This window comes from Triturus cristatus, chromosome 3_2 (assembly GCF_964204655.1).
Source record: "Triturus cristatus chromosome 3_2, aTriCri1.1, whole genome shotgun sequence".
Classification (NCBI taxonomy): Eukaryota; Metazoa; Chordata; class Amphibia; order Caudata; family Salamandridae; genus Triturus; species Triturus cristatus.
Genome location: NC_140584.1, coordinates 1,004,975,818 through 1,005,979,107, shown reverse-complemented (window position 1 = coordinate 1,005,979,107; position 1,003,290 = coordinate 1,004,975,818). Strand labels below are relative to the sequence as shown.

The window sequence follows — 1,003,290 nt, the reverse complement described above, 5'->3', positions numbered from 1 at the left end:
GAGGAACGGGCTCTACATGTCTGGCTGAATCGCACTTTCCCTACATGTGAGTGCTGTCGCTTTAATTCTGGACTTGTTTTGAATGTGTGAAGTCCGAATGCGAGGCATTCATTTGAACGAGGCATTCATTTGAACGTGAAAGCAACGTACAAGTTGACATTTACAGCAACACTGGCCAACGCTGTATTTGGAGGTGTTTTCACATTACGGATTGGCTCTGCGCACAAATTGTTTTGATGCGGTTCAAACTTTAAAAGCTTACCGCACTCTCTCGTGCGCTAAGGGGAGTTCTGGCACCCGACTTCTCACACGCATTGCTCACAGTGCCTGCATAACTCGTGGAGCGAACGTGTTACATCATCACGCGCACGTCACGTCGACGTGCGGCCATCTTTGTTATTCGGTCACCTTGGAGACAGATGCACACGGAGAATCAACACATCGCGACACATTTGAAAGGTTGCTTGTAAAAAGAGTCACTTTGTTTCTCTTTTCCTCAAAAGTTGTTATTACAGTATTCAAAACATATAAGTGCTGAGTCAAGTATACAGTGGCTTATTAATTTAAAAAAAAAAAATGTCATCCACTTCTATGAGCCAGCCTCCTGCATTTTTATGCGAAAAAGGTGAGCCATTACTTCCATGGAAGCGTTGGAAGAACTTGTTCGACTCCTACCTGGGAGCAATAGGTGGAGAAAGATTTTCAGCGGTAAGAAAGCAAGCAATACTGTTACACAATTTGGGTGTTGAGGGTCGCAATATTTATGACAGCATTGATGAATTACCAATTGGTGATGGATCTGGCGAACCTTCTGACGTTTATGAAATGTCAATGAAAATGCTGAAGAATTACTTTTATTCACAAGAATGTGGTTACAATGCATAATGGTTGCAAGTGGAATATGTCTAGACTTGTAAAGTTTCTTGGGCCTAAACCGGTTTCTCCTTCTAGTCCTGATAACACTCTACTTGTTCCTGGCTTGGAGGATTCAGGTCATGTTCCTTCTTGTAGGTTCCCACAGAGATCGCATCGTGTTCCTGCAAGATTCCATGATTTTTATTTGAACAAATTTTAAATGGATTCATGTTTAATTCTTTTCATTTTTGTAATTTATTATGTATAGGGGATGTGTTATGATTGTAATGTATTGCTTTTGTGGAATCTGTTGTGATGCAGCTTCTGCTCGCTCTAGCATTCTGATCTCCATGGTGATGGCGAGTTGAACTCGGCAGTTGGAGACAGGAGTCTGACGAGCAGCATCTTTCCTGTTGGTGGTGCGTGTACTATTAAACGTATACTTCTATCTTTCAAGTGTGTTGCTAATTTAACAATCTGCAAGGAGCTAGGGTTGTGGAAGTATCATCCTCTTTCGTGGCTGGGCAAGATTGCGGTGGTCAAGATGACCATATTGCCACAGATCCTATATCTATTCCGCACCATTCCCCTACAGCCGCCTACCGGGTGGCTACAGCAGACACAATCAGAACTGGCCCAGTTTATTTGGAACGGGCAGAAGCCGTGAATGAAGAGGTCTCTCACCTGACAACGGGGGGCTCGGGATTCCTGACCTTCAGTACTACTTCCAGGCCACTCAGCTGCGTCACCTGGTGGGGTGGAGCCGCTGGGAGTCGGAGAAACATTGGCTGTTTCAGGATCAAGCGGTAGCAGCCCGACCTCTGCAGGCAATCCCCTTTCTGCGTAAACAGCATAGACCTCCTAATCTCTATGCCTCCTATATCACCCGTGTCCCTCTGGAGATATGGGACCGCACCAACGTCTCTCATGACTTCACTACCTTTCCCTCCCCGCTTACTCCCCTTTTCGACAATCCGGAGTTCGCCCCCGGGATGGATTCGGTAGCCTTTAGTGGGTGGAAGCCGGCTGGATGCCGTTTTCTCTTTCACATGTATGATGCCGATGGTGTACGCCCGTTTCCGCAATTCAGGCAGGAATACGGGCTGCCGGAAGTGGAACGGCTCCGGTATCTCCAGGTTCGGCACTGGGCGCTCGACGGGAGGGTTCGCCCATTTGCAGATCGAATGCTTTCCCAGTATGAGCGATGGCTAGTAACGCGTACATCGGACAAACAGTTAATCTCCGATCTGTATAGAATGCTGCAAGTTCGATTCGTACACACTTACAACCCGTGTAAGACGCGATGGGAGAGGGAGTTGGGCAGAACTCTTACGCACAAGGAGTGGGAGGGAATTTATTATAGGGCCCGACATTCAGCGTACCACATGGGACTCATCATCATCAATGTTTCTTTATTTCGATTGAATTTACAATCATAAAAAGTACATTTAAAACAGTACAACATTATAAAAATCGGTTTGCTCATTGACTGCTATGAAAGGCAGGCATTTTATATATAAGCACTAACACTCTAAGTACAAAGATAATAACACAGTAGTCAGTAAAAATGTAGAAATTCGGTTTGCTCAGTGGCTGTTAAGGAAAGCAGGCATTTAGAAGTAAACGCTAACACTCTATATACAAGAATAATAACAGAATAGTCAATAAAATCTTAGGGAACAGTTGCCAATAGTAGGGAATGAATTTTCAAGCAGGCTTTGAGAAAGCAGGCTACGGTTTTGGCAACGTACGGGGTATCTAGATACTGAAGTGCCAAAAGAGCCGGTCTGCATCTTCTCAGTCCTAAGTGTCGCAGCAATGGAACCAGCCATCGTTTCCGCGGGGACTTATAGAAACCGCAGAAAAAGGTTACATGCAGAGTTGACTGGCGAGTAAGACCGTCACAGGGACAGTTTGTTGGTTCCCGTGACCAGTCTAAGGGTACAGGCAATAAGACAAGGCGATAAAACACATCAAACCGAAATCTAGTTAAAACATACCTCTCATAGTTTGACAGAAAAAATGACAAATAAAGTTGAATGCCATGCGGAAATTGGACCATCGTTAAATGAGCATTTGACTTTTTGACGAGTTCAGAACACAAACGAAGATTGCTTAAGTGGTCAGCACATAGCTTTTTCAAGGATTTTCTAGATATATCCGATAAGGATTCAGGGTCAGTAAAATAAGCAGGGTGATTCAAATCTGTCAAAAATCTTGAAACATATAGCAGCCAAGGAATCTTTTTCCAATGGGACAAAGTGAGACAGTCAGATATTAATGACCTAGTTAGATGACATTGCTCCTGAGTCCATATACGGTGCCATAGTAGAATCGGCTGGTAGCTAATGATATCAGTCAGATACTCCCGACCGAGTTCCACATGTGTGCCGAATGTAGGAGCACTACGGGGGAGGGCTAATATGTATTTCAGAAATTAGTTTTCTATAATTTGTAACTCATCTGTAGACACATAGCCCCAGACTCCGGCACCATATGTAGCCACACTCATGCATTTAGCTTGGTAGATCTGCAAAAGCACAGTAGGAGCGGGCTTACCCAGTTTCCTAGAGAACGAAGTCAGTGCAGAAGTGGTGCGTTGAAACTGCAGTTTTTTGCTGGATATAGCAGATTTCCAGGACAGATGGTTATCAATAAGAATACCTAGATAGGGGTAGGTAGTGGCAGTTTCTAGTCTGGTCTTCTCAATAAAGAGTGATTTACATTTTTGGGCTCTCTTCCCGATATTCATTACAAAAGTCTTAGATTTATTGACTTTGAGACCAAGAGAAGACATAAATTCGCAATATTTTTCTAGTTGGATCTGAAGTTGATTGGGTGTCCTTGCTAGGATAACTGAATCGTCTGCATACAATAATGCAGGGATAGGGCGGGAGCTTATGCAGGGTAGATCTTTACTATCAACCAACATCGCTTGCTCCAGTCCGTTAGTATAGATGTTGAATAGGAATGGAGCAAGGACGCATCCCTGCCTTACGCCTTTTTCGATATTAAAGGGTTCGGTAAGCTCCCCTTTGGTGCCGTATCTCACACAAGCTTTTGCATCCGAGTATAGCTCTCGGAGAAAATTCAGAAGTGCGAGATCTATGCCCAGATTTTTCAAAATCGCCCATAGCTTGGAATGGATTACACAATCGAATGCGGAACTCAAATCCACATAGACTAGATGAAGTTTACCGCCTTTGGCCCCAACGTATTTGCCTATGAGTAAAGTCAGGTTTAAGGCCTGTTCCACAGTGCCCAGGCCCTCCTGAAACCCAAACTGTAAGTCAGTTAAGATCTTATTCTCTGTAGCCCAGTCCCTTAATCGCTCCAGAATTAGTCTGCCAGCTACCTTGCCTAGGGAATCCAAAAGGGAGATGGGCCTGTAACAGGCTGGATTGTCCCGATCTCCCTTTTTGAAAATGGGCAGGAGCACAGAGGTAGACCAAGAATCAATAAGGCCGATCTGGGTAACTGCAGACATAACCTGTGTGACAATTGGAGACCAAAGATCTATATTGCTCACAAATATGTCTAAAGGGACCCCGTCTGGACCGGGCGCCTTACCGGTCTTTGAAGCAGTCAGTGCTGCGATTATCTCCTCTAGATCGAAGTGGAGATCAATGGGGAAGATGTTATTACTAGTAGGAGCTTCCACATCTGGTCTGGGAACCTCCGTTGTCAAAGAGTTATCCGCAAAGATCTGCGAGTAGTGTGCTACCCATTTATCAGCAGGTACTGCCACATCTAGATGCTGTATCGCAGTTTCATCAGCTAGAAAAGGGGCCTTAACTGTTCTCCAGAACATAGTGGAGTCCTTGGTTAGAGTACCCTGGTGTAGTTGGGCCCAGAGATTCTTTTTTATTTCCCGTTTACGGGATTGCTGTGCCATCTTATAGTGTTTCCTCAGGGAGGCAATTTGGGGCTGGTCCCTAGTCTGTTTGCGTAGAGCATTTTTCAATGCACGCTGCGCTTTACGGCAGCGGAAATCAAACCACCCTCTTGAATCCTTATCATTGTCACGGGTCCTGTGGGGACGGGTGAGCTCTTGTCTGATAACTTCTAATATCTTAATGAAGCTGGAGAGGATCAGTTTGGGGGAAGATGACGTCTCCAAACAATGGTGGATAAAAGGAAGAGTTTTTTGGATGATCTTACTAGTGATCTCTGTGGGATTGGTCATCGTCCACTTGACAGTATAACCGTTGATTTTATTCATCTCCAGAGAGTGCTGCGCTAAGAGGCTTGTTTTTGGGCAGGCTGAGGATGGAGTATTTAATACTATTGTTATGCTATTTGAGTAGTGGTCGCTTGAGGGGTCGGTGCCAGTTATAAATTGCTTCAATCGGTTTTTTAAGGGTTGAGAGCATAAGATAAAATCGATGGTTGTAGTAGCACCTCTACCATGAAAAGTCGTCTTGAACTCTACAGCAGGACATACTAAAATGTTCGCAAATTCAAGTTCTAGTGCGAAGATACAGGTGTTTAGTGCATGACCCACTGCACTGTGGGTGAAGTGGGCCAGGGGGACATCATGCTCGTCTAAAAGCCCACAAATACCTTTGCCATGATTGTTACACAGATACACATTGAAATCCCCACCCCATACAATATGACTCACGGACACATTCACAAAGGTTGCGACATATTGGTACTACACCCCGGAACGTTTACACGCTATGGACCGGACGAGGGACGCAAAATGTTGGAGGGGTTGTGGGCAGATAGGCACCCTGACCCAACATACTTATTCATTGGCGCACTCCCAACACTCCAACTTTCACGGGATGACTATACCGGTTGTGGCATGTCCTAGGCATGGAAAAGCTAACGCTGGCGGGGGTTGGCTCCAAATACGGGGAGCTGTGGAAACCCTTTTTGACGCTGTTGTCCTCCGAATTTCGAGAGGTTACTTGTCCCCGCTATCTGCGCTTGCTGCGATTATCCGAGGAGCAGAAGGGAGAGTAGGGATCACGACCTGCAGAGGCAGTGGGGGGAGGGGCTGATGGTCGTGGAACGTGGGGAGGGGGTGGGTAGGGCGAAGGGGGGGGGGGTAGAATTTTTTGTTTGACGGCACCTTGCCGGTACTCCTTATGGCATCTCTGGGGTGGGCAAAGTCCGGCTTGAATCTCCAGCATAGGGGTAAGGGGCCCGCCCACTCCCTTTGGATCCACAGGGTGTTGATCATTTCCTTTGTTGGTGCTTCTCTGTGTGTTTTGAAATGTCAATAAAAGATTTAAACCATAAAGTAGCATTGAGGGTTAATGTGTTGCCTGCACAGCACATCATATAACGTGCAGATGACAGATTATTTTGTTATGTAGATAGGTAAATGGGTCACTGCCTTTGACACAAAGATCCTTTTATTACTTGCAGTTCATAAATTGTAGAAGTGACGGGTGGTGAAGTTTAAAATTGATGGGGCTTAAAGTGGAAGCATGACTTTGCCTGAGCGAGCACAACTGCCCTGAGGGATGTTTAGGGTGGTTTCAAGGAAGGCTGCTAACTGAGGCAAACAAAACGGCTCCCCACTGGATGAATAGTAAAATGCACAGATAACAGTATTCAGTGTGTCTCTGGGCCCCATTGCCACTACACTATTGTATCTACGCTTCTACTACTGCAGGATTAGGAGAGCATACTCAACACAGTCTATGCATGGATGATATATGTGCTTGAAGAGGGTGCTGAAAGAAGAATCTGGTGGGACACTGAATTGAGAGCTTGAAGGAAATCTGTTCTGCATTATCGGAAGTACTGCAGGAGCAAGTGGGTAGAGAAACATTGCAGGAACCTGAAGAGATGGAAGCGTTGTTGAAACTTAGAGAGAATGGACGCTTTAGCAGGCTGGATGTAGTAGCACCTTGCACAAACCTGGAGCAAAAGGAAGTACCATAGGAGCCTAGAAGGAATGAATAGATGAAGAAACCTAGAACTAGAGGACTAAAGCAGAGAGAGCAGCACCACAGGAGATTGAAAGAAGGGCAGGGTTGCAATAACCAGTGAGAGGCAAGTGCTGCAGGAACCTGAAGGAGCGAAGTGCTGCAGGAAGTTTGTTAGAGAGCAGGGCTGGAGGATGCAGGCAAGAAGGAAGCAGCTACAGAAGCCAAATGTGAGAATAGTGCAGCATAAGTCTTTAGGATGGGAAGAGTTACAGGAGTCCGAGGAGAGGGAAGAGGTGCAGTACCTTGGAGCAGAGGTGCTGCAGCAACCTGGAAGTATGGAGTGCTAGAGAAAGGCAAGTGGTTCTGAAGCCTGGAAGGCATGTGCTGCAAGATACTTGAAGAAAGAAAGGACTGTTTGAACTCAGAGACAGAAAAGTGAAAAGGGAGCCTGATGGTGAGACAACTGCATGGAACTGGAAGGATTGAAGCAACGCAGGAGCATAGAGTACCAAAATGCATCAGAAGCCTGGAACGACAGAGGCACTACAAAACATTACATACTGAACAAAGTCCTGCAAATACCAGGTGCAATGAGTGCAACATCACCCATGATGGAGGGGTGAAGAAGTCTGAATGTTAGGAAGGGTGTGCTGCAGAGCGAAGTGATGAGAGGGTGTGTCCAGAGCTGGCAAAAATGGAACAAGTCGTGCAGGAACCTAGAGGTTAAAAGGAGGGAATGCTTCAGGCGTTTTTTGGGATTGAGCTCTGTTGGTAAACAAGCATGTGCTTACAGTGCTGCTAAGAATGATGAAGCAAGTTTTGGCACAGCCTGCTCGAACCATTTCAAATGGGGGCACGTCTACTGCCGCGGATATTCCTGCTGTCACTGGGGACGTTCCTCTTCATTGCATTATACTGCCGGCTACTGGGCCTGCAATTGTTAGGGATTTCCTCTTTGGTGTGGCAGTGATTACCTTTGGGATAAAGTGGCAAAGAAGGTGTAACACATGAAACATTAAATATGGAAATGTAGCATATGAGGAGACAGAAAACTTGACAGTGCTGCTGTTAATTTGATGATTCACCCACCTCAAGCAGACGGCAATTCAGAGTCACGAAAGAGTATGAAAGCTAAACTGCCTTCTTAAGCTCTGCAGCGCGAACTCTCTTGCAGAGTCTAACCAGCCGGATTCCTTCCTCAGCAGAACACTTTGAACAGCAGATGGAAGGCTATGAACTGGATTCTGTGCAGTGGGTCTTCAAAATTCAAGCTGATACCTTGTGCATTTCCCATTGCTCAGCGTCCGTCCTGCATCCTCTAACCCCACCCTTACCCGATTCGTCACAGAGTAGGGTTGGTCTGTGAGGCTCACTGAACCCACACCCCCCTGTGAGTTAGGGAAAGGTGGAGTTTGGTGGTTCCAAACCTTGACTGACATGAAGCCCCAGGCGCTGCTGGCCTTTAGCCTGCAGCGCCCAGAGCTAACTTTAATAAAACCCAGGAGGCTATTGCTATGCCGGCCTGATGATCTCACAGACCTCAGGCCTGTGAGATTGTCAGCCCAGCAGTTTGTTGATGGCAGCCTGAGAAGAAAGGCTGTGCAAAGTGCCCATGCATGCCATTCACCAGAGTTAGTGACTGTAACAGATGGTGAGTGCTGCATTGTGTGTAAGAAGTTAGTTAAGTTGTGTGTGTGTGTATATATGTGTTAAGAGTGACTGTGGCTACAAGTGCTAATGTAAGTGTGTGTGTCTCTTATTGGCAGTATGTTTTCCAATATTTAATTTAAGGCAGAAAAGGACAGCAAAATAAAGACGGCGTTTGTGCCCTTAAAACAACAACATGGCACCTTCTTAAGCATAAAAGTAGTGAAATGAACATTAGGTAATTTTACTTTTCTCAGCAAAACTAATAACCATTCTCAACAATGAATAACACCTCTTTGAGGAGCCCAAGGAAGCCTGGGACTGGGCAGAGGTCTGAGGAGGAGAGTCAGCTATTTCCCTTGAACTGAGTGGCAATGATCCAAAAGAAAAAGGCAAAGGAATCCAAGACCCCAATGTAAGGATTCGGGGCCCGAAGCGCCTACCCAGCGCTTAGAACTACAGTTCCCAGCAGCCGTGGAACCAGGAAGTAGGCGTCTACTTAACGACGCCGCGCACGGCAGGAGGCGTGCGTTATTCCTTTCATTGGAAGGGAGGTGGAAGATCGGAGTGTCCAGGCACCTTGAAGGGCGGTTTGCAGTATTGAACGGCAACTCGGAGAGAGCGCACCGGACGAAGAAGGTGAGGATTCCCTTCCGTGCTCGGCGGAGCATGAAACCACGCACCGCTCTGAGGAGCGGTGACCCGAACCCGGCACACTCAAAGGTGCCTCATTTTGACCCCGTGCTCAGCGGAGGACGAAACACCACTGCTCGGAGGAGCGGTGACCCGAACCCGGCACGAACAAAGGTGCCTATTTCGATCCCGTGCTAGGTGAAGCACGAAATACGCACTGCTCGGAGGAGCGGTGGCCCGAACCCGGCACACCCAACAATGCCTCTTTGGAGCCCATGCTCGGCGGAGCACGAAACAAGCACTGCTCGGAGGAGCGGTGACCCGAACCCGGCACGAACAAAGTTGCCTATTTTGAACCCGTGCTAGGTGAAGCACGCAATACGCACTGCTCGGAGGAGCGGAGACATTAAGCACTCTAGGAGGGGTATGGGCTCGGATGAGCATCAGGCCTGAGCTTACAGAGAAGCACAAGCTCCTGGGAATTGTGCTGGAAAAGACATAGACAGACTGCCTAAAGTGGAGTACTCTTTCCAGTACCTTAGCGTGTTGATACTCACAGGAGTGAAGGAGCGCTACGCCGTTTTAGGTCTTAGGCGGCGGTGTACTCACCGTGGAAGCCACCCTTTGTTATCTTGGTTACGTTTGAGGCTGTTTAATCACGGAGTGGAGTTACCATCTGAGGGAAGACTGTCGCTCCTCCAATATTTGTTTCTTACTAAACATCAAGGGGATAGTTCTTCTTGGCAACACAGGGAGTGCCTGTTTACGTTGGTCTTCATTTATTTCAACAGGGAGAAGAATCTATGGGACTAGTGGAATGGATGAATAACTCAGGAGCAAATGGTAAATCTATTTTCTAGTGAGACCTACATGAGTGTAGACCTTACGATAAGAAGTGTGGTTGAATGATTCTTATTTTGTCTTTCAGATCCTTGTCCCAGCTGTCCCTTCCCTTTTCTCCCTTCTTTCCCTCGCCTGATCACCTTTGGGCTCCGTAACCTGTGGTTGGAGTCCGGGGATATCAGGAGGTGGACCTGTATTGCATCGCCCGGATCCTGAGGAGTACTGTAAACCCTAACACCCAACACATAAAAACCCCACTGTTGAGGAAACCAGTACAGAAAGGTGGCAGGTTATCAATTTCCAACACAATGTAAACCTGCAGAGCGTGGGGGCATAGGAACAACATCTCCCCAGGCAAGCAACTCAGCAGCTACACAGAACTCCTCCAAAATACTACTCAATCAATATATGTATATAATGTTGAAGTAACAAAGATGTCGCTTCGCCTATCACAAGCTGTTCCAGATGGGTGAGGTACACACACCTTATCATAGTAGAACTCACGTTTTCCTCATTTAAATAGCTAGTATGAATATTGGTTGGTGGGAGGCCTCAGCAGCAAATAGTGGGCTGCTACCCCAGCATGACATCAGATTTTGTTTCACAGCAAATTAACACTTAAGTACTAATGTTTATATTCTTGTTTTGTACGAGAGACTAATGTCTTTGGCAGAATTATTATCAGGTTGTATAATGTATTTTGGCTGTCTGAATGATCAGTGCTACTTACCATACACTTCTAGAGAAGAATCCCAGGCAAAGCAGTGCACTGGGCCCTGCCTACACAAACACTCACCTGACTAAAAAAAAAAACGGAAAATTAGTGTTAAATTCTGGTCTGCATGGGGCCCCTACATTCGTGGGGCCCCACGGGCAACTGCCATGCGTGCCCATGCGTTAAGATGGCACTGCTCACTGGCGCTATGAACATGCTGTTACACATCAAGCTAATAACTGGCATGCCTGCCTGCTATCCGAGCCGTCTACATCGTGGGCGTAGTGCGCAGAGAATAAGGCTTTCAAATTCGGGCAGGAAGGTGCTTGTCATTCTATTTGTTACGGGTAGCAGCTTCTTGCTAGGTTGCAGCGTTTTGCCGTGGTGTCATTTACCTTCACTTTCGGTCTTCCCTTATGGATTGCGGCGTCCTATGGCTTCTCCCATCGGGCTGAAAAAAAATGTTCAGTTCTATTAAGGACACGGAGGCGAAGATTGTGCTTTCTCTTTCTTTACTGCAAATTAACAGCAGCCAATAAGAACATTTTTAACATATTGAAAAAGTACATTCCCAGAATGCTTAGCGTAACCACATCAACAACCATAGAGACTAGCCCTATAAATGACTCTCCACACAGGAACACTTCCTCTTTCTTTGCCCAACGAGCAGAGTCCAACTTGAACAGTTGATAGTCCAAATAACATCAAGAAAACTTATCCAAATCACAGCAGACCGTTGAAAAAATAGGAAGTGTAGATCTTGAACATGAAGGCCGTAGACAACACCTTCCTAGGGGACCACCACAATGGCTTATTCGCCTTTCTGGTCTGCGCCTGGAACAAAAAATTGTACTCGTAATAACTGACATAGATCTGTTATCCAGGGTTGGTAAACATGACAATTATGAATCATAATATGCACATTGGATAATCTTAACCTCCGTGTCCTTAATAGAATTGAAAATTCTTGGCGCGAATGCTAGCAAATTGTTTATTCTATTACAGTACCTAAGGTTTCAGATTATGCTGGTTTAACGCTTATCCAAAACAACAGAAGCAACATCGCCCACAGGTTTATAGTAAAACTGCTTGAAAGCAGAACTGGAAGACCAATCAGTAGCTTTCATGATATCATGGACTTTGGAACAAGCTGCCTCTTCCACTTAGGCAAGTCACTAACCTGCTCGCGTTCAGGAAACAATTGAAAACCTGGCTGTTCCAATAAACAATATAACTGCTTCTCCTTTTTGGGTTCTCTCTTTCTCTCCCTGCATCTGTTTTTTCTGTCTTAGCGCCGGGATACTCTATTGAGTAGCTGTGCGCTCTATAAATCTATTTTAACATAACATAACATGTATACTGGTACCCAACATAAATGATTTTGAGGCCATAGCACCTCTGACACCGACTGAGTGCGCTCCAAATAACTCAGTGTCAATACCCGCCTCTAACATTACATATCTAAGCCACCTGGCAATCGTAGCAGAGGTAACAGGTCTGAAAGGTTTCTGCAAAGCAATTAGTAACCTTGAGCAACCCGCCGGCCTAAGAGGCCATGTACAATCCTCATACACCTTAAGACATTTCACCACACAAAGTTTATCATTCAATGGAAAAGCATTGTAATCAATAGATTTAGAAAAGGTTTTAATCCGAGCTGTAATCACAAACGACACACCCTCAGGGAAAATTATTCTACCCTCCAAATCTAACACTCTAACATCAGAAACCCTGCGGCATGCAGAAAAACACAGCAACATGGCCAACTTAGCCGACAATTGTTTTCTGGATAATAAGTCATTATTAGGCCAGTTCTCAAACAAGTTCAGCACTTTAGAAACATCCCATAAAGAAGAATACTTAGCATTAGGTGGGTTTGCTATACGTATCCATTTTTAGAAGTTTACAGACTACCCGATGCATACCAACCGGTCTTCCCTCCATGTGTGCATGACCCGCGGAGATGGCTGATCGGAAATTGTTGACTGATCTATATGATAAACCATCTGCGGCTTTCTGGAAGAGAAAATTCACAATTTGGGAGATATCTGCTTCCACAGGATCCAGGTGTTTCTCCAAGCACCAACCCAACCAAGCCTTCCATGTGGAGCCATATCACTTCCTGGTAGAGGGGGCCCAGGCTTGTTGGATAAAACTGGAAGCCTGCTCCGAAATTCCTGGCAACGACCATTGTTGCCGGAAAGCCTCCAGGCCATCAGGGATAGCTGCCCCGCGAGGACCAGCGGCTGCAACTCTCCCTGAGGGCCCTGGAGCATCAAAGGAAAACACGGGAGACAAATTGTAAAGTCGCACGTCATCTCCAGCAGAACTGGAAACCATGGTTGAGACTTCCAAATTTGGGTGACTAACACAATCTCCCCTTCCTGCCGAGCCACTTGATTCGCCACCCTGGGTATCAAAACAAACGGAGGAAATGCATAATGGAGGTTCTGTGACCAGTCCTGTGTGAAGGCGTCTGTCGCGCTCGCCAGGGGATCTGGTCTCCAGCTGAAGAACGACTCCAGCTGATGATTCAACCTGGAGGCAAAGAGGTCTATGTGCAGCGGACCCCACAGAGACTGAATCTGCTGAAGCAGGGACGGATGGAGTTTCCAGTCGCTGTAGTCCCTCAGATGGCATGACTGCCAGACCACTACCGCATTGTCTCGACCGGAAGGTATTCTGCAATCACTGTGATTTGATGTGCTAGGCAGCAATGCCAGAAGTCCATGGCGAACTCTGCCAACATCGGGGATCTGGTGCCCCCCAACTTGTTTATATACCTCACAGCGGAAATATTGTCCATCCTTAAAAGAATACAACACAATACCTTCCTGGAAGAGAGTGTGCGAATCGCAAATGACCCCGCTAGGAGTTTGAGACAATTGATATGCAATTCCAACTCCTGAAGAGACCATCTGCCCCCCTTGGTAACCTCCCCGCAGCGGGCTCCCCAACCCGACCTGCTGGCATCGGACTCTATGATCAACTCTGGGCGAGATCCGAAGATTGCTCGACCATTCCAGGCATCGACGTGGGTTAACCACCATTGAATCTCCGCCCAGACTTTGTCTGTAAGGGGAACCTGATCCGAATACGAGAGGCCCTGGCCCTTCTGGAGATGTTTGATCTTGAGCCGCTGAAGGGCTCGGTAATGCAACGGCCCCAGAAATATCGACTGTATGGAAGAGGCTAAAAGGCCCACCAAACGCGCGATCGCCCTAAGGACTTCAAGTGCGTGTCCAAAGTCTTCCTCAATTCTCTCTTCAAATCCCTCAGCTTCTGTTTGAGCAACTGGAGCTGGGCTGTCTGGGAGTCGATCACAAACCCCAAGAACACCAACGATTGCGTTGGGACCAACACCAACTTCGTTTTGTTTATGACAAAATCCAAACTCTCTAACAATGTCATCGTTATCTGTAGATGAAGAGCTGCTAGGTGAGTAGAAGGAGCCATGATCAGGATGTCGTCGAGGTAAACTATTAAGCGGATACCCTGCTCTCTGAGGTATGCGATCACCTGCTTCAATAACTTGGTGAAACACCAAGGAGCCGAGGAAAGACCGAAAGGCAGGACCAAATATTCCATGCGCCTGCCTCGCCATTGGAACTGCAGGAACCTGCGATGAGGAGGGAAAATGGGAACCGCCAGGTAGGTGTCTTTGAGGTCGAGACGGACCAACCAGTCCGCTTGTCTCAGGAAACGGCTAAAAGATGACTCCCCTCCATCTTGAAATGAGGGTAGAGTACAAAATAGTTGAAGTCTTTCAGGTTCAGCACTAGCCTGTAACTGCCGCCCCTCTTTTGGACCAGAAAGACGTTGCTGCAGAAACCCACAGACCCTTCGTTGCAAAAGGAAACCGCGTGCTTCTCCAGCAAGCCTTCTATTTCGTGATTTATAAAAAGCTCGTCTTGGGAAAAATATAGAGGAGGCGGGGGGACCTGCTGCCAGTGAGTTTGAAAGCAATCGATTTGAAAATCCTGTACTGTTTGCAGGACCCAGGCATCCTGAGTAATGGCTCGCCAGTTGTGAAGGAAATGGCAAATGCGACCCCCCCAGAGGACAAAGAGACAGAGACAGTGGGCTTACCTGCTGTAATAGGAGGCCGGTCGTTCCCCCTCTGACCTCCTCGGTGGTAGCGGCGACTGCTATAGCGTCTTGTGGGGTAGAATGTACCTCCTCTGGTGGGGTCCTTGAAGTCTCCTCGACCTCGGCCGTAACCCCTCTGGGAGGGCCCTGTTGATATTGGTGGCCTGGCAAGCAGCCCCTGCCTCGCCCGGCCCGACCAAAAAGGCCCGCATGGAACACACGCTTGATGTTTGACTGGGCCTTATCTAGAGAGGTGAAAGTTCCCACATATTTGGAGATGTCCTCGACAAATCTCTCTCCGAACAATAAACCGTCTGCCAAGGGACCCGGTTCCGCTGACGCCAGTTCGGTCAAGTTAGTATCCATTCGCATCAGGAGGGATTTCCTGCACTCGGATGAAATGGCGCAGTCCGCGTTACCCAAAAAGCAGATGGCACTCTGCGTCCACCCAGCGAGGATATCAGGATCAATTGAATCGCCAATCTACTTGGCTACTAGGGCCAATTCGAGGATCTGTGACAAGGGGCCGACGGTATCCAATAATTTATCTTGGCACCCGCGCCAGGCCAGATCGATGCCTTTTTTTGGGGTCCTTCTGAAATGTTTTAAAAAACGCCAACATATTAGGGTCTAAGTCGGGCGTCTCCGTCACCTTATCAAGCACGTCTGGGTGAGGGCACTCTGACCGCAGCCGGTTCCTGACTTCCCTGTCAAAACTGCGCCTCAAATTCTGGTGGATATAGTCTGCAACCTCCGGAGGAGGGGCCCAATCAGATGACCTCGGGTGCACTATGTCTTGTGGGTTAAAGTCGAACGGCGTTGTGGGTTGATGAACGGGAGAAGATTGGGAACGGGTTGAAGCCTTTTAGCCTTCTTTTTCTTGGGAGAAAAAATGTGCCCAGTGGAATCAGTGTCCCTGCCAGTATCGGTGTCAGTAACCACTTTGGATGACAAGGGAAATGGAGTTGAAAACTCTGAGTATCGATGATCACGGGCAGAAGGGGGCAGCAATTTATTAAGAGCCTGAGCATGCGGCCAGTTGGACTCCTTTGTGGGAGCAGCATCCTTCCCCCCTGCAGAGGACGTGGAAGATTTAGAAGCGTCCTGTTGTAGCATTCCATGGCGTTTTGCGAAGGTTTCAAGCTGCGCCGTAATGGGTTTGAAGGCGGCCTCTAGCGCCTTCTTAACAGTTTGAGGAACTGCTATCTCCACCGCCTTGCTGACGGAGAGTAGCACCAATGCTTCAAGGGCATCCACGAGGTTGTCTTCCAGGAGGGGCCCATGCTCCTCCTCATAGTACCCATATTCATCCTCCTCGAAGTAAGCGCAGCCTTCCATTGCTAGACGTACTGCAAAAGACACTTGCAATAATAAAATACTCAAGATCCCAAAGGAATCGGTCAAGGGGGAGCAGCCCCGGTGCAAAAATCACTGGCAGTTAATAGTAATGCTCCTCAGCAAAGCTGTAGTCAAATTATAGCAGTCCAGAGGGCGTCAAGAGCCAATCACGCAATCCACAAAGCCTGCACACAGCTTGGGGCCTGCCTTATTATCCAGCCCAGGAAAGGCGTCAAAAAGGGGCACTGAAGACAAACCTCCGCTCCGAATCGCATTTTGAAAATACACACGGAGCGAGGAGGAATCAAATTGTGCGTCGCGTAGCTCAAAACGAGCCCAATTGGGCTACACAATGAGAGGCTCACCAGAACGTGGACCCATATATGGGAAGGTCCTGCAGACCGCACGGAGGTATGCGGTAAAGCTTGACAGGGCAGAGGCAGTGGGATGGCGGGGGACACGTCAGAGAAGCACCCGACGCCTTCCGAACACCCGGTAGGAGCAGCCACGCGGCGCGCTGCAAATATGCAAAGATCACAGAAGCCCCGCAACAAATATCATAATAACCGCATTTCAATACAATTAGAACTTGAGCAATGACACACTAAACAAAAAAAGCGTGAGTTATGACAAGAAAATATTTCGAGCACTTAACTCTATGCGAGCAGCAAAGAAAGAGGAAGTGTTCCTGTGTGGAGAGACATTTATAGGGCTAATCTCTATGGTTGTTGATGTGGTTACCTTAATACACACACACTGCCATTGCAGGCTGTGTGTTTTGGTGCAGAGAAAAGTGAAGAGTCGACATGGCACACATCCCTGTGTGCCATACCTACAACCCACTGCCTATGGCATAGGTCAGCTACCCCTCTAGCTGGGTGCACTATGCCACTGGTGAGGGTACAGGCGCATGAGCCATGTACCCCTACAGTGTATAAGTCTATTCTAAGACATTGTAAGTGCAGTAAAGCCATAAAGAGTATATGGTCTGGGATTTTGTCATTATGAACTCCACAGAACCATAATGGCTTTACTGGATTCTAGGAAGTTTGGTATCAAACTTCTCAGCATAATAAACCCACACTGATGCAATGTGGGATTTATTATACAAAGCACTCAGAGGGTACCCCCTGAAAAACGACCAGCCTATGGTGGGTTCCCTGACTGGTAAACACCAGCCTGCCACCACGAGACATGTTTCTGGACCCCTGAGGTGGGAGTCTTTGCTCCCTGAGCCCAGAAACAAAGCCTTTCCAGGGCGGAGGTGTTCACACCTCACCCAGGTCAGTCATAAGATTTTTAAGGGCACATTTCACCCAAGGGTCTCAAAGCGCTAGAGAAAAACCGGTGAAGGGGAAGAAGGATAATTAACAGGTGGACTAGAGCGGTCAAAAGAGCCAGGTTTTTAACCTCCTCCAAAATTGCTTATGATCAGTGACCGTATGAAGATGCAATGGAAGTTCGTTCCAAAAGGCAGGAGCTAGATGAGAAAAGGATCTCCTGCTGTTCCTTCTGGTACGAATCCTGAGTGGAGTGAGAAGATGTTTGGTTCCTGACCTGAGAGTCCTGCTGAGTACGTACCATTTCAGTTTTTTGGCTAGGTAACTCGGCCTGTTTCCATACATGGTCTTATGTACCATACAGATGATCTTGCAATGGATTCGTTTTCTGATGGGAAGCCAGTGAAGAGCTTTCAGACTGGGTGCCGACGGGGAGCGTGAAGCAAGATTTAGCACCAGTCTAGCGGCAGTGTTCTGCATTACTTGAAGTCTAGTAAGAGGTTTTTCATTGATGGAGGCCAACAGGGCGTTTCCGTAGTCGAGCCGACTTATGATTAGACCCTGGACAAGGGTTTTCCTTGATTCAACTGGGATCCACTGAAAGATCTTACGTAGGCTTTGCATTAGTCCATAAAAGATGCCCGTTATATGGTTTACGTGATCTTTCATGGACAGCCTTCACTCCAAGGTTACGTACCATGGGTTTGGGAGATGGACAGGGGCCAAGGCTCTGAGGCCACCAGTCATTAGACCAGCGTTCATGAGCTTTCCCGAAAAGGATGACTTTTGTCTTATTGGCATGAAGGTGAAGGTGGTTGGTATGCCTCCAGGTGTTAATGCCGGTCATGCAATTTTTAAATCTGAATCTGGTATCAGTTGGACTGGGACCAAGAGTGAGCAATAGTTGTGTGTCATCAGTGTATGATACTATATCGAACCCGTAGGATCTGATCACCTTGGCCAGGGGTGCCACATTGTGGAAATGTGGATTTTCCTGGTCAGTTATGTCCCCTATCTTGGACCCCAACGGTTCTATGTGCATGTCACAAGTACATGTGTGTTCCCTCCAGTTCCAGTTATAAAGACGCAAACACATGTGCGTCCTCCGTCAACATGTCCTCTGTCAGATCCGCCATGAATAGGCCGGATATTCCATTCCTAAGTATGAAAAGCCATCGGCTTTATATGGTTCACTTATGCCATTTTTCAGTCCAGGCAAGTAGGCCCTGATTCTGTCATCAAAACTCCTCTTGCCTTCTGCCTCTGAAAGCTCCAGCCCGAGCCTGCATCTGTGACCATGAACTTTGTCTCATTCTCTGCGCGGCTCACGAAGCCTGACATCAGCCTACTCTCTGCCAAGAACTGTATTTCACCTTCGAATTATCTGCTTCCCCCTCAGCCGATGCATTCCTGCCTAGTAGTTTAAGTAAACATTCTTCCAGTTACCAAGCAAAAAGGCCCAACTTCTCTGTCCTCATGCAAGTAATTCATAGCCCTGTTACCATGGAATATTCCTACCCCCTCGCATTCAGTGTAGACACTTAGACGCTTGTACACGCACGCACAGTCAGTATAGAATAGATTCTGTCCGAGAGTCCTTCTTTTATGGATAACATAGTTCTTTAAACATAGGATGTTAGATATGATTTGGGATTAGGTTGACTTGACCCCCCAGACTTCTTGTCTCCACATGTAGAGCTAAATGTCAAGTCCCCGTCACCCCCTAGTTACACGTCAATTACACGTCATGCTGCTGCGCGCGCATCAATGCCAAGTATTATCTTATAGATCCACCTATGTATTACGTCATAACCAATCATGTTCCTTTCTACTCATTATTACACCCATTTTTCGGTTACGCAAACCAAACGTCAATGTCCTTATCAATTGTTACGCCTACTGTATTCACTTCATTATAATGTATGTACTATAAAAGTTACTTCTTGTCAATAAAGTATGTACTTCACTTCCTGAACCCCCGTGGTGATGGAACTTGAGGCATCCGATTATAATCGCTTATTGGAATAAAGCCCATTCCGAAACTCTAATACCACGGATTCTGCCTCTCATTTTACTGAGCTATTTTATAATGTTTCTGTATCAAATTCAGTCCCGGTAAAGGAATTTTTATTTACCACATGATGGCGCCCGAACAGGGACACTTTCTCATCTCACGCGCCGGCGGTGCGTTGCAGGCCCGGTCTCCTGCCACAGCTGGACGGACAATAACGCGTACCAGCAGGATTTCCTGTATCTCCCTCCGGTCAAGCGGGGGCGACTGAGACTGCGATCAACACCCAGACGAGGCGGTGAGAAGTGCGAAGTATCCCGACCAGAGCCTAGCTGAGAGAGCAAGATCCGAGGTATACAGAGACCCACCAGTCCGAAGTCAAGCCCAGTGTCCGACGAGTCGAGTCGAGTCGAGTCCGGTCCGGTTCAAGTTCAAGTTACTGAGGCCTTCCGTTTCCGAAGCTACCCGGTGAGTACCATTGCTGGGGAGGCATTTCTGACGTGCACATAGGTTGTGCCGGTCAAGACGGGTTTGGGTACACAAATCCGGTCTGCACTGTTTTAGCAGTGTATCTGTACTGTTTAGCAGTATATCAAGTATTCCGAAGTATTCCGAAGTGTCTAGTTATTGTCTAGTTATTGTCGAGAATTAAGCTTGGTGATTAGTTATGCAGACGATCATCATTGTTGTTTCAGTTAATGGTTTAATGTTAAATGTTTAAAGTGTTTAAGTATGTTCTGAATATCGTGGTATGAATGACTGTTCATTATCGTGTTTATTGTATTAAGTCTGTTCAAATTCAAGTATCAGGTCAAAATCAAGTATAAGGTCAGTTCTCAATATGCCGCTCTTTTCGAAATTAAGACAGATCACTACCAGAAAAGGGGTTCTCGAAGAAGCCGTCCCTATTCCTCCTAGGGACACTCCAGGGCACTTTATGTATCACAAACATGGCTTAGACGCTATATTATTTCTTGATTTATGGGTAGACTATACCAAGGGATTACCAGAAAGTCAGAGGTGGCCCACAGCGGGGACCTGGGATGCAGAGTGCATCATGAAAGTCGAGGAAGAGTTATGGAAAAGGAAAGTCAGACAGTCACAGAAAGACGCCGTTGAATTATGGCGTAAAGAATCACATAGACGAACAGAAAAAGCACGTAGACAGGAAGAGAAGAGTAAAGAGAATTCCAATAAAGTTCGAGAGAATCTATTAATTGAGGAAGGTATCCGAGTGAAATCAGAACAAGTAGACAGACAAAGAAATGCCCTTATGAATGGTATGTATCCCCTTCTGGCCGAAGGATTACCTAAGGCTACTCCAGAAACACCAAAAGACTTGCCAACCCCATTGTTCCCAATAAAGGTACATCCTAAGGGGCATCCTAGAACCGCAGAAGATGTTTTTCTTTCTTCATATTTAGATGACGCAGTTCCCGAGTATGCTAATTCCGCCCCACGTAGACCGCATACCAGGGAGGTTCAACGCCAAGATCCAGTGCCCGTATCCCTACAGCAACAAATCGAGTCACAAGTTCCGGCAAGCACATCTGTTTCTGTATCCGTTCCTACAGCTACTTCTATGGCTGTGTCCACACCTATAGTTGCTGTGTCACGTTCGACGAATCCTTTTACACCCGACGCCCCAGATGGGGCCGCGGGAGGAGCTACCAATATCTTTTCTACGCCACCCAGAATAAATAAACTTACTTTTCAAGAGTCAGCGCATTCACGTACACCCAAACTCCTTAGTGCCCGTGCGCTTAAGGAACTTCTTATAGATTGTAGATATGACCCGGTGCCTGGAAAAGAGGACGAAATGACCCTAGCATCATTGCGTATCAGACGAGCCGCAGTGTATTTAGCGAAGTTACCAGGAATGACTGCGCATCTAGATAATATATATCATTTTGTCCAAACGGGGCGAGATCCAGAATGTATTTACAGAGCTATGGAATACCAGAAAGTAGAGATACAGGGGGAACTGTTACGTTTCCTCATAAACTGTGTGATCAGAAATCAAGACCGACCAGGGGTAGACCCGGAAGCAATGAAAATTCTTACAAGATGGAGCCAGAATATATCGGAAGGGAGACATGATAAACAAAACTGTATAATAGCCATGTGCCGAAAGATCCGTAAAGAAATAGAACGCCTACACGAAGAGCGATTAGAGGTAGACGAGTTCGAACAAAACGAGGAAGAAGGGTCAGGACTGCCCACAGGACAGTCGGACACCATAGCCTATGTAGGTAAAGGAAGATCTTGTAATAAGAATCAGACTAGATATCATACTGACTCAATACATCCGATATGTCCAGATAATAACAGGAATTTTCAAATACCTATAATTAATATAAGGTCTAACGAGCATTCGTTCCAAACCGCCGACAAACTACTCCGAGAACGAAGGGGTTATCATTTCCTCGATTCTATGGATGAACAAGATTTAGCCAGGGCAGCTGTCCATTGGGTGGACAGTCCCGGAAAATATAGTGATGATACAGTAGTACGCACATTTTTGAATCTTACCCCAGATGAACAAAGGTTAGCTGGGATTTATATGATTCAACAACTCATTATACTATATCGGAGTCAGCATTCGGACCCTGGTCCCTTGCCTGACATACTGACTGAATTACTTATGAATAAATGGAGAGGTCCAGGTACTGAATTAATTAAAGAAATTCTAGAATCAAGAAAGCAGTATATTCTTTTTGTATGTTCAGAACATGTTCCATTGTCCGTCAAGGAAAGAACTACGTATCACATAGATAGACAGAATCCCTTACGAGAAGTGCACCCAATAAAGGGTGAGGACAATCAGTTTAAACGCGTATTTGTATATACGCCCATATCGAAAATAGAATTGTTAGAAATGAAGAAAGTGGTACCCAGTCATGACAAAGACCCAGCGGGTTTTCACCGAGAAATTAAAGACATGTTACTCATGGGAGAGTATACCTACCCCGACATTATGACAATATTAAAGGTGTTGATGCCTGCTGGCATTTATGAGAAACTCAAGGAAAAAGAGTGGGAGGTAGGTGATCAAAAGATAGAATGGTCAGCATTAGAAGCAGAAGAAAGGGCCCGAGGTCCAGGTTCGGGGCTTGGGGACAAAACTAAAGCACTACCAGGTCTACTAGTACAGGTACTGCCACGTTTATTAACTACGAAAAAGGAAGATTGGGGTACAATTTCAGCCTGTAAGCAGAAGCAAGATGAAGACACTAGTGATTACTATGCCCGATTTGAAAAATGTTTTGGTATAAATAGTGGCATAAAAGCAAGTAGCGAATCATACCCACATCTGTTTGTAACAAAATTAGTAGAAAATGCTCTGCCCCCAGTAAAGAATAGAGTATTAAAATTCGAGAGTACCTGGCAAGGTAACACTCCAACACAAATGTTACAAATGTTACAGTACCACCACAATAGAATTAAAGAGGAACAAGAACATGAACACAGACGCATGAAAGACACGAAAATGAAAATGGTAGTTTCCCAGACAGTTCCAGCTGAAGGACATAAAAAGGGTATGACACATTCCGATTCAGCAGGACCTGTAAAAGGGACATGCAATTATTGTAAAAAGCCAGGCCATTACGTACACGATTGTCCAGTTTTAAAACATAATATCGCCATAGGTAAAACACAAGAAAGATCACGGCCACTTAGACAAGATCAGAATGAACAAGGAGCTACGCAGCATGCCCAGGCCATGCCAGCCGCACAACAGCCAATACAGTTTGTGCCAGCTGCACCACCGTTGCCTGCTGCTGCCACACAGACAACAACACGACAAATGTATCAGACCGCACAGTATGAATATCCCGAGTATCAGCGTTACGCATGAACAAGCCTAGAGAGGGAAGTTGACTTACCCCTTATTGAAATCCCAGTAGACCAAGAAGGACCTTATGTACATAGTGAATTATTAGGCCAAGATAGAAAATTTCTACTCGATACAGGGGCAAGTCGAACGACCATAAAACGTAGTGAAGTTCCAGGGGCACCCCTCTCAGGCTCACAGAATATTTCCCTTGGTTTTTCAGGAAAACCTATTGTTAATGAAGTGTCACAACCTCTGCCACTTACGATAGGACCTTTGACCCGAACTACAGATTTATTGCTTACTAAATCATGTCCAGAAAACTTGTTAGGAATAAAAACGTTGAAAGCCCTAGGAGCCATAATATGTTGTTCTCCGGAAGGAGTAAGGTTGTTTTTAAGTGATTTTAAAGGTCACTATGTATCTAGAGACATGGATCCCCGACTGCAGACTTTACCTACACATCTATGGGCACAAGGCCCTACTGATGTTGGTTGCATGAATATTACACCATATCGAGTCACACTAAAGGCAGGAGTGGTGCTACCACGAATGCGACAATACAAGTTACCACCAGATGCTGTAACGGCTTTACTACAAATCGTTGACGAGCTTATTGCCCAAGGAGTAGTTGTAGAAACAGACTCCAATGTATGTAATTCACCGATAATTCCGATTCTTAAACGAACAGATCCTACAGCTCCGCCAGTATATCGATTGGTTATTGATCTGCGCGAGTTAAACAAATGCATTGTGCCACAATTCCCTGTGGTCCCAGATATCTCGTCATTACTGACAGCTATTGATTCCGAAGCGACATTCTTCACTGTAATCGATCTCAAGAATGCCTTTTTCAGCGTCCCAATAGATCCGGAAAGTCAATATTTGTTCGGATTTAGTTTAAATGGGCGTAGCTTTAAATTCTCCCGCGCACCTCAAGGATTTACAGAAAGTCCCAGCATCTATAGCCAAGCACTGAAACGAGAACTTGACAGTATCCACATGCCAGTCAACACTGCCTTGCTTCAATATGTCGATGATCTGCTGATCACCGCCCGAAGCGAACCTGAATGTGAGAAAGCATCACTGACAGTTTTACAATTTCTAGCCGAAAAAGGGCACAAGGTGTCCCCTTCTAAGCTGCAATTCTGTGTCCAGCGAGTTATTTATCTTGGACACTCGCTGTCCAAGGAGGGAAGGCAGCTTACACCAGACCGCATTCAGTTGATAGCTAACATGCCAATACCCAAGACACAAAAGGAGGTGCGGGCTTTCATAGGCCTCACTTCATACTGTAGACAGTGGATCCCGCAATATGCATTTCTAGCAAAACCACTCATTCAGTTGACAACCCAGGAGGCAGCCACATCGACTGTTCTCCCTTGGACTCAAGAACATACACAAGCTTTTGAAAGCCTAAAGAAAACTTTATGTCAAGCACCTGTTTTAGCAACACCATGTTACAGAAAACAGTTTACACTCTTTGTTACAGAACGCGAAGGTACTGCCTTGTCAGTACTCACACAGGAACAAGCAGGAGCACACAAACCATGTGCTTATTTTTCTAGTACATTAGATCCCGTAGCTCAGGCTTTGCCTGCATGTCTGAAATCAGTGGCAGCGACAGCTTTAGCAATCAGACAAAGCGATGCCATAGTGTTAGGACATCCATTGACAGTTCAAGTACCACACGCAGTAGAGGTTCTTGTAAATAGAACACAAACACAACACTTGACCATAGCACGACTTACAGGGTATGAACTTACATTGTTTCAGCCACATATAGAAATCAGACGCTGTAACACATTGAATCCTGCCACACTTTTACCAGTAGTCGGAACAGACCCACTAGCCCATGACTGTATTGAAGTTATTACAATAACAACAAAACCCAGACAAGACTTAACCGATGTCCCATTGTCAGATCCAGACCTGACCTTGTATGTAGATGGTTCATGCATGAGAACAAGTACAGGAGAGTTAGTAGCCGCCTACGCTGTCACAACAGATACTGAAGTCATTGAAACTAATCGTATAAATACTTTGTCAGCTCAAGCCGCAGAACTTATCGCTCTGACACAAGCCTGTATTCAAGCCATAAATAAAAAAGTCAACATATACACTGACTCGCGTTATGCATTCGGAGTTGTACATGACTTCGGCGTGCTGTGGCGAGAGAGAGGTTATTTAACTTCCCACGGTGCCCACATTCAGCACGGACCCCTCATTCATGCATTATTAGATGCAATACATCTACCCACTAAAATATCAATTATGAAATGTAAGGCCCATACAAAGGTTACTGATATCATTTCCCAAGGCAATGATCTAGCCGACAGAACAGCTAAACTGACTGCTCAAACTCAAACCCCCGATATGACAAAGACGATAGTCCCGACACCGACACATTGTATGACAGTTAAAGATCCTACTCTTGACGTAATTGACATACAGACACATGCTACACCAGACGAAATAAAGAAATGGACTGAATTAGGAGGGATCCAAACGGACCAAGGATGGATGATGAAGGAAAGGTCTGTATGGTTCCTTCCTGATTCAATGGTCCAAGTCATAATTAACACTATACATAGTCCAGCACATTTAGGAGAAAAAGCTATGCTAGACAGCATTCAACACATTTGGTTCAATAAACATTTACGAGCAGCAGCAAAACAAAAGGTCCGTACCTGTATGATCTGTTGTCAGTTCAACCCAGGAAAAAGCGTTCCCGTAGAACAGGGTGGATTTCATACCCCTAATCATCCTTTTGAAGTACTCCAGATGGATTATATCCAGATGGAACGATGCAGAGGATTCAAATATGTTCTCGTAGTTGTCTGCGCTCTGTCCCGTTGGACGGAGGCATACCCGGTTTCAGATTACACTGCCCCGACTACTGCCAAACAGTTGGTTCGAGAATTCTTCCCACGATACGGTTTACCACGGGCTGTTTACTCAGATAACGGCCAGCCGTTCTCATCCGAATTAATGAAACACGTTTCACTTCTGTTAGGTTATCAGTGGAAATTCCACTGTGTCCGACACCCCGAGGCAGCAGGTCTCGTAGAAAGACATAACCAGATACTGAAAATTAGGATGTCCAAAATATGCAGAGAGAAAGGTGTCGACTGGGTAGTAGCGTTACCAGTTGCACTCTTTTACATGAGAATGGTAGCACATTCACGAACAGGGCTATCCCCGTATGAGGTGATCTTCGGTAGACCACCGAATATGTGGGGGACGCCTATACCACGCAAAATAACTGATATTGACTGTAATATGCTGACAGATTACTTGGCTTCCTTGATGTCTGCACTACAATCTTCTCGTTCACAGGTAGCTGCAGCCTTTCCCGACAACACTGAGGTGAAACCCCATGACGTTGTTCCGGGTAATCTTGTCTTTGTGAGGAATTTCGACCGAAAGACTCAGCTGGAGCCCAGGTGGAAAGCACCCAAGTTGGTCCTGTTGACCACAAGAACAGCCGTGAAGATCGAGGGCCGCAAGGGCTGGATTCATTCAAGCCACATCAAGAAATTTCATGGACTACCCTCGGATATAGACATTGTGCCCTGCACTCCCTCACAGACTGATACAAAACTCCCTTTTGTTGAACCTAACAAATCTGAAAATTACAAACTAAAGCTTAGGCCCAACCAGTCGAGCAATTTGATTGTTTAAGTCCTCTCCAAGGTGAAGCGGTTGAATTGTCTCTGACATGTATCCCTTGGACCTGAGTAGAGAAAATACCCGAAAGATGTTGAAACGACAGGCGTATTGCAAATCACTGCGTAGCCACTGCATAGTGACATTATTAATTTTGTTTTTATTGAGTCTCTTAATAATTATTACAAGTATGTTGTTGCACATATATTACCCTATTTCTAGACATGTTTATAATGTTGCTGCTGAACATTCTTTTAGTGACTTACCTCCGCATGAATTGTCTTATAGACTTGCGCTGCGCAATAACACTTTCATTAGTATGTTACATCATTCCCATCAGACTAGTAATGCTACTAATTGTTGGGTGTGTGGCCGACTCCCTCCCTATCAGAATTATGAAGGAGTCCTGCCTTTCTTTCCACATCCATTCACACATAATGGCTCCTGTGGAGCATGGTTCAGTTTAATCAATTCCATAGACTCCGACACAGCAGTTTACCAAGATCATTGGATATGGGGAAACCTGAACCTAGTTTTACTCAAAGTCTGCTACCCTGACAAGGAGGGTCGCCCCAAAAGAACAGGAACTGATCTAGAAAATGAAGTATATGGATTAGGTAATTTTACACCTAATCTCATGATTCTAAATGTCGTATCCGAAGTTGAGCTAGTCTTACCCACCATGTCAGTATTCCCAGCAAAAGGTGAATTGTGTGTAAGAAAGGTTGGTTCCATACATATGGGCCATAGTAAATGCACTACTATAGTAGAATTCAGTGATCAAGGAAAATCTTCATTTAGAGCTTCTCGCCACTCCTACTTTATATGTGGTCAGACTGCATATATGCGTCTACCTCTAGATTGGGATGGTACCTGCTACATTGCATTCCTTTTGCCACCTGTTTTCCTAGCTCCTCCTGATTATTACAGAAATATTCATTTAGTACACAACAGAGAACGGAGAGATCTCCCCATTGTCGATTACACTGAGACGGCATGGGACAAGTATGTAGATTTTAATAAAGGCATCTTTCCCTATATAGGTACTGTTACTAATAGTAAGCTGATACGTAGATTAACTAGAACCCTTGAAGCAGTAGTGAATGAGACTATTTCCGCCTTAGGCAATTTAACGGAAGAGCAGTCTGCTATGCGGATTGTTGTGCTTCAAAATCGTCTTGTCCTTGACGTCATCCTGGCTGATAGGGGCGGAGCTTGTAGGGTCATCGGATCAAGTTGCTGCGTATTCATACCAGAAAATTCGCCATCTGTATATAAAGCCATCACTCGCCTTCATAAGATTGTAAGCCAGATACACCAGAACCCAGGCACTTGGACTTGGTCCAGTTGGTTTTGGAATGCGGTATCAGCCTGGGGATGGAGAGTTTTATCCTTCCTAGGTATTGGCCTTCTCATACTATTCAGTTGCTGTCTATGTCTACAATGTGGACCAGCGATTTGTGGTCTGTGTGCCACATCGTGCATTCCACATCAAGATTTTCATTCAAGATCCCGGAAGAAGAAAGAAGAACAAATGATGCTATATGAACAGATCGATGGATTGATGAAGATCGATATCTCTTGAAGGGCAAGTAGGGGGACAAGGAGGGAATGTGGAAATGTGGATTTTCCTGGTCAGTTATGTCCCCTATCTTGGACCCCAACGGTTCTATGTGCATGTCACAAGTACATGTGTGTTCCCTCCAGTTCCAGTTATAAAGACGCAAACACATGTGCGTCCTCCGTCAACATGTCCTCTGTCAGATCCGCCATGAATAGGCCGGATATTCCATTCCTAAGTATGAAAAGCCATCGGCTTTATATGGTTCACTTATGCCATTTTTCAGTCCAGGCAAGTAGGCCCTGATTCTGTCATCAAAACTCCTCTTGCCTTCTGCCTCTGAAAGCTCCAGCCCGAGCCTGCATCTGTGACCATGAACTTTGTCTCATTCTCTGCGCGGCTCACGAAGCCTGACATCAGCCTACTCTCTGCCAAGAACTGTATTTCACCTTCGAATTATCTGCTTCCCCCTCAGCCGATGCATTCCTGCCTAGTAGTTTAAGTAAACATTCTTCCAGTTACCAAGCAAAAAGGCCCAACTTCTCTGTCCTCATGCAAGTAATTCATAGCCCTGTTACCATGGAATATTCCTACCCCCTCGCATTCAGTGTAGACACTTAGACGCTTGTACACGCACGCACAGTCAGTATAGAATAGATTCTGTCCGAGAGTCCTTCTTTTATGGATAACATAGTTCTTTAAACATAGGATGTTAGATATGATTTGGGATTAGGTTGACTTGACCCCCCAGACTTCTTGTCTCCACATGTAGAGCTAAATGTCAAGTCCCCGTCACCCCCTAGTTACACGTCAATTACACGTCATGCTGCTGCGCGCGCATCAATGCCAAGTATTATCTTATAGATCCACCTATGTATTACGTCATAACCAATCATGTTCCTTTCTACTCATTATTACACCCATTTTTCGGTTACGCAAACCAAACGTCAATGTCCTTATCAATTGTTACGCCTACTGTATTCACTTCATTATAATGTATGTACTATAAAAGTTACTTCTTGTCAATAAAGTATGTACTTCACTTCCTGAACCCCCGTGGTGATGGAACTTGAGGCATCCGATTATAATCGCTTATTGGAATAAAGCCCATTCCGAAACTCTAATACCACGGATTCTGCCTCTCATTTTACTGAGCTATTTTATAATGTTTCTGTATCAAATTCAGTCCCGGTAAAGGAATTTTTATTTACCACAACATAGAGGTTGAAAAGCATGGGACTCAGAATGGATCCCTGGGTGACGTTCTTATCTACCAACCGACTACAGAGACCAGGGTGCCTAACTGTACTGTACTGTCAAGAATCTATCAATTATGTAGTTCCTAGGCCAGGCTAGGTCCGTTCCCCTGACTCCCATCTTCCACAGTCGATGTTCTAAAATACTGTGGAGATGGTGGCAGCCGACAGGTCTAGTAGGACTAGAATGGCTGACTACCTGCTGTCCTGGGCAAGCCTTATATTGTCGACTACCTCAACCAGCGATGTTTCGGTGCTGTGGGCAGCCGTGAACCCTGATTGGGAGGGGTCTAACTAATTGTGGCCTTCTAGATAGGTTGTGAGTTGTTGGTTGACTAGAGACTCAAGTACATTTCCAAAGTAAGGAAGAAAGGAAGTGGGGCGATAGTTGTTGGGCTCCTTGGGGTCTGCAGAAGGATTTTTCAAGATTGGTTTGACCCTTGCTGCTTTCCACTTTATATGAACTTTTGCTTGATTTAGAGACATATTAAAAGGATCAGTGAGACTCATGAGGAACACTGGGGCAATAGTAGAAAGAATATGAAGTGAAACTAGGTCGACCGTAGCCAGGAAGAGCCATCTGTGGCAGGGGAGCTTCAAAGGACTTGCCCCCTTTGTAATGAAACCCCCAGCCTCTCCTTCTATCAGGAGCAGGCCCCCTTCCTTTCTCCCCTCTTTTACGGCAGGAGGACAGGTGGGAAAAATTAGAACAGCCCAGAAGTTGTGCCCACTTCTGCCAACCCCACCCCTCAGATGGGGGATGCGAGGTGAAGCCCACTCTTCAGTGCCCACCATCTTACAGATGGCAGGCACTCTCCAATCAGGATTAGGGATTATGCCCACTCCCCCACGTGGGGTGAGCACACCAAGGGTGTAGTCATCCTAAGGTCAGTAGCCCATTGGCTACTGACCTCGAGACCTCTAAAACACCCCTAAATACAGTATTTAGGGGGCAGCCCTGAACCAAGTAGGCAGATTTCCGCCACCTATGAAGACAAGCATTGGCATAGCCAATAGGTCTCGCTTTCGGGACCTTATAAGTATTTAGTTATGCAGCACAATATCCTTGGTGCAACAACATCAACTGTTGCATGGCTAAACACTTATAAGGTCCAAAAGGCGAGACCTATTGGCTTTGGCAATGCTTGTTTCTTCTTCTATTCCCCAGGGGTTTTGCTTGAGGCTCAGGACACGTGGCTGATGCTGGCATTTCTTAGTTATTTAAAAAGCCTGTATGTAAAACTGCATGATCCAATTTAAACCCCTTCTCAGTTAGGCAACTGGAATTCGAAACTCAATATCTTGCTACTTGTGAATGTTCTCTGGACAGATATGCAAGTTTAACGTCTTCAGCAATACTTTTTCAACACATTATTAGATAGGCAATATGCGATTAGGTTTGACACTCCTAAAAAAAAAATGAGCACTCCACCAGATCCTCTAGTTTGGTGAAGTGCAGTGACGCTTACTGATGGTTGGATGAGGCGCATCGCTTTGCTGACCGGAAACATTAGCAGTCTTTTACAGGAACACAAATGTTAGACTAAACCCTTGTGAATCTGTGCTGCAATTTTAGCTGGGATCACTGTACATAATACACCCCACACTCTCCCTTCGTTATTGTTGTAAATGCCCGCTCGAGCCCAAGGGGAAAAAAAATGAGCACTCCACCGAGTCTTCCTCTGGTTTGGTGAAGTGCAGTGACGCTTACTGATGGTTGGATGAGGAGCATCGCTTTACTGACCGGAAACATGTAGCCTCGGATTTTTCCCCACCCAGCTTTAATGTTCTTGTGTGCTGTCTGACTCACAAATGTGTGTGTCCAAGTCAAAAACAAAATTGAAGTTCTGTTAGCCCAATTTTTTAAAGAGCGCCTGTATGTCGCTTATGGTGTGGTAGGCTCACACAGAAACTGAAACCACTTGCACACTTCTGCAATTGGAGTGAGTTAGAGGGTGATTCGAGTGCTTCTTTGTGTAAATCCTTAAGCCATCGTTGGTTTCGGCACAATTAATTCAAACACAGATGTGAATCGTCGAGCCGCCTGTCTTCGGAAGTGGCCATACCATAGGAAGGCTGACCAGTGAGCACAAGTGCCAAGCTCACCCGCCCTGCAACAATAGCTACCAGGCACGCGCATAACATCTCGTCATTCATTTGAACCATCACCCACGTGGGTGAAGGGGTTGCATTCGTTAACTGTAGCAGTCCCCTCCAGTAAAAGTGGTGATGTGAGCGCAGGGAAGACGAAGGGCGCTAAAGTGCGCATCTCAAGCAGAGTATTTAATCCATACAAGTATTGGCCAAAAGCGAGACCTATTGGCTATGCCAAGCGGCCGTGCGGCCGCAAAAGTGAAAGTAATCGCGGTAAAGCGCGGCGCGTGCGCCCGCGCACATGCACTGTAGCTCTAGGCTGGCCTGGTAGCACTTTTTGGAGCCCTCTCAATAAGTCTCGCCAGACCAGCGCTTGCGCTGGGTCAGGCGAGACCTAAAAAGGCTTTGTAGAATAAAATATTTGCCTAGGATCACACAATTTGGTCAAGATGACAATCCAGGACTGGTCCCAGGTTGTATGGTTTCATATTATACAATTCACCTATTTCTCTTCTTTTTAAAACCAAAGGTTTATGCTTGGTTTTTTAATCATGGCTCATGATTGTAGAGTGTGGGCGGCAGACAGAAGCCCCATTAAAGCTTGGCTCGTTTTGGGCTGAAGTGTCCAACAGGACCTTGAGCTGATCCAAAGCCATGCCTCTGGCTCGAGCCATAAGCGACTCACCAACTTATAGCTGTTGCTGTACAGCATTGCCAAAAGGCTGGTTCCAAAGGCGAGACCTATAGGCTTTGCCATTGCTTTTTTGCCTTCCAGTTTAGGGTTTCTTAATAACGTAAACTTTAACATCTGGCAACCCCGAAGTGCTAACGATACCTGGGCAATAGCTCAAATCCAAAGGATGACAGATCTTGGCACTGGACAGTGTCAGACAGCATTCTCTCTCTGAGGGGAGAATTGGAGTTGCAAGAAATGCCTCTTCCCTCTCAAGGCAAAGGATGCACACATGAACCACGCACCTGTGAGTGGTCACGGCACTGTATGACAGGCGGTACCAAGAAAGCTCAAGATGGACAAGTCCTAGGAAGGTGAAACAAGCTAACAAACATAGACCCTGGGAAAGTGAGTGCATGTAAAGCCGATTCTCTCCTCCGCTCAACTGCATTGCAAAATCAACTTAGGCAACCCTCCTCTGGTCTTTGCTATGGATTTTGTGCTTGCACAAAGGTGAAAAGGTACATTTCCCAGAGGGTTGCTGTCGTGGAAATCATTGTGTGTCCCTCTCCAGGTGAAGGGTGGGGTCACAGAAGCAAGATTGAACAAGAAGTGGCGGGTGACTTGTGTTTCTCCGATGGCAGTAACCATCCTCCAGTCTTTTGTTACAGGTGCTGTGCGTGGACAACATTTTGTGGTAATACGGCAACTTCTAAATTCAGTACTGTTGTTATTGCATGCAAATATTACTCTACATGATTGACGCTTTATATTAAATATGCAAAACAAGTAGCTGGGAGTTCTGGGAGACTCGGAAAACTTCCCAGGTGAAATACAGCGACTCACCAGTGGCACTTTCATTTGACCACTCGAATGCCTGTTTTCTGTCAACGTTCTAAAGCCTTTCGTTTGGAAAGTGCCATCCAGCACGAGTTGCCAACATGTTAGGCTCGCAGTGAAGTGGGTGGTGTTAGAATGTGCCCCAGTGGCAGCCGGTTAGATGAACGCATCTCATGTCTGCATAACTGAATTATCTCACAGGATGACGGGGACTCACAGCTGACCCTGGACATGACCTCTGCCCTGGGACACTGCCAGCACAGACAGGCCCAGCTGCTGCTGGCTCAAAGGTTGACATTAATTGTGACAGTTCACAGCTATTTCGCCACCCTGCTCTTTTCCCAGAAGGCAGGCCCTGCCAGGTAGCGCCCAAGGCTGGCAGAACACAAGGATGGAGAAGGCGTCCTTAGACTCCACTTCATATGTGAAGATACTCGCCGCAGGGCAGAAAAGACCACCTCAGGTCTAGTGGTCAGTCAACTATAACGTTTTCAAATCTGATGTCAAATAAATGCGTTAACGGCAGTCACTTGACAAACTAGATGACAGCGCGGCTGCCGTCTTACACTGGTCATCCGTAGGCGGGAGCTACACGCCATATTGTAAACTCGGGTGGTGACATTCAGTGCCTCACCACAGCAGCAGGCCTCGACTTCGAGTTGACTGACAGGTGACGTGATTTGACCCCGCCACATTTGTATGCTTAGTGGGATCGACAGCCTGACAGTCTCGCACGGAATGTGTTTGGCCCTGACCTCCATGGCTGGCGTGAATATACTGCATTTGTGAAATCTTTCCACTGTTCAGGGATTGGGACCCTGCAGACACAATGTGTAAAAAGCCAGGTTACAGCAGAAGATAGGTGGACTAGTTGTGACCCAGGTGACTATACGCAGTACGAGAGCCCTGGGATGCGCACAGCTAAAATACAATTCCATTTCTAGGCTCAGAAAACCGCAGGAAAGTAAATCGTGGAGCCCTTGCTGGGACTGGACAGCAGTGCCAAAATGCGAAGTCAAAACAATAGTATCAAGGTCAGATTGAAATTTAATTAAAAGTTCAAAAACACTCTCTACAAGTGCACACATCTCACATTTTAGTGTTCACTTTTCAGTTATCTGTGTATAGTGCACCCCGAGCTTCTGGGACTGATCGCGATCAAACTTCAAAGCGGCCGTGTGGCAGCGAAAGTGAAAGTAATCACTGTAAAGCGCGACGCGCGCGCCCGCGCACATGCACTGTGGCTCTAGGCTGGCCTGGTAGCACTTTTTGGAGCCCTCTCAATAAGTCTTGCCAGACCAGCGCATGCGCTGGGTCAGGCGAGACCTAAAAAAGGACGAAAGAAGATGCCCAGCAGAGAAGACTACAGAGAAGAACTGACTTGGCCCCAGCCCTACCTCCCGTCTGCAGTTTCCAGAGATCCTGCTCCAAAAGTCGCCTTGTCCTGCAGCCAGCCACCTCCAGAACCCCTGGAAGGACTGACTGCCTTCCACAAAGACCGGCTCTCCTGGGAACAGCAGCTCTGTTCAAAATAAACTCCCAAGACAGACTCTGAGCCTGCTGAGGACAAAGAAAACCGATGCCTGGAACCACCATTGCACCCGACGCCTACAGCCCGAGTCTGAGTGGACCACCGGTCCCAGCGAGGTCCCCCAGTGCTCCAAAGTCCGAGTCCACCATGGGTTGACCTCTCCAGGACTCCCCGACGTCGCCTGCAGCCGCTGCACAGAGACCCTACCAACTGCGAGTGGCCCGGTAAGGTGAAATCCAACCTCAAAAGGCACCCCTGCATCCAGCTGCCCTGCTCCCTGGAGATGAGAGCCCAAGGTGCAGCTACGTTCCAGAGCCCTCCAACTTACCTGCCCAGCTGTTGGTTCATTCCGGAACACTTCTTGGACCCAGCCTGCAGTCAAAATCCAAAACCAGCAACTCCCATTGAAAACAACAGGGCACACAACACCAAAACAGCAACCTGCACCAGGCTGCCCCAGTGCTGCTGTGGGTGCACTTTGTGTGCTAATTCGGATCCCCCTTTGCCCTGAGCCTAAGTCCAGAAGCTTTGCTCCCACAACCTTGTGGCCTGCTCGTGAGCAGCCACCTACCAGAGACCCCCACTCCCTCATTGGATAACATTGGGCCTCAGCACTCTGCACCCAGCTGTCCTAGTGACGCCGAGGGTGCTTTCAGAGTGCATCCTTGACCTTGGAGGAACCCTGCTTCTAACCCAAGGAAACCAACTCCCAAGACCGAATACTTACCCGTAAACCGATATCACTGTTTTCTCCAATAGGACTGCATTGACTGCTTTCTTGTGAAAAATCTTTTAAGTGTGGAGTTGGTTTCTGTGAAACTCTAAGAAACTGCAAATATACCAAAAACGGACTTACTTACCTTTTCTCTAGGAAATGTCTCAGTGTGATATCTAGGCATATTACACTGAGCAGAAAAAGTAACGTAAAAAGTAATCTACAAAGTAATCGAAATCCAACAGTAATTTCACCTGTATTCAAAGTATTTACAAACCGGTAACAGTCATTTTCATTTAGCTTTCTTGTATTGTTCAACCTGCCTTGAAAAGTACCATTTACACTTACCTGTGCAAGACTCCCTTGGTTCTAGGACCTAAATCTAATTAAATATTATTTGTATACAAAACAGTTGGTCCGAGTGTGTACAATAAATGCTTAACACTACCCTCTGATAAAGCCTTACTGCTCGCCCACACTACCACAAATAGAGACTAAGGTATTATCTACTTTTACCTCTATCTACCTTTGGGGTTCCACTGGACTCTGTGCACACTATACCTTACTTTGGTATTGTACAAACAGAGCCAGCTTCCTAAAAAGTAATCAGTGGACGCTCTCTTGTTTTTCTTCCCCTTTCTTCCTTCCCAATCAGTCGGGATTGAATTTGACTTTATTGGGTCATCTCGACGGATTGGGAGGTCGGGACCTTTGCATCGTGATCTCCTCTCGCTCTCACGGAAAATCCAGGTGAGATTCTGACAATAACATGTAATGATATGATATAATCATACCAACTATACAATATAGAAACAGATATATTTGAAAAGACATAACAGTGCAAATTGCTTTATTGCAAGAGGCACACCTTGCCATAGGGATAGATATTAAATTACAGATAAAATTGAGAGGGTAGGTATTTGAGACTACGGGCCATATGTAGGTAAATAACATTTACCGATTCTTAAATACCGAATTTTACCGATTCGGTATTTATGAATCGGTAAATGTAATGTAGGTAAATAATTACCGATTCGGTATATGTCGGTATTTTAGAATCGGTATTTACCGATTCGGTAATGGCAACTGGCTTCCCATTCATTCCTATGGGCCTGGAGGCCCATAGGAATGAATGGGAAGCCAGTTGCCATTACCGATTCGGTAAATACCGAATCGGTAATGGGGGAGGCATCATCATGGGTGGCAGGGTGTCACATTGACACCCTGTTGCACCCCTGATTCGTCCATGTGTGCACATGTGGCGCACATACATGCCCTAAGGGCATGTATGTCTGCCACATTGCACACTTCAAATTGCAAAAAAATGCTTTTTTACAGGTATTCGTCATTTACCATCAACTTTTAGTTGGTGGTAAATAACGAATCCCCACACCAACGACACACTCCCCCTACATATCATTTCAGGATTCGGTATTTACCGAATCGGTAAAATTATCGATTCGGTAATTTTACCGATTCGGTAAATTACCGAATCCTGAAATATGCCCCCTACATACCAAAAGCCTAAATACCGGTCGGTAACGGGATATTTACCGAAAATCGGCCGTTACCGACCGGTATTTGGCTTCCTACATATGGCCCTACATGTTCTGCATACGGTACGGGTGCGTTAATTTGAGTAAGGTCCAGGTATCCTATTTACAGTCAGTGAGAAATTCATTGACATGGAAGGGTGATATGTTATTGTCCTTGACAAATTTGATGGGCTTGAGGTCCTGATACCAAGTACTTATGCACCAAGCACAGAACAGACTCAATTGTACACAGTGCTCTAACAAATACTATCCCATAATCAACAGGTGGCACAACTAATGGGGAGAGACTGCAGTAGTGAGTGTGTGCAGTGTCAATATGGATAAACCAGATAAACCCTTCCCAAATTCAGTGATAATATGAACATAACAGGCACTGAATAACTGGACACCCTCATGGGAGATGGTGGAATCCAACATCCTGCCAGAAGAGGATACTTGTGTTATGCCTGTAACCTGCGTGTGAGATTAGATATATAATGCTGCTCACCACACATACATAAAGAGATAACACAAACAGAATATCTTTGTGGAATAGCCTCCCATGATCATAACTCGCTATTATTAGTCCCATAGGTACCATCCCCACCTGAAACTCAAAACCACTACACTAGAAGACCCCACATTTAAAGAGACAATCAGGAAAGAAATTCAACAGTATTTCAGGGACAATAAAGCCACAGCCTTGAATTCCTTGGCAGTATGGAAAGCGTTCAGAGTTGTTATATGAATAAAATATATCAAGACCTCCTATGGAGTCAAAAAGTAACCCTTATGTGACCACAGCTACCCAAAATATAGCTTTTGAAACATAGATGTGCTATGGTTAATGACCTAGCACGTAAAGAAGTTCTTATAGACACAAAGAAACACTATGCAGTCTTGCTAGAAAAATTAAGATGCGTAAACTATATAACACACAATACAAGGAGACACATAGAAGAAGGTAAGCTTGGGAAAATGCTAGACTGGTCGGTAAGAATTGATGCAGCTACACAGTTAATTATGAGTATTCAAGACAAAAATGAGATAGCTTATAGACCAGCTGGAATTTACCGGGCATTTCCAATACACTATAACAAGTTATTCAAGAAAAGAAAGGACCCCTCTGATCCAAAGGCGTCCACCTACATTGCAGAAGCAGAATTACCCATACTGACACCTGATCAAATAAAAAGACTGGAAGTCCCCTGGACTGTGACAGAAATTTAAAGAATAACAAACGAGCTATTCAAAGGAAAGACTCCCAGAGCAGACAAACTACTGGTTGAGTTTTATTTAACCTATGTATATATAGTGCACCCCGACTCTTGGAAATGTATACAAAAGAATTTGAGACAGGCATATTACCAGCATCTACCAAGGAAGTTTAGTAGTATCTGTTCTTAAACCAGGTAAAGATCCCCACATTGCATCTTACTGCCCTTTAGCAATGCTGCACTACGATTACAAAATAATTAGTAAGGTGATGGCTAATAGGTACTGGAAGTATTACTTGCACTTGTTACTCAGAACAAAATTGATTCGCAGCATGTCCCCAGCAATTTGGCAATTGTTCCTTGTAGCAGAAATAGCCCCCATGACATACCTGAAATCAGTGGTGGTATCAATCAATTTAGAAAAAACTTTTGACGGTTGTTGGACTTGGCCCTTTTTGGCAGGTTCACCCCTGAACTTTTTGCCTTAAGCTCTGACATGGTGGTAGTGGTTTTAGGCCTCTGGGCACTTTAGCACTGTGGCCCAGTGTAAAGTGCATGCACACTCTGAGTGCGTGTGGTGAGATTGGCCTGCCCTCCAATAGGAATGCATGGTGGATATGTGTGTCCATGGTAATTCCTGGTATGAGAGGAGTGCAGGGGCGAGTTTAGTATGTATGAACTCGTGAGAATAAATGTTGCCAATGGTGTGCGCAGAATTATGGTAACTGGTGGAGAAATGCTACTTTTAGAAGTTGGCATTTCTGTGTGCTATGTGTCTGCCTGCCTGATGTGAATTGCATGTCTGGCTTGTGAGTGACATGAGGTGAGAGGTGTGGGTGGCTCCAGGGGACAGGGTGAGTCAGCCCAGTGGTGAATAGAGAGATCTGCATCTAGATGGGAGGGAGGAGTTGCACCTGGGACCTGAATAGGGCAGTGCCTTCCCTCCACAATGCTGGCTCCGCCCCCTGTGGTGTGTCTGATCACTGAGCCCCCACCTGATAAAGGGGAAGAGGAGCTGGGCAAAACAAAGTGCTCCAAATCCCCTCTAAACCAGTTCTGACTGGTATCCCCCAAGCCCTGTGCTGTGACACAAAGGGGTTGTCTAGTATAAATATAGGGGCTGTGTCCCCATGAAGATGTTCAGTCTTGGTGTGCTGTTCCTGCTGGGGCGTGCTGCTGCTGGGGCCCAGGGGGGCTGCCATGAGGGCTTGCCTCCCTGGGCCCTGCATTGCCCCTTGATGCCTAAAGGACTTTTGGGACCTGTTACTTTATTTTCTTTAAGGACTTTGTATTTTACCCCTAGTGCTGGGTGAGTACTTTGTTTCTTTTCCTACCGAGCGCTTTGTTTTTCCCTTACAGCGCTGATCCTTGTCGAGGGAATTCTGACGTAGGGATTCCCACGCTCTGTCCAGTGTATTGCGGGTGCCCACCCCACTTATACGTTTGGTTTTTATGGCGGGTGCCCACCCTGCATTTGGCCTGCTTCGTGGGTGCCCACCCCCCTTATACTTCATTTCCATGGCGGGAGCCCACCCTGCACTTTGCTGCAAGAAATTATCACCGCCGCCGGCCCGTTCGCAAACAGAAGTCAGATGCATCCGCCTGACTCTGGGCGGGACCTCGCCGACGCTATTTCTGCCTTCCCCCGGCCGGGAATGGCGGTTACTAATAAAATGGCGCCATGAATGCTAACTTAACACAGAATAAATGATGAGCAAGAGGACAGTAACATTTTCAATTCTAACAGACCATCCTTTTAGCATTCATGCTAAAGTTTATTATTGCTACCAGGTAAGGGTCTTTACAATGCTAAAGAGGAAAAAGACATTCAATCAGAGGCAATTGTCGTTACTTCAGAGACTATTAATCAAGACTAAATACTCTGCAAGGCTAGACAACATTCATTTTCAATTTTCAAAAATGCCCTTATCAATATTCATTCAAATCTTGGATACCCTGCATCATCATAGCTTTGTTCTGAGAGTCAGGTTCTGGAGGCTTTGGGCGAGGAGTCAACAATGATACACAGCAAGCACAACAGGCAGGGAGGCAGTGTATGCACAGACAACAGGCTAAAATGGTACCAGCTATGGCAACCACGCAAAAAATGTATCTTCCAACCCCAAGTGGCCCCAGAACAACCCCGTGAGAGACCACGTGCCATTTTCCTGGTGCATGTCAGAGGCAAGCCTATGAAGCTTCTGTATAGCAGCATACACAGTAGGAGCTTGGTCCGGTATGTATACACAGCAGCTTCTACCAATGACACAGCAGGCCCCACCACGGTCAGCAAGGATGGCATCTAACACAATCCTGTTCTGAAGGGCAACAAGTCTTGTAGCCTGTACCTCCACTGAGATATCAGCCAAAATCCCTGCAGTGGTGTTAACGACTCCTTCCACAACCCTGGTGAGCCGTCAAATGTTAAGGCTATTGGCCATTGGACCCCAGAAAGGTATGATACACTTAATAGCATCTGTGAACTGCTGCAAAGTGGTGTCCGTCTGATCTATGTCTGTGCTAATCATTCTCCAAAACCGGAGCGCATGTGCATTTCTATGCTGTAAGCGATGGTCTGTATGGTAATTGGGCGGGGATATCTATATACTTTGGGTAAGGGGTAAGAAAGAGAACACCTCCCCGACCACCCCTCAGGAAGCCAGACATAACCGTGAGAGCCACAAACGAAGTAGCCAGTAGGTGGCGGTATCAGGGGCGGACTATCTGTTGCTCTCAAATTATAAGTGGTGTTGCATATGCTCTCCACCACCTCTATTTTCCCAGCCCCCTGGACACAGAAGGCAGCTGTAACATTAACCACTGACAGGGGCTTCGGCTTATCTTTAGTAACTTTACGTGCCTGGAAGGACTGGTAGTATTCTGATGTGTTGAACTGTAGGAAATTATCCATTTCCGCCTGGGACAAATTTCCCTTTATCACTCCCTTGTATGCATGTATACAAGAGCTCAGGAACAATCTGCCAAACGGCTCTCGGCCTGTGGGAGCACCAGGGGGTGCTCTATGCTGGATGCGAGAATTGGTACTCTTTCGTTCTAACGTATCAGCCCGGGAAAATGAACGTACCATACTAAGCAATGCAAACCACCCCTCACAGCTATTTACATATGACAATGGCATGGACAGCAGGTTCTCACTTCTATGAGTCACTGAGGGTAACAACCCACATATCCAACATCACATCATGTTATAGACAGTGTGTGTATGGTGCAGGGTCTGAATAAACACATTATCTTTATAGGCCTTTCAGTGCTCCTTTTTATGAGGGGCCAAAGTAACAAAGATATGTTCAGGGAGGACAGGCATAGTACCAATCAAAGTATGCACAGGATATTTCTCTTCAAGAAAATATGCTTTCCCAAGAACTATTATTAGGGAGATCAGAATAATAGTCACAAAAACTATTTTACTTTTAACAGACCAGGAGGACCAAACAGGCCCATTCCGTTCAGAACTCTGAGCCGCGAAGGACTGTTCTTCCTCCTGAACGGGGTGACAAAAGGGGTACATTTTCTTAAACCAGAGGAAATAACTTACACTTGGATCCAAATGGGACTAAAGCAAGAAAATGGGATAATGTTCCCAGCATCCATCGGGGTCCTGCTGGTGGACCCCTATTGTTCATCAGGCATGGGCGCTGTTGAGCACCAGCCGCGGAACTGTTCATCTAGCTCAGATCCAGATCCCACGTTACAGGGCAAGGTATTTCCTTCTTTAGAAGCACAGTCCATTTGCCCCGATCATTCACTGTCAGTACAACGCACCAATCTCCCTTTCCCTAAGCTATTGTTGGTACCACAGGCAGGGTACACTCACCCTAGTCTTCAGCAATGCAGTCCATCCCTACTAAGCTGACTTTTCCTTTGGTGCACTGTTCCTCCGGCAGGGGCGCAAATTGTACCTTGGCACTCCAGGCACGGAGAAGTCAGGGAAAAGGGGGTCAGGCTCAAGGAGACCAAGGGGCAAAGGCTCAAACACAGATGAGCCAGCAGATTGGGGCTCAATGTGTTGGGACTCAATCACAGGTGAGCCAACAGGCTGGGGCTCCTGGATGGCCTTAATCTCAGGTGGCACCACCTCATTCAGCCCCGCATGGCTCTCTTCCTCAGTTGGAGCCCACATCAGGTGGGTGTCCGAAAAGGGAATGAAACGCAGCACCTGCTCCATCTCACAGTCGTCAATCCCATCCAGGATCCACTGGTCGTAAGGCAACAGCAGGGGTACTGTGAAACCAATTCCTCCGGCTATCGACCTTCACCGCTGTTCTGGTGGTGAGGAGGACCTGGAGGAGTCCCCTCCAGCGTGGCTTCAAGCTGCTCTTCCTCTGGAAGCTGCGCACCAAAACCCAATCTCCGGGTCGTATCTCGTGGCCGGGCCCCTCTGGAGTTTGCGGCAGGGTCTCAGAAATCTGTTGGTGAATAGAACGCACATTTTTTGTCAATTCATCGAGATAGTCCACAAGCAAGGGGTATTCTATGTCTGAAAACGGACGAGGGCGCGGGACGCCCCAAACATTTGCCGGGCACCCAAACACGACCTCGTACTGTGACAGTCCTGTTCTAGAGTGGGCTGTGGTTCTTGTGGCCAACAGTGCTAGGGGTAAAGCATTTGGCCACTGCAATCCTGTGCTCTCTTTGATCTTTGCCATTTTTAGTTTGAGAGTACCATTGTACTTCTCAACCAAGCCTGCCGATTCGGGATGGTTTGCTGCATGAAACTTTTGCTTGATGTACAAACCGTCGCACACCAGCTGGATAACCTTCGAGGTAATGTGGCTTCCATTGTCACTCCAAACCAAACGGGGCAAACCGAAGCGCAGGAAAAATCCTTTTAAGAGTGCTTTCGTCGTTGCCATGTCTGTATTCTCTTTAGTGGGGTAAGCTTCAATCAATTTACTAAATGCACAAACAATCACTAACACATATTTCAGATTGTTTACTCGTTCCATTTCGATGAAATCCATCAGGAGAACCTCGAAAGGGAAGGAAGGCGGTGTAAAACTGCCAGAAGGTGTAGGGGTACCTTTTCCAGGGTAGTGCATCATGCATACCATACAGTACTTCACCAATTGGGCAGCAACTTTGGGGATGTTGTTGTTCTGCCACACAGGGTCTAACAATTTACATATCCCTTTCGCACTAATGTGGGCTGGCCCGTGCGCCATAGTAACCACAGTAAGGACATATGCATCTGGTAGCATCCATCTCTGCTTGCCTGACTTGTCAGTCCAGCACCCATCCTCGTCCAAACAGGCCTTACTTTCCTGCCATACTGCTAACTTCTCAATTGTTGCCTCACTCTGTATTTCCTCAACATTGTCCAAAGTGTCCTCAAATATAGTAACTTCAGGTACCCATCTAGCAGGACCTGCCACAAACATTCTTTTCATCTGTGTTTGGGCCGTTTCCGTAGCTAGCAGATCTGCAAATGCATTTCCCCTTCCCACATCCTTCGTAACTGCCGTGTGGGCACTGCACTTAACTATTGCTAATTTCATGGGAAGTGTCAGGGCTGACAAAAGCCTGTGTATTAGTGGGCCATTCTGTATTTTTAACCCATTTGAAGTCAGGAATCCTCTCCTTGCCCAGAGCCACCCAAAGTTATGAGCGACTCTAAATGCGTACTGGCTGTCTGTATAAATATTGACAGTCAATCCCTCACTCAACTCACAAGCTCGAAGAAGGGCAACTAACTCTGCAGCTTGGGCCGAGTGATAGGGAACTCGTGATGTCTTGACTACTGTGTGTAAGGTAGTGATGGCATACGCCGCAGTTGTTGTGCCATCTGGTAATTTAAAACAAGAGTCATTCATATATAGTTCCCCTTGGGGCTCGGACAGGGGAACATCAGTCAAGTCCACCAGTCCCTTTGTCTCCTCTTCAGCATGGAAAATGCAATCGTGCACGCCCGTTGCCTCACTCCAAGAAGGGAGTAGTAGTAAAGTGGGTTCAGAGTGGCACATCTTTTGATGGTGCCGTATGGTGCGAACAGGGTCAGCTCGTAGCCAGTCAGACGTGCAATGGTAAGGTGCTGCGTCTTTGTTCTGTTGAAAAGTGTGTCAACAGCAAGCGGGACCATGACTGTGAGATCAGTATCAAGAACGAGCCCTGCCGATTGCCGGATAGAGACGGCCGCGACCGGGCTTAGACAGCTCGGGATGGCTCTGGCGACTTTGTTAAGAAGTGCAGAGAAATAAGCACATGGCCTTTGCTTACCTCCAAAGGCTTGTGTTAAAACAGAGAGTGCACAGTCAGCCGTATCGTGTACGTACAACACGAACAGCTTCTGATAGTCTGGAGTGCCAAGCACAGGTGCAGAGTCAAGCGTGATTTTTAGTTGCTCAAAAGCTTGTTGGCATTCATGCGTCCAAGGCAAGGGTTCATGCACATCTTTAGCAGTTAGTTACAATAGAGGTTTCGGTAGTAGGGAACAGTTAGGGATCCAGTGATGACAGTACGAAGTAATACCTATAAAAGCTTGCATATCCCGTTGCGTCTTAGGGATGGGCATTTTAACAATAGCACTAATGCGTTCAGGTGTTAGTCTCCTTCCCTTCTTCGACAGAAGGTGGCCTAGGTAGGTGACCTCCTGTCGACAATTTCGAAATTCTGAAAGGGACATCTTATGTCCGCGATGGGCCAAAAATAACAACAAATTAACCGCCGCATCTTTGCAACCGTTTTCAGTGTCTGAAGCGATCAAAAGATCGTCCACATACTGCAACAATACATTACCTATGGGAAGGACGAGTGAATCCAGTTGACTTTTTAGAGCTTTACTATAGATGCTGGGGCTTTCAGTAGAGCCCTTAGGAGCCCGAAAGAATCTAAACGTCTGCCGGTGAGGGCGAATCCAAACAGATACCTACCATATGGATAGATTGAGATGCTAAAGAATGCGTTTTTTAGCTCAATGACAGAAACATATTTGGCAGAGGAAGGAATCATGATCTGAGGAACTCGACGGTGCCCTCTTAAGAATGGGAAGAATAGGGCAATTACACACATTCGCAGGCATCTGCTCAAAAACCCCAGACTCAATCAGATCCTGTATAATCTGCAATAGAGCCCGCTCCCCTGTTTGTGGTATTTTGCAATGAGGGATAAGAGGTAGAGCAGCGTTGTCCTTAACTCTAATGGAGACCGGGGGTATCAGCAATAGCCCCCGGTCCTGTAGCTCATAATAACCTGTAGCCCATAAAGTCATTGGCACATCCTTGAACTCAGCGGGAAGGGGCTCATCGTTTGACAAACATTGCTTGGAACTCACTACATTGGGTCCTAATGCCATATAGACACCGTCCGGGGAGCACAAAATAGTTGCTTGCAACTTCTTCAACAAGTCCAAACTGTTAGACCTGGCACCTTGGCGTGAGTCTCCCTTCCACTTTTTGTCGCTGTGCCTCATGTGTTTTGCTGGTATAAGCTGCTCAGAGCACTGTGCCACTGCCAACCAGTGCCACAGTGCAAGTGCTCGCTATTTAAAATGTATATGTTGGTTGGATTCCATGATTGGCTTATTTGGTTTACTGTCAGACCCCAGTAAAGTGCACCAGGAGTGCCCAGGACGTGTAAATACAAATGCTGCTGGTGGGCTTGCAGCACTGGTTGTGCCACCCACAGAAGCGGCCTAGTAAAATGTGTCTAAGGTCTGCCATTGCAGAACCTGCATGCAGTCTGGTACTGTCATGCTGACTGGGCAAGTGCACCCACTTGCCTGTCCCAAAACCTTACCTTAACTTCATATTAGTCACCCCTATGGTAGGCCCAAGGGCAGGGTGCATTGTAAGCATAAGGTAGGACAAGCCCTGATGTGTATGGCCTGTCCTAATAGTGAATTACAGCCATTTTCGTTTTTCACTATTGCAAGGCTACCTGTCCCCATAGGCCAGAATGGGCTGTCTGAATAGTTACATTCTATGATCCTAACAGACCCAGGGAACATGGTAGAAATTCGAGTTTAGTATGCCTGAACTCAGAATAATAAAATACATCTTTTAGTAAAGTTTATTTTAATATTCTGTGTTTGCAAATGCCACTTTAAGAAAGTTGGTATTTGCTTGCCTAACCATTTCAGCCCGCCTCTGCTATGATGTGTATCTGCCTGTCTGGTTTGTGTGAGTGACAGGTCTGGGGAAACCCAGAGGAGCAGGGCTAGGTAGCCTGGTGGTGAAAAGAGAGATTGACATCCAGATGGGTGGGAGGAGTGCACCTGGACTCTGACTAGGGCTCGGACAGGGGAACATCAGTCAAGTCCACCAGTCCCTTTGTCTCCTCTTCGGTATGGAAAATGCAATCGTGCACGTCCGTTGCCTCACTCCAAAAGAGAGGAGTAGTAACGTGGCTGGGTTTAGAGTGGCACATCTTTTGATGGTGCCGTATGGTGCGAACAGGGTCAGCTCGTAGCCAGTCAGACGTGCAATGGTAAGGTGCTGTGTCTTTCTTCTGTTCAAAAGTGTGTCCACAGCAAGCGGGACCATGACTGTGAGATCAGTATCAAGGACGAGCCCTGCCGATTGCCGGATAGAGACAGCCACGGCCGCGACCGGGCTTAGACAGCTCCAGATGGCTCTGGCGACTTTGTTAAGAAGTGCAGAGAAATAAGCACATGGCCTTTGCTTACATCCAAAGGCTTATGTTAAAACAGAGAGTGCACAGCCAGCCGTTTCGTGTACGTACAACACGAACAGCTTCTGATAGTCTGGAGTGCCAAGCACAGGTGCAGAGTCAAGCGTGATTTTTAGTTGCTCAAAAGCTTGTTGGCTTCATGCGTCCAAGGCAAGGGTTCATGCACATCTTTAGCAGTTAGTTACAATAGAGGTTTCGGTAGTAGGGAACAGTTAGGGATCCAGTGATGACAGTACGAAGTAATACCTATAAAAGCTTGCATATCCCGTTGCGTCTTAGGGATGGGCATTTTAACAATAGCACTAATGCGTTCAGGTGTTAGTCTCCTTCCCTTCTTCGACAGAAGGTGGCCTAGGTAGGTGACCTCCTGTCGACAATTTCGAAATTCTGAAAGGGACATCTTATGTCCGTGATGGGCCAAAAATACCAACAATTTAACCGTCACATCTTTGCAACCGTTATCATTGTCTGAAGCGATCAAAAGATTGTCCACATACTGCAACAATACATTACCTATGGGAAGGACGAGTGAATCCAGTTGACTTTTTAGAGCTTTACTATAGATGCTGGGGCTTTAAGTAAAGCCCTTAGGAGCCCCGAAAGAATCTAAAACGTCTGCCGGTGAGGGCGAATCCAAACAGATACCTACCATCTGGGTAGATTGAGATGCTAAAGAATGCGTTTTTTAGCTCAATGACAGAAACATATTTGGCAGAGGAAGGAATCATGATCTGAGGAACTCGATGGTGCCCTCTTAAGAATGGGAAGAATAGGGCAATTACACACATTCGCAGGCATCTGCTCAACAACCCCAGACTCAATCAGATCCTGTAAAATCTGCAATAGAGCCCGCTCCCCTGCTTGTGGTATTTTGCAATGAGGGATAAGAGGTAGAGCTGCGTTGTCCTTAACTCTAATGGAGACCGGGGATATCTGCAATAGCCCCCGGTCCTGTAGCTCATAATAACCTGTAGCCCATAAAGTCATTGGCACATCCTTGAACTCAGCGGGAAGGGGCTCATCTTTTGACAAACATTGCTTGGAACTCACTACATTGGGTCCTAATGTCATATAGACACTGTCCAGGGAGCACAAAATAGTTGCTTGCAACTTCTTCAACAAATCCAAACTGTTAGACCTGGCACCTTGGCGTGAGTCTCCCTTCCACTATTTGTCGCTGTGCCTCATGTGTTTTGCTGGTGTAAGCTGCTCAGAGCACTGTGCCACTGCCAACCAGTGCCACAGTGCAAGTGCTCCCTATTTAAAATGTATATGTTGGTTGGATTCCATGATTGGCTTATTTTGTCTACTGTCAGACCCCAGTAAAGTGCACCAGGAGTGCCCAGGGCGTGTAAATACAAATGCTGCTGGTGGGCTTGCAGCACTGGTTGTGCCACCCACAGAAGCGGCCTAGTAAAATGTGTCTATGGTCTGCCATTGCAGAACCTGCATGCAGTCTGGTACTGTCATGCTGACTGGGCAAGTGCACCCACTTGCCTGTCCCAAAACCTTACCTTAACTTCGTATTAGTCACCCCTATGGTAGGCCCAAGGGCAGGGTGCATTGTAAGCATAAGGTAGGACAAGCCCTGATGTGTGTGGCCTGTCCTAATAGTGAATTACAGCCATTTTCGTTTTTCACTATTGCAAGGCTACCTGTCCCCATAGGCCAGAATGGGCTGTCTGAATAGTTACATTCTATGATCCTAACAGACCCAGGGAACATGGTAGAAATTCGAGTTTAGTATGCCTGAACTCAGAATAATAAAATACATCTTTTAGTAAAGTTTATTTTAATATTCTGTGTTTGCAAATGCCACTTTAAGAAAGTTGGTATTTGCTTGCCTAACCATTTCAGCCCGCCTCTGCTATGATGTGTATCTGCCTGTCTGGTTTGTGTGAGTGACAGGTCTGGGGAAACCCAGAGGAGCAGGGCTAGGTAGCCTGGTGGTGAATAGAGAGATTGACATCCAGATGGGTGGGAGGAGTGCACCTGGACTCTGACTAGGGCTCGGACAGGGGAACATCAGTCAAGTCCACCAGTCCCTTTGTCTCCTCTTCGGTATGGAAAATGCAATCGTGCACGTCCGTTGCCTCACTCCAAAAGAGAGGAGTAGTAACGTGGCTGGGTTTAGAGTGGCACATCTTTTGATGGTGCCGTATGGTGCGAACAGGGTCAGCTCGTAGCCAGTCAGACGTGCAATGGTAAGGTGCTGCGTCTTTCTTCTGTTCAAAAGTGTGTCCACAGCAAGCGGGACCATGACTGTGAGATCAGTATCAAGGACGAGCCCTGCCGATTGCCGGATAGAGACAGCCACGGCCGCGACCGGGCTTAGACAGCTCCAGATGGCTCTGGCGACTTTGTTAAGAAGTGCAGAGAAATAAGCACATGGCCTTTGCTTACATCCAAAGGCTTATGTTAAAACAGAGAGTGCACAGCCAGCCGTTTCGTGTACGTACAACACGAACAGCTTCTGATAGTCTGGAGTGCCAAGCACAGGTGCAGAGTCAAGCGTGATTTTTAGTTGCTCAAAAGCTTGTTGGCTTCATGCGTCCAAGGCAAGGGTTCATGCACATCTTTAGCAGTTAGTTACAATAGAGGTTTCGGTAGTAGGGAACAGTTAGGGATCCAGTGATGACAGTACGAAGTAATACCTATAAAAGCTTGCATATCCCGTTGCGTCTTAGGGATGGGCATTTTAACAATAGCACTAATGCGTTCAGGTGTTAGTCTCCTTCCCTTCTTCGACAGAAGGTGGCCTAGGTAGGTGACCTCCTGTCGACAATTTCGAAATTCTGAAAGGGACATCTTATGTCCGTGATGGGCCAAAAATACCAACAATTTAACCGTCACATCTTTGCAACCGTTATCATTGTCTGAAGCGATCAAAAGATTGTCCACATACTGCAACAATACATTACCTATGGGAAGGACGAGTGAATCCAGTTGACTTTTTAGAGCTTTACTATAGATGCTGGGGCTTTAAGTAAAGCCCTTAGGAGCCCCGAAAGAATCTAAAACGTCTGCCGGTGAGGGCGAATCCAAACAGATACCTACCATCTGGGTAGATTGAGATGCTAAAGAATGCGTTTTTTAGCTCAATGACAGAAACATATTTGGCAGAGGAAGGAATCATGATCTGAGGAACTCGATGGTGCCCTCTTAAGAATGGGAAGAATAGGGCTATTACACACATTCGCAGGCATCTGCTCAACAACCACAGACTCAATCAGATCCTGTATAATCTGCAATAGAGCCCGCTCCCCTACTTGTGGTATTTTGCAATGAGGGATAAGAGGTAGAGCTGCGTTGTCCTTAACTCTAATGGAGACCGGGGATATCTGCAATAGCCCCCGGTCCTGTAGCTCATAATAACCTGTAGCCCATAAAGTCATTGGCACATCCTTGAACTCAGCGGGAAGGGGCTCATCTTTTGACAAACATTGCTTGGAACTCACTACATTGGGTCCTAATGTCATATAGACACTGTCCTGGGAGCACAAAATAGTTGCTTGCAACTTCTTCAACAAATCCAAACTGTTAGACCTGGCACCTTGGCGTGAGTCTACCTTCCACTATTTGTCGCTGTGCCTCATGTGTTTTGCTGGTGTAAGCTGCTCAGAGCACTGTGCCACTGCCAACCAGTGCCACAGTGCAAGTGCTCCCTATTTAAAATGTATATGTTGGTTGGATTCCATGATTGGCTTATTTTGTCTACTGTCAGACCCCAGTAAAGTGCACCAGGAGTGCCCAGGGCGTGTAAATACAAATGCTGCTGGTGGGCTTGCAGCACTGGTTGTGCCACCCACAGAAGCGGCCTAGTAAAATGTGTCTATGGTCTGCCATTGCAGAACCTGCATGCAGTCTGGTACTGTCATGCTGACTGGGCAAGTGCACCCACTTGCCAGTCCCTAAACCTTCCCTTAACTTCATATTAGGTACCCCTATGGTAGGCCCAAGGGCAGGGTGCATTGTAAGCATAAGGTAGGACAAGCCCTGATGTGTGTGGCCTGTCCTAATAGTGAATTACAGCCATTTTCGTTTTTCACTATTGCAAGGCTACCTGTTCCCAGAGGCCAGAATGGGCTCTCTGAATTGTTACATTCTATGATCCTAACAGACCCAGGGAACATGGTAGCAATTCGAGTTTAGTATGCCTGAACTCAGAATAATAAAATACATATTTTAGTAAAGTTTATTTTAATATTCTGTGTTTGCAAATGCCACGTTTAGAAAGTTGGTATTTGCTTGCCTAATCATTTCAGCCCGCCTCTGCTATGATGTGTATCTGCATGTCTGGTTTGTGTGAGTGACAGGGCTGGGGAAACCCAGAGGGGCAGGGCTAGGTAGCCTGGTGGTGAATAGAGAGATTGACATCCAGATGGGTGGGAGGAGTGCACCTGGACTCTGAATAGGGCTGTGCTCTGCCACCACAATGCTGGCTCCACCTCCTGTGGAGCTCCTGATGTCTCTGCCCTGCACTCTGAATAGAAAGTCAGAGTCATGTCAACAAAGTGCTCAGGAACTGGTTTGGACTGGGCAAAGGCCCCTCTACCCCAGAGGAACAAAGGATTTAGGGGTATAAGTATTGGGACCCTGCTCCCAAGAAATTAGATCCTGCTTGACAAGAAGAACCTCTGCCTGAGGAGAAGGAACTGGGAAAACTGTAAGGAGGAGTACTGTCCCTCACCTGGGGGATTGGCCTGCAGTGGTTGCCTTGCTGCTGAAGGAGAGGAGAAAGACTACAAAGACTTTATTTCAACTTGTGCTTTAAAAGATCTCCAAGGGCCTGAGTAGAGCTGGCCTCCTGTTAAGAAGTCCCAGGAACAAAAGGACTTCACCCCCAGCTTCCCCCTGAACTCTGCTGTGTGAGTTCTTCCCCTCCTAGAGTGCTGGAACCAGTTTTTGGACCTCTGGGAGCTGTGCCTGCTGTTGGGGAGCTGGCCAAGAAGAAAGAAATCAAAGATCTCCACTTTTTCACGCACAGCCGGCTTAGCGAGAAAATTTCCGTCGCACCGCTCGTTAGCGTGCATAGTTTTATTGCTGAGGACATCGTCGCAGAGCCTGCTGCCGCTGAGCCCGATCAGCGCAGGGAAAATCATCGCACCGCTCGTTAGCGGTCCGAATTTGATCGCTACCAGCCAAGATCCTCGCTTGGCCTGTTTGCGGGAAGAATTCTATCACTGCGAGCTTCGTCGCAGAACCTGCCGCTGCTGTGTGGAATCGTCGCAGAACAAGCCAAGATCATCGCACCGCTCGTTAGCGTGAATAATTTTATTGCTGCGAAAATCGACGCAGACTCAACCAAGATAACCGCTGGTGAAATTGTCGCCCCGCTCGTTAGTGGGCCGAAATTTGTCGCATTGTGCTTTAGCGAGTAAATTTCTACCGGATAAGCTACACCTTGATTTTCAACGCTGAAGTGCCACTAGGAACTTTTTTTCGCATCATAAGGTGCTGTGGGTTAAAATGGACGCTAAGGTGAAAGATTTTGTCGCTAACCTAAGAACTCTTTCTAAAATCATATTCTTGAACTGTGTATGTCATTTTTGTCGTTATTTGGTCTTGTGCTAAGTCTTTATATAAAAGATCACTATTTTTGAAATAAACCTAGTGTGGTGTCCATTTGTGGTGTTGTCACTGGGTTACTGTATGTGGTCACAAATGCTTAACCTATAACGCTCTGAGATAAGCCTTGTCTGCTCGCGCCACGCTAACTAGAGGGTGAGCAGGGGTTATTTTAGGAGTGTAACCCCTTACCCTGACTAGAGGAGAGGGTCCCTACTTGTCACAAGTACCTACCTGTGCCAACCAGAGATCCCCAATTCTAACATTGGTGGTCAGCGGTGAGGATCCTGAATTTGCATTTGTGATTCATGTACAGTGATTGGTGAACACCACTTAGTGAGTTCAGACCATAACGCAGCTACATACTTTTTAATTTTTTGCCAAGAAATCTCAATTTTTTTAAAAATCATGCCTGGTTCAGTCAATGAGGAAAGGGCAGCATCTGTAATCTCTGACCTGGAAGGAGTAGAATGGGAAGAGGAAAAATTAGAGGACTACACATTAGCCCAGCTGAAGGGCTTCTGCAAAAAGTTTGGAGTTTCCCCGACTGGGTGCAGAAACAAATCCCAATTCCAAAAGGCGCTGAGGGCCTGGATTGAGTCCAGATCACATGAGGAGGCAGACATAATTGAACCAGCAGTAAGCGTCCAGAGTTTTGGCAGAGGCCTGTCGCCAGAAGAGTTGGCAGACAGGAAAGAAACCCGAGCACATGAAATGGAGATGGCAAAATTGAGTGGGGAGTTGGAAAGCAAAAAGCTGGCTCTGGAAGAGAGAAGAATTCAACTGGAGCATGAAACAAAGTTGAGGGAGATAGAGCTGAAGGCTAGGAGTTTAGAACTCAGTCCCTCTGGTGGCAGCACACCGCCAGTGCAGGTAGAATCAAGGGTGTGAATACCAAAAGATGTGGTAAAGGAATTCTTTAAAAATGATGACATAGGGCAGTGGTCCAAGGCCTATGAGGTAGCCATGTCCTCCCACCGGGTCCCTGAGAAGGATTGGGGAGCGGGGTTGTGGGGACGGTTCCTGAGTGAGGGGCAGGACACACTGCTAGACTTGCCTTCAGATGTTTATAATTCTTATCCCCATAAGAAGGATGCTCTGATGACTAGGTATGGGTTGACCCCTGAGTTGTATAGGCAAAGGTTCAGGGGTTGCACAAAGATTCCAAACAGTACGTATGTTGAGTATGTAACTTATTTTTTGCAGAGCACTGGATGGTTGGGTGAAGGGTAGCAAGGTTGATGATTTTCAAGGGCTTCTTGATTTAATGGCATGGTAGCACTTGTCCAGTAACTGTTTTCCTGAGCTACGCCAGCACCTGATTGATAGTAGGCTGACTAACCCTAGAAAGCTTGCTGAGGAGGCGGACCGCTGGGTCAGTACCAGGGTCCACAAGGGGAGACTCCGCTAAAGGTGGGCAGGGTCCCCAGCAGAAGAGTGGGGGGGACAAGGATAAACAGAGGGAGTTCCCAAGAAGGCCCCAAAGTAATCCCCAAGGGAACCAAGGCAAAGGTTCTCAGACTCCCCCACTCCAGAAGCCGACCGGGGCCCCGACAGGTCCCCCTGTTCAGAAGGGGCACCTAAAATGTTACAAGTGTGGTAGCATGGGGCATTTTGCCTCTGATGTAAAGTGTCCTTTGTATGGTAAACCAGCACCCACTGGTGCTCCACCCCCGCAGATGGCTAGTGTAGCCTTGGGGGAGGAGATGGCAGTCCAAGGTGGGTGGGGTCCCGCAGAAATGTCCCTTGTCTCATTAAGAGACTGTGAGATGGTCCCCCAATTCCAGCTGCCTGATAACACTAAGAAATACAGGCAGTGGGTGACCATCAATGGCCGTAGGGTGGAAGCTCTGAGAGATTCAGGAGCCAGTGTGACAGCTGTCAAGTGTCACCTGGTGTCTCAAGAGCAGGTAGTCCCAGGAGCATTCTATCCAGTTGTTGCCACTGACAACACAGAGAGTCACTGCAAGGTGGCTCAGGTTCCCTTTGAGTGGGGGGGGTCTCTGGTACTCTTCAGGTAGCTGTGAGGCCCGCCATGTCTGTTAGGGAACGACTTGGAGAGCTCACCTTGGGCTAAGGTGGAGCGGAGTGCTCACCTGGAGATGTTGGGTATGCCTGATTGGCAGCAAGTAGAGGTGCTCAAGAGGTCCTGGAGCCTGAGAGGGAGGCCCAGGGATCGGCCTTAGAGAGAAGAAGCAGGGGGCGCGGGAAACCGGTCCCTGAAGTTCCCACAGCCCAGGAGGGAGCAGACCTTGAGGGGGATGCCCTGGAGCCTACCGGGGAACAGATAGCTGAACTGGGGGACCTGCCTGAGCTGACCCATTGGCAGCAGGAAGGAGGCCCCTCCAGGGAAGACTTTTGTAAGGCACAGAAAGAATGCCCTTCTCTTGTGGGTATGCGGCAGCAGGCTGCAGACCAGGCCGCAGGTGGTCAGTCTGGGTCACATTTCATTTACTGGGAGAACGACCTCCTATATACAGAGCCTAAGGTTGCTGAGCCTGGGTCAGCCCGTGCGCTGGTGGTACACCAGGACTTCAGAGCCTTCCTACTGGGGCTGGCTCACGATGTGCCATTGGCAGGACATTTGGGGCAGGAAAAGACCTTTGAAAGGCTTGTCACCCACTTTTATTGGCCCCAAATGCGCAGGAGTTCAGACACTCACTGCAGGACCTGTCAGACTTGCCAGGCAAGTGGAAAGAGTGGGAGGAAGCAGAAGGCTCCTCTCTAGCCATTCCCTGTGGTTGGTACCCCCATTCCAGCGAGTGGGGATTGACATTGTGGGGCCACTGGATCCCAGGACAGCCATGGGCAACAGGTTTATCCTGGTCCTGGTGGACCATGCCACCTGGTACCCAGAAGCCATCCCTCTAAGGACAGTGACGGCCCCCGTGGTGGGATGTGCACTGATGGGAATTTTCTCCAGAGTGGGATTCCCTCTAGAGGTGGTGTCTGACCGGTGTACCAATTTCATATCCAAATATATGAAATCCCTTTGGCAAGAGTGTGGTATAACCTACAAGTTCACCACACCTTACCACCCCCAAGGAAACGGGTTGGTTGAGAGATTCAACTGTACCCTGAAGGGCATGTTAATGGGTCTGGAAGAACCCATGAGGCGTAAGTGGGACGTCCTCTTGCCATGCCTTCTCTTTGCATACCGTGAGGTGCCACAGAAGTCTCTAGGGTTCAGCCCCTTTGAGCTCCTGTATGGCCACCCAGTGAGAGGACCTCTAAGTCTGGTCAAGGAAGGCTGGGAGCAATCTCCCAGGAAACCTCCCCAGAATGTATATAGCTACATGCTGGCCTTCAGGAATCAGACTAGGCGATTCAGGCAACTTGCTGAGGCAAATCTGGAAGCCAGCCAGGAGGAGATGAAGCGATGGTACGACCAGAATGCCACTCTGGTAGAGCTTCAGCCTGGGCAAAAGGTGTGGGTCTTGGCCCCCGTGGAGCCTTGTGCGCTCCAGGATAAGTGGACCGGTCCATTTGAGGTTGTGGAGCGCAAGAGTCCTGTTACCTATTTGGTGGACTTGCGGTCTCCAAGGAACCCCTTAAGGGTCCTTCATGTCAACCGCCTCAAGCCCCACTTGGAGAGGTCCCAAGTGGGCATGCTCTTGGCAACAGATGCTGGGATGGAAGAAGAGACCGAGCCTCTTCCTGACCTCCTGTCAGCCCAGGAGCAAGATGGGTCAGTGGATGGTGTCATCCTCTCTTCCGCTCTGACCCCTGAGCAACAGAATGATTGTCGCCAGCTGCTGGGACAATTTTCTGATCTGTTTTCCCTGGTTCCCGGTGTCACTGATTGGTGCGTCCATGATGTGGACACTGGGGATAGTACACCTGTGAGGCACAAGGCCTACAGGGTGACTGACAGGGTGAGGGCATGCATCAAGGAGGAGGTCTCCAAGATGTTTGCACTCGGGGTAATTGAGTCCTCCAGCAGTCCTTGGGCCAGCCCAGTGGTCTTGGTCCCAAAGGCTGCAGCGCCGGGAGCCACACCCGAACTCCGGTTCTGTGTGGACTACAGAGGACTCAATTCAGTCACCAGGACTGATGCATACCCCATCCCCAGAACTGATGAGCTCATAGATCGGCTAGGGGCTGCCAACTACCGGGTACTACAGGAGGTTTGTCAAGGGGTATGGCAACATTGTTGCCCCCTTGACAGCGCTGACTTCTAGGAAGCAGCCCAGGAAAGTGATTTGGACTGACACCTGTCAGAAAGCCTTTGAGGCCCTGAAAGCTGCTATGTGCACGGCGCCCGTGCTCTTGACTCCCAACTTCTCCAAAGAGTTTATCGTTCAGACAGACGCTTCAGAGCATGGTGTGGGGTCTGTTCTTTCACAGATTAATGAAGAGGGCCTAGATCAACCTGTAGCCTTCCTTAGCAGGAGGTTACTTCCACGGGGACAGAGATGGAGTGCTATTGAGCGTGAGGCATTTGCTGTGGTCTGGGCACTGAAGAAGCTAAGAACCTACCTGTTTGGGTCTCACTTCCGGGTTCAGACAGACCACAGGCCCCTCAGATGGTTGATGCATATGAGGGGTGAGAATCCAAAGCTGTTGAGGTGGTCCATTTTCCTACAGGGTATGGATTTCACGGTGGAACATCGCCCTGGTACAGATCACGCCAATGCTGACGGTCTGTCCAGATTTTTCAGCCTTAGTGATGAGGAACTCCCTGGGGTAGGGTAGTTCTCCCCACATTTCAGCTGGAGGGGACACGTGTTAGACCTGGCACCTTGGCGTGAGTCTCCCTTCCACTTTTTGTCGCTGTGCATCATGTGTTTTGCTGGTGTAAGCTGCTCAGAGCACTGTGCCGCTGTCAACCAGTGCCACAGTGCAAGTGCTCTCTATTTAAAATGTATGTGTTGGTTGGATTCCATGATTGGCTTATTTGGTTTACTGTCAGACCCCAGTAAAGTGCACCAGGAGTGCCCAGGACGTGTAAATACAAATGCTGCTGGTGGGCTTGCAGCACTGGTTGTGCCACCCACAGAAGCGGCCTAGTAAAATGTGTCTAAGGTCTGCCATTGCAGAACCTGCGTGCAGTCTGGTACTGTCATGCTGACTGGGCAAGTGCACACACTTGCCAGTCCCTAAACCTTCCCTTAACTTCATATTAGTCACCCCTATGGTAGGCCCAAGGGCAGGGTGCATTGTAAGCATAAGGTAGGACACGCCCTGATGTGTGTGGCCTTTCCTAATAGTGAATTACAGCCATTTTCGTTTTTCACTATTGCAAGTCTACCTGTTCCCATAGGCCAGAATGGGCTGTCTGAATTGTTACATTCTATGATCCTAACAGACCCAGGAAACATGGTAGAAATTCGAGTTTAGTATGCCTGAACTCAGAATAATAACATACATCTTTTAGTAAAGTTTATTTTAATATTCTGTGTTTGCAAATGCCACTTTTAGAAAGTTGGTATTTGCTTGCCTAACCATTTCAGCCCGCCTCTGCTATGATGTGTATCTGCCTGTCTGGTTTGTGTGAGTGCAGTGGCGGCTTGTGACATTTGAAAGTGGTAGGGCATAGAAGCTGTTGAGTGTTATAGTGATCAAGCCTATCATAAAGCAGGTTTGGGGGGAGTTCTTTTTTTTTTAAAGAGTGGGCAAATCTTTGCTTTATAATATCAGAAGTGCATGATTGTGAAAATGTAGGTGTAGGGAAAGCATGGCAGCTGGTGAAAGAACGCAGCAAACCCGGGAAGAGGAACGAGACGTGCGTCCCAGCGAGGGGCCCTGCAGGCCCTAGTTGGAGACGCTGAGGAGCACGTGTTATTTTAGAGGCCTGCCTCGAAGAAGCCTTTAAAATAACTGTCGCATACGAGTCGTGCATGCTGGCCATGCACGAGCCATTGCAACCTTGGCAATGAGCACCCAGGGTTTAATTTTTAGACACAGCACATTTTTATTTCTTCACAGGTGCCAGTCTCTGCTACGCTAATTATTGTGGAGTTATCCTAGCTGTTATTAATTGTACTGATCATTTCACAGCCTTTCTTAGAATCAGCTTTGGACGGGACAGCACTTCTGATCACAGTAGTTGTAGCACCAAAAACACAGGGTTGGGGGTAGAAGCGAGGTTAATTTAGTAGTGAGAACTGTTTTTCGTTCGATGGTCAAATGATTGCAGCTCTCGAGGGTGCATTGGATGACAGCAGAACACAGTTTTGTTTATGGGAACATACTTTTAACTCCTCGGCGACAGTCTGAGGCTTAACCATTAACCGACTGCACAACACACCCTCGGCCCCAGAGTTTTGATGGGCGCCATAGAAAATCACCCCTGCAAGCCTCCCCCTTCGCCTGCCTTTGCCCCGCTTCTTCCATTAAGCCTGATGTTAATCTCCTGCCGCCGACCACGGGTCACAAAATGGAGCTAATTAAGATGCATCCCGCGAGCCGGGTGAGACCTTTGCTAGAAATTAAAACTAATGACTGATGGGAGATTCAGGCGCGAGGAGTCACTTCGGTCTCCGACCTCAAATGGGGTTGCATTCTAACAAACCTTCCAACTCTGAAATACTACATGTATAACTCAATTATCCGTTAAAAGAGGGCTTGTACTAAAATGCCCTTCTTCCATAATTCTTGAATTTAAGGTAGTAGAGCCCTTTGTTGAAACTTAAATCAAGTTAAGCGCTCTGAAGCAACTGTTGGGCGCGTAGTAGCACTATGAACTGCAATATTAAATACACATATTCCAATTGAGAGCAGAGCCTTCCTTAACAAAACTTTAAATAGGAATTCTCAAAGTTATAAGCCTCATATCATGGCTATTATTTGGCCCCATGCCATGCGCTACAATTTCACCGGTTATGACTTTCAAGCTAATATCACTTCGGCATGCTCGAGGGAGGGGGGGGGGTCGCGGGTGGGGAATAAAGAAAAATAAAACGTACGCTTACCTGTGTGCTGGTACCGCATCGCCTCCGCTCCTGATTGGTCACGCTGTACTCTGGTGCAGCGGCAGCTGAGTCGGAGTGTTCCTGCTGCAGGAACAGGAAGCTGCCAGCAGGCAGCTTCCCTCCACTACGCAAGCCAATCACAATGAGGTAGGCGCAGCAGGAGAGCGCCCCAGCCGGGACATTTTCTCTGCAAAGAGAAAAAGGGAGAGTGGGAGGTCCTGCTCGAGGGCAGGGGGGCCTTGCTTACCCACACTGTTGTGTTTGGTCGGCTCCAGGGCCGATCAAACAGTCAGTACCCTCAACAGTGTGGGTAAGCCACTCCCCCCTGCCCTCGAGCAGGACCTCCCACCCTCCCGCCCTCAACCAGTCACAGAGGCACTTCTGCTTTCTCGCAATGCGAGAAGGCAGAAACATAAATGGTAGTTTTTACTGTTTATGTTTCTGCCTTCACGCACCGGGCTGGGGAAACCCAGAGGGGCAGGGCTAGGTAGCCTGGTGGTGAATAGAGAGATTGACATCCAGATGGGTGGGAGGAGTGCACCTGGACTCTGAATAGGGCTGTGCTCTGCCACCACAATGCTAGCTCCACCTCCTGTGGAGTGGCTGATGTCTCTGCCCTGCACTCTGAATAGAAAGTCAGAGTCATGTCAACAAAGTGCTCAGGAACTGGTTTGGACCGGGCAAAGGCCCCTCTACCCCAGAGGAACAAAGGATTTAGGGGTATAAGTATTGGGACCCTGCTCCCAAGAAATTAGATCCTGCTTGACAAGAAGAACCTCTGCCTGAGGAGAAGGAACTGGGAAAGCTGTAAGGAGGAGTACTGTCCCTGACCTGGGGGATTGGCCTGCAGTGGTTGCCTTGCTGCTGAAGGAGAGGAGAAAGATTAGAAAGACTTTATTTCAACTTGTGCTTTAAAAGATCTCCAAGGGCCTGAGTAGAGCTGGCCTCCTGTTAAGAAGTCCCAGGAACAAAAGGACTTCACCCCCAGCTTCCCCCTGAACTCTGCTGTGTGAGTTCTGCCCCTCCTAGAGTACTGGAACCAGTTTTTGGACCTCTGGGAGCTGTGCCTGCTGTTGGGGAGCTGGCCAAGAAGAAAGAAATCAAAGATCTCCACTTTTTCACGCACAGCCGGCTTAGCAAGAAAATTTCCGTCTCACCGCTCATTAGCGTGCAGAATTTTATCGCTGAGGACATCGTCGCAGAGCCTGCTGCCGCTGAGCCCGATCAGCGCTGGGAAAATCATCGCACCGCTCGTTAGCGGACCGAATTTGATCGCTACCAGCCCAAGATCCGCGCTCCGCCTGTTAGCGGGCAGAATTCTATCGCTGCGAACATCGTCGCAGAGCCTGCTGCCGCTGAGCCAGATCAGCGCTGGAAAAATCATCGCCCCGCTCGTTAGCGGACCGAATTTGATCGCTACCAGCCAAGATCCACGCTTCGCCTGTTAGTGGGAAGAATTCTATCGCTGCGAGCTTCCTCGCAGAACCTGCCGCTGCTGTGTGGAATCGTCGCAGAACAAGCCAAGATCATCGCACCGCTCGTTAGTGTGCGTCATTTTATCGCTGCGAAAATCGTCGCAGACTCAACCAAGATAACCGCCGGTGAAATTGTCGCCCCGCTCGTTAGCGGGCCGAATTTTGTCGCATTGTGCCTTAGCGAGCACATTTCTACCGGATAAGCGACACCTTGATTTTCAACGCTGAAGTGCCGCTAGGAACTTTTTATCGCATCATAAGGTACTGTGGGTTAAAACGGACACTAAGGTGAATGATTTTGTCGCTAACCTAAGAACTCTTTCTAAAATCATATTCTTGAACTGTGTATGTCATTTTTGTCGTTATTTGGTCTTGTGCTAAGTCTGTATATAAAAGATCACTATTTTTTATATAAACCTAGTGTGGTGTCCATTTGTGGTGTTGTCACTGGGTTACTGTATGTGGTCACAAATGCTTAACCTATAACGCTCTGAGATAAGCCTTGTCTGCTCGTGCCAAGCTACCTAGAGGGTGAGCAGGGGTTATTTTAGGAGTGTAACCCCTTACCCTGACTAGAGGAGAGGGTCCCTGCTTGTCACAAGTGCCTACCTGTGCCAACCAGAGATCCCCAATTCTAACACAAACCCATCAAATTTTCTCCCCAGTTAGATGTCAGTAGAAAAGGCGAATCTACAGTAAAAGGACCAATAGTCAGGGCGAGTGGCTCGGAGATGGGGCTCACAACAAGTATACCTGAAACGCCTACCAAAACATTATTTTGGCCAGACAGGGCTGCACCGGGGACCAGTGAACGAGAAATAGAGCTATTCATTGCGCCTGTGTCCACCAAGAATTTATTCGCTGAGCCCTGCAAATCAGCAGTAACATAAGGTCCACGCTGATCCAAAGGGATCTGAACTGATACCTCACCCTGCCCCGGCTGTCCTAGCCATTAATAAGTCCTGTCACTTCATCCAAATGGTAGTCATCTTGGTAGTACTGTTGCCCACTCGGGTCATCAAAATAGTTCTGGTCAGATCGACCTGGCTGTTCCCCACCTCCCTGGCCTCCGTCATGGCTGCTTGCCCCACGACCCCATCCTCTAGAACCTCGCCCTCTGGGAACCCCAACCTTCTACACCAACGTTGGACACTCACTGCGCCAGTGTCCCTCCTCCTTACAATATGCACACTGGTTCGGTCCCACAGGTGCGGTATTCCTGCTAGTGTGGGGCAGCTGTCAGGCCGGACCAATGCCTCGTCCGCTACCGTCCCCCCGAGACACCTGCTGCATCAACACCTTCGTTTTCAGCACCTTATTTTTCTTCTCTACCTTCTCTTTTTCTTCGTTCTCTCTATGTTCATAGTACTGTGCCATAGTTAATATTACTGATGGAGAGGAGGTAGTCCAGGTACTCTCCAAAGCCTGCAAACGAGTTGCGATCTCTGGAAGCAGGTTCACAACAAATCAGTTAACAAACAATCGGATACCTCCCTCCATCGTCAAGTCCTGTCCACTGAAATCCAAAAACACACCTTCAAACCTAGTAAAGAAATCAGATACACTTTCATCTTTCTTCTGGCGACATGCTGTTAACTTCTCCCAATCCACTCTTCTCGGCGGAATATAGGAGTACATATAAGTAATAATTTGGCAAATATAGTATCCCTGCCTTAGGCTTCTCGCACGGCTTCCTCTCTTTATCCCATGCCCTGATCTTGTCCCAAATGCCGCCCAACTCCACCACGTGGTCCTGCATATGCACCTGCCGCCAGATATCGACTGGTACCAACAAACCGAAAAACATCTCAATGTCTGCCAATGTCATCACCGTCGACGACGCAGCCTCTGTCAATTCTTTATAATAAGCAGTAAGGTTCTCTCTACGGTCAGGCAACTGAGTCTTGAGAGACAAAACCTCACTCCTTTTCCAAGGGGACACGCGCTGCCCTTTGGACCAGGTCAAGGTTTCAAGACTTCCACATTCTTCAACGGGAAATCTTTAGAATCTCGAGAACACATGCATAATCGAGATCCAAATAAAGTATTGATATCTAGGACGGGCATGCTCTTAAAATAATAGAGTACCTCAGAGACGTTTTACAGACGGGAATGTTCCCTGTTCTTATATAAACCGGTCCTACTACCTTCGTATCCCGACCGCATTTAAAACACGGATATATAGGATGGCAGATTAAGAGGCCTGTACCCTTATGTTCCCTATGAATCTATCGTACTCCCCTAAAGAATTACAAGGGAAGGAATCCACGAGTACCTACCGTTCGGATGTACTGGTTAACATATAAGATTGTCTATACTTTGGGAGATCATAATTAACTGTCCTGAAGAAGGTGGTCTTCTATCCTTAGTTCTCCACCGAAACGCGTCGACGGTAGTCTGAAAAGGGAGACTATAGATTGGAATGACATCTGTTCTCCGAAAAAATCAAATATTAAGTATCCATTGTAATGAGAATAGCTGATCTAGGTCATTTGTCTTCCTTTTGCATTTTGATTAGAAAACATCTTTCTTACTTGTGTTCTCCCTGTGTTTATAAATGTTTTTTAGGATGAAATTGGTTTAGTGCATATTTTTACTGTATGTTTTTTTATTGTACATTTTCTATATTTTGATGTGTTTCATTTGCTTATTGTCCAACAAATACAATATCAGGCGCCGATTTTACTGTCCTGTGATTACTATAAAAAAATTTTATCATGTCATTGTTTCTAATGAAATATAGAAATTTTTAATTACAACGAGTCTGGCTTTGGTCAAGATTGTGGTGTTTTGTCCTGGTGATTGATTGGTAGGTTGTGAGTATGAACTTGTGAGTTTACCCAGTGACGTGCCAAATAGGGGAATTCTTCTCTTGACTTTTGTATAAACCCACTGTTCCTGGAAATGGGCCTCTACTTGCTGCTTGAAGACATTGTCCTGCCCATCTCGCAGCTCCGGTATTTCAGGTTGGAAGACTGGATGTACTTCCCTCATTGGAAACTGGTACACTGTAGTCGGACTCTTCTGGTGTAACCTACTTCTGTATCCAACCAATGTTGTAACATTACTAAAAACGTTATTAGGGGCCATGCCAGCAGCATACACGCGGTCCCGAATATCATAAATATTCTGGGGCGCAACACCCTTAAAGCACTGCTCCCACAACCCAATCAGAATAGCCGACATATGCTTGAGAGCATGTTGCTGTACAAACGGCTCATATTCTTTCAGTACACTCCACACATCTTCCACACTGTAAAACGGACTCCGGGCCCACTGGGAGGCCTGGTCAGCTACCATCTTCTTCTCTGCATCACCCACATCCGACCGAATCAGCACTCGCCCCATTCGTTCCCTTGCTGCCGCCCAATCTCCATCGTTCCGATGCCAAATAAAGTCAAGGAGAGGGGATGCGGTGAGGACACACTTGTCGAAGAGGCAGGAACCAGAGACATCAACGTCTGTGTTGCAGGTGTAAGCGAGGGGAGAAAGAAGAGGCTAGAGAATTTGGCATAGCAGAAAGACCTGCAATCGCTGCAGGCACGACAGGTGAAGCCGAAGAGGACGCGGGAGGTGCTCCAGCCTGAAGCAGCCAAGTGAATAGCAGAAGAACCAGAGGCAGGAGCAAGGGGGACGGGAGGCTGGGGCTGTGGGACAGCTGGATATACTCTCTGTGGAGCATAGAGGTGGGGGTCATATATCTAACAGATCCTCTACAAAGGGGTCACCTTCTTCCCGAGCAACATAGGATTTATCGTATTGCAACCTAAACTTTCGGTCAGCACACTCTATACCCTTCTCTATTTTCTCTCTCTCTCATACGCTACTGTTATGTTATGTTATGTTGTTATGTTAATTCCACTTGTAACGCGCTCGGCTACTCAAGAGTGTCCCGGCGCGAACCGGAGGGGGGGAGAGAGACAATCAGGCAAAAAGGAATGTTTTAAGCTTTAAGCTTCTTTTCAAAAGCTGCGAGCTCCTGAGTAAGGCGAAGATCAAGGGGAAGGGCGTTCCAAGCCCTGCTGGCTCTGACCACCAGAGAGCAGCCCCCAGTCCTCTGGAGTTTATAGCGAGGGACTGAGGCCAGGCATAAAGCCGACGAGCACAATACCCTCGCAGGGACATAGAAGGAAAAGCGCCTTTGAAGGTAGAGCAGGCAATGACCGTGAAGAGCACGGTGGGCCATGACCAAAGCCAGCCAAGTGAAAATGGAGCGTAGGCACTGTTGTGCGGCAAGGACCGAACTGGAGGCCTTATCCCACGTAAAGAGCAACTGGGTGTCATCGGCATAGGCCAAAACCTTGGCACCAAGAGCTTCTGCCAGGTGGATCAGAAGCGTGACATAAATGTTTAAAAGCAAAGGGCTAAGGGAAGAACCCTGCGGGACACCCGTAGTGACCAAGTGAGGGGAGGAATGAAAAGGAGGGAGCCAGATCTGCTCAACCCTTTCCTCCAAACAAGACCTAAGCCAACCCCACACGGCCCCAGACACACCAATCTCAGCGAGACGGGTCAGCAGAAGGTCGTGTGGGACCGTATCAAAGGCCGCCGAGAGGTCCAGCAGGATCAAAGCTGCTCTGCCCCCAGCATCCAAGCATGTTCGAATAGCCTCTACAACCTCAACCAAGACTGTCTCAGTGCAGTGGCCTGCCCGAAAACCTGATTGCGCTGGGTGTAAAAGAGCCTCCGTCTCCACAAAATCTGACAGTTGTTTGTGCACCACCTTCTCACAAACTTTAGCAATAGCTGGCAGGAGAGAGATGGGACGATAATTGGCCAGATTGAGCGGGCCCAAGGAAGGTTTTTTAACAGTGGAAGAATCTTAGCCTGCTTCCAGACCTGAGGAACCGCCTTAGACTGTAAAGAGAGGTTGATAATCAGATTAACCTCAAGATAGATGCTATCCGCTACCTCTGCTAGGAGTCTGGCAGGGCAGACATCTGCTGGAGATCCCGATTTAAGCCCTTTAAGGATTTTAAGAGTTTCCAGGGGGAAGACAGGGATAAAAGCGGACAGTGAGGTAGAAGGAGCTACTTGGTCATTCCGCGTCCCTGCCAGAGCATCACTGTCAGGGGAGAAAGAGGCCTGAATGGCCATGATTTTATCTCTAAAAAACCCAGACAGGGTATTGCACCAATTGAACGAAGAAGGTGTAGCACTTGTTTGGGCCAGCGGGGAGGTAAAGCTCTGGACTATGGCAAAGATTTCTTTAGAATTATTCCTAGCCGCATCAATGCGGGCCGCATAAAAATGGCCTTTAGCCGCAAAAATGGCGTCATAATAAGTTCTTTGCATCGCTCTAAGTCTTGTTTTTGCCACAGAGCAGTAATTGCTCCTCCGCCACACCCGCTCCAAAATTTTGCATTCATGTTTAAGTGCTTTAAGAGCAGGGGTAAACCAGGGTTTAGAAGGGGAAGCTCTGGCCGGTCTAATGGGTCGACGGGAGGTGATTGAGTTCACTGCTTTGTGTAACTGTCTGCGTCTTATCTTTGCAGGCCTCCTTCTCTGCCCTCATTCGTCTTTACTTAGCTTCCTTCTACCATACCTGGAGATAATCAAACATCGACTGCCTACTTTGTTTTGCAAACAATTTATCCTGCAGGAAATTCAATTTCTGTTCATCGAAGTTGCCTGTTAACGGCCACTGTAACTCGGTATTGTTCCTCGTATACTTGTGCCATAGTGTACTAAATATAATAGGGCCAAGGCCGTGTTTAACATACATGTCATAGTTTGGGGTGCCTTCCAGAGGTGCAGGCTGCCTCTCTTCCAATCGGGCATCAGCAGAACAACAACTGCACCTCAAACAGCACAACTTGCTAAAACAAGGCACCTTCAAAGGTGACTTACCAATATCTTTACGCAAGTCGTCCTCAGACCGTATCAAGCAATGAAGAACCAAGAGCCAGTCCACGGACTGTACCAATTTTACAAATCAGACACAAAGAGAGCCAAGAACTAGTCAAACCCCAGGCATTTTCAAGAGTAAGCCAAATCCATTATTCTGCCTGGCAAAGTGTCCACAAACACCTTTTATCCAAAATTGGTCCGTAGACCTACGAAGCATAAATCAAAAGTGGTCCTCCGAACACACCAGAGATCTCTCAAAACAGTGCCATATTCACAAAGAAGCAAAGCAAACTCACCTGGTGCACACAGGTCGAACAAACTTATTCTCCACTTGCCTTTCAGGACCCCAGCTGTGATGACAACTAGGTGTGGCACCGCCTGATCAGACAGGTGGGGCGCTGAGAGAACTAAGCTTGGTCGTGTCGGGATCCCCGAACCGTCCTCCTCACCCGTCTGCGGGCGAGGATGGGTTACCCGATGGGAGTCCCTGTTAGGGCGCCAAATGAAGGAAGTAACTTGATTAGGGCATGGCAGGCCATTGTGTGGCGGGGCTCCCATGAGTGAGGGGAGCCCCAGAGACGGAGTCCTGCACGCAGTCCACAGAAAGGAGACTTTGTCCGCTGTACAGAGTCCCGGTGAGTGGGGGGGCTCCCTGTGTGCCTTTGTGTGCCTGTTCGAGGCACAAGCGCCAGCGCGCTCCCTTTGGGGCATGATTTGTTTAAAGCTCCCGTGCGCTCCAAGAGGGGCTTTTTGTTTTAAGGGCCCCAGTGGGGGACCCAAGTGTCAGAAGGGCCCGTGCTTCTACATGCTGACTATTTCTACAGCCGACCCCCGCTAGGGGGCAGCTGCAACTTTGGGTCATGATGTTTAGAGAGCCCCAGTTGGGCCCCAAGGGCACAGCCATGCCAGGGCCCCCTCCCATGACTCACAGCTGCAACGTTTGGCGAGATGTCCCAAGGGCCCCGTGAAAGCCCCGGCCCATATTTGATCTGCACAGCTGCCCAGCAAGTAGTGGGCAGCTGCATCGTTTAGGCCACAGTGCTTTGGGGGCATGTCTTTTTGAAGTTAGGAGTGAGATGCACTCCTTTGCCCCCATACATTCACAGCTGCGCAGCACTTAGTGCCAGCTGCAACGTTTAGGTCTGCGCCATGGCGCACTTTGATTTCAGCTGCTAGGCAGCAGCCCTGACATTATGGACACAGGGCGTTTGAGCCCCTCTTGAGAAGGCCAGTTGGCCAGGGGAATGGGAGGTTTGTAGGGCGCCAGGCCCTAATGTGAGTTATGCCTACTATGGTCTTTTTATTAGGGGACTATGCGCTACATGTGATTTATGTGGTGCTAGGAAATGTGATTCATGTAGTATGATTTACGCACTCTGTTTTATACCTCTAAATGTGGTTGTTATGATTATGATGTTGGTTTGCATATTATGGTTTATGCTAGTGAGATTATGTTCCACTGAGATTATTTCCTAATGTGAGTTATACTTAGGAGGTTAGGGTCTAATGCGTTTAGACTTATGAGAGGATTGCATAATGTGCTTATGCTGGTGAGGTTGGAGCAGAATGTATTTCATGCCTAAATGTGATACTGTGCATAATGTGGTTTATGTTACAGGCTGATGCTTAGTACAGTGGTTACCAGTGATTACTGGTTGTACGTTTATGAGATGTATTACTTTTACTAAGTTCGCTTTGTGATGGTTCTGACAGTGGTCCAGTGGGCCCTGTCAGGTGTATATAATCCCTTGTAAATTTGACCTAGTGCCAGTTGGCACCATATATATTATGTATTTACTATTCTAATGTGTTAATGAGAATACAAAGACTATTTTTTATATAACCTTGTGTGGAGTTCCTTTTGTAGTGTGCCTGGGATGTTGTTGGGATTTTAGGACCCCAGCGGTGCCAGGGGTAGCACCCTATGACTTCGTTTTCCATGTTGGCGTAGTATTATAAAATTCCACTCTCATGGTAATGTAACAAAGAACTTGGCAAAAGAAGCTGAAATATGAAAAGACATCTTTATTATACTCAAATGAGTGAGACTACGTCGCACAGAAGCCTTAGCAACTGAATGAGGCAGTCTCTAGAACAAAAAACAGTCTTCTGTTTTATACAGAATATTACGCTCTGGGCAACACCGCCCTTCTCTTGCAGTTGGTCATTCACATATTTTACTTCAAAGAACAAGCAGAGTCATGACTACAATCCCACATTTCAGTTCAGCCAGCCCGCAATTATTTACCCAGCGAGGCTCAGATCCCTCATCAGATATCAGCAGGCCCCAATAAACACGGGCACCTCCTGTTTGTAAAACAAGCCATAAAGCAGGAAGAGTCAGGTGTGAAAGAGATTAGTCAGGGTTCGTGTGGGAAGAAGGAATTTATGATGCCTCGGGCCCTGATGCTAATCCCATTTGGCCGCAGTAAAAGGAACCGGCCGGACAGGGCTGACCTCGGGCAGTGGAGTCAGTTTGCACAGGTCACAGAGAAGTCAAAGGAAGGCGCATGTGTTCTAGAGGCCTGTATTTGTTCTTAAAGTGTAGCCTATGTGAGGGCAACTCTAAGATGGCCACCGCTCCAAGATGGAACCCGCGGAGTCAATGTATAATGTCGTATACATAGTGCATTCATAGCTAAAACGTTACACAAAGCACTTGTACATACCGCATTGACCATTCGCGGTTCGCTAATACCGGGATAGACAGGGGTAGGGCCCTGCCTCCTACGCGGTCCCAAATTTTAAAGTACGACCGCTTTACACATGGCCTCCGGGATAAGCTTGACTGCTCGTGCAAGCTACCAAGGGGGTGAGCGTGTAACTCCCTTACCCTGACTAGAGTGGTGGTCTCTGCCTGACTTTGCCGCAAGCCTTAGCCAATCAGCGATCCCATTTATAACACCGGTACTAATTGGAGATACACAATTAAGATTTGAAGAAACCATTAGCACACAGCTCCAAAGGCCAGGGTAAGAATGGGTTATATGATACTGCAACCATGTCAGGTATCAAGGAGTACACGACAAGGGTGTCCGCTGTCACCTTTTGCCTTTGGCAATGGAACTGTTGAAGCCAACGTGCAAAGTTAGAATCCATACATGGGTCTACGAATTAATGGGTGTACCATATGATATTGCTGTATGCTGAGGGCACATTCCCTCACAATCAGGTCCACGTTATCGCAGAGGGAGATACCAGGGCTAGATTTACTAATACCAGACAGTATCCCCATGAGATAACGGGGATACTAGCATGCATGTTAGAATTGAAAATGTTACTGTCCTCTTGCTCATCATTAATTCTGTGTTAAGTTAGCATTCATGGCGCCATTTTATTAGTAACCGCCATTCTGTATTTTTGAACGAAGCTAAGCTCCGGCCTCGTGTTGCTTGCCTCAGCAGAAAACTGTCTCCATGCCCCTTTGTGCGTGTTTCTCCAAGGCCAATTTCAGCTGCACTAATGAATGTATTCTCTATTGTTGCATACCTTAGCTGTTAGATAGGCTTGACTCTAATGGTGAGCATGAGTGAGGTGGCCTTGAAGTGAAGATAACATGTACCCGGTCACAGGACTGTAGCTCATCCTTCTTTGCCCCTTTTGTTTGCCAGTGCCTGGACTGGAATTTTACAGTTTGGGCATGTTCTCAGAAGATTTGGAAATGTATAATACCTGCAGCCGCGGTGCGTCCATTGGGGCGTAGGGGCATAGCCCCACCAGCCCTGCTTGGACCCGCGGCTACCGTACGGTAAAATAATTAAAATAAATGTCTTTACATAACATTTACTTAGTTTTAGCACGATATTTATCCGGCGCCGCCGGGCAGCACCCGACTGAATCGGGAGTGCGCAGGGGGGGCGGGCTGCCGGGGCTGGTGATTTGATTGACACTGTGTGAGTCACACAGTAGCGTGAGGTCTTAGTTGTTTTCCCGCATGTATGCTTCGGGCAGCAACTTGCCCGAGCATGCGCATTAAAGTCCCCAGGGCCAGGGCCCCATTAGCTAGGAGTGGCGGGGGAGCGGTGCAGGTTTATGCTGGCGGCAGCCCCTGGCAGCAAAAGGGCGACAGGGCGAGCAGTTAGTGTGCCCTCCAAGCCAATCCTGGCGCTGCATGCAGCGCCAGGATTGGCCGGTCACCGCGCAGCAGAGTAGGGGCAATCCATATTGGATGCCGAGCGTGGGTGGCTCAGCCGTCCTGCACAATGGCCAATCACTGTCTCTGACTTAATGTAGTCATGCAGTGATTGGCCATTTGCGGCGCGCGGCGCTGCAGTGTCGTTGGATCCGGTTCACTCGCCTCGTGGACCTCGTGGTGTGTGGACTAGAAGTTCAATCAGGCGTGGTAAGTATCCGTGTGACGAGTGTTGTCCATGCCGTAGCTGTAATTTGTAAAAGCCAAGGCACGCATAATAAACAGAAGTCGGACTCGTTTCAGGAATGTAATATCAGAGGGGTATTGCGCGAGATTCTTGTCTGTGAATCCTGCTTCCTCTGGAGTGGGTGCATTCATTGGATTTACACAGGGATTTAAGGGGATGAAAACAACTGTGTAGGTCTCTGAGGCCTGGCCGATGTAATTAAGGGCGTTGCTTAAAAACACGCAAGTTGACAAAGCTCCCCATTCCCCTTTCGGAGTTTGTTTGTCTTATCTCTGATGTGCGTGTGCTTAGTGAATGCCTCAAGGAGCATAATTTACAGCGCTCATGCATCACTATACTAACATTAGAGCTGACAAATAGGCCTCCAGTGTGGACGAGCAGCGCCCGGCAGACCTCCTCGCCTTCTTGGGAAGTGTCCAAGTGAACAACCACTGAACTCGGAGATTACACCGCGCCCAAGCCAGAGCAGGCCCGAGATGCGGCCTTTTGTGTTCTAATACTACTCTTATGTTTCCCTGCTGAAGAGCAGAAAAAAAAAATGGGGGCACAAAATGTCCGCTATTATCTTTTGAAAAAGCGAAGATATTTTGTTTCTACAGGAAGAAGCTAAATCATTGAGTAACTCTCTTCAAGATGAAGGGGTTGGTGACACTGAGGAGTTTTCCTTAAATTGGAACGCTTTATCTTAATTTATGACAGAGCTGTGGGTTTTGCGTGTCTTTTCAAAGGCCAATTAAAGCAGTAAAGGAAGCAGACTTCTCTCTCATGTGTGATTTAGCAATGATGACAGATGGAGTGGTCTTTGTAGCCATTTACAGGGGTTAGTCCAAGAAAAATATGTTCGGAAACAGAAAGAAATAAATAAAAACATGACTTCAAATGTGCTTCAAGGGGACAGCTAAAAGGCAGAGGAGGCTAGAGTCACTGCATAGGAGCTTGAGTTTAGTTTGGGACTGCCTTGGCATTTGACTGTCATGCCGCCTACGTCTTTAACCCCGTGGGTTCAATTTGGTTACTTCTGAGACATCACTGTCGGACTCGTTTCAGGAATGTAATATCAGAGGGGTATTGCGCGAGATTCTTGTCTGTGAATCCTTATCCTGCTTCCTCTGGAGTGGGTGCATTCATTGGATTTACACAGGGATTTAAGGGGATAAAAAAAACTGTGTAGGTCTCTGAGGCCTGGCCGATGTAATTAAGGGCGTTGCTTAAAAACACGCAAGTTAAAGTCTGCGTCCATACGTCCCGGTTTATGGAGAAGTGTCCCGACACTTTTCTCAAAATTGAATAAATGTCCAGGTTCGGGTACTGTCTAGGTTGAGCATGCATGCAGGTGTTAAAAAGAGGTGCGCATGCTCAGTACTGGAGAAGTTGAACAACACAGCATTCTAAAACCTTTTTTTCGCGGACTGTTCCGAGGTCCCAACACTATTTTCTAATTTAAATACATGGCCCCCATTGGCCCGGTTTTTTAAGATACATAAGCAACTCTGGCTTCGTTGTACATCAAATTGAGAATACTGCAAGTTGTGAAATGGTTAGACTGAAGGCAAGATAACTAGTATTTTTGAAGTTACAGCAGTGGCAGTGAAGGGTGTTAGTGCGGCAGAATTAAGATTTTGACGGTGAGGGCAAACATGGAGAGCTGGATAGTGACCTGTCTCGGCACCAGCTATTTTTTTTTTTGTAAACTTCCGGTGCTGAGCACTGGCAGGACCCGGTCCACTTAAAGCCCTGGATATACATTTGCACAAATTAATGTTTGTGAGGTGCTCGTTTGATTGAGACTGCAGGATCAAACAATTGAGATGGAGACAGCTAAGCAGTACCGAGGCTGCACTGTCACTGTGGAAAAGAAAAATGCCAGAAAAAGACTACAAAAGTGTTTTTATATTTTGGATCCATTTCACAGGGGAACAAAAAATAAACGAAAGGAGGAAAGAGAGGCTGAGAACTAATCCTTGAAGTTACAGTTTTCAGTAAGTGAGGAGGAGCTAGTCCTAAAGAGAGGGAATAAGCTGAAAAAAGAGAGGGGGCAGAGCAGAAGTGGACACTGTCTTTGCCTTCTCTGGGCTAGTCCTTCTCTGCCCGCCACGTCCGTCCCGAACAGCCAGGAACGCCGAGCCTTCTCTGCAGAGTTCAAGTGTGGCGGGAGTCTCAAACATCCTGTGATTCTGGGAAAATCACTCAATATCCCAGTGCCTAAAAATGAATATGTCCGTTTGTAATACAACTGGTGCTCAAGGCACTGCTTTTGTCAGAGAGATCCTTTTGTTACTTGCAGTTTCTAAGTTAAAATCCGAACATACAACAGAGAGCTATTAACTGTCATCTAAGAGCTGGATGCAAACTGCAAGGAAAAAATTGGAGCGTTATGTTTTTTCCCCACAGTCTTTGTTTCATTACCCTACTGTTTCAAAAATAAATTGTTATCTTTTCATTTTCAGCACCTGACAACCTGAAACATTACCGCATTTTGGGGCAATTTTCCAGCAAACAACAAGAGGACCCCAACCTCGTTTGCTGCTCTCTCACCCGACCCCGGCCACAACCCAGCAAACACCAGTGTTAAAGGTAAGGAAACTGATGCTATATATTTTTTTACATGGGAGTTAGGGCTATGTATGTATGTGGTCACTCTCAAGGCCCTCAAGCAGTGTCTTTCAGTGCCTCCAGCAACCACTATGGCACAGAGAGGCAGGAGGCAGTACGGCTCTATTTTTAGCAGTCATTTGAGATGTATTAGGATAATGCACAAGATATATGTATAGTGTATTTATACTGAAATTTGATATTATTGCACTGCACCTTATACGTTGTACTTTGATTATTGACAGGTTTCTTTAATATATATATATTGGTAAGGCCAGCAACACACTATCATGAATACAGTATAACAGCTGATTACAAAGTCATTCCAGACACGGCCACTTGAACAAAAACTACAGATAAAACAATTAGGACCTCATCAGCCTGAAATAAACCTACAGCAAACTACCCAGGACAGAGGAAAAATGTCAAAACGTACATTCTCAAATGCCTGGTACACAAAAGCTGATTGGCTTACAGGGTGCCCTATAAGAAATTCTCTGTTCTGCTTCCCCTGCTTGCTGTTTGGCAGTGACTTTTCTTGGACACGGCAAGGAATGGTCGACCTGAAGCACATCGCTGAAAAAATAAAGAAGCATGCGCTCACAAGAAATCATCTGGAAAACCTGACAAGACTGGGAATGTTGGGGGAAGACGCACCAATTGAGCAGCAGATAAATGATGCGTATCGCAAATCCATTCAAAAACACAATGAAGCTGTTGATAAGAACAGACAAAATCTATCCAAGATCATTGATTGCATTCGTTTCTGTGGTGCTTTCGAACTGGCATTGCGAGGCCATGACGAATCAGAAACTTCCTCAAAACCTGGGATCTTCCGAGGCCTAGTAGATTTAATGTCAACCATAGACCAGGATTTGGAAAGACATTTAGCACATGCTACAGTCTTTAAGGGCACCTCTAATACAATACAAAATGAACTCCTTGACTGCATGCTCGAAATTATAAGAAGCCATATTGTGCAAGAGTTGCGAAACACAGACTTTGTGGCTATTCAGGCTGATGACACCACTGATGTGTCCACTCAAACACAGTCCGTGTTAGTGTTTCGGTACCTTGACAGTGACAGAAACGTTGTAGAAAGATTTTATGGCTTCACGCATTTAAGTGACTCTAGTGCAGCAACCATCACTGAAGCAATACTGTGTCAACTGGACTTAATCTTCCCGGACCTGCCTCAAAAACAAAAACTTATCGCACTAAGCTATGATGGTGCGTCCGTAATGAGTGGAAGCCTTAGTGGAGTACAGAAACAAATTCGAGATGTGTACCCTAATGCTCATTTTGTGCACTGTTACGCCCACCAACTCAATCTTATTATGCAACAGGCGGTATCAAAGATCAGAGAGACACGAGTTTTCTTTCAGGATATCGGAGGCATAGCAGCATTCTTCACACGTTCCCCCAAAAGAACAGAAGCCCTTCATGAGATTGTGGACAAAAGCGTACCAAGGGGACCCTCAACTCGTTGGAACTTTCACATTCGTACAGTCAACTTAATCTTTGAACAGAGGGAGGGCCTTGAGAAATGTTTTGTTGCCATAGCATCCAGAGCAGACTTTGATCACACAAGTCAGAGTGAAGACCATGGCTTTATTAGAACACTACAAGACAAAGAGTTTCAGTTCTTACTGTTTTTATTGCATGACATAATGATTCCTGTTGATGTGTTATACGATCAGTTGCAAAGAAAAGACCTAGATACTGTCTCTGTGAAAGCCAATACATCTGCATTTGTACAACAGATTATGAAAGTGAGAGATGGGGTTGAAGATTTAGGGCCTTATGTAGGTAGCCTAACATTTACCACTTCATAAATACCGAATTTTACCGAATCGTTATTTATGAAGTGGTAAATGCTATGTAGGTAATCAGTCGGTAAAAATTACCGAATCGGAATTGGTCGGTAATTTAGAATCGGTATTTACCGATTCGGTAATGGTAACTGGCTTCCCATTGATTCCTATGGGCCAGGAGGCCCATAGGAATCAATGGGAAGCCAGTTACCATTACCGTATCGGTAAATACCGATTCGGTAATGGGGGGAGCACAATCAAGGGTGGCAGGGTGTCACAGTGACACCCTGTTGCACCCCTGATTCCTGCATGTGTGCACATGTGGCACACATACATGCCCTAAGGGCATGTATGTCTGCCACATTGCACACTTCTAAGTGCCCAAAAATGCTTTTTCTAAGCCATTCGTCATTTACCCCCAACTTTTAGTTGGTGGTAAATAACGAATCCACACAAAACCCACACACTCCCTCTACATCTCATTTCAGGATTCGGTATTTACCGAATCGGTAAAATTACCGAATCGGTAATTTTACCGATTCGGTAAATTACCGAATCCTGAAATGTCCCCCCTACATACCAAAAGCCTGAATACCGGTCGGTAACGGGATTTTTACCGAAAATCGGCCGTTACCGACCGGTATTAGGCTACCTACATATGGCCCTTAGAGAGCAAACTGCCGGAGCATTCTATTTTTGCAAACCGCAGACAAAACATCACCTCTCTGGTTCGAATTGGAAAGGAGATATGTGACATTGTAATTGTGCAGGCAAAAGAACGTTTTTCATTCACAAAACATTTGGTGAGTGCAACTTTATTGCAAAGTAAAGAGTTTGCACAATATGATGAATCCTTCCCTGAGCGTGCTCTGAATTAGGCTGTGGAAGCATATCCTATGCTCAAAAAAGAGCAGCTGAGAACTGAGTTAACTGTACTCTACGGAATGCCTGTGTACCGGAAGGCCACAAGCGCCTTGACTTTGCTGAGTTTAATTCATAAACTGCATATGGAAAACTCACTTACAGAGATAGTGACTTTACTAAAAATAGTGATTACGACTCCAATGACAACAGTAGAAGCTGAACGATGTTTTTCAGCCTTAAAGCGCATAAAGACATTCCTCAGGAACACCATGCTAGAGGAAAGACTAAATGCTTTGGCGATGCTATCTGTAGAGAGCAAGCTAGTCCAAAAGATACCGGACTTCAACATGAAAGTAATTGACAAGTTTGCTACACTGAAAGACAGACGTGCGGATTTCATTTACAAAAAGTGAATGCTGCTACTTGTTTGTTGAATACAAAAAATTCTGATTGAGGTAAGAAATGCATTGTTATCTCTGTTTTTAAAAGTTTTGTAGTGTTTGTTCTATTTGGAGACTACACAGATTTGCTCACCTTTGTTCACTGGTCGGACCTGTCTCCCGCAGGGTGAACGATTCGTTGCTTGTGTTGCCTATCAAACCTTTCCCCTTGGCAAATTGCGAAAACCTTTATACCATTTATATTTGGGGTACTTGCGTGGACCTATGTGAAGTGTGTGTACAAAGCTCAGCTCAACCAGAATCACGGTAACAGCGCATTGCGCTGCCTCTTTTATATTCAGTATATTGTAAGACTGTTTTTCTTCCCCCGCCTTTCCTTGTTTTGTTTCCCTGTTTTCCCTTTGCTTGCCATTCGTTACTCTAGAGTCTAATATTCAGTATGTTGTAAGACTGTTTTCATTCCCCCGCCTTTCCTTGTTTTGTTTCCCTGTTTTCCCCTTGCGTGCCATTCGTTACTCTAGAGTCTAATAGAGTCGGAAGGCCGTAGGGGAAGACTGTGGACTTTTCTTCAAGTTCCTGACGCTCCTGCGGAACGAGCCTGGCAACCATTACACTGCTGTGCAACTTCTTCTACTCTTAGAGCTGAGATTTCCATGAGTCTTATAGTCTGAATTCAGCACCTGAGCATAATAGGACAGAATGTATGAAGCTCTGTGGTAATACTGAATAAGCAGCTACCTATGTTATGCCATCTATTAATGTAATAACTGCACTTTCACAATTGCTTTATTAACCTTCCTGCTTTCTCAAATTTGCTTGAAAATGCACGATTTTTCTTCTTTTTTTTCAAAATTTTCTTGGGAGGGGGTAACCCCCCCAAACCCCCCTTTTGGGGTTCGGGGTCGCTCGCTGCGCTCGCTCGCTACGGTGCTGTATGCTAATTCGTTTGCGCCCCATCACTTTAAAATCTCACCCACCGCCCCTGGGTTGGGGGGAGGCAGTCATCTCAGGAGACTGGTTAGACTGGGCTCCACTGCAGCACAATACTAAAAAATAACTTGGTTTGTATTCTCTACTGTCTGATCGACTCTTCATTGTTTGGAATGCTGAGAGGTGGTCGTGAGTGTCCCGGGTGGCCCTAATCGGGTTACTTCCTTCATGCAGCCCGGTAATACGGAGTTCAATTCTGCATGTTTTTTGCCCATCCAGTGGAAATAACAGACCTAAATCCACCAACATTTACCACCTGCTTGAAGCAGGTGGTAAATGTTCCAGATCCTAGTTTTTCTTAGCTTTGGGAGTTGGTCTGGGGTTGGGAACTGCATATATCCTTTCCCTTCACCTGGAGGGAGATTTTTCTGCTCCGCCCAGCTACACTATGAGGGCAGGCAGGTGCCGGGCACAGCAGTTGTCCGCAGCACTTCAGAAGTATCTGGGTCCGGTGTCTCTGGGCTTGGAATTATTGGGTTCAGAGTTTGAGGAAAACTTGCAATCCTCCTCCGAATACCATTCTGGGCAACTCATGAGGCCCAAAGTGCTGGAGTCAAGGGACAAAGCGAGTGGCCTCACTCTATCTATAGATCTATGGGACATTTTCTGTAACATCTTTGGACTGCAAATTAAGTGGCTGAAATCATGGGTCTTCCCTATACAAACAGATATCAGATTGGAACATTAAGCCACCAATGCTACCGACATCTGATGGGCCTAAGACATTTTCCATTACCTCGAAATGCAAATATACTATGCATAGGTTGATATATTTGAGGGTAACCTTGGAGCCAAGCTGTTGGGGCAATAAAAGGATCCATTAACTGCTGGACACGCAGCCACTTTCACTTCAGAGTAGAATTTCTGTAAAAAATAATAATGCTATCCCACCTACTTTACTACTACTCAGATATCCTGATGATCCTAACACCAGTCTTCTTAAAAAAAAATTAATTCAATCACAACAAATCTAATATGGGGTAGAAGAATGATACTTCGTACAAGGCATCTCCCTAAGGAGGAACGTATCGGGGGTACCAGATTTTGAGATCTACTGTGCGGTAGCATAGCTCTAATGGTTAACTAGATGGATGGCGGAAATGGCATTGGTGGAGGCACTTTACACCCCACTGTGACACTGCCAGGCTGGCCGCACTGTTGTTAAAGAAGAAGGCCTCAAGACTAATTAGCGTAGATAAGAACTGCTGGGTTCGATATTGGCATAGAGATTCAACACTGAGGGGCACCCGTATCCACACAGAAGGGTGGAGATCTGCCATGAAAATATAGTGTACGACTGGAATAACTCACCTAAGAGATCTTTATAAAGTAGGTACCCTCAGGACCTTTCAAGAACAAACGTCAGATTTGACCATGTTGGAAAGTCAACTCTTAACATAGGGGAGAATGGAAACAGAGCTACATAAATATCTGGGTAGATGGCATAGAGAGTGCCTGACACATTAACTACTAATTGACATCCTCGGAGTGGGCTATCCTACTGTAATATCAACCTTTGACCCTGGCTGATATTTTCAATACGTTTGACCCCTGAACGTGATACATTATGTATTTTTCTGTCTATGTCGATATCTTGACATCACGCCATGGTTCTAAACGAAATTTCCTTATGTATACTTGTTTTGTTCATCCTTTGAGCTTTAGCCTTACACTATAGATCGAGCACATGGTTGACCAGTGGGGACCTTGGCTCCCCTTTTCTCATATCCTTCTGCAAGGGTAATATATTCACTCTCTCTACTTCGTCTCCTTTGTCGTTCCAGATTACTCTACTATAATAAGTGGCACTACGTCCATTTTAGAGGCCACTACACCACACTAGCACTCAATGCACTTTCATATTGGTCCTGAAGAAGCGCAAAGGATATCCTCCTGAGACCACCAACTGCGCGAAACATGTATGACACTTGTCTAGCTACCGAGGGCCATAAACACCCTCAAGCAGCACAGCCTTCAGGTTTTTTGCTGATGACAGAGGGGTTATTCCCTATTAAATTCACTAGCCACCCCTCCAGCCATTTTTTATCCTCACACTAGGACACCACTGCCACTCTGACCCGCACACACCCTTACGGCTTTATCCCTCAAAGATCTCCACTAAAGTGACCCTTCAGGGGACCCGTAGGGCATTGCAACGCCGGCCCGATGAGAAGCACTGCCCTATGATGAAGCATGACATCCTTTGTGGTGTGTGAGGGCACCAAGAGAAGGACACACTGTCCCCAGACACTACAGTTTGAGAACGACTCCAGCCTCTAACTTGCTATTATACTTCTCTCTTAGAGGAACTGTGACTCCCAGGAGCTGCGACTCTAGTTTTCAGAAGCACGAGTCACTGGACCTATATCTTGCTCCTTGTTCCCCTCTCCCTCTTCTTTGTTATCCTCAGAGTGAGAACAGGAAAGAAAGTAGCATGTTTATATAAAATACTGTTGGATAGTTGAAAACATCCAATGACACAGCTGATGGGAGAATGGGAAGCAGACACATGTAAACAACTCAAAGGCAGGGACTTGCATCTAATATTGAAACACACGTTCAAGGTAGCTAGAAATGCATGTTTAAAGCTGATTCAATTTGACTACCTTGACAGAACATACATTATACCCCCAAAATAGCGAGCATGTATTCATATCCCAACATGGCATTCCACAGGTGCAATCAGGAAAAAGCAGGATTCTATCATATGATCTGGAAATGACTGGTAGTGACCCAATGAACAAGTTACTTACCTTCAGTAACAATATATCTGCAAGAGACATATATTAGTTATGGATTCCTTACCTTAGAATTACCCCCAGGTGTCAAGACTGGATCCGGAGAAGTTTTCTTCAGCAGTACCCCTGCGTGTCGGTAGGTGGCATCGGTCGACGCTGCATTCGTTGTTGGCGTCGTGATCGCCGGAATGACGTTGTGGTATCTACTTAGACGCCGCCCCTGCATGCTGACATCAGTTCTTTACACAACATTCCATGCCAGAAGAGCAGAGCCATGCAAGACACTGACCATTGGTGCATAAAACTAGGGCCCTGAAAGGGAGTCCCTTACCCTAGAAGTCAGTTCACAGAAGGGGGAGGATGAGTGGGGCGGTAAGGAATCCATAACTAATATATGTCTCTTACAGATATATCGTTACCCAAGGTAAGTAACTTGTTCATCTGAAAGAGACTATTAGTTATGGATTCCTTACCTAAGAATAGATACCCCAGCAATACCAACCTGGAGGTGGGTCTGCGAACCAAGTTCACACCAGAAAGTCGTGGACAACTGAACAGCCAAAGAAGCCATCTCTCCGGACTTGGCTGTCCAGGCAGTATTGCTTAGTGAACGTGTGCAAGGAAGCCCACGTTAAGGGGGACTCCATGTCCCAAGCAGTAGTGGCTGCCGTCGCCCTGGTGGAATGGGCGCGCATTCCTACTGGAGGTTCCTTTTTCGCCAAGGAATAACAAATTTTATTGCAAAGAATGACCCATCGAGAGATGGTTCGTTTTTGCACGGCCCCACCTTTCTTGGAGACCACATAACCACCAATGAGCTGATCATCCACCCAGAATTGTTTTGTGTGATCCAGATAAAATGAAAGAGCATGATTTGGATCCAGATGGTGGAGCCTCTCCTCCTCCTCTTTAGAAGGATGCGGGGCGGGAAGAAGGTGGGCAAAGTGATAGTCTGTCCAATGTGGAGAGAGGTAACCACTTTGGGAAGCAAAGAAGGTCGAGTTCGAAGGACCACCTTGTCCGGATGAAGAGCAAGGAAAGGAGGCTTAGAAGAAAGAGCCTAAAGTTCTCACCCTAGGAGTAGAGGTGATGGCAACCAGAATAGCAGTCTTTAAGATCAAGAGAATTATATAGCGGCTCGAAGGGAGTGCACATAAGGTAAGTCAGAACAAGGTTCAAGTCCTACTGGAACATTACGAAAGGAATAGGAGGAAAAAGGTGAGTAATGCCCTTAAGGAAATGATTTACAATAGAGTACTTCAAAAGAGAAGGTTGATCAGGAAGGAGAAGAAAGGCCGAAATAGCTGAAAGATAGCCTTTAAGAGTGCCCAGAGCAGAGCCCTACTGGGCCAAAGAAAGAATGAAGAGGAGAACCTCCGAAAGAGGGGCAGAAAGGGGATCCACAGCCTTTGCTGTGCACCATGCCACAAATGTGTTCCATCTACAGGCGTGTACCGTTTTGGTGGAGGGATGCCAGTCTGCCAAGATAAAGTTACAGACTTAGGGAGGAAGGTCAAAACTGTCGCCGCTCAATCTCCACGCAATGAGGTGAAGGCTGAACAGGTTTGGGTGGAGGACCGTCCCCTGCTGCTGCAACAGAATATCCTCCCGATGGGGCAGTCTGATCGGAGGACCTATGGCCATACTCAAGAGCTCGGGATACCAGACTCTTCGTGCCCAGTCTGGAGCCACAAGAATTACTTGGGCCGGGCTACGCTTGATCTTCTTCAGCACTCTGGGTAGAAGTGGTATAGGCGGAAAGGCGTATAGAAGACCACAACTCCACTTGCAACAAAAAGCGTCACCTAGCGAGTGCCGCCTTGGAAATTCCAATACGCGTTCTCTTCGGTGGTGAATAGATCTAACCAAGGCTCTCCCCACTGCTGAAAGAGACCTTACATCACCTCTGAGTGAAGACGCCATTCGTGATCCAACAAGCACCGGTGGCTGAGTTTGTCCGCCCTAGCGTTCAGGGAACCTGCCAGGTGTTGAACCACCAAGGACATGCCCTGATGTTCCAGCTACTTCCAGCGACGAAGGGCCTCCTGACAGAGAGTCCACGACCCCACTCCAATACCACATGGCGGAAGTGTTGTCTGTGAACACCTGCACTACTCTTCCTTTGACAGAAGGAAGGAATGCCTTCAGTGCTATACGACTCGCCCGAAGCTCCAGAAGGTTGATGGAGACCTGAGGCCTCTGATCTCTGCCTCTCCCATGTGGCTGCCCCATCCCATCAATCAATCAATCAGTATATTTATAGAGCGCGCTACTCACCCGTGAGGGTCTCAAGGTGCTGGAGGGGAGGGGGGGGGGATCTGCTGCTATTGCTCGAAAAGCCAAGTCTTGAGGTGTTTCCTGAAGGTGAGGTGGTCCTGGGTCAGTTGAAGGTGGGCTGGGAGGGAGTTCCACGTCTTGGCAGGTAGGAGAAAGACCTTCCTCCGGTGGTGGTTCTGCGAATCCGTGGGATGGTGGCAAGGGCGAGGCTGGCGGAGCGGAGCGGGCAGGTAGGTGTGTAGATAGTGAGGCAGTTGTTGAGGTATTCGGGGCCCATGTTGTGGAGGGCTTTGTGTGCGTGGGTGAGGAGCCTGAACGTGATCCTCTTGTTGATGGGGAGCCAGTGCAGGTCTCTCAGGTGGGCGGAGATGTGGCTGTGGCGGGGGAGGTCGAGGATGAGTCGTGCGGATGCGTTCTGTATGCATTGGAGTCTTTTCTGAAGTTTGGCCGAGGTTCCAGCGTAGAGGGCGTTCCCGTAGTCTAGTCGGCTGGTAACAAGGGCCTGGGTGACTGCCTTTCTGGTTCCGGTGGGGATCCATCGGAAGATCTTACGGAGCATGCGCAGGGTGTTGAAGCATGTGGATGAGATGGCGTTGACTTGCTTGGTCATCGTGAGGGAGGAGTCCAGGATAAATCCCAGGTTGCGTGCGTGGTCCGTGGGTGTCGGTGCGGTGCCCAGCTCAGTGGGCCACAAGGAGTCGTCCCATGCGGAAGGGGAAGGTCCTAGGATGAGGACTTCTGTTATGTCTGAGTTCAGTTTCAGATGGCTGAGTTTCATCCATTCTGCGATGTCTCTCATACCTTCCTGGAAGCTGGCTCTGGCGGTGGCGGGGTCTTTGGTGAGGGAGAGTACCAGCTGGGTGTCGTCGGCGTAGGAGATGATGTTGAGGTTGTGTTTGCGTGCGATGGTGGCGAGGGGGCTCATGTAGATATTGAAGAGGGTGGGGCTGAGCGAGGATCCCTGGGGAACGCTGCAGATGATCTTGGAGCGGAAGGGGGGTAGGCGGACTCTCTGGGTTCTGTCGGAGAGGAATGAGTTCATGCAGTCCAGGGCCTTTCCTTGGATCCCAGTGTTGCGGAGGCGGATTATTAGGGTGCGGTGGCAGACGGTGTCGAAGGCGGCCGAGAGGTCTAGGAGGATGAGCGCGGTAGTTTCCCCGTTGTCGAGCCGGGTCCTGATGTCGTCGGTGGCTGCGATGAGGGCGTTCTCGGTGCTGTGGTTGGCTCGGAATCCGGACTGGGATGGGTCGAGGGAGCCGTTAGCCTCAAGGAAAGCAGTCAGCTGTTTATTTACGGTCTTCTCGATGACTTTTGCCGGGAAGGGGAGAAGAGAGATGGGGCGGACGTTCTTGAGGTATTTCGGGTCCGCTGTGGGTTTCTTCAGTAGGGCTTTGATTTCTGCGTGCTTCCAGCTCTCTGGGAAGGTGGCGGATGTGAAGGAGTTGTTTATGACATTCCGGAGTTGGGGTGCAATGATGGCGTCGGCTTTGTTGAAGATGTGGTGAGGGCATGGGTCGGAGGGAGAGCCGGAGTGGATGGTGTTCATCACGTGGGTGGTGTCTTCAGTGCTGGTGGGCGTCCAAGCGTTGAGGGTGGTGGTAGGGGGCGCGGTCTGGGCGATGAAGCTGTCGTGTATGTCCGCGATCTTGCGGTGGAAGAACCTGGCGAGGGAGTTGCAGAGGCCTTGTGATGGTGTGATGTCGTTGCTGCTGGTATTGGGGTTGAAGAGCTCTTTTACGATGCTGAAGAGTTCCTTGCTGTTGTGAGTGTTGTTGTCCAGCCGTTCTTTGAACAAAGTTTTTTTGGTGGTGCGGATCAGCTGGTGGTGTATGCACGTGGCGTTCTTGAGGGCTGTCAGGTTTTCTGTCATCTGTTCGAGGCGCCAGGCTTTCTCCAGGGTACGACAGGATCTCTTTGACTCGTTAAGGTCTTCGGTGAACCATGTGGCTCTCCTGTTGCTGGGCCTGACTGGAGGGGTTCTCAGAGATGCAAGGGCGTTGGCGCAGTTGGTGATCCACTGTGTGAAGTTGTGGGTTGTGGCGTTGGTGTCAGTTGTGTCGGAGGGAGGGTTCTGGTTCAGTGCTGTGGATAGCTGGTCGGTGGTTACTTTGCTCCAGCATCTGCGGGGGATCTGTTGCGGGCGGTGGTGGGATGTTGTTTTCTTGAAGGTGAAATGGATACAGCTGTGGTCGGTCCAGTGTAGTCCGGAGGAGTGGCTGAAGGTGACGTGGCTGCTGGCGGAGAAGATGGGGTCGAGCGTGTGGCCGGCGGAGTGGGTGGGGGTGTTCACAAGTTGCTTGAGTCCGAGGATGGCGAGGTTGTCGAGAAGGCTGGGGGTGTTGCTGTCGTTGTTGTTCTCTAGGTGGAAGTTCAGGTCTCCTAGGAGGATGTAGTCTGGAGAGGCGAGGGCGTGCGGGCTGATGAAGTCGGCGATGGTTTCACTGAATTGTGTGCGTGGGCCCGGGGGTCTGTAGATGAGGGTTCCTCTGAGGGTGGTCTTGTGGTCGGTGTGGATCTTGAAGTGTAGGTGTTCGGCGGCGTTGAGGGTGTCATCGGAATTGGTTGTGATGCTGATGGTGTTCCTATAGATTATGGTGATTCCTCCTCCGGTTTGGTTGGCGCGGTCCTTCCAGGTGATTTTGTAGCCGTCCGGGATGGCTATGGCGATGTCGGGGGCTGAGGAGGCGTTCATCCAGGTTTCCGTGAGGAAGGCGATGTCCGGTGCTGTAGTGTCGAGGAGGTCCCAAAGTTCGACGGCGTGTTTGTGGACGGAGCAGGTGTTGAGCAGGATGCACTTGAAGTGGCTGTTGATATTGTTGTTGCCTGGTCCGGGGGGAGGGGTGCGGGTGTGGAGGCAGGTGAATTTGCAGGCTTGGCAGGTGAAGTGTCCATGAGTGCGCTTCGGGGTGGCCTGGTGGCAAGCGGGAGGTCGGCCGGTGTTGAGTGCGTTGAGGGTGGTGATGTTGTATCTCAGTCGGGGTTCCTGGCATTGGCTAGGACCAGGGGTTCTGGTGCTGGGCGCGGTCCAGGCGCGGACGAGCGCAGACAGGCTTGCCTTAGGCGCGCAGCGGCGCGCCCGCTGCGCGGCCGCTGCATGGCCTCCATATAAGGGGTGGGGGGAGGGAGGAGCAGCAGGGAGGTGGGAGCGGGGCGGCCAATGGGAGGCAAGGGGGCGGGGCCGCAGGGACGCAGCGGCAGGAACAGCGGGGGAAACGGACGGACGGCAAGGGAACAGTAAAGGGCACAAAGGAAGATAAAAACGGGCACAGAAGGCAAGCAGGGGCACAAAAGGGAGAAGTGGTACAGAAGGCAACCAGGGGCACAAGGGGAGAGATGGTACAGAAGGCAAAATGGGGCACAGGTTACGAGGGCACAGAAGGCAAAAGGACGGAAAAAAGTACTGCGACAAGGCGCTTACTGAAAGCAGAGGGCTGACACAGGCAGCAGAGGCAGCTGATCACAGGAGACACAGGGGCTGCGTGGCGGTGAGGGGAGCGACCTGCCTGGAGACATGAGTGAAGCATCTGTCACCACTGTAAAATCTGGTTAGGGATGAGAGAGGGATCTGCCGTTGACCCAATCCTAGTTCGTGAGCCACCACTGGAACTGGTGTGCAGTCTCCGCCGAGATCTGGACATCGTACAGATTCCCCTGATGCTGCACCAACTGGAACCCGCATATGCCACCTGGCATGATATATCAGCAGGATGCTGGAGGCCATAAGGGCCCAGCAGCCTCAGGGTCATTCTCACCGAAATCCGGGATAGAGGCTGGAACATCGCTATCATAGCCCGAATATCCCGTACTCGCTGTTCGGGAGGATAGGCCCAAAACTGCGCTGTGTCTAGAACCGTTCCAATGAAAAGGAGCTTCTGAGAAGGGTTCAAGTGCGACTTCGGCACGTTGACTATGAATCCCAGCGAATGCAGGAGGTCCGCTGTAGTCTGGAGGTGGGCAACGACAGCCTGAGGCAAACTCACCTTCAACAACCAGTCATCGAGATAGGGGAAGACTGGAACCCCTGATCTTCACAGATGAGCTGCGATCACCGCCATCACTTTCGTGAACACCCGAGGGGCGCTGGTAAGGCCAAAGGGGAGCACGGTAAACTGAAAATGCTTGTGGCCTACCGTTTGTAGGTAACGGCTGTGGGCCGGCAGGACGGGGATGTGAAAATAAGTGTCCTGCAAGTCCAACGCTACCATCCAGTCTCCAGGGTCGAGGGCAGACAGGGCCTAAGCCAATGTCAGAATTTTGAACTTCTCCTTCCAGAGGAAGCGGTTGACGTCCCTGAGGTCTAAGATAGGACGCACTCCTTTGTCCTTCTTGGGCACCAGAAAGAAGTGAGAGTAGCAGCCACGACCTGCTTCTGGCACAGGGACTCACTTGATGGCTCCCTTGGCCAAGAGAGCCGCAACTTTCTGACGGAGAAGGGCCAAGTGATCCTCCAGTGTGCGATGGAGTGTAGGTGGCATAAAGGAAAGGGTAGTCTCGAAGGGGAGGGAGTAGCCTCTTCAGACTATCTGCAAAACCCACATGTCCGATGTGCTGTTGTGCCAGTGGGGGAGGTAATGGCAGATCCTGCCGCCCACTGGCAACTGGTGGCCCTGGAAGGTCAGACTAGGAAGGTTTGGATGCTGCTGCAGAGGAGGCACTAGTGGACTGGCCCGCCCTCTGGCCCCCAGACCTATGGCGGTGGGTCCCACATCTCCGGGCCCGAAGAGGCTGGACAGCTTGCGCGGGCCAGTGGCTCTGGGCAGAATATGGTGGGGCACCCCTTCTGTAGCCACGAAAGGGGCAAAAAGCAGACTGCACGAGGCGAGAGGTGGGAGCAAGGCCCAAGGATCTGGCTGTAGCCCTAGAATCTTTGAAGCGCTTGCATTGTACGCCTTGTCGCCAAAGAAGCAACGGCCATCAAAGGACATGTCCAAAAGAGTCGATTGGACATCGCCAGAGAAGCCAGTGGACCTCAGCCAGGTGTAGCATTTCAGGGCTACCGATGTTGAAATCGTCCTTCTTAGCGAGTCAGCGGTGTCCAGCCCACATGGCATGGCTGGCGAACTTTGCTGCGTCCCTTCCTTCAGCGACCGCACGGGAGAGTACAACCCAGGCCTCGTCCAGGCACTGTGGCAGGACCTGGGCAACCGTGTCCCACACAGAGTGGGTGTTACGACCCAAGAGACATGCGGTGTTCACCGACCGCAGTCCTAAGCTGGCGGAAGAAAACATCTTCTTCCCAAAATGATGCAGCGTCTTGGATACCTTATCTGGGAGAGCAGAAGGGAACTCGCCTTTGGACGTTGAGGCTTGGACCACCAAGCTCTCAGGGGTAGGGTGTTGGGACAGGACTGTGGGGTCACCCAGGGCCGGGCAGTGGTGTCGGGCAGTCATCCTATCCACAGGAGCCCCTGTGCTGGGCTTGCACCAGGTGCCCAGAAGGATGTCTGTGAGGGCCTCATTGAGAGGCTGCTGCTGGTTGAAGCACCTCAGTCAGGAGGATAGTCCTGACTGCCACTGTAGGCAGCTCAAGGCCCAAGGCCTCAGCCACCCTACCCAACACCACAGCGTAGGAGTCTCCCTCCTCTAATAGCCACAGTAGAGGGAGAAAGCATACTAAGGTCTGGGGATGCATCCAGACCACTGGCCTCAACCAGTTCCTCTCTCCAGTCCGGCTATTCCAGGTGGTCTGCTAGAGGATCCCTAGACCCCTCCCAGACCTCTTCACCCTTCTCTGGATGCCACTCAGGGCTCTAAGGAACGCCGGGACAGAACAGAGGTACATAAGTACCGGTCGGCGCCACTACCGGCGTCGGTCGATGCCGTTCCGGTTCCATGTCCATGTCGAGGGGGAGGCCAGGGTCGACACCGGCTGGGGACACAACCAGCGTTGGAAGGGGCGGAGGTGTCGTCAATGGATTCTGCGCCATAGGAGGTGTCGTAAGGTCGACCGGCGCCAATCCGGATCCAGGCCTGGATCCCTAAGGGCCCTGCGGCATCCAAAGCCGCCGGCATCGAAGGCCTAGAACCCCCAGCCGAGTCCGTGGGCCTGAATGTGCACTGGCAGAGCCAGGCTACCCAAATATGGAGTGGAGGACATCTTAAAAGCTAGGAAGTTGGGCAGGGGTCGCCCCGGCTCCCAGGAAGGGAGGGAGGCTCGGAGCCAACCCAACAGGCTCAGCAGGAAGAGCCGGATGACTACCTTCCGCATCCCGTATCGTGTCGGCCGACGGACGATGAGAAGGCGAAGAGCGATGGTGCTTCTTCGCCTTCTTGTGCTTTGACTTACCCAAAGATGAAGACTTCGAAGAGGAGTGATGGTGTTGGCTCCTCGACCGGTCCCGTAACCTCTCTCTCGAATGGGACCTAGAACGGCGCGGAGCTGACAGCCGGGCCTCGAGACATTTTGGGACCGCTCCTGCAAAGACTTCTGGTTCATGGCCCAGCAGTCAGAGCACGACTTCGGGTTGTGAACCAGAAACACACAAGATGTGGGTCCGTGATCGACATCAACTTGTGACAGGAGCCACAAGGTTTGAAGCTGGTCCGTTGATGTGACATTCCTTGCACCAGGTGTCAACGGCTCGAAAACAAAAGTCGACAAAAGTAGAAAAAACTCTAGTCAAAAAAGACTAAGGATACAGCTCTCTCCGGATCTGCACTGGCTGGCGCGAAAAAAGAAAGAACTGATGTCAGAGCTCAGGGGCGGTGTCTAAGTAGATACAGCGACGTCATTCCGGCGATCACAACACCAATGACGAACACGGAGTCGACCGACGCCACTTTGCGATGCGCAGGATTACTGCCGAAGCAACATTCTCCGGATCCAATCTGATGCCTGGGGGAAATTCTAAGGTAAGGAATACATAACTAATAGTCTCTTTCAGATACTGGTGAACAATAACAGAGATAGTACCCAGTGTCACTGGAAAAGAGGGCCTTTTAAAACCAAAAACATGCCTCATAAGCCTGGTGCCAAGACCCAAAAAGAAGAAAATGGGGGATAAATTCATATGCCTCATGCTCACAATAGCCAAACAAAACATTGCTATGAGTTGAAAAATAACTACCATACTTAGTATTGGAAAATGGATAGTATAGGAAGATGAAAGCAACAGGTCACACGATGGGCTAAAATAGAGGGGAATGTCTCCAATATAAACAGGTAGAGGGAGACCATTAAGGGATGTTTACTCCAGTCGTGGATTAAGCTGATATACTCATTCCATAAGTTCAGAAGTGAAGACTCCCCCCCCCCCCCAAAAAAAAACACGAGAAGGAATGCCCAGGCCTCCCTCAGATAAAGGAAATAACACACTGCCAGACACAATTACACCATTAATGGTGCTCCAGGGGACACGCCGGTAATTTGCTAGGGGATACGTAAGGACAAAAGAAAGGATTGAGTCACTGCTATAATAATGCAATATCCTGGTAATTGTACGAAGTATACCAACCACCACAAGATGTAATAATAAAAAGGAGCAAAGATTATAAAAATATGTAATAAATGGGCAAATTCTGTAAGAGTTTGAATGCCTCCTCACCTGTGTAGTTTGTTAAGAGTGAAATGTTGATGTTATAGTGCCAATAATCTTGGTCACACTGGCTATAACTCCCTTGCCCCCCAGGTAACACAGGGATACCTTGTGGAGCGCTGAAAATAGGAAGGTGTTCCTTGAACCTCTCAGATAACGTACGTGGAAAAGAACCCACTTTGTCAACTGACAATACCTGCCAGAGACAACAGGGACTTTCTTGGGTTCTCCTCACCTTTTCTCCAGAGACTGCAAACACATGTCAGGTCTGGCTAGTAGTTTTATTAGAGGCTTTTGTTAGAAGCCACAATAGTGCAAAATATATACACGATTATAGAAGAAATTATCACAATCTGTATTTGTGACATCTAACAGAAACACCAGATCCATCTTCATTGGTAATTGTTAATCATGGATACACATTACAAAACATTAAATAGAAGAAGTATATCATATACAAAGATATGAAACATAGAGACCACAAACAACACACTGGCATAACAATTACCACAATGCAATTAAATATTTAGCATTTGCATTGCAATGGATAATATTGGGCCCTTAGGCCACTAGTGGTATTCTGATGACCTGCATCATGAGAAATCCACCTTTAAAAACCTAGAACGTTGCCGGTGAGCAACAAAATCTCCTGTAGGCAAAGGTGCCTGAAGACGGTACTTAGGAGCTACCACAAAAAGATCAAATCAGCTTGCAAGCTGTACTTAACACATAAAATCACCCATGCAGGCACTTCCACAAAAGAACTCAATTCCTTTGTAAAGCCTCACGCTTCTAATCATTCCATTCCGGCTTCACAAACTCTTTGCTACTCTTTAGCCAACGTCTTTGTAGAAATGATAAGACACCATCTATTCTGGTTGATCAAAACCAACGGGAGGAGAGTGCCGGTTTTAACCTAACTCCCCCGAATCTTGCAAATGTCCTGGACATGTTTGAACCCTGCTTTTTGAAGCAGGTACAAGAGATGTTGGCTGGTGCAAAATCCGTCTTGCCTGCGGAACTATGTCCCTCCAGGGTTACATCCTGTTTAGCCCAATCCCCATCAGTTCAGGCTCTCTATACCTTTCACTAGCCACCGCCAGACTCCAGTCAGAATAGAAATATGCTTTGTGTCCCCAATTTTAAAGTAACCGGCTACTAACCAAGAAGTCCTCTCCAATTACCGTCCAATTTCCCAGCTCCATTTGTTAGGGAAATTACTCTAAAGGCTCAAAAACAGTCAACTGACTGACTTCTTGAAGGAACATCAGTGCCTGGACAGTTCGCAATCAGGTTTGCGAGCAATGCACAGCTCGGAAACTGCACTAGTGGCAGTCACTGAAAACTTCAGACTGTCTCTAAATGCCAGCACACCAGTTATGTTGATACTGCTTGATTTGTCTGTGGCCTTTGACACGGTCTCCCATTCAATCTTAATCTGCAGACTGCAAACCACAGGAATACATGGCAGGGCACTAAATTAGCTCAGGGAGTTTCTTAGTAATCGAACCGAAACCATCTGCTTAGACACGTTTAAATCACGCACCTTATCAGTCGATAAAGGAGTCCCTCAGGGTTTCTCCCTGAGCCTGACATTATTTAATGTCTATAGAGCCCCCCTGGCACAGATTATATGAGCATACGGGTTTGAGTCCGTGTCGTACGCCGACGACACCCAACTCCTGATCTTCTCTGGACATGATCTGGAAGCGGTCAAGGTTTGCCAGTTGTATGAGAGAAGTCATTGATTGGATGACCAAAAACTACCTCTAACTGAATAGCAAGAAAACCGAGATTGTACTATTTGGCAAAGCAAACAAGATCAGGTCGGCAGACTTGTGGCCCATAGAATGTGGCCCTGCCCCTGTCCCAAAACAGGTGTTAAATAATCTGGGGATCAAGCTCGACCAAACACTCACCATGAAAGACCAGGTCAATACTACTCATGGCACCTGCTTTTTTACCATGCGCCTCATAAGAAAAGTCTCCTCTCCACCTTGAGAAAAACCCTGGTCCAGGCACTAATCCTCAGTTACCTCAACTATGGTAATGTCCTACTGGTAGCAGCCAACAACAGGTTGCTGTCCAAGCTGCAGCTCAACTGATTTGCTCTGATCCTGAAAGCTCTACACTGGTTGCCCATCAGGAAATGCACCATTTTCAACTCTATTTGACCTAAAAAGCTCTTAGGCAATCTCTGCACATCTATTTTAATTCCAGATCCACCACTACCAACCTACCCAGTGCTCATGTCCACCCGCAAAGCACTTTTAAAAATTCCTGTATTCGCACTGCCAGATTCGGGGGCAGCTCCTTCTCTTATCTAGCCTCATTCCACTGGAACAAACTCCCTTTGCATATTCGCTCCTGTAAGGACCTTCCTAAGTTAAAAAAAACTATTAAAAACCTGGCTGTTTGAAATCTCTAGCACTGCTGTTGAGGAGGAAGCACAGAGATACTCTTTTGGGAGTGAGTCGCTGTGCTATATAGGAACAGATAACATAACACATAACATAGTGAATAGTAAACAGGTGAATGATGGTAACCTATTCAAATGTGCAGAAAAACAACATCCCCCAAATGATAGTTAACTCACTAAGCGAATATTTATCTATTTATTTCTATATGGTTGCATGTTGATAAATGGTACAAAAGGGGGTGGTGATGGACAGAGCATCAGAACCAATCAAACACTCACACCCAGTCAACAGATCTGGGTTTGATCCATCGCCGTTCTTTAGCCCACTCTGCCACCCCAGTTCAGACATGGCCATATGCAAATCAGTCTCACCCTGTGCCTCATGGGAACAGTCCAGCCCGAACTGCCCATCCATGCCTTCCCTGGACCGGAAACAAGCTTCCTAGGACCGGTTGCTGGCATGTTGATAAATGATCATGCAAGGCAAAAAGTTTCAACCCAGATCTGACTACTCAACAGATTGCATAGCTAGGTAAAAAAGCTGTAAAATGTCAGCTTTTCTGTGCCCATTATGTCATTGAAGTGATAGACAGGCTTGAAAAATCTAAATCTGTAAGGTTGAATATTGGCTCAACAGCAGGTAGTGAAAGCAAGAAATTCACCACAGAAACCATGGTAGGTGCTGGAGAAAGAAAAGGAAGTTCATGAGTTGAGCACCCAGGTGATTGATGGCGAAGGTTGTAGTGGTGACCCTGCAGGCTAGAGGGCCAACATTGTTGATGCAGGTGAATGGACCACATGGCTCAAAGTTGAGAAAGTGTGATATTATAGAATAAGGTGGCAACAGAAGAGCAAGTTGTGTACAAATTAGTCCTTAGCAGTGCTACTCCAAAAGCAGCAACAGTGACGTTTGGCAATTTCATTATCCAACATTGACTTCAGAGGAGCAGAAATGGTTGGACAAGCTCTCAACAAACCACAATGAGCACTTTATGATGTTGAAGTGGAATACTGAACTCAATTTTGTGATAACAGGAATGGCATTGAAACATGGGTAGAGGCACTGGTACAATAACTTTGCGAAAGCTTAAAGTAATGCAGGCTTGTTAGGAAGTCTACCCAAAGGTAGAAGATTTTAATTTTATTAATAGAGCACTTACTACCCATGACCAGGGGTTGAAGTGCTTTACGGCAAGTAGCATGCTACCGCAGAACCCAAGGTTAGTGGTCAATCCAGTGGTCAAATGTTGGTAATAGCGATTAGTCATGTGCTCTCAAGATAATAACATAGCATGGATTTACTCTAGTTACTTTGTGACAGATTGTATTAATACCAGTTAGGTATGATCATTAGTGAGAGCTGTGTGGCTTCAGGTAAATGGTTGGTGAGATAGATAGGCAGGGATAGGGTTTTATTGCCGGAAAGGTTGTGATCTATGAAATGAGATCTCAGCCTTTTGCAGTATTACAATAAAAGAGATTAAGGCAGACAAGAAGGAGATTGAGAGGAGGGTACACTCAAAAACAGAAAGCATGAAGAGGTAAGAAAAGGGTCGCCCTGAAGAAAGAAAGGAGAGGACTTAATCCCAAAGGAATCAAGCGGAAGTAAGTCAAGTTCATTTTTTTCATGCAGGGTTTTAGGAGTATAGTAGGAGGTGGCTTTCACATATAGCAAGCAATTTAAGGATGTAAGTTGTAGAAAGCAATCAGAAGATTTAAGCTATAAAAAGAAAAAAAAACCTTATGCACAGTGCTCCATATCCAGGGCAGACAACTTAAAACATGTGAGTTCAAGTGTACACATCACTTAAACATGAAGAGTCTAGCCTGCAGTGTGCCAAACCTAGGGTATCCCTTTCAAATATAGTATGGAGAAAGCCAACTTTTGGTACAGAGTCTGTATGCTCCACAAGAGGAGTCAGCATAGAAAAAAGAAAAGGTCTCATTTAAGATCCTCTTTTCCCTTCTCCTACAGAAATTCTATTAGGTATCTTCGCTAAGAGACGTTCCTAAAAAAATCTTCCTGTAGCACGGCCAATTGGTAGATGGGTGAACGGTGAGAGCAAGGGGGCTGCAGTCTCTATTCAGAGTGTGAAGGATCCTCTAGGTGAGAACAGCCTTTTTCCTCTTTCCTGATCATTGTAGTCTTCGTTGTTCAAAGCCAGGAGCAGATAGTTCACACCTCTTTGTGCCTCTGTTGTGGGTGCTAAAGGCTGGAGACTACCCTGCTGTGAGGTGCATCTCTTCGCACAGAGGCTGTTTCTGCAGAACACCCTAGAGAGGCACTTGAAAAAGGAAGCCACCCAAACCAGTTCTTCATACTCGAAGAGCACTAGGCAGCAGCCCTGTGGTTAAATGTTGCTATTTAAAACTAACTAACAATATGTGCATGGTGCGCTGTACTTAAAAGTCTAATGAAGCTGTAATGCAGTGATACCGCACAGTGTTTGATCCGGAGGGCTGCAGTATTCAAGGGGTGCACAATCATCACTGAACAATTACATATCTAGGGAAATAAGAATATGGGATAATGCATTAACTGTCTTCCATGTTTCTGAGTAGCACAACATCATTATATACAGCGTTCGCCAGAACTATCTGTGCCTGGTTCTTCTACCCCAAAACGTGCAGACAAAAAAGCTGTGGGGCGGGCAACCCACACTCCTGAATTATGAGCAAGCTCAAACTTCCACCAGACTCAAGATTCTCAAGGGGATTCTTATTTGTCTTGAAAACTCAAGCAGTTCACACAGAAAAACCCAACACTTCACTCTTCATCTGCATAAACGTACACAGACATGCCGACCAATCACTACACTTTCTCTGATCAAGATCGGAATAAAGACGGATTCCCATGAGAGCTGCAAAATTCTGCATACTATCTGCATACTAAAGTTAGGACTGCTGAAGGAGCCATGGATTCCAAACTTTTTCCGAATACCTTGGCTATATACAATATTAAACACATTATACTAAGTATGCCTCTTACCAGAATACCACTTGGATAGCACAGGCTTGGCGACACTACAATCGATAATCCACAGCCATGATATCATTAAGAAGCGTACGTACCCTATATGTGGCACCCCACAAAGACACACGTCATTCTTCAGCAATATAGCACATCTCATTTTAAGGACCAACCCCTGAGGCGCCGACCACTACTTACATGAGGCTCAGTGAACCCCCAGTCATCTTTTGCGCCCCCTCTAGAGCCCTCCATTCTCAAGATGCAGCCTTTCCTGTTTGGGCCTCTCCCTATATATGCTGCACACCCACTGGTCCCAGTGCCAACACTCACTCAGCAAAGACACGGATCTGGAGGATCCGGCAGCAGAGTTAGGTTCTCTCGACCCTCCTATTGCAGCCCCCTTGACTCCCACTGTGATCACAGCATGGAAGCAGTGTAATTCAGATGGATACAGGAAAATCACCTTTAAAGAACAAAGATGATGTCGGGTCTGATGGCTGAATCCCAGCCTGCACCAAGCGAGATTCCACAGGAGCGAAGAGGCAGTTCCCAAATCTCCCAGAAAACAGCAACTGGAGGAATATAGAAAGACTCAGTCACAGGTAACTGTTCACTAAAAGTAGGGGGAATAAACCATAGAGTGACCACCACTCTTCCCCACAGGTAGATACAGGTAACGCTGGTGTGTGAATACTGGATACTCAGAGGTCTGAAAATATAATACAGACTGGTATCACCGAAAACAATCAAGTGACTACAGATACATCAACAAATATTAATGTATGTCAAATTCTCTGAACTCAGTCCACTTACCAAAATGATTATTCCAGACAGCCTTGGAGAACAACAGGCAGAAGTTAACGTCACTTGTCTGCCAAAGGAATGGATTGAGTTGACGCAAAGGTTTTTTGGAAAGAGCTCCTAAGGGGCAAGGGAATCAGCACACAAATCCACACACACACCAGGCAATACTCTGGCTACGAGGGAAGGTAGAAATCAAAGAAAGGGTCAAGACTCTAAAAACAGCGGTCTCAAGAACCGCAAGTGCAGCGTGCAGACCGGCTCGTAGACAGGAGGGTGAGCGGATCAACAACGCATACGCTGTCAGGCTGGGGACATAGAGAATATCAGGAGGAACCCCACACGTAACGTGCTGTCCGGCTCACATGGCAAAGAGGGAGTGGAGTAGCCACGCTTTCGAGATTGGGCAATAAGGAGCAAGTGCAGTGGTAAGAACGAACAACGCAGCGTGCTGGCCGGCTCAATATGGCAAAGAGCGGAGCAGCCACACGTACACGGTTGGGCAGAAAGTTGCAGGTGCTGTAGTAAGAACGAACAGCGCAGCGTGCTGGCCGGCTCAATATGGTAAAGAGCGGAGCAGACACGCGTGCACGCTCGGGAGGAAGTCTGTAGAGGTAGTAGAAAGGAATAACATTGTAGCGTGCTGGCCGGCTCACAAGGTAACAAGAGCGGAACAGCCACGCATACGCGCTTTTGAGGTTAGAGGACTCACTAGGAAAGGGAGCGGTAGGCAGCCGCGGGATAATACGACGAGACTGCCGAAAATCCAACTTGAAGACTGCGAGGAACTGGAGACAAAGTCGGCAGGATACAACGCCGCTGAGAACAGAAACGGGACTGAAGCAAGGGGGCGTTGTCACATGACAGAATCAGTAAGCCAAGCTACGGCTTACGAGTGTGACGGCCTCTTACGTGGGCTAGGGGCCGTCTCAAAAGTGTTGGAACCAGTGGACTGACAGTTTTGAACATGAACTGACACCCTGCTTGTGTTTGGACCCATACTGCGCTACACGAAGCCTGAGCTCTAACAGTTCTCCCACCCAAAGGCCTATTTATGGGACGAGGTTTTGATGGATGAAGAGCATGGAACCTGCGTACCATTACAGGAGTGTGAACATTTTCAGAAGGTTCCCACGACCTATCTTCTGGGGCATAACCTACCCAATCAATTAAGTATTGCAGTTTTCCCTTAAATCTGCAGGAATCTAAGATTCTTTTTACTTCCTACTCTTTTTCTCCTTCTATGATTATTGGGGGCAGAGGCTGCTCTGGTACTAGAGGGGGAATGTACTTTTTAGGTCTAGCTGAGCCAGCGCATGCGCTGCTCTGTGAGACATTTAGTTTTGGGGTTTTCAAAGTGCTGCCACTGGCTTTTGGTGGCCTAGCGCTTGCGTTCACACGAGCGTGCACGCGCGCAGCCGCCATCTGCCTCCCTTCCAGAGCGATCTCTTTCACTTTTTCGTGCTGCTGCGCGCGCATCACTAGTTTTTTTTTTTTTTACATTACTACAAGCTTCCCGTGCCAGCGGCCAATGCTTGTTTCTCATTCACCCTCTTTCTCTCCCTCCTTTTCCCCTCTCTCTCCTGTATCCTCCTTCCTCGCCTTGGTGTCAGTTCAGTTTTGCGACTGTTTGCCCGTTCTTTGCCTGTCAGTGGCTGTTATGGTTTTCTATTAGGCACAGTGTGCTAGAAACAACATCTATTTATTACATATTCGATTCCAGATTCATGGACAGTTCAGGTACGGACGGTTATCTTAGGCCAGAAATTTAGGAAAGAGACAAAAAAATACAGCAACAGCCTACTTACCAAATCTTCAGTTTAAGAATTTCAGATGCAGCAACTGCTGCCCGGAGGAACAGCTTCCAGTCCAGGCAGGACGGCAACAAAAGTGTAAAGAAAGGGCGAAGTCTATGCAGAGAGAGTGGAATATATCCACATGGCGCGAGTCAGTGATCGCTATATACAGAAACAATTCCAGCTCTAACTGGCCATTCAACAAAGCACAGCTGTGTGTAACAATCCCACAATGCTGTGCGGCGTATGACCAGGCCCACCAACTGATTGCATCTGCAGCGTTTTTTGCGTACATACGACGTTGGGGCATTCGCCACAAAATACGCTGCCTGTTGCCTAATTTGTGGATTGTCACCAAAAACTCTGGTGAATCCAGATCAAACATTATCAAACTGTTTTTTCGTGAGGGTTGTAATGGCTATGGATTACCTGAATAGTGAATTTAAAGAAACAATAAATATACATCCATAGGGCAAGCTTACCTGCTAAACTGGAGAAAGGACTTCTGTCTTCCGTGGGAAACATTTAGTTTGTGCACATCAATTCATGTGTACGTCAGAGACAGTACTCGACGTGGCAGATGTGACTGAACGTCCAGTGCTTCCGACTTTGGCCATGGGCATCATTTATGGATCTAGCTGAGATCCCTGGCTTGACCCTTGAGACCCCTGGCACTGCCTTTGCGACCCCTGGCATCAGAGGTGGCAAAACCAGGGCCAGGAACACAAGAGGAGCTCGTCCTCATGGACGTCTGTTGGGCCGCCACTTTCCTTGTTTTCTCCAATATTGTATTACACTAATAGTGAATCATATTTAAATAATATATATGTGGCATTACTTACCGTTTGGTGGCCTCATTATCACTATTCTTTGCTGCCTTCTAATTCGGTAGCACGTGAGAGGCACTACTTCCTTGTCTTTGTGCGGAACATGGGCCAAGTACAGATTGATACAACTTTATTAGTGTTCGTCTGCTGCTCTTGCTGTGATTCAGATACTAGCTCTTTTTTTTTTGCATTCTTAAATAGCGCAAACTTGACCTGCCCAAGAGGTATTGGGGCTCTTTACATGAGCACCAGCTACATGACACAAGTTCACATTCACTGCTTTAGGGAGGGGTGTTTAAGTTATTTGTCCAGAATCATAAGATTCTGATATGCCTAAGAGATTCGAACCTGGTACACAAGTTCTAAAGTCGGCATCTCTGGCCGTAGCGCCACATCCTTCTGCCCCTTTCTACCAACTCCACTATTCAGATTAGGCATAGTTTTATTTTAGCCATGTTTCACAGCAGTTGACTGTTGACAGTGTCATAGCTGATTTATTTGATTTACTTTCAGCCATGTTGCAGCTGTGCTGCTTTTCAACATGGCTAAAAAACATTGTTAAAGCCAATACATCTCGCATAGGTAAGGCTATTGTTTTACCAATGCTTGTTTACCCTTCCCCTTTTCCATGTTGCTTGTTCTCTCCCTCCTATTGTCTGTTTACTGCCACTCTCCCTCCCGCTGTCCATGTTGCTCATCTCCACCCGCCATAAGAAAATAAAAGGTGCTATGGTGCGGCCAGCACTTTCAGTTGCGCACAGCAGCAGCATTATGTCTAGAAGAAAATAGCAAAGCCTATAGCGTTTGCATATGCACGAGCTATTTGTTTTGCCAATTCTTGTTTTTTTCCACTGGCGCAATCCTTGTAGACACAATATCTGATTGAAAGAGCAGGGTGTCTATTGAAATTCAATGCCTCCTCAGACAGCTGAGGGCAGGCGCATGACTTGGAGCAGCTGTGTCCAGAAAAATCCAGCCTAGAAAAGCAAATCAAAAGTCTACACAGATATCTCCCAGCATCAGAAAAATATACATCAATGGGGGCGGGTAAATACTAACTTTTCCAGCTGACTCTATCTCTTGGGCACTTTGAGAACCACTTTCACAGCTCTGGCAAGGTACTTCTATCCTGCCCTCTTAACAGTTCTGGTCCTTACACAGAGTTCTGCCATGCACTTCCATCCTGCACACCTAACACAACCAGGACCCATGGAACACTCCGACAATACACATCAACAGAGCGTTTCTAGATGCGCAAGGAACCACACAGAGCTCTCCCAATGCACTTCAGCCCTGCCATCCTTATAATACCGGGGCTCACAGTAGGCTATGTACTTCTTTTCCAGCCCTCCTAAACAAGCATTTGCAATGCAATAGGTCTCGCATTTCTGCGAGTTTGAGCTATTGGCATTGTAAGTGACAATTCCTTTTATTTATGTTTTGGTTTTTAAAAACTACATAAAAGGCATTGTCATGGGGGGCGTGGCTAGTAGCCGACAAGAATGGTCGCAGCCTAGCGAGGCTCTTGGCCTCCCGCCCGATTCTCCGCCTCAATCATCCTGTCAACACCTGGGAACCCCGAAGAAAACCGGGGGGGTCCCAGGAGACACCTTGGGCCCGGCTCTGGTCTGGATTGAGCCCCGGCGATCAAGCTGCTGCGGAGAGGGGAAGCGTTGCGGCGCTGGAGCTCTGGCGGCCAAGATGGCGACCGCCCCGGACCCGGAGTAACAGAACCCACTGAAGCGCTTTGGGGGCCGCGGACGAGGTGGCGCCCTGGGTCGGAGTGGGGGAGCGCGGCTGCGGTGCGGATCATCGGAGCGCCGGCCGTTGGTGAGACTGGCCGGGCGCTCGGGACTGTCGGGACGGGGCTCCTCCCCCCCACCTCTTCGGCTGCAACGGAGGCTGGTGACCCTGGGCTGAGGGGTGCCGCAGGCTTGGGAGCCCGGAGTGGAGACTGCCTGCCCACCGCCGGGGATCGTCTGCCCGACCTGCGGGATTACGCCGCTCTACCGCGCTGAGGCGCTCCTGGGGATAGATCGTGGCTGACCGGGAAGGGCCGGCGAGGCGGCCATCTTTTGCTCCTCCTCCCCCACTGGAAATACTGCGGCCTGGAAGTCTCCTTGGCGCCGGCGGCTGGGGGCCTCCTGCTGTCCTGGGCCCTGCATGGCGGTGTGGGGGCGGAGTGGCCGGCGGGCCGGCACCGCTCGCCGCGGTGTACTGTGAACAGGCCGGGGCCCCGGGCTCCATTCGGGAGCGCCGCACGTGCCGCCGCGCCGCTGTGGCCATCCCCTGCTCCCCGAGAGGAGCCATCTGCAAAGCCGGCAGCGGCGGAACCCTGGGACTGCGCGGGAGCCCTCTGAGGGACACGGCTCGACATAGGGCGCCATGGCTGGCCGCGATGCAGCCACGCGGGGGCGGAGGCCCTAGCGAAGTAGGGGCCCTGGGGGGCCGGACTGCAGCGGTGGAGTGAAGACGTGGAAGAGAGACCGTTGGCTGGCCGACCCCACCGGGTGGTGTCCGTTGGGCGGCCCACAGTATCGGCGGCAGTGACATAACGCCCGCCACGGGACTCTGGAGGCAGTTGGCCCGAGCACTACGCATTGTCATGGGTAAGCCACAGGGGGGGAGAGGCGACGGAGGCCCCGCCTCGGAGGCACCTGCGGGGGTCCCACAGAGCCCTACGGACCTACAACAGATGCAGGATCGCATCCTGGAGGCTATCGCGACCACGAAGGATGCCCTGCGTCAGGATATAGCGCAGGGGGCAACTGGGCTGGGACTCCTGCGAGCTGACCATGGCAAGCTCACGGACAGGGTTAAGATTGCGGAGTCCACCCTGAAAGACCTCATACCGGCGCAAAAATCTGTTGAGGGCCAACTAACGGAGGCACTGGATCGTATACATGCCCTGGAACGCAGGGCCGAGGACGCTGAAAACCGCAGCAGGCGCAACAACGTACGCCTGGTAGGCCTGCCGGAAAAAAAGGAAGGTACCTACATGGTGGGCTACCTGGATGGATGGCTGCGGTCAGTCGTGGCCCCAGAGGGCCTGTCGCCCTTCTTCACGTTGGAGCGGGCGCACCGGGTACCCGCCAGGCCCCCCAGACCAGGCCAACCGCCTCGCCCCGTGATCATCAAACTCCTGCACTACAAAGACCGGGACTGGCTGTTGCAGAGGGCCAGAGAAGCGGGTCCCTTCCAGGTGGAAAATAGCAGGGTCACGCTATTCCCGGACTACACTTTCGAGACCCAAAAGCTGCGCGCCTCCTTCCTGCCCATCAAAAAGGAGCTCTGTTCCGAGGGCCTCCAGTACTCGCTGCTCTTCCCTGCCAGGCTCAGAGTGGTGGCAGATGGTCGCACGATGTTCTTCCTCACGGTGGAGGAGGCATGGGCCTGGTGGGACACCTACAGAGCGGCCGCGGCTGGGACCGGGGCAGGAGAGACTGAGGACCAGCAACGACAGCGACCGGTGAGGAAGTCGCAGCGGATACGTGGGCGCAGGCGGGGGACCAGGAGACCGACTGACTCCCAGACGGAGGACGGCAGAAGAGCGGCCTTGCAGGCGGTGATGGATCTATCGGGAGCGGTGGTGGCTCCGTCGGGACGGGCTTCCGGCTCGGAGGACCCGGGCACGGACTCAGAGTCGGGACACTCGGACTCTAGCAGCACGAAGGGCCCGGTGGTCACGCCGCAGACCTCGGAGGACATAATTGAGGGCTGAGCGCCGAACAAGAGTCTCCTGCTGTGCGACGACAGCCGGGGCTCGCCATTACAGACACCGGAGCAAGTTACAGTAAGATGGGACATTCGTGAGTTTCTGGAGTATTGTGGGGCGGGGGGTGAGTCACTGGATGGGATCTGGTGACTAGTTGACGCCCTACAGGGCCCATACGGCCCCCGTAGTGTAGACTGCGGACTAGTGGGTTTGTGAGAGCGTGGTTGCTCAAACATAGTTTGGATGGGAACAGCTTTTGTGAAGTTAGGTCCTGTTCTGGGGGGGGTGGGGCCTGGAGTAGTTGGGGGGGCTCAAGGCGCAGTGCAGGGGGGGGGAGTTAGGGATTGTGTTGAGGGGGGGAGGGAAGAGTGCCACCATATGCGCCTGGGGACGGACTGATTGTGTTCAATGTCGTGCACTGTGGGACAATGGCTAATGCGGGATCGATAAAATGTGTGACTTGGAATGTGAGGGGGCTCCACTCCATGGCGAGACGGCACAAGGTACATGCTTACTTGGTTCGTAGGGGAGTGCAGATAGCGTTTCTACAGGAAACCCACCTCACGAAGAAGGAGGGCATAGCCCTGCAGCGTAGATGGAGGGGCCAACTGTTCTACACCACGTACTCTGCCTTTGCTAGAGGGGTATTAATTTGGATACGGGCGGGCACTCCTTTCCAGGTAACCAAACACATAGCAGACCCGGAGGGCCGATACGTTGCAGTGGAGGGCAAACTCAGGGGCAGGCACATCGCTCTAGGAAGCATCTACGCGCCTAATGTGGATCAGGCGACCTATTTGGCGCGGCTCTCAGGGGCGCTGGCGGGCTACCTGGCGGGCCCAGTACTCTTAGGGGGGGACTTCAATTCCATAGCTGACATTTCGCTAGACAGATCACATCCGCCGCTACCCGCGTCTCCGGTGCAACGATTGGCGAAAGTTAGAGTGGACTGGCAGAACAAGTGGGCTCTGACCGACGCTTGGCGCGCTCAGCACCCGGAAGAGGGGGACTATTCCTTCTACTCCGGCATCCATGACCTTCATGTGCGACTGGATGCCTTCCTATGCTCTCCGTCGGTTTTGCCCGCGGCGGCCAAGACGGAATATTTGACACGCACCATTTCCGATCATAACCCCCTGCTCCTAACCCTGAGTTGGATGAACGTAGTTTCCCAGATCCCGACGTGGCGACTGCGGCCGGACACGTTAGATGACCCGCCATTTCGAGAGTCGCTCGTTGAACAAATTGGGCACTACTTTGCAGTGAATGACGGCACAGCAACCTCTAGGGCTGCGGAATGGGATGCCTTTAAGATCGTGGTGAGGGGTCACTGCATAGGGAAATACGCGGGGGTTCGAAAGACCCTGCTGGATGACTTAGACAGAGCCGAACGCGTGTTGCGAGAGACCGAAGTGGCGCGTCCTGACCGACCCGAGTTGCAGGATACGTTATGCGAGGAGCGGGAGGCAGTTGCGGTGGTGGTAGAGCGCCTACGCAGCTTTTATTACAGAACGTACCTAACTAAAACGCACGCCGAGGGGGATAAGGCTGGGACGCTGTTGGCCTGGTTGGCAAACCCCACTAGAAACAGTCAGCCCGTCCTGGCCTTGCGGGGCGGGGGGGGCCGCTTAGCCACTACGCAGCCGGCCATTTTGGACGATTTCCGAACTTATTACGTGCGCTTGTACAAGAGTGCATTGCTGGCACAGGATAACGAAGTGGAGGCCTACCTTGACGAGCTGCAGCTGCCGCGGCTGGACCGGGAGCATGCGGATGCTCTGGGTGGCCAAATAGAACTAGCGGAAATTAAGGGAGCCGTGAAGCGGATGGCCCGCAACAAAACCCCGGGTATGGACGGCCTGCCCATAGAATTTTATGGCCACTACTTGGAGCGGTTGGCCCCCCGGCTCCAAATTGTGTATAATGAGGCCAGGGACAGAGGACGTCTTCCGCGCTCCATGCGTGAGGCCATAATGCTCCCATTGCTAAAGCCACGCAGAGAAAGCACTGACCCTGCGTCCTACCGGCCCCTGTCAATGCTAACTACTGATTACAAAATCCTTAGCACCATATTGGCGACCAGGCTGCTGCGCCATATGCAGGAACTGATCCATACGGATCAGTCTGGGTTTATTCCCACCCGCAACACCACCCACAACATTCGGCGGTTGATCAGGCTTGTGAATGACCCGCCACCCGAGGCGCGGGCCCCCCTGGTGTTGTCGGTCGACATCGAAAAAGCGTTCGATAGCCTGGAGTGGGACTACCTGTTCAGGGTGATGCGGAGATTCGGCCTGGGTGACAACTATATCCACTGGACAAAAGTGCTATATTCTTCGGCGACGGCCCGAGTGAAAGTGGGCATGCTGGTGTCAGGGCAATTTGAGGTGTGTCGCGGCACCAGGCAGGGGTGTGCGCTATCCCCCCTGCTGTTCGCGTTGGCGATAGAACCGCTGGCGGCCATGGCCAGAATGGGTAATCACTGCGGTGGGCTGGACTTCCGAGGGCACCGCCATATTATATCACTATATGCGGACGACCTCCTCCTCTTTTTAGAGAATTCTGACAGTGCGGTGGAGGGGGCGGAGGGACTCCTGGAGCGCTTCGGCAGGGTGTCGGGCCTCAGGGTTAATTGGAATAAGACTTGTCTGTTCCCCCTGCGGAAAGAGGAGGTGCAGCCCCCCGCCTGCCAATTGATTAGGTGGGAGCCTCGCTGTCTAGACTACCTGGGGGTGCACATATATCACGACGCCTCGGACCTGCTGGAGGGCAACATAGGGCGTTGCATCCGCGCCCTACAGGGAAGCATGTCTTTCTGGTCCACCCTGCCACTATCAGTAACGGGCCGCATATCACTACTGAAGATGATCGCCTTGCCCCGACTCTTATACTTCTTCCGAACACTCCCAGTGTGGGTTCCCGGAACGATTTTTAAGCCCCTCAAGTCGTTGATAACATCATTCCTGTGGGGCTCGGGCAGACGCAGAATAGCGCTAACGACATTGACTCGTCCGAAGGATGAGGGGGGCCTAGCGGTCCCGAGCTTCGAGCTCTGTTACTTAGCCGCGCAACTGCAGTCATTCACGCAGGAGGTAGCGAGAGTATACCGCGGCCCGGAGAGGGAGCGGGACGCTGGTACTCCCCGCCATGTCTTGGCTTATATCACCCTCCAGCAGAGGTTGACATTAGGGGACCTGACCCAGGAGGAGCGCACGTTCCGCCTCTGTTGGAACAGTTCGCAGAGACGAGCAGGAGTCAGACACCCATATGCGCCTGAAATCCCACTGGGCATGGTGACAGCACTCCCTCATGGGGGTGACTGGTCGAGGCTGCAGTTGTGGGAGGAGGCGGGCCTGCAGGTGTTGGGGGACCTGTACGAGGACGGCGCGCTGTCCCCGTTTCAATCGCTGCGGGATCGATACGACCTCCCGAGACGGGACTTCCTCTTACATGCGGCGGTGGTGCGCGCCGTACAAGCACACTGGGGTGAGGGTTTAGTTGAGCCAGCGACAACGCAGGTGTGCCAATACACAATGATGTCAGCCAGCACATTTAAAGCAGTGACGTGCCTTTACTCACGGATGGTAAGGGAGGCCATTCTGCCCCTGACTGCGCTAAAAAACAAGTGGGAGTTAGACCTACAGGTGGACATCCCTGACACCACATGGGCACAATTGGTGCACAGAGCCAGAAAAAGCACGAGAAATGCGAGATTTCAATTGATTCACTTCTACGTGCTCCATAGAGCATACCTCACCCCAGACAAAATAATGAAATACTTCGGAGCTGCGGAAGCTGCATGCCCTAGATGTAACAGGGTGGGAGCAGACCTGATCCACATGTTGCGGACCTGCCCAAACCTGCAGGAGTACTGGGAGGGGGTCGGCAGCACGTTGAACGACGTAGCGGACAGAGTATTACAATACGACGCGGCCGTTTGCATTCTCCACTGGTTCCCGCACACGCCCAAGAATAAAATATCCAGCAAGTTCATAACATGGGCCTTGTCCTTGCAAAGAGGGAGGTGACGAAGGGGTGGAAATCGAGGGCGGGTCCCACACACCGACGATGGCTGAACGAATTCCTCAAGTGGGCGGCTAGCGAGAGCACACTCAGATATCAGCTGGCTCACCGCAGACCAGATGACAGGGCACAGGCGGCGGCAATGGAGTGGGAACTGTTAGTGCAGGCCCTGCGGGATAGCCTGATCAGCGGGGAGGAGGACGCGACCTCTGACGTGGCAGACGGAGTTGTGTCATCGGCCCCCCTGCCAAGCACACACGAGTAGGGATTACTGAACTTCTCCTGCTGCCTACTGCACACGTGGATGGTTCCTAACTGGGCGCAATGGGGGGGGGGGCACTGGGGAGGGGAAGGGCGGGGGATAGAATTGCATGGTTCAGGTTATATGGAAGCAGGATAACAGTCCACACATACCAGGGGGAGCGAGAGTGCAACACTCAAAAGCGGGCAGCGGGTCTCCCCACCGGAAGTTCGTCCTTTCTAGTATTGCTTCACTGTACCACATAAATGAGTGATGCCGCCCGGCCTCCGGGATGTGGGCAGTACGGCTGTGTATGTTGCACAACATATTGGTAACGGGCAGGATGGGAAACCCGCTTTACAAACATGTGCCCTGGTGGTTGTACTATACATTTGGTCCTGCAATAAAAACAGTTTGACAAAAAAAAAAAAAGGCATTGTCATTTACAATGCCAATAGCTTAAACTCTCGTAAATGCGAGACCTACTGCATTGCAAATGCTTGTTGTCTAAGGAGCAGTGAAACACGGGATGAATCCGCATGTCATCAGGCAAGTGTAACTTTTAGGTAACAGGCGTGATTACCCTTTGCACTTCATAAGGACCTATAAACCGGGGTTGCAGTTTTCTAGGTCCCCCTAATCTAAGGTTCCTAGTGGATAACCAAACCTTCTCTCCAACTTCGTAAGTGGGTTCAGGGCGACGGTGTTTGTCTGCCTGATGTTTCATGGTTTCCTTAGCTCTTTGTAATTCCTTTTTGGCGTTTTCCCAGATGGCCAAAAGAGAATCGTGATGGGTTTTGAGTGCAGTGATACTCTCTAATTCTGATGGAAGGGTAATGGGTAGGCTCTTAGGGTGGTGTGCAAGGGAAAAAAAGAAAGGAGAAATGCCAGTAGAAGAATGTGTAGTGTTGTTATATGCGAATTCTGCTAACGAAAGGGCTTGTGATTGGGGATAAGAGGCAGTGTAAGTATTGTTCCAAAGTCTGATTTGTTCTTTCCGTTTGACCATCGGTCTGCATATGGTATGCTGTGCACAGCCTATGATCTATTCCGAGGGCTGTACACATTCCTTGCCAGAACCGGGACACAAATTGCGCCTGTCTATTAGATATGATGATGGAAGGGAGACCATGTAAACGGAGTATCTGTTCTAGGAATATCTGTACCAGATCTTTAGAAGAGGGTATCTTTTTGAGGGGAATAAAATGTGCCATCTTGGTTAACATGTCAACTACTACGAATATAGTTTTGTATCCATGACTTCTGTGGAGATCGGTGATGAAAGCCATACTGATGGAATGCCAGGGTGAAGGGGGAACAGGAGTTGTTCTTAGCAACCCTGCAGGAGGACAATGTACTGATTTCTGTCTAGCACAGGTTGAACATGAATTGACGAAATTCGTGACATCTTTAGCCATCTCCTCCCACCAGAACCACCTTTGGCACGTCTTAAGGGTTTTGTCACTTTGTGGTAAATAATTTAATTACCGGGACTTAATTTGATACAGAACATAATAAGAATAGCTCAATAAATAAGAGGCAGAATCCGTGGTATTAGAGGTTCAGAATGGGCTTTATTCTAATGGACGATTTCGAAATCGTGGCCTCCAAGTTCCATCACCACGGAGGTTCAGGAAGTGAAGTACATACATTATTGATAATTATTCACTTTTATACAATAGGCATTACAGTGGAGCAAATGCGAGAGGCGTAATAATTGATAAGGAAGATAACATTATTCATGCGTAATCAAAAATGGGCGTGATTGGGCGTAACAAAGGAACGTCATCAGGCATGATGTCATAATGGGGTGATTCCATGAAAGAATTTCGTAATGTCAGCAGAAATACTTGGCAGAGATGCGCGCGCAGCAGCATGACGTGTGATTGACGTGCAGCTAGGGGGTGAAGGGGACTTGACATTTAGCTCTACATGTGGCGACAGATGTCTGGAGGGTCAAGTCAACCTAATCCCAAATCATATCTAACATCCTATGTTTAAAGAACTATGTTATCCAAAAGAGAGGCCTTCTTGGAGTAGTATCTTATTCTATACTGACTATACTGACTGTTAGTGCGTGTACAAGCGTCTAAGTGTCTACACTAGATGCGAGGGCAGGAATCTTCCATAGTAACAGGACTATGAATTACTTGTATAAAGACAGGGAAGCCGGGCCTTTGCTCAATAGCCGGCAGAATGTTTACTTAAGCTACTAGACAGGAATGCATTGGGCAGGGAGCGGAACAGATAATTTCCGAAGGTGAAATACAGTTCTTGGCAGGCAGCAAGCTGATGTCAGGCATCGTGAGCCGCGCAGAGGATGAGACAAAGTTCATGGTCACAGATGCAGGCTCGGACTGGAGCTTCAGAGACAGAAAGCAAGAAAAGCTTGATGACAGAATCAGGGCCTACTTGCCTGGACTGTAAAATGGCATAAGTGAACCATATAAAGGCGGTGGCCTTTCGTACTTAGGAATGGAATATCCGGCCCATTCATGGCGGATCATCAGAGGACATGTTAATGGTGGACGCACATGTATTTGCGCCTTCATAACGGGAACTGGAGGGAACATATATGTACTTGTAACATGCACATAGAACCGTTGGGGTCCAAGATAGGGGACATAACTGACCAGAAAAATCCATATTTCCACATTCCCTCCTTGTCCCCTACTTGCCCGTCAAGAGATATCAATCTTCATTAATTCATTGATCTGTTCATATAACATCATTTGTTCTTCTTTCTTCTTCCGGGATCTTGAATGAAAATCTTGATGTGGAATGCACGATGTGGCACACAGACCACAAATCGCTGGTCCACATTGCAGGCATAAGCAGCAACTGAATAGTATGAGAAGGCCAATACCTAGGAAGGCTAGAACTCTCCATCCCCAGGGTGATAACACGCTCCAAAACCAACCGGACCAAGTCCAGGTGCCTGGATTCTGGTGTATCTGGCTCACAATCTTATGAAGGCGGGTTATAGCTTTATATACAGATGGCGAATTTTCTGGTATGAAAATGCAACAGCTTGATCCGATGACCCTACAAGCTCCGCCCCTATCGGCCAGGATGACGTCAAGGACAAGACGATTTTGAAGCACAACAATCCGCATAGCAGACTGCTCTTCTGTTAAATTGCCTAAGGCGGAAATAGTTTCGTTCACTACTGCTTCAAGGGTTCTAGTCAATCTACGTATCAGTTTACTATTAGTAACGGTACCTATATAGGGAAAGAGACCTTTATTGAAATCTGTGTATTTTTCCCATGCTGTTTCAGTGTAATCGACTATTGGGAGATCTCTCCTTTCTCTATTGTGTACTAAATGAGTATTTCTGTGATAATCAGGAGGAGCTAGAAAAACAGGTGGTAAAAGGAATCCAATGTAGCAGGTACCATCCCAATCTAGAGGCAAACGTACATATGCTGTCTGACCACATATAAAATAGGAATGGCGGGAAGCTCTGAATGTCGACTTGCCTTGATCACTGAATTCTATTACAGTGGTGCATCTACTATGGCCCATATGTATGGATCCATTCTTTCTTACACATAATTCACCTTTTACTTGAAATACTGGCATGGCGGGCAAACTTGGAGTGACTTCGGATTCGACATTCAAGATCAAGAGATTAAGCGTAAAATTACCTAATCCATATACTTCATTTTCGAGATCAGTTCCTGTTCTTTTGGGAAGTCCCTCCTTGTTGGGGTGGCAGACTTTAAGTAAAACTAAGTTCAGATTTCCCCATACCCAGTTGTCTTGATAAACTGCAGAATTTGAATCTAGGGAATTAATTAAACTAAACCATGCTCCACAGGAGCCGTTGTGTGTGAACGGGTATGGAAAAAGAGGTAGAATTCCTTTATAGTTCTGATAGGGAGGGAGTCGGCCACATATCCAACAATTTGTAGCATTGCTAACCTGATGGGAATGATGTAACATACTAATAAAAGTGTTATTGCGCAGCGCAAATCTGTATGACAATTCATGCGGAGGTAATTCACTAAAAGAATGTTCAGCAGTAACATTATAAACATGTCTAGAAATAGGATAATATATGTGCAAAAATATACTTGCAATAATTATTAAAAGACTTAAGAAAAACAAAATTGATAACGTCACTGTGCAATGACTACGCAGTGATTTACAGTATGCATGTCGTTTCAACATTTTTCGGGTTTTTTCTCTATTCTGATCTAAGGGATACATGTCGGAGACAAATTCAACCGCTTCACCTTGGAGAGGACTTAAACAATCAAATTTCCCGACTGATTAGATCTGAGTTTTAGTTTATAATGTTCGTGACTACTTGAGTCAACCAAAGGAAGTTTTGAGTCAATGGGTGAGGACACACGAGGTGTAGTTTTTATATCCGATGGTAGTCCATAAAATTTCTTGATATGACTTGAATGTACCCAGCCTTTTCTGCCTTCGATCTTCACGGCTGTCCTTGTGGTGAGCAAGACCAATTGAGGCGACCTCCACCTAGGATCCAGCTGAGTCTTTCGATCAAAGTTCCTCACTAAAACGAGATCCCCTGGAATTACGTCATGGGGTTTCACCTCAGTGTTGTCAGGAAAAGCTGCAGCTACCTGTGAACGACAAGATTGTAGTGCAGACATCAAGGAAGCCAAATAATCTGTCAGCATATTACAGTCAATATCAGTTATTTTACGTGGTATAGGCGTCCCCCACATATTTGGTGGTCTGCCAAAGATCACCTCATACGGGGATAGCCCTGTTCGAGAGTGTGCTACCATTCTCATGTAAAAGAGTGCAACTGGTAATGCTACTACCCAGTCGACACCTTTCTCCCTGCATATTTTGGACAATCTGATTTTCAAAGTTTGATTATGTCGTTCCACGAGACCTGCTGCCTCGGGGTGTCGGACACAATGAAACTTCCACTGATATCCTAACAAAAGTGAAACGTGTTTCATTAGTTCGGATGAGAACGGCTGGCCGTTATCTGAGTAGACAGCACGTGGTAAACCGTACCGTGGGAAGAATTCTCGAACTAACTGTTTGGCAGTAGTCGGGGCAGTGTAATCTGAAACCGGGTACGCTTCGGTCCAACGGGAAAGAGCACAAACAACTACGAGAACATATTTGAATCCTCGACATCGTTCCATCTGGATGTAATCCATCTGGAGGATTTCAAAAGGGTGATCAGGAGGCTGAAATCCACCCTGCTCTACGGGGATGCTTTTTCCTGGGTTGAACTGACAACAGATCATACAGGTACGAACTTTTTGTTTCGCTGCTGCTCGTAAATGTTTGTTGAACCAAATATGTTGAATGCTGTCTAGCATAGCTTTCTCTCCTAGATGCGCTGGACTATGGACAGTGTTAATAATGACTTGGACCATTGAATCAGGAAGGAACCATACAGATTTTTCCTTCGTCATCCATCCTTGATCCGTTTGGATCCCTCCTAATTCAGTCCATTTCCCTATTTCGTCTGGAGTAGCATGTGTCTGTATGTCAATTACATCAAGAGCGGGATCCTTAACCATCATGCAATGTGTTGGTGTCTGGACTATTGTCTTTATCATATCGGATGTTTGAGTTTGAGCAGTCTGTTTAGCTGTTCTGTCAGCTAGATCATTGCCTTGAGAAATGATATCAGTGATTTTCGTATGAGCTTTGCATTTCATAATCGATATTGCACTGGGTAAATGTATTGCATCTAATAAGGCATGAATGAGGGGTCCGTGCTGAATGTGGGCACCATGGGAAGTTAAATAACCTCTCTCTCGCCACAACACGCCGAAGTCATGTACAGCTCCGAATGCATAACGTGAATCAGTGTATATGTTGACTCTTTTATTTGTGGCTTGAATACAGGCTTGTGTCAGAGCGACGAGCTCTGCTGCTTGAGCGGACAAGGTATTTATACACTTGGTTTCAATAATTTCAGTGTCTGTTGTGACTGCATAAGCGGCCACTAATTCTCCTGTACCTGTTCTCATACATGAACCATCTACATACAACGTCAAGTCTGGATCTGACAATGGGACATCTGTCAAGTCTTGTCTGGGTTTCGTCGTTATTGTAATAACATCAATACAATCATGAGCTAGTGGGTCTGTTCCATTTACAGGTAAAAGTGTGGCAGGATTCAATGTGTTACAACGTCTGATTTCTATATGTGGCTGAAACAATGTTAATTCGTAACCTGTAAGTCGCGCTATAGTCAAGTGTTGTGTTTGCGTTCGATTCACAAGAACCTCTACTGCGTGTGGTACTTGTACTGTCAATGGATGTCCTAACACTATGGCATCGCTTTGTCTGATTGCTAAAGCTGTCGCTGCCACTGATTTCAGGCACGCAGGCAGAGCCTGAGCTACGGGATCTAATGTACTAGAAAAATAAGCACACGGTTTGTGTGATCCTGCTTGTTCCTGTGTGAGTACTGACAAGGCAGTACCTTCTCGTTCTGTAACAAAGAGTGTAAAATGTTTCCTGTAACATGGTGTTGCTAAAACAGGTGCTTGGCATAGAGCTTTCTTTAAGCTTTCAAAAGCTAGTGTGTGTTCCTGAGTCCAAGGGAGGACAGTCGATGTGGCTGCCTCCTGTGTTGTTAATTGAATGAGTGGTTTTGCTAGAAATGCATACTGAGGGATCCACTGCCTACAATATGAAGTGAGGCCTATGAAAGCCCGCACCTCCTTTTGTGTCTTGGGTATTGGCATATTTGCAATTAGCTGGATACGATCTGGTGTAAGCTGCCTTCCCTCCTTGGACAGCGAGTGACCAAGGTAAATAACTCGCTGGACACAGAATTGCAGCTTAGAAGGGGACACCCTGTGCCCCTTTATCGGCTAGAAATTGTAAAACCGTCAGTGATGCTTTTTCACATTCAGGTTCGCTTCGGGCGGTGATCAGCAGATCATCGACATATTGAAGCAGAGCAGTGTTGACTGGCATGTGTATACTGTCAAGTTCTCGTTTCAGTGCTTGGCTATAGATGCTGGGGCTTTCTGTAAATCCTTGAGGTGCGCGTGTGAATTTAAAGCTACGTCCATTTAAACTAAATCCGAACAAGTATTGGCTTTCCGGATCTATTGGGACGCTGAAAAAGGCGTTCTTGAGATCAATTACAGTAAAAAATGTTGCTTCGGAATCAATAGCTGTCAGTAATGAAGAGATGTCTGGAACTACGGGGTATTGTGGTACAATACATTTATTTAATTCGCGCAGATCAATAACCAATCGATATACTGGGGGAGCCTTCGGATCAGTTCGTTTAAGAATCGGAATTATCGGTGAATTACATACATTGGAGTCGGTCTCCACAACTACTCCCTGGCCAATAAGCTCGTCAATGATTTGCAGTAAAGCCATTACAGCATCTGGGGGTAACTTGTATTGTCGCATTCGTGGTAGTACCACTCCTGCCTTTAGTGTGACTCGATAGGGTGTAATGTTCATGCAACCAACATCTGTAGGGCCTTGTGCCCATAAATGTGTCGGTAAAGTCTGCAGTCGGGAATCCATATCTCGAGACACATAGTGACCTTTGAAATCACGTAAAAACAATCTTACTCCTTCCGGAGAACAACATATTATGGCTCCTAAAGCTTTCAGTGTTTTTATACCTAACAAGTTTTCTGGACATGATTTAGTAAGCAATAAATCTGTAGTTCTGGTCAAGGGTCCTATCGTAAGTGGAAGAGGCTGTGATACTTCATTAACAATAGGTTTTCCTGAAAAACCAAGGGAAATATTCTGTGAGCCTGAGAGGGGTGCCCCTGGAACTTCACTACGTTTTATAGTTGTTCGACTTGCCCCTGTATCTAGTAAAAATTTTCTATCTTGGCCTAATAATTCACTATGTACATAAGGTCCTTCTTGGTCTACAGGGACCTCGATAAGGGGTAAGTCAACTTCCCTCTCTAGGCTGGTTCATGCATATCGTTGATAATCAGGATAGTCATACTGTGCGGTCTGGTACAGCTGTCGTGTCGTGGTTTGTGTGGCAGCAGCAGGCAACGCTGGTGCGGCTGGCACAAACTGTATAGACTGTTGTGGAGCTGGCATGGCCTGTGCATGCTGCGGTGCTCCTTGTTCATTCTGATCCTGTCTAGGTGGCCGTGGTCTTTCTTTTGTAATACCTGTGGCGATATTACGCTTCAGGACTGGGCAATCGTGTATGTAATGTCCTGGCTGTTTACAATAGTTGCATGTCCCTTTTACAGGTCCCGCTGAATCACCGGAATGTGTCGTACCCTTTTTATGACCTTCAGCTGGAACTGTCTGAGAGACTAGCATTTTCATTTTCGTGTCTTTCATGCGTCTTTGTTCATGTTCTTGTTCCTCTCTAATTCTATTGTAATGGTACTGTAACATTTGTAACATTTGTGATGGGGTATTACCTTGCCAGGTACTCTCGAATTTTAATACTCTATTCTTCACTTGGGGCACAGAATTTTCAACTAATTTTGTCACAAACAGATGTGGGTATGACTCGCTACTTGCTTTTATACCACTATTTATACCAAAACATTTTTCGAATCGGGCATAGAAATCACTAGTGTCTTCATCTTGCTTTTGTTTACAGGCTGAGATTGCACCCCAGTCTTCCTTTTTCGTGGTTAATAAACGTGGCAGTACCTGTACTAGTAAACCTGGCAGTGCTTTAGTTTTGTCCCCAAGCCCCGAACCTGGACCTCGGGCCTTTTCTTCATTTTCTAATGCTGTCCAATCTATCTTTTGGTCACCTACCTCCCACTCTTTTTCCTTGAGTTTTTCATAAATGCCAGCAGGCATTAATACCTTTAATATTGTCATAATGTCGGGATAGGTATACTCTCCCATGAGTAACATGTCTTTAATTTCTCGGTGGAAACCCGCTGGGTCTTTGTCATGACTGGGTACCACTTTCTTCATTTCTAACAATTCTATTTTTGATATGGGCGTATATACATATACACGTTTAAACTGATTGTCCTCGCCCTTTATTGGGTGTACTTCTCGTAAGGGATTCTGTCTGTCCATGTAATACATCGGTCTTTCCTTGATGGGCAGTGAAACATGTTCTGGACATACAAAAAGAATGTACTGCCTTCTGGATTCTAGTATTTCCTTAATTAACTTAGTACCTGAACCTTTCCATCTATTCGTGAGTAATTCAGTCAATATATCAGGTAAGGGACCAGGATCTGAATGTTGGCTTTTATATTGTATAAGAAGTTGTTGAATCATATAAATCCCAGCTAAACGCTGTTCATCTGGGGTGAGATTCAAAAATGTGTGCGCTACTGTATCATCCTCATACTTTCCGGGACTGTCAATCCAATGAACGGCTGACCTGGCTAATTCTTGTTCATCCATAGAATCAAGAAAATGATAACCCCTTCGTTCTCGCAGTAATTTGTCAGCGGCTTGGAACGAATGCTCGGGGGACCTCATATTTATTATAGGTGCTTGGAAATTCCTGTTATTATCTGGACATATCGGACGTATCGGGTCAGTAAAGTATCTAGTACTATTACAAGATCTTCCTCTACCTACATAGGCTAAGGTTTCTGACTGTCCTGTGGACAGTCCTGATCCTTCCTCCTCCTCGTTTTGTTCAAACTGGTCTACCGCTAATCTTTCTTCGTGTAGGCGTTCTATTTCTTTACGGATCTTTCTGTTCATGGCTATTATACATTTTTGCTTATCATGTCTCCCTTCTGATATATTCTGGCTCCATCTGGTAAGAGTTTCCATTGTTTCCGGGTCTACCCCCGGTCGGTCTTGATTTCTGATCACACAATTTATGAGGAAACGTAACAGTTCCCCCTGTATCTCCACTTTCTGGTATTCCATAGCTCTGTTAATACTTTCAGAATCTCGCCCTGTTTGGACAAAATGATATATATTATCTAGATGCATAGTCATTCCTGGTAACTTCCCTAAATACACCGCGGCTCGTCTGATACGTAATGATGCCAGGATCATTTCGTCCTCTTTGCCGGGCATAGGGTCATATCTACAATCTATAAGAAGTTCCTTAAGCGTGCGGGAATTTATGAGTTTGGGGGTACGTGGGTGTGCTGACTCTTGAAAGGTAAGTTTATTTATTCTTGGTGGCGTAGAAAAAATATTGGTAGCGCCTCCGGTAGCCCCGTCTGGAGTATCGGGCGTGAAAGGATTCGTAGAACGCGATACAGCAACTATAGGTGTGGACACAGCTATAGAAGTAGCTGTAGGAACAGATGTGGAAACGGACGTGCTTGCCGGAACTTGTGTCAGGATTTGATGCTGTAAGGATACAGATACAGGATCTTGGCGTTGAACCTCCCCGGCCGACGGTCTGTGTGGGGCGGGGTTAGCATACTCGGGAGCTGCGTCATCTAAATATGAGGAAAGAAAAACATCTTCTGCGGTTCTAGGATGCCCCTTAGGATGTACCTTTATTGGAAATAATGGGGGTGGCAAGTCTTTTGGTATCCCCGCAGTAGCCTTAGGTAATCCCTCGGCCAGAAGGGGATACATACCCTTCATAAGGGCATGTCTTTGTCTGTCTATTTGTTCTGATTTCACTCGTGTACCTTCTTCAATTAATAGATTTTCTTGAACTTTATTTGAATTCTCTTTACTCTTCTCTTCCTGTCTACGTGCTTTTTCTGTACGTCTATACGATTCTTTACGCCATAATTCAATGGCGTCTTTCTGTGACTGTCTGGCTTTCCTTTTCCATAATTCTTCCTCTACTTTCACGATGCACTCTGCATCCCAGGTCCCCGCTGCGGGCCACCTCTGGCTTTCTGGTAATTCCTTAGTGTAGTCTACCCATAGATCAAGAAATAATATAGCGTCTAGGCCGTGTTTATGATACATGAAGTACCCTGGAGTGTCCCTAGGAGGAATAGGAACAGCTTCTTCGAGTACCCCTTTTCTAGTTGTGATCTGTCTTAGTTTCGAAAAGAGCGGCATATTGAGAACTGGTCTGATACTTGATCTTGAACAAACTTAATACAATGAAACACAATAATGAACAATCATTCATACCACAATATGCAGGACATATCAATACATTTAACATTTAACATTTAAATGAGCAACGATGATGATGACGATGATCTAAGAAAACTTAATCACTAAACATAATACTCGGCATTTAACTGAATTATTCTGAATTTATATACTTGATATACTAGATATACTGCTAAACAGTACAGATACACTGCTGGAACAGTGCAGACCGGATTTGTGTACCCAAACCCGTCTGGACCGGCACAACTTATGTGCACGCCAGAACGCCTCCCCAGTAATGGTACTCACCGGGTAGCTCGGAACGGAAGGCCTCGGAACGGAACTGAACTGAACTGGACCGGACTGGACTCGACAAGACTTGACTCGACAACTTCGGACACTTCAGGACATCGGAAACCTGGTGGGCCTCTGTATACCTCGGATCTTGCTCTCTCAGCTAGGCTCTGGTCGGGATACTTCGCACTTCTCACCGCCTCGTCTGGGTGTTGATCGCAGCCTCAGTCGCCCCCGCTGGAAATCCTGCTGGTACGCGTTGTTGTCCGTCCAGCTGTGGCAGGAGACCGGGCCTGCAACGCACCGCCGGCGCGTGAGATGAGAAAGTGTCCCTGTTCGGGCGCCATTTATGTGGTAAATAATTTAATTACCGGGACTTAATTTGATACAGAACATAATAAGAATAGCTCAATAAATAAGAGGCAGAATCCGTGGTATTAGAGGTTCAGAATGGGCTTTATTCTAATGGACGATTTCGAAATCGTGGCCTCCAAGTTCCATCACCACGGAGGTTCAGGAAGTGAAGTACATACATTATTGATAATTATTCACTTTTATACAATAGGCATTACAGTGGAGCAAATGCGAGAGGCGTAATAATTGATAAGGAAGATAACATTATTCATGCGTAATCAAAAATGGGCGTGATTGGGCGTAACAAAGGAACGTCATCAGGCATGATGTCATAATGGGGTGATTCCATGAAAGAATTTCGTAATGTCAGCAGAAATACTTGGCAGAGATGCGCGCGCAGCAGCATGACGTGTGATTGACGTGCAGCTAGGGGGTGAAGGGGACTTGACATTTAGCTCTACATGTGGCGACAGATGTCTGGAGGGTCAAGTCAACCTAATCCCAAATCATATCTAACATCCTATGTTTAAAGAACTATGTTATCCAAAAGAGAGGCCTTCTTGGAGTAGTATCTTATTCTATACTGACTATACTGACTGTTAGTGCGTGTACAAGCGTCTAAGTGTCTACACTAGATGCGAGGGCAGGAATCTTCCATAGTAACAGGACTATGAATTACTTGTATAAAGACAGGGAAGCCGGGCCTTTGCTCAATAGCCGGCAGAATGTTTACTTAAGCTACTAGACAGGAATGCATTGGGCAGGGAGCGGAACAGATAATTTCCGAAGGTGAAATACAGTTCTTGGCAGGCAGCAAGCTGATGTCAGGCATCGTGAGCCGCGCAGAGGATGAGACAAAGTTCATGGTCACAGATGCAGGCTCGGACTGGAGCTTCAGAGACAGAAAGCAAGAAAAGCTTGATGACAGAATCAGGGCCTACTTGCCTGGACTGTAAAATGGCATAAGTGAACCATATAAAGGCGGTGGCCTTTCGTACTTAGGAATGGAATATCCGGCCCATTCATGGCGGATCAACAGAGGACATGTTAATGGTGGACGCACATGTATTTGCGCCTTCATAACGGGAACTGGAGGGAACATATATGTACTTGTAACATGCACATAGAACCGTTGGGGTCCAAGATAGGGGACATAACTGACCAGAAAAATCCATATTTCCACAACTTCCCGGATGCCCTGCCAGCGAACTATTGTGGCACCACTGTAGTAGTTGCTGTTGTAATGCAGGAGAGGGTTCAAATAACTTGTTATCATGATAATATAACCCATCCCTAATTTGGTTTACAGGATCTCTTTCCCATTCAGCGGCCGGTATTGTGGCATATTGTTCTCTCAACTGATCAATAAACCCTAAGGGTGTAGCAACTCTATGTTCTTCTACTCCGACAGTTTTATCTTGACCTAGCCAAGACAGTGCATCTGCTTTGCCATGCTGGGGCCCAGGGCGATAAGTGATGATAAAATCATACTCACTAAAAAATGATACCTCATATCACCTGATATCTCATCTGTCGTGGAGTGAGTGCTCTGGCTGATCGAAAGAACTGAAGGCTCCTATGGTCGGAGTAGATGGTAACTACATAAGGGGGGACTAGAAGATAATGTCTCCATTCTTGGAAGACAAGTTTTATGGCTAATAGTTCTCGTTCTCCAATCGTGTAGTTCTGCTCAGCAGGCAACAGGTTTTTAGAGAAGTAGGCAACGGGATGTAGGTGTCCGGTGTCTCTGTCTCGTTGTGAAAGAATTCCCCCTACTGCATACTGGGAGGCATCCGCTTCGACGTAAAAAGGCTGTGTATTATCAGCATGTCTGATGATGGGAGCAGTAGTGAACCGTTCTTTCAATTTGCAGAAGGCTTGTTCAGCTTCCTCCGACCATTCAAACGGAACCCTTTCCGCAACAGTCGCGTTATGGGGGACACTAATTCAGAAAAGTGATGAATGAACCTTCGATAGAAGTTTGTGAATCCTATGAAGGATTGAACTTCTTTCACTGAGCAGGGACTTGGCCATTTAAGCAATGCTTCTATCTTCTTAGGGTCCATATGGACACCTTCTGGACAGATCACAAATCCCAGAAAGTCCACCTGGGTGGTATGTAACGTACTTTTGTCAAGCTTGGCAAATAACTGATTTTCCTTCAGTTTCTGTAAGATTTTCTTTACGTGGACAATATGCTCTTGTTCTGACTGTGAGTATATCAATATATCGTCTATGTAGACGATCACGAAGATGTCAAGGTATTTCCGCAAAATTTCATTGACGAAAAATTGAAATGCAGCAGGGGCATTGCAGAAGCCAAACGGCATCACACAATATTCGTATAATCCGAACTTCGTACGGAACGCCGTTTTCCACTCGTCTCTGTCTTTAATACGTATGAGGTGGTAGGCTACCCGAAGATCTATTTTGGTAAAGATCTTGGCTCCTCTAACCTGATCCAATAGGACGGAAATAAGTGGAAGAGGATATTTGTTTTTTGCGGTGACCTTGTTGAGCGCACGGTAGTCCAAACAAGCGCGTAAGCTCCCTTCTCGCTTCGGAATAAAGAAGAGGAGTGATGATACAGGACATGTAGAGTGCCGTATGAAGCCTTTTTTAACATTTCCTTGATGTATTTCTGTAGGTATTCTGTCTCGGGTGCTGTTAAAGCGTAGATGCGACTGACCGGTAATACTGCTCCGGGTGCAAGGTCTATACGACAATCGTAGCTCCTATGAGGAGGCAAAGTGATGGCTTTTGCTTCATTAAAGACTGATTGGTACTCTTCATATGGTAATGGAAGGCAGGATGTTGCTGATACCGTATGCACAGCACAGCAAAGCGAGTTATTCCATTCTCTGGCTTCTTGGTAACAATTCAGCATGTAGTGTTGTGATTTTAAGGTCACTGTTCTAGCAACCCAATCAATTTGGGGGTTGTGTACTTGCAGCTAAGGAACCCCTAGAATGGCGCCAAAATTGGGGGCGTCTATGAGATCAAACGATATTGATTCAGAATATCCGTTGCCGCATACCATCACTATTGGCGGAGTTTGATAAGTTATCAAACCGGAGGCGACCCCTGACCTCCTGGTAGGTCGCTCCCCCCGCTGCAGCTCCGCCTGCACCCTCGCTGCCGCTGCTCACTGACCGCTGCTGCTGCCACCGCCGGTGAAATCGAGGCCCTCCTCCACCCGCAGGCTTCTACCTGCGCCTCATCCCCGGTGGCCAATGGTGGCCCTTAGGTTTGTTGTTTAACTGCTTTGTTTTCTCTGTTTATTTTTCACTGTTTACCCTGCCGCCGTTGTCTTGCTCCCGCTCGGTCTGTGCCCCCTGCCCCCCGCTCGCCGCTCTGCATGTGCCCCTGTGTTTCTGATTTCTGTACCCTGATCGCCGCTCTGCTTTGTGCCACTGTGCGTTTGATTTCTGTATTTCTGTATCCTGATCGCCGCTCTGCCTGTGCCCCTGTTTTGTTTTCTGTATCCTAATCACCGCTTGCTCTGTACCCCCCGCCCCCCGCTCTGCTTTGTGCCACTGTGCGTTTAATTTCTGTATTTCTGTATCCTGATTGCCGCTCTGCTTGTGCCCCTGTTTTGCTTTCTGTACCCTGATCGCCACTCGCTATGTGCCCCTCTGCTCTGTTCACCTCTAGCTCCTCCGTGCCCTGCGCCGGTCTCCCGTCCCCCGTACCCGCCGCTGTCTCCCCTGCGGTCCCTCCCCCTCCGCGCACATTCGCCACAACCGTCCCTCGCCTCCCGCCACCCAGCTGCTCCTCCCTCCCCTCCTCCCCATATATGGCGGCCGCTGCGCGGCCACGCAGCGGACGCGTGCAGCGGGCATGCTAAGGCAAGCCCATCTGCGCCTGGACCACGCCCAGTGCCAGAACCCCTGGCCCCACACCTGCCAGGAAAACCACCTCCGCTACGACGCCAAGACCCTCATCGCTCTCAACCCAGGAAGGACCCACACCTGCTGCAAGGCCGCCCCGAGGTGCACCCACGGCCCCTTCACCTGCCAGAACTGCACCTTCTCCTGCCACGAAAGCGCAAAGACACCCACCACAACTTAAGCCAACCAACTTAGATGCATCCTGATTAACACCCGCTCCGTAAACAAACACGCCGTCGAACTCTGGGACCTACTCGGCACCACATCACCAGACGCCGCCTTCCTAACCGAGACCTGGATGAACGAAGCCTCCTCGCCAGACATCGCCATAGCCATCCCAGACGGGTACATGATCACCCGCAGAGACCGCACCAACAGGGCCGGAGGAGGAATCGCCATCGTCCACAAAAACACCATCAAGATCTCAACAAACACCAACGACACCATCAGCACCGCCGAACACATGCATTTCCAGATCCACACGAACCCAAATACCACCTTAAGAGGCACCCTCGTCTACAGACCCCCAGGACCCCGACCTCAATTCTACGACTCCATCGCCGATCTCATCAGCACGCACACGCTGACCTCCACCGACTACATCCTCGTCGGAGACCTAAACTTTCACCTAGAGAACAACAACGACAGCAACTCCTCCACCCTGACCGACAACCTCGCCAACCTCGGACTGAAACAACTCGTCTCCTCGCCGACCCACAAAGCCGGCCACACACTTGATGTCATCTTCTCCTCAAGCCCCCACGTCACCTTCAGCCACGCCACCGAACTCTCCTGGACAGACCACCGCTGCATCCACTTCTCCTTCCGTAAACCGCCCACACACCACCGCACCCTACAGACTCCCGCCGCCGCTGGGGCAAAATCACCGAAGAACAACTACAAACAAACCTCGCACTCAACCCCCCGACGACCCCAACCAACCCAGATGAAGGGGCACTCGCCCTCGAACGCTGGATGAACAACTGCGCCAACACCATCGCTCCACTGAAAAACCCCACCAACACAGACGCCTGCAGAAGAGTCAGCTGGTTCACCCCGGAACTCCTCAACTCCAAACGCACATTCCTGGATACTAGAAAACATATGGCACAATGACAAGACGCCAGACAGCCGCACTGCTCACAGAGACGCCATCCGCAACCACCACCACCTCATCAGGACCGCCAAAAGAATCTCCTTCACAGACCGCCTTGACAACAACGCACACAACAGCAAGGAGCTCTTCACCATCGTGAAGGAACTCTCCAACCCCAGCTCCAACGCCAACGACATCCCACCATCGCAAGCCCTGTGCGACTCCCTCGCCACCTTCTTTCACCGGAAAATCACCGACATCATGACAGCTTCAGACCCCGGACGACCCCTGCCGACCACACCGCACCGAACCCACCGCACCCCACCGCCCACGACACCCTGACATCCTGGTCCAACGTAACCATCGAAGAGACAATCAAAACCATGGGTACAATCCACTCCGGATCCCCATCCGACCCTCTCCCGCACCACATCTTCAACAAAGCCAGCAAGTCCACCGTTCCCCACCTGCACAGAATCATCAACCTGTCCTTCGAGACCGCCACCTTCCCTGAGATCTGGAAGCACGCAGAGATCAACGCCCTACTGAAGAAACCCAAGGCGGACCCTAGCGACCTCAAGAACTTCAGGACCATCTCCTTGCTTCCATTCCCTGCTAAGGCCATCTAGAAGATAGTAAACACCCAGCTCACCCGGTACCTCGAAGACAACAACATCCTAGACCCGTCCCAATCTGGATTCCGCAGCAACCACAGCACCGAGACAGCCCTCATCGCCGCCACAGACGACATCAGGATCCTGCTGGACAAGGGCGAGACGGCTGCCCTCATCCTCCTGGACCTCTCCGCCGCCTTCGACACCGTCTGCCACCGCACACTACGCACGCGCCTCCACGACGCAGGGATCCGTAACAAGGCCCTGGACTGGACCACCTCCTTCCACTCCGGCAGAACGCAGAGAGTCCGCCTCCCCCCGTTCCGATCAGAGGCCTCCAAGATCATCTCTGGCGTCCCTCAAGGATCCTCCCTCAGCCCGACACTATTCAATATCTACATGGCACCACTAGCACGCGTCGCCCGACAGCACAACCTCAACATAATCTCATACGCCGACGACACTCAGCTGATCCTCTCCCTCACAAAGGACCCCCTCACCACCAAATCCAACCTTCACCAGGGAATGAAGGCCGTCGCTGACTGGATGGAGGACAGCCGCCTCAAACTGAACACAGACAAGATGGAAATCCTCATCCTCGGACCCAACTCCTCCGCATGGGACGACTCCTGGTGGCCCACTTCACTGGGGTCCCCCCCGGCCCCCACCAACCACGCACGCAACCTGGGAGTAATCCTCGACTCGAAACTCTCCATGACCAAACAAGTCAAAGCAGTCTCCTCCACCTGTTTCAACACCCTCCGCATGCTCCGCAAGATCTACAGATGGATTCCGACCAACACGAGGAAAACCGTCACCCATGCCCTAGTCAGCAGCAGACTCGACTACGGAAATGCCCTCTACGCCGGAGCCCCGTCCAAGCTCATCAGCAGACTACAGAGAATCCAGAATGCCTCCGCACGCCTGATCCTCGACGTCCCGTGCCACGACCACATCACCCCCCACCTGAGGAACCTGCACTGGCTCCCCGTCGACAAAAGAATCTCCTTCAAGCTCCTGATCCACGCACACCAAGCACTCCACAAAACCGGCCCAGCCTATCTCAACAGTCGACTCTCCTTCTACGTACCCAACAGGAACCTCCGCCGACCACGCCCTGGCCACGGTCCCACGCATCCGTAGAACCAGTTCCGGAGGCAGGTCCTTCTCCCATCGCGCCGCCAAGACCTAGAACACCCTCCCCCTCGACCTGCGACAAACCGAAGACCTGCTGACTTTCAGGGGACAACTCAAGACCTGGCTCTTCGACCAGTAACAGCGCCATCCGCCCCCCCCCCCCTCCCAGCGCCTTGAAACCCTCACGGGTATGTAGTGCGCTTTACAAATTATGTGATTGATTGATTGATTGAAAGTTCTGTTCCGTCTACCGCTCTCACCGGTTCTGGATGTGGTTTAAAAAAAAAAGGGATTCCTGCTGTTCTGGCCAACTGGATATCAAGAAAGTTCCCCGTGGCCCCTGAATCCAATAAGATAGACAAGTTCTTTTTATATTGTGCGGATATCACCAGGGTAACGGACAAGGTAAAGTGTTTAGGCACCAGGGGAACGACATTGGTATGTTTTGAGACCTTGGAGAACACCACACTTGAAGAATCAGTCTCTGCTTTCTCCAAGCCTTCTAGTTTTCCAACTGATGAACAGATACATGACTACTCGCTATACTCTTTGAAGTAGAGCGAGGTCTGACTGGGCATTCTCTGGCATAGTGCCCGCCTTTCCCACAGTATAGACAGAGATTGTTCTTTCTTCTCTTGTCTTTCTCTTCCGTTGTCAAAGGGTTCCTCAGTCCCCCTATCTGCATGGGTTCAGTATTATCTTTGGAGTCTTTCTTTTCAGTCCTAATCATCAAATATTTGGAGGGACTAATGCGGGATTTTTCTCCTTTACGTTCATGCAATCTATGGTGTAGCTTGACCGCCAAATCAATAAAAGCAGGACAGTCTTCTGGAGGGTCAACTATTTGAGACAGTAGATCTTTAAGCTCATCACACAAGCCGCGATAGAATAAAGATGTCCTTTTTTCTTCCGGCCAATGCGTCTTGGCTACTAACCTGTTGAAACTAGTGATATATGACAGCAGGTCCTTGGATCCCTGTCTAAGATTAAGAAGAGCATTATCACTAGCCTGCTTAAACGTGTGTTTGGAAAAAAGACTTCTCATCTTTTCCTAGAACAACGTAAAGTCATACAATAGAGGGTCATTGTTTTCTACCAACGGTACAGCCCAATCGGCTGCGTTGCCGGCTAAATAGGAGATAACAAAGGCGACCTTGGCCGCATCATCTGTGAATGCAGCCGCCTTACACAAAAGCTGAAGTTGGCATTGGTTCATGAAGACACTGAACTTCGAGCTGTCTCCGTTAAACCTCTCGGGCATGGCAAGAGGAACCGGACTGGGGGTATGGACTGTGAAATGAACAGGAGGTATGTTACTCTCTCCTCGTGAAGAGATACTAGTGGTATGGGACGGGACTGCTCTTGGGGATTGTACCGGAACCTCTGATAGCTGGGGGATCATGTGTTTTTAGTTGCAGTAACTGTGTGCAGTCTCTGATTTTCTGATCTTAACCTCCCTACCACAGATTTCAAATTAACTAGCGCTACGGCCAGCTCTTCTCTTGAGGGGCTCTGTAAGGCAGTGTGTAAGGAGGGGTCTAGAGGGGCACTAGCCCCTTCTTGGTTCCTCTTCGCTCAGGTGGAGGTTATTCTTGGGCTTGGCTTTCTGTCGGGTCTGATGGCTGAATCCCAGCCTGCACCAAGCGAGATTTCACAGGAGCGAAGAGGCAGTTCCCAAAACTCCCAGAAAACAGCACCTGGAGGAATATAGAAAGACTCACTCACAGGTAACTGTTCACTAAAAGTAGAGGGAATAAACCATAGAGTGACCACCACTCTTCCCCATAGGTAGATACAGGTAACGCTGGTGTGTGAAAACTGGAAACTCAGAGGGCTGAAAATATAATACAGACTGGTATCACAGAAAACAATCAAGTGACTACAGATACAACAACAAATATGAATGCATGTCAAATTCTCTGAACTCAGTCCACTTACCAAAATGATTTTTCCAGACAGGTTTGGAGAACAACAGGCAGAAGATAACATCACTTGTCTGCCAAAGGAATGGATTGAGTTGCCTCAAAAGTTTTTTGGAAAGAGCTCCTAAGGGGCAAGGGAATCAGCACACAAATCCACAAACACACCAGGCAATACTCTGGCTACGAGGAAAGGTAGAAATCAAAGAAAGGGTCAAGACTCTAAAAACAGCGGTCTCAAGAACTGCAAGCACAGCGTACAGACCGGCTCGTAGACAGGCGGGTGAGCGGATCAACAACACGTACACTGTCAGGCTGGGGACATAGAGAATATCAGGAGGAACCCCACGCGTAACATGCTGGCCGGCTCACATGGCAAAGAGTGAGCGGAGTACCCACGCTTTCGTGATTGGGGAATAAGGAGCAAGTGCAGTGGTAAGAACGAACAACGCAGCGTGCTGGCCGGCTCAATATGGCAAAGAGCGGAGCAGCCACGCGTACGCGTTTGGGCAGAAAGGTGCAGGTGCTGTAGTAAGAACGAACAGTGCAGCCTGCTGGCTGGCTCAATATGGTAAAGAGTGGAGCAGACACGCGTACGCGCTCAGGAGGAAATCGGTAGAGGTAGTAGAAAGGAATAGCAGCGTAGCGTGCTGGCCGGCTCACAAGGCAACGAGAGCGGAACAGCCACGTGTACGCGCTTTTGAGGTTAGAGGACTCACTAGGAAAGGGAGCGGTAGGCAGCCGCGGTATACTACAGCGAGACTGCGGAAAATCCAACTTGAAGCCGGCGAGGAACTGGAGATGAAGTCGGCAGGATACAATGCCGCTGAGAACAGGAGCGGCGCTGATGCAAGGGGGCGTGGTCACATGACATAATCAGTAAGCCAAGCAACGGCTTACGAGTGTGACGGCCTCTTACGTGGGTTAGGGGCCGTCTCAAAAGTGTTGGAACCAGTGGACTGACAGAGTTTTGAACATGCACGAAAACCCTGCTTGTGTTTGGACCCATACTGCGCTACACGAAGCCTGAGCCCTAACAGATGACACCCGCAATGATCAAGAAAAGACTCAATCCCATGTTTGATGTGAGTGTTCCCCGAAAACTCAGAATGACACCAAAAACAGTGCAGAACCTATATTCTTAAAAGCAGGAGCAACACCTTCTGGTGTTTGAGGCGTTACACTCAACACTGAGAAGGTCGGCAAAATGGGCTCAATACTGAGATTTTCGCTGAAATGCTAGCTAAGCCGTTGAATTTGGTCTCTGGAGGTCAGAAAATAGATCTGCTAAAGTTAAAAGCTCAGCTAGACTGTGCCAACAAAATCACAAGTGAAATGTTCTTCTGGCAGATTACAACCCTAAAGGGCTTCAAGAAGTGGGTCCATAGACGTACTTCAGCCCAGAAAACCTTTGCTAAATCAAAACAGCTGAAATATTTTACTGAAATGCATGAGGAATATGAACTCTTTCTATCCCAGTTCTTCTGGTACATGCATATCCATCATGCTATCAAACCATACTTAACATGTCTTGAAAAAGTCCCGCTAATTTAGCCCACTAGAGGCCAAAATTAATGTGTCCTGGTCACAGATGAAAGGCAGGATATCCTCAATATAGGCTTGGTAATAACACCCCAGACATTTAATAAGTTAAAAGAAACTTGGAGAAAAGACTTGGGGCCCTTAGAAGATGAGGAATGGACATTGCTAATGGCACCCCAAGAAGCAGCAATATCTGCTAGATATTGTTTAATACAATTTACATATTTTCACAGAATGTATTAAACCCTAAAGCGAATGTGGCTAATTCACGCATTCACTGTGGCCCTGACCTAAACGGTTTAAGATGTCAAACAGAGTTATCTCAGCTTTCTGCAAAGGCAACCACCCTTAGAAGTGTCTTAGGCAGCTCAATGTATCTGAATCCTAAATTAGCATTATTAAAGATCCTAGAGGATGAAGGAGGCATACAGGCCTGTCTGAGATTAGGACTTGCTCTGGGGAAAAGAGCGTCCAAAACTGGAGGAAATTGACAGCCCACTGTATTTCGAAATGGAAAGCTCGCTGGACATGTGCTGCATATTGGAAACTCTAATTTCTGGAGCCAGAGGATGCCTCTGCAAACATAATTTAGAAAAAGTGGAAAGAATATTACAAGGGTGAGAGAATTGAGACCTAGTGATTAGACTAGATGTGCAGACAGGGGAAGACATATATTAACGTTTGTGCCCAATCCTGGGGGGGAAGACGAAATGAAGTCTCATCATATTATGTGAAAAGAACGTCTCTTTAGTATAGCTAATGCTGGTGCCAAACGTTGTATATGGAAAAATGTTTTCTTTATTGTAATACTGGCTATAAAATAATAATAAAGAGAATTCTAAAAAAAAGAAACAGTACATTCGATAGTTTTCAGCGTCAAGATAATAACTAGGCTTGCTGATGAGGTTGAGGTCATCCAAGACCTGCGTGACTGCAATAATGTCCCAGCGGCTCACATATGGACCTGTGGTGATGATGTCATCCAAAGAGATGCCCAGGACATATGATATTTGAACCATTTTCTTGGGTCCCAGTATTTGAAGAGGACCTTTATCCCAAACGATTTCATAAGGTAAATGTTATGCAATGATGACCAACTCGTAGCTCAGCCACATGATGACAAGATGAATGTGGCTCCAACTCTTGTAACACAGGAGTTGGTATGGATGCCCAGGAAGATAGTACCCAAAAAGCATCTTTATGATGATACTCAGCAAGGCGGTTTACAAAAGAAATGATGAACTGATCTAGGAACAAGGTGGGTGAATGTATCTGCCAAAGCACCTATAGAGTCAAACAATGCATGTGCGGCTCATTGTGATTTCAGATCTCAGACTGTCTGCTTCAGGGGGAAGTTTTATTCATCAGCTGCACTCTTCTGTGTTGTGCAGAGGGTGACTGGGTCACTGGCAACAAATTGGGATTTCATTTTGCCAATGGTAAATCTGGAGACGGTGCTTTGTGTCATTTAGGAAATATAAATGCAATTCGACTGATCTCTTTGTGAGGGTACTCAAAAACCGAGAGAGGGCATGCAATACTAGTCTGGAGGCAGTTTTGCATTGGCAGAGGGCCGTTGAATAGAATCAGGCACATGATGCTTCTTAATGTAACCCATCGATGCCTTTTGATTCTTCTTAGTGCAAAATAATATAGAAATCAGGCAGAAAGCCAGTTAAAGTCTGAATGCAGTTTAATCGCAAAAACGGCACAGCGGCAAAATAATTTTAAGTCAGATAACTGGCTCGGATGTAGGATGGTTTAACCTGTAAAGCAATCACGGGAGCTTATATCCTATGAAGTATAGCTTTCACACTACTATTATAGGGTTTCACTGCAATGGAGTAAATGGAAGCAAAGCACGTGATCAAAACTAATACAAGTGTGCATACCTCTGGTACAGAGCAGCTGTTTCTCATGAGAACCCCTTGTGTGTTTTGAGCTGTTTCAAAATATGGGATGGTAAGTGCTGGTTTCAGCTAGATAATAAGATACTGCTTACAGAAGGCAAGTTTCAAAACAAGCTCATGCTTCTTAACCGCAACGCCTAATGTGCAGCACAAGAATATGGAAAACGAACCAGAGAGCACAATTTAGATGTGTGTGAGGTAAGAGTTAGAAGGTGCTTTTATATTATATTAATGGAAGTGAAAAAAAATCCCTTTAAAGACTTCTTCCTTTTTTGCCCTTCTGGCAAAAACCTTGAAGTATTGCATACATTCTTGAAAACTTCTTGTTCAAATTCGTATTTGCATATCGTTTCCACCTCATTGGAACTGTCCTTTCCATTAGCTTGTAAAGAAAAGTTCGCAAAGCAGGGCAGAGACTTTATTTCTTATAGAGCAGACAGTGCAGGAACACAGATGAACAAGAATGTAAAGGCAGAAGAACAATAAGAGCAAACATGATTTTAAAAATCTTCATCCCCAACCCCGAAGATATCAGTCAGCCAGGACCAGATTTCCTTACACCAAAAATCTAAATTCTTATGCATGTGTACAGTTTCCTCGCCCTATTATTTATATTGTCTATCTTCTCGTGTTTGCTGAGAAACGTATTGGGAACAAGGGTGCAGCAATTAGTGGTTACAGTTGCACAAACACCCACATTTACCACTAAAATGTGATATAATGCCATCGTTTTCTGGATCAGCATCTTGGCATGTGTGCCAAATCGATCTACTATCAACTCCAACACTAATTCAGTGAAATTGGTGATTTCCTCCCTGATTCATGCATTTCGTCTGGCTTCATCTACGGCTTCAATTTTCCATACACATTGGAATTAAAGGGGGAAAAATAAAGTTGTAATTAAAGCAGCCCACCAAGACTGTGTCCTCTGCAAATGATGGTCACCCAATTGTCTTACTGCAGAAATAATATATCTGTGATAACCGGTCCCATTCCAGTCTGAGAAGAGCCATAGACATGCTTGGAATCCACAAATGAAATATGTATATTAGCCCTGCTGATGACGCCTATGAAACAACCGTCCAGTGGGATAGCAAAACTCGTAAGGGAAAGATTCAACAGGAATGTTCTCTACAACAAAGCTACAATCGTTCTTTCCAATGAAAACACTGGAGGCATTTGCTCGATGATGCTCACAGATCAATCCTGGCTCGGTCAATGCAAGATGAGTCATGGCAGTAGTGGTGATGAGGAACAGAGGATTCATCCTACCGGGGGCTACAGTGGCAGAAGTGGAGCAAGAAGAGGGAGGGGTGATGTCCTCTCCTGAACTGGAGGTTCAGATCAGCCTGGGCTAACTGGTCCGGAAGCAGGTGCTAGCCCTGGAGTCACTGAGTAGTCGATCAGATCAGGTGGACCGTCGTTTGGAAGCGGTTTCACATGTTTGCACTATGAAAAGTGGATCCAGGACATCAGGCTACAACATCTCTTACTGTTCTCGTGATGAGCAGGATCTGGAATGGACCTTTCCAGCAAGGCTGCGAGGAGGATTTTTCTGGTGTAGTCGCACGAACACCCACTCACCAGGCTGTCAATTGCAGGGCCCCGATGGGCAGTCAGGTAAGTCTGCAACACAAGGACAACCCGGTATGCCCACGAGAATCAGGGTAAATATAATAATCAAAACAATCGCCCAGTGGGACTGATTCATCCACACTGCTGTATATACTTTAGAAGTGTGCAAATCAATTAATCACTATTATCATATTCAAGATTCTCAATGAAGAGTTCAGGACAGAATATTTAGTACAATAAGGCCACATTGGTGGTGTGCCTGAGCCTGCTGCAGTGTATCCGGTGCCACCAAGTCTGTGCACCGCAAGCCATGGACCCTTTATGATTGAGTCTCGTGGTGCGGACGCCATCATGTCACCCCCGGCACTGGGCAATGTGAGGTGGCAGGGCCCTAGGCCCTCATGCATAAATGATAACCACATGGAGACACCCAGTTGCAGAGTGGAAATGGCGTCCAGCACGTGCGCCAGGCCCTTTTTATTGGTAGGGTCAATGTCCTGTGACGGCTGTGCTGTATGGGTGTGGTGTGGGTGTAAACCAGCCGTTAGGGAGTGGTTGTGGCATGCTGACAATTAGACCTGTGAGCAGCAGATCCCTATAGGGAAGACCTGGGACATGTAGCGTTGTCGTCCCCCCGTGAGCATAAGCAGAGTAGGCTGCCTGGGGTATTCTACTCCAGCGTAAAGGTGTGAACAATGACCCCAAGGCTCTGGGCGTGGTTCCGTCCTGGGCTAGACAAGGAAGTAACTAATGCGTGTGTCTCCGTTGTAGTGTCAGCGCCACCCGGACCGCAATCGGCAATGTGTCACCCGGTGACCCAAGTCCCACAACATGAGCAACATGGACGTAAGGGGGACTCACTGACCCTACATTCATCCATACTTCCACACTTAAAAGATCATAGACATGACACATCTGTGTGAATATGAATGTTTAATGCACATTCAGTGGAGTGTTGTAGCTGGAGCAGTACAGGGCCATGCAAACCTCACTTTACATTGTTGGCCCGTGGAGGGCCAGCCAGAGTCCTTCAGGGAATGACAAGTACATCAGATGAGGAGGAGTTCAGTCCACAGTCTGCTAGCTGTGTCATTGGTGACCAAACAGAATATGGCAGTCCATGTCGAGGTCCAAGGTGAGTGCATCGGGGGACAGTGGAAGGTGATGATGTAGAGAGCAGAACCAAGCAGAAACAGGCCATATGGCGGAGATGAATGCTACTGCGTCCTTCTGACCACGGAGGAAGATTCATCCGCATCTTCATCCTCTGCTGTTGCATGTGCCTCACATGTGGCTGGTGGTGTTCTGTCTCCAGCACTGTGTGGCAGTGACACCTCAGGGGCCGGAGCTGGAATGTCTGCCGCACTGTGTGGCACTGACACATCAGGGGCTGGAGATGTGGATGGAGTGGTAGGAGCAGCATGCATCAGCGCTAGGCCTTGTGGCAGCAATGCCATGAGGAGGGTCTTTAGGGCATTGAGGGACCCAGCTACCTCTCGCTGGTGTGCAGCCGGGGCAGCCGCTCTTTCCGCCTGTGTCCGCTCCATGTTCTCCATGATCCTCTGCATGTGTCCCAACTCCCAGGCGAGATCGCTGGAGGCACTCTGACTAGACAGTCGTTCTTGTCGCAGAGTCAGGACTCTAGCGATGTCAGCCATGGTTCGTTGGAGAGCATGGAGCGGTCTGTGGGTGTCCGTTAGGAACTGTGAGTGGTCCCTGATGGGACTTAGTCACCCACGTATGGCATCTAGTTTGGCTGCCATGCGGTCGAACCCCACCTGCACCTGTTCAGCCAGCTTCTCCTGGCACCTCAACACATGGCTTTGGAAGGCCATGGGTTCGTCGAGGGGGTCGGTGCTGCCTGCTGTGTGTCCTGTGCAGGGGGTGGGTTCTCATTGTAGCAGCTGGGCTGCCCTGCTTCTGGAAGTGGGCTGCGGAGGCTCTCCACGAACTGTTGGAGGGCGTCAGAGTCGAAGGTGTGGTGGTCCTCTTCGTCATCAGAGAAGGCGAGGTTCGGCCGGCTCTGCAGGAGGTGTTGGATTTCCCCCTGCAATGTGAAGGGGAGATGCAGTTTACCATTGTGTTCACATGTATGTTGACACATTGTCCATGTTTACATTCAGACTGCATGACAGTGTACATTGTGACTATTTGGGGGGAGCTGCCTATTTGATGCGGGACAGGGGACATTCCGACAACTTCACGGATGTGTGTTTGTACTTCTACATTGTCAACTCACATTTCCCTGCAATGCCAAATGTGATTGGCCAGATTCTACACACATGCAGCACCAGTTGTGGACTCTGTTCTGTTGTGGACATGTTGCGCTTTGTATCACATCTTTGTCACTGTTGATGTGCTCTGCATGTAAAGTGTGTGTGCCGCATTTTGGGGGAGTCGCCCCTGCAGCTCTGATTTAGCTGCCCCTTATCCCTTATGTGCGGTGTGCCTCTGACTTCTGTGCTTATACAGTGCTGAGATGTTGCATACTTGGGTGCATTGGTCTCTTGGTGGGAGTTGGGGGTCTGGGGCACGGTTTGTCCGCAGATGTGCTATGCTTAATTGTGCGTATGTGCCATTGTGCCCATCTTCCCCCGTCCCCCCAGTCCCTGGTCGTTACTCACCCTGTTGCTGTTGTGTCCGGTCATGTTGAGCAGTGTCCGGGCCCCCAACTCCTGCCACCGTCTCCCCACTGATGACTGTGGACACCATTTCCTCCATCTCGACCAGCTCCTCCTGTGGCGCTGGGCTCCCACCTCCAGTCTGCATTGCTGCCTTCCGGTTGTTTGCGAGTTACTGCTTGGTTTTAAGCTTCACATCATTCCAGCGCCTCTTGACCTCTTCCATTGTCCTCTTCAGCACTCCGACTGCATTCACCTTGTCCACGATGGTCTGCCATATGCCATTTTTAGTTGCCAGTGACAGAGTGGAGATGACGAATAGTAGTTGATGGTGTTCTATCACTTCCGTTATCAGGATCCTGTTTTCCTGCAGACTGAACCGTTTCTTCCTACTCTTATGGTCCTTGCCCTTCCCTGACCCCAAGGTCCCAGGCTGGTCCTCCGGGGGCCTTGTGAGGTTCTGGTTGTCCTCTGTACTTGCTCCGGCTCCCTCCATTGTGCTTCGCTGTTGTTTGACTTTTGTATGGTTTTTTTCTTGCATTTTCCCACTTGACGCGTGGGAATTACAGGCCTGTGGCTGGTTTTCGCTGATTTTTGTATCACGATTGGCGTCATCGCAACTTTCTTCGCATTCGTGTTCCGCATTTCTGCGGTGTCGCATTGATTTTAACGTGGTCATTTGACGCGATATCGAGGGCCTATCGCATGGTGCTGCCGTGTTGTGAATACAACGTTAACACAGTGTTATTTTCCCGCGATAGACTGCGATATGCAAAGTTGCGTTAAGATAATTTTGCGATGATTATCACACGTTCTTGAGAATATCCCCCATAAAGTATCTCCTAGCGAACCTCAAAACTTTCACAAGCAACTTGGAGATGGGGTGTTGACATTGCGACCCAGGTTTATTTATCAGGTTTCATCAGGACCATTGTCATTCGTCTAAAGTTTCTAAAACAAAAGAATAAGAAAAAAAAAAATCAAATCCTCAGATCATGTCTGTTATATTGTGCTAGTACATTGTATACTTTATTTAATATTCCCTTTTCTCCATATTCTCTACCCTTCTCCCCACTACCCTTATTCTTTCTTAATCTACCTTTGCCTTCTACTATTTCTGTTGTACCAAGCGCTTGAGCTTGGAATGATGGGGTTGGAAAGTTCGTGGGGCGACAGTTGGGAGCATTCGTTATGTAGTTGTGATGTTTTGAGGAAGCATACTAAATCTTTGCTGCTTCCCTGACACTTACCTTGATATTGCATCTGGAATTGGGCGATGATTGGATGGAATCCGACGACTATTGTTTCCAGCTGAAATGTTCTGTGATGTCTTTGCAGCAATGAGTGCAGGGTGAAATCGGACTCCGCGTTCAGCTTGTTCAATTTGGTGCACAGTGAGTTCTGGGGTTTGGGCGTCTCTTTTCCCGGCGGCTTGTGGGTGGGATCAAGGAAGGACAACCATTACACTTGACATCCAACTGTTATTATACGCAGCAATTGTAACCTTTTTTATAACTGAGACATCACAAGAGTTCTTCTAATGCACCTCAATCCTGACATATAGAGCACACTAGTTCAATAATCCCAAGACATATGCAATCTCTTGCAATGTATCCATCTGAGTTTGCCCTGCCTTTAGTTTGAAATTACTGACACCTAAGGAGTTCTAACATCTGTATTGTGGCTCAGAATACCTATTTCTAGTAAAGTAACAATATAGTATTAGTGCTCTCGCACTACAGCAGTGCACCCTGGAATCATAACATCAAAACAAGCAGTCGGCTCCTAAAAAGCACCTCAATCCTGATTCACACCCTACACCAATATATCAGTATAGAAAGATCCACAAAGCGCTTATGGTACATATCTGTCTTGATTTGCAGTACACCCCAGTATCACAAACTGTTTATAAAGCACTTCAAACTCTACTTGAAGGTTGCGTGATATGCCAGTACTGTTACATTCATAGAGCGCTCAAACAGCACATATCTTCTGTGTGTGACCTAAAGCCCAGAGAAAGCTGCAAGGGTTAATGCGATTGCACATACAATTACTTGTGTGTGTGTTTGTATGCTATGAACATCTACATTTCAGCAGTAGGCATATTAACTACACAATCTGTTTTACTCTTACCGCAGCCTCCTTGAATGCAGGTTTCACATAGATCTATGTCCAGATACTCAACCACTGAATTACTGTATTGAAATTTAACTTGTGAACTGCTGGAGAAGAATTCGTCACAAGAAACAGGTGATTTGCTATTACCAATTTAACTTAAGCTTTCAGTACTTGAATTTCAGAGTTTGATGCAGGTCCTATTAGGTGCACCATTACCAGTGCTTCATTTAAGCACCTGATTGCAGTTGGGCACTCTGGCACTCATTTTGGGGAATAGCACTTTTTTTTTTTTTAAAGAAACCTTTATTTGACTTCAAGGAGTTACAAACATGGGCCTACAACCCCTTGGGCCGGCCGCTAATTAGCATGAGACGTATCATTTCACCGTTATACAGATTGGTCAATCCGAGGATCCCGTCAGTCCATCAGCACTCCCAGTGAAGGCAGAAGCAGTAATTGAGTGACAATATTAAATACGGTTTCAATTTTCAATTTAAAACTAATAAACATTACACACAAACAAGGCAATAGACATTGTGAATATCAGGACGTGCTCCCCGGGGTAGGAAACCAATGACACATTTTTTTTTTAACAAATTAGATCCAAAGCAAGAGAGAGAAAAACACAATAAGGGAAATATGGAGGAAGAAAAAGATGGAAAGACTGTGACAAAGAAAAAAGCAGGGATGAAAAGAACCTGCAAGATTATGATAAGGGGGCAGGGAGTGACTGGTGAGGCAATAAAGAGGCATGAGGTGTAATCAAAAATATGCAGTACTGGTGTTCAGCACCCTGACATTCAACAGTGCCGGCCGCAGGCTTCTCAGCTAAACTCTGGGCCTGGCACATATTCTTTTACAAATTTAGTATTGAACAAAATAGCTTTCTAAACCTCTCAATACTGGGATGTTAGTGCATAGTTCAAGTCAAGCCTTGCCAGTGCTTAAGCACTGAAACACAGGTGCAATACCACTGTCTCAAAATTATTTCCCATCCACATTTGCACTGTCTTCTTCTTTCTATTTAAAATGCGATAAACAATCTGAACCACAGGACACCATTACTCTGAAAGTGGCATCAAGTGCAATTCAACTATGAACTTTAAAATGCATGACTATTTAATCAAATGAAATGAAGAAATTTAGTTAGCCACAGTAGCTGGTCTGGGAAGCAAGGTAACATCAAGCCATCATGTTGTGTTGGGGGATTGAGCCAGGAGAGTTTGGTGAGGTTCGCCACTCAAAGAAATGTTTGAAAAAATGTGGCAACATACTACATTTTACAACACATTTTGGCAAAGATACTGACATTGATAAAAAAGGACATGATGTCACAGTATACCATGACCTCCAGTGATGGTGATACCAACAAAGAGTGCCTTGACAATATGATGAATGATAATCAGAAATATTTTAGTTACAAAGGAACATAGTTTAAAACATTGCACCCTGAAGATGACCTCCAGAGAGGGAATGGGACTGCTCGCTGGTAGGCAGGGTGGGAGTAGGAAGCTAGAAGTGTCTTAACGCCTGTTCAGAGAATGGAGGAGCACACTGCCATGGTCTGCGGTCTGAATCCAGCTCCTAGGAAGAGTATCACGCTTTAGCCCAAACACCCTGAGAAACACTTTTGGTGGCAGAAAGAACAGCAGCGACCACACAGAAAGATAAAATGGTAACTGATGGGGAAGGAAAGGAGAAGGAATAGTTTGCTCAGTTTACTGAGCCAGTCATGTGCACAGCATTTTAGTCCCCTCCACAAAGCAATGGTTTCTGCATTGCTTTTAGGAGGGAAGAAAAACTATGAATCCAAGAGAGTAACGGTGTATTGCGAATCGTCCTGTCATGGTTGCAATATGCCACTAGCCAACAAATGAGCAGCAAGGTGTCTGTAAGTGGCCCACACTAACTACTCAGTATCCCACAGCCATTCCTTTTTGTAGCCGATGATACCTGGGTAGCTCAAGCCTCAGCACAGGCTGTAGCCAGCCTCCACTAGCAGCCTGGCTCTCTGTTTTCCAACAGGCTCTGCATAGTGGGTACAAAAGTGTTTTCCTATTCTGCTACCTTATGCATCACCTTACTCCAACTTATGTCAGACCTGAACTTGAAAAGCAAAAATGGGTTATTAAGACAGCAGTTATAATAAAGACCTTAGTTATCGATATCTTTTCTACAGACTGTCCTCATATTTCAAATGAGAACATTATGTTATCAACATAAAGGATAGTGGAGTATAGCTATCCATGCTGGAAGAACCAACACAAAATTGTGATGGGGTGAAGGAAGAATGTATGGGATTACTCCAAAAACAGGAGAATGAAAAGGGAAAAGTAAGTATATAGCAATATTGCTAGCTATATGATAGTGTTCGTTACTACCAAAATGTAACAAGTTGATTAGGGCACACTGCATGTATGTATTTGGATCTTGGGGTTAAACGTTCATTTGCAGTGCTGTGAAATATTAACACTTATGTTTATATCACCAAGTCCTTTTAGAGCAGCTCACAGTCATTTAGGTAGCTTTAAAATCTCTTTAAAGTACATCTTTAAAATACTATCCACCCCTTTAGTGAAACTCTCCCATTTAAAGCACCAGCCAACTTTAAAACAAGCCTTTTGTTGAAAAAATCCACATTTATAACACGTTTCCCTTTATAGCACTGCCTACTACATTGTACATCACCTCTTTATAGCACAGCTCATCTGTAAAGCACCTCTTTCTGGTGAACAATCTCTCTCTCTCTCTGGCAAAACACCTCCGTCACCCAAAGCACCTTTCTGCTGTAAAACACCTCAGTCTTGCAAAACACTGCTTCCATGTAAACCACCTTTTTCCTGTAAAGCACACGTTTTCTCTAAAGTACCCTTCTTGTCTAAAATACCTCACTTCCCCTGAAGCACCCCTCTTTAGGGTCGGACTAGGACAGAAAATAGGCTTGAGCACAAAAATAAAAGTGACTCCTATTCGCGAACGAGATTACAGAAAAATTAGCCCAAGCAATTTTGAACTTGTAAAGACTCGCTAAATAGGTATTTTGTAAGGTATGGAGGACTACAAGCATTTGAACGTGCTGCAGGTAAGGTTATTGGTAATTTCACAGAAATCAACAGAAGAAACCAGTCCAGCAGACTGTAAAAACAGGGCCGCAGCTAGCCAAAAAAACAGCCACACAGTGACCTGCCAAACCAGCCCTTAGGCACCGCCCTTCTATAAACCATCTTTCTCCTCTTCAGGATCACTTCTAGTATAGCTTTCTTTGTCTCTAGTGCACCAGTCTCTTATAATGCATTCCCACTCCTGCAAAGTACAACTGTTTAAAGCTAGCTCACGCCATCGGAAGATCCTTTTCTGTAAATAACCTTTAGATTAAAGCATCCCTCTCCAGTAAAAACTCTATTTTAAACAGAAACCTTCACCTATAAAGCACTCCTCTCCTGTAAAAAGGTAATCAAGGATAAAAACCCCAGAGGTTCCAAGCCACGCGTAGTTAACAGGTACCAGTGTTTTGTAGACCTGAGTTTGTCGCTTCCTGACATTGCCCATTATTTACCTGGGTTCTGGTCCGAGACAGTGGTCATTCTCTCACTAAGCAGCATCAGTGGCCACACTTGAAAGGCACTAGGCAGGCTGAAGGATGGATTGTTTTATGCTATCAGTAACTGATTGTATGCCTGTGTCTGACTGGACTGTAAGTAGGTGTGAAGAAACTTTGCTCAGATGAGTCATCATTGAACTGAGTCACATGACTCCTTAAAGAACTCTGTGCACACCCACTGGCAGACTCTGCCTAGGCTGTTACAATTTTGTAAAACATGCACCTAGGTCAACTACGTCCTCAAGCTTTCTGTATGCATGGCTTTGCAAGTTATTTGGGCCAAAAACTGTTGCTTTCTTATTTTGATTTCAGCGACAATCTTACAAACGGGTAAAATGTAAAAGTTTATTTATTGCATTTCCCTACCTATTTTTTTCCTGCTAGAGCTTCTGTTGCTTTTTCTTTTCTCAGAAAAGTTCAGAGGGAAATCTCCCAATGAACACAAGACAACCTGTTTACATAAAATGCATTTCAGAGCCAGCCCTTCTGTGGAGAATGAAACAACGCGTCCACTGCCATGTGGCTTGAGCAGCAAAGTTCTATTAGCAGCAGTCCTTTCATTTCCAGAGTGCTAAATGTAAACAGGGCTGAAATGCCCGTTTTTATTCCATGTCTAATGTGCTGCTGCCCCTGCTTCCTTTGTAGCCAGGGGTCTCAAAATCAGCGACAAAGGGCAAGCCAGGGGTTGCAGCTGTGACCCCTAGCGAACCCGAAAAGACGTCCATGATGCCTCTGAAAGGCTAGTGGAGAGTCAGTCATTTGTAGGGCTATGTCTTGCACATGACTTAATTAAATCTTCCAATTCTCTAGCAAGATGGTGTCTATGAAAAGCAAGTATGGCTCTGACCCACAATTCATGTTTTAAATTTCCAAATCATCTACTAACAAGCGCGCGTCGCTGCGAGACCAGTAGGGCATGGACTGTGTCTACCATTTGACTGATCCTGGGCCAGGGATCTCTGAGGTATCATACAGGGACCAAAAATTAGCTAGCATTCGCAACAAGAATTTTCAATTCTATAAAGGACACGGAGGCGAGGATTATGCTTCTCTTTATATTTATTTGCTACTCACAGCAGCCAATGAAAACCTTTTTGTATGCAAATAAAACTACATTTCCCATGATGCTTAGTCCATACATCACATCCTGTCAGACCCTATAAGAGCCACCATAGTCAGTAAACGAGCCTCTTTCTTTGATCCAACAGTTTAAGTCCAAAACATAAACTCAAGTTCAAATAACCATCCTCCAACATGGAAGACCTGAACCAACTGGAAATTAACGTCTTCTTAACCAGAAGTACTTCTACTCTATCTTCTTTTCAGAGCCTGAAAGGAATGAATGAAAGGAAACCTGTAACTTCTGCTTATACAGAATATAAAATACATACGGCTGGGTAAGCATTACAAACATTGTAATATAACCGGGTGGGATAATCCTCGCCTCCGTGTCCTTAATAGAATTGAAAATTCTTGTCGCAAATGCTAGCTAATTTTTTATTCTATTACTGGACCGGAGGCTTCTAATTATGCTAGTTCAACGCCTATCAAACACAACTGAGGCTATATCACCCACCGGTTTATAATAAAATTGCTTAAATGTCGATTCAGAAGACCAATCAGCTGAACGCATGATGTCTTGAATGGTAGAACCTAAAAGAAAAGTCTTTGATGCCATGGCACCACAAACTGAATGTGCCCCAAACATCTGGGTATCAACACCTGCTTCTTGCATGACTGATTTTAACCATCAGGCGATGGTAGCTGCAGACACAGGTTTATAAGGCTTTTGTAAAGCAATTAACAATTGACCAGCCGGTCGTATAGACCTAGTATACTCCTCATAGGCCTTAAGGCATTGAACCACACACAACTTTGCATTAGAAGGGAAAGCATGATAATCTATACTTCTTGAGAACATCTTTGTTCTAGCAGTAATGTTAAAAGTAACTCCTTCCGGAGTAAATACTCTACCTGCAAGACGCAGAACTTTGACGTCGAATGAACGGCGACAGGCAGATAGACATAGCAACATAGCAAGTTTGGCCGACAGCTGTTTCCTAAATAACAAACTATTATCTGGACATTTATCAAAGAGAGATAGAACCAAGGAAACGTCCCACAATACTTTGGTTTGGGAGAATTTGCAACGCAGATACCTTTTAACATTTTACAAATGACCCGATGCATGCCCACGGGTTTGCCATCTATCTGGGAGTGACCAGCGGAAATGGCTGACCTAAAATTGTTAACTGAACGATATGCCAAACCTTCGGACGCTTTCTCCAATAAAAAATTCACAACATGGGGTAAGTCAACCCCCACGGGATCCACATGTTGTTCCATGCACCAACAAACCCAGCCCTTCCAGGCTGAAGAATATCACTTCCTGGTGGGAGGGGTCCATGCCTGGTTAATGAAGGCTGCAGCCTTGTCCGAAAATCCTGGCATTTTCCATTGTTGCCTGAAAGTCTCCAGTTCATCAGGAGCAACTGTCCCGACATTACCATCGGATGCACCTCTCCATGAGGGCCCTGGAGCATCGTCGAGGACAAGGGAAGCATCCTGAGGAAGTAGCAGCTCATCTCCAATAATATTGGGAACCAAGGCTGCGACTTCCACAGTGGGGTTATCAGGATTATCTCGGCCCGTTGCCGAGTTACAAGAGTCGTCACCCTCGGAATCAAGATGAAGGGGGGAAAGGCATAATTCAGGCCCTTGGACCAGTCCTGAGAAAAGGCATCCGTCGCTTTCGCTAACGGATCCGGTCTCCAGCTGAAGAACGTCTGTAGTTGATGATTCAGTCTGGATGCAAAGAGATCTATCTCGCACCTGCCCCACACAGCTTGCAACCAACTGAACAGCTGGGGCTGGAGTTGCCAGTCGCTGTAATCTTTGAGGTATCGTGAGTTCCAATCCGCCACTATGTTGGATTGTCCCGGAAGGTATTCCGCTATGACCAAAATCTGGTGACTCAGGCAGTAGTGCCAGAAGTATTTCGCTATCTCTGCTAACATAGACAATTGTTGATGTACCTCACTGCCGAGATGTTGTCCATCCACAGGAGGATGCAGCATGAGACCTACTTGGGAGAGAGCGTCCGGATCGCAAACGACCCTGCTAACAGTTCTAGACAGTTGATATGCTGATCGAGCTCGAGCAGAGACCACCGACCTCCGGTGGAGATATCTCCGCAGTGCGCTCCCCAGCCCCAACGGCTGGCATCCGACTCTATGACCACTTCCGGTTGAGAGCTGAAGATGGCTCTGCCGTTCCAAGCATCTACGTGGGCTAGCCACCATTGTATCTCCTCTCGCACCTCGCTGGAAAGGGGAACCTGGTCCGAGTAGGACAGACCCTTCCGGAGGTGTCGAATCTTCAATCTCTGAAGGGCCCTGTAATGAAGAGGGCCTGGGAATATCGCCTGGATCGAGGATGCTAAAAGACCCACTATTCTGGCAATTACCCTCAATGAAACCGTCTGCTCAGACAGCAGAGTGGATAGCTCCCTTCTGATGTCCTTCAGTTTGGAGCGAGGAAGGCTCAGTTGGGCCGTCTGTGAATTGATGACGAACCCTAGTCTATTGTCTGGGCCGGACAAAGGGCTGACTTGGGAATGTTGATCACAAACCCCAAGTTTTGAGGAATAGACATGGTCATGTGCAAATGCTGGCTGTGCGGCTAAAGTCGGAGTCTGAGCCTTGATAAGTATATCGTCCAGGTGTACTATCATGCGGACGCCCTGTTCCAGTAAGTGTGCTATCACCGGTTTCATCACCTTGGTGAAACACCATGGAGCTGAGGAAAGTCCGAAAGGAAGGACCAAACACTCGAACCACCGGTTCCGCCATTGAAATTGCAGGAAACGGCAGTAAGGGGGAAAAATAGGAATCGACAGGTAGGCGTCCTTCAGGTCCAATCTGCCCATCCAGTCCCCTTCCTTTAGCAAGTCTGTCAATAGATGGATACCCTCCATCTGGAAGTGGTTGTACGTCATGAAATGGTTGAATTCCCTTAAATTCAGTACCAACCTGGGACCTCTGCCTTTCTTCTGAACTAAGAAGATATTGCTGCAGAAATCGCAAGGACCATCGTCGCAATACGCAATCGCGTGTTTCTGCAGCAATGCGTTGAGTTCTGCATCTATAAAATCGCACTCGAGTTGGGAAAAAGAGTTGTCGGGGACAGCCGTCTTGAAAGGGAGTTTGATAAAAATCCAGGTGAAATTCCTGAATTGTCTGTCAGACCCATGCATCCTGCGATATCAGAGCCCAATTGTGATAGAAATATTGAGTACAGCCCCCAGGGGTAACTGAAAGGTGTCGGAAACTCTTACCTGCAGACTCTGGAGCTTGGAAGCCCGCTCGATGTCCGCTTCTGTGGAAGCGCCTCTTGTTGAAGCGCTGTCTGGTAGGGTAGAAGGTACCTCCTCAAGTGGAGTCCCACTCGCTTCGGCCACGGCCGTAGTCTCTGCGTTAAGGACCTGTTTCATAGTAGCGGCCTGGCGAGTGTCCTCTGCCTTGCCTGGCCCGATTAAAAAGGCCAGCATTGAAAACACGCTTGATCAAGGGACGTAAAGGTACCCACATATTTGGAGACGTCTTTCACAAAGCGGTCACTGAAAAGGTTGCCCTCCGCCAGAGGGCCTGGTTCTGCAGCAGCCAGCTCTGTCAAATTTGAGTTCATCCTCATGAGGAGCGACTTACGTCTCTCTGTGGAAATAGCACAGTTGGCGTTCCCCAATAAGCAGATCGCCCTTTGTGTCCACCCTGCCAGAACATCGGGATCCATTTCCAAGATTTTGGCTAATGGCCCGGCCACATCTGGAAATTTGTCTTGGCACCCGCACCAGGCTCGATCTATTCCCTTCTTAGGGTCCTTAGCTAATTTCTTCAGAAAGGTAAGGAGTTTTACATCTATGTCCGGCGTCTCCACCACTTTATCCGGAATATCCGGTCTAGGACACTCAGAGAGTAATCTGTTGCGCACATCCTTATGGAAACATTTGCGCAGGTTGTCATGGAGGTAAGCTGCTACCTCTGGGGCAGCGGCCCAATCCGATGATCTAGGGTGAACAATGTCGTCCGCTTGAAAGTGAAGGGGGTATTTAGGGCTAGGGACGGGTCCTGCTTAACATTTTTTCTTTTACGTGCTCTTTTCCTGGGAGGGGCCTCCTCCTCTGGGGTATCTGTCGCCGTGGTGTCAGTATCAGTATCAGTGTCCGTGTCTCTACGCTCCTGATGTTTGGCTTTATTCCCCACATTAGGAGGAGTAGACGATTTTGGCAATGTCGCCAATGCACTGGAATGGGGCCAAGATTTTGCTTTAGGCTCGCCAGATTCATCATTGGTCTTGAAGTCGGCGTTAAACCCATGTTTCTTTGCAAACTTCTCTAATTGTTTAGTGATGGGCTTTAACGCAGCAGCCAATGCCTATTGCACAGCACCAGGTACTGCCTTTTCAATGGCCCGGTTAACAGAATCCTGGACCGAAGCGTCCAAAGCCTCCACAAAATTATCCCCTAGCGAAGTTGCATGCACTTCCTCTTCATAAACATCATCATCCTCAAAGCGAACCCAATCATCCATGATGCCCTGCTGGTATGGGTATTTAGAGGAGTAAAGGGGGTGCTAACCCACTGCATGCCACAAATGAAGTACTTAGCTCCTCAGCAGATGCTGTATAGAAATTATTGCATTATTCCATGGAAGGTTATACAGTTCCTATATAAAGAAAGAAGGATAGCAATAGCCCATGTATCGGCTAAAGAGAGTAAGGTGTGTCTCCAAGGTCAAGGTGAGTGTGTAGAGTGAGGAGAGGGTACTCCTTGTTGTGATACTGAGTGCCCTCACACACCCTTGCGGATGTTTAGCATCATCATTGGGCACAGTTGCTCCTCGTGGGGGTGGCGCTGCAGTCCCTCACGGGCCCTTGATTAGGGGCTCTCTGTTGGAGTTCTTTTAGGAGTTGCCGCATTTGTGAGTGTGGGTGTGTGGGTCAGAGTGTGCTAGTGAGTGCAGGTATTAAAATTGAGACAGGGTCCAAAAATAATTTTAATTGGGAGGTCCCTGGTTCAAATTAAAAAATTAGCGGGGATGGAGATGCACTGTAGTGCTTATTATGAGAGGGGAAACTAAACAAAATAATGTCCCACTTCTCTCAACCCGTATGGTGTGATAACAAAAAGTGCTATAAGAAAAGTTAGGTCAACATGTTTCGCGCTTTTTAGATGGTCCCTATTGGATCCAGGAGCGCTTCGTCAGGACCAAAAGAAGAAAGTTTACAAGGGTGGGTTCGGGAAGAGACAACCCGTAATCCCATCCGTTACCTAGGTCTGGTACGCTTGACAATTCGTGTTCAGAATCCGTTTTTATACGAAATTCATGTTCTCAGCCTAAGGGGAGACATAACAAGGAAAAAAGGGAGGGGGGGGGGGGGGGGGGTTGGGGGGGGGGGAAGGAAAAAAGATGGAGGTAGTATTATATCAAGGTTAATGATATTGTCATGCCACGAGTGCACTGGAAGTTCCATAGTGCCCAGTGCATGAGGACCCACCGAATGTTATACAGTGGTCATGCTGCTGAGGTGGCCGGGAAACCACCTAATGGGAATGGGCAAGTTGCCCATGGTTGAGAGTGCTCAAAAGGAAGAGTAGCGACACACGAGGTGAAGAAGTGACATTGAAAAACGACCCTGAAATGGTGCTGCATAGTGTGCATCAATCTCGTCAAGAGCGAAAGTACGATGCTGAGGCGACCGGGCGTTAGCTGTTAATAGGGGGAGGATATGGTTCTAAAACCCGGATAAAGGCTCAGATCTTAAACGGTGGTGCGCGTGCAAGGCTAAGGGGGAAATCCCTGTGAGAGCCTGGTGCGGAGTGCCCTAGCTGTTGAGTGCAGGGATCGAATGGTATCACTATGACATGCACCCCTAAGTAGCTATGTGAATGCCCGTATGCACCCAACTGGATAAGGAGGTGGTGCATGGCGACGGCGTCTGAGCATCACCGGGTTGTAAGGAGTGGGTCCTGCTGACAACGAGCAAGTGGGAGCTCAGGTCTTATGGAGTGAAGAGTGATGGCGCGGCTGCCGGTGTGGTGCGGGTGCGGAGTGACCATGCTGCTAAGTGCACGGATCGTGGGTCAGGCAAAGAGGTCAAAAAATAATATGTACGAATAACAAAGCATCAGGCGCGGGCGCAAGCCTACCCCCTCCTATTCAGTGGTGGGCTCCGTCAGCGTGAGCCGCGTGGTAAGGCTGCAAAAAGTAAAAAGGTAAACTCGATAAGTAAACAGAGTTGGTACCTGGATAAAGGCAGCTGCTGGGGCGTCCCGAGTCGCTGGTGCTAATACTTACATCGTCGTTAGCCTTACGGAGCGGGAAGACCTACCCGTGCGGTGGTTCAGCCGGTAACATCGGTGTGTGATGGCCAAAGGTAAATATAGTATATCCGAGTAGGCGCGTCTTCCTGGCTGGTGACGTCATGACGTCCGGCAGGACGGAACGGACTACTCGTGGGCGGCTCGCCGGGTGCTTAGATAGTGACTACCGCGGCCATATTGGAAGGGTAATACACGGCCTGGTCGAACATGAGTGTGAACGGAGGGTGCGAGGAGGGAGGGGCCCCTTCCTCCAAGTTCCTACCGCTGCGCTAGACAGGATGAAATCCGGGGAATATAAAAACCGTACTTCGAGTTATAGGTCCACAAGCGGACTAAGAATATGAATATGTTCTCTAGGTGTGTGGAGTTAGAGTGTGTGAGAGGACTTCTCTTCTAATTGTATGGGGAACTAAAGCCCATCTAGTTAATTAATGTCAAGATCATGAGTGGATGACTCTGCCGATTGATGCGGTCATGTAGATAATGTGAGCCCATGCTCACCGGTATAGCGATAGATATTCAACATCATATTCATGATGCTTGATCTCGTAGGTTATCAAGTGGTGGTGCTCAATGATATGTTAGCTAAGATCATTCATGGTTGTTCTAACGAGATAATTCCACCCAGGGGATGTCGTCATTCAATCCCCCATTGTTACTTTTCAATTTAAACACCCATCGTTGTTCCTGCCTGAACAGTGTAGCTGCTGACCATGTGGGATTGGATTCAATGATGGTCCATCGCAAACTTTCAGGGGGGTGATTCTTTTCTAGAAAGTGACTTTGTAGTTTGGTAGCTGTGCGTCTACACCGAATCGTGCTCTTGTGCTCACCGATTCGTGTTTTGATTGGTCTCATAGTCATGCCAATGTATCTTGAGCCACAGGGGCAGGTAATCATATATACACAGTTTTTCGTATTGCAGTTGGTGTGATGTAGTTGCTTCCATGGTTTCGCAAGTCCCAGGTCAATTTCTTTGGTGGCGCTGGTCAGTGGGCATACTGTACAGGACCCACATGGATAGTGGCCAGTTACCGGGGGAAGGTTCCATAGAGTTGGTTGGATTTTGATCGTATTCTTAGGGCGTGTGTGAACTAGTATGTCTTTTAGATTTTGTGTCCTCTTGAAAGCAAAGAGGGGTTTTGGACCTGGTTGAAACTCCCCAGTCTCCAAGATCTTCCAATGCTTCTTAATTATCCTCTGAATTTTGTTGGAATTCGGGGTAAAAGATGTTACACATGTTAGTGTCTCTGAGATGGTTTTCTCTTTGGTTTCCAGTAGAGCTTCTCTATGGTTGTTTTTTGCTCTTTTCCGTGCTTGTTTTATAATTTTCCTTGGGTACTTTCTTTGCGTCAAATTCTCTGTAAGAGTGTCTGCCTCTTTTTCAAATTCCAGAATGGTATTACAATTGCGGCGCAGGCGGAGGAATTGCCCAACCGGTAGGTTATTTCTTAGAGCCTTAGGATGGTGACTCTGGAATAGGAGTAAACTATTCCTGTCCGTGGGCTTTTTATAGTTAGTGGTCATCAGACAACCCTCTTTAAGGGATATCAGTAGGTCCAGAAATGGTATTGATTCTGGAGACTGTGTGCCTACAAATTTAAGGTAAGGGTTGAGTGTGTTCACCCATGTGAAGAAAGTTTGACATGTTTCTTCGTCCCCTTTCCAGAAGATGATAATGTCATCGATATATCTGCGCCATAACATGATGTTGTTCTTATATGGGTTGGTTTCTGTCAAGATGTGTTCCTCTTCAAAATGTGCCATGTATAGGCAGGCCAGACTCGGCGCGAAGGTGCTCCCCATACTGGTGCCCTGTGTTTGGTGATAGAGGTTTTTTTCAAAAGCAAAAAAGTTCTCCTTAAGTGCTATTGTCGCACAGTCACAGATGAAGGTGACCGGAGTTGGTGATGTCCATGGGTCGATGTTCCGAAGGGCCTGTTCAAGGACCACCAGTGTGGCATCTTGGGGAATGTTAGTATATAACGCTTCCACGTCTAAGGTCACCAAGAGGTTGATAGATTCAGGTGTAGTAAAACCCTCAATGAGGTTGAGCACCTCAGTGGTGTCTCTCAGGTACGTCGGGGTCTCAGTTACCAGGGGGCGTAGGAACACATCACAGAACTTACTCAGGGGTTCCAGCAGGGAATTAATCCCGGACACAATCGGTCTCCCAGGTGGGGGGGAGACTCCCTTGTGAATCTTCGGGAGACAATAGAAATATGGTATACGTGGCTTGTTGTTTAAAAGGAATAAAGCCTCCTCTTTAGTAATCCATCCCTCTGCCTCTGCTTCAGATGTCAAATGTTGTATCATGGTGGAGAGGCGTGTAGTAGGGTCTTCATTGATGGATTCATAGTACCTCGTATTAGATAACTGTCGTAGGCATTCCTCATCATAGACATCTTTGTCCTGGACGACAATGGCGCCTCCCTTGTCTGCGGGTTTTAATATGATGGTATCATCCTCTGTCAGATGTCTGAGGAGTGATCTTTCCTTTCTCGAAAGGTTATCAAACGGGCGAGTAGGGACGATGTTGTTTATCTCCTTCAAGACAGCTTGTTCAAATGTTAGTACTTCATTTAAGGTCATGGCTGATGTGGGGGTAAATTTGGATTTGTTCCTCAAGCCCGACCCGATCGATGGGGTCTCAGGTTTGTCTTGGAAGAAGGCTCTTAGGCGGACTTTCCGAAAAAACTGATGTAGTTCTTGTTGCAGGGTAAAATCGTCTTCCTTCGGTGTCGGGACAAATCCCAGGCCCTTTTCCAGTAGTGCATTCTCATCTTCAGTAAGAGGCCTTGAGGATAAGTTAACCACTAAGGTCTTGTGGTCTTGCTTCGTAAGACCATCGGTTCTGGGTCCTGCCAATGGACAGTCTTGGTTGTTCCTCTTCTTTTTCCTCTGCCTCTGCCCCTCCCTCTGTTGAGAAAAGGTGGGATCTGATATTGATGGTAATTGGGTATCGGGTTATGTCCCATGGGGCCGTTCCATATAGGTTGGGGACCCATCCATGGTCCTTGGTACAGTGGTGTCTGGAATGGGTGCGTAGGGAACCCCTGGAACAATGGTGGTGGGGGTGGTTGGTGTCTGTATCCACCTCTAGGTCTTGACTGTCTGGTGTCGTAGTTGGACTCACTACCAGTGGAATCTGACCTCCCGGAACTGCGGCTGCTGACATCATCAGAGGAGGTATCTACATTGGAGAACACATAGTCATCTTTGGTATAAGGATAGATTTTCTCCTTATCAAACCGTTTTACGTCTTTTTGCAATTGACTGATCTTCTGTTTAGTTAAATACTCTTTGTGTTCATTCATTTCGAGATTGATCTCTGAAAGTTTTGATTTAAATGCTGTTATAGAAATCCCAGTCTTAAGTCTGTTCTCAGACAGGTTGATTTGGATGAGTAAATCGTCTGACAGGCGTTTCGCTGTGTTTATGATTAGTATTAACCAATCGCGTGTGCATTTCCAGGATATTCTCGACCATTCACGGCGGAATGTCAGATCTTCCAAGAATATCCTGGGGGCCAGAGTTATCAAAAGGCCATTGGGAGCGATGTTGGCTCTCAAATATTCTGTCATAATGGTCCCATGTAGGGCAGTTTTTATCTGCAATTTCCGTAGAGTCTGCAGCGACCTCCAGTCATCGTTCCCGCTCCCAGATGGTGTACTGCCATCTTCTGCTAGTAGTGATGGAGCTCTTAAGATCTCTGCTACCATATCGTCATCGAAGCTGAGACCTGGGTTGTCCATCGTGTTAGTCAGGTGTTCGATCTCACCAGTTGTGCTCTATCAATGGTTCTAGACCACACGTGTGTCAGGGGGAGTGAGGAGAAGGAGAGAAGAGAGAGAAAAAGAGAAAAAAAGAAAATACAACTGTCCCACGGCCAATGGCCGTACTTAAAATGCAACCAATCAATGAGAGAGGGGACTAGGAGCGAATGAAAAAGGTCCTGTACCAGTGCTCCTGAAAGTTATATGATTATTCCATGGAAGGTTATACAGTTCCTATATAAAGAAAGAAGGATAGCAATAGCCCATGTATCGGCTAAAGAGAGTAAGGTGTGTCTCCAAGGTCAAGGTGAGTGTGTAGAGTGAGGAGAGGGTACTCCTTGTTGTGATACTGAGTGCCCTCACACACCCTTGCGGATGTTTAGCATCATCATTGGGCACAGTTGCTCCTCGTGGGGGTGGCGCTGCAGTCCCTCACGGGCCCTTGATTAGGGGCTCTCTGTTGGAGTTCTTTTAGGAGTTGCCGCATTTGTGAGTGTGGGTGTGTGGGTCAGAGTGTGCTAGTGAGTGCAGGTATTAAAATTGAGACAGGGTCCAAAAATAATTTTAATTGGGAGGTCCCTGGTTCAAATTAAAAAATTAGCGGGGATGGAGATGCACTGTAGTGCTTATTATGAGAGGGGAAACTAAACAAAATAATGTCCCACTTCTCTCAACCCGTATGGTGTGATAACAAAAAGTGCTATAAGAAAAGTTAGGTCAACATGTTTCGCGCTTTTTAGATGGTCCCTATTGGATCCAGGAGCGCTTCGTCAGGACCAAAAGAAGAAAGTTTACAAGGGTGGGTTCGGGAAGAGACAACCCGTAATCCCATCCGTTACCTAGGTCTGGTACGCTTGACAATTCGTGTTCAGAATCCGTTTTTATACGAAATTCATGTTCTCAGCCTAAGGGGAGACATAACAAGGAAAAAAGGGAGGGGGGGGGGGGGGGGGTTGGGGGGGGGGGAAGGAAAAAAGATGGAGGTAGTATTATATCAAGGTTAATGATATTGTCATGCCACGAGTGCACTGGAAGTTCCATAGTGCCCAGTGCATGAGGACCCACCGAATGTTATACAGTGGTCATGCTGCTGAGGTGGCCGGGAAACCACCTAATGGGAATGGGCAAGTTGCCCATGGTTGAGAGTGCTCAAAAGGAAGAGTAGCGACACACGAGGTGAAGAAGTGACATTGAAAAACGACCCTGAAATGGTGCTGCATAGTGTGCATCAATCTCGTCAAGAGCGAAAGTACGATGCTGAGGCGACCGGGCGTTAGCTGTTAATAGGGGGAGGATATGGTTCTAAAACCCGGATAAAGGCTCAGATCTTAAACGGTGGTGCGCGTGCAAGGCTAAGGGGGAAATCCCTGTGAGAGCCTGGTGCGGAGTGCCCTAGCTGTTGAGTGCAGGGATCGAATGGTATCACTATGACATGCACCCCTAAGTAGCTATGTGAATGCCCGTATGCACCCAACTGGATAAGGAGGTGGTGCATGGCGACGGCGTCTGAGCATCACCGGGTTGTAAGGAGTGGGTCCTGCTGACAACGAGCAAGTGGGAGCTCAGGTCTTATGGAGTGAAGAGTGATGGCGCGGCTGCCGGTGTGGTGCGGGTGCGGAGTGACCATGCTGCTAAGTGCACGGATCGTGGGTCAGGCAAAGAGGTCAAAAAATAATATGTACGAATAACAAAGCATCAGGCGCGGGCGCAAGCCTACCCCCTCCTATTCAGTGGTGGGCTCCGTCAGCGTGAGCCGCGTGGTAAGGCTGCAAAAAGTAAAAAGGTAAACTCGATAAGTAAACAGAGTTGGTACCTGGATAAAGGCAGCTGCTGGGGCGTCCCGAGTCGCTGGTGCTAATACTTACATCGTCGTTAGCCTTACGGAGCGGGAAGACCTACCCGTGCGGTGGTTCAGCCGGTAACATCGGTGTGTGATGGCCAAAGGTAAATATAGTATATCCGAGTAGGCGCGTCTTCCTGGCTGGTGACGTCATGACGTCCGGCAGGACGGAACGGACTACTCGTGGGCGGCTCGCCGGGTGCTTAGATAGTGACTACCGCGGCCATATTGGAAGGGTAATACACGGCCTGGTCGAACATGAGTGTGAACGGAGGGTGCGAGGAGGGAGGGGCCCCTTCCTCCAAGTTCCTACCGCTGCGCTAGACAGGATGAAATCCGGGGAATATAAAAACCGTACTTCGAGTTATAGGTCCACAAGCGGACTAAGAATATGAATATGTTCTCTAGGTGTGTGGAGTTAGAGTGTGTGAGAGGACTTCTCTTCTAATTGTATGGGGAACTAAAGCCCATCTAGTTAATTAATGTCAAGATCATGAGTGGATGACTCTGCCGATTGATGCGGTCATGTAGATAATGTGAGCCCATGCTCACCGGTATAGCGATAGATATTCAACATCATATTCATGATGCTTGATCTCGTAGGTTATCAAGTGGTGGTGCTCAATGATATGTTAGCTAAGATCATTCATGGTTGTTCTAACGAGATAATTCCACCCAGGGGATGTCATCATTCAATCCCCCATTGTTACTTTTCAATTTAAACACCCATCGTTGTTCCTGCCTGAACAGTGTAGCTGCTGACCATGTGGGATTGGATTCAATGATGGTCCATCGCAAACTTTCAGGGGGGTGATTCTTTTCTAGAAAGTGACTTTGTAGTTTGGTAGCTGTGCGTCTACACCGAATCGTGCTCTTGTGCTCACCGATTCGTGTTTTGATTGGTCTCATAGTCATGCCAATGTATCTTGAGCCACAGGGGCAGGTAATCATATATACACAGTTTTTCGTATTGCAGTTGGTGTGATGTAGTTGCTTCCATGGTTTCGCAAGTCCCAGGTCAATTTCTTTGGTGGCGCTGGTCAGTGGGCATACTGTACAGGACCCACATGGATAGTGGCCAGTTACCGGGGGAAGGTTCCATAGAGTTGGTTGGATTTTGATCGTATTCTTAGGGCGTGTGTGAACTAGTATGTCTTTTAGATTTTGTGTCCTCTTGAAAGCAAAGAGGGGTTTTGGACCTGGTTGAAACTCCCCAGTCTCCAAGATCTTCCAATGCTTCTTAATTATCCTCTGAATTTTGTTGGAATTCGGGGTAAAAGATGTTACACATGTTAGTGTCTCTGAGATGGTTTTCTCTTTGGTTTCCAGTAGAGCTTCTCTATGGTTGTTTCTTGCTCTTTTCCGTGCTTGTTTTATAATTTTCCTTGGGTACTTTCTTTGCGTCAAATTCTCTGTAAGAGTGTCTGCCTCTTTTTCAAATTCCAGAATGGTATTACAATTGCGGCGCAGGCGGAGGAATTGCCCAACCGGTAGGTTATTTCTTAGAGCCTTAGGATGGTGACTCTGGAATAGGAGTAAACTATTCCTGTCCGTGGGCTTTTTATAGTTAGTGGTCATCAGACAACCCTCTTTAAGGGATATCAGTAGGTCCAGAAATGGTATTGATTCTGGAGACTGTGTGCCTACAAATTTAAGGTAAGGGTTGAGTGTGTTCACCCATGTGAAGAAAGTTTGACATGTTTCTTCGTCCCCTTTCCAGAAGATGATAATGTCATCGATATATCTGCGCCATAACATGATGTTGTTCTTATATGAGTTGGTTTCTGTCAAGATGTGTTCCTCTTCAAAATGTGCCATGTATAGGCAGGCCAGACTCGGCGCGAAGGTGCTCCCCATACTGGTGCCCTGTGTTTGGTGATAGAGGTTTTTTTCAAAAGCAAAAAAGTTCTCCTTAAGTGCTATTGTCGCACAGTCACAGATGAAGGTGACCGGAGTTGGTGATGTCCATGGGTCGATGTTCCGAAGGGCCTGTTCAAGGACCACCAGTGTGGCATCTTGGGGAATGTTAGTATATAACGCTTCCACGTCTAAGGTCACCAAGAGGTTGATAGATTCAGGTGTAGTAAAACCCTCAATGAGGTTGAGCACCTCAGTGGTGTCTCTCAGGTACGTCGGGGTCTCAGTTACCAGGGGGCGTAGGAACACATCACAGAACTTACTCAGGGGTTCCAGCAGGGAATTAATCCCGGACACAATCGGTCTCCCAGGTGGGGGGGAGACTCCCTTGTGAATCTTCGGGAGACAATAGAAATATGGTATACGTGGCTTGTTGTTTAAAAGGAATAAAGCCTCCTCTTTAGTAATCCATCCCTCTGCCTCTGCTTCAGATGTCAAATGTTGTATCATGGTGGAGAGGCGTGTAGTAGGGTCTTCATTGATGGATTCATAGTACCTCGTATTAGATAACTGTCGTAGGCATTCCTCATCATAGACATCTTTGTCCTGGACGACAATGGCGCCTCCCTTGTCTGCGGGTTTTAATATGATGGTATCATCCTCTGTCAGATGTCTGAGGAGTGATCTTTCCTTTCTCGAAAGGTTATCAAACGGGCGAGTAGGGACGATGTTGTTTATCTCCTTCAAGACAGCTTGTTCAAATGTTAGTACTTCATTTAAGGTCATGGCTGATGTGGGGGTAAATTTGGATTTGTTCCTCAAGCCCGACCCGATCGATGGGGTCTCAGGTTTGTCTTGGAAGAAGGCTCTTAGGCGGACTTTCCGAAAAAACTGATGTAGTTCTTGTTGCAGGGTAAAATCGTCTTCCTTCGGTGTCGGGACAAATCCCAGGCCCTTTTCCAGTAGTGCATTCTCATCTTCAGTAAGAGGCCTTGAGGATAAGTTAACCACTAAGGTCTTGTGGTCTTGCTTCGTAAGACCATCGGTTCTGGGTCCTGCCAATGGACAGTCTTGGTTGTTCCTCTTCTTTTTCCTCTGCCTCTGCCCCTCCCTCTGTTGAGAAAAGGTGGGATCTGATATTGATGGTAATTGGGTATCGGGTTATGTCCCATGGGGCCGTTCCATATAGGTTGGGGACCCATCCATGGTCCTTGGTACAGTGGTGTCTGGAATGGGTGCGTAGGGAACCCCTGGAACAATGGTGGTGGGGGTGGTTGGTGTCTGTATCCACCTCTAGGTCTTGACTGTCTGGTGTCGTAGTTGGACTCACTACCAGTGGAATCTGACCTCCCGGAACTGCGGCTGCTGACATCATCAGAGGAGGTATCTACATTGGAGAACACATAGTCATCTTTGGTATAAGGATAGATTTTCTCCTTATCAAACCGTTTTACGTCTTTTTGCAATTGACTGATCTTCTGTTTAGTTAAATACTCTTTGTGTTCATTCATTTCGAGATTGATCTCTGAAAGTTTTGATTTAAATGCTGTTATAGAAATCCCAGTCTTAAGTCTGTTCTCAGACAGGTTGATTTGGATGAGTAAATCGTCTGACAGGCGTTTCGCTGTGTTTATGATTAGTATTAACCAATCGCGTGTGCATTTCCAGGATATTCTCGACCATTCACGGCGGAATGTCAGATCTTCCAAGAATATCCTGGGGGCCAGAGTTATCAAAAGGCCATTGGGAGCGATGTTGGCTCTCAAATATTCTGTCATAATGGTCCCATGTAGGGCAGTTTTTATCTGCAATTTCCGTAGAGTCTGCAGCGACCTCCAGTCATCGTTCCCGCTCCCAGATGGTGTACTGCCATCTTCTGCTAGTAGTGATGGAGCTCTTAAGATCTCTGCTACCATATCGTCATCGAAGCTGAGACCTGGGTTGTCCATCGTGTTAGTCAGGTGTTCGATCTCACCAGTTGTGCTCTATCAATGGTTCTAGACCACACGTGTGTCAGGGGGAGTGAGGAGAAGGAGAAAAGAAAAGAAAAGAATCACCCCCCTGAAAGTTTGCGATGGACCATCATTGAATCCAATCCCACATGGTCAGCAGCTACACTGTTCAGGCAGGAACAACGATGGGTGTTTAAATTGAAAAGTAACAATGGGGGATTGAATGATGACATCCCCTGGGTGGAATTATCTCGTTAGAACAACCATGAATGATCTTAGCTAACATATCATTGAGCACCACCACTTGATAACCTACGAGATCAAGCATCATGAATATGATGTTGAATATCTATCGCTATACCGGTGAGCATGGGCTCACATTATCTACATGACCGCATCAATCGGCAGAGTCATCCACTCATGATCTTGACATTAATTAACTAGATGGGCTTTAGTTCCCCATACAATTAGAAGAGAAGTCCTCTCACACACTCTAACTCCACACACCTAGAGAACATATTCATATTCTTAGTCCGCTTGTGGACCTATAACTCGAAGTACGGTTTTTATATTCCCCGGATTTCATCCTGTCTAGCGCAGCGGTAGGAACTTGGAGGAAGGGGCCCCTCCCTCCTCGCACCCTCCGTTCACACTCATGTTCGACCAGGCCGTGTATTACCCTTCCAATATGGCCGCGGTAGTCACTATCTAAGCACCCGGCGAGCCGCCCACGAGTAGTCCGTTCCGTCCTGCCGGACGTCATGACGTCACCAGCCAGGAAGACGCGCCTACTCGGATATACTATATTTACCTTTGGCCATCACACACCGATGTTACCGGCTGAACCACCGCACGGGTAGGTCTTCCCGCTCCGTAAGGCTAACGACGATGTAAGTATTAGCACCAGCGACTCGGGACGCCCCAGCAGCTGCCTTTATCCAGGTACCAACTCTGTTTACTTATCGAGTTTACCTTTTTACTTTTTGCAGCCTTACCACGCGGCTCACGCTGACGGAGCCCACCACTGAATAGGAGGGGGTAGGCTTGCGCCCGCGCCTGATGCTTTGTTATTCGTACATATTATTTTTTGACCTCTTTGCCTGACCCACGATCCGTGCACTTAGCAGCATGGTCACTCCGCACCCGCACCACACCGGCAGCCGCGCCATCACTCTTCACTCCATAAGACCTGAGCTCCCACTTGCTCGTTGTCAGCAGGACCCACTCCTTACAACCCGGTGATGCTCAGACGCCGTCGCCATGCACCACCTCCTTATCCAGTTGGGTGCATACGGGCATTCACATAGCTACTTAGGGGTGCATGTCATAGTGATACCATTCGATCCCTGCACTCAACAGCTAGGGCACTCCGCACCAGGCTCTCACAGGGATTTCCCCCTTAGCCTTGCACGCGCACCACCGTTTAAGATCTGAGCCTTTATCCGGGTTTTAGAACCATATCCTCCCCCTATTAACAGCTAACGCCCGGTCGCCTCAGCATCGTACTTTCGCTCTTGACGAGATTGATGCACACTATGCAGCACCATTTCAGGGTCGTTTTTCAATGTCACTTCTTCACCTCGTGTGTCGCTACTCTTCCTTTTGAGCACTCTCAACCATGGGCAACTTGCCCATTCCCATTAGGTGGTTTCCCGGCCACCTCAGCAGCATGACCACTGTATAACATTCGGTGGGTCCTCATGCACTGGGCACTATGGAACTTCCAGTGCACTCGTGGCATGACAATATCATTAACCTTGATATAATACTACCTCCATCTTTTTTCCTTCCCCCCCCCCCAACCCCCCCCCCCCCCCCTCCCTTTTTTCCTTGTTATGTCTCCCCTTAGGCTGAGAACATGAATTTCGTATAAAAACGGATTCTGAACACGAATTGTCAAGCGTACCAGACCTAGGTAACGGATGGGATTACGGGTTGTCTCTTCCCGAACCCACCCTTGTAAACTTTCTTCTTTTGGTCCTGACGAAGCGCTCCTGGATCCAATAGGGACCATCTAAAAAGCGCGAAACATGTTGACCTAACTTTTCTTATAGCACTTTTTGTTATCACACCATACGGGTTGAGAGAAGTGGGACATTATTTTGTTTAGTTTCCCCTCTCATAATAAGCACTACAGTGCATCTCCATCCCCGCTAATTTTTTAATTTGAACCAGGGACCTCCCAATTAAAATTATTTTTGGACCCTGTCTCAATTTTAATACCTGCACTCACTAGCACACTCTGACCCACACACCCACACTCACAAATGCGGCAACTCCTAAAAGAACTCCAACAGAGAGCCCCTAATCAAGGGCCCGTGAGGGACTGCAGCGCCACCCCCACGAGGAGCAACTGTGCCCAATGATGATGCTAAACATCCGCAAGGGTGTGTGAGGGCACTCAGTATCACAACAAGGAGTACCCTCTCCTCACTCTACACACTCACCTTGACCTTGGAGACACACCTTACTCTCTTTAGCCGATACATGGGCTATTGCTATCCTTCTTTCTTTATATAGGAACTGTATAACCTTCCATGGAATAATCATATAACTTTCAGGAGCACTGGTACAGGACCTTTTTCATTCGCTCCTAGTCCCCTCTCTCATTGATTGGTTGCATAGAAATTATTGCAGCCCACAGGGCATAGGGAGAGTCAAATATATATAGATATGTGGAGTGTGTGCTCCCTCCAGGGCCAGACGACTGTTACGCCAGATCAGGCGTCCCACACGTGAAAATCCCTCGAGGCGAATGAGCCTCGGAATGACGAAGGGATCGCGCTACTTGCGTAGCCCTAAAATCTACTAAAAGTAGCCCAATTGGGCTATGCACGTCAGCGTGAAGGAAAACTCTCTTTGAACCGCCCGGCACACCAGGGAAGCCACGGTGGTTAAATTAATGACAAAACACTGCCGAGAGCAGTGCGCCACTCTGCGCTCAAAGGCGCTTGTAATCCTATCGAGCCCCGATGGGTGGGGAAACCTGTCAAGCTCCCAGCGGGGGCGCTAGTACCAAACGGCCCGATCTGGTGAAACAAAAACAAAGCACCAGCAAAGCTCCAAACGGAGCGTAACAGATCAAGGCTCCTAGCGGGAGCGTTTCCAGCAATTAGCGCTTGCAATCGTCTTAAGCCCCGAAGGGCGGGAACCTGCTAAGCTCCCAACGGGAGCGAAGCACTACATGCAAAGCGGGCCGATCGGGGTAACTGACTAAGGATCCCAATGATTAAACACACAGCGCGCAACGTGCGCAATACAAAGCATAAGTTAAACAAGCACAAGGCAATCGCAATGAAAATAGAATGCCACTTAACTCCTGCGTGAGCAGCAATGAAAGAGGCTCATTTACTGACTATGGGGGCTCTTATAGGGTCTGACAGAATGTGATGTATGGACTCAGCATCATGGGAAATGTAGTTTTATTTGCATACAAAAAAGTTTTCATTGGCTGCTGTGAGTAGCAAATAAATAGAAAGAGAAGCATAATCAGAAGCCTCCGGTCTTGTAATAGAATTAGGTTTTCCTGTGGGCCGGTTCACCTTAGCGCTTGTAGACGTATTATTCGAGGGGTGCACTGTGTACGCACAAATATATATACCTGCCTACACACACACCAACTTTGCACTCTGATTCTCCCATCACAAACAACCAGCACATAATGCAAACTGCAGAGCTACCTCCTGCCACAGTACTTTTTCAAAGGCAGAGACCATCAGGGCTGGACTGGTGATGCCAGGCACTGGGCAATCCCCAGATAGGCTGGAAGGGACGAGCTGGTTTTGTCACAGGCGGGTTTTGTTACTGGAGGCCGACTTTTGATAAAATCGTCCACCAGTAACAAAATCAGACGGCCACAGTGACAGTCTCTGCACTCTGACCTCTGTGCGGGGGAAAAAAGCACCACTAGCAGTCGCAAGATCACTGTTGGATTTAGTAGTGCGTGTGCACGTATGTATTACACTTTCGGCACCGCCATCCGCCTTATGGAGGCAGTGCATGCAGCACCAGAAACAGTTCGAGAGCGCCAAGGACAGTGAGAGAATAGGGCGTGAGCCGGACAAATGGTCTGCATCCCCTCCCCAAGTTTGCAGTGCATCCTCTAGTCAGTCAGGGGCTGATACAGGAGAAAGAAGCAGCATTATTAGTCTGCATAGGCCTCCATAGTATTAATAGGTGTAACTTACAGTGTTCAAAGTATTTTAAAATCATGCTAAAAATGTTGTACATTCATTGGGCAAATTTTATTTAAATGTACAATCCAGTAACCTTGAGCCGCAGAGCCTGTCACAGAGCACACTTTAAACTGAATAGGCACGTTCACACACGCGCATGCAGGTAGCTAGGGGACATATGGACCATGTCCTTGTGGTTTCAAGTACAAATCCATGTCTGTTTAGCACGGACATCGCCTTGCATGGCAGGGAGTTTAGGACAGTGCGAAGCCAGATACATGTGATTGTAAGTGACTACCCTGTCCCTTGTTTGGTAATGAGTTGAGTTCGAACAAATGGGTGGAATACACCTTGCATGTGATTTTCCTTTGTTTTGTGTTTGGGAGTGAGTGGTAAGTATTTATCTTTGCTTGCATCAAACAAGTCTCGTTACATGTCTTGGAACAGAACAAATGTTTTTTAGTATCTATTTTTCTGCCAGTCACAGGTCTGTTAGGAAACCCATTAAGTTTGCGCCATGACAGACCAACACTGAGCAGTTTCTGAAATTAAACAATACTTGTGATGTATGTATGAGTGGAGTTTTTTGTAGTGCAAATCCAGCTGTAAAACAGAGGGTTAAAAATAATAGGGAGTAAAATTATCATTGTAAGTTGCATCTGGTCTAGAGACAAGTAAAGACTCATAGTTATGGTGCTTGACAGGATTTAGAAAGTGTGTTGTTTTTTGATGTGGAAGGCCTGTCATCTGGTTCTCTTTCTTGCAGTTTCTGGTCCTTAGTATGACAATGCTAAGACTGCATGTGCTGTGATTGCTATATTAAGTCTTAAATGTGTCTGTGAGGTAGAGTGGCATGCTGGCTGTAAATGTCCAGCCCATCTATAGATGCAACAGATATTGAAGGTAATGATGGGGGTCTTGAAGTATGGGAGTGTTCCAGCTGAGCTTCTTAAGTCATTTGATAAATCCCTTGATCTCGCTTTTAGTGGTGTTGAATGGGTGTATGGGAATTCTCAGATCTACTAAAGACAGGTCTTCAACTTCCATGACACCCACACAGATGGTAAATGTAGCCCTCCCAATCTGTCACAGTATCTGAACTGTTCTGAAGGGATGTCATGTGCTGAGATGAAATTTCAACCTTTTCCACTCTGAACCACACACTCAACACCACCGCTGTAATAGGTGAGGCTCATTTGTTACTCTTGTTCTTTGTGTGATTCATTAATTTTTCACAATCCCATGCCTTCAGTAACATTGATGACAGCACCCACACTCTGAAAAGTGTTCCAGCGCCACAGTTGCCTTAGTGGCCTGGGTGCTTATGTGTACCATTCCCATGCTTTTTGGCCTGCTTGCTTGTATGTGACAGTTCCATGCTTTCTGGCCTGGCTGCTTATGTATGTATGTATTTATGAAACATGTGTTAAAAAATGCATTTTTTTGGCCTTCCTTTCTCCAAAATTTTCTTGGGGGGAGAAACCCTCCAAAATTCCCCTAGTAGTGGTCAGGCTCGCTCACTGTGTTTGTTTGTTACACACCGTATTTGGGCTGGTCTGACTGATACTTTGTGTACTCTGATTCACAACGCTTGTATATATTTTAGGTGTTCTCTGTAAGAATGTCTATGGTTACATATGACTGGGTAACCTGGTGCTCTTTAAGGTCATCATTTACTATTTACTGTGTTTTGACAGTTAATACAATTAAATATGTAATGAAAAATGTGTTTGAAAAATTCACTGTTTTTGTCTTTTTCCAACATTTTCTTGGGGAGAGAACACACCCAAATCCCCCTAGCACTGGTTGGGTTCACTTGCTGCGCTTGCTTGCTATTCACCACACAGGAGCTGGTATGACAAACATTTCCAGGGCTGCTTTCAGTTACCACTCTGGCCCTGTAGACCATTGCTAGGTGGGCGACCACTATGCAAATTCGAAAAGTCTCCATCACTCTCAAATTTGTCAAAATCAGTGGTACTATGTTAGGTCTTTGGAAGGCAGCTTCGAGTTAAACCCCGCCCTTCCACCAGTCTGCATCTGGAGCTTTTTCAGGCTCAATAGAGCAGGCCCCAGAGGAAAGGAGGGAGCAAAACAAATGAAGAGGGGAGAACGCACTTTATTAAGAGACTGGTACTGGGGGTAAGGTCAATCCTCGGCTAGCGGATTGTCTTTACTGCATCTCATCTGATAGATGGTGCACCCTGGCGTAGACAAGTGGTTTCAGTAGCAAACACAGAATATCAAACATGTAAGATTACAATAAAAGATACAAATTCATTTACCAGCGTGTGCTTAAAGTAAGAGTATGAAGAATCCTATGGAGTACATGGTGACCTGGAATTGAAGTGTCGCTGGTGTACACCTGCAGACCGGAGCATAAAAACATCACAAAAAAACAGCCAACAAACTAGATAAGAATGAGCAGGAAAGGGATGGGAAATGATAACATGAGGGACTAAAGAGGGAACCAAAATAAGGTATGAGTACACAATGCCAGTGAACAAACCATAGCGAACAGCTGGAGTCGCAACAAGCCAAGCACGCTGTGCCAGGCATCATAGTCATAGAACTCAGCTTCTTTATACGGCTACTGCCTTGCGTGACTGGAACTACTCTGTGACTGAAGTTTCCATAGGCAGGCCTGGGTATGCACTTGTTTTTTTCCTATACACCGCTGACCTGTTCTCCCAAGCCGCCACTACCATAAACCTAGTATCCTTGCCACTGTCCTCTTGGTGTTATATAGCGGTATACGTCTAGTTTTCTTCTAAGTCTTGTTGCTACCCTCCAGATGTGTGTATTCACCACCAGCTCACTCTGTATTTGGTTTATCCTGTCAGCTATCTCACTGGTTCCCGACAGCTTTAGATTCATCTCCTACCTTTTATCCGCTTATAAGGTACCAAGGGGCACAGTCTGGTAACCTCCACTTTCTATCACGCCTGTCTGGTGCCATGGTATCTTGTATCAGATATGGCTATGAAGCACAGGGACGAGACAGGTGAAAACTTCATCAACCACACTTGCATCTGAATCCCTACAGTCCCACTCAACCAAAACATGTGATCCTGGGCAAATACTCTGCTCCCTCCTTTTTTTTAAAGTGCCTACACGTAGTTAATTTTGCGATGTGTGTTTCATGTGAAAATTCATACAGTGTTAGGTAGCCATGGGGCACTAAAGTATGTATAAGAAGGGGGAGCGCCAGTAGGAGCCATCAGTGATAGGTTTGAAATTGACGAGCTCCATTCCTGAGGCGCACGAGAGAGAGATACAGAGAGACAGAGAGAGAGCGAGTCGATTGAGAGAGAATGAGGTAAAATGGAAGCAAAAAAAATAAGTTTCTACTTTTCTGCTTTCATTTATGCATACTGCAGACAGAAACACGAAACTGGTCATGTAATACTGCGCCTGCTAATGCTTTCTGAGACGTATAAATTTGTCGCGAAGCTTAAGTACAGGATCTAGTCCATAATTCACCCTGAACTTTGATCCACATTTAAAAAAAAATCTTCACTTGAAAGGAAATGTGGCTATGAAGCAGTGCCTAATTTGTCAAATAAATCAATAAAAGTACTGGTGCCCGACATTACTTAGGAGTCTGCCATCCACTTCCCACACTGGTGCCACCCATATTCCTTTCCTGCATGAACACCACCCAAAGCCTTCAGTAATTTCACTACCTATTTGGCAAGCTATTTATTTAGGGGCAACAGGAGAATTCAGGGTGTGTATGAAAGGGTGACTTTTATCGTAAAGGCTTGACCGCTGTGTTGCTAATTCGTCAAACAGATTAAATCATTACATATCGGACAAACATGATACAAAAGGAGGCAAATAGCAAACCCCCAAGCCACCGCCCCAACCTCACCCGCAATGGGGGCTTGCGGGGGGGGGGGGGAGTAGGGAGGGAGCATTCTCCTTATGCTGTCAATTTGGGACAGCAGAGAAGGGGGTGATTCCTTTCCGTGGGCACGGGAGGGTAGAGGGGGTTGAGTGAGAGAGGGAGGGTCAGACGAGATCAACTGGCCGCTATTGGCCAACTGTTTTTTTAATGGTCGGTGGGAAGGGGGACAGGGTGGGTGGGGTTTAAATAGCCATAGTTTAGTTAAGGTAGCACTGGTAGAGCACAAGGGAAAGGGATACGCAATGAGGGAGATGTTACTTGTTTGGCTTAAAAGATATGGTAAATGCCGGATTTGAAATTTATAAATTGGAATGTGTCTGGGCTTAATAATATGGGTAAGCGCCGCCTGGTAGCGGAGGAACTTCGGGTATTTAAGCCTCATATATTGGGGCTCTCAGAAATACATCTTGCTTTTAAGGACAGAATGTATTTAAAACAGCTGGGATATTACATAATTGTTAGCACTTCGCAATCAACCTCTATCCGAGGAGTGGCTATTTTGAAGTCCAAAAATTGCCGTATTACGGTGCTTCAAACAAAGGCCGTGTGAACAGCAGGTATATCAGCCGGTTATTGAAGCAGGAGCTAAACTTAAGAGAAAGATAAGGGACAACGTAGGAGGCAAATAGCTCTGGTCTGGTTCACAGTGTAAAATTTAACAAGCAAGATCAGGCGTGGAACATAACACCTGACCTGAATAATAATGAACGAGTCTGCCTTCCTCAAGGTGTGTACAAGGGGGGTTCTTTTTCCCTGTGAAACGTTTGAAAACTATGACATTTCAGAGCACAATTTCCTCAATAAAGTTCCAGAAAAGCCATGGATTCTGCAAAGGCAATATTTTTATGGTAGTCAAGCAGGCCTACCACTCTCCACAAGTATTGCAAGTTCATCCATCCTAGGTTATTGTTAAAGTATTGATTGCAAAATGCAGCATTTCTCAGCACAATTGCTCTAAAATTATCTAAAAATGAAATGCGATACAAGGCGTTCAGAAATTCAGTTTCACAAGGGCTGTTCTTCACACAATGGGGACCTACCACAACACCCTCCTTCACATCTTAAAAAGAAAGGTTTTTCAGGTGCTGTTTTTAGCAGCAGCTGCCAGCACTGACCAGAGGTAGAGGGGTGGGAGGGGGGAAGGATCAGAGCCGGACTGGCCATAGCGGGCACCGGGCAATCCCCCGGTGCGCCGCACGGGTGGGGGCCGGATTTGGGCCCCTAGGGGCCGTTTTAGTTACAGGGCCGTTTTTGCAGCATAGCTGCAAAATCGGCCCTGTAACAAAATCGGCCGAAAACCGGCCCTGGCAAAGAGCTCGGCGGCATCCATAACCCCCCCGCGGGGGGTGAGCACTTTGCCAGGGCCGGTTTTGGTTCCCAGTCCGGCCCTGGGAAGGATGCAGAAGGTAGGGGTTGAGGGCGGGAGGATGGGAGGACGTGGAGGGAAGCGGGAATAAAACCTTCCTGCCGCTTCCTCGCCTCCGTAGTCCTCCCTCGCTCGGCCTTACTGTAAGCACACCCAGGCGACCTGTCAGCCAATCACAACTCTGCCTTAGCAGCGTTTGTGATTGGTCTGAGCAAAGTGTTTCAGTGCTCAGACGCTGACTGAGGACCTGGGCATGTTCTCCATGTAGGCTGTAATGCAAACTGCATGGAGAACATGCAAAGTGCGCAAGACTGTTTTGGTCGGCCTGAGAGAGCTGGCCAAGCAGTCACTGCACACTTTAGGAGGGTACTACCTCTGTCCCCACCCACTAACAGCAAAGCAGGCAGAAGTAGGAGAAAATAAAATTATAATAATGCAAGTTATTATTTTATTTTCCCTTTGTGTCATTGCAAAAAACAGTGAGGCGACGCTCCTCTGCCTTAGGGGAGGAGCTACCACTGGTTGTTAGCTAGATGACACACCAGTTCAAGTGAATCAGAGCATCTGGTACAGGAAAAAAGGGCTGACTGAACTGGCCACACTGGCCTTTCCGTAGTACTGCCTTTGGCTGATGTGATGAATCATCCCTAAATTTACTGGCCTTTCCGAAGTGAGGCTAACATGTGAATAAGTGTTCCAGCCTTTCTACCTTTTCAGGGGTTCAAGTCTGATATGCTACTGACTCTGGGCTATCTGTATCAACCTTTCCGACTCACTCATCTGACGTTACTGACTAATTGCTATTTCTCCCTCATTGTAAGAGGTAAGGATGGTCTGTGAAGGATTCTGCTCCTGTCCTACCACTACCAGCTATGCACTCAACTGATCGGGACCCCAGTGTTGACTCTCCACAGCTTTCTTTTGTGTTTCTCACACACAGTGAGAGCTAATCAGGGGAATATACTGTGCTGTGTAGGTGGATTTCCAGGCAAGCAAAGAGGCCAAACAGGTCTTATATTTCCACACAAAATAGTAAAATTTTGTTCATATTCTTTTCTCTAATTGGACTCCCACACCAGTCCAAGATGAATAATAATCCCCTGAAATTCTTGCAAGTTGTTAATTCCGGAATCTGTCGCACATCACTGCTTCAAACAGTCATAAGTGTTTTTGTTTCCTTCTGTCAACACGTTTCGTCAAAACAGGTATGTACCTATTGACTTCCTCAGGGCAATAATTAGGAGGAGCAGAACTTTCTATAAACATAAGGATAGGGAAATATGACACATGCCCAATAGGATGGAAACATCCTAATGGGTAATGGTTAATGCTGTTTGGAGTGCCTCAGACACTCACGTTCACCCCTTCGCACCACTCTCTTCTGCAGTCTCTCACTCTGTTAGATACTTCCGCCCTTTTTCTCCCCACATCTTTATCAAATTCTACATCTTCATATTTCACAATTTCTCACATATTAGCATTGGCACATATGCAAGACTATTGCACTGTGTGGTTTGCAGAGAAGGTAGGAATTGGATGTGTATGTAGTGTGCAAACCTCTGTGACCGACTGAGAGGCACTGTGAGAATCTTGCAGCTCCTTCTACTACAACGACAAAGCTCTAAATTGTGTGCAATTAAAACAAGCATTTGCAATGCAATAGGTCTTTATGTTTTGAGTTTTGAAACATAAATAAAAGGCATTGTCATTTACAATACTAATAGCTTAAACTCTCACAAATGAGAGACCTATTGCATTGCAAAAAAGGGTCTTCTCAACCGCTTATTAGATTGTAAATATCAGAGGAAGAAACCGGCCTGTGATGTCTTCAAAGTAGTGATAAAAAGTGCAGTGAAGAAGAGGTGTAAGTGTTGTAAATTACACAGACACAAAGTGGGAAGTGAGAGTTACATATGATCCGAGCTATAAACACTAACAAAGTGCTCCAACACCTTTCACTCTGTGATTACACTGTTACGCCTCAGGAGGAAGAGCAGGAGGGGCGGGTGGCTATTTCCTGCCCACTCCAGCTGTAGTAGGGCCCTGGCTTCACCTCCTGGTGCAGGGCGGGCTGTGCTTCATGGCATGCATGGAGGGCGGGAGGGATGGTCTCGGCTGCCGCTCTGGCCTTGTACAGTGCCCCTGCTATTACTAGTGAGCGAGAGGCACTGAGGTGGTGGTATTGGGGGTGTTGGCATTGGTGGTGGTGGTGGTATTAGTGGTGGTATTAGTGGTATTGGTGGTGGTGGTAACGATTGTATTGGAGGTATTGGTGGTATTGGTGGTGGTACTGGTGGTGGTGGTGGTATTGGCGGTGGTGGTATTGATGGTGGTAGTATTGGTACTGGTGGTGGTGGGATTGATGGTAGTGGTATTGGTGGTGGTGGTATTGGTGGTGGTATTGCTGGTGGTATTGGTAGTGGTGGTGGTATTGGTAGTGGTGGTATTGCTGGTGGTGATATTGGTGGTGGTGGTATTGATGGTGGTATTGGTGGTGGTAGTATTGGTGGAGGTAGTATTGGTGGTGGTATTGGTGGTGGGGGTATTGGTGGTGGTGGTGATATTGATGGTGGTGGTATTGGAGGTATTGTTGGTGGTGGTATTGGTGGTGGTGGTGATATTGATGGTGGTGGTATTGGAGGTATTGTTGGTGTTATTGGTATTGGCGGTCATATTGGTGGTGGTGGTATTGGATTGGTGGTGGTGGTATTAGATTAGTGGTGGTATTGGTGGTGGTCGTCATATTGATGGTGGTGGTTTTGGTGGTAGTATTGGTGGTGGTATTGGTCGTAGTGGAGGTATTGGTAGTATTGGTGGTGGTATTGGCGCTGGTGGTATTGATGTTGGTGGTGGTATTGGTACTGGTGGTGGTGGTGGGATTGATGGTGGTGGTATTGGTGGTAGTGGTATTGCTGGTGGTATTGGTGGTGGTGGTATTGCTGGTGGTGATATTGGTGGTGGTGGTATTGATGGTGGTATAGGTGGTGGTGGAGTTGGTGGTGGTAGTATTGGTGGAGGTAGTATTGGTGGTGGTATTGGTGGTGGTGGTATTGGTGGTGGTGTTATAAGTGGTGGTGGTGATATTGATGGTGGTGGTATTGGAGGTATTGTTGGTGGTATTGGTATTGGCGGTCATATTGGTGGTGGCGGTATTGGATTGGTGGTGGTATTAGATTAGTGATGGTATTGGTGGTGGTCGTCATATTGGTGGTGGTGGTTTTGGTGGTAGTATTGGTGGTGGTAGTAGTATTGGTGGTGGTGGAGGTGGTGGTATTGGTGGTGGTGGTGGTATTGGTGATGGTAGGGGTGGTGGTATTGATGTTGGTGATATTGGTGGTGGTGGTATTAGTGGTTGTATTGGTGGTGGTGGTATTGGTAGTGGTATTGGTGTGGTGGTATTGGTGGTGTTATTAGTGGTGGTGTGGTATTGATGGTGGTGGTATTGATGGTGGTGGTATTGGTGGTGACGGTGGTATTGGTGGTGGTGGTATTGGTGGTGGTGGTATTGGCAGTGGTTGTATTGGCAGTGGTGGTGGTGGTATTGGTGGAGGTGGTGGTATTGATGGTGGTGGTATTGGTGGTGGTGGTGTTGTTAATAAAACAGGCTTTTGAAAACAACCTGTCAGGTTGTTTTCAAAAGCCTGTACTGATGACATGTAACAAAGATGTGCTGTTGTCAGCTTCAGCCCATTAGCACAGGATTATGTGCTACCTGGAATCAACATGACTTAATTTGCTAATCATTTCCAAATCCACTTTACTTGGGGGAGTTGAAACAGACACGAGATAATGCTGCGTTAAAGTGATTGAAAGCAGGTGCCTGCATTATGGGGGCGGCCATGCTGCTTAAAAAACCACAAGCGATTTCAGCGGAAGCAGCGCTTGTCCGGCCTGCAGTAAGAGAAACTCAATTAAGTAAATAGTGCTTACAGACTAAATAACAGGTCCTGTGCAACAACTGAAGTAAAAGGGCCAGTTGCCATGGGAGGGTACAAATGAAGTCAAGGCCGTACTAAGGAGGGCTAACAAGCTGATTAACGAATCCGAAAGCAGCATTTATGAAAGACAATGACACAAGCCAATGAAAAATATGGGAGGAGAGTGGGCGCGGCTTCTCTCCCATACTCTACAACAGCAGTCTCGCAGAGCGAGCAGTACATGTGCGCTGCCGCTAGGCTTGACCTAAAAAACATATCCACAACCGGAACTCGCCCAGATACCCTGAGGCGACTGTTCAAAATAGTAGCAGCCACACCCCTCCAGCCCAATTGTTTAATTGCATTTGCCCACTCAATACACTATGAGAGAGGACTCTTAAATGGAATTCCCTCTCAATTTTGGTATCAGTGATCTCCCTATATGCCTTCGAATTCTTGTTCTATTTTGCTTGTGTCTTTTCAATTTGTTCTTTTTTCATCCCTTAAAAAACTCGACTCCTCTTTTCCACTTCTGTGTATTTAAGATGCTTCTGTGTTTTGATTCTGTGCTTGTTGTTCACCTCTGTGCATTAAGGGGATATCCTCTAAACAGCTGAATCTCTTTCCACCAGGCCTGCTTTTGAGCCAAATAGTATTCACGTTCTCTCAACCCCCAGTTCAAAGACGTGTCTTTGCATATTGGCACCTAAGGCACCCTGGAGGGGACCAAAAGGATGCAAATCGATAGCAAAGGTTGTTCAGAGGTCAGATCACAACCCACGTTCAGAAAAATTTCAACACTGGAACAAATGTTATTAGTAAACACCTGCAAACAAGATGAGAGGAATATCAAGTTCTAACCAGAACTTAAAGCAACCACCACCCCCCCTATCAATTATAGTGTGAGCTCTAACATCCACATGGGTGACATCCATGCTGGACAACCGTTGACAGCCGAAGGCAATCCCCTACTGAAAAGAATAAAGTGGGGGCCTGGCAGCAAACACCTGTATCAAAAGTGGAAAGCACCACATACATCTCTTGTTCAAAAAACGACCGTAGGAGTGAAAGACTGGGTGGGGGGCCTTAATAAGAGAATTACATGCAGCACTAACCTCCAATAAAGTCGGACTAAACCCTACCTACTGATGGGATGTATGTTTAAACCACATGCTAAAGATCAAGAGTTTAAGCGAAAGGATGTGTCAGTTGGCCGAACTAAGGTATAAAAGGCTGAAAGTTCCAGCTACTGAAATGGAGTTAAAAGAGGCAAGGAGAAAACACAAAATGGCAGCCTGGGCCCTAAAACAAAAATGCATAGAGGAGGAGTGGAAGAAATATGCAACTTACTTGCACTATGAAAGTCACAGAAATTCCTTCTGGGGATACATTAAAGATGTAGTAAACAAAACTACAGGCAAAGACAATGCCGTTTCTGCCGAAAAATGGATAGGCCATGTATCGCGCATATATGTGGACGCCGAGAAACCCAGGGTCACTTGGGATGACCTAATTAGTGGCACTTCAGAGGGGCATAAAGAGAACTGACCTGACAGAGGCCGAAACAGCAATAATCCTTAATTCAATCCGCAGGGATGGGGCCCATGGGCCAAATGTTCTACCTGGTAGTGGCTTCAGGGAAGATGTTGATCTCTGGGCACTTTACATGCACACACTTTTTAATGAATGCATTCTAGCATCCCGGAGTCATTGAGAGGCTCTATGGTGTACCCAATCCACAAAAAAAGCGGTAACACAACCCCAATGAAAATATGGACTAATCGCTCTATTAGACCTGGTGGAGGGGAAAGCCTTTTCAAAGTACTCCTGTGTGAATTATAGACCTGGGTCACAGACAATTACATCATCCATACTATCAAACTGAATTTCGTCCAAAAGCATCCACAATGGATAATATGATCGCTCTTTCATACTTGGTGTATAAGAATGAGCCCACTATATGCTTTTCATTGATTACAGAACAGCATTTGATGATATTGACGTAAGAACATGATGGACCAGGGTCGCTGCTTGGGGAATCCATAAATACCTAATGACGGCAATAATGGCCCTATACACAGACACTTGAGTCCAGATCAAGTTAACTCAAACTCACACCACTCCAAAAATACATACAAATAAAGGTCTGAAACAGGGATGTGTCATCGCCCAAATCTTGTACACAGCAGACCTAGGCTTGGAGCTGCAGAAAGGGAACCTCTTTCCCCCAAGGCCCTTTAAGTTACTTATCATACAATATGCAGAAGATCTGGTAATACTAGATCATACACGCATTGGAATGAAACGGGCAATGGGCATATTACACATTTACAACAATACAGACTCCTTAAAAGCAAATTCTGCAAAGACCAATGTCATAATTTTCGGGCAACGGGTGAAAAAAACATCAGTTGATGTGGAACCTGGGCCCCTTTAACATAACCATGACCGGTAAATACAACTACATTTGTGTTTGGCTGTCGGACACAGGCAAATCCTTTCTGCGGGCAAGGACAGTGGAGAAAAAAGCAGATGAAACAGCATTTGCCTTAGCAAAACTCCATCATAAGCTGCAGAGCTCAACAACCGAAGGGACCGTAACAGTAATCCATGCTAAATTGCTACCTACTATAAATATGGGCATCTCGCCCTTCCAGGAATGCTCACAAACACACTAGAGCACTGTCACGTTGCTGCCTACAGGAGCATATTTGGGCTCCCTAAATCAACAAGATGGATATTGATACGGTTGGAGTCTGGGCTGGTGAAGATGGCTGTTGAATGCAAAAAGGACTTAATAAGATACTACCACAAAGTTATAAGGGCAGAAGAAGGTTCCACGAAAGGTATTTTACAGATGATCTTCAATGACGCAAAGAGCCCATGGGCAAGATATTTCAAAAGTGCTTCCATCACATTAAATCTTGTCACAGATAATATACAAGATCCAGCCCGGACACTGCTCCACTTGAAGCGCATCCTAAAGAAACAAGGAAAGAACCTTTCAAAGGAATAAGATGTGAACAAAATCATGTACATCCAGGGTGCCCTGAGCTTCCACAAATCCCACACTATGTGGTCTGTCAGCCTTATTTAAAAGCCGCCATGGGAAGGCACGCCCTAAACACACTGGAAAACAAAAATGCCAGGACAACGGCACCGCAGGCTGTGCCTATATGCCTTGGAATCTGTGGATCACCTAGTATGTTGTTGCCCAGCACTGCTGCCCCAAAGGCGCCTCTTCCTAAGGCCAATATTCTTGCAACAGGGCATCATAATTTGCAAAGAGGCAGAGACTAATGTCCGTATGTCTGATGTTCCCATGGAGCTAGCAAGAACTGCTAAGTCCTTCGTTATAGCAGGAGGGTTATTGACTCTCGTATGAGCGCTGGCACAGTAGGATAGCGGGCTGAAATACTCTTTCCTTGAAGTCAACTTTGAAAATATGAGGCTGGATGAATGTTAATGTTTTTTTAAACAAACTTGCAACTGAGGTCGTGAATATAAAATTGCTCAGAATTGTAGGCATGAGGTGAATCCCAAGTGCCTCTAGGAGACTACGCTCATTGAATGCGGTGGTAGCCAAGCTTGTTGCACTTTGTGAACTTTTTTTGGTAGTAACACTCGACATGAAACTATAATTGCTTAAACCCTTTGAAGGTAATGTTTGTTACCCGTGAATTTGCACTGGTTTTAATACTTGCCACAAAAGTATTTTGTTTGGTGAATTGTACATTGGTTTTTAACATCTGTTAAGAGCTTGTCGCTGAGTTGATGGTTTGATATTCCCGTTTACATTAATGAGCTGTATTGCCAGTATGACAACTCCTATTCCCTGACACTTATTTTATAATTTCTTATGAATATGGTGCGGTAATGAAATGCTATCCCTCTGAAAGTATTGTTTTCCCTTTACGTCATTTTCAAGTATGAAATGGAAATGCAGTGAATGCATGAATTGTTTTGAGCGACTGGTGCAGGGAGAACATGACATCCCCTTGGGACTTCCGTATTGCAACGCTAACATGGCTTGGATATTGTACTATGGAAGGCTTATTCTATTTTTTTGTTTCCTTTTGTTTTAACTTGACGTACTGAAAACATTTTTTACGTAGTGTGATGATATAGTGAAGATTTTAATTATCATACAATAAACTACATGCACATATCAATTATCAGACTTAGACCTACTGAAGTCCTCGAAAGAATCCACTATACCATAATGAGAAACCCTGGTGCTGTTGTAGCATGCACACTACAGAAAGCAAAATCAGAGTTCAAAGAGCACCAAAAATGGTCCAACATGGAACTCGCACAGAAGAAAAGATGTGCCTTATGGAATAAGTATTAATAAGTGTCGCTATCCATCTTTCATCAGACAGCCCATGTACCAAACATACAACCTGTTCAAACTATCAGGAGGATGCAGAGTGCTCTTTCACTCAGTGCAACAACGGCACCGTCTCTACCCAGTTTATCGCAATCTCCAGGTGCAACAGGTGAAATCACCATTCCTAGCATCTGACCAAAATGTCATCATCGGTTAAGTTCCAGGAAAGGTGGTCAGAGTTATCAGTGTTTATCAGTATTTACATATGATAATCTAGGAGGGTGAGACCCAACTGGTGTACATTAATGGGAATAGGAGTTGTCCAAAGACATCCATGAATTGCAGAGTTATGCATTTGAATGGCACAATGTCATTAAACATTTAGATATTTAAAACTGTTTTGCATTCAATACACCCTTACAATTTTAGGTAGAGGTAGACAGTATGTGATTTGCTCAAAATCATTATCACACACCATTAAGTAAAGTACCTGAGCTAGGATTAGAATTTAGCTCATTAGGTTTAAAAGCTAGCAGTTTAGCCAGGAGAACACATCTCTTCCCACACTCTGGAGTTGTTTCTAGTGAACATTATTTGTTCTGACTACAGGCGTTTTTCACCCCGAACTCTGCAATTGCATATATTGGTGGAGAGGGTCCTCATATGTACTATTCTATCTCTAATCTAACTGTGGAAAAATACAGATATTGGGGGAGCTGGGGTTCAGATTACTATAAACTCCAGTCCAATAAAAACCTGAAAAAGTGCATACGTTTGGGGCGGGGGCAGGCTTAATAAAATTGTATAAAACAATATTTGTACATTAAAAAAATAATTCTACAATTAATTGAATTTGCCAATTGAAAAATGAACTTAACTGGTACATTAATCTCACTTTATATACATTTTATTTAAAAGCTATCCACCCAATACCCCACCCTATAAATCTAAACTTAACATTTAAAGCATAAATCAAACAATTTAATAAACAATTAAACAGATGAATTACAATAACAAAAATCATAATTAACAAATTACTTAATTGACATTAGTATATAATTAATAGAAACAACTCCCACCCAAGTCAATAAACTCAACAAGCTGAAATAAATATTTAAAACACAACTGAAAATATTAAACATTTAAACAAAAACAATTAAAAGATAATTAACAAATTAACATTAATATACAATAAAAAGCACTGTGCACCAAAGTCCCCAATTACACCCAACCTTCCTTAAAATATACATTGGAATACTTTGTTTAAAAACTAATATTACAATAGCATATTTAACAAAATAAAAACATACAATAAAGCACCATTATAGAAAACGTAGAAAACAATAGTAAAGTTAATTAAAGTTGATATTCTTCTAAAACAGTTAAACTATATTATACTTACCTTCGTTATTTTGGTCCACAATATTTTTGTAGTCATAATATTTTGACCAGGTTTTTATGATCATACAATATATTTGAGTCAATATACAGGAGGAATAGCCTGTCAGCTGGTTTGCTGCAGTGGTGAAAAAATGAAGCAACTAACACATACACATGCTCCAGATGCATTTTATTTTCCAAAAAATATATGTAAATGACAAAGTAACCTTCCCTATCTAAACGTATGAGGTCTGTATTGAGCTACAAAAAGAGTAAGAAAAATCATGAAAAAAAACGGTTGTGGTGAACCTGTGCCATAGATGTGCATACACAAGTGTCTCTTTTTTTGTCATTTTATTCCAGTTTTGCTCTTTATCCAGGCCATAAGCCTGGGCACGCTGGTGTAAAATCCCATTAAATCGTCAGAGCCACATTCTTCGAATCTGCCAAAGCTGACAATGCCAACCTGGTGGGAAAGAAGAAGATAATTAGTGGGACTGACTTTAGAATGGACAATTTATTTAGCTGATGTTGCCAGAGGTGGAAAGAGAATGAATAAGTAGGTATTTCTAAAGAATACTCCTTCCTGCTCCTGATGGTCTTTTCCCAGACTTCAGGCTGGATATGGAAGTTTTCTTATTTAGCAATTACTGTTCACTGGTAGCATGTGGTGTTGTTATGGATCCAACCATGGATCTAGATGATGATATTATTGAAAATGGCAAAGCTGGTTGATAAAGGTAACAAATGGCGCAGGAAATTTCACTTTTTTTTTTTTACCACGCTTCACAGATGACATTAATGCTACTTAAAGGGGCTTTTAACACCTTTAGTCCCAGTTTTTGAGATTTTGCTATATTTTAGGTCTCGCCTATAGACAGCTTTAGCTGCCTGGCAGTGGCATGAGCTCATGTTATCACATCCACACAACACACAACATTGCCATAGGCTACTGTGCTTTAGCTGGCTGTAGGCACTGGCTAACAAGGTTGTCAGCCTATGGCATTTCATGGATTTGAGCCCCTCTAAACTTTTCCACACAAACATTGGTATTAATTCCTTTTTATATATATTTTTTCATTTTTTATATGAGGAGGTCCACGACCCCCCATGCTCACTCTAGGTGCTAAAGTCACTGTATGTTCATGTGTGTTGGAACCAGGAGCGGCTCCTCCATTAAGACGGAGGAGCGTCGCCCCATTGCTGGAACCAGCATGAAAAAGTAAAATAAAATGATAATAAAGCAATCAATAAAACTGCTTTATTATCAAATTTATTTTACATGTCTGAGGGAGCATCAGTCAAGTCTTGACAGCAGGGCAATCAGCAGCAGGAGGCGTGGTGGGCACAGGGCATCAAGTGCTCATGTCGATTTGGTAAGCCGTCTTAGGAAGGCCAAACCGACATGCACACTTGGATATCTCCAGGCTGTTGTTTGGAGATATCAGCAGGGCTCAGGCGCACAGACTCCCAGGATATGCTGGAGCATGATATAAGCCCACTGCGACCAATCCCGGTGCTTCTCTCATGCTGGGTAATACCAGCATGAGAGCAGTGTCTGGCTGGCGCATGGGTGTCTGGGAGCCTTGTATGCAGCTCCTGTGCATCAGGAGCGGAAGAGCGCAATGAGGCAGTGAGGCGGCGGGCGGTAAGTTTTATTTTTTTAGTCCCCTGCGATGCTCCACCACTTTTACATGCTAGCTGCCGGCACTGGTTGGCACGCATGCATATGAGACGTGTCTTGACACACCAGCAGCTAATTATGGCTTTTTAATATTTTAGAACAGTAAAGAAAAAAAATATATATCAATGCTGCAGGAGAGCAAAAAAGGAAGTAAGGGCTCAGACTCTCTTGAAATTATAATGAAACAAAAAGATTTGACAAAATATCAGCAACCACCTGTTAAAAGCAGACCTATTGCCTATGCCAATGTTCGTTTCTTTTTTTTTATTTCAAAAGATTTTTGTTGAACATTTTCCAAGATAAATGAACAGAGGAGGGAGACACAGAAAATGAATATAAAAAGGTGCATATTTAAGGGCCCTTCCCTGGTACTGAGGAACCGTGATAGAAGGTTGACATAGAAAATCATGAACATATATCAAAACTAAGGCGGGTCGCATCAAATCAGAACAGTATAAAGTTCTTCACCCAACAAAACATTTATGTGGTACCAATAGGCTATTGAGTGAGAAGCGATGTATAGAGAGGGTCATCTCCCATATGGTACATGGTGTCAGGTATCTTGCAGTGAATATTATAACATGAGGCTGTTAAATAAGACAGAGACAAAGATCAAGGGAAATAGTGTCAGCCACAATTGAGGAGCAGATAGAATGCTTGTTCAGGGGAAAGACAGACATGAGGCGATAGTCAACAAGGAATAGATCCAGCTACTTGCACAATAGGTCTTTAAGGAGGTTTGGGGGAGGCAAAGTAGTTGTCGAGGGCTATCCAGACAGAGGAATTGTGGACTATCCATGGAGAGCTTCGGAGAGAGAGGTTATCTGTTCCTCTCAAGAATGAGACCCTGTTTAACCAAGAGCGGAAAGAGGTGGCTGCTGTGTTTTTCCAGTTAGCGAGTACTGTTTTGCAGGCAGCTGTTAGGAGACTATTAATCAAGAGGCTATCACTACGGGAGTTGATTTTTGGGTCCAGGAATCCTTGGACCATGGATAGGAAGTTCCTTTCTAGTTGGACCCCACATAGGGTGTGAATGAAGTTGATTACCAAGTCCCAGAATGGAGTTACTGCCCTGCAGTAGAAGAGGAGGTGGGGGAGGACACCAGTCGAGTTATTACAATTCCAGCACAATGGATTATCCCTGAGGGATAGCTTGTGGAGACGGTACGGAGTCCAGAAGGTTCTGAGCAGTAGCCAGAGTTTCACCTGGGAGAGGGAGGGAGAGATTTTGTGAGAGACTACTGACTTCCATATTAGATTCCAGGTCTCCGGAGTGAGCGTCTCAGTGGGAACCCATTTTGCCTGATTGCACAAGATAAAGTTATCTGATTCTGGTTTCAAGAGGCGCTAGAACTTGGACGCTAAGTGCCCAGACTTGTTAAAGCTTAGATTGGCTTTGGTAAGAGAGGGCTTACTGGGAGGGAGATTAAGTTTGGACAGACTGACTTTAAGTTTGAGGAAGTCACATAGAGCTAAGTCCTGTAGGCCGAAGGGTGATTGCAATTCTCTGAAAGAGGCTAGGAATTGTGGCGATCCGAGATCTTTTAAGAAATGAATATCCAGAGAGGCCCAATGTGGCCAAAAGACCGAAACGCCTTGGATTCTACTTTTAGGATTATTCCAAAGAGAGATCATATTAGATTTAGTGATCACTACCTCAAGGAACTTGTCGATTTTCAGAAGGGCTCTTTTGGTGGTGTTAGGAATGTATTTTCCAGAGGCAGGGAGTATGGGGCACTGGTTAGGAGGGAAATAGGGTGGAGATCACCCAGTAGTTCCATCTCAATCGATAACCAAGAAGGAGTGTAGTCCGACGATTGGGAGAACGAGCGGGAGCCATGAGGAAAGCTGTTTGGTATTTTCTGAAGTCAGCCAGGTTCACATCACCAAGATGGAGAGGTAGGCAGAGTTTTTTTATAGAAATTCTGGAGCGTTTGTGCTGCCATATAAATTTGTTTAATAATCAATCAACTTTTTTGTGGAAGTCATCCGATAGGGCTAACAGAAGCATATTCGGGAGGTAGTTGATTATAGGGGTGATCATCATTTTGATGGACTCTATATGGCCCCACCATGTAAGAAATGTGGGAGTCCAACACTTCAGGAGAGATTCGATTTTCTTCACCGTTAGATTCTCGGGGTGGTGAAGGAAGTCTAATACATCCGAGTTGAACTCCAGGCCCAAGTATTTAATAAACTTTGGTTGCCAGTTTAGGCCTGTGTTTGCGAACAGGGCTCTGGAGCACAGATTATTCTGGGCAAGGGATTCTGATTTGTCTTTATTTAGTTTATAATTTGAAACTCGGGCATACTCTTCTATGGTCTGAAGTAGGGCAGAAATAGACTGTTAATCCTCTTCGGTCATTAATAAAATATCATTGGTGTAGGCCGCAAGCTTCACTGTAGACTTATTAAAGGAGACACCGTGAATATGGGGATTGGATCTAATCTTGTGGAGAAGGGGTTCAAGGCTTAGGATGAAAAGGGTTGGGGAGAGAGGACAGCCCTGTCTTGTACCTCTCTCTAGGTTAAACGCTGTGGAGAGTAGGCCCCAGACCTCACTTTAGCCAATGGATCACTGTAAAGTGCCATGATCATTTTAGTGAAAGATTCTCCAAGATTACATTTCAGTAAGAACTTGCGGAGAAAGGTCCAGGAGACCCTATCAAAAGCTTTTTCAGCATCGAGGGTAATCGCTACTGTTTCGGTTGGGGACACTTTGGCTCTTTCGATTAAGTGGCATAGGACGCTTTGGCTCTTTCAATGAAGTGGCATTGGATAGCCTGGTTTTCATGAAACCAACCTGTGAGTGATCACTCTGCCAGGGAAGGAGAGGTTTGAGTCTCTAATAAAGTATCTTAGCCTAGATCATTGCATCCAGATTAATTAGGGAAATTAGTCTATAGTTCTTAACCTGCGACGGGTCTTTGCCGTCTTTTGGGATTACAACTATGGTGGCATTGCTAGTAGTGTCCGTGATGGTTCCAGAGTCAGCAAAGTGTTGATACAGGGATAACAGGGTTGGTTTGAGTAAGTGAGCGAAGGTTTCTTTAAAAGTTAGCCGAATAGCCATCAGGCCTGGAGCTTTATGGGGTTTCAAGGAATGTATTGCCAAGAATGGGGAGCTAAGCAATCGAGAATGGGGAGCTAAGGGTCAGCTTCTCCTGATCGGAGATGGCCAGGAGAGGAATTTCATTGAGGTAGGCTTCATAGGATGGTGCAGAGATGACTGAGTCATCTTTTTATAGTTTTGGTTAAATCCTTTAAAAATTTCCCCAAAGGTTTGAGGTCTGGTGTGTGTTACATTTGATTTATCAGTGAGAGAGTCAATTCCCTTGCGGTTCTGTTTATTTTTTAGATAGAAGGCTAGGGTTCTGCCTGCTTTATTCGCATTGCAGAGTTTTATTGGCTTTTATATTTGTTCATCCATACACCTGCTCTTTCGCACAAACTTCTGTTGTATTCAAACATTTTGTTGGTGAGGGTGGAGAGGGTTTGTGGGTTTGAGTCAGATATGTGGGAAGATTCCATAGATTTAATATCTTTTTCTAGTTCCATCAACTCTTTATTGTGATCCTTCTTAATTTTGGCTCGTTTGTTTTGCCATGACACTGGTAAACCTGTCAGGGTTCAAGCCCTACTCACACTGTGCAGTCCAATATTTTTCACAGACCCACAGTTTGTCTGTTAGGGGGGTGCTTAGACACCGGACAGAACAGGCATATGCAACATCTTTGTCTACCTGCACCCAAAAGCATGGCCTACCTTGGGAGGTAGGCCATGCTTTTTACTGTTGCACACACAGAGACTGAAATTCGTGCCACTCTCCCTTCCTTTGGCCCTCCAGTGTTCAGTCTTGCAACTAGTCACAGATGGTATGGATGAGACAGATGGTATTGATGAGACTAAATAATATATGTGCAATGAAATGTATAAAGTTGACACCATGGCATGTTCCATGAGACATGGAGTAGTGTTCTGCTGTGATGCCTGAATGGGATATTTAAGTTATTCTGAAGATGTGCAGCCAATGTCACTTTGTGAAAAAGCTGAGAACTCGCTGGAGGATTTCAAACAAAGAAGGGATCATTCTGTGCTATCCAAATGCTTTCTTTGGAGAGGTAATTCAATAATAAATTCAGAAAGGCCCCCTCTTTTGCAAAGTCTTGGATTTTCTGGCAGCCAAGAATACCCAAATTTGTCATCTACCCAGAGACTGAAGTTCATCTGATGGTGTGGGGCACAGTCCAGTAGCTGAACTTCCTCTGCTGCCTTCCTATGCTCAGTAGAGGGTGCATCAGATACGAGGCATGATCTCACAATTAATTCTGCACTCCTTTCAAAAAGAGCTGTCAGTGTGAAAGTGTAAAGGCCTCATGCAAGACCCCTCTTCAATGGTACCAAGAGAACACGTGGAAAATATACCATTATAACTTTTTAGACAAGATATTACTCCCTAAACACAACTAATTCTGTGCTCCCATATTGAAAAGTAGCAGATTAACTTGGCCGGCTACATTCAATGACCCATAACAACTACACCATTTAGTTGTGCATGAGAGACCACCACTTAGGAGCTTCACTTTCTTCTGATTAACACCCTGTGAGCTATGAAACACGACCAAAATATGCACAACCTTTTCACAATCATCCTTCTACATATTCAATTTATCACAGAAGCTTAGTTCATTGACCCTTGCTTCCCTCTGTTGTGCATACACTCCCAAACAATTACACTCTGGGCCGGAATGGCCATAGTGGGCACCGGGCATTGTCCCGTGGGCGCCGGTTTGGACCCCTGGGGGCCGTTTTTGTTATAAGGGTCTGGTTTTGCAGCAACATTGGTACCATATAACACAAGCAGCTTCAGTGTTTTCCAAGCCCATCGCACCCAACCACTCCCCCTCTGCCTCCCCCAGCTGGTCCGACTCAATTGCCAGAACCGGTTTGCATTCCCAGTCCGGCCCTGCACCCAAAAACATATAACCTCAGAATAGTGAGTAGGCCAGGGCTGTTGTTGTGACACACAAGATCACACCAACATTACCTCCCCACTAGAACTCTGTAAGGAGACCTTACACAACATGAATTACAAAAACCTCTCGTGATCTAGCTGACTTTCTTGGAATAATTTCCACCTCTGCTATCACAACTCTTCCGAATCTAATCAATTTACTCATGGCTGGAAATTCCAACTTCCGTCTAGAGAATGAAGCAATCCCTTCTTCAAATCAGTTCCCTGACCACTGTGACAGGATATACAGGAAAGCCATGCCCCTTAAGCAAAGAACAGCCCCTGGATACCATCATCCAACAAAGCTTTCAAGTTAGCAACATATACCTCAATCCTCAATCCAGTCATCTGGTCTGATGATAAACCTACCCCTTTCACCATTTGTTTACCAAAAAGACATTCAGCTCTGTCTTTTGAAACAAACCTATTCCACACCAACATATCTGCCTATTGTCTCCTTTGTGCCCTTAAAATCGACATACAATAGGGAGTGGACAAAGGCACAAGGTTCCCAAAAGGTAAACTTGATGAAAGCAGCAATCAATGGTTTTCAGAAACCTGCAAAAAGATTCTAGCAAGGAGAAACAGCATGGTGGAAATGTCCCAGCTACACCACCACAGCTAACCTTAACACCACAGCAAAACCTCATGCAGCACCTACTACAGCCATCTATTAAACTAAAATACCCTCTTTGAAGAAATGAGTTAAACAAGCTGCAAAAGCTTAAGAGAATGGCGATTCTACAATTGACATGCAAAGAGGTTAACATTATGAAATAACCTTTTATTGCTGCCCCAACATGCAACCTATTAAAGAACATCAAATACATCACAAAGCATTAGAATGTTCAAAAAATCTATATATCCAAGGCATGCAGTCATCATCCTTTTTAAGCTGTGACAAAACAAGATAAATCCTTCATCTTCTTCCAAATACCCTTATTGTAAATTGTCTGCAAATAAGAACATAAAATAATCCACAAGAACATTGCTGTCATAATATTATCCATATTATTAAATGTTATTTTATATTCCTTTTTTGTGTGATAATTCTTCTCTTCATAGGGTGAGAAGGATGGGATAATGTTAGCCTCTGTTGTCTTTAATGAAATCAAGATTGTCTTTGCATGTTAATTGGAGAATCGCCATTTCATTACAAGACCGGAGGCAACGATTATGCATGTTTAAAGCCACCCAGGGCCACCCTACTCATATGATCCACGGGTCTTAAATAAAGTTTTGAGAAAGTATTCACATTGGCCAACTCATAAGTAGCTATTGAAACTGCTTTGTAAGGCTTTAAATAAGACAGTAATAACTGTTGCTCTCCATCTGCCCTAAATTCTAACAACTTGCTCTCATATGAATTCATACAACTCACCAGGGATAACTTTGCACACACATGAAAATAGGGATAAAAAATTGTCTCAGACATGGTTTTAGTCCTCTTTCAAATGCCAAAATGTACCCCATCAGGAGAATACAATCTATTTGAAATCTCCAATGCCTTAACATAAGAAACTCTTCTAAAGAATTTAATAAAAGTAAAGTTTTTAACTTCAAAGAAATCTGTTTAAGCGAAAGGTAATTATTACCTGGCTATGAAGTGAACAACCTGAAAACTAAACTAACATCCCATAACAATTCATACTGAGCCCTAGCGGTCTCCTTAACCCAACTATCTACATTACTCTCCTGATCAAAGGGTCACTTCCCATTGCAAAATGATTAACTAAAGCATGCCCAGCAGAGACAGCTGACCTATCCCAGTTGATAGTCCTACATGAGAGACCGGAGCCGAATAAATCTGCTAAATAGTTTGCTACCTCGGCTACAGGAGCTTCCGCAGGATTTAAACCCCTTTCCATGCACCAACAACACTACTTCTTCCATACTTTCTTGTATCTCTTTCTAAAGCCCGGGCCCAGGACTCAGCCAATAGGTCTTTAGCCTTTTCTGAAAGATCCGAACATCTACTAGCACCCATGAAAGCTCCCAAACAAGAAGTTTCAATCTACCTTCTAAAACCAAAGGGTGTTGCTCTCCCTCTGAATCCACCAGAAGACCTAGGGAAACCAGAACCAAACTGGGTATTGCTACTGCGAATTCCATCACGCCTGGGAACCAAATCTGAGACTTTCAATAGGGTGGTACTAGATTGATACTGCATCTTTCTGCCCGGACCTTAATCAGCACTAGGAAAGGCATAACCTCCCTCTCTCTCTCAATCGTGTAGAAAAGCGTCTACTGCCATTGCCCCAGGGTCTGGTGTCCAACTGAAGTATCTGAGTACCTGGTATGTTCTGCCCGCAAACAAGTCCACTTGAGTTGGACCCCATAACCTCTGATTCAAACCAAAAACCTGTGGATTCAACTTCCAGTCGCAGAAGTACCTGAGGTGCCTGGAATTCTAATCGGCCCTTACATTTTCCTGACAAGGAATATATTCCGCTCTGAAAAGGATCTTTTGATTCCAACAGAAATACCTGTTTTTTGCCAAATCTCGGATTTATATGTAATGATTGTTTCTCCTTGTACCATCTGCCTCCTGTCTCCAACTTGTTCAAACGTGCTTCCCAGCCAATACTGCTGGCATCCAATTCTAGAACCGATTCGGAAAAATCCCCTAAGAGGTCTTTGTCATTCTAAACTTCTACATTTTTCAACCACTATTCCAGATCCTCCTGAGTATCCAATGACATGGAAACTGGGTCTCCATACCATAAACCTTTCCTCAGACCCACGGCCTTCAGCCTCTGAAGAGCTCTGCAATGTAAGGGACCTGGGGAAATGGTCTGAATGGAAGAAGACAGTAGTCCCATGGATCTTGCTAGGTCCCTCAAGGTGATCACATTCCTTGATAGAACCATTCTTATCTGCTTTCTTATATTTGTTACATTCTTCTGTGGGAGAATCAGTTGGGATAAGAGAGTATCCACCTGAAAACCTTGGAATTCTATGTTATGTTCTATGTTATGTTATTCTATGTATGTCCTGAGTAGGGACCACCACAGACATTTCCACGTTAATTATAATCTGCAAACTCTCTGAGAGATCGCCTGTCCAAGCAAGATGTTTCAGCAATTCTAACCTGTCCTGGCACATTAGCAAAATGGTGTCCAAATAGATTATTAATCAAACCCCCCTCTCTCGCTCTCAAGAAGGCTACCAATGGGAGCATCACCATATTGAAACATCACAGAGCTGAGGACAGCCCGAAGGGTAGATAAAAAAACTGGTATAGGACACCTCTCCACCAGAACCGTAAATACTTATGACTGTCCTTTGCCATGTGTATCGTGAAATATGCGTCTTTGAAATCCAATTTCACCAACCAATCTTTTTCCTGCAAGATGTCCGTCAACTAATGGATCCCTTCCATCTTGAGATGTCTGTATACCAAGAACTTGTTTAACTCCCTCAAATGCTTTTTTTAAAGTATTCTTTTATTGCCATTTTCAAAAACAATACATACCAGATCATGTAGAGCAGTTAGCACCTCAACTTGTGCAGACATAAATGAGAATGTAGTATTCAACTATTCGGGTATTTGTAACCATCAAACCACACGACAACTGGTCAGAACCCCCCTATCATTCCCACCCCCATTAGCTTCCACACATGCAACCAAAATTTCCACCATGTTGATCTTAGTCAGTTTCCGGCATGGAAAAGAGTCCCTCAAATTTATTACAGGACATTAACCTTTGTACTCACAAAACCTTCCACTCCTTTCAACTCTACCTATACTGGGGCCCCTTTCTCTAACATCTGGGCAACCTCTGCATCTATCAATACCATCTTTTCCGAACCCACGGCCAACTCCCATTGTTTTGTACAGGTGTTCCCCAGAACTCTATCCTGAAACCAGCTGAGGTCTCCAACACCCAACCGTTTGTTGTTATTTTCTTCCAACTTTGGGTGAAGAATCTCAATCTTACTCCAAATCTTAAATGGGAAGAACCAACAGTTGAGTTTAAGCTCACCTTGAGATCCAGCACCTTGAAGTCTTGCTCTTCCTCCACAAACCTTGAATTTCTACCTCTCTGAGAGTTGAAACGTGAGTTGGAGCAGTAATTTCTATCATAATTCCATTTGTTTATGGGCTCCTGGTAGTAATATTGGGACCTAGGGGATCCACGGCTGACAGCCAGTCCCCAGCTGCCCGCCCTTCCAAAAACAACCCTTGTGCTAAACACGCACCTCATGTTGCTCTGAGCCTAGCTAAAAGCAGTGAAAGTGGAGACATATTTCCTCTGGGATTTAACAAAACTCTCCCCAAAAGACCCCCTTTGGTCCCCAATGTCCTCTCTGTTGGACAAGTTAGCCAATTTGGGGTTTCTGCTCATAAGCACTGCTTTTCTTTTTTCCATAATCAGGCCCACGTTTGCATTCCATAACATGCAAATAGTACGCTGGGTCCAGCCTCTCAAGAGGTCCACGATGACTCTTGTACTCTTGCTTCTAGCTTTCTATGCCATATCTAGTATGTGAGTCAAGGGTCCAAGAATATCAAGGACCTTGTCCTAACATTGCTTCAGGCATTTCTCTATCCCCTTCCTAGGGTCCTTTCCAAACTTGAATAAAAAGGTAATGCGTTCTGGGTCTAGATTGGGTGTAGTACGGTTTCTTATCTACAGTGGATGGCCTGGGGAACTCAGCCCTCAATAAGTTGCTGGTATCATTATCAAAATATTTCCTGACCCATAAATAAAAAATAAATGTAGCCACAAGATGCATAGGCTACCACTCTGCACTTTGCGGGTGGTTAATCATATTAGGGTTGAACATATCATCCTCAAAGGGGTCCTTTACACCCTTAAATGTTGATGCCTGATCCAAGTCGTCATCCAGGTTTTCAAAGAGGTATGAGCTCTCCTGAGTATCCAAAACATAATCGTCCCACTCTAAATCCTCATACTCAACAGCTTCCTCCTCCATCAAACAACTTTGCCCATCACGTAACTCTTTTGTACCATCTTTATCATCATGCCACTGTGAACAACCTTTTCCAGTGCCACGTCAAGGCTGACCTTTTCTCTAGTGCTGCTGCGAGCACCATAATCTATTGTAACGCTTAGGCTACCACCATTATAAGCGTTGGTCTAAACTCTCTCAAGATAGCTCCTCTTCTGGGAAACGTTACACCTTTTCTGGGTATTAGAGGTAGAAGGGAAAATAATTTTCCTCTAAAGGAAAGTCCCTCTTCCTCTTAGCAAGAGTGGCCTCCACCGCCTCTTTAATGGAGGATCTCAACTCCTCGTCCAAGAATTTCTTCAAAGAGTCCCCAACAAGTTCAGCTTCTTAGTGAACGTGGGGGCTAGTCTCATCCATTGTAGACGATTATAATAGTTGGAAAAAAGGGAAACACAAATATATAAAATATATATATATATATATATATATATATATATATATATAGAGAGAGAGAGAGAGAGAGAGAGATGGATAGATATATATGCCTTAAATAGAGTAACACCCCTATTTCACTCAGTATTCCTCCAGAACGGATAAATCTACCTTAAATAGGGTGAGCAGGGGGAGCCCAAGCGGTGCCATAAGCTCGTCAATTGGGAAAAACAGCAGTTAAACCCTTAGAATCCCAAGACGAGGTAAAAAATGCCCTTCCTTTACACACGCTTTACCAAGCAACCTGCATAACAAAAATGGTGGACATCCACCAGTCCGCTCTTTGTATCTACAATCACACACATTAGTAAGCGTGATCATGGAGCCGACCGTCCCGCGATCACGCTGTACCGCAAAATGGTAAGGGAAATCCTCTTGTGTAGCAACCCGATACTGTGATTGCGCCCAGGAAGGAGTGATCATGGAGCCAATCTTAATTATGCATGAACCTATCTGTATAGGAGCAGCTAATACAAGAAGATTATGACTGCATACCTTGGATATATATATATATATATATATATATATATATATATATATATATATATACGCATCCGAAAACGGTTCAAAAGTCCCGGTAATCCTGGCGCTCATTGAAGGTGCGTCACACTTGCGGTAGAACCCAACCGCTAAATATCAAACGCAATTTTCTCCAATTTGAAGAAAGAATAGGTTCGCACTCCAGCGGTATTTTGGTTGTTCAATACTCCATTTATTATCAGTTCACTTCAGTTCCATAAATCCAACGCAAACCAACCAACGCGTTTCGTTAACTTCTGTTAACTTGGTCACGGTTGTTACCATTAAAAAAAAAACGATTACATTTAAACAAGTATAACAACAGGAAATATCATGACTTCATTTCCTGTGAGTTCCGGGGTTTGCCATCCCAGACTTCTGGGAGATGTAGTCCCCTTTAATATGTTGAAACTTAATTTACGAGTAGGCTTGCAAATAAGTAACCAAATAACCACATCAAACAATGACGATTTTAACCTTAACCACATTGGAATCCGTGTATATCATTTTGTGAGCAAGGCTCATTATTCTTGTGCTCATTGTGATGTCTCATCTTAAAACATTCAAATCAAGCCCTCTAGTGGGCAGACCCACATGTTTCTCATATTTAAAGGCCCTAATTGGCCATTCACACTTAATCTGTGTCAAATGCTTCCATGAATTTTACATTTGTTCATGGCAAGAGACAAGTCACATGAGTTCAATCCTTTAAACAAAAAGGTCAAAAATTTAAACCAAAAATTGTATTACATAGAGTCCATCCTTGTGGTTTCACATGATTGTGAAGTTCTTTCCTCATTAAAGATGTATATACAGTTCTTCCGACTGGTTCAGACCAAACGGTGTCATGCTCCTGAAATTTATGATGTGCCTTGATTCCTTCTGCCGCAGTAGTTTCTCCCGGTTTCCTCCTCGTGCATTGATAGGGATCGTTTCTATTCCATAAAAACTTAGGGACTTCCAATTAGTATTGTGGTGGGTTTCCATGTGTTTTGCCACTGCGTTATTTTTGTCTTTATTCTTAGTGGCCCGTGTGTGTTCCAAAATTCTTTTCTTCAGATCACATATGTTGCTTCCCACGTATTTTAATTTGCAAGGGCATTCTATTATGTAAATTGCGTATTGACTTTTACATGATATCAATTGTTTGATTTTCCAAACTTTATTATTAGCCATTGTTATTTCGCTCGTTGGTTTTGCGATTTGACACACCTTGCAGTTTTGGCATTTGATAAACCCTTTTGTTCTTAGCCAGGTCTCTTTCGCTTTACTTGATTTAAAGTGACTATGCACCAATCGGTCTTTTAGGTTTTTAGCTCTTCTGTATGTTATTGTTGGTTTGGATCCCATTACTTTTCCCATGGTACCATCGAGTTGTAATATTTTCCAATTCTTTTTGATAATGCCCACAATTTCCTTTGATTCCTGAGTATAATCCAATATCAATCTTATTGGTTCCTCAGAGGATTCTTGTTTTTTTGTTATTGATGGGGATAAGCATTCCTCCCGAGATTTTTGGTTGGCTCTATTCCAACAAGATTTCACCGTATGTTTGTTATACTTCCTTTTTATGAACCTTTTTATTGCTCCTGCACTTTGTTTTTTCCATTCTTCATCCTCACTGCATATCCTTCGAAGACGGAGAAATTCCCCATAGGGTATGCTTGATATTAGAGAGGGCTGGTGGAAACTTGTTGCTTCGAGGGTGGCATTCGTTGCTGTGCTTTTCCGGTATAAGGTGGACTCCAGGCAATTATTTTTCACGTATATTTCAGCGTCCAGGAAAGTGACCCTTTCCTTGTTTATTTCATATGTAAACTTCAAGTTAGTTACGCTGTTGTTGAGGATCTCAAAATAATCCTGGAATTCCTCCTCATTTCCATTCCAGATGATTAACAAATCATCTATAAAACGTGTCCATTTAATTATTTTCTGGGTGTATTTTTCAAATTTGCTGTTCCAGGCCACCTCCCGCTCCCACCAACCCATTACCAAGCAGGCGTAGCTTGGGCTAAATGAAAAGCCCATAGCCGCCCCATTCTTCTGTCGGTAGAGGTCATCTCCAAATAAAAAAATATTGCAAGTGAGGCATGAGAAGATCATGTCCAGTAACATTCCATTGTGATCTTTGTAATGAATGTTTCTTTCCTGCAAAAAGTAACGAATTGCGTTTAAGCCTAATTCATTGTCAATATTAGTGTACAGGGCAATTACGTCCATTGTTATTAAAAAGAAATTTGCTTGCCATACCACATCTTGTAAGGATTTAAGGAGGTCAGTTGTATCTCTGATATATGACTGTAATTCTGCTACATGTGGGATGAGAAAATGATCAATATAATTGGCCATCGGTTCAAATAGAATAAAGACAAAAATAACGCAGTGGCAAAACACATGGAAACCCACCACAATAGTAATTGGAAGTCCCTAAGTTTTTATGGAATAGAAACGATCCCTATCAATGCACGAGGAGGAAACTGGGAGAAACTACTGTGGCAGAAGGAATCAAGGCACATCATAAATTTCAGGAGCATGACACCGTTTGGTCTGAACCAGTCGGAAGAACTGTATATACATCTTTAATGAGGAAAGAACTTCACAATCATGTGAAACCACAAGGATGGACTCTATGTAATACAATTTTTGGTTTAAATTTTTGACCTTTTTGTTTAAAGGATTGAACTCATGTGACTTGTCTCTTGCCATGAACAAATGTAAAATTCATGGAAGCATTTGACACAGATTAAGTGTGAATGGCCAATTAGGGCCTTTAAATATGAGAAATATGTGGGTCTGCCCACTAGAGGGCTTGATTTGAATGTTTTAAGATGAGACATCACAATGAGCACAAGAATAATGAGCCTCGCTCACAAAATGATATACACGGATTCCAATGTGGTTAAGGTTAAAATCGTCATTGTTTGATGTGGTTATTTGTTTACTTATTTGCAAGCCTACTCGTAAATTAAGTTTCAACATATTAAAGGGGACTACATCTCCCAGAAGTCTGGGATGGCAAACCCCGGAACTCACAGGAAATGAAGTCATGATATTTCCTGTTGTTATACTTGTTTAAATGTAATTGTTTTTTTTTTAATGGTAACAACCGTGACCAAGTTAACAGAAGTTAACGAAACGCGTTGGTTGGTTTGCGTTGGTTTATGGACTGAAGTGAACTGATAATAAATGGAGTATTGAACAACCAAAATACCGCTGGAGTGCGACCCTATTCTTTCTTCAAATTGGAGAAAATTGCGTTTGATATATACATATATATATATATATTGTCTGAACATTCTAATGCTTTGTGATGTATTTGATGTTCTTTAAAAGGCTGCATGTTGGTGCAGCAGTAAAAGGTTATTGCATAATGGTAGCCTCCAGTCTTGTAATGAAATTAAAGTTGTTCATAAATATTCTCCCCCAAAGCACCTTGACTTAGGTACCAAACACTCAGCACCTAAGCAGTAAACTAGGATCCTTTTTCACAATGTCGAAAGAATCAAAGCTCCAAATAACCATCACATACACCTGTTACCTTCACCTCTGCCCCCGCTACAGCAACAGGACAAGTGCTTCACATTCACACCCTCTTACCCAACCTTAACGGTCCAGCTTACCCATGCCTGACTGCAGCTGGCCACATTCAAGAACTGTTCTTCAAAATATGGGGAAGTGCCAAGCCCACTGGAGCACACACTTGTTATGCCCTTCGTCAAAAAAAGCAACCCCTGTCTTTGCTGGCCTTAACATTTGTGGTTCTATTGTCGGCCTTCCGTGGATTTTTAAAGTATTGGACAAGGTAATATCAAATTAACCACAATCCCACACAGAAAACAACTGTCTCCTGGACTTCCACCAGTGAGGTTTTCAACTTACACATGGAACAAAATCAGCACTCTTCACAATCTAGAATGACGTCCTGGAAATAGCAGACCCGATAGGCCTCCCTTTGCTCATCTTTCTTAAACTGTTGCTGAATTCAATATTGTAGACACAATCCTTCTAAAAAGAACAGAATCAGTGGCTCCTGCCTCTGAGTGGGTGCTAAAATGGTTGCCATTTTTCCTCTTCACGCACAGTAAAACTTGAAGTCCTCTTATAAAAAAACCGTCCAAAGAGGAGTATCACGTTGTTCATCCTTTTCTACTTCAATGACATCAAACCACTCGTGGGCATACTATGTGGCTATCCTCTCCAGTTCCACTCTCAGGCTAATGACACTCAATACTACCTTATGATATTAGGGGAGTTAGTCCAATCTTTGACCATGTCCAATTGCTTTAAGGCCAACAAATCCTTGATAGCCTACAATACCCTCAAAGTGGATGGTTTAAAAAATGTAATTCTTGTCCGATGCCTTCAAGAATTCCTCAAAAAATCCCCCATCCACAATCTCCAGTCAGTGCCCTGAAAATCCCCCAAATTGAAAACCTGTTAATAATTTGGGATGCTGACCGCAGTCTACTTTCACAGACAGGAGCAGTCGTTAAAACTACATTGTTTCAAACAAAACTACTGAAAAAACCTGCCAATGCTTACATCAGAAAACCACACCTGATATATCACTACCACAGCATACCAAATAAAGAAAGTACGAATACCCAGTAACGTCCGGCCACCTCATAATTGGGATGCATGGCGCCAGATTCGCAGATGTAGGGAATTAAAAACAGCAGCACCATAAGCTTGGTGAATAAACTCAGGGCAGAGCACTGGAGGCTCAGAAAGAGGCAAGTTACACTATGAATCGGCACACATGGTCTGTGCTCATACCGGTGTTTGCTTGTGTCAGCACATTACCGCCATATCTGTTAGCATTGCCAATCCCTAAACTCAATGAGCATTAGCTCATTGGCATTTTTATCTATACTCTAGCATGGCATTAAGGTCAGGACTTGATATGTAATGCGGTTGACCAATAGTTTTGAGAAGGTAAGAGAGATTTGTATTAAGTCCTTTTTTTCCCTCATAAATACCGGGTCCAGAATAGAGCTCCTATTTTGGAAAGGGAATGTGCAATGTTCTAGTCTGCTGAGAAGGGTTTGAGGAGGGTTGTGTGGGTGTCACTGTCTGTTTCTCAGTGGAGGTTGGATGATATCAACAAGAGCATTTTGACCTGATCACTGCTTTAATCAAGAAAGATTGTTTTAGCTTACAGAAAAACTGTATTAGATGTTCAGCATCAGTGGTTAAGGTGTTATAAGATAAGGTTGTGGGCCACAAAGTTTTGATATCCCACAGGATTACATAATTCTTCTTCCTTAGAATTTCATAAAAGGTGTATGTGAGCATTCCATGACAGAGGTACTGACCCACAATTTCATATATTTCTTATGTTCTGACTACTTACTTTAGTTTTTCAGCTTTAACCATTTATATTTGCTAAAATAGTGACTCTTAAATACCTGGTGGCTGATATTTAGTTTCCAGTCTCTCAGACTACCCAGCTGCAGTTTGAAACAATAAACCTTTTAAAACACCTATTTTTTAAAATTATTTTATTATGTTTCAGCTCCAATTACAACTCCCCATAAACTAGGTTTCTCATATGACTACTAAGTACCACTTTTCCGCATGCTGAGAGCAGATCATATTGTCATCCTGTGCTCATATCCCATTTGCTCATACACGAAGTCTCAAAATGCTTATAATTTTAGATCTAATAAACTGGTAACATCCTCCTCATGCTCCCACAGGAATGACAAATAAAAATCCCCCTGTGAGCTTATTTCAAATACAGGTCCTTATATACACATTTTTATAACCTGTTTCTGATGAACTGCTCTACCTTAACCAGTCTAAAGAGACACCCTCAAATGGATCGCCTCCTTCCTCACTGGAACAACCCAGAGAATCCATCTACTGCTGTTCAACTCAGAACTCAAGAACATCATCTGCGGCTTCCCTCAAGGCTTGTCCTTCACCCCTACGCCGGGCAACACTTACATGACCCCCTTGGCCAACATCGTCAGACCCCATGGACTAAACATCATATTCTACGCAGTTTACACTCAGCTCACCCTCTCGCTCTCAGAAGATCCCACCACCATGAGGGCCAACTTCCTCAGGTGTATGACCAGCATCACCAACTGGATGAAAAACAACTTCCTGATGCTCAAAACAGACAAAATAGAAGTGCTGATATTTGGCAGCACCACTTCACCGAGGAACAACTCCTGGTGGCCCTCCGAACTAGGATCCTCACTTTGATAGACCATGCTCGCAATCTCGGCATTATCCAGGATAGCAAACACACCAAGAAAAGCCAGATCAACGCAGTCTCGTCCACCTGCTTTATCACTCTTTTCGCATGCTCCGGACAATATTCAAATGGCTTCCTGCCAACACCAGACATACCATCACTCAAACCCTATTCACCAACCATCTAGACTACGGCAAGGTACTACATGCAAGAATCCCCACTCATCTCCTGAAGAGACTGCAAACCATACAGAACTCAGCAGCCAGACTCATCCTCGACCTTCTCAAATGGACCCATATCACCCGTCACCTCAAGAAATTCTACTGGCTCACCATACAGAAGAGATGTCAATTTAAGATGCTGATCCACACCTACAAACCCCTACACAACCAAGTACCAGCATACATCAGACACCTAGGATCCACCTCCCTCGCACACATTCCCTGCATCCGCCGAAGCAACTGTGGAGGATGCTCCTCCTACCTCGCTGCTAAATTCTGAAATGAACTCCCCCTTTACCTCCGGACCTCCACCTCTCTCCTAGCATTCCGGAGGTCATTCAAGACCTGGCTGTTCAACTGAACCCAACCGAAGCTGCAAATCCATCAGTGCCTGAATACCCTCACGGGTGATTAGTGGCACTTTATAGATCCTATTTGATTGATTGATTAACTAGATTAACCTCATACATGTCAATATTTTGAACCTGGTAAGAGGGAGATTTGGGGGAAACAAAATCAGGAGAATTGATTTTTCCCATTGATTTACACTGAAGTGGAGGATATTTCAGGAGGGAGACGCCTAAAATTAAGCTATTTTGGGATTTGAAAATTGGAATTCTCCCACCAGAATTGGGTCTGTTGGAATGTGTGCAACCTCCAGCAACATTAGTCACCATCATCAAGACTACACTTAAGTACCGTCAAAGTATCATTATATCCACCTACCTAACGCTTCTCTTCTTTTCTGCAAGTTTTTCCTTCTCTTTCCAATGGTACTCTAAATATAAATAATATATCCCTCCATGGACCTCTACAAACAGGTTTTACTTGTCCATGGTTGACTATTCCACAATACTTTAGCTTGACTGTCAATTATGCCAGGCCACCATTTTACAAGCTTTCAAGCCTTCTAAAGAAATTACCAGGTCCACTACCAATCACCTCCTTCTTCCCTACACCCCTGTGCCCCATCAAACCCTTTCTGATATTCAGTAGGATCTCATTCCAAATCAAGCATCCCGCATTACAATTGTTCTATAGCTAGATATTTGTGCATCCTCATGACCTTACTAACTGACAGCTCGCTAAGTTGTCACAACCATTCACATTGTTTTCACTTATGCACCATTGGTTCGTATTTTCAGCACTTTTTTTCTTACACATGCTGTGCCACACCTGTGTGCCATTCACCTACAATACTGCAGATTTATCTTAAAAAGCATGGTACCTACGTCTTCTCTGCTACTTTTTGATTAAACTACCCGTGTACGTATTCTAATGTAAATAAGCTTCATATTGCAGCCTTGAAAAAGCACCAGGTCTGCGAGCAAAACGTTGCGAAGAACGTGTTGGCTGTCACAACGCATGAGTCACAATTTATGTGAAACTCTGGGTAAATAAATGAAATTCAGAAGATCAAATGAAAATAAATTCTGTTGCGAAAACTAACCTAGAGTACCAAAATGAATGAGAATATCACTGTCATTGTTGTCTAATACTAAAAGGTGATTAAACTGTAAATAATATGTTGTATTCTTATTCCCTCTGTAGAGGTATAGGTGTTATGTTTGCAATCTCAACATTTTGGCACTGGAATAAGGAGTTTATTAAATGATAGAGTTTGCATGTAGGGGATCCTGTGGGTTAAGTCAAGCACCTGAATTTTTTTCTCTTCTGTGGGGGGTGATTGTTATGTGCTGGTGGTAAGACAATGGTATAGAGGATATGCAACGTCTCAAGGACAAACTCTTGGATAATAGAAACTGTGGAAGTTGCATTAGAAATCCCAGACCTACACCTCAGGAGGGCAGCTTTATTTGGATCTGTTCAAAAAGAGTCACCAGGTTGATAGGAGGTAATTCTGAGCATGTTTGTTCAGACTAATCTTAGACTGAATTTGAGACATTAAGCTCTAAAGACTGTAGTTACAGGATGTGCGTTGGGATCTGTCATTGAGTGGTATGATTTGATAGTGTGCTGGGTGTTTTAGAGGTAATGCATGTGGAGGAATGCTCCGAACCACTGAGGCTGGTGTTTGACTCTTCAGGTATATTGCATTTTATATGTATTTATATATTGCTTTCCTTACACCTTGCAATGCCTTAAGTGCTTTCTTAATGGTTGGTAAATAGCTAGTCCATGTCTGTAATTCACAGAGCCCTTCATAGCCATGAGCGAGTCATGAAGAGGTGTGATTTTCATTGGCACCCTTTGGGTATATGATTGTGTTTTGCATGTATGCTGACCTATGTCAGTAAACCTGAGTACAGTGCTTAAGGCAAAGAGGCAGGATAAAAGTGAAAAAGTGTTGCATAAGCATAGAAGAGCCAGGCATCCAGGTATGTACCATCTATACACCTAGGAGTGAATTCCCATTTCCCGAAATGTTTAGTCCTTTAATATTTTCCCCAAGTCATTTACTCATACAGATAAGATAAGAGACGCAGGTCTTCCTTACATGGACTGAGTAATTTTTAATTCAGATCAGGAATTACAAGTTGTTGGAGGGAGGCCCACCGGGGAGTCAGGGGGATCACTCCGGGGCACCTTCCTACCGCAAAGTTATAGCCGAGCGCCGCTGAGAAGCCTCCTAGGGGAGGTCTTTCTCCTGTGATCGTACTAGGCCCAGTAACACCACCACACAGGACTCCGTATCAGTTGCTTATCTAGGTACTTTATCAATAGTAGCACATTCAAAATATTTACAGGGGGATCGAGAGATCCAGAAAGAGTCTCAGGGTCTTTGTAGGGACAGGGTAGCGGGACAGTCTTAGTACCAGCCTGGTACGGGAAAGCTCTGCGCCAGACCTTGCGTTAGGCCGAAGGTGGCTCCGGGGACCGGAGCGGCAGGTGCTGGTCTCAAAGCAGCTCGGACGTGGAGAGCCGCGACGGTGTCTGCAGGGCTCGGGTGGGAGTTCCGCTTGGGTCGAGCCGCGACACAGTCAGCAGGGCTCCAGTGGTAGGTCCGCTTCGGTCGAGCCGCGACGAGGTCAGCTGGGCTCTGATGGCAAGTTCAACAAGGTCGGGCCGTGACAGCGTCAGCAGGGCCCCAAAGGTTCGTGAAGGTCTTTAAGCGCGGTGGAGCCGCGACGTAGTCAGCAGGGCTCAGAGCGTGGTTCCAGGATGAGTCTTTCTCCGTAGGGTCAGCCGCGATCCGATCAGCAGGGCTCTTGACTCCGGGATACAACTGCTGTCTTGTTGCAGGGTCGCCCCAGATATAGGTCTGGAGCCCTTTGATGTCCGGACCCTTGCGCCCGGGGGGCGGAGAGGCCGGGTCGGGAGCGGCCAGATGCCCAGCAGGAGAGGCGCCAGGCCCAGGAGAGCTGTGGGGCGATCGCACCTAGGTGTGGGAGGACGGTTGGGGGTCCCATCGATACTGCCCTCCGCCGGGAGTGGGGAAGTGTTCACGTGGTACCCCCTGGCCAGTGGTTGGCGCCTTGATGTCGGGGCGTGCTGGGACCGAGGCCGGGTTGAGCGGGGTCACGTAGGCTGGTGCGCAGAGTCACGTACAATCCAAAATGGAGGAGCCCCGAGGTGCAGGGGACCTCGTGCGGCTTAGCGAGGGGGAACAGGACCACGCCACGAGGCCGGCTCAAACACGCGTCCCCCCCAGCTGAAGGCAGGGAGAGTCACCCATCTCCTTGGGGGTTCTCCTCGCCGAGGCGGAAGAATCTGGATAGGCCGTCGGCATTGGCGTGGTCGTTGCCGGGCCGGTGCTCTACGGTGAAGTCCATCCCTTGCAGCGAGATGGACCATCGCAACAACTTGGGGTTCTCGCCCCGCATCTGCAGGGGCCGGTGGTCAGTCTGGACTCTGAAGTGGGTGCCGAAAAGGTAGGGCCGGAGCTTTTTGAGAGCCCATACCACGGCGAAGGCCTCCCGCTCGATGGTGCTCCCCCTCTGTTCTCGGGGCAGCAGTCGGCGGCTGATGAAGGCCACAGGTCGGTCGAGGCCCTCGGTGTCCATCTGGGAGAGGACCGCCCCAACTCCGTACTCCGAGGCATCTGTCTGAACCACGAATTCCTTGCCGTAGTCAGGGGCATGTAGTACAGGGGCAGCGCACATGGCCGCCTTGAGGGTTTCAAAAGCGGTCTGACAGCGGGGCGTCCAGTGCACTGTCTTGGGCTGCTTTTTGGAAGTGAGCTCCGTGAGGGGGCCCACAATACTGCCATAGTCTTTGATAAATCGCCGGTAGTAGCCTGTGAGGCCTAAGAAGGCCCGGACAGCTGTTTGGGTTGCGGGAGGCTCCCACGCCTGGATGGCATCGACCTTCAACTGGAGGGGCGCCACCTGGCCACTCCCCACCTGATGGCCCAGATAGGTCACTGATCCTTGACCGATCTGGCACTTGCTGGCCTTAATCGTGAGCCAGGCCCTTTGGAGAGCGGCCAGGACTTCTCTGAGGTGTCCTAGGTGCGCGGCCCAGTGGTTGCTGAAGACTGCAATGTCGCCTAGGTAGGCCGCGCTGAAAGCTTCTAGCCCGGCCAGGACCTTGTTCACCAGCCTCTGGAAGGTCGCTGGGGCGTTCTTCATACCGAAGGGCATCACCCGAAAGTGGTAGTGCCCATCGGGGGTGGAGAAAGCGGATCGTTCCTGGGCGCCGGGGATGAGCCTGATCTGCCAGTACCCAGTGGTGAGATCAAAGGTGCTTAGGTAGCGGGCGGCCCCTAAGCGGTCGATCAGCTTGTCTGCCCGTGGCAGGGGGTGGGCATCGGTCTTGGTGACTGCGTTTAGGCCCCTGTAGTCCACACAAAATCTGAGTTCCGGGGGGGTGCCGGGGGCGGCGGCCTTCGGCACCAAGACCACAGGGCTGGCCCACGGGCTGTCGGATGGCTCGATGACTCCGAGGGCGAGCATCTTGGAGACCTTGGTCTGTATGCAGGCTCGGACTCGGTCGGGCACTCTGTAGGCGCGGTGTCGCACAGGGGGGCTGTCCCCGGTATCCACGTCGTGGACGCACCAGGGGGTCACCCCGGGCGTGAGAGAGAAGAGGGCAGCGAAGGGTTGCAGCAGCTGCCGGCAGTCATGGCGCTGTTCTGGGGTCAGGGTGGTGGAGAGTTTGACGCCCTCCAGGGAGCCGTCTTGGTCCGATGACCCCAGGAGGTCGGGTAGGGGCTCGGAGTCGCTTTTGCCCCCATCGTCGGTAGCCAGCAGCAGGCATAGTTCGGTTCGGGCAAAGTGGGGTTTGAGCCGGTTGGCGTGTAGGACCCGGAGGGGGTTCCTTGGGGACTCCATGTCGACCAAGTAGGTGACGGGGCTCTTCCTCTCAACCACCTTGAAGGGCCCGGTCCATTTGTCCTGAAGGGCGCAGGGGTCCAAGGCCGACATGACCCAGACTTGCTGGCCTGGCTCGAACTCGATGGTCGAGGCATTTTCGTCATACCAGCGTTTCATGTCTTCTTGGCTGGCTTCTGCCAGGGCCCGGAATTTCCGAGTCTGGTTCCGCATGGTCAAGAGGTACCTGTAGACGTCGGGGGGGGGGGCATCTTGGACGCTCGCCTCCCAGCCCTCCTTGACCAGGCTGAGGGGCCCTCGGACGGGGTGCCCATACAACAGTTCGATGGGGCTGAAGCCCAGGGATTTCTGTGGAACCTCTCGATAGGCGAACAGGAGGCATGGCAGCAGGACGTCCCATCTCCTCCTCAGGGGCTCTTCCAGGCCCTTGATCATCCCCTTCAAGGTTCTGTTGAACCGCTCGACCAGTCCGTTCCCCTGGGGGTGGTAAGGGGTGGTGAATTTGTAGGTGACCCCACATTGTTGCCAGAGGGATCTCATGTATTTCGAAATGAAGTTCGTACCCCTGTCGCTCACCACTTCTCGGGGGAACCCCACCCTGGAGAAGATGCCCATCAGGGCCCGGCCCACCACTGGAGCTGTCACAGTGCGGAGTGGGATGGCCTCTGGGTATCGGGTGGCGTGGTCGACCAGTACCAGGATGAAGCGGTGGCCCAGGGCGGTTCGGGGGTCGAGGGGCCCCACGATGTCGATCCCTACTCGTTCGAACGGGGTGTGGACGGCTGGAAATGGTTGGAGGGGGGCCTTGACTCGACCCCCAGTCTTCCCGCTGGCCTGGCAGGTCTGGCAGGACCGGCAGTGGTGGTCCACGTCTCTCCGCATTCGGGGCCAATAGAAATGGGTCACCAAGCGGCTGTAGGTTTTGTCTCGCCCGAGGTGTCCGGCGAGGGGCACGTCATGCGCCAGGTTCAGGAGGAATTCTCGGAATCGGAGGGGAACCACCAACACACGGCCGGCTCCTAGTTCGGCGACTTTCTGCTCGCTATATAATAAGTCATTGTCCCAATAGATCCAGTGGGTTCCCGTGGGGTCCCCCGTGGCCTGGGCGGCTGCTTGCTGTCGGGCCCCCTCGAGGGACGGGCAGGCCTTCTGTTCTTGTTGGAATTGTTCGCGGGTGGGGCCCCCGTCGTGGCGCCACTGGGCCAGCTCGGGGATCTCGTTGAGGGAGGCGGCCTCGCCGGGGAAAAGTTCGGATGGCCCGGCCTCATCGTCAGGCTCCTCCGTGCCGGAGGAGGGTGGCAGTTCTGGACCCGCAGGCTCGTCGGGGGCCGCAGCAGCGGCTGGTTGTGCGGTCATGGACCGGGTGGTGGCGCAGACCCATTCGGGCAGCCCTAGCATCCCCAGATGCTCTCGGCGCTCCACCTGGGCCCAGGGGGAGCTCTCCAGGTCGTTCCCCAGGAGGCAGTCCACTGGGGCGTCGTCGCGGACAGTTACTTTCAGGGTGCCTGACACTCCTCCCCACTCGAAGGGGATCCGGGCCATCCGGCACATGCTCTCGGTGTTGTCCGCGGTCCGGACAGGGCATAGGACATGCGGCAGGATCTGTTCGGGGGTCACCAGGTGGCAGCGGACAGCGGTCACACTGGCCCCAGTGTCCCTGAGGGCTTCGGCCCATTGTCCATTGATGGTGACCCACTGCTGGTACTTCTGGGTGTTGCTCGGGATGGGGGCTCGGGGCACCATTTCTCGGGAGCCCAGGCATACGAGTGACATGGCAGCCAGTTCCCACTCGGGGGACCCGTCGTCGCGGTTTTCCTCCTCTTCTTCTCCTTCCCCCAGGGCTGTGGGGCAATTTGTCGGGGAGGGGGCCCAGTGGTCCCGTTTCGTCGGTTCACGGGGCAGGCCGGGTCGCTCGCACAGTGGCCTGTCTGTTGGCAGCCGAAGCAGATCACTGTTGGTCGGGGTCCAGGCCTGGCGATGGGGGTCCCCCTACGGACCAGGGTCGGGGACGTGTTGTTGGCGGCTTGGCCTCGTGGCGGGCTTCGGGGCGGCCCGGCCGGGAATTCTCGACTGCGGTGGGACCCCCCTCCTCCGCCCCGCTGGCGAGGAGGTCCCGTGGTACTCCATTGGTAGTCCCCCACGGGGTTCCGGGGGACCCGGGTGTTGACCCAACGGTCGGCTTCGGCGGCGAGCTTCCGGGGCTCGGTCAGCTTGCTGTCAAGGAGGTGTTGCCTTAGTTCGACAAAGCAGTTGTTGGCGAGGTGCTCCCAGACAATGAGGTCGAACAGTTCGTTGTAAGAGGTGACCTTGCTCCCTTTTATCCACCCTTCAAAAGCTCTGCTGAAGAAGTCCACGTATTCGACCCAGGTGGTACCTGGGAGCTTCTTGCAGTCCCGGAAGCGCTGCTGGTACATCTCGGCTGATAGTCCGTAGCGGGTGAGTAGGGCCTCTTTCATGTGGTCGTACGATGTCATCACCGCGTCGGGGAGTTGCAGCAGGGTATCCCGGCCCTCGCTGAGGAACCTCCCCCATAGGCCGGCCCCCCAATCCTTCCGGGGTACCCGATGGGAGGTCATGGCTACCTCGTATGCTCGGAACCATTGCTGGATGTCGTCGTTTTTATAGTACTCCTTGACGACATCCTTGGTGATAGGAACCTTGGGCTCGGTCAGTGGCAGCACGTCCCGGGATCCGGGGGTGCTGGTCTCCCCCGTTTTGGATTTCAGTTCGAGTTCCTTGAGGCCCCTCTCGTGCTCGAGGGTTAGCCGTTTCTCTTCCAGTTCGCGATGGCGTTTCTTTTCTTCGATTTCCTCCTGCAGCCGTAGTTGGTCCAAGGCCAATTTCTTCTCCGCCAGTAGGAGTTCACCGTCCAGCCGGAGTCGTGCGAGTTCCAATTCGTGTGTCCGGACCCTCTCCCGTTCTCGCATTTCCTCGTGGGAGAGGCCGGCTTCCGGGATGCTTCGCCCCCCATCTGCCGGGGTCATGGTCGGCGGCAGGTTTTCGTCCCGGGCCGAGTTCCCTTCGGCTCGGGGTGGAGTGGCCTCGGATTCTGCCCAGGCTTTCAGGGCTTTCTGCATTTCTTCCTTGGTGCCCAATCCTGTGGTTGGGATCCCTTTGTCCTTGCAGAATTGTTTCAATTCTTTGTGGGTGTATTCTTCCAGCCTTTCTTGCTGGAAGGTTGCGGCCACGGTTGTTTCTTGGCTGCTCATGGTTCTCTTCCTTTTGCGTCTGGTTAGGCAGCGGTTGCGTTACTTGCCTGTACGATTGCGTTTGGCTCGGATCCCGTCGCTGGCCACCAAATGTTGGAGGGAGGCCCACCGGGGAGTCAGGGGGATCACTCCGGGGCACCTTCCTACCGCAAAGTTATAGCCGAGCGCCGCTGAGAAGCCTCCTAGGGGAGGTCTTTCTCCTGTGATCGTACTAGGCCCAGTAACACCACCACACAGGACTCCGTATCAGTTGCTTATCTAGGTACTTTATCAATAGTAGCACATTCAAAATATTTACAGGGGGATCGAGAGATCCAGAAAGAGTCTCAGGGTCTTTGTAGGGACAGGGTAGCGGGACAGTCTTAGTACCAGCCTGGTACGGGAAAGCTCTGCGCCAGACCTTGCGTTAGGCCGAAGGTGGCTCCGGGGACCGGAGCGGCAGGTGCTGGTCTCAAAGCAGCTCGGACGTGGAGAGCCGCGACGGTGTCTGCAGGGCTCGGGTGGTAGTTCCGCTTGGGTCGAGCCGCGACACAGTCAGCAGGGCTCCGGTGGTAGGTCCGCTTCGGTCGAGCCGCGACGAGGTCAGCTGGGCTCTGATGGCAAGTTCAACAAGGTCGGGCCGCGACAGCGTCAGCAGGGCCCCAAAGGTTCGTGAAGGTCTTTAAGCGCGGTGGAGCCGCGACGTAGTCAGCAGGGCTCAGAGCGTGGTTCCAGGATGAGTCTTTCTCCATAGGGTCAGCCGCGATCCGATCAGCAGGGCTCTTGACTCCGGGATACAACTGCTGTCTTGTTGCAGGGTCGCCCCAGATATAGGTCTGGAGCTCTTTGATGTCCGGACCCTTGCGCCCGGGGGCAGAGAGGCCGGGTCGGGAGCGGCCAGACGCCCAGCAGGAGAGGCGCCAGGCCCAGGAGAGCTGTGGGGCGATCGCACCTAGGTGTGGGAGGACGGTTGGGGGTCCCATCGATACTGCCCTCCGCCGGGAGTGGGGAAGTGTTCAAGTGGTACCCCGTGGTACCCCCTGGCCAGTGGTTGGCGCCTTGATGTCGGGGCGTGCTGGGACCGAGGCCGGGTTGAGCGGGGTCACGTAGGCTGGTGCGCAGAGTCACGTACAATCCAAAATGGAGGAGCCCCGAGGTGCAGGGGACCTCGTGCGGCTTAGCGAGGGGGAACAGGACCACGCCACGAGGCCGGCTCCAACACAAGTGATGTTGTAATAGCACATTCCCGGTATTCTCCCTCTATGCCAGCCATTTCAACGGGTAAAAGCTGGGGAAATTCCTGGGTGGGAATAGGTAGAACAAAGGAAACTTGCGGAGGAGCTGGGTGCAGTAACATCGTTTCCTCATTACTTAGGGTCTATCCAGGAAAAGTTCTGAATACTTCTGTATTCCCATATCCCACAATTACCAAAACACACAGTATTGGTAATATGGGAAGCAGGATATGGCTGCGGTATTACCAACTCACATGTAACGAAGTCATCAGTGTTTCTGTGCCAGTCCTGCAAGTCATTCAGTCTTAAAAGGGAGAGTCAGTGTATGCTTTTGCCAAATCGTTGTGACGAGGTTATCCATGTGTGGCCTGTGTCCCTTAATTAGGAGGCTTATAGAGAAGTTAATTTCTTTCCCTAGTCACCTCTAAAGGCCACTAATTATAGTTCTGTGCACATGAGTACCCCAGAATCCTTGTAACCTTTGCCGAGCTAATATCCGGGGGATTTTCCTGCTTACAGTGCCCATTTAGTTGTAGGTGCACATTACTTGAGGGCAGATAAGGGCGAACAGGACTTGTTGGGCCATTTAAATGCCTCTTAAAAAACCATGGCCTATGATGAACCTCCAATTCTATTTGTTTTTATACAGACATTAGTCAGCTGTGTGTCCTTAGTATATTTGGAATACAATTATGTTTTTGCTGCAACCAGAGGTCTGTATCCATCGAGTCCTAAAATAAAGGTCTTCTGTGACCATCAATTTAGAAATGCAGTTGGACCAGCCGCTCATAGAGGTAATGTATCGGAATTCCTGTATCAAACCAAAAAAGGTAACCTTTTGCTGACGCTTTTCCTCATCAAGCAAAAGAGGCGAAAGGATCAGTATTTCTGGACAGGACTTGTAATGAGACTGATTCTAATCAGTGAAATTAACTAGCTGAACTCTGGTTTCCCACATAGTGCCCTCAGTCAAACATCAAACCAGCTGCATTACCTAAATAGGGGGCGGGCATTGTTGAGGGAAGCTCAGTGTATTACAAATCTTCCTTAATCGAGGTTATCAAGACAGCCATGCCATCTTATTGCAACCTTGCCCATAATCCATTCAGTTAATCATATAGTACAACATCTAAGCAAGTGAGTTACGGCCATGATCGTGGTCAGTCGCGAGAGAGCTCCATAACCCTTTTCCCTTGCCAGGCCTTCAGCAAGGGTGTCCTGCTGCTGATACCCTGGAGCCAGCACGTAGCCTTAGAAATTAACAGTAAAGCACAGTACATGGTCCTACCACTAACCCCACGACCAGCTATTAGGTCGCCAGCTAAGGTGCTACAGTACAGCTGTGAGGTCACTGGGTTGGCTCCGCCCTGATTTGGTGTGCATTAATTTACCTGAATCCAGCGATTCCTCATCTTCATCACCAAAGGCCCTCCGGAGTCACCTTTCAAAAATGAAAATATATCAATTACCTGCTCTTCTGAAATTGGTAAAATAGATACAGGTTATTAAAACAACAGACAATATTTGTGGGCTTCTCTTTACCTGACAATCTATCGAATAAGCTCTTTATGAAAATCGAACAATTTACAGTTACTTTACTCAACAACGTACCATGCACGGACTAATAATATACCAGAGACCTCAATCCATAAATGAACAGTGGGTCTGTCGTGTAGTTCCTATAAAGCCTATATAGGATCTGCGCGTTTACACAACATACACTGTAGGATAAGAGCCAGACTGATTCTAAACACCCCTACCGGGTATGTTAGCCTGTATAGCAGCTAACTCACAGTGCCACTAGAAACCCCTCTTACCAAGGTGAGAATAGTTCTTGACAACTATCGAACCTGACAACCCTGATCTCTCAGGACTGTGGAAACAGTGCAATACTTTTCCCTCCGTCACTCGTGCTTACTTAGTCGCAGAGAGATACACAGAAAAATGATATGGACGTTTTTCAATAAGCATTTACTAAACAGTCGTCATTCTAGTGTAAAATAGGTTTGCTGAAACAACTACTAGACAGAAACAGATATAAATGGTTAGAAGCACTAGGAAGGTAAAAGGATGGTAGATTTCTACCATTATGCTAAAACCATGAATACAGGCAGGTATATAAAATACATGACAGTAAAATGCATACTCCTACGACGCAATCCTAACTAGATGTACCTAAGTGTACCTAGTATGTGTGTAGGTGCGAAGCCAAGAATCCGTCTAGGATAAAGTCAACCCCATTACCTGAAGTGAGAGACTGTGGGACCCCGTCTTGGTCTCGTATTGGACACCCCACAAGAGATGTTGGACCACTGCGAGCTGGATTATCTGCATGCAGAAGCCTCAGCTTCTCGTGTCAGTGTGTGGGCATGGAAATCCTAGTTCTCCTCTTATTATCTCAGCAAGATGTGATGTTTATATACCCAAAGGTGTTCCTAGGGGTTCTACCTTGCTGTGCCATTGTCGGACGTAGGATGATGTAGGGAATGAATGTTTTAGATAGTTATTATGAAGGAGATGGTAATCCTGCTGAGTTTCCAAGAATCCTCATGCATAATGTATGAGCCCTTTGCTACAGAAAAATCTGTGTCCTGCGTGCAGTGTCCTATCTAGGTAAAAGATCAATCCCCAAGAACCGTTATGTGTGTACTGAAGGGGAGAATACAGGTGAAAGGTTAGGATGTTACCTGAGCCTATATTGGGGTACCTGCATGAAATATAACACCCACTCCTCATCTGACTGGACGACATAATTACATTTTAACGTACTACTAAGCTGTCTATGCCCTGGTAAGAAAACGACTATAGTAAAAACAATAGTTTTGATAAAAATTGTTACAAAACTCTAAAAAATGCCTAAAAATTGTCACATAAGCAATAGCTCTAACGTGTCTGTATATATAGTTCGAACAACTGCAAGTATCGCATGGCTATGCAGGTCATAAAAAGTGTCAATGGTTTTGAAGTTCTAATTTGAGTTGTTTTTAGAAAAAGGCCGAATTTTCCCAGCACTCGACGAGCCAAATGTTTATGTGTCCTGGCTAGTAGACGCAACATTGCTGTTGCCTGCCTTCGCCTGTGTCACATCCAAGGCCTGATTGTTGGTGGAGGAGCCAGTATCGATCCAACAGGAGCAGAGACTTCCTGTGGTGGCTCTAAGAATGCTGCCATCAACATGGGAATACGCTGGGGACACTGCAGAACATGGGCTGCAACTGATGGAAGTGTCAGACAGAGATCCAACACGCATTCTTCTCTGCAGAACAGGCATCGGAGAACAGGTCCATCCAGACTGGTTTAAATGACAGGAAACAAGAGGCGCTCAGTTCCCATAGGCAAGGTGTGCCCAGATGTTGTGCCATGCGATCATGTTATTTACGCTCCAGGAGTGCTTTTTCCATCTCCTTGGTGACTGGGACGTCCATTGTGTAACAGAAAAATTACAATCAGGATACCTGCTATTAGAAACAGGATCAGCGGAAGCCCTCCAAAAATGCTTCTGAATACGGAGTGTATAAAGTTTGGTATAACTCCGAGGACCGTCTGAAAGGTGCTTAACAGTCCTGAACCTATGGTCTTAAATAGGTGGACTATACCCGTCCTATCAGACATGTTAAAGATAGGATTTACTATTTCTGTGAAATGGAAGGTCAGTTCGTACGTATGAGTGCCTGTGTCCAAGTCGAGGACCTTGTGAACTGGAGATCAAAAGTCTCCCGGGCGGAGGTTTTCTGTAGAAGCATGGCTTTCATTCTGCTCAGAGTATCAACCGCATAAAGGAAACATTCAATGAAGGCCATAGCGGCGCCTCCCTGACTGTGCGTGTCGGTGGAAACAATACTTGCATAAAGCAAGTAACCCTGGAGCTCACGGTGACTAGATAATGCAATGCCCGGATGCATTCCGCAACAACCTTGATCGTTCAGCATCAAGTAACTCCCATTCTAAAGTATTTTGAATACCGGGGGTAATCATGGCTGCTGGGGTACCTCTCAAGTGACAAGACAGGTTCGCCACCGAACCATTACAGGACCCGTGTAGGATAATATCCTGACATATGAGAGATCCACTAAAAGCGTTCTCTCAGTTTGTACCGCTTAGAAACACTTCCAGATCCCCACTCCTGCATCGAAATCTGTACGGTAATTCCCAAAATTCCTTGATGAATTCCCTACCCATTTCTTCATGTCTGCCTGCCTGTTGTTGTTCTAGGCAATAATGAAACTGGAAAGTTGTGACCGGTAATGTTATATGGCCATGGATTTACCACTCTGTGGATAGGGATTCTGCCACAGTAAAGGGTAATTTGTCAAGTTTTTCAATACGTAGCATTGTATACTTAGCTCCTCTTTGTGCCATTGTTATCTGTTTTTGCATTAGATTGTATGCAGAAAAGAAGGACGTACTGTTGATAAAATGCCGAGGCACATAACCAGAGCGCAATGACGGCAGCATACAGCTTAATAGAATAATAGAACGTAATTGAGATTGTCCATGCTGTAATATGGACAAATCTTGTTCTAATATGGACAAATCTTGTTCTAGTACATCAATAGCAGAAGATACAATGTTGCCCAGGGAATAAATCCTGGATGTTAACGTAGTCATACCATTGTCAACTACGGCTAACACCTTCTCTAGGTTAATTCTATCTATTTCTCGAAGTCTTTCCGCTGCTTCTTGTTGGGAGATTTTCCAGATTTCATTATAGACAGCATATAAGGAACGTTTCTGATGTGGATTTCTGGGACCTAATAAAAAATCCCATTGGTCCACATCCTCTGTAAGTAAGGATAAGTGCTGTTCCACCTGGGGTAGTGTTGAGGTTTTTAGCCAATCAAGGCATAACTTCCCAACACTGTATGATGTCACCATCCCGAGATGTTCTCTTTGTACATAGCGTGGGTCTGGCCTTTAGATACTGAACCCCTCTGTGGTACCCCTGAACCTTCCTTGACATCTGTTTGTGCCTGTGGGCCAAACCAACCATCTCTTCCAATTGGGGTCTGATCTTTTGTATTGTAAAATTTCATCTACTGTAGCCCCATCTTGTGTTGCAACATTTTTCTCGGTATGTGATGGTGTTGGAATCTGAGGTGTGTTCAAATCCTTGTTCTTGGCTATTCCAAGACAGCAAGTCTGTTGCACAGTGCCATTCAGAAATATCATCTGCTCAGGAATAGCGCTTCTGTTCCCTGGACTTGCCAGCCTCTAGAACTCCAGACTGATTTCAAGTCAATAGTTTCCTTCCATTAGTCAAAACCCTGTTCAGACAGTTGGGTAATAAAGGAAGCAGAGTAAATCTGTTTGGTGTTAGTCAGCATAATTTGCTGTGCAGATGTAGGTGCAACCTTATAATAATATGCGCTCGGGTCTGAAATGTTAAACCCTGAAAAATATGAATATTGCTGTGCAAAAGTTTTTGAACTACGTTTGGTGGTGTAGGGCAATGTTACCATTGGTGATATGTGAAAACATTTCTAGGGGTACTGGATTTGTGTTGAAAATGATGACCATAGTGTTGATAACAATACATGGTGTTAAAGTCTGACGTGTCTTCTAACATTTAATTGCTACAAAATGCGGCAGATTGTTCTACATCAGACAACATTTTGTTTACAGTTTCAAAATCCCAATCATCTTGTACTGGAGGTAATGATATCATTCAAGGAAATTTTAAATACATTCAGTATTTTTAAAAGTTCTTTTGGGCCAAATATATTATAATTAACCTTGTCCCATACTATACCATCAGGTATAGGGACTGCTGAAATGTTCACACAGGACAAGTATCTTTGTTCACGATGTGATTAAACATGGGGTTTCAGGATCAAGTTCACTTTTGATGTTGTAGAGCTTTGGCGCAGATAAGTTCCATTAATAAGTAAGTAGAAAACAGTTACTAAGCCTATCCAGAAAAAAATAAACAGTATACCGGTGATTATCCAAAGTTCTAGTCAAGGTGACACGAGGTATGTCTTTTTAGGAAAAATGAAGAAGTCTTTGATTTGTTGTTGACGAGATAATGGGGCTGGTGTTAATTCAGGTTCACTTGGATCCAAGGAAAAGGTATCAAAGTCGATGAAATAGCCGCATGCAGTTTGATCTATTTTTGGTAGCTCAGCAGGTTTTGTTGAACTTGTAGATTGCTCTTCCTGAGGTATATTGATGTAGACATCAGTGTTAGGTCGAATCGAAATTTGTTTTTGAATTCCTTGTTCAAGGGGAACAAGTTCCACTGCATTGCTGCTTAGTCCATAAGCTGTACCTAGCATGTGTGTGGATGTGAAGCCAAGAATCCCTCTAGGATAAAGTCAACCCCATTACCAGAAGTGAGAGACTGTTGGCCCCCGACTTGGTCTCGAATTGGACACCCCGCAAGGGATGTTAGACCACTGCGAGGTGAAGAATCTGCATGCAGGAGCCTCAGGGTCTTGCGTCAGTGTATCCACATAGAAATTCTAGTTCTCCTCTTCCTATCTCAACAATATGTGATATTTATATACCCAAAGGGTTCTACCTTGCTGTGCCATTGTTGGACTTAGGATGACGTAGGGAATGAACTTTATACATAGTTATTATGCAGGAGATGGTAGTCCTGCTGAGTTTCCAAGAATCCTCATGCATAATGTAATTTACTAGGGAAAACCTTGCATCCTGCGTGTAGTGTCATAGCTAGGTAAAAGGTCAGTCCCCAAGAACCGTTATGTGTGTAATGTAGGGGCGAATACAGGTGAAAGTTTAGGATGTTACCTGAGCCTATATTGGGGTACCTATATGGAATATAACAGGTCACTTTCAGAATTTAATGCTGCTGTCAGACCCTGCTCAGGGAGTGTGGCTCCACAGCAAAAGCAGGACCTACTGCTTGCATTTGGTTTCCTGAGATCAATTCTAGTATGACTCTGTCATCTGGGCCAAGTACACCCCATCCGCACTTGACTCTCATTGTAGTGAGAGCCAGCAGTCAAAGGCTTCTCGGTGAAGTAGTGTGGGGACAGAGACTCAGAGCTGACCAGGCAATGAAAAGCCATAATAATTCTCTGTCTATCCCAGTGCTTGTCATAATGAAAAGAGACATTCTTAAATGTCATAACATACAAGGGAGTCAGCCTAAGGGTTCTACGATCCCTTTTATGGGCTCTAGTCAAGTGTCACACCATCTATAATGCTCTCTCCCAGTTCCAATGGTGCCCCTTATATATACAGTGTCTAGAAGAATTAAAATGTTGAAGGCAACAACCAGGCACAGGTATGAGTGAGTATACTAAGCGACCACCATGTTAGGTAACCCGTAGATAAGTTCTTTCAGGTGTTGAGCAAGAGTTCATGCTGGCAAATGTTAACTTTCCCTATGAAATGTTTATCTTTACGAGTTCAAGATATAGTCTCTCTGTCTTTTGTACTCATGCATGATGTTACCTATTTGCAGTACCGGCAGCTTGGTGCGGTGCTGGATGTTGTGCTCACCAGGATTGCACTGTTGGTATCTTTGGCCGCTAAGCGGGACTGCAGGAGGTGGTCTCACTCCTCTTTTGGTCCCCTGGGTCAAACAGCACTGCAGGCCTAGATGATGGGTGCTCATAAGTAGTAGCTGCTGGGCCAACTTAGGCATTGGGGTGGTGGGGAGCAGATCCTCTGCTTCCGCGGTGATGATGGCTCTTGTAAGATGGCGTCATGTTGGGCAGTGACAGCACAATCTTCTCTGACCGCACTGCAGGGATTCCGGTCAACATGCTGTTGTCCTGGCTTGTAGTTTCTTCATGAAGTTGGCTACATGAACTGCGCCGAAAGGCCTGGTGAATCTTCATGACTTGAGTTTATGCCAGAGACACTCCCAATGTAAGGAGGCTCTTGTGGGCGCTCCACACACAGTGAACAAGGTTAGGATTCTCCTCTTAGACAGTCTCTCCTCTTGCAGGGCTAGGCGCTTTCATTTCCTCTTGCAGCAAGCAGGTAGGCTTTCTAGGTGCTAGGAAAACCCACAGCTTCTCCAGAAAATTGTTCTGACTTCAGGGGATATGCCCTAACCTCTGTGAGACGGGCTCTCATGGAGACACTAGCCTATGTCTCACATCAACTTTTCGAGAATTCTGTTGAGCACCCCCTTGGCCAAAAAAAAACTGGAAATCGAACAAAGTGGGATGGGTTGGATCCTACTGTATACCCCTTTCCAGACACTGTCTAAGGTCTGCAACTGGTTTGGGGTGGTTCCCTTTCACATGGCATTTTCTGGCTGCAGTGCAGACACAACCTATGTGCAAGTTGATGGCTCTCTCACTAATTAGTGATGCTGGTTCCAAGCAGAAGTATCCGAAACATTGACACAATAATACTCTGACCCTGGCTGTCATTAGCCTTCCTGAAGTAGCAATCAGTGGAAGACAAAACAAAGAGCACGTCATGCTTAGAAATCTCCTCACAATTTTCAATAAAATCTGGTTGCTCACCTCCCACTTCCCTACCATCCACCAACTGGCATCGCTCAGGAAAAATGAATGAGCAATTCCTTGATAAAAGGTCCTCATAGCATTTCTAAGGGTAGAACTGTCTCCATCACCCTTCACTTCAGTTTTTGGATCTCCTTCCTCCAGCTCCAGGAATGCTGGCAATACATTGCCAGTTTTCTGGGAAGCTGTAGCCAGCCTCCCTCTTTTGCCATACTAAACCAGGAGCAATCCAAAATGGATACTATTGGTCCTAGCAGTCATATCTCATATGGAGCCTTGCTACAGTACATTTGCCACACACAATGCATACCCAACCTCGACTCGCACACAGAATGTCCGTACATCTAAGTGGAAATTTAAATGAGTGGAGCCTGCAGACCGCTCTTTCCTGAAGCCACAAAAGTCTGTTGAAGACTATTAATACAAAAACTGGTACACTGCCATCATTATGTCCACAGCCCAAGACACAGACAGTAGTTCCATGTCTCTAAAGAGGGAATGCTGGGTGTGCCATACATCAAGTTCTGGCTGGACCTTGGCTTTATCATGAACAGTGAGGCCTCCGGGCACACGATAGATTAACACGTTAGCTGGGTCAATATAAAGTAACAACCCCAGATTCACATGCAGTTAAGTCACCCAGGGCAGGGATACACACCCATGTACTAGGAAGCGGACATTCCAATGCCAAAACTAGCAACTAGAGATGAGCTACAATTTAATTAATATGAATGTAGGTAATTACTCTCTTCTAGGATGTGCATCTGTGCTGCTGGGTTTGCAGGTTTTCTAGGAACTCGTCAGCAAACAGGAGTTTCCAACTTGCCGTCCAAGTGGGGATAACTTAGACACAGCAAAGAAAAGATGTTCTGAGTCGTAGACAGAAAGGTCATAGAGAAAAGTGCAACTAGGAGAGTTTGTGCAAAGATTCACACCTGGTGTTCGTTCCATGAGGAGAGTGTGCATAATTACCCAGTATATTGTTTGTATAGAGACACAGACTAGCGGTAGTCAGATGAATTAGCGGATACTAAGGGGATGTTAGTTGGCACAGTTCAAAACTGTGCAAAAAAACAAAGAAGGTATAGGCTAAACTACATGGAAAGCCACGTATGTAGCAGTGTGCAGCAAACCATATAAAAGTCCACTGTGGCTCCCTTGACCCCAGAATACTTGGTTTACTCCCCTTTCTCAGAGTTGGTTATCACTATCTGACCCTTGTACAAAAGAATAATGATCCTGATTTATGATGTATATGGAGATACATTGTAGACTTTGGCAGCATCAGATGTGTATAATCCTGAGTAAGGCTGCGAGGGGGTGAGAAGTGTTGTCCTCTGCACTGAAAAGGAGGCACAGCCACAGTGATCTTGGGACAGGGGAGTTTTCGATATCAGACCAGGGTAAGGAGTGATGAATGGTGTAAGGTCCAGGCTCCAGAAGCTAATGTGAGGCCCAGGACATAGGGGAGTATGACACTTAACATGGACATAAACAGTGCTGGTGCCATAACACAGGGTGTGCTGGAGACAAGACTCTCCAGGAATGGTCACTGGGAGCTCCTGAATCAGAGTCTCATGGACTGGGAACATCTAAGGAAGTATCTGAGTCAGAGTCTGAATGTCTCACGGGAACCTCACCCTGGTTGATGGTCAGTTACGACTGACTGAAATATGCGGTTATAAGATCCCTCTATAGCAGCAGGGGAGAAGCATAACTGTTTCATTTATGTAAGTCATGGCAGTAGGCCTCTGCTGAGATGGTGAGCAGTCAGCAAGTGCAGATCACACCAGATGTGGGGGAAATTGGCGATCATACGACAGCGAGTGTGGGTGCATGGATTAATGCATTAAACCAAGGAGCACATCCTCCTGGAAGTTTTGTTATGTTCGGATGACTTGTAAAGCGCACAGCTGTCCCAGCAAAGGGGCGTCCCATCCCTAATAGCAACAAAGGCAGCTGATGGCAAGGGAAACCTATCATAACTAAAGAGAAAAAACCAATAGGCTATTACAAGCCACAGAGGCAAGCGGAAAGGGAGTAAACTGCAAGAAGGGCCTAAAGTGAAGGGAAAAGATGGGTCTTCAGTGCTTTACGGAATGCCAGATAATTATCCACACTCCGGATGTGTACAGGGAGGGCGTTCCAAAGTTTAGCTGCCAGTGAGCGAATGGAGCGCCCATCGGCACAAGCCCTCCTAACCCAGGGGACAACCGCCAAGGGTTGGCCCAACGAACGGAGATGGCAAGTGGGAGTGTAGGAGGAAAGCAGGCCCACTAGAATGCCAGGGGAAGGGGAATTCAAGACCCTAAAAGCAATACAGAGGAAATTGAAGTCCACATGTCTCGCTACCGGCAGCCAATGTAGCCGTCAAATAGCACTGGAAGTGGAGCAGAATCTAGGCATGCAAAGAAGAGTTCTGGCAGCTACATTTTGGACCCTCTGCAGTCTCAGAATCTCTGTCTTGTTGGCCCCCAAATAGAGCGAGCTGGAATAATCCAGTCTTGACAACACAGATGCCTGGACGATCATCTGCCGGATGGAAGGGTCAAAAAAGCCCAATAGAGGTTTGAGCCCAAAAGAATATCAAAACATGTTGCCGCCACCTTCTTAGTTTGGGTTTGGAAATTGGGAGCCGAATCGACCCAGACACCAAGATTTTTCACCACCTGTTTGGTGGCGGGTGCACAACCTAAGGTAGCGGGCCACCGCCGTTCGCTCCATAGCTCAAGATCTTTCCCTACCAGCAAGACCTCAGACGTGCTGGCATTGAACTAGAGACAGTTGGCAGTCATCCACCCCGCGACGTCAGCAAGACCGCTCCGAAACTTAACAGCGTCATTCAAGCAGTCATCGGAGAGGGCGACTACCAATTGTGTATCATCAGCATATGATACAATAGTCAGCCCTCTGTTCTTGGCTACCGCAGTTAGAGGCTGAACATACACATTAAAAAGTGTTGGACTTAATGCTGAACCCTGCGGCACTCCCTGTTTGATGGAATGGACCCTGGAGGTGAAAGGGGGGGCCGACACCTGAAAGGACCTATCCGAAAGGAAGGAGGTGAACCAGTCCAGTGCAAGGCCCACATTGCCAGCATCCTTCAACCTCCGCAGCAAGATCTGGTGAGAGACCGTATCAAATGCGGCACTGAGATCCAATAGGATCAGTGCCGAAGTGCGTCCCTCTTCCAGTACTGCCCTCAGATGTTCAATCACTGCTGGGAGGGCAGACTCCATGCTAAAGCCCAGGCGGAAGTTGCACTGGGAAGAGTAAAGTATATTCTCCTCCTCCAGAAAGCCAGACAAGATGGAATTAATAGGCTTCGGAGATCTTAGAGGCCCATGGCAGCAGGGAGATAGAGCGGAAGTTCTCCGGTTTAGCTGGGTCGAGGGTGGGCTTCTTTAATAAAGGACCTACCCTAGCCTGCTTCCACCTCAAGGACATGTTAATAACCTTGTCCAAAGGTGTAAGAAGCACAGGTAACAGTCTTATAAGATGATCAGGCTTCATGGGATCAGTGGGGGAGCCAGATTTAACCTTCCTGCATAGTGGACGTAGTGCATCCTCAGTGATGGGCGGGAAGGTGGCCAGAATATGGGCAGTGGGGGGTGGACCCCAGGGTCAGAGCCCATAGCCACCTGAGGGAAAGTCTTATAGATGTTATCCACCTTATTTATAAAGAAGGTGGCGAGATCCTCGCATTGTTCATCTGACTTGATAGAAGGCGCAACCGGCGCCCCAGCACTTTTGAGATTTTTAAGAACGGAGAAAATCCTCTTGGAGGGATTATTGCTGTTTCTAATCTCGTCAGCAAAATATGCTGCCCGTGCTTTCTGAACAGCCCTATGATATTTCTTAGTGGCTGCCTGATAACATCCCTTCAAAATAGGGTCGAAGTCTAGCCTCCACACCTGATCCATCCGCTTACATGCTTTACGCATGTTGGCAAGATTGTCATTGTACCACAGATTGGATTTAGCACTATGTCCCGAGGGCGAAGTAGCCAATCAGATAGTGTTTCAACTGCAGCATCTGGATCTTCCGGCCAACTGGGCACACTCGAGTAGAGAATGGTGCTAAAATGATCAAAATTTAGTTTATGCCAGGGGCGTCGGAGCGAGAGTTTCTGTGGCCACTTTCGAGAGGGCACAATCCCAGAGAGCATCATGGGGATCAAATAGTGGTCAGACCAACATAATGGAATGGGATTAGAGACAGAGAGACACAAAAGGTTGGAAAAGACTGGATCGAGTAAGTGGCCAGCAGAGTGGGTAGGACCTTGGACTAGTTGAAACAGCTGACAGGCTGCTAGATCAGCTGAGAAGCTGGCTACTTCTGAATCGTGGGGGTTGTCAAGATGCATATTTAAGTCACCAATGACAGTGAAGTTGCCGTACCTCACGGCCAGAGAACCAACTATGTCAACCAGCGCAGCCCTGCATTCCTTTGAAGGACCTGGGGTTTGGTATACCAATATACCAGACATGGTATAGTTGGAATTAAAGGAGATCCCAAAACGTCCACACTCGCAACCCGCTACAAGGGTGCATGTATAGCAGGATTTAAAAACGACTGCGATACTGCCACCTCTGGCCTCTTGATTGAGAGTGATAATACTATAGCCCGAGGGAAGCGCCAAACTATGCTCTGCCACCGTATCTTCTGAGAGCCATGTCTCTGTCAAAAAGAGAACATCAGGGGAATGCCATACTTGAATGTTTCATGTCGTGGGGCCTGGCAACACCCTGCAGACACATCAGTAGCTCTTGATTGTTCACTCCAGGTGCACCAGGAATGGAAGATAAACCTTGACAGCGGGGCCCCTCATATACCATCTTTTCTACTGGGATAACTGTCAATAGGAATGGCCAGTCCCAGAGAAAGAAAAGCTTTTCAATCCAATTGGATCTGAGAACCGCACACAGCGCCCTCCTCCTATCCTTTCCGAAACACTGGACTGAGGCCAGGCGGCCACCTGACCACCAGGTGTAGGGGTTTTCATCCATGCTGGAATTCCGTGCGATCCCTAAGCTATCTGAATCCAATAGCAGAGCCAGAGCGACATCCGGTTCTGCCCACGTGCAGCTTAAGCCGAGCAGAGGCACAGCAGATCCGGGCATTCTCAAAACTTCACAGCCTTTCACAGAGCTCTCGTCCATGCGCTGTGCTCTCTGTCAGATGGATGTTCTCGCGTCAGGGCTGGACTGGCGCTGGACTGCATCCACCCTTCCTCAGTACGTTGTCACTGAATGGGAGACTGTTGTCTGCTTTAACACTGGTAAACCTTATGTGAACATTTTTGTGTTTATTGTCAGAATTACATCTTATACTTTTTCATTTATGACAGTCACCAGCTACTGGTCTGTGGCTCTGATTACAAAGATGTCAAAAGCTACTTCATCTTAGAAGTGTTGTGGCAAAGGACACGGCTTAGGTAAGGACTACTTGCTCAAGCCAGGCACCTCCTCTGCCGAATTATCCACGAAGGGAAACAATGCTTTCTGCCCTAGGATTCCCCTGGTGGCACCAGTGCCAAAATGGCACCATATGGAACTTAGAGGGCCTGTCCCGGGGAGACTCTGGGATGCCCAGACAGGGTCCCATGAAAATGAGTCCTTTTCTGCTGCAGGCTAGCTCAGGTGAGAATCGTCTGCAGATTCAGAGTGACACTGGGCCAGTCCACAGTCTTTGAGAGGTCCGGGAGATTAAAAGATAAGTGCAAGAGGCCGAGTGGAAACTTTTAAACTCATGGGGCCTCCCGCTCGGGACTGCACACCTTCCTGAAATTCCCTCATTTGATTTTAGTTTGATATCTGTAAGGGGACCCCAAATTACGGACGCCTTACAGACATCATACTAAAATAACGGACGGTCCGTGAAATTTATGGACGGTTGGTCACCCTAGCAAGAACATAAAATTAGATGTTCATTAGCAACAACACACCCAAATATAGGCCAATAACCCCTTATGTCAATGACATGTCAATCCTTAAGCTTTCCTGAATACACATATATAGATGGTGCAGTTTACTCTAACTTTAATAAAGCCATCAACGTACATTTTTTATTGTGACCTTTCATTCGCTGGGTCATTTTAGATCAGGCATTAACAAAGACCTTTTGATTTGACGGAAATTATATGTATCTATACTTACTTCAAGGGGCATTCAGACAGCTTTCTTCAACCATTGGTATGTCGTTATGTCATTCACATTTTGCTTCCGCTCACCAAAGTATACACAATTGGGCAATGGGTCAGCCTACTTCAGCCACTAACTTCCCTTTGAGTGACTGTATTTTTCTCTTTCACAAAGAGAACATCTGCCCACAAGGTAGCTCCCGTCAGGGCCAGTGTTTTTGAAACTTTATTATGACTTTATGTTAATATAATTTATATTGCTCATGAGTCACCCCAGGAGGGGTATCTCGGCACAAGCAAATACACAGTCAGAGCGGAGACTATTCAATTCATTTATTTATTCGGTTTATCGGTTTATAGACCACAAAAGTACACAATAAAAGCATTACAGTTGATTAAAAAGTTAAAATATTATATATAGTTCTTGTCTGGAAGCTCATTCCCACAGTCAATAACCCATAGCATTTATAAATAGCAACATATGAAATCCAGTTCTTAAAAGCAGACAATGATCTACAGAGAAGTTCAGCCATGTTAGGACTTATGATCATCTGGGCCTCCCATCACTCTATCAGAACAAAATGATATAATTGTAGATGAAACGTTCATAAGGGTGCAGTTATAGTGCGGTCTCATAAGTTATTGCTTCCAGATGTGCGAGATTTTTCCTTCTTCCCAAAGCAGATATAATAAATCTTTTAACGGATAGACAGATATCCCCATTTTCCAAAGCACACAAATAGTTATCAGCATCCTAATAATAAATATAATGGCAAGTTTTAAAAATCAGCACAAAAAATTGTTTTCTTAAATAATTATAAAAACTACAAAATAAATAAAAGTGCATTGTGCTTTGGGTGGTTCTACCATCACATGGGCACCTTGGTAAGGTATCAATCCACACCCCGATTTTGGGGAAGGCAACCCTTAAAGCAATGTTCCTAAACTAAATCTGGTAAAGTAGAACCTATGTTGCGTATTCTTTACTATTGACAGGTAATTTTGTATACCTACATGCACAGGACCCGACAGATATCTACATACCGTGGATTTTTTACACTCTTGGTTATCTCTTTCTAAATCTTTTAGTCCCCTGAGTATAATTTTAACATCAGTTTTGGTGTATTGTAAAATTTTCACTGTATCCTTAACTCCGATGCTATTATCCTCTTTTCTTAGGTGGCTGTCTATATAGGTCAGCCATCTATTTTCCACCAAGCATCCGGCGTTAGGCAAACTAATATTATAGCCTTTGTAAACTCGGTCCCTGCTTTACTCCATATATTATACCACAGGAGAACAGGGCTAGCCTGTAGAGCATCTTCTAAAAAGTGGGCTGCAACTTCCTTATGGGTTATATATATTGAACTGGTTTTTGGCACAGTCAAAAGTCAAGCCATAAATAAGTTCTCCAAGGTTTGCGGCCGGGCACAGTTAGACCAACCCCACAATCTGGCACCATATGCAGCACTTGGGAGTCCTTTACTTTTATACAGCATCAATATCTCCTTAACCGGTTTATGACCTATTTTATTTGCAAACCTGAAGATGGATTCTATGGCTTTCAAGAATTTCATTTTGGAGATGTTTTTTTGGCTTTCCCAACATCCCGATGCAGTATATTGTATTCCTAGATATGAAAACATTTGAATCTCATCCAGCCTCTCACCCTTTATATAGTTGCTCTTCCCTTTCCACACACTATGATAACATGATAACAGTATTCTTTACTTTTACTTTCATATCTTTGTTTTTCATAAAAGTAACAAAGTTATCTATCAAGAGCTGGAGCCCATTTGCTGTTCTAGAAAGAAGAATGCCATCATCTGCATAAAATAAGAAACCCGACCATGGGGGTGTCGGCCTTAATTTTCTGTAAGCACTCATCCACCCCATTAATATAGAGTGAGAAGAGCAAATGGTCAAGGACACAACCCTATCGTATTCCCCGATCAACCTTAAAAATGTCGGTACAATCCCCCTTTGGGCCATAGCGTACCTGTGCAGTTAAGTGCGAGTACCATTGGGACAAGTAGTTAACAATACCCATCAGAGCACCCATATCCGAGAGGGTTTTCCACAGTTTATTGTGGTTTACCAGATCAAATGCACTACTTAAGTCCGCAAAGCATAAATGCACATGTCCCTCTTTTGCAGCTGAATATTAATTAATAAGCAGTTTTAAATTAACACATTGTTCTATAGTTCCAATATTAGTCCTGAACCCATATTGTGTGTCAGAAAGGATATGTTTCTTCTCCACCCGCTACCCAGGAGAATTCTACCCATTAATTGAGCACTTGAGTCCAGGAGAGATATTGGGCGATAGCATCTCGGATCCCCTCTATTTCCTTTTTAGGTCTCGCTGAGCCCCAGCGCTTGCGCTGGCTCGGAGAGACATTTTATAGTTGGGATTTTCAAAGTGCTGCCGTGGCCTAAAGCTTCAGTGCACGTGAACGTGCACGCGCGCAGCGCCATGTGTCTTTCCTCCGCAGCACGCGATCGCAATCGAGATCACTTTCACTTTCGCGGCGATCGCAATCGCGATCACTTTCACTTTCGCGGCCGCGGCCGCGTGGCGAAAGCTTGTTTTTCTACTGCTGCCCTTCCCTGCTCTACAAGAAGAGCTTGTGTCTTTGGTGCTTCTGCTGGTCGCTTGTTCTAAATGTTCTTGGAGGCAAATCTCTCCCCGCGCCCTATTAGAAGTCGGGCTCTTGGAATTTGAGCTAGTAGTACCCCCAACCACTTTCAAAACCCACAAGCCACCAATCGTTTCGGGGCTCTATTCCGCACACCTTTCCACATGCCGAACACTACTGAAAATTCGAATTTAAACCATACGTAAAACACAGGTTTATATCTATTTATTTAACACTCCACCCTGCTGCTGTCCTCCTACCGTACTCCAGGCATTTGTTAATAATACGCCACTTCTCATAGCGCTACACAAACATCCGCTAGCCCCAGCAGCCGTCCCTGCGCGCCTCTGATAATTAGCAAATCAAGCACTTCCGAATTGCAGACTGCATGGGCACGCCTCGGTAACCTCATTTGCAAACTCCAAACCTGTTCCGTGTTATTTATAGCCCTCATTTCAATAAACCCACTCATTATGTCGTTGATGTTAATGAGTCAAGCCTGCTAAATATAGCCACTTCCTGCATTACGAAGATCGAGCTTAATTTACCAGGCACCGGGCGTTTTTTGTCCTCCTTGGACCTAGGAAAGGAAGTCAACGCCCACTTATAACTTCAAACCAAATTAGCCCAAATGACCTTACCATGCCGCCAAGTAAATTGTTAATAAGAGGTCGGAATTAGTGTCGCTGTTTTCCCCGCTTACGACCTTTGTTGACCTGATCGTAGTAAGCCAATAGTCGATGTAAAAAATGAGTTAGTTATTCTTTCTGTCTTAGAGTTTTGCAAAGAGGCAAACTGTCACCTTGCAGTCTTTTCCAAGCCTTGAGGACAGCAGGAGAAAAGTGGAGGAGATAAAACGTAAATTTCTGAGCAGTCGAAGTCTGCCCGAATGTGGGCATTCCTATTCAACTTTCTTCAGAATTCTTGATTAAAAAAAAGCTTGGCTAATTAAAGGATTAACGTGAATTAATTTTTTTGTGATATTTTGGACTGTGCTGGAGTCAAAGTTTCATTCGAACCCATTCAAATCAGGTAGCAGTGGCCAGACTCAGCTGCAATAATGCCTCCTACTGGCTTATGACAGTACTCGCACATGTACAGCTTCATGTGTTTTTGATGCTTCACAAGTACGTTGGTACTATGAGTATGTAAGGCACATTACATTTAAATTGCACATAATTCTGCTGTGCAATAAAAATGAAGGGTCAGATTTATGAGGCCTTTACGCCGCTGTTGCTTCACTTTTTGTGACGCTGCGGCGGTGTAAAAAATGCACCACACTGCGCCATATTTACAAAATGACTCATCCAGGCAGATGCGTCGCTTGGTAAACCCCAGCATTACATTATACCTGCGAAAGGTATAATTTATACAGGGTGGTCGTTCCAGCGCAGAAAAGGCTCGTCAAAGTGTCACAGACACCTCTACGACCTCACTGCGTCAAATCATTACGCCTGCTTGAAGCAGACGAAAGGGGTGACACAGGCCTTTTCACATGGGGCTTACTTGATTTTTTTAATGTTTGGTGCATGCATGCATGAATATTTGGGAGTGAGTGTTGTGAATGGATATGTGTGTGTGTGTGTGTGAATGCATGGTTGTGAGTGAGTGAGTATGTGTGCGCGTGTGCCCCTTTCACTCCCCTCCCTGCGAAAATGATCAGTCGCCACTGATCTGGACTCTAGAGCTTACCTCCCTCTGCCCAAGCACCCATCCCTAGGTTTACACTCCTTCCAACACTCTAAAAACAAACAGAAGAGCTCATATATCCTTCCCCTGATCATCAGTATTAGAAGATCATTCTCACAAACAGAATTGTCCTCCGATTTAAAAATAAAAACTTACAACTCTTATGACAATAGTGTCCTTTCTTGCTTACTTTCTCACGCCATTAACACTCAAACAGAAAAAACTAGAAACCCTTTCCCTAGAGATTGGGAGATAAAACATAGAAGTGAAAAACACCAGAGCGGCCATGTTTAGTCTCTCCAAAAAGTTGTAAGTAGCTGCCTGCATAAGCTTCTCTGACCTATTTCCGCTGGAGATCAAGACAACTGTCCCAAGACACCAGAGTAGATGTCCCTTAGAATCCCATCTTCTCTTTTCAAGTTTGAAATGCTTCATGGTGACCAGGAGTCAAACACAAAAGAGAGTAGCCTAATGAAAACTAAACTGAAATGCCTGCTCATCCCAATACAGACAGGACACAAATCATGCTCTTGATAAGTTTCTATACACAAAAAAATGCAAGCAAAATGTATCAAGACCATAACACTCAGCTCTTCCTCAGCAAATTAAAATATATCTGTAATGTCTGCAAAGTCTATCTCAGAATCTTGGTCTTATGCTTCTGAGAGAAACCCGATGAACTGAACAGTACCATAGGATTAGTTGATCATCCACCTTGATAAGAAGGCAAGACAGGGATAGTTTATTTCTGATACATAGCCATTCCATCTGCTGGAAGCCTTTAGAATAAGAATGGTTTTTATGTGTTCCACTTTTTGGCAGTTGAACTTACTTCTGCCTTCCTTTTACCTAGCTATCTCAATATCATATACCACAAACCAGAAAAAGAATTGATTATGGAACACTGTATCAAGCACATGACCCCCACAATCATATGCTTAAACAGTAGCATTTTATTCAGAGATGTCAATCCCTACTAGGAATACCCGAAGATCTAATTTCATTTGCATCTCCTGTGCCTTATCCTCATGTAAAGGGGCAGCTCTAGACCTCATCATAGCAAAGAAAGGCAGTCTTAGGATGGAAGAATCTACACTCGTGGGAAGGCCTGACCATTGCCAACTTCCCCTTTTTCTATTCTTTTTTAAAATGACTACACCTGGCCAAAGGAAACCCATGTGCACTTGGGCTGGCAACACAAAACTGTGGACACTGAAAAGCTCACCTCTTTCATTTCTACTAAGGAAAAGAAAATCCTCACTGAGTCTGGAATGGAATTGGGGGCAAATTGTTTTGTTGCAAAGTTAGAAGGGCTGCATGCAAAGAGAAGCATGTACATAAAAGCATATATTTGAAGCAAAGCTGCTTCCATCATAACACAAATTGATTCGGCCACAAATCGTTTGAATAGATTATTTGATATTGTGAAATACGCTACTTGCCCTTCCATCACTCTTGTAATTGAGGATCCTGACAGAAAAAGCTGGGATTGTGACCATTTTCTGATGGTCTCACGGCTAGACTGCCGAATTTGGAGCTGGGAAACCAAGGTTCGAGCCTCGGGGTCGACTCCACATCCTGTGATTCTGGGCAAATCACTTAATCTCCCCATGCCTACCAAAAAAAAAAAAAAAAAAGCATTTGCAATGCAATAGGTCTCGCAGTTACGAGAGTTTCAGCTATTGGCATTGTAAATAACAATGCCATTTATTTATGTTTTTAAAAGAAAAACAAAAATAAAAAGTATTATTATGTGCAATGTCAATAGCTCAAACTCGCGTAAATGCGAGACCTATTGCATTGCAAATGCTTGTTTAAATATTGGGACGATTGTACTCTCTGTCTATGAGACAGGAAGGAAACCCTTAATTGTTGAATTACATATGTGTGTTAAACATGAGGCCCAGAGAGTGGCATGTGCTTTAAAAATATCTATTGGAACGCCATCTGGGCCTGGAGCCTTTCAATTAGCAGCTTTATTTAGTGCATTTTTAACTTCATCTAAACTTATGGTCCGAATGTTTACAGCATCAGTAAAATACACGGTCGAGCTAGGCACCTCTATGGGATAGTTGTCTGGATTAAAAATAGTACCGAAGTGTACTGCCCAGCCCCCCTGTTGTACGTATACCTCTACCCCATGGTGCTCTCTTTCTTTTAGGAATGGGTGGTTTATTGTTTTCCAAAATAGGGAATTGTCCTTTAGGTCTGCAGCCTGTGATAGATCGTCCCAGATTTATACATAGCTCACAGGATTCTGATTTTTTCCTTGTCTCTCGGTGTGCCCTGTAAGGCATTCCTCAGTTTCCTATTGATCCTGGAACAGGTGTTGTCGAACCATCCCCTCTTTTTTTTACTCTTGTCTACAGCGGGATTTCTTAATTTTTTGATAATCAATTTTATTGATTTTAAATGAGTACATATGCAGCAATGAGAACACAGCCAACATTTGCACAGCAAGCAGTATACAACAGCGACAGATAAAACAGGGAGGAGTAAGTCCCCCACACACATAAGTCTGACTAGTAATAACAAGCGACAATGTTCACGACCATGTCCGTAGGGAAGCTTCAGGAAGTTCAGTCTTCTATCACCCCGACCCATTTACCCCACACCCTTCGAAACTTTTTAGGGCAACCACAGGCCGCATACATGGGGCATTCCTGCGCTGCACACTAATCCACCCTTCTGCGCCACGTGTCATGGAAGGGGCCAACAGATCCAGCCAAAGGGCTGCAATATCTTGTTTAGCTACCATGAGAGCTGTGGTGAGACAAAGCTTCTCTGCCCTGTTCCCATCCAGACCATCAGTGACTCCCAAGAGTATGTTCATCGGGATCTCCCAGCCCAGGACCTCAGTAAGATCAGCGGTCACTAGCTCCCAGTAATGCGCAATGTCGGGACAGAGCCATACCATGTGATAAAAATCTGCATGGGGGCAGTGACAGCGGGGACAGGAAGCATCAAGTCGGAGCCCAGAGCGATGAAGGCGCGAGGTCGGCCGCGTGCAAATAGTATACTTGAACCAATCGGAGCCGCGCAGAAGCTATAACTATTTTAGGGGCCATCAGCGCATCCCTCCAATCAGCATCATCTAAAGGACCAATCCAACCCTCCCATTTATCCCGGAGAGAGGAAAGGGAATTAGGGGTGTTATTTGTGAGGGAACGATAAATGCGGAAAATCCCCCCTTCCCCAAACCACCAGTCATAACCTGTGCTTCAGGCGGGCTATATTCGGGCAAGGAGGTTCCCACCGAGATGTGGGTATGGAGTGCATGGCTCAACTGAAGATAGCGGTAGAACTGAGAGGCATGGAGGGAGAACTGGGTCAGCAAATGAATGTGGCTCCCGCGCCAGACATCTCCCAGCTGGGAAATTCCAATAAGGTTCCAGGCTCTAAACCCAGAGAGAGTGGCGACGTCTTTGAGCTGTGTGCCGCACCACAAGGGGGTATATTGGGTCAATCTGCACGACCAGCGGGTGTGACGCAGGGCGGCTCGCCAGGCCAAAAACACCCCGCGAGTAACTTCCGGCACAGTGTGGGGGATAGCAGTTCCATAGAGCATCCCTTGAATGCCAGAGAAACCCAGCGCATGCAGTTCCAGGCAGTAAGCCGGATCCACCCAACCACCATTGAACCAGTCGTGTACGGTAAGAAGCCTGGTCGCCAGATAATAAAGATGTAGGTTCGTCATTCCTAACCCCCCATCAAAGGGCGGAATCCTGCATTGATTGAGGGCCAATCTTGGCCTCCGACCCCCCCAAAGGAATTTAGTGGCCAAGCCATCCATCTCACGGAACCAGGACCGCGAGAAGATGAGGGGCATGTTTTGGAGCATATAGAGGAAACGGGGCAGGACCATCATCTTGAAAAGTGCGATCCTGCCCATAAGGTTCAGTGGCAATTTATGCCATCGAAGGAGATCAGCGCGAACCTGTTTCACCCGAGGGTTGACGTTGAGTGACCATGCGAGATCAGGGAGGAGCGTCACCCAGATCCCCAAGTACTTGAACGACTGCCGCCGGAGAGGGATCGAGGACTGCCAATCAAAACACTCTCTCGACAGATGAAGAGGGACCAGGACCGACTTGGGCGCCTTCAATCTGAGACCAGAGACACGCTCGAAGAGGTGGAGGGCTCGAAGACATCGATCCCCCAGACCAGGCCATTGCCACCCCGTGAGGAGCGGGCCCGCACGGATAAGAGAGGCAAAGGGCTCCATCGCTAACGCGAAAAGGAGGGGCGAGAGGGGGCAACCTTGCCTCGTGCCTCTCCCAATGGGGAAGGGGCGCAAAAGGGCTCCATTGACCATCACCTGGGCCCGTGGCTTGCAGTAAAGGGTCTTGACCAGATTGCGAAAGGGGGGCCCAAAGCCCATCTCCGACAACACCTCCTTCAGATATCGCCAATCCACGGAATCAAATGCTTTCTCAAAATCCACAAGGAGCAACGAGAGATAAGGAGTCAGTTGTTGTCGGTGCGCCAGAGCAAGGTAGAGCCGTCTAAGGCAATGACTAGTACACCGGGCGGGCATAAAGCCGCATTGGTCCATGTGGACCAAAGTGCTCAGGTGAGGGTGTATGCGCTGTGCCAAGACCGAAGCAAAGATTTTGAGCTCTGAATTGATAAGGGAGATAGGGCGGTAATCAGAGCAGTGGGCAGAGGGGGGCTGAGACTTAGGAATCACCACAATGGTGTCCAGATCCGTTTCGGGACCGAAGGAACCGCGGTCTGCCGCCTCGCGATACAGTGCCAGGAGATGGGGGATCAACGTGTCCCGGTAAGTCGCGTATAACTCCTGTGGGAGGCCATCTGCTCCCGGCATCTAACCCGCCGCCATGCGGGAGATAGCGTCATTGATTTCTTCCGGAGTAATCAGGAGATCAAGGTTTTCTGCTTCAGGGGGAATCTTTCACTCCGGAAGAGCTCCGAGAGAGCGAGGTCTGGAAGTTGGGTAGAGTACAAAGAAGCATAGTATGAAGCAAAATATTGGGCCACCTCCGTGGGGGCCTGATGGGTCCTCCCATGGAAATCCATCACCTCAGGAATAATACGGTTAGCCATTGGATAAGTGGCTAAGTGGTGGAGGAGCTTCCATTTTTTATCTCCCCACCCATACACTCGCGCCACGGAGGACTTCCACAACAGCTTAGCGGACTCCATGGAGGCCTGTCTGAGCTCATCCCTTAGAAATGAGAGCGTCCGCTCCTGAGCTTCCGTTCGTTCTCCAGGTGGCAGGGCCTCCAGCCGGGCAGCTTTGGCTTCCAGGAGCGTGAGCCGGGCCTCCTGTTCCGCGCGTTGGAGTTTAAGTTGGCCTTTGGCAAACCCGCAAATAGTTGCCTTGGTGGCTTCCCATAAGGTACCAGGGGATGAAACCGAGCCCTGGCTAGCAGCGAAGTAGTGACGCAGTTCGAGCCCTACGTGCTTCCGCAAGTCTTTGTCCTGGAGAAACCAGGCGTTAAGCCGCCAGACCGTGCGTGAAGAGGCCGGGAGACTACCCAGGCGCATCAAAACTATGGAGTGATCCGATATGCCTCTGGGAAGGATAGTGATGTCCTGGATCGACCGACAGTCCAGGGCTGGAAGGAACAGATATTCTAACCTGGCCTGTGTGTGGTGGGCCGCCGACGTGTGCGTGAACATACGAGTAGCCGGATGCCAGAGTCGCCAGGTGTCTCCCAGACCCAGTGTCGCGGCCCAGTTCGAAAGGAGTGCTGAGTGGGAAACCCGAGAGACAGAAGGGACAGTAGCAGAATCAAGGTCCGGGTCCATAACCGCATTAAAGTCCCCCCAACTACAGCGATCCCTGGGGGCAGGAGCAAGGCACCGGAGCGTGGATGCTAGGAGAGAAGGGGGAAGAGTACACGGCTATCAGGTTCAAGGGTTGGGTCCCAATGTTCCCCTCCAGAATAACAAAGCAGCCTCCCGGATTATGTATTACTTTACGCTCGACGAAAGGAAGCGTGCGGCGCAGCAGGACCGCCAGCCCACGTAAACCCAGAGTGCCAAACCCCACTATATCCATAGCGTGCCAGAAAGGGGGCATCGGTTGCCTACCAGGTGTGTCTCCTGAAGCAGCAATATGTCCACATTGTGTCGCTGGGCATACCGCAGGGCTGCAGGGCGCTTAACCTTATCTAGGAGGCCGTTAACATTCCATTACATAATATGAAGTGAGGTGAAACTGGTTCGGTCGTCAGACATGGAGAGGCTGGAGTGATGGCCGGTCACCCAGCACACGCAGAGTGCATAGTGGTGCAAGCACGTGGGGTGCAAGACATAGACGGACAATGTCGGTCGCTGTGTGAATGTTGCTGAATGAGGCAATAGTGCTGGCATAAGAAGAACAAAAAACAAACAATAAAACCTGGGACAACAGTCCCCCCACCCGAACCCAACCCTTACCCCCCACCCTATACTTCAGGAACGGAAGCATCTGTCGCCCTAACAGTGGAAACTAGCAAAACCCAAACTAAAACGCTCGGGACTGGGAAATGTGGAGGACCCCTCCTCTTTGCAGGATGTGCATAGTTAAGTCCATCTGGAGTTGGAGCAGTGATGAGACGAGCCGCCGTCTCCGGCCGCAGAGCAAAGCCCGGCAGGCAGAGACAGGCTCAGGCAGGCTCCCTGATGAACATTGGGCTGCGCGACAGGTCAGTGTCGGGGAGGTCCAGCGGTGAAGGCCGGGGTGAGGTGTTCCCAGGACCCAGGCAGTCTGAGGAACCAGACCGCTGCACACCAGAAGGTTCTCAAGGAAGTGGAGCCGGCTGCCGAGAGGAACGCAGCGGAGAGTCTGAGCTGGCCCGCCGCTGGCCACCAAGCATTTCGCCAGATGATGGGTGGTAGTCCTCGGCCCGCAGGGGACGTTCCTCCGTGGCCCAAGTCCAAGCCTCCTCAGGGGTATCAAAGAATAGGGTCTTGTTGGAGAACACCACTCGTAGGCGTGCCGGAAAAAGGAGCCTGTACTGTATGTTGAGGGCACGCAGCTTTTGCTTAACTTTCCCAAATGAGCGGGGCTGACCCTGGACCCCCCGAGTATAGTCAGGGAAGACCATGATGGTATGGTTTTCATAACGAAGATACTGCTACTTGCGGGCCTCGGTCAAGATGGAATCGTGGTCTTTGAAATTAAGAATTTGCATGATGATGGGCCTGGGGGCTGCCCCAGGAGGCGGCCTAGGGGCAAGGGAGCGGTGTGTTTGCTCGATCGCGAACCACGGGGAGAGGGAACCCTCGGCGGCCCTTGAGCAAAGCCACCTTTCCATGAAGTCCGCTGGGCGACCCTGCTCCACCCCCTCCAGGAACCCCACCAGGCGGAGGTTGTTGCGGCGGGACCTATTTCCACGTCTTCCGCCCTCCGATGCAGCTCTCGGGTGTGAGACTGAAGCCGGGTGACTTGCTCCTTAAGCTGCTGGACATCATCCTCCACAGTGGAGATGCGCGACTCAGTCTCCGTGATCCGGGCAACCGTATTCCTCAGATCTTGCCGGATGAGAATGATGTCAACTCGAACCTCGGCAATCTTGCCTTCCACAGAGGATTGCGAGGAATGTATTGCCTGAAGAATGGTAGTCAGGTCCGCAGCCGGTGGGGCTTCCCTGTCCACAGTTCCCCCAACTGCCCCGGCATCCGTGGTAGTAAAGCGGTCCATTTTGATCTGAGTGGCCGGGGTCTTGGCCGGCCTGTCACAACCCATGGTCATCATTCAATGATGTCTGTACCCTACAGGTTCCTCAGGCAGTCTCCGCGGCGGGGCCAACGAATCAATATTAAAGGATGTAGACCACCTGAAGGGGTCCCAAAGCGGGCGCGAGGCCTACGCACCTAGGGCCCGGACCGCGCCAGGCCCCCTCAGGGCAAAGCAAGACAATGGGGTGGCAGAGGGAATGCCCAGGTAGTTCTCACGACGTGCAGTAGCTGCAAGCAATCGGATCGCCTCTGGGTCACGGTTGCAGCAGGGGGCAGCACAGTGGAGGACTCGCCCAGGTCCGGCACCCAGGGCCACTGAGCGGAAGGATCTACAGACCCCGTACATACCGCTCGATGCGTGCGGTCGAACCCCCACCACATCCATGTTGCAGCTCCTCAGAGGCGGAGCAGTGATAGCCGATGCGCAGGCCGCAAGGGGAAATCAGAATACAACAGGCCCAACGACAGCATCCGGAAGACAGGACAACCGGGGACAAGGGCGGTGGAGGGCCCGCTCTAGGAGCCCCACAGCCGTGGGCGGGGGTCAGAAGGCAGCCTGCAGGTTGTGTAGCCACAGGGGGCAGTAGGAGCCGTGCTGCACCACACGCGTACCAAATTCAGTGGCAGGGAGCCGACCTCCACCGCAGGCAAGAAGGAGGAGGGGGCAGACTAGATCAAGGCCTTCCCATAGGCCACTGCCCACCCTCCAAGGCTCAAGCACCGCCTCACCTCGACCCCGGGACCAGGCTCCTGCCGTCCGAGATGATGGCCGACATTATAGGAGTGCAGCAGGGCAGCCAGGGGTACCGCCACAAATGTCTGCCACAATTGTGGCAGCTGCGGGCGGGGATCAGGAGGCAGCCCGGCGGCAGCGCCATCACTGCGGGCCATAGGAGAAGCGCCGCACCGCAGGGGTGCCAAGCTCCGCGACAGGGAGCCGACCTCCACCGCGGCAAGGAAGCATGAGGGGCAGGCCGAGTCAAGGCCCTCCCTCAGGCCAAGGCCCAATTTCAAAGTACCAGCGGCGCCGCACACCGATCCCCGGACCAGGCTCCCGCTGTCCAAATTGACGGCCGATAGGATGACAGCGCCGCGGGGGAGCCAGGTGCACCGCCACAAATGTTCCAGCCTCGGGTGGCGGGCAGAAGGCAGCCTCACGCCCGCCTCAACAGCGGGGGGCCGGCAGCAGCCAGAGTCCACGTTGGAGCACGGCCCGGGAGTGAAGAAGAGGAGGCAAGTGGCGTCCAGACCACCACAGCACCGCAGAAGCCAGCCGCTCCCCTGGGACCTCTCAGGCCGGTGCAGAGATCACAGCCAGAAGACAGGCAGCTCAATCCCCGGCGGCAGGTAGCGAGTGGGAAGAAGGGGCGGCCACCTTTTTAGAAACGAGCGCCGACTGGACCATCAGACGATCGCAAGACAGTACTGGTGCCCAGAGTCCAAACAGCCAGGACCATCGCCAGGTATGTGGCCGGAGTGAGGGCGTCGAAATTCAGGGCTAGATGGCAATTAGGACGGGTGGAGTGCAGGCGGATAGCGGAGGGGTCCAGGAGCACACTCAAGGTGCGACCGCCATCTTAGCCTGCTTGGCCACGTCCCAGGATTTCTTAATTTATCTGAGATCTCCATCACAATTTTACAGAAGGCTACCAAAATACTCAGAGGTGGCGAGTTCAGGTCCGTATATATATTAAAATCTCCAAGATTTTCTGCAATAATTTCCCCTGTAATGACAGTGGCATCTATATTTGCCCATTTTAAGCTGATGCCATTTCTGCCTTGTATTTCAATTTGGTTCATAATTTGTTGACCTTAAAGCCTTAAAATACTTATATGAAGGGCCACTGTCGAAATAGAATGGTCACTGAGAGTATTTGGGGTGATGTCAAAAGATTCTGTTAATCGCTGCCCATTTTCAGTCACAAAGATGTGTTCAATAACAGAGCTTCTACCATTCTCATAATATATTGGTACTGGTGATTGTTCTTCCCCTTTAGAGTGTTCTAACAGGTCCAAGCTATATTTAAAGATAATTTATTTTAATGCCTCTCCACATAGACTGTGTGAGAAGTGTATCATTCCTTCCCCATTAGTTTTTACATGGCCACAGCCTTTTGGGCCCCTGCTGCTACATTGGCTCATATTAAAATCCCCTAGCCATATTAATATAAACTCGTCCTTAATATATTTTAAAAATAGTTCAATCTCCCTGCTTAGGCCCATAATGACATTGGCTTTTGTTTTATCAAAGACATTATTATAGAAATTAGTTAGAATCAGATTTAACTTTTCCTCTATTTGTAGGTGGAGGAATTGGAAGGGGAAGACATATTGGAGCTTGTAATTTTTAGTGGTGCGGTAGTAGGTATTAAAACAGTCAAGCCTCCCTTAGCTGGCCTTCCCTCTGAGGGGGTTGCCGGAGTTTGGAAAGAAATGAAACCCTCCACATGAAAATCATCTATTGCCCACGTCTCTTGCAGGCAAACTGTGCGTCTGGCTAATAGCCTCAGCCCATTTTGGGTTTGTTAGTTTATTTTTCACTCCCGCAACATTCCAGCCAGGGCCTAATTACAAGGTTTACATTTTCTGATCTTGTACAGGTCAGGGAAGCCCTATCTAGATTTTGTGTTTCGCAGTCTACATATATGTCAATGGGGTTACTATCCTTCCTAAACTCCCCACCCAATTGTCAATCCTTTTCATCATAATTCGAAAGGGTGGAAAATTATTTGTGGTCTGAACTGCTATCCATGATTTGTTTTTTGATTTTATTTGGTTGTGGGGAGTATTCTGATTTGCTAATAACTCTGTTTGTGCCGGGGTATCAATCCTGCCCATGAACATCTCTGGCCTATAATAAAAAGCCCAAGGGTTTGGCTAAAATGTTCCCTCTGGTATTCTCAGAGTATCGCCTAAGCCCCAAAGCCAAGAAGTAGAGTTCTAACCATCTGGGGGTAGCGAAAGTTCACAACAATACAGTCACCTTCACCAATTTTCTTTGAAGGGCCTATCCATCCAACTCTTCTGACCATTATAATTTCTTGGGCAAGGCAGTTTGTACTACAGGGTTCATTAGCCAGCCAGTGTATAACCTTATTTTTGAGCACAGTCCAAGTTTCTGATGCCCATTGATGAGGCATTAGATTGGGTACATTTCTCAAGATGATTACATATGGCATTACTTCCGGTGGGAGGTTTAAAGTCCTATTTATGTGTTTTTCTTGACTCACGGGAGTGGCGGTGGAATAGAAGGGGTAATGTGTAATTGCATACTTGCTGGTAAATTATTTTGTGTCACTATCTATATTTTTTTGTTTGTAACTTTTTATTGATAACAGTAGTGTGACAATCATATCACAACAATCAATTCAGTTACTTTCTTACAAAAGCTTATATGTACATTACAGTACTTGATGCATCGATATTTGACATTCCTTTGTTGCATTATTCATATCGTATGTAAGGCAGAAGGGGAGGGAACAAGAGGGGGAGCCCAGATATTGCCTCAATACTCATTGCACTTGCCCCATATTTGTGAGCATTTTTTAGGGCAACCACTTGCTATATATATAGTTTTTTTCCATCATCATACACCAGTCGATGTCTTGCTTCCAGGCCTCCACTGAAGGTGCAACATTCGCTCCCCACATCTTGGCCACATTTCGTTTAGCTACCATCAGTCCCAATGTCACCCATGTTTTTTCTTTGTTGTTCAGGTCGGTAGGTTCCAAGATATTCAACAAACATCGTTTGACCTCAAGCTCCATTCGTACCCCAAGGGTTTCCTGCAAGCTAAGGTGGAGTCCCTTCCAGTATTTCTCAATGTAAGTGAACTCCCACAGTATATGTATGAATGCACCTTCTTGGCCACATTGCCTCCTGCACCCTGAGCCTGCTCTACTGCCCATCTTAGCTAGTGTAGGTCCCATCACATATATTCTATGAAGAATCTTTACTTGGACCAGTCTAAGTAGAGCTGTGATCGCTACATCTCTGGGGGAGGCAATCGCCTCCTGCCATTCGTCTTCATCCAGTTCTGAAATGTCTCTCCCCCAGCACCCACGTACCTTTCCCAGGGGGTCTACGGCATTATTATTCAGTTTTTTATGTGTTAAGGATTCCCCCATTGGTATCTGTGATGCCAGAGCGTGGCTCACCTTCAAATATCGAAAATATTCTGTGTCTGCCATCTCGTATTCCCATTGTAGGGTGGCGAATTATATGACCCCTCCTCCCTTCCATAAGTCACCAACCCTTGAGATTCCAATTATGTCCCATTTATCAAATCCCTTCCCAGATGCTCTGAATCCCACAGGGGAGTGGCCTGAGTTACTTTTTGCCCCCAGCCCATACTTCTGATGGCTGTGTGTCAAACTTGCACTGAGTGCCCGGTGGGTCCCGTCAGATGAAATTTGTGGGGTTTGGAGTAGAGTGTCATATTGTAGTTTCCCCCTGGTAGAAGCCATTTATCCATTCTGTAGCCGGGGTCATCCCAGAGTCGATATGTGCATTGGTTGATGGCGGCCAGATGGGCCGTCAATATAAATCCCCCAAAGGGGATGAAAGGGTCTAAGGGAAGAGTTTAATGACCAACACAACAGTTCAAATCCCCTATCCTTACATACAAAATACAAATAGTGAACTGGTGGTCATAAAAATGAGAAAATGAATACAAAGAACAGAAAAATAGAAGAGTGCTATAAACTGTTCTGAGTGTGGTAAAGAGAAATAGAAAAATGTACTCTTGATGCGGATTCCCATCAACTGCCAAGGGAGGCCAGTGTCATCACTTGGTAATCCTTCCTTCCTGTCACTACTCCGTATAGCCAAGAGGCCAGTGTAGTAGGCAAGATCAGAGCAGAGTACAAGTTCCAAGGAGAAATCGACCAAGAGTGGCCATATGTATTTCTGTTGACAGGTGTTTATGCAGTGCAAGTGAAAAAACTATTAAAAAGGGAGTTGGACAGGGAAAACTATGTTTATTGGATATCTCTGTTCCAATCCAGTTAAAAAGAAGAATCGTAGCGGCAACTTTTAGCAAATAGGTTGCATCATATAGGGGTCAACTAGTTTCAGCCAGTTGGGACTATTTTCCCGGCTTTCTTCAGGACCAATACATAATTGCTACTGCAAGTGAAAAACAAAAAGTGGAAACAATGACAAGTTGTTAAGTGATACAACCTGGTACCTATCGACCTCACAGGCAAGTAGGGTGTATTTCACTCCTGACTTGTGTGAGCGTCAGACCTCACCTCACCCGGTAACAACTCAGGTAATTGAGACCCCGCCCTCTCCGTCGGTGCCTCGGTCCTTCCTGTGTTTGTGGGAGGTCAGATGGGCCGCCCAGTAATATTTTTTAATGTCCGGGAGCCCAATTCCTCTGTTGCACCAACACCTCACCAGTTTTGGAAGTGATATACGGGGACGTCCATCCCAGAGCAGGTCTCTCTGTATACTCTCCCCCTCTTTAAAATATCTCGCGGAATGGGATTTGGGAAGTTTTACAGAACATGAAGAAAACGTGGTAACAACATCATTTTAAATAAAGCGGCTGTTCCCAATAATGACATTGGAAGATTTTTCCAATTTCCTACGTCTCTTTTCAGCTGCTGTAATGGGGGGAATAGATTACGCTCGTAGCTCACCCGGGTGTCCGCTGCTATGTACATCTCCCTGTATTGGAATCCTTCTTTTGCTTCCTGCACCAAGCAGTCTTTGGACATGGGGGGAGCCCTCCACTGAGTACATAAATCAAGGATTTACTCCAATTTATTGTATAGCCCGAATACTTTCCAAAGTTTGTAAATATATTGAGGACTCTGTGCAGCGATGCCTTGGGCGAAGCCAAATACAAAAGTATGTCGTCCGCATATAGGGAGATGTGATCCTCCCAATTTTCTGCCCGTTTTAGGCCCTGAATAATGGGGTCTCTGCGGATCCAGGCTGTGAGGGGCTCCAAAGTTAGTGCAAAGAGCAGCGGGGACAGCGGGCAGCCCTGTCTTGTCCCCCTACCTAGGGAGAAGACTGCCGATTTTTTTATTGTTGACAACTACTTGTGCCTGAGGTTCCGAATAAAATAGTTTTACCCAGTTTGTAAAATTTGGTCCGAATCCCATCTTGTCCAATACCGCGAAGAGGTATGGCCATTCTATAGTATCAAAGGCCATAGTGGCATCCAGGGACACCACTACTGCATCTTCTCTTATGGCGTCCTGACGTCCTATAACCCCATTAAGCCTCCTCAGGTTAAGGGTTGTGTCGCTTACTTTATATCTGTGTTCCCAGGTTGTATCCCAGTTTGTGTCTTAAGTTGGGCTAATAATTCTTTAACAGCTATCTCAAGTTTAGATATCCTGGATATAATGACCTCCAGTTCCTTCTTTCATGTGTCCTCCAGTGTTATCAGTCTGGTATGTAAACTCTTTAATGACCAGTCTGTAGCTTTAGTGGATTTTGATATTTTTTCCTTATTATTTGTGACCGTAGGAACCGTTGTAGAGGCAGAGTTTCCATTTTCTCCTGTACTTGCCTTCCCCTTTTTCAAATTAGTGACTAATGAATCTGACAAACAACAAGAATTCTTTGCAGGGGGGGGGAGGGGGGATGGCTCATTTATCGGAGAGTTTTCGCTGATCAGGAGGGAATCATTAAAGACACATGGTGCCATGGGCATTTTCTTGTTTGGGGGATTCACAATTTCTAATATGGTATCTTCCTCAACAGCTTTGTCCATTGCATCATGCAGGGCAGATTTAGTAGAGGTTACTGGCTTTGAGGCCCCCTTCCCAGTTGTCTGTGTTATTTTGCTTTTGCCCATAATCTGTGACTCGCTGTCTTCAGCTGGGTAAATATTTATTAAGAAGAAATAAATGCACAGACCTGCCCGTTCTCGTGTTTTGTGTCTTCAGCCTTGGTCCAACCCAGTCTGGTCCAGGGTTCAGTTTAATCCTTAAAAAGAAGGACTAAAGAGGGGTGGCCCAGCCCAGCCTCTTTCGTCGCAACTGGGCCAGCCCTTGGCCCAGGCACACCCGCTTGCGTCCTGCGCTGTGGGAGACCGGTGTCAGTTTAATGGGAGTGAGGCTTCTACCACTCACAGATGCAGGCTGGGAGTTGCGGGCTTGGCACAGCCCGTTTTGGGTAGCGGAGACAACTGTTTTTAGAAGAGCGCAGTCTTAAGTAGTTTCCTGAATTGGAGAGGTTTAGTGCACATTGGCATGTGCAGGGGTAATCTGTTCCAATACAGCGTGGCTAGATAAGAGAATGATCTGCCCCTGTATGGGTCCTTTTGATCCTCGGGACTATCAATAGCGTTTTCTCACTAGATCTAAAAAGTCTAGATGGACAAAAGTGAGTGTGCCTAGAAGATAAGTATCTGGGGCCTTTCCCAATCAGGGAGTTATATGTCATGCAACAAATTTAAAAAATGATCAATTTACGGACTGGTAGCTAATGAAGCGAGCACAATAAAAAGGGAGGAGGACGTTCAAGATGGAAGGTTGCAAATGAGACGTGCAGCAGTGTCTTATATCACTTGAATTTTGCATAGCAACGTCTCATTTGCAGAGGCCAGTAAGGCATTTCCATAATCAAGCAAACTGGATGTACCAGACTTTTCCTAGCAGAAAGTGGGAGAAAGGTGAAAACTCTCCTCAACAGGTGCATGGAGTGGAAGCAAATGCCAATGGTAGACAAAACCTGCTGCTTTAGTGCTGTTTTTAAGTTAAGAGCTTGATGTGATAGCAAGACGCTTTCTGTCAGCTCTCAGTGTTTGTGATTAAACCACAGGACACATTCCAGTTTTATCAGTTCCTGTCTCCTGCAAATGCTGTTTTAAATTCCTTTCAGAATGGCCTTTATGTATCTTATTGCTGCTATTTCACAGCATATCAGATTACGTTCATTTGAAACTATTCTTAATAAAATTATCTTCTGTTTAATACGTACTCAATGAAGGGCATTTATTACTGCACTCCTGCATGTCATGCTGGTATGTATTTTAAAACAGGAAGGGGTGGGAGCACACTGCTTCACCTCCCAGCACAGTTCGCCCCTTAGCAGTATGGTAAATGCAGTTCCTAATACATGCTTACTTGAGATTTTACTGGAGTGTTCCACCAAAGTTGGTGCAGGTAAGTGCTGTACATCTCTAGACACATTTCTGGATTTCATCCGTAATCAGTAGAGATAAAAACGAATTTTAAATGGGTTGCTGAGCAGGCTGCCACAATCCTTACAGGTCTCAGTACCTCTCACAGACGCACAGGTGCATCTCCACAAGCTCATCAGCTCAATGGCTCATGGGAGCCTTTTCAAAACAGGAAGGGGTGGGAGCACACTGCTTCACCTCCCAGCACAGTTCGCCCCTTAGCATTATGGTAAATGCAGTTCCTAATACATGCTTACTACTGATGATGGATAAAATCCAGAAACACATGAGAGAGGTATTGAGACCTGTAAGAATTGTGACAGCCTGCTCAGCAACCCCAGAAGAAAATCGTTTTTTGATCTCTACTGATGACTGATAAAATCCAGAAACACGTGTCTAGAGATGACAGCACTAATCTACACCAAATTTGGTGGAACACTCCAGCAAAATACCAAGTAAGCGTGCACTACAAACTGCATTTACCATAATACTAAGTGGCGAACTGTGCTGGGAGGTCAGCAGGGTGCTCCCACCCTTTCCTGGTATATATTTTAATGGATGAGTAGTTATACTTGTAAACCAGTTTAGTCTGTATGTCCTGCTTATGGTTTCAGTCCCCTTGTATGTGGTGCTTGTATAGTTCCTAATTGAAGATGTGCTGTATATATTCCAATTTCCTGTTTCCTGGCCTATCTTTCTATCTAATTTTGAAACCCTATCTGTCTGTCTGCATATCTACCTGACTATCCACCCATCTATCTATCTAGCTTTTCAACACTGTTGGTTTATCTGTCGGTCTGTCTACCTATCTATCTATCCAACTTTATATATCTATAGTTGCAACTCATTTTATCTATCTATCTAGGCAACACTTTATCTACCTATCTAAACCAGTCTATCTATGCAACCCTATCTATACAACCCTTTCTATCTTTACATACCTCTCTATTGATCTAGCTTTTCAACCCTATCTGTTTGTAATAAAGATTTACAAAAACATTTTTTTCAAAAGCATTAGATTTTTTGGGGCTTGGAGTTAGCCAAGACCTTTTGAATTTATTAAAATTATATGTATAACACAATTCTTATAGGGGTTTCCTGCCAGACTTCATCCATTAGTTGTTTGTTGTGTCATTCGCATTTTTCTTCCACTCACCCCAGCATGCAGCATGGGACAATGGGCCACTGAACTTCTGCCTGGCTGACTTCACTATGAGTTGACATGCAGTCATATCACAAGGAGCACATCCATACACAAAGTATTCCCCCTCGGTGTCAGGGACAACCATGGTAATGTGGGTCAAAAAGTAAATGTTTTTGTTTAGATTGATGAGGGCCTGGCATCTTCCTCAACAATGAAGTTTTGCAAAAGCCATGACAGAACAATGCAAGAGTTGCGAAGGTCTAAAGACTGGTGGCCAACGCCAGACATATTGGCTTTGCAAATGCTTGTTTTTTATCGGTAGTCTAGTGCTTACCTGGGCCCTGCACTTGAAAGCAATTGAATGTGAAAGAATTGTACAAACACTTAAATGCATCTTAATAAAAAATTGTTAAACTAGAGCGCATCACTGGAACGAGTGAGAGACACTGATGCTTTTTAATTGGGTTCTTGGATACTTGGGGCCATATGTAGGTGGGCTAATACCGTTCGGTAAATGGCCGGAAATCGGTAAATTTCCCGTTACCGACCGGTATTTAGCCCTTTGCAATGTAGGAGGCTGGATTTAAGGATTCGGTAATTTACCGATTCGTTATTTTAAGGAATCTGTAAATTATCGAATCCTTAAATCCTATGTAGGGAGCACTCAAGTGAGTGCTTTTTTGGTTAAAGGGTTCGTTATTTACCACCAACTACAAGTTGGTGGTAAATACCGAATACCTTTCCAAAAGCAATTTTGTGCTTTGTTAAAAGTGCCATGTGGCAGACATACATGCCCTTAGGGCATGTATGTGCGCCACATGTGCACACATGCACGATTCAGGGGTGCAACAGGGTGTCAATGTGACACCCTGCCACCCTTAAATATGCTCCCCCTATTACCGATTCAGTATTTACCGAATCGGTAATAGTGAATGGCTTCCCATTCATACCTATGGGCCTCCAGGCCCATAGGAATGAATGGAAAGGTATTCCTCATTACCGATTCGGTAAATACAGAATCGGTAATAACGAATATTACCGAATCTGTAACATTTACTGATTCTTAAATACCGAATCGGTAAAATTCGGTATTTAGGAATCGGTAAATAGAAATTACCTACAGATGGCCCCAAATGATTGATGGCGATGCGATTCAAAAGTTTATGTATACATACCAAACAAGCATTGGCAAAGTCAATCGGTTTGCTCTTTCACATAGCTACAATTACCTTAAGTAAATACTGGATGTACTTTTTGAGTCAGAAAAAACTGTGTGAAGTATTCAACAAGACTGCAGCCCTGCAGAACGGTATTAGATATCTCTCTCAAGTCAGAAGCAAGTACTTAACAAGTCTGTCACAAAGCTGACAGTCTTGTTAAGCACAAAGATCCCCGCTACGTGTAGCTGCAGGTGACCATATTGCTCCTCCCGGCTGTCTCCAAGCTGATTCGGATGCTGGCAGTGAGGAGAAGAGATGCCGAGCCACCAAAGTCTGCTTCTTGGTCGGGATGTACCTGACATGGAAGCTGCCCAGGAGGGCGCCTCGCTGAGGCTTTTTCCTGTTTCCAAACGGATCCTCAATGCCTGAAGGGGGTCCGCAGAAAAGCGAGTGCAGCGGCGGCTGTGGGCAGTCTGCTCAGCTGCGAAGATTGGCTGCGAGACAGCTCATTGAGGATGGAGGATATCCCGCATCCCCACAGACTAGCAATGCAAGGTGAGCAGGAACTCTAAAGCCCCAGAGACATTTAGTTTAGACTTTTGGCTTGCTTCTTCACTACTTGATTTCAATAAGTAACAAGCATTGGAAATGCAATAGGTCTCGCAATTGCTTGAGTCAGATCTATTAGCGTTGTAAATGACAATGTCTTTTACCCATGTGTTATGGAGTGTATGTATGTGGTAGCTAGTGGAATTATGTGGGTTGGATTGAATTGTTAGTTGTGGAGTTGTGGAATTTTTATAAAAATGCTATTTTGTCAAATCCCTGCCCTGTACAGGCTGTGGATCTCAATGGGTTGCACTACATGAATAATTGATCCAGAATGGCAAAAGGTTTACTTATTACAAGGCCTTAAGAAGACACCTTTAAGAGCAGCCTTAATATACCTATAACACATTGGTTAAAGAGACCCGGTGACTCCAGCCACTAGGGGCACAGTGTTCCTATTCTGGCCTCTCCTTTTGGATATGAAAACCACAACCACAAATTCCAGAATGCATTAGGTTGTTGGAAACACCTTAATTGAAGAACATGGTGTCTGATAACATGGATTCATCTGGTAACGTTTTATATCAGTGCATTCTGGGAGTTGTAGTTTTGCTTCTGTTCCACTAGACCCAACACAGCAAACAGCAATAATCTGTAAAAGAAAATCCCAACACTATGAAAGTGTTTCTGGGTGACATGGAGCTCTTGCTCTGCTTGCATCTGTGCTAGACGAAGTGAACAAACTTCAAGATACAAGCAGATGCTAGTTCAAGCTAGTGTACAAATGTGCTCTAAAACACACTTTGTTGTTTCCGCTGCATCTTTTCCCAGCTCCATTGTCAGGGAGAAAAAGGCATTTGAACAACAAAAATAGTGTGAACTGAGTTTGTTCTGGTCATGGGTTCCTCTTCAAGTAATGAAATATAAATTGTAACAGAACGATTCATTAAATAAGGGGATTTGCAAGTGCAGACTTCCAGATTTTGGGACTTTTTCAATGCTTTCCTGGGCATAGTTCAGTTCACAATGTTTGTGGATTGTGGCATTAAACCACGGGAACGCATTTCGTCATTTCTTTTTTTTTATCTGTTTTTATTACTTTACAAAACAACGCATGGCAATCATACATCAATGGTTAACCTCTGTGCCTTACATCATATTAACAGTCCTAGTGCCCCCACATTCTCACTTGATGAACCATTATTTCTTTACAGTTTTAGCATAATATTGGTCACTTCACTGCAGACATCTCGATGTGCTCGTGCATGCGTTATTAGGAGCAAGTTGTCAGCCACTCAATGCCAACGTTTGACAGTGCACGCCATATAAATAACAGTAAGCCATCGCAATCAAACTCCCTCCCCCCTCCTTCTGCAGCCGGTGTGTCCAGGTCCCTAATCGCATATTTCAATATTATTATCGGTTCCTTAGTTTCTTGTTTTGGGATATTTGGGGGACAATACCTACTGTTCCCGGTGCATCTCATAGTACACCAGTCATTCACCACAGGGCTAGGCCAATAGTTCCATCCCTGCTCTTTGAGTAATCAAGGGGAACCCATTGGAGCCTCCCCATCAAGGCCCACCTCCGAGTCAGTTTTGGGTATCTGTAATGCTATTACTAGGGCTTCCCACGCCTTTGCTGCTTCCATAGCCTTCTCATTATTAGCGCGTATAGCCTGTTGCAATCTAACAGTGCTCTCACTCTTGGCCCATTTAAATAGCTCAGATTTCCACTTCCCTATACTAGGCCCTTGCCTTGACTTCTATTGGGCCGTGATCTCTCTTAGCTAGCAGTAGGCCCAGATCCAGAAACTTGATCGTAATGTTTGTTTTGGGAGTATGCGGAAACCAATGCAATATACAGGTGCCCATGTCAGTGTCTATGTGGTGCTCTGTAACTCAACAAAGCAGTTCGACTACCTCCTTCCAGTATATTCCTAACTGTCCGCAACTCCACAGCATGTGATGTAACTCCGCCCCCTATAAGTTGCAGCGTGGGCACTGGGCGGTATCTATCTGAAAATACAGATTAATCTTGGTCGGAGTCAAATAAGCCCTATGCAATATAAAGAAGTGTATTAATTGAAATCTGGCATTCCTAGTACTCTTCCAGGCCCTCTGAATCAATTGTGCCCATGATGTTTCTGGTATTTCCTTCCCGAGATCCACCTCCCACTTTCTCTGTAATTCTTGCAGGGGTTGCAGGCTTTCTGCGACCAGTCGCCTGTAGATACAAGTAACCGCCTTAAACGTCCCCGCAGCCATCACCACACATTGGCATGCCATAGAGGTCCGTGGTTCTAAAAGCCCTTCCTTCCAATGACGCTGTATCGCCAAAACCAGGGCTTCATGCAGCAAATAATCCCCTCGCAGCAGGTCATACCTGTCCTGCAGCCTTTGAAAAGGCAGTAATAACCAGTCTACGTACAAATCACCCATTACCTGGACACCCATCGTCTCCCAGTCTGCCAGTGCCGACCAATCCCCCCCATGCGGGAGGGCAGTATACATGCCCAAGGGAATCTCCGGAGCATACGGGCGACTAATGCCGGCTCTACGCTGGCTTCGGTTCCAGCACTGTCTCACCGTCTGCTCCTCAGTGGTAAGTGACCCAAGGTGCAGGTGTTGCTGTAATATTGTAAATGAGAGCAGGTGACGTGGAAGCCACCGTCCCTCTGGACCATCTGGGCCCCGAAACTCTCGACCCACCGCCTGAGTGAGCCACTGTAGTTGAGCCACCAAGCAATAAAGTTCGAAGTCTGGCACCGCTAGACCCCCATCTGCTCTCGGTCTCATCACTGTAGGCAAAGCCACCCGCCTTCTGCCGTTTCCCCATAGGAAGCCGATAACCATGGATCTAAGCTGCCTGAAGATTGCCCCCAGTATCCAAAGTGGCAATGCCTTAAAATAATATAGCAGGCGGGGGAGCGCCACCATCTTCAGGAGTGCCATCCTGCCAGCCACCGAGAGCGGCAGAGCACACCAAAAAGTCAGGCTTCCTCGCAATCCACGTAAGGCCCTTCCCACATTCCCTTCCAGCAAATCAGCAGGGGTATGATATATATTGGTCCCAAGATAGGGTAAGCAATTTGGTTCCCACCAGACTCCCGCTACCTGAGCAGGGCCTACCGCTGATTGAATCACCGGGAAGAGACAAGTCTTCCCCCAGTTAACCTTCAGCCCCGAAATCCCTCCGAACACCCGCAGCAGGCTTGTCGCCCCTTCCAGCGCCTCTATTGTATTGGCCAGGAAAATAAGTAGATCATCGGCATATAGGGATATATACTGTTCGTCGCCCCGCAAAGCCAAGCCCTGGTAGTGCCGCCCCATTCTAGCATGCGCAGCCAGTGGTTCAATGAACAACACAAACAGCAGTGGTGACAATGGACATCCCTGTCGAGTTCCCCGACCTATTGAGCAGAGGGAGGATATCACCATCCCTGTCAGCACCCTTGCCGTCGCAGCACTGTAAAGTAACCCCGTCCATCCCACAAATGCCTCCCCAAGGCCGAATCCATGCATAACTCGGTACAGATAAGGCCACTCCAGGCTATCAAATGCCTTCTCTATGTCCACCGATAGTACCGCAGCATTGGGGAGTGAACACATTTCCTCATGTGTATTGTACTTACATATTCAGGGGAAATGAAACGTTTTTAAGACTTCTTTCAACTGAGATCAGTATAAAATATGGGTCATATTGAATAACGTCTACCATTGTAACCCTTCACGACCCAATGGACGTGACCTGGCCCTTCCAAATGCTAGCTGCATAGGAGCACTCCGAAGTTAGTGACAAGCAATGAACAGCTTACCTGGCTCATACTCTGGACATGGCAGGGCTTCCCTAACAAAAAGCCTCCGGCCGCTCACAGGTAGCTTGGAACAGATAACAGTAAGAGGATGTCATGGTACAGTTTCGGTGCTGGGAGGCAGAGGTAGAAAGCAGAAAACTGAACAAAAGAAGTGGACAGAAACTAAGGCAAGGTTCAGAAAACCAGCTCACTCCGTGGCACGTGCCGAGTTCAGAGCGTCAAAATACAGCATTTGTGTCGGTGGGCGTATGATTAAGGGAAATTCTGCCTTTGTGTCGGAGGGTGGTGGGAGGGTGGAAGCAGCGACGGTGGAAAGCAACCTTTTTTAAAAAAAAATTCTTCAACAACAGATAAAGAAAGTAAGCGTAAGGAGACTGTACTTGGCCACTGCTACTTAGCTTTGACCGGAAGTGATGCATCTGCTGCGTGAACGATATTTAGGAAGAAGCTAAGAAGAGCAATGCAGCAGTGACCCAATGGTAAGTAGTAGGTGGGATTAAAGTCGTTTTGTTGCCCACAATAGGTCTTGCAGACAGCGCATGAACTGTAGTCTCAACCTAAAAAAAGAGGGTTAAAAAAAGTGTGTTTTCCTATTTTAATTCCAATTGGACACGTAGTCGAACCTACAGCCCGAACCGCTGGACAGAATTACATTAAATTTGGAATAAAGTTAGATGTTGTTACGTAGATTGATCGTTTTGTTATTTGGTGCAAATTCGCTCAGTAGTTCTTGAGAAATTTAAGTTGAAATGTATAGTTATATCTGTGGCCAGGGACATTTTGCTGCGATTTTGCGATCAATCGTGAATGCGCATGCAAATAGGTTGGCTGGACGCAACCTGAACAGAAAGTTGCAGCTGCCATTTTATCGATCGGGAACAGTTCCAGGAGTAGAACATTTATGTGAAAGCTAATGTAAGGGGTCAGGGTGGAGGTACTTGGGGGCCAACAACCCCTCCTGTTATCTCCAGTAAGTCCCACTCAGTGGGATCGGTGAGAGCCCGTGGTAGACCCCACCCCCTTTGCCCACTAGTTTGGAAATGGATTTTAAAAAACCTTAGAAATTCACTAAAAGAACAAAAGTTACAGGCATGTTATAGTTAGGAAATTGAATTTTTTAAAACCTTAGAAATTCACTGAAAAAAAACAAAGGTTACATAGACCCTTTCACTCATCAAGTGTCTGTCTGTGTACATTACTAGACGTCTTGATGACTGAAAAGGTGCGTCAGTGGTTATATATGTGACTTAATGGTTGCATTAGTGGCTGTATGGGCGAGGAAGTGAGTGAGTGCTTCTACGGATCAGTAAGCAGTTGTGAAATTGTATGGGTCTGTGAATGTGTTTATCAGTGGTTGTGTGGGATTGGGTGTATGAGATCTTGTATTAAGAATGTTAGTGAATGGCTGAGTGGTTTTGTGGATGATGTCATCAGTGACATAATCAGTGATGTCATTTGAGATGTCATTTGAGAATTCATCAGTGATGTCATCAGTGACCATGTCATCAGTGATTTATTATGTGAGGTCATAAGCAGTGCATTGCAGGGGCATGAGTTATAGTTAGCTGAGATAACTATAACTGCTGAATTTCTCTGGTTTTGTTCGAGTGAAATGTCAGCCTAAATATAACATCCCTGTATCCTTTGATTTTTTTCAATGAATACATGTATATTTATACCTACAAATCATCTAGTGGATACTAGAAGTCTCTCTCAAGTGAAATGCTAAATCTTCAAAACAAAATTCCCAGAGCTGCAGTTCCTTAAGGCCTTACTAGAGTTCACTCTTAAGTCAGATTCAAAACCATCGAAACCCTTTCATGAAGCTGCAGTTCCCCAAGTCATTACTAGGTATCGCTCTCACATAAAACCCAAAACTTTTGCTATTCTTTGAGGAAGGTGCAGTTCTACAAGTCATTCCTACATGTCCTTCACAAGTCAAATGCCTCTTTGATCCCTATCAGAGTATGTCAACCTCCTGGTGCCAGACTGTTTGTACTTACTATTAATATGGCAGCTGCTGTCCACCCCTTTTAACCTCAAGAATCTCTAATGTTATCCATAAAAAGGGTTATGGAATTACTGTAAGTGCACATAATCTTTGATAACAGGTAATCCTTGGTCAGCACAAGGGTCGGAATCTAAGCAGTAACAATATAATATGTGTATTTGTAAAATACAAATTCACAGAGGAGTTTTTTGGCACTGCATAACATATGTTTATTGATCCCAGGATTCAAACATACAGATCCTCCAGTGAATGCATTAGGGCACTGACTCCTCAAATCCTGCTTCGTGTTGCACAGATACAGGATGAGTCAACACTCATTTCTTCCTTTCCATGATACAAGGGTGAGACTGAAAACCCTTTCACACTCTTCTCTTCGAGAATTAGTTCCTTAGATGGGACATTTCTCATGGATAGAAGCAGTGCAAGTGGGAATAGGCTAGCTGTTGGCAATACCTTCTTTATGATGATAATAAGGACCCAGGAATCTTTTGAATGTGTTCCGTAAAGGTAAAAATGAAACTCTGTCCTGCTCATATACAGTTCACGCTCAGACCACCATTTTCGAGCCATGCGGTGGGAGGCTGGAACAGGGCTCAGTAAGGTATACCTAGACACTCCTTTCCGAGCCCTTCTCAACATCGTAATAATAACTTGATTTTCATGTAGCACTTCAAACCAAACTTCTGCCATTTCTAAATGCTGTAAAAAAATGTACTACTAGTACTAGATTTAATGATATTCAAAATACTCATTTCAGAAGAATGGAAGGCTGTGTCACCCTTGAGAAGATTCAAACCCCAGCATTACCTGCGGACCACTGCATTTATCAGTGGTGAGAATTTAATTCACTGAGCCATCCTACTAACAATCAAATAATCGCCAGTGGCTGAGATTAGTACAAGCATTCCTTCCATCACTTTCTAATTTGTTACATATAAAGACTATATCTTAGCATAGCTGCCATTTTCTCCATGTGGGCTTATCTGCGATCATACTTTATTCATCCCAGTTGATGGATTTGAAGGAGAATAGATGCTCAGGATAGCTAGCGCCAAGTCACCTTTAGGTATTTGTGAAAATTGCTATAACAACATATTTCCATGAATAATCTAATCCAGCCAAGACAAAAGAAGACAGCACTTTAATGTTATCTGAACAAAAAAAAAATTCTGATGGATACTTTTAACTGCTGATTCCTCACCTTGTGAATCTTTCCAGGAATCTCTCTCTACACAATAAACAAGGCCTAACCTCACTTTGAGGAAGACTCTCCTCCTGTTTTGTGGCTTAACAGGCATTATTCCAGAAGGATGAAGGTTCTGGCTGGCTTGTTTCCTACTGCTATTCAAGGCCTTGAGCATGTTCCGCACTATAAATATTGTGATGAGGAGGTCAACCACTTATAACCCACACATCTTTACTTTGATGCTGTCTTGTACCCTGATCCCCAAAATGCCAGTGACATAGACACTTGATCAGAGAAGAAAATGTATTTGTCCTTAAGCCCACCTACAAAAAGAGTGCTTCTTGTGGTGGTATTCAGAGCCAAGTAGGTGCTAGATTTTCAGCTCCTTACAGTGGAAACTAAAACTAAACTTCTGACCAAAGTTTTGCAGCCCAGACCCTCTATGTCTGAGCCTCTTTTGCCATTTAATGAAGCCCTTAGTCCCTAGTGGCGGCCTGGTCCAAGACTTGCTCGACCATATAAAGGAACTGCCCTATTGCAAGATGGCACAGACCTGCACAAGGTGATCCAACCTTTCAGACACAACATCCTAGTCGTGAAATCATTATAGTTCAGGCCTCATCGAGCAAAGTACATTAAGATTATTTCCAAACTGCTCCACCGGACAGAGAACCAAAGAAAATAGACACTTCAGACAAGAAAGTATTTTAATCGGCTAACCTAGTGCTCCGAACCATAAATGCTGTTTGTCTCATAGGTCGCTAAACTCATGCCTTATGGGACAGGGCAAGTGAGCTTTTTCACACTCTGTCTGAAGTCTTCCAAATCTCCTTTATCCAGAGAGTGTAGGATGGCCAAGATGCAGAAAAATGTATTTTATGCAGTTTGATCTAGCTACAATGGGTTGTGTTTTCACTAGCTGTAATGCTTGGATGTGTGTAATGTGTAACAAGGAAAACCCTATAAGCCCACGGGGACTATGTTAAGTACTAGCTATAAGAACAGAGTCCACCGAGGATCTCTTCCTAGTGTAAGGGCTCACTCGCTATCACTCCAGCGGGGAGACCCTCAATCAATGTATTCTTCACCTAATCTAGTGGTAAGTACTCACTTAGATCACATTTGTAAGAAGCAAACGGACTGACAGGGTATCTGTAGCAGATATATATTATCCACTATATATGAAAATGGCAAAACAACTTCATACAAAAAAGTGCAGACAATGCAGTGCTTAGGTGAGTGCAAAGATACATGCAATACTGTGAATAGGAGCTGCTTGCGGACTCCTCCTCCTCCTGTGCAGTGACTGACCAATTGCCCCCTTACTTGTCGCCTTGTCCCCGTCTCTGTTTTCAGCCTTCCACTGGGACACCCGAGATGCATTGGCCCTTTAAATCTCCATCGCCCTCGGCCTCCGGATGGGATCACATGCCTTGGTCAGCTGAGCTTCTCCCCTTCAAGGAGCAGGATGCGGGAGGATTAGCGCGCTTGCCACGGATTCAAACACCTGGAGTATCGGCGTCGTGGAGGTCAGAGAAAGTCCTTCGTCAGGCCCGAAGCCGGAAGTCCAGCGGGTTGGAGAGATGACATCCCGGAACAAGGAAAAGGGGGAGCCAGACCCCTTCCGGCAACACGCGAGAGCCAGTCACGGCCCAGGAGGGTCGTGGCTTCAAAAGCTACAGGGCCACCTGGGGGCCGTGTGGGACAAAGGGAAGACGGGAGAGAGGGGTGGGCAGTCTGATTAGGTTTAAGCCCAGTCGCGCGTAACATACTCCAGGGAAGTAGGGCGTCTCACGGAGACGGTCGGGTGCCCAGTCCCTCACTCCCTTTTCCTTTGGTGTTCTATTGATGGAAACGCCCCCCGTACCAGGCCTTTTCTTTTGTTTTCTTTCCTTGCCAACTCGGAGCGAGGGATTGCTGTTTGCTTTGCCTGAGAATTGGAACCTCAGTGGCTGACTCCCTACTCTCTGACGAAAGAGAGTGAAGAACTCCACAACGGACATTGTTTACTTTTTTACCCTTTTGTGTTAAGAGGCCTCAGTCAATAAACCCCTTTATTACCTTACTTTCTCACGGTCTCCCTGTCTCCTTCTCCACCGCGCCACACGTGGTGTCAGAAGTGGGATAAGTGTACGCCTACCACACCTTGAACATGGAAAATCTCATACAGCAACTTATACGCGGCCAGGAGAAGCTGGAATGGGCCGTCGAGAAGCAGATGACAAACGCCCATGCAGACAGGGAACTGTTTAAAGATACTATTGCCAACCAAGCCGAACAATTACAAAAAGTGGCGGACGACCGCCTAGAACTGACCATCCAACTTCAAACCCATGCTGGGATAGGCCCCAATGTCTCCCTGCAGAAGTATGTACCAGGCGAAGATCCCAACCCATTTTTTTTTTACTTTCAAAGAGCGGCCCGAGCGTCAGGATGGCCAGAGGCCAAATGGCTGTTCTTTTTGGCACCGCTCCTCACCGGAGAAGCTCAGGCCGCCTACCAAGTGGCAAATACCAACGGTCACACGCCATGTCAGGAAATAAAACGTATAATCCTGGATTACCTTGGAATGGATGCCGAGGCATATTCTGAAAGGAGAGGGGACGAACCACCGACAACCCGAAAACCCTTTACTTTAAACTTACAGCAGCAGCAGACAAGTGGTTAAGACCCCAAACCAACACCAAGCAAGAAATCATGTCGCTTATCTATTTAGAGCAGTATGTAGAGGCGTTGCCATACCCTATACAACGCTGACTCAAGCAGAATACCCACTTAACTGCCGAACAAGCTGTTGATACGGCAACAGCCTTCTATCGAGCACAACCCCACCCTCAGCCTTGGGACACCGAGAAAGCCAACCGCCCTTCTCCTACTACCAGCAAACCAGAGAAAAAACCTGGAAAGCTCTTCACGGAACCCCTGCGGGCTCGACAATACCATCCGGACCCCATGCCTGTTAGAGGCCCTTAGTGTTTTGAGTGCGGAGACTGGGGGCATATTGCTAGGAACTGCCCCAGAAAAAAAAAAACTGGAAGAACCCATGGACGTGAACTGCATCCCCCAATCTATCCTATACACTGAAGAAATGGGACCAAGTTTTTATGTAAGTGTTCTTATAGGTGGGGTCACTGTAAGAGCCTTATTAGACTCTGGCTGTAAACTGTTGGCTATTCGTCCGTCCCTGGTACCCCTTCCCTTTCCTCCTACCGAGTACGAAATACCCATCCGCTGTGTACATGGGGATATAAAGCCCTATCCCCTAGTCACCTTACCCATCTCCCTCCCGGGTGGGGTGGTTCTGAGAGCCAAGCTTGGGGTACTCCCTTCCCTTCCCGAAGAGTTGATATTGAGGCAAGACAATCCATCCTTTCTAACCCTTTTAAGAAACACCCTTCATCCCATAGGAATCCAGGTCACAACAAATCCCTCTCTCCTTACTCAGGCACCCTGGCTGTCTGATAGAAGTTTCCGTTACAGCCAATGCAATGATCCTACACTTCAGTTTGCATGGGATCATGCACGGCAGAATCCCCTATCCCAGAAGCCGGTTTATCCCCTGTTTCGCATAGAGAAAGAACTTCTCTATAGGGTCGCAAAGGAAGGCGATACACCGCAACTCGTGGTACCTCAGGCTTTCAGGGAACAGGTCCTTTTTTTTGCGCATTCGCACCTGCTGGCTGGTCATAGGGTTGCCCAAAAAACCATCAATATGATACTACGCCACTTCTATTGGCCAGGTATTTGCCCATGTCACAAAGGTTTGCCAAGAATGTGAGATTTGCCAAAAGAAAAACCCCTATAAACCCCTACCGATCCCACTGCAACCTCTCCCCCTCATTGGTACCACATTCAAAAGGGTTGGTATGGACCTTATCGGCCCACTTCCCCTGTTGCAGGGATTCTGCTGATACACAGAACTATGCGTAGAACCCCAGGACCTCAGTGAATTGTGGTGTACCAGAAACTCACCTCAGAACCCAGAACCCAGTATCCGGCTAGCATAAGTGTCCCATTCGTTATCCAAGATTTAGCTCAGAGATCCCAATGAATAGACAACCCAGAACAAGCTACTTAGTGTACTCTCAGGAATGGTGGGAATCGGAAATACCTGTTCGTATATTATTCTCACATCAGTCCACAACAATAATCAACAGAGACACGGTGTAAATAAAAAGAGTTTATTTTTATAGACCACGTGTCCTAAGATGCAGTACTTTGGCTAATACAAGCAGACAAATGATTAATATCAAAACCAGCAACATAGTTACAATACCATAGAATATAAAAGGAGTGATCATATTATAATGACAGTGGATACTACCACCTTCCTTTCACTAATAAGCTAATATTATTATTATGCTAATAGAAGGTCTCTTAGGCTTGAATAGGGGACCCCATACCTCAAAGATCAGCTTAGTGAAATCACATCACAGGAGCATCAGGAGACTTCTCGCAGGAAGGCTCGTCTTCGGTCTGAATAATAAACATGATGTCTGTGATATTAAAAGCACCAACTTTCAGGTATGTGCAGCTGCGCGTGTGTTATGGCTAAATAGTGGGTCGATCAACCTAGAGTAGAAAACATGCATTGTGTAATATTCCAGACTGTTTGTCACACCATGTACAGACCAAGGTCGCTGCGCAGAGTCTGGGATGGTAACAACAGATTGCTCCCGTGCGAAGCAAGTCTCGAGTCAGCAGTTTTATTTAAGAAATAACATGTAAACGCAGTGTCGTGTGCAAAAGCAGAAAGATGGCATTCTAACATCTAACGTGGTTATGCTAACCTAACAATGTATGTACGTATTCAGGGAGAACACACTACACCCCGAACCAAAAGAGGTAACCTATATGGGCTACTGGTGGTGGATTACGCTACGCGTTATCCAGAGGCCTTTCCCCTACGTGCCCCTACCAGCCAGAACATCAGCGACCGGCTCTTGGAACTGTTTTCCCGAGTCGGATTCCCACGGGATATCCTCACGGATCCCGGGGACCCCTTTTGTTTCCAAGATAATGCGGGAAGTATGCAAGTCCCTTGATATCTCCCATATTAAAACATATGTATATCATCCTCAGACTGATGGCCTGTGTGAACGTTATAATTCCACCCTTAAACTAACCCTAAAAAAGTTATTGGACGTGTAAGGGAAGGATTGGGATAAGATCCTCCCATTAGCCCTATATCTGGTCCGAAGCCAAACCCAGTCTAGTCTGGGCTGCTCACCTTTCCAGCTCCTTTACGGTAGATAACCCCGAAGTTTGCTAGAAATCACTAAGAAATACTGGGAACAAGAGAAAGAGGAAAAAACCAAGTCCTTCTTGGAATACACCCAAGACTTACGTTCACGGCTACAGAAAATGAGGGAGTTTGCCGATTAGAACCTAGAGAGAGCCCAAGCCAAACAACTGATATTCTATAAAAAGGGAAAAAAATGGCGACACCTGAAAGTGGGGAACTGGGTTTTGGTTCTTACGCCCTCTAGCATCACAAAGATCAGGTCGGGTTGGCAGGGCCCTTTTCAGATTGTGCAGAAGGTTGGACTTACGTCCTACCAGATTCAGGTTACACCCAAACGTACCCAGTTATATCACATGAACCATTTAAAAAATGGCTGGGTCCTCTTCCCAAAGACCTTCATGTGACTGATCCTGTGACCGGCATGGAAAGCACTCTACCCCACCTCATAGTCAACCAAGAGTTAACAGGAAAGCAAAAGGAGGCCTTGAAAAATACTCTGTCTCCATATGCTTCATTATTCTCTGACTTCCTGGCCGTACCACCATGGTTGAACATACCATTCCCACCCAACCAGGGAGAGTCGTTATACAAAAACTCTATCGCATTCCAGCTGCTAGGAGACAGGCCACAGAACAAGAGGTCAAAAACATGCTTGCCCTAGCAGTCATACGCCCCTCCCAAAGCGATTGGTCCTCGCCGATCGTTTTGGTACCAAAACCGGACGGATCTGTCCGGTTTTGCATTGACTTTAGGGCTGTCAACGCCATTTCTAAGTGTGACTCATACCCCCGTCCACGGGTGGAAGAACTAATTGAGCAATTGGGGGATGCACAGTACATCACAACCCTTGACCTCACAAAAGGGTACTGGCAGGTGCCTCTAAGACCCCAGGATCAAGAAAAAACAGCCTTTTCAACACCATCTGGCTTGTTTGAATTGACCGTCTTGCCTTTCGGGCTACATGGGGCACCTGCCACGTTTCAACGCCTTATGAATAGGGTTCTATCTGAACATCAGGCCTATTCATCGGCGTATTTAGATGACATCGTCATCTACAGTCCTACATGGGAATCCCATCTTCACCACTGCCAGCTGGTCCTTCAAGCCCTCCAAGAGACTGGGTTGCATATCAACACAAAGAAATCAAAAGCAGGGTTTCAAAAAGTGAAGTATTTGGGGTATGTCTTAGGAAACTGCTACATTGAACCCCAGGAGGAAAAGGTAAAAGGAATATCCCAGGCCCCTTTCCCTACCACTAAATAGGAAGTAAAAGCTTTCCTTGGCCTCCTGGGGTACTATCGTCGTTTCATACCGCAATACTCTGAACTGTCCTTTCCTTGCACCGATCTCCTTAGGAAGAGTCTGCAGCCTAAAGACCTCCTTTACCCACCACCCGCTGTCCTGCAAGCCTTTCAGCTCCTTAAGGAAGCTATCACATCTGGTCCCATTCTCCGCTCCCCCGATTTTTCCAAACCCTTCCTGCTTCAAACCGATGCTTCTAAGAATGGGTTGGGGGCTGTTCTGTCTCAGGTGTCCACCGAAGGGCTTGAACATCCCATCCTTTTCCTCAGCAGGAAACTATTCCCTAGGGAGCGGGCTTATCCCATCATAGAGAAGTAATGTCTTGCTATCAAGTGGGTGGTGGACACATTGAAGTACTACCTTGAGGGAACCCATTTCTTCTTGTATACGGATCACGCCCCACTCCTCTGGATGAACCGAAACAAAGGGAATAACCAGCGGGTCCTTTGTTGGTTTCTGGCCCTGCAAACCTTCTCTTTTGAGGTTCGCCACCGCAAGGGCTCAGATAATGGTAACGCGGACTTCCTTTCCCGACTCTCCCTGTTCCCCGATCGTGAATAGGCTGGGGTGGGGGTGTGTGACGAGGAGCTGCCTGCGGACTCCTCCTCCTCCTGTGCAGTGACTGACCAATTGCCAACTTACTTGTCGCCTTGTCCCCTTCTCTGTTTTCAGCCTTCCACCGGGACAACATAGATGCATTGGCCCTTTAAGTCTCCATCGCCCTCGGCTTCCAGATGGGATCATGTGCCTTGGTCAGCTGAGCGTCTCCCCTTCAAGGAGCAGGACGCGGGAGGTTTAGCGCGCTTGCCACGGATTCAAACACCCAGAGTATCGGCGTTGTGGAGGTCAGAGAAAGGAGTAGAAACTTTCTTCATCACTCCAGGACTCGGAGAGCCGGGAACCTTCTTCGGGAGCGAACCGGAAGCTCAGCGGGTCAGAGAGGTGACATCCCGGAACGAGGAAAAGGGGGAGCCGGACTCCTTCCGGCAACACGCGAGAGCCAACCACGGCCCAGGAGGGTCGTGGCTTCAAAAGGTATGGGGCCACCTGGGGGCCGTGTGGGACAAGGGGAAGGTGGGAGAGAGGGGTGGGCAGTTTGATTAGGTTTAAGCCCAGTTGCGCGTAACATAATCCAGGGAAGTAGCTCGTCTCACGGTGACGGTCGGGTGCCCAGTCCCTCACTCCCTTTTCCTTGTGTATTCTATTGATGGAAACACCCCCCTTACCAGGCCTTTTCTTTTGTTTTCTTTCCTTGCCAACTCGGAGCGAGGGATTGCTGTTTGCTGTAAAAACCAAAGGAAATGATGGACGGAGTGTTGAACATTGCAAGCACTCACCCCCAGTCAACTGATCTGGGTTTAATCCATCACCGTTCTTTAGCCCACTCTGCCACCCCAGTTCAGACATGGCCATATGCAAATCAGTCTGACCCTGTGCCTCATGGGAACAGTCCAGCCCGAACTGCCAAGCCATGTCTTCCCTGGACCGGAAACAAGCTTCCTAGGACCGGTTTCTCGCTTTTCAGCCGTCTTCAGCCAGGCTTGCTTGAATCCAGTGGCAAAGTGAGCCAGGGACTCACGTCTGAGCATACCCTGCCAACTTATGGCGAACAAAGCAAAAACCAAAGGAAATGATGGACGGAGTGTTGAACATTGCAAGCACTCACCCCCAGTCAACTGATCTGGGTTTAATCCATCACCGTTCTTTAGCCCACTCTGCCACTCCAGTTCAGACATGGCCATATGCAAATCAGTCTGACCCTGTGCCTCATGGGAACAGTCCAGCCCGAACTGCCAAGCCATGTCTTCCCTGAACCGGAAACAAGCTTCCTAGGACCGGTTTCTGGCATTTCAGCCGTCTTCAGCCAGGCTTGCTTGAATCCAGTGGCAAAGTGAGCAAGGGACTCACGTCTGAGCATACCCTGCCAACTTATGGCGAACAAAGCAAAAACCAAAGGAAATGATGGATGGAGTGTTGAACATTGCAAGCACTCACCCCCAGTCAACTGATCTGGGTTTAATCCATCACCGTTCATTAGCCCACTCTGCCACCCCAGTTCAGACATGGCCATATGCAAATCAGTCTGACCCTGTGCCTCATGGGAACAGTCCAGCCCGAACTGCCAAGCCATGTCTTCCCTGGACCGGAAACAAGCTTCCTAGGACCGGTTTCTGGCATTTCAGCCGTCTTCAGCCAGGGTTGCTTGAATCCAGTGGCAAAGTGAGCAAGGGACTCACGTCTGAGCATACCCTGCCAACTTATGGCGAGCAAAGCAAAAACCAAAGGAAATGATGGACGGAGTGTTGAACATTGCAAGCACTCACCCCCAGTCAACTGATCTGGGTTTAATCCATCACCGTTCTTTAGCCCACTCTGCCACCCCAGTTCAGACATGGCCATATGCAAATCAGTCTGACCCTGTGCCTCATGGGAACAGTCCAGCCCGAACTGCCAAGCCATGTCTTCCCTGGACCGGAAACAAGCTTCCTAGGACCGGTTTCTGGCATTTCAGCCGTCTGCAGCCAGGCTTGCTTGAATCCAGTGGCAAAGTGAGCAAGGGACTCACGTCTGAGCATACCCTGCCAACTTATGGCGAACAAAGCAAAAACCAAAGGAAATGATGGATGGAGTGTTGAACATTGCAAGCACTCACCCCCAGTCAACTGATCTGGGTTTAATCCATCACCGTTCTTTAGCCCACTCTGCCACCCCAGTTCAGACATGGCCATATGCAAATCAGTCTGACCCTGTGCCTCATGGGAACAGTCCAGCCCGAACTGCCAAGCCATGTCTTCCCTGGACCGGAAACAAGCTTCCTAGGACCGGTTTCTGGCATTTCAGCCGTCTGCAGCCAGGCTTGCTTGAATCCAGTGGCAAAGTGAGCAAGGGACTCACGTCTGAGCATACCCTGCCAACTTATGGCAAACAAAGCAAAAACCAAAGGAAATGATGGACGGAGTGTTGAACATTGCAAGCACTCACCCCCAGTCAACTGATCTGGGTTTAATCCATCACCGTTCTTTAGCCCACTCTGCCACCCCAGTTCAGACATGGCCATATGCAAATCAGTCTGACCCTGTGCCTCATGGGAACAGTCCAGCCCGAACTGCCAAGCCATGTCTTCCCTGGTCCGGAAACAAGCTTCCTTGGACCGGTTTCTGGCATTTCAGCCGTCTTCAGCCAGGCTTGCTTGAATCCAGTGGCAAAGTGAGCAAGGGACTCACGTCTGAGCATACCCTGCCAACTTATGGCGAACAAAGCAAAAACCAAAGGAAATGATGGACGGAGTGTCAAACATTGCAAGCACTCACCCCCAGTCAACTGATCTGGGTTTAATCCATCACCGTTCTTTAGCCCACTCTGCCACCCCAGTTCAGACATGGCCATATGCAAATCAGTCTGACCCTGTGCCTCATGGGAACAGTCCAGCCCGAACTGCCAAGCCATGTCTTCCCTGGACCGGAAACAAGCTTCCTAGGACCGGTTTCTGGCATTTCAGCCGTCTGCAGCCAGGCTTGCTTGAATCCAGTGGCAAAGTGAGCAAGGGACTCACGTCTGAGCATACCCTGCCAACTTATGGCGAACAAAGCAAAAACCAAAGGAAATGATGGACGGAGTGTTGAACATTGCAAGCACTCACCCCCAGTCAACAGATCTGGGTTTAATCCATCACCGTTCTTTAGCCAACTCTGCCACCCCAGTTCAAACATGGCCATATTGCTGTTTGCTGTGCCTGAGAATTGGAACCTCAATGGCTGACTCCCTACTCTCTGATGAAAGAGAGTGAAGAACTCCACAACGGACATTGTTTGCTTTTTGACCCTTTTGTGTTAAGAGGCCTCGGTCAATAAACCCCTTTATTACCTTACTTTCTCACGGTCTCCCTGTCTCCTTCTCCACCGTGCCACAAATACATACAAAGGACACTAACAATCCTCTCTGATTCACGTTTGTTAACACGTATGTGCATATATTGTACATAGGCTATACGGTTTTAGGTTTAAACCTATAATAACTGATAAAACCCCACTGAAAGGGAAATAGCCCTCACCAGTGTAAACCTATAAACACCGAAAAAACACCTTCACAACCACAAACTAAATGCCATTCAAAGAAAGGAAAAGGAGAGTGAAAGAATTATTTGTATTTCTTCCTGAAGGGGCCAATACAATGTAACTTTGTTATTCAAGGTAGCAGCAAGAGAGACTGGGCTAACACTATTCTGCTTGAGTTTTGTTGTTTAGGGATGTCACTAAAATGTTGTTTCTTCTTCCTTTTGCTTTTTTTCAGTTTTGTGGTCTTTGGTCTAAAGATGCAGGGTTTAGAAGTATGTTTTAGGTCTTGTTTAATTATTTTATAAACTGTAGAGAATCAGGAAATAACAAAATCATATTTGATATTTTGGCTATGTTTGATTCTTTCACTGATAGGTAACATGGTTTCATAAGAATCTTTCCCAATATGTACCATCACATTTACCCACAGTATAAAGGAAAATCCCCTTCATACATCAGCCCCCTTTTCTAGTTAGTCAGTATTGATAATAGGTGAATTGCCAAACACCCCAGGCTTTAAACATTCAATTCAAGGTGTAGTGACAGGTATATGTGAAAAGAGTGCTGTGACCAAGCATCTGGGATAATGGTGAAAACATGACATCAGACCTTTGGAAAACATGGAGCGCAGCATCACTTGGAATGCTGCTGTAAAAAGTTCTTTCCAAGTTCAACAAAGATTGAGTGATATTGTTTGTATTTGCAATGATTCAGTTATGTATGTGAAAAGGTTGTGTGATGACCTGTCAAAATCGATACCTGAGCTAAAGTGCTTCCCTGTAAGAGTTCCTTGCCACTTGCTAGATGGTTTTCTAAAAGAATCTTTACAACCCTCAGAGTTAATGAAGAATGCTATTTTTAGTCCATTCTGGTGCACTGTTTTGTTATGCGCGGGAAGTTAAACACAAATATTTCTCATTTTGTGCTTTGTGTGGCATCAAAGAAAGAGTTGTCCCAACTGTTTCATTAAACTACTGGTTCTCAGTCCGAGAAGCCATGAATGCTATAATATTCTTCTGGCAACCATTTACAGAATCTTTCCTAAGTGATGATGCCAAAGGAAAGAAATGAGAGGATCTTCAGTTGCATATTGATAGTGATGTCAAAAAAGTACACTCTACTGCATTCTTAGATTTTTACACGAAGGCTGCTGTAGTGGACATAATAAAAAAACTAGAGCCTAAAAACACTTGTGTCTACCAAGTGTTCAGCATAATTGGTGTAGATGTGAAACATCTCCTTGAAAGTAGGCTGGGCGACACTTTTAGTGACTTTGACACTGCAACATGTTCCATGTTAGAGTGTTTGCCACTTGGTAAGCAAAGAAATGTTGAGGAGCAATTCAGGACATTTAATTTTACAATGCATGAGAAATGGCTTGCAATGATGCATAGAAATGTCCCTTCACCAACCATGGCATTTGAAGTCAATGAAGCCTCACTGTGGTACTCTGCACAAGTTCTAGATCCCTTCCGTAAAGGGGAATTTTGTTCGGACTTTCAAAAGTGCTGCTTCATTTTAGACTACTTCAATAACTCCGAGGGCATATGCGCCCAATTCAAAGCATTTGTTGCAGAACCAGTCCCAGAAAATCGCAATCTTCAGGTGCATCAGCAGTGGCATGGAAAGCCATGTCAGTGGCCAGACTTAGCAAATTGTCTACTGGCTGTTTTGGCGTTGCCTATCTCAAGTGCCAATGTTGAGAGAGCCTTTTCACAGATAAAAGTTTACATGGGAAGGAAAGAGTGAGCATGTATGACCAAAGGCTCACTGAAGAAGTATTGTATGGTGTACTACAATAAGTTTGTTTTGTAAAAATGTACTTGGACATCACATACACTGTACGTACACTGTCTATATACCATGCACTATCAGTGCAGAAACCAAGCAATAATAAAAGCAAAATGTTCCAAAAGCACTGGAAAAACACTCTTTCTGTTGTTTTTAATGGCGCGAAAATGTGTAACCACTGATAACCACAGTTTTTTATGCTATTGAAATCACTTGAAAACACTGAAAGAACCCCACCAGAATTTGCCAAAAATAGAAACTGAAAACAGAAAAGCTTAATTGTACACAATACTGAGCATAAATGATCAGAGAACCATGTCGATGTTTCAACCCCGTATAATTGAATAGGGTCTCTTCAGGACTAAGTTGTCTGGCTCAATACCTGCGTATATCGGGGAACAGAAACCCAGTCCAAATGTCAGCCTGTATACAACTTGCTAATGATATTATGCTGTAACTAAAGCCCAAAAATAACTAGTGGAATCACTCACCAATGAGTAGTACAATTGTTGCATGTCAAATCACGTAAGTCCAAAACCCACAAGTTGGTTGGACGTCTTTGTGGATAACCACATCCTATGAAATTAAACCATGTTGGATCACCGCTCTATTAGATCACCTGTATCAACCTATAATGCAAAGAGGGCAACACATCGGCTCTATTGGAATGCAAAGGAAAACCTATGGGTCTACTGAACCAGTGTAGACTAGTTTTCACCAATTACACCTGTACAGTGGCACACCTTGTATCCAATAACTGTAACACTCTATGTCAAGCGACGTCCTACTTATAAGACAACTGCGGTCCACAGTTATAAGTACTCAAGAAACCATTCATGGGAACTGCCAACACCATTTATGAACCATAAGTCTATAGAAAACACACCTTGGAGTAACCGTCTTCAATTTCTCGCTAGGCAATTCTTTATGGATACCCATACAGATCGCAATCCGATATTGGGAGATCTATAATATATAAGTACCACTCACAATGGGGTACCATCTCAGAAAATCATAGCTGTCCACATGGTCTTATGCACAGTTATGATAATTGCAGTATGTCCTAACCATGCTACAATACTTCCTGCCGTTTAGTGTGGACCACCCGTGTGACGATATTCGGCATGAAGTATTGTAGCATGACTGAGAGACACAAGAATTTGGACTGGGTTTCTGTCTCCTGATATATGCAGGTATTGAGCCAGACGACTTGGTCCTGAAGAAATCCTTTTCATTCATATGGGGTCGAAACGTGAACATGGATTTCTCTTCGTCCTCTAATCATTTATGACCAGTACTGTGTACAAAATATGCACATACGTGTTAACAAATGTTATAATGAACCAGAGAGGAGTGATAGTGTCTTTTGTATGTATTCAACGTATCTTTGCACTCACCTAAGTTCTGCGTCATCTGCACTTCTGCGTATTAAGTTGTATTGCCATTTGCATATATATTGGACAATATACACCGTTTACAGATACCCTGTCAGTCTGTTTCCTTCTTACAAATGGGATCTAAGTGAGTACTTACCACTGGAATGATTGAAGAATACGTTGATTGTGAGTCTCCTCGTTGGAATGATGGCAGGTGTACCCTTATGCTTGGATGTGTGCCACACGTTTTCCGGGGCTGTTCAAATCTCACTCTTTGATGAGCCATTTGATAGAGACTGATTGTTTGACAAGAAGGCAGTTTCTGCCCTAGAATCTTTTAAGGACAGCAGAGCTAGGATTTTCTCCTTGGGGTGTTTTCCCTCGCCCGCCAAATCCATCAGCAATATTGGTGGTGCCTAAGAAATGTTAGAGGCTTTGCCTCGCCTTTCAACAGAGTCAGCCCTCACACCATGTTTAGGCAGCCTTGTTGTGGCTCCAGGGAAGGGGTCGGCAGTAGGGGAATGAGGTCACCGCGAGCAGCAGCAGGCCTCCTCCTCATCTGGCACTGCCGAGCCTCTTTAGTTTCCATTCCATCAGCCATGTGGGACCAGTGTGTGTGTGGAGTAACACCCACCTTCCTGCACAAAAACGATCCTGAGAGGCATTTTCCTCTTTATATATGTTCTGCAGAATGCAGTACACATAGAAAGAGGAAAAACAACGAGAAATTATGATATTTCTCCTCGTTATGCCTCACATGGGGAGGCATGGCATTTTTACGCATTCCCAGGTCTACCACTAATTGTAAATCTGGAAATGCACCAAAATCCATGGGCGGATGCGTGGGAACACCACCGTTCCACCCATGGGACACCTCCCAACCGCAGAGTAACACAAGGCAGCACCTTGCATTACTCTACATTTATTAAGCCCTGCAGGGCCACACAAGGTGGCCTTGCACAGCTCAATAAATCTCACTTAGGTTTTACGTCGCCCTTACACCCCCTTCTGTGACACAAGGGTGATGCATAACCTTGATAAATCTGGCCCTTAATGTTTGAGTCCGAGTGGTGCAGAGTAGTGTCAGCGTCTTTGACCTATGCAGCTCTTGCGTGAATGAGGAGTAGGAATCCTTGCATTTCACTCTGAGCCAGGGGTTTATACGTAAAAGTACCAGGAACTGAGACATTATCAAGAGTGCACATTTATGTGTAGTCCAGAAAGGTAGACTTTGGATAAATATCCCCAATCATAGTGGTGCACCATCGATGTAGTCTCTGTAGTGTTATCTTCTCGTTGGTGAGAGATGGGAGTGTAAAGTATGTGATGGGTTGCTCCTGGGCATATATGATATGGCACGCTAACCTTCTGTAGGGTCCTTCCCAAGCTAGGTACATGAGACTGGGTGAATCTCAGTCTTTTTGCAGCGAAGGGTCGATCCTATTAAATGTGCTGAGCTTGACTGTATGCACAACATCATGCTCATTTGCTAAATGCACTCTATAGGGTAGTGGGCATAACCAGCAGTGCGCAAACGGCGCCTGTGCATCAGAATATTAAAGTGCAAAGTTTGGTGCTGTTAATCCCCCATGGTCATATGGCAGGTTAATACTTCTCAACGGACAGGTGGCTGTTCCCCAGACCAGTGTTGTTTTGTGATCTGAGTGTCATAAAGAAATGTTAGGACAGGCGGTGGGGATATTGTTAAACAAGTAAAGAAGTTTGGGCAAAAAAATAATCCAGCCGATCAGAAATGGTGGCAGGATCTTTGTGTCCATATTGATAAGGGATGGTGGGCACTACAAGTCTAGGTAGTAAGGTGATTTCCTCGGTTTCAGAATGGGTATTAGTACAGACTCTCCAAGAGATTGGGGAAGGGTACCCTCCTGTAGTGCCTCATTGTATACTTAAAGTAAGTGCGGGGTCAGAATAGTAAAATAAGTTTGATAAAATCACTGCCTGGAGCCTTACAGGTGGGAAGGCTGTTGTGATTTGGTCTAGGGTAATAAGGGTCTCTAAAAAGTGCCTACAAGGCCTCGTGAGCAAGGCCAGAGTAATGCACTCGAAGTAGGATGTGTAGTCGTCAGGGGACCTGGATACGTGGGAGTCATAAGGCCTGGAGTAATATGCAACACATTCCACTAGTACGTCCTCAGCATCGAAGAGGGCCTCGCCCCTCTCACCCACCAATTGCAGGATAGCCTTTGGTTGTGTTTGCTGACGCGTTACATATGCTAATGTTCTGTTTGGTCTTTCTGACTCTCCATAGGTTCTAATTACCGTGTATTTGTGTGATTATTTGACCTCTTAGTCAGTCAGGTCCGATAACTTTGCTCTGATCTCGACTAGGGTATGGAAGTCGGTGTATGTCGCTCCTTGAGTGTGTGGAGGTCCCGCTCCAGGTTGCCCCACATTGTTTTCCACACGCCATGGTGCTTAGCTGTAGAGACCCCGCATATGTACGGCTTGAAGGCTTCCCATACAGTGCCCACTGTCAGCACTGAGGCCTGATTTAGTCAGAAATAAATATGAAGTTCTGTTTGGATCTTGCTTTTGAAGACGGGGAACAGCAGAGCTAGAGGTAATAGACGTCAGGAAAAGGTGCAATGTCTGGAGTCTGGGAACTCCAATGGCAGCTTAACAGGCGAATGGTCCAAGAGGGTGCGATCGAATGGATCCAGCTGCAGACGTCTTGTGTGCCTAGCCAGTAATCCAGTCTCGCCCAAGTACAACGTGCAGTGGAAATGTGCCTACATTCCATAGTGTTGGGGTGCCTGTCTTTCCAGATGTCTACCAGTCCTCCAGAATCCATTATGTGGCAAAGAGCGAGGGCAGCTGCATGATGTGTGTGCGTGCTGCAGTATTGGGTCAGTCTAGATTTCTAATGAGCATAAACTTAAATCGACCCCCATTGAGTATAACTCAAGGCCAACGTGTCACGCATCTGCGCCAGATCTGCTGGAGAAAATCAGGGTTGTCTGTGCTGGGGCCGTATGTGTTGAGGAGCGTGAGCTGTCGTCATCCCAGCATGACCCGTAGCAGGTTGTACCATGCTTGTGTATCATTTTCTTTAGAGAGGAGACAAAAAGTCAATTCTTGGCTTACTAGTATGGCAGTGCCACGAGCATAAGACGAGTCATTTTGTAAGTGCTCTCTGGATACTCCATTTCTGTGCAAAGGTACACAGCAAGTGTGCACTGAGGTGTGCCTCCTGCAGGAGGGCCACATCTATGTTATGGCAGTCAAGGTACGCCACCTCCTGACTAACTTTACGAGGATTGTTAAGTCTGCGCACGTTCCTCATAATGAACTGTATAGGTGTTACAGCTGGCATGGTCTGTGCCATAGATCTGAACATGGTGTATGGTGGAGTGTGTGTCCCTGGAGCAAGTAATGTGGGGGTGATCTTAATGAGAGGCCTCATAAGTGTGATCCAGTCTAACAATTGTACGATATGCTTTGCACTGCAAAAACAAACTCACAGCTATATTCCCACCCCTCCACCTATGCCAGCCATCCCAACCTGCTTGTGAATCATCCCCCAAAAAAGAACCCTCACCCACAACAAAAAAGAAATAGGCACCATAAGTGTGCCAAGTGCACCCAGCACATCAAGGGGATTACCACAGGGGGTAGTCCAAGGTGCTGGCCAAACACCTCCTCTTCACATGGGGGGTGTCTGCTGGGCAGATGAGAGCAAACTGATGGCATCAAGGAATGTTGGTTGGTAGTTTGCTAAAGGTAATTGGAGAGCCCAAGGGAGGAAGATAGGGATTAGCCACCCTCCTCCGGCCATGGTTGCCAGGCAGACAGCTAGGGCCACAGTCTCCAGCCACTATTCAGCAAAGAGTCACAAGCTCTCTCCGCCATCAGTGAGGTCAGTATCCAGCATCCAAGGCTGGAGGTAAGACAGCATAGGAGAGATGATCATTCAGCCATCAGGCATACTTGACCCTCACTGGGTGACAGGTTTTAAATCCAGCTGGATTTGTTTTGTCCGAAGGTCAAAGCAAAGCGTTTTGCGGGGTGGGACATGCAGAGACATGTGAGCACTGCATATGAAATGCTTCTCTGTCAGAACATGTGATTATGAGGCCGGAATTTGCAGTGAGTCTCTTCTACCGAGAGGGCAAAGTCTGGGTAGATGGAAAAAGTGGATCCTTCGTGCTTTAGAGGTTGCTATTAGTGTGCGATCCAAAGAGCAGCAATGCAATCTCTGAAGTTTAGGAGCCTAGCAATAATTGGCTGTTGCGGAGCCCTATGGGGGGCCTAGGGCTCAGAGAGCAGTGCATCCACTCAACTGCGAATAGGGGCAAAAATGCAGTAAAGCCAGACAAGGATTTAAAGAGGTCGCCACATAGTCTGTCATATTCCCTGTGTTTTTTAACTCGGGGATGCGCACTATAGAAAAGTTATTGCGACTCGATCTAGTCGCCAAGTCTTCATTTTTAGTTTTGATGAGGTGCAAGACTTTGCCCATATATCTTCTTCAACTGTGGCAATCTGGGTCTCCGCTGTGGTAAGTTACGTTTAGTGTTTATTGAGAGTGGAGGTCATTTTGTCCACTCTTGAAGTGAGGGTGTCCAGCTTAATTTCAATGGGGGTCAAGCTTTTCTGCATATGTAGTTGGAGCAATTTAATGTTCATGTCATCAGTGTCCGCGATGGCGCTTGGGCTTTGACTGTCAGGTGTCTCCTTTGCCCATCTTTGTGCTCGAAGGAGTGGCTCTATATGCACAGTCAGGGTCAGTGGGACTGTTGAGGGCTTAACATAGTGATTTCTGCAGTTCATATCTATTTTGCTGCAACCAAGAGAGTAGAATAAACCTCCCATGCGATATCCCTTCTGCAAGGTTCCTGTGCTGTAGAGCAGGAGGGGGTGTGGGCGATTGTAGAGGTCAGTATGGCACACTCCCCGGTCTATCTCATGGAAGGTACCTAGGCCAGGGAATCATCCACAGCTCCAGGCTGTCCCCCGGGGCCTCTAGGACTCAGATGAATGCACACCAATCTCAACAGGGGTGGGGGCATCATCATCTCTCCAGGTCCAGCCATTGCCTGGCGTATCACCAGTCACTCTCACTCAAGCTGTGAGCCTGAATGGCAGGGATTACAGTGTGCTGACATGGACACCCAGCCCCAAATAGCACGCAACCATCAGACAATCTTTTATGAACCACACAGCCAGCCCCCAGCAGTAACTCCAACCCAACCACAGCAGGGCCACCCACATACAGCTCCCAGGCCATCTCCTAAAGCTGTGCAGTCAGCCTAACCGGTAATATTGGCAGCACCAGCTAAGGCACCGCAAACTATAACACCAGGCCGAGCCGCCAGCAGCACGGCTGGCCACTGATTTTTTAAGTAAGTCGGCTCCGTGCCAGTGTCAGATCATACCAGCGGGTTTTCAAATAGGAAATATAGCTGCAGCTGGCATCAGCGGTGGTCGATGGCGTCCTGTGAATGTGGTTAATAATGGATAGTGAGCCTGGCACAAGGGTCGTCTTGGAGTCAGGCACTTTGGCACCACCCTTTTCCCAAAATATTTTGGCCACCAAATCCCTATGAGGAGGAGTAGATGGTACCTCAGAGAGCTTCTGCGTTTACATTGATAGCAATACACAGCACTAGGTAAACAATCAAATGGTCTGTTTCGTTGGTGCAGAGAAGGGAAATATTGTCTAGAAACAGACCCTTAACCTGATGGGCTGTCCTTTGTATCAAGCTGTGTTATGCTTTGGCCAAGAAAGATTCTTCTAAAAGTCCTAGGGTCCATATACAAGGGTGAAAGACACAATCACAGCCCTAGCTCACAGTGTTCCGGTTTCGGACATTTGCCAGGCAGCATCATGGGCATCTATCCATACTTTCTCTGGGCACTTCTGTATTGATTCTCAAGTCTTTATAGTGCACCAATTTGCCTGCTCAACCATTCAGGACTTCCTGGTGTAAAATCAAAGCCTCAGACTCTGGTGGATACTCCATTTAACTGCAGATTCCTCCTTGCCTGCCCTCCTCACTACTCTACTGAATAAACTTTCACTTTTGCAGTTGCATGTTTTCGCTTACACAAATTCCTCTATGTTTTACCTGGAGGAATTTGCACTGAATGAGTCGAGGTTGGGGAGGGAAGGCTACAATCACCCTTGGGATAAGGCTGCTATTTTAAACCCAAATTATATTTCCAAGAAAAATGTATTATTCTAATCATATCCAGGATGAGGATTTCGAATACAGTATACTAAATTGTAGGATTAATAGTGGCTCAAGAGAGGAAGTAACAAAGAATACTCTGTATTGTCCTTGTTCAATAGTCGGGCATCGAAATACCTGCTTTGGAATGACATTTGTCTGCTGATGCATCTCATGTATTCATGAACACTTACCTTTGCAAGCATCAGATTGTGAACCTCTGGCACAGAACATGTTCTCAGTGAGGCGGATATTATGCCTGGTGTAACAGCGAAAGCGAGGCTGCGTAAACAGAGGCAGAGGGAGAGAGGAAACAAAGGAATGAGTTAAATTTGCAACAATATAAAGTGGATCATTAGATTGAATCTTTGGTGGAAGGGGAGCATCTTTTGTGCTACTGGTTGCATTTTGGATTGAATGCAGCCCTCTCCGTTTCTGCACTTAATATAGATGTGTGAATATGGGATCCTCCTGCAATTTAACTATGAGAGCTAGTGGGGGAATAAGGGAGACAGGGACTAAAGGAACATGGAAAAATGGTGTGCAAATCATAGTCTGCTAAATCTTTGATATTCGGACTTAAAGTGATGGTCTGCGGACTGGTGCTTCTCAGTGAAAGATGTAGATCCACTTGATAGGATGCCATATGGTAGCATAAGCTAACTTACATTTAAATTAACCTGTTATACTTTTATTTCAAAATCAGCCATGTTCCTCACTGGAAAATATATGATCACCCATTTTTTCTAAACTACTGTCACCTTCATTTGCTTTCTTTTTTGTAGGGTGACTGTGAAGGATTGTAGTTTATTCTCGTGTAATAAACTCACAAACCTGACTTGGGCCCAGTCAGGCTTGTTTGTCAAACCTTAGCTCAACCCTGGGTAGCTATGGATTCGAGCAGTCAAGCTTAAACAAAGGAACAAGTGTAAAGCAATAAACAGCACCAAAGCAACTGAATAAGAAAGAAGCACAACTCTCAAGAAATCCAACACCAATATATAAAAATAGGTTATATTTTTATGAATTTATAGACACCAAAATGAACAAGATACACCGGAGTGTTCCGGAGATATAAATACTTGAAAAATCAATAAATCACAGCTTTTTACAAAACCACAAACGTTGGTAGGTACCACAAAAATGGAACTTAGAAACTTTTTGTAAACTTTTGATAAAGTTGAATGTAGTCACTTCCAGTTACTTTGGGCAACCAACTCCGGCAGAGAGCCAGCCAGGGGAACTAACAAAGTCCCAAGGAACAGATACCTTTCAGAAAAGACAGTCTCCAGTCCAGTTCCAGCGTTAATGGCAACTTGCCATTGACTTCAATGCAGTGGTCCTGATGCAAGAGATACAGGATGCTGAAGTTGCTGTGCAGTCAACGGATGGCTTCCAGGGCTACTCCATGATCCACGGTCTTGGTGAGTGACTTTGGCCACAGGGGTCGCAGTCCCTTGAAGCCCTGATGGGTCCAGAAAAAGTCCAGTTGACACTAGACTACTGGTCTCTGGTCACAACAAAACCAGAGGTTCCCTCATACTGGTGATAACTTTCCTTCTGGGCAACCAACCTGCATCCAACGACTCGGTGCAACTTTTGAGCCTCAAGACTCAGCCTCCCAGGCTGCACTTCGGAGGTGGGAAACGATCTGGTGATCTCGGCTACCAGCTCTCCAGCTTCTTCAGCTTTAGTGGCCCTGGTCAGGAAGTCAGCCAACTGACTCTTGGAGTCTCTGCTTCTGTGTGGGACTCTGGGTCAACTCCTCCTCTAGCAGGAAACCACAGAACTCTATTCACTCCCCCGAGGCTCAGCAGGTGCAGTCCAGACTTTGGTGCATCCTCTCTTTGCCAGGTCCAAGGTCAGCAGGGCAGTCCTTCTTCAGTCCTATTCTCCAGTAAAGATGAGATCTGAGGGCCGGAGTGCCTCCTATATGTCCAGAAAGTCCCATCAAAAGGTGTAGCAGTAACTGGCTACTGAGCTACTTGGATCCCTCCTGCCTGATGACGACTTACTGCAAAGTGTGGCATCTACCTATCACAAAATGCCACGTTCTGCCTACTCTCAAGACAGCAGAACCCCTTTACTGGAACTTGGTAGCCCATCCTAGAGGTGTGGCTACTTGAGGGCTACACGCCCACATAAAAACTGGTTTGGCAACTGTTTTCCCCTCTCTGTCACCTCTGCTAGCCTGTCTACCTGAACAATAGAGCAGCCGCTCCCAGGTGTGTCCACCATTTGTCCTTCAAAAGGCGACTTACCATTGAAGTTCACCTTATGGTCTCACATCCTGTGTGGCCTCCTGTCACTGATGGTAACACCTCCTTCAATGGCAGGCCCCTCTTATTTCTTTTCTTGGGAGTCATTTACACTTCTCCACAGGAGGGCAGAAGGCCGTCTTGAAATGCACTGGAAATCTTGGGCAACAGTGGCAACCTACTAAAGTTGTACCATGCCCAAAAGTGACATTAAATTCTATTTAACCAATAAATCGAATTGTATGCACTGATTCTTTTGATAGCTTGAAGTAGCCATCTCAGTAGTCTTATTCAGAAGTTAGCAGGGCTTAAGTGTCAGCATGCAACTCTGCACTCGCCAATGGGACGCCACCTTTTACCAGCAAAAACAACAATATGGATTTTTTACTGGTAGGACTTTTAAAACAAGAAAGTACGGGTCCAACCTTTTAATATGATGCACCCTGCCTTTAGGTATTATTAGGCCTGCTTTAGGGGTGACTTACAAACCTTAAAAAGGAAGGCTTGGGCTTCACCATGGCTTGAAATATCAAACCTGAGTTAGTTTAAAACTGCTCAGCCAGCGAGAAATGGCAGGCTGGTAGTCACACTTTTGCTTTGTCACACTCGTGGTGGCAAAACTAGTGCTGCAGTACATCAGAGACAATTTAACTTACAGGCCCTGGGTACCCCTGGTACCATATGCTGGAGATCTCGAAGTAATTCAAAATATACAGTTGTGGATAAGCAAATTAAACATGCACTTTTAAGTGGTCAGAACACATGCATTGAGTCCTGATTAGTAGGGCTCAGAGCATTTAAAGGGTTGTTATACTAGTGCCTAGTAGTCAAAGTGGGGGCACAATGTGGTGGTGAACCAGCATAAAGCCTGTTTCCTCAGAGCAATAAGGTCTTCCCCTCCTATGTATGTTCTTATTTACTCTGTTGAAGTAATCTACCATTCATTGGACACTACTAGTGCAGCTCAGCTCAACTGGAGCTCAGTTTTACGATCCCAGGTAAATAGAAGATGCAAAAAAGCCGTATTTCTTTGGAGTCTTATTAAGGTCACTGATCTAGGCTCTTTCACAGGTTTCTAACCATTCTGGACTCTTTTGGGCATTTTACTTGTTTGTACCGAACTCCAGTTGTTTTCATGTAGGTTGTCAACTGATGGTTGTTTAGATCAGAAGACTTCATCCACTGCTTGTGAACATTGTCTTGTAAGGAGCACTACGGAATTCGGGTCCGGCTTATCTGAGAGCTCGACTCAGGCAGGCCCAATCTGATCGTGCTCTCAGATCCAACCACTTGCGACTCCTCATCCCCCCTGCTTTCGTCGCACCAGAATGGGTGGCAGAGGCTTTGCGGTAATTGCTGCCAAAATCTGGAATAGCCTACCCTTGGCTCTACGACTGACTAACTCAGAATCCATCTTCCGCCGAGACCTCAAGACGTGGCTCTTCTCCAGCGATTAATCCCACTGAGTCTACTTCCTCTTATGCCGTCCAAGCGCCGGGACTCCCCCGTTGGGGGTAGCTGCGCGCTATATAAGCTCCAATAAATAAATAAATAAATAAGGAGATGAATAGTTCACATTCTTGCGCTTCGCAATAAACCATCCTCCATTTTTTAAGACATGGACTGTACGCAGACCAGCACTAACTTTCCACTACTAATTTTCTGACTCCCACACCGTGAATAGCAGCTGTCTGTGCTTACCTGTTGCATGGCTTTTGGGGTCTATTTGGGCCCGCCTATCTAGTGGTGACATACCCATTGTTCAATTATATCCCCTCATGGATGCTTGGGTTAGAAGCACGGGCAGATGCCCAGCACTTCACTACTGACAAGAGCGGTCAGGGTCAAGCCTGATCTTCTGGTCCTTTCAAACACTTAACTCTCATGCAGACCAGCAGAATATCGGTCCACTTGAAACAAATGTTCTAATATAGACAAAAAAACAGTGGATGGAACTTTATATTCTTGCAGTGCTCTTGGAGCTATCCTGGCCTTGTATGCTGGGAACGTGGGTCACTCTCCCTTTTTTGTGCTTATACTAGCGTGAATAGGAGCCAACTCTAAATCTTCTGCAAAGGATGGGCGTCCACCATGCCTTCAATTTCATAATTTAGGGTGCACGTAGAAATATATAGTGAAATATCAAGATGGCAGACTAGCAGGAGCTCCTCTAAGATCACCAGGGCCAGGGATTGCAATTTTGCAGGAGTACCAGAGATGCCCCCCATGGACGCACAAATCTTCAAAGCCATAACCCTACATCGATGACAACCAACAAAACAAAGCAATGAAGCAATATTAAAGCCTCCCTAACAGTGGCTCATGGCATGTGAAGCCATTTAGGGAAACTCACACAGGACACAAATCACCTAGTACTCCAGGGACTGTGAGCGCTCGTAAAAGTGAGCCTGGTGTGCCCAAAAATAGCCCTGGACACCTTTTGAGCAATTCTCTATGCCCCAATTCTGATAGAATCTTACCAGAGAATGCTGCACTAGAGTATCAGAGGCCAGAGTGGAACAGGAGGGTGCCAATGAGATAGGAACATTAACTGATGGTCAGGGAGTATGGGGAGAGCAGGGAGCGGGAGCACGAGGCACCCAACACAATGTTCTAAGCTTGGTCACAAATGTGAATTTAAGGGTGAAGTTTCATTGCCTGATCCAGACCTTGGAGAGCACCAAAGGGCTCAGGAGATGCCAATGTGCACAAAACCTTTGGGGAGTAGAGGGATGCCATAAACAGGTATCGGCAGAGAAGAAGAACACACAGAAAAAATATATCCTAGGACAGTGACTCCACTGTCCTCGTTAATGTTTACCTCTTAGTAATGGCAAAGGCCCGGCCCTGTCCCATAACAGAGTGGAATTAATATCGGGTGGGCACAGGGCTGGGGACTGGTAGATGTTTGGAGACATCTTCACCCCGGGGAGAGTGTACTCGTTTTTCTCTGTACCTCATAACCTACATGTTAGACTCAATAGGTTCTTTGGGTCCACCTGCCTTCTTCCATACATCTCGAACTCGGACTACTGGGGGCGCACACACTCCGACCACAACTCTCACTGTGTGGTGTTGGCCTGCGAGGGCAGGATCCTGGGAATCCCCACATGGAGACTACAGCCGGCTTTGCTCGAGGACGAGGTGTTTCGGGAGTCAATCAGTGAGGCTATAGGGGAATACTTTACACATAATAATGCGGGCACTGCCTCCTCTGTGATGGTGGAATGGGCGGCAATGAAAGTCACCCTGAGAGGGAAGTGTTTGGGGCTGGGTTGCGGGCTGCGACAACAGGTACCATCGGAATTGCTTGAAGCTGTGCCGTTAGAAAAGAGGACAGTGGTGGATGCTGGGGGGTTGGCTGACCTGGAGGATGCACGCAAGAAACATGTGGCACTCCTGGACCGACAGCGCTGTCTCACTTTTGCTGCGCCCTCCGCATCGGTGCATGTTAAGGCGGATCGCTCGGGACCCCTTCTCGCGTGGTTAATCAGACAGGAACAATCAGGGGGTTTAATCACGGCTCTGCGCTCCTCAGACGGGGATCTTCGGTACAAACAGCTCGAAATCCATGGTGAACTGACTGCACACTTTGCACAATTGTATAAAGCGGGCCCACAGGCCTCGGAGGGGGCGATTAATCAGTTTTTAGACGGCCTTTCGTTTCCAGTTCTGTCGTGTGAACAGCAGAAGGAACTAGAGGCTCCACTCACGCTAGAGGAGGTTGTACCTACCTCCATCAAGGGGAGGGCTAGAGCAAATCCTGTGGGTGGCAAAATGGGTGGCGGAACTACTTCTATCGGACTCGGCGGAGCGTAACACCCTGTATTCTTTGGACAAGATTCTTTCCATATTTCACCCCTGTAATTGATCGAATGAGCCTCTCCCGTTGCTAGTCTCGATGGCACTGAAGTGATTTCGGAATGCGCTGCGTCTTACCAGACGTGTTACACCATATGCGCCTGTAGTGCCTTTTTTAGGTATGCCGAAAATGCAGGGGCGTGTGCACAGTTCTGATTTTACTGAATGGGATGGAGCAGGCATATCCACTTTGGGGGATCTCTACAGGGAGGGCGCATTGCGGATCTTCCTAGCTATTATGGAATAGGATGGGGTGTCTCCGGGTCAATTCCTAAATCATGCTTCCTGGATGGCCGCGATGAGGCGCTGGTGGGGCGATGTTTCGCAGGAGCTTCCGACGCATCTTTTGGTGCAATCTGTGCACGTTGTGGGTACGGGGCACCACCTGGTAAAATGGTTTACAGAGTCAACTAGGGGACATATTTTGACGGATTTAACGCCGCTGAGACCTAAGTGGGAGATTGACCGAGGAAGGCCCTATTCGGAAAAAGAATGGTCCATGGTCTTGGAAAGCCCAAACAGGTCCCCAGAAATGCTTGTTTTCGATTGATACAGTTTTACATTGTCCATAGGGCTTATCTTTCCCCGGACAAGATTAATCGATATTTCCATAGACAAGATGCGTGTTGTCCGCGCTGTAGGATGACGGGTGCGGCCCTCCTGCACATACTCTGGGCCTGCCCCGCTTTGCGTGTTTACTGGGAGGGGGTGTTTGAAGCACTGGCCACCTGTACGGATAGGGAAGTGCCAAATACATGGGAGACCTGCATTACTGGTGTCTTTCCCAGAAACAAAGAAGCACAAAGCATCCACCCGGGTTTTGGATCTGGGTTTTACGTTGGCCAAGCGGCTGATCACCCGCCGTAGGATGGCAGCAGAACCCCCGCCAACTAAAGCTTGGTTTCTGTCCATGTTGAACTGGGTGAAAGCTGAAGCAGTGTCATTGGTTCGGGAAGTTAAGATGGGACGGCGTAGATTCCCTATTTCCGCTGCATGGAATACCATGTTGTGTGCGTTACAAGGGCTATTGTTAATGGTTTGGGGGATCGCATTAAGCGCGGGATAGTTTTGCAACACTTGAAACGGTCAATGCCAGATGTTGCCCTACTGCAGGAGACACACCTTATAGGTAACACGTGCTATGCTCTTAATAGGAAGGGTTATAAATTCATAGCTCATTCGGGATTCTCCTCTGGGTCTAGGGGTGTGGGCATCCTTGTCAGGGCCTCGCTGCCATTTGAGGTGGACTCCACCGTTGTTGACGATAGGGGGAGGTTTGTGGCGGTGGCGGGGAGGTGGGAAGGTAGAACTTTGGTTTTAGTTTCGGTTTATGTCCCTCCAGCCCTGCAGGCCTCCACGTTTGTGGATCTGGGTAGGGCCTTGCTGGATCTCCCGGGGGGTATGTTAGTGGTAGGGGGGGACTTCAATGCTGTCGGCTCTGGGCTGCTGGATAGGCACCCGCCCAGAGATACAGGGGGGGCTCAGAAGTGGCTTCCAGACTTCCTAGACACACTCGGCCTGATAGACTGCTGGAGGCTCCGACACCCCACACAGCGTCAATACACCTTCCACTCCGGGGCGCATGGTAGCCTTTCTAGGATTGACTATCTGCTCACTTTGGCTGTGCACGCCCCTTTGGTTTCTGAGGCCAGGCACATGGCGCGTGGCATATCGGACCATTCGCCAGTGTGGGTCAGGTTGGATGTCGGCCGAGAGGGAGGGGGAAGGGTGGCTCCTATTAACCCCTGGTACTTTCGAGATTCCAAGATGCGCAGGGCACTGGTGAAGACAGTTGATAATTTTTTCAAGGATAATCAGGGGTCCGTGGACTCGGCAGTGTTGCTCTGGGAAGCATTTAAGACCGTTCTGCGAGGGGAGGCCCTCTCACTTGTAGTGGCGGCCAAGCGGCGGAGTGATGGCGAGGTTGTGCAGGTGGAGGAGGAGATCATGGCTTTGGAAGGAGCGCTAGAGGAGGAGGTAACAGCGGCCTCACTGCATGAGCTGAGCTTGAAGCAAGCCGAGTATAAGGACCTTGTGACAAATGCCGCTAAGACCCTCAGTAGGGAGCAGCAGGGCCGCCTGTATGATGTTGGTGACAAGGCCGGGAAGCTCCTAGCTTGGCTGGATAAAAAAGAACGGGTTAATAGAGTAGTGCCGGAGCTGACGGGTGAGGGGGGAGAGGTGATTGTGGAACCTGAGGGGATTGTCCAGTGTTTCTCGGACTATTTTCGTAAGGTTTATTCCTCAGTGTCGGATAGGCCACCCGGGGACTCGCGTGATCTCTTGCGGGATATCGCTCTGCCCTGTCTTTCTGATGTAGATAGAGATGATCTTGATGGAGACTTAACGGTCGATGAGGTGGCGGGAGCTATTCGCGCGCTGAACTCGGGCAAGGCCTCGGGCCCGAATGGCTTGCCGATTGACCTGTATAAATTGTTCCCGGATAGGGTAGCCCCTCACCTGCGCGCCATGTTTGTGGAGGCGCGGGGGCGTGGGACCCTCCCGTTGGACCAGAGGCTGGCGGCAATTGTTGTGATACATAAAGATGGTAAACCCCGAGATAAGTGTGCCTCATATAGGCCCATATCACTCCTCAACGCCGAGCCGAAGATCCTGGCTAAAATCCTGGCGGGCAGATTGGTCAGGGTACTTGGAGACTTGATTCACCCGGATCAATCCGGTTTTATTCCGCATCGCAACACCGCGTTAAACCTTCGGCGCCTTCATGGGGTGATCGCCAGGGCTGGCACGCTGCGAGAACCGGCTATTGTGGCGTCTCTTGATGCCACGATGGCCTTCCATACGGTGGAATGGGAGTATTTGTGGGCTGTGCTGGCCAAGTTCGGCTTGGGCCCTGGTTTTGTGAGCTGGGTGAGGTTGCTGTACGAGGGACCCCTTGTGAGCGTGGTGGTAAATGGCCGGGTATCGACTCCGTTCATGCTTGGGAGGGGGACTCGGCAGGGCTGCCCTCTGTCGCCTCTGTTGTTCGCCCTTGCTCTTGAACCTCTGGCGGCGTGGATACGCTGGCACCCGGATATACGTGGCCTTCGGTGGTCGCCCGACCACGAGGACCGCATTTCGCTATACGCTGATGACATCTTGTTGTATCTTGCCTCGCCCAAGAACTCACTCATAGTGGTCTGTGACGTTCTTACATCCTTCGGTAGGAATTCGGGTCTCGTCATCAACTGGAGTAAATCGTATTTATACGTCCTGAGTGGTGAGGTTCCGCCGGTCCCGCGAACTTGCTCGATCCAGATTGCTCAGCAGGGCTTCGTGTATCTGGGGATCTTTATCTCCATGGACCCCGCTTTGCGGTATGAGAGAAACCTGCTCCCCCCCTGGCGCGCCTGCGGCGGGATGTTGAGGGCTGGCGGAGGCTGCCGCTCTCCCTCGTCGGGCGCGCTGCCTTGTTCAAAATGATGTCCCTTCCTCGGTTCCTCTACGCATTGCAAAACACTCTAGATTGGGTGCCGGCCAAGTACTTTCGGGAGGTCGAAAGCCTCCAGCGGACGCTGTTGTGGGATGGGAGGCCGCGGATAGCGATTGCTAAATTGACGCTTCCATGGTATGACGGGGGTATCGCGCTTCCAGACATCCGACGCTATTACTGGGCCACCCAGTTGTCCGCGATTAACCACGGTTTCTATGGCCCGGCCCTCAGCCCTGGTTATGCCATGGACAGATGGTTGTTGCGCGGTGGGAACTATCTTAGGGCATTGTACTCGCGGTCCCTCGACTCATCCCTCACGGGCCCACTGGGGTGGCGGTGCGTGTATGGAAGATGGCGACTGACTCTCTGGGCTGGAAGGATAGGCTCACCTTAGCTGCCCCGTTGTTTGAATCTGAAAGGTTGGGTAGGCTTTGGCATACGAAAGGGTTTGATAAATGGGATTTGATCGGCATTTCCAGGGTTGGAGATATGCTGATTAAGGGTAGGGTGAAGTCCTTTGAAGAGTTGCAAAAGGAGTATGAGTTGGGGGCGTCTGAGTTTTTCCGATATGTTCAGGTGCGTCATGCCCTGCGGTCAGTCCTTGTGGAGGGTGAGAAGGTGCCTGAGTCCTCTCCTTTGGAGGACCGGATCCTTGATGGTCATATGCCGGAGAGCACGATCTCGCTCATCTACAAGAAACTGATAAATGTTCGGGCTGATGTGCTACTGGGGCTGCGGGACCAGTGGACTAGGGACGGACTCGAGTTGGACGATGAGGACTGGCAGTCTGCTGTTTCCTCTCCTAAGGAGGTTGCGATCCCGTCGCGTCTGAGGCTGGTGCAGCTTAAGATCCTGCATCGAGTGTATGTGACGGGGCCGCGACTGGTTCATATGGGATTCTCTGAGGAAGGCCTATGTAGGAGGGGATGCGGTATGGTGGGTACTTTCCTACATATCATCTGGGAATGTGGTGTCATCACGGAATTTTGGAGGCGAGTTCATGCAGTGATGGGGGAGGTGACGGGCATTGCCATGCAGCCGGAGGCGCGGTGTTGTCTCCTGAATGTCTGGGGGCCCACTGACCATGATGAGGCACAGACCCAGTGGGTGACCCTGGGTAACATGGTTGCTAAGAGGGACATCGCGCGCTTGTGGGGTTCCGGGGGGCCCCCCACGTTAACTGCGTGGAAAGAAAATATGGACTGGAGTATGCTCAGGGAGAAGACAGTATATTGCGCCAGAGGCCGCCCTCGGAGGTGGCATGCCATCTGGGGGCGGTGGAACCAATACAGGGGGGGAATATGTCTTGCCCCTGATCTGGATCCCCCCGAGGAACAGCTTTCTTCTTGACCTTCATTCCAGCTCCGTATGTAGATGTGATGGTTAATTGACCTCTTGGGCCTCTGCTTTTCCCCCTTTTTCCTCTTATCATAGTACTGTGACCGTTAGATGATTGGGGTCCGGCTCCCCCTGGGGGGCTACCACCGTGGGCATTCAGTGTTGTTGCCTTGCTGGGTTTGTTGTGTGTTTGTAATTATTAAAAATGGAACCTTCTCACTGCTCCTTCAATGTACTGTGGACGATTCTCTATACTCTCCTAATCAAGCTGCCGAACCTCCGGGTTGTCGGCTGAATAGCTGTGTCCAGATTCTTGAAGAAATAAAGGTTTTAAAAAAAAAATAAAATAAAAAAAAAAAAAAAAAAAGAATTGTGTTTTACTCCCTAAAGGTAGTCAACGCCACACAGAACATCCCCCATGTTCTCAAACATACAATGTCACCCTCCCTCTCACTCAAAGCGAAAGCTACCATAGCAATTTATAAAAAGGGCAACTTCCTTACACAAGCAGCGGACAATGACATACAAGCTTTCAACTCACTTTTTAGTGACCTGAAAAGGCAAAGAAAAGCCCATCTCATACTCCAAACACTATACATGTTCCTAAACCCACTAACGCTACCCAAAGAACCACACCCATGAGCCACCATAGCCCAGCAGCCTACACAGACTCACAGAGTCTCCAACTAGACCCTCCTAACTCCAACTAGACCCTCCTACTAACAGCACTCACAGCCCAAGATGCAACAACTCAATAATAGGGAGTGAGTCAGCGCCCACGAAACACCCCATAGACATAGAGCCGGTGACTAATAAGAAAACACAGTCAGCTCTAAAAAACTTGCAAACATTCGCACCAAACGATAATGCGATCTTTCTACATCTAGACCGTCCTACAATTAGCGCTCGCAGACTGAGATACAAATACTCAACAATAGGAAGTGGGTCAGCACCCATGAAACACCCCATAGACTAACAGCTAATGACTGTTTTTATCTTTTATAATATACTTTTTATTGATTTGTATTGTATTGAGTTGTACATTATGACAATATTTGGTGCTTTATGACATATATGCAGCTGCAGGATCAAACCACAAAAGCATGCAATCAGCAGTACTGGAAATCTCTGACAATATCACATGTGCATTGGATTCAGGGAAAAATACAGCCCTGATTCTTCTTGACTTGTCTGCTACCTTCAACACCATCCCACACTCTATCCTTCTGTCTGTGTGGGACTGGTGCAATTCATTTTTGACTGATAGAGGCCAATCGGTTTAGCTTGCACCTTTTTCCTTGGAGGTCAAGGCAATTAACTAGCCCTACCCCTTTTAACATTTTCATGCCCTCCTTTGGTGTCAGTTGTCGAGCCGTTTGGCTGTAAAATCATTTCTAACGCCGATGACACGCAGCTGCTTTTTGCCTTCGAGGATTCGCCGGCCTCTATCGCAGCCCCTTTCTCGGACTGCATGCTTGCTGTCTTTGATTGGATGGAGAGCAGCCAACTGAAATTAAATGCAGAGAAGATGAAATTATCTCTTTCGGGTCACATGTGCCCAACTGGTGGGAAGATCTCTGGCCCTCTGCATTGCCAGCCCCGCCGCCCCATTCTCCAGTGGTAAAAAATTTGTGAGTAAAACTGGACAATACCCTCTCTATGAAGTTTCTTTCCCTCCTGCCTTTGGTGGCAAGAATCAATGACATGATCAGTTTACATCTCAACTATGGTGAGGCGCCTGCAGGTAGTTTAAAACACAGCAACCAGGTAACTTCTCCGTCTGCCCAGGTGTTCCTCAATCGCAGCTGCTCTCAAGGTTTTGCATTTGTTGCCTGCTAAGAAATGCATCATTTCAAAGCATTAGTAATGGTCCACAGAGCAGTGTTCTCTTCCAGCCCTTGATATTTGGCCCATGGATTCACTCAGTATAGTCACCCCGGAGCGCTGCGCGCCGCTCCTCTTCTAATTTTCAACACTTTAAGTGGGTTCGAAGGGGCGGTAAAGCCTTTTCTTTTTTGGCTGCCAAGGCCTGGAATAAGGTCCCCTGTAAGCTACGAAGGACTGTTTCTGAGCCAGTCTTCCATAAAAAACTGTAGAACTTATTTTTTCTCTTGGAAGAAGTAGTTCTTCCGTATGGGGCTGCGCACCTGAGCTCTCCTGCTAGCGCCGGAAAACACTGTTCGGAGTAGCTGTGTGCTTTATAAATCATTCATTCATCAAATATAAATTAATATTCCCCAACTCCACCCACCACCCTTGGCTGCTCATTTGGTACTCCAATAAAATGTATTACTATCAGTAATCATGAATCATATGGTATAGCTATCAATCCTCATACGGTAGTCCTGCACTTTGGTCCCACTGGAGTAATACCTTACAACTTTTGATGACTTGTTTCCTACACACAGTATATTTTCTCTTATGTCACATTATCAGACCTGACTTCGGCTGCCTCGTCACTCTGGAGGTCCATCAGGATCCGTCTCCATGCTGCCAAGTCATCCTCTAAATGCTTGTCATGTTTCACATGCTTCATTCTGACTTCCTCTACCACCGCTCTTTCGGACATATCCCACAACCACTCAGTGTACCTGGGGGATGTGCACCCATCCATTTAATAGCAATCCACCGTTTAGGCAGCACCAAGTCCAGCATCAGGAATTTGTTTCTCCTTTGACAGGGCAGAGAATCGGTACCTCCCGCGGGTTTCATGGAACCTCCCATCCTGTTGCCCTAATTAAACTTTGCGAGACTTCTCCCCAGTAAGACATTATCAGGGAGCAACTCCGCACCAAATGTGCAAAGCCCCCTTCCGGAGTTCCGTATCGCGGACATCTGTGAGATCGAGTGGGGTAAATGGTATACACAATCTTGGTTGAGAGGTACACTTAGTGCATGTAGTTATACTGTATGAGCTTAAAGTCTGCATTAGAGCTCATGGAACGCACCCCCATATGCACTTTTCCCCAGTCTCGTCTAGGGATGACCTCACCCAATACCTCCTCCCACTTGCCAGCATCCCAGGTACGATCCCTGGCTGATCCTCTCGGAGTGCCCTACATAAATTTGATATTAATCTACTACCTCCGGACAAGTCTAATAGTCTGGTTGGAGAGTAGTGGCTCGTTTGGGAAACAGGGCCAAATCAAATGTGCCGTAGCCCATATTTTGGCGTATCGTAAGTATTGCCCTGTTGCTCTCTATCGCATCTTCACATGGCTGCCAAAATACAGATCTCCTTGGACGTTGCAATCTCGTACTGTCATTTCTGCACAGACATCACCTCTTTTATGAGGGCAAATGGTTTCAATACCCAGATCTGCATATTGCATGCATATGGCGTGCGATGGAGCACCCTCGTAACCATCAGCTCCCATATGCGGCTCACCTGCCGGATCAGAAACGGCCTCGCCGACGTTACTCAGAAAGTTTGCAGTCTCCATAAGAGTCTTTCAGAAGTCTCTGCTCCCAGTTGTCCTCTTCAGCTAGCTAGTGGATCGCATGATGAAGATGGGCCACAAAGTAATAAAGTTCCATTTTGGGAAGCTCAATGTCTCCCTGTTCTCATGTCTGCTTCACCATGGCCAGTCCTATCCACCACTGCTTAGAGGCCCACAGGAGGTCTATAATCAAACCGTCTAACTCTTTGAAGTATCTCCTAGGGATGTCATATAACGTGCCCTGCAGAATGTATAAACACTGTGGCAGTTCCACCATTTTGACCAGGAAAGCCCTGCCTATCAGTGAGAGAGGGAGGTCCCTCCAGAACTGTATTGACGCACATAGGCCCCACAGTACACTGCCTATATTAAGATCTAGGAAGTGCTTCTTCCCATAGGCAATCTTAATGTCTAATTATCGAATCCCCTCGGCACCCCATGGTAGTCCAACCTCTGGGAGCAGACCACATTATACCGCAGACGCACCACCCAACGGCAACAAGTGGGACTTGTGAGTGTTCACACGTTGCCCCGACACGTTACTGAATGCCCTCAAAGCCCTCAGCAGCACCAGGACCGAGTCCACTGGGTTTGGCAAGTACACAAGGCTGTCATCGGCATTCAGAGGCACCACATGCGTAGTGTTCCCCACCCGGATCCCCCAGGGCTCAAGCCTACGGCGCACCAGCGCCGCGAGAGGCTCCACCACCAGGGCAGACAACAGGAGCGACAACCCTGCCTGGTACTGTGTCTCAGCTGAAAGCCCACAGACACTATACCACCCATCCTAGCTCTCAGTTGCACGTATAGCAGTCTAATCCACGAGGTATACTTTGGACCAAGGTCCACCTTCTCCAGTACACGCAACAAGTATTCCCACGTGACCAAATCAAACGTTTGTTTGATATTAAGGAATGCCAATGCATATGAACCCTTGAGCAAGCTCGGGGTACAGATAACATGAAACAATCTGTGCAAATTATACATCAATAGAAACACTGATTTATTCCAAATCTAGATAGGAGTAAGGTTAATAGAAAAGAGGATGTGTATTGGAGATATACAATGTATCCCTCACATCACCTAGCAAAGTCAGGTCTACATGTTTCAGCCCACCTGCACCCTCCACGGGTCAGCGGGTTTCGTCAGGACCGTTATATTTAGGGGTCTCTTGAGTTTTTCAACGTCAGGCGGAACTGTGTCCCCTGGGTTTAATGTGGTCCGGATCAAATTTGTTCCAGGTATAGGTTTTTTTCATAAATCAATGTTTCTAAATGAGAGGTAATTTTAGATCACTCATTCCGTTGTGGATCCTCACTAAATCTCTTCGATCAAGCCTAATCCTGATAGCAACAAACTCAATGCTCTCCACAGTAACCCACAAAACAATAACAAGCAAAGAACCGGCCCTGAAAACTCTTCGACATAATGAAGCAACAATCAAGTAAACCTGCAGAACTCACAATTGCAAACAACTTAAAGGACATCTGCAACGCCTTCTCTACTTTCGTTAAAGACAATATCGTAACCTTAAGCAACTCTATTCCCAGCCAAGCGAGTGCCCAACATTAGGAATTCACCAAACCCACCCTCACAGCACACAGCCAGAATACTGTTCTACACACCCCAGCTTGCCCAAGGAAACACAGAGCTCTCTGGAACAGTTTCAAACCCCTATCTGAGAGGGAAATCCAGAAAACCATTCAGTGTATGAAAATTACCTCACACTTTGACAATCCTATTCCCTACCACCTACTGAAAGAGATCCTGCAATCCATCAACTCCTTATGGACAAAAATTAGGAATGCATGCCTACAACAATGATCCCTCCTGAATGCCTTAAGATAGGCCCCCTACTAAAAAAAACAGGCATTGACCCGAAAGACTTAAATACCCTCTGATCGGTATCCAGTCTGCCTTTCCTGGCTAAACTGATAGAAGAATTCACCCACAAGCAGCTATGTAAATTTTGACCTATTAAACAAACACCAATCAGACTTTAGGCCTGAACACAATACGAAGGTCGCCATGCTAAACATCCTAGATGATATACAAACCTCACTAGACCATAATGAATCCTGTCTCCTAATACTACTGGATTTATCTGCGGTGTTCAACATGGTCAGCCACCAATGCCTCAGAGAAACTCTTGAAAGTAGAATGGGCCTATAAGGAGCCGTCTTCAACTAGTTCACCTCCTTCTTGCAGAACCGACAACAAAGAGTCAAAATTGGCAACAACCTATCAGATGTAGCTGAACTTGACAGGGCGTCCCAAAAGAATCTGCAATTTCACCAATACTCTTAAATCTGTACATGGAACCACTGACTGAAATCCGGAAACAATCAACAATCTCGTACCATGTATGCAGATGATACTGAACTCTACATCAAACTTTCCCCTCAATAGGACCTCCGGAAACTAGATGATACACTGAGGAAAACGCAAAACTGCCTAGCCCACAACCATCTAAAATGTAATCTGCAGAAAACTGAATTCATTCTTTTTTCCCCACCTCACAGGCCCCAACAGCCTCAACTATAGCCTTGGGAATTCAACTTGCTAAATTGTACCCCAACCATTTGCGATGCCATAAAATCTCTAGGCATCACACTCAAATCTTAGCATGCAAGCGAACATACAAATGGTATCCAGAAGCACCAACTTACATCTGCACATTTTTTAAGGTTTTTGTAGAGCGCGTAGTAACCCTTGAGCATCCCAGCGCTAGAACCTGACTTCGGGGGGGAACAGCAGCAGGAAGGAAGAGGAATCAGGGAAAGAGAAGAGTTTTCAGTGCCTTCCTGAACTGAAGGAGGTTTGGTTCGGTTCTTAGACTCCGAGGGAGGCTGTTCCAATGTTTGGCAGTGTGGACCGAAAAGCGGCGTCCTCCAGACCGAGCTTTTTTAACTCTGGGAACCGTGATGAAATTCTCTCCGTTAGATCGAAGAGCTCTTGTCGCTTTGTAGGGGATGATAAAATTATTGAGGATGGGTGGGCCTTTGTTATGGAGAAGTTTGTGGGCCAGACAGAGGGCTTTGAAAGCAACCCTCTCTCTGACTGGGAGCCAGTGAAGGAGCTTCAAAGCTGGCTTTGCCGAAGATCTGGCTGGTGTGTGAGTGAGTAGTCGGGCAGTGGCGTTTTGGATTCTCTGCAGGGTATTAAAAGTAGCTTCCGGGGCACCCAGGTAGATTGCATTGCAGTAATCTAACCTTGCCAGGATGAGGCCCTGGATCAATAGTTTCCGGGAAGTGGCGGGAAGCAAAGGGAAGACCTTCCTACATGCCCTGAGGAGACCAAAGCATATTCCTGCTGTCTTTTTGGCCTGAGTTCTGAAGCTCAGATCCTTTTCGAGCCATACGCCCAGGCTCTTGACCTCCTCCTTGGGGGCAGGGGGGTCACCTAAACAGTCGGGCCAGATGTTAGGCGGCAGGGAGGGCTCTTTATGTCCGAGCAGCAGGATATCGGTCTTGGACCCATTCAGTTTCAGCGCTGAGGTGTTCATCCAGCTGTGGATTTCGGTGAGACAGCTGTGGAGATCGGAAGGATCTTGGTGTGGATGTGAAAGGGTTACCACCAGCTGGGTATCGTCGGCGTAATTGATGATCGTCACGCCGAACGGGGTGACCAATTCCTCCAACGGAGACATGTAAACGTTGAATAACGTAGGGCTAAGAGATGAGCCCTGCGGTACTCCACAGCGGAGGGGGATCGCGGGAGAGTGGCTGTCATTCTCCCAGACTTGGAAAGAGCGACCATCTAGAAAAGACATGAGCCACTTCAAGGCCGTGCCCCTTACTCCAGTGTCTCTCAGCCGCTGGATTAAAATCTCGTGATTTACAGTGTCGAAGGCAGCACTGAGGTCCAGGAGGATCACTGCCACTGATCCTCCTGTGTCCAGAATGCTTCTGGCCTTCTCCACTGCCGCCAGGAGGGCGGTGTCAGTGCCCTGGCCGGGGCGGAAACCAGTCTGGGAGTTCCTGAGTATGTTGTTACTTTCAAGAAATAGTGATAGTTTTTTATTCACTAGCTTCTCCGTGATTTTACTGTTTCCGGGGAGGAGGGAGATTGGCCTGTAGTTGGCTAGGTCCTGGGGGTCCAGTGAAGGTTTTTTCAAAAGACCTTTGACCACCGCCGCTTTCCAGCTGGGAGGGACTACTCCCTGAGTGAGGGAGACATTGATGAGGGACGTGAGAGGAGGGATAATGGTGCTGGACACTTTTTTCAGGAAACGAAGCGGAGCAGGGTCGCTGGGGGAGCCACTTTTAATTGTGGCCAGCGTCGCGGCGACCTCTTCCGTGGATACTGGGCCGAAGGTGTCGAGAAGGGGTGAGGGGGCATCAGTGGAATGACTGTGGCAGTGGGGAGAGTTAGAAGGGTCCCTGTCCGTATGGCCAGCGGGGGGTAGGTATGCGAGAATTTTTTGAATTTTCTCGTCAAAAAAAGTTGCCAGTTGAATACATTTACTTTCCGCGGCTTTGGGGTCCTGGGGTTTTGCAGGGGGATCTGGAGCCTGAAGAAGTTCTTTAAGAATAGCGAAAGTTTCTTGGGCAGAGCAGGGCGAGTTTTTAATTCTATCTTCGTAGAATACGCTCTTGGTTTTTTGGAGCTCCCGTTTGTAAGTTTTTATGGAAGCACGGAACGTACCTTTCTTGTCTGCTGTCTTGTCTTTCACACATGCTGTCTTAGCACATGCTAAGAAAACTAAAACCCTTCATACTGCTAGGAGACCTCAAAACAGCAGTGCAATCTCTAGTGCTCTCAAGACTGGACTATGGTAATGCCATCCTCAGAGGTCTACCTAAAGCCAGCCTAGCCCCAACGAAAGCAACAATAAATGCAACAGCAAGACTTTTAACAGGCACATATCATTTTGATCGCATTTCCCATTCACTCAGAGCCCTCAACTGGCTCCCAGTTGAAGCTAAGATTCAACTGAAGGTTGCATGTATAACTCACAAAGCTCTGGACAATTCTGGTCCTAAATACATGGCGAATAGGATCAAGCTATCAGGAGGTACAAGAGTTTCTAGAAGTGCTAAATCCCTCACACTAGAACCAAACAGATTCAAAACAGGAAAACACATGGCTGCACTTTATTCTGATCTGCCCCAAAAATATGGAACTCCCTACCATCCACAACGAGAGAAATTCTCTCTTTCAAGCTTTTAAAGCCTTACTTCTAGTTAAACATGTATCTTAATAGAACTCTTTTGAATGTGCCTTGCACCTTATTTATTACTGGATTCTATTGTATTTGTCTTGCTCTTCGGACTCTACACTTTCGAAACTGTCATTCACAATATTTGATATTGTATATGATTGTTTTATACCTTGCTTTTTAAAATCTATGTACAGTGTATCTCAACGTCAGGTGTCATTGCTGTACTGCAACCCTCATACGCTCACTTCGTACAGCGCTCTGATACCGTGATGGTCATGTTCACGCTTTATAAAACATTATAAATAAATACATAATTCCCAGAGCCTCTCACCTGTATGTCAACTTTGGTGTGCATCAGACTTATGCTTGGTACACTTTTGATAAAAAAGCCCCAGCCAGCTACATAGCCGGACAGGGATCTCTCTCGCTCTTCAATACCCGTCACGGTCAACAACTTCTCTGCAAAGATAAAACAATAGCCAGTTAAACATAGCCAATTAAACGCACATGGTTTCACTTGGTTAAGTCCTACCTAATCACTGCAAAAATATAGCTTGCTGAAAGCAAAAGATAAGAAAGAAAGTTGGTGAATTCAACAAGGAAGGAGGAGGCTGAAGCAATACTGGGGTGGAGACATGTCAGAGAAGAATGGAGAATTGAGAAACATTTCAATGTTTCAATGAAATAGAGAAAGGAAGCTTAGATGAGCTTTCAGATGCAGACTTATCAGAGAGGGTAAGAGAGCTGTGGAGTTCTGGATGTATGCATGGCAGAAAGGGTGGGGAATTATGAGGAACATTCAGATACAATTATGGAAGAAGGAGGATGGGTTGTCCAGACAGACAAATGGAGAGCTGGAGGGTGCATAGATCAGGGAATTTACAGACCTTGAAACAAGCAAGACTGCTCCCAGCTGGTGTCTGGTGGTAAAAGAATCTCCCTTACTTCCTCCACACAAGGAAGACATACAGGCCTAGAAGAACAAATTCAATATTAAAAAAGACAGACTCAGTAATATAAAAATGAATCACAGAGGAACCACAGCAGCAGATGTCAAGAACCTTGATCTAGATGCCAGAATTATGTTTTTCTCAGTTCAGTCAGCATCTACAGCGGTATGCTGCTGGCAATATTTAAAAGAAGGTATCTTAGAGTGGGTTAGATGGAAGTTAATAAAGGGATTCTCTGGGAAACTTCTTCTCGGCCACTTGGAGGGTCAGTACCCCCAAGCAGCGCTGGCTAGACCCGAAGGTATCAGAGCGCTTTACATAAGGATCAGCGAGTTACACAGTTAAAAACAGTGTTGCGCAATAACATAAGTTACAATGACACAGCAGAAAATAAGGACATGTCCAAAGGATAATGTAAGGTAGGGGGAAGGAAAAAGGGGAGGAAAAGGATCGGACCAGGTAGAACCGGCAAGGATGGAGGTGCTTCAAGGGGGCCAAAAGGCAAAGAGGAAATATCGAAAAGGGGATAAAAAGAAATAACGTCAGGCGGCGAGATGAATGAAAAGGAAGGAGGGAGGAGGGAGGAGGGAGGGTCAGCACAGGGTAAAGGAATTGTCAGGCGACAAAGGGCGTAGTTCAACAGCAAGTGAGGCGGACGGGTCCTCCAAGATGGATGACCCGGGAAACAAGCACCATATGCAAAGTCACAAAATGGCGGGGCAACACACGAGAACCAATTTGCAAAACAACACAGGTGCTGGAATAAAGGACTGTTGCCCCTATTGGGCTTAGTGGGATGCTGTGCACGTCCTGGCACGAGCGGTGGGTGGGCAGAATCTTCTGCGATGGTAGTAGAGTATTGTCCGTGGGTGGGGGGTGGTGGGTGTTTTGTTGGTTTAGTTGTTTTTGGGGGAATTTTTGTTAGGTTGCACCCAAGAGCACATCATTGCAGAAGAGTGCTGAGCCCTGGCGCATCGCCAGACAGAAGGTGCGAATGTATGATTAAGGCGGACATAGTAAAGTTCCTTAGTTGGAATGTTAGGGGTTTAGGCACCTGCACTAAACGACACATGGTCCTTTAATTCCTTAAGCGCCATGGTATAAAGATTGCTTGCCTGCAGGAGACACATCTGGATGATGCTGGGGTGGAGCACCTAGTCAAGAAATGGAGGGTGCAGGTGTTCCACTCGTCGTATTCTACCTATGCCAGTGGGGTGTTGATCTGGTGGGCACCTGGGGCCCCGTTTACTCTACAATATGCCGAAGCAGACATGTAGGGTCGTTATGTGCTACTGCGGGGGAAGCTAGATGGCAAAGACATCAGTATATTAAATACCTATGCCCCTAATATCGATGAGTCAAATTTGTTTTCGGCCTTGCAGGATTTGATCACTGTAGATTTGGGCACTCCCCTATTATGGTTGGGGGATTTTATTTGTGTGGTGGACCCGGAATTAGACAGATGCCCCCTCGAAGGGGTACCAAGCCGCGTATGACCAAGCAGTTGCAAAAATTAATGAGTGACTTAGGCATCCGGGATGTTTGGAGGGAGCGCCACCCAACTCAGAAAATATTCACCTGTTTTACACCCACTCATAACGCGCACACTCGTCTGGATAGGGTGCTAGCGACAGAGCATTCAACGTTTATGGCAGCAGAGATTATAAACCTTGCACGTTTTTTGTCTGACCATGCGCCAGTGTGTTGCGCGGTGTGATGGGCAGCGGGAGAGCAGGGCCCTCGTAGATGGAGGCTCCCTGTTGACATTCTGGAGGACCCGGTTGGGAGGGAGGCAATCTCGAGCGCGTTAACTGGGTATGTATCCCTTAATTGGAGCACTGCCAGCACTAGAGCTCACAAGTGGGTTGCGATGAAGGCTGTGGTTAGAGGGGCAGCGATGGGGCTGACATATGGCTTCCGGAGGCAATTACAATCTGAGTTGCAGGACAGGGAGAAAATGCTAGCTGATCTTTAGTCAGGGTCACCAGGGCGAGATGATTCCCAGGAACGGGAGCGTGCATTGCAGAAACAGGTGGCAGATACTTGGGATCGGCCGAATAAGTATATCCTCACTAAATATGCCAGCGGCTACATGCTGAGGGTGATAAATCTGGTCAGTTATTGGCTTGGATATTACGAAGGGAGCAGACCCCCCCTTGGTTACCAGTCTTCAGGCACAGTCGGGCGAGCTGGTTTATACTTGTGTAGCTATGCTGGAGGTGTTCCGGCAACACCTGCAGACAGTGTATAGGGCGGACCCCTTGGTGAGTGCAGACCAATATATCCCCTTTTTAGAGGGTCTACAGTTGAGGCAGATATCTCTGATGAGGTCAGGAAGAAACCGGATGCGCAGCTTACTGAGGAGGAGCTCAGGGAGGCGATAGCTGACATGCCCAGGGCTAAAGCCCCGGATGGGATGGGTTACCCATTGAGTATTATCAAGCATATTCGGCAATGCTGACCCAGCCTCTGTTGCATACTTTTAATGAGTCCTTTGAGAGTGGGCTATTGCCCCCTACGATGCGTGAGGGTGAAATCTGTCTGATACCAAAGCTGGGTGGCGATGTCCAGGACCCAGAGGCATACCGACCCTTGATGATGATTAACTCGGATGTAAAATTTTATGTAAAGTGCTGGCCAAGTGGTTGGGTCCACATATGTCCCAACTAATCCATGAGGACCAGTGCGGTTTCATCTCGGGCCGTAGTACATCGAATATAAGGAGGCTGGCGCATGTATTGCATGAGACGCAGGGAGGCCCTGGGGAGATGGCGCTGGTATCCATCGACCTGGAAAAGGCGTTTGACACGGTGGATTGGGGGTACCTGCTCAAAATACTTGGGAAGTTGGGGATTGGACCGCGTTTTCGCAGACGAGTTAAAATATTATACACAAACCCAGCTTTATGTGTGCGAATGGGTCAAACCAGATCGGCGCAGTGGTTGTGGGGGCGGGGCACGCGGCAGGGGTGCCCACTGTCGCCACTGCTGTTTGCTCTGGCCATTGAGCCTATGGCAGTATGGGCAAGACAGGAACTGGGCCCCTGGGGCACACAAATTGGGCAGAATAGGCATCTTATCTCACTCTATGCGGATAATGCACTGTTTTATGTTACGTCTCCGCATGAAGCTATCCCGCGCTTGCTGAGACTGTTAGATAGGTTTGTGACTTATTCAGGACTGCGCATAAACAGACGCAAATCCTTGGTGTTCCCCATGGCAACACTGCGTGATTGTGAGGCGGAAGAGCTGCCCAGTCTGGGATTGAGATGGAAAACGGATCACTTTCGATATCTGGGGGTGCAGGTGGTTCATGAGGATGTCAGGCTGCTACAGCTGAACATGAACAAGGTGGTGGAGTCACTGAGACACTCTGTAATATGGTGCCGCTGCCCTTAATGGGAAGACTGGCGGTAGCCAAGATGGTGATGCTGCCTAGATGTCTATACGCTTTGCAAAATGCACTGTGTCCGATTCCTGTGAAAATGTTACGACAACTGAATTCTCTTCTGGTGACCCTGCTTTGGGCAGGAACGCTTTGCAGGGTTGTTCTGCAGGTGCTCCAGAAACGCAATGAGGAGTGTGGCCTTGGAGTACCCGGATTTGACCTTTATTATTATGCGGCGCACCTCCAGTATGTGGTGCAGTGGTTGGATGAGGGCGATCACTGGGAAAAGCATTTATTAGCCGGGCGAATGCAGTCAGAGGATCACCCTACGCTCTTGATGGAGGGTGCGGGGGTGAGCGTGGAGTTGCCATATATTGTTACACAAACCTATATATGGCAAAAAGTTGTTGAACGAGTGCTGGGGCGGGCTCCCTTCCACCCGGAATTGTCAGTTTGGCAGTTGGTCCCTGTGCGCAGGATGGCGGAAAACATGTCTTTCCAAGCATGGGCTGAGGGTGGCTGCAGGGTGCTGGCTGATCTATATATAAATGACACCTATCTTACATTTGAGCAGGCATGTGAGGGGTTCGGCTTGGGACAGGGGCAATACCTACAATATGCTGGTCTAATTGAAGTGGCCAAGATGACATGGCCCACACACCCGGGTATGCCCAAGACCACCGAGACCTTGGATATTTTGTTAACGTGTGGAGGAGGGCGTAGTTTGGTGTCTTTATTGTATAAAGCTTTGAGAGCGGACTCGGGGTCTTTGGCGCTTAGGGCATGGGATGCTTGGAATAAAGATTTGCAAACACCGTTACTGCAGAGGGAGTGGGTTTGAGTATGTATACTAACACATAAGGTGTCCTGTAATGCACGGCTGAAGTTGTTGCACTATAACGTTTTGCAGCGGGTGTACATGACCCCGGCGAGGCTCCATCGTATTGATGCCACCCGTCCGCATGACTGTCCTAGATGTCATGGAGCCCATGCATTTCATGCATTTGGCGTGGGAATGCCCGGAAGTGCATCAGTATTGGATTGATGTAGTAGCCGGCTCCGTGGAATGGTGGGAATTGCGTTTGAGGCTAAGCCTGAGCAGTGCCTCCTAGGGCTGGCGCCACGCCCCAAGAAGAAAATGGCCAACAAGCTAGTGCAGCTAGCATTGGTATTAGCTAAACAGAGGGTTGCCATTTGCTGGATGTGTGAGCGGGCTCCCTCTCTTATAAATTGGTTGAGAGACGTAGGAGAGTGGTCCCTGGACGAGGAACTACACATGAAAGCCTGCCGCAGGGATGAAAGGTTAGATGAGGACATGGCAACCTGGAGAGACCTATGTAGAGAATTGTTGAACTCAACAGGAAAAGAAAGTGATCAGACTGCTGAGACTGATGGCGACGATAGTATGTAAATGAGGGTGCTTGTGTCTACCTAACTGTGTATGACGCGGTGACTGCTGTTAAGCCATGAAAAATGTAAAAAAGTGTATCCAGCGGTGCTATGTGTTCGGAGCTCAACTGTGTGTAGCGTAAATAAGTCAATGGATATTGTCTCAAAGGAATCTGTATATGACTGCTCAGTTTGTAGTGAAAATTTACAAATAAAGTTAAAAAAAACAAAAAATGTTTAGTGTATTTGTCTGTCCGGTGATAAATGATTTACAACCATTTGTTCGCATAAACTGCTGAATCAAATTATTCTGTGGTTTGTCAGGTGTAATAAGTGGAATTGCACCACTTCCGCTTCTCCCCGTGCACTGACTGTTCTCGTTTCATCGCACCAGCCACTGGTCTTCACACTGAGCCCAGGACCGGACAGCAACCATATGGAAGCGACAGCATCAGTGTGACAAGATATGAGTTTCTCATCCAACCTCAGCACCCTTCCTGTACAGCAAGCACATAGGGAGTACTCTCTGTACGCTTTGCTTGTACTGCAAACACACTATATCCCCTGAGCATTTTCCCTCTCTACCGCAGACAGCCTATACTCCCCTGCACACTTTGACTGTGCTGCACAGAGCCTGTACCTCTGTCTGTAAAACACAGAGCCTATAGTGTACCCAGTCGGTACAGCACACAGCCTGTAACTCCTGCGCACCCTGCCTCTGTACCAATGACAGCTTGTATGCCCTGCACGATCTATTCTGCACAGAGCTTGTACCGTACACTGCCTGTACCTTTACTCCAAACTAGGGGGCATATGTACCAGCCCCTATCGTCACGGGAATGTCACTTTTTGTGACGTTTCTGTAGCGACAGCGGCTTTGCCTTATTTACAAGGCAGCATTAAGCCACTTAAAGTGGCTTAACGCTGCCTTGTAAATAAGGTCCCCTTTCACGCTATGCTTAGCGTTAAAGGGGTGGTCAGTGGGTGTTGCGGTGGGCATTCAACTGCAACACCCATTGATTTTGACCCTGCCCCCAATTTACCAGGGAAACATAAATAGGAGGCAGCGCCAAAATTAAGACCAGGGAAAACCTGGTCCTAAGTTGGTAAAATGAGGAGAAATGCTATATTTCTCCTCGTTTTTGCTTTTTCTGTGTGTGATACCTTGTGCAGCACACATGGAACAAGCAAAAGGTGTTTTATTGTTTATGTACAGGGAGGTCCTCCTTCCTGCACATAAACAATCTTTAAAAAAAAAAAAAAGACATTTTGTGACTTTTATGTGTGCTGCATTAAGCAGCACACATAGATGTGAAAAAATGGCATTTCAAGATGTTTATGAATAGGAAGGACCCCCTTCTTTTCTGTGCACACAGGCACCCTTGCACAATGGTGCAAGGGTGTCTGCATTGGCGCAACACTGCTAAGTGTAGCGCCCGCACAGGGGGAGATGCAAGGTTGCACCATATTGTTGTAAATATGGTGCAGCCTTACGTTCTGAAGTGGCGGAGTGAGGCGTTAAGCCATGACGGCTAACGCCTCACTCAGCCACTTCTGTTGAACATATCCCCCTATGTCTTTACTACATAAAGTATGTTCCACTGCCTGTAAAACACAACATGTACACTTGCACATCCTGTACCCATGTATACGCCCTGCCTGGACTGCACACTGGCTGTAGCTCCTGCACACCTTGACTCTGTACCACAACTAACCTGTACTAACCTGCAAACTCCTGTACTGCAACCTGCCATTTACTACTGTCTGTAAAGCACACCGCTCGTATGCCTCTGTTTGTATCACGCACAGCCTGTAATTCCTGCACACACTGCCTGTACCACACATAACCTGCACTACATCAGTACTGCACAGAGCCTGTATCCTTGCCTGTAAAGCACAGAGACTGTATGTTTACCTGCATCGTAACACATCCTGTACCCTTACACACTGCCCATGCTGCACACAGCTTGAGCGCCTTTCTGTACCACACACAGTCTGTATTGCACAGAGTCTGTACCCTGCCTATAAACCACAAAGCCTGTACCACACAGCCTGTATCCCTGCCTGTATCTACCACTTTAAGCTACTCACAATGGCAATCAGCCATGGGATGATAGTAGCAAAGTCCATCCTAGCAGATCTCAGATCCATATCTTCCTCCAACATATATGTGTTCAGGACCCTAATATTTTATACAAGATATCTCAAAATGGACAACCCAGTGAAGTAACTAACTAAGTGGACTATGAAAATAAGAAATGCCATAAGGGACCTGAAGAGCTGCTCAAAGCTGCCAGCTTCCGGAAAAAAACAAACTGCATGCCTGTCTATCACACTTCGCCATCCAACACACTGCGAAGTGCTGCATCTGATAACACGATAACCACACATCGGTGGTCATCACGTATTACATAGAAATGCTTCCCACATAGGATCAAAACAAAGACAAAACCCTTGCAACCAAATACCCTACACAGTGTATTGCGTGCCACCCATGTAGCCAAGTGCTTGAGCTACACACATCAAGGTAATAAGCGCTATGTAAATGTTGCACTACAATACTACTTTGAGTGGTTGTGTTCGGTTAAAACTATAAAACATCATTAAATAATGAAAAATCATGGTGACATTAATGATCCATCACCTTGAGCCATTTGCTTTGCTCTAGCATCTGTTTCAGTTCATATTTGTAGTCAGTGGAATTAAGCGCATTGGCTTCTAACGGGATGCCATAACTATACACCTCAAGGTAGTTGTAAAAGGTAAACTTCAATATTGAAAGATCAGAGAAACAAGGCATCAAATGTCATAGAACAAATAAAGAATAAGGACACCAAATACATATACGAAAATAACCATGACATGCTATATTATTTCCCTGCCATATTAGCGACATGTTGACATTTTTGAAAGACTTGCAAAAAGCAGTTTCCACTTAATTTGGTAAAGGGTGAACTTATTCTTCTAATTTGAATCCCAACATGTTTGGGTTCGGTCTATGATGTGAGATTGGGTAAGTATTTTAATAATATGGTATTTGGCACTCACGTCATATTGTTGATTTTGCTGCAGATATTTTAGTTGGAAAATTTGTTTTGAACCTTTGTTGTAGTACATATGATGACTAGAAACCATCACTTTTACAAGCAAACTCATATACCTCCAAAACCAAAGGATGCATAAAAAGGACCCTAAAGGAAAAACCTGCAAATTCAAAATATGGCTATGCCCATTTAACAGGCAGGTTCGAAGACCACAGCCGCCTGGTCATCCAAGAATAGTGTGCTGGAGGGGTGATATGAATTAGCAAAAAAATTGAAGAGACACTAGAATTGACAAAACATGCAGCTAGTCTGGATTCAGGTAGATTAGCAAAGGCCAGTCTGATTACAAATGTAAAGATAGTGCAGTCAAAAAGCGGTGTGCATTGGCAGAGCAATGTGAACGTCTCAAACAGGAGCAGCAGGGATAAATTAAGTTAGTTTGCCAGAGTTGTGTGAGGCCACTGTCCTGGAATACCCCATGAGTGATTTTGCTTTGACAGAGAATTGAAGATGCCAGCACTATCAAATCAACAGCCCTCTAGCTCAGAAAAAGGTGTCGTTTCTGAGTTACTCATAGGTTTCAGTACTGTACTAGCAATCAGGTTTCCAGGTCCGAATCAGATTGTAAGAAGAGAGATCTTTAAATGTTACAATTTTGATATGAAAGGAGGACTGTAAAATGATGTTCTGATCCAACACTGCAATTCCAGAAGGTACAGCAAGTCGGGTAGAAGGTGACTGAAAGACGCATTGGTTCAAGTGACATAACAGCAGAAGATTTGAAGGTAAGAATTGCAGAATAGCTAGACATCATGGAACATTTGTCAGATTTGTTTGTGTATCCTACTGCTGGAAAGGCAAAGGCTGAAGTACTCTGATAACCTCACAGAACCATTATCCAAATATGTGGATCATTGGTTACGTCCCTCTATATCCAAAATTCCATCATACATTAAGGATACTGGAGACATGATCTCGAAGGTTGAATACCTTCCCTTCAATTCTGACCGAGAGATTCTAGTGACTCTAGATGTAGAATCACTTTACAGTAATATCCCTCAAAGGGAAGCCATTGCAGCTGTTTCTTGGTTTATCGATACATATGAGATACCCTGCCCGAAAGTTTTTGTTTTGGAGTGTCTCACTATTGTACTTACAGAAAATACATTTGAATTTAATAACACCTGGTTCAAACAAATTCGCGGTGTAAGTATGGGTGCTACTGTGGCTCCTTCTGTAGCAAATATCTACATGTCTAAATTCGAATCCAATTTCATTTATAATGAAATTGCACCCTTCTTTGAATCAGTGTATCGGTGGGCACGATACATTGACGCCATTTTTTTCATTTGGGGAGACACTGAAGAGCAGCTAGAGGAATTTCTACAATGGATTAATGTCACCGACATTAATCTTAAATTTACAGCACATACCAACAAACAAAAAGTTGAATTTCTAGACATCTTGATTACACACAATTCTGGCCATTTAGAAGTGGATCTTTTCACTAAGCCCACAGCCAGAAACACCCTGCTAAATTTTAATAGCTACCATCCAAGATCACAGAAACAAAGCATCCCTTTCAGTCAAGTTCTGCGACTGCGTCGCAACTGCACCAACATCCAGGATTTTGACTCGTAAGCTCTTATTATGAAAACTAAATTTCTCGCTAGAGGTTACCCACATCGGCTGATACGGGAATCTCTCAAGCGAGCGAGATTCTATGACAGGGATGCCCTTTTACGAGCTAAAGACCCCAAAACTAATGACCAACTGGTATGTATCACAAAACACTCTACCATGGATGAACAGGTACGCCGTATCGTTAATGCTAATTGGCACATACTGAACTCTGACCAAGATTCTTCTACACATCTAAAGAAACCATTGTTTGCGCATAGACGCAACAAAAATTTGAAAGATATCATTGTTAGATCACGTTTCAATACTCATGTCCCTTTCCTTCAGAAAACCATTGATGGAAATTTGCCCATCAAAGGTACATTCAAATGCTTACGTTCCAACTGTAAAGCATGTGATGGAGCCATAGAGGGCTGCACGATTACTCTCAATGGATACACTACTCATTCTAAATCCATGACAAATTGCAGAACAAACAACGTCATCTATTTGATTATCTGCCCATGCAATTCTGGCTATGTTGGAGAAACCTCCAGACCCATTGCCACTCGTCTTAATGAGCATCGCTCAGCTATCCGAACCAACAAATTGCTGGCTCCCATGGTTAAACACTACAGAGAACAACAACACTCAGCTGAAGAGATTAAATGGCACATTCTTGAAAAAAATCAATCTTGAGAATGAGACACAGAGTGAAGAAATCCGTAAAAAACTAGAGGTTTTTTGGATTTTTACCCTTAACACTTTCCATAAAGGATTAAACAGTGAATTACCCTGGGAAAACGCCATTCTTTTCAACAGATTCTAACTTTCTATAGCCATTAGGCCTCCCTGTATTTGATATACTGGCCTGTTGTTTGCTTTTTATCTTTCACAAATGGGGCATTTTATGTGTGCTCCATTTTTACTTTTTATATCTGCATTTTGACTTTATTGTCCATCTTATTGGGCTTAGTGTTTTCTCTGCTGCACACAGATGATTATCATTCCTGTTTTATTATTTTAGCATTGTTGCATTATCTAATTAGTCTCTTTTTTTTTTTGTTATTGTTTTTATTTAACTATTTTGTATTAGTGTTCCTCATTTGTATTTGTGTAGTTTATCTTTTTTGTTTCCATTAGCCAGGTTCTCTATATTTATTTCTGGATCGCCACTAGTCATTCTAGCATTGTTAGCACTGTTAGCATTGTTGCATTATCTAATTAGTCTCTTTTTTCTTGTTATTATTTTTATTTAATTATGTGTAGTTTATCTTTTTTGTTTCCATTAGCCAGGCTTTTTCTATATTTATTTCTGGATCTCCACTAGTCATTCTTCTTGTGTATTGTCCGTATTCTAGCCTACCGGATGTATTTTGCTCACCCTCGCGACATTGCAATATTTCATAGGCCTCTTTGTCCGCTCTCTAGCTTGCTAGCCATTTGGAGCCCGCCCCCGTGGCATCATGTGACCCCACGTATCTTCTTGAATCGAGTCCTCGGGTCGTTCATTGTCCGTTCTCCATGCTGACTAGGTTCATTTTGCTCACCCTCGTGGTATTACATCATTTTCTATGGCTCTTTGTCCGCCCTTTAGCTTGCCAGTTGTTCAGAGCCTATCCTTGTGATATCATGTGACCCCACGTAACCTTTTAAATCAGGCGCCCGGGCTTGTTTTTTTACCCATGCCAGTGGTCCACATCCGCCAATACGTTTGATCCGTGTTTCATTCAAGTAAGTTAGCTCTCGGTTTTTCGACATAGCTATAGTCAGTTTTATTCGTTTAACCGCTGTTTGTGCTATATTTAGTCCCTTTCTTTTTTTTTTTTTCTCTTCTTCAGTGGTCATCGTTCTAACATATCAAGATATATCTTTGCTTGCTATGAAGCTGCTAGCTGTGCTTTGCTCCCGTTGTGTTGCATTCGAAATATTCTTAACTGTTTCACTTCTCACATCATTATATATATCCATTGGAATTGCACTGCAGGTACTTTCTGGCATTTTTCTTTGGCTGCGCGTGGCGCTTTATTATAGTAATCACTCTATTTTCTTATATTTCATTTATTTTTTCTGGCTTATTTTCAGAACTCATTGTGAATCCCATTGCCTGTATTGGACCTCTAGGCATTTCTTCCTTGACTTCTCTGACTACCTCGGCTCATTATATATGTAAGCAGCTACTTCAACTATTTGGTTAATCTTGTAGGTCCTTCTCCCTATAATCAGGGAACATCACTACGTGTGACTTAATATCTTTGCATTACACGTATCACAGTATGCCTTTTTATTTCTGTTTTGTTTTGTTTGTTCTCAAACATACAGGAAGTACTTCTAATGCGTGTAAGCCCTGATTGGACCTTACTTACTTATCGTATCGCACGAGTAATAATTCAGTAAGACTTTCTTCCTTTCTTTTTTTTCTTTTCTTCTGTTTTCTTTACTGTTAAGAAATTCATCATCATATTATTGGTCTCCTCATTTTCAGACATTCTTGTTCTTTTATCCGCTACATATTATGCTTTTCATTGTTTCTTTATTCCACACTTACTGATCACTGGTTCCACTTGGGTCATCATAGCACTTTCTTTTTCTTCCTCTTTTTTTTTTCTCTATTCCACTCACATCTGTACATATTTCTTGGGTTCTTTTTTCTCTAGCCTGGGATCCCTTATGAAGGTTGGTCTTTGACAGCACTTTTCTGTTACTAGCAAAACAGTAGGTTAAGGAGCTCAGTGTTTTTTAAGAAAAAATTAATTTAAAAAAATCTTTTTGGTATATTCTTGTGCTTTACATGATATTTTTGTATATTTATAGGATTAAAGATATTGTGGCTCTCCTGATGAAGACGCTTTGTTAGCGTCGAAACGCGCGTTGAGAACACCTCGGCCTCAGCCACTTCTGTTTGCTTTTTTGTATTTGTACTTTGTTATTTATCGTATTATATATGTGATTCGGTTCATTATCTGCAATGTATTGTCTATCCTGTTTTACATCTTTTGAACTGTATCCTTAAATGTAGAATTGCCCATTATCAATTCATTATCATTACTGTGCAATTCACACATAATAAAATTCAAGTATGTTTTTATTAATATCATGTAAACTGTGTCTCCCTCTACAATATTAGCGTTTTTCAATGTACTATTTAGTTGCTTAAATTTAGACTGCCTAGGTGTTTAAGTTCATAATGTACTCTGGTAGCACTTCATACTCAATGAAGGAGCTAGATTGAGGTGAGAATGGAGACTGGGGCAGAACAACAGGAGTAATATACTTTGGACAGTCAGCACTTGAGCCATTCAAGTTTAGTTCAGTTCATTAAAATATACAGAAAGAAGGCAATTAAGTGTGTTCTGATGAGTTTTCATGTATTAATAATCTGTAGTTTTCCTACCCGCTCTACCTGACTATCTTGGAGTAAAATAAATGAGAGCTGAATTTCTTACCCCATTGCCATGAAAACCCAAAGAACCTGTTTTTCGTTGAGCATACACTGGGCACGTGCCAGGAGTGTGCTTCCATGATATCAAGACACTCACATCATGCATGAAAGTTTAAAAAACATCTCAGGTAAAAAGAAATGAATACCATAATCATGAAAGGAAGGGTGTTATAACTCTAGAGAATCTGAATAACATACCTTATGTTATGATAGGCTTTGACTGATACTCAGATCTGAAGACACTGAGGTCCTGATGGAGACCCATATATCTGAGATGCCATGACTGGGAGCCTCTTTAAATCAGTGGCAAAAACTAGACGAAGTCCCTTCTAATGAAAAGTCTCAGATAGGGTCTCCCACGTTTGAGGTTTCTAAGTTAAGGTGTTAAGTTTCTTGATATGTAAGAAAAAAAGTTGGTATGTGTGTGTCAGTAGTCGGTCTTGCTCAGGTATTGTGCATATACTCATTATTGAGTGATGGTGGCCACTATTTACCAGTGGTGGCTACCGTTTAAAAAATATGGTGAGGCGCGAAGGCACCAAACTCACATATATGATGCCACACTTCTCCCCGGTTTTCCATGAGCAGGAACGGAAGGACTTCCTTCCTGCTCAGTGGAAAGCAAATCCAACAAATCCTGGAGCTGCTCTCATCAGCATGAGAGCAGATGCAGGATTGGTGGGAGCAGGCTAACCCAGTGCTCTTTTTGAGGCTGGGGACATATGCCAGCTATTGCTGGGTCTACTGTGCGCCTGTCGGACTGGCTGTAGGTAGCCAGAAGGCCAACCTGACATGCGCACTGAAAGAGGCAGCAGTAATTGCGGACGCTGATGGCAAAATAAACGGACATTATTATGCTGTTTTATTTTTGTGTGTTTGCCTGCTGAGCTCGCAGCAGGCGGGGCGACGCTCCACTGCTCTTGTAGAAGAACCGCCACTGCTATTTACCAGTGTGCTTTGGACCATGAGTGCCAACTACATTCATTGTTTTATAGCTATAAACGTAGAACAATGTTTTGCTTATACTTTTATATAGTAATACAGTGTGGCTTTTGTTTATGTACATGATGTGATACATAGTCTTGTTTAGGCGTATATCTATATTCTCGCTGTGGTGGTCGAAATCCAAGCATGGAATTAAACTTTGATATATATATTTTCACTGAACAAACCAAAGGTTACAGGGATGTTATAGTTAGGCTCATATTTCACTCATAAGAAACAGTGAGCTAACTATAACCTGTGCCCCACAATGCACTGCTTATGACCTCACATATAACATCACTCTTGACATGGTCAGTGATGTCACTGATGACATCATCCACTGAGTGTGAGTGTTTTCTAAACGTTTATGAGTGGGGCTGAGTGCTGGTTGCTAAGAACGCCTGATCCCTGCTGCTAAATTGCCGCCTACCTGTTTGCCCAGTGTTCCGTGGAGGGTCCTGGTCCTCTGCAGTGTCCCACGTCTCTCTCCCGCCGTCGCACACCATCGCGACCGCTGTGTGGGGAGGAACACCAGACGGGACCACAATACCCAGGGTCCCCAGCGTGGCGAAAGCGGAAACGGAGCTGTTTGCGCGGCCGGAGGCGCTATTTAATTGAACCTGCCCTCGGCAGAGTGGGGGCTGAGTGCTGGTTGCTAAGAACGCCTGATCCCTGCTGCTAAATTGCCGCCTACCTGTTTGCCCAGTGTTCCGTGGAGGGTCCTGGTCCTCTGCAGTGTCCCGCGTCTCTCTCCCGCCGTCGCACACCATCGCGACCGCTGTGTGGGGAGGAACACCAGACGGGACCACAATACCCAGGGTCCCCAGCGTGGTGAAAGCGGAAACGGAGCTGTTTGCGCGGCCGGAGGCGCTATTTAATTGAACCTGCCCTCGGCAAAGCGGGGGCTGAGTGCTGGTTGCTAAGAACGCCTGATCCCTGCTGCTAAATTGCCGCCTACCTGTTTGCCCAGTGTTCCGTGGAGGGTCCTGGTCCTCTGCAGTGTCCCGCGTCTCTCTCCCGCCGTCGCACACCATCGCGACCGCTGTGTGGGGAGGAACACCAGACGGGACCACAATACCCAGGGTCCCCAGCGTGGCGAAAGCGGAAACGGAGCTGTTTGCGCGCCCGGAGGCGCTATTTAATTGAACCTGCCCCCCGCGTCGTGGGACCGCGCGCGGGCTAAGCCCGGGCAAAGGGCGGGCCGTCTGTGGCCGTCCGGGGCCGGAAGAGGCCGGGCCGGGCCCAGATTCTTGTTTTTTACGGACTTGTAAGTAACCAGTTCCACTGTCATACATCTGTCCCGCAAGTTGTCGCATTTGTCATCATTGATGTCGAAGTCCAGGTCATCTAATCTATCCGGCACAGGGGAAAAGAGGACCATGGATAACTACCTCGTAAAAGTCGTAAACAAGATCAACAAAGACAGGAGACTTTCATTGGGTAGATCGAGCCCTGAAGTATTTCCAGCAGACATATTAGCCCCTAATACTAATACATCTCTTCCTGAAAGTTGTAGCGCTAATATTGACACTGCAGACGCGAATGTCGATGCACCCCCTGATTTGGATAATGCTGAAAGTATGGATGAACCTATTTCTCTAAATGACTCAACCTCCTCACAGATTGTAGTACCCTGTTTAAAGATCACCCCAACTTCTTCTCCCATGCAGAGAAGAGTGCGGGCGTGCAGGAAAGCCCCAGTGAAGAGGGTGGTAACTCGTAAGTCAAAAAAGCAAGGTCCACCTCAATCAAGCAGGGGGGTTACACCAGACTCATTAAAAGAAACATTAGGGTCCAATGATAAAGCCGAGGGGGTTTTTCTTCATACAGCCTCAATAGGACACCTGGTATCAATCTTAGAGTCCAAACTGGAGGCTTTAATTAGCCCCCTGTTGGCGAAGTTAGATTCAGTTTCCTCTGAAGTAGACAGATTGAAAGGTCTTTTGGACTCTTATTTAACTCGACCTTCCTCTCTGACAACCCCCCAACCGGCCCTTTTGGCCCCCGTGGACCATAATCTAACGGATTGTGTCCTGGACCCCATTTTGCACCGTATGGTACTTACAGCAAGGGAGTTTCCAGGGCCCCGGGGGATAGCAGCCAGTTATGTCGGCCTATAAACGCCTCATCTATTGTGTTACCAGTACATTCATCTTCTACTATAGCCACTTCTTCAGGTAAATCACATTCTGCACACACACGCCCACAGAATATTCAGAAGCCTGTAGCCGAGGGAGATGTCTTTGGACCTACTAAATACAAGAGAAACCATATTGTTAACCTCCCACCACAGTGTGCACCTTACACAGTGGTATTGATTAATGTCCCTGAGGTTGACTCTTGTATGTCTAACTCCAGGCAGGAAACCCATGACTCTCTAAAAAATAAATCACTTGCCTGGCTTAACAAAAACTGTAGCTTTCCGCTGGCATTTTCCAACGATATACTATCCACTCGTAGAGTTGGCTGGATAGGGGATGGCAGGAAAACTACAAGAGGGGACTGTATTATAGTTAATTTTAAATATCCACAACATGTGGCCACCGTCCTCTTAAGAGCCGCCTCCTTACCCAACCAGGTTAATTCAGTCTCTGTTAGACCTCTAGGTTATTTTTACAGTCATTTGAATTGTACACAACAGCGACGGCCCCAACAGTACGAGCATTACGAACTTGGTTTAACGAGGGGGGGGTTGGTTGCCCTCCTAACTTGCCACCGAGAGCCCGGATGTATTCTAATAGTGGGGATACTCACGGAAACGAGCCACCTAGCGGGCAGAGGTATTATACTCTCCCCCTTTCTAACCGATATTCTGCCTTGTCCTCATTGGAGGAAAACGACTGACTGTTCGATATTACCAGGAAGCCGTACGATAAACAAGTTATCTGTGATTTGCCTAGTAAAGCATCGACTGTTCTCTTGCCCTCTTTACCTGAATCTAATAAAGTGGAAGTTGATAGGGTGAGCGCAGGAGCCCAACGGACTCCGATTATAACCTTGCCCTCTATCACAGATTCCCTTTTAAATCCAGATCCCTCCCCTGTAGACCCACTAAACGATTGTTTAGTGGTTAACTGCGACCCTAATACAGGTTACCGTGTCGTTACGTGGAATATTGCAGGTTTGAAAAGAAAATTAGACTCCCCTTTCTGGAGGGATTTTATTAATATGGGGTATGATATAATATGCCTTCAGGAAACTTGGTGCGAAGAACCCATTTTTATTGAGGGCTACTCAGCACACAGTTTGAACGCAGTGAGTTCGACTGCTGGAAGAGCCAAAGGTGGCCTTTTGCTTTTAATATCAACTAAACTAAGTTGTGTTTCAGTGGATGTCTATTCTCAGGTATTATGTCTAGAGTTTGACAAAGGTAAAGATTTGTTGCTGATAAATTTTTATAACAATGTATTCACTACTGACAGAGGTAAAATTCTGACCCAGTTAGAAAAAGAAATTGAGAGGACACAGGCAGTTTCAGGTCATTAGTCGATCATCCTTTGGTTGGGTGATTTTAATATAAGCCCCTGCCCATTTGCCACGAGTAATTTATGTGGATTAAGAAGGGAATGCGGTAATATGGAGGAAACCGATTGTTTACACTTCCCACATTGCGCTTATGGCACGGCCCTAAATATGATGCTAGCTAAGTTTGACTTGGATATGTTAAGTTGCACGAAAAATAGTGCTAACGAAAACTGTCCAACTTTTATTGGAAGAGGAGCCAATTCATACATTGACCACATTTTACTTTCTAATGATAGTGCATACTCTAACTTGTGTGTTAATGAGCAAACTTTAAGTGATCATAATAGTATCTCTTTATCGCTGCATTGTTGGGGTTACAAATACACGGATGCCAACAATTGTATTAACCATATCGAGGCAGTAAGACCTAATGGGTTTAGGATTAAATGGACAAAGGTTGTCCCACATAAATTGTTGGAGGAGGTTTTAAGAAAATGCAACATGGAGGTAAATTATTGTATTGGCGATGAGGTACACTCGCATGTTGTACTTAACCACCTATGTACAATTAATGAAACAATCGACAACCTACTTACAAAAACATATAGGGGGAAAAAAGAAATTAACATTGGATGGTTTGACAAAAGCTGCACTCAGGCTCTCCATGCTTTAAAATGCGCTTTGAGCTCTAAACCTCGAAACTCCACAATAATTAAAAATTGTCGTGTTGTTTACAAAACATCACTTATTAAGAGGAAAAAAGCTCTTCAAGAGGAGGCCTGGAATAATCTCAGCCTTGCGGCAGATACAAATGATAGTAAACTATACTGGGATACCATAAATAGTCCCTTTTTGAAAAATGATATAGTGCCTGAAATAACCTCTCATGTTGACTGTAAATCGTGGATGCATCATTTTTTAAATATTTTTAACCCGGATAGGTTAATTTTAGATCCCCCTCAGGATAATGAGTTTACCTGGCCAAGATTACCTCTGGCTATTAGTCTGGACGAGGTCTATGAGGGTCTAAGTAATAGCAAAGGTGGTAAGGCACCTGGCCTGGATGGGGTCCCGCTGGATTTATATAAATCGGAGTTACATCTGTGGGCCCCAATTCTGACCAGATTCTTTAACGCAATAGTGGAGGGACAGATGCCAATTTCCTGGGGCCAGTCTATAATCATTCCCCTTTTTAAGAAAGGCTCCAGGTCCGAGGCAAGTAACTATCGTCCCATTTCCCTACTAGACGCATCTATAAAAATTATGAGTAGAATAATTTTAAATAGACTTGAGACTTGGGCCAAGGATAATTCGATAATTTCAAAGGCACAATACGGATTTAGAAAAGGTCTGGGGACGTTGGAGCAGTGTGTTAATCTAGACCTCCTTATACATAAATACACTGTTGCAAAGGATGGTAATCTATTCCTCTGTTTCGCAGACCTGAGCAGTGCCTTTGATCTTGTAGACCACAATATCCTATGGGACACCCTGTTAGAACTCGGTGCCCCTAAAGAGTGTGTATATTTTTTGGCTCGGCTATACTCCGGACTTTCATGTAAAGTACGTTATGGTCCTATGGGAGAATGTACGCCCTTTTTTAAAGTTGCAAGAGGAATTCGTCAGGGGTGCGTCTAGGCTCCGTTTTTATTTTCCTTATTTATTAATCAAATTGATTGGATTTTAAGCAAATTGCCTTCAGACGCCCCTTTGATTGACGGAAGTGTTACCCCAATTTTATTATACGCAGATGATGCGGTTCTTTTATCACAAACACAGAATGGTTTACAACGTCTTATAGATAGATTTGTGCTATTTATTAAAGACAGGAAACTGGTAGTCAATAAAACCAAGACTTTTGTTATGACCTGCGGAAAGAAGGTGAAATCTAAATCTTCCTTCTTTATTGATAAAGTTAAGATACAATCGGTCAACAGTTTCTGTTATTTGGGGATATCATTTTCTGGAGATGGGAAATGGACTAATGAGGACGAGAACGTGAGATTAAAGATGAATAGAAACACCAGTAGTATTTTTAGATTTGCGGCTAAATTAGGGCAAAGGAGAATGAAAGATATGTTGGCTATTTATAAAGCCACGTGTATTTCATCCGCCTTGTATGGGGCAGGTGTATGGGGCCACCATCCTGTTAACGGTTTACAGAATGATGAAAACAAGTTTTTGAAGAAATTGCTATGTGCCCCCCCCCTCAGTTCCTAATTTGCTAACTCATATGGAAGCCGGTATTGATTTCATTATGGACCTAGCTGCATTACGCCCATTATTACTTTGGCGCTCCATTTGGTCCAAAACAGAGACAATATTTACACAAACAATTATCAAAGACTGCTTGAACCTTGATAATTTGTCACGTATACCATGGCTGAGCTATATTTACTACTGGTTTAATCTTCTGTTTGATTGTAATATTCGTCTGAACCCAGAAGCAGCCGCACTGATACCAAAGAAAGATATAAAATTGAGGTTTCTAGCATATAAGAATGCGGCTAGAGAGAATCAGTCTAGTAATTTAATAACCGTTGCTTCTTACCTTGATTTGAATCTAAGGAGAGGTTTTCAGACATACCTTGCGATTGTGACTTATAACTCCCACAGATTTGTCCTAACCCGCCTAAGGCTAGGGATTGTGCATCATTTAGTCTCATTTCCGGATATGAAGATTAAATCCAATATGCTGTGCCCTTGTGATAATATTTCAAAACAAAGCTGCTGTCACTTTTTACTGTTTTGTAAATTTTATTGTTATTTTAGGAAGTTTTATCTTAAACCTATCCTTTTAAAACATAAGATTCGGTCCACCAAATCAGCAATGAAGTTTTTAACAACTCTGGAAAGTCCTGATACCTGTTTTTTTGTGGCATCATATGTGTTAAAATGCATAAATATAAGGAAGTCTATAGTCTGTGCTGTCTAGTTTTATCTTGTTATGTACTTTGCACATTTAGGCATCGCTCAGACTTTTATATGCCCTTTACAGTTCGAGTCGATTCTGGATGAACATTGTATTTTTGTTATTGCTTTTATACATAGCATCTTTTTGTATATCTGAACGCACTAGACACTTTATATGGAATCTGTACCTTGTTAAATATATATTGTAGATGTTTTGTTAGTAAATTCCCAAGTCTAATTCTGAACTGTTTAAGGAAGTACAATGCACTTTAATAATGTTTTTTACATATTGTCTTCTGTAACGTTCAGTGTACAAGATATTTTAGTTTGCCATGTATTTTATGTGTGTCGTTTTGCTTATATGGTTGTATTTTACATACCGAATAAAGCTTTTGAACTTGAACTATGAGTGTTAAAACATATATACCAAGGTACTAAAAAAGGTTAAATAGTATACTTTGTGTACTACTAATGAGTCATACTATTTCTAACATGTATTATGTGAGTGGCTGTGTGACTGTGTGTATACGTGTGTGAGTGGGTGTCTGAGTGTCTGTATGGATGTGTGAGTGGCTGTATGAGTGAGGGAGTGGGTGTCTCAGTAGCTGTGTGGGTGAGGGAGTGGGTGTGTCATTGGCTGTATGGGTGAGGGAGTGGCTGTGTGAGTGGCTGTATGGGTGGGTGAGCGGATGTGTAAGTGACTGTATGGTTGAGTGAGTGGGTGCCTGAAAGGCTGTATGAGTGAGTGACTGTGTAAATGGTGTGGGTGTTTGGTTAAGTGAGTTAGTGTGTGAGTGACTGTATTGTCGAGCAAGGGTCTATGTGAATTGATGAATGTGTAAGTGAGCGGATGTGTGATTGCTTGTACGGATGTGTGAATGGTTATGCAAGTGTGTGAGTGCTTGTATGGGTAAGTGACTGTGTTGAGAGACTGTATGAGTGAGCAAATGGGTGTGTGATTGGCTGTAAAGTGAATAAGTGGGTGTGTGAGTAGCAATATGGATGAGTGTGTGGCTGTGTGAGTAGCTGTATGGGTAAGTGACTGGTTGCAAGAGTAGCTGTATGGTAAGTGTGTGGGTATGTGAGTGGCTCTATGGATGAGTGATTGTCTGAGTACTTGTATGGGTCTGTGAATGGGTATGTGAGTGGTTGTGTGGGTGTATGAGAGGCTGTATAGGGGTGTGAGTGCGTGTGTGAGGGCATCTGTGTGATATCAGTGATGTCACTTGCCATGTCATGAGTGATGTAATGTGTGAGTTCATAAGAAGTGCATTACAGGGGCGTAAATTATAGTTAGCTCAGGTAACTATAACTGCTGAATTTCTATGAATTTGTGCATGTATAATCTGAGCCTAACTATAATTTCCCTATAACCTTTGGTTTTTCAGTGAATTTCTAAGGTTTCTTTAATTCTATTTCCTAACTATAACGTTCCTAAAACCTTTGGGGTTTTTTCCAGTGCATTTCAAAGATTTTTCAAATTCTATTTTTATGTCTCTCTAATGTTTAGTTTATTTTGTTAATTTCTAGGGTTTATTTTTAGTACTAAGTATACCACATTTTTTTTTGCTTGTTAATTTTGTAATATTTATTTTATAAACTGTAAACTTTAAAAAAAATCCTTTATATACGTTTAAAAGGTAACATCACATATCTACTTAATGTAAAATATTTAATATGTTTGCAAATGTAATAGAACAGGTTTTTTTTAAATTATTTTTTTGGTACTGTAGTACCTCCGTGGGTCCTAAAACATTCACGGTACCACAAGTACTATATGGTTATTGATTCTGAATATATATATATATATATATATATATATATATATATATATATATATATATATATATATATATATATATATATATATATATATATATATATATATATATATATATATATATATATATATATATATATATATATATAGCACCCTATATCTGTTTTTCAAGAAAACAACTCGGTTTACAAGTTTTGCGACTTGGTGAATCTATGGACTAGAATTGCAAATTCGCTCGATGACGCATCCAAGCCTTGCCTTTTGATTGGGCACATCAGGACCCCACTCATGGACATGTAAAACTAAACCCAAAAACAGTCATTTCTACAGTGAACTCTGTAGAAAGAGGATTCAGAAGCAGTGGTGCTATGTTTTTTTGTTCACTTTTGTCAATAATTTGCTAGAATTGCTGAAGCTTCATCTTCTGTCCAGGATAAATATTCAGAACCTATTGAGGATGAGGAGAAAGATACACCACCTGCAGGATAACAAAGTGATGGCTGGAAGCATTTCACAGTACCTTCAGGGGAAAAGAAAATTACTGCTAAATATGGGCAGTGTAGTTTTTGCAGCAAGCAGTTATCCAGGGGCACTGCAAAGAAGTATTCACACGGGACAAGTTCCATAAGGAAGCACCTAAAACAATTCATGAAAGGATCTACAACCGGATGATGTGGGAGAAAGCAGCTGCCTGGGAAGAATTAAGTGAGTTGTGCACTTACTGTGAGAAATGCCACATGCTTGTCACTGTAAAAATGTCTTCTGTGGGTGCATTCTTGGATACAGTGAAGAAGAATCGCTGTTAATTTTTTTTTGCTTCCAGTTGCCCGTTAATGTATTTTGAACACTGAAGCCAATTGCTTCTTTGCATTTCCTAACTTTACTCTTTTATTACCCTGTTTACTTTATGTTGGGAGAAAAACAAGAAAAAAACTGTTAAAAATACCTTCTATAAAATGTGGTCAAACAAAGAGCTAACTCTGGGATTTAATGTATTCGAGACTGCATGGGTGTGAAACTAGGTGTGTCAGTGGCTGAATCGGTGTGTGCCTGGGTGTGTCACTGATTGTATTGGTGTGAGCATGAATGTATCAGACTCTGTATCGGAGTGTGGCTGGGTGTGTTAGTAGCTGTATCATTGTTTGTCTGGGTGTATAAGTGGCTCTGTTGATGTGTGAGTGGGTGTGTTATTGGGTGTATGAGTGTGTGCCTGGGTGTATCTGTGGCTGTATCAGTGTGTGCCTGGGTGTGCCAGTGGCTATATCAGTGTGTGCCTGGGTGTGTCAGAGTCTGTAGCAATGTGTGCCTGGGTGTGTTAGTGTCTGCATTAGTGTGTGCCTGGGTATGTCAGTGTCTGTATCAGTATGTGTATGGGTGTTTGAGAGGCTGTACCAGTGGTTGGCTGAATGTCTAAGTGGCTACATCAACATTTGACTGGATGTGTGACTGCCTGTATGGGTGTGTGAGTAGGTGGGTGGGTGTGTGAGTGTTTGGGTGGATATGTGAGAGAATGAGTGAGTGGTTTTATGGGTGTATACATGTGTGTATTAGTGGTTCTATGGGTGTGTGCGTTTGTGTGTGAGTACCTGCATGGATCTATGTGTGGCTCTCTCTTGAGTGCCTGTGTGGGTCTGTGAGTGGATTTGTTAGTGCCTGCATGGATATGTGAATGGATATATGGGTGCCTGTGTGGCTCTCTCAATGGGTCCGTGACTGCCTGTGCGATTCTGTGAGTGGGTGTGGAAGTGCCTGTGAGGGTCTATGAGTGGGTGTGTGAGTGTCTGAGCTGAGTGGATCTGTGAGTGGGTATGCACATGTCTGTATTGTCTGTGAGTAGGCAAATGAGTGTATGAGGGAGTCTCTGAGTGGAAATGTGAGTGTGTGTATAAGTGTCTGTCCAAACCTGTGAATGGGTGTGTGAGTGGTTTTGTGGGTGTTTGAGTTTCTGTGTGGCTCTGTGAGTTGGTGTGTTAGTGCCTGCATAGCTTCATAAGTGGCATAAGCCAACTACCTGTATCCCAGATGTTTCAACTGAGGCAGCGATGCTAGTTCCCGAATCCTCCCGAGACTTGCCCTCAGTTTACAGGAGGCAAACTGGTGGCAAATCATAGAGGCTCTAAGGTTGGAGCCTCTGTATGAAAACAAATTAGTCCAGGAGATAACTCTAAACCATGTACTGCTCGCACAGGCTCAGGTTTTTATTTGGGAACTTCTGTGAGCCTGAGCTTGGCAGCTAGGGTCGAATCAAAGAAAGTGCCTGTAGCCCCTGAGTCAATAAGCATGGATATTATGTGCCTCTGCTGTGTGGATAGGATTACTGTGACACGGATAGTAAGATTCCGCTGAATTCATGTTTCTACAAATATGTCTGGGTACAAGACATTTGTTCATTCATAATTGTTGGGAGGAATTATAGGAGTCATGCCAGTATATTGTGATAGTCAAAGGAGCTGAGCTGTGGCAGGAATCCTGATAATAAGTGGGTGTGTGAGTGCCTGTTTGGTCCTGTAAGTGGGTGTGTAAGTGGATGCATGGGTCTGTGACTGGGCATGTGAGTGCCTACATAGGTCTGTGAATACCTGTGTGGATGTGTGAGTTGGTCTATCAGTGCCTGCATTGATTTCTGGGTGAGTGTGTGAGTGTCTGCATGGCTCTGTCAGTGGGTCTGTGAGTGCCTGTGTGGTCCCGTCAGTGGATATCAGAGTGCATGTGTGGAACCGTGAATGAGTGTGTAAGTGGTAGTGTGGGCCTGTGAGTGGCTGCATGAGTATCTACATGGGTATGTGAGTGGCTCTGTGAGTGCCTGTATGCGTGTGTGAGCACCTTCATAGGTCTGTGAGTCCCTGTGTTGGTCTGTGAATGGGTCTGTCAGTGCCTTTATGGTTCTGTGAGTGGGTCTGTGAGTGGTTCTGTGAGAGGGTCTGTGAGACAGCCTTTGTAGGTCTGTGAGCCTGTGTGGTTCTGTGAGTAGGTGTTTGAGTGCGTCTGTGAATGGTGTGTGAGTGGGTCTGTAAGTGTGTCTGAGTATCTGTGTGGGATTGGGAGTGGATATGTGGGTGCCTACATGGGTATGTGAGTGGGTCTGTGAGTGCCTACATGGGCCTATGAGTGGGTGTGTCAATTCCTGTGTAGGTCTGTGAGTGGGTGTCTGAGTGTCTGTGTGGGGCTGTGAGTGTCTGTATCAGTCTGTGACTGGGTGTGTAAGTACCTGCTTGGGTCTTTGACTGAGTGTGTGAGTACCTACATGGGTATGTGAGTAGGTCTGTGAGTGCCTGCATGTGGGTTTGAGTAGGTGTGTCAATGCCTGCATATGTCTGTTTCGGGTGTTTGAGTGCCTATGTGGGTCTGTGAATAGGTCTGAGAGTGCCTGCATAGCTCTGTGAGTGGGTGTGTGAATGCCTGCATAGGTCTGTGAATAAGTGTGTGACTGCCTGGTTGAGTCTGTTAATGGGAGTGGGTTTCAAAGGGCTTTTTTCAAAAAAATATTCAAAGTGAGTCACGATTCTGGATCCGTTGTGGATTTACATGGGGGGCCACGCTGCACTTCACGGCGGATATGCAGATTTCCAAAGTGGGAAAAAAAATGACGTGACTACATTTTTTACCCAACATAGGTCCCGCTCAGCTCCTCTAACTCACCCAATGGGGCAAGGGTACCTCTAACCTGACCCCTTTAATAATTTTGAATTTTTTTTTTTAAAACGCAGGGACTGTTCCCGATTCCTAAAATGGTAGCTGCAACCTCCCGGTCAGGTTGGAGTCAGCCAATCACTGCACTGCTGGTGGTGTGTGACGTTGTGGATCCACCGTGGGGATTCACGAACAGTACGTGTCCCTAGATATATACATTTTTTTTCTTTTAATAACTCAGCAACTACTGAACAGATTTATACAAAATCACAAAAGGGCTCGTTGTGGGCCAACAGCTACCTCTCTGCCAAATTTGGTGTTATTCCGTCCAGTAGTTCGGGCTGTAGACGTGTTCAAAATCCCTATGGGAAATTGCATGGGAAATGCACATTTTTGGACATGTCGTTTATTTCGGCCCCCGCTTCACAGATCACTCCGGAATTTTCCATGCAAAACTAGGCATACTATGTCATTTTGTTTCAAAAAAATTGTGAAGATTCATCAAACAGTGCTAAAGTTATAAGTAAGTCAAAAAATGCTATGGAAACTAGGTCCTAACTATAACTACCTACTGGTGACTACCAGTAGGGAATATATACTAAATACAATACGATATATATCTGTATATCAGTATATATATGTATATATATATATATATATATATATATATTCACTTAAAAAACCATAGGTTTCACACATGTTATAGTTAGCTGTACATTTCACTCGTAAAAAAACAATGAAATTCCACGTTATAGTTAGATCAGGTAACTTTAACTTGCGCGCCCACAATAAACTGCTGATGACGTCACATATTACATCACTCATGACATGGTCAGTGACATCACTCTTCACATCAATGATGACATCTGAAATGACACATTGTGGATTGCGGTCGCGCAAGTTATAGTTACCTGATCTAACTATAACGTGGAATTTCATTGGTTTTTTACGAGTGAAATGTACAGCTAACTATTGGTTTTTTACGAGTGAAATGTACAGCTAACTATAACATGTGTGAAACCTATGGTTTTTTAAGTGAATTTGCAAGGTTTTTTAAATGCTAATTTCTAACTATAACGTGTGTGAAACCTATGGTTTTTTCAGTGAATTTGTACGTTTTTTTAAATGCTAAGTTATGTATTTATTTTTAAAAATGTTTTCTGGTTTTTCACCGTGCGCACACCCTGCGCGCACGGTGCACTTCGCGCACCGTGCGCGCGCTGTGGGCACTCGGTGCGCTTCGCGCACCGAGCACCCACGTTGCGCAGTTCATACCGTGCGCGCCTCGCCTTTTTTTACACAGTAACAATCTTTTTTTCTCCCTTGCGGGTCCTTCAATTTATTTAATAAATGTGATTGTTATTTCGTTTTTTTTAAAATTTTTTTTTTTTTGCCGTGCGCGTACGGTAAGCTTACCGTACGCGCACTCCGCGTTTTTAAAAAAAAATTATTAAATGTATTTTTCGTACTTTTTGGTCCTTCGTGGACCCCCTGACAAACGCTAGGGGGTCTGCAACTCTCTTCGTTGCCTCCTTTTCACGTTATCCACCTTTGTTTTTCAGTGCGAGAGACAGAAAATGGCGGCCGAAACTTTCTGATTTCGACCGATTCGAATGTTTACAGTCATGTAACCACCAATCAGAATTGAGCTCGCGCACGGCACCGTACGCGTACGGTAAGCTTACCGTAAGCGCACGGAGCGCGCTTACAGATATATATATTGATTTTAATGCTATTTTCTCAGGACCTACTGAACAGATTTACACCAGACCTGCAAAAGGCACATCTCTGACCTGAGGACTACCTCTCTGCCAAATTTCAAGTAATTCTGTTCAGCCGTTCGGGCTGTAGCTCGGACTAAAGGTCCTATGGGAAAATGCATGGGGAAAACGTGTTTTGGGACCCCCCTTTTTTCTCAGCCCCCGCTTGACGAATCCCCCCGAGACTTTCAGGATAGGAGCGGAGCGGAGCTCCCCACCTATTTTGAAAATTTCGCGAGGATTCGTCAACCGGCGCCAAAGTTATTCCAAATAGAATGTTGCGGATTTCCTATGGAAACACGGTCCTAACTATAACTATCTACTGGCGACCGCCAGTAGATAATATATATATTATAAGGAGGTGTTCTCCGAAACGCGTAGAGTGACAAAAACCATCTAAATAAATACACGCTGAGATAATCTGGTGGCCATGGCATCGTTTCTTGTAAAAACGGCGTAACGATTTGGTTGGATATATATATATATATATACTTCACTCTCTCTCTCTCTATATATATATATATATATATATATATATATATATATATATATATATATATATATATATATATGTGTGTATATGTGAAAAAAATCAAAGGTTACCGGGACGTTTTAGTTCGGCTCACATTTCATTCACACAAAACCAGTAAAATTCAGAGGTTATAGTTAGCTGAGCTAACTAAAACTGACACCCCCCCGCAATGCACTGCCTATGATCTCACATATTACATCACTCATGACATGGTCTGTGACATCACTGATAACATCTCAAATGACATCACTGATGTCATTTTAGCCAGCATGCGGGAGCCAGCATTGCTATCGCACACAAGGAGCTGCTGGAAATGCAGCTCTCTGTGTGCAAGAGCAAAAGTTTCATCTCGTTCCCTGCCTGCATGTCTGCGGGCAGGGAAAGAGATGAAACCTCCACTTCCAGTGGGCAGGAGCACTTTGACCGCTCCGCCAAGCAAATGCTGACAACTATGTCCGGGGAGTGTGAACCCCAGGATATAGCAAGAGCCGACCCGGGGGGTTGGCATTCCCCAGTGCAATGTATGGCTCCAGGAGGGGGGACATGCAGCTCCCCATCTTTACTTTTAAGGCCCAGCCCCCGGGAGGTGGTGGTCCTCAGGGCCCTATGGGTCCTGGAAGGGGGGGCGCATGGCCCCTCAACAATTCCTTTTAAAAATATTTGGTCTCGGGAGGTAGTGATCCCCAGCGGCAAGGGGGGGTCCGCAGGTCCCCCATTAGGTGTTATTTTGGGTGATAATTTCAAACAAAAAGGATTAAGATCCACTCCACTTTCTCTATTAATTGCACAATTTTATTAGGGTATTCGGCAAGCACCAGTATATATATGTGTGTGTGGCGGTTGCCACTGGCTAGTTATAGTAACGGCAGCCTTTCCACAGGTAATGTGTTTTTTGCATTGCTAATAACTTTGGCTCTGTTTGGCAAATTTCCAGGAAAGTTAAACAAAAACACTCTTTTTTGCTTAGTTTCTGCATTGAACATTTCAGGGTGACACGTCAAGCAATGGCCAAGAAAAAAGGAAGGTCTCAAAAAGCAAAACACCTGTGCATTTTTTGTAGACTTCTTTAGGCAGGGCTACAGCAAAAGGTGCTGAAAGAATTTACGCCAAATTTTGCAGGAAGCTAGATGTTGGTCCATGCTTTTTCTAATCTGGTATAAATTTGTTCACTAGTTTTTGAGAAATTAAGGTTAAAAAATATTTACATATCAGGACAGTTGGGTTCATGAGAGGCTTTCAAGAGTCTCGCAGGAGAACCAATTTAAAAATAGAGTGTTCTGATTGGCCCAGGGAGATTTTTTTCCCTTAGGAACTTAGTCCCCTGTCCTGAAGTTGCAACAAAAAGAAAAATGAGGTATGGGGACAGGGTAGGGATACCCTGGCCCCTACATACCCTGGGCAAAAATGGAAAATAAAAACAAAACAGGAATTTTTTAGTGCAATTATATGGGCCTCCAACAGGATTGCAAATAAAAAACACAGACTGGCATCCTGGGACTGCATTCTTTAATTAAGGGGAGGTGGGCAAGTGGCCCCCTTCCTGGGCCATTTTCGGCCCTGGGGACCCCATCCACCTGGGCCCCATTTTTTTATTATGGGGAAGGGGTAGGTGACCCCCCCCCCCCCTCCCCGAGCTGTATTTGGCCATAGGGACCCCATCCCCCAGGACCAAATGTTCTTATTATGGGGAAGGGGTATGTGGCCCCCCTCCCCAAGTTATATTTGGCCCTTGGGGCCCCACCCCCTGGGGCCAAAATATTTTTTAGGGGGAGGGGTGCAGTTCCACTCCATGAGCATTTAATGGCCCCGGGTACCCCATGCCCCAGGGACGGCTCACTTCCTGTGTCCCAGGGAGTCCACCCTTGAGACACCATGGTTTCCCTGCCCACACGTGTCAGTAGGAAAACATTTGTTTCTCCCATCTGGCAGGAGGATTTTAAAGGGAGCAAACATAAAGTCTGCTCCCAGTGGGCAGTAGCTTTAAAAATGCTACCCCCGGCTGGGTGCCACTGATGCGGCCAGAGAAACCGCACAAGGGAGCAGCTACCTCCGGGCAGCAGCAATGCCAACTGCTGTGTGAATCGTGGATGCCCCAGGTGGGCACTGGTGCACCCACCTATTTAAAATGAAGGAGCTGGGGGATAGGGTCCTGGGGCCATAATAGGGTCGGGGAGGGTGGCTGAGTGGCCCACCTCCAATTTAAACAAGATATGGCTCTAGGGTCAGAGTGCCCACAGCCTAATAAGGCCCAGGTGGGGGGGCATTTGGCCCTCTTCCCCTTTAAAATAAATAGCACGCTCGGAAATGGGGTCCTGAAGTTCTAATGAGGATCAGGGAGAGGGTCACGCTGCTCGTTCCTGCAGGAGTCTGACTCCTCCGGGGGAAAATGGAACATACACTTTTAAAATTGGTTTGAGGGACTCTCGCAAGAGTCCCTCGAACATAACCGTCCAGATATACAAAATCTTTAAACCTTCATTTCTCAAAAACTACTGAACGGATTTACACCAAATCACAAAAAGCAGAATCTGTGAACCAAGATCTAGCTTCCTGTCAACTTTGGTGTCATTCCATTTAACAGTTTTTGTGAAAATACTTCTGACAAAAGTCTATGGAAAATACATGGGGATTTTGCATTTTGGGACCCCCCTTTTTCTCGGCTGCGCTTGATGGATCATCTCAAAACTTTCCATGCACAAACCAGGCGAAAAAGAGCACTTTTTAAAGAACGTTTTGTGAAGATTCGGTAAATGGTGACAAAGTTGTAAGCAAAACAAAACAGGCATTTCCTATGGTTAAAGATATCCATCTATGTGTCTCTCTGTCTATCTATCTAGCTGTCTATCCATCCATCTATCTATATATCTTCTTTTGGATAGTCTATCTAACTGTAGATTCCTCAATATTCTCCAGATGCCAGACTGGATCTGGAAACTTTTCATACTCATGATCCACTGGTAGGGTGTGGCATGCAGCTCCACATTGGCTTTTTTCCACCCAAAAGTGACAGAGAAAAGACGCATATAAGCGCCACTCCTGTGTGCCAATATCAGTATGTTGACAGACTCTTTCTGTATCCTTGGATGCGTTGCACAAAACAATGGGAGGTACCAGTGTGCTAATTTGGGACCTTTTGAGATAGGAAAAAGTGACCACTCTACAGAGGTGGGAGGGCATGAGGAATCTGCAGTTAGGTAGAGAATGCACTAGAAACAGTATTACCAAAGATAAGATACTTGTTCTAATTGGTACTTCTAATCACAGATTTCTCACCTTTAGAGTAGATACAAAAGCAGCACCTCCCACACCTGTTTGTGCAGTGGGCTCAGACCAAGAAGTCGTGCATGACCGAATGGACAAAATACCTTCCCGTGGAACTTGTTGTAAAGGAAGTAGTTATTTATGAACATGTCCACTGATGCGAATGTCGCAGCCAGGTAGATATCAAGGGCAGGCAGGCACTCTGCATGCCAGAAGAGTGGTGTTAGCATTGGCAATAGTGGAATAGGCTCTTGGTCCTTCCGGTGGCTGCTATTAGGCCAATGTGTAGCAGATGTTAAAGCAAAGGACTATCTTCTTTTGCAACTTCTTTCCTTTCTTTGCCCCAGAGAACCCGACAAAAAAGCTAATTCTATGACAGGTCCAGAGGCGAGGATTATGCTGTTCCTTCTTCTCTTTTTATTCACAGCAGCCACAAGAAACATCAACATTAACAGACTACCTTTCCCGTAAACACCAGGAGGGGTAGAAATAAAAAACACATTCATATAATGTTCAATCATTTGTCAGTTCATCACAATGAAGTCCCTTGTCGTTGTCTATTCTCTCTCTCTCTTCGCTGCTCTGGAGTCATCAGGTCAGGTCTTGAGTATCTACTCACCTCAATTGTTATTCTGCCTTATTTCTGCTTGTTTTATGGTATTACTCATGATTTTATGTGTTGGAAATAACTGTATGTCATAGTAAAGTTTCTTCCCAACTATGGGAGCTCTTTCAGCGGTGTCATTTTTCCTGAGTGCAAGGTGCAGCGTTCTTGTTGGCTGCTAGAGGGTGCATGCATTGCGGTCTTCTCAAATGCCAAGATATCACGCTTGCTGGCCTGTTTTTTCAGCTATATCTTTTGTTTGAAGTCTGTTTTACTATTTCACAATCAAACAGTAACTTACATCAACAACATTGACAGTAAGAGCAGCAAGACACAATGAGGAGGGTTGTAACTGCGTCATTCTCTGACAGACCTTAAATAGTGCAGGACTATAGCAATCAAATAGTAGAATCCCCTATGGAAAAGTTATCTGTAATAAGTAACTGGCACAAATCTTAGCTCAACCTCCTCCTATCAAAAAGCTGTTCTGTCAACTTACAAAAAGAAGAGAAAAAGAAAGAAGGAGAACCAAAAAAAGGGGGAATAGTAAATGTAAGAGGGAAGAAGCTGGGGGGACAGTTTCCAAAAAGAGAGTGTTGAGTTATATACATCCCTGCCCTGGTTGTCATGTGCCTCCATGTTAGCATTGAGGGGGGTTGGCAAGATGGGGAAGGACAGCGAAAGAAGGATCCACAGTCTGTCCTGTCTCACTCTGATAAACCCTCCCCTCAAGGAAGTATAGAATCTTCGAATAATTGGAGAGCCCGTAGGCGGAGAGGAATGAATCGAGCATGTTCTAATTTAGAAAGGTGCTGCACTAAGGGTTGACAAATATGCGTAAATTTAGTGTTAGTGTATGCAAGACGACCTGAGAGAAGTTCCATGCGCATTAAATGCCAGAGGCGGGTGAGCCACACAGAGGAGGGAAGGGTTAGGGCTTTTTTCCAATGTAATGCAATGACCTGCTTTGCTACACCTAGCATCTGAAGGATCAAGCACCAATCTGAATGGGTCATCGCTTTAAGAGATCGAGGTCGAAGTCAGCGAACTGTTATCCCAGGAGTACTCGGGATGGGGAACCCTATCACATCCCTGATATGGCTCAGCACCTCTTTCCAAAAGATTGTCAATAGTGGGCACGACCACTATATATGGATAAACGAACCCGTGTCTGCCTTGCAGAGCCAGCACAAAGCTGTGGAGGTGGGGAAGATCTTCTGAAGACGGAGGGGGGTGTAATGCCAATGGGCCATGACTTTATAGGCTGTCTCCTGTTGTGCAATACTCTTGAGAGTGTTAGGGATGTCTCTCCATAATTGTTCCCAGTGTGCGGGGGGTGGGGTCCTCTGCAATATCTATGTGCCTCCTTTGCTGGTAAGTGTGACGAGGCAATGGATTTGAAAGCTGAAGGACCCTATAGGTCAGAGAGATCAGGCCCGCGAGCCATCAAAGGAGCGAACTAAGGATTCAAATGGGGTAAATCGGCGTGTGGCTCCCAATGTATTTAAAGGGGTATGCAACCAGTGGCGAATCTGGAAGTATAGGAAGTGCGCCCTAGCTGGAAGTTGAAATTCTTGCCTACAGTGATCAAAAGATTTGAAGGCCTCATACGACACTCTCTGGCTGCCCAGGTCTGAAAAGAATTAGGCTGCAGAGCTGGAGGGAAGCCAGGATTGTGGGCCAGATGCGTGTTAGGGAGGGGAAGGAAATGAGGCCATTATTGATCACAACTCTATCCCAGATCTCCTGGACCGTCCATGTTGGGGTAGCGATATAAGCACTGCGGGGATGCGCTCTTTTCGGCAACCAGGCTAGATCTCAAAGGGGGTGGCATGCCACCGCCCTATCCACATGAAACCAATGTTTCTCGCTTTCATGAGCCACCCACTCTGAGATGAAGCGCAAGTGGGATACCCAATATTAGACAAGGAAGTTGGGACAGGCCAGCCCCCCTCGATCTTTTGGTAACATTAGAAGTTTAGTGGAGAATCTTGGCTTTCCCTTGCCGCAAATAAAGGTAGTAACCTCCTTCTGGAGGCTCGTAATGTCTCGTTGGGGGATGGCAGTTGGGAGTGCTTGAAAGAGATACAGTATTTTGGGAAGGATAGACATCTTAACTGCATTATGGCGGCCGAGCCATGATATAGAAAGTGGTCTCCATCTCCTAAGGTCCTCCCTAACGGATCTCCTGCAATCTGGCCAGTTTGCCTGCGTCCAAGAGTCCAGTGTAGCCGTGATAATTAAGGCCCAGGTATTGATCGATTGGGAGGCCCACTGAAATGGGATGTGGCCGCTAAGCTCAGTGACCACCTGAGGGGGAAGAGTGAGATTCAATGCCTGTGATTTAGTGATGTTAATTTTAAGCCCTGAGATCCATTCAAATTGAGAGAATATGTTAAGCAGTGCTGAAAGGGAGCTCTCAGGGTCAGTGTGAGTCAGGAGTAGGTCGTCTGCGAAGAAAGCGATCTTATGCTCATCTTTCCCGAATGGTATGCCTTGATTGCTACTGGTTGGCGCACTGCGATTGCTACGGGCTCTATTGCCAGGGCGAAGATCAAGGGGGACAAGGGACATCCCTGACGTCTTCCCCAATAAATCAAAAATGGAGGAGTTAATAAGCCATTAACTCTAATCTGTGCCAAAGGGGCCGCATAGGGGGCCATAATACAAGCTATCTTGATCGGACCCAATCCAATCCTCTGCAAAACCGCTCTGAGAAAGGTCCAATCACCCCTGTCGAATGCATTCTCAGAGTCAAGGGAGAGTAGAAATGCAGGGATATTGCGCCGCTGGACCTTTTCCACCAACTGGGCTACCCACCTGATTTTGTCCGCCCCCCTGTCTTTAATGTATAAAGCCCGCCTGGTCAAGGTCAATCAAGCCAGGAAGGAATGGTGTCAGACGCTGAGCTAGAATTTTGGTGTATATTTTAACATCAACATTGAGCAGAGAAATGGGGCGGTAGGAGGCGCAGGATGTTGGATCCTTCCATGGCTTTGGAATAAGAGCTATAGTAGGGGTCACACTGGTAGTATTGGCAAAGGAGTTGAATAACCGGAGGAATGGAACCTGAAGTTGGGGGAGAAACAGGTGATAAAAAGGAATCGTGAGGCTATCAGGGCCAGGAGATTTACCTAAGGGGAAGCTTTTCAATGCTTTTTGGAGTTCCTCTAGGGTAATTGGATCCTCCAATTGCTGTGTATGTAATTCATCCAACGGTGGTCAGGTGCACAAGGCAAGAAACAGATCGATCTCGTCCTGGTTAATTGTTCCCCCTCATAAAGGGTTGAGAAAAAACTACAGAACGCCTGTTGATTATCTGCTTCTGAGGTGGCCCACTTCCCTTCCCTAGTCTCAACCCTGGAAATGCGAGAGACGTGCATACGGAGTTGGTGTGTCAGCAAGGAGCCCACCTTGTTACACCATCATAAAACTTCTGTTTCAGGGCGAGGAGGGAATGTTCAGCTTTATTTACCTAGATCGCTCTTAGTTGACATTGGGGCAAGGCTAACCTCTATTGGCCCTGTCTAGAGAGTGCTACATGCTCCTGCCTCTCGCTTGCCTTAATATCCCGGGTAAGGCCTGCCTCGACTAGGCGGGACTCTCGTGTTCGGGCGATGGAGATCAAGGAAATGACGCCTCGGATGGTTGCCTTGAACGCATCCCATAAAACGTGGCCAATGGTATCCAGGAGGTCGTTCGTTTCAAAATATACTTGGATTGCCTGGCGTATTTCTGCTACGTCGGCCTGATTACGAAGGACATACGGGGGAGCCTCCAATGGGGGACGGAGTGGGGGGGTCACTCCCATACCCGCTAGAGTGATTTCTAAATGAGCATGGTACGAGATGGATATATCGGCTATAGTAGCCGATTCCAGCGACCGAATAGGAGATTGGGAAAGGAAGAAATAGTCTATTCGAGAGTATGATTGATGGACATGAGAGTAGAAAGTGAAGACTTTTGTCTCTGGTTCTGCATACTGCCACGCGTAAACAAGGCCCAAAGTCCCAAAGTCCTGCTTAAGCGCTGTGGACATAGCCCCAGCGCCCTGGAAGGAGGATGTAAGCCTGGGTGCCAAACTAGGTTGAGGTTTCTCCCAAGAAGAATCGGATCTACCTCCTGAGAGACCAAGTTTTTGGGTAGGGTCCTAATGTATGCTTCTTGGGAGTGGTTAGAGGCATAAATGTTGATCAATGTAAGGGGTCGGTTATGAATGAATACCTTAAGCTTCAAATATCATCCCACTTTGTCCCGCAGCATCTGGGCTTCCTGCATATGCTTGCCCACTTTAAAGAGGATGGCTACCCCGCTGTTTTAGATGTTGCAGAGGCCCAAAATTGGTTAGACGCAGTATGTCTGACTGGTAAGAGATGGGTTTCTTGTCAAATAAATAATGTCTGGGTCATGGGCCAAGAGGTGGCGCCAGACCTGCCTCTGCTTGTTAAGGGCATTAAGCCCTTTCACATTAAGGGAAAGGCATTTAAGCTGCTCCATGGTTATTTTTGTATGGGGAAGCATGCAGTGTGGGATTGCATCTAGCCCCCTTCTTCCCCGGGGCATCCCCAACCAAATTGGCGATGTGAAATTGCAGAGTGAGAAGTGTGGAGAGTGTCATGCTCTTCAAGATGGACCCATGAGTGGTAACCTCTGCAAAGCTTGGTATTTTCCATGCAGGGAATAAGGCAATAAGGAGAAGTGTTCACCTCCCCCCAATAACCAACAAAATGAAAAAAGAAAAAAGAGGAAGAGAGAAAAGGCGGAACAACAAAGCAAACAAGAAAATGGCCAACCAGGCCAGATTAGTCCATTCCAGTCCTGGAGTAGCCTATTGGTACGTACCAGGGCAACTCTGAGGAAATCACTCCACCTGGGGACTAGGTGAATGGCGGGGGGTGTAATCGAGATTATGGTGTTGGTCGCCGCTCGTCCTTCCAGCGGTCGGCCCACTCCTTTTATTGCAAAGATGGGAATAAGGTCCTCCCCGAGAGATTCAAGGAACTCCTGCTGCAAAGTTAAGCCTAGAGACGGGTGGGACCAGATCACAAAGGCCCCCTGGCCCATTCATTATGAGTACCTGGAGCTCGAGCGAATTGTGAGAGCTGTGGACGTAGAGATTAAGGTGTACGTCACCCCACACCCGGGAGCCTTAGCACGTTCAGAGGGACTGGCCCCCGAACTCAGGATGCAGTGGGGGAGGGAGGGTTGGAGACCAGCTGGAACCAGTCCGGGGACTGCGTGCTGTCCATGGATTTCAGGTGTAGTACAATGTCCTGCTTGGCCTGCTGCGACACATCACTGGTCGCTCGGCTGCGGGGAGGAAGCACAATAGACCACTCCGGACGGAGAGGGTCTCTAGGCCGAGAGTCCATAGAGTTCGGGCTAGGGGGGCTAGGAGTCTAGCTTAAGATGGAGCAACTGTTGGGCTTCTTTCAATGACCACAAAGATCTGTGCTTGCCTTCACATGGAAAAATCAAGGCAAAAGGATTGCCCCATTGATATTTAATGTCCAAGTCTCTTAGTTAAATTCTCTGCGCCGTCGCAGGGTAACCGGGGCGAGGTCCTGGGAGATTTGAATACAGTGACCTCCGTAGGTCAGGTACGTTTTCCCCCTGGATGCAGGAAGAATTGCCTCTTTTTCTGTATAGAAATGCACCCGGGTTAGGATATTGGGGATCAGGTTTGCATTCCTGCGGGGGCCGCCACTCAGTGTGCTCTATCAAAGGTAGGAGGAGAGGCGTCATTGTCTCCTCTGATTGCCTGGAGAAGTTCTGCAGTGTAGGTCATTATATCCTGACCCTCCGCACTCCGAGGGACCCGCCTGATGCGGAGGTTGTTCCTCCGGCTCCTGTTCTCCAGGTCCTCCTGTTTAATTTGGAGCTCTATGTGTTGCTTTTCAAGCGCTTTCATATGGTGCCATAGCTCTTCCTGGTCCTCCGTTCTCGTGTCGAGTGTTCGTTCCAAATAGTCGATCCTGGTGACAATTTCAGTCATACTGCGCTGGATATTCCGCAGGCAAGTCTTGAACTCAGTTTTGAGTGAGCCAATTTTGGTCCTTATTTCTTGAAGAAAGTTGATCATAAAGGCCTGTGTGAGGGGGCTCGCCTCGGGGTTTTCGAGGGATGTCGCCATCGTGGACCTGTTGATTGACTGCAGGAGAGGATTTCGCCCATAGTGATGCTACTCTTGTTTCTTTAGAGGTGCTCGGAGCGGTGTCCTTTCCCGTCTTGGTATGGGGCATGGTTCTCCAGAGATTTCCTTTGTCCCGTATAGCCCTACCCTAGGGCTCACACCCAGGGCCGGTCCGGTGGGATCCCCCCGAGGTCCCGCAAATTAGAGTCGCCAGGTATAAGGTCTCGAGGGCCGCTAAACCAGAGGCTACCCGGCGGGCAGGTGGGTTCAGTTCTAGTCCCCGAGGGCTAGCTAATGGGGGAACGCAAAAAGGGTGTCAAGAGGTAGCTCATTTCTCCTCCCAATCAAGCAGAGTCACCAAGTAGCATGTTTCGGGGAGCCACTAAATCAGAGACTACGCGGCGTGCAGATGTATTCAGGGCCAGTCCCTCAGGGCTAGCTGATGGGGGGACACAAAGAGAATGTCGAGAGGTATCCCAGGTCTCCTTCCAACCAGGTTGGAGCAAGCAAAAGGGAACGGAGTGCGCTGCTCAATTCTCAGGGCCAGGTCCCACCAAAAATGAAGTGCAGAGGGGAACAGACAGGAGTCAGGTTCGCTGCCCGATTGTGCAGCAGATCGCCCAAAAGCTCCAAAAACTCCCTAATGCGAGCAAGTGTTCCTGTATAAGATAGGGGTACCTCCCAGGGGAGAATGATCTAGCCCCGGTGCAGCATCCACCAAAAGTCAAAGGCAGGGGCAGAGGTGGACAGGGCCTGGGTCGCTGGCCGACTGCACAGTCGATCGCCTCACCACCTTGTAGGTCCTGCAGACATATCCCTGCTGGTCGGGCCCCCAGCTCACTTCAGTCAGTATGTGGTGGTGAACCTCTCCAAGCTCAATTCCACAGGCATCCTCCCTCCTCAATGGTCAGGCCAACCCGGGCCTTCCGGGCCAAGGGCTCGGGAAGAGAAGGCTGCCAGATCACCCACGCCCTACGGGGGGTGCTGCAGTTCACCTCAGGCAGCGCTGACGCGCGCCCTTCTCCTCGCCCCACGAGAAGGAGGCCTGCAATATGGCGGCTCGGTGAATGCGCCACAGGCCGCAGATGACTATGATCCCCCAGGTAAAAGTCCAGTCACTTGGGGATACGTCCCCGCTGCAGTAACCACTGGGCCCAGTCACCAGGTGGGCACGGTAAAGGGGGCATGTGCCTCATTCCCAACCGGGGAGGCCTGCCTAGACCCCTGCCCCAGTCAGGTGGTTCCCCGCAGCTTTCGCCGGGTCCGGCAAACAGGGGCCCCAAAAGGTGGAAGTCGGGTGGCACCGGGGCTTCATTGTTGCCTCCCGGTCATCCGAGATCTTCGGGGTGGGCCCTCACATTAAGGATCCAGGGCCCCTCTGGGGTGGACGCCTTTGCGAGCCCTGGACCCAAGATGGCGGGCAAAGATGTTCCCTCCAGTCGTTCGCTGCACATCAATCCCCGGCTCGGGACCGGGGAACAGAGCGGGGTGCAAGTGGGGGGTAAGGGACCAACCAAGTGCAGGGAGGGATCAAATCATGCCTCGAAGGCTCCGTCGCTATTAGTTGTTCCTGGCCGACCGCAGGAGGATGGAGCGAGCACAAATGCATCCTATTCCATCGGAGTCTTGGCCACGCCCCCCCAGCTACATCTTTTGTGTAATTCCTTAGTGTGTAATTTTTTAGGTGGAGCCTAGCAGCAGCGAGCATTCGGTGTACACTCTGTGAGACTGCTGTAGTAGAGTTTGGGAGAGAAGCCGCGCCGACTCTCCTCCCATATTTTTCATTGGCTTGTGTCATTGTCTTTCAAAAATGCTGCCTTCGGATTCGTTAATAGGCTTGTTAGTCCTTCCTTAGTACGGCCTTGTCTTCATTTGTACCCTCCCATTGTGACTGGCCCCTGTACTTTGGTTGTTACACGGGACCTGTTATTTAGTCTGTAAGCACAATTTACTTTATTGAGTTTCTCTTACTGCAGGCCAGACATGCGCTGCTTCAGCTGAAACAACTTGTGTTTTTTTAAGCAGCACAGCAGCCTGCGGCCCTGCTTTTAATCACTTTAACCCAGCATTATCTCGTGTCTGTTTCAGTCCCCTAAGTAAAATGGATTTAGAAATAATTTGCTAATTAAATCATGAGAATTCCAGGTAGCTCATAATCCAGTGCTAATGGGCTGAAGCTGACAACAGCACATCTGTGTCACATGGCATCTGCACTAAAGCCACCTGAACGGTTGTTTTCAAAAGTATGTTTTATTAACAACAACACCACCACCACTACCAATACCACCACCAACAATATCACCACCTCCACCAATACCACAAATACCACCTCCACCGCCAATACCACCACCAATACCACCACCACCAATACCACCACCAATATCACCACCACTAATACCACCACCATCACCACCAGTACCACCACCACAACCAATATCACCACCACCAATACCACCACCACCAATAACACCCCACCAATACCACCACCAATACCTCCACCATCAATACCACCACCAATACCACCACAACCAACACCACCAATACCATCACCACCACCAATACCACCACAACCCATACCACCACGACCAATACCCAACACCGTTACCACCACCACCAACAATACCACCGACACCTATACCACCACCAATACCAACACCACCAATATCACCACCATCCATCAATACCACCACCAATACCTCCACCATCAATACCACCAATATCACCAATACCACTACACCAACAGTACCACCAACACCACCACCAATACCATTACCAATACCACCACCAACAATACCACCCCTCTAACACCACCACCACCAATACCACCACCACCACCAATACCACAGCCACCAATACCACCACCAATACACCACCAATACCAATACCACCACCAATACCACCACCAATACCAGTACCACCACCACCAATACCACTAGCACCACCCCAACCACTACCACCACCACAACCAATACCTCCACCAATACCACCACCACTAATACGAGCACCAATACCGCCACCCCCAATACCACCACACCAATACTACCACCAATACCAACACCACCAATAACACCACCATCCATCATTACCACCACCAATACCACCAATACCACTACACCAACAGTACCACCACCACCAATACCACTACACCAACAGTACCACCACCACCACCATCAATACCACCACCACCACCAATACCACCACCAATACCTACACCACCAATACCACCACCACCACCAATACCACTACCACCCCCACCAATACCACCACCAATACCTCCACCACCAATAACAACAATACCACTAATACCACCACCACCAATGCCAACACCATCAATACCAATACCACCACCACCACAACCCATACTACCATGACCAATACCACCGCCAATAACCCCACCACCAACACTGCTACCACCACCAATACCACCACCACCAGCAATACCACCAACACCAATACCACCACCAATACCAACACCACCAATACCACCACCAATACCACTGCCACCAATACCACCCCCACCAATACCACCACCAATACCTCCACCAATACCTCCACCATCAATACCACCACCCACCACCACCACCAACAATACCACCACCAACAATACCAACACCATCAATACCAATACCACCACCACCACAACCCATACCACCATGACCAATACCACCACCAATAACCCCACTACCAACACTGCTACCACCACCAATACCACCACCACCACCAATACCACCATCCATCAATACCACCGCCAATACCTCCACCACCAATACCACCAATACCACTACACCAACAATACCACCACCACCAATATCAACACCACCAATACCACCACCAATACCACAACCACCAATACCACCACCAATACCACTGCCACCACAAATACCACTACCACCACCACCACAACCAATACTACCACCAATACCACTACCACCAATACCACCACACCAATTCTACCACCAATACCACCACCATCAATACCACCACCACCAATACCACCACCAATGCCACCACCACCAATACCTACACAACCAATACCACCACCACCAATACCACCACCAATACCATTAGCACCACAACCAATACCAATACCACCACCACTAATACCATCAATACTGATATCGCCACCACCACCAATAACACCACCACAAATACCACCATTGCCACCACCAATACCACCACCAGCAATACCACCACCACTAATACCACCACACCATCAATAACACCACCACCTCAGCGCCTCTCGCTCACTAGTAACATCAGGGGTCCTGTACGAGGCCCGGAGCTGCAGCTGAGACCATCACTCCCTCGCACCATGCCTGCCAGAAATCACAGCACGCCTTGCACCAGAAGGTGAAGCTAGGGCCCTACTACAGCTGGAGTGTTTTTGTATTAGGCTAAAGATAGCAATGACATTACGCAATGCCATACTGCACACCCAAATCACGGACAGTGCAGGAAATAGCCCCCTCCCACTCTTCCTCCTGAGCTATGACAGTGTAATCACATAGCAAAAGGTGTTGGAGGGCTTTGTTAGTGTTTATAGCTCAGATCCCATGTAGCTCTCACTTCACACTTTGTGTCTGTGTAATTTACAACACTGACACATCTTCTTCACTGCACTATTTATCACTACTTTGAAGACATCGCAAGTCCGGTCTGTTACTCTGATATTTACCTTTTAACAAACGGTCGAGAAGGCCCATTATTGCAATGCAATAGGTCTCGCATTTGCGAGAGTTTAAGCTATTAGTATTGTCAATGACAATGCCTTTTATTGTTTAAAACCCAAAACATAAATAAAAGGCATTGTCATTTACCATGCCAATAGCTCAAACTCGCGTGAATGCAAGACCTATTGCATTACAAATGCTTGTCTTTACTGATTTACCCCGCTCACTGGAACGTTTATCGTCCCATCGCAAGTCGAGTTCTTGTGGGTGCAACGCGCGGCGTGTTCCACTGACCACTCATGACGCTGTGCACTGCAATAGAGTGCAGCGCTCCTCATGAGCTCCGCGATCGGCACACATATATGAAATTGAAATAGCGCGTTAGTGAAAGCTGACCGCAGAGCCTCCTCAACTAACCAGACCTGAGGCACCCTGCGGTGACATGGTCTTTAACGCACTGTAGTGCTCAGTGTACAGCGCTAGTGATGCCCCCATTCTCATGCTGGTCAGTGTAGTCCATAGGTACTCGCATACATTTTCCCTGGGGCCAAACAGTTTGGTCTGTGGTGTGCCGAAGGCCACATTGATGCTAGCGGGGTGGCGGTCGTGTGAGGAGGAATTGACCATAAGGTAGGTGTAGGCGATGCAAAGGATATACATGTAGTGGCTGGATTAAACAATGTGAAACCATAAAACCGGGATTAATCCTGGTTTCCCCACGTTTCTAAATTGTGGGATCCTAGGCAACTGTTTAATGTCCCTTTCCCTCCTTAATCTTCATTATCACATATAAGACGACCTCGAAATACTAAGTACATGATTTCAGGGTGTGCACTGTACCAAACCTGCTCCTGTGTGTTAAACTGTCATGTTGTTCGTGTATAATAGGAACCCAGGCCACCCAAAAAGTGCATATAACAACTGACTTGCCTCTTTAGTTCACTATTGGTGTTATTGTCAGGGTAAGGAGAAGAATGAATGTTCTAAATTTGTGTTTGAAAACTATCATTTTTAAATTGATATTGCTCAATGCACTGATATAAATAATTATACTAAGGTGAAAAAGTTCTGCATTTTAATTAAATACACTTCTTGAATTTTGAAGAGACTCCTAATGTTACACTTTTGCTGCAAGATGTCTTTAAAAGTGAAGGTGTTTCTAAAGTTAAGAGCAGGACTCCCAAGGTACTTTGTTCCTTGAAATAAATAATTGCCTGTCTATTTAATATCTTTTTTATTGTTAGTGCTTAGTAGAGTTAACATCAGCCCATTCTTCCTGTTAATCAGGGGGCCGCATGTAAAGGTCAGGGGGGCCGCATGCGCCCCTGGGCCGCACTTTGAGTATCCTTGGTATAGTCTAATTGTTCAGCGCAAATACGTGCTTACTGGGGACATACACCCAGGTCCTGCCCAGGTATCTTAAGGGCATTAAAATGTTCTGGGGAAGTCCCTTCTAGTCACTCTAAGCACCGCAGTAATTGTACTTAAGCCAGCGCCCAAAACCCTTGCCATTTATGGAGGAAGAACAAGTCCAATACTTTTCATTGGACCAGGACTGTATGCAGTGGCTGAATCCATCCACAAGGCAGTGACTTATACCATGCAGCCCTTCGAGAGGCCTGCCCTCTATCCCTCTTTGAGAGGGAAGACCTTGTCGCCTCCCCGAGCATGCAACCTCGTGGGCCTCCAATGCCTCAGCCTGGCAAGTCCAAAACTAAGCACAAAAACACTGTGGATATTGATGCCTTTGACAGGCTCAAGTGGGCCTTTCTAGCCAAAGATGCCCTGCAGCTTATCAATCTCACACCCCTGCCCTCATCATGTATCCAAGACACACATACTTCACCGCTCGTGCTTGAATCTGTGGATCTTCGTTTGCCAGCCAACCTTGTGGGCGTTTGAACAGGGCGTGAGGGACTGCGAGGCGCTTGCAGCGAGAACATCGCCAACAGCTGCTGCCTCTTCCCGGACACTCCCCCCTTGCTTGCCTGCCTGCCTGCCTTTAAAACACGAATCGCGCCCCCCGCTCCGCGGGAGCCGCTCGTGCTTGAATCTGTGGACCTTCGTTTGCCAGCCAACCTTGTGGGCGTTTGAACAGGGCGTGAGGGACTGCGAGGCACTTGCAGCGAGAACATCGCCAACAGCTGCTGCCTCTTCCCGGACACTCCCCCTTTTCGTTTGCCTCAACTATATCTTCAGAGCCTATTGACGCAGCGCGGGACGCGCGCGGGACGCGCGCCGGGCGAAGCCCGGGCCAAGGGCGGGCCCGTTTCAGACCGTTACAGACCGAGTAGGACCGGACCGGGCCCCCCCTTTAACATTTATTCTTGTATGTGGCTGATTACAATTTAGTTCTGTATTTGTGTAGTGTTTCGCAGTTGAACAACCTGATCTGTAAATGGCGTCTACACGAGGATCTAGGAATAAAGTGGCTACGGATGCAAATAGTATAATTGGCCCTTTGGATAACTTTATCGTGAGGGCTAACTCAGTCATCGATCAGGGAATTGCTCTTATGGTACGGAGAGTGTCCCAAGACCTTATTCTAGCAAAACACTCGTCTTTGGGACACTTCGCAACAGCTAAAACTCCAGACCATCAGAATAAGCAATTAGCTCCCATTACAGTTCATGCGGACTTTCACAGCATCCCAAATGTGGTAGACCTATCACCGTCTCCCTCTGATTGTATTTTAGACTCGCAGTTAGAGAGGTCTTTGGCCCTAGAACCAGTTCAAACCGTAGAAGTTTTAACACCAAGACAAACGAGGGGTATGAGAGAGGGCGCCACCCTAAAAATGCCAAGAAATAAAGGAAAAATAAAGAAGCTAAAGAAGACCAAGCACAGTCTGAGAAATTTGGCACTCGAAGAAAAAGGGCTAAACGTGGTACCCCCGAGCAACGGGGAACAATCAGACCGACTGTCAAAGGATGGCCGTATTTCCGCATGTTCACATGCGAATAGTATGACTTCCGAACTGGACAATGCAGAGGTCGCTTCTAGCCCATTAGTAAATTCTAAGGTTGCTGAGGCTGATTACCACAAACTGTTTAATCACATGAGTGAGCTTTTTAAAACATATATTTTCCCTCTAGAAAATAGACTGAGTCTGATTGAAAAACAATTAACTGAATTGACCGTCTATTCTAAAAATCTGATTAGCTCCGAGGTAATAAAGGCGGGGAATAAGAATTTAACTCATCAAAAAAATAATCCTGTGGGCTCCACAACAAAAAAAACATCAGTCCCAAATGAGAATGAAACTATATTGGATTTGATCTTCCCAGAGAAGAAACCCATAGAGAATACCATTAATCCTGCCACAAATAACACTCTGGAGACAAACAAAACTCAGGATTATAAACATGAATTTCAATCAGGGAAACTAGCTATCAATTTACCCCCGGAAGTAACCCCTTTTTTGGTGGTTCTGACCGGGGTTCCTAAATTGAAGGAGGACATGGAGGAGTCCACTGGGTCTTTAAAAAATAAGGTGCAATACTGGCTTAATTTAAATCACCCATTACCTCCAAACAAAACGAGTAAGATTTTAATGGTGCGTAGGGCTCCCTGGGTGGGGTTCGGTAGAAAAACAATCCAGGGCGATTGTGTCTTTGTTAACTTTGAGGAACCGGCTATGGTTGATTATATCTGCTCCTGGGATACTCATAATAATAACGAGGCTATTGGAACCAAGAGACTTTCTTTCTTCTATCCCCCTAGGTCCCCCCTCCACTCAGCCTATGACTGTAGCAGAGGTGAAGTAGGTTACCAAGAGAAAGGAGGAGATACCAGGGGGTGGAGAAGGCAACCAAACAGGGAATTGGAAATCGGGGATTTCTGGCGAGGAATAACGACCACCAATAGGTATAGTTGCCTGGAGATGGTTGATTGGCTCCATCTGATTGGTGAAGCCAAGCATGATCCTTGCGGCGAATCCAATAAATCTAAGAAAGAACGTAACTACCTTGAGAATGGCCATTTAAGGGACATGCATAATGCCGGTGACAAAGAGTTAATAAGTATTCAAATTGTTCCTCGGATTTCATCTGAGGAACTGGTCACCCAAGAAGTCGTAGTTCCAAATGACCCTGAGGTTGTACAAGATGGTGAATCGGTCTCCTTACAACCTCACAATATCACCGTGAGGGATACTAGATCAAATTCCTTACCGAAAGTACTAGACGTTTCTGTCGTAAATCCGCATGTCCTGGAAAGATCTGAACCTGCTCATAGACGGAAGTTGGCCCTTTTGTCCTGGAACATAGCGGGGTTATCTAATAAGCTAAACGACCCTATTTTTTGTGACCTCGTTGAAAGATATGATATCATCTGTTTCCAGGAATGTTGGGATCAGGTTGAAACCCATCTTGCTGGGTATCGTACATATTTCACCACAGCTACCCAGTCTAGGAGGGGCAGATGTTCCGGGGGGCTTTGCACTTATATCTCAAATGCAGTTAATTTGATTATAAAGCACCATTCTACTGGGGGTCATAATGCTTTCCAGTTACTTTTTTTAAAAGGGAAAGGAAATCGTTCCATCATCTTAGTTAATCTATATAATAATATCCCTAAGGAGGATCAGAAAGAAGTCTTGGATGACTTAATTAATTGTTTACGTAACCAGATAGAAAAGGAATATAATGATCCATGTATTATATGGACGGGCGATTTTAATTGCCATCTATGCCCCTACAGTAATTTAGGCACATGCGATATGGTAAACCTAATCGGCGAACCATGTACACATTTTGAGCATTCTATGACGGGAAACCTGTTTAATAGTTTACTCTCTGATTGGAACCTGGGTTTTGTAAACAAATTTTGTAGTCCTCAGGTTAACTTTGAACCCACTTTCAACGGGCGTGGTATATTGTCCGTCATTGATTTTACATTGATCACTTCTAGCCACCATCACAATGTCCTGTTGTTTAAAACATTGGACATTGCGATCAGTGATCACTTCCCAATTAGTTCAATTTTTGATTTTGATTTGAGTTCTAGACTCATGCCCAGCGTAGCTGACAATTTATATCGCCATGCCATTTCATTGTCGAAAACAAACGGCTACGCGATAAAATGGAATAAGGTTGATCCTATAAAATTCATGCATACTCTGATTGCAGATCAATTTAATGATTTCATGATTTGTTTAGATGAAACGCCTGATCCAGATGTTGTTATTAGTGCCTTCTTGAGGATCACATCTCTTATTGGCAGCAAACTGACAGGAACTCTGCGGGACGGGGCGAAACTTAAGGCAGAGGGCTGGTTCAATTCAGAATGTTCCAAAGCTCATACTAACTTAAAACAGGTTTTAAAAAAAATACCCAAAAATCCACAAGAAATTAGAACTGCTAGAGCAACCTATAGATCCTCATTACAAAAGCGGGAATCAGAGTTGAAGGAGAATGCCTGGACTGCTTTAGTCCAGGCTAGCTCTTTGAGAGACAATATTGCTTTCTGGAGAGCAATAAATGCTCCTTTTTTTAATGAAAGGAAATCTGACTTGATAGAGCTTGCTATCGAAGATTCAGTCTGGGTCGACCACTTTACCGAGCTCTATAAAAAAGATGACTTGCCTACCTCAGATTGCAACCTCCAATTTCAATCGGTTGTTAGCGAGCCTATTTCTTCTCTCCTGTTCCCACTAGGGATCTTCTTTTCTATCTCCGAAGTGGAAGAAGCATTGTTGGCAAGCTCAAAAAACAAAGCTCCAGGGCCTGATGGGATCCCTATAGACATTTATAAAGATAATATTTCCTTATGGGCCCCATTGCTTACCAATGTATTAAATAGCTTCAACAAAAAGGGATTCCCACTTACTTGGCAGGATGCGATCGTAGTGCCTATTTTTAAGAAGGGAGACCGTAATGATCCCAAATGTTATAGGCCAATTTCGCTTCTCGACTCACTTATGAAGGTAGCTGGTAGAATTATTTTAAATAGGTTGCAAATATGGGCGGAGGACAACGATATTTTATCTATATTTTAGTACGGTTTTAAGTCAGGTTTGGGAACTGTCGAACAAGGCCTTAACTTAGCTTTAATAACTGGCAAATATACGACGGCAAAAAAGGGCAACCTTTTTATGACCTTCGTTGATCTTAGTTCAGCGTTTGATTGCTTAAGCCACGAAGTCTTATGGGACACTTTAAGTGGGTTTGGCATAGATCAAATAATTCTTAACTTTTTAAAAGAACTTTATAGAGGGGCTGGGGCAAAGGTACGATATGGAAAAATAGGAGAGTGTACCAACAAATTCCCAATAATGAAAGGCGTTCGCCAGGGTTGCATTTTGGCACCTTTTCTTTTTAACTTATATATAAATGGCGGTGCGGATTTTTTATTGGAATTAGATGTAGATTACCCACAAATTGATGGAGCGGCGGTCCCCATTTTACTTTATGCTGATAATGCGGTCATCATGGCTAGAACCCAAACGGGCCTCCAAAAGGCGGCAACCAGTTTTTCATCTTATATGCGTTCTAGGGGTTTAATAATTAATATTGGGAAAACTTTTACCATGTGCTGCTCATCAAAGAAAAAGCTTTCTTGTGATATTTTTATTCAAAAGTCTAAGATAGGCTTAACAAGTACTTTTTCATATTTAGGGATTGTTTTTAATAAAATGGGAACTTGGAAATCAGCGGTCAGTACAAGGAATCTTGCTTTTGCCCGTGCTCAAGGTGCAGTAAAACAATTTGCAAATAAATTGGGGGGTAGGCCTGTACGTATCCTTTTGGAGATTTACAAGTCTAAATGCGTCTCAACCGCTATTTATGGGGCCGGTATTTGGGGTACCACGGATTGCCGGGAAATACAAGCTAAAGAAAATTCTTTCCTGTGCTATTTATTTATTTATTTAATTTATATGGCGCGTTATAACCACAGGGGTCTCTAAGCGCTGCTATCTCTTAGCGGTACCCATTTCGACCTCCACATACGTTTGCCATAGAGAACTCGATCTGGTTTACATATCGGATCTAATAAAAATTAGCCCGTTACTGCTATGGCATAAGATATGGACCTCTGAGGCAACTACTTATAACAGAGCCATCCTGCTAGACTGCATGAGATTAGTGAGATCGAAAGATATCAAATGGATCTCATTTATAAAGGAATTCCTGACTAATATGGGGTATGTAGGATATTTTAATACCCCATCCTCGCTATCCTCGATCTCCAGAAAGGCTTTTAAAAAATGTTGTCTTGAATTTCTGGAGTCCAAACGGTGGCTTGAGGAGAGGAATAGGACATCTGTATTACATCATCATCTAATATTTCAGGGATCTGGCATGCAGCTTTATCTATCTCCTGAGCTTTCCTGTTACACTAGGATGTTGTTAGCTCGACTTAGAACCGGTTCTTATTATAGGATGTTAACCTTCCCCGATAATAATGATTGGTCGTCCAGCTTAATTAAATGCCCCTGTGATAACCTTTCTACGCAAACAACAATACATTGTGTTTTATTTTGTAAATATTATGCTTGGGGAAGAAAGAGATTTCTGATTCCCCTTCTTAAGATTTGGGGCCTGAGACAGTGTAAACCTGCTTATGCAAAGCTGCTGCTACTAGAAGATGAATTGACCATTAGTGCTGTATCAAAAATTTTAAAATTTGCAATTCGATGTAGATCCTCTATGAATTAAATTTTGGCTTCCTTCTTGACTTAGGTCTTCCCTATTATGAAGTACTCAGATTGTGATGTATTTTGATCTTTTATTATTGTGTTCTTATGTATGTACTTTTATGTGCTTTTATGGTTTTAACAACTGAAATCGAATAAAGCTATCTTTGACTTGACTTGACTTCACCGTCCTACACAGACCTGAAAGCAGGTCTGATGTGGATGATGAACAGTACAGACCTTGGCGCCCCTCTTCCGAGACCCTCCGTCCGGCCTCTAACACCTCTATTTTACCTGACAGTGACACATAGGACCCTGATAATTTGATGCTACCCCGCTGTTCGGAATGGGTCCCAGCTCCCAAAGTGGCCTCCTATGTGGCAGCCCAACTCAGGAAACTCCTTGACTAAGAGGTTCGTAATTGCCTTCGGGTGGAATGCACGCGTCATTCTCTAGAGGACAAGGTTTTGCTCAATGGTGAGATTGATTACAAAATGGAGACCATCCTATTCGAATGCATGTGAGGCCCTAAAAATGGTATCGACTTGTCCTGTGGGGCTTTCCAGGAGAAGCTTTTCGATGTAACTGGCCCCCTTACCAAAGTGCTAGACATGGCAGAGGATGCTAAGACATCCGGGTCCCTTATTTACACGGAGGTACTGTCAGGCTGGGCCCAATGAGCTATCATACTGCTGGGCAAGACCAACTGTGCCCTGTTTACAGAGTGCCATAGGTCCTTTTTAATCAAGGTGGACCCCAAACTGAACTACCTAGCGTCCTCGGAGGCAGCGATTGTGGTCCAAGGTGGTTTGTTCGGGGACCCCTTCATTAGAGAACTAGGGAAATTAGGATCCACCTTTAATTCTCTAGATAAGGCAAAGGACTCCATCAAGTGCATCTTTAACCCTAGGGTTTACATTGGGTGTCGGTCGGGACGCACAGCCAGCCACACTGCAGCTCAGCCCTCCTTCAGAGGCCAAGGCAGACGGACACAATGGAGCTCTTTATCGAACCAGATGACCGCATGGAGACGGGCGTTACATTCGCCCTCTGAAACTTGAATCTGCGAGCTGACGCCGACGCTGCAAGAAAGGAAACAACACGGACAGGACCAGGGACCATGGACCACGGACCCACTGCCGATCCAATTCTACCAACAGCGGTGCCAGTGCCGGTGCCGGTGTGAGCGAGCGAGCTGAGGCGAGGCGTGGCACGCACAGGAGGTCACGGGAGTATACGGGCCGGAGGACTGGCGAGGGCTGGCGAACAACTGCTACAGCCAAAACAGCGGGATACAGAAGGACACAACGGGATGCGGTAAGGAGTAATCTCCTGACGCCTGTCTTGCTTGTAGTGTCCAGCGTTGTGTCCAGTGTCCAGTGTCCTGCCTCAACCCCCCCAGAGGGGTTTTGTCAGCGTCTGCCCTCAAGCTACTTCTCCCTTGCCCCTCCCTTGTACCTCCGCTCCCTTGCCCCCCGCCTTCCTCGCCATAGACGACGCCAGGTGTCTATTTGCTCTTCTGGCAGCAGCAAACGAACCGGACACGGCCCTGGGGGGGGGGGGTCTGGGGTTTGAGGGTCTGATCGAGTGCATCTTTTCTGCCTTTGCCTTCCTCAGAACGCCCCACCTCGCATCGTCCCTCCATTGCGCGGAGCAGCAGGGGGCGGAAAAAAGGCTCCAACTGTCTAACTAGACCGGGAAAAAAAAAAATATATATATACTTTTCTTCAACATTAGACCTCAAACGATTCTATATACCTATCTATATCTATACATCTACCCAGCCTAACCCAATCCAATTTAACTCAACAACTCTAAACTAGTCCTTCAAGATAACAGAGATGAGATCTGGCAGAGTCAGGGAATTGCCAATCAACCCCCACCCGAATCCTCCCTCAAAGTCCAAGGAAAAAAAGAGAACACTTGATCTGCACACTAAAACGCATCAAGAAGGCCCTCAAGGCCTTGAAGAGGTCACCCAAAACACCTCAACCAAGACAGAAAGAAGCGTTTTAACGGCCTCACCAACCCCAGCCTCATCTACAAATGGAGATAGTAAAGGGAAGGGACAGGACAACATATCATTAAAGGCCAGTTTCACTAACCTGAGTTCTGTCATGGTCCACCAACAACAATTGGAACCGGATCTATCAACAGTCGCCGCACTAGGCCCATCACTCTCAACATCGCAACCCCCAAACACCAGTTCCAAGTTATGTCCAAAAACTTTTAGCGAACCAAAGGAGCTTGTTTCTATAGAGGGACCACTCGAAACATCAGAAACAAAAAGGAAATGCACTAAGCAACCCAAGATATACACAAACTTTTCCTTCTTGAAAGATCCAGGTTTGGCAATTTACTCTAAGACTGGATGCATAGAGTGTCTGCAAACTCCTCTCCTACCCGAGGCAGCCATTCATACTTGCTCCGATAGTCACACAAATGACGCCTTACTGCCAATAGGGGGGAGCAGTTGCACCACATCAGATGATCCACCAGTCACAAAAACATCGCCAGCGCCGAGGAGTCTGGCAATTTCATCGCCAAAGGTAGACCAAGGATCCATCAGAAGAAACTACCAAAGCTTGGCTAACACACGTGACACGGACGACCGCACTAGAGTGACCATACCAAAAATGGGCGAATCCGCCGTGACAGCTAACCCCCCAAATACTATCTCAAAGGTGGAGCCCCACTTAACCGAAACCAACAAACTGCATCAGGAAGGTTGGGACAGCCAGGAGAACCAGGTCAAGAATCTGCAAAGCCCACCTATGACAGAAGACAGCAAGGACGGAAACAGTCGGAACAGTCAAGACGCGTTACCCCGACAAACAAACAGAAATTCCCTAAAGGGGACACAAATTAATTTGACAAACCAGGACAACCTGGGTACCAAGCAAGAATTACTGTCAGAAGAACAACACCAACAATTTCAATTGATTAACATAATCACTACGCAAACAGAGTCCCCAATAAGAATAAAAACAGACCATGGGGGGCACACAAGTGCCCAGAGCGGAACAATCGAGTCTAAATTAAAAACGCGTCGTTCCCTATCTCACTATAGCGACCTCAACTCCACGACCAGCTCAGCGGAAAATGATATGACATTCATGGCCACACAGGAATGGGAAGACCTTATCACCTCTTACAACTTCAGGCCAGAGTACAATACTTTATTCGAAGAACCAAACACCTTATTAAGCCAGGGGAACAGCAATAGTACGCTAAATCCACCATCTGAAAGCCCATGGCCTACAATTATAAATACTCTGCAAACAACAGCTAAAGCACTAGAGTTTCAATCGCTAAAAATGGACACTCAGCTAATTGTCTTACAATCAATAGCCACCTCTATTCTAGGCATTGAGGGGAAGATATCCGAACTAAATGGTCTCATAAAAAGGGGCCAAGAAGCGACCTACACGATCAAGTCACCGTCCCAATCATGCTCTTGCAAATTGATATTAGACAAATTAGCCACAATGCCATCAATGCTAGGGGACCTGATGCGAGAAATAAAATCATCAATTCCTCAATCGCAAGATCGCAACGCAGAGTCAATTCCAAAACAAAAACCGCAGGACCCCAAGCCAACAGTGGTCCTGGGTGCAGCCACCAGTCGAACTGCAGAGAGCCGGGAATCTACTTCTATCCAGCTAAAGGACCCAGGTGTCGAGCCAGTAACTCAAATAGAAACCCCCACCAACCTGACACCAAAGAACAACAAAGCCCAGAACAAAACTCGAAGGAACAAAAGGAAAGGGAGGAAAAAGCTCACATCAAACGTCAACTTTTACACCAAAAAACAGTCCAATCCACAGCAAGAAGATAGCAAAAGCCTTACAGATGCAACGGAAATGGAGCCATGCCTATATACACCACAACAAGAGGTTCAAGAAAAAATACAAGTGCAGCTAACTAACTCTTTTCATGCTACAGCTCAAATGACAACCAGAAGCCCAACCAAGAAACTTCATCTGGGAATAAACAAACAATTATTCGACCAAAAAAACTGTGAATTAAGAAAAACTGACGACCCTACAGCCAAGTTTAACTCAACACAAAAAACCACGTCTATAACAAAGCTCACTAATAATACAGAATTTACCCAACCATCAAACAGTACAACTAACAGCAATACAACCGAAACAAGAGTCGACTACACATTAAGAACCCAATTAAACAACCCTACTGAGAGCAGTCTAAGCAGACAACCCCAGTCCAGTCAAAACAGCCCCGTAAGCCTCCAACCAAATCCCAAAAACACCACCAACCAAGCAAACTCTACTGTCATCCTCTTTGTACCAGAATACACGTCCCTTGGCAGGGACGACATACTGAACAGGGGTAACATTCTCAGACTCCTTCACTCAATAACAACCCTAGAGAATATTTACTCTTCAGACCTGTTTCAAATTGAATTCATCTCCAGTAATGACACCATCCACCAAGAAATGTCAAAAACGACGTGGAATACTCCCGAGACAGTGAAAAAGATATTAGAAGAAAAAATAATCTTTAAAAACTGGGGGATCGACTTACGACTTGTAGAACAACCCCGATACCCGGCACCTTTTTTACTCCCGCCCAGATCACCGGCACGAAAAAAGACCAATTCTGTACTAAAAGGAGCAAGGAGTTTTTCGCCGTCAGCTCACTCCAAACCCGGGACAACAATGGTTAATGGACAGGAACTCATGCAAAATGACCAAAACCTGCCAATTATCACCCAGAAGTGGCCACTGATCCAGCGAACCATTAACATAACCAACATTCCAAATTGACAAAGGGACCTGAACATTGAGAGCATTACAGATAAAGCTAAACAAATAAAAATCTGTATTTGGAATATCAACGGTCTGGCAAGTAAAAGACACGACCCTGAATTCCTGCACTATCTAAACTTATTCGACCTCCTGCTCCTCCAAGAAACCTGGGAGGAAGAACCATTCGAAATTCAAGGGTTCACATCATGTTTTCTCCCTGCCAGCAAAAACTCTATCTTTGGACGCAGATCAGGAGGCCTTGCCATCTTGGCATCCATAGCCACAATAGGAACAATAAGAACCACAGAGTTTTACATAATCCCCCCAAGCGGAATCTTGACGGCAAAAATTCAGCTAACACTACAACAACACACTCAGGAGGTTATAATAATAAATACTTATATCCATCCAACACAAAAACGAAAGGCAGCAAATGAACTGACAAAAGTATTGCAAAAAATCTTTGAAGAAGACCAGTCCGACCAGATCATAGTCGGTGGTGACTTCAACATGTTCCTCATCAACACAGATCACGACAATAACATTCAGCAAGAACTTAGCTCCGCGTGGGGCGTACCAAGACAAAGCACGGTTAAAACAGACAAATCAACAACCAACTCAAAAAAACTAGAAGACCTTAACCTAAGGGCACTGAACGGGCGATTTGCTGGCGACAACCAACCGGCCCCAACATTCCATTCTAATAATCATACCTCCCACCTGGACTATACCTTTACATCCTTAAACATGTTTCCAATGATAACAACATTTAGGATAGGGGTCAACGACCTCAGTGACCACCTCCCTCAAGAAGTCTGTATAAAAACAAGAGCACTACTAAACGTAGAGCCATATATCGGCCCTAAGATAGACACAACATCAAACCTAAGGCGACTCCGATGTAATTCCAACAACATCACTACAATAAGCTTCGACGTAAAATCTTTATACACTCAAACAGTAAAGTGCCTGAATATTCCATCACAAGAATGGCAAAACTTCATCCAACAAGTCGCGGTCAAACTATCTGAGGGTCCAGCAGCAAAGAAGCTTCTAAACGGAAAGCGGCACCTAAATAAAACATCACTCTCTCCAGGAATGAAGATCCAAAAACGAATAATAAACCACACACTGAGGAAGATTCGGCAAGATCCAGAAAACAAAGACCTGCAGACATCCCTGAGGGAAGCTAAAAAATCACTAAAACAGAAGAAATGGGAGAAACAGAAAAATAGAAACGATCAACTATGGGCAAAACTATTCCACGAAGCGAAACAAAAAAACAGCTCTAAATTCTGGAGAATGATCAAGGAAATAAAAAATCCTGACCATGGTGGCATAGACTCAAACATCACAGAAGAAGCGTGGTCAAACTATCTAGCCAGTCACTTCAATAGTGAGGACACAATCAAAGAGGAAGCGCCAAAGAGCTTGAAAACGGATGACGTGGAGGTAGGACTTGGCTATCACCAGAGAGAAGCAAACAACAAATGCAGCACCTTCATCTTGAAAACGAACGACCCAAAGAATGACGCTGATATCTCCACAGTCTCAGACCCACAGCTATTGACTATTGGGACTGAAGACATCAGAAGACAAATAGCGAAAGGAAGACCAACAGGAGCCCCTGGACCCAATGGCTTACCACCAATGCTTTACAAAAACGACTTAGAGTTCTGAAGCGTCGCTTTAACACCTTTATTTAATTACGCAAAAATTACTCAGACATTACCAGAGTCATGGCACGGCTCAATAATCAGTCCAATCTATAAACACTTGAGTAAAAAAGACCCAAAAAACTATCGTCTGATTGCGTTAATTGACGTAGAAGCTAAATACTTTGCAGGGAACATACTAGAGGAATTAACCTCTTGGGCCGCAGCTAACTCAGTAATCCCGAACACCCAAACCGGATTCCGTCAGGGCCAAGGAACAACTACAAACATCATGGCCCTGACTCTACTGATGGAATCAGCAAGAGACAACAACAAATCTTTATATCTCTCCTTCATCGACTACACTGCAGCGTTCGATCATGTAGACCGCAACATGTTATGGCAAAAATTGGCCAAATGGGGCATACCTGCTCATCTTCTAAATATACTGATAGCACTACATTCTAACACCTGGATCAAAGTGAAACTTGGTGCAGGCACACATCTTTCAAAACCAATAAAAACAACAAAGGGCCTCAAACAAGGCTGTGTCCTAGCTCCAATGCTATTCAATCTCTTCCTAGCCGACCTGCCCGGCGAACTAGACAAAAAATTCTGCCACGCACCAAAGCTAGGGACGATTACACTATCCAACCTGCTGTACGCAGACGACCTGGTGCTCATCAGCCAGACACCCATTGGTCTTCAGCACCTACTAAACACCACCTACGATTTTTCAAATAAAAATGCTCTGCAAATAAACTTTAATAAATCTAAGGTAATGGCAGTAAACTACAAAAAGAAAAGGGAACATAACTGGCACATAAATGGAGAACGAATGGAAAACGTAACAACCTACAAATACTTGGGCATAATACTGGACTCGAAGATCACCTTTAAACCTCAGCTGGACTCCCTGCGAGGCAAGGGAACGGCAACCTCCCTTGCCCTAAAATCTTTAAAGACTAAACTCCCAGACTTGACCTTCTATCCACTTCTCCAAGTACTTCGTGCAAAACTGCAACCAACACTCACCTACGGGAGCGAACCCCTTCAAGGGAAAGACGCCACCCTTCTGGACATAATCATATCAAATTCTTATAGGCTCATCTTTAACCTGCCAAAACAAGTCTCCTCCGCACAAATACGACTGGAATTTGGCATCGCGAAACAAACCTTAGAAAGACGGTGTGCATACGTCACTGCCTGGCACAAGATACGCAATGCCAACAAAGACTCCCTAAATTCTAACATCTGGGAAGAGACTCTTCAGCATCAAAAATCATCAGCGAGGAAGTATCTAATTGACTCTCTCAAAGTGCTGGGCCTATCCAATTTATGGGACATTCCAACAGACCACGTGACGTTTAAAAAAACAGCCAAAAAGGCAGTTAGACTTATTTCTACAGTTGAAGACAAGGAGGCCCTGACAAAAAAAACACACGGCTGGATAATCCTTAATGACTATGGTCCGACGCAACCACAGGCTTACCTCAACGTGGGCATGAACTTAAGAATGAGGAGGAGGAGCCTAGCGCGCAACCAAGATGGCCGCGTAGGCTTGTGGCTCCCGAGGGCCTCCGCAACCTCCCACGTCTATCCTGTCATAATCCTGGTTTTTTAGACGGGCTTTTGTCTATGATCTTGCGCTAAGGTGCCACTTGTTTTCCAAATCGAAATTGGACTCCGGGAACCGGACTGGTGGCGATCTGAAGTTTGCGGCCTTCTCCGGCCTTGGTCCCGAATTCGAGTTGGTGAGGTGCCCGGGTGCGAAGTGAACAAAAGCGGCATGCCAGTCTGGGCCTGCCCCGGACCCCGTGCTTTCACTTTCGGTTTCGAGTTGATCTGCGGAAACTGACGTCGGGACTTTGGGTGAGCAGCGCCGAGGACGGAGTGCATAGCCTGACTCTCGAACTGTAAACGGGCCTATTTCAGTTGGTGGCCCGGATCTCCTGCACTAGTCGCCTGGCCTTCCTCCGGGTGCTGACCTTGGTGGTCGCTGATGATGGCGGCGAGAGTGGACGGCGACAAGCTGAAACCCAAGTCTACCCGGAGGGGAGCTTATTCCCAGGCCAACAACATGGACCGCTATGCGCAGCCAAAGGGATCCCCTAGTGGATCACATAAATCGCCTGAGCCGCCCAAGGAGGCCTCGGGCGCATCATCCGAATTGACTCTGCTGGATGTCATGGGGGCCATTGAGGAGATGAAGGCGACTGTGAACCAGCAATTTGATACCTTGGCTAATAAATTGGACTCGGTGTTGATTGATGTGACTTTGGTCAGAGCGGACCTGTCCAAAACAAATGACCGGGTCGACTCATTGACTCAAGCGGCGAGCCTAACTGTGGATGTGGCCGCTTTGCAGACGGAGGTGCGGAGGTTGCAGCTCGCCAGTGACCTGACTGATCGTCGCCTTGAGGATTCCGAAAGCAGGGCCAGGCGGAATAATGTCCGTATTATCGGGGTGCCCGAACGATCGGAGGAGTCTGCTGCGGATCTTTTTGTGGAGGATCTAGTGGTGACTCATCTAGCACCCAAGGGGCTGAGCAAGTTCTTCGCTGTGGAACGGGCCCACAGGATTCCAGGTGGTGCGCCCAAGGTGGGTGCTCCCCCGCGGCCTATCATTGCCCGACTTTTTAATTTTCGGGATAGAGATGCTATCCTTCAGGCATCGAGGGTGGCTGGGCCATTAAAGTTTGAGAACTCTAATGTTAGCTTTTACCCAGACTTCATGCAAGCGGTTCAAAAGCAACGGTTGGGATTTTTGGCCATCAAACGGCGCTTGAGGGACATGGAGCTGAAATATGTGATGCTATTCCCGGCTAGGCTGCGGGTTGAGTTAGAGAGTCGCTCACATTTCTTTGACCGGCCGGAGGCGGTTGGAGAGTGGCTGGATGCCCTACCTAGGGGTCGAGGTCGGGAAGGTCGGATGGCGGAGAGCAGAGAGTGCTCGACGGAGTAGGAATGGAACTGGGATCCTGGCTATGGACCGGACTGGTAACGTTTTGCACCTGTGGCTGCACTGGACTCCAGTTTGTAACACTTTGCCCTTTGGTATTTGGAGGTTGCGGGGGGCTTACTGGGGCCCTTTCCTCCTTCTGGGGTTTTTCTTGTCTTCTTTGTAGTGAGTTTCATATTGGGGCGACAGGCACACTGCACGTTGGGGGGGCTGTTTGGGCTCACGCAGGGGTGCAGGGAGGGGGGAGTTTTGTTGGGGTTGATGGGGTGGGGTTGGGGTTTGTTTGTTTGCATCACAAGGCGGGGTAATGTTTTCTGTTGTGCTATTATGATTGTGCCCTCCGGGAGGGGGATAGCTTGTGCTGGGAGGGATGGGGGGTAAGGGGTTGAGACTTCTTTCATGGAATGTGAATGGGCTGGGGGACAGGATAAAGCGGGGGGTGGTCCTGCAGTTCTTGAAACGTATTTCGCCTGACATTGTGTTTCTGCAGGAGACGCACCTCATAGGGAACTCTTTCCATGCCATGAATAGGCGAGGATATCGCCTTCTGGCCCATTCTGGTTTCACCTCTGGCTCGAGGGGAGTGGGCATTTTAGTTAGGACCTCTCTCCCGTTGGAGGTGGATGAGGTGCTCCACGACGACAGAGGGCGCTACACTGCGCTGGTGGGGAGATGGGAGGGTAAGTTGATTTCGCTGGTTACTGTCTACGTGCCGCCGGGCCTGCAGACGGCCACCTTTGCTGATTTGGGGCGCCTGCTACTTGGGCTTCCGGGGGGGGGTTTTGGTCTTGGGGGGGGATTTTAACGCAGTGGTTTCCGGAGTTGAAGATCGACACCCCCCTAGGGACCTCCCTCGGGCCCAGAACTGGCTGGGGGGCTTTCTGGATACCCTGGGACTGATAGATTGCTGGCGGTTGAAACACCCTGGACAAGCGCAATATACCTTCCACTCCGGAGCCCACGGTAGTCTTTCGAGGCTTGACTATATGCTAGTGCCTGCGGCCCAAGCTGGGATGATTGGGGAGGTGCGACACTTGGCCCGCGGTATATCTGATCACTCCCCTCTTTTGCTACACTTAGATATCGCCATGGGGGCGGAGGGGAGGGTGGCGCCGATCAACCCCTGGTACCTACGAAACCCCACGATCCGTGCAGACCTGGTTAAGTCCCTGGAACACTATTTTAACGACAACGTGGGGTCGGTGTCTTCCGCCGTCTCCCTTTGGGAGGCCTTTAAGACGGTGCTCCGGGGCCAGGCTCTGTCTCTCATCTCCCATACCAAAAAATGCGAGGCGAAAGAGGTGGTTTGACTAGAAAATGAGATCACCGAGTTGGAGATCGATTTGGAGCAAGGTGTTACGGATGACAGACTGCATGTGCTGGGGCTTAAGCAGGCCGACTACAAGGCGCTGGTTACTGAATCTGCTAAGAGTATGAGCAGGGAGCAACAGGGGCGTTTGTACGATTTGGGTGATAAGGCGGGGAAGTTGATTGCCTGGTTGGATAGGAAGGAGAGAGCGAGTCGAGTGGTGCCGGTTGTTGAGAGGGTGGATGGTGTGTGTGTGACGGACCCCGGTGATATTGTTGATTGCTTTGCGGAGTATTTTCACGGGGTTTACTCTCCGGTCTCTGAGCGATCGGAGGAAGACTCTCGACTGCTGCTTAAAGACATTGCTCTGCCATCTCTCTCTGATGAGGATAAATTATTGATGGATGCGGCCCCGTCGCCGGATGAGATTGCTTTGGCCATTCGCTCTATTGCTTCTGGCAAGGCTATGGGTCCTAATGGCCTTCCCATCGAATTATATAAGTTGCGCCGAGATAAGATTGCGCCGTATCTCCGGGACATGTTCCTTGAGGCACAGACGGCGGGCTCCCTTCCCCCTGACCAACGTCTTGCTACTATTGTTGTTATCCATAAGGAAGGGAAGCCGCGGGATCGGTGTACTTCTTACAGGCCTATCTCTTTGTTGAACGCGGAGCCCAAAATCCTTGCCAAGGTACTGGCCAATCGCCTGATCCGGGTCGTGGGCGACCTGATTCATCAGGATCAATCCGGTTTTATACCCCATCGCAATACCGCTTTGAACCTGCGGCGACTGCATGGCGTCCTCGCTAGAGCGCCATTCATCCGTGAGCTGGCCATTTTGGCGTCCCTGGACGCTACCATGGCGTTTGACACCTTGGAATGGCCGTATATCTGGGCAGCATTGGCGAAGTTTGGGTTTGGCCCGGGGTTTATCGGTTGGGTGAAATTGCTTTATGATAACCCACTGGCACAGGTGGTGGTCAACGGACGGGTGTCGGCTCCCTTTGTTTTGGGTAGGGGCACGCGACAGGGATGTCCGTTGTCGCCTCTTCTCTTTGCGCTTTGTTTGGAGCCCCGTGCGGAGTGGCTGCGGTGGCACCCTTCGATGCGTGGCCTTAGATGGACGCCGGAGTACGAGGATCGTGTCTCCCTATATGCGGACGATATCCTCTTGTATCTTGCATCTCCGCGCAAATCGCTCATTGTATTGGTGGATGTGTTGAGCTCCTTTGGTCGCAACTCCGGATTGGTCATTAACTGGGCTAAGTCTTGTGTGTACGTTCTCTCTGGGGAGGCCCCCCCCCTTCCGCGGGGGTGCCCTATCCAGGTTGCGCAGTCGGGGTTCAAGTATTTGGGAATCTTTATAACCCTGGACCCGGTGGCCCGGTATGAGCGGAATCTTCTCCCCCCCCTTCAGCGCCTAAGGGTGGATGTGGCGGGTTGGCGGCGGCTGCCGCTCTCGCCGCTCGGCTGGGCGGCGTTGTTCAAAATGATTTTGCTGCCACGCTTTTTGTACCCCCTACAGAACACTGTGGACGTAGTGCCGGCCCGCTATTTTCGGGAGGTGGAGTGTCTTCAGCGTCAATTGTTTTGGGATGGGCGGCCGCGGATTGCTCTTACCAAACTAACCCTACCGTGGTATGATGGGGGGGTCGCTCTCCCTGATATTAAACGATATTATTGGGCCTCCCAGTTGGCTGCTGTCAATCACGGGATGTATGGGCCTGCTTTGAACCCGGCTTTTGAGATGGACAAATTGTTATTGCCAAGCGGGGATTATAATCGAGCACTATACTCGGGGTCCCTTGATGCGCGACTGACAGGCCCGACGCGGGTCGCGGTGCAGGTGTGGCATGCAGCAAATGCAGAGATGGGGTGGAGGGATCGCTTGACTCGGGCAACGCTATTGTACGCTTCCCAGCATTTGGGTTATCTGTGTACTACGAAAGGCTTTGAGAAATGGGATATGATTGGTATCAGCAAGGTAGGGGATCTCTGGACGAAAGGGAAATTTAAGACGTTCGACATGCTGAAAACTGAATATCAGTTGAACGATAGGGAATACTTTCGGTATGCTCAGGTTCATCATGCCTTGTGTTCCGTGTTCCCGGACGTGGCGGCTATTCCAGAGTCCTCCCCGTTGGAAGACAGAGTATTGGACGGCTATGTGCCGGATAGCACCATTTCGCTGATTTATAAGAAGCTTATCAATGATCGAATGGGTTTGCTGACCTCATTGCGGGAGACATGGATTGCCGACGGTTTGGAACTTGACGACGAGGATTGGGTGTCAGCGGTGGCCTCCCCGAAAGAGGTGGCTATCCCGGCCCGCTTGCGTTTCGTCCAGCTTAAGATACTTCATAGAGTGTACGTCACGGGGCCTGGTTTGATGCGTATGGGGTATTCGGTGGATGGTCTGTGTAAGCGAGGCTGTGGACTACTGGGGACTTTCCTCCATATCCTGTGGGAGTGTCCGGAGGTGACTCGGTTTTGGTGTAGAGTGCATGCGGTGTTAGAAGAAGTCACGCATGTTGCCTTGTTGCCGGAGGCACGGAGATGTTTGCTGAATGTCTGGGAGCCAACTGATTACAATGTGATGCAGACGCAGTGGGTGACTCTGGGCTATATGGTAGCGAAGCGTGACATTGCACAACTGTGGGGCTCCCAGAGGCCACCAACGGTCTCAGCGTGGAAGGAACACATGGACTGATGTATGTTCAGAGAGAAAACGGTGTATGTGGCGAGAGGCAAGCCTGGGAAGTGGATTAAGGTGTGGGGTCCCTGGAACTCCTATCGTGGAGGTATTTGCGCCCCGCCCCAGACGCGAGAGATGGATGCTGCTCTGTCCCCCTAGCCCGCGCATTCCTCTATGCTCCTGCGACATGCGCATTTGGTTTCTTCTGCCTGCCCCCCCCCCTCTTTCTCCCTGGGTTTGTTTACTCCTTCGATACGGGGAGCACATGTTACTGCTATTAATCTCCTCTGCCTTGTGTGTGTGATGTTTTTCGTTGTCTTCAAAAATATGAAACCTTTCTTTGCTTGTCTATGGACTGCGGCTGCGGCTGGCTGAGTTGATTAGCACTCCAGTAGCTCTCTTATTGCTTCATCGATGTGGTTGTTAAGATGTGTCTAGACTTATAGTGTGCATTAGCAGCCGGCCTGTTGGTTGTAGGCCCATACTTGTATGTCTCTGAAACTATAATAAAGGTTTAAAAAAAAAAAAAAAAAAAAAAGAATGAAAGAGAAATTCCTAAAAATGCGTCTGGGCGTAATCCTGTATATCCTCACTTACCGCCCTGGATAAGGAAAAATCTTCAACCACAATGCCGTTTGTGTAAAGCGGGAAAGGAAGACCTTGTCCATGCAGTGTGCATCTGCCCCAAACTGAAAGACCTGAGATGCAAACTCCTGCAAGACTCCTTTAAATCTCACGGAATACGGACATGCAGACAGGCAGTCAAACTTTGCTTCAATCCCAGCAAAACAAAACTAAACTGTCAGGTCGTAAAAAATTTTGAACTGGCTGGGGCCAGATACATGAGAGCTTGAGGACTGTTGATTTTAAACAATGCTACACTATAATCTGAATCAACTTGGCAAACTCACAGGACAGAGAGAACTTTTAAACATCCTTTGGCTAATTGTCCTTGTAATTTTTAATTGTCCTTTTAATGTTTTTATTCGCTTTGTAAAGATTTTAATTAATCATGTACAAATAAATTCTTCTTCTTCTTCTTCCTCAATGGCAAGACTCCAGTTGTTTCAGAGGCTTCTATCCCTCCAGAGGCGGTTCCCGTCTCTGTGGCCCCGGAGGGCAGTCCACCGAAGGACGTTCTAATGGTGAGTCTAAAATTTCCCTCTCACCTGGTGGTAGTGGGCAGACTAGCTCAATTTTTAAACAATTGGTGGGAGATTACCTCAGACGCATGGGTGTTGCAGACCGTGCAAGCATTTCTAATAGAGTTTCTAGCCTCCCTTCTCAGTCTCATCACTCACACCCACTGGTGTATTTCCAACCCAACATCACCCTCATAGACCTGGAAATCACACATTTGTTGGAGAAGCAGGCTATATCTACCTCTCACCTTCATCCCCCTGATTTTCTGAGCAATCTCTTTCTGGTGGAGAAGCGTGATGGGGGTCAGAGTCCAGTTATCAACCTAAAAGAGTTCAACTGGTGTTTGATATACCGCCACTTTAAAATGGAGGGGATTCACCTCCTGCGGGATCTGTTGTGGCCTGGCGATTGGATGTTGCATCTTAATCTCAAGGATGCCTACTTCTTGGTTCCAATTTTTCGTTCTCACTGCAGGCTCCACCAGCTTCAATGGAGAGAACAGGTGTTTAAGTTTACCACCCTCCTTTTTGGCCTGTCCTTGGCTCCCTGGTGCTTCACTAATGTGCTCAAACTGTGATGGAACACTTGCAAGCACAGAGAGTTTGTCTTATTATATACCTAGACAACAGCCTCTTGATGAAGCAATGACCTCAACATCTCTCCGAGCAACTGCAACTGGCAGTGTCCCTTCCTGAATACCTAGGTTCTTTCTGGCACAGTTCCTAACCGTCCCAGGTTTTGTCATAAACTTGGTTGAATCTTCTCGCAGCCTTCCTTCCAGGAAATTAGCAAAGTTCAGGCAGATGTTATGCAAGACTCTGTGGCAAAACCCAAGACAGCCTTGCGCCAGGTAGCATGTATAATGGGCCTCTTATCTTCCTCTATTCATGTGATCTTTCCAAGTCGCCCGCATTACCATGCCTTGCAACGCCTAAAGACCTTCCACCTCAGACACGGCCTGTCTTATGCGGAGGTGATGCCCCTCATTGCAGAGGCCAGGGAAGAAATGCAGTGGTGGCTCTCCCACATGGATTCGTGGAATGGCAGGGCCATATTCGGCTCCAGTCCGAACCTTACCATTGAGTCGCACACAGGAATGACGAGATGGGGCACCCACTGTTGGTCTTCTTGAGAAAGAGCTCTCCACGTCAATTATCTGGTGCTTCTAGCGGGCTTGTTGTTGTCCGTTGTTGGACCAAAGACAAGATGCAATGCTGTGTCCTCCTGAAGATGGACAATGTGTCCTCGGTCCGGTATATCAATAGTTTGGGAAGAATGAAGTCCAAAGCTCTGTCAGATCTCGCCAGGGATTTTTGGGAATATTGCCTTGCCAAAAAGGTCTCAGTGACGGCAGAAAATCTTCCGGGTTCTTCCAATGTGGTGGTGGCCTGGAACTCCAGTTACTTCCAAGACTCGAGCATGTGGAATCTCGATCCCAAGATCTTCCAAACTCTAGATTGCCTATGGTGTACTTCCACGGTGGATCTATTTGCATCTCGCCTGGATCACCAGTAGGACCGGTTCTTCAGTTGGAGGTCAGACCCTCTGGTGGTGGCGACAGATACATTTCTGCAAGATTGGAGTCTGGAGCAGGGGTACGTGTTTCCCCCCTGTTTGATGGTAACCCAACCATCGGCGCAAGTACGGAGACAACGGAGTTGCACCCCTTTGGAAATCTCAAGCATCGTATCCAGTTCTGATGGAACTTTTTGGGGATTCTCCAATCCTTCTGCCACTATCGCCAGATCTCCTGAAAGATCCCTCAGGTGTCACGACAACCCGATGGTGGATCAGTCTCTCCGGCTCATGGTGTGGTGGATTACCAGAGACAATGACAAGTCCTGGGCATTTTTCAACGGGCTAAAGCTCTCCTTGCAAAGGCATGAGCGTCTTCCACGATATGGAGATACAAGTCTGCTTGGTCCAGATGGTCCAGTTGGTGTATGCAGCGAGATTTTGATCCTGTGGGCTCCGGTGTAGTTCTGGTGTTGAATTTCCTAGCGGATATGGCAAGTGGAGGAATGGCTAACCGGTCAGTAAATTGTTTTTTTTAGTGATCTCAGCCGGCCATGATCCTATTGAAGGTCTTCAGATTGGGGAACACCCATAAGTGCGAAAGCTGTTAAGGGGTATTCGAATATCTGTTTTTCCGGACCCGAGGTATTTATCCTTATGGGATGTTAATCGAGTGCTTACCCTTTTCCTTTCATGGCAGAGCAATGAGTATCTCTCAAGGAACGAGATTTCTGGCAAGCTTGCTATTCTACTTTGTTTGGTTTCCTGTCGTAGAATTCCGGATGTCCGGGCACTGGAGATTACAGATAGAGTCTTTACCCCAGAGGGGTTACTTTCCACATTTGAAAGCGCACTAAGACACACACCAGGATTATTTTGTATCTATCTTTTCCTGATGTCCAAAACAGGTGTAGTGAGATGCATTAAAGCCTATGAGGCAGTGACAGATGAGTTAAGACCCCAGGGAGAGATACAACTACTTATCTCCCTCAGAAAGCCTTTCAAGGCAGTTCCCTCTCCAACCATGGGCCATTGGGTCATATGGAGTAATGCAAGAAGCAGGCATTGATTTCCGCCTCTTTGGGGCAAATGCTGAGAGAGGTGTCATGGCCTCATAAGCTATAGGGCTGGGCGTCCGTTTGAAAGATATTATTAATGCCGCTGACTGGTCCTCCGATTCCACCATTAAGGCCTTCTATTTCAAGCTGGACATGGCTTCATTGGTGTGAGTAAGCTTTAAACTAGCGTAATCCTCACCTCCGGTCCTGACATAGAATGGAAAATTACCTAGCTATCGTAAAGGAAAGTTTACAATTCTATTAAAGACACAGAGGCGTGGATTATTCCCACCCACTGATTGTAGACCAGTACGTCACACCCACGTTTTTTGGAAAAGTATGGGATGTGATACTTGATTCAAAGTAAGTAATGATATAAAGTTACATGATGGTTTTCATAAGTTGTGATATGTTATTAAGTGAATGTAGGATGTTTTCAAAGCTAATCCTATTTATACACTGATTCATCTAAACAAGAGTAGGAGGCTCAGATGAACTAGGGATCGTCGCATAAAGAGGGAGAATAGACAATGACAAGGGACTTTACTGTGATGAACTGATGATTGACTAGATGTTATATGAATGTGTTTATTATTTCTACCTCCCCTAGTGTTCATGGGAAAGATAGTCAGCTGATGTTCCTTGTGGCTGCTGTTAATAAAAAACAAAGAAACAGTATAATCCTCACCTTCTGGTCCTTAATAGAATTGAAAGCTTTCCTTTACGATAGCAAGGTAAGTTTGTATTGTCCACCTGATGGTCTTTAGTACAATTGATGAGAAAGCTCAAAGCTCTTTTATGGTCTAGTTGATGGAGTCTCTCCTCCTCTTTTGAGGGATGAGACAGGGTAAAGAAGGCTGGGAGAGTGATAGATTGCCCAACATGAAAAAGAGTCATGACTTTTGGAAAGAGGGCTGAGGGTGGAATAAGGCAACTCCAGAGAGAGAGTCTGGAGCTCAGTCAAGAGACGAGCCGAAGTGATCGTGACAAGGGAGACCGTAAAATTGAAAAAACAGCCGTGCATCAGCCTGAAGGGAGTACACACGAGAAATTAATTACCAAATTAAGGCCCCACTATGGCATCAGAAACAGTTTGGGAGGGAATATATGTTGCAAACATTTAAGAAAACTCATCACAGCAGGTGAATTCAACAAGGACCGGTGGTTGGGTAAACGAAGTAAGGCCTAAAGGGTCGACAAATAATCTTTAACAGTTCCAATGTAAGGCTTTGCTGGACTAAAGACAAAACAAATAACAAAATACCAAACAGTTTGTTTGTAAAGAGTCTGTTCAAGAGTCTGGCCTAAACAGACTTCGTGGAAGGGCACCTGGCAGCCAGAATGACTTCTACCACTTCGGGTGGCAAATCAAACAAAGCCAACTGCAGCTGCTTAATCTCTCCGCATGGAGACATAGATTGCGCAGGTTTGGGTGGAAAGCCCTGCCCTGATTCTGTGACATCAGATCCTCTTTAAGAAGATCTTGATCGCAGGACAGATGCTCATACTCAAATATTCCAGATACTATATTCTCCTGGCATGACGTGGGCTGGGACATTCCAGATCTTCTTCTCAATTTGGGGTAGAAGAGCAGAAACGGTAAGGCATATGTTCCACTCCAGCTGACATGCATCTCTCAGTGAGAGCCCTTGCAGAGATTCCAACATGCAAACGTTTCTAGACTGTGGTGAAGAGACCTAGTCTGGGTTTGCCCCATTATCAGAAGACGCCATGTGCCACCTCAGAGTGCAGACACCATTCTGGATCCGCCAGGTACTGCCAGCTGAGCTTATATGCCTGGTGTTCACTCACCAGGTGGATCACAATCAGAGAGATGCCCAGAGAGATGCCCTGATGTTTGAACCACGACCAAAGGTGCTAAGTTTCTAACACAGGACCTGGGACCCCACTCTACCCTGCTTGTTGCAGTACCATATGGTGGTGTTGTCTGTGAGAAACTGTACCAGCCTACCCTTACTAAAGGAAGGATAAAGTCCTTTCAAGGCTTATTGGAGAACTGACAAAACATAGTAAAGTGTAGGGTGTCTTGTGGAGATAATAAGTCGCAGCGATGAGGACCCAAATTTCTGATGTCAATCGATGCATTAGGGACCACCAACAACCTAGGTAATAAATTGAAACTAAATCTTGTAAGCAAGAATCGATATGAGCAATTGCTAACAGATAGAATGTATGGTTCGATAGCAGGTAAGGTTTTCAGGAAAATTTACCCTCAAACTGAAGGCTTTGATAGTTCCTCTTCTTCTCTTAAAGACAGTTGCCACATGAGAAAATGTTTACGGGTCCAAGCCAGCACCATTTGTAAAAGAGCCAGGGCTATCAAATATGGTCCATCTACGTATATTGACAAGAGTACCTTACATATTTCAACAATGGAATAGACTGCCATTTTATCTAAAGTAAGACAATTGCTTAAAATAGTTGATTCTACCATGTATTATGTGAATATATATGCACACATGTGTGTGCTGCTATTTTTATTTGAAGTGTTTAGTCATACGTGAAAAATGGTGCAAAAGGATCAGAGCTCCTTCTCTCAATTTGTGGGAAGGGCAATGTTTAATTAATTTTTTTTAAATACCCCTCAAACACTGAAACCTGATTCAGTCTCATGCTTCATCATTGGGGTCTTCCCGCCCCTCTATGGGATGGGCCGTGCTACGACTTAAGTAGAAGCAGGAGCACTTTATTCAGTGATTGGTGAGTATGTGTAGTGCGTGGGAGCGTGAAAAGAAAATGTGAGATGATTAAAAATTCTCTAGCTAGTGGAATGAAAATACTTTATTGTATTCCCTGGCTGAGAATAGTGAATGTGGGGAGGTGTAGATGGTGTACTATAATGAGTCACCTCCTACAAGGTCAACATGTTTCAGAAGGCATCCCTATGGCTTTCTTCCTCAGGACCAAAAAACTGATCCCTGTTACACCTCAATGGGTGATAGAATAAATGTACATATGCGTGATAGTCACAAACTCTGTCCTTTGTTCCCTGTTATGGGAGTAGAAAAATATACCACTTATATATCTTAAGAACCTGAAAAGAAAAATATTTTGGATAAATCATGGCTATCATCATTTATCTTTATCTATGCACATCACCATCACATGGAAAGTTTTAAACTTTTTTGTGATATATTTCTCTTGTGCATCTCTGTTGTAGGTAATGGTACCATTTGGTAAATAAACTCTACTCATAAATCATCTGAAAGAACACTCCTTGTATTTTCTAGTGCCCAGTTCCGCATTTATTCAACATTCTTTCATACATATGTATCTCCTAGCAAGATACATCTTATGTTACAATACATCCATACATAAAGGAAGTATTTGTACACTTCTATTGTGCCCTAAAAGGTGACAGATTAATGTTCACAGCAAACGAGCACTCGCATTTATACTCCCATGACGAGCCTTGGAAAAAAATGAGAGAAGTTTGGCAAAAGTCTGTGCACTCGTCCTGTTAAACTGTGATCTCAGGGTGTGTCTTTTTTAAAGAAAATGGTATTCATGCTCTCAAAAGGACGTGCTATAATAATACATACTTTAGAATTTAATCGTTATCGCTCCATGAACTCACACGAGCAGTGTAGGGCGCCTTCAAATAGACACTGTGGGTATTTTAAAAGAACAGAAGGAAAAACAAGGTTTTAACGCGAGGGTGGTTTTTAAACAAACAAGAGTGGTCTCTTTGGCTTTTTTAAGGACATGTCATTGTCCTACTTACATGCTGGAAGGAGCGCGATCACCGAAGGAAGTACCTTCTCGTGGCTCGTTGGAACCTAACTGAGGTTTGTCAGAACCCGGTCTTTTAAAGTGCGAGGCATGCTTGATAGGAAACAGGTAAGAGTATCCGTGATTTGGTGGTACACACCAGACCAAAAGAAAGAAGAGAAGAACAGACAATGCAAACCACTTTAATGCCCCCAATCTCTGGGCATCATCCCTGTGGAATGTGCAATGTTTGCAAACTATCTAAGAAAAGCAAAGAAATCTTGTTCCATGATGGAACCAAATGGGACCAAAGAAGATTCACAACATGCAATTCAAAAAATGTGGTTTATCTGATCACGTGCCCATGTCTTTTGGAATACGTAGGAATGAACACACGCCCTGTCAAGGTAAGGATAGAGGAACACAAAAGTAACATTAAATGCAAAAAGAGTACCACCAAAATGGAGCCCATTTTTGGGAAAAAGGCCATAAGTGGGAAGATCTCTCATGGAAAGTAATCGAACAAATCCAAAACGAAAGGTGTTTGTTTGAAAAAGAACAACGGTGGGTATTCCGTTTGAGGACTCATGAGAAAGGCCTGAACGATGAGATTCCTTGGAACCAGCTCTGATGTATACAAAATCTAACACAGGAATCCCCTGGCAACTAATGATCAACCAAAACGTTGATAGACTCATAAGGAGTATACAGTACTACAATCACCCCCATAACTAATACTGAACAAATAGGAGGTTTATGCCCTTGGAAACTGGGTTTCTTCCTTTTTCTTCCTTTTTTTCTTTTTTAGAGAAACTATAATTTTTTAAACCTGAGTGTACACACACTCTATTTTTAAATATACATGTTTTTTGCGTTTCAATCCTAATCCTCTGAAAGGAAAATTATTTTTCCAGTTAATATTTTTCCAGCCTCTAGCGTTCTACTGCTGGGATTTTTTCTTTACCTTTTTTCCATTAGGTTATCCATCTTTCATAATTTGACCCCCGTGTTTTTTCAAAAAACCCACATACATGAATGCACGTCTGCAATGACTCCATCCGTGCATCTCTAGCGCAACAATTTGTTTTTCTTTTTTGTTTAATAATTCCTTTGAATTTAACCTTCATTTGGCTGCCTTTTGAAACTCCTCCAAATTAAGCCTCAAAACAATCAAATATATGCTTGCTTTTTCAACCGATTCAGTGTTAATCGTTCCAACAGGAAATGGATCAAAATTAACCCTGTTTTGGGTCCATTTACCGGCAGCCATCTTTAAAAATTACATGGTCTAGTGTTTTTTCAACCGATTCAGTGTTAATCATTCCAACAGGAAGTGGATCAAAATGAACCCTGTTTTGGGTCCATTTACCGGCGGCCATCTTTAAAATTTCAAGGTCTAGTGTTTCCAGCCACACCTGTTTCCTATCAAGCATGCCTCTTTGCACTTTATAAGACCGGGCTCTGGCAAACCTCAGTTAGGTTCCGACGAGCCACGAGAAGGTACTTCCTTTGGTGATCGCGCTCCTTCCAGCATTTCAGTAGGACAATGGCATGTCCTTAAATAAGCCAAAGCGAACACGCTTGTTTGTTTAAAAACCACCCAGGCGTTAAAACCTTGTTTTTCATTCTGTTCTTTTAAAATACCCACAGTGTCTATTTGAAGGCGCCCTACACCGCTCGTGTGAGCTCATGGAGCGATAACGATTACATTCTAAAGTATGTATTATTATGGCATGTCCTTTTGAGAGCATGAATACCATTTGTTTTTTTTTAAAAAGACACACAATGAGATCAGAGTTTAAAAGGACGAGTGCACAGACTTTTGCCAAACATCTCCCAATTTTTCCAAGGCTCGTCATGGGAGTATGAATGCGAGTGTTTGTTTGCTCTGAACATTAATCTGTAACCTTTTGGGGCACAATAGGAGTGTACAAATACTTCCTTTATGTATGAATGTATTGTAACATAAGATGTATCTTGCTAAGAGATACATATGTATGAAAGAATGTTAAATAAATGTGATACTGGGCACTAGAAATCACAAGGAGTGTTCTTTCAGATGATTTATGAGTAGAGGATATTTACCAAATGGTACCATTACCTACAACAGAGTTGCACAAGAGAAATATATCACAAAAAAGCTTAAAACTTTCCACGTGATGGTGATGTGAATAGATAAAGATAAATGATGAAAGCCATGATTTATCCAAAATATTTTTCTTTTCAGGTGCTTAAGATATACAAGTGGTATAATTTTCTACTCCCATAACAAGGAACAAGGGACAGTGTTTGTGACTATCAAGCATATGTACATTTATTCTATCACCCATTGAGGTGTAACAGGGATCGTTTTTTTGGTCCTGAGGAAGAAAGCCAAGGGGATGGCTTCTGAAACATGTCGACCTTGTAGGAGGTGACTCATTATAGTACACCATCTACACTTACACACTTTTACTATTGTCAGCCAGGGAGGACAAAGTATTTTCGTTCTAGTAGCCAGAGAATTTTTATCCATCTCACATTTTCTTTTTGCGATCCCACGCACTACACATACTCACCAATCACTGAATAAAGTGCTCCTGCGTCTACGTAAGTCGTAGCAGGCCCCGTCCCGTAGAGGGGCGGGAAGACCCCAATGATGAAGCATGACACTGAATCAGGTTTTAGTGTGTGAGGGGTATTTTACAATTTTTTGAAACATTGCCCTTCCCACAAATTGGAGAAGGAGCTCTGATCCTTTTGCACCATTTTTCACGTTTGACTAAACACTTCAAATAAAAATAAAAATAGCAGCACACACATGGGTGCATATATATTCACATAATATATGGTAGAATCCCTATGTTGGATAACTGTATCAAGAGGAGGACGATTCTACCTTTATCCTCTTCACTCCCTCCTTTGATTTTTTGATAATTGTTTAAAATAGCCCTAGTCAGCCTACACTCAGGTCTAACCAATATAGTGACCAATCTTAAGAGAGGACAAAGACCTTTTAGGCTTCTAAGATAATTAAGACCTAGTTCTTGATGCACAATAAAAGAAGGAATAGACTGAGGGGCACTCAAGACACTCCTAAAAAAAATATTTTCAACAAGTTGCAGGGTGGAAACAGCTGCATAACCACAGATGTCACAGCAATAGGCAACCAAGAACACACACTTCACCCACTATACTTTAAACAGGGCACTTACTGGCTTTTTACCGAACTTAGAGGATGCAATAGACCTTAAAAACACATTCTTTTTAGTTAAGAAGAGAGGGAACCAGGTGGCAGTACCGTAAAAAATGACTCTAAGTTACGGATAGGAGGTGGCCCAAGCGAGTTCAGGACCTTGAATGTGAAAGGTTCTAGTACTGGTGTTCCTAGGACCCTTTTTTAATTAAGATCACACAGAGTATAGAGTAGCCAGATGCAGAAAGAAGGCAAGAAAGAAGAACTAGAAGAAATAGTTGGGGGCACTACAAGTGTTTAGACGAGGACCCTCACTCACCCGAGGGTGACATGCTTCAGAATTGGGTCCCTCCACTCTCTGGGACCACAAGGTACCCAGTGTGGGCTACAACTTTCCACAGGAAAGGAGTATGAGTGTTTTAGTAACACGCCTAAGTGTAAACCCCTCAAGGGTGAAAGTAAGGGGCAGAGTGCAAATGAAAAAGTGATTTAAAACTATCTCAACAAGGACAAAACAACTTTTTTCCTATGTCCTCGTGGATAGAGGTGAAAAACATAGTGCAGCAGGGTTATGGATGTTCACCCTGTATACGGTCAACATGTTTCTGCCATGCGTGACTTAGATGTTCCAGGCATTCTTCAGGACTATGGTAAATGTTCACTCTGCTGTGTAAATGTCTATAAATTATAAATAATAAATAACAAAACAATCAAAAAGTATACTCAGGCCTATATCTTTATCAATCATGCACAACGGCAGCGGGTTGATGAATAGGTCAAAGGACCCAATGGCAGTGTATAAGGTCCAACTCTACCATCTACAGAGTATTTTCACACGTAGGACTCTCTTATGTGCGGGGAACGCCTGTCCTCCATAGAGACCCTGATTCCTAGGATCCGCCATCAAAACTAAAGACTTATTAAAATTAGAGGTAAGGGCTACTGCATACAACTGAGTTCAATAAAGTTTGAAATCCTGGCACAGGTTTGGCAAGCAGAATCACGTAGTCTGCATAGAAAAATGCAGGAAGTAGGCAGTATGTAAGTGGGCCCCTCTCCTAACCCAAAATACGCCCGTACAAGAACCATCATTGGTGCTATAGTCATTTTTACACTCACAGCGTGGCTGGAAAGAATTCTTGCCCCGACTGTTCTATAGAATGTGGAGGATTCTGGGAGATGCAGCAAAATTCACTAGTAATCCAGGAAGTAGGATTGAGATTCAAACAGCAGATTGTCACGGTGAGCACTATCATGGGTGGGGTAAAATGCCAAGAGTATATGTAAACAGTATATGACAAAGGGTGAAAGCCTGCAGTGAGAAATATAGCTGAACATACCTCCATTTCTGTTTAATGACTAGTATTGCCTTAGTTTGTCTCCAGGATCATGCTAACTACTAGGAAATTAGACTAAAATAAGTATTACATTCTATGGAGAAGGATGTTGACAAAAAATGTCGGTGTCAGGCAGAATATTTAACTTTAAAAAACTATATATGCACAGTGGGAATAGACGAGTATGCCCTCTCACTGTGATGCTACTGACTGTTTTGTGTATCTGTCCGCCTACAAGGGTGAGCTTCCTTTGTAGTGCAGTAGGTTCTCAACACCCTGCAGGAGCCGCAACACCGTCTGTGCGGAAGGACTACAGACAGAGCTGTGTGTCAGCTACTTCTGATACTTGGCTTGCTAGCCTGCCACTGCACTTTCACATAGAAAATAGCCAGACCTAGTGGCTTTACCAATGCGTGTTATTAAGAAAAACTGTTAAAAGTACAAGCTGAGTTCTAGTTTGGTGAGGGTGCTCACTGGGGAAACCCTCAGGACCCTTAACACATGCTGCTGCCTTTCGTAATGTAAACACTGGGGGTTTGGTCTGATAAGGCAGGTTCTACTCAAGACAACATGAGTATACCAAGGAGGTGAGGTCCGAGAAGCTCAACTTCTCTCTGCACATTTAACAAACCTTTTCTGAGTCCATCATGGTGGTGCAGTATGATGTGTCCTCGTTATAGAAGGCCCGATTGTCCACTCTCAATATTTACTTAACACTTATATTTATTTATTTTACTAAACATTTCACTCAGTGTTCAGACAGATTTAGGGTATCTTTTGTAGCCTTAAGGGTATTGAAAGCATACAAGAAGGGAGGAAATAGGACACAGAGCACTCGAAAGAGGAGGGCTTCAATGCTTTTTCTGCCTGCTTGAGAATTTGAGTTTATTTTTCTTACATTCGAGCATGATAAATTTTGGGGCCTGCATATTCGAAAATGCAGCAAGCTTTATGAGGGAGCCATTTAGGTTGTGTTGGCACATCATCATCAATAGCTTTATTTCGACAGCTTGTGTCATAAAAGCATTGTTTGGCATTTGTACAAAGGATAAAAACATGAATTCCTAACAACGAAACTTTAAATCGCTAAGGATGTGATTATACAGCATTTTAACAAAATTTAAAAGTCTACGAAAAAGACAAATGGCGCTAAAAACATCATGGCATAAAATGTATATACAGATTAAAACGAATTCGTACCCTAACAAATCCCCAAGCTAGATATGTGAAAAATGGCGAAGGTAAAAATAATGAGTATGACAATTCGTCACGGCCATTCTATATAATGTACTGGTGTTATGTCCCTCATGAGAGATGTTCTAAAATGAGAAAGGGTTGCAAGCTAATCTACAAAGTTATTTAAAAGGAGATCACATAAAACTTTATTGCCGCATGGGTAGAGCAAGGCCTAGGGTAGGGTCGCCCCTCGCAGGGCTTTGTGCCTACATAGCCAAGCGTGACTCAAGAACTTGGTCACCCCACAAGAAAAGAGGACAATAGGTTCAGATTTTAAATTGAGGAGGGCAGCCCGATGATCACAAGTGCCCATGCCACTGCATATAGGTCTCAGCCAATTAGTCCTAGCAATCTTATAGGCTGGGCAAGCGAACATGACATGGGCAACACTCTCCAGCAGTGCTCCACAGCAAGGGCAGCTTTCTGTTCTGTTATTGACTGAGTGCCACTTTGATGTGACGGCATTGACAGGGAGGGAGTCATACCTAAACTGGATATACAGTGCCCTATCCCGTGGGACCTGGATCACGTCCAAGTAAGGCTCCCATCCTCTAGTGTGCTTACCAATGAGGAATTCATCTGTTAATCTCCCTCTACGTGGGTTGCTAAGCTCCTGTTGGACAACCCAGTCCCAATAATGGAGCTTAAGGTGCTCCTTGCTCGAGGGTATTTGGGTGTCCCAGGACTTTTTAAGGCCAAGTAGTATCATGGTTTTCTTTACGTATGATATCCACTTAACCCTGTTGCCTACATCTAAATTCATTACCTCCGTTAGGGCTGCAGTGCAGTTGTCAAGTTCAGAGGTACGCCTCAGGCGAGCCCAGAAGAGCAAAGCGATACCCAAGGGGATGATGGACGGAGCGTTTGAGCAAATCAAACACTCCGAAGAGCAAAGGGCGGAGCTTGGAGATGTCCTTGATCGACCGTTTGCCCATGTCATACTTTAGAGGTGTTAATGGAGTGTTGCATGGAACTGATACCAAATCGCTCAGGAACTTATGTTCAGACTTTTTGAACCCCCATAGCTTGGCTCCGTAAGGGGCAGAGTTAACTGCCTTAGCATCATAGACTACGATAGCCGGGGCAACCGGCCTGCTGTACAAGGAGCGATGTTCCTTGGTTATTGCCCCGGTAACCCGTTTGTGGTTTAAAAGCATTTTTCAAGGTGGGACCCCCAATGCATTTTATCAGAGAGTCGGATACCAAGGTACTTGAAAGTTCTAACTCTCTTCAAGGGGGTGCCATTCAAGGTAAGATTGTTCCTGAAGGATTTGTGAGGGTTAAAGGCCATGAGCTTTGTTTTGGTGGTGTTAATAACTAAACCTCGTGATTCACTGAAGGATTGGTAATTGTTCATTAGTTTTTGGAGCCCAGATGGAGTCTTTGACACCAACAAGGTGTCACCAGCGAATAGGAGCATCAGCACTTTGTCGCCCGCCAGGATTGGGGCATCAGCTGGGTCTTCCTGGAGAAACCTCACCACCCCGTTCACGTATAGAGAGAACAGGGTGGGGGCCATCACGCAACCCTGGCGGACTCCCTTGCCTACGGGGATCTGCTCTGTCAGCTGACCTTGGGCTCCCCATCTCACCTGGCCATAGGTGTTCCCATGGAGACGAATCAGTAGATTGAGAATGCCCATGTCTCCGAGGGTCCGCCACAAACTGGTCCTAGGGACCAGATCGAATGCTGTCTTAAGAACAATAAATGCCAGGTAGAGACTACCCTTTCCAATAAGAACCACCTTCCAAAATATGAGCAGTAGCCTGAAAGCCTGATCGATTGTCCCAGTGCTGGCACATCAGTAATGTGGTCCTGTTTCCTAGATTCCATAACCAATGTAGTAGCTGTGTGAAGAGCTGCTCTGACAGGTGTTTTCTGGGTAACAGGGATGCATGACTGTGGGAATCGATATGTGGTTGTTTAAGCAGAAGGTGACCAGCTACTGCAAGGCTTGTTTAAGGTCCTTCTTTTAGAAGAATTGTAGAAACATAGTGAATTATCTCAGTGCATAAGCTTGCTTTATTGGGATTTAATTTTAGTTCAATATTTGGCTGAAGCAAATGTTAGTATAATTATAAGAATTATCTAGTATACTGTGATAGTGATGTAACATGCGCACTCTTCCATGTAGGATCTTATGGTACACAGGTCTTACAGTACACTCATCATATTTAACGGACAATAATGGTAAACCCAGTTGATTACGTATCTGAATCACCTTCCTTGCATGACTTATTTGTCTCCTCGTCATATTTACCTTACTTTTTCAGAGTACGCTATGGAGGTCTGAAGCTTCAGCAGAGCAATGTCATAGTCCTTGGTGGTGTAATTCCACTTCTCATGCTGTACGATCTTCTCAACCATCACAGACTGCTTTTCTTTGGTGGAGAGGATTCCTTGCCAAACAAACAAAAAACTTGTCATTAGAATGTTGGGCACATGTGATGGAGCGGGTAAAATGTTTTCTTTTTATATACCCAATCCATTTATATATGTTTGTATTAAAACGACTAATGATTAATCATAACAATTAATGAAGTATGGATTTCAATACTAGTCAACCTTATTAACTAAGAGAATATACGTGGGATTGCTTTGCATGGCTAAGGATAATATGTAAATTAAGTCTGTATGCATATTAATAGGATAAACGTTGCTTATGTTATGTTTTCGTGAATTCTGCTTAAATAAACACGTATTAATGGCTTTGGACGTGGCATATGGCTAGATAAATGCATACACATATGGGTATTAGCAAGGGAAATAACACTGTTTAATCATTTCAATGTATTAATGACGTTTTTTTGTTTCTTTGCTTAAGTTGACCATTTGGGCCTGCTATCAAATGGCCGCTGACTGAATCAGACCTTACGAAGTAAAATCAATGAAGGGAATGGAGAAACGCGCCTGCGCAAACCTCAGCAGCTGTGACCTGCCGGTGAACTGTCATCGCTGTGCCCATCAAGGCTGTACCAGGCGAAGAGCCAACCCTTCAATACAAATTGTTGCAACCTAAACCATGAATTGCCACCGTTCCCATACATTCGATTTGGAACTTTTAGCCTGTGGGAACGACATTGAATGTTACCTGATGAACTAAGATGTACTTTGTCCGTCCAATGAAATGCTCTGAAAAAGACGATTGTAACTTTTTAAATGTAAATTTTAGTATAAATATTAGTAGACTAGAGAGGGTCGTAGCTGAACGCACTCCACCATATCCAGTATCCTGATGGTATGCTGACGGAGAGGACGATGGCTCTGCATGATAGAACAGAACTTTGACGATTTGACTGAGGACCAGATTCTGACTTAGAAAACGACAAATAGCCAGAATAGGTAAATATGACAAAAGATGAAATTTACTAATTAGGTCTAACCTGCATTTGATTTAGATAAAGAAAAGATTAATTGAATTCATGTGTGGTGTTGTTCTTTCATTGAAATGTATTATTGATTGATTTAGGGAATTAAGGAGTCATTAAACTGAATTCAACTAAATGATTCATCACCAAAGTTGGTGCTCTCCTTGATGGGAGGAGGAGGAGAAAGGGATTTCTGTTAGGTGATGTTAGTGAAAAGTTCCCATCGAGGGGAAAGCAGTGTAGTTCGGAACTAAATGTTCATTCCCCTTTTCCTGAATAAAGTGGTACGGATAGATTGATTAGAATGAATGTTGGCGTTATGGGCCCCACCAGCGTGTGATGTGTATGTGTGTGGGTGACTGCGAAATCACTCTGTCTGTGGTAGTAAGGGGAAATTGAGGAACGCGAACTGCACCAGTTATTTCTGGTAGCTAGAGATGGTTTTTATTGTTTTGGTTTAATGATTTTGGCATGTATATAGCTTATCGATTATTGATTGGTATTGATATATGTACTAACACTATATGTTAAAGTCGTATTGAGTTTTATGTTGTCTGTACGGCTTTTGGGATGTAGGAAGTCGGGAATTGGTAACAGTTCCGTAGCAGAGCAGAGGTAAGTGCTGCTCTCGGGAAAGACGGGATTGTGGTTGCCCGTAGGTACACGGGAAAACCGGCTGACAATTGAAGTTGCACGGCGCATTGTCTGGGTTCGATTCGGTAGCATCGCCGAGTGTTACCATTAGTGATATTTTCTGTGTGAGAAAAGTGTGAATGATAGCAAAGGGTTACCTGTGAAATTTTGGTCTTAAGTACCAGGAAACCAATTGGCAGACCGATAACGCTTATCACTGAAAAGGTAGCAGGTGTTCTCTGAGCTTGAGTGATGGACAAAGTAGAGGTAAGCGCTGCTTTGTTAACGTGTGACATCATTCTGTAGTAGGACAGACTGTTCGCTGTTCTCGGAAAAGACAGGATTCTGTGTGAATGAACTACATTTTCTTGTGTGAAAGTGCGTGAATGAAATAGCATTCGGGTTAATTGCGAAACTCTGGGTTTATTTCTCAGGAGCATTGCGTTTCCAACCATGTGTTTTAAATCTGGAGAAACAGTTAATTGATGCTTGGTAGAAGGGTGAAGTAGAGGGATGTGCTACTTTATCAACGGAAGTAACAATTCTGTGGTAGGGCAGAGGTAAGCGCTGCTCTCGGGAAAAACAGGATTCTCGTGGGAAAGGTCTATTGCTATTCTGTGGTTAGCGAAGCAGACAATGGAGATGTTTATATGTTGTAACTAACAGTATTGTAAAATTGAAACAAAGTCTACCGAGTAGTTTTGTAAAGGAGGGGTAGACTGGAAACAGGAGTCAGGAGCAGGAGCCGCTGCAGCGACTGCTGACGTCAGAAAGACCGCGCTGCGATTGGACAGCTAGTCAGAAGGGTAAAACGCTCTGGATTAGTACGTCAGTGAAAAGCTGCGCTAGGATTGGAGAAATACAGGGTGACGTAGACGCTCCAGGATTGGTGCGTTAGTGTGAGTCGCGCTGGGATTTGAGGTTTGTGACAGTGACGTAGCGCGCCAGGATTGGTGCGTGAGTGAGAGTCGCGACGCGATTGGACTAAAGATCGTGCAGTTGAAGAAAAGACTAAAGGGTTCAGTAGAGAAAGGAAGATGTATTATCATTCACCTGAGAAAAAAAAAGGTCCTTGTTTAGTAAAATAAAAGGATGGTTTGTGAAAGACAAAGAGATTGTGACTAGGGAAGGACAGTTACTTCCTCCGACAAAAACACCCGCATCCTTCATGGTTGCGAAATATGGATACCATACTTGTATTTGAGAAACTTACGGGAGAGAATGATGGCCTTAGATCCGCGGCATAGACCAACACAGTTCGAGGCTTTGACTGAGTGGGAAGACGAGATGCATGAGCGAGAAATGGCAGTAGATATAGATATATGTTTGGACGACCAAATGATCGCGAAACTCATTGTGATCGAATGAGAAGGTGGCGAGACGCAAGTATGACTGAAGGATTGCTTCCCGTAAGAACTATAGGGGAAAGTAAAGGAAGGAAATGTATAGAGAAGAGGCATAATGTAGAACCTAGAAGGTATGGAGCAAATGAGATAGAGGATGATGTCCTGGATGATATGTTTTACAAAAGCCCACCTCCGTACAGACAGGAATCAGAGACGCTGACCTCAGGTACTCCAGTGAGGGAAACTCTGCGAATCATCAAGACAGAGGTTACGACTCCAGAGGTTAAGAGAAGGAATTCTCTTAGGGAAAGAGAGATGGAAAATAAGGTTGAGAGTGAAAATTCGAGGGAATTAACAGAGAAAATAAGAGAATTAACTAAAAATCTAGAAGCAGTTACAGTCCCTGTAACCATAGGTCCAGTTATGCCCATTTTTGAGAAGCAAAAAGAAAGTGAGCATGGTCTAACAGTTCCGTATGTGAGCAATAGACAAGTGGAACAACCCCTAATGAGAGCAAAGGAGAATCCTTGGAGACACACCATGAGTGAAGGTGAATTACATGTGTCAAATAACCCATTTTATAATCCTGATACTGTAGAAAGAAGCAGAATGGTAGGGGGACCAATATTAGAACCACAGAGAATGACAGAACCAGGGAATGTAGAAAAATCAGTAGGTATAACTACAGACGAATTGAGCGAATGGCTGAAGGGCTTGCAAGGCAAAGAGAAAGAATCCCAAACCATTGATGTGGCAAAATTACGCATGGTGTTAGAAGAATTAATAGTAGGGACAATTCCCACAGAAAAGCTGAAAAATTGCCAGGATGAGGAGTTGTTATTCTTATGTAAGAGTGTCACTTGGTGAGCAAAGAATTTACATGACAGGCTAGCAGAAATAGCAAGTGAAATGGGAATTGACATGGACAAGGTAAAAGCCTTACAGAATCCTTACCGAGTGGATTTCACGGAAAAGGATATCGAAAATCTGAACACTGCAGGACGAATAGGGCAGATTAAGGACATAATCACATTGTTGAGGAAATGGGGAGATGTGGACAAATGGAAAAGCAGGTGGTATAGAAAGCGAGATGATACCTCAGACAGAACAATCTCAGCATTTCCTGTGAGAGAAAAGGAAAAGGTAGTGACAGAATTTCCCATGAGAGAGATTCCAGGAGGGGGATATGTGCATGTCCCATGGACAAGACAGGACATTTTGTCATTTACAAATGACTTCCCTCGATTGCGAGAAAAGCCCGTCGAGTGGTACAGACAGGTAGACAGATTTGTAAAGTTGTCAAAGGTACTGTGGATTGATCTAAATAGTTTATTTGATATAATAGTGCCAGCAGACTTATGGGCAGAATGCAAAATAGTCATAGATTGGCCAGCTAAAGAATACCCGAGAGATCCCAAAACAGGAGCACCAGACCCTGAGGTAATGAAGAAATATGAACAAGTTATGGTATTTTTGAAAAATAAAGTACCTCCCAAAGAAACAGATTGGGTTAAAATAGATCGAACACATCAGGAAGTGAAAGAATCAGTTCATGCTTACTATGAAAGTCTAATGCTAGCTTTCAAACAGTTTAGTGGAGATGACAATCTGTGAGAAAAGGATCTAAGTCATTTTGTGTACAGATTTGTGTATGGTTTACGTCCCGAAATTGGGGAAATGATCAAGCAGCACACTGTAGATTAGCAAAGCAAGAAAATTGATGAGATTCTAAGACATGCCAAAGACTTTAGTGATGAGATTGAGGCAAAGCAGCGAAAACTAAAAGAAAAGGCAATGTGGGCTTAAGTGAAAGTCGCAGAAAGACAGGAAGCTCAGCTGGTCGAACAAGCTAATAACCCAGGAATCAAACCGAGATTTGGCCCAGGAAAGGGGAAGGGTAATATAGAAGAAGCTAAAAATAAATTTCCATGCCACAATTGCGGAAGGTTAGGGCATTGGAAATCCGAGTGTAAATATCCACCGAGTACTAATAATGAAAATCCATCATTGAATCCACAGGTGCAGTGTGAGGTGAGTGGCCCACCGCAGCAACAGCAGAAGGCTGTTAATCCACAGAATCAGGTGCCAAAACCGCCATTACCGCAAAGCAGGAATACCCAGAAATATAGCAAGGAAGTGGGATTCTACAATGAAGAACAGGTAAACAAACCGCAACGCGCGAGCGCTGTTTCACAATATTGGCTGCGAAATGACGAGAGTGAGTCAGAGGAGAATTATTGACGGTGCCGAAGAGAGGAAGAAGAGTGCATACTTGGCGCAACTCTAGAAATAGATCAGACAGGACCATTTGTGGATGGGAAAGTTAATGATGAAAACATTACTTTTCTAGTAGACACTGGAGCTACGCGATCTATTGTCAGGTCAGCAGATGTGAAGAATCTTCCTCTCTCGGATGAAACAATCCAAGTAGTTGGTGTGTCAAACACCCAGATTAGGACCTACCTTACCGAACCGGTAAAGGTTAAAATAGGGAAATTCACAGACATGCACCGATTTTTGGTGTGCGATACCAGTCCTGTGAATTTGCTAGGAAGGGATCTTCTGTGCAAAATGAATTGCACTATATTCTGTACTCCAGATGCAATAGCATTTGAGACACCAGATGAGGATGTACTGTATAAAATGACAATAGCTAATCAAGAAAATGAAATTACAGGAACTTATGCAGTATTTAACCCAGATGAATTACCCAAAGAATTGAAGCAGTCAGTGAAGGCAGGAGTCTGGGATTTTACTGGAGAAGATGTAGGCCTTATGAGAAATATAGATCCAGTAAAGATTACACTAAAAGAAGGAGTAATTTATCCAAACATTCCACAATATAGATTGACACCTGAAATAATTGAAGGAGTGACACCTTTGATTGAGAAAATGATTCAACAAGGGGTGTTGAGGGAAATAATGAGCAGTCCATGTAACTCACCTAAAATGGGACTGAAAAAGCCTAATGGGAAGTTCAGGATTGTGCAGGATTTGAGAAAGATTAACAAAATCGTTGTGTCATGTTGTCCCATTGTTCCAAATCCATCAGTGATTTTGTATCAGATTCCCCATGAGGCAGAATGGTACACAGTAATTGATTTGTGTCATGCTTTCTTTTCCATTCCGTTGCATCATGACAGCCAGCCGATTTTGCATTTCGGTTTGGAGAGCGTATTTTGGCATGGTGCCGAATCCCACAGGGGTACACAGAGAGCCCCTCAATTTTCAATCAGTTGCTAAAGAAATCTCTGGAAAGTCTAACCATGCCCGAAAATTCAGTTTTGGTTCAGTATATTGATGACCTATTGGTGGCGTCAAAAACACGCGAAGCTTTTGAAACGGACACAATAGCTTTGCTGAATCATTTGGCAGATGGAGGACTAAAAGTATCTCCGGCAAAATTACAATTCTGTAAAAAAGAAGTACAATATTTGGGACATAACATTGAAAAAGGGCTGAGAAAAGTAACTATAGACAGAATCAGAATTATTAGAGGAATGAGAGCCCCAATGACTCAAAGAGAAGTGAGAATGATCCTAGGGATGGTCCTCAGTGGATAAGTAACTTTTCCCTGATTGCCAAACCATTGGTAAAATTGACGAAAAGTGAGGTTAAAGACCCCCTTGAATTGAACAAAGAAGAATTGGCAGCATTCAGACAATTAAAAAAACAGACTTTGCGAAGCCCCAGCTTTGGGGATGCCAGACTATGAGAAAGAATTTGAATTGTACTTCTTGAGAGAAATGGATGTGCACTCTCAGTGTTCATACAGAAACATGGAAGACAGAGGAGACCAGTTGTATATTTTTCGTCAATGTTAGATCCAGTGGCGGTAGGTTTGCCAGGATGTCTGAAAGCAGTAGCTGCTACCTGCCGAAGCCTAGAGCAGAGTGAAAGCACTGTGATGGGATATCCAGTAAGAGTGTTTGTACCTCATAATTTGGCTATCCTTTTAACAAGGAGCCGAACACAGTTCATGTCACATAGTCGGCTGACTAAGTATGAGAAGGTCATTCTAGGTGCAACCAATGTGAGTCTGGAAAGATGTGTGAATGTGAATCCAGCTACACTTTTACCAGATGCAGAGAGAGTGGAGGTAAGAGATGATGTTGATCATGATTGCTTGGATGTGCTCGACTTTTGCACGAAACCACGACCAGACATAAAAGATTTACCATTGCCAGAAAGTGATTATGTGTTGTTTGTGGATGGATCGTGCTTGAGAACAGACGAAGGATTGTTGAGTGCGGCCTATGCTATATGCACAGTTGCTGCAGTCATAGAAGCATCACACTTGAAAGGAGTTAAATTCCGCTCAAGTAGCAGAACTAGTGGCATTGACAAGGGCATGCAAAATTGGGAAGAATGTAGGAGTGACTGTGATAAGTGACAGCCAGTATGGCTTTGGAGTTATCCACGATTTTGGCCAACTTTGGCTGCAGAGAGGTTTCCTGACCTCAAGTGAAACTCCTATAAAGAATGCAGAAGTGGTGGGAAAATTGCTTGAAGCAATACAGTTGCCAAAAGAACTGTCAGTGGTAAAATGTGCTGCTCATAGTCAAGGTAGTGATTATATCACTACTGGGAACCGATATGGCAATGACATGGCTCAGTACTGTGCCCGAAACCCGTATTCAATCAATAGGGCAAAGGAAAAGGAAATGTTTTCTTGCTCCATAATGTTTACTAACGTTGTGGGAACATGGGAAGAAGTGAGGCAGTTGCAGGATGACGCCGGAGATGAAGAAATGAAACAGTGGGTAAAAGCAGGTTGTGCACCCAGGGAGAAAGATCATGTGTGGGTCTATCGGGATGGAAGACCAGTAATGCCTGATAGCATGATGTCAACCATGGCACGGATGTATCATGGCCAAGAACATCTAGGGAGAGATGCCATGATAAGGGCCTTTAAGTAGACCTGGTACAATGCAAAATTCAGGTTGATAGCAGAGAGTCTCTGTCAAAGATGCCTGATATGTCAGCAGTACAATCCTGGAAGGAAAACAGTAGTGTGTCTAGGCACAATAGGCCGAGAGGGAGGACCCTTCACCAGAATGCAAATAGATTTGATTGAAATGCCCCCTTATAACAAGTTGAGGTATGTTCTGGTGGTAGTTTGTCTGTTCTCCAGGTGGGTGGAGGCATACCCAACAAGAATAAATGATGGAATCACAGTGGCCAAGCTCTTGTTAAGGGAATTCATCCCAAGATTCGGGTTCCCAGTGACCATTGAATCAGACAGAGGAGGACACATTTACAATGAGATCATGGGATTGATTTGTGAAGCATTGGGTGTACAACAAAAACTACATTGTGCCTATCGACCAGAGGCTTCTGGTGTGGTTGAACAAATGAATGGTATGATCAAAAACAGAATAGGGAAAATGTGTTTAGCCACAGGAATGAAATGGCCTGATATCTTGCCTCTAGTCTTGATGACCATCAGATCCACTCCAGACAGAACTACAGGTTTGAGTCCCCACGAAATTATCATGGGACGAGCCATGAGACACATATTTGTTCCAGTCAACAAATTGATGACAATAACTGATGACATGATTTTGGATTACTGTAAAGGCCTGGCTGACGCAGTCCATTCTGTGTTTCACCAGGTTGGAGCGGACGCCACCAACCTTGAGAGAAAACCAGCCCATGACCTGAGCCCAGGTGACTGGGTGAGAATAAAAGTCCACAGAAGAAGGAATTGCTTGGTTCCAAAGTGTGGAAGGCCAAGGCAAGTTATCTTGACCACAACAACTGCCGTGAAGTGTGCTGGACTGAAAAATTGGATACATGCAAGTCACACTTTGAGAGTTCCAAATCCAGCAGATAGAATTGGAAAAGAATATTTCGATGATTCGGAATCAAGTGCTGATTCAGACAATGAGAATACAAAGACAAAAGAAAATCCTGAAAGGGGGGAAACGGAGCCAAGACTAGTTCCAACTCCAAGAGAAGAAATTCTGAGGAAGAGAATACAGATTTCAGATAGTTCAGATTCTGGAGACGAGCAAAACGCCAGTGGTGAGCACCGAAAGAAGAAGAGAAAAGAAAAGAATGTCTCGTCAGAAGTAACATTTACATCAGATGAAAGAGTAGAAGAAGTTCCACCTGAGAAAATTCTTGAAGGAGAAGAAGGGACAGAAATAGAGAGAGAGGGACAGATTTCTGCGGTAGACACTGAGTTAGGTGAAGGGACAATCAGTAAACAGAAAGATTGCGTGTCGGAGACCCGTGGTGGGACAGAAGTAGGGCCAACACAAGAGGTGGAGAAAGTAGCTGGTGGAAAAGAAAAGTCAAATGAGACAGAATCTGAAGACAGTGAACCAGAAGGCCGAGTTCTGAGGAAGAGAACTTGGATCGAAGAAAGAAACAGTAGAGAAGGCAAAACAAGAAGAAATGCTAAAGGAGACCTTTGGCCAAACAAAATAAAGAGACTGAGATATCGATTGACACGAGTTAAACCCTCAAAAGCTGAACAAGTGAACGAAGTAACAAGTCAGCACAAAGAAAAAGAGGGAGAGACAGAAGTGTCTGAAGGAAACAAACGATAGAGAAAACCAAACCAGAAGTATAAGTCACCTGAATGGACGTATGTGGCACTGCCTGAACAAGGAGAAGAGGTAGATAGTCAAGGAAATCCAGAGGAGACTTTACTGAAAGTGGTGGAAGAAGAAGAAACAGCGGAAATCCTGGGAGTTATCCTATCCGATATCGGAAAAGAAGCGGAAGATCAGGAAAATCTGTATGTGGATGATGAGAAGGAAGTAAAAAACGATGAGATGCCAAACTGAGTGATTTCAAGAAAGTCCTTGTAGAAAATATAAATGATTGAATAAGAAATTGAAGGATTTGGATAACCTGATAAGGGCCTAGCTCTTGCAGGGAACATACAAGAAGCGGAATAGAAGAGGCTAATTCAAAAGACACGGTCAATTTAACAAGATGGCTAACATAGATGATAATAAGAGTAGATGTACCTTTATGAGAAGATGGTGCAAAATGTGTTGTTGTTGTACAGGACTATTAATGCTTCTTTGGAGCGTACTCGCTCTTTTGATCTCTTTCAAAGTAACTTTAGATACACTAGAAGGGCATACAGAGAATATGACTAATGTAGTAAAGAATTCACAAAAGGTAGTTCCATTTAAAACAAGTACTGAACATATACACAAGGATAGGTCTATCAAACAAGATCTTTATTAGTATCGCGGGCCATACAACTCATCCACTGCCTACATCCCGTCGGGCCGGCAGGGCTAAAGTACCAGTGCTGGGTGGTATGTGGGAGGAGGTAGAATACACAGCAAGCCGCCTACAACCCCATGAGGGGCCGGCCGCGTCAGGGGGGGGGGGGGCAGCGGTGACAACTCAAGGTGACTTAGATCTCGTTTTTTTTTTTTTTTAATTTTTTTTCCTTTTTAAAACCATTATATAACTGAGAAAGAACTGTGGAAGGGAAACCACCATCATTGAAGTGTGTATTAGGGGATGTACGTCGCGACAGACCGTGTTAGAATATGCAGCAGGGGTGGAGGTCGGGGGGTAAAACGGGGATGTCGTTGCCCATGTGTTCACGTTGCGTCTACTATGGTGGGCCTAGACTCTGCCCCAGTGCTAGGGGCGCATCCGGTCAGTGCGGAGGATAAGTGCAAGCTATTAGGTATTGTGGGAGAAGTATCAGAGTTCGTGGGAACTATTACCCTCCGAGACGGGATTTGAAGGGGGGGGGGGGCGTGTGCGGTGATGGTGGCGCCAAGCGTGTCCCTGTGGGTGGCCAGGCTTGGGTGAATTGAAAGAGTAGTTGAGTCCATTCCATTGCAAGTGGGTACTTTCTGCACCCTCGGGTTTCCTCCTCTCTAATTGCCTCCTCCTCCGCCGCTGCCCATTTCCTCACCGCCCCCGCCCATGCCTCTCTAGATGGCCCTTGGGGGTCTCGCCATTTCATGGCAATGGCCCGTTTAGCTAGCAACAATGTGAGGGAAGCAAAGCGGGTGTGGGCTTTGAGCGGCTTGGGTTTACGGAACAGTCCCAGGGCTACCGCCTCCCAGGAGAGTAGGTCTGGGAGCTTAGTTATCGCCGTGATAGATGTGAGGACGGCCGTCCAATACTGACCCAGTGACGGGCAGCTCCAGAACATATGCTGGAGCCGGGCATCCGGGGATCGGCATCGGGGGCACAAGATAGGTACATCCGGATAAAAACGTTGCAGACGTGCAGGGGTTTGATACGCCCTATGTAAGATATTATACTGGACGTTTTTGAAGCGCGCGTTGCGGGACACTTTTTTGGGGAACTCGAGGGCTTTCTCCCATTCTGTATCATGTAATTGTCTTCCGATGTCCTCCTCCCATTGGGAGCGAAGGGCGGTCAGTGGTTGATTAAGAAGTTGTCTAATAGCCTTGTACAACCAACGGACGAGGTGGCGACCGGAGCCCATGTGGAGGATCGTGTGAATGACCGGGTGTGTCTCCGGCTCTCCTTTGGAGAGGTCCGCATAGGGCTGGAAGTGTGCTATCAACTGCCTGTGGAGTAGGAACTGCCCCGGCGGCAGACCATACAAGTCCGTGAGGTGAGTAAAGGGCGCCAGCTGGTTGTCGGTAAATAACGCCTCGGCTTCTGTGATGTCGCACGCGGTCCAGGGGCCCAGCCGGGCCGACGGGAAGTAGTTCTCTTGACATGGCCAGCCAGCTAAGGGTAGCTTGGGAGAGTAGGCCGGCGCATCGGGCGCCTTTCGGTGAATCCGCAGCATACAGCGTCTGGCCACGGAGACCTGAAGCGGGTAGGTGCGTCGCGGTTTGGAGCCTGGAAGCAGCAGTCGGCACAATTCCGGTATGGGGATCTGGCCGTGCTGCGTATAGGTCTCTCCCATGTGGCGGTCAGCTGTCCAGTACGACAGCCATTGGAGCTGTGCCGCCAAAAAGTAGGACTCAAAGGCTGGGGCCCCAAGGCCACCCTCCGTGGTGGGTAACTGCAATGTACGCAGGGCGATCCGAGGTCTGCCAGCTCCCCAGATAAGGGAACGCAGGAGTGTATCCAGGTCCCGAAAAAAGGCGTGTGGCGGGATCACCGGCAGGTTGGCGAAGTAATAGAGAAGGCGGGGCACCAGTATCATTTTCGCAAGCGCTACTCTACCTATGGGCGCCAGCGGGAGGGCCGTCCAGAATCGTACCGCAGATCTGATCCCAGCTAACATCGCGCGGTGATTGCCGTCAAACAGGTCGGCTGGAGAGTGATAGAGCCGTACCCCCAAGTATCGGGGGGCTGTGGCACCCACCGACAGCGTTTTCTCGCCAAGGCGGACTTCCCGCAGCTGGGACCCCGGATGAAGAGGGTACACGATGGACTTGTCCCAGTTCACTCGCAGCCCGGAGGCCGCCGCGAAGTCCTGCAGCGCCGCCCAGATCGCAGTATGGTCCGCTGTGGCATCTCGGATGTAAAGGAGCAAATCATCCGCGTACAGGGAGACACTGTGTATCGTACCTGCTATCGGAAGGCCCCAGTCAATACCTCCCTCCCGCAGACGTATGGCCAGAGGTTCCATCGCCAACGCGAAGATTAGAGGAGAGAGGGGGCAGCCCTGTCTGGTCCCGCGCTCGACCCGCAGCGGCGCAGAGATATACTGCCCTATCCTGACGCAAGTGGTAAGATTGGTATAAAGAAGTTGGGTATATCTAAGTAAATTGGGACCTATCCCAGCTCTCCGAAGAACCGCGAATAGATACGGCCACGTGTGAGTGTCAAATGCCTTCTCAAGGTCTAAGATCAGGCACGCTGCATGAGGATATCTAGTATTCACCTGATCCTGGACATGGAACAGACGCCGCAGATTTTGGGAGGTACAGCGACCCGGGACGAACCCACACTGATCTATGTGAATCAGGGGTCGGAGGATCCCTTCATAGCGCTCTGCCAGAATTTTCCCCAATAGCTTGCAATCGGCCGAGAGGAGCGTAATTGGGCGGTAAGATGATAGCGATAGTGGGTCCCGATGTGGCTTCACAAAGGACACGATGATCGACTCCCGGAGAGAGCTGGGCAGTTCTCCCTTCTCGAACGCAGTTGCATACATTGTGACAAGGTGCGGGGTCAGAAGGGGGGAGAAGGCGCTAAAATACTCCAGGGGTAGGCCGTCCATCCCTGGTGCTTTGCGACGTGCCATGGCTCGGAGAGCTTGCGAGACGTCCGACGCAGAAATCGTCGCTTCTAGGTTGGCGTTGTCGGCCCTGGAGATACATGGAATTTGTAAGGGGTCTAAAAAACGAGGAATGGCTTCCGGGTCGGTCGATTGTGGGGCCCGGTAGACAGTACTATAGTACTGATAGAAAACCTGGAGGATATCTACCTGGGTCCGTGCAATGTCCCCCGAGGGGCCTGTGATTTCTGTGATAGGGTGTATGCCCGCATCCTGTTTCACCAGCCAGGCCAGGAGCGTTCCCGCTTTATCCCTATCTCGGTGTACCCTGGCTGCGTAAGCTCTGAAGTTGTATTTCCGCAGGGTATTTAACGCCTCAGTGTAACGGGACCGCGCTGTAGCCACCTGTCGCGCTGACGCCGCATCCCTATCTTCGCGCTGGGTGAGTGTTGCCAGGTGTCGCTCCGTGTCCATGAGTGTTCGTTCCAGTGTACGCTTCACCCCAGCTATCTGTGTGATACACGCGCCTCGCACCACCACCTTGAACGCGTCCCACTCCGTTAACCCTGACGAAGCCGTGTCGGTGTTATCAGCAAAGTAGTCTTGGATTGTGCGTGCATGATCATGTGTAAACGCCGGATCCGTAAGGCATTCGCGTGGGAGGCGCCATGTGGGAACCGGAGGAAGCGGCGGTCTCCAATGCAGTCGAATGACATGGGCATCGTGGTCAGACACCACCCTACCTAGATAATCTGTCTCGTGTATTTTTGGGATGAGCGTTGGGGAGCATAAAAACCGGTCCAGTCGAACCCGCAAATTATGGGGAATGGAATGGAAGGAGTACAGCCTTGTGTGGGGGTGATGTGCTCTCCACGCGTCCTCCAACGCCTAATGTGTCACCCAACTCCGGAATTGCTCTGCGTGTCTCGAAGCAGGGGAGTGGCGCGGGGGCGGGTGAGATCTATCCAGGGTGAGGTCCAGTACTCCATTATAGTCACCCCCTAGGATCCAGGGAATGGATGGGAACTGCGCCAATACCCCCGTCAGGACTTCCCAATATCGCTCTTGGTCGGTGTTCGGCGCGTAAATGCTGCCCAATAGTATCGCCTGCCCATCTAATACCCCATGTAGTAGCGCATATCTCCCTTCCGGATCTACCACCCTTTGAATTTCCTGAAACGGGGTGCCCGGGCGCAGCCAAATGAGCGCCCCCCGTGCGTAAGCCGAGAATGTTGTAGCACACAAGGTTCCCCTCCATTTCGCCTGCAATTTACCCACTTCTGTAGCTGTGAGGTGAGTCTCTTGGAGAAACACTATGTGCGCACGTTGACGTTTGAGGTATGAGTAGATGGCATAACGTTTACGCGGAGTGTGTAGGCCCCTGGTGTTTAGTGTGAGGATGCTAAGTTCTGTGTTAGGCATTGGATAGGGTCCTGGTGAGTGCGTAGTGGCCTAGTGGCGACGCTCACGGGGAGTGTGATGGCCCCCGGGGTGCCCTCGGCCCGGCTGAAACAGTGGCGTGGGGTGTCGTAGGCGTCTCGGTGTCGAGCGTGTACCTCATGTGTGGTTTCCTTAGGGTAAGAATTATTATGGGTAGGGAAACACAAATAAGTAACCAAAACCATGAGCGGGAAACTGTCCCAATACTTGGGACCCATCAGCAGAGCCAATGCGTCCAAACTGTCTCTCCCCAGTCCAGGGATCGTAACCATCAGAACAAAACAACAATGGGGGTGACGGGCGCTGCCGAGGCTGGATTGCGCCGGGCATTTGTAGGAGTATCATATGTCGCCTGGCCGAGTTGGCGGCCCATGTATAAAGGCGCTGAAGTGGTGTGAGCGGTGCAGGTCGTATATGTGCAGAATGTATGTTGTGCTGGTACCTGTGGGTCCAGGTCTCTTCGGTACCGGCGTTCCTTCAGCCCGTATCCGACTGTGGCATAGTGTCCGGGACTGTTAGGATGGAGGGCGCGGAGGGCCGGTCGGGGGGGGCCTCCTCCTCCTCCTCCGAGGTGAAGAGATGAGGCGCTCCGTCCAGGTCTTCCCCAGTAGCTTCGGGTCCCAGCGCCGCCACCGCCTGCACGGCCCTGTTTCTCTCCCGAAGGATCTGATCCGGGCTCGGAGAATGCTCTGTGCGTTGGTCGCGTAGATCTCGGCCGCTCTGCCATCGCAGGGATTGTGATTTTCGTGCCCTGCGTCTGCCGGGGCGTGACCTGGTTCGTGTGTGGGGTTTGACTGGGGCTTCCCGCTGCCCCAGCCGGCAGTGGCGGTCCGCCCAGTCGGCGGCTTCCTCAGCAGCCATGAAAAAATGTGTGGTGTCCTCATGGATGACTTTGAGATGGGCCGGGAACAACAGAGAGTATTGTATGTTATTGTCCCGTAGCCGGCGTTTCACCTCCAGGAATGATGATCGCTGTTGTTGGACTGCCCTGGCATAGTCGGGGAACACCATGACGTGGCTGTTTTCCACCTGTAGGGGGCCCGCGGTCCGGGCCGCTCGGATGGCCGCATCTCTGTCCTGAAAGTGCAGGAACTTGGCGAGCATCGGCCGGGGCGGAGCCCCCGGGCGCGGTCTGCCCGACGGCACCCGATGTGCCCGTTCTATAGTGAAAAAGGCAGTTCGGTCCACCTGAGGGGTAAAGGATTTGATCCAGGTCTCCATGTAGTGCCGTGGCGTCGCCCCTTCAATTCCCTCCGGGAGACCTATCACCCGAATGTTGCATCTTCGGGAACGTCCCTCTAGGTCATCGAGGCGCTCCTCTATGGTAGCCTGCCGATCCTGCATCGCCTGTATTACAGTCTTTTGGGCTGTCACCACTGGTGCGAGTTCCGAGATCGAGGTCTCCCCATCCCTCACCCGGTCCGCCAGTTTCCGATGGTCATCACGTATCAGGCTAATGTCTGTGGTAATGGACCCCAGGCGTTCCTCCATGGAGATCCGGGAGAGCACGATGGCCGCTAGCACCTGGTCCAGCTTGGCTGTGATGACCGGGTCCGATTGCGTGACCGTGGGCACCTCCAGCACCCCAGCATGTGGTCGGTGTTCCGGTGCCGTCTCCGGTATTGTGATCTGCTGCGTCGATCGTGTCTTCCCCATGACCGAACTGCAACCGGCGATCTCCCGCCGTACAGGCGTGGCGAGGCGCGGGTCCTCCCCGGGGTCCACCACCGCCTCCGGCGGCCTCTTGGCCGTTCGTTTCGTGTATGGGATATAGTGTGTACGTATGTCCCCACCTCTGCCCCGCCAGGGGCCGCCCCGCCGGGCCGCCAGTCACCCCGTCGGCGACTCCCCCATGGGAGTTGTTCCGTGGAAGAAAGCGGGCGCTAGCCCGAGGGCCGCAGGGCCTCACGCCGTCGATCGAGCACCTCCCGCCGCCGTCTTCGCCTCTGTATCTGTTTGGCGTTGGCCGCCGGGCGCCGCCGGCCCCTGGCTGAGGGAGGAGGGCGGCCCGACCACAGGGCGCCCCTCCGTGTGTTCTGGGACGGCGTCCCCAATCACCGCACGCCGTGTGGCTTCCGTCCACATCGCCCCCGTGGGAGTACCACCGTGGTTCGTCCTCCCCAGTGCGTCCGTGGGCTCCGGCTATGATCCCTTGGCAGGAGTCGGTGTTGCCCCCGTCTCGCGCCCCTCTCAGTGCTCGGTTGAGGACCCACGTGCAGCGTTACTGACTGCGTGCGGCGGCCATGTTAGGGTCATGAGATGGGCCCAGGGGGGGGCGACCTGATTGTGACGTCCAGCAGCCGTGGGGGTCCCTCCTCGCCCGGGTGACGCGCGCGGGCGTTCGGTCTATGGTCCCTGGCAGGATTTGGCGTTGTCCCGGTCTCGTGCCCTTCTCCGTGCTTGGCTGGGGCCTTAGGTGCAGCTTTGCTGGCATCGTGCGGCGGCCATGTTAGGGTCAGGCAGTGGGCCACGCGGCGCCCCGGCCCCTCCGTGGCCCCCCAACGGCCCAACGCCTCGTGGCCATCCGCGCCCGTGGTAGCCCCCGGGGAGCCGTCGCCCCCGCTCACCTCTCGTGTCTGCCTTGGGGGTGCCGGTGATGCCGTGCGCTGGAGGGATCCCCCGTCGGGGGGCACAGTCAGGCTGGTCCGGGGGGCGGCCGCCGTGTCTCCCGGGTCAGGGGAGGTCGTCTGTCCCCGTGTTGGTGCCTCCGGTGGTCCCCTCCAGGGGCAGCTGGCTCTGTTGGTCTGATTTTCGCGTCCCGTCAGGTATTACAGGACGGCCGCTGCCATCTTGCCCCGAAGGTCCTGGTCGTCTCGGGGGCGGCCGGTGCCGCCGGGATGCCTCTCCCGGGAGTTGTAGTCGCCCAGGGTGGCCCCCCGCCGCTCGTCGCCGCTCCGGTGTTGGTGGCCGCGCTCACCTCGCCAGGACGACGCTGTGTGTCGACTTTTTGGGCTGCCTGGTCGCGGAGCCCTAGCAGACTGCCTCCGCCATCGTGGCTTGCTTAGCCACGCCCCCATACACAAGGATAGGTCTATAACTGATTTTTCTAGCAATGTATTTTCAAAATTATTCTATGAATATGTAAAAACAATGGACGTAAGGGATTGCTACGTATGTATGCAGTTACCTGCCTCTGTTTCAGAAGGAGTGACTTATCATCACCTTCCAGCAACTTATGGAATAACATGTAGCGTTTTAACCAGTATATTTTATCAAGTAGGGAAATTAGAATATAATCTGTGTAATATAGATAACATTCTTGGACAATTGCCCATGAATAATGAATTGAATCCATCTAAAACCGCTAATGTACTAGATGAGATTTTTATAGAGACTAAAGAACTAACTTTAGAATATATTTTTAGAAACAATTTAACTTGCAGTTTGAAGACAGAAGAGAAAACATTTCTAGATATGGTCGAAGAAAGGAGATTGAAAATACATAAAAATGCAGAAAGACATAAAGGTGCCGATCACGATCCTGTAAAAACCGGGTACGAACCGTCGGACGGAGAATATGCTCAAAAAAATATACAAACATGGAATTACGATTCGCACGGAAACACCATTTCCGTACGAATCGTACAAAACCCCGACCGACGAAAATAAACATACAAATGTGATCCGGGAAAGTGCCGACGTGACGTCTGGACGCACGCGGCCTGCCATTCACGAACCAGGAATCACGATTCGCACCGACGTCATCCCGCACGGTGAATATTTTCCGGCAGCCAAAAACTGCCGGGAAATCAGGACGACGCGAACAAGGAGTACCTGTACGCGACGGACAGACACGGACCCGAACCTACGTGTCATCCCGGCCCTCATAGCAGTCGACCTCCTCCACAGGTTACGACGCAGATGCCGCAGAAGGTCAGAACAACAAAGGGAGGGGGGAAAGGGGGGGGGCAGAACCAGGGGCAGGCCACAAAACCCCCACCAAAGTCACACAGCACACATGCCCTGCACATACCTGACCCCCAGGCCCTGGTCACTACGAGGCGGTGGGGGCGTGTCCAGCAAAGCCAGCGTCCGCCACAACGGAAGTGCTTGACGACGCGAACCGGCAACACAACAATACAGGTACGTCCCGTACCCACGCCTTAAGAGCGTGGGTACGAGTCGTACCACGCCCACACCTACGTCATCCCAACAAAGGCGGGACGGCTGTACCCACGTGGCAAAGGCCTGGGTACGGCCCGCACAAGCATCACATAGCGTGGGGACGCATATGTACGGACCGTACCCCCACCCCCGTATGCATGGAGCGTACCCCCAACCGCAACAGTGTAAGTACGACCCGTACCCCCACCCCAACAGTGTATGTACGACCCGTACCCTCACCCGCGTACGTATGGAGCGTACCCCCACCCCAACAGTGCATGTACGGCCCGTACCCCCACCCCAACCGTGTATGTACGGCCCGTACCCAAACCCACGTATGTATGGAGCGTACCCCCACCCCAACAGTGTAAGTATGACCCGTACCCTCACCCGCGGATGTATGGAGCGTACCCCTACCCCAACAGTGTAAGTACGACCCGTACCCTCACCCGTGGACGTATGGAGCGTACCCCCACCCCAACAGTGTAAGTATGACCCGTACCCTCACCCGCGTACGTATGGAGCATACCCCCACCCCAACAGTGTAAGTACGACCCGTACCTTCACCCGCGGACGTATGGAGCGTACCCCCACCCCAACAGTGTAAGTACGACCCGTACCCTCACCCGCGTACGTATGGAGCGTACCCCCACCCCAACAGTGTAAGTACGACCCGTACCCTCACCCGCGTACGTATGGAGCGTACCCCCACCCCAACAGTGTATGTACGGCCCGTACCCTCACCCGCGTATGTATGGAGCGTACCCCCACCCCAACAGTGTAAGTACGACCCGTACCCTCACCCGCATACGTATGGAGCGTACCCCCACTCCAACAGTGTATGTACAGCCCGTACCCCCACCCCAACCGTGTATGTACAGCCCGTACCCACACCCACGTACGTATGGAGCGTACCCCCACCCCAACAGTGTAAGTACGACCCGTACCCTCACCCGCGGATGTATGGAGCGTACCCCCACCCCAAAAGTGTAAGTACGACCCGTACCCTCACCCGCGGATGTATGGAGCGTACCCCCACCCCAACAGTGTAAGTACAACCTGTACCCTCACCCGTGTACGTATGGAGCGTACCCCCACCCCAACAGTGTAAGTACGACCCGTACCCTCACCCGCGGACGTATGGAGCATACCCCCACCCCAACAGTGTAAGTATGACCCGTACCCTCACCCGCGTACGTATGGAGCGTACCCCCACCCCAACAGTGCATGTACGGCCCGTACCCCCACCCCAACCGTGTATGTACGGCCCGTACCCAAACCCACGTATGTATGGAGCGTACCCCCACCCCAACAGTGTAAGTATGACCCGTACCCTCACCCGCAGATGTATGGAGCGTACCCCTACCCCAACAGTGTAAGTACGACCCGTACCCTCACCCGCGGACGTATGGAGCGTACCCCCACCCCAACAGTGTAAGTATGACCCGTACCCTCACCCGCGTACGTATGGAGCATACCCCCACCCCAACAGTGTAAGTACGACCCGTACCTTCACCCGCGGACGTATGGAGCGTACCCCCACCCCAACAGTGTAAGTACGACCCGTACCCTCACCCGCGTATGTATGGAGCGTACCCCCACCCCAACAGTGTAAGTACGACCCGTACCCTCACCCGCGTACGTATGGAGCGTACCCCCACCCCAACAGTGTATGTACGGCCCGTACCCTCGCCCGCGTACGTATGGAGCATACCCCCACCCCAACAGTGTAAGTATGACCCGTACCCTCATCCGCGGATGTATGGAGCGTACCCCTACCCCAACAGTGTAAGTACGACCCGTACCCTCACCCGCGGACGTATGGAGCGTACCCCCACCCCAACAGTGTAAGTATGACCCGTACCCTCACCCGCGTACATATGGAGCATACCCCCACCCCAACAGTGTAAGTATGACCCGTACCTTCACCCGCGGACGTATGGAGCGTACCCCCACCCCAACAGTGTAAGTACGACCCGTACCCTCACCCGCGTACGTATGGAGCGTACCCCCACCCCAACAGTGTAAGTACGACCCGTACCCTCACCCGCGTACGTATGGAGCGTACCCCCACCCCAACAGTGTATGTACGGCCCGTACCCTCACCCGCGTATGTATGGAGCGTACCCCCACCCCAACAGTGTAAGTACGACCCGTACCCTCACCCGCGTACGTATGGAGCGTACCCCCACTCCAACAGTGTATGTACAGCCCGTACCCCCACCCCAACCGTGTATGTACAGCCCGTACCCACACCCACGTACGTATGGAGCGTACCCCCACCCCAACAGTGTAAGTACGACCCGTACCCTCACCCGCGGATGTATGAAGCGTACCCCCACCCCAAAAGTGTAAGTACGACCCGTACCCTCACCCGCGGACGTATGGAGCGTACCCCCACCCCAACAGTGTAAGTACAACCTGTACCCTCACCCGCGTACGTATGGAGCGTACCCCCACCCCAACAGTGTAAGTACGACCCGTACCCTCACCCACGGATGTATGGAGCGTACCCCCACCCCAACAGTGTAAGTATGACCCGTACCCTCACCCGCGTACGTATGGAGCGTACCCCCACCCCAACAGTGCATGTACGGCCCGTACCCCCACCCCAACCGTGTATGTACGGCCCGTACCCAAACCCACGTATGTATGGAGCGTACCCCCACCCCAACAGTGTAAGTATGACCCGTACCCTCACCCGCAGATGTATGGAGCGTACCCCTACCCCAACAGTGTAAGTACGACCCGTACCCTCACCCGCGGACGTATGGAGCGTACCCCCACCCCAACAGTGTAAGTATGACCCGTACCCTCACCCGCGTACGTATGGAGCATACCCCCACCCCAACAGTGTAAGTACGACCCGTACCTTCACCCGCGGACGTATGGAGCGTACCCCCACCCCAACAGTGTAAGTACGACCCGTACCCTCACCCGCGTACGTATGGAGCGTACCCCCACCCCAACAGTGTAAGTACGACCCGTACCCTCACCCGCGTACGTATGGAGCGTACCCCCACCCCAACAGTGTATGTACGGCCCGTACCCTCGCCTGCGTACGTATGGAGCATACCCCCACCCCAACAGTGTAAGTACGACCCGTACCCTCACCCGCGTACGTATGGAGCGTACCCCCACTCCAACAGTGTATGTACAGCCCGTACCCCCACCCCAACCGTGTATGTACGGCCCGTACCCACACCCACGTACGTATGGAGCGTACCCCCACCCCAACAGTGTAAGTACGACCCGTACCCTCACCCGCGGACGTATGGAGCGTACCCCCACCCCAACAGTGTAAGTACGACCCGTACCCTCACCCGCGGACGTATGGAGCGTACCCCCACCCCAACAGTGTAAGTACAACCTGTACCCTCACCCGCGTACGTATAGAGCGTACCCCCACCCCAACAGTGTAAGTACGACCCGTACCCTCACCCGCGGACGTATGGAGCGTACCCCCACCCCAACAGTGTAAGTACGACCCGTACCCTCACCCGCGGACGTATGGAGCGTACCCCCACCCCAACAGTGTAAGTACGACCCGTACCCTCACCCGCGGACGTATGGAGCGTACCCCCACCCCAACAGTGTAAGTACGACCCGTACCCTCACCCGCGGACGTATGGAGCGTACCCCCACCCCAACAGTGTATGTACAGACCCTACCCCCACCTCGTATGCATGGAGCGAACCCACACCCGTGTATGTTCTAAGCGTACATATCCTGAAATAGGAGGGGTGGGTGCAGAGTCCTCCCAGCAGTGCCCAGACACAGGAGGGGTGTGTGCAGAGTCCTCCCAGCAGTGCCCAGAGACAGGAGGGGTGTGTGCAGAGTCCTCCCAGCAGTGCCCAGACACAGGAGGGGTGTGTGCAGAGTCCTCCCAGCAGTGCCCAGAGACAGGAGGGGTGTGTGCCTATCACTCCCAGCAGTGCCCAGAGACAGGAGGGGTGTGTGCAGAGTCCTCCCAGCAGTGCCCAGACACAGGAGGGGTGGGTGCAGAGTCCTCCCAGCAGTGCCCAGAGACAGGAGGGGTGTGTGCCTATCACTCCCAGCAGTGCCCAGAGACAGGAGGGGTGGGTGTAGAGTCCTCCCAGCAGTGCCCAGACACAGGAGGGGTGGGTGCAGAGTCCTCCCAGCAGTGCCCAGAGACAGGAGGGGTGGGTACAGAGTCCTCCCAGCAGTGTCCAGAGACAGGAGGGGTGGGTGCCTATCACTCCCAGCAGTGCCCAGAGACAGGAGGGGTGGGTGCAGAGTCCTCCCAGCAGTGCCCAGACACAGGAGGGGTGTGTGCCTATCACTCCCAGCAGTGCCCAGAGACAGGAGGGGTGGGTGTAGAGGCCCCCAGCAGTGCCCATGGAAAAAAAAGGGTGGAGTACCCACAGATCCAATTGCCACAATTGTCAGTCAGGTGCACAAAGACCCTGTAGTACATGTAACACATGTGTGTGAGGCTGAGAGTACACACATGCATACAGCCTAAAAGGGAACATGTCCACATGAAGGGGTCCGTCACACACCCAGCTAATGTAGACACAGCTCAGCGCTAAATATTGGGAACACCCTGCAGGGAAGATGTCAGGGTACACAGAGGAAGGAACACACCTTGGGACAATTTCACCATGCAGTAACTGCGTACATGAACAGAGAAACCTAGCTAACACCTTGTGATGGCACACAGATACCAGGGTACCCCCTATGACCAGCACACTACTACATTTCCCACACACCCAACACATGATCACCACCCAAAATCATGTAGCAGCCCCACCAACAGCAATACCACAAAAGCAGTAGTGTTCTAAGGGAAAAAAAGGCTTTATTCAGCATTTCCAAATAAAGTGTGTGTGGATAAAGTTCAATATTTACAAAGCCCATAGGGCAGTCCATGAGTCACAGCTGGATGGGGGACACAGTGGGACGCGTGTCCCCTAGCTTGCCTGCACAGTCAGACTCCTTCGTCTTCCACAGCGGGGAGGGCATCATGTGGGGGGGAAGGACCAGGCACCGCAGGGACATGAGGGCGAAGGGTAGGCATCGTGAGTGCAGGGATGGAGGACTCCACCACAGGGGGTGGGGCAGGGCCAAAGGCGGAGGCCAGGATGTCGCTGCACACCTTAGCAAGGTCCTCCAGCGTCTCCCCTGCACCCGAAGGAACCACAGGCCCCAAGGAGGGGGGGGGGGGGTCAGAGGGATGGGTCGCAGCGCCACTGGGGGAGGGTGTGGACAGGGGGGGGACTCAACCACCCTGACCGGGGACTCCCTTGACCGCTTGCGGGGTGGTGTCACAGTGGGGCTCAGGGACAGAGCGGCCATGAAGGAGTCCTTGCCGGATATGTGGCCAGGAGAGCTGAGGGGAGGGGATTTGGAGGGAGTGGATTTGGTGGAATGCGGACTCCCACTCTGGCTGCGTGACTTACGTTTGCCCCCCGACCCAGTGGGTGTGCCTACTTCACCCTGTGTGTGCGTGCCAGGAGGTGTGCGTATGACCTTCCCTGCTGGTGTGGTGCCTGTGTCTGTTGTGGTGGGTGCATGCTGACGTCTGGGTGTACGTGGGACAGGCATGGGAGTGGGAAGTGTGGATGGGTCAGGGGTAGGGGGTTGGATGTACCGCTGCAGGAGACAATGGACCTCAGCAAGTTGCGTTGGTCAGCCTGCGATGAAGAAATGCCCTCCAAGTATGCCTCCATGTTGTTCAGCACTTGGCTGTGGCCATGGAGGACATTAAGCATCGCAGCCTGACCAACCTGCAACTGCCGCTGGATGTCCACAGACTCGGCATTGGCGGCAGCAGTGGAGACAGGGGCAGGGGGTGCGGTGCCTGGCAGGAAGGAGACATGTGGTGACCGGGCACGCTGGGAAGGGACACGAGCAAGTGGGGGGTGTCTGGTGGCAATGGAGGGGGCGGGGTGAGATGTTGTGCCGCTGTCAGCTGCTGGTGCAGCCTCCGCCCACTCGGAGAGATCATCCTCGGACCCGTCAGCTTCATATTCTGTCGTGCCAGTGGACAGGTCCTCGGCCTCACTCTCCTCCGCCTCAGTTCCACTCAATGTGCCAGCCACGATGTCAACGCTGGCACTGGTGCTCGGTCCCTCCGCTCCGTCTGTGCTCATGTCTCCCTCCGTGTCCCCCGACGATGCTGTGGGCAAGGTGAAGAGACAGCAATTAATCACACACCTGTATACATATGTCACATGAGTCCAATCTACATAGGTTACTGTGCATAGCCTGAAAAGAAAGATCAGTAACATCTACAAAACAAGGTACAGATGTAGGGCATGCAACACACAGTTGGTTGACCCACCATGCCACTGAAAATCCATGGAGAGCATGACACAATAGCAAATGACATGAAATGGATTTCGACATAGGAGCCAGGCCCTGGGGACAATCCAGCACTGCATCTGCACCACACAGCGTTGCCGAAAATAGGGATGAGCAGGGACCATATCCATGAACTTGAGGCACATGCTGCATAGGTAATACTGAAAACATGCCCACCATGACTGGCTCACTGCACCTTGAGTGTATGTCCAGACAAACATCACACACTGGCCAGACCTAGAAAGGAGAATTCTGGTTTTGACATGTAGGCTTGGCCCGCACCAACCACCCCCTACATGAGACAATTTGTTGAGACACAGGTGGCACTTACATCTCTTAGTCTGGGTGAAATACACAGGGGCTGCATAAATGCAAGATTGGACGGCAAATACCCAAGGTGCGCCTGTCCAAATAATCATGTACAAATGGCCATCATCAGATGATTGTAACAAGACACACAGGCACTGGCCACCGTGAGTATGAACAAGGAAAATCAGGTCAGGCTGTACAGTGGACACTTGTACTACATTTTACGTCAATATACATTGTGCCAGGGGACAATGGCACAGAGCACAACCTATGCTGTAGACACTGAGAGTGTCCACGTTTTGTGATGACACACATGACACCTATGAAAATATGCCCCAGGGGACAGTAGTGGCCACACAACTCCATGGTCCTGAATGGGAATGACTGCAACACACGCCACCATCCCTGCACTATGCGTATCGCACACTCATGCACATCATGTCACAGGCCACAACATAGGACATGCGTGCTGTAAGGCATGACACTTGAGAGACTAACTCCCATGTCTGGACTCAGCATCAGTGCCAACTGCCATGGAACCCACATGTACTGAACTGGACAGGGCACAGGCAAGGTCCCAAAACCTGTTACACACCACCCCCCACGATCACGTGGAGAAAGCGCCAGCCTACATTACCTTGTGAAGGAGTGACTACACACAGACCAGGGAACACATTGCAAGGAGGGGAAGGGAGGCAGGAGAGCACCGCTATACTGTGGGTAACTGGATCTGCACAGCACCTTTAAACCCTGGCAGTGTATCCATGCAACTGTGCACTTACAAATGCTGGTGACACACAACAAACACACATGTACCTACCCCCTTCCTGCTGCTGCTTCTCCTTTAAGCGCCTGTCCAAGTCTGGAAATACCACCGCCAGCACACGCTTGTGGATGTGGGTCAGACGGCGGCGCCCGCGGTTCTTATGGGTCTCAGGTGAGTCCCCCAGCAGGGCCCGTGCGATCCTCCGCGTCCAGCACCGGATATCCTGCCAGCGTTTCCTCACCTGGGCCAGGCGCCGCTTGCGACCATCCGCACTCCTCACGGCACTGAGGGCGTTCATCCATATCTGCTTCTTGGCAGAGGCGCCTACCTGTGAAGATGAACAAGTGACACTACATCAATACACCAGGCACATGTCACAGAGAGACATATTAGAACAAATTTGCTGTTTACAACAAGGCATAGTATGCATCCAACGCATTGCACCTTTGTCATAGGGACATGATCCTCTGGGGAAGGGCAAAAGCAGTACGTGCCATTGAAAGTACACAGGTGGAATGAGGGCAATGACACAATCAATGATCCAGGCTCACACTGTGCATCACAAGCTACACCAGGATAATGTGCAGCACCTCTAAGCAGTCACATGCCACAGGCCACTGACGCTACCGCAGCAGAGTACACAGACACACACAGGCACAGGACATTCACCTGCCATTGCCAAATGCAGCGACAAACCTCACTCTGCACATGTGCCACTAGACGGGGGAGGGGGGGCTCACAGGTGTGGGGCTGGCCCTGCACATCAGACACACAGCACTGCTCCCTGATCACTTCACATGGGCAGGGTATATCCATCCCTCATGCAGCCCGGGTGCCACACTCCACATATGCACCCACCACACATGACAGGGGACTTACACACACACCGATGTCCAGGGTACGAACACATCATGTGGACACTCTCAGCACAGGTACACAGAACTAACACACATCTGTGGGTACAGTCACCTGTCACACTGGGCTGACCACATAATAAAATGAGAACTGTAGAGGCTACATTCCCAGGAGGACAAGACAGGCAGAATGTGGCATGCACCATGCAGTGATTGTCACAGTAAACACAATGCAAGTGAGGACGGCAGGCATGCACCACAGCATGCTCTGGCTGGGAGACATCAGGCATTCCCCCCCTGGGACCCCCCCTACAGTACATAGCATGTGTGTCACACCTGGACACAATGCCAGAAGTCACAGTCACAAACAAGGGACACAGTCTGTGCTAGTAGACTCTGCACTCACCTGATACCCTGGTCGGCCATACAGCAGGGGGTACTGTGGGAGGATCACATCCAGCAAAGCCAGGTTCTCCTCCAGAGTGAAAGGCTGTGACCTCTCCACAGACCTTGACATGGTTCCAGGGAATCAGTAGCAGCAGCTGGGTCGTCGTATACAAAGATGTGCAGGCAAGTGCTCCCTCATGGGACCTGGCTGCCTTATATCTGCCTTGCTGGCCTGTTTCATGCACAGGAGTACAGAGTGATTGGTCACTCACATTTGCATCCTATGTTTCCTCCAATCCCTTCAAACCTAGCACAGTCAGTGGGTTCTTATTGTGTTTTTTTCTTGAGCATGATGTCAACTCCAGAACCACATTGCAACAAAGTAGATTTATTCAAATTGACTTCTGCTGTGCACCTGCAGAAAAAAATTCAAACTTTAAACTTGGTCTCCATGACAACCAGCATGCATGTAGGCCTTTATACTTGTCCCTCATGTGTCCCCTATGTAATTTGGAGTTTCACACACAGGTACGGTGCGTACCGGGGCCCTAGGGCACCACAAATGCATAGCAACGGCCCGTACAGGCGTGTGTACGGTCCGTACCACTATGAGTACGCATACGCGAGAACACCCATAGTGATAGTGAGCGTACAGGCGTGTGTACAGTCCGTCTCACTATGGGTGTTCTCGCGTATGCGTACTCATAGTGATAGTGAGCGTACAGGCGTGTGTACGGTCCGTACCACTATGGGTACACATACGCGTGAACACCCATAGTGATAGTGAGCGTACAGGCGTGTGTACGGTCCATCTCACTATGGGTGTTCTCGCGTATGCGTACTCATAGTGATAGTGAGCGTACAGGCGTGTGTACGGTCCGTACCACTATGAGTACGCATACGCGAGAACACCCATAGTGATAGTGAGCGTACAGGCGTGTGTACGGTCCGTCTCACTATGGGTGTTCACGCGTATGCGTACTCATAGTGGTACGGACCGTACACACGCCTGTACGCTCACTATCACTATGGGTGTTCTCGCGTATGCATACTCATAGTGATAGTGAGCGTACAGGCGTGTGTACGGTCCGTACCACTATGGGTACACATACGCGTGAACACCAATAGTGATAGTGAGCGTACAGGCGTGTGTACGGTCCGTCTCACTTTGGGTGTTCTCGCGTATGCGTACTCATAGTGATAGTGAGCGTACAGGCGTGTGTACGGTCCGTACCACTATGAGTACGCATACGCGAGAACACCCATAGTGATAGTGAGCGTACAGGCGTGTGTACGGTCCGTCTCACTATGGGTGTTCACGCGTATGCGTACTCATAGTGGTACGGACCGTACACACGCCTGTACGCTCACTATCACTATGGGTGTTCATGCGTATGTGTACCCATAGTGGTACGGACCGTACACGCGTGCGTACGCTCACTTTCACTATGGGTACACATACGGCAGCACTCCCATAGTGATAGGGAACGTACACAGGCCCTCTGAGCGAATGTACGGTGCCTTTCACACATCACAGTGGTGACAGGCATCACACCGGAAGGAATAGGGCTGACATACTTGTCCATGGATGGACATCAAGGCATTGTCTGGGCAGTACTACATGTGTGGGGCACAGGTGTGAAAGGCTGTGATGTGGCACATTACTCCTGAGTCGAGAAGGCACCAGATGTATGATGAGATGTGTACAGATGTTATGTGTGATGGTGCAATGTGTGCCAGGCATGCCCTTAACTCCTTTGACATGTGTGCATGTAGTACTGCACACTTGGGATGAGCGTCACTGGCATGGCACAGTCAACAACACACGCAAGTGTCCCCTGATGCCCGCTACAGGGGTTACCACACCGGACATGTCACTACCCACGGTGCACGATGTGACTATGTCATGTATGTGTGGGGTGTCCCCATGACCTTGATGTTGGTGCTCCCTCAAATGCATCAGCTGTTGCAGCAACCAACATGTGTCTGTGTGTAGATGGACATGGCACACTGTTACGCACACCAGGCCACATGTGGTATCGGATGTGAGGTGCGTATGTATGCATGGGACACGGAGTAGCGTAACAAGGACATGTCTGCATCCTCTCTATGAATGTGTGGTGAGTCATTACATGTACACCTTATTGGCAAGGTGTGTGGGCTGTCCTAGTGTAATGTCATGTGACCTGTGGCTCTAGTGTTCCGCTACCAGTCTCTGAAATCGACAGCCTACTTCTGATGATGTGTTGATGTATGTCACTCCTGTGTTGCGTCTGGCTGTTCACTTACACTGGGACAAAGCTAATCCCATGCCATGGCATGTGGAGGTTTACAATCTCCGTGTGTAGCTGGGTCTTGGTAGGAGTGTCACCTGGCAGCCATACGTGTCCAGGGCATGTGGCACATACCTGACTCCGTATGTCGCATATGTGTATTGACAGATTAACATGGGCTCAGCACCAAAAAATTGTTGTTGTAGTGCACTCACTCTTCCTTGTCACTTCGAAATTACTGCAGAGCGCCGCCTCTTCCCCGAGCAATTCCGGACTTGGCTGACATGCGGGAGAATGACTGTATCCGGTGCTACCGTTCCCCCAACCGTTGATTGAGGAGTTGACGGCGAGGCTGGCACCACACCTGCAACCGCTGCACAGGTATCCTACGGCACTGACACCCAAGCTGAAGGTAATAGCAGCCCTACATTTTCTTGCCACGGGTACCTTTCAAAATACCATAGCTCATGTTGGTGGCATGTACCAGAGCATGTTCTGCCGTGTGCTGCATGATTTCTTAGAGGCCATGTTGCTTCACCTGGATGAGTTCATCCATTTCCCAACCCCTGAAATGTTGACTGGGGTCAAGCGTGGATTCTATGCCCTGGGAGGGATGCCCCATGTCATTGGGTCCATAGATGGGACACATGTGGCTTTGGTACCACCACAGGCACAGGAGGTAGCGTACAGGAATCGCAAGCACTACCACTCCATCAATGCCCTTGTGGTGTGTCTGTCCAACATGGTGATTTCACATGTCTGTGCTCGTTTTCCAGGATCAGCACACGATGCCTACATCATGAGGCGTAGCAGGGTGCCTGAGATGATGACGCAGCTGAGCAACGAACGAGCATGTGTTGTTGGTGAGTACACTCTGTCTGTCCTGTATTTTGCGTAGACTTCCAGCACGACCGCTTCTCCTGTCCTACTTATGTGCATGTGCTTTCCATGTAGGGGACGCTGGCTATCCCAACATGCCATGGCTGATCACACCTCTCCGCAACCCCATCACGCCGGCCCAGCTCCGCTACAACACCGCCCATGGCCGGACAAGGCGAGTGATAGAGAGGACATTTGGCCTCCTGAAGAGCCGATTCAGGTGCCTCCACAAGACCGGCGGCGCCCTCCCATATGCCCCGGCGAAGGTCTGCAAAATCTTCATGGTCTGCTGCATGCTGCACAACATGGCAGTTGAGAAAGCTGTGCCACTCATCCTGGATCAAGATGATCAGGACCATCCACCCGTGGAGGACCAAGGTCTTGGCAATGGGGCTAGTGATGTGGAGGATGTGGTTCCGCAAGAGGACATCCGGAGTCAGCTCATACGCGACTTCTTTGCTTAGTGGTGAGTACCAGTGTCTGTGTGTGCACGCATTGGTCTCCGTGTGGCATGTGTTGCCATGTGTGTGTCCATCTGCATGTATGGCACGTGAGTCAGAGGTGTGTGTGGATGTGTCACTGGAGTGATGGTGCCAGTGAAGAGTGTATTTCCCCAGACATAATTGTGACCTAGCATGTTGTCATCCTTACATGTGTCGAGTACATGCACATGCAAGTGGATGTGCTTTTTGTGGCTGACTTCTTGTGTGTCTCTCATCCCCAGGTACTTGCGCATGCCGTCTGCTGGTTGCATTGTTGTGGCACTGCTATTCCTCATGGACACGTCATCGTGTGCTGACTCAGCGTTACACGCACGGACAAGTTTGGAAGTCTCCTTAGGGTAAGGGATGCATCAGGGGTGTATTGGGTGTGGCAGTTGTTTCCGATGTGTGCACACTGCCCCTGTCGATGTTTGGTTCCTCTGCAGACATGTCGCATCACCATGGGACACATGGCATGCAGCTGGGTACACCTGAATAGATGGTCAGACTTGTTGACAGTCATCAGTGATGGGATTGTGGATTGTGATGATGGCATCAATGTGTGTTACACTGCCCTCGGACACATACGGTTTGCATTGGCTTGACATGGTGTGGGACTTCCACATCAGCGGATCAATGGTGTATGGCAGCCTCTCCGTGAGCAGCAGGGGGTGTTTAGCTGTTACCCGACACTTGTGTGCCAGTTCCATGGCTATCACGCATTTGTGCTGCAGAAGGGGGGTTCCAGTGTTGGACCCACATGTTACTCCACATGACCCGTTCATGTGTACTCCGAGTTGCCTCTGCAATCCCGAATACATGACTAATAAAGGTGTCCCTATGCCTCAAAGGTGCCTCTTCTCAGTCAATGCTGGTGTGTTGCCACGCTGCATCCGGCATGTCTGGCATGGTTTTCCGTGATAGTGGCTATGTGTCTATATGTAGAGTAGCAAGATGCAAGCTGTTTGTGTGGGATTAGACTCTGTATTGTGCATGTAGTCCATGACTGTGTGGGTATTGTGACATGTGCCATCCCCATGCATCCAACGTTGGCCAGGCCACCATTCTCTGCATCCACCTGACTCAAGCTTGCAGGACATGGTTCTGACACCTGTCCACACATACCTGGGTGCCCCCCAGGACACTCCACATGATCCCTGACCTCTGCGCATGGCTGTCGCTGTACTCAATATGTCTGTCGGCATGGTTGTGCGGCCACCCCCTCAGCTGGTTGGGCCCATCACGGGTGTGTATGGTGCTCCATGTCTGTCTTGCCTAATACAATGTGACCCATGTGTGTCCTGTGCCAGACTCAGGCCCCAGGGTGTGGATGGTTGAAGTCAAATGAGAATTCAGGCATGGTTAGACTTTACAAGACACATGTAAGGTAATAATGCAATATGTAGGCATCTTCTCTTTATGGTGTAACTTTTTATTTCGGTTGGGGTACGGGGGGGGGGTATGACATGAGGGGCTTTCCGGGTGTGTGGAATCCAAAGTTCACTAGGGGAGTTGGTGTCCTTGCCATTTGAAATCCTCAGAGTCCATGCCACCGTCTTTGTCAACATTGGTCAGACAGTGACCAGCAAGTCCATGTGGCAGAGAATGTCTTTTGCTGCTGTGCCGCTGTTGGTCCAGTGGGCCAGGTGCCAGGCCAGGTGTCCTGGGAGATGGTGCTGTTGCGCCGACCCTCACGGTCTTTTCCGTGGACGACCCGCCCTCCTGCGGGGACCCTCAGAAGCAGGCCGTGACGATGTTTGGGATGCTCCGTCGGATGTCTCCTCCTCCTCCTCCTGATCCCTCCCTGTGGGTGGTGATGTTCTACGCCTGATGGCACAGGGAGGGTTGCCCATGTTGTCGGCTATCCGACGGAGTGTACTGTGAATTCCCGTGAACACCGTCACAAGCTCAGCCTGTCTGTCCTCCATCTGCCCTTGGTGTCGCAGTAGACAGGCATGTTGCTCCGCATGTTGCTGGGCCTGCTGGGTCTTGATCTCCTCGAGGATGGACACAACCTGGGCCATGCCCGTGGTGTCCTGGATGTTTCGGACATGGGAATATACCGGTTCCCCAGCCAACAGGTCAGGCTCGCGCCTCCGCCGTCCTCCACTCCCACCACCCCTGCCCACTTGCTCCTGGCCTGCCCTTGTGGGCACATCGGGTCTCCGGGACCCCTGAGGGGTGGCATTGGCGTTGTCGCCTGCCTCCTCCTGGGTGTCCGGTACACCGTGTCCCTCCTGGCCAGCCTGGCTGCATTGTGGTGGTGGGGCAGGGATCCTGGGTGTCTCCTGGGATGTGGCAGGAGTGGGGGTGGTGGTTGGCCCAGTTGTACCTGACGCAGGTGCTGCAGGTGGTTGGACACCAGAGGGGCCAGGTTGGTCGGGGTCGGGTTCGTCCACAGAGTGGTGAGAGTCGTCGCTGCCGGTGGGTCCGTCATCCCGCCAAGCCGGGTCCTGTGAGTCTTCCCCCCCAGTGTTGGGGGGTGATCCACGACGTTGACCTGTGTGTGAGAGAGACAATGTTAATTTTGTTCCATGCACCATCCATGTTTCATTCGTTTCTAAGTTGGCACATTTCCTCTGGGAATTTGGATATGTCTTGCATTCCACTCACAGTGCACTTGTGCATGGGTATGTCCCTTGGCCACAGCTTTTGCGACTTTACCTATGTGTGGCACAGTCTCACTTGCTGCGTCAATTGTGACTGCAGTCAGCAGTGGAATGAGCAGGTGTGGCAAGCCATTCATTGGCGCCTTCCGTGTTGCACTGTACGTGGGCACATGGAGTTGTTCCACACACTTAGATAATGCAGGTAGCTGGCGTTGTGCTCGTGCACAGGTTGACACATGGCCCAGTGTTTTGCCAAGGAGAAGAGGGGGGATTCAGGCACTGGCCACCCTTGTCTACATGCACGCAGTCCACCTGCTGACGAGCAGACATTCCCACACACCCCACGGCTGAATTGGTCTCCCTGTGTGTCCCTTTCTCACTCCCTCTCTGTCCCCCTCTCCCTCCCTCTGTGTGTCAGCCTCCTCCCTCTGTCTGTCTCCCTGTGTCTCCCTCCCTCTCTCTCCCCCTCTCCCTCCCTCTGTGTGTCACCCTCTGTCACCTCAGCCCAGCTTCCTAGGCACACACTTTTTGCAGATCTTTGACTGGCCCTTGGCTTGTTGATGTGAGTTTGTTTCTGATCAGCAGGCACCCATTGGGTGTAGTGTCTGTGTCTGCGCTGCTGCTGTGGTGGTGTGTGCTGCCACTCTTTCACAGTGTTGGCTGTTCATTAGCTGCTGTCATGTGCACAAACGTGCCGTCACCCCCATGTGTTAATGCAAGGCGTCTGCCATTTGCTGGCAAGTCTTTCCTGTGTGGGGACACACTGTTTGTCTGGCTGTGACCTAGGCCATATGGGCAGGGGGCATTGTTGTCTGTTTCTGAGTTGCACTATGTGATTTTTGTGGCCCACACTCCCGCCATCCAGCTTACCGTGTCTTGTGTTGGTGTTTTCTGTGGCCTGTGACTTTGCATTTTCCAGCTGGGTGCATGGGGCATGGTGGCGCCAGTGGCATGTGCGTGTTCATGGAGTGTGGTTGAGTCATGCGATAGCTTGGGGTGGTTGCGTGCCTGTTTGTGAGTTTGGTTGTGGATGACGTTCCCCCCATGTGAGGTGAGTTGTTTGTGTACTCACCCGGGTCTCGGAGTCCGTCTAATCCGTCCACTGACACCACCGGCAGTATGGCCATCACCCTCTCCTCCCAGGGATGGTAGTGTACGGTTCTGCGGGGCGGCCCTCCTCCAGTGACGTTGGCCTGGTTGTGGTCGTCGGTCATTTTGGCTCGGACCCTCCTCCGCAGATCGTACCACCTGGCTTGGCATTCATGCCTGGTCCTTCTGGTGGCCGCAACAGCATTCACAGCATCGACAATCCTCTGCCACATGGCTGTTTTTTCGGAAATGCTGGTCTGTCTGACCAATGTTCCAAAGAGGTGTGGCTCGACTCTGAGGATTTCGTCGACAAGGACCTCCAACTCTCAGCTAGTGAACTTTGGATTCTTGTTAGTGGGCATGGTGAGGGGTGTGGGTGTGGATGGTGGGGGGGGGTGTGGATGGTTGTGGGTGTGTGTGTGTGGTTGTGCAGGTGTGTGTGTGAATGTGATGAGGGGGTGTTTGTGCAGGTGTGTGTGTGAAGGTGTGCAAGTGTGAGGTATAGTAAAGGTTCAAGTATGGTGCAGTAGGTTGTCTGTGGGGTCTGGCAGCAGTGAGTCTGTTGCAAAGGCTCATGGTTTGTGTGTGTGGGTGCTTTTTATTGGTCCATTGGTGGGTGTGGCTGTGTTTGAAGTTTGGGTGGGTGTGTTATAAGGAGTGGTTGTGTTTTGGGCCTCTGTTTTGGATTTTGGCAGTTGCAGGTCAGTGAATGTGTTGTTTTTGTGCTTGTTGGACATGTTTTGTGGCTTTGTGCCATTCGAATGGTGTCTTCTTGTGTTGTTTTGCTTTGTCCTGGTTGTGTACGTGCGTTTTTAGCGTGTGTACGGTGTGTACTTCGGGAATTTTGTTGTACAGTGCTGTCCTAGTGTCTGGCTTGGTACGACTCATACATGCGCGATGTTGTGTGAAGGTGCTGGTGTTGGGGCCTGGGGTGCGCTCCGTACTTACAATGTTGTGGTGGGGGTACGCTCCATGCATACGTGGGTGGGGGTACGTGTCGTACATACACGGTTGGGATGGGGGTACGCTCCATGCATACGCGGGTGAGGGTACGGGTCGTACATACACGGTTGGGGTGGGGGTACGCTCCATGCATACGCGGGTGAGGGTATGGGTCGTACTTACTGTTGGGGTGGGGGTACGCTCCATGCATACGCGGGTGGGGGTACGTGTCGTACTTACACTGTTGGGGTGGGGGTACGCTCCATGCATACGCGGGTGGGGGTACGTGTCGTACATACACGGTTGGGGTGGGGGTATGCTCCATACGTACGCGGGTGAGGGCACGAGTCGTACATACACGGTTGGGGTGGGGGTACGCTCCATGCATACGCGGGTGAGGGTACGGGTCGTACTTACACGGTTGGGGTGGGGGTACGCTCCATACATTCACGGGTGGGGGTACGTCTCGTACATACATGGGTGCACATACATCGGTGGGGATTCGACTCGTACATAGGAGGGCTGGGGGGTGTTGGGCGCGTATGCGGGCACATGTCTCCATGGTTGCTATGGGAGTTCGGTGCGGACGGTGTTTTTTCCATACGGTTGTAACATCGGACGCACGGGATGGATCGTAATTCCGCGGTCGGACTTTACTTTTCACATTTGTACGGTAAATCGTCCGGGGACTTGTCGGACACATTTTCCGACCCGAGGACGTGTGGGGAATGATTCCCAATGCGATTCGTATGGCCTTTTTCCCATGCGAATCGTGATTGCCAGTTTGTACAGCACTTGTACCATTCGTACGGTAAAAAGACCGGATACGAGTCGTACAGGGATTTTTTTTACCGGATCGTGATCGGCACCAAAGTGGGGGAAAATATTTGGGAAATAGATGGGAAAAAGGGTGAAGCCAGACCAACAATAGCTATAGATTCACCACAGAAAGGCAAATTATGCATTATGAGGGAAAGATCCCAATATGATTATTATTATATAGGGACAAGTGAGTGTCATGATACATATTTTATTGCATCCGGATGGGGATTTAGAGGCGGAGAAGATCCAGTTTTTCCTGGACTGTACTATATTTGTGGGAACAAAGCTTATTACAGGTTGCCCGACCATTGGTATGGCACATGTTATGTTGGCTTGGTCTTTCCAAAAATCTTTCACATGGATAGAGTAGAAAATAGTGGACCACATAACCTACTAATGCGTAGTAGAAGAGAAACTTGGTTAGAAATTGTAGGTGATATTTTCGGAGCCTTGATACCAGCAGTGGGAATATCGTTGAATGCAAATATTATTCGGAAATTGTCAACCATAGTGGATCGCTTGTCAACAAGCACCGCTGGAGGATTTCTTTTGGTAATTATGCAAAATCGACTTGCCCTTGATATCTTATTGGCAAAAGAGGGTGGAGTCTGTGGAAGGCTGAAAGTTCAACATTGTTGCACTTACATTCCTGATGAAAGCAAAGATCTAAAGGTATATATTAAAAATATTACAGAACTGCATGATTAAATAGTACCACTGGAGGTTGAAAGTATCTGGACGAGAATTAGTATTAAGATGGCTGCTATTAAGACTTTCTTAGGTAAATTAGGTAGTACTATATTAGGGAAAATATTATTTCCATTAACGTGTGCGATTTTCCTATTATTAATACTTAGATTAGGATGTATGTGTTGCAGACATAGAAGAAATAAAAAGAAAATTAGACGAGAAATTATAAAAAAGAAGGAAAAGAAACAAGAAAGGGATTTTGAAGAGATAGAACTGGAAGAATGGAAGGAGAGTATGTATGACAAAACAAAAAGAGAAGATGAAGGAGAAACAGAATTTTAATTGAGCAAGAAAACATTTCGAATTTCCATAAAAAGGGAAAAATAAATTGATTTTTGTGGGTTGTGTTTATGGTGATAAAATCACCAAAGGGGGGATTGATGGAGCGGGTAAAATGTTTTCTTTTTATATACCCAATCCATTTATATATGTTTGTATTAAAACGACCAATGATTAATCATAACAATTAATGAAGTATGGATTTCAATACTAATCAACCTTATTAACTAAGAGAATATACGTGGGATTGCTTTGCATGGCTAAGGATAATATGTAAATTAAGTCTGTATGCATATTAATAGAATAAACGTTGCTTATGTTATGTTTTCGTGAATTCTGCTTAAATAAACAAGTATTAATGGCTTTGGACGTGGCATATGGCTAGATAAATGCATACACATATGGGTATTAGCAAGGGAAATAACACTGTTTAATCATTTCAATGTATTAATGACGTTTTTGTGTTTCTTTGCTTAAGTTGACCATTTAGGCCTGCTATAAAATGGCCGCCGACTGAATCAGACCTCACGAAGTAAAATCAATGAAGGGAATGGAGAAACGCGCCTGCGCAAACCTCAGCAGCTGTGACCTGCCGGTGAACTGTCATCGCTGTGCCCATCAAGGCTGTACCAGGCGAAGAGCCAACCCTTCAATACAAATTGTTGCAACCTAAACCATGAATTGCCACCGTTCCCATACATTCGATTTGGAACTTTTAGCCTGTGGGAACGACATTGAATGTTACCTGATGAACTAAGATGTACTTTGTCCGTCCAATGAAATGCTCTGAAAAAGACGATTGTAACTTTTTAAATGTACATTTTAGTATAAATATTAGTAGACTAGAGAGGGTCGTAGCTGAACGCACTCCACCATATCCAGTATCCTGATGTTATGCTGACGGAGAGGACGGTGACTTTGCATGATAGAACAGAACTTTGAAGATTTGACTGAGGACCAGATTCTGACTTAGAAAACGACAAATAGCCAGGATAGGTAAATATGACAAAAGATGAAATTTACTAATTAGGTCTAACCTGCATTTGATTTAGATAAAGAAAAGATTAATTGAATTCATGTGTGGTGTTGTTCTTTCATTGAAATATATTATTGATTGATTTAGGGAATTAAGGAGTCATTAAACTGAATTCAACTAAATGATTCATCACCAAAGTTGGTGCTCTCCTTGATGGGAGGAGGAGGAGGAGGAGAAAGGGATTTCTGTTAGGTGATGTTAGTGAAAAGTTCCCATCGAGGGGAAAGCAGTGTAGTTCGGAACTAAATGTTCATTCCCCTTTTCCTGAATAAAGTGGTACGATAGATTGATTAGAATGAATGTTGGTGTTATGGGCCCCACCAGCGTGTGATGTGTATGTGTGTGTGTGACTGCGAAATCACTCTGTCCGTGGTAGTAAGGGGAAATTGAGGAACGCGAACTGCACCACATGCACTACCAATCATTACATCACTGCAGCCACTCATTGGTAATTAAAATATGCTTCTCAGTGCATGCATACCATTAGTTAATCCTTCGTTTTGGTTGTCATTTATAATTGCATTTTGTCTCATAGCATATAACTCTTAACAGAATATCCCTTCGTCCTCATGCCTCACACAATACAACATCGAGCTCACTGCACATAACTGATAGTAGATGTTCCATACAATAAAATAACCCTCTTACTGGCTTCTATTATTATTAGAATATTGTTGGCCTTGCATATCCTGACCAATTGAATACCATTCTTACTATATTACAACTGAATTGAACACTTTTTTGCTGTATGTCACTCACAACACAAACCCTGTCACAGCAAGCAACTTACAATAGAATACTCCACTCGCTACATTCTAGTTACAACAGGATACCAGCCTCCCTGTAAGACAGCTACAATAGATTACATCTGTTACTGCATTCTCCTTTGTGGAGGCCCCCTTACCTCATGCCACTTACAACTCAATATCACTCACTGCATGTAACAAAAAAAACAAGCATTTGCAATGCAATAGGTCTCGCATATGCGTGAGTTAGAGCTATTGGCGTTGTAAATTGTAGTGGATGTACATAGACATGGACGTGCAGTAGGCACATTGTCCAACCTTTGTACCAAGCAGAACAGCTAGTAAACTACTGCACTGCAGTACCCCCGCAACCATGAGCACCTCTACTCCTCCCAGGCAAGCAGTAGAAAACAAGATGGAACGCATAATGGGAATGCATTATAATTGTGCGTTCCAAAGGAGTGTTAGACATCTTATATGCTGATGTCGAGGGGAGTGGATATGGTAAGTGGCTGATCTGGAGGACGGCGAATAGGGTTCGCATTTCGAAGGCATAACATCCTGTGTGTCTGTGTTAATCACCTAATGTAAAGTGCTCCAATACCTGTCAAAATTGCAAAAGAAAAAAAAACTACACGAAATAAGCAGCGACGGGCAGAAAGGCAACAAATTCAATCAAACAGTTCTTCAAAACAATAACATAAAGGGGACTGGCAAAGGCAGTGTAGGGTGGGAGGGGGGTGCTAGAATTAGTACATGCATTAAAGCAGACGGCCACTAATTAAAGAGAATTAATGGGTAGTTCAATGGTGCTCCTCAGCTTCAAAGGGAAGTGATGTATCAGGAGCATGAACCAATAAGAAGCCACCAAAGAAGAGTGACGCTGGAGTCAATGTGTGGTGAGCAGTAGGCGAGATGACACTATGTATAGTAATTACAGCAGGTCTTCCATACAACGAAAGCGTGCTGCCTAGGCTCAACCTAAAAAAAAACAGCCTACTACATTACACTAACAATAGACTGTCCCTGTTACTTCATAACCCTCATGATAAAATGCCTTATTGCTGCATGTCACTAACAATTGAATAAACCTACCTCCCCGTGCCACTTACAATAAGATGTATCCGTCATTAAATGCCACGTTATAATACAATACACGTCACTGCATCGCACTTCGAACAGACTACCCATCCCTGAATGCCGTAAGAAGTATAACACTCTTGAAACGGCATGCTACTGACAGCTGAATCCCCATCTCATTGAAAACCACTTACAATAAAATATGGATGTAAGTCATGATCTCAACTATTATGTAAGAAATGCAATTACAAAATTTCTTACAGATTACATATCACATTAACATTAACACTATCAATGAAACAACTATGATTACTGTATTATTTAGTGACTTGAGTACGCGTTATTATTTAATAAAGTTGTGCTTTTAATTGTTGTTACTTATTGGAATAAATATTTTTAAGTTATAATCATCGCATCTGATGTGTGAGTTATGGTTTTCAGGTTGAGTTATGAATTGCGGATTTAACTATAACCGGCGAATTTCTGGGATTTCAAGGCTTTGGGGCCGATAAGGATGGCGGGCAGACTTTAGTCTGCCCACCACCCTAGCGGTGCTGGGACCGGCCGCCAGTGGTGCGGCAGTCCCGCACCAGCAATTAGGATGCCAGCATTCTGGCGGGCGGTGCTCACAGCACCGCCCGCCACAATGCTGGGAATGCACTGTGTGCATTGTCATGCACAAGGTGACAGGCACTGCGCGGTGCCTGCCACCTTGTCCATGACAATGTAGGTACCCCCCATGTGCACCCCCCACCCCTCAATACCCTGGGGACCCGCAACGGGCCCCCGTAAGCACAATCCGAATGCCTTTCCATGGCGGCATCGCCGCCACGGAAAGGCTGCTTCCCGCTCCCTTCCTAATACGGATGGCGGTGTCTAGCAGACACCACAACCATATCAGGCCCCTTTTCCGCCCTGTCACCTGTGTGACTGGCGGAAAACTGGCAGACAGTCTTTCCGTCCGCCGGGGTCCCCCGCACCATATTGAGATGGAGGGGGGGAAATGGGTGGCACGCGGGGTGTGTTGTAGGGCGGATCACCACCGCCATGCGGGCGGCGGTGATCCGCACTACATCCTAATCGACCCCTTTGTTTTGTAACAAAAACATCAATTGAAATGTGTTTTGTTAAGTGCATTTCAAACGTTTTTCTAAAACTTAGAGCTTCATTACAATGTCGGGCAGGGTTTCCTCCGCCCAACATCATCTTGTTCAAGGGACAGACCGACTAATGACGATGCGACCGAACACTGTTCGGTCGCAGTCCTATACTTTACAATGGGAGCATGCATTCCAGCTGGAATGCATGCTCCCCTTGTAAAATGCGAGATGAAGTTCATCCCTGCAGCCCGTGGCAGGCACCTCCGGGAGTGAAGGTGCAGAGATCATCAGGGGGGCAACCGGAGGCCGCGCACCAAGGTGGGCACTGCGGGGTGCCCCCAAAGTCGAGATCAGACAGCCTTTCTGTGTCGGAATGGCCAGCACAGAAAGGCTGCGTAAACTCGACATCGTAATCGCTCATGTAACTGCAACAAATGATGGACGGAATGCTGAATGATTCAAACATACTTCCCCAGTCAGGAGATCTGGGTTAAATCCAATGTTCTTTTGCCCACTACGCCACCCCAGTTTGGACCTAGCCATATGCAAATCAGTCTTGACACTGTGCCTTGTGGGAACAGTCCAGACCGAACTGCCAAGCCAGGTCCTCCCTGGACCGGAAACAAGCATCCTGGGACCGGTTTTGGGGTATGTCACCCCGAGTGGAACGGGTATGCCCAGTAGTGGGTCCCCGTGCTCTACATGACACTGGAGTCAAGCTATCCTGGCTGATGAGGGGTAAAACCCCGAAAGTGGTCCTAGGATGCTTGTTTCCAGTCCAGGGAGGACCTGGCCTGGCAGTTTGTTCTGGACTGTTCCCATTGGGCACAGGGTCAAGACTGATTTGCATATGGCTGGGTTCAAACTGGAATGGCATGGTGAGCAAAAAGCAGATGGATTTAAGCCCAGATCTCTGAACTGGGGTGAATGTATGACATTGTTCTGCATTCTGTCCAATTGTTCTTTTTGCATTTGTCACCCTGAGTGGGACAGGTATGCCCAGACATGGGTTCGTGCTCTCCATGCCACTGGAGTCAAGCTATCCTGGCTGATGAGGGGTGAAACCCCGAAACCGGTCCTAGGATGCTTGTTTCCAGTCCAGGGAGGACTTGGCCTGGGAGTTTAGGCTGGACTGTTCCCATTGGGCACAGGGTCAAGACTGATGTGCATTTGGCTGGGTTCAAACTGGAATGGCATGGTGAGCAAAAAAACGATAGATTTCGGCCCAGATTTCTGTACTGGGGTGAATGTATGACATTGTTTTGCGCTCTGTCCATCAACTGTTCTTTTTGCATTTGTCACCCCGAGTGGGACAGGTATGCCCAGACGTGGGTCCCGTGCTCTCCATGCCACTGGAGTCAAGCTATCGTGGCTGATGAGGGGTGAAGCCCCAAAACCGGTCCTAGGATGCTTGTTCCCAGGCCAGGGAGGACCTGGCCTGACAGTTCGAGCTGGACTGTTCCCATTTGCATATGGCTGGGTTCAAACTGGAATGGCATGGTGAGCAAAAAAACGATAGATTTCGGCCCCGATTTCTGTACTGAGGTGAATGTATGACATTGTTTTGCGCTCTGTCCATCAACTGTTCTTTTTGCATTTGTCACCCCGAGTGGGACAGGTATGCCCAGACGTGGGTCCCGTGCTCTCCATGCCACTGGACTCAAGCTATCGTGGCTGATATGGGGTGAAACCCCAAAACCGGTCCTTAGATGCTTGTTCCCAGGCCAGGGAGGACCTGGCCTGGCCGTTCGGGCTGGACTGTTTCCATTGGGCACAGGGTCAAGACTGATTTGCATATTGCTGAGTTCAAACTGGAATGGCATGGTGAGCAAAAGAACGATGGATTTAGGCCCAGATCTCTGTACTGGGGTGAATGTATGACATTGTTCTGCATTCTGTCCATCAATTGTTCTTTTTGCATTTGTCACCCCGAGTGGGACAGGTATGCCCAGACGTGGGTCCCGTGCTCTCCATGCCACTGGAGTCAAGCTATCGTGGCTGATGAGGGGTGAAGCCCCAAAACCGGTCCTAGGATGCTTGTTCCCAGGCCAGGGAGGACCTGGCCTGACAGTTCGGGCTGGACTGTTCCCATTTGCATATGGCTGGGTTCAAACTGGAATGGCATGGTGAGCAAAAAAACGATGGATTTAGGCCCAGATCTCTGTACTGGGGTGAATGTATGACATTGTTCAGCATTCTGTCCATCAATTGTTCTTTTTGCATTTGCCACCCTGAGTGGGATGGGTATGCCCAGACGTGGGTCCCGTGCTCTCCATTCCACTGGAGTCAAGCTATCATGGCCGATGAGGGGTGAAACCCCAAAACCGGTCCTAGGATGCTTGTTCTCAGGCCAGGGAGGACCAGGCCTGGCAGTTCGGACTGGACTGTTCCCATTTGCATATGGCTGGGTTCAAACTGGAATGGCATGGTGAGCAAAAAAACTATGGATTTAGGCCCAGATCTCTATACTTGGGTGAATGTATGACATTATTCAGCATTCTGTCCATCAATTGTTCTTTTTGCATTTGTCACCCCGATAGGGACAGATATGCCCAGACGTGGGTCCCGTGCTCTCCATGCCACTGGAGTCAAGCTATCCTGGCTGATGAGGGGTGCAACCCTGAAACCGTTCCTAGGATGCTTGTTTCCAGTCCAGGGAGGACCTGGCCTGGCAGTTCAGCCTGGACTGTTCCCATTGGGTACAGGGTCAAGACTGATTTGAATATGGCTGGGTTCAAACTGGAATAGCATGGTGAACAAAAAACTATGGAATTAGGCCCAGATCTCTGTACCGAGGTTAATGTATGACATTGTTCTGAATTCTGTCCATCAATTATTCGTTTTGCATTTGTCACCCCGAGTGGGACGGGTATGCCCAGATGTGGGTCCTGTGCTCTCTATTCCATTGGAGTCAAGCTATCTGGGCTGATGAGGGGTGAAACCCCGAAACCGGTCCTAGGATGCTTGTTTCCAGTCCAGGGAGGACCTGGCCTGGCAGTTCGGGCTCGAATGTTCCCATTGGGCACAGGGTCAAGACTGATTTGCATATGGCTGTGTTCAAACTGAAATGGCATGGTGAGCAAAAAAACGCTGGATTTAGGCCCAGATCTTTGTAGTGGGGTGAATGTATGACTTTGTTCTGCATTCTGTCCATCAATTGTTCGTTTTCAATCAATCAATCAATCAGGGAGCTTAATAAGCGCGCTACTCACCTGTGAGGGTCTCAAGGCGCTGGGGGGGCAGCTTCGGAATTTACAATTGTAATCCCTTGGGATTACTGACCGCATTCCGACTGGGGGACAGTCTCTCCGAGCCGGTCAGAAGCTAGTCCGAATGACCATTCTCATTCCTTTCCGACCGACTTCATCGCAATGGGTCAGTTGGAAAGGAATCCGACTGGCATATTACGATGTGGTCGGAGCCGGGCCCTTAGTGTTATAGTCAATCCTAACCTTAACTTCTATTAACTGTAGTTTTTACAGTGAATTTCTGTTTTTCTTTCATTCTATACTTTATCCAACTTTCCTGAAAGTTTTTCCTACCTTGCCATGGCCTTTGGCAGTGCACAGTCGGGGATGGCCACAGGGACTGGCCAACAGTCATGACCTGCGCCCAACCAGCTGCGGGTGGCCTACACCGCTGCCTACAATCTTTGGCTATACCCAGCGAGAGTCTGACTGCAATGCCCTGTAGCCAAACCGTATCAGGTGACCTTGCAGGGCTTAGCCATTTATTGAGACAAGATCTCTTTTATTATTTTTTGGGTGAGTCTCAAAAGAAAAGTTTTATTTTGGGGAAGGTGGTTGGATTTAGATTTTTGTTTTTATTGTTTTTGCTTTTCTTTTGCAACTTTTCTTATGTCTTTACAAATGGAATTTGTGATAATACTCCTCCAACATTTCAATCTCAATCCTGGCAATCTTCTCCCTCAGAGTAGATGGTGGTTTTGCATTCAATACAGTAAAGTATAAAGATGCTCAAATAAAGGGATATATTTCTTCAGGTTCTTGCAGCAACATTTGCAGAACATTCCAAGGTCTCTCTGATTTGTAGCTTACTGTTTCTTTTCACTTTTGCTCCTGTAGGAACTCCCCCGATACTCCTTGTTATGCTTCAGCTTGAGGAGTCTTCACATGGTGGATGTACAGAAGGAGTATGGTCCTCATTGCAGCCAGCTAAGATTTTTGGCCTCATATCTTGCATGTGAGCCTCCTAGTGTTCAGCTTGATCTCCCTCAGTGTGTTTCACACTTCCCATTGTTGCTTGGTCTGTGACCCAGCAATATAAACCTAGGAATGAGCGCATTAAAAAAATTGAGGCCATTGTGATTTTTCCCCTGTAACTGACTTTGATACCAGTCCATTTCTGTGAAACAAAATTACATAGAAAAATTCTTAAGAATATCTAAATGTATTGGTAATTCACTAATTGTTATCATGGCTGAAAACTCAACACCCCCAAAATGTAAATTGGTACCCATAGCCTCTATAGCAGAACCACAGACTATGAAACTAGGAGACCTGTTTGAGTCCTTTTTTAAGTCTATATTCCCAGCAATGAGACTGTGGTCTATGGATCGCAAACACAGTGTGCCTGTTGGGGTTTACAAACTCTACTCAGGGATCACAGGTCCCACACAAAAAACACTTCTTAATTTACAAAGTTGTGGGGGAAACTTAGGGGCCCGCCAACAGACACTGTCCCCTTGTGTGGCCTTTCAAATTGTTTTTCAGGGCATGGGGACTGTATACCTTCTCCTGTAATGTCTGTCTTTGAGAAAATGTTCTCTTGCGGCCAGCCAAGTAGAGCCTTTGGGTCTGCGGTCTTTGTTTTGATTCCAGGTACCCGAAAATGATGATGGAAAAAACTCCATTGTCCACTGAAGTTTCTTTATTTTTTCTATTTAGTTCTGCAAACTCTCCTTGAACCTGGCTTCAAAACAGTTTGCAGATTAATGTCTAAATATCTTAACTTTTTTTAGTTTCAATGTTTTTTATTATTTCCTTTTGCAAGACAAGAAAATTAATAATATCAACCTCCGGTAGTGCAACCACCGATAATCAACCCTCCAACACCCTCCCAAGCTCCCACCCACCATCCTGAACCACTCGAGCAGTTAAAAGAGGTAATTGTTCAATACTCTTTCAGGACCACAGAGGATCCAAACTGAGGAACCAAAACGAAATCAGTCAGCTCCAGGGCTCACAAGATCTGCGGGCAAGCCCGGCCTCAATAGTCTTTGTTTAAATAGGAAAGGGCAGGGTTCCATAAATTTAGAGAAGAAGTCAGATTTCTCCGCTAGGTCAAATGCTATTTTCTCATGTCACAGTAGATTCCAAAGCTTATGCAACCAGAGCTCATATGTTCGTATGGTATTTTTTCCCCAAAGGGATAGAAAAGTGTGTTTGGCCACCAGAAAAAGGTGGGAGATCCTCATGCCAGCTATAGAGTGGAGTGGGCACAGGGCCCGCTGATAGCTTGCCAAACAGGGCCAACTCAGATAGCTTGTCTATGTCCTGACCTTGGATCCGTGAGATGGAAGCAAAGATCTTATCCCAAAAGTCTCCCAGGCAGTGGCAGGACCATAGGATATGCCGTAGAGAGCCCACCTCCGCGCATCCCGCCAGCAAGCATTGGAGTGTGTAGGGTTAATAGTGTGGTGTCGGACAGCGGTATGGTGACATTGAAATAGTATTTTATGAAGCATCTTCCTGCCTTGGCCATGGCAGGCAAAGTTGTAAGTACGGAAGAATATCCTGTGCCATTGTTTGGTGTCAAGTGTTATGTTAAGGTCTTTTTCCCACTGCGTCTGGAAGTATGAGTTACATGCAGTTGCTGTAGAATTAAGAATGTTATACATTTTACCAACTAGGTGCTTAGGTGATGTGAGGTGTTGGAGGAATTTTTCGAACAGCATGAGCTTCCAGGTGGAGTTTGCTTTGATACAGCCCTGGCTGACCCAGTGTTGAATCTGTAGATAGCGGAAGCACTTGGTCTCAGGGATCTCAAATTCATGTTAAATCTCCAGAAAGGACTTCAAATTACCTTTAGAATAAAAGTCTCAAAGGCGAAAGCATCCCTTTGACCTCCAAATCTGGAAGTCACAGGTTGACATCGATGGTGAGAAATCTGTGTTATCTGTTATGGGTGTGAGAGGGAAGGGAAAGGTAATAAGACCTCGTTCTTTGCAACTGAGTCCAAGAACACAAGTGTCCTTGTGGCAAGTCTCAATCATCCCCCTCCCAAACATAATTCATGCACGCTACCAGCAAGTGAGGTATCTACCCTCCCAAGGGGGAGATGCGTGGTCTGGAATACATAAAAGATGCTTTTCAAGAGTGTACTTCTTAATGCAGCTAGGCATCCTACCCAAGAGAGTGCATGCTTTTTCCACACTGCCATAGTTGATTTAGTCTCATGCAGAGGAGTTCAATGATGGACTGGGAACATGTTAAACGTCTAGGCATTGCTTGATAGAGTCTACAAACCACTGAAATGGCATCACATTATTCAAGAACTGTGCGAAGATGTTCCTTAAGACCAACACCAGAGCCTCAGATTTAGTCACGGTAATCTGGAGGCCTGCTACTACACGGAATTCCTCAAGCAGTAGGGTAAGAGTCCGAAGTGAATGTCGGGGTTTAGTGAAGGTGAGGAGTAGATCATCTGCAAATGCGAACACTTTGAAAGTGTCTTGGCGGAATGAAATACCGTGCATCCATGGGTGGTCTGTAGTTTTCTGTAGGAAGGGCTCAAGAAAGAGATAAAAAAGAAGTGGGGATAAGGGGCAACCTTAGCGAGTACCTCTCAATATAAATACAGGAGCTAAAGCAATGTGTTAACTTTTGTTCTCGTCCTTAGGTTGCAGTAGACGGCAGTGATCCACCAATGGGCCCTAGTGCCAAAGCCAACATTTTTCAGGGCATCAAATACCAGTCTAGCCTGTCAAGATTTCTCAGCATTGAGTGACAGGAGAACTGCTGACTTGCTCTTTTTCCTGGTGATGTTGATAGGATTTAGGGCTTGTTTTGTATTATTATTGATTTCTCGATTAACCCCTTCGCCGCGGCGCGAATTCCGCCGCGGCGCTGGGGGGGGTGCAGGGTGAGCGCGGCGCCGCCATGCTCGTGACGGAAACACGCCGTCATGAGTCACGGGCGAGCTGTGCTCATGACGGAGTGGTTCCGTCACGACTCCGCCCACTCGTTATTTCGCCCGCACAGGCAGAGCGGCCACAGCATGACGGAACCACGCCGTCATGAGCACACGCCGCCAGTTGCTCATGACGGCGTGGTTCCGTCATGCGCGCGCAAGGGGTTAAGGATAAAGCCTCTCTGATCAGAGTGGATAGTGTCACATAATAACCTATCCAACTGATTGTCTAATACTTTGGCAACAATCTTGAGATCTAAACTGAGTAGGGAAATTGGCCTGTAAGAGCGACAAAGTGTTGGGTCTTTCCCTGGTTTAGGTATTAATGCGATATCTTCAGTCATACTCAAAGAGGCCCTTTGTTTATGTTCAGGTCAATTAAGGACAAGTTATTTAAGTACAGTAACAGTATTTCTGGCAGAGACGTTAACTAACTGCAGATTCCTCACTTTTAAACGTTCCCCAGGCATCAGACTGGAGCCAGAAACTTTTCAGCAGTACATCTGCATGACAGTAGGTGGCGCGGTGCATCTCTGCACTGATGCTGTTCTGCTCCTGAAATGACCTACAGAGCCTATATAGGTGCCACTCATGTACTCTGTTAGTTGCTTTTAAGGCTGACCGTGGCCCAAGACATACAGCCCCACAAGCACATTGGTAGTGATCATTGGGCAGAATCCTAGACTTGGACTCTTATTAACGGATAGAGTCCAATTACAAAACAAGGAGGATGGGAGAGTCTGTGAGAAATCTACGGCTATATAGAGTCCCTACCAGAAAGAGCATTACTGAAGGTAAGTAAATTATTCTCCTGACAGAGACTTCTTGCCACAGATTCCTCAACTTTTGAATAGATCCCAAAGCAATACTTATTCAGTATGTGAATGGACTCAAACCATGACGTCTTGCAGGACCGAGCGGGAAAAATGCCCCTCTTGGTGAACCTGACTGTCCAGGCACTAGTGCTTCATGAACGAACGAAGGACGCTCACATAGTTTCCTAGCAAATGTCCAGTACAGGAACTCTGCTTGTCGACACAATGGTTGTTGTACAGAGTCCTCCTTGAGGCTGCTTTTTAGCCAGTCCATAGCAGATCTTATGCAAAGCATGAACCAGCAGGAGATAGTTCTCTTCTGCACAGCCTTGCCTTTTTTTTCACCCTGCAGAACCTCTCAAAGAGGTGACCGTCCATCCAGTGTTTTTTGGTACGATCAATATAAAAGCTTAGAGCGTTCCTGGGGTTCAAATGGTGAAGTTTCTCCTCCTCCTTTGAGAGGTGAGGAAGAGCATAGAACACCAGCAAGGTGATGCATTCATTGATGTGAACAGATGTCACAACTTTAGACAAAAAGGATGCCAGAGTCTGCAAAACCAACTGGTCTGGGAAGAAGGTGGCGTATGGCAGGTTGACACAGAGAGCCTGAAACTCACTCACATGCTGCGTAGATGTTATGGTAACAAGGAAAACACTCTTTAGGGTGAGAAGCCACAAGGAACAGCTGCCCCAAAGTGAGTGCCCATCAGATAATTGATGACCAAGTTAAGGTACCACTGTGGCATGACAAAGAGAGAGGGAGGAATCAAATGCTGCAAATCTTTCAAACAGCTCGTAACAATAAGAGACTTAAAAGATGAGGGCTGATCAGGCAATCGTAAAAAGATGCTAAGAGTTGAAAGGTACTTTTTAACTTTGCCCAGAGCAAAGCCTTGCCTGGCTAAGGACAAAAAAATAACAGATCATTAGATAACTTAGCCTGGAGGAAGTCTATCACCCGAGTACTGCACAAAGCCACAAATTTGTCCCAATAACATGCATATACAGTTTTTGTCGAGGGACGCCTTACTGCCAAATTAACATTAACCCTCTCCAGAGGAAGGCCAAAGGTGGTCAGTTGTTGCAGCTCCATCATTAAGTATGATGGTGAAGATGAAGATTGAGGTGGCTTGGGTGCAGAACCCTGCCCTACTACTGCAACACAGGTAAGGAGGTGCCTTCAAGGGATTTATTCAAATACTTAGTTGTATAATTCTTGATCTCAGTTATAGGTAAGATTATTATATGCTTACAAACTTAATTATTTTCACAATTTGTGCTTTAGAAAATATGAATCTGTCCAGTTATGCATCAATCATATGCGTATATATCCATCAAAAACAGCATAAATGAAGAAAGAAGGATAAGAGAAGAGAAAAGACGGGTGTATATAAAAATAAAGTTTATCATCAAATTTCAAAAAGGGTACTTAGGATAAGAGCGGTTACAGTTATATTGGAAGGGAGTATTTCAATTATTCATGCCTTCACTGTAGTATTTCTCAAACACTTTTTCACAATTACAATCAGTTATTTTGCAGAAAAACAGTGTGAAAGTCGACGTTTCGGTCTTTAGATTTTCTTTGTTAAGACCATCTTCAGGACTAGTGAATTTAAAAGGTTGACCCCTGGATATATTTATTTTATAATTTCCAAACAGGTAATGGAGACAACTGCGGTCGTTATTTACCCGTTTTGTTATTAGGAAAGATCCAAGTGGTTTAGTATCCCAGTTAAGAATTAACTTCTCAATCTGAGTTCTCTTTCAATTTCTTTCAATGATATACGGTCACGTAAACGGCATACGCGACCATAAAAGGAGCCCATTGAATACATTCTTTTTCGCTAATTCGTTTGAAAGCCAAGATCAACACTAAAGAGCTTAGAAACAACCGCTAAATAACGACAGCAGTTGTCTCCATTACCTGTTTAAAAATTACAAAAGAAATATATCAAAATAACTGATTGTAATTGTGAAAAAGTGTTTGAGAAATACTACAGTGAAGGCATGAATAATTGAAATACTCCCTTCCAATATAACTGTAACTGCTCCTATCCTAAGTGAAAGTGCCCCCCCTCCAGCTTGGAGAGCATAAAGTTGTCTCTACTTGGCCGGGGTATACTGCAGTAATTTTGCTGTTTTTTCACGGTACTTGCTGATGACAAGGCAGTATATGATCGGCTAATGACTGACTTTACAAAACTTAAAGGCAGCCATGTTGTTTTTCCCACACTTAGGCTGTGTTCTGGGTTAGGGCCTTAGATATAGGTAAGTAGTAGGTTTAATATAATGATTAAGTGGGGGTTCACAGGACTTAAAAGGTTAAGCAATACTGGTTTAAGCCATACTTAGTCAGTGTTCTGAGTTTTAAAGGGAAATATAGTGCAGTACAGTGTGCTTAAAATGTTTTTAAAAAACATGAGAGAATATAAAATAACATTATATTCACCATTACAACCCAGAACGCAGACTAAGTGCCGTCTAAACAATATGGTACTACCACGGTACTCGACATAACTTTTATAAAAATATATAAATTAAGGAAAAGACTTTTACTTACAATTACACACTGATAAAAACTGACTTATCCCTTCCTATATTCTTATAAACACTAGACCACTATATTTATACTAAAAAGCCAGAAAAGAGCTAAAGTCTGGTCTAAACAATATGGCTGCTTTTTACTTTAATAAGGGCAGCCATTAGCCAATCATACAGTGTTTTGTCAGCAGCATGTACAGCGGTATACAGTGAAATTACTAAAGTATACTGCGGCGCAGGTTGTATGACAGAGGGAAGCATGGTTAAATTATGCATTCCTCTAACACTGAGCCCGAACAATGAATAGGTTTCAACAACGCATTCCTTTAACACGCATGCCTTTACCATGCAATTTTGTGGTAAAGGCATACTTGGTAAAGGGATGTGGGGTAAAAGTTCACACCCCATCCCCTCTATCCTAGGTCCTAAAACCCTGGCCCCTGACCTATAATTAACCCGACCCCCCTGAGCACTAAAACTACTCCACCTCTAAAACCTTAACTACCCCAACCTTCCCCGCTCTGCTCCCTAAAATCCTGGGCCCTGACCTATAAAGAACCCGACCCCCCACTGAGCCCTGTAAACTACTACCCCCATCGTTAACACCTAAAACTACCACGACCCGCCTGCCCTAAGCCCGAAAACCCAGCTCCATCCCCTTTTTTTTTTGTTAAAATATTTTATTGACGTTTTCCAACCAACGTACCAATAAGCCAATGTTGCATACAATAGCATCCTATATAAGACCCAGTTATCAATGCACATATCAGGAGAAACCAAATCGTCAACATTTACTACCCTAACACCCCCCCTACCACCCTCTCTACCCCCTCCTCCCCTCTGTCAGCGTGTCCACCTCAAACCCCTGTAAATTTAGACAGTAAGCCCCCCAAGGTCCGAGACGGGCCTAGCTCAAAGCAATGGAAAAGACATCAGGAATAATCTCCAAGGACCTGAGGCTCCATGTCCCCCGCCAGATACACTTCATGCTCCCGCCCTGACCATCCAGGCGCACCTCAATACTTTGTGTAGACACAAACCCCTCCCAAATACGCTTAAGTGGCCTCATCCGATGCAGTCTCCCCTGCAGTCCCAGAGGGCCCCGCCCCGGGTCCCATACCCCGGGCAACGTCTACAGGATCCCCGTCCTCCTCATCCACCTCCTCCAAAGCGCGGAGCCCCTCCACTAGCGCTCCCCATGCCCTAGCCGCATCCAGCGCCTTGTCATTAGCTGCCCGCTGGGCCAGCTGCAGCAGAAGCGCCCCTTCGCTCCCCGCCCAAGACAAGAAACTCGCCTTCCACCTCCGAAAGCTCGGCCCGGCCTGTGCCTTCCAGTGCATGGTGAGCTCACTCTTCGCCATTATCAAACCCAGATCATAGAATTTGCTCGTGATTTTAGTGTGCGGAAACCAAAGCAGGAGGCAAGTCCCCATCTCCACGTCCAGCTCGCGCTCAGTCACTCGATTCAGACACGCCACCACATCCATCCAGTAAGAGCCCAATCCCCGGCAGGACCAAAACATATGGCCGAAATCAGCCCCTTCCGCCCTGCACCGGGGGCATGAGGAGTGGGAACCTCCAAAGTACCGCAAAATTTTTACCGGAGTTAAGTAAGCCCTGTGAAGAGTGAAAAATTGAACCAATTGAAATCTAGCATTGCGTGTGCCCTTCCAGGCCCGTCGCAGCAGCTGGGGTCAAGTCTTCTCGGGGATGGGCCTACCAAGATCTCCCTCCCATTTACCCCGCAACGCATCCAAGGGAATAAGCTTCTCCATAGACAAACGCCTATAGAGACAGGTAATGGCCCTGAACGTACCCGCCGCCATAGTGACATATTGGCATCCCAAAGAGGTCAAGGGCTCCGACAGGCCCATCTTCCATTGCTTCTGAATCCCCGACACCAAGGCGGCATGTAGAAGATAATCCCCCCTCGGTAGATCATAAGCCTCCTGTAAATCCTGGAAAGGCAAGAAGACACCCTCCCTGTATAAATCCCCGATCATATGAACCCCACATTCTTCCCAACCAGCCAACGCCGACCAATCTCCACCATGCGGGAGGGCCTTGCACATGCCCAGAGGAATTTCCGGGGCATATGGAACCACGAATCCTGCCCGCCTCTGACTGCGAATCCAGCAGAGTCGGAGGGTGCGCTCCTCGAGGGTAAGCTGGTCCAACCTGAGCCGCTGCTGGAGCACAATAAAGGACAACAGGTGACGAGGGATGGCCCTACCCTGGGGGCCAGCGGGACCTCGAAACTCACGCGCCACGGCCTGTGTAAGCCATTGCAACAGTGCCGCCAAGTAGTACCACTCAAAATCTGGGGCTGCAAGCCCCCCCTCCCCTCTAGGTCTCGTCAGAGTGGCCAGTGCCACCCGCCGTCTGCCAGTTCCCCAAATAAACCCCGTCATCAATGTCCGCAACATCTTAAAAAAGGGGGCCGGGATCCATATCGGCAAAGTAAGAAAAAAATAAAGCAGTCGTGGCAGCGCTATCATCTTCAGCAGCGCCACCCGCCCGGCTACCGAGAGAGGAAGAGGGAGCCAAAACGCCATACTACCCTTGAGCCCCCTCAACGCTCCTCCCACATTCCCCTCGAAAAGATCGGCGGGAGCATGAAATATTCAGACCCCCAGATACGGCAAGCAGGCAGGTTCCCACCTCAGGTCTCCCAGCGTCGCGGGCACCGGCACTCCAAGGGACAAAGGAAACAGGCAGGTCTTAGCCCAATTCACCTGCAACCCCGACAAAGTACCAAATTCCCGGAGCAGGGTTCTGGCGCCCCATAGGGAATCCCCCGCATCAGCCAGGTATAACAGGAGATCATCTGCGTAACCCAGCTCTATCCCTATAAACAACTCTGAGACCTAAAAACTACACCCACCCCTAAAACTACTCCCCCAAACCTAGCCCCAGCCCCTCTTACCTGTCAGCATCGAGCTTTCTGTCCCAACGCTTCCCGTCCCGGGACATCTAGACAGCATTCTGCCTTAACCACGCATATGCGTGGTTAAGGCATATGCATGGTTAAGGCATGCATGGTTGCACTTACAGGGAACCGGCACGCGTGTCTCTGCCAGCTTTGTTAAAGGCCGTTTCCTGCTGCCCAATATATCCTTAGATTTTTGTGCCTTAGGGGCCTGATTCCTGATGGTAAACCTTTCCCTAAGTTTACCATTGTTTGCTATTCACAAAGACATTTTAATGGTAGTAACTTTATGACTGAGGAGTCGCTGCACATAATAAGACTGGACTGTCCTACCTTGTTATGTACGGAGACTCTGCAGTGTTAAATATACTAGTTGTAAAATAACCTTGTGAAATGCCAACAATCATTAACTTACACAAAAGTGTAACTTTACCTTTATGAATCATGCCCTATAAATGTTCTCAACTCTAAGACATCCCACTCCACTCCACACCACTCTACCACACCCCACTCAATGACATGCAACTCCACTCTACGCCATCATACTGTTCGACATCCCAGTTTTCTCTACGCCACTCCACGCCCCTCCTCTCTAAGACAGTACCACAAGCCACTCTGACACGCAACTCCACTCTATGACACACCACTCCTTTCTACGCCACTCAACTGCACATTATTCCTTTCTATGCCACTCTACTACGTGCCACTGTACTCCAAGCCACTCCACTCTATGCTATTCCACTCTATGCCACTAGACTATATGCCACTTAACACCACTTTACGGTATTCCACTCTACACAACTTCTCTCTATGCCACTCCACTCTACGCTATTCGACTGTATGCCACTACACTGTACACAACTCCACTCTATGCCACTCCAATCTATCCCACTCCACTATATGCTACTCAACTCTACAGCACTCCACTCAACCCCATTCCACTCTATGCCACTCCACTATACGCTATACCACTATACAGCACTTCACCCTACCGTATGCCCCTCCAGGCTATTCTACTCAATGCCAGTCTACTGTACGTCACTCCACTCTATGACACTCCAGTCTAAATCACTCCACTCTACACTATTCCAATCTACGCAACTCTGCTCTATGGCACTTCACTTTATGCAACTCCACTCTATGCCATTTCACTCAACAGTATTCCAGTCTACGCTATTTCACTCTATGCCACTTCGCTCTACTCCATTCCACTCTACACCACTCCACTCAATGCCACATCACTCTACGGTATTGCACTCAGTTCAGTTCATAAGGCTTTATTCGAAGCTTAAAAACAAAGTCCATAAAAGCACATGCATACATAAAAAACTTCATCATTTTAACAATCAAACATATAAATACTTTAAAACAGTTTAAAATGACAGATTAGGCCTCGCTTTAATAGCCCGTAGAAGGAAGGTGGCAGTGAAAAAACATACATCAGGTGACGGGTTAAATAACAGATTCATAGTGTCTTTTACAGTCCTAACTCCATATTTCCTAAAAACAGGTTTTAAAAAAGCTGATCGGATATTTCCGTAAAATGAGCAAAACAGTAAGAAGTGTACAGTACTTTGTGCGGTAATATTGTCACATGGGCAAGAACCTGTTGGGTGTTTCCTAATGCTTGGAAATGCGACCAGATGATGAACAATACCAAAACGGAGTCTTGTCAGAACAAATCGATGGGAGGATCTAGAAACAAAACTCAGATACGGTTGAAACCCTATCGTTTCACTAAAACTTCCATAAAAACGACAGGTTGTTAAATTACCACTGGTCCTCCCTCGCTTCTCATTCCTGTGGTTCATAAAAGTAGATTTCAACTCATTTTTGGTAAAACAAGAGGCTGCATGATGATCCTCTAATACATTAAGATCATAAATTTCGGAAAAACTATCAGAAACAAATTTTACCCATGGAATCGATAGATGCTTATCGGTGGAGAGACAATCTTCAATAATGGCTCTGTTTAAAGATGTCTCTTCCTTTATCCATATTGCACGCCAAAGCATAAGCGGTCTAAGGGCTACATGGTCTGAGAGATGTTGGATCCCAAACTCCCTATGCACCAGGTCGGTAGAAGCCGAAGTGGGTAGACTTAAAAGTCTTTTAAGAAAGGTATTTTCCTCCACTTGAAGACTACTACTCGGTGCATGCCCCCAAATACCGGCACCATAAAGAGTAATAGAAAGGCACCTCATTTGGTAGATTTTCAGCATATCCATGAGCCGCTTATCCCCTAATTTAGAAGCAAACTGAAACACCCCGTGGGCACTTTTCGCCATTCTACCCCTTACATAATTAATCTCATTGGACCAACTACCTGATTTAGAAAAGTTGATACCTAGGTAGTTGAAAGTGTCCACTGTTAAAACCTTTTGTCCTTCAATAAAAAAAGAATGTGGCTTCTTACAACTATTGCCACACTCCATGACAAAGGTTTTTGATTTATTGATCTTCAACTTCCTGTCCTTAATGAACAGAGAAAATCTGTCCATTAGACGTTGCAGGCCGATGGGAGTCCTAGATAAAATAACGGCCTCGTCTGCATAAAGTAAAACAGGAATATGGAAATCGGGGGTTTTAGGGGTGTCAGCCGCAACAGTCTTTAAGACCGAATCGACCTCATTAATAAAAAGTGTAAAAAGCAGGGGAGCGAGTACACATCCCTGCCTGATACCACGTCTAATAGGGAACTTAGGGGTACACTCCCCAGCCGAGCCATAACGTACGCTCGATCTAAGATTGGCATAGAGCCGGGCCAAGAAATGTACAATGCCCTCTGGTGCACCCATTTCCAGGAGTTTCTCCCATAAGATCTTATGGTTCACCATATCGAAGGCACTGCTCAAATCTGCAAAGCAGAGATAAAGAGATCCTTTCTTGGCCTTCGTATATTTCCCTATTAGAAGTTCAAGATTGAGGCACTGTTCTACTGTTCCCCGTCCCTTCCTAAAACCATATTGAGATTTGGCCAGGATATTATTAGAATCAGCCCATTCTTCGAGTCTAGCCAAGAGCACCCTACTCATGATTTTCACGGAGGAATCAAGAAGGGAGATTGGACGGTAGTTCTTGGCATCACTTCTCTCCCCCTTCTTGTATATTGGTACTATGATAGATTCCTCCCATGAGGGTGGGACACCGAGGCAGACTGCTGCGTTAAACACAATTGTTAATAACGGGCCCCAGATCTCTGGTTCTTTTTTGTAGACATCAATGGGCACCCCGTCCGGCCCCTGGGCCTTACCTCCCTTACTGGCAGAGATACTATCCTGAACCTCAGTAATGGAAATATCTAAGGGAATGGCAGACCAGTCGTCTCGGTCTGCATCCAGGGTTATATTCGACTCGAAAATCATTGAAAAATGGGAGACCCAGCTTTCTACGCTGACGTTAGCAGTCAGCTCAGGCATCTCCTCGTTTTTAAGAAATGGACTGTTAACAGTAGCCCAGAAAAGGGAGGAATCTGAGGTTTCAGCCGCTTGATCTAACTTGTCCCAAGCCTCTAGCCTTAATTCGGCCTTCCTGTTATTAATTGCAGACCGATAGCTGGCTCTGAATTCCCTTACCAAATTTATGTCTCTAGGTTTTGCAGCAAGCGCCTCCTTGAGACCCTTAAGTGCATTGGTACTAGCATGGTCGAACCATCCTCTTGACCTACATGATTTTCCCTTTAAGTACACTGTAAATTTGGCATCAATAGTAGTGTTAATATTAATAAACTTAGGGATAGTTACCTCCATTGCTTCTTTATTCTCTAGAATAACAGTAATATCATTTAAACATCTATTAATGATGGAGTTGGACAAGATATCTGCTTTGTTCCCTTTCCACCTGATTCTAGTGCCATTGGGACGATGGGGTTCAATATTGGCAATGATGTTAGGTTTAGGGCCCCTTTTCGCCTTCCATAGTACGGCTTCCATAGTTAAACAATTATGATCGCTGATAAGGTTTTCCACTATCAGAGGGGCTGTACACCACTGGTTAAGGCTGGATGAAATGCAAATGAAATCAATCACAGTATTTGCATTCCGGCCCGTAAATGTGGGGATGATTTCACCAGAGTCACCCGTCAGACTCTCCAACGGTTCCATATCATAGGTCACCAGGATTTTATTAAGTGATTCTCCATAAGTATTGTGGGGAAAGTGACAGACACCTTCCCCCCAACAGTTAATAAAACCGCAGGCCCTATGAACAGGAGGTGGACAAACAACTGTGTTAAAATCCCCTAACCAAATAAAATCAAACATAACGTTGTTACCCGTTACTATATCCGCCAGAGCGGACTCCAAAGCAAAAACCACCTCATGTCTAGTGTTATCAAACACATTGTTATAAAAGTTGATTAAAAGGATATTTCTACCCAGCTCCTGAGCAAGCCATAAAACCTGGGAGTGGGCCCCGATGGTTACATGTTTCTTTACAATAAGTGGCACCTCTACAGAGATCAGAGTCAAAAGCCCACCCTTTGCTCTGCCCGAAGTGGAAGCCACAGCCGGCAAGTGGTAAGAAACAAAACCTGAATAATTAATGGGTACCAGACTCCAGGTTTCCTGAAAACAAATGATTCTAAAATTGTTAATAAAATCAAACCATCCTAGACAGGTATCCTTTTGTGAGAGACCAGCAACATTCCAACATGCAATAGTGCACCGGCCTCTATTGTCTAATGTGGTAGGTGTAATTTGATCAATCCTGTCCCTAACACCATTGATCGGTCTTACAATTCTGCTGTCCACTAAGACATCAATTAAATTAACATTGGGGTCTGTTAGACAAATGGTCTCAACTGGTTCATGAGCCCCCTTGATCGGACTACAATTACCTCTTCCCATAGAGACAATCGCAGACCCAGAGACCACCGAAGGTAGCCCCAGTCAGTCATTACAGTCAAGGCCACTCAGAGGCTGAAATCTGTTAAACGTAGGGATGGTAGGGCCATCGCACATATTCAGGCCACTAAACCTCCCTTGATAACACTCAGCGTCTGATTGAATTTCGAAGTCTCTGTAAAAGAACCCCAAAGGGCGTAAGGATATTCCTTCATCCCGTGTGGGAAGAGAAGCAGCTTTAATCAGCACAGTAGATGTAAGTTGGGGGTTTCGAAAGTTCACAACTATACAATCCCCTCCACAAGTCTTGGGTGATTTCCCCACCCAATTCGTTCTTCTAGTGCTTAGAATATCCCCCGAAAGTGCAACTGGAAAACCGCACTGCCTATGGAGCCAATCCACGGTTTTGTTCTTTAAGGATGAATGTGATTCAACAGAGCCGTGGTTGCTTCCAGATGTGTTAAATGGGGGGACATTTGTTAATACTGCTACAAATGGTGCACAGGACGGTGGTAAATCCGGCTGAGGTCTGCTAAAACTATTATGACTTAAGTTGGGGCCCATATTTTTCCTCAATACTGAGTTGAAAGTGGATTTAGCTTGAGCCGGCAACTGCAAAAGGGAATTAGGTACAACAGGTACAGCAGGGATAGCTACACGATTGTTCTCAGAGCTAACATTATTGCTATCAGTCGTCATTGTGTCAGATATGTGGTGATTGGAGGACGCCACAGCGGATGCCAACTCTTTATCAACTACAGACACTGCCTTTATGGTGCTTACTGTACTTAAGAGGGTATCCACTAAACCACCCAGTCTGGCTACTTCGTCAGTAATTGTAGCAAGTTTGGTCAGTAGGGGTTTAACAAGGAGGTCAAGCTTGGCCTCTAGAGCATTAAGCAAAAAGTCTAGTTGCCCCTTATCCAAACTAATCGTGGGGCCATCCTGTGACTTAATTAGATCATGCTGAATATTAGACGATGAGGGGTCAGTTCTTTTAACAGGACGATTCCCCCCTCGTTTGGGCTGGTTGGTTTTACTATTAGTCCTGCAAGAACGTAATGATCTTTGTGTCCTGGGGGCCTGCGCATTTGGAGTTTTTGGATCTAGAGACAAATCCACGCCTGATGCTAATTCATTGGTGAGCGTAATAGTATCAGTGGTCTCACCTGTAGTATCATTGAGCTCACCCAAAACGGGGCTGTTCGATAAATTCGTATGGACACTTACATTTAGGATGGAGGTTGACTGAGATGCTAGCTCAGTAGGGGAAGACGGGCCTATGCTTTGTGGCCCCGATCGTCCTAAGGACTTTCTCCTTTCCTGATTAATTTTATCCACCATCTTTACTAAATAATTATCCATAGTGGACAACGCAACCGTTGGTTTAGCTTTGGGCATTGTAAGTAGCAACTTTTTGCACAACCAATAAAACTATACACAGAATGACACACTAATTATCAGCATGCGCTAAATAACCGGTATATAACCAAAGATAATGGCCCCCTCCTACCCGCTCCTGTCCCGGACTGTCTCAGACTGTCCGCCCTTTGTCCGGGCTTCGTCCGGCGCCCGCCCGCGCGCGTCCCGCGACGCGGAGAGAGCGGCGTTCTTTTGAGCGCCTCCGGGCGCTTGTGTGACGTCGGTGGGGCGCTAGGGCGCCTGGGAGCTGTAGTCTCCTCTCGCCGGGGCCGCTAGATGACCCAGCGGTAACAGCAACGGCAGGGTTGGACACCGCAAAGCACCAGCGGAACTCCGAGGTGAGCGAGGGAGGGCAGGACACCAGCCGTTTCCCCGCCGCAAATCAGGCTCTTCAACGATTGACAGGTCTCCAAATTCTAACTTCCCGCTCCACCGAGGGAGCGGCGTTCTTTTGAGCGCCTCCGGGCGCTTGTGTGACGTCGGTGGGGCGCTAGGGCGCCTGGGAGCTGTAGTCTCCTCTCGCCGGGGCCGCTAGATGACCCAGCGGTAACAGCAACGGCAGGGTTGGACACCGCAAAGCACCAGCGGAACTCCGAGGTGAGCGAGGGAGGGCAGGACACCAGCCGTTTCCCCGCCGCAAATCAGGCTCTTCAACGATTGACAGGTCTCCAAATTCTAACTTCCCTCTACGACACACTAGTTTACACTACTCTACTGTATGCCAGTCCATGCTACTCCACTCCACTCTACGCTATTCCCCTGTACACCACTCCACTCTATGCCGCTCAGCCCTACGCCACACAACTGTCCGCTATTCCACTCTACGGCACTCCACTCTACAGCATTCCACTTTACGATATTCAGCTCTATGCCACTCCACTCTATGCCATTCCACTCTATGCCACTCCACTCTAAGTCACTCTACACCACACCACTCTACAGTATTCCACTCTATGTCACTCTTCTCTATGCCTCTCCACTCTATGGTATTCCGCTTTATGCCGCACCACTCTACTGTACGCTAGTTCACTGTTCGCCACTCCACTTTATGCCACGCATTGCATGCCACTCTGATTCTACGCTATCCCACTGTATGCCACTTCACTCTACGCACTCTCTTTTAAGCCACTGCATTCTACGCTACTCCACTCTACTCTGTACGGCACTTGATTCTACGCCACTCCACTGTACGTCATTACATTCTATGCTAATTCACTCTACACTATCCAACTCTACGCTGCTCCACTCTACGCCACTCTACTGTATGTCACTGCACTCTAAGCCACTCCACTGGATGTCACTTCACTCTACGCCACTGTAACCCACTACATCCTACGCTATTCCATTCTACACCACTACACTCTATACCACTACACTCTACAGTATTCAACTCTACACCACTCTACTCTATGCCACTCCTGTTTATGCTATTCCACTCTAAGCTATTCCACTTTATGCCACTGCACTCTACCCCACTCTGTGGCACTCAACTCTATGACTCTCCACACTTTGCAATTCCACTCTATGCCACTCCACAGCACTCCACTCTTTGCCACTTCACGCTATTCTACTCAATGTCATTCCACTTTCCGTCACTCTGTTGTAAACCACACTACTCTACGCTATTCAACTCTACGCCACTCCACTCTACACTGCTCCACATTATGTTCATCCATTCTACGCCACTCCACTGTACACAGTTCCACTCTACACAGCTCTACTATATGTCACTCCACTCTATGCCATTCCACTTTACACCACTCCACTGTACACCACTTTATGCCACTTTCCTCTACAGTTTTACACTCTACACCACTCCACTCTATGCTACTCAACACCATTCCACCGTACTGTAAGCCACTCAAGTCTATGCTAGTACACTCTACACCATTCCACTCTACGCCACTCCCCTCCATGCTATACTACTCTACGCTATTCCACTCTATGCTATTCCACGCCACTCCACTCTACGCTATTTCACTTTACTCTACTGTACTGTATGTCACTCCACTGTATGGCACTCCAGTCTATGTCATTCACTCTTCTCTGTTCCACTCTACACCACTTAACTCCATGCCACTACACTATAAACTATTCTGCTCTATGTCACTTCACTCTACCCTATTCCACTCAATGTCACTTAGCTCTATACCACTCCACTCTATGCTATTTCATTCTACGTTTTTTCCCTCTCTGCTATTCCACTTGACGCCACTCGACTGTATGCCACTCTACGCCACACTACTACACTCTATGCTATTCCACTCCACTCTATGCTACTTAAGTGAATGCTATTCCACTCTATGTTACTTCACGCTACGCATTCATTCTATGCCATTCCACTCTATGGCATTCCAATTTACGCTATTCCTCTGTACACTATTACACTCTACGCTAGTCTAAATTACGTTATTCCACTCTATGCTATTAAACTCTACACCCTACTGTATGCCACCCCACTCAATGCCACTCAACTTTACACTATTCATGCTACGCTATGCCACTCCACTCTGTCCCCACTCCACTTCACACCACTGTATTGTATGCCACTCCATTGTATGGCACTCCACTTTGTGTCATCCCACTCTACGCCACTCTATTATACGCCACTCCACTATGTGCTATTCCACTCTTTGCCACTCAACTGTACTCCACTCTATGCTACTCCACTCTACACCACTCTACACCATTCAACTTTATGCCACTACACTCCATACCTCTCCACTCTACGCTATTCGACTCTATGCTACTCCACTCTTTGCACTTCATTCTACACCACTCATGTGTATGTTATTCCACTCTACGCTACTTCCTTCTACACCCCTACACTCTACACCAGACGACGCCACGCCACTCCACTCCATTCTACTCTATGTCACTCCACTTTACGCCACTCTAATGTACGGCACTCCACTGTACGCAACTACACTATATTCCACACCACTCTATACCACTCTACTCTACACCACTCCACTCTATGCCACTTCACTGTATACTATTCCACTCTATGCCACTCTGCTCTACACCATACCTTTTTACTGTATGCCACTCTAGTCTATGCTATTCCAGTCTATGCCACTTGACTCTACGCAACTCAACTCCAATTCAGTCGATTCCACTCGACGCCGCTCCACTCAAAGACACTGCACTGTACAACACTACACTGTATGACATTGTCCTCCACTGTACTCTGTAACACTCCACTCCAAGACACTCCACTGTACAATTTGAAATACCTTCTCATGTGAAAATAAAAAACATTAAAAACCATTGAAATTCAGTGAAAAAAACAAAGGTTAAAACGTAGTTATAGTTAGGAAACTTTATTTAGTCTTTCTATACAAACCAAACTTAAACTACACATACATTAGAAATTCTAAAGTAATAGTTATACCTTACATTTAGAATGTATGCACAACCTTCAAATTACTACAACTTATTTCTATTTATTCAAACCAAACTTAAACTACACAAACAGAAACTTTAAAGGTATAGATATAACTTACATTTATAATTTGCGCACCACCTTCAAATTTCTATAACTTTATTTGTTCTTTCTATACAAACCAAACTTAAACTGCGCTAACATTAGAAACTAAAGTTATAGATATAACCTAAATTTATAATTTACACACCATCTTTAAATTACTATAACTCACGCACCCCCGGACAGTGTTGTCAGCACACTAGCCAAACTACATTAAGACATTTCCTAGGACATCTAGGAGTGCTATCTAATGACAGCTACTGGTAGAAGGTCTACTGCCGTTTTTTTATTCAGGGGTACAATAATGCTGCCTTGCCAAGATGGTGGAACTACAACTTTCTCATAACAATGTTTAAAAATTGGGACAAGGAACAGGGACCAGAGCCAAGTCTCTTTTTAAAAAAAATAATGATATTGGGATTTTGTCTGGCCCCATAGCACTCAGGTAACGGGTTTTCAGAATTAGGGTATTTATCACAGCTGCTGATGGGGGACCATATTCATTGGTATAGATGCCATTTTAGTCTGCTATTGGTACAGTTGTTCCATTGGTATTCTCATTAACAGCATATTATTTATTTGTATAAATGTGAGGAGGTGATGGATAATAGAGTAGCTGCCTTCCTGTTTTTGCAGGCTTCTGCTACTAAAGACCAAAAAATCCTTGTGTTTTTGGTGAAAGCTGCCTCTCTCAATGCTATTTAAATCATGTTTGTTTTGCTCATGGGCTGCTCTATGCCTACTTTTTTTTTCTTTAGGGACTTAATTATTTTGCCCCTTACTGCAGAATGCAACAGGAATTGGGCTCTCATCATTCGTTTTATGCCCTTCCTAAATCTCTAACAACTTTTGGACGATGGCTATGTGAATGAATTCGCCTGGTTGAAGTAGACCTTGAAGAGTCTAATTTCTTAATCACAATTTCACCCAAAAGTCATACTTTTCTAGAGGGTAGACTGACATGGACCTTAAATCCTCTGGAGGCTTATTGAGATTTTTTTTTAAAGCGACTACTCTACCCTCGTTCCAATGGGTACGCCAATTGTTGGTGTTCAGTGAGATATATACACCCTGTTAGTTTCAAAGGGGCTATGACTCCATATACAGGTCTACTTTGGAAAAAAATGATGTTATGATCTTAAACATTTAATAAGAGACAAGTACATAGTCTAAAATAGATCGCTATGACTTACATTTGTAGGTGAAGGTAGCTGGAATATCATTCTCAGTTCTCCTGTTGGAGATTAAACAATCATTGTTCCCTCAAAAATGTAGGAGCATGTGCTTTCTTGTGTCAAATAGATGTGTGGCTATGAAAGAGGGGTTTGGAATATTTAAAGCTTCTAGTTTATCAAAATATTCATAGTCTTCCATGCCCGAATTAGATACCTTTGCATTTAAGTCCTCTACCATAAGAACCAATGTGCCTTCATTCCTAGAGGTTATTTGTGACCAATAGGAAAAGAGTTGCTTTGTTAGAAGGTTATTCTGGATGCCTTGTGTGATATATACATTCAGTAATACAGTTTTTTCTACCACATGGGACTGATGCCCCATAAACAGAATGGTTTTGATACATTCTTATTTTATTTACTCCTAGTTGGAAGCAAGGGTATAACTCTATTCCACCACATATAAAGTAATCACAGTTCTCCATCAGCAGCTTAACTATAAATGCTGAGAACAATCGTATCCTTTTTTGCGGGCCCAAGTGCAAATGGAATATATGGGCTGACTGGAGTTTACTCCTCTTTATTAATGCCAGGGGTTCTATTCCACAAAACCTTTTAATAAAAAGGTTCTATTCACAACTTAAGCATTCTCCTCAAACAAAATTAAACTGAAGCGTATAAAAAACAATCGTCCAGAGCCTATCGTGATCTGTCATAGCTATATTGCAAGATATGTCTCTTGAGGCGTTAGAGGTTGTCACACCGTTAGGATACTTTAAAGCTAAAGGCTTGAAGGGATATGCCCAAGGGTATAAACATTCCGCAACACATTGAGTTTGTACCACAGGTTCTTTCACAGTTTTGGCGAGATTAACATTTGTTGGCTCTAACGTATTTGTATTTAATTGAGAAGTGCCCCTTAAACCAGATACATTTTACTGGGGCGATGTAGGATCGATCAAAGACTCGGGACGCGAGAGCTCCACTTGCTTGGTCTATATCCTTATCTGACAGTGTAATTCCTCTGGGGTGCTCAGCGAATGGGAATTTACTTGTGCCCTTTTTTATTAGCCTTCACCATGGCCCTAATGACTGTGACCTTAAAAAGAGACGAGTGTTGTTTATTTTGAAGGTATGCCATGACTGTGATTAAATGTAAGCATATAGAACTAAAGGCAAGGCAACTTGTATAGAGATAGGGGTAAGAAGCAATCTCCTGCACAGGAACCCTAAGGTGGGCAGGGGGTCTCACTGTTTGGAGATGTAGTAATGAATTAACCTTTTCCTCTTAGCAACGTAATAGGTGTGAGTATGGGGCTTTCACATTTTGTGCAGGATAACCAAGCATTCTTTTAGAAGACTAAAGTAGCCTACCTCTAGGAAATGAGATTCCAGAATGTGTGTTTCAGCTTTTTTGGATATGGGTATCTGAGCTGATCCTGATGCTGAACGAGAAGGTCTAGTCTGAGAAGTAGCTTCTCATGGGGATTGGATTACATCTCTAGGAGCGCTGACTCCAAGCGCTTTTACACCCATATTGGTGCCACTGGGATGAGGTTCATGGACACCCCTCTCATCTTCTTCAGCACATCTGTCCAGTTAATTCATAATGCATTGCTCAAGGACTGTGGGTGCAGGGTGTATTTTGCATTTTCGGGAGTGTCAAACAGATCTATTGTTGGAGTCCCACACCACTGAAAGTACTTGTGAAGGACTGGTAGGTGGAGTTCTCATTCATGGACTTTAGTTTTCCCATTCATGAACTTGTGGAAGCATTCTGCTACGCAAGTTCAAAAAGGGGTGTTGATGCATTTTGCCAAGCAGGTTCAGAATGGGGTATCCCACTCCCGGCAAATGCTTTGCCATCAGATGAATGTTGCTGGAGGTTGCCCAGTGTCCAATGGAATGCCGGACCCCAGGGTTGAACTCTCATTGCTCGCTGCAGTGGAGGTACAGCAGACATTAGGAGGGGTATTCGTCCAGGTTACATTATGTATTCTTAACATGCGGGTGGCTGTTTCTTCTGCCCTTCCCATTTATGAAAGAGAACCAAAGGAGAAGTAAGATTTGTTGGTGAGTAGTTTCTTGATTCCAAATAAATTAAGATATCTCCAAACAAGAGCAAACAGAAAAATGATAGTAATAAACATGACTTTTCCAGCCCCAAGCCTACACCCAACAAAGAAATCCACGAAGATGAAGATGATTTACTTGACAGTCGAGAATCCATCTTGACTAAGGGGGTGTGCATGTTGTTGTCACTCATTAAGGATTTATAGCAGAAAGCCCAGAAAAATTAATATAAGGTGACATACACTAACTGTGCTGTAGAAGATAAAAAGACATGGTTAACAAAGGGCGATGCGAGTGCCCAGGATCGCTTAGCTATGAAGGTGAAAACACTGATATGGACTGATGAGGACATGATGGGGCGGTTGAATCATTGTGAGGACAGTGCTGTGGTGCAGCTGGAGAACAACGTGGAGTAAATGAGATTCACTTAATCTTCCATTACTCTTTTAGGTGCACCCTCATTTGTTGGAAGAGACCACGTTAAGCAACACATCCACTTATTTCCGTCCATCTAGTTTTTAGAGGAGTCAACTGAATGTTCGGCTCAAGTTCATTTGTGATCAGGCTCCCAAATAAAGGTCAAGTGGTTCAGGTTACTAGAGAAGGAACCTTGATTATGGACTTAAGGAATTCGAGACAAAGGGAGCCTGTGAATCATGATGCACAGAGGGAAAATATCTGGCATTGGAAGGGATGTAATTTCATGTGTCTTCGGACCGCAGCAAGGCCACTTTCCCAGGTAGCAGGAACGAGGAATCTATCACTATTATTCCCTGCTAAACTGACTATGCACCAAGAAGGGAAGATACATTTCTTCTCACTATCTGATGCTGCCCATGAGGTCCTGCAAGAAGGCAAGGGCAATACAGCGGCTAGTGACACATTTGGTGTCACTTCGTGTTCATGCTCTTGTGCAACGGTATTATTTGGTGTTTATTGGTTAATGTGAATGTTTCCTCTTCTGGGCTGGTGGTCTCTTATTGCTCCTCTGAGTATTCTTACTAGGTATTAGACTGGTATCACCAGAATTTGTTAGATTTTAGTGATCAGTCCCTTTGCCCACCAATCCCCCCCACACCAAGGCCTTTCTTGGTTTTAGGCCCATACTGGTTTTTTAAGGACTGTACTGCATTCTTGGTGTCTATTGTTCTACTTTTGATTTATTTTTCGCCTTCCTGTGATATAACAAAAGTATAAAACGGCTTCTCTTTGTCTGAAAGGATCAGTTTCAGGGCTAACTGGGACTTGGCAAAAATCATCAGCCCTGATAATGAACACCTCACTATTTTAGTTCCATACAATTACACTTGTGGAGCAATTACAACTGAAACTTGGAAGAATCATAGCTTCATTTACATTTCACGTAAGCATGCCGGCCACAAAGACCGAGGAAGAAAAGCCTACTGTTGTTTAATCTGAGTAGAACTTAGGCTGCTTTGGGATTTTACAGTGTGCCATATTTCAACCAAGAGCATTAGGGGGTTGTCTGACGAAATATTGTCAACATAACTATTGCCCAATACCCAGTGCTTAATATGTAAAAACACATATGTTCCGGGGCTCTCATGAGGAGGCCACTGCAACTTGCACCACACATTGCCCCGGCCAGTGCTGCCAATGATAGTAACAACACAACTACTAACCATCACACTCCTACAAGTGTGACAATTATGACTTTTTCAGGCCTCCGAAGCTATAGGAATGGCTTGGGCGGCAGGTAATAGTCATTTTTAATGTACAGTGAATTAATAATTACCTGTCATTTCTAAATTAGCCAGAAAGCGCCACCTTGTGTGCAGACTGTCACAAGCACTGGTGCTGACAAGTGCTGTGCGAGCACCAGAAACCACCGGCTCAAATTAAGCAATGCTGTGGTAGTCAAACCAACCAAAACACCAATCACATATGTTTGTATAAGAGTAGGTTTATTGGCCATTGTCTCCGACAGTCTCCAACAGCAACTGCCAGAGGTAGAACCTTTGTCAATCCAACCTTTACCCACACCCCAGATTCCTAAGCACTAGAGGCTGGAATGTGGATGAAGATACATCACCAAAGTCTCCCCCGTCCAGACCTTCAGAAGTGATGCCTTGAGTGAGCGACGTGTTGACGATGCATTGGAGGGGCAAGAGATTTTCACAGACAGGATCAGATCTCCTCACAGGAGATGGCTTTGAGGAAGCTGAGGATGTCAGTGAGATCTGTGAGAGACATCTGGGTGGCAATCCTGCTGCCACCCTCCAGCATCAATACCCTCTCCCAACCTGTCCCTTCTACTCTGAGGTGAACATGGATTTGGTCTGGCAGGACAGGACCACAGTTAGCGCACCACAACTGGGGCATCGTAAGATGTAGGCAGGTGGCTGTTCAGTGGGAAAATCAGGTGACTGGGCTACTGGGCCCTCCAGTTCACTTGTTGTGAACGTTCCCTGTGAATGAGCGCTCGCGTCTAGCTCCTAGAAGTCGGCAGCATGCGCTTGTGCGCTCACTAATAACCCTTCCTCAGCCTTTTGGCTGACCTTCACTAATTCTCTCGTAAACATGAGCGTCATTGTCACCTGTATCATTGTCCGCAGTTATTTACATTAAACCTTGCCTGCCCCGTCCGCCTCCGCTCCCGGCGCGTCCTGGTGACACGGCACGCCCTTGTGTTCTCTTCTGTGCTTTTATACCGTGTTACATCTTCAGCAAACACCAGAACTCTGATGGTCGCATTCATACCTGAATCATTCATAGGTATTCTAAAAATCGTTCAATTAGCAGTAGGTGGGGGGAAAAGGGGGGGCTCGCGGGCTGCTGTGCTACAACAACCCATGCCCCCTCAAACACACTGTGTGAAAAGGAATGATGAAATGTGAGATGGTGTAAGAGAGGCCTCCAGCTCGGTGGCGTCTCTTCACAGCCGGGAGGGTGGTCTGAGAGGGGCTGTGCGGCTTGGCTGTGCCGGGAGTCTAGGGGCAGAGGGTTTGGAGATAGAGAGTGCCACAAATGCTAAATACATGTGTCCGAAGGGGGCTGTCCCGTGCATAAGAAGGCGCTTTCCGTCAATATTGAAGGGATGGGACACCGAGCTCACATAAGCTATCCTACAAAAGTACCTCTATCTTCAGACCATGGTCTGAAGGGAAGCCCTGGGAGTCTAGGTCAGGAGGGAGAGGAGGGCAGGAGGGGGCTACCCGTGTAGAATAGGGCAGTATCCAGCCTCATCAACAGCTCACACCCGGAGGTTCCGCGGCGATTCAAAACTGGGCTAGACAAAACACAGATCTCTCCAGCAAATATATGATAACCTCCAGAATTATTTAACGATTATTTTCACCCCCTGAGATTTAGTTGGCACACAAAGATCTCTGCAGCAGGTACTTTAACATTTGCAACCAATTAAGCAGAACGGATTTAATGCCATGGTGTGGCAGTGTTTTAAAACTTAGGGGGCACTGCACTGAAAACATTAGTAAAAAAATGAGCGCACGTCTCTTCGATTCAACCTCAAGAGAGGGGGCGAGCAGCTAGTGCCCTGATGGCTGCCGCCTGCGAGAGGAGCATGCCGTGTTATCCTTCCAGGGCAGAGGTGGTGCGCGAGGAGAGACTTAAAATGGAGGGGGGCACATAAATAATACACACAACGCCCAAAAGAACTTGGGGCTCTCTGTGACTGTCCTGGGAAATTCAAAGCGAATATATGGTGAGTCCCCTCCTACTGCGCGTATATATATATATATATATATGTATATATATATATATATATATATATATATATATGTATATATATATATATATATATATATATATATATAAATATATATAGTCACAGGAACTGCCACAATGCCGTACTCCTTTCCTTCAGTGTCGGTGCCTGCTGTGGCAGCAGAAGCCACAAATATGCAGAAAATCCAAACCTGAAAGGAAGGAAGCAGCACACCACGTTAGTCCACGAGTGATTTATTCAGTGCAAACAACGTGTATCAGCTGAAACGGCCTTTGTCAACCTATACATATATATATTCACTGAAAAAACCATAGGTTTCAGGGGTGTTATAGTTAGCTGGACTTTTCACTTGTACAAAACCATTGAAATTCCCCCGTTATAGTTAGTTCAGCTAACTATAACTCACGCGCCCGCAATGCACTGCTGATGACGTCACATATTACATCACTCATGACATGGTCAGTGACATCACTCATGACATCACTGATGACATCTCAAATGACATCACTGATGACATCACTGATGACATCATCCAGTGAATGTCTGTTTTTCTGAAAATTAAATATGTTTTATATATGTATATCTCAAGGTCGATGGAAGAATAAATGGGTATATAAGTGTCTAAATGGATGATTTGTTTTTGAAAAATTGATTGTGTAACTGACTGATTAAGTGTATCATAGTGAATACATGGCTTAGTGAGTAATGTTTAAATATGTAAATATCTGTATCAGTCTCTCACTTTGTGTATAAGTGGCTGCATGGGTTGGTGAGTAGCTACATGGGTGTCTATATAGGTTATTAGTTGTTTTTTTGAGTATCAGTCTGAGTGTCTGCATGGTTCAGTGGGGGGTATTACGTAGTGCATAGATGCATGAATGAGTGACTCACTGTTTGTATGTGTTGAAGACAGCATGTGTGCAGGACTGTATGGGTGGATGAGTGTGTGTATGGGTGTGTTAGTGAGTGAATGACTGTCTCAATAGTGTCTTTATGAGTAACTACATATGTTTTAATCTAGTATATGTGACTATTGGTGTATATAAGTGAGTATATGTGAGAGTGAGAGATTGAAAGAGTTCCTGTATGAATAAGTATGTGTTTCTATAAGTGATTGTTTAAAAGACTAAGTATGTGTAAGTTTCCGTAGAAGTAAGTGTGGTGGTGTGTGTATAACTGTATATGCAAGTAAATGTATGTTTGATTCTTTATTACCATGAGTGACTATGTGTGTGAGTAACTCTATGGATGAGTGGTATTGTGTAACAGGATGTATAGGTGTATGAGTACATATGATGAGTGAGTACATGTATGAGTGACTGTATAGGACTGTTGGTGAATGAGTGGATGTGTATGTGGATCTTAGAATTACTGAAGAGGTTGTTGTAACTGGTATTGGTATGTCCATTGTTTTGAAAATTTTAGTCTCTATTTTTGAATGTGTGTATCAAAGGTTATATTAGGGTGAGAGGAGGTCTGCCACTCTATCACAAGGATGATGTCATCAGTGATGTCATCAGTGATGTCATTTGAGATGTCATCAGTGATGTCATGAGTGATGTCACGGACCATGTCATCAGTGATGTAATATGTGACGTCATCAGCAGTGCATTGTGGGCGCGTGAGTTATAGTTAGCTGAACTAACTATAACGGGGGAATTTCAATGGTTTTGTACAAGTGAAAAGTCCAGCTAACTATAACACCCCTGAAACCTATGGTTTTTTCAGTGAATTTCTGAGGTTTTTTAAATGCTAATTCCTAACTATAACGTGCCTGAAACCTATGGTTTTTTCTGTGAATTTCAAAGGTTTTTTAAATGCTAATTTCTAACTATGCTTACAGAGATAGGACATGTGAAGAAAGAAGAAAAAATGCACAGAAAGAAAAAAAAGAAGTGCAGAAAGAAGCAACAGAAGTCCTCAAAGACGAAGAAAAGTGCAGGAAGAAGGATAACGTGCAGAAAGAACAAAAAGAAGAGCAGAAAGAATCCTTGTTGCAAAATCATCCTGTACCCTCAACTTTTTCAGACGGATTCTGGTGGTAACTGAGTCTGACTAACCAGTCCTAGAGCTAGTGCTATGTTAAAAGACACTTAGAATACAGTGAAAACACCTACATACACTAGGGAACATTATGCGTTGGGGTCCCCCTGTGATTAGCATGACCTCCTCTGTAAGCCCCTAGTATATAATAGGGCAGGGGGATTAAAACTACCTCTTAAAACAGGCCACAGGGCGTTTTTGCACACGTTAACTCAGGCCCCGTCCTCTCCCTTTACCACTGTGTAAACACACCCTGTGTCCGTTTTTAGTTGGGAGATTAAGTGCATTTGAATCCTGAGGGTCCCTAGGGTCCAACTAGCCCACTAGGTACCTCCAGTAAGTGTCACAGAGCTGCGTTGCAGAGAGGTGTAAAAAGTGGCACAGCCTGGACAACCTCTCTGCAATGCAGCTCAGTGGCGCTTACTGGAAGCACTTGATGGGCTAGTTAGCCCCCAGGGGCCCTCAGTATTGAAGGGAAATTATATCCCCAATTTAAACGTGCCATAGTGCGTGTTTGCACACGTCACCTCAGGCCCCGTCCCCTCCCTTCACCACTGTGTAAACGCGCCCTGTGGCTGTTCTAAGTTGAGAGATTAAGTCCCCTTGAATCCTAAGGGTCCCTAGGGTGAAACTAGACCACTAGGTACCTCCAGTAAGCGCCACAGAGCTGCGTTGCAGAGAGGTGTAAAAATGGGCTTGGCCTCAGAACACCTGTCTGCAGCGCAGCTCCCTGGCGCATACTGGAGATGCCTGTTGGGCTAGTTGGCCCTCAGGGACCCTCAGTATTGAAGAGGAATTAATTCCCCAACTTACAACTCGCCAGGGGGCGCGTTTGCAAAGTGCTGCAAGGAGGGGGCGTGGCCTCCGGCACGATGCCAGTCTTTTATTTATTTTAATTTTTTAAGAAGTGGGGCTGTGTGGTTCCCCTTCTTATTCTAATTTATTGGCCCTGATGACCCCATCCCCCAGGGCCTGTTTCCTAATTATATTTTTTTGACCCCAATCTCCAGGGCCGGCCACTGTTTTTTATTATTTTTTAAAAATATATATTTATAGACACACCTAGGACATGCTGGACAAACCGTACGTACCTATCACCATGACGATTTGAGTGATATTCCACGTGGAATGTATTTACACCACTAGTGAAGCTCTGACATGTCTGATGCCCTACCGTGCCTAATCCCGGTAGACACCCTTGTCGTTTATTTATACAAACATGGGTAGCTATTGACGGGCACATTTAATACACATGCACACCAAGCCATTCAAAGGGGATTCGACAAAAATTCGACCAAAACTATGTAAGAAACTCCCCTCACGGTTAATATAACACACATCCACTGCCGGATGTGTAATACTTTTTATTTTACTCTCTGGAAAGGGGACGAACATCACTTGAGAGTCACAGCGTGCTCCTGGCAGAGCCCAATGCTGTGTTACACCCACCATTGCCTGCCGAGTGCCACACACCTCTGTGTTGTATTCCACCAGCTAGTGCATATGCTATGACACTCTCTAGCCCATGTGCACTGTAACACCACCCCGTGAATATGTCGATGCCTATGTTATAACGCACAGTGCTATGCCATACATATTACAATCTGGGATCCATATCTTTGTCACAGTGCATATGCAACATTACACTCCCCAGCACATATTTTATATTACAACTTTAGAGACTAGTTAGGTTACACAACACTGCCCTGTGCATATTACACTCCAAGTGGCACATCGCATAGCACGCGCTAGTGCCTGTGCTATCTCGTGCTCTCCAATGAATCTGTCATTGCGCACAATGTATTGCATATTATATTTCATGCCCGGTTCATCTTATATCACACTTTTTGGTGCATAGTTTATACCATACACTATATCTAGTTTTCATTTTCAATCGTGCTCTCAGGACTATGTTCTATATAACACGGTGTTCACCTAACCTTTTCACGGGCATTACATTTTGCGATAGGGGGTGGAGGGTCAGGGGGTGTTTCTGCCAAGTGAGCCCGGAGTCACAGTCACAAACGTCCTCTTCTTCCTGAATAAAAGTGAGATTATGCTGCATACTTGTTCATATTTTAAGTAGTTCGCACACACACATGTTTTAAAAACAATAAAGTTCCTAATACCCGCCTTCTCTGAACAGTTAGCTTGCTGCCCCATCCCCCTCCTCCCTATCCTCTGTTGTGTGAATCCATGGACTAGCCTCCTCCCTCCTGCCATGCATGGTCTGATGTGCTGTCACTGCCCTCAATTTAGTATGATGTACCAGTCCCCTCCTCCTGCCCTCCATTGCCCAATTCTATGCCCCATCATTGACCTCCTGCTTAAACTCTGTGCTTAGCTTGCTGCCCCTATTCTCCTTCCCCCTGCCCTCCGATGTCTTTGTGCATGCCCCTGCTCCATCCTTTTTGCCAACCATGTTCCATGGACCTGCCACTCCTATCTACTCTGAGTGTTCTTTTGAGCTGCCACTCCCCTCCCACCTGCCTAGCATTGTCAGATGACTGTAACCTGTCCCTGCCACCTCCACCCTGCCTGTCCACATGCCATGCCCCTATCCTCTTCCTCCTGTCCTACATGGTCCATTGTACTGCCACACCCTTCTGCCCTCCCTGGTCTATTGTGCTGCAACTGCTCCTCCTGCCTGCCCCGTGCGGTCTGTTGTGAGGCCCCTTCCCCTGAACTTTCTTGTCTGTGCACAGGTCCTGACCCTCCCTTCTATCCTCCATCGTCCTTTGTGCATGCCCCTGCACCCTCCTTCTTGCCCATCATAGCCATTGTGCTGCCACTAACCCTCCCACTTGCCATGCATGGTCTTCTGTGCTGCCATGGCCCCTCCCACCTTCCCTCTGTGGTCAGTTAGCTGCCCCTGACCCCCTCCCACCTTCCCTCCATGGTCTGTGTGTATGCCATCACAGTCTCACTGTTGCTCTTCATGGTGTGTCTTGCTTCTAGTGCCCATCCTGCCTGACTCCATGGCTATCTTGCTGCTCCTGCCCTGCCCCCTTGCCCCCAGCCCTCTGTTTACATGTGCAGACCCCTACTCCCTCCCTCCTGGCTTCTCTGTTCCATTGTTATGCACCTGATCCGTCCCTCCTGCCCTTTATGGTCTGTTATGCTGCAGCTTTCTCTCCTGTCTGTCCATTATGGTCAGCTAGCTACCATTGCCTCTTGCCCCTCTGTTCTCTGTTGTCCATGTGCATGGTCCTGTCCCCTCCCTCTTGCTTTCTATGGATTGTTGTGCTGCACTCCCGTCCCGCATGCCCTGTGTGGTGTATTGTGCTGCTGCAAACCCTGATGCCTGCCCTGCAGGGTCAGTTTGGTGCACCTCTCCATGTCCCTCCTGTCCTCTGTTATCCAAGTCCATGTCCCTACCCCATTTCCTTCCATGATCCAATGTACCATACTTGCGAACATTTTGAACTTGGTAAGAGGGAGATTTTGAAAAAAACTGGGGTATTTGATTTTCCCCTTTTAGTTACATTGAAAAAGAGGAGATTGTAGACAGGAGACATATCAAATAAAGCCCATTTGAGCTTAAAAACATTGGACGTTTCCTGGCTGAATCGGGTCTGTTGGCATGTATGGTTGTACTACCATTGCCTCTTCCTTCTGCCCACAATGGTCTATTACATTGCCACAGCCTCTCTTGCAAGTCCTGTATTGTTGGTTTGTTGCCCCTGCCCCCCTTTCCACTGCCCTCCATAGTCTGTTGTGCTGCCACGGCCCTTCCTGCCTGCTCAGTGTGGTTAAATTGTTGCCTTTGCACCCTCCTACCTGCCTTCAATTTTCAGAGTCCGTGCCCCTGGCCTCTGCCTCTCAACAGTATCCTAATGAACAACTAGATTGCTAACATTCTATATTTATTACAAAAGTGTGGAACGCCTGACGTCATCTTGATGTAATCAAAACTGTAATACCTAGAGCATTTCCTTTAGAAATTACATATATGAGAGGGTCTTATTGGCATCAAAATTATGGTTAGTGCTCTAAAAGACTAAAATAAGGACATATTTTCTGAGTTTTCAAATAGCGACAAAGCACTTTTAAATATTTGTTATCTTTATGTTTTTTTATCCAGTTGACCCCTTGATTAAATGTTGCACTTAGGGGAGAGGATGTGGTGTTACTTCCAGAACTGCAGACTTTGCAACTGGGGAACCAGGTTGGAGTTTCTGCTTCAGCTCGACATTCTGTGATTCTGGTCAAATCACTTAGTCTCCCCCTGTCTACAACCAAAATGAATTTGTTCTTGTGTGATGTAACCAATGCTCATGTAAAGCACTCCAATACCTGACAAGTCTGCACTATATAACACTGCAAAAACACAAAATAATAAGTGTTTTGCACACTTCTGTCATTGGGCTATATTTGGGCTACATCTGGGTGATTTTGGGCTACATTTGGGCTCTTTTGTCTCCGGTGGCCATCTTGGGAGATTTATTTGTTATGAAGTGTCCTAATTTCCTCATGTACTGCAGTCTCCTCAGTAGGAAATGCTTTTAGTTTTTTACTTTGATTCCATCATGAAGGTATTCAGATATGTCACACATTTGCCATAAATTCTGAAAGTTAGCACTCTAGTTGCTCATTAGATAGCTGTAGTAAAACTACTGTTCACCATGGAAGTCTGCTCCTGGTATTAAAAGTGCATGTTTCAGTCTGCAAGTCAGAATTTTTTAATGAAATAGAAGAGGATTTGAGAAGTCACTCAAAATGTGCCCTCATTTTCTTTCTTCAGCATTAATCATAATTTATATGGCAAAATGAACCCCCTCATTGTGTTCCTTTTTAAATTAAATGTTTTAAGTGTTACCAGTTTATTCCAATCAAGATGGCTTCAGGTGTGCCATACTTTTGTCATAATGAAGACAGTAAGCGCTCTAGTTGTTTTTAAGAACACTCTGGGACATTCTGTCATTGGGCTATACTTGGGCTACATCTGGGTGATATTTGGGCTACATTTGGGCTCTTTTGTCTCTGGTGGCCATCTTGGGAGACTTATTTGTTATGAAGTTTCCTAATTTCCCCATTTACTGCAGTCTCCTCAGTAGGAAATACTTTCAGTTTTTTACTTTGATTCCATCAAGAAGGCATTCAGATGTGTCACACATTTGCCATAAATTCAGAATGTTAGCACTCTTTTTGCTCATTAGATCACTGTAGTAAAGCTACTGCTCACCAGGGAAAACTGCTGCTGGTATTGAAAGTGCATGTTTCAGTCTGCATGTCAGAATTTTTTAATGAAATAAAAGAGGATTTCAGAAGTCAAAATGTGCCCTAGTTTTCCTTTCTGCAGCACTAATCATACTTGTTATGGAAAAATGAACCCCCTCATTTTGTTCCTTTTTAAATTAAATGTTTTAAGAGTTACCACTTTAATCCAAGCAAGATGGCTTCAGGTGTGCCATACGTTTATCATAAGTAGGACTGTTAGCGCTCTAGTTGTTCTTTGGAACACTCTGGGAAGCTGCAGTAGAACACAAAGGAATCAACTGACAGTCTCTGCCCTTGTTGGATGTACATGTTTTACTGAGAATGTCAGACTTCATTCTCACACGACTAAGAAAGATAATGTGAATTTACAGAAAATATGCTCTCAGTTTAGCTTATATATCACCTTCCAAACCTCTGTGGGAAAAGCATGTGAAAATAGTTTTCTCTCAAACATGATTCATGATATCCCAGGAGAAGGCTTTTTCGCATGGTGAAATCACCTTAGAACATACCACAGTTCCTAAAATGAGTATGGTACCATCAACAAATGATTTATAATGTAACTAAAGTCTTAAAACCTTCTATTAACTGCAATGCTTTTTAATGAGGTGCTATCATGTATATTGGTCCCAAGATGGCTGCCAACACTTCTTGGATGAAGTCCTGACAGCCAATGAGATCTCAGGATGAGATGTGTGGTTATGCTCCGCCCACATATATGTATGATTTTACTTTTGATTTTCTCAGGAACTACTGAACAGATTGACACCAGACCTGCAAAAGGCACTTCCCTGAGCTGAGGACTACCTCTCTGCCAAATTTCAAGTAATTCTGTTCAGCCGTTCGGGCTGTACCTTGGACTAAAGGTCCCTATGGAAAATTGCATGGGGAAAACGCGTTTTGGGACCCCCCTTTTTTCTCAGCCCCCGCTTGACGAATCCCCCCGAGACTTTCAGGGTAGGAGCGGAGCGGAGCGCCCCACCTATTTTGAAAATTTCGCAAGGATTCGTCAACCGGCGCCAAAGTTATTCCAAATAGAATGTTGCGGATTTCCTATGGAAACACGGTCCTAACTATAACTATCTACTGGCGACCGCCAGTAGATAGTATACATATTATATTGTGTGTAGATATATATATATATATATATATATATATATATCTACACACAATATAATATGTATATAGTTAATAAAAATGAAGTACATTTCCGTAAATAGTAAAAAAAACATTGTTACCATATTGTAATTTATACACAAATAAAATGAAAAATGGGGAATTAACACAATACCATTGTAAATAGTATTATTTTAAACAATTACAACAGTTAAAACATTAAAAAACTGATTAAAAACGGAAAAAAACAATAAACATTATTCCAAAAAATAAAAACACTATAAATTACTATACAAAGATCATATACATAATACAATTCAGTTACACAACAACAAAAACAATCAACACCATAAAATTGACCAACTAAAACATAAAACTTACAAAAATACATTTTATAATCAATTAAAAATAAATATTTAACAAACTTCCCACCTTATTTCCCTACAAACTCAACAACCTGCCCAAAAAATGGCATAAAACAAAAAGCCTTAAAATATATTACCAAAATAAAAGAACACACGAACAGTAATTCAACAAACTTAACATTGAAATAATAACAACTGATAACATTAAAAATAATAAAACTCAATTCAATAAATAATCTACATTATTCTAAACAATTATGTATTCTCTCCCGCAATATTTTTGACACAATATTTGTGAATCACGACATTATGGCAACAATAATGTTGGAAACCCCACTAGAGCTCATCTGCAGATGGTGTCACTGTCTAGACATGAACCCTGAGGTCTACCCAAAGCTCAGTGGTGCTTGCCTGCTCAACCCCTGAATAATTGCATGTTTAAGAGATATTCTGTTCTGCCATTATATATGTGTGCTTACAAACAAATCCACATGGAGTCTGCAGGGTATGAGGTAAGGGCTGAAGACTCTCCATAACAAGCGTCTTCCTTTTTGGTGGGTTATGTTTGTTCTCACGGTCACTGCTTTCTAGTCCATTTGGCTCTGAGATGCTACGAGCTTACCAACAGTGACCTTATATAACCTGCTCAACCATTAAGGTTGCATCACCCCATATGTGTGTAGTCACTGCACCACACATCTGTTGTTGCCTGGCGACATTCTCTCACACTTCCAGATTGCACTGTGTGTTCAATTTAGCCTAGGAAACTCCGCTGCACCGAGGTCACAACCAGGTTCCAACAATGTGCATATATATGACTTTAATACTAACATAATGGATATATTATAAGAATGAATAAATGTCTTATCTCATTTTAAAAGATACACCACTGATATGACAACCCATTTACTCATTATTACTGATGTGCAGCATTTCTGAGCATCTAAACCTGTATCACTCTCCAAGAGTATGCCTTGACTGTTAAACTTCACTACTCCTTGAGTGTCAAAGCATAGAAAGGAGGTACTTCAGTGAGCTTCATTACTATAATATCTGGTTCCTAAAGAAACAGGCAGTATTGGTTGCAAGGATTTCCTAATGGCCCCTATGTTCCCTAGGCCTGCAGAGAGCTGGCCTCACACTTACCAACAGAGACAATGACATGTTCTGGCTTCAGCAGCATTCCCTCTTCATCATCAAAGCAGTGAGCTGCGCTAAGGATCCATTTTTCTCCAATTACAGAACCTCCACAGAAGTGATCGCCCTAAAACAAACGGGAAGACAACACCAGATTTAGATAATAACTCTACTGATTGATAAAAATTACCCAGTTCTGATGATAATTCCCCCTTCTGATAATAAACCCCCGATACTCATGAAGCAATCCGTCCCCATGACTGCCCGAATAAGGCGCCTGATTAGGCAAACTAACGTCCTGATTCCAGAAAAAGGTTGGCTCTCTGGGAGACGGCAAACACACAATCCCGTCATATCCATCCAAGCCATTAATAAAAGTAACTACCACGTAGAGGCTGCTGAGAATGTTTTTCTTGCCCTGGTATCTAATGGCCTGGCAAGCATAATTGATGGTATCTGAGACAGTGTGGTAAAGGAAGGACCTCTATTCTTCTGCAAGAAAAAGCAGAATACACACTTCTTTAAAAACACTTAATCGTGAGACAGCTAATAATCCCCGAGCTCCCCAGAACCGAGCACCCACTGCCTGAAATCACTCTCCGATTGTTTGACTTCATTGGACCCTGAGTAGAGCCTCGCTGCTTTCAGATAGGCTTGTATTATAGAAATATCACATACATACATGAATCCCATCCAGGAAAGGCAAACGAGTCATACCTAAAAAGTCTACATGTCATAATATGAAATAAATTCGTAGTATTCTAAAGTAGCTTCCCAATATTTACCAAAGAAATACAGCCTGTTTATAGCACTGCACATTACCATTACTAAAGTTTTCAACTTGGAGAGTTAGATGGACCATTCCTCTACTACGCTGGCTTAACTACACCTTTCCATTTATGAAAAAAACGTTTCTTAGCTGTCCCAACAGTTTATTTGGAGGCATTTCTTTGCACCAAGAGTGGAAAAGGCAAATTGTTTAAGTACATATAGGCAGGTAAGGGAGGTTAAATCCCTGTTAAGAGACTGCACTGAACTCTAGTTTAACCCAGGAGCCTAAAATTGCTTGATTCACATACTTACTAGGAATGAAAACATTGTGCAGGTAATCGGTCTGTTCTAGAACCTCAATTTCTGAAATATGGTGATGAAGTTAATTAGACTGCTTACTGATGAGTATGTATATTTCTAGAAACGTAATCATATTTAATAGAGTTTCTAGTATCACTGTGCATTACGCATTGACAAAGTGATGTACCTGTTCTTAATGTGAGAGAGCCTACCTGCTCGGAAACTTTACATTAGAACTTACACTCTGGTTGCGTGTCTGTTATATGTCTACATGCATGTTACCTGTTTTGTGATTATGTAGACAATCTTGAACTTGTGCCTCCTGTTTTGTACCTGTTGTGTGACTATGACTAAGACAGGCTTGCATTGCTGCTCACTGTCTGCAAGGCGATCAGGCACTATTGTGTTCTGTGTTGTTTATGTGTGAATTACTTAGCGTTGCACTTCTGTGTGCTGTGCTGGCTGTTCTGTATTCCTAGGAGGACTCTTCCGTGCTATAGCATACGCTGTACATGTTAAATGTGAATAAGGGAAGCTTGCTCTGCTGCTGAACATGTGATACCTGTTGTGTCTATATGGTGCAGTTTGTACAGCTGATGCAAATGTTGTAACTGAACTGTATACTACTGAAAGGAATTGCAAATCCTATTTATTTATAAAGAAAATCCTTATGTTTCATGTCTAGGTTCCTTAAGTCATATTCGTACGTTACTGCTCCAAGAGGAGTGCTATTCCACTCACCATGTGTGTATATTTTAAAAATTAATTAGAGTGACCAAATATATTCAGAAAAATACACAAAAATCCATTCAAAGTACTTGTCCAAGTCACTGCGTGCATATCACCAGACATATTTTTGAGTAATTTGAAACTTGTGAAGACTTAAACAAACTGTTAATATAACTAGACAAAGGACACTCACTATTAAAGTCTCAAAAGATCCACTTGGGTAAAGCAGGCCCTCTCTTAGCAAAAAGTCACCTCGAGATGAGGAATTACTTGTTCCTGCGGAGGGTCTGAGAAATTCCTATTAAATTTGAAAAAAGTTATTTTCGAATTGAACAATTCCAAGAATTGTCCCTTTCACTTTAGTTCAGGGATACTTCTCTGCATAATGGTTGTCTACACGTTTCGACCTCACAGTGGAGGACCGAAATTCAATGAAGGTCTTCATCAGACCTGAGAACCTTCTCGTTCTTTAAAGCCAGACCTATTCTATGGTCTGTTTCCTCTTGGGAAGGTAAGTTATTTGTTGAGAATCAGGTATGGCCTCTTGTCACATTTAGCTCCAGGCGGCCTCTTTCCTTCTTTTCAAAAGACTGCTGCCACTAATGCAAATATCAGCCTACCTCCGAGGAGGGAGAAAGAAAAATGTATTTTTCAGAAGAATAGTGCTCTTCTTTGAGACATAATAAATGAATAACAGTCTTTAAGAAACTATATAGACATGATGAATGTATCCATGTGTCTTGTGTTTTTAAGAATAGATCCGAATTGAATGTTATGTCAACTGGAAGGCGTCTTTTCTGTTCTATGATGTACTGGCCTCCCACATCAAGCAGTGCATACAGGGCCATACCCTTCATCTCTGCAGTAGCTCGAAAGTGTCTGTGCTACATTCCTCCCTAATGTGAAGCATGAGATTTTTCCCACATGCTGCAGTAATACTTTAAGGGAACTGCGGACTGCTAAAGCTAGTGCTCCACCTGCTCTGAACATTTTATTTATGATGGAGAGCTTGAGTTGCTGTGGCCAGGGCTGAACTTAAATGATTGAATGATAATATGCAGCTATAATGTTATTTATAAAAAAAACTGTCAGTGGGTGCAGTTCTTTCTCACATAGGAATACTAGCTCTGTGATGCTCAGGCTGCAGAGGTGGCTGGGTCAGCAGGAGGAGAGAGAGCCAGGGATATTGTCTCTTCCGCGGCCTGCAAGTAGGCGAAGTCTGACATCTGCAGTGAAAGCAACATCATTTAATAAAAACACTGAGAGTAAAATGCTCCTGGGAAGGGCAAACACAATAACTTGGAGTAGAGGCATTTAATCAGAAGTAGGAAAGTGAAAGAGATAACACATCTATATAATCATGAGCTAAAGCTGTCAATGAGACCTAAAAAAGGATTTACTAATGTTTGGGTTGGGGGTGTCTTTGTGGTTCCTGGCTAGGCTCTGGGTCAGTGATAAAGGCAAAGCATTTGTATTCATGGATCCTGAGATGGCATGGGAATTTGAGGCCTCAAAAAGAGTTCCCGCTGAACACTCAGAGAGACTGAGAGGCTGTGGGACTGGTTGTCAAAGATGATGTGCTGGATCTAGGGTAATCTTTCGGATAGAAAGCTGGTATCTAAAGGGAGGAGAGCACTGTTTCCATGTATCTCAGAGGCCACAAAGATGGGGAATTGGTTATACAAGCGTGGTTTGTCTTGTCTTCTTTTCCTCCTCTCCATCAAAATGTTTTCACTCACTCAAAACAAGGTGGGTTAAGTTCATGATCAGAGTTGATGAGATTAAATGGGAATGTGGAAATAGTGCCTTTCTTTTTAGCTTCCTGAGTGTTTGGTATTATGGAAGTCAATCCAAGTTTCAATGTTATCGGAATTGGTATGTGTAAAGTTGGGCTATACTTTATTTGCTTGAATCCCTTTATAAAAAGGATGAAAAGGAAGTCAAAATGCTATTTTGTACAATCAACTTTAAAATTGTTTTCCCTGACCTCTGTATGCCTATTTCTTTAAAATACAATTCAGTACATACAGTCTTCCGCTAGCTTTCTAAATGGTGTTCACTTTTGAAAGTTTATTTTTACTAAAAATGATGCGCATGTTAAAAAAGTGGCCTGGTTCCCGCACATCGTGGAGACTAACTGTAGTTTATGATAATCTTAAAAATACCATAATTATAGAACAGTGTGTCACTCCAAATCACTACAGCACCCCCAAATCAACTTGGCACTCATACCATTTCAAATATAATATTCTCAGCCAATGTGATGTTTCATCCTCACCAGACGCTCCTCTCCTACTTAAGTGCACTTCAATCACAACCTATTTGGCTTTCCAATCACTAAGAGTGCACCTTATTGAGACTTACTTGAAATTTGATGTAAGCCTGCCATGGCCAGTCCCCGACTGAAGAAGGGAATCCATTAAAAATCCGCCCCATGGGCCTCTGCACAATTGGACCTTGTACACCACACTGAGAGAAGACACCAGTAGCATCTAAAAAAGAGAAGATTTACATAGGAGGAGTATCAGTGATACAATAGTTCATTCCTAGACACTGCTTGCATACATATGTAAAGGTGTAGTGCAAGGGTGCGTTCAGAATACCATGTTCCACATGTGGCCTTAGCCGCCTCTCTCAGCTCCATCTTCCTGAACCTCTCCCAGCTCTCCTAACTCCTGACTATCAATATAGAACTCTGCGCTCCCCCAGCCACTCAAGGAGCACTCGACAGCTTGCACCTAGCATTCACAAGTCAGCAAGTCTGAAACTAAAGTTCTAATCATATGTTGGCTTTCTCAACCAGAATACTGGTGGCGTATCAAAATACAAAATCACCACTACTCAGAATGGGAAAGAGGGCCGAGAGGCCAGCCCACACATCAGAGGGAATCTACTGTACCCTTGTGCCGCTCCATTTCCCTATTCATGTAGGAAATTCTTTATGAACAAGTTACTTACCTTTGGTAACGGCTTATATGGTATATATTGTAAACATAAGCGTTAGCTTTTCTCATATTTTTGGCAATACAGCTTTGTTTTAAGCCACAAACGTATTTATAATGTGCGGTTGTAATTCACACTAGTTGTGCTCAGTCTCTAACTTGCTTAAATAAAGTACTTTTTTCACGTAAAATTTGCTATAAGGTAAACTGTGCATCATATACATTTTCCCATACTGAATCAAACTTGTCTCCAGGACAAAACTATACTATGTGAATTTTACAGGTGAATTTCAGTGTTTTTTGGGGGGTTTTAAGCATTAGTTTTTGCTCATTTCAACACCTAACTTTAACATTTCATGTATTATTTTCAATGCTAGGGAAGATCCTATTACCATCCCTTTCTATAACGTCAATATAACCTGTGTTCTTTTCCAGTGAATTTCTAGGGTTTCTTGACCATATTCAGCCAACACCCCACGGGGCACAGCCTTTGGTCATTCGCAGTGGGGGTTGGCACAGGCCCATCCCTTGCTGGTGTCCAAACTACTGCAACTTGCCCTCCATAGTCAGCTTGCTGCCCCAGGCCATACTACCCTCCTGCTTGCCCTCTGTTCTCCGTCTGCATGCCCCTGGTCCCACCTGCTGCCCTCTGTGGTCAGCTTGCTGCCACTGCTTTCCTTCTGCCAATAACCCGGTTCTCCATCTGCATGCCTCTGTTCCCTCCTGCATGCCCTCTGTGGTCAGATTGCTGTCCCTACCCCTCTCCTGCCTGCCTTCTGTTCTCCATCTGCATGCCACTGGCCCCTCCCACCTGCTCTCCGTGGTCAAGGTGCTGGTCCTGCCCTCCTCCTTTGACTCCATGTGTATGCCTTTAACCCTACTGGCATGTCCTTCGTGGTCAGCTTGCTGCCCTGCTCCTGCCCCCTCCTCTCTGCTCTTCATTCTCTGTGTGCATACTCCTGCTGTCTCCTTCCATGGTGTGTTATGTTGCCCCCACCAAAGGAAGCTTTTCTTCCTAGGTCAGCTTGCTGCCCTGCTCCTGCCCCTTCCTCTCTGCTCTTCATTCTCTGTGTGCGTACTCCTGCTGTCTCCTTCCATGGTGTGTTATGTTGCCCCCACCAAAGGAAGCCTTTCTTCCTAAGTTAGCTTGCTGCCCCTGCTCCCCTCCTTGCTGCTCTTCATTGTCCAAGTCCATGTCCCTGCCTTCTCTCTTCAGCCCTGTGTGGCTGTTGTGCTACAATTGCCTTTCCCATCTGCCCTGCTTGTTTAGCTTCCTACAAATACTCACTTTCCCCTGCCCTCTGTTGTCTATGCCCTACTACTATTCTCCTGCATGGCCTCCGTGCTTAGCTTGCTGCTTCTACCCTGCTTCCTCCTGCCCTCTTATGTCCTTGTGTGTCACCTTCTCTCTCCCCCACTCACGCCCCCCGACGTTCCATTGTGCTGCCCCTACCTCCTGTTCTCCATGGTCCGTTGTGCTGCTATAACCACTCCTGCCCGCCCTGCATAGTCTGTTGTGCGGCCCCATCCCCATTCCTCCCTGACCTCTTTTGTCTGTGTATATGCTCCTGCCACTTTGCTCCCTCTTGCCCTCCATGGTTTGTTGTGTTGCCACTGCCCTGCCAAATGCCCTGTGTGGTCTATTGTGCTGCTGTCACTACCCATGTCGCCTGTCCTGCATGGTCAGCTTGTTGTCTCCGCCACCTCACTCCTGACCTACAGGTCTGTTTCCTTTCCCCATTTCTCCTGCCCTCCAATGTCTGTTGTGCTGCTTCTGCCCCTCACAACTGCCCTGCATGGCTGGCTTGCTCACATTGCCCACTCCCTGTTGCCCTCTACGCTCCGTTGTTCTGCCACTGCCCTTTCTGCTTGCTCTGTGTGGTTGTTGAACTGCCACTGCTCCGCCTGCCTGCCCATGTGGGCCGTGGTGCTGCCATTGCCCCGCCCGCCAGCCTGGCGTGGTTAGCTTGCTGCTTCTGCATCTACTCCCTTCTGTCCTTAACTGTCCAAGTTTGTGTTACTGCCCCCTCCCTTTCCACAGTGTTCTAATGAACAGCTAGAATGCTAGCATTCTGTATTTATTACAAACTACTGGCACACCTAATGTAATCTTGATAGAATCAAACTTGTAAAACCTAAAGCATTTCTTTAAGAAATGAACAAAATGAGTGGCAGGGTCTTTTTCTAATAGAAACTATGGCTAGTGTTTTAAAAAGTTACGAGGACACATTTTCTGAGTTCTCAAATTGTGACAAAAGGCTTTTAGACTAGTTGCTATTTTTATGTTTTTTTATCCAATTGATCACTTGATTATTTTTTGCCCTAGTTACTTGCACGTTTTACACATATCTGTCACTGGGCTGCAATTGGGTGATATTTGTGCAATATCTGAGCTCTTTTTCTCTGGCAGACATCCATGGGAAACATTTTTTGTTATGAAGTTTCCTCATGTATCCTCAGTATCCTCTGTAGGAAATTATTTCAGTTTCATAGCCTTGATTCCATCAAGATGGCATTCAGGTCTGCCACACTTGGGAAACAACTGGAACTACGCGGGCAGAACCACGCGTTCCCGAAGCCCGCAAGCGTAACCACGCTTGCCAGAACAACGCATTCGCATAAACCATGCATATGCATGGTTAAGGCAAATGCGCTCTAGTGCGCAGGATGGGCGGGGAATTCAAACAGGAACAGGAGCATTGGAACGGGAAGCAGACACGGACAGGTAAGTGGGGCTGGGGTCAGGTCTGGTGGTCACTTTTGGGGGTTTTTTGGGCTAGGGTCTGGGTGTCGCTTTCGGGGGGTGCTGGCATGTTTTTAGGGCTCAGAGTGGGAGAGGGGGTCAGGGTACTTTTAAGGAGGGGGCAAGTTTTTAAGACTCGGGGCAGGTGGAGGGGGTTGGGGTAACTTTATGGGCTGGGTTTGGTGGAGTATTTATGATATGTGGCGTTTTTAGGGCTCAGGGCAGGGGGGCAGGTAGGGCGTTTGTAATTTAGGGCTTAGAGCGGGTGGGGCAGGTAGGGGGTTTGTAATTTAGGGCTTAGGGTGGGGGGGGAGAGGGTCGGAGTAGTGACAAACTTAGCGACGCATACAGCTTTACCATTCATGCCTTTACAACAAAATTGCTTGGTAAAGGCATGCGTGGTAAAGGAATGTGTGGTTAAGTCACATTCGTGGTAGAGGCATGCATGGTTGAGCCAGCATTTCAGAATGTTTTACTGAAATGGACAAGGAAGATATTTGAGAACTCGTAGAAAATGTCTCCTAACTTTGCTTTATGTTATTATTAGTTTATTGTTTAGTTAGTTAAAACCATAACAATTTTTAACAATTTTACACGCAACAATTTCCTTCATTCAAAAATTTTAAAGTTACATTTTTTTACAATTAAAAAAAATCATCATAAAACATGCATTAAGATCAGTGTTTCTGGCAATGAGTTACATCTGTAAGACTCTTTGTCCCATACTGACAAATTGCACTGACAGTTCAACTAAGGGGATATCTTCTTTGTTAGCCAGATAATCGTAGATGACCGCCTGTATCGTCTCCTCCTCTGTATTATGGGAAATATGTATAGCTGTCTTCTCCTGTTCAAGTTAGCTCTTTAAAGTGCTTTTACTTTCAGTGCTTGTTCATGAGTACGTAAAAACTTTACCAATTTACAATTCATTTGGGGATCGGTTGGGTCCAGTCCTCTTATGATAGCAGTTCTGCACTAAGGTATTCCTCTATCCAGGAATGCTCTCCTTAGGAAGGTGATTCGTGCTGGAAGCAGTTTCTTACAGTGACATACAAGATGAATAAAATCTTCCTTTTTACTGCCTCAAAGACGGCACTCTTTTCTCCATGCATTTCCAGTGCGGTGCGTCTGTCAGAGTAAGGAACTTCCCAAACCGCAATGCCATTAGTTGTCTTTTTATATGAATAGAGAAAGTAGAATCTAGATAAGCCGCTTGTGTAAGGATTTTGTAGTTATCGATCACTAACCACGAGTGAGATCTTTGGGAAAAGATATCTTTGTCAACTAGCAACAAATTGAATTTTGCGTCTTTAGTTAGAGCTAGCTTGAAGGTTGGAAAAGACATGTTTTTATCCCAGAGATCAATAGTGCAGGTTGCCTTAAGCGCGTAGTCCAGATATTGGTTGGCCGGCGAACTTTTTTCGTTTTCTAGTTCCAACCATAATGATTCATTGAGGCTATTTTCCTCTTTTTTTTTTATCCGGTACCACACCTTTATGTATATATAGAGTCTGCCCAGTTTTTCATTCATTAGCCCAAATTCTAGGTGCATTTGTGCTGGTGAGTCGGTCTTGGGGAGCTGAAGAACCTTTTTATAAATACTTGTCGTTAAATTATTAAGAATCTCCTAGTCCTTCCCATGCATAGTGGCGCTAGCATAAGATATGGTTGGCAACACTTTGGCGGATATGGTCGACAGGAGCGTCCTTAATGATGGCCCTCGCAATTTCTTTGCCAATGACCTGAATACGAATGTTAAGGCCCCCGCTCGCTGTGTCATGTAGATTTTCTGATCACAGAGGGATAACTTGACATCTATATAATGTCCCAGATACATGTAGCTGGATACATTCTCCAATAACTTGCCATTTAGCCAGATGTTATGTTGCAGGGCTGGTCAGTTTGTTATAAGCATTGTTTTGGTTTTGGATGTATTGAGTTCCAGCTTATTTGTGGATAGAAATTCAAAGAGTTCGATTAATAGCCTTGTCAAACCAACCTGCTTTCTGTAGCACTAACCATAATTTCTATGACAAAACAAACACTCTCCTTTTGTTCAATTCTAAAGGAAATGTTTTACGTTTTACAGCATTAATTAGGTAAAGATGACTTTAGGTCCACTGCACTTCATCAGAACACAATAGTGGGCAGCAGTGTAACATAAGGGAATCTACTGAAAGGCTGCTGTTTGTGCTAGAAGTACATGTCTAATTCAGTATGTCAAATTTTATTCTCACATGGCTGAGGAAGTTAGTGTGAATTTACAATTTAGATTCTATGTCAGGACCGGAGGCTTCCGATTATGCAGATTCCTCATTACTTTATACTTTACACTTTATAAACATTACTTTATAAACATATAACAGAATACGATGTATTCCTAAAGAAGAACTACAATACCCATGAATACAGAAAACTACAAATCCCAAAAGTCCAAGAAGTGATGACCAATCAGCATTAAGGTATCCATCTTAGTCATAAAGTCCAATAGCTATCTCCTTCATCTTTGCTGCTCAGCAGCCATGTTAAGTGCTGTTTTTACTGTTCATTGTATATTTTATTAACTGTCTAGTTATTTATATTTAAGGTTAGTTTCTAATTGTAATTATCAAAAAATGTGTTTTTGCGAATCACGCAGACTTCTTTACGCCGTCGATTCTTCATAATTGTTTCTGCTCACTGTTGTTGGCCTGGTCTTAAAAAAAGTTTTGCTCGTGTCTGTAACATTTCATAAACCTTTTGTCGCCCCAACACGAGTGATCTGATTTATAAGTATCTTTACCGACTTGAATTTCCAGCTTTATTCCCGATCCTATTGGGTCTTCATTTCTGACCTTTCAGCTTACGGCACTATCAAACAAGCCTTTCTTCCACTACTGCTGCAGTGCGCTCCTCATGCAGCAGTGTTGTAAGCCGAACAACGTCCCACCTCAAAACCAAAAAGGACCGCCTCCATCCCACCTTATAATCTCCTACTCTCCGCCCAAATTACTTTTCAAACTTTATCGCAACCTCTAACAGTTTTAACCATTGTTCGCTGCTATTTTTCTTTTAGCAGGGCACCTTGAAATTAAAGGCTTTTCAATACTATACTAATTATTGATTTACAATCAGCAAAAACTGCTTTTATTTTTTAAAAGAACAGTGCCAATTAATGACTTTATATCCTACTGTGGCAGTGGTAAGATACCCAACATAATTTCAGGATGTAATTGTTTGAAGAGGCTTCAATTGATATTGCCAGATTATTTTTATATACGTGGCATGTCAAGAAATAATCCCTTCATAATGCAGGGTGATTTATCCCCAGTAAATATGTGACTATTTCTTTGGTTCTGAAAAGACAATAATTGGTCAAATTCTCCAAACTTATATGTATGTCCACAAATCTAGTTTTTGGGATCAGTTGCCCAAGTGTGAAAATCTATTCTTTCATTTATTCCAGATCCAAAAGAAAATATAGCTTCTGCTATATGTAAGAATAAAAGCTTGGTATTTAAGCCTGACACTTTGGAAAATTTTAAAAGCACTTATTTAGATGCATTGTCTCTGAGCAGGATGACAAACATTAATTCAACAGCGCATTTTCAGGAGAAAATCTAGATGAAACCTTGAAATCACATGCTTCTGATGATGGTGATGGTAGATCGCGGAGACTCCAAAGAAAAGAAAGCAGGTGGAAGTTGTTTTAATTCACATTCTACTTCTACTCTTCTTCAAGACACTATAAATCCTGAAGAAACCATTCACCCTTGTTCTTCAGAATGGACTCCTTTACCTAGGTGTGCAACCTACTCAAAAAATAGTACAACAAAACCTTTCCCTTAGAAGTCAAAAACACACTTTGTATTAAATGCCCAAGAACTGTACTACTTGCTCAGGTTTCTAATACTTCTGACATAAATCCAAAACTTTCAGTCTTTCTAGGAAAATTCATAAAATATCCAAAAAAGGGTATTTTAGACAACACTAATTGAGCATTATTGCCAAAACACAGACATTCAATATTACTTTATGTTGATCCCAACCTCTCGTGATCTTGCAACCAATTAACCTGGCCCTTTGGCTGGTGGGCTTCTTTGTGGTGCTGCTTTTTTGTTAAGGGTAATGCCCAATCTGCTCTAAAATTATTTTCCAGCCAAACCTTTTTGTCAGGGATATTTTCCAGCCTAACCTTTTTGTCAGGGCTGGAAGAGGCAGGGACCGCTCTGCCAGCCGATTCACAAATCAGGCTACTTTCAGAGGCTCCTCAACAATGGGGCTTCTGGTATGAAGACCAAAAGAACACTCCTTTTTTCCCCTTGAGGGAACAAGAGCACAGAGGACACTTTACACATGGGGACTCATGTGGAAAATCATCAGCTACTTCCGTTGAAGGTGAGTTATCCATTTTTCTTTCCATCTAGGGAGGAAAAGAGTCATTTTTATAACAGATTGGAAATTAATAACAGAAGCATGGGTTCTTTAAACTCTTTTGGATTTTGAGCTGGAGTTCTATGCAACTCCTATCCAAAGGAAACCTCCAATAATTTTTTCTTTATAGGACAGAGAGTTAAGTTCATTGATCTAATGTATCATTCAAAAACAGGCCACAATCAAAATTTCGCAAGATCTGCTAATTATTCAACAACAAGTAAGGTTAACTATATTTTACTTTAAAAATCTAGAATTTGTCCTAAACATGGAAAAATCCAATCTCTTACCTTCAAAACAAATTACTTTCTTAGGTTTTTCCCCCAGATTCTATTTCAGCTCATCTTTGCCAATCCAGAAATATAGTCCCATCAAGAAAGAGCTACGCAGAGTTCTTACAAAAGATTGGATCAATCTCCGTTGGATAGCCAGTCTGGTAGGCTAATTGACTGCCAATTCATGCTATTTCCCAGGGACCTTTACACTATTGCACCCTCTGAAGACTAAAAATTAATTTAATGAGAAGTATATCCTTCTCAGATCAGATCCAACTCTTGACGCAAGTCTGTCAGGAATTGCAACGGTGGATCGATCAAATGGAATCTTAGAAATGGAGAGTCATTTTTGGCCTCGTGCTAGAGATTATGACTGAATCAGATGCCAGTAGATTTAATTGGGATGCAAGATATTGGGAATTAACAATGGCAGGTAGATGGTTTCTAGAGCACTGCTTCCTAAACTATCGGCCACAACCAATGGTGGGTTGCAATCCTCTTTTTGGTTGATCTAGAAAGTCTAAGCAACAAATAAAGATGCTTTTAAATTCCGTATATATCTCACCACATTTGCTGAGCTTCAAAAACTAAGCCTTCTTACAATGTGCTGCTTTTAATTAAGGTGGGGTTTGGTTTTTATAAACTCCTCTCAGTTTGCAGTCAGAGGAAGAAAAGTAAAGTGAATTATGTGACATGCAACAAAATGTCAATACCAGTAAATGAACTGTACACATTCAGCAGCTAGGAAAGCAAAAATAAGGCACATTTTTTGCTAGTCTAAAGTGTGAGGGGAACCGCGATTTTAACAGGATTAAAATAAATCAAGACACTTTGTTTGGTGATGCATAAATGATAAATATTTACTGAACTCTGATTTCCACACATTATCATTTGTGTGCAATAAAGGTTTGTCAGTGAAACGGGGGGCGTGGCCAAGCCGCGAGCTAAGATGGCCGCACGGCGTTGAAGCTCCGCCGTCGACCCGGCGCAAACCCTGCTTTCCTCGCCCTCCTGATGCGGGCGCGGGACGCCCGACACCGCCGCTGATCCTTCTACGGCCCCGGAGCGCGCCAGGATGCAGAACGGACCTCCCGGGCCACTGAGACGTCCGGCGACTACCACATCACCCTGAGGACTAAGATGGCGGGCTGATCCGGAGATTGGGGACGCGAGTGCGTGGAAGGCGGCCGGCCGAGAGACAGGTACCCGGGGGGGTTCAGAGGGGGGGGCATTGAGCACCGTGGTGCTGTCTGGCGGGGGCCTGCTTCTCTCCCTGTGCCGTTGCGGGCCGGAGGGCGACCGGGCGCTCGGCTCTTGCCCTGCGCTCTGGGCGCGGCCTCGCTCGTTGTCTTCTCCCTGGGGACCCGGGCTAATTCGGTCGGGGAGCCTGGGAGGGGTGGCGTGACGGCCTGCTAGCGGTGGGGGGGGGCGATCGGGGCTCGGCGCTGGGCCTTGCACCCGGGTTGTCTCTGCCTCGGTCCTCGGGCCCTCACTGGGTTGGCCATGTGCTCTGCGGCCGGTTTGCGCGATCCTCCCTTGCCCCTTCCGGCAGCGTCGAGTCGCGGCTGCTGAATACATCGCGCTGGTGCACTTGATGTTCCATCGGGACCCTGCTGGCTACATATAGTGTTGGCCCTTGCCTGCTGCACAGCGTGGTCGAGATCTGTCCGGTACCTGGTGGGCACAGCAACGCCCGTGGTCCGGAGCAGCTTGGCTGAGGATCGGCCTGCGCCGTTGGACTGACGCTCCATCGTACCTGTGCCACCCCGGCTCTACACACGACTGGCTGGTGGCCGTCTGGCGGTTGGGGGCATGGGTCGCAAAGACCCGAAGCAGAAAACGTTGCAGTTCGAGAAACTATCTGAGCAGCCCACGGAGAGCCGCCCTGACATGCCGGACCCTGCTGGTGGAGCGACCGGCGGCTCGACAGCCCGTGCCCCATCCCCGGACTGGCTACAGGAGATGCGTGCCGGCTTCAGGGCCCTGGATGGTCGCTTTGATGCTCTAGATAAGACTCTGGAGACTATGGGGGCCAAAATCCAGGCCCACGACAAGCGTTTAGGGGAGGCTGAGGCCCGGATCTCTGCAGTGGAGGATAGATCGGTGCAGGAAACCAAAAGGGTGGACAGGTTAGAGCGCATATTGAAGGAAGTGGCCAGCAAAAACGAAGACTTGGAATCGCGCAGTCGGCGCAACAACATGCGAATTATTGGGGTTCCGGAATCCACGGCCACGGGCAGGCTCGATGTTTTTGTGGACAACTGTTGGCTGACATCTTTGGGAGAGAATCCTTCACTCCTGGCTTCGTGGTGGAGCGAGCTCACCGCTCCCTGGGGCCGAGACCTAACCCGGGGCTTCCGCCTCGCCCGCTTATTGCCCGTATTATGAACTTCCGAGACCGCGACACTGCCTTGCGGCTTGCCAGAGAGAAAGGTGAGATTACCTGGCAGGGCTCGAGGCTTTCACTCTACCCAGACTTTACCGCCATGGTCCAGGAGGCCAGGCGTAAGTATGCGGGGGTGAAGGCGGCGCTCCGGAACCTGGGCCTCAAATATGGCATGCTCTACCCGGCCCGGCTTCGGGTCGAGATAGATGGCCGAGCACGGCTCTTTGACAATCCCACTGAGGTGCAGGACTTCTGCCGTAACTACAAACCGCGCAGAGGCCCGCCGGGGGGGGATGAGGGCGGACGGTTTCCCCCTGGTAGTGGGTCTGCGGACAGCCAGGACCTGTTTTTGACCTCCGGTGTCGGCTGAGACGGCGCCCGTAACCTAACTTTGTACTATTTGACTTTGGCTATCTGGGGACGTATTAACATTTGGAGTATATTTGTGCTGTAGCGCTGGGTTGATTGCGGATCGTTGTCACCCCCCTTTGGTTGAAACCGTTGGGATCTTTCTTGGTTGCGATGCTCTGCTTTTTACTGTTTGGTTACACTTGGTATTACTTTCTAGAGCTATGTTCTTTTTTTCAGGTTTGGGACTGCCTCACGTTTGCGTGGTTTGGCTGGGTGGGGGGAGGGGGGTAGGGGTAAGCAATTTGGATCCTTCTGATAAGGCTGTGTGTGAACGAACTTTATTGATGCACAGAGACATCCCGGCTTTTTTGCTCCCATCACCTGCTGACTGGCATCAATGGCCCATATAGGTTTGAATGAAGCCCCTCTCAATCTATCGTTAATGACTTGGAATGTCCGGGGCCTCAACAACCGGAGTAAATGCAAACAGGTACTGCACTACTTAAATCGGCACCGGGTGGACATTGCTTTTCTTCAAGAGACTCACCTGCACGCTCCGGTGACCGCCTGCTTTGCAGCTTCCTGGGGCGCTCACCGATACTTTGCCAATTTCAGTAATTACGCTAGAGGCACCGCGGTGCTGATCCATAGGAGAGTCCCGTTTCAGTGCCAGACGTTTCTGGGTGACAGGGAGGGACGCTACTGCATTGTAAAGGGGGTTTTGATGGGTCATGTGGTCACTCTTGTCTGTGTGTATGCTCCCAACACTGATTCCCCGGACTTTTTCCATGCGCTTGCGGCCCAACTGGTAACCCTGGCGCCGGCTGGCATCCTGCTTGGCGGCGACTTAAATATGTTGCTGGATGTGGGGCTGGATAGCACTTCTGGGGCCACAGATTCTAAGCCTAGAGCAAGGCGCGCGTTCCTGGACCTTTGCCGTCGGTTCTCGCTGACTGATATATGGCGCAGGCGCAATCCGAGCACTACTGAATACACACACTTTTCAGGGCAACACAACACTTGGACCAGAATTGACTACTGGCTCCTCTCCCCGGGCCTGTCCCCTTGGTTCCGCGCGTTGAGGACGTTCCCGAGAACGTACTCGGACCATTCCCCGGTCTTACTTGGCTCAGACGTTCCTCGGCCTGAGGGTTTTGAGCGGCAGTGGCGTTTCCCCGGGAGGGCGCTATTAGATGACCTCTTTGTACATGAGGTTTCCGAGGCGATAGAGGACTACTTCACCATTAATACTGGCTCGGTGGACTCGTGGGCAGTACTCTGGGAAGGGTTCAAGGCATATATCAGAGGGGTTTGCATAGCTAAGCATGCGGGGGTCCTGAAGGTATTACGCGCAACAATAACACAACTGGAGACACAGCTAGATGCGATAGACACTGAGGCACAGCGTGCGCCCTCTGACGAGGTGTTTGCCAGGCGCTTACGCCTGTTGTCCGACTTCCGGGAAGCCGTGGACAGGGAGATCCTCTATCTGGGGAAATACCATGTTGCGCGTAGGTACGGAGAGGGGGATCGGCCAGGGCGCACGCTAGCGCAGGCTCTGAGACCACCATACAGCAAGTCCCTGATCGCCGAGGTGCGAGGCACGGATGGTGCGCTCCGCACAACGCCCGCTGAGATCCGGGACGAATTCCTGGCCTACTACACTGATCTATATACCACCAAGTTGGGGGATTCCGCGACCGCTCGTGCGGCCTATCTATCAGAAATCGCTTTGGTGTTCCTGGATAGGGGCATGCAGGAGTTCATGGCGGAACCCATAACGGTGGCGGAAGTGCGAGGGGCGATCAAAGTGCTTCGGGGCTCTTCAGCCCTGGGCCTCGATGGCTTCTCCGCTGACTTTTACAAGGCCTTTTCTGATCTGCTGGCGCCCAAGCTAATAGAGGTGTATGCGGAGGCCTTGGAGCGCGGCTCCCTCCCGTCTACTCTTGGTGAGGCGGTCATAGTGCTGCTCCCGAAACCAAATAAGGACCCGTCGTTGTGTGGGTCGTACAGACCCCTCTCCCTCTTAAACACCGACCATAAGATCTTGGCCAAAATAGTTGCCAACAGGCTTTCCCAGCTGATGGAATTCATTATATCGTCCGCACAATCTGGCTTTGTCCCCCGTCGCTCGACGTCGCTGAATTTGCGTACGCTCTTCACGGTTCTGCACAGAATTAACCCGTCCACGCCTGCTGCAGCGATCCTCCTAGACACCGAAAAAGCGTTTGACTCCTTAGAATGGCCTTTCTTTCTTTCCGTCATGGAGCGCATGGGCATGCCTGCAAACTTCCTAGCTACGGTTAGACTCCTCAATAGTCGCCCTACGGCCCGTTTGCGTATCAACGGCACGCTATCTCGCCCATTCTCGCTCACGCGCGGTACACGGCAGGGTTGTCCGCTTTCACCGCTCTTGTTCATTTTGGCTATGGACCCCCTGATCCGGCATTTCTAGGAGCGGCATCTTCACAGGGGTCTCCAGTTTCGGACGGGGCCCTTGCTCACCTCTCTCTATGCCGATGACACAATCCTGTACGTCAGGGAACCACAGGCCAACCTTTCCCCCTTGATACATGAGATCCTTCGTTTCAGTAGCCACTCGGGTCTGGGCATAAACTGGCATAAGTCCATCATCTTCCCGTTGACTAGCGGCACCTCCCCATGGCCGTGTGAGTTCCCCCTGGAATGGTGCTCGGACTCGGTACGGTACTTGGGCATACAAATACATTTGAGCACGGACGAAATTATCCGCCTCAACTATGGCCGCGCGATTGCGCGGCTGGAGACTCAGGTGGATGGGTGGCTGCGGCTCCCGCTCTCTATGTCAGCTAGGATAGCCATTCTCAAAATGATAGTGCTCCCCAAATTTTTGTATCTTTTCAATAACATCCCGGTTCCTCTTACCCGGGCCTTCTTTTCCACCCTGCGGTCCCTCCTGATTAGACTGGTCTGGGGCGGGAAGCACCCCCGGATCCCCTGGACGACTCTCACAGGATCGAGGAGGCCTTGGAGTGCCTGATTTATATTTATACTACCTGGTCGCCCAGTGTGCACATGCCTATGCCTGGTATCACCCTGACGCTCGGATCCCATTCCTTCGCCCAGAGGCGGACTTTGTCCTCCCGGGTCGCTTGTCGGCGGTGTTGCCTAAAGGTGTCCCCAGGGACCCACTGGACATTCAAACGGTATCTACTACCAGCTGGGCTTGGAACAGACTCTCGCGCTACTTAGCTCATCCTCTGCTGTATTCCTCTTCCCTCCCGATACCCAACCCTGGGTTATTACCGGGCACAGATGAGGCACTGGTGCAACGAACGTTAACGAAATTTAACCTCACCAGGATTGGGGACTTATACCCGGGTGGGCACATTTTCTCGGTATCGGAGGACGCGCAATTCAGTGATGCTACGTTCATGGACCGGTTCGTTCTTCGCCGGCTGTATTGCGCTGCACGAGCGGAAATTAAAGGATTTCCCCTTGAGCCGGCTTCCTTGGAGCCCCTCACCACCCTGATTGACAACGATACGGGGGCACATATTGTTTCCAAGCTGTACAAGGCGTGTGCAGCTCGGGTCCCATGTGCGGACGATCGGGCGCGGGAGGAGTGGGGGACGGACCTGGGTAGGCCTATCACGGACGAACAATGGACGGCATGCTGCAAAGTCACCGACACGGTATCACTGAACAGTCGTCACAAACTCCTACACTATAAATTCCTGCGCCGCTGGTATATGACCCCTGATAGACTCCATTCCATTGATCCAGCGCGACCGCACCTATGCTGGAAATGCGCTGCACCACATGCCGATTTTGCACACATGTCCTGGAAGTGTCCGAGACTGCAGACATTCTGGGCACAGGTTCACAAGATCCTAGAAGAGATGCTGGGGCTTACACTGGTTCCCACTCCTGAGGTCGCATTGTTGGGTTATACCGTTAATTTCCCTAAGAATGTCCGTAAACTGGCCTCTCTGGGGCTTCTACTTGCCAAGAGGGAGATTGCAAGACACTGGGGGGGTAAAACGGCTCCCACGTCCACGACATGGCTTACGGCCATGGCTTTCTGTAGCACGAATAGCGAGATCTACTCTAGTCTCCTCCCCACGGTGGCGCGTCCTAGGGACATCTGGGGCCCTTACAAAACATATATTGCAGGCTTACCTGGCTCAACCCCGCCATCCTCGAATCCCGGGATAGCTCCCACTGGGGTAGGGTAGGTAGTGCTGCACCAATGTTACGCAGATGGAGTGGTCATGTGATGGTGCGGACACAGGGATATTTGGCTCCTGGGGTCAGGTGAGGTTCACTACACGGCGTTTTCCCATGACCGAGATATGAGCAGGGGAGGGGGGTGGCTTTGGAACCCTAGAGATAGATCCTTGGTCAGAGATCCCCCTGTTGCAGGTTGGACAGATGTTGATGATGGATTGGCAGATGGGGTCTTGTTGTCTGATGCATTGATGATGTGGTATTGTTTATCTAAGAACCGGAAATGTCACAATGTTGCTCCTTACTTGCTTTCTGTTGTACGCACAGCCGCTACCTTTGTCATATTTGATTTTTCTAATCTCAATAAAACTTTTCAAAAAGAAAAAAAAAAAAAAAAAAAAAAAGGTTTGGCAGTGAAACTGTATGTCTGTGCAAATTTAGTGGCCGTTTTAATGGAAAATGTGCTACTTTTACATGACAGTGGGCTACCCCACAATGTTTTAGTTACATTTCAAAAAACAAATCGCCCTCCTCATGTTTATTAAAGCTAGATGGGTCGCATGTTCTAAAAATTGGGTCATGTTCTAAGAAGTTTAGGAAGCACTGCTCTAGAGGTTTCTCTCAGTCATAAATTGCTAAGAACTACTAGCAGGCTCATTTGTGATTTGTTCTTTTTCCACAATGTTGTATCCTTTTGAAATTCGAGAATGTCTCTGCAGTTCAATATGTCAACCGTCGCCAAGATCTGATCTGTTAGCAGAGAAGACCAAAATATTTTGCCATTACTGCCCCAAACACATTATTTCTATCCTAGTGATGCATCATCTCAGAAGACTGAACAAAGTATCAGACTGGAACCCAAGACAGATCAAGGATTACAGTAAGTGGAAATCGAATACCTCAGTAATTAACAAAAAAATTGCAAATATGAGGTAATTTTCATGTAGATCTTTTTTGTTCTGGTTTGACATTCCAATTTTCTTAATTCTTGAACTGGAGACCGGATCCGTTAGCATTTTCTATAGATGCATTGCATTTCTTCAGGATTTGTAGAGATTGAAATATGTCTTCCCTCCCTTTTCAATGATAATGAGTGTAGCCCTCCAGACCAGGAGACAGAAGTCAAAAGTGATTTTAATCACTCTTCTTTGGAGAACTCAGAGTTGGTTTCTAGTACTTGCAGAACTATCTTGTCAACGTCTACTTTTTCTTTTGATTGTTCCCAATCTTCTTTTGAATTCTTTAGGCCAAATTCATCCCTTAGTTTCCCAACATATTTTGTGCCTAGTAACCTGGAGACTTTCCAGAGATGCTGGCAAGTGCAAGGTGTTCCTGGAACAAACTTGTACCCTTATTGATGATGCTTGGTCTGACTCAACTCACCAAATATATCATTAAGTCTGGAGCAGATGGTCTAGCTAGTGTTTACAATGAAACTTAGATCATGTGACAACAGATGTAATCATTTGAATTAATTTGCTAGACTCTTTAGCTTCAGAACAATAAATTCTTATTGCTCAGCAATTTAAGTAGGTTTTTTGCTGGTGGCTGATCATCCTGTGGGAAGACATCCTTTAGTTTCCAAACATCTAAGAGGCTTTAGATTTTGTTCTTCTCCTTGTCCTAAATATTCTTGCATACAGGATGTTTCTATTGTATTGAAATTCCTTTACAACTGGTCCATGGATGAATATCTGTTTATAAAACAATTATCTACCATAATGTCTAATTTACTTTGTATAGCCTCTTGTGAGGGAGTTTCATGTACCCGAGCTTTGGATCTTTTATGTTGGTATTACACTCCTGAAGGAGCTACTTTTCAGATTTTAAGAATAACTAAAGATGCTTCAAAACAAATAATCCTTCTATGCTTTTCTAAGACGTGTGGTTCATTGTTTAATGTTTCATTTTAGATTTTAGAAGGTAAATTCATATTTTTTGTACAACCTCATGCCCCAGTCTCTTGCCGTACTCTAGCCAAATGGATTAAATGAATATTATCAAAAGCAAGTATTGATATTTCTGTTTTGGAGTTCAATCCGTAGGACGAATAGTGTCTTTCAATGGCTGATGTTCTTTAGACTCAATGTTTAAGAAAATCTATTATAAACCAGTACGTAATATTTTTATTTTGTGAAAAACTTTAAAATTGCATAAACTGAATGCACCAAAGACTGACACGGGATCAAAAATGTTATAGCGTACAGGAAACAGATTTTCAATTCTACTAAGGACTGGTACGAGAAGATTACCCCACCCATAAGTCAGCATGTTAATTGTTAACTCTATATGCAATTGTATTAACTCTCCTTATGATGGGGATTATGGTTTATGTTCAATTGTCTAAACCTCCCTTGGGGGCGCTAGGTGGCGCCGTGCAAGATGGCCGCACGAATGTGAGGCTCCTGCCGCCCGGCGCTTCGATTCGTAATTTATCCTGCCCACAGGAGCTGCAGAGGGCTGCCAACGTCTGTGCCCATGCCCTGGCACTGCGTGCATTGCTGGCGAACATATCGGGTGGCTGGAGGGCTCCCGCCGCTGCGGAGGAGCTGCTGACGCCGAGCCGCTGCATCAGGGAGATCGCCGACCGAGTGAGACCCGGCGGGCGGACCCACGATAGCCCGCGGCTGCACACGAGGCGGCTGGGCCTCCGAGCCAGGAGGCGAGAAGCAGGCAGATTTGAGTCGACGCGGACTGGCGACTGCCCCGGGTGAGAGTCTGGGTTCTGACTGGTGCTGCCTGAATGCGAGAGAGCTGCGGCGGAAAGCGGTGGCAGCCGAAACTGCACTTCCCCCGAGGGCCTGATTTCAACCCTCCCAGCTTGCAGATCGGAGCGGAGGCGGTTGGGACGGCAGGACGCGGCTCCCTGCCTGGGTGCTGAAGACGGAGGGGAGCGGATGGGAGGTTGTGGTGTGGCGCTCCCTGGGCCTCCCTCGACGCCCAGTGCATTTGGCGGCTGAACCTGCCCCCTGGGGGAGCTGAGCAGGACGTGGGGGCTTACATCGGCGCTGTGTCGGTCCAGGTTCTGTCTCGCGGGCTGGGTACACCAGGGGCCCCCGAGCATTGGGAAGGAGTGCGGGCCGTGCGGATGGGGCCCCGGGAGGCGTCCCCTTGAGCCCCTCGACCGTGAGAGGAGCAGGGACAGGCACAGGTGAGTGCCCTCCAGCGAGAAGAGCCCACGGGTGTGGTCGGTCGGCGGGGCCAGTCCGTGGACCCGACAGACCAGCAGAGTAGGGGCGGGCGGCTGCATCCACCGTCGCCACATCCCGGGGGATTGATCTTACAGTGCATTGCACAGCCCCCCCCCCCGACTGGAGCCAGAGATGGGGAAGGCTGACGCCAAACAATCCCGCCTCACGTTTGAGGCGAAAAAGACAAATCGCGCCCCACCAGAAGAGCGTGCTGCATCGGGTGAGCCGGGCCCCGCTGCCGACCCCACCGAGAGGGCAGGGGAGTTGGCGTCGCTTCTCCAGGAGGTCAGGCAAGGCTTTGCGACAATGGCTGACAAAATGGATGCCATTGTGCACAAATTGGACAATCACGAAGACCGTCTCTGCGAGGCGGAACGCCGTATCTCAGATACTGAGGATACCTCCACTCGGGTCTCCACGCAGGTAGCGCAAATGGACAAACTTCTGAAACTTATTGCAGCCAAGAACGAGGATCTGGAAGCGAGGAGTCGACGCAATAATATCCGCGTTCTTGGTGTGCCGGAGACCACCAACACTGGTAGAATGGAGGAGTATGTGGAGAAATTGTTGACCTCAGCTATCGGAATGGAACACCTGTCCTCTCAGTTCATTGTGGAGCGAGCCCATCGGTCCCTGGGGCCCCGCCCACCACCGGGGAGCACGCCTCGCCCCATAATCGCTAGGCTCCTCAACTACAGAGACCGCGATGCTGTACTTCGTGTGGCTAGAAGCAAACAGCAACTCAACTATGAGGGAGTCACCTTTTCCATTTATCCGGATTTTACAACCGCAGTGCAGGAGGACAGGCGGAAATTCATGGCAGTAAAAAATAAGCTGCGACAGGCACAGATAGACTACGCTTTGCTATACCCGGCACGCCTCAGGATCACCCACCAGGGCAAGCAAAGGTTTTTTACTAATCCGCAGCAGGTGGAAGACTTCCTAAAACATCTCAAACGCGCTGGCGGCGGTCCCGGCTCGCCATCCACTTTGTGGCGCTCCACCTCGCCAGACTGATGTACACCACCACCGGCTAGGCCCTGGCCGGGAGACAGTAAGACGAAGTGATAGACAGGGGTGGTGGGTTACTCTGCAGTGCTTGTTATGGGTGGCCTGACGCTGCATCGGGTTTTACACAAGACACACCTGTGGGCCTGACATTCAAGGTTGCGCTGGGCACCTCCCCTAATCCCATACAGGGCTCGGCTATCTCATCACCCTTGGGCTCTGGGGGAGGGGTGGTCCCGGATCGCCGCCTAGGGTTTCCCCCCAGCGGGCAACCCCCTTTGGTTTCTTTTTGCATGTTCAGAAATGCATTTACGAAGTTGTTGTTTGAAGGTAGGGAGGGGGGAGGGAATTGGGATTCTGGCAAGTTGGGGCTGCTTCAGTGGGAGGGGGGAGGTCATTTTTACAGGTTTGGGGGCAGACGACACAGCACTACGCCTTGAAGGACAGGAACACAATTGACGTCGAGAGCATGTTCATAGCACAGACTGCTATCCAAGGGAGGACTATTCGGGCCCTCTGCCCCGCAGCTACGGAGGGGGCCCTCATTTTTTGTTTAGCCAGCCACGCATAGGGGACACGGAAGCTAGGTTGACCGCATCCCAACTAGGGGTTCTTTCATGGAATGTTCGGGGCCTGGGGGACCCTAGGAAGAAGCAGCAGGTGTTGGCATACTTGGACCGTCACCAGATTCACATCGCTATGTTGCAGGAGACGCACATCAACCCCACAATCTCCAATACATTTGCCACCAAATGGGCGGATCATAGGCTGTTCTCCTCATATTCCTCCTATGCGCGTGGCGATCTTAATAAAGAAACAGACGCCATTTGCTTTGGCAGGGTCCGTAGTGGACTCACAGGGGTGCTTTGTCATTGCATGGGGTAGATTGGGAGCAGACTCCGTTACACTGGTTTGCTGTTATGGCCCCAACTCTGACACGCCTGACTTTTTCACCACACTTTGGGGTAAGATCGTGGACATAGGATCTACACATATCATATGGGGGGGGTGACTTCAATGCCGTACTTGACCCAGCAATAGACAGGTCCAACCCCAATTCCCACCATTACAGTCACACTCAGGGGGTACTACAAGATATTTTGGAGGAGGGAGGCCTGGTGGACGCCTGGCGTCATTTAAACCCTCAGGCCAAAGAGGGCACACATTTCACGACACATGCAGCCACCTGGGCCAGAATAGATTACATTCTCCTCACAAGGGGACTGGCGCCGACGCTAAGCACAGCGACGCAGCCTGCTAGAACACTCTCAGATCATTGTCCAGTGAGGATAACGCTTCACCCACCGGGATATGACAAACCCAGGCCTAGTTGGCGATTGCAACCCACAGCACTGTTAGACTCAGTGTTTCAGCATGAGCTGGGGGAAGAAATACGAGATTTCTTTCAACGAAACAAGGGCTCGGTAGATAGCGTTGAAATGATTTGGGAGGCCTTTAAGGTAACAATACAGGGGTTTTGCATCTCCAAAAGTTTCGGAGTGCTCCGGGATATACTAGGGACGTTACGGACCCTGGAAAAAAACCTTAAGAAATTGGAACACCGAATGGAGCGGGGTGAAGGGGGAAAGGTGCAGGCTGACTTTCGGGCATCTCTGTCTGAGTACGAGGAAACTGCGCAGCGTGAGTCGAGATTCCGGGGCGGTATTGGGAGGCCCGCAGGTATGGTGAGGGATAGAGGCCGGGGAGGGCCCTGGCTGAAGTGATCGGGCGACCCCGGTTCTCCAATTACGTTTTGGAGATTTTGGGCCCTGCTGTGACGAGACACAGAGACACTTCACACATACTAGATACGTTTACCACGCACTATGCCGGCCTCTACACCTCACAGCGCAGTGGCTCACTGGATCTTGATGAATTTTTGGGAGACTTTGCGTTGGGCTGGCTCTCCGACACACATCGCGGCTTTCTCTGCTTACCGTTCGAACTTGACGAAATACGAACGGCAATTATGACAACGCAATAGGGAGGCCTGGATGGCTTCCCTATTGAATTCTATAAAACATACATAGACATAATGGCTCCGGTGCTCAAGGAAGTATACGAGGAATCAATGGAGGTTGGGGAGCTGCCCCGATCAATGCGGGAGGCATTAATAGTTTCACTTCTGAAAACGGGCAAACCTAGCGACTCTTGCGACTCGTACAGACCGCTATCTCTTATCAACTGCGATATGAAAATCTTGGCAAAAGTCATTGCCAACAGGGTGTCGTTGCTACTGGATAGGCTCGTACTTCCCGATCAGTCGGGGTTTGTACCGGGACGCGACACCTCTCATAACCTGCGCACCTTCTTTTCCCTGCTACAAACTGTTGCTCCGGAGCTACCACTGGCTGCGGTGTTCCTAGATGCAACGAAAGCGTTCGACTCCGTGGAATGGGACTATCTGTTTGAGATACTGGGACTGATGGAGTTCCCCCCTCTCTTTATATCCTGGATTTGGCTGTTGTATCACAAACCCACTGCTAATGTGTTGATCAATGGGCATCTCTCGGAGGCCTCTCCCATCACCCGCGGCACGCGCCAGGGGTGCCCGCTTTCCCCCCTGCTGTTTGCCATAGCACTGGAGCCATTAGCATCCAGGTTGCTGCAGCACCATGGAGAAAAAGCGTTCCGATGTATCCAGCTTCAAATACAAGTGTCCCTATACGCAGGCGACATTACATTGTATGTGAGAGACCCTCAGCAGAATATCAATCCACTGCTCTGCGAATTTATCACTTTTGGTAGACTATCCGGGGTCCATATTAATTGGGGGAAATCGCAAGTCTTCCTGCTGACGGCGACAACCACCAGGTTTGATTTAGACTACCCGCTGGCTTGGTGCGATTCTGATCTTCGGTACCTCGGGATACAGATCTCTAGGGATCTCGACAAGCTGCTTCGTCTCAATTATGGCACTGCGATGCAGCGTCTCTCTGATGCTGTCACCAGATGGATCTCGTTGCCCCTTTCATTCGCTGGACGGGCGTCCTTGATAAAAATGGTGGTGCTCCCGCGATTCCTATATTTGTTCTTGAATATACCATATCACCCTGGGAGATACTTCTTTAAGACTCTCCGGTCGGAACTCATCAGGTTGCTCTGGGGCGGCAAACAGCCCAGGCTTAAATGGTCTATACTAACCCAACCTTATGCTCAGGGAGGATTCGAAATTCCGGACTTCGAAATATATTATCTTAGTGCGCAAGCACATTACGCTTATTACTGGATTCGTCCCTCTCCATATATGCCACAGGTGGCTGCGGAGCACTGGCTGGCGGACCCTATCCCACTGGACGGAATGATACAGGCCCCAAGGCGCACCCGCGACATTCTACCCAACACTGTAAGATGCGCAGTGGATGCGTGGCATAACATAGTCGGCATATGTGGGTCCCCATGCCTATACTCCCTGAAGCACCCGCTCTCCTACCATCCCGGTATGCCGCTGTTACAGGAACGGGTCTTTCATCATATGCGCGCACGGGTGCAGATTGTCACATGGGGAGATCTCTTTCGGAACGGCAAGTTTTGCACGCTTGCGCAAATGTTTGGTGAGGCCTCTCCCTCGGCCCTAGATACATTTCTATACAACCGGCTACGGCAGGGCCTTCGCACTATCCTTCCAGAGTTTCCGCAGGAGCCCAAGATCTTTGCACCATTGCACCAGATGCTGGGGTCCGCTGATGGCAGGCACCTAGTATCCTGACTTTACCATAACATACGCACACATTATGCGGGCCCCGTTGCACGGCGAGGACCCAGTGGAGTGAGGAGTTGGGAAGAGAAGTGACTGAAGAGCAGTGGGAGTATTGCTGCCTCCAAACTGCAAGGGTGTCTGCTAGTGGCAGATTGCGAGTCATTCATTACAAGTTCTTACAGCGCCTTTACTACACGCCCGCTAAAAAGTTTCGATTCGAGCTGGCGGATAATGACAGGTGTGAGAGATGTCGCCGGCCAGGTGCAGGTTTTCTACACTTGGCATGGGAATGCCCGAGAATACTGGATTTCTGGACACAAGTTTTCCAGGCTCTGGGGAGGATGGTGAATGCATCAGTGGAGAGAGACCCCATGTTGGCGCTACTAGGTTACACTGCACACATCCCTCAGGCGCATCGCAAATTCACTGGTATGGTATTGCTGTTGGCCAGGCGCAGGGTGGCTTGCAGGTGGGGTAGGGGGAGGGCTCCTAAATTCAAAGATTGGATTGCTGACCTGACCTATTGCCAGGGACAGTTGGCCACATATGCCGAGACCCTTCCGTCCATGTCTAGACCAAAAGATATTTGGGGGCCCCTTCAGTCTTACGTTTTATTGACTGCCGCGGGGGTGGCAGAATCCCCCACTTTGGAGCAGGATACGGGGGTCTTGGGGGGAGACTTGCTTCCTCTGGGCTATCACTGACACACAAACTGTTCGGTGTGGGGGGGGCTGGGAGGCTGTTCCCTCGCAGAGCAGAATGCTCTTGGTTGAGGTTCATGGCACCCCTAGTGCTTGTTTTCTGGCACCGGTATACAGTGAGAGGGGGTCGGGGCGGTCTCCCAGTGACGCGAAGGTAGAGTGTATAGTCCACATGTTGTATGCTTTCTCTGTGCCGCACAACACTATCAGGATATTGTAATATAAGGAACCCATGGGGCGGGGTGAGATGTGTATAGCCTATAATACTGGAGGTTCCCTGTGGGAATGTGTGGCCAAATGGGACTGTGATCAGTGTTTACTTGCTTGATGTCTTCGCCTTTTGATTTACTCATGCTGTGTCGTAGAAAGATGTAATGTGCAAAATGTTAAAAATAAAGTTTAAAAAAAAAAAAATTCTAAACCTCCCTTCTGTGCCTGTTTCAGTTTCAAATCGAAAGCAGGAATAATTCTTAAGGGAAAAACATACGCATAACGTTGGATCCTCACAGCAAGAAGAGGAAGCTATCTATTGGACTTTATGACTTGTATGGCACCTTAATGCTAATTAGTCATAAATGGTTGGAGTTTTGGGATTTGTAGTTCTCTGTATTCATGGGTATTGGAGTTTTTTCAAAAAAGGAGACCGCATAATATTTACCTCTAGGCCCTTAATACATTTGAAAATTCTTTTTGATATATGCTATAAAAGTTTCAATTCTGTTGCACCATTTATAACCTCTATGAGAAAATCATGAGAGAAAACTGTTTTCCCTCAAACATGGTTCATCAAATCCCAGCATATATGATCAGCCTTTTACACAGCATAAAATCACCATAGAATACATCACAAATGCTAAAATAAGTATGAAACCACCAGCAAATAATTTATAATATGATTAAAATCTGTTATCACTCTTTATATGTGCTTTTTTTTACCCTCAAAATCATGCTTTCACTGCAATGCTTTTCAATGGGGCCCATGCCCCAGAGTCTTTAAATAGATGCCACGGTATGCAGTCCATGTTGTAGCCAGCCAATCAATGGAGGGGACCCTTTGGGACACAAACACATGCTCGTTGGCGTGTATGATAGAGCGGTTTATACAGTAATTGATGGCATTAAACATGTGATGAGTAATCTAATAGGTGAGGTCATAAGCAGTGCATGGCGGGGTAAGTTATAGTTAGGTCAGTAAACTATAACTGGCGAAAGTCCGTGTTTGCTACACATAACTATCACATTACTTTAAATTGAGTTTTTTCATATTTATATTCCTAATATCCATATATTATTCAAGAATACATATACATATATTACTGATTCGTGGTAGCCACTCTATAGTTATAGTTAGTGAACCAAAGATAGGGATTTTTTTCCCTTGATAACTTTGCACCCATTTTACGAATGTCTGTGAAACTTTTCATACTTGGTGCCCCCAATTCATTGTCGGAGTCCTGCAAGTTTTTACGGGGTTTCGTCAAGGGCATGCAAAGAAAAAAGCAGGTGTCTTAAAAAGGGTGCAAATCCAATGCATTTTACACAGACTTTAGCACTTCACATGAAAGAAAAGAAAAGAAAACTATCAGTCAGATTTGGGCGAAATTTGGAAAGATTATAAATTATGGTCGCAGCATGATTCTTCGGTTTACTGCAGGTAAGTAGGGTAAGTATTTCATAAGTTTTAAGTGTTTTTAATTTTGTGGTGTCTATGGCCACAGTAGAACCACGGTTCTATTAAGGTATATAGTGAAGACAAGTCATTAGCTGATTGACTAATGACTGTCTTTACAAAAGTTGAAGGCAGCCATCTTATTTTCAGCTCAAGTTTCCCTGTATTCTGTGTTACGCCATTCAATGTAGGTAAGTATTCGGTTTGATGGAGGGGGCACTAGAGGGCGGGCGAGCAAGATGGCCTCACCTGCGTGTGGCTCATGCAGTCCGGGATCGAAAAACTGTATAATCCTGCCACCGGAGCCCTAAAAGACAGTGAAAAATGAAAGGAGCTGTCCGGTAAATTGCTGAAGCAGGTGGGGGCGCTATTTATTTTGCGCCTGCCAGCTGAGCAACTGACGACTGAGGCGAAGACTCAACGAGGCCTACAGAGCCAGTTACTGGTCTCCGGCGCACGCCATATAGACAGCAGAGGGGAGACGGAGAACATTCCGGGCCCACGATGCACTGATTCCACGATTGCCGTGGATGCAGAGTGATGAGAGAGAGCCGCTGCTGCACGAAAGCTGAGGCTCCTGAGTCGCCAGCTAACGGAGGGCCCACCCGAATATCGTGGAATTAAGGTGATGGGCCAGGCCGAGGTGCCGTGGATGGCCCTGAAACTGAAGGGAGCGTGGGGGGAGTTACGGCAAGGCCCCAGTGCTGCATAGAGATGGGTAGGCCTGCCCAGACACCCGTACAGAGTACATGTCCAAAGACAAAACAACGCTGCTTTCATGGCAGAAGGGGCAGAGAACGATCAACCGGTCAGGGAAAATGACATGAAAGCCCTACTGTTAACGATGAAACGCAGCATCACATCGATAGTGTCCATAGTGGATTCCATGTGCACTCGAATGGACTTCATAGCCCAAAAGCTAGAGAAACACGATGGGTGGCTGGGTGAGGCACAGCATAGAATCTGTGGATTGGAAGAGTCTACTTCCCAAAGAGTAGACCAGATGCGCGAAATGGACCGTCTGCTAAGGGTTATAGCGGCGAAAAATAAAGATTTAGAGGCAAGGTCCAGAAGGAACAACATACACATATTGGGGATACAGCAGACCGCTAACACTGGTAGAATGGAGGAGTATGCATAACACTTGCTCATTTCCACCTTTGGCAAAGACTCTTTCTTCCCGCCTATATGCTGCTGCACCCCCCCAGGCACTGAGGAGCAAAATGACCCTGGTCTGCATTGGAAAGCTGATGCCGGATGTCTGCACTATACAAAATAGGCTGTCATGGGGAAGAGAACTGAACATATTTATTGTGGAAATACAGGGGGCGCAAAATACACTTATTGAAAACATGTGGAAAGAGGGTGGAAATGAGTACAATGTGCGTCAGACATGTGCGAATGCCTTGATCTGTTACAAAGTTGCTCCTTGAGAGAATATGTATTTGTATATTGACCTGCAATTGGCAATAAAAAGAGGGGTAAAAAAGTATTAGGTTTAGTATTGTTAGCATACCTATTACCTCTTTGGTAAAGTGGTAATAGGCTTGGAAAACTATTTTCAAGTTTATATCTATAATTTTAAACACTGAAGTACCAAAATACTGAAATTTGTTTAAAAAAATAAAAAACATTGGAAATACGCTATAAGACACAATTGTAATAATATATATATGTGCTAGTGTCTTTTTATTTTTTTTAATGTTTCAATACGCACAAAAAAAGTGTACGGAGTAGCGCGTTAAATAGTAATGATTACCTCGCTACTTAAAACAAAAAATGCAGTTCACCGCACACTGGTATAAAAATATTGAGAAATGTATAAACAAAAATGTTAACCTTGGAAAATATTTTTTGGGGGGTACCAAAGTACTCCCACACTACCCCGTAGTTCTTAAAACAAATATCTAGAAACTTATATATTTTTTGCTCTACCTATTACCACTTTACTAAAGTGGTCATAATTAGGGCAAAAAAACAGTCCTAATGCTTACCTACATCAGAATGCGCAACCCACAACACAAGGAAAGTGTACCTAAAAACAACTTGTTTGCCTTTAACTTTTGCACAGTCAATGATTACCTAATGAGCTATTGACTTGTGTTACCATGATTTCGCAAAAATACTGCAATAACAAACATTACTAATTTTAAATACATTAAAACTTGAAAAGCAGTTACATTACTTACCTGCACTGCACAAAATTAACATGTGCGCACCATAATATGTAAACCTGCCTCATTTAACAAAATCCGACTCCTGGTTTTGGCGCAATGCAAAATGTAATAGTGTATGTTAAATATATTCAATTTAAGCATGTTTTGGGACTCATCTTTTTTCTTTACACCGCTTTCAGCCACACCCACAAAATGTTTTCTCCTTCCACAAATAAACTGGCAGAAGTCCGGTAAAATGTGGGAACAATCCTACAACCGGTGCAAAGTCTTTAAGGTATAAAACTTTGAAAAATACATTGTTCGATAACATATACAATTTTCAGCTTAACCATATGCTATATGGTTAGGCTGTAATGCGAGTTAAGTTCTTATACTAATGGTACTCCAGTGCTCGATGTAAAACAATTTGCTATTTCGATATAATCAATTTTATTGGCTGCTTTTACTGATATTGGCGATATTTGTACTATATTTGGGACTCCGCTATCAGTACTGTACTTGTATTTTTTTTATATCAACTGCACTTCAGTGCTGGATCTAAAGATGTAATTTAATTTGCTGCTATTAATGTAATCAATTTTGGTTGCTGCTCTTTTCGATTTTGGTGATATTTGCACTATATCTAAGATTTCATGTTCAATACTGTATTTTCATAGCACTGGCACCTTTTTTGTCCTATATATTTATGAATTAATGGTTATATTGGACAAGAGCTGTTTTATGTAACTGTGTAGGATGTTCTTCTTTTTATTTTGTATTAATGGTAAGGCTGACAATCCACTCAATAAAAACAAAAAAACAAAAAAAAATATATATACAATTTTCAAAACAAGAAACAGTAACCTATTACTATGCAACACCCTAACCCAGAAGTCATCGAAATATTGAACGTACAATAATGCAAAATTGTCATAAAAACGACATGGTTGATTTCTACTTTCAGTAAACACAGCCAATCAACCGATCACATCACCGGTTCTAGGCCCCATGTACTGTGGTAAACCATGAATTTTGGACGGTACATCATAGCACAATACATAACTACGTTTTATACAACGTATACATTTACAATTACTTACTATTTATATATACAGCCAGAAAATCAACATTTAGATATAACATTCACGTTTTCACTTAATTTTACGGTAGCTTTCATTTTAATCACACTCCACTTTACGCCACTCCAGTATTGAATTTAAGCCACTGCACACGTTATTTACAGTATGCCATTCCATTTACGCCACTCCAGTATGCGCCATTAAATTATACACTAATCCACTGTACATTACTCCACTCAACCCTACTGTATGCTACTCCAAACTACGTCACTATAGTCTACGCTATACTACTGTTCACTGTATTGTATTACACTTTTGTGTATGCCAGTTTACTGGTCGACCCTACACTGTACTGCTCGCAACTGTAAGCTATTCCACTGTACGCTATTCCAATATATGCTATTCCACTATGCCCCACTTTATGGTACACTTCTGGAGTGTTCGCTATTCAAGTGTGCGCTACTCCACACTACGGCACTCAATTCTACTAAAATGCAGTATACAACACTGCAGTGTACCACAATGTACTGTATGCTATTTCATTTTACAAAATCACATTCTGCAGCACTCCACTAAACAACACTTCAGTGTACATCACTAGACTCAATGCTTCAATAATTAACCCTATTGAAATGTATGCTTCTCCACTATATGCCACTCCAATGTGCATCTCAAGACTTAAAACCGTTAAACTCTATGTTATTACAGTAAACACCACTTAATTGTAAGGTACTCCACAGTATGGCACTAAACTTTAGGCTACTCCAGCATACACCATTGCATTGTGCCCTATTACACTGCACACCACTGTAGTGCATGCTATTCTGCTCTGCACCACTGCATTGTATGGCACTGCAATATACGCCACTCCACTTTGCACAATTGTATTTTACAACACTACACTGTACAATGCTCAGCTTTATATAAGCCCACTGTACACCACTCAAATGTACGCCACTCCACTGCATGGGACTTCACTGTACCCCACTCCAGTGTATGTTATTCCAATCTAAGCTATTGCATTGTATGCTCCTTAACTCTACTGCACTCAATTCTACTAAAATGCAGTATACGCCACTGCAGTGTACCATAATGTACTGTATGCTATTTCATTTTACAAAACTACATTCTGCACCACTCCACTAAACAACACTTCAGTGTACGTCACTAGACTCAACGCTTCGATAATTAACCCTATTGAACTGAATGACACTCTACTGCACGCCACTCCACTATATGCCACTCCACTGCACATCTCAAGACTTAACACCAGTAAACTCTACGTTATTATAGTAAACACTACTTAATTGTAAGGTACTCCAGTGTATGGCACTACACTTTTGGCTACTCCAGAATACGCCATTGCACTGTACCCTATTACAATGTACACCAATGTACGCTACTCAGCTCTGCACCACTGCACTGTATGGCACTCCAATATACGCCACTCCACTTTACCCAATTGTACTATACAATACTACACTGTACGACACTCAGCTTTATGTAAGCCCAATGTACACCACTCAACCGTACGCCACTCCACTGAACCCTACTCCACTGTACGGTATTCCAGTTCACGCCACTCCACTGTACCACGTTCCAATGTACACCACTCAACCGTATGTTATTTTAGTATATGATATTCCAATATATGCCCCTACACTATTAAACACCCCACTCTAAAGCACTCCACTGTATAGTACTACAGTCGACATGAACACACTCTATAATATTTACAACTTGTAACTCCACTTTACCACATTCTACTTTATGCTATCTCACTGTGTACCACTGCAATGTATGCCACTACTCTCTATGCTACTGCAATATATGCCACTCTACTGTATCAAACTTAAGTGTATGCCACTCCAATGTATGCAACTCCACTCTACGCCACTCCGCTGTATGACATTCCAGTGTCTGCCACTCCAGTATACCTAATTCCCCTTTATTTCACTCCAGTATACCAACATAATTATTGTACTATAGTACACTTTACAATAGTATCCTTAACTATATTCTACTACACTCCTCTAAATAACACTCAACTACACACCACTAATATGTACCAATACTACACAATTGTTACTAACATTAATATAACCATTGAAATTTACAAAAAAAGGTTAAAGATAAGGTATAGTTAGGAAAATGTTCTTTATGTTTGGTAAATATACCTGACTTAAGCTACACAAACATTAGACATTCTACAGTTATAGTTCTATCTTTAATTTATCATTTATACACCACTTACAAAGTAATATAACTCACATTTATACTTAAGCACCACCATAATATTCAAATAACTTGCGCACCTCCATACAATCTTTTCACCTCACTCGCCATATATACATAAATTGCGCCCCACCATGCACTGCTTATGACCGCACATGTTACATCACTCATGACATGTTCTATGACATCTCAAATTTATAGACCAATGTGTACAAAATAAGCTTGGATGATGTCATTAGTGATGTCATAAATTATGCCATAGAACATGTATTGAGCTACTAATATGTGCGGTCGTAAGCAGTGCGTGGCGGGGGCAAGTTATAGTTAGCTCGGCTAACTATAACTAGTGAATGTCTGTCTTTTTTTTAGTTCTAAACGTTAATGTTGACACTGCCATATTCACCTAACTATAATGTTATTTTAACCTTGGTTATTTGCAGAAAATTTCTAGAGTATTTTGTTTTTCAAACAAAAACAGATCTTTTTATCACACCTTCTTATAATATTACTTAAACCTTATTTTTTTCAGTGAATGTATGTATTTATATATTCACTGAAAAAATGAATGGCTAAAGTAACATCATAGTTAGGTGAAATGTTCAGTAACAGGGAAAGGTTTTTAACTCTAAAAACCACAGGAATTCACCAGATAGAGGGGCATATCAACAACAACCGGCAATAATTATCGCAAAGGGCACTTAGCGCTAGGATAATTATCGCCGGCTAGCGTGGATTTTTATCGCTGAGATAGCGTGCTATTAGCAACGCTTATCTCAATAGCGATAAAAATCCTCACGCTAACTGGCTAACGTGAGATTATCGCTGGAAACCCAGCGATAATCTCACATTAGCTTGTTGATAGGGACTCACAAACTTAGCCATGATATCCACCTTCCATAGGATATCATGGCTAAGTCAGTCCTGAAGCAGGTGTTAGGAAAGTAGTGATAACAGGTGTTATCGCTACTTTTCCTGACGCTATGATTCATAGCGTGGGGCTTGATGATAGGAGAAATGTCGCTTAGCGACATTTCTCCTGTCATGCCAGGTCAGGAACGCCCACTTTGCATCTCATTAGAGATGCAAAGCTGGGCGTTAGAAATCCCCAAGCTAAAGCAAGGTTTCACGCGTGACCTTGCTAATATAGCGATAAAATTATCGCCGCTTTTCGGCCGAAAGCGGCCGCCAAAGCGGCAATAATTTTGTATCACCTCGTTGTAAATATGCCCCCCAGTTATCTCAATAACTATAACTCTTGCCCTAAAGTAACTATAACTCACGCCTCCGCCATGCCCAGTTTTCTCATCAATAATTTCACTGCAAATGTTGCAGTGATATTATCAATGATGTGATAGAAGATGTCATGACTGATATAATATGTGAGTTGAGTATAAAGGGGGTAACCCATAAATACTACCTGACCTGGGTCAATAAGTGCAGTATACAACATAAGGTTGTGGTAGCGTACTTGTTTAAGGCAGAGTTAATTGATAGTAGCAAAACACAGAACTTAATTCATTCTGGTATAAATCCCAAAAATTTAATTTTTGAAAAGAGGGAGGGAATCCCAAAAGCGATTGTAATCAAAGCATTAACAATTAGAGGCAACCCTGTTGCTCACTCAATATAATTTCAATACAGTATTTTCCAGTGCTCTTAGTGAAGTAGATCACTGTAGTAAAGCTACTGCTCACCAGGGAAGTCTGCTGCTGGTATTCAAAGTGCATGTTTCAGTCTGCATGTCAGAATTTTTTTATGAAATGGAAGAGGATTTGAGAAGTCAAAATGTGCCCTAATCTTTCTTTCTGCAGCACTAATCATAATTTCTATGGCAAAATGAACCCCCTCATTTTGTTCCTTTGCAAATTAAATGTTTTAAGTGTTACCACTTTATTCCAATCAAGATGGCTTCAGGTGTGCCATACTTTTGTCATAAGTAAGACTGTTAGCGCTCTAGTTGTTCTTTAAAACACTCTGGGATTTCTGTCATTGGGCTCTACTTGGGCTACATCTCGGTGATATTTGTGCTACATTTGGGCTCTTTTGTCTCTGGGAGACTTGTTATGAAGTTTCCTTATTTCCCATTCGCTACAGTCTCCTCAGTAGGCATACTGTCAGTTTTTTACTTTGATTCAATGAAGAAGGCATTCAGACGTGTCACACATTTCATCCTGAGATCTGATTGGCTGTCAGCACTTCATCCAAGAAGTGTTGGCAGCCATCTTGGGACCAATATACATGATAGCACCTCATTAAAAAGCATTGCAGTTAATAGAAGGTTTTAAGACTTTAGTTACATTATAAATCATTTTTGGATGGTACCATACTCATTTTAGGAATTGTGGTATGTTCTAAGGTGATTTCACCATGTGAAAAAGCCTTCTGCTGGGATATCATGATTTGAGAGAAAAAAATATTCTCTCATGCTTTTCCCACAGAGGTTTGGAAGGTGATCTATAAGCTAAACTGAGAGCTTATTTTCTGTAAATTCACATTATCTTTCTCAGTCATGTGAGAATGAAGTCTGACATTCTCAGTAAAACATGTACATCCAACAAGGGCAGAGACTGTCAGTTGATTCCTTTGTGTTCTACTGCAGCTTCCCAGAGTGTTCCAAAGAACAACTAGAGCGCTAACAGTCCTACTTATGATAAACGTATGGCACACCTGAAGTCATCTTGCTTGGATTAAAGTGGTAACTCTTAAAACATTTAATTTAAAAAGGAACAAAATGAAGGGGTTAATTTTTCCATAAAAAGTATGATTAGTGCGGCAGAAAGAAAAATTAGGGCACATTTTGAGTGACTTCTCAAATCCTCTTCTATTTCATTAAAAAATTCTGACATGCAGACTAAAAAAATGGACTTTCAATACCAGCAGCAGTTTTCCCTGGTGAGCAGTACCTTTACTACAGTGATCTAATGAGCAAAAAGAGTGCTAACATTCTGAATTTATGGCAAATCTGTGACACATCTGAATGCCTTTGGAATCAAAGTAAAAAACTGAAAGTATTTCCTACTGAGGAGACTGCAGTAAATGAGGAAATTAGGAAACTTCATAACAAATAAGTGTACCAAGATGGCCACCAGAGACAAAAGAGCCCAAATGTAGCCCAAATATCACCCAGATGTAGCCCAAGTATAGCCCAATGACAGAATGTCCCAGAGTGTTCTTAAAAACAACTAGAGCGCTTACTGTCTTCATTATGACACAAGTATGGCACACCTGAAGCCATCTTGATTGGAATAAACTGGTAACACTTAAAACATTTAATTTAAAAAGGAACACAATGAGGGGGTTCATTTTGCCATAGAAATTATGATTAATGCTGAAGAAAGAAAATGAGGGCACATTTTGAGTGACTTCTCAAATCCTCTTCTATTTCATTAAAAAATTCTGACATGCAGACTGAAACATGCACTTTTAATACCAGGAGCAGACTTCCATGGTGAACAGTAGTTTTACTACAGTGATCTAATGAGCAACTAGAGTGTTAACATTCAGAATTTATGGCAAATGTGTGACATATCTGAATACCTTCATGATGGAATCAAAGTAAAAAACTGAAAGCATTTCATACTGAGGAGACTGCAGTACATGAGGAAATTAGGAAACTTCATAACAAATAAATCTCCCAAGATGGCCACCGGAGACAAAAGAGCCCAAATGTAGCCCAAAATCACCCAGATGTAGCCCAAATATAGCCCAATGACAGAAGTGTGCAAAACACTTATTATTTTGTGTTTTTGCAGTGTTATATAGTGCAGACTTGTCAGGTATTGGAGTGCTTTACATGAGCATTGGTTACATCACACAAGAACAAATTCATTTTGGTTGTAGACATGGGGAGACTTAGTGATTTGACCAGAATCACAGAATGTCGAGCTGAAGCAGAAACTCCAACCTGGTTCCCCAGTTGCAAAGTCTGCAGTTCTGGAAGTAACACCACATCCTCTCCCCTAAGTGCAACATTTAAGCAAGTGGTCAACTGGATAAAAAAACATAAAGGTAACAAATAATTTAAAAGCGCTTTGTCGCTATATGAAAACTCTGAAAATATGTCCTTATTTTAGTCTTTTAGGGCACTAACCATAATTTTGATGCCAATAAGACCCTCTCATATATGTAATTTCTAAAGGAAATGCTCTAGGTATTACAATTTTGATCACATCAAGATGACGTCAGGCGTTCCACACTTTTGTAATTAATATAGAATGTTAGCAATCTAGTTGTTCATTAGGATACTGTTGAGAGGCAGAGGCCAGGGACACGGACTCTGAAAATTGAAGGCAGGTAGGAGGGTGCAAAGGCAACAATTTAATCACACTGAGCAGGCAGGAAGGGCCGTGGTAGCACAACAGACTATGGAGGGCAGTGGAAAGGGGGGCAGGGGCAACACACCAACAATACAGGACTTGCAAGAGAGGCTGTGGCAATGTAATAGACCATTGTGGGCAGACGGAAGAGGCAATGGTAGTACAACCATACATGCCAACAGACCCGATTCAGCCAGGAAACGTCCAATGTTTTTAAGCTCAAATGGGCTTTATTTTATCTGTCTCCTGTCTACAATCTCCTCTTTTTCAATGTAACTCAAAGGGGAAAATCAATACCCCAGTTTTTTTTCCAAATCTCCCTCTTACCAAGTTCAAAATGTTCGTAAGTATGGTACATTGGATCATGGAAGGAAATGGGGAAGGGACATGGACTTGGATAACAGAGGACAGGAGGGACATGGAGAGGTGCACCAAACTGACCCTGCAGGGCAGGCATCAGGGTTTGCAGCAGCACAATACACCACACAGGGCATGCGGGACGGGAGTGCAGCACAACAATCCATAGAAAGCAAGAGGGAGGGGACAGGACCATGCACATGGACAACAGAGAACAGAGGGGCAAGAGGCAGGACCATAATGGACAGACAGGAGAGAAAGCTGCAGCATTACAGACCATAAAGGGCAGGAGGGATGGATCAGGGGAATTACAATGGAACAGACTAGTCAGGAGGGAGGGAGTAGGGGTTTGCACATGTAAACAGAGGGCTGGGGGCAAGGGGGCAGGGCAGGAGCAGCAAGATAGCCATGGAGGTCAGGCAGGATGGGCACTAGAAGCAAGACACACCATGAATAGCAGCAGTGAGACTGTGATGGCATACACACAGACCATGGAGGGAAGGTGGGAGGGGTTCAGAGGCAGCTAACTGACCACACAGGGAAGGTGGGAGGGGCCATGGCAGCACAGAAGACCATGCATGGCAAGTGGGAGGGTTAGTGGTAGCACAATGGCTATGATGGGCAAGAAGGAGGGTGCAGGGGCATGCACAAAGGACGTTGGAGGATAGAAGGGAGGGTCAGGACCTGTGCACAGACAAGAAAGTTCAGGGGAAGGGGCCTCACAACAGACCGCACGGGGCAGGCAGGAGGAGCAGTTGCAGCACAACAGACCAGGGAGGGCAGAAGGGTGTGGCAGTACAATGGACCATGTAGGACAGGAGGAAGAGGATAGGGGCATGGCATGTGGACAGGCAGGGTGGAGGTGGCAGGGACAGGTTACAGTCATCTGACAATGCTAGGCAGGTGGGAGGGGAGTGGCAGCTCAACAGAACACTCAGAGCAGATAGGTGTGGCAGGTCCATGGAACATGGTGGGCAAAAAGGATGGAGCAGGGGCATACACAAAGACATCGGAGGGCAGGGGGAAGGAGAATAGGGGCAGCAAGCTAAGCACAGAGTTTAAGCAGGAGGTCAATGATGGGGCATAGAATTGGGCAATGGAGGGCAGGAGGAGTGGACTGGTACATCATACTAAATTGAGGGCAGTGGCAGCACATCAGACCATGCATTGCAGGAGGGAGGAGGCTAGTCCATGGATTCACACAACAGAGGATAGGGAGGAGGGGGATGGGGCAGCAAGCTAACTGTTCAGAGAAGGCAGGTATTAGGAACTTTATTGTTTTTAAAACGTGTGTCTGTGCGAACTGCTTAAAATATGAACAAGTATGCAGCATAATCTCACTTTTATTCAGGAAGAAGAGGACGTTTGTGACTGTGACTCCGGGCTCACTTGGCAGAAACACCCCCTGACCCTCCACCCCCTATCGCAAAATGTAATGCCCGTGAAAAGGGTAGGTGAACACAGTGTTATATAGAACATAGTCCTGAGAGCACTATTGAAAATGAAAACTAGATATAGTGTATGGTATAAACTATGCACCAAAAAGTGTGATATAAGATGAACCGGGCGTGAAATATAATATGCAATACATTGTGCGCAATGACAGATTCATTGGACAGCGCGAGATAGCACAGGCACTAGCGCGTGCTATGCGATATGCGCCTTGGAGTGTAATATGCACAGGGCAGTGTTGTGTAACCTAACTAGTCTCTAAAGTTGTAATATAAAATATGTGCTGGGGAGTGTAACGTTGCATAAGCACTGTGACAAAGCTATGGATCCCAGATTGTAATATGTATGGCATAGCACTGTGCGTTATAACATAGGCATCGAGGAAGGCACGTTAGATGGGGCAATATAACCCGTGCGAAGACAAGTGTGGCATGACATATTCACGGGGTGGTGTTACAGTGCACATGGGCTAGAGAGTGTCATAGCATATGCACTAGCTAGTGGAATACAACACAGAGGTGTGTGGCACTCAGCAGGCAATGGTGGGTGTAACACAGCATTGGGCTCTGCCAGGAGCGCGCTGTGACTCTCAAGTGATGTTCGTCCCCTTTCCAGAGAGTAAAATAAAAAGTATTACACATCCGGCAGTGGATGTGTGTTTTATTAACCGTGAGGGGGGTTTCTTGCATAGTTTTGGTCGAATTTTTGTCGAATCCCCTTTGAATGGCTTGGTGTGCATGTGTATTAAATGTACCCGTCAATAGCTACCCATGTTTGTATAAATAAACGACAAGGGTGTCTACCGGGATTAGGCACGGTAGAGCATCAGACAATTCAGAGCTTCACTAGTGGTGTAAATACATTCCACGTGGATTCATTGTATGCATAGTCGCCTTTTAATGAATATCACGCAAATCGTCATGGTGATAGGTACGTACGGTTTGTCCAGCATGTCCTAGGTGTGTCTATAAATATATATTTTTTAAAAATAATAAAAAACAGTGGCCGGCCCTGGGGATTGGGGTCAAAAAAATATAATTAGGAGACAGGCCCTGGGGGATGGGGTCATCAGGGCCAATAAATTAGAATAAGAAGGGGAACCACACAGCCCCCCTTCTTAAAAAATTAAAATAAATAAAAGACTGGCATCGTGCCGGAGGCCACGCCCCCTCCTTGCAGCACTCTGCAAACGCGCCCCCTGGCGAGTTGTAAGTTGGGGAATTAATTCCTCTTCAATACTGAGGGTCCCTGAGGGCCAACTAGCCCAACAGGCATCTCCAGTATGTACCAGGGAGCTGCGCTGCAGACAGGTGTTCTGAGGCCAAGCCCCTTTTTACACCTCTCTGCAACGCAGCTCTGTGGTGCTTACTGGAGGTACCTAGTGGTCTAGCTTGACCCTAGGGACCCTTAGGATTCAAGGGGACTTAATCTCTCAACTTAGAACAGCCACAGGGCGCGTTTACACTGTGGTGAAGGGAGGGGACGGGGCCTGAGGTGACGTGTGCAAACGCACTATGGCACGTTTTAAATTGGGGATATAATTTTCCTTCAATACTGAGGGCCCCTGGGGGCTAACTAGCCCACCAAGTGCTTCCAGAAAGCGCCACTGAGCTGCATTGCAGAGAGGTGGTCCAGGCCGTGCCACTTTTTACACCTCTCTGCAACGCAGCTCTGTGGCACTTACTGGAGGTACCTAGTGGGCTAGTTGGACCCTAGGGACCCTCAGGATTCAAATGAACTTAATCTCCCAACTAAAAACGGACACAGGGCGTGTTTACACAGTGGTGAAGGGAGGGGACGGGGCCTGAGTTAACGTGTGCAAAAACGCCCTGTGGCCTGTTTTAAGAGGTAGTTTTAATCCCCCTGCCCTATTATATACTAGGGGCTTACAGAGGAGGTCATGCTAATCACAGTGGGACCCCAACGCATAATGTTCCCTAGTGTATGTAGGTGTTTTCACTGTATTCTAAGTGTCTTTTAACATAGCACTGGCTCTAGGACTGGTTAGTCAGACTCAGTTACCACCAGTATCCGTCTGAAAAAGTTGAGGGTACAGGATGATTTTGCAACAAGGCTTCTTTCTGCTCTTCTTTTTGTTCTTTCTGCACGTTATCCTTCTTCCTGCACTTTTCTTCGTCTTTGAGGACTTCTGTTGCTTCTTTCTGCACTTCTTTTTTTTCTTTCTGTGCATTTTTTCTTCTTTCTTCACATGTCCTATCTCTGTAGGCATAGTTAGAAATTAGCATTTAAAAAACCTTTGAAATTCACAGAAAAAAACATAGGTTTCAGGCACGTTATAGTTAGGAATTAGCATTAAAAAAACCTCAGAAATTCACGGAAAAACCATAGGTTTCAGGGGTGTTATAGTTAGCTGGACTTTTCACTTGTACAAAACCATTGAAATTCCACCGTTATAGTTAGTTCAGCTAACTATAACTCGCGCGCCCGCAATGCACTGCTGATGACGTCACATATTACATCACTCATGACATTTAGACACTTATATACCCATTTATTCGACCTTGAGATATACATATATAAAACATATTTAATTTTCAGAAAAACACACATTCACTGGATGATGTCATCAGTGATGTCATTTGAGATGTCATCAGTGATATCATGAGTGATGTCACTGACCATGTCATGAGTGATGTAATATGTGACGTCGTCAGCAGTGCATTGCGGGCGCGCGAGTTATAGTTAGCTGAACTAACTATAACGGGGGAATTTCAATGGTTTTGTACAAGTGAAAAGTCCAGCTAACTATAACACCCCTGAAACCTATGTTTTTTTCAGTGAATTTCTGAGGTTTTTTAAATGCTAATTCCTAACTATAACGTGCGTGAAACCTATGGTATTTTCTGTGAATATATATATATATATATATATTCCAAACAAACTCCTGACGAAAGGAGCGCCACAGCCTCTCGGGTCGGGGCCTGTCAGGGTGCGCCAGACACCTTTGAAAATTCCACCAGAAAACACGTACTATTTAGTAACGTGATGCAGGCCACACCGACAGTGCTTCATGAAGTTGTTTTATTTTCAGGCAAACAGAAGGCATAACGCGTTTCAACTCATGCGAGTCTTTGTCAAATGCACACAATCATTGGGTCAGTTCATTGGTTTCTTTTAAATATTCAACAGCTATGGACATTGAGAAGGGACTAATAGCCCACATATAATTTAAAGCAGCAGTGAATTAATTTTGCGATTATATTTCAAATAACTTGGGCATAGATGGAAAGTATTCGCAGTTTATAAGTTCATGCTTTGTAAATGTAGTATTTGTAATTTACCATCCTTGCATGCCTCACATTTTATGATTTTGCAGTCACCTCGACTACATGTCCCATAATGCTCTATTCCTGCTGCTCGTACTTGTTCATAGTTCTCAATTACAAAATAAGCTCGTTTTCGGGTCGTGCCTTACGATTTCATCGAATATTCATAGATTCAATTCCAAATTCAGGCTGAACCGCTCCAACTTAGATCTTTCCATATTCATACTCGCCTTAAAAATAATGTTCCTGGAAGCACTGCGTGCAACTGGCTTTCCGAAATACTGGCCGATAAATTGTCCACCTTTCAAAATAGAAGCGGGCCTCCTCTCAGTGGCCCTGCCGTCAATATCTTGTCACTGTTCAAATTTCCAGCCAGCACACAGGAATTCAGTCGCAAACCCTGGCCAATTCAAAAAATCCATTATCCAGAATAGAAGCGGGCCTCTCACAGATGGCCCTGCCATCAATACTCCATCAATGTTCAATTGGACAGCCGGCGGGCGCCTCTTTAAGATAAACTCCAAACAAACTCCTGACGAAAGGAGCGCCACAGCCTCTCGGGTCGGGGCCTGTCAGGGTGCGCCAGACACCTTTGAAAATTCCACCAGAAAACACGTACTATTTAGTAACGTGATGCAGGCCACACCGACAGTGCTTCATGAAGTTGTTTTATTTTCAGGCAAACAGAAGGCATAACGCGTTTCAACTCATGCGAGTCTTTGTCAAATGCACACAATCATTGGGTCAGTTCATTGGTTTCTTTTAAATATTCAACAGCTATGGACATTGAGAAGGGACTAATAGCCCACATATAATTTAAAGCAGCAGTGAATTAATTTTGCGATTATATTTCAAATAACTTGGGCATAGATGGAAAGTATTCGCAGTTTATAAGTTCATGCTTTGTAAATGTAGTATTTGTAATTTACCATCCTTGCATGCCTCACATTTTATGATTTTGCAGTCACCTCGACTACATGTCCCATAATGCTCTATTCCTGCTGCTCGTACTTGTTCATAGTTCTCAATTACAAAATAAGCTCGTTTTGTAGTCATGTAGTCGAGGTGACTGCAAAATCATAAAATGTGAGGCATGCAAGGATGGTAAATTACAAATACTACATTTACAAAGCATGAACTTATAAACTGCGAATACTTTCCATCTATGCCCAAGTTATTTGAAATATAATCGCAAAATTAATTCACTGCTGCTTTAAATTATATATGGGCTATTAGTCCCTTCTCAATGTCCATAGCTGTTGAATATTTAAAAGAAACCAATGAACTGACCCAATGATTGTGTGCATTTGACAAAGACTCGCATGAGTTGAAACGCGTTATGCCTTCTGTTTGCCTGAAAATAAAACAACTTCATGAAGCACTGTCGGTGTGGCCTGCATCACGTTACTAAATAGTACGTGTTTTCTGGTGGAATTTTCAAAGGTGTCTGGCGCACCCTGACAGGCCCCGACCCGAGAGGCTGTGGCGCTCCTTTCGTCAGGAGTTTGTTTGGAGTTTATCTTAAAGAGGCGCCCGCCGGCTGTCCAATTGAACATTGATGGAGTATTGATGGCAGGGCCATCTGTGAGAGGCCCGCTTCTATTCTGGATAATGGATTTTTTGAATTGGCCAGGGTTTGCGACTGAATTCCTGTGTGCTGGCTGGAAATTTGAACAGTGACAAGATATTGACGGCAGGGCCACTGAGAGGAGGCCCGCTTCTATTTTGAAAGGTGGACAATTTATCGGCCAGTATTTCGGAAAGCCAGTTGCACGCAGTGCTTCCAGGCACATTATTTTTAAGGCGAGTATGAATATGGAAAGATCTAAGTTGGAGCGGTTCAGCCTGAATTTGGAATTGAATCTATGAATATTCGATGAAATCGTAAGGCACGATCTGAAAACGAGCTTATTTTGTAATTGAGAACTATGAACAAGTACGAGCAGCAGGAATAGAGCATTATGGGACATGTAGTCGAGGTGACTGCAAAATCATAAAATGTGAGGCATGCAAGGATGGTAAATTACAAATACTACATTTACAAAGCATGAACTTATAAACTGCGAATACTTTCCATCTATGCCCAAGTTATTTGAAATATAATCGCAAAATTAATTCACTGCTGCTTTAAATTATATGTGGGCTATTAGTCCCTTCTCAATGTCCATAGCTGTTGAATATTTAAAAGAAACCAATGAACTGACCCAATGATTGTGTGCATTTGACAAAGACTCGCATGAGTTGAAACGCGTTATGCCTTCTGTTTGCCTGAAAATAAAACAACTTCATGAAGCACTGTCGGTGTGGCCTGCATCACGTTACTAAATAGTACGTGTTTTCTGGTGGAATATATATATATATATATAGATAGATAGATAGATAGATAGATAGATAGATAGATAGATAGATAGATAGATAGATAGATAGATAGATAGATAGATAGATAGATAGATAGATAGATAGATAGATAGAAAGATAATCTATCTGATCAAGGCTGTGTTTTCAGCCGAAACTCGTCATGGACATATCTGATGACAAATAAACAAATAATTCTGCACAATATATGGGTCTTCACTCGCCTTTGTTGGAGAGATTCAACTGGATTTGCGAGAGCATGCTGATATATATATATATATATATATATTCACTTAAAAAAACATAGGTTTCACACATGTTATAGTTAGGTGGATATTTCACTCGTAAAAAAACAATGAAATTCCCCCGTTATAGTTAGTTCAGATAACTATAACTCGCGCGCCCGCAATGCACTGCTGATGACGTCACATATTACATCACTCATGACATGGTCAGTGACATCACTCATGACATCACTGATGACATCATCCTTGTGATAGAGTGGCGGTCGCGCGAGTTATAGTTATCTGAACTAACTATAACGGGGGAATTTCATTGTTTTTTTACGAGTGAAATATCCACCTAACTATAACATGTGTGAAACCTATGGTTTTTTAAGTGAATTTGCAAGGTTTTTTAAATGCTAATTCCTAACTATAACGTGTATGAAACCTATGGTTTTTTCAGTGAATTTGTAGGGTTTTTTTAAATGCTAAGTTATGTATGTATTATTTTTTTTTTATATATTTAGTTTACAATAAACTACGTATTAAAATTATTATTATTTTTTTTGGTTTTTCACCGTGCGCGCACCCCCACGATTTAAAAAAAAAAAAAATTTCTGCCTTCGGGGTCCTTCAGGGACCCCCTGACAAAGGCTAGGGGGTCAGGAACTCTCTACCCTGCCCCTTTTCACGTTCGCCACTTTCCTTTTTCACTCTCGCACTGAAAACAAACAAAATGGCGGCCGACACTTCCTGATTTCGACCGATTCGAACGTTGACTAACATGTAACCACCAATCAGAATTACACTCGCGCACGTTAGGGTGCTCGCACGGTGCGCGCACGGTACGCGCTTATAGATATTTATATGCTTTTAAATGCTATTTTCTCAGGAACTACTGAACAGATTGACACCAGACCTGCAAAAGGCACTTCCCTGACCTGAGGACTACCTCTCTGCCAAATTTCAAGTAATTCTGTTCAGCCGTTCGGGCTGTACTTCCGACTAAAGGTCCTCTGGGAAAATGCATGGGGAAAACGTGTTTTGGGACCCCCCTTTTTTCTCGGCCCCCACTTGACGAATCGCCCTGAGACTTTCAGGGTAGGAGCTGAGCGGAGCGCCCCATTAGTTTTAAAAATTTCGCGAGGATTCGTCAACCGGTGCCAAAGTTATTCAAAATAGAATTTTCAGATTTCCTATGGATACACGGTCCTAACTATAACTATCTACTGGCGACCGCCAGTAGATAATATATATATATGTATTATCTACAGGCGGTCGCCAGTAGATAGTTAGGACCTATTTTCCATAGGAAATCCGCAACATTCTATTCGCAATAAGTCTGGCGCCGGTTGACGAATCTTCGCGAACTTTTCCAAACATTTGGCCAGCTCCGCTCTGCTCCTACCCTGAAAGTTTCGTGGTGATTCGTCAAGCGGGGGCCGAGAAAAAGGGGGGTCCCAAAACGTGTTTTCCCTATGCAATTTCCCATAGGATCTGTTGTCGCAGCTACAGCCCGAACCGCTGAACGGAATGACACCAAATTTGGCAAAGAGGTAGTCCTCAGTTCAGACTCGTGCCTTTTGCATAAATGGTGTGAATCTGTTCAGTAGTTCCTGAGAAAATTAGGGTAAAAAAGTTAGTGATATCTATGGCCGGGGAGGATCCGCGGACCCTACCCGCACCGTAAGCGCACCCTCCCCGAACCGAGCGCGCACCCTCCCGATCGCGCGCTGAATGCTAATTGGCTGTCGAGTGTCTCTCTACATTTGAAACCAGGAACTGTTGGCGGCCATTTTCTGCCTCGGTAGAAGCGAGGCTGAAGAAGCAAGGGGAATAAGTGTGTAAAACATATAAAGGGGGCAGAGTGGAAATACTCTGACCCTCTAGAGGTGCTTAGGGGGTCCCAGAAGGAACCGCTGAGGCCCCCTTTTTTTTTTTTTTTTAAACGGCGAAATACGGGCACGGTGCGCGCATCCTAATGTGTTGGGTGCACGGATTCTCACGCGTTGTTTTCTGAAAAAAGACAAGAAATCATTGGTTGTATGACTACTTTCTACACTGAAAGGTAGGGTGTATATTTCTGTTTTTTAAAGGTATGATTCTTATTGGTTAACAAAAATAGATTGTAAGGAACATTATATATGATAAGCTGATATGTTGAAAAGTCAAGCACACTTCCTGTCTTGTTTAGTAACATTGTGTGCTGAACTTGTGACCAGTGAGCTCAGTGCAGTGTTCCATGACCTGTTTCTATGGTAACAGGCAGAAGGCAGATTGGGGGAAGGGTTGAAATGTATTTCAGTTGGAAAGGGTTGAAATGTTTAACCAATAGAAATGTGTGTTTGCTTTTGAGTTTATGTGTGAAGGATTGTGATTTGATGTTTACATGTATATGTGTGGAAAATGAAAGGGAAACTTTTCCATTCTTGGTTTTTGCTGAGAGGTGCACAGTGCAGAGATTCTGTAAAAGAAAATATGGTGAGTGATTGATATACTTCTTAATCTACAAAAGAACTTGAAAGATGAGTTATTTAATTGTGAGGGGATGTATGTAGACTATTTTGATTTTAATCAGACTAATGTATTTCTCCTGCTAAAGTGTAGGAAGTACTTTTTTTCTCTACAATGTGTGTTCATGTAGAAACCATTCTGTGATATGAATTTGTGTTTTTCATGTGTTTGTAGACAGATAACTGTGCTGTTTTTAAATTTTGGTAGAATTAGAAACCAGTCATTGTTTATGAATTTATTGAAATGAGTTATGTTATGTTTCTATACTAAAATGTAGTACTACTTCTAGATGAAGAAATGTGTTTTGGTATAGTGCAAGAGATAGTGTTGTTTGTCTAGAATCACACAGTGAGTCTGTGTGCATTTGGGAACCACTGTGAGAGAAGCATTTGGTAACATCGTGTATTTGCTGACAGATAACTGTTTTAACTTGTCATGTTGTCAAGTTTTTGTAGCATTAGAAGACAGTTATGGCTTATGCTTTCATTAAATGAGTCAGGCATTGACAGTAAATTGCAGTCGTGAAATACGTAGATTGTGTGCAGTTCCCTTACCACTTGCAATGTAGTGAATGAGTTTTGGTAAACTCCTAGGGATAGTGGTGCTTGTCTAGAATCACACTGTGAGTTAGTGTGTATTTGGGATCAGTGTGAGAGAAGCATTTGGTAACATCATGTATTTGCTGACAGATAACTGTTTTAAAACCTGTCATGTTGTGAAGTTTTAGTAGCATTAGAATCCAGTCTTTGCTTATGCGTTGATTAAATGAGTCATGCTTTGACACTGATGTGCTGTACTTAAATATGTAGATTGTGTGCAGTACCATTAACTCTTCCAGACTAGTGAATGAGTTTTGGTAAACTCCTAGGATAGTGTTGCTTGTCTAAAATCACACTGTGAGTCTGTGTGCATTTGGGTAATGATTGTGAGAGAAGCATTTGGTAACATCGTGTATTTGCTGACAGACAGTGGCGGTGCGTCCATTAAGGGCGCTCGGGCGTTGCCCCACAAGCCGCCCGCACCGGCAGCTCCCTCGGCGAGAATATTCTGACAATCATCATGTCAGTCACAGTCAGCATGAACTCGGACTGCCCACCCCCTTGAGATTCTGAAGGGGGAGGGCGGTCCGACGTCATGCTGCTGAGTGACTGACATGCAGCAGACCAGGGGTGGCGCAGAGCGCACAGCAGGCAGCAGTGCGCATGCTGGGTGAAGGAGGCGAATTTTCGCTCCGTGCCCAGTCATGCGCACTACTGTCTGCTGTGGCTGGCGCATGCCCATTAGGAGAGCGAGGGTTGAGCAAAGGCTCAAACCTCGGTCTCCTAATGGGCAGGCGGGCGGTGAGTCACCCTGCTCTAAGCCAATGCTGGCGCTGCTGGAGCAGCGTCAGTATTGGCTTAGAGGGGTTGCCAACCAGTGCTGTTAGAAGAGGCGCCAACGGGACCCGGCCGAGAAGCAGAGAGGTGCCGCGCGGACCTGGTCTGGTAAGCTTAGCTTTCTTTTTTAAATTGTAATCCCCCCACCCCCGGCGACCTCCTCCCCTCTCCCGCTAGTAAGTTCCTTCCCTCTCGGTTCAAACAGCTAATGCCAGGGAAAACTTATTGCATAGAATGCCTTCCAATTACCTAATGTGAATTGTTTGCAAATGTACTATGGCTGAAAGACAGTGGTACTTTTATTTTGATTATTGCTATGGTGAGAGGTGTCACTTGATCTATTTTTCGCCTCTGCTTGGAATAGGTACTGTTTGCCTGCACCCTGGTTCACAGGCCAGTTTCGAAAGTTGTCATCTTTGCTATTCTTTCAGCCCTAAAGAGTTTCTGGTGTTGCATTTGCTCTTATCCGGTGAGAAGGCAGTTTTTCCTTTATTTTCCGTACCAATAGCTGTCCATTGATGTGAGGAAGGCGATGCTTATTGGGGACAAATTTGTTCTCCACTAAGGTTGAACTTTGGTGCCGTACTACCTCTTAGGGAGATAGGCGTTAGTCTTCAATGATTGTAGTACCCTTGGTCAGGTTGCTATTACTAACCTTACATTGATGGTATATAGGAAACCTTTGTGCAGTGTCCTTTTATCTAAAAATGAGTGGCAGAAGCATATTAGAGTCCGGATCAAACGCAGAGTGTAGGAAATATGGGAGCAGTGAAAATCACTAGGTTCATGCAGTGGAATATAACGTAAGCTCTGTTTTCTTTATAGAAGCCAATAAGTTATGTCAGGTAATTTGGCTTTCCATTTACAAGTATTTTGTGTATTGAAACATGGCCTAATCAACATATACATCCGAATTTAAAAAAATAACGAAATTGTCATAATAGAACAGATTGTTTTGCCCTGAATGAACATTAAAAAGAATATGTAATTTGTGTTACAAGGTTTCATTAATCATCTCCAATAGATAGCCTCTTCACCAAGAGTCTTAATCTTTACTTAAACATGTTGATTGCATTAACGGTATTGTTTCCTGCTAAGAGGTGCAAACAGGTTGCAAGCCAAGAATACATCCCACTCCCTATTGTGTTTAGGACAATCTTATTGCGGCTTTACATTTTTTTAGGTGCTGCCTGAAATACCAACTAAAAATAGTTTAAATCTTTCAGCAGAAAAAGGACGCGCCCAGTTCTATGCTAATTAAAGTTTCATTCTCATGGCTTCTAGAGGAGTTGATTGAATTAGGCTCAGAAAGCATCTCCTTCAAAATGGGTCCTTCAGACAATGAATGGATTTGTTAATGTTGAAAGCCAATTTTGAGATTCTAGGGTAACAAGCATTTGCAATGCAATAGGTCTCACATTTATACGAGTTTGAGCTATCGGCATTGTAAATGACAATGCTTTTTATTTAAGTTTGGTTTTTTTAAAACATAAATAAAAGGCACTGTCATTTACAATGCTAATAGCTCAAACTCTCGCAAATGCGAGACCTATTGCATTGCAAATGCTTGTATTCTGATTGGCGCAACCTTAAAACTGGGGAAGGTGTGACCAGGGGTGCTTAGGAGGTGGCACCGGGCCCAGTATGTCTGGCTGCGGGTTTTGTGTTTGTCACTTTGTGAGTAAATCGAGTATTTCACGTCTGCTTGCAGCTGCAGCGGTCTCTGTATACTTTTTTGTTTATAGGTCTTTAAGCCTACACAAATGTTTGTGACTCGTGCTTTATGTGTGTACTTGAAAGAGTTTGAGTGTGTGTTTGTACTTGTGTTGGGGTAAAGTTGATGGATATAAGGATGTTATTACAGATCCTGTCATAATACTTTTGCAAGTGCTTTATCAACCTTCCTGCTTCCTCAAATTTGCTTGAAAATGCTCCATTTATCCACTCTTTTTTAAAAAAATTCTCGGAGGAGTTGTTAGGGCACGCTCGCTCGCCTCAGTGCAGTACCATGATAACTTTACGCCTCACCACTTTCAAATGTCACCAGCCGCCACTGCTGACAGATAACTGTTTTAAAACCGGTCATGTTGTCAAGTTTTAGTAGAATTAGAAGCCAGTCTTTGCTAATGCTTTGATTAAATGAGTCAGGCTTTGACACAAAAGTGCAGTCCTGAAATGTGAAGATTGTGTGCAGTTCCCTTACCACTTCCACAGTAGTGAATGAGTTTTGGTAATCTGCTAGGGATAGTGTTGTTTGTCTAGAATCACACTGTGAGTCTGTGTGCATTTGGTAACCACTGTGAGAGAAGTGTTTGGTAACATTGTGTATTTGCTGACAGATAACTGTTTTAAAACATGTCATGTTGTCAAGTTTTAGTAGCATTAGAAGACAGTTATGGCTTATGCTTTCATTATATGAGTCAGGCATTGACAGTACATTGCAGTTGTGAAATATGTAGATTGTGTGCAGTTCCCTTACCACTTGCACTGTAGTGAATTAGTTTTGGTAAACTCATAGGGATAGTGGTGCTTGTCTAGAATCACACTGTGAGTTAGTGTGTATTTGGGATCACTGTGAGAGAAGCATTTGGTAACATCATGTATTTGCTGACAGATAACTTTTTTAAAACCTGTCATGTTGTGAAGTTTTAGTAGCATTAGAATCCAGTCTTTGCTTATGCGTTGATTAAATGAGTCATGCTTTGACACTGATGTGGTGTACTTAAATATGTAGATTGTGTGCAGTACCATTAACTCTTCCAGACTAGTGAATGAGTTTTGGTAAACTCCTAGGATAGTGTTGCTTGTCTAAAATCACACTGTGAGTCTGTGTGCATTTGGGTAAGGATTGTGAGAGAAGCATTTGGTAACATCGTGTATTTACTGACAGATAACTGTTTTAAAACCGGTCATGTTGTCAAGTTTTAGTAGCATTAGAAGCCAGTCTTTGCTTATGCTTTGATTAAATGAGTCAGGCTTTGACACTAAGGTGCAGTACCATGTACTATTCTGTTCACTGTGGCAGAACTGAAAATGAAAAAGTTTTACCTAAGCACTGTCCTAGAAGTAGTCTGATTATTTAGTCAGTTTCTAAGTACCAAATAGATTGCTTCAAATGTCTATGCAGTATGCATGCAGTGTTCTAACATACTATACACTTGTCTTTTACACCTTCAATTCCCTAGTCAGTATCCATACACTTCCAGGAAACATCCTGTCACTTCCTCTAGAGACCCATTCAACAGCATGTACTAATCCATTCACCGTGTCAGAACCCAAACACTTATAAATTCACCAAGACACTCTCTTTCCAGTACTCTAATGATTCAGTCACTGCCTAAGTATTCATGCACTGAGCTAGGTCTTAGCACATGGACTTCTCCAAACCCCTATCCACTATGCATGCAGTCCTCTAACCACCTACACACTTGTCTTTCACACCTTCAATTCCCCAGTCAGTATCTGTTCACTTCCAGCAAACACCCTGTCACTGCCGTTGCACTCCTCTAGTGACCCATTCAGCATCATGTACTAATCCTTTCACTGCGCCAAACCCTAATAAATTCACCCAGGCACTCTCCTTGCAGTACTCTAATCATTCAGTCAGTACCCAAGTACTCGTCCAGTGACCCAGGCCTTAGTATATGGACTGATTCAAACCCTTATCCACTATGCATGCAGTCCTCTAACCACCTACACAATTGTCTTTCACACTTTCAATTCCCTAGTCAGTATCCATACACTTCCAGGAAATACCCTGTCACTCCCTTTGCAGTCCTCTAGTGACCCATTCAGCACCATGTACTAATCCATTCACTGTGCTAAAACGCAAACACTTATAAATGCACCAAGATACTATCTTTGCAGTACTCTAATCATTCAGTCAGTGCCAAAGTATTCATACACTGAGCCAGGCCTTAGCACATGGACTGCTTCAAACCCCTATGCACTATGCATGCAGTCTTCTAACCACCTAGACACTTGTCTTTCACACTTTCAATTTCCTAGTCAGTATCCATACAGTCCAGCACTTGTCACTGCCTTTGCACTCCTCTAGTGACCCATTCAGTACCAAGTACTAATCCATTCCCTGTGCGAAAAGCCTAGCACTTATAAATTCACATAGGCACTCTCCTTGCTGTACTCTAATCATTCAGTCAGTACCCAAGTAGTCAAGCAGTGAGCCAGGCCTTAGCACATGGACTGCTTTAAATGCCTATGCAGTATGGATGCAGTCCTCTAATCACCTACACAGTTGTGTTTCACACCTTCTATTCCCTAGTTAGTATTCATACTCTTCTAGCAAACACCCTGTCACTCACCCAGTGTGTCTCCTTATAGTACTGTAATCATAAGGGGGCATATTATCAAGCCAGGCGATAAAATTATCGCCGCTTTAGCGGAACGGCGATAATGGGCTTGATAATATGCTCTATGGAATTCCAATTGAAGCTCAGGTTGTGCTCCTTGTTGGTGTGTTTCATTTTGGCCATTGTTAGTCTATATGTGTGTTGTACTTAATTGTGCATGTGTGCCATTCTGCCCAACGCCCCCTCTCCCCCCACTCCCTGCTTCTTCCTCTTCCTAGTGCTGTTGTGCCTATAATTGTGTTGCTGCACACATAAATACATGTAAACAATAAATTAGAATAGTTCCTTTGATTCTTTTAGGTTTCAAAACTTCTCTATACAACACATAGAAGTCAGAAGTGCAACGTATTCTATCAACACACTTTCTAGAACATTCTACAACACGTGCAGGTTAAAAGTTCATCAATTTTTTAAAACATAACGATATTTTTTTCTAACATTTTCTTGAACATTTAACGACACGTGCAGGTTAAAAGTTGACGATTGTTTTAAGTTCGAACAGTGCCTTCCAAATGCAAGTAACAATACACAGGAGTATAGCCCGTTAACCAGGTGAGACCGGTAATATGTAACAAAAAACAATGTCTCAACTGGAGGGTATTTTAGGGAGGGAACAATTTAACAAAGTGAAGTAAATCACAAAGGAACGAAGGACAGGGAGGGAGACCACAGCAAGAGCCAAGAGTGGAGAAAATAAGGTTTTTATACAATTCTGCAAATAGTTAAGAAGCACTACAGTACATCTACTTGTACAATGACCATAATACACAGGGTGAAACCTGGACGTGCTGGTGAATTGTGAACGACGCAGTGACACAGAGGTGTGAGGAACAGCATGAACGGCGCAATGAAGAAAAATACAAAGGTCAACAAACAATGTAATTATATACAATTAGGTACAAAAAAAGTTTTTTTTAAAAATAGTTCAGTTGACCACAGACGAGCCAAAGTTCTAGGCTGTGTAGTCGACGGCGTTTCAACCTGGATAATTTCAGGTCATCATCAGGACAGAGGTCATAGGTTAAAGGGTAATGCTTCAAGAATCAAAGGAAAGAGAGGAAGTCAGGAGAGGTCCAAAGAAACAAAAGGGCGAAAGAGGTAGGTAGCGTGGTAAGTGTTACCTGGTAAAGAGAAGGCGTCACGTGAATAATTGGTTAACGGAACGGACGCTGTATTATTCAAGGATTCTGTGAATGAAAGAAGAGAGGGCACGAGTGTGTGAGGAATAAAGAGCCAGAGGTGATTAAAACAGACGGCAGAAATCTGAAAGGATGAAGGAATTAGGGAATGTTTACCCTCATCCAAAAGGAGCGCAGGACGCAAGAAGGCCAGTCGGCCAGAGCGTGTGGATGGAGGGAAGGATCCGAGAGGAGGGCCGGTGTAAGGCGCAAAGACAGTGTCTGAAAGTAATAATCAAAACGAAGAGTGAATGTTGCTCCCAAGATTAGGACTGTATGTGAGGAAGGCGTGTGTGCGCAACTTACTTGTATAGTATGGTCCCAAATGAATGACGTGGGGAAAGGGCCCAGTATTTAGATACACGGGCGGAATCTGAAAGGGAACAATCCGGAGGGAGAATAAGTCCAACTGCCGTAAACATAAACGATCAATAGTGGGCGGAGCGCGTGTCGCGCAACTTACTATATTTAAAAGGTCCCAGTCACTTAAAACGCGGAGAATAAATCAATCCTAGGGTCGGAGCAAAGCCTCTGGGCAGTCGGCAGGATCGTCCGATGCTGCCGCACTTGGAAATGCTCATGGTTAAATGAAACCCGGAAGCGGTACACGTGACCGGCCGGGTGCGAACGGAACAACTGAAACGGTGATGGAATAACCGTGATGGTGCCCCGGGGGTGCTTACGAAAAAAGAAAGGAATTATAGAGCGAGTAAACAGATACAGGGAAGAGAAAGGGAAAAGAAGCGAATAAGTGGGTATAATCCGGAGATTTAACACATTTAGAAATTGTACAGAGGAAGAAACTTTAAACCAAAGAATTACTTATATATGGGAGCTTACATTGCATTACAGCGGATTGAGAGTGAACAATCAATCTAGTACAGTATAAAGCATTATATATGAATACAAACAATTATGAATAACACGGGTAAGGGAGGGCAGGGTGGGAAACCAAGTGGGATAAGAGGTCAGCTAAAGAAGGATAATAAAGGGTCATGGGAAGGGAGATCGAAAGGATCAACTATTACAAAGTACAACAAATGGAATATATAACACGTAGTCAAAATTAAGGACATCACAAGTTCAAATTAATACACAGTAAACAATAAACAAATTACAGGTATTGCAGGGGAAGGAGAAGGGTAGGGGGGAGACAAGTGGGAAGGAGAGGGGGGAGGGAACAGGGGAATGAGGTACATAAGAAAATTATAAATAATGCAAACACAATGATCGCATGCAGTTTTGATAGGATATGAATGCTTATGTGGCTACAAGTACCGTGTTCCATTCATCAAGAGTATTGAGCCCCTTTTCTACTGTGTTACAGCGTGCAATCCATCTGCATTCGCATTTATTGAGAAGCAGTTGTAAGTTACCACCCCTAAGAGGTAGTTTGGGACAGTCAATCACCTGCCAAATCAAGTCAGTCGCAGTATGTTTTTTTTCTTTATAGTGACTAACCAACGGTGCTGTGTCTACACTGCACCTAATGCTGCTTTGATGTTGGAGAATGCGTGATTTGACCATCTGTGTAGTCTGACCGATGTATAATAGGTCACAAGGGCAACGTATTGCATAGATTACATTTGTAGTTCGGCAATTGGTAAGGTGATTGAGTTTGTATATATGGCCATCATTAACAAACTCCTTTGTGTTGAGTGTGAAATTACATGCTATACATGATTGGCATTTGTAGTGTCCTACAACAGGTGGGAGTCTCCAGAGTGAGGTGACAGTTTGGTCTTTTTTGTCATTTTGTGGCCATGTGATGGCATGAACAAGCTTGTCTGCAAGATTTTTACCCCTTTTGAAGGAGAACAAAAAACACCCGCTCACAGACCTACAAAACCACTCACTCACCCTCTTATACACCCACTCACACACCCACACAAGCACACCAACCCACTCACACACCAATACTGCCACTCACAGATCCAATCGCAGACCTGAGCAGCCACTCCCACACCCACTTACACACCACCACAATTCATATACTCATACAGCCACTCATTCACCTACTCACAGACCCACAAACCCACTCATACACCCATATACCCACTCACATATCAATACACCCACTCATACAGCCTCTCACATACCCTCAGCATCACTTATATACCCTCTCACAGATCCACACAACTACTCACACACACACACACTAACACACCCTGACAACCACTCACACATTCCCCCACGTCATTAATTTGGGACCATACTATACAAGTAAGTTGCACACACACGCTTTCCTCACATACTGGACAGTCCTAATCTTGGGAGCAACATTCACTCTTCGTTTTGATTATTCCTTTCAGATACTGTCTTTGCGCCTTACACCGGCCCTCCTCTCGGATCCTTCCCTCCATCCACACGCTCTGGCCGGCTTGCCTTCTTGCGTCCTGCGCCCCTTTTGGATCCGGGTAAACATTCCCTAATTCCTTCGTCCTTTCAGATTTCTGCCGTCTGTTTTAATCACCTCTGGCACTTTATTCCTCACACACTCGTGCCCTCTCTTCTTTCATTCACAGAATCCTTGAATCATACAGCGTCCGTTCAGTTAACCAATTATTCACGTGACGCCTTCTCTTTACCAGGTAACACTTACCACGCTACCTACCTCTTTCGCCCTTTTGTTTCTTTGGACCTCTCCTGACTTCCTCTCTTTCCTTTGATTCTAGAAGCATTACCCTTTAACCTATGACCTCTGTCCTGATGATGACCTTAAATTATCCAGGTTGAAACACCGTCGACTACACAGCCTAGAACTTTGGCTCGTCTGTGGTCAACTGAACTATTTTTTTTAAAAACTTTTTTGTACCTAATTGTATATAATTAAATTGTTTGTTGACCTTTGTATTTTTCTTCATTGCGCCGTTCATGCTGTTCCTCACACCTCTGTGTCACTGCGTCACTCACAATTCACCAGCACGTCCAGCTTTCACCCTGTGTGGTATGGGCATTGTACAAGTAGATGTACTGTAGTGCTTCTTAACTATTTGCAGAATTGTATAAAAACATTATTTTCTCCACCCTTGGCTCTTGCTGTGGTCTCCCTCCCTGTCCTTCGTTCCTTTGTGATTTACTTCACTTTGTTAAATTGTTCCCTTCCAAATGCAAGTAGCAGGTGTGGTTGAGCTGAGCAAATTTTATCCTATGATATGTACTCCACGTTGAAACTGCTTTTTCTTAACCAATCACAAAGATGCTTTGCCACAAAACTAATGTGCACCCTACTTTTAAAAAAGAATGCTTTTCATGATATCTTTAGAGATAAGTTATAGATAGGAATTAGCATTAAAAAAACCTTTGAAATTCACTGAAAAAACCATAGGTTTCATGCACGTTATAGTTAGGAATTGGCATTTAAAAAACCTTTGAAATTCACTGAAAAAAACATAGGTTTCAGGCACGTTATAGTTAGGAATTAGCATTTAAAAAACCTTAGAAATTCACTGAAAACACCATTGGTTTCAGGGGCGTTATAGTTAGCTGGACATTTCCCTCGTACAAAACCCTAGAAATTTCCCTGTTATAGTTAGTTCAGCTAACTATAACTCGCGCCCCTGCAATGCACTGCTGATGATGTCACATATTACATCAGTCATGACATGGTCAGTGACATCACTGATGACATCACTGATGACATCCCAAATGACATCACTGATGATGTCATCCATGAGATAAATTACTGCATCTTCTCACACCCTAATTTAACCGTTGATACACCGACTCAAAATTTCAGACGCCCATTCTCAAAACCATAGATACTCCAATACCAATAACTACATACCCACTTATTAACTCTTAGGTCTACCTACACCTCCACTCATTCACCTGTACAGTCACTCATACTTACAGTCACTCCGTACAAGACTATCATATGCATTTATACACCTACATAGCCACTCACACACCACCAATCATCCATAGAGGTACTCTCACACCTAGTCAGTCATGCAAATAATTAATTACACTCGCAGTTACTCACCTATGCAGTTATACACACTCAAGTTCACTTACTCATAAAAATAGTACCACATTCTTACGCTCTTATACAATCATTGATACAAGCACACACTCACCCATACAGCCACTCTCACAATCACACACTCTCACATATATCCACTTATATACTCTTACACGCATATATACTGCCTTTCACATATGTAGTTAGTCACAAATGTACCACTGAGATATACATTCAATCCCTAACACACCCATACATACACTCACTCAACCATACAGTTCATCACAGATGCACTCTTAAAACCATGCACCCATAGAATCACCCACTCACACATCTATGCACAGAGTCACACACAGCCTACGCACACAAACACTCAGGCACCCATACAGATACTCAGACAACCAATCAATAACCCATATAGACACTCATATAGCTATTCACAAAACCATGCAGCCACTTATACACCAACACACAGACACATACAGACATTCACACTAGTCACTAGTCTATAGTAAGATACATTTAATGACTCACTTATAGAGTCAGTTACACACCTACAAAATCATCCATTCACACACTTGTACACCCACTCATTCTTCAACAGGCCTTTCCCTATATATAGTAAACATATTAAAACTTTACAGAAACACATACTCACTGGATGACGTCATCAGTGATGTCATCAGTGATGTCATTTGAGATGTCATCAGTGATGTCATCAGTGATGTCACTGACCATGTCATGAGTGATGTAATATGTGACGTCATCAGCAGTGCATTGCGGGAGCGCGAGTTATAGTTAGCTGAACTACGAGGGAAATATCCAGCTAACTATAACGCCCCTGAAACCTATGGTTTTTACAGTGAATATATATATAGATAGATAGATAGATATTCACTGATAATACCAAAGGCTCAGAGTTTACACACACAAAAACATGAAAATTCAGCAATTATAGTTACCTAAGCTAATTGCAACTTACCTACCCACTGCTCACATCAGTGTAACCTCTGTTTTTTCAGTGTTTTTTTAATTCTATTTTCTAACTAGAATGTCCCTGTAATCTTAGTTTTTTTAGTTCATTTCTATGTTTTAATGCTATTTCCTAACTATAATGACCCTGTAACCTTTGGTTTTTACAGTGAATTTCAAAGGTTTTTTAAATGCTATTTCCTAACTAAAATGTCATTGTAAGCTTTGTTTTTTTCAGTGAATTTCTAGTTTAAAAAAATGTAAAGTTTCATTTATTTAAGTGGGTGTGTGAGTGGTTGTGTGGGTCTGTGAGTGGTTTTGCGGGATGGTGAGTGGGTGTGTGCATGAGTGTAGGGATGTGTGAGTGGTTGTGTTTGTGGTTTTGTGGGTCTGTGATTGGTTGCGCTGGGGTGTAAGTGGGTGTGTTAGTGTGTGTGTTAGTGTGTGAGTGTGTGAGTGGGAGTGACTGTGTTCTGTGGGTGTGTGAGTGGTGTGGGTGTGCAAGTGGCTATATGGGTGTATGGATATGTGAGTGGTTGTGTGGGTGTGTGAGTGGCTTTGTGGGTCTGAGTGTGTGAGTGAGTGGTTGTGTGGGTGTATAAGTGGGTGTGTTAGTGTGTGAGTGGAAGTGACTGTGTGGATCTGTGAGTGGGTGTGCGAGTGGTGTTGTGGCTGTGTGAGTGGATGGGTGAGGGTTTGTTTTGGTCTGTGTGTGAGTGGTTTTATAGGTTTGTGAGTGGGTGTGTGAGGGTTTGTTTGGTTTGTTCTGTGTGTGGTTTTGTGAGTGGTTGTATGGGAGTGTAACTGGCTGTGTGAATGAGTTTGTGGGTCTGAGTGGGTGTGTGAGTGCTTAATGTATGTCTGTGAGTGGGTATGTGAGTGACTGTATGGGTGTGTGAGTGGATTTGTGGATCTGTGAGTGGGTGTATGGATGTGTGAATGGGTAAGTGAGTGGTTTGCATGAGTGGGTTGTATCAGTGGTTTAATGGGTCTGTGAGTGAATGTGTGAGTGGTTGTCTGGGTGTGTTAGTGTGTGTGTGAGTAGTTGTGTGGATCTGTGAGAGGGTATATAAGTGATGCTGAGGGTATGTCAGAGGCTGTATGAGTGGGTGTATTGATATGTGAGTGGGTATGTGGGTGTATGAGTGGTTTTGTGGGTCTGTGAGTAGGTGAATGAGTGGCTGTATGAGAATGTGAATTGTGGTGGTGTATAAGTGGGTGTGTGAGTGGCTGCTCAGGTCTGCGATTGGATCTGTGAGTGGCAGTATTGGTGTGTGAGTGGGTGGGTGTGCTTGTGTGGGTGTGTGAGTGGGTGTATAAGAGGGTGTGTGAGTGGTTTTGTGGGTCTGTGAGCGGGTGTTTTTTAATTGGGATCTGGATTCATGGATCCGTCACGGATTCACATGGGGGCAGCACGGAGCACCATGGTGGGTCTGCAGATCCTCACCCAACCCCCAAAAAACACTTTTGGGAAATTTCTTGCCCATGAGGGGTCCCTTACAGACATCTCCGTACAGTCTCATGGGGTCAGGATACCTCTATCCTGACCCCTCATATCCTATTTTTACATTATTCCCCCCTGCAAACCATGTCTCAATTGACAAAATGCCTGCAGCAACTTTTCTCTCAGGTTGCAGTCAGCCAATCACGGGACTGCTGTTGGCATGTGGATCCACAGTGGATCTGTGTCTCTAGATACACATAAATCTTTTTACTTTAATAACTCCAAAACTACTGAACAGATTTAAACCAAATTACAAAAAGCACTCTTTCTGGAACAAGATCTAGCTTTCAGCTAAATTTGGTGTAATTCTGTTTAGCTATTCAGGATGTAGTCATGTCTAAAATCTCTATGGGGAATGCATGGAGAAAAAGTGCTTTGGGACCCCTCCTTTTTCTCGACCTCCACTTGATAGATCACCCCGAAACTTTCCAGGCAGCAGCTGAGGTGAGTGGCAAACTAGTTTTGAACATTTCATGAACATTTGTCAAATGGCGGCAAAGTTATGAGCAAAACAATAAACGCTATTCCTATGGAAACTAGGTACTAACTATAACTACCTACTAGTGAACTCATATGTGTGTGTGTGTATATATATATATATTTAATTAGCAGGGGACTTTTAACGTTGTGTGGAATATCCTGCCTTCCGCCAAGTACTCAGACTATTCCGAGCACAACTCCATGCACCACTTACCTGGGAGCCGACAGATGCATCCTGGGAATCGCAGTCCTTAAGCAATCTGGGAACTGTGATAGGTGAGCACACCATTAGAGGGGAGGAGCGGACTATGCACCAATCGCAGTGCGGCAAGATATATTTAAATGCACAGCGCAAAAAAGCCTCCTGATACATCATGGCGCTGACAAAGGCCGAACAAGGCTGAAATGCATTCGCCAAGCAATTTTAATAAAGAAGCTTCCTCTGTTCCCCGATGTGGCCACTGCTCTTTCTTTTGGGAGGAGGTTTTTTGGAGATGTTAAACGCGTCAACCAGAGACGCGGTACAGAGGCCCCTGTTTCCTAAGCAGGCCTGGATGTCACTGGCTCCTGCTTCGGTATCGTTTCTCTCTTCAAGGTATTGAAGGATCCAGGCCTGCCTTCAAGTTTGGGTGAATATGCAGCGGTTCAGCGAGGTTATCAACCTCGGCCTGGGTGGGATGCATTGCCATATCTGCCCTCGCCTATTGGAATCCTGAACAAGAGGGCTGAAGTGGTCAATGGGGACCCGAGGCAGCATCTTGAACTTTAATTAGCAGGGGACTTTTAACGTTGTGTGGAATATCCTTCATTCCGCCAAGTACTCAGACTATTCCGAGCACAACTCCATGCACCACTTACCTGGGAGCCGACAGATTTATCCTGGGAATCGCAGTCCTTAAGCAATCTGGGAACTGTGATAGGTGAGCACATCATTAGAGGGGAGGAGCGGACTATGCACCAATCGCAGTGCGGCAAGATATATTTAAATGCACAGCGCAAAAAAAGCCTCCTGATACATCATGGCGCTGACGAAGGCCGGACAAGCCTGAAATGCATTCGCCAAGCAATTTTAATGAAAAAGCTTCCTCTGTTCCCCGATGGGGCCTCTGCTCTTTCTTTTGGGAGGAGGTTTTTTGGATATATATATATAACACCAACGAGGTAGCTGTTGGTTTTTCGTTCACCTGGCTTACTTACCTCAAAAGTAGACTTCTCTCAGACCTTTTCTTCTGTTTCCAGTTTATTCTACTGAGCTTGGAACCCATGTTCAAATCCCATCCTTCTTGCTACTTGATAAGAACATATTTCAATTTACATGCTTATTGAGAGGAAACACATTGACATGACCAACAAACAGGAGCAAATGGCAGTAACTGCCATAAATACAAAACTGTATTCCTCCCGGCTTTGGCTAATCCAAATTCTGTAACGTATTAAAATTGAAAATGAAGACCTTTCTACATGTATAGGGAATTGGCGCAAAGCTGGGGCATAACAGAGTTCCTCCTCTGATATGATGGGTGCCCATGTGATGAAACGGTGATCTGAATACTCTACAAGTATTAGGTTTGAGAAGGCTAATATATGATTGGGATTTTTTTGACAGGCCTGCTGACTTTTGAAGGCTAGGGCTAGCTATAGAATACTCCAGGAGCAGTTGGTGGGTCAAATTTGTTTAAAATGGAATTGTGGGGGGGGGGCGTAGCCAAGCATCATTGCCACGCGGACGTGAATCAGCCAGGCTCCGCTTAGCCCCAAGAATCTGACCGCACTGACACACAGGATGCAGACAGAAACAGGTGCACAGATGTATTAAGGTGCCCTGAGCCTGAGGAACACTGTTTTCTTTGATGCCGAGACGAGGGCACCCGCACCGCGGCCTAGATGGCGGCAGACCTCGGCGGAGGGCGAGAGATTACGGCTGACGTTGACCCTTCGAGGCTGCGGTGGCAACCGAAAGCATACTGTGGGACCCCATGAGCGGCCCCCCTATACCTGATTCTGAAGCAGCGCGGACACCAAGAGGAAAGAGGCAGGGCCCGGCGGAGCTGAAAGGGGTTGGTCCCCCCCCGAACCACCGAAAGCGAGGAGCCAGCCGTGTGGCCCGTCCCACAGGTGGGAGTAAATGGAGTGAGCGGTGTGGGGCGGGGGCGGCCTGAGTTTCTGCCCCATTAATTTGCATGCCGGAGGGGTAAGCTGGGAGCCCTGTGCCTGGCTGCCTGACCTTAAAATGGCAGTGAATTAAGCCACGTGGTGAGGCCGCCCATTGCTGAGAATGAAGGGCCCATGAGGAGGCATATAGAGGTACAACATGGATTATCAATGTCTGAATGCTGGAGGCAGGCCGGGAATTTCTGATCCTTGGGTGCCGGTGTTGCCTGGAGTCAAGGGTGCCGGTGACTGCCACTGGAGCCTAGCTGCACATTAGAGAGCTTGTTTGCCTGGGTGTCCGGCCCAATTGAAGGGAGGTCGTCTCTGAACTGACAGATTCCCCCAGCCATATGCCACCTAAGAAGGCGTAGTCCAATAGATCTCCAGCTATTTCGCTACCACTGCAGCCAGGGCAGACAAATAAGAGGACAAACAATCAGAGGACGTAGTTGCTCTCACCCGAGACGAGCTGCTGACTTTGCTGAGAGACTTTAAGAAGGAGCTGTGAGAGGATATTAAGGCCGACATCGAGCTGAGGTGGGTACGAAGCTGGTGGCGCTCCAGGCAGATGTGGAGTCGGTGGGCACATGCACCCTAGACCTTTAGATGAAATGTCAAGAGCTGGAAGGTCGTTTGAAGCCCCTTGAGGAGGAATCGGTCAATGTGAACTCTCAACTACGCACGCTATGCTCAGATGCGAAGACCTTGAAAACCGGTCTTGCAGTGACAACATTAGGATGCGAGGCCTGGAAGAAGGCTTCGAAGGACCTGACCTGGAATCATTTATGGTGAGTCTCTTCTCTACAGTTCTCGGAGAGGGTTGTCCAGAGGTCCACATGGAACGTGTACACAGGGTTAGCCCGTGATTACAAGGAGAAAATAGACACCCTAGGGACATTCTGGCCAAGTTCAGCTCCTTCAAAACTAAAGAACTGAACCCCCGGAAGGCTAGAAGCAGCAACAAGGTCACATGTCAGGATACAACATGCTCCCTCTTTCAGGACGTGGCACAGGCCACGCTGGTGCGCAGACAGCAATTCTGCCCAATAACAGAGACTCTAAGGGCCGTCAAGTCCGATACAGGTGGATGTACCCCTTCGGCATAGCCTTCCTGCTCGGCAACAAATTGTATCACTTCATGCAATTCGAAGAGGCAGTGGACCTACTCAGTCTAAAGAATAATCCACCATGACCAGCTGCAACCTCAGGAGAAGGTGGCCTGAACAGCAGATGGAGTGACACTTGCCTGGCCCATAGCAGACATCTAAGAGAGGTGGCAAGAAATCGAATGGTTGACAGCTTTGAACGCTCTGGTCCTCCTGAGCCCGGGGTGAAGCAGTTCATCCATGGTTGTTGGTTGGGGGCAAGGATCTCGTTTGATCTGAGTGGGGTAGGAGTAACTTGGCCCCCCACCCTGCCGGGGGACCTTGGACTTGCTTTTCTCTGTCAATATGAGGCATGTCTTTGTCACTGGCTACATGTGCAGCCATCCATGTCAACTTGCAGATAAGTACCTGTCAGACGTCCAGTGTTCCATTATCCATGCATCAGGGCTTGGGGAGCGGACGTGGACTCGCCCCTGGAGCTACCTAGGGTGATGATCTCCAATCGTTTTGGGGATTTCCCAGCTCAAATACACTATTTATGTTGGTTGTTAATGTTTTTTCCTTGGTGCTCTACAAAGCGGTCCTCACGACTGTTGTATGAGGGGGTGGGGGAGGTGAGGGATGGCGGGGCTGAGATAAGAGGGGATTTACAGCTGGTGGGGCTGCCCAAGGGGGGGCACCACATGCCCCGGACTAAATGTCTGTTAGCTGTGTATCATGGAATGTGAGCGAGCTTAACTCTCCGAACAAAAGGCAACGCTTGTGGAAGTACCTGAAAGACCACCAGGCTCAGATAGTGGCACTACAGGAAACCCACTTAAAAAAGGGGGAAGACATACGCCTAAATCATAAAACCTATCCCTTGATATTACGATCTTCATCCACCACTAAACAGAATGGGGTTGCCCTCCTTTTCCACTCCTCTGTCCATTTCCTTCATCACGCCACTCACTCTGTTTAAGGCGGGGAGGTTCCTTATGATCAAGGGGGTCTTGCGGGGTCGTCCATGCACTATAGCCATAGTATACGCACCCAATGCAGGACAACCGGGCTTTCTCTTCACGTTTCTACTGGCTCTGGAGGGCTTCGCCTCAGGGGACATAATCCTGCTGGGAGATTATAATCTTATAAGGGACCCTACCGTAGACATGACTCACCCACACAGATCTGAAAGGGGAGTCATTAGTAAATTCCTCAGGGCGTCCTTGCAACGCTTGGGGCAGGAGGATGCTTGGAGGGCTCTCAATCCTTCAACACAAGACTATTCATTCTTCTCCCACTCTCACAGATCATACTCTAGGATTGACTATGTATTCACTAGTCAAACACTCCGCCAGACGCTTGCTGGGGCTTGCTTGCATCCGATTTGCCTCTCAGATCACGCCCCATTGGAAGTGTTGATCAATTGGTCAGCTCCACGTTCCAAACTTGCTAGATGGTACTTCCCCAATTTTCTAACTAGAGACAGACTACTTCGTGACGAACTGCGGAAGGTGATTAAGGATTTTTTTATCACTAGTGACCCCTCAGACACTACCCATGTTAACAATTGGGATACTTTCAAGGCGGACATGAGGGCTAAATTTATTGCTTTCTTCAAACAACAGCAGATGGGGGAGTGGCTCTTATTAGAAAAGGAGCTCAGTGAGGCAGAAAAGCATACAAAGAGGGCCCATCAATTCGGACCCTGAGGAGGGTAACAAAGCAAAAGACAAACAATTGATGAACGGAATGCAGAACAAATCAAAACATTCACCCCCAGTCAAGAGATCTGGGTTAAATCCATCATTCTTTTGCTCACCATGCCACCCCAGTTTAGACATGGCCATATGCAAATCAGTCTTGACCCTATGCCTCATGGGAACAGTCCAGCCTGAAAGAGCTGAGCAATAATGTGACAGCACACCATTATCCATCAAGAACAATCAAACAAGCATACAAGAGGGTGGGAAATAATCACTGTGATGCTTTGTTAGAGACTAAAGTGAGGGAACCTATTCACATCCTCACCTGTGCAACTACGTTCACTCCATCTTGGAACCAAATCCAGACAATTATTGAGAAAAACTGGTCCATTTAAAAAAGAAAAAAACAGGGTCTTTGGATGTTCCAGTTCCTCTGTTTTCTTACAAACGCACAAAAAACCTCAAAGTTCTCCTGTTACATACACGCCCCCAGACCATAAGTAGAGAGACAAAACAGACACTTTGGGTATTACCACCTGTCACAGGCCACTACCCATGTGGAGACTGCACAGCTTGAACCTTCACACAGGCCACAAAACAGATTGACCTGGGTGAGGACCGGCCATGGCAACAAAGGAGACAAACCAACTGCAATCCTAGAAGCTGCATCTACCTTATCACCTGCCCCTACTCATTACGCTATGTGGGGACGACGACACGCACGATCAGGGCAAGTGTGGCTGAACACCGCAGCAACATCCACTGCAGGAGAGCCACTACTAAAATGGCAGCCCATTTCATCGAGAAGAATCACACAGCTGACAACATCAGGTGGACTAACCTTGAAGCAGACGACAGCTGGAACACTGAGTCCTTGTTCAACAGAGGACAATGTAGGGTGTTCCGTTTAAAGACACATACAATGGGTTTGAACGATGACATACCCTGGATGGAATGTTCAAGACCATAAACTGCCCCATGCAGGGAGTAGTTGCCCCCCTACTAAGAACATGACAAAAAACCCCAAGCTGATTTCTACCTGGTACATCTGGGATATGCCCCAAGTACCCCTTGGAAACCAGCAGATCAGAGTACCTCCCGGTCACCAAGGGCTTATGTCTCCCTAAATGTTAACGGGTACCCCGATAACACCTCAGGGCCCGCACTTTATATTGGGTATAACAAAGCGCAACGCATCACTTAAGAATATCAACAAATTTCTGGACTTAGCTTTGGCGCAGGCAAAGCGCAGAATAGCCATGTCCTGGAAATCCCAGGCGGGCCTCAGCATCCAATTATGGCTTCAGGATCTCCGCAGAGCTCTTATTGCAGAACATGAGACACACTTATCGAAGAATGAAATTCCAATATGGCAGCCCAGGTATAGGATGATACTATGGGCTTCTTTAGACATGCATACGTAACAGTAACAGAGGCTGACAAGCTAGTCAGCACTGATCAGCATGTCATCACGCAGGGACGACTGCCCGCAGCTGCTTCACTATGGGATACTTAATGATGCAATACTCGGCAGGCAGTCACCTCTGGGCAGGCAGAAAGAAGGGTAGGTCTACGTGTGATACATCGTGACTATACATGTGAGTACAAACCGTCCCTGTTCGGCTCCTCGTTCCCCTTGCTACGGAACAACAGCACATTCCCTAACTGTTTCTTTCACAAACATTTTACTTTTCCAGCAGTATCTGAGAACCAGCACAGTCTTGGTTCTCCGCCTGGACCCAAGGTGCATTTTATTGCTATTTGAAGGGTACGTTGGGGCCAACAAAAGTGTGTGTATGTGTGTGTGTGTGTGTGTGTGTGTGTGTGTGTGTGCGTGCGCGTGTGTGTGTTTTTTTCGGTCTATTTTATTTATTGTTCATATCGTCGTCCGTGATAGTCACTCACCAAATTCTAGATGGGATGTGTGACACACTGCACACTAGAAGCCTCACCATTTTTGCTTTGCAAGTAATGATTTTAAAACAACAATATGACGATGTATCCCCTAGGGACTGTGACCGGGGGGCGCACTATTCAACTGCTATTGAACACTACTTTTATCTATGTATTTCTCTTACAGGTTGGAAATCCAGAGGCTCTTTGGTCCTCTGACCACCAGGTACCAATGTGACCCAATCAAAATCATTTGGTGGTAACATTGAATACCCCACAAGACACGGAATCGCCCCACGTAACCCAGATTATGGGTAGGGATTGTCTCCCCCTGTTTTGGTCCCGATGAAATGCCATGGATCCCTACTGGACCACAAAGGCGTGAAACATGTTAAAGCAGACCAACATACACAGGCAGATTGATATTCTCTATTACCAGAAGCTCACAATCCACATACACCTTTTTTCACCTTACCACAGGGACCCCGGAATAAAATATAACACTGAGGTACCCCTAAGGTGGTTTCAATTCACTACCCAAGCCTTCCCCACACACCCGCACTCACCATCACAGCTTTCTCAAGAAGATCTCCACCACAGAGCCCTCTCATCAGGCCCGCTGGGTTTTGCAGCATAGACTCCACGGGAAGCAAAGCCCGATGATGAAGCATGACACCCTCACGCGCATGTGAGAGCACCACTTCCTAATAAGGAAGTACCCATTCAACCTCTATACCATTTTCCTAAACTGTGATCCAGCACCATAGGAACAGTTACCCCATAGTATTGTTACCTTTAAAATTACTCACCTCCTCATAACAATGATTCCAAAGATCTGTTTGACCTCCAAAGTTGTGCATGTTGAGACATCATTCTATCACTAAACATCACCCACCCTTCTTTTGAATTGAATTGAATTGAAAAGAAATTTGTATAGCGTGAACTGTCACCCAACGGGTATCCTGGCGCTTCGATTGAGGGATTACTCACTATAACAGTAGAGACCAGTTGTCAATGAAGGGATCTATCACTCGCCCCAAGGAAATAGCCAGGTTTTCAGATCCTTCCTAAAACAGGTCAAAGAACTAACCTGTCTAAGGTTCTGAGGCAGGTCATTCCAAAGACGCGCAGCAGCCACGCTAAATGCTCTGCCCCCCATCTTAGATTTTTTAAATTTGGTGGTTGTGATCAGATTTGTACTTGAGGAGTGAAGATGCCTCCCAGGAGTATACCAGGTGAACATTTTCTGCAAGGAAGATGGACGCAGGTCATGTACTGCTTTGTGTACAATGCAGAGAGATTTGAAACAAATTCTCTCCTTAATAGGCAGCCAATGTAGGTCTCTCAGAGCCAATGTCGTAGAGGACCTACACTGTCTATTTAGTACCAGCTTAGCTGCTGTAGACTGGACTCTCTGCAAACCCTGCAAGATATATTGCGGTGCTCCCAAATACAGGGAATTGCAGTAGTCCAGTCTGCTCAGAATTGTGCTCCTTACTACAAGTGAGCGAGAATCCTCTGGTAGCAGCGGAAGAACCTTCTGAAGCATACGTAGTAAAGAGAAACAGACACTAGCAGTTTGGCCTGTGATTCCATTTGAGATTGTCGTCCACCAAGACCCCCAAATTACACACCGTTTTAACAGGAATCAGGGGTTCATCCTCAGGGGTGAGACTAAACTCCGCCGGTATAGGTCGAAATATTCTAGTAGCAGGACACTACACCACCTCTGTTTTCCCCCCATAGAACTGCAAGGATTTTTTTATGAGCCAACTAGTGGTTTGGTGCATACACTCCTGGAAAGTGTCCAAGGATATTTGCTTGTTTCCCCTTAAGGGAAAACACCAATTGGCTGTCATCCACATAGTTGACCAGGTCATTTCCATACGATTTAATGATGGGGAATAGAGGGCGTAAATAGATGTTGAAAAGAACAGGGCTGATCGCCGAGCCCTGTGGCACCCTGTGGTGTACTCGAGACTTATCGGAGGTGAACGGAGCCAGAGATATAGCCTGTTGTCTTCCCGACAAATAAGACTGTAACCACTGCAAGGCCAATCCTTTGATTCCTATGCCTTTCAGCCTTTCCACTAATACTGCATGGCTCACCGTGTCAAATGCGGCTGACAAATCCAGTAGTACAAATACAGATGAATTCCCATTGTCAGCACGCATTCTTAGATTGTCCATTACGGTTGCCAAAGCAGTCCCAGTGCCATGCCTTGGGCGAAAGCCAAATTCACATGAAGATCTTAAAATCTTAATGCTTCACATTTCAAATGCAAACTCTCAAGATTTCCCTACTACCTATGGTTCTCACCCTTACCATCTATCCCAAAAGTTCAGAACTCACCACCACTGGGCACTCAGTAGTAATTTCTGACTAAAGACCCCAAAAAGTAAAAATCATATTCAGAAAGGCATTAACAAATGCTAGTTAATAAATATTATTCTCTTAATACTTGATTGTGGTATCCACCTGCAAAATACAGGGGTCTGTTCTGAACTTCTAGCATGGGTCAGTGGTCAGTCTTATAAGTTGGTTTCTGCAAATAAGATCCAAGCAACGTCTCAGATTAAATGCAGAACCCAGGTTTTTGTCCTGCTCTGAACTAGACCCACATAGATGTGGATGATAGGCATTGCAGAAGTGGTTTCTAAGTAGGTTTAAAGGGACCCATACTCGCCCCCACACATCCCAACTCATGCTAGTGTCCAGGCACAGTTTGTGGCACATACAACAAGGAAAACTCTGTGGCACATCCATTCCAATTGCTCTTGAAAACCGGCAACCCTCTACTCTTTAGAAAACAGTGGACAGGAAATGTATCTCCCATAAGAAAAACTATATTATTTAGGTCTTCCATGGCCACTGAGGCTCGTGGCTTCTACTTTCTAAGAGTGGTCAGTCCCAGGCACCAGTACATTGTATGGTAACGTGAGAGTACTCCTGGGAATGCTTAGGTATTAGCTTCCATTAGGTGTTAGGTATTAGGTGTGAAATGCCATACTGTGTGAGAAGGCCTCACACTCCCCTGGACTTCAGGATAAAGTGCTGGACTGTGTGAGAGGACCATCTTCCCTCTGGGTTCTTATCATCAATACCCTGGAAAGGAGTTATGCGAACAGATGAATTAATTAATGCATACAACACATGTTCAGTGCACTGGACCCCACTGCTTAGCGGAAGAAATAAGAAGGCATAGGAAATACATAGCTAAAATAAAAGTCCAGTTTCTTTAATCTTTCCAAACTTTTTGATGATCAGAGCTGGAACACCGACTGAACAGCAGTGAGGTTCTCCGATTTGCTGCCAGAAAAGACCATTAATGGCCTCCAGATCTATGTAAATGGTTGCGAGGCACCAAAACCAGATAAGAAGTACCTGATCGAGGAGCATGACAGGGAGCGTAATGAGTCAAGTGTGATTTAAGGAATGATGATTTAGTGACCTAGCTGGCTTTCTAGCAGATACATAGCTTTGTAAATAATCGTTTTATGCACCGCCAAACAAAGAAGAGCCATAAGAAGCTGAGATGTATGATCTCTGCAAGACAAACCTAAGACCATAGGTGCTACTAGCTTCTGAATTATTTGTATGTTGAGTAAAAGATATTTAGGAAGTCCTAGGTATACCACACTGCCAAAATCTAGCAAACAGGTACCAATGGCCTGGTTGATGGTCTGTCTGACAGTAATTAAAAAGAAAAGGTAGAATTTTCCACATAGTAAAATGGGTCAGAAAACAGTTAATTTTGGTTTTTCTTTAAACAAGAATTGCCCATCAATGAGTATGCCAATATTTCTGGCATGGGCAGTAGGAGTTAATAAGTCACACCTGAAGCTGGCTTCACTGACCACTGGCAAACGTTGTAGTGCAATATATATTCTCCACTTGCAAATACAGACTTACACATCCTTCATTACTCATAGGCGGTCTACTGGTGGAACAGGAACCAGGCATGGATTTAATTTAGGGGTCGCAGCAAAAACCCATGGCTTGTCCTTTGTGACCCCTGGCACTGATTTTGCGACCCCTACACTCTGAGGTAGCAAAACCAGTGCCAACACAGGCCTCAGGCTCCTAAAAAATTGATTGCTTGGGCTAGGACTCCCGTAAACTGGTATAGTTCAGACAAGATGGATCCCCCCAAACAGCAGTCTTGAGGAGGTTTTTGGTGTCTATACAAAACAGCAATCAAGGGGGCGAATGTTGACCCCTAAATATGACTGCTTTGGAGAACAGTGAAACTTTGTTCATGATGGTAGCCTTTGGATGAAGGGGAAACCCAGAGTCTCTAAATTGGCAGCAACCATTTGCGGGAGACATCCAGCATAAAGGGTATGGGATGGGAGGATCCAGCAGAAGAAGAAAGGACACCTGTAAAAAGCAATTATGTGATGGGACTTCCTACTCATGTCACTGGCACAGATTAAGTTATACAACCATCACCTTTGTGTGGTGTGCTGTAGACCTTGTCCAAATCATCATAGTTGGGGAAGTAGAATGTGTATTGGCGACCATCTTCCTCAGTGTCCTTTAATACCACCAGGCTTTTCAGAGATTTCTTTTGAATTGCCCCAATGCCGATGGCGATGATATCTGCAAGGCGAAAAAGTAATTAATGTCAGTGTGCTCGCACTAGAGTGCCAAATTTGTTACATTTGCTCAGAATAACTACAAAGTAGCATGCTAAATCTGTAGTATTACTATATGATTTATACGTTATAGGTAGGGCTCCCAGTTCACTGTATTACATTAGGATGATGCTGTAGTGTTCCAACTAGACAATAATACTACTGCAAAATCTGTAGAAAGCAAAATTAATGCAAACCCATTTTCGTGTGCAAAGTCGAAGAAGGGGAATTGGAGTACTATATGGTAGTATGCAGAATTCACCACATTACTACAGACTGCTGCACTATATTGTGTCACATTCCCGCAGTACCGTCCGATTTCTACAATCCAGCCTATGGGGTCACGGAGCACACATTCTTTTTGGGCTCTGCGACTCAGTCCTCAAAAGTACTGGACAGGTTGCTGTATTAGGTATGGCATGTTCTGTGTGCCCTTCCACATCCACGGTAGGGGCGAAAGGACTGCTGTGGAGCCGGGTCCATAAGGAAAGGGCAAGGGATCTGGCGTGCCCCTTTTGTTGCGAAAGTGCTCAAGTACCATGTCGGCGGAGAGCGGAGTAATGTAAAAGTTACTTACCTTTGGTAATGCCTTTTCTGGTAGAGACTATTTAACAGCAGATTCCTCACCTTAGATCCCGAAAATCATGAGAAGTACCTCTGCGTGCCGGTAGGTGGCATCGTTCTGCTCTGCGTTGGTGGCATCCATGTCAGAAGTGATGCTGCAGTGCCAACAATGTGACACTAAGGGGCGCTGACATCAGTTTATTTTGTGACTATTTCAAAACCAAAAACGCAGAGCCACGTAAAAACCAATGTGGTTATCATTACCAATGTGCAGTGTCTAATGGGATCTTGTCGGCAAAGAATCCAGTTTGCATAGTGAGGAGGAGGGGCGAAGAATCTGTACTTAGATAGAGTCTCAACTAGATAAGCAGTAACTTGTTCTTCTGATAGAGACTTTTAACTGCAGAGTCCTTACCTTAGAATAGATTCCTCGGCAACACCTCCCCAAAGGCAGGTCTGATAACTGGCTATGACTATAAAGTCCTAGGGGACTGAATGGGTGAAATTACCATATCTACGAACCTGGATGTCCAAGCATAAGCATTTGTGAACATGTGGAGGGACGCCCACGTGGCAGCTTGGCAGATATACAGGACCGGTACCCCACCTGCTAAACGCATTAGTGATGGCTTAGGCAGAGTGGGCCCGCAAGCCCTCTGGAGGGTGCTTCTCTACCAAGGCATAGCATACTTTTATGAGGAGCACAATCCATTGAGAGATTGTCCATTTCTGCATAGCCTTGTCCTTCTTTGCTCAGTAGAACCTAATGAAGAGTTGATTGCCCACCCGATGGCTATTAGTATGATCATTGTAGAAGGCGAGAGCTCACTTATGGTCCAAGTAATGGAGTCTCTTCTCCTCTTTGGAAGGGTGAGGCGCAGCCGGCAGAGAGATGCTTTTGGCTGACATGGAAGGGACATGGAAGGGAGTGACCACCTTCATAAGGAAAGAGTCACATGTCCGAAGGACTATTTTGTCAGGGGAGTAGTTGGTAAATGGTGGGTGGGCTGACAAAGCCTGGAGGTCACTGACTCTCCTTGACAACGTAATGGGCACCAGGAAAACTAATGGTTAAGAGCTGCAGAGTGCAGCTATGCAGGGGCTCAAAGAGAGAACACATTAGGTAAGTGAGGACCAAATTATTATTATTAATAATGTTGCAAATCTTTCAACAAACAAGTCACAACTGGTGAATTAAACAAGGAGGGTTGATGAAACACCAAGCCACAAACTTATCCCAATGGCAGGTGTAGACGGTCTCAGTAGAATGATGCCTGGCAGCCAAGATGACATCCCAGACCTCAGAGGGAGATCAAAATCTGTCAACTGTTGCCGCTTAATCTCCTGGCAGGAAGGTGGACAGTACGCAGGCTTGGATGCAGAATCCTACCCTGTCCTGCGTCAGGAGATTCTCCAGAAAAGGCAGCCTGACCGGAGGAGCGATGCTCATGTTCAGGAGGTCTAGATACCACACTCTCCGTGCCCAATCCGAAGCCACTAGGATGGCTTGGGCCCGGTCGGTTCTCACATTCTTGAAAACATAGGTCAGTAGCAGTATCGGTGGAAAGGTATACAGGAGTCCCAAGTTCCACTTGGGGCAGGAGGCGTCTCCGAGCGAGAGCCTACGGAAATGCTGACATTGCACATTCTTTGCGGTTGCGAACAGATTGAGGCCATGCACCACCTCTGGATGTAGTCACCATTTGTGATATGCAAAGCATCTATGGCTGCATTTGTCTGGTCTGGCATTCTGGGAGCCAGTCAGATGTTTCACAACCAGGGAGATGCCCTGTCACTCCAGTCAAGATCTTCCTGGCACATGGTCTAAGATCCCACCGCCATATTTGATGCAATACCACATGGCAGTGGCACTGTCCGTGAACACCTGAACCAGCCTCCCCTTGATGGATGGAAGGAATGTCTTCAATTCCAAATGAATAGTCTTCAGCTTCAATAAATGTATTTTGAGCTGAGACTTGGCTGGAGTCCTCTGATATTCACCCCTCCCAGGTGGGCAGCTCCAACCCAGAAAGGACGCATCATTCACCATATCTCCTCTGGGTGCTGGGTGGGGTAGGGAGAGGGGTTTTCCACTGACCTAATCACGGTACATCAGCCACCACTGCAGATCTCTTGCAGTATCCTTCAAAATCTGGCCCAGGTTGGGGAGATTCACCTGATGCTGCACCCATTGGGACTTCAGATTCCTCTGCAGAGCCCACATATATCATCTGGTGTGCTTAATCATCAGGATGCAGAAGGCCATCAGACCCAGCAGCCTCAGAGTCAGTCTCACCAAATTCCAGGTTTGAGGCCAAAACAACAGGATCATAGTCTGAATATCCAAGACTCCCAGTTTGGGAGGAGAGGAGAGGAACTGCACTGAATCCACAATGGCTCCAATGAAAGGGAGAGACTTAGGAGTCAGGTGTGACTTCGGGATGTTGATAATGAAGTGTAAAAGTTTGGCTGTAGTCTGGGGGTGGGTGTCGACTGCTTGGAGCGAGCCTGCCTTGAACAGCTAGTCCTCGAGGTATGAAACTGGAACCCAAGATCTCTGAAGATGCACTGCAACCACTGCCATAACTTTCATGATACCCCTGAGGGGCAATGGTAAGGCCAAAGGGGAGTACAGCAAACTGGAAAGGCTTGTGGCACTGAGCCAACGTGAGCATCTTAAATTTCTTTTTATGCAGAAAGGCATTGAGAGGGCACAGATCTAGGCTAGAGCAGAGACCTTCGTCTTTCTTTGGCACCAGACAGTAGCAGGAATAACAACCGCGCCACACGTCTGGTGCGAAACCCTCTTGGAGGCTCGTTTGGCCAAAGGAGCCTGCACTTGCTAACAGAGCAGGGTGAGATAGTTCTCTGTCAGCCATTCATGGGATATTCGCAGTGGCTGAGAGGTGCCCACAAATAGTTGTAAGTATCCCTTTTGCATGATCTGAAGCACCCGCTTGTTGGAGGTGATCACAGACCATTGTTGCAGGTGGTGCCTGACTCTGTCTTCAATGGGAATGCAAAACACACAAGATGATGGATGGAATGTTGGACATTGGCAAAACATTCACCCCCCTGTCACAGATCTGGGTTCAATCCATCGTTATTTTGTCACCACGCCACCCCAGTTTAGACCTGGCCATATGTCTTGACCCTGTGCCTCATGGGAACAGTCCATCCCGAACTGCCAAGCCAGGTCCTCCCTGGACCGGAAGCAAGCATCCTAGGACCGGTTTCGGGGTTTCACCCCTCTTCAGCCAGGATAGCTTGACTCCAGTGGCGTAGTGAGCACGGGACCCACGTCTGGGCATACCCTTCCCACATAGGCCGAACAGCAAAACACAAAAGATAATGGAAGGAATGTTGCACATTGGCAAAACATTCACCCCCTGTCACAGATCTGGGTTTAAGCCATCGTTATTTTGCTCACCCCGCCACCCCAGTTTAGACCTGGCCATATGCAAATCAGTCTTGACCCTGTGCCTCATGGGAACAGTCCAGCCCGAACTGCCAAGCCAGGTCCTCCCTGGACCGGAAGCAAGCATCCTAGGACCGGTTTCGGGGTTTCACCCCTCTTCAGCAAGGATAGCTTGACTCCAGTGGTGTAGTGAGCACGGGACCCATATCTGGGCATACCTTTCCCACATAGGGCGATCAGCAAAACACACAAGATGATGGATGGAATGTTGCACATTGGCAAAACATTCACCCCCTGTCATAGATCTGGGTTTAATCCATCATTATTTTGCTCACCACGCCACCCCAGTTCAGACATGGACATACGCAAATCATTCTTGACCCTGTGCCTCATGGGAACAGTCCAGCCCGAACTGCCAAGCCATATCTTCCCTGGACCGAAATTAAGCATCCTAGGACCGGTTTCGGGGTTTCACGCCTCTTCAGCCAGGATAGCTTGATTCCAGTGGCTTAGTGAGCACGGGACCCACGTCTGGGCATACCCTTCCCACATAGGGCGAACAGCAAAACGCACAAGATGATGGACGGAATGTTGCACATTGGCAAAACATTCACCCCCTGTCACAGATCTGGGTTTAATCCATCGTTATTTTGCTCACCACGCCACCCCAGTTCAGACATGGCCATATGCAAATCAGTCTTGACCCTGTGCCTCATGGGAACAGTCCAGCCCGAACTGCCAATGGGAAAGGCCAAGTGATCTGGCAGTGACCCAGCTCCTGTGAAAGCACTCACGCGCTACGTCAGCCTTGTCACCAAAAAGGTGGGAGCTACTGTTGGGCATGTTGATCATTGGTGACTGGATATCCCCCGAGAACCTAGTGGACCGTAACCATGCGTGGCGCCGCAGTAGCGCCGCAGTAGCACCGTAGAAGCCTTGGAGCTACCCAGGGAGTCTGTGGTGACGAGTTCACACCAGATGGCAAACTTCACCAAAAACTGCTGTCCACCAAAGCTTAGTTGAGGATGGCACGGCCCTCCTCAGGCATCATGGAAATCAACTGTGCAACTGTGTCCGCGTATGGGAATATCGGCCCAAGTGCCATGCAGTGATCAACAACCACAAGGCAAGGCTGGTGGAAGAAAATTTGCGCAGCCCAAATGTGCTCAGCCTCTTGGATTACCTATCCAGTGGAGTGGTAGAGAACATGCTCTGGTTGACTTTTGAAGTTGAGGCCTGCACCAACAGGCTCACAGCGTAGGGGTGCTGGGATTGGAACGCTTGGTCTCCCTGTGAGGGACGATATCGACAGGCAATTGTTCAATGCACAGGATCCCCTGTAAAAGATTTTGGCCAGGTCCCCAAGAGCACTTCAGTGAGGGCTTGATTAAAGGGGAGAATGGGCTCAGGTGAGCCCACTCCAGGTAGAAGCACTTCCATCAAGTCATTGCTCTTGACCTCTACAGCAGGCAGCTAGAGTTTGAGCACCACTGCCGCCCTGCACATCATGGTGGCAAAAGATGCACTTTCCTTCGAAGCCTGGCCCAGAGTGGAAAACATGCCGGAGTCTGAGGAGGTAGCCAAGTCACTGGTGTAACCCATCCCCTCATACCAGTTTATTTCCCTCAGGGTCCTCCTCTAGGGCACGACACACCCCCTCCTCATCTTCCCCTTTAGAGAGGTAGTGCATGTCAATGTGCGGAAAGTCCGGGGTAAGGTAAGGCCTGGAAGGCGCTGGCATCAATATTGAGCAGCGTCAGGGCATCACTCAGTCGTCGTCGGGGATTATGATCAGCTTGTCGTCAAACGTTGGTACCGGGAAGTCTTTGGATGGAAATACAGCCGGAGTCTGATCAAGAAACCTGTTTTAAGGTATTTAAACTTAGTGAGATCTGTTGCTACGGTATTTTAGTGAAATGTGGGGGACAAGTCATTAGCTGATTGGCTGATGACTGTAAAAGACAGGCATGTGGTTTTTAGCTGCACTTTGCCTGTGTTCTGCGTTATTCCTTCCGATGTAGATAAGTATTAGGTAAGTATTAGGTTTGGTATTTTTGCCCAACCTATTACCACTTTATTAAAGTCGTAATTGGTAGTGCTAAATATTTATAAGTTTCCATATATGTGTTCTTAAAAATACGGAGTAGCGCAACACTACCGCATTATCCACCACAAAGATCATTAACACAAGTAACTTTTTCTTCTGATGGATACTTCTACTTGCATATTCCTCACCTGTAGAACACATTTCACAGCAATTCCCTGACCAGGAGGATGATTAAACAAGAAAGTCATGCAAGATGGATCTGGCAAAATGCCCATCTCTGCGCCCAGGCAAAAATGCTTCACAAAGGTGTGCAGTGAAGCCCACGTTGCCACTTTACAAATTTCTACAATTGGTACACCTCAAGCGAGTGCAGAAGTGGTGAACGTAGCTCTGGTGGAATGGGCTTTGATCCCCCCGGGGGCACTTTCTTGACCAAGGTGTAGCAAGTCTTGATGCAGAGGATAATCCGTTGAGATAAAGCCTCTTGCCGTTTCTGGCATCACAGTAGCCAACAAAGAGCTGGTCGTCGGACCAGAAGAGTGATGGACTGACTATGATGGACAGAAGTGACCACTTCAGGGAGGAAAGCAGCCCTGGTTTTGAACACCAACTTATCTGGGAAGAAGGTAGTGAATGGAGGATGAGAGCTAAGGGCTTGCAACTCACTGACCCTTTTCACAGACATGATTGCAACTAAAAACACAGTTTCAAGGGTCCACATACAAATAGTACAACTATGAAGAGACTCAAACGGAGTCCCCATCAAAAAAAGGAACCCCCTACAAGGAAGTCCAGTTGAGGAACCACAAAGGGAGTGGTAGGAAAAAGATTGGTCAGCCTTTGAGAAAACACTTGATAACAGGAAGCTTAAAAGGGAATGGCTGATCTGGTAAACAGAGGAAAGCAGACAAGGTGGTTAAATAACCCTTTACACTGCCAATGGCACATCCCCTCTGAGCAAGAGAAAGTGCAAATTGCAGTACTTGAGAAATTCTGGCCTGCAGAGAATCCACACAACTGTCTGCACAACATGCAACTATGTTGCACCATCTACCTTAATAAGCAAATTTAGTGGAAGGGCGACGTGCAGACAAGATGACGTTTACCACCTTCGGTGCCAGCTGAAAGGAGCTTAGGTGTCCCAGCTCAATTGTCAAGCATGTAGGTAGTGGCCTCGTAGATTGAGGCACAGATACATTCCCTCCAGAGTGAAAGAGAAGGTTCGGTCTTAGTGGGAGATGAAGGGGTGGACAAGTGGAGAAGCACAGAAAATCAGCATACCACATTCTCCTTGGCCAGTCTGCGGCACAGAGAATAACTTGGGCCACGTCTTGACGAAAACGCATAATGCATCTGAAAGTTCCACCTCAACTGAAAAGCGTCCTCAAGGCTTCCCTCGATGGATACTGAAAGGTGTAGAACTGCTGGCACTGAGCATTTTCTGAGGAGAAGTCATCATTCGAGATTGGCAAGATAACACAGGCTGTTGATTCTGACATTCAGAGACCCCCACTAGGTGACTCCTTTGGCAGTTTGCTCAAGAACACAGTCTCAAAGCTTTCTGGAAAAGCAGTAGAGACTTTACTACCCTATGTTTGGTCACATGCAACATTGCAGTTGTGTTGTCTGTCACGTTCTGCATGGACCGACCCACGATGGAGGGGAGGAAGGCCTTGAGTGCCAGCCATATCGCCCACAGTTCCAACAGGTTGATATGAGCACCTGCTCCTCTGAAGAACAGAGACTTCTGATCTCCAAATCCTTTAGATGAGCTCTCCAACCTTTAGGTGGAGGCATCCTTCACTACCATAGTCATGGTCGAAGTGGAAGTGAAGGCCATCCCTAAAGTAAGGTTCTTCTGGTTCCCCGACAATCCACAGACCATGGTGGAGTCTGACAGGTCTCCCACAGGGCCCTTATGTGCCAATGTGCGTGCGTGACTAGGAGGATACAGGAAGCCAGCAGACCTAGGAATCATAGGACTCTCAGAAGTAGAACTCTTGCGCCTGGCTGAAAAGATGAACATCTCCTGAATGTCTGCTATTCTCTGTGATGGAGGGAAGACACAGAGAGGGTGGTGTCCAGTACTGACCCTATAACCTTCAGTCATTGGAAGGGCCACAGGTAAGACTTTCTTTCCCTAGTCCTCCAGACGTTTGGTCTCTCTGCCAGCAGGAAATGTAGGTAAAGCATTGCCAGAACAATTATGAAAGGCAACCAGCCTATTGACTGCCAACGCAGATGAGGGTTTCTCCCATGCTGCCATAACAGGATCCAGCAGAGCCTTAGTGAAGGTGGGAAGTGTTTCTGAGGAGGCTGATGAAGGAAGAATTCTGTAAGGACTCCAGTTTCTGTTTCAGTAGTTGACAACTGTAAGTCTAACATCTATGCAGCCTTCAAAGTGACTTTGTGCAAGGGTAAAACCTCCGACACTGGCTCTAGTACAGAAGTCCATAGCTAACTCAGGCGATGTACCTAACCACTGGCTGAAGACAGGCCTTACAATCCCATGGGATTTTGATCCGGTTCGCCTACAGGAAAGTACTCTACTGGATCAGAGACCTGGTCGGCCCGGTCGCTCCTCCTGCCGCGTGGCCACCCCGAGTGTGCCCGCTCTCCTCCCACTGCTGCCGCCGCTGCCGAGCTCAAGACTGCCCCTGTCTTGGTTGGCCCCTGTTCCCTGACTGTCCCTGTGCCTGTGCCTGCTTTTTCGTTTTGACTTTTCGCTGGTAACTGTACTTTCTTGCTGCCGTTCTCGTGTGTGCCCTTGTTGTCCCTCTGTCCCTCGTTGCTGCCTGCCCCACCCCGTTCCCTGCCGCTGCTCCCCCGCGGCCCCACCCCCGCTCCCTCCGGCATCCCCGCACGCTCCCCCCCCACTCACGACCCCGCTCCCATCTCCCAGCTGCTCCTCCCTCGCCCCGCCCCCCTCCACTCTCCATCTATGGCAGAGTCCGCACGTGCGCGCAGCATTCACGCGCAACGGGCGCGCCAATGGCGCGCCAAAGATAAGCCCGTCTGCGCCCCGTCCGCGCCTGGACCGCGCCCAGCGCCAGACCCCCTGGCCCCCGTAGATGCCAGCCCACCCGCCGGACTTACGATCACGCCATCCTCAACGCTCTCAACACCGGCCGAACCCCTGGCTGCCACCAAGCCACCCCAGGACGCACCCACGGACCCTTCACCTGCCAACCCTGCAAGTTCTCCTGCATCTGGACCTGCACCGCACCCGCCAGGACAAGCACCAGCAGCAACCACCTGAAATGCTTCCTGCTGAACACTCGCTCCGTCCACAGACACGCCATAGAACTCTGAAACCTCCTCGACACCACAGCTCCAGACGTCGCCTTCCTCACGGAAACCTGGATGAACGCCTCCTCAGCACCAGACATCATCGCCATCGCCATCCCGGACGGATACAAGATCACCCGGAGGGACCGCGCCAACCAGACGGGAGGAGGCATCGCCATCGCCCACAAGAACACCATCCGCATCACGACCAACTCCGACGACACCCTCACAGTCGCCGAACACCTGCACTTCCAGATCCACACCAACCCCAAGACAACCCTCAGAGACACCCTCATATACAGACCCCCGGGACCACGCACACAATTCAGCGAAGACATCGCCAACTTCATCAGCCCACACGCCCTCCCCTCCGCTGACTATATCCTCCTCGGGGACCTCAACTTCCACCTGGAGAACAACGACCGCAACACCACCACCCTGCTGGACAATCTCGCCAACCTCGGACTCAAGCAGCTGGTGACCACCCACTTCGCCGGCCACACGCTAGACCCCGTCTTCTCCTCCAGCAAGGACATCTCCTTCAGCCACGCCACCGGACTCCACTGGACGGACCACAGCTGCGTACACTTCAGCTTCAGAAGGACCACGCTCCACCACCACCAGCAACAGGTTCCCCGCAGAAGCTGGAACAAGATCACAGCCGACCAGCTCGCCGCATCCCTGAGCCAGAACCCTCCCGCCAGCTCAGCGAACCCCAAACATGCCGCCAACAACCTCACGAAGTGGATCAGCAACTGCGCAGACGACCTCGCCCCACTGAAGACACCTCCCAGCAGACCCGGCAGCAAGAAAGCATCCTGGTTCACCGACGAACTCAAGAGCTCCAAGAAGAACTGCAGAGACCTCGAGAAAACCTGGCGCAGAGACCCGACACCAGTCAACAAGACCACCCTCAAGCTCGCCACACGAATACACCACCAACTGATCCACGCCACCAAGAAAACCGCATTCAAGAAACGACTGGACAACAACGCCCACAACAGCAAGGAACTCTTCAACATCGTCAAAGAGCTCTCCAACCCCAGCGCTGGAAACAACGACATCACCCCTTCGCAAGACCTCTGCAACTCGCTCGCCTCGTTCTTCCGCAGCAAGATCGCAGACATACACAACAGCTTCAGCACACAGCCGATGCACCCTACAACCGCACCAACGCCCCCCACCACCACCCTCTGCGCCTGGACCACGATCAACTCTGAAGACACCATCCGCACGATGAACTCCATCCACTCCGGATCACCAACCGAACCCTGCCCTCACCACATCTTCAACAAGGCCGACTCCGTCATCGCACCCCATCTACGCGACATCATCAACGCCTCCTTCGACACCGCAACCTTCCCAGAGAGCTGGAAGCACGCCGAACTCAGCGCCCTACTGAAGAAACCATCAGCAGACCCCACCGACCTCAAAAACTACCGCCCCATCTCGCTCCTCCCGTTTCCTGCCAAAGTCATCGAGAAGACTGTCAACAGACAGCTGGCCGCCTTCCTCGAGACAAATGGATCCCTCGACCACTCGCAGTCTGGCTTCCGGGCCAACCACAGTACCGAGACCGCCCTCATCGCAGCCACCGACGACATCCGAACCCTGCTCGACAACGGGGAAACAGCGGCCCTCATCCTCCTGGACCTCTCCGCGGCGTTCGACACGGTCTGCCACCACACCCTAGTGCAGCGCCTCAACAACATCGGAATCCAGGAGAAGGCACTGGACTGGATCCTCTCCTTCCTCGCCGGAAGAACACAGAGAGTCCGCCTCCCCCCGTTCAGATCAGAAGCCACCGAAGTCATCTGCGGCGTACCACAAGGATCATCACGCTGTTCAACATCTACATGAGCCCCCTCGCGGCCATCGCACGCCAACACAACCTCAACATCATCTCCTACGCCGACGACACCCAGATGATCCTCTCCCTCACCAACGACCCCGCCACCGCCAGAACCAACCTGCACGAAGGGATGAAAGTCGTAGCCGAGTGGATGATGAACAGCCGCCTGAAACTGAACTCAGATAAGACGGAAGTCCTCATCCTGGGATCTTTGCCCTCCGCCTGGGACGACTCCTGGTGGCCCCCTGCCCTGGGCAGCGCACCCAAACCGACAGACCACGCACGCAACCTGGGCTTCATCCTGGACTCCTCCCTCTCCATGACCAGACAAGTCAACGCCGTCTCCTCGTCATGCTTCAACATCCTCCGCATGCTACGTAAGATCTTCCGGTGGATCCCCACCGAAACCAGGAAGACGGTCACCCAGGCCCTCGTCACCAGCCGACTGGACTACGGCAACTCCCTCTACGCCGGAACCACTGCAAAACTCCAGAAAAGACTCCAGCACATTCAGAACGCCTCAGCACGACTCATCCTGGACATCCCCCGACACAGCAACATCTCCGCACACCTGAGAAACCTGCACTGGCTCCCCATCAGCAAGAGAATCACGTTCCGACTCCTCACCCACGCACACAAAGCGCTCCACAACCAAGGCCCAAGATACCTCAACGACCGCCTGAACTTCTACACTCCCACCCGACAGCTTCGATCGACCAGCCACGCCCTCGCCGCCATCCCCCGCATCCGAAGAGCCACTACGGGAGGAAGATCCTTCTCCTACCTGGCCGCCAAGACGTGGAACTCCCTCCCCACCCACCTCCGCCTGACCCAAGACCACCTCGCCTTCAGGAAGCAACTCAAGACCTGGCTGTTCGAGCAGTAGCGGACCCCCCACCCCAAGCGCCTTGAGACCCTCCGGGTGAGTAGCGCGCTATACAAATGCTTGATTGATTGATTGATTACAAAAATGTAATTGAGACGTCATATCTGGGGCAGTGTAACGCCCTGAACGTCTCAGGATCGTTTAACAGACACGACAATGAGGACGCAACCACTTGTGAAGGGTTAGTTCTTTTAATGAAGGCAAATAAAATACAAAGAACAAACAAAAGTTATAGTCACTGGAATCCTCCAGGCTAAGTACGTTACCAGCCCACAGCACGGATGGTCCTAACCGTCCTCTGCATATACGCCTATCCCAGCGTATGCCAACAGAGGGCAGAAATGAAATGGCCGACAATGCCAATCGGTAGGCTGTGAGGGGCACGAAGAGTGTTGGGGAGAATCGAGGAGTCAGGGAAACACCCAGCCGGGGTCTCTACCTGAAGGGAGCAGCCGCTCAACCTCTTCCTCAGACTGCACCGGGACGCGGAGTCACCTCCTGGTGATGCGTCACCGATACCCCAATCACAAGCAAGAAGACTGAACCGAGAGCAGCCGCTCGATCGATCCTGTGGACTTCCGAGTCTGTAACGCGGCAAACACCTCCTGGTGTTCGTTACAGCTGGCAGTCCCTGTGTCTCTGGTCGGGCTGGGAGTTACGACTCCAACCAGCAAAAGCGCCACTGCGCTTGGACTCAGCCGAGTCAAAAAGCGAAGCTCAATGGTTGACCGGTAGAGCTTCCGGGTCCTTCACAGGTGACGATGGGGCAAGACACGGCCCAGGGAGTAACGACTCGACCTACCTCCGTTCTTGCCTTACTGGAGCACCACTCCGGAACACTGCTCTTCACGAAGCAGGTACGTCGGTGTAAACACAATATCCGACAGCCTTGTACCTCCCGGTTCCTCCCTTTATAGGGCGTGTTTTCCTTGAGTTATGTAACAGCTCTCCTGTTTACATAAGGGCGTGTTTCCCTTGAGTTATGTAACAGCTCTCCTGTTTACATAAGGGCGTGTTTCCCTTGAGTTATGTAACAGCTCTCCTGTTTACATAAGGGCGTGTTTCCCTTGAGTTATGTAACAGCTCTCCTGTTTACATAAGGGCGTGTTTCCCTTGTATGACAGGAATTCTTGACAGGCAGGAGGGGCAGCAGCGATGGTGAAGTTGGTGGTGGAGGTGGGATTGGCGCTGTCCATGGAATTGGCTATGGCACTGAGAAGCAGAGCGCAGGATCAAAGCAATATGGTGCAGACATTGCCTTCAATGGAACAGTGCTGAATGGCGGTGGTTGAAAGGGGATAAAGAGTGGTAGATTCAGTGGGTCCACTGGGCCCAACATTGTGTTGAGAAAGGCTGCCGGGATGCTCCTGGTGCTGGGAACTTGGGGAGAGCAGGGGCCAGAGGCACCTTTCTTGGCTTGAGAAATGATGGGACTGGGCCTAGAGGCTAAGAAGGTGGAGGTCTATGCAGAACTGGGTCTAAGGGAGGAGGAGGGCTATATAGAGGATGCTCTGGAGGTATGTCAACCAACTCCAGTCCTGAGGACAAAGGTCCTGTTGGAGAAGGAGAATGACGGGCTGGCTCCTGTATTTCTCTTCTTCTTGCCAGTGGATGGAGAGAGGGAACAGTGTTGTTGCAGGGATTCTGCGGAGTCAGAGAACTATGCTTGGGATCATAGAACTTTAGTAGGCAGGGACTGAGTCATCCCACCACCTGAGTACCCATGAGCCCGGGACTGACTCACTTTCCCTCTGTTGGACTTGGCCCTTTTTTGCAGGTTCATCCCTAAACTTTTTGCCTTTCTCCTAGCCTTTTTTTTACATGGTGTTGGTGGTTTTAGGACTCTGGGCACTTTAGCACTGCTGTTCAGTGTAAATGATAAATGTGGTAAGATTGGTCTACACCTGTTTTGGCCTATTTAATTTACCTGTCAGTCCCTTGTAAAGTGGTATCTCATATACCCAGGCTAGCAAATTAAATGCTACTGGTGGGCTTTCAGCGCTGATTGCGCCACCCACCAAAGTAGCCTTTCAAACCTATCTCAGGCCTCTGCCATTGCAGGGCCTGTGCGCGCAGTGTCACTGCCGCTGCGACGTGGCACCTAAAGTGTATGCCATGTCCGTGACCCCCCTTTTACTACATGTCAGTCACCCCTAAGGTAGGCCCTAGCTAGCCCTATGGGCGGGGTGCATTGTAAGTAAAAGATAGGACATGTACCTTAAGTGTGTGACATGTCCTGGTAGTGACAAACAGCCATTTTGGTTTTTCATTACTGTGGGGCTGCCCTCCCATAGGAATGCATTGGGGATTCCCTGATAAGTGTTTCAGTGGTAATTCCTGATATGAGAGGCGCAGCCTGGTCAAGTTTGGTATAATTGGAATAGTGATAATAAATGCTACGCAAGAGTGTGCAAAGATTTATTATGACTATTTTAGAAATGCCACTTTTAGAAGTTGGCATTTCTGTGTGCTATGTGTCTGCCAGCCTGATGAGAATTGCATGTCTGGCTTTTGAGTGACAGGGGCTGGTGAGGTGTGTGTGGCTCCAGGAGGGGCAGGGTGAGTCAGAGCTAGGCTGAATGGGACATCTGCATTTTGAGTAGTGGGAGGGGAAGTCCCTGGTCCCTGAATAGGATTGTGCCTGCCCTAGTGAATGCTGGCTCTGCCCCCTGTGCTGTGTCTGATGGGAGTGCCCCATCTCTGAAAGGAGGGTGTGAGCACTGTAAGTAGAATGCTCCATAACCCCCCAGAACCTGTTGCATCTGGTTCCCCCATGCCCTGCACTACAGACAAAGGAAACTGGGATGTAGGGGCTGTGACCCCATGAGTTGTTCCTGTGTTTACTTGGGCTGGGGGGGACACATCGCCAAGAGGAACCGCTGTGGGACCCAGCTGCAGCTGCTTGGGTGTCCCTGCGTGCTGGCCTGCCTGGCTGCGCCCTGCAGGGGTCTCCCCAGCACCAAGGACTCTTTTACTTCTGCCCTTTTAAGGACTTTATGGCTTCCTAGTGCCTCCTGAGCGCTGTATTTTAATTGCCTGAGGAGAGAGGAGCTGGCCCTGCTGCAGTGTGAGGCTGCAAGGGAATCCCGGCGTGTGGGATTCCCCCTGAGCTCCAACCCGCATTTCTGTGCACCGAGCAGGTGCCCACCCCGCATCTTTGCCTTTTTGTTTTATATACTCATAGCGGGTGCCCACCCCACTTTTGTATTTATTTAAAACAGGAGCCTACCCCGTATTGCCCCCGCATGAAGGAATGGCCAGAAAATCACCGCCGCGGCCCGGAAGCCAGGCAAGCGGCCTGACTGTGGGCGGGGCCTGAGCCATTGACGAAGGCTGGAAAGTCAGCGCCGGCTGAAGCGGGGCTCATGTGAGGAGCGGGAGAGCCCCGCATGGCGCATGGTGACCTGTGCAGGTGTCCATAAGTGAAGACCCAGGCGGGAGCATACCCTGTGCTGGGACAGCCGAGAAGAAAGACGGAGACCGCGCTTCGTGTCTGACTCCAGCCACAGCCGACCAGAACATCGCGGGCGAAGGGGACAGGCAGCACTGCACTTGCGGCAATGGGGCTCCGGTGTGGTGAGGAGAGCCCCGCGTGCAGTCTAAGAGCCGGCCAGGAGTCCTCAGAGAGTCCCGGTGAGTGGGGGTTCCACGATGTATGGCGGATGCTGGGAGCTATCCCAGAGGAGACCCAAGGAGCCTGCAGACCCCGGTGAGTGGGGCTAAGTAGAGTATTGTCTCGAGGCATATGGTCGGTGCCTGAGTGGTCCCGCAGGAGAGCGGGCCACTCCAACGGTGGGGGCTGTAACGGGGGCATTTGTTGGTGCCCCCCCCAGGCACAGTTCGTGCCAGTACCGATTGCTTGTGCCCAACTGCGCCGCAAGCACGGGCAGCTGCAACGTGGGGGTGATTTTACTCAGAGTCCCAGAGGGGCCTAATGGTCACAGTTGGGCCAGGTGTCATTTCCAGCTGCCCCGTTTTGAAAGTGGACAGCTGCAACATGGGCATATTTGTTAAAGAGCCCAGTGGGGCTCACAAGGCACAGTAGTGCCAGGACCATTCTTTTCCTTTGGGGGCATTTTTGAGATGGAGTAAGATACACTCCTGCCCGGCCCCAGCGCTTTGCACACTTTACATGTTGCTGCATTGGCAGCCAGAGAGCTAATTGGATAGCCCTGGAGTAAGCCTTGATTTTGTACATAGGGCATTTGAGCCCTCAAGAAGGCCAGTTGGCCTGGGGGTCAGTTTTATGTGGTAGGGCGCAGGGCCCTAATGTGATGCCTATGACATGATGTGTTTATGTTTAGGAGGTTTATGCATAATGTGTTTATGCTGGTAAGGCCTATTGCGTAATGTGTTTATGCTAATGAGGGTTGGGGCCTAATGTGTTTTATGCCTACTGCTTATGCCTAATGTCATGTTATGATATTTTAGGATGGTGTCTAATGCTAATGTGATAATGCTTACGCCATTATTGTACCAGTAGTTACTGGATGTGGTTTCTATTTACTTACCTATTCTGTTGGTACTGACCGTGGCCCGATTGGCCTGGTCCTGTATATAATTCCCCTGTGAATATTGCCTAGTGCCAGTTGGCACAGTGTAAATATGTGATTATGTTACTAATGTGTTTATGACAGTACAAAGGCTATTTTTGATATAACCTTGTGTGGAGTTCCTTTTGCAGTGTGCCTAGTGTGTTGCTGCTGTGTGTGTGTGTGTGTTGCGCAAACGCTTTACACATTACCTGACTGCTCTTGCCAAGCTACCAAGGGGGTGAGCAGGGGTTATTCTCAGTGTGTACATCCCTTGCCCTGACTAGAGTGGTGGTTTCTGCCTGGCTTTGACGCAAGCCTTAGCCAACCAGAAATCCCATTTCTAACACCCTCCTACTCACTCACAGAGGAACAAGTGATTAGACACCCCAGAACACAACACTCCCAACCATCTCAGGAATTGCAGTTGCAGGACACACCCTTTCGCTCTCACACTCATACTAGTCCACAATGAGATTTGACAGAGAAATGAGAAAAGTTGAAAATGTTTATTTTAACTATCATGCTCTAGTATGCTGTACACGTGCCATAATAAGTAAGATAATACGGTCTGCATAGTAAGTAGTCCATCCATGTTAAAAGTTGCTGTCAATGTATAATACAGAATAAAATAACCTAACCTCCCTCCTCTTGTACAGTAGAAAAAGTGATTATATATCAGAAGATCTCTGGGTTTTGGCAGCAGACACTGTACCTTAGAATGCATAGATGAAAGTTCTGCATCTCAGGTGCTGTCACGATCTCTTCCCTGGAACGTTACTTCTCTATGTGTGTTTTATTACCTATTTGTGCATACCTATATGGCAACAGTATATGTTCCCAGACAACAGCGTCATTTGTGTGTTTTGTCTAGGTGCTAGGACCTGACCAAAACAGAATAACAAGGGGAATTGTTGTTTGGCCTGGTCTACTGTGTTCAGACTAAAACCCAGGAAATAACTGAACACGAAAAGAACAGCAGGTTCTGTGTGAAAGTACAGTATGGCAAAATATGTTTGTATAGTAACGTGCACATAGCAGAGGGCAGTCTGCAACGTGCTCATGCTAACATAGGGAAAACAACAATGGGCCTGCACAGGACATATAACACCTCCCCCCCCGGTCAGGATGGTAGCACCACAAATGAAAACAGAAATCAGGTGATAAGCAGAACCAAAATGTTCACAACATTTCATAGTCAGTGTCTCATATACTGACATTGTCAAACTGGAAAAAAAAGGTTTGCAGTGAAAAATATATCCAATTACAGCGTATCGCCGGGACCCAGATTGTAGGATGCCAAGTGAAAATACAATGATATCAATAAGAAATCCGAACCTTCCATATTAGAAATGTTAGCCATCCAGTTGAGCAGCTCAAAGGAACAAACATGCTCCTTGTATCCAGTAGTTAACAAGACCATAAAAGGGCAACCTGTGGGGATTTCGATGAAACTGAGATCCAGAAGATGCTGTGCAGTTGCACAGGGATCACCTCTGGCCACCGGCCGTAAGGAGGGGTGGTACACAAGCCGCATACCCAAGGAACAGTCCTGGTTATGGGCCACTAAGGGACTCATCATCAGTTCGAAATCCAGGGCAGCGTGAGGTGGTGTAGCCAGGAAGGATGTTCAGTGCCTACTGAAAGGGGCACCAGATGCAATGAAACACAGGTGAAATAAGCATAGTGGAAGGTTAGACAAAACTTGGCATCCATAGCGTCTAAAAGCACCACTCTAAAAAGTTGCAGCATTCGCTTACGGTATAGTTGCAACGATGCCTGTCCAGGCAGGACCACAAATGGAGCAGCCATTGCGGATTCTAAGGAACAGCACGATGATGCTGCAAACTAAGACGAGCATCAGAGGGACCCACCGAATATGCTGGAAAAAATTAGAATGTATAAAAGCTGGGATTACTCCAATAACAGTTTGAAATGATGTCACAAGGCCGGAGCCCACAAGTTTGAAAAAGTGTGCCAAGCCTGTGTTAACAGACGCATTAAATATTTGATTAATCAATTACCTGAAATGAAGGGGAGATTTGTGTTTAACAATGACTCTATTTGACATGATGTTCTTGCCACCTGCAAATCGAAGGTCTCATATGCTGAAGTGAGAGCCACTTCTTGTTGAAACAATAACGCTTTAAGTCGGCTTAGCGTATTGAAATCTGTTTTTAGAGTTGAATGGAATGCCACAATGAACCATCTACACTCCCATGTGGGGGGGGGGGGAGGGAACAGACACCACATATGGAATTCTCTCCTGTAGACAGCAACAGTCCTGATAATTAGGGACGAGATAACTGCCATTCAAAAGCAGTGGTAATAATTGCGATAACAGTAGTTCCTTTCAAGTAACAAGCCAGATTTGGGGCAGAAACATTGCAGGTGCTGTGAAATTTTACTTGTTGACACACAAGGGATTGACCGCCAGCGGAGTCTCAGCCTTCCCCTGTAAGAAAAAACTCTTTCTCAGCTCGCTGACAATGATTTTATGAAGGGCACGGACCATAACTCATGTATGTAGCTGCTCCCAAGGTATCCATATCTGCCTGCTGGGAAGTGTTTCATGTATGCAGTGAACTGAAATATCAAGATGGGCAATGAGATAACCCCGTGTATTAATCATACCACAGATTGAGTTCCCCCTACAGAGAAGGAAAGCTGTTAAAGTTTCTCTACCTGTTAACATAGTATAACTAGCGTCTTTCATAATCATTGACTGTTGTTTATGTGTCAAAATAAATGGTAAGAATAATGCGCTACAGTTTAGGTAATGCCAAGAAACGCATCCATTCTTAAGTGTTTGCAGTGTCCAGCCAAATTGCTTAACTGATCTAAGTTGATTCTGACCATAATACAAGGTAGATACTTCATTCTGTACAATTTCAATTACAGAGGATACAATGTTATATATTAATGTATTAATACTATTGTCGACAACAGCAAGCACTTTATCTAAATTATCCAGATCAATTTCACGTAGGTGTACTGCAGACTCCATTTGCGACAATTACCAAAATTCATTATATGAAGCATAAGCAAATCATTTCGAACGAGGGGCTTTTGGACTCAAAAGGAAATCTGATAGGTATATGTAATCCAATAGGAGAGAAAGATGTTGTTTCAGAGCAGTCAAAGTGGAATATTCTAGCAATTGTTGACATCATTTACCTACGGAATAAGTAGAAACAGTGTTGGACGCGGCGGTTATGGATAACATGGATCAGGTCTATATAATTTGAACCCAGAGGTAGTGTTCAGAAAATAAGAATGACAAACATCTGAGTCTGATGGTCATAGTGCCCATCCAGTTGGAGCTACCATATAAGAATTAAATGTACTATTTCGTATCATACTATTTAGTTGATCTTCAGTATAATTTGTATGAGATTGCAAATTATCAAAAAGAGCCAAGGATAGAATAATGGGAGCATTCAATTCTTTAATTTTAGCCAACCCTACGAAAGTAGTCTATTGGACCGTGTCATTAAGAAAGATAATTAGAGATGGAATCAGACATACACGGAATAGAGATTCTGTACCCTGGACTTGCCATGACGGAGATGCCCATACTGATTTTAAATCATTATTGTCTTTTGTTGGACTTGGCCCTTTTTGCAGGGTCATCCCTGAACTTTTTGCCTTCCTCCTGTATTTTGTCTGACCTGTTTTTGTTGGTTTTATGCCTCTGGGCACTTTACCATTGCTGATCAGTGCTAAAGTGCATATGCACTCCCTATGGTAAATTGATGTATGGATTAGTGACTCCATGACTGGCTTGTTTGGCTTACTGTCAGACCCTAATACAGTGCACTGTGTGTGCCCAGGGCTTGTAACCAATGCTGCTGGTGGGCTTGCAGCACTGATTGTGCCACCCATCGGAGCAGCTTGGAAAGTGTGTCTCAGGTCTGCCATTGTAGAGCCTGTGTGCAGTCTGGTACTGCCATGCTGACTGGGCAAGCGCACCCACTTGCCAGTCCCTAAACCTTCCCTTTTACACATATTAGTCACCCCTATGGTATGCCCAAGGGCAGGGTGCATTGTAGGTAAAAGGTAGGACATGCCCTGGTGTGTGTGGCATGTCCTAATAATAAATTACAGCCATTTTCGTTTTTCACTATTCACTATTGCAAGGCTACCTGTTCTCCATAGGCCAGAATGGGCAGTTTGATTATTACATTTCATAATACTAACTGACTCAGGGAACATGGTAGAAATTCGAATTTAGTATACCGGAACTCAGAATGATAAAATACATCTTTTAGTAAAGCTGGTTTTAACATTCTGTGTTTGAAAATGCCACTTTTAGAAAGTAGGCATTTTCTTGTCTAACCATCCAAACCTGCCTCTGCTAGGCTGTGTATTCCTTGTCTGGAGTTTGAGTGACAGGGGCTGGGGGATTCCAGGAGACAGGGTGAGTCAGCACAAGGCTGAATAGAGAGATCTGCATCTAGATGGGTGGGAGGGGTTGCACCTGGGACCTGAATAGGGCTGGGCCTTCCCTCCACAATTCTGGCTCCAACGCCTGTGGTGTGTCTGATGTCCCTGTCCTGCACTGTGAAAGGAAAGTAGGAGACATGTCAACAAAGTGCTCCAGGACTGACCAGAACTGGTTTGGACTAGGCAAAGGCCTCTCTGCCTTCAGAGAACAAAGCGAAAAGTAGTATAAATATTGGGACCCAGACCCAAGAACTTTAGATCACTTCTGGGAATCAAGACAAACCTTTGCTGAGGAGAAGAACCAGGAAGCTGAAGGAGGAGACTACCCCTGTGCTGTGTGTTTGGGGGTTGGACTGCAGTGGTTGCCTCATTACCAAAGAGAGGAGAAAAGGACTGAGTGTGCTTTCTATCAACTTGAGGAAGAATCTCCAAGGGCTTGAACTAGAGCTTGCCTCCTGCCTGAAGTCTCAGGGATACAAGACTTCACCAACCAGCTCCCGCCTGAATTCCCTTGCTGGGAATTGAAGTGCCTGCTGTTGTGCTGGGCCTTCTGAGAGACTGCGTGTCGCTGGGAGCGTGATGCAACAATGAGAAGCGTGTCGCCGCGTAGCCGCAGTCATCGCATCACCGAGGAAGCGAGCAGCCACTGCCACTGTCATCATCGCATCGCCGAAGCGCATCGCCGGAGAAGCGGGACGCTGCCACAGAGGTCATCGTTGCGTCACCGGAGAAGCGCGTCGCAGGGCCTGTTGCGGCTCCAAAGATCATCGAGTCGCCGCACGGCGGTCGGGCGTGCACACATCACACCAACGTTGTCGCATCGCAACCAAGACATAATTTTGTTGCATCGTACCGGAGAAGAGTATCGCATCAAGGTGCCAGCGTGTCGCATCGCACCGGAGAGCAGTAAGAAACCGACGCATCAACTCCCCACACAGTAAGGAAGCGAGCCTCAACTCCCCTGCGCAGCAGTAAGGAACGGATGCATCCACTCCCCTGCGTGTAAGGAACCGACGCATCACCTTCCCTGCAACCCTTTTGTTTCTTTGCGCTACACATCTAAGGTACATTGAGAGTAAAGTGTCACATTTACAACTTGAGAGAACTGAGCTATTTTATAACATTTGAGAGGCTATTTTTGAGTACAGTATTGTGGATTTTTATCGTTTGGTCTTGTGTTAGGTCTATATAAAAATACTTATTTTTATAATACAACCTGTGTGGTGTCCAGTTGTAGTGTTGTCACTGTATTACTGTATGTGTTCACAAATGCTTTACACACTGCCTCTGAGATTAGCCTGCCTGCTCGTGCTGAGCTACCAAGGGGGTGAGCAGGGGTTATTTTAGGAGTCTACCCCATTCCCTGACTAGACGCAAGAGTCCCTATTTGTCACAGGTACCTACCTATGCCAACAAGAGACCCCCAAATCTAACATTGGTGGTCAGCGGTGAGAATTTGGACTTGCATTTGTGATTCATATGCAGTGATTGGTGTACACTACTAGTGAGTACAGACCATAACGCAACCACATACTTTGAGAGAATTTTTTCCTTGGAACTTCTGTTCTATTTTTGATTCCTGAGAACTGCCAGTCTTTTTGCTACCATGAGCAAGTCAGCATCCGTAGTATCTGTAGACATTGTGTTAGAAGAAGAGAGAATTGATACTTACACTGTTCCTCATCTCAAAGCTTTGTGCAAGAAATGTAAAATCTCTGTGAAAGGCCTCACCAAGAAGGAGGAATTCCAAAAGGCGCTGAGGGCCTGGGTGGAATCTAGGAATACCCTTGAGCATCCTGAGGAGCCAACAGTGGAGGCAGAGGATTTAAATGGGCAGTTCGAGGGGCCATTGGGCCTAGCTGGAGGGAAAACACCTTCAGGGGTGGGCAGCAATGTTTCTTCCAAAGGATTGTCCCTGGGAGGGCTGGAGGACAGAGCAAAGGAGAGGATGCATAAGTTGGAGCTGGCTAGGCTCAAAATGAATGGTCAGAAAGACATAGAGAGCAAGAAAATAGAGCTTGGGATGGAATTAGAAATGAAGAAGTTAGCCTTAGAGGAAAAGAGAATGCATTTTGAGCATGAGAGAATGATGAGGGAGTTGGAGTTGAAATCCAGGGGCTTAGGGATTCCTCCCTCTGGGGGCAGAAAAATTGTATTATTGAGTGCTGAGGAAGTAGTGCACACACCCAGAGATGTGGCGCCTGACTCGGAGGGGGTTGATTTACGCCAAGAGGTTCAAGGACGTGAGGTAGCTCCGGTGGTGCACAGGGTCCCTGAGATAGATTGTGGAACTGGCCCAGGGGTTCATGGACCTAGTGGTGAGAGGGACACTCCATTGACTCTAGATGAGAGGAGCAGGGAGGGGGGTTCCCCCATGGTGGAAGTCCTGGTGTGTGAGTGTGGAGATCGCCCAGAAGAGTGTGGGTTGAGTGACAGAGACCGTCTGATACTGTCTTGCCAATATCAGGAGAGTGGTGTGGAGTACGTGTGCAAGGCACTGGATGGTGAGGTGAAGGATAGCTTGGTTAACCCTTGTGTGGGGCTATGTTATTCAATCGTGGGAGAGCATATTGTAAGTCCCTGTTTTCCAGAGCTATGCCAACACCTGTTGGAGAGTGAGTTCTCTGACCCTAGGGAACTCACATTGGAGGCAGACCTCTGGCTGTGTGCGAGAGGGTCTGAAGAGGCATTTGGGAGTGATCCTAGAAGAAGTGGCTCAGGTATCTTCCGGACCTGTGTGGTGGAAGAGGTTCAGAGTAGCCCAGCTAGGTCTCGGTGTAGTGGGAGGGGTGTATGGGCTCACGTTCTGTCTCAGTGGAGACGGAGTGAGTGTGGGGCTGCGTGTCCCAAGGTGCCCGAAACTCAGTTTCAGGGCATGGATGGTTCTTTAAGGGAACACCAGGTGGGGAGCCTAGTCTGTCCTGATGGGCCGCCCGGTAAGGGGGATTCCCTAGTGTCTGGTGAACTGGGAGTGTCTGTAAGCAGGCCTCCATCAGTTCTGGTGTCTGGCAGTGCCACTCCTAAGTGGAAGGTACAGAAGTCCAGGTTGAGGGGTGAGAGGGGGAAAGTGTCCCCAGTGGAAGAACCAGTGGGTCAGGGGCCAGCCAGAAGGGCTGAGTATCCTAGCAGTGACCATGGTGACACCACTTCTGTCCTGGGGGGTCTTCACGCACTGTCAGATGGACAGGTGTTGGGAGATCTGCGCCAGGCGGACTGTCACACGACACATGGGTTATGTGTCACCCTCAGGGAAGGCATGCGTGCTCCCAGGGAAGTCCTGGTGCGCCAGGTGGGTGCTCCGCCGCAGGGTTACATCCCTGGGTTAGGAGGCCAGGTTCAGGTGTTGTCTGACCTGGAGGGAGGGACTACTGTAAACAGTGTCCTGACCGGGTTGTCTTCTAGAGGTACCACTTCAGTTGGGAGGATGCAGTGCTCTGGAAGGGGGTACAGAGGGAGGGAGTCCTCGCCTCTGACCCCGGTGCAGCCTGAGGGTTTAGATCCCAGGTTGGTAGACCAGTTGCTGCAGAGAGTTCCTGAACTGGTGGGAGAGTTGTGTTCTGAGGTTGCCTCTCATAGGAGGAGAGTGCGGAACCCCAGGTGGAAGGATCAGTGACAGTTGGGAACTACACTGAAAGGAAGGGTGGAGAATGGCTATTATGTGCCAGGGGTTACTGCCCCACAGTCTGTGGATTGGCAAGGACCGGAGGTCTCTGGATGACCTAGGGCCTGGCCCTGGCCGTGGACAACTAAGGAGTACCAGTGGGGTAGCCTAGTCGTTCCTGAAAGTATGGACAGAGGATTTGAGATAGGTTCAGATGGGCGTAGAACTGGAATATGCCCCTGATGTTGCGGGCCAGGGTCCATGTTCTATCGCCTAAAGCAGAGAAGCCCATCAGGGTAGTGATTGGTCTCCTCTGCGTTTTGGCTGGAAGGGGGTTGTGTTGGACTTGGCCCTTTTTGCAGCGTCATCCCTGAACTTTTTGCCTTCCTCCTGTATTTTGTCTGACCTGTTTTTGTTGGTTTTATGACTCTGGGCACTTTACCACTGCTGATCAGTGCTAAAGTGCATATGCTATCCCTATGGTAAATTGATGTATGGATTAGTGACTCCATGCAGATCCTCTGTGCAGTTTGGTACTGTCATGCTGACTGGGCAAGTGCACCCACTTGCCAGTCCCTAAACCTTCCCTTTTATACATATTAGTCACCCCTATGGTAGGCCCAAGGGCAGGGTGCATTGTAGGTAAAAGGTAGGACATGCCCTGGTGTGTGTGGCATGTCCTAATAGTGAATTACAGCCATTTTCCGTTTTTCACTATTGCAAGGCTACCTGTTCTCCATAGGTGAGAATGGGCAGTTTGATTATTACATTTTATAATCCTAACTGACTCAGGGAACATGGTAGAAACTCGAGTTTAGTATGCCTGAACTCAGAATGATAAAACATATCTTTTAGTGAAGTTGGTTTTAACATTCTGTGTTTGAAAATGCCACTTTTAGAAAGTAGGCATTTTCTTGTCTAACCATCCAAACCTGCCTCTGTTAGGCTGTGTATTCCTTGTCTGGAGTTTGAGTGACAGGGGCTGGGGGATTCCAGGAGACAGGGTGAGTCAGCACAAGACTGAATAGAGAGATCTGCATCTAGATGGGTGGGAGGGGTTGCACCTGGGACATGAATAGGGCTGGGCCTTCCCTCCACAATGTTGGCTCCACCTCCTGTGGTGTGTCTGATGTCCCTTTCCTGCACTGTGAAAGGAAGGTAGGAGACATGTCAACAAAGTGCTCCAGGACTGACCAGAACTGGTTTGGACTAGGCAAAGGCCTCTCTGCCTTCAGAGAACAAAGTGAAAAGTAGTATGATATTGGGACCCAGAGCCAAAAACTTTGGTTCACTTCTGGGAATCAAGAAGAACCTTTGCTGAGGAGAAGAACCAGGAAGCTGAAGGAGGAGACTACCCCTTTGCTGTGTGTTTGGGGGTTGGCCTGTAGTGGTTGCCTCATTACCAAAGAGAGGAGAAAAGGACTGAGTGTGCTTTCTATCAACTTGAAGAAGAATCTCCAAGGACTTGAACTAGAGCTTGCCTCCTGCCTGAAGTCTCAGGGATACAAGACTTCACCAACTAGCTCCCCCCTGAATTCCCTTGCTGGGAATTGAAGTGCCTGCTGTTGTGCTGGGCCTTCTGAGAGACTGCGTGTCGCTGGGAGCATGACGCAACAACGAGAAGCGTGTCGCCACCGCAGCCGCTGTAATCGCATTCCCGAGGAAGCAAGCCGCCGCTGCTGCTGTCATCATCGCATCGCTGAAGAGCGGCGCATCGCCGGAGAAGGGGGACGCTGCCACAGAGGTCATCGTCGCATCACCGGAGAAGCACGTCGCAGGGCCTGTCGCGGCTCCAAAGATCATCGAGTCGCCGCACGGCCGTCGGGCGTGCACGCATCACACCAACATTGTTGCATCGCAACCAAGACGCCATTTTGTCGCATCGCACAGGAGAAGAGTATCGCATCGATGTGCCAGCGTGTCGCATCGCACCGGAGAGCAGTAAGAAACCAACGCATCAACTCACCACACAGTAAAGAAGCGAGCCTCAACTCCCCTGCGCAGCAGTAAGGAACTGACGCATCCACTCCCGTGCGTGTAAGGAACCGATGCATCACCTTCCGTGCAACCCTTTTGTTTCTTTGCGCTACGCATCTAAGGTACATTGAGAGTAAAGTGTCGCATTTACAACTTGAGAGAACTGAGCTATTTTCTAACATTTGAGAGACTTTTTTTGAGTACAGTATTGTTGATTTTTGTCGTTTGGTCTTGTGTTAAGTCTATATAAAAATACTTATTTTTATAATGCAACCTGTGTGGTGTCCATTTGTAGTGTTGTCACTGTATTACTGTATGTGTTCACAAATGCTTTACACACTGCCTCTGAGATAAGCCTGCCTGCTCGTGCCAAGCTACCAAGGGGGTGAGCAGGGGTTATTTTAGGAGTGTACCCCCTTACCCTGACTAGATGCAAGGGTCCCTATTTGTCACAGGTACCTACCTATGCCAACTAGAGACCCCCAAATCTAACATCTTTCCAATAGTAATATCCTTTAAGGGCTAAATTGTCTATAAAAAGGGATGCACATATTAAATTGGTCTAAGTAAGCATATACTTCTTCGAAAGAGTGGGAACCATTCTAAAATAGTATGATACCGGGTCAGATAGGTTATAACCCATAAAATAAGTGTATTTGTTCTTTTGTGTATTAGAACTACCCTGAGATGGAGTTGGGCAATGTACCCACTGAGTATGATTGTATTGGGGACACTGTCCATTAGCCCTATGTTAAAAATGATGTCCTTAATGTTGATAACAGAACAAGTCGGCATTGTTAGCAGAATTTAAATATAAATCCTCAGTATCAAAGACAGCATAGTACTGTACTTGGAAAACATAGAATTCAGAGCATCAACATCCCAATCATCTGATTGCAACCCAGGCACAATTACATCCTCCATGAAAACACAGAATACATATGGTATCTGTAGGGTCTCTATCAGACTGAAGACATCAAATGGTACTTTGTCCGATACAATTCCACCATTGACTGGGACCGCAGAAATGTTAACACTGGGCCAGTCTCTGAAGTTCTGAAGCAGAATATTCTGGGAGATAATGGGCATCAATCAAATCCCATCTGTATGAACAGGAATACCATGGAAAACACGATCCAGACATATACCAAGGTGGAACCAGATAAGTGCGCTTTAATCAGAAGACAAAAACACAAACCCTCGCTGGTGGTGGCGTTAAAACAGAGGACAACGAAGAACTGTCTGAATTTTTTTTATCTTGAAGGATACAGTAAACAGAAGAACCCAGCTGGAATAACAGAGGCTGGGATTCTGGGTGTAGACCTGAAGCTTGCACTCCCAAAGGGGCCTTGAGGGGTGGATCAGAATAAACAATTTCCATTGCAGAGTGTGAAGAAAGTAAAATAGGTGCCAGGTCAACTGAAGACTCCACATCTCCCTCTGGCAGCCGGGGAGAATCAGTGGAGCACAAAGGTTTGTAACTCAGTAGTAGAGGTAAAACCACAGTTCGGGTACTCTGAAGACCAAGCACTGGAACAGGAGTCCAATAGGAGAGTCCAAATTCTTTCTTGATCACCACCTTTTCACAAACTAGATCTCCAACTTTAGCAAGCCAGCCAGAAACAGGAATCAGAGCGGCTGCATCCGATGGCTGAGTTTAAGACAAATGGGTCAAAAAGCCAGGTTTTGAGGAGTCTTCTGAAGGTGAGCAGGTCTTGGGCCTGTCGCAGGTGGGTAGGGAGGGTGTTCCAGGTCTTGGCGGCGAGGAAGGAGAAGGATCTGCCGCCGGAGGTTGTTTGTTGGATGCGGGGGACGGCTGCAAGGGCGAGGCTGGTGGAGCGGAGCTGGCGGTGGGGGTGTAGAAGCTGAGTCTGCTATTCAGGTAGGCTGGTCCGGTGTTGTGGAGTGCTTTGTGTGCGTGGGTGAGGAGCTTGAAGGTGAGCCTCTTGTTAACGGGGAGCCAGTGCAGGTGTCTCAGGTGGGGGGTGATGTGGCTGCGACGAGGGATGTTGAGGATCAGTCGGGCAGAGGCGTTTTGGATGCGTTGTAGTTGTCGTAGGTGTTTGGCAGGGATTCCTGCGTAGAGTGCGTTGCCGTAGTCCAGCCTGCTGCTGACGAGGGCTTGGGTCACCGTTCTTCTTGTTTCGGTCGGGATCCATTTGTAGATCCTGCGGAGCATGCAGAGGTTGTTGTAGCAGGCTGAGGAGATGGCGTTGACCTGCTTTGACATGGAGAGGGAGGAGTCGAGGATGAATCCTAGGTTGCGTGCGTAGTCCGTGGATGTCGGTGCTGTTCCCAGTGTGGTCGGCCACCAGGAGTCGTCCCAGGCAGGGGGGGTGGGGCCGAGGATGAGGACCTCTGTCTTGTCCGAGTTCAGTTTTCGACGGCTGCTCCTCATCCACTCGGCGACGGCCTTCATTCCTTCATGGAGGTTGGTTTTGGCAGTGTGCGGGTCCTTGGTGAGGGATAGGATGAGCTGAGTGTCGTCGGCGTAGGAGATGATGTTAAGGTCATGCTGGTGGGCCACTTGTGCGAGGAGGGTCATGTAGACGTTGAACAGGGTCGGGCCGAAGGATGAGCCCTGGGGTACGCCGCAGACTATGTCGGTGGCTTCAGATCAGAAGGGTGGGAGGCAGACTCTCTGGGTTCTGCCAGAGAGGAAGGACGTGGTCCAGACCAGGGCCTTCTCTCGGATTTCGGTTTCTTGGAGGCGTGTCTTTAGTGTGCGGTGGCAGACCGTGTCGAAGGCGGCTGAAATGGCCCAAGAGGATGAGGGCTGATGTCTCACCGTTGTCAAGTTGACGCCTGATGTCGTCTGTGGCGGCGATGAGGGCTGTCTCGGTGCTGTGGTTTCGTCTGAATCCGGACTGGGACGGGTCTAAAATGTTGTTGTCCTCGAGGTGGCGGGTCAGGTGCATGTTGGCGATTTTCTCGATGACCTTCACCGGGAAGGGGAGCAGGGAGATGGGCCAGAAGTTTTTGAGGACCTTGGGGTCCGCCTTGGTCTTCTTGAGGAGGGCGTTGATTTCGGCGTGCTTCCAGCTTTCCGGGAATGTCGCTGTTTCGAAGGAGATGTTGATGACCTTCCGTAGTTGGGGTGCGATGGTTGCGTCCGCTTTGTTGAATACGTGGTGTGGGCAGGGGTCCGATGGTTATCCTGAGTGGATGGAGTTCACGGCCGTGCGCGTCTCGTCGTCGTTGACGTTGGACCAGAAGGTCAGGTGGTTGGTGCTGGTGGTGTTCGAGGGGGTGTTGGAGTCTGGCGTTGTTGGGGCGGTCGTGGTGTTGAAGCTGTCGCGGATGTCGGCTATCTTGCGGTGGAAGAAGGTAGCCAGTGAGTCGCACAGATCTTGTGAGGGCGGGATGTCGTTGTTGTTGGCGCTGGGGTTGGAAAGTTCATTCACTATGTTGAATAGCTCTTTGCTGTCGTGTGCGTTGTTGTCCAGGCGGGCTTTGAAGGATCTCTTGGCTGTTCTGATGAGGTGGTGATGTCTGCGGATGACGTCCTTGTGGGCTGCGTGGCTGTCCGGTGTACGTTCGTGGAGCCATTTCTTCTCCAGTTTCCGGCATGTGCGTTTGGAGGTCTGGAGCTCCTCTGTAAACCATGTGGCTTTCTTGCTGGTGTGGTTGTTGGAGGGTTTCTTGAGCGGGGCGAGGGTGTTGGCGCAGTCGTCGATCCACTGTCTGAGGTTGCTGGCAGCGGTGTCTGGGTCGGTGGGGTTGGTGGGAGGGTTCTGGGCGAGGGTGGAGGTCAGCTGGTCTTCGGTGATTTTGCTCCAGCAGCGGCGGGGCAGCTGTTGGGTGCGTGGTTGGTTTCTGGAAGGTGAAATGGATACAGCGGTGGTCAGTCCAGTGGAGTTCGGTGGTGTGGTTGAAGGCGACGTGGGTGCTTGTGGCGAAGACGGGGTCAAGCGTGTGGGCGGCGGCGTGGTTAGGTGCGGTGACGAGTTGTCTGAGGCCGAGGTTGGTGAGGTTGTCGATGAGGGTGGCAGAGTTGGCGTCGTTGTTGTTCTCAAGGTGGAAGTTCAGGTCCCCGAGGAGGATGTAGTCCATGGGGGCGAGTGCTTAGGTGCTGGCGAGGTCGGTGATGGAGTCGCCGAACTGAGCTCGGGTTCCGGGGGGTCTGTAGACTAGTGTTCCTCTGAGGGTGGTGTTGGGGTCGATGTGGATCCGGAAGTGCAGTTGTTCGGCGGTGTTGAGGGTGTCATCTGCGTGGGTGTAGCACTGGAGTGTGGATTTGTGGACGATGGCTAGACCTCCTCCTTTAAATGGGCAGTTTGAGGGGCCATTGGGCCTAGCTGGAGGGAAAACACCTTCAGGGGTGGGCAGCAATGTTTCTTCCAAAGGATTGTCCCTGGGAGGGCTGGAGGACAGAGCAAAGGAGAGGATGCATAAGTTGGAGCTGGCTAGGCTCAAAATGAATGGTCAGAAAGACATAGAGAGCAAGAAAATAGAGCTTGGGATGGAATTAGAAATGAAGAAGTTAGCCTTAGAGGAAAAGAGAATGCATTTTGAGCATGAGAGAATGATGAGGGAGTTGGAGTTGAAATCCAGGGGCTTAGGGATTCCTCCCTCTGGGGGCAGCAAAATGGTATTATTGAGTGCTGAGGAAGTAGTGCACACACCCAGAGATGTGGCGCCTGACTCGGAGGGGGTTGATTTACGCCAAGAGGTTCAAGGATGTGAGGTAGCTCCGGTGGTGCACAGGGTCCTTGAGATAGATTGTGGAACTGGCCCAGGGGTTCATGGACCTAGTGGTGGGAGGGACACTCCATTGACTCTAGATGAGAGGAGCAGGGAGGGGGGTTCCCCCATGGTGGAAGTCCTGGTGTGTGAGTGTGGAGATCGCCCAGAAGAGTGTGGGTTGAGTGACAGAGACCGTCTGATACTGTCTTGCCAATCTCAGGAGAGTGGTGTGGAGTACGTGTGCAAGGCACTGGATGGTGAGGTGAAGGATAGCTTGGTTAACCCTTGTGTGGGGCTATGTTATTCAACCGTAGGAGAGCACATTGTAAGTCCCTGTTTTCCAGCGCTATGCCAACACCTGTTGGTGAGTGACTTCTCTGACCCCAGGGAACTCACATTGGAGGCAGACCTCTGGCTGCGTGCGAGAGGGTCTGAAGAGGCATTTGGGAGTGATCCTAGAAGAAGTGGCTCAGGTATCTTCTGGACCTGTGTGGTGGAAGAGGTTCAGAGTAGCCCAGCTAGGTCTCGGTGTAATGGGAGGGGTGTATGGGCTCACGTTCTGTCTCAGTGGAGACAGAGTGAGTGTGGGGCTGCGTGTCCCAAGGTGCCCGAAACTCAGTTTCAGAGCATGGATGGTTCTTTAAGGGAACACCAGGTGGGGAGCCTAGTCTGTCCTGATGGGCCGCCCGGTAAGGGGGATCCCCTAGTGTCTGGTGAACTGGGAGTGTCTGTAAGCAGGCCTCCATCAGTTCTGGTGTCTGGCAGTGCCACTCCTAAGTGGAAGGTACAGAAGTCCAGGTTGAGGGGTGAGAGGGGGAAAGTGTCCCCAGTGGAAGAACCAGTGGGTCAAGGGCCAGCCAGAAGGGCTGAGTATCCTAGCAGTGACCATGGTGACACCACTTCTGTCCTGGGGGATCTTCACGCACTGTCAGATGGACAGGTGTTGGGAGATCTGCGCCAGGCGGACTGTCACACGACACATGGGTTATGTGTCACCCTCAGGGAAGGCATGCGTGCTCCCAAGGAAGTCCTGGTGCGCCAGGTGGGTGCTCCGCCGCAGGGTTACATCCCTGGGTTAGGAGGCCAGGTTCAGGTGTTGTCTGACCTGGAGGGAGGGACTACTGTAAACAGTGTCCTGACCGGGTTGTCTTCTAGAGGTACCACTCCAGTTGGGAGGATGCAGTGCTCTGGAAGGGGGTACAGAGGGAGGGAGTCCTCGCCTCTGACCCCGGTGCAGCCTGAGGGTTTAGATCCCAGGTTGGTAGACCAGTTGCTGCAGAGAGTTCCTGAACTGGTGGGAGAGTTGTGTTCTGAGGTTGCCTCTCATAGGAGGAGAGTGCGGAACCCCAGGTGGAAGGATCAGTGACAGTTGGGAACTACACTGAAAGGAAGGGTGGAGAATGGCTATTATGTGCCAGGGGTTACTGCCCCACAGTCTGTGGATTGGCAAGGACCGGAGGTCTCTGGATGACCTAGGGCCTGGCCCAGGCCGTGGACAACTAAGGAGTACCAGTGGGGTAGCCTAGTCGTTCCTGAAAGTATGGACAGAGGATTTGAGATAGGTTCAGATGGGCGTAGAACTGGAATATGCCCCTGATGTTGTGGGCCAGGGTCCATGTTCTATCGCCTAAAGCAGAGAAGCCCATCAGGGTAGTGATTGGTCTCCTCTGCGTTTTGGCTGTAAGGGGGTTGTGTTGAACTTGGCCCTTTTTGCAGCGTCATCCCTGAACTTTTTGCCTTCCTCCTGTATTTTGTCTCACCTGTTTTTGTTGGTTTTATGACTCTGGGCACTTTACCACTGCTGATCAGTGCTAAAGTGCATATGCTCTCCCTATGGTAAATTGATGTATGGATTAGTGACTCCATGATTGGCTTGTTTGGCTTACTGTCAGACCCTAATACAGTGCACTGCGTGTGCCCAGGGCTTGTAACCAATGCTGCTGGTGGGCTTGCAGCACTGATTGTGCCACCCACCGGAGCAGCTTGTAAAGAGTGTCTCAGGTCTGCCATTGCAGATCCTGTGTGCAGTTTGGTACGGTCATGCTGACTGGGTAAGTGCACCCACTTGCCAGTCCCTAAACCTTCCCTTTTATACATATTAGTCACCCCTATGGTAGGCCCAAGGGCAGGGTGCATTATAGATAAAAGGTAGGACATGCCCTGGTGTGTGTGGCATGTCCTAATAGTGAATTACAGCCATCTTCGTTTTTCACTATTGCAAGGCTACCTGTTCTCCATAGGTGAGAATGGGCAGTTTGATTATTACAGTTTATAATCCTAACTGACTCAGGGAACGTTGTAGAAACTCGAGTTTAGTATGCCTGAACTCAGAATGATAAAACATATCTTTTATTGAAGTTGGTTTTAACATTCTGTGTTTGAAAATGCCACTTTTAGAAAGTAGGCATTTTCTTGTCTAACCATCCAAACCTGCCTCTGTTAGGCTGTGTATTCCTTGTCTGGAGTTTGAGTGACAGGGGCTGGGGGATTCCAGGAGACAGGGTGAGTCAGCACAAGACTGAATAGAGAGATCTGCATCTAGATGGGTGGGAGGGGTTGCACCTGGGACATGAATAGGGCTGGGCCTTCCCTCCACAATGTTGGCTCCACCTCCTGTGGTGTGTCTTATGTCCCTTCCCTGCACTGTGAAAGGAAAGTAGGAGACATGTCAACAAAGTGCTCCAGGACTGACCAGAACTGGTTTGGACTAGGCAAAGGCCTCTCTGTCTTCAGAGAACACAGTGAAAAGTAGTATAATATTGGGACCCAGACCCAAGAACTTTAGATCACTTCTGGGAATCAAGACGAACCTTTGCTGAGGAGAAGAACCAGGAAGCTGAAGGAGAAGACTACCCCTGTGCTGTGTGTTTGGGGGTCGGCCTGTAGTGGTTGCCTCATTACCAAAAAGAGGAGAAAAGGACTGAGTGTGCTTTCTATCAACTTGAAGAAGAATCTCCAAGGACTTGAACTAGAGCTTGCCTCCTGCCTGAAGTCTCAGGGATACAAGACTTCACCAACCAGCTCCCACCTGAATTCCCTTGCTGGGAATTGAAGTGCCTGCTGTTGTGCTGGGCCTTCTGAGAGACTGCGTGTCGCTGGGAGCGTGATGCAACAACGAGAAGTGTGTCGCCACCGCAGCCGCTGTAATCGCATCGCCGAGGAAGCGAGCCGCCGCTGCTGCTGTCATCATCGCATCGCTGAAGCGCGGCGCATCGCCAGAGAAGGGGGACGCTGCCACAGAGGTCATCGTCGCATCACCGGAGAAGCACGTCGCCGGGCCTGTCGTGGCTCCAAAGATCATCGAGTCGCCGCACGGCCGTCAGGCGTGCACGCATCACACCAACGTTGTTGCATCGCAACCAAGACGCCATTTTGTCGCATCGCACAGGAAAAGAGTATCGCATCGATGTGCCAGCGTGTCGCATCGCACCGGAGAGCAGTAAGAAACCAACGCATCAACTCACCACACAGTAAAGAAGCGAGCCTCAACTCCCCTGCGCAGCAGTAAGGAACCGACGCGTCCACTCCCGTGCGTGTAAGGAACCGATGCATCACCTTCCGTGCAACCCTTTTGTTTCTTTGCGCTACGCATCTAAGGTACATTGAGAGTAAAGTGTCGCATTTACAACTTGAGAGAACTGAGCTATTTTATAACATTTGAGAGACTATTTTTGAGTACAGTATTGTGGATTTTTGTCGTTTGGTCTTGTGTTAAGTCTATATAAAAATACTTATTTTTATAATGCAACCTGTGTGGTGTCCATTTGTAGTGTTGTCACTGTATTACTGTATGTGTTCACAAATGCTTTACACACTGCCTCTGAGATAAGCCTGCCTGCTCGTGCCAAGCTACCAAGGGGGTGAACAGGGGTTATTTTAGGAGTGTACCCCCTTACCCTGACTAGATGCAAGGGTCCCTATTTGTCACAGGTACCTACCTATGCCAACTAGAGACCCCCAAATCTAACATCTTTCCAATAGTAATATCCTTTCAGGGCTAAATTGTCTATAAAAAGGGATGCACATATTAAATTGGTCTAAGTAAGCATATACTTCTTCGAAAGAGTGGGAACTATTTTAAAATAGTATGATACCGGGTCAGATAGGTTATAACCCATAAAATAAGTGTATTTGTTCTTTTGTGTATTAGAACTACCCTGAGGTGGAGTTGGGCAATGTACCCACTGAGTATGATTGTATTGGGGACACTGTCCATTAGCCCCATGTTAAAAATTATGTCCTTAATGTTGATAACAGAACAAGTCGGCATTGTTAGCAGAATTTAAATATAAATCCTCAGTATCAAAGACAGCATAGTACTGCAATTTGGAAAACGTAGAATTCAGAGCATCAACATCCCAATCACCTGATTGCAACCCAGGCACAATTACATCCCCCATGAAAACACAGAATACATATGGTATCTGTAGGGTCTCTATCAGACTGAAGACATCAAATGGTACTTTGTCCCATACAATTCCAATCATTGAATGGGACCGCAGAAATGTTAACACTGGGCCAGTCTCTGAAGTTCTGAAGCAGAACATTCTGGGAGATAATGGGCATTAATCAAATCCCATCTGTATGAACAGGAATACCATGGAAAACACGATTCAGACATATACCCAAGGTGGAACCAGATAAGTGCGCTTTAATCAGAAGACAAAAACACAAACCCTCTCTGGTGGTGGGGTTAAAACAGAGGACAACGAAGAACTGTCTGAATTTTTTTTTATCTTGGAGGATACAGTAAACAGAAGAACCCAGCTGGAATAACAGAGGCTGGGATTCTGGGTGTAGACCTGAAGCTTGCACTCCCAAAGGGGCCTTGAGGGGTGGATCAGAATAAACAATTTCCATTGCAGAGTGTGAAGAAAGTAAAATAGGTGCCAGGTCAACTGAAGACTCCACATCTCCCTCTGGCAGCCGGGGAGAATCAGTGGAGCACAAAGATTTGTAACTCAGTAGTAGAGGTAAAACCACAGTTCGGGCACTCTGAAGACCAAGCACTGGAACAGGAGTCCAATAGGAGAGCCCAAATTCTTTCTTGATCACCACCTTTTCACAAACTAGATCTCCAACTTTAGCAAGGCAGCCAGAAACAGGAATCAAAGCGGCTGCATCCGATGGCTGAGTTTAAGACAAATGGGTCGAAGAGCCAGGTTTTGAGGAGTCTTCTGAAGGTGAGCAGGTCTTGGGTCTGTCGCAGGTGGATAGGGAGGGTGTTCCAGGTCTTGGCGGCGAGGAAGGAGAAGGATCTGCCGCCGGAGGTTGTTCGTTGGATGCGGGGGATGGCTGCGAGGGCGAGGCTGGTGGAGCGGAGCTGGCGGGTGGGGGTGTAGAAGCTGAGTCTGCTATTCAGGTAGGCTGGTCCGGTGTTGTGGAGTGCTTTGTGTGCGTGGGTGAGGAGCTTGAAGGTGATCCTCTTGTTAACAGGGAGCCAGTGCAGGTGTCACAGGTGGGGGGTGATGTGGCTGCGACGAGGGATGTTGAGGATCAGTCGGGCAGAGGCGTTTTGGATGCGTTGTAGTTGTCGTAGGTGTTTGGCAGGGATTCCTGCGTAGAGTGCGTTGCCGTAGTCCAGCCTGCTGCTGACGAGGGCTTGGGTCACCGTTCTTCTTGTTTCGGTCGGGATCCATTTGTAGATCCTGCGGAGCATGCAGAGGTTGTTGTAGCAGGCTGAGGAGATGGCGTTGACCTGCTTCGACATGGAGAGGGAGGAGTCGAGGATGAATCCTAGGTTGCGTGCATGGTCCGTGGGTGTCGGTGCTGTTCCCAGTGTGGTCGGCCACCAGGAGTCGTCCCAGGCAGGGGGGGTGGGGCCAAGGATGAGGACCTCTGTCTTGTCCGAGTTCAGTTTTCGACGGCTGCTCCTCATCCACTTAGCGACGGCCTTCATTCCTTCGTGGAGGTTGGTTTTGGCAGTGTGCGGGTCCTTGGTGAGGGAGAGGATGAGCTGAGTGTCGTCGGCGTAGGAGATGATGTTGAGGTCGTGCTGGCGGGCCACTTGTGCGAGGGGGGTCATGTAGACGTTGAACAGGGTCGGGCTGAGGGATGAGCCCTGGGGTACGCCGCAGACGATGTCGGTGGCTTCAGATCAGAAGGGTGGGAGGCAGACTCTCTGGGTTCTGCCGGAGAGGAAGGACGTGGTCCAGTCCAGGGCCTTCTCTCGGATTCCGGTTTCTTGGAGGCGTGTCTTTAGTGTGCGGTGGCAGACCGTGTCGAAGGCGGCTGAAATGGCCAAGAGGACGAGGGCTGATGTCTCGCCGTTGTCAAGTTGACGCCTGATGTCGTCTGTGGCGGTGATGAGGGCTGTCTCGGTGCTGTGGTTTCGTCTGAATCCGGACTGGGACGGGTCTAAAATGTTGTTGTCCTCGAGGTGACGGGTCAGGTGCATGTTGGCGATTTTCTCGATGACCTTCACCGGGAAGGGGAGCAGGGAGATGGGCCAGAAGTTCTTGAGGACCTTGGGGTCCGCCTTGGTCTTCTTGAGGAGGGTGTTGATTTCGGCGTGCTTCCAGCTTTCCGGGAATGTCGCTGTTTCGAAGGAGATGTTGATGACCTTCCGTAGTTGGGGTGCGATGGTTGCGTCCGCTTTGTTGAATACGTGGTGTGGGCAGGGGTCCGATGGTGATCCTGAGTGGATGGAGTTCATGGCTGTGCGCGTCTCGTCGTCGTTGACGTTGACGTTGGACCAGAAGGTCAGGTGGTTCATGCTGGTGGTGTTCGAGGAGGTGTTGGAGTCTGGCATTGTCGGGGCGGTCGTGGTGTTGAAGCTGTCGCGGATGTCGGCTATCTTGCGGTGGAAGAAGGTGGCCAGTGAGTCGCACAGATCTTGTGAGGGCGGGATGTCGTTGTTGTTGGCGCTGGGGTTGGAAAGTTCATTCACTATGTTGAATAGCTCTTTGCTGTCGTGTGCGTTGTTGTCCAGGCGGGCTTTGAAGGATCTCTTGGCTGTTCTGATGAGGTGGTTATGTCTGCGGATGATGTCCTTGTGGGCTGCGTGGCTGTCCGGTGTACGTTCGTGGAGCCATTTCTTCTCCAGTTTCCGGCATGTGCGTTTGGAGGTCTGGAGCTCCTCGGTAAACCATGTGGCTTTCTTGCTGGTGTGGTTGTTGGAGGGTTTCTTGAGCGGGGCGAGGGTGTTGGCGCAGTCGTCAATCCACTGTCTGAGGTTGCTGGCAGCGGCGTCTGGGTCGGTGGGGTTGGTGGGAGGGTTCTGGGCGAGGGTGGAGGTCAGCTGGTCTTCGGTGACTTTGCTCCAGCAGCGGCGGGGCAGCTGTTGGGTGCATGGTTGGTTTCTGGAAGGTGAAATGGATGCAGCGGTGGTCAGTCCAGTGGAGTTCGGTGGTGTGGTTGAAGGCGACGTGGGTGCTTGTGGCGAAGACGGGGTCAAGCGTGTGGCCGGCGGCGTGGGTAGGTGCGGTGACGAGTTGTCTGGGGACGAGGTTGGTGAGGTTGTCGATGAGGGTGGCGGAGTTGGCGTCGTTGTTGTTCTCGAGGTGGAAGTTCAGGTCCCCGAGGAGGATGTAGTCCATGGGGGCGAGTGCGTAGGTGCTGGCGAGGTCGGCAATGGAGTCGCCGAACTGAGCTCGGGTTCCGGGGGGTCTGTAGACTAGTGTTCCTCTGAGGGTGGTGTTGGGGTCGATGTGGATCCGGAAGTGCAGGTGTTCGGCGGTGTTGAGGGTGTCATCTGCGTGGGTATAGCACTGGAGGGTTGACTTGTGGACGATGGCTAGACCTCCTCCAATTCCGTTGGTGCGATCCCTGCGGGTGATCTTGTAGCCGTCCGGGATGGCTATGGTGATGTCGGGCGCCGAGGAGTCGTTCCACAAAGTCTCGGTCAGGAAGGCAACGTCTGGGCGGAGGCGTCGAGCAGGTCCCAGAGCTCGACGGCGTGTTTGCATGCGGAGTGGGTGTTGAGGAGGATGCAGCGAAGGTGGTTGGGTCCGGTCCTTGGAGGTTTGGTGGTTCTGTTGCAGGTGAAGTTGCAGGTGCGGCAAGAGAAAGGTCTGTGGGTGCGCTTCGAGGCGGCCTGGAAGCAGCAGTTGTCACGGCCGGTGTTGAGTGCGAGGAGAATGCTGGCGTCGTATCGGAGTCTGGCATCGTGGTGTGCGCGGGGACCAGGGGTTCTGGCACTGGGCGCGATCCAGGCGCGGATGGGCGCAGACGGGCTTGCCTCTGGCGCGCCTGCGTAGTGGCCGCCATTAAAGGCGGGAGGGAGGGAGGAGCAGCGTGGAGGCAGGAGCGGGACGGTGAGGGGGCGGGGCCGCAGGAGAGCAGCGGCGGGGAACGGGCTGAGGGGAAGCAGAAGAGAAGAGGGGGAGGGTGGGGGGAACGAGCTGGAAGCGAGGGCAACAGTACAGTGCAGAATCACAAAAAGAAAACACGCACTGAATCTAAGGGGCAACAGTACAGTACAGAATCACAAGGCAGGCACTAAATCAGATGGGGGCACAACAGACAGCAGTATCGAACTCACGGAGGAGGAGCAGCGGCAGCGAGGGAGGCGCTGGCACACAGGTGGAGCTGTGCGGCAGCAGGGGAGCGACCCGGCCTGCAAGCAGGGTCAGGGGTCACTCCTGCTGTCGCGCAGCGGCCGCCATTTAAGGCGGGGAGGGAGGGAGGAGCAGCTGGGAGGCGGGCAGCGAGGGGGCGGGCCGCAGGGGAGCAGTGGCGGGGAACGGGCTGAGGGGAAGCAGAAGAGAAGAGGGGGGGAACGAGCTGGAAGCGAGGGCAACAGTACAGTACAGAATCACAAAAAGAAAACACACACTGAATCAAAGGGGCAACAGTGCAGCACAGAATCACAAGGCAGGCACTAAATCAGATGGAGCACAACAGACAGCAGTATCGAACTCACAGAGGAGGAGCAGCGGCAGCGAGGGAGGCGCTGGTACACAGGTGAAGCTGTGCGGCAGCAGGGGAGCGACCTGGCCTGCAAGCAGGGTCAGGGGTCACTCCTGCTGTCGCGCAGCGGCCGCCATTTAAGGCGGGGAGGGAGGGAGGTGCAGCTGGGAGGCGGGTGCGGGGCGGCGAGGGGGCGGGGCCGCAGGGGAGCAGCGGCGGGGAACGGGCTGAGGGGAAGCAGAAGAGAAGGGGGGGAGGGGAGGGACGAGCTGGAAGCGAGGGCAACAGTACAGTACAGAATCACAAAAAGAAAACACGCACTAAATCAAAGGGGCAACAGTACACTACAGAATCACAAGGCAGGCACTAAATCAGATGGTGCACAACAGACAGCAGTATCGAACTCACGGAGGAGGAGCAGTGAGGGAGGCGCTGGCACACAGGTGGAGCTGTGCGGCAGCAGGGGAGCGACCAGGCCTGCAAGCAAGCAGGGTCAGGCGCCACAACGTCTAGACTGTCAAGGTCTGGAACAAACATCTTGATGCCAAAGAGCATTTTTTACGAGGTCCACCTACCCAGAGATCTTCTTGGGAGGTTATTAAGAGCAAGTTGAACCCCATAAAGATGAGTTAACCAGCCATGGACCGTACCCAATACCCTTGCTGTTAAAGATTGCTTTAAGTGACGGTTCATCCAATCCACAACGGAATTGCCTTTGGGCCTATATGGAGACGAGAAATGCACCTGCACTCCCATCTACGTCATTAAATCGTGGTATGCCTTAGTGGCAAAAGACGGACTCAGGTCTGAATGGAAAGTGCCACAAGCATTAGTCCGGACAAAGACATGAAAATCTTTTTTAACAGTCTGAGTGTCAGCCGAGTGCTGTGGCCGGACCCAGAGGAACCATGTGCAAGAATTCACTGCAACCAAAATATATTTGAAAGCATTATTGGATACAAGAGGGCCGCAATGATCAAGATAAATGCAGCCAAACGGCTGATTAGAAATAAAAAAGGTGTTTCTGAGGTGGACGCGACACAGTAGAACTCTTAATTTGCTGATAAACATCGCAACAAAGAACATATTTGCAAGTCTGCTAGTATAAACCGTGCCACCAATAGCTGTAAAAGAGAAACAGTTGCGGCCACTCCCCTGTGTGCAGAAGCAATACTTTTAAGAGCCATAATAAAGAGCATCTGCAGTCATGGTTATAAATCAAACGATCTCCAACTCTAGGAATGGACACAAAAAGTGCTTTGTCAGTAGTTAACTAATAAGTATATTTAGAAGGAAATCCCTGCGGAAAGGTAGTACAGTCCCGAGTTGTGGCAATGGTCGCCAAGATGTCATCATCGATTTTAGTCATTGAATGTGTAACCATTGCTACTTTAACTGTGACTACCGCAGATTTGGCTGCTTCATCAGCCATTGAATTACCAACAGCGTGCGCTCACGCATGTTGAAGATTTAATGTATGTACAATATGTGTAAGTGGCAAGCGTTCTTTAAGAGTGGCCACTCAAACCCAAAGCGTTTTAGGCTTTATTGTGCTACCTTCAGAATCCCGAAAATCATTTTGTTTTCAAAAAAACAAATTGCCATTGAAAGACTGTACACAATAGAACGAATCACACTCAACTAATATGGGTAATATAGGATCAGCATATTCAAGAGCTAAAAGGAGAGCCCTCAATTCGGCCCGGGACTGGGTATGAACCAAGGTAGAGTGAAAAACTCCATTGTTCACTGAACCTACGACACAAGCTCAAGCAGCAGAGTAAGCTTGTTTAGAGCAAAAGGCAGGTTGAGACGAACCATCAGTGTAAATAATACATTTGTACTGGTCAAGGGGAAGTACTGAAGAAGGTAGAGGGTGAACATGTTCATACTGAAGAAACTCTTGCACTTGCAAGGAAGGAGCAAATACAAAGTTGACATCAGCCTACAGAAAAGACGTTGCCCATTGAATCCAACGAGGATGCAGAGCTTTAGAATTAGGAACACTAGCTTTTGTGACTGCCTCTAAGGCGGAACCAGGAGAAACAACAAAAATGCGGTTACCTATAGCAGGAGGACGTTCTTTCAGAATAGCCGACTGAACCAGACAAAATATGGATGACCAAATTGGGAGTATTTAATCAAGTCTGCAAGTATTGCATTGCAAGCAAATCTGACTGTAAAACACACAAGACTGAGGTATGTTCATGAAGTCAGGAAGAAGCAGAAAAGGATGGGTGCATCAAGGCATAAAGTGGTTTAATACGCTGAGCATAGTCAGGAATGTAAGTTCTGACAAAATGTTAAAATCCTAGCAGAGACTGCAACTGAGCACACTTCTCAAAGAAATGTGGAGCTAACCCACGACCTTCATAAGTTAATTCATAACTATGAAAAAGAACGGCTAGAAACGCAATATGCAATTTCGCAAAATTGAATTTGTAGCCCAGAGCAGTGAATTGCGTAATGATGTGACCCACCCTTGTGGGATGGGGATTTAATTCATCATCATTAAGGTATATGTCATAGACATAATAGAAAGCATCAGGATCAATATCATGCAAAAGAGATACTATGTGTGTCGCAAAAACCCTGAAGCTATTCTTATACACCATGGGCAGTCTTGCTTATCGCCTCTGGGAACCTAGGGCACTGAACGTGGACAAATCCCGGTTCTCAGGAGCCAGTTTATGACTGAAAAATCCATTTGAAATATCAAGTGTAGTTTTTTACTTTTTACACACGATATTGTTGATTAAAGCTGTACTATGTGTATTCTGCACCGCAAAAGTACGAGAATGACTATTCAAATGTCTATAATCCAGAACTATCTAATAAGAATTACCAGGTTGCAAGATAGGAAAAAAGAGGATTATCCATTGCAGAGACGCATTCACACTTAATCGGATATTGAGGCTGCGACTGTGGAGTAGAACATATGGGAACAACATGCGAAGGAGAGTCCTCATCCCAAGCAGCCTGGTTGCAGTATAAAGGATGAGGCCAAAGCAAGAGACCACTCCGAAGCATAAACATGCTTAGTCTCAGCAGGGATGAATTGCGAAAAGGAAGGTATAATCACATCCTCGCCCTGAGGACATGCAAAAACAAACGGGGGAGGCCAAATGACCTCCGCCAACATAATGTCATAAGAAGACGTCAAATTGTCCCAAACAAAATAGCATTTATGGTGCGTCTAATGTCACCTTCAATCTGAATGTTTACATGGTAAAGTCTATCAGGTGGAGCTACGTGGGTGTCTGGGATTGCAACGGAAAAAAACCTTTACAACGCAGTCATTACATCGCAACATCCTTTACATCGCATGTCATTACAACGCAGCCATTACATCGCATGTCACTACTACGCATGTCATTACAACACATGTCACTACAACGCAGGCATTACATCGCAGGTCATTACAACGCATACCATTACAATGCATAGTACCCTTACACTATCCGACACTTACCCTACTATTGCACTCACTTGAGTTAGAATAGTAATTTTTACCCCTACACTATCCAACACTTACCCTACTATTGTATTCCGCTTTAGGTTTCCGTATATAGGTTTTCCGGAAACGTCCTTATATAGGCACAATTCGTATTGCCCTTATATAGGCATAAGATCCCAGTCCTTATTTAGGCATTAGCCATGCTATCCAAATACAGGCATGGTCACCTACGTCCGTCCACCCCAACGTCACAACGAGTTCTTAGAAACCAGACCCTTAAGCTCTTGGGAGTTCCCCTAGCACAGGATTATTGCTTTCTCCATGAACTCATTTATTATGCATGAACCGCTAATCGTTAAGGGTTCATTCCTGACGTCTTCCTCTGCCCAACTTTACATCAATGCTAGCATTCCAAGGCACCTACCAGGTATAAATATACCTTCCCTTGCACAAGCAAGTAGGAGGAGCCCTCGACTTTATAGGAGCCTGACGCACTGACAAGAGACGCTGTCATCCCTGCTCGCAGAGAATCCAGCTTCCAGTGTTCTGACTCTCTTTGTGGGGTGTTAGAGTTCGAGACCCGGAAAGAGATTCCCACCTCTCTCATTCTCAAGGTATGGAGTTGACTAGAACCTAGAGAGACTCTTGGCATACCAGACTTGGCATACCAGACTATAGCATACAGCACCTACTTCTTACATTGTACTACAATTAGGTTAGGTACACTGGGGTAGAACCAATTAGAGAAGCATCGTATGAGTACTCGCATTTTTAGCTTATGTTATTTGTGTATATGAATATATGTGTCATAGCTAAAAGATAATGCTAGCGCAGTATTATTTCTTTCAACTGCTTACGGTGTACATAATATATCTTGCATACTGTCTTGTGATTGTAACAGCTCATATCTCTTACATGAGAAACAAGACTGCTCAATAAATCCTTTTATTGAAACGCCCGTCCATTCTTTCTGTGTAACTCTGAAGAAACTAAGCATGCACGATTAGCTGAGTGAAACTGTTATCTGTTGTTTCCACGATTCTGAGTGTTCCGATTCTAAAGGGAAACATAGTTGTCATGTTTATGAGGTTGCCAGAAACTACTCCCTTCTTGTTTACAAGGAGTTTCTAGTGGCCTCTGAGTTAGCTGGTACAAATTAATTAAGTTCAATATACTCGATAGGGGCATACTGACCTCAGTCCTATGCTAAATCTATAGGGTATATTATTCCAATGCACAGAGCCTATTAGGGAAATAGGAACTACACTACATGGCGCCCAACGTTTGGTAAGGCGCTAATTTAACGCTAGATACTGAGCAACTCAGTCGTGCTTTTCTCAGAGATCCTTACTCACATACTCCATAAGACATTTGGAGTGGGTAGGGTTAAGTATCCACCAAAGCTGAATAGGACAGAAATCCTATATATTAGCTGTTTGGTGCTCCAAAATATTGTGCACCTTATCTTTGTTTCCTTGAAAATTGTTCTTCATTTTACAAAAACATTGTCCCTGAACGGGGATACTAACACCGAGAATGGTGTAACTGCGGCTGACCCAGCCGTAACAGCTTTTAATTTTACAGGTTTAAATGAATCCGATGAGGGTGTTATAAACATCCCTCCAAACTTAAGGTGAGCCATCACTCTAAAACGTATAAAACACGGCCTAACACCAAGAGGTGGTAGAGCAGTTTTCGTGATAGAGGCAAACAAATCTTTTCAGACAGATGTATTCTATTCATGGATTGTATTTCCAGAATCAAATCCAGTAACAAAAGTGTTTCACTTCTTTAAAGAAGATGAACCACCTGAGGAATATATTCCTTTCGAGAATATTGAAATTCCACTCACATACCAGGAGCATAATCTCTTAAAGGCACCCTAAAACATTACAAAAACATTACCAGGCTCGGTCCACTAGGTAGACCAGGAGCAACATGGCCGATTCTAGCAGGCTACACTCCTCATCCTGACATCGAAGAAATGTCAGACGAGGAATTGCTGACTCAACTACAAGAGTTAATAAAAATTTACAAACAATTAGTCCAATATGTCATACGGACTTTCACAGTCTAACCACCAATAACCATTCCAAAGGAAACCTCTCAACAAGAGTATACACTAAAAATTACTCCACATACTTTCCACGCAGTCATGGGTAAAATGCCCACAAAACGTGAACAAATTCCATTCTGGATAGCTCAAAAAGTACTCAAATCAAAGCAGTATTTCCTAATACTAGGCCTTATGAGAAACACAGAATCCTAACAATCTGTTTACCAATGGGGTTCACACCACAACTGGAAGACTGCACCACTTGGGGCACAGTCTTTGCTGTCATCTATAGTAAAAACACATGGTGTTCCATCAATTGCTGTAATACCAGATGTCCTGAAACAAATTCAAAACTAATACGGGGCACAGCCTGCTTTGAATTTAGGTATGAAATTACTGAAAAACTTCGACCAGGTCTCAACAATAATATTATCTAATATTAAAGGGGAGGCAGCATCAGCGGCGATCCGCCAACGCTTAAGGGAATTTGATGTAACAGAACATCAACATGAACTACCCAGAATATTAGAAAAATCTTATGCAGAATTAGGCAGAGACAGTTTGGGTGGAAAACCTTTGAAGCCAAAACTGTCTGAAGGTCCTGAGAAGGACTCTAATGTTCAAAATCCTACATCTTCTAAAAAGAAGTGGGAAGCTAATAAACAAAATTCAAAAGAGAAACGTTCTCAATCCTGAGGTAGGTCTCCTCAAAAGGAGCCCTCTGAAAGGAGGTTTAACCTCAGGAATAGGGATACTTTAAGAAAACCTGACAGGTATCAAGATACCGATACACGTTCCTCTCGCACCTTTCAGATATCGTCACAGACATCAGAAAGAAGAGGACGGTCAGATCACAAAGAAGAACGCATGATGTCCAAAGATGATCAGCACGTTCAGAAAAATAAATCAAAACCTCAATTCACAAAAAAGAAGGTAGCAGGTCTGAAGATCAGACATGCCGAGAATACTGAGAACACAGCTCAAGAACAGAGAAGGGGCTCAGACAATGCTGGACAGTGCAGCAGTAGTAACAATAGCTTGCCAGAACCTGAGGGAACTTCTGGAGCTAGTGGACTTGAATGAGTACATCACAGTAGAGACTGTAGACACCAGGGTTAGTACTCCACAAACGTTATATGAAATAACACTCCGGTTGGAGGGAGACATACCAAGAAAAGTGAAAGCACTCTTTTGGGAGAAACTTTCAAGGGGTTATGATATACGTCTAGCAGAACAGGACTGGCTACCAAAATTTGTTAGGGAGTGCCCATATGGCGAGGACATCATTATGCCAGCCTTCTCCAACCATATTCCAATTCACCTAAAATATACTTATGCCAGGAAATGGGCAGTAGCCCAGGCCCCAGCATTATACAAAAATCATGTAGGATGGGATGAGGACTCCCCTCACCACAAAATGCAGCTAAAAAAGTAACCTACTGCACAAAGGCAGTACCCAATAAAGCAAGAAGCTAAAAAACAGGTCAGGGAGATCTTAGATCAACTTGAATTTCAAGGGGTGATTGAAACATGCACCTCCTCAATGAACAATCCTTTGTTTCCTGTATCCAAACCATACAATACATATTGTCTAGTTTTGGATTACAGACACTTGAACAATTGTTCCAAAACATTTGCAGTGCAAAATGCACATAGTACAGCATTAATGAATAACATTGTGCGGGAAAAATATAAAACCACATTGGACTTTTCAAATGGTTTCTTTTGTCAAAACCTAGCACCTGAAAGCAGGTACTTAACAGCTTTCTCAATAATGGGGACCCAACGTCAATTTTGTAGACTCCCACAAGGGTTAAAAAATAGCCCGGGGTTATTCTCAGCAATAGTAACAGAGTTACTACACATTTATGATGATGAGGCATTGTCATATGTCGAGGACATCTATCTGACAGACGATGACCTAGATAGGCACTTGAACAGGGTGAATACCATTATACTGGGCTTCGCCTCTGAGGGCTATAAATTCGACTTTAAAAAATCCAGAATTGCCCAAGTGAAGGAAAAAGCCTGGCAGCTAACTTTTTAGAAAAGTGTGCGCTGCTCCAACTTCCAAAAACGCTGAAAAATTTACAATCCATCTTGGGTTTCTTAAATTTTGGAAGAACTTACATTCTAAATTACGCAGAAAGGGTTAAACCTCTCTATGAATTAATCAAACCCGATTTTTCAACAAAACATTGGACACAGGAACATACAGACAACCTGCGTTCACTCCAAGCTAACATGTTAGCAACAAATCACTTACAAACACGGGTAAATAAACGCAATTTAGTGATCCAAATAATTTCGGGTCAATGCGGATTCATCTATTTAACATTTAATGAGGGTGAAAAAGTACCAATAGCATACAAATCACATTTGTATACACAAGCAGAAATGCACTTCACTTCAACAGAAAATATACTGACAGCAGTTCAAACCGCTGTAGCAAAAGAAAGAGCTCTAGCTCAGGGGAAACAAATTATTGTTGTGATTCCAGTACCAGCCTTACAGGCGGTTACAAAAGCGAGCATTCCAAATGCAAAAGCTTTACATCCTAGATGGATACAATGGGTTAATTCTCTTGCTGCAACAGATGTTGAATATGTTTTTGATCCTGATTTAAAAACACAAGTGTTCCTGCAATATGAACCTATGAATGTCCTCTGCTCACTGAAATTCTGCTCTTGATCAGTACGAATTTATAATTTATACTGACGGATCAGCACAACCCGCTACAGGGAGTAATCAAGCTTACAGTGCAGCGTGCGCAATCGTTAAAGGTCGCATGTGCGATGGTAACTTCCAACCAATGGTCACTAAAACTCAATCTCTAGGAGATTGTACAGCTCAGCGAGCCGAACTACAAGCAATCAAACTGGCACTAGAGAATACAGATCGCGAATTCCCCACACTTATAGCGTGCGATTCCTTTTACTGTGTCCAGTCATATAATGAATATTTACAGAATTGGCTTCAAAACGGATTCAAAGATGCAAAAGGTGGCACAATAAAGCATAAAAACACTTTGGGAACAAGTAGTTCAGTTGAGAAACGAACTACCAAACGCTCACGTGATACACATGCTGAGTCATCAACGTGATGGCGTTCACGTTGCAGGGAATTCATTGGCTGATGAAGCCGCAAAGGGGGCTGTTCAGACGAATTCTGTTTCTGCGATCACTCGTTCAAAAACGAGAATAGACAGTGAGATATTGTTGGCTGTCAATGCTTCAAGCAAAGGCAGTGGTGCAGCGTTATCAAATACATTTCCACTCAAGTACTCTTATGTAATTGCTGCGAACAATGTTCCTTTTGCTCGAATCCCTGGAGTGGGGGATAGGGTAATTTCAAACATGGAACGTAGAGCAGCTTTGATTTATGAAGCACATCTTGGGGAGGGTCTGTCACATCAGGGGATCTCTAAGATAATATTAACATTAAAAGAGATGTACTGGTGGCCTGGAATGAATACACTAATTCACATCTTCATCAATGACTGCAGAGACTATAATAGACAGCATAATGCAGAACGCCATCAGACACCAGACTACAAAGTAGTCTGCCCAGTACAGACACCATTGTTAGACAGCATTAGACTATCTACGCGCAGGCGTCCTTTATGACAAATGCATTCCCACAGACACTGAGTCAAGGTTCCTGTGGATGTGGCCTCAGCTCTCGGCTGTCGCTCGAACTGTTATAAAAGATTTACGAGTCTTTATCTGCAAATACGCAATTGGCACACTACATTCTGACCAGGGCCCTGCATTTAGCGCTCGGGCTTACAAAGAAGCCATGGACAGTTTGGGCGTAGCATTGCGGTACTCCTCTCCGTTTCATCCTGAGGGAAATTCTGTTGAGGAAAGGAAAAACCAGGACATAAAGCAGTCTATAACAGTTAGAGTATTAGTTTCAGGTGATGGGTGGGTCAAACATCTTTATGGGGTCCAACGCTCATTAAATAATTTGCCAAGAAGTTCTCATGGGGGGTCACTCCATATAGGGTCCTATTTGGGACAAGAATGTAGGTTCCTGATCTCGAATGTAAAGGCACAGTGGTGGAAAATAAACCCTTTGATATCAAAGATCGTTTGGCTGTTTTGCAGGATTTATGTGAACTAAGATCGAAACAAAGCACCGTGTTCCTGAAGCCAACCACCACGGGGGAAAAACCGGCAGTCCAAGCAAGGCCTGTCTGGATCTCAAAAGTTGGGGATCCAGTCAGAGAGAAAATTGCGGACAAGAATGAATTTGGACTTTCTTACAGACAACCAGTACCTGTCCTAGCTGTCCACGGAACAAAAACAGTACTACTGCCGCCCCTTGCTGGAAAAAAGGAGAAAAGATTTGTATCAATCGACCTCATCAAACCACACTATGTGGCCGATACTAAATAATAGGCCATGTGGACTCCGACCTAGTAGCAGACACCCATACTATCCAAGAGGTTCAGACTGAAAGACTCATAACCATCGAGAATTCAGCAGTAAGAGATGAAGGACTAAGCAACAATGCTATGGAACTCATCCCTCTTGAAACTCAAGTAACAGTTCGTCCAGATACACCTGTCTACAGCAACGTAACACATGATCAACTGGTTCCAGTGATTTCGACGAATCCTGATGCAATTCCAACAATTGACCAAACTGCTTATGGCTACTTCTTTAACTTTGATACGTTTTCTGAGGATCCAAGTGAGCCTGAAACGACGCCAGCCCTAAAAACTTTCAAAGAACAAGTACAAGACTTTTTTCAATTTCTGAAAGAGACTTATCTGGTTTCCCTAAGGATTATGTCCGGCAATCTTTTCTCACTGCTTTGGCTAGCTTTCTTAATGACTCTTAGCGTGCTTATGAATGGCAGATACATTCGTTTGGACACTGAAAGTAAAAATGTGGACTTACAGTTAAAGCCACACAAATCTTCCCATCGTGAAGCAAGAGACTTGTCAGCAGTGAACATCACAGCCGTTCTTATCCAGGATGGTATAGTTTGGGACAAAACCGATTTCGACATATTCGGCCTGACGGAACTTTTGAAGATTCCACATTTATTTAAAATTTCATTAAGTGACTTTATTACCTTCAGTACATATTCTGATGATTGGGAATTTGAGACTGTTAATAACATGATGTATGATCTAGAAAGGTCTGCTGTGTTCTCTAACAATGAAAACTTAGAGGGTTCATCAGACCACGAACAGCTTTATTGTTACAACCACTATGGTCATCATTTCTTGCATAAATCTGCAACACCTAGAAATGTATTTATGTTTAACCAATGGGAACATTGTCCTACACCACCAAAGGGTAGTTCAAGAACGTTTGCTAATAAGTTTCCATATTTTTCAGGGTACAATACATCTGATCCACATTTTTCTATAGAATTGTGAACACAACAGGACAGAAAAATATGTTAACTAATACAAAACAGATTTATTCTGCAGCCTTTATTGGCCAACTGTCTAGACAAGGATTTGCTTTTGGAAAGACACAATCGACACAAAATCTGTCTGGGTTTCTAAAGATTGGCAAGTGCAAGGGATAGAAGCTTTGTTTAGAGCCTGTATCATTCCACAGCAAATAATGTTTTTCAATGACACTGTGCAACAAATGTTTTGCCTTGGATTAGCCAAGATCAAAGACATGAACACACCTTCTGTACCAACACCTGCAAGTAATAGCACTACACAGGGAGCGGTCACAGTAGACACAATACTACAAACCAATAGATCAGATCCTGATTGGGAAAAATGGTTGCTCTGGTCCACAGACACAAACATCTGTCAAAAAAGATTCCTGAATAGAATACAGGGCTTTACTATCCATAGGCCAGACCCACGTTATGTTTAACAACAGCATGCGGGGGTAGTAACAACATTCAGTGTGGGAATATTGTGCCTCGACTGGTTACAAAGATCTACACTCGAGGATGTGAAACAACACTTATCTTTACTTAAAGAAGACGCAGACCTTAGGGATTTCTTGCAAGGAATATATTCACTGGACAACATTGTATCCTCTGCTATTGACATACTGGAACAAGATTTAGCCATGTTACAACAAGGCCAATCTCAGTTACTTTCTATTATGTTATTAGGCTGGCCGCTGCAATCTTTGCGTGCAGGCTATGTCCCTTTGCGTTTTATCAACACGTCGTCTCTGTTTTCAGAATACAATCTCACGGATAAACAGACCGAACTGGCACAAAGGGGAGCAAAGTATACAGTGCTGAGCATTGAAAAACTGGAAAAGTTACCGTTTACAGTAGCAGAAAAAACAGCTACAGAATGGCTTATCCATGGCAAAATAACTCTGCCTGTCACTACTTTTCATTTTCAGTATTGCCTCAAACAAATTGCAAGCAGGTAAATATGAAAGGTTGGGTAAAGAATACATTAAGACAGCCTGGGCTTTACCGTACGAATACAGATGTTGGAGTGGGGTTCGTGAATTGTTTCTAAGCGGTACACACTGTGAAAATGCACTGAGCGGTTCACTCATATGTCAGGACATTTCTTTACACGGGCCATGTAATGGTTCTGTGGCAAACTTGTCCTGCCATTTGCAGGGTACACCAGCTGCTGTGATTAATCCAACGTTTGGCCAACTTTCTAACAGGAGTTACATCATGTTGAATGATCAAAGTTGCTGTGGCATGTTGCCAGGAGTTCCATATCTGGTAACGGTTAGCTCCAGGGTTACTTGTTGTATGGAAGTATTGTTCCCCCAAATAGACACTATCAGGGAGTCGCCTCTATGGCCTTCATTGAATGTTTCTTTTATACGTTTTAATACTTTAAGCGGAATGAAATACATGCTTTTGCAACAGACCGTGCCTTTGACCTCAGCCAAAGAAACCTATGATCTACAAATTGCAAGGACTTCGGCTGAGATACAGGCTCTAATTCGTACATACTGCCCTATACATTTCATAGAAATTATGGGACGTATCTTAAACATGTCTGATACGAGTGGGGCTGTACATGTATTTAGAACCATATGTGCAGGACTGTTAACACCTTTTCAGGCAGTCCTGAACTTTTGGGCATACCTCGTCTACGGGAACTTAATACAACATGGTTTCTGTCATTTAGACCAATCTGGCAAGATTGCATCTTACATGTTCTACGCTGCCTGCTTTGCGGTGAAGAATGTGTGCTAGACATCTGTCTAACACTCCCATCAGTCATGCCAATGGATATCAATACTCTGCTGGACCCGATAACGGCTCATGCTCTGTGTTGTCCCCAGAGGCTACTGATCCTGATGACGGCATTCGTTGAGATCTCACAGACGCTTCCTGCTGCTGCTGAGGTACGAGATGGATCAACAGGCACACAGGTAACAACGAACGGGAACATTGCTGCGGCATCCCATGCTGAAAGTGATGGCTCACATCTCTGTGCAGTTAACCTTCTAAACGAGGTGTTCCAACTGTCACCGACATCGGTAGACGATCTTTTGTCTACAGGAGTAGATGATTTCCAGTTTTCACCAGACCCATACGCTGACTTTGATTCGGCTCACAATGTACCAGGGAAGCTATGAATTTGGCCTCCATATTTTCAAAACAGAACAAAACTTGGAACTCTTCCTAAACTTGACTTTTTTCTAAATTTGAAAATACATGGCAATTCAATCTGCTTACAGTAGAACTGTTCATATAGAACGGACTTCTTTGTATTCTTACAGGGACACATTGTCACCTCATTTACCACTATTTCATTTAGTACCATGTTATTAAATGGCTTTGGATTTTTGAATAATTGTCAACCATTTCGTCATATGTATATATTTCTATTCATTCATATTGCATTTATTTCCGATATATGCTAAGAATGAAAAACTGCTTTACAGTACAGTATCTTTGCATTACATGTTTTAGCAAAAGTTTGCTTTTAAAAATGTTTTTTGCAACATGTGGTACTCAGTTTAATGTTTAGGATTTAATGTTTAGCATTTAGTATTATCGTTCATTCGAAAGTGCAGTGGGTGTTGTATTCCGCTTTAGGTGTCCATATATAGGTTTTCCTGAAACATGTCCTTATATAGACACAATTCGCATTGCCCTTATATAAACATAAGATCCCAGTCCTTATTTAGGCATTAACCATGCTATCCAAATACAGGCATGGTCACCTACATCCGTCCACCCCAACGTCACAACGAGTTTGTGGTAAATAAAAATACCGGACTGAATTTCATACGGAATCTTAAAATAAAGTAAATAGCTCAAAATAACAAGAGGCAGAATCCGTGGTATAAGAGGTTTTCTAATGGGCTTTATTCCATTCAAAATGGCCGACTCGAGTCGCGGCCCTCAGGTTCCGTCACCACGAGGGTTCAGGAAGTGAAGTACAATAATTCATTAACAGACATGTATTTTTATAATAAGTGCATTACAATGAAACGAATGTAGAAGGCGTAACATTTGTTAAGAAAAGTGACGTGACAGTGACATAATCGAAACTAGGCGTAATAAGGAATAAAAGAAACATGATTGGTTAGAATTATCAGACATAGGTGGATCTATAAGATAATACTTGGCATAGATGCGCGCGCGGCAGCATGACGTGTAATTGACGTGCAACTAGGGGGTGAAGGGGACTTGACATTTAGCTCTACATGTGGAGACGAGAAGTCTGGGGTCAAGTCAACCTAATCCCAAATCATATCTAACATCCTATGTTTAAAGAACTATGTTATCCACAAGGAAGAGACTCTCGGACAGAATTTATTCTATACTGACTGTGTACGTGTACAAGCGTCTAAGTGTCTATATGAGATGCGAGGGATAGAAAACTTTCCATGGCAACAGGGCTATGAATCACTTGCAGGAGGACGGAAAGGCTGAGTCCCTTGCTTGTGAGCTAAAGGAAATGTTTACCTAAATCACTGGACAGGAATGCATCGGCTGGAGAGCAAAATAGATAATTCGAAGGTGAAATACAACTTCTTGGCAGACAGGCGAAAACTGGCCGAGGCAGGCACCGTTAGCTGCACAGGGAGTAGGACAAAGTTCATGGATACAGATGCGAGCTCAAGCTGAAGCTGTCAGAGACAGAGAGCAGGGAAAGGCTTTGAGGACAGAATCGGGCCTACTCGCCTGAACTGTAAAAATGGAGTAACTTAGCCATATAAAGTCGGTGGCCCGTCATACCTAGGAATCGAATATCCAGCCCATTGATGGCGGATCTGACAGAGAACATGTTGACGGTAGACACACATATGTTTGCGTCTTAAAAACTGGAACTGGAGGGAACATACATGTACTTGTAACATGCATATAGAACCGTTGGGGTCCAAGATAGGGGACATAACTGATCAGGAAAATCCACATTTCCACATTCCCTCCTTGTCCCCTTCTTGCCCTTCACGAAACATCAATCTTCATCATTCCATTGATTTGCTCATGGAGCATCATTTCTTCTTCCTTCCGGCATTCTGAACGGGACCTGTGATGTGGAATGCATGATGTGGCACACAGACCACAAATCGCTGGTCCACATTGTAGGCATAAACAACAACTGAAGAGCATAAGAAGGCCAATACCTAGGAAGGATAGAACTCTCCATCCCCAGGCTGATATCACACTCCAAAACCACCCGGACCACGTCCAAGTGCCTGGATTTTCGTGTATCTGGCTTACAATCTTATGAAGGCGTGTTATAGCTTTATATACAGATGGCGAATTTTCTGGTATGAATATGCAGCAGCTGGATCCGATGACCCTGCAAGCTCCGCCCCTATCGGCCAGGATGACGTCAAGGACAAGACGATTCTGGAGAACAACAATTCTCATCACTGATTGTTCCTCTGTCAGATTGCCTAGGGCGGCTATAGTCTCGTTTACTACAGCTTCAAGAGTCTTGGTGAGTCTGCGTATCAGCTTACTATTTGATATTGTACCTATATAGGGAAAGATACCTTTATTGAAATCTACATACTTGTCCCATGCTGTTTCAGTATAATCGACAACTGGGAGATCTCTTTGCTCTCTATTGTGTACTAAATGAACATTTCGATAATAATCAGGGGGAGCTAGGAAAACGGGTGGCAAAAGGAATGCTATGTAACAGGTACCATCCCAATCTAGAGGCAGACGCATATATGCCGTCTGACCACATATAAAGTAAGAATGGCGAGAAGCTCTAAATGAAGATTTACCTTGATCACTATATTCTACTGTAGTAACGCATTGGCTATGGCCCATGTGTATGGAACCAACTTTTCTTACACATAATTCACCCTTAACTGGAAATACTGACATAGTGGGCAGAATTAGTTCAACTTCGGATTTGACATTCAGAATCATAAGATTAGGCGTAAAATTACCTAATTTATACACTTCATTTTCTAAATCAGTTCCTGTTCTACTGGGGTGACCCTCCTTATTAGGGTGACAGACTTTGAATAAAACTAGATTCAGATTTCCCCATATCCAATGTTGTTGATAAACTGCTGTGTCTGGGTCTATGGAATTTAATAAACTAAACCATGCTCCACAGGAGCCATTGTGTGTGAACGGATGTGGAAAGAAAGGCAGAACTCCTTTGTTATTCTGATAGGGAGGAAGTCGGCCACACACCCAACAATTGGTCGCATTACTAGTCTGATGGGAATGATGTAACATACTAATGAAGGTGTTATTGCGCAGCGCAAGTCTATAAGATAATTCATGTGGCGGTAGGTCACTAAAAGAATGTTCATCAGTTATATTGAAAACACGTTTAGAAACAGGATAATACATATGCAACAATATACTTGCAGTAACTATTAAAAAACTCAAGGAAGACAAAATTAATAAAGTCACAATACAGTGGTTACGCAGTAATTTACAATAAGCATGTCGTTTCATTATGATTCTGGACTCTACGTGATTCAGACCTAAGGGGTACATGTCGGGACAGATTCAACCGCTTCACCTTGGAGAGGACTTAAACAATCAAATCGTCCGACAGTTTAGATCTGGACCTGAGTTTCTGTTTATAGAGTTCGGTGCTACTGGCCTCAGCCAAAGGTAGCTTTGAGTCAATGGGGGAAGACACACGGGCAGTACTGTCTGTGTCAGGAGGAAGTCCATGAAATTTTTTGACGTGACTTGAATGAATCCACCCTTTTCGTCCCTCGATCTTCACGGCTGTTCTTGTGGTCAACAGGACCAACTTGGGTGCTTTCCACCTGGGCTCCAATTGACTTTTCCTGTCGAAGTTTCTCACAAAGACAAGATTACCCGGAACAACGTCATGGGGTTTCGCCTCAGTGTTGTCGGGAAAGGCTGCAGCTACCTGTGAACGAGAAGATTGTAGTGCAGACATCAAGGAAGCCAAGTAATCTGTCAGCATATTACAGTCAACATCAGTTATTTTACGTGGTATAGGCGTCCCCCACATATTCGGCGGTCTACCGAAGATCACCTCATACGGGGATAGCCCTGTTCTAGAGTGTGCTACCATTCTCATGTAAAAGAGTGCAACTGGTAATGCTACTATCCAGTCGACACCTTTCTCTCTACATATTTTGGACAGTCTGATTTTCAGTGTCTGGTTATGTCTTTCTACGAGACCTGCTGCCTCGGGGTGTCGGACACAGTGGAATTTCCACTGATATCCCAACAAGAGTGAGACATGTTTCATTAATTCGGATGAGAAAGGCTGGCCATTATCTGAATATACAACACGTGGTAAACCGTACCGTGGGAAGAATTCTCGAACTAGCTGCTTGGCAGTAGTCGGGGCAGTGTAATCTGATACGGGATACGCCTCTGTCCAACGGGAGAGAGCGCAGACAACTACGAGGACATATTTGAATCCTCGACAACGTTCCATCTGAATATAATCCATCTGGAGGACTTCAAAAGGATGGTCAGGAGGCTGAAATCCACCCTGCTCTACGGGAACACTCTTTCCTGGATTAAACTGACAACATATCATACAGGTACGAACCTTTTGTTTAGCTGCTGCTCGTAAATGTTTGTTGAACCAAATGTGCTGAATGCTGTCTAGCATAGCCTTCTCTCCTAAATGTGCTGGACTGTGAACTGTAGCTATAATGGCTTGAACCATGGAATCAGGGAGAAACCATACAGATTTCTCCTTCGTCATCCACCCTTGATCTGTCTGGATCCCTCCTAGTTCAGTCCACTTCTTTATTTCTTCTGCTGTGGCATGTGTCTGTATGTCAATTACGTCAAGTGCGGGATCCTTAATTGTCATACACTGTGTTGGGGTCTGAACTATTGGCTTTGTCATGTCTAATGTGCGATTCTGAGCAGTCTGTTTAGCTGTTCTGTCAGCTAAATCATTGCCTTGAGAAATGGTATCAGTAACCTTCGTGTGTGCTTTACATTTCATAATCGATATAGCAGTGGGTAGATGTATTGCGTCTAACAAAGCATGAATGAGGGGCCCGTGCTGAATGTGGGCACCATGGGACGTTAGATAACCTCTCTCTCGCCACAGCACGCCGAAGTCGTGTACAACTCCGAATGCATAACGTGAGTCAGTGTATACATTAACTTTCTTATTTGTGGCTTGAATACAGGCTTGCGTTAGAGCAATAAGTTCTGCTGCTTGGGCTGACAGAGTATCTATACAATGTGTCTCAATAACTTCAGTGTCTGTTGTGACTGCATACGCGGCCACTAAATCTCCTGTACTTGCTCTCATGCATGATCCGTCTACATACAACGTCAGGTCTGGATCTAACAATGGAACGTCTGTCAAGTCTTGTCTAGGTTTCGTCTTTATTTCAATGATTTCAACACAATCATGAGCTAGTGGGTCTGTTCCAATTACAGGTAATAGTGTAGCAGGATTCAATGTATTACACCGTCGGATCTCTATGTGTGGTTGAAACAATGTCAGTTCATAACCGGTAAGTCTTGCTATGGTCAAGTGTTGTGTTTGTGTTCGGTTCACAAGAACCTCTACTGCATGTGGTACTTGAACTGTCAATGGGTGTCCTAATACTATGGCATCGCTTTGTCTGATTGCTAAAGCTGTCGCTGCCACTGATTTCAGGCATGCAGGCAAAGCCTGAGCTACGGGATCTAATGTACTGGAAAAATAAGCACATGGCTTGCATGATCCTGCTTGATCCTGAGTGAGTACTGACAAGGCAGTACCTTCGCGTTCTGTAACAAAGAGTGTAAAAGGTTTGCTATAACATGGTGTTGCTAAAACAGGTGCTTGACATAAAGCTTCCTTTAGGCTTTCAAAAGCTTGTGTATGTTCCTGAGTCCAAGGGAGAACAGTCGATGTGGCTGCCTCCTGTGTAGTTAACTGAATGAGTGGTTTTGCTAGAAATGCGTACTGAGGGATCCACTGCCTACAATATGAAGTGAGGCCTATGAAAGCCCGCACCTCCTTTTGTGTCTGGGGTATTGACATGTTAGCAATTAACTGGATGCGATCTGGTGTAAGCTGCCTTCCCTCCTTGGACAGCGAGTGACCAAGATAAATAACTCGCTGAACACAGAATTGCAGCTTAGAAGGGGACACCTTGTGCCCCTTGTCGGTTAGGAAATGTAAAACTGTCAGAGAAGCTTTTTCACATTCTGGCTCGCTTCTCGCGGTGATCAGCAGATCATCGACATATTGAAGCAGTGCAGTATTGACTGGCATGTGGATACTGTCAAGCTCTCGTTTCAATGCTTGGCTGTAGATGCTGGGGCTTTCCGTAAATCCTTGAGGAGCGCGTGAGAATTTAAAGCTGCGCCCATTTAAACTGAATCCGAACAAGTATTGGCTTTCCGGATCTATTGGGACGCTGAAAAAGGCATTCTTGAGATCAATTACAGTAAAAAATGTTGCTTCGGAATCAATTGCTGTCAACAATGATGATATATCAGGGACCACAGGGAATTGTGGTACAATACACTTGTTTAGTTCACGCAAATCAATAACCAATCGGTACACTGGTGGAGCAGTAGGATCAGTTCGTTTAAGAATCGGAATTATCGGTGAATTACATACATTGGAGTCTGTTTCTACAACTACTCCCTGGGCAATTAGCTCATCAATGATTTTCAACAAAGCCACTACAGCATCATGCGGTAACTTGTATTGTCGCATTCGTGGTAGTACCACTCCTGCTTTCAATGTAACTCGATAGGGTGTAATGTTCATGCAGCCAACATCCGTAGGGCCTTGTGCCCATAGATGTACTGGTAAAGTCTGTAGTCGGGGATCCATGTCTCTGGACACATAGTGACCTTTAAAATCACGCAAAAACAACCTTACTCCTTCCGGAGAACAACATATTATGGCTCCTAGTGCTTTCAGAGTCTTAATTCCTAACAGATTTTCTGGGCATGATTTAGTAAGCAATAAATCTGTAGTTCGTGTCAAAGGTCCTATCGTAAGTGGTAGAGGCTGTGATACTTCATTAACAATAGGTTTTCCTGAAAAACCAAGGGAAACATTTTGAGAGCCTGAGAGGGGTGCCCCTGGAACTTCACTACGTTTTATGGTTGTTCGACTTGCCCCTGTATCGAGTAAGAATTTTCTATCTTGACCTAATAATTCACTATGTACATAAGGTCCTTCTTGATCTACCGGAATCTCGATAAGCGGTAAGTCAACTTCCCTCTCTAGGCTGGTTCATGCGTAACGCTGATACTCAGGGTATTCATACTGTGCAGTCTGATACATTTGTCGTGTTGTGGTTTGTGTGGCAGTAGCAGGCAACGGTGGTGCAGCTGGCACAAACTGTATGGGTTGCTGTGAGGCTGGCATGGACTGTTGCTGAACTGGCATGGACTGTCCATGCTGCATAGCTCCTTGTTCATTCTGATCTTGTCTAACTAATCGTGGTCTCTCCTTTGCAATACCTGTAGCTATATTACGTTTCAGGACTTGACAATCATGTACATAATGGCCTAGTTGTTTACAGTAATTGCAGGTTCCTTTTACAGGAACTGCAGAATCACCAGAATGTGTCACACCCTTTTTGTGACCATCCGCTGGTACTGTCTGAGAAACTAGCATTTTCATTTTTGTATCCTTCATGCGTCTATGCTCGTGTTCTTGTTCATCCCTAATTCTATTGTGATGATACTGTAACATTTGTAGCATTTGCGACGGAGTGTTACTTTGCCAGGTACTCTCGAATTTCAATATTCTATTCTTCACTGGAGGCAATGCATTTTCCACTAATTTTGTCACAAATAAATGTGGATATGAATCACTACTTGCTTTTATACCACTATTTATACCAAAACATTTTTCAAATCGAGCATAATAATCGCTTGTGTCTTCATCTTGCTTTTGTTTACAGGCTGTGATTGCACCCCAATCTTCCTTTTTTGTAGTTAATAAACGTGGCAGTACCTGTACTAGTAAACCTGGTAATAGTTTAACTTTATCCCCGAGCCCCGAACCTGCAGCTCGGCCCCTTTCTTCCTCTGCTAATGCTGTCCAGTCTATCTTTTGGTCTCCCACTTCCCACTCTTTTTCTTTCAGTTTTTCATATATGCCAGCAGGCAAAAGCACCTTTAATATCGTCATAATATCAGGAAAGGTGTACTCTCCCATCAGTAACATGTCTTTAATTTCTCGGTGGAAACCCGCTGGGTCTTTGTCATGACTAGGTACTACTTTTTTCATTTCTAATAATTCCATTTTTGATATGGGTGTGTAAACAAATACACGGTGAAACTCATTGTCTTCGCCTTTTATTGGGTGCACTTCTCGTAGAGGATTTTGTCTATCCATGTAGTACGGTGCTCTTTCTCTGTGGGGCAGCGAGAGAGAATCCGGACTTACAAAAAGGACATACTGCTTACGTGACACTAATATCTCTTTAATTAGCTTGTTACTAGAACCTCTCCATCTATTCGTGAGTAGTTCCGTTAATATATCAGGTAAAGGACCAGGGTCAGCATGTTGGCTCTTATATAATATGAGGAGTTGCTGAATCATATATATTCCAGCTAAACGTTGTTCATCTGTACTGAGGTTAAAAAACGTGTGTGCTACGGTCTCATCACCGTATTTTTCAGGACTGTCAATCCAGTGAACGGCTGATCTGGCTAATTCTTGCTCATCCATGGAATCGAGGAGGTGATAACCTCTTCGTTCTCGTAGTATTTTATCTGCGGCTTGAAACAAATGTTCAGGAGATTTCAGATTTATTACAGGCGTCGGATACGTTCTGCTATTATTTGGACATACAGAGTGTATGGGATCAGAAAAACATCTAGTATTTTCACAAGATCTTCCTCTGCCTACATAGGCTATGGTCTCTGACTGTCTTGCGGAATTCCCTGATTCGGACACTTCATCTTGCTCAAACTCGTCTGTTCCCAATCTTTCTTCATGAATACGCTCTATTTCTTTACGGATTTTTCGGCACATGGCTATTATACAATTTTGCTTATCGTGTCTCCCTTCTGATATATTCTGACTCCATCTTGTAAGAATAAGCATTGCATTCGGGTCTACCCCCGGACGATCTTGATTTCTGATTACACAATTTATGAGGAAACGTAACAGTTCCCCCTGTATCTCTACTTTCTGGAATTCCATAGCTCTGTTAATACATCCTGGATCTCGTCCTGTTTGAACAAAATGATATATGTTATCTAGATGCGTAGTCATCCCTGGTAACCTTGCTAAATACTCTGCGGCTCGCCTGATACGTAATGATGCCAGGACCATTTCGTCCTCTTTACCAACCACGGGGTCATATCTACAATTTACAAGGAGTTCCTTAAGCGTACGTTCATTTACGAATTTTGGTGTACGTGAATGCGCTGACTCTTGAAAAACAAGTTTATTTATTCTGGGTGGTGTAAAGGTACTGCTAGCACCTCCCGTGGCCCCATCTGGGGCGTCGGGTGTGAATGGATTCGTTGAACGTGACACAGCAACTATGGGTGTTGATACCTCTGTAGAGTCGACTGCGGAGACAGATGCGGAAACAGATGTGCTTGCCGAAGCTTGTATCGGGACTTGCTGTTGCACGGGGACAGATACCTGATCCTGACGTTGAACCCCTCCGCCAGACGGTCTATGTGGTGTGGCGTTAGCATACTCGGGAGCTGCATCGTCTAGATATGAGGAAAGAAAAACATCTTCTGCGGTTCTGGGAAGCCCCTTTGGATGTACCTTAATTGGAAATAACGGGGGTGGCAAGTCTTTTGGCACCTCTGTAACAGCCTTAGGTAGTCCTTCGGCTAGAAGGGGATACATACCATTCATAAGAGCATTTCTTTGTCTATTCACTTGTTCTGATTTCACTCGGATACCTTCCTCAATTAATAGATTTTCTTGAACTTTATTTGAACTTTCTTTACTCCTCTCTTCTTGTCTACGTGCTTTTTCTGTTCGTCTATGAGATTCTTTACGCCATAACTCAACAGCGTCTTTCTGTGACTGTCTGACCTTTCTTTTCCATAACTCTTCCTCCACTTTCATGATGCACTCTGCATCCCAGGTTCCCGCTGTGGGCCACCTTTGACTTTCCGGTAATCCTTTGGTATAATCTACCCATAGATCAAGAAACAATATGGCATCTAAGCCATGCTTATGGTACATGAAATGTCCTGGAGTGTCTCTAGGAGGAATAGGAACTGCTTCTTCAAGCACCCCTTTTCTGGTAGTAATCTGTCTTAACTTCGAGAAGAGCGGCATATTGACAACTGATCTGATACTTACTCTTGAATTTTCTTAATACGAAAAACACCATAAATGAACAGTGAACAATGAACAGTCATTCATACCACAATATGCAAGACATTTCTGAATACTTTAAACATTAAACATTAAACATTATAACAATGATCGACAATGATGACAGTCTGCCTAACTAATCACCACGCTGAATTCTTGACAATAACTGAATACTTCGGAATACTTGATATGAATTCTTGACAATAACTGAATACTTCGGAATACTTGATATACTGCTAAACAGTACATATACACTGCTAAACAGTGCAGACCGGATTTGTGTACCCAAATCCGTCTTGACCGGCACAACCTATGTGTGCGTCAACACGCCTCCCCGGCGATGGTACTCACCGAGTAGCTCCTTGAAACGGAAGGCCTCAGAGAATGGACAGGACTCGATAACTGCGGACATCGGACCCTCTGGACGTCGGGATTTCGGAAAACCTGGTGGGCCTCTGTATACCTCGGATCTTGCTCTCTCAGCTAGGCTCTGGTCGGGATACTTCGCACTTCTCACCGCCTCGTCTGGGTTGATCGCAGCCTCAGTCGCCCCCGCTTGACCGGAGGGAGCTTACAGGAAATCCTGCTGGTACGCGTTTATGGTCCGTCCAGCTGTGGCAGGAGACCGGGCCTGCAACGCACCGCCGGCGCGTGAGATGAGAAAGTGTCCCTATTCGGGCGCCATTATGTGGTAAATAAAAATACCGGACTGAATTTCATACGGAATCTTAAAATAAAGTAAATAGCTCAAAATAACAAGAGGCAGAATCCGTGGTATAAGAGGTTTTCTAATGGGCTTTATTCCATTCAAAATGGCCGACTCGAGTCGCGGCCCTCAGGTTCCGTCACCACGAGGGTTCAGGAAGTGAAGTACAATAATTCATTAACAGACATGTATTTTTATAATAAGTGCATTACAATGAAACGAATGTAGAAGGCGTAACATTTGTTAAGAAAAGTGACGTGACAGTGACATAATCGAAACTAGGCGTAATAAGGAATAAAAGAAACATGATTGGTTAGAATTATCAGACATAGGTGGATCTATAAGATAATACTTGGCATAGATGCGCGCGCGGCAGCATGACGTGTAATTGACGTGCAACTAGGGGGTGAAGGGGACTTGACATTTAGCTCTACATGTGGAGACGAGAAGTCTGGGGTCAAGTCAACCTAATCCCAAATCATATCTAACATCCTATGTTTAAAGAACTATGTTATCCACAAGGAAGAGACTCTCGGACAGAATTTATTCTATACTGACTGTGTACGTGTACAAGCGTCTAAGTGTCTATATGAGATGCGAGGGATAGAAAACTTTCCATGGCAACAGGGCTATGAATCACTTGCAGGAGGACGGAAAGGCTGAGTCCCTTGCTTGTGAGCTAAAGGAAATGTTTACCTAAATCACTGGACAGGAATGCATCGGCTGGAGAGCAAAATAGATAATTCGAAGGTGAAATACAACTTCTTGGCAGACAGGCGAAAACTGGCCGAGGCAGGCACCGTTAGCTGCACAGGGAGTAGGACAAAGTTCATGGATACAGATGCGAGCTCAAGCTGAAGCTGTCAGAGACAGAGAGCAGGGAAAGGCTTTGAGGACAGAATCGGGCCTACTCGCCTGAACTGTAAAAATGGAGTAACTTAGCCATATAAAGTCGGTGGCCCGTCATACCTAGGAATCGAATATCCAGCCCATTGATGGCGGATCTGACAGAGAACATGTTGACGGTAGACACACATATGTTTGCGTCTTAAAAACTGGAACTGGAGGGAACATACATGTACTTGTAACATGCATATAGAACCGTTGGGGTCCAAGATAGGGGACATAACTGATCAGGAAAATCCACATTTCCACAAGTTCTTAGAAACCAGACCCTTAAGCTTTTGGGAGTTCCCCTAGCACAGGATTATTGATTTCTCCAAGAACTCATTTATTATGCATGAACCACTAATCCTTAAGGGTTAATTCCTGATGTCTTCCTCTGCACGACTTTATGTCAATGCTAACATTCCAAGGCGCCTACCAGGTATAAATATACCTTCCCTTGCCCAAGCAAGTAGGAGTAGACCTCGACTTTAGAGGAGCCCGTGTCCCGGCCTGTCGCATTGACAAGAGACGCTGTCATCCCTGCTCACAGAGAATCCAGCTACCAGTGTTCTGACTCCCTTCGCGGGGTGTTAGAGTTCGAGACCTGGAAAGAGATTCCCACCTCTCTCATTCTCAAGGTATGGAGTTGACTAGAACCTAGAGGGACTCTTGGCATACCAGACTATAGCATACAGCACCTACTTCTTACATTGTACTACACTTAGGTTAGGTACACTGGGGTAGAACAAGTTAGAGAAGTATCTTATGAGTACTCGCATTTTTAGCTTATTTTATTTGTGTAAATGAATATATGTGTCATAGCTAAAAGATAATGTTAGCGCAGTATTATTTCTTTCTACTACTTACGCTGTACATAATATATATCGCATACTGTCTTGTGATTATAACAGCTCATATCTCTTACACGAGAAACAAGACTGTTCAATAAATCCTTTTATTGAAACGCCCGTCTATTCTTTCTGTGTAATTCTGAAAAAACCTAAGCATGCACGATTAGCTGAGTGAAACTGTTATATGTTGTTTCCACGATTCAGAGAGTGTTCCGATTCTAAAGGGAAACAAAGTTGTCATGTTTAAGCGGTTGCCAGAAACTACTCCCTTCTTGTTAACAAGGAGTTTCTAGTGGCTTTTGAGTTAGCTGGTACAAATTAATTAAGTTTAATATACTCGATAGGGTCATACTGACCTCAGTCCTATGCTAAATCTATAGGGTATATTATTCCAATGTGCAGAGCCTATTAGGGAAATAGGAACTACACTACACTACTGTTGCACTCACTGGAGTTAGAATAGTAATTATTACCCCTACACCATCCAACACTTACCTTAAATGCGTTGTAATGGTATGTGTTGTAATGGTATAATGCGATGTAATGGAATGCGTTGTAAAGATAGTTTCTAAAAATGCAATGTAATGGCATGCGATGTAAAAGAATGCATTGTAACGTCATACAGTCGGTTCCAACAGTTACAAAGATGTCTGTTGTTTTCGCCTCCAGAAACTGGCGGAGTGTCTGACGCTCTATGGTAACTTCACTGAGCTGTCAAGGAGAGACACCACCCAACAACTGTCCAGGAGGGTTCACACCATCTGGGGCATACTTTCCTGTCAAAGCGGCAACTTTCTTCTTCTAGAACAGGGCTCTATATGGAGGTGGTTCCTGTCTTTTAACTTTCACGTCAAAACAGCGCCCCGGGTCCAGCTTGGGTTGCGAGGACTCACCCTGTCTGCCATCTTGCTGCTCTCCTTGGTCGTATTGTTGACGATTCCTGAAAGGAACGAAGAGAACCAGGATCAGGAAACTGAAACCTCTCAGGAGTTTTAATTTTAGAGTGATCACGTAAATCAAATCGACGTTCAGAAGCGTCTGGGGGTGGTGACCCACCCCGAGACCTAGGCTTCTGCTACTGCTTAGATTTTTCCCATGTCTTTTAGAAAAGACAGGACAACCCTCCTTATCAGGAGGGTGCTTACCTTGAGCCTGATTAGAAGGTCTAACCCCCAAGTTATCAAGACCTAAGGACGTATGAACATCAGCAATAATAATCAGCAACTCACATTCCCGGTCAATGTTAGCCACCGCCAATAGGCGTTGACGAATCATTAAATACGCTGCTACACCTTTCATGTGAGAAAGAATCATTTCGGAGACTATTGGAACCGATTTCATCCCCAAATCTAGGGCAGGACCTGCCCCACGTTCATTCTGTACTTGTTTGAGAACGCTCTGGAGAGTGCTCAACGAGGGGGTGCCATAACAATGTGTATACACTGAAGCAAACACCCTCCCCCTGGTGTTATAGTCAGCCCACTAGGCAAGCACATAGTAAGGATCCTATGTTACTCAAAAAGACCAGTGAGAGGGAAAACTGTGTCAGGCTGAGCAATCCAAAACGGAAAGTCCTCACGGTTCTGAGCACGTTTGCCCATCACTGAATTAATAATAATGAGGCTGATAACAAGATCCCCACTGTGAGCAGCCTGCACAGGTGGCGCAGCCCAAGGCAGAGCCACGAGAAAGGCAGGAGCAACAAATTGGCTTTAAGATAGTTTGGGTAAGAAATAAAACCGGCCAATACAGGCCAAGTAGCCCCGTCAATACTTAAGGGGCTCATTCGAACAGGAGCAATAGGATGGGGTAGGGCACCATTAAACCAAATCTGGTACTCCGAGGACGTAAGAGGAACTTCGACAACCGCATATGGGTGATAAGCTGCCGGAACAGCGGCAACAGTATAGGCATGAAAAGAATTAGCATTCTTCTCCACGGTGGGAAACGTAACCCAGGAGCAAAAAACTTCAAAACGGTACGCAGGATCCACCTCAACGACAAAAACAACCGGATACCCCACATTGGAGACCCAATGCTGTAACAAATGTTGAGTAACCGCCACGCTACAATGAGCCAGAATTGCAACCGGTTGAGCCATAAAGCCAAACAAAGGGATTCAAACGATAGCACTAAAACGGGTCAAAAACCTTTTTAAAATACAAGCTTTGAAAAACCTCCAGCAACAGGTAGACCCTACGAACTGAGGAGACAAAGCCCTCCCACCATGCACGTCTCCGGGAAACGGTGTGAGGGTATTGTAGACAAGCACAAGTGCTACTCAAGGGTCCCGGGAATAAGTACCAGACCAAATGTTGGTGGTGCCATGTATTTAGGGGTTGGAGGGGTCAACGGTGCAAGTTTTCTCTTCATGTTTTTGGTCTGGTTACTTTATTATCCTATGTGCACTTTTCGGTTGGTGCGGCCATGCTTTTCTGCATAAACTCAATAAAATCAGAAAATCTGTTATAAAAACAAAAAACTAGCAGTTTAAAGAAATTGCCAGTAAATGAGATGTCTACAAATATTTAAGCCTTATTGCAAAATACTGTTAATTCTGCTGTATAAACTAAACAAGTCAATCTATCAGATGTATAACCACAGATGTCCAATTAAAGAAGGTCATGGATCTAAAAAACAACTTTAAAGATAAAAAGCAGTCTAGCAAGACATTACTTCACCTAGCTGAGTGTCCATTCTTTCTGCATGCTTAGCAAATCTCTCTATGACAGTTGAGGGCTTTCTTCCGCTAAAGTCTCCTGCAGAAAAGAACAAAAGGAGGTCATTATATGCTACACGTCTAAAGATCTTTTAAGCCCTGATTATAAGTTTGGGGAAAAATTCCTGAATTTGCAGAACTTCTTGTTATTGAACATACTGGTATTATGAGTTTTGCAGTCAATTTTCTACAGGTAAATTTTGGCAGCTCAAGCCTGCTGATATTTCCTGGGGAAATGCCTCTTAAATCCTGGACTATGTTGAATTTGTTTTTTTACTTAACAAATTCCGTATGTTATAACCCATTTACCAAGTGACTACTTGTGATTATAGCTCATACTGCAAGGCAGAAGTGATTGGGCACCATATTCCAATTTTTTCCATAGAATAACCAACCCTTAATCTGTATCTGTACAACTTCCCACATACTCATATCATGGAAGGCTGGCTGTCTGGACATATCTGACATACCTACCACCAGCAGTAACAAGACCACAATGGAGAAAATACCTGGTGTAACCCAGTCCAGAAATGAATAAAAAAATCATGAATAATGAAGTTATCCTTTATTTGGCCATAAACAAAATACATAATTTCTGTTCAGTTCAACAATTTCCATTCAGAATCCCGATTCAGACAGTAACCATGGTCCTTCACATGCATTCCTTCTGCAGGCAATCTGAAGGGTGCCAGAATCTCGCCCACATGCTAGCTCACCCAAGTTATTTCTTACATTCAACCTCCATCGTCTGACCCAAAAATCTAGACTGCATCTTCGGAGACTGTATTCTTTAGCAATCAGATGACAGTCATAAATAAAGTCTTGACATCAGTGTTTTCAGCGAACTGCAAAAATCTTTTTCAATGGGGAGATCTCTCTTTTCATCTCAATCACATTTATTGAACATCAGAATATTCTTCACCCTTATGCATAAACATAGGCCTTTAGATGTTGCATTGGAATACAAGTGCCTTACCTACATATTTGACCTACCACAAATGCCCTTTGTGTAGACATATGTGGTCACCCAGAGGGCTTAAAATAAAACACCAAATGGTGGTCACTATAGGGATGCCAGCGGCTAGGACCATGCTAGAATCCATCTATGAATTTCACATAACTCTCACCTTTGGTTTAATCCCTAGATTTTTATATTACATCCCTTAGGGGTTCACAATAAGACAATTAACATTTATGGCATCAAGTAGCAAGATGTCACCTCATGCTTAGTATTTAGCTGCACAGACAGGAGGAATGTGGGTCCATACTCCGGATCCCAACATCTCTGCATCTTTGAGGTGTAGGAAAGAAAGACTGATTTGTCACTTCTTGTTGCTGCTTAAAGACCAATGGCTGACATTGACTCTAACATTACTTCCTTACATCAATGATGGAAAACTTCTAGAAAATTGAATGGATCCAGCCTGAGGATTGGAAAGAGCTCCAGTGAGGAATCTATGTAAATGACTATCCATCAGAAAATTAATTTATTTTCAACTGTATCAACCAACACTCGAATACCAAAGAGGTTCTGCCCTCTCTCTCTCTTGCACCACTGTCTCATACACACCTAATGATAGACTAAATCCTAATTCCTAAATACAGCTTGTCTAGGAGAATGACGATGGCTAGAGCACAGTTCGGGCACAGGGTCAAGACTGATTTGCATATGGCTGGGTTCAAACTGTAATGGCATGGTGAGCACAAAAACAATGGATTTAGGCCCAGATCTCTACACTGTGGTGAATGCATGACAGTGTTCTGCATTCTGTTCATCAATTGTTGTTTTTGCTTATGTCACCCTGAGTGGTACGGGTATGCCCAGACGTGTGTCCCGGGCTCTCCATGCCACTGGAGTCAACCTATCCTGACTGATGAGGGGTGAAACCATGAAACCGGTCTAGGATGCTTGTTTCCAGTCAAGGGAGGACCTGGCCTGACAGTTCCGGCTGGACTATTCCCATTGGGCACAGGGTCAAGATTGATTTGCATATGTCTGGGTTCAAACTGGAATGGCATGGTAAGCAAAAAAACGATGGATTTAGCCCCATATCTCTGTACTGGGGTGAATGTATGGCATTGTTCTGCATTCTGTTCATCAATTGTTGTTTTTGTCACCCGGAGTGGGACGGGTATACCCAGACATGTGTCCCGTGCTCTCCATGCCACTGGAGTCAAGCTATCCTGGCAGATGAGGGGTGAAACCCCGAAACTGTTCCTAGGATGTTTATTTCCAGTCCAGTGAGGACCTGGCCTGGCAGTTCGGTCTGGGCTGTTCCCATTGGCCACAGCTTCAAGACGGATTTGCATATGGCTGGGTTGAAACTGGAATGGCATGGTGAGCAAAAAACGATGGATTTAGGCCCAGATCTCTGTACTGGGGTGAATGTATTACATTGTTCTGCATTCTGTCCATCAATTGTTTTTGCGCCTAGAGTACAGTCCCAGCATCTTTTGTGCAGAAACCTAAATAACTTATTTAATTAAATGAGGTAAGCCCTAACCCTGAACATTCATTGGCTCATCTGTGTCAATACAATATAATGACTGTGGTAAGCACAGGTGGAGCCGCAGAAGAAAAACAGAGCTGATGGTGTGGTTGGAAAGCAAGCTGAGCTCCTGTGTTTGCACTGCAGTTTATTGATCTTCTGACAATACACTCTGTGTCAGCATTCAGGGATGTGCGTTGCATGTTAAAAGGAGGCTGGTTTGCACACTACATCCATCACCAACCTGATCTCGATAATTCACATTGTCCTGTCTGTGATGCTCTTGCTGATTCACCAGGTGTGGTCTCACAGTCTTTGTGACAGTCGGGGGTTGGGTCTTAGACTGTAGCATCCTACACTGTGATCCAGTGGTACTTCTTGATCTGTCACATACGGTTATGTTTCCTGCACGTTAGATATGAAATCCTGAATGTGGTTTTGAGGCAGTGAACTTGTTGATGTTTGGGTTGTCCACTTGTCCTATTCCACCTCTTCCAGTTTGATTAAGTAGCTCTGCTGGGGGTTTGCTGGGACAGGAGTCCTGTGACACGTTTTGAACCAGGATACATTATGTGTTACTCAGTAATACCCTTGTGTGGCGATGATCATGGTGCCATTATGCCCATAACAGTCAATAGCTTACTCACTAACAACATCTTAAACATTCCTCCTGAATAGGGGTTTCTTACTTGTTCTGCAGTAGCCACCTGGATATTCCTGTGCACAGTGCTTTCCACCCTATTCACTGCCCCATTATTATTCTTGCTCTTTTGCCTCACTGTAGTGTCTGATCCCAAACAAGAGTGTGATGATGGGTTGAAGGATCAGGTATGTTTATTCTTAAGGAGTACAGTCAAGCTGCCTTGAAGCACACAGGATGGAGGTCAGCATACAACAGCATTTCCGCTTCATCACAACATTGTAGCCCACTCTAGAATCATACCATTCCTAGGACCACTATGAATTTGAAAGGGCATTGTATAGCGCATGGCTACCCGGAGGCCTCCCAGCGCTGAACATGACTGATCAGATAGGACTGAGGTGGATTAGGGGAACAGAATGGTTTTTAATTGTCTTCGAAAGACTAGGTGGTTGGGTTCACTCCGGAGCTGGAGTGGCAATGCGCTCCATAGTTTGGCAGCATTAAGACAAAAAAACGGCCATCACTTCTGGCCCTCTTGGCTTTAGGGACCGCCACCAAGTGGAGGTCATCCGACCAGAGATTCCTGTTAGCTTTATATGGACGAATCATAGGTAAAAATAATGGAGGTCCTTTCCCTTGAAGGGACTTATGAACAATACAGAGTGTTTTAAAGTTTACCCTTTCCTTCACCGGCAGCCAGTGCAGTGAGCAAATAGATGGTTTAGCTGAGGTGCGATTGGATACACCCAGCAGCAGTCTGGCTGCACAGTTTTGCATCTTTTGTAATTTAGTCGTGACTGCCGTCGGGGCTCCTAAGTAAAGAGCATTGCCATAGTCAATCCTTGAAAGGACTGAACTAGGACTTTCTTGGCTAGTGGAGGAAGAAGAGGAAGCACTTTCCTAGACATTCTGAGCAGGCCGAAACAGGTGGCAACTGTATTTCTTGCCTGCACCTTGAATGACAGGTTCTGGTAAAGCCAGACACCCAGGCTCTTTACTTCAGATTTAAAAACTGGAAGTGGGCCCATGCATGCTGGCCACAGGGACTCCAATATCGCTGGGGCGGGGTTACCCAAGATCATGATCTCTGTCTTATCCCGTTAAGCTTCAACTGGGAGGCATTCATCCATTTAGAGACCTCAGTTAAACATAGATAAAGGGCCTTGGTCTGGCGAGTTGCTTGTTTAAGAGCCACAACCAATTGGGTGTCGTCGCCATAAGTTACCATTTGGATTCCAAATGGGGCAATGATTGCTGCCAAGGGGGGCATATATATATATTGAAAAGAGTCTGACTTAATGACGAGCCCTGGGGGACTCCACATAGCAGAGGCTGGGGTAGTGAGCTCACATCTCCTTCAAAGACCTGAAAGAGACGACCCTCTAGGAAGGAGCAAAGCCATTTCAGGGCTGTAGCAGCTATTCCTATATTTTTGAGCCGGTAGATAAGGGTACGATGGTTTACCGTATCAAATGCTGCGCTCAGGTCGAGAAGGATGATGGCTGCCGACCCTCCGGAGTCCACAATCTTTCTACTTTCCTCTACTACAGCTACCAGAGCGGTCTCCGTGCTCTGTCGTGGGCGGAATCCGGTCTGAGAGGGATGCAGGACACTATGAGCTTCCAAAAAATTGGATAGTATATAATTCACATGTTTCTCTGCCACTTTGGCGATCCAAGGAAGGAGGGAGATAGGGCGATAATTACCCAACTCCACCGGGTCCAGATTAGGTTTTTTCAATAATGACTTTACCATTGCCCTTTTCCACTTAGGGGGCACTACTCCTGTGTTAAGGGAAGTATTAATCACATTTGCAACAACAGGGGCGACTGTGAGTACTGCCTTTTCCAAAATGTTCATGGGTGCCGGGTCCCTGGGTGAGCCTCTTTTCACCCGAGAGAACAGGGTCAAAAGGGTTTCTTGGGGAAGAGGGGGAAAGGACTCCAACAGGTGACTATGGAGAGTGGCGCATGGATCATCGCGTTCGTCCTCGACACGAGACAGCGATTTCAGGATGTTATGAATTTTAGTGCTAAAAAACTCTGCCTGTTTATTGCATCGTTTACCTGATATATCAGGGGCGATAGGAGGAGCTGGGATTTTAATCCGTTTCTTAATGATAAGAAAGGTCTCTCTAGGAGAGTTTGATGCCAAAAGGATTTTTTTCTCATAGAAAGATGCTTGGGCCTTCTTCATTTCTGCTCTGTATTTACAGACGGCTTTTCTATAATCGTTCTTCTTACTGGAAGAGAAGTCTTTCCTCCAACTTCTCTCATACACTTTACAACATTGTTTAAGAGCCCGCAATTCCTCGGAGTGCCAAGGAGATTTATAGGAGCTATTTTTTTTCTTAATCAAGATTTTTGGCAAGACCTGATTTAGTGAGTCTTCAATCCAGTTGCAGAAGTCCTTATCAGCTGCGACTGGACAGGAATCAAGTACAAGTCTGATCTTATCCAATACTTGAATCCATTTGTCTAGATTGAGCTTAGACCAAGGCCGACTCAAGGTCATTAAAGGTTGGATATGGAGGTTGAGGCTCCTGGGGCACCATGAAAGGGGAATAAGGAAGTGGTCAGACCAAGGGATGGGAATGGGATCATCTCCTATAAGGTTCTCCAGATTGGAAAACACAGAGTCAAGGCAGTTTCCTTTGATGTGAGTGGCGTGTGAGACCTTGTGCAATAGCTGCAGGGTCACAAGGTCTGCAACTAATTCGACGGCTGTTACAGCTTTTGGGTCGTCGAAGTGCAAGTTAAAATCGCCGAGGAGGGTAAAGTTGGCGGACATGCTGGCTAGGTTAACGCAGTCTCTATCAATGCTTTGCAAAAGGAGCCTTCCGCTCCTGGGGGACGATAGATCAGAATGCCAGAAACCGAGAGAAGAGGGGAGAATTCAATTGAAAAATGCATATTCTCATAATCTGTAAGAGGGTTTCCGAGTAGGCGACAGGTGAGATGATCTTTATAGAGAATCGCGATACCTCCACCCTTGCCTATTACTCTGTCCACCCTCTGTATTAAAAATCCCTGAGGGAGTGTCTCCACAATGTCTGGCTCTGAGCTGGAGTTGAGCCAGGTTTCAGTTAAAAACAGAACATCTGGGGCAAGTTCCTGAAGCATCATTGAGATCTCAGTGCTGTGTTTAGACATGGATCTACAATTAAGTAAATACAATTTGTAGAGGCCTGTACCTGCAACGGGAGTGGCGGTCGGGGGAGGGGGGAGGGGAGGAGAGTGTAAACGAACAGTGAAGGCAGCTCTTCACCAGTTTATTACACTGAATCTGATGATAGCATTGGGCTGTAGGTGCCCTGTGGAACTGGTGGAGCTGTGTGCTAGTGTAGTAAATACGATCCGGCGTAAATGATGCAGGGGTCCTGGCCCCTGGACCCGTTTGGGCGCAGACGGGCACAGACGGGCTTGCGATCGCGCCATTGAGCGCTAAATACCTTCTTCCGGTAGGCTAGCCCGTAACCCTGCCCACTCCCAAGATGGCGGCTGCGCCTGTCTGCTGCGGGCCCCCGGGATTTCCCCAAACACCTTCCTGGGTGAGTAGGTAAGTGCAAAGTGCAAGAGTAACTCCTAACTTGTGCAAGATATTACTAATTTCTGCCAAATAAAACAATGTCAACAATTTAAAAGCAGCGAAATAGTTAAAAAACACCTCTGCTCCCGGCTCAAGCCTCAGGAGGATCAGGCAGTTGCCTGCGCGCTCGCACCACCAGCTCTAGATACCTTCTTCCGGTAGGGTGGGTGAAGACTAGCCTGCAACCCTGCCCACTCCCAAGATGGTGGCCGCGCCTGTCTGCTGCGGGCCCCCGGGATTTCCCCAAACAACTTCCTGGGTAAGTAGGTGAGTAGGTAAGTGCAAAGTGCAAGAGTAACTCCTAACTTGTGCAAGATATTACTAATTTGTGCCAAATAAAACAATGCAACATTCCCTAATGGAACACTAAAACTACAAACCCCAATATGCATTGACTACATAGTGCAGACAGTACACACAGATCAGAATTTATGGATTCTGCTGTTCGCTATGGTTGTTGTTGGCAGGTGGTCGACTGAACAACATGGTCCCTGTGGTACATAGCCATGGGCATTTTCAGGTGTTACAATATATCAGAGGGAAGTTGTGGATGGCCAATTTGATATTGGCATTTTGTTCCACACATATCCTAATTGTCTTATTCAAGCATGTGGCCTGTGTGAGATGCTTTTCCAGTGTAGGACGCCTAATGTGCTGAGGTACTCAGAAAGTACAACCTTTGGAAGGGAGGTCGACTGTCGGTCTTCAAAGAGTCCAGCAAACTGAAGGCGCTGAAGATTTTCTACAGTTTGGGGATTACGTGTTCAAAGGCAGTTGATACTCCAAGACCGGGCATTTAATAGGCAAATGTATGGTTCCCACTCAAGGACACACTAGAAGATCAAACAGTGAGTGAATACTGTTGGTGTCAAGCCAACGGAGGAGGGGAATGGCCCACTCCCCTTATCACAGAGGTAGGACTCTAGGAGGGACAATACCGTCTATCGTACACAGTGAGCAGTTGGTGTTGCTCTGAACATGAGGTTATTGGGTCAAAGTCCTTCTCTGCAAGCACTCGTAAAGTGGTTGGCCATGTCACAGTTTGAACAAGTCTAGCCCTGCCTGGGACATCCAGTTGCAGGATGTGACATCAACCCACACTACCCAAAGGTCTGTCTCTCTGAACAGCAATCTCTGTGTGGCCTGACAGGGCGTTGTGGGTCCTGCTCCTCTCTGACTGCTCACCTGTTTCAACCTTTATAGAGCATTGCTCTCCTTGCTCTTCTCTTATCTCAGTCTCGATAAACACTGATACCATCTGATCTCCATGTGAATTTAAGTGCTCATATGACCTGGTTAGTGTGAGGATGGTGTCTAACATCATTTTGGGCTCCCTGAGTATCTGCCCGTTCAGGAGTGTGGATCTTCACCCTTGAATGAGTTGTGCTCTCGCTCTCTTGTTGGCATTGTCTTCTGTGCATATACTCACGGATTCTCTTAGCTTAGCATAGAATACGCTAATGGATTGCCTTCTTTCTGTTGGACTAGACTCATTTTGATTTACTGACCATCAGGATCATCCAAAGCTACCCCCGCCCGGTTATAATTATGATCCCCGCTTGTGTTGGGGAGATTCTGGAAGCACATGAAAATCTTCTCGATGGTGTAATGTTGCAGTAATGCTCTCTTGCCCTTCCCGTCAATCTCTTTAGCGGCTTTGAAGAAGTAGTGAGCAATCCACATCGGCCATCTGAGTGCCGTCAGCTCACTGAAGAGCGGTAGTGGGTTTGTGGTGCTACTGGAATGATGCACCTAGTAAGTCCATTGTCATCGCCAAGGTCTTGGGGCAGAGCTAGAATGGGGCTGGGTGCTGGGACAGGTTAACATCACTGAACACCAAACAGACAAAAAATAAGCAACTTTTCTTTTTACACACAGGCCTGTTTTCTTTAAAGAACACATGCTGCATTGAAAAAAAGTTTGCTTCATTAAAAAGTAATCAGAGACAAGGTGGTCTGGTGACCCTAGCAGGCCAGCATCCATGTGATATCCTCCATTCGTACTGGTACACAATTTGTAAAATCTACTTCATTAATATTCATGAGGTAGGCCGAATTGTCACCCATTAAAATTTGGTATTTTGTGAACTGATCTATTAGCACATGTACTGGTTTGCACAATACCACAGTGGTCCCAAAAGGTTAGGAAATGGAGATGTATTATATGGTATGGCTGTGTGACATCACAATGGAATACACTCACCACTCCGTCCTGGGTCCAGTCCAGTCCAAACCTTAGCTCAGCCTTCAGTAGCTGTGGCTTTGAGCAGCCAGGTTTAGACTAAGAAACAAGTGTAAAGCATTTAAACAGCACCAAAACAATTGAATGAGAAAGAACCATGACTCTCAAGAAACCCAACACCAATTTATAAAAATAGACTATATTTTTATGAATTTATAGACACCAAAATGAACAAGATCCATCAGAGGGTTCCAGAGATATAAATACTTGAAGAAACCATAAATGACAGCTTTTCACTCAACCACAAACAAGCAAGGTAGGTACCACAAATTCGACACTTAGAAACTTTTTTGAGAAAACTTGTATCAACGTTAAATGTGTTCACTTTGGGTTACTTTGAGCAACCAACTCTGGCGGGGAGCAGGTCAGGGGGACTACCCAGGTCCAACAGGACAGCTAACTCAGCAAAAATCAGTCTCAAACCAGGTTCTAGCATCAATGGCAATTTACCATTGGTCCTAATGGAGTTGTCCTGATGCAAGAGATCCAGGATGCTGATGATGCTCATGCATGCTGTAGTCAAGGCTAAGTTTGACAGAGGTCACCCCATGGTCCACGAACATGGGGGCATCTTTGTCCACAGAGGTCAATATCCCTGAAACTCTAGATGGAGTCCATCACTGAACCAGTTGCCACTGGTCTACTGGTCTCTGACTACGACAAATCCAGTAGTTCCCTTCTGCCCTATGAGTGACCAAACTGCACTCCGACGACGTCCAGCAGACTAAGGAGTAACTTCACAATATCGGGAATTGGTCTCCCAGGATGCCCTTTGGTGAGCTGCGATGATCCAGTAATCTTGGCTACCAACTCACCAAGGCATGCTTTGCCAGCTTTTGGGGCCCTGGTGATGTAACAGGAAGTCAGCCAAGTGCCTCTTGGAATTCACCACTTCTGTCTGGGGCTTAGGAGCTACTTTTCCATGAGCAATGCACCTCAAGCAAAGTCCTCGCTTTGCTAGACCAAGGAGCAGCAGGTGCATACAGTCTTTGGTGCAGCCTCTCTTCCCAGGGAACTGCAGGGCAGCGCTGCCTTGGTCCTCTCTCCAGTACAGATGTGATCTATTGCCAGGAGTGCTATTTTTATGCACAGAGTGCCCTCACGGATGCAACAGTTCCTAGCCAATGGGCTACCAGGTCCCCTCTCTTCTGATGATGACTTCCTGCAATGTGTGACAACTAGCTATCCCAGCTTTCACTCTTCTGCTCACTCCCAAGATGGCTGAAGCCTTCTCTCTGGGTATGGAGCTTGGTAGCCTACACTAGAGGTGTGCCTACCTGAAGGCTACACATCCACGGGAAAACCGGTCAGGCAACTGTTTACTACTCTCTGTCCCGACGCCAACCCCTCTTGTGTGTGTTCCCTATTTTCCCTTCGAAGGCAGCTTCCCTTTTCGACTCACACCCTGTGTGACTTCCTGCCAGGAAGAGATGACACCTCTTACAAACGGCAGGCCTCTATTCTCGCCGCTCATGGGAGTCGTTCATACTTCTCCCCAGTAAGGCAGAAGCATGTCTTGTGGACAGCATCTGCGAATGGCCACTGGAAGACTTGGACTCTAAAAGTTTCATACAGTTAAAAGTTACAATAAACTTGACTTGTGCATCAAGTCAGGTTTAACACTCACAGTAGACCTTTGCTCCCGTGGGTGTGTATAAAACACTACTGGCAATACACCTCAGACATATGCCAGTGCACTGAGGTACATGCCCAGCTGCTCATGCTACCTGTGGTTAGCCTGGAGGTGAAGTCTTCCCACCTTTGTTTGCCCCCGGCAGAATGACAGAAAAGAAGGGTCACCTCCTGACCTCTGCTCCAACGAATTCCTGTAATACAGAGGTGCCCTCACATCCTTGACGAGCCACTGTGATTTAGGTGAAAACTTCTGTGCCAGCTCCATGCACCCCAGTGGCCTTCAAGACAGACCTACCACAAAAGCCCTACAATCTATAGCCTCAGTATGCTGCCACCAGACATGTGACTTACGTAATTGGGCTTCCTTCAGCTACCCACTCAAATCACCCCGAACTTCCTGAACTGGTAATTGATGATTAAAAACACTGAAAATATACCCCATATTCCTCCTGTATATTGGAACTCAGCACCCCTGAGGCCTTGGAGAGGTGCCGAGGGGATTGCCCGCAGTGTCCACGAGAGATGAGATCCTTGTCCCTGGGGATCCTATGGGCTGACGGAAACACCATGCTCACTGCCTAGATGCACCATTTTCCATTAGAATTGGTAACAGTGCGCGCACAGCTATAATTTTTCAAGAAGTTTATGAAGATGTGCCGTGCTCCAGGGTATCACTCTCTGAAACAGAGTGTGTACCAATTAAACTAGCTGCATCCCCTTGTGTGAGGGGTATGTTCCCCGGGCACAGGCTTGCGTGCTCCCAAGGAGTTTCCAAAAATGTTTTCAAATTTTAAACAAATGAAAGTGCTTCACGTTTATTTAATCAAAGTTCATTGTATTGTTATGTCACACACTATGCTTTGTTGATCAAACGTTTGAAATGCACTTCCCAGAATGCATTATTAATGGTTTACAATTTTCGTTTGTCCCAATGCATTTTGGCCGGAGTGGCCTTCATCCGAGGACGAATTATGAATTTAAATTAACATGTGTCACTAAACAGGAAGAGTCACTGAATTTATATATAGTTTAAAAGATAATCAAAAAATAAGGAGTGCCCAAAGAAAATGAAAATGTGTTAAAGAGTAACTAAAGGTGTTCAAGAAGTTACGGTAGGCAAAAACGCGGTGAATAACCGTTATTGAAGGCTCCCGGTGTTGTGTGGATTCACCGCTAAGAAAATTGTGGATCGCATGCTCTAAATAGTGATCACAGAGTCAAACATTAAGGGGTCCATTAGGATGTCGGGCGGTGGCACCACCGCAGTGCTGGCGGTGCGGAAAAATGCATTTTTCCGCCCGCGAGCATATTAGTATGGCCAAATATAGCCCATTTTCCGACTGCTGCGGTGCGACGCGCACCGCCATCAAAGTGCGCCCGCCACCGCGGTGGTGAAAGCCAATGGAGACTCTCCGCCGTGCAGAATGACGTCCACCCCGCTCCACAAATTAGGATGCCCCAAACAAGCAGACTCACCGCAGCGGAGATACTGCCCAACCGGAGACAGCGGAAGCTCGACAGCGGAGCACGAAACCAGAGTCCCGATCCACACCACCCGGTCACGACCACCATGGATCCAGCTCTACACGTTTTTACGGTGCTGTACCTGCTACATCACCAGCAACTAATGGACCGCCGCAGGTACGCAATAACACAAACACAACACACAACACATGGGCTGACACAGGGTCCAAATCCACAACAGACACCCTGGTGGGGACAGGGACACATCCACAAGGGCACCCACACATCACCCACCTGCCACCAAGTCACCCCTCTGCATCCTGGACACACAGCTACCACCACCATGCAGCAATGTCCCAGTCACGTCACCGCAGCGGTGAACACAAGGAAATACATGTGCACAGTGCAGAAGGCAGGGCCAGTGCCAGGCATGGGCAGGGCACAAAGACCACAGGGCCATAACCCCTCCCACCACACACTAGCACACCCCATGAAGGTACATGCCATGTGCCCCTCCTGTGCACCCCATGCACAACAAGTCAGGTGAATACACACCCTGCACCACACAACAAACAACCAGGGAGACAGACACTGCAGGAGTGGCTGCACAGGAACACACAACACACAGCACAGTAGCACAGGGCCAGGGAAACACACACATCACCACAACACCACACTCAGGGAAACAAATATGAGGACAAGCACCAAATGAACAGATACAAGGAAAAAACATCCAAATGGACACACAGCCTGCATAGTCACACATACATACCACAGACTGACACACAGACACATACACACCCCACATGCCAACAGCAATGGAGCACAACAAATAGGAATGTGGGCTGCACACAAATGGAAGGCCATGGAGACACACAACAAGCATGTGTACATCACATGCAAGACAAGGAACAGAGAACAACACTCTCAGACCATCAAAGCACACATGGCTGGTACAGTCTGTGAGGTCAAACCACAGACATCATAGTGCAACAACACAGGGAGACAGCAAGGCAAACCATGTATAGGCACAAGGATGAAAGTAAGGCCCTGAAGTCAAACTGTGAACAGCCACACATCTATACAACTACTTCACAAGAGTACACCAGCAGCACTACACACAGGGCCCATTGACACACTCCATGACTGACAAACACCAGTAGGAATCTACACACATACCCCCCTCACACCAGCAGCACACAACACCAGTGTCAAACACACTGAAGGCTGGCAATACTTGCCAGTCAATACACACAAAAACAATCACACACCCTGGGGGTAGCCACAAACATCACACACACACACAGGGATGCCACAATAAATGGCTGCACAAAACAACAGACAAACACATAACCCAACAGAAACACACACAGAACCACAACAAGAACAGACAAGCCCTGTGCTGCTAAACTGTGGAAAGGCAATAGGAGCACAAACACAACAGGAGTGAACAACCCCATCACTCAGGAACAATGCACAGACAACATACCACAACACACACAAGAAGTGCACCATCACAGAACAACACAGCCACATCAAACAAACAACAGATGCACAGGCAAAAAAACACATAGCAAACACAGCTGGACATCAGGGGATGCACACCAGGCAATGACAAGGCAACATACACACACAGCACAGCATGCACAACAAGCAGTGTGTGCACACCAACCATACCAGCCACACACAAACATCAGTGACAGAACAGCAACCCACACAACACCATACAGCACAGCACAAAGACAACAGCACACCCCGGAAGTGAAGCAATAACACAGTCAACACACATACATCCAACACAACACCAACAGATGCACAAGTCTGGGACACAAAGGTGAAACAAGTTGACCAGAGGACTGGACAGCACACACAGTTGAACTACATTAGCAACCACGACTGACAAACAGCACCAGAACATCACATACAACCCATTGGTGAAATGCCCTGAGTGACACATTGACCCTGGCCAAAGAACTACACCACAAAGCACAGTGTCACTAATGAAGTGATGGGGAGACACACACACATGTAAACCAAGGGGACAGCTGACACCAAAGAGAAGTGTACTGCATGTCAGTAGGGGACATGGCAGGAGTGTACCATACACAAAGAGAGGGATTGCAGACCCACAATGGGTAGGCATCTGAAGCACAGATAGGGGATGATATGACAACCCACACAACATGCCACACTGGAAGTTTAGTTTAGTTTAGTTTTATCCATTTATAGAGCGCTTGGTTACACCAAACGGTGTGTCCCCGCGCTAAGACATCTGAGAGGGAGCTGTTCTAGGGGCGAGACTAAGGTCATAAGACTAAGGGAATTCTGTCTTTCTGTAAAGCCAGGTTTTAAGGTGTTTGCGGAAAACTGTCTCCGATGTCTCTTCTCTTAAGTGTATCGGCAGAGTGTTCCAAGTTTTTGCCGCCCTATATCTGAAAGAGCGAGCTCCTAGTCTGGCCTTGTATATCCTAGGTACTGTAACCAAGGCCTTGCCTAAAGACCGCAGGTTCCGGTCCGGAATGTATTCTGTTAGTAGAGACTGAAGGTATTTTGGGCTGGTCTTCCTGAGGATACGGTGGCCGTAACATAAAGTCTTAAAAATGATCCTCTCCTCCACTGGCAACCAATGTAGTTTTTTTAGGGCATTCCTTGAATTCGCTCTTCTAGGTAGACCAAGTACAAGTCGAGCGGCAGCATTCTGTACCCGCTGCAATTTGACTAGTCCCTCTTTGGTGGTGCCTAGGTAGAGGATATTGCCATAGTCCAGTTGAGAGGTTATAGTAGCATGGACAATAGTTTTTCTGGCATCAGAAGGCAAAAGGTCTAGGATCTTGCGTAGGATTTTTATTGTTCCATAGCATTTGCCAGCTACCCTGTAGATCTGGTTAATGAAGTTTAGTTCAGAGTCAAAGTAGATTCCTAAGTTCTTAACTTCTGTTTTTGGGTTGGGCAATTGTCCTAAGGAATCTGGCCACCAGGCAGAGGACCAGATGGTAGGTGACCTGCCCACAATCATGACCTCTGTTTTATTACCATTTAACTTGAGGCAGTGGTTGGACATCCAAGTCGCTACTTCTGATAGGCAATTGGAAAAACGGGAAGATGCTAAATCATCTTTTTGTGACAGTAGAACAATTAGTTGTGTATCATCCGCGTATGACACAATAGATACATTATGTTTTTCTACAAGTATCGCTAATGGACTTACGTATAGTTTAAAAAGGGTAGGGCTCAATATAGAGCCTTGCGGAACTCCCTGAGTAAGGGGCATACTTTTGGATAGATAAGGTGTTTGAGCCACTCTGAAACTGCGTCCCGAAAGAAAGGACACCAGCCAGTTAAAGGCTTCATTCCTCACTCCACAAGATTGTAACCTATGTAGGAGCAGCTGATGCGATACAGTGTCAAAAGCCGCACTGAGGTCAAGGAGAATTAGTGCGGTCGTATTACCTTCATCGGCATGTTTCCTCAGTGCTTCAGTGGCGTACAGTAGTGCTGATTCGGTTGAGTGGGCACTTCTGAAACCGGACTGTGAGGAATGTAGTATGTCGTGCTTATTTATGTGATCAGTTAGTTGTCTGTTCACTATTTTCTCCGCGATCTTAGCTACAAAAGGTAGTAGCGAGATCGGGCGAAGGTTTACTAGTACTACACTTTTAATCTGAGTATTCTTTTTCAATGGTTTAACAATAGCCTGTTTCCATTTTACAGGGACCATGCCTTCCTTGAAGGAGCGAGAGATAATATCCAGGACGTGCGGCATAATAGGAATTGCTCCTTCCATAATAATATCTGGTCTTGCGCTGTCTACGGGAGAGCCAGATTTAATTCCTCTGGCTATATCAGTGAGTAGCTCTAGATTATTAGTGGTAAATGTGTCCAGTGTCCCTTCTATGTGGGGAGTATTTTTAGGGTTACTATAGTTGGTGCCTAATCTGGCTTCTATCGGGAACGATTCGTAGATGTTCTTTACTTTAGCGGCAAAGAACTCAGCTATCGTGTCACAGCTTTCCCTGGAGGAAGGTTGTTCATTCGTCTCTTTATGTGATGTGAGTGACTTCAGTATAGTGAATAATTCTTTAGGGGCATTTCTAGCTTTTTCGATTCTTTCGGTGTAGAAGGTGCCTCTGACTTTTTTAATTAGTGAGTGATATTGTTTAAGTTCATGCTTATACTCTTCTCTAGTATAGCTGCAATATTCCTTCCTCCATTTTCGTTCCAACTTTTTACATGTTTTTTTGGCCTTCGCTAATTCACTATTGAACCAAGGTGCGGTAACACTCTGCCTTTTTGGGATCCTCCTACTCCAAGGTGCTATCTCATTCAGAGTTTCAGTGATCCATAGATCCAGTTGGTCATTGGCACGGTTAATATCATTGTCCAATTTTGGTTCACTATTTATTAGTGCTTGTGAGAAGGATATGGAGTTGAATTTGTTCCAGTTCCTAGTAGTAGTCGCTTTCCTAGGTTGTTTACACAACTTTGTGTTTGAAGGTATTGAGAAAGGGATTAGGTAGTGATCGGACCAGGGGATAGGGCATGGTATGTCCACAGTTAATTCTTCATAATTTGAGAAAATTGGATCCAGTATATGGCCCTTCGTATGTGTTTGAGTGGTTACCCTCTGCTCCAAGTTTAGCGTCCGCAAGTCATGATATAGAGTGTTTACTTGGTGGTTCTGCATTTTATCACAGTGAATATTCAGGTCACCAAGCAGTATAAATTTATTATGTCTAAGGGCTAGTTCTACTATTTTATCCTCCAGACTTGTTATAAATTTATTAGCTGGGCCAGGTGGTCTATAAATTAGAACCCCAGCAGATATGGTGCCTTTTATAGTGGAGAGAATGAATGAGAAGGCTTCACAGTTTTCTATGTCAATTCGATTGACCTCACAGTTCATATTGGCCTTGTAGATTATGGCGATGCCTCCTCCAACTCGGTCAGTACGATCTTGCCTCACTATCTTATAGTCATCAGTGATGGAATCCAGGACATCAGGGGTGGAGCTTTCGTTTAGCCACGTTTCTGTCAAGAAGAGAGCATCTAAGGATCTCTCTATTAACAGTTCCCTGATTTCATATCTATGTTTGGCTAGTGATCTGCAATTGAGCAGCGCCATGTGCAGATTAGATTCTATGGTGTATTGAGTATTGGGCCTAAGGTTAGTCAGACAATGCAAGCACTTTAGTGTGTTACTATCCACACTAAGCCTATGTCTGCATGCCACATTCAACGGCTTAGACAGTGCTAGTAGTTCCAATCTTGTATATGTTATCCTGTTCCTCGGTAGTCCAGGCTCAGATTCAGGGGTTCTGGCCCTTTGGCCCGGTCTGGTGCGGACGGGCGCAGACGGGCTTGCCTTTGGCGCGCCTTCGGCGTGCCGCCGGCGCGCCCGCTGCGCGCGGCCGCTGCGCGGTCGCCTAATCATCTGTTTTAAGTAGAGGAGTTAATTCCGAACTCCTACCCTTCCTCCCTCCCGGAAATGCGTCAGTCTGCTCGGCCACGCCCTCCACACAATCGGTACAAGCCGTGATGGACCGGGGCGGGCGGAGCAGCTGCGCGGTGCGTGTAGCGTGGAAGTGGGGAGATGTGCAAGTAGGCAGCATGTGACAGCAATGCATGAGAAAACACAACCACAATGGCAGTGTGGAACAGCAGGTCTGCACAGTCCCCAAAAACAGCAGCAAGACACATGGATGTGCAACAAAACACAACACTGACTTGCCAGCCTTCGTCACCGTCTGCCACCGCATACTAAGCGCACGCCTCCACGCCGCAGGGATCCGAGACAAGGCTCTGGAATGGACCACCTCCTTCCTCTCCCGCAGAACCCAGAGCGTCCGCCTCCCCCCATTCAGTTCCAAAGCCTCCGAGATCATCTGCGGCGTACCCCAGGGATCCTCCCTCAGCCCGACACTGTTCAACACGTCACCCGACAGCACGACCTCAACATAATCTCCTACACAGACAACACTCAACTGATCCTCTCCCTCACCAAGGACCCCATCACTTCCAAAGCCAACCTCCACGAAGGAATGAAGGCCGTCGCCGACTGGATGAAGATCAGCCGCCTAAAGCTGAACTCAGACAAGACAGAGGTCCTCATCCTTGGCTCCAACCCCTCAGCCTGGAACGACTCCTCGTGGGCGTCGGCACTGGTGGCAGCCTGACACCCACGACCACGCACGCAACCTGGGAATCATCCTCGACTCAACGCTCTCAATGACCAAGCAAGTCAACACCGTCTCCTCTTCCTGCTTCCGCATGCTCCGCAAGATCTACAGATGGATCCCGACAGATACAAGAAAGACAGTCACCCAGGCCCTCGTCCGCAGCAGACTCAACTACGGAAACGCCCTCTACGCGGGAGCCCCGACCAAGCTCATCAAATGACTACAATGCATCCAAAACGCCTTGGGCGACTGATCCTCGACGTACCACGACACGGCCACATCACCCCCCACTTGAGAAACCTGCACTGGCTCCCCATCAACAAGAGGATATCCTTCAAGCTCCTCATCCATGCACACAAAGCACTCCACAAGGCCGGCCCAGCCTACCTCAACAGACGGCTCTCCTTCTACATACCCAACTGCCAACTACGCTCCGCCGACCTCTCACTCGCCACCGTCCCGCGCATCCGGAGAACAACCACCGGCGGGAGATCCTTCTCCCACCTCGCCGCCAAGACATGGAACACCCTCCCACTGAGCCTACAACAGACCCATGACCTGCTGACCTTCAGGAGGATACTCAAGACATTGCTGTTCGATCAGTAGCGACCCCCCTAGCGCCTTGAGACCCTCACGTGTATGTAGTGCGCTTTACAAATGATTGATTGATTGACTGATTTACAAATGATTGATTGATTGACTCTTTATACTCACAAGTGACAAAAACAAGTAGGAGTCAGATAGAACTGCAAAGACTCACCAACACACTGCATAGTGCACACCATACAACACACACATGTGCATACAACCACATCCACTGGGCTGAACAATCAAAACAACAGGCATACAACTCCTGGGTGACAATGCAGGGGCATGCACACATCAACACTCCCCACAAACTCACCCCCTCCACACTGCACACTACCTGACCATCTAAGAGCACACATGGAAATTAAGCCATGGGACTAGGATGACTGGCCATCACAAGACGACCACACACATACACCACTGGGCACACATAAAGGAAGAATACACATACATGATGACCCTGGCCAGCCTGCCTGCAATACTGACCCACTCTGTGCTGGCAGTGCCGCCCAACCTGACATTGGTACAATATAGCCAACATGAACAAATTAAGTAAATGACAACTGCTTTCCATTGAAAATTGACACTATTGATTCCACAACTATCTGGGTCAGGAAGAACTGAAGACCCTGTCACCCCTGAAAAAAATAGAGTAAGTGAGCCCAAACATTTACTATGTTGAAGTGGCACACAGACCATGTGGCACAGTAAACCATATACACACAGCAAAATAACTTTATTCAGTAGGGACACTGACAAAATAGACAACAGGAGCAACTGTCTTTATTCACATATTGCACAGATAGGCACCATGAGAAGAGAAGAGCAAGGCAAAAAATCCAGAGCATGTCCATGAGAAGCTGCACAGGTAAGGGCAAAACAGCAGTGAACAACAAGGCCAGTGGCCAGGGCCAAGTGCAGACTATGTCCATGAGAAGTTGCACAGGCAAGGGGCACACAGCAAGGCCAGTGGCCAGTCCAGGGTGCAGAGTATGTCCATGAGAAGCTGCTCAGGCAAGGGCAAAACAGCAGTGAACAACAAGACCAGTGGCCACGGCTAAGTGCAGACTATTTCCATGAGAAGCTGCACAGGCAAGGGGCACACAGCAAGGCCAGTGGCCAGTCCAGGGTGCAGAGTATGTCCATGAGAAGCTGCAAGGGCAAAACAGCAGTGAACAACAAGGCCAATGGCCAGGGCTAAGTGCAGACTATGTCCGTGAGAAGTTGCACAGACAAGGGCAAAACAGCAGTGAACAACAAGGCCAGTGTCCAGGGCTAGGTGCAGACCATGTCCATGAGAAGCTGCACAGGCAAGGAGCACACAGCAAGGCCAGTGGCCAGTCCAGGGTGCAGAGTATGTCCATGAGAAGCTGCACAGGGAATGCGTGCGACTGTACCTTTCCATGGTCAGCAACACAGTCAGTGGGTAACAATGTGCAGTACAGGCCTATGTGTGTGAGAGACAGGTGTGTGAGGGTGACTAACACTCAGACTTGGCTGTCAGGCGGACTGGGAGCTGGATGTGTCTCGGGCACTGTCAGGTCACTTGACCGGGGAGAGAGCGGAACAGCTGAGGTCGAGTTATCAGTGGCTTGGCAAGCTGGAGGGCTCCTTGGACCAGGTGGTGTAGTGGCACGTGGAGGCGGAGTCATGCAGACGGGAGAAACGGTGTGGCTGGGAGATTGTGGAGGGGTGCCTTTCCACTTCTTGGGGATCCTAAATGGCTTGACTGACTCTGGATCAATAGGAAATGGTGTGGGCACAACAGGAACACTCACCACCAAAGCTGCATCAGGTGCAGACGCTGGCACCCCCTCTGGTGATGTGCTGGACCCAGCAGAACGCTTTGCCTGGCTTCGCCTCTAACCCCCCTTCCCCTGTTTACTAGGTGTCACCCCTACAGTGCCCTCCTTCCCCTGCTTCACTGGGCTTGGAATGGGAGTCGAGGTGGTGGGTGAATCGACCTTAGAGCCCTTCCTAGGTGTACCCTTGGCAAGCACCACCTCCTTGGTGGGCACAGAAACTGTATGCTTCTCTTTGCGAGATGCTTTAGGGGCAGGAGAGTCCTTGGATGGGGATGCCTCTGAGGAATGTGTGCCTGAGGTCTGCTGCTTTGCTTTTTGCCCCCTGGTGTCGCCTGACGGGCTTTTCTCTCTTCTCTCTGGGGTGGCTTTGGTCTTCTGTGGGGATGGTGTCTGCGCCCAGGACCGCTTGGGTTGCTGCTGCTCTGTGCTTTGTGTGCCGCATCGTGACTTTGATGTATGTGGGCCGTGGTCACTATTGTCAGACGTGGCCACTGCCAGGGAGTATACAAAGAGACCGGAGCTGGACTGTGAGTATGTGCCTGTTGAAGGGCAGACGTCACTGTTGAGGACAAAGTCTGGACAGTCCGGTGCAGCCCACCCAAGTCTGAATGTATGCCCTCCAAGAAAGCAACCACCTGGGCCAATTTTTTGTCGTGGTCAATGAAGGCATTGAGGAGAGCTGTTTGGCCTACACACAGCTGGCGCAAAAGGTCCACAGACTCAGCACTGATGGCAGCAGTGGAGACAGGGGCAGGGGCAGCGGTGCCAGGGGTGAAGGACACTCTTCCCCTCTTACTGAGGCGGACATGGGCAGCACCAGAGGAAGTGGCTGGGAGGGTGGGCACTGGCCGCTGTGTGGTGGAAGACGATGCAGAATCCCTGTTCCCTGTGCCCGCCAACATGGAAGCATCCCCGCTGGCATCAGATGATGTGGTGCTTTGCATCTCAGGCTGGGATTCCACCAGCAGAGTCCTGTCCCCCTCTGAGGCGCTGGTGAAATCTGTGTCACTGGGCTCCTGTGCACCTGTTAGTGTTAGTTTCACCCCCACTGGTGTCCGTCTCCTGTCCCTCCGTGACCACAGGAGATGCTGCCTGACAGAGAGAGATGTAGGGTCAGGTCAGTGGCAGCAACAGAACAAACATATGCAAGCAATGCATAACAAAAGATGACCAAATCTACATGATGCACACCACCCTGTGCAATCACATCGTGCCAACTCACTATATAGACTCAAACAGTGCGTGGAAAATGGAAACTCAGGCATGACTGAGCCATGTGATGACCACACAACACCCCACTTGTGGCTCTGTTCAACCAGACACACAACTAGCTCTGAGCACACCTAAGGACATGATGGGGGCACACTACATGTTGCTAATGACAGATCTGGATGGAACAGGAGGGGACAACACAGACAGAGACTACAACATGACAGTCCACAATGGCCATTAGCCCATGCCACCCACCATTTCATACTTTGGGGCCCAAAGACTGGTGCACATTGTTGTCAGATGTCTAGGCCTCCCCAATCTGGGTGCATGCAATGGACGCACTGATGAAGGCACAGTCAGATCGGGCACACTGCCGTTCCCTCCCATGGGATTCCCAAGTCTACCCCAATGCAGAAGAAACCTGAAGAGCACAACTCAGAATGCAATGGGAATGCACAGCATCCAAATCACCTTTGTAAGTACTGGTAGGGCAAATGCATGACACCGGCACCCAGCCCAGCAGCCACTTACATGCCACTGCATCACACTACCAACATCGCATAGGCCAGCACTGGCACAGGCTCTGTACACATGCTGCCACTCCCAGCCAGAGTCACCCTCCCCAAATGCTCACCCCTGGATTGCTGCTGATGCTCCTTCAAACGGGGATTCAGCTCAGGCTGTGTCACCGCCAAGATGTACTCCATTAGTGGTGTCATGCTGCGCCGTGCCAAACGCCCAGTGCAAGGAAGCAGCCCCAAGGTCATCTCCGCCACGTTCTTTGTCGTCCCACCTCTTGTGGCAGTGGGTGCGCCGTCGGTTGGAGACCCCCAGAGATCGCACCTTCGCTGTAATGGCCCTCCACCCGGCCTTACGCTGGTGTACCTTGAACTGCAGGCATGGGAGACAAGAGGGGGAAAGGATCAGTGACACAGTGTTATGTACCGACATCTCTCAGTATAGCAGCAAGATACAAACTCATCACATATCCAGCGATATGTCTACCAGGGACTAGAGTACATCTCACATGGTACATCTGCATGGGAAAAGCTGATGTAAATGCATGCAGGTGTGAGGGGGAACACTGTCCTTGCACATCTCACACACATGCAGGATGCCAGCACTGAAACACCTATGTAGCCTGCCCACATCTCCAGTCCATTGTTGGGTTGAGCAATACATACATCACATACCAATCCTGTGTTTGGGGGTAGACTCACTGTGTCCAAGACTGCACAGCCCTCAATGTCCCTGCCCTGTGAATAAATAACTGTGTCATGGATGTCACATTGAGGGACATGATCTCACAAATCCAAAATCCTCTTCAGAAGGCCGGTCGTGTGCAATCTACAGTCTTGATATGGCCCATAGCTGGTGTGCAATGTGAAAAGACTGATGTAATACTCTGTAAGTGAAGTGATGTGTCCTTGTCTTTGTGGGCAGGGACTGTGCTGGCCAGCTGGGCTCACACTGAGATGCACTACAGGGGCACACACAGCCATTCAGCCAAGCAATCACTGTCCTGACTCCTGCATGAACAACCTTCTGCATCACTGTATGGCTGACAACACAACACAGGTCACTCATACATACATGTGCAGGCAGACAAACCTGTGGCATTGGGTACACACACCTCCCCCTGGAGACAGCGTGTCAGGCGGTGCATGACACATCCCCACACTCCCAGGCACATACTGCATCAGTCCAACTACATGTGTGCCCCCCTGCCCCCCCCCCCACTGTTGAGGACTTACCACAACATTTGGGGCACCATATAGCCTTGGGTACTGTGTGAGCACCTCATCCACCAGGACCTCCAGCTCCTCTCTCGTGAAGGGACTGGCACGGATCTTCTCTGTCCTTGCCATCACTGTGGACATGAGACAACAGCGGCGGAATTGGTTGGTGAGGGGTCTCAGGCAGCAGTCCCTGGAGGCAGCAGCAGGTGAGGGCTCTTAGGCAGCAGTCCCTGGAGGCAGCAGCAGGTGAGGGCTCTCAGGCAGCAGTCCCTGGAGGCAGCAACAGGTGAGGGCTCTCAGGCAGCAGTCCCTTGAGGCAGCAGCAGGTGAGGGCTCTCAAGCAGCAGTCCCTGGAGGAAGCAGCAGGTGAGGGGTCTCAGGCAACAGTCCCTGGAGGCAGCAGCAGGTGAGGAGTCTCAGGCAGCAGTCCCTGGAGGCAGCAGCAGGCGAGGGGTCTCTAGCAGCAGGCTCTGGGAGCAGTGGAAATGTGAGGCTCACTCCCACACATATATAGCCCCCTGGGGTCGTTTCAAAGGTGCCAAGCTGCAGCAATTGGTGGTCCAGGTCTGCCTCTTTCAAATGCATCCAATGACCGCCTCCGCGGTGGCGGAGCACGCCTACCCCGATGTTCAAAATTGCATCATGCCACCGCAATCAAGGTTCCCATTGGCTCTAGGGCAAGCTCCATGGCGGTGACACACCGCAGGGGCCGGTGTGCGCTACTGGACCCGGTGTGCGCTAGCGCGATGGTGCATCTTTCAAATGCATCCAATGACTACCTCCGCTGTGGCAGAGCACGCCTACCGCGATCTTCAAAATTGCATCATGCCACCGCAATCAAGGTTCCCATTGGCTCTAGGGCAAGCTCCATGGCAATGACACACCGCAGGGGCCGGTGTGCGCTACTGCAATTTTGGCGACGGAGCATGCCAACCGCCATTTCCCCATGTCTCCATGCCTATCACTACCGCACATGTGTGAATGGGGGGTGCTGGTGGCACACTGCCGGGGCCAGGCGGTAGCTACCGCGACATGGGTGCCATACATTGACACGAGGCACCGCGATTCAGGCGGCGGAGCATGTCAACCGCCATTTCCCCATGTCTCCATGCCTATCACTACCACACATGTGTGAATGGGGGGTGCTGGTGACACACCGCCGGGGCCAGGCGGTAGCTACCGCGACATGGGTGCCATACATTGAGACGAGGCACCGCGATTCAGGCGGCGGAGCATGCCAACCGCCATTTCCCTATGTCTCTATGTCTATCACTACCGCACATGTGTGAATGGGGGGAGCTGGTGACACACCACCGGGGCCAGGCGGCAGCTACCGCGATTCATGCAGCGGAGCATGCCAACCATCATTTCCCCATGTCTCCATGCCTATCACTACTGCACTTGTGTGAATGGGGGGTGCTGGAGACACACTGCCGGGGCCAGGCGGTAGCTACCGCGACATGGGTGCCATACATTGACACGAGGCACCGCGATTCAGGTGGGGGAGCATGCCAACCACCATTTCCCCATGTCTCCATGCATATCACTACTGCACTTGTGTAAATAGGGGGTGCTGGTGACACACCGCCAGGGACAGGCGGTAGCTACCGTGACGTGGGTGTCATACATTGACACGAGGCACCGTGATTCAGGCGGCAGAGCATGCCAACCGCCATTTCCCAATGTCTCCATGCCTATCACTACTGCACATGTGTGAATGGGGGGTGCTGGTGACACACCGCCGAGGCCAGGCGGTAGCTACCGCGATATGGGTGCCATACAATGGCAATGGGCATCTGGCAAACATCAACAGTGCACAGTGCCCACATGGTCAATGGCACATCATTGTGCACACAATGCCAATTTTCCATTTACTCCACTGGTGACTACACATGCCATGTTTGTGTATGTGATTTGGTAGATTGGTCTGTACTCCTTCACATGTCACTTATGGATTTGATGGTCGGGTAGGCAGGACAGTGTTGTCCTGGACTCTACAATGTGTACACATGTCAATGTGTTGAGGTGCAGTGACAATTACAGCAATGCTCGTCTCAATGAATGATGATGTTTTTTGCTTGGCCTCTTATGTCTGCTCATGCACACAATCGTCATTTCTGCACCGACTCTGGTCATTGTGTTGTGGATGTGTGCCAGGTTGAAATGACGCATGAAGGTGTGACAGGTACAGCAGCTAGGTATGAGACAGTGGGGTTGATTTGTTACACATATGCTGGATGCTACACTCCCAGGCGTGCCCATTTGAAATGTGGCCATATCCCTATGTGCATTCACATTGACCAAGGTGGTGTTTGAGGTACTTGTTTTGTGTAAGTTGACAGGTGTGCCCTTTGTGTAACTGAAGCTGGTCTGTAACTCAATTTTGATGGCAGTCATTGTTGTCGTTGTGTCATCCAGAACGTGAGATGCTGTGCCCATCTCATGATGTATTGCATTGACATGTGTCCACTTTCATCTTAACTAGGAGGCCAAATCTGAGTCGTCACTTGATGGTGCTGGAGGACATGGAGGATGTGGCGATCATCCGGAAATGCCGTCTGTATAGAGCCCCCCAAAAGACCCTTTGTGATCTGATGGAACCCCACCTGTAGCCTCTCCGGACATATCCAACAGCTTTCACCCCTACTTATAAGGTGATGGCGGCCCTGAATTATTTTGCAACAGGATCGTTCCAAGAGACAGTGGCCAGCGCTGGTGGGATGTCACAACTGATGTACAGCATGGTGCTGCGTGAAGGGAGACTTCTATCCCCTTGGACACATCCCCAATGTTGTTGGTGCCATTAATTGCACCCATGTCGGGCTTGTGCCACCACAGGCAATTGAGCACATTTACAGGAATCGCAAACATTACCACTCCATAAATGTGCAAGTGGTGTTCCTGGCAGATATGATCATCTCCCACGTATGTGCCAAATTCCCAGGCTCGGCCCATGACGCCTACATCCTGCGGAACAGCATTGTGCCCCAGCTGATGGCTAATCTGCTTCCCGAGCGTGCATGGATTGTGGGTGAGTATGCCTAGTCGTATGGCGTGCTGGGTGTGTGACCTGTTGCCCTCTGCCTCAGTGACATTGCAATGTCTATTTGTGTTTGTCATACCTAGGTGACTCTGCATATCCCAACCGTCCCTGGTTGCTAAGCCCACTGCGGAATCCCTGGACCCCGGCTGAAGTCCCCTACAATGAGGCACATGGGAGGACACGTCGTGCCATGGAGCGTACATTTGGTCTGCTCAAGTCACGTTTCCGCTGCCTGGACAAGACCGGAGGTGCACTGGCATACTCACCCAGGAAGGTGTGCCAGATTGTAGTGGCATGCTGCATGCTTCACAACCTAGCCATTCGCAAGGAGATTCCCCTGCTCCTGGATGATGGTGAGGACCCAAGGCCCCCGCCTGCAAACCAACCCGTGTCCAGTGATGAGGACAGTGGCAAGGAGGAAGGTGTTGACCTGCGTGAACAGCTCATCACCCGCTACTTCACTTGAAGGTGGGTGACAATGTACAACATACCCATTGTCTGCTGATATTGCTGTTGTCGTGAAGTGGTATGTGAGAATTGTAACAGCAGCCAGTTGTAGTCTCAGCAGTGGTTGGCAATGTTTCTGGGACAGGTCATTTGGGAACATCTACAGGACGTGTATGTTGACACATGTTGCCCATTGTGACGTGTGCATGTTGTGTTATCTTGATGGTAGGTGTTGTGTGATGTCTGTGATGCCACACCCAGACCAGTGAATTTTGTTCTGTTGTGTTTCCCTAGGTGCCTTCAACTTCTCCTTGCCTACATACAGCCAATACTCCTGGTACATTGTGATCATGTTGAAGACTGTACATCCTGCAATAAAGACGGAGCAGACATGACAACATGTGTATAAGGATATTTTATTTGCAATGGTGACATGTGATGGGGGTGTACATTTCCATTGAGGTGGTGGTGGAGCAGTGAGTTGACAGTTCTGGTAAATGAGATAATCGAGTAGTCACCACATTGATGTGGTGACCCAGTCCAACAGACAGATGCCATTCACAAGGCAGTGTGGGGAAGGACAGTCCAAAAAGTCAATGTAGTGTTGAAGAGGTTTGCCATCAGGGCTGGCTCTGTGACTGGCGTTTGGCAGGTGCTTTGCCTCCAGATACTCCCATGTCGTCTTAGGACGGCCCCTTCGTCGTTTGGCGGGGGGGCCCTGCTGCAGGGCCAGTGGGGTCTGAGGACTCACCCCTCTCTGTGGGCGCAGGGGAGGATGGTGAACTGTCATCCTGCGGCCCACCAGAGGGAGGTGGAGGTGTTGGTTGTGGCACAGGCCTGTCCCTCAGTACCGCCACTTGCTGGCCCAAGAGGTCCACAATTTGTCCCATGCGGGTGTCGATGGACCTCATCAGCAGGATGAGCTCGTGCAACAGTTCGTCCGACCCGCCCGTTCGTCCCTGAGCCTGTTCTTATGAGCCAAGGACTCTGGTGATATGTTCCAGGGATTGGGTCCCAGCCTCCTGGTGTCTGTGGGTGACCCTGCCCCTCCCACCTGCCCTGCTGCCACGGACCTGTTGTCTCACCACTGTGGGCACCTGCATCCTCTCCCTGCCCTCCTCTGTCGGTGGTGTGTGGTGGTCCTCCTCTGGGACAGGGAGGGTGTTGCAGGCAGCACAGGTGGTGGTGGTGGCGGCGGTGGCCGCACAGGCCGTAACAGCAGGGGTCTGCAGTGAAGTTGTTATTGCCGCAGATGTGGTGGGGGGGGGCAATGGGGTCCTGGGACCTGTTGCTCCCTGGCACACCAGATGGGCCGGCTTCGAGCTCATCGTCCAGGGAATCCTGAGAGTCAACATCCGAAAGTCCATGTACCGGGGGATGAGACTGGCTCTGCAGGTTGCTGGTGTTGTCCTCTGCAATGAGTTCTTGGTCACCTGTGGATCAGATGGGAAATGGTCATTGTAGTGCCCGCAAGCTTTGTGTTAGCTGTGTGTCATTCACTGTTTGTACACTGCACAATTGACTGACCATCACATTGTTTCCTATGTTCACTACTGTGCTTCCTGACATGATGCAGTGGTACCTGCATTACTTGTCCATGGTGTGAGGTGTCAAGGCATACCATGCGACCCCTGCATAATTTATGATTATAGGGACCTGTTGCCATCTAGGGACTGGCACAACATGTTTTTCATAGAGGACTCTTTGTTGATTTGTCTAACCTGGCAGGCAACACATCTGGCCATGGGCTGTCCATTGTCATCTCCTGCATACCTTTGTCCTGTCATGTGCATATCTTGATTTGTACCACCACACATGCTTTCGTATTTTTCGAATGGTCCTTGTTGCACTTGCCCCATGGTGATGCACATGTCAATGGGTGCTGTGCATGATTGTGCCCAGACTTTTTTCTACATGTGCATTGGTGTGTTACACTTTGGTAGCTGTGACAGTTTTGTTAGCTTACCTGTGGGCCCACTGTGCGTGGCAATGGGGTTGGTGTGCATATTTGTGCAATAGGAGGACTGGTGTTGTCATATGGCACCATTCCTTTTGTGACAAATGTGTGGGTACACGTACTGGCTACTTGCCTGTTACGTGCTCACATTTGGCTTTGTGATGTGACACATCCATGTGTGCGTGGTGGAGGCTTACATTCTGCTCAGTGGTGTCATAAGACCAAATGATATGTCTTCCTACCTATACGTTTGTTTGGTGTACTGCAATGGATTCCAACTGCTTCTGGGTGGGGTGGGGCTCCATCCTGCTGAGGTGTGGGACAGGGGGCAGGGCATGGTGGGAGTAGTGGTACAGGCCTCCCACCCACAAACACACTCCCAGGGAAGATGGCTACCTACCTGTAGGTTTGTTTGGTGTACTGCAATGGATTCCAACTGCTTCTGGGTGGGGTGGAGGGAGGGCTCCATCCTGCTCAGGTGTGGGACAGGGGGCATGGTGGGAGTAGTGGTAATATTGGTTGTGATGTGTATGGTGTGTGATGTGCAGGGGTGTTAGTGGTGCAGGTGTGGAAGTGGTGGTGGTGCTGTGTGTGGTGTAGCTAGTGATGTTGTGTTCTTTGCCTCTCCTTTAAGCTGGGGTGTATGTCCCTTCTCTCCGGGAGTATTGCAAAGGATTGTGGTCAGTAAAGGGGCTGGTTTTATACTCAGCTATGTGGGTGTGTCCAAATGGGGTATTGCTGTCAGGTGTGGTGTGTGTGTTGTCCTGGGAAATGTATTTTTCTTTTTGCCATGTGGTTGTGTCATTGGGGTGTGTTTTGTGTATTTGGGTGGCAAGGCTTGTTTGCTGTGTGCGCTTTTTAGCCTTATTGTGGGTTTTTTGCCTCGTCGCCATATTTTTCACAGATCATCTGCGGCGGTGGCTGTGCTGCAGCTCTTCCGCTGACTCTCCCATTCATCCCAGTGTGCGACCGCCGTGGTCGGAAAGAGCGGTACGTACCGCGACACCGTTGGGTATATCCTAATTTCCCATGCGGTGTCTCTGCTATGCTTGCGGCGGGTTGGTGTTTTTCCGCAGCGTATGTTTTTTGGCGGATGATCCTAATTTGGCCGCCGGTTTTTCCACGGTGCCGGCGGGCGGTTGTTTACCGCTTCCATGGCGGTCAGGGTGGTTTTCCGGATAGCCCCCTAAGTGATGCGTGGATGCCGCTGAACGCACCCTAAGAGTATAGGTTGCTGTGCACGCTAAACGTGTTTCAAAAGTAGCTTACCTGCAAACCTGAATGCTGACAGGTTTCATTCAAAGTCGTGGTGTGTGTTACGCATATAGTGGTTGGTGATCCCGTGGTTACCGCGCGAATCCGTGACGTTTTATGCGGAAGTGAACCGATGTTTGAAAGCAAGTTGCAGACATGCAGGGATCATTAGAGACAGAAATGGGACTACGTTTAGCGGCCATATTGAACTGGTGTTGTTACGGTTAGTGAAGTATGGCTGGATAATGGTGCACCATATTAATGAAGTAATGGTGTTTGTGAAAAGAACAGGTGATTGTAAATCGTGTGAACAGCATAAAAGAATACTATTAGTCTCATGTTATTATGATTGGTGAAGTGTGGCTCATATGAGAAAATTAATAACGTGATGATAAATTAATCATACGAACAGGTAATTATAAAAGGCATAAATAAAATTGAAGATTACATTGAAAATAACATGATATTAAAGATAACATTGGAATTCCATGCGTTCATTCATTCCATTGGGTTTTAACGAGTTCAGATTCCGGATCCAATAGTTCTCTCGCTATAATAACTGGTTGTGATTCTCTCTTCCTTCACATCTTTCAATTGTTTCCAGGATGCAAAACTTTAATTGACACACATTATGACCAAATTCAATAAAGTGACCAGCTACTGTTGATTTGATTTGTTGGGTTCTAATGTTACTCTTATGTTCATTTATTTGTGTTTTTATTTTTATTTCTGTTTGTCCCACATAGGTTTTTCCACATGGGCACTAGAGGATATAGACCACGTTGGACGTGTCACATTTTGTGTTCACTATTAATTTGATTTTGTGTCCCTTCATGGGGTGTGTGATATATGATCTGGTTATAACATTGTGACAGTTGTTACAATTCCAGCAGGGGACACTTCCTTTGCAAGTTGTTTGTGAGAGCTGATTAATAGGACTTTTGATGATTTCACCCAAGTTTTTTCCCCTGGTGTAGGCAAATATTGGTTCCTGGTCAAAGATATGATTAAAGTCTGGTTCTAGTTTGATTATTGACCAGTGTCTTCTGATGATTCTTTTGTATGAGCTGCTCAACGTCAAGATTTTGGACACTACTGTTGTCCGATCTTGTGTGGGTTTATCTTTGGCGAGTAGTAATTCCTCTCTTGATTTGAGTTGGCATTGTGCTTTGGCTTGCATAAGTACTTGTTCTGGATATCCTCGTTCTTTCAATCTATGTAGCATGTTAGCTATACATTCCACAATTTTTTCTGGATTGGATACTATTCTTTTTACCCTCAAAACCTGAGTATATGGCAAATGATGTTTTAGTGATTGTTGGTGGAAACTTTCATATGAGAGGGTGTTGTTTCGGTCAGTTTCTTTTCTATATAAACCTGTTTCAAAACCTGTTGCGGTTTTGGTGATTTTAACATCCAGAAAGGTTATGGTTTGTTCTTGGATCTCATGTGTGAATTGGATTCTGTCGTCTATCCAATTGAGTTTAGCCATTAGGTCATTGAGTGTCTCATTTGTGCCGTTCCATAGTATGAAGATGTCATCAATAAATCTTATGAACATTTTTATATGTGATTTCCATCTTGGTATTGACAAGATGTTCTCCTCTTCAAAACGGCTCATGAAAATGTTAGCGTATGATGATGCTGCACAATTGCCCATCAAAGTCAAAGTCTTTAGTAGAAACCAGTCCTCTTTCCATTTGAAATAGCTGTGGAATAGAGTGAAATATAAAAGCTCCATCAAAAATACCTTCAATCCTTCCTCATAACCAGTGTGCAACAATGTGTGTTCCACGGCGTCTATTCTCAGTTGGTGTGGAATGGAAGTGTACAACGATTTAACATCTACGGTACATAGTAGTATTGTTTCATCCTCAGTGATGGTAATTTGATTGATTTTGTTCAAGAAATCTGTCGTGTCTTTTATAAACATACTCATTTTTACAACACCAGATTGTAAAAACTTGCCTACAGGCTCATGCAGGCTTCCTCTTGTAGGCACTATTGGACTGAATGGTGGTTTTAGTGGATCTTTGTGTATTTTAGGTACCATAAAATCATGTATCAAGAATTTTTTTGCTTTCTCATTAATTATTCCTTGATCGTAGGCTTTGTAAACGATTGATTTAAGCACCTCCATGTATAGGTTGCTGGGCAATCAATCAATCAATCAATGCATTTGTAAAGCGTGCTACATACCCGTGAGGGTCTCAAGGTGCTGTGGGGGGGCGGGGGAGGGGGGGTTGGCAGCTGCTACTGATCGAAGAGCCAGGTCTTGAGAAGTCTCCTGAAGGCCAGCAGGTCCTGGGTCTGTCGTAGGTTGGCAGGGAGATCGTTCCAGGTCTTGGCGGCGAGGTAGGAGAAGGATCTGCCTCCCGCGGAGTTTTCCGGATGCGAGGAACTGTGGCGAGGGTGGCAGAGCGGAGGTTGCGGGTGGGGGTGTGGAAGCTTTGTCGGTTGTTGAGGTATGTCGGTCCGGTGTTGTGTAGCACCTTGCGTGCGTGGACGAGGAGCTTGAAGGTGAACCTCTTGTCGACTGGGAGCCAGTGCAGGCCTCTCAGGTGGGGGGCGATGTGGCTGCGTCGGAGGACGTCGAGAATCAGTCGTGCCGAGGCGTTCTGGACTCGTTGTAGTCGTCTCCGGAGCTTGGCTGTTGTTCCCGAGTAGAGGGCGTTTCCGTAGTCGAGTCTGTTGGTGATGAGGGCCTGGGTGACGGTTTTTCTTGTGTCTGGAGGGATCCACTTGAAAATCCTGCAGAGCATTCGGAGGGTGCAGAAGCAGGATGCGGAGACGGCGTTGACTTGCTTCGTCATGGAGAGGGAGGAGTCGAGGATGACCCCCAGGTTGCGTGCGTGGTCGGTGGGTTCCGGGGGTGTGCCTAACGATGTGGGCCACCAGGAGTCGTCCCAGGCTGATGGGGTGGGTCCAAGGATGAGAACTTCCGTCTAGTCTGAATTCAGCTTCAGTCTGCTGTCCTTCATCCAGTCGGCGACGGCCTTCATTCCTCTGTGGAGGTTGGCTTTGGCGGTGTTGGGGTCTTCGGTGAGGGATATGATCAGCTGGGTGTCGTCGGCGTAGGAGATGATGTTGAGGCTGTGTTGTCTTGCGACGTGGGCGAGAGGAGCCATGTAGATATTGAACAGCGTCGGGCTGAGGGTGGAACCCTGTGGGACGCCGCAGATGATCTCGGTGGTTCTTGAGCGGAATGGAGGGAGGCGGACGCTCTGGGTTCTGCCGGAGAGGAAGGATGTGCTCCAGGCCAGGGCCTTCTCTTGAATTCCGGCGCCATGGAGGCGCGCTGCTAGGGTGCGGTGGCAGACCATGTCGAAGGCAGCTGATAGGTCCGGGAGGATGACGGCGGCTGTTTCTCCTTTGTCCATCTGGATCCTGATGTCGTCAGTGGCGGCGATGAGGGCGGTCTCGGTGCTGTGGTTTTTTGCGGAATCCAGATTGGGATGGGTCCAGGACATTGTTGTCTTCGAGGTAGCGGGTCAGCTGTTTGTTGACAATTTTCTCTGTCACTTTTGCCGGGTACGGGAGCAGGGAGATGGGCCGGAAGTTCTTGAGCTCCTTGGGGTCCCCTTGGGTTTCTTTAGAAGGGCGTTGATCTCGGCGTGCTTCCAGCTTGTTGGGAAGGCACGCTAAAAGTGTTTCAAAATTAGCTTACTTTCAGACTTTCTGCTTGATGGCCTTTGGTTTGGAAGTGTTCGACCAAGGGGGCCACTTGATCTCTCCATCTAATGCTGCTGCAATGCAGCAAGATCCACGCTTTAGTGCTTTGTCTCGTTTGCCCTACATATATTTTGTCACCTACTGCCAATCTAATCACATAGATCACCTCAGAGCTGTTGCAATTAGTATGGTGTTTTAATGCATGTGAGCGTTCTAAATGTGTAAATACCTTTATCTCTTCTGTAAGCTCACACGCTTTGCAAATACCACATTTATAATGACCCACAATGGGTGGTAGGTTCAATTGTGTTCTGATTGCTTGGTGCACGTGTGGTTTTTAGAAAAGAACTCACAACAAAATCTTTTACATTCCTACCTCGTTTTAAGGCAAAGAGTGAGTTTTACAGTCATGTCTATCTCTGTTGCCATCAAGTTCCAGTATTTGTTAATCACGTTTTTAATCTCATGGCTCCTTGTGTTAAATGTGGTGACGCAAACTTGTTTATTCTTGCTGGTGTCATTCTTCTCTTTTACCTCTAGTAATATGTCCCAGTGACAATACCGGGAACAATAACAAGCCATCTTCTTCGCTCTGTGAAGAAGCCCTTTGGGATACTCTCTCTCCTTTAGTCTGGTAATCAATGCATCTGTCTCTTTAATTCATTCTACGTGTACAATTCTGTCTTAGTCTCAGGAATTGCACACAGGGCAGGTTGTCCTGTAGATTCCTGGGATGATGGGGGGTTATATCTTAGAAGTGTGTTGCGTTCAGTGGGTTCCCTAAAAAGTGTATTTATATCTTTGGGTCTTCTACTCTGTTTTTCCGTAAAGGCTGTCTGAAATACCTATACCAATCCTGAAGAATACCCGCCGTGATGTATACTCATTAGCGCATACACATGGGGCCGAAACGTTGACGATACTTTAATCAGTCAATGCCCTTAATCAGTCAGTCAAAACAACTTTATTCGGCGACGCGGCATATAAAGATAAAACAATTCATTGTACAAATATTATAAATTGCTTCAAACGTATGTATCGATTTAGAATTACAAGCCATAAAACAGTCATTTCTTTAGAACACGCAAAATATATAAAATTAAGTTAAAATAATAATTTAGGGGCCTATTAGGATGGCGACCGCCATCCCCGCGGTGTTGGGACCGGCCGCCAGAAATGCGGCAGTTCCGCACCGCGAATTAGGATTTATGAGTGAAACGAAAATTACCTCCAATGTTCCTGCTCATCTGTTGGGCTTTCAATTGCAAAAGAGACCTCCATGAGCAGGATGAACTAAATGTTATCCCCAAATAACTGAAATCCCTAACCTTATCCAGTTTATGTCCACCCATGTTAAAACGTTTTGTTTTTGAACCAACAGGCCGCAAGTCATTATATATGATTTAAAGTAATTGTCTTTTAGATTGAATTCCTCCATGAAATTTGAGAAACCCTCCAATAAACTCTGAAGCCTATTGCCCATGCGGGCCATAAGGACCGCATTGTCTGCAAACAATAAAAATGTAATATTTTGAGGTCCTATTTTTGGCACGTCCCTACCTAAATGTATTAAATGGTTATAATAAGAAAAGGAAGGGGGCCAAAAAATAACCTTGTCTGTCCTCCCTCGGAGAATCAATAAATGATTATGTTTCCCTGTGGGAGTCGTAATTGATGGATACCTTCAAATCCCAGTGTAGGTGTCTTATCATATTAAGAAGACCCGGTTCCACTTCCATATCCTGCACGCACTCCCATAGTTTCTCTCAGTTGACCATGTCAAATGTACTGGATAGATCAATAAAGACATTGTGAAACACATCACTTTCGGCCATCGCATACTTGGTAATTATTAAGAGCAGGTTCAAAGCCTGTGCCTAAAGCCATACTGTACATTTGATAACACATTATTTTTCTCCGCCCATGCCTCTACTCACACCAAAAATACTCTCTCCAGGATTTTCGCTGTTGAATCGATCAATGATATTGGTCTACAGCAGGCTGGGGATAATTTGTCCCCTTTTTTAAAAATGGAGACCAGAGTGGCCAATCTCCAGGAGCCAGGGATATCGCCTTAAATTGCAACCCTAATAATATTTGTGATCAAAGATGCCCAGATGGGGATCTTTGATCTAAATAAGTCGACATGAACCCCATCGGGCCAGGGGCTTTCCCAGAGGAAGACTGATTTAAAATTTCAACAACTTTGTTCAGTAATATTAGAGGAAAGAGCTCCTGAGGGGTTGGAGGAATACCGGGCATCCCGATTGGGGGCTCGCGCTTAGGTGTTCCACAATCAGTTCCCTGGAAAACTTTCTTGAAATGAGCCACCCATTCGGACTCCAGAATCAAAGCATGCATTTTTGTTCCTACTTGATCAGAAAAGAAAATCTTTTAGGGCCGCAGCCTGTTTTAAATTCTCCCAGGTTCCATCTCTGATCTCGGTTTTCCTTTCTTCCAGACATTCCTATTTTGTAACCTGGCCTCTCTAATTTTTATTTGGCAATGTGGGTTTGATTTAAGAGCTTTTTTTAGTTTTTCATGTGCAGAGGAGCATGCTTTGTTAAACCAGCGATGTATGGGACTCACTGAGTTAAAGCTATGTATAGTTAGTTCCTTTGTTATTGCTTCACATAATAATTCATATTCCTTTACAATGAATAGGGGAATTGGGCTGTCTGCTAGGCAGGTCATTATGGCCTTTAAATTTCCATTTATTATCCTTTGATTAAAATCTGAGAGGTCTATTTTGTCCCACTGAATGCGCAGGCCTTGATTCTTGGTATATGTTTCTGTTTATTTATTTATTGTTTCAGCTGACAATCTTACAATTATTTTTTTAAAATAAATGCAAAATAAAAACAACTCAATACAAACATGAGCACACCAATTTATCAATAGATTCATTAAAACAAAGACAATAAAATGCTAGAAAAGTGTATTTTCATCGCAGGAATACGACCTGAGAAGAAGAGCATGTTTGAACTCTTTAGATACAGTAAAGTGCAAGTACAATGGGAAAGGTACATATTACGGTCAGAGGCTGCCTCCTGAATAAAAAACATATAAATCACTATTAGTTAAAAAACGTAGAAACAGTTTGGAATTGTCTTAAATTAAGTTGTAAACAGTTTGTCAACCCACCTAGGGAGTAAAAGTGCAGTGCACAGAAGTAGTGCAAAATTATTCAACTTATGCATAAAGTTTTTAATGTGTTCCATAATAGGAAACAACCAAGTTCATAAAGCTTACCTACTTAAGCATAATCCTAGAGTGGAGGGCAACTCTTTCAGGCATGGCCTCGCAACCCATAAAGATGACGCTAACCACATTCATATCATCTGGTTTAATACATACCATCATTGCTGGTTTAAGACATCTGACCCCATAGTGTTTAAAAAGGGAAAAGAGCCATCTCTGCCGGGCGGCTACATATTTATTACAAAACAGCATAAAATGGGTAAGATTATCCAGACCACCAACACTACAACCGCTGCAATCAGATCGGCCATCAAACATATGTATACGTATAAGGAAATCCCTGGTTGGGAGGATATTTAGTCGGAACCTTAAGTACAGTGTTCGCTTTAATTCAGGGTATAGCATGTCCAGGTATTCTGGACATGAAAGGCCATAAGTGTTATTGAAGTAATTACTCATGACTTTAGCTTTAGCTCCCAGCATTTTATTTTATCAATATATGTTGGTTTCTGTCTAATTATAACCCCTGCTCTTATTGTGGAAAGTTGCAGTTTAACAACTATTGGATTGTGGTCACTCATGCATTTGAGGACAATTTTGGACTCTAAGATGAGGTGTGTACCCCTCTGCCAAAGAGAGTATGAAATCTATGGTACTGCCTGGAGGGGAACCAATAAAAATAGGAGTTGGAGTAGGAATTGGCTGATCACAAAAGAAAGAAGAATCAAAAATAAAAAGTAAATCATATCTGGTTAATAATAAATTCATGGCATTGCCCAACCTGGTATGTTTAAAATGCGCCCTATTGGTGTCATCAAACAAGACGCTACATAAGTGACTGTCTTCAACCTGGCAAACTGTAGTACTAAAATACCCTACACCTATTATCATGGTATTTCTATTCAGTTGCAAGTAGAAATGTTCCATAAACTCAACCAACCCATCAATTACATCAGTCAGAAGATGATTAAACAAATTACTATAGAAATATATCCGCAGGATGTCAGACTCCAAGATTTGATAACAGTATAACCAGAAAATATGGGGAGGACCATTTAGAAGTAGATTTAACTGAAATAAGATTTGTAGAAATAAAAGTTGCAATGCCTCTGTTTGCTCTACCAGCTATCACGGGAATGGCAGGTTGAAAAAAACCATTATATCCATCTAAATAGAAAGGATCAACCATCCCTGTTTCCTGAAAAAAGTGGCAAAGTGAGCTAAAGAAAGATGATGGATTCAACCCAGATCTGTGACTGGGGGGTGAGTGTTTGAAAAGTTTCAGCACTCCGTCCATCATCTCCTTGTGTTTGCTTTGTTCGCCCTAAGTTGGCTGGGTATGCTCAGACTTGGGTCTCTTGCTCACTTTGCCACTGGATTCAAGCTAGCCTGGCTGATAAGGGCTGTTAGCCCAAAGCCGGTTCTAGGATATTTGTTTCCGGTCCAGGGAAGACATGGCTTGGCAGTTCGGGCTGGACTGTTCCCATGAGGCGCAGGGTCAAGACTGACTTGCATATAGCTGTGTCTGAACTGGGGTGGCAAAGTGAGCTAAAGAATGATGATGGATTCAACCCAGATCTGTGACTGGGGGTGAGTGTTTGAAAAGTTTCAGCACTCCATCCATCATCTCCTTGTGTATGCTTTGTTCGCCCTAGTTTGGCAGGGAATGCCCAGATGTGGGTCCCTTGCTCACTTTGCCACTAGATTCAAGCTAGCCTGGCTGATGAGGGCTGTGAGCCCGAAACCGGTCATAGGATGCTTGTTTCCAGTCCAGGGAAGACATGGCTTGGCAGTTCAGGCTGGACTGTTCCCATGAGGCACAGGGTCAAGACTGATTTGCATATAGCTGTGCCTGAACTGGGGTGGAAAAGTGAGCTAAAGAGTGATGATGGATTCAACCCAGATCTGTGACTCAGGTGAGTGTTTGAATAGTTTCAACAATCCGTCCATCATCTCCTTGTGTTTGCTTTGTTCGCCCTAGGTTGGCAGGGTATGCCCAGACGTGGATGCCTTGCTCACTTTGCCACTGGATTCAAGCTAGCCTGACAGATGAGGGCTGTTAGCCCAAAGCCGGTCCCAAGATGTTTGTTTCCGGTCCATGGAAGACATGGCTTGGCAGTTCGGGCTGGACTGTTCCCATGAGGCACAGGGTCAAGACTGACTTGCATATAGCTGTATCTGAACTGGGGTGGGAAAGTGAGCTAAATAATGATGATGGATTCAACCCAGATCTGTGACTGGGGGTGAGTGTTTGAAAAGTTTCAGCACTCCATCCATCATCTCCTTGTGTATGCTTTGTTCGCCCTAGGTTGGCAGGGTATGCCCATATGTGGGTCCCGTGCTCACTTTGCCACTAGATTCAAGCTAGCCTGGCTGATGAGGGCTGTTAGCCCGAAACCGGTCATAGGAAGCTTGTTTCCAGTCCAGGGAAGACATGGCTTGGCAGTTCAGGCTGGACTATTGCCATGAGGCACAGGGTCAAGACTGATTTGCATATAGCTGTGTCTGAAATGGGGTGGCAAAGTGAGCTAAAGAATGATAATGGATTCAACCCAGATCTGTGACTGGGGGTGAGTGTTTGACAAGTTTCAGCACTCCATCCATCATCTCCTTGTGTTTGCTCTGAACACAAATAATGACATAGGAAGTCACAAAATTTCTCAAATCAGTATTTTAATCTTTTGCTCCATAAAATCAAGGACAGTCCCTCAGGGTGAGGTTCTGGACTTTTCTAGAGTCCAGAGGTGTCAGGGAAACAACACCCAAAAGACCCCTGAGTTCCTTCCTGCCTTGGTGCACAAATAAACAGAGACACGGGCTTCTCGATGGTGGCGTCAGACACAAGGTTTATTTACTGCAGGGACACAGAAGTCGTAGGAACCACACAAAGGCAGAATCTAGGAGACTGTTCGAATTGTATAAAGTGGGTCGCTCCTTAAATACACCAAATGTGTCCTCAGGCAACGTTGCAAAAATATCTTTCATGCCTAGCCCGGTATCCCAAACAAACAATAAACATATACCAAACGATAATTATTTGTAAGTTTCCAGTGTTCGATCAAGTCTTCATGTCAGTTTTCCATTCTTCGACGATCCTCCCCATCATAAAAATTGTATCCTCCCCATAGTAAAAGCCCAGAAGGAGAGGAACGGAGCCAGGTGGGAAAGATTGATAAGTAGGATAAGAGATGCTTGTGGGTCATAAACGGGCATGGCTACTGGCTTCGGCCTCCTAATCGTGATCAGGCCAACGAACACAAGAACCAGTATAGCACGATTGGCCTCAGGCAAAGGAGGTAGCTTCTGCCTAGTCACGCAGCATCAGCTTCCTTGGACTGACGCTTACGTGTCCTTAACAAGGTGATTCAGCCAGGGTCATTGCCTGTCCATTGACTATGTGAGGGCAAGAAACAAGATGGATGACCGTATCTAAGATGGATGCCATGAAGTTACAACGGAATGCCTTATTTCTCAGTGAATCCATGCTCGTAGCACAGCGAAAACACTGTCACATACTAAATGGATCATTTACGGTTCACTGGTACCAAGATCGTGTCAGTGCTACGATACCGAACACACGGGTTTGGATCGAGACAGAACCTCAGACCGTCCTTTTGCCCTTACATAGGCAATAACTTACTCTAGTCAGAATCCATTTCTATATTCATCAGGTCACTGATATGTTGTTGGAGCATTATTCTATCCCGTGGCGTATCTCCTAAAACCGGTGGTCTTCTTACGCAGGTTGCAGCACAGAGGCCACATAAGGCAGGACCACACTGAACGATGAGACAGCATGAGAATAAAAATACCAACAAAACACCAATGACTATCAGAACCTTCCATCCCCACGCAGATAACAGATTCCAGAACCATCCCATCAGTGACCAATCACCTTTGTCTACATGAATAGAGTCAGTGATCTTGTGTAACTTAGAAATGGCCTCATATACTGTTGGCGCATTATTTGGGATAAAGACACAGCAACTCGATTGGATCATCTTACATACTCCACCTTGATCTGCAAGTAATACGTCAAGGACCATACGGTTCTGCAACATCATGAGGCGATCCGCTTGAAGCTCAGCTGTCAGGTTACTAAGGGCACCAGCAGTTTCAGTAATGGTGGATTCAACTACTCGTGTTAGTTGACGCAAGTTCCTACTGTTGGCCATGGGCCCCCAGAATGGAAGGAAACCTTTGAAAAAGTCTCCTGCTTCTTGGCCAGCTGTATCTTCCTTGTCGAAGACACCTCTCACAATGTTGTGGCTCACAGGGTGCGCCAGAGAGCACTGCCAGTCCGAGCGGGAACCACCCGCGGTCGGCGGACATGACGGGAACTACCATTCCCATGAGGCAATGCGTGCGGACGTACGTGACGTCAGCACGCTGGACGCGCCGGCGAAGAAAAGGAAACATCCGGCTGCAGTCAGGTGCCGGTTATTTTGTATCCAGGTCGGAAGTGCAAGCAGAGAACAGCGTATCGGGTAGGGGTGCTCTGCACCAAAACTGTGATTCTTTGCTGGCTTCTGTCGTCCAGACATTCCTTGGTTATTGTTGCTGAAGCAAGGCGAGGTTCGTCTTGTCTTTCAGGGTCCGAGTACAGTGGCCCCGTTGGATGCCGCATTGAGGCGTGCGGGGTCGCCATTCTCCGTGTTGGTTTGGTCAGCACTCCTCGCGAAGGGGAGCTTGTCATTGTTTGTCCCTGTTCTATCGTTCCGTGGCCCCGTTGGAAGCCGAACTGCGGCGTGCGGGGTCGCATTCACCTAGGTCCGGAGTTAACTCCGGTCATTGCTCTCAATTGACACACAACAGGGCGGAGGGCTTTAACTTTCGGAAAGCGATATTCCGCGTTGTGTTGAGGGAGTAATAGATAGTCTCCTCAAGGACAGCATCTTATCGTTCTTGTATATAGTGAACTCTGCCTGCTGGTAGTATAACGGTGTGACTGAGGTTCGCCTTGAGAACCCGTGGGGGCGACCAGGAGAAGTATCCTGTTCCTTGCCCTGCTGCATTTTATGTGTGTTCGTTTGTACTCCATACAGGGGTGGAAAGGTGACTCCTGGCATACGTCCTTCCCCCCTGTGCTGAGAAGAATCCTGAGTTCATGGTAGGTCCTGTAGCTGAGGGGAGTTACGAGGGTGCTTGCATACTACGACCTCTGCTGATTGGTATCTTGTCTGTAGGGTTCCAGTTGCCTTGCGAGCAGGTCTTTCCAGTCTCCTGTTCCCCGAGAGCATTCTTTCTTTTACAGGTAAAAGGGGGAGCTAGAGAAGAACGGGGTGATAGCGAGAGAGATAGGGGCTGATGTAACCATTGCATGTTGTTCTTTCTCTTTCAGATCTCCCTCCCAGCTGTCCCCTTCCTTTCCTTCCCTCGCCTGATCACCCTTCTGTGTCTGTTATATATCTATCAGACCAAGGGGTTATCGGGAGGTGGACCCCTTACAGCATCGTGCGACTCTGAGGACACTTGGACGGCGACAGAATAACCGGCCCACGGATAACTGTCCTCCCAGTCGCACGGTGGGATGGCCACCTTTGAGGATGTTATAGCTGCGTTGGCCTTGTTGCAGGCTGAGGTAGCTGCCTCTAGAACAGAAACAGCAACACTACAGGCGCAGGTAGATCGCTTGGAACGCAATCCCTTTGATGCAGGCTTACCCCGCGCCACCCCTACGGCTCCCGTTGTTGTGGAGATTCCCACGCCCGTGCAATTAGCTACTCCTGAAAGGTTCAGCGGGGAAGGCGGGAAGTTGCAAGTCTTTCTCACGCAAGTGATGTTACATTTTACCTGCAGGGCTAGGGCGTTTAATACAAACCATTCAAAGGTAGCCTTTCTTCTCTCGTATTTATCTGGGGACGCAGCTCAATGGGCAGTCCCGCTGGTGAGAAGAGACGATCAGCTCCTATATGATTGGAACGCATTTCTGGAAGAATTCGAGAAAACCTTCAACCGTCGAGCCGCCACGCTCTCAGCCGACAGAGATCTGCTAGAATTGCGACAAGGCAATAGGGATGTTATCTCCTATATTAACGATTTTCGGAGACTGATCACTGAAACCGAGTGGCCAGAAGAGAAGCAAGCGGCTCTTTTCCATCAAGGGCTAAGCGAAGACTTGAAGACCAAGGAAAGAAGCCATTTTTATGTGGACGTGCACATCTTGGTGCAAGACAGGTGGTTGCAAGTCCGGGCGTTATTGGATTCTGGGGCCACGGGGTGTTTTATGGACCAAGATCAGGTGGTACGGCTCGGAATAACGTTACAGGAGAAAAGCATGCCGGAGATGGTATTTGCGGTTGATGGAAAAATGTTGGATTCAGGACCGGTGAGATACCATACAGGACCTTTATCGGTAAAACAGGGGACGGAGCACCAGGAGTTGATTTCCTTTAACGTTATTCCAGCACCCCATTACGGAGTAATACTAGGGTTGCCTTGGTTGTGCGCCTCCACAACCCGCTCATAAATTGGCTCGAAAAAACCCTGCAGTTTACCTCCGACTACTGTCTAGCGAACTGCAACGTTTCTGCAAGAAACCCTGCCATGTCATTGGCAACTTGTTACCAGGTGGCGACCGCAGTGGAACAAGCAGTAACATTACCCGAGGTCTATAAAGAATACAACGATGTTTTCAACGAAGACAACGCCGAAGTCCTGCCTCCCCACAGGGCATACGATTGTCAAATAGACCTGATACCGGGGGCGGTCGTTCCCGCGGGACGGGTGTATGCCCTAACGGAGCCAGAACATAAGTACCTCAGGGAATATTTGGATAAATATTTGGGCCTGGGGTTTATAAGAGTGTCAAAATCCCCAGCAGCGTCGCCTCTCTTCTTCATTCCTAAAGCCAATGGCGAGCTTCGCGCGTGCGTGGACTACAGGGCGTTAAATGCCATTACCGTGAAGAACCGGTATCCGCTACCACTAATCAACGTTCTGTTGGAGCAGGTAAAAGAGGCAGCGATCTACACGCGATTAGATCTGAAGGGGGGCATACCATTTAGTCCGAATGAGGAGAGGGGACGAATGGAAGACTGCGTTTAAAACCAGATTCGGACTCTATGAGTACTTAGTTATGCCCTTCGGGCTATGCAATGCCCCCGCGGCCTTTCAATTCTTCCTAAACGATGTGCTCCGTGAATATCTGGACCACTTTGTCATAGTGTACATCGATGACATTTTAATCTACTCCCAGGACACCAGGGAACATACGCAACATCTAAAAACCATCCTTCAAACTCTAAGAAAACACCATTTATTTTGCAAAATCAGTAAGTGCGAGTTTGGGGTGACGTCTGTGGAGTTTCTAGGGGTGAACCTCACACCCTGGGGGCAGGAAATGTCAGAAAGGAAGGTATTGGCAGTTAAACAATGGCCTACTCCCCGCAACCTCAGAGATGTACAGTGTTTTTTGGGGTTTGCCAACTTCTATCGTCGCTTTACCCACCACTTCTCAGACTTGGCAACCCCTCTCACTCAGCTATTGCGCAAGAAGGCGGTGTTCCAGTGGACCGCTGGGGCCCAAAAGGGTTTCGATGAGCTAAAAGAGGCGTTTTCTACGGCCCCGGTGTTGGCTCATGCACACCCTGAATGTCCATTTATCGTGGAGGCCGATGCCTCCGACACAGCATTGGGAGCGGTGTTATCACAGAGGCATGTCGAAACAGGGCAACTGCATCCAGTGGCATACATGTCACGAAAATTGAATTCCGCGGAGTGCAATTACAACATCGCCGAAAAAGAACTACTCGCCATCAAAGATGCCTTCAGTGAATGGAGGCATCATCTCATGGGTGCCAGACACGTGGTTACGGTTTATACCGACCACAGGAACTTACAGTTCATGACGGCAGCGAGACATCTAACCCCCCGTCAACTAAGGTGGACTCTCTTTTTTGCGGGATATAACTTCCTTGTTACTTATAGGCCTGGAAAGGAAAACAAAAAGGCAGATGCTTTATCCCGGCAAGCTTCCCAGGCCGCTCTCCCTACATCACCTAAAGGAGCCATCATCAGCCCTGAACACGTGATAGGGGCGACGTGTACAGATCCGTTCTTGAGAAGTGTATCCCGGAACGTCCAGACAAACCGATGGAAAACCTGGCTGAGAAGCAATCCCAGCTGGAGCTTGATTCATGATCTACCGATACGGGGAAAGCAGATACTTCTGCCCATTCGGGCCTTACGTCTTCAAGCATTCAAATGGTGTCATATTCTACCCTGCGCAGGTCACAACGGCCGAGAGAAAACCCTTGATAGGGTCCTAAGGCAATTCTGGTGGCCTTCGGTACGGGAGGATGTGGGCACTTGGGTGAAGGAGTGCAGAGTATGCAGTCAAATGAAGGCCTCACATTCCAAACCAGCAGGTTTGTTACAACCGCTCCCCACACCCAATCTCCCGTGGGAAAACATTTCGGTGGACTTCATAGTGGGAATGCCTAGCAACAAGGGATGTACCGTTATCACGGTCATAGTGGACTATTTAACAAAGATGGCACACTTCGTAGCCTGTGAGAAAATACCCACGTCAGGACAGTTGGCACATATACTACTAGTGAACGTGGTCCGCCTACACGGCCTGCCCCGGAGGATTGTCTCGGACCGCGGAAGCCAATTCACAGCAAACTTCTGGAAGACCTGGTGTTCATCGTTAGGGATAGAATCCAACATTTCCACTAGTTTTCACCCGCAAACGGATGGACAGACCGAAAGGGTCAATCAAACCCTTAAGCAATACTTAAGGTGTTACTCCAGCGCTTCAAAAAACGATTGGGTGGACTTACTATGGTTAGCTGAAGTGGCGTATAACAGCGCATCACATGCATCCACCAAACTCACACCATATTACTGCACATATGGTTTCCATCCTTGGTTTTCGCCCTTCCTTAATCCAATACAACCAACTAAGGTTCCAGAAGCGCAGAGTAGAATAGAACGCATTCACACCACTTTACAGAAGGCCAGAGGCAATCTGCGAGAGGCCAAGCACAGATACAAAGCTTCCGCCGACAAACACAGACGGCAGGGACCTGTATATAAAGTGGGAGATTATGTGTGGTTATCCACAAAAAACATCCGGTTTAAACACTATAGCGTATTCAACCCCAAGTACATAGGTCCCTATCGGGTGGTGAAATTGGTGACTCCGGTAGTGGTTAAACTTTCTTTGCCCTCCTCCTTGCGCATTCATCCGGCTTTTCATGTGTCCCTAGTGAAGCCAGCGCTGGTGAAGCCCAATAAGGCCCCTGCTCCAGTCATTGTAAATAGCGAAGCAGAGTACGAGGTGAGAGGGGTTTTGGATTCCAAGATACATCGCTCCAGGTTGTGGTACTTGCTGGCCTGGAAGGGATATGGGGAGGAGGAAAACTCATGGGAACCAGCTTCCAGTGTCCACGCTCCTGCACTGGTGGCTCAATTCCACAAGAAATATCCGAAAAAAGCTTGTTTATGTCAGTGCTCTTCGGGGGAGGGATGTACTGTTGTGGCTCACAGGGTGCGCCAGAGAGCACTGCCAGTCCGAGCGGGAACCACCCGCGGTCGGCGGACATGACGGGAACTACCATTCCCATGAGGCAATGCGTGCGGACGTACGTGACGTCAGCACGCTGGACGCGCCGGCGAAGAAAAGGAAACATCCGGCTGCAGTCAGGTGCCGGTTATTTTGTATCCAGGTCGGAAGTGCAAGCAGAGAACAGCGTATCGGGTAGGGGTGCTCTGCACCAAAACTGTGATTCTTTGCTGGCTTCTGTCGTCCAGACATTCCTTGGTTATTGTTGCTGAAGCAAGGCGAGGTTCGTCTTGTCTTTCAGGGTCCGAGTACAGTGGCCCCGTTGGATGCCGCATTGAGGCGTGCGGGGTCGCCATTCTCCGTGTTGGTTTGGTCAGCACTCCTCGCGAAGGGGAGCTTGTCATTGTTTGTCCCTGTTCTATCGTTCCGTGGCCCCGTTGGAAGCCGAACTGCGGCGTGCGGGGTCGCATTCACCTAGGTCCGGAGTTAACTCCGGTCATTGCTCTCAATTGACACACAACAGGGCGGAGGGCTTTAACTTTCGGAAAGCGATATTCCGCGTTGTGTTGAGGGAGTAATAGATAGTCTCCTCAAGGACAGCATCTTATCGTTCTTGTATATAGTGAACTCTGCCTGCTGGTAGTATAACGGTGTGACTGAGGTTCGCCTTGAGAACCCGTGGGGGCGACCAGGAGAAGTATCCTGTTCCTTGCCCTGCTGCATTTTATGTGTGTTCGTTTGTACTCCATACAGGGGTGGAAAGGTGACTCCTGGCATACGTCCTTCCCCCCTGTACTGAGAAGAATCCTGAGTTCATGGTAGGTCCTGTAGCTGAGGGGAGTTACGAGGGTGCTTGCATACTACGACCTCTGCTGATTGGTATCTTGTCTGTAGGGTTCCAGTTGCCTTGCGAGCAGGTCTTTCCAGTCTCCTGTTCCCCGAGAGCATTCTTTCTTTTACAGGTAAAAGGGGGAGCTAGAGAAGAACGGGGTGATAGCGAGAGAGATAGGGGCTGATGTAACCATTGCATGTTGTTCTTTCTCTTTCAGATCTCCCTCCCAGCTGTCCCCTTCCTTTCCTTCCCTCGCCTGATCACCCTTCTGTGTCTGTTATATATCTATCAGACCAAGGGGTTATCGGGAGGTGGACCCCTTACAGCATCGTGCGACTCTGAGGACACTTGGACGGCGACACACAACTCTAGTCTTGTGATAATCCGGTGCAGCAGTGTATGTCGGAGGTAATAGTCGGGCAATATAACATGAGCCTGAAAAGTCAGCAGGCAGCCATGTATATGCTCTGTCTTTGCAGACAAAATAGGTACCCTTAGCAGCTAAAAATGCCAGGGAAGACTGTGATGGAAAAACGTACGTTTCATTACAGTCACACTTCCCTAGTCGAGCTCTCTGATTCCTCCCATTCCCTTGTAAACAGACCTGACCTTGGTGAGGTACGACCCAAATCGGAGTCGAGCTTTTACGCTTGTTTTCACCCAAACTAATGCCGTACTCCGTAGCATTCCAACCCATATAAACTCGTAACTCATCCTTGGGAATAAACGGAGTGTCATTGACATCTCTAACCATGTCAGTAATTCCCTTTACCAAGGCTCTATTAGCAGAGTTATACCTAGTGGAACGCGGAGGTCGCGGGGGATAGGTCTCTAGAGCATAGGCGAACATGGTCTGAAATGCCCAAAATGATCCATTATAACTAAAGGGCAGAACCAGATAGGGGATACCCTTGTTCATGGTATGTGGTATCAGACCACACACCCAGCAGTTCGTTGTATTTACTACTAGTTGGTGTTGGTGCAAGAGCTGAATGAAAGTGTTATTTATAAACTCAGAGCGTCGCGCTTGCTCGTGTGCAGGAAAAGGGTGAAAAGAATGAAGAGAAACAACAGTCGGAGAAACAGAAACATGGGGAGGCACTGTAGATGTAACAGGTGCAAAAATCAGTTGGATACCAAAAACGATTCCGCCTACCAAAGTTATTAAAACAATCAGAAAGGTTAGAGCGCATTGCATCATGAAACATTTGCTATGCAAAATTTTATACAGTTTTGTCTTACGAGCATTTATGACGTTAGCTCGTCGCAGTTCAGGAAGCTCCATCTTCTACAACCGTTCGTAACGGATGGTTTGTACCTGGTGAAAAATTGCCTCTGCTTACCCTGGGAGTTCCCAAAATAAACAGAAGAGACCGACCTTGTGTCTGGCCCCCTGCAAGTTAAAACAAGGCACACGTTACGACCCTACGGCAACCCAGATGGCAAGGTGAGAGAACAACAAAAACAAAAGGACAAAAATTATAGAGCAAACTTCCTGACTGAATGCAACGTGATAAGATCAAAACAGTTTTCAAACGGAAAGGTGATTATGCAATGTTATTGGTTCATGGAATGAGAACGTAGGTTATATCTGTACTTTCCGGGTCTTGTCTGATCTTGAAACAGCGGATCCGCAGGTGCAGTAATGTTCAAATCCGCAGGTGGCAAATGTTCACTTTGTACAACACTCTGTTCAGGGTTCAACGGAAACGTTCCCGGTGCAGTATCAGAGTTCTGTGTTTCAGATCGTTTGTCCGTCATGTACTCTGCATCACTGAACGGGATAAGCCTAGGAACAGGTTCTGTTTCGGATACACCAAATCCCTGTCTAACCCAGTTGTCGTAGGGGAGTGGGAGAGGCACACGCTTCGTATGGGTAGCGTGCACCCAATTTTTCCTGCCAGCCAGGCGTACAGCAGTTCTCGTGGCCAGGAGCACCTGAAACGGACCCACGAATCTTGGCTGGAGGTTCCGGGTCCGTCCAAAGTTCCGCACCACAACCAGATCACCGGGTTTCAATGTGTGACCTGGACTCTCTGGCAGCTTAGGCAAGGATTCAAATACCTGTTGGTGAATAAGACTCAATTTAGCAGTCAGGTCAAAAAGGTAATCGATCAACATTGGATATTCGATCTGTTTGAACTCCTTGGGCCTAGGGACTCCCCAGACATTAGCAGGGCGACCAAACACAATCTCATATGGGCTAAGCCCTACTCGAGAGTGTACAGTCGCTCTGGTGGACAATAAAGCCAAAGGCAGTGCGTCTGGCCAAGATAAACCAGTGGAAGCTTGGATTTTAGCAAGTTTCAGCTTCAAGGTACCATTGTACCCCTCAACCAAACCTGCTGCCTGTGGGTGATTCGCGCTATGGAATTTTTGCTTGATTCCCAAACCCGTACACACACTCTGCATAACTTTCCCTACGAACTCACTTCCATTGTCCGACCATACAATCCGTGGCATACCATACCTGGGGAAGTACTCTTTGAGGAGGATTTTGGCAGTGGACATAGCAGTGTTATCCTTTAACGGATACGCTTCAATCCATCTTGAAAAAGCACAGACTACCACTAGGACATATTTGAGATTATTACATCTGTCCATGTGGATAAAGTCCAACTGAATCACTTCAAAGGGACAAGAAGGGGGAGCAAAGTGACCAGCTGGGGTTGGGGTTCCCTTGCCAGGATTATGCATCAGGCATACCATGCAATTTTTCACCACTCTCTCCGGCACTTAGTAATTCCATTGTTCTTCCATACTGGAGCTAACATCTTACAGATCCCTTTCGAACTGATGTGCGCCGCTCCATGCACCATAGTGACTACCGCAAGTACATACGCGTCAGGTAGCATCCAACGCTAATGCTCAGACAAATCAACCCAACATCCACTCGAATCCATTTTACCCGTTTTCTCCCTCCATGCATTCTTCTCATTTTCAGTTGCTTCATTCTGGATTGCCTTCACACTTTCAATCGTGTTCTCACACATTCCTGATTCAGCAATCCATCTTGCAGACGTTGCAACGTACATTCGGCTCCTCATGTTCTTGGCCGTCTCTTTGGCGACCTCATCAGCGAACGCATTCCCACGGCCAACATCATCCGTAATCTTCCGGTGTGCACTGCATTTCACAATCGCAACTTCATTCGGTAAGGTCAGAGATTCCAACAGGTCATTGACTAACTGTCCATGTTGGATCTTAGTCCCATGGGACGTGAGAAAACCTCTTTCTTTCCATAAGCGACCGAAACTATGTGCTACGCCGAAGGCATACTGGCTGTCAGTAAACACATTCATTCTCTTTCCCTCAGCTAGAATACATGCTCTTGTCAATGCAATTAATTCTGCAGCTTGGGCAGAATTCTGACTCACTCTTGCAGTCTCGACAATCGTACTCAAAGTCGTAACTGCATACGCAGCCGTCACATCACCAGTCTGTAGCTTGAAACACGATCCATCGTCATACAAAGTACCATCTGGATCCAGTAACGGAGTATCTTTTAAATCAATCCTACCTTTTGTCTCTTCCTCAGTTCTAAAACAACAGTCATGGGGCTCTGAATCACTCGACTCCTGAGTAGTCGGCAACAGCGTTGCTGGATTCAATATGCTGCATCGCTTGATCTGAATGTGACTTGCCAAAAGTGTCAGCTCATAGCCTGATAGTCTAGCACTGGTGAGGTGCTGAGTTTTCGTTCGATTCATGAGTGTATCCACAGCATGTGGGACCATGACTACTAACATGTTGTTCATGACCAATCCAGCAGACTGTCGAATAGACACTGCAGCTGCTGCTGTAGCTCTCAAACAACTTGGCAACGCTCTGGCTACCGGATCTAATGTGGATGAGAAATACGCACAAGGTCGCTGTTTGCCACCAAATTGTTGCGTCAAGACACTCAACGCACAACCCTCTCTTTCATGGACATATAGTGTAAACGGCTTACCGTAGTCAGGAGTACCTAACACAGGAGCTGAGCATAACGCATCACGCAATTCCGAGAAGCTCTGTTGACATTCATCAGACCATGGCAAAGGACTCGGAACACCTTTTCCAGTCAGAGCCACCAATGGTTTTGCCATGAGAGAAAAATTTGGGATCCATTGTCTGCAATATGACGTAATACCCAAGAACGCCCGCACTTCTATCTGTGTGCTTGGTACAGTCATCTGTGAAATTGCTTTGATTCTCTCTGGGGTCAGCCTTCTTCCCTCCTTTGACAAAAGATGACCTAAGTAGGTCACTTCTTGGCAACAATATTGTAGTTTAGAAGGTGAAACCTTGTGATGCAAGTCTGATAAATGACGCAGCAAAGAAATTGTAGCTATTTTGCATGTTTCCTTGTCGTCAGCAGCTACTAAAAGATCATCTACATATTGGATCAGAGCAACACCAGGTGGAAGTACAAAAGCATCTAATTGACTTTTTAATGCTTGGCTGTAAATTGAAGGGCTTTCACAATAACCTTGTGGGGCGCGCTTGAATCTGAAACTACGACCACCTAAGGAGAAACCAAAAAAATCCCTACTTTCCTCGGCTATCGGAATGCTGAAAAAGGCATTCTTCAAGTCGATCACTGTAAACCATGTAGCTGAGGCAGGAATCAACGTCAATAATGCAGTGATATCTGGGACCACAGGAAACTGTGGAACCACTATTTTATTAACCTCTCTGAGGTCAATCACAAATCTGTAGATTGGAGGTTTGGAAGGGTCAGTGCGTTTCAAAATCGGCAGAACAGGACTATTGCAGACGTTTCCTCTAGTTTCTTCTATCACATCTTTCTGTATCAAATCTTGCACGATCAGTAAAAGCGCACGTTCACCTTCATTTGAAATCCGATACTGTGGGATTCGTGGGAATCAAACATTTGCCTTCAGACTCACTACATAAGGGGGGATTTCCAGAAGGCCTACATCATTAGGACCAGTCGCCCAAAGGTTATCAGGGAGAGAACGCAGCTCCGGTGGGAGCTTATCCATCGACAAGTACATTGGAGAGATGACTCTCTTACCCAACGTGAGCTGTACTCCCGAAGGAGAACAGTACAATGTCGCATGCAGGCGTTTCAACAGATCTAAACCAAGCAGATTCTCATTACAACCGGTCGTCAGAATAAGGGGTGCTTCTAGTTGACATGGCCCAACAGAAATTGACAAAGGACCAGAAACAGGGTTGTGAACAGGGGCGCCTGAGAAACCTACTGAAATGTTCGTTGAGCCAGACAAAGGTGCGCCAGGGAGTTTCGCGTGCATAATTGAACTTTTTGCTGCACCAGTATCCAACAGAAACGGTTCAATCACGCCTGATGTAGCTACTGCGACATAAGGTCCACTCTGATCAACTGGAACGGATACTACTCCCTCTCTCTGCCTGTGGCTGTCCTAGTACTCACTGTGCTGAACTTCTTCACTACCTTCATAGTAATCCTCGACATGGTATTGGGGAGATCTACCTGATTGTGTAGATTGTGCATTTCGCTGATCGAAATAATTAGATGGGCGATCAGTCTGTGGAGGCATAGTACCACGTCCAAAAGAACTTTAGTTTTCAAGTCTTTTGTCTTCTTTTCTGACTTTTCCTTCTCTTCTTTTTCTCTATTTTCGTAATACTGAGCGGTTGCGAGTATCTGTGCTGTCGTCGATACCGCCCATGCACTCTCAGAATCCTTCAACTTGTTACTAAGCTCAGGCAATAAATTAAACACAAACTTGTTTACAAACAACCTCTGACCTCCCTCAGTACTCATATCTTGCCCACTGTGGTCTACGAAGGTCTCTTCAAATCTAGTGAAGAAATCAGAGACGCTTTCGTCCTTCTTTTGCTTGCATGCTGATAATTTATCCCAGTTGACCCGTAACGCTGGCATCAGTGTTTTCATCAAATTCATTATTCTGCCAGGCAAAGCAGCAATCAGAGGCTCAGGTTTAGCACCACCAACTTGTTGTGCATCTGCTGCTACAATAGCTGGCCAATCACCTCCTAAAGCAACTGGGTAATTCTCATGGCGAATTTTGGCCCATATAGGCTGTGGCACTACGTTGCCAAATAGCATATCGATGTCTGCCAAATTCATGACGCATGCTTGAACTGTCTGGGTTAACTCTTTATAATACCCAGCAGTATTCTTACGCGGGTCCGGCAACGCCTGTTTTACTGCTAATACTTCGGCCCGCTTCCAAGGGATGTGTATCCACACTCTATGGAAATGTGCTGGAGCAGCTAAAATATTATTAGCCGCATCAGCTTGAACTGCATCGCGCCATATCGGCGGAACTTCCCTCATCGGATACTGACCTCGCTTCTTCCTAGTAATCGGAGAACCATCAGAGTCCCTTGGTGCTCGAAGAGGAGAATCAGACCTGTATGCTAGAATCAGTTCTATCGCTTCCTTTACTTCCGAACCTATTACCATTCCTGCAGCGAACCTTCTCTGAATATGTATCAAGTCAGTGGGAACGGAATCTAAGTCATCATCATCCCATTCCTCACGCAAAAGGGAACACATCACGTCAAAGACATAACGCTGAGTTGGTTCATTCCATTGCATAAATGTATCCAACACTCTTCGTGCATCATACTTCACAGCTTTCGACATCCACCTAAGAGCTGTCGAATCTAATATTCCTCGCTCATGGGGACCAGGAAGCTGACTACATCTCTGTGTAGAGTCAGAAACGGGTGTCTTAATTAAAGACCTGTAGAGAGGAGTTAAGATATTACTTACAGAGTCGGTTATTTTCCGAAGAACAGAAAGCGGAGTCAGAATGTCTACAGGGTTCGGGGACAAGGAAGCTGGAGCAGATGAAATTGTAAGGGTAGAAGTAGTAGGTAAAGCAGTTTGCGAAACGGCAGGCAAAGGCGGAATAGGCAACCCAGGCAGAGGGGGTGCCGAAGGAACATTAACCACAGGAAGAATAGGGGCTTGAATCAAAGGAAAAGGAACAACTATTCCAGGATGACCAGCAGCCGGTTGCACAACAGGTGGTAACTGTGGTGCTGCAATACCCTGTACGTACGGCGGAGGTGATCTCAATAGGTAAGACAACAGGGGATCCTTTTCACAGTCCTCTATTGGCTTAGCAGGACACGATGGCAAGGCAGGGTAGCACTTGTCAATCGCCAAATTATGTTCTCTATTTGCTACCTCTATTGCTTTTTCAGTTTCGTTGACATGCAACTGCCTAGCAGACTGCATTAAAGTCAACCCTTTCTCTTTCTGTTCCTTCTTTATTTTTCTAATTTCTCTCTGTCTAGCTTCTTTCCGCCAAAAGCGAAAAGAATCGAACATTGCCGGCCGGGCTTTCTTTTTGAACAACTTCACTTCTAGATTGTCTAGAATTTTAGTTTCAAAGCTACCATGTGGTGGCCAACTAAGGACACCATCTTTCCTGGTGTAACGGACCCACACTCCATTATAAGTGATAGGACCCACACCATGTTTACAATAGAGCTCATATGTAGGAGTTCCGATTGGAGGAACCGGACACGAGTCCTCCAACCGGGAATCCCTGCTGCAACTTAACCAGGACAAGAAACAATTACTACGGTTAGCCATTACGAACTGAAGACAAATTTTAACCAAAATGCGCAAAGAACTTAGGCCTACCAAATGAACCAATACCAAACCAAAGATTATCTTAACAAGAGCAACCAGTGATAATCTACAAATCCAAAACAAACGTACCCAGAGAGCAAAAAGGATTATCCGAACAAGAGCAACCAGTGATAAATCCTTACAAGAGCAACTAAGAGCAATCAGACTGGGCGCGACCCACTTAATACTTAACTGAAATGTCGAAGACGTCACCAAGGAGAACCCGCCTACGTCTCGCCGTACTAAGGTCTGCACCTCGGGTCCAAGACAGGGCGCCAGTCAGGGCAGCGGTCCTCTGTAGCCGTCTGGGAGCGGGAACCCTCGTGGAAGAGATCGTCGGGCCACTTTTACGACATACAGGGATCGATGAAGTGGGGTACCCCCCTCCGGAATCTTCACACGAAGCTCCTCGAAATCTTCAGGCTTTGGACCGGTACCGGTTGACGTCGCCCTACGTTGGGCGCCAAATGAGGTTCTGGACTTTTCTAGAGTCCAGAGGTGTCAGGGAAACAACACCCAAAAGACCCCTGAGTTCCTTCCTGCCTTGGTGCACAAATAAACAGAGACACGGGCTTCTCGATGGTGGCGTCAGACACAAGGTTTATTTACTGCAGGGACACAGAAGTCGTAGGAACCACACAAAGGCAGAATCTAGGAGACTGTTCGAATTGTATAAAGTGGGTCGCTCCTTAAATACACCAAATGTGTCCTCAGGCAACGTTGCAAAAATATCTTTCATGCCTAGCCCGGTATCCCAAACAAACAATAAAAATATACCAAACGATAATTATTTGTAAGTTTCCAGTGTTCGATCAAGTCTTCATGTCAGTTTTCCATTCTTCGACGATCCTCCCCATCATAAAAATTGTATCCTCCCCATAGTAAAAGCCCAGAAGGAGAGGAGCGGAGCCAGGTGGGAAAGATTGATAAGTAGGATAAGAGATGCTTGTGGGTCATAAACGGGCATGGCTACTGGCTTCGGCCTCCTAATCGTGATCAGGCCAACGAACACAAGAACCAGTATAGCACGATTGGCCTCAGGCAAGGGAGGTAGCTTCTGCCTAGTCACACAGCATCAGCTTCCTTGGACTGACGCTTACGTGTCCTTAACAAGGTGATTCAGCCAGGGTCATTGCCTGTCCATTGACTATGTGAGGGCAAGAAACAAGATGGATGCCGTATCTAAGATGGATGCCATGAAGTTACAACGGAATGCCCTATTTCTCAGTGAATCCATGCTCGTAGCACAGCGAAAACACTGTCACATAATAAATGGATCATTTATGGTTCACTGGTACCAAGATCGTGTCAGTGCTACGATACCGAACACACGGGTTTGGATCGAGACAGAACCTCAAGGGGACGCATCAATATTTATATCTACATGATGCAAAGGTGGAGAAAAAAAAGATTGGTGAGGTCTCAGCCATGATCAACAAAGAATAAACCAACTTAGCATCCTCTTCATTTCCCTCTGGTTGTTTTGATCACCTGGAAGTCAATCATTCATTCAATCAATCAATCAATCAATCAAATAATTTGTAAAGCGCATTACATACCCGCAAGGGTTTCAAGGTGCTGAGGGTGGGGAGAGGGGGGTGCTGTTGCTACTGGTCGAACAGCCAGGTCTTGAGTTGTCTCCTGAAGGTTAGAAGGTCTTCGGTTTGTCGTAGGATGAGGGGGAGGGTGTTCCAGGTCTTGGCGGCGCGGTGGGAGAAGGATTTGCCTCCGGCTGTGGATCGACGGATGCGTGGAACGGTAGCCAGGGAGAAGTCTGTGGAGCGGAGTTTCCTGTTGGGTACATAGGAGAGTCGACTGTTGAGATAGGCTGGGCCGGTCTTGTGGAGTGCCTTGTGTGCATGGATCAGGAGCTTGAAGGAGATTCTTTTGTCGACGGAGCCAGTGCAGATTCCTCAGGTGGGGGGTGATGTGGTCGCGGAGCGGGACGTCGAGGATCAGGCGTGCAGTGGCATTCTGGATTCTTTGCAGTCTGTTGGTGAGCTTGGTCGGGGCTCCGGCATAGAGGGCGTTTCCGTAGTCGAGTCTGCTGCTGACTAGGGCCTGGGTGACTGTTTTCCTTGTGTCTGTCGGGATCCATCTGTAGATCTTGCGGAGCATACGGAGGGTGTTGAAGCAGGTGGAGGTGACAGCGTTGACTTGTTTGGTCATGGTGAGGTTCGAGTCAAGGATGACTTCCAGGTTGCGTGCGTGGTTGGTGGGGGCGGGGGTGTCCCCAGCGATGCGGGCCACCAGGAGTCGTCCCATGCTGAGGGGTTGGGCCCGAGGATGAGGATCTCCGTCTTGTCTGTGTTCAGCTTAAGGCGGCTATCCTCCATCCAGTCGGCGATGGCCTTCATTCCCTGGTGGAGGTTGGATTTGGCGGTGAGGGGGTCCTTGGTGAGGGAGAGGGTCAGTTGTGTGTCGTCGGATTATGTTGAGGTCGTGATGGCGGGCGATGCGTGCAAGAGGCGCCATGTAGACGTTGAACAGCGTCGGGCTGAGGGAGGATCCCTGCGGGACGCCGCAGATGATCTCGGAGGCTTCGGATCGGAACGGGAGAGGCGGACTCTCTGGGTTCTGCTGGAGAGGAAGGAGGAGGTCCAGTCCAGGGCCTTGTCTCGGATCTCGGATCCCTGCGTCGTGGCGTCGTGTGCGGTGGCAGACGGTGTCGAAGGCGGCGGAGAGGTCCAGAAAGATGAGGGCAGCCGTCTCGCCATTGTCCAGTAGGATCCTGATGTCGTCTGTGGTGGCGATGAGGGCGGTATCGGTGCTGTGATTGCTGCGGAATCCTGAGTGGGAGGGGTCCAGGATGCTGCTGTCTTCGAGGTAGCGGGTGAGCTGGATGTTGACTATCTTCTTGATGACCTTAGCTGGGAATAGAAGCAGGGAGATGGGCCGGACGTTTTTCAGTTCGCTCGGGTCCGCCTTGGGTTTCTTCAGTGGGGCGTTGATCTCGGCGTGTTTCCAGCTTTCAGGGAAGGTTGCGGTCTCGAAGAAGAGGTTGATGATGTTGCATAGGTGGGGTGCGATGGAGCTGCCGGCTTTGTTGAAGATGTGGTGTGGAAAAGGGTCAGACGGCGAGCCGGAGTGGATTGTGCCAATGGTCTTGATTGTGTCTTCGATGCTCACGTTGGCCCAGGTTGTCAGGGGGCCGTAGTCGGTGGGGTGTGGTGGTTCTGGCGTGTTGGGGCCTGTTAGGGTCGTCCGGGGGTTGAAGCTATCGTGGATGTCGGCAATCTTGCGGTGGAAGAAGGTGGCGAGGGAGTCGCACAGGGCTTGCGACGGCGGGATGTCATTGGCGTTGGAGCTGGGGTTGGAGAGTTCCTTCACGACGTTGAAGAGCTCCTTGCTATTGTGTGCATTGTTGTCGAGGCGGTCTTTGAAGGAGGTCCTCTTGGCGGTCCTAATGAGGTGGTGGTGGTTGCGGATGTCGTCTTTGTGGGCTGCGCGGCTGCCTGGCGACTTCTCGCTGTGCCATATGTTCTCCAACTTCCGGCAGGTGCGTTTTGACGCTAGGAGTTCCGGGGTGAAACAGTTGGCTCTCTTGCTGGTGTCTTTGAGGGTGAAGGGGCCTTTATGGTTAAATGATGAATAGTTAATTCCCTACTCTCATGATATTGTACTGATTTACTCTATAGAATTGTTGTTTTGATGGCATGAGATGACTCTTTCTGAATCTTCGTTGACGCCTCATTTTGGACTCTATCCTGGTATGGAGAAGGTCCCTTGATTTCATTACTTTATGGTGCGTTGCCTAGGTGCCCGGTCTTACTTTAATTATAACATACACACCATATTTATGTTAGACTCTGTCTTTCTGAATAGGCTGTCTGCAATACCTATACCAGTCCTGAAGAAGACCCGCCGTGATGTATACTCATTAGCGCATACACCTGGAGTTGAAACGTTGACAGCACTTGGATCAGTCCATGTCCTTAGTCACGTCATCCTAAAAACGAAAACTAATGGAGTTAGAGTGTGGTAGTTGAACCATTTGATTAAAAAGGATGGACATTTGTTTATATTTACACATCATTTTGAGGAATTGTTTTAGTATTCTGTACAATACACTGTTGCACAGTTTGTCATTTGGTTCACAAATTCACGTTTTTATGTTTTATATGTATGACTGCCATACACAAAAGAAATCATTATTCAAAAATGATGAATTAGATGGTTGAAGTCTCTGGGTCACAGAGCTTCGCTGGATGTGTCTTTGACGAATAAAATTTGTTTACAAAAAAAAGAATGATGAATTAGAATATATAAATTGAATAACAATTGTCTGTGGTGTGTTGACTTACATTTATTGTTGAAAAGGAGCCCAAAGTATTGATTACTATACGCTTCAGCTCAAGAATTGCTCTGTGGCTTCGCTAGATCAATTCTTGTTTACACTAAGGAATTGTATTACCGGACACAACACACTGTACCACTATGCCATTTCACAGGTGTGGCATACATTGACTCACTCTCGATGCCGGTGTTTGTCCAGCAGTGATTACCACTTTATCACTTTATTGGTGCTCCCGCTCCCCTTCCCAACCCACTGACAGACATTTATCCACCCACAACTGCAGCGCTATTTATTTAGGAGCAGCAGAGCAGGCAAGAAAATGTCTGTCGGCAGGAACAACGCAGCCCAAAGTCCGCGTACCCTTCCAGATGATAAAAGATACTCATCCGGAATATGGTTCAATTGCAGTGTGGTTTTGGAATCGCTATCTTAGTAATTATGCTATTTTCCTTATTAATAGTTTCAATGTGTCATTATTAAAATGCAGTTTGCCTAGCAACTTAGGGGTCTATTACGATGGCGGGTGGATTTTGTCCGCCTGCCACCGTAACGGAATGCGGGACTATCCGCCAGGGGTGTGGCGGTCCCACACCTGCAATTAGGATGTCACCGCCACCGTGGCGGTCGCATCACCTATTCACAGCATTGTGGCGGGCGGTGCTCACAGCACCGCCCGCCACAATTCTGGGAATGCACGTTGTGCATTGGCATGCACAAGGTGACAGGTATTGCGCGGTGCCTGCCACCTTGTCCATGTCAATGCAGAGGACTACCATAGGTACCCCCCATGTACACCCCCACCCCCAACCTCCTGGGGGCCCTCTACGGGCCCCCAATAGCAAACACTACATGCCTTTCCATGGCGGTAATGCCGCCATGGAAAGGCTGATCTCCGCCAGCATGCTAATATGGATGGCGGTGTCTTGCAGACACCGCCACCATATTTTTAAACATATTTTCTACCCGGTCGACTCGTCGACGGGCGGAAAAGTGGCAGACGGTCTTCCCGTCCGGTCTTCCCGTCCGCCGCGGACTCCCATCCTAATATGGCAGGGGGGTCAATCAGGCGTGGATGGCGGGTGGATCACCCTCGCCGGACCAGCGGTGGCTACCGACAACCCGGTGGGGGCGATCCGCCCGCCATCCTAATAGGCCCCTTCATTTCCCCCGATTATGATAATTACCAGCACATGGAAGGCTTGGATATTGTTAACGTGATCGTGGAGAAGGTGACTGTATCTGTTTTGCAATAACATCTTGTCAGCACGGTGGGCTAAAGGAGGCCCAGGAAATCACTTGAAACCCCCCCATGTGGAGGCACCCCCACACCTGCCTGTTGGAGAGACAAGGTTTAATAGGACGGTGTTGCCCCTGGAAAGGCTCTAAACGAGGAACAGGGGAAGCCCACTGAATTTTGAAAATCCACCCACACCTGGAACAGCAGCATTGTAGCAGTGCTGGAGGGTGGAGAAGCGTACAAAGGGGTACATTTGTTGGTAAAGAAAGCACACCGGCAGGGGTGTGTGCCAGTGGAAGGCCACTTATCAGAAGATGCCTTCGGCATGGTGAGTAGGCCGACAGGAGGAGTAAGCGTACCACAGCATTCGCAGCCCAGACCCGCCAAACGTGATTGATTTATGGGAGACGTGATTTATGACCTGTCACCCGTTATTATTTATGTACCTGTCAGAATGATAGATTTATGACACTGTAAGAATGATTTAAGGCCGTCATCTTGATTTACGACTGGCCATTGTGATTTATGAACACAAAGAAGCAAAGTATCAATCATATATTTTAATAAATTGCGGACAAGAATTCCCATGGAAAAACAACACATGCCTGGTGTACTCTATGCAAAAATGTATATGTGGGATGTGTACTGGTTGGAGTGGGGCATGTGCGGGTCTACGTGGCCTAATATCAGGGTTCCTTACTAGCCTAACTTGTACATACCAGACTGTGGATGAGTTGAAGCTGGCTGCAGCTCATTAGAGGCAAAACCAGGCCACTGTGTCCTCTCCGGAGAAGGCTTGGCCTGGCAGTTTGGGCTAGACTGTTTCTATTGGAATAAAATCAAAACTGATTTGAATATGGGTGGTGTCTGTCTAGAACTGCAAATTTTCCTAAAATGTATGGACTGGCCTTCGCCGCAAACGATCGCCTGAGGCTAAGGCTAAGTCGAGCATTCCTTTCATCCCTTTTGTCTCCTGATGCTGCTTCAGTCATGCTCCCTCCCCTGAAACAGGATAGCTGCTGCAGACGTCAATCACAGAGCAGCAAAACGCAAGTAACTTGCACAACAGCAATTAAGTTCAAAAAGCCTGTGAACAGCAGTCAAGAGTCATATCAATATAGCTGCAATCTTCTTCTCAAGCAATCTAACTCTGTCAAGAGTGTTGAGATGTCATGGGACATGGAGACTTGTCATTTACAGAAGCCGGGTCAGAGAATGAGACATAAGAAGAAGGCTCCCGCGCAGTAGTCATCAGAGCCCCCGCTCCCCCCCCCCCCCACAGGCCCCACTCACTGCAGGTGATGATGATGACAGTGTACTTGGCAGCTGCTGCACTGGGGTCACTGGTGGCGGACAGCAGCACCTCATACAGTGCTCCATGCATGTTGGTGCTGCGCCCGAGCCAAAGATCTGCAGCAGTGGGAAGAGAATACAAAAAAGCAATGTTATATGCTGCAGACATTTTACAGGCGCACAAATCCCATTAGATTCAAAACCCAAAATCTATTTATTCATATCATTTTAGTGCGCAACAAGTACCAGGGGTCTAGCATCTAGGTGCAGTACGCAATTTTGCAGGCAAATATACATTTGGGACTGAAAATAACAAATTAACATAAAATACAAGCTGGAGTCCTATAACCTATAGTCAATCCTCCTCTTCGATTTTAACATTCTCGGTTGAGGGCCTTTGGTTGCCCCTCGTGGGTAGTGCGGGTCCATTGTTTTCTTTTCCCACATGGCGTTTATGTACCAATATTTCTGCTTGACTTGCATGTTTTTAATTTGCACATCACAGGCACCGCTTTTACCATATTAGCGCTACATAGAATTTGTCTCTGGGCATTTTCTTTAGTTGTAATTTAGGGGTGACTGGAGATCTAAGACAGTGGCCGCTTTGGCGCTTGTTCGAGAATTTAAGCTCGCATTATTATGGCATAGCTACCAAGATTTCCTTTTGTTTGTTGGACATTTTCATGCTTTCAGTATGCTTATGTGTGACGTTTCATAGCCCTATGTGTCTCACTTTGGGTGACATTCTATCACGACTTGAACAATACATTTCTCTCCAAACAGTGACATAAAGAAATTAGCATTTTTGTAATATTGTGGTCTCCAAACTGCCTGATGACCGCTAAAACCCAGAATACATTGTGCGCCGCTGCCAGCAGTGTACTGGGCTTGTCATCCCTCCCCGCCCACCAAAATGCACACACTCAAAATGAATGGACATATATCATAAATATGGAAATTTCTCAGTCAGACTTTAACATTGCTTAGAGTCTGTAAACATCAATTCACGAACAAGAGATAATTAAATTAATTTTAACTGTTAATAAGTTTAAAATATGTTTGTCATTTTGTATGGTTCTATATGTATTACTGTTTTCTCCTTCACAGAATACTATGCAGTGAGCCAACACCAACACTCCAAGGATGTATGACACTGTCAAATAAATGCCCAGGATTAGACCAAATATTTCCTAGTCCTCTGACAAAGCATTATCATCCGAACGTGCGTTATTGACCTAAGTGGGATGAAAGGCAAAATAGACCTTCTAGGACTTCTTGTCTTATTGCAGCTCGACGCAGCAGAAGCTCAAACTGTTGAGCCACCTTTTCAAACAGGAAACCTCAAAGGTCATCAACGTGTTTGGTATTACAGGAGACATCCCTAGAACTGCCCCTCCTACATTGAGAACAGTGTTATAAGCATGTCCTTAGAGCTGTTTGCTTACCAACAGCATTGTGTTAAGGCGGGTTTCTAGTTTTTCTACAATGACTTTATACACGTTACCTTTTAAAGGTCCTTCATATAAATAAATAAATAAATCCACCCTATTGCTGTGAGAGTAATAAGGACAGGACTCCTGGGACAGAGCACGAAATGCCACTAGTGTGTTTAGGGCACCACTCCTGCAGCCATTACTCTTTTCCCACTACAAAATGAACTTCAAAAATCAGCCCATGAATTGGTATAATTCCAGCCCTGAAAACAGAGAAAAACCAGTGTCTATTTGACAGTTCATGAAACATTCTATTGCGCAATGTCCAGGCCCCTGCCAACATATCACATGGTGACGAGGCAAGCAAAGCGACTGGAGCCCGCTGTCCACCTGCAAAGAGTGGCGCGCATTCCTGGCTCCGCGCTGTTCTGCTGGTGCCGACGGTGCCTGGGGCCTCTCAAGGAGGAGTGGCACGGAGTAGCGGTGAGCATCATGCTTCGCAGACCTGGGCAACAGGGCAGGAAGAAACCTTACAAGAAACAAGGAAGGCCCTGTCCGAGAGCACAACACTGGCATATTTTGATCCAAGGAAAGACCTGGAGCTGTTCGTGGACACCAGTTCAACAGGACCCGGGGCTGTATTGTCCCATAAGCAAAGTGTGTGGGTTGGACCCCAGTGGCATATGCCCTCACAGCCACTGAACAGCGGTATTCTGAAAAGGAAGGCAACCCTATTCACTGGGGGTGTAGGCATTTTCATCTATATCTATATGGGCAGAGACACCATAAGCCCCTCATCACACTGTTCCGAAGGTCAGAATCTAAACCGCCTTTTCACATAGAGAAGTAGATATTACAGCCGCAACAATATCAATTCACTGTAGAATACAAGCCGGAGAAGCAGAACCTGGTAGATTACCTGTAAAGATATGCGTGACCAGCTACCAGGAATGAAGAAAAGACCACGTTAAACACTGAAGAGTATGTTTCCATGATCATAGAGCGATCTAGGCCAACACCAATATCCCTTGTCGAGATAACCAAGGCCACCCAAGCCAATGACTGCCTACAACCTGCCTACAACCTGCAGCCGCCGCAATGTGGTCAGGAGTCTGGAAACCTCTTCCACTCAACAAAGTTTACAGGATGGATGAAGACCCAAAAGTGCTGACATCCCTTTATCATGTGCACCACAAATTGGCAGCCATCACTGAGGTTTGCCTCATGTGAGGACCCCCACTTTCGCAGATGTTTAGCCCACATTTAGCCCACAGGTCCCACTAAGAAATGGTCAGGGAAAAGAGTTGAATCAGGAGCAAAGTATGGTTCCCCAGACTGGACAAGCTGGTGGAACAAGCAGTTATTAACACTAATAAGACTAAGTAAGCACTGCTTTTGAAAGCCTATGTTACGGAAAACACGTTAGTTTTCATAGACGATCATTCCAAATATCCCCAGGTGAAGATCATGCCATCAACAGTGGCAAAAGACATAGTACAGAACCTGGAAAAAATCATGGTGATCCATGGCCTCATTCATGAACTCCTAATAAACAATGGACCCCCCTTCAACGGGCAGGAGATTACGGAATATCTCCAATCCTGTGGCTCCGGTCTCCTGAGGCGAAAAGCCGGGAGTTGACACCGCTGTTGTGATTATCTGTATTTTAACTTGTGTATTTTAAAAACAAACTTTCGCACTCAGGCACTTTAGGGCGACGTGCAGCGGACCTAGCGCTGTCACGTGACACCCTCTACCTGCCTTCATCGCCGCTAGCCACGCCCACTCTGTGGCCACGCCCCCTCCCCGCCCTACTTAAGCGCTGAATCTCGAGCGCTCTTTTGGCTCCGGTCTCCTGAGGCGAAAAGCCGGGAGTTGACACCGCTGTTGTGATTATCTGTATTTTAACTTGTGTATTTTAAAAACAAACTTTCGCACTCAGGCACTTTAGGGCGACGTGCAGCGGACCTAGCGCTGTCACGTGACACCCTCTACCTGCCTTCATCGCCGCTAGCCACGCCCACTCTGTGGCCACGCCCCCTCCCCGCCCTACTTAAGCGCTGAATCTCGAGCGCTCTTTTGGCTCCGGTCTCCTGAGGCGAAAAGCCGGGAGTTGACACCGCTGTTGTGATTATCTGTATTTTAACTTGTGTATTTTAAAAACAAACTTTCGCACTCAGGCACTTTAGGGCGACGTGCAGCGGACCTAGCGCTGTCACGCGACACCCTCTACCTGCCTTCATCGCCGCTAGCCACGCCCACTCTGTGGCCACGCCCCCTCCCCGCCCTACTTAAGCGCTGAATCACGAGCGCTCTTTTGGCTCCGGTCTCCTGAGGCGAAAAGCCGGGAGTTGACACCGCTGTTGTGATTATCTGTATTTTAACTTGTGTATTTTAAAAACAAACTTTCGCACTCAGGCACTTTAGGGCGACGTGCAGCGGACCTAGCGCTGTCACGCGACACCCTCTACCTGCCTTCATCGCCGCTAGCCACGCCCACTCTGTGGCCACGCCCCCTCCCCGCCCTACTTAAGCGCTGAATCACGAGCGCTCTTTTGGCTCCGGTCTCCTGAGGCGAAAAGCCGGGAGTTGACACCGCTGTTGTGATTATCTGTATTTTAACTTGTGTATTTTAAAAACAAACTTTCGCACTCGGCACTTTAGGGCGACGTGCAGCGGACCTAGCGCTGTCACGTGACACCCTCTACCTGCCTTCATCGCCGCTAGCCACGCCCACTCTGTGGCCACGCCCCCTCCCCGCCCTAAAGGCCCACTACTTAAATGTGCATTCTCAGAACGCGCAGCGGGCGAGCGCAGCGGGCGCGACGAATGCGCGCCGAAGTTGCGCCTAAGTTAAGCCCGTCTGCGCCCGTCCGCGACTGGCCGGGACTAGGGGCGCCTCACCCTGCCCCACTCATTACCTACACCCCGGACCTACTTCGTAGCTACCAGGGCCCCTGGCCCATCTCGGCCACAACAATTCTCCGCATCTCTGCTCTTGGCATAACACCCCCCACCCCCCTGTTTCGCCCTCGTCCCACAGTCGATACTTCTCCCACGATTTGTGAGTCAGTTCCTTTGCCAACCCCTAAAAACCTCACTGCCTTTTATCTTAATACTCGGTCTGCTATTGCCCACGCGCACGAACTGTCGGTCCTGTTGGACCTTCATGCTCCTGATCTCCTTTTCTTAACCGAGACCTGGTTCTGCGATGACTCCCTCCCTGCCCTTCTATCCACCTTACCGGCCTCCTATTATGCCCTTAGGGCGGATCGTTCTTCAGGCAGAGCCGGGGGCGGCGTGGCGGTCATCGCACATACCGATCTCCCTTTTCAAGTTCTATCCTTACCCATTATTGCCACCACCGAATTTCTAGTGATTCGCACAGTTTCCACCTCTCCCCCTCTAACCTGCTTCCTCACCTACCGTCCCCCCCAGTCCCCCCTACAGTTTCTCCCTGACTTTTTGGAGGTCTTGGCCACCATTACAGTCAATAATTCCTCCATCTTGCTCCTTGGCGATTTTAATTTCTGGCCCTTTGATCCCGCCGAATGTCCGTCATCAAAGGAATTTTCCGAAACCCTTCACTCCCTCAACTTTATATCTCATGTTCACTCCCCCACCCACATTAAAGGTCATCGGCTTGACCAGATCTGGTCCCTGAACTGCCCTGTGGAATCACTTTCTATTTCCCCCTGTTCTTGGTCTGACCACCACCTGATCTCCTTTCTCCTTCCTATTCTCCCTCCAGCTAAGCCCCCCCGGCCCAAAAACATCTGGGTCCGATCATGGGGCCGTGTCAATCTTGAGAATCTCTCTTCTCTCCTTACCCGCTCTCTCCCCTCTCTGCAGGGCCTTACCACTGCCTCCCAGGTTGATGCCATAGATCAGTGGCTCTCCCATAGCCGCGACTCCGTTGCCCCGCTCAAGCGCATCTCTTCCAAACGCGACAAAGACGCTAATCGGTGGTTTAATAAAGAGCTTAAAACCACCAAACTAACAGTCCGCCGCGCGGAGCGGGCTTGGAGGAGAAACTATTGCCCCACTCTGAAACTGGAATACACCAACATCCTGAGCCAGTACAAAAAAGGTATCTTGGAGGCTAAAACATCTTATTTCTCCTCCAAGATTTTAGCAGCAGAGAACCAGTCCAAGGAGATATTTACCATCGTTCATAACCTGGCGTTCTCGGACAGAACTACTTTAAAACCAGTCCCGTCTGAAGAGCTCTGCCTCTCTCTCAATGATTATTTCATTCAAAAAATTGCAACCATCAAGTCCAACATCCCTCCTCCTTCCCCATCTTTTGATGATCCTCGATGTCCTCCCCCCAAAGGCGCACTGACCACCTTTCCTCCTATCACTCAGGAAAGTCTGACCTCTTTGGTGCCTTTGATCAAATCTGGCTCCCCGCACGATCCCTGTCCTGCCCACATCCTCCGTCACATCTTTGTTTCTTGCCCAGACCCTCCCCTTCACCTCCTAAACAGCTCCCTTTCTCAAGGCATAGTCCCTAGCTCCCTGAAATCCGCGGTAATTGTGCCCATTCTGAAAAAACCGGGGGCAGATCCTTCTGTCCCAGCCAATTTCCGCCCCATCTCCCTTTTGCCATTTCTGGCTAAAGTGCTCGAGCGCCACGTCACCTGCGCCCTGAGTTCCTTTGTGGAGAAGCACGGAGCCCTTGCCCCCCGCCAAGCTGGCTTCCGCCCCGCACACTCTACGGAGTCCGTTGTTATGTCGGTTCTAGACACCCTCAGGGAGGGTATGGATACTAATCAGCACCAGGCCCTTGTGCTCCTCGATCTCTCAGCCGCCTTTGATACAGTGGATTATAACATCTTACTCTCCCGTATCGGGGCGGCGGGGATCGGGGGGACTGCCCTGGTCTGGTTATCCTCCTTCCTGAGCAACCGCACCCAGGCTGTCCGCCTGGGTGATTTCACAGCGGACATCCGGAAAGTTCAGTGCGGGGTCTCCCAAGGTTCCTCTCTCTCTCCCCTTTTGTTTAATTTGTATATTGCCCCTTTGATTTTTTCTCTTCAACAGATGGAGGTCACCGTATTCAATTATGCGGATGACCTCCAGCTGGTCTTTAATCTTTCTTCTCCCTCTGCTGTTCTTAACTTCCAAACTGTCATGCTCCATATCAGGGACTGGATGAACCACAACCACCTTAAACTCAACCCTGATAAAACCGAGTTGGTGTTGACGGGCGGTTCATCCAGCCCCTGGTCCCCTCTTTTCTGGCCCCCCTCCCTTGGTCCTTCTCCTGCTCCTTCTTCCTCAGTTAAAACTTTAGGTATAAAACTTAACTCTCAACTCACCCTTCACTCCCAGGTTAGCTCTGTGGTATCTTCCTCCTTTCTCTCACTGCGCACTATACGCAGGGTGTCCCGTTTCTTCACTTTCTCTGCCCTCAAACTCATTATCTTGGCCATGGTGGTGTCCCGCCTGGACTATGGGAACGCCCTGTATGCCGGCATCCCTGCATACAGTTTGCGTCGCCTACAACAGATACAAAACCAGGCGGCTCGCCTGGTTTTCAATCTCCCTAAATTTCATCATTCCACCCCACTTCTGAATTCACTACATTGGCTCCCCGTGCGAGCAAGAATTCAATTCAAGCTCGCATCCATCACTTTTCTGGCCCGATCGGGTTTGGCGCCAGCCTTCATCTCCTCTGAGATTGTCTCATATATCCCCACCAGGGCTCTACGTTCCTCCTCCCAGTCCCTCCTCACCATCCCACGCTTCCGGAGAAAGAAGTGGGGAGGATCCAAATTTGCTATTCTTGCCCCCACTCTCTGGAATTCCCTTCCCCTTGAACTTCGCTCCATCACCCTCTATTCACAGTTCCGGAAATGCCTTAAAACCCACTTATTTACAAAGTCCTTTGAATAAACGCTCCCCCTTCCCTCCCTGCCTCTAACCTCAGTCCCCGTCAGCCATAGCGCCAAGAAACCGCTGGTATACGTGCGCTCTAAAAATACTTTCAAACTCAAACTCAAACTAAACTTCGCAAGATCACACTCTGGAGACCTTAGGACAACAGAGAAGCTGATTGCTTCATTCGGACAGTGTCAAAAATTATCTGCATAGCTCAAGGAGTAGAACATCAAGCAGCCATCTACACATTTCTAAGGGACTGACTGACTCCACCTATGACCACAGGAGTGGCCCTAAGAATACTGTGTTTACATTTAAGGGTTGTGGACACCATCCTGCATCACCCCAAATGGTCCACAGCAGCTTCCGCAACAACTGAGTTGTTTCAACACTGAAGGAACCGAAGCTCTCGAGTCAGCAGACAAAGGTGGGCCCTGCATCGGAATCTCAAAGTGGGTGACCAGATGTTGGTTAAAGACAGGTACCCTGGAAGAAATGTTGGACCTTCTTTTGAACCTGGCCCATGGATGATCATCAGAGTTCGCTGCAAAATGGTGCCAGCACACAAAGGAACTAAGACCATTATCAGGAACATCTAATTCTTTAAAGGATTCCACGACCCAGTGGGTAAATATCAATTTGGAATGGTAGATGAAGACCAGGAGGAAGATTACAGGGGAGGGTCAAACATACTGACGGAAGCAGCTCGCTCTGCGGGGAATGAGGGGCCAGAGTCAGCAAAGGCAAACCTGGTGCATGAAGTGAATGGCCAATGTCAGAAACGTAGCTATTTTCCCACAACTGAGTCTCAGAGCCAGCAAGAGAACACACAGAGGTACAAACTAAGCACTGGCCCCACATCCTTTCAACAGTACCAGGACTTTGTGTTGGGGGAGACAGTGTCTTCAGGGACTAACGAACAAGGGAGGAAAATTTGTTTTTTTTGCTTTAAGTTTTGTTTCCTATTGGTGTTTCTTTGTTTTATCTGCAGTTAAGGGGGAAGGTAATATTGGAGTCACAAACTGTATGACCTCAGGCAAGGAAGAGAAGGATACATGCTCTGTATTTGCTGGACCATTTCGTATGGTCCAGCGTTACGTTATAAGATTAACAAAAGGACTTGGGAACAGGGTGGAGAGAGGCAAAACAAAATGATTTGCTCAACCTTATGGGAAATGTAGAGTTGAATAGCAGAATGTATTAAGAAGCCTAAAGGTTGCACTTTAAATGTGGTGAAGCATCCCTGACTGCCCAATAAATAGCAGGATTGGAGCCTTAGGTATGTAATTGATGGGCAATACAAGAGCAATGTGTTGTATCAGGTTCTTTAAGTGATGTATTCCCCATAGAATGTTACTACATCATAGAGAACACTGGGAGCTCAGAGTAGAGAAGACCGTGGAGTTTACCGGTCGCTGTCCCATGTTACCTTTTGGTTGCTCAATAAAGTTATCCTTGAGCTCACTACGACTGGTGGTATCGACTCTTCATTATTGGCGACAAGGAGTGGGCATACACAGAAGAACCCAGCGTGATCAGCCTACGTTTATATTTTCGTTTCCAGCCCAGCGGTTGAAGTTCAAACCCCATAGAAGGTCAGTCTGTTTGTGGCAGTGTAGCGCGGGACGACCATCGCTCTGATGGTATATTTGGGAAAACGTAGACCTTTTGTGCTTGTATGGGCGGATTTGTGCACTAACTCGTGTGCGTGCGGAGTCCCTATTCAAAAGAAAATAACGGAGACTCACCGTGAGCGGAAACGGCTATCCGGCATATTCTTTCTCGAGCGGGCGTTACTTTGTGATGAACTTGGAGACACACTGGCTCACGTTGCTGTGTGACGTGCAACGCAAGGACTTCCTATAATTGAACTAGAGCGTTCACCGGCACACACGTTAATGGTGACTGTGGTAATGTGTTAACAGCAATGGGTCCATTTTCTATCAAGAGGTCGAGTATTTACGCTGTAGATGAGTTTTGAAGTGGCCTTTATTTTTATTTTTCCTCACATTTGATTCATTCATTATTTCAATACGCCTCGTCTCATTTTGTGACTTAAAAAATAAAAAGAGAAAAGCATTTTCGCAATTCTGCAGCATTGTTTGAGGTCTACTATACTTCAGTGTCATAATACAATGGTATGGCCACATTTGATTTAATTAATTATTTTAATTTATTGTGTTAGATTATAAATTTTTAAGTTATTATGTTAACCTATTGTATTAGCTTATTTTGTTAGCTTGTTCATTTTGACTTGGTTTTAGAATGGCGTCCAGTGACATGAGTCAGCCACCACAATTTTCATCTGAACGTGGAGAACCAACCCTTGCCTGGGAAAAATTCAAACCCCTTTTTGACTCTTACTTAATTGCTATAGGGGGAGAGAAATTTTCAGCTGCAAGGAAACAAGCTGTGTTATTACATAACCTGGGAATTGAAGGTAGACAGTTTAGATCCCATACTCATAGGTATAAGAGCTGGAGAACCTGGTGATGTTTACGAAATGTCAGTCTTGTTATTTCAAACACATTTGGAGCCAGGATTAATATTGCCATGGAAAGACACAAATTCTTTATGCGAGTCCAAGCAAAAGGTGAAAGAGTTGGGAACTATGTAGCAGCACTCAAATCGTTGGCACACGTGCGAATTTGAACAGTTGACTGACTCATTATTACTTGACCAACTAGTTAGCTGCACTAATGACACCAAGATTCAAGAAAAACTACATTCGAAAAATCGGAACCTTGAAGAAGCAATTAGCATTGTAGAAAGTATTGAAAATACTTTGCCCTTGGTGAAAGAACTGCGCAATGCCATCACACCTAATGAGTTTGTAGTTGAAGTGCTTCCCAGTGATGGTTGTTTTCCTAATTCTCAAGTAGCTGCAATTCTAAAGACTGGCAAGCAAGACTTTTCAGGAAAAAATGAGAAAACTAAATGGAACGCCTTTCCCTCTAAGGATTTAAAATTAAAATGTCCCAAATGCGGAAGCAAGACCCATGATTCCAATTATCCCAACTGTTTTGCTAGAAGTGTTATTTGTAGGAAATGTGGTAAAAGGGGCCATTATGCTAGAATGTGCAGAAATACCAAGGTAAATGTTATTGACGATGAGACAGTTTATCCTCAACAAATTATCCATCATATTTCGGAATCTCCCAAACTGGCTATTCAAGATGTGAAGGGAATAGACTCGGATATTGTGATTTTGCCTAAGCGTGATAATCTCACTGGTGCCAAATCTGTCTCGGTTCTGGCTGATTCAGGTCCTCCGTACACCTTAATCAGTGACAAAATCTGGGACTACACTTTTGGTAAGGACAACATCACTCTTCTGCCTCCAGACATTAATCCTGTGGGCTATGGTGGACAGAGCATTGATCTCATTGGATACTCAACTCAGTCCATTACTTTCAAAGATAGAATAACTGTGGGAATAGTTTCTGTGGCTAAGAGAGGTGACAAACATTTGGGCTGGCGCCATCAAAGAGCTCTTGGAATTATCCTAAATCCTAATGCTCCTGAAAAATTTATGCTAATCCAACAACAAAGTGAAGGATTGGATATTTGTAAAAAATATCCTTCGGTTTTCAGTGACAAATTAGGTTTGTTGAGTGGCTTTAAACATAAAATAGTTTTAAAGTCAAAAGCACAACCAGTAGTCCATAAGGTGAGAAAGGTACCCAACCTTATGCTAGAGAAACTACAAGAGGAACTTGATAAATGACTTGTATCTGGGGTCATGGAGGAAATAGAGTCCTCTGAATGGTTGGCTCCAATAGTTTTGGTGCCTAAGGGCAATGGAAAGAAAATTAGGATGTGTGTTGACTTAAGAAGTCTTAGCAATTGTATATGGGTGGACAGACAACCATTACCTAATATTAATGAAGCTCTAGCCAAACTTAATGATGCTTGTGTCTTTAGTGTAATGGACTTAACGTCAGCCTATCACCAAGTGGTGTTACATGAGGAATCGAGGGCTTTGACCTCCTTTGTCACTCCTCTGGGAGCTTTCAGATTTATCAGAGTACCTTTTGGCTTAGCTTCAGCGGCTGCCTGTTTCCAGAGAGTGATGAAGGAGGTCCTAGCGGGCATTGATTCAGTGTTGTTCTTTCAGGATGACATTCTCATCTTTGGTAAAGATCAACTTAACCATGACATGATATTAGACAAAGTTCTGTCAAGACTTCAAGAGCATGGGTTGACGGTAAAGAAAGAAAAGTGCATATTGAGTGTGAGTTCTGTCTATTATCTTGGTCATACCATCTCCAGTAAAGGCATCAATCCTAAAATTAATTTAGCTGAGGCAATTTTGTTAGCTCCTACACCCTTGAACAAAGACCAAGTTAAATTGCTTCTTGGTCTCTCTGAATACTATTCAAAATTTGTCAAAAACTTTGCAAGTGTTGTACAACCTTTGAGGTTATTGTTGAAAAGAAGCGCCGATTTTGTCTGGTCTGAAGAGTGTGCAGAAGCATTTAGACTAGTTAATGAAGAAATGTCCTGCATGCCAACATTAGGACATTTTGATGTCAGTAAGAAAACCATTTTAACCACTGAATCAAGCTTACGTGGTTTAGGTGCTGTACTCTACCAAATAGTTGACAGTAACGAGAGAGTAATTGGTTTCGCTTCACACTCACTCAAGGGAGCTGAAGAACGCTATTCTGTCATTGAACGTGAAGCGTTGGCATGCATGTGGGTCATTAATCACTTTAGATACTACCTTTGGGATTTACCCTTTCTTGTTAGGATGGATCATAAACCCTTGGTTCACATGTTTGCTTGCAGGAAGACAGAAAACACTACACCTAGGATTGAGAGGTGGATTGAAAGTTTATGGGAATACAATTTCTGTGTAGAATATTTACCTGGCTTGAGAAATGTCCCGGATTTTCTTTCTAGGATGCCTTTAGATGATGTGAATCATGACACAATTGAAAATTCTGTGTCTTGGGTCAAAGAACCAGCTCTCAACATATCTGAGTGAGATTTGGGTGCTGCTGGTGATGACTCCAGAAGGGTGGTGATGGTTTTGTGGTTCATGGTTGGCCTGCTCTTTTCAATGTCCCTCAGTGTGCCTAAGGTTTTTGGTGTGTTTGAGATGAATTATGCATAATTGCAGAGAACCTTTACAGAGGTGTAAGGTTAGTCCGTCCTGCCTATTTATATCAGAAAATAATCAATCTTGCACATGAAGGTCATTTGGGACGCAGTTTAACCAAGTCCAGAATTAGAGAGTCTTATTGGTGGCCTGAACTTGACCATCAAGTGGAAGATGTCGTTAGAGATTGCATTACTTGTGCCACTAATGATAAATCTAAGAAAATCAACACTGCTCCTCTTTCTCAGATTGAATTAACCAAACAGCCTTGGACCAAGTTAGCCATGGACATTGTGGGTCCTTTTGATATTTTAGCGCCTAATGAAAGATTTGTTGTTGTTCTTGTTGATTATACGTCCAAGTGGGTGTCTGCCTGTTGTATGATTTCTGTGATTACTAAAAACATTATTGAATTTCTTAGAGATGTTTTTGATTGTGAAGGTATTCCTGATGTCATTGTCACTGATAACGGTGTGCAATTTACTTCTTTAGAGATGGAAGAGTTTTTTAAAGAATTATCCATCACTCATCACTGGACTGCCCTTTATGCCCCACAGGCAAATGGGCTTGTTGAGAGCATGAACAGACTTGTTAGAGCTAGTACTCAGTCTGATGTAGAATCAAATGTGTCCTTGAAATCCATTTTAAGAGAAAAACTGTGGGCTCACAGAAATAACGCCTAACAGCATTTCTGGTGTGTCCCCCTTCAAGAAACTTAGAGGTAGACCAGCTGGATCCGAACTCACAACATTATGGTTACAAGATAAGAAGGGTTTATTTTCTTTTGACACTAATTCAAGAGTATCACGTTACCAAAATCAATACAAACAAAGATATGATGCCAAATATGGTGTAAAAGAGAATGTTTGGAACGTGGGTGATATGGTATTCGTGAAGAAAGCGGTTTGGTCCCCCAAAGGACAATCAAAATATTTTGGCCCCAAATGTATTGCTAAAGTCATGAAGAATGTTGTCATGTTAGATGGTGGTGATGTGTGGAGTATGTCTCATCTATCCAAATGCAATGGTGTTTCCAGAGATGATGGGTTGCTTCATGACTCGGTGAATCACAAAGAGGATGTACAGATTCATGATGCAACTCAAGTTGGAATTCATTCTGAGCATTCCCTTGTGGAAAAGAGGAAGTGGAGATCTCCGCTGTTTCTCAAGGATTTTGTTGTGAGATAATATTTTTTTCTGTATCTCATTGATTACTCAATGTAATGTTATTAAGCATTGTTTTCATCTTGCTCTGCAACCTTTTTTATTTTACTGGTTGTTGCGGTAGGATGAACCCAGCTTTGTTGCTTTCATTACATGTGTTCTTGCATTTTGTTGTTTTCACACTGTTTCAATATCGTTATGCATATTCCCACCCTTCCCTGTTTCCTCCTTTCCTTCCTTTTGTTATTTTGTGAAGGGAAGATGTGTTGTATCTGGTTCTTTAAGTGATGTATTCCCCAGAGAATGTTACTACATCATAGGGAAGCCTGGGGGCTCAGAGTAGAGAAGACCATGGAGTTTACCGGTCACTGTCCCGTGTTACCTGGTGGTTGTTCAATAAAGTTACCCTTGAGCTCACTACAACTGGTGTTGTCGACTCTTCATTACAATTCAACACGATTGGGATGATTAGCCACCAGGAGTCCACAATCAGACAATGACTCAAAGTTCTACCGAGGTCTACCTAATGCAGTGTTGTGAAAGGACTGGAGTTTATACTGCGTACAATTAGGGCAGTTCCACAGTCTTTAAAATATTTTGCTTAGGTCCAGGGATGTCCACAATGCTCATGATAATATCAGACAACAAACTTGCCTCTGTCTAATGAGGTATTACCACAAGGAACAAAACAAGTACACCCATCATGGTCAGAAAAATTAATAGCACAAACCTTACCTTTATAGACAATTCCATTGATGGCTTCAATGACTTTCTCATTCCTCCAACCATCTTCGATCTTCACCACAGTCAACGTTCTAATTCCAAAAAGCACTACCCCAAAGGACATGTTGGTTCTGTACATGGAAACCTACAAAAGAGTGACAACAAAAGATCAGTTACAAGTAATAATGTCAAGGCTGAGCATACAGGACATAATAGGGAAAGGTAGGACGTGCACAAGAAAGACAGGACCTATGAGGCCATAGCAAGAGCGACTAGATTTGCAATGACATAGCAAGACATGGAGGGCAATAACTGGAAATATAAGCAATTTAAAGGCAAGGCAGAACGTGCTAGGCAATTCAGAGACAGGTAAGAAGCGCGGGAGTAAGGTAAGACTTGGAATTGGAGATGAGAAAGAGGTGAATTGATCGAGTAGAACCTTAAAGGCAATATAAAAGAAGGAAGGCAATGCAATCAAGAGGTGGAACATAAGAAGGCAGGTTTTAGGCCGGTCTGGGAGAGTAGTGTGATCAGAAAGCAGGTAAAGAAGTGATGAGTTGAGTCATTAACTAGAGAGCAATAATTACACAAATAGATGTGTGTGGTTGAAACAGAGCTTATCGGAGAACATGATGAGCCAATAGTTAATGGATGCAAGAGGTGAGTCAAGACCCGTAAGCATAGTTCACAGTGCATTTAAGTGGTATAGTAGAAGGTGCTCCTAAAGAGGAAGGTAGCGAAGAGAGCGATAGATAGTAGCTGCAAGATTAAATTACAGCTTAAGGGTAGGATAATAAAGAGGCATGGTAAGTGGTGCATGAGTTATTGTATACATGTTGAAAAGGGAAAATAAGACTAGAACAAGCTTCAGGAACAAAACAAGTGCATTTTATCCTGATCCAGGGGTATTACAGCATCATTCTTGGGCAGGGTCTCAGTGCTCCCGCCCGCTCCATATGACCCAATAGAACCCCCGACTGCCGTTATCCCGGCAGGGGCTATGGTCTCACATGCCACCCTCCCAGCTTGCACAGAATCGCTCAGGGTCAGTGTCAGTGTTTTTGTAAGCAGTGCATTTGGCTCTGGCAGCCTACTTTCAAAGAGCGGTAGATCTAAAGACTCTATTGCTGGTTAATCTTGGAAACATGCTGGTCCAGGATACTCCTCCAGTTTCTGCTCCAATCCATGCTTGCAAGCACTTCTGCAATCTGCCTCGGCTGCAGGCTGCTGTTCCCGACCTTTCTGAAGCAGATCAACCACGAGGGGCAGGCAGGACGTATTTTCCCTGTAGTCCCGCCTCTTCCTATCTTCTCCGAGGGTTGCTCATTATGCTGATGCAGCGTCCGACGCCTGCACCCAAGCGCCTACTCCACCGGGCTCGCTAGGTCATGCTTAGGGGTGGGTGGAATATGCGAAAGCGACTTTCGCAAATTATCGCGAAAATGTTAAAAATCTCCGCAAACACGCGGAAATATCGCGAAGATGCGGAAGTTTTTTTCCCGCCTGTTCGCGGTATTTTCTGCGTGGTCGCGGCTCGCCGACTTACCCATGCGGTTGCTCGCGGGCGCGGCCATCTTGTTTTCACTCTTCTCGCGGTGCATTATCACGAGAAGAAATACGTGATCGCGCGACGCATGACGTTACTGCGGGCGCGAACTGTCGCGAGACAGCGCAAATGGCTACCAACAATCCAACATCTCGTGGAGAACGCGACCGGATCGGGAAAACTTGTCGGCGAACGCGGGGATTCAGGTAAGGCGATCGCGCGCGCGAGAATGTATTATTTTACAGCGTGAGCAAGAAACAAATTATCGCTAAGCTGCGGAATGCGGAAATTTTGACATTTTCGCGCTCTCCGCGGAACGCGAAAATGTCAAATTATCGCAATTTCCGCGAGCGGAACGGAAATTTAGCCCAGGCCTAGTCATGCTCCGCTGCGGGTCCGCTCCACATCTGTCAGGCCCCTCCCGTCTTGGGGGCACCTCCAATTCCTGCAATCTTTGGCCTCATCACCTCGAGGAGCCAGCTCAGCCCACCGCAGTCCACACAGGGTGAGTGTGCGGTTGCGATTTGCTTCAGAATATACAGCTCTAAATCTGTCCCAGTCCGTCCACACACAGCAGTGGCAAGGGAGGGTTCCGATTCCGGGGAGCATCAATTCTTTGTATTGCGCCTTAAGTTATTCCGGTATCACCGCAGGGCACAGGGCATTCCTAATTACTGTTGCAGACCAGGGGCGGCTCTAGGCTCATGGTGGCCCTGTGCAGGGAGCGCAGGTAGGGGGCCCCGGAAGAGGGAGTCCGGGCGGGGCGGTGCTCAGGAAGGTGTTTTAATAAAACGTCCAGAAAAGGCGTTAGATGACCAGTAACATGGTAACAGAAAAACGACGTTTACTTTTTGAGTGCTCATCACTTGGATACTTTGTTTTAGAATCTGGGTCTCTGGAGGGACCCCTTTCAACAAGAAAAACACGTTGCGCGTCCGTAAGAGAGTTCGGCCACAAAGCAGGATCCCTCCAATCACATAAATCATATTCAGAACACGGGTCTGTAACATGGTCTTGCTCTTTGGCTTCCTTTTCAATACCAGCATCATCCGTCTGTAACTCTGAACCTCCTTCAGAATGCCAGATGTTGATGGACCGATGAATGATGTTTCAGTTTCTCTGTCTGAGGGTCTTTTGTAATAATCCTCATCCTGAGTTTGTAATTGCTGCATGTTTGTATCAATTTCAGAGTCACCTTGTTCATTTTCATTGGTCTGCTCATGAGTATCATTCTGCTCATGGATATCATCATTGTTTTGTTGTTCTTTATGGTCGTCAGCGCCTGTTTTACCGAGTGCATCAGCAGTACTCTGGCCAGAGGATTCTCCATCTTTAGGTTTCCCTTGGGTGATAAAGTTCAGGATTGCTCCTTCCTGTGACACTACGAAAGCCTGCTGAGCCACCTTTCTCTTTCGTTTCGAATAACCAGATTTGTGTACTCTAATTCTCTTCATTTTGCTTGCAATGCAGCCGGCGAGGCTAGCAGTGGGTAGGGAAAAAAAGAAGACAATCAGCAGTGGCGGCTGCTGAAAGATTTTGATGTGTCATTTTTATTTTCTTGCAAAAACAACAGTTGATGGACAGAATGCAGAACAATGTCATACATTCACCCCAGTACAGAGATCTGGGCCTAAATCCATCGTTTTTTTGCTCACCACACCACCCCAGTTCAGACATGGCCATATGCAAATCAGCCTTGACCCTGTGCCTCATGGGAACAGTCCAGCCCAAACTGCCAAGCCATGTCTTCCCTGGACTACACAATGAAGGACCAGCATACCTTAATGAACGAGTTAATTTCCACCAACCTACCAGGAAAATATGTTCCAGAACCATCTCCCTAGCAGCCACCCAATGCAGCCGCTGATAAAACAGTTGAGGCCGCTACTTCTCCCACATGGCAGTGAAGACCTGAAAACCCTCCCCCTGCACCTTAGAGCCTCACCATCGCTCCAGCAGTTCAGGAAGGACCACAAGACCTCGCTGTTCAACCAACAAGCAGCATGATCCAGCAGCATCAATCCCACACCGCCTCGAGACCCTTATGTGTGAAGCAGCTGAGCTTTACAAACCCTGACTGATTGATAGTAATTACCCTTCCCACTACATGTATGACACATTATGAGGACTAGCCACATATGGAAGGTTTATTTGAAGAGTGTTATAAAACTATAGGGTAGATCATGTGACTTGGCATACAAGGTCTGTTTTCTCAGTCCACTGAGAACAGTAGAGCCTGGAGAATAGTTCATGATCTATTTGGGAAGTGACCTTAGCAGGAAGAGAGTAAGCTACCTTGAAATCATGGCACACAGAGACCTGTCTCAGTACGTCACTAACTGATCCTGAAGACAGCCTACAGGTAACCAAAGACTCGTCCACTTTACCACATTGTCAAAAGACAAAATACAATATATTTAATTAAGGTTTCTTGTATAGTGCCATATTCCAGCAACCAGTTGTTCTCGCTTTCAGAGCACCTATTAAACAAGGATTAATTACAGTGAGTCCTAAGGCTATGAAAAGGCACTAGAGGTTCACTGAAGAAAAATTAATGTGCAAGGAACATCCAGTCAGGAGACAACTTTCAAGCAGACGTACGAATCACTAGCACAGCGTACCAACGACCCCATGGGCCGTGGCATAAGCAAGGAAAATGGCCCCTTTGGCTGCTGCTCAGGATGTAAGATATAGCAATTATCAGGGTTCAATGGTCCCCTGAGGGTTTTGGGTCTCAGTACCACTGTACTTGCTGAACCAATGGTAACTATGCCCCTAGTATGGACAGAGAAGGCTGCTTCACCAATTGCAAACTGAGGACTAGTTAAACTAGTTTTCTCTGCCTGTCACATGACAAGCACTAGAATGTAATTAAAAAAAATGATCAAGAAGCCAGTCTCCTACCAAGGTCTCTGCAAAAGGGCATTAGATTGAGTTAACATGGGTAGGCACTGCCATCCTATTCCAGGCGTCCATCCATAGGTGCTTGCATTTCTTGTCTGCCTCAACACCATATAAACAGACATAACCAAATGCCAAGTACATTCGAACACTCGATGTTTTAAAAGATTTGTGCAGGCAGATCCACTCATTAGATCACAAGTATCAGCTTCATACTCAATCAATCAATCAATCAAGAAAGCTTTATTCGATTTTCAAATTTAAAATCATAAAAGCGTACATCGAAAAGCATACATTAAGAAAAAATACATGCATATATATACAGATAAAAAAGTTTAAGAATAATTTGTTTTTACATGATCAGAGTCAATCAGTACAATCCCCTGTTAATGAAAAAATTTATCAAGTTGCGCAAAATGCATATTAAAATTATTCCATAGAACTCCGAAACTTAACAGCCAGCTTTACAAAACTCATTACTGCAGTAATAGTACATTCATTATCCAGCTGTAATAGCCTAAACATGGCCAGTCTACAAGTACGAATTCCCCAGGACTTTAAAAGTGGTTTCAGAAATGCCCCCCTGGGCAGCTGATAAAATTTACAGAAAAGAACACAATGAATGTTGGATTGGGCAGAGGTATCATCACAAGGGCAGAATGGGAGTTCATTTGACCAAGAGTTGCAGAGAGGGAAAGCAATCATACGGTAAAAGTTTCCAAATCTGAGGCGAGTCAGAAGCATTCGAGCATAGCAAGTAGGCTGAGTTAATAAATAATTTTGGAGGCCTTCTTGCATGGTTATTTTTTGGTAATTGATGACTGTGTTTTTTGTTTTTTCCAGGTTCCATCTGTTAGATGTTAGATGGTTTAGGGCCAACTCTCTTAGGGTCTTCCTGGAAACCATTTCCATGGTAGAAGGCCTCGTGAAAAACTCGGGGTGGCCAAGGTCAATCATCATGTTTTTTACGTATGTGAGCCATTTGATATTGGTTAATCCGTCGAGGTTGAGACAGTCGGTGATCAAGTCTCTGTTTAGTTGGGTCTCCGGAGTAACCCAAATCTTATGCCACAGGAGTATAGGCGCAATTTTAATAATATCTAAGATGTACAGCAAGCCCAATTCGATATGTATAAAATAAGTCGATGTTGATTTTGAGACTCCTAATAAATAGCACAAAAATTGGTTTTCTGTTTTTTGTAGTAGTTGTGCGTTTTCAATACCCCAAAGACCAGCTCCATAGGTGGCGGTAGAAATGCATTTAGCCCTATAAAGAACAATCAGCTCTTTCACTGGTCTGCCACCTAATTTAGCTGAAAACTGTTTAAGGGCGCCAATAGCTCGGGTGAGGGCCAAATTTCTGGCATTTACCGCTGAATGCCAGTTTCCCCTCCTGTCAAAGTGTATTCCAAGGTAGGAGAAATGGTCCGTGGTCTCAATCCTATTGCTATCTAAAAAGATTGAGCAAGGCACTTTCTTTGTTCCCGGGCCACAAGCCATCGTGTATGTTTTTGCAATATTAATTTTTAACCCTCGTTCATTCATATAAGTTGCGAACTTCAAGACAGCCCTCTGAAGGCCTATCTTGTTCCGGGACATGATGGCGGCATCATCAGCATAAAGGAGTATTGGGGTCGGAGCTCCTAGAATTTTTGGGTAATCATGCTGTGATTCTATTAGATATTGGCCAATGGAGTTTATGTATAGGGTAAAGAGAAGGGGGGCTAGAATGCACCCCTGTCGTACCCCTCTCTTGATAGAAAATTTATCAGAGCACTCGCCTTTATTTCCGTAGCGAACTCTAGCGCCTGCGTCACTATACAGAGTTTTTATAAATACTAGAATGTTAGAATGTATACCCATTTCAGATAATATGGACCATAGTATCTCATGGTTCACGCAGTCAAATGCGGAACTCAGGTCCACAAATGTAACGAAAAGATTTCCCTTTTTTGCCTGCGTGTATTTTGATAAAACTAAGGCCAAGTTTAAACTCTGTTCTATGGTCCCTTTTCCTGGACTAAAACCGTACTGCAAGGGGGATAATACATTTTTTTCCTCTGCCCAGAGTTGAATTCTGTTTAAAATTGCCCGTGCTGCTACCTTCATTAGGGCATCTAAGAGTGAAATTGGCCGGTAGCAGGTGGGGTCATTTCTGTCTCCTTTTTTAAAAATAGGGACGACTATAGCTTCAGACCAAGATGGAGGGAGCCCATGTCAATTAAAATTATTTAAAAAATTTGTTAACAGGGGAGCCCAAAGATCAATTTCTGCTTTGTAGGCATCAATCGGGACACCGTCAGGGCCAGGGGCTTTGCCTGAAGGACTATCTTTAATTGCTTTTGTAATCTCCATACAATTGAAAGAGATGCCTATTGGGAATATATTTGGTAGTATTGTAGGTAGTTGAATAATTACCCCGTCAATCAGGGAGTTACCATAGTCGAGGTTTTCTTTTTTATCATATACATTTTTAAAGTGATTTACCCAAGTTTCCCCATTAATCGCCATATCCATAACATCTGTCTGATTTTGCTGTAAATAGGGAGCATTGACCGCTTTCCAGAAAGCTATATTGTCCTTGGATTTAGAGGCTTCAATTAAGGCCGACCAAGCCTCTTTCTTTAGAGTCTGTTTCCTAGTTTTTATGTCCAAATTGTACAGTTTTCTGGCTTTACTGATCTCAGCAGGTGATTTGATAGTTTCATGCAGAGCCCTTTTTAAAGCTTGAAGAGCTTTAGTGCAATTTTTGTCGAACCAACCGTGGCCAGTTTTAGTATTAGATTGGTGCTCTCTAGTTAGTAATTTTTTAAGTTCAAGTTGAATTTTTAAGAAGGGAGTCAAGAGTACTGATGACTCCTCTGTTTCTGTCAGACAGGCAAGTATATCAGGTAGACTGGATCCCATTAAAGTATGTAGAAAAACAACGGGGTTAACCCTATCCCATTTTATAGAATAGCCATTTTTTGTGGCTAAGTTTATGTTGGGATGGTATTTGGGCGTATCTACGGCGATCTCCTGAATCTTTCTAATTTTAAGGTTAAAGGCAATTGGGTAATGATCACTGAAAAATACATTAAGTGTTTCCCAGGCAATGACTAATCCTTCATTGGATGGAGATATAAGGGTAAAATCAATGGTCGAATTGCATCCCCGCCCGTGAAAAGTTGGTTTAAAGGGGGTATTTGGGATGCAAAGTTCGTTAATAAAACACATGTTAAAATGAAAAAGCATGTAATTGAGAGTATCGCCCAGTTTTGAATGGATGAAATGGGTTGGGTTGTCATCCTTATGTTTGCCAAGGCCGCAAATGCCATTGGAAACATGTGGGCAAATAGTGCAATTAAAGTCGCCCAGCCAAATCAACACCATCTCGTCTTTTTTCTGGGTCTTGATAGCATTGACACTCGACATAAGATTATCGATCTGGCTTTCTAGATTGCTGCTGGGGATATTATTATAAAAGTTTATGTGGGTTAGAAGTTTTTCCCGCCCCCAACTAACATTTAAAATCTGGTAATACTCAGTAAATATATGTCTCAATACCTTTATACCCTGCGTTATTGAAACGTATATGGTCAAACCTCCTTTATTTCTCCCCTGTAAGCTTATTTGTGCAGGGGCATGGAAGGTCTGGTATCCTGGAATGTGGAGTTCGTCTATAGCCCATGTTTCCTGGAGGCAGATAAAGCTATAACAAGTGACTATATCTAGCCAGGGTTGGTGCGATATTTTATTTGAGAGGCCTGCGACGTTCCATGAAATGATGTTATCAGCATCCCCTATTTCCCTATCAGAGGAGCATTTTTATTTTTGGCTCTGGTTTTGGTAGTTTGGGGAAGAGGGAGGCTGGGGTGGATTGGGCAATCATAGTTAGAAGTGGTCCCAGGGTGTAATTTATCGCCGCTAGTTTGTGGCTGATCAATAGGTGCCACACAAATTGGGGTTCCCGTATTACAAATGTTAACAGTGTCCATTCCAGGATAAGAAGTGGCAGCATGGATATTAAGTGGCAAAATGGGAGCTCCACGTAAATCAAATTCCAAGCTAGGTTCCATCTGTCAATCAGGGTCTTCTAAATCTGTTAGTGCCTCAAAACGGTTTGTGACTGGTACAGACCAGGTTGAGTACTGGGGTAAGTTGTATTTGTGCTGGTGTTGATAGAGAAAAGGCCTATCTGGAAAGGGTGAAAAAGAGAGAGGAGCATTCCAGCGACTAGAATTTCTAGGATGTTGGAACAGAGGAACAGAATTAGTAGATCTTGAGAGTTGGAGCGCTGGAACTGATCTGGTATTTCTGGGCGGCCTACGGGTGGGAGTGTTACCATGGAGGGTGAGGAGGGATTGAGGGTAGAAGTAACTCAGAACACGAGTAGATATTCCTTCCACTCCTCTTTCTAAAAACCAATCCGCTATGTAAGTAACTACTTTCTGATCTTTAAAGTTTATAGTCACAATATCGCCCTCTATGTCTTTAGGCCTACACCCAAGCCAGGTCAGCCTTCGCACAAATAGAATCTCACCGTTAAGGTCTGGGGGCAGAGGTCTGTTCTTACTTAGCCAATATATTACTTTATTTTTAAGTTCCACAAACCCCTCCTTCTTTCCTCGGCTTAATTTTGGCACTCCCGTAAGTATGATAACATAGGGGGCAGACTCAGGTGGTAAATCAATATACTCGTCCATTCTGTGGAAAGACTGATGTAAATTTGGCGCCCTGGAAATACTAGTGTTTTTCCCTTCTAGTGTGTTTTGCGGGGCTGCTTTTTCCCTCTCTTCTAAAGAGGTGGGCACAGTTTCAGAAGCAGCTAAGATAGATGGAGGCTGGGTGTTTGTTTCATTAGGCAATGAGACATCTCTTCCAAGGGTCATATCTGGAGGTTTCCTCTGGTCATCAGTTGTTTGGAAAATGACCAGATCTTTCAATAAAGAACCATTTGAGGAGGATATGGCTGTTAGGGTGTCTAGTTGTTCGTTTAGCCTTTTTATTCTCTCAGAGAGAGGTAGAAGAAGTGATTTAACAAGATGTTCAAGTCTCTGAAATAGTCCGTCATTGCAGTCAGGAACAGAAGGTAGCGCAGTGTCTTTACGTTTTGAAGGACTGGGGAGTAACCTCGGTGCTTTAGAGCGACTACCTATTGCTCCTGCACCGCCCCTCTTTCTTTTCAGGGTTGCCACAGGTCTGGGATTTTTTGAGGGATTCATTTTTCTAGTAGGCCTTGATTTTATTTTAGAAGGCGTATTTGGTGGGACCCCTTCCAAGACGGAATGTGGGGAAGGGTTCACACTTGTATTAATGGTAATTAAATCCCTTGGAGAGTCTGCTGTCGGCGGCAGATCCTGAAGAAGTAGCGGAATACCCGGGTCATTAGTTGAAGCAGAGGTATTGACCAAATTGTATGTTACAGGTGTAGGAGACGAAATCAATTGAATATTACCCAGAGAGGAACGTTTATCGAGGGGTAGGCCACGGGACAGATGGCGTTCCGTGTCCGCTATTTCGTTGTCCAACTTAGAGACAGCTTTAGCCAGAAAGTGATCTAGTGTCCCTTTCCGTGGGCCTCCCACTAGCGTTATCTTGCCTTTAGGTGGTTGTATAGGCGGTGTTACGGACATTCTTTGAATGTGGGCACAAACAGAAAAGGGGCACAAATAAACGCGTACTGTGAACACAGGAATTACAGGGTTCAAGGTGTTTGCCACACAGTGCGAAACTAGTCTTATGATGTGCCTTACTTACAGAAACCAAGGGAGGTGGCCCAGCCCGGCCTCCTCCGGCCCCTGACGGCCACAGGCGGTCCCGCCCTTGTCCCGGGCTTCTCCCGGCGCCGCCCGCGCGCGTCCCGCGACGCGGGAGTCACAGCTGACTCATATGCGCCTCCTGGCGCGAAAGACGGCGTGGGCGGCGGCTTCCTGCCGCGAGGAGCTCTGGGGGATGTAGTCCGGTGTCCGGGGTCTGCTCCGCGGCCGCAGTAGGTGTAGAAAGCGGCGGCGAGACACCGGGCACACACGGGACAGGCACAGCACCAGCAGAAAGGTCAGAGAGTCACCACCGCAGCCCAAGGATGAAAATGAGCTGCCCGCTCTGCCGGAGTCACAGCTGACTCATATGCGCCTCCTGGCGCGAAAGACGGCGTGGGCGGCGGCTTCCTGCCGCGAGGAGCTCTGGGGGATGTAGTCCGGTGTCCGGGGTCTGCTCCGCGGCCGCAGTAGGTGTAGAAAGCGGCGGCGAGACACCGGGCACACACGGGACAGGCACAGCACCAGCAGAAAGGTCAGAGAGTCACCACCGCAGCCCAAGGATGAAAATGAGCTGCCCGCTCTGCCGGAGTCACAGCTGACTCATATGCGCCTCCTGGCGCGAAAGACGGCGTGGGCGGCGGCTTCCTGCCGCGAGGAGCTCTGGGGAGATGTAGTCCGGTGTCCGGGGTCTGCTCCGCGGCCGCAGTAGGTGTAGAAAGCGGCGGCGAGACACCGGGCACACACGGGACAGGCACAGCACCAGCAGAAAGGTCAGAGAGTCACCACCGCAGCCCAAGGATGAAAATGAGCTGCCCGCTCTGCCGGAGTCACAGCTGACTCATATGCGCCTCCTGGCGCGAAAGACGGCGTGGGCGGCGGCTTCCTGCCGCGAGGAGCTCTGGGGGATGTAGTCCGGTGTCCGGGGTCTGCTCAGCGGCCGCAGTAGGTGTAGAAAGCGGCGGCGAGACACCGGGCACACACGGGACAGGCACAGCACCAGCAGAAAGGTCAGAGAGTCACCACCGCAGCCCAAGGATGAAAATGAGCAGCTTCATACTCTGTTTTCATGATTGTTGATAAGTAATTGTAATCATTTTAATGAATCCTTAACATTACGTCTAACACCTCGTACCCTGCTCTCCTCTTCCCCCCAATACGACCGTGCCTCCCAAGTTACACCTCCAAAAGTCACCATGCCTCCCCTCAGCCACAAGTAAACACCGCCCCTGCACTCCTGACTCACTCTTCCCTCAACATACAGCGCCGATCTGTACTACTCCCTACCCCTGGCGCACGGTGACCACCTCTCCGACCCGCGCCCTCTCAGAGATGAATCGTGAGGGAGAGGCTCTCTCTCACGATTCATCATGCCCTCCCTTCCCATGACCACCAGAATACCTCCAGCTCGCCACCTCACATGGCTTACCTCCACCCAGACCCAAAGCACACACCATCTACAATAACATCCTCACCCAACCTTCCCCACGCCCCCGGCTCCTCACCCCCACGGGCTGTGATACATTCCTACGCCTGATCTGCCCTCCTCCCCAGGGCTCCCCACACCCTCGTCCAATGGCTCACCTTCCCTCGGGTTCACTCTGCAGTGGCACACGCTGACCTCCTCACTCCCCCTCCCCATGCCCTGACCCTCGGGCTGCTCACCTCGCAGCTGGCACCAAAGGTTGCACACTGGCATGCTATCCGCTGCAAGGCGGCCTTTCTTGCCCAGGGTCTCTAGGCGCGCCGGTGCATGGCCTCGGCTGGTCTTGGTGCTGCTCGCTGCACGCCGGGCACGGGTGCTGCCACCCCTCCTGCCGCCAGTGATGCGTGGTGCTTTTGTAACCCCTTCGCTGCAGGACTCGCGGGCACTGCGCATGCGTGCGCATGCGAGCCTCCGGAGGTGCCAGATCTGGACTATTAAAACAAGCTCAATTCTCCTGGAAAAAAAGTTCTAAACAAGCACAAGACCTACCAGAAGAGCCTGAAACAAGGCCGACCCCACACAAAGACGAGACTGGGTTAGAAAGGAAAAGAGTATAAGAACAACCATTCAGCGTGCATCACATTGGATTTAGCACGCCTCAGTCATTCATGCGCCAAATCCCTGCCAGGGGCCGCCACAAATATGTATTGTATCTGATTCCTCGTGGTGGCCCCTGGGGTTTGGTGGCCCTGTGCAGGTGCACAGCTTGCACATGCCTAAGGCCGCCCCTGTGCAGACCCTCGGTCAGTGTGCTGCTGCCGGCCTCCTAAGCAGCCGCCATCTTGCTTCTCCTCGGGCTAAGCAGAATTCCTTTGATGAAGTCCTTCACCTCGTATTTTCCAAGGGATTGTTTGCTACACAGACAAATGACTGTCATGTGTAAGTGTTCACCTTTGAATCTATGATGTGCATCGATTTCTATTCAAACAAGTTACACATTATGTGAAACACCCAAAAGGTCCCCAAACTCTAGAACAGGGAACATTGTTTCAATTTAACTGAGCCCTTCATCATTATAGTCAACAAACAGCGCCCATACATTCAGATAATTTCTATGTCCTACAAGTAGCCCATGAGATATTTTTGATAACAAAGATCATTTACCAGCACTTCCAGAGCATTAAACCTTCTTGCACCATTTTGCTACTGTTGACCGGGCCACACAAAGTGAATGGGTGATAAGTTTGCTTTTATAAATTTTACTTGCATGAGCACAGTACAACACCCAGTAATACCAACTCCTTGCTTCGGGTAACTGAATTCAATTAGTTGTAGATCTAAAAAAACACTTTGGCAAGAAAGACTGTTTCAATACTTGCAGATGGATACAATGTTTACTAAAATTGAATTTCTGCACACTAAGAATGCATTTTAATCAGTATTATTGAAAAAATGTAAGAAATGTATGAATTAACAATAGTTATATAAAAATATGAACAACTGAACCGCTTAGTAAGTCCAGATTACATTGAGCCTCAGCTTGGTAGACTGGCGTTCTGAGTGTGCACATGCTGTGAAGGACAGGGACAATCTGTCCCGCTTAGAGAGGGACAGATTGTCCCTGTCCTTCACAGCATGTGCACACTCAGAACGCCAGTCTACCAAGCTGAGGCTCAATGTAATCTGGATTTACGAAGGCACACTGTTATCATGCCTATACCTCCATCAAGCAACCTAAAACAAAACATAAGCATGCTTCAATCTCCTGCAGTCAGCCTGTAGTGAGAGTGTGGACTTAAGATTTAAGAGCTCTCACTGTACACAACAAAGCTCTTACCTTCTCTGTAAATCTCTTGATGAAACTGAGACCCTTGTCAAAGTTTTCTTGACCCACACTGACCGAAGCTTCAACCACAAAGAAAATCTTGTGCTGTTTATTCTTCAGCGGGTTAAGGGACAGATCTGCAGACCCCTCGGCTATGAAAAAGAAAGGAAAGTCACAAGAAGAGAATAAAAACAAAACAAAGATCAATATGAATGAATGAAAATGAATTTGTAGAGCGTGAAGACTGCTTCAAAAGAAGCGTACTGGCGCTGTGCCAAAAAGAAAGCAGGAGTAAAACTACATCTAATGGAACAGAAAAGGTATTTAAATGTGCCTTAAATGCTTTTCTTAGAGATATACCGGAGACAATATACGTAGGCGTCTGGAGTCCACTGAAGGGACAAAAGTAATAGTTCTTGACTGTGAGTGGCATTGGGTGGGTTAAAGGCCGCACAGATGCCAATCTTCACTTAAAGGTCTCTGAAGCTGTTTCCACTATCAGAACACACTATGGCTCAGTGCAGAACCACATCTACATTTTTGTCTAAGAGACAAAGTTTGACCCATAAGTCAACGAGATGAAATGTAGGAAAAGAAGATCGGGCAAAAAGGTAGGCAATACAGGAGTAGGTAACACTGCATGGCACAGCTGCTGCCATGTGGCCACAGCAGAGGCCATACTTGGAGCCTGAGCATCAGGATGAGTGGCACTGTATGAAATGTATGCCCAGCATGCAAGCCAGCTGAGACGTGCACCATGTAAGATATGACTAAGTACATCTAAACAATATTGAGGGTCACGACTCTGCTTCTTATTAGTGAGTTTTGAGGTTGGAGAAGCTTTGAGGAAACATATCAAGCCTAGCAATATCTGAAAACTTGACCCCTGGGGAAGTCTGGAATGGTTTGGCTTGCACTGATTCCCCTGCATGTTCTTATGCAGCACGTCCTGCAAATGTCAAAGTTTGCTAAAATCACAGACCTTCTCTACATTCCTTTGAGGAAAGGTTCTGGCAAAATCCTTACCATCATGCAATCCCTTACTGCTCCCAATAAAAACTATACCCCCCCCCCCTTCCTTGTGTGGGTGGGCCTATCACCAGCAAAAGGGAAGGCTACAAAACACACTAGAAAACATCTAGATTTTTACTTTGAATTATTTGAATTATAATCATTCTGAGGCTGTGGACAGCTGGGGTAATTCAGCCAGGAGTCGGCAAGCACCCAGGTAACCCTATCAACCCTAGATATTTCTAAAAACCCATACGCTCAGCATTCCCACACTTCTACTGATAAAACAGTACTGTACTTGTGTGGACAGGTTTATCGCTTGGGACAAAAAAGGCCCTGCAACATCTTAAGTTTTGCTTTTAATTGAAATCACTACAGGGATGTGGGTAGCTGCAGCAATTGGGCCCTTGTTTGTCTGGCACCTACGGAAACCTGTGAACCCCATGCTTTTCTGAAAATTTGACACCCAGAGTCCCCTTTCATCTGGCCCGAGGGGTGGTGTTACAGTCAGGGATTGCAATGAAAAAAAATAGCATCCACCACTCATCCATGGAAGGGCCACTGCTGGGGTAAGGCACAATTGGTCCTGAAGGGACTGGAAAAGTCTTAACAATATTTACCCCCTGGAATCCCGGTCGTGATTCTAGAGCTGGAATCACTTGAGAAGGGACAGCTTAAAAAAGTGAAGATTCTCACCAGTGTCTCCTGTGCTGGGAGCTGTGGGGGAGGGATATGAAGTCATCCTGACACGGACCATGAGACTCGCCTTCAGTGAGAATATAACGGTTGCATTCTTCGCACTACAGAGGTAACGTACAGAGTATGAGGGGTAGAAGGTGGTTGTAAATAATATGCAACATATGTAATTAGTTATGATGTATACGTATTGGAGTTTTCAATGCTTAGGATAATCACGCAGCGTGAATTCCACCACACTTAATAATTGAGGTGGGTAGTCCCTATCTCAGTAGCCATGTGCCATACTATTTGTGATGTTCTCAATCTGACTCGCCCGGGTATTTTTTCCTGAGTAGGAGACTGGTGTCATGTCCCTTGACAAGTGTCCATAATGTTTTGGTTGTTGCTCAAAAGTAGAGTGCTGGGTTCTTTTGGGTGACAGGGGACACTCTAAGTGTTATTCCTCTTATCATGGCTGGCTAACGTACACGAGTAGGGCCATGAAATACTTAATAGTTAGTGGCAGCTGATGAATAGGATTAGACTACAGCACTTTTTACCTGCATCCCAGTAGGGAAACCGCCTACAGACACTCCCTATGTAAAAGTTTGCCATGAATGGGCCTCTTATTCCCCCTAATTGTAAGAGGGGTGTGAGTTTGTATGTGCATGTGTGTGTAAATAGTGGTTGACTAGATCAGAGGTAAACTACATCCAAAGTAGGGTCCCCTATATGTCTGTATTGCCTAAGGTTTTAGCATGATTTACATAGCTTAATGGAAGCCATTGTTATGGCCTCCCCTTTCCCTGCCTGCCTCCAAGTGCTGCTGACTTTTCCTACCTAACTGCAAAAATGATGTATGTGTTTGGAAATGATCTTCATAACTTTGAAGTCAGCAAAGAGGTCTCTTGTGCTCACCACCCATGGATAAAGCCAATAGCAACAGGTCAGCCTGTGGCCTCAGCATCTGAACAGAGGACTGTGATCACTGGCATGACCAGAGCCACTCACACATACAAAGATGTGCTGCCTACCCATTCTCCACATCCAGACCTACTGGAGAAGCAAGAACCCAGATAAAGCTGCTGACTGACGAGAAGTCTATCAGGCTCCAACGTACAAAATATAGTGTACATCATGGGATGCCTTTTACCCCTCCTCCCAAGAAACAAGACTGATGGTGAACTGTACTACTAATGGGAGGTCTCTCACACTAGATAGAAGTGCCCTTGCATTCTTCTAGATCATTAATAATCCAAGATGGTTATTACTCACCTTCATGTTAAAATATGCACAGCCAAAACTAAAGACTATTAAATGGTGTGTATCCTTTTCCTATCTGATTACTTTGTAACATTTAGAGATGTGTCTTCGTCATTTTCTACGCCCTTTGCACCTCAATCGCATGTTTCCTGTTTCTATCCATGATTCTATCCATGATTCTAGCTCTTGAGTTTGTTTTGCTTATGTTAGAACTTTGTTACTTGTGTTGAGAGTTTGTTTTTATGCTCTACAGACCATTCCACGTTTAGTAATTCAATCTCTTCTGCTCTTCTGAGAAGCATCTTGCCTCACTGCAGCCTTCATAACACCTCAAACGTGATGGTGGCTACAGCACATCCTGGCAGAGTGCAGTGAGTTTGACCATTCACAGGAACATTTGTTTTGAAAAGAAGACGGCACAAGACTGTTACCTGCACATGGCAATGCCATTCTGCATTCCAGCATACTCACACATAGTTTCAAAGTAGTGCATTCTAATTTGCTTTACTCTTTATTGTATAGCTTAGCTATCTGATAAGCAACATTATGTATTATTTTGTTCCTTCTGCTCTTTGGCTATTTGGGTCAGTAGTTCTAGCCCTGGATTTTTAAGTGGTCTACCTGGAAATGTAGAAGTAGTGAATTAAGTAAGATTCTAATGTGCAAGAATTTGCATGCTTGTCCATTCCTTACTTCAATTCAATTCAATAGAGACTTTATTCAGTTATATTTCACACCATAAAAGTGCACATATATACAATACGATTAAAAACATTATTCATACTATTACAATAATTCATAGTCACATACAAGAATCATATTACACGTAGCCCATTGCCAATAGCTTGATCCAGATACATGGTAAAGTGCAGATAGTAAGTACAACATCATTGGTCTAGGCAATTCCTTAATTTGACGGTTAATTTTAAAAATTCTTTAACCTGTAGAACACTATCGCTGTACAAAAGCTGCAAATAGAAAAAGGCAGGTTTGATTTGGTTAAAATTAAGTTTCCTTAAGAGTGCAACAAGATATCGTTTGCGGGGATATTCATAAAACCTACATAAAAACATAAAATGCAGCATATCCTGAGGAGACTTCCCGTCGCAGCCACAGGGTGCTGTAACCTTATTAAAAATGTCTGACTTCGGTCGAATTAAAAGATGATGGAAGATGTCAAATCTAAACCTAGTCAACAAGAATTTCTCATGAGAGGTGAAATTACTCATTAAGTATGGCTCCATGCTTTCACAAGTTTTTAACATCACATATTTCCTGATTCTTGGTTTCATAATCTCCTCACTTTCCCTTTGAGCCAACTTGTCCTTATAGAAGGCTTGTTTGATTGCTGTTATATCCCCCTTTACAATTCCGCTAGGATTTTCAAACAAATTCAGGCGGCCTAGCCTGGAAAAGCAGGTTTTCAGATATTTTAACCAGGGGACACGCATGTGTTTGTCCTGAGATACAAGATCTCTTACAATCAAATGGGTAAGAGGTATGTCCTGATTTATCCACAGTTTCACCCAACAAATCAGAGGCCTTAAGGAAAAAATATCACTTAGATACTGGATTCCCAGTTCTTCATGTACTGTCAGGTTGGGTGTACTGGTGGGGACACAAAGTAGACGTTTTAGGAAATTGTTTTCGACAACCTGCAACTGTTCTCCAGCCACATATCCCCAAAGTTCGCTACCTTATGCAGCTGTAGCAACAGATTTGGCATTGTAAAGCTTAATCATTGCGTTAGCTGGCTTCTTACCCAGTTTTGTCGCAAAGTTAAAAACAGAAGCATTAGCCCTTGTCAGTTCACCTTTCTTTTTGGCCAGGTGTGGACCCCAGTTAAGCTTGGTATCAAACAGGACACCAAGATATGAGAATGTTTCTGTGACTGGTATTGGGACATCATCCAATTTAAAAATAAAATTCTTTTTGGGTTTATGGCCAATATGCATTATGTATGATTTGGAGTTGTTGACCAATAGATTTCGGTCAGACATAAAAATGTTAAAAGCATTTAAGAGCGCCTGGAGTCCCTTCTCCGTTCTTGAAATTAAAACCGAATCATCTGCGTATAAAAGAACTAGAATACCCCACCTGCCGACTCTAGGGCAGTCTGCCTGTACATTCTGTAGATAATCATCTAAATCATTAATATACAAATTAAAAAGGAAGGGGGCAAGAATGCAACCCTGACGCACTCCCTTCTTTATGTCAAAATTACCAGTGGTGTCCCCGTTTATCAGAATATCTGACGTTAGCACTGGTATTACTGTGCATATCCACCAGAAAGTCGACTATCCCTGGATCCACACCTTTCTCCCTCATGGACCTCCACAGCCCCCACCTGTTAACACAGTCGAAGGCTGAAGAAAGGTCCATGAAGGCAAGATGGACAGTTCCCCTCTGTACAGTGGTATATTTGCTCAATACAAGGAAGAGGTTAAGGCACTGGGTTATGGTGGAGCGCCCCCCACAGAAACCATACTGAGAAATCGACATGATGTTATTTTCAGTCGCCCAGCATGTTATTCTCTGTAGTAGAATTCTCCATAATTTTGACCATGGAGTCAATTAATGAGATTGGCCGGTAGCAGTGAGGACTGCCCTTATCTCCTTTTTTAAAAACGGGAACAATTGTTGATAGTCCCCAGGAGATAGGACAGCCCACTTTGGCAGCTGCATTAAATACTGCAGCCAAGATGGGCGCCCAGAAGTGTGGATCAGACTTATACAAGTCTGGGGGGGATCCCATCAGGCCCTGGGGCTTTTCTAGCAGTAAGTCCTTCAATGGCCACCATAACTTCACCATTAGTAAACCTAATAGCACCTCCCCTAGCATCAAGCAATTTCTCAGTTGTAACAGGTAACCCAGAAGAGTATAATTGTTTGAAGTGAAGTTCCCACTCTTCCTTGGTAATACAACAGTCCAGACCATTACCCGGGTCTTCTACCAGGAATGGTTTTTTAATTATTGCCCAAAATCTGGTGCTGGATTTTAAGGTAGAGGGATCAAGTAACTCATTCCACGCTTCTACTCTTAGCGACTCCTTATGGGATTTAAGAATGGACTTATATTCTCTACGGCACAGTTTGACATTTTCCTGCACTCTCGGAATAGCTGCCAGTGCTAGCCTGAGGTTACGAGCAGCTTTGGAGCAATCATGATTGAACCATCTTGGCCCACATTTTTCCACACTCATCTTTGCTGGAACCAACATCAGTTCTGACACCTTCTCCGACAGATTTTGATAAGCAGTGGGAACCCGTTGTGGGTCTGCCCCCACCTGAGTGCAGTTTACAATATCCTCAGTACATGTGTCTACAATGTTTTTATACAGTAAATCTGGAGTCACCATTGACCATTTAAGTCGCCGCCTCCCATCTGTGGTGCCCAGCCTCCCGGCGTTACATATCTGTCTTTCCTTAGTAAACCAAGGTCCCTTCAGACGGATTGTTAAAGGATTATGGTCACTGAATTCGCTTGGGACAATATCAAACGAATCTAAAAAAGGCAGCAGTGTCGCTGACAACAGCATGTGATCAATAAAGGTGCCCCTCCCATGCCCCTTAAAGGTGGGAGTATCAAAACATTTAGATGGATCCTTGAGTGTCATGGCGAGGGAGAGGTCCAGGTTATCAAGGAGAGCATTACATAGTTCCCCAGCCATTGTGTGATCCAGGTGGAGTCCCTCCATACGCTCACAACTTAAATCATTTATGCATTTGTGCAGAGGATCTCCACACAAGTGGACATTGAGATCCCCCACAATCATGAGGTTGGGATTAAAATCCTTTAGAGAGAAAGTGAGAAAAGCATGCAGGACAGATACGGAGTTAAATACTGAAGTGACATTGGCAGCATTATAAAAATTCACTAAACATACTCGGCAGTGCTCCCCATTTAAAACCAAACCCATCATACCAGGATCATTTGCATCAATTCTACTGATTTTACAGGTAACAAGGATAGAAACAAAAAACACCAGTCCACCCTTATGTCTGCCTCTTAATGATGGTGTGGCCGGGACATAGAAGGCCTTGTACCCTTCTAGAAAAAGATCACATTCAACCAGCCATGTCACTTGTAGGCAGATAACTTTAAATTGCTTAATGTAGTTGACCCAATTTATGTCTGCCATTTTTGCAGCCAACCCCGCAATGTTCCACGAGACAACATTGCTACCACAGTTTTTATCCTGTGAGTTCAGAATAGGTACCAATTCATCTGAGATTGAGATGCCCTGACCCACAGGGATCTCATGTCAGTCACACATGTCCAGGCCAGATAGAAGGTCGTACCTGTTCTGTGTGTTGATGTTAAACCCAGAATTAGGTTGGGCCCAAAAATTAGGTCTATTTTGTGTGTTGGTAACGTTTCCAAATCCCCTCGGGTTAACAATATTATACTGAAAGCGGGTATCCATGGCCTGGGTCTGAGTTTCAGCCACTGAACTAAAAAACCTTTGTTGGGGGGTGTTATGACAGAGATGGGCATAGAAGTACCCCAGAGGTAGGACACATATACTGCTCTCATTATATATCAGTGACGAAGCTCTTAAGAGAGCGGTGGCCACATGTTGGGGATGTTTGAAGTTCACAACAATGCAGTCTCCGCTTCCCATTTTTTTCGATGGGCCCACCCAGTTCACCCGCCTGACTGCCTCTATCTGATCAGAATATACAATTGGGAAGCCACAGTTTTTATTAAGCCATGACACTGTTTTGTTTTTAAGTGAGGCATGAGACTCGTCATAGGGTGAGGCAGGATGAGTACCGCAGGGTGGGACATTAGTTAGGACTACCACAAATGGCGCACAGTCAGGCGGTAGGTTAAGATAGCGTATACTCCTGTGCGGCCTGCTATCTGTTCCCTGTCTTGAAACAGGGTTGTATTGAATCTGTGGATCCATTGTTACTTGGGTGGCTGGTGTGGTTGCTTTTGTTGGTGCCCTACTCACGGTGGTAGGTACTGCCATCGTATTAATGGAATTTGATTGAGTTTTTCCCCGCACCATCCCTGCCTGTCTGCCTTCCCCAGAGTTATCCCTTAATCCAGTAACTGCAGCCTGGTACGAAGATACCAGGCCACCAAGCCTGGACACCTCAGCTGTTAGAGTGTCTATCTTGGTGGTTAAAGGTCTGATAGCCTCCTCTACCTTAGATTCCAATTTAGACTCGAGGTTTTTTATGAGGGCAACCAGTTGTGCAATATTAGCATTTAAGTTATTCTCCTTGTTTCCAGTAAACACAAAGGGATTATTAAGTGGGACATTAACAATAGCAGAATCTACAGCAGTAGTTTTTTTCTTCTGTTTCCCACCCCCTTTTATCTGTGTTCGCCTACAGTTGCGTACCGGCCTTATAGCTGGCGGAACTTCCTCCAAATCCTCACTGGATGTATCTTGGTGTTCTAAATGGACCTCAGCCCCTACCACAATCGGTGTGACCGTGTTTTCTCTAGCAGCACCATTGACGCTGGCCTCTCCCTCAGCGACCATCGCTATCAGAGGCGGCGTCTCAACCAGTGCTGTTGCAGGGGGCCCTTTCCCTAGAGATGCCCGACGTTCACTGTTGATCTGAGTGACTTTTTTTACCATGTAATTGTCAATAGTACTATGGCCCGTTGCTGTTTTATCATTTTTAGCCTTAGACATCCTAAATAGAAACAATGCGTGTTTAAGTTGCAATGCGACTATACATAAGTGATAAAAAGAATTAAAGTCTCACTTGTTACTTTAAAAAAGAGGGGTCAGTTCACGTAAACCAGGGTCTCGGGCCCAGCCCAGTCTCTTCGGGCCTCTAAGGGCCACAGAGGGCCCGCCCTTGTCCCGGGCTTCTCCCGGGCGCGCCCGCGCGCGTCCGGCGGGACGAGGGACCAGGGAAGCCTTTAAGCGCCTCCTTGCGCCTTCAGTTCGTCGTCAGCGGCGTCCTTGCCGCGCTGGGGCTGCTGGGGATTGTAGTTAGCAACGGCCCGGCGGAGCCAAGCCCGGCCAGACCCAGAGCGGAGCTAAGCCCGGCTCGCAAATCACGGAGGAGGACAGGAAGCACAGCGGAGCCAAGCCCGGCCGTCAGCAGCACTCCCGAACAGCTGCAGGTGGGTCGTGTAGCTATGTAAATTAAAGACTTAGGTGTCAGGAAGTATGCTTTCCCCAAACTCACCAAAAAGGCATAAATGTAGGTTTCGCACAAGACTGCAATTCAGGAAGGCAGTATCCCAAGAGATTCAGGGGTGCTTTGAACGCTTCAACAGGCAAGTAGATAGCCAGCTGTTCTCCATGCAATGTACTCTTCAAATCTTTCCAACTCAGGTTATCTTTCCTGACTGTAGGGTGATTAAGTAGTCCTTGAAAACATTAATACTCCGTACAAAAAACAAAGGGTCCAGAGTCTCAGCCGATATTTCTCCTCAGAGGATAATTGGTCACAGTTCTAAGGCAAAACCCAAAAAGCGGACCGGATTCTGCGTGTCCAACTCTTTTGTATCAAAGATTAATTTCCCACGACGAGGCGATAGGTGAGTTGCCGAGTTTCTGCACTTCTAACAAAAGTCACAGCGTTATCCCAAGTCCTGTCGTATTGTTCAGTGACAAAGAAACAATAAAGTTTGGTATTCAACGCTTCTTCGCGCTTCTTTAAGGAGGCACAACAACCTACAACAGGCTGCGGTGAATTTACCGGTAACGCGCCCTTGCGAAATCGGGAGGGGGAGATAAGAATGCAGGTAGGCTTGTAGGATCAAAGGCGGGGCGGGGAGTTTGAATGGGCAGCAACGAGCAAAGCGTCCATGCGCGAAATGTTGAACTCGGCAACCCGCTGACACAGGAAGGGCAGAAGGCAGCCTCTCAGCAGTAGAAAAGTAAAGAACTTGTTTATTTTAAGTGAGTTGTTTACATGCTCATGTGTTCACTATCTGTATAACATTAAGGACCTGATTTAGATCTTCGCTGAAATATAAATCCATTATATCCTATGGGATTTCTATTGCACTGTAGTGACGTTGTAACCCATCGGCCAAGATCTAAATCAGGCCTTAAATCTAGGTTTTGACATTAAAAACTGCATTTTCTTTTTAAAGCAAGAATTAATAACTTAATGCAAAAAAAGTTCTTTCACAAGCTGTCGTTATTGTTCTGCTTCATATATCCCTTTGGAGATTGCTTGTAAAGTTTGTCTCACTAATATGTATGTTATTCTTTATAGAGACCACCAGCAAGTGTTTTACCCCATGTAGGCACACAGGCCTGGGGCTTTTTCAAGGCTGAAATATGTTATAACATACATTTGTGAAGGGAGCAATTGCATGTAAAGTTTAAGATGAAACAGAAAAATACTTGGCAAACTGCAGTCAATGCTTGGGATGTGAATCATACTGGAGAGGAACGAGACGTGCTGCACACAAAGTAAGTAAAAATGAGTTATGTGCTCTCAGGCTCAAGCCTGTGTTATGTTACTTAACATGTACACATTGTTCATTGTATTATAATGCAGTCTGCTTCTCAGAGTTCTATATAGGAGTACCATCAAAGTGAGTGTATGAAAGGATTTAAGCAAGGAGGTCAAGTAATGAATGAAAGAATGTACCAGTAATGACTGTAATTTTTTCTTAGCAGTACCTCTGCGCGTCCGTAGGTGGTGTCGATCGACTCCGTGTTCGTCATCGGCATTCTTATTACTAGGATGACGTTGCAGTATCTACTTAGATGCCGCCCCTGCGTGCTAACGTCAGTTCTTTTTTTATCCGCGCCAGCCAGCGCAGATCCGGAGAGAGCGTAGTAATTTTTTGACTAGTGATATTTCGACTTTTGTAGACATCTTTTTTGAGTCGTTCAACTTCTGGTGCACGTAGGGATGTCCCATCGTCAGACCTGCTTCAAGCCTTGTGACTCTTGTCAGAAGTTGATGTCAGTCACGGACCCACACCTCGTGTGCCTTTGGTTCCTGGAGCACGACCCCGACCCGAAGTGGTGCTTTGACTGTCGGACCATGTACCCGAAGTCATTGCAGGAGCAGTCTCAAAAGCTTCTGGAGGCCCGGCAGTCAGTTCTACGCTGCTCGAGGTCCCGGTCGAGAGGAAGGTCGCGGGACCAGTCGCGGAGTCACCACCATCACTCTTCATCGAAGTCTTCGTCTTCGGGTAAGTCAAAGCTCAAGAAGAAGGTGAAGAAGCACCGCCGGTCTTCGCCATCTCCCCGTTCATCGGTCGACGTGACGCAGGACGTGGAAGGTCGTCGTCGTCCTTTGGCTCAACGGCTCTGAGCTTCCCTCCCTTCCCGGTGGCCAGAGCGTCCCCTGCCCAGCTTCGTGCCTTTTACAAAGCTCTCCACTCCATCTTTGGGCAACCCGACTCGACCGGCGTGCCTTCGGGCCCTGCGGACTCGGCTGGGGGTTATAGGCCTTTGATGCCAGCGGCTTCGGCCCTAGTGCTGCAGGGCCCCCAGGGATCCAGGCCTGGATCGGGATTGGTGTCGGTCGGCCTCACGACACCTCCTCCGGCACCGATACCTCTAACGACCCCTACGCCACTTACAATGCCGGTTGTGTCAACCCCAGCCTCCCCCTCAACATGGACACGGAGCTGGACCAGAGTCGACCGCTACTTTTGTACCACTGTTCTACCCTGGCGTTCCCTATCGCCCTGAGGGGAAGCCAGAAAAAGGTGCGGAATACTGGGAGGGGTCTGTTGACCCTTGGCAGACCAGCTTGATGAGCCGGACTGCAGAGAGGAGTTGGGTGAGGCCAGTGGTCTGGATACCTCCCCAGACCTTGGCGTGCTTTCTCCCCCTAGATTCCTATGGTGGCAGTCAGGACTAATCTCCTGACTGAGGTGCTTCAGCCGGCAGTGGCCTCTTCGGAGCCCCTGCTGCTGTTCAATGAGGCCCTCACGGATGTCCTTATGAGTACTTGGTCCAAGCCCAGCACAGGGGCTCCTGTGGATAGGATGTTTGCCCCCCCGAGCGACCCAATTTTCCTCTACCAACAGTCTATCCCCAAGAGTTTGGTGGTCCAAGCCTCAACACCCAAAGACGTGTTCCCTTCTGCTCCCCCAGATACGGAATCAAAGAAGCTGGACCATCTTGGGAAGAAGATGTTTTCTTCTGCCAGCTTAGGACTGCGGTTGGTGAACACCGCATGTCTCTTGGGCCGTTACACCGACTCTGTGTGGGATATGGTTGCACAAGTGCTGCCACAGTGTGCGGAGGAGGCCCGGGTCACACTCTCCTGTGCAGTCGCAGAGGGGAGAGACGCAGCAAAGTTTGCCATTCGCTGTCGGCTGGACACCGCTGACTCGCTTGGTAGAACGATTTATACGTCAGTTACGCCTGGCTGAGATCCACTGTCTTTTCTGGGGATGTCCAATCGACACTTTGGGACAAGCCCTTTGATGGCCGTCGCCTGTTTGGAGACAAGGCAGACAGTGCGCTTGAGCACTTCAAGGATTCTAGAGCTACGGCCAGTTGGATGACCACTTGGTCCTTCTCCGTCAGGAAGTTACGTCTCTCTTGGCCAAGGGAGCTATTGAGCGAGTCTCTTTCCCAGAAGTAGGTCATGGCTGTTACTCCCGCTACTTCCTGGTGCCCAAGAAGGACAATGGCCTGCGTCATATCTTGGATCTCAGGGACATCAACCGCTTCCTCTGGAAGGAGAAGCTCAAAATGTTGACATTAGCTCAGGTCCTGTGTAACCTCGACCATGGAGAGTGGATGGTAGCGTTGAACTTGCAGGACGCTTACTTCCACATTCCCGTCCTGCCAGCCCACAGGCGTTACCTACGGTTCACGGTAGGCTACGAGCATTTTCAGTTTACAGTGCTCCCCTTTGGCCTTACCAGCGCCCCTCGGGTGTTCACGAAAGTGATGGCGGTGGTCGCAGCTCATCTGCGCAGATCAGGGGTTCCAGTCTTCGCCTATCTTGATGACTGGCTGTTGAAGGTAAGCTCGCCCCAGGCTTTCGTCTGCCACCTCCAGACTACGGCGGACCTCCTGCATTCGTTGGGGTTCACTATCAACGTGCCGAAGTCGCACCTGATTCAAACTCAGAAGCTCCTTTTCATCAGAGCAGTTCTGGATACAGAGCAGTTTCGGGCTTATCCTCCTGAGCAGCAAGTCTGGGATATTCGGGCTATGATACCAATGTTTCAGCCTCTATTCCGGAGTTCAGCGACATTGACCTTGAGGATGCTGGGCCTCGTGGCCTCCTGCATCCTGCTGGTGGACCATGCCAGGTGGTATATGCGGGCACTGCAGTGGGACCTGTAGTTCCAGTGGGCGCAGCATCAGGGGAATCTTTCCGATGTCGTCCAGATCTCGGAGGGCACTGCACACTAATTGCAGTGGTGGCTAACAAACCAGGATTGGGTCAATGGCAGATCCCTCTCCCTTTCCCAACCAGACTTCACAGTAGTGACAGATGGGTCTCTTCTGGGATGGGGCGGCCACATGGGAGAGGCGGAGATCAGAGGCCTTTGATCTCCAGCGTAGTGCGGGCTCCACATCAACCTTCTGGAGCTCCAGGTGATTCGTCTTGCACTGAAAGCATTCCTTCCTTCTGTCAAAGGAAGAGTAGTGCAGGTGTTCACGGACAACACCACCGCCATGTGGTACTGCAACAAACAAGGTCGTGGACCCTCTGTCGAGAGGCTCTTCGCCTCTGGACATGGCTGGTACATCAGGGCATGTCCCTGGTGGTTCAACATCTGACAGGTGAATGCCAGGGCGGACGAACTCAGCCGCCGGTGCATGATGGATCACGAATGGCGTCTTCACGCAGAGGTGGTGCAAGGGCTCTTTCAGCAGTGGGGAGAGCCTTGGTGAGATCTCTTCACCACCGAAGACAACTCGCAATGTCAGCAGTTCTGTGAGTTGGATTTTCCAAGGCGACATTCGCTTGGCGACACTTTTCATCGTGAGTGGAATTGTGGTCTTCTATATTCCTTTCCATCTATACTACTTCTGCCCAGAGTGCTGAAGAAGATCAAGCGCAACCGGGTTCAAGTCATTCTTGTGGCTCCGAATTGGGTACAAAGAGTCTGGTATCCCGAGCTCTTGAACTTGGCCATCGATCCTTCGATCAGACTGCCTCTTCGGGAGGATCTTCTGTTGCAGAAACAGGGGACGATCCTCCACCCAAACCTGTCCAGCTCCCACCTCCTTGTGTGGAGATTGAGTGGCGACAGTTGACAGCTTTTGACCTTCCTCTTCAAGTCTGTAATGTCATCTTAGCAGCCAGGCATCCCTCCACTAAAAGGGTATACGCCTGTAGATGGAAACAATTGGTGGCATGGTGCATAGCAAAGGCTGTGGATCCCCTATCTGCCCCTCTTTCTGAGGTTCTCCTCTTCATCCTTTCTTTAGCCCAGCAGGGCTCTTCTCTGGGCACTCTTAAAGGCTGTCTTTCGCCCATTTTGGCCTTTCTTCACCCTCCTGATTAGCCTTCTCTTTTCAAGTCCCCTATTGTTAATAGTTCAGTTCAGTTCAGTAGATCTTTATTTCGATGATTAAAAACCATCATAAAAATTCATTATACAAAAGACATTAATTACATTTTTGAACCATACATCATTAAAAGGAGGGTAAAAACATTTAAACATATGGCATTATATACATCGCTGCTCAGTCTCTTGTATTTCTTAGTCTTACTACTATTTTCAGAAAATTCATAATAGAGCACAGGATACGCATATCAATGGCCTTTTGCAAAAATAGTAGAGCAGTCTTGGTTTGACGGAGTTTTACTTCTATTAAAATATCAACAAGAAATCTGCGACGGGGAATTCGATAAAAAGAACACAAAAGTACAAAATGAAGGGTGTCCTGCGGAGACCTATTGTCGCAGCCGCATACTTCCTTCTGCTCAATTGTTAAAGTAAAACCTGACGGACATGCTAAAATATTATGTAACAAATTGAGCCTAAAACGACACATTAAAAATCTATCCTGCTGGTTGTACATTAAAAATAAATAGGGCTCCATGCCTTCTCCATTACTCACTAGACGGTGTGCCACAACTGATTTTTTTACAGAGTCAGAGCTTAATCTTCGCAATTCAAGTTTTTCTAGTAGCTGTCTTTTAATTTGATGTCTGCAACGGTGGTAATGGAAGTCGGATCAGTGAATAGTAGCGACTGATCGATGATTCCTAATGTATCCTTGATATACTTCAGCCAAGGAATTTGGAGGCAATTGTCTTTTTGTAAGCAATCGCCAACTATTACCCTACTTAGCTCAGCTTCGGGGTTTATCCAAATTCTGAGCCATGTCATAATAGGCCTCACCTTCACCTGGTCTGTGATAAATGGAATCCCAAGTTCAGTGTGTACAATTCCTGCTGGGGTACTCTGTGGTAGCTTCAGGATCCTACGTAGGAATTTGTCTTCCTCCAACTGTAAAAATGTTGCATCCCTGAAGCCCCAGACCTCTGCACCATATAAGGCCTTTGCAGTACTTACAGCTATGTATAGATTCATTACTTGCTCTGGTGACCAACGGCCGAGCCTTCGGGCAAAGTTGAGTATCGCACCGTTTGCGGAGACCAGCTTTCTACACCTTTCCTCAATTAAAAAGTCGAACTTTATCTCCCCATCAAACAAAAGGCCCAAGTAGGAGAAGGAGTTTACAGTTTCTAGTGTTTGGGACCCTATTTTAAATACAAATTTTCTACATGGTTTCTTGCCCGCCACCATCACGTAGGATTTGTTCAGATTCACGGACAGGTCTAATTTGTCCATGAATTCCACAAACCCATCAACGAGATGTTGTAGACTCAGAGCTGTTCGAGCAAGCAGGACCGCGTCATCCGCGTACAACAGTACCGGGATATGACACGTTCCTGCTTTGGGACAATCCACATTTAAGTCAACCAGTGTTCTCTCCAACTCATTTATATAGAGGGAAAATAGAAAGGGGGCAAGGATACATCCCTGCCTCACTCCACTGGTGCACGGGAAGGGATCAGTACTCCCCCCCCCGTGCTAAAACGGACCGTGGCCGTGGTGTTCCAATGTAATTCCTTGAGAATGTTAATAAGTCCAGGATCAATTCCCAGATTGCTCATCATGGCCCAAAGTTTACTCCTATTTACACTATCAAAAGCCGCAGCCAGATCCATAAAACCCATGTAGAGTGTACCTTTACTAGCCTTTATGTATTTTGCTGCTAATGAGTAAAGGTTAAGGCACTGATCGCTTGTTGATTTACCCGATCTAAAGCCATATTGGGTGTCTGCCATGACGTGGTGCTCTTCTGTCCAGGCCATAAGGCGATTTAAAACCGCCCTGCCCAGCAATTTGGCTGACACGTCTATCAACGAGATTGGTCGATAGCATTGAGGATTGTCCCTACTCCCTTTTTTGAAGATAGGGACAATCAATGCTGTAGACCAAGATCGCGGAAGACCAGATTTTATAGCTGCGTTTAGCACCCTTGTCATAATAGGGGCCCAAAGCTCGATGTTGCTTAGATAGAGGTCTGGTGGCGTACCATCAGGCCCCGGAGCTTTGTTACGTGTCAGGCCTTGGATTGCTTGGGTGATTTCTTGAAGTGAAAATTCTGATTCACCGAGCCGAACCCCGTCCCAACCCCCTACAGACACAGTATCATTGCTATGATAGTAAAGGCCCTTAAAATGAGCCACCCACTGTTCGGGGAGTATATTATTGCTAAGCACCGGAGCATTACTGTCTTGAAAGCAGGGTCTATTGATGATTTTCCAGAATTCATTAAAATCTCTATTCTCCCCAGCCTCCCTTAGGTCAGCCCAGACTTCCGCTTGAAGCGTGGTTTTCCTCTGTTTTACCTTTATTTTGTATATGTTTCTACAGAGAGCTACTTTCTGCTTGTCCCTAGGTTGGGTTTTAAGGCATGATTTTAAGTCTCTCAGTGCTCGCGAGCATTCGGAATCAAACCAGCGTGGTTGGGTTCCGTTCTTTTTGGTCCCTTTTACTTTCAGTAGTTCGCCCACCAAGTTAGTTAATGACCCGAACACTGAGACCAGCACACCTCCCTCTACTAAGGGATCAAGACAATCATAAATCTGTTTTTTACCTTTTTCTGCAAGAGTTCCATAGAACTCCTGGGCATTAATTTTTGCCCATCTAAGTCGCCTCCCCTGGTCCACTGGTTGCAATTCGATGGCTGCCGGTTTACTTCTAATAGAGCGACCACTATATATTAATTCCATCGTCAATGGGTTATGGTCACTGAAGGGACTCCAATCTATTTTCACCTCCTTGACACGGTCCTTTGCAAAGGTAGATATCATAATATAGTCTATAATGGAGTGGCATCCCCTACCTTTGAATGTTGGAGTGAGAGTACCATCCCTACCCGGGGCCACCAAGTCTATTGTATGTGTTAGAGCATAAGTGTCTAATAGCTTCATAAAGTTTGTACCCTCCTTGTTGTGCTGAAAGTGTGGCCCACTCGCTGCCGGGCATGATGACCAGTCAGCACTTACGGGGAACAATTTTGGGCAAAGATGGCAATTTAAATCACCCATAATCAAGACTATAGGTTCTCCCACCCCTTTCCTCTGACTAATCTCATAATTAAGTCTGTTATCTAGTTCCTGGATTACTGAGTAATTCCCATCCACTGGCCCTGAATTATAGATATTGAATATCAGTAATCTCAGCCCTTGACCTTGAAATACAACTGCCTGTAAGGTGTGCGATGTCCAGGAAGGTTGTGACCATGAGTCTTCTACATCTAGATCGACATACAAAGCCAGCCCTCCCTTACCTCTGCCTGATCTGCCTTCTATAGCTGGTACAAAGAAACACTTGTAACCCTCTATTTGATAAGGGGAGGATTCTACCGCCCATGTCTCCTGGAAGGCTAATATATGATAGCCACGGAAGTTTTTCTTCCAATCGCAATTTTCAAATTTCCCTGCCAAGCCTGCAATATTCCAGGACAGAAACATCAGACCTTCTCTCAGTGCTTTTCCAACCTCTCCTCCCTGGTTGTGTGTCCTTAGATCATACTTCCAAAGCAATGTCACTCCCTGATCATCCTCACCTACAGATGTTCGATGTACATCCACCCTCTTTACTTGATAGCTTTCTGGGACCCTCTGTGTACTTAATTTATTGTCCACCCTTTCAGCCATCTTTTCATGACATTTCCCAATTTGGGATAGTCAGTCGTTTTCGTCAAGGGACTGTAGCGGGCTAAACCTGTTTGTATTTGCCCACTGAGTATAATCCTGTCCTCTCTGCTCTTCCATTCTGGCCCAGTGTCTTGTTGGTGTGTTTCCTGTTCTAGCATAAGCATAGACATTTGCAGCGCGTCTTCTCGGGTAGAAGTATCCTAATGGTAAGGAACATATGGTGCTCGTATGGTTTTTATTATAGCTGCCTAATATGTATTTCACTAGATCAGCGTTCCTAAAGTGTACTACGATGCAATCCCCTGTGATATCTTTCCTCCTGCTGCCTATCCAGTTTACCCTTCTCACATGGACAATCTCTCCGCACTCTCCTCCCCGCAGGGGCCTGTGTATGTTTAACCACTTTATTATTTTGCTTTTCAATTCCGTGTATGACTCTTTCTCCCCTTCCCTGAGTTCGGGAACCCCTGTAAAAGCAACAACAAAAGGGCATGCTTCAGGGGGCAAATTAATATGTGGTGGTGCGTGATGAACAAATCTGTCATTCGGCTCATGGCTTGTCAGATTTGTGTTAGTGTGGACATGGGTTATTGGATTTCCTATTTGAGCTAGCAGGGCATTTGTTCGCTGTTGGGCCTTATCCGTGTCCTTTGTCCCCCCCTTCTGAGTATTTCCCCTCTCTACCTGGCCTGTAGGTTTGGGTATTTCGTGGACTTGTACAATTGTGCATTGCTTGTTACTCACACAATTATTATTACCGACTATCTGACCAACTGACGTGGGGCCTGCTAGGGAACGGTTTGCTGTTAAATTACAATCTATAAGGCCCTTAGATCTTCCCTGCTTTGTCAATTCATTAATCACTTTATCTAGCCTGCTAATTATTGGTTTCAGCTGATTCATAATGAAAGTTTCCATGTGTTTTTGGAGGTCTCCTATTACTTCGTCCATCCATCCAGGTGGAGTATGATGACGTGTCACTGGCACTTCGGTGACTGCTGCCTCCCTATCTTTCGAACCGTGTGTAACCCTACTTTGTTTCTTTTTCCGAAGTTGGCCCTTCCTGCTTCCCCCTTGTTTTGATTCCCTATTTGTGTCTATGACTACTTCTTTTACCACCTGCGCACAAGGAGTACCTTCAGTGGAATTTTTTGGAGAGTCGGTATGGGAAATTGCTGATGTGTTTAGAACAGTGGGTTGTGTAGGTGTATTTGGAATGGACAGACTTCTCTCTGTGCGATCAATCTCCCTATTAACTTTTTTCAACATCAGATCAATCGCAGTAGGTTGAAACGCAACATTTGGTTCAGACCCTAAAGGATTCGAGGTCCGAGACGAATTTACTTTGCTTGTGACAGAGCGCGTTTTAGTTCTGTTGGACATAACTGAAACAGGAAAGGAGGAGGGCGTAGGAACGAAACTTACACTGCAGCAACCCGCCACTACACTACCTCCTTGCCTGGTTAGCTGGTGATTGAATCCTGCCTGCTTTACAACAAGATATGTAAAATTTTAAACCCTCCCGCGATTGCACAATGATCTATAATCCACTGTTTATAATGTCTTTTTGTTTGCAATCAGTTCCAGAATGGGTAGATGTCTGAGAAACGTGCTACTGGGGTGGAGTTAGTAATATAGCACCTCTGAGACAGTCACAAGGGGGATGGCCCAGCCCGGCCTCCTCTGGCCTCTGATGGTCGCAGATGGTCCCGCCCTTTTCCCGGGCTTCTCCCGGCGTCACCCGCGCGCGTCCCGCGACGCGGGGGTTAGGCTTCCGGTTTCTAGTGCCTCCAGGTGCGTGATTGGCTGGTGGCGGCTGTGGGAGGAGCTGCTAGGGAGTCTGGGTGGTGTGGTCCCTGCCTCCTCACTGCGGCCGTATGGTGGATAAACGGCGGCGGGAGGGCGAACTAAACACAACGGCAGGAAACAGGTGAGGAGCACAGTTGCCCCCAGGAGTTTGTAAGAGTCCCCCGCTCCACCGGGGTTAGGCTGCTGGTTTCTAGCGCCTCCGGGCACGTGATTGGCTGGTGGCGGCTGTGGGAGGAGCCGCTAGGGAGTCTGGGTGGTGTGGTCCCTGCCTCCTCACTGCGGCCGTATGGTGGATAAACGGCGGCGGGAGGGCGAACCAAACACAACGGCAGGAAACAGGTGAGGAGCACAGTTGCCCCCAGGAGTTTGTTAATAGATTTCTTAAGGGTATTAATCACCTCTTTCCTCCTAGTTCATTCGTAATGCCCCAGTGGGACTTGAATCTGGCACTTAAGTTACCTTATGTGTGCTCCTTCCGAGCACTACATAATTGTCCTCTCAGACTCCTGACCTTAAAGACTGCTTTTCTGGTTGCCATCACTTCTGCTTGCAGGGTGAGTGAGCTTCAGGCTCTTTCTTCTAAGCCTCCTTTCCTGGCTGTTCATCCGGACAAGGTTGTCCTTTGAACTCAACCTTCTTTTCTTCCCAAAGTAGTTACCTCTTTCCACATAGGACAGACCATCACTTTGCCCACCTTCTTCCAGCCCCGCATCCTTCCAAGGAGGAGGAGGAGGCTCCACCGTCTGGATTGCACAAAACAATTCTGGGTGGTATATCAACTCTTTGTTGGCTATGCTGGTGCCAAGAAAGGTCTGGCTGTGCAAAAACGGATCATCTCTTGATGGGTTGTCCTCTGTATTAAGATCTGCTACTCCTGGGCGAAAAAGGAACCTCCAGAAGGACTGCGCGCCCATTCCACCAGGGCGACGGCAGCCACTACTGCTTTGGGACTTGGATTCCCCTCAGTGATATCTGCCAGGCAGCCACGTGTCGGGGTCACGTAAACCCTGTCGTACTTCCGCACTTCTGTGGAAAGAAACGATTCTGGCAAGCCTCGTTGATTGCGTGAACCGCTAAAGGACTACGCGTCCCATGCGCAGTAGCGGCAGGGCGGCATGCGTGCGCAGGTGCGGAAGGCTTCATAGAGCCCTTTCGCCCTGGCGGCAGTGCCGATTATTTTGTGTACGGAAGCGACGCAAGCGGCAGCAGATTCTGTTCCTGCTCCCGCTCCTGGTTTTCCTGGTGGCTTCTGGCAGAACCCTTCCAACAGCGACGTAGGTAAAGCGTCCGTTCCCAAAGACCCGGTGAGACGAAACCGGGAAGGCATTACTTTCGGCAGGCTCAACCTGTACAGGAAGGGTGCAGTGCACCAGCGCAATACCCACGCGGCCTCCCTGGGCTTGAAGGTTTTGGGGTAAGATTACCAACGCACTTCAAACAAGGAGGTGCTGCAAGATTTGTGGGCTCGCATGAGTCTTATCGTTTGTTTGGCATATCATTGCTCTCGTTGCACCAGGGGTCCCTCCTCATTGGCAAGCCACACGTTTGTCGGCTCTTGCGAGTAGCAGGGATACCAGTGCTTGGACATGTGAAGTGTATACTCTAAAGCTGCATGACCGTGGGGGTTATACACGAATCATTTACTTGGAGTGGGCAAAGACTGTCTTTATGTTACATTTGACTCGTTCATCAACCGATGTGCGTGGAACCATTTAAGCTCAATGGATGAGAGATAACTAATCAATGTGTTTATTGTTGTGTTTTCTTAGCAGGGGATTGTAGCTGAGATGAGGCAATCCCATACAACCTCTGCGACATGTTATCAGATATAAATCTGGGTAGGTCAAACTAAGAGAAAGGGTCACACTTAGAGAGGGGGCCCCGCTTACAGAACATATCTGATAATAACGCTGTTGTCTCCATCTTAGTGATACGTATGTGTTCTTGAGTACGAAGAGGCCTTGTCTGGCCGGCCTCAGGTACTTGGGTAGAGAGCGTGATCTGCACCTAAGGAGCTACACGTATCCTTCTTTTTCTTTACAGGTGATTACCCTTAATAGTGGCACTCACATACTGGGTAGGGGTAAAGAGTGATTAGGATTATAACATTGTTGTCTTCTTGTGTCTTTTCAGGTCTCCTTCGCCGCTGTCCCCTCCATTTCCTTCCCTCGCTCGATCGCTTCACTGATCTGTGCTATAATAGCCCTCAGACTTGAAGCTATCGAGAGGTGGGCCATATTGAGCATCGATCCGATCTCGAGGAGTCGAAGAGCATGACAAAATAATCGGCCCACGGGTTTTACTCCTCCTGATAGAATACTCTGCTACCAGAAACCGTGATAGCCGTAGATGGGCGGATGTTGGACTCCGGACCCATTCGCTACATCACAAACAAGGTGGAAGTCAGATGCAACTTACACCATGAAGAAGTTCTAGAGTTCAACGTGATATGTTCCCCTCAACACGGGATTATCCTGGGTTTCCCATGGTTACAGAAACACGACCCACGAATCAGTTGGGTAAACAAGACTCTCAGTTTTGAGTCGGAGTACTCCAGCCATTGCTGCAACCGGGTGGCACCACCTTCACAGGCACGGCCAGCAAAGCATTGGATCGCGATGGCCGCAGAGAAAGATACCATCCTACCCAAACAATACTCCGGGTTCCGTGATGTGTTCAACGAAGTGCAAGCAGAGACCCTGCCACCCCATCGACAGTATGACTGTCAGATCGATTTTGTAGCAGGAGCAGTAGTACCCTGCGGACGGATATACGCCCTTACCGAAAAGGAGAACGAGCATCTGAGGCTTTACTTGTACAAATACCTGGAATTAGGGTTTATACGCCCTTCCAAGTCACCGGCAGCCTCCCCTCCGTACCTGCATAGACTTCAGGGCATTGAATGACATAACGATTAAGAACCGGTATCCTCTTCCATTGATCCCAGTCCTATTGGAACAGGTCAAGAAGGCAGTGATTTACACCAAGCTAGATCTTAAGGGAGCCTACCACCTTGTGAGGATGAGAGCCGGAGATGAATGGAAGACCGCCTTCAAAACAAGATATGGGCTGTACAAGTATCTTGTGATGCCCTTCGGTCTTTGCAACGCCCCTGCGGCATTTCAATTTTTTCTTAACGAAGTGCTACGCGAATTCATGGATAAATACGTCGTCATTTACATCGACGATATTCTGGTTTATTCGTCGTCCAAATAACAGCACATACAACACGTAAGCTTGGTCTTACAGGCATTGCGTAACAACAAACTGTTCTGTAAACTTAGTAAGTGCGATTTCCACGTGGATGTCGTCGAATTCCTGGGAGTTATGCTTACGCCAAGGGGGCAGGTGATGGCAGAAAGGAAGGTACAAGCTGTGAAAGAATGGCCAAAACCACAGAACGTCCGGGACGTACAGGGCTTCTTGGGGTTCGCCAACTTTTACAGGAGGTTCATTGAGCAGTTCTCCAAGACAGTGACTCCTATAACTAAAGTTATTACGAAAAGGCACGAAGTTTCAGTGGTGTGACGAAGCCCAAATCGCCTTTGATGAACTAAAGACCGCATTTGTAACCGCACCCGTACTGGCGCATCCCAATCCAGAGAAACCCTACATAGTGGAAGCCGACGCCTCCGAGGTGGCCATCGGAGCGGTCTTGTCGCAAAGACACAACGCCACGGGACAGTTGCATCTTATAGCTTTTATGTCCCGGAAGCTGAACGAGGCGGAGATAAACTACACCATCGCCGAGAAGGAGTTGCTGGCGATCAAGGAAGAATTCACCGAGAGGCGCCATCTCCTCTTAGGAGCCAAAGAAAGAGTAACGGTTTACACCGATCATAGGAATCTGCAGTTTATGAGGTCCGCACGGCACCTAACACCGAGACAACTACGCTGGATGCTCTTCTTTGAGGAATTTGATTTCGTGGTGACATACCGACCAGGGAAGGAGAACAAGAAGACCAACGCCCTCACCCGACAAGAATCCAGTAGAGAAGAAGAAGAACGAGCGGAACACGCCATCATTCCCCCACATAAAGTTGTGTGTGCCCTACAAACCAGCGACTTCCTACAGAAGGTGGCAAGAGGAAGCCAATCATGCACATGAAGAACATGGCTGAGATTCCACAGGGATTGGAAGGGAAAACAAGGCATCTTCCTAAAAGGAAACATGATGTTGATACCCACGAAGACCTTGCAGAAACAAGTGTTTAACTGGTGCCATGACATGCCGAGTTCTGGACACAAGGGGATATACAAAACCCTAGAGCGGATCGAACGACAGTTCTGGTGGCCTAGTGTTCGAAAGGACGTCTCACAATGGATAAAAGAGTGCGATACGTGTTCTCGAATGAAGACAGACCACACCATACCTCAGGGGTTACTTCAACCCTTACCCACACCCACAGCTCCCTGGGAGCACATTTCCATCAATTTCATTGTAGGACTTCCTAAAGACCAAGGGCCCGATTCACAGAACTAACTTAAGACAAATCCTAAACTTACTACCATTTTGGTATTCACAGAAGGCACTTACTCATTTTGGTATTCACAGAAGGCACTTACTCATTTCGGTAATCACAGAAGTTAGGAGTCCTAACTTTAGGACTCCTAAATGCCTTCTGTGAATACCGAAAGTCTTCAAGTTAGGATTTTTGTCAGTTTAGGAGTAGTAAAGTTAGGACTCTTAACTTTAGGACTCCTAAATGCCTTCTGTGAATACCGAAAGTCTTAAAGTTAGGATTTTAGTCAGTTTAGGAGTAGTAAAGTTAGGACTCCTAACTTTAGGATTCCTAAACTGAGAAAAATCCTAACTTTAAGACTTTCGATATTCACAGAAGGCATTTAGGAGTCCTAAAGTTAGGACTCCTAACTTCTGTGAATACCGAAATGAGTAAGTGCCTTCTGTGAATACCAAAATGAGTAAGTGCCTTCTGTGAATACCAAAATGGTAGTAAGTTTAGGATTTTGTCTTAAGTTAGTTCTGTGAATCTGGCCCCAAGGATATGCTACAGTTATGGTAGTGGTTGATTATCTCACTAAGATGGGGCATTTCATTGCCCGTCATCTGGTACCCTCAGCAGGGCTCTTAGCAAAACTACTGTTGCTACACATAGTCAGACTGCATGGCCTTCCACGTCGGATTGTATCCGATAGGGGAACGAAATTCACAGCTCGGTTCTGGAAGGTATGGTGTAAGGCCCTACAGATTCAGGTGGCTCTCTCTACGAGCTTCCATCCCCAAACTGACGGGCAGACCGAAAGGGTCAATCAAACTCTCAAACAATACCTAAGGTGTTACATAGATTCTACAACTGAAGCCTGGGTGGATCGATTGTGGGTGGCAGAAGTGGCTTATAACAGCGCCATACACAGTTCCACAAAAACCGCCCCCTTTTATAACACATACGGGTTTCACCCCAGATTTTTTCTTTTGCTGCATCCAGGTGGGGATACAAACATGCCCGAGGTACACAACAGGGTGAAGCACATTCAGGACACGTTAAAGAGAACCCAAACTCAGCCACAGATAGCCAAACAGAAATATAAACAGGGGGCTGACAAACATCGTAGAGTAGGCCCCGCCTACCAAACAGGAGACATGGTGTGGTTATCCACAAAAAACATCCACTTTTAAAAAACCGTCAATGTTCAACCCTAAGTTTATCGGACCTTATAAAGTGGTTAAACTAATCAACCCTGTGGCTGTGAGACTAGCCCTGCCGGCTTCTATGCACATACATCCTGTATTCCATGTATCGCTCTTAAAGCCCTCGGTCACACCCATTAAGAAGAGACCAAGCCTTGTGTGGATAAACAATGATAAAGAATACGAAGTCGCAAAAATCTTAGATACCAAAACAAGAGGCCGAAACAGGTGGTATCTCATATCCTGGAAGGGGTACGGGCCAGAAGACAATTCTTGGGAACCGGCAGGCGCCATACACGCTCCTAGGTTACTTGCCGCGTTCCATAGGAAGCATCCTCTGCCACAGAAAAGAAAGGGCTCCACGTAAAGGGGATGTACTGTGGGGTCACGTAAACCTGGTCGTACTTCCGCACTTCTGCGGAAAGAAACGATTTTGGCAAGCCTCGTTGATTCCGTGAAATGCTAAAGGACTACACGTCCCATGAGCAGTAGCGGCAGGGCGTCATGCGCGTGCAGGTGCGGAAGGCTTCATAGAGCCCTTCTGTCCTGGCGGCAGTGCAGATTATTTTGTGTACGGAAGCGACGTAAGCGGCAGGAGATTCTGTTCCTGCTCCCGGTTTTCCCAATGGCTTCTGGCAGAACCCTTCCAACAGCGACGTAAGTAAAGTGTCCGTTCCCAAAGACCCGTGAGACAAAACCGGGAAGGCTTTACTTCCGGCAGTCTCAACCTGTACGGTAAGGGTGCAGTGCACCAGCGCAATTTCCACACAGCCTCCCTGGGCTTGAGAAGGTTTTGGGGGAAGATTACCAACGCACTTCAAACAAGGAGGTGCTGCAAGACTCGTGGGCTCGCATGAGTCTTATCGTTTGTTTGGCATATCATTGCTCTCGTTGCACCAGGTGTCCCTCCTCGTTGGCGAGCCACACGTTTGTCGGCTCTTGCGAGTAGCAGGGATACCAGTGCTTGGGCATATGAAGTGTATACTCTAACGCTGCATGACCGTGTGGGTTATACACAATCATTTACTTGGAGTGAGCAAAGACTGTCTTTATGTTACATTTGACTCGTTCATCAACCGATGTGCGTGGAACCATTTAAGCTCAATGGATGCGAGATAACTAATCAATATGTTTATTGTAGTGTTTTCTTAGCAGGGGATTGTGGATGAGATGAGGCAATCTCATACAACCTCTGCGACATGTTATCAGATATAAATCTGGGTAGGTCAAACTAAGAGAAAGGGTCACACTTAGAGAGGGGCCCCGCTTACAGAACATATCTGATAATAATGCTGTCTTCTCCATCTTAGTGATACGTATGTGTTCTTGAGTACGAAGAGGCCTTGTCTGGCCGGCCTCAGGTCCTTGGGTAGAGAGCGTGATCTGCACCTAAGGAGCCACACGTATCCTTCTTTTTCTTTACAGGTAATAGTGGCACTCACATACTGGGTAGGGGTAGAGAGTGGTGGGGACATTAGGATTATAACATTGTTGTCTTCTTGTGTCTTTTCAGGTCTCCTTCCCCGCTGTCCCCTCCCTTTCCTTCCCTCGCTCGATCGCTTCACTGATCTGCGCTATAATAGCCCTCAGACTTGAAGCTATCGAGAGGTGGACCATATTGAGCATCGATCTGATCCAGAGGAGTCGAAGAGCTTGACACACGTGGGCATCTTTGCACATGTTTACTAAACATTATTGCCTGGATAGTCAAGTCCGGAGAGACGGCTTCTTTGGCCGTTCAGTTCTCCAGGACCTTCTGGTGTGAATTTAGTTCGCAGACCCACCTCCAGGGATGGTATTGCTTGGGTATCTACCCTAAGGTAAGGAATCTATAACTAATAGTCTCTTTCAGATGAACAAGTTACTTACCTTTGGTAATGATATATCTGTAAGAGACATATATTAGTTATAGATTCCTTACCGCCCCACCCATCCTCCCCGTTCTGTGAACTGTCTTCTTGAGTAAGGGATTCCCTTTCATGGCACTAGTTTTGTGCACCAGTGGTCAGTGTCTTGCATGGCTCTGCGCTTCTGCCTTGGAATGTTGTGTAAAGAACCTGCATCAGCACGCAGGGGCGGCGTATAAGTAGATACCGCGAAGTCATACCAGCGATCACCATGCCGACGACGAACCCGGAGTCAGCCGACGCCACCTACCGGCGCGCAGGGGTACTGCTAAGAAAACAATTCTCCGAATCCAGTCTGACACCTGTCTATAATAATAGGAATCTATAACTAATATATGTCTCGTACAGATATATCGTTACCAAAGGTAAGTAACTTGTTCGATGAGTTCCCGGGGCTTGCACCCACAATGCGTTATGGTCAATCTTCCTCAAGTGTGAAATATCGATATAAAAGATCAAGCGGTATCATGTGTAAGCAAAGCTAATGGGCAGGCCAGAGGCATAAGCGGGGAAGACCGCTCAAGGCTCATAGCATAGTAAGAAGCTTACTATGTGGTCTGTATGTTAGGTGGTGGTCTGGAGTGCAGAGTTAGCATGCAGTCTGTACACACCCGTGTTGGACCAGTGTTCTTTACTGAGTCTAAGCAGTGCAATATGTAAACCCTGTGTAGAACATCTATATCTTCCATTGGAGACAATTAATTGATGACATTTTTTAAATATGGAGTGGACCTGAAGGAAAATTATACCAATTTGTAGAATATTTAAAGACTTGACTTCCCCTAGAAAGCTTACACTAACTGAAGGCCAACCTTCTGTTAATTTTTAAGCTACAATCTTGAGTCCAGAAGGTGGATTGATTAGAACAGATCTGTATGTAAAAAGCAGAGACTATAAAAGTTTATTGTTATCAAAGAGTTACCATCCGAAAGCATTCATCTAGAATTTGCCAAACAGTCAAGTGTTGCATGGACGTAGGATAGTGGGTGACGAAATGAAGGGCATAAGAGAGAGAGAATAAAATATGTAAAAAATTCACAAAAATAAATTATCTTGAGCATGTGTTACAAAAAGCAAGAGAAAAGATGTTGCGAATAACAAGGTAAAACCCTTTAACAAAATTGAAAGTACAAGATTGTAGTGTATAAAATTATACACTACACAGGTGGGGCAAATAATTACATAGAGAATAATAGTACAATATTTGAGTGGTCATACATTTAGGACCATTAGTTTATAAATAGAAAAATCTATCTGCATAAATTGAAGAACTTTCTAATCAGAGCAGGTGTTCAGAAATCCCCCCAAAAAAGATCTATCAATGACTACAGAGATATACCCATGTTTGAACTGCTAAAATGTAATGGAATAATAGGTGTACCAAACATGTACCAACAAGTAACAGGCAATATATATTTTTTTTTAAATACTCGTAATGTGTAATACAGAAGGTAAAATCTATTTGATCAAATATCTTTGTTCAAAAATATATTATTATAATTCAATCATCAGCAATGGAAATGGAAAATCCAGTTAAGGACACTGAGGTGAAATTGAAAACCTTTACTCCAAAGAGAATGGTCTGGATGGAATGTTTAAATTTCCAAAAACCCAATGGATTAAATGGAGGGCAAGATTGGTCATGTTTCAATCTGACCATCTTGAAAAAAAATTACAAAAGTGGCAGAGAATTTATTTTTAGATTTGACTTAATGAATTGTAATGCATCCGTTCTTAGGTGTGTGAACTGGAACAATAGCAAATGAGTTTCAAGAGGTGTAGTGTTTGAACAATATGAGTTGTTATATTAATGTGGAGTCAAAACATTTGCGACTAATAAAATAAACAAAAGAGAAACAAACTCTACCATTAATAAATATTAAAATATATGTTAATGATGCAAGCACACTTTTCAGAAGTCAATAAATCACAGAATTTCAATATCAGTGAATGCATTTTGAATAGCATACTTAAAAACAATTGACAGTCATCATTGTGGAATTGATGTATATATTGAGATAACATTGTTTATTATTCATATGCACTGAGGTATTAAATAAAGATGTGAAAACAAATCCCAGAAGTCAGCATGAAGAACAGAGTCTGTTTTCTACAGAAATGAGCGCTAAAAAGCACAAGTTCACAAAAACTTTAATAGCAGTTGCTAATAATGTGGGATTGAAATCAGGTATATGCTTAAAATGAAACAGAAAGGGGTGAAATAAATTGTACTAAGGATTCATACCCAAGTTTTTTTTTTTTTTTTTTTTAAATATTTTTTATTAAACAATAAGTCAGTTACAAGCATGGGCCTACAACCACCAGGGCCGGCCGCTAGATTCAGAAAGGATCGTACATTAGTTAAGGCAGTAGGCGACTCCTGGGGCCCAGCCCCGTAAATGGCTCCGGATAGTTCGAAGGAGGCAGGAGACATAAATTTAACATAAATAACAACTAAAAACAAAAGGCGAGGCATAAGGGCAAAAAAAAAAAAACGTGGGTCAGGCTACATCCGGGGGACTCTACTTCGGACCTTCAATTAGCTATCAAGAGGAAGGAGTACTGAAAGATCGGGGGGGTAACGGGAGAGGAGCATCTATATTCGATTATTACAACAAGTTGCAAGGAACTATCAAGGGTCAGGGGGACAAGGCAATATCGGTGTCCACAAGGGGGGGAGTACAGATACCCCCACGATACGCGTTCCATTGCCCCCAAATTCTACCCCATGCCCCGGGTTTACCACGGGCCACATACACAGTCTTCTCCCTGAACATACACCAGTCCATGTTCTCCTTCCATACTGACACGGTGGGAGGCCGCTGGGAGCCCCAAAGCTGCGCTATATCCCTCTTGGGCATACCCAAGTTTAACTTAAAATTGAAACTACAAACCGCGGACGTTATCCTCCAATTTGAAATCGATGAACATAAATGGAAAAATAATAAGGAGAGGCAAGGTATGCCACGCTGAGCTGAAGAGCCATAACGGCAAGACGAATATAAAAGATTCAGACTGAAGTTGCTAAAGATAAGCAAATGTGTAGCATTTTCTGATGGGATCCGGTGACTATATCCGAGTGCAAGGACTGTTAGGATGATTATACATTGTTTGTATATATTTGAGATAGACATTAAAGTTATTTCAAATGACTAGAAATATTGGCAGATGGTTTATTACACTGAGGGGACACATGGAACAAAGCCTAAATACCACAGCATGACATGACCTACCTGTTCTGCAATACTAGGCATGGGCAGGAGCCATTGTACTAGATTCCTAGACCAACAGAAGGAAGGTCCAAAAGATCTAGAGTCTAGATGAATCACATACAAGGACTATGCATAACTGGCTATTAAACTGATCTTTACAAGTGAACAGATCAGGCCAAACAAAATAAAAGGAACATTCAGGACAACTGCAGTGCTTAAAGAGTGGACGCATTAAGTCCTAAACATGCTGCCACAATGAGAAATAAATGGTGTCCTTTCAGCATGTTCACTAGAGTTTCAAATACAAAATGGAACAAGCATTTGCAATGCAATCTGTCTTGCCTTTGGGACCTTATAATTATTTATCCATGCAGCACATTATCCTGGGTGCCGCAACCAGTGCCTCAAATTAAGCAGAGGGAGAGGGGAGCAACGAGGGAGGGACGAGAAGCCTGGAGGGAGAGGGGAGGGACGAGAGGCCTGGAGGGAGAGGAGACCAGCAGAGGAGGGTCGAGAGGCATGGAGGGATAAGAGAACAGCATGGGAGGACGAAAAGCCTGGAGGGAGAGGGGAAGTAATGAGGGAGAGGCAAGAAGCCTGGAGGGAGAGGGGAGCAACGAGGGATGGACGGGAAGCCTGGAGGGAGAGGGGAAGGACGAGAGGCCTGGAGGGAGAGGAGAGCAGCAGAGGAGGGACGAGAGGCCTGGAGGGAGAGTGGAGCAATGAGGGAGAGACGAGAAATCCGATCGATTTGACATTCAGGAGTGAGAAGCACAACGTCAGCCCCTTGAACTTGAGAGCATCCTTGACTCGCGCAGATGAGACCCCTTTCGCGTCAGCTTCGGCAACAGTCACAGCATTGGCGCAATTGTTTCTTCCCAACACGACTGGCACAGATTTTCCAACAAGATTGGATGCCAATACAAGTTCTTGTGTAGAAAAAAAAACTAAATTATAAAACAATTTAAAAGACATAACAACAGTTACTGCTGAAAGTAATGCTGCAGTGTATAAGGAAATAATGTGTATAAACCCTTCTTTGTTATATGTTTGACCATTCATGAGATCGATGAATATTGTATACTTGTAGACTTGACCAGTTTTGTTGTTGTTTTGTCTATGTGTCTAAATGAGTAAATTAGTGTGTGCTGTGTTGAAAAACATTCAAGACATGTGGGGCACATTTTGTACAACATTTATATTCATGATCGGTTTGTAGGGGTTTCTGTATTTTTACATATAATATTTGTTTTTTGTATCAATTTTATTGACTATTTATGATCTATTTATGAATATCGATATAAATGCGTATTATTGATGTACACAATATACTAAGGACATATATTTTGATAACATGAAAAGTCATAATCTATCATGTCATAAACCAAAGTCCTTTCTGCACACTGCTGTTGCCCTGGTTGGATGAGGTGATTTATTCCCCCTCATTCCTACATTGAGACTTTACGCCTTGTTTAAAAATAGGTGTTATGCAGTTGGGTTGGTTCGTTTGCTTGTAGTAACCACCAGAGCTGCCCACTTCGGACCTGAGGAACCGGGTTTGAGTCTCGGCAGTGGTAAAACTCTGCATTTAAAAATAAAAAATAGATGACAATCGTCACTAAAACGATGGCAGGAATGCCGATAAACCAAAAAAAGATATATATCCAGCAGGAACTGTGACGTTGAGACGACTAGGAGGAACCCTGAAGATCAGAGGGGGAGTGGCGAGGGGTGACTCAGGTTAAACAAAATCAGGCACAACCGCCTCCTGTGGGACAACCAAAGGAAACCATTAGTGAAATTGCCATGGGAGGAAGGAGCCATACAAAGGAGGGACAATTGCAGTGATAGATTAGTTTGAAGCTAGCATTTCTGAATGCTGCACCTAACAGCCATTGGCAATGGGTGAGTTTGCCAAAACCTCACAGAGACATACAACAGGTCAGTGCTACTGCTCGACCTAAAAAGAGTGCGCATACACCAACAGAAATTGACAAAAGTGAAAGCATACAAGTTAAAGACCACTGCTCCATGGGAGGGAGGAAGACACTAAAAAGAGGGACAAAAAAACACAGAATGACCCAGATACAAGCAAGCTTTTGGAAAAGACACGCAAACAAACAAATTAAAAAACGATGGGCAACTGTAAGCTCACAGAGCAGATTCAGCATCATGTCTCGAAGAGACAGCACATGCAATGCCTAGACCGCACCTAAAAATCATACTGGGGATTTTAGACTCATTTTTCACCTACTAGCTAGCAACAAAAAAAAAAAAGGGCTGATAATTTTGGGGGAGAAAGGTGACAGCTCTAACAAACCTATGGCTCGGTTCTCTATAAGGTTTTTAATTTGCTCCCCTCTGAGGACAACATCGACTTCCTACGATGCATATCCTGTTCTCTGCCCCTATGTTTTCGTAGGAATTTCTTCCCCCAAGTTCTCATAAATGCATCAGTGCCAGCAGCACACAGAGTTGTCTGCATTTCTTTTCATCCTCGACAGCACATAATTATGCTACACTTTAGAAGCAATTAGTATTCTGCCCACTAGCGGGCACTAATGCTACTCAATTGGATGCCGCGGTAGCATATTCTTCGCTACACATCACTGTGAAAGAATCGTCAAAGTAAAAAAATCTCAGGAAAATGTATGTAATACTTCGTTCACTATTCTCTGAGAAAAGCCTTCTGACCTGGATGGTTTTAATTTGGTCTTTTATTATAACTGAAAGAAAGCAATCTAAAAATAAAAACATAAGTTATGCACATACAAGATCCAGGACAGTATTGTTCTATCGAATATATACATTGATTTACTAAAATGCTAGGGGCAGTGGAAGTGACAGCACATGCGCCTTGATCCTCAGTGACATCACAAGAAGTGACACAATTTCACTATTAACCCTGGTGGCATTAGAGGAAATGTCACATGGTCTTTAACCATGCTGGAATTACTGGCCGTGACTTCACTGAAGTAAAAAAAACTACAATTAACGATAATGAAAAAGAGGATACTGAAGTAGCTAAATGAACAAAACCAGGTATGGCCTCCTCCTGCGGGACAACCAAAAGAAACCATTAGTGAAATCGCCATGGGAGGAATGAGCCACGCAAAGGAGGGACAATTGCAGTAATAGACCAATCAGAAACCAGCATTTCTGTATGCTGCAGCTAACAGCCAATGGCAATGGGTGGGTTTGCCAAAGCCCCAAAGAGAGATACAACAGGTCATCACTAATGCTTGACCTAAAAAGGAGAGAGGGTCTATGTCTCAAGTCACTGTATTTCCTTTCACCAAGGGCCATATGATATACCTGTGGATCAGAAGAAATACATGTGAGGAATTATGATTAAGAATTATAAAAATAAAAATCAATGTATGCAGCAAGTTCATAAATTCGATCATTGGAGAAAGTCTACATTGCTGTAAAGGTTATTTTCAATACATAATTGCTCATCTTGACCTATATTAATACCTATGCAGCCATCCAAATTATGTTCCAGATTTAAATGTGTGCATGTAGGATCTGTAATATTTACTGGTGTACTGAGTAACTACAGAGCACCAGTACTGTGTACATACTCAAAAATACTCATTGAAAGAATGGTACAGCCAGAAACAGAAAGGCATGCAATCACAACCAAACCGCCACTCCAAGTAGAATTTAGACAATAAATTCTGCAATTTTCAAGCACTGAGGAAGATTAAAAGAAACACTAGCAGTTTAAACAAATACAGGTACCCCTCATCAGAATAATGAATACCTGTAATGAGAATACTTCCCAACCTGTTGGAGGCCCAAAGGAAAGCTAATGATATAGAGAGCCTGAAAGAAAGGGTAAAGAAAGGGGAACCCCTCATAATTTTGCGTGATCACAAGTGTGTTGCTTCAGCTTAAAGTTCATAAAGGGAAGGCTGCTTCTACCCATTCCTATGCCGCACATTTGGAACAGATTGTTTATTAAATATAGGGCTGATCCCACAGCAGGAACACAACCCAGTTTTGCAAAACTGAGAATTAGAAATCATGTAAATCTTCACTTGTATTATATTTTGCCAATGACTTCCATCCGCAGTAGAGGCTGAGGGCATACCTCCTAATGGTGGCCATCACAGTCAATTCAAGGTTCCCTATACCAGCTTCAAAAAGAGCATGGATACCACTAGAATTGTCTGTAAAGCTGTCTACTCCTGATACTGCAGTTGACTGATGGACTGGGACTCACTAGAACCTACATCCGCGTTGTTTAGTGATGACAGACTTGAGCTTGCAAGCCTCCCTTTGCAGAGGCAGAAGCATGTCAGTCACATACACTGCAGGTCCATCAGTTTTGTGTCCCTTGAGGGGAGTACCCAACCCATAGTACCACACGCCTGAGAGCCCTGTGAAGCAAGTTCTATTCAGGCCTTCATCAATACTGCTTGCTATTCTTGCCGGCACGGTAGTTGGATACAGAATCACACCACACCAAAAGGAGGACTCTAGGCACTTAGGCACTAACTAATAACCATCTAGTGTCAAGAGAAGTGTAACCCCTGTACCCCTTTACAGAGGTGTGAGAGTCACATAGTCAGACACAGACATTGGAAAATTGTGTCGTGCAGGGGGCAAATTCACAGCCTTGTATGCTGTAAAATGAAAATAGCTAAAGTACGTTATTCTGATGCTGTGGTATTCTGTGCTACCTGTCTCCCCTCACCACTTCTCTCAGTATCCTGCTGAACCAAACCACAAAAGCTCAGCAGTTACCGGTGGAGCCACGATGAGGATATTCCAGGAAATTCAATGAGAAACATTAATATTCTGCAGAGCACTAGACACCAAGAAAGTTGTAACTAGCACAGTGACCAGGCACAGGGCTACCACAAAGGTGGAGGAAATTTGGAGACATTACTGCAATTATATCCTCACCTGAGCGTTTTACCTCGGTCTCCAGAATCTGCAATTCTTTCTCAAGATTAAGCGGACTATCAAACATTTGCCAACCTTTGAAAATGAATAATAGAGAAGAAATCAGTATGTCAGGAAAATAAAACATAATCATAAGAATAATTAAAGTCATGTTTTAAGGTATACATTACAAACTAATTTAATTGTATTTAACAACTGTTGCTATCACTCTACTCAACAGAACGGGGGTCTCCAAGCTTTTCTGTAATAAGAGCTACTTAGTTCAGTGAAAATTATCCCAAGTTACTAACATTATCAGTGCTGTAATAGTGACCAAATCAGAGATGATTGCATTATTAGCCACCGATAGCAAGATTACCAGCAGTGATCACCTCAGTGCACCAGACAGGGTTGCCAGCAGCAAGGTAAAACAGGCTTTGTTACTGTGGAATGCCGCAATGGGGGTAATACATACAGCCAAGCAGCAGTGCCCCTGGCACCAAGGTGATACTGTCAGTAGTAAGTCTTTCCCACACCGTCTGTTTTATCAGTCAAATATCAACTTTAAATATATTTTGGAAATTCAACCATTTTTCTCTAAACATAAGTTTATGGGTATTGAACATACACACATTTTCTTCTTACATGCACTCTCAATTTTTAAATATTCAAATAAGCAAAAGCTTCTAATTTAGTATGCTGGGCTGAACATGGGAGAGCTACATACAAGTAGCTGGAAGGCTGCCGGTAGCTCACAAGCTACTCATTGAAGCAACCTCCAACAGACCATATTTCATCACCCCCTGAAGGATGAAACAGAGTTAAACTAGGAGTGAAACCTTCAAGCTGAAGATTACACACAAGTCTCTTAAGTACACCCTTAACCCAGAAAGCTGTCAGAGCAGTTCCAGGTTGCAATTACATTGACATTCTGTATTGTTTTGTGTTTGTTCCCCATCCAAAGTAAGTGGAAACCACGCTGGCCTTAGTGCCAAACCCAGGAGTTGGTCCATCTTTTATTTCTACACCGGTAAGAGTATGTCACCACTAACTCTGATTTAGGAGATCACATATCCACTTACCATCTGCAGCTACTTGCACTTTGAATGACGCCTCAGATGTTTCAAGAGCCTTTGCCTCTCTAGCTTTCAGCGACCTTAAGATACCGTGCTTCCGACATTATGAATTTATCAACCTATCTCTGTGGTAACTTCTACCAGCATCACACTCGGCATAGCACGTCACCCTGTTAAGGCTGTAGCACCCCCGTATCCTGTGTCTTCGGTTGCAGTTAATACCACATAACTTGGAGCCTATTCCCTAACAGACCTCATGCTCCAGGCTGCCTCACACATTTCTTGCTGGTTCCAAATCAGCATAATAGCAACAGACTCCTCTTAGGGCTGTAATGCACCCAGGGTATACTGCTCTTCGATTGCAGCCGTCACGAGTAGGTGGCTCTAACCTTCTCCTCAGGCTACCTCAAGCAGTTCCTCAATGTTTTTGAAGCTTTTGAAACGGGACGGTGGTTACACATTACTGCACCCTGCTGGCTCTTTTATATGACTTTTCCTCTCCTGCCTTCACAAAGCAACATGTGATACATTCATCTACACTGGTGCGTAGAGGGATCCCCAATCTCGATGAAAAAATGAATGGAACTTATGCATAGATATAAAAACTGGACTTTTAAAAAAGACGTATTTTGAAGCCTTCTTGTGGTTTGCGGTAAATATCTCCAAACTATCCTACAGTGCATGGAAAGGAAAATCAATCCTACTCTTAAAATATTTGCCTAATCCTTATCCATTTGAATATTTTCTCAAAACAGTCATTCTACTTCATCATGGCTGCAACAGGTACAAAACAACCGCCATCTTTTCTAAATGATATAGGAAAGCAATGACTCGCATGGAAACAATGAGCAAGGCTACTTGAATCCTACTTAATAGCCATTGGTGGAGCAAAATGTACCCCTTTCAGGTAACAACACATTCTTTTACAAAACTTAGGAGTAGAAAGATGAAACGTGTACAACAACAATCTACATGATACTCCTTTTTTAGAAAGAAAAATGCTTTTTTGAAGTTTTCATGAATAACAGAACACAACAGGATATAACAAATGTGTATGGCAAGGGAGGCAGCATCCGGTACATAAGGTAAAGCAGTAAGATATGGATTGACATAATCGGAATGAGACTGGAACAGCATCACACAACTTTAGTACAGTGGAGTGGTAAGAACCAGAGCCATGATAACGAAGGTGGCCTTACGAATTCCACGTCACTTCTACATCCCTCACAACAGTCAAACAGGCAGGGTTACCAGCACCGGCACAAGTAACAGAAGTGGGATTGGGCCGCAACGGCGAGACGCTGAGGCCCAGAAAGGGAACCTCAGAGCGCCCCTCCTCCACCAGGATCAGACTCTGGGCGTCCATTCTGGGACAGGCCACCAAAACTGCATCCCATGCTGGTAAAATCTAAGTAAAAACTTCTATACAGTGCGGAGGCCCAGCAGATTTCCAACTCATTGCCAATTGCCTGGAGGTAAGAATAAGTGCAAGATAAAATGTGCCAAGACCTCAAACCTATCTTTCATTCTATGGGCGGCACATATGACAATGAAAGCCTAATAAGCACAACTGTGGAGAGCACTCAAAGGGTCTGTCAGTGGCCTGGAGGATAACCTGCAGGACAGTGTCCCAGTATGGAGCCAGTGTGTGGCAGGTCCAGACCATATGATAAAAAAACAGCCCCTGGAAACATAGCATGGAAGCAATGAGAGGTAAGATACACCCTGTGCAAGAAGGAAAACTGGATTAATTTAAACTGAGCATTACGAGATATCTTGGGGTTGCAGGCCATGGTCCTCGCCCATGCTTGTTCATTAAACGATTGCCCAAAATCCACCATCCCCGCTCTGGTGCAACAGAGAGAGATTCACTTGTGCCCCCTTAGTAGAGCCCTATAGAGAAGTGTAGCAGCCCTTGTTCTACCCATTATGAGGAATATATATCGAATGCATTAATGTTCAGAGGTCTCCGCGGACCCCAATCCCACCAAGCATGAATCTTACCCAGCAGAGCCCTGTACAGCAAGAAATGTCCAGCTGTGACATCGTAAGTCTCTCTCAGATCCCGAAAGAAACTGGCCTCACCCCCTGCAAATAAATCGCCCAGAAAGGAGCATCCTGACTCAATTCACAACCATAGACCACTCCAGCCCCCCAGATGCCACCACTTTTGAACAATAATCAAGGGGAGTTCAAAGTGTATGGAATCCTCTGCAGTGCCTTCACCCAGTGTATCTTGCTGTTCTAACTAACACATTCTTGCTGCACATCAATGCTGCAGGTGTTGCGGGGATTCCGCTCATGCACAGAACTATGTGCAGGAAACCAGGACCTCAGTGAATTGTGGTGTACCAAAAAACTCACCTCAGTACCTAGAACTCCTATCCGACTAGCATCAGTGTCTCATTCGTTCTCCGTATCATATCGAAGCTACCAATGATTAGACAACCCAGAACAAGCGACTTAGAATACTCTCAGGACTGGTGGGAATCAGAAACACCTTTTCGTTGTTATTCTCGTATCAGTCCACAGCGTGAGTCACGGAAAAGTTTAAAATGTTTAATTTTAACTACGTGCTCTAAGATGCAGTACTTTGGCTAGCATAAGCAAACAAATGATTAGAAATAAAACCATCAGCATTGTTACAATTCCATAAAAACAAAGGGAGAAATCATATAACAATGATAGTGGAAACAGGTCCTATAATACCTGGTGTACCACCCTCCCCTGGCTAATAAGTTAGTTTTATAATAATAATAGAAGGTCTCTAGGTTTGAATGGTGAATCCCATACCTCAAAGATCAGCTTAGGTGAATCACATCACAGGATCAGCACTACTCTCTGTGTCGGGAAAGGTTTTCTCCAAGTGTGCCAGCATCATGCATGCAATGCAATATTAAAGGCACCCGAGTTTCAGATATTTGCAGCTGTGTGCTTGTTGTGTCTAGAGTGTGGACCCGTCAACCTTAATTCAACAGCATACATTGTTATTTGACCTTGACGGTTTCTGCACACAGTGTTCAGACTAAGGTAGCGGTGCACGTCTAGGGATGTGAAAAACAGACCGTTCTCATGTGAAGAAAAAGCAAGCAAGCAGTTTTACTTATAATAACAGCTACCTGTAGTGTTGTGTGCAAAAGCAGCAAAGAGGCAAGATGGCGTTTAACTGTTAAAACGGTCATGCTAACATAGCAATGTGTGCAGGCAAAACCCTGTCTTCACTACACCCTCCCTTGATCGGACCACGAACAAAATAGGGAAGCAATGTAGGAACGCAGAGTTCAAGTTCAAGTGAGATAGAACCAAGTTCATATATTGCCAATCCGTATAATTGGTAGTGAAAGTTCGAAAAGTTTGTTGGGAAAAAATTAAAAAACAAAAAAAATCAATCTGGGGCGGTATACAGCCCATTTTGGAATAAAAAAATAAAAGTAAACAATTTCCATTTAGTAAGTGCGGAAGATGGACAACTGCCAATTTAATCCATCAACGTGTAGGCACAGTATGTCGCAAACAGCCTCCAAGAGGAAGTCATTGAAATGTTCAGTAAATGAGTCAGCCATCCAATCTAATAAAGTAAACGAACATACATGTTCTTCGATTACCGGAGCCTCTAGCACTATCAGAGGACAACTTGCATGTTCTTCGAGATAACTTCACACCAGGAAGGCATGGGATGCCGCATATATATCCCAATTTCCTAGGATTCCATGCGCAGCTGCACAGGCCATAATCTCGATACCAGAACAGTCCAACTCATGAGCCACTAAGGGGCTCAACAGTCGATCATAATCCGGGGCAGGAGACGCCGTGTTCGACATGCACAAATCCAGAGCCCATTCAAATGAACAATCAAGGCAATGGAAAACAGGATGCACGCAAGTTAAGTATGAGAACCAGAAGGACAATCCATAGGCTACGCTCAAAGTGGCCAGAGGTATTGTTCCATAGTATTCAAGCATCCGGGTGTGCAGTTGGAGCAGCCGGGGCTGGCTGTCGTGTGATACAGATCGTGCAGCCATTGCGTAGCAAACAAATCAACAGCAGCACACCAGCAGTCAAGGAGAGGATTAATGGAAGCCCGCCAAAGACGCTGGAAAAAATAGAATGAAAAAATGCCGGTATCACACCAAATATTGTTTAGAGTGAGGTCACAAGGCCGGAGCCCACGACTTTAAAAAAATGCACCAAGCCAGTTGTTGATGAGGCATTGAATATAGTGTGAATCCGAGCACCGAAATGAAGTGGGAGATTAGTATTTAAAAGAGCATGCACCTCGGTGCGGGTGTTTCGCTACGTGAAGGACAAATGCTTCATGAGAGGAAGTTAGGGTGACTTCTTTTTGAGACAATAGAGCCCTTATTCTGTTCATCTTGTTGAACTCTGCTTTCAAGGTTGGTATGGAAGGCCAGATGGATACATTGAGTCTCCCATGCGGGGGTGGGAAAAGTCCATTCTTACAACAGACTACTCATTGGGACACAGTTACAATGTACGGAATACCCGCTAGCATCCCGCAACACGCCTCATTATTTGAAAGCAAATGGCTGCCATTAGCTAATAACGTGAAAGTTGGCGTAATTGCTGGCACAGGATTTCCCTTCAAAATGCAAGCTAAATTCGGGGCGTGAACGTTGCAAGCGCCATGCAATTGGATGTTCCTACAAACTATGAGTGAACAGGTGTGGAAGTGCAATCCTCTCCTTTTAAATAAACCTCTTTACCCTCTCTCATGCACCTGTATGTAAATGGGAGCGACCAAACTTCATGTAGGAAAGCGGTACCTAGTGGTTCATATCTGCCTAAGGCATAGTGTTTCATACATTTAAACTTAAACAATGAAAAAGGTAGGGTAATTAACCCATGGATAAGCCACACAGCTGAGTTCGATTCAGCCACAGAGAATGGTAAAGGTTCCAACTTTTCAATGTGCAATAGTGAATATGTCGCATCCTACATGGACATGAACTGTTGTTTGTCTGTCAGATTAAATGGCAGGAATAAAGATGAAGTATTCATGTAGCCCCAAGGAACTTTCCAAGCCTTCAACGTTTGTAAAGTCCATGCAAACTGCATTATAGAACGCAATTGATTTTGACCATGGTATAAGACAGACACTTCACCCTGTACAATATCCACAACAGATGAAACAATATTATCTAATGTGTAAATTCTGGAAGAAAGAGTGTTAATGCTATTATCAATGACAGCAAGCACTTTTTCCAAATTAGCCTGATCAATAGCTCTTAATCTAGAAGGAGCTTCAATTTGAGATAATTTCCAAACGTCATTGTAAATAGCATATACCCATCTTTTGGACCTGCCACCCACAGGGCCTTTAACAAAATCATTCAAATCTACATCGTCAGTTAATTTGGAGAGAGAAAGTTTAACTGACGCTAAGGTGGAATTTTTAAGGCAGCTTTGATATAAAAATCGGGGGTCTATTCTAACCTGTGTATAACCAGGGATCAGACCCAGAAAACGATGTTGACACGAGTCAGACGTTTTTTGCCATATCAACCATCCTTGGGGTTTAAAGCCGGAAATGTTGAAGGATGTATTTGTAATCAATGACTGCAAGTCAGTCATGGACAGATCTGTGTGATTGTCCCAGGAAGGATAAGCACCCAGATCAGGAATAGTAGGGGCGTTCATCTTTTTAGAAGTAGCCAATCCAAAGCAGGTGGCCTGAAAAATAGTAGAATTCAAAAATAACATATGGTTCGGGATAAGGCATGCATGATGCAAAGCCTCAGAACCTTGCACCTGCCAAATTTTAGAACCCCAAACAGATTTAAGATCAATGGTATCTTTCCACAGCTCATAGCCCCCTATAGCTAATTCATCCATAAAGGACTTCGAATACAGTCATATAGTATGGGTCAGTCTAACTTTGGAAGCTGACTCAGCAGTCATTTTAAATTAAAAGGCTTCAGGTTTAGATACACTGAAATATGTAAAATATGTAAATGTTTTCACTAGAGTTTTGGAGCTGCCTTTGATGGGAGCTGGACAATGTTCCCATTGCGTATAATTAACGACATTTCTAAATGTATTCGCTTTATGCAGGAAATGATTGCCATAGTGTTGGTAGCAAAACAACTCTCCATAATTCGCTGAGTCTAAATACAAATCTTCAGCATCAAAAGCAGCATAATATTTCAAATCAGAAAAAAGAGCCTTGACGGCTTGGACATCCCAATCATCAGAGCGTATGTTTTGTTTCACAACATCCCCCATAGAAACACAAAGTACATTGGGGACATTAATCACCTCTGTGGGGCCATGAATTTGAAATTTTACAGCATCCCATACAATCCCATCTAACACAGGCCAGGCAGTAATATGAACAAAAGTCTGGTCCCTCTTCATGATGTGTGATGAGGAGTGGGGTGCCAAAGTTCCATCAATTAATCTAATTGCAGATCTTTCTGTAAAATAATGTCCATTCACTAGACGAAAAAAGACAACCACAAATCCAATCGACATAAACAAAAAAATAGATATGAGCACCAGCCAAACGTAAGTCCAAGGGGGGATTAACAAATGTCTTTTAAACCAAACAGCAAAAATACAAATTTTCGATGAGGCATTCGATATTGTAGAGTTAGTGTCAAATGAAAAACGTGACTGGTCAACTGCACTTGATTGCACACCAGGCAACGACACATCTGTGGGATAGGTATACTCAGTATCTTCATGGGGACCACCAGCCGGTGGAGTCAATAAAGGATTAGTAACTGTATGCATCTCGATGGCAATGTCAGGCCTGTTGGTATTTGCCAGAGCCAAAACAGAATTTCTCAGCATTGCTGGATAAGAGACCGCTGGAGTCATACTAAGAAGAATCGGCCACTCGTTGTAGTTTGACATTGTCAATGGAGATGTACCGGTTATCCTTGCGACCAAGAAGTGGAGGTAAAATGACTGTTCTTGTACCCTGCACGCCAAGCACTGGAACAGGTGCACGATAAGAGGGGCTGAACTCCTTCTTGTTCTCCACCTTCTCACGGACCTGGTTACCAACTCGAGGTAGCCAGCCAACTACCGAATCTGAAGTGCAGCATAAGTTGTGGAGGGCAAGTGTTCCTTTGCAAGACTGACTCGAGCCTCTTGTAGATTCTGTAATACAGCAGAATGATCATCTACGTCAAAGGGTGCGGCCGACGCCGCCATGTCTAGACCATCAAGGTCCGGGACAAACATTTTTATGCCAAAGAGCATTTCGTATGGGGTCCGCCCACCCAGAGACCTTCTAGGGAGATTATTAAGTGCATGTTGAACGCTATACAAATGGGCCAACCAGTTCCTGCCAGTACCTAAAACCCTAGCGGTCAAGGATTGCTGTAAGTTGCGGTTCATTCGCTCCACAACACTATTGCCCTCAGGCCGGTATGGAGATGAAAATTTGACTTGGACCCCCAAAGACCTCATGGCATCCTTGCACGCCTTAGAGGCGAACGCCGGACCCTGGTCCGAATGGAGGGTACCACATGCAAAAATTCCCACAAAGACACGCAAATCTCTGATGACAGTTCGAGCATCAGCACTCCTTTGTGGCCAGACCCATAGAAAACGTGTGCATGAATCCACTGCAACTAAGATGTACTTATACGCAGTATCAGAGGAGAAAGGACCGCAGTGATCCAAATAAACGCACCCAAGTGGTTTATTAGATATGTACAACTGTGTTTGAGGTGGACGCGCAGCAGTCAAAGGTTTAATCTGCTGGCAAATGTCACAATTAAGGACATACTCACGAGTCGGTTTATACAATCTGCGCCACCAGTAACGTTGTTGTAAGATAGTAACAGTGGCTGAGACGCCTGCATGGGCTGAAGCCATACCTTGGTGGGCGGCTGTTATCAAAGCAAGTCTGCGGTCCGCGTTGGGAATCAACCTGTCACCAACGTCGTTAATTCTCACATAGGGAACTTTATCAGGACTTAAATGATAAGAGTATTTAGAAGGGAAACCTCAAAGGTAATTATCACCCTTCTCTGTTGCAGCAATTGCTGCCAAGATGTCATCATCAATCTTACTTTTGGATCTTGTAACTGCTGCTACCATATATGTTGCCACTGCTGTTTTCGCTGCTTCGTCAGCTAAACTGTTGCCAACAGTGTGTACCCCTACGCGCTGGTGACCAAGAGTATGAATTTCATTCACAAGCGGCAGATGTTGTTTAAGTTCTGCGACTCGAACCCAAAGCATTTTATGTTTGATTGTGCTACCTTTGGAATCACAATATTCATTTTGAGACCAAAAGAATAAATTGTCGTTGAAAGATTGAAGACAGTAGTATGAGTCACTCACAATAAGAGTAGTCATACGAGGATCAGCAAACTACAGTGCAAGCACCAGAGCACGTAGCTCTGCCAACTGATCGGTACAATCACCCAATGTCTGTGTGTGCACGACATCAGACTTGAATTCTCCATTCACAAAAGTTCCAGCCACTATTGCGCAGGCCGCTGAATAAGCATGCTTAGATTCCGTTGCCGGTTGCGCCAAACCATCAGTGTAAATGATACAATTGTAATCCTCAAGCGGGTGCAAGGACAGAGGAGCCGGATGAACAAATTCATACTGCAAATACTCCTGGGTCTGCAATGAGGCATCAAAGATGAATGTGAAATCCGGAGACGTCAAAGAAGTGGCCCATTGTATCCAACATGGATGCAAAGCTTTAGAATTCGATACACTGGCCTTCGTCACTGCTTCAAGAGCAGGATACGGTGTGACAACCAACATGCGTTTCCCTTGCGACAGCGCTCTCTCTTTTAGAATCGCCATCTGTACTGCAGGTAACACTTTTTCGACAGTGGAAAAGCACATTTCAGCCAGAGTGTACAGGTGTGACTTGTAAGCAATTGGTACCGTGTCCCCTTCATTAAACGTCAAGTACGTGAAACCCACTGCGCCAGGCACAATTCTGATTACAAAGTTTGTGTGGTTATCACGTGTCAATAAGTATTTAGAGGCAAGAAGATCAGCCTGCAAAGAGTGTAGGATAGCTGAATGCTGGCAGCCAGCAAGATTTGGTAAAAGAAGCTTGATACACTGGGCATAATCGGGAATGTAAGTACGCCCGAAATTCAAAAAACCCAGCAAAGATTGTAGTCTTTTCAGAGTTGTTGGAGCGCGCAAACATGCGCATTTCTCCAGGAAGTGAGGTGCTAAACCTCGTCCTTCATTGTTGAGCTCGTAGCCCAAAAACAACACTGTATATTCTGCAATGTGTGATTTTGCAAAGTTAAATTTGTAACCAAAGTCTGCAAACATGACAAAGATGCGGCCATAATTCGTCGTCTGTGAGATAAATATCATCAACATTTGAGTACGCATCAGGGTCAATGCTCTCTAACAGAGAGACTACACGTGCGGCAAAGACACCTGGACTGTTTATGTAGCCCATGGCTAATCGTTTAAACTGTTTCTGTTTGCCACCAGAAGTAAAGGCTGTCCATTGACTACTAATAGAGAACAGGTTATGGCTATAAAAGCCATTGCAGATATCAAGTGTGGTCTTAAACCTTTTTCTCAGGAGACTATCAACGAGGGCAGAATTGTGGGTGTTTTGTACCGCGCACGTCCGCCAATGAGAGTTCAAATTCTGATAATTAAAAACTAGGCAGTACGACCCATCAGGTTTGGTTACAGTAAAAAGAGGATTATTCATGGGTGACACACATGTTTCAATTAAACCTTGATATTCCAATTGTTCAAGGATTTCTGCGACGTGAGCTTCTCGGCGCATGGGATATTGGGGTTGTGGCTGTGGCTTAGACTGCAATGGAATCTCATGGCTTGGTGATAATTTATCCCACCCAACCTGAGTACGGTACAACGCCGGAGCAAGCACTTGTGCTCACTCTTCTGCAAAGTTCTGAGCTTGCTCCTTTGGCACTGTGTGCGTGAAAGAGGGGAGGATTGCCTCCTCCCCTCTGGGATCGGCAAAAACAAAATCTGGCGGCCAGTCCACCTCTGCTAGCAAAATGTCATATGTAGAGGTCAGATTTTCCCAAAAAATCCCTTTTATGGTACGTTGTATGTCACCTTCAATTAAAAGGACTATGTCATATAGTCTGTCAGGGGGAGCCACTCTAGTGTCTGCAGTTTCTACAGTAATAAATGTGTCAGTTGCTGTCGCCTTCAGATATGGACGTATTGCTTGCTGCATTATTGTAACCTCCGCTGCGCTGTCTAGCAGCGTTAGTGCCCATGTCAGGTTCCGAAGCTGTGTTCTCACTATCTGTGGCATACCTCGCTGTTACTGCAGCAACTTTCTTTTTCTGAAACGGAAGTAGTTGACGTGCAAATTCGTCTTGCTTGCCTTTACCATCAGCCGGGCGGGGCTGCTCACGTCCTTGTGGGGCACCTCGACCTCTGCTACGTTCACCTCCTCTGGCTTGCGAGACCAATGTTTCCCGTGAAGAACAAGGAGAACGTTGTTCAGGAGACCTAATTCTCGTGCGATCGCGAAATTCATATGTGTGTTCAGTAGTCACTGGTATTGGTGCTGCATCCCCTGTTTCTTAGTTTTTCAATTTTGTTTAGGAAAAGCTGGACTGTCATCTTTAGTAGACTTAACCGTCTGAGTTTGCGGTTGCGCTGTTGTTTTAGCAAAAGGCTTAACCCCAAACTATTGCGGCCAATGGTCTTATAAGCCTCCGCAATAATTTTCGGTAACTGCCGGGGTTTATCGACGTCGTCGACGAGGCGCAGGGCATTCGACACCTGAAAGTTAACTGCATCTCCTTTGACGTTAGCAAGGATGAGATCAGCAACTACGTCGAACACACCGACAAGCCTCATACCCAACTCGACTGTCACCTCCGGACCGTGCTCATCCTGAACACGCTTAATCACGGAGGGCAATACAGTCATAGACGGTGTGCCGAAGCACTTCGTGTAGACTGCTGCAAACACTTTACCCCCATTCTCACAATCTGTTACCTCCGGGACCAAGTCTTACTGCAAACTAATAGTAAGGATCCTGTGTTTTTCCACAGGAGTAGAATTTGGAAATACTGCTTCCAGCTGGTCAAATTTCTCAGCAAGCCAATAAGGCATATCATCCTTATTCTGGGGGCACTTGCCCATTACTGAATTAACCATGATGGGACTAATATGATCCCTGCCGGTCCAACTGGTTGCATCGCAACCCCAGGTGCCCCCACCTGGACATTGCGAGAGACGTATTGCAATAAAGCCCTATGCACCACAATCAAGGTGGTATGGAGTTGACGCAAGTCGTTCAGCGGGGCTAGCAAATATCGTGGATGTGTTGTGAACCCAGCCAAGACTGGCCAAGTGGCCCCAGGAATTGACAAGGGACCTAACCAAACCGAAGTTACGGTGTGGGGGAGGGCACCATTGAACCAAATACGATGCTGCCAAGCGGAAATAGGAATTTCCTGCGTCCTATACAGCGCGTAATTAGCTGAAACTGCCGTAGGAGTGTATGCGTGAAACGTCTTATCGTCCGCATTCACCTCCGGAAAAGTAACCCAAGAGTAAAAAAGCTCATAGGGGAACGATGCATCGGCACTCACTACAAAGATTATAGACATTCCATCGTCTGGCACCCCAAACTGCTTCAAATGACGCCGGAGAGGTGCGCGACTATGCGCTGCAATAGCAACTTCAGCCATAAGGACGCAGAGAAGAAAAACTATCTAAACAGTAGCACAAAAAAAGGTCAGTAATTCAAAAAGAAACCTTTTTAATTGTCAAGCTTGAATGAACCTATAAGTCAACTATATAGGTAGGTTTAAACCGTCACTCCTGTCAACCGGAAACAAGAGTGAGAGTGTTGTGGACAAATATAAGCACTACTAAGGCGTCTCACTCATATGACCAAAACATTAGGTGCGCCATGTTGCGGGGATTCTGCTCATGCACAGAACTATGCGCAGGAAACCAGGACCTCAGTGAATTGTGGTGTACCAAAAAACTCACCTCAGTACCTAAACCCCTATCCGACTGGCATCAGTGTCTCATTCGTTCTCCGTATCATATCGAAGCTACCAATGATTAAACAACCCAAAGCAAGCGACTTAGAATACTCTCAGAAATGTTGGGAATCAGAAACACCTTTTTTTGTTGTTATTCTCATATCAGTCAACAACGTGAGTAATCAGAGACACGGAAAAGTTTAAATTGTTTATTTTTAACTACGTGCTCTTTGGCTAACATAGGCAAACAAATGATTAGAAATAAAACCATCAGCATTGTTACAATTCCATTAAAAAAAAAGGGAGAAATCATACTACAATGATAGTGGAAACAGGTCCTATAATACCTGGTGTACCACCCTCCCCTGGCTAATAAGCTAGTTTTATAATAATAATAGAAGGTCTCTAGGTTTGAATGGGGAACCCCATACCTCAAAGATCAGCTTAGGTGAATCACACAAAAGGATCAGCACTGCTTTCTGTGTCTGGAAAGGTTTTCTCCAAGTGTGCCAGCATCATGCATGCAATGCAATATTAAAAGCACCTGAGTTTCAGATATTTGCAGCAGTATGCTTGTTGTGTCTAGAGCGTGGGCCCATCAACATGAATTCAACAGCATAAATTGTTATTTGACCTTGACAGTTTCTGCACACAGTGTTCAGACTAAGGTCGCGGTGCACGTCTAGGGATGTGAAAAACAGACCGTTCTCATGTGAAGAAAAAGCAAGCAAGCAGTTTTACTTATAATAACAGCTACCTGTAGTGTCGTGTGCAAAAGCAGCAAAGAGGCAATATGGCGTTTAACTTCTAAAATGCTTATGCTAACATAGCAATGTGTGCAGGCAAAACCCTGTCTTCACTATACAGGGACAGGTCTCAGAAGGATTTGGGTCAAAAGGACACGATAAGGCATCCCACAGTCCCCCTGCAACCTATAGCGTCTCAGGTAGTCGATCGCTACTGAGCCAGCCACTACAAGCGGGCAGCCAGGTAATACTTCTCAAAGTCTGGAGCAGCCATTCCTCCCTCAAGCACAGGTAGGCACAATTTCTGCAATGCCACCCTAGGCCCCAATGTTCCCCAATATAACGTAAGAAGAATGCTGTCGGGGGCGTGGCCTAGCTTCAAGGCAAGATGGACGCGTAGTGCCTCGGCTCCGCCGATCACCTTCTCCCACACAACTATCCTGCTACACATCCTGGCATCAAGAACTAGAACCTGAATCCCCACGACTAGCGGACCCGGCCCCTGCTTCGTGGGGCCCCGGCGCTGCCTCCGATCCGGAGAAACGGGTCCCGGCACATTGGGCCTAGGGGAGTCTCCGCAGCCGGGGACTAGGGGGCGCCTGGACACCGGCGCGGAGGGGAGGACGACCACGATTCGCCGGAAATCGCCGATCAGTGGGGCGACGCCTGGCAGCTGACGGCGCTGTGACGCCGGCCCGGGTGTCTCCTCTCGAGGGTGAGAGGCACACCCCACACCACTCTGCGGCGCTGTCCCCCTCCCCCCTCCTTGCCTGGCAGAAGGGAATCTCCCCATACCCGTGGAGCTGCCTCGTCTTCCGGCTTGGGGGGCCTCGCTTGGGCCCTCAATTCTGCCGCTGAGGGACCCGTGAGCCGCCGCTGGAGCGGGGGCCTTCCCCCCTCCCCCCGCACCGCCTCCCGTGCCGGCGGAGGACACCGACCCGCGCTCCTCGCGGTGGCAGCTGGGGGATGCTGGCTGTCGCCGGAGCTGACTGTTCGACTGTGGACGTGGAGTGGTGAGCCTCTGTTTGTTGTGCTGGGGTGGGGCGTGCTGCGGCGAGAGGCTGGTATTGGACGCTCCCACCTGTGCTGCCCTGAAGGCTGTGGCATTCTATCTGGTCCCTCCATGCTGAAAGGACTGTGGTGATCCTTTGCCACCCTCTCCACGGATACCCTAGAGATTGGGCGGAGCAATACCCTGGGGACACATCACATCAGCGAATTTTGGCTACCCGACTGAAATCGGGGATTACGCGGCGAGGGCGTGGTGGTGAAACGGTGGGCAAAATCTGCAGGACTGGGCACAACCTATCTTTCCCCTGAATTGGATCCTTCTTTGCCGGGGGTGAGCTGCGGATATCCCGCTTGCCCCTCGCGACCTATAAACGGCGGGGGCCGCCATTTTGAATCGCCGTATTTACATGTCCTGCACTGAACAATCTCCTTGGAGTAGCGCATGCCACGATCATTCTACCCGGGTGCTACCCCTGTTTTCGATCTGACTTTCTGCCTGCGCTGTACCAACCACCGGCCCCGCGATGTCCGGCACCAAGGGAGCCAGGGCGTCCCAGCAAAGTAAACTTGACCGATAGGCCGATCAACCTGATAAGAGGGAGCCGGGAGACTGGCCCAGCATGGCGCGACACAGGATCCTACCGAGCCCACTATGAAGGACCTTAAGGCAGCCATTACCGGAGTCCGAACGTCCATAGACACTCTCTCCTCCGAAATGACGCTAATCAGGGCTGACCTCGCCAACTACCGGGAGAGGGTGCAGCAGCTCGAGACCACCGCTGCGGGACTGGCGGGCGACACCTCGCAGCTGCAGGCTGAGGTCGCGGAGCTACGGGCCTTCCGCAAATCCACCGAAGCTAAACTTGACGAGTATGAAGGGAGGATGAGGCGCAATAACATACGCGTCTTGGGGGTGCCAGAAAAAATGGAGGGCCATGCCGTAGACCTTTTTATTGAGAACCTAATCACAACTAAACTCCAGCCTAAGGGTCTATCCAAACTTTTTGTTGTTGAAAGGGCGCATAGAGTGCCTGGGGGTCGCCCAAAGCCGGGAGCTCCACCCTGCCCAATACTGGCCCGTCTGTTAAATTACCGAGACAGAGACGCTATCCTCCAGACCGCCAGGGTAGCCCCCCAGATTCGCCTGGATAATGCACACATCACCTTTTTCACTGATTTCACCCGCGTGGTGCAGATGCGTAGGCGCACATTCCAAGAGGTCAAAAAACTGCTGCGAGCCAGAGAACTGAAGTATGCCATGCTCTTCCCCACGCGGTTGCGTGTGGAGGCAGATGGGAAAACCTATTTTTTCGATCATCCGGAGGCTGCCTCTGACTGGCTGGACGGTCGGGGGGGCCCTCGGAGGACTGGCCCCTCAGACGGCTGAAACACGGGGAGGAGCCGCACAGGACGCCACTTGATGATTGTGGGGTCACCGTCTCCCGAAGTGAGTGGGCCCCCGGGAGGGCTGCGCGGGGCGACCAGATGCAGGGTTGAGCGTAAAGATATGACATTGCGTGCCACCGCTCACTTTGACCATCCTACATAATGGCTTAGATGTACTAACACTTGGGAGTGAGGATCAGGGAACTGCTATAGCCTCCCCCCACGTTCTTCCTTTAGCAGGTTTTCTTCCACAATTTATATATTTTTTTTTCTTCCCTTTTTGTGGGCGACAGGCACTCTGTATTTTTGTTCAGATGGGTAGTTTGAAGCCCAGAGTGCAGGGCAGCAGGGAGGGGCGGAGTTGGGAGGGACTGTTGGTTTTCTTGGTTGTTATGTATGATTTTATATTTGATGGCATAGTGTTTAACTCTACATTGTTATTTCACACAAATGGGTACGCAACGCAACAAGGAATTTAAGATCTTAAGTTGGAACGTTAACGGATTGGGGGACAAAATTAAGCGGGGTGTGGTTACCAGCACATAAAATGACAGTCCACGGACATCGTCCTGCTCCAAGAAACGCACCTAATAGGCAACAAGTGCGGAGCAATGTGCATGTGGGGATACTCGATGGTGGCACATGCGGGTTTTACGTCTGGCTCGAGAGGAGTGGGGATCATGGTTAAAAAATCATTCCCGCTATCGGTCATATCCTCCTACATAGATGACCGTGGGCGGTACGTGGGTGTAGCCGGCTCATGGGAGGGTCAGACCATAACCTTTCTTTCAGTATATGTACCCCCTGGGTTGCAGTCAACTACATTTACCGACCTTAGTGCTTTACTACTTACCTTACCAGTGGGACGGCTTGTCATAGGCGGGGATTTTAATTCTGTTGTGTCGGGCGAGCTGGACAGACACCCGCCGCGTCAATTGCCCCAAACGACACACTCACTCTCTAATTTTTTGGATGCAATGGGTTTAGTAGACATATGGAGAACATACAACCGGGACAAAATACAACACACTTTCTACTCTAACGCACATCGCAGCCTCTCCCGATTAGACTATATGATTGCCCCCGCCTCCCAGGTTGCTAATACTCACGAAATCAGGCATCTACCTAGGGGTATATCTGACCACTCCCCCCAGTGGGCCCATATAGTATTAGATCATAAACAAATAGGTTGCATCGCCCCCATCAATCCCTGGCACTTCAGGAACCCCAAGATACGTGGGGATCTGATCAAGTCCATTGACGACTACTTTACAGAAAACGAACATTCGGTCGAATCCCCGCAAACACTCTGGGAAGCGTTTAAAACTGTGATCCGAGGACAGGCCCTGTCCCTCATAGCGGGGGAAAAAAAGGAAAGACTGAAAGACATCTCTGACGCTGAACATAGAGTTCACCAGCTTGAACATACCGTTCACTGTAACCCTACACCCGAAGCGATGCACCAACTCCGCCTCTGTCAGGATGAATATCGGGCCCTGGTTACTGACCGCGCCAAAACACTGGGACAAGAAAAACTGGGCCGTATATACGATTGGGGAGACAAAGCGGGGAAACGGATTGCCTGGCTTGATAAGAGAGAGCGTGCTAGCCGCTTAGTCCCTGAGCTCATGGCAGTGGACAGAAACCCCGTAACGGACCCCCAAGATATAGCCACTCAATTTGCAGCCCACTATTATACAGTATACAAATCTGTGGCCCCCCATACGGTTGAGGACTCCCTAGATCTTCTAAGGGACATCTCCCTTCCTACCCTTTCGGAGGCGGACCGCCAATTTTTGGATAGCTTCCTCTCCACTGAGGAAATCGCAATAGCCATACGAGCGCTGCGTCCAGGTAAGGCTCTTGGCCCCAACGGTATCCCTATCGAGCTGTACAAGCGTCGCCCTGACAAATTAGGATACTATCTCAGGTCCATGTACACCTGTAGCCTGGAGACGGGGATATTGCCTCTGGACCAACGCTTGGCCACCATCGTTACCATACATAAAGAGGGGAAGCCCAAAACTGATTGCTCCTCCTATCGGCCTATTTCATTGCTAAACGCCGAGCCCAAAATACTAGCTAAGGTACTTGCTAACAGACTGATTAAGGTTGTGGGGGATCTGGTCCACCCCGACCAGTCAGGCTTTATGCCTATGCCACTATGGCATTTGACACCCTTGAATGGCCTTATCTATTTGCAGTGCTAACAAAACTTGCCATTGGTCCGGTCTTTATTAGCTGGGTGAAACTCCTATACGCCGCACCCATGGCGCAGGTGGTCGTAAATAATAAAAAATCCGCCCCCTTCGTGCTTGGTCGTGGCACCCGACAGGGCTGCCGCCTCTCTCCCCTTCTGTTCGCTATGGCCCTCGAACCCCTTGCGGCGTGGATCCGCAACGATGTGGCCATTCGTGGGCTGCAATGGGCACCGGGATGGGAGGACCGAATATCCCTATAAGCAGACGATGTTCTCCTCTACCTCGCCTCCCCTAAGAGATCCCTTACTGTCCTATTCTCTGGATTCCGAGTCAATTGGCAGAAGTCACTTATATATGTCCTAAGCGGTAACACCCCGCAATTGCCCCCAAACTGCCCAATATCGATCGCCACTGAAGGATTCAAATATTTAGGCATATTTATCTCTCTGGACCAGGCACTCCGATATACACGTAACTTGACGCCACCCCTGCAACGCCTTAAAAGCGACATTTTACACTGGAAATCGCTCCCTATCTCCTTACTGGGAAGGGCGGCATTATTCAAAATGATGTCCTTGCCACGCTTCCTCTATGCATTGCAAAATGCCGCTGACCCTGTTACTAATTCGTATTTTGGGGAAATAGAGAGCCTTCAGAGGACTCTCCTCTGGGGCGGCAGGTCACGCATAGCATTATCAAAGCTCACGCTTGGCTGGTACGATGGTGGAATTGGACTGCCAGACATTAAAAGATACTATTGGGCAGATCATCTAATCGCGATAAATCATGGCACCTATGGCCCCCCCGATGCCCCGGGATTCCGTATGGACCGTTGGCTCCTTCCTAGAGGGGCATACGGTCGAGCACTGTACTCCACTCCGGGTAAGTTCCCCCTGACAGGGCCTACCAAGCACACGATCAAGATATGGCACACTGCGACACAGTCACTGGGCTGGGCCAACAGATTAACGCTTGCTACCCCGCTTTGGGACTCACAAAAACTAGGATACCTGGGAAATTCAAAGGGGTTTGATAAGTGGGACTTGATCGGTATTTCCACTATTGGTGATCTTTGGGAGGCGGGGGGAATAAAGCCGTTTAGCGCTTTGCAGACTCAATACTCACTTGCTGACTCGGAGCTATTCAGATATCTTCAGGTCCGGCATGCACTGCGGACCTCACTGCCAGGAGACGCCTCACTACCCGATAGCACCCCCCTGGAGGATAGACTTCTGGATGGACACCTGCCCGAGCGGGCCATATCTCTGACTTACAGAAAGCTAATCAATAACATGCGTGATCCCCTGACCCTACTGAGAGAGAAGTGGACGGGGGACGGTATAGAACTAGATGATGAGGGGTGGCAGACGGCGATCTCCTCCCCTAAAACAGTCACGATATCAGCAGAGCTCCGCCTAGTGCAACTCAAAATATTGCACAGAATATATCTAACAGGGCCGCAACTGGTGCACATGGGGAGACAAACTGATGGGTCCTGCAGACGGGGATGTTCCCAACCGGGTATTTTCATACACACCATATGGCACTGTGGGATAATTCAGGAGTACTGGCAGAAGGTACATTCGATCATGAGTGAAGCCCTGGAGGTTGAACTCCGGCCAGAGGCTCCCAGATGTCTCCTTAATATCTGGGAACCCACAGACCTCAACACCTATGCCATACAATGGGTCACACTTGCTTGTATGATAGCTAAAAGAAATATTGCACAGCACTGGGGGGCCCCACAAGCACCCAAAATTGCGGACTGGAAAAAAGACCTTGATTGGTGCATGCAACGAAAAAAATCTGTTTACATTGCGAGGGGTTGCCCCCGGAAGTGGTCTAAGATTTGGACCCCATGGAATTTATACCGAGGTGAAATATGTGCCCCCCCCAGATTAAGCGATTTAGATGTTTCCCCTTCCCCGTAGCTCCAACGGCAAAAGTATATTGTGTATTGATACGCCTTGTGTTTGCCATCACCTATGTAATGATTTTATGAAGCTATGCCTTGTTGTCAAAGTTTTTATAATAAAAAGAGTTTAAAAAAAAAAAAAGAAGAATGCTGTCCAGTTCCCTAAAAAATGCTTTAGGAAGTTCTACTGGGCACTCCAAAATTTGATCGATCGTTGCAGAGCGGAAATAGCCCCGTCACAGTTACCCTCGAAGAGCAACTCTGCGGTTCTATGTATGGCCACCCCTAAATATCAAATGGTAGTCTGTTTCCAGTACACCACCGGAGCGGCCGCAGAATGCTGAAACCCCCCGTGTCAGGACGCAGCCCACTGAGCTCAAGGTGGACCCCTACAGGACTGCGTCCCAGGATGCAGCAAGCTCCCTCCAGATCTCAAAGAAGACAACGTCTCCACTACCCTCGTCTGTTCCTTGACCACCTGTTGCCTGGTAGGCTGACTTGCCTCCCTTCTTCGGGAGAGCCAGAGCCTCAGACGCTGGGGTCAGTGATGTTCGTAAGGATCCAGACCCTTTGTCGTAAAGTTCAAACCAATTCCACGCTGCAGAGGGGGTCAGTGAGAAATTGAGACTTGTCTTCCACGTCTGCTCGCAGGCGGGCCGGGAACAACAAAGACTAAAGTAACTCTAGTTCATGAAGCTTCTTCTTCGCCCTCGAAAACAAAGCCCTCTGAGTTTGAATCTGACGGGTAAAGTCTGAATAGATAGAGACCCTAGCATTTTTCACTGTAAGGGGCCATTGCTCCAAGCTAGTTGGATTATAAAGTTCCTGTCATGGAAATAAAGTAGGCGAGCCACCACTGGGCATGAGGGAAACCCTGTTGGGGCGGCTGAGCTGGAACTCTATTCACATGTTCCAACACATAGAACTTTGACAGGCCCTTCAGGGCCACAAACTCTTTAGCCAGTCTTCCAGGAATCCAAGCATGGAGTTGCTCTCCACTCTCTCTAGTATGCCAACGACTCCAATATTATTACAGCAAGCCCTCCCCTCCTGATCGTCACGCTTGGCCGCTAATTGAAGGGTCTAGGCCTCCAAATCTGTAAGGCGGTAATCCATACTCAGTACATCAGGTGTGAGGGTTTGGACCAATGCCTTCAGGGCAGACACCCACTCCAACATTTTCTTAGAGTCTTCCATGATGAGGCCCAGTTCGACCGCTATACAGTCAATCTTATTCTCCAACTGTTTTCTTTTGGTATCAATCACAGCCAACGGTTTAAGAAACTTGTCGTCCAGTTGAGAAGCATCCCCAAACTTAGTGCCCTGCTTAATACCCTCCTGGGGGACAATAGTCGAGGCATCGTCCTTAGGTCTTTGGGGGCAACCCATGGTGTAAGAGAACAAGGGTGATCAAGGTGTGTAACAACCTACTGGTCACCAACAGTAGGCTCAGAAGCCACAGCACGGCCAGCCGTAACCCGAGGCGAGAGTGTGAGTTTTAATATGGCCAGTAGGGACCAGAGATTACCACAAGGATTGGGGCAGGAGGGGACTACCAGATTTGCATTGTGTCAGAGATCCTATAGAATCACAAGAGGGTGGTGTGCACACCGTGCTTGACACATTAATCTTCCATTTTACGCGTCGTAATTATACAGTGCGTGCATGAACTGAGCGTGCCTGACCCTGTTAGGCACAAATGTTTGAACAGAACTGTGGGGAGCAAAATTATGCTCCACTCCCAGTCGCTCAGCATAGTGGGATATATAATCCTCCAAGTTTCCACATTGAATTTATTCCATTTTTAATCCATATTCGTCACTCTATTATCCACATTCTTCATGCTTTTCTGTTTTTCTAAATCCACATGCATGATTTGCGCTCCAAATACTCTCCATATTCAAGGCGTGCCCATCCGGACCTCTTCAAGAATACATTCAGAACACAAGGGTTTTCAAAACAGCATATCCTTTATTGACACCCAATGCATTTCGGGCTTAAAATAGCCCTTTGTCAGGGGTAACTGCAATTCATCCATTTTGAGAAAGACATCATTACTGCGTTTATCCTAGATCAAACATTTACAATTCATCAACTTTACTTTCATAAATGTGTTCAACATAGCAAATAAAAATTATAAGAGACCAATCTACTGTACAACGTGTGTCCCGTGCATCTAACTATGAAATAAAACATGTTATCTTCTTCCCTAGAACTGTGTTGGCTTTCTCGTATTCCTACCTCTACCCTCCGTGAGTGAACACCCTCCTTTTGGCTCTCTTTTTCATACAACCACATTTTCTCGTCCGTATCATCACCAGATCAAACCGTCCATGTATCCACAACACCAGTCACACTCCCAGCCGATACAAACAACGTTTTCACGATCAATCAAACCCACCGCACTCCACTCTTTCATCCATTCATCACCATACAGAGTCACTCGCTCCTAGTCTCCCCACTACCGAGTCTAAATAAATGAGTATTCACATACCCCTTAACTACATCCATACCTGCCACAAAGTTTGTTCCTCTCGGCTCTCAACCGCCATCTCCATACGAATAAACTCTCCATCTTACAAAACCGCCATTTAAAGCCAACACACCTCCCCCGTACATCATGTGATTAAACACCTGACTGGAGTCTCTCCCCGAACTACTCTTCTAAACTTCAGCTCGCATAACCCACTACCCCACTGAATTATATATACCATTGTGAGAAAACTAAATAGCATTAAACGAAATACATAATGCAAATGTTGATCCAAATGTTATCTTTCAAACTGTAGTTGCCTTCCCTAAAAGAAGCTAACCTATAAAAACATGCTGTATAGTCATGCATGTGGTACTTCCATAATTTTGCTCGTTTCCAAGATCGTTCTGGGTGCACTGCCAGCAGTAGGGCCATCATAATAATCACAAGAGGGTGGTGTGCACAACGTGCTTGTCACATTAATCTTCCATTTTACGTGTCGTAATTATACAGTGCGTGCGTGAACTGGGCGTGATTGACCCTGTTAGGCACAAATGTTTGAACAGAACTGTGGGGAGCAAAATTATGCTCCACTCCCAGTCGCAGAGCATAGTGGGATATATAATCCTCCAAGTTTCCACATTGAATTTATTCCATTTTTAATCCATATTCGTCACTCTATTATCCACATTCATCATGCTTTTCTGTTTTTTTTAAATCCACATGCATGATTTCTCTTGTGCGCTCCAAATACTCTCCATATTCAAGGCGTGCCCATCCGGACCTCTTCAAGAATACATTCAGAACACAAGGGTTTTCAAAACAACATATCCTTTATTGACACCCAATGCATTTCGGGCTTAAAATAGCTCTTCGTCAGGGGTAACTGCAACTAAACCATTTTTAGAAAGACATCATTACTGCGTTTATCCTAGATCAAACATTTACAATTCATCAACTTTACTTTCATAAATTTGGTCAACATAGCAAATAAAAATTATAAGAGACAAATCTACTGTACAACGTGTGTCCCGTGCATCTAACTATGAAACAAAACATGTTATCTTCTTCCCTGTACCCTAGAACTGTGTTGGCTTTTTCGTATTCCTACCTCTACCCTCCGTGAGTGAACACCCTCCTTTTGGCTCTCTTTTTCATACAACCACATTTTCTTGTCTGTATCATCACCAGATCAAACCGTCCATGTATCCACAACACCAGTCACACTTCCAGCCGATACAAACAATGTTTTCACGATCAATCAAACCCACCGCACTCCACTCTTTAATCCATTCATCACCGTACACAGTCACTCGCTCCTATTCTCCCCACTACCGAGTCTAAATAAACGAGTATTCACATACCCCTTAACTACACCCAAACCTGCCACAAAGTTTGTTCCTCTCGGCTCTCAACTGCCATCTCCATACGAGAGATCCTATAGAAGGCATACTCCATATGTGTATAGCTAGTGTCCACCCTCCAGTCGGCTCACCAGAGCACCCTTTGCAGCTTTCAGCCCAGGCTACACCAGCCATAATGCAGACAAGGAGGAACAGGCAGTTAAATAGAGTCATTTTCTGGCCCGCCATCAGAACCTGCAGGGTAGAACAGCACTACCCGAATGCAAGGCGCAGCACACCAAACCACTCTCAGGGGTGTATCCCAGGAGCCACAACAGTCCTAAGGCAAGAAGGAGGAGCAGCCAGTAAATGAAGAGGGGACCTCGAAACCCCCGACTGCTCCTGTGCTGCCCCAACTGCAGTACTGCCCAGAACTGCCAGGAAGCTCAATATCATGTACCTCAGGTCCCAGGAGCTCAAAGAATCATCCAAGAGGGCCACAGCCAGCCAGGATAGTTGCCCAATACTCATTGGGCCACCGCAAATCGCCCTGTCTCTCCTGTGGTCGGCCGTTGGAAGCTTTCCGTGGGACCCCTTCCTCTTGAGTCGAACTGTGTGTAAAAATCCACCACAGAGGGCACCGCGGTCAACTAGTCAGGGCGACCCGCAGGAACAGCAAGTGACGCAGCTCCCGTTCTTCAGTCAAGGGCCCACCATCTTGCCGACACCGGGAGGCCGTCTCGGTCCGAAAAAGCAAAGCTCTCGGAGAGTCTCCTCAGCATGCATTACCATCCACGGTTACCTCCATGGCACTAGTAGTCTTGGTGCCACAGGACCAGCGCCAAATGTGGAGCACAGCGGCTATAAGAGGCTGGTGGATCGCAAGCCATCAGGGAGCTCGCAGAAAGAGCTGCTCAAGGCATGGTGGTGAGCACCACCCCCAATCTACCTGATACTCCTAATAATGAAGGAAGGAGTGAAAAATTAAACTTGTTCCAATTCACATAAAAAATGTGGAAGATCATTTCTGTGACAAAACTGTTGTAGTGCTGGAAACACATGATTTGTTTGTTTGAGTCCAAGGAAGAAACGAGGAAATTACAAGCTGCATTGCCACTCTAAGCGGTTTATCAACCACATATGAATTTGGAGACCTTTGTGATTCATTATTTCAGGGTCAATTGATAAGGTGTACTAGTAACCTCAAGATTCAATAAAGATTATTATCTTGCAATCCAGATTTAAAAACAACAGTGGAAATTGCCAAGAGCACCGAACAAACAGCAGAGTGTGCGGAAAGAAATGAAAGGAGCTAATGAATCACCAGTGTGTGAAGTGAGAGTTAAAGGAAATAGAGACAAAACCGAAGACTTAATTTCTAGAGGGACTAATAATGTTGTGGAATCAACAAAACAGAAATGGTACAGATATGGCAATCCCAACCACTTAGCAAATTGCTTCACATGCCCTGCTTGTAACTGCATCTGCCAAAGGTTTGGAAGTAAAGTTCATTATGCCAGGGTTTGTGAAGAATCATTAAACTGGTGAATACTGTTGAAGAGAGCTGGAGAGATGTATTCCAAGTGTAAGATGAAAATGACAATGTACTTCCACCTTCATGTGAGATTTATCTATATGACCACAAGATTGACATTTTAGCTGAATCCTGCTCACCTGTTCACATTGTTGTCTATAACTTTTAATAAGAATGAGTATACCCTTTATTTGCCAGAAATATATTGAGGGGGGTAAAATTAAAATCCCATTCCTCTGGTTGGGATGACAGCCATGTGAATCTCATTCAGAGGATGATCTACTGTGTGGAAGATATACATCACTGAACGAGCATCAAAATGTTTTGGGTGGATACACCGAAAGTAGCTGGATATGAAACGAGACCCCAATAGACCTGATCCAGTACTACGGGTAGGGGCATCATTAAGTGATCAGGATGTAGGTAGTCGAACTGTTCTCTAATACGATTTGTCATTAGAAGAACTTCTAATATAAAATAAGACTGAAATTTGGTACACAGTCTATTACCCATAAAGTCTTTCCCGTTCCCAATTTAGTGAGAAGTTTTCTGGCAGACAAATTAGTAAGGCTCACACATGAACAAATAAAAGAATCTCTTAAAGCCTCAGGATGGTTTGCCTCTACAGATATAACCCAAAAATCTGAAGGAAAAAGCCTCAGATTATGGAGAGATTTGCGAGACTTAAACACTACAATTTCGTTTGATCATCACCCTCTTTCGAATATTGGGCAGACTCTGAGTTTGATCTGTGAGGCACCATGCTTTAATAGACTTATCTGCAGTCTGCGATCAGGTAGAACACCATCCCAGCTCTAAACATCTTATTTATTTTGCACACCACTAGGGGCCTTCAGATTCTGTTGCTACCGTTCAGCCTTGCGTCTTCTGCTGTGGTTTTTCAGCATCTAATGTAGTAGATACTGAAAAGCATCCAATGTGCCACCTTGTTTCAAGACTTCATAGTGATTTATGGCAACAGTGTTGAAAATCACAACAGTACCCTTTGAAAGGTGCTTTGCAATTTAAGAGACAGAGTCAAACCAAGGTTGAAGTGGTAAAGAAAGCTCTCATTCCTAGTAATAAAGACAAACTCAAGTCCTTCTTGGGACTTGCTGATTTCTATGCAAAATGTGTTTATGGGTTTGTCAGCATAGTCCACCCATTAAGAGCCATTCTAAAAAAAAAATATTTCACATGGTCCCAAGAGTGTTAGGACCACTGTTCAAAAAGAAATCTCCAGTGTACCCTCTTTGGCTCTTTCGACATCAGCCGAAAGCCATCCTTATCACTGATGCAAGCTCAAAAGTTCTTGGAGCTACTCTATCCAAATTCATTCACAAGAAATAAAGAATTGTAGCATATGCTTGTAAGGGTGCTGAAAATAACTATTTTGTTGGGGAAAGATAGGCACTTCCTTGCTACTGGGCTATTAATAATTTTAAATTCTTCTTATGGGCTTAACAATCAAAGTCCATACCGATCACAAACCCTACGTTCATGCGCTCACCACAAATAAACCCAAACACACCAGACCCAGACTAGCCAGATGGCTCATAGGATTAGAAAATTACACCTTTTCCACTTATCAGGTTTGAGGAATTCCTCAGCCTACTGCCTGATAAAGATGTGGTTGTAGCAACTGAGTTCTGAGGAGGAAATTGATGCTGTTTTCAAAAAACCTCAGAGCATTTGTTCACCAAGGAGGCTCTCCAAACATAAGTTAGTTGAAGTAGAGTAACCATATTGGCAAATAAAAGATGACCTTGGCCTTCTGGGATACAAGCTAGCCTGGGGTTCTAAGATTATACCTCCCTTTTCACTAAGAGAACGAATACTTGATCTTGGTCACAAGGGCCACTTAGGTAGAAACCAGACCAAGTCCAGAGTATGAAGTAGTTATTGCTGACCACGTATGGATGCCATGATCGATTCCTTAGTAAGGGATGGTGCCAGCTCAACCTTAAGTGATAAAGTAATTGTGAATCCTCTTCTTAGTCCCAACTTAGTCCCAACTGCCCCTGGTGCAAATTCTTGTCCCCTAGGGGGTTATTGCAATTGGGTGGTGGCTAGTACTGTCACTCACACTACCACTGCAGTAATAATCACATTTCTGAAAGAAACATTTATGGGAGAGAGGGCACCAGAAACTTTAGTAATGGATAATGGAGTACAATTCACTTCTGAACATATACATTTATTTCACATGAACTTGCTTTCCATCACCAAAAGATAGCTCTTTATTGTCCTAGAGCCAATGGGTTGGTGGAAGGGTAAAGTAAATGATTAAGGGATGTTTGCTACTGGCCATAGTAAATGTCAGTCCGCGAAATTTCGCATTACACAATATAGTCTGGGCATACCGCACCACTCCATATTCAGTTTCCAAGATTTCTCCTTTCACCATTTGAGAGAGATGCATCCTGGAAACAAATTGACACCACCATGTTTAGTCACCAGATTAATATAGACAGAGAAGGAATAATGTATAAAATATGTAACCACTATAAGAGTCAATATGAAGTTCTCAAAAGTATGAAGTGTAGGGAATGGAAGGTTATAAGAACAGAAACAAAAGACAACAGTCTTTGAAGTGTTTTCTTTGCCAGCAAAGATGGTTGGGAGGAATGCGTTAAGACTAAACAATAGTCAGACTTGGAGTATGGGTTGTATCTGTCATGCTCTACAGATTGTACCCCAACTGGAACATAGATGTAAGGTTCCTAATGATTATAGAGGTGGGGCCCCAATTTGCAAATCATTAAGTAAGAACCAAACTCCCGAGAAATGTACTCTTTGTACATGGTGCTCCCAAGCATCTTTCAGGTCCCAATTAAATTGAGAAACATGGAAATGTTATATGGGACTCTGCATAAAAATCCCTATTCCTGCTATCATTCTAGTGCAAGTGTAATTTTTTCAAGTTGTGTGACACACCCCAAATATTTCTTTGTACATCTTCCCCCGCCCCTCAACGTGTACTATGCATTGGTATAATCTGACTGAGAAGGAATGTTGGATGAGGTAACGTGTGGAGAGAGAAGTACCAATCACTGTTGATGTACTGATCCCAAGGTTCTTACCAAAGTGCTGAAAATAAAGACTGACGTATAAAATATGTGTGTTGTGATTTTAGCACATGTGCAAAGCTAATATTGTACTTAAGCTGAATTTACGTTTTAACGAGTTAAAGTTATAGGAAATACTAAAGCAATAAATATAATTGGCAGCAACTCCAGGAACACAATGCAGCCTACACAGCAGCATCTCTTGAAGAACACAATGGCACTCTAACCCAAGAGAGACACCTGAGGCAACCGCGGAGCTGTGTAGAAATTTGGTCAGGGTTGGTCATAGAAGGACATTTTCTGCAAACAATGTTTTGCCAGGAAGGATCTGCTGTTCATAAATGTGACCTTTCATAAACAAGTAAAACTATTTTCAGTTTTGATTGGTTCATCAAACATCAAACAAGTTTTGTCACCACTACTATCAGTAAGTATTACACTGCTGGAACACATTCAAAACAGCATTTCTCCTAACACCTCTTTAAACTCCTTTCTGATTTTTTAAGTGAATGTGTCCTTTGAAGAATTTTAATTTCAAACATCCTAAATATTCCAAGGGTTGATTTTACTAACTGTTTATCTATCATTGATACTTGGTACAAACGTGTTCATGTTCATCTTTCATCTCCCATTGTAATTCACACTCTGAATCCTTGCTACTTTTTCGGATCATGAATGCTCTCAATCTTGTTTGCACTTGCACATTCGTTGGTACACTACATATCAGTCCCTTTACTGAACATCATTTTTCCACTCCAATCCTCTTTTATATTTAACACGTATACTTAACTTTGATTATAATTCTTGGTTTATAATAACAATCTATACCTGAATACAAAAAAGTTGATATTTTTCACCCTAAAAACATATTTCTTGCAAGCCTTCACCAGGATACAGCATTCAAATGGAACAGACACTAGTAGACAATACCTGGTTGTGAATAATAGTTTTCCCTTAACTGAATGTATGCTCCTTTTACCTCTGTGCTGAATGTTTTCCAGAGATTGCAAGCATTCAGGAGAAGACAATACACTTCTCATGCAGTCAAGGACTTTGGCAAGTTAAGCAGGACTAGCTGAGGCTCCCCACTTCCATGCTAATTTAAGGTCACAACAAGTAAACTAAAGTGAAGGTAGAGGCTCTTTCTTGTCTCATTGCATCCACGGGGTCACACCAAGGGGACATCATGATACAACTATAACAGGAAGTTCATGTGGCACTGAAGGAGGACTAGTATCTTTCTGACTCTAGGCTTAGGATCACCCAGTTCAAAAGAAGCCCATCCTTAGATGCCACCCTAAGGTGTCCTGAAGCTTCAGTATCTCCATGGACACCTCATGTATTTTCTCATGAGCAGGGCACACTTTCAGCAGCTAATGCCTCTTGTAGATCTGGCAGGTTACTGGGGTCTAAGACCAGGTGACCTACAGCAAGCTTCATCTCCCAAATCCTATGGCAGGAAGCTTTGAGAACTGTTCCAATGACTTGGCTATATCCGACCCTTATGAGATCTATATGTGGCTGGGGTTTCTGTCTATGGTGTTTCTTCCTGAGACCCTATCAAAAGGAATGTCAGTGATCGATTCACTGCAGCATCCTACCCCTAAAACTATCAGACTGTTTCACAACAGACGAACCATATTGAGGTTTTACCCTATAACAACCTTTTCCTAATCTGTAATGGCATCTCTAATAATGAGATACTGCAAGAACCTTCAGTATTAATTGTCCACCACAAGGAATAGGGCCATAAACTTGTTAAGGTAAAACGCAGCTTCATTATTTTAAAGCTGGGCTCAAACCCTGCTAGCTATGTCACAGGGTAGATAGGCTTAGTTTAGGTAAATGTGAAAAGTATTTAGCAGTAACAAAACAGTTAAAGACCCAAAATACAGCACAATAAAATTCCCACAAGCAATTTCTAAAAAGAGACAAATGAAATGTAATGAGCAAAATAACCCCCAAATGACAAACATCTTATAAAGGGAACCAGAGATATGAATGTATAAAGATTTTGGGCATAAAGTACCAAGCAAAAGTAAAACGCCAATCAGAAGTCACGGGTCATGGTTTACCAGGACCGAGGCAACAATCATGATGGAGCGCTGGTTGGATACAACAAGTGGATTGCCTCAATCAACTATTTTACTTTCTGACTTGGTGTATGAAATTGAAGAGGAGAAGGTTACAGGCTGAATCTTACAAAGTCCTGTCAAAGCAGGAAAGTCCAGCAGAAGCCGTTGGTTTTGGTAAGAAAAGCTCCAAGAGGGAGGAATTCAAATTTCACAACCATCAAAATGCTCTCATCTAGCAGATGCTTTTTGTGTGTCTCCCAGGCAAGATTTCTCTCTTGGGACTAACAATCTGATTTGAATATTGGCGGTATCACGGCGAAGACAGCGGCCAAATTCTCCAATGGCCTGTCAGAGTAAGAGCTGTTGGAGAAATGGCTATATGTCTACCCGCCGAATTTAGAAGGGCGGACATGTAGCCATTTTTTTACTGTCCATCAGTAGCAGTAAAAAACATAAAAATGCCCCCCCCCCTTGCCATGGAATGACTCTCATGGTGAAGGAGGCATTTTTTTTTCTCAAAAACTAAAATCCACTGGAGCGTTTGTTTTCAAAAATACAAAACGTTTTAAGACTTAACTGTATGGATCTGTCATGTTTGATGGATCTGTACAACAAAGTTGCAATACATTCAGAGAAACAGGGGCTAAATTAATTTTCGGTGGGCGAGTTGTACTCCATCAGGGAGACAGAGTAAATTGGGTAGGCAGATATATAACCATTTCTCCGATGGACCTTACTCCTTCGGGCCATCAGAGACGTTTGGGCATGGCGAGATGGAGTGGTCCCTACAGTTGCCAAACTATAGTACACCTGCATATAAATGTGATAGGTTGACCATTAAATTGGGGGCAAGAATACTCTGTCTGCGTTATGACAGAGTATGCTTATCACCAATATATAAATCAAACTGATTCTTTTTAGTGGAGCTCAAAATCCTCCAGCAGGGCAAGCTTGTAGCTGTGTCCAACAAAGTCCATCTGAAATCGAACACCTTTGCTAAAAGGTCCCACTAATGCTACAGGGCCCCTAGAAGTCCAGAAGTTTCTTAAGACCCAAGTTTTCAGACTTTTTCTAGAGAATAGCTTTTTGGTTACTTCTAAGGCTCCCAGGCCTCAAGGACCAGCAGAGGCTACAGGCAGGGTCCAACTCACATCCAGTTGCTACTGTCAGCTGGACCCTTTACTGGACAGCTTATTGTGCCTCAATTGTCACACAGGAGTTCAGCCAAGTGACTATTGGCGTTCACTTCTTAGTCCTGTATACTGGGGTAGTGGAAACAGGTGCAGACCTTAAGGTTTCCACGCAGATCTCAAACAGCAAGTACAGTCTTCTTCTGTTCATCCACAGGTACAGAGAGTGTTCTGATGAGCTGTGGGTGAGGTGGCACTCTTGTAGGACCACTGGGCATTTCAAATTATGAGAAAAACATTCCCAGGGGCAACTTTTCCTACATTTGAAGCGCAATTTGTTTGCCTCACTGTAAACTATCTCACAGTACACTATTCTGAGGAAATCCAAAATGGCAGCACCTCTCTGTCCTTGAAAACTACTGCTGAGCCAGCAAGGGGCGTGTTTAGGGAAATAAGCAGTCCTGTACTCCTCAATTATACCAAACTGGTTCTGGGACAAACACCCCCTCCCAGTGGGCTGGTCGCAGAGAGTAAAAAAAAAAAAAAGCTTCCCTAAGACTCACTTTGCATTTAACTATAAATGAGCAGGCCTCACCCTGGTCCGTTCAAGTTAAAGATATAAATATATAACATTAGTTTACATAAATATTTAGCATATAAATGTTTTTATATTCTTGTTAAAGTTGAATAAACCTTTTAAAAGTTTCCCTATACATTGCTATTAGGAGATCTCCACCCTGACTGTGGAATCTCTCTTTGGTAAAGTATAGGGAAACGTAAAAAAGCGTACTCAATTACAAACAAAATTGGTTAAATATTCTATATTAAATATTAATGTAAACTAATTTTGCATATTTATTTTAAATGTAGACCAAAATAAAATATTGCAACAGCACTATTAACTAAATTTTAAATTAAATATGTAATTAATTTAAGTAAATTAAATGACATTTAAAAAAATTCTGAAGTTTACATTTTTAAATACTTTTTCACCAAAAGTTTTAAAAAAATTAATTAGGTATTAATAATTAATAAAAGAGGTTATAAATAATACAAATTTATTTTTTTATTTTTGTACATTAAATGATTGTTACCTATTTATTAATATTTGAAATAATTTAAATGCACGTTATTTCCTATATGGTTTTATTTTAAGACCCTACCACCATTATTTTCTATGGGAGGGTGTTGCAGTGCCTGTAGTTGCACTCAAGCTCTGAGCTGGAGCCATGTACTGCTGTTTTGAGCCCCTTTTTGGCTGAGCTTACGTTAGAAGTGCAGTTTGTGAACATCATTGGGCTTACTCTTTTGTAGGGGGATGAATTTCACTCCCTAAACTCCTCGTTACTCCTGCCTAAACCGTTCCCAATTAGTAGTATGTTTGTGTGTAGTATTTTGTACTACTTTAGCAGTACAACTGTATTACTACTAAACATACTACAAAATGCAGTTTGCTAATAGGCCCCCAATATGTTTATTTTATAGTCCATGCACATTTCAAAAGGATCTTATTAACAACTGACATGCAAGGGTCATGCAGGGAGCAAAACGTATGAAATAATATGTCACAATTTCTCAAATGAGGAGCATTAAACCCTAAAGTCCAGGATTGGAGTAAACCACAAAGAGAAGCTAGTTTTGATTAATGCCCAGGAGCGATAATCCCAGGGAAGCCAGTGGTAGCACCTCAGATCGAAAATCCCTAATCTCCAGGAGCAGCAGTACCCTCCTAGAGAAGCTGGTGTTGATTGATACCTAGGAGTTGTAAACTCAGTGATGTCAATGGTAATACCTCAAAGCCATAATCCCTGAAGACTGTACGTAACCACCCAGGGAAGCAGGTGTTGAGTAATACCCATGAACTGTAATCCCAATGAAGCTGGTAGTGGAATATGCCAAGGAGCGATAAGGTACCCAGGGCAGTGCCAATGGGTTTAACTCAGGTTCAAATCCCTGCGTTAAGGGTAAAGGTTTAAAATGTATGAGAGATTAGTCATAACTGGGATGTATTGAGTAAAAAGGTAAGAGTTTACCTGCCAGTATGAGGTTGTACAGACAAAATGTATAGCCGTAAACTTCTTCCAGGACTAAACATGATAACTTAGAGCTTATTTTTTTTAAAAAAACATATCTTATTTGTCAAATAACACGTATGGGGTGGAGCTCTGTAACCCAGAGACTTCCGTAGCATCAATATATACATCATTTTGACTTCGACAATTTTCTCATATATACAGGAAAAATTAAAAGGCATTGCAGTTGAATCATAACAGAAAGGGAAAGGACTGTTAACTATTCAAGAGCAACATAACCAGTCAATGCCACAACCCTACATTCACTATGTGTCATTTCCAATGGGCTTCTATCCCACCAGGGACTGGTAGATTTTGGAGATCTTGTGGTCCGGCAGATCTCCCATGAATACCTTTGCCTCCACTGGACTGAACTCCGCCAGTGCCTCCAGTCCCTCCAAGCTAGGGGAACTGGCATGTCGGAATTGAGTTTTTGGGGCATTTGGAAATCTTTTTGCATGTCTTGAAAGGATTTCAACACAGGTCCCCGCATAACATCCCCCAAAGTAGAAATCCCAATAGAGTCCCAGTCGCGGAATCCAGGCACGGCCACCAGCTGCAGCAGGCGTCCATTGTGCCATAGAGGGGAACTCCCGGGTCAACCTGTTCCACCAACCTATCCTCCGTAACGCCTGCCTCCAGATCTGAAAGACAAGCTGTGTGGCAGATGGCAAGTAGCACCTCAATGGCGCGGAGTATAGGATCGTATGTTAGGTATGGTTTCCCATGCACCGCCGTTTGACAGCATACACTGGATCTGACCTGTCCCCGTACTACCATTCGTTGAGGACCAGCAGATGTGAGGCCATATAGTACGAAAGAATATCTGAGGTTTCCAACCCCCCACAGTAAGTGGACTGGAAGCAGGTACATAGGGCCACCCTAGCCGCCCCGCCACCCCATAGGAACTGACCCAAGGCCCCATTGATCTGACGGAACCATCTAGGGGGAATAGGATATGGATGGTTTTGCAACTGGTAAAGTAAGCGCGAAAGAGAGACATCTTGAAGATGGCTGAGCGACCATAGATAAACAGGGGCATGTGGGACCAAGTTCGGATGTCCTCACGTACCCGATCCCACACCGGCGCCAAATTTCTGTCCCAAGATGTGGTCTGCGAATCTGATAGGAACACACCCAGATATTTCATCCCCCCGTACACCACCTGCACCGCGGATGCCCACGCGCCAAGATCGCCCTCTTCGCCCAGGACCCAAAGGGTAGACTTCCGCGGGTTCATGTAGAGGACGGAGGCCTCCCAGAAAACCTGCATGATGCGCAAAAGCCGCGGGCCCGTCCTGTCTAAGTTGGTAAGGAAAAACAACACATCATCTACGTACAGGGCTACACAATCTGACAATCTATCCACCCATTCTAGACCGGTCACCTGAGCGTCGATTCGCACTCAGGCGGCCAGGGGCTCCATGGCCAAGGTAAACAAATAGGGAGACAGTGGGCACCCTTGTCTGCTGCCGCGACCGATGGAGGAGACCGATGAGACAGAACCCGCAACGCGTACAGATGCCGTTAGGTTGGTATATAGTAGAGTAAGATAAGACAGAAAACAAGGCCCTATGTTCAATCTACGCAGAAGCGCAAATAAATACTCCCAACTCAGAGAATCAAATGCACGGTCTATATCTGCAAGCAGAAGCGCCACACGCTCCCCCAGGCTCCTAACTGTCGCAATGGCTACGTGTGCCCGACGGATATTATGGCGGGTCGCCCGCTGGGGCATGAACCCGGCCTGATCTGGATGAACTAGGGAGGAGATAGGAGGCCGAAGGTGGTTGGCCAATGCCTTGGACAGGACCTTAGCCTCTGCATTAAGGAGGGAAATGGGGCGATAGGGCGTGTGGTGTTTGGGAGGTCTCCCTGGCTTGTGGAATACTACCACTTCTGCATGCCTCCAGTCACTGGGCAGGTGACCCCGCTCCCTAGCTTCCACCACCACCTTACAATAATGGGGGTCTAGCTGTAGAAAAAAATGCTTAAAAATTTGTTTGGGAAACCATTTGAACCCGGGGCCCTTCCGGTGTGTAACGCCCCAAGGGCGGCACCTAGCTTGTCTTCTGTAAGTGGGCGATCCAGCTCCACATGAGCATCATCTGGGAGGGCCCTAGGTGGGAGGTTGTCCAGGAAGCGGCCTATCACTGCTGCTGATAGGCATTCCTTAGGGTCATAAAGATCCACATAGTACATTGCAAAGCTCTCAGCAATACCTGAGGGGTCTAATACAGGTGACTCGTCCGGTCCCACAATGCCTGGGAGAGCCAGGGAGCCCAGCGACCCCTGACAGATCTGTGTAGCAGCTTGCTCGACTTATCTCTCCACTGGTAGATCCTGCTCCGGGTTGCCAACCATGCTTGGCGGGCTTCTTCTAACAGGAGGTGGGAATAGCCCTGTTGTGAGAGCAGCAGTGGGCAGCAGTGGGCGGCAGACCTGCCGCCACACCTCCTCCCTGCTGCGCTCCTCTAGGCCCAGAATTTCAGCTTCTGCCCGGATAAGACAAACTCTATGCGTCCTGCGGGCCTCGGCACAGAATGAGATGTCCACCCCACGAAGGGTGGGCTTCATCACCTCCCAACGAGATTCAGTCCCCCGCACTGACCTCACATTGAACGACAAATATTGATCAATGGCCTCTTCCATTTGTTCCCTGTAGTCTTCTTTCTGGAGGTTCCAGGTCAAGAGGCGCCACAGAAATGGCCCGTGCACCATCCCTGAACGCCAGGTAATAGCCACCGGTGAATGGTCCGAGAGCCCACGGAGGAGAATATCAGCCACCACCACCCTACTGTCAACTGCCCAAGAGACAAAGATGTGATCAATGCGGGAAAAAGAGTCATGGACCGCCGATAGGTAAGTGTATCTAACACATCATTCCAATCCCCACCCACTACTGCCAGGCACTCTGGTATGTCCGCCCACAGGGTCACAAGTTTCTTCACCAACCCCCAGGATAACGGCGGGGGGCTTATACACTCCCCAGTATCACAGTTTCGCCACCTACTGCGCCCTGTAAGAAAAGGTACCTGCCCTGAATGTCTCCCCACGTCTTAACATGTGTATAGGGGACACGGCGATGGATCAGAACTGCGACTCCCCGAGATCCCCTTACAAACCCGAGTGGAACACATGTATGTAGCCAAAGCGTTGAAAGCACAGCACCTTCGTCCCCATGAGCTGTGTCTCCTGCAGCATTAATATATCCGCGCGGGCGAGCTTGGCCTGTTTAAGGATAGCCCCACGTTTAACCTTATCCAGCTCATTATCCGCAGGGACCCAGTGGGATCTGGCGATTTACCAACATGTCCGCCATTGGGGGGCTTCATAAATGCAAAAGACACAGATGACACAATAGAGGAACCACAGCATGGCTCCGACAAAGATAGAACAGTGTGATTACAAAACGACAACTCCCCAGAACAACCCAACAAGTCCCCCCCCACCCTATACCTCAAAAATAGTGAAGTACCTGTCGCAGAAGCCAGAGCAGGCAGACCCCAACAGGAGGTCCCACCCCTCACCCGCCAATGGATCCCCAACTTACAGTCCATTGTCTGCTGGCCCTATCTCTGTCCGTCAATGTCCAGCAGAGATATCGGCCGTCTTCGTTCTACTCCGGCCAATACGATATACCTGAGGTCCTAAGACGATTGTTCCAAGTGTCAATTAGTCGGCTGGTGCATTCTGTGGCGAGGCAGACCCCGTCCGAGACGAGGCATCACCGGATTTGGATCGCTGTCTAGACCTGGAGCGCCTGGAGCCTCTCCCCTTGACTTTGGGCAGATTCCGGCCACCCCACTCGAGGATGAGTCAGAGTCCCTCCTGGGCGGCGAATGAGGGCGCAGCCGCACCGTCTCATCAGTCCACTGGATCATCTCATCTGGGGAATCAAAGAAGCAGGTAGGAGAGCGATAAACAACCCGCAGCCTAGCTGGATAAAGCAATGCATAGGGGAGCTTGAGCTCTCGGAGGCGGGATTTAGCTGCCAGAAATGATTGCCTCTGCTGTTGAACCAATCTTGTATAGTCGGGAAAGATCAGAATGTGGGCATTGTCATACATTAGCAGTTCCTTGGCCTAGCCTGTTTCTGGATAGCATCCCGGTCATGACAATTGAGTAGTTTTGCAATGACAGGCCTCGGGCGGGCCCCCGCCGGGAGTTTCTGCATCAGGGCCCTGTGGGCGTGTTCTACGACAAAACATTTGGATAGGGATTCCGGGGGCAGCCAGCTCTCCAACCACTGAGTAAGGAACTGCTTCATATCTCCAGACTCGCATCCCTCCGGAAATCCAACGAAGCGTAGATTGTTGCGCCGCGCCCTTCCCTCAGCATCTTCCACTCTCCAAGGAGGTCACTCGCTGCTGCAGGGTAGTGACCACGTCTTCCACCCCCGAAATTCTTGCTTCAGTCTCAGTAATGCGAGCGACTGCATTCCGTAGGTCCTGCCGCAGTAGCATAACATCGGAGCCTACCACCCCGATCTTGGCATCGAGGATGTCCCTGGACTATGTGATGGCTGCCATGAGAGCGGCGTTGTCGGGCACGTCCCCCTGGGTACCCCCTGACGCCGCCGCGGAGGCCCCCGGGTGGGTGAATTTGTCCATCGTGCTCTGCTTGGTCAACCCTCCCTGGGCTTATCTCGCGTCATGACTGGCCAAGTGTCCCTCAACTACCCGGGCAGCGATCCGTCAGACACCAGCGCACCTTCGCTCCGAAAGTGGGGTCAGCACGGATATTGCAGATGCAGCAACAGCGCGGGGCTACGACCCAAGCGCCCGATCTGACCGCCGATCTTACCACTGTTGATATGGAACCCAGAGGCAGGACGCGGACTCCAGAGCCTCCACACGTGCCCCAGGTGACGCAGCCAGAACTAGAGTGAGTACCCCCGCGGTCCGACCGACCGCCGATGGTAGGAAGATAGCACCGCACCAGCCCCCCGTCGGGCAGCAGAATGCGCAGGCGGGCACGGTCCCCCGTCCGGATCCCAGAGCGACCAACACCGCCTCACAGCATCTCCAGGCGGCGCCCCTCCATGGCCCGGCAAGGCCATTGATTCCCTGGAGCCAAATCGTGTAGGGGGAAAAGGGAGACCGGAGCGTCTGATGAGCAGGGTAGGGGGTGGCAGCACAAGGCCCGTCCCCTAAGGGCCCAGGGGCTGTCTGACCAGGTCGACGGGCCGCCGGCGGCAGACCTGGCGGGAAAGGAAGGGAGGCGCCGCCAAAGTCCGCAGGCCCTCATTGCGAGTGCCCCCAGGGCAACTGGAGGGAAGCAGAACTAAGTTCCTGCAGGGGACCCCTAACCACAGCCCCGCGCAGGCCGATAATGCCGCCGAACCCCCGAGTAGGTCTGGGGGGGGGGGGGGGAGGGACCCAAATTGCTGAGCGGGCGCTGGTCCGTGCCACGTCTCAGGCCTCCTAGGGCCACGGGTGCCACCAGAGGAGAGACTCCGCCGAGCAGGAAGGAGGTCGGCACAGCAGGGGCGGCCCATCCCTCCACGGCCTAAGGCTTCACAGAGAGGTCAGCGACTCACCAATGTCGCCATGTGTACCTCCAACGTTCTTCCCTCGCGGTCCGATTCGACTGCCGATCGAGGGAGGTCTGCCCCGTAGTGCTCAGGGCGCCAGGTGGAGAACAAGCCCCGGTGGAAACACAGAGGATTTGGCTCGCCTCCTCTCAGCAGGCCAGTCCCACTGCCGTGGCTCCGCCCCCCGCCAGGGAACACCGAGAGTGCCGCACACAAGATCACGGCTTCCACGTTGTCTCCAGGCCTCAGCCGCGGCCGTTGTCGCCTCACCGCCCCAGGGCACGTCGCGGGTCAGGATTCGCCTCGGTATGCAGCGCCAGGTTGCTACACCTCAGGGGCGACTTGGAGGAGGATTTTGTGGCCGGAGAAGCAGGATAAGTGAAGGATATGGATCAGGGCTGGACGGAGCTCAATCAGCACACGTCCGCCATGATGGCTTGCTAAGCCACGCCCCCCAATTTAGAGCTTCTTCCCTTTAGCGGGACCACGGGGACAGATGCTCTGCAGAACTTGTATAAGTAGGATGAAGAGGGGAATGGTTGAAGCCATGTGTCACATGATCAAGAATCAATACCTTATAATGAACCCAGTGCTAATAGAGAGGTGTCAATAAACCCTGTGATTTCAGATCCCTCCAAAAGAGTACACAAGTACAAAGTAGGTACTATCTTACCTGAAAGTAAAACACTTGGACTAGATAAGGCCATAGGAAATTAGATTAATGCAATCATCATTCAATTTATCCCAAAAGGTTTTATAGAAGGCGCTGTAATTTTATCCCAGAGAATACGGAAAAGTGTTGTAGGTGGTGTATAATTACCCAGAGTTAAGTGCAGTGTTCCGCATGCACTTGCATAAATTCATCAACACATTGGTAAACACATTTAGCTATTATCCTTGTGGTTTTTGAAGTTCTGAACATACTTCCCGTCTTCCAAAATAGCGCTTCTCTGTGATCTAAATACCCTCACAAGTTTTTCCCCAAATTCTTCCTTTCTTCAAAGTGCTTCCTTTGATTTGTTATTTTCCCACAAGGAGGAACTAACCTACCCTGCTCTTCAACTCTCCAGCCTTACCTGTAGCCTTGTTTGTGCTCTAGGTATCCCGTTAATTCCTTTTGATCTTGTCTTTCTTTAGTGACCTGTCTGGGATGCCTCAGATGCTGGACTCCAGCTTCTCATCGTTCTTTCTGGTGTCAGTTTTCCTTTTCATCGGCCGCCATATCCTCCGTCCACGTCCATTCTTCTGCCCCTAATGTGTTCTGGCTGCTCTCCGTGGGCTTTTTTTACCTTTAGTCTGTATTGGCTCATCTTTACTCCAAAATAACTTTGTATTTACTAAGTTCTTCCGACTTCCTATCTGTCTGTTCCCTCCACACTCTGCATTGTGTTTTTTCCGCAGACGGAGATCCTCTACAACCCGCTACTTTTCATTGGCTGTACTTGGGTTTCAAACTATTTAAAATCAAATACGTGTTTCTAAGAAAAAAACTGACTGGAACAGTTTTTTTTCTTTTGATGACATACTTTTCTGAAGTATAATTTCGAAGCAGTCAGGTTATATCAAAGTTTTCCACTGAAGGCTCCCCGCAAGGGTCTTGTGGGCGATGTGTGCACTGGGTGTCCGTCCAGGGAAACACGTGGATTGGAGATTCAGACAACATTCATCACTTTTGGGATATCCTTGAAAAATACTCTAAAACCTTCAAGGTTTTGCTTAAGGAACACGACTTCCAGCTAATGTGAGCCAAAGGCTACAGCGTTTTAGATCTCCCAAATGATTTTACATACATTAAGGAGCATTGTGTTTCCATTCAGGGTTTCTTGAACTTTTGGCTTAATGTCTTCACTCTTTAAAAGATCGGAAGTTGAGTGCATTGATTTACTGAGAATTATCTATTGAAGCCATCTAAATGTCTTCAGATACTTTTGGAGCCTAAGAGGGTGGGGTGGGTGAAAAAATCTTATTTTTGGCCCAACATTTTCCTTGCTGTTACATATTTCCAGATTCCAAATTCCAATATACAGATCAATATTGCCCATTGCCTGATATTTTCTAACATCAGTAATATTTTTACATTTCAGACATGCCATGCAAGTTTCTGCTCTACCAACAAGGATTTTGCTGAAAAGCCATTTCTCATTTCAACTGAAAGCTCTGTGCAAAAACAATCACATTCGGCTCAGGATGCCACTTTAAATTTGTCTCAAAGTGAGAAAAGGACAATAGTAGTGATGGAAAAAATCTGAGTGAAGAAGCTTTTCTCGAATTGGTTTGTTTCAGTAGGACATCCACAGCCTAGAGCTATCAAGGTGCTTTAACCCCATCCATGGCAGGACTCTGCTCTTAGCGCTAGACCTACTTGGCAAGAAAATCGACCGATGAATGGAATACATTTTATTCCAATTGCCTTTTTACACTGCTCATGTCTGAAGGAGAGGGGATTCTCACATGCGCCAACAACCTGGGCAGCTGAAGCAGCTTAGTCTCTAAGAAGTGTCCTGAAGCCTAGGAACACCAGAGCAGCAAGCCAGTACTTTAGTGGAAAAAATGATGGGAGCGATATCTTGGATGCAGAAACCTATGCCACCACGACTACACTCAGGAACGGCAAGTACACATCAAAGGATGAAAGACGAGTTGAATAAATAAAGAAAACAGAGAAGTACAGTTGTTTTATAGAGAAAGAACAAATAACTCATCTTACTTTCACACAGTGGAGGCTCACCAGACCATCTTCCAGAAGGAAGGCATTCGCGAATGGCAGAGCCCCACAGTGCATGTTCTCCACAGGTATATGACACAGTCTGGAGCATGCCAAAGCGATTTCCTTGCCTGCTACCTCCAATGGGAATACCTGGGTCTGGGCATATGAACTCTGTAATGCAATAAAAAGTAGAAACATTTTTAGAATAGCCGCAATGAGTTTATGCGCGAATCCTCACACAGCGTTTACTTTACAAAAACACATGGGGTTCACCAGAATTCAAGGGGAGCACAGTATGCCAACTGCATGATAGATGGAACTGTGTTACAGATGCCAGCCTTGCTCATCTAGTCAGCCTGTTCTCTGCCCACTGAAAGAGAATCTTTTTTAATCTCCAGCTGTACATTTACTCTAAAGACATATATGTTACATGTGTTACTTTAAGCACTTTATTGCCAGCACTTGCTTATTACTTCTCATGCTATTAGAACTGTGGTGGTGCTCCGTACAATAAAACATTTGGAAAAAATAAATAGTTAATGTGCATCTCTCTACTTATTTGGCGTATTTGACAAGTGGACAGAAACCTAGAGCTGGGTCATCTCAACTTGCACAATATAAAAATAAATGCTAGTCCCATTTACAACCAAAAATGTGCTAAGGTAAAACATCCTGTAGCCCTCCCTTGCACACATCTACGTCACACACATTTCAATGCATGCCTCAGGCTACATTCCTAGTAGCCTCATCTCCTCTGCCTTGGAATAAACAGAACCCAGATGCCTCTGACAGACTGGATGTAGACTAGCAAGATCTATGTAGTTGGACCCCTTCTATAATGCCCATAGACAAGTTAAAAAATATGGAAAGCAATACTTCTTCGAGGAATTCCGAGACATTAAGGAGCACTGGCTGCTGCATCAGAGCCAATAACTTTCCATTCTTACTCTCCCTAAGTGGCAAGAGATGGTTCCAGAGGATGCTATTTCTAGCGACACAAACTGCACCAAACTTACAAGACTCAGATCTGAAGGGGAAAAACAGCTTAAAGATATGCTACAAACGACAAAATGGCAATCAGACCTCTAGAAAAGGCAATACTCAGTGCCTAAGAATAGTGCTAAACTTACACTTACAGGAGGGTGACTGATTGTTGAACTTGGCCCTCTCTGCAGGGTCACCCCCAAACCTTTTTGCCTTCACCCCTCCTCTTTCTGAACCCGTTTTTGTTGGCATTTAGGATTCTGTGCACTTTATTACTGCTAACCAGTACTTAAGTGCTTTTACTCTCTCCTTTAAACGTGGTAACATTGGCTTACACCCAATTTGCACATTTAGTTTACGTGCAAGTCCCTAATAAAGTGGTACTACATGTGCCCAGGACCTGTAAATGAAATGTTACTCATGGGTCTGTAGCACTCATTGTGCCACTCACTTTAGTAGTCTTTTAAAACAGGTCTCAGGCCTGTCATTGCAGCCTGTGTGCAGTATCAAACTGTCCTTTCGACCTGGGAATTTTAACCTTTTGCCAGGCCCAAACCTTCCTCTTTAATATATTAAACTCAGCCCTAAGGTAGGGCCTAAACAGCCCATAGGGCAGCGTGCAGTGTATTAAAAAACCTATACATGTACGTTTAAGTTTTACATGTCCTGTAGTCTGTAGTGAAAAACTCCTAAATGTGTTTTTCAGTACTGTAAGACCTATCTCTCCCATTGGATAACATTGGGGTGCTTTATTGCATTTAATAAGTGATAATAAAGCATGTAGGTTTGCCATATCAAAACTCAAATTAATTGTAATCTAAAATCCTATTTAGTGGTAAAGTCTGACTTTAAGTCACAATTCTGAGAATGGCATTTTCTGGTCCTATTTGGTGACTGCAGCCTGTGTCGTGGGTCACATGATCAGGTGTAGTTGGCAGTTGGCCTTTGTGGATTCTTCCTAGACTGTGAAATAAAGGGGTACTAGTTGTTGGCAGGATGGGTCATCCTGCAAGGATGGGAAGTTTGGAGCTGTTCCCTGCCTCAATTACATTTCTGGGCAGGGGAAAGAAGGAAATTCCTGAATCAGATTTGTGGGGAAATCTAGAAGCTTCTCCCACTTAAAAGTTGGCATCAGGCATACATATTGGAACCTCAGACCAACTCTTCAGTCTACTCCTAGACCTGTAGAGAACCCCCAGAAGGACTGTGTGTAATTCAGAGCACTGTTCTTCTGCTTTATACCTGTTTTGTACCACATAGGACTGCCCTTCCCTTGTAGCTTGCCTTGTACCTTCAGAAGACTGCCCTGTTGCTTGAGGTTTGCCTTGCTGGTTAATCCCAAGACTACAAGAGTAACTCCAAGGGTTAGGTGGATGACCTCCAGTTCTGACCTATAGGGGCACAACAAGCTCTAGAGGCCTCCTTGCAACTGCCCAGCTGACTTGCTGCACTGGACCTGCCGGAGCCATGCTAGCCTCTGCTGGAGGGAATTCTGTAACCCTAAGAGATACCTTCACAGCACCTTGACCCCCTGCTTGCATCAGATGAGCTCCTCCTGTGAACAAAGAGAGGAATTCTGGCCTCATCCCAACCACAAACAGGTCCATTTGCACTGTGATCTTGCCGCCCAGGATAACCGCTGACAGGAAGCTCTGATGAGCCCAACCCTTCGTGCTAAAGCGACTGCCAGTGATGACCAGCAACGCAAAATGTACCCTTTGTGCTACAACAACGACATCCCGGGGTGACCGCCAACGTGAAGCTGCAGCAACAACTGTCCCTGATGCACAATAGGATCTTAGCACTACAGCGACGACCATCTGCGATGCCTGACAGGTTCTTTGCACTACAGCAACAACCATCTGCGACCCTCTTCTCACAACCCCCTACACTGCCAACTCGACTCTTCGTACCAGAGTTTGAGAAAGTACATTTTTTAGTAGAACTAAACTGGTCCCTGTATCCGGCATGTGCTCAATCTCGGTCTGCCTGAACTTACGACTTTTACCTGGTGTAACACGACCAGATGACCGCAAGTGAAGCTTTGTGCTTTTAGGCACAATACTTACCAATATCTTGGTAATTGCATATCTCCGGTTCTACTGATTGGATATGTGTCGTTTTGGTCTCAAATTATTCATTACATTTCAGTTTATTTTTCTAAATTGGTGTGGGATATTTCTTGTGTCATCTTCTCACTTTATTATTGTTTGAGTGCTGCATAAATAGTTTACACAGTGCCCCTAAGTTAAACCTGACTGCTTTTGTGGAAAGCTTCCAGAGGGTTGACTACAGTTTAATTTAGTAACTTTTTATAGTTCACCCTGATGAGGATTGTGGTTGCTGCTTAAGAAGGGTTTCACCCCCTCAACCAATAACCCAATTTCTAATGCAGATTATGTCCAATCAAGTCAATAGATGAGACGCTGACTGTCCCTTGACTGAGCATGCATTAAATTGCAGTGAAAATGCAAAAGAATAGTCAGTGTGCTTGTAAATTCTCATATTTATGGAGTTTCAAGTAAATACAATTTTAGTATACATTAAATAATTACTTGATACCCCGAGCACCACAATAAAAGATAAATACTGGAGCAATGCGTGACATGTAACTAAGACAGACTCTGTTTTAACCATTTAGCAAGGGAATGGTGTGCTACACATTTTGGGATTACGTTAGTGCAGTAGCAAACATTAAGGACATAATCAAGTCCTGTAATTTGAAAATTTATCATTGATTTTTGCCAATAGGAGACTGGTGATAGGAAGGAAAAACACAGTCTATTTTTCAGATTTGAGTACAAGTTTAGTGTGAGTGCATGAATTCTAGGATCTGAGGTGATATTGGCTAGAGGTGAGGAAAGATGCAAAAGTTGGCCTTTTGCAAAGTTCACACATTTTGATAAACAGTGGGGGAATACTTCCATCCAATGGGAAAGGATCTGGAAGAAAATACTCAAATTTGGAACTCAGCAATCTTCAGCAGAGCCAAGTTGAAATCTTCACCCCCTTCACCTAATTGAATGGCAATGAAGCACTTGAACACAACGTTAGATACATTGTGGCGTTACCACAATGGGACACTCCAAAAACGATATGGAATATGGATAAATATGCAGGCATATATATTCTTCTATGGAAAGATCGACAACCCACATCACCAATTAACCGTTGACTATTCTGCTGAATCATTCAAAATTCTTTACTGTGTTCCAAAAAAAGCAATGCACCATCAGATCAAGTTCACCCACATGCCGGAAGTTAGGTGGTTAAAAGGAAGTCTGTATTTTGTTAATCTGTATCAAGTGGTCTACTTCTATATTATCTGTCATATCATTCACTGTAAAATTACTCTAACTTCATTTTTAGGTCTTGCCCAGGCAGTGCATGCACTGTCTCTTCAACACATGCTGTATCTACTCTGTGGGCTTTAATCACAACCATCCCTTTTCATTGGTTCCTTCCTCTGCCTTTCTAAATTCCTTTCTTTTCATTGGTGAAACTTTGCTATTTGTCCCACATTTGGGTGCGTTTTTCACTTTCATGGCCACTGCTCCTGTTACATGTCCCCCCTACTCTTTTGTTTATTTAGGTTTGTTCAGCAAACTCTTTTTTCTTTGATGTGGGTTTTTCTTCCTGTACGTGTACACCCAATCCTGTACGGGTTCACCCTGACCAGAGTTTAACCATTGCCTGTACAGATCAGCATTTGTAATTTTGTTTTCATTCCTGATTTTGCTTCAATTCACCATTATTACTTAATTTTATTTGTTCCAATCAGCATTGTGTTTTGTAGGCAGCGGGAGAGAGGATGCGGAGACTCAAACCCGGTTTCCCAGTCGGCAGCTCTGTATGTTATCTCACACCCACTCAGATCACTAACTTGTTTAGCTCACACAGCGTTTATACACTACAGAGACACATAGACTTGACACCCAATAGGCACGTCCCAATTCTGTGCAGCACACATGGATTGGCTGTGGTGACCAAAAATGCTCAAATCCTAGACTGACAGACACATTACGAGTCTGTCCTGCTCTTCCTTAACTGCCAGTGTCTGTTCAGCCATCGGAATGGCTGCAAAAGCTCCTGTGTGACCCTGTCTTCTCTCGTAGGGATTCAACGCCTAGTTTTAAATGCATTTCACCACATTCGTTGAGTTAGTGCCTGACATTTCACCAGAAGCAATTTGGGAGCCATTAGTCACAAACCTATTACTGCGACATTGTACGATGGTGTGCGCATTTTGTCATTCGTTTTTTCCTCTGTCCTTCATTTATGCCCTGACCCTTTCACACTAATGATTTTCTCAGTGCAGTGCTTTTTAACTCTGGGTCTTGTAGCCAATATAAGGAGAAGAAGTGTATCGGTGCTTAATGCTGTGAGGGAGATACGGGACTCCATTTGTGTTACTAGTGGTGGGTGTCCCTCTTCTCTGGAATGAACCTCGCGTGGGGCAAATTAGTTCAGTTTTGAACTTCAGATATATATCTTAAGTGCTACATTTCACTATTAACCTACTTTATGAGATTTAATCTGCATCAGCATGTTCCGACGTCTCCTCCCCCGGTGATATAAACTGCTAAAATGCCTTGAACATTTTTCATTGTGTGAGAGGAGAGTGGGGCCTGGGAGTAATGAGGCTTTATGATAAGATGCTCTTTGAATGCCTTCGCCTGTTGCCCTGTCCTTCTTTTGCATTGTTTTAATTTCTTTCGAGGCGTTGCATGTGTGCTTTTGTAGTTAGTGCAGATTATATTTAGTTTAATTATTTTAATTTGGAGGCCGCGGGTTTCTAGTCCAGCTTTTCACCTTCTATGATAGGCGCCGCACTCCCGACAAAAGCAGTGGGGGGCAGGACAGCGCAGGTAGGATCACTTTGGATACAGTGCCGGTTCGCCGACTCTAGATGGCGATCCCAGCTCTCCCGGACTTAGGCTAGTCTGGGGGAGAGATCATTGTGCCATTAGCCACTGCCATGTAAAGTCTCATGCTGCATCGCAAGTGCAGCACAAGACCCTTACTAACAAGCTTTTGGCCTCATGCCAGCATCTTCAACCTGCGTTCCCCGCAGGCTAAACACTGCCCAATGCACCCCTCTGCCCCCCTTTAACTTCAGGCTCCAAGCAGCTTTATATGAGAGAGGCCATTCTGGCTATGGTCCGCGCACAACTTCCTGCCATTGTTCTTAGAAAGTAATATCGATAGATCTTAGCATGACATACGTTATTGCTCTGAGTGGGCACCTGCATAGCAAACGTATAATATAACATCTTGTAGGCTCATTAGTTTAGTTTTGGCACACTAAGTCACTGTCAACATGCCTAACCCGTTTGCCAGTTCTACAACCATCGTATTTAGCTATGCATACTTCTTTACACCTCCTCTGCCCAGCATATGTAGTCCCCATTTGGTAACTACAAGTGCTTTAACGGCAGATCAATGGCACCAAGCACTATACAAATGGTACAGCACAATACAGTATGATGTTTGGTTAATGGAGACTCATTCTTTCCTCTGCCTGCTTATTTGTAAAACTTGACCCCTTCTCTGCCCAGCACATCTAGTCCCCATTTTGTAACTCCACTTGTTAATGCACTTCGAACACTGGTGATAATGGAAGCCTCTATTGGGATAGGAGGGCCTGTGTGGGTCTTGCACAGAGTTAATAGTTCTTCCAAGCTTCCTAGCTCTCCGAACAGGTCCCTCCTTCCCGCCTCCCTTCCCTCCAGTGGCTGCGTCAGATGCTCCAGTCCGCCTCTCTCCAATCACTGGTTGTGTTGCTGTTGTCATACTGATGGTGGCAGCTATGACTACCAAGGAGTGGAGACCGGTGATGGTTATGGATTTAAATGCAATGTGCATGGGTCGGGTGCTGGAACTGTGGCCGTGCATGTGATGGAAATTAGTGTCCTGGAAGTGCATGTTTGTGCTTTAACTATAGGTGGCATCTTATGCAGGACGCATTCTGTAGAAATAACAGACTTTATATGATTTAATGCACGGTGTTCGCTTGCCATCTTTTTCAGCATTCTTTAGGGTCTGTACGAGTGCATCCTTAGGCCTCTTGCCTCCTCCTTATAAATCCCGCTATCTTCCGCTGCAGCCAGTATTCCAGATCCCTGCACCACACATTCACCAATGGTAGGTGGTGGTTTTCCATCTCATTGTGATCGCCCTTTTGGCCAGGACGAGGGATAGGTCGATGAATTTAGTGGTGACCTTTGCTATTTCGGGCCTAGGGTAAATACCCAAAATACAGGCTTCAATAGTGTCAAGGTGTGGCCAATCACTGATCATAGCTGTACAGGTTGTGACTTACTCCCAAAAACTGTAATTTCTGGCATGTCCAACTCATGTGCTGGAGATCGGCTGGGTCCATTTGGCGCCTAGGACAGGCTGCCGACACCTTGGGAAATATTCTATGTAACCTCTGGGGTTTTAGGCAAGCTCTATGCAATACCCTGAATTATATATATTTAATGCGGGCAGTTCTTGAAACCTTCCAGAGGCATTCCAGGGCTCTTCTCTATTCAGTGTGATTATAGGCGCTGCAATTCCTCTTCCCATTCATCAATGAGGAGCTGGAGTGATATTCCTGTATGTACAAGAATAGCTTTAAAAAGTCATGTTATTAATATCTGGCCATCCCCCATCATGTGCATTGTATGTAGGACCGCATGAGTACGGGGCTCTGTTCCCTCTGCATTATAGCGTTGCCTAAGCGTTAGCATTATTTTTCCATACAATAGAGATTGTCCATCCAAGCCCCGGGTCGTCAGCCAGTCTATTTCATATTATGTTAAGGCTTCTTGGTTTCTGCAGGAAGTCTGAACTTATTTAAAGAATTCAGGCACAACTATTTTGGAACTGGTGCTGCGGGAGTCATATATAGTGCCCATAACAACTACATAGCAGCCCAGGGGGGTCTGAGATGACAGATCTAAATTTATAAAGGGCAGTGTGTCTTTGGGGGTCCAAATCCTCTGGCGTAGTTGGCTATAAAATGCAAACCTCCTGTGATTATGTCCTTTTTCTGTGAATGTGAAAAATCTACATGGTTCCAAGTGGGTCTCTTTGCTATAGCAACCACAAATGTGTGTCTTTCTAAGTACAATAATACCAGTCTTTTTTTCTTTGACTTATTTAGGTCTTTTATATGCCATAATATTAATCTCACCTCAGCCATTAGATATATAGTGCACAATTGTTTATGGTTAAGTTATGCACTAGTCATCCCGCACAAAAGCGATATGAATGGGAAACGCTATGTGAAGGTGCTACGTGGGAATCTGTCTTAACTAAAACGTAAGGAATCTCGAACTTACCCCTCCGCCAACACTGATAGAAAAACAGATCAGTGAATAGCCTATTCTTTTAACAATCAGCATTACAATAAAACTCAGAGTGGTGTAACACACCGGCGGAAGAACGACATCACCACCCACTTGAGGCTGCTGGGTGTTATCAAAACCAGTTAATGATAAAAACAACAGATTGTTAAGAGTGTATATATATATATATATATATATATAAATATATATATATATATACGCCAAGTCGCTGCTAGAGCGGTTTCCCTTCCTGTGACGTTGGTGCCACTTGATGAAGGTTAACGCCGAAACGCGTCGTCCTTAAAGTTTAGTACACAATAAATTATTGTGCCATTTTCCTGGTGTGCCGCCTCTTAATTTCTCACCATTCAGTTGTGAACTAAGAAACTGACAGAATATATATACCCGGGCGAAACGCGTCATGTTGCTGTGAAGGGGAAAATAAACACACACTGAAGAAATCTTATCTGCGTGGTGGTCCGTTCCTGGTTGTGTTATGCGCAACTCTCGATAATCAGGATTGTGGTCGTGATATATATATATATATATATATACATATATCACAAAATATTCCAAACTCCTTTCAGAGAATGAAACCGGCACTCGTAGTCTAGGGAATCAAAACTGTTTCATGGGCAGGTTGCCCCGGTTGCAACCGGGGCAACCTGACCCATGAAACAGGTTTGATTCCCTAAACTACGAGTGCCGGTTTCTTCTCTGAAAGAGGCTTGGAATATTTTGTGATACATCTGTGCTTGCGGCAGCAAAGTTTCTGTGCACCACCAGCGACAATATATATATATATTCACTGAAAAAACCATAGGTCTCAGGGACGTTATAGTAAGAAATTATCATTAAGAAAACCTTTGAAATTCGCTCAAAAAAACATTGATTTCAGGGGCGTTATAGGTAGAAATTGACATTTAAAAAACCTTAGAAATTCACTGAAAAAAACACAGGTTTCAGGGATGTTATAGTTAGTTGGACATTTCACTCGTACAAAACCAGAGACATTCAGCCGTTATAGTTAGCTGAGCTAACTATAACTCGCGCCCCCGCAATGCACTGCTGATGACGTCACATATTATACATCATTCATGACATGGTCAGTGACATCACTGAAGAGCGGTGCAGAAACAAGCAAGAGAAGTACAGAAAGAGGAAAGAGAATTGCTGAAAGAAGCAACAGAGGTGTAGAAAGAAGCAAGAGAAGTGCAGAAAGAGGCAAGTGAGGTGCAGAAAAAAGCAAGAGCAGTGCAGAAAGAACCAAGAGAGGTGCAAAAAGAGGCAAGAGGGGTACAGAATGAGGCAGGAGGGGGTGCAGAAAGAAGTGCAGAAAGAGGCAAGAGGATTGCTGAAAGAAGCAACAGAGGTGTAGAAAGAAGAAAAAGAAGTGCAGAAAGAGGCAAGTGAGATGCAGAAAGAAGAAAGAGCAGTGCAGAAAGGTGCAAGAGAGGTGTAGCAAGAAGCAAGAGAAGTGCAGAAAGTGGCAACAGTGGTGCAATAAAGATGCAAGAGAGGTGCAGAAAAAAGCAGGAGAAGTACAGAAAGAGGAAAGAGAATTGCTGAAAGAAGCAACAAAGGTGTAGGAAGGAGCAAGAGAAGTGAAGAAAGAGGCAAGTGAGGTGCAGAAAGAAGCATGAGCAGTGCAGAAAGAACCAACAGAGGTGCAGAAAGAGGTAGGAGAGGTGCCGAAAGAGGCATGAGAGGTACAGAAATTGGCAGGAGGTGTGCAGAAAGAAAGAAGTGCAGAAAGAAGTAACTGAGGTGCTGAAAGAGTCGTGAAGGGTGCAGAAAGAGCAAGAGAAGTGCAGAAAGAGGCAACAAAGGTACAGAAAGAGTCGAGAGGAGTGCAGAAAGAGGCAAGAGGTCTGCAGAAAAAAGCAACAGAGGCGCTGAATGAGGCAATGGAGGTGCAGAAAGAAGCAATAGAAGTGCAGAAAGAAGTAACAGAGGTGCTGAAAGAGGTACTGAAAGAGGCGCGAAGGGTGCAGAAAGTGGCGAGAGAGGTGCAGAAAGAGAGATGGCTTCCAACACTTCCTGGTTTGGAGTGTTGGCAGCCAATCAGACAGAAAGCGGGTGCTCGGGAGGATTCGCAACTCCTCCTTGGTGCTCAGATATCAATATTTTTATTCTTTGAATTTGTCAGGAACTACTGAACGGATTTACACCATTATTTTAAAAAAGGGCGCTTTCTGAACCAAGAGCTACCTTTTTGCTAAATTTGGTGTAATTCCGTTTAGCAGTTTGGGCTGTAGCCAGTTCCAAATTTTTTATAGAAATTAACGTGGAGAAAACACGTTTTGGGACCCCCCTTTTTTCTCAGCCCCCATGCTTGACGAATCACCCCCAAACTTTCAAGACAAGAGCTGACCTAAGTGAACCATTAGTTTGGAAAATTTCCACGGCACCAAAGATATTGGCAAAAGAAAAAACTTTTTTTGAATAGAAACAAGGTCCTAACTATAACTACCTACTGGCGACCGCCAGAAGGTAAAATAACACACTGATAGCCTCATAATAGGCTATCAGTTTGTTAAAGTATAAATAACAGAAATAAAGGATGGACTCTGTTTAACTACCGTGAACAAGAACTGGGTGTTCGAAACGCGTAGGGGAGTTACTAATAAATGTCTGCATCTGCCAAAAGGAGTGCTGCGTGATTCATTTTTGTGGATGATATTGAAAGCGAGACTTTGTCCTTGTCTCGCCGCACGCACTGACGAAAAGGAGCTCCCCTCTTCAAAGGACTAATTGCGTTTGAATTTCTTCACAAGAGGGAGAGCCCAGCACAAGCCGAGCACAAAACGTCCTAAAAAATCTCTGCAATAACGAAACACGAACATTGCGAAAATCAGCCAGATGATGTGCCTTTGATCTGAGGTGAAGAACGGACACACTGAAAATCTCGCACTAGCGAAAAGCAACGCATGCTTCGAAACGAAGGACGACAGGCATTAATCAAACGCCCCGCGTATACCTGGTTGAGCGCCGGCGTACGGGGTCGGAGGACGACGCTACGACCGGGAGTCTCCCAGGTAAGAGCGTACTTTCTACACTAAGGGCTCAGATTGCGCTGTGCTGAAGTAAGGTGTCAGACTGTTAGCAGATTACCACTAACCTTCAAGCCGGATACAGCAGGAGCGATGAAAGATGATAGGGAACCCTGCCCCCACTGCGGAGCCGCCCGGGAGTATATAAATAGTACCCTCGCCGGACCACTCCCCATCAGGGGAAGGGAAAAAAGGGACAAAAGAAACAAGAAAGGTAAACCAGCAATTCACTGCAGTGGACAGGTAACAGACTTCAGTCAGGCTCTGGGACTTCTACTGTATACACCCCGTGGTCCCTGCAGTGAGAAATAAGGAGAACACACTCTATGCATTACCAGCAGTCAGGAAGAATGGAGTCTAAGGTTACTGACAACAACCCCCCCACTTACAAGTGCCGGATACAGGTTTCTCTTAGTCCAGGGCTAATCTAACCACCTCAAGAAGCGTGTCCCTCTTCACATCTCATGACATGCGAACTAGGCTCCTTCTGAAATACATGTAAGGAAGGTACTTAGCTCTGATGGACTGTGGTTCCCTAGAGCAGGAACATCAAGGAGAGAGATCCGCTTACGTGTCGAAGTAGACAGAAATCCAGAAGAGAGAGAGACAGCCGTCTCACCAAATAGCGAGTCCCAATGGAGAAGTTCCTGTTACTTGGCGAGTGAAAGCAAAGTAAATAACAAAAACGGGATCCGAGCCTTTCAAGCGGCTCGCCGGGGAACACCCTGTCGAACCAGGGTGCAACGATACAATGTTGCGCGTCTGCCTTTCAAGCGGCACGCCGGGGAACACCCTGTCGGACCAGGGTGCAACGATACAAAGTTGCGCGTCTGCCTTTCAAGCGGCACGCCGGGGAACACCCTGTCGGAGCAGGATGAAACGATACAAAGTTGCGCGCCTCAGCGCGTGCGGAAATTACTCTGATACGGGGCTCAGCGGGGCTGCTCCGGGAATAGGACGGGTTAGCAGGATGTCAGCGGGACACGAGGAGCGTGACTCGAGGACGGCAGGTCAAACGCGGTAGCTCGAAGAAACGGGATTGACAAGCCCCGAGCTGTCCCAGGGCGGAGCTTAAGAAGGAAGTCCGAGGGACGGTAGGAGACGCCCCTCACTTGACTTCTGGGAAATGTAGTCCATCCCACCAATGTCCCGGCATTACTCGCTCCCGTTCACCTCCTGTGTGGTCCCCGCCCCACATTGCGCCGGGACGTGACATAAGGGAACAGCGCACTTCTGTATATTAGGACACAAGCGCATGAATCAATGTAAACAATCCCTCTTTTGGCAGCAGAAAGTAAACGAACAAACGGGGATTAAGTGGATAATCCCTGAATGTAGTAACTTCCATTGTTTAACTAAGGAGATAACGTGAGTCTGAAAAACACACTTTCTTTTCACTGTTGTAAATCACAAAGGAAGAATTGATTTATATACTAAACAGAAACTAAACTGGAGTGCAACATGGAGGAAAGAGCTGCAAAACGCGCATTAAAGGCTGAAAGCATGTTCCAAAAAGGGGCCTCAACACACAAAGGCACATGTAATGAAGATAAAAGCAGCCATGTAACGTCAACTAGACAAATATTCATACAACTAGAAAGGCTACTGCGCATAGAAATTTCAAGAAGCTGGGAGATAATCACTCTGGAGAAATATATTGAATGCGGGATGGTACCAAGAGGCCTCCGCATAATTACTCTACCTAATCACCCAGACACTAAACCAGAAATGTTAGAAGAGTGGGGTAGGAACAATATGGAATGTTCTCGAAATATGCTACTAATTATCATCAAGTATGCAAGACAAGAGGTAGAAGATCTACACTGTAAAATAGTGGAAGTAGAAGCTCAAATTAAAGTAGCCAATGAGGAAAATGAAATCCTCAAGAAACTAAGAGCGGATATGGAACGAAATCTTGACAAACATGAGAATGATGTACAAGAGAGAAAGGATCGGAAATTCCTCAGGGATGAAGACGATTACGAATATGGAACCATATTCACGTTTGCCAAAAGATTCGAAACCCTCAAACAACAGTCTGACAAGAAGAAAACAAATATAGGTAAATCAGCAAGCACGACCCAGAGTGAATCAGAATCGGACCTGAGTGAGGGAGAATCAAGACCATCAGGTTCACGCAAATTGTCTTTTTTAGAGGAGATGAAATTGCTCTATCAAGAGCAACAAATGCCAAGGGACAAAACAAGAAGACGAGGTTCAGGGAGAACAAGAGCAAGAGGAAGGGGAACCTTCCAATCAAGAGAACAAACAGGAAGACAATAAGAGGCAACCAAAAGAAACAGAGGATACCAATTGAGGAATCGAACAGTGATGACAAAATAAAGCTTGACAAACAATGGCCAAAAATTCTGAATCTGGTAATCAACCTATCCAAACATAATTTGACAGAAGCTGAAAGCAGTCTCCTAAATAGAGGATTAACTTTCTGTCCTGAGAAACACCAAGATCCTGTGGAAACGAAGATAGATGTATATAAATACATGAGAAAATTAAAACTAAAGAAATTCTTTGCAAAACTCCCGCCGAAAACTGGAGAACAATCAAGCACCAGTACAACAATGAAAGATCAAGACATCTATACAATTGCAGAAACCACAAGTTTACGTATCGCCTATGAATTAGCAAATGAAACAAATTCAATAGAATTTACGGACACACAAATCCTGGAAGAAATGGGAGTAAGAGCAGACAAAAGAGTGCCAACTAAATTAAAAAAACAATCCAAATTTTGTCCTGCCCTGCACCCTGGCAACAAGATTGATGTATTCCATGATCTAGTGGTGGCAGAACTAGATGAAATGAAAAACATTTCATATAAAAAACAGGAGAACCTAACTCGGAAAGAACGTGAAGCAATAAACACACTTAAAAACAATGGGCTAATTGAAATCAAATCTGCCGATAAAGACGGTAATATAGTAATAATGGATAAACAAGATTACATAGAGGAGGCAATGCGTCAATTATGTGAGGGAAAAAAATTATCAAGTACTGAACAAAAATCCCATTAATGAATTTACAATGGATCTAAGAAAGAAACTAGAATTTTGGAATGAAAAAGGCCTCTTGACTGAAGATGAAAAACTTTTCCTCATGGTAGAGAATCCAGTGGTGCCCACCATATACTTCCTGCCCAAAGTACATAAAACTTTAAATAAACCACCAGGACATCCAATTATATCCAGTTGTGGCAGTCTATATGAGAACATATCAACGTATGTAGATTTTATCTTAGCACCAATTGTTCCAACATTGAGCTCCTATATAAAGGACACTGGAGACTTTCTTAGAATCCTGTTGGATACTCAGTGGCAATCCGACTACCTACTCGTAACAATCGATGTGGTGTCTCTATACACCTCTATAGACCACAATATGGGTATAAATGCCATCCTGTACTTTCTCAAGCAGAGACTGATCAGCCAATTACAACATACGAACATGCTAATTGAAATGATGACACTATGTCTGAGAAACAACATCTTTGTCTTCAATATAAAGATCTATTCACAAAAATGCTGTACTGCCAGGGGAGTTTCATTTTCTCCAAGCTATGCGAATCTCGTGATGGGATGGTGGGAGAAGAGCATAGCTTGGAGAGAGGAAAACGACCCACACACAAGGAATGTAGCCCTTTGGCTACGATTCATTGATGACCTTTTTCTCCTGTGGAGGGGGACGGAGGCACAATTTCTGAGCTATTTAGCAATCCTTAATGACAATGATATAGGATTAAAATTTACCCATAACATCATCTCAAAAGAAATAGACTTTTTAGATACCAAGATCTATATTAAGTCAAATCAAATACAAACCACAGTGCATCGGAAAAAAACTGCAACGAACAGCATATTGCACGGATCAAGTTTCCACCCAAAATCTCTAATGAAAAGTATACCATACGGAGAGTTTCTAAGAATGAAAAGAAACTGCTCAGAACAAAAAGAAATGGTGAGAAAATTCGATGAAACTAGAGGCCGCTTTCTGGAAAGAGGGGACAGACATGCGGATATCAAACAAGGTGAAGAAAAAGCAAAAGCGAAAACAAGAGTACAAACCCTTGTGGTTAAAAAGAAGAAAAACAATAAAGAAGATAACAAGGAACCAAAAGAGGAACCACCACGTCTAATATTGACTTTCAGTAAAGAAAGCTATTAAATCCAGCAAATACGAGTCAAGTATTGGAATGTCTTAAGGAAAGATCCGGACATTGGTGATATAATTGGAAATCGACCGATGGTATCCTTCAGAAGAGCAACAACATTATCGGACTCTTTGGTAAACAGCCACTTTGAAGAAAAAAAAACTGAGACATGGCTACAATCACGGGCTAAAGGGTTTACCAAATGCGCAGTCTGTAAGGCCTGCAAGATTGGGAAAAACTTGAAACTACTAAAGGATCCGAAAGGAAAAATCTTTGAAATAAAAGAAACTATAACATGTGTATCAACGTATGCTGTATATGTATTGGAGTGCTTCTGCGGCAAAAGATACATAGGAAGCACCACCTGCCCTCTAAAAAAGCGCATATTGGAACATACTCGGGCAATACAAAATTCAGATCACACATATGTGATTGCAAAACACATGAGTATTCATAAAGACAAAATGTGGCTGGACATCAAGTACTCAGGACTAGCGACTATTCCACAACATGAAAGGGGAGGAAATAGAACTCAGAAATTAAGACGGCTTGAATCTAGACTTATAATAAGATTCAAAACAAAGACCCCTTTGGGACTTAATGGGGACGAAGAAATGCATGTACATTTGTAATTATTCAATGAAGAGATGATTATGAATGAATCATATAGAAATGTCATAAGAAAATAGTCCTCTATTGCTCTTTTGCCCCTGTCTCGCCCCTTCAGTTCGGACCTGCCTCCGCATCCCAGTTTCCCTTAATTTGAAGCATCTTTAGATTTAGTCTCTGTTTTGAAGTATTATAATTAGATCACTGTATCTAATATTAATGATGTGAGGAAACCGAATAGTGTAAATAGAAATTTTCATACAGTTTTCCTCTTTCAGATTCCTTTTGATGATTATTGGTTATTATTTTGCTGGTTTTAAGCCTCACTATCGGGCTGTGGGTTCTGATGGTATAATCAATCCATTAGATAGGCACACAGCCTTATAAAATTATGGACACTAAGTCCTTCATGAGCAGAATGGTCATACATAGCCCCATGACGGGGCATGCCTTGTCATTGGACGCACTATTTCGCGTTACCAAACGCGTATAGGCATACAAACAATAACTATATTGCTCCTCCTGGATAATGGATTGAGTAGACACTGGAATAAACACCCTGATGGAGGCTCTAAACAGCAAAACACAGTGCTATACCATATATTATATACATAAACTACTATACCCACAATGCCTCATAATAGGCTATCAGTTTGTTAAAGTATAAATAACAGAAATAAAGGATGGACTCTGTTTAACTACCGTGAACAAGAACTGGGTGTTCGAAACGCGTAGGGGAGTTACTAATAAATGTCTGCATCTGCCAAAAGGAGTGCTGCGTGATTCATTTTTGTGGATGATATTGAAAGCGAGACTTTGTCCTTGTCTCGCCGCACGCACTGACGAAAAGGAGCTCCCCTCTTCAAAGGACTAATTGCGTTTGAATTTCTTCACAAGAGGGAGAGCCCAGCACAAGCCGAGCACAAAACGTCCTAAAAAATCTCTGCAATAACGAAACACGAACATTGCGAAAATCAGCCAGATGATGTGCCTTTGATCTGAGGTGAAAAACGGACACACTGAAAATCTCGCACTAGCGAAAAGCAACGCATGCTTCGAAACGAAGGACGACAGGCATTAATCAAACGCCCCGCGTATACCTGGTTGAGCGCCGGCGTACGGGGTCGGAGGACGACGCTACGACCGGGAGTCTCCCAGGTAAGAGCGTACTTTCTACACTAAGGGCTCAGATTGCGCTGTGCTGAAGTAAGGGAACAGCGCACTTCTGTATATTAGGACACAAGCGCATGAATCAATGTAAACAAACCCTCTTTTGGCAGCAGAAAGTAAACGAACAAACGGGGATTAAGTGGATAATCCCTGAATGTAGTAACTTCCATTGTTTAACTAAGGAAATAACGTGAGTCTGAAAAACACACTTTCTTTTCACTGTTGTAAATCACAAAGGAAGAATTGATTTATATACTAAACAGAAACTAAACTGGAGTGCAACATGGAGGAAAGAGCTGCAAAACGCGCATTAAAGGCTGAAACCATGTTCCAAAAAGGGGCCTCAACACACAAAGGCACATGTAATGAAGATAAAAGCAGCCATGTAACGTCAACTAGACAAATATTCATACAACTAGAAAGGCTACTGTGCATAGAAATTTCAAGAAGCTGGGAGATAATCACTCTGGAGAAATATATTGAATGCGGGATGGTACCAAGAGGCCTCCGCATAATTACTCTACCTAATCACCCAGACACTAAACCAGAAATGTTAGAAGAGTGGGGTAGGAACAATATGGAATGTTCTCGAAATATGCTACTAATTATCATCAAGTATGCAAGACAAGAGGTAGAAGATCTACACTGTAAAATAGTGGAAGTAGAAGCTCAAATTAAAGTAGCCAATGAGGAAAATGAAATCCTCAAGAAACTAAGAGCGGATATGGAACGAAATCTTGACAAACATGAGAATGATGTACAAGAGAGAAAGGATCGGAAATTCCTCAGGGATGAAGACGATTACGAATATGGAACCATATTCACGTTTGCCAAAAGATTCGAAACCCTCAAACAACAGTCTGACAAGAAGAAAACAAATATAGGTAAATCAGCAAGCACGACCCAGAGTGAATCAGAATCGGACCTGAGTGAGGGAGAATCAAGACCATCAGGTTCACGCAAATTGTCTTTTTTAGAGGAGATGAAATTGCTCTATCAAGAGCAACAAATGCCAAGGGACAAAACAAGAAGACGAGGTTCAGGGAGAACAAGAGCAAGAGGAAGGGGAACCTTCCAATCAAGAGAACAAACAGGAAGACAATAAGAGGCAACCAAAAGAAACAGAGGATACCAATTGAGGAATCGAACAGTGATGACAAAATAAAGCTTGACAAACAATGGCCAAAAATTCTGAATCTGGTAATCAACCTATCCAAACATAATTTGACAGAAGCTGAAAGCAGTCTCCTAAATAGAGGATTAACTTTCTGTCCTGAGAAACACCAAGATCCTGTGGAAACGAAGATAGATGTATATAAATACATGAGAAAATTAAAACTAAAGAAATTCTTTGCAAAACTCCCGCCGAAAACTGGAGAACAATCAAGCACCAGTACAACAATGAAAGATCAAGACATCTATACAATTGCAGAAACCACAAGTTTACGTATCGCCTATGAATTAGCAAATGAAACAAATTCAATAGAATTTACGGACACACAAATCCTGGAAGAAATGGGAGTAAGAGCAGACAAAAGAGTGCCAACTAAATTAAAAAAACAATCCAAATTTTGTCCTGCCCTGCACCCTGGCAACAAGATTGATGTATTCCATGATCTAGTGGTGGCAGAACTAGATGAAATGAAAAACATTTCATATAAAAAACAGGAGAACCTAACTCGGAAAGAACGTGAAGCAATAAACACACTTAAAAACAATGGGCTAATTGAAATCAAATCTGCCGATAAAGACGGTAATATAGTAATAATGGATAAACAAGATTACATAGAGGAGGCAATGCGTCAATTATGTGAGGGAAAAAAATTATCAAGTACTGAACAAAAATCCCATTAATGAATTTACAATGGATCTAAGAAAGAAACTAGAATTTTGGAATGAAAAAGGCCTCTTGACTGAAGATGAAAAACTTTTCCTCATGGTAGAGAATCCAGTGGTGCCCACCATATACTTCCTGCCCAAAGTACATAAAACTTTAAATAAACCACCAGGACATCCAATTATATCCAGTTGTGGCAGTCTATATGAGAACATATCAACGTATGTAGATTTTATCTTAGCACCAATTGTTCCAACATTGAGCTCCTATATAAAGGACACTGGAGACTTTCTTAGAATCCTGTTGGATACTCAGTGGCAATCCGACTACCTACTCGTAACAATCGATGTGGTGTCTCTATACACCTCTATAGACCACAATATGGGTATAAATGCCATCCTGTACTTTCTCAAGCAGAGACTGATCAGCCAATTACAACATACGAACATGCTAATTGAAATGATGACACTATGTCTGAGAAACAACATCTTTGTCTTCAATATAAAGATCTATTCACAAAAATGCTGTACTGCCAGGGGAGTTTCATTTTCTCCAAGCTATGCGAATCTCGTGATGGGATGGTGGGAGAAGAGCATAGCTTGGAGAGAGGAAAACGACCCACACACAAGGAATGTAGCCCTTTGGCTACGATTCATTGATGACCTTTTTCTCCTGTGGAGGGGGACGGAGGCACAATTTCTGAGCTATTTAGCAATCCTTAATGACAATGATATAGGATTAAAATTTACCCATAACATCATCTCAAAAGAAATAGACTTTTTAGATACCAAGATCTATATTAAGTCAAATCAAATACAAACCACAGTGCATCGGAAAAAAACTGCAACGAACAGCATATTGCACGGATCAAGTTTCCACCCAAAATCTCTAATGAAAAGTATACCATACGGAGAGTTTCTAAGAATGAAAAGAAACTGCTCAGAACAAAAAGAAATGGTGAGAAAATTCGATGAAACTAGAGGCCGCTTTCTGGAAAGAGGGGACAGACATGCGGATATCAAACAAGGTGAAGAAAAAGCAAAAGCGAAAACAAGAGTACAAACCCTTGTGGTTAAAAAGAAGAAAAACAATAAAGAAGATAACAAGGAACCAAAAGAGGAACCACCACGTCTAATATTGACTTTCAGTAAAGAAAGCTATTAAATCCAGCAAATACGAGTCAAGTATTGGAATGTCTTAAGGAAAGATCCGGACATTGGTGATATAATTGGAAATCGACCGATGGTATCCTTCAGAAGAGCAACAACATTATCGGACTCTTTGGTAAACAGCCACTTTGAAGAAAAAAAAACTGAGACATGGCTACAATCACGGGCTAAAGGGTTTACCAAATGCGCAGTCTGTAAGGCCTGCAAGATTGGGAAAAACTTGAAACTACTAAAGGATCCGAAAGGAAAAATCTTTGAAATAAAAGAAACTATAACATGTGTATCAACGTATGCTGTATATGTATTGGAGTGCTTCTGCGGCAAAAGATACATAGGAAGCACCACCTGCCCTCTAAAAAAGCGCATATTGGAACATACTCGGGCAATACAAAATTCAGATCACACATATGTGATTGCAAAACACATGAGTATTCATAAAGACAAAATGTGGCTGGACATCAAGTACTCAGGACTAGCGACTATTCCACAACATGAAAGGGGAGGAAATAGAACTCAGAAATTAAGACGGCTTGAATCTAGACTTATAATAAGATTCAAAACAAAGACCCCTTTGGGACTTAATGGGGACGAAGAAATGCATGTACATTTGTAATTATTCAATGAAGAGATGATTATGAATGAATCATATAGAAATGTCATAAGAAAATAGTCCTCTATTGCTCTTTTGCCCCTGTCTCGCCCCTTCAGTTCGGACCTGCCTCCGCATCCCAGTTTCCCTTAATTTGAAGCATCTTTAGATTTAGTCTCTGTTTTGAAGTATTATAATTAGATCACTGTATCTAATATTAATGATGTGAGGAAACCGAATAGTGTAAATAGAAATTTTCATACAGTTTTCCTCTTTCAGATTCCTTTTGATGATTATTGGTTATTATTTTGCTGGTTTTAAGCCTCACTATCGGGCTGTGGGTTCTGATGGTATAATCAATCCATTAGATAGGCACACAGCCTTATAAAATTATGGACACTAAGTCCTTCATGAGCAGAATGGTCATACATAGCCCCATGACGGGGCATGCCTTGTCATTGGACGCACTATTTCGCGTTACCAAACGCGTATAGGCATACAAACAATAACTATATTGCTCCTCCTGGATAATGGATTGAGTAGACACTGGAATAAACACCCTGATGGAGGCTCTAAACAGCAAAACACAGTGCTATACCATATATTATATACATAAACTACTATACCCACAATGCCTCATAATAGGCTATCAGTTTGTTAAAGTATAAATAACAGAAATAAAGGATGGACTCTGTTTAACTACCGTGAACAAGAACTGGGTGTTCGAAACGCGTAGGGGAGTTACTAATAAATGTCTGCATCTGCCAAAAGGAGTGCTGCGTGATTCATTTTTGTGGATGATATTGAAAGCGAGACTTTGTCCTTGTCTCGCCGCACGCACTGACGAAAAGGAGCTCCCCTCTTCAAAGGACTAATTGCGTTTGAATTTCTTCACAAGAGGGAGAGCCCAGCACAAGCCGAGCACAAAACGTCCTAAAAAATCTCTGCAATAACGAAACACGAACATTGCGAAAATCAGCCAGATGATGTGCCTTTGATCTGAGGTGAAAAACGGACACACCGAAAATCTCGCACTAGCGAAAAGCAACGCATGCTTCGAAACGAAGGACGACAGGCATTAATCAAACGCCCCGCGTATACCTGGTTGAGCGCCGGCGTACGGGGTCGGAGGACGACGCTACGACCGGGAGTCTCCCAGGTAAGAGCGTACTTTCTACACTAAGGGCTCAGATTGCGCTGTGCTGAAGTAAGGGAACAGCGCACTTCTGTATATTAGGACACAAGCGCATGAATCAATGTAAACAAACCCTCTTTTGGCAGCAGAAAGTAAACGAACAAACGGGGATTAAGTGGATAATCCCTGAATGTAGTAACTTCCATTGTTTAACTAAGGAAATAACGTGAGTCTGAAAAACACACTTTCTTTTCACTGTTGTAAATCACAAAGGAAGAATTGATTTATATACTAAACAGAAACTAAACTGGAGTGCAACATGGAGGAAAGAGCTGCAAAACGCGCATTAAAGGCTGAAACCATGTTCCAAAAAGGGGCCTCAACACACAAAGGCACATGTAATGAAGATAAAAGCAGCCATGTAACGTCAACTAGACAAATATTCATACAACTAGAAAGGCTACTGTGCATAGAAATTTCAAGAAGCTGGGAGATAATCACTCTGGAGAAATATATTGAATGCGGGATGGTACCAAGAGGCCTCCGCATAATTACTCTACCTAATCACCCAGACACTAAACCAGAAATGTTAGAAGAGTGGGGTAGGAACAATATGGAATGTTCTCGAAATATGCTACTAATTATCATCAAGTATGCAAGACAAGAGGTAGAAGATCTACACTGTAAAATAGTGGAAGTAGAAGCTCAAATTAAAGTAGCCAATGAGGAAAATGAAATCCTCAAGAAACTAAGAGCGGATATGGAACGAAATCTTGACAAACATGAGAATGATGTACAAGAGAGAAAGGATCGGAAATTCCTCAGGGATGAAGACGATTACGAATATGGAACCATATTCACGTTTGCCAAAAGATTCGAAACCCTCAAACAACAGTCTGACAAGAAGAAAACAAATATAGGTAAATCAGCAAGCACGACCCAGAGTGAATCAGAATCGGACCTGAGTGAGGGAGAATCAAGACCATCAGGTTCACGCAAATTGTCTTTTTTAGAGGAGATGAAATTGCTCTATCAAGAGCAACAAATGCCAAGGGACAAAACAAGAAGACGAGGTTCAGGGAGAACAAGAGCAAGAGGAAGGGGAACCTTCCAATCAAGAGAACAAACAGGAAGACAATAAGAGGCAACCAAAAGAAACAGAGGATACCAATTGAGGAATCGAACAGTGATGACAAAATAAAGCTTGACAAACAATGGCCAAAAATTCTGAATCTGGTAATCAACCTATCCAAACATAATTTGACAGAAGCTGAAAGCAGTCTCCTAAATAGAGGATTAACTTTCTGTCCTGAGAAACACCAAGATCCTGTGGAAACGAAGATAGATGTATATAAATACATGAGAAAATTAAAACTAAAGAAATTCTTTGCAAAACTCCCACCGAAAACTGGAGAACAATCAAGCACCAGTACAACAATGAAAGATCAAGACATCTATACAATTGCAGAAACCACAAGTTTACGTATCGCCTATGAATTAGCAAATGAAACAAATTCAATAGAATTTACGGACACACAAATCCTGGAAGAAATGGGAGTAAGAGCAGACAAAAGAGTGCCAACTAAATTAAAAAAACAATCCAAATTTTGTCCTGCCCTGCACCCTGGCAACAAGATTGATGTATTCCATGATCTAGTGGTGGCAGAACTAGATGAAATGAAAAACATTTCATATAAAAAACAGGAGAACCTAACTCGGAAAGAACGTGAAGCAATAAACACACTTAAAAACAATGGGCTAATTGAAATCAAATCTGCCGATAAAGACGGTAATATAGTAATAATGGATAAACAAGATTACATAGAGGAGGCAATGCGTCAATTATGTGAGGGAAAAAAATTATCAAGTACTGAACAAAAATCCCATTAATGAATTTACAATGGATCTAAGAAAGAAACTAGAATTTTGGAATGAAAAAGGCCTCTTGACTGAAGATGAAAAACTTTTCCTCATGGTAGAGAATCCAGTGGTGCCCACCATATACTTCCTGCCCAAAGTACATAAAACTTTAAATAAACCACCAGGACATCCAATTATATCCAGTTGTGGCAGTCTATATGAGAACATATCAACGTATGTAGATTTTATCTTAGCACCAATTGTTCCAACATTGAGCTCCTATATAAAGGACACTGGAGACTTTCTTAGAATCCTGTTGGATACTCAGTGGCAATCCGACTACCTACTCGTAACAATCGATGTGGTGTCTCTATACACCTCTATAGACCACAATATGGGTATAAATGCCATCCTGTACTTTCTCAAGCAGAGACTGATCAGCCAATTACAACATACGAACATGCTAATCGAAATGATGACACTATGTCTGAGAAACAACATCTTTGTCTTCAATATAAAGATCTATTCACAAAAATGCTGTACTGCCAGGGGAGTTTCATTTTCTCCAAGCTATGCGAATCTCGTGATGGGATGGTGGGAGAAGAGCATAGCTTGGAGAGAGGAAAACGACCCACACACAAGGAATGTAGCCCTTTGGATACGATTCATTGATGACCTTTTTCTCCTGTGGAGGGGGACGGAGGCACAATTTCTGAGCTATTTAGCAATCCTTAATGACAATGATATAGGATTAAAATTTACCCATAACATCATCTCAAAAGAAATAGACTTTTTAGATACCAAGATCTATATTAAGTCAAATCAAATACAAACCACAGTGCATCGGAAAAAAACTGCAACGAACAGCATATTGCACGGATCAAGTTTCCACCCAAAATCTCTAATGAAAAGTATACCATACGGAGAGTTTCTAAGAATGAAAAGAAACTGCTCAGAACAAACAGAAATGGTGAGAAAATTCGATGAAACTAGAGGCCGCTTTCTGGAAAGAGGGGACAGACATGCGGATATCAAACAAGGTGAAGAAAAAGCAAAAGCGAAAACAAGAGTACAAACCCTTGTGGTTAAAAAGAAGAAAAACAATAAAGAAGATAACAAGGAACCAAAAGAGGAACCACCACGTCTAATATTGACTTTCAGTAAAGAAAGCTATTAAATCCAGCAAATACGAGTCAAGTATTGGAATGTCTTAAGGAAAGATCCGGACATTGGTGATATAATTGGAAATCGACCGATGGAATCCTTCAGAAGAGCAACAACATTATCGGACTCTTTGGTAAACAGCCACTTTGAAGAAAAAAAAACTGAGACATGGCTACAATCACGGGCTAAAGGGTTTACCAAATGCGCAGTCTGTAAGGCCTGCAAGATTGGGAAAAACTTGAAACTACTAAAGGATCCGAAAGGAAAAATCTTTGAAATAAAAGAAACTATAACATGTGTATCAACGTATGCTGTATATGTATTGGAGTGCTTCTGCGGCAAAAGATACATAGGAAGCACCACCTGCCCTCTAAAAAAGCGCATATTGGAACATACTCGGGCAATACAAAATTCAGATCACACATATGTGATTGCAAAACACATGAGTATTCATAAAGACAAAATGTGGCTGGACATCAAGTACTCAGGACTAGCGACTATTCCACAACATGAAAGGGGAGGAAATAGAACTCAGAAATTAAGACGGCTTGAATCTAGACTTATAATAAGATTCAAAACAAAGACCCCTTTGGGACTTAATGGGGACGAAGAAATGCATGTACATTTGTAATTATTCAATGAAGAGATGATTATGAATGAATCATATAGAAATGTCATAAGAAAATAGTCCTCTATTGCTCTTTTGCCCCTGTCTCGCCCCTTCAGTTCGGACCTGCCTCCGCATCCCAGTTTCCCTTAATTTGAAGCATCTTTAGATTTAGTCTCTGTTTTGAAGTATTATAATTAGATCACTGTATCTAATATTAATGATGTGAGGAAACCGAATAGTGTAAATAGAAATTTTCATACAGTTTTCCTCTTTCAGATTCCTTTTGATGATTATTGGTTATTATTTTGCTGGTTTTAAGCCTCGCTATCGGGCTGTGGGTTCTGATGGTATAATCAATCCATTAGATAGGCACACAGCCTTATAAAATTATGGACACTAAGTCCTTCATGAGCAGAATGGTCATACATAGCCCCATGACGGGGCATGCCTTGTCATTGGACGCACTATTTCGCGTTACCAAACGCGTATAGGCATACAAACAATAACTATATTGCTCCTCCTGGATAATGGATTGAGTAGACATTGGAATAAACACCCCGATGGAGGCTCTAAACAGCAAAACACAGTGTTATACCATATATTATATACATAAACTACTATACCCACAATGCCTCATAATAGGCTATCAGTGTGTTAAAGTATAAATAACAGAAATAAAGGATGGAATATGTTTAACTACCGTGAACAAGAACTGGGTGTTCAAAACGCGTAGGAGAGTTACTAATAAATATCTGCATCTGCCAAAAGGAGTGCTGCGTGATTCATTTTTGTGGATGATATATATATATATATATACACATATATATCACACTTAAGGGAACCAGACAGATACGTTTTTGTATGGAGAGATATAATTTTATCTTATATCTTACTTATATCTTTTTTTTTCAATGTCGCTGGTCGGATCTTCTGTATTGGTTTGTCGCTGGTTGTCCATACTGAGTGACAGTTCTTTTTCACAGACATAGCGGCCTTGTTAACTGTGCTAAATATATCCACTTTACACTCTCGCTGGATACAACATTGAATATTTAATGTATTTTTCTTCTGAGGTTCTAGCTCCACCTCTCTGAATAAGTACCAGTCTTACTGTACAGATGAAGTGAAAACTAGTAAGATCGATATGTTGATGCCCCTATACCCAAGAGGGCCTTTTCTTCAAGCCAATCTGAGTGCCACATTCTTGTCCCTTAATTTAAGAGATGTGCTATGATTGTCTTAGAAGGTTCTCACGGGAAGTGGGTGGGAGAGCGGGGGGTGGGAAATCTAAAAAACAGTGCACCTTTTCTATAACAAACAGGTTTTAGAGTATTTGCTTTCAGAATAAGTCCTTTAAAAGTGTTTTAGCAAAGTATGTGGCTTTTCCCACGTTGTCGGACCCTGCTATGATTAACATTCTTGTGTTATTTAGCTTCTAAATCTTCATTCGTGAATTTAATGACTCACATTTCCTTCATCATTTTAGACATGGTTTTAGACATGGCAACCACATATCAGCAGATTTGTCAGAGCACTCCTTCATTTGGTCAAAGAGAATTCTGAGTCTGTTTTCTAATCAGTGTCAAGGTGGATTGTGAGTCTGTTTTCTAATCAGTGTCAAGGTGGATTGTGAGTCTGTTTTCTGATCAGTGATACACAGTCTCCCGTACATATTTAGCACCATTTGTTTTCAATTAGCATCTATTTCAGAGGGCTCGGTCATGCAGTCATATTTGCCAGTTGGTTTGTCCGAATCCATAGTCTTAAGAGCATTCACCATAATTTCCCTCAACACCACACAGTTCCATGCCACACAATTCAACTCCACACATTTCCATTCCATATCAAATAATACAACACCAAACCACATAATTCAACTCAACAACACAATTACAGAACACACCACATGCATCCACTCCACAATACACAATACCACATCATGCCACAAAATTCGACTGCACACCACATAATTAAACTCCACTACACAACACAAAAAACCATTGCACATATTTGCATTCCGTAACACATAATCCCACTCCACATAATTCCGGTACACTCAAAACCACACAATTACTATCCACATAATTTCACTGCACACCATGCCACATAATTCCACTCCACACCACACAATTCCATGCCACATAATACCACAACTAACAATTCCAATCCGACCCACATAATTACAATCAACACCAAATACATCCCATCCATAGCACATGGGTAAAAGACATTGTCGTTTACAACTCCAATAGCTCTAACTCTCTCAAAAGCAAGACCTAATGGCATTGCCGATGCTTGCTTGTTTCTGTTAAAATGTATATCTAGAGCAATTCTGTACATCTGTATGATTCAAAGCACTTTTGCAAACTTGGCACTCCTTATAGTATTAGGACTCTTGTTGACCAGAGTTCTTCGGAGATTGTGTTTTTTTGTGATTGCTATGGTTTACTAATTAGGTACACCAGCTAGTGGCCGACAAGGTCTGAACGACCAATTAATGTGTTGTCCAATGGTGGAGTACACTGAGGAGTAGCGGGCTACATCTTGTTATGGATCTGTGAAGAGCATTAAGGGTAATGATACTAGTGCCAAATAGCATTGATTTGTTTCTTTCTACTGGGGTGTACAGTTGTTCATTACTTCCCTATCAGTGGTTAATATGTTTTAAGGCATTTTTCAGCTTTGGTATCATTTCGAGCACATATGGCTATATTACGTTCACGTTTAACTCAATGCCTTCCGGATGACTGATATGTTGGTATAATGTGAATGCATGTACCACTGAGGTTGTACACTGCTCTCTGCTTATATGGAGTGCAGTGATTTTGTGCATGTGATGGTAGCAGAGGTTGTGCCCAGTGCATCATTTGCACCAATAGTAGCAGGTGGGGTCCACCTGCACTCATTTGTGGGGACTGGCACTCACTTTTTTTTATCAGACTTTGACTCAGAGGACAAGAGAGAAAAACATAAAGGAAAGAAAGAAGGAAGGAAAAGGTGGGATAAGAGTGTTCCATTTGAAACAAGTAAGTGATGGGGCCGAACGTTTTCTTAGGAGCTTGCTATCACTGGTTGTTGTCTTGCCAAATACTAAGGCTGTGCAAGGCTGTGCAGTCTTGATTCAATCTTATGCCTTTTCAACCCTTCTCTCAATTGCTCTAGGTCAAAGTTTGATGATGAAAAAAATGTTCTCGTCCTCAAAAATTATCACCAGGCCCACCACTGGCACATACGGCGCTGCTAGCAGAGGGTGAAGTAACTTTCCCTAGATGTGCATTTGAGGTGTCAAACTTCGCCATCTGAATGGCTAGGAGCCATGATCATGCTGTGTGCATGTTGGGGCCAAGGTATGAATATGGCTTGACTTGAATATGCCACATATTGGCCCGACTAACAAAGAAAGTAGCAACTCCACTCTTGCAGATTTACACCTACTATTCCCGCTGTGCAGAGTTGTCTGTAGTGAAAGATGGAGCATGGGGGAATAGGATCCATATTCAAACCTCTTGCCCTGCATCTCCACCAAATCTAGAGGTGAGCCATTTGCCCTCCCTACCCTGAAAAAGGATTTACACCATACCCTGGCAGAAACAAATCTGACCCTTTCAAAGCATAAAGGGGAAGAAGAGAAGTTTGTTAATGCCCACAAATGTTTTAGAAATTTTCAAGGCTGGCAATGCCTTGGAAAACCCTATTTCTCACTCCATGCATGGAATTTATGGTGTGAGAACTCCGCACTAATTCTAGAAATCTCTGTACATGTAAATTGGTTTACGCCTGGAAGGAATCCCTTAGTGAATTTCTCGCAGGCATAAAACATGTAAATTCAGTCATAAACTTACATTTACAATCAAACTTACCATTGTAAATAGGGTTCCATGTGTCATGAGGCAATGGTGTGTGTTGTGTGTTTGATGGTGGCATGGTTGTGTGATGTTGGTGTAGAGTGAAGTGTAGGGTGAAGTGTGCCAATAATATTATCAAGATGTCCTGTTGCGGTGGCAAAAGGCTTATCCATCTAAGTGGGCTGGAGTCAAATTGCATGACAGTGCCAGGATTTGTGTCTAATGTGTCCTGTTATGGTAGGAGAGAGTATAATCACATGTAAACATTGGATGAACAGAATGTATCGATTAGCGAGTGGCTATCACCATTAAAATGCTTCATCATAGTTTATTCATGTATCCATTTAATTAGGGCTTTGTGCAACCCTCTCTATATATATTAATACATGCCCGTTTAGTAGCCTCAGAGCTGTATGGGGGAGGGGTACATAACGGTAGCAGAGCACCTTTATGAAGATAGAGGATCCAGTCAATCAGCCAGGTCTAGCCGAGGAACAATTGGCAAGAGTATACATTAAAGATGCTGGTGTTAAGGCATTGGAAATGGCAACCCCAGTCTAGTGTGGTAGAGAGGCCAATGGCTAGTCATAGGAATCTGCTTATGAGTGACAACCTATGGACCAGTGCTAAACAGAAACATTGCTATCTTGCTCATTGACATCAATCTAGGAAAACCAGAGGGGTCGGCAATAGAGTGGTTGAGAGGAGGCAAACATAAAGTTCACAAGAGAGAGCATGGACGTCATATTTGTAGAACAGTGTAGTTTTATAGGTGCATATATGGACCAATACACAGCATCAATGTCCATTTGGGTAATAGCATCACCACCATTTACTCCTCACTCAGTTAGTCTTTTTCCTCCCACTGCAGAAGTTAGTATCATCTGTTAATGTTGTAGAGAAAGGTGTGCAATCAGGAGTAATGGGAATCTTTATGGGAGATAACACATTTTTTATATTACATGACCTCTTAGCTGCCTTTGATACAGTAGACCATCCCACCTTCACCCACACCCTGAAGTCTCAAATAAGATTCACAGGAAATGTCCTTGGTTGGTCCCCCTTCTACCTATCCAACCAATACCAGTTCATTTATATGTGAACTTCCAGGTCACAGAAGATCCTGATCACCTGCAGAGTTCTCTAGGGATATTATATTTGAAAGTCTCCTCTTTCCAGACAGCCATTGCCTCACACACTGCCAGCACACAATCCACACCTGGGTGTTGCAGCACCTAGATTATCCACAGCAATATATCATTTCTGCTATTTGCCAAGAATAACAAGTAACAACTAATCCAAACCTGGTTCAACAGCATGATGCTGGGCTGATTCGAACAACAGCTTTCATCCAATGCTAAGTCACTAAGATTCTCCATGGACACCAATCGCACCCTCAAGGAACATATCATCAACCAACCTGAGATGGCCTGGTACCAACTATTTTTCCTTAAGAGAGTGAAAACCAGAAAGTGACTTCAGAACTTCTGTTCAAGCACTCATGGAGTACTGGATGGTGGCAGTGCCCTGCTCCACGGCCACCCAGACTCCACAAGTGCCACTTAAGTACATCCTGCATGCTGCAGCATGCTTCACTAAGGGCCTCAGAAATAGAGCCACATCACCAGCACCTTAATGGAATGCTCCTGTCTCCATTTGCAAACCCGTACCATCTCCATACCAGCTGCATCATCTACAAAGCCATCACAACCAGTTCAACTATCTATCTGACTGACATGCTCACACTCTCCGGTAGCTCTCGACACACCTACAGCCAGGACACCATCAGACTGGAGATGCCTAGGAGCGAAGGCAGAGCAGAGTGATTCCAGAGGTAATACTTAGCAAAGGGACAAGGCAAGGTATTACCAGGCTACTCAAGGTGTAACTGAGGCCACTAAACAACACAGGACAGAAGATAGACAAGAAAAAGTATGATCAAAGTAAAAGGGTGCACTGGTATATGAACAAGAGGTTTCTTGGTAGCTTAGTGAAAGCCCTCTGGACTAACACCAGCAGATTGCTCTTAACAACAGTTATAGTGGGGCCTGCTGTAAGAGGACCTTTGTACTCAGGGCAAGGTGGACGAGGCTGACAACAACACTGAGACAGGTAAGACTCCAAAGGACCTGGGAGCAAAACAACAGAGGTCTTTCTCTTACCTGATCAGAACAGAGACTAGGCCAAATGTCACACTGTAACCGGATATGGACTGCAACAGACAGTGGACCGAATCTGGATGGAACAGAAAACCAGAGTGGAAAGAATAACCCGAATACAGGAAAGACAAAACAGAAATCAGGCAAGGAGAAAACAAGACAAGGAATTATGAACAGGGCTTCAGAAATCAAGAACTTGAACAAAGGAATCACAGGAAGGCTGTACCAAAGAGACAGTGGAACAAGTAATGCCCTACTGGTACAAGGAAACTGGAACTCGTTCAGAACAAGGAATTCAAGGATGTACCCAATAGGCAGTGGAACAAGTAATGCCCTGTTGGTACATGGAATAAACATAGAAATTCGGAAGGACAGAAAAGAAATTCAGAATAAGGAAACAAAGGGAACTGCAGCCAACTCAGTGAATACATGGACAGAAACCAAACAGGGAACACAGAAATCAGGATATACGGCTAGAAAGGATGGTGAGACTGAGAAACAAGGGAAACACATAAGCACAATGCTGCTCAGGGCAGCCACAGGAAAATAGGATACTGCAAAAAGCAGCAGCAGGAATCAGGAACTCCTATCAAGGATAAAGCAGGACAGGCAACTGGAAAAGAAAGCAGGAGCTCCCAGCAACAGCAGTTGAAGCACCAGTTCTGAATGCAGAAGGCAGGCTTAAATACCACTTCCCACCTCACAGCCCCTCAGGTGGTTGGAATTCAGATCAGGTGTGAGCAGGCAGTAGCACAGTGCAGATGAGGGCAACGTCCCTCCTCCAGCTCTCTGCCTGAAGGAGTGCACGGAGGTTCCAGGAAGCAATCAGTGGGCAGGACGAAAATCCGGAGTGGAACATCGATCGGATTTAGTTTCATAATATGACCAGAATTTGTGCAAGGGAGCACATGCATGTACTGGAAGCTATAAGACAGAGTTCCAAGCATAATAGATATATATATATATTTTAACTTCAAAACCAGATTTATTTCCAAATATAATATGATTCACTAAAAGTCTCCTCTTCAGCTTTTATGGTAAGGTGAGGCATACAAATACCATAATGCATTAGTGGTTCGTAAGTAAACCCTGAAATGGAATCTGGAGTGGATCTGATTTCCAAGAGTGTTTGAACACTGAAGGTCAGCACACGTTTCAAAATAGTATTCATGAAGACAGTAGGCTCAAAGAAGGTCATCAAGTAGTGCCATCCGATGGTAGGACGGACCGCAGGATCCTGACAGGAGATGAAGTGCAAAAACCAAAAACAAGGTAACAGGCTCTATCTATTTATGAGGCCACGATCTGAAACAATATCACTATATCCATTAGGACTGCCCAGACCCTGCTACAATTTAGTGAAAAGCTGTAGATACAAATCCTTAGAGAGCACTACATCATGATGCAGCAATAGTCTGCAAACCTCTTTCACATGTTGTCTATGTTTTGGTTCTGTTCAGAGCTCCACTGCCTATTGGCTAGATTTGTGCTGTATAAATACCACATAGATATATTGATACAAAGTCCTGAAATCTCTAAATATATACTCCACAAATGCACATGGTTGGTCTCTCAAACATTTATAGGTATTGCTGTAAGGCATGCATTAGTAACTGTGGATGATCGTGAACCTATATGTGTGGAGCTTTCAGAAGATGCTGAGGGCAGTTTCGAGGAGATAATAGATGTGATAACACTATATGGTAATCTATCTTACATTACAGTGGAGGCACTTCATTTTGTACTTAACTGGCAATTGCTTATGAACTTCAAATAGTCCAAATAAAGAAAAAGAGCGATTATGGGAGAGACAAGAGGTTATTACAGAGAAATCAGATTCAGTTTTTAAAACTAATTGTAATTGTGAGGCAGTCCCCTTGATATTGTGAGTTCCCGGCCAGGTTTACCAAGTTTACCAAGCAATAGTAGGACTGCTGATCCATTATGAGTTGTCCAAGATAAGTCAACTTGAAAAAGATGATCTTTCCAAATGCTGTACTGAGGCCTGTGAAAACTTGTATTATGGCTGTGCCATCTACAACATTGAAACAAAGCAAACAATACCAGCAGAGAAAAGAGATTTTGAGTATAGAGAAAAGAGATTTTGAGTATAGAGAAAAGACATTTTGAGCATAGAGAAAAGAGATTTTGAGTATACAGAACACAAAGTGGATAAAAAGCAAGGCAGAAAATTAATATACTCTCTGTCAGTGAGTAATATTGCTAGACTACCTAGACAAAAACACTGCCAGCAACACTGCTTCCTTTACCACAATTATGAGCTTCAGAATAGGGTAGTGGACCACAAGCTGAAATGCCTACATCATCTGAACCCTCTGACTACCCTACGACTGATTCTACAATTATAAATACTAGGATTGTTAAGAGGAAAAAGAAAGGGAAACTAAATCAGATGCCATTTAAGTGTTGCAACACACAATTTAACTGATGTAAAAAAGACCACTGGAAGGGTGTACCCTTTGTGAGAAAGATAAATCTAGTAATGAGATGAATGTGGTGCATGAGCAATCCTGCATCTACCCAAGCCACATATCACTGAAGGTTTCTATGCTCACTGAAGGAAACATGAGTATATTCAGCCAGCAGAGATTAAATTTATAGCATGTTGGGAATGCCTCTGAAATAACACCACTAGTTCTATGGATGAGCCCTAACATTTAAACCAAATCAAGTAAGAATTATCTAAATAGATCAGAGTCTTGCAAGTACTGCATAGCATCCCTCAACCTTGTGTTATATCATCTTGTGATATTAGGCTGATAATTGTGGAAAATCTACCAATCTGAGAAAGGATAATATCACTCGGATTGAGTTTTATCCAAGGGATCCGATCAAATTTATCACATCCATTACTGAGCACTAGCATGTAGTGAAATATGATTGTTAATCCTTTGATAAAGAAATATAAGCTTGCAAACTGGAAGACGAGCGATACTGCTAGAAAGAGAAGAAAACACTGGAAGAGGGTAGTGCAGAAGCATGCAAACCTGAATGAACAGAGAATCCAGGAAGCTTGTTCAACAAACAGTTACATATATTATGGCACCAGTTTCTTAGAGGTGTACTACATCTTAGTGAAAAATCATTTTTTTAAACAAACTTTGTTAGGGTTTATCACAATTCCACACATATTACTATTCATATAGTTTCGCTTTACAAAGCTTTCACACATAGTCATAGACAACCTTTCGGTTGTTCACTTATGTTTGAAAAACTCCAAACTCTCATCTATTGTCATGTCATCTGCATTATCCAGTCTGCAATTCTCGACTATTCCCCCCCCCCCCCCCTTATTCACTTTGCCGGCACTGACTTATTGTAGCATGGTCACCCACCCTACATATATTGATTAACAACCCAACTCCCTCCTCTCTCCCCTCCCTCCCCCTAGGCGTGCCTTGATTATATGTGTTCCTGTGTATTCCACCTAACGCAGGTGTGTTTCTTGTACTCCTCAGAGGCTGGTCTTCTGTTTGCTATGCTGGGCTGGCAAGGTTGGGTTCCCCCTCAGTCTCCCTCCTCCGAATTCTCACCCTACTCTACTTTGTCTTCCTTTCCCAGTGGGTGCTTGAGTAATGTCACTAAGTCCTCCCATGCTCTAGCTGTATCTAAGGATCCCTTGCCCCATTGGCTTCTCTCAGTCGCATGTCTCCCTCATAAGATGCCCATCTAGTAAACTCCTTCCTCCATCGCTCCACCCCCTGTCCCCCCTGTGATTTCCAATTTTGAGTGATCTCTCTTTTAGCTATCAGGAATGACAAGTCTTGGAACCTGCTTGTTACTTTGACTCTTGAGGTATGTGGGAACGAGTGTAAGAGACAGTGCCCCAGTATCAGCTGTACCTCCTTCTCGGTTATCTCCTCTACAAGAGTTGCCACCGCCCTCCAGAAGTCCCCAATCCTGGGGCTGTCCCAGAACATATATAAAAATGCTGCATTTGGCTCCCGGCATCTTGGACAAAAGGGCCGTTTGAATCCCAAAGGGTTTATTGATGCACGTTGGTGTAAGGTAAGCTCTATGTAACATATATAAATTGATTAGTTGAAATCTGGACTGTCTAGTGACCCTAGTTGCTCTCTCCACCAATAAATCCCATGTTTTTTCCTCCAAAGCACTTCCCAGGTCCTCCTCCCAGCTTTCCCGTAACCTAGTAAGAGCAGGCCGTGTTTCATTCCTAAGTCGCCGGTATAAACAGGTAACTGCTTTAAAAGTCCAGGTGGCTGACACCACGTATTGGCACCCTCCTGATGTCTGAGAGACCCTCTCCCCAGTGTTTAAGTATTGCCTTCGTGAATACATTATAGAGTAAAAATTGACCATGGGATGTGTCATAACACTTACTAAATTCATTGAAGGGGAGCAGGGAACCGTCCTCATATAGCATGCCTAAGGTGATCACTCCCATTTCCTCCCATTCTCTCAGGCCTCACCAGCTTCCCTTGCGGCAGCACGATACATAGGGTCAGTGGTATCTCCGGGGCATACGTTTTATTTGTCTTAGACCTCTTTAGGCTCCTAGCCCAGCACTTACGTATTACTTTGACTTCATTTTCTCAATTCTCCTCTGTGTCTGCATTCTGAGTATTATATTAGCGAGAACTGTCAGGCTAGGCACTGCGTCCCTCTGTTGTTCTGTAGCTCTCACCCTTCCAGCTACCCATTTCGTAAGCCACTGCAGCTGAGCTGCAAAATAGTAGTATTCTAAATCTGGGAGTGCCAGACCCCTTGTCCTTTTTTTGCCTCGTTAGAGTAGCCCAAGCCACCCGTCGTCTACCCGTTCCCAATATAAAGGAAATCACCAGTGACTTCATGCATCGCAACGTTCCCGCTGGGACCGAGATGGGCAGCACCCAAACAGGTAGAGCAGTCTCGGCAGTGTCACTATTTTCAGTAAGGATATTCTCCCCATGATTGATAGGGGTAGGGTCCACCAGAATGCAAGACTCGTCCTCACCCCACTGATTACTTTCCCTATGTTACCTTCCAATAAATCCGCTCTATCATGGTATATGGGAACTCTCAGATATGGGAAACATCTACTCTCCCAAGTCGCTTCCACTCCCATCGGAGGCTCTTCACGTCCTTCTCCAGTGGGGAAGAGGCACAATTTCCTCCAGTTAACTCTAAGGCCTGATACTCTTGCAAGTGATTCCAGCATTTCTCAAGCTCCCTCAAGGTCCTCTCCTGTATTCTGGAGGAACAGCAGGAAGTCATCAGCGTATAAAGCTATATGCTGGGTTCGGCCCATCGCCTCTAATCCCCTGTAATGACATCTCACTCTGGCCCTGGCTGCTAGAGGCTCCATGGCCAAAGTGAACAATAGTGGGGAGAGCGGGCAGCCCTGTTGTGTGCTCCTCCCCAGAGAAAGCCCCTGAGATTAGACCCCCAGTCTTGACACGAGCTCTAGAGTCAGCATATAGCAGTGCTATCCACCGGACAAAATTCAAACCCAGCCCAAATTTCTTCATCACTCTGAAAAGGTACGGCCATTCCAAACTATTAAATGCCTTTTCGATATCTACTGCAAATATGACAGCCTCATTTTTAGGTTGAGCCTATAGCGGCAGTGCGCATGCACTGCTCGCTTTGCGAGGCATGCAGTATTCAGTATGAAGTGGAAGCTTTGTGGAAGCTCCGCCCACTCTCCGCCCATCTTTTTCATTGGCTTTTGTCTTAAATGCTGCCTTCCGATCGGTCTTAGGCTTGTTAGTCCCTCCTTATGACGGCCATGTCATCATTTGTGTCCTTCCATGACTACTGGCCCCTTTACTTCGACTCTTGCAAAGCACTACTTTCTTCCCATGCCACCCCTCCCGAAAGTCCGTGCCTTCTCGACCGCCCCCGTTGTTCGTGCCTTCCGCACTTCCATTTGCAATGCAATAGGTCTTGCGTAAATGCGAGTCCTATTGCATTGCAATGCTTTTTTTTAGGTAAAGTTTCTGCGGAATTGTGTGCTGTGTACTATATATCTTGACGTATTTTATTTTTAAAAACTAAGAAAACTAAGAAAACAAAACTTGGGATTATGGCAACACTAAACGGCAAATACAGAGAAGGGCGCCTCCCCACAGACCCAGCCTCCCAAGACGTCCCGGATCCGAGGACCCCCCCTGACCAGCAGGTTTGACACCGAGAAGTCTCTGCTCAGCGTGAACATCGTGGGCCTTGCGACCCAGTTCGGCAAGACCTTCGCGCTCATCTTGCCAGTGTACGTGCTGGGCTACTTGGGGCTGCATCTTCTTCTGGATGAACAAGCTCACCAAGGGCTCCAGGTGGCCCTTGCCTTCCTGGAGGACGAGGAGAAGTCGGTGAAGCTCAGCATCTCCACGGCGGAGCTGCCCCCCCTGAGTAAGTCGGTAACTGCGCCGCCCAGCCTGCCCAACCTGTTGCTGACTTGTATTGACTCTGGTATTTCTGGTTCCGCTGTTGTACGCGCTGTGAGTCAGGGTAGGTGCCACGAATATTGACATGAGGTGGGACTGAGAAGTAGGCGAAATAGGCATTAATTAAACCGAAACCACGAAGCCTGTTTAATTACCCATTTCTCCCTCTGTTGCTTCCATTGGGTTTACTGCCAATTTCAGGCATTACTGCACCCATGGGCTCAGTGCCCCACAGTGGCCAGGGATCAATGACACCTGCCCTTGCAGGTATTTGAAAAAACTCAATTCACCATAAATTCCACACGATTCCCTGTTATGTTGTTATTCTAACCTGGGCCACGATATACCTCCATTTCCGCCATGATATGGAAGTTCCTCTGCCTCCCTATACCTTTGCTGACTTTCCTATAGTGGCCTCCTTCCCTTGCGGTTTCTGTCCTCCATCACCCAGTATCCCCCACCTCGAATGATTAACGCCCTCTTGCCTTGAAGTTTCCTTGCTGCCCTGTTCTAATGCCCTGTTCTAATGCACCCTTATACGCCCATCGCAGTCACACGCTTACACTCTTACCCAGTGCCATCTCTTTACCAACTCCTCCCATGTGCTGCCCTCGCCACTCTGCAGTGCAGCACCCCTCCACTTTCTCATCCAGTGCCCAGTTAACACGTCCTAAGACACTTCCTCCGCCCCCTTCCCCCCCCCCCAGGCTTCCCCTTTGCTCTCATGTGTGGCCCTGGTTACTCCCTGACATTCCTCCACAGGACTTCACTCCCTTCACTGCCCACATTCCTTCCACGCCTTCAATTACCATGTCGAGCTGAGTCACACCGTCCTGTTTGTACACTCTGCCTCCTTCATGAAAGGCTGGCCAGTTGCTATAAAGAATTCTTTTAAAGCTCTTCTTTAAATAACTGCTCACCCATTTATTTAAGGCGATTTGGAGGCAATATATGACTTTGTTTAAAAAAATAATCTGGAATTCTACAATATGTGCAAGGTAGCCACTTTTAGTTCTGGGTCTTAGTTGTAGAAGTTTCAGCACCAAGGCTAATGTGCTACATAGCTAAATACATATAAGGTCCCAAAAGCGAGACCGATTGCATTGCAAATGCTTGTTATCATATGATTCTGCATCTAAAATATGCATTAATCTCCTAATACTTACTGCTGAATCTTGTAATCTAAGTTTAACATAGAGAGCAGCCTGTAGGCTGTTTTATCTGTTGCTGGCTTCCCTGATTTTAGCAGTGGAATGATCAATGCTTCCCTTGTTGAGCCCGGTAGCATCCCCCTTGTTTCGCTTCATTGTGCATTTCCACTAGTTTTGGTCCAAAGATGTTTATATACATTGAGTAAAACTCGACTGGAAGGCCATCTGTGCCCGGAGTTTTATTCCTGGCCATGTTTTTAATAGCTGCTCTAACCTCCTGTAATTCTATGTCCCTTCCCAGCATTTCAGCAGCTCCCTCATCTATAGTCGGGAATGCCTGGGGTCCAATGAAGTCATCAATATCTGATTCAGTACACCTCGTCCTACTCCTATACAGTTCCCCATAGTACTTAAGGAACACCTTATTGATTTTGTGTTGTTTCTACGTTGCCCCATCTAGGTCATCCCTGATCACCAGTATGGTCGACCCTCTCTTGGCCCGATTGGCTAACCATGCTAGCATTGCTCCCGCTTTATCCCTTTCTGCATGGGCTCGAATCATGTAGTTCCTATAGTCAAGGCAAACAGAGCCTTTCTACCTGTTCCGCCTCTTTCTCTTTGGCTTCCAGAAATTGTTCCTGCAGCTCTCGAAGGTTTTGTTCTGCCTTTATTGTGTCTCACAGAAGGGATCCCCGTGATTTCCACTACCTCAGAAATGCACTTCCTCCTAATCACAACTTTAAAGGCGTCCAACTCCACCAATGGATTTGTAACAGTCCCTGCATTTGTCACAAAATAGTGTTCTATCTCTATCCTTATTGTCGTCGGAAAGACCTGTCTTCCAGAGCTTCCGGGGGGGGATATGTGGTCTTTCTTTCGTCCATTGAAGCCCTATCAGCAGGGGGTTGTGGGCAGAAATCGTCCAGGCAAGGTACTCACTTGTCTTCACGTATTCATGTATATCTGGGGAACAAAGTATGGCGTCGAACATGCAGGTTGTGGAGGCATGAGAAGAATGAGTAGTCTGTCCCCAATGGGGGAGTCTTTCAGGAGCGGATGGGAGCGGTCTAATTCAGTATCTGTAATGCAGTTAAAGTCTCCACCAAGAATTACTGACCCTGTCAAATGTGGTGCCAGTTTCCTGGAGAGCTGCTAGGAATGAAGCCTGATCTGTATTTGGCCCATATACGTTCCCAATTGTCACATCCCTGCCGTCCAATTTCCCTATCAGGACTACGTAGCGCCCTTCTGGGTCTATTATGTGGTTACTGCACTGAAATGTGACTCCTGCTCTCACCCATATGAATACCCACCTGGCGTAGGAGGAAAAATTCGTATAAAACATCTGTCCTCTCCATCGTCTTCGCAGGGCTTCCCCCTCTTTGGTCACAATGTGCTCATTGAAATGATGTTAGCAACATTCTGTTTATTACTCTAGCACAGGCACGCCTAGTCTCAACAAAAAACAAAAAAAACAATTAACTTCTCAACATCCCAACCCCAGGACAGGTGATAGTCCAGAACCCATTCAAACTCAATACTAGCTAGTATCGTTCCGCAGAGTTCCTGCGCAGTTGTGTTTTGGGGGTGAAGTTTCGACCAGTTGCCTCTCGGTCTCCCACCTCCCGACTCTCCCCCCCTCCATGAGTATAGAGGATGCGCCCCATACCTCCTACTCATTTGCATTAGGTGTTTCCACTGTCCCTTGTGTTTACCCTACTATCAGGAGCAAAAAGGGGGAGAAAGAAAAGGATACAAGAGGTGAAAGTCTATCGTGTCTCTGCACATGGTGTTCATGAGTCCTGTAGTCAGATGAGTTTGTCTATTTTTGAACTGCTGATCGATGAGTCTTTGGACCTGCTCTTTGGCACTGAAACATGGTTTAAAACCTCCTCCAATCCAACTGTGCAAAATGGCTTTCTCCAATGGATTTAAGATATTTGGAGCTAACCGCAAAGTTGGGCGGAGCGGGGGGATGCACTGATTGCGAGGGAAGAGTGGGACTGTCTATGCAGTGAACTTACTGATTCACCTGACATTGAAGCACTCGACTTTTGCATAAAAATTTCCCCTCACTACTACGTGGGTGGGATATTGTTATATCGTCCACCTGGGACTGTTGGTTCTTTTTCCAAACTGGTTGCCGACTGGACCATGCCTAGGGCCTTGCGTTATTCGCATTTTCTTCTTCTTGGTGACTGTAACATCCACATCGATAACAGCAACGGGAGTGATACTAATGATTTTTTAGCTGTGATACAATCATTTTCACTCCAACAATATGTGACTGCCCCAACTCATTGCGGGGGTCACACTCTTGATGTAATTTACTCTAGTTTGCCCCTGGCTCTGTCTCCCCCTTTACCTGTCACCTGGTCTGACCATTAACTGATTCCTTTTTCCTGGCAGATTTCTAAAGGTCATCCTTCTCGCAGGCCTCGCTTCAATGGTCGAGGCATGGTACCTCCTAAAATAGAGCCTGCGGCTTTCTGTCTAGCTCTAACTGAATGTCCGCTGTCGCTTCCTGATGATCTTGGTCTTGCTCTTTCCCATTTTAACGGCTGGATTGAGAAGGTGGTAAGCAATATCTCTCCACAAGTCAAACTTAGACACCTTAATGCTCCACTGCCTAAACCTTGGTTCTCGCCCCAGCTTAAAATATTGAAGCAACATTGCAAAAGGCTAGAAAGAAAATGACAAGATTATGACTTTGGGGCCAAGACCACATTGAAACTGGCCCAAAAGGCTTATTATGCGGTCATTAGATTGGCCAAGCAGACCTATTGCACTGACCATATTGCCCAGTCTAGCAATAATGTTATAGAGCTGTTTAGCATCGTAAAAAGCTTCACCTCTCCTAAAGCAATGAACCAATGAACGTGGTCCACACCCCTTCTCTCGAATGGTGTGAAGAACTTTCCACCATTTTCATTAATAAGGTCAGGGCATTGCAATCGCATTTTCAAAACTCTAGTAGCCAGTTCCCTCAGCTCTCCCCTGACTTTATGTCTGGCTCTACTACCGGCATTACCTTTTCTGCATTTGAACCTGTATCTCTGCCAGATTCCCTGTCTGCCTTATCCTGCCTTAAATCAGGCTCCCCACATGATCCTTGCCCCGTGAAACCTTTGGCTCCTGTGGCGGTTGTTGTTAATCCTTTTGTCAACCAGTTGATCAATACCTCACTTTCTCTTGCTTGCGTGCCTATTGTCTGGAAACAGGCGCTGCTTGTTCCTCTCATAAAAAACACCCACTCTTCATCCCCATCTCCCTTCCAGCTACTGCCCCATTTCCCTTCTCCCTGCAATTGCTAAAGTCTGCGAAAAAATGGCTAACAAGCAGCTTACTTCCTTTATTGAACAGCATGGCCTTCTCCACCCTGCACAATCAGGCTTCAGGGCCATTTACAGTACTGAGTCGGCCCTTGTGGAAGTGGCAGAGACTATCCGTGAGACTTTGTATGCTGGGGGCAGGGCCGTCTTGGTCCTGTTGGACCTCTCGGGGGCTTTTGAGACTGTCCCCCATTCACTTCTCCTTGCCCGTCTGCATAAGCTTGGCATCATCGGCACTGCTTGGGAGTGGTTAAAATCCTTCCTGGAAAATAGAACTCAACAAGTTTGGATTCCCCCTTTTGTGTCAACATCTCAAGATTTGCTAACAGGGGTTCTTCAGGGGTCTATTCTTAGTCCTCTGTTATTCAATCTTTATATGACCCCTCTTATTCAGCTGGCTGAGGATTTGGGTTCCAAAGTGATTGCCTATGCAGATGATACGCAACTCTTGTTTACCTGGAAGAAACACGAGGCTGACACATCTCATGTAAAGGCTTGCCTGTCTGCGGTATTCAGCTGGCTAGTGTTGGCTCTGTTAAAATGTAACGCAGACAAAACTGAGATTCTCTTCTTTGGGGAGTTTCCCTCTCTGTTTTGGCATCACTTCTGGCCGACTGAGTCCCCCTGCCTTTCCCCTTCTGGCCATCCTGTGAAAAATCTTGGCATTTGGTTCGATGAGAAGCTTAGCTTTGGTAACCAGATTGGCAAACTTACTGGTATTTGCTTTGGTATTTTAAAACTTCTCCGTAGATTTCTACCACTGTTGCCGCTCTCTGCAAAAAAGAGACGGTTGTCTGCGCTCTGGTCACCTCTCGCATAGATTATGCGAATGCACTCTATGCCGGTTTGCCTTGTTATCTTCTGGACAAACTACAGGTGGTTCAGAGTGCCGCCGCCCATCTTCTACTGGATCTTCCTAAGCACTCTAGCGTCAGGCATCACTTGCGTAATTTACACTGGCTGCCAGTTAAAGCTAGGATAATTTTAAAGGCTGTAACCATTGCTCACGCTGCACTTTACGAGTATGGCCCTGCCTACCTCAGGAAACGTTTTGGGTTTTACACCCCTGGCAGGTGTCTGCACTCCTCGAATATGCTTCTTGCATCTGTCCCCAGGTTTCGTCTGAAACGTAAGGGTTGCAGTTCTCTGTCCTATCTCGCTGCAACTTACTGGAATTCCCTTCCCCTGGATCTACGGAACCTCAAGAATCCCTCTCAGTTAAAAAAAAAAGCTTAAAACTTTCTTGTTCAAGTAGCCTGTTCTCTGCTTGTTCTGCTTTGGTTTCCTTTGATGCTCAGGTTCGCGTCGGGACACTCGATTGAGTAGCTGTGAGCGCTATAAATCCCGTAAATAAATAAAAATACTGACTTGGGGGTAACTTTAGGAAGTTCCGTGTCGGACTCCTCTGCTAAACTGGAACTTCTAGAGCCATCTGGGTTTCTCTCCTCAATGTCACTTCGCGTAGACTTGGGACTCCTGGCTTATCTCTGCTACTTCCTGAAGGACACTTTGTCTTTCCTCTCTGGCCTCTGTCGATGATGGCATGTGGGCTTTCTCCTGGGTTCTCTGCGTCTTCCTGGGGTTTGCACCAGGGGAGTTCTCCCTTGACCTCTTGATAGTATCCAGCCAGCTCCACGCACCCTGGGGAGTCTGAAAAAACTGAGTTCCTGTTGGGGATACCACTCGCAGCCTTGCTGGTAACATCATGGCATATGGTATCTGTAGTTGTCTGAGGTGTCTCTTCACCACCAGGAAGGAGGCACGTTGTCTTTGCACATCTCTTGTGAAGTCCGGGAAGATTAGTATCTTGCTATTTCCAATCTGGAGATTTTTGGTCTGACGGACTTGTGCCAGGATATGATCTCGAACTCTGTAATGGAGCAAGCGAGCAATCACTGGGTGCAGGGGGGCACCCGGTTTAGGAGGTTGTACCTGCACTCAGTGTGCCCTTTCCAGAGCATAGAATTTTGACAGTCCCTCTGGGGCCACTTCTGTTCTCAGCCAGTTTTCTAGGTATTGCACCATGTCGGTACCCTCCTCACGCTCTGGAATTCCAAGAATGCGGATGTTATTCCTTCTGGACCTTCCTTCACTGTCTTACGTCCTTGAATCAAGGATTTTCACCCTGTTCAGTACTTCTGCTAGGGATTTTCTAATCTCTGTTACCTCCGAGGGGATCTCTGCATTATTGGTTACTTTCTGGCAAATTGCAGCGGCTCAAGTCCGTCCCTATGGCATCTATCTTGACCTCAAGGGCTTTGCCGGAGGCTGTGATCACTTGCATGATGTCCACCAGCGTGGGACTAGGTTGGGAGGTCTCCATTGTCACTCCCCCTGTGACCTCTTCTTCGTCCGTCGGTTCTTGTCTCTTGCCGGGGTCCATATTGTCCTGCAGACATCTTTTGGTGATCCACCCCATTACCTATAGGTGCAGTTCTATCTCTGCTGCTGTGAGTTGCCAACCGCCAGGGGAGTTGGGGCCTTCTCTCCGGAACTAAGGCGTGCGTTGCCTGTGCGGTTGCTTCAGTTGCTTACACACCTTGTTTGCCCCCAGTCCACTCCTGCTGTATTGCCAACCCCGGCGGATGCCCAGGGACGGACTCTCCTTGCTGATAGGTGGGAATCGTCTCCACCCTCATTGTCCCTCTGCTGCATCTCCGCCCTCAGATAGCCATCTCTTGCCCTTGCGGCCTCCTCCCGCACTGTAGTGTGCCTCCGCTCTCCCATGTCTGCACCCCTCAATCGCTTGGTGCGCCCTGCTCACCTTCTGGGCTTCTTTGTGAGGCCCTTTGTTATTTCAGCATCCGCTCCTCTGTGGCTTTTCTGTGCTCCCCCTCACCTCTGGTAGCTATCTGCAGTGACTCGGGCCATCCTGCCCCTGCCTCTCGCCTCTCTCCAGTCGCTGCTCCCTGGCTCCAGAATCTTCGACCCTGGCCTTCTCTGCTGTATCGCTCTCCCGGAGGGGTTCTCCTCTCCTCCTGAGCTCTGCGGGGTCAGCACCTCACTCCAGGAGTCCGATCAGGGGCCTCTCCAGCAATGGTTCAGCTCCCTCCCGATATCTCCGCCACAGCACTCACTCTCTCAGCAGGGACGCTCACCGGTGACTCGCCTCCGGTTATACAGGTGGGTAATCGCCTCGCCCTTCTTTCATTCACTGTCACCAGAGGCACCTCACTTCAGTTGGCGGTCACCATTTTCGGCTGCCATGAAGCCGCTTCGCCGTCTCACCGCCTCGCTCGTACAGGAACCTCACAGGTGCCTTGGTCGACGCCCGGCTCCAGAATCTTCCGACCTAGGCTGTCTGCGCTGTGCCGCACTCCCGTGGGTTTATTTCTCCCTTCCTGGTTCTCCTCTCCTCTCCTCCCAAGCCTCACGGGGACAGTACCTCATTCTGGCAGTCTCATGTGTCGTCCCCGGGGGATCTCCAGCAGCGGCTCAGCTCCCTTCCGATACCTCTATCACAGCACCTGCTCTCACAGCGGGGTCGTCTGCCAGGGATATTCCTCCTCTTGTACCGGTGGGTAAACGCCTCGCTCGTCCTCCCTGCTCTGCCACCGAGGAGGCCCGACTTCAGTTAGCGGCCACCATTTTTGGCCGCCATGAGGCCGTCTCTCCGCCTAGTCGTGCGGGATCCTCTCATGCGCTTCCCGTCACCATTGCACACACTCCCTACCATTACATAGGACCTCTTGACCCCCGTATTCATGTTTTGGGGGTGTGGGTCTGCAGGATATTTGTGCATGGGAGATTGCTGGACGGATCTCCACAAAGCACGTCTCACTCCATTGGCAGTTAGCCACGCCCCGTCATCTTAGTGAAGAATCATGATTGAGTTCTGCCTGTTTTACTTGGTTCTATTTCGCTGATAGGGATCTAGGTAGAATCATTCTGAATATTGCTAATGATGTCCTCTTTTTGGAAATTATTGCACAGCTTGTTAGCTGGGGAGAACAATAAAATTATTATCACTATCACTTTACCTAATTAATAGGGTGGCAGAAGCCAATCCAATTATGGATGCCCTGAAGACATATGGCTTCTCTGAAGAACAATTTAATAAGATAATAGGTGGTACCTCCAAAAGTTTTAGTTCCCTTACTCCTAATAATTTAAACGAAGAAGAATGGAGAGAATTATGGAATAACAAAAAGAAAACTATCAGAACTGAATTACATGCTGATTTTTTAATCGAATACTGTAAGAAAGAAATAATACCCAGAGGATTACAAATTAAAAATGAACCGGGGATCTTTATAAAAAATACTAAATTTATTGAAAATTGGACATTCATCGCAAATAGATGCAGTAGAGACTGGATGTTATTAATTATAGAAACAGCCCATGAAGTACTAATAATTGAAAGAAGGGAAATAGAAGAAATGGAAAACAAACTTAAGGAAAATACCTCTCTTGAGGATGCCAAAAAGAAACTAGAAGAAATCCATAATGACATATCTGGTTACAAAGATTATTTGTTAAACAAGAAATCTAACAAACTAAGAAAGGACGTGAATAAATATAATTTAGAACACGTTTACCCGTATTTACAAAAGGATTTCTATGACAGACCCATAGAGGATAGCTATAATAATTACAATAGGACCAATTGGCAGCAACCCAAAAAAGTTTTCCCTAGAAAAAGGGTTACCTTTCTAGACACATCATACACTAGCTCTGAGTCAGAGAATGAAAACCATCAAGAGAATAGAAAAGAAACAGAAACCACACCAAGCACAAGCAGGGACAATCTTTCTTTTTTAGAACAGCGACAATTTCATACGAATCAAAGCCGGGGCAGAGGAAGAGGGAGAGCAGGATACTACTCTCAGAATCCTCAACAAAAACGCCCATACATGAGAACAAGGAGCCAAGCGAATTGGGATTAGAACTCAAAACTCCAATTATTAATCTCTCTAGTAGGATGTTATCAAAGGAAGAAACATCTGTCTTAGAGAAGGGATTGGGTTTTGCCATAGGCAAACCCATAGATAAATTCAATCTGGAGAGAGACTTACAATGTTTCTTTAGAAAAATCCGCCTCAATGATTTCTTTAAAGGAAAATAATTAAATAGTGGACAGAGTAGTAATAAATCTGGCTTAAAACCTAAATCCTCATGGACATCGTCCATTAACCTTGTGAACAAAAATATAGATACTTTTGAAAGAGTAATAGAGAGTAGCATTGATGAGCTGTTGACTAAAAAAAAAAAAAAAATGGTATGAAAAGAATCTAACTGTCTCGGAAACTATGGCATTAAAGAATTTAGAGAAATGTGTTGATGTAACCATCAAACCAGGGGACAAAGGAGGGAGCATCGTGGTCATGGATACAACAGACTACAACAACAGAATGCTGATCCTTTTGAATAACCCGGCACATTATCAAAAATCCAATAGAGAGGAGTGGATGTTGCTAATAGGTAGAGTTACTAGACTACTGGATCATCCAAAAGAAGATAATGTAATATGTACAGAAGAATACAATTTTTTTTAAAACACCAATCCCAAAATACCTGCCATTTATGGCCTACCTAAAGTACATAAGGACCTCGCTGATGCCCCCATGAGACCTATTGTCTCAAGCATAGACTCACTAACAGAACCCCTTAGTAAATACGTAGATAGATTTCTCCAAAAAATGGTGACACAGCAAAGAGACTATATTAAAGACACAACTGCAATGATAAAGAAAATTGAGAACCTACCATTTAATCAGGAGACCCAATGGCTGGTGACAATGGATATAGTGGCTCTCTATACGAACATACCACAAGACGATACTATAAGCATGCTAGAGGGTCTCCTAACCACAGAAATAGGAGATCTATCAGCCCATTCTATATTTATATTGGAATGTGTGGAAATCATTTTGAAAAATAATATTTTTCTATTTAGAACTGAGTTCTACAAACAAACGAAAGGTACCAGTATGGGCGCAACCTGTGCTCCTAGTCTAGCCTGTCTATACGTGGCCGATTTTGAAAAGAAACATGTCTATAATGAAGTGGCACCTTTTCACGAGAACATCACATGTTGGTCACGCTATATAGATGATGTTTTCTTTATTTGGACCGGTCCAATAGAACTCTTAAGAGAGTGTATTGAATGGTTAAATCTAGGAGATACTAACTTAAGGTTCACCTCCACAATCAACAAAGACTATTTTGATTTTTTGGATATTAAAATCAAACAAGAAAGAGGTAGATTACAGGTAGAGCTTTTTACGAAACCTACGGACCGTAATACAATGCTACACTATCAGAGTAATCACCCAAAATGTCAGAAGGATAACATCCCTTTTGGACAATACCTGAGGATTAAACGTAATTGCACAAACATGAAAGACTTCAATTACCATGCAGACATCCTCACTAAGAAGCTGCTAGACAGAGGATACCCCAAGAGACTAACCAAGCAGGCCTACAAAAGAGCCAAATACTATGATAGAGAATCTCTTTTTACCCCTAAAAACCTAGATGAGGCGAAACCATCACTTCCGCTCCTTTTTGTAACTAACTTTAGTAGTGCAAGTAATAAAGTAAAAAATATCATAACCAGAAATTGGCACTTACTGAATGACAAAAACAACCCTGCACTCCCCAAACCTATGTTTTCATTCAGACGAAATCGTACCATCAGGAATCATGTGGTACACACTTACAGAACAGAGCCAACATGTAAACAAAGAAGCATCACTAATGCCCATTTTCCCGTGGAAAATTTTCCATGCAATTCCTGTAAAAATTGCAATAATATAATCAAAGGCAATGAGATTACATGTATGGGAATCTCTCACAAACTGAACAGCTTTATCAATTGTAGAACGAGGGATGTGATTTACCTTATAATGTGCCCTTGCAACAAAGGGTACATTGGAGAAACGTCACGAGAAATAAGGACAAGAATCACAGAACACAAATCAGCTATTAGGACTAAGAAAAAAACAGCACCTTTGGTAGATCATTGGATTGAGTGCAACCACAAAATTGAGGATCTAAAATGGTGTGGGCTTGAAATTATTCAAGTAAATGCACGTGGGGGGAACCACGACATTAAGAGGAAGAAACGAGAACAATTCTATATGTCCCGATTTAACATGTACAAAACTGGGCTGAATAATAAAGAGGAGTGGGAGAGATTGATTTAATCAATAAACGAGCAGCAAATACAGGTCTAGGCGAAATAAAAGTGGGAATGAGTTCAACTTATGCTGTGACACTGCCTCCCTCTCTAGGAGTATGGGCATTTGATATTACTGTTAATAAAAACTTACGTAACACAAACATTAAACCACATGAGGTTGATTAACTTAAGCACACAGTATAAAATGTTGTGTTTTGTGGACATCAAACATGTTTGTCAATATAATCCTCGGGCAATAAGTTCTCGTTATGGAAGAATAGACCATCATAAAAATTTATGTAAAATCATTAAAAAAAAACCTTATTTTAGCGGTGCCGGTCAATGCTATTCAATAGTTGGGTGATCTGTGATGACTGAATAAATGATACTTTCGGTCACAACACGAACAAGTAGGCATCTGTATTGGATAATAGATAGACCAGCGGACGAACTAAACATCTTAAGATGGCCGCCGCGTTTGCAGATTAGGATGTAACATAATAAATGCAATTTTGACGAATATAATCACCTTAGACATTCATAATTTTAGATCTTTAGAAGGATATAGATAGTAATTTAATATATAAAATAGATCGCAAACACCACCCCGATGCCCGAGTCCGCGGAAGTTCGTCACACGCACGAACACGGGAATTCGTTAGAGCAGGGAGGCCGCAGAGACGTGATCCGGTAAGCACTGGGGGAACCTCCGAGGGATATGCCCTTGTTTACGGAAAATAGAATATCCTGCATTAGCAGGGAAGACTAAACTAAATCGATTTAAATAGATCTCCAGAGTTGCGAGATGAGCGATTAGTCCGTCGACCTAAATAAGTGTATATTCTTGGTGCCCTTGTGTATACGTCCCGGTATCAACAGACGAGGGACATGTAATATGGCTAATATTTTTGTTTAACATCTTGGTTTAATCGCTGGGGAGGCCATACTCACGATTTAAAGAAATACGCTCATGTACTTTGCTAGCTTTTAACATTTGAGTACACAGAATCAGTGGGCAAGAAATATAATCATAGGATGCTTTATCCCCACATTCGTCTAGTATATGTATAAAATGTTCGATAAACTAGTAAGCATATCCACAGTAAATGCTGACACATAAGCGGAAAAGTAGCATAGGGTGATTTATCCCCACAATCGTCTAGTATAAAAATAAAATGCTCGATAAACTAGTAAACATATCCACAGCAAACGCTGACACATAAGCGGGAAAGTAGCTCTGGGATATATTTGAAAGCCATACCAGACTGACCAATTGAGAAAACGGCAAGCAATATGCTTCGATTGACAAAATTGGTAATAGAAACGTATCATTAACTTTACAGATTGGATACTAACGGACCATCGCCCAATTTACGCCTTAAAAGCGCAAATTGAAAAAGCGCCGCTTTATAATACAAGCTGAAGTGGGAAAACAAAGAGAAATACCATCAATAAGCAATCAAACTCTAAGGGTAAGAAGCATGGAAGAGACTGTCATAACCTTTTTTGAGAATGAAGGGATAGAAACAAAAACGTATATATTTATGTTCATGTCTCCCCTCTAGAAGAAAAGAGACCGATAACTTGTATACCAATTCTCTAAAAGAAATGTGTTACGGCGGCTCTAACGAATAGAAATACGCATGGATTGATGTCTAAAGGTAACTAACTACATCGCAATAAGGAACTAGATTACCCTTAGATCCCAAGTGATTGTCAATTAAAAAGAACCATATTTTAATTTTTAGATTATCAACAGACCAAGATATTGCTGATAACCGGGAGAATTAGAAACCCGCAGATACTAAAAAGAAAAATTTCTTTTGAAAACATAAGGTACTGTTACTTTGGATCAACTAAAAATATATATAAAAAATGTATACACATTAACATAAATACAAATGGTATAAAGTATTCATGTTTGATGAATTTCATCTAGTGGCTACAAATATAAATCATGCCACCAGAATAAGATAACTTAACAAGTCTGCCAATTATCAATAAAGTGGAGGCGTATAAAAAAAGCATACTCAGAGCAGGCTCTATAGGAATTGTAAAAATACATAATGACTTTCCAGTATTTTCAAGGTCAAGTCATAGGACACTCCAGCAGTAAGAATAAGGAAAAGAATAGAAAGGACTGCTATGATATTAAAGTGAATTACAGGATGAAGTAAGATGAAGGAGCAATTGCTGCAAAAATGTATGATATCCAAGAAATGGTTTTTAATTTTAGTTTTTTTTGCCACACAGATCTTTGTATAAAGTTGTTAGTCCTGAAGAAGGTGCTTAATATAAAGAAACCACCGAAACGCTGCGTCGACTTTTTAACAACACTACGAATTAGATTAAAATATTATTTTTGATTGTTTTTATATGTGTATTGATTATATCCAACAATGTACTAATGTGATGATGTTTTGATGTTTTTAAATTTTATATTGAGTATATTCAATAGAGGACAGTCTTCATTGTCCCTTTTTATGTCATTTAGATTGTAACCTATTATAGGAGGATTAGGATGGCACTGACCTAATACAAAGTGGCTTAGGATGAACTCGTTTTAATAAATGATATATTGATACACCTCATAAACTGCAGCTCTTGCTCACTTTGTCCTCAATAATCTGGATTGAAATATAGTAATAAGTGGATGTTCGCGGGAGTGTATTTTTCCTCCTGGTTGTTTACAACAATAGGGACTTTTTTTCTTTACACTAGTGATCATAGCCAGTAAGTTTCCTGAATCTCTAGAGGAGTCTTTTAAGTAGGTTTTAATATTTGCTGGGGGATTTTGGAACCCAGGATATTTATCTCACCACTTTTCTTTGAGATTACAAAAGACAAAAAGCGTTGTGATTGCCAAAGGAAATGTTTCTGATACTTTACTGAATGGAACTCCCTCGTATCACTTTTTTATTTCATAAATTCATTCAATCCTCATGGCACAAGATGGTAGTTGGTGTTAATTTGCCATTCCCAACCATGAAGAAAACATAATTATTGAGTCTTTTATTTGGTTGCAGCTCAGTGATTGATGCCATTTTATTATTGACCAGGATTTTACCCCTGCTTTCTAGCTTCTCTGTAGAATGAAACGGTAGCAGCGATCACAACCCTTTAGTGGCACAGTTTAGTTGGTTTGAGGCGGGGGGCAAGTCAAACACTGTCTGTAAGGAGCCCCTGAAATTGCCAGACCAAGGCCGTAGGCTTCGATGGGGTAAAATTGTCCCCGAGGACTTTCTAAGGGATTTGATCCAGAATGGTTGAGTAGATTTTGAGAAATGTTTATCGATGGACTCCTCAGATCAGACCATCTTGGATTCCTTTTCTAATATTTGCACAGCTGTGCAAATGGCTCTCATGCTAACAGCAAAAAGGAGAGGTAACCCAGGAACTAAGGGGTTTGATAGGAGTTGCTCATCGGCGCATAGGGTGCAGTTGAAAGCCTTAAAGCAAAAGCCTAGATATAAGGAGTCAATAAAAGAGGCCAGAAAGGCTTATAACTTGGCTTGTAAGACCCGGAAGGAGGACCTCAAAAAAGAGGCATGGGAAGAGTTAGTGGCTGCTTGTGAGTTAGGTGCTAGCTCTGACTTCAGGAAAGTAGTTAATCAGCCCCTTTTCAATGAAGCATTGGTACCCAAACAGAGTCATATTATTTCCGCCCAGGCCAGTGTCAATCACTTTCAACCTATGTATGAGTTGGCCAATACCACATCGCTTAGTATGAGTATAGGGAGGCCTCTTGAGTTTTCTGTGAGTGAAGTAGCAGAAGCAATAGCGACCCTTTCCGCCCATAAAGCTCCATGGCCATATGGTGTACATGGGGACTTCTACAAATCAAGCGTGGAATTGTGGGCCCCTTTGATTACCCAGCACCTCAATGCAGCAGCTCATGGCCGTTTCCCTTCCTCTTGGCATAGGTTGGTGATTGTACCTGTTTTCAAAAATGGAAAGCATGCAGACCTTGCCTGTTATCGGCACATTTCTCTGGTGGACACCAAAGTGAAGATTATTGGGACAGTTCTGTTAAATCGTTTGAGGGACTGGTCAGAGAAGGGAAACCTTATCTCAGACATTCAATATGGTTTTAGGTCTGGGAGAGGGAAAATAGAGCAGAATTGTAGTCTTTATTTAATAATATCCAAGTACACCAAGGCGAGGACGGAGGCGATAAATCTGGCTTTCATGGATCTCAGCACAGCCTTTGATACAGTAGACAGATCTAAACTGGGGGTTGGGCCGGGGCCCATGGGGGTAGAGAAGTCTCTTATCTTTTTTTTGGCTGACTTGCACAAGGGGCTGGAAGCCCAGTAAAATTTGGGTCTATGGGTGAATGCATATTGCACTTTAGGCTAGGGAGAGGAGTTTGACAGGGCTGCATCCTAGCTCCGTGCTTTTACCATTATTTAGTGGCACAAGGGAAGGATGTCCCTTGGGTGGGTAATAGGAGGGTGCCAGACCAGTTATATACAGATGACACAGTGCTTATAGCTCCACAGCCAATAGTTTACAGCTTTTAATTGATTGCTTTTATGATTCTGGTGTTAAGGCCAAACAAAGTGAAAACAAGAAACCATGTGATTAGGGGCCAGCAGATTAGCAGGATGGGCGATTTTTCCGATTTAGGTATTCAAAACAGATGTAAATTTAAATTGGAAACTGCTAATTAGGGCTTTGGTGCAGCCCTTCAACAGAGTGACCCATGGCATTGATGCTTTTGCAAGAAGGTTGGGACGTCCACATGTCAAATCTATACTGGCTTTTTATAGATCCAAGTGTGTTCCCTCAATATTCTTTGGTGCAGAGATTTGGGGATACAAGTCTTGCTCCCCGTTCAGGTGGCAGAGAACAAATCTCTCAGGAGGATTCTGAGGTTACCGCAGTTGATACCTGCAGAAGTATTCCATGAGGAACTGGGTGTGGGTTTTATTTCAGATTTTATTCAAATCCGCCCTGTCCTTTTATGGCGGTCTCTCTGGTTAAAATAAGACTTGGAATTTAATAGAACAATTCTGAAAGATTGCTTGAGGATGGAATATGGCCATATAATTCCATGGGCACAGTACAACAAAGATATTCTAGGGGGCCCTAGGTAGGCCATAGTTGTTCACTCATCCAGAGTCAATCTTGAAATCTGATGTGAGCTGGGTCAAAGAGACTGATCAGAAGTATAAGCAGGAGAGAAGGGTATTGGAGTCTCTGTACAAAAAAGCATTATGCATTGGTCAAAATTTCAAGTGAGTGTGAACTGTATCTAACACTTGATATGCTGGTTTTCCACAGGCATCTCTTGTTGTATTTTCGTCTAAATTTGTTCCTCCAGTTATAAGTTGGCTGGCACAGACCCTCAGAATCTGTAACTTGTACTTGTGATAATGTTACTGCACTTGACACTTTACACATCGTTTTTATTTGCCTCATTTTTAATGATCTTCAATCTAAGTATATTCGCCCTGTACTGCGGCCACTGGGTTTTAAACAAGCAAGGCCAGCCTTACATTATCTACAACTTTTAGATTTGTATGTCGTTTGTTTTTATATATCATGGTTTTAGTGGGAGTTTTCCATTCCTCCCGATGAATGGTTATAACTGATCTTTGATGTTTTAATGTTTATTTAATGAATGTGCTTTTATGATATATTATGATAAATCGAATTAAGTGATCGGACTGACTGACTGAACCTATTATTTATATGGATAACATTCATGAGTAGAGTTGGAAACTGGTGGCTGCCTATGAACCTGAAACTCCTAATAACTGTAATGATCATGAGGTCCAATAATTTAAAAGGAACTTTTTAATGCTGCTTTTGGATGTTAAGAAGGTTCAGTCATTGGAGGTGAAGAGGCTTAAACAGTCTTCCCAAAATAAATCAACATGAAAGAAATAGGTGTGAATTACTATGGGCAAAAACATTACTAAAATATATCTAATGTAATGGTAATGATGAGGATATTTTAAGGAACGGTTACAGGACATCAGGTAGTTGGCTGGCAACGTAATAAATATGGCGTCTTAAACCATCTAAGGCACTGTGTCCTGATGGGATATATGATGCACTTTTAAAAGCAGGGAATCTTAAGATTTACTATTTATCAAAGTTTTTTTTTATGCTGTGTGCTCAGGAAACGTTTTGGAAGATCTGCTGATCTGAGGCGAGAACACAGACCATTATTCCCTCAACTTATAGGGGGTTTGGGAGAGGCTGGTCTACAATGCAGCTGCTCTTATGTTGATGGCACGAAGAGCACTTAGCTGCACTGTGCTTTCTAATACTTTAGCATGGGATTTGATCTAACTGACTGCTCAATTTTCACAAATAAATTATTAGCATGGGTAGCACCTAAGAATTCGGCTATTTTGGGCGTCAGAGTGCTAGGCGGCAAGATGAAAAGACTTCGGTAAGACTCAGCTGGCCAAGCACATAATCTGGCATGAATCCGTCAAAACAGACACCATCAGCATCAAAAGAGGGCTCTCAGTTGATCCAGTTCTTGCACAGAATGTGATACACAGGACACTGCTACATGCTTAGCTTCCACATACAGAATTAATGACAGGGTGAGAGCCTGTATATAACTGCACACTGTTCACAAGGTGTCTAAACCAACACTATCAATTCTTTAGATGAGTTGCACTTTTATTAGACAAAGTTACAACTAACTCTTTTTGCAAAGGCAAGAGAATATGTACAATATGACATTTTTACAATAATGCTTGTCAATAAAGTTTAACCAATTGAAAATTGACAATAATTGTTGTTCATTGTGCTTTCATGAACATGTAAACAATAATGTATCACATTAACAGATTGATAACAACATGTATATAAATGCCCAATGCATTTCGGAGGGGAACAACCTTTACAACGCATTTTTTACAACGCATAATCCATTACAACGCATGACATTACAACGCATGACACTACAACGCATTTTTAAAAACTACCTTTACAACGCATTCCATTACAACGCATACTACCATTACAACGCATACCATTACAACGCATAATATTACACTACACTATCCAACACTTACCCTACTGTTGCACCCCCTGGAGTTAGAATAGTAATTTTTACCCCTATACTATCCAACACTTACCCTACTGTTGCACCCCCTGGAGTTACAATAGTAATTTGTACCCCTATACTATCCAACACTTACCCTACTGTTGCACCCCCTGGAGTTAGAATAGTAATTTTTACCCCTATACTATCCAACACTTACCCTACTGTTGCACCCCCTGGAGTTAGAATAGTAATTTTTACCCCTATACTTTCCAACACTTACCCTACTGTTGCACCCCCTGGAGTTAGAATAGTAATTTTTACCCCTATACTATCCAACACTTACCCTACTGTTGCACCCCCTGGAGTTAGAATAGTAATTTTTACCCCTATACTATCCAACACTTACCTTACTGTTGCACCCCCTGGAGTTAGAATAGTAATTTTTACCCCTATACTATCCAACACTTACCCTACTGTTGCACCCCCTGGAGTTAGAATAGTAATTTTTACCCCTATACTATCCAACACTTACCCTACTGTTGCACCCCCTGGAGTTAGAATAGTAATTTTTACCCCTATACTATCCAACACTTACCCTACTGTTGCACCCCCTGGAGTTAGAATAGTAATTTTTACCCCTATACTATCCAACACTTACCCTACTGTTGCACCCCCTGGAGTTAGAATAGTAATTTTTACCCCTATACTATCCAACACTTACCCTACTGTTGCACCCCCTGGAGTTAGAATAGTAATTTTTACCCCTATACTATCCAACACTTACCCTACTGTTGCACCCCCTGGAGTTAGAATAGTAATTTTTACCCCTATACTATCCAACACTTACCCTACTTTTGCACCCCCTGGAGTTAGAAAAGTAACTTTTACCCCTATACTATCTAATACTTACCTTAAATGCAATTTAATATTATGCGTTGTAATGGTATGCGTTGTAAAGGTAGTATGCGTTGTAATGGGAATGCGTTGTAAAGGTAGTTTTTAAAAATGTGTTGTAGTGTCATGCGTTGTAATGTCATGCGTTGTAATGGATTATGCGTTGTAAAAAATGCGTTGTAAGTGCATGCGTTGTAAAAGTGTGCGTTGTAACGACATACATCCCATTTCGGAACCAGCCGGTTCCTTCATCAGGGGCCAATCTGAAATAAAAACGAACAGATACGAATGAATGTGGGGTAAATGGCTCAATCTCATGTTTATGATGGTTAAAATACCGATGAAATGTGCGTTACCTGTGTGATAGTTCTATGAGGTGCACTGGGGAAACAAAAAGAAGGAACGTCAAATGAACATGCTACGTGTAATTGTCAAGAGGGTTTAGTGTAACATGGGAAAGAAAAACCCACGCTTACCTGAAGGGCTGAAAAACGCTAATTGCTGAAAGAAGAAAAAAACAGACCGAAATGTAGGACTCTGAAACGACTGAGTCTAACCATGCTGAGTATACATAAATATATTGAATGATATGCCAAAAAAAGGGATACAAAACTGCTGTATCTTACCTCAATGTAGATAGGCAGATCAAATACTGTGATGCAAAAAAAACGGAAGAAATGAGCAGGGGAAATAATGAAAAAATGTGTAAGAAACGAATCGTGGGATAACAAGCGGCATCCTATTCTTACCTAGAAACAAGAAGATATCCAGAAAAACCGCAGTGCACCGCTGAAGAGAAGCGTGTGAAATGCGGGAAGATGTTTGACTATAAAAGATACGCGGTAACCCGGAAATGGATCCGGACTATAAACAGAGTAGACGGACTGGTACTGCAATGACAGCGTAGTGTCCAAAGGGACGCCATTTAGGAACAGTGAGAAAAACGGATTCGCAGTGCATAAGTCTATGTGAAAACGGGGTATCTATATATGAAGTATTACGGAGAGTTTTAGGAATCGAGCGAGGAAATTAACCGAGTAATTAATGATAAGAAATGCTAAAAGCAAAAATATAAAAAACCAAGTGAAAAAACCAGTATTGGATAATGTACAATTCCAAAAAGATGAACAAAAAATAAAATGAACGGAAGACTCGGAAATACATGAAAGAACTCCGGAGGACCAAAGTATGAAGTGAATGCTAGAAAAAGGGTCAATGCAACTAGGAGACTGTAAAATGATAAAGGGGGGAATGTGTATAAAGAAAGAGAGAATACTGACCGGTGATAATTGCTAAGGTAATAGAAGGGGTCTCCCCGATACAAAACACGGTGGATGGTGTGGGTTTAAAGTGAAAATAATGAGAGAAGGACATGTTTGTGCGAGGTATATATACAATGATAATGTTGGTGAGTATGAAGGGTAGGCAGGATCCCAGAGGATATAATGTAAGGAGTCTCAGAAGAATACAACAAAAGTATGGTAATATGGATGTTAAATAAAACACGACATATCTAACCTATCATTCAGACCTCTTGGGAGCATTGTATCTAGGTGTTTTATCCAATAAACTTCACGTTGTAATAGTTTAAGATGATTGTTTACTCCATGTTGCGGTGATATGTGTTCTATAATCTGAAACCTAAGTTGAGATATAGAGTGATTGACTTCGTTCCAATGTTTGGCCAATGGGGAGTTTACATTCTTGGTTCTGATGCGGCTTTTATGTTCTGTGAGACGTACTTTAATTTTGCGTTCCGTCTTACCCACATACATTTTGCCACAGGGGCACTTGATGGCATACACTACGTTAGAGGTATTGCAATCGCTGGTATGTCGAAGAATTACGTCTTTACCTGTGGTGGGATGTTTCAGAACATTACCCAAAATCGTGTTATTGCAATGTGAACAATTTTGACATCTCAAGGTTCCTTTCTGGGGAATAGTTTTTTTATGCATTTTGGTTGGTGCTATAAGTTCACAGAGGTTTTGGCCTCTAGTATAGGCATGCAGTGGTAGTTCCTTGAAGATATTGTTGAAGTCAGGTTCATTAGATAAAAGTTCCCATCTTTTGTTGATGATTTTTTTAATGGCTGTTGAGCTTGTTGTAAATTTCGATATGAACACCACAGTGTTCTTTTCAGGTGACTTAGAAGTTGTAAGTAATTCTCTTCGTTGTTTTTGCATGGCTTTTTTTTCACATTCATGTAATATTTTTTTGGGATAACCTCTGTGCTGGTATTTCTCTTTGTACTCTGCAATCTTTGCTAGACAGTCCTGGGTGTCAGAGCAAATTCGTTTGATCCTTATGAATTGTGAGTAAGGAAGATTGTTGATAAGGCTGATAGGGTGGAAGCTTGAATGATCTAATGCATTGTTCCGGTCTGTAGGTTTAATGTAAACTGATGTCGTCAGACTGTGTCCTTCAGGAGGTTTGTTGATTATGACGTCCAAATATTCAATGGTTTGTGCATGAATTTTATGAGTAAATTGGATCCTGGGATCATGAGAATTTAATGTTGCAATCATATCCTCTAGTGATTGTTTGGAGTTAGTCCAGATGAGGAAGATGTCGTCAATAAAACGACAATATGTGTAGATATTGGACCACCATTGGGGGATATTCATGATGTATTCTTGTTCAAACAATGCCATGAAAATATTGGCGTAGGATGGTGCCCTTGAAAAACCCATAGAGGTTCCCGAGAGCTGAGCATAGTATACTTCATCCCATTTGAAGTAACTGTTGTGTAGACAAAAGTGTAAGAGCTGTAGTAAGAACACTTTTTCTGCTGTGATGTCTTCTCTTTGTAGAATGGCCCATTCGACCGCCTCCATTCCTGCCATATGGGAGATGGAGGTGTACAATGCCACAACATCTATAGTGCAAAGTAACCAGGAAGGTTGAATGTTTGATTGTATGTTGTCCAGTTTTGTAAGGAAATCCGTAGTGTCTTTTACGTATGACCACCAGTTTTGTACAAACTTCTGAGAATAATGATCCAGATATCTGCCTATTGGATCAAACAATGACCCACATCCTGATACGATTGGTCTGAATGGTGGTTTTTGCAGATTTTTGTGTATTTTTGGTATCATGTATATGTGAGGTCTGCGAGGGTTCAAGGTGGTGAGGAACTGTTTGGTGGGTTCATCAATCCAGCCCGATGTGAGGGCATTGTCGAGAATGTCCTGTAAAATGACTTGAAGTTGCATTGTTGGATCTGTTTGTAGACGTAAGTATATGTTTGGGTCGTTGACATGATTTGAAACTTGCTGTTGGTAAAATTCTGAGTCCATTATGACAATGGCTCCTCCCTTATCAGCTGGTTGGATTGTGATTTTAGGGTTATTTGCTATAGTTTTGATAATGACCCTTTCCTTTTTGGTTAGATTTTGATGTTTGTTTTTGGACAAGTTCAAATTTTGTATGTCTTTGTTAACCATAATCTCAAAAGTGTCTAACATTTTGTGAAACACTGGGGCTAGAAATGTGCTTCTAGGTTTAAAATTTGCTGGTGTTGTAGTAGATTGAGATGGTTCTGGAGTCACAATATTTGAGAAAAAATGACGAAGTCGTAACGTACGCATGAATTTGAACAAGGCTACTTCAATTTCCATGCGGTTCATAAAGTATGTTGGTACAAATGAGAGGCCTTTGTTTAACACTTCTTTTTGATGAGGTGTAAGCTGTGTGGAGGAAATGTTGATAATTAGGGAATGTTCTTCCCGCTGCGTAGCGATTTGCCTCCCCTTTCCTCGCCTGGTCGGTCTGTAACGTTGGTTTTCTCTTTCTGTTGAGCTGGTGGTAAGCCTTGGTCCGGAGCCTGTGACAAAAAAGACACAGCTCTTTTGGTTTGGATATTTTCAGTTGAATCTAAAGTTGATGGTTGTTGACTTGAGGTCGATGTGCCTGGCTGGACTGGTGTTCTGGATGTTATGTTATGTTATGTTATGTTATGTTATGTTATTTGAATTTATTGAGCGCACAGATACTCAGGAGTGTCCCGGCGCTGACAGCAGAAAAGGCAACCATCCCAGGACATTCATCAAAACAGCAAGGTCTTCAGGGATTTCCTGAACAAGAGAGGATCACGAATGTCCCTCAAAGACAGGGGAAGAGCGTTCCAGGCCAGGCAAGCTCTACGGGCGAAGGAGTTGCCCCCCAAGCGGGCCCGCTCAAATTTAGGGGTCTGCATAAGCAGCAAAGAAGCAGACCTCAACTGTCTCCTAGGAATGTAAAAGGAGAATCTGGCCTGAAGATACTTGGGGCCGAAACCATAGAGGGCTTTTTGTACAATAGACAGCATTTTGAAGTTAAGGCGAGACTGAACGGGAAGCCAGCGGAGTGCCCGCAGTTGGTCCCGGGCACTTTGCCGTGAGGAGAGTCCGCCCAGAAGTCTGGCTGCAGAATTCTGGACCACCTGTAGTTTCGATACAAGGTAACCAGGGCTTCCTACCAGAAGGGCATTGGCATAATCTAAACGGGATAAGAGCAAAGCACGCACCACCGTTTCTCTAGCCCTGTCAGGAAGCAAGGGAAGAAACTTCCTCAGGCTCCGCAGAAGCCCAAAACATGTTCCGGTAAGTTTTTTTATATGTGAGGCGAAGTTCAGGTTGTCATCAAACCAAACGCCGAGGTTTTTAACGGCTCCAATGATCGCTGGGGGGCATGGAAAGCCCACGGGCCAAAGTCTAGTTCTAAAGTCAGGGGGGAAGGAGCCGAACAGCAGGACTTCTGACTTAGCCTCGTTGCATTTTAGCTGTGCATTAGCCAGCCACTGAAATACCGAGGACAGACACTGGTGAGGTTTAACCACCGAGTTATCTGCTTTGCTCCAGGTAAACAGCAGCTGGGTATCGTCAGCGTAGGCCATCACTTTAGCCCCCAGAGACTCCGCAAGAAAAACCAGTGGAGTCACATAGATATTAAAAAGCAGAGGGCTAAGTGACGACCCCTGAGGGACCCCCGTGTTGACATTCAGGGGAACCGAAGTGCACGGAGGGAGCCAGACCTGCTGAAGCCTGCCCTCCAGGAAAGACCTGATCCAGAGCAACGCATTCCCAGACACTCCAATGTCCAGGAGGCGGTCGAGGAGCTTGGCGTGGGGCACCGTGTCGAACGCCGCAGAGAGATCCAGCAGTATAAGTGCTGCTCTCCCGCCGGCGTCCAGACACTCACGAATCGACTCCGAGACCTCCAGCAGAGCGGATTCGGTGCTGTAGGAGGCCCGGAATCCAGACTGCGCCGAATGAAGCACGCCAGCCGCCTCAACATGGTTAGTCAGTTGAAATGTGACTGCCTTCTCACACACTTTGGCCAAACTAGGCAAGAGTGAAATAGGCCGATAGTTCTCTGGGAGCAGAGGGTCAAGGGAGGGTTTTTTAAGAAGTGGCAGAATTAGAGCATGTTTCCAAGCCAAGGGAACAGAAGCTTCCCTAAGTGATTGGTTGACCAAATGGTTGACCTCGGGGCTGATGGTATCTGCCAGGTCGGAAAGTAATCGGGCGGCACAAGGATCGAGCGGAGAACCAGACTTGAGGGCTTTAAGGATTTTAAGAGAGTCAACTAACTCAATGGGACAAAAATCAGAAAGGCGGGAAAGTGGAGAGATCTTAGGCAAGGTGGAAACCAGCTCAGTGCTGGGCGACTTCATCAGAGGCCGAAATGTCTCCTGGATACTAATGATCTTATCCTTGAAGAAGGAAGCCAGGGTGTTACACCAGGTGTCCGTTGTTGGAGCTACAGCTACCTGAGCACTCGAGGCAAGGAAGGACTGCACTATGGCGAAAATCTCCTTGGCGTTGTTATTGGCTCGTTCAATGCGCGTAGCAAAGTACAAGCCCTTGGCCTCCCCAATTGCTCTGTAATAATGTTTTTGCTCAGATCTGAGAAGCAATTTGTCGTGGAGCAGATAGCCACGGGCACGCCAGGTCCTTTCTGCAACTTTGCAGTTGTGTTTAAGACTCCGTAACAAAGGGGTGAACCAAGGCTTAGAGGGGGACTCTCTTCTCAGCCTGGGTTGGCCAGCCGCCGAGACTGAGGTAACAGCACCTGTGATCCACTCATTGAATTGAATGAGATTGGCCTCTAGAGCTGAGCCGAAAGTGGGTCGAGACGCAGCAAGCGTGAGGCTAAGCTGGGTGGAAGCCATCTTCAATGAAAGAGGCGGCCGGTAACAGCTGGTTAGTCTCCCAGCTTCATGTAGTGCCCAGGTGAAAAAGATGGGAAAATGATCTGACCATGACACAGGATGCGGCTTAAGAACAGAAATAGGGAAGTTAGTACAGATCATATCAAGTGTGTGACCGCCCTGGTGAGTAGGGAATACGACCATTTGGGATAAGTTAGCGAGATGTAAAGAATCAAGAAAAGCAGCTGAATCCACCTCTTTACTGCAATCGAGGTGGATATTGACATCCCCAAGAAAAATGTATTTTGAAAATCTCAAAGCACGCTCAGCTAACGCCTCACTGCAAAGAGCTAAGAAGTTCGCAGCTGAGCCAGGGGGTCGGTAAATTAAAGAGCCGCCAAGGGTGAAGTGGGCTGAGAGTTGCAAGCTGAAATGCAATGCCTCGCAGTTACCCCAAAGAGTGGAAATTTCACTTCGGAAGGTCCAATTTTCCCTATACCAGATGGCCACACCGCCACCTCTGCCTAAACCACGATCCAATCGATGGACTTTAAATCCTGTAGGAGTAGCCATATTAACTAGAGGATTTGATGAGGCATCAAGCCAAGTCTCAGTGACAAACAGGATATCCAGATTATTATCAATGATCAGGTCAAACACATCCAAATGGTGCTTCTTCACGGATCTGGCATTGATGAGGCAGGCGCTAATGGAACCGGGGCTGAAAGGAGCAGCACCTGAGTCCATTAAAACGCGTTCCGTGGTAAAGTGAAACGCGCATCCGCCGCAGACATAATCGAAGGAGGGGAGATTGGAGCAGATATTTTCCTCAGAGCAGCGGGGGGCTGAAAGGATTTTAGCATATCGGCCGCGTAACTCAGGGGACAGGACGCCTCAGAGGATGAACGAGCAGAGTGACATGCCCTGTGCCCTGACAGTGCGCTGACGGGCGCAGACGGGCTTGCCTTTAGCGCGCCTTTGGCGCGCTGTCGGCGCGCCCGCTGCGCTCGTCCGCTGCGCTTCCTGTCAGGCCGTCCACTTAAAGGGCATGGCTGGGCCGAGGGAACAGCGTGCAACATCTAGAGTGCTGACGCGCGTCGCACTCAAGATGGCCGCTAAGAATACCAGACGAACGTGTCCCAGGCGAATGCCCCGTGACCAAGGCACGATCGGAAGGCAAGTTCTACAGTAAGTAGGACAAAATTCCCGCCGTTATAAGCATAGAAATCTAAAAATTCTCCCCCCTAACAATTCCCTCGTATGAGCAGCGTAAACAAAATTCTCACCGTTTTTAAAACACAAACATCAATTTCTCCCCGTGCTATTCCCACAAGTAAGCAATGTATGTGCCAAAACGAAAACAGTTTAAAATGAATGGAGGCAGAATGCAGCCTTACTGAAGCAAGCGCGCCGCAGGACTGATCGGCTTTAAAAAGACTGCCTGGGCCGAGGGAACAGCGTGCAACATCTAGAGTGCTGACCGCGAAAAACGCGCGTCGCACTCAAGATGGCCGCTAAGAATACCAGACGAGCGTGTCCCAGGCGAATGCCCCGTGACCAAGGCACGATCGGAAGGCAAGTTCTACAGTAAGTAGGACAAAATTCCCGCCGTTATAAGCATAGAAATCTAAAAATTCTCCCCCCTAACAATTCCCTCGTATGAGCAGCGTAAACAAAATTCTCACAGTTTTTAAAACACAAACATCAATTTCTCCCCGTGCTATTCCCACAAGTAAGCAATGTATGTGCCAAAACGAAAACAGTTTAAAATGAATGGAGGCAGAATGCAGCCTTACTGAAGCAAGCGCGCCGCAGGACTGATCGGCTTTAAAAAGACTGCCTGGGCCGAGGGAACAGCGTGCAACATCTAGAGTGCTGACCGCGAAAAACGCGCGTCGCACTCAAGATGGCCGCTAAGAATACCAGACGAGCATGTCCCAGGCGAATGCCCCGTGACCAAGGCACGATCGGAAGGCAAGTTCTACAGTAAGTAGGACAAAATTCCCGCCGTTATAAGCATAGAAATCTAAAAATTCTCCCCCCTAACAATTCCCTCGTATGAGCAGCGTAAACAAAATTCTCACAGTTTTTAAAACATCAACATGAGGAAATATCTTTGTCAGTGACCAGACTTTCCTCAGAGGAATGTGTTGCTGGTTTACGTTGTTCAAATCTTTTACGAGCGTATATTTCGGCCCAAGTATATACCTCATTTAATTTGTAATCAATGGTATCTCTTCGATACTTTCTCAGTTTCCCCTCTTGAAGTTCTTTACTGTATCTGTCAAGTTTTATATTTAATCCTTCCAGGTTCATTTTCCATGTGTCATGCTCTAGCCTGAGTTGAAGTTCCCCTTTAAGTGTGTTAATTTCTTCCTCGAGTTCTTTGATGGATTTTGAAAGTTCCTCTATGATTAGTAGGATAAGATCCAGAGAGCATTTATTGAGAATTGAATACCATTTATTCATGAAAGCTGGATTCAGATGAAAGCGGAATAACATGGGTTTTATTGAGAGACGAAGACCTCTAGGTATCCGCTTGGCCTTGTGGTACTGCACCAATGTGGATGCATGCAATTGTTGATTAAGTTGTCGTCTGGTAATGTATTCTAGTTGTTTGAGTTGCTGTGAGATTGAGCCACTATGGGTATCCATACTTTTAACTTCCTGGATTAAGGCATAAATTTCAGTGGCTTGGTCTGGCGTATAAACCAAAGTCGTTGCTCTGTTGTCCGTAATATTTGTTATAGAATCAAAAGACATTTTTGTGTGTGGGTGCTACTCCTAATTGGACAAAATGAAGAATAAATGGTTATGAGGCCTGGAGAGCACTCCTTGATAATCTGATTTTCTAGTTTAAACTGGAAATTTTACTGCGTGGTGCTGCAGTTATGTAGAAGTTTGTCCCCTTCTACCAATGAAACAGAATTAATGACAGGGTGAGAGCCTGTATATAACTGCGCACTGTTCACAAAGTGTCTAAACCAACACTATCAATTCTTTAGATGAGTTGCACTTTTATTAGACAAAGTTACAACTAACTCTTTTTGCAAAGGCAAGAGAATATGTACAATATGACATTTTTACAATAATGCTTGTCAATAAAGTTTAACCAATTGAAAATTGACAATAATTGTTGTTCATTGTGCTTTCATGAACATGTAAACAATAATGTATCACATTAACAGATTGATAACAACATGTATATAAATGCCCAATGCATTTCGGAACCAGCCGGTTCCTTCATCAGGGCACAATCTGAAATAAAAACGAACAGATACGAATGAATGTGGGGTAAATGGCTCAATCTCATGTTTATGATGGTTAAAATACCGATGAAATGTGCGTTACCTGTGTGATAGTTCTATGAGGTGCACTGGGGAAACAAAAAGAAGGAACGTCAAATGAACATGCTACGTGTAATTGTCAAGAGGGTTTAGTGTAACATGGGAAAGAAAAACCCACGCTTACCTGAAGGGCTGAAAAACGCTAATTGCTGAAAGAAGAAAAGAACAGACCGAAATGTAGGACTCTGAAACGACTGAGTCTAACCATGCTGAGTATACATAAATATATTGAATGATATGCCAACAAAAGGGATACAAAACTGCTGTATCTTACCTCAATGTAGAGAGGTAGATCAAATACTGTGAAGCAAAAAAAAATGAAGAAATGAGCAGGGGAAATAATGAAAAAATGTGTAAGAAACGAATTGTGGGATAACAAGCGGCATCCTATTCTTACCTAGAAACAAGAAGATATCCAGAAAAACCGCAGTGCACCGCTGTAGAGAAGCGTGTGAAATGCGGGAAGATGTTTGACTATAAAAGATACGCGGTAACCCGGAAATGGATCCGGACTATAAACAGAGTAGACGGACTGGTACTGCAATGACACATTCGGCCAAATCGGTGCAATGTGAGACACTGGGGCTGAGTACATCAGCAGCTCTCGGGCTGAGAGCACTGAGGGCCAAATCGGTGCAATGTGAGAGACTGGGGCTGAGTACATCAGCAACTCTAGGGCTGAGTGCACTAAGGGCCAAATGGGTGCAATGTGAAAGACTGGGGCTGAGTACATCAGCAGCTCTACGGCTGAGTGCACTGAGGGCCAAATCGATGCGATTTGATAGATTGGGGCTGAGTGAGACTGGGGCGGAGTGATACTGGAGCTGCTGCGTGCCGACAGCGCCTGGGCCTGAGGTCTGGAAGGCTTGGGAGTGTCAGTACCCATACGGAAAGCTAGATTAGGAAGAGCGCAGAGGTGGAAATAGTAGAGGCTGGTGAAAGACAGTGAACTGGCTGATATATTAAGACTGTTAGGGGGGAAACACACATCCCCTTGCTGGGGCACAGTGAAACTATCTTCCCTACCCTCCCATGGTGGTTAAAAGGCAACAGATGAGGTGTCTGCTTGTGCCCCCCAAAGTGCCTCGAGAGTGAGCAGGGGCTACCCCAATTGCATGCCCACACAATTATGAGCCAGCCTTTACTCATTCCATAAATGTGCAACAGAAAGTGGGGCATGTATATGAGGGAAGCACCACCTCTACGTGCAAGCCCTTCACCAGGGGACGCAGTGACCTCTTGATCAATAACATGCAATGATCTGTGCCAATCAATACCCTGTCCATGGGCACAGCACCAGCTCCCACTGAAGGCTAGCCATGGGTAAGCCAGACAACAAGCAAATTAAACTCACCTTTGGTAATAGGCACACTCGAACAGGAATAACAGGGAGAGGATGGCCCTTTCAGTCTAGAACCAGGATCCTGGCTACCCACCAATGATGCTAAAATAGAAACACTGTCAAATCACATGGGCTAAATGAAAGAAAATATGGACAAGCAGGATGACATGGCTAATACACGTAGCAGAGGTGAGCAACTACCACACATGGAAAAGCCCTAGCTCTCATCAAAGCTAAAAATTAAGACCTAGGGGGAGAGTCATGATGCAACAACTTGCACATTCTCGATATCCTATAACCCAATGGCAGTATGGAAAATGGAAGACTCCATAGAGTCCCTGCTACAAAGCTGCACGCAGATACGTAGTTCTTTCCAATATTCTTAGTTGAATTGACGCACACATCCCTGGGTCCACACTCCGGCACACTCAATTGCGCATCTGTTGAATTTCCGGGACCATGACATGATACTAGGCATTGCCAGAGAGCACCATGACCTAACACATGAGGTCAACAGGATCTCTATTTTCCCGGAATTCACCATGGTGGTCTAAGAAGCACACATGGAGTTTCTTCCAACCTAAAGACTTCTCCAAAAGAGAGAGGTACGGTATGCCCTACAGTATCCAATCAAGCAATGCATCACCTTAAAAGCAAAACTGCAAATAATCACAGATCTCAAGATGGCAATGAAGTTCTGGCCCAAAAATCTGCAATCAGCACCAATTAACAGACCAGAAGCAGGTCAGAATTACCCTGATCATCACATAGGCTCGCACCAAGGCAACTCTTGGATCAGAACATCCTAATATATAGGCAAACTCTGTACATGCTTGATCCAAATCCTAAACTTACTACTTTTGGTATTCACAGAAGGCATTTAGTAGTAGTAAAGTTAGGACTCCTAACTTTACTACTACTAAATGCCTTATGTGAATACCGAAAGTCGTAAAGTTAGGATTTTGTCTCAGTTTAGTAGTAGTAACGTTAGGAGTCCTTACTTTACTACTACAAAATGCCTTCTTTGAATACCAAAAGTAGTAAGTTTAGGAGTTTATCTCCGATTAGTTCTGTGAATCGGCCTCAACATTATTATTTACATATTTTCATAGATAAAATATATGTAACCCACTTTTCAATTTTTATTATATTTGTAGTTAAAAACATATATATATATATATATATAAAGTAATTGTTAATACATTTGTATTAAATAAACAATGTAAATCATATTTAAATAGTATTGAAAGTTGTACATTTTCCAGTTTTTTTTCTATTGTTTAACATTTTTAACATGTATTAAATTGTTTTATATGCATATCCTCAACATAATTTTAATTTTTTCAAACATTTATTCAACATTTTATTTTCTTATTCATTTCTATGAGGAAATAGTCTTTTGTTTGTTTTATTTAGCGGCCATTTTGTTTCCCACTACCTTCTATTTTTTTAGTTTCTTTGCCTAATTTTCTGGGATCCATGTCGCGGTAAAATGTTGCTGCTCTTCAGAACAGATTATTGCTTTTTAAAAGTTTTTTTTAGGGTCTTGAGGGTGGGAAAATGTAGGTTGGAGGTCCAGAGGTCAGTTACAGTGTTGTTTGTGTTTTTTTTGTACATTTGGTTGTATTAATTGTAGTCTTTTTCACTTTTGTATCAGTTTAGGTTTTTGTACACTGTTTTAGTAAAGTTTTGATATGTTATGTGATATTGTGTTATGTCACTTGCCTTTTGATAATTAAGTGTAATGTATATGTACTTTCGGAAATGTAATGTTTTTGGGGGGTGGGTTTTCTGTTTTGCTTTGCAGTGTTTTTTTTACGAACGTGACCTATAGGCATTTGGATTTATCTTTTTATGTTTTTTAAGGAATCTCTTTCTGTTTATAATAAACTAATATTATATACTTGTGTTTCCTTTTTAAACACTTTTTCTGTTTTTTTATGGCTCCTAGATACTTTTGATTGAGTCTATGGATCTCTATTGGATTGGTTTTATTTTTGAATTTCTTGGGGTTTTAAAAAATATATATTTTACATGTTATTGGTTATTTATACTTTTTGACTACGTGAATACATAGGATGATCTGTAACCAGAGGACAGTAAGTCATATTTAATTCATTTGTTTTGAGTGGGAAATGTTATATTTTATTATTTGGTATTGTATATGTTATGTTTTGTAATTATTCGACATAACTGATTGAGTTTGTTGTTTAAGCTTTTTGGTTGGTGAGGTTTAGATTTGTTATATGCATAATTTATATATTATTTAATTATATCAGATTTAAGATTGGAGTTTTATAAATTGTTTTGACTGAAGTAAAAAAATAATATGTTTAATATTTACCCAAAAAAATTATTTGTAATGTTGGTTAAGATAACGTTACACTTCTTTGGGAGTTTTGTAAGTTAATATTTATTTTATATTATACTGTTGGTTTCTATTGCTAAGTGATCTATTCCTTTATTTTTTATGAAGAGTCTTACTCTAAATTATAGCATGTCGTACATTCTTGTATTTATTTTTTGTTAGGTTTAGGTGCAATTCGGTTACAGATTGTGAATTCATAAATGTTGGTAGCTTTGCTTTTTTTGTAATGCTTCTATAATATTATAGAGTGTTGGTTGAGTGCTGCCGAGTGTGGATTAGAAGGAATTGTGCCATCCTTCCACTGTCTTGTTTATTTTGGCTTCCTGTGCCAAGGTGTTATCATAGACATTCCACCATGGTATGTGGAATTTGGATTGGCTTCTATGTCCGGCGTGACGTAGTCTGCCAACCCAAGTATCTTTTAAATAATTAATTAGGGAGCTTAGTTTGTGTTTGCTTTGCTGGTAGAAAGGGTTTTCTATTAGTAAATTGTGGTGTAGCTACAATTTTAGTTCCACATTTAGTACTGATTGTTGGAGGTGCCCCCATATGCTTTGATTGAAATTGTAGTAAGAGCTTTGTATGGCTGTGCATGGGTAAACTTTTAAAATGGTTTGATTCATGGCTTATTCAAAGTATATGATTATTTTTTGTGGGTAGTACATATTTGTTTTATGTTTAATGTGGTTTTGTAGTAAGTGCTAATATGTTTATTTGATAGTAGGGCATTTATAAAAAGGGATATTTGTGCTTGATATTCACCATGTATAGCATACATCGGAATAAATGGTTTTGGACACATTTTGAAGGTCTCATATTTGACAATGGCTTCATTTTTAGTAAGTTATCTGCTCTCGAAAATTAGTATTTGCCTATCATTGTTTAGAGTTTCATATAACCACAAGGGTTCCTCGTTATGTCATTTTTAAGTGTTCACGTATTTCAATATCTGTGTATTTTCTAGATGCAGGAGGGATATCACAGATGGCCTTTTTAGTTTGTGAAATTAAATGTTTCTAAGTGGGTATAGGTGGTAGGTGGCCTGTGATGTGTTCGGGGACTTTAGGGAGTATATCTTTTAGGAATTTTATTGTGGGCTCCTGGGAGCTAATGCTTACCTCTTATATCCTGCAATATCCCCCTTCTATATGTGTCACATTTGGGGGGTGGTTGTGTTCCCTTACATTAATTACAACATTATCTTTTGGATTGGCCCTCCCATAGCTTCCATTAGAATAGTAGTTGGTGCATTTCCAAATCATATTTTACATTGATATACTTTCTTGGATGTAGGTGTAACCTATGCGACGTAGTAACTGCTTTGCTTTCTGAGTTGTTAGTTATCTTGCTCGTTCTATCATTATGTCTGAACATTTTGTGCAGCTACTTTTGTTATTTATATTTACATTTATGTTCTTCTTAGATGTTTCACACTATGTTGCAGCTTTTCCTTTGGGGGTGTTATAATGTGGAGCAGATACTTTCTTTTCTGCTGGAATTTAAAAAACGAGCATCCGTTTCATTTTAAATGTTTATTTGCTGGTCATTTGTAGAGATTGAGGTTCTTAGGTTTTATTTTATGAGGTCGCCAAACAGGATGTGGCCCGACACTGGAAAAAATTGCCTTCTCCAACCATTGGGTGATGACGTAGGGGGGTGGACTGGTGTGCGCACCAAGAGAAACCAATTTACACAGCCCGGGGCTTCCCACAGAAACATGGCTGCATATTGGGGCCTTAGTACAACTACTATGGACTATCATAATGAATCTGTATTATTTTGCTAAGCTGGTGTCAGATATCATTGTTGACTATTGTGATTATAATGTATACATGTGCTGCGAAATGTTCTGCCGCACAACTTCAATAAAGTCGGTTATAAAAAAAAAAGAATATGTTTTACTTACTTTGCAAGATAGTTGTTGAGATATTTTTCAGGGGCTGGTCAGAGAATGTAGCATAGTTACTTCTTCTTGCAGCTTTTTTCATTTTTGCAGTATTAGGTTGCTATCATTTGTATGCCTTTTTTATTGTTGATTTATTTGTTTGTGTGATTTTATTGGTGATCTTTGTTTATAGTTTAATTTTATTGGTTTGTTTTGGTTTTAATTTTTTTATCAGTTATGTCCTACGGTAAACATTAATTTAAGTTGTATTTATAATGTTTGATATGCACTTAAAAAAGTTTAAATATTTGTATTTTTATGCATGTGCCGTGTCTGTGCATAGATATTCTTACCATAGGTCCTTGTGTCTGTATGTGCATTGTAGATCTATGTGTCTATATGCACATCCTGTTTGGGTCGCTACGCATGTCTTATGCCTGCGTGTCTAGCTGCATGTCTTGTTTGCCTGTTTGTATGCATCTCATGTTTGTGAGGTGGTATATATATCTTGTTTGTGTGTCCATGTACATGCTTTATGTCTCAGCACAATTTGCATGTCTTCTTTATGTGTATGTATATATGTCACACTTCCATGTAACTTATGCATTTCTTCTTTGTGTCTGTTTGAATATCTGGGTTGTGTTTTTTATGGCTGCATTGTTTGTGTGTTTATGCTCATCGTATGCATGTGTGTCTTTATGGCTATCTTGTTTGTATGCATGTCTGTGTGTCTGTATGCTTCCTGTTTATGTGTCTGTGTGCACGCCTGGTTGTGTCTTTGCACAACTTGCGTCTATATATCCGATACGCATGCCTTGTTGGTGTTGTGCATAGTGTTTCTGTGTCCATTTGCACAGTTTGCCTGTGTGCCAGATTGATACAGACCCTATAAAAAGATAGCTGCCCTCATGGCTCATAAATGTGCCCACGCATGGGGACTGTGAGACTGCTCGAGGGACTTCAGAGCACTTTCTATCTACCGTAAAGTCTGTGCTTTGCGTGCGTCTGTAAACATCAGTCCCACTCCACACCTTGTAGACTTGCATCTCTTCTGCGCGTGAAGGCCAGGACTTGACGGCCATTGTTCTTACATCTCTGATGGACCCCTTCCTTAGATGGCTTCCTGTTGTATTTAGGGGTGAGGTAAATCCAGCCACAGGTCACGCCTGCGGACCTTTGAGATGAATCGTCCTGTCAGTTCAAAGAAATTGTCTTCCACTAGCACCCGTAGACAATAAGATTTTTTTCAAATCTTGTATTTTCAGTGATATGACCACCGAAGGCCCTGCTTTTATATTAAAAACAGAGCTTTGGACTATACCATTTCCAGCTCCAAGGCAATATTTCTCTCCATGTGTTCCCGTACTGGCTTGTCACGCAGTTTGGTGCTTACCTTGCCTCCATGTTCAAGAGCAGTAGATGTTTCAGCACCCAGGCTAATGTGCTGCATAGCTAAATACATATAAGCTTAAACAAAAACAGGACAGGTAGTACGGGAAATCTGCACAGGGGAGTGATAAAAGTAGCTCTAATAGGTATCCTAATTAATGCTAGTGCTCAAGGGTCACCATACAACGACCACCTCATGTCGTAAACTCTAGGCAAAGGCCCACATAAATACAAATTAAACAATTGGAAGCCCGAGCAAATAGCATGCAAGTAGAAGCAACAAATAAAGTCTAAATATCAGTCCTGGATGTATTCTTCTTCTTTTATTACAAATTTGCAAGGTATCTTTCAATAATATCCATCTTCTTAACAATATGACTTCAAGCCACAGACCTTGTCAACACGTGCTTCGTCCACGCGGCTATTTGCCGTGGACTTCATCAGGGCTAAAACAAGAAAAAATGGCCTAATTACATTACACAACTTCATTGAAACATATGGGATTAATTACTTCTTTCTCCCAAGTGAGAGTTCCATAGGTGCAATAAACAAAGCATTCAGTGGTGCAAAAAGGGATACAACAGGATCTACAAAAAAGCGGGGCAACTTGCTGTTACTCTACGTGTCCCTGAGCAAAACAAAAACAAAGAACCAAATGCCAAAACAAAAACTAAAAGGGGAATCAGCACAGCAGTGCAGGCATATACCCAAAGTGAAGAGTTTAAAATCAAACATGCTAGTGCACCTTACAAAAACCCAGAAAAAATAGTGAAATGATACATGATAAATAACACCTGTGCGCCTCAATCCTTACATTGTAAGTGTATATACCACTTACCAAAAGAACAAATATTCATGAGAATCGAAAATAGAAGCGAACGTTAAGACGGTTCCTCTGAATTCCTAGGAAGTCAAATTCACACAAGTCCTTAACTTCAGGTATAAGGATATAAAATATCTACTTAAATAGCCAAAGGGCATATAATCCAATCGAATCATCCTTGCTATTAATAAAACAGTCAGATGGTCAAGACATCATAGAGTCACTCCTTGGTCGTCAAAAATAGATGCATGATTCAATTAACGCACAACAGGTAGACAGAAGAAATAATAATCCATATATAAAGTCTTCATCTGATATCCATTCTTATAAGCGTAGCAATATATTCTAATTTAGGCATGAGAGGAAATCGCCATGAGTACATACTAAATAAATGTATGCAGAGTAAACAAGAGGATAATCAGCCATACCTAAAATTTAGAAACTATCCCAAAAAATATATACTAATCCATACCTAAAATTTCAAATTCAAAGCATATCCATTCGTCTGGTAAAACCCATATCTTCCAAGCTTCAATATTACAGGTTAAAAGTCATTGCAATCAGCCACATATCCTATAAATGAGAGAAAAAGTAATTCAAAGAAATTGGAAAGCACTCTCACAAACCTATCTTGGACCGTAATTGATACGTACTCCTTAGTAGGCCTGGGCTAAAAATCCGTTCCGCTCGCGGAAATTGTGATAATTTGACATTTTTGCGTTCCGCGGAGAGTGCGAAAATGTCAAAATTTCCGGAATCCGCATTTCTCCAGAAATTTTTTGCTTGCTCGCGCTGTAAAATAATACATTCTCGCGTGCGCGCGATCGCCTTACCTGAATCCCTGCGTTCGCCGACAAGTTTTCCCGATCCGGTCGCGTTCTCCATGAGATGTTGGATTGTTGGTAGCCATTTGCGCTGTCTCGCGACAGTTTGCGCCCGCAGTAACGTCATTCGTCGTGCAATCACGTCTTTCTTCTCGCGATCATGCACCGCGAGACAAGTGAAAACAAGATGGCCGCGCCCGCGAGCAACAGCATGGGTAAGTTGGCGAGCTGCGACCACGCACAAAATACAGTGAACAGGCGGGAAAAAAACTTCCGCATCTTCGCGATATTTCCATGTGTTTGCGGAGATTTTTTAACATTTTCGCAATTATTTGCGAAAGTGAATTTCGCAAATTCCGCCCACCCCTACTCCTCAGTCAAGTCTCTAGTAGAGGAGAGAACCATAAATCCTAAGTGGAAACTCTTAAAATAGTACTCCATGTACAAAAAGCGATAATCAATTACTGTTGAAATTCTTGGTATGCTATAGTCCCATCAAAGTCGGGCAATAAATGCATAGGGAAATGAAACCCGAGATCAAAGGAGGCATCATAATTTCGGAGGCACTATCCGGCCACAAGTAAACGGTTGATTTGAGGCACATAGGGGCCTATGCATCAACAATGCCATTTGCGATTCCTTATTAGCGAAAAATAAGGAATCGCTAATAAGGAATAGCAAAAGGCTATGCATGTAGGAATCGCTATTCAAATAGCGATTCCTTAATATTCCTTATTACCGAATCGGTAATACCGAATCGGTAATAAGGAATACCTACCCATTCATTCCTATGGGCTTGGAGGCCCATAGGAATGAATGTAAAGCCAGTCTGTATTAGCGATTCGGTATTACCGAATCGCTAATAGCGGGAGCACTTTCAAGGGTGCCAGGGTGTCAAAAGGACACCCTGTTGCACCCCTGAAAATGATATGTGCACATATGTTGCACACACACATGCTCTAAGGGCATGTGTGTGCGCAACATGAAACTTTGAAAAATGCACAAAAGTGCATTTTTCAAAGTTTTTGCAAATTACCATGCAGTTCATCTTCATGGTAATTTGCTCCCCCTATTAGCGAAATCGCTAATTTTTAAACTTTGATGCATTGCATTTAAGGAATCTCACTTTGGGATTCCTTAAATGCAATCGCTATTTAAGGAATCGGTATTTAAGGAATCCCTATTTAAAGAATCGCTATTTAAGGATTCCTTAAATAGCGATTTCTGCTTTTGGGTTGATGCATTGGGATTGGGTATTTTTTCCTTAATACCGGGAGCTATTACCGAATCGGTATTTTACCGACTGGATTTTGGGTTGATGCATAAGGGTGATAATTATTTAAAAAACCCCAAAAGACCAGAAGCGCGCAAAGGCAATTAGCAATCCTAATTCTGTGTGTGCGGCCATCAAGTATTCAACTCCAATATCATGAATAAATAAATGTTGCCATCAAATTGCATTCTCTTTCATACACAGTCCTACGGGGCGCGTGCATCAAGTACTCAACTGCAATATCGTGAATAAATAAGCGCTGCCATCAAGTTATAGTCTCTTACATGCACTATCCTACAAGGCACGTACCTGAGACTGACTTCATAGCCATCCGCAGAGAGATCCTCGTGCATGCATCTCGGCGTTCTGAATAGGCGCCATCTTGGAGAGGTGTCTTAAATACCATTGTGCATGGTAATAAATGATGGACCACACGTTTACTCACCTAAAGTAAGTACTACATAAGGGAAACAACAAGCGCCATTTTAGGATTAATATCCAAGTTCATGCACCCTATATTGATGGGTGTTAAACTTACTCCAAACAGAGGAGCAATAGCAAACGGAACTTAAACCTCTTGTCATTATTACCCAATATAAAAATACCATCTATATATTAGTTTAATCCCAAAAAGATTATTAACGTCAAATATTATAATGCTACCCAGTGCGTCCACATGTGATACCAATGCCATTATGCATGCTATAGTTGCTTAGCAGTCTAAAAATCCTACCCTTATAAAAAAGCTGCCTAATATATGCGCATTCCAATAGTCCAAAGAACCAAGTTACCATAGCTATAAGTGATGAATGTACATACCAATAGACAACTCTTCTTAAAAGTTCGCATTTGCATGGTCCCACAAATTCTGTCACAATGTGGTCAAAAAGAAAAAGCCAAAGAACAGCCCCTCAAAGAAATGCTATTTGATTTCAGCGTTAAATGGTGAGGAAGGGGAGCATAAGTAGCATAAAACCAAACATAAATAATAATAAAAATAAATATAAAAAATTATATAAAAAATAAAAATAAAGCCAGAGTGAAGTAAATAAAGTGAATTAATATAAAGAGTAAATAAACCACATAAGCTACATATCAGTTCAGGATTTCAGGTCAAATCTAACAAAACCTTCGAAAACTCAAGCCTAAGTAAAATGCCAAACAATTGGAATGGTCTCTCTTCTGCGTAGGGCATACATGATAATACATAACAACCCCTAAACATGAACAGTCTCAATAGTTACAATTGACCTAAAGACAGAATACAGGCCAGGTGAGGGCGTACACAGATTCTATACATGGTTGTGTATCTGATAACTCGTGAATTGAGACCGTGGCAGGCTGAAGCACGCTCTCAAATTACATGCGGGCGATCTGGGAATTAATATTGACAATGAATTGCAATATTTTTTAGGTATTTGATATCTTATACCTCCCAGTTACCTTTTGTCTCAGACAACAGGTTCAGTCCTCTTCTGATCTTCCAGAGCTCCATAAGTGTTCTGAAGTGGGTGCTTAGCTATTCCACATTTACGCCTAGCACAAGCTCTGGGTGGGAATGATCTCTGGGGTGCCCTAACCAATGGGGCAAATATTCCTGGGGCTAAACCTAACCACTTTGAGCATTTTCAAAATGGTCGAAGTGTTTGGCCACAGTAAACCTGGGCTCTGAGGGCTGGGGCTGTGTGTGGGGAGTATAATATGGTGATCCTGGTGTCCTCCAACATCTTACACTCAAATCCTTTTTAGGCAGTCCCTGTATCCCCCAACAAAATCAGAGACAGAAGTCTGGTAGAAGAAAAGCTGAGTTCGGCAACCAGACAATAGATACACACAAATTATTTTGGCATCTTGTTTCCCTGCTTTGAAGTGGGCCACAAGTTATATATGTAAACCCAGCAGACCTGTCAAAAAGGCTTTGACACTGTAAAACAAAAAAGAGGCCCACTATGATTGGCACCTGTGTGCCTGGGAAGAAAAAAGAAGGGTCCTGCCCAAGTGTCAGCTAACATTTGCCTGTGACAAGGGAGGCCTCATTGAAGTGTGCCTCAAGTGTCATATGAAAAAACCCAGAAGACCTGTCAAGCAGGTCTCGACACTCAAGCAGAATCTGACACTGTGATGTCAACAAAAGGCCAACTGTGATGTCTGGCTCGGACAAAAGAAGGGTACATGTTTGTGTGTTAGCTACATCTGCTTGTAAGGGGATCGGTCTCTTTGCAGTTAATAAAGTCCTTGGGCAGTACGAACAGGCCATCCAGTCAAGGGCACAACAGCATCTCCTCACCTCCAAGGCCTTTTGTCCATGTCTTTGGGAGCAAGTTCACACCTATATAAATGCTAATTACTAGCTGGCAGAAGTGAGAGAACAAAATGCAGGTTTATCTTCCAGGGACTTAGGGCAGGGCAAATGTAACTTTCTAAAAGTCCCCATTTCAAAATATTTATCACAAACCTGACTTCAACAATGAATTGGGCTTGTAATAAATATTTCAAAAAGTAAAAAAAAAGAAATTTGTAGCTGTGTTCTCAGTAAAGATAACATTTATTAAACGTAATATTGTATCTTAATGTTCTCCTATCGAACAGTAAATCCTGCTACAGTTAAAATAGCTTTGAGGTGCTAGGCACTTCAAGGATACATGTAACAATAAATGTTTACATGTCCCACTTTTAAATACCATGCACCCTTTCTGGTTTACAGTGGCACTACAGTGGATGGCACACAGAGTCCCGCAATCCACTGGTATCATTTAATTTATAGGCCCTGAGTACGCCTGATACCATACACTAGGGATTTGTATGCAAGTTAAATCAACCAATCAGGTGTATAGCTATTTTATCATGTTTAAAGGAGGAGCACAGCACACTTTATCCCTGTTAACCAGAGGTAAAGTGTACAGAGTTCTAAAGCCAACAGAAAGAGTCAAGGCACAAATTTGGGGGAATACCACATAAAACATGGTAATTTTCAACAGTCCAGAATTGACTACTGGCTGACAACCAGAGACATAGCTTTGTGGACCATGTGCATACAGCACCTCTCTCCTTCAGTCTTGGACCATGCTCTAGTATTAATGGACATGACCATACAAACTCCTTGCATGGTGCTTTTCCCAGGAGGCTGTCCCCAAAGACACTGTATGATCCGGTATTCAAGAGGGAAATTGCAGAGGCCATTAAAGAATACACAACAAGAACATCACCTTGATAAAAAGTGTGGTTATGCTATGGGGGGCATTCAAAGTAGACACAAAGCTAAAATATTCAGAGATGGAGACAGGCCCAGGAGAACACTAGCTGGGTTGCTACAAGAGGCGTTCCCCAAGGTTCAGTTCTCTCACCTGTACTGTTCAACATTTACATGGAGCCACTCACCATCATCCTCAAAAAAGCCAATATTCCCTTCCACCTCTATGCCGATGCCACCCAGATCTACCTAGAAACCTCCACCATAGCGGACATGCAAAGACTCAATGACACCCTAAGAGAAGTCCAAAAATGGCTGTCTCAAAAACCATCTGAAACTCAACCAAGACAAAACGGAAATCCTCCTCATAGCCAACAAAGAACAGACCGCCCCAAATCACGCTATCCAGATTAGACTACGGGATCGCCACCCTCACAGGCACGGCTAAACTACACCTTGCTCCTCTTAGATCAACCCTAAATGCAGCAGCCAGGATGGTGAAGGGAGTAAAGAAATACGAACACATCTGCCCCGCTCTAAAAGAGCTTAAGTGGCTCCCAATAGAAATGCGGGCTAACTTCAGAACGCCTGTCTCACCCACAAAGCTCTGCACACTGGTAAACCCACCTATCGAACCGCCAAACTCAACAAAGCGGGACAGACAAGAAATCTCAGAAGCACCAACACTCTGCTACTCATCCCCCCGAAAACCCGCAAACAAAAGGCCTTATCTTGGTCCTTCTCCGGAAATGCACAGAGAATTTGGAATGCCATCCCTATACATATGAGGCTATCCCTTCCTTCAAAGAATTCAAAAGCCAGCTCAAAGTGAAATAATATTCCGCCACCAATCCGAGGATCCAGTCACTACGAAAAGAACAACTCCTTACAGCATCTTCCTCTTGACCCGCACAGTACTCCCCCCCTACTTTTACCACGAACACTACTGCTCTGCATCTGAATGCTACATGACTTATACCGATCAATGACCCACCTTTGAACACTGTGTTTACTGTGCCACTCTTTGCATACTCGACTGTCATTGACAAATGTTGTAAAGCGCTCTGATACCTTCGGGTCTGGCTAGCGCTATATAAAACTCCAAAATAAAATAAATAAATAAAGAATCGGTGGCAATTATATTCTCCCCCTTCTGCCCCAACTGATACATCTGGATCAGTTGGGATTTATTCCTGAATGCTCCGTAACACACAATCTCGACGCTATATTTACCACACCACATCAGTTAGAACCTACTCTGAATGTGGTAGCAGTTGTAATGAATGCCGCTGAAGAATTTGACTCACTGGAATGGAAGTACCTTTTCTCAATTCTTGGAGCATGGGCTTTAGCACAACCTTTATACAGAGGATTTAGAGCCAATGGCGGCCAAATTGAGACAGTGCTACTAAGACATGGGGCTCAGTTTTACAACCAGGCAAGTATCATTATACGCAAATGATGTCACACTGTACTTCTGAGATCCGCAAGGAAACAGCTCACCAATAACACAGGAATTTCTCAGATATACTTACTTATCAGGAAACACCAATCATTGGTCTAAATCGTTTATTTTCCCTCTCACCTCATCTACAGAGATATGCACAATGGATTACCGCCTCAGATGGTTCACCTCTTTGGTAAATAAAACTATGGCAAGCGATATCCAGGCCGGAGGAACAAGTAGGCACCTGGATTAAATGACCCCTATCCAAGGCTGGGCAGATCACATTGATCAAAACGGTGGTGCTGCCCAAATTTCTCTACTTAGCACCTTGCCACTTCCACTTACCAAACAAATTTTTGAGAGACGTACATGGTCAGACTGACATTGGTGAGTAAACAGCCGAGACTAAAGTGGGAGATGTTAACACTATCTTGGGAGCAAGGGGGGGCATACTAGCACCAGATTTAAAGCTGTACTTTGCACACAAGCAAATTAGGTAATCTTCTGGCATCACCACATACTTTTTCAACCACACACTGATGTCAAGCCAGCCATCGAATGCAGGTGTCTGTGCTCCGCCGAAGCACACAAACATAGAGATAAACATGGAACAATGCACAGTATGGACTCATGGAGAGCAAGCAATTGGAACACTTATATGAGCAGAGTATCCCACTTTCACGGAATACTAAATTGCTGCCTACGTCTGACTGCAGAACACAAGAACAACTGCAACAAATAAAACTGCACATGTTCGGAGATCTTTATCCCTAGGGCCAATTATTATCTATTGATTAGATATAGGCAACAGAGAATCACACACCTTTAGACCTACTCTTATATTTATGTCTCAAAGCTGCACACAGAGATCTATACCCCACATTCCCTGATCCTCCACCACAAATCCACACTTTGGTGATAATATTGAAAACAGAATCTCCAAATTGATTCTTAGACCTCTATGCACCCATGCAAACTAATTCACCATGCTGTATCCCTAGTGCCTGGGTCAAATAGAGCATGGAATAGGAGTCACCGCCCTGATGATCAATGGAAATTCATGTTGCTTATAAATGAGTGCCTTGTCACCCAACCATAGACTTAGGCTGATAAACTAAATACACCAAATTTACTATACCCCAGAAGAGCTAAATAGACCTAGGCTCAGAGCACAGATATGGTGTTCTAAATGCCACACTTCTACACTTGGCATAGTTACGTACCTAGGTAGCCTGGTACTGGATGGCAGAGCTGCACATAATATCGGTGATGATTGGAGTCCCACTACCAACGACACCCCTAATCACTGTGTTTGTGTACATAGTCAATCTACCCACAGAAGTCCACAGACTCACCACTAAAGAACTTGTGGTGACACAAAGACAGGTGGCAATGCACAAGGGTAGGCGGGTAGTATTTACGGCCAATAATTGGATTTGTGATTCAGCATACTGCGAAGAACAACCTGACACATACTGGGAGTCAATGATACCCACAAACACATCTAAAGACATTCAGGCCCCTCAGATTGTCTATTCTGTAACACCCTGAACCCCAACAAGTAACAGATCAACCAACTCACCTGAACAGACTTCCCTGTGTCACTTGCTGCAACGTCAGAGGTTGTGTGGCTACTGGACTGTGGGTATTGTTGGTCTATACAATGACAAGGTTGTTTCAAAAGCTTTTTCATGTCTTACATCTCAGATGCTACACTGAGGGTTATAATAATTTGGTAAATAAACTGAAAAGCACCACATAGTCATCACGATTTTTAGATCCTTCGGTCAGAAAATGCAATTGTAAAGTAATAGCTGTCTTCACGTAAAATGTTATAGTTATTATAGTATATGACTTTAATTTAAAAAAAAAAAAAGGATTTGGAATTTGTCTATTTTAATGAGTTAATTGTTAACTATATAGTAATACCTCAGTGGCAGGGGCCAAACTGCCAGGATTTAGGGGTACAACACGTTTGTGTCCTTACCTATCTACTGTTTATATTTGGATAACCTTTATCAGCGGCAGAAAAGTGCTAATCACCCCCCCCCCCCCCCATCCTTAAAATGAGAAATACCACATTTGCAGACTATCATGATGTGGACAACATAGTGTTGTGTCACTTAACACTGGTAGGACTACAACAGGCCATAAGTGCATGGGTTGTGTTTGCTAGTTCAAATGGTGTGCAAAATAAACCACATCAAAACTCAAACGAGTTGTAGGTAGAACAGAATGGATAGCCCACCAGTAGCAAGTACTTAGTAGCTCAGTCTCCAACCCAACTGACTGTCATAGCCTAAATTTTACGCTCACATCGCACAACATTCCACTCTTGCATCATCACGCAAGTGTGTGGAGGTTTTGTTTTGCACTTACGTTGTTTTTATAAGGGATGGTGATAATACTTTCCCTATGTAACAGTAGTAATTAATTAGCATGGCAGTCTGTTAAGTGGAACATGTGACTGGTAAGAGGGGAATATGGGATGTCACCCTGGAGTTAGCTATAAACAATTGGAGGCTGAGAAAGGAAGCTATTGTGCTTCCAGTGGGGCTATCCTTTGTACCAGTATACTTATATCAATATATTTTAAAGTTATCCAAGGCACCTGAAGTCTCTGTTTGCTACAGGCCTCAAGAGTGATGTGGGCGCGCGGAACCTCTATAATCTTACACCCAAAAAGACCCCTAAACAGCATGCCCACTGGGCGGTGGATCGGGTGGTATTAAATCTCAATTTCATGAGAAAATGGGTCCCAAGATAAGGTGCAGATCAACATCTCAAAATACAATCAATTAAGGAAGCAGAGACTCAATAAGTGAGTTCTATGGCAGAATTAGCAAATTTAGAAAGGTTTATTACCAACATTCAGAAGGTACACTACAGATATTGTACTTGCAAATGCATAAAGTAATTGCTATGAAGGGTCTCAGCAATAAGACAATGCAGAATAACAGGCAAAATCAAGAATTTTCCCAAGTCCCAAATGAGCAGCAAAATAGGTAAGAAATCGGACAGCATTCCTAGTAGCATTGGGAAGTCATCTCATCCGCGTTCGGTCTCATCCTCAAATTTGAGGGTTTATATGAGAAGTCTTCTCATGGAACTAAATGAAAACTGGAAATTCATCATGGCCTGAGCAAAAGAATTACAATTACAGCAAATCAGGGCATTAAATGAAAAGTGTCATACAGCCTACATGAATATTGATTGAGCTCCCTCTTTGCTCATGTCATCGGGAGAGGCAGAACACACAAGTTACAAAACACCTTGAACCAACGTGAATGAATGTAATACAGCGAGCAGGAGGAAGAAACCTTGAAGTTTGAAACATAACTCAACCCACGCTAGAGAATCCTCTTTGAGAAAAACATAATTTGGAAATAAATAAACAAGATTTGCAAGAATACGTGTTGAAAAATAATAAACAGTGAATTTGCAGGGTGAGACATATTTTGAACAAGATTGCGTTGAGGCCTAGCTGAGACCTAATTAACATAGGCCAAGAAAAGGCACTTTAACAGGTGACCGCAAAATTATTTCAAACGCAATAGCATCAGGTAAGCGTACACATGTAAATTAGAGTGTAGATTACTATTCTGTAAGTTGTTAATACTGCACAAATAATATAAAATGCATAAAAAACTTTACATAAGGTTAATAGACAAAAGGGAGGAAGATGTTCCATGATAAGGGATTCAAACATCTGTGTATTGTCTACAAACGTAAGCTAGCCTATGGGAAGGAAAGAGATGCAAAAAAGAATGCTGTTGATATTTTAGGCTGTACCTCTCAAAATTCTGTTGAGCTTTATGGTCACCATTCACTTTTAACTCCTGAGAGGGCATGTAATGGAAAGTTGATGCCACTTATTATTTATGGTGACTCAATATGACTGCCTCTAATGCGAAGATGTATGCAACCCTTGGCTCTTCTGTGGAATATAGTGTTGTTTGTAAATCTCCAGTGGAAACTGTTTCAATAGAAACTGGGCTTCAGCTCTTACTGGGCCAAAGCACTGCATAAAGTTTTGATATGTCTTTAAAAATTATTGACAGCACTTGAGTACACAATGCTGGCCTTCTCATACTAAGAAATGGATGGGCAAGCGTGTCACTTAGGGCCATATGTAGGTAGCTAAATACCAGTCGGTAACGGCCGAAATTCGGTAAATATCCCGTTACCGACCGGTATTTAGTCAAGTGAGATGTAGGAGGCCAAAAACCAGTTTTCGGTAAATATGAATCGGTAAATACCGATTCATAATTACCGAATTCTAAAATACCGATTCATATTTACCGAATACATATTTTCCGATTCGGTAAATATGAAGTGGTAAAACGAGAAAAGATATGTAGGTAAATTCGGTATTTAAGAAATCCATGAAATTCGGTAATTAAGAGTCGGTAATTAACACAGATTGAAAGCAGGTGGTAAGCATCAACAGTGCATATAAGCAATCCCAAAATGCAACAGCGTGGACAACATGGCCGCTCTGTATGTCATTGCAAGGCGCCTACGTCTACAGGCAGCAGGTCTGAGGATTTGGAGACGGGAGGAACGCATTTACAGACAGCGTATCACACTCTTTCAACAGACTGAGGCAGAGATACATGAAAGGTACAGGCTACACCCACAAACCATCATGGACCTGATAAGGGACCTGCACCCACTCCTGGACCAGCCAACAAGAAGGGCGCATGCCATACCACCACATGTGCAGGTTCTCTGCAGCCTACATCTACTCGCATCTGGCAGTTACCAGGGGGTGATAGCTGCGGTGGGCGGTGTATCCCAGAGTTGCCTGTCCCGTTTCTTCAGGAAGTTCCTGGATGCCATGATGCAGAGAATGCACCACATCAGCTTCCCAAACACACAGGCTGAACTGCAGAAAACCAAAACAGACTTTTATCACATGGCACAGTTCCCCCATTTCATAGGCTGTATTGATGGCACACACATTCCAATCTGCCCACCAGCTGCCACTGAGCACATCTACAGGAACAGAAAGTCCACCCACTCCATAAATGTGCAGGTAATCTGCGATGCAGGGAACATCATCACAGATATCGTAGCTAAGTTTACTTGGAGCACCCACGACTCCTTCATCTTCCAGAACAGTGGGATCTACACACGACTGCTTGCGGGAGAATTTGGAGAAGGATACCTGCTAGGTAAGTAACAGTGACGCTCCATTCTACTTAGTGCAAATCATTGTGTATTGAGGCATGTGACTGATGGTTCTCACATACTCACCTAGGCGACAGTGCATATGCTGTGCGGTCATTCATCCTCACTCCCTACCTACACCCATCAACCCAGAGTGAGAGACGATATAATGTGGCACACAAATCTACATGCAACGTGGTGGAGCGCACGTTTGGACTATTGAAAAGCAGGTTCCGCTGCCTCCACAAAAGCGGAGGCGCACGCCAGTACACACCCATCATCTGCTGCAAGATCATTGCCACTTGTGCAATGCTGCACAACCTTGCCACGAAGAGAGGTACAGAGGTGGAACTAACTGATTTTGAGGACAATGATGATGAGTCAGGACAGCCAGAGGCCAACGCAGCTGGAGTACCAACAGCAACAGATGGGAGAGAGAGACGGGCAGAGATCACATGCAACTATTTCTGAGTAAGTAAGGGGACACAGCCAGTTGTTGGATGTCATGACGTAGTTTAATAATGCGGCACTACGCCACAACAACAAGAAAAAGCCGTTCTGTCAACATTGTGCAATGACTACTTGCAAGTCCAGGGTTACTACACCCAATTGTCTTAGGCTATACTGTGCAGCATTACGGTTTGCGGCCACGCACTACAGTGTGGGATGCCACGGATTGTGCATCCTGACTAGTGGCAGCCCCATGCCGCCTGCTGCTCCTCCGTGTATCTGGGACAGGGGGGGTAATGCTGCTCCTGCTGCTGGTTTCTATGCTTTCCACAGCATCCCCAGCACCAGTTGTGGCCGCCTGGCTTGTCAGTAGCACTTCCAGTGCACTGGTGACCTGCACCATCCCCCTTGAAACGTCAGTGCTGCAGTGCGTCTGGCCCTCCTGCATAGCCACAGATCGCCTGCAGAGCAGCGATGTTGCAGTTGCCAGCCGGTTGAGTGCCCTCGTATGAGTATCTCTCCTCTGCCGTTCCCTGCGCCGTGCAGCTCTGTCCGCATCATACTTGCTGCACAACAGCATGACGGACTGGGACATGACCCGCATGCCCGCAGCCATCTCACTCATCCCCACCGCCATAGCGCTGATGCCCCTGTCCATGTTTTCAAATGTAGCTTTCAGTCCCCGCATTTGGCGCTGAACTGACATCATTGCCTTTGTTTGTAGGCGCTGTATCTTTAACATGGTGCCCTCGAGCCCCGAGAACACCCCATGGCTCTCATCGTGTGCTGTTGGACTCTGCACCCGAGACCTGCGGCGACGTCTGGCACCTGTGTGTGCTCCCTCTGAAAGGGAGGGCACAGTGGCATGGCTCCCATCCTGGGGCACAGTGGTTGGCTCCGGCCCCCTGCAGTCGTCAGATGAGGACTCTAACACTCGCAACCTGGAAGCTGCACGCCTCCTCGACCTCACCAATGCAGGCGGTGATGATGCCGGTGACTCCAGCATGAGTGGTAATGCTAGCTGTGGTGGTGATTCTGGCTGTGGTGGTGATGCTGGCTGTGGTGGTGAGGCTGCATGTGGTACTGTTCTCTGGGCAGAACTTGTGCTGGCCTTCCCTGAACTGTTTTGCCGGTGTGCCCTCTCTCCCGTTGCATGTGCAGTCCTGCGCAATGTATCATCTGTGGACAGAAATGCAACATCAGCTCAGTGTACCTGAAGCCCTGCATTGCAAGCATCACAATACATTTCTGTAACACTCTCTCATTGTCCTCTGCCTGCTTTTCACTAATGTGTGTACCATGCCTTGTTGTTCTGTGCTATTCAGTTCATGGTTGGGGTTTTCCAGACTACATCTCACATAATGCATTTCCAGTATGCACTAACACATGGACTGGAGTGGGATACTCATTTCACAATTGGGGATGTGGGATAGGGGTAGGGGGGGCAACATTGCTGTGCATGCGTCTTACCTTGTTGGGTGGCGGCTCTGGCAGAGCTGTCGGCATCCCCAATCCCCACGACACTCTCTGCCTCTATTGTGGACTCCACCAGCTCCTCCAGTTCGGTAAGGGCAGGTGCCCTGTTCCTTCCACCTCCTGTCCGGCTGGCCTCCTTCTGCAGTTCCCCCATCTTCCACTTCGTGACGATCCTTAGGTCGTACCAGCGCTTTTTCAGCACCTCAATGTCCCTGGGGGTCACTCCAATTGCATTGACCTGCGCCTGGATTCCCAGGCAGATGTTACGCTTCTCCGACTCAGGCACTTGCAGGGACTGCTTCCCAAACAGCTTGTGGTGCTGCTTGACCACCTCCTCCACTAGTACCTGCAGTTCCTTAGGGCTAAATTTCTGCTTTCTCCTCCTTTCCCCTCCATCTCTCTGTGTCTCCTGGCTGGACATTGTGAGTTTGAGCTGCACAATCAGGCACTGGCTCCCTGCCTCTCCTCTGCACTCCCAGCCTCTCCAGAGTCTGATGATTGTGTGCACCTGCCTGGGTGTGGCCACTTCCTGGTTGGGTGGGGTTTGGTTGCACAGGATTGGCTGAATCATCCAGTCATGTGTTTTTGAATTTCCGATTCGGTAACTACCGATTCGGTATTTACCGATTCGGTAAATACCACTTCGGTATTTACTGAATCGGTAAATAACACTTCGGTATTTACCGATTCGGTAAATTCCGATTCTTGAATACCGATTGTTACCGACTCGGTAATTATTACCGAATGTTTACCTACATATAACTTACTGATTCATGAATCGGTAAAAATCGGTATTTATAAATCGGTAAAATACAGTTACCTACATATGGCCCTTAGTATTTTTTAATTTGTGGCTGCTTCAACTACAGTAAAGTACTACTTTTTTATGTGATAACCCCTACTATTATCACATCTAAACGTAAACTGTCTGTTGATTAACCTTTTCATAAATGTAATTCTTTGTCTCAACCTGAGAAAAAGTAATACACACAGTACTGTCTCTTACACAGATCTGTTCGGAGGGTGTCGTCATGATGACGTATTAGTAAAATAGCTATGCATTGGCTCCGCCCCAACAAGTATTGATGCCAGATTACTGTAGATAGGAGACCCCTGCATCACACAGGAGAGCCCTGTGATGCTGCACGTCTGGGGGAGGAGGGTCAGTTTTGAGGCCCGGTACAGCAGTGGCGAGGGACTTCAGCCACGGCGAGCCCGCTGTTACCACAGAATGGTGTGCCGCAGCCTAGCTTTCAAGAATGCTGGGGCCTGGCTCACTGTACCATTAGCGGCCTCCGCATAGCTGCGGGACTTTCAGGAGGCGTTTCCGGAGCCCCAGCCTGACAGTGAGAGGCAATTTGAGGTCCCAAGTGTTTGAAGAGCATAAGATGAGAAGCGCATAGCAACAGGGTGGATGTGGACCCCTGGTCCAGGAGGCTGTTTCATACTAAACACTTCACAAATTGGGTTTACGCTAACCTAGGTTGTGTTTACAATTGTGCTCCATCTTGCACAAAAGTCACAAACTATCACGTTAACTGTTTTGCTATTCTCGGCCTAAATAAAGAATTGAAGACTCACACTAATAACAGAGAATGTTCCCAAATACTTTTTCTCCTCCTGTACCTAACCAACGACATTTCAACTGTCCCAGGCTATTGCTATAAAATTTATCAATTTGGATTGCCTGAATAAACTGTGAGAATGTCTGCAGACCCAATGTAGTACTACCATGAGAGAAACTTCAAATGTATTCTGTAGCAAAATGTTTCTTCTTGCCTGTTCCCTGTTGGTGCACACCCTGAGAACCATGTACATGTATGAATGTCTCTGTCTAAAGTCCTATAAAAGGACGAGTCGATTTCTATGTTTGCGCCCTGCAGGGAGGCCCTATTTGGTCCTGTTCCCCATATTTTGGGACTATTAGGATGGAGGTTGGCACCACTGGGCCTGCAGAGTGAGAGATTTGACAATGATGACCCCTCCTAAAGAAACCATCTGCCGACCGAGCAGAACCAAAGAACTACCGGCCCGCCTCCCTGCTCCTCTTTCCGGTGAAGGTTCTCGAAAAGACAATCAGCCAGCAACGTGCCAAACACCTAGAACACAATAACCTCCTGGACACTCCCAATCCAGATTCCGAGCCATCCACGGCACTGAGACAGCCCTGATCGCAGCCACTGACGACATCAGGGCCCTCTTGGACCACAGTGAAACAGCAGCCCTCAACCTCCTGGACCTGTTGCCGCCTTTGACACTGTCTCCCACCACAGCCTGATCAACAGACTCCACCACATCGGAATCCAAGGAGACACCCTCAAGTGGATCACCTCACACGTCACCGGAAGAACCCAGAGAATCCGCCTCCCACCGTTCGCCTCAGAACCCAAGAAGATCATCCTCGGTGTTCCACAAGGACCCTCCCTCAGCTCCATCCTCGTCAACTCGTACATGACCCCCCCAGCTAACACAATAAGATCGCACAGTCTCAACATCATCTTCTACATCAACAAATCCCAGCTCATCATCTTGCTGTCAGGAGACTCCTCCACCAGCAGGGCCAACTTCCACAAATTATGACGAATCGTCATTGACTGAATGAAGGACAACTGTCTCAAGCTCGATATAGACAAGACAGAAGTCTTTGGAAACTACACCTTGCCATGGAACAACGCCTGGTGGCCTGCTGAACTAGGCCTGTCCCCCGCCTGACAGACCATGCCCACAACCTCAGCATCATATTGGACTGAAAGTTATCTATACATAAACAGGAAACACAGTCTCATCTGCCTGCTTCCACACCCAACACATGCTCCGAAAGAGTTTTAGGTGGCTCCCAATCAACACCAGGAGGACCACCACTCAGGCCCTCGTCACCAGCAGGCTGGACTGCGGGAACACCCGCTAGGTAGGAATCCTCATATGCCTCCTGAAGAGACTACAGACAATACAAAACTCAGCTGCAAGACGTATCCTCAACCTCCCCAGACAAACCCACATCACTCCACACCGATCCAGAAGAGATGCCAGTTCAAGCTCTTCACAACGAAGGACATACACCAACAAATGATCTTTCACCAACCAACCAGACACCTGCGATCTGCTTCCCTCTTCCTCGCAGATGACCTCTGGATCCGCCGATCCAACAGCGGAGGACGCTCCTTCTCTCAACTGGTTGCCAAAGCCTGGAACAACCTTCTACTACATCTTAGGAGCTCCTCATCACTACGCGAATTCAGGAAAGACCTGGCTGTTCGAATTTACAGAGCACCGCGAAGCAGAAAGCAACTCCGGTGCCTTGAGACCCTCATGGGTGATTTGCCCCGCTTTATAAATCTTGATTGATAATGTATTGGAGCAGGTCCGGGTCCGAGGGGATTCTCCAAGTCTTAATGCAAAATAGGGTCAAAGCTTTGCCACCGAAAGAAATAGGGGCCCCCATGTAAAATATGACGGTTCGGGGAACGACATGGTTTGGACCTGTCCTTCTGTGGAAGTCAGTAAAACAACAAACAGGCTAATGAGTCTTGCATTAAAGATGTACCAGCTTTTCTGCTCCCCTATAATGACTATGTTGGATTTTAGGTATGTAGGCCCCCAGAGTGCCCCTAAAAACAAGGCAACCTTTCAGGAACACTGCAAAGAGGGGTGTAGAGCTATATTTAGGATTGTTGGGGATGCCTTGTCTGAGCCTGGTGGGGTCCCACTGGGACCACCCCATATCCCCAAACACAAAGACATCTAGAGGTGGCCTCTTGGTCTATCTGAACAAAGCAAGGCCTGTACCCCGAATTGGTGAAATCTCGTAAACAAGAATCTGCTGTGCAGGCTGCAGATACACAGACCCCATGTCCTTGACAAAGCCCGGGCTCCTGAGGAGCTTGTGCATTTTTGAAACAGAACTTAAAAGCTGAGTTGAGAGTGGACACAGAAACAAGCCTGGCTCGACTGAGAACCGACCTTGGTGCTAAGATCCAGGAGCTCTGATGGACCAGCAATTGTAGGTCACACCGGCGAGACTTAAAGACTTTGATTAGCACTCCTGCTGGAAACATCTAAATATTCGAGGACCCGGAGAGGACATTGCTGACTCGGATCTGGAAGCTTCTGTAGTGGGCATGTTGTTCGCCTTGTTGGAAGACGAATGTCAGATACAGATCAACATATCTTTTTGGCTTAACTTTTGGAAAGGAATGAAAGTGATTCTACATCACGCATAAGCTGCAGCTATTGGGTCTCTCGTCTTTGGTAAAAGTGACACTGACCTACTGCCTGGAAGGCAGCCGTGAACAAATAGGACTACCAAAGGGGTTTTGTAGCTTCTCGATGTTGCCCAAGGAAGCCAGTGCAGCGATGAATTTCTAAGCATCCAAGGAGACTCTGAACTGATAAAGTTGGTGCGGAGGAGTCTTGGTTTTTGGTGCCTCTTTCTTTTTGTTCTACTCCTACTCCTTTGGGTGTGTGTTGAGGGTCTTGTCTTTGGGAAAGGGGCTGGGTGCCGTAAGAGCACAAGGGAGGGAGGATGGAATGAGGGAGCTATTTAAACCTCAGCTGATCTTGGTTGGCCTGTGGGCTAGGAGGGGCCCAAATTAGTCGTTTCACCATTAATGCTTAACCCAGTGCAGGAGTGGTGCCCTTGGCTCGCAACATATTGGATGGTGGGGATCCCTTGCTCCCAGCACTTGGCAACTATGGCCCACTAAGGCGGGTGTTGTCTTTAGTTTGGTAGGAATTATACTATTTAGTTTCATGTTCTTAGCTCTGCAGTTTATGGGGAAAGCTGTGGGGGGTGAGGGAGGACGGCCCGTTGACACGTATGGGGCGGCATGACATTATTTGCTCCTTCTTGCCACACTTCCACACAAGCATACACTCCTTGCTTTGGTATTAGATGACCACTATTACTTTTTTTAATGTTAAAGGGCTCAAGAGCCCAATTATGAGAGAGGGCAATATGGAAGATTCCCAAAAATAGACAGTATGAAATCAAAATGCCTATTTGAGTACACCAGTCAGTACCACCTTGCAGATTTTTGATAGCTTTGTTGAGATCAGAGGTCTCATAATGTAGCCTTTACCCTATACGACTATCCACTTCAATAGAGCATTTACCCCTGCATTGGAGGGTCAGGCGTTTCAGCACTGGAGGAGAGGGGTTGCCTTTGTTTGTAGGCGCTGTATCTTTAACATGGTGCCCTCGAGCCCCGAGAACACCCCATGGCTCTCATCGTGTGCTGGTGGACTCTGCACCCGAGACCTGCGGCGACGTCTGGCACCTGTGTGTGCTCCCTCTGAAAGGGAGGGCACAGTGGCATGGCTCCCATCCTGGGGCACAGTGGTTGGCTCCGGCCCCCTGCAGTCGTCAGATGAGGACTCTAACACTCGCAACCTGGAAGCTGCACGCCTCCTCGACCTCACCAATGCAGGCGGTGATGATGCCGGTGACTCCAGCATGAGTGGTGATGCTGGCTGTGGTGGTGATTCTGGCTGTGGTGGTGATGCTGGCTGTGGTGTGAAGTTGCATGTGGTACTGTTCTCTGGGCAGAACTTGTGCTGGCCTTCCCTGAACTGTCTTGCCGGTGTGCCCTCTCTCCCGTTGCATGTGCAGTCCTGCGCAATGTATCATCTGTGGACAGAAATGCAACATCAGCTCAGTGTACCTGAAGCCCTGCATTGCAAGCATCACAATACATTTCTGTAACACTCTCTCATTGTCCTCTGCCTGCTTTTCACTAATGTGTGTACCATGCCTTGTTGATCTGTGCTATTCAGTTCATGGTTGGGGTTTCCCAGACTACATCTCACATAATGCATTTCCAGTATGCACTAACACATGGACTGGAGTGGGATACTCATTTCACAATTGGGGATGTGGGATAGGGGTAGGGGGGGCAACATTGCTGTGCATGCGTCTTACCTTGTTGGGTGGCGGCTCTGGCAGAGCTGTCGGCATCCCCAATCCCCACGACACTCTCGGCCTCTATTGTGGACTCCACCAGCTCCTCCAGTTCGGTAAGGGCAGGTGCCCTGTTCCTTCCACCTCCTGTCCGGCTGGCCTCCTTCTGCAGTTCCCCCATCTTCCACTTCGTGACGATCCTTAGGTCGTACCAGCGCTTTTTCAGCACCTCAATGTCCCTGGGGGTCACTCCAATTGCATTGACCTGCGCCTGGATTCCCAGCCAGATGTTACGCTTCTCCGACTCAGGCACTTGCAGGGACTGCTTCCAAAACAGCTTGTGGTGCTGCTTGACCACCTCCTCCACTAGTACCTGCAGTTCCTTAGGGCTAAATTTCTGCTTTCTCCTCCTTTCCCCTCCATCTCTCTGTGTCTCCTGGCTGGACATTGTGAGTTTGAGCTGCACAATCAGGCACTGGCTCCCTGCCTCTCCTCTGCACTCGCAGCCTCTCCAGAGTCTGATGATTGTGTGCACCTGCCTGGGTGTGGCCACTTCCTGGTTGGGTGGGGTTTGGTTGCACAGGATTGGCTGAATCATCCAGTCATGTGTTTTTGAATTTCCGATTCGGTAACTACCGATTCGGTATTTACCGATTCGGTAAATACCACTTCGGTATTTACTGAATCGGTAAATAACACTTCGGTATTTACCGATTCGGTAAATTCCGATTCTTGAATACCGATTGTTACCGACTCGGTAATTATTACCGAATGTTTACCTACATATAACTTACCGATTCATAAATACCGAATCGGTAAAAATCGGTATTTATGAATCGGTAAAATACAGTTACCTACATATGGCCCTTAGTATTTTTTAATTTGTGGCTGCTTCAACTACAGTAAAGTACTACTTTTTTATGTGATAACCCCTACTATTATCACATCTAAACGTAAACTGTCTGTTGATTAACCTTTTCATAAATGTAATTCTTTGTCTCAACCTGAGAAAAAGTAATACACACAGTACTGTCTCTTACACAGATCTGTTCGGAGGGTGTCGTCATGATGACGTATTAGTAAAATAGCTATGCATTGGCTCCGCCCCAACAAGTATTGATGCCAGATTACTGTAGATAGGAGACCCCTGCATCACACGGGAGAGCCCTGTGATGCTGCACGTCTGGGGGAGGAGGGTCAGTTTTGAGGCCCGGGACAGCAGTGGCGAGGGACTTCAGCCACGGCGAGCCCGCTGTTACCACAGAATGGTGTGCCGCAGCCTAGCTTTCAAGAATGCTGGGGCCTGGCTCACTGTACCATTAGCGGCCTCCGCATAGCTGCGGGACTTTCAGGAGGCGTTTCCGGAGCCCCAGCCTGACAGTGAGAGGCAATTTGAGGTCCCAAGTGTTTGAAGAGCATAAGATGAGAAGCGCATAGCAACAGGGTGGATGTGGACCCCTGGTCGAGGAGGCTGTTTCATACTAAACACTTCACAAATTGGGTTTACGCTAACCTAGGTTGTGTTTACAATTGTGCTTCATCTTGCACAAAAGTCACAAACTATCACGTTAACTGTTTTGCTATTCTCGGCCTAAATAAAGAATTGAAGACTCACACTAATAACAGAGAATGTTCCCAAATACTTTTTCTCCTCCTGTACCTAACCAACGACATTTCAACTGTCCCAGGCTATTGCTATAAAATTTATCAATTTGGATTGCCTGAATAAACTGTGAGAATGTCTGCAGACCCAATGTAGTACTACCATGAGAGAAACTTCAAATGTATTCTGTAGCAAAATGTTTCTTCTTGCCTGTTCCCTGTTGGTGCACACCCTGAGAACCATGTACAATGTATGAATGTCTCTGTCTAAAGTCCTATAAAAGGACGAGTAGATTTCTATGTTTGCGCCCTGCAGGGAGGCCCTATTTGGTCCTGTTCCCCATATTTTGGGACTATTAGGATGGAGGTTGGCACCACTGGGCCTGCAGAGTGGGAGATTTGACAATGATGACCCCTCCTAAAGAAACCATCTGCCGACCGAGCAGAACCAAAGAACTACCGGCCCGCCTCCCTGCTCTTCTTTCCGGTGAAGGTTCTCGAAAAGACAATCAGCCAGCAACGTGCCAAACACCTAGAACACAATAACCTCCTGGACACTCCCAATCCAGATTCCGAGCCATCCACGGCACTGAGACAGCCCTGATCGCAGCCACTGACGACATCAGGGCCCTCTTGGACCACAGTGAAACAGCAGCCCTCAACCTCCTGGACCTGTTGCCGCCTTTGACACTGTCTCCCACCACAGCCTGATCAACAGACTCCACCACATCGGAATCCAAGGAGACACCCTCAAGTGGATCACCTCACACGTCACCGGAAGAACCCAGAGAATCCGCCTCCCACCGTTCGCCTCAGAACCCAAGAAGATCATCTTCGGTGTTCCACAAGGACCCTCCCTCTGCTCCATCCTCGTCAACTCGTACATGACCCCCCCAGCTAACACAATAAGATCGCACAGTCTCAACATCATCTTCTACATCAACAAATCCCAGCTCATCATCTTGCTGTCAGGAGACTCCTCCACCAGCAGGGCCAACTTCCACAAATTATGACGAATCGTCATTGACTGAATGAAGGACAACTGTCTCAAGCTCGATATAGACAAGACAGAAGTCTTTGGAAACTACACCTTGCCATGGAACAACGCCTGGTGGCCTGCTGAACTAGGCCTGTCCCCCGCCTGACAGACCATGCCCACAACCTCAGCATCATATTGGACTGAAAGTTATCTATACATAAACAGGAAACACAGTCTCATCTGCCTGCTTCCACACCCAACACATGCTCCGAAAGAGTTTTAGGTGGCTCCCAATCAACACCAGAAGGACCACCACTCAGGCCCTCGTCACCAGCAGGCTGGACTACGGGAACACCCGCTAGGTAGGAATCCTCATATGCCTCCTGAAGAGACTACAGACAATACAAAACTCAGCTGCAAGACGTATCCTCAACCTCCCCAGACAAACCCACATCACTCCACACCGATCCAGAAGAGATGCCAGTTCAAGCTCTTCACAACGAAGGACATACACCAACAAATCACTAACCAACCAGACACCTGCGATCTGCCTCCCTCTTCCTCGCAGACGACCTCTGGATCCGCCGATCCAACAGCGGAGGACGCTCCTTCTCTCAACTGGTTGCCAAAGCCTGGAACAACCTTCTACTGCATCTTAGGAGCTCCTCATCACTACGCGAATTCAGGAAAGACCTGGCTGTTCGAATTTACAGAGCACCGCGAAGCAGAAAGCAACTCCGGTGCCTTGAGACCCTCATGGGTGATTTGCCCCGCTTTATAAATCTTGATTGATAATGTATTGGAGCAGGTCCGGGTCCGAGGGGATTCTCCAAGTCTTAATGCAAAATAGGGTCAAAGCTTTGCCACCGAAAGAAATAGGGGCCCCCATGTAAAATATGACGGTTCGGGGAACGACATGGTTTGGACCTGTCCTTCTGTGGAAGTCAGTAAAACAACAAACAGGCTAATGAGTCTTGCATTAAAGATGTACCAGCTTTTCTGCTCCCCTATAATGACTATGTTGGATTTTAGGTATGTAGGCCCCCAGAGTGCCCCTAAAAACAAGGCAACCTTTCAGGAACACTGCAAAGAGGGGTGTAGAGCTATATTTAGGATTGTTGGGGATGCCTTGTCTGAGCCTGGTGGGGTCCCACTGGGACCACCCCATATCCCCCAACACAAAGACATCTAGAGGTGGCCTCTTGGTCTATCTGAACAAAGCAAGGCCTGTACCCCGAACTGGTGAAATCTCGTAAACAAGAATCTGCTGTGCAGGCTGCAGATACACAGACCCCATGTCTTTGACAAAGCCCGGGCTCCTGAGGAGCTTGTGTATTTTTGAAACAGAACTTAAAAGCTGAGTTGAGAGTGGACACAGAAACAAGCCTGGCTCGACTGAGAACCGACCTTGGTGCTAAGATCCAGGAGCTCTGATGGACCAGCAATTGTAGGTCACACCGGCGAGACTTAAAGACTTTGATTAGCACTCCTGCTGGAAACATCTAAATATTCGAGGACCCGGAGAGGACATTGCTGACTCGAATCTGGAAGCTTCTGTAGTGGGCATGTTGTTCGCCTTGTTGGAAGACGAATGTCAGATACAGATCAACATATCTTTTTGGCTTAACTTTTGGAAAGGAATGAAAGTGATTCTACATCACGCATAAGCTGCAGCTATTGGGTCTCTCGTCTTTGGTAAAAGTGACACTGACCTACTGCCTGGAAGGCAGCCGTGAACAAATAGGACTACCAAAGGGGTTTTGTAGCTTCTCGATGTTGCCCAAGGAAGCCAGTGCAGCGATGAATTTCTAAGCATTCAAGGAGACTCTGAACTGATAAAGTTGGTGGGGAGGAGTCTTGGTTTTTGGTGCCTCTTTCTTTTTGTTCTACTCCTACTCCTTTGGGTGTGTGTTGAGGGTCTTGTCTTTGGGAAAGGGGCTGGGTGCCGTAAGAGCACAAGGGAGGGAGGATGGAATGAGGGAGCTATTTAAACCTCAGCTGATCTTGGTTGGCCTGTGGGCTAGGAGGGGCCCAAATTAGTCGTTTCACCATTAATGCTTAACCCAGTGCAGGAGTGGTGCTCTTGGCTCGCAGCATATTGGATGGTGGGGATCCCTTGCTCCCAGCACTTGGCAACTATGGCCCACTAAGGCGGGTGTTGTCTTTAGTTTGGTTGGAATTATACTATTTAGTTTCATGTTCTTAGCTATGCAGTTTATGGGGAAAGCTGTGGGGGGTGAGGGAGGACGGCCCGTTGACACTTATGGGGCGGCATGAGATTATTTGCTCCTTCTTGCCACACTTCCACACAAGCATACACTCCTTGCTTTGGTATTAGATGACCACTATTACTTTTTTTAATGTTAAAGGGCTCAAGAGCCCAATTATGAGAGAGGGCAATATGGAAGATTCCCAAAAACAGACAGTATGAAATCAAAATGCCTATTTGAGTACACCAGTCAGTACCACCTTGCAGATTTTTGATAGCTTTGTTGAGATCAGAGGTCTCATAATGTAGCCTTTACCCTATACGACTATCCACTTCAATAGAGCATTTACCCCTGCATTGGAGGGTCAGGCGTTTCAGCACTGGAGGAGAGGGGTTGCTAAATGATATCTGATATGTACTGCACTAATTCCCGTAAAACGCTTGTACAATGTAAAGCTGAAATTCGCACTACCAAAAGAGAGTGCCTGCGTTACATGCAAATTTGGCACTGGATCACTCACTGGCATCTTCTGCTGGGCAGCCCTTTGGGAAAAGACAACTTTTGAGACACATTTCCCTAAACTATAGGCACCAGGGGCATAATTTCAAACCTATACTAGGTGGTACTAGTTGCACATAAAGCACCAAAATCTTGGAAACACAACAAGGAATAGGAATGGACACTGGGTAGACATGTCATTAATGAGAAGAGGAAAGGACTTAGCAGGGACACACACTCATCCACATTCATAGCAGGTACAGAACTGCACTACAAATTTTGGTATGGGTGGTACTATACACCCCTCCACCTTCCCCTAATGTTTCCTAATGCACATCTGAGATGCTGGAATGGTATGAGGGCTTTGCTGCCCATATGGTGGTAGTGTATTACTTGTTCTGTCCCCTGGCACCAGTCTAGGTCCGCCTCCCAGTCCACAACCTCCGGGGGGCGGTAGCGCCCCAGGCCCTGGCGATGTTCCTCTTAGCTACCCCGCTGCCAATCGCAACCAGATCTCAGTATATCTAGGCTATGTGATTTACCCAGTAATCCCCAGGAACAGCCATTTCGCAGCCAAGGGCACCTCCGCCCTTGTGACTTGAGACATTAATTCAGTAGTTTTGACCCAGAACACCTGTGTGTGCGGGCATTCCCAGAGAATGTGAAAAAAGGTACCCTCATCTCGACATCCCTTCCTACAGTGTGGGGTAGCAACTCTACTAATTCCATACAGTAGTGTCTGTGAGTAGTAGGTCTGGTGTAATATTTTCAGATGGATCAGTCTGAAACGGCCGCATATAGCCATCTCTCATGGGCTCTGGAAAGCCTTTGCCTAGTCTTCATCGTCCAAGTTACCCACATCCGCCTCCCATGCCTTCCACAGAGACTCAAGTGGGTCAGGAGTATTGTTGATCAGTTTGTGATAGATCATTGACACAGCTTGTTTGGCAGTGCCTTAAAGACAAGGTCTTCCATGGGGGGAGAGACTGTGAGTTGTTCGCCCTCCCATATATGGCATCAGAGTGCATCGCAGAGCAGCAAATATCGAACGTGTTCGGAGTCTGCTAATTCGTATTCTCAGCGTAGGTCTTCAAATTTGATAATAGCCTGGTCTCTTCAGACATTGCCTAGATGTTCGATGCCCAGCAGCCCCCAGGCCCGAAAAGCTCCGAGCCCCCCACCCCCCACCTCGGACAACAACTGGCTGTGCCACAGTGGTGTCATTCCAGTGAGTCTCGCTGTCCAACCTAGGAACCTTGTGGCATCTCTTCAGTTGTCATTGTATGTTGCGGTATGTCTCTGTCCCTCTTCGTCCCATAGAGGAAAGCTTCATAGCTCCCATTGCCTCTCTATCTACACTGTACGCACGGTTCCAGTGGTCAGAGAAGACCCATTCGTTAATCACTAAGAGTTGTGAGGCCTAGTAGTATTTCAGAATGTCCTGGATTGACAATTCCCCATCGTAGATCCCTCTTTGGATATGGACCAATGTCATTCTGGGGGCCCTCCCCACCACAATAACCATTGAAACTCATGATCTATTTTTCAGATGGGCACTCTTGCATGGAGTTCAGGTTTTGGCAGATCATGCTGATCTTGCTCTAATGATTGGGTTTTGAGATTGATGAACTCTGTTGAGAATAACGTTATTGTTAGTCTTGTAAAATGTCTTAATTCCGTTTTATACATTATTTAAATACTGTTGAATCATTGGCTTACATATTTTTTAAAATATATCATTAAACCACGTTCTTAGTTGTTATAAAATTGCACGTAGACTTACCATGATTTTCACAGATGGTCAACTTTCCACTCCAGTGGCCATTGGGCAGGCAGGTCCTGACAGCCGAGCCCAGCAGCTCATAACCTGTGTAACATTCAAACTCCATTGTGCTATTCACCTCGTAATGAGGCTTAATGGGATGGAAAACTCCATTATCAAATGTTGATGGACGCAGACAGGTCACCCCTACGACATGGTAACAGAAAGACATTCTTGGTCACATGATTCTTTTGCCCCACGAATCACACATAGCAGTCCTGCATGGCATCCAATTTTGTCCACTATACCACAAACATCAGTGAGGATCTAGTTTTCTGAACTTCTCAGAATTATATTGCGCCTCAACGCTATTTAGAGCTTATCCTACAATGGATGCCTCATTTGTGCAGTATTACATGCATCAGCATATATTAATTGCATAGTGCAAAAAATCTCACCCCTCAAAAATGAGATCAGACCACCCCCCAAAATAATAAAAATGAAGGCACCTTAAGAGATGCCATGGGGACTAATAGCCAGGGCCCCTGTCTTCAGGTGCCCTCTTCTTAGAGCAACCAGACGCTGGATTGGCTGGCCATCTGTGTTTAGACACTGTCATTGTGATCAAGGAAACATGCTCTGCTAATGCCTGTTCTGTGTAGAAGAAGCTTGCTCTCCTGCTAACTCCACGCAGAGTGCAAGTGGCGGGAGAGGGCAGGGTAACGGACAGAGGGAGGTAAAGGCAGAGAGTGAAAAAGAGAGAGAGCGAGAGAGATGCTTTCTCTATCTCGCTTTCCCTCAATGTCTCTGAAGGTAGCAGGGGTGGGTTCTGTACCTCGTCTGTGATAGGAAGCTTGTTGTTGCTGGCAGTGTTATAGCTATAATGTATGCAGGGGCGTAACACAGGCCCCCATAGCCCCTGCGGTACGGGGGGGCCCCCAGCTACAGGGGGCCCCTTCAGCACAAAACTCGAGCCCAAGAAGTCCGGATTAAATCTGAAGTGGGGGCCCCTTTGTGTACGTGACAGGGGGCCCCCTTAACTTTTGTTACACCACTGAATGTATGAGGGAGGAATCAGTGTTATCCTGCATTGCTGGGCCCCGGAGGAAGCAGAGTCGTAGACTAGTCTTCCCTCGGGGTCTTTCGCCCAGGGGAGGACCAGGCAGGGTCATGGGGTGGAGTTAGGGGGTGGATATAAGAGCGCAGGGGAGGAAGGCGACTTCCTCTTCCTGCGCTCGGCACCATCAGGAGGGGTTTTGCGAAGGTTGCGTTAGTGAGGCAGTCAGGAGCATAAGGGCGTCTTGGGTCCGAGAAGAGGTTCGTCGGTTGCGGCGTGAACCACTGGTCGGTGGTTTCTGGGCGTCTGGAGCTGCGTGGCGGCAGGGACATTATGGTGGGCGTGTCGGCTGAGGAGGTGAGGCGGGCCCTGTTGGTGCTGGGGCACACGGGGCGGGAGGATCTCCTCCGGCCCGGTGTGCTTGGGGAGGCGTGGGTGGGGTTTGAGAGGGCTCCGTGGGCGGCTTCGGCGGGGGTGGCGGCGGCAGTAATTGCATGTCAGGAGGTGCCGCTGCCGCCAGGGTCTAACGCACATGGAAGGGGGAGGGGTGCGCAACGCAAGGAGACTGCTCACGGGGGCCGGCGGAAGAGCCTGCCTCCGCGACTACGATTCCCCCACTAGAATTTAAAGAGCAGGGGGCGGGGGGGCGTGCGTCCTCGAGGGCTATCACTGGGGAGCTGCTAACACAGACCAGTGACTCTTGCAGAGTGGGTGAGGTGGGGGAGAGGGGCGGGCGGGCCGAGTCCAGAGCAGGTGTCAGTGGGGACAGGCTTAGGAGAGGCAAGGGTAGAGGAGAGGGGTAAGGGGTATGGGGGCCCACATGTGGAGGTAGTAGTGTCTGGAGCGGGCATTGGGGAGGCAGTTCAGGACATGTGGCAATGGGAGGACGCTCCCATTGACCTCTCCAGGGGGTCCAGGGTATCTACCCCGGTACCGGTGGGGTGCGGGAAGGGGGCGCAGGGGGCTGTGGTTCCGGTGGGAAGGAGTGGCATGGATCTTGGCCCGGAGCTGGCCCCTCAGACTGGGATTTTGCCGCCTGGACGGGGGTTTCAGGGCTACTGCCCCCCTCCCCCCCCTCCCCTCCCAAGCTGGGAGGAGTTGGCGTGGGATGACCGGATCAGGGAGCAGCGCATTTTAGCGCAACTTGATGAGGCGAGGCGGGCGGAGCAGAGTGCGCACAGGGCGGGAGCAGTCTGGGAAGAGGCGATTGAGGGGCCCCCTACTCCCACTTCGGAAGAGGAGAGTGGGCAGAGCACGATGAGCTAGTCAGGGTGGGAAGGGGTAGAAAAGGGGGGAGGAGAGCCGCAAAGGGCCACAGGCGCTGGTAGGGACGGCTGGGACGGCTTTGATGCCTGATGGTGCCTGGGCCCACTCAGGTTGGAGCGACCTGATGGGTACGGCGGGATCCAAGTCGGCGGATGTCGGCAGAGTGGGCAACGGCGTCGTGTGTAGCGGTGGGCCGTGGAACGAGTGCAGTGAGTGGCAAGGGTGTGAAAAGAGCGGTGAGAGAGGTGTTGTGGGCGCCTGTGGAGCTGGAGCCTGAGATTGAGTTGGATTACGATGATGAGAGTGAGGAGCTTGAGGACGGGGAGGTGAGGGATGACGATGACGGACCGGGTAGGGGGAAGAGCAATAGAGACCTTGGTGTATTACAGGTTCTGCGGCAACCATCAGGGCAGGAGAAGACGGAGACACCCAAGGCTTCCACCTCCAGAGGACGGCCCAGAGAGCGGCACTCATCGCTAGCAGGTGAGGGGTCTTGGTGGGCAGCTTGGGACGGTGGCCCAAAAGGGGGTAGGAAGAAGGCGTGTAGGTCGATAGGGGTGGGAGAGGGATCAGTGAGGGAGGTTAGTGGGGTGCCGAAGGGCAGGCCCACGCCGGTGGATAAACAGGTAGGAGGTAAGTCGGTGGCTACAGCGGGGGTGCAGACAGACAAGGTGGACGGAAAGGATGACAAGGGGGACAAGTCGGAGGACAAACATCAGAAGAAGTTGCCTTACATGGGCTTGGCCATGCCATTGGGATTGCATCTATCGGACAAAATTAAGAGTAGAATCTGGACACACGAATATGTGGACGTGTTTAAGTTGCTACACAGGGAGGTGCAGGCGAAGGAGGGGTCCAAGGAGGAGGAATGGGAATTGACTACGCGGCCCAGGGTCCCTGTGAACATGGAAAACTGGACTTCGGCGTTTCTCATTTATGCTAGCATATACTGCGAGAAACATCTGGACAGGGCCATAGCGTTGCTGAAGTACATGGACATTATCAGGAAGGCCCAAATGCAATTCGGGGGGTTCGCCTGGCTAAGTTATGACGAGGAGTTTAGGGCTAGGGTTAGTGCGAATCCGGACAAGCATTGGGGGGAGGTGGATCAGGAACTGTGTATGCAGTGGATGGCGTCAACGCATTCATCAGCGTCGACTCACACGGCTTGCGGTTTGCCGGTCACGTATCAGTCTTTTCAGCCGCGTCCCGCCCAAAGCAGGGCAGGGGGGAATGCCGCCAGTACAGGTAGCGCAGGTCTGGCCGCCAAGCCAGGCAGTTACAATACCAGGGCCTGTTGGAGCTATAACAGGGGCTACTGTTCACGGTATCCGTGCAAGTTCAAGCATGAATGCTCCAAGTGTGGAGGGAAGCACGCCCTTACACAATGCCTTACCCTGGTCACCCCTTCGGAGCAGTGGAGAAACACGAAAGGTAGGGGTCAGGCTGGACAGAAGGGCGCCTACACTAGTTAAGGTGGAGGCAATGGCCCCGTGGCTCTCCTGTTACCCGGACAGGGAAGCAGCTTTGAAGATTCAGTGGGGTTTTACGGAGGGCTTCCAGGTAGGCTATCAAGGTCCCAGATTGAGGAGGTGGGCCGACAATCTAAAATCAGCCAAGGAATTGCCGGGGGTGGTGGCAGCCAAGCTGCAGAAGGAGGTGGTTGAAGGGAGAATTGTGAGCCCATTTTATGACTGGCCGACAGATGATTTGATCATCTCCCCGCTGGGGGTGGTGCTGAAAAAGGCGGAGGGTGAGTTTTGCATGATACATCACCTTTCCTGGCCAGAAGGACAGTCTGTTAACGACTTCATTGTGGAGGCAGATTCACGGGTGCATTACGCGTCAGTGGATGATGCAATCTGCCTTGTGCGGGTGTGTGGGCCGGGGGCGGAACTGGCGAAATGCGATGTGAAGTCGGCTTTCCGCCTGCTGCCTATATACCCCGCGGATTTCTCTCTACTGGGGATGCAGTTCGGAGGGGCCATCTACGTGGACAAGGTTTTGTCCATGGGATGTGCGATTTCCTGTGCGCTGTTCGAGCTGTTTAGCACATTCTTGCAGTGGGCCTTTATGCAGCTTAGAGGGCATCGGGATGTAACTCACTATCTGGACAATTTCCTGTTTCTGGGAAAGGCACACTCGGGGGATTGTGGCAGGGCCCTGTCACGTTTCCAGGAGATGTCGCTGCATTTTGGAGTCCCTTTGGCCCCCGAAAAGACATTTGGGCCGTGCTGTACTTTGACATTCTTGGGCATTGAGCTGGATTCCATTCAGTGGACAGCTCCGCTCCCTGCCGCGAAAGTGAAGGAGATACAGGCATGCCTCTTGTGGGCGATCGGTGAGAAGAGGATTGCGTTGAGGGAGGTGCATCAGCTGCTGAGTTTCTTGAACTTTGTGTGCAGGGTGGTCAGGGCTGGACGGACGTTTTGTAGGCGGCTCGGCATCGCCATGTTGGGGGCAGTTCTACCACACCACAGGGTCCGGATCTCCATGAAGGTACGGGCGGATTTGAGGACATGGCTGACCTTCTTCACTGATTTCAATGGGGTGTCCCTGGACTTTGTGGACGAGAAGATGGTTTGGCAAGTTCAAATTTACTCTGATGCAGCCGGGGCAGCTGGCTTTGTGATTTTCTGGGATGGCAGGTGGTGCGCTGAGGACTGTCCGGCTCACTGGGTGAAGCAAGGGAGGAGCATTGCGTTTCTAGAATTCTTTCCCTTGTTGGTGGCTCTGGAAGTGTGGGGACCGGAGTTTCAGAACAGATCGGTGTTGTTCCATGTGGATAACATGACTGTGGTCGAGTTGATCAACCGACAAAGGGCAAGGGATCTGAGAGTGCTGCGCTTGCTGAGGAGTTTCATGTTGCAATGTTTAAGATTGAATGTGGTCTTTCGAGCCAAGCATGTCCCTGGAGCGAATAATGACATTGCGGATGCTTTGTCTCGTTCGCAGTGGCAGCGGTTCCGGCTATTGGCACCAGGAGCGGATCTGTGCAAGACCAAGCTGCCGGACGGCATCTGGGCCTTGGGGGAGTGAGGGTGATAGGCCTAGTAGAGAACTCTATTGCTGATACCACCAGACGGAGCTACAGACTGGAGTGGGCTGAGTTTGGATCATTTATGGGATGGCGCGGGGACTCGGCTTTTGGAGTTTGTATTGCATTGCATTGACAAGGGGCTGACGTCCACGACTATATCGGGGAAATTGGCAGGGGTATCGTTCTATTATTGCTTGTTTTTTGGTTTTGACCCCACGAAAGATGTGATTCTGAGTAGGGTGCTCAGAGGTTGGGGAAGGGAGAGGAAGGGGGGACGGGTATTGCGGGAAACGATTACGTTTGAACTATTGGTCAGGTTGGTTGCGGTTCTGCCTCTTTGTTGTTATGATCAGTTTGAGGTTAGAATTTTCCGTTTGTGCATGATATGGATGTTTTTGGGGGCTTTTCAGGTATTCGAGATGTTAAGTACGAGGGCAGTGCCTGGTAGACGGTATGAGGAGATCAGGTTGGCTGAGAGGCGCCTGTGGCTTTGGTTGATTCAGTCCAAAACAGATCAGTTGGGGCAGGGTAAGTGGGTTTGGTTGTGTGAGAATGGTTGTGGGGGTGTGTGCCCGGTGGATGAATGGAGATCGTTTGTGGTTTTCACGCAGGTGGTGAAAGGTGAGATATTTTGTCACATGTCAGGTGCAAAGGTGACAGCGGGGCAGTTGTTGGCGGTGCTGCGTGTGGCATTGAGGCGCCTAGGTTTGGAGCCGGCAGGTTTTGGGACTCACTCGTTCCGCATTGGGGCGGCGACAGCGGCGGCCCGGCTGGGTTGGTCCTGAGATAGGATTCAGCAGATTGGAAGGTGGAAGTCTCGGTGCTGTCAGCGGTTTGTTCATAAGTGAGGAGTTTGGGGGCCAGGTGCTAGGCGTTGGGAGAATGGGTGGCTGGTTTAAACTGTGTTTCTAACATATTTTTCTCCCGTAGGTTGCGTGGGTGGACCTGGGTCCAAGACGGTCACTTGGATTGTGGGGCATTCCTTCCTTCATTGGGCTTCAAAGTGTGCTGAGCAACAGGTGTAAGCCGTAACCTGGGACTCAAAGGACAACATCATGAGGTGGGCTGGTGGGGAAAAGGGGGGATGCAATGGGGAGCACTATTGCCCTGGCTCGCGAAGATGGTCCCACAGAAGGGATGCCCTGATCTGCCGATCATCCATTTGGGAGAGAACGATTTGGTTCGGCTGTCGGGTTTGGCGCTCTTACAGCTGATGCAAAGAGACTTGGAGGTTTTGAAGTACAGGCTGGCAGGGACTTGCATTGCCTGGACTGAATTTGTTCAGAGGAAAGTATGGAGGGGTGCCATCAAACATGGGGCTGTTGAAAAAGCACGACGGAAACTTAACAGAGCGATGCGAGTTTTTTGTGGGGAAAAGGACATTCAGGTTATTGCTCACATTGGACTGCGACTGGAGGAACCGCTACTGTTTAGGGATGACGGAGTGCATCTTTCAAGATTGGGGAATGCGTATTATATGATGGAGATGAGAGATAGGGTCAGCAAGCTCTGGAATGAGGCGATTTGGTGTCGCAGGGATGCTTGAGTAGGTGGGGACGTGAGCTGCATGGTCTGAGTCCGGGGGTGGGCAGGTAACCGCCCTAAAGGGGGTTACCTGGTTGGCGGTACTTTGGAGGGGTGGGGGGAGTCATTAGCGAGCGCACCCATGCCTCGGGGGGGGGAAGAGTGAACGAGGTGGGGGAAATGGAGGCATGAGTGGAATGCCAGATGATATCGAGGAGGATGCTAGGAGATTTGTGGAAATGGATGAGGAACGGAAGGGGCATGGAGTGGTAGGAAATGTGAGTTCAGAGTGGGTGAAATGAGTGAAGGGATGAAGAGTGATGTGGGGGTTTGTTATTGATGTTGATGTTGTTGAGTTATTTTTTATTGTTATGCAGCCTGGTCCTAATAAATGGCCTTTTACGCTTAAAGACATCAGCATGGTCTGTTTATTGCGCGATGCTGGGCCCCGGGGGAAGCAGAGTCGCAGAGTAGTCTTCCCCCGGGGTCTTTCGCGCAGGCGAGGACCTGGCAGGGTCAGGGGGTGGAGTTAGAGGGGGGTATAAGAGCGCAGGAGAGGAAGGCGACTTCCTCTTCCTGCGCTCAGCACCATCGGGAGGGGTATTTGCGAAGGCCACCTACCCACCCTGCAGTTTTAGGGTCGGGGATAGGGTTGGCGAAGCGTGCCAGTTTAGGACGGGCTGCGGGGTTGGCGGTACTTTGGAGGGGTGGGGGGAGTCATTAGCAGGCGCACCCATCCCTCGGGGGGGAAGAGTGAACAAGGTGGGGGAAATGGAGGCATGAGTGGAATGCCAGATGATAACGGGGAGGATGCTAGGAGATTAGTGGAAATGGATGAGGAATGGAAGGGGCATGGAGTGGTAGGAAATGTGAGTTCGGAGTGGGTGAAATGAGTGAAGGGATGAAGAGTGATGGGGGGGTTTGTTATTGATGTTGATGTTGTTGGGTTATTGTTTATTGTTATGCAACCTGGTCCTAATAAATGGCCTTTTATGCTTAAAGACATCAGCGTGGTCTGTTTATTGCGCGATGTGCCTTTTCGGTACATGCATTGTGCCTGTTGTGTGGGTAACTTCTTAAACCCTGCAGAGCGGCTCTGTGTATGTAACCTGCACGTACGTATGCTACAACAATGATCCCCAGCAGAGAGGTCCTTCCACGCAGGCTTATTGGCAGCATTTTTAAAACTGCCAAAAACCCTGCGTGGAAGGATTTAACATTCATAATATCGTGTGCATTTTATGTATAACTGACATCTGGCACATGCATTTTCATAAACATATTGGATATTGTGTCTAAACACTAAATGTGAAGGTTTGAGTTGGAGTAAAATGCAGGGTGTTTTTAGTATGAACACGCAATGTTGTTACTGGGACTTGTATTTTTAGTAGGTTTTCATTTTGAACTGACAATTAGTATCAAGTGACTGGTAGGGAGGTTCACAGTGGGGTTGGTTTAATTGCGCTCATGAAGTAGCAGTTAGTTGTTTTTTGTACTCGCACAGAGATGAGATGAGGAGGAGAAGTGTCTATTTCACCCCCTAAAGAACATTGTTCTAGCATGTGCAGGTACAAATTATTATGATTAGTTTGGGGAATTCATCACGCTTTGTGGGTTTAGATTGACATACACTGGCTGGAGTTTAAGTTTTTGAGTTTTAAATGTTGGTGGGGTCACGTGTTTATGCACTTTTTTTTTAAACTAAACTAGCAAGTATTATAGTTTAAAGAATGGGTTAAGATATCATGGTTTAGGAATGTTGTCTAATGTTATAAAATACTAACTGTGGTTTTAAATTTGAAGTCATAGCTACCCCTGACGAAGGAATATGACTCATTACATCGCATAGCAAAACCACGCATGCCTTTACAACGCGGGTATTTCTACGCAATGTCAACTACAACGACTACCATTACAACGCAAAATTTTACCACGACTATACCTTTACCACGAATGCCATTTCAACGCAAAGGCATGAGTGGTAAAGGTATACTCATGGTAAACGTTTGCAAGGTAAGTGACTCCACCCTACCCTACCCTAAACCCTAATGTAGTACCACTGCACGACCCTCCCCCGACCCCCAGTCCTCTCCCTACAATACCACTACACTACCCTACATGGCCCTCCGACACTACCGTAAAACCTAAAACACTACCCTACACTACACAAACACCACAGCACTACCCTAAACCCTAAAACACTACCTCCAGTACGACCCTCCAACCACCCCCAGTCTGGTCCCTACACTCAAACCCTACTCTGCACGACCCCCCGACACTACCCTGAAAACCTAAAACACAACCCTACATTACACAAACACAACACCACCCTAAAACACTACCCCCAGCACGACCCCATTCTACCCCCAGACCGGTCCCTACACTCAAACACTACCCTGCACGACACCCCAACTCTACCCTAAAACCTAAAACACTACCCTACACTACACAAACACAACACCCCTAAACCACTACCCCTAGAACGACCCTCCCCCTACCCCGAGTCCGGTCCCTACACTCTAACACTACCCTGCATGACCCCCAGACACTACCCTAAAACACTACCCTACACAAACACCACAACACTACCCTAAACCCTAAAACACTACCCCTCGCACAACCCTCCCCCTACCCCAGTCCGGTCCCTACACTCAAACACTACCCTACACGACCCCCCGACACTACCCTAAAACCTAAAACACTACCCTACACTACACAAACACCACAACACTGCCCTAAACCCTAAAACACTACCCCCAGCACGACCTCTCCCTTTCTCCCAGTCCGGTCCCTACACTCTAACACTACCCTGCACAACCCCCCCGACACTACCCTAAACCCTAAAACACTACCCTACACTACACAAACACCACAACACTACCCTAAACCCTAAAACACTACCCCCGTATGACCCCCAGTCTGGCCCCTACACTCTAACACTACCCTGTACGAACCCCCGACACTACCCTAAACCCAAAAACACTACCCTACACTACACTACCCTAAACCCTAAAACACTACCCCCGGCACGACACTCCCACTACCCCCAGTCCAGTCCCTACACTCTAACAATACCCTGCACGACAACCCGACACTAGCCTAAAACCTAAAACACTACCCTACACTACACAAACACCACAACACTACCCTAAACCCTAAAACACTACCCCCAGCATGACCCCCACTACCCCCAGTCCGGCCCCTACACTCTAACACTACCCTGCACGACCCCCCGACACTACCCTATATCCTAAAACACAACCCTACACTACACAAACATTACTTCAACACTACCCTAAACCTTAAAAAAGTAACCCCCCCACCCCAAGCACAATTCCCCCTTATCTCTCTTTCCTCGTGGTTCCTCTCTCCTGGTTCGTGTGTCATCCAAGGGGCGGTGCACGTTGTTGTGAGGAAACGGAACAGCCTCAGTTTCCTCACAACGATGTGGATATCGCTAACATTGCATGCGCTGTAAAAGCGCATGCAATGTAATCGTAGTCGTAGTAATGGCTACGCGTTGTTAGATCGCATGCGTTGTAACGCATGCGATGTAATGACTTGCGGGGTAACATCCTCATTGTAATGGCTGTTTACCCAGAAAAAGGCTTGAGGCATATCTTTAGTATTTGAAAATATGGGGATACATACAGCCAATAATGTGAATGGAGAAAGCAAAGAGAAAGTTGTGAATAGAAACATGGGCTAAAAAGGATTACAATGGATTAAAATGGATTATTTAATTCACAATGGAGTTTGAGGAATTTATCATGAGTCTGCTGTGCGACTAGTGGATGGAGCGCCGAGGCACTCCACTGATCATAGAGTAATCTAACCTTAGACATTTAACAAATGTCATACACAATCTGGCATGTATAGTGACAAAAGGTGTCGCCCATAAAACCAATAAATAGGATTTTGTTTTATTCTTTTGGTAAAATAAATATTTTTGGTCCGTAGGGTGTGCTCATGGCCGATGTCCCTTTTACTGTTTACTTACAAGTTTGATTACATTTACATACTTGTTTTTTTTACCTTTGAAAAATAAAAATTCCTGATCCAACCCGTAACAATAAAAAAAATTATTTCATGAAATAAAAAATACAAATTGAAGAAGACAGTCAAATAAAAGTAAACCACATTTAACTCTTAACTGCATTTCAATGTTGAAAAATATCCCTAATTGTTCTTGTGTTTAGGAGCTATTTGTATGGTATAGAGTGAAATTCAGGACTTGTGCCGGGTCTGGTGGCTCAGTGGACTAATGCGTCTGCTGCAGGGGCCTGTGTTCGACCTCATGGTCACAGGTTCAAATCCCGGCAGGTCCACTCAGCCTTTCATCCATCTGAGGTCGATAAAATGAGTACCATTGAGTTGGGTAACAATAAACATCTGTTATTCAGCGCCAGGATACCTGTAGTGGTGAACGTGCGCTTTACAAATACACGTGTTATGTGTTATTGTTATGTGCAGTATTTTAGCACTATGATACAACATTCTTAAAATGCTTGGAAGTAATCCTATATAAAAGAAACAAGGGCACCCAAAGGCGATAGGTCAGGGACCTTGGGAACTAATTTGTTATTAGAGACAGGGGTCCCTGAAAAATTGGAAAATATTAGTGCACTGAATATAGCTTCAATCAGTGCTATATTTATGCCGATATCCAGCCGGACAAAGGCGCATTTTAATGTATACAATATTGAAATAAAGGTGAATACATTGCAAGTCAAATGACAGTGGGATACAAGCCTGTATCCGAGGACTTACATATCATACAAACAGTTGATTACAGAAAAGGCTCAGGCAGTTTCATGGTTGTTTCATTCAGTAAATGCTTAAATGGCGAAACAACTAATAAACATGAGGTCACCTTCACAATAATTTAGGTACGGAAAATACTACGTGTAAGGCTGACAACTGTGTAGACGGCGTTTCGATCCTTATCAAAAAGATATCGGATCATCATCAGGACTTTAACAATTAAAATGCCTGTGAACAATTGCCTAAGATTACAATATAAGTGAAACAAAAAAGGAATTGGAGAGGGATAAAGGAAAATAGCCATAATATTGGAGTTAGTTAATGAATATGAAACATAGAAACAATATGGTGTGACTAGTGAAGTCAAAGAATGGCGTCAGAATCATGCATACTTAAGCGGAACGGTATAGTGACAGCTTTACAAGTGAGAGAATTGCGCGATAATAAAGCTATCTAAGCGCGGCCATGCATTTACGAATTTTCGAATTAATGGCTAACCCGATGGAGTTACGTTAAGGTGAAGTGATGGACAAGATAGTGAGAGGCTGATGCGAGGTGCGCAAGAATATCGTGCCAGGAATAACACGTGAACAAGCTGGTAACAGTGAAGGAATAAGTGAGGTCTGCGGAGAAGTAGAAGGTTAAAATAGGGTAAGAACCTCGGACAACGTGGTGTTTGTGTATAAGACACGGAGGCTCAATGTAGCAGACGGGCGAGGCGAATCCGAAGCATCCCGGAGTGGGACATTTGTTCGAAACCTGAAATGGAAAGGGTGGGAGTGAGGGCGGGATTGCGGTACGTAGGAGGGTGATTAAACCGAAAGTGAAGGTAGGTCTTACCTTACAAATTGAAGGTAGAAGATTCAATCGTAGTTAAACCTCGAGTGTCGAGACAGGCCTGTAAGAGAGGATAGCCATTGTGTCAAGGCCTGCGAGGCTGATGGTATGACACTGGGGGTTACGGGGAGAGAAGAAGTCATCTACGAGGAGTGATGGTGCTTACCTCATGGGCGGGTGGAGTGAAGTCCGACGTGAGGAACTTCGATTTCTGATCGCGATCGAATCGACCCGCCATTTTGTGCTCCACCGCCATTTCGTGTTGCCATCACTCAGGCAGCACGGCAAACAAAGTCTATTCCGCTTTTTCTGCAGCCTGGTGTCGAAATACGCTTTCTGCCTCTGTTTGCAAAGCTGGTGTTAGGACTGACCGAGTACACTAATCCCTGTCTGGCTTTTCTAATCCCCGTCTCAACTATCTCTTGGTTCAAACTATTCTTTTCTAACTTTATCTTATCGTTTGGCCTTCACTGTCTCCTGCTAGCATTCTCTTGTTTCACAACTGTCCTCCAACACACACAAACGTATCTCGCCACCTGCAAGTTAGTTACCAATCTCTTAATGAATTAGATTGAGGGAGGGGTGACAAACATAGTTGGAGGAGAGGTTTCTTCAAGTCATCTGACACTTTGTTTTCCAATCTCTCCTATTGGTTCTGTCCTGTTTACCAACTTTCCTCATTGGCTCTTTCTTGTATACTCTGGGTGTGTATTTGGTTAATCTATATGTTTCCATATAGTATTTAAGATTGTGCGCCACAGAGTGAAGTGGCAGTCTCCTGAGAACCTACTTTGTGTACCTCTGGGATAACTGTACTAGCTGCAGCTAAATAAATCTGATCTTCTAACGCCGAAAGAGTGTCCCGTGTCTCTGTGTAGCTGAGCAGGAGAACTCCGGAGACTAGGGCGTACCCTGCGTCGCCAGGCCCAAAAGGTTATGGTTCTTCAACTGGCGCCCAACGTAGGGCGGCTTCAGTGGTACCGGTTCTGCCTAAAGGTCGTGAGGAACCCCGCAAGAAAATTCCGGAGGGTTCGCGAGCCACATTAAGCGACCCCTGTATGTCGAAAGTGGTCCAAAGGTCTTTTGCAGCGCGGTTACTCCTTCCTGACGGCTACTGACGACCGCTGCCCTGACTGCCGCCCTGCTTTGGCCCTTCCTTTGATGATGTATGGTAAGGCGAGACGATTGACGGGCCTCTGTTGGTGTAAGAAGACGTCCTTAGTTAAGTATCTTCGTGGGTCGCGCCCACAATTTTTTGTTCTTTGATTTTCTTGGTATTTGTAGTCCTTAGATTCGACTATTGCAATAGCCGAAGCCGAGGGTTAGTGCATTTGTGCTGCGTAAACTGAGTTTTACCCCCTTTAAGTTTGTGAACAGTCCGGTGATATCACGAGATGCCTGGTCTGACTAAGTTTGGAAGAATTTGTTGCTTTGGTTGTAATAGGGATTCCCGACTTGAGGACTCTTGTCCGATTCCTTCGGTTGGAACTCCCACATATGAGCTCTATTCAAAACATGGTATTGGCCCCATTGCCTTTAACAAGACATGGACCCGATACACGAAGAAAGATGGTGTTTTAAAATGGCCAGAAAATGGTAGTTTTGATCCCGATGTGCTAGACAATTTAGAAGCAGTTTTATTCAAAAGAAAAGCCCGGCCGGCAATGTTTGACTCTTTCCGCCTTTGGCGTAAGGAAGCCAAACAGAAAGAAATTAAGCAAGCAAAACGAGATAGAAAAGCACAGGGTATGACAATTATACAGGCTGTCCAACAGTTTAAAGACGATGAAATTGATAATGCAACTGAAATTTCAGAAAGACAGCATCGCATGGCAATAGATGAATGCTACCCGGTGTTGCCTGTTTCCCCTTCTGATAATAAAAAAGATATAGAAGAAGATCGCCTAATGTCCCACTTATTGAGGTTACCTCCGCCCTATGCACAAAGTGCCAATGCACCTCAGCCGTTACAGCCTGTTCAGCCGCCAGCGGTACCTCCGCCTGTTCCGGCTCTTCCGCATTTGCTTCCTCCAGTATTACCGCCTCTGCCGGTTTTACCGTTAGCTTCAACTTCTTTGCCCTCATCTCCTGATCTTAGATCTCCTTTGCCTTCCGCTCCTCCTGCAATTATCGGTTCTTCTCCTGTCAGTTCTCCTAATACATTGTGTCCAATTCTTATGTCTAATTCTCCGTCTGCGCGTAAGCGTCTCACAGACACTGTCACTGGTATTTTATCTCCTTTCTTTGGAGCTTTAAATGTGTCTCCGGCTTTTGCTCGAAGACAGTCTCGTAGTCAGTTCCCAGATTTTGAAGAACGAGAAAAGTTGGACTCTCTTGCACGTAGATGGATCAAAAAGGGTCCTCAATACAGTGTGCTTGATATTATGCCTACTTTTTCACAATGGAATGCGCCTACGCAAAGATATGTTTTTAATACAATGTGCGATACTCTCATTAAAGAATGGGAAGATGTGAATTCGAGTCCAATCCCACAAGATCTATTAGAGGTTCAGACCGATTTTGATAAAGGACTTATTGTGGGTTCTAAGGTTGAGAAAGCTGTAAGGACACTTATTTCTTATAGATCCTTATTGTTCTCTCAAACCCTTCTTGATTCTGATCCGTCGGTTAAACTGACACTGAAAAATTATCCTATGAGAGAGGTTCTTCCAGTATGGAAGGAGGAGGTAGCGGGAGTAGGTGGTAATGCACCTATCCCTGCTCATTTTCAGCGTATACGGGTACATGTCCCTTGGAAGAGATCTGAAGTTTTGGCCCTTAAGCAGACTCTACCAGATCCTCGTAAAAACCCTGCAGGTTATTATAAAGAATTATCACAGACAGTTGACGCCTGCATCAATAACCTAGCTGATATTGATATGCTAATGGGAAATGTAGTCCCACAGACAATATGGGCTAAGATTCGTAAAGAGGATCACGCACAGGAATTAGGTGCTACGTGGGATGTTATAACTACCACTGATAGAGACCAAGTGGGTGGTGCAAAGCCTGACGCTTTGATTTCGGAACTCCCTGGTAGGATTATTACATTAATGAAAACAATGATGCCCGCATTGAGAGTTAATTGGGATAAACTAGCAGCATGCAAACAAAAGAAAGATGAAAGTGTCTCTGATTTCTTTACTCGTTTCGAGGAGACATTTATTGATCACAGTGGTCAAAATATGGCTACAGAGGGTGGCCAGCGATTATTTGTGGACAAATTTGTATTTAATTTACTTCCCGAGCTGTCACAAAAATTGAAAGATTCTGAAAGTTCATGGGCTGTTTCTTCTTCTGCCCAGATATTGGCTACTGCGCAATATTATGAAAATAGAGATAAAGAAGAAAAAGAGAAGCAAGAGAAAAAGACGAAAGAATTAAAAACGAAGGTTCTCTTGCAACAAGCCTATCCTCCACGTTATGCTCAGCCTCAATTTCAACAGCCTTCGCAGTTTCAGAGGTTGTATCAAAAACCTGAGCCATATATTCCGTGACCTTTGTTAGGACCTAATCAATGTGCCTATTGTAGAGAGGAAGGTCATTTTAAGAATAGTTGTCCGGTTTTATTACAGCGCAATGGAGCATTATCTGCTCCACGAGGTCGTGCTGGCCTCCAGTCAGCAAACAGAGGTCGAGGTGTGTTGACTCAAGAACAGCGTGCCCTTCCTTCTCCCAATTCCATGAACTACTTTGATCAGCAAAATGTTAGGTCTACACAGTATTGCAATGAAGACCATTATATTGAAAACGGAAATGAAAGTCTTCATGCTAACTAGGACAGCCATGGACAAAGTAAGGGAGTTGTGTCGATCCCAGTAGATCAGAATGGACCTTATGTTAACGTCACTACAATGGGTGTTTCAGAGCCATTTCTTCTAGATACTGGGGCAATGAGAAGTTCTATCATTCATTCTAAACTCCCTGGGGCACCTTTGTCTGGCTTAACAAATGTTTCTGTAGGATTTTCTGGCGCCCCTGTTCGCAATTCAGTTTCTTGTCCTTTGCCTATTTCAGTTGGTCCTTATGATTTGAAAGCTCCACTTTTGTTGACGAATGGTTGCGGTGAGAATCTGTTGGGTCTAGACCTATTGAAAAGAATGCATGCTACAATATATTGTTCACCTTTTGGTGTACATCTTACTTTAGGACAGAAACTGATCTCTCCAATGTATTTGTCCAAAGATCAGTTTCCACCTGAATTACTTTCTCTTACAGCAGCGCTTTGGGCCACGGGTCCGAACGATGTGGGTTGTCTTGGGATTCCACCTTACGTTGTCACTCTCAAGCCAATGTTGAATTACCGCGCATCCCGCAGTATAGAATTTCTACTGAAGGTGAAAAAGCACTTTTGGAAATCATTCATAATTTAATCCAGAAGGGTGTCGTTGAAGAAACAAGAGGTAACACATGCAATAGTCTTATTCTTCCTGTTCTTAAACGCACTGATCCTTCTCAGCCTCCTGTATATCGTTTTGTAATTGATTTGCGGGAGGTAAACAAAATTGTTGTACCACAATTCCCTGTTGTTCCAGATATCACTGCTGTGTTGACAATGATACCTTCCACAGCGACTTGGTTCTCTGTTATCGATCTAAAGAATGCCTTCTTTAGTATTCCTATTGCAGAAGAGAGTAGGGACATTTTTGGCTTCTCTCTTGGAGGCCGAAGCTTCCGGTTTAAGCGTGCACCTCAAGGCTATTGTGAAAGTCCCTCCATTTACAGCCAAGCTAAAAAATGTCATCTTGATACCTTTCATTTGCCGTCTGGTGCTGCTCTTATCCAGTACATGGACGACTTGTTAGTCGCTGCTGATTCAGAAGATATTTGTAAAAATGTCACTGTTGCATTATTACGCCATTTGTTTAATCTGAATCATAAGGTTTCACCTTCCAAATTACAATATGTTTGTCGAGAGGTTACCTATTTGGGTCATCTCCTATCAAAGGAGGGACGACGATTGACACCAGAACGAATACAGGCGATTACGCAAATGTCTGTGCCATCTACACAAAGGGAGGTACGTGCCTTTCTGGGTATCACCTCTTATTGTAGACAGTGGATCCCTAACTTCTCTCTAATAGCCAAACCTTTGTTGGCACTCACTTTAAAAGATACGCCTCAGCCCCTTCCATGGACTGATGAGTGCCAAAAGAGTTTCACTGATTTACGTACCGCTCTGTGTTCTGCTCCTGTACTAGGCACCCCTGATTACAGTAAGCCTTTTACGCTCTATGTTCACGAGAGAGAAGGTTGTGCATTGTCGGTTTTAACACAGCAATTTGGAGACAAACAGCGGCCATGTGCCTATTTTTCGGCTACGTTAGATCCTGTAGCTAAAGCATTGCCCATTTGTCTCAAAGCGACAGCAGCAGCAGCAGCAATTTCTATTCGACAGTCTGCTGGAGTGGTGTTGGATAACACTCTCATTGTCATGGTACCACATGCAGTGGATACCTTACTAAATAGAACAAAAACGCAGCATCTTACGAGTGCTCGTCTGACTGGATATGAGCTGACGCTTTTGTCTAGTCACGTACACATTAAACGATGTAATACCCTGAATCCAGCTACTCTGTTGCCCCTTCCAGATGAAAAAAGTGTTGAGGAGCAACATGATTGTTTCTTCCGTACTGAGGAAGAGACAAAAGGAAGAATTGACTTGAAAGACACACCGCTAGGGAATCCGGATGGAACTCTATGGGTAGATGGCTCTTGTTTTAAAATGCCTAATGGAGATACAGTTTCAGCCTATGCTGTAACTACTTTACATACAGTTGTGGAAACTGCACGCATTAAACACAATTCAGCGCAAGCAGCAGAATTGATAGCATTAACGAGAGCATGTGTATTGTTGAAAGGGAAGAGAGTGAACGTGTACACTGACAGCCAATATGCTTTTGGTGTAGCGTTCAACTTCGGGCGTCTCTGGAAGGAAAGGGGATTTCTCACTTCACATGGCACCAAAATACAACATGGTCAGTTAGTGACTGATCTTTTTGAATCACTTGCCTTACCCACCCAAATAGCAATCATGAAGTGTAGTGCACACAAAAAGATTACAGATGATGTTGGTCGAGGAAATGCATTTGCAGATGAAATAGCGAAAAAGACAGCGAGAGATGTTACAAATCGAATGTATGTGGCGGGTCCTGCGAATTGGGTCAGAGAGAGAGGAATGTATGAGGATACAGTGGAAAGTATAAAAGCGATTCAGAAAGAGGCTTCAGAGAGGGAGTTAAGCAAGTGGAAAGAAAGTACAGGAATGTTGGATGAGATGGGTTGTTGGGTGGAATTATCTGAACATCAACGTTAGCTGTTACCAGATGCCTATGTACTCCCAGTGGTTACTATGGCACATGGTCCAGCCCACTTAAGTGCAAAAGGTATATGCAAACTTCTGGCTCCAGTGTGGAAAAATGAACAAATCCCAAAATGCGCAGACAATGTAGTGAAACATTGTATTATTTGTTTAATGTACAATCCGGGAAAGGGAACCCCAACCCCAGCAGGTCATTTTGCTCCTCCGACATATCCATTTGAGGTGTTGCAAATCGATTATATTCATATGGAGCAATGCAACAACCTCAAATACGTTCTGGTGGTAGTATGCGCCTTTTCAAGATGGATAGAAGCATACCCCCTAAAGGATAACACAGCCTTATCCACAGCTGAAAGAATTCTTCCCCAGGTTTGGTTTGCCGCGCATTGTCTGGAGTGACAATGGGAGCGAATTTTTTGGCCAAGTCATGCAAAAAGTTTGTGCAGGTCTTGGTATCAAGCAAAAGTTCCATGTGGCAAATCATCCACAGTCAGCGGGTTTAGTAGAATGCTACAACGGAACCTTGAAGTTGAAACTAGCAAAGGTTCAAGCTAGTACAGGACTCAATTGGCCCGATGCTTTGCCATTAGCTCTGCTGTCCACCAGAACTGCAGTACACTCTCGTTTGGGACTTAGCCCTTACGAAGTGGTTTTTGGACGCCCAGCTAATGTATGAGGAGTCCTAAGAAATACTCAGACTTGCCATATCCAATGTTGATTGACTACCTGCATGATCTTACAACTAAATTGCGTGTTCTCCATCAACCGGTTCAGAGTGCTCTGCCGGAGGCCTCCACAGACCCAGGTCATTCCATCCGACCAGGTGACTGGGTGTGTACCAAAAATTTCCAACGGACGAGGAATTTAGAACCCAGGTGGAGAGAACCCCGGATGGTCTTGCTCACAACGAGAACAGCAGTTAAAGTCGAAGGAAAGAAAAATTGGATTCACGGTGTGCATTGTAAGAAAGTGCCTTTGCCTTTGCCCTACGATCAATGGGTGCGCAGGGGCATTGGTGACTTTGAAAGTGAAAAGGTTCCACGATTCGTGCCCTTTAGTGATGCACACCTGAATGGAACACTGTCTGAGAAAGAGGACGACGACATTCTTCAGGAAACAATACCATCACATCGTCGCTTGGATACGACTAGTCCACGAACATTGTTTCAAGATCAAAACACTCTTGGGAAGGAACGATACAATTTGAGACCTAGACCAAAGAACACTTAAGATTTCTCTCTTGTGTAGTATTCTGTCCCGGTTGCAGGGTCACGGTAGGAGTCTAAATTGCGACCTGAGTAGTGGCAATAGGCCTGCAGGACTTGCAGTGTCATAGGACGGCAGACAATCGTGATTGAGTGATCAAGGAAGATTGCCGTGAGCATCCATTAGCAAGATGGAAATTACACTTGGAAAAAGAGAGAGAAAGGATAAAATGAAGAAAGAATCCTGTAAAATAATGTACAGTCGTTTCAGTATAACTTTATGTGTTAATATATCATTGTGTATTGCTTTGGCATTTATAGGTTGGATTATTTATGCTCTGCAGCAAAAAGTTGTCTCTCCTTCTTCCTCTCCGTCTTCTTCAACTGTCTCTCCACATCTCTTTCATACTCTTCCTCAATATGAACTCATTAGAAGAACTGAATATTATAACAATTCTTTTATTCAGTTATTACATCAGCATCAGTTAGTGGTCAATACGACTGACTGTTGGGTGTGTGGACTTATGCCACATACCACAGAGAAAGGAATGCCATATTTAGTTCTCCCGTTTTCCTATGAGGGTTCTGCTTGGGCTTATTTCGTCATCTTCTCCAATGCTTATCAAAGCAAATTCAGACGGTCCGTTAGTTCACATGTTAGTGACCCGGATTTTAGTCATAGTACTTTGATTAAGGGAATGGTAGCTATGGCTAAAATCATGGAAAATAGTAAAATCTCCATTGACGAAAGAAAAGCGTACACTAACTGGAACGTCACCCAATATATGTCTAGTCTTAGTGATAAAGTTAAGAAAGGAAAGTCTTCACCGATTTGGACTATACCACATCAGGGCAATTTCTGCTTACAGATAAACGATCGCTCTTCTGACACCATACAAAGGAATAACTGCTCCTATATGTATGTTTATTCCTCTTAGAACTCGCCTCCTCTAGTGCCGTCTCAAGGCACCTATTTCATTTGCTATAATAGGGCTTACACATGGTTACCAACGGGTTTCTCCGGTACTTGTTATATAGCTTTCCTTCTTCCCCCTACTTACACCGCTTCCGCAAATCATCATCGAACCAGATCCGGCAGAGGGATTATTGATTCTAAGGACACAGCAGGACAAGAGGGAGGAGATTTCCTTAAGGGATTTCTTCCCTTCTGGGGTCCAATGGCTAATAGCAGAAATATAAGGCAACTGGTCCGTGTCGTAGAGACCACAGTAGACATTACTGTAGGAGCCTTAAGTAACATCACGGCAGAACTACAGGCGGACCGTCTTATGACCTTACAGAATCGAGTTGCCTTAGATTTTGTTCTTGCAGATCATGGTGGAGTGTGCAAACTGATCGGGTCAAGTTGCTGTATTTTCATACCTAATGACGCTCCGACAGTATACCAAGCTATCTCCAAGTTGCACATAATCTCCGAGTCTATTCACCAGGACGAAGGAGATTGGTCTTTTACGGAGTGGTTTTGGGGACTACTGTCCAAATGTGGTTGGAAAGCATTGACATTTCTTGGAATAATTCTGACCATTATTTTCTCCTGTTGCCTTTGTATGCACTGTGGTCCCGCTATCTGTGACCTTTGTGCTACTATGTGCATCCCAAAACCCAAACCACAAGTAACAGAAAACATAAGAATGATGTTACAGCAACAGCTCGATGACCTCATGGCTATCGACATTGACTCAGATTAGTATAAATCTATCTTGCCTGAGTTCTGGCAAAAGGAGGGTCTGAGGAACTTCGATTTCTGATCGCGATCGAATCAACCCGCCATTTTGTGCTCCACCGCCATTTCGTGTTGCCATCACTCAGGCAGCACGGCGAACAAAGTCTATTCCGCTTTTTCTGCAGCCTGGTGTCGAAATACGCTTTCTGCCTCTGTTTGCAAAGCTGGTGTTAGGACTGACCGAGTACACTAATCCCTGTCTGGCTTTTCTAATCCCCGTCTCAACTATCTGTTGGTTCACACTATTCTTTTCTAACTTTATATTATCGTCTGGCCTTCACTGTCTCCTGCTAGCATTCTCTCTTTCCACAACTGTCCTCCAACACACACAAACGTATCTCGCCACCTGCAAGTTAGTTACCAATCTGTTAATGAATTAGATTGAGGGAGGGGTGACAAACATAGTTGGAGGAGAGGTTTCTTCAAGTCATCTGACACTTTGTTTTCCAATCTCTCCTATTGGTGCTGTCCTGTTTACCAACTTTCCTCATTGGCTCTTTCTTGTATACTCTGGGTGTGTATTTGGTTAATGTATATGTTTCCATATGGTATTTAAGATTGTGCGCCACAGAGTGAAGTGGCAGTCTCCTGAGAACCTACTTTGGGTACTTCTGGGATAACTGTACTAGCTGCAGATAAATAAATCTGATCTTCTAACGCCGACAGAGTGTCCCGTGTCTCTGTGTAGCTGAGCAGGAGAACTCCGGAGACTAGGGCGTACCCTGCGCCGCCAGGCCCAAAAGTTTCTGGTTCACCAGACGGTGGATTCCGGTGCAGCGGGATGGATCTGAACGATGTGATAGGAAAGGCGTCATAAGGTCGTGGGTCTATGGTCATGTGACCAAGTGGGAGGAGGGATGTTTATGGTGGCCATATTGGAGTGGTGAATGTTTTACCGTGCGCTGAATGTGGAGGAGAAGGAAAAACGCTAGGCACTGGTGGTGGGAATAGTGGTGTCCAGTTGGAAAGGAAACGTAGAGCATTTGGAAGGTGATTGGAGGACAGAGAAGTGTGTTAAAAGGATCGCGTGTAAGGGGAGTGAAATGAGGGATGGTTGTTGAGTAGCAGCGGCCTTCTTGGAATGGTTAGAAGATGCAGTGAGTAAACTGGGGGGGAAAAAGGAAGGAATTTCATCCAGAAAGAGGATGAAGGGAAAGGGACTAATGATAGTCAGAAGATCAAATGGAATGAAGAAAAAGGAGTAGCATTGTAGTAATTAAGAGAAAACGTTACAGCCATCAAGGGTCTACATCAAACAGTTACATGCAAGATGTAATAGATGCAACATATATCGGTCAAAACGCAGAAGAAATGAATGTTGGTACACTGATAGGGTTACAACAGTGTTGTCCAGTCTTCAAGGCGGTTTAACTCTGTGTGGATACTGCCCGTTTTAAGGATCCATTTCAATTCCTCTTTGTTGAGCAGTTGCAAGAGGTCAGCTCCCCTCGTTGGTACCTTAACCACACTTATCACTGTCCAGCGTATGTCATCTTCAGTATGACCTGAATTTTGGAAATGTTCAACGAGAGGAGCATTGGGCGTGTTGCAGCGGAGTCTGCTCCTGTGTTGGCAAATTCTGATCCGAATCTTTTGCGTTGTCTGACCTATGTAGATCTTATCACAGGGACACAAAATAGCATAGATAACATTGCTAGTGTTACAATTGGAAAATTCTCTGTGTATATGCTTTATAGTGCCAAACACAAATTCCTTACAGTCAAAGGTAAATCTACAGGCAGTGCAGTTACCACACCTCGTGTGTCCGGTTAGGCGTGGGAGCACCCAATGGTCATGAAGAGTACCTGTGTGGGGCAGACAAGGTAGGGCTGCCCTGACTAGGTGGTCTTTAATGTTTTTATTCTTTTTGAACGCAAAAAGTGGTCTGTCAAGATTAAGTACGCCAGCATTGATCACATTCCAGTGTTTTAATACGCTCTTATGTAGCTTGTTAGAGGAGAGAGAAAAATTTGTAACACATACAATGCGGTTCTGTGTCTTTTTTGGTTTGGGTACAAGGAGGCATTCTCTTGGGCAATACCATGCTCTTTTGAGGGCATTGCGTATCAATCTCTTGGGATATCCTCTGGCTGTGAGTTTGGTACTCAATACTTTTGCTTCTTTGAAGTAATCTTCCTTAAGAGTACAGTTACGACGTATGCGCAAGAACTGGGAGTACGGAAGGGAATCCTTCAGTGCTCTGGGGTGATTGCTGTTGTATTTGAGCAGAGTATTGCATTCCGTGGGTTTCCTAAACAAGCTAGTAATAAGCTGTCCGTCTTTGTGTGTTATGTTGAGGTCTAGGAAGGGGATAGATGTTTTGCTATGTGAAAGGGTGAATTTGAGGCCCCCACAGTTGTTGTTTAACAAATGTAGGAACTGTTCTAGCAACGTTTGGGTGTCATGCCAGATCATAAAAATATCATCTATGTAGCGCTTCCAAAGTGAGATTGCATTATTAAAGGGGTTCTCTTGTGCAAGTATGTAATTGGTCTCAAGAGCATTCACGTACAGTATCGCCAGATTTGGGGCAAAAACAGCTCCCATTGATGTACCTTTGGTTTTCTGGTAAAATTGGCCATTGAACAAGAAAATATTCTGGTGAGGCAGATTTCGAGCAACTGCAGGATAAAAATGGTGGGAACAGCATGTGGTCTCGGGCCTGTGTCTAAGATGTTTTCAATCACCCTTAAAGAATCGTTTTGGGGGATGTTAGTGTATAAAGATTGACATCTAGGGTGCACAGGGTGTCAGTGCACGGGTCAAAAGAATGATTCACGACTAGTGTAATCATTTGCATGCTATCTCTTACATAGCACGGGGTAATAGGTACAAAATCTTTTATTAAAAAAATCTACGTAGAGGCAAAGTGGCTCAAGGATAGACCCGCATCCAGAGACTATGGGGCGTCCTGGTGGGTTTGCCTGATCTTTGTGGATCTTTGGAAGTGTGTAGATGACAGGTGTGCGTGGTGCTTTCGCGTTTAGAAACTGGTGATCGAGTTTGGATATAAACCCTTGTTCAAGGCCTGATGTGGTCACTTGCAGGATTAGTTGTTGTAGTTCAACAGTGGGGTTGGTGGGATGTTTGCAGTAATGTTCTGTATTCTCTAATTGTCTCAATATTTCATTTTTATAGATAGTTACTTCTTGTAGTACTATGCCACCGCCTTTATCGGTAGGTTTTATGACAATGTCATTATTAGTCTTGTGTGTTGTGAGTCCAGATTTTTCTGCCAGTGTGATGTTATATGGGACAAAATGTCGTTCCTTCGCCATTTGCGAGAGATCATTGAGTACAAGTTTCTCGAATGTAGAAATTTCTGGAGGAACCATATTCGAAGATGGAGAGAATGTAGATGCAGGTCTTAAGGGTGTGTTGGATTTTTTCGGTGGTACGAGATTCAATAACAAATAACTGTGAAGTCTGAAGATCGAGGAAGTTGGTATGAGTGGTCGGGACAAAAGATAGACCTTTATTAAGTATTGATAACTCAGGATCTTTAAGTTGGTACTTGGTTAAATTAAAGATGGGCAGTAAGGAATTGCTGCACCGGAATCCACCGTCGGACTTCACTCCACCCACCCATGAGGTAAGCACCATCACTCCTCGTAGACGACTCCTTCTCTCCCCGTAACCCCCAATGTCATACCATCAGCCTAGCAGGCCTTGACACAATGGCTATCCTCTCTTACAGGCCTGTCTCGACACCGCGAGGTTTAACTACGATTGAATCTCCTACCTTCAATTTGTAAGGTAAGACCTACCTTCACTTTCGGTTTAATCACCCTCCTACGTACCGCAATCCCACCCTCACTCCCACCCTTTCCATTTCAGGTTTCGAACAAATGTCCCACTCCGGGAAGCTTCGGATTCGCCTCGCCCGTCTGCTACATTGAGCCTCCGTGTCTTATACACGAACACCACGTTGTCCGAGGTTCTTACCCTATTTTAACCTTCTACTTCCCCGCAGACCTCACTTATTCCTTCACTGTTACCAGCTTGTTCACGTGTTATTCCTGGCACGATATTCTTGCGCACCTCGCATCAGCCTCTCACTATCTTGTCCATCACTTCACCTTAACGTAACTCCATCGGGTTAGCCATTAATTCGAAAATTCGTAAATGCATGGCCGCGCTTAGATAGCTTTATTATCGCGCAATTCTCTCACTAGTAAAGCTGTCACTATACCGTTCCGCTTAAGTATGCATGATTCTGACGCCATTCTTTGACTTCACTAGTCACACCATATTGTTTCTATGTTTCTTATTCATCAACTAACTCCAATATTATGGCTATTTTCCTTTTTCCCTCTCCAATTCCTTTTTTGTTTCACTTATATTTTAATCTTAGGCAATTGTACACAGGCATTTTAATTGTTAAAGTCCTGATGATGATCCGATATCTTTTTGATAAGAATCGAAACGCCGTTGACACAGTTGTCAGCCTTACACATAGTATTTTCCGTACCTAAATTATTGTGAAGGTGACCTCATGTTTATTAGTTGTTTCGCCATTTAAGCATTTACTGAATTAAACAACCACGAAACTGCCTGAGCCTTTTCTGTACTCAACTGTTTGTATGATATGTAAGTCCTCGGATACAGGCTTGTATCCCACTGTCATTTGACTTGCAATGTATTCACCTTTATTTCAATATTGTATATATTAAAATGCGCCTTTGTCCCACATGGAAGTAATCCTAGGCAGTGCAAGTGAAGATAAACCATGTGCCAGGAGGTCTGTGTATACGCTTAAAGGAGTTAAGTATACTGATTAAGTAGAAACAATTGCTGAAATTCAAGATATCGCTTTACTAAAGGGCTACCTACTTAAGTTGAGAACAGTTGAATCCGTTGCTGGTTTCCAGGACAGCCGCATAATATAGAGACAAAAGCAGGTCTGCCTATCTGCCTTGATGAAAGGCTGATCTACAGGTAGGCAGTGCAACTTCCTGAGTAAGGGGGTAATGTGGCAGTTGAGGGGTTGATGATACAACAGCCTGGCAGCTTGGTTTTGTGCCATTTGAAGTCTGTAAATTAAGCACTTTGGAAGAACCAGATACTGAGAATTGGCATAGTCTAGCCTGGAGAGGACTAGTGCAATGACTACCTGAGTGAGAGCCTCGAAGGAAAGAAGTCTGCTGATCTTTCTGATTTTTCTAAGTTGAAAAAATATGTGGAAATCAGAGCCGCAAGTTGAGGTATCATGGTCAGGTTATCATCGATCAGAATTCTGAGGCTCTTCACAGATTTCTTAGGCTGCGGGGGAGACCATAGTTGCTGGCCAAAGTGAGGGCCTCCAAACTCAAAGTTATTTTTGATGATGATAATCTCGGAGTTGAGTTTAAGTTGATTGTCGTCAACAATCAATCAGACTAAGCGGTAATTGTCATTACATAGATCCAGCTGTCCTGGAGCCATTTGGACACCCCAGCTGTTCTCAATTAAACTGAGAAATTGTATGCTAAAGAAGAGGAAACACACAGCAGTCTCGATGAGAAAAGCATCAATTCCTGAAACAAAGTGAGTGCCGAGGATGATAAAGACCTACTGGTCGCAATGTACTTTGGTTTATTATTGTTTTCATTTGCTCTGCTGACCCATTTTGCCAATGCTTAAGGTGCGCCAGTGAAATTTAGAAAACAGATAGTAAATCGAAACTTTTCATTGAGCATGCAATAAGTAAATATATGTTCTTAATCAAACAGAATAAGATATTAAATTGGATATAAAAAGCACTGTAAAGAGTCAATAACAAACTGTCTACAACTGCTCAAGGTGTCATATTCAGAAAACTAACGGACTGAGAAATCGTAATGCGAGCTAAAGCCTTATCATGAACTCCAAACCAACGCCAACTCCATTTGAGCATAACATTGTGATCTTGGTTTGTAACACAAATCCGAGTAAATAACAAATATGGGCAGGTGTATTCAAAAAAAGGTTTTACACAACACCACGCTAGACAAGGCTAGCAAGTCACAAAGACAATGATCCATATGTGCAACCCATTGACAGCGTCTTTGGTCCCCTAACTGATGTTAATGTTAATAAATGCTAAACAAGTAAAAAAGAGTGAGTTATAAAAATACATAAGTTCGATTTAATATAGATCTTTATATGCAGTTATTTTAGTTCCCATTGCAAGATTTTCAGTGATTAGCTGTTTTTATATATTTATTTTAATTGTTCACTAAAGTCTGTAGCTGTTTCCAGGAACGTGTATGCTGCTTTAGATATGTTTACAAATTGTAAATTGTAAACCCTGGGTTGCTTTTAAGGGACTGTAAAAAATGGGGCCACGGATTTTGGATTCACAGACTTCCTTCTCTGTTTCTGAGCTTTTTAGTAAAAAAATAAATCAAGTCACAGGAAAGGAAAACTAGAAAATTGAGATGTGTTTTGAGTCTAAAAAGTCATAAATTAAGTGTATTTGGGTGAACTTTGATTAGCTGATGATTAGTCTGTGCTGGCAAGGTGTCTGAGATAAAAGTTGGAGCTCGGATTCTGTTCTGGAAATTGTTTAACAAGCATTTGCAATGCAATAGGTCTGGCAATCATGCGAGTTTGAGCTATTGGTATTGTAAATGACAATGCCTTTTATGTATGTTTTTTGTTTTTAAACCTATATAAAATGCATTGTTATTTATAACCATAGGTCAAACTCTTGCAAATGTGAGACATATTGCCTTGCAATAAATGGCCTTTTTGACTGTAAATAATAGAGGAAGAGACTGGAATGAGATGCTATACAAGCAGTGATAAAATGTGCACTGAAGATGTGTTAGTGTTGTAAATCACATGGACACAAGTGTTTTGAAATAGAAATAAAAGGCATTGTTATTTATAACCAATAGCTTAAACTGTTGCAAATGTGATGTCTGGTGATGCATTAGTTCACTGAGCCATCAACCCCACGGGAGGTAGAAGGAAGCAAAAAGGGTGACTGGATTGAGAAGAAGGGAGAGGGGGGTGCAGATAGCTGTGTAGAGGAAGGAGAGGCGAAAAGGATACAAAGTGACAGAGACGCTGCGCACTTTTACAACTTCTGCATATATTGGGACATTGTGTACTGCTGCTTAAATGCCTCCTCGGTGACCCTCGGTCTCTCCTTGGCAGGTGCTGGTCTGCTCGGTTTCTCTTGCCTGTGCGCACTGCTCTCCCCTCCTCCCTCACTTTTTCGCATTTTAATCTGTGCTCATAAATGTGTTTTTATCGTATATTAAGGTGCGTGGCGACGGGTCAGTGGCCGGCCAAGGCTTTTCCTGCCCCTCCTTTTGTTACCTGGTGTTGTGTGCTCGTCTTGGGTTGGCGATTGGCAGCGTGACACACATTCAGGGACCAGAAGGCAACCATAAATGTACGCAATGATGTCTTGGAAAAGGGGGCTGTTATTTTGTGAGCCCCGCCTCTTTGCGCGGGAAGTAGAGCGGTCGCAGCAAGCGAGCCATCTGGTGTATGTTGCTTTTCGTGGCTGGGTTCTAACCCCCTCCAGGTGGCGACTCTCCCTTCCCTGCTTCCCCCATCCTTCAAAGCCAAACTGCACGCTTTTCCCTTAAAACACCACTGACAACTTCCTTGGGTGCCTGAAAAGGTCGCAGTTTATTCAAAAAACAACAATTTGTGTATTTACATTCCATTGTTCATGGTTATGTACATATTGCATTATTAGACCATGTCGCTTCTTTACTTATTTGCTCTTTAGCATTGACTCGCAATTTTTGGACCCAGCCTCCCAATGATCTGGGAGGGGAGGGACCCCTTTTTGGGGCATCTGATTTACGGGTCTAGGCTTCAGCTTGCTACCGATATGGAGGGTGTCCGCCTAGACCTGTCCGTGCCGCAAGTGCTATCCCGCTCGCCCTGTACCCTTTCGTGGGCCCTCTCTTCTCCCAGAGGTCCCTGCCGTGTGGCATCCCAAGGACCTTTCTTGAGCCTCTACTCTACTTTCTTGCGGCTGAGTCCTTTGCTTTCTGCTCCTTCTGAACCCCTGCCGTGAGGCATCCCAAGTGTCCTGCGGGAGCATTACCTCTAATCTTTTATGGCGGCCTGCCATCTTTGGCTCCTTCAGTGCCCCTGCCGTGTGGCATACCAAGGACACTGTGAGAGCCTTCCATCTATCTTCTAGTGAGTTCTTCTCATTTTTTCCCTACTTTAGTTGGGTTTGCTCTGCTACCCCTCCACCATGCGGCTGTGACGCCCGTGGGTGGGTCGGATTTTTCTTCCTTTGTCCGAAGGAGGGGGAGATGTGTGAGTCCTGTGGGCCATGTGCCCCCTTTTATCCCCCCTTACTCCTTAGCTTTCCCCCTGATTGGGGGGGACTTGTTTTTTCAATGGGGGCCAATCCTGGCCCCCCTCGGCCTAGCGAAACATGCTAATTTGGGGGGAGGGCCTCCCACCCCTGATGGCGTTTTGCCCGGGCCTCCATGGGGTCCTATGTAGGTGCCAAGCAAACATGAGCAGCATCACCTAAACAAACGGAAAAAGATAGGTTTGTGTGTATGCATAAATAAGCAAAACATACCGGAGAGCGAAGCACCATGGCGACCTTCTGAGTGAGGAAAAGCTTCTAGCGGGGAATAAAGCTCTGCAGTGTCCGGTGAGATGCCGCCGCTGCACACGACGGGTCACTATTCATTACAGTAATTAAATTTAAAACATACAATCCGACGGGTCAGTGGCCGGCCAAGGCTTCTTCCCGCCCCTCCTTTTGTTACCTGGTGTTGTGTGCTCGTCTTAGGTCGACGATTGGCAGCGTGGTACACATTCAGAGACAAGAAGGCAAGCATAAATGTACGCAATGATGTCTTGGAAAAGGTGGCTGTTATTGTGTGAGCCCCGGCTCTTTGTGCGGGAAGTACAGAGGTCGCAGCAAGCGAGCCATCTGGTGTATGTGGCTTTTCGTGGCTGGGGGCTATGTAGGTGCCGAGCGAACGTGAGCAGCGTCACCTAAACAAACAGAAAAAGATAGGTTTGTGTGTGTGCATAAAAAAGCAAAACATACCGGAGAGCGAAGCGCCGCGGCGACCGTCTTAGTGAGGAAAAGCTTCTGGCGGGGATTACAGCTCTGCAGTGTCCGGTGAGATGCCGCCACTGCACACGACGGGTCACTACTCATTACAATAATTAAATTAAAAACGTACAATTTCAAGCGCATACCGCTGCAGCTGCCATTGTCCCCATCAGTGTCTATATAAAATCGTGCTCACCCATCAGATAAAGCCCATCATGTCACGCCGCAAGTACACGATCCAGTCTGGATGGGCCGGCCGAGAAGGAGACAGGGTGGTAACAAAGAAGCCTTGTTTACAATGGGAAGCCAACGTTTAGCATAAACGATGACGCCAGACAATAAGAATGATGGACGGGTCTTGAAGTCCCCTTCTGAAATCTACTTGATTACAAAAAGCCTCGCAGAGCAAGCAGCGCATGCGCGCTACAACGCAGGTCTGCGAGACCTAAAAATGTCACAGAGAAAGCCTCTGCTTTTTATTCTCCACTTGAGTGAAGGAGGAGGAGGGAGGGGGAAGAAAGATGTGGCACAAAGGTCAGAGCAGCCCACTTTGGAACTAAGGAACAAAGGGTTTGAGTCTTGGCATCGCTTCAACATCCTGTGATTCTGGGCAGCATCACTTAGTTTTTTAACTTTATTTTAATGTTGGTTTTAGTTGCTAATTGAACAGGAGGAAGGTGAACTTACCTGGGCATTGGTTGGTCTTTCCGGTTTGCCGCGGGTGTTCCCGTTTGAGAGGAGGTTGACAAAGAAAGGGTCCTCACTTCCTCTCACACTCTAAAGAGGAAGGATGGAGAGGGCTAGTTCTACTCCTCCTACGTCACCTCACCTCCAGGTTAAAATCAGATGAGGCTGCGGGCACGCCGTTGGCGCACCATAGGCAAGCCCATCGGTGCTCTGACCGCGCTCAGCGCCAGCCATGCTGCTCGGCAGCAACCGGATCTAGGGACTCTCCGTTGTTACTCACGAGAGGCACTCATGGCTTTGAGACCGGCGGGTAAGGTTCAATGCTGTAATAGCTCCTCTGGATCAGGAGCATGAAGGGACCTGCAAATACTATGACTTTTTCGTGTACCCACAATGGAGGAAAGCCACAGAGAGAGCCACAAATGTAGGTAATACAATGAGATCCTCTAATTATAGTTTCCATTGTGTTCTTATTAATGCAAGGTTATTAATTCAAAATAAACTGGATTTTTTTGTAATTAATTCATAGAAACACATAAATTAGACTTAATTTAGGCGGATGATAGTTCTGGCCTAGATTTAGTGCATGCCATTCCAGCTGACTATGCTGTTTTGAGGCTCAATAGAATGGGGAACTGAGCCGGGGGACTGGCTCTAGTTTAAAAAAAAAATCTTAATTGTACTACCCTTAAGGTGTGCTCGTCCAAAAATCTTGAGGCCCTGCTTTTCAAATGTTGATATGATGACCACGGTTCTTTTTACCAACTGCTAATATATCACCCCCAGGTCCGAAACTAATTTTCTGGAAGTTATAGGACATTTGTTGGAAGCAAAGGTCAATTTCGAGGACTTTACAGTACTTGATGACTTTAATTTTCATTTGGAAAACTCAGATACCTGGAGACTGAAAGACATGATGAATATCAACAAGTGAATGCCATAACGCCAAGCGCCTTTCTTACGTTAAAAATTCTGAGAAAGATCTTACCTTTTATTCCTTTGGAGCTGAAGAAACTAGTGGTAACTGCCCTCACTTTATCCAAAATAGACCACTGTAATGTCCTATGTATTAATATACAGAAACGACTTCTTAGCAAACTACAAATTCTTCAGAACTCTGCAGCTCGCGTATTGCTGGGAATACTTAGACAAAGCTCAGTAGCTAAGGCTCTTGTTGAACTTCATTGGCAGCCAGTTGTTAAGAGGATAGACTTTAAGGCACTGTGCTTGGCCTTCAAGGCACCACATGGAGAAGGCCCAGACTATTTAAAAAAATTAATTGACCAGATATATTACCGCTAGGCCATTCCGATCATCCTCAGCAGTTAATCTTAAAGTGCCCAAGTTTAGAAGAATGGGGTTGGGGGGAAGTTTCAAGTATGGCACAGCCAAACGGTGGTATGCCCTAACCATCACATTAAAGACCAGTTCTTCACTGTTAGTTTTTAGAAAGAATCTTAAGACCTGGCTCTGTAACTCATAGCTTCAAAACCAGCTTTCATAAACCATCCATCTGTTGCGCTACCAGCGACAAGACGCCCCTGAGCATTCGAGCGCTTTATAAAACATTTTCATTTAATTTCATTTTCACTTAATTTCCTGGCTTTAAAATACAAGCTTGCTTGAAATGCATGCTGACACGAGAAAATTAAATAAAAGGTGTCAGAAAAAAATGCAGGCAACAACTGTGAACATGCTTGAAATGCGTGCAGGCAGGGGGAGATAAGGTTAACAGTAAACGCTGTGCAGGAAACACCTAATAAAAGAAGTTCCATCCATAAAAGCGGATGAAAAGGAGTACTTGGGCCATGGGATACTGATAAGAGAAACTCACATGGAACAACAGGAAACAGTATGCTACAACCAATAGAAACGGAGGAAAAGAAAGTGGCAATCACACAAACAAATAAAAAGTAAGGGCGAGATGTAAGCTCCTTTTAAGATTTATATTAAAAACAATAGATTTCACATGCACAGCGCAAGCGCTGTGAAGGCAAAACCTAAAAAGGCTACAGTGTAGCACAGTCCTCTAGGGCAGGATATAGAAACTATGCATCCTGGTTGACCCCTGGCACGCGCTATCCCAGACGTTCTCTACTGAAAGCCACAGCCTGCCCTGATAGTCACTTTTTGTTGGCGTAGGTGATTCCAAAGCAAACACAAGGAGATAATCGACGGAGCACTGAAACTTTTCACAGACACTCACCCCCCAGTCACAGATCTGGGTGAATCCATCATCGTTCTTTAGCTCACTCCGCCACCCCAGTTCAGACACACTTATATATATTTTTTAAAATTTATTTATAAAGTTTTATATAGCGCGAACATGACCCACAGGGGTATCAGAGCGCTTTACAGTACACTGTTATCACACAATTTTACATACAAATGGAAATCGCATACAATACAAAAGAGGTAGACATTGGTGTATGGACACAATTGGTGTCAAAAAGTCATCAGAGAGTTAAAGTTTTAGGATGTTAATTTGTTCATTAGAAACATTTTCGCTTCTTTTTTGAAGGCGGTAAAGGAGGAGATTCTGCGTACATCTGGGGGAAGGGTGTTCCAAATCTTCGGTGCGATACCTGAGAAGGCTCTGCACCCAGTTCTCTTTTTGTGGAAGGATTGAGGTTTTAGTAGTAGTGAGCTCGAGCTTCGCGAATGTCTGCATCCTCCCGACCACTCCAGCTTTTGTGCTAAATAGCTGGGGGTGTTGCTATGTAGGGCTTTATGTGTCATGCAGGCGATCTTTAGTTGTATTCTCGCCTCGTAGGGTAGCCAGTTCAGAGCCTTCAAGGCCAGGGTGATGTGGTTATTTCTTTTTATTGCTGGCCGCAGCGTTAAGCGACGCCCTGAGCGGTGCTAGCTTGTATTTTGGAAGACCGCATTGAGTGGTAATTCCATAGTCCAGTCTCGGTAGTACTAGTGCTTGTACCGCCATTTTTAGATCAGTCTGTGGGAGGAAGGGTTTAAGTTTCCTTAGGATACTCAACTGATGATTGGTTCCCTTGGTGGCATTGTAGATTTGCGCTTGCATATTTAAATGTTTGTCCAGGGTGACTCCCAGGAATTTTGCGGAGTCAATGATGTGTGGGGCGCAATCAAAGGAAGTAAGATGCTTCAGCCATAATTCTATCTTGGGTGTGTGATGGGGGGGGGGGAGATGAGGAGGAATTCAGTTTTCTTGGTGTTGAGCATGAGGTGGTTGCCATTGAGCCAACTTTGGGTATTATGAAAAATGGCCTTGAGGGAGATGAAGTCATCTGGTGAGGAGATTTTCATATATAGTTGTGTGTCGTCCGCGTATAGGTGATATAGAATGTTTGCAGAATTCAGCGCATTGGCGAGGGGTTCCATGAGTAGATTAAAAAGGATTGGTGATAGTGCTGATCCCTGTGGAACTCCTAGGCTGACCATGGATGGTTGAGATAATGATTGCTTCATCTTGATTCTTTGGGTTCTGTTGCTTAGGAAGGAGGTGAACCATTGTAACACTGAACCAGTTAGGCCCATCCTTCGTTCAAGTAGGTACAGTAGATAGTCGTGTTTAACCGTGTTGAAAGTGGAAGATAGGTCAAGAAGTATCAATAGGCACGATTCGTTATGATCCAACATTCTTTAAATGTCATCCATAATGTGGGTGAGTGCTGATTCGGTACTGTGGCCTTGATGGAAGCCGGATTGGTGTTTATCTAGGAGGTTGAAGTTCTCGATGTGGTTGCAGAGTTGAATTTGTACACATTTTTCCACTAGTTTCACCAGAGTGGGGATGTTGGATATAGGGCAATAGTTGTTGAGGACTGTGGAGAGGGAATTGGCTTTCTTTAGTATAGGTGTGACCCGCCCAATTTTAAGGCAGTCAGGTATAGAGCCTTGCCTCAGAGAGGCGTTAACAATTTTTGCCCATAGGGGTAGAAAAGAGGTCTTTATCATTTTGAATACAGATGGAGTAGGGGATCGGAGAAATGATTTGGCGGGGTTGATCGCTAGCAGGGTGCTATAGATTTCGTGTTCCGGGATGGGTGAGAAGGAGTTCCAGTTGGCATTGTTTTTTGGAGCTTCGATCGGAAAGCTAAAAATGTCCTTGATCTGTGTGTAAAACAAAGACTCACGGGCAGCAGTTTGTTGGAGGTCTTTCTTGGATTGAATGTCATTTTCAATGGTTCTAGTCTTTTCTAGGAAGAATTTGGCAAGCTCGTCGCAGTTAGGGGTAGCCGGGTTGCTTAGCTCCACTACGATTGGAGAGTTTCGCGATTGTTGTTTTACCATTTCGAATAGTTTTTGGGGATGGTTAATGGCTTGGTTCAACTGTGTTTTGAAGGAGTTTGCTTTAGCTTTTAAGATTTTTCTGTTGTAAGTATTTCTTAGCGCTCTAAGTTGGTATAGGTGATCAGTGGAGGGTGCTGATTTCCATGTTCGCTCAGCCAGTCTTTACTTGCGTCGGTCCGAGTTTAGGTTCTCATTGAACCATGGTTTGGAGATTTTTGTGGATACGTTTGTCTTGGAGGGGCGCTGTGGTATCAAGGATTTCAAGCATAGTGGCATTGTAAAAGTCTGTGAGATCGTGGATGTCAGCCATGTCTGTTGAGGGGATCAGGGCGGAATTGCATTGGGATACCAAGGCGTTGGGATTAATATTTTGGATATTCCTTTTCCATTGTTTTGTGTTTGTAGGTTGGCTTCGTTTTGGAGTTACCTCACTGTTGATGGAGAAGAATATGCTGTAGTGATCAGTCCAGTCACATGGGGAGATGGATTCTAGTGATATAGTGTTTGTTTTCGCTATGATGAGGTCTAATGTCTCCCCTTGTTGTGGGTTGGGCTGTCGTAGAATTGGGACAGATCCTGGTCTGACAGAAAGGATTTGAGACCGCTTACATCATGATCGCCAGTATTGTTCCAATGGAGATTGAAGTCTCCCAGAAAGATCTGCGGTACTTGTGAGTTTGTGTTGGCTGTAATGACTTCCATTAGTTCATCAATGAACTTCAGATTGTCACCCGGGGGGTGGTAAATTATGTGAAGTTTGCAGATGATGCCCTTGTCATCAGAGATGTTGATGCAGAGATATTTACAGGAGGATAAGGAGATGGAGTCTATTTGAATAACTGTGATTGTGTGTCGATAGATGCAGGCTAACCCCCATCCAGGTTTCTCAGTTCTATCCAGGCAAAGTATATCATGACTAGGGGGAACCAGTAGGTCAAGGATGGGAGCAGAGGAACTCTTTAGCCATGTTTCGGTGACGATGATGATGTCCAGATCATTCGAGAGGATGAGATCATAAATGACTGTAGCATGTTTGTTAGCCGATCTGCAATTGATTAGTGCACACTTTAGTTTGCTACTCGAGTGAGTGAGGGTAGACTACAATATGTTGACCTTTGTGAGGTTTTCCCTAATTATGGATCTGTAGTTGTGAGTGGGTTCTCTGTAGGGGTTGGGTTGAATGGATTGGTTAATGCCACCTAAAGGCTTGTTGCTGTCATTATGGCTGTTGTATGATATGAGAAGGTCATGTAAGTCATTGTCAGATAGACCATCCATAGTCCTCATAGGACGATCCGGGTCGTTGGGGGAGGATATTTTACTCTGTGTTGTATAGTCTGGGTGTGGATTCGTGATGAAGTATCTGCTGGTTTGCTGACTAATTCGGTTCACGGTGTCGCTAGTAGCTTTATTAGAGTTTAGGAGTTCATTGGTGATTGATGATGGATTTTGCATATCGTCCTTGAGATGGGCTAGGCCTATGGTTAACTCGTTGAATCGCGCAGTCCAGTCATGGCTAAAACACTTAGTTAAGTGTAAGGACGTGTGTTCCCATATAGTGGTATGACCTCCAGTATGGCCTGGTTGCGTTGAAATCTGGATATCAAGTTGAGTGGGGATATCATTATTCATTATTAGTTTTTGATGGGGTTAGTTGAGTAAGGAGGGTAGTTGATGAGTCAGAGTAGATGTGAGGGATGGTCTTAAGAGGTGATAACATGAAAGGGGGGGCTGCTGCATGGGAAGGGGGTATGGTCGCTGAGTGTTGATTCTGAGTGAACGGGTAAGCGGGTAGAGCTATATGCAAATCAGTCTTGACCTTGTGCCTCATGGTAACAGTCCAGCCCGAACTGCCAAGCAATGTCTTCCCTGGACAGGAAACAAGCATCCTTGGACCGGTTTCGGGGTAACAGCCCTCATCAGCCAGGCTAGCTTGAATCCAGTAGCAAAAGAGCAAGGTACCCACAACTGGGCATACCCTGCCAACTCCAGCAGCAATTGGGGAAGTGTCAGAGCGTGGGGCAAAGACCTGGTTAAGAAGAACAAAACGATTCTGTTGTATTTTCATTGGTCTTTCACCTTTAAGTTGCTAACACAGGCTCACACACTTTTAACTATGCAAGTCATTGATTGTAATACACACACTAAAAGGTAAGTGTCCCTAAAGTAAGTGTCACTCAAAGTGTCACACATTTGGCTGTAGAATGTCACTCCTAGGTACACTGAAACCTTGGAAATGTCATACATAAGAAAACTTAAAACGTGGCAGCTATGACCTCGTAGGTCGGAGGAGGCAGTGAATGACATGCCCACACCCCAGCCCTCTGTGCAATAGATAAGAGGGGTCTAAAGGTGTGGGACACAAGCGTAGTCATGTGATCACCACTGCTTGCAGTCTAGCGACCTTGTGGATTCCGCAGCTGCTCTGGAGCCTGGGCATCCAGTGGCCTCCTCTCTGTGCTGCTCCCATCTGGGCCCTGAGACAGTGGCGTAACGAAACTTGAAGGGTCCCCCCAGAAAAGTACATGGAGGGCCCCCGCCTACCCACTGGACTCAGTCAGGAGCTATCATGCACCTTTACGGTAGTGCGCACAATTGTTATATTATAAAGTGCTTACACATCTCAGGTGTTTAGTACAGCGTAAAAATATAACAATAGTTGTATTCCTACCGGCTGGGAAACTCAGTGTATTGAGTAGTGGCAGCTAGGATGGCGTGCCACCCGTACACAGTGCCGAAGGGGAACCCCAGGAGCTTGGGTTCCCCCCAAACCTCACCCCCAAACTGAATACTCCTGAAAACGAATAATACCCACCATACCAACATTACAAGTACTCGCCTACCAGCCAGGGGCCTTAACCCGATGAAGCATCATTGATGAATTGAGGAGATCAGGGCGCCTACATGCTTTCGGCAAGAGATGCACTGGGGGGGGCAATTCTGTCTCCGCTCCTGGTACTTTCCTACCCAGTATCAAGCATTGGCCCCCACAAAGACACCGGGGATTGGGATCTTGATCAGAGACACTAGAAAATTACATAAAAGGGAGGTCCTGGTGGGAACCCAAGGCAGGTGGCTAATGATGGTGGGAAACTGGCAGGGTCCGACTAGACTATAGGGCAATCAAGCAGTGTCCGAGGGGCTGGTTTGATATATTAGTGTGTGAGCTGTTTTTATTTAGGCTTGTGGGCCTGTTTTATGGTTGGGTGGACCGGTTTTCAATGTTAATTTCCCTGATATTAGCACAAACATTGCCTGTAGCAAGCCCAAATGCATGTCATCTCCCGTATTTTGCAAAACACCTATTCAACATGCTTTTTAAAGTTCAAAACTGCCCTATTTGCAAATGTGGGCCATTGTTTTTAGCTATCTGATTCACTAATGGGGGCCACTTTTATTTTGGTGCCCAGACCTATTTTCTGTCCCAGTCTGACCATCGCGACTGGAAGGGTACTCCCATAGCTACTGATAATATCTACCCCCCTGAACATCGACCAAGAAATGTTCCTAATCACTGAGACACAAAAGCTTGTTAGCTCCATAGACCAGATACTACTGATAGGGGGTGATCTAAACAGGGTCATGCACCAATCCCAAGATAGGTCGCAACAAAGTGTAGGGGGCACCCCGGCGATTTTTGCAGCAGGTAAAGTGGTCTGGGTGTGCTGGTATTGGTAGACACCTGGCACCACTGCCATCCTCTGCAGACCGAATATTCTCACTTCACCTATGCCAGGATAGACTATTTTCAACTGGGCTAGAGGCCGTTGCCTCTGATAAACAATGTCATATATGGCCCCATAACTATATCTGATCATGGCCCTATCCACATTATGCTGGAATGGCCAAGACAAGGTTCTGTCAGGAAGGCGTAGCTTAATCACTCCCTTCTGAGAGACCCAGTGGGTCAACACAAGACAAAAACCACCATACAAGAATATCTCAAATTCAAACACACAGGGGAGGTAAGCCCCAACATAATCTGGCATGAGCTGGAGGCAGTCACACGAATGGTACTTATTAAAGAGGGCAGTTGCCTTAAACGCATAAGGGAGACTGAATTGCTCAGATGCCGGGAGGACCTTCTCCTTGTGGAGAAACGCCATCATTGCAACCCTCAAGAATTCTCTGGCAGAAACTGACAGCAATCCATGGCCAAATCGCTCCCTGGAATAAAACAAAGCTAACTATATTCTGGTCAGATCAGTTGCCTGTTTCTATGAGGGGAGCAACAAAGCAGGCTCTCTACTCACTAATCAACTACAGGCTTACGGTACCAGGGGTTTCATTCCAAAGGTCAAGAGCACGGTTGGGGTCTTTGCACCTTCGACGAACGGAAAGCACAAGCCTTCCATGAGTACTATAGCGAGCTATATAAAGCTGATAACTTAGATGTGGAGGCTCAGAGGTCCTACCTAGTCTGTCTTCTCCTTCCTAACCTCATAAGGACCGACAGAGAGGTACTAGAGGAGCTCATTTCAGTAGCAAAAGTACTTGCAGCTATAAAACATTCTATCCTCACTCTAAATACCATACAAAAGTACCTCCTGTACCAGAAGGGCTGGGAGGAACACCTGGGAGTTATAATAACCAATGGGACAAAATGTATACCCGCACAACCAATTTTGCAAAACACACAAAAGGCAGGGAGACACTTTATACGGTATTATACGGATAGCATTATACCTCGGCACAGCTTCACAGCCACAGCAGACAACAGTCACTTCAAAGACTGTTGGAGGGGCTGTTGGGAAACAGGCACCATATATACCATCTTGTGGTCTTGCCTCCGATTTGGTTCCTTCTGGGAGGAAGTTTTAGATACCGCAGCTGCCATCAAGGGCAGGACCCTCATACGCGACCTTAAGTTGATCCTTTAGGGACTCACCAGGCGAATATGTATCCTCTACATTCGCCTCAGAGGAAGAGAATCGCTCATCTCCTACTGGCGGTGAAACAGACTATATTGGGCCTCTGAGGTAAGGAGCTCGTTGCTAACACTACACTGTGGCTGCAAAAGATCTGGCGGCTCCTAGCATATGAGAAAATCACATATGACCAACATAACAAATTGCACAAGTTCACTACAATGTGGAATCCCATCCTGAGGTACCTCAACTGGAACAACAGAGAGTTAACTTGCCCTAATCAGCTAAGAGCCCTGGGCCTGTTGTTCCAGGGCATGGTCCAGTCTGGGGGCGATCCTTAAACGACCTTTAGTTGACTATTCCCATCTCTTATGGTTTTATGAGACATGCTAGGGTGTCATGGGGTGGGGAGGGTGTTACTGTTGGGTGGGGATTGTTTTCTATTATTTGGCGGAGCTACACTAGTGGTTATATAAAGGTGATATGTTCCCCTCTTGTTGTATATGAAAACAAAGTAAAATGCAACTGAAAAGATTGAAAAGAGAAAAATATTGCTGTGTGGAGGACCCGAACCGTATTCCCTTTCTAGCCCCCATGCCGTGCCAGTTTCCACATCATTCCCCCACAAGCACGTCAAAGCCAGGGAAGCAGGGGTTAACTGTCCCGGACACCTTTCGTGTGCAGGAAACAGACCGCCCTCGAGGGAGAACCAGCCGATAGGAAGAATGGATGGCCAAAAGAGGGGCGGCGTAATGTCCTCGTAAGGAGAACACGGAAGACGCCAGGGAAGAGGAGATCTGTCGGAGCCCTGCCACGGAACAGACGCCAAGGAGCAACACGGGGGAAAAAGGAGTCGAGACAGCCCAGGACGCGAGGGGGATGAACCCAGGAGCGGAGTCATCCCAAGGAAGAAGCTGAAGACTGAGACGAGGAATCGAAGAGCTGGTCCGAAGACTGGTGGACACCCCTGGAGGACGCGCACACACAACTGCAACTCTGGAGAGTTGAGGCCTCGGCGGTATGTAACTCGGGACTGGGGAGGGAGTGAAGGATGGGTCAGATAAGGACATAAGGGTCTGTTTTGAGCAGCACTGTACAAGAAACACATGAGTCACTGAACCTGTGATACTTTTCTTTTTGTCCTCACGAGCACTCATATCACCATACTGCTGGGAACTTGTGGTATCTTAAACAAGGCACGGTACTTTAAAATTGCTTTGCATGCACCCGTCCGTTGAAGAGGCACTCGCACCTTTTCTAAACTATAATCCTCAACCCCTGAGGTTAAGGGGCCGGTAATAAGAGACCGCCACCAGAGGTCCACCACTTATAGGTCTTTTTAATAGAACGCCTTTCACGTATCAGTCATATCCATTTTAATGTATGCACTCCCTGGAATGGTGATGGTTTCCTCTTCTTTTTAAGACTGAAAGTATTGGAAACAGGCATACTTACCTCCATCTTCTTCTTCCTTTATTTCCGGTACCCCAGGGTCGTCTCACTACGGAAACGCCAGAGAAGAAGAGAAGAAAGAAACACCCCCTCAAGAAGAAGTTCATCCTGACTAGAACTGTATACTGTGTTGGCGATCTTCAACCTTTAATAAAAAGGCCACAAACGTCCTCGGGAACAACAGCCAAGCTCCAGAGACGACTACAACGAATCCAGAACGCCTCGGCACGACTGATCCTCGACGTCCCTCCGACGCAGCCACATCGCACCCCACCTGAGAGGCCTGCTCTGGTTTCCAGTCAGCAAGAGGATCACCTTCAAGCTCCTCATTCACGCACACAAGGCGTTACACAACACCGGACCAACATACCTCAACAACCGACTCAGCTTCCACACCCCCACCCGCAACCTCCGCTCTGCCACCCTCGCCCTCGCCACAGTTCCTCGCATCCGGAAAAGCACCGCTGGAGGCAGATCCTTCTCCTACTTCGCCGCCAATACCTGGAACGATCTCTCTGCCAACCTACGACAGACCCAGGACCTGCTGGCCTTCAGAAGACTTCTCAAGACCTGGCTCTTCGATCAGTAGCAGACCCTCCCCCCCCCAGCGCCTTGAGACCCTTTCGGGTATGTAGCGCGCTTTACAAATGCATGAGTCATTGATTGACAAATGAGCCACGCTTAAGGCCTCCAAGATTCTTTTTTCGCCCATCCCTCTCACAATTGGGCATTATCAAACGGAATCAAGAAAAAAGCCTGCCTCCTTTCAAGGATCAAAATCATCATGAGTGGCTGTAATGAATACAAAGCACCACTGGCCCCACAGTAAATCAATACTGCTATTTAAAATAGGAACTGGTTTTAAAATCTATAAAATTAAAGTATATTGCAGAAGGCGGCATAATTTCTAACCTTTTTCTTTTAACTTTTTTGTGGGAAATCTTTCATGGTTTTAATTAATCTTACAAAATAAATATGTTCATCTATGCTGCTTTTTACAAGCATTACTGCATGCTTTATGAATGCGAGGCCAGAGTCACCAAAGCCGCAGATGAGCAATTTTTAAAAAAGCTCCCATCACCTAGTTCCTCCAGTTCTGAAGGAAGAAAGAGACACCCCCACTATCATCCAGAATATTAGGGAGGACATATGTGAACTGGCTACTCGAAAGACAGCAGGTATGGAAGAATTTCTGTTAAAATTCTATAAGATGTTCTAGTGCCAAAGCTGCTCCTTTAGTATGAAGTGGTGGTTGCCAAAGGCGTGCTACCACCATTACTGAGGAAGGACCTGATCTTATTGGTACCTGAAGCAGGTTGCACCCTTTCCATCCCCTTCAACAGGCTGGTAGCTTTCCTGAACTCTGACTTTAAAATTCTCAGCAAGGTTACAGCGGGTCATATACTGCAAAGTCTTCCTAGCCTAATCCACTAGGGCCAAAATGCTAGGGAACAGTTGGACATATACAAAGGGCAGTTCCTGACCTACTGAGTCCTAGTCAACATCCTCCAGGTTAAATGGCACATTACTAGTGCAGACTCCATAACACACTCCCTGATTCAGACATTATCTGTGATGGGGAACAGTAGGGGGAATCAGCTGGTTATATAGGGCCCTTTGACTAAGTATTCAACCATTGCTACAGTCCCAACACAATGCATGGGAGGTTGAAATAGGAAATCCACTCCACAACAGGGAATGGGAGAGAAAAACTGTGGACCCAGACACTATATCACCCAGTGCCAAATTTAAATAAACACGTTTTAACATTCTACCTAGAGCCTATTTAAATCCTGATAAAATCAATAACATTTTTACCAATGTGAAGAAAGCCTCCTACCTCGCTGCACTGCACCCTCAGCAGGCTTCCAGAACACAATATGGGAATGTCGATCTTTAGTGAACTAATGGTCCGAGGTCTTGGATTGGCTAACTGACTTCGCTGTTGTAGTTAACTTAAAACATTGGGAGGTCTGCGTTGTGGGACTCTACTAATGGACTAAGAAGAGTAAAGTCAGCTATGCATTTTCTTGACTTTTCTCTACTCCTTGCCAAGTGGGCAACAACCATGAAGTGAAAAGCTTAGGTACCTCCAACACCATGTGTATGGTGTCATGCCACCTTAAAATGGGCTGAGGCTGAAAGTAAAGCCCTGAAATGAGGAGAAGTCAGAAGTCTGCACAGACACAATTAATAGTGACTGGTGCAACATGTTGCTTATCCTAAAAGAGGAACCTGGGGATGACACCTTACCACTGTAATTCTGCACATCAGTCAATCAGGATTTGTACAGCACGGCTAATCACCCGTGAAGGTGTCCAGGCACTGGCAGCACAGAGCGCACATAGGTTGCTATTCTCCCAAACCCATGGGAAAATGTGTCTGGGTTACACATTTCAGTACACTTACAAAGCACCTGTTAGAGGGAAACAGCCTTTAGAACACGGGCTGAGCCATGCGTGCCGTTTCCATGCAAGCGGAACAACGCTTGCCTAAACCAAGTACCTGCCTTAACCACGCATATGCGCAGTTAAGGCAGTCAGTGGTCTAGATGTGCGGATGGGTGAGGGGAGGAACAGAAGGATCAGGAGAGAAAGCTCTGAGACACGGCCTGGTAAGTGGGTCTAGGGCCAGGTTTGAAGGGAGTAGTGTTTAGGGGTGGGTCAGTTTTAGGGCTCAGGAAGGGGATAGTGGGGTCAGAGTAGGTTTTTGGTAGGGGCAGGGTTTTAGAACTATGAGGGTGTTGGGGTAGTTTTAAGGGCTGGTCAGGGTTCTAGGGGTCAGGGCGGGTGCAAAAGGAGCAATTTTCAGGGGTGGGGTAAGTTTTAGGGCTCAGGGCGAGGGGGGTAGGTGTGGATCATTTTTAAAGGGGGCAAGGTTTTAGGTCTCAGGGCGGAGGGAGGGCAGGTTTCAGGGATCGGGATAAGTTTTAGGGCTCGGGAGCCGGGGTCGGGTTTGTTTTTTGGGCAGTGGGTGAGTGTTAGGGCTCAGGGTGAGGAATTGTGGTAGTTTTAAGGGCTGGGATGGGGTGGATTGCAGGGCTGGGGTAACGAGTGTTAGGGAGCAGGGCAAGGGCTGGGCTGTGAAATTTACCACGCATATCCCTTTAGCAATCATGCTTTTACAACAAAATTAGTTGTAAAGGCATGCATGGTAAAGACGTGGTTGTGGTTCAGACTAAATGTTTTAGGCATGCATGGTTTAGGCATGAGAGGTTGTATCATCCAACCCCTGCTAGAAACTCTTGTAATCAGGTTTCAGCTTCACCAACACTGCTGTACCTAACACCCTTACTTTCTACCATTCACTCAACTGGTTAGAGCGGGCATTATACGTAGTCCTGCTTACACCAACTGATCACATCTGCCAATTTACCTTAGCACCACCAAAAGCACTGTATGCGTCCCTGCCTCTGGAAACAAACGTTTAGTCTGCTGTACAAGGCTATACTGTCCATTGTTACATGCTATATTGGAACTGTATATGAAACTAACTCATGACTAACGATGAGTGACATCCTGTTTCTAGCAACCAATATTCACTGTCGTAATTGTACATGCAGACTTAATTTTCATGCTTATATCACAAACCACGGCCCACTGCTCCTCGTCATTGTAAAGTGGCCTGTTTATAATGCATCATTCTAAAAATATTAGTAAAGATAAGTTTTTTAAAAAAAGCCTCCAATCAATCAAAAGAACAATCAGAGTTTGTATCGACAAGGTATGGCCTCACTAAGAATCACATATGCTTGGGATAGCAGGAATGTGGTTCATTCTAGAGACACATACACCGCTTAACCATTCAAAAATACTTTCCAACATTATGCATGTTCATTCAAAGACCCTCTGTATTGGACCTGCCCTCTTGTTATATCTGTATGCATTTTCTCTTCCTCCTTTCCCTTCAAGTATTTGTGTATATTTGATCCTGGCACCTGCCAGCACGAGGCAGATGTTCTAAGCAGAACTAGAACTTTGCATTACCGATCTGGATCTGCTGGTTGCTGGATGGTACTGTGCCTTTGAGGATTAAACTCCTTTTTCTTTACTTCAGGAGTCAGTTTCCTCATTTACAGAATTTGACACTGGCGAGGAGGATGGGTTGGGAAATTAAAGGAAATAAAATATTTTACTACACTGTTTGGGTTCAGAGGGACAAGCTATTTCACGCCAATGTGCACGGGTACTGGCAAGTGAATCAAGTGCAAGTCCATCTCCACACCGATGTGCTACTAACGAATTAACTTGGACAACTACCAATACGCCAACAATCTGCATATATGTAACTTATGGTTAGTAATGTACATGACCACATGTTTATTTATCCCTTATAGCGATAATTTAGAGCCATCTTAGGCCATAATAATAGTTGCTTTAACCCAGTTAGATACCTTTTGGTGCAAACATGCAGTTTGAACCTCCTGCAAACTTTTTACAAGCTAAGGGTGATCCTCCAATTCCTCAGTCTAGATAGAAGGAATAATGTATTACATATATGAAGGCAATTGATGGGGACAGCATGGGAAATTAAAAGAAAAACTAAAAAAAATTACTACACTGTTTTTAGGACCTTACCAACTGTCCAGGAAGATGAAGAAGCCTTAGCCCATACGTAGTATAGATTTAAACCCACAACGAATATTGCATTTAATAGGTATACATTTTATACTCGTGCACAAAGGGAAAATTAATCTTTTGATGATTTTTTGACTGGTCTTAGAGCACTTTCAATTACGTGCAATTTTGGAGTTATTTGTGATGAGATGATCAGGGATCAAATTATAGTGAATGTCAAGAGTAAAAAAACACGAGTTGTGGCTTCGGCACTGACACATGATGGCGGTCTTTCCATGAGCTCTGTGCGGACACGAAGCTTAATTGCTGTATTTGCCTCTTAAGGGCAGCCTTAGATGTCTCCGGTTGCGGCAATACACTCATGAACATCAGAGGTGAGTTTGCACGTCGGCCCAATGCCATGAGGATGCTTTTATGGACCTATGATTCTCTTCATTAAAACGCGAGCGGACGCCATTTTGAGTCGCGTCGCTCGCACTACGAATTTCTGCCTGCTTTCTCATATATTGTCTACATTTATGAAAGCTGGAAGTAATTTAGCCCTTCTTATCATTGGCTATGAGTTTACTGGTTACTATTTATGGTTTTTTTTGATAATCAAATTTATTTGCATTTGAAAAACAAATACACATAAGGACAGCATACAATTGCATAGTGCATCAAAGATCATCATTAACAGCCAACAAAGTCCACAGTCATAATTGAGGTAATCGAGAAAGCCATACCATGTGTGAGGTAATATAACCCAAACAACTCAAAACAGTAAATTCAGCAATTTGCCCCATACCTTAAGGAACTTCCCCGGGCCTTGAAAAGAGATTCTTCCTGGGTCGCGCACCATTCCATCCCTCGCAAGGTAGGGGGTTTGGCCAGGGCCCAGACTGCCACGATATCTTGCTTGGCCACCGCCACCGCCGTGCTCAGAAAGTGTTTGTCGGCTCTAGAGCCATCTAGACCATCAAATTCCCCCAAAAGAAGGCATAAGGGATCATGGGGAAGATGCCAGCCCAGGGTATGTGTAAGTTCAGATTCCACACCCGACCAGAACGAGGCAAGACCAGGGCACAGCCAGACCATGTGGAAGAAATCGTCCGGGGCTTGGCCACATCGTGTACAGTCCCGGGAGGGGCGCAGTTCCACCTTATGTAGGCGCACAGGGGTAAGGTAGGCCATGTGGAGGTAGTAGAGTTGAATGAGACAGAGTTAAGAAAAGGTCGTAAGAGTTTTGGGAGCCATAAGGGCGTCACGCCAATCCACTTCCCCCAGGGGACCCAGCCAACCTTCCCAGCGGGCCCTTAATGAGTCCAGGGTAGTGGGGCCATTATTCACTAGGGAGCGGTATATCCGTGACACTCCTCCTCTGCCCAAATTACCCATCATTACCCAGGCCTCCAATGGGCTATACTCGGGGATTGACGTACCTGGTGGAATGTGTGCGGTTAGGGCATGACAGAACTGCAGATACCCATAGAATTGGGAGGTGTGGAGGGAGTGACGTTGTTGAAGGTCGGGGAAAGCCCTGATGTGATCTCCTACCCGGACGTCTCTAAGGAGCGGAATCCCGATGTGATCCCAGTGCCGAAAACCTGTAAGGCTTGATACTTCTTGCAGCGACGTGCCATGCCACAGATTAGTATGTTGAGTGAGTCGCTTGTCTCAGTGCGTGTATCGCGGGGCAGAGCGCCAGGCTACCAGGACCGCTCTATTGATAGGTGGGATCATCTGTGGAATGGAGGACCAGTACAAGTAAGCTTGGATTCGCGGGAAGTCCATGGTTCTAAGCTCAGTCCAATAGGCCGGGTCAGCCCACCCCCAGTAAACTAATCATGGACGACAAGGAGTCTGGTAGCCAAGTAGTAAAGATGAAGATTTGTCATTCCCATGCCTCCATCAAAGGGCGGGATCCGGCAGCGGGCCAAGGCAATTCATGGCCTCCCAGCCCCCCACAGGAACCTAGCAATAACCCAGTCAACGTCCCGGCACCAACTACCCGGAAGATGAGAGGTGGTGTTCTGAAAGATGTATAGGAAGTGGGAGAGGATCATCACTTTAAAAAGTGCCCCTCTTCCAAGGGCGTTAAGTGGGAGGGTTTGCCAGTGTTTAAGGTCGTCCTTGGCTTTTGCGACCAGGAGTGCAATGTTAAGCACCTATTCCAACTTCAGGACTAGAGTCACCCAGATCCCGAGGTATTTAAACGATTGTCTCCGAATGGGGATATTGGACTGCCAATCAAAGCAAGCCCTGTAGAGATGGAGGGGGATCAGAGTGGACTTCGTCGGGTTGAGCCGTAGGCCTGAGACGTTCTCAAAGGCCCGGAGCACTTCCAAACAGCGTGTGCCAGAGCATTCCGGGTCCGCAAAGAAAAGCAGGACATCATCTGCATATAGGGCAATTTTATCCACTTGATGTGGATCCCAGGACCACACTCGGATTAGGGAATCATTACGTGTGAGGCTGGCCAGGGGCTCCATTGCCAGAGCGAATAGGAGTGGTGAGAGGGGGCATCCGTGGCGCGTGCCTCTTTGGACTGGAAAGGCCTCCGAGAAGGCACCATTGGTCAGGACCTTAGCTTTGGGGTGGGAATATAGGACCTGGGTGAGGCGTCGGAAATGTGGGCCAAAACCCATCAGCACAAGGAAATCCTCTAGGTAGGTCCAGTCGACCGTGTCGAAGGCCTTTTCAAAATCTATAAGGAGGAGGGCCAGGTATGGTGTGAGGTTGTGGCGATGGGCTAGGGCGAGGTGGAGGCGCCGTATGCAGTGCAGAGTGCTTGGAGCAGACATGAAGCCACATTGGTCCGGGTGGACCAGTTTGTCTACCAGGGGGCGAAGGCGCTGGGCCAGCGCCATGGCAAATATTTTCATTTCGGTGTTGATAAAAGAAATCGGACGGTAGTCCGCACAGGACAGAGAAGGTGGCTGGGTCTTCGGGATGGCCACTATAGTATCCCCGTCAGTCTTGGGGGGAAATGAGCCCTCATCGGCCATGTGTTGGAAGAGGGTCACCAAATGGGGCACCAACAAGTCCCTATAGGCCGCATAGTACTCCTGTGGGAAGCCATCTGGGCCTGGAGGCTTCCCAGAGTGCAACAGGGAGTTAGCCCCGTGTATTTCCTCTGGGGGTAAGGGAAGGTTGAGATCCATTGATTCATCCTGGGCAAGGCATGGGAGTCGGACTGCCGTCTACCCCAACAGGTCGACCAAAGAGGCCCCAGGGGGGTGAGCAGAATAAAGCTGGCCATAGTAGCCCACGAAAGCCTGGGCAATGGCAGGTCCCAGCCGCATCTCGGATCTTGGGGAAAATTCTATTGGCCTTGGGATATGAGACTAAGTTGTGGAGCAACTTTCCATTTTCGTCACCCCATCCGTAGACACAGGCCACAGAGGAGTGCCACAGCATCTTGGCAGAGTCAAGGGATATCTGGCGGAGCTCGTCTCGGATTGCCGCAAGCTGTCTGGTGGGTTGTGCTTCAGTCGTATTTGTGATGGTCAATTCCAGCCGTGTGGCTTGTGCCTCAAGCTCGGTCAGGCAAGCAGTCTGCGCCACACGTTTCGTGTGTACTAGCCCCTGGCCACCCCATGCAAGGTGGCTTTACCGGCCTCCTAGAGTGTGCCCGGGGAGGGGACCGATCCCTAGTTGAAAAGGAAATAATGCTGCAGCTCTACTGCAAGCGCATCCTTAATCTCCACGTCTTGCAGAAACCAAGCGCCGCGTTAGCGGCGCCCCCCAGGCACGAAAAAATGGCTGCATGGTCTGAGATTCCACGGATGTTGGCAGTCGGTGGCAGGGAGAGGGAGCAAATCGATGCGAGAGTTAGTGTGGTGGGCCGCCGAAGTGTGGGTATATTGTTTCCCCCGGGGGTTCCAAATCCTCCAGACGTCACACAGATCAAGGGCAGCTGCCCAGTCCGACAGCCTCTTGGAGTGAGAGAAGCGCGAGAAGGACATTTCTCCAGTTATGTCAATTGAAGGTTGCTTAACTGCATTAAAATTGCCCCCAATTACTGTCTGACCCAGGGGCAGGGCAGAGATTACACATGTAAGGTGGTGGAGAGTGGAGGGGAGTGTTGACGGTGGGATGTATGTTGAGATTAGGTTCAGGACGTAGCCCTCAAATCTACCGGAAATGGTCACATAGCGGCCCTGTGACTCGGTCGTCACTTGTGCAAGGGTGAAGGGAAGGCCCTTCCGGATTAGTATAGCCACCCTCGGGAACCCCACGTGAAACCGGAGTGCCACACCCTAGCAAACCCGTATCGGGCTAAAAATAGGCAGTGGGTACCCATGAGGTGAGTCTCTTGAAGGAGGAGTACATCGGGGGCTGTTGGGCGTATTTAAAGACTGCTGCACGTTTGATACGATCCAGCAAGCCGTTCACGTTCCATGACAGAACATGGAGGGATCTACCACTGGTGGGCATCTGGGTGGAGGGTGAGATGGAGGCAAGGAGGACCAGAGGGGTCCGGGTCCCAAGGGGGGCGGTGCATCTCAGCCAGGATAGAAAGGTGTTGCTTGTGCAAGGTGACATGTTGTCTGTCAATGGCAGTGTCGTGTACAATTGGTAGGCTGTCGTAGAAAACATGAAACAAAGGCTCAAACGGAGCCAGGACAAAAAATATTCTGGGAACACAGGCCCCTCCCTTCCAACTCCCCCCTACCATCCCCCCACCCTATACTTCCAAAACTGAAACATCTGTCACCCTGAGGAAAGTAAATTAACAGTAACAAATAGCTAAGCTAACACATTTAGCAGGGCAGTTCGTGGCAATGATGGACCCCTCCATATTGACGGATGTCACAGTGTCATCAGTTGCTTATTGACTGAATTGTCACAAGAGTTATGCCTCAGTTCTGGCCTTGCGGGCCTCTATCAATCAGATTTCTGCATCTTCGCCGGACACCTGGAGCGCGAGGCTTCTAGACAGGTCGGAGTCTAACAGGGCGGGGCGCATTGCCCCAGGTGGGTCCGGGCCGCGGCTCAGGTCGCTCAGTGAACTGGCTCGGCTGTTGTTGTGGAGAGCTGGAAGGGCCTAGTCGGAGATCATCAACTGGGACCCGAGTCCCGGCGACCATGCTGACCCTGCTCGCTGATCCCCCCTCCTGCGGGACCGGGTGGGTCTCTGCTGTGGCGTGGGAGGAGATGAACATGTTTGTGGAGGATCAGACAGGGCGGGAGGGGAAGCAGATCGAACCCGCAGAGGTCGTCCCTCAGTGAGCCAAGTCAAGGCAGCCTGCGGGGTGTCAAAAAACAACACCTTGAAAGACGACCCTGAGACGGGCTGGGAAGAGGAGACCATATCAAAGTCCCATAGTGGGGAGTTTTTGTTTAACATCTGAATACGTGCGACGCTGGGCCTGCACCTCTCTTGTATAGTCTGGGAAGAGCATGATCGTGTTGTTCTGATATTTCAGAGGACCCTGGGCCTGAGCCTCTCTAAGGATGGCATCTCTGTCCCGGAAGTTGAGAATCCATATGATGATGGGATGGGATAGGGCCCCGGGAGAAGGCTTAGGCGCTAGGGAGCGGTGAGGGCGTTAGATTGCAAACCACACCGAGCGTCTTTGGGTACCCATGACTTCACCGAGGTCTCCACAAAGGTGTCTGCTCGCCCCTGTTCGACCCCTTTGGGGAAACCTTCCAGACGTAGGTTGTTTCCTCGTGAACGGTTTTCTGCCTCCTCCGCCTGACGGTGTAGTTCTGAGGTTTGATTCTGCAGGCGGGCCACTTGAGTTTTCAATTGTCCCAGTTCATCTTCGGCCATGGCGTTGCGAAGGTCTTGGCGGATAAGGGCCATGTCTACCCGGACCTCGCAGATCCTGCTCTCCACCGAGGCTTGGGAGGTGCCAAAAGCTTGCAGGATGGTCGAGAGGTCACCTCCGGAAAGAGGGGAGCCACCGGCAGCCCCCTCCGAGAGTTCCGCTCTGCGGTGGTGTATTGATCCATTTTAGTTTGAGTCTGTGGAGCAGGTGTCTTCAGGGCGCGGTCTCTACCCATCTCGGCCGCGAGTGTGGAATACTGGTAGACCAGCCGGCTGCGGGGTAAAGGCTCCTGGGGTAGATGGTTCCCGACAGGGGAGGCCCAGCACCCAGGCCGTCGATACTCAGGCCCGTGCACCGGACCCACCCCCGTACAAGCCCACTAACGCCAGTTACAGGCTAAAGCAGGGCCGGACACTCTGTCCCCCGCTGCCCAAAGTGGCGGCCGAGCCAAGGAGAATAAAGGCTCACCCGGCTCGGGGTGGGCGTGGCCTCCGGCGCTGACGACTCCACGCCATTCGATGGGGGCGTCCGATACTGCCCCCTCCACTCATGATGGTGAGAACGCCACTGGCATGGGATCCACAAAGACAGCCACGTGGGCCCTACTGGCGGAGGCCTACTGCGACGTTGGGGGCGCTGGAGGGCCAGAGTCAAGGATAAGGGGCGATGGAGGAGGCCCACCTGCAGGACCCCACGCTGCACGACAAGTGCGACGGAACCCACCCCCCACAAAGTAAACGCCTACACCTGGGATGCACCAGAGCCAAGGCCGAGGATGGGGAGCCATGGAGGGGATCAACACCCAGGCCCCCATGCCACTCGATATGCGTGGCCGGTTCCACCGCCCAGTAGGAGGGCTACTGCACCCGAGACATCATCCCAGTCCGGTCTGCAAGGCCAAATTCCATGAGGCCCCGGGGAGCAGAGGGGCAATTGCTCCGATCGTTGGATTAATAAACGGCCCAGGTGTGCAAAGGGCAAGGAGGGAGCAAGTGCTTGACGTGTCAATAGAGGAGGTCGGATGGGCCAGGGAGGACCAGGCCTCAATGGGAGGTTGTCACAGCAGCCGGGGGGAGGCAGGGTGCGGCTACTTGGGCTCAAAGCTAGGGGGGCCCAGGCCAAGAAACTCCCCCACACGCACCCCTGCCACAGGTATTGCACACTCACCCACCTCCACTCAGCGGATCCATCACTGGGCCCGAGGCAGGAGACCGGGCAGGAGCTGCGTAGGCCGCCCTCGGAGCGCCGCAACCAGAGGAGAGATCCCGGGACTGTGGCGGGGAGTGCTGGGGTCAGGAACACTGATCCAATGAACTCGGCAGCAGCCAGGAAGAGGCCTCACACCCCCAGGTCTCAGGAGCGTCCAGGACGACCTGGGGAGATCTCGCTCTCCGAGGTCCAAGTGCAGTCAAACTCCGGCCTGTCCCCGGAAAATTCCAGGCCGCACCTTTCCGTCAAGGCGGCGTGCGGGGTGCCAGACTGGAGTCAAGCCCCGGCCTGGAGCAGGAGGATGGGTGGCGGTTCTCGGGGCCTCCGCCGCTCGATATAGCGGCCGATCTTCTGGCTGTATGAGGCAATGTCTTCTGCAGCCGCCCACTGCCCCACAAGTCAGGCCCAGGAAGGCAGAGACGTGGCCAGGCAGGGAGGGAGGGTCGCCCCCACGATCTAGGTGCCAAAACGCCTCAGCCCTGAGAGTGACCAGGGCAGGCAGCGCTCAGCCCGGCAGTCCTTTTCACCGGGGGAACATCAAGCAGCAGGTTGGGTGAGCCGGAGCAGGAGAGTGAGGGCAGAGCGACAAGGCTCAAGAAGTGGGCGTCACCTTCTTGGGAGCCTGCAGGCCGGAGTTCAGGGAGGATTATCACCACTGCAGGTAGCCCTGGAAGTAATTTCTTCGCGCTGGCACTCTCCTCAGCAGTAGGCATGGTAGGGAACCGGTGGGGGATTTTAGGAGCACTGATGGCAGTGGATTCCAACGCGGACGATGGAGGGGTCCGGAGGACTCTTGAAGTGCGACCGCCATCTTGACCTACTATTCATGTTAAAGGTACTTTCTTTTTTTTTTTTTGTTTTTTTTTTGGTATAACAAATATTTCTTTAGTTGTATTTTATTTTTAGAACCAAACAGGGCTTGGTACAGGTAAGTAGAATTGTACTTTTCAAGACAGTTTGATCGTAAAAAGAAAGCTGGATGTAAAGGACTTTGTTACAGGTTTGTAAAATATCTGAAGACCATAAGTATTTGTAATTACTTTGTGATTACTTTTCAGATTACTTTTTTTTTTTTTTTTAAAGAAACCTTTATTTACACAATAAAATACATACAAGGGCCTACAACCTCCAAGGCCGGCCGCTACAGAGCCCGAGGGCCCGCAATGCAACGCCACCCATTCAAATAAACCAGAGGCGAAGCTCCCGGCAGTTCGTGAGCATATGCAATAGGCCGTGGCCATAGGTCAAGAGCAATCGGATAAAACAGTTTCATTTTTTATGAAATACAAAACACACTCAAGGCAATGAGAGTCCAGAATAGCAGCGTGCGCTTCCCAGGACGGGGGGCAACGTACAGTATCCGAAGCAGTTCTTGACAGGAAGTGGAAGTGGGGCGCAGTGGGAAGACAAAACATGGAACACACCTCACACAATCCCGCAGAATGTGTGGCTAGGGGGACATAGCAATATCAACCTCTAACGGCAGAGGCGGGGTGCAAATATGTCCACGATATAAATTCCATGGACCCCATACCTTATTCCATTTCCCCCGCTTGCCTCTCGCCACATACACCGTCTTTTCCCTGAACATACACCAGTCCATATTCTCCTTCCATACTGCAGTCGTGGGCGGCCTCCGGGAGCCCCACAGCTGTGCAATATTACGCTTAGCCACCATGTACCCCAAAGTCACCCACTGCGTCTGTGCCACATTATAGTCATTCGGTTCCCAGACATTCAACAAACACCTCCTAGCCTCTGGCAACAGAGCAACATGCGTGACCTCCTCCATTACGGCGTGGATGCCGTTCCAGAATCGCACAACCTCCGGACATTCCCATAGGATATGAAGAAAGGTACCCGACAAGCCACATCCACGCTTACACATTCCATCCCCCGAGTAACCCATACGTAGCAAACCGGGCCCCGTGACATACACTCTATGGAGGATCTTCAGCTGTACAAATCGTAAGCGGGCCGGGATCGCCACCTCTTTCGGGGAGGCCACCGCCGATACCCAGTCCTCATCGTCCAGTTCCAAGCCGTCGCCCGTCCATGCCTCCCGCAGACGGGTCAGCAAGTCCGCGCGATCGTTAATAAGTTTTTTGTAAATAAGAGAAATAGTGCTGTCGGGCACATAGCCATCCAACACTCTATCCTCCAGCGGGGAATATTCGGGGATAGCAGCAGCGTCCGGAAAGACCGAACACAACGCATGGTAGACCTGTGCATACCGGAAGTACTCTCTATCATTTAATTTGTATTCGGTTTTGAGCATTTCAAACGTTTTGAAAGACCCCTTCGCCCAAAGATCACCTACCTTACATATACCAATCATATCCCATTTCTCGAAGCCTTTCGTTTTCCACAAACAACCCAGACGCCCGGAGGCATACAACGGTGTCGCCCGAGTCAGGCGATCCCTCCATCCCATCGCAGCACTCGCCGCATGCCACACACGTACCGCAACCTGCGTGGGTCCTGTCAACCGTGCATCCGGGGTCACCGAATACAGCGCCCTATTATAATCCCCACCCGGGAGTAGTAATTTATCCATCTCGAAGGCCGGATTCAAGGCAGGACCGTATATCCCATGGTTCACCGCCGCCAGTTGAGACGCCCAATAGTATCGTTTAATATCGGGGAGGGCGACCCCCCCATCGTACCAAGGGAGCGTCAACTTGGCGAGAGCGATCCGCGGCCGCCCGTCCCAAAACAGTTGGCGCTGAAGACCCTCCACCTCACGGAAATAATGGGCTGGGACGACGTCCAGAGTATTTTGCAAAGCATACATGAAGCGAGGCAGCGACATCATTTTAAACAATGCCGCCCGTCCGAGCGGCGAGAGCGGAAGTCGTCGCCACCTCGTGACGTCGGCCTTCAATCGCTGGAGGGGAGGGAGAAGGTTTCGCTCATAGCGGACCGCGGGATCCAGAGAGATAAAGATTCCCAAATATGTGAACCCTCGTGTAGCAATCTGGATAGGGCAGTCCCGCGGCAGGAGGGGGGCCTCGCCCGAGAGGACATAAACACACGACTTGGCCCAGTTGATAACCAGGCCAGAGTTACGACCAAAGGAATTCAATACGTCTACCAATACAATTAGCGACTGTCGAGGAGAGGTGAGATACAGAAGGATGTCATCCGCGTAGAGGGAGACACGGTCCTCAAACTCCGGCGTCCATCTAATGCCCCGCAGCGACGGCTCCCAACGCAACCAGGCGGCTAGAGGCTCTAAAGAAAGTGCAAAGAGAAGGGGTGACAATGGACAACCCTGCCGCGTACCTCTCCCCAGCGCGAGGGAAGCCGACACCCTGCCATTCACCACAACCTGTGCCAATGGATCAGCGTATAGCAATTTTACCCAACCAATGAACTCAGGGCCGAACCCGAATTTCGCCAACACGGCCCAAATATACGGCCACTCCAAAGTGTTGAACGCCATAGTAGCATCTAAAGATGCCAAGATAGCCGGCTCACATATAAACTCCGCTCTAGCAAGCACGCCGTGCAACCGCCGCAAATTCAGGGCGGTATTCCGATGAGGTATAAAACCGGACTGATCCTGATGAATCAAGTCGCCCACGACCCGAACCAGCCGAGTAGCCAATACCTTAGCCAGAATTTTGGGTTCTGCGTTCAACAGCGAAATGGGCCTATAGGAGGCGCAGCGATCTCGCGGCTTCCCCTCTTTGTGTATCACGACTATAGTGGCGAGGCGTTGGTCAGGGGGGAGGAAGCCCACCGCACGTGCTGCGAAAAACATGTCCCGAAGATATGGCGCTATCTTATCGGGGGACAACTTATATAGTTAAATGGGAAGACCATTAGGACCCACGGCCTTACCAGAAGCGATCGAGCGAATGGCCAAAGCGATCTCATCCGATGACAACTTCGCCTCCATCAATAGTGCATCAGCCTCCGATAGGGTTGGCAATGCAATGTCTCTAAGCAACAGATGAGAATCCTCCTCCGAACACACAGAAACCGGAGAGTATACCCCGCGGAAATAATCCGCGAAGCAATCAACAATCTCCACAGGGTCAGTCACACGCACTCCATCCATTCTCTCCACAACGGGCACCACCCTGCTCGCTCTCTCCTTCTTATCCAACCAAGCAATCAACTTTCCGGCCTTATCCCCAACGTCATACAGTCGTCCTTGCTGCTCTCTACTCATCTCTTTAGCGGCATCCGTCACTAGCGCTCTGTAATCTGATTGTTTGAGGCTGAGAACGTGCAATTTCTCATCAGTAATACCCCGCTCCAAGTCCTCCTCCATTTCAGCTATTTCAGTTTCCAGGCGAAGCACCTCTGCCCTCCCGCACCTCTTAGTATAGGAGATAAGTGACAGGGCCTGCCCCCTGACCATCACTTTATAACCCTCCCATAGGGAGACAGCCGACGACACCGACCCCACATTATCATTAAAGTAGTGATCGGTGGACTTGACCAGTTCCGCACGGATCTTAGGGTTACGTAAATACCAGGGGTTAATAGGCGCTACTCTCCCCTCTGCCCCAGGGACAACCTTCAATTGCAACCATATAGGGAAATGGTCAGAAATACCTCGGGCCAAATGACGCACCTCCCCAATCATCCCAGCTTGGAGCGCCGGCATAAGCATGTAATCGAGTCTCGAGAGACTCCCATGGGCCCCCGAGTGAAAGGTTTATTGCGCCTGTCCCGGGTGCATCAATCTCCAGCAATCTACTAGTCCCAAAGTGTCCAGAAAGCCACCCAACCAGGCCTGAGCCCTAGGAAGATCCCTGGGGGGGCGACGGTCCTCCAACCCGGATACAACAGCGTTAAAATCACCCCCCAACACCAGAACCCCCCCAGGGAGTCCTTGGACCAGACGCTCCAAATCAGCAAATGTAGCCGTCTGTAATCCCGGAGGCACATAAACAGCAACGAGCGAAACAGTCCTACCCTCCCATCTCCCCACCAGTGCCACATAGCGCCCCCTATCATCGTGAAGCACCTCGTCCACCTCCAAGGGGAGAGAGGCCCTAACCAAAATGCCCACTCCCCTTGAGCCAGAAGTGAAACCAGAGTGAGCGGCAAGGCGATAGCCCCTCCTGTTTAGGGCATGGAAGGAGTTCCCAATCAGATGTGTCTCCTGCAGGAAAACAATGTCGGGCGAAATCCGTTTCAAAAACTGCAACACCACCCCGCGCTTAATCCTGTCCCCCAATCCATTCACATTCCACGAAAGGATTTTCAATCCCCTACCCCCCACCCCACTCCCGTGCATGATACCCACATCCCGGAAAGCACAACCCAGACAAATCAGCAGAGAACTTCACATTGCCTTGCGAAACAAACAAACAGTCCCCAACACCCCCCCTCCCCCACAATCCCCCAACCACAACTCCCCCCTCCCTGCACCCCTGCTTGAGCCTAGACAGCCCCCCCAACTCGCAGTGTGCCTGTCGCCCTAACATATACCACAAAAAGAACCCCAGAAGGAGGAAAGGGCCCCAATAAGCTCCCCACAACCTCCAAGCATTTTAAGGGCATAGTGCACCAAACTATAGTCCAGTTGAGCCAAGGTACAAAACGTCACCAGTCTAGTCCATCACCAGGAACCAAGTTCTAGTCCTGCTCCATCAACCCCTCTCCGCTCTCCGCCATCCGACCGTCCCGATCCTGTCCCCGAGGCAGGGCATCCAACCAGTCTCCAACCGCCTCCGGCCGGTCGAAGAAGTGTGAGCGACCCCCGAACTCAACCCGCAACCTAGCCGGGAATAACATCGCGTATTTCAGCTCCATATCCCTCAAGCGCTGCTTGACGCCCAAAAATCCCAGCCGTTGTTTTTGGACCGCTTGCGTGAAGTCCGGGTAAAAGCTGACATTGGAGTTCTCAAACTTCAGTGGCCCGGCCACTCTCGACGCCTGAAGGATAGCATCCCTATACCGAAAGCTAAAGAGTCGGGCGATTATGGGCCGCGGGGGAGCACCCACCTTGGGCGCACCGCCCGGAATCCTGTGGGCCCGCTCCACCGCGAAGAACTTGCTCAGTCCCTTGGGCGCGAGATGAGTAACCACCAGATCCTCCACAAAAAGATCAGCAGCAGAGTCCTCCGATCTTTCCGGCACTCCAATGATGCGAACGTTGTTCCGCCTAGCCCTGCTTTCGGAGTCCTCAAGTCGACGGTCCGTCAGGTCACTGGCTAGCCGCAACCTACGGACCTCCGTCTGCAGGGCGGCCACGTCCACAGTGAGGCTCGACGCAGCTTGAGCCAAGGAGTCGACCCGCTCGTTAGTTTTGGACAGGCCTGCCCTGACCAAATTCACATCAATCAGGACCGCGTCCAATTTATGAGCCAGGGTATCAAACTGCTGACCCACAGCAGCCTTCATCTCCTCGATAGCGCCCATGACGTCCAGCAAAGTCAATTCTGACGATGGGCCCCGAGACCTCGTTGGACCTCTCAGGCGATTTATGCGTGCCACTAGGGGATCCCTTCGTCTGCGCATAACGATCCATGTTATTGACCTGAGTATAGGCCCCCCTCCGGGTTGACTTGGGTTTCAACTTGTCTCCGTCCAGTCGCGCCGCCATCGTCCGGAGGCCACCAAGGTTGGCACCCGCCAGCACCAGGAACAGGGACCGGGCAGCTAATTCAATTGGACACAGCCGTCGCAGACAGTAAGCCCGTGTATAATCCGAGAGTCAGGCCAGACACTCCGCCGTCCGCGTCCCTCTGAAACACCAAAGTCCCACATCCGGTATCAGTAAACAAGCTTGAAAGCGAAAGTGAAAGTGCGGGGTACGTGGCAGATCAAGCCCAGCATGCCGCTGTTGTTCACTTCGTACCCGGGCACCTCACCAACTCGAGATCGGGACCAAGGCAAGAGCAGGCCGCAAACTTCGGAGCGCAACCATTCCGGTTCCCGGCGCCCGATCTGAATTTGGAAAACGGGTGGCACCTCAGCGCAAGTTCATCAGCATAAGCCCGTCAAATAAATCAGGATTAATTCAGGATAGACGTGGGAGGTTGCGGAGGCCCTCAAGAGCCGTAAGCCTACGCCGCCATCTTGGTTGCGCGCTAGGCTCCTCCCCCCTCTAAAGGTACTTTTTTGTTCCTGTAAGCAGTGACAGTGATTTCCTTCACCCTGTCATATCCATCCGCCATTTTAGGATGTGAAATGACTGTCAAAGTGATGCATTACAGATTTTTCTTTTTTCTCAGCCATAAATGACTTTTATTTCATTGATATGCTATATTGTGGAATGTTCTTTTTTAAGTCCTGTTGGTGCATTGGTCTTTATTCTTCGCTGACAACTGGCTGTTTTCCATAGTGAAAATTCTTCTCTTCAACTGGGTTGGCTTCAAATGACATTTTGTATTTGCAACAAAGGCCAACGTCTTTGTCACTGCCTTTTCTGAACATCTCCAAGTTTTCAAGATTACCTACATTTTGACGGTTATTTTAATTGAATATTTCCTCCTTACTGCATGGGCCGGACTCACCCTTCCCTATTGCCTGTTCGTCGTTCTATTAATTACAGCATGATGGCCAGTGACTTACACACATCTTCTAAACCAATGCCTTTGGGTACAAAACTAAAAACAGCAAAGAATGACCCACCTTCTCCTATTTTATTTTCCCAGAATCCTGTCTTAGATTCTATTTTGGAAGAGGTACATGGGCTTCAACCATTTATGTGCGCAACGGGAAACAACCTTTACAACGCAGTCATTACATCGCACTACATTTACAATGCAGTCATTACATCGCAATATCCTTTACAACGCAGCAATTACATTGCATGTCACTACAACGCATGACACTTCAACGCATGTCACAACAACGCAGGCATTACATCGCATATCATTACAACGCTTACCATGCCAATGCATAGTACCCCTACACTATCCAACACTTACCCTACTGTTGCACCCCCTGGAGTTAGAATAGTAATTTTTACCCCTACACTATCCAACACTTACCCTACTGTTGCACCCATTGGAGTTAGAATAGTAATTTTTATCCCTACACTATCCAACACTTACCCTACTGTTGCACGCCCTCGAGTTAAATAGTAATTTTTACCCCTACACTATCCAACACTTAACCTACTGTTTTTCACCCCCTGGAGTTAGAATAGTAATGTTTACCCCTACACTATCCAACACTTACCTTAAATGCAATGTAATGGTATGCGTTGTAAAGGTATAATGTGATGTAATGGAATGCGTTGTAAATGTAGTTTTAAAAAATTTGTTGTAGTGGCATGCGATGTAAATGTATGTGTTGTAAAGAATGTTGCGATGTAAAAACTGCGTTGTAAAGGCATGCGTTGTAAATGTAAGCGTTGTAACGTCATACATTTGTGCGCAACCAATGAGAAGCTACAATTGAGGATTGCTGGATTGTTATGGAGGGAAAGGTGTCGGAATTAGAACTTTGTGTGGGAGATCTTCAAGATATATCTACTAAAATACCTATGTTAGAGCAAGAAATACAAAAACTCAAACTCCACACCGAAGACCTTGAAAATCGAAATCGGAGAAATAATCTTCATCTTTACGGTCTTCCGAAGAATATTGAGGGCTCTGATATTCTGTCCTTCTTGAAGAAGTTTCTTCTGGATCTTCAATCTTCGGCATCTCACAACATACAACATGCACATCAGTTGGGTAGTCTTCCGATGGGCAGAGGGCACTACATGGTGGCTCCCCCCTTTTGCTCCCTAGCACTGAGATACCAATTGTCCTACAAGTGTGACTAATTGACAACACTGAGAGATGACGGATGGAGCGACATGTCTGACGGTGGGAGGGGGTGGGTGGAGTTGGAGGGTAGGGGATGTTTTGTTAGATCAGAGCGAGGCCTAGCAGAGATGCTTATGGAATCGATCCTCCAGGTAGGGATATAGATCATGACTACCCTAGAACTGCTGCCCAGGTGGATGGGCACAGGAACGCTATGGGAGGCGGAGGCATCAAAAGAGAAGTTGCCCCCAAGAATATATAATAGTACACGTAAACGATGTGAAGTAACTCATTTATGTATGAGCAATGATTCCGCCTAATGATGATACTGGTGGATGTGTTATAAATGAATAAAATATGTTTACAAAAAATAGATATTTGGGTCGTCTTCAACCTAACTCAAATAAGCCACATAGTATTATAATGCTCTTTTTAGAATTTACTGACCTTATGTGTGTCCTGAAGGCTGTGAAAATTAAACGTCATCTTATTTGGTTTGGTCACAATCTTTTTATTTCACAGGATGTCTCTAATGCAACTAATGCCCGTCGAAAATAATTCGTAGCTCTTCGCCCACAGATGAGACACTTGAACATTCAATATGGCATTCTTCATCCATGTCTCTGCAAGATCACTCATGAAGGAAACTCACGTTCATTCGAAAATCCGGCTATAACGAAACATTTCTATGTAGTTTTTCATCTCGCAACATGGAGACTAACAATTGGATTCTTTTTTAGTTTGCTGATGTCTTTACGATAATACATACTTCTTTTTGTTTCTATTAATCTTCTTTGTCTTCCATTCTATTGTACCCTTTGTTTTTCTTTTCTTATCATTCTATATGTCTCCACTCTTTAAGAGGCTCTTTGCTGTTTTACATCTTAGTTTTGTTCGTTTTGCCGTCCTTGTTCTCAGCATTAACATGCTCTTTGCCTACCTGTTAACCGTTTTAATTCAGATCTGGATTTTCTTCCTTGATCTGTCTACCTTTTTTCTCATTCTTATTTTTTCCGCTCTCTCTCCTTCTTTTTTGGTATTGGACTTTATTTCTCTCTACCTTTTTCAAACTTTTTTCTTGTTCTCACATGAGTATGTTTCTAATTCGCTCTTCTACCCAGTTTTTCGCTTTTGTCTTATATTATGTTGTGATTGTTGTTAAATGGTGTCATTTTGTCTCTTTTATTGTATTTGCAGCCCATTATACCTACCTGCATGTTCCCTTCCTCAACCCGCAACATGTTTAATGTTGTTTCCTGAAATGTCCATGGTCTCATTTATCTAAACTTAATTGTCATGTAGCATTTTTACTGGAAATGCATTGTAATGATATTGAATCTCTCAAACTTAAATGTCAATGGGTCCACCAGGTTATTTTTTCTCCTGCTGCAAATCGTAAAGGTGGTATTGCCATTTTATTTCATAAATCTCATAATACTCAAATTGTATCTACTGAATGTGATACAAATGGACGATGGGTTTTGGTTGATGCCATTATATTCCAAAAACAAGTTACTTTTTTCAATATTTATGGCCCAGTTGAAGCTGACCTGGAATTTTGGCATAGTATCAAAGTGAAACTTTCTTCAATTTCCAATCCCAATATCATTGTTGCTGGTGACTTCAATGATTTGTTAGATCCCTTTACTGATAGAAAATCTAAGTGCAAATTCAAACCTGATAATTCCCATAAAGCTTTTCAATCTGCCATTTCCTCTCGTCCATTCTTTGATGCGTGGAAAACTTGGTACCTTGATATATCTGAGTTCACTTTTTTTTTATGTACATCATACTATGTCTTGTATTGACTATGCTTTGGTTTCCAAATCTCTTCTTCCCACTATTAAATCATAAGAGATTGGTTCTATGTTTATTTCTAACCATGCACCTGTCCTATCTTCCTTTGATATGTCCTTCATTGCCCCCAAACAGGGCTGGTGGCGCTTTAATAACACTTTATTAGCAGACCAATCCTTTATCTCAGAAGCGACCTCAATTATTAATGAATTTTTTCAAATTAATCATTCTAAAGATACATCTATCCCTAACAACTGGGGTGCTTTTAAAGCTTCCTTCAGGGCCTTTACAATTGCCTACTTTGCCAGAAAGAATAAATAATTAAAAGCTAAATGCCTCTCCACCCTCAAACATATAAAAACTCTTGAACACGCCTACTTTACTTCCAAATCTTCCTCAAGTTTACAAGCTTTGATTAAAGCTAAATCTACATTGAACAAAATTGTCACGACTGATGCTTGTAATGTCCTCCTTACGATTAAGTCTAAGTATCATGGTGGCCAAAATAAGGCTGGTAAAATGTTAGCCAACTATTTAAAAATTAAATCAGAGAGGAACGCTGTTGGTCCCATTCGATGTGACATAGTAATGAGATGCTGTCTTCAGATCCCAACATTACTAATGCCTTTCAGTCTTATCACGAACAATTATACACTGAGGATACAGACCCCTTTCAAGATGATATTGATTCTTTTTTTCGGGAACTCCCTAACCCTCCTTCCATTCCTGACACTCTCTCCTCCCTAGAAAAAGATATCTCCCTTTTAGAAATTACTGATGCTCTTAAATCCCTGAAAAAAAGCCAAAGCTCCTGGCCCTGCCGGCTTCACTGTTGAGCTTTTCTTATTTTTTTCCACCATTTTTTCTCCCGAATTAATTGAACTCTATACTTCATTTTTGTGTAAGTCTAAGGCCAGTGGTTCTTTTTTTAGAAGCCCTTATAATTATTATCCCCAAACCCAATAAAGACCCTACCTTATGTAATAATTACCGACCCATTTCGTTTATGATTGTATGGTCTTTGCAAAAATTTTAGCATCCCTAAATGATATCATACCCTTTTTATTAAACCTGACCAATCAGGTTTTATTAAGGGCAGACTTGCATCTGACAATTCCAGAATGTCTTCTAATATTCTAGCCCTTGGGAAAAAGTATCCTTCTTCCCTAGTAGCCTTGTCACTTGATGCTGAGAAAGTATTTGATAGTATAAATTGGCAATTTATGTTTTCTAGCCTTCGTCGGTTTGGTTTTGGTCATAAATGTATCTCTTTAATCAAATTGTTATATACTGACCCACATGTCTGTGTGTTTGTTAATGGCCATTTCCCCCCCTTTTTTAAACTCCATAGAGGTATTACACAAGGTTGTCCTTTATCTCCAATACTTTTTCTCCTATGCCTGGAGCCTTTCCCGGAGAGAATCAGATGCAACCCTGGTATAACTGGATTTAAAGTCAACTCTCAAAAAGTAAAACTTTCTGCTTATGCAGATGATGTTTTAACTTATATGTCTAATCCCTCTACATCCATCGACCCGTTTTTGCAAAAGATTACTCTTTTTTCCAAGATCTCTGGTTACAAACTAAATTTTTCTAAAACTGAAATCCTACCACTAAATTCCTCTTGGTATCATTATATGTTTCATAAGACTAATTTCACAGGGTGTCCTCAAAAGATTAAATATTTAGGAGTTTGATTTACTTCTACCATACCAGATACACTTGTTCATAATTTCACCGTCCTAAAATCTAAACTCCAAAAGTTATTATCTTCCTGGTCTCCCCTATTTTTATCTTTGTGGGGTAGATTAGACACTATCAAAATGATGATTGTCCCTCATGTTCTTTTTAACTTTCTATGTTACCTTTTAAAATTCCTAATTATAATTTTTCCAAAATAAACTCCATCTGTAAAAGTTCCTTTTGAATAACAACTGTGCTCATATTGCCTTATCGAAGTTAATTAGACCGAAAACTGAAGGGGGTGTACAATTTTCTGACTTTAAGCAATATCCTACTGCCTTTTTATTCCGTCAATTTTTTCCTATGTCTAAAGATTACCATGATTCTCCTATACCTAAATGGGTTGTTTTGGAACGTTCTTTATTACATGAATTTTCTTTTCGAAATGTTGTTTCTATGTCTAATTGCACCTTTATACCTAAAAACCCTATTCTTAAGTACTCCCACTATTTATTCGCACCCTTTTTAGTCAAGGATCTGATTCTTGTCAATCCTTTCTGGCATCCTCTATTTGGTATAATAAATTAATTAAATTTGCCACAAATCATTTTACTTCAAACATTGGAAGGAAAAGGGTATTTTTTGTTCATCATTTGACTTCCCATAAGTCCATTGTATCCTTCCCACAATTGCAGGAGAAGTTTGGCCTTCCTGATTCTTGTCTCCAACAATACAATCAATTAATTCCTGTACTTCATACTTATTTATTAAACAACAGCTGATGTTACAACATTTATTCCTATGACACCTTTGCAAGATCTCTCTACTAACTCCACCCCTAAAGCCTCCTTTATTTATAAATCTCTCGCTTCCCCTCTAACTATAAGAAAGAAATCACCTACTGAACTATTATGGGAGAGAGATTTATCTCAATCATTATCTATCCAACAATGGGGATTATTATGGAGTACATTATTTAATACCTCTAAAGCAGCCAATATAACCCAATCTTTATTTTTTATCTATAGTAGAGCTGTAATATCCCCTTTTTTCCTTCATAAAATTGACTCAACTGTTTCCTCCTCCTGCTTGTCATGTCTTGAATCTGATGGTACTTTGAGTCATCTCCTTTATCATTGTCCTTAAGTTACTGTATTTTGGAAAACTATTTGGGCAAAATGTTTATTGCTTTTCTCTTGCAATATTTAATTTTCTTTCCAATTTCGATACCTTGTCTGCTGCCTTTATAACCTATCTCCAAAACCTGTTTTATTTTATCTATTTATTTCTCTTGCTTTTAAAATTATTTTATCATGTTGGAAAGATAATTCTAAGTTATCTATTATGGCTTGGTGGAACCTTATATGTGATGAACATAAAATATCTACTGTTCCTTCTTTATCTCGGAAAATCACATCTGACTTACTTTGGTTCCCCTTTACTATCTTCTTATCCTCACACTCATCACCTCCCTAAGAACTTATTATATCTCCTTTTCTTCTCTTTCTTTTGTTCCTCTCCTTTACTTTCTTTCGCCTTTCCTCTTCCCTTTTGTAAAACATTGTATTTATTTATTGAAGAGTTTTATATAGCGCTAGCCAGACCCAAAGGTATTGGAGCGCTTCACAGCAAGGGTTAAAACACACAGTTTAACAATCGTTCACACATTGATTCATGGCGCTATTGACGCGCACTGAGCAGCATTACTCGAAGGGAAGACACAGGGAATCAATATTGAGCATATTGACTGGAGCTGAGCCTCCGATGGTGAGGGGGGAAAGAGGAAGGGGGAAGAAGGGGATGAGGGAGGAGTCTTAGTGAGGCAATGTCTCAGACCTGCACTGTCCAGGTTTAATCGGTTCGGCAGCGGCTATCCATTCGGGAGAGAACTGTCGAGAAAGAGGTCTTTGAGTTGCCTTTTGAATTGTGAGAAGGAGGGGATAGTCCTGACCTGAACTGGGATGGAGTTCCAAATTTTGGGGGCATTTCCAGAGAAGGATCGAGAAGCGGTTTTCTGTTTTCGGATTTTTGGCGGGATGAGGAGTAGAGTGTTGGAACTTCTGAGGCTTCTTGTCTGACCGGCCTTCTTGAGTTTGGTGGCCAGGTAGTGTAGGGCTTTGTGCGTGAGGCAAGCCGTTTTGAAATTGGCACGCATTTCAATTGGGATTCATTTTAGTTCTCTGAGTGCGGGCGAGATATGATCAAACTTCTTTGCTCCGGTGAACATTCTGGCTGCAGCGTTGAGAGTTGATCTGAGGGGGGCTAGGTGGGATTTAGCTGTATCTGGGAGGGAGGCATTCCCGTAGTCTAGTCTGCACAGCACCAGGGATTGAGTAGCTTGTTTAAGGTCGTTAGGCGGGATGAAGGGTTTTATTTTGTTGAGGAGCTTCAGGTTAAGGAAGGCACTCTTAGCGGTGTTCTTGATGTGTTTGGTCATGTCCAGTTTGGGGTCCGGTGTGATTCCGAGCAATTTTACGGAATCCGCCAGGGTGAGATTGCCATTTAGAGCATTAATTGCTTTTATCCATTCTGAGATTTGAGGGTTCTCTTTATTGGAGATGAGGAGGATTTCCGTTTTGTCTTTGTTGAGTGTCAGGTGGTTTAGTGAAAGCCAGTGTTGGACTTCTCTTAAAGTGTCGTTGAGTCTATGAATGTCATCAACGAAGGAGGTTTCATGGTAGATCTGGGTGTTGTCCACATAGAGGGGGAAGGAGATGTTCAAGTTTTTGAGTATGGTGGTGAGGGGTTCCATGTAGATGTTGAACAGCTGGGGTGACAGAACTGATCCTTGGGGGACGCCTCTGCTGAAGGGTTGAAGGTCTGATGAGAAGTTTCTAATCTTTTTCCTTTAAGAGCGGTTCTGGGGAAAGGCGGAGAACCACTTTAGGACAACCTCTTCTGCCCCTACCCTATCTTGAAGTACCTTGATGAGTAGGTTGTGGTCCACTGTGTCGAAGGCAGCTGACAAGTACAGAATTATGAGTAGAGAGCATTGGCCTGTATCAAGTGATTTGTGTAAATCGTCGATGACATTGAGGATCATTGTCTCTGTGCTGCAGCCTTTTCTGAAACCTGATTGGTGGATGTCTTAGAGGTTGGTGCTGTCTGATGAGTTAGTTGGAGGAGAACACATCTTTGCAGGATTTTAGCTAGGAGAGGAAGATTGGAGACGGTTCTAAAGTTATTCAGATCGTTAGCGTCTAAGCCGTTTTTTTCAGTAGTGGCGTGACTTGGCCACTTTGAGGCAGTAAAGCATGACTCCACTTGAAAGGGAGCTGTTAATGACTTTGGTCCAGAGTGGAGCTAGGGAGAGATTGAGCTATTTGGCCAGCTGTGCCGGTATAGGATCCTAGGTGTGAGAGGAGGGTTTGGAGGTGGAGATCATTTTAGCTCTCTCTGCTTCGGAGATGGGGTTAAATACTTTCCAGTGATTTGGTGGGAGCTTGTGTGTGGTAGCTACTGTCCCTGGGGACGCGCTCCTTTCGGGGGGACTGTGTTTGACATCTAGGGAGAGCTCAATCTTTGTGATTTTGTCATTGAAGAAGTCGGCGAAGTTCTCACACATGTCTTTGGAGGCCAGAACTGAGGATGCAGAGGGTTTGAAAGTTTGTTGGCGAATGAGCTTGAAGAGTTCCATAGGCCTATTTTTTGCGTTGTCTAAAGCATTGGAGAATAAAGAAATCTTTTTATTCTTGATGTGTTTGTTGTATTTTCCGCGTATCGCTTTGAGTTGGTCTCGGAGGATTGGGGACGGGTCTGGGTTGAAACAGGATCTGGATGGGGTATTCCTGACTCTTTTTTGTTTCAATAGCGCTAATTCGTCTAGAATGTCAGTCATTGTTGAGTTGTAGTGGGCTGTGAGTTCTGTAGTGGTGAGATCCTCTGAGGGTATGGGGGGAGAGCTTACCCTTTCTTCCAAGTCCGAAAGGGGAATCTGAGTTAGATTTCTCACCCAGTGAAGGGGGACCTGCGTGGGGGACTGGCCAAGTAGCACTTGGTTGATGTGGAATAAGATGATATGGTGGTCAGACCAGTCAACGGGGAGGATGTGGTCGATCGTGACTGAGTCTGGATGGGCAATAATAGCATCAAGGGTTGATCCTCCATTGTGGGTTGCCTCTACGCAGTGTTGGGTAAGGTTGTTGCTTTGTAGAAGCTCGTTCAGGGTTTGGATCAGCCAGTTGTTTTCATTATTCCAGTGAAGGTTGAGATCACCTAGAATTAAGTTGTTGTTGTCACGGAGAGAGCAGTGAGTTATCAGGTCGACAAGTGTTCTCCGAATGCGGAAATGTGGCCGGGCGGATGATGGAGGAGGTGACAGAGTAGGGGTTTGTTGTCACTCGTCTTGATGTTGACGGTTAGACATTCAAAGGTGTTGTAGTTGAAGGAGTTGGTTTCCGTCACAGAGATATTGTTCTTGTGTATGATTGCTACACCCCCTCCTCGCTGGTCTTTTCTGTCTTTATTAATGATTGCAAAGCCTGGGGGTACTAGCAAGTCCAAAAATGGGGAGGAGTACTCATTGAGCCATGTCTTGGTGATGAACGTGATGTCAATGTCATGTGTAAGGATGGTTTCTGCCAGCTCTGTTGCATGTTTGGTGGCTGATCTGCAATTTATGAGCATGCAATTGGTGGAAGTCAACCCGCTATTGTGTTTCTTCACTAGGGGGCCCTGGGAATGGTTGTGAGGATGGATAGTGGTCTTGTGGTTCTGGGAGGAGAGTGGTCTCTTCTAAATCCTGTGATGACATGGATCTTGGTTTTTGGGGAGATAGAGGAGGCAGTATCATATGAGGAGGCAAGCTCCTACGCTTCGCTTGTGGACAATGTGGCTCTAGTTCTTTTGGGTCTCTGGTTTAGGAAAGGGGTTGAGATCCAATTGGGGCCCGGAGCCTTGGCGAGCCTTTGATGATTCGAACTGGAAATAGTGAGGGAAGAGTGCAGGTGTGGGTTGGGCTCTCTAAGTGTGTTAAGGTTCAGTAAGATTTCACGAAGGCCCAGGATTATAGTTTCCAGTTGGCTTTCTAGGAGAGCGTGACGCTGTGTCGTCTTCTCAGAGAAGGGGGTGCAGGTGGTCTGGGCGGGGCAGTGCCGGGAGGGGGAGAGCTTGTCCTTGTTGAGCTTGATTTTGGGATTATTTGAGTCAGTGTTTTCCCTGGGGTTGGCCATGGGATAGGGAGGCAAAGAATCACGTCATGATGCTGATGTTCTCGTGCCTGTGAGTAGAGGGAGGGCGCTCGGCTTCATTGATAGGGGATTAAGGTTGATGGTTGCTGGAAGGGGGTAGCATTGCGGTGGGGTGAGGGTTGGGCACCAGACGGCCTGGGGTTGGAGGGCCTCAGTAGTGTCATACCCATGGTTGTTATTGAGGGGGGTAAGCACTGTGTGTGTTTGGAGCGAGGGGGATGGGGTGGGGGTCGGTGTCCAGGGGGAGGATGCTGTTATGGACATCAGGCATGGGAATGGTTTTGGGATCTCATGGCGAGTCGATCTGTCAGAGGATAGGGAGTTGGTCAGGCGGGGTGGCAAGTGTGAGGGTGAGCGTTGCGTAGCGATCGGAAGAGGGAGTCGAATGCCTCTAGGTTGTCGTTGTTGCCTTGGATCATGACTGTGCCATTGGAGTAGGTGGTCACCGAGGTGTTGCCGCTGCGCAGAGGGCGATTAGGGGTTGAGAACGTTAATTTGCAACTATGGGGGGTGTTAGTAGTTTTGGAAATACGGACATGTGATCTGAGAATGGAGTTCCAGTTTTCTGGTCTGTCCGTGTTGAAAATGAAATTCATTTTCAGCTGGCCTTTAGAGGAGCGGTGTTAAATGTCCACGAAAAATGTTTCTGGGTGTAGCCTGATCAATTTATGTTTTAGGTTTCTTTTCGCTTTAGGGGGGAGGTGGGGGGGAAGATGATGGAGAAGGAGTTCGGGCCATGAGGTTTAAGGAAATTGCGAGGGGGGCTGAGGGCAGTTGGTGTGGTGAGTGGCATTATGCTGAAGGGAGGGGAGTAGCTCTTTCGAGAAACAAATCCGCCTATGGGCTCCGATCAGGACCAGCTATTCTGTTCTAGTTTGAAAGAGCAAGTACGGCACTTGCAGGGCTAGCTATTCTGTTCTGGTCTGAAAAAGCGAGTACGGCACTTGGAGGGGCTGGATCAGGTGTAGTGGCTAGGCTGGGGAGCCAAGGGATACAGTTGAGTGAGGGTTTATTGCGAATCAGTCGCGAGGACTGTGGAATGTACTTGTGCTATAACCGATAGAAAGTGGAAAAAGGTGTGGCGAAGCTGCCTTCAAGGGATAGGTATCATGCTGGCGACGTATGGCGGATTGCATCAATTGTGGCTCTAGTTGCTGGGGCACGAATCGCCGGTATTTTATACAGTGTATAATTATCCTTTCATGTTTTTATTCTGTTTATTACTACACCTAGATTTCATATTCCTATGTTGTTTAGGAATCTCTAGTTTAACTGAATCCATTAATGTTATGAGTTGTTAATAAGGTATATTTCCCTTTTTTCTGCAATGCTTACCATTTTTTATCTTCAATAAAAGTACTAAACTAAAAAAAAAAAGAGTAAAAAAACACAAGAACAACTTTGGGTGTTGGGCAATCCCAATTTGCAAGCTACTATTTCTACTGCTAAGGCTTTTGAACAATCAGAAAGATGGATGAAGACTGTTGAAGAAGTTGGAGCCAAGAATGAGAAGAGTGTAGACGATTTATGTGTGGTAAATGCCTCTCGCAGATTACCTCAACCAGGAAAAAAAACGGACAAATACGTAATTTACTATAGATGTGGTAGTTTCAACCATGTTGCGTCATTTCCGCACTGTCCAAGCTATAGGTAAAGAATGCATTAAATCTGGCAGGGTTGGTCATTTTGCTTGAGTATGCAAGAATAATAATAAGAAAGTCCTTAGCAGAGGAAGGGGATTTTCCATGAAGTTTAATGAGGTCTTGTGTGTAAGATGTGTATGTGATCAGGACTGTTTATCCAATAAAGAAACTGGTATTGTTGTGTCTGTTGATGAAGTATGTGCTGGAGAAGGTGATGTTAAGAGTATTGTTGAGTTTCTGAAGAAGGATTTAGCACTAATGGCTGACTCTAGTTCACCATGGTCAATTATAACAGAAAAGTATTTCAATGAGAAATTCAAAGGAATTTTATTCCACAGTGATTTGTGTGCCTCAGATGTTATAGTACAAAGTTGTGATGGTTTCATATTAGATCTAATAGGGTACGTAGCTTCTGATGTCTCCTTCAAAGGGAGGACTGCATTTATCAAATTGTATGTGGAAAAGAAGGGTGTTAATGTGGTGAGTTGGCGAGACCAATGGAAGCTGGGAATAATACCCAACCCTCGCAGCAAAGAACCTGTTTTGGTAGTAAAAGACAACACAAGTGGACAAGAAATTGAAAGCGAATTTCCAGATATTTTTTATGAGAGATTCAGTGGAATACCTGGGACACATATTGTCGAAGAAAGGAGTTGTACCCAGTAAATCTCTTGTTGAAGCAATTCTTAAAGCCCCTGCTCCAGATTCAAAGGACAAACTTCTCACTTTTTCAGGGCCCTGTGAATACTACAGTAAGTTCATAAAGAATTTTGCTTCCAAGATGGAACCTTTGAGAGAATTAACAAGGAAGAACATGAAGTTCGTGTGGGGAGAGAGACAGCAACAAGCCTCTGAAAGCATCAAGGATGAGATGGTGAAAGCTCCCACTTTAAAATCATACTGTATGAATAAGAATTGTATAATTACAGTTGATGCAAGTTTATATGGTTTTGGGGGAGTGTTGTCACAACGTGCTGGTAAACAAGAATGGAATGTAGCATTCGCTTCTTGTACCCTCAATGAAACTGAGAGGTGTTGTGCTGTTATTGAGAGTGAGTTACTAGCTTGTGTGTGGGCGGTGGAGCATTTCCTTAATTATGTTTGGGGAGCTCGTTTTGTTTTGAGGACAGACCATAAGCCACTTGTAACCATTTTGTCCCCTCGGGGTCGACAGAAAGCGACTGCACGCATAGCAAGATTAATGTCTCGCTTACAAGAGTACAATTTTCACGTGGAATATGTGCCAGGGAAGATCAATGTGATAGCAGATTGTCTTTCCAGGTTGCCTTGTAACATAGGTAAGGAGAGGGGTGATGAGGAGATTGTGGCCAGCATTGAGGAAGTGATGTCAGGGAGGTTTGGTATTATTACCGGGGAGATGCCATGGAGAGCGATAATTTACTTTTTAAAGTTACGGAGTGTGTGAGAGAAGGGTGGCCTTCTAAGGGAGATATCCCTGCAGATTTATTTCCATTTTGGAAAGTTTCGGGTGAACTGGAAATGGAGGGAGATCTCGTTTTCAGGCAAGGTAAATGCATATCATCTGTGTCTCTTTGAGATCGTATTCTCACTGTGGCTGACGAGGGTCATCTGGGAATGTCCTCCATGAAGAGATTGGTCAGAACTGTGTTCTGGTGGCCAGGTTTAGACAGATTTGTGCACAGAGTAGTCAGGGAGTGTTCTGATTGTGCTGGTACTGAAAAAATCCTGAAAATTAGTCCTGCACCTTTAGTTCTGGTGGAGTGGCCGGATTTTCCATGTCAGAAAGTAGGATTTGACATTTCAGGACCATTTAATTTTTTGCCTCGTGATTGCAGATTTGCATTATTAATTATAGATTATCATTCTAAGTGGCTTGAGATCAAACTGTTGCCTCAGATAAATACTTTGAGTGTCATTGAATTTTTCAAAGAAGTTTTTGCTAAAGAGGGATATCTTGAAGTACTAATTATTGACAATGGTGTGCAAATGACATGGCAGGATATAAAGGATTTTCTTAGGTATTTTAACATTCGGCATGTCACCACCACCTTTTTACGAACCCCAAGGAAATGGTCAAGTAGAAAGATACAATAGAGTTTTGAATCCGGACATTCTATGGGCATGCAATTTTGGTGGAGAATGGAAGGACAAGTTGAGGGAAAAATTATGGCTGTACCGTATAACTCCTCATACCACTTCTGAGGTTAGCCCATTTAAGCCATTGAAAGGAAGGGAACCCATCTCCAAGCTGTGCCCATAGTGGTTTAAGAAAAGAGGTGAAACACTTTTAGACAAAAGTAAAGAAGAAGTGGCTGTGAGAGTAGAGGAAAAACAGTTGAGATGCAAACACTATTATGTTGTTAGGATGAATGTGAAGCAACCCCATTTTGATGTAAGTGAATGGGTCAGGATAAGTAAACCAGGCTTTCTGGTTAAAGGCGAGGCAACACTTGGGAAACCCATCAAAGTCATAAAAGTCAATCGTAATAGTATTGTCACACAAGATGGTTAGGTATGGAATGTTAGGAGAGTGGCTAAAAGTATGGGGGTCAGTTCTTAGTTTTGTTAATGAAGGGAAATGTGTTATATCTGTATGTATTTCCTCTTTCTCCTTTCCCTTTACGTATTTGTGTATATTTGATCCTGGCACCTGCCAGCACGAGGCAGATGTTCAAAACAGAACTAGAACTCTGTATTACTGCCCTGGATCTGCTGGTTGCTGGATGGTACGGTGCCTTTGAGGATTAAACTCCTTTTTCTTTACTCCAGCAGTCAGTTTCATTATTCACAGAATTTTACACCTCTCCTTCCATTAACAAACACAACAAAGTGAATTGTGCATGCTGGTTGTGGTGGAGCATGATATTGGTTACATACAGAAATTCTAAAGTTTAATAAAATTAAACTTACGCTTGCAAATAGCGTTGTCCATTTTCTCTCCACTGGGACTGCGAAGTGAGCTCCATTGGCCTAGATGATTGCACACCCTCCAGCTGACAGGGAAGGCCCGAAACCCTTCAGGGCAGATGTGCTTCAACATACTTCCCACTGTTCTCTCTTCTGGCCACACAATGTGTCCACCCTGAAGATTCTCCTTCTCATCACATGTAATGTTCTCTGGGTGGAGCTTTGACTTAGGCCCAACCTCCTTCAAGATGTTTGGATTACGGCTAGCATTGACTGGGCCTGTAGGGGATCCTGCAGAACGGGGTTGAGCTGCTGGAATTTGAAGAGTGAACAATACAAGTAAATCAGGTGCTTTTAATTGGGTATCCATTCCAAGAGAACCACTCAGGGTAGAGTTTGCCAAAGTAGCACTCTTATTGTCATGCTCTACGTTAAAGAGGGATGGGCCAGGGTCAGTAAAGGAATGGGCCATATTAAAGCTTGTTTGTACATTTGCACTTTCATCTGGTTCTGCACTGCTGGTATGTGGAGAGTGCCCACGTATTGTCCTGTTGCTGGTCAATAAGTCATTATCTATGATTGATTGTCCATCTATTGTTGAAATGTTATTTAACTTTTCTGGCTCTATATAGCTGGCTTTTGGAGACTGGGCTTCTAATATATTTGTTATGTTTGTTTTCAGTGACACACTACCAGTTGCATTGACAAGGAAACCATCTGTAGTAATTGTGCTGGCTTCTCCTTTTCTCCAAATCTTGGTATTTAGCAAATGATCATGTGTCGGTGTGGAGATATTTTGCAGTGATCCAGGCCCGATCATCTTTGGTGTGGCTGGAATTGAGTGGTTCAGGTATGAAGGAGATGTTCCAGAAGCATGAGTATTTCTCTCCAACTCTGTGAATTTAATAGATAAAATACAGAAATAATTAGTCAAAACATCTGAATTACCAGTAATAGAAGAAACTATTGCCTGCTTGAGTGCCAGTGGAACAGGATTGCCATAGACAGTTATAAAGTTGTAGCTATCAACACGAATATTGTTTGTAGCTGAGGTGTTCCAAGTGACGGCCACCAGTGCGATAGACCAGTAACTGGGTCCATACACGCACAACTGTGTTTTTAGTTTCCCACATATACATCTCAGGAATAAAATACACGAGATGTGTTGTAGGGAATTTTATTTAAAAATATTTCACACATCTGAGCACGAGCACGCCCTCTTTTTATTTCTGGCCACTACTGCCAAACCAGTTGGTCTTCCTCCATGAGGTGGTCAGCATACTGACAAAGGAAAAGACCCAATGATGATTCTTTTACGTTACACTGAGGCGGAGAATCAACATATACCGCCCATCGCCTGTGTACGTATATGAGGGTTTTTTACAACAATGGTCTCTAACGTTCATTAAGACCCTGGTTACACAGGACAAGTGGAAGCCGAATAGATCACAGCTTCTCCTTCCCTCCTCATTGATGTTTTGAGTGTTCCAAGTGACCTCATAAAAAACAGGAGAGTAGCTCAAGTTACATTTTAAGTTACTTGGTGAAAGTATACCCATTTGTTATAGCTACTCCATCTATGATTTTATGCTGTGTATGCCCTGATGAGCATCCCTCACTAATGTGCCCCCAAGCACCAACTGCACAGGGAAAGGAGTCGCAAGAAAATCCCACACAAAAAGCCCTTTAGCACTACCACCCATCCATCCTCCCACTGCCTCATGTATTAAAAACAAAATGTGCCCAGTCTTGCTCTCTCAACTCATTCTGGCATTTCCTCCTTCCTATAACAATCACTTGCTTTTATACAGCTCTTCAACTGTCTGTCTAGCAGGCATTATACTTACCAAAGTGAGCTGGGTTTACAGACCCCAGAAGGGTGGAAGGCCTAGTTGGCCTAAAAGGGATTCACCCATGTGATCCCATGCTCCCACGCAGAGTGTATTCTTTAGAGGATCCTAAAAAAGAAACCTGATGTTCTGCATTCCTTGCCCACCACTCTCTGGGTCTTCACTCCCAGCAGTGGGCATTGCAAGCACTAGTGTTGCCGCTGACAGCAGCTCTGCAGAGCCACTGCTAGCACATATCATATCCCAGCAGTTGAGACAGTGGAGTGTTTGAGACTTATTCTTCCTCCCTCAGGTCTGTGGAAATCTTAAGATACAGGAGAAAGCAATGATATGGTGGGCTGGCATCTTCTATTCCACTGCGTCCTTTAGATTTCTGGATTCCTTGTGGATGGGCAAGAACTTCACTGCTAGTCCCAGCACTGGCTTCAAAGCCTTATTTTTCACTGCTTTGAAATCAGAGCATTTGCGAAATGGGTTCCAAATGAGCATCCATCATGATAGCTTGTTAGGAAAGCCATGTATAAAAGTAATATTCTGAAGAGGGGTAAAGCTATCATGCTATTGAGTGGAATATATGCTTTTTCTTGCTTGTAATATAAATCTAAATGCACTACATCATTCCATGGTAAATCACACATGAATTTCCTTACAGTGGCTCAGATTAACCCTTTCCTAAATTCCTTCCCAATTCAAACTGTTTGGGTATTTGCTATCACTCCTTTCCTAAATGACACTGGAGACATAGCAGAGTTCAACCCACTTGCAGTTAAGCTCACAATTGGTGCACTGGAAGAAAAGAAAATCTCCTATATTTATGAATGCTTGATCCTTTACTTCCCAGGCTCATGTTCTTCACTGAGGGAGGCTTGGGCAAATGAAGTAGGTGACTTAGGACTGGTGAGATGCTCTTATATCACTGCAGGTTGTAGACCACATTGCCTTATTCAATCTAAGGCCCTGATTATGAGTTCATCGATAAGGGAACTGCCGAAGCAGCGCCGGGCTCCCCGCTATACAGTTGGCTGTCCACCCACCAAATTATGATGTTGGTGGTCTGTTGAAGGAAAAGCTGCCAGAGTCCTGCCGCCGCCGCCTGCCATTCGCAGACTGCCATGACGGCGGTAGGGTGAATGCAGCTGTCAGAGGGCAGTGAAGACAAGTTCACCATTGTCAGAATTGTGCGTTGGCTTTCCATTGATCTGTTCATGGCAGGAAGACCGCCTGCTTCGAGTTGGCGGACTGGAAGGAATTGGAGTGCATACTCACCCATATCCTTTTCTTCCTTTCAGATCCCTTCCTCCAGGACCCCCTTCACAGCAGCATCTTGACCCTGAAAAAAACTGTTGCCGCTGAAATCCAGGCAAGTCCGTTTTGCACTATCTACCCATTGACTGGACTGGGCACATATGGTCTGTACTCCAGCAAAGGTAAAGTACTTGTAGTAGGTATTTTTTAACATGTGTCATGAATATGTGTATATTTAACACTTGTGCAGTCAATCAATCAATCAATCAATCACATAATTTGTAAAGCGCACTACATACCTGGTAGGGTTTCAAGGCACTGGGGGTGGGGGGGTGCTGTTACTGGTCGAAGAACCAGGTCTTGAGTTGTCTCCTGAAAGTCAGCAGGTCTTCGGCTTGTCGCAGGTCGAGGGGGGAGGGTGTTCCAGGTCTTGGCGGCGCGATGGGAGAAGGACCTGCCTCCGGAAGTGGTTCTCGGGATGCGTGGGACCGTGGCCAAGGCGTGGTCAGCGGAGCGGAGTTTCCTGTTGGGTACGTAGAAGGAGAGTCGACTGTTGAGATAGGCTGGGCCGGTTTTGTGGAGTGCCTTGTGTGCGTGGATCAGGAGCTTGAAGGAGATTCTTTTGTCGACGGGGAGCCAGTGCAGGTTCCTCAGGTGGGGGGTGATGTGGTTGCGGCGCAGGACATCGAGGATCAGGCGTGTGGAGGCATTCTGGATTCTCTGTAGTCTGCAGATGAGTTTGGACGGGGCTCCGGCGTAGAGGGCGTTTCCGTAGTCGAGTCTGCTGCTGACTAGGGCCTGGGTGACTGTTTTCCTCGTGTTAGTCGGAATCCATCTGTAGCTCTTGCGGAGCATGCGGAGGGTGTTGAAACAGGTGGAGGAGACTGCGTTGACTTGTTTGGTCATGGAGAGTTTTGAGTCGAGGATGACTCCCAGGTTGCGTGCGTGGTCGGTGGGGGCCGGGGGGGACCCCAGTGATGTGGGCCACCAAGAGTTGTCCCATGCGGAGGGTTTGGATCCGAGGATTTCCGTCTTGTCAAAATATACACACCTGCATCGACACTTCTGCCGCAGCCGCCGTGGTATGGTGGTAAGACCGCCAAACTCGTAACCAGGCCCTACGTATCTTCAAAGAGTTTATTATGCAGGAGTCCAACTCTACATAATGGAGTGAGATTCCTCTTCAATATGTCTTAGATGCCACAAACAGCCAAAATGAACCCACAACAGTAGTAAATGTATTTCAACTCAGAGCAGAAGTCTAGCACCACATATGGACAGCAAATGGTAATGCAAACCTTGCAGTTAATAATGTTATATCAAAATAAATATTTTCATTTAATATTAAAATATCCTAAAATAAAACATATTTATTAATAATCTTTATTTGAATTTACCAATTAATGTAACATTAGCTTTTATTCAAATATAATTAAATCACTTTTAATTAAGTCAATACATCATGTTTCATCATTTTTAATGCAGAATAAATATTTTTTTTAACTTTATTTGGGATTTTTTTAATTTAAAGTCTAGGAAAATAATTGTATTTTAATTTAACATATTCCAAATAATTGCATGTTAAATGAAAATTAAGTTTAAAAAAAAACTTTATTGGCATTTTAAAAAACATAGCACATATTTTAATCATTTCCTTGAGACACATGATAATGTGGCAATTGTTAAATGCAAATTAAGTTAATAGAGCTGTAGATTTATCTTGCTCTATATTTAAAGTAAACATAGAAAGTTATTTACAAAAACATGTCATATAAAAATATTTATATTTGTTTTTTTCAAGTTTAGTAAACTTTTGACCTTTCCCTACACTTTACCGTAGGGAGATCTACGCAATCGACATTTTTGAAAGATTTATGAAAAAATATCCCACCTAAAGTAAAATATTTATATTTATTATGCATGAAAAATTACAAAAAGTTAGGTATACTTATGTATAGACTTAATTTAAAATAATGTAATTGTTTAACATTGAAGTAATATATATATATATATATTACCTACTGGCGGTCGCCAGTAGGTAGTTATAGTTAGGACCACGTTTCCATAGGAAATCCGCAACATTCTATTTTGAATAACTTTTGCGCCGGTTGACGAATCCTCGCGAATTTTTCAAAATAGGTGGGGCGCTACGCTCCGCTCCTACCCTGAAAGTCTCGGGGGGATTCGTCAAGCGGGGGCTGAGATAAAAGGGGGGTCCCAAAACACGTTTTTCCCATGCATTTTTCCATAGGACCTTTAGACAGGGCTACAGCCCGAAAGGCTGAACAGAATTACTAGAAATTTGGCAGAGAGGTAGTCCTCAGGTCAAGGAAGTGCCTTTTGTAGGTTTGGTGTAAATCTGTTCAGTAGATTCTGAGAAAATAGCCTTTAAATCAATATATATATCTGAGCCAGCTTACGGTGCGCTTACGGTACGCTTACCGTACGCGTACGGTGGCGTGCGCGAGCGCGATTCTGATTGGCTCTTAGATCTTAGTAAACATTCGAATCGGCCGAAACCAGGAAGCGGCGGCCGCCATTTTCTCTCTCGCACTGAGAGTGATTTTTAAAATTTAAAGCCCAAAAACATGTAAAGGTGCTGTTTAGACAGCTCCCACACACATAGGCATGTTGAGGGAGTCCCCAAAGATCCCCCAAGGGCAAAAACTGAATTTTTATTTTTTCGGTAATTTCGCCGATTACGCTTACCGTACGCGTACGGTAAAAAATAAATAATAAAAAAAAATCATCCACACCCTCTCCACCCCGTGTGCAATTGGTGGCCGAAGCCCACCAATTGTGCATGGCTTATTATTCATGAGATAAACTAAAATATAAAAAAAAAAAAAAAAATTAAAAAAATTATCCACACTCTCTCCACCCCGTGTGCAAATGGTGCCCGAAGGGCACCATTTGTGCATGGCTTATAAAATATACGAAAAATTAAAATATTACCTTTCAAAACGAAGTGCATCATATGTCCTCCATGTGCGCACGGTGCGCGAAGCGCATCGTGCGTACATGGCCCATCTAGCGTAACGTGGGCACGCGGTGCGCGTAGCGCACCGCGTGTCCACCGTGCATGCATGGCACTAACTGTGTAAAGTGGGCGCACCGCGTGCTCACTGTGCGCGCACGGTGCGCGAAGCGCACCGTGCGCGCACAGAACGAACTGCGTTAAGTGGGCGCGCACGCCACGAATGGCGTAAAGTAACTTAGCATTTAAAAAAACGTACAAATTCACCGAAAAAACCATAGGTTTCACACACGTTATAGTTAGGAATTAGCATTCAAAAAACCTTGCAAATTCACTGAAAAAACCATAGGTTTCACACATGTTATAGTTAGCGGAAATTTTACTGATAAAAAACCAATGAAATTCCCCCGTTATAGTTACTGCAGGCAACTATAACTCACGCGACCGCAATCTTCTGCCAAAAATAGTAAAGTTACTCAAAAGTGTAAGAGCAAACTTACATGTGTAACTTACTCAGAAGAGCATGTTACCTTTGTGAATAGCCCCACAAGTGCAAAGCATTTAGAAGTATCAAAACAGGTGTAAAGTCAAAAACACAACACCTTAAAAATCCAATTTATAAAAACAGAGAACATTTTTATAAACGAAATTACACCAAAACAACAACTATTGAATAAGGGGGAACCGGAGACATGAAGTTTCAGAGATTTAAAAGAAAAAGTGGCAAGAAAGAGTAAAGCCTTATAATATGTTCTCGTATGACCGGAACCTAGCAGAGATCACAGGCCAATTGTGATAGAGCACAAATCGGATACACCATTCAGATTCGTCAAGATCAAAGATATTACCTTCTCCTTAGTCTGTGAAATGGAAATCAGAATTCTCCACTGGGGCATGGTAGCAGATTGTATCTGGTGAAGTCCCTTTGAATTTGTATACGTGTTGAGTGAGGGCCACTGAGTCCGTTAATTGAGGAGAGAAAAGATACAAGCAGGACAGGTCAAATTTCGCAACCAGGGAATTCTTTTTATCGGCTGGATACTTTTGGCGACGTTGCAGTCAAGATTTCTAACTTTGAGCTTAGGGCCTGATTTAGAGTTTGGCAGACGTGTACTATATGAAAATTGTGATGGATATCACATCCACCTCATTACAAGTGCCAAGGATATAATGCACTTAGAAATAGGTGGATGAGATATCTGTCACATTTGTTACGGAGTAACTCATCAGCCAAACTCTAAATCAGGTCCATAGTCTCTTTTCTGGAGTTCGGATTCCTCCAGTGAAGAGACGTAGCAGGCAGGATCCAGGAGGGTTGCACCAGAGTCAGACAGGCTTGACACAAGAGTCCACTAAACTGTACTTCGAAAGCAAAAAGCTCCAAACATGATTAACCTGATATTCTTGCCCAGCAAGTTCATGTCTTGGGCAGACTGACTTGAGTGCTTGGTCCCAGTCCTCTGGAGGTCTGAAAATCCAAAATGTTTCCATGTGCAAATTTTCACACATTTAAGAATACATCCTTCTGGACACCACTAAGGCTCCCAAGACCTCAGGGACGGCACTTAAGGGTCAGGACTCACAATAATGACTAATTCCAGCAGATGCTACCAGCAGGCTGCAGTGCCCTTCCAGCTGCACCTGGTAACTGGTCACTCCAGTAAAAAGGCCTCGTGCAGCTTTTAATGCTCCGGTAGGAACACAGGAGATCAAACAACTGACCACTGGAGTCTACTTATTTGTCCTGGGTACAAGTGGGAGCAGGTCCAGCCTTTCATCCTCACCGGTTATGCGTACACCTCACCAAATTGTAGCAACAGTTCATCTGTTGGCAAAGTGTCTTTTTACTTTTCTTTTACAGGTTCAAAGGTTTCTTCCTTTGGAGCAGTAAAGTAGCTGGAAGATATGAGCCAACTCCAGGGCACCTTGAGAGGAAGGAGACAAGGTTGAAGACAAGGAAGCCTAAGAAGAAAGCTACCAGGATGGGACACCAGCAAGAAGAAAAGGGCAGAAGGTTCAGTCTTCTTTGGTTTCATTGTAGGTCCCAAAAGTGTTCTGCTGAGCTGTGGATAATGTGCCACTTTTGGAGGATTTACTAGGTAGTGGGTTGGGGTAATGCCTGGAAAAGCCCCAAGCCAATGGCAAAATAGGTCCTGGATGCAATCCTACTTTTGATACATATTCTGCTTGTCCAACTGCAAACTATCGCACATTTTGGGAGAATTCCTAAATGGTACAAGTCTTCTGCCCTTGAAGGAACCCTGTGGACCAGCCAGAGGTGTGTTTAGGAAAATGAACAGTCACCTCCTTATCAGCTATACCAAACTGCTTCTAGGACCAAATGAAATAGCATTGGCCTAACCTGTTCTCTAGTTTTCTTCTTTAGGTAATGCAATCCTGTGTGAACGGAGCGAGATGTGATCCCAAAAGCTGGTTCTCTACGCCACCTTGACTGGCTCACATTTTCATTTAAGCGGCACATTATTTACTCTTTTCGTGTGCACTGGGATAAACCAATTAATGTACGCGTTTTTAACATCTGAGACGCACAACATCACCGAATTCGTACTATCGATACACGGTAAACTTTATGTCACCTCTTATTAACAGCTTGACATCCTCAATAATTAGGACGCTTTCTATTAACTCATGGTAACCAGCTTTACTGACACATCACTAGCATTAACTAAGGGCAGAGAAGATCCTCATTTTGTTGTTTTTCACAAAGTTATTATCAGTACAACAGCACATGCATGCATTTAAATGAAATACTGCTATGTGACAATAAACATAGGTTAGTGTTCCTCGTGATATTATTGCTTGTTATAGGATTGGTCCCTGACGAAGGGTGAGATACCCGAAATGCACTGGATATCCCAGTCCAGTCATTATGATTTAATGCTTGTTATTCGAATGGAGTTAAGTCATACTATATGAATAACTGCAACAAATAAAAATACACATGGATTGAACTTCTGTTTCTACTGATTCTATATCTTGAGAATCCTAGTTAATAGGGCGTGAGTTGTGCCCAGGGATACACACCCTATTTAGGGGTGCAACAACTATACTACTGACCCTGTCATCCCCTCTAAATGTTGGTCCTGTACTGCCCTCTTCGCAGATCTCAAACATATGTTATTTGGATGCCCAACTATTCAGACTTTTTGTACCCAAGTTTGGCACCAAATGAATTCTATTTTTCACACTCAAATTCCTTTCTCGCTTTCCCATATTTTTCTAGGTAGCATCTCTAAAGTTTGGTCCTCCCATATCACTGATATTTGTATTATTATTTTTTTTTAACTTTTTATACTACATGTTACAAGATCTACAATTACATGTCACATTAAGAGGTTATTACATTGACTTTGTCTCATAAAACAGTATCGTGCATGATATTTGTATTATTGATTTACTTATAGCTGTTGCGTTTCAGCAAATCACTAAGACATGGAAAGACGCCTCTGCTGTATCTTTTCAAGCATGGTGGTATGGAGTTTGCTACAACCGTAGATTAGATAGGGCTTATGTATACCCAATCATGCTTGCTATTAAACGAGATATACTTTGGTTACCCGTTACTGAGTTCTTAGACTCATCAGCTATGCTACTATCTGCACATAACCCCTACTCTGAGGAAGTATCCAAACCTCCCTGACTTTATAATTATTGTTGCTTTTAATATTTTTATCATATGGTTATAGATTTTTTGATGTAGTAGGATATTTTATACATATCTATTATTTTTGTGCTTATGATAACTTAAATGGTTCTTACCCTACCTCCCCTCTCCTTTTTTTCCATCTTCCTGTCCCCCTAGGTTTTCTCTCTTTTCCCTCCATCCCTACGCTTAAGTGATACTATTTATCTTTATGAAATGTGTGTTGATTATTGTATTACATCTTCTTTTGTTATCAAATAAAATTCTTTTAAACTCAAATAATGTAGTGACATATGTAACGTCTTCAGAGAATCCTTTTTATCTTTTAAAACCACTTAGGGAGGTCCAATACCATGCTAGTAACATCCAGGTAAATATCACGTCATTCAATATCTTTCTGTTAGACTGGTCATGCTTAGGGTGGTCTTCCTCCAAACGTTTTGCCTACTTTCCTCCTCTTTTTGCCGATTCTTTTGTTGGCCTTAGGACTCTGATCACTTTACCACTGCTGACCAGTGCTAAAGTGCATCTGCTTCTCCCCTAGACATGGTAGCATTGGTGTATACACAACTGCCATATTTAGTTCACTCATAAGTACCTTATAAAGTTGTATACCATATACCCAGGACCTCTAAATTAAATGCTGCTAGAGGTCATGCATAATAGAATAATTGATGGACGGAATGCTGAACAATGTCAAAGATTCACCCCAGTACAGTGCTCACCATGCCATTCCAAATTGGACACAGCCCTATGTAAAGCAGTCTCGACCCTGCTCCCCATGGGAACAGTCCAGCCCAAACTGCCAGGCCAGATCCTTCCGGACTGGAAACAAGCACAGTGGGACAGGTATCGGGGTATCACCCCTCATCAGCCAGGCTAGCTTGACTCCAGTGGCTGGGGAGCACAGGACCCACGTCTGGACATACCCGTCCCACTCTGCGTACTAGTGGTCCTGCAGCACTGATTGTGCCACCCACACAAGTAGCCTTTCAAACCTGTCTCAGGCCTGCCATTGTATGGCCTGTGTATCTAGTACAGCACCTTGACTTGTCATTTAAAATGACTTGCCAAGCCTTGAACTCCCCTTTTTATAACACATAAGTCACCCCTAAGGTAGGCCCTATGTACTCTATAGGGCAGGGTGCCATGTAAGAAAAAAGTAGGACATGTACTTTCAGGTTTTGCATGTTCTGGTAGTGACAAACAGCTAAATTCATTTTTCACTACTGTGGGGCCTACTCCTCTCACGGAATACCTTTGGGAATTTCCTTAATACACTTTAAAGCTGTAATTCCTGATCAGAAAGGAGTAGCTGCTTCATATTTTATATCTTTGGAATGGTAATGGTAAATCCTCTTTAATGGAAAAGTTGGATTTAACATTACTATTTTAGAAATGACATTTTTAGAAAGTGGACATTCAACCACTATCAATCACTGCAAGACCAAACTATTAAATATAATGATCCAATGATTTAATCATATTAATATTTAAATATTTTTGTTATGTCCACAAAAATATTTTTTGGTGTTGGATAAGGAACAACAATGCACACTTCTCATTATTTACAAAACGTATACAAAACACACATTATATTTCATCTACAATTAGACATAAATGAATTTAGACAAAAATCCACATTACACAGAAAAAACATCCAATGACTGTTAAACATTGACATGTAATCACAAATATATACAAATATACACTGCTACCAGTCGTAAGCAGAGATCAACAACAGCTGCCCAAAGCCTATGGTTCAGGGCAACCACCCAACGGGGATATATTTTATAAGCAACCTATGTTGAATTAATTTCTTCAGTTGCTGCATTATTTCAAACACATGGTCCCCTGTTGGTGAACAAGGTGCCAACGCGTTTCGAAGCCCTTTTAATCAGGGGCTTCTCCTCAGGGCCGTGACTGGAATTCTGTGGGAGACAAAAGCTTTGCTTAGACCACTAGTCAAAACAAAACATCCCTTTTCCTCTCTAAAACGTAATTATGCCATTTCCAACTACCTTTGAGTTCGAAGCTCTTTAGATAAATGAAGGATTGTTGTTCATTTTAAATGTGATCTGTGAACAAAGACCTTTATTTAGTGCTCATTGTAAAAAACTACAACCAGGCTCGATCATTAAATGAGAGACGGGAAGACGTACTTTTTGGACAATGCACAACCTGCATTGCAGATCGGTTACTCGTGCGGTGTGCCTTCATATTCCTATTAGTTGGCGAGTCTGAAAGCCCAAAGCAGTAAATATAAATTCATGTGCCGGAATCTCAAACTCTGCTTTATTGAAAAGAAAGTCTAAAGCACTCACGGTTTTCTTTACAATGACCTCCGTCATAAAACCAGGTTGAAAGGCAGAAACAGACGATGACCAACAGCCGATTTATTCTTTGTTTTCAATCTGGCTCAAATAAAAGTGCGCGTTAAAGATGCTTCATTCAGCAAATGGAAACTTGAAACCACAGTTTATGTCTCGTGGCTCACTTACTTTAACACTCCTAATGGTGCTCTCAAAACGGGCTTCGTCAGTAACAACACTGGTGAATTCTCCTTCAGGAATCAATTAGCTGGGGATTGAACTTCCTGTTTAATGCTACTCAGCACGAGCAGTTTAACACAAGGGCTCATGGTACTTGCAGTTTCCAAACAAAAGTTTCACTTGCACTATTATTCTAACTTAATCATGCTATGCTGAAAGCAGAATTAAACTTCAACAAGGCAAAAGGGCTAAATATGTGCTATCTCAGACATTTCATTCAAACCTGGGGTAGGCCTCTCTCTGCAGGAGGATTCTTTTCAAGTCCCCACCCCTCGATGATAGTTTAATGGCCAATAGGACGGTTCATTTTATGTCCCTGTCACTATGGTTAGCCTCTATGAAAGTATTCACAAGTGGCGCAGTCGACACTTTAGTGCGAATTCGTGATCTATGTTGCACAATCCGCTGGTGAATTTCCTGGTTAGTTTTGCCAATATACAGTTTGCCGCAAGGGCAGGTAATCCCATATATCACGTATTTAGTCTTACAGTTTGAAAAGGTTTTGTGTGTCCATTTAATAGCATTGTGTTCAAAGACCGTGCCTTCACATGTGGTCTCACAGGACACACAAGTTCCACATCTGTGGTGTCCTTCCAGTGGTTTGAAATTCCAGTGGGTGCGAAGGTCATGTTTTCTGGGGGTCAAAGTACAATCTGCTCTCACCAATTGTTGCCCTATACACTTTGATCTTTCTTCATCGCGAAGAGTGGTCGTTCGAACGGACATTCTAGTACTTGGAGTAGATGCCAGTTTTTTAAAATCATTTGGCGGAACATATTAGTGTGGGGTCCAAATGTTGAAACACATACTATTTGAGAAATTGGTTGCTTCTCCTTTTTAGACAGAATGCACTCTCTTGGTGTAAACCAGGCGCGTTTTTAGGCTCGTTTGAATAAATGTTTGGGGTAGCCCCTTGCTTTAAGTTGTTCACATAAAACCATGGAATGGCCATCAAAGTCCTCTTTTCGAAAACAATTTCTCCTAATTCTTAAGAGTTGCCCATATGGGAGATTGTCCCACAAATTTCTTGGGTGTGAACTCTTATAGTGGAGAATCATATTGCGGTCCGTTGGTTTACGGTGCAGCGTTGTCCTCAATTAATTGTTTATGGGTTTCACTTCCACATCCAAAAATGTGAGTGCTGTCTTGCTCATTGTTTTGGTAAACCTAATATCTGGATGCCTAGTATTTAACCATTCAAAGAACAGGGTTAGCTCAAGGTCAGTACCTTCCCAGAGGCACCAGATATCATCTATGTAGCGATACCATTTAGACACATGTGCTAGGTGGGGATTATTGCCATAGATGAATCTCTCCTCAAATCTGGCCATGAAAAGTACCGTCATTTCCGGCGCTAAAGGACATCCCATGGCGGTACCCATTGTTTGAACAAAGAATTTTCCATCAAATTTAAAGAAATTCTTCTTTAAGGCAACTGATGCCAACTGCAAAAGAAATTCAGTGGGGACTTGATGTGGTGATGGCGATTAACCAAGTAAGATTCAAGGACTTCAGGAGCCTCATCTTGGGGGATTGGCGTGTATAAAGATATCACGTCACACAAGACCAACCAGTGGATGTCTGAGTTGAATGGAAGACCCTCAATTTTGTTTGTAAAGTCCATCGTATCGCGAAGATATGATGGTACCTGTTCAATGAAGGGCTTGAGGAACACATCAACATACTTCGAGGCAGGCTCTAAGACTGAATCACAACCGGAGACTATTGGTCTCCCTGGAGGTTCAGTAAGCTGCTTATTAATCTTCGGTAAGAAGTACAAGATCAGGGTTCTTGGATGGTCTTTAATCAGAAAATCATGCTCTTTTTGACTTAAAAAACCACTATCTAGACCCTGCCTCGAGATAGATTTAATTGCCTCCTGAATTTCTTGTGTTGGCTCCTCACGTACATTCCTGTAACGTGCATTATTCTGTACTTGTGCAAGTCCTTCTTTTAGATACATATCTCTTGGCCACAATACCACCGCACCACCTTTGTCAGCCTGTTTCACTATAATAGATGTGTCTTGTTTCAGATCTGACAATGCCTTGCGTTGAGTTTGTGTTAAATTACTCGAGACATAAGAATTTTTACTTTCCAAATGATGAATTGAGGAGAGAATCACTTGTTCAAAGGCTAATATTTGCCTGGGAACCTCCGACATGGGAGGAACAAATCTAGATTTATTGGCTATCCTGATGCACCTTTTCCTAACACGTTGTCTTTTCCATGAAAGAAGGCACGTAGCCGTATTTTTCGAAAAAATTCCACTGCTTCTGTTTTAAGATGGCTGATATCAGGTTTTCTCCTTGGGACAAATTTTAGTCCCAACTCTAAAACAGAGATTTCATCTGGTGTCAACTGTTTGTTGGATAAATTCCCAATAGGAGAGGGAGCTACGACTTGTAATATTGACGCCGAGTTCTCATCTCCCATTGCTGGGATTTGAAATGGACCTTCTTCTGTTGTTCCTTTTCAAAAAAAGACTTCTGTCTTTGGTGATTGCGATTTGACCCTCCTTCACCCGGGTCCGAATCCCCTGTGGAATCAGAAGATGAAGTTTCTGAGAAAGTCAAAAATGTATTTCTAGACCTCCCTCTGAAGTCAGTCAATGCTCTACAAGACTCTACTTGTGTATAAAAATCCTCCTTCAGGTAGGGTTAAACCACCTCAATATTGAAGTTCTTTCAGTCTCTCTCAAATTGTCTAGTTTTTAAATTGAGTGTTGTCTTTAAATGCAACTAACTCCTTGTCTATTTTTTCAAGCAAGCTTTTAGCTTCTGCCACCGTGTGGTTATCTGTGATTGCCTATATCAGTTTATCAACCTCGTCAGCTTGCTGACGAAGGATTCTCTGAGCTGTGTCAATAGTGTGGACCATAAGGTCACGACTACATTTTGTTGAAATGAAACTAAAACCTTTTTTATATTCTGGATCTTCAGTGACGATCACAGGGATGTTTTTAATTTGGAGACCCCAAGGAATTGTCCCTGCCTTTAAGTGCTCTAGTAAAAACGAGCCATGGAGTTCCGGGCGAATGAGCTTTTTACGCGAACGAATCAGTTGTTCCGTTGGGCCGATGTACTTAATGTAATGGAGGAGAAGGGGCAGTGACTAAATTTTGAATATACTCTTCTGAGAAGGACAAGGTGTCCTTATCCGACATATTCTGAGGGGGAAGGGTACCAGACCCAGCCCTCCACTATTGTCTATTAATGGGTAAAAAATATATTTGTGGCAACCCTCGTGAGAATTTTGTCGCTCTTTACATATATAAGGAACGGGGTGGACCCTATACCATCCAGCTAGACAGGGTCAATATTAAGATTCACAAAAGAGAAAAAAGCTAGCTGGACATTCAACCACTATCAATCACTGCAAGACCAAACTATTAAATATAATGATCCAATGATTTAATCATATCAATATTTAACTTGTTCACCAACAGGGGACTATGTGTTTGAAATAATGCAGCAACTGAAGAAATTAATTCACAATAGGTTGCTTATAAAATATATCCCCGTTGGGTGGTTGCCCTGAACCATAGGCTTTAGGCAGCTGTTGTTGATCTCTGCTTACGACTGGTAGCAGTGTATATTTGTATATATTTGTGATTATATGTCAATGTTGAACAGTCATTGGATGTTTTTTCTGTGTAATGTGGATTTTTGTCTAAATTCATTTATGTCTAATTGTAGATGAAATATAATATGTGTTTTGTATATGTTTTGTAAATAATGAGAAGTGTGCATTGTTGTTCCTTATCCAACACCTAAAATCTTTTTGTGGACATAACAAAAATATTTAAATATTGATATGATTAAATCATTGGATCATTATATTTAATAGTTTGGTCATGTAGTGATTGATAGTGGTTGAATGTCCAGCTAGCTTTTTTCTCTTTTGTGAATCTTAATATTGACCCTGTCTAGCTGGATGGTATAGGGTCCACCCCGTTCCTTATATTTTTAGAAAGTGGGCATTTCTCTTTTCTTACTGATCTATGTGCCTGCAGCCTTTCTCCAATACAAGTCTGGGGTGGGTGACAGCTACACTTTGTGCATTCCCTCTAGACAGCCACAAACACAGGACGGGTAGGAGCAACAGATAACTCATTTGCAATCTGAGTGTAATTCAAAGACCCTTCTTTGAAATCACCCCACTTCAAAGTCACAACTAGGTATAATTACTGTGACTCTGACCCTGCCAATAGAGTACACTAATGGACCTGTGAAGAACTCTTCAAGGAGTAAAGATTGCTTTGCTACAAGGATTGTCTCTCTCCTTGACCGCTGCTCTGGAAGAACTACTTTTCTGCTGTGCTGTGTTGCCCTGCTGCCTGCTGATCTCTGCCTGCCAATCCTGTCCTGGATCCTTGAAAGGTGATTTCTGGTGTGCTGATCAAAATCAACGCATCGATGACTTTACGCCGAATGAAACTGACACATTGCCCTTCGACACCGAAACCCTTGTCGCTAGATGATATCACTTTGACGGACTGTGTGGCTCAACGATGACGGACTGCTCAGCCTGACGAAGACACATCCCCTGCATCAAAAAGGGTCTATCAATGAAGCTTCACCGACTGCGTGATAAGAACCGACAACTCATTGACATCCAAGGGATGGACACCGCGCCACCTCCGTTGCTTGCCTCGAATTTTCAACGTCAACGCTCCCTTTTTCACTGGGCCAAGGCTGATCCCTATTTCCGACCCAAGCCCCATTGCGATTGACCTGAACTTTGGATTAACCCCGGTCTAGAACGACCAGATGTCCCCCGTTGGCGTTTTATGACTCTAAGCCCTATATTTCCACTTTTCATTGTGTTACTGTTTGTGTGTGTGTGTACTTTACACATTGCCTCTTTAGATAAGCCTGACCGCTCTGTGCCAAGCTACCAGAGGGTGAGCACAGGTCATCTTTAAGTGCGTATCTAGCTTATCCTGTCTAGATTGGTGGTTCCTGCTTGTACAGGGTGCATACTCAGACAATCAGAAACCCCACTTGTGTTTGTGCAATACCATATAGTAACTTATTGTACACTACAACTCTATACTAAGACCCCTTTGAACTTTTTTAGTTCTCCCTCATTGACCCTTTGATTTTTTTCTGCTAAACATATGTCTCACTCTGTAGAAACAGCACCTTCACCTGCAGGAACTGATTTGGAGCTGGCCAGGTTAAAGGTCTGCACTGTGCCTCAGCTGGGAGACTTTTGCAAGGATTTTTAAGTTTCTAAAAGAGGCTTCACCTGGAAGGTGAAGTTGCAAAAAAGCCTTGAGACTCTGGGCAGACACCCAGGTTGCAGGGGATGACAATCTAGAGGAGAAGCAGAGCATTCCTGAGGAGCAGGATGATCTGATTCTGGAGTCTGATATGGCTCTGTAACTGCCTGTAGAGAGGGCCAACAATGTGCTGGAAGCCATGGGGATTCCCAGAGCAGGGAGCAGTGTCTCTTCTGAGAAACTAACCACAGAGGAGCTGGCAGACAGGAGGGAGGAAAGGAAGCTCAAGTTCTAGCTTGCAAAATTGGTGCAGGCCTGAGAAGACAGGAGGCTGGCCATGGAGGAAAATAAATGTTTTGCTTACAGAAGCTCGCCCCGGAAGAAGGGACCATCGAGTCCCGAAATGCATTGGGCTTTCTAAGAACCACGGGGCTTCTCAAGAATCTTGTACTGAGCGAAATATTCAATGTGATTTCAAACTTTGAATTGTACTATAATTCTTTTGGAAATTATTTGGAATGTATAAAATGCAGTGTTCAATGAAAACTTGAATGTTTTAATGTTTGAGTATCTATCATGTGTATTTGATTATATTTAAGTTGATGTTGATTTGAGAAATGGTTTAATAACAAACCCATTGAACAAAAACCTTTTTTTGATGGTATAATTGTTGTATTACAAAGCATAAGTCAAAAGAAGTTTTAGAACCTTTGTTCATTAGGAACAGTGCACACTACATTCAGGTTCTTTCCTGTATTCTACACTGTTTAAGCAACGTGTGTTGTCAAAACACCATGGTAGTGTAGCACCCTTAGATTAGCTGTTCCATACTATAATACAGAAGAATAATAGAGTGTACCTCCATTTTTAATACGAGTTATCACTATTGTCTTGACACAAGGAGGCAGCACCGATTGATTATCAACATATACTTTTTCAATTTTTTTTTCAAAATGTCATCATTTGATACTATAACAAATATTACTGATAATAGAGCATCAACTCTTGCTTATACTAATGAACAAGCATCAGATATATATGCTTTAATACAGGAGGTGAAACTAACAGACACACATGGAGGATCCACTGTCCAACAACTTAAACAACTAGAATATTTGACACGTAGGCAACTCAATCAGGGACTCCACGCATCAACTCTAGTACAATAACATAGAGCTAAGCGAATACCTCGAGGTTTACGTTTATCCATTCGTCCGATGCTGTTTAGATTCCATCTCAATCCAAAGTTCATGGATAAATGGTTCTCTATTTTAAATAAATGTTCGCTTGATTTAATATTACTGATCATAGAGGAACTATCAAGAACTATTAGAGAATTAGATGAAGAAATCTTCAATTTAAAAAATGAATTGGAAAAGAAAATGGTAACTGAAACTTGGACAGCCACCCTTGAAGAACTCAACCAAAAATTGGATCGGTATAGCCAGGAATTACAGGAAGGAAAAATCGGGAAATATCGCAGAGACACTAGAGACTACAAACTAAATGAAGTTTATACATGGGCAGAAATTTATACATCAATAAACCGTCCACAAGTTTCTAAATTTTCACAAAAATCTACAGGACCAAGAACCAGACCCATAATATCAGGTGATCTACAGATTCCCTCAACTTCCAACGCTCCTTTTTTGTCCCAAGCCCCGGATCAGGGACAACCACCATTAACAAGTCCATTGTTACCAACAGGAACCGTCCAAAAACCAGGAGAGGACAAGGCGGGCAAAACTCTACGCAGTGGCAAAAGCGTAGTTTAATAATTAACATTTCATCTACAGTTTTAACTAAACAACAGATAAGGACATTAAATAAAGGCATGTCATGTGTACCTACCACTAGGACCACAAGATTAGACACAGATATTGCAATTTTCAAATTTATGAGAAAACTTCGTTTACGCCATTACTTTGCAAACATCATGCAACTCCCAGAAACTGAAGATGATACCGCAAATAAATTCAGACCCAAAAGCAATTATCAGGCTCCTGTCTCACACAAAATTTTGGATACCTTTGAAAATATAGTAAAACATGATTGTTCAAGATTAAACTATGGAAAACCTAAAATCAGTAACTTAACGGAACATGAGAAACGCACTGTTCTTTCAATAGCCAACAACAAAGGACTAACATTGAAACCAGCGGTTAAAGGTGGCGCTCTCGTTGTCATGGACACGTCCTATTACACTAAAAAAGTTATTGATCATGTCATGGATATTTCCACATATCTCCCATTGAATAATGATCCAACAAATACCTTACAGAGAATACTTCAATAAATTTTGGATCAGGCAGAAGAAAATGGCACGATTAATTCACAATTGAAATCTTATCTCACCACACATAATCCAAGAAGACCCAAGATCTACATGATACCGAAGATACATAAACATCCTACAGACCCTCCATTCCGTCCCATTGTTTCAGGCTGCAGTTCAATCTTTGATCCTTTGGGAAGATTTTTGGACCATTTTTTCCAAATTTTTGTACAAGGCTGGTGCACATACACAAAATATACCACTGATTTATTACGTAAATTGGAAACTATTGCGCCTTTTTTTCAAGATAATTGGACACTTTGCACGATTGACGTGACCGCACTTTATACCTCCATAGCCCACGCAGAGGGAATAGAAGCCACGGAATGGACACTCTTGAAAATGGATTTACCAGAACAATTCAGCGTATTTTTACTCAAACTCTTATTTTTTTGTCTTCACAATAGTTATTTTTTGTGGCAGGATCATCTTTTTGGGCAACTCACCGGAACATCCATGGGTTTTTCTGGTGCCCCAACATAAGCTAATATTTTCATGTCAAAATTTGAAAATGATTACATCCTTACAGATGAGAATTGGACAAAAGGCTTAGTACAATACAGTCGGTATATAGATGACATATTTTTAATATGGTCACAACCACTTACTCATCTAGAGAATCTGATTTATGAATTAAACACCAGAAATCTCAGAATTAAATTCACACACACCATCAGCAACAATCAGGTAAACTTTTTGGATGTTCTAATAAAAAAAGATTTAACAAAACATAAATTGATTACAGAGATCTTTATGAAACCAACCGACAGAAACAGCACTTTATAATTTTAAAGCTTTCATCCAAGAGGCCTCATTTCTAATTTACCATATTCCCAATTTCTAAGAATTAAACGAATATGTTCAGAACCGGAAACAACAACTACGAAAATTCAACTTTACAAACAACGATTTGAAGAAAGAGGATATCCTTCCCAAATAATTGACAAATGTATTGAAAGGCTAAAAGACCAGGACCGTGAATCGTTATTCTACAGTCAAAAGAATATTAAAACGAACACACCCAATTTGTATCTAAATACTCTACTTGTACTAACCAAATCAAGAAAATTATCAACAACAGGTGGGAATTACTACAAAATGAACCTGATTTTAATGGATTTTTCAACGACAAATCAACATTTTCTTATACCCGAGGAAGACATTTATAAGAACTAATAAATACACTGGTCAGACTATCAACCATACAGCATCCAAAGGGGACTACCAAATGCAATAATTGCACACATTGTGACAATATAATTACTGATAACTTACTCACACACCCTGTAACTAGTCAAAATATTAAACTGAGGCAGACTTCAGATTGTAACACTACAAACATAATTTACTGCCTAAAATGTCCATGCGGCAAAGCTTATATAGGTAAAACGACACGCAAATTCAAAGTCCGTTTATCAGAACATAAAAGTACCATACACACAGGGAACAAGACTTCTAGCGTAGCTATACATTGGGAAGAGGCCAAACACAATATAACACAACTTAGAGCTCAGATAATGGAAACAATCCCTAAATATGAAGGAGTTGATAATAACAAAAGATTGTTGCAAAGGGAAATATTTTGGATCGATTTTCTACAAACTTTGTCCCTGAAGGGTCTCAATGATAACATGGAAATGTCATGTTATCTGTAACAAAATTATTTAAGGGACTATACTAGGAATATTTCTGATGTTGTCCTATTTTTCCTTTTTTTCACAGGTCTTTCTTTTTGACTAACCCATTCTTTATTTCAATTTTAATATTAATTCACATTCACCTGGTATCTTTACTACTATTCACTATTCACTTCTCTGTGTTAGTGTCCCGTTTCTATTACGAGGTATCGGGTCAGTTTTTTGCTTGACACCTCGTTATCCGTTTTAATACCTTCACGAAATTCTACTTGTGTTTCGTTGTTCCATTTGCACTCTCGGAAAACATTGCCCACACTGTTTATTAAATAGTATGTGCGATTATTTTTGCAATCCACTTTATTTATGCGGTATTTGTTTCCGCCATCAATTCCTTTTATTCTGATCTACAAGTAATCCATCACGGCTTCAACTTGAAATACATTGCCCATAATCCTTAGCAGCTATCGTGCGCGACTACGTTCATTTCGTCAGTCCTGTTTCTAGTTTTTAAGAACGCGGACGGACATGTTTGTATCGCTTGCTCGCTCTGACAGCGTTATTCTGAAGACCGCTATTCCGTGAGATATTCCACGCAACCAATTTCATCGGTAAGAACTTTTATCGGTATACTCACCACTTTTTTCCTTTTTTTATTTGGTATTAAACCAACAAGCTCACTACTAAGCATTACTCCTTTTCATTCAACAGATTCGACAAATTTATCCAACAACCGGCACTCGTTTCAACAATATCTCGGTATACCAGCATCAACCGGTAATTCCGGTGAGTGCGCATACTTGTATATATTCGTTTAACGGTGTTAATAGAGGTAATCATTATTTAGATAATGTCAACAGGTCGTCCACCAGGTTCAGTCTTTGTATCCCCATTTCCTTTTATACAGGTCTCTTTCTTGTTTTGAATTACTCATCGCAGCCTCAAATACTGGAATGCTACACTGATATTTTGCAGGTATACACATTCACCAACAACCACTTGGGACTTTATTTTTTGGGTTTCCTCTATAACACAACATAGCGACTACCACATCTTAAAGTCTCTGACACAGCATGTTTATATTTCCGGTATTGTTTGGGCAACATCTCGATTTACACTTAAATTCTAGCACCTCTAATACTACCCTCTTTTTTCCACGAGCATGATATTCTTGGACAATGGTTTTTCCTCCTTTCTCTAAAGATCTATGAAATTTCAAAAATTACATTACCAGTAAAACATTGTGTAAATATGTTTTGCTTACAGAAGATCGCCCCTGTAGAGGGGACCATCGAGTCCCGAAATGCATTGGGCTTTCTAAGAACCACGGGGCTTCTCAAGAATCTTGTATTGAGCGAAATATTCAATGTTATTTCAAACTTTGAATTGTACTATAATTCTTTTGGAAATTATTTGGAATGTATAAAATGCAGTTATTCAATGAAAACTTAAATGTTTGAGTATCTATCATGTTTATTTGATTATATTTAAATTGCTGTTAATTTGAGAAATGGTTTAATAAAAAACTCATTGAACAAAAACCTTATTTTGATGGTATAATTGTTGTATTACAAAGCATAAGTCAAAAGAAGTTTTAGAACCTTTGTTCATTAGGAACAGTGCACACAACATTCAGGTTCTTTCCTGTATTCTACACGGAAAATAAACTAACCCATGAGCTCAACCTCAAAGAGCTGGACATTAGAGCCCTATGAGTGGGATTCAGCAACAACAATGGTAGCAGCATACCTACAGTGTTCACTAGTGAGTCCAGAGTCCAGATACCCAAGGATTTGGTGCCCAGTGATGTGGTGGGGGATGACATAGATAAAACTTTTGCAGCTTATGAAGTGGCTCTAAGAGTGCACAAGGTGCCTGAGGAGTCGTGGCTCTAAAGGTGCACCAGGTCCCTGAGGAGTTCTGGGGTGGTAGTTTATGGAGGTGTATGCACACGGTGCGGAAGGACACACTCCTTACATTAGAGGTAGAGGACCAGACATGCTACACTGCTATGAAGGCCATCTTGTCAGTAAGTTTCGACTGACCCGAGAGGTATAGGCTCAGTTTTAGGAGCAGCCACAAACTCTCCACCCAGACATGGGTGGATTTCTTAGATTAAGCTTGTAAGGCACTGAAGGGCTGGGTGAGGGGTAGCATGGATGATGATTATTCAGGGCTGTACAACTTATTTTTAAAGGATCACATGCTTGATACTTGTTTTCCCGAGATGCACCGACACCTGGTTGATAGCAAGTTTACGGACACTAGAAAACTTGCAGAGGAGGTGGACATCTGGGTCAGCACCAGAGTGTCCAAAAAGGTATCAGGAGAATACCAAATGGATGGTCAGGGTTCCCATCAGAAGAAGGAGGGAGGAGATAAAAAGACAGAATTCTCAAAAGGCCCACAAACAACTCACAGGGAAAAGGTTCTGGTACTCATTCCCAATCTGTCCACTATAAGAAAAACCTACCCTGAAAAAAGACAGCAGTGCTATGAGTATTGTCACTACAAGGAGAATACTAAGTGTCCACAAAGAGCACCACATCCCACTGGAGGAAAATGTCCAGGGGTGGTTGGTGTAGTGGTGGGTGCAGAGTTTATGGGGGGGAGTTTAGTGGGGTTTCCCTAATGTCCATGGGGGAAAGTGAGATGGTTCTCAAGATCCATGTGCCCTCAAATACTACAAAGAATCGGCAATAAGTCAACATCAATAGGAATGGTTTTGAGGTTCTGAGGGAAACAGGTGCCAGCATGACTATGGTAAGGAGTTAGCTGGTGTACCCAAAGAAGGTGATTCCCAATGCATTCTACCAAGTTGTTGTGGCTAACAACAGAGAGGGTCACTACGCAGTGGTCCTTGTCCCATTTGAGTGGGAAGTGGTTTTAGGTCCTCTGAAAATTGCTGTGAGCCCTGCCATGCCTGTGGACTGTTTGCTTGGCAATGACCTTGAGCACATTACCTGGAAGGAAGTGGAGCTTAAGGCTCATGTGGAGATGTTGGGAGTTACCTGACAGGATCTGTGCTACCCCACAGTCCGTGGCTGCCCAAGATGGGAGTCAAAAAGAGTTGGAGCCTGGAATAATGGTTCAGCCAGCTGCTAAGGGGAAAGACAGAGAATATAGGAAACCAGCCCCTAAGTATCTTCCCAGTGAGACGAATGGGGCACCTGGGGTGGCAGCCCCGGAGCCCATTGAGGAGGGCATTGCTCCCCTTGGTGACCTGTCTGAGCTTGCTGGATGGCATGTGGAAGTAGGGCCCACCAAACAGGAGTTCTGTAGGGCACAGAGAGAGTGTCCAACCCTGGAGTACATGAGGCTTCCTACTGGAGCTGGCTCACAGTATTCCCCTGGCAGGGCACCTGGGCCAAGACAAGACCTTTGCAAGGCTTGTCCACCACTGTTATTGGCCTAGGATCAAGACTTACCCAGAGGTGTTCTGTAGGACTTGTGAGACTTGCCAGACTAGTCGGAGACAATGCAGAAATGTAATGCCCCCTTTAATCCCTTTCCTGTCATTGGCAGACCCTATGAGTGGGTGGGCATCAGCATTGTTGTGCTTATGCATCCCCAGACTGCTTCAGGCAACAGGTTTGTCCTGATTTTTGATGATCATGCCACTGGGTACCCAGGGGCAATCCTTTTGAGGACTACGACTGCACCTGCAGTGGTAATGTCCGTGATGGGGATTTTTAACCAAGTGGGTTTCCCTAAAGAAGTGGTGTCTGACAAGAGAACAGACTTCATGTCAGCTTATATGCAGTCAATATGAGAGGATTGTGGGGTAACCTACAAGCTCTCTGCTCCTTACCATCCACAAATAAATGGGCTTGTTGAGAGATTCATCAAGACCCAGAAGGGCATGATTAAAGGCCTATCTGAGGCCTGGAAAATGCATGGGACATCCTCTTTTCATCTGTTACCATGCCTGTTGTTCGCCTGTGGGGAGGCACTACAGAAGGAAGTGGGCTCCAGTCATTTTGAGCTTCTGTATGGGCACCCTGTCAGAGCACCTCTGAGTTTGGTGAAGGAGGGGAGGAGGCAAGCTCCCAGGAAGATTCTCCAGGATGTAGTGAGCTACATGCTGGCCTTAGGAATCCAAGTGGTTAACTTGTGGAAGCAAGCTACTGACAACTTGGAAGCCAGCCTGGATGTCATGAAGCAGTGTTATGGTCAAAATACTACCACTGTTGAACTGACTCCTAGGCAGAAAGTGTGGGTGATGGAACCAGTGGAGCCTAGGGCCCTCCAGGACCGTTGGACTGGGCCCAATGAGGTGACTGAGAGGAAGGGTGAAGCCACCTACTTTGTGGACTTCAAGACCCCTAGGCAACCTCACAGAGTGTTCCATATTAATCGCCTCAAACCCCACTTTGAGAGGTCATAACTCACCATGCAGTTGGAGACAGATTGAGAAGAGGAGGAGGAGAGTGAAACTCTCCCTGACCTCTCAGATTCCACGGAGAAATATGGATCTTTGGAGGGGGTCATCCTTTCCCTGGTCTGACTCCTGAACAGCAGAGGGAACGCATCCAAGTGTTGTGGCAGTACTTCTCTATGTTTTCACTCTTCCCTGGGACTACCCACTTGTGTACCCATGATGTGGACCGAGGAGACAACCTCCTTGAAAAGAATACGTCTTACAGGTTGTGTGATAAGGTGAGGGGCAGTATTAAGAGTGAAGTCTCTAAAATGCTGGAGTTGGGTGTGGTGATAGAACCCTGCAGTAGCCCCTGGTCCAGTACTGTGGTTCTGGTACCACAATCTGCCCCACCGGGTACCACACCTGAACTCCTGTTCTGTATGAAGTACATATGGCTAAACTCAGTCACTAAGACCGATGCTCATCCCATCCCCCGGGCTGATGAGGTGATTGACCCGTTAGGGGCTGCCCAGTACTAAGTACCTTTGACCTTACATCAGGGTACTGGAAGATTGCCCTAACAGAAGATGCCAAGGAGAGGTCAGCCTTCTCCACTCCAGAGGGGTACTACTAATTTTGTGTGATGCCCTTTGGACTCAAAAATGCCCCTGCCACCTTCCAGAGATTGGTGAATGGTGTTCCTTGCTGGTATGGAGGCATTCTCAGCTGCCTATCTGGATGACATAGCAGCCCGCAGTAACAGCCGGAAGGAACATCTTTTTTCCCCTCCTTGAAGTGCTCCAGTATCTGCAACAGACTGGCCTGACTGTCAAGGCCAGTAAGTGCCAGATAGGGCACGGGTCTGTGGTGTAAGTGGGACACTTATTAGTCAGGAGTAAGGTGCAACCTCTCCAGGCCAAGACAGAGACTATCATGGCATGGGAGACCCCCCAAAACCCAGACTGAGGTGAGAGCATTCTTGGGTCTCACTGGGTACTACAGGAGGTATTTCCAGGGATATGGCTCCATTGTTGTCCCCTTGACATGGACGACTTCTAAGAAGTATGATTAGCACAGAGGCATGCTGTATCTAGCTTAGTCTGATTAGAGTGGTGGTTAACACTTGTACAGGGGTGTATACTCGGACAGCCAGAACCCCCATTTCTAACACTTCCAGACAGCAATCAACATTGGAATTTATATTAGAACTCCAATATGTGCCACACAAGATTTTAGGACCACAGGCTTGTCAAACAAAGAACACACAAATTAAGCATTTTTATATTGCTCACATAGACCTTTTCCCTTCTTCGAGAACTTCAGAAACCCTGGAAGAGATTATGGACATCCGTTTACGTCAAGTACTTCTCCACATTAAATTTATGTAGGTACCTTACCAAATTGTAGCAACAGTTCCTCTGTTAGTAAAGTGTCTTTAACTTTTCTTTTTCAGGTTTGCAGGATCCTTCCTTCGGAGCAGTAAAGCTGCTGGAAGATGTGAGCCAACTCCAGGGCTCACTGAGAAGCAGGAAAAAAGAGTGAAGACAAGGACTCCAAACAATATACCCAACTACCAGGATGGGCCGCCACCAAGTCGAAGAGCCCAAAATACGACGATTTTAGCAGGAAGCCATAAACACATTAAGTAACACAGGTAAATATCAAAATAACAGGCACGTTGCAGACTCTCTCTAATTCTTGGGGCATAAACCTAATATTATGACTGCTTGGCTAGCTGGTACTGGATAGGCTATTATTTCATTAGTGGGTGCTAAAACTTCTTCCCTGTATAATGGTAATTGAATATTTGTGGGCAAGCCATCCTTACATGAAGGGGTGTTCCCGCTGTTCGCAAGCCACCTAACAACTGTCTGTTTCCCCCATGAACATCTCTTTTTATCTTATCCAGTGTCATGCACCATCCTTTCAAAATAATCACTGCAGAGTATTTGTATTAAACTGACATGCTAATTCTGTATATCTTACCCTAGGTTTTCTCATCTATCTCTTGTTATCTACTGTTGCAAATCCTTTCAATATTTAGTCGCAGGGTTCTGTTTTTGAATGACGCAGACAACCATCCTTAGGAGCCCTAAAACAAAGTCAAAACGTTCTCCTCTAGTGTGAGAGGTCATGTGGTTGTTTCTTTCACCCATAGCTGGGGTACCTGCGGTGGCTTTGCTGGTACAGGACCTTTTTGTTTCAGTGAGTTCATAGGTATTTTCACAATATACAAATGATCAAATATGCCTTTTTTGACGCATGTCTTGTATTATTCAACAATTGCCTTCTCTCCACCTAAGGAATCTTATATAATAAATACCTGGAATGAATTCTGGGTTGGAGAGAATCAGTGACAGATGGGAGGAAAAGGATCTTATTTCTCTTGTTCTATCCAGTGTCTTTCAAATTTCAAACAAAGTGTATGTTTTGTGAATATAGTAGATGTTCTGTAGTCTGGATATCTTAGGGAACAAAATAAGATCCTAAAGGAATCTGCCCACCACTATGCTATTCATATAAACCTAATGTTAATCTGTTTCTCTTTTTGACCTATTACCAATTAAGCGGAGCTACGTGGCTATATAGTAGTTGAGGACATAAGGAAGTCCTACTCCTCCTTTCTCTCTTGAGGCTTTCAGGACAATAAAGGATACTATAGGCCTTTTTCCGTGCCACACAAATTTTAAGAGAGCATTCTTCATCTCTTTGAATGTATGCCTCCTCTCTGATCTGCAATGCCTATAAGGCATATAGGAGTCTGGAAATCGCATCCATTTTAACTGCTACAATACAACGCATCCAAGATACATATAGGTTTTGCCATTTTTTTAAAAAGTTGTACTTAATTTCTTACCAGACTCGAAGTACGTTTTCAGCATACCATCCTGTTAAAGAAGGAGCCATTTATACCCCCAAATATCTAATTGTGCAATTTACAATTATAAAGGGACCTCCATGGATTACACCCGGAAATCCTTCCCATCTAGACCCCATGATAAACACTCAATATTGCTTTAATTTTTTTTTGTAGCTGGATGCTTGTCAATAGTCCTGTCATTAAGTTCTTAAGTGATGTTTCTGACACAATCAAACATAACAAGTCGTCATCCGCAAACTGCAAAATTCTTTTATCCACCATCCCCAATTGAAATACCCTTGGATGCCTCAGCTGCTTGTATTGTCATTGCTAATGGTTCAAGTTTGATGACGTATAGCAAAGATATTAGGGCGCAACAATATGTAGTCCCTCTTATAAAATTTAAAGGAACTGACCTGACTTTATCCAAAAGCACTTATGCCCTTGGATCTCAGGAACTAGTTTGTTGATAAAATGTTCTCCTAAGCCATGTGGTGTGAGTACTTCTTTCAAGAAAGTCCAGTTCATCCTGTCAAGAGCTTTTTCGGGATCCAAAGTTATCATCATATCCTTCAGCTTCTATTATTAGCCTTTCTGACAAGGTAGTTTGCCCTCCGAACATTATAGAGGTCTGCCTATCCCTAACAAACTCTGAATGGTCCTCATATTGTACTGGAAAGAAGAGAGGCCAGCCTCCAGGCTATTAACTTCACATACATTTTAACATCCATAGTTAGCAACATTATTAGTCTATATTCTGAGCACTCTGAATGATCTTTGATTGCTTTCAGAATCACCACTTCTGTGGCAGCCTTTATAGTTTATGTAATACTGTCTGTCTCTGTGAAGGAGAGAGACACACATTTAGAGATGGAGAGACAATTTAGAGGTATACACTTTATAAAACTCTTCGCTAAAGCTACTAGGTCCCAAAGCTTTATTGACCTTTGGAGTTTTTATGGGAAGCATCATTCCATCTTCTTCTACTCGGATGACAAGCACTGTCTCTTGGTCCTCAGATATACCAGGGCAGGAGTGAGATACAATTATTTATTGCCGTCCCTTCCTCCCCTAGTGTATAGTTGGTTTTGCAAATAACACCTTTTCTGGATGGTCACCACAAGGTTTCTATTGTCTTAGGATTCTAACACTAGGACACTGGTATTCAGTGCCCAGAGTATAAGCTCTGACTCCTACAACATGTCAAAAGTGGCTTAAAACCTGACTTGCATATTTTACTTTCCTATAAGGCTAAAGAATAAGAGCAGAAATACTCCACTGGCATGGAAAGGCAAATGCCGCTAGTGGACTGCAGCTCCAAATATACCATTCACTATAGTGGCAGTAGAAACATGGCTTCCAGCCTCCCCTGTGTAGCCTGACAGTAGCAACTCAAACCCTGCTGCTCAGACCTGTCAAAATCACCATTTTCACAGGTAGGAAAACCTGATTTTAAACATTAAATAAGTCACCCCTGAGGTCACCTTTCTGCCCACAAGGTAGGGTGCATAATATTTAAGAGTGGAACATGTGTGACATTAGAAAAGGCATGTTCTCCCAGTGACTAGGTCAATCAATCAATCAGTCAGTAATTTGTAAAGCGCAGCACTGTCACCTCCTCAGGGTAACTGGGTGCTAAGTCTCTGTCGAGGAGCCAGGTCTTGAGTCTCTTTCTGACTTTCCGTAGCTCGCCAGAGAGGGTGCCGTTTGGAGCTGGAGAGGGCAGGATGTTCCAGGTCTTGGGGTAAATGTAGGAGAAGGAGCCGACCCCGCTGTGGCAGATGAAGGAATATGTGCGAGGGTGAGTGAAGCAGAGCACAGGTGGCTTGGGGCAGATGGAAGTTCAGTTGGTGGTTGATGTAGGATGGTCCTTGGTCGTGGAGGGCTTTGTAGGTGTGTGTGAGTATCTTAAACTGGCATATTTTTTGGATGGGGAGTCAGTGGAGGTTTCTGAGGTGAGGAGTGATGTGGGTCCATTTGGGGAAGTCCAAGATGCATTTGACTGCAGCTTTCTCCATGGTCTGGAGTCTTCTGAGGAGCTGGGTGGGGATTCCAGCATAGGGAGCAGTGCCGTAGTCCAGGCAGCTGGTGATGAGGGCCTGTGTGATGGTTTTTCTGGTGTCAACCTGGATCCATTTGAAGATTTTGTGGAGAATGTGGAGGGTGTAGAAGCAGAAAGAGGTGATTGCGTTGACTTGTCATTTCATGGTCAGTTGGTTGCCGCGGATGATGCTGAGGTTGAGTGCATGGTCGGTCTGTGTGGTTTTGGGTCAGTTATACTGGCCCCCAGCCGTGGTCCCATGTGGAGGTGTTCTTCCTTAAGATCAGTGTTACTATTTTGTTGGAGTTCAGTTTGAGGCAGTTGGCTCTCATCCAATTGGCTATGTTGGTCATCAGGCTGGAGAAGTTGGTTTTGGCGTCGGAGGGCTCCACGGTGAGAGAATTAGTTGAGTGTTGTCTGCATAGGAGATAATGTTGAATCCATGGGATCTGACGACGTCTGAGAGGGGGGTCATGTAGATGTTGAACAGGGTGGGGCTGAGGGATGATCCTTGAGGTACGCCGCATATGATGTCCTTGGGTGTGGAGGTGAAACATGCTCTGTGTGAGTCCTGTAAGTAAGGAGGCGATCCACTTGGGGTGTTGTGGGAGACAGTGTCAAACACAGCAAGGAGGTTGAGCAGGATCAAGGCTACAATGCGGTCGAGGAGAGTTCTGATGTCTGATATCCGGGGCCACTATCAGAGCAGTCTAAGTGCTGTGGTTGGCATGGAATCCTGATTGTGAGGCGTAAAGGAAGTGGTTGAGTTCCAGGTATTTGGTGAGCTGTTGGTTGATGGTTTTCTGGCTGAGTAGAGAAGCAGGGAGATCGGCTGGTAGTTTTTGAGGTTGCTGTGGTTCGCAGAGGGTTTCTTCAGAAGGGGTCTGACCTCTGTGTGTTTTCAACTATCCGGAAAGGTTGCTATGTAGATGCAGGTTTTCAGGATACTGGTGAGCTGATAGGGTTGGTTCTGCGGTTGAAAAGGTGGTGGCACAGGGGTCTGAGTTCTAGGGTGTACCAGCTGGCTTGTTTTGAGATTTTGTTGACTTTCGCTGGTTTCAACGGGGTGACTCTCTCAGCACATTTGGTGATCCAGGTGGAGAAGTTCTGGACGGCCAGGTCAGTTTGGGTTCGGTGGTGCTGAGGGTCTGTCCACTGAGTCTCAGTTACTCTGCCCCAGCTGCAGTGCAGGCACGAGCAGTGGTGCTTGGTGGTGGTGTGCTGGGGGTCGGAAATGGTAAGGTGGACAATGGCGTGGTCTGTCTTGGTGAGCTCAGTGACGTGGGCAAATTTGACTCTGTCGACTGAGGTAAAGATGGAGTTGAGTGTGTGTCTGGCTTTGTGTGTGGGTTCAGTGACCAGTTGGGTGAGGCCAATGTTGTTCATGTGCTCCATGAAGGTGATTGAGCTGGCGCTGTTGCGGTCGTCAACGTGGAAATTAAGATCGCCAAGCAGGATGTAATGGTGGTAGTCAATCGCTAGGGAGGGGGTGTTGTGGCTGGAGATTGCGTTGCACAAAGCTGGTCGGGGTCCCGGGGGCCTGTAGGCGAGTGTTCTTCTTATCATGGTCTTGGCTTCGGTATGTAAGCAGATGTTAAGGTGTTCCATGAGGAGCAGTGGGTCATCGTTATTGGTGACGGTGTATGGGATAGTTTGCCTGAAGATGATGGTTATGCCGCCTCCATGAAGTTCAAAACGATCACTATCACAGGTCAGGCTGCAGCAGTTACACAGGAAAAGACAAAGTAAATATACACATTAATCTATAACCTTTGACACATACTAGCTACAGACTTTATTCAAAGACTTGTTGTTATATTTAATATATTGAAAACACACCTTGCACAAAGTTACCTTTACCCTTCCTGATGCTGGAGACTGATTTGCATTGGCTCTCCAGCACATGCCTGAATTAGGTGTCATAGAGGTGTGAAAACTGTTTCCAGAGCAGAGAAAATGCCTTAGGAATGGGGAGGTGTTTTCTTCACCAGTTGCGGTGGGCCCAGGAACCTAATTAACTTAAAAGGGGCCGCTCTGTCAAATGCAAATGTTAGGTGACATTTAGAAAGGCCCTGCCATTTGTCCCTCTAGTCAGGGTGGCACCAAACCCAGTGGGATGAAAGCTACCCCGAGAACTGGTTTTGAGTGATTACAGAGGAGGGGACGGCTCATTACCCTGTCTCCACCTCTGGATGCACACAGGCTCTGTACAAGGGGAGAAGGGTTCCCTATTTTGGATTATGAGAGTGAGGGGCACTTTGGGATTGTTTACATCAGCGCAAACAGGATTTCTATTGCGGTCACAAACTGCCCGATTCTGCAAATAGGGCATTTTGCGACCGCAATAAAGGTATTGTACATATCCCTCACAGGCCATATGTACAGAATTTAGGGATTGCAAATTCCTAATTACAATTCTTTGCAAATTGCAATTAAGTAAGTAAGTAAGTAATTTATTCGTACATGATTAATTAAAATCTTTACAAAGCAGTAAAAACATTGCTAAAAATTGTTAAAAGTTCATTATGCACGTTTTCCTCAGTTTTACAAGTTTGAATAATATCAGTTCGTAGTTGTCAATAAAAATGTTTCGACAGTCATCAAACGCCCTTGTATCTTTTTTCTGCTAAATCAAAAAAAATTACGTCCCGACAGTTTAGTTTTGTTTTGATGGGGGTAAAGCACAGTTTAACCGCCTGCCTGCATGTCCGGACGCCATGTAATTTGAAGGAGGGTCGTAATAAATTATACCTCAAGTTCTTTAGTTTAGGACAAATGCACATCACATGGACGATGTCGTCCTTCTCAGCTTTGCACAGGCGGCACTGCTGCAAGAAGTTTTTTCTTACCCAGGGTGGTAAATGCGGAGTTAGCGGAATTACGCTGAGGTGTAATTTTAAAAACTTTTCTTTCATTTTTAAATTCATTCCAATGTTGAGATATGCTTGTGGCTGCATTCTTCCATAGTCAATGAGCGTGATCCAACCGTGCGCTCTTTTTGTTAATGCCTCCTTGTCCTCAATAGAAGAGATGATTCGTGCTGATTTTTTCACTACTTTTTTGAAAGACAAGAGATCTGTTGGAGTGCCCCAAAGGTCTGACAGACCCAGGACTTGAAGTGAATCAAATAGATAATCTCTAGCTGAGGATTTACGATGTCGGAGCAGCTCTTCCCATACGTTGGAGTTTAGAGAACCAACCTCAGCGCTGCGAATCTTGTGCCAGCTGGTAACATACGCACTCCGCCTTTCTAGTGATTGTTTCAGAATACTGAATTCTAACCGGATTTGTGCAGGCGAGACGTGTCTTGGCAGATTAAAAATAGCCCTGTATGAGTTAGCTATTACTATGTCCAGTAATGAGATGTCCTTCCCTTGAAGGGATTCACTCCCATATGTGAGAGTCGGCTGTAACTTTGCGCGCAGAACCTGAAGAAGAGGGTTGAATGTTAGATCGGGGAGTTTGGCTTTTAAGGATTTTATCGCCAGGTAAGTTACGGTTCCCTTTCCTCGTAAGCAGTCCAATTGAGGTTTGAACGAGTTCTTGGAGTCCAGAATTACTCCAAAATATTTGTAGGTGGTTACCAGGTCCAACCCTTGTCCGTTTACGTGCCAATTGATTTTCCTTTTTTTTTTGTAGTTCACTGCCATAACCTTAGATTTGCTAAAGTTTATTTGCAGGGCGTTCCTTTCTGAAAAGGAGTGGGCTACGTTTAGTAGATGCTGGAGGCCTATAGGTGTCCGGCTTATCAGCACCAAGTCATCCGCGTACAGCAGATTGGACAGTGGAATTTTCCCTAGTTTCGGTGCATGACAGGGGCATTTATCAAGTTCCCCTGGTAGGTCAGCAAGAAAAAGGTTAAATAAGATCGGTGCTAGCACACCAACCCTTTTGTTGTCGGAATGGGATTGGAGAGATGTGTACCTGCTCCTAGTTTAACTTTAATCCAGGTGTTTGAATGGAGTAGTATCAGCACGTCTAGGAGATGTTTAGGTATTCCCCAGTTGTCCAATTTCTGCCATCCACGTGGTCGAATGCAGCAGTGTAATCAATAAAGGAGAGAAATAGGGGATTTTTGGTCTCCTTTGCTGCATCCATCAGCAGGGTCAGTGCCGTGGTTGTGGTCCCTTGACCTCTGCAGAAACCTGTTTGGTTGATCGTAATTACTGAGTTTTCAGATGCCCATGATGTTAGCTCCTCCAGTATGGTTCCTGCAAAATATTTAGCCTCCACGTCTATGAGGGCAATAAGCCGATAATTGTTTGGATGTTTCCTATTGCCATGTTTGAAGATTGGGCTGATTACTGACCCATGTCAGGAGTCCAGAAGAGTCTGGGTGTTCGTTATGTTGTTGAAAATGGGTGTTAGTGCTACGCTCCAAAATTCCGGGGCTGATTTGTACAGAATTGGTGGAATGCCGTTTGGTCCGGAGGCACCTGTCGGTCTGCCCCTGGCTATTTGCCTTTTGATGTCGGCTGACATAGTAGCCAGATGTCCAGACTCGGTGTGGAAAGACGAACTTGGGTCTGGCATTGATTTATCTATTCGAGATGGTAGAATGGCTCCTTTCGTGCCTATATCTTGGGTCATGGGTTGTTATTGTCAATTTTTTCCCTCTTAGATTCTTTGCTGTGCTTTTTTGTCACCACCTCTTGCCAGAATCTTGAGCTATTTTTCTGTTTTACTTCATAGAGGAGTTTCGCCCATGGCTCGTCATTTTTTTGTTTCTGTTTTTCCCATTTCTTCAGTTTTAACAGTTTTTTCACTTTCCGTAGTATTGTTTGCAAGTCGTAATTTGTTGGATCCTTCCGCATCTGTCTCAGTGTTCGGTTTATTAACCGTTTTTGCGTTTTCATTTCTGGAGCGAGTTGTAAATTGGTTGATGTTCCCTTTCCTTGGCATGACCTATTTGGCGGTCCTTTTAACAATTTCAAACTGATGTCTAGGATGAAGTTTTGCCATACTTCTGACAACTTTGTTGTGGAGCTTGCCGTTTGAGTGAAAAGAGTTTTCGCTGCAAGGCTTATGGAGTTAATGTTGCAGGGATTGCACCGTAGCCGCCTTAGATTTGAAGTCACTTCAATGTCAATACCTGTGTGTAGTTCAGTATTCAGAAGTGAGTTGACTTTTATTGTGGCTTCTTGGGGCAGGTGGTCCCTAAGATTGTTCGTCCCTATCTTGAACTCCGTTACCCTGCCAACCATGTTTAGAGAAGTAAATGTGTTGTCCAGATGGGAGGATTGCTTGTCGGAATGAAAAGTTGCGACCGGTGGATCGTCTTTGGCATAACGCCCATTCAAGGCTCTTAAATTAAGGTGTTCTAATTGTCGAAGTAGATTTTTTGAGTAATTTGTAGGTTTATTATTTTTTGCAGATCCCTGCCTTGGCACTCCCCATGCAGCAAGTTCTTGGTTACGGTCATCGTCTGGATCCGAACTGATGAGAAGCATGTTAAAGTCCCCTGCCAAGATAATTAAATCAGAATCCTCTTCATCCATTATTTTTACCAAGGTTTTTATCAGTTCGTTGGCAGCTTGTCGTTTCTGTTTAGGGTGGATGTAAGTATTGATTATTATAACATCTTGAGGTTGGTTATTTAACCGGAGTGATATCTTTGCTACCTGTATTGCGCTTGGAGGAGCTATTTGAGATTCTATTGTCATGATCTTGCCTATTGTTGCTATTGAGGCAAAAATCATTAAACCCCCTGATCTGTGACCGAAGGTGGAGATTTTGTTTGCTGAAAGGCAACAAGATGTAAACCCTTGCAGCTCAAATGCCTTTTCCTCCCAGGTTTCTTGAAGCAGTAGCAGGTCAAATGAGTTTAAATATTGTAGAAACTCTGGATCGTTGCTTTTGCTAGCTAAGCCATTCATGTTCCAAGTGCATACGCTGATTTGCCTGGTCTTTTCCAAGGGATGATCAGGGTTGTTTCCCCTTAGTCAATTTGTGTGGTTGACTATGTTGATGGTACGTTGAATCGACTTCCAGTTCGGTAGGGTGACCGGCGAAGCATGACCACGGTGCCTTGGTTCTTGTCCAGAGAAGAATGTTTTTATGTCTTGGGGGTGCAATCTTGGAGAAGTGCTCCTTGCCCCTTTTAATCCTGAGATGGTATTTTTTCGCGCTGGTGACCTGGTGGGGGCTAAAAAAGGTGTTGGATAGGGCGGTTGCTTTTCAAGTCTCAGTTTAATCCCCCATTGTTTAAACGTTGCTTCTGCCTCCAAAATTTTCTTAACTGTCTCGGTGGAATTCCAGGTTGCTTTAGTTGTTTATGAGCGTTGTGAATCGTTACTTGACAGAAACTCTATTTGGAGAAGGTCAGAGGAGCTGATGTTTTCTAGGCTTAAGATCGAATGTAGAAGTCTTAGTATGTTTCCCCTGTTCAGTATATCGTCTCTGCCTCGGGACGTGTATTCTGGAGTGAAGAGGATGATGGTCGGACTGTCCTGGTAATGCACTATTGTTGACTTTGTTGGTGGTCCCTCACGGCCAGGATGACCGGACTGGGAGGAACAGCTTGGGCTGCCAATGACTGGGCAGGTTGGTTGCACACTTTGATGACTATCTCTCCCGGGTTCTCTTGTGTTGTTAATTGCTCCTCGTATAGGTTGCTGGGGTAGCTCTGTGTTACTGGTCTTGGCATTGTCCTGGATTTCTGTCGTTAGAATGTGTTCGGGCATTATTAGGTCAATGTTATGTGCAGGTTGGGTAGTTTTTGCTTGGGAAAACCTCTGCTTGCTTTTGATAGGTCGAGGTTTCTGGGTGACGTCTCCAGATGGTTTTATCAAAGTTACTGGGGGGCCGGCAGTGGGCGATGCTGAAGGACTCTCTAGATCCTCTTGCAAGGGTAAGAGTAGAAGTTGTTCTATGTCTGTGGCTTTTTGGCAACGGGTGGTTACTGCTGAGGATGGGTATAATTGCATTTCTGTACGAGATCTTGCGTCAGTTAGAAGTCTGTTTCTTCCTTTCCTTTTTTTCTTTCTGCGAGTTTTGCAGGAGGCCTGGGTGTTGACTACTACCGGATCAGCTGCTATTGCAGTGTGGTTCGTAAATTCGGCTTCCGTTTCCTCTGACGGTGATGGTAGAACTTCTCTGCCCTCTAGAGATGGATTGCTAGTCGCAGTCTGTTAGGCTGCTGGCTGAGTCACTAACGTTGCTGGCGTTGCTGGCAGTTTTGTGCTAAGGTCTGAGGTTTGTGGAACTGCTGATTTTAGGTCGCATATAAGGTCCCCTAACATGGATGGTAAGGTTGATAATTTGTCTATGATCGATTCGCAGGGGCATGGTGGTTGTATCGTTTGGACCACGTATGCCGCTTCTTGGCCCCTTTTTATGAGACCGTTTAGTTCTGATTTCTTCCAGTCAGTTCCTGAAATAGAGTCGGCCATTGTCTGTAGGACAGAGAGCTGCAAGTCCATTTTATGTGATTGAAATTCTAGTGCTGTGGCTGAGTCTTACAAGGTATTTAGGATTGTTGGCCATACAGATTCCGGGAACGGATTTCCGGTATTGTTACTTTTCTCCAATCTTGGGGGATTATTTACTTCATTGGGTGAATTAACATGGGCTGATTTCAAATTGTAAGAAGCAACTAGTTCTTCCCATTCCTGCGTGGCTATAAAGGTCGTGTCATTATTCATTGAATGGGAATCATTGTATGGTAGTAAAGTGTGACGCACTGAGGGCGTATATGCTGCTGGTCTGCTATGGTTGCTAGTTGCTCCCAGGTGTCTGCATAGGTTGTTTGAGGTGTCTTAGTTTGAGTAGGAAAACTGTTGGTTGGTTGGGAAAATTCATTTTGCATTTTTTCGTCCCTGCATTCCTGTTCTTTAGTCGTTGTTGGTTATTCTGTCTGTATTACTCGGATTGTCTTCGTTGGAATTGGGGAACTGCTATACAGTTGGAGAAAAAGTGAATCTTGTTCTTTTCCGCCATTGTGAACCTGAACCTTGGTTTTGGCTGATGAGTCTAGGCTTTCTGGGTGCAGTATGCTAGCTTGGCTTGGATGTGTCTCGACCCGACTGGCAGAAATCGAGTGGATCGCTGTCTCGGCGGACTTAACCGCCTTTGGCATCGCCATCGTCCACAAGAACACCATCCGCATCACGACCGACTCCAACGACACCTTCGCCGCCGCCGAGCACCTCAACTTCCAGATTCACACCGACCCAAAGACGACCCTCAGAGGCACCCTCATCTACAGACCCCCGGGACCACGCACACAATTCAGCGAAGACATCAGGGACTTCATCAGCCCACACGCCCTCCCCTCCGCCGACTACATCCTCCTAGGGGACCTCAACTTCCACCTGGAGAACAACAAGGACCGCAACACCGTCACCCTGCTGGACAACCTCACCAACCTCGGACTCAAGCAACTGGTCAACACCCCCACCCACTACGCCGGCCACACGCTTGATCCCGTCTTCTCATCCAGCAAGCACATCACCTTCAGCCACTCCACCGGACTCCACTGGACCGACCACAGCTGCGTCCACTTCAGCTTCAGAAAAACCACAACCCACCACCACCCGCAACAGGTTCCTCACAGGAGCTGGAGCAAGATCACCGCCGACCAGCTCACCACCTCCCTCAGCCAGAACCCACCTGCCAGCACAACGGACCCCAACGAAGCAGCCCGCAACTTCACGCAGTGGCTGACCGCCTGCGCCGACGACCTCGCACCACTGAAGAACCCTCCCAGCAGACCCAGAAGCAAGATGGCCCCCTGGTTCACCGACGAACTCAAGGACTCCAAAAAGATCTGCCGCACCCTCGAGAAAGCCTGGCTCCTCGACCAGACCACTGACAACATGACCGCCCTCAAACACGCCACCCGCAAGCACCACCAGCTCATCCGCACCACCAAGAAGAAATCACTGAAGGAGCGACTGGACAACGCCCATGACAGCAAGGAACTCTTCAGCATCGTCAAGGAGTTCTCCAACCCCAGCACCGGCAACAACGACATCACCCCTTCACAAGATCTCTGCGACTCCCTCGCCTCGTTCTTCCACCGCAAGATTGCCGACATCCACAACAGTTTCGGCACACCATCCACGCACCCAACCGTCGAACCAACGCACCCCACCGCCACCCTCCGCACCTGGACCACGGTGACCACCGAAGACACAGCCCACAAGATGGACACCATCCACTCCGGATCTCCAACCAACCCCTGCCCCCACCACGTCTTCAACAAGGCCGACTCCACCATCGCACCCCAACTCCGGGACGTCATCAACACCTCCTTCAACACTGCCACCTTCCCGGAGAGCTGGAAGCATGCTGAGCTCAGCGCCCTACTGAAGAAACCTACAGCGGACCCCACCGACCTCAAAAACTTCCGCCCCTTCTCGCTCCTCCCTTTTCCTGCCAAAGTCATCGAGAAGATCGCCAACAGACAGCTTGCCGCCTTCCTTGAGACGAACTGATCCCTCGACCCCTCGCAGTCCAGTTTCAGAGCCAACCACAGCACCGAGACCGCCCTCATCGCAACCACCGACGACATCCGAGCCCTGCTCGACAACGGGGAAACAGCGGCACTCATCTTCCTTGACCTCTCCGCAGCGTTCGACACTGTCTGCCACCGCACCCTAGTCCAACGCCTCAGCAACACCGGCATCCAAGAGAAGGCACTGGAGTGGATCATCTCGTTCCTCGCCGGAAGAACACAGAGTCCGCCTCCCCCCGTTTCGATCCGAGGCCACCAAAGTCATCTGCGGCGTCCTGCAAGGATCATCACTCAGCCCCACCCTCTTCAACGTCTACATGAGACCTCTTGCTGCCATCGCACGCCAACACAACCTCAACATCATCCCCTACGCCGACGACACCCAGCTGATCCTCTCCCTCGCCAGAGACCCCAACACCGCCAGAACCAGCCTACACGAAGGGATGAAAGACGTCGCCGAGTGGATGAAGAACAGCCGCCTGAAACTGAACTCAGACAAGATGGAAGTCCTCATCCTGGGACCATCACCCTCCGCCTGGGATGACTCCTGGTGGCCCCCAGCCCTGGGCACCGCCCCCAAGCCAACAGACCACGCACGCAACCTGGGCTTCATCCTGGACTCCTCCCTCTCGATGACCAGCCAAGTCAACGCCGTCTCCTCATCATGCTTTCACACCCTTCGCATGCTTCGCAAGATCTTCCGATGGATCCCGACCAAAACCAGGAAGATGGTCACCCAGGCCCTCGTCACCAGCCGACTGGACTACGGAAACACCCTCTACGCCGGAACCACAGCCAAGCTCCAGAAAAGACTCCAACGCATCCAGAACGCCTCCGCCCGACTCATCCTGGACATCCCCCGACGCAGCTACATCTCCGGCCACCTGAGGGACCTGCACTGGCTCCCCATCAACAAGAGGATCACATTCAGGCTCCTCACCCACGCACACAAGTCTCTCCACGACCTGGGCCCCAAGTACCTCAACGACCGCCTGACCTTCTACACGCCCACATGCCAGCTACGGTCTACTAGCCTCGCCCTCGCCGCCGTACCACGCATCCGAAGAGCCACCGCCGGAGGCAGATCCTTCTCCTACCTGGCGGCCAAGACATGGAACTCCCTCCCCATCCACCTTCGGCTGCCCCAGGACCACCTCGCCTTCAGGAGACAACTCAAGACCTGGCTGTTCGAGCAGTAGCGGACCCCTTCCCCCAAGCGCCTTGAGACCCTTCCGGGTGAGTAGCGCGCTATACAAGTGGTATGATTGATTGATTGACTGATTTGGTGGGCTTCGCGAGTTGTCGTTAGCAATCCTTTTTCTGGAGCGTGGCAGATCTAAGTTGTCCCTGCTTTGGCTTTTGTGGCTATTGACTCCTATACCTGCTGAGTAGGTGAATTCAGCCACTCCTCTGGTTCTGGATGATGTTGGTGTTACAGATGTTGCCTCTGTGGTGGAATGTTTATGAACCCCGGCGCACCATGATGGGCCGGCTAGATTGCTGTGGATAAGGGTGCAATCGGTTTTGCTTAATAGAAGTGGTGTTTGCAGTCCTTTTATGTTCTCAGTCTTAGAATAAATAGCTGTTCCAGGGTCTTTTAGGAAGGAAAACTTTGTATATATCTTTGGTTGGTAGGTGCATATCTTTTTCCTCATTGGCATTCCTTCAATGTTTATGAGATCGTTTGATGATGGCTTCGGTGTAGAAGGCGATAATAGCTGTGGCAATGACTGTGGTATCTTAGGTGAAATCAGTGGTCTCGGTGGCAGCTGAGGAGCCATAGTTGGTCTTAAGGGGGAGGAATTTGCCGTGGGGGGTATGTTGTCCTTTTTATTTTCATCTGAGATTACAATTGAAATTGAAGTTGAGGTTGAAGTTGAGGTTGCCGTGATGGGTCCTTCTTTGTGAGTATTATGGACGTTGGAGTTTACTTCCTGAGGATTGGCTAAGTGTGATGACATTGTTGGCTCAAGTTTCCTTTTCCCCGACTTAGACTTAGAGTTGGATTTTGGTTTGAGTAAGGGTTGCCTAACTCTACCGGATCTCATAGCTCCTGTGTATTGTTTTGTGGACGTTTTTTGTTCGTAATTAAATTAGGTGTGTTTTTGATTTGGTACTTGGGGCTTGGGGAGGTCCTTAGGTATTAGCAGTGTAATTGATATTAGTATTGGCAATGTGATTACTGTTGGAGACTCAGCGCTTCACTCAGTGCTTTACTCAGTGCTTCATTTAGAGTTCATTGAGGTCTTGATCTCGCCCTGATCAACCCTCTTGGAGAGGTCACTGTGATGAAAGACAAAGATCGCAGAAGTTAACAGATTGAAGATATAGCAATTATGCCTGACCACTCCAGTCTGACGTGGCGTGGCAGAAACACAGTCTCAGTTTCAGTCCCAATCTCAGACCAGAGGCGCTAGTAGGCGCTGGGAGGCACCAGGAGACTCGGGGGGCACCGGGAGGCTCTGGGAGGCACTGGGGGGCGCTAGAGGCAGGCAACAGTGAGCGGTGTGGCAGCTGGGGCAGCGTGAGAGAGCAAGGGCGAGGGCGTGAGGCAAGGCACGCTGCCGGAGAGGGCAGCTGTTACAATGTACTCGGTTGGTTTTAAGCTATCGCGCTCCCCCACCCTTTTACCTCAGCCTCCAGCTTTCCGCCTCAACATATGCCGGTCACCAACGCTGACCCCCAATGCTGGCTCCAATGCTCCAATGCTCTACAGTCCGTGGGTCTGTGGGTAAGTCTGCACTACCTCAGCTCCTCAGCTTCCTAGATTGCAGTGCATGCTTGGTGGTGCTTTTGGAGGTTGCTCTTGCTCTCTTGTCTTTTGTGCAGGTCTGCACTCTGCCGCGTTGTGCAATTTTCGTGGTAAATGTTTTATTTTCTTTTTTTAGTTAATTCTCCGCGGCATCGCAGGCTGCAGGCAGGCAGATAGGCGGGTAGCAGGCTCCTACCGCAGCCGGGCTGAGCCGGGCCGGCCGAGCCGGACGGAGGTAATCCTCAGGCTGACAAGGGAATGGGGGGGCCAGTTGTTTCCAAGTCTCAATGACCCCCGGGCCCCGGCACCCGGTCCCGATAACAGCTGCGACCGCGTTTCCACGGCATTTTCCTCTGCTCTATTCCCGCTTCCTGCTCTCTGCTCTCCGGCTTCGGCAAATTGCAATTAAGAAATTGCTTTTCCTAATGTACAAAAATGTACAAGTTAGCAATAGTAATTGCTAATTGGGTCGCAATAGACCTATCTCATGTATATTAATGCGCTAGGTCACAATTTGCGACCTATTAGGAAGCGCATCCATCCCAGGGATGGTGGCCTGCTGCAGGAAAAGAGCTGCCCCATTTGGCAACAAGAAAAGAAAACAAATGTCTTCCTATCCGGCGTCTTTTTTACGACTAAAATAGTGACGCCCAATCATGTGGACCAGAAGCAGTGAAGAGTTCTAAGGTCGGAAGCAACTTACTCACAGGGTGTCAGCTCGTGAATAGTGTGTGCTGCTACAATCTGATTCTGGACAATCTGTAAACAATTAATGAGGAGGTTTGGAAGCTAAAAGCAAGGGAAAGTTCTTGCATTGTCTCTGAGAAAAAATACTAATGTCCCAAACTTTTTCAGAATGGAAAAGCAAGTAGGAGCCATGCTGTGTATCTGGGAGGAGTAGGAACGTTTATGGTCAAAACAATGCCTAGGTTTTGAGCCTGGACAGAAGGAACTGTGGTGGAGCTCAGTTCAGAGAGCCTCCAAGCATCCATCCAGACTGAAGGCTAGATGCCAAAGAGGAGCACCGCGATCTCATTGCCATTAAACTTTAAGCAATTTTCTGTCATCCATAATGCAACACCTGACATATCATTGAAAATGTTCCTGGGTGGAGGTGAAGCTGTTTGAGATCAAGACCACGTACTGGGTGTCATCAGCGTAAGGCATAACCTCAAACCCCAAAAATCTAATCAGTGTGGCAAGAGAGGAGACAAAGAGTTTAAACAAGTAGAGCTCAATGAGAAGCCTTGAAGGATAGGCTTCTCCGCAGAACAGTGACAATAACACTGTCTGTGTACGATTCAACAGAAATTATTTAAACCAGCCAAGAGGTACACCACAGATACCATTTTCAGAAAGCCAATTGATCAGGATTGATTGCGTACCCTTATCCAATGCTGTGGAAAGATCACGTAAAACCAGGCCAGTATGTGCAGATCACATTCCACAGCAAGTGCTGCAGATTCCGTACTGTCTAGTGGCCTAAAGCCAGACTAGGCGAATTCCAATAGAGTGTGATTCAAAGTCTTGAGAAAGTGGAGAGTTAAACTTTTTCTCCAAGAACGTAGACAAAAGTGGCAGAAGGGTGAACGGTGAATATTTGATCAAAACTTCTGGGTTGATGCCTGGCTTGTTTAGAAAAGGAAGAACTTTATTCTGCTCCCAAACTGTGGGCACAGAAGCACAAAACAGAGAGACTGACCAGATGAGCAAGGGCTGGCATGACAGCATGTGACCCGAGGGAAAAATGCGTAGAGGACAAGGTTCAAGAGGAGGGCCTGATTTGATCATAGAGAGTAGAGAAACCACATGACAGTTGATAGGGGCACAAAATTGGAAGGAGTAGGCAATCTTTGAGATCTTAGGAAATAAAAAAATAGCAAGGGAATCAAAAGATGACTGTGAATCAAAATTTGCTTTGAGTTTTGCTATTTTATCATGATATAAGTGAGATGATGTTGAATTGCACTCAAAAATTGTATTGAATTTCTGATTCAACAGGATGCCAGTAGACAGCTTTCAATGCCAGTGTCAGATTATCTTATTTCCTAAGTACGAGACACAGCTCGGCATCCTGATTGTGCACTCTATCTCCAAGTTTCTTGAGCGACCAGTATATTTGAGGATGCAACAGTCTAGAAAAGACTTCATTAAGACTTGGGTTACATTCGCTCTGTGTTGGGCCTGAAGAAAGGAGAGGACTGTACATAGCATTATGAACAGGAAGTTTATGTTTTTACCTACTGAATGTATGTGTGGGGCAAAGATCCATTTCAAAGATTAATCAAATTTTCTACTTCTTGGGAATTGACTAGAGGTGCGCAAAGACTGATGGGTCATTCAACGTGGCAGCTACCAACAGTGTTACCTCCTGTTAACAGGATTTCAGTTTCTGGACCCATTTAGACAGAAATTCACTTATTTATGTGTTCAAGGTATTTGGCAATATTTGGATGACTATCCAAGTCGTTCTCCAGAATGCAAACATGGGCAGCATCTGCATACAATTGGAAGTGGGGCTGGTGGTTAGGCAATACTTGCATAAGTAGGAATGTGTACACATTAAACAGTGATATGGGAGAGACCTATCTCGTGGCATCTCTCACATCTCCTTTTATGTCAGTGAAGTCTAGATCGAATCCTTACCAGCGGACTCTGATCTGAGGTTAAGGAGTATTTTCATTTCAAAGCAGTTTTAGGAACACATTCACACACCACAAGAAGTTTGAAGATAGTTGCCAGGAAATCATGAACCATGACTTGTGGCATAGGTGCGTAGTTAGGATCTGTTGGGAACTATATCCTCAATACAGACTCAGTAGTAGGGGAGGATTTGCAAAGTACACCACTGGTCTTATGTTTAATGTTTCGTCTGTGTCTTCAGAAATCAATATGATTCTTTTTTTCTTTTTTTTTTTTTAAGAGTTTTGAGGATATTGGAGTGGCTTGCTGTATTGTATCTCACTGAGAGGTCAGGTTGTTTGACATCATCCAGAGTGGTGAGGTTTTCTACTCTTTCGTTGGAAAGTGTAGTTGTGGTTTCTCTCTATGACCCTAATCCATGCTGCTAGCTGCGAAGACTGAAGTTTTGTTCAATGTATTCCTGAAGTTGTTTTTTGCCTAGAATTTTGTAGAGGAAAAGATGACTGTAAATTGGGAGGTGGTTTTCAAGATAAGAGGGCCTGCTAGTTTCAGAAGGGGTAGTGAATGCATAGTTCAGTATGCATGGAAGCGCACCTGCTAAATTAACTAGATTTGTGATTTTAGAAGCTAGTGATGTAATATATTTTTTATAAAACAGGATACAGTACATGATAATGCATGTAAATTGATGGCTTTGAATTTCTGAACCAAGTTCAAGACATCCCCTACATCTATGGGTCAGAACAATGTGAATTGGTTTATCTGTTAGTAAAGAGGGATGACAAAGAAAAATAACTATGGTTCTGCCAGGATAGCTTCATAGATTTTTGCTTTGACAAGTAGAAAACACTTACAATCTTTCCGAGTTTGGAAGGCATTGTTTTCAACCTTCAGTTGGGTTGTGTAGCTGGCTCTTTATAGAGCAGACCAAAAAGAGGTACACTGCATAAAGAGTCCAGGCAAACCCCAGTTGGTTAACAGAAGATCAAATGACAACCCAAATGCTGTCATTTGTGGTAACGTGGGTGAGCACTTAGGCTTATCAGAGTGTAGTGCTATGCATCTGTTAACACACAGAGGCAATAAATGAGACATGCACTCAAAAAAATAAATCCAAGACCAATTTAGAAAAATAAGTTGCAATTTTATGTAAATTTTGATACCAAGAACTTCGATTAGCAAGTAAGTACATTTTTATAATACTGATTTTAGTGGGTAAATAAAATGTTCACTTAACTGCGCCATTACGCATAATGCTTTCCTATAGAAGGAAAGGCATAGATAGCATACAGGTATTTAGGGTTCGTTTCCGGGGGTAACCAGCGGGACTTACGGTCGTAGGGGGCTAAAGTCCAAAAAACTATCAGCAGTTTCTCATTACCTGACCCGGGGCGTAAAGTTGCAGAGTAGCTGGTCACATTGGTAGCTTTGCAGGCTATGCAGGTAAGAAAAGGGGGCAGGGGGGCGCCTACAAACAGGCTGTAGAGGGGGACTTTAGGTCAAGCCCAGGAGCTCCCAACGGGGAGCTCAGGTCACAAGGGCCCGGGGGACAAGTGAGCACAGTCAGTTTGTCGGTACCCGGGCTGGGGCATTAGGGTGCAAAATGAAAAGATAGGCTGGGTTCTGTGCGCCCTAGAACCCTGCTGTTGTTGGTCTCGCTGGTTGAGGGGGCACAAATCAGGACAGCTGAGCCACTCTTGAAGTGGGTCTCTGCAATGCTGATGTCCCTTGACGGCTGCTTTGTTTTGGAGTCACAGGAGTTCCGATTGGACTCTCAAGGTCTCTACATGTTGCAAGGGGTCGGGCACCCTTGGTATTGGTCCTGTCGGTCTCGGGTTGGTCCTGATGTCCTCGAACTATGAGGAGGGATAGATCTGGCTTTCAGGAGAACAGGGTTTTCTTCCTGGAGGGCTGCTGCATCGGGCTGGCCCGAATGAGGCAACACGGAAAAACGGACTTTGCGTTTTGGTGCTTGCGGACTGCAGGGGAGTAGCTCCTATACTCCAAGGGAGATTGCTTGACGATTTGCGAAGGATGGCAATCTTCTGGGGTTCTAGGAAGCTGGTCAGCTGCAGGACGAGTCACTGGGTCAAGATTGTCAAGTCTTATTGTGACAGGCAGGGTTTGGCACCAAAAGTCCACAGCAGTTTTTGCTTTTTCTTGAGGCTCTTGGTGTCCTTCTCTTCTTGATCCATCGAATCTGAGTTCCTGGTTCAGGGATGCCACATAAATACTCAATTATGGGGCATTAAGGGGAATGTCAGGTGGGCTACATACCTTCAGGGTGTCTACACCCTCTTTATGACCACTTCCTGTGGGAAATGGGCATACTCCCGACCCAGAGAGCCTAATTCCACCACAATCAAGATGGTGGAATTCTAAAAGTCGTGTCCACATCAGGGAGCCCAACTTAGGAATGGTACTAGCCTGATAGGGGGGACACACCTCCTAACTAGCTAATTTTCCTGCCTGGCAAAAGGTGCCTGGGCAGGGGGTGGCATGTCCCTGTCTGGGGAAGCCTTGGGTCACATAACAAAGGCAGCAGAGGTCATTCCCTTATACCCTTCCCGTATGCTGGTCTGATCATTTTGCTGTTACTTTCTTGCTGAAAGTCTCGCCTTGTCTTCCACCAGTCTCTATGGGGCCTAAACAACAAGTTAGAAATTGGGAAAAACTTGATGTCTCAGCTCTGAATAAACTTTTAACTGACAGTAGGCCAGAGATAGGAAGGCTATCAACGACAGATATTCGTTCCATCCAAAACTGGATCATACAGGCAGTTAACACTTGCCTCCCTCTCTCTGATAAACGTTCTAACAATCATCGATCACCAGCCCCTTGGTTCACTGACAGACTTAAGATTGAAAAATCTAGACGTAAAACCCTTGAAAGACACTGGAGAAAAAACTACCAGATAGATGCCAAAGTGCCATACAAAAAAGCCATAAGTGAATATCACAATCTCTGTAGAGCTGCTCCAGCTGAGTTCTTCTTAGACAACATTTCTCAAGCACAAAACTGCTCCAAAACTCCCTTTAAGGTGGTAAAAGAATTATCCGCCTTAGAAACTCAGACCACTCCACCTGTTCTTACTGGTACTCAATGTGAGGAACTCACACAATACTTTGTGGATAAAGTTGGAAAAATACATTCTGCACTGTCTAGCACTAAATTACAAAACCCTTCATCTGATTCTGAGACCTCCCCGAATGCTACCAGTGTCGGCAGAACTGAGACCCTCATTGACATTAAACGAGCCAAAAAACTGGAAGCCATGTCTCTTTTAGAATTCAGCTTTTTTAATCGTCTTTTGACAAATATTACATCTGGATCTCCCCCCCGTGATATACTTCCTATCTCTGTGATGAAACAGCTTGACGTTCCCATTCTCTCCATAATTATGAACCTCCTAAATGCTTCCCTGCAGGACAGCCTAGTTCCTTCGGAATGGAAACATTCTTCTTTTAAAGAAAGCCAACGCTGACACGCCTAAGCTATCTAATTTCCGTTCCATCTCACTGCTTCCGGCTTTCTCTAAAATCCTTGAAAAACATGTCAATACTCAGCTGACCTCTTTTGTTGAGTCTCAGAAATTTCTTCACGCCTCTCAATCTGGATTCAGAGCTGGTTTCTCCACAGAATCAACTCTACTTGGAGTCACCGTAATGCTGAGGCACTGGCTGGAAGAGGGAGACAGGCAGCTCTTGTCCTGCTGGACCTCAGCGCTGCGTTTGATACGATGTCCCATATTGTACTGCTGAAAGCTCTGAAGTCCTTGGGCCTAGAGGGCTCTGCCCTACAATGGCTTAGCTCTTTTCTAACCGGCCGTACTTTTCAGGTCTTTTCTACAGCGGCCAGCTCCAATTCCTATGTGTCACCTTATGGTGTGCCTCAGGGTTCAGTCATAAGTCCTTTGCTGTTCAATGCCTATGTCCGTCCTTTGGAAGATGTTGCAGAGGAAGCTGGGCTGTCTCTTTTTTCATATGCCGATGACACTCCGATCATCTTTTCCCTCTGTTCATCTAAGGGATCTGAGCCCTCGGCTCTTCAGTCAGGTTTGAGTAAAGTTGTGTCTTGGATGCAAAACAACTTGCTCAAACTTAATGGAGACAAGACGGAAGTTAAGATCTTAGGGGGGAAAAACAACCTCTGGGGACCGCATCACTGGCCTTCTGAAATGGGTACTTTGCCCATGCCAGTACACCAGGTCCGTAATTTGGGCTTCATCATTCACAACCATCTCTCAATGAAACAACAAGTCACCAAGGTGGCTGCCACATGCTTTAATGTCCTAAAGTGGCTAAGAAAAATCTTACGGATGATACCTCTCGCGGCGGAGAAAACGGTGGTTCATGCCCTGGTCACGTCTAGGCTGGATTACGGTAACGTCCTATACCTGTAATCCAACAAAGCGACGATCCAAAGGCTTCAGGTGGGTCAGAATGCGGCAGCTAGACTGCTGTGCAATATACCGAACACTGCCTCAGTCACTGGCTACCTTCGCAACCTACATTGGCTGAAAATAGAGAATCGAATCAAGTTCAAAGCTTTATGCTATATGTTTAAAATTAAAATAGGTGTGGCCCGACATATTTGAAAACGCTGGTACAACTCTACCTTCCCTCACGAATTTGTGTTCTGCCCAGGAAATTAGATTTACCATCCCCAAAGTCAAACTTTCTCATGTGCGTGGTCGTTCTTTTTCTTATCTTGGTTCCACTTTATGGAATTCCATGCCTCTCACTTTACGCGAGGAAACCATGTATGGTAGATTGAGTCCGTAGAAGTTTGTGAAGACTTGGTTGTTTAATCTTTGATTCCCTGATCAGTTCTTTCCCTCCTACCGGTTGGCGCTGGGAAACCTCTTGGGGTAGCTGTGCGCCTTACAAATTCAGTTTAATAATAATAATAATAATATGCTGATCACTTAGCTATCCTGCTTGGAGGAGGTGATAATACCTCTAGCCAGAGAATGCATTGTTTCTGCCTTAAGAAAGCGTGGGTTCTCATCAGCAGGGGGTCAGAAATCTGCCTGTGGTGGCAGGCTGGTCTGCATCGGTCAGCCGGCACACTAGTAGTCGGTATGTTTTCAGGAGGCACCTCTAAGGTGCCTTCTGGGTGCATGTACTAATAAATCCATCACTGGAATCAGTGTGGGCTTAATAATATGAGATGTTTGATAAAAACATCTCTAGTTTCAGTGAAGCCATCATGTTGCTGGGGAACTCGTACACACCAGGGTCCAGCACATGTACTCAAAATGGTTTCCTGTTCACTTGCAATATCTAAGAATTGACTTAGATATCACAGGGGCATATCTCATATATCATATTTGACGATGTCAAAAAGGGGCACTTTCCTACAGGTCGCTTAAGTCTCTGAATATGGTCCCTATGTCCTTTATTTGGTTTGAAGCTTTTCTAATACATCTGTCAAAGAAGTCGTTTAGGCCTGGTGAAACCAAAATATCTCTTATGTACAAAAGAGAGAGATAGAGATTTAAGTCAGTCTCTGCTGCTTTTTGCTTGTTTGGGTCAGCAGTGCTTACAAAAAGTGTCATTCACATCTTGGATTAGAGGAGGATTGATCCCTCATCATTATGCTATTGGCTGGTAGGTGTATTAGTCTGCCTCCTAGGGTGCAGTGCATGAGATGCATTGTTCTCAAAAGTAACATCAGCCTGTGGAGAATATTTGCTTCAACATGGCAGCCTTCTTCAAAAGAAGGGATTCAGTATGTTATCCTTCTGTGACTGGTAAAATCAATATTGCTGAATCCACAAATAGGAACAGTTGGTATTTACCATACAGCAAAAGGGCAAACGTTGCTGTAGAATGCACAACATAAAACAAGTTAAGTATTTAATTTAAAAAGGCTAGAGGACAAGGGCTCCCCCCTCGCGCAGCTCCGCCAATGAGGCACTGCCCTTAGGGCCTTCTGGCTATCCAGGTAAGGTGTTCGAGGCACTCTTCCACCCGCAGGCTCCTGCTTGCTCCTCATGCCTGGTGGTCTAGTGGAAGAGTCTGCTCTTCTTCTAGTCCACTCTGTGTGTCTCATCCTCTTTCAGTTTTTGCCTCTCTCTGTCTTTCCTGTTGTTTGCCATGTTTTGTCTCTTTCTGTTTTCCTGTTTTGAGTTGCCTTTTTCCCTGCCGCTGCTGCCCCCGCGTCCTCTCCCCCTAGTGTGTTCTTGCTCCCTCCTCCCACCTGCTTCCCTCCCCCAACCCCTTCTTAATGGCAGCCGCTGCACCTAAAGGTGAAAAAGACCTCTGCCTTCCTGGTCAGGCTACCTGCTCCACCCTCGTGCAGCTCTGCCGTTAATGCACTGCCCTTAGCGCCTTCTGGTTATCCAGGTAAGGTGTTCGCGTCCGTCCTTCACCCGCAGGCTCCTGTCTGCGCCTCATCCCTTATGGTCTAGTGGAAGAACCTGCACTTCTGCTAGTCCGCTCTATGTGCGTCATCCTCTTTCTGTTTTTGCCCCTTTCTGTCTTTCCTGTTATTTGCCTATTTCGCGTTCTTCTCTCTTTTCTTTCTGTTGTCCTGTTTTGCGCTGCCTTTTTCCCCACTGCTGCCTTGCGGCCCCCCCTTGTGTTCACGCTCCCACCTCCCAGCTGCTCACCCTTCACCCCGACCCCTACTTAATGGCGGCCACTGCACTGAAGGCGCGCCAAAGGCAAGCCCGACTGCTCCCATTCGCGACCTGACTGTGACCAGCACCAGGGACCCTGGTCCCCCGACAACCCGTTGCTACGACCCCAGCACTCTACACGCACTCAACCCTGGACCCAACAACTGCCAGCTCTCAACACCAAGCAACTCTCAAGGCCTGTTCTCCTGCCGACAATGGCGCCACACCTTCACACTCCTCCGGACCCAGACAGCCACCCCCAACCCAATGGACGCCACCATTCACAAGTCCCTCAGCTGCATCCTACTCAACAAACGCTCCCTTCACAGACACGCTGTAGAAATATGGGATCTCCTCAACACTCACTCGCCCGACGTCACCTTCTTCACAGAAACCTGGACCAACGCCAGCTCCTCCCCAGAAATTACAACCGCCATCCCAGACGTAAACAAAATACTGAGGAAAGACCAACCCAACAGCTCAGAAGGAGGCCTCGCCATCGTCCATAAAAGCTCCCTCTGACTAACAACCACCACCTCGGACGACGCCTCACCACTCATGGAACACATCCATTTCCCCGAAGCCGGAATACAGGGAACTGCCCTCGACTGGATCTGCTCCTTCCTCACCGGCAGAACCCAAAGAATCAGACCACCACCCTTCCTCTCCGAACCGACGGAAATCAACTGCGGAGTACCCCAAGGATTGTCGCTCAGCCCCATGCTCTTCAACATCTACATGGCCCCCATCGCCCCGCATTGTCAGACAGCACAGACTCAGCATAGTATCCGACGCTAACGACACCCAGCTCATCCTCTCCCTCACCAAGGACCCCACCACCACCAGGCACAACTTCCAGGAAGGAATGAAGGCAACTTCCAGGAAGGAATGAAGGACGTCGCATCCTGGATGAGCAGCAGCTGCATGGGACAAAACCTGGTGGCCCACCGCCCTCAGCAGCCCTCCCACCCCAACGGACGAAGCCCGTAACCTCTGCATTGTACTCGACTCCTCTCTTTCCATGACCCGACAGGTCAACGCTGTCGCCTCGAGCTGCTTCAACGCCCTCCGCATCCACCTAAAGACCTTCAAATGGATCCCCCCCAATCAAGAAAGACCGTCACCCACGCCCTTATAACCAGCAGACTCGACTACAGAAACGTACTCTTAGCCAGGATCAACAAGTCCCTGTTTCGCAAACTTCAGACCATACAGAATACCGCACCCAGACTCGTCCTCTGCATCCCTTGACACAAGCGCATCGCCCAACACCTGCAGAACCTCCACTGGCTCCCCATAGAAAAGAGAATCACCTTCAAGATACTCACCCACGCCTACAAATGCCTCCACAACACCGGACCCAAATACCACAAAGAAAGAATCTCCTTCCTCGCATCCAAGCAAAACCTCCGATCCACCGACCTCGCCCTCTCCGTAATCCCACGAATCTGCAGAGCCAAAACAGGGGGAAGAGCTTTCTCCTACATCGCGGACAAGAACTGGAACGAACTCCCGATCAACATAAGACATGCCCCCTCCCTGAACATCTTCAGGAATACGCTCAAGACCTGGCTTTTCGACAGAACGGAGCTGCAAACCTCCCCCTCCCTAGCGCCTTGAGACCCTCACGGGTGAGTAGTGCGCTTACAATGCCCCTGATTGATTGACTTTCGCATCCAGCCCAACCCCCAGAACGACGCTCTGCGGAACACTCGCCTACAGACCGCCCAGACCCCGCTCCCCTTTCACCAACGCCATAGCAGACTACATCGCACCCCACGCTCTCGCCTCCACAGACTACATACTGCTTGGAGACCTGAACTTCCACCTAGACAACCTCAAAGATCCCAACCTACGCCCTCCTGGAGAACCTCACCAACATTGGACTGAGGCAACTTATCTCCACCTCCACACACACCGCAACACACACTCTCGACACCTTCTTCACTGGAGGAAACAACATTCACTTAAGGTACACCACGGAACCGCTCTGGACGGACCACCACTGCGTCCATTTCTCCTTCTCGAAACCCACCGCACACAAGCGCACACCATGCCTCCCGTGCAGAAACTGGAACAAAGACACCGAAGAACACCTCACCTCCGCACTCAGCTGCACTCCTACCCCTACTACGACAGAAGCCAACACAGCAGCAAACAACCTCCACCAATGGATCACCAATACTCTCGCCCCCCTCCAGAACTCCACCAGACGACACAACATAAAAACCACCTGGTTCACCACGGACCTCTGAGCATCCAAGGGCTCTTGCAGATGACTTGAGAAAACGTGGAGAAACAGCAAAACCCCGGATTCACGCTCTGCCTACAAGGCTGCCAACACAGCACACCACCAACTCATCAAATCAACAAAGAGAAACTTCATCCAAGACAGAATCCTCTCCAACTCCAAGGAACTCTCCGTTATCATACAAAAATTCACCAGACCCAACAGCGAAACTACCGACATCCCTCCCTCCCAAGACCTCTGCAACAAACTCAGCTCCTTCTTCCACCACAAGATCAAGACGCTCTACGACAACTTTGACGACCAAGACCACAGCACTGCCCCGACACCTCCCCCCAGTGATGCCTTCCAGCAGACCATCCTCACCTGGACCCCTCTCACCACAGAAAACATCGCAAATTCCATGAAAAGCATCCACTCCGGAGCACCTACTGACCCGAGCCTGCTGCATATCTTCCACTGGGCCGCCATCGCACCCGAACTACGATGTACTATCAACTGCTCCATCGAGACCGCCACATTCCCCGACGACTGGAAACGTGTCGAAGTCAAGCCCCTCCTCAAGAAGGCCCTTGCAGACTCAACAGATCTCAAGAACTTCAGGCCCATCTCTCTTCATCTTTTCACCACCAAAGTCATCGAGAAAGTCGTTAACAACCAGCTAGCGCACTTCATAGAAACCAACAACATCCTTGACACCTCTTAATCTGCATACCACAGCACCGAGACTGCCCTCGTAGCTGCCACCGACGACATCCACTCCCTCCTTGACCAAGGCTACACAGCCCTCATCCTCCTGGACCTCTCAGCAGCCTTCGACACCGTCTCCCACCGCACACTAGCCGCCAGACTCCACGGTGCCGGCATCCAGGGAACAGCCTTAGACTGAATTTGATCATTCGTCTCAGCCAGAACACAAAGAATAAGACTCCAGCCCTTCCTCTCCGAACCCACAGAGATCAGATGCGGAGTACCCCAAGGATCTACCCTCAGCCCCACGCTCTTCAACATCTACATGGCCCCCCTCGTAACCATCGTCAGAAAACACAGACTCAACATATTCTTATACGCCAATGACACCCAGCTCATGCTCTTCCTTGCCAAGAAACCCGACAACACTAGGTGCAGTTTCCAAGAAGGGATGAAGGATGTTGCAACCTGGATGAGCAGCAGCTGCCTGAAGCTCAACTCGGAGAAAACAGAAGTCCTCATTCTCGGCTCCACCCCCTCAGCATAGGACAACACCTGGTGGCCCCCCCGCCCTAGGAAACCCAACCCCTACGGACCACGCTCGCAACCTTGGCATCATTCTCGATTCTTCGCTCACCATGAACTGCCAGATCAACGCTGTGTCCTCCACTTGCTTCAACACCCTCTGCAAACTTTGCAACACCTTTAAATGGACCCCCCCTGAAGCCAGGAAACCGTCACCCATACGCTCATCACCAAGAGACTGGACTATGGAAACGCCCTCTATGCCGGAATCAACAAAAAACTCCTCCGCAAACTCCAGACTGTCCAAAACGCCGAAGCCAGACTCAGCCTCGACATCACCACATCACACAACACCTCCGCGACCTCCACACGCTCCCCGTCGAAAGAATAATTACCTTCAAACTGCTCACACACACCTACAAAGCCCTCCACAACACCAGACCCCAATACCTCAACAAACAAATCTCCTTCCACGCCCCAAAGAGAAACCTCTGCTCTGTCGACCTAGCTCTAGCCACGATACCCCGCATTCACAGGGCCAGAGCGGGTGGCAGATCCTTCTCCTACATCGCGGACAAGACCTGGAACGAACTTCCTCTCCGCATCAGACGAAGCCCGACACTGCACCAATTCAGAAAGGATCTCAATACCTGGATCTTCGAATGACCTACGGAGCTGTTCGTATCCCTCCCCCCGCCACACACAGCACCTTGAGACCCTCACAGGTGAGTAGCGCGCTTCAATAATCCCTGATTGATTGACAAAGCATAAAATAGAACAAAACTCAAATGTACTGAAACACACTGGTTAAGGTGTTTTTTAAAATACCTATTTCCTAGCACTATACAGATAATTACTATTCTTGAATAGTTGTGGCTTTTTAATGATCATCCTTCATTAGTATGTTGCGTAGTATCTTAAATATGTATTTCAGTACCTCTGAGATATTTTTTTAATCGCTGTAGTCTGCACCCAATGTACTGTCAACAACTGTTTAAAACATGCAATTAATTGAATGACAGTGACTGTGTAAAGTTATGTAGTGCATAAAAAACATGCCAGTCTGCCTGTATTCTTTAATATTTGTTTACTAGCGAGCCTGTTACAGCCATAAGGTTTTCCTGACTGACTATATCTTCAGCCATGGTTTGTTCACTTGGTACGTGGTGATTCTCGTAAGTATGATATTGTTGTGAGAACACTTTGAATATACATCTTTTTTAGCATATGCACATTCATTGGCCTAAACAAAAACTCTTCAGAGAGATTGTACATTTATAGGGTCAAATGCATTACATGGGTTTAAAATATATAATTGAAATAATTAATTTATACTTGTTGGAATCTACATGTATTAGAACAACTGTACTTTATATGAGGCTCACTTCCATACGTTCTAGATAGTACATTAACTGAACTTGTTACTGCGTCCTTAAGGAATGCCTATTCTGACTACATAGTAAGCAAGAATGCAGAAGCTGCATAGGTAATGAATCTGTAGATATCTGCTCACAAAATATTTTTCAAATGGTCATTGAATATGAATTTGTTCTTTATTGAACATGTTTAAAGTGTTTCTTCTCTAATGGTGAAGGCAGGTTTCTTTATATCATTCATTAATGTGCATGTAGGCCGGGTAGATAATATGTGAAAGTCTCGGTTGATGAAATTTGATACAAGCACTTATGAAAAATGTGTGCTATGAAGAAATCTGTGTTTTAATAGAGGGCAAGAACCTAACTTCAAAAAAAAATCCTTCAAACTATGAAATAATTGATCAATGTAAACCAAACTTCATATGTGATAAGTGTCTGTCGAGGGGCTATTTGAAATTTGGTGATCTTGAATTAAAGATTTCAAAAGTTATAACCAAAACCAAAACTGAAGCTTAACCGTAACTATAGTGGCAGTATTGACTACTATGAATTCTGTCTGTATGTATAAAAGAAAGAATGTGCAACTATGTTGCACATTTCTATTATGACAGTGAGTTTTAGTAACCTGGTATTCAACCACTAACCAGAGTGGCTTGTGAATGTCACCTAAACTTCTTAACACATGTGTTACGTATTTTCATATTACATGTTTTTGAAATAGGAAAACGCATAATGAAAATAACACTTCATAACACTTGTGTATGCCAGTGTAATACTCTACTTCCTAGCACCCTCACTGACTTAAATTCATATTTTACTGAATTATGTAATTGCAGTGAATTATGGAAAATCAAAAAAAATCATGCATAGATGTGACATATACAATTTGAAATAACTGCTGAAAGAATGTTATCATTATGACCCAACAGCTAAACACATTGATTTCACCAGATCTGGTACCTTAGCCCCCTGTAATTGATTGCCGCCCTAGGCACCTCAGGGCAAAATATCCCTGCCCACGTTAATCACTTGGCTTGTCAGCTCCTAGTTGTCACTGGGCATGCAGCATGCCCTGCAGTCATGCCATAGGCTCAGTATGCTGATCCAAATACCTGCACACATACCCCCTGAGCACGGCCAAAAAGGCTCAGTTCAATGGAGCCAACATTGCTAAAGATATGTAACTTTTCCCTTCTTAGATACGTCAGCACCAGCAACACTTTGCCGACGTGTAAAACAGAAGATATTCCCAAACAATCACCCCTTGTTGATGTTTCCCCTTCTTCCGGGCTCTCTCTCATCCTGAATCCAGGAGCCATCCTCTCGGGGGATCTACCTTCAGACTGACCGCGAGCGCTCACTATCGCACGTTTGTGGGCGTGCGCGGCAATTTGCTGGCCGATTCCCTGTTTCCATAAATACCATGTACCAGAGTAAAATGCTACCAGTACTGTGAAACTGAGTATGGAACTTGCTCCAGAAATCTGCGGCCGGTGCACGCCCTGTAGGTCAGAGGTAACGGAGCTCCCACACGGACCTTTGCCTTTTTAGGTCTCGGCTCGGAGGCTGCGCTTGCGCAGTCTCGATCCGAGATTTAATGACTTGGAGAAGAGGGGCTTGAACCCGCACCTCTTCTCCCCTGTTCTCCATTGGCTGGCCTCTTCAATGCTGGCCAGCCATTGGAGAAGAGGTCCCGTCACTCCGATCAGGCCCCGTCCTTTTCGGATCGGGGAGCGTGTTTTTTGCAGAAAGTCTAATTATCTCCTCCAGCCAATGGCAAGAGGAGATAAAAGCAAAACACGCCCCCGAATCCGAAAACGCTACTGCGTTTCTCCGAGGCATTTCTGCTCTGCCTCGGAGAAAGGCAGTGGTGTGCTTGCCTTTTGCTCTGCCTTGTTAACATAGCTCATTGATTTGGAGATCCGTACCTTCTGGCCGCTGTCCTCCGCCCTCTGTTACCCGCTGGGATGCACCGGCACCTCATCCCGGCTACATCTTCTCGCATCCCCGGCCTCCAGGTCCTCGGATGGTGCATGCCTCGCGCCGGCGTTATTTATAGAAGCGCACGCCTAGACCGGCGTCTCTGCAGCAGGGCTAAAGTATCGCCGCTAAAATACCCAACCGAATAAAAACCGGGCGCTACAGGGTGTGCTTCCCCCGGTGCAGCCCCGCAGTGCTGTGCCCGAGCTCCGGTGTCTTCCAGTTACTGTCACAGACTGATCAGCCCTCGGCTTGTTATCCATTCATATTGTCATCAGTCCCTCATGGAGTCCTCCTCTCTCTCTCAATCCTAAAGAGTGAGCCCCCCCAACACCCCATACACACGTTAATAAAAGTTGTTAACCTTTAAAGAAGGCTGGCACTCACCCATTGCCCGGCTTCTATGTCTGTATTTCACCCATCACTTTCTCCTTCACTCTTCAGGGTTTCCCTCCACTGGCTGTCTTCCTTCTCCGTTTCTGTTTTCACCACTCTGCCATCCATTTCCTCTCCTCCCTGACACTTTCATGCTCCATCACGCTATAGTTTTCTCATCTTTCTACCTCCGTTTTCCTTTTTCCATCTCCCTTTCCACCCTATTTTCTTCCATTTAACATTATCGCTCCTCTCTCCTGTTTTTCTGTCACTGTATATAACCTCCGCACTTTCACCCTCACGCCTTTTCCGTTCTCTGTGTCCCCCCTGCCGTGAGAGGTGTTTTTACAGATTCCTGCGCATTCCTGCCTTTTAATGGGCCGCGGGGAACACGGAATAGTCGACCGTGTACAGAATGGGTTAAATATGTGCAGGGAGATCCCAGAGTCAGGGCTGCCTGTAGCGAGGGTGAAACAGGCCCGAGGGCACCAGTGCTGGACAGGGCCGGACTGGGAACCCAAACCGGCCCTGGCAAAGTTCTCGGCCAGCCCCGGAGGGAGGGGGGGGGGGGATGATTGGGGTGCGGCCGAACTCTGTAGTATCGCTGCCAAGAGGCCCCGTCTCTTGAGAGGCACTTTCACTCTGTCTTTGCTACAGCCAGCAGCACTTTGCATGCTGCGGTGCTCACAACTGTTTTCCTAAAAAAAACTAATTAAAAAAAAAAAAAACACGCGCACACACATTTCCCACAATGCAATGTTCAGTTGGCTAAAAAGTCTCGATTGGACGAAACATGACATGGGGGATGGGCTTAGTAGCCGTGGGACATGTGAAATCTCAGCAGAGGCCAAGATTCTGAATGGGACTAGAGAGACCAATTCTCTGGCCTGCCCAGGAAGGGCGTGTGCGTGCTGGCAGGCTGCTGGGGCTGAGTGTAACACTTCTCAGGAGAAAGTCCATACCCGAGTCCCTCAATCATACTTTTCAGCTGAGAGTATAGTGCATATGTGACACTGACTACAAGTCACAAATTGCAATTATTGCAGGGCAGACTCAGCCTTTCATCCGTCAAAGTGGGTAACATATGTAACGCTGGGGTAATAACACTTCGGTTTAAAGATGTGAGTATATAAACGGCCGGTGTGACCACAGGTTGCAGCTGTCCCCTCACAGCTTCACTAGGCCTCTGCTTCTATATAGGCCACATGCAGCCCCCCCTCACACACACACACACACGCACACTGGGAGCTCACCCGCCTTAGCGCCCCTGACACCTTTTAATAAAGTGAAGGTAGAATGTGGCTTCCCGTGATGCTCTGCGGCTCCGGGATGATTTCTTTGCAGGCGCTCAATGTAGGGCGAGGTGCAAGGACTCACTGAACGCCTCAAGTTTGTTTCCAAATGGAATCGCTAGCACGTGAGCTTTCGGCACATTGGAGGCGGGAAGCCGCTCAGTTTGATATAGTTTTATTCGAGAGTGACTTCAGATTAAGTTAAAACGCCGTGACATGAAGGCCAGCCCAACCCCTCAACAACAAACAAAACAAGCATTTACAATGCAATAGGTCTCGTATTTGTGAGAGTTTAGGCTATTGGCATTGTAAGTGACAATGCCTATTGTTTATCTGTTTTGCTAATTAAAACATAAATAAAAGGCATTGTCATTTACAATACCAATAGCCCAAACTCTTGTAAAAGCAAGACCTATTCAAAGAACAGCTGTCACTGTCCTGAGCTGCTTGGAAAGTTAAAGCGCGCATGGCGCTCTGCAGGCGGGCAACTAGAGCCAAATTTAGGGGGGGGCTGAAAAAGATTTCGGGGGGGGGGAGGGGGGCTAAGTCTTCCAGCCATAGGCAGAGTGGCTGTAAGAAGGGGTGAAAACACAACAAAAGCCTCATTAACGAGTAAATGGTCTTTTAAAGACCTGTGAAGTACTCGGGTCCGGCTGCAATTAGAAGGACGCCAGCCCGCGAGGCTGTCTCAGCCGGGCTGACACACATGACGGGGGGGGGGGGGGGGGGGCTGAAGCCCGGTGAGCCAAATGGGTATTGACGTAAATAACAATGCCATTTCTTTAAATGTTTTAAAAACAAAAACATAAACAAAAATAATGTCATGAGCAATGCCAATAGCTCTAACTTTACCAATGCCGAGACCATTGCATTGTAAATGCTTGTTTTAAACAGGAAATGGCAGCAAGGCATAGCTTTTCAACATAGGTCTGCGGCACTCCCTGGGGAGCTCGTCATGTTATCCAGCTCTGTCTATAAATCTGTAGGAACTAAAGAAAAGAATGCGAATGACCACTGGCAATGTTCAATCTTGGCACAAGCAGGCACACAAAGCGCAAAGAACTGTGTGAATGAACTCAGTCAGTCACTCGAAAATTACCTGCTCGAGTACGACCCAGTAAACAAATGGTAATAAGCAGGTGCTGTGCAGACGTCATGGCTGGTGTCCTCCAGTCTGAGTCTCCCCCTCAGGGTTCCCTCGTCGAGCTGACTTTGGCACAAATCCGGTGAATAGCGGTGCCCAGGCAGACGACCCGTCCTGCGCCAGCGACAAACTCAAAACATTAAACGACTGACTGCCCGGTCTTCCCCCAGGCGCCCCTGTCGGAGACGTGTGATCCCTGCGAGTTGTTATCTATTGGCAAACATGCAAATCAGAATTTCGGGAAAAATGAAGTATGTCGGGAAAACTACGCACAGCAACGTCCTCGCGCCCACGTCCAAGGTAAACGAACCTGCGTTGTGCAAAAAGCTGAAGGGTATGGATTGGCGGAGATCGGGGAGGGGCACGTTCCAATGAATTGCCGTAACCCTGTGCGCTAATGAGATGAAGATAATTCATGAAGATTCAAAGAAACTGCAACCAGCAGATTACCCACAGTCCCCAACTACAGTGAGTGCATGAACCACTTTAGCTCTCTTACCAGTATTATAGGAGGCTCGCTATATTCAGAAGCAGTACAAACACGCATTTGCAATGCAATCGGTCTCGCCTTTGGGACCTCAGAAGTATTTAGCATGCAGGACATTATCGCACATTACGGCAACGTAGCTTCGCTCACATGTATTTTTGACATCCCCAAGTGACGGTAATCATGGGAAAACCCAACGACTTCTGGTGATTATTATACATATGTATTGAATCACAGAAGCTCAAGTAAAAGCAGTAAAGTAATAATAATGGCATCAGCCACTAAACTGGAATGCACCTTGGAATAATCCCAGGCCTGCAATAAGGGAGGTGGGAAAAGATTACTGGGTAAGATGTCTCAGCAAGTTACAAATACAGAAGTAGAGAATAGGCTTTTAATAAGCGCCGCAAATGAAACATTCAATAGTTTTTGCTTCTTAACCTCATAAGAATAAGAGTCCTAGTCAACAGTGCTAGTAAGAACGATTCAAGCACTTCATCACTTAATATACAAAACAAAAGGAGACGGTGGACTAATATTCCTGCACCTCACGCTAGTTTTAGGTATAAACAAGTATCGCGCAGCAAGCCCGGGCATCAACCGTCCAGTGATGCCTCTGTAATCCAGATCATTTATAGAGCAAGCAGTGAGCTTGCGCAGAATGACAGAGTCCAAAAGGTGATAGTAAGTTTTCCGTAAATTTGTATTTACAATTCTTTTGTGATGTAAAGACATAGGCTTTTCCGTATTGGCAAGAACGAAAATGCCGTCAGCATTCTGAAAACTACGCGAACAAACATTTTAAGCATTGATAGCCTCCTAACTGGGATTCTCTATAGAAGAAAAGAAGAAGCCTACTTTCACTTTCTCTGTGGAATCATATATACAAGCCACCTAGATGGAATCATGATATTCTCCTAGAAAGCGTGACCCTCTTTCTCTCTTCAAAGAAAAAAGAAAAAAGTAAAAAAGAATAACCAAACGTCCAATAGATCAGGACATATAATTCCCTCTATAGGCCAACTAAACAGAGGAGCTAAAATCAGAAAGTACCCGTCTGCATGATGCAAGCGGAAATACGGATCAGTTTCTTTTGAACAAGAGAGCATCCTACGTTATATTACGCATAGAACCCCTGTTTATCGCCGCACAGACGATAAAGAAATTTCTAAAAACTTGTTGGTCCTGAAGAAGGAGACATGACATTTGTTTGTAGTCTCCGAAACGTGCGTAGACCAGTGAACACATATTTGGGAGATCAACAGAAGAACTACATGCCAATGTTTTGATCAAAACGCTTTGTGATTTTTCAAGACTTCTACTAATTTATGGACTATAACTCAAGCAGGATCTCACACCAGATGTGGTTCTCATTTTTTATTTTAAAAAAACTTCTTTGTGGTATGATTGATGGTATGCAAGAGTGATAGGTGAGAATGATAGTGTGATGGTCTTTTTTCTTTTGGGGGTTCTTTTCAATGTTGCCCTAAATTGTTTCTTCAAACTCAAGAGTTGGGAAAAACAAAAACAAAAAATTCTTCTGTCTCTCAACTTCATGAATTGTTGTAATCCAACTTAATGTGGAAACATTTTTATGGAATCACTTAAACTATATACAAATTACATGTGAAAAGAAATTATATGAATGTTTCGTTATATAAAAAATAAAATAATAAAAAGATGAAAAAGTAAACTGTTTCTGAAATATAATGTTGTTCTGGGGAATTCTGAATGTATAAGTGATTACTATTGAAAATTAAGAAAGGTCGGATAAGAGGTTTTTTTCTTTATATGCTTTCTCTCCACTCCTCTTGGACCTAAAAGCAACTAGGGGAATCCTTCTTTACACATAAAGACATTAGGTTTCAGCCAACGCGTTTCGTTCTCTCATGGAGAACTTCATCTGGGCTCATAAGGGCAATCACCCTTACGAAAACGAAGCAAGACAATAAGTGTAGGGTATAGTATAAAAATCCGATCTGTAAAGAGGCCTAATCAAGGCAGGCGTCTCTAAGTCAGGCACAAGTCCATATTGTAGAGAGCCACCCGGACTCTCTAAAACAATATTGCGCTACCACACGCATCCATACACCCCTCGGGGCGGGCTCGTCCCGAGGGGATAAATAAACGTGGGCAAGACCGCACGTGGTTTTTCCAGCCCAGAGCTCACGTCTATTGTATCTGCG

At 46.2% G+C, this 1,003,290-nt stretch overlaps 1 protein-coding gene and 1 long non-coding RNA gene across 4 annotated transcripts; both read right to left on the bottom strand.

The window, feature by feature from the left end:
* Window positions 1-133,342: 133,342 nt before the first annotated feature.
* On the bottom strand, window positions 133,343-136,418 carry LOC146858996 (uncharacterized). Its single transcript, XR_014979720.1, has 3 exons — window positions 136,234-136,418; window positions 134,987-135,934; window positions 133,343-134,409 (listed from the first exon to the last, which is right to left on the bottom strand). It is a non-coding gene; the product is annotated as an uncharacterized LOC146858996 (long non-coding RNA).
* A 40,341-nt stretch (window positions 136,419-176,759) lies between these two features.
* Window positions 176,760-1,000,780, bottom strand: LOC146858995 (complement factor B-like). Of its 3 annotated transcripts, XM_085649642.1 has the most exons (18): window positions 1,000,573-1,000,780; window positions 938,766-939,656; window positions 863,261-863,446; window positions 761,572-761,742; window positions 719,357-719,431; window positions 683,817-683,956; window positions 670,381-670,513; window positions 656,059-656,175; window positions 594,094-594,171; window positions 525,443-525,592; window positions 455,112-455,239; window positions 450,957-451,074; window positions 369,424-369,562; window positions 290,262-290,347; window positions 289,706-289,833; window positions 270,075-270,162; window positions 206,687-206,736; window positions 176,760-177,052 (listed from the first exon to the last, which is right to left on the bottom strand). In XM_085649642.1, the coding sequence occupies exons 1-18, from the start codon at window positions 1,000,628-1,000,630 to the stop codon at window positions 176,936-176,938; spliced, it is 2,853 nt and encodes a 950-aa protein (XP_085505768.1). In that variant the 5' UTR covers window positions 1,000,631-1,000,780; the 3' UTR covers window positions 176,760-176,935. The 3 variants fall into 3 exon arrangements, with proteins under 3 accessions (XP_085505768.1, XP_085505769.1, XP_085505770.1); XM_085649643.1 differs by lacking the exon at window positions 594,094-594,171; XM_085649644.1 differs by lacking the exon at window positions 863,261-863,446.
* Window positions 1,000,781-1,003,290: the final 2,510 nt, after the last annotated feature.

Excerpts from the sequence above, each read along its gene's own strand:
- LOC146858995 (XM_085649642.1), bottom strand. The coding sequence starts at position 1,000,630 with ATGACGTCTGCACAGCACCTGCTTATTACCATTTGTTTACTGGGTCGT. Across the intron at positions 683,957-719,356 it reads GACCGAGGTAAAACGCTCAG|CCGAGGGGTCTGCAGATCTG; the intron begins GTGAGGATATAA and ends TCTTTTTCATAG. Across the intron at positions 289,834-290,261 it reads GCAGTCTTGCTTGTTTCAAG|AGAAGTTGTTGACCGTGACG; the intron begins GTCTGTAAATTC and ends TTATCTTTGCAG.